At 42.3% G+C, this 1,121,911-nt stretch overlaps 11 protein-coding genes, 2 long non-coding RNA genes and 1 pseudogene across 29 annotated transcripts; 6 read left to right on the top strand and 8 right to left on the bottom strand.

Annotated features, from left to right (window-relative positions):
• Window positions 1-15,086: 15,086 nt before the first annotated feature.
• On the bottom strand, window positions 15,087-21,798 carry LOC109897941 (uncharacterized). Its single transcript, XR_002256293.2, has 3 exons — window positions 21,497-21,798; window positions 18,268-18,394; window positions 15,087-16,597 (listed from the first exon to the last, which is right to left on the bottom strand). It is a non-coding gene; the product is annotated as an uncharacterized LOC109897941 (long non-coding RNA).
• LOC109897940 (FAS-associated factor 1-like) lies at window positions 20,951-110,398 on the top strand. Its single transcript, XM_020492622.2, has 19 exons — window positions 20,951-21,444; window positions 26,094-26,162; window positions 31,144-31,190; window positions 38,463-38,689; window positions 39,197-39,288; window positions 39,490-39,581; window positions 44,109-44,214; window positions 59,420-59,503; window positions 71,737-71,832; window positions 71,943-72,069; window positions 72,169-72,232; window positions 72,349-72,430; window positions 75,846-76,000; window positions 82,238-82,374; window positions 82,608-82,696; window positions 92,926-93,006; window positions 93,317-93,394; window positions 97,337-97,552; window positions 108,869-110,398. Exons 1-19 carry the CDS (start codon window positions 21,388-21,390, stop codon window positions 108,950-108,952), a joined length of 1,983 nt encoding a protein of 660 aa, XP_020348211.1. The 5' UTR covers window positions 20,951-21,387; the 3' UTR covers window positions 108,953-110,398.
• Window positions 110,399-118,976: 8,578 nt separating this feature from the next.
• On the top strand, window positions 118,977-122,054 carry LOC109897493 (doublesex- and mab-3-related transcription factor A2-like). The gene is made up of 2 exons (XM_020491993.2): window positions 118,977-119,867; window positions 120,198-122,054. The coding sequence occupies exons 1-2, from the start codon at window positions 119,420-119,422 to the stop codon at window positions 121,043-121,045; spliced, it is 1,296 nt and encodes a 431-aa protein (XP_020347582.1). The 5' UTR covers window positions 118,977-119,419; the 3' UTR covers window positions 121,046-122,054.
• A 105,786-nt stretch (window positions 122,055-227,840) lies between these two features.
• On the bottom strand, window positions 227,841-310,541 carry LOC109897492 (ELAV-like protein 4). 9 transcript variants are annotated; one of them, XM_031833350.1, is made up of 9 exons: window positions 309,972-310,475; window positions 309,270-309,401; window positions 279,670-279,756; window positions 276,431-276,671; window positions 261,848-261,951; window positions 257,879-258,032; window positions 246,848-247,082; window positions 243,503-243,541; window positions 227,841-231,826 (listed from the first exon to the last, which is right to left on the bottom strand). In XM_031833350.1, exons 1-9 carry the CDS (start codon window positions 310,017-310,019, stop codon window positions 231,499-231,501), a joined length of 1,368 nt encoding a protein of 455 aa, XP_031689210.1. In that variant the 5' UTR covers window positions 310,020-310,475; the 3' UTR covers window positions 227,841-231,498. The 9 variants fall into 9 exon arrangements, with proteins under 9 accessions (XP_031689210.1, XP_020347576.1, XP_020347578.1 ...); XM_020491987.2 differs by having other exon boundaries at window positions 246,848-247,073; XM_020491989.2 differs by lacking the exon at window positions 309,270-309,401 and having other exon boundaries at window positions 246,848-247,073; window positions 309,972-310,541.
• An 8,681-nt stretch (window positions 310,542-319,222) lies between these two features.
• Window positions 319,223-789,211, top strand: LOC109897490 (cytosolic carboxypeptidase 6). The gene is made up of 15 exons (XM_031832857.1): window positions 319,223-319,297; window positions 320,553-320,675; window positions 353,837-353,961; window positions 529,720-529,853; window positions 567,017-567,024; window positions 603,684-603,868; window positions 656,303-656,342; window positions 719,841-719,863; window positions 750,638-750,704; window positions 753,108-753,222; window positions 763,749-763,860; window positions 770,756-770,908; window positions 772,092-772,254; window positions 788,905-789,007; window positions 789,106-789,211. The coding sequence occupies exons 1-15, from the start codon at window positions 319,255-319,257 to the stop codon at window positions 789,209-789,211; spliced, it is 1,500 nt and encodes a 499-aa protein (XP_031688717.1). The 5' UTR covers window positions 319,223-319,254.
• On the top strand, window positions 668,798-680,137 carry LOC109897938 (BEN domain-containing protein 5). Of its 2 annotated transcripts, none has more exons than XM_020492620.2 (6): window positions 668,798-669,274; window positions 670,353-670,483; window positions 671,034-671,505; window positions 672,210-672,358; window positions 673,180-673,393; window positions 673,511-680,137. In XM_020492620.2, exons 1-6 carry the CDS (start codon window positions 669,094-669,096, stop codon window positions 673,705-673,707), a joined length of 1,344 nt encoding a protein of 447 aa, XP_020348209.1. In that variant the 5' UTR covers window positions 668,798-669,093; the 3' UTR covers window positions 673,708-680,137. The 2 variants fall into 2 exon arrangements, with proteins under 2 accessions (XP_020348209.1, XP_020348210.1); XM_020492621.2 differs by having other exon boundaries at window positions 668,834-669,274; window positions 671,034-671,445.
• A 29,782-nt stretch (window positions 789,212-818,993) lies between the features above and the next one.
• Window positions 818,994-831,840, bottom strand: LOC109882203 (deoxynucleotidyltransferase, terminal, interacting protein 2). Its single transcript, XM_020474286.2, has 7 exons — window positions 831,648-831,840; window positions 821,279-823,512; window positions 820,852-820,990; window positions 820,568-820,663; window positions 820,225-820,389; window positions 819,946-820,055; window positions 818,994-819,769 (listed from the first exon to the last, which is right to left on the bottom strand). Exons 1-7 carry the CDS (start codon window positions 831,720-831,722, stop codon window positions 819,676-819,678), a joined length of 2,913 nt encoding a protein of 970 aa, XP_020329875.1. The 5' UTR covers window positions 831,723-831,840; the 3' UTR covers window positions 818,994-819,675.
• Window positions 831,841-833,110: 1,270 nt separating this feature from the next.
• On the bottom strand, window positions 833,111-847,983 carry LOC109882206 (glutamate--cysteine ligase regulatory subunit-like). 2 transcript variants are annotated; one of them, XM_020474289.2, is made up of 9 exons: window positions 847,811-847,983; window positions 846,924-847,125; window positions 844,359-846,787; window positions 843,414-843,482; window positions 835,826-835,910; window positions 835,086-835,142; window positions 834,405-834,607; window positions 834,205-834,319; window positions 833,111-834,084 (listed from the first exon to the last, which is right to left on the bottom strand). In XM_020474289.2, the coding sequence occupies exons 3-9, from the start codon at window positions 844,482-844,484 to the stop codon at window positions 833,915-833,917; spliced, it is 825 nt and encodes a 274-aa protein (XP_020329878.1). In that variant the 5' UTR covers window positions 844,485-846,787; window positions 846,924-847,125; window positions 847,811-847,983; the 3' UTR covers window positions 833,111-833,914. The 2 variants fall into 2 exon arrangements, with proteins under 2 accessions (XP_020329878.1, XP_031689208.1); XM_031833348.1 differs by lacking the exons at window positions 843,414-843,482; window positions 846,924-847,125; window positions 847,811-847,983 and having other exon boundaries at window positions 844,359-844,644.
• Window positions 846,376-848,005, bottom strand: mrpl55 (mitochondrial ribosomal protein L55). The gene is made up of 3 exons (XM_020474288.2): window positions 847,811-848,005; window positions 846,924-847,125; window positions 846,376-846,787 (listed from the first exon to the last, which is right to left on the bottom strand). Exons 1-3 carry the CDS (start codon window positions 847,852-847,854, stop codon window positions 846,638-846,640), a joined length of 396 nt encoding a protein of 131 aa, XP_020329877.1. The 5' UTR covers window positions 847,855-848,005; the 3' UTR covers window positions 846,376-846,637.
• Window positions 848,006-852,483: 4,478 nt separating this feature from the next.
• Window positions 852,484-856,487, top strand: LOC109882210 (uncharacterized). The gene is made up of 4 exons (XR_002253972.2): window positions 852,484-852,916; window positions 853,016-853,065; window positions 853,876-853,941; window positions 854,770-856,487. It is a non-coding gene; the product is annotated as an uncharacterized LOC109882210 (long non-coding RNA).
• A 36,814-nt stretch (window positions 856,488-893,301) lies between these two features.
• Window positions 893,302-976,209, top strand: LOC109882207 (breast cancer anti-estrogen resistance protein 3). 3 transcript variants are annotated; one of them, XM_031833344.1, is made up of 13 exons: window positions 893,302-893,448; window positions 905,907-906,021; window positions 927,775-928,132; window positions 944,233-944,275; window positions 965,127-965,255; window positions 968,853-969,298; window positions 969,903-970,003; window positions 970,499-971,253; window positions 972,352-972,467; window positions 972,582-972,753; window positions 973,292-973,403; window positions 973,486-973,692; window positions 975,006-976,209. In XM_031833344.1, exons 1-13 carry the CDS (start codon window positions 893,359-893,361, stop codon window positions 975,179-975,181), a joined length of 2,820 nt encoding a protein of 939 aa, XP_031689204.1. In that variant the 5' UTR covers window positions 893,302-893,358; the 3' UTR covers window positions 975,182-976,209. The 3 variants fall into 3 exon arrangements, with proteins under 3 accessions (XP_031689204.1, XP_031689205.1, XP_020329880.1); XM_031833345.1 differs by lacking the exons at window positions 893,302-893,448; window positions 905,907-906,021 and adding an exon at window positions 919,747-919,902; XM_020474291.2 differs by lacking the exons at window positions 893,302-893,448; window positions 905,907-906,021; window positions 927,775-928,132; window positions 944,233-944,275 and adding an exon at window positions 954,416-954,771.
• Window positions 976,210-976,566: 357 nt separating this feature from the next.
• On the bottom strand, window positions 976,567-1,051,395 carry LOC109882202 (formin-binding protein 1-like). Of its 5 annotated transcripts, none has more exons than XM_020474285.2 (16): window positions 1,051,206-1,051,395; window positions 995,564-995,679; window positions 992,174-992,224; window positions 987,774-987,921; window positions 987,250-987,312; window positions 986,408-986,512; window positions 986,161-986,289; window positions 985,863-986,009; window positions 984,174-984,383; window positions 983,404-983,565; window positions 982,496-982,507; window positions 982,155-982,264; window positions 981,873-982,005; window positions 981,373-981,467; window positions 980,808-980,995; window positions 976,567-980,525 (listed from the first exon to the last, which is right to left on the bottom strand). In XM_020474285.2, exons 1-16 carry the CDS (start codon window positions 1,051,227-1,051,229, stop codon window positions 980,347-980,349), a joined length of 1,872 nt encoding a protein of 623 aa, XP_020329874.1. In that variant the 5' UTR covers window positions 1,051,230-1,051,395; the 3' UTR covers window positions 976,567-980,346. The 5 variants fall into 5 exon arrangements, with proteins under 5 accessions (XP_020329874.1, XP_020329873.1, XP_020329871.1 ...); XM_020474284.2 differs by lacking the exons at window positions 982,496-982,507; window positions 983,404-983,565 and adding an exon at window positions 984,018-984,026 and having other exon boundaries at window positions 976,567-979,571; window positions 980,367-980,525; window positions 1,051,206-1,051,392; XM_020474282.2 differs by lacking the exons at window positions 982,496-982,507; window positions 983,404-983,565 and adding an exon at window positions 984,018-984,026 and having other exon boundaries at window positions 1,051,206-1,051,392.
• Window positions 1,051,396-1,061,396: 10,001 nt separating this feature from the next.
• Window positions 1,061,397-1,071,630, bottom strand: LOC109882208 (retinal Mueller cells isomerohydrolase). Its single transcript, XM_020474293.2, has 14 exons — window positions 1,070,606-1,071,630; window positions 1,070,124-1,070,206; window positions 1,069,846-1,069,996; window positions 1,068,308-1,068,415; window positions 1,068,045-1,068,186; window positions 1,067,804-1,067,951; window positions 1,067,624-1,067,705; window positions 1,067,398-1,067,530; window positions 1,067,119-1,067,258; window positions 1,066,899-1,067,028; window positions 1,066,667-1,066,781; window positions 1,066,420-1,066,514; window positions 1,066,189-1,066,300; window positions 1,061,397-1,063,725 (listed from the first exon to the last, which is right to left on the bottom strand). Exons 1-14 carry the CDS (start codon window positions 1,070,614-1,070,616, stop codon window positions 1,063,577-1,063,579), a joined length of 1,599 nt encoding a protein of 532 aa, XP_020329882.1. The 5' UTR covers window positions 1,070,617-1,071,630; the 3' UTR covers window positions 1,061,397-1,063,576.
• Window positions 1,071,631-1,072,591: 961 nt separating this feature from the next.
• LOC109882204 (DEP domain-containing protein 1A-like) lies at window positions 1,072,592-1,091,747 on the bottom strand (annotated as a pseudogene).
• Window positions 1,091,748-1,121,911: the final 30,164 nt, after the last annotated feature.

Below are 1,121,911 nucleotides of genomic sequence, written 5' to 3'. Positions count from 1 at the left end.
CCTAGAGTAGTATTCAAGTAGAAAAACCATACTCCAATTTGGTCTACACAACCTGATCTGCCCTGCAGCGCACATGCCACGCTGAAGGCCTGTGTAAGGAAGCTGCCTTTCATGAATGCTCTCATGTCACTCTCCCTAATCAGAATACACTGCAGAAAGAAATATCTATGATAAAGGTAACCAATTCAAGTCCCAGTGTAGATAGAGGTCATGTTCCAACAGTTGGGCATGACACAGAGGTCAAAGGCTCTCTGGATTCTCTATTCTTGCCGAAGTCGTTTTTAGTACCCTACTCCGCTGGGTGTACTGAGACCAGAAGTTGCACCAACAGTGTTAGCGGTGTGTAGATGTTGATCAACACTGAATGCAGTGGGCCACAGGGCAACTTAGGGAGACAAATACAGTAACAGAGGATGAGTTCATATTCAAGCTCAGTAATTGCATTTCTACACAATTAAAACAATTAAATGCTATTTGGAAAACAACAAAAGAAAGAAAAAAAGCACTGCCCTCCACAAAGTAAAAAATATTTTCACATGACTCTACTCTTGTATTGTAAAATAAATTGAACACCCTCCCCACTCATATAATTAACTCAAAATAATGTTTACGACCACAAATAACAATAACTATCGCAACCCTGTGTTTATTAACATGGATATCGTTTTTGGCACTTCAGTATGCTTTTGTGGCACAGTCGATGCCATGCAGGGCTACGTGCCAGAAGGTTTAGGGTTCACCAGACTTGGTGCATCGGTACTACAGACAATGATCAGCTAGCTGGAAATCCAATTTTTTATTTGTCAGTTAAAAAAATTCACCTACTCATTCAAGGCTTTTGATTGAATAGGTGTGTCAGAACTTTTGACTGGTACTGTATTTACACAAATATTTTTTAACAGTGATCGGGATTAAAGTCGGGGACTTTTTCCATTGTGGTACTTCTTTTTTAAAACTTTTTTTTACATAAATACATTAACACAGACACATTACAGAGCTATAGACAGTATGTAGGGGGAGTTAAAGTACAATTCTAACAATTTTTTTTGTCTGGTAGCTTATTCTTTAGATGTTTTGGGCTGCTGGTGAACCATGATGTGCAGGCATAATCAAAGGACTAGCGCACTTGGCAGAGTATTTAGGGTGTCTATAGCTAGGTTTCCATACAATTGGCGACAGATTTTCATGTGAATATTTTAAAATCTTCATAAAAACAATATGCTATTTCAAGGTTTGCTTTCGGATTTACACACAGAATAATACAAAATGCTCTGAGACCAGCTTGCAGCCAGACAGACATCTGCAGTGGCCGTACAACATCTACTATGATATGGCCTCTGCAGAAGTCAGGGCATTCATAATTCTTGCGCTTCGCAGAGCAGAGGTATTCTGAAGGAATATGAGTTTATACAGGACCTCCTGCCCCCACCTACCGTCAACCAATCATGTCAATGCAGAACTATACAGAGCTATAGAGTACCACAGTATGAGTCATAATAGCCATCATTCCTATTTAGTAGTCTTATGGCTTGGGAGAAGAAGCTGTTCAGGGTCCTGTTGGTTCCAGACTTGTTGCATCGGTACTGCGTGCCATGCAGTAGCAGAGAGAACTTTCTATGCCAAGCAGGATGTTGGATGCCAAGCAGTTGCCATACCAAGCGGTGATACAGCAAGTCAAGAGAGGCTGCCCACCAAAACTCACTCTCAAAGGTGCAGCTGCGGGCCCAGGACAAATCTTGTCAGCCTCCTGAGGAGTAACAGGCATTGTTGTGCCCTCTTTACGACTGTGTTGGTGTGTGTGGACCATGATAGATGCTCAGTAATGTGGACACATAGGAACTTGAAGCTCTCAACCCACTCCAACAGCCCCATCGATGTGAATGGAGGTGTGCTCGGTCCTCCGTTTGTCTTGCTGAAGTTGACCACACTGCCAGGTCTCTAACCTCCTCCCTATAAGCTGTCTCAATGTTGTCAGTGCTCAGGTGTCATCAGCAAACTTAATTTAAAAAATTAAAAATGTTTAAAAAAAATATTTCACCTTAATTTAACCAGGTAGGCCAGGTGCGACACAAACAACAACACAGAGTTACACATGGAATAAACAAGCGTACAGTCAATAACACAATAGAAAAAAAGAACGTCTATATACAGTGTGTGCAAATGGCGTGAGGAGGTAGGCAATAAATAGGCCATAGTAGCAAGGTAATTACAATTTAGCAGATTAACACTGGAGTGATAATTGAGCAGATGATGATGTGCAAGTAGAGATATTTGTGTGCAAAAGAGCAGAAAAGTAAATAAAAACAATATGGGGATGAGGTAGGTAGATTGGGTGGGCTATTTACAGCTCCAGCGATCAGTTAACTGCTCAGATGGCTGATGTTTAAAGTTGGTGAGGGAAATATAAGTCTCCAGCTTCAGCGATTTTTGCAATTCATTCCAGTCACTGGAGGCAGAGAACTGGAAGGAAAAGCGTCCAAAGGAGGTGTTGGCTTTGGGGATGACCAGTGAGATATACCTGCTGGAGCGCGTGCTACAGGTGGGTATTGTTAACGTGACCAGTGAGCCGAGATAAGGCGGAGCTTTACCTAGCATAGATTTATAGATGACCTAGAGCCAGTGGGTCTGGCGACGAATATGTAGCGAGGGCCAGCTGACTAGAGCATACAGGTTGCAGTCGTGGGTGGGATAATGGGCTTTGGTAACAAAACAGTAGAGTAGAGTATTGGAAGCTATTTTGTAGATGACATCGCTGAAGTCGAGGATTGGTAGGATAGTTTTACTATGGTAAGTTTGGCGGCGTGAGTGAAGGAGGCTTTGTTGCGAAGTAGAAAGCCGATTCTAGATTGGATTGGAGATGTTTAATATGAGTCTGGAAGAAGAGTTTACAGTCTAGCCAGACACCTAGGTATTTGTAGTTGTCCACATATTCTAGGTTAGAACCATCCAGTGTGCCAGCAGCGAACTGTTGAAAAGCGTGCATTTTGGTTTTACTAGCGTTTAAGAGCAGTTGGAGGCCACAGAAGGAGTGTTGTATGGCATTGAAGCTCATTTAGAGGTTAGTTAACACAGTGTCCAAATGATGGTGTTGGAGTCATGCTCGGCCAGATTGTCGTGGGTGAACAGGGAGTACAGGAGGGGACTAAGCACACACCCCTGAGGAGTTCCCTTGTTGAGAATCAGCGTGGCGGATGTGTTGTTGCCTACCCTCACCACCTGGAGAGGCCCATCAAGAAGTCCAGGATCCAGTTGCAGAGGGAGGTTTTCAGTGTCAGGGTCCTTAGCTTAGTGATGAGCTTCTAGGGCACTATGGTGTTGAACACTGAGCTGTAGTCAATGTACAGCATTCTAAACATATAGGTGTACCTCTTGTCCATGTGGGAGAGGGCAGTGTAAAGTGCAATAGAGATTGAGTGACCTGTTGGGGCGGTATGGAAATTGGAGTGGGTCCAGTGTGTCTGGGATAATGGTGATGATGTGAGCCATGACCAGACTTTTTTTTAGTATTTCATGGCTTCAGATGTGTGTGCATTAGTCATTTAGACAGGTTACCTTGGGCACGGGCTATGGTGGTCTGCTTGAAACATGTAGGTATTACAGACTGAGTCAGGGAGAGTTTGAAAAGTTGGTCAGCACATGCTCTGAGAAATCATCCTGGTAATCCGTCTGGCCCTGCGGCCTTGTGAATGTTAACCTGTTTAAAGGTCTTACTCCCATTGACTACGGAGAGTTTGATCACGCAGTTGTCCGGAACAGCTGGTGCTCTGTTGCATGGTTCAGTGTTGCTTAGTAGGATTTGATCTTAGTTCTGTATTGATGCTTTGCCTGTTTTACGGCTCGTCGGAGGTCGTAGCGGGATTTCTTATAGACTTCCGGATTAGTGTCCTGCTCCTTGATAGTGGCAGCTCTAGCCTTTAGCTCAGTGCAAATGTTGCCTGTAATCCATAGTTTCTGGTTGGGATATGTACTTACGGTCACTGTGGGGATGACGTCGATGCACGTATTAATGAATCCATTGACTGATGTGGTAAACTCCTCAATGCCATTGGATGAATCCCGGGAACATATTGCAGTCTGTGCTAGTGAAACAGTCCTGTAGTTTAGCATCCTGCTTCCTCGGACCACTTCCGTATTGAGAGTGTCACTGGTACTTTCTGTTTGAGTTTTTGCTTGTAAGCAGGAATCAGGATATAGAGTTATTGTAACGATTTTCTGTAGGCAAAGGAGTCAGACCAAAATGCGGCGTGGCTATTGCGATCCATGTTTAATGAAACAAAGTAAACACAAACCAAATACAAAAACAATAAACGTAACACGAAAACCGAAACAGCCTAATACTGGTGCAAAGTAACACAGAGACAGAACAAGGACAATCACCCACAAAACCCAACAGGCTACCTAAATATGGTTCCCAATCAGAGACAATGACTAACACCTGCCTCTGATTGAGAACCATATCAGGCCAAATATAGAACTAGACAAACTAGACATGTAACATAGAATGCCCACTCAGCTCACACCCTGACCAACCAAAACATAGAAACATACAAAGCAAACTATGGTCAGGGTGTGACAGTTATGGTCAGATTTGCCAAATGGAGGGCGGGAGAGAGCTTTGGTATGCGTATTAGATTTCCAGATTTCCATGGGGGGGGGGGGGGTGTAATATTAGAGATTGCGCACCAGCTGTTGTCATGTGGGTGCTAGCAAGCAAGCAAGCTAGGTAATGCTAGGTACAGTGCCTTGCAAAAGTATTCACCCCCCTAGGCTTTTTACCTAACCTGTAATTTAAATAGATTTTTATTTGATTTCATGTAATGGACATACACAAAATAGTCCAAAAGTGAAGTGAAATGAAAAAAAGAACTTCTTCAAAAATATATATTTAAATTAAAACGATAAAGTGGTGTGTGCATATGTATTCACCCCCTTTGCTATGAAGCCCCCAAATAAGATCTGGTGCAACCAATTCCCTTCAGAAGTTACATAATTAGTTAAATAAAGTCCACCTGTGTGCAATCTATGTGTCACATGGTTTGTCACATGATCTACGTATATATATGCCTGTTCTGAAAGGCCCCAGTGTCTGCAACACCACTAACCAAGGGGTACCACCAAGCAAGCGGCACCATGAAGACCAAGAAGCTCTCCAAACAGGTCAGGGACAAAGTTGTGGAGAAGTACAGATCAGGGTTGGGTTCGAAAAAAATATTCAAAACTTTGAACATCCTACGGAGCACCATTAAATCCATTATTTAAAAAATGTAAAGAATATGGCACCACAACAAACCTGTCTTTAGAGGGCTACCCACCAAAACTCACAGCACAGGCAAGGAGGGCATTATTCAGTGAGGCAACAAAGATACCAAAGATAACCCTGAAGGAGCAGCAAAGCTCCACAGTGGAGATTGGAGTATCTGTCCATAGGACCACATTAAGCTGTGCACTCCACAGAGCTGGGGTTTACGGAAGAGTGGCCAGAAAAAAAGCCATTGCTTAAAGAAAAAAATAAACATATGGAAGAAGGTACTCTGGTCAGATGAGACTAAAATTGAGCTTTTTGGCCATCAAGGAAAATGCTATGTCTGGCGCAAACCCAACACCTCTCATCACCCAGAGAATACCATCCCCACAGTGAAGCATGGTGGTAGCAGCATCATGCTGTGGGTATGTTTTTCATCGGCAGGAACTGGGAAACTGGTCAGAATTGAAGGATTGATGGATGGCGCTAAATACAGGGTAATTATTGATGGAAACCTGTTTCAGTCTTCCAGAGATTTGAGACTGAGACGGAGGTTCACCTTCCAGCAGGACAATGACCCTAAGCATACTGCTAAAGCAACACTCGAGTGTAGTGGTCGACCGATTATGATTTTTCAACACCAATACCGATTATTGGAGGACCAAAAAAAGACAATACCGATTAACCGGACGATTTTTATATATATATTTGTAATAATGACAATTACAACAATACTGAATGAACACTTATTTTAACTTAATATAATACATCAATAAAATCAATTTCAGTCCCAAGTAAATAATGAAACATGTTCAATTTGGTTTAAATAATGAAAAAACTAAGTGTTGGAGAAGAAAGTAAAAGTGCAATATGTGCCATGTAAAAAAGCTAACGTTTAAGTTTCTTGAGTCTTCAATATTCCCAGGTAAGAAGATTTAGGTTGTAGTTATTATAGGACTATTTATCTCTATACCATTTGTATTTCATATACCTTTGACTATTGAATGTTCTAATAGGTACTTTAGTATTGCCAGCCTTATCTTGGGAGTTGATAGGCTTGAAGTCATAAACAGCGCAACGCTTGAAGCACAGCGATGAGCTGCTGGCAAATGCAGGAAAGGACAAGCTAGATAAACTAGTAATATCATCAACCATGTGTAGTTAAGTAGGGATTATGTTAAGATTGATTGTTTTTTATAAGATAAATTTAATGCTAGCTAGCACCTTACCTTGGCTCCTTGCTGCACTCGCATAACAGGTAGTCAGCCTGCTACGCATCTCCTCGTGGAGTGCAATGTAGTCGGGCCATAATCAGTGTCCAAAAATGCTGATTACCGATTGTTATGAATACTTGAAATCGGCCCTAATTAATTGGCCATTCGGATTAATCGGTTGACTTCTACTCGAGTGGTTTAAGGGAAACATTTAATTGTCTTGGAATGGCCTAGTCAAAGCCCAGACTTCAATCCAATTGAGAATCTGTGGTATGACTTAAAGATTGCTGTACACCAGCGGAACCCATCCAACTTGAAGGAGCTGGAGCAGTTTTGAAGAATGGGCATAAATCCCAGTGGCTAGTTGTGCCAAGCTTATAGAGACATACCCCAAGAGACTTGCAGCTGTAATTGTTGCAAAACGTGACTCTACAAAGTATTGACTTTGGGGGGGTGAGTAGTTATGCATGCTCAAGTTTTCCGTTTTTTTTGTTGTCTTATTTCTTCTTTGTTTCACAATAAGAAATATTTTGCATCTTCAACATGGTAGGCATGTGTCAATCAAATGATACAAACCCCCCAAAAATCAATTTTAATTCCAGGTTGTAAGGCAACAAAATAGGAAAAATGGCAAGGGCGGTGAATACTTTCGCAAGCCACTATATCAACAGCTATTGTAAGCCAATCCATTAGGGGGCTGGAAGCTATGGTGCGCTTCGATTGGTCATTCATGCTGCAATATTATGGAGAACTTGCATTAAATTCAGGTTTTCACAACTTTAGTCCCACCCTTTTCAACTCCCTCACAAAGGGGCCAGGGTTCTGGTCTGGAAGCACGCTTTTGACTGCACCTACAGTTTTGCCTGGTACTGCAGTTTAACTGAAGTATGGCCCAGAAAGACAATTCCTTTAGAGAAGACAAATCTGAAAATTCCGAATAAGACAGTTTAGTCCTCCCCTTTGTGCACAAAACATCCATTGAGTTATCCAAAATACATTTTTCCATCACTCACAACCGAAGATATTAACATTTTATATTCATGCTCTACGACATGAGCCCATGTAGCCTGGGGATGTTCCGTTTGCCTTGTTTAGCTGTCCACGTACTGACAGAGTTGCTGGAGCATGCTAGCCGATACTGCTGTCTGTCCAGTGCGCATTGAGTGCTAGTGCGCATGCGCAGTAATCCCAGTCAGAAAAATAAAAGCAACTACAAAACAGTGTATGTGAACATGAGTAGATTACGTTGTTCAATGGTCGGACATCTTGGACACAGTCTCCAAACGGGTTCCTTGGGAGGTCCCAAGTCTGACGTCACCCCATTAAAGTTTAAAACGGTTAAAGTTAGGGTTAGGGTAAGGGTTAGGGTAAATGTCACTTTTAGGTTTTTGCTAGTCAGTTTAAGGGTCAGTTGTGTCCTTATAGAGTGGAGAGAGTTCTCTCCCTAGAGTGTAGAGAGTTCTCTCCCTAGAGTGGATAATGCTACATCCTGATGTTGCACACATACAGATAACCAAGGTGGCATAGCAGTTCAGACGTCTTTTGTCCTCGTCTTGTCGTGTCCTGTATATATATATATATTTACAACTTTTTTTTTTCTTTTTTTCCATCAACTCATCTTCAAAACACTCTCCTGCAACCCGCCTCACCAATTTATATTTATAAAAAAGTATTATTTACCTCAAATCTGTAATCCTCCAAGAAGCTAGCCAGAAACTCCAAGAAGCTAGCCTGAAACTAGTCAGAAACTAGTCAGAAGCTAGCCAGAAGCTAGCCAGAAACTCCAAGAAGCTAGCCTGAAACTAGCCAGAAGCTAATCAGAAGCTAGTTAGCTTCTTTACTGGCAAATCGTTAGTATTCAGCTAACCACGGTTTGTGGTCATCAGCTATCCTTTAGCTCGAAAATCTATCGCCAGTTCTGTACGGCGCAGCGCGGCTCGGAACGGAACATACCGGACCAATTTTTCTCTCATGTCCCTGGATTTCGACTGCTCTCTGGACATTCATACCCGGATCTCACAGCTAGCTAGCTGCTATCCGTGTGACTATCGGCCTTCGTCGATTCCGGAGGAAACATCAATTATTCCGGAGCTAGCCAGCTCCGTCAATCACTCCTGGGCTGCAGTCACCTATCCGGACCCGTTTTGCTGCCTACGCGGAGCCCCACCGGGCCTTCACGGCTGGACTGCCGACGTTGTCTACCCGAAGGAGTTGTCCGGCTGGCTCCTCCGTCGCGACGTTGCCTGAATGCCCATCTGCGGCCTGCTAACCGTTAGCTGTCTTACCGGCTGTTATCTGAATAGACAATCGGACAATTTATTTATTTTTATTATTATTATGTTTTCTTCTTGGGCCTCTATGGCTATATCTATTGTTTTTATTTTTGTTGTTGTTGTGTGATTTGGATTGGTCCCCTCTACCACACGGAACCACACTGATCTACTGACGGAACGCAAGAGGTGGCTAACAGCAGACCTCCATCCTATGCTGGCTTGCTGCCGATGGCCTGGCTAGCTGTCTAGATCACCGTGATCCCCGGCCAACCTCTCCGCTCACTGGACCCTTTTGATCGCTTGACTAAGCATGCCTCTCCTTAATGTCAATATGTCTTGTCCATTGCTGTTCTGGTTAGTGTTTATTGGCTTATTTCACTGTAGAGCCTCTAGTCCTGCTCACTATACCTTATCCAACCTATTAGTTCCACCACCCACACATGCAATGACATCTCCTGGTTTCAATGATGTTTCTAGAGACAATATCTCTCTCTTCATCACTCAATACCTAGGTTTACCTCCACTGTATTCACATCCTACCATACCTTTGTCTGTACATTATACCTTGATGCTATTTTAGCGCCCCCAGAAACCTCCTTTTACTCTATGTTCCAGACGTTCTAGACGACCAATTCTCATAGCTTTTAGCCGTACCCTTATTCTACTCCTCCTATGTTCCTCTGGCGATGTAGAGGTGAATCCAGGCCCTGCAGTGCCTAGCTCCACTCCTATTCCCCAGGCGCTCTCTTTTGACGACTTCTGTAACCGTAATAGCCTTGGTTTCATGCATGTTAACATTAGAAGCCTCCTCCCTAAGTTTGTTCTATTCACTGCTTTAGCACACTCTGCCAACCCGGATGTTCTAGCTGTGTCTGAATCCTGGCTTAGGAAGACCACCAAAAATTCAGAAATTTTAATTCCAAACTACAACATTTTCAGACAAGATAGAACTTCCAAAAGGGGCGGTGTTGCAATCTACTGCAAAGATAGCCTGCAGAGTTCTGTCCTACTATCCAGGTCTGTACCCAAACAATTTGAACTTCTACTTTTAAAAATCCACCTCTCTAAAAACAAGTCTCTCACCGTTGCCGCCTGCTATAGACCACCCTCTGCCCCCAGCTGTGCTCTGGACACCATATGTGAACTGATTGCCCCCCATCTATCTTCAGAGTTCGTGCTGCTAGGCGACCTAAACTGGAACATGCTTAACACCCCAGCCATCCTAAAATCTAAACTTGATGCCCTCAATCTCACACAAATTATCAATGAACCTACCAGGTACCTCCCCAAAGCCTTAAACACGGGCACCCTCATAGATATCATCCTAACCAACTTGCCCTCTAAATACACCTCTGCTGTCTTCAACCAAGATCTCAGCGATCACTGCCTCATTGCCTGCATCCGTAATGGGTCAGCGGTCAAACGACCTCCACTCATCACTGTAAAACGCTCCCTGAAACACTTCTGCGAGCAGGCCTTTCTAATCGACCTGGCCGGGGTATCCTGGAAGGATATTGATCTCATCCCGTCAGTAGAGGATGCCTGGATATTTTTTTTAAATGCCTTCCTAACCATCTTAAATAAACATGCCCCATTCAAGAAATTTAGAACCAGGAACAGATATAGCCCTTGGTTCTCCCCAGACCTGACTGCCCTTAACCAACACAAAAACATCCTATGGCGTTCTGCATTAGCATCGAACAGCCCCCGTGATATGCAGCTGTTCAGGGAAGCTAGAAACCATTATACACAGGCAGTTAGAAAAGCCAAGGCTAGCTTTTTCAAGCAGAAATTTGCTTCCTGCAACACTAACTCAAAAAAGTTCTGGGACACTGTAAAGTCCATGGAGAATAAGAACACCTCCTCCCAGCTGCCCACTGCACTGAAGATAGGAAACACTGTCACCACTGATAAATCCACCATAATTGAGAATTTCAATAAGCATTTTTCTACGGCTGGCCATGCTTTCCACCTGGCTACTTCTACCCCGGACAACTGCACTGCACCCCCAACAGCAACTCGCCCAAGCCTTCCCCATTTCTCCTTCTCCCAAATCCATTCAGCTGATGTTCTGAAAGAGCTGCAAAATCTGGACCCCTACAAATCAGCCGGGCTAGACAATCTGGACCCTTTCTTTCTAAAATTATCTGCAGAAATTGTTGCCACCCCTATTACTAGCCTGTTCAACCTCTCTTTCGTGTCGTCTGAGATTCCCAAAGATTGGAAAGCAGCTGCGGTCATCCCCCTCTTCAAAGGGCGTGACACTCTAGACCCAAACTGCTACAGACCTATATCTATCCTACCGTGCCTTTCTAAGGTCTTCGAAAGCCAAGTCAACAAACAGATTACCGACCATTTCGAATCTCACCATACCTTCTCTGCTATGCAATCTGGTTTCAGAGCTGGTCATGGGTGCACCTCAGCCACGCTCAAGGTCCTAAACGATATCTTAACCGCCATCGATAAGAAACATTACTGCGCAGCCGTATTCATTGATCTGGCCAAGGCTTTCGACTCTGTCAATCACCACATCCTCATCGGCAGACTCGACAGCCTTGGTTTCTCAAATGATTGCCTCGCCTGGTTCACCAACTACTTCTCTGATAGAGTTCAGTGTGTCAAATCGGAGGGTCTGCTGTCCGGACCTCTGGCAGTCTCTATGGGGGTGCCACAGGGTTCAATTCTTGGACCGACTCTCTTCTCTGTATACATCAATGAGGTCGCTCTTGCTGCTGGTGAGTCTCTGATCCACCTCTACACAGACGACACCATTCTGTATACTTCCGGCCCTTCTTTGGACACTGTGTTAACAACCCTCCAGGCAAGCTTCAATGCCATACAACTCTCCTTCCGTGGCCTCCAATTGCTCTTAAATACAAGTAAAACTAAATGCATGCTCTTCAACCGATCGCTACCTGCACCTACCCGCCTGTCCAACATCACTACTCTGGACGGCTCTGACTTAGAATACGTGGACAACTACAAATACTTAGGTGTTAGGTTAGACTGTAAACTCTCTATCCAGACCCATATCAAACATCTCCAATCCAAAGTTAAATCTAGAATTGGCTTCCTATTTCGCAACAAAGCATCCTTCACTCATGCTGCCAAACATACCCTTGTAAAACTGACCATCCTACCAATCCTCGACTTTGGCGATGTCATTTACAAAATAGCCTCCAATACCCTACTCAACAAATTGGATGCAGTCTATCACAGTGCAATCCGTTTTGTCACCAAAGCCCCATATACTACCCACCATTGCGACCTATACGCTCTCGTTGGCTGGCCCTCGCTTCATACTCGTCGCCAAACCCACTGGCTCCATGTCATCTACAAGACCCTGCTAGGCAAAGTCCCCCCTTATCTCAGCTCGCTGGTCACCATAGCATCTCCCACCTGTGGCACACGCTCCAGCAGGTATATCTCTCTAGTCACCCCCAGAACCAATTCTTTCTTTGGCCGCCTCTCCTTCCAGTTCTCTGCTGCCAATGACTGGAACGAACTACAAAAATCTCTGAAACTGGAAACACTTATCTCCCTCCCTAGCTTTAAGCACCAACTGTCAGAGCAGCTCACAGATTACTGCACCTGTACATAGCCCACCTATAATGTAGCCCAAACAACTACCTCTTTCCCAACTGTATTTTATTTAATTTTTTTATTTATTTTGCTCCTTTGCACCCCATTATTTTTATTTCTATTTTGCACATTCTTCCATTGCAAAACTACCATTCCAGTGTTTTACTTGCTATATTGTATTTACTTTGCCACCATGGCCTTTTTGCCTTTACCTCCCTTCCCACCTCATTTGCTCACATTGTATATAGACTTGTTTATACTGTATTATTGACTGTGTGTCTGTTTTACTCCATGTGTAACTCTGTGTCGTTGTATCTGTCGAATTGCTTTGCTTTATCTTGGCCAGGTCGCAATTGTAAATGAGAACTTGTTCTCAACTTGCCTACCTGGTTAAATAAAGGTAAAATCTAAAAATAAATTAAAAAAACATATTTCAGCCAGGGGTAAACAACAGACTGCTGAAACCTGATTGGCTGAACATCAGGAAGAAGCTTTAGCCACTTTAGCTAGCATGGTGGTGGAAAATGTTGTTTGATTAAGACTGTATGCATACTTTTCCAGCTTATTTTTTTCCAGCAGCTTGCCATTAAAGCTAGTTGAGGAGGAAACCTACACCCTTGCAACCTGAATGGAGGATGTTTTATGTATGAGCTGGTTGCCCGGGGACACAAGTGCATAGCCGGCTGCATACATTCCTGTTGGACACAGATGTCAAACGACATAAAAGGAATAATAGCGCCTAGAGCTATCTATGAACTAGAGACTGCGTCCAAGATGGATGCCTGTTGTTTTCAATGTAATCTACTCATGTTCGCAAACACTGTTTCGTGGTGGTCGCTATCGGCTTCACAGAGCCTATAACGCCTGCGCACTAGCGCTTACAGTGAGCAATGGAGCAGAGTGGCAACAACTTCATCATGTCATCCAGAAATATAACAGATATTGGATGAATATAAAATTTTAATATCTGCGGCTGTGTAAAAATCAGCCTTGAGGACAATAACTTAAATAATAATATAGATCGTTTTGGCTCAAAGGTGATAACAAAAGTGTTTTATTTATTTATTTTTTTGGGACTTCTCTATGGGGCCGTCGATGGGAATTTTCCTTTTGGGCTTGACTTCAGCTAAACTGCAGTACCGAAAGTGCCCTCTGAGCACAGTGGAAAGCGTGCTTGCAGACAGGAATCCTGGCCCCCTGGTTCATATACAGAGAAATAATAATAACATCCATATAACCTAGCGGTCAAACAGGGAAATGGTTCCAATCGTTTTTCAACCTTTCATTTTTTCCATTGGGGATTTTAGATACACTTCAAATAAGGGCTGTGTTTCGTGTAGGCTTACCCTGGGGTGACGTTTTGATAACCGTGTAAATCTCTCTAGGACAAGGTGAATTTATCAATATATTCGCCTGTATTTATCCCCCAAAATGAAATGCTAATTTGCAGATTTTTTGTTTTGATGTCTATTTTAAAGCTAATTAGCATTTTCGAATCTGAGAGTAAATAGAGACGAATATATTGATAAAAGTCACCTTGTCAGAGATGTATGTGGTTATGAAAACGTCACGCCAGGGTAAGCATACACAAAACACAGCCCTAATTTTAAGTGTCTCTAAAATCCTCTATGGGAAAAATGAATTGTGAAAAAACGATTGGAACCATTTCCCTGTTTGACCACTGGGTTTTATGGGTATTATAACACCTCCTCTGTGTGGGTCTATACCCTGCTGCAAACATTCCAGTTGGATGCAGATGACAACTTCAAAGGAATAATAGCGCCATCTGCCGGCCGGTTGGGCTAATATAACTCAATGATATGAAAATAAAACCGACGGAGTTCCACCTCCGACACCGCCAAAACAACACTGCAAAAGTACATTTGATTGAATGTGTCGTAAAAGGGATCATTACATTCAAGCATACTTGATTACTTTTGTCTTGATGGCTGGACTGTAGGCCTATCCCAATTGAAATAAAGTAGTCTCATCGCTTTGCTTGTATTAACTAAGCTTGTTTGGGAGACAACATGATTAGATAGCCTACATAGCCAACATGACTAGAAAGAAGTGATCCACATTATGTTCATGAGGGTATTACATAGCCCTTCACAGTTTGACTAAACTTATTTCAAAAAAATATAAACGTTTTTAAAAGACAAATGATATTGCCATTCAAAGCGCCAAACTTCTCAAATATGACCGTGGGACAGAAATTGGGCATGTTCCCCCTCACCTAACCTAAGGTAGCAGGTTAGGCCTATAAGCTATGGCTTTGCTGTGCTTTTCTCCAAGTGGCCACCACAAGTCGTGAATGTTTGAAGTTCGTATTTGAATGTTCATTGCGCTGTTAATTTGCAAAGGAATAAAAATAATATATATATATAGGAATTGCCTGTCAAAGATAGACATTCGATGGCTTGAATAGTACCATAAAAATGTAGCAAATCTATAGCCACCTTAAAACTAACATTACATGATTTCAAAATCACAGTGACAATAAATGTAGAAACAAAGCAGATGTCTAGCCAATGTTTGGAGTAACAATATTTTTTATAGTTTCATTGTGACCCCTAGTATTTCGGTCCAGCTCATATACTTCATTCCAAGGTAGGGTATGCCTACTTTCAATAGCCTATATTTTCCTTGAATTATTAAAATACTATATCGTATGGAACAATCACTATTGGTTGATCACATCAGCAGTGCTGAGTGGCCTCAGGGGGGATATAAAAAAATGGCAAATTATTTTAAAAATGACGCAAACTTCTAATAATCAGTGGACAAATGAATTTATTCGTCTCACAAATCAAACAGTGAAAATCCTCGATTAGCCATATTCAAATAGAAGATAATACAGTAAAACGAGGCATACTGGTAGTATAGCCCTACGTACATTATATTTCAACCAAATTGCTATCTAAAAGCCAAACAGAAAATCAGGTAAGACCTGCAGACAGTTGTTGTCTTTGGTAAAAAAAATAAAACGTGAATATTAGTAAACGCGTGCTTTCACAGTTCCTTACAAAATCTATTTGTTTGATTATTTACAAGTGCACGTAAAATCGAAAATAATTGCCGATACAGTCAGGCTACCATTAGATTGATAATTTATGACCAATGGTCTGGACAAGAAGAATGAAGGTAGGCCTAGGTCACTGGGTTATTACTCAAAATAGCATGGGTTTAATTAACAAAATGGGCTATCGGGACAAAATAAGACATTTGCTATGCGCACAAGAGTAGGCTACCTTGGATGAAGAGGGTCATCTATTCTAATACCTACAGCCTATGGTCTTGAAGTTAAACAATAAAATATTGTTCCTCATTTAATTTTAAAAAGTCGTTGAAGTATCAAACCCACATCTCAAATAGTTAAAATGTTGGTAGTGAATTGAATTTGAAAGACAAATCCCCACCTTACGTGTACCACTAGGAAATATCGGAAAAACATGAGAAGAAAATAGAAACAAAGCAGCTGGAGATGTTGTTAGGGAAATGTTGTCGGCCTAAAAATGCTTTAATATATTAAATAGATTCAAATGATCATTCCAGTGGCAAAAAATCTCGACACATTTGTTCTGCGATGGAGAAAATTGGAGTCAAAAACGAATGTTTTCTTATTAAGTTTGGAGGAAACCTTCATGCTAGGGTCCTCCTTTATGCTAGGGTCCTCCTTCATGCTAGGGTCCTCCTTCATGCTAGGGTCCTCCTTTATGCTAGGGTCCTCCTTCATGCTAGGGTCCTCCTTTATGCTAGGGTCCTCCTTTATGATTGAGAATTGAGGCTATCATGTCTGAAAAACATCCAAATACATTGTAACCAGAGAGAGAGGTAGATGGACCTACATGTTTTTGCTACTTTCTTCCTCGTTCTTATGCAGGCCTACCACCTCGCTATCCCAGCCAGGATTGTCCGATATATATTAATTAATTAGTGTGCCCCTGAATGTATTGCGCAATGGATACTCTATGGTTCATAGTCGCCAGATCATAAGGTGTGTGGCCTTTGGAGTTGCACCTTGTGGCTTCCATCGTACAACCAACAAGGAGCTGGACCACATCAAGATAGCCTTCTCTTGCGGCTAGATGCAATGGAAGATTGCCATCATTGTCCAGGAGATTAACATCTGCGCCATGATCCATCAGTACGTGTAAGGTGTCTGCATATCCATCCCTTGCAGCGTCATGAGTGATGGTGAGACCTCTGACATGGTCGCGCACGTTTGGATTTGCGTTCGCCCTCAGCAGCGCTTCGGCGATGGCGGGGTTACCAAGTTTCATCACCTGTAAAAAAAATATGTAAGAAAGAAAGAAGAAAAAAAAAGGGGGGGGGGGGGGGGGATATAATCGAATATCAGAGCTGGTTGAGAGCGGGAATACTTATATAGTATAGTATATGCAAAGACAGAACATGAAGGCTGTAAGAAGTATACTGTTTTAAGGAAAATAGGAATTATTTAGGGCTTTGTTGCCGGGGGAGAGACACGTCTAGATTTACATCTGTTGTTTTCAAAAGGAACGATAAAAAACGAATCTAAACCACATAACAATGTATTATGTATTCATTGTGTTAACCTTTTTTCATTCGTCTTTTACCTAAATGATGTAAACCTATTATCTTCTAATAAATCATAGAGCCTTAGTTCGTCGTCATCATTATTAGGCATATAGAATTAATAGCCATGACATATATTTTTCATTTGGAAGAGAGGAGTGATACTAATAGTGTATTACAGTTTGTGCGTGAGGATACATGTCATACTTATATCGTTTTCTTATGTACTAAGGTAAATCTTATAGAGCACTTTGAATTTGAGTATAGGCCTAAATTGGAGTTATACATTCAACAAAAACGTGTGGTTGGGTCAATTAACCACTTTCAGCCCTTTTCATCTGCACCCTGGACCCTATAACATGGTAAGAGATTAGCCTGAAAATCTATCCAGTCTGGTCATGAACTGTCCAAATCAACAGTCTTTCACAATCTGCAATTTGCTAGTTTTACATGAGTTTGATTGTGTAATTTGAGAAAACAGTAAACTTAGTTACATTTCTAAAGCAAACATTGCATTTGGAGATTCCCCATGTGGTCAAAGGCAGATATTCAGAGGTATGCCACGGCGGTATAAATATAGCCTAACCAACCAAGTGATCAACCCACATAAATGTGTCATGACATAAAGAAACAGCAAATTAGTGTTTTATCTATAAGCTTAAAATTGAAGAAATAGTCTTGTTGAAACCAATGACATGTTTCATAGGCCTATGTGTTTGAGTGTGCATGCTTGTCCAAAGAGTAGTGCATGAGGTCAAGCATCAAGGTCTTGACTATATTATCTTCTTTAATTATCACTATTGAGCAATGATACTTCTTTATAAATATAAACACATTATCATATCATTCAATGATTGACAAGTTTTCATAATGTTTGAACCCATCCTTATCAAGATATATTAACCTGCTAAACTTTTTAGTCTACAGAATGTAAAAAATATGAATATATTCAACAACAACAAATATATAATGCATTGCAAATACAATTTCTGGTAAATCACGAATAGGTGTACATCATTATTCTAGTCTACATTGGGGGTTTTAGTGGTTCACATAATGCTACTAAATTAAGGCCTACAAGTCACTTTGCTGCACTCTCCATAAATCATACAATTTAAAATATGACACCCAACACAGCCTATTCTCTTTATGCTATATTAGACTATTCGTTCAAAATCATTTGGATCAAGTATATATATAGTCCATGTTACAGAAAGTGTATCCTCTGGATAATTTTAACACTTTATTTGTCAATAAAGCACGCAGTTTAGTCCATTTTACATTAGGCTATACTAACACACATATGCTAAGATGTGGTAGTTTAAGTTCAAATCGATCAAATAGACTGAATCATGAATTTATAGATTTACATGTTTATAAAATCAAATGCAGAACCAACCTGTAACGGTGTCCTGCCGAATACATTGTTTTCATTAACATCTGCTCCGTTCTGTAATAACATCTCGACTTCTGCTAAGTCTCCTCTTGCAGATGCGCTGCTCAGTCTGTTTGCCCCTCCAGCCATTCTTGGTGGACGAAAACCATAAAGAGAATAATGTTATATGATACAGGTTTCACAAGTTGATACTAAGGTATGTGTGAATGATTTTGATGGTATACGTCTTCTTGGTTGTGACGCAAGGGACTGCGAAAATGTAGTAAATAGTCTGTAGCCTGAAAGAAGTTGGTACACTGCCAGGGTCCGCCTCCCTTTTTAATACCATCCCAATGTAACAACTCGCATCAGCACGGAAAACATGGATGTCACGCCATTTCCAACTCAAGTGTATGGTCATCACCACCTTCCTTAAAAATGATAAAATTTTTTATCACATTGGATTGGAATGTTGGATGCCCACTTGTAGACCAAGATGCACGAAGTTGAAAAACTAAAAACTAATTCCAATCGTCCAGCCTGCAGAGTTGAGGTTTATCTTTATTCATGAACCCCGTTCACGTGATAACGTTTGAGATTCTAAAAGAGTGTTCAGGGTTTTTCCCATGGTTAATTTATAGACCCGTGTTATTCTGAAAGATTCTATCCAACTCAACAATTTGGCTATATACTACCCTTCCGGACTGACGATACAGGTTAGCCTACAGGTGCAACTTATCTGCAACTCCAAAATGTTGGTCTGTCTCCTGCTCTCAAAAACGTTGCCTATGATGTCCTGCTGCAACTGTATCCATGGAACATTGCCGTTTCGTTAGGGCTTGTAAGTTTGTAGCTTCTGATTGTCGACTTGCTCTCTTACCAGTCCGGGGCTGAGAAAGATAGTTTAGAAAAAAAACATTCTGACAACGTTAAGTCATCCAATGACATTTGGAGAGATGCTTGTTCAGAGTTTTATGTACACTTCCCGCCCATTTTCAAATGACGATACACGGTCTGGATATCGTCCTTCTTTGCTTCATTAATAGTAGCCTAAAGTGTTTGTTCGGGACAGTGCGCGGGAACAGTTTAGTCATTTGATATTGACGTTTATTAGCATATTCCGCTGAGCACATTACTGTAGCAGCATCACTGAACAGATTTACGCTACTAAACTTGTTAAAGTTGAGTAAATAAATGAAATCAACCACACCATGGGCTAAGTAGTTTCAAGTTCAGTCTGTAACAGGCATATGCCGGGTAGGTGTAGCCTAATCATGTAGGAATATATCTTAACATAGCCTACACACATTTCAATGTATAGTCTAGCCTTCATTCATATAACATTCTCCTACATACGACACCTCCTTACCCTTGCCATCATATGTTGAATTAGTTAATTCATTCGACTGGTTGGAAGTCAGTATTTGAGGAAAAAAGGCTGTTCTTGACATCACTTTTAGCCTATTTTTCAAATACGGAATCCGAACGCATAACAGTCGACAAAAGCGAGAGGGCGGGACTGAAAACAGTGATCACCAAAAAGGCTGCAGAGGCTGCAGTTATGACGATAGCGTCCTAGGCTACTTTCCCGAGTGCAACCACAAGATCACATTTTCATAACTAAAATATGCCACGGAATGTTGTTCCAGAACAGTTCATATTGCTCTCTGGTTAGGTTCGGTTGTCATGTCTCTGGCAAAGGCAACAATTAAACTTGAGAGCACAGAAGCAGAGCCATTTTCTGCACAAACTAGTCATATCATAGTGAGAGTGTAGGTAAGCCTACCTGTCAAAAACATGATATATTCAATCAGTCATTTTGGATATAACCTAGGCCTATGCATACAAACATAAGCATTATGATTTTGTTATCAATGAGGTCAGCATGCCTAGATTAGGTATTGAAGGCCAAGTCTGCAATTTCACAGCCTGACCCGGTCACTTTGTTTGGTAAAATGAGGGATGGGAAACATTGATCGACAGAGTAGATTGGAAAGACTGATATTCCATGAGATTGATAGTTTAACCATATTTTAAAGCTATACATTGTTAAAAGACTCAATTTACAAATAAAAACAACCTAGAATTTGGGTTATGATGGGGGAAAGACAGGTGTAGGGCCTATGCTAGCTAAGTCTACTAAACTCATGCCTATTCAAAAATGTTATTATGTAAGATGACCATTGGAAAGAATATTGCTTATCCCTATTTGTAAGCCTTTTATGTCAAATGAATAACTTAGGCTACTTAAATCATTATGTTAAACATTTTTAGAATGAGAGATTTCCGTCTTGTGAGACATGAGAAATGTTGGCTATAGGCCTTCAGTACGCACAGTGTGGGCCATTGGAGCAGTCCATTGGAGTTTGTGTTGTTTTCTCATAGTAGTTTATTAAACATTTGATGTGAAAGCTCAAAAGTAAGGCTAATGTTAAAACAAATGAATCCGTTATGTGGGCTATTTCTGGTTTTGTGGTCTAGTACAATACAATACAGTAAAATATACAACAATACAGAACTTGCTTTATTGGTCCATTTTCAATTTGAAAATGCAAAAAATAACTGATCTACATTTTCTGTCTCCTTTGATGGGTTGTCCTGATAGGCATGCTTTTATTGCCTTGCATATGCTACTGGTATGGAGTACAATGAAATTTATTTATCAAAGAGAATTGTCACTTTAAGAATAACAGCTGAGCTTCCTCACGATGCGACAATTTGGGCATACCGTGAAGGCGAAAGGTTCCAATGTTGCAAATAGAAAATTAAATGCATAGAATCAAATGGGTTCTCAAAAAAATAGAGCCCTCGAACTCTTTGTCGACCCATTCGCGCTCTATACATTGAATGTATATTTGTTCAGAACGTTACAGCAAGATGAACCATACCCAACTTTGCGGTTGCCGTAAAGCGAAGACATAGCAGTGAATACTGACGATAACAGAGAATTGAAATTCATACAAGCTGTACAAACCAACCCAAAGTGTGGCATTTGCTCCTTAGACATCTGGCGCATGTTGATGTCTTGAGTTAACTTAAGACGATATTTACATGATATCTAGTGACCCTTTGCCTGAGTGAGTGAAGCGAGATAGCAAGCGATAGAAGAAAAATAGCTTGCTAGCGTTTTAGCCAGTCACTGCGATGGCCTCTGATAGCGAAAACAACATGGACAGAGAAATTATTTTGGCTGACTTTCAGGTGGGTTCCAACTTTCCTCATGTCACAATAACAAAGCTAGCTACTTACTTACTTTATGTTGAATCGTAACGTACATTGATAGGCAGTGTCAATGTCAACAGTCCTGTCTCGTCAGCTGACAAGGCAAACACATTTCGCTAGCTAGCGTGTTAACGCTTACTTAGCATGCTAACTAGCTAACAAGCCAGCTAACGTTAGCCAATTGAGCTGCACCACTGTCCCGCTTATCAATAAGTTGATGCATTTTAACAAAGTGTGTGTAAGTAAACACAGGTGCGTTTGGGGTATTTTAGAATTACATTGTTATAGAGCATTTCGTAAAGCTGTCAGCCCCCAAAATGAGCTAACGTTCGCTGGCCAACTAATGTGGTATGCCAGTCTAGTAGCTAGATGGCTAGACGTCAGTTGCTAGCTCACTAGCTACTAGTAACAACAAAGCAGACTAACATGGATTTAAATATGATATAGTTAGCTTGGTGTCCTCTTTAGATAAATTAGCCATGAATTGTAAATATTCAACTGACAGATGGCTGGCTAACTTGCTTGGTCACTGTTGAGCTAGGTAGCAGAGACTTGAATTTCTTATGTAGTGTGTGTCCCTGCTCTAGTGTTTGAAAGTATGAGCTGGAATAAGGTTGACTATCTGTAAAGTGGTGATGATTTATTAGCCAGGTAAGTCAGTTGGCTAGCTACCTAACGTTCAAATGAACTTTATATCATCCTGATAACAGGTCGTTGAATAACAAGGCCACAAAAAAGCTGAAGAACACAGTGCACCACGTGACTGAATAAAATCAAGCTTTAGGCTAGCCATACCAGTGTGTTGTGAACAACATTGGCGTGAGGAACAATAGTGGAATCCGCGGGTCGCCTTCAAAATAAAAGTACCCAATGAAACTGATGCAAACGGATAAAATAGTAAAATAATGACACAATTTGACCAAATAATGTTAAACAAGGTTTGAATGTTATATTTGTCTTTTGTTGTAATTAGTTATTTGGATTTGTTTTAAAGTACATCTGTTTAGATCGCACTCTGGATATCTGAATTATTTTCAGAATTGCATTGGGGTCATACTTATATGTGACTGTACAACCAAACCTATGGATTGTGCACTCATGAAATGGTGTATCAGCCTACTCAGTGACACTCACAGAACACACTATGTACAGTTGACCCAAATATTATCATCTAATTGCAGTCTGAATAGTGCTGTGGCATTCATGACATTTTCTCAGCTGGTGATTGAAATGCAAATAACTACCAGTCTCACAGTAATTGACCATTAAATAACAAACACGTTTAGCATCTCCTGGCTTCCACTCATAGCCTACAAGCCACTAATGCAGACCTTTTTTAACATTTATATTTTAAGAAGGAGAATTAATCCATTTAATATAACCCACACCATCACAATAAATAAATTTTATTTTAGGCTACATTTTCTTCATATGTTTCTTTAGCCTAATTTCAGAAGAACAGAATAGCATATTCTGAGTTGTCCTTATGTTAGCCCCTGATCTGGCAATGCCATATGGCTGTGGGCTACACTAGTTCATTTAGCAGACAAGATTTGCCCAGAGTTCCATGGCATCATTTTGCATTATTTTAATAGTATGAAGAATACAGTTGAACATAGCTGAACAAAAATTTCCCCAAACGATTTCCCGAGGGAGTATGTACATTCTGTGTTGAGCAGTTAACAAAGAAAGGGGTCCTCTTATCTTTAGTTATTTATGCAATTTATTTACAACTTTAGTTGTAATACAAACGTTAGGCTATATGTTTAGATTTTTTATACATTCTAAGGCTGCATGATGAGCTCTGCTCCACATGTTTCATCAGTCTCTTCACAATTTGACAAGCACTTGATAATATTGTCATCCAGCAGACTATTCTTAATTTTATCTGGTCTTTCATATCAGGCGGCAGGGTAGCCTAGTGGTTAGAGCGTTGGACTAGTTCAAACCCCCGAGCTGACAAGGTACAAATCTATCGTTCTGCCCCTGAACAGGCAGTTAACCCACTGTTCCTAGGCCGTCATTGAAAATAATAATTTGTTCTTAACTTGCCTAGTTAAATAAAGGTTAAAATAAAATATTGCCTACTAATATACACTACATGACCAAAAGTGGTTGGGCACAGATTTTAGACGATTAGGCCTGGCTCGCAGTCTGCGTTCATCCAAAAGTGTTCAATGAGGTTTAGGTCAGGGCTCTGTGCAGGCCAGTCAAGTTATTCCACAACGATCTCGACAATCCATTTCTGTATTGACCTCAATTTGTGCACAGGGGTGTTGTCATGCTGGAAAGGGCCATCCTTAAAATGTTGCCACAAAGTTGGAAGCAGCACTCGGCGGGCCTGTTCTGTGAACTTGTGTGGCCTACCACTTCCGGGCTGAGCCGTTTTTTGCTCCTAGACGTTTCCACTTCACAACAACAGCACTTATAGTTGACCAGGGCAGAAATTTGATAAACTGAGTTGTTGGAAAGGTGGCAGCCAATGACAGTGCCTCGTTTAAAGTCACTGAGGTCTTCAATACGGGCCATTCTACTGCCAATGTTTGTCTATAGAGATTGCATGGCTGTGTGCAAAAATGTTATACACCTGTCAGCAATCTAGTGTGTATGTGGAATTATTTGATTTAGAATGGCCCACAAACAAAATAATCCGTAGCCTGCAATCGAATAGGGAATGGAGGTTAAGTGCGTTCCGTTTTTTATATGCAAGCATAGGCGGCGTGTCCATAAGGGGAAGCTTTCCCAAAAGCACATTTTGATTTAAATTGCCAAAATTGTATAGCCTAATTAGCCTACTCCCATCTATACATAAATAAATATAATCATTCAATATAGTAAACTAAATCATGATTTGGGCACAGAGGATCATTAGCTACTTAAATAAATTGTGGATGGTTTTAAATCACATTGCCTACTGTCGGAAGGGAAGGCAGCACGTGCAATTTGAGCAGATTATTGTTGATTTGTGACTGAAAAGTAGAGGCCAAGCTTATCGCAATATTTGAAAATACAAGCGCATAATTCTCAACCTAATTGAGCAAACAATAGTATAGCCTATTTTATTGGCGCCAGTGGAGCGCATCGGCAATAACCCAAGGTCGAGTGCACACTGCACATATCTACTATTTTTCATTGTTGGGGTAGTGCTTCTTAAATCATTTGTCGGACAATAATTTCCTCCAGTTAGATGGACGTCCTATTATTTTTGTCTCTCCTTCTCGTAGGCCTATTGTTATTTTTACTTACAATTTAAAAAAAATGTCGCCCCTTTTTCTCCCAAATTTCATGATATCTAATTAGTAGTTAGGCTTGTCCCATCGCTGCAACTCCTGTACGGTCTCGGGAGAGGGGAAGGTCGAGAGCCGTGCGTCCCCCGAAACACAACCCTGCCAAGCCACAATGTTTCTTGACACTGCTCGCTTAACCCGGAAGCCAGCCGCACCAATGTGTCAGAGGAAACACCGTACACCTGGCGACCGTGTCAGCGTACATGTGCCCGGCCACAAGGAGTCGCTAGAGCGCGATTGGACAAGGACATCCAGGCAGGCCAAACCCTTTCCTTGTTGTAAAACGGATTAATGGCTAAAAAAAATGACGATGAAGTTGAGCAGTGACTAGTGTGGGCGGACTGGAGTTCCGACGTCACAGAAAATGACTTTTTTTTTCTTTTCTAGATGTAATCGTTGTTTTAACAGGTAAATTGACTGAGAACACATTCTGATTTACAGCAACGACCTGGGGAAAATATGTGTATGTATGTGTAAATAAACGTATTTCAGCACCCAAAGAATAGCCTGCATTTACACATCACATTGATGCTCTGTGTTCTTCAGCATTTTTGTGGCTGTTATCAGTTTTTGATAACTTAATTTTATGTGATGTAGGAGCTCCAGTCTGCCCACTAGTCGCCGCGTAAATCATAAATCGTTAAGACGGCTATCCATGATGACAGAATTGCTTCACAGTACATGCTCTCCTTTTTAGCTCCTCTTTAAACCACATTAGGCTTCATGCAGCTAAATCTGCAGAATCCTTTCAATGTCACATTAATACTAGCTTTAGCATAGGTGGTTAGTGCAATGGAAATAACTAGTTCACTGTAACATGTCTTGATACTGATAATAACCTATTATAACTTGTCAGTCAAACCACCCAGTGATGTACTGAGTGGAGGAGCCTTATTCATTAAGGACTAGATACATAGTTACATAGGATAGTTGATAACAGGTAATTACAGTATCATTTAGTGTTATGTACTGATAATGGTAATTTATGCAAGTATTGTACTTTCCACATGTGTCCATTTAATTTATTGGTGAGGCACATTTGGGAACGTGGAGCAGTTTGTAAGTTAGTTATAAACTCAATCTCTTAATACAACAAACAAATCTGCTATAACTATGTTTGTTTGTAATGAGCTGGCATGTAGGCGCTATGTGTTTTTAGCAGATGCTTTATCCAAAGTGACTTAGCTACACAGTACAGGTCATAGTGACACACATTCAGTTGTCAATGCAGGAATCAAACCCATAACCCTGGTGTTGTCAGTTAGCACCGTAGCTGCTCAATTACACTTTCTATTGGTCTTTGTGTTATGTACATGACTTGTGTTTCTGTTTTTCTAACAGGCTTGCACTGGCATTGACGACATTGCAGAGGCAATCACGCTCTTAGAACTCAATAATTGGGATTTAGTGGTAAGTTCAAACATCAGTAGGTCATACGAACAAGACTCAATTTTCTTCTTATAAATTGGAAGTATATAATCAATTTATTTAGCTGTTAAAATGGTTTAACTACAGCCTTTAGTGGTGCATGTACCTTTGAGTAATGTGAGTTATAGGTTTATATTTCAGTATGTGCTTTACAGTGATACTACTGTTATATGTGGTAATTTCTGGAATATAATGCCAGCATTTTTGTTGTTCAATCAACATTCAATCAATTCAATGTACTTTATTAGTTTTGCAGTTAAACTATGTAGGCTCATGTCTAGTGATGGTCCATTTACTCTGTGCTAACATTTATTAAATGAAGACCTATTTATATCAAATGATGGCCTAGGTAGGCTTAATTCACAATTCTCTACTCATGATATCCACAAAGGCTTAGTCTACATGGTGAACCTGACAAAATCAAACCATGCTACAGTACAACTGGGCACTGGTGCGTTCTAGTTACTGCAACTTTAAATCCAGTTCAATTGACCAAATAAGCAAAAAGCATAGCCACTAAAAGCACACAGTGTGATTTTGTTACCTATTTCAGTTTGTTTTCTATTTTAACAGAAATGGTACACTTATTACTGAGATGTATCAGCCCCTTGATTGTGACGTTTCAGTCAACATTGCCCCATCATTACCATGTCTATCCAGTTGTCAGAGACAACGTAATTTGGGCTACTACCCTGTCTTTAATGTGCATATAAAGAATGTCTCCTGACAGTTTTGATTTAAATTTAGAGATTCAAAGGAGCAGTATGAAACTGATCCTTGTGGAATGTTCGGAAATTATTATTATTATTTTTTACAATGTAACCCTTTATCATAAAGTTTTTGTTTTTTAATGGGGGTGTGCTATATTTAGCAGAGTGCTGTTCTTGTGCTGGCAGCTATTCAGAGCAAGCAAGCAGGGCCTAAGTAGTCTGGGTACCAGTCTCTTCAGCTAATCCACGCCATGTCATGTGCCAAAGAGACTGGCTTTTATGCCGTCTTCAAATATGAACATTCTATCATTAATGAGCTCACTTTTGTCCAGACGAAAGCAGTGTGTCAAGTTGCTAGCGCATGTCTAAATTCTCAAAATAATACATTCTGCAATTCCAACCACAAAATGTGTTAGACTTTGTTATAACTAATTCTATTTTTAGGCGCCACATGTTATGGAAAATGTGTTATTTCCAACAACCAATGAGCAACTCCGCCGTATATCCAGCGCATATTAAATGTTGAGATGGCCGAAAGGCCAGGCTCTTTGGCAATTGCAAGGAGTGAAATGTTAGCTAAAGAGACTGGTAGTCAGATTAGAGTGCATCAGCGATGGTTAGACGCATCTGTTAATGTGATGACCTTGCACTTCCTTTGTGTTGCTGTTAGGTTGAGCAAAATTGACAAGAGACCTGTTGGTACAGGACAGCAAACAATGTTAAATACTGTCAGTGCCCCTTGGACCCAGTAATCATTTTATCATATTTTCTGTTTATGTCCCTAGTAGTTTATGGTATGTTCTGTACTGTTTTCAAATACTGCTGGATATCCCCCCTGTTCTAGAGCTCTCACTTCCAATAGGTTCCTAACAGTGGGTCAAAACTACTCGCTGCTAGCACTGTCCTCTTGCTGCTCTCTCAATCCTCTACAGTTCCCTAAAATCAGTTTCACAATAAATCATTTTCCTGAGGCCTACAGTCTGACATTTCAACCTCTTTTTATTTTTATTTTTATGAATGATCTGTTCTCCTGTGATTTGTCATCTCTATATATTCATATCATCCTATCTACATTGCCTTCAGCAATAATTCACACCCCTTGACTTTTTCCATATTTTGCTGTTTTACTGCCTAAACACACTACCCCAAAATGTCGAAGTGGGATTATATTTTTTACAAATTAATTACAAATGAAAAGCGGAAATGTCTTAGGTCAAGAATTCAACCCTTTTCGTATGGCCAGCCTACATAAATTCAGGAGTGAACATTTGCTTAAGTCACATAAGTTGCATGGGCTCTGTGTGCAAAAATAGTTTTATTTAAACATGTATCCTGTTTGCAACTAGGCACTAACATAATACTGCAAAAAATGTGGCAAAGCAATTAACTTTTTGTCCACAATACAAAGTGTTATGTTTTTGGGCAAGTCCAATAACGCATTACTGAGTAATACTCTTAATTTCTTCAAGCATAATGGTGGCTGCATTATGTTTTGGGTATGCTTGTAATCGTTAAGTACTGCGTAGTTTTTCAGTATAAAAAAAAATAACTGTATGGAGCTAAGCACAGGCAAAATCCTAGAGAAACTTGGTTGTCTTCTTCCCCCCAGACACTGGGAGATTAATTCGCCTTTCAGCAGGACAATAACTTAAAACACAAGTCCAAATCTACGCTAGTTGCTTACCAAGAAGTCGGTGAATGTTCCTGAGTGTCCGAGTTAGAGGTCGACCGATTAATCCGAATGGCTGATTAATTAGGGCTGATTTCAAGTTTTCATATCAATCAGTAATCGGCATTTTTGAACACCAATCATGGCCGATTACATTGCACTCCACTAGGAGACTGCGTGGCAGGCTGACTACCTGTTATGTGAGTGCAGCAAGGAGCCAAGGTAAGGTGCTAGCTAGCATTAAACATATCTTGTAAAAAAACAATCATACTTAACATAATCACTAGTTAACTACACATGGTTGATATTACTAGTTTATCTAGCTTGTCCTGCCTTGCATATAATCAATGCGGTGCATGTTAATTTATCATTGAGTCGTAGCCTACTTCGCCAAATGGGTGATTTAACAAGCGCATTCGCGAAAAAAGGACTGTCGTTGCACCTATGTGTACCGAACCATAAACATCAACGCCTTTCTTAAAATCAATACGCAAGTATATATTTTTTAACCTACATATTTAGTTAATATTGTCTGCTAACATGAATTTCCTTTAACTAGGGAAATTGTGTCACTTCTCTTGCGTTCTGAGTCAGGGTATATGCAGCAGTTTGGGCCGCCTGGCTCGTTGCGAACTGTGAAGACTATTTCTTCCTAACAAAGACAGCCAACTTTGCCAAACGGGGGATGATTTAACAAAAGTGCATTTGCGAAAGAAGCATAATCGTTGCACGAATGTACCTAACCATAAACATCAATGCCTTTCTTAAAATCAATAAACAGAAGTACATATTTCTAAACCTGCATATTTAGTTAAAAGAAATTGCTAGCAGGCAATATTAAACTAGTGAAATTGTCACTTCTCCTGCGTTCATTGCAGGCATAGTCAGGGTATATGCAGCAGTTTGGGCCGCCTGGCACGTTGCGAACTAATTTGCCAGAATTTTACGTAATTATGACATAACATTGAAGGTTGTGCAATGTAACAGGAATATTTAGACTTATGGATGCCACCTGTTAGATAAAATACGGAACAGTTACGTATTTCACTGAAAGAATAAACTTTTTGTTTTCGGAATGATAGTTTCCGGATTTGACCATATTAATGACCTGAGGCTTGTATTTCTGTGTGTTATTATGTTATAATTAATTATATGATTTGATAGAGCAGTCTGACTGAGCGGTGGTAAGCAGCAGCAGGCTCATAAGCATTCATTAAAACAGCACTTTCGTGCGTTTGCCAGCAGCTCTTTGCTTCAAGCATTGCGCTGTTTATGACTTCAAGCCTATCAAATCCCGAGATTAGGCTGGTGTAACCGCTGTGAAATGGCTAGCTAGTTAGCGGGGTGCGCGCTAATAGCGTTTCAAACATCACTCGCTCTGAGACTTGGAGTAAGGGCCGCTGCTTTTGTGGAGCGATGGTTAACGAAGCTTCAAGGGTGGCAGTTGTCGGTGTTCCTGGTTCTAGCCCAGGCAGGGGCTAGGAGACGGATGGAAGCTATAATATTACACTGGCAATACTAAAGTTCCTATAAGAACATCCAATAATCAAAGGTATATGAAATACAAATGGTATAGAGAGAAATAGACCTATAATAACCTTAACCTAAAACTTCTTACCTGGGAATATTGAAGACTCATGTTAAAAGGAACCACCAGCTTTCATATGTTCTCATGTTCTGAGCAAGGAACTTAAACGTTAGCGACAACGTCATTTGGGTTAGGGTTAACCCTAACCCTTAAAAGTTAGCTTTTTTACATGGCACATATTGCACTTTTTCTTCCTTCTCAAACACTTTGTTATTGTATTATTTAAACCAAATTGAACGTTTCATTATTGAGTTGAGGCTAAATTGATTTTATTGATGTATTATATTAAGTTAAAATAAGTGTTCATTCAGTATTGTTGTAATTGTCATTATTACAAATAAATCAAATAAAAAAATCGTCCGATTTAATCGGTATCTGCTTTTCTTGGTCCTCCAATTATCGGTATCGGCGTTGAAAAATTATAATTGGTCGACCTCTAGTCCGAGTTACAATTTTAACTTCAATCTGCGCAAGGCTCTTACCCAGAAAGACTCCCAGCTGTGATTGCTGCCAAAAGTGAGTTGAACATGTATTGACTTAGGGGTGTGAATACTTATGGAAATTAGATATTTCTGTGTTTAATTTCCAATAAATTTACAGAAGATTTATCAAATAGCTTTGAAAATATAAAATAAAAAATCTGACCCAATTATACCCAATAATGACAGTGTAAGCATGTTTTTAGAAATTTGAATTCCGGCTATAACCACAAATGTGGAATTAGTCAAGGGGTATGAATGCTTTCTGAAGTAATTACTGTAAATCTTAATTTGGGGATTTTCGTTTTGAAATATATTAGCGGTTAGTGACTCCGCTTCTTGCATGACTGATTTCAAATGCAACCTTTTGCAGTCATTCTATTGGCAGGACGTGGCAGTAGCCAGGTATGGGGACATTTACCTACAGTAATCAGGATTTGATGTTGGAACATGCATGCTTTCAGGAATGTATTAAGTTGCAACACAACATTTTCCATGGTCTTTTCTCTCTTTACAGGCGGCCATCAATGGTGTGATACCACAAGAGAATGGGATCTTGCAAAGGTAATATGCCAGAAAAGTCTGCCTCTTCAGAAGAGTCAATCAAGTGTTCACTGTGCAAATTTTGTCAGTTGGCTTTGTTCAGATATGTGAGGGAACGGATAATAAAATGTAGCCTGTTTCCTAAACATCCACTCCAATAATGTTGACCATATTGCATGGAGTCCCGTAAACCTACGGCAAAATAGAAAACACCCTTTACACAGGAGGCATGCATCACCACATTCAAATCCATACTTAAAAACTGTGAGCAACAAGTCTGGTATTGCTCATGCCTCAACATTTCAATACTGCCTCAACATTTCAATATTTCCCAAGCTGTTTCCTGTTCTTACTCACTTGAAATATGTGTGTAAATGGAAATCGAGGCCAGTGGCTTAAAACTACCATTGCACACGCTCTTCATGTACTTCCTGTAAGCACAGGTGCTTACAATGCCCTGAACCTTTTGCTGACCTGAATATAGAACAATCATTTGTATGAAATTATGCGAGAGATTATAGAAATGTCATAGTATCTTATCACCCACAGTGAAAGCACATTTTAGAGAAGAGATGGTTACTTTTTCATGCTCTTGTAAAATAAAATTGGCCTTCTCAAAAAAGCAAACAGTACCAGTCAAGTTTGGACACACCTTCTCATTCAAGTTTTTTTTACATTTGTTATTTTTTAAACTATTTTCTACACTGTAGAATAATAGTGAAGACATCAACTATGAAATAACAAACTCGGCAACAACAAAAAAACGTCCCTTTTTCAGGACCCTTTCTTTCAAAGACAATTTGTACAAGTCCAAATAACTTCACAGATCTTCATTGTAAAGGGTTTAAACAATTTCCCATAGTTGTTCAATGAACCATAAACAACTAATGAACATGCACCTGTGGAACGGTCATTAAGACACTAACAGCTTACAGATGGTAAGCAATTAAGGTCACAGTTATGAAAACTTAGGACACTAAAGAGGCCTTTCTACCGACTCTGAAAAACACCATAAGAAAGATGCCCAGGGTCCCTGCTCATCTGGGTGAATGTGCATTAGGCATGCTGCAAGGAGGCATGAGAACTGCAGATGTGGCCAGGACAATAAATTGCAATGTCCGTACTGTGAGACGCCTAAGACAGCGCTACAGGGAGACAGGACGGACAGCTGATCATCCTCAGTGGCAGACCACCTGTAACAACATCTGAACAGGATCGGTACATCCGAACATCACACCTTCTTGACAGGCAATGGATGGCAACAGCAACTTCCCGAGTTACACCAGGAACACACAATCCCTCCATCAGTGCTCAGACTGTTCGCAATAGGCTGAGAGAGGCTGGACTGAGGGCTTGTAGGCCTGTTAGGCAGGTCCTCACCAGATATCACCAGCAACATCACCACCTATGGGCACAAACCCACCCTCGCTGGACCAGACAGGACTGGCAAAAAGTGCTCTCCACTGACGAGTCGCGGTTTTGTCTCACCAGGGGTGATGGTCGGATTTGCTTTTATCGTCGAAGGAATGAGCGTTACACCGAGGCCTGTACTCTGGAGCGGGATCGGTTTGGAGGTGGAAGGGGGGCGGTGTGTCACAGCATCATCGGACTGAGCTTGTTGTCATTACAGGCAATCTCAACGTTATGCGCTACAGGGAAGACCTCCTCCCTCATGTGGTACCCTTCCTGCAGGCTCATCCTGACATGACCCTCCAACATGACAATGCCACCACGCACAGAACGAGCAGTATTGCTGATTTCCTGCGAGACACGAACGTCAGTGTTCTGCCATGGCCAGCGAAGAGCCCGGATCTCAATCCCATTGAGCACGTCTGGGACCTGTTTGATCGGAGGGTGAGGGCTAGGGCCATTCCCCCTCAGAATTGTCCAGGAACTTGCAGGTGCCTTGGTGGAAGAGTGGGATAACGTCTCACAACAAGAACTGGCAAATCTGGTGCAGTCCATGACGAGGAGATGCACTGCAGTACTTAGTGTCTGGTGTGGCCACCAGCTGCATTGACTGTTACTTTTGATTTTGACGCCACCCCCCCAATTGTTACATTTCTGTTAGTCACATGCCTGTGGAACTTGTTCAGTTTCTGTTGAATCTTATGTTCATACAAATATTTGCACTAAGTTTTCTGAAAATAAACTAAGTTGACATTGAGGGGATGTTTCATTTTTTGCTGAGTTTAGAAAAAAAAAATGGTGTGTAAACAAATCAAAATATATTTGAGATTCTTCAAAGTAGCCACCCTTTGCCTTGATGACAGCTTTGTATACTCTTGGCATTCTCTCAACCAGCTTCACCTGGAATGCTTTTCCAACGGTCTTGAAGGAGTTCCCACATATGCTAAGCACTTGTTAGCTGCTTTTCCTTCACTCTGCGGTCCAGCTCATTCCAAACCATCTCAATTGGGTTGAGGTTGGGTGATTGTGGAGGCCAGGTCATCTGATGCAGCACTCCATCACTCTCCTTCTTGGTCGACTAACCCTTACTCAGACTGGAGGTGTGTTGGGTCATTGTCCTGTTGAAAAACAAATGACAGTCCCACTAAGCGCAAACCAAATGGGGTTGTGTTTATCTGCAGAATGCTGTGGTAGCCATGCTGGTTAAGTGTGCCTTGAATTCTAAATAAGTCACTGTCACCAGCAAAGTACCCCCACGTCCAAGCAGAGATCATCCGTTCACCTACTCTGCGTCTCACAAATACATGGCGGTTGGAACCAAAAATTGCTAAATTGGACTCATCAGATCTAAGGACAGATTTCCACCGGTCTAATGCCCATTGTTCAAGTTTCTTGGCCTAAGCAAGTCTCTTCTTATTGGTGTCCTATTAGTTGTGGTTTCTTTGCAGCAATTTGACCATGAAGCACTGATTCACGCATTCTCCTCTGAACAGTTGATGTTGCGAAGTATTTATTTGGCCTGCAATTTCTGAGGCTGGAAACTGTAATTAACTCATCCTCGACAGCAGAGGTTACTCTTGGTTTTCCTTTCCTGTGGCTGTCCTCATGAGAGCCAGTTTCATCATAGCGCTTGGTGGGTTTTTGAAGAAACTTCAAAAGTTCTTGAAATATCCGGGGTGACTGACCTTCATGTCTTAAAGTAATGATGGACTGTTGTTTCTCCCTGCTTATTTGAGCTGTTCTTGCCATAATATGGACTTGGTCTTTTACCAAATAGTGCTGTCTTCTGTTTACCACCCCATACCTTGTCACAACACAACTGATTGGCTCAAAGGCATTATGGCGGAAAGACATTCCACAGATTGCCTTGTTGACAGCTTTGCCTTGTTAAAAGTTAAAGGGATTCTTCTACTTTGAAGAATCTCAAATATTTTGATTTTAACACACTTTTGGTTGCTACATGATTCCATATGTGTTATTTCATGGTTTTGATGTCTTCACAATTTTATAGTGTAGAAAATAGTAAAAACAAAGAGAAACCCTGGAATGTTAACTTTTGACTAGTACTGTACATTTTCATAGCTGTGTGGAGCTTTAGTCCATCGTCTGTGTAGGCCTAGATGTTTTAAAGTCATGTTTTTGTAAAGCTGCAGTAGGCCTAAACTTTGTGTGGCCTGATAAGGATAGCTGAGTTAAGTAGCTTTGGGACAGTTGTACCGCAACATCAGTTTTTAATGATTGCTTTCACAAGCGCACTTTGACCTCTTGAAAATGTAGCTCTGTTTCTTGTACCGAGCTTGAGTAGGCACAACCTGTGACAGATAGGGAAACAATTGTGATCATCATTAGTGCAGGACATTTAGGCTTTGGATCTCATTTCCCTTAGGCAGCTCACTTTTTAAAGTTAACTCTGTTGAGAATTCAACACCAATGTAGCCCGTAAATCATGCAGTGATTATAGTTTGAGGTGATTTTCAAGGTAGAGATTGTAGGTATCATTGCATTTGAATTACTGAATTTCAATGGTAGGGAGAAAATGGAACAGACTAAGCTGTGATAGTATTGGATATGTTCTTTGAGTATACAGTAGTAGCTATCAACAGAAGCAAAATAGTGTTTTGGGAAAGAGGATAAATCCAGAAAAACAGATCTTGCCAAAAGCTGGAATTAAGAGTGTTACTAACTGAGAAAAGCCTCTAAGAGGCATTGTGGACAACGTTTTTGCTCAACGGTCAGTCAGCACTCATGAATACACTGAGCTCAAGAACAAATACATTCAGGCTGGGCACATTCTGTTAAACGGTTTATTTTGTAAGTTTCTTAAGACTTTGGGGCATGAGAACATGGTTTTCTTAAGGGCACACATAATTATGAATGGAGCCTGGCAGCGTGACTTGCAGCTAGCCCGTATACTAAATAGCTGGCACCAGGCTGCTCTCGTAGGATGGCACTCCTCCACAGTAAACGGCTCCCATTGAGGTGACCAGAGCCAGCTGGAGGCTTGCTCTCAGCCACAAAGCCATGTCCTGCATCACATTGAATAGGTGGAGAGTGCCATCTACATGTATGCCATGGAACCGCCGTTTTTATTTGAAACTTTCCTGACTTAACGATCCTTAGTATCAATGTGCCAAGTTTGTAGTTAAGTGTAACTACGATACTTGTTGTTATCTGAAACCTTCCATCACATTCCAAGCCTTCTGTCCATGGTGAATTTTCACCTCCAGTTTTGTCACGCCATATTTATTTAGTCATTGGTTGTGTCGTCTGGTTGTGTCGTCTGTGTGTGGGGTCAAGTTAGAAGCTTCACAATGGATTAGGTGATAGATGGGCCGGTCTCAACAACGCCAACATATTCTCTGATGGATATGTCTGATAAGTTGTCAGTTATTCACCAAGGTTGAAACTGAACTATCTGTGCACTCTACAGGCAGTGTAATTTGCCGTGCTTCTAGTTTCACTCTTAAACATTTACTAGGTAAGGGTGGAATACCTCAAACTGGCAATTTTGTTTTCTGAATCACTTTGTGGAGCCCAACGTTTTTAGAGAATGTGGCAGTAATTCTAATCGGCCTCACAACCGCAGATGACGGTGTGTTTCTCGATATGCATACTAACGTGTGGCACACCAAGTGTATTATCCATGTATGGTGTTATGTGAGTGAACGGTTTTCTGTTGTAGGGCTGGGCAATAAATCGAATGCATGTTTTTCCTGTATTGCAGGAATTGAGATTTTGTTAATTTCCATTTTTATGATCCTTTGTCCGCTTGTTCTCGTGGTATTTTCTGTGCTGTGTGCACTGTCCCATTTACACCAGAGATCTGTAAATAATGACGAAATGCACGTCTCCGCCCTAACTGATAAGTCAGGAAGGGAGGCGACAAGCTTAGGTCCAAAATAAGCCCATAGAAATGCATCATGAATTGGAAACGCTGCATGATGTGTCACACTGCATGAGGCAAATTGTGTTAACAGCAGATGCTGACTGGTTTTCTGATTCACGCCCCTACCTTTTATCGACTGATTTCATTATATGACCTGTAACTTCTTGCATGTTGTGCCTTTTTTATTTTTGTTTAGTATACAAGGTCAGTTGTTCAGGTATCTGGAATACAGGTATTTGGCCACGTGCCCTTTGAGGGTTTGACCCTTGATTATTGCCAGCAGCCTCTGCTCTTCTTGAACACAATTTTCTACCTGCCCATCTGTTTCTATCTCTCCCTCTCTCTCTGCCCTTCCACCTATGATGGTATGCCTAATTTCTAGCTGTGGGTGTATCCAAGCCTGACCTATGTCTTCTGTTTACGGTATGATGACTGTTTGTAACAGTTTTCTACGTGGCCTCAGAATCCCAACGTCTTTAACCTTTTGGTATTGTAATCAGGTGGGATAAATGCACTCTTTGTGCAAGGCCTTGGCACCCTGCTCCCCCTCCCAGTGCGATATGTGCTGACCCCAGAGGAAAAGAGAAGCTTCTTTGTCTGGGTTGGGAGAGAGAAAATACATTATTTACTGCCATGTGGGACTAGGGCTCAGGGGAATTCAGGCCCTAGTCAGAGAGGGAGAGAAAGGCGTTTTGTGTCTCTGGTCTCTGCAACAAAAAAAAGACAGATTTTGCTCAGTGGAAGACAATTCAGCGTCTATAGGACCCTGCCCATATTATCCCGGGTGTGAAGCCTGTTTACACTGACTCTGAGACTATTTTTGTTGCGGCTGAGCGACCCTTATTGCCTTAGAAGGGGGTTGTGGGTATTCTTATTTTTTTGGCACGCTCCAGTTTTTTGGGTATTTTTTGTGGTTTAGGCTACTTATGTGATGCTTTCCTTCAACATTTCCATGCATTGTGATACCAAGTTTTTAACCGTCACGTTCCATATGTGGTATAAGAATAACGCTGTATTTTGGTGGTTGAAACTAAACAAAAGACTCTGTGATGCTCTATGTTGGTCTACATCAGTGGTATTCAATGTTGTGGTCGAGACCCCACTAGGGAATGGCAGTGGAGTTTTACTACACACTTTTTTTAAGACTACATATTCTTATGAAATGGGATACAAATGTTATTGAAAAATTATTAGAACCATTTTATTGAGTAAATGTAGGTATTGGTTCTCTTAGAGTTGAATGTGTAATGAATTTAAAGTTATTTGTTTTTGTGGATATCAAAATGTACAGCTTTGAAGGTTGTCATTATTTATATATATATATATTTAATCTCACCTTTATTTAACCAGGTAGGCCAGTTGAGAGCAAGTTCTCATTTACAACTGCGACCTGGCCAAGATAAAGCAAAGCAGTGTGACAAAAAAACAACAGAGTTACACATAGGATAAACAGAAATACAGTTAATAACACAATAAATCTCTATACAGTGTGTGCAAATGGAGTAAGGAGGTAAGGCAATAAATAGGCCGTAGTAGCGAAGTAATTACCATTTAGCAAATTAACACTGAGGTGATAGATGTGCAGATGATGTGCAAGTAGAAATACAGGTGTGCAAAAAAGTTAATAAAAACAATATGGGGATGAGGTAGGTAGATGAGCTGTGTACAGCTGCAGCTATCGGTAAGCTGCTCAGATAGCTGATGCTTAAAGATGGGGAGGGAGTTAAGTCTCCAACTTCAGTGAATTATTTATAAAAAAAAAAAATTTGCAATTCGTTCCAAACCATTGGCAGCAGAGAACTGTAAGGAAAGGCGGCCAAAGTGGGTGTTGACTTTGAGGATGACCAGTGAGGGATACCTGCTAGAATGCGTGCTATGGGTAGGTGGTGTTATGGTGACCAATGAGCTGAGATACGGCGGAGCTTTACCTAGCAGGGGGGGGATGGGGATGGGGTCCATGCTTCGTCTGACCCTTTGCCAACTGTCTGAACCCACAGTAACTTATCCAGCGTGGCATCCCAGGCCAACATCTATGGAACTCGCAGCCAAGCAGCACCAGCGGCTCCACCAGCGGCTCCAGCAGTAGCATCCTCGTCTTCCTCAGCCTTCTGCCCCGCCCTCCCCTCCCGACACATTGTGGAGCGGCAGCCACGCATGCTCAACTTCCGGGTGGAGTACCGCCAGCGCACTGTGGAAGTGGTCATAGAGGAGGGCAGCGTAGTCGGTGAGGCGACCCTCTCACCATAGACTACTCATACTATGGTTCCTACACTAACATTCCACTATGGGCCTACACATCACACACCCTTTCTGCTTGCTTACTCTGAGACAATGTGGTGTTACTGAGAACCAAAAATATTGTCAGTTCCTGGTCAAAGGAGTGATGTTGGTCAAATTAACTTCACACAAATGTATAGTGCTTTAGTTTTTAGACTTGAATCCCTTTCTCAGAATCTAGACACTTGTAACCACTATTGGAACAGTTTCTGTTGTGAAGATAATAGTATTAAGAAGTCTGTTTTTACCCAAATTAATACGTTGCTTGTAAGGGGAAAATTGACTAAAAATGATTAATTAAGAATATATTTGCGCCCTCATGACAGAAAATACACACAATGAATTCAGTAATTTGACTGCATTAAAAACTTATTTGAAGTATTTTACTGCCATCTAATGGTGAACTGCTGTTGCAATTACATTAGGTATTTCTTCCTTTATTTGATCTTTGTAGGGGAAATTAAACAGATTCTTGAGACAGAGCTTCAGGTCCCCGTATCAAAAATGCAGTTGAAGGGTTGGAAGAGTGGAGACCTATCTGACAGTGTGAGTATTGCCCTCAAAATAAGATTTCTTTTGATAATGGAATGCCTCTTCAAATGAGCATGTTTAAACCATCTCTTTGCACCATTTTTAGCTTTATCTTTATTTTTCACACGAGTAGTTTTCACAAATGTCACCCACACCCATCTAGGGGGGATGGATACAGTAATGCTGTGCATTATTCATTTGTCCCTATGTCCTCAGATCGTTCTGCAAAGTTTACACTTGCCAAAGAACAACAGCCTGTATGTGCTGACCCCAGAGATCACCCCCACTGCAAGCACCAGCCAAAACAGGTAACTAACTTCACTCACTTTCACTCACTCTTTGTTTTCAGTCATGTAATCTGTAGCAGGATTGTTGTAGAATAGGCCTACCCTCACTGTTGGAGATACCATCCCAGCAAAAGCATTATTGCCTCTTTAAAAATATATATATATTTTAAAAAAATTGCCACTGCCACTTTTTCTGAAATGGAAATATGCAGTAGCATTGCCTGTTAGTGTTGCCCACATCTTAAGGACTGGTTTATCAACAGGATTGCAACACTTTGCCAACCAGAGGCGTTTACATACATGTTGAACACTAGATGGCACTATACACCTAATAATGGTAAAATTGTTTCTGGACTATATACCATCCATTAATATTATACCATAGATTTCAATGTGATTGGAATATTTTACGAATATATTTTACCCTTGTGCACAGAAGGTTTCTGTCATTTATTTTGACATTTAAAATGAAAGGCTACTGCAATAGTCTCTGTAGTGTAAATAATGGTTTTCATAGCTGTATTTGTAACCATTTCAGAGCTTTTATTGAGTTATTTTCCTATACCAATAGTAAAGCAGTCTTTCACTTATGTAATATCAAGAGACATTTGAGATTCATTGTGGGGGAACCATTAAGCCACTCTAGAAGGTCATTCTACCAAGCTGTATGAATCCAAGGAGGTTTTAACAACCTTTCCATCTGAAATGTCAAACTACTCATCATTGAGCTGTAATCCCATCACAAAGGCTGGTTTTGTGTCCGATCTGATTTCTCATCTGTATCAGCCAGGTAAAGTTCATACTAATAAGGAAATCCCACCCGTGGTGATAATGCTCTCTGGTGCACCTGCTTGCCAGCGTGGCACCAACCAATAAGGATGGTCAGGATTTGGTTGAACACTTATACAATCTTTATCTGAGCATACTTTAACAATATCAGATTTAACCAAATGTAGAGAGAGAAGCTTGTGAAAGGCAAGGTACTATAGTATTGCTTCTGTAATTGTTGATGAGATGTAGTGCTGTTGGTGTTTGTCAGTGGTCTGTTGTAACAGGAGGGGATGGATCTGTGTAATTATCTTTGTTGATTAGGGAGGCAGTCGGGGCCTAGTGGGGTTGGACACCTGGCACTGCCATGCATTATGAAGAGCCAGTCACTGTGCACCGACGTGTGTCGGACAGGAGGACAACAGTCAAATTACAACTGGTCTCATGTTTCTTCCTCCTGTGTTTCTCTCCGAACACGTTGAATCAGACGCAGAGAGACTGGCAGATACTGGCATGGGTCAAGTATTGCAATGCCTTGTTTGGATACAGTTTTGTAATATCTCTCAGATATTTAGGGGGTTGATATCCAGAAAGAAAGAATGCTGCTGCTGCCGCCGTTGGCTGTGCTGCTTTGATAACCAGTAAGTAAAGGTTTGACTGTGTAGGATGCAGCTAATGGCCATTTTCTGGATAACTGTGCAAACTACTGTGGCACAGTTTCCAATTTTCTGAGTGCTATAGCTATAATGTTCAGTGTTAGGAGCTCATTATCTTCCATAAACTATTTTGGTGGTGTGTTGGGGAGTTAGCGGGGGTGTGTGGCGACCCTGTTGTAATCTTTGCTGCTGAGAGAGGATGACGATCACACTGCTCAAAGGAGCAGGCCTCCTGCAGGGAGGGCAGGCAAGCCGTTAGCACAGCAGCATTAAAAATAACCTTCGCAGCGCAGCCGCCGAGTTGCTAGTCTGCTGCTGTCAGAGAGCTGCCATTCCCACCGCTCTGCCAAACCCTGTATTAGGCCTAATACTGTACCTGCTGAAACGGGAGACTGACTAGGCTGACATGGCTACCTTGGTACTACCTTTTTATATCACACAGTGAACAAACAAGACATACACTTATACTGAGGGGGGTACATTCAAGCCTGCGTAACTCTAATTGAAATTAGACTTTGTGGTAGGTAGCACGCTGGAAAGCCAATGAAAGAAAGTAGAAGTTGGAATAAATTGCGTGCTTGTTTTTTGACATGAACACTTTTTTTTATATTACTACTTAACTGTTTTAAGTTGTGGAAGGCAATTATATTTGGTGGTTTATTTATTCATTAATAATCAAATTGTCTACATACTGGAATAGACCATCTAGTATTTAGTACTTCACTAATATGAACGTATGTCCATATTTAATCTACTCATTGCTTGAGTTTAAAACCTAACATTTTACTTCTGATTAAGTTCCTAGCCCATTGTAATAATTGGGTGCGGTTTCTGAAAATGGGACCTAACTTAACAAATACAAGCCACAGTAGGCAATTACTTCTAAGCCGATCTCTGCACACATTAACCAAACAAACCAGTCAAATAGTTATCCATATCATCAGGCCCACTCATTTGAATCCTGTGTTTGATCATAAATACATTTGAGATTTCAGTCAAGCTCTCACTCAAAGGTAGTTACAAATATCTACTCCTGAGCCAAACAAACGTTTCCCAGTGTCTCCCAGTGTCTGTTGACTGACTGAATATAGGAGGGTTTCTAGATGGAGCTAATCTCTTGCATAAATAATGTAGGGTGATGAATATTTTAATGTGACTCATCTATTTCTGTTGCTTCCAGGAAGTGTGTTTATTGAAGGTTATTTTAATTTGAACTCTATGTGAAATACAAATGCATCATTAGACATTTGGTATTTATTTGCCATGTCCCTCCCTCCCCAGTCTGTTAACCCCTCAGAGATACTCATGCCTCAGATGCTGGCTGGCCAAAAGCATTGGAAACTATTAACAATTGGTATGCTGATTAGTCTTGAGACAAAATGGCAGACCAAGACATGCCAGATAATGGGAGATTGCGTATTTCCCTTTTTGTGGAGGTAGACATGCATTTACCATCCTGTCTGCCTGTAGTTTTGACCTCTTTAGCTCATACGTTACAGATGAGATGGTCAGTGTGTGTATTGTGATGTACTGAAGTGAAGGAAAAAGTGTGTGTGTCTGCCAGGGTTAGTTTAATACGTTCTGTGTGTCTGCTCTGTGCCTAGGGACCCTCAATGAATCAGGGAGGCTTATCTCAAAATGAAACCAATCTGTTGAGACTCCTCCTCTTCCAAAACGCTTTATTTTCTGTCTATAAATCTAAGTGACATTTTACTCGGCGCACCTCATGCCATGTCAAGTACTCCTGAGAGGACGGAGCCTGGCCCGGTGTATCCATGTATAGAGTGCACTGACTGCTGAAGCAAACACTTACGTAACCCTTAAGCCCTCACAGCAGGACGGCCTGATGGGAGTCAAGTGTAGAGAAAACAGAGGAGCTGAAAGCACTTTGTTGAGTCGGTAGTATGACCCCAGAAGCAAAGATATTAATTCTCCACCGTAGGTTCCATAGATATTTTATCTCAATACGACCAACTTGCAGGAAGCCAAATAGCTAAGTTAGAGGATACGAATTCCTCACCGTATGGACCACATAGTCTGCTCATGTTTACTGTGTAATGCCATAAGTCACTATTATTATTATTTTTATTGCGGTCTTCACAACGGCTTATGATAACGCTACAACCCAGCTACCCACTTTTCTCTTTCGCGTTTTAGTCTGCCAGCAACAATCTGGACTGTGTCCAAACAAATCATGGCGATATTAGCTCGATCCCCTGTGTGAGTCTCCCTCTCTCTCTCGCCCCCTCTCTCTCTCGCCCCCTCTCTCTCTTGCCTCTCCCTGCTCAACTCATTACATATGCATCCAGTCCTTCCACACCACACATTTTCAATCTTCCCGGTTAGCTACAACAAACATAACATTTACATATTGATATCGTAGTTTTAGTCAATGTAAATATGCCGTCATTATAGTACATTTGAGCTTCTGTTAACATAAGCTGGTCCAGATCTGCGCAGATTAAGGCAGTGCTTGCATAATTAATGTGTGCTACATATTAATTCTGACTCTCCTCTTCCTCCTCACTTGGATTTGAGCTCTGATTAACTGCCTGGCTTGAACTAAGCTCCCAATTCATATTCACGAACACAGACTGAGCGTTTGCTCAAACCGCTACTTAACCTCAACATTTATTATTAGGGAAGCTTCCAAAACTTGAAGCTCTCTGTGAAGCACACAAAGTATCTCCCTCTTATGCTGCACATATCCTCAGTCATTGCTCAAAACTGCTGTTTGCCCTTAAAACCCACTGGCCAATGTATAGGTGCAGAGAAAAGACCCTCTGACAAATCAATACATGCTCTTGACTTCCAGACCAGCCATGTGTTGTTGGGGCTGTGAACAGGCTGTGTGTGGGATGTCACTGCTGTGGCCCCGTGTCCTGGCCACCCCATGCTGGGTCAGGGAGCAGTCTAGCAGGCTGCTGGGGGCTGTTGAGCAGCAGAGGAACCCAGCACCAGGCAAGGCCTGCCTGGACAGAGACCGAGGAGTGGGCACGAGCCCCAGGGGAGACGCAGGGAGCCACGTCACTGCAGGGATAAGTGTCTGACAAGTCTTTGCTTGTTCTCTGCTTGACTCTGTTTTTAAAAAAATTACAAAAAAAATGTATTCCTCCCTCTCCAGCGTCCTCCAGGAGTCGTTAAATCAGAACTTCCTGCTCGTCATCAGCCACCGTGAAGCCCAGAGAGACTACAACCTCAACTTCCCCGGCAGTCGAACCATACAGGAGGTGGGTCTCCCTCTCTCTACACATAATGTCCTGTCGGTACTAGACGGGCCTCAAGATATGGCCTTCTACCAGTAGGATAGTTGTAAGGTTTCATAATATTACACTTCTTAGAAAACATAACTGCCATCACTGAGTAGGAACATTTTAATATTTAAATTTACTCTACAATTGCGATTGCAGTTATCGTTTATTACCAAGTTTTGCTCAGACATGTTGCTACAATAGGAATGAATATCAATATTCGTCAAGAATGCTGAAGTTTACACAATTGTTCTAACAGCTGTGGTGCATTGCGTGCTTGCTGCGGCACCTCAACAGAGGACAGGTAGAGAGAATTTTTTTCTAGATCTATCCATCAGGTCCACAGTGCCAGAGACTGTCTAAATGGCTTAACGCTGTTTGATCTGAGGACAAATTGGCATTTGCAGGCAACTTTGTGGGAAATGTGTTTGTGTAGTGGGGGTGCGGGCAGGGGCAGGGAATGGGGCCTGCTCATTTTCTCTATCTGAAACCAAACACTGGATTTGGTAGCAGATGATGAAATATTCATACTAGGACCACCAGCTGCGTATTTGCCCTTTCTCTTATGACAGTCTTAGCTACAGCTCGATTTGAGGGTTGAAGGGGGTTGGGTGGGTGGACTGCCATGTAGACAACATCATCATCAGTGCATCAGTTGCTCTCTTCATCCGTTGCAGCTTTATCCCCAAGTGTTTTCACTTAAAGTGAGCTCAGAGAACCAAAACCCTGTTCTATTATGAGGATACACCTCACCTCTTCCTCCTGTTTTAATAGCGTATAGAGATGAAATGCCTCCATGAATTATTCATGGCAGGAAGTCTCGTCCACGTTAAGTGTAACAAGCTCCCCATGGACTGACGGTGTCACTGAAATCCCTCTTCTCCAATGAGATCGATGCTGGGGTACATGGCATACTCAAGGAGTAGCCTCCTTTTGAAGTTTGAATCGGATCATACTCAAGTACAACTGTATCACCATTGTGGTAGAGTTATTTTCATGTTGTTCTGCACATGTCAATGGCAGCATTTTGCTACTGGTGACTCTAGCGATGCCAAAGTGCCAGTGATTGGTTATTGTTTCTGTCTCTCATAATTAGCCAAACTGCAGACAGACAGTATTGTTGTGTGGTGCTGGTGCATCAGTTAGATTGGTTTCCTAGGTCCCAGCATCCCCTGCTCTCAGTGCTGCCGCCTGTATGGCGCTGGTGACCATTACTGTAATCAGCCTACTTGAAGGGTTTGTAATGGTGCTAATTGAAGAGATTAATACAGCAGTGGCGGAGTGGGGGCGGCCTCTCCCCTTCCTCAGGCAGATGGTTTTGATGAGCGCCCACTGTGAACCTTAAGTGTTTCTGCTGGGATTACAAACACTGAGGAGGGGTCCCTGTTGTGAAGAGGGGTGTGAGGGGGAAAAGAAAGGAGGAAGAGGGCTGGTAGCTTGGTGGGGGAGCTGGAAAGGGGACAAAGCGAATTCAAATAGGCCTCCATGTCCTCATGCAAGCTTGTCTTTAGGCATTCTGTTGCCTCAAAAGAGAAAATGAGGCCCAGCACCTTTACCCCTGTACCACTATCTGTGGTTCACTGCTTGTTGGGCACTTATTTACTGTTTTTTTTGCATCAACATTTGTAGAACATAAGTCAGAATGCAGGTGATGGTTCAACAACTAGTGTGATCGCTACAGGTGGAAAGCTGCTATTTGTATCGACAAGTGCCTGGCCTAAAGAACATCAAAGTGTTTTGGAATACTTTACAAAATTCAATTCTTAAAGTAAGTAGTTCAGGGAATGATGTAGTTTTGTTTGTCTATATTAATTTACTTGCCAAGTGAAAGTTCTAAGGGATTGTATTGCGGTTATGATGGAGATCTGAAACACCAAATAAGAACGCAACAAAGAAGCAACACCATATTCAAAGATGCTGGCCACTCCCATTTGCCCATTCAGTCCCCAACACCGCCACATATGGAGTCCACTGCAAACCATCTCCCCCCCCCCCCCCCCAATCCACTTTTGTCTTAGTTGAAGATCAGCCAATGGTGTCTGCTTGTGCATATTAATGGGGAGAGAGTCCTGTCCTCTTGTTTGTCTTTTCCAAAAGCTCTGGCTTTGCCTTGTGGCTCCCAGGGAACAGCTCCCCTCGCTCGCCACAGTTCGGCCTCGGGGCTTGGGCTCTGATTGGCATTCCCAGCCAAAATGTGGGGGTACGCTAAGCTGGAGAGCAAATGTTTGCCAGGAAAGTGGCGGGTAGAATAGGGGTGGCCGATGGGTCTGGAGTGTCCGTGACCAGACGAGTTGTCCGGGGGATTTCTCCAGCCCCTGCCGTTTCTACTCTGCAGCTGGAGAGATGAACGGAGGACAAAAAAGAAAGAGGGAGAGGGAGAGACTGAAAGAAAGGCATCTGGTGCTGGAGAGCTTGTGACTGTTTAACGGCAACCTTTTCTTCTCTTTGATTTTGCTCCAGCCAAGGATTACTAGTACTTGGCATTAAGAATGATTAGATCATTAATGTTTCTGTGTATATCGCCCCAAGCACTGTGATATCGAGGACATGCTGGTCTCAGCCTTAACAGCAGGGAAGGGACATTCTTTATGTTATTAACACTTTATTTTTAAGATATGTGTAATTACAGTGGATAATTCATTTTCAATCTGTCCTGACAAAGTAGGCTATGTAAAATGACACAGCCGCAAAGCATTTGTGACATTAAATATTTTTTTTGCATTGCCTGCCTGTCTTTTACTGCTATTACCTTTTTATAGGAACAGCTCTCTGGTTATTACTCATACATAAAGGAGTTTAGGCTATTAGGCTATATGTTGAAGGTGCAATATGCAGAAGTCGCTCTGTATTTTCAGCTGTTTGACACTGGTGTCCAAAACTGAAAGTACAAGAGGCAAAAACGAAACTAAAGAACGGGAAGCATAGAAATGGCGCACACAGAATAGATCTACCGCTTCTTAGACTTGCTTTCAATGCGAGTGACAGATCTTTAACTCACTTTTGGTCGTCAACCAAAGTCACTTTTAAGAAATAGTACAACTTGTCTGTTATATTATGAAGTATAATCTGTAACAATTAACCGATATGCATCGGTCCCCGATCCAAATGTTTAAGATACGACCCCATCCGGTCCCCAGACGTTTAACATTTCCAAATGTAGCATCAGTCATAAAATTCATTCAAATGTTAAGAATCCCCGATTCACTCAAATCTTCAGCTCATACTACTTTCTACCTTCCGAAAATACCTTTTTTTATTTATTATTTTTACAACTGATGCATCCTCTACTTGTGTGGAATTTAGCATGTAACTGTGACAGTCATTGATCTACCAGTCATTTTGCATGCCGAACAACCCAAGAGAATATGGAGCTTGGTCAAACTGTGCACTGTGTCCAGCTTTGCGAGCTGAGCAACTCGAGGTAGGCGGCCTGTGCCTGATCTTGCACATCTGCGAAGCACATACAGCATTAAAATGGTGAAATGGCTTGCGCGCTATTAGGCTTTATTAGTTGAGTGGCAACCTATGCAATTTGCTAGGTTATTGTTATCTATGCACAGTTGAACATTTTGATTTTACCAGAATAAAAGTAAGCTACTGGAGACTCAACTCTTATCTGGCTTTACCTGCTGAATGGGGTTTACAATGATTTCTATTTCCATTGTTCAGGTGGGGGGACATAAAACAGGCTACATTGCCACCCGAATGTGTTAGACGCCATTCCACTCCAGCCATTCCCACGAGCTCCTCCTCTCCAATTAACGTGCCGCAAACCTTGTGTGCTAATAATCTGGTCAAATCAGACCCGAATCAAACTGCTCTTGAAAGTGAATACAATTCTCTGAAAGACAGGGGGCAGCATTAGACAGCACTGTTATCAGAGTGTGTTAATATCACTGGCCTAACTAGTAACGGGATGCACTTTTTAAAAACTTGATTGTAATACAGCGTTGGTTAGCAGTACTAATAGTAGAATGCTTTGGTGAAACTACAACTTTTTTACTGAGTTGGGGGGGGGGGTTGTTAATGATCTCTAATTGGAATGCCCAGCAAAAGACTAGTGTATATAGAGGTGACATTGTGAAAGGCCCAGTGGAGTCAATTGTTTTGTATTCTATTGTACAACAGCTGATGAAACCAACACTGAAACTGTTTTATTTTTTATCTGGGTTATTTCCTGATTGTATTTTCAACTAGCAACTCATCTACACAGGAACTTCTAATCAGCAGGTTTGCATGGCTGGGTGTTTAGGCAGTAAATTGGTTAATTGACCAATAACAAAGCGTTACAAACCTTTTCCCCTCCCCACTCAGGAGGGGGCCACTCCTAGACAGTCTTAGCAAAATTGTGGCTTAAATGGCTTTTTAGCAAAAAACTCATTTTTTTAATGGACAACTGTTACAGTAAGGTATGTATGTTACCCAGAAATGATTTGATATTGATATAAAAAAAGGCTGAATTGGTTCTTAATTTAATGTTGGTTCTATTTAGCCAGATATCAATAGTAGAGCCCGACCGATATATATTGACCGACATTATCGGCCGATATTAGCCTTTTACAGAAATATTTGTATGTCTTTATTCCACAGATAAAGCGCCAATATTCTATACATAGAATGAAGGAATGTCTACTCATTTGCGGTCATTTTGAAACTTTCAATGGCTGCCTGAAGAGGGCGCTCTACGAGCAGCCCATTGAACATCATTCAGCCCATAAATCACAACATGAGAATGCGTGGGCATGGTGGTTTGACTGATTAGCTTGCCAGCGACAGTGTATTTGAATAAGTAAATAATCAATAGTACACTTCACAAAGTAAGCAGGCCTGTCCTCATCACATGCTCACTGGGTTACAGTTAGCTGGCTAGCTAGCCAGCAATCTACTGTAGTTAGGCATTTTTCTAACCAGCAAAGTAGTTAGCCTAGCTAGTAAGCAATCAATCTGTGCTACTTATATGCGACCGCTGGACTGGCGCCAATGTAAACAGACTCATCCTTGATACAAAAATAACACTGTTACTGTCTGGGCCTATTATGTTAGTGGGCTTATTTAGTTTGTTTTCTGAAACATGCAATCTGCAAAAAGCTAGACTAATCTGCGCCAATTATCATTTAGGCCATGTGCTTGCATTCATGTGTTAAGATTGTTAGCTAGCAGGCTGGCAAGCTCAATTAGAATATGTGACTAAAACCAGTGCAGCGAGCATTTTTGTGCATGAATGTTTTCAGTTATCAGCTAATTACTTTTGCAAGTTGACTTGAAATACAGTGCCTTCGGAAAGTATTGAGACCCCTTGACTTTTTCCACATTTTGTTAGGTTACGGCCTTATTCTAAAATGAATTTAAAAAAATATTCCCTCAATCTACACACAATACCCCATAATGACAAAGCAAAAACAGTTTTTTTGAAATTGTTGCTAATTTTTCAAAAACAAAAATATCAGATTTACATAAGTATTCAGACCCTTTACTCAGTACTTTGTTGAAGCACCTTTGGCAGCAATTACAACCCGAGTCTTCTTGGGTATGACGCTACAAGCTTGGCACATCTGTATTTGAGGAGTTTCTCCCATACTTCTCTGCAGATCCTCTCAAGCTCTCGTGTTGGATGGGGAGCATTGCTGCACAGCTATTTTCATGTCTCTCCAGGGATGTTTGATTATGTTCAAGTCCGGGCTCTGGCTGGGCCACTCAGGGACATTCAGAGACTTGTCCCAAAGCCACTCCTGCGTTGTCATGGCTGTGTGCTTAGGGTTATTGTCCTGTTGGAAGGTGAACTTTCACCCCAGCCCGAGGTCCTGAGTGCTTTGGAGCAGGTTTTCATGAAGGATCTCTCTGTACTTTGCCCCGTTCATCTTTCCCTCGATCCTAACTAGTCTCCCAGTCCCTGCCGCTGAAAAACACCCCCACGGCATGATTCTGCCACCACCATGCTTCACCGTAGGGATGGTGCCTGGTTTCCTCCAGACGTGACGCTTGGATTCTTGGTCACCTCCCTGCCCAAGGCCCTTCCATGATTGCGCAGTTTGGCTGTGCGGCCAGCTCTAGGACGAGTCTTGGTGGTTCCAAACTTCTTCCATTTAAGAATGATGGAGGCCACTGTGTTCTTGAGGACCTTCAATGCTGCAGAAATGTTTTGGTACCCTTCCCCAGATCTGTGCCTCGACACAATCCTGTTTTGGAGATCTACGGACAATTCCTTCAACCTCATGGCTTTGTTTTTACTCTGACATGCACTGTCAACTGTGGGACCTTATATAGGTGGACCTTATATAGGTGGAACTTTTACCACAGGTGGCGTCCAAGTTGTAGAAACATCTCAAGGATGATCAATGAAAACAGGATGCAGCAGTGCTCAATTTCAAATCTCACAGCAAAAAGTCTGAATACTTTAAAATGTATATATATTTTTTATACATTTGTAGAAATGTCAAACTTTTTCGCTTTGTCATTATGGGATATTGTGTGTAGATTGCTGAGAATGTTTTAATTAATACATTTTAGAATAAGGCTGTAATGTAAATGTGGAAAAAGTAAATAAATTAAAAAAATTAAAGTAGCGTTTTTGCCTGTCATAAAGATTTTTATAAATAATCCAAGATCGACCACAGCCTGTCGTTTTCCAATGGGACTAAATTAATCATAGTGGGCAGAACAAGCAAGCAGAGCCTATTTGCGTGTTCTAGTATGTATTTTCCTATTTCCGTTAGGGAACTCTTACTCTGAAGTGCTTGTGTTCAATAACTCAATTTGCCCTTGCACCCTTAAACAACACATTTATAAAAATAAAAAAAATGTTATACTTTGGCAAAGGGTAAAGTCTACAAAACTTAGTCCACTCTGTCCATAACAGATTTTTGTTTTGGAAACAACTGTATTGAAAATTAGCACAATGTCAGCCAAAATCAGTGTCGCGCTATCTTCTCCCACTGCCGGCCACTGGGCTTCCTCTCACCACCATATTTGGTAGTGAGTGGAAACGCCAACCGCAATGCTTCATATTTATATGTCCGGTGAAATATCTGGCTAATTGTTTTCTGTTATAACAAGCTCTCATTACCAGGTTGCCTTAGTGTTTCTTTACATGACATTTGACTGTTGTGAAGCACTATATAGTGAATCTACTTAATAGAAATGCAGATATCTAGTGGTGACATCACAAACTGCATTTCACTGCATAGTTTGATCTTGTGAAAAGTGCAGTTTCAGATTACTTTGAGAGAATTTAATTAATTCAGCTCTTGTTTATTAGTGTGCTTGTGGTGCTTCAGAACACACTTATGCATTCTTAGATTGATACTTCTAAGTTGTACCTAAGAAGGTAAATTGAACAAGTGTTTTGTTTTCTAGAGGATATAGTTCGTAACATAACAATTTTTCTAAATCTCAATTCTTATATTTAGTTAAGATGTCATAGTTTAGAGCAGTGGTCACCAACCATATCACTTTCACAGTCAAAAAGCATGTCGATCTACTGCCCAGAAAAATATTTTTTAAAGTGTCTTAAAAAATGTAACATTAACCCAATGAAAACAGTTCTGTACGCATGAGGTTTGACCAGTAGGCTTAATACATTAGCACAGCATATTGGCTATATGCCTGGCCTGCCAGTATTGTTCTTCTCAGACCATAATATATTTCAAAATTTGTGCTTTGACAACAAAAGAGAAGGTGCTATAGCACTTGTGAGGCACAGCTTAGCATAAATTGAAATAATTAGCTAATTTTACTTTTTATTTTACTGGATTGATGGCACCTGCATCTGATGGTCATTGTGCTTTTGAGGCAGCAGGGATCTTGGAAAAAACTGATAAATCATGACATCAATGAACTTCAAGTCGAAGTTGGATGACCTTTTCAAAACAATTTTTCCCATCTTGTTTTTTTTTCCAGTTCACAATTGTCTGGAACGCACTGAAGTCAGATTTCCAAGTCCACAGTTGTTTGCAACACGGCATTCGTCTCAGCGGAGGGAGGGAGATCGCAGCAGGGGATCCGCTTCTCACGGTCCATGCTCTCTCCTTCCTTCGGTGAGACTGACCGGAGAGAGGGGACACAGTCTTCCTCTTGATGGTGAAACTCGAGTCGCACCACATCTGCCTTAGGCACAAATTCATGTTGTTCCTATGACCAGAGAAGGTGAAATACTCATTAATATTAAAATACGATGGCCTGCTCATAATAACAAAAACACAGGTCTATCGACAGGCCTAAATTAACACTGCTACCTGCGAGTTGATTTTGTTATTGGCTGGTAAAATGTCTATTACCAGCCACTTTGGCGGGTGGTCAGGGCTCCACAGTGTGAATACATTTATAATCAAATGTTTCAGTAGCTGTTTTCAAAGTACTTGTGCTGTTTTGTATCCTAGCTGGTAAATGAATAGCAGTCAAAAGAACTACGAATCCTTTGTAACCTATTGCGCTGCGCACAGGCATAACAGTTTGTCTAATTTACTTTAAACAAACGTCTGCTGAAGTGTAAATTGTTTTTATTGGCTATTTACATTGTTTTGTTCTCAAGGTTGCTTGTTTTTCTATGTTTGAGTTTCAACTGCTAGGAAAAAGAAGACAACGCATCTAGTCAGAATCTCACAGGCACCAATATGACTCGAGTGTAGTGATGGGTTGTTTGCGAATGAGTAGGCTCTAAGAGCCGGCTCTTGTAGGTGAACGTTGGGAGCCGGCTCACATATCAGAAGAGCCGAATCTATTTACAAAAATATTTGTTAAAATATGTATGAATAATTTAAATAATTTAAATTAATTGAATTAACTCATTCAAAGTGCGAAAAATATTGGCCTAACTGCTCAAGTGCACGCACACATTTGTTCTGACTGTCTGCTCAGAGTAACAGCCACACGCTTAGCAGCCGAGGAGAGAGAGAGGAAGGACAGCTGTGAAAACAGCTGGAAATAGAGTCTGAAGTGCAGTGGCATTTGGATGCATTTTAATGATGTTCGACAATGTTAGAGCACAGTAGAATTTGCCAAAACAAAATCTCATATAAAGCTGGTTCTACGCACAAGCTACACCGGCACATGCGAACTGTGCACCCAACTGTGAAGCTATCTGTAGCGGCGCTTCGACAAACTAGCGGGCCTGCTAGTGATTGTGGTGGAGCCAGCACCTGCACACGTGGAGATGTATCCACTCAGTCAAGTATGTGTCCTCCGCGACCCACAGCAACGCAGTTTTCTATGGACCAGTTTATGCCAAAGTCTGTCTGTAGCAAAACAAGGCCAAATTGATATTGCATTGGCTAAAATGATTGCCACCGATTTTCGATCGTGGAGAACAGAAATTTTAGAAATTTTAGCTTTAGTCTAAATCCAATGTACACAATTCCAAGCAGGAAAACCCTTTCAAAATCACTTATTCCACAACTTTTCGAGAGCACACAGGCTTCAGTGTGGGAAAGAGTCCAAAAAGATACTGCAGTTTGCCTGACTGCTGGACATCAAGGGTAACCACTTCTTAAATGTCGGTTACATGTCACTTCATTGAATATTTTTCAATGTCTAGCTGTCTTCTGGACTGCTTTGAGTTCAGCGACTCAGAGAACTTGGCAGAGGAACTGTTGAGAGTGGCCAGAGAATGGCAAGTAAAATGGACCCGTCATCCATGCCTTGCCCACACAATCAACCTGATTTGTAAGATGCTCTGAAGGTGATGAGGCCCACTGTGGACAAAGTGAAAGCAGCTGTGGAATACTTCCACAGGAGCACAGTAGGTGCTGAAAAACTAAAGTCTACACAACGCCAGATGGGGATGCCTGAGCTAAGGCCTAAACAAGACAGCACTACAAGATGAAAATCTGCATTTTATATGTTGAAGCGGTTTCTTGAGTCAAATGATCTCTACCCTGGCCATTGTCAATGCACCTGTTGCTGCTCTGACCCAGGAGGAATGGGAGGTGGTGTGCGGAGTCCTGGAACCCTTTGAGCAGGTCACTGTGGAAATCAGTGGGGAGAGCTACAGTAAGCAGCTATTACTACATATGGATATGAGCAGTAGATGAGAATGTAGTATTAGAAGACAAAACATGAACCTGAACTAATAAGTTACTGTTCTCTCTTTTCAGCTTTGTGACAGCCTCAAAAATGATACTCCTGTGTAAGAGTTTGCAACGAATCACAGCCAGTCGCCGGAGAGAAGTAAATGTAACCACAGGACGTGACCGAGTTGATGGACACCCTATGTAAATCAATGGACAGAAAGTTCCACAGAATGGAATATAATCATGTGCTATCAGAAACCGTTGTACTTGACCCCAGGTTTAAGAAGTTAGCCTGCAGTGATGCCAGAGCGATTGAGGCTCTTCAAAGTATAACCTCAGCAGCAGGGAGGGACAGTCCCAGCTGACTCAGGCACCAGGGCAACAGGAAGAAGAGGGATCAGATGGAGCAAAAGCACCAGCAGTAGTGCCACAAACGTCTGCTGTTTGACGAGAGAGCAGCATGAAGGAATCCCTCAGCAGATGCCATAATGGATGTCCGATCCTATTTGGCTCCTCCAAATAGGATCTGCAGATCCTCTGAGCTGGTGAAAGAACAAGGCCTCGGTCTACCCACGGCTTACTAAAGTCATGACAGGGAGACTGCATAGTGGCCACATCCGTTCCCTCTGAGAGGGTCTTCACGAAAACAGGACAAATAATTACTGAGAAGAAACCGCATCAGCCCCTCAAGTGAGGCAGCTTGCATTTCTGAATGCAAATTTCTCATAAAAGCTAAATATGGCCCGCATTGCTGTGTGCTGCTGGTTATAACATGGCAATAAAGGTGAGCGAAGCGGGACCAGTTTAATGTTTTAAGTGGGATGCTGCAGTTTTGCAAATAATTTTTATTTGATATGATGCAATATTCTATTATGCTGTTCAGATTGTATTAGTTTTGAATGGTTAGATTTATAAGCACTTTGTTTATATACATATTAAAATTATACTTTAATTGCAAATGTTTTATATCCTTTTTCATAAACCAATGCATTTTTAAATGTATTGTGATTTCATTTAATTAGAATTGTTTTAATACCAATCATAGGCAAACTGTTTGACTTGAAAATATACAAAACATATATGTTTTTAGAGCCGTTTGGGAGCCAAAAGAGCTGTCTCTCCTTGGTGAGTTGAGCCGGCTCACTGAAAGAGCCGGAATGCTCATCACTACTCAAGTGGCGCAACCATGGTAACCCCCCCACCCTTCTTACGGCTGAAGTCCCGTTAACGGGACCGATTTGACAACAATCAGTGAAAGTGCAGGGCGCCGAATTCAAACAACAATCTCATAATTAAAATTCCTCAAACATACAAGTATTATACACCATTTTAAAGATAAACTTGTTGTTAATCCCACCACAGAGTCCGATTTTCAAAAAGGCTCTTCGACAAAAGCATACCATGCGATTATGTTAGGTCAGCGCCTAGTCACAGAAACACAGCCATTTTTCCAGCCAAAGAGAGGAGTCACAAAAAGCAGAAATAGAGAGAAAATGAATCACTAACCTTTGATCTTCATCAGATGACAGTCATAGGACTTCATGTTACACAATACATGTATGTTTTGTTCGATAAAGTTCATATATATATCCAAAAACCTCAGTTTACATTGGCGCGTTATGTTCAGCAATGTTTTGCTTCCAAAACATCTGATTTTTGCAGGGCGCCACATCAATTTACAGAAATACTCATCATAAATGTTGATGAAAATACAAGCGTTATACATGTAATTAAAGATATACTTCTCCTTAATGCAACCGCTGTGTCAGATTTCAAAAAAGCTTTATGGAAAAAGCACACCATTCAATAATCTGAGTACAGCGCTCAGAGACCAAAACAAGCCATACAGATACCCACCATGTTGTGGAGTCAACAGAAGTCAGAAATGGCATTATAAATATTCACTTACCTTTGATGATCTTCATTGGAATGCACTCCTAGGAATCTCAGTTCCACAATAAATGTTTGTTTTGCTCGATAAAGTCAATAATTTATGTCCAAATACCAATTTTTTTGTTTGCGTGTTTAGTTCACAAATCCAAATTCACAAGGTCGCAGGCACTTAGTTCAGACGACAGTTCCATTACAGTTTGTATAAACATGTCAAACGATGTATAGATTCAATCTTTAGGATGTTTTATCATAAATCTTCAATAATATTCCAACCGGAATAATTTATTTTCCTTTAGAAAGGAACGGAGCTCATGGCATTCTGCCAGACACCTGACTCAAACAGCTCTTATTCGCTCCCCCTTCACAGTAGAAGCCTGAAACAAGGTTCTGTTGACATCTAGTGGAAGCCTTAGGAATTGCAATCGGAGAAAATGTTACACTTTATATTGGATAGGCAAAGACTTGGAAACCTCAGATTTCCCACTTCCTGTTTGGATTATTTCTCAGGTTTTTGCCTGCCATATGAGTTATGTTATACTCACAGACATCCTTCAAACAGTTTTAGAAACTCCATAGTGTTTTCTATCTAAATAATATGCATATCTTAGCTTCTGGGCCAGAGTAGCAGGCAGTTTACTCTGGGCACCTTATTCATCCAAGCTACTCAATTACTGCCCCCCCAGCCATAAGAAGTTAGAGGCAGTGGAGTTTTTAAAATGTTTATCTCATCTGTGATATTTTGGTTAAACGACTCCGGTCACAAAAAAAAAAAAAAATGTGGGCCAGAACCTGTCACTCCAGTTGGTGAGGTCACAGGGAGTCAATGGTGGTGACATGGTTTGGCCAGCGCAGTAGGCATACTAAATTTAGCCACAGATCTCCCGGCCGTGTAGGCGGAGTTTGTGTTTTCAGACATGAAGTAGTTAAAAATGTGAACACTTTGCTTACATGTTGCGCAGGGCTTCTGAATAAAGTGCACCTGCCCGACAACAGCGCAACACGAAAAATAGGAGGGCCTTTATCGTTGGCATTCCTAGAGAAATGTTTGGTGATTGACTAAGAATGAAGGTGACCACAGATTTTAGAGTATCGGTTAATCCTTTGGAGCACAATTTATAAAAATAATAGTAAATAACGAAAGTTATCCTGGTCTTATATTGATTTTAGGGCAGCTTCAGAGAGAATTAGCCAATATGGTCCTTATAAGCAAACAGGATGAGCCTAATCACTCATTCAGTAATTTCCCAACTCATAGTAGTTTTGTTGAAACATTACTTTGTTTACATGTCAAATTTCAGTTGCTTGCTAATCACAACATTATAGGTTCTTGTTTTCTTTGTCTCCTTGAAGTTCTGTCTACTATGCTCAAGTCAGAAAATTGTGAGATTGTGAAATATTGGAGTTAACATTTTCAGTGTATAAAACATTAGTAACTCCTTCCTAATATTGAGTCGCACCCTTTTGCCCTCAGAACAGCCTCAGTTCATCGGGGCATGGGACTCTACAAGGTGTCAAGTGTTCCACAGGAATGTTGGTCCATGTTGACTCCAGTGCTTCCCACAGTTGTCAAGTTGGCCTTTGAGTGGTGGACCATTCTTGATACACACAAGAAATGGTTGCGTGTTGAAAAACCCAGCGGCTTTGAGTTCTTGGTACAAACCGGTGCGCCTGGCACCTATTACCATACCCTGTTCAAAGGCACAAATCTTGTCTTGCCCATTCACCCACTGAATGGCACACATACACAATCCATTGTCTCACGGCTTAAAAATCCTTCTTTAACCATTCTCTTCCCCTTCATCTATACTGATGAAGTGGATCTAACATCACCTGGTCAGTCTGTCATGGAAAGAGCATGTGTTCTTAATGTTTTGTACACAGTGTAAAGGAGTATGAGATTGGGCTGGCCTGATAGAGTAGGTCTGGTTAAGGTGCCATGGCCTGCTTGCAGTCATCAGTGCCTCTGTATGGGCATTAGTTTGTTGTTTCTCTGAGGCTGCTTTAAGCTCTGACTGGAGACGCTTCATTACAGGCTGGGCGCTAGTGTTTACGCCTGCCTGACGGTCAGCACTCGTAGGAGAAATCCCTGTAGCCCTCTGGTCAAACATGGGTATTACACTCTAATAACACTGGCCACCCAGCCTGACCCCACTGCATGTGTTTTTGACTTGCGTCCTGCTTCAGAGAAGAGAGAATGAATTTTGAATATCATGATCCCATGTCAGTTCTTATGTATAAACTTTTACCAATGCAGGTTCAGGATGGTTCTTACCAGGTGACAACCCCCCCCCCAACAAAAACACTTGTCTGTTGTAAAAATTAAGGAAAATAAATTTGGAAAAGCACTCTACTGAGGGATGTTTGCTCCTCAATCATTTCTGAAATGGTAGTAGATGTTGGGGCTCTGTCTTATACCTTATTAACTAGCAATTTGCTTTAGATCAACTTGATATTAGCAGATTGGTCTGAAAATGTAATAAAGGCTCATTTTGAACTTGAGAGTTCACACACTCCCCATAGACGAGTGTGAGCGCTGCATGCTTTGCTTGGCATCCTCTGTTTTTGTAACATTCTTGGAGTTTCCACGTCTATGGGCACGAGCCTTCCGTCTCACCAAAGATACATCTCCCTCTGAGTGTTAGAGGGAGGATTTGGCTGTGTGTGGAGGGAGCTTTCCACCACAATGGCCAGTTTGCTCAACATCACTATCTGCCCCCGCAGGGTAGTGCATTCTGCAGGCGTAATGCGCTAGAATCCAGCGACCAACACGCTCAGACGACGCCTGCTTTGATCACCCTTGGCCACTGCACATCAGGCTGGCGTTGGGCTTTAAACCAACAGACCAGGGACGGTTGAGCGTGTCGCTCGGGGACGCTGCTAACTGTTTAAAAGCACGGAATGTTATTAAGTGCAAATACACCGCGCATGAATGGGAGAAGAGAAATACTGTTAATTTCAGAGCGTGGTTCTGTTGTTCCTGGGAATTAAGCGAGGCATCCGCAGAATGCAGATAACATGGGGGCTCTTTCTCTGTCCATTGTGCCCTCCCGCCATCTTTGTTATTCCCTGTGATGCTAAAGTGTGTGGCTATCTCTCGGTCTCCTGTGAAGGTGTGGAAGGAACTGTGAAAGCTATGCCGACAGCACACACTGATGTTTTGTCTATTTACTGTTTTTATAGTCTGGTACAGCTTACTTACTGATATTTGCTGTTTAAAATTGGTTTGCTTCACGTTTGATAAACCTGAAATGATTTTCATAATTATTTGCCATTGTCATTTTTTTCAGGTGAAGAGGAATGTTTCAGACCTGATAAACATCCCAGTGCGACACCAACAATGGGAGGGCTGGCCTGCTTCGGCATCTGATTCAGTAAGGAAGAAATACACACCATGTCTCTTGGGAACGACAATTTTGTCTCTGGCCTTTTTATAGCTGTTGTTCACCGACAGTCTTGAAATGCATGAGGAAAATGTGTTCCTATGTTTTCATTTCAAAATATATCTCGTCAAAGATGGTCTTCTAACAGGCCCATTTGACATGTTGGTCTTTATCTGCTGAGCTGTCATGATTTAAAGGTTCATGGCCCTGTTAGGATTTTGCCTAGCCTTCATGGAAAAAACTATTATTTTACAATATGTAGTGAATCCCAATTGAGAGAAACTGTTCAATGTTTTCAATGCTGAAACCATCTGCCCAGATGTTGAAACTAATTAAGTTGCCAAAGACTGTCCCCCATGTCCTTCTGTCTGTAGACATTAAAGCTCACATCATTGAGTGTCACTGACCTCTCCTGCCCGGGGTCATGGTTCCCAGCCATTCAGCTGAACTTAGTCAAAGTGCTCAGAAGCGGTCCTCACACGAAGACCTGAGGAACCCCCCCCCCCCCCCCCCCCGTGCTTTTATTTGACAGCTTAGGCCTATATGTTCCCATGCTAATTGTATGGATGGATATGCAACTGTGCTGTTGAGCACACATTTTGTTGGTGCCTTAAATGTAATCTTTGCTTTTTGAAGTATAAGTTGTTATTGCAGTATTTTATGGCATCTTCACTACACCAAACTGGGTTTGCATGATTATAATAACATTTCTGTTTTAGATATAGTAGTACAGAGTTCAGTAACCTGTTCTGTAAGTGTTTTTTGGTTCAGATGGGAACCCTCTCTTTTCCCATCTACACTCAAAAATTATATTTGACATATTGAATGAAAAATAACTGCACCGTTTTTTAGTTTCTAGTGAAGCTTTTAGGACCTGCTTGGTTGCTCTCTTGTGAAAGCAAATAGGCCTACATTGCAACCATGTATTTTCCTGTAAGGCTGAGACAAAAGGTTCTACTTCCTTTTTGTTCCAAATTGTTTGCTCTTTGTGTGTCTTAAAGCTAAACGCAGTGGCCAAAGGCAACCTCTCAAATGACGTTGTAGAAAACATTAGGAACACCTACCTAATATTGAGTTGCACCCCCTTTTTGACTTCAGAACAGCCTGAATTTGTTGGGGTATGGACTCGACAAGGTGTCGAAAGCGTTCCACAGGGATGATGGCCCATGTTGACTCCAATGCTTCCCACAGGTGTGTGGTGGACCATTCTTGAGACGCGGGACACTGTTGAGCACGAAACGCCGTCTGGCACCTACTACCATACCCCTGTTTAAAGGCACTTAAATATTTTGTCTTGCCTATTCACCCAATGACACGCATACACAATCCATGTCTCAAGGCTTAAAATCCTTCTTTAACCTGTCTCCTCCCCTTCACCCACACTGATTTTGAAGTGGAATTAACAAGTGACATCAATACGGGATCACAAGTTGTACCTGGATTCACCTGTTTAGACTATTTCAATGAAAGAGAATGTTTTGTACACTGTATATTTTAATTGTTATCCATCTCTTTCATTCGACGGGCACTATACTCTTGCTGAGAAATCATGTCCAATCAGAAACCACAGTAAAGTGTACAATGTCACTTCACAGCCCTTTGAACCCACCAACTCTCACTTCCCAGAATATGAGTGAGTGAATATGAGTGAGCCTTGACTTGACCAAAGTGCTAAGGTAGCTTGGGGATTAATAGAAAGTGGGTGTATGTCATAGGCATGTGCCTTGCCATAGCCTGGCTAAGGTGGCTCTCTGCTCCCATGTTTCCTGGGAAGAGATATTAAAAGCCTTGATTGCAATAATGGCCCTCTCCAGACCCTTATTGAATTGTCTCTCTGAGCATTACACAGAAAAGCCCTTGCATGCCAGCCTGGCTGTTTCATTGCAGATCTCATTAACCCCGCCTCATCTCTGGGGATTTGTACCAATAAACATGGCTTCAAATTACATTTTCAAGGAGTCAGAATCGATGACTACTCTTCAGCTCTGCTTTCATTATTCTCAGCGTATGCTTTCACTTATTGTTTTGTGTGGGGGGGGGCAGAATTCCCTTTTTAACGTGTAATAATTTTATGTTTATTCAATTTGTAGATCAATATTGTTCAAACCAAGAGGTTTTATTACCACCCGGCAGTTTTATAATTAAAGACCCAAGACCCGTTGCAATATCAGAAATTATTGCGTGAGTGTCTACGTTCAAGTGAATGTGGAGGGGAAAAAATTCAGTCACAGATAAACGACATCTACATATTTGGTAGATTACAGGCGTTATATTGGTGATGGCATAGTCATGTACTGTACACTGCTGGAGCAGCTCTCTGGAGTTAAAGATCATTTCACAAGCTCCGCTGGGCGCCACCTCTGCCAGCCACTCCAACCCACACAGCCTTTTGGCAACCAATTGCCACGAGTCACTTTCATTTAGATCCTTGTGAATGTTGAAAATATAAGGCTTTGAATTGTCTAATTATAGATTTAGCAGCTAATTGATTGACTTATTTGACCTACTTCTGTTTTATAATTGTGTTTTATGCTCAAATTGAAATGTTCTATGATTGTTGGGTTGCTTTTCTTTTTTTTGTACATGAAAGCAAACCGGGTAGGAGCTTACTTTTGGAGAAATTAGTTATTTCTTTCCGTACTTCACGTCCCTGGTACTGTGCCTACATTGTGTGTAGCGCCACAAAAGGTTAGCCTACATAAAAATGACATCCGAGCAGGAAGAAACCTCTTGTTTTGTATGACAATGTGATTCAGTGAGGTAACTTGATATTTCAAATGGAAAGGAAGTGAAATATAATCACAGAGAGTAAAGGGAAATGCAAGCAACCTGGCCACAGAAATGAGAGTGATGCTCATTTGGCAGTATAAGCCTATATCCATGGTGCCTTACATTATGATGAAGCTGATGCTCAAATCAAAAGATGTTTGGGATTGGCTGTGATGAAAAACCAATAAAGGCACATTTATGAGGAAACAGTTGTTCCTTGAGGTAAAGGGCCGTTGACTCCCTTGGTGTGAAAGATGATTGGTCTGTTGTGAGACCTTCTTATTACAATTTCCTTCCTTCACATATCTGAGAAATCAAGCCGAGCCAGGCAGTAGGCGCTCTGGCCGTTCTGATTGACAGGGCGATCCTGCACCTTTGGGAGTGATTGACAGACAGTGGGACATCCTTATTAGACTCTCTTGTTTTCTCTGCTGCCATAATTGCTGACATTTATCCAGTGTTTCATGGTGTTTGCTAATGTATTAATGCAGCCACTCTCAGAGGGCTCCGCGCCCGTCGCCGAGTCTCCCGGCTTTTAATGGATTCTCTAGTTGACAGGCCCGTGCAGGCTTATTGGGGCCTGCTGGTTGCCGTAGCGACAGGGCTCAGTGATAAGCTGAGAGAGAGCCCCCTGTGATTGCTGTCTTTAGGTGACATTCAGTGGGCCTAGACTCTGAGGGGGACATGAGCTCTTTGGAGGAGAGACTGTGTAGGCGGTCTCTATCCATTGCCCTCTAATGACCAAATACATTTGCTAATGCTACTTTGAGTCAGGGCTAAAAGTAAGGCGGTCTGGTACCGTGTCCCAGCAAAATAGATAGTGGGGGGTTAGGCTCATGTTTTACCGGTACGGCTATCACAATAATTCAAACAAAATGTCAAACTGTAGGCTATTACACAATTCTTTGTCATTAGTGTATGTCAGAGGCATGAAAAATGAGCGAATGGACTTGAAAACAGGTGGTATAGCCTATGCTCCACATTTTGCGAAGGCAGAGATGGGTGGCCGACAACACGCTCGCGGACATGAGTATACCCATACTTTCTGGCCTAATGACATTTGCCAAATGTCATTACACATTTTGGTGTTTTGTGTAACAGATGTCTTCTATTCACCACTGTTTTAGAGGATGAAATGTACACGGGTAGCCTAGTAAAGGAGCCCTTTTGAAGTGATTATTTCACATTTGGAAGAGAACATGACTGGTTGTGTTTGCCACAATAAAAGGTAATAAGTTGTAAAAGTTAAATGTAAAATCTTTATGACCTGGCCCACACAGATCCTATGGAATTAATAGTGATTCTATATGTACTTCTATGATAAGGCCCACATTTTTATGGGCGCATGTGCGAGCACACACACAGGTCCCGTGCCGGGAAGAAATTTCATTTACATTCACTCCTGCATTGATTGCTCTAATACATAAAAATAAAAATAAATCATCCAAAGTGTTCCTCATTATCTTGGCCACTTCTTGGATCCCCTAGTCTGTGAGCATAGTGGTAGGCATGTGACAATTATGGAATTTGGAGTAATGTGGCAAATGGCCACAGTTGCCAAATTTTTAAAATGTTTTGAGCTTGAAATGCACCTTCTCCTAAAATTGAATTATTTAGAAGTTTGACGATTTATTTGAGTTCACGGTTATTGTCCATGATTGTCGGTTATACGATAATTGTGCCAGGGCTACATGGTGGTAAAACACCCCGCTGTTGATCCAGCAGCAGACCGGCATTCCTTTCCCACTGTGACTCTCTGTGGAGAAGCCGGTGATCAGAGTTGCCTGTGTGAACCTCACACACTTGGTGCAGGACCCCTGATCCTAATCAGGAGTGACATATCTGCAGCAGCAAGGAGGAACCTGAAAAGGGACCAACAGGTGTTTAGGGTGGGGCTTCTTTATTCTTTTCTTCTCTTCTCCTCCGTCTTTATTTTCTCTTTCTCAGGCTCTGTTGTCCCCCTTCATCAAAGAGTTGTTGAACAAGGTGCTATTGGGGCTCTGGGTGCCGTCAGTGCAGCTGTCAGTGGTAATTATCTCACTCACAGCCAGAGACCTAATCCAAACACTGCCTGAAAAAAAGAAACAGAAAGAGAATAAGAGAAAGAGGGAGAGAGGGAAAGAAAGAGAGCCAGCGAGGGGGGCTGAGAGAATTATTTCCCTGCTTCGCTCCCCAATGCTTAGAAGCTTCAATGCAAGTGTTAATTAAAAGAATCCAAAAAAGAGGAGCTTGTTCATTGTGTAAGGATGGAAGAGAAGGTCAGTGTGGGGGGGGTTAACCTCTCCCCTATGCCTTGCGGCGTTCCGTCACAGAGCTGTGGAGCTGCACTTGTCCCAAAGCATCAGTGGAAGGCACGGGGTCAAAGCTTGGCTTGGGTGAGCGCTCAACTTTTATTCCTTTTTTTGGGCACACATGTCATCCCTCCCCTCAAGGTCCCCCATTGACTCGGGAAGTGATCAACTTTATTTCTACACATATTAGGGCCTCTGAAGAGAAAAGCCTCTTATTGTCAAGGGGGTCCACTCGGCCGCTGTTAAATTCTCACGTTTGATTGCCACTCGATTGTCGAGGCTAGAGGAAAAGAGCATGGCATTCCTTCACATCTCAAAGCCGTCGTCGCTGTCCTGCTCAATGGGTCAGCCTCTCAAACCCCTGTGTCAATCATTTTCTTTAACAGCACTTTGCTTTCTATGGTCCACTGTTTGAAAATGTGCTATTTCAAACCAACAAAGTGTGTCAACCTAACTCAATTTACAGTCTAGAATATGTCCATCCAATTCCTTTTTATAAATTTAATAAAATCAACATGGCTACATAATGTCTCCACCATTTCCTATGACCGAAAACAGCTTCTTGCATCTCCGCCTGATACGGCAACTGGGGCCTAGCTCCCTGCCATCCAGAACCTCCATACCAGGCACAAATTGTCAGACTCCAGCCACCCAGGCCATAGACTGTTCTCTCTGCTACCGCAGGACCCTGAACCAACAGGACCCTGAACAGCTTCTACCCCCAAGCCAAAAGACTGCGAAATAGTTAGCCAGGTGGCTACCTGACAATCTGCATTGACCTTTTTGCAATAACTCTCTTGACTTTTCACATATGCTGCTGCTACTGTTTATCTATCCTGTTGCATAGTTACTTTATTCCTAATTATATGTGCATATTTCCCTCAATTACCTCGTATCCCTGCACATCGACTCGGTACTGGTACCCTATGTATGTAGCGAAGTTATAGTTAAGCATTGTGTACTTATGTGTATAGGCTGTTATTACTTTTCTATTTCTCTAATGACTTTTTTTCTGCATTGTTGGGAAAGGCCTCTAAGTAAGCATGTCACTGTTAGTGTACACTTGTTTACAAATCATGTGATTTAATAAAATAAAATTGTGCTTACCCTTGCACCTCCATTACCTTGTACCCCTGCACATCGACTCAGTACTGGTACTCCCTGTAAATAGCTTGTTATTGTTATTAGTTATTTACTGTATATTTATTCCTCGTGTCACTGTTTGTATTTTTTATTGTTGTAATTTTTTTATCTTTAACTCGTTATTGTTGGAAAAGGACCCGTAAGTAAGCGTTTCACTGTAAGTCTACACCTGTAGTTGTGACAGAACGTTTTATTTGATTATACAAGGATATTTAACCCGCTAAATAATTAGTGTGGGTAGATTTTTGTTATATGAACAATGTAATGCAATTATACTAAGTTTACTACCTAGGTGTTCCAGTGCTCTTTAGTTGTCTCAGCCTAGGCCTCTTCTGTAATGTACATTTTGCTTTTAATTAGTTGTGAAAGACGAACACTATCTGCCATGTCAGTATGTGTGGGCCGTGGAACTCACAAGGCCACATAGGAAGGCCATGACTAGAAGATGAATGACTTCGGCTGCTTCTTCTACACGGCTTTTCTGCTTCTTCCCCTGGCCCTGTGCTGCACAGCAGGGAAATGGGTATGGACCACGGCAGGATATTGCTCATGATTTATTTGTCAAGGGAATACTGTGTTTCTGGTGTTTTTTGCTTAGCCGTTTAGCGAGTGGGAATTTGAAGTACAATGGTCAAGAGAGAACCTTATTTCTAGCGCCAGAAGTAATTAACAGTAAATTCTCAAATGACTGATGGCTCTCTCTGATATTTGGGCATGTTGTTTTTATAAGCCAGAAAAGCATGTGGTGACTGAGGACGAGTGGTTACGCTATTTTCTGGCTGAATCACTTTAAAAGAGATGTGGAAAACTCCAGCAGTCACTCTGCTTTTGAAACTCAATTGCTGTTGCATGGAATTGGCTCCTGATTCAACAATTCCCAGCTGGTCTTTGTTGGCTATAGCACCTGACAATAGCAAAGATTTCCACCCCCTGCTGTTGACTGCCAGGGACTCTCCCTTTTATCTGTCAGTGTGTCAATCACAGCATTCTGTTTAAACCTCCAGTTAATGCCACGCGTTTCTCAAGCGGGGAACGAGGAGGTCAATACATTTTTACAGTATTAATGAACTACAGTCGATGAGTGATGACTTGGTTTGCTAATATTGATTATGAACAGATTAAAACAGTATTGCTGAGTAGCGATTGTTTGTGACAATGCTTTTATTCATGCTCTTTAATATTGTCAGTGAGGGTTTTTCGTTGTGGTCAGATTCAGATCGGACTTACATGCGCTCACTTCTGTTTTAGACTGTCATACTTAAAAATGAAATAATGAAAGCCTTTTAACACATGCCGTATTGATTTATGGCTGTGATCATCCCTTTCTCAGAGGGCAGGTCAGTGAGCGACACTGAGGTAAAAAGATGGCTGCTAGTGTTGCACACTATACTGAAACTTTTGTACCTTATTGAAAAACGATTCGCTATTCCAATTTGTTACTTTTGGTACTTCTGTCATGTGTGTCACGTCGTCTACTGATTTTGAGAGAGGCTCAAGTCAATCAGCGCAGCCGAATTCCCCTTATTATAACGCACTGTGCCTGCTCCACTTACTGCTAGCTCTATCCTGTCCTGAGAAACCACTGCACTGGGAGTCGGCTGCAAAGAAGTTAACACACTTAAATTATGCAACATGGCATGTAGAATTGTTTAAATTGTTAATTACTGTTCACATAACAATGTCCGTTACAGTCTAGAAACTTTACAATCAGTGCCGTATTAAGAAATCATAGGCCCCGGGGCTTTGTTTTCTTAATAGGTCTCATGCCCCCCTTTCTGGCACACCATCATTTTCTGTAAACAAATATGTGCACCAAGATGCATTTTGACGCGTGGTAAATTTACTGTTGAAGAAGAAGCCCCTTTATAATAAAGCCATCAACGTTTGCCATGTGTCGTAGGCTACAGTTGAGCGCAGGCGTTTTTACAATTTCCACACATGAGGATAATTTTTTTGGGGGCCTGGTGCAAACATTTAACACCTGCTCTTTCCTTGACTTAGACTGACCAGCTGAATTGAACTGACTGTGTGTGAATGACATTGTCTTAATGAGACCGCACACATTTTTATATAGATAATATATAAGGTTTTTGTACTTTTTTTTTGTGCTGCCTCTTGGTCCTCCCACGAGCCTGGCCCAGGGGCTTCAGCCCTGGTAAGCCCCTGCTTTAACCCGGCCCTGTTTACATTGCAAGAAGATACCAGGTTGCTTCCAGCTTTGTAGGCTAACTTTCCTTGCTACCTTACAGCTGAAGCTAACATTAATTAGTGTTTGTGATATGCAAACCATAACACTAAATATTGCTTATTGTCACCAAAAAAGTGATTTATTAATTTCCTCTCCCCGCCTCATCTCTGGCAAGATAATCTTTGCTCTAGCCTCAAACTGACTGTGTGTGAATGATGTCATAGGTCTTAGACTGCACACATTTTTATGAAGGGAGAGATGGCTTCTTCCATGCAAATGTTGTTGATCAATACAATAAAAAAGTCCCAAATGTAGCCCAATGAAATCAGCCAAAACAAGCTCAATAACTCAATGCATGCACACACTCCTATTGAATATACATTCACCTCTATTATGGACTGGCCTCTGCTACATCTTGATTTACCCAGTTTATCATTTAAATAAATTATTACTGTTATGTTTTTAGATTTGCTAACTGTCAATTTACTGTATAATTGATTCATTAATAATGCATCTTCATGCAAAATCTTGATGATATTGAACTCTAGATCTGTCTGGAACAAGTGCCATTCTGTGACTTTGGCTAATATTATTTTTGTGGCCGTGGTATCATTTTGGTATCGCATATCGTGATACTAAACCTGGTTTAGGTATCGAAGTCAAAATTCTTAGATTGGGACAACACATGGGTACTGGGGTCCCATCACTCTCCTTAGCCTCTACCCTATCCCTTGGTCTAGCCGTATAGACCGTCTTTAATGAGTCCCACCTCTGTGGTAGGTGACATTTACAGTGTCTATAGTTAGGTTGTCCATAAACCTTGAATATATATTCCCCATAACAGGCTGGATAAACTTTGCTTTATTCTAATCATATCAGAAAAAAATAAATGATTTATCTGTGAATGCTGAACTTGGATCTATTTCTCCCATGACTCCTCCTTTCAGTGGGGTCCGAAATTGACACCCTTGATAAAGATGACCAAAGAATTACTGTATATAATATAAGGTTGAATCGTACTATACCGGCTCCGGCGCTTGTCCTATGTGGCAGGGCATGAGACTACAAAGGGAAGCACAGCCGTGATCTGCCCAGTGAATCAAGCCTACCAGACAAGCTAAATTACTTCTATGTTCGCTTCAAGGTAAGCAACAGTGAAGCATGCATGAGATAACCAGCTGTTCCAGACGACTTTGTGATCACGCTCTCCGCAGCCGATGTAAGACCTTTTAAACAGGTCAACATTTACCAGGCCTCGGGGCCAGACGGATTACCAGGACGTGTAATCTGAGAATGCGCTGACCAACTGGCAGGTGTCGTCACTGACTTTTTCAACCTCTCCCTGTCTGAGTCTGCAATGCCAACATGTTTCAAGCAGGCCACCGTAGTCCCTGTGCCCAAAAAGGCGAAGGTAACCTGCCTAAATAACTACCACATAGCACTCAGGTTGGTAATCATGAAGTGCTTTGAGGCTGGTCATGGCTCACAACACCATTATCCCAGAAGCCCTAAACCCACTCTAATTTGCATAGCGCCCCAACAGAGCCACAGATGACACAATCTCTTTTGCACTCCACTCTGCCTTTTCCCACCTGGACAAAAGGAACACCTACGTGAGAATACTATTCATTGACTTCAGTGCAGCGTTCAACACCAATGGGCCCGCAAAGCTTATCACTAAGCTAAGGACCCTGGGACTAAACACCTCCCTCTGCAGCTAGATCCTGGACTTCCTGATGGGCTGCCCCCAGGTGGTAAGGGTAGGTAACAAACACATCTGGTAGGCCTGATCACAGTGGTAGGCCTGATCATGACGATGATGTGAGAGCCGGTAGGGAGGAGGTCAGAGACCTGGCCTTGTGGTGCCTGGATTACGACCTCTCCCTAGATGATTGTGGACCACAGGAAAAAAGGAGCACCGAGTACATCCCCATTCACATCGACGGAGCTGTCAAACTTCAAGTTCCTTGGTGTCCACATCCCCAACAAACTATCATGGTCCAACACACTAAGACAGTCGTGAAGAGGGCACTACAAAGCCCTTCAGGAGACTGAAAAGATTTTGCATGGGTCCTCAGATCCTCAAAAGGTTATTCAGCTGCACCAGCGAGAGCATCCTGACTGGTTGCATCACTGCCTGGTATGGCAACTGCTTGGCCTCCAACTGCAAGGCACTACAAAGGGTAGTGCGTACGGCCCAGTACATCACTGCCATCCAGGACCTCTATACCAGGCAGTGTCCGAGGAAGGCCCTAACAATTGTCAAAGACTTCAGCCACCCTAGTCAGACTGTTCTCTCTGCTACCTCACTGCAAGTGTTACCGGAGCGCCAAGTCTAGATTCAAGAGGCTTCTACCCCCAAGCCATAAGATTCCTGAACAGCTAATCAAACGGTTACCCATACTATATGCATTGTCTCAGTATTTGAATTGTTTATTTTATACAGCCATTTTTGCTCCTCTATCAACGGTGTCAATCATTTCAGACCCCACTGTATATTTATACTGAAATAAAATAAAGTATGTGGACACCCCTTAGTGGATTCTGCTATTTCAGCTACACCCGTTGCTGACAGGTGTATAAAATTGAGCGCACGGCCATGCAATCTCCATAGACAAACATTTGCAATAAAAATGGCCTTACTGAAGAGCTCAGTGACTTTCATCGTGGCACCGTTATAGGATGCCACCTTTCCAACAAGTCAGTTCGTAAAATCTCACTACCAAGTTCCAAACTGCCTCTGTAAGCAACATCAGTACAATAACTGTTCGTTAAAGTTTGGCGGAGGAGGAATGATGGTCTGTGGTTGTTTTTTGTGGTTCAGGCTAGGCCCCTTATTTCCAGTGAAGGGAAATCTTAATGCTACAGCATGCAATGACTTTCTAGATGATTCTGGGTTCGACTCCGGGTATGGAAACGCCTTTTGGGGGCGGCAGGTAGCCTAGTGGTTAGAGCGTTGGGCCAGGAACCGAAAGGTTGCTGGATCAAATCCCCGAGCTGACAAGGTTAAACAAATCTGTCATTTTGCCCCTGAACAAGGCAGTTAACCCACTGTTCTCCGTTAGGCCGTCATTGTAAATAAGAATTTGTTCTTAACTGACTTGCCTAGTTAAATGTTTACATGATTTGTTTTTTTACATAATGGTTTGTTGAGATCGGTGTGGAAGAACTTGACTGGCCTTCACAGAGCCCTGTCCTCAAACCCCATCGAAAACCTTATGGGTGAATTGGAACGCCGACTGCAAACCAGTCCTAATCGCCCAACATCAATGTCCGACCTCACTAATGCGCTAGTGGCTGAATGTAAGCATGTCCCTACAGCAATGTTCCAACATCTAGTGGAAAGCCTTAACAGATACTGCTGTTATAGCAGGTCATGATTTTGTAATGAGACGTTTGACGAGCAGGTGTCCACATACTTTTGTTCATGTATTGTATAAATGCAACATTCAACAATTTCAAAGATTTTACTTAATTACTGTTCATATAAGGAAATCAGGCAAATTGCAACCTCAACTTGTGAAATCTGTGGCATTTAGTTACAGAATTGCACATTTTATAGGGCATTCTGTTGTCCCCAGCACAAGGTGCACCTGTGTAATGATCATGCTGTGTAATGATCATCTTCTTTGTCAGGTGGATGGATCATCTTGGCAAAGGAGAAATGTTCACTAACAGGGATGTAAACAAATGTGTGCAAAAAGTTTTTAAGAGAAAAGGTTTTTGTGTGCATCAGTGTATTTTAAAGGTTAAAATTGGAATGAATAGATTAAGTTCATTCAGATTTTTTATTGTAAATATTTTTTACTGATCTCAGTGATTTCTATCCCCAGATGACACTAGCTGCCTCTGGAATCAGCTACCCCTGCCATCACCTCGGTGTGTGTCGAAGGTCCTCACCAGCCAACACCCGGGAGCCAACAGAAGAGGTAGAGAGAGAGAGAGACACACACACACACACACACACACTTGGCCTTCTTTTACATTTTCTATTGTGTTTTGATAGGTCAACAATACTGAAGTGAATGTGTTTATACAGTGCGCAGATGTTCACATGGTAAGTGACAGCGAAGGGGATGACTTTGAGGATGCATCTGAATTTGGAGTGGAGGAATCAGAGATGTTCGGAATGGGGACTTCTACAGGCTGTCGGAAAGCCCCCTTGAGTACGTACCTCACTGAGTGTGATGCTGCCACTCTATTCAAAAAGCTTGATTTATTGTTTATCAATCTGTTATTAAGCTAATGCTTTTTACTCTCTGCAGTGCCAGAGAACACTGAAAATGAAGTAGATGCCTTACTGCACTTTACTGCTGAATTTACCACAAGGTAAGTTTTTAGTATTGTTTCATCGTTAGTATCAAAAGGGGTCTGTGCTTCTTAAAAGATGTGGAAGTTCATGCATTCTTGCTTATTGATCTATCTCCTTTTTGTGTTTGCTGCAGGTATGGAGAATGTCATCCAGTGTTCTTCATTGGGACTTTGGAGGCTGCATCTCAAGAGGCCTTCTATGGCAAAGCCAGAGATGTAAGTAACAATACAGGAGCCTGTCTCGGTAGTATGATTTACAGGTTTACAGGACATGATACTATACGATCATTGTCGATGCTTATTTATTTTTTAAATGCTTGGATGGTTTTTAAAATAAAAAGTTGGAGTGTTTGTTCAAAAAGAGCCACCATTTGATTCCTCTCATAAAGCTCATAAAATGTGTTTCACGACAGCTGCCACTTTATTTTTAGCCCACAATTTTTCTTCATTTTTCTGCTTTGTCCTTTTAACGAGGGTTGTATCAACTGACAGCTTGTGTGGATTACTGTCTTATTAGAATGGGAGAACACAGCAAGATGTTTGGGGGGTTTTAGACCATGAGGCAGAGGCTCGGTTGGCGTCTTGCCTGTCTCCCAGCTGATATCCTCTTCGCTAAGCCAGTGCAATATGGCCCCCTCGCTGTGGATATCCTCTCTGTGGTGCAGCCGGAGACTGTACATTGTGTCAATGAAAATAAACCAATATGAAGGGACACATGCAGCTGACCCCCAGCTCACTGCCTGTAGGCCTGGAGGAGATGAGACTGGAGAAACGCACACACATTTGACTCCCACTGATGTGACCATTGGGTGTCAACTATACCGAAACCTCCCCACCACCACCACCGTCCTCTTGACAAAATTGGTCTAAATCGCTCCCTTGTCATTGCAACTAGTTGTTCATTAAGTGGATATTGGAACGGTGCACATTTCAGGAGAAGGGGGGCCGTGGAGAGATTTTGCTCAGTCTCAAAGGCTGACGGGCTAATCACTAAGTAAAACACTACATTTGATGAAGTGTTTCTGGAGGGGGAGATGCGCCTCAATCCAGCCTTAATGAAAATGCTTTGGGCTGCTGAGCCCTCCAGGGGATCAGCAGTAAGGCTCTTCAGACAGGCCACCCATCACTGCCAAGGCTCTTCTTAAATCCCCTTAACGGTGTGGTTAATCGGAGTAACCCTGCTCTCACTCGCACAAAGACACGCATCAAAATTCATAGCAGTGCCGGGGTGAGGGTTTTATCACACTCAAGTATCCTCTTAAATCCCCCGTAATTTAGCAAAAGAGCAATGAGGGGGAAAGAGGAGAAATCGATACCAGTTGGGAAATGGATAAACATATTTTCATTCATCCCTCCCTGCTCTGGTGAAAGTGATCATTTTAGTGGCTTTTAATATTATCATTTGTTTCTACTAGAACAGTTCCAGTCAGGTGAACTGAAGCCCAGCTGAATATTTAGACTATTAGTTTCAACTGTGTAAAGACTATTATTTTAATGCAATTCTACAATTGAATGCTATTGCTTTGTATTCACTTCATTTCATTATTGCGCCTAAAAAAAAACATAAATTCAGAAGTGGTTAGACTAAATATAGCTATTAATACAAAATCATGTGTTTTCAATCGGTTCAATTATGTACCTACCATCTGTTAAAGCGTTGATCTGAATGTGTGTTCTCAGTGTGTGTGGGGTCAGGGGAGCAGTAATTTGAGGTCTTCATTTTGAAGTGTTTGCTTTTCTTGAGGCTGCTGTGGATGATCACTTTCACCCGTTTCCTCCACTCCCCAACACGGGATATAATTAAAAATGTCCTCCCACAACACAGTACATAAAGTACATAAACTGGCTGGCTGTCACAAATGAGATATGGTAGTGTGTTTATCAGGGGCCACAGTTATCAGGCAGGTGTATTTTTACCTTATCCTCTAAAGGCCCATACTACAGAAACTCATTTGTAAAACAAAACAAATGGCTGTTTTCTCACTGGTGTCGTGTTGCATTCTCATAACAATCTGTGTCTGTGTGATGTGGTTAAAGATGAGTTAGGTTCTACATTTTGTTCTGCCAGTTGTCACTCTATTCAGCCCCCAGTGGAGCACCTGTGTGGGAGAATTCCTACTCATGTTGCAGATAATCATATGGTCCAGGCCGGACACAAAAAAGCAGCCGTATGTGAGCTGAGCCCATTCTGGTTGCCAGCTCCTGGCCAACGGCTACCTGGTTCACATGGCTCTGGTCGACACTAGAAGAGGAACAGACAAGAGTGAACACTGACAGGGTGCTGTGTGAAAATCACTACAGTCTGGCTCACAGAACAGATCGGTTTTCTCAAGCTTCTTCACTCTCCTCCTCTTCCCCTTGTCTGTATGGTGAACAGGTGGGATGATTCACACCAGCGGCTTTTGGGTCACTTTCTAGCTCGGGTTGAACCTAGTAATTTAGTTTTACAGGTGATTTGTCCCTGCTTAGAAATGCACTACAAAAGATGAAACGTGAAAGATGGGGAACAGTTAGAGAAGACCGTTTAAGTAAAACGATGAACTTTGATTGGGTGTTATTAGAGAAGAGGGCTTTTCCCTTTTCTTTACAGAATGTATGTTTTTGAACCTACGGTTTGTGAAAATGTCCTCCGGAGACTTAGCACTTTCTATAAGTTGCAGAGGGACGAGTGTGTGTGCGTGTCCATGCACCTACGTGCACGTATGTATAAGATAATGAGTGTGTGCGTGTCTCATTTCGTCTTTTGTGAGAAGAAAAAAAAAACTCTCCTCAAGGCTGCATTTGCTTGTCTTCTCAGCATGAGTGTTTAATCTTTTCAGGGCGTTCAATTGGGCCACTGAATTAGCCCCAAGCTCCTTCCCGCTAGGAACCAGGGAGCTTATTCTAAACCTCTAATCGCTGAGCAAACACAGCAGTGCTCTCCCACTCCTTTTCTACACAGGCCACAATATAGCACAACTTTCTTTTTTACTTTCCCTCACTTTTCTGCCTGTGTGGATTTTGCTTTTGGTATATAGAGCAGCTCCTGAGAAATGAGCTCCTTCGAGTGTTGTAAGGAACATAGGGGGTTAGAAAGAAATTTGAGTGAGTGTTCTGTAATTTAGAGGGCTTTATTTCCTACATCATCCAAGAGAACCTTTTGTTTGTGGCTGTGTTTGTTTTTTAATGAGTTGTCAGTGAGTCTTGAGAATCTGTGGATCATATGGTGTCTATCCATGGATTTAGAGCATTGTCAATATTGTCCGCTCCTGCTGTTAACCTGAGAAGGCCAATGGCATTTGGTGTAAAATAAAGTGATTTTGTCTGTTTTTGTTTTCTCATTGGCCGCCTCAAAGGAAGTTTTATTTACTCCCTGTTCATTTGATTTTGTGTGTTTTGCGTTTGACTGGTTTGGCCTTGTCTGTGAAAGCAGTCTCTTTACTCGCGGTCTCCTGTCGAACGACGTGCGAAAGCTGTATAAAACCTCTCCCTTCAATGATAATATAACCAGACTCTGAGCAAGGACACTTGTCTCCCCTTTCCAGTGCTGTATTGGGTGAAGCCCCTGTTTCAGGGTCTGGCTGGTCATTAACTCATTGGCTTCTAAATCCTCACACCTCTAATGAAATACCTCTGCTGTCCGTTTCCACAGAGAAAACTGCTGGCAATCTACCTCCACAACGACGAGAGTGTGCTCGGCAACGTCTTCTGCTCCCAGATGATGTGTGCAGACTCCATAGTGTCCTATCTGAGCCAGAACTTCATCACATGGGCCTGGGATGTCACTAAAGAAGCTAACAAAGCCAGGTATGTCTAAGTATATGCCCTCATCACATCTCAGGAATCCACTACTGGAGAACAGACTGACTATTAGAGAATCTGAGAAGTGGATAATATTCAGCCCCCAGTCGCCAACTCCGCACCACCTTCTCTTTAACTCAAGCCCCTCTTCATCGGGAAGGGGGATGTGTGCTAACAAAAGCACTTGTGTTTGCAGTATGAGGCCCCAATTGGGCAATCTTCACTAATCTGCCTCAATGGAGGGTCAGTTCGAAATGAAGCTCACATGAAGTCTGCGTTGCCTGGGAGACAATATCTATTTACCCAAGGCTGAGGGAGTTGTCTTATCAACGTGACAACAACTTTATCTCTCCTCCGTAACTTCACAACAGTTAGTTTCCGATTCACAGCATATTCCAACTCCTTCTTTCCACCTAGGCTGTGGCTGTTCCAGTATGTGACTCCGTGTGCTTAGCATTACCCAACTACACTCTCAAGCCTTCCACTCTTGACCCCAAAGCCAGGCTGGCCTCTCCCTGGCCTTGCTCTCCTCCTCCCCTAGCCAAGGGGGAGAATGAGGTTGCGGCCCAGGTGTGATGTCTGCTGTGGGGAGGATGGAGGAGGAGAGAGGGCCCGGCCGGTAGCCAGATGGAGGTTTGATTGGGGCACAGCAGTAGCCTCTTGCTCCGCGGCAGGCCCTAGATTTTCCTTCCACTAGACTTCAGGGCTAAGCCCACCCCCTGGTAGGAGGCGTTTACGAAAAACCGGGGGTGAGGCTCAGACACTGACCTCACTCCTTTTTTATTTCCTTTAAGGATATTCCTTCCCTCTTTCTGTACCCTTTCTCCCTTTGCTTCTTGCTTTTTGCGCCCAGCTGAGCCTTTTTATTGCAGATTAAAGGCAAGCAACATCTGGAGCTGTTTTCCCCAAGTTCTCACACACTCATCTCTGCACCAGTATCCCTGCACATTGTAAATATGGTATTGGATCTGACCCTGTATAATAGCGTCTCACTTCTCGTGTTCTTGTTTTTATTTCTCGTATGTTTTTGTTCTGTCTAATGTTATTTTTAACATGATTTTTAACAATGATTATTGCTCTGTAAGCTCTGTTGGGTTTGGAGCTTGCAAGAAAGGCATTTCACTGTGACATTAATACTTGAAACTCTTAGGTTAATCCTGAGTCACTGATGATGGGCACGAGTCGCAGTGACTAACTATAAAGAAGGTATCCTAATTTCTAGGGCCTCAGTGTAAAATGAGCCACTTAGGTTGCCTCTGTATTATCACAGTCCTCTTAGTTTAGTTATTAATTATTATGCATAAAGCCAGATCTGCTGAAAACATGCCAATTGTCACCCATGGGAAATGTCTCTGAAATACCACATGGACACTGAACCTCATACACAGCAAATATTTAACTTATTTATGAATAAATGTACTCTGAAACTACATCTTTCATTTTGTAATCCGTTTTGCTTTTGGTTCTATGTTTTGTGTTTTGACTGCCCACTTTCGTACCACATCTCGTCTATTTTAATGCATCATATGGTGCTGTACTGATCAATAATGGAATTGAACTCATTATTCAAAACATTACCAGTGAAGGTTATCGTGCAGTCATCTGACTTTTTCATAAGCTCTGTGTATTCAAAACAAGAGAATATCCGGAGAAATTCCATTTTCCATTCAACACGTCTGCACAGAAAGTGTCTGTTTTGTGTGAGTAGCGTCCGGTTCCTATTCCACGTGATTGACTAAAGCACACCTGGAGAGCTTGTTAGCTGCTCACTGGGGTGGGGTGGCAGCAGTCTCTCAGGGTCTTACGCATGACTGATGTAAAGACGTGACTCTAACAGTCCGCACAAAATGTTCATGTTTCCCTTGGAGATAGTGAGCTGATTTAGAGCCTCTTTACACTACTTTGACGACGCCACCTACACAGAACAAAAATATAAACGCAGCATGTAAAAAGTTGGTCCCATGTTTCCTGAGCTGAAATAAAAGATCCTAGAAATGTTCCATACGCACAAAAATATTATTTGTCATTTTTGTGCACAAATCTGTTTACATCCCTGTTAGTGAGCATTTCTCCTATGACAAGATAATCCATCGACCTGACAAGTGTGGCATATCAAGAAACTGATGAAACAGCATGGTCATTTCACACGTGCAGCTTGTGCTGCTTACAATAAAAGGCCACTCTAACGTGCACTTTTGTCACACAACACAATTTAATTTAATGTTACTTTCGCTACCATAAGCCACCGCCAACGTTGTTTTATAGAATTTGACCGTACGACCAACCGGCCTCACAACCGCAGACCACGTCTAACCGTGCCAGTCCAGTACCTCCACTTCCGGGCTTCTTCACCTGCGGGATCGTCTTTGTCCAGCCACCCGGACAACTGATTCAACTGTGGGTTCGCACAACCAAATCATTTCTGCACAAACCATCTCAGGGAAGCTCATTTGCATGCTTGTCGTCCTCACCAGAGTCTTGACCTGACTGCAGTTTGGTGTTGTAGCAGATTTCAGTGGGCAAATGTCCATCTTCGATGTCCACTGGTACGCTGGAGAAGTGTGCTCTTCACGGATGATTCCTGCGGTTTGCTGATGTCAACGTTGTGAACAGAGTGCACCATGGTGGGGTTATGGTATGGGCTACGGACAACGAACACAATTGCATTTTATCGATGGCAAAATTCTGTGAAGAGGTCCTGAGGCCCAGTGTTGCGGCATTCATGCACAGCCATCACCTAATGTTTCAGCAATGACCTGGGGAATAGTTACAGGGGAGAGGGGATGAATGAGCCAATTGGATGCTGGGTATGATAAGGTGGCCATCCCCACATACCTCTGAGTGGTACAAGGTAAAGGCACCACATGTCTCTGTAAGAATTACCTTAATACCAGAAGATAGCATTTTTGCTCTGTGAGCCAAATTGAAAATGAAAGGCTTTCAAAATATCCAGACATTTGTGAATTATTGCATTAATTAAGAAACTCTGCAACACTATATGCAATATGGTTTTGATGAGAAGCTCCTGTATAGTTTGAATTGTTATCCTTATTTTGTTTGTCTATACATTATGACATTTATGCTATGCGAATAGCTGCACTCGCACTTGAAACAGTAATGTTGCTTTGGCCACAACACATTCAAGGTACTCTTGGGCGATCTATCGTTTAATAGGGTATACCAAGGTATGATTTTCAATACAAAAATCTGTTTTTATTTTGGGGTGCAACAGCCTTGGAGGGACTGTTGGTGTGTTAACCTATTTAAAGGTCTTACTCGCATTGGCTGCAGAGAGTGAGATCGCACAGTTGTTCGGAACAGCTGGTGCGCTCATGCATGCTTCAGTGTTGCCTGCCTAGAAACGAGCATAGAGGGCGTTTAGCTCGTCTGGTAGGCCCTCGTCACTGGGCAGCTCTCGGCTTGGTTTCACATTGTGATAGTTTGCAAGCCCTGCCACATCCGACGAGCGTTAGAGCTGGCATCCTTTATTGATGCTATGCTTGTTTGATTGGTAGTCTGAGGTCGTGGTGGAATTTCTTATAAGCGTCCAGGTTTGTGTTCCGCTCCTTGAAAGTTTAAGCTCTTGCCTTCAGCTCAGTGCGTATGTTTTCTGTAATCCAGTGCTTCTGGTTGGGATATGTACGTACGGTCATTTTGGGGACGGTGTCATCAATTAACTTATTAATGAAGCCGGGGACTGTGGTCGTCAACTCAATGTTATCGGATGAATCCCGAAGCAGAATCCAGTCTATGCTAGCGAAATAATCCTGTAGTGTAGCGTTCGCCTCATCGGACCACTTCCGTATTGAGTGTGTCACTGGTACTTCCTGTTTTGGTTTTTGCTTGTAAGCAGGAGTATAGATTTATGATAAGATTTGCCAAATTGCAGGCAAGGGAGAGCCTTGTTTGGGGGTCTTTGTGTGGAGTAAAGGTGTCTTTGTCACCAAGATACACAGGTGACATGCTGGAAAAATCTGATGTTGAAGAGATGTCACTAGACATATTTTACTAATGTAAATCCACCCTTCAAACCTGTAACTCTACCAAACCACCCCAAAAATTTATTTGTTAGGACCTTCGTAGGAGCGTAAATATCAGAACAGTTTCCCAAAACCATCGTTAGTGAAGTTTCCCTTGAAAACCCTTGTATTCACTGCCTTTTTTGTCCTTCCGCGTCACTTTATACACCGAAGATATCTGCTAAACAGAAAATCATGATGTTCATCTGTCTTTCTGTGACCACTGATGACTTCAGAACTAATGACTACAAATACAAAGTTGCCATTTTCTTTTGCATTTGTTAAACAAATGAAGGATGAAAAGATGCTTCAAATAAAAACTGAGATGACTGCATAAATAGCCTACATACGCCTATATAAATAAGTCATATTAAAATGTCATGTTAATTCAGTTAAGTTCTATTTTGATAATTTTAGGCTACTGTTGGTCATTTTATCTTCAATATATTTCATGTGTAACAAGGTGCGCAATGATGTACCAAATCTGGATTAGCATTAGAATAAACCACCTCAATATTTGAGACATCTCCAGGAGCTGATCTGTCGTCAATATTGTGTAATAAATCTCATTTTAAGGTAAAATTTGAATGGAGAAAGCTGATACGAGAGCAGCGCTGCATTTTATTTAAATCCTATCAGTACTGACACAAGCCTCAACGACACACTTAACTAACGTTCTGTCAACATGCGTTTCCCAAAACACCATGCCATCTTCAGCCGTTGTAGGAAAGATGCATCGTTAAAACACTCCTAATCCTTACTTCCTTGCCTGAGACACAATTTTCATCCTTTATATGTGATTCTGTGTCAGTACTTGTTATTGTGCACCATATGTAGAAACATTTTCTTCACTTTTGGTTTACAAACTCAGGAGTAAAAAAAATCAAGCATTAGCCTTGTATGGTAGGTGTAAAAAATATAAAAAATAAAAAAGGCTGTATTGTGTCCGATTACATAGTTGGTTCCTTGAAACAGGTTTTTACTGTTTTGGTTTGACTCCTGGGGTGTTTGATTGATTGGAACAAAAGGAGGTTGTTGTTTAAGGGAATTAAGATTGGGTTTCTCTGAAGGCCCTGACGATTGTTCCCAAGTCCTTGGTGACAGGTTAGAATTACCCCTTTCCATTCTTTTGGCCTGGCCATGGTTAGGCCTTTTCAGGGCCCTCTAGAGCAGGGACAAGGGCAGGGTATGGACATCATCTTAACTTCACTGTGTCAGGGGGAGAACCCCTCGCCTTAACCACAGTAGAATGGACAAAAGACAAGTCAGCCGCATCGTCAGAACTCATGAGCAACTACATGAGCTAGTTGGTGTTGACTTAGGGTTAGAGTAATGTTGAGGTTAAGGATTGTGGTTGAAATTACCTTGTTTCTCCTGGAATGCTGATGGAGATTGGTGCTCATGCTTCCCATGGTTAAGCATTGAGCCACCGTTGTTCCATTGCACAGTTTGAAAAGTAATGCAACTAGCTCTCAACTTTGAATTCATGATTAATAAGTAGCAGCCACGCCCAGACCACTCACTCCATCCCTCTCCTCTCTGACCTCGTCCTCCACCCATTCCATTACTCCTCTATTTTACCAGCCAGTTATTAAAGTGGATCTTATTAAAAGGCGAGTGAAAAAGCGAATCTATATTTGCATTCAGTCTATAGCGATTCATTAATATTATGACATTTACAGTGAGCTCCGAGGGCCTGCCTGCTACCCTTTTCATTCTAGTGAAATGTTAATTTAAAGTTCTGTCTTTGTAATGGAATAAGAAATCCTCTCTGCCCTATCAATTCATCACCACTGGTGGGGAATACTAATTTGTCTGCCTGGCTTATTTAGACAGGGACCTCTCCTGGAAGACAAGGCAGAATTGGTTTTAAAGTCCTTAATGGAAACCTCCACCCAAAAACTATCTTTTTGGTATTTGTTTCATTAGTCTATTGTTGACATAGTCAACCCTGTATAGGGATGATTTCATATCTTGAAAACTTGAGTGCTGATAAGCAAAACATTTGATGCAAAATGCATTGTACATGGATGATTTCATAACTTAACTTGAGTGCTGACAAGCAAGACATTTTGGGACTATGTCAACAATGGACTAATGAAACAAATACCAAAAGAGTTTTTGGGTGGAGGTTTCCTTTACTGCTGTGAGCGGTGTACCAAGTGCTGTTCATTGAAGTGCTGTTCATGTGAAAAAATGTCTGTCCCGTCTTTTCCTTTCCCAGACTACTCACTATGTGCACGAGGCACTTTGGCAGTGTGGTGGCACAGACGATTCGGACATACAAGACAGATCAGTTCCCCCTCCTCCTTATTGTCATGGGAAAGAGGACATCAAATGAAGTTTTAAATGTTATTCAAGGTAATGACTGCATAAATCTCAACAATATCAATGGGTTGAACAATCACATTCTGGTTGAAAATACGTCTTGGAGAGCTCTAATATGTGTTCAACCAAATTACTTTGACCCTCTGACAATGCTGAAATAGTCATGTATTTGTGATTTAAAAAAATAATAATAATAATTATCCCAAAAGGCATTTTAAAATTGTATTTCTTAAATGTCTTTTTTTTTTAATTACTATTCTTTCAAGGCAACACGACAGTGGATGAGTTGATGATGAGGCTAATGGGTGCAATGGAAATCTTCACAGCTCAGCAGCAAGAGGACATCAAGGATGAAGTATGTATGAGGGGAACTCTGAAAGCACACAGAGGAACAGAGTTAAGTGGGAGTAGATGTTTGAAATGTAAGCCATTATTAGTCCATGGCCACTGAAATATACCATGATTTGTTTCATCACAGGAGGCCAAGAGGGAGCCAATTATTGTGCCATTTGAGCCGATCTCTTATAATTATGCCATAGTTTGTCCGGGAGCTAAATGGGGACATGCTGAGACAAATCGGAATGCATTGTGACTGCCACCAGCTCCACTTAAGGCCAAGGCAAAGAATACATACTCTGAGAGGCCCTTTATCTGGGTCAGGGGAGTGAAAGCACAATTCATTTCCCTCCCATTTTGTTTTAGTTTACTGTGCCTAAGATTGTCACAATGGGAGCAGGATACAAACTCTTCTCTCTTTCACCCTTCTCTGTCTATTGCTGCTTTAATCCAATAGAAACTTGACAAACAAACTTCACTCTGAGAAGAAAGCAATGAAACAGAGGCGGTATTCTTTCATGTGAGGACAGGAATGTGGGGGACAGTATGGCGGGGGTCCCTCTGTGTCAAAGACATTCACCTGACCTCATGAACGCTCTCTTTTCTGTGTCACAATGAATGGATTTATTTAACCATTCTCTCACTTTAGCAGATATTTACTCAACATCCAATAACCAAAGAAATGCATTCTTTAGGTAGTCCTCCTAAGCTGACTACACTAGACCATGCTTTCTCAGGCATATAGTTTGTGTTGTTAGTGATTACAAATGACTCCATACCCTGTTTCTTTGTACTGTATAAACCTCTCATTAATCAGCAGTCTGGGAGAGGTGACGTGTCATCAAGCTCAATCCAATGTGCTCAATACTTGGTGTTAACTTGTCACTGCGAGATGTCTTTGAATACCAGTACACATTCTCTCTCCGCTGACATGTCTTTAGACCTTTCACTCTTGTTGATGGGATATAGATTTAGATAATGAAATGGTCACAAGGTGGTTTCTGTTTCTGAGATGAAAGGCATCTGAAGCAGTGTAGTATAGTAGATTAAAACTGGAGATTATCTCATGTTCTTCAGCAGAACTAGGCCTGGCTGGCTGGCTGGTTGACTGTCTTTCTCATTCCTCGACTCTGTCACATCATATGATGAGTTAGACTCCCACGGTGTTGTAACAATACTAGTTTAGTGACCTTTCAGTGGTTGATTTAGTTTTGTTACAGCATCTCAGTCACGGGAATCATCATTAGTGTTTTGCACACAGCCAGGGGGTAACTGTATGTGAGCCGATGAGTGTTGACACTTCTGTCTGTAACTGTGATTCCCATTAGGTTCTCATTGGATGCCTACCCTTTCAGAAAAATCCTAAAGACCAATAAGAAACAAGTAGTATGTACACTATGTGCACATGTCACCAAGCTGTATGTCCTGTGTGACCAGACTGGATGCTACAGTAATATGCTTCATTCAGAGATGTATGAATAATTGACTAACAGGTTCATGGGGTGAAGCTCAGTTGAATGCCTTGCTATTGTCTTCGTAGATGCAAAGCAAATATGACAGCTTTTGCTGTGAACAGAAAATCTGTTATTAAATTAGCATACCATACAATTGGATTCTTAAATGATTAAAATGGCCTTTATGGGTCAGTCTTTTAATTCAAAATTTCTCTTCTTGAATAGCTTTTCAATTTGGCATATTTAGAATGTTTCTGTTCATTATAAATAGAGTAAGTCATTTTCTGTCAGAATTGACAAGCCATCTGTCTCCATAACAGTCACTGGTTGTGATAATTACACATGCCTGTCGGGATTGAGGGAAATGTGAAGTGAAAATGTCACAAATCAGGAGAACAAATTATCATGAGTGTGTAATGTACGATAGTGATTATAACCTTAGGGATCTGCAACCACATCCTGTAAATTCCAGACCCTGTCTCTGCTGTGAGGTGAACTTGTCACTCCTAGTGCTCATCTGTTTCTCAAACATTAGAAAGCGCAATGACTTGCTAAATCACTTGACTACATGAACAATCTCATTGCTAAATATTTAACTATTTTGACACATTCGTAGGCTCAGTGGGCCTATATTAGTCAAATGCATTAGTACAGTATGTCACCATTTGGACCAGAGTTCAAGCAGAGGTCTCCTCAGGCGTTTCACATTGACGAGCGTTAAGGAGATTTTCTCGAGATATTCTAGAGCGGTATCGATTGTCAAGAGACATTATTGTAATGTAAAAAAAAGTCATTTCAAATGCTACCTCCGGAGGTCGCTCACGGCACTCACCCGAGTGTTGCCCCCCTCCACGCAGGGCAGTGTAAACACAATTCTCTTTCAGCCCAACACTCCTACATTGTAAATCGTAATAGAGCAATGTTTTTGAAACTGATGAAATGTATAGGCATTTTCCTTATATTAGACACACTTGTTTTAAGGGAATATCAGAACACGTAATTTATTTCAATGCAAAAGTGAGCAGGAACACAAACATCAACTCCATAGTGAATTAACAACTTTTTCAGTTGCAAGTAGCTTTTTTTCATGTAATTATTTGCATGATATTGATGAAATTAAGCTAGGTTTGTTCCACTGGATGACGAAAAGCAATCTAGCAATTGTATCATTGGCTGACATTAGCATTCAACTAACTAGCTAGCTAACATAGCCATTGTCTTACATCAGAGAGCGCGTTGATTCTGCCTACACGGTGGAGGGACAAGCGTCGGGGAGTGACGCCATCTGACGTGAGACAATGTAACTTAGCTTGCAAGTTATGTATGTGAGGATAATGCAGACATTTTGTTTAGTTTGCTATCTAGCTCTGTATAATATGAATGACTCTGTATGATAACATCACAGAACAATGAGACAGATATTTCACAGGATGTATAAGTGTGAAGCATCCGGTTGGCGTTTCCACTCACGACCAAATATGGTGATTGAGAGGAAGCCCAGTGGGAGAAGATGGAGCGAGATGGATTTTGGTCGACATTATGCAAATGTTCTCATCGATGAAACATTTTATCTCAATAGTTTTTTTTCCCAAAACTATAATATGTTAGAGTGAACTTCTTTTTGTGTTGTTTAGAAGGAGTGCAAGGGCGAATGGAGTTATTGCACACATGCACTTCAGAGTAGGTGTTCCCTAATGGAAATATGCAAATATATCCTAGAACGCGCCAATAGGATCTCACTAGCTCAGGCTTGGCTCTGCCCCCCTCCTTGCTTCTATTGCTCACTTTGACTCATTTGTTCCCACTGGAAACAGCTTGTGCTCTATCCTGGGTTAGTTATAAAAATCTTTGATAACCGTTCTTGAACTTTAATTTTTTTGCTATTTGAGAAACTTATTTTAGCTAACGTAAACTAGCTTGCAGCTATGCCCCTTTGGCTGTTTGTCTTACAGCTAAACTTATGAGTGTATGGACAAGGAAATAACCATTGAAATGCCTGCACATGCGTGTGTATTGTTGCATTATTCAGTGTGTGATATGGTAGATGCTAAGGTTGGGTGGAATGCATATTTCCACATCGTCATACTGTCCTCTCATCCCGGGATTTACGGTGTTACCGGTTTAGTACACAAGGGGGCACCAAAACTCCATTGTGCAAAATTATCACAAGTAATAGCGAAATTCCATGGAGGCTGCTAGCTAAATATGCTAACGAGTGCAAACGCAAATAAACTAATTGCAAACTCAGGCAATCCAGCTCATAAAGTTATACATATGGAGGTAGGAGTTACCGAATGTCATTTTTGGTCAGTTTGGATTTTTACAAATGAATGTGAGCTAAAGACATTATGCAAATGTACAAAGTTTTGACTTATGCTTGTCTGAAGGAAGAACAGTACTGTGTACACGCTGTGTCTGTCCGGAGTTGCTAGGGCAACGGGCCTGCATGCTCTGCTCATAGAAGATGGGGAGGAGCAGACAGGCCCAGAACAGAGAGGAGAAAAAGCTCAAGTAAATCAAGCTGCAGTGGCATTTGTACAGAACTCATCCAAAGGGTTTTGAATACTCAAATACTAACACCATATGATGCCGCATCACCTTATTAATTCAGCCACTTACTTCGGTAACTACCAAGTTAAACTTAAGGGCCGTGTTAATGCAGAATTCTTCTTCTTTTTTACGCAGGGAAAAAAAGATAAACAAGAATTATCTTGATGCGTTTTGTAAGCGCAAATCTAAAATGCTCCTTAATGTAATTTCTGCTCGTTATCAAACGTATTTTGTGCTTCAATTGCACTTTTCCACTCAGAATGCCCTTTCTTGAATTCTCTTCTATCAGCAGACAGCGCTCTGCTCATTGATGTCGCTACTTTCTCATTTTCGCCAGCCTACATTCTACGGTAAAATGCTAGATTCATTTTAAGAAAAACATTAGGAATAGCATTACACTTCTAATGACAATATAGCTATTTTCTGCAAAAATGTGTCTGATCACGCTAATTAAGCAAAAACAACACGACTTTCAATGTTAACCTCTAGTGACACCCCATCCCGTGAACAGGACCGTTGTCATCTGACACTAATTAGCATAACGCAACGGACATAAATATTCCTAGAAAATATTCCTATTCATGAAAATCACAAGTGAAATATATTGAGACACAGCTTAGCCTTTTGTTAATCACCCTGTCATCTCAGATTTTCAAAATTATACTTTACAGCCAAAGCTTGACAAGCATTTGTGTAAGTTTATCGATAGCCTAGCATAGCATTTTGTCCAGCTAGCAGCAGGTAACTTGGTCACGGAAATCAGAAAAGCAATCAAATTACATCGTTTACCTTTCAAATCAAATCAAATTTATTTATATAGCCCTTCGTACATCAGCTGATATCTCAAAGTGCTGTACAGAAACCCAGCCTAAAACCCCAAACAGCAAGCGATGCAGGTGTAGAAGCACGGTTGCTAGGAAAAACTCCCTAGAAAGGCCAAAACCTAGGAAGAAACCTAGAGAGGAACCAGGCTATGTGGGGTGGCCAGTCCTCTTCTGGCTGTGCCGGGTGGAGATTATAACAGAACATGGCCAAGATGTTCAAATGTTCATAAATGACCAGCATGGTCGTATAATAATAAGGCAACCCCTGTAAAAACACAGCTGTACTCCCATGTGCCCGCTTTCTCCCGTTCTGCTATTTACAAACAAACACGTGACTTGTCCAACTGTTCTGGGGAACTACTGTAAGCTTCATATTGTCAAATAATGTGACCGGTGAAGTTGAGAAAGAGATCTCCTTTATAGTATTGCACAAGTTAACTGCAGGTATTTACTTACAGAGTAGCTACAAATATGAACATGTATGGAAAAACTTTAAAAATATAGTTTCTACGGTATTGACTATTGAAAAACCATCCCGTGGCTATTTCCAAATACCCCAGTTTACTGTAATTATGGTATACAGCTGTCGTGACGTGACTATCAATAATCTGACTGTTAATTTTCTCAAACTAATTCTTAATTGCTACATAATTAATTAAAATCAAGTAACTCAAGTAACCACGGGAAAGTTTAACAAGATACTATCTCCCGCCTTAAACTCTAAAGATATACAGATATCTCTTACATCAATAACAGTAAATTATTACATCAGTCTCATTCTGAACGTTGCACAATCCGTGGATACGCAAGAACCCTAGCCCTTTAAATATTCAGTACTACACATTTATTTAATCATTTATTTATTAACTAAATAACACAGAATACCCATACACAATTACATGATATTAACATCCCTAGTGGACTAACACAATATTACGGCTTGTTACACAATGGAAAGGGGGGGTGGGGAAAGATGGAGGGAGAGACGGTTAACTTTTTATTTGGAAGCAACGCTCACTGAAGTAAAAATTCTTGCCACCCTAACCACTGCTCATTCGGATTAGAAATGCAATATATATTTACGCGTAGATGTGTTTCTCTGTTGAAACTAATCGATCGGTCTATGGGTAGTGGCTCGATGTAAGTCTCTAGTTGTCCACCAGTGGTCACAATGTCCTTAGTTGTAGATATTGGAGTATTGGAGTGTTCATTAAACTAGATACTTTAGATGTGATAGTCTGAGATGGGGTTTCTTCCTTCCAACCTCGTGTCTTTAGTCAAAGTTCTAGGACAACTTTAACATGCACAGATGCAGGCTGTAAATGTTTCTGGTCTCCTAGGTGATCATCTTCACTGATGTTGAGGTGGAACGCTTCAGAGTTTCTAACCATTTCAACGTGTAGACCACCGTCTTGTGTTTTGGTATCAACACCAGCATTAACCCGGCATGTTTTGGTCTAATGTACATTTCGTTAGCGAGTCCTTTTAGCACTCTGGCCAAAGAGGGTGTTCCATCATGCTGGCATGAACTCTGAGCTCACTGGTGCGTGGCTACTGATTGGGCACAAGTTTAGATGAAAAACAGTTATAATTTAAAAGGCTAAAATCACGGTTATCTTCACAAAATTATTGTCATATTTAATCATATCATTTTCACTACATTTATATGTCAACCTGATACATAGGTTGACATTTATTTGGCTCATCATGCTCTAGAGGCTCCTTCTGGCGGGCCGGGTCCCTGCAGGCTGTCTTCGGTCGTCAGTTTAACAGTTGCGGCTGGCTTCAGGGTTAAAACTTCTTGCTGATCAGTGGGACGCTACTGTCCCATTTCGAAAACTTCAGGTGAAATTGCAGAGCGCCAAATTCAAGTGCACAAGTACAATACATCAAAATAAAGCTTAACTTGATGTTAATCCAGCCGCCGTGTCAGATTTCAAAAAGGCTTTACAAACCATACCATGCGATGATCTGAGGACAGCACCCAGCACACAAATGCATAACAAATCATTTTTAACCAGGGAGTTGCGACACGAAAGTCAGAAATAGCGATGTAATATATGCCTTACCTTTTGAAGATCTTCTGTTGGCACTCCAAAAAGTCCCAGTAACATTACAAATGGTCCTTTTGTTCGATAAACTCCTTTTATATCCATAAAAACTCAGTTTAGCTGGCGCGCTTCAGTCAATAATCCACTCGTTTTCCCTCTTTCAAAATGCATACAAAATTAATCCCAAACGTTACCAATAAACTTATCCAAACAAGTCAATCAACGTTTATAATCAAACCTTAGGTACCCTAATACGCAAATAAACGATTAAATTTAAGACTGAGAATCGTTATTGTCTTTACCAGAGAAAAATACAGAAGAACGCACTCTCATTCACACGCTTAGAAACACTATTGCCAAAATGGGGGCCACCTAGAAAAACTTGAATTTCTGGCTCATTTTTCCAAAATCCAGCTTGAAACTCTTTCTAAAGACTGTTGACATCTAGTGGAAGCCCTAGGAACTGCAAACGGGCATGATTTCGCCCTATTATAAATGTGCCAGCCATTGAGTTCAATGGCAGGATTTTTTTTTAATGGGGGGGGGGGGGGTTTGTCGTCGGGGTTCCGCCTGCCATTTCAGGTCTGTTATACTCAGACATTATTTTAACAGTTTTAGAAACTTTAGAGTGTTTTCTATCCAAAACTAATTATATGCATGTCCTTGCTTCTGGGCCTGAGTAGCAGGCAGTTTACTTTGGGCACGCTTTTCATCCGGACGTCAAAATACTGCCCCCTATCCCAAAGAAGTTAAGCGAGCGGGTGTTAAGATGCGCGGCTTGGTGGGTCATGTTTCGTATATATAAATAAATAAATAAATAAATAAGCTGTGTGTTTTACAGTACACAGCTTATAGTTTCCTTCATCATTTTGACACAACTGTCAAATCGTGGGAATTCCTATCGCTGTCCTTTTCCTGTTCATTTGTTTACCTTTCACGTGGTAGTCACTAACAGACGATGGTCCATAGCGATGGTAGGCTAATGTTATTATAACGTTTGGGCAATGTCCAAATCCATGGCTCGAACATGCAGTGCATTGAATAGTTCCATATTGAAGCAAATAAAATAGATAAACTAGATTTGCTACATGTTTGTTATATCTAGGACTATTGTAGGGTTAGTGTATTTACTATATACTATATTTAAAAAAACTATATTCAATTGATAGGACAAACATCCATGCCTCCTGTCAAAGAGCTCTTAGGCCTACATGTTCGCACATATAATTATGTTTATGGAACAAGAGATGCGATTTATGTTATGCTTCTGACCCAATCCTATTTAGAATTATTGTTGTTTAGTTCTAAGAAACTGATTGTTTTTGGTTAATTGGATTTACAACAAACCCATGAACGGTGAATACGTTTGAGAATGTCCATGGCTTGAATAAAATGCCATTTCAAATTACATTTCCCTTTCTCTTTTTATTGGATCTTTGTCCAGCTCCTGTGAAACGTTTGGCTGTGTAAAACCCTCCATAGTCTAAGTTGCCTAGTCAATATTATATGCCCACGGGGAGCAATTGTGGTGCCTGTAACTGTATTTAGACACACAGCCTCGTTTTTATTAGAATTTGATTAGAATTATGCATTCTTATTAGGCCTTATCAATAGCATAGTGAATCTAATCTTGCTTATTGACTACGTTTGGCATGTCCATGTCCAGACTGCAGTTTACAGTAGGCCTAGCCCCTATGATTGCTGTAGCCTATGTTTAACCATGTATTTATATAATGAAGCAATGCAATTAGAACAATATGGACAATGCTATTTAACGAACTGGCTTGTAACGGACTAACATTCGATTTTAGAGTCGATGGCAATGCATTGGACCGTAAATACACAACTTGAAGCAACCACATATTTAGCAATGGAGCACCTTCTGATTGGCCAGTGAGGGGCCAAGCCTCGACACACCCACAACTTGTTTATTAATCAAAACCTAGTCCTTTCTCGCTACTGCACCCATAATTACTGTTGTGAAAATAGCAAAAATATTTCTGACACACCCCTGAACCGGTAATTTATCGTTGCGTTAGGTGTGTTGAAATGGAACCCATTATGTACATTTCGCCCCGATACCTCTACTTTTACTCTCTTCAATGGGAGTAAGCTCTCAGGGTGTTGCTGTACTCTGACGTGAACCCAAAGCCTCCACAACGTCTCCCATCCCAGGCCGGAATGACTTGTTTCTGTACCGGATGGTCGCCCCATTGCCAGCGTTGCTGCCCCAGATGGCTTTGAACTCACACCTACTCGCTATCTGTGGCTGTCCTGCTCTGCTTTCCCACTCCTCTGTGGACAGACCCAGACACCACAGACATCTGCCAACATCACACTCACATTCCTCACTGACTGACATGCCTGGGAGGTAGACAGGAGCAGAGCCAAAAAGATACTTTCACACACATTACAGAAACCGTCACTGCTGTAGCCACGCCTACTTGTGGTTGTCTGTTTAGTTAGTTATTTTAACTGCAAATGATGTGTTCATCAGCAGGAAAACATTCAGTGTTTTATAGTGTATTCCTTTGATCGCTGTTACTTTCAGATACAGAGTAGTTGTATTGTACACCATAAAATACTCTGTAGATAATTGATGGCACCATGTCTTGTTCATTGTGAGTGGTACCTCAACAGTAAAACCATAGTTTATTTTGTTTGTTTCATGATCTTTCATCAAAGGTAATGAGCACAATAAAGAGCGTAATCATTTACAGTAACTGTAAGTGATCCATTATTATTTTGTACTCAACCATGCTACTACAGTGTCTGTAGGATAAAGGGGAAAATGTATCCTTTTCATCTTCAGACTTCAATACCACAGCTGACCACTCCGCCTGACCAGCGCACAAACCCCACAAATTACAATAGAGTCACCTTTTCACATCTTTGACACAAAGTCCAGGGTTCAGAAAAGAAAATGTAGTCTCCCAAGCTCCAAAACAAATGCCAGTGCTGACACAAGGGAAACAGTTATTTTTCTCTGCTTTAGAAAGCCTCTTACACACAGCAGGTAGAAAAGCAGCAGTCTGCCTCTGTACAAACAGGAGCTCTGAGGGAAAAGAAAAGAGTACTCCGGTCTGTTAAGGAAGTCAAGGCCCGAATAGATTCCCTTCTCCCACATGATACTATTTCAAACCTTGTGTCTGGCAGAAAGCATTTGGTTCTCTCATTCAGCTCTACTCCAATTCCTGCTGCTCTGCTTCCCAGAGTCACAGCTATTCAACACAGCACAATATTACATGTGGCAGAAGGAGAAAGCAACTTTTGTATTTTAACAGCTTCTATTGTTATTGGTGTTTATTGTTTTGCTCCGAACTTTAAGATATTTGCCTTTTCTGACCTGGTCTCTTTCTCTCTATCCAGGATGAACGTGAAGCCAGGGAAATGGTGAAGAGGGAGCAGGATGAGGCCTACCAACTGTCTTTAGAGGCTGACCGTAAAAAGGTTGGTCATCAACTACAACACCTACAACACAATGACATGGATCCATTCTCATCAGATAGATGTTTGAGGGTTTTTGAAGATCCATTTTAGCGTTATCCTCAAGTGAAATATTATACAGAACACAAGTATAAAGTATATACCCTTTTATAATCATGTTATGATTGTGGCCAATGCTGTGTGTTGTAAATGGTTGTTATTGTGAATTTACCCTGTAAACCTGTGAACAGCCACATTATTGATTGCTTGATCACTGTTCATAATGTTTTGATGTTGAATGGCTGGATTTATAAAAATATATTTGTTTTTTCAGAGAGAAGCACAGGAGAGAGAGCAGGCAGAACAGCTTCGCCTGCAACAGATCCAGAAAGAAGCAGATGATGAGAAGGAGGTGAGAACATGAACCGTATCTCAATGTTTGTTTAGAGAAATAATGTCCTCTTAGCTATTGTTGTAACACTGAAAACACATGGTTAGTTTGTTTTTTAAACATTGATATTTGAGTCCGTTCCTTGCTGCATATCACACATTTCCATATCTTTTGTTGTTTGTGGAGTTTATACTAGCATGTGATCCCTGTGGTGGGGTCAGAGACACAGCAACATGTACTAAACTCTAGTGTGTACAGTAAGGCCTATCCCTGTTAAGCTTGTCATACAGAGATGTTATTGTCCTGTTCAAATGCCCTACAACACACAAGCTCATATTGAAACCAAGTGAACAAAAGCGGGAGCACAAAGCACGGTGGGACAAAGAAAAACAATTATGGCAGTGGGAACGCATTTGTGAATGCTGTAGTTATAGCTCCTTTTAGCCAGCTGATTGGCTATTTACTCAGCAGCAAACTCTACAGCCAGCAGGGATCAGGTGAACCAGCTATCTGAGATGATTTGTCACATTAGTTAAACAGCCCCGGACAAAAGCCCTGTCTGTCCAGTCTTAATTATATCACTGTAGTCCTCTAGCCCTTTGCCATGGTTTCTTCTCCGCCAACACACTGCTTGTATGCAACAAGTGTAGATATTCAGCAACATGATACCCAGCAATGAGCACGGTTCCATGCACACAATAATACGATTATGGTGGGTAGTCAGATTAATGCGATAGTTTGTTTAAAACATTTACATGCTTTGAAGAAGGATTTCCCTGATGATCCTGTTTATATGGACACATCTGAAATCAGGCTACTTGATGGGACTTTTGAATTATTGCAGAAAATCAACCAATGGAAAATAATAATTATACCACAGTGACCATGTTATTTTTGCGAAGTACATTTGATTCTTAGGTCGGACATGTAAAATCAATTTCTAAGATGCATACTATCAGTTTTTCAGAACTCACTAAACTCGTGCGTAAGAGGGAGGCTTGCGCTGCTGGTAATGGCACATGTGCAGATCAAATGCACCGCTGGAACGCCGATTTAAGCAGGTCCTAATGATTCGAAAGATTGCTCAGGAAACCAGGTGTTTAAATTGGCATATGCATACATTTATTTTGACCTTACTCCGATTTTAAGATAAGTAGAGTAAGGAGTTTACACTACTATTTCCATGCTCAGCCTACTGCCATAATCCGTTTAATATCGATTGATTAGTGTGCATGTAAACGTACTCGAGGGCCCCTCTCTTGTTTACATGTAGTATGTACATGCAGTATATACCTCAGACAAGCTTACAGAGGCTTTTTTTAAACAGATAAAACTGCAACCTATGGAACAACGCGGACTGGAAAGAGACGTGAACTCATACGCACGCTAACACACGCACTCTATACACACGTGCATTGTAACGTTGTAATATAGTTGTATTGCAGTTTTATACATTTTGTATTGTAGATATGTATCGGTGTGATAATGTGTTGTATATTTTTTTCTCTAATTGTCTTAATCTTGTTTGGATCCCAGGAAGAGTAGCAGCAGCTAATGGGGATCCTTAATAAATGCAAAATGCAGGTACCTTATTGTAGCCATAAAGGCTAAGACAGGGGCAGACATAGACATTTTATTTTTTTACTTGAGCTGTGTGTGATTGTATCAGGTGTATTTTCAGCCGGTCGACTGATGCGTTTCACGGATCTGGTTGTGTGTCTGCCTGGTCAAGTGTGAGGCAGGCAGGCAGGCAGGAGGGTGTGTTTAATGATGACAGTGGAGACTGAGAGACACTCGTGGAGTCACTAATGAAGCCTCAGGGACAAGAGGGGGGCAAACAACCTGGAGGAAGACGCACAACAACACACATACCACAACCATGATCACATACAACAGTGGTGTGGTAAAGGGAGGTCTCTGTCTGTGCCAAGATTGTGTATGACAGTCTTAACAGGTTGTACATCTTCATAGATTACATCTAGCTATACATCATTATTATATACAGTTTGGACATGCATCAGAACTTCATGAGTCATCACTCAAGAGTAACTGGCACTGGAACATCTGTGTTTCAACAAAGCTGGAGTTCAAAACACAGATCTCGTTCCAGATTGTTTCGCCCGCTACTACAACTGTTGGTTGTCGGGTAGAAAGATGGGAGAGATTAAGTGGAGCCTGTCTGTCTGTATGGCGTGTGGAAGAAGGACAACAGCTGTCCCAACTGTTCAGAGCTGTGTGCTGCTTACCCCTGGTTGTGCCAACACCTAATTTCTCTGACATTGTGTGTGAGTAAACAAGGCAGCATGGTGTCCCACACCTGGAGCCCAGCCAAGCACCTAGCCAGCCACTCACTCCCTCCCTCAGCATCCCTGGCCTACCCACAGACCAGGGCCCAGATTCACAAAACAGAAGTTTCTTAAGAAAAAATAAGTTCGTAAGTGCAATTCCTCAACAGTATCTTAAGATTTAATGATTTTCTTACAAACTTCTCAAATATCTTCTAACAAATCTTCTTAAGATGTTTGTTGTTAGGCAACCATTTTAGCTAGCTTTCTAGCTAGCAATGACAATCATGTTAGCATATGTCTTACTGAGATTTACTGTTCTTAAACATGTTGTTGGGTTTAAAATAATCAATACTGAAACATTCGGATGAAGTCTGTGAGTGCATGTTCAATTGCTTTCATGAGCTTTTTCTCTCACTGCCTTGAGTTTAAGATGAGGGTTTCCAAAAACTTTCTTAACTTTTTTCTAAAGGAGAAACATAAGAAATAACCTTTTTGAGGAATAGCAACTTTGCTTAACTTCTTAAATCTATAGTTAAGAGGGGGATAAAAGGAAGTTAAGAAGAAATAGCTTTTAACAATGTTTTGTGAATCTGGGCCCAGAACCCTCCAGTCTGTCGCGAGTCTCCGGCTGTTTGTGCCCAGCACCACCCGCCACAATACCCCGCAGGCTGCAGGAAAACAAACACCACAGTAAACACACACAAGGACAAGGGGAATGCATTCTGTGTCTTTGTGTGGAGAGGGAGGTGAATGGAAGAGGTAGGCAGAGTGAGAGAGGCAGTGGGGGGGGTGGGGTGATGTCATTATTTAACACATCCAGGAGCCCCATGGTGCTCCTGTCAGGTGCATGCACTGCCCCCTCCCCCTCCCTGCCCCCTCCTGTGGTGGTGTTTCTTGGGGGGGTGTTTGGCGGGGGGGGGGGGGGGGGTGTGTGTGTTTGGCGGTGAGCGGTGATGCTCCTGAGTGCTCTTTGTGTGGAGCGGACTCTGAGTGAGGCGTGTGCCGTGTGGCTTCAGACGCCACAGATCTCTCTGCTGCAGGGGGCCCAAGGGGCCCCAATACCAGGCCCCTACCTGGGGGAGAGCCTCCGGCACGCGCCCACTCGATGCTTGGAGCTGCTAATGAACTACTGTTGTACACTTTTATGAAATATAATTGCATTATGGTTAGTAAATAAAGCTGCCGTGTGTTGTCACAGCATATGCTACCCACTGTCAAAACAGGAACAACAAGCTGGAGGGAAAGAGCCCGCGAAAGCCACAGGTCCTGCTCTGTGACACTGGAGACCTGATTAATTTCTCTGCTGTTGATGAGGCTAGCCTTTTTGTTCTGTGCCGCTATCTAATCTACCTCGACACGAGTCAGCGTTGTACTGTATGTCTTAATGGAGGAGAGGCAAAGACTAGCCTACGTGTTTTGGAAGTACAGGTCAGAGGATTCGATGCCTTATAAATTACTCTGAATCCATATGTTGTCTCGTAAATAGTAGTTTGAGTGCCCATTTCTACCACAATTTATTAAACGGTTACAAAATCAACCCATTATTTATATCTTAACATTTAAGTAGGTGTATTGTAAGCAAATAAATCACACCTACAAATGGTAAGTCATATTGTCCAACTGTGAATAATCACGGCCTTCCGTACCTAACTCTTTGTCCCTCCCCTTTGTCCAGGCTATCCGCCTCTCATTGGAGCACGCCCTGCCGCCAGAGCCTGCGGAGGAAGGAGGAGAGCCAATTAGCAAGCTGCGTATCCGAACCCCCAGTGGAGAGTTCCTGGTGCGGCGCTTCCTGGGCAGCACCAAGCTGCAGGTCCTCTTTGACTTTGTGGCCTCCAAGGGCTACCCCTGGGAGGACTTCAAACTGCTCACCACCTTCCCCCGCAGAAACGTGAGTACAGCCTTCAAACACTGCAGTAAACACAGCTCACACACACAAACACAGCTCATGCACACACATCAATGTAGAGGCTTTATAACAAGATAGAACCATGGTCTATAATGACTAACATTTAACTCTATGTTTAGCTTTCTTTGCTCAGTGCCTGCAGCTCCCTAACTACAGGTACTGAGCTGTCATCATCAACTCAGCAGAATGCTCAGTGGTCCTGATTGTAGTGTAACATCTCTGCAGGAGAAATCCACAGTAATAATTGGCTCATCCCGGCAAGTGGCTCGAGTTTGTTGCTCATCTCTATCCCCAGTGCCCAGAGAGTGTGACTGTTCAGATAGTTAGAGGATTGCTGTAGAATTAAAAGCCATGGTGGGCTAATGAGAAGTGTGTTTTTCATGCGTGTGCATGCGTCCACACGCAAGTGTGTTTTTGCTTCTATCCACAAGTGCATTTCTAATTTGGTAAATATTAATTAGGAGCCAGTGCACATGCACAAAAGAGCACTGGCTACTTAGGATACAATACAGTCAGCAGTATTCTCCTCAGCCATGGTGTACGGCGCAGCACCGACCGGAGTTCTTCAAGTAATTAGAGCTGGTGCCCACGCTCTGCTCTGTGCTGTAGCAGGTAGCTAATGAGCACAGTTTTAACTACCTGCTTAATTGGAGTGGTGGAAACAAAATAGGATTTCCATTTGTGTGTGTGTGTGGGCCTGCCCAGACACCCTGCCATCCTGGTCTGTAGGGAACATGGGAGTACAAACACTTTTCTCTCTCACACACACACACACACACACACACACACACACACACACACACACACACACAAACAATATACACATAAAAAATGTACAGGCACATACACTGAGTGTACGAAACATTAAGGGCACCTGCTCTTTCCATTACATAAACTGACCAGGTGAAAGCTTTGATCCCTTATTGATGTCACTTGTTAAATCCACTTCAATCAATGTAGATGAAGGGTAGGGGACAGGTTAAAGAAGTATTTTAAGCCTTGAGATAATTGAGACATGGATTGTGTGTGCCATTCAGAGGGTGAATGGGTAAGACAAAATATTTAAGTGCCTTTGAACACAGGGTATGGTAGTTAGGTGCCAGACGCACCGGTTTGTGTCAAGAACTGCAAAGCTACTGGGTTTTTCATGCTCAACAGTTTCCCGTGTGTATCAAGAATGGTCCCCCAACCAAAGGACATCCAGCCAACTTGACACAACTGTGGGAATAATTGGTGTCAACATGGGCCAGCATCCCTGTGGAACGCTTTCACTTTTGCTTTTTCTGAGAGCAAAAGGGGTTGCAACTCAATATTAGGAAGGTGTTCCTAATGTTTAGAATATATATAAACACACACACACTACCGTTCAAAAGTTTGGGGTCACTTAGAAATGTCCTTGTTTTTGAAAGAAAAGCCAATAAAATAACTTTTGATCTAACAAATAACAAATTGATCAGAAATACAGTGTTAATGTTGTAAATAACTATTGAAGCTGGAAATGGCTGATTATTTTTAAATGGAATATCTACATTGGTGTACAGAGGCCCATTATCAGCGACCATCACTCCTGTGTGTTCCAATGGCACGTTGTTATGCTAATCCAAGTTTATAATTTGAAAAGGATCATTGATAATTGCAAAAGGGTTTTCTAATTATGTTAGCACATCTGAAAGCTGTTGTGCTGATTAAAGAAGCAGTAAAACAGTCCTTCTTTAGACAAGTTGAGTAACTGGAGTATCAGCGTTTGTGGGTTCCATTACAGGCTCAAAATGGCCAGAAACAAAGAACTTTCTTCTGAAACTCATCAGTCTATTCTTGTTCTGAAATATGAAGGTTATTCTGTGTGTGAAATTGCCAAGTGTCTAAAGATCTCTTACAATGCTGTGTACTACTCCCTTTACAGAACAGAGCAAACTGCCTCTAACCAGAATAGAAAGAGGAGTGGGAAGCCCCAGTGCACAGCTGACCAAGAGGACAACTACATTAGTGTCTAGTTTGAGAAACAGACACCTCACAAGTCCTCCACTGGCAGCTTCATTAAATAATACCCGCAAAACACCAGTGGCAATTTCTCACATGGACAAGAATTTCTCAGAACAAGAATAGACTGAGTTTCAGAAGAAAGTTATTTGATTCTAGCCATTTTGAGCCTGTAAAATATACAAAAAGGTATGTGGACATCCAGACAATTTGACACAACTGTGGGAATAATTGGTGTCAACATGGGCCAGCATCCCCGTGGAACGCTTTCGACACCTTGTAGAGTCCATACCCCGACAAATTGAGGCTTTTTCTGAGAGCAAAAGGGGTTGCAACTCCTTTTGGGTTGCAGTTCCTAATGTTTAGAGAAATATATATATATATATACACTGCTCAAGAAAATAAAGGGAACACTTAAACAACACAATGTAACTCCAAGTCAATCACACTTCTGTGAAATCAAACTGTCCACTTAGGAAGCAACACTGATTGACAATAAATGTCACATGCTGTTGTGCAAATGGAATAGACAACAGGTGGAAATTATAGGCAATTAGCAAGACACCCCCAATAAAGGAGTGGTTCTGCAGGTGATGACCACAGACCACTTCTCAGTTCCTATGCTTCCTGGCTGATGTTTTGGTCACTTTTGAATGCTGGCGGTGCTTTCACTGTAGTGGTAGCATGAGACGGAGTCTACAACCCACACAAGTGGCTCAGGTAGTGCAGCTCATCCAGGATGGAACATCAATGCGAGCTGTGGCAAGAAGGTTTGCTGTGTCTGTCAGCATAGTGTCCAGAGCATGGAGGCGCTACCAGGAGACAGGCCAGTACATCAGGAGACGTGGAGGAGGCCGTAGGAGGGCAACAACCCAGCAGCAGGACCGCTACCTCCGCCTTTATGCAAGAGGAGCAGGAGGAGCACTGCCAGAGCCCTCCAAAATGACCTCCAGCAGGCCACAAATGTGCATGTGTCTGCTCAAACGGTCAGAAACAGACTCCATGAGGGTGGTATGAGGGCCCGACGTCCACAGGTGGGAGTTGTGCTTACAGCCCAACACCGTGCAGGACTTTTGGCATTTGCCAGAGCACACCAAGATTGGCAAATTCGCCACTGGCGCCCTGTGCTCTTCACAGATGAAAGCAGGTTCACACTGAGCGCATGTGACAGAGTCTGGAGACGCCGTGGAAGACGTTCTGCTGCCTGCAACATCCTCCAGCATGACCCGTTTGGCGGTGGGTCAGTCATGGTGTGGGGTGGCATTTCTTTGGGGGGGCCGCACAGCCCTCCATGTGCTCGCCATAGGTAGCCTGACTGCCATTAGGTACCGAGATGAGATCCCCAGACCCCTTGTGAGACCATATGCTGGTGCGGTTGGCCCTGGTTTCCTCCTAATGCAAGACAATGCTAGACCTCATGTGTCTGGAGTGTGTCAGCAGTTCCTGCAAGAGGAAGGCATTGATGCTATGGACTGGCCCGCCCGTTCCCCAGACCTGAATCCAATTGAGCACATCTGGGACATCATGTCTCGCTCCATCCGCCAACTGTCCAGGAGTTGGCGGATGCTTTAGTCCAGGTCTGGGAGGAGGTCCCTCAGGAGACCATCCACCACATCAGGAGCATGCCCAGGCGTTGTAGGGAGGTCATACAGGCACGTGGAGGCCACACACACTACTGAGCCTCATTTTGACTTGCTTTAAGGACATTACATCAAAGTTGGATCAGCCTGTAGTGTGGTTTTCCACTTTAATTTTGAGTGTGACTCCAAATCCAGACCTCGAAGGGTTGATAAATTTGATTTCCATTGATAATTTTTGTGTGATTTTGTTGTCAGCACATTCAACTATGTAAAGAAAAAAGTATTTAATAAGAATATTTCATTCATTCAGATCTAGGATGTGTTATTTTAGTGTTCCCTTTATTTTTTTGAGCAGTGTGTGTGTGTATATATATATATATATATATGCTCCTGATATATATATTTTTTTTTTGCATGCTCAAAATGGCTAGAATCAAATAACTTTCTTCTGAAACTCTTCAGTCTATTCTTGTTCTGAGAAATTCTTGTCCATGTGAGAAATTGCCACTGGTGTTTTGCAGGTACTACCCCTTTAAAATTGTGTATTTAGCCATTTCAGCCACAACCGTTGCTGAGTGATGTATGAAATCGAGCACACAGCCATGCAATCTCCATAGACAAACATTGGCAGTAGAATGGCCTTTCTGAAGAGCTCAGTGACTTTCAACGTGGCACCGTCATAGGATGCCACCTTTCCAACAGGTCAGTTCGTCCAATTTCTGTCCTGCTAGAGCTGCCCTGGTCAACTGTAAGTGCTGTTATTGTGACGTGGAAACGTCTAGGAGCAACAACGGCTCAGACGCGAAGTGGTAGGTCGCACAAACCCGCACAACAGGACTGCCGAATGCTGTTGTGCGTAAAAAATTGTCTGTCCTCGTTTGCTACACTCACTCCCGAGTTCCAAACTGCCTCTGGAAGCAACACCAGCACAATAACTGTTTGTCGGGAGCTTCATGAAATGGGTTTACATGGCCGAGCAGCCGCACACAAGCCAAAGATCACAATACTCAATGCGAAGTGTTGGCTGGAGTGGTGTAAAGCTCGCCATCTTTGAACTCTGGAGCATTGAAAGTCCAACGGACGAATCTGCACTTGGCGGATTCCTGGAGACCGCTACCTGCCTCAATGCATAGTGCTGACTGTAAAGTTTGCTGGAGGAGGAATAATGGTCTGGGGCTGTGTTTCATGGTTCAGACTCCTAAGTTCCAGTGAAGGGAAATCTTAACCCCAACATCAGTGCCCGCCTTCACTAATACTCTTGCAGCAATGTTCTAACATCTAGTGGAAATCCTTTCCAGAAGAGTGGACACTGTTATAGCAGCAAAGGTGGGACCAACTCCATATTATTGACGATGAATTTGGAATGAGATGTTCGATGAGCAGGTGTCCACATACTTTTGGTTATGTAGTGCCTAGTGCATTCGGAAAGTATTCAGACATCTTGACGTTACAGCCTTAATCTAAAATTGATTCAATTGTCGTCGTCCCCCATCGATCTCCACACAATACCTCGTATTGACAAAGCAAAAACAGGTTTTAGAAATTCCGGCCAACTTATTAAAAATACCAAATGGAAATATCACTTACAAAAGTATTCAGACCCTTTACTTAGTACTTTATTGAAGCACCTTTAGCAGCGACTACAGCCTCGAGTCTTCTTCTCTGCAGATCCTCTCAAGCTCTGTCAGGTTGGATGGGGCGTGTCGCTGCACAGCTATGTTCAGAGCTCTCTAGAGATGATCGATCTGTTTCAAGTCCGGGCTCTGCCTCGGCCACTCAAGGACATTCAGAGACTTGTCCCAAAGCCACTCCTGCGTTGTCTTGACTGTGTGCTTAAGGTCGTTGTCCTGTTGGAAGGTGAACCATTGCCCCAATCTGAGGTCCTAAGCGCTTTGGAGCAGGTTTTCATCAAGGATCTCTATGTACTTTGCTCCGTTCATCTTTTCCTCAATCCTGACTAGTCTCCCATTCCCTGCCGCTGAAAAACATCCCCACAGCCTGATACTGCCACCACCATGCTTCACCGTAGGGATGGTGCCAGGTTTCCTCCAGACGTGACGCTTGGCATTCAGGCCAAAGAGTTCAATCTTGCTTTCATCAGAGCAGATCATCTTGTTTCTCATGGTCTAAGAGTCTTTAGGTGTCTTGTCCCTTTCACTGAGGAGTGGCTTCCGTCTGGCCACTCGACCATAAAGGCGTGATTTAATGAGGGCTGCAGAGATGGTTGTCCTTCTGGAAGGTTCTCCCATCTCCACAGAGGAACTCAACTGCTGTCAGATTTACAATTGGGTTCTTGATGGAGGCTACTGTGTTTTTGGTACCCTTCCCCAGATCTGTGCCTCGACACAATCCTGTCTCGGAGCTCTACGGACAATTCCTTCGACCTCATGGCTTGGTTTTTGCTCTGACATGCGCTGCCAACTGTGGAACGTTTTAATAGACAGGTGTATGCCTTTCCAAGTCCACAGGTGGATTCCAATAAAGTTTTAGAAACATCTCAAGGATAATCGATGTTTAACAGGATATACCTGAACTCAATTTCGAGTCTCACAGCAAAGGGTCTGAATGCTTATGTAAAGCTGTTGTTTTGTTTATACATTTGCACACCAACTAAACTTTTCACTTGATCACTGTGGTGTATTGTTTGTAGATTGAGGTGGAAAATAAACTATTTAATCCATTTTAGAATGAGGCTGTAATGTAACAGAATGTGGAAAAAGTCAAGGGGTCTGAATACTTTCCGAAGGCACTGTATATGCCTTATTTACAACTTAGGCACACTTTAAAATCTAAGGATTCACAGTTTTGTCTTCAGAATTAAAACCAAAGAGAAAGTAAACAAGAGTATTAGACCAAGATAAAAATGTGTCTTAATCTCCAGTGAAATTCCAGTAGATGTGAGGCAAAGGAGAAGAAAGTACGGTAGAGTTTATTTTGTGTCCCAAATGGCATCCTGTTCTCTATATCATGCACTACTTTTGACTAGAGCCCTATTGGCCCTGGTCAAAAGTAGGGCACTACATAGGAAATATGGTGTAATTTGGGAGACAGACTATCAGAATGTGCCAGTGTATGTTTGTGCATCAGAACACTGTTCCCAGTTTGTCTAATCTTCCAGCTCTCCTCTCTAATTAAAATGAGCCTCAATCTCCTCCAGACGCTCCCACTGTTGCTCTGCTCGGATTAGTGGATGTACCACTATTGCATTTGTAATGCACCACAAATGTTTAAACTTCATCTCTCCTTACTCCCCATGCATGACAAGATAATTGCCAGCAATAAGAAATCAATTTAGTGCAAGATGATAAAACCGAAAGAAAGAAAAGTGCATTGCTGACTTTATACGTTGGTTTCTTTGGCTGCTTGTTTGTTATTGGGGAAGTTTCATTTTTGGTCTTGGCTTCAACATTTCTCTTCACACTCCAGCACCAGTATGTGGTCCAGCTACTTAGGCTGGCTGTGTTTACACAGGCACCACAATTCTGATATTATTTTCACTAATTGGTCTGTTCACCAATCAGATCTGCTCTGAAAAATATTTGATGTGAAAAGATCTGATGTGATCAAAAGACCAACTGGTGGAAAAAAGATCAGAATTGGGCTGCCTGTGTAAACGCCGCTGTACATTTTTCCAGTCATGAGTTAACCTAGCTCAGTATACCCAACAGGTTTTAGACACCAAAACATTGTCTACACTTTATATTTTTCTTCACGTTGTGATGCTGTACTTTGTGCCAGGTTTTAATTGATGTTCCAGGTTTTTGAAAATAAAATAATGAACAGTGCCAATGTGTAGGATGATTTAGACAAAACTCAAACTGAGGAAAAAATAAACCGTGCAATGAAATGATCCTCGTGTCCAACTGAAATGGACATCAAAGCTGCACCACTTGGTTTGTTTCAAGTCTGAAACAGTGAAGTGCACAGGAAGAAATTGGCCGTTTATTGATATATTCCCAAAATTCATACTCTTAACCCAAAACTCTTTCCACAATATCCTCTCCCACCTATATGACTATGTGGGGTATAGCTCCAAAGCTCCATGTAGGATTTGCTCTGATTCCAGTAGCTCTCTGACCGACTTATCACACCTTTGCCTCACAGTGCTGTACATGCATACTGTACTCAGTCTCACGCTTTCTGAACTGTGTTTGTGTTGGCTCTGCTCTATGCAGCATATAGCGCTTGTGAGAGCAGAGTGCTTCCTCTTCAAGAGAAGTTAATAGCTCAAGGCCTGTTCCCCTAGGTAACGGCAGTCCCCCCTTTCACCCTTCGGTCCTCCCCCCTCCGTCCCTCCCTCCTCCAGGCCGCACGGCGGCCCTCTTTGAAGTGGGCTGTTCACGCCCCTGGCTCTACGTGTTGCCATCGTTCCTGGAAGCACATAATGGTCTCCCACTGCTTTTGTAATTGGCCGAATAAACACTTGACAACACAACTTTAAAACAGACAAGCTATTTGGTTTTAATTGACATAGAACCCAAATGGCTTAATTAAAAATGCGTTATTTCAGCTGCATGTTTAATTATGTTGGAAACGGACATCTTGAGACGGGTGTTTTTTAAAATCTTTTCACTCAAGTTATCAAATGTGTTTCATTCATACTAATGAAGTGATTTGCAATATTTATTTTAACTTCAAGTGTTAATTATGTTCAGTCTTATGATTTCCTCATGTTTAACTTAAGACAATAACATGGAGTTAATAAATTATTTCCTGATATGTAAGAGCAGATCGTCTCTAACTCATATAAATATGTCAAAATGTTCCTAATAGCCCTTCACTAGAGATTGGAAGTTGAGATCCAACACGATCTCAAATAAAATCTAGAAATGTAATCCCTCAAACATATACTTGCAGCGGGAGGGTGGAAGCTCTGTTCGATGGTAGGAATGAAATTAATCTTGTGCGTTATTTTCTTTATACAACCCACATATTGATGTTCACACTGAAACCTCTGTAGTCCTTGTGTAACTTGAATAAGTTGTGTACATGAGTGATGCTTATTTAGTTTTTTTTAACCATAGACCTAAATAAAGGTTTTAGATGACATTTTCAGTGGGATAAGATGATTTTGACAGGAGTTAAAAATATAAAGAAATGGAACCTTTTTATTTTAGCAGGGAAATACCATTTGAGACCAAGGCCTCTTGTTCAAGAGAGCCTTGCATGTATACTTCATACAAATGTACAACATTTACAGTAGTAGTGGATCTATCAAGCAAGTTGGCATCTCGCTCTGCTCAGTATTTGTTTGGCCACTGTGTGAGGCCTGTCAGGATGAGTGCGTGTGATAGTGTTAAAGGATTATCCACTGTCAACATCATCAAGCACTGGAGAACACACTACTGCTCCGGATTTAACCGGAATCTTCAAAACCCTTCACGAACCTGTGCTGGACTTTCATGTTGATGTGTGTCATACACCTAGTTGGTTTATCTACTATGCTAACATATGCTAACATATGCTTGTGCATTGCCTTTATCATAGAGCTGTTCTTGATAAGATTGTTTTGTGAGTCGTGTCATGAATAATGTTGGAATGAATATGTTTGTGTGTCATGTGCTGCTGTATGTGTCAGTCAGGGGAGAAGAGAATTCTAGGCCGAGCCAGACAGTGAAAATATGGAGCTGGTATCGCGACGCAGAGTGGAAAACGACAGCTTTGTTTGTTGACGGATGCCTCAATGCTTGTGGTCTGTTAATTGGATAACAATGTAAACAATCAGCAATAGCGCTTGTCTCCTGTGTCAGTGTGGCATCTTGTTTCTCTACTTTCTTTTTAGAGTCAGATGCTCTACCCTCCCCCCCCAACACACACAGCCGCACCTGATCCTTCCTAAACCCTCATTTACTCATACCTGATGCTGTGGTGTCATAACACGCCTGTCAGGTTCATTTGCATAGCTGGCATTTGTGAAATACTGAGCAAAAGGTGGGGAGGAAGGCGTTCACCCGTTGGGGTGTAAGCTGTTAGCAGCACGCCATCTTGCTTTGCCCTCGATGCGGTGTGTTGTGTAGGTTGCTGTGGCACTCCCTCCCTGTGCTGCCTTACACCCTCAGGTCATACTGGGGAGCGGAGAGCCCAGATGACAGAAGAAATTAGTATGAGGAGATGAAGACAAAGAGCCTCCATTTGGTGTGACATTTCCCTGTTCATCTGGGAATAGCAGTGTTTGCTGATGAATTCTTGCTCTTCTTTGAACTCCTGGCATCAGCTTTGAAATGATGTACTTTATCTAGCTCTATGGAAGGTTAGGTTTTGGATGTCTCAATGATCATTGGAAATATGACTCATTAGGAAAGATTACTCATTGAGGCGACAATGGGTTTATTACCATATCAGTGTGGTAGAAAAGAGGAGCGTGAGATGTTATATCAGGGAGTAGGATCAGCCTGTTGGCAGCAAAAGTCACAATACATCTTACTTCAATGGAGAACCGGTCAAGACAATTTCCAACTACATGGATTACACCCCCAGCCAGAGTGGTGATTGAGAGACACATCTGTCAGGATCGTTACACAGCCAACTCTGACTCCACAGTGAGAGGAGAGGTGGGAGTTTTGACTTGGTTTCAGCACTCATGTTTCAGCCTCCTCAAAGGTCTCTCAGCCATTACATTACCTAGCTGTGTTTCTCCACCTAATCTGTCTTCGTGAGGATGGGCTAATCAGTGTGAGGTGAACTCTGACCTTACTGCACTGGTTGTCTGAGGCCTGCTAGTTAATTACCACCCCAGTGATCATAATAGGAGGTCTAACCACAAGCAGCAGATAAGCCCTGGCCTGGCCCCCACGTCACAGTAGACAGAGGACCCAGGTGTGGGGACGACGGGCCTATGTAACGGGAGACCCCCAGTGATTAACCCTCATAAGCTAGGAGGCAGGGTCGCCTCATGTTAAACAACATAACCATGTTGACACACGGGTAACCTAACAAAATTAGTTGTATTATGGGTGGCAATGCATCATTACGGTCTTGCTCTGCTAGTGCGCTCAACTTGGATTTGAATTATTTTTGTGCTTATTGATACACACTATGTGTGTCACTGATACACACTATGTGTGTCACTAATATTACCGTCTACCTTACGTCTTTGTGTTTGTTCATTCACTCAGGGAAGGTGGTTCGTTTTATGGTCGTAACACATCGTTCAATGCAGGGATGTGTAGAAACCACAATAGTTTAGTTTGGATGGAAGCCTTAGAAAAACAGAAATGATCAATCTCTTGGAAATGCTGGCCACTGCAACAGAAATGATCAGATTGTTGCCTCAGTCCCAGTTTGTCTACATGATGGAAGAGACTTAGTTCACGCTGAGTACAATTCTTTGCATGGCGTACATTGGGACATTGACTTTTGTGTACATATCCCAAGGTACATAGAAAGAAGTGTTCAAGGACATAAATGCTAAGAATTGGAGTAGTTGATCATTTTTACTGTTTTTATCAGCACATTATAACTGAATACTTTTCATGTAAACAAGGGATTTTTCAACTTTCAGCTTGAGACCCAAATTAGAAATTTACTGTCCTCCGGTGACCATCTTCCAACGACCCAATTAAAGAAATGGTGTGTTTATAGATGTATTCTCATAACTCGTAACCCACTTCACCCATGGCCACTGGGTCCTGGCACATGGTTTAAAGGAATAAACAAAGACTTGTAATGACTGTGTCATGTAACCTGTATGAATGTGAACTAGTCTCATGGTTTTCGATTCGTTCTCTCTCCTCTGCAGATCACCCAGCTAGACCCAGCCTCGTCTTTACTGGAGGCCAAGCTTTTCCCTCAGGAGACCCTGTTCCTCGAAGCTAAAGAGTAGGACTGACTGGCCTGGCTGTGGTGGTGGGACTGGCTGGAAGAGTAGTGAAGAGCTCTAGCATGGTCCCAGTGGGTCTACAGAGACCGACCACCCTCTCACACAGATGTGAACTCTTAAACACACAATACACAACATACAGTACACTACTTAGACACAAAAAAAACCACAAAACCCACACGTAAGCTTCTCTGCTCTCGGCCTGTGCATCATACATGATTGCCTAGTGTACATGTATGTACAGAGAAGCAACCACAAGCACACAGCCAAACTCTTTCGCCCCTCACTTAATTGCAGTGTCATGGTTTTCTCTGCCCACACTCTTACAGTATGATCAAGGATATTAAAAATAAACTTTTGAGTAGAAGAACAGCATCACGGACAAGGACTTCCCGCTACAGTACGGCTGCTATTTTAGACGTGTTGTTTCAATAAAGTAAACAAAAAAAAGCAAAGAGACATTTTTCCTGGAGAACGCTGGACTATCTCATCTCCACCTGCATTTGGCTTGTACCCTCTTTGCTCCCTCCACCCCCATGCACCTCCATGCACCCAGCCAGTGACGGACCCCCCCCCTGCCCCCATCCAACCCGACCATCACAAGCAGCCAAAGAGGCTCAATGTTCCTGATCTGCACCCCTCCTGCTCTGCTCCGACCAGCCTGGTTTTAATTTCAAAAGGCTCCACAACCAACTGTTCCTCCTTTATTTTTCTTGATCCTTTTTAAGTTTGATGCTGTTTTAGTTTGATATACATTATATAAAATATATATGAACATGCATCTGTCTGAGCCAGCACTCTCTTGAAATGCACACAGACACACACGTCGGTTGACATTTTATATTATTATTGGGGCCTTAATTGTTTTTTTTTCTTTCTTATTTATCTTAATACAGATTTGACAGGGAACATTTTGAGGAGCAGGATAGGCTATTAATTTTGTACATTTCACTTGGCACATTATTTATAGTATTACATTTATTTTGCGCCTTTGTTTTTACCATTGGGCGTGTTCCTATGCTTAGATGTTGCTGACACATGACAGGTCTAACACACCTGGATAGATATTTTAAGTGTCAGCTAACCACATGTTGTAGCAATTTGTCAGTCGACGATGATGTGGCATGCAACCATTGGTTGTTGCGTCGCCTCACCTTAGCTGTGGAACGCGCCCATTATGATTTCAGGGTTTCTGTCATTGAGGCATCAGCAAACTTTCTATTCCATATTAAAGCTGTTATATTATTTATGCCATTTGTCTATTTGGCCAGTAGGCTGTCCCTGTCTGAAAGATATGAATAAGAGTGTTTGTGTTTGACTGGACTGTGTACGTCTGCATGCTGTACTCAATTAGCGAACATGGTGAGCTTCCTGTGTAAAAACCAGGCAGGGGATAAGACTACATTATCATTGCCACTAAAATGGTAAATACTAGTTTGCTTTTCCTGAGAAAAGTTATTTGCCTCGTTGTCTTGTTTTACAGCAATATTTTCCAGGCATCTGGTATTATCTGCCACAAAGGCTAATTTTCTCAGTTCAGCAATGAGCTTATAGGCTTATCTCTCCATCTGCAAGGGAGTTCTTTTTGACAGTAAAAGCCAAAGTTTAAGCCGGCACAGTGGGCCCAACAGTAGAGCCCTCATTTTTCACTGAGAACTTTTATCAAAAGATGCAGGTTTCGGGAATCAGGATTAGTACTCTCAATACATGCCTCTAATGAAATGACCAGAATAGATTTGGTGTTATTTCTGGCATTCTTATTTCTCATTTGGGTGGAGGGTCAGTCATTAAGGTGGAACAGGACCTCATGCTGTGGGTTTCAGAACAGGAGAATGTGCAGTGGGTTTCAGAACAGGAGAATGTGCATTGGGTCATTTGCAAATATGAAAATCCAGAAAATCTTAATCTTCTTGGCATATTGTGTGCATCTGACCCTTGGAGGGAAAATAATGTCTCCATCCTGAAGGCAAATTCAGCCCTTTGCAACATTCCCACCACATTCTTGGTTCTCACGCAAGGAATTTGAATGTTTAATGTGTTCATTCAGTCAGACTTCCCCAGGCTGCTGTGTGTGTGCCTGGTGAGACAGAGCTGAGCATGCGTCAGTTGGTCCCCTTCACAACCTGATCTGACACCCTGTCAGTAACTTACTGCTCAAAAGAGACACACCGCATTCTAGCCCTCATTCTTAATTTGATCACCCTGTTGCAGGAGTACTTTAAATTGTGTAGTGTATTTTAGGTTTATGTTTCTGAAGTTTGTAATTTCCACTTTAAAATTTTGGACTTGATTTTCCCTTACGAAAAATGTTATTAAATGATAATCCACTTAATTCACATTTTCTGTTGCTGCAGGATGATTTTCCCGCTGTAGCAAACTGGCTCAAATTAAGATTCTACATATGTAAACGGATTCAAGTTTTTCAGCTAGTCATTACTATTTCCAATGTTTGAGAAACTGATGTTGAGTACTAGGAGTGACAAGTTCACTTCAAAGTGGAGTCTGAACAGGGTCTGCCATTTACAGGATGTGGCTACAGATTTCTAAGGTTATTAATCACTGGTACATTATCCACTCAATTTGTTCTCTTGATTTGTGACATTTTGGTGACTTCCTGATACCCTGGCCATACTTATAACTGTCACAGTTAAATTGGGAATGCATGAGGGAAGTTTTAAGGTCCCACAATTCTTGACTTGTGGAAAAAGGTCAAATGTAGATTTTTAAATGAAGGAGTTTGCTGCATTTCAGAAGTGGGCATGTCCAGTTTACAGAGTTACTTATTTTAACCAAGAGTGCCATCATGGTTGTAAAAGTATGGAATCCTCAACAGAGCTTAAGGTAGAGGAGAGTTCACTGGACGGTAAGGATTTCATTGAACATGAGCTGGGTTCACATAAGCAAGAGAAGTGCATAGTTCTTGTCAGGCCTTCCCCAGGGAACTATGTGGATTGTGCAACTCCTCTGATGTGTGATATTACAGTTTCAATCATTGAATGGTTCACTAATGCACTTGGGCATCTCTTTTGTACAGCTGCAACTAATGATGATGATGCAGTCAGAAATGCCTATTGGATATTATTTTTCTCAACTTGATCAAACTTGTCACCTGATTTATTTTTTACTGCTAGAATTGCAATATGTTCTGTTAAAGATTTTTATTTCAGAGGATTGGTTGGTTAATGTATTGATGTGTACGTGGTTAATGAAAACCACTTCACTAAATTATTTGTCTGTAAAGGTCTAAGTTTTTAGGTGCCATTATAGTCCCCCGGACATCTGTTCTCAAGCATAATTTTGCAGTTAACTGAGGGACAACCTTTAAGACACAGTGATTGAGACATCCGAAGATGCTGGCTGTCACTCAGTCTCATCTTTAAGTAAAGCCACCGCTGTTAAAACTCACATTTTGAGAATGTGGCTGTGTGACAATGGACTTATTCTCTGGCTTCCTGTGGCACAGATTCACTGGTGGCAACATCAGGTGCTGACTTTATTATTCCCTAACAAAAGGGAAGCGTTCAATAATGTTTAACCAGTCTTCCAGGGTCAAGAATGTTGGCCCCTAGTGAGGGAACAGAATTCCTGATGCAAGTGATCTCCTTTGAAGTAAGATGTGATCCCACAGCATCCAGCATTTTAAATCCACTCACCCAGCGATGGAGGGATCGCAGACTAAACTAACCTGGAGGGTCACTCAACGTTTACTTTCTCAGAGATGTTGGCACTCAATGAGCGCCAAAGAAACAATCTATGCAGCTTAAACTGTTGGGCACAAAAGGGGGCTCATTTCTCTCTGGGTTTCTTGTTCAATAAGAGAGATAGAGAGAGTGTGTGTGTGTGTGATGGAAAGTGAGTAAGGGAGATGGAGGTGTCAAAAACGCAGTATAGCATCAGAAGATGTATGATTATTACGGTTTAACAGCCTTATGATGATCCTGTCATTGTCTAATACCCCACCCCTAATGCCAAAGTTATATTCATTTTTTAAGTCAATTTAGCTTTTGGCTCATGAAAGTATAAATGTGGTGATATTCAAACTTATGGAAATGCTAATAGTTGTGAAATATCAACAAAAATATATTATATATATACTATAAGAAAAGTAGCTACGTAGAACACAAATCAGTGACCTGCATATTTTATATGCGGTGAATGCCTATAGACCTACATGTATACTATATATTGGACCATTAAACACTCAAAGATATGATTAAAGCAAAGAGCCCCTAGCAATAAAATTCAACTCGGTTTTTCTATTGAAATTAAGAGAACTTATATCATAAACAAATGTATCAGTTTTCTATTCTTTCTCGCATTATTGTTGTGCTAATTTTTATTTACTTCAAATTGAATTAAGTTATTTTATTTACCTCTTTATGACACCGTTAAGCGTATTGTAGGCCTATAGGCTATGAAAATAATATGAATGAAATCGTTTTTATGAAGTGTTGTCCTTTTAGGTAAATTAAACAGGGAAGTTGAACTATTTTGGACATCAGACTATTTCGAATGCAATTACAAACATAGGCACAACTACAATTTACTACGTTTAACATAAAAGTATTATTATTTACATATATTGTTTTCATGTAGCCTAGTTTGGACTGTAGGCCTTCATCAATATGTTCAGTTTTTAGGACGTTTTAATTTTTATAGAATATAATAATTACAGCCTCCGTCTACGTAAACCACAGGGTACGCATAAATGATGCCATGTCCTATACTAAGACTTAGTGGTAGCTTTTGAGATTATAATGTTTTTAGTTATTTTTATCTATCACTAAAACCATGAGATAGTGAAAGGTGTTATGCAGAGCGGGATTTTAATATAGCCTATTTCTGACTGCATGAATAACCAACCATGCTGCATTTTAAAATGAACTATATAGGCGCATACAACAGGAGACAATCTGTTTTTGTTTCCCTCATGTAAATTGGCATCATGAGAAACGTTGTGTGGTCTAATATAGCCTTTCAGTTTATTACAAGAGCAAATTCTGACAATTGTGAATTCTCGTCAATCATTTCAGCTCTTGTAATAAACGATAAGGCAATAATAATGATCAAAGCCCACTCACCATCAGGCCTATAGGTGATGTTTGCATTTTTGTAATTGTAGTAAATTGGTAATAGATTAAACTCAAATGAACGCTTAATTGACTTGTTATGATGTTATTATGGGTCATAAAGTCATAACATCCGGCTAAACGTTAGGTTTGATTAAAAGGCTACAATTCAACAGGCTATAATTGCAACGACATGGAACATTAATTTATTTAACGATTCCCACATCCATTTATATGCAATTTTTTGTTAAACGCGAAAGAAAAAAAACTTCAACCTGTGGCATTTGGATTATCATGCCCTCGAATAAAGCATTAAACAGGGCTAAAGGGGTTTGAATGGGAGCAGTGGCGTGCGAAGTAAAGCAGAGTAATTATTGCTTCATAATTGTGTTCTTTTTCTTTTTGAAGAAGGTCTTGAGGACAGCCACACTTGGAACCGACGCGGTTGTGACATTTAGGAGTCCAGTCTTTGTACTGAACATTTCAAGTTTAAAAAACAAGGCCAATTGAAGCGGCAGAGCTCAAAGCCCAGGCCATTGTAGCAGAACACATTGAGTTTTGATTGGGGACAATGGTGTTTCTCAAATTTCGAGCAAAAACCCATACTCCATCTGTGATCTCAATGAACGACCATTCATAGGCTACCTTCTTTTCTGTGCCATTCGTTTGCAAAGGAGGCAGATGTGGAAGGATAACGCTTGCATTTTAATTGGCTGTGCGTACCTAACACACACACACACACACACACATTTAGGTACTCTAAAACTGTGTTAAACATTTTACAATTGAACGTGTGGAATAGCTGTATATTAATAGCTTGATTACTTTTATTGACATTCTTATATGCACACTGTTGTCATTATTGTAGCCTACTACATACGTATGAAACATATCAAATTAATCTCCTGAATAATTGTAGCCCACTCTATTTAACGTGAGTCATGCCAAGCACTGCCAACCTGCCTTGAGGACAGAAGAAACGGCCGGGCTTTGGGGAAAGGCACATGCATGTGTGCGTGATGCATGCACTGAGAGGTGGGTAAAAGGCTTGGCAAAGAGACCTTAAAAATTCATATGCGATGTCGGGGTTTAGAAATGCGTGTTGTTCCATCAGTCAAGAGTGGGAGAGAAGGACTCTCAGGCTCAAGTGTTTGTTGAGGAACTGCGACCTTCCACTTATTCTCAGAGAAATACAGAAATGTCAGTATCTTCCATTGAGCCTATAGGCCTCATTGTTTTCAAGAGTAGTCCGTGAGTTATGGGTAAACTAGACTATCCTCATCTTCCAAGTTTTGGATATCAAAATCGACCTATTCGTTTTTTACTGGGGTAGCCTGTAAGGTTTTGATATAGCCAAACTATTTCAGGGCCTATACATTTGTGGGCAATATAGATTTACCTTACAGTAATAATAACGTTTTTTCTGGAGTTATTTCAAGGTTGCGATCTACAATGTCTTCAAGGAAATGCAACCATTCGCTTGAACTCCATCATCATTGCCAGAGCCTCATGTGAACTAGAGGTTAACAACGTAATGAGCACTTGGTGAGTAGATGAAGCGTGTAAATACGCACTGGTTTTCCCAAACCCTGTGCCTCTTACACCTTGTATAACTGCTACTCTAACCTCTGTCTCTGTTAATAGACTATGCGATTTCATCGGGAGACCCCGGGAGGCAATCCGTGTCCAGCCGTGCTCAGGCAGGGCAGCAGCAACGAAAGAGGTCGCTCAAATACCTCACCAGGGTGCTGCGGCAGCAGAAACATGCTGCTACATATGTTGGGTCAAGCACTCCCTTTGTGACTGCCTAAAATGGTGTAAAAACCCAGTCATCTGTAGCCTTTCTTAAAGAAATGAAAGCCTCTCATGGGTTTTTGAAGCATAGGCCTAATGAACTGTTCAAAGAATGTTGAATTTCTTAAGTGCCCACAGTCACGTTTTAATTGCGCTGGGGCATTTAATTGGAAACCATGAGAGAACACCGATAAAAATGTTTCATGGTAGGCCTATCCATGCATGAATTATATTTTTTATAAACTACCATATTAACTCACTTTATTAAAGCTGTTATATTTCCAACGTATTTATTTTTCCAACCGAAAGAATTGTCCATGTTTGTAGGCTAGTCGCCTAAACGCCTAATTCTTGTTAGATTAATGCCTCCAAATAGGTAATTTGTTGTGCCTGCGTTTTTAGCATGTTGAGCTTTATCCTCAATCTATTAATCAACAAACTTTGTTCAACATTGACCATAGGTGACATCAACTCCATCTCAATGTTTATATATTGGGCTACGCCACCCCGTGATTTATTGTAATGAAGTTTTCATGCGTGTGAGATTGCTGCCGAGATAATTAGTTTGAATGTCAAAAATATATAGTTTAATGTCGTCTCTATTAGGTAATTAAAGGTGCAGATGACAGCGGCGGGGGAAACAGATGGCATTTGCTTACTGTGGTTCATAGGTAAACAATGAGAAGAGCGGCAGGTCCGCGTGCTGGAAACGCAGCGCGCGGAGCGGAGTGCAACATGCACCACTAGTCGAGGAGACCAGAAAAGCCCTAGCCTAAATGTGGAAAGGTGCTCAGGGTTACAGAAGTACAGGTTATGATGTGTTAGTTTGTTGTTGTGTTTTGCAGCCCTGTTCAGTCTATAAACCCACATTCGTTATAATACATTGAATGCAGTGTCCCATGTAGGCAGGTGAAATGTTTAGCCGGTCTGTATTTGTATATCATGTAGGTTATTGCTAAATGTTCCCAGAGAGGGGGCATGCAATGTTTGGTTTTCTGCAGTCAATGAATATTACTGTGAAATTACAGAAGTTGGTGCCAATAAAACATAACACTCAACATTGCATGATCCACAGGACCTAGTTCAGAAGAAAACATGATTGCCTAGCATAGTCCTACATTTCACATTCTTGGTAGTGCTATTTACCTTTGTTTATCAGTCTTGTGCCATTGAACACAGTTATTGGAGTCCACTAAATAAAGTGATTGAATTGATGCACTCGAATGAACATTTCATATACGCCCTTTAAATATGTACATTATTGAATCGATCCCTATCGTTAGATATAGCCTATTCCTCCTTATTTCAATAAATAGTTTGTACAAAGTTAAAATGGCGTGGTTGGTGAGAATTGCGAAGTTTTGTCCAATGTATCAACCATACCTACATCGTTTAAAAATGTGATTGTAGGCATTGGTCAACGAGAGCATGGATCCACAGGCACCATCAGGATCCCAAGTTCAGCCTGGATTGACATCGGACGGCTGCAACATCATCCCCGGGTATCCATGCATGGCCAGCAACCTCCAACACGTTAGTATGCTATATCACCTGCAAACTGGTCGTCCAAAAGTAGCCTAAAAATTAGAAATCTTGATATTTTGTGAGAAAAATTTAAACAGTTCAATGCACACGAATAATGAGTTCATATAGGCTAAATTGGAATTCATTAGTCATATTCAATTATTGCAACTTTTTTGAGTAAAGGCTCAGAAAATGTGTGATAATAGTAATCATTATAATCATAATAATCATAATAAAGTTATTGCATTATCATTATCAATTTGTGTAAACAATGATTTATTGATTATCGCATTGTCCGTGTCGTTTTAAATGATTCAATCTAAAAATAGTTATATAATATGAATGAAACAATGAACACACTTTTGTTATCAACATCTACGACTAATAGCAAATAGAAATCGGCTTGATTGCAGGAAAATATAGGGTAGGCATATACACAAATTTAAAACATATGCCGTCTTCAAATTTCGAGCTCGTTGTAAAAAGGATTTGTTTAGCCTATGAACTCAGAAAGGGTTAATCGTTTTTTCCCTATTTGATTTATGTATGTTGAAGGTATTTGGTAGCTATGTGCTTGAATTTAAATATTGTATAAACAAAAATATATATTATTATTATTATTATTATTATAATAAATAAATAATATTAATAATAATACAAATAAAAAAACTTTCAAATGAAACGAAAATGATGTTGGTTCATTGCTTGCTGAGGACAGAGTATTTACTGCTTCGGGATATACTTTTAGACAACATGGTTTCTATAGGCCTAGATATTGTTTTCCTAAATATAACCACACTAACGTTTTTGTTGTATTTTTTTTTACATAATAAAATAAGTAGCAAATGGATGTAGCTAAGGGTCCGGCTTGCCTCAACTGAATCGCATAATGCATGTCCATGAGTAGCAATAAAATAGTGTTATAATCTGGATTAGGCCTATCATTGTACAATGAAAACACTTACTACGTTACTATTGTAAAACAAATACGTTTCTATTTTTATTATAAAAAATGGGGTTTTATTTATATGCTAAAGAGCTTATTTTCCAACTCCATGCTCAACATTCTACCAGCAATTGCATAGCATAGGCTAGTCTATTTGAATCAATATGTAAATGTCACTTACCTTGTGATTTGACAGAATTAAAAGGGCAGTGACGTCAGTGAGACTTTAATTATTGTCTGTCTCGAAAAAGGTGTAAATAAAATTGAAGGATCTATAACGGCTTTTTATACAAGTAAGACACGTGATGCACAACATCATGAAAATGAATCAAGCAAATTAATATAGATATACTTCAGATAGCCTAGGCCTATCGAATTATTGCCTGAAAATGTCTCTATTGAGAAAAGTGCATTTCATTTGATCTTGGGAATCTTTTCCCATAATATTTCCCATAATAAATATGACTTAATTGAAAATGTAGTTCCATTTGTTTTGAAATTCGAGTTTGTTAAAAATAATGTATTTTAGCTCTGCAGGATCCCATTCAGATTCTAAACACTTGTTATTTGAGAAAGAACTCTGGTGGACACAGTAGAAAAGGGGACAAGCCAATCAGATTGCACCTTCCCCGTTTGGCCAATGACAGGCGCCACATTGTTGTCAAATTTGTCTAATGAAAACGTAGGAGCAACAATGGAGAGAGAGAGAGGATCTGTATCTAGTGGCAATCTCTTGAGTAAGTTAGTGTCTCACGCTGGTGCGAGTATAGCAACCTCGGCTCATTTTGGTGAAATTAAGTTAAACAGGGGAGAGCACGTCTCTTGGATTTCTCCTCGTAAATGACACGTTTAAAGTTCTATTTCTGTATATATTGTTGCAGAGATCATCAAGTATTGACAGGTTGCACGGCGTTTTTATACCTCATTAGCGTAAATTGACAAACAGGTCCTTTATCTTGGTGAAGCTTTAGGCGAGGCTACATTCTGTTCTCTTCAATGGACAGAAAACACCGGTAGAAGATTACTTAATAAGTTGTGCAGATATGTTGAAAACTATTCAGCTGTTGTGAACAATCATCGATACATCATCGCGTTACTTTTTTCCAATTGATAGTAGATATTGGTCAGCGACAGGACATGGATCTGAGACCAGAGCTCTCCACAGCGCCGTCAGGATCTCAGGTCCACCCTGGAGCCGGAGGGTCTGTCAACATCCCCGTCTCCATGGCCAGTAGCCTCCTGCGGGGTCCGATGCTATATCGCACAACGGAGAAGTATCCTCGCACCCCGAAGTGCGCCCGCTGCAGGAATCATGGCGTGGTATCTGCGCTGAAGGGCCATAAACGTTATTGCCGCTGGAAGGACTGTATGTGCGCCAAATGCACCCTAATCGCCGAGAGACAGCGCGTCATGGCCGCACAAGTGGCTCTCCGTCGACAACAAGCTCAGGAGGAGAACGAAGCCCGGGAGCTGCAGCTCCTGTATGGGACAGCAGAAGGGCTAGCTCTGGCGGCCGCCAACGGCATTATACCACCTCGTCAGAATTATGAGGTCTTTGGTTCTATCAACAACGAAAGTAACTCAGGTGAGTGGATTTATAGATTATCCTGCTCAGATTAGCCTGCTCATAAACATGAATATGCCTAAATATTGGTGGAAGGTTGGTCAGGTTGTTTTGTGCGTAAATCCTGTGCATAAGCATGTGCTTTGCTTTTGGTAACTTTGAAGAGTAATGTAAAGGACCCTGATAGAGAAATAATGTTCTGATGTGAAATTGGCATTTAATTTACCAAACTGTCAAGTTAATGTGAAAATATTGGTAATGGTAACAATATCAAACGTAGCCTATTAGGCGCCTCTTTAATTTGAGTGACATCAACATCTCATCGTTTCGTTTTTTATGTATCTATTTCAGATTTAAGAATGCAGAAGTATGAATTGTTTCCGAAGTCCCAAATGTCGGCATCAGTGACCCAGCAGCAGACGTTGGGCAAATCGGTTTCCACTGACAGCGAACCAGGGATCTCCTCCCCAGACGCGCGTCATGGCTCTGGCTCTGAGAATGGAGACGGAGAGTCGTTCATCAGCTCTCCTGTCTCCAAGGCTCTGAAAGACGGAGAGGACACCCCGGGTTCGATTAGCCCCCTAGGTTCTGACTCGGGTTCGGAGACCGACAAAGATGATCAAGAACCCTCCCCATCATCGGCCGCATCCAGGCAAATGAACCCAATCGACATCTTGACCAGAGTGTTCCCCAGCCACAAGCGCAGTGTTCTGGAATTGGTTCTACAAGGCTGCGGGAAAGACGTGGTGCAGGCCATCGAGCAAATTCTCAACAACAGTGGACAAGCCAAGGCCCCCGAGCAGGTGTGGACAGCAGAACGCATACTCCAGAGCGCACAGCCTCCCCTCTCCTCCACTCCAAGGCCCATGTTACCGGGAGCCATGACGCTGAGCAACCGCTCCGCCTTCTCTCCACTGCAGCCAAACGCGCCACACTTTGGCGCTGATCCCAGCACCTACCCCCTGAGCACTCATCTAGGACTAAACCCCTTGCGTCTGGCCTACTCGGCCCACAGCAGAGGGCTCACCTTCATGACACCATACTCCACCACGGGGTTGATGCCAACTCTGGGCTTCAGGCCGCCCATGGACTACGCATTCAGTGACCTCATACGGGACAGGACACTCTTGCACAAGGACCAGGGGTACACCAATGGGCTGTACAGGCCCCTCGGCAACAACAACACAGACAAACCGTGAGACTGAGAATGTACAATGTGTCATGAACTCAGTCGTGTTGGGACTATGATTCAAGTGGACACATTCAGAGAGGGACACTGTATTTGTAGCCACAAGTGTTGAATGTTATGGAGAGATCAGTAACGTGTTTGGCTATTGCACTGCTGTACATAATGCTTTGCTTTTAGTCGGTTTGCTTGCCCAAAATGGCATCGGAAACCAAGCTCACTTATATATAACTTTGTTTTCTTAGAGATAGACTATTATTCCTTATACATATGTATTGCTATAAATCCCCCGCCAAGTGTGTAACCTGAAAATATCTAGTCAAAGTATTTTGTCTGAAAATATTACTTAAAGGGGTTGCAAATCCCGAAAAACGGACAGGCAAACTATTCATCACACCATAATGTATGCAGTCGCATTATAATCGAGTGCATATATGGAGAAGATACAAATTCTAACTTCGATATGATTCCTGTAAATTGTGGGGTTTCGATATTGAAAAAGTGGTCGCAACCCAAATTCACTTTCAAATAAAAGTGGGTTGTTTGATGATCCTGGTGCAATTGTTGCTTTTACCTTTTCATTCCGAGTAATTATTTTCTGGAAGAAAACATCCAACCTTACTAACGAATTGTTACTCAATATTTTTTAGTAGCATACATCCATGCTTAAAAAACGTTTAAGTGGGGTGTCTTAAATTATTACCATAACGTGTAAATTACTGACGTTGAACATTTAAAAACGTAAGCTTAATTGTAAAACTATTGATGTATTGGCATTCCTTTTCTGACTTAGTTTTATTGTTTCTCCAACAGTACAGTGTATATTGAATTTGATTATATAAGATTATTATATTACAGTTGACTTTACCTGTGTACTTGACCCAGCATTTATCAGCTACAACCGTTCTTCTCTATTTTGTGAAATTGCATTTTTTTTGTCCTGAAAAGTCTATTGGCTTTTCTGTCACAAGCTGTACCGTCACATGTGGAATTGCTGGAAATAAATGTTATTTTATACAAAATGATTTCCAATTATTTCTAGGTACTAATATAGCATTTATTTTCACACACACGAACGCGCACACGTGCGCACACACACACACACACTTAATATTAGGCTATTGTCGTTATTAGTCTATTATTTGCAGTAATTATATAGTGCTTATAAGAATATGTAGCCTTAACTTTTATCGTGCAGAAACTTGTCTTGTCTCATCATTACAATATTGTCATTCTCCATTTTTCCTTTATTCGTTTATGATGATCGTATAGATTTATAGACTCAGTCTTTGGAAACGGAAAAACACAGGGAACTGGCAAAGCACACATTCATTTAGGAATTAAAAGTCCACAACACTTGGAATATGATGCTGTAGAAACATAATATCTCTTGCTCGCCGGAATCGAAGTGTTTACTCACGGCAGACAAATACTGTATAACAATGTAAACAAAGTATTTGACAGTGTGCCTTCATAATGCCAAACAGAAAACGAAACCCAACACCTATTGAGAGGCCCCTTATCCCACATTGCATTGCTTTGATAGCTTTCATTTAACTGGAAATACATCACCTTTGTTATTAGATTAATGAATTATTAGATTATTAGATTAATGAATGAATTAATATCTGTCCATTGATATATGTACAAAATAAGAATAAATGTTCAATAGACTTAGGCTATATTCGATGACAAACAATTCCAATATGTTTCATAGGCCTACATCTTGACCCAATTAAATGTTCCCTTTTAATTTGCTATCTGTTTTTTTCCTTTGCTTTTATACAATGTGCAATGTTTAAAGTGCATACAATGATACTCTGTGTCAAAGCATTATTCCATACATCAAACAGCAACTATGTAAACATGGTAGACTTTTGTTTTATTATAGACATGGCTTGGTTACATCTGATCATCGTTAGCCGTTTAGTAGACTAAGAACAGTTATGCTACAATGGTTTACGGTCCAATGCAGCCATTCTTATCTCAATATCAGATATTTTCTGGGTAACAATTAAGTACCTTACTGTAATTGTTTACAATTAAATTGGCCAAAAAGAAACAAGAAGAACTTCTTAGCATAGAGCAATATCTCAAGCAAGAATTCTGCTAGGACTGTCTGGGAGTGGTCTGAGTGGGAGGGGAATCCTGAAAATGAATTGTTATTGGCAGAGAGGTTTGGGACTCTCTTTCTTATTGGTCTATTAACTAATTTACTGCATGATGATGTCACCACGGAAGGGCAAACGTAATCCCACCTAAACAGGCTGAAATTTCAAAACAGCACTGTAAGCTTTTAGGGAGATGACCAGCCAGTCACTCAGTTCAAGTTCAAATGTGAGAGACCTCTTTGAAATTTAGGCAGCTACATGACTCCATATCTGGGCCCATATTCAATAGGTAACTGCATACCTTTGCCCTGCCATTGTTGAATCACTCCCTTCGATGGTACAGCATTTGATAGGTGTAAGCCCTATGTCAGTCACTCCACCTGGCCTTCTAGCAGGCTTAGGTGGAGCTACTACCATATTGCTCAAACACATGCAATCCTTTCAGATCAGCAAGGGGTACTCAACAACGGCAGAAAAAAGGGAGCAGGTTATTGATTTGGGATTCATCCCTGTATACAGCCTATGTGACTAACTGGTGTCTGCAGTTCTCTCAGCTGTGCAAGTGAGAGGACAGTAAATCCAGGAGTGGGCAGAAAACATCAGATCTGAGAATGCTGTTCAATGGATATAGCCTACATACACTGTGTCACTAGAAGTTTTCTCTCTTTTCTTTTTTTTATAACAATTAAATAAAGTCACATTTATGTCTTGACCTAGTTTTGATACATTATGTTTGAGTACTCTGTGACCTCTCAAACTTTAGTGAAGCAGACAGTGATGTCGTACCTAGTGTACCGAATGCTGTATCAGATTTGGCCTGTCATCCTCCATCTTCATCATCAAGTTGAATGCAGACAAGTAAAACATTTTTTGTTGTCATGATTTCAGAACTTGTCTGACACCGGCTTCCGCTGTAAAAAAATACAAATAAAAGTGGGTAAACTAAACTCTTATCACAAGTCAAGGTGAAAAAAGGAACGCGTCCTATATTTCAATGCATTTTTCTGCGAAAGGTGGTTAAACTGTTGGGCAAAAAAGTGAGTAAACTGCGTTTACTTGCGTTTACCTTCAACTAAATTGGTTCTAACAACTAAACTTGGCAGCTCCTGTGTGACGTCCGTCTCTAATTTGTCCATCCTCTATTTTCTTTACAACAATACCACCTGGTGGTCAACTTGATAGCTAACAGTACTCATTTGCATCCCTACGTTTTCTTTCTCTTACAGAACGGCAACAAGCATTGCCATATATATATATATGCTCAAAAAAATAAAGGGAACACTAAAATAACATTAAAGTGGAAAACCACACTACAGGCTGATCCAACTTTGATGTAATGTCCTTAAAACAAGTCTAAATGAGGCTCAGTAGTGTGTATGGCCTCCACGTGCCTGTATGACCTCCCTACAACACCTGGGCATGCTCCTGATGAGGTGGCTGATGGTCTCCTGAGCGAACTCCTCCCAGACCTGGACTAAAGCATCCGCCAACTCCTGGACAGTCTGTGGTGCAACGTGGCGTTGGTGGATGGAGCGAGACATGATGTCCCAGATGTGCTCAATTGGATTCAGGTCTGGGGAACGGGCGGGCCAGTCCATAGCATCAATGCCTTCCTCTTGCAGGAACTGCTGACACACTCCAGCCACATGAGGTCTAGCATTGTCTTGCATTAGGAGGAACCCAGGGCCAACCGCACCAGCATATGGTCTCACAAGGGGTCTGAGGATCTCATCTCAGTACCTAATGGCAGTCAGGCTACCTCTGGCGAGCACATGGAGGGCTGTGCGGCCCCCCAAAGAAATGCCACCCCACACCATGACTGACCCACCGCCAAACCGGTCATGCTGGAGGATGTTGCAGGCAGCAGAACATTCTCCACGGCGTCTCCAGACTCTGTCACGTCTGTCACGTGCTCAGTGTGAACCTGCTTTCATCTGTGAAGAGCACAGGGTGACAGTGGCGAATTTGCCAATTTTGGTGTTCTCTGGCAAATGCCAAACGTCCTGCACGGTGTTGGGCTGTAAGCACAACCCCCACCTGTGGACGTCGGGCCCTCATACCACCCTCATGGAGTCTGTTTCTGACCATTTGAGCAGACACATGCACATTTGTGGCCTGCTGGAGGTCATTTTGCAGGGCTCTGGCAGTGCTCCTCCTGCTCCTCCTTGCACAAAGGCGGAGGTAGCGGTCCTGCTGCTGGGTTGTTGCCCTCCTACAGCCTCCTCCACGTCTCCTTATGTACTGGCCTGTCTCCTGGTAGCGCCTCCATGTTCTGGACACTACGCTGACAGACACAGCAAACCTTCTTGCCATAGCTCACATTGATGTGCCATCCTGGATGAGCTGCACTACCTGAGCCACTTGTGTGGGTTGTAGACTCCGTCTCATGCTACCACTAGAGTGAAAGCACCGCCAGCATTCAAAAGTGACCAAAACATCACCCAGGAAGCATAGGAACTGAGAAGTGGTCTGTGGTCGCCACCTGCAGAACCACTCCTTTATTGGGGGTGTCTTGCTAATTGCCTATAATTTCCACCTGTTTTCTATTCTATTTGCACAACAGCATGCAACATTTATTGTCAATCAGTGTTGCTTCCTAAGTGGACAGTTTGATTTCACAGAAGTGTGATTGACTTGGAGTTACATTGTGTTGTTTAAGTGTTCCCTTTATTTTTTTGAGCAGTGTATATATATAAACACAGTACCAGTCAAAAGTTTGGACAATAACAGTGAAGATATCAAAACGATAAAATAACACTTATGGAATCATGTAGTAAGCAAAAAAGTGTTAAACAAATCAAAATATGTTTTATATTTGAGATGCATTCTCTCAACCAGCTTCATGAGGTAGTCACCATGAGGTAGTCAACTAACAGGTGTGCCTTGTTAAAAGTTAATTTGTGGAGTTTCTTTCCTTAAAGCGTTTGAGCCAATCAGTTGTGTTGTGACAAGGTATTGGGTGGTAAGCAGTCAATATTATGTCAAGAAAAGCTCAAATAAGCAAAGAGAAACGACAGTCCATCTTTACTTTAAGACATGAAGGTCAGTCAATTCGGAAAATTTCAAGAACTTTGAAAGTTTCTTCATGTGCAGTCTCAAAACCCATCAAGCGCTATGATGAAACTGGCTCTCATGAGGACCGCCGCAGGAAAGGAAGACACAGAGTTACTTCTGCTGCAGAGGACAAGTTCATTAGAGCTACCAGCCTCAGAAATTGCAGCCCAAATACATGCTTCACAGAGTTCAAGTAACAGACACATCTCAGCATCAACTGTTCAGAGGAGACTGTGTGAATCAGGCCATCATGGTTCGAATTGCTGCAAAGGAACCACTTCTAAAGTACACCAATAATAAGAAGAATCTTGCTTGGGCCAAGAAACACAAGCAATGGACATTAGACCGTTGGAAATCTCTCCATTGGTCTGATGAGTACAAATGTTTGATTTTTGGTTCCAACCGCCGTGTCTTTGTGAGATGCAGAGTAGGTGAACGGATGATCTCTGCATGTGTGGTTCCCACCGTGAAGCACAGAGGAGGAGATGTGATGGTGTGGGGGTGCTTTGCTGGTGACTCTGTCAGTGATTTATTTTGAATTCAAGGCACACTTAACCAGCATGGCTACCACAGCATTCTGCAGCAATACGACATCCCATCTGGTTTGCGCTTAGTCGGACTATAATTTGTTTTTCAACAGGACAATGACCCAACACAACTCAAGACTTTGTAAGGGCTATTTGACCAAGAAGGAGAGTGACGGAGTGCTGCATCAGATGACCTGGCCTCCACAATCACCTGACCTCAACCCAATTGAGATGGTTTGGGATGAGCTGGACCGCAGAGTGAAGGAAAATCAGCCAACAAGTGCTCAGCATACGTGGGAACTCCTTCAAGACTGTTGGAAAAGCATTCCAGGTGAAGCTGGTTGAGAGAATGCCAAAAGTGTGTAAAGCTGTCATCAAGGTGTAACCGATGTGAAATGGCTAGCTAGTTAGCGGTGGTGCGCTAAAAGCGTCTCAATCGGTGACGTCACTCGCTCTGAGACCTTGAAGTAGTTCTTCCCCTTGCTCTGCAAGGACAGCGGCTTTTGTGGAGCGATGGTCGATGCTTCGAGGGTGACTGTTGTCGATGTGTGCAGAGGGTCCCTGGTTTGAGCCCAGGTAGGAGCGAGGAGAGGGACAGAAGCAATACTGTTACAAAGGCAAAGGGTGGCTACTTTGAAGAATATCAAATATGAAATATATTTGTTTAACACTTCTTTGCTTACTACATGATTCCATATGTGTTATTTCATAGTTTTGATGTCTTTACTATTGTCATACAATGTAGAAACTAGTAAAATAAAATATTGGATATTGGATCATTCTTAATTGGAAGAAGTTTGGAACCACCAAGACTCTTCCTATGGGAGGAGTGCCTTGGTCCCAGCCCGCATGGAGTTTACCAAAAGGCACCCAAACTACTCTCAGACAATGAGAAACAATATTTTCTGGTCTGGTGAAACCAAGATTGAACTATTTTGCCTGAATGCCAAGCGTCACATCTGGAGGAAATCTGGCACCATCCCTACTGTGAAACATGGTGGTGGCAGCATCACGCTGTGGGGATGTTTTTCAGTGGCAGGGACTGGGAGACTAGTTAGGATCGAGGAAAATATCAACGGAGCAAAGTACAGAGAGATCCTTGATGAAAACCTGCTCCAGAGTGCTCAGGACCTCAGACTGGGGCGAAAGTTCATTTTTCAACAGGACAGTTTTTGAATGTTCTTGAGTGGCCCAGCCAGAGCCCGGACTCAAACCCGATCGAACATCTCTGGAGAGACCTGAAAAAAGCTGTCCAGCTACACTCCCCATCCAACCTGACAGAGCTTGAGAGGATCTACAGAGAAGTATGGGAGAAATTCACCAAATACAGCTGTTCCAAGCTTGTAGCATCTTACCCAAGAAGACTTGGGCTGTAATTGCTGCCAAAGTTACTTCAACAAAGTACTGAGTAAAGGGTCTGAATACATATGTAAATGTAATATTTCAGTAATAAAAAAATAGGCAAAAACATCTATAAACCTGTATTTGCTAATTCGTTATAGGGAATTGTGTGTAAAAAAAACAATTTGTGGCAAAAGTCAAGGGGCCTGAATACTTTCCGAATGTACTGTGCATTTGTGAAGTATTCAAGTAATAAGTCATGTTTTGCAGAGGGGTCAAATACTTATTTCCCTCATTAAAATGCAAATCAATTTATAACATTTTTGACATTAGTTTTTCTGGATTTTTTTGTTGTTATTCTGTCTCTCACTGTTCAAATAAACCTGCCATTAAAATTATAGACGGATCATTTCTTTGTCAGTGGGCAAACGTACAAAATCAGCAGGGGATCAAATACTTTTTTCCCTCACTGTATATATATATATATATATATATATATATATATATATATATATATATATATTAATCAATGATTGGTAATTTAGCTTTTAGTCATCTTATCCAGAGCGACTTACTTAGTGCATTCATGTTAAGGTTGCGAGGTGAGACAACCACATCACAATCATAGCAAGTAAAACTTTACCAAAACATTCATGAATTTATTATTGCAGCTTTTACATGATTTGTTTCTTGTGCTTATTATTCATATTTTGTTTCTATCTGATTTGCTGATAGCACATTTAGCAGGACTATGCCTTTCTTGATAAAAGCAAGTTTTGTGTGAAGAGGAGGATTATTTGGAAACTACACTACCCATGAGCACCTCATCCATAATTCGGTGTTCATTACTTGAGGAATTTAGTGTTGCGTGCAAGTCTGATTTAAAACACTAGATGGTAGCCTATCCATACAAATGCCACTTTGGTCCGAGATGTGCAGCATGGATGTGTCTGTCATAAACAGTAAGGTCAAACAGAACCCTGCATGCCCCTAATAACAACATTTCATATCACACAGTCAAGTAGTTGACATCGCATGTTGACATTTTCTAAATTTAAGACTCACTATCATATTGCTTACAAGGATTATTCTCTCATAACGGAGATTGAGTAAATCCCACCAAAACAGTCCCAGCAATTGTAATCTCTCTGGTTATCAAATCAATTTTATGCGTTTAAGTTTACATTCTTACATAGGCCTACTACCTTTTTCATGGTTAAGTGACTTGGTGACTCATGGATGTGAATATACTGTATGTTTCGAGGACATGGTTGAGGAGCCATGGAAATACAGATAGTGGTATACCACCACAGTGTATTCCCGGAGAATAGATGTAATGCCCACAGAGCTGCATGTGTCTCTACAAGATAATGCTTTAATCCATTTATTTATCTGACTCAGTTCTGACTGCCCTCAGTTCTGTCACCCTGGCAACAGGAGTCTGCATTGGTGATTGGTTTGTTTAGCATGTTGGAGTGTGTCTTTGTGTAGTGGAGAGGTTAGAGAGGGTGCCAGGTGTGTGTGTGGGGGAGGGGCTGTGGAGCATCAGTAGAGTAGGAGTTAGGGAACAACCGAGTTAAAGGTTAATTACAGTGGAAGTGTGTTGGCAAACAGAACCACAGTTTGTATTTCCTAAAGGAGATGGAGAGCGCCATCTTCTGGATTTACCTGGTAGAGCACTTATTGCAGTTAAATAATTCCTAGGGCTGTATGCCCAACACTGATGATGGCGCTGCAATAGATAGCAGCCGTTTTACTTGCTCCTGACCAATTCTGCTATTTTGTGTTTTCTTTACGCTGATCTTAACTGTTTTTGTACATAATGTCTCCACCATCATTTCCTACGACCGAAAGCAGCTTATGGAGATCAGAACAGTGATGGCTAACCTCAATTTGGATGCCAATTTCTACTTCAGCGAGTCGGCAGCTCACAAGGACATGGATAAAATACACCTCGCTGGCTTTTCCACGCATCGTCAAGACTGATCAGCAGCCTCGGTCAAGATGAGGGGTGCGTCTCTTTGTTAACGACAGCTGGTGCGCAATCTCTAATGTTAAGGAAGTCTCGAGTTATTGCTCACCTTAGTTAGAATACCTCATGACAAACTGCAGACCATGCTATTTAGCGAGAGAGTTTTCATCTATATTTTTTGTAGCTGTCTATTCATCACCACAAACTGATACCGGCATGAAGACCACCCTCAACGAGCTGTTGAGGTCATAAGCAAACAAGTAAATGCACACCCAGTGGCGATGCTTTTCGTGGCTGGTGATTTTAAGGCCAACAACAGATTCGCCACGCTGACCCTCAACACGGGGGCCTCTCAGTGGTACGTGCTTAGTCCCTCCTGTTCCTTTTGTTCACCCATGACTGCATTGCACGACTCCAACACCACCATTAAGTTTCCTACGACAAGACGGTGGTAGGCCTGATCACCGGCGACAATGAGACAGCCTATAGGGAGGAGGTCAGTGACCTGGCAGTGTGGGGCCAGGACAACAACCTCTCCCTCAATGTCAGCAAGACAAAGCAGCTGATCGTGTACTACAGGAAACAGAGGGCCGAGCACGCCACTATCCACATCGACAGGGCTGTAGTGGAGCGGGTCGAGAGCTTCACGCTCCACGGTATCCACATCACTAAAGTCCACACACACTAAACGTATTCGGCAAGAAGGCACAACAATGACTCTTGACCGACAACGGCCCTCAGATCTTCAAAAGGTTCTACAGCTGCCCCATTGAGAGCATCTTGACTGGCTGCATCACCGCTTGGTATGGCAACTGCTTAGCATCCAACTGCAAGGCACTACAGAGGTTAGTGGGTATGGCCCAGTACATCACTGGAGCTGAGCTCCCTGCCATCCAGGACCTCCATATAAGGTGGTGTCAGAGAAAGGCTCTAAAAATTGTCAAAGACTCCAGCCACCCAAGTCATTGACTGTTCTCTCTGCTACCTCACGGCAAGCGGTACCGACAAACCAAGTCTGGAACCAACAGGATCCCGAAGAGCTTCTACCCCCAAGCTAAGTAGTTAACCAAGTAGCTACCGGGACTATCTGCATTGACCCTTTTTGCAATAACTTTTTTGACTCATCACAAATGCTGCTGCTACGGTTTATTATCTATCCTGTTGCCTAGTCACTTTACCCCATCCTACAGTATACAGTTGAAGTCGGAAGTTTACATACACTTAGGTTGGAGTCATTAAAACTCGTTTTTCAACTACTCCAACTACTAGCAATTTCCAAATGCCTGAAGGTACCATGTTCATCTGTACAAACAATAGTACACAAGTATAAACACCATGGGACCACGTAGCTGTCATACCGCTCAGGAAGCAGAAGCGTTCTGTCTCATAGAGATTAATGTACTTTGGTGCGAAAAGTGCAAATCAATTCCAGAACAACAGCAAAGGACCTTGTGAAGATGCTGGAGGAAACAGGTACAAAAGTATCTATATCCACAGTAAAACGAGTCCTATATCGACATAACCTGAAAGACCGCTCAGCAAGGAAGAAGCCACTGCTCCAAAACTGCCATAAAAAAGCCAGACTACGTTTTGCAACTGCACATGGGGACAAAGATCGTACTTTTTGGAGAAATGTCCTCTGGTCTGATGAAACAAAAATAGAACTCTTTTGGCCATAATGACCAGTGTTATGTTTGGAGGTAAAAGGTGGAGGCTTGCAAGCCGAAGAACACCATTCCAACTGTGAATCACGGGGGTGGCAGCATCATGTTGTGGGGGTGCTTTGCTGCAGGAGGGACTGGTGCACTATCCAAAATAGATGGCATCATGGGGGAGGAAAATTATGTGGATATATTGAAGCAACATCTCAAGACATCAGTCAGGAAGTTAAATCTTGGTCGCAAATGGGTCTTCCAAATGGACAATGACCCCAAGCATACTTCCAAAGTTGTGGCAAAATGGCTTAAGGACATCAAAGTCAAGGCATTGGAGTGGCCATCAGAAAGCCCTGACCTCAATCCTATAGAACATTTGTGGGCAGAACTGTGCGAGCAAGGAGCTCGTGCGAGCAAGCTTGTGCGAGCAAGCTTGTGCGAGCAAGGAGGCCTACAAACCTGACTCAGTTAAACCAGCTCTGTCAGGAGGAATGGGCCAAAATTCAGCCAACTTATTAAACAATTTAAAGGCAATGCTACCAAATATTAATTGAGTGTATGTAAACTTCTGACCCACTGGGAATGTGATGAAAGAAATAAAAGCTGAAATAAATCATTCTCTCTACTATTTGTCTGACATTTCACATTATTAAAATAAAGTGGTGATCCTAACTCACCCAAGACAGGGAATTTTTACTGGGATTAGTTGTCAGGAATTGTGAAAAACTGGGTTTAAATGTATTTGGCTAAGGTGTATGTAACCTTCCGATTTCAACTGCATGTACGAATCTACCTCAATTACCTCATACTCCTGCACATTGACTCGGTACTGGTGTTCCATGCATATAGCCAATTCATCATTACTCATTATGCATTTACTCCCCTTGTTATTATTTTCTTATATAATTGTTCTCTCTGCATTGTTGGGAAGGGTCTGCATTTCACTGTTAGTCTACACCTGTTGTTTTACAAAGCATGTGACAAAGAAACATTTGATTGGAAATCAGTGATCACCTCAATCTTTAGAAGATGTGCTAATCAAATGATCGATTTCTACAGTAATTCAAAACACACCAAAATCCTTGTCATGTCAGTAATGAGGATATATTTGAAAACATATATATTCAATGACAGAAAATAGTCACATTTGACCATTATTGCAGTGTAACTATAAGATGTAACTTCTGCTCTTTCAATTATTCTCCCAAATAAGGGCTTTCCGGGTTAAATCTGAAGGAAAAATCTGCCAGGGCAAGAGTGCTAAAATAAGAAACTAATTTGAGGTGTTATTTTGAGAAATGCTGTGCTTCTATCTGACTGTATTCTTTCCATGGTTCCCCTCAGTGTGTCGTAATGAATAATTAGCTAGGAGAAGATAAATAGCCACAGGGCCTCCTAGTGCAGAGAAAATCCATTTGGGTTATTACTCCTTACATAGAACTCATTTTCATTTTAAGAGCCTTGTTTACTGTCTGCACTGAATAACAAATAGATAACCATAAACAAACAAATAAAATAAAACAATTGCTTTCTTTCTACAGAATAGACACAACTTAACACAACTAGCTAGCATACCAAGTTTTAATTTGCTTTTCCTCTTAAAGGGTGTTATACACTGAGTGTACAAAACCTTACAAAAATCCTAATATTGAGTTGCAAAGGCACTTAAATCTTTTGTCTTTCCTATTCACCTTCTGAATGGCATACATCCTCAATCCATGTTTCACTGGTCTCAAGGCTTCAAAATTCTTCTTTAACCTGTATCCTCCCCTTCATCTACACTGATTGAAGTGGATTTAACAAGTGACATCAATAAGGGATCATAGCTTTCACTTGGATGTCATGGAAAGACTAAGTGTTCCTAATATTCTGTACACTCAGTCTATGTACAGTATTTGGGTGTATTGTGTTATCCCCATAACCCTGGTGTGGTTATGGGGATGATGATTGACTCCTTTGTCTTGCCATCTGTATTTTTGTGTCAGGTCAAGTTAAGGTATCTAAACTGGAGAGGGGCGGGGGAAGAGAGTCCGAGGTCGCTATTTAACATCGGTCAACTCTGCATGCATTGATAGTGGAGCACCTTGAGATATATTGATTCAAGAATCTAATTTTAAAACGTCCTTTGAAAGGTCTTTCAATTATTTGGGCCATGGGACCCCTCCCGAGTCCCTTTGGCCCTCACGCTAAGGACTGCATCAAAATTTAAGGTAATAAATATGCAACATTTACCGTGAATGCAGTCTCAGCGAACGTGGGAACATTGCATTTAGATTTAAATCGAGCTATAACGCGATATCTTCAGCTGTACAGCGCATTGGGAAAGTATTCAGACCTCTTCCCTTTTAGCACATTTTATTATGGTACAGCCCTATTCTAAAATTGAGAAAAAAATCCTCATAAATCTACACACAATACCCATAACGACAAAGCGAAAACAGGTTTTTAGAAATATTTACGTAAGTAAGTAAGTATTCAGACCCTTTGCTATGTGATTTGAAAATGAGCTCAGGTACATCCTGTTTCCATTGATCCTCCTTGAGATGTTTCTACAACTTGATTGGAGTCCACCTGTGGTAAATTCTATTGATTGGACATTACATGAAAGGCACACACCTGTCTGTATAAGGTCCCACAGTTGAGAGTGAATGTCAGAGGAAAAACTAAGCAATGAGGTCGAAGGAATTGTGTGTAGAGCTCCGAGACAGGATTGTGTCAAGGCACAGATCTGCAGAAGGGTACCAAACATTTTTTGCAGCATTAAATGTCCGCAAGAACACAGTGGCCTCCATCATTCTTAAATTGAAGATGTTTGGAACCACCAAGACTCTTCCTAGAGCTAGCCGCCCAGCCAAACTGAGCAATCGGGGGAGAAGGGCCTTGGTCAGGGAGGTGACCAAGAACCTAATGGTCACTCTGACAGAGCTCCAGAATTCCTCTGTGGAGATGGGAGAACCTTCCAGAAGGACAACCATCCCTGCAGCACTCCACCAATCAGGCCTTTATGGTAGAGTGGCCAGACGGAAGTCACTCCTCAGTAAAAGGAACATGAAAGCATGCTTGGAATTTGCCAAAAGGCACCTAAAGGACTTTCAGACCATGAGAAACAAGATTCTCTGGTCTGTTGAAACGAAGATGGAACTCTTTGGCCTGAATGCCAAGCGTCACGTCTGGAGGAAACCTGGCACCATCACTACGGTGAAGCATGGTGGTGGCAGCATCATGCTGTGGGGATGTTTTTCAGTGGCAGGGACTGGGAGACTTGTCAGGATTTAGGGAATGATGAATGGAGCAAAGTACAGAGAGATCCTTGATGAAAACCTGCTCAGGACCCCAGACTGAGGCGAAGGTTTATCTTCCAACAGGACAGTGACACTAATCACAGAGCCAAGACAATGCAGGAGTGGCTTTGGGACAAGTCTCTGAATGTCCTTGAGTGACACAGCCAGAGCCCGGATTTGAACCCGATCCAACCTGACAGATCTTGAGAGGATCTGCAGAGAAGAATGGGAGAAACTCCCCAATTACAGGTGTGCCAACCTTGTAGCGTTATACCCAAGAAGACTCGAGGCTGTATTCGCTGCCAAACGTGCCTTAACAAAGTACAGAAAAAGGTCTGAATACTTATGTAAATGTGATATTCCAGCGTCTTCATTTTAATAAATTAGCAGCAAACCTGTTTCTGCTTTGTCATTGTCATTATGTGTAGATTGATGAGGGGAAAAAACAATTTAATCAATTTTAGAATAAGGCTGTAACGTAGCAAGATGTGGAGAACGTCAAGGAAAAAGTCCGTAATTAATATCACCTGATTGAGCTAATCTTGTAAATGTAATTAACTACAGAGTCGGGCACCACAAAATAATATTTATAGAGCTGTTATCTTCCGAATAAACTCTTAAAGACCTAGTAATATTTTACATCAATAGCAGTCAATATTAATCCTCATCTTAATGCAGTCTCATCTGAAAGTTGTAAATTCTTGGTTATCTGCACGAACCCTGGCTAACAATTTGAATCAGCAATACAAAATTGGGTTTAATTATTTATTTACTAAATACCTACCTAATCACACAGAATTACACATACACATAATTAAATCATAAGTTGATTACAAATGACATCATAAAGGAAAACGTCCCTAGCGGGCGGAACAGATATGACAACTTGTTACACAAAGGAAAAGGGCTGGGGTTGAGTGAAAGAGCGGGAAGACTGAGGGACACAGGGAGAAGCTGTGCTATCGTAAATACAGTATCTGATGCATTCTAAATTACCGCCCATTTGGAAAAGGAAAATGCAATAAATATTCACTCTGAGTTGCGCTTCGGTTGGTTGGTGGTAGATGGAAGGCCGTGTTGCCCAACCGAGTCCTTTGAAGAATGTCTCTGGTTGTCAATTGGATACTTTGTAGTAACGTCGTTGGGTGATAGACAGAATACTCTGTCTGTTCCTTCCTAACCCTCATTGCATCTGCTGTTGCTAACTCAATGGCTAGGATGTATCACTTCTGTAGTGAATAAGAGTTCAAAGTTCATACCATTCGCAACCAAGCTCACGCTGATGTTGGCTTCGTTCTGTAGTTATTATCTGAACCATTCTGACATTGGACCGTCGTTCTCACATCATGGGAACAGGAGGTTATATTGTCGTCAAGGGCTTATATAGGAAGGGAGAGGAGGGTGTGTTTGAAAAGTTTTATAGTCCATGTCCCTTCACAGGGGCGGGCCACTGATTGAGCAGAGCCCTGTCTTATGAAAACCCAATTCTCACATTTTAGAAGCTAAAATCACATTTCATCCCATCACGAATAATTTCCTATTCAAACATTTAAATTGAACAACAATTCCATGTGAATCCGATAACTCTGATGTGTAGACTTTCCACTGTAGAGTTTATGTCGTCTTATCATTGATGAGAATGTCTCAGATGACAACTGAACTGACATCATATTCATTAAGTACCACCGCATATGTTCAATTGTTCGGATTACCAGAATATAGTTCATTTCCCCCCACCTTCTGATGTTCCCAGAATCTCAATGTTAACCAAGGTTTTTGCAAATGTAACATCAGTAGGGGGGAAGAGGTATTTATGACTGTCATAAACCCATCCCCCAGGCCAACGTCATGACAATTGTAATGTACGAACACTCTCTCAGAACAAAAGGCAGAACAAGGTATCTTGCCAATCAAATAAAAAAATACAAAAGAATGTTATTTGTCACATGCAGAAAATACAACAGGTGAAATGCTTACTTACTACAAGCCCTTTCCCAACGATGCAAAGTTAAATAAGAAGATAAAAACACAAGCATGATTTAAACCTGCTTGGAAACCTAAGGCTCGATGTAATCATAATCAGAGTGTGTATGTCAAAGTGCACAGAAAATGGGCCTTTTAATGCAAGAGTGAGATGTCAGAAGCTGGTGTTTACTGAGAAGGGAAGCGAGGGAATCTGCCTCTTAATATTATGGCAATGTAAACCAGGAGCTATGTACTGGGGGGAAACAGTCCTAACAGATGATAATTTGCCCCGCCTCCACAATTTAGTGTGCACGAAGAGGTTGACATGCTTGTTGAAATTGCTCATACACCCGACCTACAGTTTGGGAACCACGGTTATAGTGTGTAGTCAGAGGATGTCCTCCTGGTCCTGCTCTCTCTCTCGTTCTCGTTCTCTCTCTCTCTCGTTCTCTCTCTCTTTCGTTCTCTCTCTCTCTCGTTCTCTCTCTCTCTCTCGTTCTCTCTCTCTCTCTCTCTCTCTCTCTCTCTCTCTCTCCATATTTCAAAATTATTACACATTTCATGATTTACAATTTCAGATGACCTCATACAGTCACATACATGTAGAGGAATCAGAGGGTCAGGTAGATTCAAGATCATGGACATTTTTACATTGTTCAAAGGCAGTGGTCCTGGGGACCCAAAGGGGTGCACATACACCCAATGAGAGGCTTGATGGATCCCCAGGACCAGGACCAAGAAACACAGCTTAAAAGGATATCCAGTAAATTGAGTTTGAGTTTATTTTTTATTTTTACAGGGACAGTGCACATTAATCAACGTTTCAGTAAAAGTGACGGTTTTAGCCAGCCGGCTAATTTTCAACCGCAGTCCCTGGGCAGGTTATTAAAAACAATTACAATATAGACAATAGCAACATAGAACAAGCAAGACATAGCATACAGACAGAGCAACATAGGACAAGCAAGATGGACAGGTATTCTAGCAGATTCACAACGGGACCAAGCCAGCCACACATAATGGATGCAAATCAGATCTTTTTTAAATAAATAATAACAACAAAAGCAACAACAACAGTCAGGCAAGCAATTTACAAGTTGAAAGGAGGGTATGGACTCTGTGGAAGGTCCATGAAAGGCCCCCAGGTGGAATGAATTACACATTTTTTCTCTGTTAAAGCCTAACTTATGCTTTCTAGTTTAAAAAAAGTTAATTAAATCCTGCAGCCATTGACTGTGCGATGGTTGGTGATTATTTTTACACTCAAGGACAATATGTCTCTTGGCAAGGATACTAGCAAAAGCGATTCCATCCTGTATTGCCCTAGGCGTCATTAAACCAGTAGGTGGTAGACCAAAAACAGCCACCAGAGGGCACAATTCTACATTGACTCAAAAAATGTCAGACATTTCTGAAAATACACTTGACCAAAGCACAATTATCTTGGGACCATAAAATATGAATACGATCTGCAGAGGTCTCTCTACATTGGTCAAATAAAGGGTCTAGGTTTGGACACATTGTAGTTAGCCTGGTCCAATAGGCTCGATGTCACAACTTGATCTGAACAAGCACACATTTCTAGCACAAATAGACAAGGAATGGATACTTAACAATACTTGCTTCCATTTATTATCCAAGAATTCATGGTTCAGATCTTCCTCCCATTTTGTTTTAATGCTGAGAATGGGTGAGGGCATTAACGATGAGATAGAAGCATATATTGTTGCAATTTTCGCCTTTCTTTTCAGACCCTGTGGTAGCATAGTGTCTAATAGGAGGATGGGGGAAGTGAAGGAAAGGTAGTAAATGTATGATTCCCAAAATTACATACTTGAAGATATCGAAATAAATGACATCTGGAAAGATCAATGTTTTTGACTAGTTGGTCAAAAGGGACAAAATTATTGTCAATAAAAAGATCAGTGCCATACATCAAATGCTCTCTTTTCACAAGATGGTGGGAACATGAGGTTCTTGCTTATTGACATGCAAATATAAGCTGAGAGGAGTGTTTTTGGAATCGGAGCCATATTCTCGTAGACTGTTTAACATGGGATTTGATGTATACCTAGAGGTAAGGGTGAACATCAAAGAGCAGATAAAGATGTGGTATCACAGGCTGATTCTTCAATTTGCACCCAGAAAGGATGGGTGGAATAGTTCTGAGATTCAAGCCAGTATGTCATATTTCAGATTTTTGCAGACCAATAGTAGAACTCAAATCAAATCAAAGTTTATTGGTCTTGTACACAGATTTGCAGATGTTATCGCAGGTACAGCGAAATGCTTTTTAATTTTCTTTTAGCTCCAACAGTGCAGTAATAATACCTAGCTATACAAAACAATACACGCATAATCAAAATAAAGAAATTAGGAAATATCAGAACGAGCATATATATATATATATATACACACACTACCGGTCAAAGGTTTTAGAACACCTACTCATTCAAGGGTTTTTGTTTATTTTTATTAACACTAAGAAAGAACACACATGGAATCATGTAGTAAACAGAAAAGTGTTAAACAAATCAAAATATATTTTGCATTTGAGATTCTTCAAAGTAGCTACCCTTTGCCTTGATGACAGCTTTACACACTCTTGGCATTCTCTCAATCAGCTTCATGAGGTAGTAACTTGGAATGCATTTCAATTAACAGGTTAGCCTTGTGGAATTTCTTTCCATCTTAATGTGTTTGATCCAATCAGTTGAATTATGACGAGGTAGGGGGGTATACAGAAGATAGCCCTATTTGGTAAAAGACCAAGTCCATACTATGGCAAGAACATCTCAAATAAGCAAAGAGAAACGACAGTCCATCATTACTTTAAGACATGAAGGTCTGTCAATACGGAAAATTGCACATGAAGAAAATGTCAAGTTTCTTTGTGCAGTCGCAAAAACCATCAAACGCTAGGATGAAACTGGCTCTCATGAGGACCGCCACAGGAATGGAAGACCCAGAGTTACCTCTGCTGCAGAGGACAAGTTCATTAGAGCTACCAGCCTCAGAAATTGCAGCCCAAATAAATGCTTCACAGAGTTCAAGTAACAGACACATCTCAACATCAACTGTTCAGAAGAGACTGTGTGAAATTGCTGCAAAGAAACCACTACTAAAGGACCACAATAACAAGAAGAGACATGCTTGGGCCAAGAAACACGAGCAATGGACATTAAATTTGTCCTTTGGTCTGGAGTCCAAATAGGACATTTTTGGTTCGAACCGCCATGTCTTTGTGAGACACTGTATGTGTGAACGGATGATCTGTGCATGTGTGGTTCCCACTGCGAAGCATGGAGGAGGAGATGTTATGGAGTGGGGGTGCTTTGCTGGTGACACTGTCTGTAATTTATTTTGAATTCAAGGCACACTTAACCAGCATGGCTACCACAGCATTCTGCAGTGATAGGTCATCCCATCTGATTTGGGCTTAGTGGGACTATCATTTGTTTTTCAACAGGACAATGACCCAACACACCTCCAGGCTGTGTAAGGGCTATTTGACCAAGGAGGAGAGTAGTAATGGACAACTGCATCAGATGACCTGGCCATCACAATCACCCGACTGCAACCCAATTGAGATGGTTTGGGATGAGTCGGACCGCAGAGTGAAGGAAAAGCAGCCAACAAGTGCTCAGCATATGTGAGAACTCCTTCGAGACTGTTGGAAAAGCATTCCAGGTGAAGCTGGTTGAGAGAATGCCAAGAGTGTGCCAAGCTGTCATCAAGGCAAAGGGTGGCTATTAGAAAATATATTTTAATTTGTTTCACACTTGTTTGGTTACTACATGATTCCATATGTGTTATTTCATAGTTTTGAAGTCAATGTAGAAAATAGTAAAAATAAAGAAAAACCCTTGAATGAGTAAGTGTTCTAAAACTTTTGAATGGTAGTGTATATTGGTGTGAATAGACAGTATGGGCAGTATATGAATAGAAAAGGTGTGTACAGTAGTAGTTATATAGGATGAGCCATGACTAGAATACAGTATATACACTGAGTGTACAAAACATTAATTAAGGACACCTTCTTAATATTAAGTTGCAGAAAAGCCTCAATTCGTTGGGGTATGGATTCTTCTACAAGGTGTCCAAAACTTTCCAAAGGGATAGTGGCCCATGTTGACTCCAATGCTTTCCACAGTTGTGTCAAGTTGGCTGGATGTCCTTTGGATGGTGGACCATTCTTGATACACATGGGAAACTGTTGAGCATGAAAAACCCAGCAGCATTCTAAGACACTTACATTTTTAGTCTTGTCCATTCACCCTCTGAATGGCACGCATACACAATCCATGTCTCAATTGTCTCAAGGCTTAAAAATCCATATTTAACCTGTTTCCTCCCCGTTCATCGACACTGATTGAAGTGACATCAAAAAAGGGATCATAGCTTTCACCTGGATTCACCTGGTCAGTTCATGGAAAGAGCAGGTGTCCTTAATGTTTTGTACACTCAGTGTACGTATGAAGGGGGTAAAACAGTATGTAAACATTATTAAAGTGACCAGTGTTCAATGACTATGTACAGAGGGCAGCAGTTTCCAAGGTGCAGGGTAGAGTACCGGGTGGTAGCCAGCTAGTAACAGTGTCCAAGGTTCAGGGCATGGTACTGGGCGAACTGCATGTTAGGCAATGCCAGGCCACCTTGGTTTTTAGGCCTTTAAAGGAAATAGTTTACGTTGTCGGGGGGTTTTCTTTAATCAAAGGATAGAGGTAATATGTTGATCTAGATCGTTGAAGAAGGATTTGGAGTGAAAAACTGCAACACATTAAAATAGATGGATAAACCTTGGCAGGACATACATTTTTAAAGTATTTATGTACTCAGATAGAGAACGGTGAAGAAGTCAAGTTTGGCATTTTCCAGTAACTTTGTAAAGTTTGCCTTTAGGAGGCATTTTCTAGTAACTTTGTAAAGTTTGCCTTTAGGAGGCATTTTCCAGTAACTTTGTAAAGTTTGCCTTTAGGAGGCATTTTCTAGTAACTTTGTAAAGTTTGCCTTTAGGAGGCATTTTCCAGTAACTTTGTAAAGTTTGCCTTTAGGAGGCATTTTCCAGTAACTTTGTAAAGTTTGCCTTTAGGAGGCATTTTCCAGTAACTTTGTAAAGTTTGCCTTTAGGAGGCATTTTGAGTCATCATGATGATGTGGCTGGTGACAGTTTGCTTCTTGATTCCAATATCTTGAAAACTTGACTGCTGACATGCAAAACATTTTGGGACTGTATCAACAGTGGACTAATGAAAAATAAATTTTTTGAGTGGGTTTTCCTTTTAAGATTGTGGAAAACCGAGACACCCAAATATGTAAATGAATTGACACCCTTTTGAATGGAAAGTGTAGCCGAAATGAAGGAGTTATCATGCGGGAGATTACAAAAATGTTTTGAGCTTGAACCCAGATATTTTCCCAAAAGTTTCAATAGTATTCAAAATCATTGGTGCAGATGACATTGGATCAAAAGTAAATAGAAGTATATCATCAGCATAAAGTGAGATTTTATGATCGAGACCACCTCATGTCACCACTTTCACTTCCTCACTGCTGCATCGATCGATGGCTGGTGGCTTTATGGCAATAGAGAATTGGAGTGGAGTGCTGTAAGATTGTTGTAAAGGAAAGTTTTCAGAAAGTGTGCCATTAGTTCGATCTGTAGCCATTGGAGATTTATATTTTATTTTGATCCATGAGATAAATGTCTCTCTGAAACCAAAGCTTTTGAGTGTACCAAATAAATAATCCCATTCTGTAGTGTCTAATGCTTTATCTGCATCCATCAAAATAACTATTTCTGAATTTGCAGATGGTCCCCCATCAGACTGCTAGTTGTTTAAACAGTCTGGTTTGAAACAAGAGAATGGAAGCTGTCAGACTTCAGTCGTTTTTAAGGCGACCATATAAAAATAGCAATTTTCTTAGAAAGAATTGAATCTTCAGGACGTGACTTTCCTCATGGTTAGATTTTTCTAGGATGAAAACAAGCACTACAGTGTGCAGAAAAACCCCTTCGCTCCACACCCGGCCTTGTAGTGTGTTCAGTCAGTGGGGGTGTGGACACTTTTTAAGTGTATGACTCAACAGATGAGAAACACCCCCAGCTTGAATGACAGAAGTAGGTCTGTATGAAACCTGCCACCTCCTTTCCATGCTACCTCTCTGTCTCTCTCTCACAATGAATTATGCTACGCCAGCTGACACTGAGTGAAAGTCATCAAATGAAGATTAAATACGAGGCTGTTTCTATTGACAGGCACTGTCGCCAGGCTTGTCCCTGGGCCTCTGGGGAATGGAGACAATTACATTTAGAATGGGATTCATTCAAAGCGTTCAACAACTCATTAATTTCATATTGCAAACAGTACGTTTCAGCAAAAAGCATTGATGAGGAACAGCAAGAAGCCTTTAGAGAAGCCGCCACCATTTTAATGTGAATTCGTTATTAGCATATCACATGGAGAGATGGGCAGGTTGGAATATTTTTTTATGCACATATTGCCCTCAAATAAGGCTGCTTCCATTTGTTCGCTGAAGTTTGTTTAAAGTTAATTCATGATTTTTTATGTAAAGAACCATGGTTCTCATTGTGCTGATAATATTGCAGGTATGTAGATAACTGTTTAGAGTGAACAAAAACGGTTATAAGTCTGCTGTTCCAATGACGTTTTGGAGATCCTACTGCCAAATGGGTGCTTCCCCAACATATACATGTTTCCTCTGCTAGTGTGAGCAGAAGGCGAGGATGACAGTCCAAACACAAAGCAGTCAGAGGGATCCCTGGGGAGCTGTCGTCCGGGAATGGGTGGTTGGGATACAAAAATGGAAAACAGATCCTTACAGACAGTGTGGACTTTGTAGAGAATGGCGCTGCAATAGATAGCATCCGTTTTATGGGCTCCTGACAAATTCCTGCTATTTTGTGTTGTTTTTGCGCTGATCTTAATTTTTGGGGGACATAATGTTTTCGGCATCGTTTCCTTTGACCGAAAATAGCTTCTGGACTTCAGAGCAATGTCCACTAACCTCGATTTGGATTAAGATTTCTACTTCAACGTGTAGAAGGCCAAGAGAGGCCGACGAGTGGGCACCCTGACAAAAGTAAGAGTACGTAAACTGCCTCCACCCTCCATTCTATTGGCAAATTTGGAGAACAAACTTGACGAGCTCCGTTCGACACTATCCTATCAAAGGGACCTGAAGAACTATAACATCGTATGTTTCTCTAAGTCGTGGTTGAACAAGTACATGGATAATATACAGTTCCTTCAGAAAGTATTCATACCCCTTGTCTTAATCCAAATTTAGTTGTGTCACAGCCTGAATTCAAAATGGATTAAATAGTTTTTTTCTCTCTCACCCATCTACTCACAATACCCCAAAAAGACAAAGTGAAAACCTGTTTTGAGAAATTTTAGCAAATGTATTGAAAATGAAATACAGAAATATCTAATTTACAAATGTATTCACACCCCTTTGCTATGACACTCAAAACTGAGCTCAGGTGCATCCAGTTTCTTTGGTTGTCCTTGAGATGCTGCCACAACTTGATTGGAATGTGGCAAATTCAATTGTTTGGACAGGTCTTAGAAAGAAACACACCTGTCTATATAAGGTCCCACAGTTGACAGTGTATGACAGAGCAGAAACTATACCATGACGTTCAAGGAACGTTCAAGAACTTAAAGTTTCTAGGTGTCCACATCACATACGATCTATCACGGTCCACACAAACCAACATAGTTGTGAAGAGGGCATGACAACACCTCTTCAGAAAATTCTACAGCTGCACCATTGAGAGTATTTTGACTAGCCGCACCACTGCTTGGTATGGCAACTGCTTGACATCCGACCGCAAAGCGCTACATAGGATAGTGCATACAGCCCAGTACATCACTGGAACCGAGCTCCCTGCTATCCAGGACCTCTATACCAGACAGTGTCAAAGGAAGGCCCTAAAATTGTGAAATACTCCAGCCACCCAAGTCATGAACTGTTCTCTCTGCTACCGCACGGCAAGTGGTACCGATGCACCAAGTCTGGAACCAACAGGACCCTGAACAGCTTCTACTCCCAAGCCATAGCACTGTGAAATAGTTGGTCCGGGTTGCTATTTGGTTAACTATTTAATTATCTGCATTGACCCTGCATGACATTTTTTGACTCATCACCTTCAATGCTGCTACTATTTATGATCTGTCACTTTATTCCTGGTTATATTTATATATCTACCTTGTACCCCTGCACATCGACTCCATACTGGTAACTGTGTATATAGCAAAGTTATCGTTACTCATTGTGTTATACATTTGTTTGTACATTTTATTATTAAGTGTTTTCCTTTTCTCTATTTTCTTTCTCTCTGCATTATTGAAAGGGCCCGTAAGTTTCACTGTTAGTTTATACCTGTTGTTTAAGAAGCATGTGACAAATATATTATTTGATTTGAGGAGGTGGCTTACGGGTGGGTACATTTCCAGAGTTGTTAAGGCCATTAATAGTTCCCTGAGGGTTCAATTAGTAGCTGAGGATTCACATGGGCTGGGGCTTTTCTTACTCATTGGCCGTCAATTAGTGCCTATGTGCCTCTGGATTGTACAGCTGTGCATGGACGAATCGTGAGACCCACTTGTTTGTCCAGTGCCAAACTGTGGAGATATCCCTCCTGGCTTGCATTGCTGTTGGCTCAGAAAACACCAGAAAAGCGATTCAATGTTCATGGGCATTAGAATCAGTCAACATCCTGTCCTAAGTTCCCACAAAGTAACTTTGCTTGATTTGTTAATCATATCACCATATTCTGACTTGGGTAAGGATTGTTTTTATTTGGGAATATCAGTGGTTAACAGCAGCAGAAAGCACTGTCCTGGGATTTATTTTTTCTCAAGGTAAATTAATTAACAGCGTTTCGTTGTGTGGAAAAGTTGGATGCAGCTGATTGCTTCACTTACTCTGCAAGCAGCGCAGAGATTTGTGGTCCCTTGACAGCTCAAAACATACCCTCTGTGGAGGAACTCACAGAATCAACACCACCAGACCCTCAAGCACACACATTCAGACGCACAGAGTTGCTTTGTTAATAATTCCTTCAATATTAACTAACTTGAAGTATAAAAAATCGAGGGTTGAGGGTTGTTTGTGTTGGGTCATGTGTTTTCTCATAGTCTTGAAGAAAAAAGGGAATTAGGAAAGTCAGAAGGAAATGAAGAAGAAAGTGGGTCAGGTTGAGAGGTGGGCAGAGTGGTGGCCTGTGATAACATTAAAGGACTCTCTTTCTCCGACCAGCAATTACAGCCCTCCAAATTATGATCTATACTGCCAGAGTGTGCTCAGCTACGCAATGGAGACGGATGGAGAGGGCGCAAGACACTGCAGATTGATTATTGATTGGGAGGACAGTGATGGATAGGAACTTGGAGAGGACCCCGAGAGTACAAAGAGTGGGTGGATTTAAAGGAATTTATGTTTTTGGAGTGTGGCTGGTGGGAAGGGGATGGGGAAGCAGGGTGGGGGATGGGGGACGGGGATATATTGATCAACTGCCCGTTGCAACCTTAAGAGGGAGCTGTTCACTACAGTTCACACATTTCCTAGTTGCCAAGTTTTCATAGGACAAAGCAGAATATTTGTCACGGCCGTCGAAAGAAGTGGACCAAACTGCAGCGTGTTGAGCGTACATTTTCTTTTATTTGAGTAAATGTCACCAACAAAACAACAAACTAATAAACAACCGTGAAGCTTACAGGGCTATAGTGCCACTAACAAAAGTCAACTACCCACACTGAAGGAGGGAAAAAGGGCTACCTAAGTATGATTCCCAATCAGAGACAATGATAGACAGCTGTCCCTGATTGAGAACCATACCCGGCCAAAACATAGAAATAAAGAAACATAGAAAACATAACATAGAATGCCCACCCCACATCACACCCTGACCTAACCAAAGAGACAAATAAAATGGCTCTCTAAGGTCAGGGCATGACAATATTGTGAGGGGAAATTTTGTTGTCAGAAGAGATAGCATTGAATTGTACACAGCATCTCCTCTCTCTCTCTATCTTGGTTCGTGCAGGTGACTGTGACCTCCTCCTCAGACCAATTGGAAGTACGTCCACAGCATTGTTCTGGGAACCAAAAGGGATATCTCAGTTTCAAGGTCTCAGCTTGGAGAGAAGAAGCCTTGTGAGGTATTGGTTGGTCACATGCAGGAACCAAACGTTAATGATGAATTAATTATGAATAATGAATAATTTTAATAATGAAAATATAACTTGTCTGTGTAAGTAGTATATAAGAGAACTAACGTGACTGCCCCAGCAGAGCTCCTGACTACCGGCAGAGTGTACTACTTAGTGCATTAAGTTTGTTGGAACCTCTCCAGCTTGCTGATAATAAAGAATTATTAATTTAAGTTTGACTTTGAGTCCCTGGTAGTCATTTCCACAACAGTGTTGTTCATCATATGTAAGGTGATGTAAAAGTTGTGATATTTTTATTCTCCAAAGATACTTAATGGAAACAAAAATGATACATTTCCTAATTTTGCAATATACATTCTGTGATTTAACAATCAAAGATATCTTCAAATCCCAGAAGTAATGTTGTTAATCAAGATCATCTGAGCATAGCTCTCCATTAATGAATTGGAACAGATGTGAACTGTATCTGATCTAGAACAGCGGATGATGCTCTATAGAATCTATAGGCTCTGTTAAAGGAGGCGACTACAGGAAGCATTGCTGATGAAGTCAGCATTTGTATCCAGTCTGAGATTCAGATCTGATGTTGTTTTCCAAACAGTTGAAAACTATAAATCTTACACTTGGATGACTGGGGTTTTAATCAGTATTGACAGCTCTGTACGCGTGCATGCGTGTGTATGTGTGTGTGTCTCTCTCTTTGTGTGTGGTGATGAGTTTTAATTCTGTGCCAAGAAGAAACCTCTTAGTCTATCCCCAGTGAAGGGCCCTTCAGTACGGTGTAGGTAATCCTGTCTCTCTCTCTTTACTTTCCTCCTCCGCTGATGACTCCCTTCCTTTCGGCTTTGATGTGCAGCCTCTATGTATGTGTGATAAAGGATAAAACAGCTTCTCGGGGGGTTTGTTTGAGTGTGTTGGATTGAGATATTGTAGGAAATGAACCCAAACAGACAACAGCTTTACTGAAGGCTGTGAATGTGGCTTGAATTTGGTGTAAATTCAAAATCAGACCATTGCTTTCCCTACATTTTAAAATGCTATGATGATTTCACAGAACGTTTTATTGTGTCTACCAAAACATTGATTGACACTCTCTAAAAATATATATTTCAAATGTATACAGTACCTTCTTATATCTTAAACACCACGTTCAGACTTTGTGATACACAAATGAATACTACAAATTAAACAATGGAAGAAAGTAGGCATAAGAATGGACCAGACCAGAGTGTTTGCCCAGAACACTGAGCCAATAGAAAGTGGGGAAATATTTGGTCCATTCATTTACTGCCCATTTCCAAATGATGAATTTCTGGCTGTGAGCAACACCTTAATGCAGTACAAATACTTTCACACAACAGGTGGTCAAGGTCAGCACATACTGTATGAATGTAAATAGAAAAGCACAATGTGTTGGAAAAAATGGCTGATGCATCATGTGTTGACAGTTGGTAAATGAATGGTTACACTACAACATTTATTTCGCTCGGAGACCTTGAAGTAGTTGTTCCCGTTGCTCTGCAAGGGCCGTGGTTCCTGTGGAATGATGGGTAACGATGCTTCGAGGGTGGCTGTTGTCGATGTGGGCAGAGTGTCCCTGGTTCGAGCCCAGGTAGGGGCAAGGAGATGGACGGAAGCTATACTGTTACACAGAGGTAAGCTGTACATATTCAGTATTAATGCTATTTCAGACCTCTATGCTGTTAGACGTATACTATTTCAGACCTCTATGCTGTTAGACGTATACTATTTCAGATCTGTATGCTGTTAGACGTGTATTATTTCAGACCTCTGTGCTGTTAGACGTATACTATTTCAGACCTCTATGCTGTTAGACGTATACTATTTCAGACCTCTATGCTGTTAGACGTATACTATTTCAGACCTCTATGCTGTTAGACGTATACTATTTCAGACCTCTATGCTGTTAGACGTATACTATTTCAGACCTCTATGCTGTTAGACGTATACTATTTCAGACCTCAATGCTGTTAGACGTATACTATTTCAGACCTCTATGCTGTTAGACGTATACTATTTCAGACCTCTATGCTGTTAGACGTATACTATTTCAGACCTCTATGCTGTTAGACGTATACTATTTCAGACCTCTATGCTGTTAGACATATACTATTTCAGACCTCTATGCTGTTAGACGTATACTATTTCAGACCTCTATGCTGTTAGACGTATACTATTTCAGACCTCTATGCTGTTAGACGTATACTATTTCAGACCTCTATGCTGTTAGACGTATACTATTTCAGACCTCTATGCTGTTAGACGTATACTATTTCAGACCTCAATGCTGTTAGACGTATACTATTTCAGACCTCTATGCTGTTAGACGTATACTATTTCAGGGTTCCATTACTGGTAAGACCATACTTTCCTCTTACACTTCTAGTTTTGATAACAGGATATGGTCCATATCTCAGAGTAACAGAGTCTTTGAACACACAGATCATGCTTGCACAGTGAACATTTTTCATGCTGGCCTTGTCAACATCCAAACTGCAGTGAAGTGAACAACTGTCCTGAGAGAACATTCGATGCTGGGATAATGGGATAATTTGCTGTATTTTAAATTATTTTCGTTTTAAACTCCTCCTCCGCTTTAGATTAATCACTCACAAAAGACTGATGAGGGCTAAATTAATGCCAGTAATGAAGCCATTAGTGTAATTAGAAGAGTGGCAATCAGCCCATGTTTTGACCAGTTTTTTTTGCGTGTAGCTGGCAGAAAACACCTCACCAACGTGTGAAGGGGGGCTCTTAAACCTCCAACCCTCTATCAGTCATCCCCTCTCCCTCTCCTCCACTCCCCAACCCAGTTCACCCATACTCCCCTACACACATGCTCCCCAGGCCACAGCATCCCCAGTGGGGGTTGCTGAGTGGTTGGAGTGAGTATGATGGGTGCTGGATGGTCTCTGTGGACCCTAGGTTGGTTGTTTCGTCCTCAGGGAGGCCTGCTGAGTCTGAAGGAGATGGGGAGACCGGGGTAAGGAGCTACGGAGTGGTGTGAAGCAATCATGTTCAAATAAGACCACCTCTTAACGAGTTAGCTGGTGTGTGTGATGCGTAGCATGGCTTATAGTCCTGCCAATTAGCCACTGTTTACAGCTTTAAAAAGCTAATTTAAGCCACATTAAACATGCACATCTCAATAAAAGGTTGTGTGGCAGGGAGGTTAATGAATTTTCTCTCCACCAAGGCGCAGGACTTTATCAAGTGGATCAGGAAGAGATGGCCGCTTCTGAGAGTAAACAAACACTGTGTAAATCCTCTGTCCATTTCACACATCTACCTGCCTCTTCCCACACACACACACACACACACACACACACACACACACACACACACACACACACACACACACACACACACACACACACACACACACACACACACACACACACACACACACACACACACACACACACACACACACACACGCATGCATATGCACACGCACACGCACACACACTCAGGCACGTGCCCACACCAGCGCACACACATAACCAGTCTATATGAAACGTTTTCTCTCCCTCAGATCACAGTTGAGTGTGTGTGGATTCTTCCTGACTCGTACAAATCAATGAGGGAGAAGGGGAATTGTGCAAATTAAGAAATGGGAAAAGATGGCATGAGAAAGATTAAGTATGAAAGAAGTGTGAAATATCTTGAGGCCATCTTGAGGCCTGTATCAAAGAGCATGCAGGACTACAGGTTTACCACGAGGCTCCTTCTTCAACACAAAGTCCACGCATATACACTGAGTGTACAAAACACCTGCTTTTTTCATGACATAGACTAACCAGTTGAATCAAAACAGATACAACTTTGTCACATGCGAAGAATAAAACAAGTCTAGACCTTATCGTGAAATGCTTACTTACAAACCCTTAACCAATAGCGCAGTTCAAGAAGAGTTAAGAAAATATTTACCAAATAGACGAATAATGAAAAAGTAACACAATAAGGATAACAATAACGAGGCTATATACAGGGGGTATCCGTACTGTGTCAGTGTGCGGGGGTACAGATTAGTTGAGGTAATTTGTACATGTAGGTGGGGGTGAAGAGACTATGCATAGATAATAAACAGCGAGTAGCAGCAGTGTACAAAACGGAGGGGGTTAATGTAAATAGTCCGGTGGAAATTGTATTAATTGTTCGGCAGTCTAATGGCTTGGGGGTAGACACTGTTGAGGAGCATTTTGGTCCTAGACTTGGTGCTCCGGTAGCAGAGAAAACAGTCTATAACGTGGGTGACTGGAGTCTCTGACAATTTCATGGACTTTCCTCTGACACCGCCTATTATATAGGTCCAGGATGGCAGGAAGCTTGGCCCCAGTGATGTACTGGGCCATTAACACTACCCTCTGTAACGCCTTATGGTCAGATACTCTCAATGGTGCATCTGTAGAACCTTTTGTGGAACTGAGGATCCATGCGAAATCTTTTCAGTCTCCTGAGGGGGAAAAGGTTTTGACATGGCCTCTTTGCGACTGTCTTGGTATGTTTAGACCATGATCAAATCAAATCAAATGTTATTTGTCATATACACATGGTTAGCAGATTTTAACGTGGGTGTTGTGAAATGCTTGTGCTTCTAGTTCCGACCATGCAGTAATATCTAACAATTTCACAACTACCTTATACACACAAGTGTAAAGGAATGAATAAGACATTGTACATAAAAATATATGGATGAGCGATGACCGAACGGCATAGGCAAGATACAGTAGATGGTATAGAGTACAGTATATACATATGAGATGAGTAATGTAGTGTATGTAAACATTATATAAAGTGGCATTGTTTAAAGTGGCTAGTGATACATTTATTACATCCAATTTTTTATTATTAGAGTGGCTAGAGATTTGAGTCAGTATGTTGGCAGCAGCCACTCAATGTTATTGATGGCTGTTTAACAGTCTGATGGCCTTGAGACAGAAGCTGTTTTTCAGTCTCTCGGTCCCAGCTTTGATGCACCTGTACGGACCTCGCTTTCTGGATGATAGCGGGATGAGCAGGCAGTGGCTTGGGTGGTTGTTGTCCTTGATGATCTTTTTGGCCTTCCTGTGACATCAGGTGGTGTAGGTGTCCCGGAGGGCAGGTAGGTTGTCCCCGGTGATGCGTTGTGCAGACCTCACTACCCTCTGGAGAGCCTTGCGGTTGTGGGCGGAGCAGTTGCCGTACTAGGCGGTGATACAGCCTGACAGGATGCTCTCGATTGTGCATCTGTAAAAGTTTGTGAGTGTTTTCGGTGACAAGCCACATTTCTTCAGCTTCCTAAGGTTGAAGAGGCGCTGCTGCGCCTTCTTCACCACACTGTCTGTGTGGGTGGACCATTTCAGTTTGTCCGTGATGTGTATGCCGAGGAACTTAGAACTTTACACCTTCTCCACTACTGTTCTGTCGATGTGGATAGGGGGTTGCTCCCTCTGCTGTTTCCTGAAGTCCACGATCATCTCCTTTGTTTTGTTGGCATTGAGTGTGTGGTTATTTCCCTGACACCACACTCCGAGGGCCCTCACCTCCTCCCTGTTGGCTGTCTCGTTGTTGTTGGTAATCAAGCCTACCACTGTTGTGTCGTCTGCAAACTTGATGATTGAGTTGGAGGTGTGCATGGCCACGCAGTCATGGGTGAACAGGGAGTATAGGAGAGGGCTGTGAACACACCCTTGTGGGGCCCCCAGTGTTGAGGATCAGCGGGGTGGAGATGTTGTCTCCTACCCTCACCTACCCTCGCTGGTGATGTGGACACCAAGGAACTTGAAACTCTCGACCCGCTCCACTACAGCCCCATCGTGTTAATGGGGGCCTGTTCGGCCCGCCTTTTCACGTAGTCCACGATCAGCTCCTTTGTCTTGCTATCCAGGTAAAAGCTATGTTCCCTTATTGATGTCACCTGTTATATCCACTTCCATCCTTGTAGATGAAGGGGAGGAGACAGGTTAAAGAAGGATTTTTAAGCGTTGAGACAATTGAGACATGGATTGTGTATGTGTGCCATTTAGAGGGTGAATGGGCAAGCCAAAATATTTAAGTGCCTTTGAACGGGGTATGGTAATAGGTGCCAGGTGCACCAGTTTGAGTGTGTCAAGAACTGCAACGCTGCTGGGTTTTTCACGCTCAGCAGTTTCCCGTGTGTATCAAGAATGGTCCACAACCCAAATGACATCCAGCCAACACAACTGTGGGAAGCATTGGCGTCAACATGTATTTATCTTCTTCTGAGCTATTTCGGAAAGTATTCACACCCCTAGACTTTTTCCACATTTTGTTACGTAACAGCCTTATTCTAAAATGGATTAAATAGTTTTTTTCCCTTATCAATCTACACACAATACCCCATAATGACAAAGCAAAAACAGGTTTTTAGAAATGTTTGTAAATGTATTACAAATAAAAAATGCAAATATCACATTTACATAAGTATTCAGACCCTTTACTCAGTACTTTGTTGAAGCACCTTTGGTAGCGATTACAGCCTTGAGTCTTCTTTGGTATGACGCTACAAGCTTGGCACACCTGTACTTGAGGAATTTATCCTATTCTTCACTGCAGATCCTTTCAAGCTCTGTCAGATTGGATGGGGAGCGTCACTGTACAGCTATTTTCAGGGACTCTCCAGAGATGTTCGATCGTGTTCAAGTCCAGGCTCTGGCTGGGCCGCTCAAGGACATTCAGAGACTTGTCCCGAAGCCACTCCTGCGTTGTCTTGGCAGTGTGCTTAGGGTCATTGTCCTCTTGGAAGGTAAACCTTCCCCCCAGGTCCTGGGGGCACTGAAGCAGGTTTTCATCAAGGATCTCTCTGTACTTTGCTCCGTTGAGGAATAAGGCTGTAATGTAACAACATGTAGAAAAAGCCAAGGGGTCTGAATACTTTCCGAATGCACTGTACATTTGACTGCTGGGGTTATAACAATTTCCTGTTATTAAAATCACACAATTCAAAATCATGGGGGTAAAAAGTGTCTTACTGGAACTGTTTGTTCTATACTGTGTGAGATGTTTTATTCAGACTTCTCCCACTGATGTTTTACACTCTTAGAAACAGTTTGGTGTTTACATAGCAAAAACAAACCTGACCTGATCAAGCCCACTGTAACTAGTTCTCAAACGGAGAGGCTGGTGGAGAATAGTGAAAGACAACAAGGACCAGAAGTGGCAGGTCCCTTTAAAAACTCAGCAGGGAGGAGAGGTGAGGCTGTCTATTCAGGATATTCCACTGAGGAGGAACACATTTCTGATGTGTGACATGTTATTTATGACATTAGGTAGGTATCCCTTGTTGCCGTTGGAGATGATACGTTTTTTTTTTTAAGTATTTATTTTCAAGAAAACAGGAAGGAAAACATTCTCACACATGCTTTCTCTCAGGCATTCACATACAAATAGGTACTATAAATCTTTGTAGTCATCCTAGTATTGTATTAACTGGTGCACTCTATTTTGTATTACACTTATATACTGTACGCTAGCTCAGATGTTTTCTGTAGTGGCTCATCACACTATAAATGGCTGCCTTGGGTTTGGCCCATTGGCATCTATTGATGGGTTACTACTGAAGATTTTGTAAGCTCGGAGGACCAGAGGGGTTGGGTTGAAGAGGAAGAGCACCAAGTGGAGGGGAGGGTGCTGCCCCTGAATAGGTTTTTAAGGAAGAGTTCAATATGGCATTTGTTTTGAGCTGAAAGGAAAGGGAAAGAAAGACGAGAGCGAAGGAAAGGGCCAAAATTATTCTGAATAATGTATCGCTGGCCTCTAATGACTTCTGTTTAAGACTCGCCTAAATCCTTCAACTTCTCGTAAAACTTCAACAATTTCGCAGTCGAGTAATCTTCAGATTTAATAACCTTAAGCTTCCCTAGCTCCATAAATCTGACGTTCCTACGCCCCCTCCCTTCCTCCTCCTTCACCCGTTCAGAGCGTCTGTGCATTTTATCTCCATAATAACACAAAGCCTCGTTCACAGCCTCGGTGGGCGAGATAACGGAAACTCCTGCCCATATTTAATAGCTTCTCTCAGCTATCTCTGGCTCCCAATTCCTCAGGACCGAGCGCACTCACCTTGGAAGCGGTGCCTGGAGGAGATCCCTGAGAAAGGTGTGACTAGCGTGTGTGAGCACACAGGGAGAATCTTAATGTCATCGCTGCTCTCTCTCTATCTGTCTCCTCTCTGTTACTTCTCACTGACCACTCCCTTATATACCGGTAGTCACTGCCTCAGCAGAGAAAAACACAAAGAGATGGTTTGAAAGGAGACCACTTCTGTTGTTCTAAAACATACACTATGGCAAAACTGACAGAACATGAAGGCTCCAATGACCAGCAAAAGTGTCGTTATGAATCTGTGATACTCTGTCTTCAAGATGGAGAATGTGGATTTCCTATATTAAGAATGATGATTATGATGAGTTCAGGGGCTTTTAAGTCTGCAGGTAGCCTAGTGGTTAGAGCGTTGGGCCAGTAACAGTAAAGTCGCTGGTTTAAATACCTAAGACTGTAAGGTGAGAAATCTGTCGATATGCCCTTGAGCTAGACACTTAATCCTAATTTGCTCAAGGGGTTCTCTACTACGATGGCTGACCCTGTAAAACAACATATTTCACTGCACCTATCTGGTGTATGTGACAATAAAACATATTTTCATTTAAAAAATGCTCTGACCAATCTGGCCTTAGGCTTTGACCTCAGGTTATTATAAACCTCTAAATAATAAATGATCTGGCAAACCTTTCCTAGAGGTGTCAGTCCATACTTGTGTTTACTCTTTATGTTCATACTGATGTTGTTTGGCCGTGGTGTCAGCTGAGTCAATGCTTAGGTATTTATTAACACCAGCTGCCATCAATTCCTCAAGAATAATAGACTTGACTGGGAAAAAAGGGAAATTTCATCGCACCAGGGTGGAGGCTGCACGGGCCTGATAGGATGTGTGCCAGCTGGGCAGAGCATGGTTCTACAAACTACACATCATGGTGATACTAACTACACATCATGGTGCTAGTAACTATACATTATGGTGCTACTGCTACACATCATGGTGATACTAACTACACATCATGGTGCTACTGCTACACATCATGGTGCTACTGCTACACATCATGGTGATACTAACTACACATCATGGTGATACTAACTACACATCATGGTGCTACTGCTACACATCATGGTGATACTAACTACACATCATGGTGATACTAACTACACATCATGGTGATACTAACTACACATCATGGTGATACTAACTACACATCATGGTGCTAGTAACTACACATAATGGTGATACTAACTACACATCATGGTGCAACTGCTACACATCATGGTGCTAGTAACTACACATCATGGTGCTACTGCTACACATCATGGTGATACTAACTACACATCATGGTGCTACTGCTACACATCATGGTGATACTAACTACACATCATGTTGCTACTGCTACACATCATGGTGATACTAACTACACATCATGGTGATACTAACTACACATCATGGTGCTACTGCTACACACCATGGTGCTAGTAACTACACATCATGGTGATACTAACTACACATCATGGTGCTACTGCTACACATCATAGTGATACTAACTACACATCATGGTGCTACTGCTACACATCATGGTGCTAGTAACTACAGATCATGTTGATACTAACTACACATCATGGTGCTACTGCTACATATCATGGTGCTAGTAACTACACATCATGGTGATACTAACTACACATCATGGTGATACTAACTACACATCATGTTGCTACTGCTACACACCATGGTGCTACTAACTACACATCATGGTACTACTCATCATCAGCTCACCTCTGTTACATACTGTAGCACTACTGCAGCCCTGTGACTAGGACTGAGTGATCTGTGACATATACAGTGGGACAAAAAAGTATTTAGTCAGCCACCAATTGTGCAAGTTCTCCCACTTAAAAAGATGAGAGAGGCCTGTAATTTTCATCATAGGTACACTTCAACTATGAATGACAAAATGAGGAAAAAAAATCCAGAAAATCACATTGTAGGATTTACATAAATAAGTATTTGGTCACCTACAAACAAGTAAGATTTCTGGCTCTCACAGACCTGTAACTTCTTCTTTAAGAGGCTCCTCTGTCCTCCACTCGTTACCTGTATTAATGGCACCTGTTTGAACTTGTTATCAGTATAAAAGACACCTGTCCACAACCTCAAACAGTCACACTCCAAACTCCCACTGTATAACACCTGATAGTGTGTGTGTTTGTGTATGTGTGAGTGTGCACACTTGCCTGCCCTTACAGAAAAAACCCATGATTTCACATGGAAATCACATGATTTCACGTGAAATTTAATGTGAAAAAGTATTTTTGGAAGACTTAACATGTGATCACAGACTCACAGAATTCTATCATGGAAGGGTTTCACAAACAAACAAGCAGCCTTTCCAACTCTGCTGCAATAACATAAATGTACTGGAGCACAAATTGGAGCGCAAATTGGAATGAGATGCAAAGGAATAGTGAAACTGAAACGGGGAATGTTGTTGTACAGTATGCTGAGACAGTTTTGCAAACAGGCAAATCTTCTCACTCCTTCCATGTTGTTTTATTTCTCTGAGAGAGAGAGAGAGAGAGAGAGAGAGAGAGAGAGAGAGAGAGAGAGAGAGAGAGAGAGAGAGAGAGAGAGAGAGAGAGAGAGAGAGAGAGTGTGAAGCTGCGAAGTGCCTCTGTAGAGCGAGCAGTGTGGAGTGAGTCGGGAGACGGGCAGCTGGGATAGGATTAATTTCTCCAACCCCAAAAAACACCCATCCTTCAGGGAAAGCCTGCCCTGCTGATTGGTAGCAGGCTCTCGCAGTTTTGGGCAGAAAGGATTTGCTTCTAAGTCAGTCTGCTTTATGTAATAGCCTAACGTATGCTTAATTCCAGGTAGGCATCTGTGGAGAAGTGACCTCTGAAGGGATGAGAGAGAGAGAGAGAGGTACAGCAGAAAGAAAGCAGTGTGTGGGTAAAATCACTGGAGAAGCCAGAAAAAAAGACATATTACAAACTATGTGTTGTGATAATTTCGTTGTTTGCTCTATAACCTTTTAGTTCATATGTCTTGCGGCCGTGATATATAGGCCTAAAGGCCAAGACAATAAGAATAAATTCAACCACACCTTTGTTTCATCGCAAATCCAGAGAGCAACATCTGTCCAGTGAAGTTCACAAAGCACATTGCTATAACAAACAGTTACATGACCTACAGCATGGTCAAGCAAGTTAATGTTTCCCACATTTTCGGACCATTAAACAACTATTGATTTAGAACCACAGAGAGTTACCACAAGTCACAAAGAAAACAGGAGCTGCCTCCGCTAATTCCAGCACCATTTCAACTTCAACATGTCAACATCATCAAATCACCTCTGCTTAGTCTAATAAAGTGACACCAAATACAGTGACACTAAAAGATACCAAAACAATATAGTCCAATTAGCGTAAGCTAAATATGATGTAGCTGTGTGTTTGTGAGTGCGGTTTTTTTTTCCATTTTTTTTTCACCTTTATTTAACCAGGTAGGCTAGTTGAGAACAAGTTCTCATTTGCAACTGCGACCTGGCCAAGATAAAGCATAGCAGTGTGAGCATACAACAAAGAGTTACACATGGAGTAAACAATTAACAAGTCAATAACACAGTAGAAAACAAAGGGGGGGTCTATATACAATGTGTGCAAAAGGCATGAGGAGGTAGGCAAATAATTACAATTTTGCAGATTAACACTGGAGTGATGAATGATCAGATGGTCATGTACAGGTAGAGATATTGGTGTGCAAAAGAGCAGAAAAGTAAATAAATAAAAACAGTATGGGGATGAGGTAGGTGAAAAGGGTGGGCTATTTACCAATAGACTATGTACAGCTGCAGCGATCGGTTAGCTGCTCAGATAGCTGATGTTTGAAGTTGGTGAGGGAGATAAAAGTCTCCAACTTCAGCGATTTTTGCAATTCGTTCCAGTCACAGGCAGCAGAGTACTGGAACGAAAGGCGGCCAAATGAGGTGTTGGCTTTAGGGATGATCAGTGAGATACACCTGCTGGAGCGCGTGCTACGGATGGGTGTTGCCATCGTGACCAGTGAGCTGAGATAAGGCGGAGCTTTACCTAGCATGGACTTGTAGATGACCTGGAGCCAGTGGGTCTGGCGACGAATATGTAGCGAGGGCCAGCCGACTAGAGCATACAAGTCGCAGTGGTGGGTGGTATAAGGTGCTTTAGTGACAAAACGGATGGCACTGTGATAGACTGCATCCCGTTTGCTGAGTAGAGTGTTGGAAGCCATTTTGTAGATGACATCGCCGAAGTCGAGGATCGGTAGGATAGTCAGTTTTACTAGGGTAAGCTTGGCGGCGTGAGTGAAGGAGGCTTTGTTGCGGAATAGAAAGCCGACTCTTGATTTGATTTTCGATTGGAGATGTTTGATATGAGTCTGGAAGGAGAGTTTGCAGTCTAGCCAGACACCTAGGTACTTATAGACGTCCACATATTCTAGGTCGGAACCATCCAGGGTGGTGATGCTAGTCGGGCATGCGGGTGCAGGCAGCGACCGGTTGAAAAGCATGCATTTGGTTTTACTAGCGTTTAAGAGCAGTTGGAGGCCACGGAAGGAGTGTTGTATGGCATTGAAGCTTGTTTGGAGGTTAGATAGCACAGTGTCCAAAGACGGGCCGAAAGTATATAGAATGGTGTCGTCTGCGTAAAGGTGGATCAGGGAATCGCCCGCAGCAAGAGCAACATCATTGATATACACAGAGAAAAGAGTCGGCCCGAGAATTGAACCCTGTGGCACCCCCATAGAGACTGCCAGAGGACCGGACAGCATGCCCTCCGATTTGACACACTGAACTCTGTCTGCAAAGTAATTGGTGAACCAGGCAAGGCAGTCATCCAAAAAACCGAGGCTACTGAGTCTGCCGATAAGAATATGGTGATTGACAGAGTCGAAAGCCTTGGCAAGGTCGATGAAGACGGCTGCACAGTACTGTCTTTTATCGATGGCGGTTATGATATCGTTTAGTACCTTGAGTGTGGTTGAGGTGCACCCATGACCGGCTCGGAAACCAGATTGCACAGCGGAGAAGGTACGGTGGGATTCGAGATGGTCAGTGACCTGTTTGTTGACTTGGCTTTCGAAGACCTTAGATAGGCAGGGCAGGATGGATATAGGTCTGTAACAGTTTGGGTCAAGGGTGTCTCCCCCTTTGAAGAGGGGGATGACTGCGGCAGCTTTCCAATCCTTGGGGATCTCAGACGAGATGAAAGAGAGGTTGAACAGGCTGGTAATAGGGGTTGCGACAATGGTGGCAGATAGTTTCAGAAATAGAGGGTCCAGATTGTCAAGCCCAGCTGATTTGTACGGGTCCAGGTTTTGCAGCTCTTTCAGAACATCTGCTATCTGGATTTGGGTAAAGGAGAACCTGGAGAGGCTTGGGCGAGGAGCTGCGGGGGGGGCGGAGCTGTTGGCCGAGGTTGAAGTAGCCAGGCGGAAGGCATGGCCAGCCGTTGAGAAATGCTTATTGAAGTTTTCGATAATCATGGATTTATCAGTGGTGACCGTGTTACCTAGCCTCAGTGCAGTGGGCAGCTGGGAGGAGGTGCTCTTGTTCTCCATGGACTTCACAGTGTCCCAGAACTTTTTGGAGTTGGAGCTACAGGATGCAAACTTCTGCCTGAAGAAGCTGGCCTTAGCTTTCCTGACTGACTGCGTGTATTGGTTCCGGACTTCCCTGAACAGTTGCATATCACGGGGACTATTCGATGCTATTGCAGTCCGCCACAGGATGTTTTTGTGCTGGTCGAGGGCAGTCAGGTCTGGGGTGAACCAAGGGCTGTATCTGTTCTTAGTTCTGCATTTTTTGAACGGAGCATGCTTATCTAAAATGGTGAGGAAGTTACTTTTAAAGAATGACCAGGCATCCTCAACTGACGGGATGAGGTCAATGTCCTTCCAGTATACCCAGGCCAGGTCGATTAGAAAGGCCTGCTCACAGAAGTGTTTTAGGGAGCGTTTGACAGTGATGAGGGGTGGTCGTTTGACTGCGGCTCCGTAGCGGATACAGGCAATGAGGCAGTGATCGCTGAGATCCTGGTTGAAGACAGCGGAGGTGTATTTGGAGGGCCAGTTGGTCAGGATGACGTCTATGAGGGTGCCCTTGTTTACAGAGTTAGGGTTGTACCTGGTGGGTTCCTTGATGATTTGTGTGAGATTGAGGGCATCTAGCTTAGATTGTAGGACTGGCGGGGTGTTAAGCATATCCCAGTTTAGGTCACCTAACAGAACAAACTCTGAAGCTAGATGGGGGGCGATCAATTCACAAATGGTGTCCAGGGCACAGCTGGGAGCTGAGGGGGGTTGGTAGCAGGCGGCAACCGTGAGAGACTTATTTCTGGAGAGAGTAATTTTCAAAATTAGTAGTTCAAACTGTTTGGGTATGGACCTGGAAAGTATGACATTACTTTGCATGCTATCTCTGCAGTAAACTGCAACTCCTCCCCCTTTGGCAGTTCTATCTTGACGGAAGATGTTATAGTTGGGTATGGAAATCTCTGAATTTTTGGTGGCCTTCCTGAGCCAGGATTCAGACACAGCAAGGACATCAGGGTTAGCAGAGTGTGCTAAAGCAGTGAGTAAGACAAACTTATGGAGGAGGCTTCTGATGTTGACATGCATGAAACCAAGGCTTTTTCGATCACAGAAGTCAACAAATGAGGGTGCCTGGGGACATGCAGGGCCTGGGTTTACCTCCACATCACCCGCGGAACAGAGAAGGAGTAGTATGAGGGTGCGGCTAAAGGTTATCAAAACTGGTCGCCTAGAGCGTTGGGGACAGAGAATAAGAGGAGCAGGTTTCTGGGCATGGTAGAATATATTCAGGGCATAATGCGCAGACAGGGGTATGGTGGGCACAGCGGAGGTAAGCCCAGGCACTGGGTGATGATGAGAGAGGTTGTATCTCTGGACATGCTGGTAGTAATGGGTGAGGTCACCGCATGTGTGGGAGGTGGGACAAAGGAGTTATCAGGGGTATGAAGAGTGGAACTAGGGGCTCCATTGTGAACTAAAACAATGATAACTAACCTGAACAACAGTATACAAGGCATATTGACATTTGAGAGAGACATACAGCGAGGCATACAGTAATCACAGGTGTTGAATTGGGAAAGCTAGCTAAAACAGTAGGTGAGACAACAGCTAATCAGCTAGCACAACAACAGCAGGTAAAATGGCGTAGACTAGGCAACGGGGCCAACAGATAAAACAAACAAGCAGAATGGACTACCGTGATTAATGGACAGTCCAGCGTGCATCAGCTATGTAGCCAAGAGATCAGTGTCCAGGGGGCAGCGGTGGATGGGGCAGGGAAGCTGGACTGGCGAGTGTTATCCAGGTTAAAAAAAACTAACAATGACTAAATAGCTTGTAGCTAGTTAGCTGGTTAGCTTCTGGAGGTTCTTGAGTGTGTTCTAAAAATATAAAAAAAATAATAGCAATTCCGTATCACATTGGGTGAGGCAGGTTTCCGGAAGGTATAAACAAATTAAAAGTCAAAAGAGATAGAAAGTAAATATGGGTCCGGTGAGCGTTTGGGACGCGGCGATTCAGGCGGTTAGCAGGCCTGTGCTAACAAGCTAACAGTTTGTAGGCCCGGGCTAGACAAGGTAGCAGTTAGCGGACCGGAGCTGGACAAGCTAGCAGTTAGCAGGCCGAATTAGCAAGCCAGTACGGAGAATTACGTCCAAATCTCCATCCATTGCTAATTTAGGAAAGGGACAATTTTAGCTAGCTAGCTATAGCTACTGGCAGACAACAATACAACGAGATGCAACATCTCAAGTTGTTTCTGTCAATGACGTATGCTCTCGATGCGATTTGATAGTAGTGACGCCAAGTCAAAACTGTCTTCCCTTGACAATTTTTTTGATGCGCCAGGACCATTCACAGTTGAGCTCATTCAGTTTAGCTCAACGCCGATTGGCAATTATTTTACACTTTTTTTTCAAGGGAGGCCAAATGCTTGCTGGTTTCCCTTGCATTCAATGCTACGAGCGGGCAACAAAATCATACCCTTTTGGACCAGACAGCATCAGATAGATGGTCTACAGAGAGGCAGAGAGGCTTTGTTTCGCTCGCTCGGATGCTTTCTCCAGTGAGATACATTCAGCCTCTTGCGAATTGAAGGACAATTATGAAACAGAGGGACGAAAGATACATTATTTTATTTAAAAAATATATACACTACCATTCAAAAGTTTGGGGTCACTTAGAAATGTCCTTGTTTTTGAAAGAAAAGCACATTTATTGTCCATTAAAATAACATAAAATTGATCAGAAATACAGCATAGACATTGTTAATGTTGTAAACGACTATTGTAGCTGGAAATGGCAGATTTTTTATGGAATATCTACATAGGAGTATAGAGGCCCATTATCAGCAACCATCACTCCTGTGTTCCAATGGCACATTGTGTTAGCTAATCCAAGTTTGTCATTTTAAAAGGCTAATTGATCATTAGAAAACCCTTTCTCAATTATGTTAACACAGCTGAAAGCTGTTGTTCTGATTAAAGAAGCAATACAACTGGCCTTCTTTAGACAAGTTGAGTATCTGGAGCATCAGCATTTGTGGGTTCGATTACAGGCTCAAACTGGCCAGAAACAAAGTACTTTCTTCTGAAACTCGCCAGTCTATTCTTGATCTGCGTAATTAAGGTTATTCCATGTGAGAAATGGCCAAGTTGCCAGATGCCAGAAATGGCCAGATGTTGCACCTCTGGGTTTAGAAAATCTGTGGTTTTACTCTACACAGAGTAAAAATTACACAACCACACTCAAGTCTGGTTATTAATACTGGTTGTTCTTTTACACCACTGAGTGTTAAGTTAATTTAACTCCTGAATCAACGCTAGAAATGTTACATTGAAAAATCTAAACACTAAGTAAAATGACAAATTTCCTGTGTATCATACAATACACTGCTGGTTCACTCATACTCGCCTATACTCTTGCTGCTGGTGATTCTCTGATCCATCTCTATGCAGACGACACCATTCTGTATACTTCTGGCCCTTCTTTGGACACTGTGTTAACTAACCTCCAGATGAGCTTCAATGCCGTGGGCTCCAACTGCTCTTAAATGCAAGTAAAACTAAATGAATGCTCTTCAACCGATCGCTGCCCGCACCTGCCTGCCCGTCCAGCATCACTACTCTGGACGGTTCTGACTTAGAATATGTGGAAAATTACGAATACCTAGATGTCTGGTTAGACTGTAAACTCTTCTTCCAGACTCACATTAAGCATCTCCAATCCAAAATTAAATCTAGAATTGGCTTCCTATTTCACAACAAAGCATCCTCCACTCATGCTGCCAAACATACGCTCATAAAACTGACTATCCTACCGATCCTTGACTTCGGCGATGTCATTTATAAAATAGCCGCCAACACTCTACTCAGCAAATTGTCTATCACAGTGCCATCCGTTTTGCCACTGAAGCCCCATATACTACCCACCACTGTGACCTGTATGATCTCGTTGGCTGGCCCTCGCTTCATATACGTCGCCAAACCCACTGGCTCCAGGTCATCTATAAGTCTTTGCTAGGTAAAGCTCCGCCTTATCTCAGCTCACTGGTCACCATAGCAGCACCCACCCGTAGCACACGCTCCAGCAGGTACAGTGCCTTGCGAAAGTATTCGGCCCCCTTGAACTTTGCGACCTTTTGCCACATTTCAGGCTTCAAACATAAAGATATAAAACTGTATTTTTGTGAAGAATCAACAACAAGTGGGACACAATCATGAAGTTGAACGACATTTATTGGATATTTCAAACTTTTTTAACAAATCAAAAACTGAAAAATTGGGCGTGCAAAATTATTCCAATTGGACAATGACCCCAAGCATACTTCCAAAGTTGTGGCAAAATGGCCAAAGGACTACAAAGTCAAGGTATTGGAGTGGCCATCACAAAGCCCTGACCTCAATCCTATAGACAATTTGTAGACAGAACTGAAAAAGTGTGTGTGTGCAAGGAGGCCCACAAACCTGACTCAGTCACACCAGCTCTGTCAGGAGGATCGGGCCAAAATTCCCCATTGGGAATGTGATGAAAGAAATAAAAGCTGAAATAAATAATTCTCTACTATTATTCTGACATTTCACATTCTTAAAATAAAGTGGTAGCTAACTGACCTAAGACAGGGAATTTTTACAAGGATTAAATGTCAAATAAAATTTCACAGGAATTGTGAAAAATTGAGTTTAAATGTATTTGGCTAAGGTGGATGTAAACTTCTGCCTTCTACTGTATGTCCTGTTAGACATTAGCATGGTAGCTTGCTGAGGTTCTCTCAAATAGTGACAGAAAGCCTCCCAGGCTCTGTCGCAGCCGGCCACGACCGGGAGACCAATGGGGCGGCGCACAATTGGCCCAGCATCGCCCGGGTTAGGGGAGAGTTTAGCCGGCAGGGATGTCCTTGTCCCATCGCGCTATAGCGACTCCTGTGGCAGGCCGGGCACATGCACGCGGACACGGTCGCAGGTGTACGGTGTTTCCTCCGACACATTAGTGTGACTGGCTTCCGGGTCAAGAAGCAGTGCGGCTTGGTTGGGTCGTGTTTCGGAGGACTCACTGCTCTCGATCTTCACTTCTCCTGAGTCCGTATGGGAGTTGCAACGATGAGACAAGACTAACTACCAATGGGATACCATGAAATTGGGGAGAAAAGGGGTAAAATGAAAAAATGGTGACAGAAAATGCATGAATTGCTAGTTACAGTCATGACAAATTCAGCCCCGCCAATGAAATGTAGCTTAAGTACAGGGGTTAAATTGGGCCGGGGACCGAGACCCTGCACCTATGATCCAAATGAGAGCCAGGCCGTCTACTTGCACAAACTTTAAAAAAACGTATGATCTATTGCTTATCAATAATACATTTGGTGACTTCTATACAACTTTTTTTATGCTTCTCAATATACAGGAGCGACTGACGAAATCACAACATTTTTGAATAAGATCACTTTACCCACTATATCGGAAGAGCCTAGATTGAATGCCCTCTTTACCTCTAAAGAGGTTTGGGAAGCTATTAAGGCAATTCCCTCTGCAAAACCAACTGGTCTAGATGGCTAAGAAGTTTTGGCCTGAAATATGCCATATCTTAATGATACAGTGCCTTGCGAAGGTATTCGGCCCCCTTGAACTTTGCGACCTTTTGCCACATTTCAGGCTTCAAACATAAAGATATAAAACGGTATTTTTTTGTGAAGAATCAACAACAAGTGGGACACAATCATGAAGTGGAACGACATTTATTGGATATTTCAAACTTTTTTATTAAATACAGTTTTATATCTTTATGTTTGAAGCCTGAAATGTGGCAAAAGGTCGCAAAGTTCAAGGGGGCCGAATACTTTCGCAAGGCACTGTATATTTCACTAGTCACCCCCAAAGCCTATTCCTCCTTCGGCCGCCTTTCCTTACATTTCTCTGCTGCCAATGACTGGAACGAATTGCAAAATCTCTGAAGCTGGAGAATCATATCTCCCTCACTAGTTTTAAGCATCAGCTGTCAGAGCAGCTCACAGATAATTGCATCTGTACATAGCCCATCTGTAAATAGCCCATCCAACTACCTCATCCCCATATTGTTATTTATATATTTATTTTTTGCTCTTTTTCACCCCAGTATCTCTACTTGCACATTAATCTTCTGCACATCTATCACGCCAGTGTTTAATTGCTAAATTAGAATTACTTTGCCACTACGGCCTATTTATTGCCTTACCTCCCTAATCTTACCTCATTTGCACACACTTTATATAGATGTTTTTTCCTATTGTGTTATTGACTGTATGTTTGTTTATTCCATGTGTAACTCTGTGTTGTTGCTTTGCTTTATCTTGGCCAGGTCGCTGTTGTAAATGAGAACTTGTTCTCAACTAGCTTACCTGATTAAATAAAGGTGAAAAAAAAACTTTGCTCAATAAAATCACAGAAAATACTCATTTGAAAGACAGACACTTAACAATATAAACTATATCGGCTGGAGTTTTACGGTTATCTGTTGTAACGGTTGAGTGGTATATATGGTATATATTTTGTTCTGATACAATCTGAATTTAAAATGGATTAAATTCAGTATTTGTGTCACTGGTCTACACACAATACCCCATAAGGTCAACGTGGAATTATGTTTCTTGACATTTTTACAAATGAAATAAAAATGAAAAGCTAAATAAGCATACAACCTGTTCGTTATAGCAAGCCTAAATAAGTTCAGGAGTAAAAATGTGCTTAACAATTCACATAATAAGTTGGACTCACTGTGTGTGCAATAATCGTGTTAAACATCGTCTCTGTACCCCACACATACAATTATCAGTCTAGCAGTGAATTTCAAACAGAAATTCAACCACAAAGTCCAGGGAGGTTTTCCAATGCCTTGCAAATAGGGGCACTAATTGGTAGATGGGTAAAAAAAAAGAAAGCAGACATTGAACATCGCTTTGATCATGGTGAAGTTATTAATTACACTTTGGATACATGCGTCCTTCCCAACTCAGTTGCCGGAGAGGAAGGAAACCGCTCAGGGATTTCACCATGAGGCCAATGGTGATCTTAAAACAGTAACAGAGTTTAAAAAATGTATGGCTGTGATAGGAGAAAACTGAGGATGGATCAATAACATTGTAGTTACTCCACAATACTGACCAAAACGCCAGAGTGAAAAGAAGGAAGCTTTTTCAGAATACAACTATTTCAAAACATGCATCCTGTTTGCATAAAGCCACTGAAGTTAAACTGCAAAAAATGTGACAAAGAATGTAACTTTATGTCCTGAATACAAACTGTTATGTTTGGGCCAAATCCAACACATCACATCACCGAGTACCATTCTTCATATTTTCAAGCATGGTGGAGGCTGCATCATGTTATGTGTATGCTTGTAATCGGCAAGAACTAGGGAGTTGTTTTTAGGATAAAAAGAAACAGAATAGAGCTAAGCACAGGAACAATCCTAGAGGAAAACCTGGTTCCCTTTGCTTTCCAACATTGGGAGACAAATTCACCTTTCAGTAGGGCAATAACCTAAAACACAAGGCCAAATATACACTGGAGTTGCTTACCAAGATGACATTGAATGTTCCTCAGTGACCTAGTAACAGTTTTGACTTAAATCGGCTTAAAATAAATCGATTGTCAAGACTTGAGAATTGTGTGTAGTTCGGTGAGAAAACATATGTTTAATCCATTTGGAATTCAGGCTGTAACACAACAAAATGTGGAATAAGTCAAGAGGTATGAATACTTCCTGAAGGCACTCTAAAATGATTAAGGGAATACCAGAGAGATGTACAAAAATCATCATATAGGTACAGTTTAATCTAAGGATCAGACACTTTTTTATAAATTTCATCTAAAATGAGATGCCCAAATCTAACTACCTGTAGCTCAGGACCTGAAGCAAGGATATGCATATTCTTGATACCACTTGAAAGGAAACACATTGAGGTTTGTGGAAATGTGAAATTAATGTAGGACAATATAACACATTAGATCTGGTAGAAAGAGAAAGAGAAAGGCTATAACTCTATCCTCCTGATTCCTGCTTACAAGCAAAAATTAAAGCAGGAAGCACCAGTGACTTGGTCTATAAACAAGTGGTCAGATGAAGCAGATGCTAAACTACAGGACTGTTTTGCTAGCACAGACTGGAATATGTTCCGGGATTCTTCCGATGGCATTGAGGAGTACACCGCATCAGCCACTTGCTTTATCAAGAAGTGCATCGAGGACGTCGTCCCCACAGTGACTGTACGTGCATACCCCAACCAGAAGCCAACATTCACACTGAGCTAAAGAGTAGAGCTGCCGCTTTCAAGGAGCGGGACTCTAACCCGGAAGCTTATAAGAAATCCCACTATGCCCTCCAAAGCGTCAATACAGGACTAAGGTCGAATCGTACTACACCGGCTCCGATCCTCGTTGGATGTGGCAGGGCCTGCAAACTATTACAGACTACAAAGGGAAGCACAGCTAGGAGCTGGCCAGTGACACAAGCCTACCAGATGAGCTAAAAAACTTCTATGCTGGCTTCGAGGCAAGTAACACTGAAACATGCATGAGAGCATCAGCTGTTCCAGATGAAAGTGTGATCACGCTCTCCGCAGCTAATGTGAGTAAGACCTTGAAACAGGTCAACATTCACAAGGCCACAGGGCCAGACGGATTACCAGGATGTGTACTTCGAGCATGCGCTGACCAACTGGCAAGTGTCTTGACTGATATTTTCAACCTCTCCGTATCTGAGTCCGTAATACCAACATGTTTCAAGCAGGCCACCATTATCCCTGTGCCCAAGAACACTAAGGTAACCTGCCTAAATGACTACCGACCCGTAGCACTCAAGTCTGTAGCCACGAAATTCTTTGAAGGGCTGGTCATGGCTCACATCAACACCATTATCCCAGAAACCCTAGACCCACTTCTATTTGCATACTGCTGCAACAAATCAAAGATTATGCAGTCTTTATTGCACTCTACACTGTCCTTTCACACCTGGACAAAAGGGACACCTATGTGAGAATGCTATTCATTGACTACAGCTCAGTGTTTAACACCATGGTGCCCTCAAAGCTCATTACTAAGCTTAGGACCCTGGGACTAAATACCTCCCTGCAACTGGATCCTGGACTTCCTGACCGGCCGCCCCCAGGTGGTAAGGGTAGGTATCAACACATCCGCCATGATGATCCTCAATACAGGGGCCCCTCAGGCATGCGTGCTCAGTCCCCTCCTGTACACCCTGTTCACCCATGACTGCACGGCCAGGCACGACTCCAACACCATCATTAAGTTTTCTGATGACACAACAGTGGTAGGCCTGATCATTGACAACGATGATACAGCCTATAGGGAGGACCGTGTGGTGCAAGGACAACAACCTCTCCCTCAATGTGATCAAGACTAATGAGATGATTGTGGACTACAGGTTCTTATTAGGTGTCACACCCTGATCTGTTTTACCTGTCTTTGTGCTTGTCTCCACCCCCCTCCAGGTGTCGCCCATCTTCCCCATTATCCCCTGTGTATTTACACCTGTGTTCTCTGTTTGTCTGTTGCCAATTTGTTTTGTTTCATGAAACCTACCAGCGTGTGTTCCCTTGCTCCTGTCTGTTCTTGCTCCTGTTATCTACAGTAGTCCTTCCCGGTTTTGACCATTCTGTCTGCCCTGACCCAGAGTCTGCCTGCCATTCTATACCTTGCCCCACCTTACTGGATTATTGACCCCAGTCTGCCCTGACCGTGAGACTGCCTGCCTATCTGGACCTTTTGCACCCTCTCTGGATTACGGACCTCTGCTTGCCTTTGAACTGTCGTTTGCCTGCCCCTGTACTATAAATACATGTTTGTTTCTTTGACACTGTCTGCATCTGGGTCATAACTGAAATCTGATATTAGAAGCCTATCCCTCTGCCAAGAACCCTTTTGGACTCCTTTCTTCTAAGAGTGAAGGCTTGGAGGATGACACTTGAATCTCACCAGTATTTCCAACACCCTAAGTCTGATCTAAGAATGGTATACTTGTTTATCGCAGCTTGAGGAACGAAACCTCACTGTCAGAGAGCTGTAAATCCAGAGGAGATCAGTGCAGGGAGATCCACAAAGAGGCGTTCTGGTTGCAAGGACAGCATATTTGAAAGTCCCTCTTTTTCCTAGGGGAATCTTTTAAATTAAACAGTAGGAGTAGAGTTGGGATCAATTACATTTCGATTCCTCTTCCCACTTAGAGGTTGAACACAATATGTATGGGATTTAAATAGTGAAAATAATCTGTTTATATTACCCCCCCATTTTTGAATAATCCATATCCAACTCTGTCCCTGAACTGTAAAGTGTAAGTATGACATGTAGGATAGAGTTTATTAGGTTATGTTTCAACCTTAAGTGTGGATTGGAAAACGCTCAACTTTAGATTCCCTCTGACTTAAACTATTCATGAACTCAATCAGTGGCTAGTTTGTCTGACTCTCTCTCTGTCTGGTTAATTACTTGTTAATTACTTCTTTAGACACAGGTCACCATGTCAAATATTAGATGTAACTTCCTAAACTGACGGACTGAACCCACGGAGACTTATTTGCTCAACTATTCTGAAGAGGAAATTTCACCAGACCAGCCTCTGTCTGAGAATTCCTCACAGTGGGCTCATGCAGAGAGGCTGTGAGAGCGAAAGGGGAGGTGCCTTCCCCTCTGAAGGACTCATCCAAAGGACATTGTATACCTCAGTGTGACAGACCCGTTTGTATTGACAGCTATCCATCTTGTCAGCATAAATAAGATTAATGGCACCGAATGAAAGGAAAATTATACATATAAAAGCCTAGTGTGTGCATATGGTCCATTAAGCATTTTCCTGTTGTTTTTATGGCTGGTTTAATCTATTTTAATCGGTCAGAAAATCTATTTGTTCATGTTGCTGCCAAGTTGTTGAGTGGGACACTCCATCATATTTCCAGGGTGTCCGTCTGAGGCTGACTGGATGAAGCGTTATACTTTGTTCATCACTCATCCGATGTGCTGGACGAAGCGTTATACTTTGTTCATCACTCATCCACCGTGCCACAGGCCACCACTGCAAAGACTGACAATCTGTAAATACTGTATAACTTATTGTTCTTCTTCTGCCCATTTTGGAAGGCATCAATTTAATTGATGATAATTTAACACAACATCAGTTCCATCATGGACTTTATTCCTTTGTCAACACTGTGGAGCACTTTGTATCTCTTTGCAGTGGAGTCTTGTTAGCATGTGGAAATCTACATTGATGTCGTTTGGGGCTCCTGATGATACACTATATATACAAAAGTATGTGGACAACCCTTCAAATTAGTGGATTCAGCTATTTCAGTCACACCCATTGCTGACAGGTGTATAAAATTGAGCACACCGCCATGCAATCTCCATAGACAAACATTGGCAGTAGAATGGCCTTAATGAAGAGCTCAGTGGCTTTCAACGTGGCACCGTCATAGAATTCCACCTTTAACATAACATATATATACATGTATATATATATATATATATATATATATATATATATATATATATATATATATATATATTTAAAACCTTTATTTAACTAGGCAAGTCAGTAAAGAACAAATTCTTATTTACAATGACAGCCTACCCCAGCCAAACTCTAACGATACTGGGACTCTATGGGACTCCCAATCACGGACAGTTGTGATACAGCCTGGAATTGAACCAGGGTCTGTAGTGCCACCTCTAGTACTGAGAGGAAGTGCCTTAGACCGCTGCGCCACTCAGGAGCCCAACAAGTCAGGTTGTCAAATTTCTGCCCTGCTAGAGCTGCCCTGGTCAACTGTAAGCGCTGTTATTGTGAAGTGAAAAAGTCTAGGAGCAACAACAACTCAGCTGCGTAGTGGTAGGCCGTAAAATCTTACAGACGGGACAGCCGAGTGCTGAAGCGCGTAGAGCGTAACAGTCGTCTGTCCTTGGTTGTAACACTTCCTACCGAGTTCCACACTGCCTCTGGAAGCAACGTCAGCACAATAACTATTGGTCGGGAGCTTCATGAAATAAGTTTCTATGGCCGAGCAGCCACACACATGCCTACGATTACCATGCGCAATGCCATCAGTCTGCTGGAGTAGTGTAAAGCTCACCAACATTCGACTCTGGAGCAGTGGGAACACATTTCCTGTAGTGATGGATCACGCTTCACCATCTAGCATTCCGACAGATAAATTTGGGTCTTGTGGATGCCAGGAAAACGCTACCTGTCCGAATTAATTGTGCCAACTGTAAAGTTTGGTGGAGGAGGAATAATGGTCTGGGGCTGTTTGGTTCGGGCTAGGCCCCTTAGTTCCAGTGAAGAGTAAACTTAATGCTACAGCATACAACAACATTCTAGACGATTATGTGCTTCCAACTTTGTGGCAACAGTTTGGGGAAGGCCTTTTCCTGTTTCAGCATGACAATGCCCCCATGCACAAAACGAGTTCCATACATAAATGGTTTGCCGAGATCGGTGTGGAAGAACTTGACTGGCCTGCACAGAACCCTGACCTCAATCCCATCGAACACCTTTGGGATGAATTGGAACGCCGACTGCGAGCCAGGCCCACTCGCCCAACATCAGTGCCCGACTTCACTAATACTCTTGCAGCAATGTTCCAACATCTAGTGGAAAGCTTTCTCTGAAGAGTGGAGGCTGTTATAGCAGCAAAAGGGGGACCAACTCCATACTAATGCCCATGATTTTGGAATGACATGTTAGATGAGCAGGTGTCCACATACTTTTGGTCATGTAGTGTACCTTTCTAATATGTGGTATTATATTGTATTACACTGAATACAAATATATATGAAACATGTAAAGTGTTGGTCCCATGTTTCATGAGCTGAAATAAAAGATCCCAGAAATTGTCCAAACGTACAAAAAGTTTATTTCTCTAAAATATTGTGCAAAGATTTGTTTACATCCCTATTCGCGAGCATTTCTCCTTTGCCATGATAATCCATCTACCTGACAGGTGTATCATATCGAGAAGCTGATTAAACAACATGATCATTACACAAGTGCACCTTGTGCTGGGGACAGTAAAAGGCCACTCTAAAATGTGCAGTTTTGTCTCACAAAACAATGCCAAAGATTTCTCAAGTTTTGATTAAATGTGCAATTGGCGTGCTGACTGCAGGAATATCCACCAAAGCTGTTGCCAGTGAATGTAATGTTCATTTCTCTACCAGAAGCCGCCTCCAACATCGTTTCAGAGAATTTAGCAGTACGTCAAACTGCCCTCACAATCGCAGACCATGTGTTACCATCATCTGCGGGATCATCTGAGACCAGCCACCCGGACAGCTGATTAAACTGTTGGTTTGCATAATCAAATAATTACTCCACAAAATGTCAGAAACTGTCTCAGGGAAACTCATATGCATGCTAATCATCCTCACCAGGGTCTTGACCTGACTGTAGTTTGGGGTCATAACCGACTTCAGTGGGCAAATGCTCACCTTTGATCGCTACTCGCATGCTGGAGAAATGTGCTCTTCACGGATGAATCCCGGTTTCAACTATACCGGGCAGATGGCAGACAGAGTGTATCCCGTTGTGTGAGCGAGAGGTTTGCTGATGTCAGTGTTGTGAACAGAGTGCTCCATGGTGGCGGTGGGGTGATGGTATGAGCAGGCATATGCTATGGACTACGAACACAATTGCATTTTATCGATGGCAATTTCAATGCACAGAGATATCATGACAAGATCCTGAGGCCCTTTGTCGTGCCATTCATTCATTCCGCCACCATTACCTCATATTTCAGCATGATAATGCACAACCCCATGTTGCAAGGATCTGTACACAATTCCTGGAAGCTGAAAATGTCCCAGTTCTTCCATGGTCTTCATACTCACCAGACCTGTCACCCATTGAGCATGTTTGGGATGCTCAGGATCTACATATAAGACAGTGTGTTCCAGTTCCCGCCAATATCCAGCAACTTCGCAAAGCCATTGAAGAGGAGTGGGACAACATTCCACAGGCCACAATCAACATCCTGATCAACTCCATGTGAAGGACATGAGGCAGATGGTGGTCACATCAGATTCTAACTTGTTTTCTGACCCACGCCCCTACCTTTTTTTAAAAAGGTATCTGTGACCAAAAGATGCGTATCTGTATTCCCAGTCATGTGAAATCCATAGATTAGGGCCTTATTAAGTTATTTACATTGGCTGATGTCCTTATATGTACTGTAACTCAGTAACATCATTGAAATTGTTGCATGTTACTTTTGTATTTTTGTTCAGTTTATGCAAGTCTCTCTGGATGACATGACACTGCATCTGTTCCATCTAATGCTGGAGAATCTCCTATAGCAAGATTGCTCTTCATGTCATGTATTCTGAACATGTGTGGATTTCTATTTGGGGTTGTCTCTGGGGTCTGGAGAGAAAGACAGATGGGGATACGTGTTTTCAATGTAAAAATGTATGTTTTCAACCTGTCAAACCTAAGATGCAAGTTGAATGGTAAACTAATTCCCTTGCATATTCATTCGTATACTGTCACCGTTTATCTTGCCACATAAAGAAACAATATATTTCAGTCCGGTGTGCCTCAGTCAGTATCCTTATTTCCATATATTGCCAAGAATCTGATCCAAGAGAGGCCTGGCATATGTTCACTGAGAATCCTACATGTAAAGTCTCCTGGTACCTGCTACTGTAGCTCTAATCTGTGTCAGACTGCAAGGGAATTCATCACATTCTGCGACTCAAAGAGAAGGTGAGAATTTCCTCTGACATCAGATCAGTCATTGTGGGGGAACGGAACACTGGGCGTTCTAAACCCACAATGAAATCATGATTATCTGCATTTAGCAAAAATGAAATAAGTATGTAATTCCAGTTGGGGGAGGAGGCTAAAATACCTAATTTGACATAACAAGTATTACTATAAAAAGTATTTATATAATCATCAAGGGATTTAGCTGAGAACCTAGGCTACCTGGAGTGGGTTTACTGAATCCATTACTGCTGTGGGGATTATTAACATCGCCACCAGTTGCAATAACTGATAAATTCCACATTAAAACATTGCAAGGCATTGAAATATGTCATTTTCATTCACAGTGGCAGTGCCTCTGAAGCAAAAAACATTACAATTGTAAACAATTTATATGTCAGCTTAAAAAAAAAAGAGCTATATCTTGTAGAAACCTTTTTTGCGATGCTATTTTCCCCTTGAGCTCACTGGCTTATTAGAGAGACACAGAGCATTATTTGCTTGTGCAGTGAAGCCTAAAACAGTGGAGCAGCAGTATTTAAAGCTGCTTCGCCCCTCCATTTCCCTGAATGATTACCTCCGTCAATGCTCCAGCAGACCCCAGAGTCCCCGATCACAGATATATCTCTGTCGGAGCCGTACAACACCTGTCTCTTAAAATGCTCCAGAAAACCTGCCAGGCCTTTTTGACACACCTCAGGATGCATTAAGTCTAGCAGAAGAACTCTTTAAATGCCTGCCCATTAAACCAGTGAGAGACTGAACCATTACATGACTACTATTGGCATCAAGATTAAGCTGCACACCAGCTAGAAAACATTATCCAACCGTTACTCCCACATCCTTAGACTGTACATTTTAATAATCTTCCAAACAGTGTTCTCCATATTGTACTGTGTCAGGGTAGGGGTGTTGAGTGGTCTAGGACTGCACCAAGGGAACATGAGATATCAAGTGAATGAAGGCTACTGCATACTGTGTAGTGCAGTCTACCGTGACCTTACAGTGAGAGGATGGGGTGGTGTAGAAGAGGAAGTTTAAGGGAGAGGTCAAGTGTTACTCTGTCCAATGCCCAAATGTAAGGCCCTCCGTGCAATGTTCAGGACCAGCGAAGTGTTAAGGCCCTATGATGGGTTAAGGCTAAATGAGAGAGCTTACTGGATGCTGTCACGCTTGGACTGTCTCTATCTTTCACTCCCAGACACAGAGAACAAGAGAGAGAGGGGGGGGGGGGGTTGAGAGACGGAGTACAACTGCACAATTCTAATTCCCTCTCTCCTTTATGTTAATGGTGCTGTAGTGGAGCAGGTCGAAAGCTTCAAGTTCCTCTGTGTCCACATCATTGAGGATCTATCATGGTCCAAACACACCAACAGAGTTAGAAGAGGGCACGACAATGCCTCTTCCCCCTCAGGAGGCTGACAAGACTACAGCTGCACCATTAAGAGCATTTTGACTGGCTGCATCACCGCTTGGTATGGCAGCTGCTTGGCATCCAACCACAAGGCACTACAGAGGGTAGTGCGGATGTCCCAGTACATCACTGGGGCTGAGCTCCCTGCCATCCAGGACCTCTAAACCAGGCAGTGTCAGAGGAAGACTCCAGCCACCCAAGTCATAGACTGTTCTCTCTAATACGGCATGGCAAGCGTTAAGACTGCTAAGTAGTTAGTTAAATAGTTAACCAAATAGCTACCCGGACTATCTGCATTGACTCTTTTTGCGCAAACTTTTTTTAACTTGTCATATACACTACTGCTACTGTTTACTATCTATCTGTCACTTTATTCCTAGTTATATGTACATATCTAACTCAATTATCTCATACCCCTGCACATCGACTCAGTACTGGTAACCCTTGTATACAGCAAAGTTAGCGATACTCATTGTGTATCTATTATTACCTTTATTATTTATTATTATTAGTGTTACTTTTCAAAATGTTCTCTATTTTCTCTCTCTGCGTTGTTGGGAAGGGCCTCTCAGTAAGCATTTCACTGTTAGTTCACACCTGTTGTTTATGAAGCATGTGATTAATAACATTTGATTGATTTGATTTAATGGAATAAGGGGGAGGGACCAACTGAGTCATTCCACCTTAAAAAACACAAGATAGAGGATTATGACACCCACCATCTCAGTACTGAAGTCGTTTCTGTGGTTGGAAACAAATAATATTAGCATTCCTGAAACATTATTTTGTTGAAATATAATTTGATCTCTGAGAAATTAAGTTTATTGATTACGCTCAAATTAGCCATTTTAATTTATAGGATTCATGTAATCTTAAATGAATATACTGTAGTACCTAACATCTGATTTGGACCATAATTCTTCCTAACAATGAGTAAGACATGAGGAATCCAATAAAATGATCAAAAGCCAACCATGGGCTCTGTGAATGTGATGATGTTTTTTAATGAATGGTGTGCCTGTTGAACAAGTTGAGGAGACTAAATTACTTGGTGCTACCTTAGATTGTAAACTGTCATGGTCAAAACATATAGATTCAATGGTAGTAAAGATGGGGAGAGGTCTGGCTGTAATAAAGATATATATATATATATACTCTGCTTTTTGACACCACACTCCACAAAGAAAGTCCTACAGGCTCTAGCTTTGTCTTATCTTGATTATTGTCCAGTCGTGTGGTCCAGTGCTGCAAGGAAAGACCTAGTTAAGCTGCAGCTGGCTCAGAAGAGAGCGGCACGTCTTGCTCTTCATTGTAATCAGATGGCTGATATAAATACTATGCATGCCAGTCTCTCTTGGCTAAGAGTTGAGGAGAGACTGACTGCATCACTTCTTCTTTTTATAAGAAACATTAAAGTGTTGAAAATCCTAAATTGTTTGCATAGTCAACTTACACACAGCTCTGACACACACACTTATCCCACCAGACATGCCACCAGGGGTCTTTTCACAGTCCCCAAATCCAGAACAAATTCAGAAAGCGTACAGTATTATATAGATACATTATTGCATGGAACTCTGTTCCATCTCATATTGCTCAAGTGAACAGCAAACCTGGTTTCAAAAAATAGATAAAGCAACACCTCACGGCACAACGCCTCTCCCCTATTTGACCTGGATAGTTTGTGTGTACTGTATGTATTGATATGTAGACTAATGGGGATCCTAATAAAATACCAAATACCAAATACCTATTAAAAACAGTACTGTAGATATGAGGTTTGTGCAGTAGGCTATAGGCCCAATACATTATCACCACATATTGGCTTTGCTTGAATTGACCTGCCAATGCATTGTTGTTCGTACATTTAAAAAAAAATGATATTAAAACATTTGAGGTAGGAAATATGATCACACCGGTAATAGATAAGTTGTTGTATTACTTGTGTGGCACAGCTGAGTAAGCATACATTTAAATACATTTTACTGGGTTGAGGGTGCCTGCACCCGATGGCATTGGTGGAAAAAGTACCCAATTGTCATACTTGAGTAAAAGTAAAGATACCTTAACAGAAAAGGACTCAAGTAAAAGTGTAAGTCACCCAGTAAAATACTACTTGAGTAAAAGTCTAAAAGTATTTTATCAAAAGTAAACGTAAAAGTATAAATCATTTCAAATTCCTTATATCAGGCAAACCAGATAGCAAGATGTTCTTGTTTTTTAAATTTACAGACAGTCAGGGGCACACTCATCTTTTAGTGAGTCCGCCAATCAGAGGCAGTAGGGATGAGCAGGGATGTTCTCTTGAAAAAAGTGTGAATTGGACCATTTTCCTGTCCTGTTAAGCATTCAAAATGTGAGTACTTTTGGGTGTCAGGGAAAATGTATGGAGTAAAAAGTACATTATTTTCTTTAGGAATGCAGTGGAGTAAAAGTAAAAGTGGTCAAAAATATAAATAGTAAAGTACAGATACCCCACAAAAACTACTTAAGTAGTACTTTAAAGTATTTTTACTTAAGTACTGTACCCCACTGCCTGATGGTCAGTCTCAGCAGAGTGAGAGAGCAGCAGACTGAGGGTCCGCCTCTCAACATCCCTCCTCTCTCCCTTTCCTCCACTGACACTGATCAAAAAGGGATGCTGTCTTCCAGCTGATTGCAAAACTCGAGTCGCACAGCATTATTTATGCCTCATGCACAAATTCATGTTGTTACTCCGAACAAAGAAAATTAAACATTCCTCAATATTAAAAAAGCTGCTAAAAATAATAACACAAGCCTATCGATACATGTTCCTACTCATTCATTACAGCTGCAGTGCTGGTTGTAGCGTGAGTGGAAGTAGGAAGATTGAGCATTTTATGGCTTATAAGTGTTGAATAAAAGGTTTTGACAGTGCTGAGTAAGGACTTCAACATGGACTCATAAAAACAGTCTTTCTCCGGTTATGATTTTAAGTTTGGAAATCTCACAGTATCAACTTTGCTGTAGCTTTTTTTACACCTGCTACTTTACTGCAGACAGTAATCTGAGCCATCCGATTGGCCATCGGTAGGCCTAAAGTGCACTTGATTTGCTGAAAAAATTAACACTCAGTATTCAGAAAACCATACATAGACATAAGCTCTTCTGATCAATTGCTATTTATTTAAAATGTTTCATGAGTTTGAGCAAAAAAAGTATGGAAAGCATTTTCAAATGTCAGACCATTCATGTGTGTTATTTCTTCTTAGGCTACATTACTTTATGTGTTGTTTTCTTGGTTTTTGCAGTCCAAGTTCAATGAATGTACCGACTTCCCTTGAAGTCAACTGTGCCATATGCAAGAAAAAAAAATCAGAAATCTAATGTTTGCAGGATTTGGAAGGCCGATGTAGCCAATCAATATCCATAAAATGGAATTTGCTGTTTCTCCAGGAGTGGGTAGTTCTACTGGATGACTCATTCGTGCTTCCCCTCTCTCAATTATGGAGACACCATTATTCCTCCTCAACATAACAGTCATCTTGTTCGGCCCTTCTCTACCTGCCACAGATCTATTCAAGAATGTAAAATGTGATTATCTCACACCTCTGGCTTGTACAAACCTTTTATTCAAAGGGAGGTGTACAAGAGAATCCTATTGAGAATGTGTCAGACAAAAGTGCTCTTCTGAATCAAGCAGCTCTCCTAAGACATGCCCTGCTCTGATATACAACGTGATCTCTTAGCTAAGGGGCAAACAAAGGGGAAAGGAGAAAGGAGAAAGGCTTCCACTAGTAATCCTATGAAAGGTTTGTGAGCTACAAAAGAGGCAGGCAAATAATTTAAACAAGTTCCCTTACTACACTCTTAGAAAAAAGGGTTCCAAAAGGGTTCTGCGGCTTTCCAAATAACCCTCTTTGGTTCTAGATAGCACATTTTTTTGTAAGATCCTATTACCTGTTCTGATCACTGAGGTTCTCTCTCCAACAGCAATCTCTGTTTTTAAGTGATTTATTTCCAACAAGTTTGAAGTTTGGTAAGAGCTCATGCATTACAATGAAATGTCTGCTATCCATCATAAAGTTAGCTTCAGAGCCAGGCCTGTTTACAGCGAGTTAGGTGTGAGCGATGAATCAGTGCTGCGTAAAGCCTGGCAAACAGATGTTTTCTCCTCCAGTTTGTAGATAAATGCCCACTGCTTCCTGCATGGGACATTCGGCACCCTGATGTCCTCATTATTCATTGGGAGAAGGTTTCCAATAACAAGGGCAGACAGGGGACATCTTTTGAACACATTATCCATTGAGCAATGCATAATGTATGGTGTGGTGCACACAAGGGTGGTCATCATCTGGCCTCTGAGCCACTGAGATCGTGGGAGAGATTGAATTAACGTGTGAAATAGCTCAGCCTATGGTAATCTGCCATCTTGTTGACACAGGTAGTGAGAGAGAGAGAAAGAGAGAGAGAAACAAAAAGATGTCACCGAATTTCACCTTTTTTTGCCACCGTTTCCCAATGTTCTTGAACTTGGGAATTCATTTGCGAAATAGTGCACCTGTTACCCACTCCACAATAAACTTGTTTATGCTGCCAAACTTGTTAGTGTTCATCAGTGTTATCATAGCAACAACAATAAAAGTAATAAATCAACTTTATTAAAGCATTAAGGCACGGGGGGGTGTGGTATATTGGCCATATACCACATATATACCAGGTGCCTTATTGTTCTTATAAACTGGTTACCAACATAATTAGAGCAGTAAAAATATATGTTTTGTCATAACCGTGGTATATGGTCTGATATACAACGGCTGTCAGCCAATCGGCATTCAGGGCTCGAACAACCCAGTTTATAATTGTGTTTATACCATGGCATTGTTGAATATTCGTTTCTGATTGGATTGAAGGGCATTAAAGAGTGTGCATTATTTCCCTATACTGCACGGTAGAATTCAATGACTATAGTTCATTCTTACATGTTCTATGTTTGAGCTGCTTTTGAAAGCAAAAGTCGAATTGAAAACATTTTTTGGGGCATTTTAGATTTTTTTTGCTTCATAATAGCAAGCTGATGGTGTGGTTAGCTAACTAGCAAGTCTCTTTGTTAGGTTACCAAGATAACTACTGTAGCTATCTTGTTAACTTGCTAGCTACTTCAGTGGATGAACACATTTGTAGCTGTAAATGAACACATTTCTAGAGGCAAAAGAGTTCAATTATAGCCATGGTATAAAAGGGATAATCATCTTGTGGCTTTATGTATTCTCTGGAAAAGAATGCAACTCTGTGGAAGGTCAGTTCCACTCCACTAGCGCATTGTGGAACACACTTTCCACGCCATTGATTATTTTCCATAGAACAGACAGCGTCTTGTTGATTATCGCTTACTTATATAATCCAGTTCTACTTGTTCTTAGTAGTGTTCAAACTCATGTACTGTCTGTTGTAGTGAAACCTAGCTAGGTAAAGATTGTAATTAAATTATACTGCATTTTATACAATTGCAGTCATTAATGCCTATTTGGTTTATTATAAGGCTTAAGTGATTCCTTGTGTTCTCTACAGCAATGTTCTCTACAGACAAGTCTTCTGGCAAGATACTGTACCTGATCATTTCCTAATATATCTTCGAGAGCCACTATCAGGGAGAAAATGGGGAATGGGACAATTAGGAGAGAAAGATAGAACATATCAGCTCTTTTCCTGAGATGGCCTCCCTTGGGAGGATTCACTGTTTCTGTTGGCATTAAGTGGTGAGATCATTTTAAAGGCAGAAGTATGTGCGAAAGTAACATTAGTGGGAGTAGGAGTATAACGATGGAATAAAAATGGCATTTGGGATTCATCAGCACCTCCGTGAGGGGCTGGTACATGTATGACTCAAACCCCCCATCTCCCCCAAACACAATCTCTCACTCCCAGCTGGGACATGCATTTAATTTAATCTTTAAACGAAGTCGACCTTCTGAGTGAATGGATCATGGGCAGCTTTTAGATCAGACAGCCATCAGGTTGTCACTATGTCATTCTAACCACAGTTACAGCACTGCCTTGCACACCAGGGGACTGTATTCCTGAGAAATGGGTTTGACATTGATTACTTTGTTAGGGGCATGTGTTTTAACATAAGTTGTATCCCTGTTGTCCAGAGGCGAGGGGATGTTTGTGTGCTATGTGTTTTGCCCTTCAGGGTAGGAAAGACATCAGGGACATAGAGTATGTGACTTCTGTCCTGTATTTTCTACAAAGCGAACACAATGTACAGTATGCCGTTTAGAATTAGGATGAATTGCTTGACTCATTGATTGAGTGATTGTTTGATTAGTTGCATTGCATGGCTGTCTACAATGTTAACACAAGTGTCATTTGAATACTGTTGGACATGTCAGACCTGCCAATAGTGTAACGGCAACAAAGCTTTCAGAGAAAAGGTAAAGCCAATAAAAAGTTGTACATGCTATTGGCTCTGTCTCCTTTTATATAGTTGAAGTCGGAAGTTTACATACACTTAGGTTGGAGTCATTAAAACTTGTTTTTCAACCACTCCACAAATTTCTTGTAAACAAACTATAGTTTTGGCAAGTCGGTTAGGACATCTACCGTGTGCATGACACAAGTAATTTTTCCAACAATTGTTTACAGACAGATTATTTCGCTTATAATTCACTGTATCACAATTCCAGTGGGTCTGTCACGCCCTGGTCTAAGTATTTTGTGTTTTTCTTCATGTATTGGGTCAGGCCAGGGTGTGGCATGGAGTTTTTGTATTGTGGTGTGTTTTGTCTTGGGGTTTTGGTGTGTATGTATTTGGGATTGTAGCTAGTGGGGTTATCTAGCAAAGTCTATGGCTGTCTGGAGTGGTTCTCAATCAGAGGCAGGTGCTTATCGTTGTCTCTGATTGGGAACCATATTTAGGCAGCCATATTCTTTGAGTTTGTCGTGGGTGATTGTCCTTAGTGTCTTTGTTCCTGTTGCTGTAGTTAGTTAACAAGTATAGGCTGTTTTGGTTTTCATTACATTTATTGTTTTGTAGTGTTTTGTGTTTATTTGTATTTACGTTTGTTTTCATTAAACATGGATCGCAATCTACATGCTGCAGTTTGGTCCGACTCTCCTTCACCACACCTAGAAAGCCGTTACAGGGTCAGACGTTTACATACACTAAGTTGACTGTGCCTTTAAACAGCTTAGAAAATTCCAGAAAATTATGTCATCGCGAGAAGCGATGATAATTTGAGTCAATTGGAGGTGTACCTGTGGATGTATTTCAAGGCCTACCTTCAAACTCAGTGCCTCTTTGCTTGACATCATGGGAAAATCAAAAGAAATCAGCCAAGACCCCAGAATTTTTTTGGGGGACTTCCACAAGTCTGGTTCATCCTTGGGAGCAATTTCCAAATGCCTGAAGGTACCACGTTCATCTGTACAAACAATAGTACGCAAGTATAAACACCGTGGGGACCACGCAGCCGTCATACCGCTCAGGAAGGAGACCTGTTCTGTCTCCTAGAGATGAACATACTTTAGTGCAAAAAGTGCAAATCAATCCCAGAACAAGAGCAAATGGCTTTGTGAAGATGCTGGAGGAAACAGGTACAAAAGTATCTATTTCCAACGATTAAAACGAGTAAAATGATTCCTATATCGACATAACCTGAAATGCCACTCAGCAAGGAAGAAGCCACTGCTCCAAAACCGCCATAAAAAAGCCAGACTACTGTGTGCAAATGCACATGGGGACAAAGATTGTACATTTTGGAGAAATTCCTCTGGTCTGATGAAACAAAAATATAACTGTTATGCCATAATGACCATTGTTATGTTTGAAGGGAAAACGGGGAGGCTTGCAAGCCAAAGAACACCATCACAACCTTGAAGCACGGGGGTGGCAGCATCATGTTGTTGGGGTGCTTTGCTGCAGGAGGGACTGGTGCACTTCACAAAATAGATGGCGTCATGAGGCAGAAAATTATGTGGATATATTGAAGCAAAATCTCAAGACATCAGTCAGGAAGTTAAAGCTTGGTCGCAAATGGGTCTTCCAAATGGACAATGACCCCAAGCATACTTCCAAAGTTGTGGCAAAATGGCTTAAGGACAACAAAGTCAAGGTATTGGAGTGGCCGTCACAAAGCCCTGACCTCAATCCCATAGAAAATTTGTGGGCAGAACTGAAAAAGCGTGTGTGAGCAAGGAGGCCTACAAACCTGACTCAGTTACACCAGCGCTGTCAGGAGGAATGGGCCAAAATTCACCCAACTTATTGTGGGAAGCTTGTAGAAGGCTCTTTGAAACGTTTGACTCAAGTTAAACAATTTAAAGGCAATGCTACCAAATAGTACTTGAGTGTATGCAAACTTCTGACCCACTGGGAAAGTGAATAAAGAAATAAAAGCTGAAATAAATTATTCTTTCTACTGTGTTTATTCTTTCTACTGTGTTTACCTACAGTAATTAGATGATTTAAACAATCAGGAAATGTGATGCTCAGTTTGTTATGGTATTCATCTTAAATATACCCCTGTCAAAAACACAAGAGGTATATTTGAATAGGGAATTCCTAAAACAGAGCTATTTCATTTGAGTCAGATCACCAGGTAGGCCTAATTAGAAAGGATTTAAAAAAGTTTGAGTTTTTTGTCAAATGAAGCGTTGTATTGTGAGTTATGAGTAATGAAGATAGTTTGCAAGGGAACAGATTGTGGTTGTTGATGTTCTCGTTGACAGGTAGCATGTTGTCAATGCTTTGTGTTGTTATCATACAGCAGCTCTGAGTCTTAATTGGAACCCAGAAGGATTTTGCTTCAGAGCTGGGAGTGGAGGAAAAGAGAGAAGCAGAGACAGGAGAGAGCAGACAGAGCTTGGTATTATAGAGAAACGCACATTCAAAAACACACCAACTGGCCCACCATTTTCATGAAAAGAGAAGAAGGTTGAAATGTTGGATTTTTTTCTCCAAGTGACGTGTGTATACTTAAAGAGACAGAAATGTGTTTTCAGTCAGTGCATAGCTAATGTAACATCAGAGTTCTTTCTAGTCAACATCCAAAACCTACTATAATTTTAAGCCCATTTCCACTATTTCCAATCATTTGTAAGTACCATGTTGTAGTAGTCGGTACCTGCACTCAAACGCAGCTTATATTTAAAGTCGGCCCAAGTTGAAAACTTTCACGTCGACTTTCATGAGTTTACAATTAAGAAGGACAGCAAGTTATTGACATGTCTCACAAGTTAGAGAACTACAGCTGCAAACACAGATACTTAATCTGTTTGTTTTTTCAGCTCAAAGAGAAAGCACCCCATTACCTTATTATGTAGAGAAAAAGAGCAGTTTGTGTTTGTTTTCTGACCATATGGCTCCATTAGTGGAGTAATGACCTCCGAGCCCCTCAGGACGTTTAACACTGCCTCCAGTGGCCATTCAGATTGAATTGTCTTTTCAATGCACCAGTTGGCATGTGCCAATTTGTGTGTGTGTGTTTTGTGCGTGCTTGCATATATGCGTGAACGTGTTGTGCGTGCATGTGTGTGTGTGCTTGGCAAAGGCTTGCGAGTATGTGCAGGAATATAAAATTGAAATGAATGTATTTGAGAACTTTGTGACTAAGAGGGTTGGTGAATGAGAGTACCGAAGAGCTTTTCATACAGAGCACAGCAGAGTGCAATAAACAAAAAAGGCAAAATAGTGAGGACACCCCAACGAATTTGCATAGAGATCTCCAAGTGAATTATGGTACAGGACAAAAGTGACCAGGACGGCTGGAGATACAGATTATGATTTGAAAATCCTATATATATATATATATATATATATATATATATATATATATACAGTGGGGATAACAAGTATTTGATACACTGTCGATTTAGCAGGTTTTCCTACTTACAAAGCATGTAGAGGTCTGTAATTTTCATCATAGGTACACTTCAACTGTGAGAGACGGAATCTAAAACAAAAATCCAGAAAATCACATTGTATGATTTTTAAGTAATTAATTTGCATTTTATTGCATGACATAAGTATTTGATCACCTACCAACCAGTAAGAATTCCGACTCTCACAGACCTGTTAGTTTTTCTTTAAGAAGCCCTCCTGTTCTCCACTCATTGCCTGTATTAACTGCACCTGTTTGAACTTGTTACCTGTATAAAAGACACCTGTTCACACACTCAATCAAACAGACTCCAACCTCTCCACAATGGCCAAGACCAGCGAGCTGTGTAAGGACATCAGGGATAAAATTGTAGACCTGCACAAGGCTGGGATGGGCTACAGGACAATAGGCAAGCAGCTTGGTGAGAAGGCAACAACTGTTGGCGCAATTATTAGAAAATGGAAGAAGTTCAAGATGAGGGTCAATCACCCTTGGTCTGGGGCTCCATGCAAGATCGCACCTCGTGGGGCATCAATGATCATGAGGAAGGTGAGGGATCAGCCCAGAACTACACGGCAGGACCCGGTCAATGACCTGAAGAGAGCTGGGGCCACAGTCTCAAAGAAAACCATTAGTAACACACTACGCCGTCATGGATTAAAATTCTGCAGCGCACGCAAGGTCCCCCTGCTCAAGCCAGCGCATGTCCAGGCCCGTCTGAAGTTTGCCAATGACCATCCGGATGATCCAGAGGAGGAATGGGAGAAGGTCATGTGGTCTGATGAGACAAAAATAGAGCTTTTTGGTCTAAACTCCACTCGCCGTGTTTGGAGGAAGAAGACGGATGAGTACAACCCCAAGAATACCATCCCAACCGTGAAGCATGGAGGTGGAAACATCATTCTTTGGGGATGCTTTTCTGCAAAGGGGACAGGACGACTGCACCGTATTGAGGGGAGGATGGATGGGGCCATGTATCACGAGATCTTGGCCAACAACCTCCTTCCCTTAGTAAGAGCATTGAAGATGGGTCGTGGCTGGGTCTTCCAGCATGACAACGACCCGAAACACACAGCCAGGGCAACTAAGGAGTGGCTCCGTAAGAAGCATCTCAAGGTTCTGGAGTGGCCTAGCCAGTCTTCAGATCTGAATCAAATAGAACATCTTTGGAGGGAGCTGAAAGTCCGTATTGCCCAGCGACAGCCCCGAAACTTGAAGGATCTGGAGAAGATCTGTATGGAGGAGTGGGCCAAAATCCCTAATGCTGTGTGTGCAAACCTGGTCAAGAACTACAGGAAACGTATGATCTCTATAATTGCAAACAAAGGTTTCTCTACCAAATATAAAATTCTGCTTTTCTGATGTATTAAATACTTATGTCATGCAATAAAATGCAAATTAATTACTTAAAAATCTTACAATGTGATTTTCTGGAGTTTTGTTTTAGATTGTGTACCTAATGATAAACATTACAGAACGCTACATGCTTTGTAAGTAGGAAAACCTGCAAAATCGGCAGTGTCTCAAATACTTGTTCTCCACACTGTATATATATATATATATATGACTTAATGGTGCAGTTGCCTGGTGAAGGGGAATGAGAATTCATCTGACCTCTGGTAGCCTTCCCTCTGTGTTGATACATGGAAGACCAGGGACTTCAGGATATACAGTATATGATAATGTATATATTTATTGCAGACAACTTTTAAAAAATCTGTCTCCTTGTTATGTCAAAGTGACAAATAAAGTTAAGTCCAGGCACCACAGGCAAAAAGTTTGATTTTGCTTCCATCTGTCAACTTTCAGATTTTGGGATATTTTGCAACTTCCATACTTTCATAAAATGTACAAATAAATCTGCAATAATGTGTTTAAATACTTGATTTGTATCATTTTATCCCAACTCCGTCAACTACACCTACCATAAATGTCGTTCTTGTTAGCATGTTTCATGTTGAACTTCAACTGGTATTTTTTTAAATCTACATGTTCAATCAGATATGATTCAAAAGCTTGATTTCCGCAGCATATGGTTAGCTAGTCCATACATGGCTATACCCTTTGTTAGAAGTAGTGCTTCGTGCTGAAAAATGATTAATTCCTTGACATCCGATTGGTTACTAGCATTTAAAGGCCCTTTCCGGCAACCTGATTGGTTAAAATGCCTCACATGCCGCGCAGCACTTCCTTATTTAAAAATATATCTCGCGAAGAGTCCACATGAAGAGACAGAATGAGAAAATCTCAAAGAATATACCCTACAGTATGTTAATAAAAATAGGCAATCTCAGTTAGCCAATGCGAGAAAAGCAGTGAATGAAAGAAAAAAATTGCCTGATCACCCGATCGAGGCAGTGGCAGTATAGGTAGAGCAGGAAAAGGAGGTAGCCAGCAGCAGTGCCACTGAGACGCAAATTAGTTGAGATGAAGATGACAGCTAGCAGCGATCAACCAGACAACAGCCAGCCAACAGTGGCTTTTAGTCCACATGTCACAAATAAACCAACTTGTACATGATTTGATTTACCCTAACTGTTTAAACACTGGACTGAAAATCACCATAGGCCCCACCAACCAGGGATTCTGTAATTCTGTCATAATAGAATGTGCACACTGTGAAGGTGATCGTGATGCAATTAAGAGGAGAGTTTACACTTCCTCCAGGCTGCAGGAGTGCTCCAGGGGAGAGATGGCATTTGATATAAATGTGAGGATGTTTTTTCTAGCCTACGAACTTGGCCTTGGTTATGCAGCTCTAAAGAAAATAAGCAAAGTCCTAGGGATTCCTTCCTTGCATCTCAGCTCATATCAGAGACATGACAGGAGAGTGACAGGTAAATAAAAAGGGAGAGTAGCACATCATTGTCAGGTGACTTGCTGTGTATAACTAATATTTATTTTCTTGCTCCAGCAAATGTATTCAAAGTGAATAGGAAAACATAACTGTACAATGAGAACGTCACATAGGCCTACAGTGTCATAGGGCTGTAGCCTACTGTGATTACTGAGAAATTAGCTTTACATAAAGTAAATACATACGGATATGCTAATATTTATATAGGGTAACATGCTGATATTTAGTCCTGCGTTATGACTGTTATGTCGACCGACGTAATAAAGTGGAATATCTGAACTCTGTAAAATGATCATGATGCCCCAAACCTGTCTTTGTGTGCAAAAGCCGCATTAACGCGGCAGACAGTATGGCAGTAGCCACGTTCAATGAGGGAGCCACAGCTATATCAAATGTGATTGTGGCTTGACAGCACTTGGTGACACTGGAATAGTGAGAGCTGAAGCTGCTTCAATGGAGTGTGTCAAGCGTAGGGGCAGGTCCCATGACACAGTCAAGAAAGTAAAGCGGCACCAACAACAACTCAAAGACGGCCGTACATATGTGGCAGGCATTGCTGAGTAATGTTCTGCACATTTCAACAGCCATTCAAAATCCTCGTATGTGACAAATTGATCAAAGTGATATGAGAATTTGCCTAAAACGGCATATTTTTCCAACAGACCAGTATTCAAAGCATATGCTCTATTGTTTGAAGCAAATGTATTAAACATGCTAAAGTATTTGTAAAAGGTATATTTGATGATTATTTGTCAGTTTAGAAGTGATATACGAATAACAGTTTAATTAATGGTAATATTTATGGAAAGTACATTTTAATTGCATTAGCCCAGGTATTCCCAAACTGGGGTACGCGCAATGCAGACGGGGTACGGCAAATAAAAATGTGATTCACATTTATTTATTTTCACATTTTCAAACAGTCCATTTAGTAAGGCCATAGAGACACATACAGCTCTACTGGTACTGCTACTACCAGCAGTACTACACCTGCACCTGTCGACGACACAATGTTCTGCTTCCACGAGCACATCTAATGCTAGCATCAGTAATTATACATATTGTTGTAAGCCCAGCTAGCATGGACACTGAGAGTTGTGATTCTGATGCAGCCGAAGAGCTACTGCCCCCTTATCCGAGAAAGCACCGAACAACAGACAGAGACTTTGGACCATCGAAGAGGCTCAAATATGATGAGAACTACATTGGTTTGGGGTTCACTTATATTGGGAGTAGTGCCTTTCCTCAGCCACAGTGTGTTATATGTGCAAAAGTACTATCTCACAACTCGATGAAACCTTCACTCTTGCGCAGACATTTAGAAACAAAAAAATAAAACATAAGCCACTGGATTTGTTGGAGCGAGAATTAATACCACTTTCGAGTAGTAAGACATGTATAAAAGCAACAGATACCATTAATAAAAAGGTCTATTAATAAAAAGGTATTTTCTGCACTATGGAATGATATGGGCAGCGACCATGTAACGATTTTACCACATACAGAAGTGCGCTTGTTATCAAGGGGTAAAGTATTGTATTTTGAATTGAGAGACGAGCTTAAATATTTCTTTACTGTCCATAATTTTCACTTGTCTGACCACTTGCGTGATGACGAGTTTCTCACATGACTGGCCTATCTGGGTAATGTTTTTTCTCGCCTGAATGACCTGAATCTAGGATTACAGGGACTCTCCGCAACTATATTCAATTTGATGGACAAAATTGAGACTACGATTAAGAAGTTGGATATCTTCTCTGTCTGCATTAACAAGGACAACACACAGGTCTTTCCATCATAGTATGATTTTGTTGTGTGCAAATGAACTCAAGCTTACGGACTATGTCAAATGTGATATAGCGAAGCCCCTGAGTGATTGGGTGCGCAAATACACAGGTACTTTCCCGAAACGGATGACACAAACAACTGAATTCATTATCCCTTTCATGCCCTGCCTCCAGTCCACTTACTGATATCTGAACAAGAGAGCCTCATCGAAATTGCAATAAGCGGTTCTGTGAAAATGTACGATTTCTGGATTGGGCTGCGCTCAGATTATCCTGCCTTGGCAAATTGTGCTGTTAATACACTGATGCCCTTTGCAACCTCGTACCTATGTGAGAGTGGATTCTCGGCCCTCACTAGCATGAAAGCTAAATACAGGCACAGACTGTTTGTGGAAAATTACTTAAGACTGAGGCTCTCAATTATGAGCATCCTTTCAAGCACACCCTTCTCATGAACTTATGGTGAGTTATTCACAATTTCTGATGAGCAAATAAGGTTTGATATGTAAGATGGTTAAATAAATAGCAAAATTATTGATTATTATTATGTTATTATTTGTTCCCTGGTCCTATAAGAGCTCTTTGTCACTTCCCACGAGCCGGGCTGTGACAAAAACTCACACTCATTCTTATGTTTAATAAATGTATCGTATAGTGTGTGTGGCAGGCTTGCAATGATGGCAAAAAACAACATTTGACAGTGCGTTGACCCTGGTGCTAGAGGGGGTATGCAGCTGGAGGTTGAATGTTTGAAGGGGTACGGGACTATAAAATGTTTGGGAACCACTGTATTAGCCTATCTTTAATCGGCCATTTTCTCAAAATGAAATGTTCCCCATGCGCCAATTTCTCAGTCTTCAAAGGACGTATATTCACATTATTCTACACACAGGTTCCTAGGTCTTATAGTCATATGTTTACAGAAGCTTTTTTAACATCTTGTGTCAATTTGATTTTGTGTCTTTATCTGTAAATATGCATTTGTCATACATGTGAAGTGTTTTTTAAATAATTCCATGAAATAAACTGTAAAAGTCTGACCATTGAGTGTCTTATCAAAATTTAAATTTTTTAAAAACATTCTGCCATCAAGCAGTGTTGTCAGAGTCTAGGTGATGTGGGTAAGGTGGAGTCAGGCGCAGGACACAGAGATGAGTAATAATAGTAACGTTACTCAAAAATTATCTTCCAACAAGGAGAACGAAAATCCAGAATCACATAACCGAGACAACTGACAACAATAAACACGCACAAAACCATGATGGCTCCAGAGGGTTAAATAGGGAAATAATTCAAATGTAATGGGAACCAGGTGTGTACAATACAGACAAAACAAATGGAAAAAGAAATGTAGATCGGTGGAGGCTAGAAAGCCGGTGACGTCGACAGCCGAACGCCACCCAAACATGGAGAGGCACCAACTTCGGCAGAAGTCGTGACAAATGTGTTGAAAAACGGATTCTCTTGATATGCAAAATAACACATAACTAAGGAGGTTTTTTGCCTCATTTGCATATGCAAATAACATTTTAAAAAATACAGCTTTTATTACAATAATATATATACTTTTAACTTGCAAAGTTTCAGTCGGATGAGAGTAAAGGAAAACAAATCCTTATTAGCCTGTGGTGCCTGGCCTTAACATCATGACGATTAAAAATGAGTAACAAATACAGGTGATAACTCAATAAATGCTTCTGGATTTTTTACTTCTTGTTCTGCAAAACAAAATGAATAATTATAATGACTTCATTATCAATCATTATCATTATCAATCACTTTAATAGTTGAACTAGAACGAATACACCCTGGGGTGAATGAGTCATAAAACATAACAGTCTACACCAAAAGATAGACTTAAATAAATCAGATAGCATTTAGACTACATTTAAAAGCGTCTCTGATAATCCAGGCATAGGAAAATGGTCAAATACTCGTAATTGCTGTAAATGTGAAACTTTACCTAGGAATACATTACAAGGATTCTGAGTGCCATCTAGGAATAACATTATCTTTGAAAGCGTTCAGCTTTTCATCTAACCAAATACGTAGAAATTGCAGACACGCGCATATGTCGAACTTTATAACTGTCTAAAAATTATGAATACAAATCAATTGACCACACCATTTTTCCTGTAGATAAAAGAAAAAACAACCGAAATATATTACAGTTTTTTACAATTGCTAACAAATGTTTACCTATACTTAAGATACTCTTAACACAGCAACATACCTACATCACACAATTAGCCAAATAGTACATTTTCTGCTCAAAACCACATTTTGTTAATTAAATACAACTCTACATTTCAAGATGAAAAAAACGTTCTCTACATACACTAACTATATCAAAACATGACAACCCCGACTCAATATCTAATCATTTCGTCAAAACTCTAGCACATTTTCTCTCTCTTTATGCAGTGTTGTGTTGTCTCTCTTGTGGAGATGTGCATTTTGTCCTATATTTATATGTTATTTTAAATGTAATTTTTTGAAATCCCAGCCCCATCCCCGCAGGAGGTCTTTTTCCTTTTGGTAGGCCATCATTGTAAATAAGAATTTGTTCTTAACTGATTTGCCTAGTTAAATAAAGGTTAAATAAATAAATAAAAAGTCCTAATTTTTCCTCCCACATGTTCCCTGTCTGCTTCTGGCACCAGTTGTTGGCGGAGGTAATCTCCAAACAAAAGAGATTCCCTCAGTGTCTTAGGGACCTATCTGGCACTTCTGCAGGACCAAACCAGCACTCCAGATTGCAGCACACATTGTGATATTTCCTCCTCTCTGACCCGGCACATCCACGGTGGCCCTTTTCCCAATGACGTTTCTTCACCGCCAACTTGTTTTTGCCAGGTTGAACCCTGCCTCCTCTACATAAATGATTTCATGTGGGGTCTGATTAGCCTCCAACTCCATGACTCTCTGAAAGAAATCAAACACAGTATGTGTAAATGCTTTTCAGGATGTCCTACTGTATGCATTGTAACCCATGTTAACATGTAGAGTAGCATAGTGTTAAACTCACTATAGAACAAGACATATTGGATAGACACCATACCTGGACTTATTGGTGCCGGAGTTCCTTGACCTGCTCACTGTGGACAACTGTTTCATTTGAACTCATTTGAGTTAAAATGTGTACAACTGTTTCATTTCATTTGAACTGTGTTTGGTCAGAGTCCAAGCAATGGTAGTCAGGCTGATGCTTTCCACATTGTGAAATACCAGGTTGTCCTCTACAATTCTGATTTATTGCATTGTCAGCAATGACCTGCTCTTGGTCTTCACTGAGGAGCTTTTCTCTTCCCCCAGTGTGAGGAAGATGTTGTGTACTTTAGAGGAACAAAAATACAACACACAGTGCTTTGCAAAAGTGTTCATCCCCCCTGCCATTTTCCCTATTTTGTTGCATTTCAACCTGTCATTCAAATAGTCATTTCAACTTGTCATTTTTATTTTGATATTATGTAATGGACATACACAAATAAATCAAAAAAAAATCTAAACGGAAAAGTGGTGCGTGCATAAAATCAGCAACAAAAAAAAACAGTCCCTTTTTCAGGACCCTGTCTTTCAAAGATCATTCGTAAAAATCTAAATAACTTCACAGATCTTATTTGTAAAGGATTTCAACACTGTTTCCCATGCTTGTTCATTGAACCATAAACAATGATTGAATATGCACCTGTGGTACGGTCGTTAAGACACTAACAGTTTACAGACTGTAGGCAATTAAGGTCACAGTTATGAAAACTTAGGACACGAAAGAGGCCTTTCTACTGACTCTGAAAAACACCAAAAGAAAGATGCCCAGGGTTCCTGCTCATCTGCGTGAACGTGCCTTAGGCATGCTGCAAGGAGGCATGAGGACTACAGATGTGTCCAGGGCAATAAATTGCAATGTCCGTACTGTGAGACGCCTAAGACAGCGCTACAGGGAGACAGGAAGGACAGCTGATCATCCTCGCAGTGGCAGACCACGTGTAACAACACCTGCACAGGATCGGTACATCCAAACATCACACCTGCGGGACAGGTACAGGATGGCAACAACAACTGCCTGAGTTACACCAGGAACACACAATCCCTCCATCAGTGCTCAGACTGTTCGCAATAGGCTGAGAGAGACTGGACTGAGGGCTTGTAGGCCTGTTGTAAGGCAGGTCCTCACCCAGACATCACCGGCAACAACGTCGCCTACGGGCACAAACCCACCGTCGCTGGACCAGACAGGACTGGCAAAAAGTGCTCTTCAATGACAAGTCAGGGTTTTGTCTCACCAGGGCTGATGGTCGGATTCGCGTTTATAGTCGAAGGAATGAGCGTTACACCGAGGCCTGTACTCTGGAGTGGGATCGATTTGGAGGTGGAGTGTCCATCATGGTCTGGGGCGGTGTTTCACAGCATCATCGGACTGAGCTTGTTGTCATTGCAGGCAATCTCAACGCTGTGCGTTACAGGGAAGACATCCTCCTCCCTCATGTGGGACCCTTCCTGCAGGCTCATCCTGACATGACCCTCCAGCATGACAATGCCACCAGCCATATTGCTCATTCTGTGCATGATTTCCTGCAAGACAGGAATGTCAGTGTTCTGCCATGGCCAGCGAAGAGCCCGGATCTCAATTCCATTGAGCACATCTGGGACCTGTTGGATCGGAGGGTGAGGGCTAGAGCTATTCCCCCCAGAAATGTCCGGGAACTTGCAGGTGCCTTGGAAGAGTGATGTAACATCTCACAGCAAGAACTGGCAAATCTGGTGCAGTCCATGAGGAGGAGATGCACTGCAGACCTTAATGCAACTGGTAGACACACCAGATACTGACTGTTACTTTTGATTTTGACCCCTCCTTTGTTCAGGGACACTTTATTCAATTTCTGTTAGTCACATGTCTGTGGAACTTGTTCCGTTTATTTCTCAGTTGTTGAATCTTGTTATGTTCATACAAATATTTACACAAGTTTGCTGACAACTTTTCTGACAGTGAGAGAACGTTTCATTTTTTGCTGAGTTTATGTATTCACCCCCTTTGCTATGAAGCCCCTAAATAAGATCTGGTGCAACCAATTACCTTCAGAAGTCACATAATTCGTTAAATAAAGTCCATCTGTGTGCAATCTAAGTGTCACATGATCTGTCACATTATCTCAGTATATATACATCTGTCCTGAAAGGCTCCAGAATCTGCAACACCAATAAGCAAGGGGCACCACCAAGCAAGCGACACCATGGTCAGGGACAAAGTTGTGGAGAAGTACAGATCAGGGTTGGGTTGTAAAACAATATCTGAAACTTTGAACATCCCACAGAGCACCATTAAATCCATTATTAAAATATTGAAGGAATATGGCACCACAACAAACCTGCCCACCAAAACTCACAGACCAGGCAAGGAGGGCATTAATCAGAGAGGCAACAAAAAGACCAAAGATAACACTGAAGGAGCTGCAAAGCTCCACAGCGGAGATTGAAGTATCTGTCCATAGGACCACTTTAAGCTGTGCACTCCACAGAGCTGGGCTTTAAGGAAGAGTGGCCAGAAAAAAGGCATTAATTAAAGAACAAATTAAGCAGACACGTTTGGTGTTCACCAAAAGGCATGTGGGAGACTCCCCAAACATACGGAAGAAAGTACTCTGGTCAGATGAGACTAAAATCGAGCTTTTTGGCCATCAAGGAAAATGCTATGTCTGGCGCAAACCCAACACCTCTCATCTCCCCGACAACACAGCTGTGGGGATGTTTTTCCATCGGCAGGGACTGGGAAATTGGTCAGAATTGAAGGAATGATGGATGGCACTGAATACAGGAAAATTCTTGAGGGAAACCTGTTTCAGTCTTCCAGAGATTTGAGACCGGGACGGAGGTTGGAGCTGGAGCTTGGAGCTGGAACAGTTTTGCCTTGAAGAATGGGCATAAATCCCAGTGGCTAGATGAGCCAAGCTTATAGAGACATATCCCAAGAGACTTGGGGGGTGAATAGTTGTGCACACTCAAGTTCAGTTTTTTTTGTCTTATCTCTTGTTTGTTTCACAATAAAACATATTTTGTATCTTCAAAGTGGTAGGCATGTTGTGTAAATCAAATGATACAAACCCCCCCAAAATGTATTTTAATTCCAGGTTGTAAGGCAACAAATACGAATGCCAAGGGGGTGAATACTTTCGCAAGTCACTGTATGTATTTGCGTTGAGTCTGGTGGCCTACAGTTACTGTGGGACAGTAAAGATTGAATAAGCCGTTGTGAAATGCATTACTTACCTGTTGGTTTATTGAAAATTCCGTATATTGGAAGCCATGGTTGACCGTCTGAGATTAGACTGGACTCTTTAACCAGCCTCTCAATGATAAACCATGGTTTCTCACATGGTCTATGATGGTGGCTCTTATTTCATCAGTGACAACAGCTCTTACTCTCCTTTGAACACCACCACACATTCTTACTCCTTTCCCCCTACCTCTCCTTCTCCCTTGTCCTGGTCCAACTACTCCTCTGCCTGATCCAGCTACTCCTATCCCTGGTCCAGCTACTCCTCTCCCTTGTCCAGACATAATTTTTTCTCTCTCTGCTCCTCTGTTTTGTTCTGTATCCACATTGAACAAAATCAATCCAAAGATTCCCCCTTTTTACTGTGTATGTCTATGTAATTGAAAGAACTTCAACACCTGGCTATGTCTCCGATTGAGATTGGAATCAGCTGTGGATGGTTTATTTTACACAATTTACAGTAATTCAGCTCAATGATTCAATGATCTGTTCATTCAAAAATGCTTATCAGGTGTTTCAATATAGCTTTTGAGCTGCTGTTGTTGTACTATATTTAAGGTTTTGAACATTAGGTCTTCATTTCTGGCATGCTGTGTGCAAGCATTTGTAAATCATACAAGAAAGAGCCATCATTTTGCTATTGGGTAAGCTTGTGTGTAAATAAAATGTAAGCATTTTAGAAACGTGTTAATTGACTGTATATTCTGTGAAACAACATGAATTGTGTTAATGGTATGGTCCACAACAGACGGATGTTGTGCTAACTGTGTTTAGAGTTTTGAAAATGTGACTACAGATTGGACATAAGGATATTAGCGATTTAAAAAACTGTAATTTAAAAATATTTTGTTATGCCATGTATAGTTGAAATCAGAAGTTTACATAAACTTAGGTTGGAGTCATTAAAACTCATTTTTCAACCACTCCACAAATGTATTGTTAACAAACTATAGTTTTGGCAAGTCGGTTAGAACATCTACTGTGTGCATGACACAAGTAATTTTTCAGACAATTGTTTACAGACAGATTATTTCACTTATAATTCACTGTATCACAATTCCAGTGGGTCAGAAGTTTACATACTTCAAAAAGTGCATGAACATACTTCAAAAAGTGCAGATCAATCCCAGAAAAACAGGAAAGGACCTTGTGAAGATGCTGGAGGAAACATGTACACAAGTATCTATATCCACAGTAAAACGAGTCCTATATTGACATAACCTGAAAGGCCGCTCAGCAAGGAAGAAACCACTGCTCCAAAGCCGCCATAAAAAAGCCGGACTACGGTTTGCAACTACACATGGGGATAAAGATTGTACTTTTTGGAGAAATGTCCTTTGGTCTGATGAAACAAAAATAGAACTGTTTGGCCATAATGACCATCGTTATGTTTGGAGGAAAAAGGGGGAGGCTTGCAAATCCAAAGAACACCATCACAACCGTGAAGCATGGGGGTGGCAGTATCATGTTGTGGGGGTGCTTTGCTGCAGGAGAGACTGGTGCACTTCACAAAATAGATGGCATCATGAGGATGGAAAATGATGTGGATGGAAAATGATTGGATATATTGAAGCAACATCTCAAGACATCAGTCAGGAAGTTAAAGCTTGGTCGCAAATGGGTCTTCCAAATGGACAATGACCCCAAGCATACTTCCAAAGTTGTGGCAAAATGGCTTAAGGACAACAAAGTCAAGGTATTGGAGTGGCCATCACAAAGCCCTTACCTTCATCCTATAGAAAATTTGTGGGCAGAACTGAAAAAGATTTTGCGAGCTAGGAACCTACAAACCTGACTCAGTTACACCAGCTCTGTCAGGAGGAATGGGCCAAAATTCACCCAACTTATTGTGGGAAGCTTGTGGAAGGCTACCCGAAACATTTCACCCAAGTTAAACAATTCAAAAGCAATGCTACCAAATACTACTTGAGTGTATGTACACTTCTGACCCACTGGGAATGTGAATAAAGAAATAAAAGCTGAAATAAATCATTCTCTCTACTATTATTCTGACATTTCACATTCTAAAATAAAGTGGTGATCCTAACTGACATAAGAAAGGGAATTTGTACTAGGATTAAATGTCAGGAATTGTGAAAAACTGAGTTTAAATGTATTTGGTCAAGGTGTATGTAAACTTCCGACTTCAACTGTATAAGGTTAGTTCACCCTCGTATTCGATCTTCTTCCAATTACCGTGGAAGATGCCGTACATGGTCTGCTGCTAGGAAGAATAATCTGAATGTGTTTATCTCGTTGACGTTTGAGCAATAATTTTCAGAACTCTGATAGACGACTACATCAAAGCTGAACTTTTGTGACTCCACCTGCAAATCAAATCTGATTTTATTTGTCACATGCTTTGTAAACAACAGGTGCAGCCTAACAGTGAAATGCTTACATACGGGACCTTTTCCAACAATGCAGAGTTAAAGATACAACATTTTGAATAAAAAATGGAAATAGTGATATGAGGAATAACTACACAGTGAATAACGAATAAAAATAATGACAAAACATAACAGGGCTATATACTGGGAGTACCAGTTCTGAGTCAATGTGCAGGGGTATGAGGTAATTGAGGTAGACACACTACATGGTCAAACGTTTGTGGACATCTGCCAAAATCTTATTCCAAAATCATGAGCATTAATATAGAGTTGGTCCCCCCTTTGCTGTTATTACAGCCTCCACTCTTCTGGGAAGGCTTTCCACTAGATGCTGGAACTTTGCTGCGGGGACTTGCTTCCATGCAGCCACAAGAGCATTAGTGAGGTCGGGCACTGATGTTGGCTGTTTGGTCCTGGCTCGCAGTCGGTGTTCCAATTCATTTCAATGTTATTCGATAGGGTTGAGGTCAGGACTCTGTGCAGGCCAGTCAAGTTCTTCCACATTAATCTCGACAAACAATTTCTATATGGACCTCGCTTTGTGCACGGGGGCATCTTCATGCTGAAACAGGAAAGGGCCTTACCCAAACTGCTGCCACAAAGTTGGAAGCACATAATCGTCAAGAATGTCATTGTATGCTGTAGCGTTACAGGAACTAAAGGACGTAGCCCAAACCATGAAAAACAGCCCCAGACTATTATTCCTCCTCCACCAAACTTTAAAGTTTGCACTGTGCATTGGGACAGGTTGCGTTTTCCTGGCAACCCCAAACCCAGATTTGTCCGTCGGACTGCAAGATGGTGAAGTGTGAGTCATCACTCCAGAGAACGCGTTTCCACTGCTCCAGAGTCCACTGGCGGCGAGCTTTACACCACTCCAGCCGATGCTTGGCATTGCGCATGGGGATCTTAGGCTTGCATGCGGCTGCTCGGCCATGGAAACCCATTTCAACGAACAGTTCTTGTGCTGATGTTGCTTCCAGAAGCAGTTTGGAACTCGGTAGGGAGTGTTGCAACGAAGTACAGACAATTTTTAAGCGCTACGCTTCAGCACTCGGCGGTCCTGTTCTGTGAGCTTGTGAGGCCTACCACTTCACGGCTGAGCCGTTGGTACTCCTAGACGTTTCCACGTCACAATAACAGCATGTATAGTTGACCAGGGTAGCTCTAGCATGGCATACATCTGACAATCTGACTTGTTGGAAAGGTAGCATCGTATGACGGTGCCACGTTGAAAGTCACTGAGATCTTCAGTAAGGCCATTCTACTGCCAATGCTTGTCTATGGAGCTTGCATGGCTGTTTGCTCGATTTTATACACCAATCAGCAACTTGGTGTGGCTGAAATAGCCAAATCCACTAATTTCAAGGAGGGTCCACATATTTTTGTATTTATAGTGTATGTACATATAGTAGGGGTAAAGTAACTAGGCAACAGCATAGATAATAGACAGTAGCAGCAGCACATGTGGTGAGTGTGTGAATGTGTGTGGCATCAGTATGCATGTGTGCGTGATTTGTGTGTGTGTGTGTGTGTGTGTGTGTGGGTGGTAGAGTCCAGTGTTTTACTACTTTTTACTACTTTTTTACTACTTTACTACTTTATCAAATATCATCACAGTGCAGAGTTAGGGATGAAGCCACCCTGTTTTAAATGTTTGTTTCCTGGTTGAAGAGACATCCATTTGACTTTCCATAACCAAGTAATTTCTCTGCAGTTGGTGTTAAGTTAATAAGGAAGGCCTGCAATTAAAAAGGGAGAAAATTCCTGGGCTGCTGGCTACATGGAGCGAATGGGAGGTTGATGAGGGCGGTTTGTTGGCCCATTGTCTCCTAGTGGAGTTGCTCTATGATTAGTCAGACAGTGTTCTGACTGGAGGGAGACCCCCTGCCTGCAGGCGCTGACTCAGGGAAGCCCACCACATCATAACACTCAGTTGTTGTGTCACTGAGGTAGACTCACCCTTTCATTACAGCCCTGCATTCTTCACACCCATACAACACACTTCAGGAGACCCTGTCTGTCTGTCTGTCTGTGTCTGTCTGACTGTCTACCGGTCTGGAGGTAAAACAATTCAGTCTCCACACTTCCAGACATATAATACATTTTGATATCCCCTTTACTTATTGTAGTTGCAGGCTTTCTGATCTTATGAGCTTTCATGCTTTTGTGCATTTACAGTTGAAGTTTACATACACTTAGGTTGAAGTCATTAAACTTGTTTTTCAACCACTCCACAAATTTCTTGTGAACAAACTTGTCACGCCCTGGCCATAAAACTGTACGCTTTCGTTTTTTTTCACTTTGTTACTATGTTCAAGTGTTTTTTGGTAAATAAATAATCATGAACACTTTCCACGCTGCGCTTTGGTCCACTCCTTCCGACGACAGGCGTGGCAAAACTATAGTTTTGGCAAGTCGGTTATGACATCTACTGTGTGCATGACACAAGTAATTTTTCCAACAATTGTTTACAGACAGATTATTTCACTTATAATTCACTGTATCACAATTCCAGTGGGTCAGAATTTTACATACACTAAATTAACTGTGCCTTTAAACAGCTTGGAGAATTCCAGAAAATTATGTCATGGTTTTAGAAGCTTCTGATAGGCTAATTGACATCAATTGAGTCAATTGGAGGCCTATACCTTCAAACTCAGTGCCTCTTTGCTTGACATCATGGGGAAATCAAAAGAAATCAGCCAAGACCTCAGAAAATAATTGTAGACCTCCACAAGTCTGGTTCATCCCTGGGAGCAATTTCCAAAATCCTGAAGGTACCACGTTCATCTGTACAAACAATAGTACGCAAGTATAAACACCATGGGACCACGCAGCCGTCATACCGCTCAGGAAGGAGACGCGTTCTGTCTCCTAGAGATGAACATACTTTGATGCAAAAAGTGCAAATCAATCTCAGAACAACAGGAAAGGACCTTGTGAAGATTCTGGAGAAAACAGGTACAAAAGTATCTATATCCACAGTAAAATGAGTCCTATATTGACATAACCTGAAAGGCCGCTCAGCAAGGAAGAAGCCACTGCTCCAAAACCGCCATAAAAAAGCCAGACTACGGTTTGCAACTGCACATGTGTCACGACTTTTACCGAAGGTAACTCCTCTCCCTGTTCGGGCGGCGCTCGGCGCTCGGCGTCGCCGGTCTACTAGCCGCTTACCGATCCCTTTTTCTTTTTCTGGTTGTTTTGTCTGTGTTCCTTTTCACACCTGGTTTTCATTGCTTTGATTTCTGTGGGTATATAGGGCACCTGTTACCTGCCGTAATTCGTGCAGGATTAGACTTGTGTGCATTGCGCTCAATTGTATTTGATGTTTGTTGTTTTTTCGCTATTACGCACGTAAAGTGTCGTTGTTCCTCCGTGCGTTTGCACGAGTTTCTCATTATTCGAGAGCGTAGTTTTGGGGTTTTGGTCTGTGCCGTTTTTGTATTGCTGGACTATATTATTAAACACGCTTCTCAGACATCCCTGCTCTCTCCTGCGCCTGACTCCTACACCTCTCACCAAGACGCATGTTATCACAACATGGGGACAAAGATTGTACTTTTTGGAGAAACGTCCTCTGGTCTGAGGAAACAAAAATAGAACTGTTTGGCCATAATGACCATCTTTATGTTTGGAGGTAAAAGGGGGAGGCTTGCAGGCCGAAGAACACCATCACAACCGTGAAGCATGGGGGTGGTAGTATCATGTTGTGGGGGTGCTTTGCCACAGGGGGGTCTGGTGCACTTCACAAAATAGATGGCATCATGAGGATGGAAAATGATGTGGATATATTGAAGCAACATCTCAAGACATCAGTCAGGAAGTTAAAGCTTGGTTGCAAATTGGTTTTCCAAATGGACAATGACCCCAAGCATACTTCCAAAGTTGTGGCAAAATGGCTTAAGGACAACAAAGTCAAGGTATTTGAATGGCCATCACAAAGCCCTGTCCTCAATCCTATACAAAGTTTGTGGGCAGAATTGAAAAAGTATGTGCGAGCAAGGAGGCCTACAAACCCAACTCAGTAACACCAGCTCTGTCAGGAGGAATGGGCCTAAATTCACCAAACGTATTGTGGGAAGCTTGTGGAAGGCTCCTTGAAACGTTTGACCCAAGTTAAGCAATTTATAGGCAATGCTACCAAATACTAATTGAGTGAACTTCTGACCCACTGGGAATGTGAATAAAGAAATAAAAGCTGAATTAAATCATTTTCACTCTACTATTGTTCCGACATTTCACATTCTAAAATAAAGTGGTGATCCTAACTGAACTAAGACAGGGAATTTTTACTTGGATTAAATTGAGAAAAACTGAGTTTAAATGTATTTGGTCAAGGTGTATGTAAACTTCCGACTTCAACTGTACTTAAGAACTAATTCCAATGTTATAGTCTAAAAGCATTTGGAGTGCACATAATTCCCTGAAAGTTTTATATTGGTGGTTGTCAGTTTGTATCCTATGTCATTGTTTTCATTCCCTATCATTTCTGCTTCAATTATCTCAGCACTCTGGCTGTCTTCTCCAGCGCATGCTGCACTTGAGTTACTTCGCTGAGGATGTATGCCCTTGAATAAACATTACACTGACGGGCTGATATTCATGAGCTGCCACTCCTCAGCCCTCTGTATCTCCACACTCTGTCCCATGGAGCAGCGTCTAGACACCAGACACACCAGACACCTAACATCATCACAGATGCCTGCCTCAGACATCATTACGCATCCACCACTGTCAACTCTGAGCTCTACAGCCATATAAGCCCAGAGCTTGTTTGTGCTCCAACATGGATCACATAGCAGGGCCCCTTCTGCCTGCTGCAGCCTGTGGGGGCCCTGGCACGCTGGGTACACTGACCCATGGGGAGGCCTGTCTCTGGGCCCTGACAGTGGCTGCTGCTGCCTGGCCCTGCTGATGGAGTATGCCTGGCCAGCTGCTGTTTCACGCCAGATTAGCCCTCCTGTGGTCAATTTGCTTTTCCTAATGTCAGGTCCCCTCTGCTGCTGGATCGCCTGTCGCCTAGCAACGCTTGCTGCAGCCAAGAAGCTCAGCCATGCATGTGAAATTCCACCTGCACGGTAGAGGACGGGAGGGCCTGTGTGAACTGCTTCCAAATGTTGTGTGGTGTGCACGCTTTCTACTGCAGGAACACAGGGGTGGCCAAGAAATCACTGGAAACCAGTGATCTCTCTCTCCAAAGCTCATTTCCACTAGACCCACTGGTCCCCCCTCCAGACTAGCAGAGTTGATTTAGTGGGTGAATGGCTGGTGGTGTTTCCCTCTAGCTGGTGCTGTCTGTATCTGTATCTCTCCCACAGTCTTTGGGCTCTGAGCTGTAGGCTCTGATCCAGTCTATCTTATAAAGTGTACTGCTGGATAGGTTTGAGGCGCTGGTGGGTTTGCTGGGGAATAGCTGCGATAGCTGCATTTGATTACATTTGCAAGGCATGAGCTCACAGAAGGTCAGGTAATCAGATACCAGTTCAATACTACACACGTTAATGCAGGGCCTGTGGTAGTTGTCCGGGCCGAATGCAGAGGATCCCTTTTATTTATTTATTTATTTTTGCATTATTTACTTACCCCTTTTTCTCCCCAATTTCATAGTATCCAATTGGTAGTTACAGTCTTGTCTCATCACTGCAACCCCCGTACGGACTCGGGAGAGGCGAAGGTTGAGAGCCGTGCATCCCCCGAAACACAACCCAACCAAGCTGCACTGCTTCTTGACACAATGCCCACTTAACCCGGATGCCAGCCGTACCAATGTGTCGGAGGAAACACCGTACACCTGGCAACCGTGTCAGCGTGCACATTGCACAGCCCGCAACAGGAGTCGCTAGTGCGCGATGGGAGAAGGATATCCCTGCCGGCCAAACTCTCCCCTAACCAGGACGACGCTGGGACAATTGTGCGCCACCCCATGGGTCTCCCGGTTGCGGCCAGCTGTGACAGAGCCTGGACTTGAACCCAAAAGGGAAACATTTTTTTTGTGTGAATGTGTTTAAGAATGGGACCACGCTAATGCTTAAGAGCTGACTTTGAGAACTGGCAACCGTCCTACTCGTTTCCTAAAGAGGAAACATTGTTGCTGAGCAGATTTCAAAGCAGGGTGGTACCATAACAAATATTCTGTCACCATTATGTGGCTGCACCAGCAGACCTCTTACTCTGCTAAGTGAATTACATTTAGTAGACTTAAATCAAATAGACTGTATATGTTATCACTAACTTGTACTCAGGCAGTGAGTAACTCCATCAGGAGTTTTTCTCCCTGTTTTCTATTTATTAAACCATTGGTGGACAGTGTGATCAAGAGGGTCAAGGTTTTAGTGTACTCCAGCGCTGTGGATTCAATTGGATTATAATTGACCCACTGCCTGTGAGTGAAACCCTCTGTAAAAGGTACTAGCATCTAATTGTGAATAATCCACCAGGAGACCAGTTCATATCCATGAGTACTTCCCCTAGTCTTGGCCAGAAGAGGACTAAAAGCACTGGTGGTCTGACAGCTCTCTGCTCTGCCTAGTGGAGTGGGTTGTTGATTCTGGTGACCAGTGCCATTGCACTCACTCTGCTTTTTATAACCATGAGTGTCCAATTCAGACTTTTTCCTACTGACAGATTATGTAAAAACACTGTATTTCAATGTTTTTCCACAGATATCATTAAATTCACTGCATTTCAGTTTCACTATGTTTGTAGCAGGGAAAAGATGAGGGGATTGTAATGTCCACCATATTAATAAACACCAAACAAAGCAATACCAAAAGCTTCAGTGAGGGTCCAAAATCAGTGTAAATGTAAATTGCAATCTAAATTCCTGTAGAGTAGTGATGTGGCCAGGCCAGGACATGACAGAGGGGGCCTACAGACAGTACTGTGGTTAATTAGACCTGGAGGCGAAGATGAGGTGAAATGATGTTGAGTCTGTTGACCTAGAAGGGAAGTGAAGCATTCAGGCAGACAGTGGTGACAGCGGGAAGGAAGTGGGTGCCCACCAGGTGAAATACTACTTGTCTGACCACAGCTGTGTGTGTAGTGACTGTCTGAGTGTGAGTGTGTGAGTTCCCTGTGTTTTTGCGATACTCACAACCTCCTCTTCCAAGGACCAAGGGCCAAATTAAATCCACCCTGTGCCTGACCTGCTGATTTCAAATTATAAGCACAGTGCTGATGATAGGTTCACCTCAGGCCTGAGATAGGAGCCGTTATAATTCAAGAGCCAGTACCTGCCAGGCAACTGGATATGTGCAGGAGGGTCAGTGTTTATATCTAATCATAGCCTGTGGCTGGTGCTTGGATGTTTTTATGCCTCTAGCAGCTTTAGACAGCTAGCGGCATGTTTGGTCATCCCAAACACGCTGCCCATTTCTAGAGCTGTTTTCAGTGTGGAGGTGCTGAGCTGTACCGGTGATGTCAGGTGCAGTGGCTGATTAAGGGATTTGAAGGCCCCAGGCAGAGGTCAGTCTGAGCCCCCCCACCCTCCTATATATATATATATATATATAAAAGAGTAATACATTTAACATTAAAAAAAATGCATTACCTTTTAATGTGCCATGAACACAACCAATCATGTTTTCATCTAATTGTCTAAGAAATCACTTCAAAAAGTAAGTTACATGCATGTTAATAAAACATAATTCTGCATTGGAACAGTGCGCTGTGCACCTGACAACTTTCCTTCAATTCGCACGTGGCTGAAAATACTGGATCTCACCGGAAAAAGCATCCGAGCAAATTAAACAGCACCCCTCTGTCTTACTATATGTAGCCCATGTATCTGATGCTGTCTTGCCAAAAAGTGTATGACATGCCATGCTCTTTTTGTCCAGACAGCATCAAATGCATTGGTTACACATACATGTCCTCTGTCTCTGTCTCGACGACAAAGGTAGTATTATCAGCAGCACCTATCTTTTTACTAAAGAATTGCGTTAACTTAGGGAATTTATGTTAAAATGATATCTTCTTTATTTATATTTTCTCTGCCCAGCTCTGAAAGCTCCTCATTGCTGCAGTTTCATTTCAATGAAAGTCATGTTTGCAATCATATCGAGTGAAAACAATGCATGGGAACTCTGTCCGGGTGAAATAGTTCATTGTTATGAGTCAGTCCATGGGTGAGTAATGACACTTGTTTCTACTATTATGAGAAAAACGTATATTAGTATACGTATATTAATATTGAAAAGAAATATATGTATATGTATGAAAATCAATTATACATCTTTTCTAATTATAATTAGGCTCTATGGATTAATTCACTTTTTTGGAGGAATTTGTTATCAACAATGTGGCAACTTATTTTTTATTTACTTTACTTATTTCTTAATACCTTCTGACCTAAAAAGAATATGCTGCTTAAGAGATTCCATGTGTAAGGCTGCCATTCTGTAATGACAGTACAGGGCGTGGGAACCGGGGAGGGGGGCATAGGGAAGGAGGTGCTGGGAATGGGAGGGGGGGATGGTTTACAGAGGGGTTTGTAGGTTGGGAACGACCAATGGGTGGGTTTCCCTGTGGGTGCTGCTTTTTGTTTCACATCCATGGGTTTATTAACACTAAAGATAACAATTACATCATTAATAATACAGTACCAGTCAGTACCAGTCACAAGTGTGGACACACCTCATTCAAGGGTTTTTCTTTATCTTTACTATTTTCTACATTTTAGAATAATAGTGAAGACATCAAAACTATGAAATAAAACACATTGAATCATGTGGTAACCTAAAAAGTGTTAAACAAATCAAAATGTATTTTAGATTTTAGATTCTTCAATGTAGCCACTCTTTGCCAGTGGAGGCTGGTGGGAGGAGCTATAGGAGGACGGGCTCATTGGAATGGAATAAATGGAATGGTTTTAAACCCTTCAAACATACGGAAACCACATTTGACTCCATTCCATTTACTCCATTTCAGTCATTACAATGACACTGTCCTCCTATAGCTCATCCCACCAGAATCCACTGGTGTGATCATAATGATACATAAGAAACTCAGAATCACCCTCTTGAGTAAATTACTTTCCTTAAATGTATCCATTATGACAATAACATTGTCTTTATTAGTGTGTACTCTCCAAGTTCATATCTTTTTTTACCTTTATTAAACTAGGCAAGTCAGTTAAGAACAAATTCTTATTTACAATGATTGCCCAGGAACAGTGGGTTAATTGCCTTGTTCAGGAGCAGAACTACAGATTTATACCTTGTCAGCTCAGGGATTAGATCTAGCAAACTTTCAGTTAGTGGCCCAATGCTCAAACCACTAGGCTACCTGCCGCCCCATATGAACCTATGTTTTTTAATTCTCTGAACAGCATATTGTTAGAATTAACTGAATTCCATCTGGTTATTGGGACAGACATTAATGTCATTTTGGACATGCGAGACAACTCTAATAAGACTGTCATGACATTGGCCTGGGGGGTAGGTTTATGACAGTCATAAATACCTCTTCTCCCCTTTTTCTTCTCTCTACCCTACTGAGGTTACATTTGCAAAATCAGAAGGTGGGGGGGAAATGAACTATATTCTGGTAATCCGACAAATGGAACATATGCGGTGGTACTTAATGAATATGATGTCAGTTCGGTTGTCATCTGAGACATTCTCATCAATGATAAGATGACATAAACTCTACAGTGGAAAGTCTACACATCAGAATTCACATGGAATTGTTGTTCAATTTAAATGTTTGAATATTAAATTATTCGTGATGGGGTGAAATGTGATTTTAGCTTCTACAATGTGAGATTTGGGTTTTCATAAGACAGGGCTCTGCTCAATCAGTGGCCCGCCCCTGTGAAGGGACATGGGCTATAAAACTTTTCAAACACGCCTTCCTCTCCCTTCCTATATAAGCCCTTGATGACAATATAACTCCTGTTCCGAGGACGTGAGGACGACGGTCCAATGTCAGAATGGTTCAGATAATAACTACAGAACGAAGCCAACATCAGCGTGAGCTTTGGTTGCGAATGGTATGAACTTTGAACTCTTATTCACTACAGAAATGATACCTCCTAGCCATTGAGTTAGCAACAGCAGACACAAACGAGGGTTAGGAAGGAACAGACAGAGTATCCCGTCTATCACCCAACGACGTTACTACAACGTATTCAATTGACAACCAGAGACAGTCTTCAAAGGACTCGGGTGGGCAACACGGCCTTCCATCTACCACCAACCTACCGAAGCGCAGCTCAGAGTAAATATTTATTGCATTTTCCTTTTCCAAATGGGCGGTAATTTAGAATGCATAAGATATTGTATTTATGATAGCACAGCTTCTTCCCTTTGTTCCTCAGTCTTCCCGCTCTTTCACTCAAACCCAGCACATTTTCTTTTGTGTAACAAGCTGTTATATCTGTTCAGCCCGCTAGGGACGTTTTCCTTTATGACGTAATTTGTAATCAAGTTATGATTTAATTATGTGTATGTGTAATTCTGTGTAATTAGTTAGGTATTTAGTAAATAAATGCGTCTAACAATAATTTTGCACGCCCAATTTTTCAGTTTTTGATTTGTTAAAAAAGTTTGAAATATCCAATAAATGTCGTTCCACTTCATGATTGTGTCCCACTTGTGGTTGATTCTTCACAAAAAAATACAGTTTTATATCTCTATGTTTGAAGCCTGAAATGTGGCAAACGGTCGCAAAGTTCAAGGGGGCAAATACTTTCGCAAGGCACTGTAGCTATTACTCTTTCAAAAGTCAAGGCAGAACTTAATTTATTGATAAGACAGAGAGCAGAATTTGCCATCTATCGGGTTAGCCTCAACCATTACTTCCATGGTAATCATCCGAGTTGTTTACTGGCCAACAAGCTATGCAGTAATGATCAATTAGCTAATATAGCAACTATCGAATCTAAAACAGAGAATTACTATCAGAACCCAAATGAATCAGTCAACGATTCTCCCGCTTCTATAAAGAACTGTAAAAGGTTGTCGACGTTGCTCCAAAAGTCACGTTTCAAAGTATTTTTGTTGCTTCTGTAGCTCTGTATGTTCAATTTCTCCCAAAGTCAGATTTTGAAATTTAAGAGTTAAGTTTAGGCACTCAGCATTCCGAATGGTTAAGGTAACGGTTAATGTTTGGGATAGGGTTTAAACAAAAAATACAAAAACAGTCTCCACGACTGGGATTGAACACACAACCTTCTGATCCTGATTCATGGGATTATGCATATCCGTCATCCTCGTCCACAACGTCCTAGCAAAACGCAAACCTACTTGATGGTAATAGCACTGACTATTGCCCCTAGTGGCTGCTTTTGAAGGCATTTTCCAACATCCTCAGGATATGGATAGACATCAATCTCGGACAATCTCCCTGAGCTACCACCATACATTATTTATTTTTTGACCTACACAATTCAGAATACACTTTTATGAGCTATGAACTAACTTGCAAATCCAAATTGTAGTCTAACGTTAGTTAGCTAGCTAGCTACCTGTAGCTAGATTGTCTAGCAAGCATTATGAAATGATAATGTTACATAACCAGCAGTATCTAGACAAGACACAATACAATGAGCCACAACCTAACTAAGTTGTGATGAGGTAGCTAGCTAGAGAGTTATCTAACTAGCTAGCTATGCTAACATTAGTTAAAATGTTATCTAGCCTGCCTCGCTATATCAAAAGAAAGCTACCTACATAACCAGCAATAGCGTTATCTAAGTCATTAGCTAAGTTATACTGTACCAGAGAGGTCATTATATTCCAGTATCTTAGGTTATTCTTCATTCTATAGCTTCATTCTATAGCTAGATGACTCCTGATATCTCCAGGAGTGAAGTATATTTATGTTGGTCTTTATCTGTTGTTTTCTAGTACTGTCTTTTTGCTAGCTAGGGCCATTTACTTTAAGTGCTGCCTGTCTTCTCAGTGACCTACTTGGTGTATGTATACAGTGTGTGCAAATGAGGTAAGATAAGGAAGGTAAGGAAATAAATAGGCCATTGTGGCGAAATAATTACAATTGAGCAATTTAACACTGGAGTGATATGTGCAAAAGATGAATGTGCAAGAAGAGATACTGGGGTGCAAAGGAGCAAAAATAAAACAAATAAATAACAGTATGGGGATGAGGTAGTTGGATGGGCTATTTACAGATGGGTTATGTACAGGTGCAGTGATCTGTGAGGTGCTCTGACAGCTGGTGCTTAAAGTTAGTGAGGGAGATATGAGTATCCAGCTTCAGTGATTTTTGCAGTTCGTTCCAGTCATTGGCAGCAGAGACCCAGAAGGAAAGGCGACCGAAGGAGGAATTGGCTTTGGGAGTGACCAGTGAAATATACCTGCTGGAGCGTGTGCTACGGGTGGGTGCTGCCATGGTGACCAGTGAGCTGAGATAAAGCGAGACTTTACCTAGCAAAGACTTATAGATGACCTGGAGCCAGTGGGTTTGGCAACGAATATGAAGCGAGGGCCAGCCAACGAGAGCATATAGGTCGCAGTGGTGGGTAGTATATGGGGCTTTGGTGACAAAACGGACAGCACTGTGATAGACTGCATCCAATTTTTGGAGTATAGTGTTGGAGGCTATTTTGTAAATGTCATCGCCAAAGTCGAGGATCGGCAGGATAGTCAGTTTTACGAAGGTATGTTTGGCAGCATGAGTGAAGGATGCTTTGTTGTGAAATAGGAAGCCGATTCTAGATTTAATTTTGGATTGGAGATGCTTAATGTGAGTCTGGAAGGAGAGTTTACAGTCTAACCAGACACCTAGGTATTTGTAATTGTCCACATATTCTAAGTCAGAACCGTCCAGAGTAATGATGCTGGACGGGCAGGCAGGTGCTGGCAGCAATCGGTTGAAGAGCATGCATTTAGTCTTACTTGCATTTAAGAGCAGTTGGAGGCCACGGAAGGAGAGTTGTATGGCATTGAAGCTCGTCTGGAGGTTAGTTAACACAGTGTCCAAAGAAGGGCCAGAAGTAGTATAGTATACAGAATGGTAGTAAAGTAGTAAAGTATACAGAATGGTGTCGTCTGCATGGAGGTGGATCAGAGAATCACCAGCAGCAAGAGCGGCATCATTGATGTATACAGAGAAAAGAGTTGGCCCTGAGATTTGAACCCTGTGGCACCCCCATAGAGACAACAGGACAACAGGCCTTCCGATTTGACACACTAAACTCTGTCTGAGAAGTATGAAGGAATATGAATTTAAATATTGTACCTGTAGCCACCCACCCCAAAACCCAAAAAATGACAGAACAAACAAACATGTGTGTGACAATTTTTTTTATTTGGCCTCATTAACCTGGGCACAGTGGCCATGCAAAGCTCTCCTCCCTCCCCATTTCCTTTTCAACTTTGAAGCTTCCTGCATATTTTGCTGCTGAACCAATCTATAGACGTGAGGCAGAATGAAAGCGATGAGCTGAAGGGGGGGCATGGCAAAGCCTATTCCCCCTACATTCAAAATTATCACTCAGTATTTTATTTAAAAATTACTAGAACTCAATGTTTTTTTTGCTTTCGAGGTCCCTTGATGAAGTGAGGCCTGAGGCAATTGTCTCTTCTACGCCACTGGTCAGGTGTTAAAACACAGTGAACAGGAGGGGTGAAACCTCTGACAGGAAGGTCTGTGTACTGTGTGCTACATCAGACTGTAGCTAGTCACAGATCACTAAATCCTGTCAACTTCCACTAGAACTTGCTGTCCATTCCCCTGTTGAACTCTCTATTTTAATCATTTGAAATAGAGCATGAAGTCAGTGGATCACAGTATATCTGTTTCAAGGGTTCATTATCACTGATATTCTCCTCAGCATTTGAGGAGAGGGCAGGATTATGGCACACTCATATTTCAAGGTTTATTAAATCCTCTTTTCATGACCACCACTTTAAATGAGTCTGTTCTGATACCTAATGGGCCTCAGGGATTTAGAACCAAGGCAGGCACATATTTGACTCTAACCTGTCTCAACCCTCGTCAAAAGTTCCGTGTGCCAATGTATGGTTCAGATATCCAATGAGACATACCACACTGACTATACCACATTGTTGAAAAATTATCCGCCTGGTTATATCCATCATGTCATGAAAGTCAGGAATTGTTATGTCCTTACTGGCTGTACAATAATTCCATAATATCCTCTGAGTTGGTCATCTTCCAGCTGGCCAGGAGTGTATGTTCAGCAGGGTTGCCATTTGGTTGCTCTCTTTGAGCTTGTGGTATTGTAAAGCAAGTATTTGTTGTGGGAACCAAAGAGAGACAAGTCATGTTTTGAAAGCAGGGTATGTGTATGTGAAAAATATGGCTAGTGTGTATGCCGACAGATGTATGTGGCATAGTTTGTCATTGTCTGACTATAAATGCGAGCCTGGCATTGGGCTGTGTCCCAGTCTGTTGTTGGAATGCGTAGCAAGGATTCTAGGAACATTGGAATTAGATGATTGGCTTTGGAACATGTGTGACAGATGGTTGGAAGCTGTGGTTGCTGAGTTGAGATACTCACAGATCTACGGACAGTTTCTGTCCACAGCCACAGCTTTGGGAAAGGATAGATTAAATTGATGATGGATCTACTGGCAGATGATGAGCTATATTTTTCAGAATATCAGATTTGTTTTTTTTTGAAAATTGTAAATGTTTTATCTGAGTATGTATTCTGTATAACGTGGAGCATCTCAGGATCTTAGATGTACCTACATGCCCAATTCGGATGTCTGTTCCACTAATTGGTCTTTTGACCAATCAGATCAGCTCTGAAAAAGCGCTGATGTGAATAGATCAAATCAAATCAAATATTATTTGTCACATACACATGGTGTTAATACGAGTGTAGCGAAATGCTTGTGCTTCTAGTTCCGACCATGCAGTAATATCTAACAAGTAATCTAACCTAACAATTTCACAACAACTACCTTATACACACAAGTGTAAAGGAATTAATAAGAATATGTACATAAAAATATATGAATGAGTGATGGCCGAACGGCATAGGCAAGATGCAGTAGATGCTATAGAGTACAGTATATACATATGAGATGAGTAATGTAGGGTATGTAAACATTATATAAAGTGTCATTGTTTAAGTGGCTAATGATACATTTATTACATACATTTTTTCTTTATTAAAGTGGCTAGAGATGAGTCAGTATGTTGGCAGCAGCCACTCAATGTTAGTGATGACTGTTTAACAGTCTGATGGCCTTGAGATAGAAGCTGTTTTTCAGTCTCTCGGTCCCCGCTTTGATGCACCTGTACTGACCTCGCCTTCTGGATGATAGCGGGGTGAACAGGCAGTGGCTCGGGTGGTTGTTGTCCTTGATGATCTTTTTGGCCTTCCTGTGACATCGGGTGGTGTAGGTGGCCTGGAGGGCCCCCGGAGATGCGTTGTGCATCTGATGTGATTGGTCAAAAGACAAATTAGTGGAAAAAATAACAGAATTGGGCTGCATGTCTAAATGCAGCATAATGTTTCATGTTACTGTAGGAAGGAATAATAGCCAAATGACAAAAAAAGAGAAAGAATCCAGCATGTGCGCTGCCTGGTGCCAGTGTCAGTGTGAGGGGCTTTAGCAGAGGCCTGAAGCTGAGAACAAAACACAGTGGAGTCCTGCCGTCTGTCTCTAAACAAACAGGCAGTATTGGGCACCCAGTGCTCCTGCCAGCCCCTTCCCCCATACCGCCACGCAGCCCGAAGTCGTCTGCTGCCTGGGGAGGTGACAGAGGGGCAAGGAAAGGGGTGCAGCCACAGTGCCATATGGATTTAGATTTGGGGGAGAAAGAACTAATGCCAAAACGTTTCTCCTACTGAGGCAGCTTCATGCGTTCCTTTAGTAGCTTTGCTCTCTATCACACCAGAGTAGGATGCTGACATTCTCACGACGTAACAAATGTGAAAATGGCGTGTGAAAATGTTGCCGGAAGAAATGTCAGCAGTTTTACGGGCTCCCAACCAATTGTGCTATTATGTGCTTTGTTTCGCGCTATTCGTAACTTACGTTGTACATAATGTTTCTGCAACCGTATCTTACGGCAAAAAATAGCTTCTGGATAGCAGGACAGCGATCACTCACTAATTTGCAAGAGGAAGCGACGCAGGTACAGATGACATAGGATCTGCAGAAGGCTAGTGGGAAAGCTGGCGTTACCGTCAATATTACTCGCCAACGTACAATCATTGGACAATAAATTAGACGAAGTACGATCACGAATATACTACCGATGGGACATCAAAAACTGTAATATCTTATGTTTCACGGAATCGTGTCTGAATGATGACATGGATATTCAGCTAGCGGGATATACACTGCATTTAAAATTTTATTTAATTTTATTATTTTAATTTTATTAACAACAAATCAATACATAAAGCACATGAGGGAACACAAGCATACATAGATTACAAACAATGGACAATCGCGCTAGGGGGTACAATATCACATTACAATTACACAAGGACCTTAAGGGACATGCATATACTTACAATTCTAACAGCTTTTTTGTTAGTAGAGCATTTAACCGTCTTAAAATACAGTTCAATTTATTTTTGTAGGGTACGAAAATGTGGTTTTCTGTTTGTAAATTTACATTTGTGTATATGAAATTTGGCCAAAAGAATAATGAAATTATTTACATAAAAATTATGTAAAGAAGTATGTAAAAAAGTATGTAAAAAAAGTATGTAAAGAATCCAAACAGTACATCTCTCCACAATAGTGTAAAATCTTCATAAATGTGTTCAATTATAAACCTACTGATGTCTTGCCACAGTTTTCTTACATGCATACAATGCCAAAAAAGATGCACAACTGTTTCTGGGTGGTCATTACAAAAGGAGCAATTTGAGTTGATGTTTTCCTTAAACTTCTTCATATAGTGGTTGGCAGGATAATATTTATGAATAATTTTAAAGGAAACTTCCTTAATTTTGTTAACAAGTAGGTATGTGTGTGGCAACATCCAAACTTTTTCCCAACAGATATTATCAATAAATCCATTCCAATAAGGATTCCAATAGATACAACATCCTGCTGAAACAAGGATCGTATCACTCTGTTGTTGAATGGACCAAAAGAGAAACAAATCTTTCCTACTGATGAGTCAACAGGGTCAACAGAAGGTAGGCTCTGAGGGTCAGGTCTTGACATGTTCCTGAATAACATAGCAACACCTGAGGGAATGGCATCTAAAACAATTGCAAAATCTTTAGGTGTTACAGGGACCTTGTAAAGTGATAAGAATTCTTTATAACTGAGTAAAAGACCCTCTGCATTTACCAGTTGGCTCACCAATAGGATATTATTTCTGAACCAATATTCTAAAAACAGAGAGGTGTTTTTATACAATATGTCCCGATTATTCCATATATAATATCTGTGTGGAGAAAAATTGTGTTTATAAATTAAGGACCACGACAAGGAAACCTGCCGATGAAAAGCAGAAAGTTTCACTGGAACTTTGTCAATATTATAATTGCAAAACAACATGAAGTTAAGGCCACCAAAAGTAGAGAAGACATGATGAGGAATAAAATTCCAGATAGAAGTGGGTCTTCTTAGGAATTGTTTTATCCAATTGATCTTGAAAGTATTATTTAAAGTAGTAAAATCCAGAAAATTCAGTCCACCATTCTCATAAGTGTTCATTAGAACAGTTTTCCTAATGAAATGGGTACGGTTTCTCCAAAGAAAGTTGAAAAGCATCTGGTCTATCTCCTTGCTTATTTTACGGTCAACATATAAAGATAGAGCACCATATGTTAGTCTAGAGATACCTTCAGCCTTGGTTATTAGGACTCTACCTTTTAAAGATAAGTCCCTCTGTAGCCATTGATTTAGTTTCTTCTGGTTTTTTTTAATAAGAGGGTTAAAATTTAGTAAGCCTCTAGACTTCTGATCCTTTGTAATGGTTATGCCTAAATATGTAAGTTCTTCTTTTACTGGAATACCATAATATGAAGGTGTCACACAATCTTTGACAGTCATGAGTTCACATTTCTTAATGTTAAGATATAGACCAGACGCTTTGGAAAAGGATTGTATCACATTGATCGATATGGGAATTTGGTTAGCGTCTTTCAGAAAAAGTGTAGTATCGTCAGCCAGCTGGCTTATAATCATTTCTTTACCAGCTATGGAAATACCTTGTACAGGACTATTATTTAAAGAATTTGCAAGAAGTTGGGTGATTAATAAAAACAGGTACGGAGAGATAGGACAACCTTGCCTAATTCCTCTCTTTAACTCAAATCTAGGTGAGGTGCCATATTTCAATTTGATAGAGCTGTTACCATTTGCATAGAGAGTCTTAATAGCCTTACAGAAAAAATCCCCAAAGCCAAGTCTCTCAAGGGAGTGGAAGAGAAACTGATGCTCTACTGTGTCAAATGCTTTATAAAAATCTAAAAATAATATGAAGCTATCCTCAGTTATTAGGTCTGAGTAGTCAAGTATGTCAAATACTAGTCTGACATTGTTAGAAATATGTCTGTTCCTCATGAAGCCAGACTGTGTTTCATCAATGATTGCATCCAGGACTTCTTTAATTCTTTTTGCAAGTAGTGAGGCTAATATCTTATAGTCATTATTAAGAAGACAAATTGGACGCCAGTTATCGATGAGCAGCACTTATTTTTTAGGCTTAGGTATCAGTGTTATTAACCCCTGACTCATTGTAGGAGGGAGAACATTGTTTTTAATACTCTCTAAAAAAGACTTCAAATAGGAAGGGAGCTACTTGTTCAGAAAATAATTTGTAAAATTCTGATGTAATTCCATCAACACCTGGTGATTTATTGTTCTTTAGATGTTTGATAGACTCTATAATCTCTTCAACTTTGATGGGTTCATCACACTGTTTAGATTCTATATCACTGATAGAGTGAACATTATTCAGTGAGTTAAAAAACATATCTGTGGATTCCCGACAATACGTAGAGCTATACAATTTTCTGTAAAAATTGCTGCAGTATTTAGCGATTCATTTTTGGTCATCTGTAATAACACCATCAATGTTTAACTTATGGATAGTGTTATTTTTAGAGTGAAATTTCTCAAGTCTAAAGAAATAGGATGAATTCTGTTCTCCCTCCTCAATCCATTTTTTCCTAGATCTAATAAAGGCTCCTTCTGCTTTTTATTTATATATATTATCCAGTTTATTTTGTAACTCAATTAGTTCCATCTTCTCCTCCCCCAAGAGGTCAGCTGGGGACCTCTGAGAAAGGGAAGTTATCTTAATGATCACCTTTTCCTCCTCAGCTCTTCTGGTCTTAGCAAGATTGCTACCATATTTTCTAAGATATTTGGACACCTCAAATTTAAAGAGCTCCCAGTTCTTGCAATAAGATTTTTCTTCACAAGCCCTTTCCCAAAAGTGTGAGAGCAGATCTTTAACCTCAAATGTAACTATATCATTATTTAATAATGAGCTATTTAGCTTCCAGTAGGATGCTCTACCAAGGTTCGTATCAGGGGTAAATATTTTGATATCAATGTAAATAGCCTTATGGTCTGTGAGGGGAGTAGTACAAATATTTGTAGTAACACACTCACTATCAATACATTTGGATATAAGCCAAAAATCTATTCTGGATTTTCTGGAGCCTGTTTTGTTACTCCAAGTGAATGATCTTTCGGCCGGACACCTCTCTCTCCATATATCAGTAAGATCAAACTTTTCCATAAAAAATATTACACCCAAATTCTGATTGGTTGGCCTACCTGGGGGCCATCTATCAGTTGAATTATCTATTGTAATGTTAAAGTCCCCTCCTATCAATAATAACGAATTGGGAAATTTAGATAACCAATGAAGTATATGTTTCTCTATAGATTCAAGCAACTCATCATTCTCATGTTTGGTGTTGTACCCGTAGAAGTTTACAGTAATGAGCGTAATGTCATTGTAACTGATCACAAGACAAATAAAGTGACCAAAGGGGTCACATTCCGAGTGTAGAATATTACCACCAAAGGTATTTTTCATTGTAGTGACACCAGCAGAGCGTTCAGATCCATGGGAAAGCCAAATATCGTTGCCCCACTGTGACCTCCAGAAGTTGGCATCAGCAGAAATTGAGTGAGACTCTTGAAAAAAGCAAAAATCTGTTCGAAATTGTTTAGCAAATAAAAATAAGGCCTTGCGCTTCACACTGTTTCGTAACCCCCTAGCATTAAGAGATAATATAGACAAAGACAAAACAACAAAGATTATATAAAAGTATAAACTGTAGTTGTCACGAACCCCGCTTCCTGAGTCTGTGTTTGCCTGTGTTTCTGTCCTGGAGTGTGTTTCCGGTGTCCTGGAACGCACCCTGTCTGGTTGCCGGGCAGATTAGCTTGTTGGGAGATCGATGTTCACCCGCACCTGTATCCCATCAGTAATCTGCACACCTGTCCTGATCATCACCTCTCCCCTTCAAAAGCTCTGACCTGACATCCATTCCCTGCCGGATCGTTAGCCATGAACAGTATGTTGTGCCATAGTATCAGCCTCAAGTTGGATAGAATTTGTTTTGTTGTTTTGTACGTCTTGCTTGCCTTCAACTTACCTCCGTTTGTTCGGTCTTCAGTTACTCACCCGGATCATTTACCCCATTCCCGCCTGGTCATCGGAGGATTCCGCTTCCCCATTGGATCCACCTATTTACTCCCATCAACTCACCACCGCTGCCCGCTACGCCACCTGGATGTATCTACCCACTCACATTCACTTGTAAATAAATACTCACCTTCTTCCTACTCTCCTTGTCCTGGTCTGCTTCTGGGTTCGATTTTGAAGAAACGTGACAGTAGTAGGATGAGTCAAAGACGTAGGAGCAGTGAACGTAAACGATAAGGAACCGAGATCTGCACCATTTAAGTCAATTTAAATTGAAAATAGCTTATTCCATAATCTTTGAAATTCAACTCAACTGGAAATTATGTTCAAGACCAAACCAAGGGTTCTTGTAGTAAGAGAGACTAAAAACCCTCTTTAGTGTAATCAGGAACTATTCTGAGAAATAAAACAACATATAATAATTTAAATAAAAGGGTACCTACTATTTTAAGTACATGAAAACTGATCATAAAATAATTGAATAACAAAATGTTTTACATATAAACGTTCCTAAGACCTTTTTTGGAAATAAGTATTAATAACTAAATAGAACAATAACCGTGTAAAGTCAGAGCAGACCTGTATGCCATTTAAAACAGTATCTTAGTTACTGTATACATAAAACATAAATTCAGCTTTCAATCTTCTTCGTAAGTTTGTAGACAAAATAGGACTTCTGGTCATACAAGAACAAACTAATGAATTGAAATACCTGAGTATTCCTGTAAAATAGTCACCTGATGCTTGTTAGGTAAACCACACAAGGAAAATGAGAATACCATGGCTGAAACCATCAACCTGTTCCTTCTGGTGAGATTTTAGGGAGGAATATGGATTTCTGAACCACTGATGAAACCTCGTCCTCCGACGAAGTAAGCAGCCTTCCCCTCACTTCGTGCTATCTTGATCGTTGGCCACAACTTGTTCCTTCTTTCTATGTCTTCCGGGCTGAAATGCTCGGCGAAACGCATACCATGGCTCTGAAGGAAGGCGTTCTTCCTAGCAGCTTTCTAGACAGCATCCCTGTAGAATCTGGTAGTGAATAGGATGATGATACCCCTGGGTCTTGAATCGCTTTGCTGTTGCTTCTTGCCGAGGCGATGTACAACGTCGATGGTATCACCAACTTTGTTCTTCTCTGCAGGCAAAACTTCTTGGCAGATACGGATAGCCTCTCCTCGCACATCTTCATTCTCCACCTCTGGCAAGCCGTAGAGTCTCAGGTTCCATTTTCTTGTGTATTGTTCCAGATCATTGAGACGTCTATGGTAGACATTGTTATTCTTTTCCACCCTTTCCAATTTTTTAAAACTTTTGCCACTCTCGTTTTCACATCATTAATTTCACCACATGCAAACTCCACAGTCTTTATACTACGCATATTTGTAAACAATAGCTGGTGCACAAAATCTAAGGAAGTCTCTAGATTTTTCTCACCTGAAATAGAGTATCTTGTGATAAAATACAGACCACACTATTTGCCTAGAGAGTTTTCAGCTATACTTTTCGTGGCTGTTCATCTACCACCACAGACGGATCCTGCCACTAAGACCGCACTCAGTCAGCTGTATAAGGAAATAAGCAAACAGGAAACCGCTCACCCAGAGGCGGCGCTCCTAGTGGCCGGAGACTTTAATGCAGGGAAACTTATATCAGTTCCACCTCATTTCTATGAACATGTTAAATGTGCATCCAGAGGGAATTTAAAAAAATGTTTTATTAGGCAAGTCAGTTAAGAACAAATTCTTATGACGGCCTAGGAACAGTGGGTTAACTGCCTTGTTCAGGGGCAGAACAACATATTTTTACCTTGTCAGCTCGGGGATTCAATCTTGTAACCTTCTGGTTACTAGTCCAACGCTCTAACCTCTAGGCTACCTGCCACCCCTGTACTCCACACCTGTACTCTCCGCCCTTCATTTGGTAAATCCGACCACAATTCTATCCTCCTGATTCCTGCTGACAAGCAAAAATGAAAGCAGGAAGCACCAGTGACTGCTTGACAGTCTATAAAAAAGTGGTCAGACGAAGCAGATGCTAAACTACAGGACTGTTTTGCTACCACAGACTGGAACATGTTCCGGGATTCTTCCGATGGCATTGAGGAGTACACAACATCAGTTACTGGCTTTATCAATAAGTGCATCGAGGACGTTGTCCCCACAGTGACTGTATGTACATACCCCAACCAGAAGCCATGGATTACAGGCAACATTCACACTGAGCTAAAAAGTAGAGCTGACGCTTTCAAGGTGCGGGACTCTAACCCGGAAGCTTACAAGAAATCCTGCTATGCCCTCCGACGAACCATCAAACAGGCAAAGCATCAATACAGGGCTAAGATTGAATCATACTACACCGGCTCCGACCCTCGTCTTATGTGGCGGGGCTTGCAAACTATTACAGACTACAAAGGGAAGCACAGCCGCAAGCTTCCCAGTGACACGAGCCTACCAGATGAGCTAAATCACTTCTATGCTCGCTTCGAAACAAGCAACACTGAGGCATGCGTGAGAGCATCAGCTGTTCCAGGTGACTGTCATCACGCTCTCCATAGCCGACATGAGTAAGACCTTAAAACAGGTCAACATTCACAAGGCTGTGGCGCCAGACGGATTACCAGGACGTGTGCTCTGGGCATGTGCTGACCAAATGACAGGTGTCTTCACTGACATTTTTAACATGTCCCTGATTGAGTCTGTAATACCAACATGTTTCAAGCAGACCACCATAGTTCCTGTGCCCAAGAACACGAAGGCTCACGTCCGTAGCCATGAAGTGCTTTGAAAGGCTGGTAATGGCTCACATCAACACCATTATCCCAGAAACCCTAGACCCACTCCAATTTGCATACTGCCCAAACAGATCCACAGATGATGCAATCTCTATTACACTCCACACTGCCCTTTCCCACCTGGACAAAGGAACACCTATGTGAGAATGCTATTCATTGACTACAGCTCAGCGTTCAACACCATAGTACCTTAAAAGCTCATCACTAAGCTTAGGATCCTGGGACTAAAAACCTCCCTCTGCAACTGGATCCTGGACTTCCTGACGGGCTGCCCCCAGGTGGTGAGGGTAGGTAGCAACACATCTGCCACGCTGATCCTCAACACTGGAGCCCCTCTGAGGTGTGTGCTCAGTCCCCTCCTGTACTCCTTGTTCACCCACGACTGCATGGCCAGGCACGACTCAAACACCATCATTAAGTTTGCTGACAACACAACAGTGGTAGGCCTGATCCCCGACAACGACGAGACAGCCTATAGGGACGAGGTCAGAGACCTGGCCGGGCGGTGCCAGAATAACAATCTATCTCTCAACGTAACCAAGACTAAGGAGATGATTGTGGACTACAGGAAAAGAAGGACCAAGCACTCCCCCTTTCTCATCGACGGGGCTGTAGTGGAGAAGGTTGAGAGCTTCAAGTTCCTTGGTGTCCACATCAACAACAAACTAGAATGGTCCAAACACACTAAGACAGCCATGAAGAGGGCATGACAAAGCCTATTCCTCCCCAGGAAACTAAAAAGATTTGACACGGGTCCTGAGATCCTCAAAAGGTTAAGGAGATGATTGTGGACTACAGGAAAAGAAGAACCAAGCACTCCCCTTTCTCATCGACGGGGCTGTAGTGGAGCAGATTGAGAGCTTCAAGTTCCTTGGTGTCCACATCACCAACAAACTAGAGAGGGCATGGAAAAGCCAATTCCTCCTCAGGAAACTAAAAAGATTTGGCATGGTTCCTCAGATCCTCAAAAGGTTCTACAGCTGCAACATCAAGAGTATCCTGACTGGTTGCATCACTGCCTGGTACGGCAATTGCTCGGCCTCCGACCGCAAGGCACTACAGAGGATAGTGCGTACGGCCCTGTACATCACTGGGGCTAAACTGCCTGCCATCCAGGACCTCTACACCAGGCGGTGTCAAAGGAAGGCCCTAAAAATTGTCAAAGACCCCAGCCACCCTAGTCATAGACTGTTCTCTCTACTACCGCGTGGCAAGCGGTACCGGAGTGCCAAGTCTAGGACAAAAAGGCTTCTCAACAGTTTTTACCCCCAAGCCATAAGACTTCTGAACAGGTAATCAAATGGCTACCTGGACTAATTGCATTGTGTGCCCCTCTTTTACACTACTGCTACTCTCTGTTTATCATATATGCATAATTATTTTAACCATATCTACATGTACATATTACCTCAATCAGCCCGACTAACCGGTGCCTGTATATAGCCTCACTACTGTGTATAGCCTCGCTACTTTTATTTTTCACTGTCTTTTTACTGTTGTTTTTATTTCCTTACTTACCTATTGTCCACCGAATACATTTTTTGCACTGTTGGTTAGAGCCTGTAAGTAAGCATTTCACTGTAAGGTCTACACCTGTTGTATTCGGCGCACGTGACAAATAAACTTTGATTTGATTTGATGTGCTCAGAGGTTTATAAAAACGGAGAGTCATGTTTATATGACACCACCACCTATCAGAAGAGAAGCCTTAGGGGATGAGGGATATCCAGGGAACATACAGTATCACCACAATGCCTTTGTTCTCATTACAACTTAGAACTAGTTTGTTCAAGAAACTGTGTAGTACTGTATGTAAACGTAAAGGCCATGTTGCAAGTCAAATTTGCCAATATTAGTAGAATATACACCACTTGTTGGAGGAAATATATATTTGTATTTTTTATTCACCGGGCTGATAAAGAAAAATGTGTGAAGCGCGTACGCTAGTAAGCAATGCCCCCTCAAGTGCATGAGATTTTGCCTGTGATGTTCGTTCAGGTGAAGACTCTGGAGCTGACTGGGACGACATCTGGGAAGACACCGGCTACAAAAAAAGTAGCTTTTTCTCCTTGGCCTGAAGTCCTAGAATAAAACTAAAAGGATCTGCTTGAAGGCTATCATCTCTTGTATACGTGTACATTATTTTTGTTAGTAAAAGGCATGAACTTGTGAGCTGGTTTTCTAACTTATTCATCCTACTTTACTAGCAACTGGCAAGCTGTATCAGATGTGAAGGGTAAACAAATAGCTATATTTGCTAAGATATCCATCTAATTGTTGATTTAAAAAAAAATCATTATCTATCTAGCTAGGTAGATTTAAACTGCTGGCTAGCTAAGTTAGCTAATGTTACCTAAACCCCACCATTAGTCTGAGTTCAACACCTTAGCTAGCTAAGTGGACTGTAGCTAGGTGTCTAGAAAATAACAACTATATAGCTATGGTATAATACTGACTATTGTGAACACTTTTAATCAAACTACTTCGTTCCCCTGCTCGTTTATTGTTGCACTGGTGAGTGAATAAATGACAAGAAAAATGCCCCTCTAGATTTCACTGCAAGTAGGCTAATTTTGGTGTAATATGGTTGAATAGGCTTGTTCAAATGTACATTAGTGTTTCATTAGTTAACTAAGATACTGACTGACTAGGCTAATTCTTATTCATGTTTTTGGTGTTTCCAATGAAGAGAGTTAGATCACTAGAAAGTAACATGCACTCAGACCAGAGCCCGTATTCACATAGCATCTCAGAGTCAAAGTACTGATTTTAGGATCAGATTGTCCTTTTATATCACAATGAAGGATTACATTGACATGGGGGAGTTGGTCCTAGATCACTATTCCTACCCGGAAGACCCTTTGTGAATACGGGCGGTGGAGAAAGCTGTTGCTCAAAAAATCATAAGCTCTGTGTATTTGTCTGTTTAAATTGAAGTTATCACAGAAGTTAGTCCAAATTTGAAAACCAACATGACAAACATGATATGAAAAAGTTATTGTTTTGGAATCTTACAAAAAAAAGAACCTTTGGAGTTATAGAGCAGCCAAAGTGCATCGTTAGACATTTTGTTTGCCCTTCCTCTAACTAAACATAGAATCAGCATTTTTAGGCAAAGGTTTTTAAGAGCCACGTTACTAACGAAGACACTTGGAAACACCTTGGCTACTAAATGTACATAGTAAGAAGGTTCTAACAATGATCTTAACAGTATGAAGGCTCTGGAAAACGAGGCCCAGATTATTCCATCAGTAGGCTAAAGGCAGAGACTGAGGGCAGCTTTTAAGGGGACTCTAGAGCAGTGGACCAGAGTGACTCATGTTTTCAGAACCCGGCCTTGATGGGATTCCTGCCTCATTAAACCACTAACAACTGGAAAACACAAGGCTGGCTGGACAGCGCTGCTTACATCCATAATCTCCTCAGCAGCCATAATGGCCTTTGTTTTTATTTAAAAGATTATTGTGGCTGGAAAGTGTATTACATGAAAGGACACGATTGGCATGGCATTTAGGGCCCCGGGGCACCAACCTTTTTTTGGAAATCATCTATCTTACTATATTTCAACACATTTTGCCATGGTGCAGAGAAAAAAACAACTGTTTATTAGCTCATCTCGTGCTTTTTTTCCACATTTTGCCATCAGGCAGAGAGAAAATGTGCAGTTTAAAACATCATTTCCTGCTATTCTATTTTTTCCCACATGAGACTGAGAGAACATTTAGCAGTTTTGAAGCGAATTCCCTGCAATTCTAAACATTTAACTAGCATATGCTATCTGGGAGCCCGATCGGTTATCCAGCCCTGAAGGTTGAGCTATATTTCTGCAGTTTGTACATCAGTGTCAACAATGTGATCTGTGATTTTATTTATTTTTTATTTCACCTTTATTTAACCAGGTAGGCAAGTTGAGAACAAGTACTCATTTACAATTGTGATCATCTCTGATGTTAAAATACTTTAGCAGGTATGCAGGGGGCACTATTATCTCACAAGTGCACTTCTCCACGTGCAACCTGACTGGGTATTATATAACTGTCTCAGACATTGAATTAATCCATTTATTTTATTACTATATCAATATACTGTATTTCATGGTATTCAAAATGCCAGGGTTTCGAGTGTTTGAGAAAGAGACGAAGCAGTCATGAATTATGATAGTGACATTTTATATTGAGCCGTGAATAATTCTCTATGAAATCTATATTGAAATAGATATTTTGTATAACCAAGGCAGGAGTTATGTGAAGCTTTACTGATACATCACTCTGGATCTGCAGGATCTAGCTTCTAATCGTACATGATTCTGCTTCTAAAAGGTGAGTGTGCAATTGATAATGTAATAACGCCATTTATGAGAAGAAACAACAAAGCTCTTCAACACCTCATTTTATTGTCCCAACATTCAAAAGTACAAATAATTCAAACACAACAGTTTTATGAGAAAAAAAAAAAACATTTACAGCAAGATTTTTATTTTGTTTCCAGTTTCAGAAATTACCTAAACTAGCAAGGATAACATGAAGTCATTCATCGCAGTAATTGGATTAAGAATACTAAGAATAACAGCAATAATAATAATAATAACAATAATCAATAATCGATAAGTGATAGCATAAGTAAGAGGGACCAGTAAGGCCCTGTGAACTTTTTTCTTATTTTTTGTCTTTCAAGATAGTTAATAGATTTTCAGATAGTAAACAAACACATTTTAGGAGAAAATTAAAAATGACAAGAGCCTTGTTCCTCTCTTTACCTTCCCTCCTACACTACTGGCTGTTGATTTTCTATTGGCAGGCTGCCACTATAAGGCGCTACAGGGGATGGTGTGAGCCATAGGGGTTGGACATAGACCGAGGTGACACAGCCCCATGTTTCAAACACCCTTACAAACACACACACACACACACACACACACACACACACACACACACACACACACACACACACACACACACACACACACACAAATGTTTTCACAAACACTCACACACACAGACGCACAAGAGGGTCTAGACAGAACACAGGCACACATCATAAGAGTTTAAAAGACATAGGAAATATGTTCACACATCAGAACGACATTCTACTGGGGTTGTTGCATAATTCAAGCTCCCAACAGCTCTGGAGCATGAAAAGGGGTCCGTTGGTGTTCTGAGGTCAGAACCGTATAGTGGTTGGATGATGTCAGATGGGCTGCCTAAGACGTGGTTATGAGAGAGTATGTATATGCATGTCAAAGTGTTTATAATGTCCCTACACCTCATGTTTTCTGGTTCAACAAAATCCAATTCAGTACTTCTGGAACCATTCCCGACCTTTACCTTTCAAAATATATATAATATTATAGTATATAAAATATAGAATGGGTACAATCCATGAAATACCTTCAGTCTTTTTAAATTGCAACAACTGCCATAAGTACAGTTAGTGTGCAATGTTCAAGATCTCTTTAAAGAGATGTTCTTATGTAACTTTCAAACATGATGATTCTCTAAAAATAAGTTTGACTCTTAGGTGAATTGACTGATTACTCAAGTGCAATGAATGACCCTCAAATACAATGGACATTTATTTGCTCATCAAATTCATGTGCCCGAGTTTCCAAAATTGGATGTTATAAAATGTTTGAAAACTGAAAACTATACTTCAGACCCACATTTTTGCATAAAGTTTCATCACAAAGCGGTAGTGTGGAGGGAGGGTGCGGAGTGGCTTTAAAACGACACAAACTGATCACAGGTTATATTGAACCAGAACAACTGTTATAACATTCTATTAAGACTAAACTGTATTGAAAAAGATTTAAAGATTTTGTTTAACAAGACAAGAAAAAAGCAATAGCAAATTTAACTATCAACTAGGTTATGCATAGCGAGTAACTGTTTCTAGTAATAAGGGAAGAGCGTCACCAACCCTCTTGACATTTTTTTTAGTTTTCAACTTTTGGATTTTTTATATTGTAATTTTGATATATCGGTACAAAGCACAAACGTACTAAAAGTTCTCAGTGCAGTGGACTAACGGAAGAGCCTCTCCCCTAGTCGCTTGGTTCCCTTTTGCTCAGAAACGTCCTCCCTCCCTGTACCAGAATCACGTAAATACACAGACCGAACAAATAAATACCAAAATAAATAAATCATTAATATAAATAAATAAATAGTTGAAGCAATGAAACAATCAATAAATAATTAATAAATACGTTATTTTATAAGCTTTTGTTAAATTTCTTTTGCCGCGGTAGTTAACAAAAATGTAATCCAAAACGTTTTTTTTTCCCCCCCACAAGCGACATGACAACATATTAAACAGGATTCCTCACGAGTTTTCTAAATAACTGAACCATCACTTCATAAAGTTGTCATATGAAAAAGACAAGCTAAAACAAAAAACTGTGACAACTCATATAGATATAGATATTGTAAAACAAATGTAGACTATATATTATCTATTTGTACACAACAAATAAAGACACCGTTGTAATAGATCCTTTGAGGAAACAAATATCTAGACTAACATAACTAGCTAATTATTATAGAATTTTGACAATGCTTCACACTCAGCAAGTAACCTAAAAGTCAGCAAGCCAAAGAAAACTGTTTTAGGTGATTCTTACATGGCCCAAAGTCCGTCATCTGGTTTTTCAGCAAGGAATAATCTAACCAGATGGGGGCCAACAATAAAAGTAAAAAAGAACAGCAGCTCAATTCAATGTCAGCATCAAAGTATTTTTTTCCTCTAAACAACACATAGAACAACAAACTTGGATATTTAAGATACGTGAATCATGTAATATAGCACCTACTGTTGATCGCTAAAGGACGTTCTTTTCAAATTCCACAAAATGATAGCAAAGAAATCAATAGATAATGTAGGTTTTCTAAATGGATAGATGTGTATATAGTCATTACTGATATCCCATAGACTGACAAAAAGAAAACAAGTGGACAATGCTTCTTGCTTTGGGCTCCGGACTGTGAGGATGGTTAGGCCTTGAAAGACCTCTTTCCCTTCCCTTTTGGGTATCGCTGTTGAATAATTACGCACTATGAAAAATTACGAAGATCATCTGCCTCAATTTGCATCCCTTGACAAAACCTTCCATCTACAAAATCATCGCCAATCAATTTCTCCTAAAAACAAACAACCTTTGATCCTAAAAAGTACCACTGCAGAACGAACAAGACAAGGTGGCGCACATCCCTCCCCCCACCCTCTAATTAGCCAGTCAAAATATTTTTCTATTTTTTCAAATCCAGATTCTTGTAAAAATTCTTCAATAATTCTTATTTTAATTATCATATTATAAAAATAGATTTTCTTCTCTTTATTTTTTATTTTTCTAAATGCATTTTCAAGCAAAGAGATTTTCTCTTTGGCAATTGTGTTTTTTAAATCACTTAACGTGTCACCAGGAAAGCTAACCCATCCCCTCCCTCTCCCGATCTCCCAAACCCCAGTGAGGAAAGACATGTTTTGTTTGCAATACAAAACATTTTTTTTTTATATTTTTTTTCTGCATCAGAGAAAACAGGATTGTGTAATCCCTTAGAATTTATAGGGGTTTTTAATATACACAACAAATGAATGAATGGTCACCAATTTAAAAAAGAGCCCCCTCCCTTCTTCTGTCAGGGAGGCATAATTCTAACGACAGTGGATCCGGATTTAAAAAAGAAAGAAATCCTGAATCAAGAACAAGAAAGTTCAATCTAAAAAGGATATTCTCTTCTTTGAAATAAGGGGACTGGTTTTGCTACTGTTTACATAGAAGAGAAAATCATTTAACAATCACAAGAACAGAAAGGATATACAACAGGAATCCTGTATTATCACAGGGATTCCCAAATTATGGATATTTTTATCTTTCATTTTGTAATACTTAGGCAACATTGGCTTATAGGTCCAAAGCTATATTATAAGCCATTTCTAGTTCTTTTTTGTTTGTTTGTTTGCTGTGTTCCTGTTGGAGAGTTGCTGTGTTGGGCGACTATAAGGGTGATGGTGGTGACAGGGGATTTGGAGTGAGGAGGGGTTCAGGACTTGTGGGTCTTGTTGGTCTTGAATGAGACTTGCAAGACGCGGTCGCCCAACCGGTACCCATTAAGACTGGCGATGGCCATAGCCGCCTCGTCGTAGTTCGTCATGGTGACGAAGCCGAAGCCCTTGCACTTGTTGGTGTTGAAGTCGCGGATGACCTTGACGTTGTTGACCGCTCCGAAGGGCCCGAACAGCTGCCACAGGACGCTCTCGTCAGAGTCTGGAGACAGGTTGTAGACAAAGATGCACCAGCCAGTGCCTGTGTGGCCAGGGATGTTCATGCCCACCAGGCTAGTCATGCTGTCAATGGTGATAGGAGAAAACCTGCACCACAAGATAGACAGGGAGAGAGATAGGGAGGGAGATAAAGAGCACAATGTTAAGTGAAACAAATGTCAAATTGAGAGAAATAGGAAACCCACTGCGTGTGCATGGATTTGCTAGCTCTGAGCTTGTAGGACAAGCCATTTCCCTATACACTCAAGTTCCCCTCCAAGTGTCCAAAGTGAAACCAAACTCAAGCATCTACTGTATTGGTTTTAAGTATTTATAACTACCTCCAACCAGCCCTCAGTACATACAGTGCCAACCAACCGCTCTAGCCTTCCTATCCATCCAACATGTATTATTACCAGTGTTACCCAGTGCACAATGCACTGTGGGTATGTCTGTCTGTGTACAGTATCCTCCTGCTAGACTATCTCCACTCTATCGCTCCTCGCTATTGACTGAGCGGCTTCTTCTCAAGGCTGACTGCTCTGCGGGGGCCTGCTGAGAAATGTCTCCAGCAGCAGCATACGAGGGAGAGAGGCACAAGGGAAGCTTTTCTCCTTCTGTCTCCCTGAGTGTCTCTATTGGGAACTAAATTGCAGGAACTTGCTGAATTAAAACATTTTTAAATTCATCAGATATTGAGAATGCAACCAAGTAAATCTGCTCTTATTCGCCCTGTAATCTTCTCCCTTTTTGCAATACAGAGATTTGAATGCTCAGTTGACTTCACTTACTGCCTTTCTGCTTAAAGGAAATTGCCACTTTAAATAAAAGTTAAATTGTATAAAAGGTTAATTTCTTATGCCACCTCTGTAGGAATGACTATAAGCATTATTGGGTATGCTTTAATTGAGATTTCCGCTTTACTGCAGCTGTCTCAGAAGAAGCCTCCTCCTTATTCAGGAAGGAGAAAACCAAATGGAAAATGGAAGCCCTTTACAGCCCAGTACCAGTAGCAATACGACCAAAGTGTATTCCATCCACCAACACTGCAGTCATATGTTTTGGGGTGGATGAGGATGACAGTGATCATAGTCTTGTATTGGCAAGAATCAGTACTACATGAGCTTTAACATCTTTGCCATCACAATATTCTGTTTGGTATTGTTTGTGTCTCATTACAGTCACTCTATCTACTGGTCTCCTGAGTGGTGCAGCGGTCTAAGGTACTGCATCTCAGTGCTTGAGGTGTCCCTACAGACACCCTAGTTCAATTCCAGGCTGTATCACAACTGGCTGTGATTGGGTGTCTCATAGGGTGGTCACAATTGGCCCAGTATTGTCTGGGCTTGGCCGGTCATTATCTTGTAAATAAGAATTTGATCTTAACTGCCAAGTTAAATAAACGTAAAATAATATATATTTTTAAAATCCATGTCAAATGAATATTTTTAACAGTAAGTCTTCCCTTCACTAGAGGTCTTAAAACATACAGTTATGAATATAACCACTGTTCCCTGAAGGAGGGAACGGGGTATAACATACCTATGGGCAGTCAACAACAAATCATACTCACCTGAAAACTGAAATCATGCCCAACTGGCCAATGGATGCCAAGCCCGCCCTCAGAAACCCTGCCTTCCTGGCTATAATACAGGGGCCCGCATTAATTTCCTCAATTCAGTAACGCTCTTTAGTGATCCCAAACCCCATGACGGCGCGATACAGTAGCAGTCAAAAGTTTGGACACAACTACTCATTCCAGGGGTTTTCTTTATTTGGACTATTTTCTACATTGTAGAATAATAGTGAAGAGTCAATGATGCTTTACCCTGGTCTCCTAAAACGTATTTTGGCTCGCATGTCATACTACAGGGTATAGAGACAAAAACCGTACCTGTACCATTACACTGGGTCCACTTAGTGTCAGACTTGGTATCAGGACGTTTTCATGTTGGTGTAGAGTCTACACTGCCAGTAAAAGGAGTCACATTACTACTAGGGAACTATATTGCTGGTGGTAACGTCACTCTTGTGTTAGAAGTAGTAGACAACCCAGAAATCAAAACTGCAGATGATAAATTGGTTCAAGCATTTCCACGTTTCCCTGCTTGTGTGTTAACGAGGGTACAATCTCGCAAGCTGGGAGATGTGGTGGATTTGTCTAGTTCCATTTTTGAGAATGTTGAGGTAGAAGACAATGCACCGAGTATTCCTTCTTCAAGGCCGACAGTATTTACCCCCGTAAAAACTAAGGCAAAGGAAAGCGAAATCGCGCCCCAATTACATGTTATTCTTTTGTCTGTCACCCCCGAGAAGGTGATTGAATGTCAAAAAGGAGACACCAGTCTTCGCAAGTGTTTTGCATCGGTAATTTCCACTGAGGAAGCTAAAACTAAGGAGACTGCCTACTTTATGGAAGCAGGAGTTTTGATGCATAAATGGGCAGCACATGACACCGTTAATGACTGGAGTGAAGTGTGTCAAGTGGTTGTTACTACACCATTCTGACAGCATATGCTCTCACTCGCCAATGACCAGGCATAGTCCGGATATATGGGGATCACGAAGACTTATAACCGAGTACTTCAACATTTTTTCTGGACAGGTTTGAAGTCTGACTTGGTCCAATTTTGTAAAACATGTCATGTATGTCAACTCACTGGGAAAGCGATTCAAACAGTTCCTCGTGCGCCGCTCTGCCCGATTCCTGTGGTGGGGGAACCGTTTGAATGAGTGATAATCGATTGTGTAGGCCCGTTGCCGAAAACCAGGTCAGTTAACCAGTTCTTACTAACAATAATGTGCAGTGCTACTCGATACCCAGAGGCTATCCCTCTCAGTACTATAATGGCTAAGACTGTGGTGAAGGCACTAGTGAAGTTCTTCTCTATGTTTGGACTCCCTAAAGTAATCCAAACTGATCAGGGAACCAACTTTGTCATAACTGTTCTCAAATGTGTTAAAGACACTGTGTATTTCCCATCAGTATCATCTGGAGAGTCAAGGGGCCCTCGAACGCTGGCATCAGATGCTAAAGGCGATGCTATGCAAGTATTGCATACCAGTACCAATTGGGATGAGGGCGTGCTCTTTGTCCTATTTGCAATCAGGGAAACAATACAAGAGTCCTTAGGGTTCAGCCCTGCGGACCTTGCGTTTGGACACACCCCACAGAGTCTGCTAAAGTTTTTAAGGAGCATATCCTATCTCCTACACCCAGTAGCGTAGCTAAAAATGTGGTGGATTATGTCAGTAAGATGCGGGAGAGGCTGCACGCCGCATGTGCGTTTGCCCAAAAGTCTCCCTCTTCGTCTCAAAAGTGCATGAAATGACATTATGACAAAGAGGCTGTTGGCCGTTCTTTTGAACCAGGGGATCAAGTCTTAGTTTTGTTGCCAATCCCTGGCTCATCTCTGTCGGCACGTTTTTCTGGGCCATATCTTGTGGAAAATAAACTCAGTGACACCAATTATGTGATAAAGACCGTAGGCATTCTTCCCGTGTGTGTCATGTTAACAGAACAGGATAAGGAGGACGGGTTGGAGTTACGCCATACGTTACAGCAGTGTGAACGCTTATGTAATTCAGGCATGCTGAAAAAGTTACCGTCTCAAATGGAACATTTGGATAACGATCAAACTAATGATGTTATCCTATTGATAAATCGTTTTCTCAATGTGTTTCATGAAGTTCCAAGTCGCACGTCCATCTTGGAACATGACGTGGATGTGGGGCTCCTATACGTCAGCATCCGTACCGGGTTAATGTGAAGAAAAGGGAAGTAATGAAAAGTGAGGTAGCTTATTTATTACAGAATGACATGACAAAACCCAGTAACAGCTCCTGGAGTTCCCCATGTATTCTTGTTCCTAAGCCTGACAGTATGTCCTGCTTATGTATGGACTATCATCGCGTAAATGCAGTTACAAAGATGGATTATTTTCCATTACCTCACTTAGATGACTGCATTGATAGAATTGGTTCTGCTGCTTACGTTAGTAAGTCAGATTTGCTAAAAGGTTATTGGCAGGTGCCTGTGACCTCTCGAGCTTCTGACATCTCGCCTTTCGTTACGCCTGATAACTTCGTACAATACACTGTGATGCCCTTTGGAATGTGTAATGCACCTGCTACTTTTCAACTCCTAGTTAACATTGTGTTCGCGGATGTGCCAAATTCTACTGCTTACCTTGACGATGTTGTGATTCATTCGTCTACTTGGTCTGATCATCTCGCCACCTTGAAAAGTGTGTTTCAGCGGTTGGAGAATGCTTATTTAACCCTCAATTTGGCCAAGTGTGAGTTTGGGAAGGCTACTGTGACTTACTTAGGGAAGCAGGTGGGATGAGGTAAAGTGCGCCCAGTAACTGACAAACTGGAAGCAATTGTTACTTTTCCTACACCCACAACTCACCGCCAGTTGAGCAGATTCCTGGGGATGGTAGGGTACTATCGTACATTCTGTAAGACTTTTTCGGCGGTAGTAGCTCCCGTTACATCTCTGCTTAGTCCCAAAGTACCATATAAGTGGTCCCAGGCCTGTAACTATGCTTTTGATTCTGACAAAGCGCTACTTTGTAGTGCCCAAGTGCTTGCTGACTCCTTAATAAACCTTAATAAATTGGACGTAGATGCTAGTATAGTGGGGGTGGGTGTGGTTCTCTTGCAGGAAGATGAAGAGGGAATGGATTGGCCCGTCAGTTTCTTCTCCCGTAAGTTCAACTTGTGTCCGTCAAAGTACTCCACTATTGAACAAGAGACGCTGGCTTTATTGCTAGCCTTACAGTTCTTTGAGGTATATGTGGGCTCCAGTGCCTTGCCTGTACTGGTCTTCACAGACTATAATCCTTTGGTGTTTTTGAAGCAAATGTACAATCAGAACCGACGACTTATGCGGTGGGCTCTGATTGTACAAGGATACAATGTAAAGATTCATTATGTGAAGGGTTCGGTGAATGTGGTTGCTGACGCTCTATCACGAGTTTAGTAACTCGGGATGCGTGTTGGGTTTGCAAACTTACAGTTTGCAGGTTTTGGGGTGGGCGTGTTACGTTCCCCAGTTTCTGTGTTGTTGTGGGTTTGTATGTATGTGTATGTATTTCAGGAAATGGCTTCCTGGATTCCCCCAAGCAGCTGATTGTTCGGCCCCATTGCAGATTGGAGCTGACCCCGCCCTCTCGTCAGGGGACCCCGCCCTCTGACCCCGCCCTCTCGTACAGCTGTCTGCAATTATGACTCCTTCTCCAGCTGTATAAAAGCCTGTGTTTTTGCTCAGAGAGAGTTTCTTGGTATGTCCTGTGTTGGTTATTGCTCAGATAGAGCTTCTTGGATGTCATGTGTTGGTTGTTGCTCAGATAGATTTTTTGTTAAGCATTTTGTAGCCGCTACTTCTGAGGTATGTGGGTGTCAATAGGATGCAGTATTTTTGATAATTGTTTTGTATTATTCTTCCATTTGTTCCCAGGGGGAAGGGGAAGGAACCTTGGGAGTGCTTAGGCAAGAGGCCTGCGGGCATACATATACCCGTAGTATATACTATGTCTATGCACACTAGGTAAGACCTGGGCAGACCATCCCCTGTATTTTGGTTAGTGCGCCAGGTGGTGCTAGTTAGGTAAGTTGTGGATAGGTAGGAGATCGGTCTCTTTAACTTTCTTAGCTTTGGTTCCATTAATGGTAAAATTCTCTGTTTCAGTCATCCTTACCCACACCTACAGTCACAGACATCCTTACCCACACCTACAGTCACAGACATCCTTACCCGCACCTACAGTCACAGACATCCTTACCCGCACCTACAGTCACAGACATCCTTACCCGCACCTACAGTCACAGACATCCTTACCCGCACCTACAGTCACAGACATCCTTACCCGCACCTACAGTCACAGTCATCCTTACCCGCACCTACAGTCACAGACATCCTTATCCGCAGCTACAGTCACAGACATCCTTACCCGCACCTACAGTCACAGACATCCTTACCCGCAGCTACAGTCACAGACATCCTTACCCGCAGCTACAGTCACAGATAACGGCCAAAGAGAGAGACCACGTTCCCACTGCCTGCTGATGTACGCCAGCGCCATCCTGATGTCCAACCTTACCAACACATGTTGTCCCTCCAACATCGGAAGGAAATGCCTCAGCAATAGCAAAACAGTCAGTAGGTCTTGGTAATTGATATGTAGCGCCCTTTGCGCTGTTAACCAAATCCCGCTTTCCAAGTAGCCCACACACAGCCCTCCCCATCCCAGTAAGGATGCGTCTGTCATATCCAACCTGCGGGACACTACCCAGCCCATGAGAACCCACTGCAAACAGTAGTCACGGGTGACAGTAGTCACAATGTCCTTGAGAAACCGATGTGGCGAGATGTGTCCAGACGCGTAGCAATCACCCAGTTCTGAAAGAGACACATAAACAGAAGTCCCAGAGGCACCAAATCTATCACAGAGGCCATCAGACCCAATAACCACAGGCACAAGCGAAAAGGCACAGAGTGCACCAGCTGAAACTGTGCCAGACAGAGCCGGAATGCGATCCTCTTCTGTTGGGACAAAAACTTTTCTTGTTATCCACTATGAACCCCAGTGACTGAATATGGGAAACCCGTGTGGCAGTGTGGAGCTCCACCTATTCCTTCGACTCCACTACGATCAGCCAATCGTCCAGATAGGCCAATACTCTGATACTCTGAGTATTGGTGCGGGGTGATAGGGAGAGCACAAAAGGCAGGACCAGAAACTCTTAGACTACACCCTCGAAATTAAACATCAGAAACGTTCTGTGGAGAGGATGTATAGCCACATGAAAATATGCATCCTTCAAATTAGAGGTTGACCGATTAATCGGAATGGCCGATTTAATTGGGCCGATTTCAAGTTTTCATAACAATCGGAAATCGGTATTTTGGACAACGATTTGGCCTATTTTTAATTAATGTTTTAAAAACACCTTTATTTCATCTTTATTTAACTAGGCAAGTCAGTTAAGAACACATTCTTATTTTCAATGATGGCCTAGGAATGGTGGGTTAACTACCTTGTTCAGGGGCAGAACGACATATTTTTACCTTGTCAGCTCGGGGATTCAATCTTGCAACCTTACAGTTAACTAGTCCAACGCTCTAACCACCTGCCTCTCATTGCACTCCACGAGGAGACTGCCTGTTACGCGAATGCAGTAAGCCAAGGTAAGTTACTAGCTAGCATTAAACTTATCTTATAAAAAACAATCAATCAATCATAATCACTAGTTAACTACACATGGTTGATGATATTACTAGTTTATCTAGCGTGTGCATATAATCGATGCGGTGCGTATTCGCGAAAAAGGACTGTCCTTGCTCCAATGTGTACCTAACCATAAACATCAATGCCTTTCTTAAAACCAATACACAGAAGTATATATTTTTAAACCTGCATATTTAGCTAAAAGAAATCCAGGTTAGCAGGCAATATTAACCAGGTGAAATTGTGTCACTTCTCTTGCGTTTTTGCACACAGTCAGGGTATATGCAACAGTTTGGGCCGCCTAATTTGCCAGAATTTTACGTAATTATGACAAAACATTGAAGGTTGTGCAATGTAACAGGAATATTTAGACTTATGGATGCCACCCGTTAGATAAAATATGGAACGGTTCCGTATTTCACTGAACGAATAAACGTCTTGTTTTCGAGATTATAGTTTCCGGATTCGACCATATTAATGACGTAAGGCTCGTATTTCTGTGTGTTATTATGTTATAATTAATTCTATGATTTGATAGAGCAGTCTGACTGAGCGATGGTAGGCACCAGCAGGCTAGTAAGCATTCATTCAAACAGCACTTTTGTGCTTCAAGCCCATCAACTCCCGAGATTAGGCTGGTGTAACCCATGTGAAATGGCTGGCTAGTTAGCGGGGTGCGCACTAATAGCGTTCTGAGACTGAGACTGAGACGTTCACTCGCTCTGAGACTTGGAGTAGTTATTCCCCTTGCTCTGCATGGGTAACACTGCTTCGAGGGTGGCTGTTGTCGATGTGTTCCTGGTTCGAGCCCAGGTAGGGGCGAGGAGAGGGACGGAAGCTATACTGTTACACTGGCAATACTAAAGTGCCTATAAGAAGATCCAATAACCAAAGGTATATGATATACAAATGCTATAGAGAGAAATTGTCATATAATTCCTGTAATAACTACAACCTAAAACGTCTTACCTGGGAATATTGAAAACTCATGTTAAAAGGAAACACCAGCTTTCATATGTTCTCATGTTCTGAGCAAGGAACTTAGACGTTAGCTTTCTTACATGGCACATATTGCACTTTTACTTTCTTCTCCAACACTTTGTTTTTGCATTATTTAAACCAAATGTAACATGTTTCATTATTTATTTGAGGCTAAATTGATTTTATTGATGTATTATATTAAGTTAAAATAAGTGTTCATTCAGTATTTTTGTAATTGGGGGGGGGGGGGTCCTCCAATAATCGGTATCGGCGTTGAAAAAATCATAATCGGTCGACCTCTACTTCAAATCTATGGACGTGAACCAATCACAGGGACGCGCCGACTGCGAAGTGTGAGCATGAAACCTTGTCCAGGATGGGACGCCATGTTCCATTGCTCTTGGGAACAAAAAAGTACAGGCTGTACCAACCACTCTGTACTTCTGACACTGGGACCAGCCGAAAAGCCGCCTCAAGACAGGCGCTAGAACTTTGGGGATCATTGACGTAATGACGCCACGAAAAGGAGGAGGATGCAAAGCCTTGTGACCACATTCAAAGACCGGGCTGCTACACCCTCAGCCTGGGACACTTTGTCCAGCTGATCCGCTGAGAACTGTCGCTGTTAATTCGGAAGCACCTGCTAGGATTTTCCCCCTTGTTAGCCTCTGGAGCTAAGTAACTCGCCAGCTTTCAATCCATTGGTGGTTTTCAAACGAGACCCGCCTCCTCCATACCCTCTACATTTCTTAACTCACAATAACTTGGTAGCACCAGTCTGGCTGAATGAGGGGAATCCCAGGTCGCCTTTAAATCATCGGCAAAATCTTTAAACAGGGGTAAGCAACACTTCAGCGCTGCAGGGACAGGAAGTAAATACCTCCCCCCAAATCTGGAGGAACTCTGGTGCGGGGGAGAAGATGGCAAATCCACCCCCAGGTGATTTGCCGCTCTACGACACATTTACATCAAAGGTGCATTAACCACCAATGGTTCACTCTCCCCGCCGAATCCAATGGCTTTAGGCTGCCCCGGACTGATATCATCCGATTTGCACACTGAAAACCCTCCAGAGCCAACCAGGGATAGTATATCATCCCCGGAATCTGGACTCTGACCACTGCCAGAGAAGCCGGAATGAGCCTAACTCGGCTTAAATGTCACCCTAGTAAACTCAGACCACTGCTGCTACTCTCTCCTGACCTCAGACAACCACATTCCAGAGATCGCTTCACCAGCAGACCCTTCGCCAGCAGCCCCAATCTTTCTCACAAAGTCAGCTCGACGGCCAATGGAAGTTGAACCCAGCCAGAAACAATAGACACATAAACTGATCCGAGCCAAAGCCTCCTGAGCGTGTTTTCACCCCAGGCAAACAGGACGGCACTCGTGAGTATCTTTCATTTTCATTGTGAAACCACATGCCCTACGGAAAGATCAGAGGTCCAAACTCAGATGCTTAGCCTTTTTGAACGTACTCTTACCAACGGCCATCTTACTCAAGCAAGGAAGCACTGGGTTCACAAGCAGAGCAGAAAATCGTTTTTTTTTTTAGCAAACACAAATCCTACCCAAGCAAGGAAGCATTAGCTACACAAGCAGAGCAGAAAGTAGTCCGCTTTTAGCAAACAGAAAAACCAAGACTCAAGACTTGCAACATCTATTGGGACGAGTACTCTCTCCCCACTAACAGACACCTAAGTCAGAGCCGAATCTCATGTCTTCATGTGCTTGAAAAGTTTCTAAATTGCGTGACACGTTCTTCCTTCAAGCGAGCTGAAGAGGAAATAATTGAGGAAATGAATGTGAGTCCTGGAATTATAGCCAGGAAGGTGGGGTTTCCATGGGTGGGCTCAACATCCATTGGCCCGTTGGGCGTAATTTCTGTTTTCTTCAGGTGAATTTGATTGATCGTTGATTCCACATAGTATGTTATACCGAGTGACAGACTGAAAGGGAACTTCTAGTCACTTCAAGGCCTTTTTTAACACATTCTATTCTGATTTCTTTGTCTGGGAGAAATAACACCTTCATGGTCATTTGGATGTTAATGCAGGCGTGTGTGAGGGTGAGAGACAAGCAGGCTGGCTAACAGAGCCACAGAGGAGACTACAGTAGTGTCTACCAGGGCAAATACAAACACATTGTGTTGATCTTCTATAGAGGAGTTGCATAGCAACAAGGAGGCTGACCTGCAGTGATCCCACCCTCCCCTAGCTCCCACCTCCACGTTGTACTGTTCACTTCTAAAATACACTGACTACTAGTACTACTACTACACTTGCCTTTGTTCATTAATCACCACTTCAAACCATGTGCTTAGCAGGCAAGAGACTATTCTCAAGGCATGGCTTGTTGGATTTCTGTATTCCAAACACCACTGCGTTGACAGTTTGTACATATTCAATAGTTTTTGCCTTGGTGCTGTGTTGTTGAACCAGCAGGCACTGCAGCATATTAGTAAATATCATAAATGTTTTCTCTTATTTTTGTGGTAATTTTCTTGGTCAAGATACTTTGCACCCACTTCAACTGAATTAATTGTTTCCTGCCCCCGTACAAATAGTGCTGCGTCGCCTAAGGAATGCTAGAGTTGCTGCCTGGGACATTGACGGAGAGCTTTAACACAAAGATGATTTCTCATGCATCATTCTGTCACTGTGTTATAGTTGAGCCTTCGCTCCCTGATTCTGCCGAGCAGAAATGAATGCTTATCACTATTATGGAAACCGAGGAATTCAGGGGATTGGCCCTCATCACAGAACAAGCCTTTTAATCATTCCATTTAAAAATGGAAAAAAGAAAATGCTGCTTTTTTTCATGCTACATCTGGGATCACAGCCTTTTCAAAGGAACTCACTGATTACTGTAACATGCAACAAAATGTCATCAGCTGATATCATGTCTCAGAGCCGCTTCACTTTATGTAACATCAACAGTAGCAAAAGCAAAAGATATGAGCAAAAGGAGGTGATCAGAAGTCGAACTGGCTTCAGTGAAACAGCGTTTCCTGCAGGGATCCAGGTGTCTCTAGCCTTACTGACCCCTTAACCCCAACACCCATCACTACTTGTGCCTGATGTTATAACCTATTGTATTACTAATACAAGTATTATTACAAAAATGGTGGCAAAATCCTATTGAATTGGTTGGTTTGATACTGTGAATCTGATTCACAGCTTTAAAATTAGGTGATTCTAAACTGAGCTTGATCCCAATGTAACATATAGATCTGGACAGAGGTTAGGCTAGAGTACCTGAATCCGGTAGAAAACAACACCTGAAAACAAGAGCTACACACAAGAGAACAGAAATATACACATAAACTATCCAAAGCATCGAAACGTAAAAGTCAGCAAATTGAACATTAGAAAACAAAATACCATTGTTTTCCTTTTGGACTAGTGGTTGGTGGATTCAAATTAAACAAGGCTAAAGAAAACCAAAAAAATCAACGCAGAATAACCTTGAACTGAATCGAATGCAAGTGACTTCCAAAAATGAAGAAAACAAGAGATAAATAATTTTGTCAACATGGACATCTGGCATTCAGTGAAGTTTTAATTACCTCTTTACGCCATAGGCCATATTAAGCAAATTGTCCAGCCTGTAAAGAGAAGGAGGGTTCTGGGGTTAATGCCAGGCAGATGGTCGACTCACTCAATGGAACTAATGCTACATCCCTGCCTCAATCAAAGAAGAAAGCCATCCAGAGATGGGCCATTATACTGAGGAGCCACACCAGTTGGTGTCATTCACACAGTAACTAAGTAGCAGGCTAGCTAGCAATAGTACTGTACAGCGCTATCACAAGAGGTCACTCTGACGCCCAATCAGCCAGCACAATGAGACCCATTTTCACACTCCACACATTCTTATGCTGTATGTGGCTTTCAGAGTGGTTCCACTGTACATCTCTGCTGTTGTGTTGAGGTCAAATAATTGATAAGTGATTTATAATTGTGGGTTAAGCCATAGTACTTACATCAAAGAAAATTTAGAAATCTTGTCTTTCTCATTTAATTCAATGTCGATCCTGAGTCTAGACAGCATAATGAAAGAATGATTCTTTTCATTATTATTCCATTTGGCCTTAAGGTACTTTGCCATTATGTTTGTAATTTTCAAGAAGGGTGTGAGACAAATTGAACATATATTATAGTACTAAATAGAAGCCTACAATAATAATTCAAAAATCAAGACATGCCCCCTTCTCCAGAGTTCTGTCAGTGTAATGGTCATTTTGTGAAAGATAGTAAAGGTTTTAAGACAGGAAGATGACAGGAATAAAGTTGCATAGTAAAACAATAACTGACCAAAAGTAACAGTAACTGACCAAAACATTTTGTTTCCTGTTGACGCCTTTCCATGTGGAAAGGGTATAACGTTTCATATGGGATGGTGTGTGTTAAGCCCAAATCAAACTAAACGTTTATTGTTTTTATGCACGTGAACATGCTGGAATTAGAATGCACGGCAGAAAACAGGAGGTCCGCGTGTGAGCGTCAATAGCATCATAGAGCGTCAAATTAGAAAGCGGGTCTATTTTTCTCGTGTCAACGCAGCTACGCAAAGCAATGCTGGTAAAATGATCGGATAAATTGCCAGAAAGTAGGCATGGTTACGTCTGGAATTGTGACATGTATAGATAAAACCTTCTATTTATTGTTGATAATAATACTGCCAGTGCCAATAATACATATTTGAAAACAACAATGTCATGCCTAGATGTGTTGATTTCGATCACAGGCATATAGACTAGGCAGGCTACGGCTAGGAAACTCCAGGAACTCCGATTTCAAGAGAGAATACTGTTAGTAGAAAGAATGAGACTAGTTCAATTCTTTATAAACTGCTCGGGTTTATTCTCTACAACTGTCCTCATAAACATTTGTGAGCTAACATAACAATTGTTTAGAGCAGGCAGGTACAGCGGCTCCCGCAGGACATATAAGGTGAGTCAAAGGAACACAACAATAATTCACAAGGGCTACATAGCGAACTTAATAAATAAACTGTTTATTATGGATTCTTATGACAATTAAGTTGGCATACGCTCTGCACTGAATGTGAATTGACACTTCACTCTTTAAAAAAAATCTATGTTTTACCCCCTTTTCTTCCCAATTTCGTGATATCCAATTGGTAGTTAGTCTTGTCCCATTGCTGCAACTCCCGTATGGACTCAGGAGAGGCGATGGCCGCACCAATGTGTCGGAATGCGCCCGGCCCGCCACAGGAGTTGCTAGAGCGTGATGGGACAAGGACATCCCAGCCGGGCCAAACCCTCCCCTAACCCGGACGACGCTGGGCCAATTGTCCGAACCAGGATCTGTAGTGACACAGCTTGCACTGCGATGCACGCCCTAGACCGCCACTCGGGAGGCCCGACGCGCTCTACTCTTGTGTGCAAATTTGGACGCCGTTGACGGCGTCTCTCCGTGTGATTTGGGTTTTAGTCAGTGCTGCTAGCTGGCTGGGAGGAACAATCAGGCTGGTCATGCAGACGGATAGTCACTGTGCTCAGTGGGCCAAGGATGGAAGCCCCTCAGCCACATAAATCAGAGGCTTTTTGGATGCGGCCTACTTGGCCACTCAGTGACCTTCATGTGTCACATGGGTCTGCACTGTCTCATGTCTTATTAAGCCCTTCAGCCTAATGGAAGGGTTGGGAACTTGGGGCCATTCTAAAGTACTTCTCCCCTTCAAAACACACAGTCTGTCTGTGCTACAGGTCATCAGTGGGCAGAGATGCCGTCTGTGAACCTGACAAAAAAAATCTAAACAAAGCACAAAAATATGTTGACTCATTAAGGCAGCAATTAGGCCATTATGTGGGCTGGGACTGAGCAATCTGCTTTGTGGGTAAATGAGTCAATTGGACTGGAAGCTCTAAGGAGGAGCTTTAGGACGCTGTGCTGGAGACATCTGCTGGGCTGCTGCTGCAAAAACCAACCTGCCTTGGATGCCAGCTTTTCACACTGCCTCTCCAAGCACTCAGCACACAATAGGGCCTTTGTGCTGCCTCTCAATACATGTAAATGAGAAAGGTCCATTTAAAAAATCTGTTCAGTTAAAACCTGCTCATACCTTAGATATAATAAGCATAATTTACTTATTACTGTAATTATTAATGTGGAGAATCAGTAATAACTGAAACCTACTGTTTTTCTTTTCTTTTGTTTGCTTCTTAGAGGAGGACCAGAAAAACAGGCCTTACATTTAATGGTGGAAAATGGCCGACTTTGACAGGATAGGTGATGCACTTTCTGAGGTTGTGGGTTAGGTTAAGTCCTGTGGCTGTTGGTTGTAATAGTGAGGTCTTTGTGTATTACAGGCAGCTAGCTAGCTCTTGATCGCCTAAGAGTGCTCAGACCGAGGAATCTGTAGAACCAAAAAATGTATTTATTCCTAACTTTGTTGGTCTTACTTTTCTGTAATCTGGGCCAAAATCTGAAATACATTTTTCGTTCAGGTCATAATTTGAATTTTCTCATTGTAATTATCATGAGTATCATGGGGTATATTTTATTTGGGAATGAACCGTGGATGGTAAGAGGGGATAACCGTTTGTTTCATTATGGAATAAGGAGAGTGATCTGATGAGGTGATGTGATGGAGACATTGTGAACGACAGAACCCCACTGTCTCTTGTGAACAGTTCTACTCTGATATGTGTGGAGCTTCAGGAAACCCACTCTTTTGGAACAGAAATGCATTCTTGTTTGAATGCACCAAGAATCAGAGATCACATTGGGGATTGATGACTCAAAAGGTTGTTGATGGTTGCAATAAGACATAAAAATCCCATACTCAACTTTACAGTACATATTATATTCTCTCTGAACCAATAACCCAATGGCTGAACCTGACCATGACCTCCCGACCCTTGTTGTGAACCCCAGGTGTTTACCTGAACCTCTGGGCCTGGTGGTGGAGGGGGCCTGGGTACCGGCGGTTGGGTGACTGGTACAGCTGGGACAGAAGGGCTTGGCTGGTCTTCTGGCTGGGGTTGTTGGCGAACTTGACGGTGATGGGCTCGGCAGCTCCAGAGGGTTTCTGTCCATTCAGCCCCTTGATGGCCTCCTCAGCCTCTATCCTCTTATCAAAGCGAATGAATCCCACACCCCGCGAACCACCTGTGGGGCCAACACATCACAAACAGGAGGGGCGTCCTTTTACTTCACGTGGTTCCGGTTAGATCACACACATCTACACATACATACTGTACATCTCACAACCCATGTTCTCTGTTTCATACATGGTACAGAGAGGATATCTGTCTTTTTAGTCATGTATAAAGTAATGTTTTGTAAAGGGGATACAATGAGTTGGAAATGATTTGTTTTCCATTCTGGGAGGGATTGCTTTATGGGTTACTTAAAGAACACAGAATAGAGCAGAGGGAAAAGTGAAGGCACAGCCATGATTTCCTGTGCTGTCAAAGAGACAGTTAATTTGTCTTCCTCTCTCACAAAGAGCATGAGAGCTGATGCCCGCTGATGCAGAAATGCTGTTATGTTGTTTGGGTGCTAGCTGCTGTACTGCTGTGTCTCCTCAGCTCGTTGAGGCTACTGCGTGAGGCACTTTGGACTCAGCACACACTGCAGCTCTCCTCCTAGCTGAAGGCCACACACTCAGGCCTCACGTCATGTTGTCGGTGACATTTGAGTCGTTTCCAAGGCAATGTATTTTGACCGCCACCTGAAAGTAACATTGAGAGACGCACTGCCCGGAAGGTCTTTTGTTGGGCTCCATAAACGCGTGCTTCTCATTTTTAATGAGGCTCGCTGACTGGCCCTGGGGATGCTCGCTCAGTGACAGCACGCTGCCAGGTCTATTTGCATAATACTGTGTGTGTACAGACTGGCATCTCTACACCACACACAGAAACACTTTTTATTGGCATTTCGCTCTCTGCTCTCAAAACGCTGCTTGCGCTTATTGAGGTTTTTCTGTTCCACTGTCTCATTGTCTTCTTGAATCGGACTCCTTTGACATGTGCAGCCCTGAACAAATATTTACACACAATCTCTCCAATGCCAAATGCTTTCATTCACTCTAATGCTGTATTATTTTCACTGAGGCTTGCTGCCGTTCTTGACAATCTCTCCAAATCCCTTCCCTGCCTTCCCTGTATCTGTAATTTATAATTAGGTTGTCACAGCTAGAAAATAATGAACACATAGCCTGTTATTCCAAAGGGGTTTGAATTGTTGGCATACAGCTCTGGCTCCGGTGTGAAACTAGGGTCAATGCTGCTTCGGGAGAAAATACTGTCATACCGGTATTCCTAGCTGGTAACTAGTGCATACTGTTTTTGTATATTCTGTTGATTTGTTTGTCACTTTACACCGAGTGTACAAAACATGAGGAACACCTGCTCTTTCTATGACATAGGCTGACCAGGTGAATCCAGGTCAAAGCTATGACTCCTTATTGATGTCACTTGTTAAATCCACTTCAAATTAGTGTACAGTGCATTTGGAAAGTATTCAGACCCCTTGACTTTTCCCCCCATTTTGTTACATTACTGCCTTATTCCAAAATTGATTAAATCATTCCCCCCCCTCATCAATCCACACACAATACCCAGTAATGACAAAGCAAAAACAGGTTTTTAGACTTTTTAGAAAGAAATATCAGATTTACATAAGTGTTCAGACCCTTTACTCAGTACTTTGTTGAAGCACCTTTGGCAGCAATTACAGCCTCGAGTCTTCTTGGGTATGAGGTTACAAGCTTGGCACACCTGTATTTGGGGTGTTTCTCCCATACTTCTCTGCAGATCCTCTCAAGCTTTTAGTTTGAGAGGATCAGCTATTTAGCACAGCTAAATAGCACAGCTATTTTCAGGTCTCTCCAGAGATGTTCGATCAGGTTCAAGTCCGGGCTCTGGCTGGGCCACTCAAGTATGTTCAGAGATTTGTCCCGAAGCCACTCCTGCATTGTCTTGGCTGTGTGCTTAGGGTTGTTGTCCTGTTGAAAGGTGAACCTTCACCCCAGTCTGAGGTCCTGAGCACTCTGGAGCAGGTTTTCATCAAGGATCTCTCTGTACTTTGCCCCATCTTTCCCTCGATCCTGACCAGTTTCTCAGTCCCTGCCGCTGAAAAACATCCCCACAGAATGATGCTGCTACCACCATGCTTCACCGTAGGGATGGTGCCAGGTTTCCTCCAGACGTGATGCTTGGCATTCAGGCCAAAGAGTTAAGTCTTGGTTTCATCAGACCAGAGATGACTAGACCATTGTTTCTCATGGTCAGAGTCCTTTAGGTGACCGTTGCAAACTCCAAGCGGGTTGTCATGTGCCTTTTACTGTGGAGTGGCTTCCGTCTGGCCACTCTACCATAAAGGCCTGATTGGTGGAGGGCTGCTGAGATGGTTGTCCTTCTGGAAGGCTCTCCCATCTCCGAAGAGGAACTCTGAAGGTTTGTCAGTGTAACCATTGGGTTCTTAGTTACCTCCCTGACCAAGGCCCGTCTCCCCCAATTGCTCAGTTTGGCCGGGCAGACAGCTCTAAGAAGAGTCTTGGTGGTTCCAAACTTCTTCCATTTAAGAATGTCCACTGTGTTTTCTGGGACAATTCCTTCGATCTCATTGCTTGGTTTCTGCTCTGACATGCACTGTCAACTGTTGGACCTTATATAGACAGGTGTGTGCCTTTCCAAATCATGTCCAATCAGTTGAATTTACCACAGGTGGGCTCCAATCAAGTTTTAGAAACATCTCAAGGATGATCAATAGAAACAGGATGCACCTCAGCTTAATTTCTAGTCACATAGCAGATGGTAATACATTTACAAAAATGTCTAAAAAACAGTTTTCACTTTGTCATTATGGGGTATTGTGTGTAGATTGATATGGAAAAAAATGTATTTAATCAATTTTAGAATAAGGCTGTAAAATGTAGAAAATGTCAAGGGGTCTGAATACTTTCTGAAAGCACTATAGATGAAGAGGAGGAGATAGGTTAAGGAATGATTTCTAAGCCTTGAGACAATTGAGCCATGGATTGTGTATGTGTGCCATTCAGAGAGTGAACGGAGTATGGTAGTAGGTGCCAGGCACACCGGTTTGAGTGTGTCAAGAACTGCAAAGCTGCTGGGTTTTTCACACTCAACAGTTTCCGTGTGTATCAAGAATGGTCTACCACCCAAATGACATCCAGCCAACTTAACACAACTGTGGGAAGCATTGGAGTCAACATGGGCCAGCATCCCTGTGGAATGCTTTCAACACCTTGTAAAGGTGTTGAGGCTGTTCTGAGGGCAAAAGGGGAAAAGGGGTGGGGTGCAACTTAATATTAGGAAGGTGCTCCTAATGTTTAGTACACTTAGTGTGTAAAATCAGAGTTGGGCTTTGTTTTGCTAACTTCACTTTATGCATACCAACTGTGCAAAAACTGGTCGAATCAATATTGTTTTCACATCAATTCAACCCCAAAAATCTATGAGACGACTTTGAATCAACGTAGAAAACGTATTGAATTTGCAAAAACTCATAACATAACTACGTAGTTAAATAAAGGTAAAAATGTTATATTTCTTTTTAAATATGGGCTTTTTTTTTGGTTTACCAAACTTTTAACCTAAATCCAATGACATAGTGAATTTTTTGGGTTGGTTTCATGTTGAATTCACATTACCTGACAACCCAACCAAATGTAAATCAAAACCTGACGCTGAACTGACGTCTGTGCCCAGTGGGTAGCTTTGTTTGTTCACCTTTTTCTACATAAACCCAATAGCTACTACTGTCAAGATAGAGGAGGGGTTGTATTATAAGACTACATTATTTTTTAGATGCAATGTGCTTATTTCACTGTTTCAGAGCTGTGAAATACATGTTGACACCCTATGGACTCTTCTCCTTTGGGGATATGATCACACCTCATTGGATGAGAGAAGACAAGCACCAGTCCTCTAAGACCCGTGGCCTTGAACTGCACCAGGATGCAGATGCTTGAAGAGGTCTACACACCAGTATTGCTTGGCATAGAGATGAAGGCTGAAAACACATTCAGCGTGGGATCTGAGGAAAACACCACAGCCACTTGAATGAAGTGGTGAACCGAAGAGGTGTCTTTAAGAAAGGGGTGTGAAGAGTGGAGGGCTACTGCATTGGTATCTGGGACTAGCTCTGTCCTTGTGTATGTGGAGAGTATTGTGCCTGTACACTAGTGCTGTGGAGAGAGGTGAGAGGGTATTGTGCCTATACAGCAGTGCTGTGGAGAGAGGTGAGAGGGTATTGTGCCTGTACACTAGTGCTGTGGAGAGAGGTGAGAGGGTATTGTGCCTATACAGCAGTGCTGTGGAGAGAGGTGAGAGAGACTTTGACCCCACTAACAGTAACACCTCTCATTTCTCCTTTCACTGCCCTATAGACATTCTGGGCATGAAGAGAAACACTGCTACTGCACTGCAAGGTCGGCTGGCCTAATGCAATTACACCACAGCAGGTTAGGCGACCATGACCTTTGACCCTGTGACTGTGATACAGTGGCAGAGAGACTTCATACAAGCAGTTCTGTGTGTCAGACTGCTGACAGCTGGTGCTTCAGAGGACAATCTAATGTAGGGTATCATTTGGATTCCATCTGGGGTTCCTCGAGCAAGGCAGAAACCGAACAAAACGATCCCAGAAGTAATTTACCTAATAGTTTAAAAAAATAATGAAATGACTGTCTTAGTGTTGAGAAAAAAAAATGTCACTAGCTTTTTCAGCATTAACATAATGAGCTTCCAGCTGTTTTTTGTGGTTGTTTTTTTGTTTTTACAGCATACCGAAACAAAGCAAACATGCAGGCTGAGGGAGTTTGGGAAGCAGCCTGTACCATCAGCCAGTTCCAGCACTTATCACAGACCATACAGCATTAGGCCACAAATGCACAACGGTCTACAGGCACTTTCCTCCTCAGAAATCAGCTGGGCTTATGTAACTCTCTACCTGTGCTTATCTATTCCCAGCACACATGAACACGGAGAATGGCTGGTTTATTAATAACCCTAACTAGAACAAGGGAAGACAGTGGCAAGGAGCTGCTGGTGCCCTGACAAAGAATTCTGCATGCCCACTGCACTTGGGCGCTACCAGGGCGCTCCCCAACACTACGCTCTCAGCCCGGGGACAATAAGACAAACATTCCTCTGGGAAATCTGGAGATCTGATAATCTGGCCAGGTGGCTGACGAAAGCCTTTGCTCTGCTCTCCAAACTTGAGCATTTTGCTACTGTTTCTCATTCCACTCTTTTAAGTGGCTATGCCAACTGTATGGAACGTTTATTAAACAGTCACATTAAATACATTAGAGAAAGAAAACAACATCTTATCACCTCCTAATCAGAGAGAGCGAGAGAAAAAAGTCCTTGTTTTAAGTAACTCAGTTGGTGGGGATAGATACATATGGACTTTGAAAAGGCATTGGGATAGAAACCTTTGAAGAGCTTAGGTGCTCTCTGCTCCGCTCAGTAAAAGCAGAGTTAAAGCCATCTGTCTGCTTCTATGTGTGACCACAGGCCAAAGTAACCATGGAATACACTCCATGTTATGGAGTCTGGTGGGTTATAGACACCAGGACAGAGATGAATTGTACAAAGTCTTATTTTCCCTGTATATAAATCAGGTTTGCACCTACGTGGTCTTGATGTTTAGCCAAACATGGTGGGGATTCTATGCGAGCCAGAATGTACTACACCATATATCATCAACCTCCACTGTAAGAGTGTAGATGTGCATATGGAGAGGAAGTCACATACTGACTGATAAAGTAGAAATTCAATAGGGGTTGTATGTACAGCACCAGTCAAACATTTGGACACACTGACTCAATCCAGAGGTTTTCTTTATTTTGACTATTTTCTATATTGCAGAATAATTGTGAAGACATCAAAACTATGAAATAACACACATGGAATAATGTAGTAACCACAAAAGTGTTAAACAAATCAAAATATATTTTATATTTGAGATTCTTTAAAGCAGCCACCCGTTGCCTTGATGACAGCTTTGCACACTCTTGGCATTCGCTCAACCAGCTTCATTAGGTAGTCACCTGGAATCCATTTCAATTAACAGGTGTGCCTTGTTAAAAATGAATTTGTGGAATATATTTCCTTCTTAATGCGTTTGAGACAATCAGTTGTGTTGTGACAAGGTATGGGGTGGTAAACAGAAGACAGCCCTATTCGGTAAAAGACCAAGTCCATATTATGGCAAGAACAGCTCAAATAAGCAGAGAGAAATGACAGTCCATCATTACATTAAGACATGAAGACATCAAGAACTTTGATAGTTTCTTCAAGTGCAGTCGTAAAAACCATCAAGCGCTATGATGAAACTGACTCTCAAGAGGACCAACACAGGAAAGGAAGACCCAGAGTTATGGAGGATAAGTTCATTAGAGTTACCAGCCTCAGAAATTGCAGCCCAAATAAACGCTTCACAGAATCCAAGTAACAGACACACCCCAACATCAACTGTTCAGAGGACACTGCGTGAAATCAGGCCTTCATGGCCAAATTGCTGCAAAGAAACCACTACTGTTTGACCAAGGAGAGTGGAGTGCTGCATCAGATGACCTGGCCTCCGCAATCCCCTGACCTCAACCCAATTGAAATGGTTTGGGATGAGTTGGACCTCAGAGTGAAGGAAAAGCAGCCAACAAGTGCCCAGCATATGTGGGAACTCCTTCAAGACCGTTGGAAAAGCATTCCAGGTGAAGCTGGTTGAGAGAATGCCAAGAGTGTGCAAGGCAAAGGGTGGCTACTTTGAAGAATCTAAAATCTAAAATATATTTTGATGTGTTTAACACTTGTTTGGTAACTACATGATTCCATATGTGTTATTTCATAGTTTGATGTTTTCACTATCATTCTACAATATAGAAAATAGTACAAATAAAGAAAAACCCTTGAATGAGTAGGTGTGTCCAAACTTTTGACTGGTACTGTATGTGTGTAGTGCATATGAATGTTCTGCATGCTTATTATTGTAATACAGTGCCTTGCGAAAGTATTCGGCCCCCTTGAACTTTGCGACCTTTTGCCACATTTCAGGCTTCAAACATAAAGATATAAAACTGTATTTTTTGTGAAGAATCAACAACAAGTGGGACACAATCATGAAGTGGAACGACATTTATTGCATATTTCAAACTTTTTTAACAAATCAAAAACTGAAAAATTGGGCGTGCAAAATTATTCAGCCCCCTTAAGTTAATACTTTGTAGCGCCACCTTTTGCTGCGATTACAGCTGTAAGTCGCTTGGGGTATGTCTCTATCAGTTTTGCACATCGAGAGACTGAAATTTTTTCCCATTCCTTTTTGCAAAACAGCTCGAGCTCAGTGAGGTTGGATGGAGAGCATTTGTGAACAGCGGTTTTCAGTTCTTTCCACAGATTCTCGATTGGATTCAGGTCTGGACTTTGACTTGGCCATTCTATGTTTATTTTTGAACCATTCCATTGTAGATTTTGCTTTATGTTTTGGATCATTGTCTTGTTGGAAGACAAATCTCCGTCCCAGTCTCAGGTCTTTTGCAGACTCCATCAGGTTTTCTTCCAGAATGGTCCTGTATTTGGCTCCATCCATCTTCCCATCAATTTTAACCATCTTCCCTGTCCCTGCTGAAGAAAAGCAGGCCCAAACCATGATGCTGCCACCACCATGTTTGACAGTGAGGATGGTGTGATGAGCTGTGTTGCTTTTACGCCAAACATAACGTTTTGCATTGTTGCCAAAATGTTCAATTTTGGTTTCATCTGACCAGAGCACCTTCTTCCACATGTTTGGTGTGTCTCCCAGGTGGCTTGTGGCAAACTTTAAACAACACTTTTTATGGATATCTTTAAGAAATGGCTTTCTTCTTGCCACTCTTCCATAAAGGCCAGATTTGTGCAATATACGACTGATTGTTGTCCTATGGACAGAGTCTCCCACCTCAGCTGTAGATCTCTGCAGTTCATCCAGAGTGATCATGGGCCTCTTGGCTGCATCTCTGATCAGTCTTCTCCTTGTATGAGCTGAAAGTTTAGAGGGACGGCCAGGTCTTGGTAGATTTGCAGTTGTCTGATACTCCTTCCATTTCAATATTATCGCTTGCACAGTGCTCCTTGGGATGTTTAAATCTTTTTGTGTCCAAATCCGGCTTTAAATTTCTTCACAACAGTATCTCGGACCTGCCTGGTGTGTTCCTTGTTCTTCATGATGCTCTCTCTTTTTTTGCACGCCCAATTTTTCAGTTTTTGATTTGTTAAAAAAGTTTGAAATATCCAATAAATGTTGTTCCACTTCATGATTGTGTCCCACTTGTTGTTGATTCTTCACAAAAAAATACAGTTTTATATCTTTATGTTTGAAGCCTGAAATGTGGCAAAAGGTCGCAAAGTTCAAGGGGGCCGAATACTTTCGCAAGGCACTGTATATGAGCAATAGTAAGTAGTCTGTGTGACTAGGGGTAGACAACAACCCTCTGTAATATAAGAGAAACAGGCATTTTTTCACTTAAGGGTTTAACTGGTAAAAGCAAGATCTCCGGATCAATTGTATTTGCTCTCATTGATAAGACGTGTATTGACTGACCGCTGTGCGCCTGGGCCCTGCAGAGATGTTCAGAATATTTAACTATTGATCAATGTCTCTCCATATTATATTTCCTTCACATTGATGTTAGCTTAAACCAGCTGTTCGTATTGAACATCATGATCTGGCAACATTCCCAAAGGTTAGTGAGAGTGATGCGGTATAAAAATGCTGCTTCGCAATAGTTCTTCCAATATAGAGAAGAAATATATATATCCATTCTGCAGGGATCAATAGAAAGAGAGGGAGAGAAGAGAAAGATACTAATATTGACAAAACACTTTGGTTACATGATTGATGTGTTACGCAATGACTGCCAGGCCTGCATCAGAGAGGTTGAGCCAAAGGGCTCGTGTGTGATGTTCTGATTGTGTTGGAGAGAAGAATCTTCATGATCAGGACATTGCCACTCATGTGCGCTAAGGCTCTGTAATAACAGAACTCCCCATTCCTGACTTATTGTCAAGTCAATGTGAGTTCAGTCAGAAATACTTGGACTATTTGTAACAGAACATTGTCTTCTCTATGAACGATGCAAACTGTGGCTCAACAAAGTTATTTCTGGACGATACTGAGCAGGAGACTGACTGCAATTTGCATCAGGTTGATTAAGGTCTGTGAAAATGAAGTAAATATCCCCTTCAGTGAGTTTAAGCACATTTGTTTATCCAAAACTGATTCGTAGATTGGGCTTTGGAGCTTTTGGCTCACTCTGAACCACAGTCACGTGGGCTTGGCATCTACTGTCAGAACAGACATGTCTGAAACTGAACATATGGAGTGAAATTCTGACTTGGAAAAACAACAATTTGTTGATCATATTTGACATTTGTGTGTGTAATGATGTTGAAATCACATGATTAACTGTCCTATACTGTACATGTTAATGGTTAACCACTAAAAAGTCAAGCACAAAGGCAAAGCTTTTAAACTTTCTCTTTCTATCTTCCCCTCTGTCTCTCTCACCCACAGTTACACTTGTGCGAGTAGCAGGAGAGTTTTAATTTGCGGTCCATTCCTCTTTATGGCGGTACTTGTGAACTGGGAAGATGTGCCAGCGCTGAGCTCTCTGGGTCCTCTAAAATCCTCCTTGTTTCTTAATCACCAGCAACTAAAATTTAATTAGTCATTAAAATTCTTCCAGCGGATCCCCCTGCCTCAGGGGAGACATTTCTGGGCTGGGCCTGCATGTGCTGCTGGGCCAGACACTGTGTGTGTGAGAGAGGGAGAGAGAAAGAGAGAAGAGAGGAGAGGAGAATAGAGTAAAGGAGTGTTAGAGAGAGTGCATGTGTGCACATCCGAGGAGGCAGAAGCTTTGCCTGTCTCTCTGTGGAGTGGTTCTGGCACTGTGAGACATGTAAGGTTATGATCCTGCCTACTGTTCCCTTCAACAGTGTGGTTGGGAAACAATGGAGAAGCAGAAGAGACTATTGGCAGATCAGCAGGATGAGCACTGGGCTTTGCATGGGCTGCGTCTCAATCAAACGCATCCACCGGTGTGAAGCATCCACCGGCAAACGCATCCACTGAGTTCAGGTGGAAGGCACCTGAACTCATCCGTTTTGCTCTACGTAGGCTAACTGCATTAAGGCCAATGTCCGTCAAATATTTTCTTTACATATATATCTTTTTTTAGACCTACAGGGGTCCTAAAATTCCCTAATCAAATAGCTAAATAGTCCATCTTAAGACAATCTTATAAAAATAATTCCATATATTAGCTTAGTCCATATATCGCCATCTAGAGGCTTAGACTCTAGGGGGTTTAGGAGAATATCAAGCTGGCTAGCTAGTACTGTTGTTTTATGAACAGATGTGTTTTTCACAGCCTTGACTTTGCGTGTTGTTGTTTGTGATCCCAGAGGGCTGCGTGGAACAGGTCTTGTGGAAGCATACAGTAGTTGCAAATAAACCGGCATGCTCTCAACTTGATCCTGCTCTGCTATGCTTTGCCCCAGTACCAGGTCTGATTTATTCTGCTTAGGCAAATGAGTGTGGCTTACAATGTGCTGCACTCATTCTGCTTCATCAGTACACATTACACATAACACTGGAGCCTGCCGCAGGCAGACAAAACCTCGGAAATGGATCTAAGAGCTGTGCAATGGAAGTCATGCTGCATGATTCTGCATCATGACAATGGTTTAATCTAGTTGTGTGCCTGCGCTCGGGTTGTGAGTTGAGTGTATTAACTCAGATGAACATACGTTTGTGTTTTTATGTATGTGTGTGCGCGCATTTGTGTGCGTGTTTAGACCAATGCTTGTGTGCTGTGCTGGCTAGGGAGTTGGTTTCTGTGGATGTGTGCGTGCATATGTGCATGTGCGTATATGAATGAAAATGAAAAGGCGACCCATGGATACCTGTGACCTGGTCCACCAGGATGCGGGAGGTGATGATGCGTCCATACTGGGAGAAGAGCTGCTCCAGGTCCTTCTGAGTCATGGTCTTGGGCAGACCACTCACATACAGGTTAGCGTCTCGGATGGAGGCTGAGCTGGGTCGTGCATATGACACCTGAGGAGAAAGGTGGAATGGGGTAGAGATGGGTATTAGATATAAGAGATGATGGACATGAGTGTAGCATAGCTTTAGTCTTACTTCTATGAGAACTTTTGAGCCTACAGCATTGGATTGTATTTTGTCCATGGCATTGGCAGAGATATCTGTGTAACTTGTTTTTAATGACTTGAATCACAGGGCTTCACCTGACTGAGCTTGTTTGAATTAGCACATTAGTTTTCATCTAAAATCCATTTACACATTAGCCTTGCAGACCCCACGCAGAAGAGGTGTGAGGAAAGGTAGGTGCCAATTTATCTTCTGTTTCATTTGTCGTTTTACATTTTATTTGTGTACTGTAGCGAAAGGCTCACACATGAACCCTCACCCCCATCAACACTCCTCCCTATCATTAATATGGAAGTATTGGACAATACATCTTGTTAATGCTGACATAAAAACAAATGCACTCACGCATACATTAGGTGTATGTGTGCGTGTGTGAGAGAGAGAGAGAATGGGAGAGAAAGTGTGTTTACAGCCTATGCATGAAGGTGTGAGAGAGAGCGTGATGAGAGTGAGAGCGTGCGAGAGAGGGAGAGAAAGAGGGCAAGAGACAAAAAGAGGTGGTTTGGCAATCCTAGTTTGGTAAGGGGGGGTTGAATGGGGATGGCTTGTGCTGACTCTAACTGTGCGAGCTGAGCGAGGTGGGTGCCTTCTCTCACAGATCCCTCCACAGCTTTGCAACACCCTCTCTTCAGTGTGCCACACTTACCAGCACCTTGGACAGCGCCTCTCTCTCTCACAGTCACACAGTCCGTCACACTCCTGCTCTCACACAGATGTCGAAGCTTGTCTGTCATCTCTCCTGCTAGCCTGGGTCACAGCACGCACTAACCTACCTGTCTCATTCAGAAGCTATCATTTCGTTAACTTTTATTTTCAAAGGCCATATAAGCTGTATAAATACACTACATTGGAAGCTAGTATTTTAAGGAGTTATGCAAGACCATGATGTTTTAACTTCTGCCATCTTAGCTCTCTCCTGAAAAAGTCCCTGTGCTTTGTCGAAATGCTGTTCTAATTTCTCGATTATGATCTGGTTTTACTCTTTCAAAATGTTAATCCGATTATCATTGCTGACTGGGGGAGCTTTTCTATCCAGGGTTTTCATTAGGTTTGACATTTAGAGGCATTAGCCATCAAACACTGTTAAAATATGATGGATATGCAAAACATCTCGGCATAATCACAGGATATCCAGTTTAACTGTGAAGGCAAAATAATCGGATCACAGCAGTTCGCTTCCCCTTTGTCCGTCTTTCCTTTCAAACGGTCTTTCCTTCCATTTTTTCCTTCTTTCCCTTTTGCTTCTAATCTATCCATTTATTTCCTTCGCTCCCTGTCAGTCAGCCCCAGATCCATCAACACCTTCACTAGCTGTAAGAAGTACTTGTGTGTGTGAGAGTGAAGTGTGTGTTGGAGTTTGACGACCGTGTTTGTGTGTGTGTTCTTTCCCAGTGTGCAGCCCTGCTCTTCTCACCTCCAGCGGGCTCCTTCCTCTCACACCTCCACAGGGTAGCAGCACCAGAGATGTGCTGAGAAACTCTGAGGTGTCATGGAGGAGGAAACCACATGTTTTAAAAGACAGAAAAAGACTGCAGAAAGACACCACCCGAGTGTGTGAAACTCTGGGGCGAACTGAGCTTCTCCTCTTTGTCTTCACCCTAGGCAGTAGTGTGAGGAAGTGTTATGAGGGTACCAGAAGGGAGAAGTGTGTCTGTGAATATTATGTCCGCCCACAAATGGCTTACTGTACACTACCACGAGAGCCTACGTATTAACTACAGTATTATACTACATCAACAACACGTTTCATCAGTTGAAGCCTTGTGTGAAACTGGAAAGTCATATCAAAGACACTGAGCTCTTTAAGTGTCTTCTTTAAAGAGGGCTCAAAATGTTTCCTCTGCACATCGGCGTATCAACTGTAGTTCAGTGACACCACAAGTAGCTCTCTCTTCTCTCCCACCAGAGAGCGTCACACTGGGCTGCAAGACAGAGCTGTCTGCTGCTATTAGGGAGTCTGTCTTCATTTTCATGGCAGCTTAAGATAACCTCTGGTGCAAAAAGAAAGGCCCGTAGCACTGAATGGATATTTCAAGAAGATAATGACCTTGAACACACTTACTAGAAGTTGTAAAATTGTCCTTTTTCTTCATTGCTACTCAGAAAAGGCTTATTGATATAGGTAGCACAGTCAAAATAATGGGTTATGCAGTGGCAAGAATAAAAAGGGCTGGCCTTACTCTCTCATGCAGAAAGGTACTCTGCTGCTATAACTGAGAGCCAGGGTGAAGTCTAGATGCTGCTCCGTCTGACTGGATAAGATGGACAGAGACAGACCGAGGGAGCTGTACGATGTGGAACGCTGTGTGTGTGAGAGAAAGAGAGCAAGAGGGGAAGAACGCTGTGTGTGTGAGGGAAGCGGACGTCACTTACTGGTGTGCTTGCTCTTTGGACTGTGTGTCTGCTCCAGGATGATAGACACGGAAGATTGCTCCTGCTTTATTACACAAGCTGTGGGAGGAAAGAGGCTGTGCTAGGGCTGGAGGTGGGATGAGAGCGTGAGGATGCGTGTGCATATGTTTAGCTCTGAATATGTTATGGTTTTTGACAGCGTCATCAAGAAAACAGGCAGAAGGCTCTTCTCTCTAGCCCAAGGGGACTGGCCATGGTATGCTTGTGATTCCTAAGTTAGCTGGCTTCCTAAAAACATGTCTGGTGCAAGGGGACTGGGGAGGACCGAGGAGCGTCACTGGTACAGTAGCGTGGGTTGGGAGCCTGGGTGCTAGCTTGGCCCTCTGGGGCCCCATCTCAGCAGAGTACATTAGCGAGCGAGAGTGGCAGAGGGACGATACACACACAGACCCTGTGACTCATCCTAACTCCTGTCAGCTACGCTTAGTGGGTGAGACCTGCGCAGGAATAACTGTGGGTCATGCTGACTGCGTCACACTGACACGCACACGGATGTGCGCAGGCACACACACAGCTCTGGTTGGCTGTCTCCCCATGACCTTGCCTCTCAAAGCACTGAGCTGGATTGAAAACAGCCCGAGCTGTGTTGATCTGGTGTGGCTGCTTCCCTTCACAATGTTGACCTATCATGTTCAAGGCTGTCGAGGGATTGGGGATTCTGTATGGGCTTTTCCCATTCAGCTCGGCAGGGTAATCCGATCTGATTAGATTTAGAAATATGTTACTGAGAGAGTTTGGATTATGGTAGCAGACAGATTACAGTATGGCTTAAAGCGAACAGCATAACGGAGCTATATGAGAGAATATCGTTTTTCTGCTCAACAAGTAGAGATAAAGTAGGCCTACTATATAAAATGGATGTTGAGTACACTAATAGAACCATACTACTAATTAAATTATACTCTCTCCATTTACCCTTCATCTTTATTTGACGTCCCAACCAATGTAATATAAATTGGAGTCCTCTATTTAACTTTGGGCAGCATTTAATAAATGTGTTTTCCTTACTCTGTCTGAAAATCTTTCTAATTTCACCTTCACATTTTGACGTTTATAAATTAATTAGCATATCAGTTATACCTCACGGCTTTTAATGCTTCTGACTCTTTGATTCAGTCACTCTTTCATTTAAATTCTCTCTGCATGTATGCAAATTAGTCTGAATCGCCTCAGTCACTACCCAGAATTCCTACAATCTACATGGAAACTGAAGCAGTGCAGTCCTTATCACATGAATGCTGGGTGAATTGATATTCAGTGTACAGAAGGTGTTTTCCAATCAGACTTACCTTAATAGTTTTGGTTTGAAGTCTGAGTCCGTTTAATGTGTTGATGGCTTTCTCTGCATCCTTTGGGTCGATGTAGTTGACAAACCCATAGCCTAGACTCTGCCCTGTAAAACAAGAAAGAATAGCATTTTTACAATACAGAATTCTACCCAGTATATATTAAAATGGTACAGATACAATAGTGTCGTTAATATCATATTTTCTTTGACTCAATATTTTCCTGACATCTCTAGATATTTCTTTCAGGCATTGCTTGCTTTCATGAGCTAGTTGACTTTCAACAGACGCCCAGAGCCGTTGTAGCTGTGTGATAGTTACAAAAAAATTGCAACACAAGTGTCTGGCAAGTCCAAGTGGAACACCGCACTTATAGCCATTAAAAGAAACAGACAACAGTAAGTCCACAGTGGATAGACAAAGTGAATCACAAATGTAGAACAGCGCTGTCCTAGCACCAAATAAATAGGCAGGCAGGCTGCAGCTTAGGGACAAAATGGAGCTGTACTCCTCACATGAAACACGATGCTTCTCTCTCACTTTCAGTGGATTACCCTGGATTATCATTTCCCCATTGTTTATTAAAAACCTTGTGTCCTGGAGAGAATTTCATTGGTTCACAGCAATTTTTACCGCTCATCTCGCTGACACTGATCTGACAGCACCCTTCGGAAAGTTAGGACACTAAAATAGAACTACGCCGTTAACGCCAATACATCCGCGGGCCTGTGGATATGTGTTCAATATCAAAGTGCCTTTTGCAAAGACTTCTCTTCTCATACTCCTCAATGTGGGTTGACAATAATTAGCCAACACAGCCAACTGCTGAGCGGCTCCCCACTCCCTGTCACCTTCCTCCTCCCCCTTCCGCTGCTTCACAAGGAGAATTTAAGGCTCGACAAGCGTAGCTTACAAAGTGTTAGCAGAAATGAAGTGTGCTTCCGAAGCGCACTCATACAGAGCTGCCTGGATGTGCTGGGTTGTGGATAATGATACAGTCCCACAGTACTCATACAGAGCTGCCTGGATGTGCTGGGTTGTGGATAATGATACAGTCCCACAGTACTCATACAGAGCTGCCTGGATGTGCTGGGTTGTGGATAATGATACAGTCCCACAGTACTCATACAGAGCTGCCTGGATGTGCTGGGTTGTGGATAATGATACAGTCCCACAGTACTCATACAGAGCTGCCTGGATGTGCTGGGTTGTGGATAATGATACAGTCCCACAGTACTCATACAGAGCTGCCTGGATGTGCTGGGTTGTGGATAATGATACAGTCCCACAGTACTCATACAGAGCTGCCTGGATGTGCTGGGTTGTGGATAATGATACAGTCCCACAGTACTCATACAGAGCTGCCTGGATGTGCTTGGTTGTGGATAATGATACAGTCCCACAGTACTCATACAGATCTGCCTGGATGTGCTGGGTTGTGGATAATTATACAGTCCCACAGTATGCAAATCAAATCAAATCAAACTTTATTTGTCACATACACATGGTTAGCAGATGTTAATGCGAGTGTAGCGAAATGCTTGTGCTTCTAGTTCCGACAATGCAGTAATAACGAACAAGTAATCTAACTAACAATTCCAAAAAACTACTGTCTTATACACAGTGTAAGGGGATAAAGAATATGTACATAAGGATATATGAATGAGTGATGGTACAGAGCAGCATAGGCAAGATACAGTAGATGATATCGAGTACAGTATAACATATGAGATGAGTATGTAAACAAAGTGGCATAGTTAAAGTGGCTAGTGATACATGTATTTCATAAGGATGCAGTCGATGATATAGAGTACAGTATATACGTATGCATATGAGATGAATAATGTAGGGTAAGTAACATTATATAAGGTAGCATTGTTTAAAGTGGCTAGTGATATATTTACATAATTTCCCATCAATTCCCATTATTAAAGTGGCTGGAGTTGAGTCAGTGTCATTGACAGTGTGTTGGCAGCAGCCACTCAATGTTAGTGGTGGCTGTTTAACAGTCTGATGGCCTTGAGATAGAAGCTGTTTTTCAGTCTCTCGGTCCCAGCTTTGATGCACCTGTACTGACCTCGCCTTCTGGATGACAGCGGGGTGAACAGGCAGTGGCTCGGGTGGTTGATGTCCTTGATGATCTTTATGGCCTTCCTGTAGCATCGGGTGGTGTAGGTGTCCTGGAGGGCAGGTAGTTTGCCCCCCGGTGATGCGTTGTGCAGACCTCACTACCCTCTGGAGAGCCTTACGGTTGAGGGCGGTGCAGTTGCCATACCAGGCAGTGATACAGCCCGCCAGGATGCTCTCGATTGTGCATCTGTAGAAGTTTGTGAGTGCTTTTGGTGACAAGCCGAATTTCTTCAGCCTCCTGAGGTTGAAGAGGCGCTGCTGCGCCTTCTTCACGATGCTGTCTGTGTGAGTGGACCAATTCAGTTTGTCTGTGATATGTATGCCGAGGAACTTAAAACTTGCTACCCTCTCCACTACTGTTCCATCGATGTGGATAGGGGGGTGTTCCCTCTGCTGTTTCCTGAAGTCCACAATCATCTCCTTAGTTTTGTTGACGTTGAGTGTGAGGTTATTTTCCTGACACCACACTCCGAGGGCCCTCACCTCCTCCCTGTAGGCTGTCTCGTCGTTGTTGGTAATCAAGCCTACCACTGTTGTGTCGTCCGCAAACTTGATGATTGAGTTGGAGGCGTGCGTGGCCACACAGTCGTGGGTGAACAGGGAGTACAGGAGAGGGCTCAGAACGCACCCTTGTGGGGCCCCAGTGTTGAGGATCAGCGGGGAGGAGATGTTGTTGCCTACCCTAACCACCTGGGGTGGTGATCTGCCTGGATGTGCTGGGTTGTGGTTAATGATACAGTACCACAGTGTGTGTGTGTGCATATTTTGTGTGTACACATGTACTGTGTGTACTGTATGTACTGTTTGTACACTTTCCCTCCGTTTCTGGTGGTGTCCACAGTTCAGTGTGTCTTTGGGAGTTTGCACCAATCACTGTGCCTAATCCCACCTTGGCAAGGCTGACGGGGAGATTGGGATGTGTCCGCACCCCCAACTGCCTGGCACCACTCCCCAGGTGAGTGGAGAGATGGGGCGAGGCAGCTGCTTTCAGCACGAGGCAGCTCCAAGAGGGGATTCCACCCACCAGTAAGAGAGCAGCCCACAGCAGGCGGCCATGGGCTGGCTGCCTTCCGGAGACAACGCCAACGCACAGACAACGCACAGACAAACACACTCATACTGTATGCAAGTTAAGAAAATGTTGAAATTATCGGAGCAAACTATGAGCTGCGGGAAGAGAATACAGTGCTCAAGGTTATGCAATGAAGAGAATGTACACACACGCCTCACACACACACACACCCTGACAAGGTCAGAAAGCGGCGGTGCACTGACTGTGGGCCAACATATGCAGGCAAACTCATCTAGGCCTGTTACAACAACGGCTCGCTCCGCACGCACGCAGCCCAGCAGATTCAACCCAGCATGCTGCCTGCCTGAAATAAACACGCAGGTCTAGCACAGCACAGCACGGTACAGAACAGATCATCCAAGCACGGCGCAGCATAGCATACAGCATGCCTTAACACAGTTCTACACAATACAGCAAAGCTACTACTGTAAGATCACTAAATAGCAGTACACAATAAGATAGCACAGGTGTCTTCGCACAAGCCTTAAATGTTTTATATCTTTATACAAAGGAGTATTTTCTGGTTGTTTACTGTGTGAGATATATAAGGAATCTAGATCAATGTATTACTAGAAAGGCTGAGTGCCATTAAGGATATTATAGACAAACAGCTGAAAAAAAATGCATCTCAGGAAGCTGAAAGAACACATTAAGATAATAAATACCCTTTAATGGAGGAGCAAACTGAACATGATCCCTATGCCGTTTAATTAGTCTAATGGACATATTAATGTATATATATTTTAACTGTCAATTAAATCTGCAAACTGAAATGATGCATTGCTGTTATAATGAGTTTTTAATGATGAAAGATCTTCATTTTGCTTGACTTTCTGTTCCTAACCACAGCATTTCCATCCATCTTCAAATCTGGAGGCGTTTGAACAACATGTACAAAGACAATGCGTAACATCCATTAAAGGGATATTTTTCATAAATAAACAGCTTAGTAATGTCAGTGGTGGGACCGTGCCCAGCTCCTTCATTAGGATGAGTCGAGCTGAAAGCACAGGGCTAGTAGTTGTGTGTGACATAGTGGACCCCCCCCCCTCTTCGTGATCCAGAGTGGTGCGTTGATTCGTAGCGCGGCGAGCGTGGGGATAATTGAGCTCATTAGTTGTGACATTACCACAGTAGTGCCATAATGCTTCATAACAGCTGTCCCATTATAGCTCAAATCACTACTAACGAGAGAGAGGGCCGGGGTAATTGAGACCACCTCACCAGGTCTTCATCGCTCCATGTACAGTCAAAAATAAATAGAAGAGGGAAATAGGTACAAGTGTACCAAATGTTTTTCCTTGGCAAATCACTGCTATTTCCAGTGAGTGGCTCCTCTCGGTGGTGCTACAGTATGACTAAGCCATTATTTGTTTCATGAAGAGCAGCAGGCTCCCGAATGTGTGAGATGTGTTTCCAGCAGGTGTCCTGACTCTCCCCACGTGGTGACTTATAGTGCCCCCCCTCCACACACACACACACACACACACACACACACACACACACACACACACACACACACACACACACACACACACACACACACACAGACTTGCCTGCTGGGGCCCCCTGTGTCACTGCTTTCATGCACTTATGGTCTTCTTTTGTTTTGTATGTTCTTACCCTCTAGATTTTAACAGTACCTTCCATTCCATGTATTGACATGCATGACTGTCCACAATATAGGATCCAACCTAGCAGCAAACAATATCCTTCTGTGATTGTGCCCTTAATAAAAATAAACATGAATTTCCTTAATATTTCACAATGGTTAAGACAACATTGTGATGTTCTGTATTAATATGACAGACATTATATCCTAACCTGACCTCTTCTTTCTAAGTCCCCATGGTCTGTCCCTGAGTTCCCACTCCCTCCCTGTCAGTGAACATGGCTTCAGTCTGTCATATAAGATGCCAAGGGATGAGAGGGGAAAAGTGCACTGTGCACAGGATGACAGTGCTATGAACAGCTGACGATAACATACCTTGATAGCACCAGGTTCCTAAGGTAGAAACAGGCAAATTGGTTTGGTCAGTCTTACATTTGGCCACATTTAAGATATGGAGGAACAAAGAACCTTTCTGTTTGTCAAAACAGATGTGTATCATTGTGTTGGTTCCTTAACAATTTGCCCTTGCTGCAATAGCAACTTGGGATGGTGCTATTTTTGACAGACCAGCACCCTTCAAAATATTTGTGGGAGAATTCACCAACTAAAATGCAGATGATAAAATATACACTTTTACAAACTTATAGAAGTTCCCAGTTCAGTATTATGTTTTTAGATGGGAGGAGAGAGTACAACAATGTTCGTTTGCTAATCTCCTAAGTTAAACTACCTAATGTGCAGAATTATGATATGATTGAATATACATTCACAATTCATACTTTGAATCTACATAAACCACTTACTGGTTGCTGCGGTAAGTGCTTTTAATAAGAAAAGCTGACAGAGGCTCAGTTCATTCTGACTGGCCGTAAATAGCAAAAGTAATTTAATTATAGCAAATGTGTACTCAGGGCTATTAAGCACATTTTGTATGCCACTATTTACCATTGCCTTTTTGAATATGTTTTACTGTTTTTCTCTATTAGCTTATAGAAACACTACAACACTGTACAATTGACAAATATTAGGTCAAACATTTGACTATAATGGTCAAACCTTTGACTATATTAGGTCAAACCTTTGACTATAATGGCATTCAAATGCTAATACAGCCTTACTGTTGCTTTATGTGCTTACATTAGTATGACTAAAATGCTGACCAAATAAACAGTAGCACACATACACTGGCTCTGCTCAGATGTCTGTTCTCTGGGGTTGGCAAGGTAGCAGCAACTGTAATATGTAGGAGTCTCCCACCCACCCAGAGTCCCTCCTCCCCATCGGTGGCTGCTGCCTGAGGTGAGTTGGATGGAAGCCTGAAATGTGTGGGATGTCTGGGAAGATAGCAGCGTAGCAGGAGAGAATCTGGGACACCCCAGCTCCGTGACGTCAGGCCTGGATATGACAACAGTGACAGCAGCAGCCAGAGCCGGGGGAGTCCTGCAGAGAGGGAGGGTACCAGTGATGAGCCAGCCCGGCCCTCAGGCCCTCCAGATCTGAGGCCCACAGGGGACTGGCCCACTCTCTTTCCCAGGTATGGGCCACTCAAACAGCACAGAGAGTGGGGGGAGAATGGAGGAGAGAGCAAGGGTGTTTTTAGGACTGGAACACTAAAACTCCCTGCTGGCGTCTGCACTTATGGGCCTGTCTAGTCTGCAATACCTGGCTTTAGGGAAGATGTCAGATGATAATATAATAATAATAATTTTACCAGCACATGCACTTCACACCCAGCCCCCTCCCCCAGCTCTGACTCTACTGATAGCTAAGTTATTGAGGGAAAATGTACTTTCTATGCCTGTGATATGTGGTTGTCCAACCTAGCTATCTTAAGATTAATGCACTAACTATAAGTCGCTCTGGATAAGAGCATCTGCTAAATTACTAAAATGTTAAATGTAAAGCGCCTTTCAAAAAACCCAAGGACAGTGTACAGCAAAGAGTAAAAACAAAAACAAGAATAAGACAATAAAATAATAAAAAGCTACTTAGCTTAGCTAGTTGAGGGGAAAGCCAGACTGAACAGGTGGGATTTGAGATTGTTTTTGAAGGTGCAATAGAGTCAGAGTTGCAGGATGCTGGGACGCTAGGGGAGAGAGTTACAGAATTTGTGGGATGCTTAGGGGGAGATAGTTACAGAATTTGTGGGATGCTTAGGGGGAGATAGTTACAGAATTTGTGGGATGCTTAGGGGGAGATAGTTACAGAATTTGTGAGATGTTTAGGGGGAGAGAGTTCCAGAGTTTGTGGGATGCTTAGGGGGAGGGTGTTACAGAATTTGTGGGATGCTTAGGGGGAGAGAGTTTCAGAGTTTGTGGGATGCTAGGGGGAGAGAGTTTCAGAGTTTTGGGGATGCTAGGGGGAGAGAGTTCCAGAGTTTGTGGGATGCTAGAGGAAGATAGTTTCAGAGTTTGGGGGGATGCTAGGGGGAGAGAGTTCCAGAGTTTGTGGGATGCTAGGGGGAGAGAGTTCCAGAGTTTGGGGGATGCTAGGGGGAGCGAGTTCCAGAGTTTGTGGGATGCTAGGGGGAGAGAGTTTCAGAGTTTGGAGGATGCTAGGGGGAGAGAGTTTCAGAGTTTGGGGGCAGCACCGCTGAAATCCCGGTCCCCCATGGTGCACAGTTTTGTTTTGGGGATGGTGAGTAGTCCAGAGCCAGAGGAATGGAGACAGTGGGAGGGGGTGTATGTGGAGGAGGTCAGAAATGTATGAGTGGGTGATGCCTTGGAGGGCCTTGTAAGTGAGCAGTAGGATCTTGTAGGTGATGCAGAATTTGACAGGAAGCCAGTGAAGGTGAAGGTTTGCTGCGTGTGAGGAGCCTTGCAACGGAGGTCTGTAATATCTTATGTTTCACCGAGTCGTGGCTGAACGATCACATGAATAACATACTGCTGGCGGGCTTAAATTGTTTTTGGCAGGATAGAACAGCCGCATCTGGTAAGACAAGGGGTGGTGGTCTATGTATATTTGTAAACAACAGCTGTTGCACGAAATCTAAGGAAGTCTCGAGTATCTCATGATAAGCTGTAGACCACACTATTTACCAAGATAGTTTTCACCTATATTCTTCATTGCTGTCTATTTACCACCACAAACCAATGCTGGCACTAAGTCCGCACTCAATGAGCTGTATAGGGCCATAAGAAAACAGGAAGACGCTCATCCAGAGGCGGCGATTCTAGTGAACAGGGACATTAATGCAGGGAAACTTAAATCCGTTTTACCTAATTTCTACCAGCATGTTAAATGTGCAACCAAAGGGAGAAAAACTCTAGACCACCGTTACTCCACACACAGAGACGTGTACAAAGCTCTCACTCGCCCTCCATTTGGCAAATCTGACCATAATTAAATCCTCCTGATTCCTGCTTACAAACAAAAACTAAAGTAGGAAGCACCAGTGACTCGGTCAATAAAAAAGTGGTCAGAAGAAGCAGATGCTAAGCTACAGGACTGTTTGGCTAGCACAAACTTGAATATGTTCCGTACACCACCTCAGTCACTGGCTTCATCAATATGTGCATCGATGACGTCGTCCCCACAGGCAAAGCATCAATACAGGACTAAGATTGAATCGTACTACACCGGCTCTGACGGACTAAATTAAATAGCAACAATAAATTGCAGGAAATTCCAAGGGACACACTGCTTTCTGTCATTCAGGTAGGCCCGGAACCAGCTGAGTGGATATTGATCCAGATAAGTGTTAATTTCGTCAAATGCCAGCCATATTCACGCTTTCTTTTACCATCTATAGAGCTCTGATGGTCATGGAATTTTGGATGACGATAATTGGCCAGCCAATTGACCGCGGTCTCCATAATAACCATTTGAATAGCAACAATAAAATAAAATAAATCACATTTTCTACTTTTCTCCACCCCTGACTGCATGTGCTGTTATAGAAATATAATTAATAATGTAGGCGTCCCTATTCAAGTCAATGATGGCATATGTGGAAGTGTACCCATAAGAGCAATGTTAAAAGTAAGGAGCAGGAAGTAAAAGCAGGAAGTGTACCTAGGGCTGTTATGTTGCCTGATTTACCATACTGGCGGTTACAAGTCATGAAGGCAGTCAAATTCCACGTTTCGTCACAGTAATTAGGCTTCTCCAAGCTCTGATGCTGCTGATGGTCATTAGTAACCTACCAAACTTGCTAACTGCCTGGTACTCAGCACTCTATTGTCCCTCTAATCACTCTGACCTCAACGCAAATGTAATCTAAAATCTAATCAAACACTTCATGAGAGCACATTAGCTCACGATGCGCAACATTTCTATAGGCTATGCAATTGTGTGAGAAAACAGTGATGGCCTCTATTCAAAAGTGGAGGATCCACTGCGAATGGAGGAAAAGCATCCTCCATTCGCACATTTTTTTTTCGGGCGCCCATTTAAGTGCATAGATGACATGTATTTTTTCCCACTGCCCCTATTTCGAGACAGGTCCATGATAATGGTCCATTCTGAATCAAAACAAATTTCACACATATATGATTTAGTATATGTTATGCCAAGATTAAATCAAGAATAGTCTGATGGGTGACAATATTGGCCTATCACGTGAATTATATATTATCACTTGTGAATGCTGCCCAGTGTAAGGCAAGAAACAATGCATACCCTTTTTTGTGACTTTTTCAAATCATAATCGCACACCTCATGTAGCCTAGTCCATAGATGTAGGCCTTTATGTTGTTATAAGTTTTGTATCACAACTGAAGCGGCCAAATAACTTCTTAAAATTAAGCACATTAATCCGCTTTACAACGGGCGTAGAGCCTAACTGGCAAACATATGCAGCGCATGAGTTTGAAGTTTGGGGAAGATAATTCTAACCATAAAAACTCACCTTTATATTGAAAGCATTACATGCATAATCGCATTTGCGGTCACTTTTGATAATGGTGTTTTCCCACTAATGGGTTTTCCTGCATTTGTGCTTATAGCCTACTGCCGTGTGACCATTGCTGTGCTTTTAATGTGAAGAAATAGCCTGATAGTTGAGCAACATTTTAAACTAAACGTTCTGATCTGTTTTTTGATGTTAGCGGTTGTATTCATTTGGGATCTATCGCAAATACTGTCCCAGACTATATTTGGAATAGTTATTTCTCGCACATAATAGAATAGGTCAACTTTTGTACTATGGGGATAGTATATTGACACAGGCTAGTGCTTTTGCTGTTCATTAGGCCTACTCATCTTGCTGACAAAATATCTTCAATATGCACCTCGGAATTGGATAAGGACGTGCAGTGAGCTCCTCGATGTGTCTGTTTTCACTTGTAGCTTGTGAGAAAGATCACGTGACCGAGAGCCATGTGAGTGAGAGGTGCTTCGGCGCAAGCAGCACGAAGGGAGAAGGGAATTCTAATTATTATATTCAGCCCAAGAGCCCAATGGCCACTGGCCGCAAAAGGTATGTTTTTTCAGAGGGCATTACAGCCACACAGCGGGGATGCCGCTGGAAAGTTCGAGGAATTATCAAGTGCTTGTCAAATTGGGACTGATGAAGTGTTGACTGAGACTGATGAAGTGTTGACTGAGACTGATGAAGTGTTGACTGAGACTGATGAAGTGTTGACTGAGACTGATGAAGTGTTGACTGAGACTGATGAAGTGTTGACTGAGACTGATGAAGTGTTGACTGAGACTGATTAAGTGTTGACTGAGACTGATGAAGTGTTGACTGAGACTGATGAAGTGTTGACTGAGACGGATGAAGTGTTGACTGAGACTGATGAAGTGTGTACAGCCTGTACAAGAAACAAAACCGAGCTCGTGCCTTTCATGCCACTTTTTTCAAATCATCATTAGAGTTGCATCATGCAGCTTTAGAATGTATACATTTTTTTTAACATATAGCCGACATTTGAATCACAACTAAAGTTACATTGATAACTCTAAATGAAGCATATAGGAGGACCTGTTTCTTTGTTCACCACTCAACACAGAATAAAATAAATAATGGATTTATTGTGAAGGTGTAGGCTGTATTACATTAAGTTATTAGACTTTTTCAAATGTAGGTGCTCCAAAGGTCTGCATCAGTGATTGTAGGCTGTGTGTGGAAGCCAGGAGATGCTAAATGTGTTGATGTTAATCACGGTCAATTACCGTGAGACTGGCAGTTATTTGCTCGACAATCACCGGCTGACAAAATTTGGTGACTGCCATAGCCAGACAAAAAATGTACCCATCAATATGTGCTGTGAGTTGTTGATTCAACTCAACTGACATTACAAAAAACCCATTCCATTGCATTTGCCACATCAGTTAACATAATTTGAATGAACATTATACATTACCATGGAAATGATTAGTATCACAGTACCAGGTATCATTGCGAGTGTACCCATGAGCTTACCAGTCAAATTGCCAGGTTTAGAGGTTCCAAGACCATTCTATTCATCGTTTGCTACAACACTTTGCTTACATCACGTTGTTAAGAGTCCATTTTATCGCAGAAACGGACTCAACCGCTCTTCAATCCCCCCCCCCCCAATTGTTTTTTAAACGGTTGTTATATTTTCATGATTGTCTTCATCATTACCATCGGTTACACGGTTAATGGTGCCATGGTAATGGTGCCAGCCCTAACCTTCTATGATTTCTGTCTTACAGTATATTAATGTATTCTGGATTCAACAAACGGAAGCTGATTTGAAAATAAGTCAATGACGGAGTTTGCTAGTATGTCTAAAGTGGCGCAGAGTTTCTGTTTTCTATCTTTCACTTTGGTCCAATGTAAGAGCTACCAGCCTCATTGTCATACTAGCGAAGTTGTTTATATCACACAGTTGTTCTCATCAGTGTTCTACGGAGGAAGCTATTTTATGCATGCTTGCATCATATTAATTGTTATATGAACCAGTAACATTCATGTGAACTGGAGGAGGACAAAATAAACACTGTGTTCCTCTCTGTGATACGCAGCCATTAATTCCTGATGCTCATCACTCATCACTAACAATCAGTTCCAGCAACAAAACAACAATTCAAACCATGTATTGCCTGTCAATAAAACAGCATTGGTTTTGACTGTGAACTCAATCTGAATATATATTTTAGTATCAACAAATAGATGAGGGTAAACTGAGTGAAACAGTGCATTTTTTATTTCCTCCCTGTCAGACCAATAAGTTAGCTGTGTGTCACACAGAGGATTGGAGAGATTCCACACACGCCTGTCTCAAACACAAGTTTCACACGCTCTCTGCTCTCAGATGCACAGCGATGTGTTTCAGGGCCTACTATGCCGTAGCAGACATCAAGTAGGATGAATATTTCATACACTACATTTGCTTTTTGTTTTGTTGCATTGTCAGAATCATTTGCATCAGTTGACCTATAGTGGTAAAACTAAGGGAAGGTGACTGCATTGATTTGTACAGGGATCATCGTTGTCCTTGGTCAATCCTTACAGATGGTGATATACGCTGTATCTTACCATAGTGTGCCATGACACAGCCAGACCCAAAAGAGTGGGGATAACACAAAGACCAGTGTTATCACCATAGGACCAAATGGAAAACCAAAACGTGAAGAAAATCTTTGAAGAAGATGGTTCTTGTATTACAGTGCAGTAAGCATTTACTGTCTGGAGAATATGAACAGATGATTGTCTCAGTATGTAAAAAGTTTCTCTCTTATCAGGAACCAAATCACAAGCACATTCAATTCCTGTTCCTGCATGAAAGCCATTTATTTTCTGCCATTATGAATACAAATGCATTCATTTTCCTAAAGAAATGCAGCCAGCGCAGAAAATTATCCAGTAAAATGGGCAACTGACGAGGAACCTATTTCTGCCTTGGCGGCGCCTGATCAGTCATTTAGGCCAGTGAGAGCTTCCTGTTAATCAGTCCCTCTCTGTGTGCTGATGGCCAGAATCACTAACACGTTCCTAATGTATTCCATTAAAAGTTGTCATTCAATGTGCTCCCAGGTCCACAAGAAAATTACCAGCTCTCTCCAAGGGTGTATGTTTATTTATTTTATTACAGGCAGATGCATGCATTTTGACTGAGGATTTTCATCTTAATAGCGGTCTTTAAAAATATACACAAGAATCTGTCGGAGAATCCTCTGTCAACTCCTCAAACATACCCTGTCCTTCACTTTAATAATTACATACAGCTTCTCCCTTCCCAGAGAAAGATGGAACCTACTACCGCTCAATAAAACTCATTTTATGTCTCTCTCTAGCTTGGTCGTTAGCCTGAGAGAAAGTTGAGGGGGTGATGTGCCAGTGAGGGGATGTTTGGGCTCTAGCGATGTGCATGTAGGTTTGCCTTCAATAAAAGATTAACCTGCAGGTCCCTGGTGTATTACATGCACAGCAGGAATGCGTAGGGAGCAGGGTAAACAATCTGAGGTGGCACTTCACTGAGCTGAAGTCAGCGGGCCTGACAGAAGAGCGCAGAGTGGCTGGGCTGGCTGGTACCTCATGCCGCTCTTGCTTCATCAAAGCTGACAGCACCCGGTCCGGAGAAAGGAGAAGCCTGTCTCTTACAACGCTGAGGCTTAGGAAGCTCACCTCACCTTGTCCACAAAGACATCCTCCTTCCCTTTGAACTGCCGTGTAAAGGAATTTCACATTCTGTACTTGAAAAATTGACAGTAAACTGAAAGGGCAGGAGGGTGAGGTCTAGACGCATTATTGTCCTGTATGTGGTGTTTGAGAATGTAGTGTTTTAATGGTGTTCTGGTCAAATGTCTGAATGGGGATGTTGGGAAATGGACAAGAGAGGGCTCATGGCACGTATCCAAAGTGTTGATCAGCGCTCCTACTCGGAGACTCTTTGTGGATAGGGGCCCTAGGGCTTCAGAAACAGTCCTCCCTGAAACCTAGGGAGGACTGTTTCTGAAGTCAGTTAATGATGCCAACTGGTTTGCATGCAGCCTCCTGGCATTCCCTCTACTGAGAGGGAGAAGCGCTTTGTTAGTCTAAAAGTTTGAACGTTAAAATTGCACCCATGGGAGCACAACACAGACATGCACCGCAGGAGGCAAATATTTATAACATATTTTGTTTTCCTAAGTCATACGAGACCTTGTACGGTAGAAAATAACTTTCAACGTTAACAGAAATGGCCTCACTTTCCCATTTAGGCCAGTGAGAGCCTCCTGTTAATCATGTCTCCTTTTACTCTCTCCAATATAAACTATTAGGTCTCCCTGTCTACTGTGATCACACATATGGGAAAAATAGATGAAAAATGAGTGTAGTGTGGTTTCCAGGTGCTATTCTTGTATATACTACATATTACTTTCCTGCCAGTTCCGACCCATTATTGTAAAAGATGGCCCTGTACTTCCACCAGCCTGAGCCACAGTCTAGCCTGGCTGCATCTCATTGTCAAGAGCGGATGTTGCTCTTCAACACTGGCCCTTTTTAATGAGATTATCAAGGAAGTAGTGTCACTAAGTAGGATCTAAAATGAAAGCCATTATCTGACATTATCTAAGAGCAGCCTCCCCCATTCCATCTGCTATGCCACCCACACAGCCACTGGTCTGGGATTAGAGGCATGACTAGCTGGAAAACACCTCTGTGCCACGTGGAGCTGGGCTTTGCCACTCACCAGCCAGCTCCAGCCCCAGCCTCCTGCTCTGTGGTAACCAGCTGGAGTCCTGTCCAGGATCATAGGACTCCGGAACCATGCCATCCCACCCTGCACCACATCCCGCCCACCAGGCCCTTCTTTACACTTGCCTCTGTGTGCCATTCCCCCAATCTTCCTATGGCCTGTGTGTGTCATCGTACCTGTGATCTTGTCACGAACCAGCTTGCAGGACTCGATCTCTCCAATGCTGCCGAACAGGCTGCGGAATTCCTCCTGGGTCATGTTCTGGGGCAGGTAGTTGACGATGAGGTTGGTCTTGCTGTCGTCGGTGGGGCCACCAGTCTGCATGGGTGAAGGGCAGCTGCGGCTGTTGCAGGACGGCCCGTTGGCCGTGGTGCCGTTGGGGCCGTTCGTCACCTGAGGCTCCATGTTGCTGATTATCTGAGAAAGGGAAGGGTCAGGGAAGAAGAAGACTCAAAGAGGAGGTAGGAGATAGGGCTTCTCAATCTGAGAACCAGAATTCATTATTGTACTTCGCATTTAATCTACATTCCAGGCCATCAAAACTCAAAGACAAAAGAAAGACAATGTTTGACTCAGTATGAGACCATAAAATAAACACAATACAGTACGCATGCAACTTAAACAGCTAAATATTCATGCAGACATGACTGTTAGAGACATATGAGTGATCTTTTTTTAGTTCCTTTCTGTGCTTTGATTTCTGGTGCAGTTAGAGAGGGGTAACAATTTGAGCCCTTCAGCAGGGCACTGCTGTCTGTCACATGGAACAATAGTCTTTGCGGATGGTTTTGCAGTGCGCTTTAAGAGCAGGTATTTGAAGTAGAGCTTGCTGGCCCCTGAGGGAGGAGGCAGTGAAAAGAAGGCAGTCTGCTGTGCTAATCTACCGACAAACACTTACTTCCATATCCCTAGACTGCCACCAAATGTATTCCGCCATTAGCATTAAATGTGTGTGTTTATTTAATTATTTGATTCTCAGTTACAGTCAGTTGATTTCCATCATCCACTTACAAAGAAAAGCTGAGCCTAAGAGGTTTATGGAAGGTGTGTGTGTGTGTGTGTGTGTGGCGTGTTTGTGTTTGGAGATGTGGGGTGACAGGATAGGGACTTCAGGGTGCCTGCTATTCAAAGCATCATCCCCACATAGGGGTGAAAACACCCCAAACAAGGTCTTCTGGTGTGTACATCAGACTTTTCCGTGTTTTACTGAATGTCTGTACCAGACAGAGGCACTGGGGGGTGGCTGTGTAGCCTATGAGTTATATATGTCAATGTCTGACTTGAAAAAAATGATACAAAATCATTAACAAAGACCTTGGAAAAAACAGGTCAACATTTCCAGAGGAAAACCCAATTAACTACCGGAATTATAAAGCTCACTTCTGAAATGACTGACTGTGGTTCATTTGGTATCATTTAAATAAAGATCTAAAATATGAAGAAAATAGGTTACGTGTTCCTACTGATTCAATCAAAAGTGCCAAATCATAGAGCAGGAGAAAAGGAAACATCTTAGCAGAGGTTTGGGCATATTTATTTATAACTATTCAAAAATACATTGTCTACACTTCAAAGTTAGGCCCTCTCTATTTAAAACCAGCACATTTAGCAAGGTTAGCAAAAATGTAACACATCATAAACCTCTTTATTTCCCATCTGACTTACTGTAAGTTAATGTTTGGATAGCAATGAAGTTGCTGAAAACTGGTCTAAAAACTAAAATAGACAATATTTTATCACAATATTCAGAACAATCATTATCAGTCACATAGACCGCAACTTTGTAGTTTTCTCCATTGGTTTTCTAAAACTGTCCTCAGAACTGAGACATATCTACAGTGGAGGATGGTATATCATAAATGTCAGACTTGAATGTGAATTGTCTCAGCAGCTTCTTATTCCACACAGTGGAACAACACACAAGACAATGCCTGGAGCCGACAGCAGAATACAAACAGAAAACTGCCTGTTTAAAAGCTCTCAATATCTATTTTGCATGCAAATTGTGCTTTTGACAGTATCCTCACCACTCCAACAAAGAGGGAGCATGGTGACAGCGACGAAGGAGGAATAAAGTACCTAGCAGTAACAAAGTTGATTGGGGGGCCTTATTAAATCTGTTGACACGTCCTGCTGAGCTCTATTCTGTCAAAAATACTTTCAACTCCATGGGACGTGTTCTTTGAGTTTTCACCAGAAGAATCAACAAAATGGCTACCTTTAATCACCCAAGACCTGCCGATTCAGATTGACCAATTATAATTTCTACCCCCTGCCACCGGCACTACCCGTGCTCAGCTGTCCATTGTACCTCATTGGCTAGGTATCTATGCTCTCCCACAGAGTAGCCCAGTGCTGAGGAAGGCAGTATCTCTTTGAGTTCCTTCCTAGCTGAGGCACAACAGCACACAGGCAAAGCCTTCAGAGCAGCTCTAGTGTCAGCCTGAGGACGGGGCCAACTGATTCAACAGAACAATATCTAGCTATCTAACACTAGCTTCAGATTACAGCATGTTTCCCCTGCCCGGGCGGAAATGCTGGATTTACAGCCTCCATTAATGCAGCTGGGCATGGTGTGTGGGAGGGACCTGCTTCTTCTGGACTTAAATGGAGGCCTTAATGGGTTCCGAGTGGAGGAAATAAATATGGGTTCACGAATCTAATGTGTGTGAGTCATGCAAGGAGTGAGTAAGGCAGTGTCTCTGGAGGCTGTGTGTCTGTGGGGAGGAGGACAGGGGAGATAGAGGTCCATTAGAAGAGGTTTTAAAGTTCACCCCCTGGATGAATGAGTTGACAAAAAAACAACGATTACTTTCATTAAATGTAATTGGTTTGATGTGTTTTTTGATATTTTATTTATATTTGACATAAGATTGTATTGACGTGGCTATGAAACAGTAGCTCACGTTGGGAGCAAGGGAAGAAGTGATTTGTAAGGCTAAAATATTTTCCTCATACCAGACATCACAGCTTGACAAAATGCATAATTTCTTCCAATACCTATACTGTCTTCATTATTCAATAAATAACACAACAGATACAAGAATAACATTAGGATGCATATTTTAGAGCATTTATATTGAACAGATAAAACATGTAAATGGTAAAAAATGTAAATGTTAAGGTTGATGAAAAGTTAAAGTATAACTTTTTTGTAAACATCATAAAGTAAACACGAAGCTACATTTCCTCTGTCTTTTTCCCCCCATTCAGAGTAAATGAATCAGCATCCTCACACCACACAGTACATTAGGTTGGCAGAAAAAGTAGCTGGCACTCTAGCCTTCCCTCTCAGCTGTCCGGCATCAGGGCCCCTCCCCTCTGGCCCGGCAGACTGACAGCCCTGCTCCTTCAGCAGCACTGTCATCACCATTGGTAATGTTGGGTAAAAGGCAATTTGTGGCGGTCTCCTTACCATCTTTGGCTGTGTCAGCAATCCCTTCTCTGCCCAGCCCTGTAGCTGTGGGAGTTCTGCCTGACGCCACTGTGTCTCTGTCGATCCCTAGGAGGTGTCAGGGTCAAGATTTAACATGCTTGTTTTTCTACAGAAGCCTTACGGTCACCAGCCACACTAAAACACACAGGCGGCTTGGCTTTCCTTCTAGGTAGGGGTTGATTATTCTAGAGGATTACTGCTTAATGAGACTGTTTGGAAACAGGCATAATTCAGATAGGGGACAATTACTGTAATGTTGGTGTTGAGTATGAAGTGGTTGACTTAGGGAGAGGAGGGTGGAGCTGACGTGGGAACTACGGTGCCCTCTGTAGTGGTAATGATGTGGGTATCCCTCTCACTCCTGGGGAGTAAAAAAGGCCCTTGACAAAGACAGCTCCTCAAATGAGCCACGGGCTGCAGGCAGCAGCAGGCAACAGCAGGCAGCAGCTGAGGATGTAACGCCGGTAGGTAAAACAGCCCATTTAGGAGGAGAGGAGAGGACTTTGAGGCTGACCTCTGGCTTCATTTACTCTCTCAGAAAGTGGGATGAGAAGGTAGAGGAATGCAACAGGAGGTATCCAGTCAGGGCAGGGTGGTGGAGGAGACACTTCATCCTCTAGGAGGAAGAGGGAGGGTATGGACTGTCAGCTGGAGAGGGGAATGGAGAGGGGAATGGAGAGAGGGGAATGGGGAGAGGGGAATGGAGAGAGGGGAAATGGGGAGAGGGGATTGGATAGAATGGAATGGGGAGATGGAATGGAGAGAGGGGAATGGGGAGAGGGGAATGGAGAGAGGGGAAATGGGGAGAGGGAAATGGGGAGAGGGAAATGGGGAGAGGGGAATGGGGAGAGGGGAATGGAGAGAGGGGAATGGGGAGAGGGGAATGGAGAGAGGGTAATGGAGAGAGGGGAATAAGGATAGGGGAATGGAGAGAGGGGAATGGGGAGATGGAATGGAGAGAGGGGAATGGAGAGAGGGGAATGGGGAGATGGAATGGAGAGAGGGAATGGAGAGAGGGGAATAAGGATAGGGGAATGGGGAGAGGGGAATGGAGAGAGGGGAAATGGGGAGAGGGGAATGGAGAGAGGAGAATGGAGAGAGGGGAATGGAGAGAGGGGAAATGGGGAGAGGGGAATGGAGAAGAGGGGAATTGAGAGAGGGGAATGGGGAGATGGAATGGAGAGAGGGGAATAAGGATAGGGGAATGGGGAGAGGGGAATGGAGAGAGGGGAAATGGGGAGAGGGGAATGGAGAGAGGGGAAATGGGGAGAGGGGAATGGAGAAGAGGGGAATGGGGAGATGGAATGGAGAGAGGGGAATGGAGAGAGGGGAAAGGAGAGAGGGAAATGGGGAATGGAGAGAGAGGAATGAGGAGAGGGAAATGGAGAGAGGGCAGCTTGTGTCTGCTGACAGGTCGGTGTGTGTTTGGATGTTTGGGTTGATAATTTGAGGAATATAAATTGAGCCAATTCATTATGGGTACCTTTCCTTTACCAGACGCCACCTCAGTTTTAGTTTAGGTGAAGACCGAAGGTTATAACAACAACGTCTTACAGCTTTAGAATATAAAGAAAACACACTGTATTACACATGATTCATCTATTGGGGGATTAATACTTATGTTAATATGCATTTTTGATGTATATTTTTCTAATAATTTTTCAATTTACAGTGATTCATAGGGAACAACAATCTGCCTGGGTCAACCAGAACCACCATATGCACAGGCTTTGTCATATAGAATACAGGTATATAACACAGACAGCTATTGTATCCAATAGAACCAGCAAGGCTGGACAGAGCATCAGACAGATGCCCCCAAGGCTTGGTTACCCAGTGACAATGAGAGGTCCCCCAATATGGTGGACCAATGTCCATTTTAAAGGACGTTTTTTTATAAATATCATTTAAACATTTGAAAGCTAACCTGGAAAAAGAGATGTTAGACAGAGGTGAAACATCAAAAGCATTTTTCACCCCATCTGTTATGGTTAGCTTTACATAGGCTAGTCTGAAAAGGAATGGTTTGCCGAAGCAAGCATAATATGCAGCATGTTCAAATGAGGTACCAAAATGTGGTGAAAAGCAGCAAGCAGGTGTAGGACTAAACATTTGCTATGGTTAAGATGACATTTCAGCAACCAATGTACTACCCACTGTACTGTGGGGTTGTGGGTAGTATTGCAGCAAAATGTAGTTTGTGTTCCTTTCTATTTGCATACTGTAGCTTCAATATTACTAACTCTACGCAAACAAAGATATCAATTCTAAATCCAATTTCCAAGCAAGTATAAACTTATTGAAATATTGAAATATTTTAGAGGAGATGAGATACACTGGTATGGTAGCTAGAATCTACATACTTTTGTTTTATAACCAGTACCTTAACAGATGTGCAGGCAAGTGTATCAGTACCAGCCTTTAATAACGATTCTCTCCCTCTTTCTAAGTCTGTCTGCCTCTCTCCAGTACGAACACACACACACACACACACACACACACACACACACACACACACACACACACACACACACACACACACTTCCTGATAACATCTCAAATAATATTTGAATAAAGGGACAGTGCAATTACGTTTTTAAAAAAACATAGAGATGAGAAAATCGGTCATGGGTACAATTTCAATTATTCAGAGAATACATTTCGGTTGTGCGCAGCAGTCATTAGACAGACTTATTGTATAATCAATATTCTCTGTAGTGTGCCATAAATATTTGACTCCCTGTAAGCGTTCCCTCCCTCCTTGAACTCCTGAGGTTAGCGGTGTGTGTCTGGTATGGCAGTCATGTAGGACATGCCATAACTGCCTGCAGAGAGGACATTATCTCCCTCCGCAGCCTGCATCCTCGAGCAAATCTCACATGACCAGACGCCTCTCCTATGACACGGTGACACCGTAAAAACTGCCGCTTTGCTGCCAGCCAGAACTCCCTGCCCAAACGAGCTTCGACAATCAATTTCCCGTGGCTTTGCTGGGATGGATGCAGAGACGAGACACTGCAGTTTATCACAATGCGGCAGTAGTATCATTTAACTGATAGCGCCTGACACAAAATGGAGGTCAGATGGATGGTTGTTTGTGATTTCAATGTCTCGCCACATCCCAGCCTTATGCGCTCTGCCGGTACAGAGGATGATCTGATGACCCCAACAGGATATTATACACTGAATCCTCAGACTATCGGTAAAATGATCCTTTCAGATTTCCTGTTTACTGGGAAATATTCAACCATGAAACATGGATGAAATCCAATCTGTCAGCTAAATGTTTTCAATAAATGGGTTGTTCATAGTACAGTATTCTGTAAACCTGTCCTCTAACAAGCACATTCTAATACAGTGGATGGACATAGAGTGTCCTCCATCCATTGAAATGGTAATTCCATGGCTCCAAGGAGAGGGTAGGTCACAAACCCAACCCTGTAAACCACAGCATGCCCCAACTCACTCAAAGTGTTTCAGAGTAAGAGGGTACTTGAGTTATCAAACCCATTCAGACAAAGGGATTTATACGATTGTTGTATATTAACTCCTGGTCAGTGAAGTTCCCTCCATGCTATCGATACGTTATTTTTCCATCTTTTTCTGGTTGCCTCTCCACCTCCATCAGACACATCTTGACTTCACCACATCCTGCAGGTCAGACGGAAGCTAGGCTGGATCAATCAGGAAAGTAATCTGGGACACCTCGCCCGCCTGCCTCCACCAACATCGATCCGCATCTACTTTGCCAAATAGATTTTTTTCTCCTCTTCTCTATGTGACTCAGAATAATACATGTTTAGGTGCTGTATGCACGGAATTTTTCATTTAACTTTGCTTGACTTTTCCCTTTATGACGTCCACTGTTTCATAGGATCGATGGAACCTTCCCAGAACCCCCAGCATGCCTCAACCCCCTCAAAGTGCACTCCACGCTTCCTAGGGTCAAAGGTCAGGAGATGAGAAGGCAGCCCGTCACTTTTAATTGCAGATGCGGAGGTGAGCCTCAAAATCCAGCTCTTTAAATATCTACTCTTATCTCAGACTACTTTGGAGACATCAGTCCTACATTTGGATGAATTCCCTATTTTATTGTCCAACTGTAGATTCTTATATAAATCCCAGAATATATCCTCAAAACAAACGTAAACTATTCACTGGTTATACAATAAATATGTTGTGAGTGTATCCAAGGTCTGCTTTCTTGAAGGTCATAGTCTGACATTCTTTAACCGTGGGCTAAATCTCAGATAGACAGCTATCCTCGTCTCTGTCTGTGCAACTCCACTTCTTCTGGAAGCACCATGTGCAGCAAATGGACTCCTCACGCTAACTCACTGGCTGATGAAGCTTTCTGCTAGCACCTTAAATCACCCTCTCCTTCTCCCAACTCTGATGATAATGGAAAATACAATGTATCTTTTTTTCTCTTCTTTTTTAAAGCCAATGCCAATGCTAAAGCAGAAGTAAATGTCAGCCAGACTATGTTCAGGAAACGTACAATTTTAAACAAAATACCACTTAATAACCACTAGAAAGGAAAAGTTGGGAGAGCCTGAAACTTTTTCTTACACAACTGAATTGTAATTAGCCCTGAATTCGATCAAAATGTAATCTAGCTTCTCTGTAGTGCACTTTTTTCTTGATTGTTTTCATGGTATTGGAATAGTAAACTGTCTTAGTCAAGAAAATGAGCAGCCCGTGAATAGTGACCGTCGGGACCTACAGACTGCAGTCCCCTGCCACAGCCAATCCCAGGGTGGACTAAAGCCATTTGTACATTGGCTAAATCCTAACTCTGCACCAATGCATGGAAGCAGGAAATTGGTGAGCATCTTGATTCTGAGATGATACTTCAATTTATGTGGCTTCACTGACCTGTGCTATCCTTCCCCTCCCCTGCAGTAGTGTGAGAATTCCTGGCCACCTGCCTGGCAGCTTGGCCATACCCTGTACCTAGAACCCTGCATGTTTGGCCCCAGCCCTGGGACCAGGGGACTTTGGAGGTTCTGTCCATGAGCCAGCAAGGGGACAGACGATGTGATCTCTGCAGGCTGCCAAAGGCCTGCTGGAACTGAACACAGTGGTCCACTCAGAGGGCCTCACAGCCTCATCACTGACTAAACATCAATACTACATGCAGCGGACTAATCATACTGCTCATTTGAATGTTCCCTTAATAGGTTATTAAGTCTTCACGACAGATTATGTGATTTCATTTCAAATAGTTTAACTGAAGCAGATAGTAACTCGGAACACATATTCTAGAGAGAGAGAGAGAAAATGAGAGATTCTGTCAGTCTGTATCACCCCATGTCATCTTACCCCAGTCCTAAGGCTGATTCCCAATGACAGGGCCAATACACTGTCACCCCTCACAGCACACACGCACGGCACTCTATCACTCCTATATCCGTGATTGGACCCTCCTCTACACGAGTGGGATAGTTCTGAATTAAGGTGACATTGCCTTTGGAGGACAAGGAAAGCTACCTTTGACTACAGTACAATGCAACCTTGGTTTGTATTAGTTTGCATTTCAAGCGAAACCCCATTTTATTCTTGAGGTTGTTTTTAGCCAGTGTAGAAGCCATGTTCCACTGCATCAGCACCAGGTGTCGTGAGGACGTAGCTGGCAGGCAGCCATGTTCCTGATCAAGCATCCTCTCATTTCCTTGCTAACTAAGTAAGGTCTAAAATAGAAATAATATGTAAAAACCCCAGCCTAGTCGTAATTAAATATTTAAATGTTTTAGTTCAAATTAGAACAAACTAATGTACTTGGGACTCTAGTTCGTCAAACCTTTGAGCATGCCTAAAGACCTTTCCTTGATTGTACTTTTAATTAATGCCGATTTGAAGCTAGGATGAGTCATATTTGCTCAGATAAAACAGGTATTTAAAGATGTACAAATAGCCTGTAGGTAAAAGACCAGAAAAGAAGCTGCAGCAGGGCAAAGCCTGGTCACACACACACACACACACACACACACACACACACACACACACACACACACACACACACACACACACACACACACACACACACACACACACACACACACACACACACACACACACACACACACACACACACACACACACACTAAGGCCCAGCTTGAGCAGAGCAAGACTCCTCCTAATCTAATCTAATCACTGCCTCTGATCTCTTTATAACCTTTATTTAACTAGGCAAGTCAGTTAAGAACAAATTCTTATGTTACAATGACAGCCTACACCAGCCAAACCTTCCCCTAACTCAGACGACACTGGGCCAATTGTGCGCCGCCCTGTGGAACTCCGAACCACGGCCAGTTGTAATACAGCCCAGGATCAAACCAGGGTCTGTAGTGACACCTCTAGCACTGAGATTCAGTGCCTTAGACCGCTGTGCCACTCTGCTTTCCCATCCGCTGCTTCTCAGGCTGCCTGCCTGTGTGTGTCTCCAATGACCAGAATGTGAGACATTTAGAGACTGTTGAGACAGTTAATACATACTTTTTTTGAAGAGCAGGAGAGACATCGGATTCATTAGAATATCCTTGTATGACAGTATAATGTACATTTCTGTATTAGTATCCATTATTTTATGGATCTATCTATGTGCAATACATTTCCTCGTACTGGTACCTATCATTCAAGTAGTGCAAGCTCTATCATGCATCTAAACAGTAGTATTCAACTAAAACGGGTGAATCTGTGAAACTAACCCTCTAATTATTAGTAATACTAACTTGGAGCATATTAGGTCATTAGAAAATTGGAAACAGATTGAAATATTTTAGGTCCAATAAAAATCGACTCTGTGTAGATTGGAAAAGGGTTTGATCATAAATTAGCTTCTGCTGCAGCAAGAAGACAAAAAGCCTAAATGTATACTCACAGCTACAAGATTACCCCTCCTGCATATCAACTAAACCATCAAATGTGGCATGCATTCAAAATAGAAGATTAATCTCCTTCTGCCGTGGTACAGTGTAATTGAAAATGCCCACAGGAGACTATCTATGTTAATATAGTATGTGCAATGGAAAATTCTGAAACAGAGTTTTTTTTCTCAATAGCATGCCGGGGAGACTTGTATTTGGAAGATAGTAGATCACATCTATCTCTCCGGATCTCAACTTGCCGGTTCTATTTATTGCTTCCAATGTTTATCTGTCTTTATAGATATCTGCAGTACAATTCCTATTTCCATCTAGTTTGAGGAGAACATGTTACAGTTGATATGAAGGGAATAGGCATATACAGGATGAATCCCTTTCCTAAATGTCTGCTCTACTGGCGGTGATCAAATCGCATGGCCCTCATGCTTGCATCAGCTGTTGACGGAGATAGTAACATAAAGGTATGAGCCATATTCCTATTCATTCTTGAATACCTTTAGGTAGTAAAGCTCTCCACATGTCCTTAATAGGGAGTTAAGGAAGCTACTGGCAGTTCCACAGTCATGACCCCTTGTCAGTGGGTGCTCTGTCCTCTACTGGTCTGTTGAAAGGATGACCTTGAAGCATCCTTTAACATCACAGTACGAGGCCACTTTACTTGGCAACGTTGAACAATGAGACAGAGCAACTGCTAGAGACACCAAGCCTGCTGCTGCTTCTATCTTTTCTCCTTTTCCTGGGATGCAAAATGTAGATCAGAGGAGTGTGCAGTTTGTGCACAGTCTCAGGAGGAACTGCCACTCAAACCCAAATGTCTGTATGAATACCAAAACACACGGAATACAGAGGAGGATGAAGAAAGAGAACCGTAGAAATAAGGAAGTCGGGGTTCTACTTCCATCTTTGAATGAACCGAGATGTAGATAGGATATATGAATATATATTCCCTGATTTTCCTTTAGAATATTTACCCAGAAAAGCAGGAGCAAAAAAACAAGAACATGACCCCGTGTTTGCTACCGGGTTGTGTGCGCTAAGAATTTGCAGCTGATTATTGTCTGTCTGTGGCAATTTGAATTTCCGCCAAAGGAATTAGGCTTGTATTATTAAAGCATTTCCCCTCACAGCTGAATTCCTTCGCCTCTGTGGAAGCCTATTACATTTTTTAAGAAACCGTTTTCTTGATATTCATGTATGTTTAGTCTTCAAACAAAAGGCATTTTTAAGAACGAAGCCATATAATTGAGACAATGGTTCAGAGCGGCTTATTCAAATAGGCATTAGCTCATTACTTCTGGCTGTTTTGGGTATAGGCTAAGATATGTTGAAAAGGAGTAAAAACATTCACTAGAAAAATGTTTGTGTGTTCTTTGCTTTTACATGAGTATTATTAATAACGGCAAAACATTTATAGGGACACACTTATTTCACTGCTTTCAAACTCATAGTATTATCAATAAAACAAACGGCTTTTTTAAATCAATTATACACAAGCCACATTTATGGCATAAGTTGGAAGTAGAAATGCAAATCTACTTTACAAAGCAAATTTTCTACTTGCATACATATATATGTGACTTAAATCTCACTCCAACTGACTTATTATAGATCCCCTTCAGGGCGTAAATCATCTAAACATGTAATTATCCAACAGCCGTCACTTTGATTCAGATACTCCCATGTTAGTGACTACGCCTGACCAGAAGCAGGCAGGCAGCAGATAGATAGCATGAGACGATTGAGTGGACACAAACATGAGCGTGTCATTTCAGCTGGGAGTTGCATGTGAATGTCCATCTACAGCTGTGACTAATTACCCACGCTGCTCAGGGACTGGAGACTCAGTCCAAGTCCTCTCCGAGAGGCACCACGGCATGTCAACAGCAACAACACCATACCATCTCACACAAAACATTGGAGAGCTGCAGTGGTTTATGGGTGATTTGTCCACATCTGGCTATTCAACGGTTCTACGGTATGATTCAGTTGCTATGTAAGGGCGAGGCATGGGGTCAGTTATATTACTGTAATTAATGGTTAGATGCCTCTATGATAGGCATGGTACTGAACATTGATATTGTGTATTGACTACAGATGGGTAGAAAGAAACTGCCCTGTGGAGTAACAGAGAAGTATTCCACTGTCCGTTTCAGTCAGCCTCACTCCTCTCTTAATTTGACAAATAGTAACCTTTTACTGCAGTGGGCTAAATCATGGTCACACAGAGTGTTTATTGGTAGTCTTAAACAGCCCACTTTGAAACAAAAGTATACACCTCACACACACAGTTATGGGCTTAAAAAAAGAAGACTCCTGTACCATGTCAGATATAGAGTTGAAATGTAGTCAATTTTGTGTTTGCATCCAAATATTACACTTAATATACATCACAGAAGACTGAAACATAACAAAAACCGTTTGACATAGAAACACCGGCAATTCGGCTGTTGTTTTAAAATAATGTTGATTAACTATGTTATTATGAAAAATATGAATAACATACCACCCATGAGGCCACTAGAGGGCGATTTGGTCCTTTGACTGCAGAAAAGGGGTCTGACTCTAATTTGCAATGTCCATCTACATCTGTACACTTGTCAATTTTACTGGATCTTAGCTCTATGAACAACTGCATCAGCAAAGCATAGGAGAAAAGAAATACATGAACTAACAGACAGTCATGACAACACAGATATTTGAAATGGTTTAGCAGTTTGTTATTTACTGTTTATCATGTAACTATCAAGTAATCCTTTCAAATATTTGTTTTGCACATGTAACAATGGTAACCATTATATTTAATACCTGATTGGATAGATGGAAACAGCACTCAGCGAGTTGAACTTTGCCTGTTCATGTTTAATTGTCGTACAGTATTCTCAAGAGCACAGATTCTAAGGCGGAGCAAGAGAAGCTAATTTAATCACCACAAATCATCTCCACTGTTGTTCGGCTGACCCTCTACAAGCTTTAATACTCTTCTAACACCCACACGTATATCTCCTTCAACCATGACTTGATTAAGGTATAAATCATTATTTCTTCCAGGTGGACCTTGCCTCGCCTAGATCCTATCTTTGACTGAACTTGAGGCAATACAGGTCAGTTTTATAATGACTTCTCTTCACAACAATGGACCCCTAACCAAAGAGAACACAACCTGATTTTATAAAATATTCTTTACCCTCTCTCTCACTCAGAATCTGAGAGCCCTGTTGACACACCACTGTGTGCGTTAGCACAGTACAGTCAAGCGCAAACTCTCCCACCTTCAGGATCACACTCCCCACAGCTCTTTTCTCACCTCTCTACCCCAGTTCTCCCAATCGGAGGTCAGCAAAGTTAACAAGGGGTATGCTATGTATGGGGGGGGCTTAGGCAAAAGCAAGCCTAAGAGCAGGGTGAAATTAAGATCAAATTAAATCACAGATCACAACATTCAAAACTTGACGACTTGGTTTGAAGCACTAAAAGTGCAAAACCAGATACTTAATGCATTTCAACAGTATTTTCTCATTTTTGTGACTTACAACACTGTTCAAGACATAAAACAAGCAGTTGCACTGGCAAAACGGAAGAAATTGAATAATAGAAGACATACAGAGAAAAACATTAGTGTTCTTGCTGACAAAAGCACACTAATTATTATCCTGTATTTTTGCCAATTGTAAGGAATGAGAATTGTTCTACTGACTTATATTAGCTATTGTGAAAGACGAAATAAGTTCAACAGATAAGTGGAAAATGTGAGTTGGTCAAGGTTGGAGGCAAAAATACTGAACGGATTCTGTATTTGGGCCTATTTGTTTTTATTATTGTTCATTGAGATACATTAAATATACTACCAAAAGTGGGTTTTGTTTAATTCAGGGCCCTAGAGATTGTTTGTTGTTTTGAAGCTAATTTCCTGCAATTCTACATAGTGTAACATGACTCATGACATCTTTTGCGTAGGCTATTTAATTATAATTACATATTATATTTAATATAATATGGATAGGGAAAATAAAGCTTAGACTATTTTCACAAATGTTATTTCACTAACAAATATGTCAAATATGTCATTTAATCATGTTAGTTACAAATATTTTCAATTGATAGCAACAGAGTCAGTCACACATTAGATAACTTCTGTAGGAATGAGAATTGGATGTTCATGAATGTGTCTATAAATTCCTGTTTGTCACGTGAACTAATTGAGATGGCGGTTGCCTAACTCAGAACAAAGTCCTGTTGAGCTTCGTATGCTGTCTCATTTCCAAGTCGTATCTTTCATATAGCTGATGTTCCACTCCCCGAAACCTCCAAATGGCGCGTACCACTTCCAAAGTATTATTTTGATTTTCCTTAGAAGGTCGTAACTCAGCCTCATAATGCCCTGGAGACAAATAAAAATGTGCATCGCGTCTTTCTCGTGGAACGTACAGCTTGTTTCTATCCTAACGCGCCGTTATATATCGCTTTTTAAACGTTTTTCTCCCTAACAAGGCATACCCCCTCAATTTGAGCACTGCCTACACCCCTCTGTGCCATGCCACCCACCTGCTCACAAAACCCTACTTCATATTAATCTGATCAACTCGACTTATTAGCATTGATATATAAGCTTGGTGCTGAACAGTGCTGCACCGTGGGTGTTGCAGCTCTGCTGGAGGACAGTAGTAGTCTAGCTCTGACTGTGGTGACACTGCCCAGGGCTTGAGCCCCAGTGACAGACAGTGGGGTGCTGCTCAACGAGGAGCATCCTCAGTTCCACACCATAAACACTGGATATCTCCCCCTGTCTCTCTCTATCCTTCCTTCTCTCCCTCCCAACGCCTCCGCCTCCTTTAGCACTGCGTTACTGGCATGTCCCTCCATCAATACGCTACAGCGAACAGTTAGGGAGACAGGATGCTATCACTGTCACCATGGTTGGGAATTGCGTTCTTTTCAATTAGCATTTTGATTGCACGGGAATGAATAGCCCACACACAAACAATCAAATATTCACTTCCAAAAATGAATAATGCTTCCCACATTCAAGATGCTAATACAGAAGCTGGCAAATTCCCTTTATGATAGGGACAACATTTTAAAATCAGTATAATGCCATTTTAACATTTTATGAAACGTATTATTAACAGCATACAATAAGAGAACGTTTGATATGGATACGGGAATTTAGAGATCAGGGAAGACAGCCTCTTTGTGTATGCAGAAAGATAGGTTTAAAAAAGTTAGTCAGTCCTGCCATGTTCTTTTGGATGGATGGGAATTAAACTGAGTCCCTGGCAGGCACTGCCTCCAACCAGTTGAGGAACAGCCTGGGGGGGGCAGTCACTCTGAGCCTTTTGTCAACAATGGACACACAAACAAACACATCCACCATGCAGCACAGACAAGCGCTACCAGAAGCATCAGAGGCAGAAGCAGAGGAGACACAGGCGAAAACCTGTCCAAGTGAAGGGAAATGTACACCAGTGCAGGCATGCGCATTACAGAGCCACTCACACACACACACACACACACACACACACACACACACACACTCTATTTCTCTGATACACTACAAATTCACAAATGCAAGCTCACGACTGTAGTCCTACATTACATACACTATCAAACATTACAAAAATAAAACCGACCAAAATGTGCACTATAATGCTTTGTATAGATACATAAATATACCAAGTATTATCTACTATTTACAATGCACAACATGATAAAGAGATTTAATGCAAGCAAAATATCACACTTAAAACCACACAATGTACTGTACATTTGCTGTGTGCAGGTAACATGAACAGTTATCTAAGACTTGTGCAAACCGATACCCATCGCCTTTTCCCAAAACTGGATGAACAACACCCCATTAACTGTTAGGGAAGGAAGGCACACTGAGTGAGGCATGGTGCTACTGCTACTGCTGCAGGCTGTCGGATGGATGCAAGGGCACAATGAGCGGCTGGCAGGCTGCAGCCTCCTTACCATTTTAAACCCATTCCACTCCATTTGTGAGCCGGCAGACGTTTTCTCTCCCCAGCGCCTGAGCAAATTTCCCCCTGACTTGGAGCTCTCTTTTTCTTTATTTCTCTCTTAGTGGTGGTCAGACAGTAGGCGGCTTGTGAAAGCAGGCATTCCCTTCTTCCAGAGACGCTGGGTGAGAATGCAAAAGGCTTCAGCGTGAGCTTTGGGCTGCAGTCCCCTCCCCTGTCTCCTCCTCATCTATGAGGTCAGAGCTCCCCTCTCTCTGGAAGGGTGTGCTGCAGCTTTCTCACTGGCTCCTGCGTCTGTCTGTCCAGCACTCTCCTCCACAAAGTTAACATCTTCACTCTGGCAACCTCGCCGATTCAAGGAGCGCTTGGCAATGAAAAGCTTTTTGGTACAAAGAAAAGCATTTTGATACCAGCAAAGCAATCACTGCTAAGATGCTAACCACAAAGCAATCAATCACTGCTAAGATGCTAACCACAAAGCAATCAATCACTGCTAAGATCTTTGCTTGATTGAGTGCAAAGAGTGACTGTGCCAGTGGCGCAAGCAGGATTCCGTTGAAGGCAGGACCAGAAAAAATGTAGGCGGGACAAAATTTGGGCACTCAAATCATCATTAGATGATCAAAAAGGCATAGCTTACCCTATACCCTACTGTAATTGACTGCACACAACAAACCATCTAACATGTGATTTCGCATTATTGATCAAATAGTCGTGTAGGCCTACGTAAATCCACAACTCTTGTATTTAACATGAAACTCACATAGACCTACACAAAATAAACAATTTTTGTATTTTATTTTATTAATAGTATATAAGACTAGAACATAATGCCCTAATATAACAGTAATGATCACAATAGGCATCCACAGCCTATATAGACAAGAACATTGGTCACCAACCTGTCTTAGTCGAGATCACTTTATGAGTCCAAATGCAAGCCGAGTGCAATTCTCTGCTGGGTGCGGAAGATCAAGTGCTCCTACAATATATTGTGTGATATCAACTACAATATCCATAGAATATCCATAGAATATAGGGCCTAACTATAGTGAGCATACAGGTCACAGTGGTGGGTAGTGTATGGGGCTTTGGTGACTAAACAGATGGCACTATGATAGACTGCATCCAATTTGCTGATTTGCTGAGTAGAGGGCTGCAGGCTATTTTGTAAATGACATCGCCAGTCAAGGGTCGGTAGGATAGTCCGTTTTACTTGGGTATGTTTGGCAGCATGAGTGAAGGATGCTTTGTTGCGAAATAGGAAGCAGATTCTAGATTTAATTTTGGATTGGAGATGCTTAATGTGAGTCTGGAAGGAGAGTTTACAGTCTAACCAGACACCTAGGTATTTGTAGCTGTCCACATATTCTAAGTCATAACCGTCCAGAGTAGTGATGCTGGACGGGCGGGCAGGGATCGGTTGAAGAGCATGCATTTAGTTTTGCTTGTATTTAAGAGCAGTTGGAAGCCACGGAAGGAGAGTTGTATGGCATTTGAAGCTCGTCTGGAGGTTAGTTAACACAGTGTCCAAAGAAGGGACAGAAGTATACAGAATGGTGTCATCTGCGTAGAGGTGGATCAGAGAATCACCAGCAGAAAGCAGCAATGACTGATATAGAGGGGGACTGGTGGCCCTGGACTGGTGGCAAATGCTCCAACATCCTCTTCTATACACGGTCTCTTGAGATTTTTTTTACAGAGCTTTGTTTGGCCATTAAGTTTTTGCTAGCCAAGCTGGCTAGTCTGTCTTAGCTAACTAACGGTGAGTAGCCTACACACTGTAGCCTAGCCTATACAGCGATAGCTATTATTGTCAATATACACACAGTTTAATAGGTACAGCACTTCATTCACAAAAATGGTTTGCTCCTACACCCGCGGCTTGCTATATAAAGCAGGCAGACAGGCATTCGAGGCATTCAGTTACTGTTCGATTGAATGTTAGAATGGGCAAAACAAAGGGCCTCCCGAGTGGAGCTGTGTCACTAGAGATCCTGGTTCGAGTCCAGGTTCTGTCGCAGCCAGCCGCGACTGGGAGACCCATGGGGCGGCGCACATTTGGCCCAGCATCGTCCGGGTTAGGCAAGGGTTTGGCCGGCAGGGATGTTCTTGTCCCATCATGCACTAGTGACTCCTGTGGCGGGCCGGTTGCAATGAGTGCTGACACGGTCGCCGGGTGTACGGTGTTTCCTCTAACACATTGGTGCGGCTGGCCTTTCCCTCCTCCTACCTACTGCTTGCTATGAATTCTATCTGATGTTGTATGCATGTTCAGGCCAGTGTTTGACTTGGACTGAAATATACTGAACAAAAATATAAACACAACATGCAACAATTTCAACAATTTTACTGAGTTACAGTTCATATAAGGAAATCAGTCAATTGAAATAAATAAATTAGGCCCAAATCTATGTGTTTCACATGACTGGGCAGGGGTGCAGCCATGGGAGGGCCTGGGAGGGCATAGGCTCACCCACTTGGGAGCCAGGACCTGCCAATCAGAATTAGTTTTTCCCCACAAAAGGGCTTAATTACGGACAGAAATACTCCTCAGTTTCATTAGCTGTCTGGGTGGCTGGTCTCAGACGATCCTGCAGGTGAAGAAGTCGGATGTGGAGGACATAGGCTGGCGTGGTTACAAGTGGTCTGAGGTTGTGAGGCCGGTTGGACGTAAGGCCGAATTCTCTCAAAACAATGTTGGAGGCATCTTATGGTAAAGAAATTAACATTCCATTTTCTGGCAACAGCTCTGGTGGACAATCCTGCAGTCAGCATGCTAATTGCACGCTCCCTCAAAACTTGAGACATCTGTGGCATTGTGTTCTGTGGCAAAACTCAAAACTGTGTGGCAAAACTCAAAACATTTTAGAGGGGTCTTTTATTGTCCCCAGCACAAGGTGTAATGTAATGTAATGTAATGTGTAATGAACATGCTGTTAAATCAGCTTCTTGATAAGTCACACCTGTCAGGTAGATAGTTTATTTTGGCAAAGGAGAAATGCTCACTAACAGGGATGTAAACACAATTGTGCACACAATTTGAGAGAAATACACTTTTGTGCATATGGAACATTTCTGGGATCTTTTATTTCAGCTGATGAAACATGGGACCAACACTTTACATGTTGCATTTATATTTCTGTTCAGTGTAGATGCAGTTACTCATTTTAGGTGGTACCATTTATATTTAGGTGCAGCAACTCCTCATTTCTTTTGAGCTAATATTCTATAGGAGGTGCAGGAACTTAAGCAGAAGAACATTTGAGGTGCCGGGACTCAGTTCCTGCCCAAGTCAAGTACTGTGATTAGGTAAAACTACAAATTATGTCCTGCTGGGAACACTGACAAGTATATTGATATTTTTTTGTTGCTCAATCTGATTGGGTGGGCCTGCCTCCCCAGTGGGTGGGCCGGCGCTCCACACAGGCCCACCCATGCCTATGCCCCTGGATTCTACCCTCAGGCACTACAGGATGCCTGAACAGCACTATGTATATAAATGTGCTATTACTGCATGCATGTTAAAGCCTGCAAATATACACTAGTTATATACATTGATACATGCTCATATTTGTTGCATGTATCTTGCTTATTCAAAGGAAAATCCAGTTAAAACCTAGATAATTTACAAAACGCAATTCATTTTGCAGTTCACCCACATAATCACAAATTCACAAAATCACCCACACAGGTTTACTAATTACTAAGCTGGGCTTGGTTTATCAGACACAGGCTACTGATATGAAATACTCACATCAAAAATGTACATTTCACACACAGATGTACCGACGCACGGACACACACACCTGCAGGAGCATCACGATTATGAACAACAAAGCGCCAAAAAATGGGACAGCTCGCTACGGATTAAAACGCAAACCGAAGTTTATCACCTGGCTAGAAGCTACTGCTGCGGAGGTGTCACAAAGCAGTTTATAAAATGTAGACGACTAATAACCTAAGCTAGACAGAGCCTATAAGACAGATGCGCTTAGCATAGGCTAAATGGTTCCCTACTCACCATGACCATTCTTGTTTAGGGTTGAGCAGGATAAAGCGAAAGGGGAGATGCAGGTGCTTAGTCTTCCTGTGGTTAAATAAAATCGGTTGCTATCAAGAGTCGATCCTCGTGCGGGGAGCGCGTGGTCCCAAGGACAATCGGGTAGATAAGGCGCGTGTGACTGGATGAATGAGCTTGTCGCGTGTCGGAGGCTGAGAGCCGTGGGTGGAAATCTCGTTGTTTCTCTTCGGGATCGTCGGAGGAAATAAACGGTCACAAAAAAAGAAAACTAAAAAACTAAAAGGATAAGTCTTCACTGAAACGAAACAGCTAGTGTAAGCAGCTATTTTTCCTACAACCGATTTATGGGTTATTCAGTCTGTCGGGTGTAGAATCTCATTGGCTGCGATAGAGCAAGGAAGGGGTGGTGCGCTAGTGGATGAGAGTGTTGGAGGAGGGCTAGAGCGAGAAGGGAACGACGGGGGGCGATGCTACCAACGTAAGGTGCGATTGATATTATGCACTACAGCATCGACAGCGAAGACAAATATAATTGACAACTGTAACATAGAGCAAGATAACCAATAACCGACTCGCACTACTACATACGGTGTGACAAGGTATTGTAGTCTACATGGATGGAGACATACCACCATCATCATTGTGTAGAGAAGTAGCTTAATTGTTCCTCTTCGTGACATTGCGCAGTAGTCTCTCTGCCCTTTTGATGTTGGTGATGATGTTCATCACCCATCTCTCCACTCTACCCCGCTCCCTCCTGTCTTTTCTGTGAGCTTCAATCACCTGTGCTCCCCTTCACAGCTGCACGCAAGCATCATAAATAATTAACACGAGGCCCCTCATCTCCATCCTCCGACAAAACCCCATTTCAGCGCTGTGGTTGTAGAGCTCTGGTGGGGGGGGGGGGGGGGGGGGGTCTTGTATAGGAAGAGATGCATAGCATCCCATACCTATACGCCTACTACTGCAGTCCTCTCAATTGTACCCTGCGCAAGCTAAGGCATGCCACATCTCATAAACATCAGTAATGCCAGCTGACCTACAATGCTGCCGTTGTCTCCATAAATGCATTCGATTTTTGCCTTCAACACACAGAGGTGTGATTCGAAGAATGCAATAATTCAAAACAAATGTTGGGTTCTTTCACAATGTTAAAATAACAATGCATCTTTCATACAGTATTTTAGATGCAATAACAGTGCATATTTTACAGTATCTCATATACCGTATATATTTTGAAACCTAGCAGCACATACCCGTCTGTTTTGATTAGAATAGCTTTGGGTATGAGAGAGCAGCAGTGACCAGAGAGGCTATAACATATGAAGCAGATATACACTAGCTGGCCCCAGACTCACAGAGACAAGGAGAGCAAGCACCTGCGACAAGGAGAGCGAGCACCTGCATACTCTAATTTACTTAGTTGTCATGACACAATATATTCCTCTTTGCTTTGTGGTTGTTTTGTTACAGCATGTGCCTAGCAGCAGTAAGCCTATTTGATCCATTGTTCAACACTGTGTCATTACAGTACATTGTTTTATTCCAGACATCAGAGACAGAGAGACATATAGCTGGTCCTCCCGTTCACATGCTGGTTTTTATTCAATTAGGAGGAGACTCTCATGGCAGGCAGACTAACTTGAGTAAGTCCATTAACCTCCAGCTGAACGAGCACTGATAGGAAGTCCCACAGTGCTCTTGACAGCCTACAAAACACTGCAGCACTGTTAAACTAATCCATAATTTGCCCCAAACATTTTCAGGAGTTTTTTTGGTGTGGACGTTGGCTCGGAATGACTCAGCTGTTAATTTCTCAATATGTAAAGTGGGCCTATAGTACGGATGTAACAATGTATGTATTTTTTTTATGAATGCATGCTTTACATTCAGTGCAGTATATCTGCAAGGTATATGTTTGGACTGTATTTCTATTTGTACATATACAGTAGCATAATGACAATGAGAAGAGACCAGTGCATTGGTCAGCTTTCACAGGGCACAGAATTTGCCCACAGTTTCATGCATTGAATAAAAAAGCAAGAGACTGAGTTTTGAAGCTCTCCAATCTCTCCACTACACCTCTGGCCCCTCCACCTCACTGAGTATTAAAGCCACGCACAGCAATGTGCTTGAAATACTAATGAGCGTTAAAGCCACGGCTAAAGCATCGCCAATCTCAATTAGGAATCAACAGGACATGGGTGTTTCCCGAATGGATGTGTTTGCTGGATTTATATTAATAATGTGTGGTATCTTCCTCCACCCCTTAATGCCAGGGATAACAACAGATACCAACTGCCTTTTGTTTGGGGTGCGTTCTGGTACAACGCTTCTTAGTCTAGAAACCTGCAATGAATACCAGACCTGTTTTTTCTATCACTTTTATTATTCTGACTTGACCTTTTTTGAATTCATTGCATTCTGTGCAAGCTTGGGAAATAATTCTCTGCTTCACTGACTTTAATATTCTCTCCGGGTACCATGTTTTTATTACCAGCTTTTAATTCTTGGCTGTAAATAATAGAACGTAACACAGATGAATAACAATCGTTTTTCTTTTTGAGTGGAGTCAACTTTAACTATTGGATTAATAGGTACGCAGTTAAGGAGAGTTCCAGGAAGCAGAAGATTCTTATCTATGGGCAACATCCTCAATTACTTCAATAGAGTTTCCTTAATGGGATTTCATTTGAGCAATCCATATCCTCTTCTGTACTTGCTTTCTTTTACCAAATTGTTTTCCTACATTCTTTTAACGAATAGAAAGTGATGAAAGTGAATGGGGTCTTAAAGCAGTGTTACATTTGGCTCTCTCCTGCCTTGTGTTGTCAGATGGGGAGGTTGGCTGCCTGCTGGGAGATTTCAGATCTAGTCACTGGAGTTGCTGGGCAGGAAGGTTTGCCTCCGTGTGCTTTGGCTCTCCGTACACACTGTGTGTGTTTTGGGGGATTTTGTGAAATATTGCATAAAAATAATTTGGAATTTAGCTTTAGCCTTATACGGGCTAATGTATTTTGACTAAAGACTATGATAGCTATATTAATGAAAGTTTTGAGTATATTTCTTAACTTTTTCAAGTGAAAAGCTTTACTGGCTCTAACCCAGGAGGAATGCCAACGATGCAGTCAGCAATGTAAAGCCCATATCATTGATTGTCTCTGTCTGGATAGGTCCTGACACTCTCTCTCACCCACCCTCCTGAAGTTCCTATGACCTGACGCACTGATTGCTGTAGCCCCAATTATAGAGCCCCACCGGCATGGCTCCTGCCTCTGCTGAAAGCCTGCTACCAGAATCTGACACCAGAATCTGGCTAATTGTCATGGCCTGCGCCTGCTCTCTCGTGCCCTCCCTACTCATCCCAAACCCCTCCCTCTCAAAAGCGCTCCACGGATTAACATCCAGTGAATTTTTTTTTCTGCTGATGAAAATTGAGACCCGTCCTTAATGCTGACTTGAATTTCAACTAAGAATTTTAAGGATTTCCACTGCTGACTGTACACATACACACTGTGTGGGTGATCTCTCTCTCTCTCTCTCTCGAACTGTCTCTCGCTCTGTGTCTTTCTCTCTCACGCACGCACACACACGCAAATACACAATTTGATATTACACTTATATGTAACAACATTGTAAGATAATATCTATTCTGTATGTAGATAGTATGAAACTAGATATGCAGCAGACAGTCTTATAGAATCAACTTAATCTAAGTCAGAGCAATCTAACTGTTAGACACAGTGTATTCGCACCCTTCTCTTGTTTCACTCTGAATAATCACAAGTTTATTTAAAGGTAGCAAAGTGTTGGTGTCACCTGAAATGTGTGAAGTGTGTAAAAAACTGTTAACATTTTAAGAAGTTTTAATTTGTCACGCTCAATAAATATACATGTAATCTTCTGCGAACATGTATTTTGAATAAACACAATATAGATTTTTCAGATTTTGTTGCATTCATCCATGGACTCATCTGCCAGTATTTTACTCCGTGCCATATTTTAAATTTCACTGATGAATATATATTTTTATTAATATATGTATTAAGTTATCTGAAATTCCCTTTGATTTTACAGAACAATAAAAAAGTTATCTGTCATTAAATGGTAACTTTCACAATATGGTTTGTTTTAATGACCACCAGACCAGGTCAGTGAAAGGTCAACGGCCATTGATTAGCATGTCACACAGGGCCTGTAGTTGGATCATTTGAGCTTTTTTAACAGGAGGCCTCGCCTCTCCCAGCTCACCTCTGTATTTCCTATTAGGGGCACTAACCGGATTGGAAGTGTCACCCCCTGCTTGCCTTTATAGCCCATTTGTGCCTGATCTGGCAGAGAAAGCGAGACCTCCAAAAAATTATGTTCATCATGCACTTTCCATGGAACTGAGCCTATCATGGAAAAATCCCAGTACAGTATGTCCCTGACTCCCTCATAAACAAACATACTATTTTTTATGACACCCAGGTTTGTCTTCTCAGGAGCTTATTTGGAGGAGCTTATTTGTCTCTCTTTGATTTGCCCTTGAACAATCCATTTACTTCCTGTATCGAAGTTTTGGCAGCATCTGGCCATGCAACTCAGATTGATTATCATCACTTCTCTGGCTTAAGTCCATTCTCCACCCATAACAATCAACAAATTGGTGTCAGACCTTTTGTCTTGATACAGAGTGACAAACTCAGCATTGCTTACTCCGAGACATCAGGCTTCAATTACAAATCTGCATTTAGCTGAGGACAGCAGTAGTTGTCCCTCGGGACTGGCTTCTGTTGTCTTTGATGTTTAAGATGACTGACAAGCATTCTGCCAAATCCTTACTCAGCTCCTTAAACTGCAGGAGAAACATTTCTCCTGTAAATACCTATATTTCCATGTCATTGGAAATGAATCACGGCCATTTCAACTCATGCTCATGTCACCACCTAAGAGAAACTTCTCAACAAGACATTAATTCTTCATGGCGACTTCAGGACAAGGCTGTGCTATATTTGTCACAGGCGTTTGTCATTCCCTTGAACTCAAATCCATTTCATATAGATGGAGCAATTGAGAAGTGGCATGGCTTATCTAACTGCGTAAGCTATTCCTGTCTATGGAACAGAATGTGACAGGAGAAAACCACATACTGTATGTATGGAGAGATGGCCACCTTTATCACAAAACGCAGTATTAAGACATTTATTACAATTCAATAGCGGTAAATACTGAACACAGCAAGGGAGCCTACATCTGAAGTATAATTAAACAAATAACATGGTAGAATAAGCATATGTACATATAACTACCTTTGTTTGCGAGCAAGGACTGAGGCCCCCATAACCTTTAACAGAAATGAGAGAGCTGTAAAATTGCACAGAGGGGTTTCCATGGTTGACATGTATTCTGGCACGGAGGGTTTCAGTCACAGCAGGAGATTTTGGATTACAGTCCATTTGGATTACAGAGGTGTTGCCACTTGATAAATGACATTCAACCGCAACAATACTTTGCCTGCTCCCCTTGTCATTACCAGTGTTGCCCCTCGTCGCTATTGGCGTCTGTGTTGCCACGATGAGTGGTGAGTGCTGCCATGGTGGTGTAGTGGTTGGCTGTGGGGCGGCCTGCTCTGTGTTTGATCCCAGTCGAGGTACCTCCACGCTCTGAGGGTGACCGCTGCGGTCCATCTGGCTGGGGCTTTAATCAGCACCTCCCCTCAGAGAGGGGATGTATTCTCCTGCCTGGCCCCATCCCTTCGCTGTGCTGCCAGCCTGCCTCAGAGCACTAGAGCCCTCCTAACATGCTAACCCTGAACATTTCATCTTTCTAAATGTCACTTCATGGTTTACTGCTCCTTCTTAAGATGCTAGTAGGAAAGTGAGTGCACAATGCTACTCTGTCATATTTGAGTTTAACAGCATATATGCTTGACGAATAGCTTTATCTCATGTGTGTCGTATTAGCTGTTTATTTTTGTTGATCAATGTAACATTTTCTGTTTAGGTAGGCATAGACTTATGTTTGATAAAAGGCAATGCATTAATAAAGTATGTTGTGTTTCTTCCTGCCCTTGACCACTGTAGCTACAAAAAGGAATGATCTCAGTGTTCTGTGTTCCGTCCATCTCTCTTTTTTTACCCCCTCCCCCTGCACCCTCAGGAGGAAATAGAATGAGATTGGGAGAGTAAAGAAATCAAGAATGGAGAGGGCAGCAAAGAAGGATACCTTAAGGAATAATTACCATACATAAATATGCTTTTCTCCTGCTTTAGAATGGGTTATTTTAGTCTTGTCACTGATGTCCTAGCCATCTAAACCTGAATGCTGCTGTTAGAAAGGATTCATTATTAATGGCTTGGAAAACTACTGGGGATGATGCTTTCCCAGGGCTGTGAAGGGAACCGCTATGTCTCTAAGGAAGTATTGCCTGGCCTCGCAGGTTTTCCTCAGTAATGCACTCATGTCAGGCACATATCATTTATTCATGACAACAGCCGTCACTTTTATAGCTCCCAAACAATTAGTAGATCAATAAAAGGCATCGGCTAAGAAACTACAAATTCTGGAAAACAGTGTTGTTCGTCAAGATGTCACGATTCGTCCACAGCCTGTCGCTCAAGTGTTGGCCACATTTGTCACTTCCTACCAAAACGCAGTAAGCTGTGAGCTAAAGCACTCTCTAATCTCTTCTTTTAAGATGGCGGTCCGATGCTGATGGCTCTCGAATAGCAGGTGCAGCCATTTGACCTCCCTTTTTTAATGTCATATTTTTTAATGCGTCACAATGTGCAATTTGAATATAATTATTTATATATATAGATGATCTTGACTGTAGCATAATGGTCATTGTTATTGTTATTTTGTTATTGTTATTTTGAGCATAGTCAGCTAAGAGAGATTACAATAGAACTACACTGGTCAGTGGGGGTAATGCCCCCTTTGTAATGTCTGGAACTGAGTGTATGGAAACAGTTGACTGAAAATGGCATAAAACTGTGACTGTTTTCTTCAATGCCCTTTCACCGTTCCACTCTAATTAACAGTAACATTCATGGCTGTATGTACACAAACAAGAGTAAACCTCGCTCTCAGGCAATAAAGACACGACATAGTTCCGTTTTTTCCCTCCAACATGATTCCTTTTCTAATTACTCTGTTATAAGCCGTGAAATAACTGTGATTGGATATAAACCAATGGCCACAGTAAGCATACAGTATATAAATGTGTCTCTAAAATTTAATTCCGGTTTAATCAACACAATAGAAGTGCTCTTTGCGGTTGTAAGAGGAAAAAGCACTTGTTAAACGCTCTTACATAACGGGCAAAAAGTCATGGTTTTCAAGCTATCATCACAATTGTATGTACATTCTTTTGTGATTTCTCTGCAGTCGTTTCTTGGCACTGCTGTCTTCAAATGAAAGCTTTTATTTCTACTACAAAGCTTTCACTGTCCACCAATTACACTGTTCAGATGTTCATTTTCCGCAGCAACACAATCACATGCAACTCTCAGTCGATAAATAGACCCCTGTCACATATACACACAGAGCAACGTGAGTGGCTTCTCCTCGGAAACCTTGCCATTTGCCTCTCTATGGGTGAAATCACAGGCTGTTACTTCCAGGTCGGGGTACGTGTATCCAGAAAGCTGACCCTTAGCTGGGTGTAAGCTTCAGGTCTTTCTTTTGGGTGGCTATGTTTTAAGGATCACAACCACCTCCCCTTGTACAGTGCTTTCAGAAGGTATTCATACCCCTTGACATATTCCACATTTTGCTGTGTTATAGCCTGAATTCAAAAAGGATTAAATATGTTTTTTTCTAACATCTACACACAATAACTCATAATGACAAAGTGGAAACATGTTTTTTGACATTTTTGAAAATGTATTGAAAATGAAATAGTATTCACACCCCTGAGTCAATATGTGTTATGAGTCATCTTTGGCAGCGATTACAGCTGTGAGTCTTTCTGAGTAAATCTCTAATAGCTTTGCACACCTGGATTGTATAATATTTGCACATTATTATTTTTTTAATTCTTGTGCTAGACAGCCATTTTCAAGTCTTGCCGTAGATGTTCGAGCCAATTTAAGTCAAAACTGTAACTAGGCAACTCAAGAACATTCAATGTCATCTTAGTAAGCAACTCCAGTGTATATTTGGCCTTGTGTTTTAGGTTATTATGCTGCTGAAAGGTGAATTAGTCTCCCAGTGTCTGTTGGAAAACAGACTGAAGCTCTCTTCCATTTCTTTTTATCCTAAAAATAACTCCATAGTCCTTTCCGATGACAAGCATACCCATAACATGATGCAGCCACCACCATGCTTGAAAATATGACGAGTGGTACTCAGTGATGTGTTGGATTACCTCAAAGGGGTATTCACGTGCTCTTCTTTGCGAGGCATTGGAAAAACTCCCTGGGGTTTGTGGTTGAATCTGTGTTTGAAATTCAATGCTCGACTGAGGGACCTTACAGACAATGTGTGTGTGTGGGGTACAGAGATGAGGTCATTCAAAAATCATGTTAAACACCATTTGTCATAACAAAGGGGTTGAATTCTTCTTGACTCATATTTGTATTTTTAAAACATTTGTAAAAATAAAAATAATAAACATAATTACACTTTGACATTATAGGGTATTGTGTGTAGGTCAGAGAGGCTGTAACACAACAAAATGTGGAAAAAGTCAAGGGGTGTGAATACTTTCTGAAGGCACTGTACTGTATATCCATCTGGTACTTCAGCACCATGGACAGCAACATTGCTAGTATGTTAGCTAATGTGATCACTTTGCAGACAAGATACATAATAGGGTGGCTTGGTATGCAATGAAAGAGAGAGCAAGAGTGTGAGAGAGAGAGAGAGAGAGAGAGAGAGAGAGAGAGAGAGAGAGAGAGAGAGAGAGAGAGAGAGAGAGAGAGAGAGAGAGAGAGAGAGAGAGCCACCTGTCCTCTGCGGAGCACACAGAGTCATGGCCGGCCCTGCCTCCTCTCTTCTCCTCTGGCTTAGGGAAGCTCTTTGCCTGGCTGGAGACACCTGCTCCACTCAGCAGTGACGGCTCCCAGCGGGACTCTGGCTCAGCTGCTGCTCACCAGGCCCCCCCATGCTGCACTGGCCCCCTCTTAGTGTGACACTGCCAGCCTGCCCTCCTGGCCCTGCCTTCCATGCAGGCACACACAGTGCAGTAGCTACCACACCCATCTCAGAAATGAGAGAATCATGCAGGGTGGCTGAGAAACTAGCCTATGAATTGTAACCCACAACAGACAATCACACCTTTTAATGTATGATATCTGAAATTAATTGTTATATGATGTCACTGACTTGACATGGTCAGGGTAATTGGCATTCATTGGATCTTTACTGGGTTCTTTACAAGAAGCTGACAGAGCATATCCTATGCCACACAGGCCACCCAACAGCTATTGTTTTTTTATGGGCGTAATTAGGATGTAGTAAGCAAGTAACTACTCAGGTAGCACAGTATCTTCCCCTCAACATATTCTCTAACACCCTTTTTGTGGACATACACTACAATAATCTATGATAAGAGCTTCTACAGCCTATATGTATTTAACAGTTGTACTGCAGTGTGAGATGGGCTGTTCTCTTGCAGCTGTGTGCAGGTGACCGCAGATTGACCTGCATGATAAATAGCACTTTTGTGTGCCATCCTCCAAAAACTGATGATTGAGCAAGGTTCTGGTACCTCATGTGTCTTGGCTCATTCTTACTCATACTGATGTTTTCAAAGTTCAATGATTCATGTTGGTATTTGCATGTTATGAATTGGGATATCTTAGATCAATTCACTGAATATTGGTCCAAATCCACCGTTCAACAAATCCAGGTTACTTCATTATTTCATTCTTCATAGATAGTAAATCCTAAAATGATGCTCCTGTCAGTTAATCAATATCAATCTATGGCCTTTGTATCCAAGATATGATTTTGTGTCGCAGTTAGGCTGGTGATTCTACCTCCTTGGCACAGTGCGCTGCCTCTCTCAGAGATGATACGTGCCTATCTTTATACTGCACCTGTTTGTGCGTCAGCAAAGGCAGAGTTGTTGAGCATAAATGAACTAATTTCCCGGGGTAGATTATCCAGAGACACACTGCAATCAGGGAAGGAGGAAGTGATGGAAGCGGCAGATGGAAAGAGCTAATCATTGTTGTGCAATAGAGATGACCCTTACAATTTCGGGGGTGTCAATATGCCATTGCCAATGCTTCTGATTGTTGTGATGATGCATCAAATGAGTTTGAAGTAAAATCTAACCTTTCTTTGTTGAACCGAAGAATGGAGTTACCAAACAAAGCACAGCATTCTAAGAAAAACAACAGCTGTGTGATGACAGTAATCACAGGCTCGCAACAGCATTCAGAACAGAACAGACACTAGGTTCTGATAGAGAACTCAATAGAAGTTGTTCGACATCCTTTCAAACACACTGTTCTCTAGGTCCCGTGCAGCCTGACAAATGGCGGCCTGGACTCCAGGGACATTGTTCAAGACTGCAGCCATTTAGCTAAGGATGTATCTTGTTCAACCAAGTGATGTATTTTGCTTCAACACTTTGCTATACTGGATTCCCTTTAAATATACTTGAAGGTGTTCAGTATCATACCAGTAAAATATATATTTTTTAAATTATGGCTTTTGATTTAAGATAGATCATCATTTCAATTTTGTCAATCCTACTGTTGTGATAATATCATACTGTAGCACAGCCATAGCCATACAGTGGTATCATGCAGCTCTCACACCGTACACATCTCAGACATCTAGGACTCAACATTTTGGTCTCTAGTATTATAATAGTACGCCTCACATCCACCAAAAGTATCAAATAATCCTGCTCTCCAACAGCAAAGCCTCAACATTCTTCCAGCACATGTATCTAATGTATGCAAATGATCTAGCTGTCCTTAATGAAGGTGCCATTAATCATTGTAACGATGGTCTGTTTTAACCAGGGTAATCACAATCCCAGTCACGCCTCATATATTCTGACTTACATACAACTAATATAGTCACATTTATTTTAACAGGAAGTAGAATAGTATTTGTGGGTTTTCAGGGTCACATAGAAACAGGGTGATAAAACGTTTTCCCCGGTTTGCGCGCATTCCAATCATAGCTTTAGAATGGTCTGCATAATCATTATCAGATATAATGAAAATGCATACAAACATCCACATCAAGTTCTTTAGCTCACCCAAACACTAAATGCTTTTTTATGTGTTGCAATTAAAAGGCTTGAAAGAGTTGATTTAATAACTTGCCATAACCTCTCACTACCCATTATTACAATCTACTATTCAATTTTAATTTCAGCAGAAATTAAGGCACTGTGTGGTACTATTATTATGTGAGAGAGAAATTACAGCATCAAGCTACTTGTCATCTGCAATTTAAGTCTATTTCCTCTGTAGTACAACACTAGGATTCTTCACAGGTAGCTAGTGAGCATGACTGTGTAGCCTATGCGAGAATAGTCTGTATGAGTGAATAAGACGGTTCTGCCAGGTGAATAAGAACATTAAGTCTTTATAGATGACCAAACATTTCCTCTGCAATCGTGTACAGTCAACAGAAGACCTCAATGCTGTCAGCATTACAACAATTTCTGAAATATTCTGGAAAGCTCTAGGGTGGGAAGCTGAGCCTGTTTGAAGGGAAGCCGAATGAGAGCCCATCACAGATTAGACACCCACAGTTTCATGTCAATTTAATGCAGTTTTTCTCATGCCTCTCTTCCCCTTGAACTACACTCTTCATTAGAAACAGCACATACTGTAGACTCAAGTTCTAACAATGAGGAGGAAGACTTGAATAAATTATCTCAAAGATAATGTCCCTAATGGTTTAACTTCAGGTTGACTTAGTTGCCTGCTTTACATAATGGCCATCAAGAACAACTATCTGCATTACATAATGAAATCAGATCAGTATCCTGTCTAAACAAATCTCTTATGTAAAAAGTAAAACAAATAAACTACACTATATCCATACTTCTAAATGCTCTCCATACAGAGCATCAGGTATTAATAGTAACATTCATATCTTACAGTATTTCATCATTGTGGCAATGTTTCAGTGTATTGCAGTAGCCCTGTATTTCTCAGTTGCCGCACATCACATCTTCCAGTTACGAGTGTCAAGATGGTAAATGTACCCAACCCCACACTTTTCAAAGAAAAACTATTACCTGACGCCATATTACATACTACTTTCCATATTCTAATTTACTTTCTGTTTCAGATTAAAATGTAGTTTAAAAAGACATCGTTTATAAATATTGAGGTAACATTATTTCCATGCACATACAACACATAAGCCATAAGCACACACACACACGTACAAAATGCACATAAAGATGCAGGCATTGGCAAACTATGCATGCAGTGAGCCTGCTACACTGAATTCATACACACTTCACATGCACTCTGCCGCTCTTACTCCCAAGATAACGGACTGATTGACAGAGGGTTAAGGCAGAGTAGGCGGTTGTAATTGAACACACATAAGCATGTTAATAGCTGCTAATACAATTCCTGGGGATACAGTCATCTTCCTAAACTGATCTATTATTTACTGCTCTCTCTCTCTCTTTCGCTCTCTTTCGCTCTCTCTCTGTATCATTTCTTCTCCTGTTTGTGTTTTAAGAGATGGAGATATTTCTGTCTATCCTCTTACCAAAAGTGACCTGGACCCCATCTGGGTGGATGGGAGATCCCTGGGAAATAGCGGCGAGAGCCTCTCAGGGACGGAGCCGTCAGCAGTGGCTAGTCCCGAGAGCTGGGGGTACCTCACCATCATCTTGAGATGCTGCTCACAGAGTGCACGCTCACACACAGATAGAGAGAGCGGGAGAGGGAGAAGAAGGAAGAACAGAAACAGGAAAGTAGGAAGGACAGAAACAGAATGGCAAAGGACAGCGGGAGTGAGGGGGAGAGAGGAAGAGGAGGCAGAGGGCAATCACAGTACACTATACACTCACACAATCACACACACACAGACATGCAGACACACAGGCACCAACCACACGCTCACACACATACGCACACACACACATGATGGGCGATTCCTCAAGCAAGCTTAGCAATGATAGCCACCTTGCTTTGGGGAAATTAGGGGAAATAAAACAGTTGTCACATAAATCAGCCAGCCGCCTAGCCTTCCATTTGTTACTGCAAGCAAGAATGAGTGAGAAGCGTTGTGATCCTTTTTCTACTAGCATCCATCGAGCTTGGCTAATACGCTAAGCTCTGGTCATTAATCAACCCTGTGTCTTTACACTTTACACAGAAATGCACACACACAATAATACACAAGACAGAATGGTAGGCAGCACATACACTGGGGAGGTGAGAAAAAACGAAGCCAATTTTTCTTTACCTCATTGCTCAACAAAGCAGCGTTGAGTGTTCGGCTGATTTCGAACATCTTGTAGTCAATGCTTTTTCTTGTCCTTTTCTTATTTTCTAAGGGTTCCCCTTCAGTGATTTTCTCCCTCTTTCTACTGGAAATGAGAGTCAGTCCCAGGAAAAAAGAAAGAAAAAATGAATCAATTAAAAAATGAGAAAAAATCCTCTAATTTCTTTTGTGTCAGATTTTTGTCCCCTTTTCCCCCTGCTTTGGTACACCTCTGGTGGATGTGGAGCTTGTGCCCAGGGTCTCGGCACACAACTGAAGAGTCAATTTTTTTTTATCTCCCCAGAGTCAGCACATTAAAACAAGCAGTCGGGCTGGCGGGCTTGTTCCCTTATCTGTCCCCCGCACACTCGCTCACACAATGCGCTCCGATCCTCACACTGCTCTCTGGCAGATTAGCTTGTCCCAAAACATAGCTCTTGGTTTAAACTCCCTCTCTGTCTCTCTTTCTCTCTCTCTCTCTTTCTCTCTCTCTCCCCATCTCTCTCTCACCTTTTCTTTCTCTCTCTCTCTCACACTCTCATTCCATCTCTCTCTGTGTCGCTCTCTCCCAACTCACTTGCTCGCGCTCTCATGCAGGCAGCTACAGTTCACTGTGCTACCACAAGGTGGGAAGACTGTTCTAACAACAACAGCGACACAACCACATCTGCCTGTTCTCCCTGCTTTCTCTGTGTTTCCCATCTCCTCTTTCTCTATGTGTATAAGACATGAGACATAGGGATCAGGCTCATTCCTTCTCTTTTTCTGCCCAGTCTTCATCTCAATAGGAACACTAAGTAGTAGTAGTAGTAGTAGTGTGTAGTATGTGTCATAAAATGCAACTAACTGGATTTATGTAAACTCCGTTAGACACCATAAAAGGCATTTCGTTTTTACATTTACTGTCCAACAACTGTTTAAAGGCCTTGATTGTTCAATTCTAACATTATATTAATTACATATGTAACACAAATCTTCAAACTTTTTGTTTTATACCACTATATAATTCTCCAGGGCTAATTTCATCAGCATTTTGGCATGTTTTTCTAGATTCAGAATATAAAACAAGATTCATAAATGAAACATGATCCTTTATGTCTAGCACAGCAAATATTTCAATAGTTTAAGCAATTATTGCAGAACAGTGATGAACATATTTTTTCAGAACATTTACTAAAAAAATATCTTAAGGGGGTTAACAATGACTTCCGGAGATGACAATAGGTACTCAAAACAGACATGTTCTTTCCTCTAAAAGTAAAAGTTCAATACAAACATTTGTAAAATATGGAAAATGGTTCATTTGACAATCCTAAACAAAAACATAACCATTCTATAAGATCTTTTAGCACTCTGACGAGGGTTGACGTTAGACAAAAATCTGAGTTTACGTTTTACGGAGTTGACAAATCGCATATTTTTCTTCTTTACTCAGGTGGTATACAAAGTAGCAATTTAGTTTTTCCTCAGTTGCTTTATGACCATAAAAACGAATTAAAATGAACATATTTTAACAAAAAGTCCTATTCTATCTTAATCTATAAGGGAGACGGAGTTGACAGGTAAATGGTTGTGACCATGGTGATATCAATAATGTTTGTTTAAATCTATCAAAAGTAGAAGACTTTAGGGACCAGAGGTTGTTTTGCTGCAGTACATGTCAGGAGATGGTATAACTGACCCAGCTCATTTCTGATTAATTTTAGACAAATCTGAGTTAACCAAAACTTCGGACAGATTTTTTTAGGAATCACAGTTTTGAGATAAATATTCCTTAAAGTCAGAGACGGCTATTGTAAGAAACTATGAGACCCCTTTCAGTAAATATTCATTTTGCCTGTTTTTAAACTTTTAAACACTTTTCTGGAGAGTTTGAAATTGGGATCCCTTGCTCTGGACAAGGGCATTACCTGGCACATAGCCGGCAGTGTATTTCTTTTCAGCATGACATGTGGGAAATAGCCACATACAGTAAGTCAAGAAATTGGTTTAAGTACTGTCTCTGTAGAGTAAGATACTTTAGGTTTGTACTGTATGTAATTCAAGGTTTGGGATACAATACTTACTATGTAATAGCATGTTTATACAACCCTAATACAACAGGAACTCCAGTGTTACTACACAGGTGTAGGAGAAACAATGAAAAGTGGTAAAGTGTTACCACTCCTCCTGAACATAACATGATGTAGGTCAAATCATTGGTCAAAGGTCAAGGTCAGACGATGGATCATTATTACATTATTGTCGACATCACATGTTGGGGAATAATCAGAATTGGTTGGTAACATAGGTAAGATGTTTTATATTCATCATATGTTTGTAAGATACTTCTCATCAGAATGTGTTTGTATAATACTGTGGCAGGGTCGCAGTATCTGTTCTATGTCAAGACTAAGTTGCTTGGGCCAGAGAGAGGGGAGAGGTCAAGCGTGTATCTCTTGGCTCCACAATGTCTGTGTGCCAGTCAGTGTGTCTCTGTGATCTTGTCAAGATAGGATGGATTTGATATATGCCTGTTGATATGGAGGATTGGTTTATGGTTCTGAGTTTGAGAAAGGAGACAAAGCTGAACGATGAATTATGCCGATGCTGTCTTATCCTGTGTGTGTCTTTGCTATAAAGGATCTCAGTTGAAATGTGGAGGGAACTCTCAGAGAATTCATTGATAGACACTGAATTGATCTGAGAGTCACAGGGTTGTGATAGAGCTCATATAATTAAAGATGGACTTTGATAACTAACTCTGACTTGTGTGTGGTTTGCCCTCATGATTTGGTAAATAGAGGAAATTTCCACGACACACATCATGTTACTTTCCTATAGTCTCCTGAAGATGTACAGTATTTCTACTGAATATAATAAACTGTGTGATGACACCGTTCATCAGCTTGGTGTGACTTCATCTTAAAATACAGTAAAAAGGCAAAAGTATCAGTACCTCCACAAGCAGCATGGCTTGTCTTTGTCTCCAGTGCACTGTATGTGCTTTTTCTCCTGGCCCCAGGAGAGGACTGTGGCCAGTTAATAGCAGCCTATTGACACCGGACCATCTGCTGGTATGGACCACAGCCAGCAGGGAGGAGAGAGTCATTGCAAGCAGAGGAGCGAGAGTTACTTCAATTCTCCCCTAATGCTGTTAATGTTGTGCATTTGAACGTGTGATTATGTGCATATGTGCATGGATATGTAAACGATAGATGGGGAAAGAAGGGAGAGAGTGAGAATAAGGCTGAAATCTTATTCACATAGAGAACAAGTGAGACCATACAGCACTATCAATATTACTACTAGGTGTTTTTTTCTATCATGGCCTTATTCTTACATGTACCTCAAAAAGGATGTTACCATGTACAACTGGCTTCAGAGTCATTCCATGTCATTTCAGCAAGCCATGACACCCACCATCTCATATTGCTCTGAAATTGTTTCTGTAGTTAGAAACACATACAATTGGCATTCCTGAAACATTATTTTGTTGAAATATAAATTGATCTTGGAGAAATTAAGCAAATTGATTGCACCCAAATGAACCATTTTAATTTATAGGATTCAGATAATACTCAATAAATATCCAATTTGGACCAAACTTATTCCTGACAATGAGTGAGACATTAGAAATAACACAAAATGGTCAAAAGCCACCCACGGAACCCCCACGTCCCACGCCAATCCCGTCCCAACAACCAGTATACTGTATCAGTTCTCTATGTTTGACAAGCAGTATGAAGCTGTGGTTTGGAGTATTGCTTCTCCATACCATGTAATGTATGAGTCTGGTAATGGTTATTTTCCTTCATTCAGAGAAATTAGTAATTGAAGTCGCCTGCCCCATATATTGTTTCACTTTCGAGAGGAGCAAAACTTTTCTCTCATTTCTACAATCAATAGAAACTATCAACATTTGTCATTTAATTTTCTAATGATCTGTCATTCGGTAAAAATGCCTGGGTGAGAATAAATAATAATATCAAGCAAGCATGTGCTGCGATCACCACATAGTGACGGACGTTGTCAACAATGGAATAATTATATGGACTGACAAAGTAGCCTACTAAACAAGTAAACAGACCAAAACAACCACAGAAACAACCAAAGTCGACAGGAAATAACTAGAATGAACAACAATGACTAGCTACAGATTCTGATTCATAAACACTGTTTGGAGAAGGAGAGATTTTAGCGCTGAGATGAGTGACTGTGAGTAAGTGAAATAGGAAATGGGGAAATGAGAGCAGAGGGAGAGCGGCTTGTTCTAATCCAATCGTTGCAGCAGACTCAACCGATAATGTCACCCGTTTCTTTACAGACAGGAGAACTAGCCAATAGTTGTTTAGAACACACAGCTCTTCACACTGTTAGAGTGAAAGAGAGAGATCTGTAGTCAATGAACAGCATTCTCACATAGGTGTTATTTTTGTCCAAGTGGGAAAGGGCAGTGTGGAGTACAATAGAGATGACATTGTCTGTGGAACTGTTGGGGCAGTATGCAAATTGGAGTGGGTCCAGGGTGTCTGGGAGGATGGTGTTGATGTGAGCCATGACCAGCCTTTCAAAGACTTTCATGGCTATAGGTGTGAGCGATACTGGCTGATAGTCATTTAGGCAGGTTACCTTGGTGTTCATGGGCACGGGGACTATACTGATCACAATACAGGCAAATATATGCAGGCAAAAATATTGGCACAATTTTCTAAAATACTTCCATATTAAGTTTTAAAATAACTCCACATGTTGTAATTGGATTTGCAACATTGCAGAACAACTTTTTTTTGTAAACTTAAGTTGAACAATTTTAATTGAGAAAATAAAGACGAGTGGCATGGACAAAAGTATTGGCACCCTGGAGCTAGTACTTGGTTGCACAGCCAAAGATTCTGTAACTGCATACAAATGCAACTTGTAGCCATCAATGAGCTTGCTGCACCATTCTACTGGAAAATTGTCCCACTCTTCAGCAGCAAACTGTTCCAATTTTTCAATGTTTGAGGCGTGCCCTCCACCAACTGCTGTTTTTAGATCTCGCCCTAGGTTACTTTACTGACCCTGATACTGGTGACCTTGAGTGTATGCAAGACATCATGAAATCAGTAGTTTATCAAGTTTTTGGAGTGCAATGTTCAACAAAGTGTCCAAAAACGGGGTCTCTGTTGAAGGTTGTTGGTCTTCCAACAGAACAACAAGCCCAAACTCACATCAAAAGGACCCAGGAATGGCTCAAGAAGAGGAGCTGTTCTGGAGAGGAACTGTTCTGGAGAGGCCAGATCTGAATCACTTCCAAAACCTATGGCGAGAGCTGAAAATAGCGGTTAGTGTAGGGCACCTCTCAAACATAGAATAATTAGATACTGTATACTGGTTGTTGGGGTGGGATTGGCATGGGGTGTGGGGATATGTGGGTGGCTTTTAATATCTCCTGTCTTACTCATTGGTAGGAAGAAGTTTGGTGCAAGTCGGATGTTGGATACTATATTTATTGAATATTATCTGAAATCCTATAAATTAAAATGGCCAATTAGGGTGCAATCATTTAGCTCAATTTCTCAGAGATCAAATTATGTTTCAATAAAACAATGTTTCAGGAATACTAATCGTATATGCTACTAACTACATAAACAATTTCAGAACAATCTGAGATGGTGGGTGTCAAAATTTTCTTTCTTGTGCTTTTTGAGGTGGAACGACCCTTCTCAAAACAGTCTCTGTGGGGACAGCCAGGCTGCCTGTACTCTGGGATGAGCTGTCACTTGAATCATCCAGTCTGAGGGTTGATTTCTCTGTCAGCTGCCTCTCAAGCCCTCTTCTCTGACCTGCTCAGTCCCAAGAGTCTCTTGATTGCTGTCGCCATAGTGACTGTCTGCATGCCGCCTGTTCATTCCAGTCCAACATGTCCTACCTTTTGATTTTGCATGACTTCCTTTTCATTGATGGCGCTTTATATGCCTACATGGTCAAACTAGAAAGGGTTTCCTTGTTCCAATACTGCACATGAAAACACATGCAGAGTTCCATCTAAAAAGACAGACTAGAAGCAATCTCTAAAAAAAGTAGCCATGAAAACATTATGGATTTATAATAAAATAATTTCAGTCATGCTATAAATACAAATATTTTTAAATAGTAACAATGAAAAGAGAGTTTGAAAATATAATTTGCGAAGGATGATCTGAGGATCATGGACAGGACTGTACTTTTCTTTTGATGTGTTCATTAAATCATCTTTTCAGTCTGTAAACTTGATGACAGATCTGCATGGAGTACAGATGTGGAGATGTATTGTCAGGAGTTCATGGGCTTCATCATCATCCTCTAAATCTTTGATACCCCTGAGATGAGTCCAGAGATATACAAACCTAATCCCAGGTAGACACATCCAAGTTGATGATCTGGGCAATTCCACGGAAACAGAATGATGCAAAAACCAATGATTGCAAAGTTAAACAAACCATTCACACCCCCTTGACCTTTTCCACATTTTATTGTGTTACAGCCTGAGTTTAAAATGGATTAAATATTGATTTTGTGTCACTGGCCTACACACAATACCCCATAATGTCAAAGTGGAATTATGTTTTTAGACTTTTTTTTACAACAAAAAAATGACTACCTCACACATACAATTGTCTGTAAGGTCCTTAAGTCGAGCAGTGAATTTCAAACACAGATTCAACCACAAAGACCAGGGAGACTTCCTCAGTGCCTTGCAAAGAAGTGCACCCATTGGTAGATGGGGGGAAAAAGCAGACATTGAGTATGCCTTTGATCATGGTGAAGTCATTAATTACACTATGGATAGTGTATCAATAAACCCAGTCACTACAAAGACACACACGTCTATCCTAACTCAGATGCCGGAGAGTAAGGAAACCGCTCAGAGATTATACCATGAGGCCAATGGTGATTTTAAAACAGTTACAGAGGAAAATGGCTGTTATACGAGAAAACTGAAAACATTGCAGTTATTCCACAATACTAAACTAAATGACAAAGTGAAAAGAAGGAAGCTTGTACAGAATATAATTCCCAAATTCCAAAACATGCATCCTGTTTGCAATAAGGCACTAAAGTGAAACTGCAAACATTTGGCAAAGAAATTAACTTATGTCCTGAATACAAAGCGTTATGTTGGGGAAAATCCAACACAACACATCACTGAGTACCACTCTTCATATTTTCAAGCATGGAGGTGTTATGGGTATGCTTTTCATTGGCAAGGACTAGGGAGTTTTTTAAGGATATAATGAAGCAGATTAGAGCTAAGCACAGGCAAAATCAGAGCAAAAAACCTGGTTCAGTCTGCTTTCCAAAAGACGCAGGGAGACGAATGAATCTTTCAGCAGGACAATAACCTAAAACACAAGGCCAAATCTACACTTGAGTTGCTTACCAAGATGATACTGAATGTTCCTGAGAGGCTTAGTTAAAGTTTTGACTGAAATCCTCTTTAAAATCTAAGGCAATACTTTAAAATGTCTGTCTAGCAATGATCAACAACCAAACGTAGCATTTCATTGGATATGAATGTAATTCTGGTTTACCAAAATGCAATGACGCTGTCGGTGTGATCGAAACGTAAGTCATGGGGTATGAATACTTTCTGAAGGCACTGTATATGCATAAGGACGACTTTTAATAATGTCCACTGAAAATGTTACAAAAACACATGGAATTGCCCGTCCACAGTACATTCAACGAAACATGTAGGTCTACAAATGGAACAACACAGACAAGAAGCGTTTAAAATATAATACATGATTTTGTTTCTTGTCTCAAAGTAATTTCATTGAACATCAGTCCAAAAATAAATCCTGCACCATGGAGCCCATTAATTGGCATGAGTTAAGGGATGACATACCATGATGGACAGTTATTACATTTTCAATTTGAAGGAAATATTGCACAGCAGTTCTTTATCATTAAGAAATAATCATGCCATCCTAGCTGTTCAGATGCCTGTAGCTTGCCATTAAATATGATCACAGGGAGAAAAATTATTGTCCTACTCCCAGCTTTATTCAGTTTCTCCTGTTACACAAAGCTTATAACCTGAAAAGTAACAACAGAAATTCTATATGTCTCTTGCTCTGGAGTCATATGGCCATTCATTTGATGCAGCTAATACTACTACTACTACTAATAGATTGGATTTATATAGTGCTTTTCTACCAACTGAGGTACTCAAAGCGCTTTACATAATAGGGGGAAACTCACCTCTTCCACCGCACATGTGTAGCACCACCCTGGGTGATGTACAGCAACCATTTTGTGCCAGAACGCTCACCACACATCAGCTATCAGGTGAAGAGGTGAGGAGTTATATATGCCAATTAGGAATGAGGGGGATGATTAGGTGGCCATTATGGACTGGGGCCAGGTTGGGAATTTAGCCGTGACACAGGGGTTAACACCCCTACTCTTACGATAAGTGCCATGGGATCAGCTGCGGACGTAATAATGGAAAGAGAATAGGGTCAGGCTTGATTGGCTTGATAACATATGCTCCAATTGTCTAGAAATCCTCATGCTTTAATAAATCAGTGGATAATTTAGAATCACAGCCAACAGTGAGTGAGAGATATTGCATTTCATGCTACATGTTTAGGCTCTGAAGCCTACCATGTTCTCTATGTTAGCTAAAAAGAGGAGAGAGGACCATACATCGTTCGTTTAGATTTCCGAAATAGGCCTACTTAGGCTATGTCATAAACTCTCAGTTTCAAAATGGGGTGAAATGGCAATTTCATTGCAATAATGAACACAATTCCATTGCAGTATTAATTCATTAAATTATTCAGTGACAGTCAAAATAACTCTTCAATATGCATATTCATGAGGCTAGCATAGTATCTCACTCTACATTGAATACAGATGGTTGACATCAACATCCCTCATCGAATATTCAAAATATTATTCAAATAACGAAATATCCACTAATTCTAATATCCACCAATCCAAAGAGAGGAATGGGTGTCGGTCATGGCTAGAAGGTATTCAGTTTTTGTCAAATTAAAGTCCGTTTTGACTTTTCGTAGCAGGTTAGAATAATTAGCGTAGCAGGTTAGGAGAAATAGGTTAAGGTTAGGAAAAGGGTTAGGGTTCGCTGAAATGCAAAAAAGATCAAATTTGTTCGTTAATTTGACAAAAACTGAATTAGTTCTAGCAATGACCTTTTACTGTATGTCAAACCAAACCTCCTCCTCCCTTTGCCACACGCTGTGTTGCCGTGGCAACACTCAGCCAGCGTCATGCGCTGGTGTGTTGTGTAAAAATGGAAAGGAAGATGGAGGAGAACGTGAGAGACGTCGACACCGGTGTGTAAATACAGTAGCGCTAGCTAGATACCTCCACAGTACCTATATGAGAGTGCATAGCAGGTAGCTGCACATTTAGTTAGTGCATGAGTCTGGACTGCTGCATCACTCACCTAGACCGACGCATCATCGTTTGTGAACATCAACATCTAGCTAGCTTGTCAGCTAGCTAACCTTCTAGTTACTGTAGCTAGCTAACTAACGTTAACGTTCCTAGTTTAGCTACATGAGATACATAATACTAGCTAGTGTCATCAATATTAAAATGTTCAGCAAATTGAACAGTTTGCCGTGAACATTCTGCCTGGACGGGTTAGCTACTTGCCATTCAGTTTATGCTGTTTTGCTATGAGTTTAGCTAACAGCTAACTTTAGCTAGCTCTGGTCCAGGGCGTCGTTCCGCTGTACTCAACGAACGACGTCCAAGGACCAGCATTAGCAAATACTTGATGTCTGTTGCAGCAACTGGCAGTGGGAGGAAGTAGTGGCTACCTATGTCTATTCCCTCTGTATGTAGCTATGGTAATAGCATGGTAGTGTGTACACATCATTGTACGGGTTTGAATTAGTCTACAATTACAATATTTGACTTCATAGAGTTAAATCCGAATCCACATCATATGTAACATCCATGGCATGGTATTAGCTACCTAGGCTGTACTGTAATTAAATGCAACACTAGCAGTGCGACTTGATTTATAAAGTGAGATTATTATCTATTATTAATGTATTAGCTGCAGTTAAAGGACAGTATGTTCACTTCAAATGGCATAGGCTATTTAACCTCCTGCTTTAGCACCTGTCAACAAACAGGGCCAAGCACTTGTAAGACCTGACTATAGGCCTAGCTGTTTATTGTTGTGAGGTTTAAGCTAGTAACATTCCATTTGTTTACAATAGTGAAATGTCTGAAGTTACCAAAATAAATAATTTATCACACCTTTTTGTTGCTTTGAGGTTTTTATTTTGTTCTAATTCATGTAGATATATTTCTGCAAGGATACTTCAGTTAAGGCTTTGCCAACAGTATGCCTTATTTACTATGCATAAGGCAGGCATGGACCAATGGTCCCTTTTTAAACCTCAGCTAGCCACATTCGATGCATGAAGAAACTTTGTCATGTCTACTTCTGATTCAATTGAATATAAGCCTTAATATAATATTTAGCCCATGTGATAATTTAAGAATAGCGGGGTGTTTAATAGAGTTTAGTTCAGATTAAGTGGTTTGACAAGTGATATGTGGTTTTCCTAGGCAGTGAAGCTGGAAGAGAGGAAGCCTTAGTGGGCAATGTGAACAAGCTGATGGTTACTCCAACAGGATACACAGGAGTTTCACGGAAAAGCCACCTTGTCTTTGATGCTTGCTTCGAGAGTGGTAAGTACAAACTGAATGAGGTCTAATGTCAGAATTTACTACAGTGACATTTCATACATTTGTACTTAATATTTGTAAATATATACACAGACTAGGCTTACGCTTATTAGGCTAATTTTGAATTGTATTTTACCTAGCTTAATTAGTTATAGGCTATGTAAATCTACTTTGGATCACAAAACAATCCAGTGTTATCAAGCTATTATACAACGGGTGGGTCTAATCCTGAATGCTAAATAGGTTAAAAATGCATTCCAGCCGGTGTCTGTTCCACAAGTTAACACCGGCTAAATCCATGATGACATTAATGTCGGTCCCTCAATTTAAAAAAGGCAGTATATGGCAAAGAGATGGTGGGATTTAGGATATAGTAAATCATGTATATAATGTAGGCTATGCTTGCTCATACAAGGCAGGTTGACAGGTTGTTCATTACCAGATACCATATTTCAGGGTATTGTACTACATTTTCAGCCACAATTTTTTCTTGTTTACTAATATACAAGAAGACCCACACAAACAAAAAGGTAGTTTTTTAGTGCGATCCTCTCTGTCTGATCCTCTACAGATCTCATATACATTAGTTACAAAAGTATTTTTTTCCTAAGATATGTTTCTGTGATTTGAATTGCATCATATCAAAGCAATGAAATTATATTAAATATTGCCTTTATGTTTTCAATTATTAATACAAGCAGAATATTCTATACATCAATTAGGCCTAAATCATCTCTTTGATTGTAGCTTTTAATGGTTAATCATATATAAAAAAGGGTAACAAAAAATTAAAAGGCTCTCTGTGAGTCACTGCTCTTTTAGCTTGTCCATCTTCCTGGTTGAAGACTGTAATTAAAGAAGTTAATATGTTCCAGAATGCTTTGTAAATGGCTTTTGTTTAGCACTTTTCAACCAAATGAATGACACCGCAATGAAAATAAAGTGCTTTCCCCTGTGACAAGGTCAAGTGGGCAGCAAAGAGAGCGGCTTTGGGCTGGAGTGACAGTGACTCAGTGGGCCTGTGGAACATTCACAATATCATTCTCTGCTGGGAGATTAGGTTCAGGGTCTTCAACAGATGATACACAGTTTTCATATTCTTGACAGGCAACCAATTTTTGGCTGTGCAAAGATGAGATGTTTAACTTGTGTTTCTATTCTGTTTGGTTCAGCTGTCAGAGGATAGACTTTTTAAGTTGATACATTTTTTTGTTTGTAATTTGGATAGAGTTCGAAACTTCTGAGATGATTCTCTGTGTTTTTCTCCCAGACGTCAAACTGAGAAAAACAGGCAATTATAGGTTTATAAGATACACCTTTTTAAGGTAAGCTTAAACAACCAAATGGGACTGTCAATCAAATTAAATTCACATGATAGCGGTATTACTACAATATAATATATATTATTGTCCGTCACACCATCGCACCACATACAGGTGAGAGGTTTGTCAGTTAAGAGATAAACAAAGAGCTTCTAAGGATCGCGGGAGCCATGAGGATTAAAGGATATGTCTTAAACGGAGTGTTACGCTAGATCCAGAGTTATGAATGAGGATAAAAACAGCTATGCATGTGGGCTGTCAACGGGAGTGAATAGAGGAGAGGGTAGATAAACATATGTTTTAGTAGGTTGATATGAATAAATAATCAGGAGACTTTTTATTTTATTTGTACGTTTCCCTATTTTCCCAGATGACATGCTCAGAGTCCCTCAGACATTGATTAATGGGCGTTAAGCTCCCAGACGGAGATCAGCTAACATATATGACATTACCCAGATGTCTCTAGGTCTGAAAATTCTCCTGAATGATTTATGGAATTGATATTAATCTATTTCCAGTAAATGCATTACCAAAGTTGGAAACGGAGAGGAATTGATGTTACTGCGCTAATGTCATATTAATGTCCTGTTGCTATTTCAATGAAGCAACACAGCTAGGCTAAATGTTTTTAACCACTTGTAAGCCAACAGGACTGAATTAGTAATTTGTCACATCAGTGGTCATACTGTATGTTGTCTACAGTGTATCTCTCAATCTGTTTTTTTAGGGCTTAGCCCTCACTCTGTAAATAATTGGGGTTTGATTTGTTGGTGGAATTGAGAAACAAGGAGGACTGTTCATAATACATCCATTTGACATTGCATACCTTGAGTAGCAACACACATTCAACGTCAATGTGTTTACGTTGAAGAAGAATGCCTTTCATATTACCAAGGTGTAAGCTTATTTCAAACATGTCTGGTGTTTGTCATACTTACTAAGGATTCAAGATCAAGATCTATTGTTAATGTAGTGCTTAAATTGTCCCTATAGGCTGTGTTTATACAGGCAGTCTGATATTTTGACCATAACTGGTGTTTTGACCAATCAGATCAGATCTTTTGCCAATAATTGGGCAAAAGATCAGAATTAGGCTGTCTGTGTAAATGCAGCCTTAGAGGACATCCATATCTAGACAGTATCACATGGTAAAATAACTACCATCCATATTGCATCCAGTCACAGTGATATCTGTGAATGTCTCACATTTCCAATTCATGCATATGTCAGGCCTGTATGATACGACACTGACAGGAAGAAAATGAGAGTACCCTCATAGAGGCTATTGTATGGATCACATGCATATGTCCTCCTCCAAGCTTTATTGTAATGAACTTTCATGCCAGTAAAAGTCAATTTTACTCCCCTCAAACATAATGTATTGCCTGAAACATGGGAATTCAAGCACACATATTTTTTTGAATTTATGCAGAGATATCACTCAGCGAGTTTCATGCTGCCAATATTGCTGCTTTTTTTTTAGGACAGCTGTCAGCATGTTGCATACATTTTAGAAACTAGAGATTTTATTAGATTTTACTATCCCTGGTAATAAATTCTAATTGGTTTATTAAAACAGACTATGGCAATGTAAGCTGTTTACTAAAGGTATAAAACACCTAATTTACATTTAGATGAGAGATTCAGTTTCTTGTCAACCATATGCAGATTAGGTCAGTGGTATATCTTTTCATAGGCATTACAGCCCACAGGTCTGAGTCACACTAAAATGCTTCAGCAGTCCTCCATTTGCTTTTTAAGATAATACAAGAAAATTACCTCCATTATACAGACTTTGATAGTACAGAAACATAATGACTATTTCCTCAAGGAGTCATTAAAACCATATTGATGGTCCTGTAGATATAGAGGTATGAGAAACAATATGCACATTCCAGAGACTCCTTTATGCTAATTGAGTTTTAATAGTTCTAATTATCTCTTTAGCTCCTCAATTTCATTTTTGTTACGGATGTTTATTAATCAATGGGTTTTTATTTAGAGAAAGGAACATATTTGTATCTATAATTACGTCGACCTTTATCATTAGTTATACAATGTTTACATGGAGAAATGAAATGTTTATGTCTCTTTGACAGTTCTTTTCTATCAATGTCAGACAGAATTATGGCATTGCTTTAATGTGAAAGTGTGATTAGTGCTTGAAACAGAATTCTTTACATTGGGAATATTAGTCACCAATCAGCAATCATATGTGCTCGCATTTCCATTAGTGTTACAAAGAAGCAGAAATAATCTAACAGTCAAATTAAAAAGAAATATTCTATTCAGTAAATAATTTTCTAGAAAACAACCTGTGCATCCATCTGTGCACATTCAAGATTTAGCTAAAACATACTGTAGCCTATATGTTTTTGAAAATCTTTCCTCTATACCAACTAATTCCAACATCTTTGTCATTCAGCAAACTTTGTATTTTGGTAAACAGATTTTTGGTAAACAGTTATTTCCTCTTGTTTAGTGCACTGGTTTGTTGTAGACCTATTGTAAGTAACTGTTTTACTTAACTATTATTATTGTTTTTATTAACTATTATTCCTCTTTCCGTTGGTACAGTCATGTTAGTTGAGGTAATTAGTAATAAGTCAGGTTAAGAGAAAGACAGAGGCAGGGACATTATGATGGTATGCCAGAGTATAGGGTGAAAGTCTGTCACCGGTCTGGAAGAAAAAGTGATTTATCAGGTCTAAACAGATGCTCTGTTCATAGACCTGGATGTGCTAGTGAGTGTTTTTGTATTTGCTATGCAGATAACTTGAGTCCACCACTGTATCCTCTGCTGTAGGAAGCCATTTCCCTTCACACTTCATCAACCGTCTTACCTGCATGCGTCTGCGTTCTCGTTCACCATTTTTATGGAATATCAGGCCGATGCACCCCATCACATTTGGGCTCTTGCCAAATCCTGTGCAGATGGGCAACCTTACTTGCTAGTGTTGTTTTTCCTGCTGAGATAACGCTGAATGTAGGAAGGGGTTTCCTTCCAAAATATGTAAAGTTCTGTACCGGAATGTTTATTAAAATTTGGCATTTTGTGTTTCTAGAAAATAAAAGAGAGCCGCACACTCTAAGAGCTCAGATGCAAAAATGTAATACCAACGTTTCAACAACCAAGCTGTCTTCATCAGGGTATAATCACAAACACTGCGGGATGACTCGTTTATATAGTGTTAAAAGACACAGGTGTCTGTAATCATGGCCAAGAGTGGCCTAATATCATTGGTTAATAATCAAATATTAAAATGTCATACAAAGAACAGCATACAAGCAACAAATGGATAGCATACGATCATAGATTAATTTAACTACACAAGTTTACAAACAATTACAATGGCAAAGTCACAATAGTCACAAGAATGGCTTCAGAGCATCTGAGCTCTTAGAGTGTGCGGCTCTCTTTTATTTTCAAGTTTCTACTCCGCTAGCCAGCACCTCGTCTTAATAGGTGTGCGTTTCTTTTTCTTCTAGATCATTTTGTGTTTCTAACCATTTGTGATGGAAATGTTTTATCCAAACTTGGAAAGTGAATCTAATTCATGCAAGTTTTACATGACTATAGGGTAACAGATTAAATGTTTATTATTGTGTACTGCTGACTGCTAAATTACATCAAAGAATGACAAAATAAGACCAAATGATTGTGTACAAATAGTTTTTTAAATGGAAGTTCTGTTCTTTATGATACAGATACCTCTGAAAGGCCTACTACATCTGTTGAAGTAGTCTACGAGGAGTAAGTAGCATGATATAACTCGGTACAATCCCAACTTTTTGTTCACAAATATTTTCTTAAGAATAACAAGAGTTGAAATATGTATTTATATAGACCAAAGAATTAGCTATAACACCATGTAAAAGAACAACCTCTTAATACATTTTTTCCCTCCATATAATGCACTAAACTGGATTGCTTTTTATATGTATTGTCCAACAAGTGTTTAAAGCCCTGATTGTTTCATTCTAACATTACATTATTCAAATATGTAATGTAAATCTACAAACATCTTTTTGTTTAATTTTATGCCACTGTATTATGCTCCAGGGCTAATTTCGTCAGCATTTTGGCATGTTTTTCTAGATTCAGAACATAAAACAAGATTTATAAAGGAAACGTGATCCTTTATGTCTAGCACAGCAAATACTTTAATAGTTTAAGCATATATTGCAGAACAATGATCAACATATGTTTTCTGAATATTTACCCCACAAAAAAATCTTTAGGGGGTTTAGCAACTAGTAACAGAGTTGACAAGCCACTGACGGAGTTGAAAACATACTCAAAACAGACATATTCTTGTCTCTAAAAATAAGTTCTGTACCAACATTTGTAAAATGCGAAAAAATTATTTATTTACATTTCCCCAACAAAAACATAACCATTCTATCAGATCTTTCAGCACAAATTGCATATTTTCCTTCTTTATTCGAGTGTTATACTACATAGCAATTTTGTCTAAAATCTAATTAAAATTACTTTAAAAAAAATTGTGATATCGAATTACGATCTCGTCTCTTTGCTGCAACTCCCCAACGGGCTCGGGAGAGGCGAAGTTCGAGTCATGCGTCCTCCGAAACATGACGCGCCAAACCGCGCTTCTTAACACCCGCCCGCTTAACCCGGAAGCTAGTTGCACCAATGTGTCGGAGGAAACACCATTGAACTGACGACCGAAGTCAGCCTGCAGGCGCCCAGCCAGCCACAAGGAGCCGCTAGAGCCAAGTAAAGCCCCTCCGGCCAAACCCTCCCCTAACCCGGATGACGCTGGGCCAATTGTGCACTGCCCTATGGGACTCCCGGTCACGGCCTGTAGTGAGACAGGCTGGGATCGAACCCGTGTCTGTAGCGACGCCTCAAGCACTGCGATGCAGTTCCTTAGACCGCTGCCCCACTCGGGAGGCCCCAAAAGGAAGATATTTGAACCAAAATTAATATCCTATCTTTATAAGGAAGATGGAGTTGACAGGTTATGGTTGTGACCATGGTAATATCAATAACTTTTGTTTGAATCTATAACAATGTTACAACTTTGAGTGGTCTTGTTTCACTACATGTAGTCAGGAGATGAAGAAGGGGTTCTCATGCTATACTGTCCTGCAAAGGCAAAATGCAGTAACAACGTTTTCTGATAAATCTGACTTCAAAGTATTTTTCTGTCTAGACAGACAGCAATTTCTGATACTCCATGATAAATTCTGATCCACTGGCTTGTTCCTGTGTCAGGAAACTAAGTACCACATGAATCAGATAATATTGTTGTCCAAATGTGTACTTACTGCATTTTGCCTTTGTAGGGCAGTATAGCTGACCCTGGTCATTTTTTATTAAAGTAGAAGTTTACCTAAAATCAAACATTTTCCAAAGGGATTCCATACATTGAAACTAGTTAGGTGGAGTTTTCCTTCTCCCCCTCTCTCACTGCCATCTAGAACTGGAAAGCTGCAAAATTGTGTCACGTGACATGTCTTTTGCACTACTAGCTCTGCTCTGTTGTCAGTCAAAGAGCGATTGAGAAATCTGCAAATTGTGGACTAATTATTTGTATTATTGAAAGCGTACAGTCGAATTAGCTATTTAAAAAAAATCAAAAGTACTACCGGTTTTGAGTCAGGAAATGTGTACTTTTCCACCTAAAACTATTGTGAATATTTTATATTATTATTTTATGTGTCCGATTGCAACAACAGAAGAAAAAGGTAACAGCTGTGCATGTGCACTCTCGTGGGGGAATCCCTTTACGTAAAAACTGCACGTAAGGCTCTTATTCACAATCATAGATGCACATTTTTTGGGGTGGGAATCAAACAAGGTAGCCTAGCATTACAGATTAGTTACAGTGCCTTGCGAAAGTATTCGGCCCCCTTGAACTTTGCGACCTTTTGCCACATTTCAGGCTTCAAACATAAAGATATAAAACTGTATTTTTTTGTGAAGAATCAACAACAAGTGGGACACAATCATGAAACGCCCATGAAAAATTGGGCGTGCAAAATAAAATGCAACAACACCTTTAATTTTTATTCTACCTGTTCTGTAATGTAATATGACACAATTGCTGTATAATACAATGTATGGTGACACAATTACTGTATTTCTTCTCCACATATGCTAACTGGTACAGCGCCTAGGCTACAACACAATAAGATCAATTCGAACTGTAGTGATTAGAGTACATACCTCTGCAAGCTTGCTTTGATGCTATCTCATCTCAAAAGTACCTCTGTGTTTTGGCACGGCACAAGATCCAGACCATGGGAATACAGAACATACAGCTGTGTTTTTGAGTTTTCTTTTGTGATGTGTTCACTTCATTTCCGATTGTATGTCTCTTTCACAGTCGTCGTCAATGAAGTGCTTACTACACACATGTAGATTTGCAAGTTTGGCTGTAGGAGGGTTTACATCGTATTTCCTGTTATTTATCGCTACTAGCCATATTCTGCGTCTTTCAACAGTAAAATGTTGTGCCTTCTTCCCTAGATTTATTATAGAAAGTGCAGCCAGGGACCCGAACACCAGCTTGCTCTTGCTGCCATCGTTTCGGATTTCCACTTTTCAGAACTAACTTTAGGCTACCTGTGATAAATCTTTCAACTTTTGCGCAAGCTCCTTCGCTCCAAATAAGGGCATACAGTATACAATGCCTCCAGAAAGTATTCATACTCCTTGACTTATTCCAAATTTTGTAGTGTGCTAGCCTGAATTTAAAATGTATTAAATATATTTATTTCTTTCACCCGTCTGCACACAATACCCCATAATGACAAAGTGAAAACATGTATTTAGAAATGTTTGCAAATTTATTGAAAATAAAATACAGCAATATCTCATTTACCTAAGTATTCACACCCCTGAGTGAATATTTTGTAGAATCACCTTTGGCAGCAATTACAGATGTCTTTCTGGGTAAGTCTCTAAGAGCTTTCCACCCCTGGATTGTACAACATTCTTTAAGCTCTGTCAAATGTGTTGTTGATCATTGTTAGACAACCATTTCCAGGTCTTGCCATATACCTTCAAGTAGATTTAAGATTGAACTGTAACTCTGCCACTCAGGAACATTCACTGTCTTCTTGGTAAGCAACTCCAGTGTAGATTTGGCCTTTTAATGTCCTGCTGAAAGTTGAGTTCATCTCCCAGTGTCTGGTAGAAAGAAGACTGAACCAGGTTTTCCTCTAGGATGTTGCCTGTGCATAGCCCCATTCCGTTTCTTTTTTTATCCTGAAAATCTCCCCAGTCTTTAAAGATTACAAGCATACCCATAACATGATGCAGACACCAATATGTGTGAAAATATGGAGTGGTACTCAGTAATGTGTTTTATTGGATTTACCCCAAACACTTTGTATTCAGGACAAAACGTTAATTGCTTTGCCACAGTATTACTTAATTGCCTTGTTGCAGGTTAGTATTGTTGAGTAACTGCAGTGTTGTTGATCCATCCTTCTATCACAGCCATTACACTCTGTAACTGTTTTAAAGTCACCATTAAATCCCTGAGCGGCAACTGAATTAGGAAGGACGCCTGCATCTTTGTAGTGTCTGTGTGATTTGATACACCATCCAAAGTGTAATTAATAACTGCACCATGCTCAAAGGGATATTCAATGTCTGCTTTCTTTTTACCCATCTATCAATAGGTGACCTTCTTTGCGAGGCATTGGAAACCTCTCTGGTCTTTGTGGTTGAATCTAATGATTGAAATTCACTGCTCGGCTGGGGGACCTTACAGATAATTGTATGTGTAGGGTACAGAGATGAGGTGTCATTCAAAAATCATGTCAAGCACTATTATTGCACACAGAGTGAGTCCATGCAAATTATTATGTGACTTGTTAAGAAAATATTTACCGCTGAACTTATTTAGGCTGCCATATCAAAGGGGTTGAATAAAGACATTTCTTATTGAATAAACATTTCTAATAACATAATTCCACTTTGACATTATGGGCTATTGTGTGTAAGCCAGTGACACAAAATCTACATTGAATCTATTTTAAATTCACGTTGTAACACAACAACATGTTGAAAACGTCAGGTGGTGTGAATATATTCTGAAGGCACTGTATACTTATGTTTATTCTTGATGATTAAATTATTTCCATGGGCAAATATTGTGTAATTGTGTATCTGCCAATGACATTATAGAATGTATGGAACCTCTTAAACATTTAATGGATTTGCTCCTTGGATTTTAAATCTTGCACAGTAATGATAATAGATGAAAAAATATTTTCTCAATCGACGAACAAAATAAAACTGTATAAAATGGGCTTATGGGATTCTGCAGAGAGATTACTAATGAAGATAAATACTATGGAAAATTCCTTCACTGTTCAGTGCTTTTTTTCTGAGCCGTGTACAGAATCTGTCTTGCCTTATCTTCTCTCAGAAGTGTGCATGTTGCAATTGCAGGGCCCATCTACAGGACGAGTGATTACAGTCAAAGCCAAAGCAACATTTTGTGGGGAAGAAACTAAACAGGAACCAAACGAATGCTGGGGGAAAATGCAGTCAATCTTGTCAGGAGATATTTATATACTCCAGAGTACCCATGAATCAAGAGTAGGGTCTTCATTGATTAAAGAACAGGGAAACGTTTCAATAATCAGGACAGTTGCATAGCACAAGTGGCTTGGAGAGGGCTGAGCTACAGTGCCACTTCTAATGTTGTTGGTTTTATTCCAAGACTAAAAGGTGATTAAAATATAACATAGGGGAAGGCAGTTGGCAAAATGTGTAACGGCGTTCTTCGTTTGTTGAGAGAGAGTCGGACCGAAATGCAGCGTGGTGGTTAATCATGATCTTTAATAAAGAAAACGGCGATACATGAAAATAACTTAATAAATACAAAAACAACAAACGGAACGTGAAACCTAATACAGCCTATCTGGTGACATAACACAGAGACAGGAACAATCACCCACGAAAGACAAAGCGAACTCAGGCTACCTAAATACGGTTCCCAATCAGAGGCAACGAGAAGCACCTGACTGCTGATTGAGAACCGCCTCAGGCAGCCAAGCCTATACAACACCCCTAATCAGCCGCAATCCCAAATACTACAAACCCCAATACGAAACACAACACACAAACCCATGTCACACCCTGGCCTGAACAAATAATTAAAGAAAACACAAAATACTAAGACCAAGGCGTGACAGAACCCCCCCCCCCCCCCCCCAAGGTGCGGACTCCCGGACGCACCTCAAAACCATAGGGAGGGTCCGGGTGGGCGTCTGTCCATGGTGGCGGCTCCGGCTCCGGCTCGGGACGTGGACCCCACTCCATAAATGTCATAGTTCCTCCCCTTCGCGTCCTGGGATAATCCACCCTCGCCGCCGACCATGGCCTAATAGTCCTTACCCAGAACCCCACAGAACTGAGGTGCAGCTCGTGACTGAGGGGCATCTCAGGACTGAGGGACAGCTCGGGACTGAGGGGCAGCTCGGGACTGAGGGGCAGCTCGGGACTGAGGGGCAGCTCGGGACTGCGGGGCAGCCCGGAACGGAGGGGCAGCTCGGGACTGAGGCGCAACGCGGGACTGAGGGGCAACGCGGGACTGAGGCAGCTCGGTACTGAGGGGCAGCTCGGGACTGAGGGGCAGCCCGGAACTGAGGGGCAGCCCGGAACTGAGGGGAAGCCCAGTACTGAGAGGAAGCCCAGTACTGAGAGGAAGCCCAGTACTGAGATGAAGCTCAGGTAGGTAGTAGGCTCCGGTAGATCCTGGCTGGCTGGTGGATCTGGAAGATTCAGGTTGACTAGCAGATCTGGAAGATTCTGGTTGACAGGCTGATCTGGAAGAATCTGGTTGACTGGCAGATCTAGAAGATCATGGCTGACTGGCGGATCTAGCTGCTCTATGCAGACTGACAGCTCTGACTGCTCCATGCAGGTTGACAGCTCCTTGCAGACTGGCAGCTCTTTGCAGACTGACAGCTCCTTGCAGACTGACAGATCCCTGCAGACTGACAGCTCCCTGCAGACTGACAGCTCTGACTGCTCCATGCAGGCTGACAGCTCCTTGCAGACTGGCAGCTCCTTGCAGACTGGCAGCTCCTTGCAGACTGACAGCTCCTTGCAGACTGACAGCTCCGACTGCTCCATGCAGGCTGACAGCTCCTTGCAGACTGGCAGCTCCTTGCAGACTGGCAGCTCCTTGCAGACTGGCAGCTCCTTGCAGACTGACAGCTCTGGCTGCTTCATGCAGGCTGACAGCTCTGACTGCTCCATGCAGGCTGACAGCTCCTTGCAGACTGACAGCTCCCTGCAGACTGGCAGCTCCTTGCAGACTGGCAGTTCCTTGCAGACTGACATCTCTGGCTGCTTCATGCAGACTGACAGCTCTGACTGCTCCATGCAGACTGGCAGCTCCTTGCAGACTGACAGCTCCTTGCAGACTGGCGGCTCCTTGCAGACTGACTGCAGACTGACAGCTCCTTGCAGACTGACAGCTCTGACTGCTCCATGCAGGCTGACAGCTCCTTGCAGACTGGCAGCTCCCTGCAGACTGGCAGCTCCTTGCAGACTGACAGCTCTGACTGCTCCATGCAGGCTGACAGCTCCTTGCAGACTGTCAGCTCTTTGCAGACTGGCAGCTCCCTGCAGACTGGCAGCTCCCTGCAGACTGGCAGCTCCCTGCAGACTGCCAGCTCCTTGCAGACTGGCAGCTCCTTGCAGACTGGCAGCTCCTTGCAGACTGACAGCTCCCTGCAGACTGGCAGCTTAGGCTGCTTCATGCAGACTGACAGCTCTGACTGCTCCATGCAGGCTGACAGCACCCTGCAGACTGGCAGCTCAGGCTGCTTCAAACAGGCAGGAGGCTCCGGCAGCGCTGTAGAGAAGGAAGGCTCTGATAGCGCTGAACAGGCGGGAGACTCCGACAGCGCAGGAGAGGAGGAAAACGCTGGCTGCGCTGAACAGGCGGGAGACTCCGACAGCGCAGGAGAGGCGAGGCGCACTGTAGGCCTGATGCGTGGTGCGGGCACTGGTGATACTGGAGCGAGGACATGCACAGGAAGCCTGGTGCGGGGAGCTGCTACCGGAGGACTGGTGTGTGGAGGTGGCACAGGATGTGCAAGGCTAGGGATGTGCACAGGAGGCCTGGTGCGTGAGGCTGGCACCAACTTCACCAGCCGACTAACACGCACCTCAGGACGAGTATGGAGTGCTAACTCAGGTGCCATCAAATCCCCGACACGATCCGTCGGACGAATATGATATCTATAGCACCAAGCTAGCAACTCCCTCATTACTCTCCACTCCACTTTCCCCATTAACTCCTTCACAGTCTCTGCTTCGCTCACCTCTAACACCGGCTCTGGTTCTGGTCTCCTCCTTGGCTCCTCACGATAAACAAGGAGAGTTGGCTCAGGTCCATCTCCTGACTCAGCCACTCTCCCTCTGAGCCCCCCCCCAATACATTTTTTGGGGTGACTCTCGGGTTTCGCTCTGCGCCGCCGTGTCTGTTTCTCCAACTCCATTCGCCTATAGCCTTCTTCGCACTGTTCCAGCGAATCCCATGCGGGCTCCTGCACTCTCTCTGGGTCGGCCGCCCACCTGTCGAATTCTTCCCACGTCGTATACTCCATGCCATTGCTGTCCATAACGTCCTCCTTTCGCTTTTCCTGCGGTCGCTGCCTGTAACCACGCCGCTCGGTCCGTGTGTGGTGGGTGATTCTGTAACGGCGTTCTTCGTTTGTTGAGAGAGAGTCGGACCGAAATGCAGCGTGGTGGTTAATCATGATCTTTAATAAAGAAAACGGCGATACATGAAAATAACTTAATAAATACAAAAACAACAAACGGAACGTGAAACCTAATACAGCCTATCTGGTGACATAACACAGAGACAGGAACAATCACCCACGAAAGACAAAGCGAAGTCAGGCTACCTAAATACGGTTCCCAATCAGAGGCAACGAGAAGCACCTGACTGCTGATTGAGAACCGCCTCAGGCAGCCAAGCCTATACAACACCCCTAATCAGCCGCGATCCCAAATACTACAAACCCCAATATGAAACACAACACACAAACGCATGTCACACCCTGGCCTGAACAAATAATTAAAGAAAACACAAAATACTAAGACCAAGGCGTGACAAAATGTGTGTTTTTCTGCTGAAATGGAAACACCAAACACAAAGGGAAATCTTTAGTTTTTAAACAGCTAAGGGATGGGGCTGGAGAAAAGTAATCACTCTCAAATTCATGGACAGAGCAAAGGATTCAAGTACTGACCTTCCATGTTATCAAAGTTTTAGTTTTAACTATGTTTTTTTTTTGTGTGTGTGTGAATATTACCCCGTTTTCTCCCCAATTTCGTGGTATCCAATTGTTTTAGTAGCTACTATCTTGTCTCATCGCTGATGGGGTATGACAGTTGAACTAAGCTCATGAGGCATCGGTAAATTGTATTCTACAAGAATTAGTGTGTATACAGTGCCTTCAGAAAGTATTCACAACCCTTGACTTTTTCCACATTTTGTTGTTACAAAGTGGAATTAAAATGGATTGAATTGTCATTTTTTTTTGTCAACAATCGACACAAAATCGGACGAGAAATTCTAGCATTTCCAAAAAATGTATGGAAAATAAAACACAAATATATTTTGATTCGATAAGTATTCAACCCCCGGAGTCAATACATGTTGGAAAACCCTTTGGTAGAGATTACAGATGTGAGTCTTTCTGGGAAAGTCTTTAGGATCTTTGCACACCTGGATTGTACTCTTAAAAATTATTCAAGCTCTGTAAAGCTCTTGTCAGACAGCCATTTTCAAGTCGATTTAAGTCAAAACTGTAACTACGGCACTTAGGTTCATTCAATGTTGTCTTGGTAATCAACTCCGGTGTATATTTGGCCTTGTGTTTTAGGTAAATGTTTGTTGGAAAGCTGGACCAGGTTTTTCTCTAAGATTTTGCCTGTGCTTAGCTCTATTCTGTTTCTTTTCATCCTAAAACACTCCCTAGTCCTTGCTCATGACAAGCATACCCATAACATGATGCAGCCACCACCATGCTTGAAAATATGAAGAGTGGTACTCAGTGATGTGTTGTGTTGGATTTGCCCTAAACATAATGCTTTGTATTCATGACAATAAGTACATTTATTTTCCACATTTTTTGCAGTATTACTTTAGTGCCTTATTGCAAACATGATACATCATTTGGAATATTTATATTCTGTACAGGCATCATTCTTTTCACTCTGTCATTTATGTTAGTATTGTGGAGTAACTACAATGTTGTTGATCCATATTCAGTTATCTACTGCACAGCCATTAAACTCTGTAACTGTTTTAAAATCACCATTGGTCTCATGTTGAAATCCCTGAGCGGTTTCCTTCCTCTCCGGGAATTGAGGTTGGAAGTGCGCCTGGGTGCATTGATACACCATCCAAAGTGTAATTAATAATTGCACCATGCTCAAAGGGACATGCAATGTTTGCTTTTTTTACCCATCTACCAATAGGTGCCCTTCTATGCGAACCATTGGAAAACCTCCCTGATCTTTGTGGTTGAATCTGTGCTTGAAATTCACTACTCGACTGTGGGGAACAGCAATGGGGTAGTCATTTAGCAATCATGGTTAACACTATTATTGCACACAGAGTGGTGAATACATGTCATTTATGTGACTTGTTAAGCACATTTTTACTCCTGAACTTATTTAGCCTTGCCATAACAAAAGGGTTGAATAATTATTGACTCAAGACATTTCAGCTTTTTTTCAAGGCTCAGGGTAAGATGCAGACAGTTTCGAAGTAACACAAGTTCATTACAAAAACAGGGTGGCAGGCAAACGGCAGGTCAAGGGCAGGCAGAGGTCAGTAGTCCAGAGCAGAGTCCGAAAGGTAGAGAACGACAGGCAGGCTCAGGGTCAAGGCAGGCAGAATGGTCAAAAACCGGGAAAGCTAGAAAACAGGAACTAGAGACAGACAGAAGCATGGGGAAAACCCTGGTAGTCTTGACGGAACAAATCGAACTGGCAACAAACACAGAGAACACAGGTATAAGTACATTGGGGATAATGGGGGAGATGGGCGACACCTGGGGTGGAGACAAGCACAATGACAGGTGAAACAGATTAGGGTGTGCACTTCGTTTTTAATATATATAAAAAACATAATTCTACTTTGACATTATGGGTTATTGTGTGTAGATCAGTGACACAATCTTAATTTTGTCAATTTTAAATTCATACTGTTACACAACAACATTAGGAAAAAGTCAAGTTGTGTGAATACTTTCTGAAGGCACTGTGTATATAAATAATTGAAAAGTCTAAAAATATATGTAGGACTCATAATCACTTGATTTGTGATTAGATTGGTACATAAATATAATTTAATTGAGGATATACATCATTAAGACTTGTTTTTCAACCACAGATTATTTCACTTATAATTCACTGTATCACAATTCCAGTGGGTCAGAAGTTTATATACACTAAGTTGACTGTGTCTTTAAACAGCTTGGAGAATTCCAGAAAATGATGTCATGGCTTTAGAAGCTTCTGATAGGCTAATTTACATCATTTGAGTCAATTGGAGGTGTACATGTGGATGTATTTCAAGGCCGACCTTCAAACTCAGTGCCTCTTCTTATTTTCCCTCTTTACATCATGGGAAAATCTGAAGAAATAAGCCAAGACCTCAGAAAAAGAATTGTAGACCTCCACAACCAACCTTCCAAACGGCTGAAGGTACCACGTTCAACTGTACAAACAATAGTATTCTAGTATAAACACCATGGGGACCATGCAGCCGTGGAGGAGATGCGTTCTGTCTCCTAGAGATGAATGTACTTTGGCGCGAAAAATGCAAATCAATCCCAGAACAACAGCAAAGGACCTTGTGAAGATGCTGGAGGAAACAGGTACAAAAAAGTATATATATCCACAGTAAAAACGAGTCGTATATCGACATAACCTGAAAGGCTGCTCAGCAAGGAAGAAGCCACTGCTACAAATCCGCCATAAAACAGCCGGACTACGGTTTGCAACTGCACATGGGGACAAAGATTGTACTTTTTAGAGAAATGTCCTCTGGTCTGATGAAACAAAAATAGAACTGTTTGGCCATAATGACCATCGTTATATTTGGAGGGAAAAGGGGATGCTTGCAAGCTGTAGAACACCAACCCTACCGTGAAGCACAGGGGTGGCAGCATCATGTTGTGGGGGTGCTTTGCTGCAGGAGGGACTGGTGCACTTAACAAAATAGATGGCATCATGAGGGTGGAAAAGTATGCGGATATATTGAAGCAACATCTCAAGACATCAGTCAGGAAGTTAAAGCTTGGTCGCAAATGGGTCTTCCAAATGGACAATGACCCCAAGCATACTTCCAAAGTTGTGGCAAAATGGCTTAAGGACAACAAAGTCAAGGTATTGGAGTGGCCATCAGAAAGCCCTGACCTCAATCCTATAGAACATTTGTGGGCAGAACTGAAAAAGCGTGTGCGAGCAAGGAGGCCTACAAACCTGACTCAGTTACACCAGCTCTGTCAGGAGGAATGGGCCAAAATTCCCCCAACTTATTGTGGGAAACGTTTGACCCAAGTTAAACAATTTAAAGGCAATGCTACCAAATACTAATTGAGTGTATGTAAACTTCTTACCCACTGGGAATGTGCTAAAAGAAATAAAAGCTTAAGTAAATAATTCTCTCTACTATTATTCTGACTTTTCACATCCTTAAAATAAAGTGATGATCCTAACTGACCTAAGACAGGATTAAATGTCAGGAATTGTGAAAAACTGAATTTAAATGTACTTGGCTGAGGTGTATGTAAACTTCCGACTTCAACTGTACTTCTGATATTTATCGTTGGATAACGTGTGTAATTTTAGAAGTAATCTCTTTTCACAGTCACATGCAAGCCATTCCACATTGGCTATACTTAGGATCCATGTTTTAACTTTTATATAAGCTTCTGTGACTTGAACTAAGTGATGGGTTTTCAAGCAGAAGATTTTGCCATGCAGTAACACATATGACTCTGATGTATTGAGAGCATCTCTGGCTTCTCCGTCTCCCTTACTTGTCCTTGGGACTGGAGCGGCTTCACTTCCCAACACACTAAATGGGTTTTTCACTTTTTCCTTTTTGTGTTTTTTCTTCTTTTAAGTCAGGAGGAGAATATGGAGAAACGTTTTGGCCTGTCAAGTGAGCGTCGGCTGGACTTTTCCTTCTGATTTATTATATTTATCACCCATTTGTAACTGTAATAGTTCATTTTCTATTATTATTTTATTTTTCTATGTCCATTGCCTGCTTTCTCTTTCTCTTTCCCGTGGACTCTTTTCTCAATTGTATTTCCTTATATGTCCCATTTGATACCTAGTGTGTGTGGTGTCGTTATATAGGCACAACCCTGAAGGAAACATCCCAAGACTAAGGTGCAACGCTTAAGGAGGCACATAGCTTTGTAGCTCTTGAGATATGGGCAGCCCATTGCACTTAACCAAGGGTCACAGCGTGAGAAAAATCGTTGCCAATCCCTTTGCTTAACTCTCAACTGTAGGAGACACTTAATTTTGCACAGGTGGGTCATTCCACAAAATGGGTGCATTTTGCATCCCTTTGATATTTAAAGTAGTTATTATGCACCAATATTGAATTTGATAAGCCTGTTATATTATATTAAATTAAGTGAACTTTAATATAGACCACATGGAGAATTCAATGTATCAATTTTGTATTCTTTACTTGCTCTATTTTCTCATTGCTTGTTTGAGCAGAGCAAACTTTCCTTCAAGAGTCATCTAGTGTCATGATATTTGCAAACTACAGTAGTCTCAGTTATCATATGTGTCTTTGCCATGACACTGAGCGAGGCAGGGGAGGTGATATCAGGGTTGTGCAAAAGCAGAGCAAATGAAACAGGCGATAATCCTGTCTGACATTCCTCGCCTGCTGCACTTGGTTTCATCTAATCAGAGAGGGAACACATGGCCCAGTTTGCTGTGGTTTCAGGCACTTCTCCTAGCAGAAGTAGTACAAACATCTTCAATACTTTGAAAGTTAATTGTTGATTGCTGAGATACATAGACATATTGAGCTGGCATCTCTTGTTCTCAAAATGTCACAAAATGCTAGTCATCACACAAAAGTTTTGTAAGATTTGTAGGATAAATGTTGAAACAAAATATTCCTATTGCTGGCAACTTTGCCCACTACATGGTGGAGCGTTAGCGATAGGAAGAAAAGGTGTTATGGAGTTAATTTATGCATATGATTTTGTAATGCAACAGTTGTGTACTTTAATGTCACTAATGTTTTGTTCATGTAGCCTAGTTAAAATCGTCTAACATTAGGTTAATGTTGGCTTGCTTCCCTTTAGTGTTGACATGTGTTTGTGTGCACATACATCTGTCTTTGTTGTGTGTTTGGCTGTGATCAATCATGTATTCGTTCTCTCTTAAATATCCAGAGATGGAGGTATGGGGATTGTGGGCCTCTGAGTCATAGTCCACAGGGTCCAAGCCATGCTTATCCATCTCAGCGATAGAATATGTTGCAAGTGAAAATGAAGGCTACTGTAACGGCGTTCTTCGTTTGTCGAAAGAGAGTCGGACCGAAATGCAGCGTGGTGGTTAATCATGATCTTTAATGAAGAAAACGGTGATACATGAAATAACTTATAAATACAAAAACAACAAATGGAACGTGAAACTTATTACAGCCTATCTGGTGAACACTACACAGAGACAGGAACAATCACCCACGAAAGACAAAGCGAAACTCAGGCTACCTAAATACGGTTCCCAATCAGAGGCAACGAGAATCACCTGACTGTTGATTGAGAACCGCCTCAGGCAGCCAAGCCTATACAACACCCCTAATCAGCCGCGATCCCAAATACTCCAAACCCCAATACGAAATACAATAACATAAACCCCTGTCACACCCTGGCCTGACCAAATATATAACGAAAACACAAAATACAATGACCAAGGCGTGACAGCTACACACTTGTATTGCAGATTTGGTGTCTGAACGCAGGGCTCCAATGATGTAATTAATTTCCAAGCAATCCTGATGCCATAAAAACAGTTTCAAGGCAGACATGTCATTTTTCATCTGAGGCAAGAGGATGCAGTTTGTGAAAATGGCAAGGATTTGTAACATTTTACCAGTTCATGTTTTTTAAGCTGCCTCGGTTATTTTTCTGATTTATTTATAATTCCTTCCTGAGATGAGCTTCATTCATGTGTCAGGTTTTGTTTGATTTCACAAATTCATGCACAGAATATGTTTGCAATGCGAAGTGCAAAATATAGACTGGAGAGGAATTTTGATAGAATACATGAGATTTTGATACTGACAGCTGTCTTGCACTTTTCAGAGTAAACAACATTAAAATGCACACCACATATTTTCCAGGAGCTCTTGCTAGGGAGGTTTAACAAGATCTCATATTGAATGTAAGTATGTATCCCCTTTTGAAATAATCAAGTTGAAGATGCATAGAGACTTCGGAATAGAAGATAGATAGAATCTTTAGCCAAGTACAACTGCTTTCAGTGGTTTTCATTTGTTTGATGACCAGTTGCTTCAGGGTAGGTAGAGATTTGACAGAGCTTCCTACCAGGGTAATGACTTTAGATTGTTTCTGTCTTCCCTCTGCCAAACACTGCACATAATGTGCAGGCAGGGATCCGACAGATTAGGAGAGAAGTGAAGCTATTAGACAATCATATTCTCAAAGGCTAGGCTATAATTCAATGTCTGCCTCTACAATATTCATTGATGGGCCAACCACCTATGAATGTCATCTTGGTAGAAATGGTATTTAAGCACTTTTGAATGATTCTTTCCTGATTCATTTTGGCACATGAGGATAGGAGATGTAGCGCTAATCAAGATTCAGTTGAAATCAGAGGAGGCTGGTGGGGGGAGTTATAGCAGGACAGGATCATTGTAATGGCTGGAATAGATTATATGGAAACCACTCATTCCATTCCAGCCATTACAATGAGCCTGTCCTCATACAGCTCCTCCCAACTTCCTCCTCTGGTTGAAATGTGCAAGGGGCAAACTAGTCATGATTTTCAAGTGGTATAGGTTAATATGCCTATCACAATGATTGTTATGACTAGACAAATTATTTATCCGATTTCCCAGTAAAACATTGCCATGATATGCATTACAGACAAGTCAACATATTGATTTAATCTTATCTGATTTTGACATGAATAGCAAATACAGACATAAAAACCTCTGTAGCCAAAATATCATGACCGACATCTTTCTTTCTAAAGCAAGCCTGGCCCGTCACATACATACAGTGCCTTGTAAAAGTATTCATCCCCCCCTTGGCTTTTTTCCTATTTTGTTGCATTTCAACCTGTCATTTAAATATATATATTTTTTACATTTCATGTAATGGACATACACAAAATAGTCCAAATTGATAGGAAAAAAAGAACTTGTTTCAAAAAATTATACAAAATAAAAAACGGTGGTGCAGCCAATTACCTTCAGAAGTCACATAATTAGTTAAATAAATTCCACCTGTGTGCAATCTAAGTGTCACATGATCTGTCACATGATCTCAGTATATATACACCTGTTCTGAAAGTCCCCAGAGTCTGCAACACCACTAAGCAAGGGGCACCACTAAGCAAGTGACACTATGAAGACCAAGGAGCTGTCCAAACAGGTGAGGGACAAAGTTGTGGAGAAGTACAGATCAGGGTTGGGTTATAAAAAAATATCTGAAACTTTGAACATCCCACGGAGCACCATTAAATCAATTATTAAAAAATTGAAAGAATATGGCACCACAACAAACCTGCCAAGAGAGGGCCGCCCACCAAAACTCACAGACCAGGCAACGAGGGCATTTATCAGAGAGGCAACAAAGAGACCAAAGATAACCCTGAAGGAGCTGCAAAGCTCCACAGCGGAGGTTGCATTATCTGTCCATAGAACCGCTTTAAGCCATACACTCCACAGAGCTGGGCTTTACGGAACAGTGGTCAGAAAAAAATAAGCAAACATGTTCGGTGTTCGCCATAAGGCATGTGGGAGACTCCCCAAACATATGGAAGAAGGTACTTTGGTCAGATGAGACAAGAATTTTGCTTTTTGGCCATCAAGGATAATGTTATGTCTGGTGCAAACCCAACACCTCATCACCTCGAGAACACCATCCCCATCATGCTGTGGGGATGTTTTTCATTGACTGGGAAACTGGTCAGAATTGAAGGAATGATGGATGGGGCTAAATACAGGGACATTCTTGAGGGAAATCTGTTTCAGTCTTCCAGAGATTTGAGACTGGGACGGAGGTTCACCTTCCAGCAGGACAATGACCCTAAGCATAGTGCTGAAGCAACACTCGAGTGGTTTAAGGGGAAACATTTAAATGTCTTGGAATGGCCTAGTCCTCAATCCAATTGAGAATCTGTGGTATGACTTAAAGATTGCTGTACACCAGCGGAACCCATCCAACTTGAAGGAGCTGGAGCAGTTTTGCCTTGAAGAATCTGCAAAAAAAAAACTGGCAGCTTTAATTGCTGCAAAAGGTGACTCTACAAAGTATTGACTTTGAGGGGTGAATAGTTATGCACGCTCAAGTGTTCATTTTTTTTGTCTTATTTCTTGTTTGTTTCACAATAAAACATATTTTGCTTCTTCAAAGTGGTAGGCATGTTGTTTAAATCAAATGATACAAACCCCCCAAAAATCTATTTTAATTCCAGGTTGTAAGGCAACAAAATAAGGAAAATACCAAGGGGGATGAATACTTGTGCAAGTCACTGGTAGGCATCACATTGTGAGAGATTTGTCTCTTCAAAACACTTGAAAGGATTTGTATTTGCGAGCGATGAGATGCCTCTGTGGACTCTGTTGTTTACCAGAAAACCAATTTGGGACTGCCCACTGGCTGTGAATAAGGGCTATTTGAGTATTTGAGCACTCTGAAAGGGAAACTTTGCATTCGTCTTCTGAAGAATGGTAAATCTGCACTCTGCTCTTGGCAACCACTGGTGGGCCCTGCACTTCCTGCAGTGTTGAAAAATTCATAGCCAAAACGGCCTTCATCAAAACGTTTTCCTGATGAAAGATTTTTGCAAATTGATATGTCCAAATTATGTATTTTCTCTCACGTCCGATGCATTTTATACGGATTAGGATGTCTGTGGATGGCATCGCCTTTCTGGTATTTTTGAAAATCTGTTCTTTGTTATTTATTTGTTTTGACTTTGTAATATATATTTATTGCTTTGTTGCTCAATTTTTCTCTTAAGTAATTGCACCATGCTTGGGTACAGCTTGCCAGAGTGATTGCACAAAAACCTGATACTCTGCCAAGCCTTTTGAATGGCTTTCAGTAGAGCCTTTTTCCTGCCCTTTCATTTTTTGTGTAAAGCTGGCTGTGCATTGACAGTAGCAGCACTTTGTGTAATTCCCCAGATTGAAAATCTGTTTCACCATGACTGATTCCCTCAGTGTTGTTCCTGACGGTTGGAAATTATACTGGGATTTGCAGACATCCTCTTCCCGACTAGCTCAGCTCTCAGAAACACTCTGATTAACTTCAACCTCCCCATCTTAACTATGGACCAATCCGATTAGCACACGGTACTGGAATAGGTGCAGGTAATACAAAAAAATAGAAATATTTGCTAACAAAATCATAGTAGTGTTTGTTCTGTGACCAAACACTACTATGGTTACACCCCCTCTCTATTACACTGTATTGTAGGTCAAGAGTCACTTACTGACAGATTAGCCCCTCATTGGGCACCCTGCCCCCTCCTCTTCTATTGGAAAGATTTGTTTGGTTTCAAAAGGAAGGGCAGGCACAAGAGAAGAACCATCCTAGTAGTTCACTCTCCTTTTGTCTTACTTGCATTTTCAGTGAAATCTTTCTAGTTTTTTTCTTCTGAGCTATTGGAGTGGCCGTTGATTCCTAGCCTCCCTTGTTTCTCCCTTTTTGTCTTGTTAACTCCCTGTGTTCCTGAACTCATTACAGAGCAATAGGCCCCGAGCGCTGAATTGTGCACCCAGAGGGAGCAGTAACTGTAAATAACCAGGACTGCAGGCTTCCCGATAACATGTTACCAAGATGATAACAGCCCTTCTTAGCAGTCCTGTTGACCTACTCCTTGCCTTTGGCTCGCAAAGGACCCTTCAGCTCTCTCTGTTTTTATCTCCAAACTCTCTGCAGGAAAGATTATTCTCCTGTGTTCTCCTGGGAGAAGAAGAAGCAAACAAAACAACAGATAAAACAACAAAGAACCGACTGGACTGTTGTCCCTCTGCCAAAGCCTCTCCTGTCCTTTGTAGGCCTCCACATAATTAACTTGTAAAAAGATAGCATGAAATTGGAACAGACTTGTATTTACTCTCTGAAGAGACCACCACTGCACAGCACTCAAAATGATAAGAGAGAAAAAACACGACCAAAACAAAAACAATGCACAAGCTTACTGGTAAAGCATGATCCTTTAAGGCTTCAGAAATCGATAAAAGTAGAGATGATCATTTTGAAGTGCTTTTACAGGTTCATGTCATGGGCTTGCTTGATGTGAGCTTGTGGGCAAAAACATTGGCTGGCTGAGATTGATAATACAATTAAGACAATTTTACTAAGCATGCATCACTATGACCCATTACCACACCAACTGCTCTGGATGTAACATATTTGATTTAAGGTCTTTTGAAAATTATTATAAAAGGGCAGAGAGAAAATGTTGTCTCTTTTGAATTTACAGGCTTCTCCATCATTTGTGCCAAATATGTGGATGGCATATCTCACTGGTATCCCCAGGCTGAGCCATTTTCATATCTGTTGAGTTTGCTGGTGTTCAAATGGTTTCATAAAGAGAGGGTATTGTTTACCTATTCTCTCTTGTTCAGATGTTCTAGTTTTTCACATACAGATTCATTTTCTTTTCAGGGTTGTCTCTATTTCAACGAGGCATTCCCTTAATCCCTTAATGCCAAACAATTGAATATAGTTTTAACAAAAAAGTTATTTAAATTCACTGTGTTTTGACACCTGTTACAGAGTTTGCTTGAACTTGGAGTCACCTCTTTACTCTGGCTTGGAGATTTAATGATAAGAAAAAAGTTTTTTAAGAAGTCATGAAGCAAGATATTGATGTTTTCTCTGTGACAACTTGCCTTTAGACACCGGAGGAAAAGTGCAAGGACAGACATTTTGCTCCAGGTCTAAACTGAGACACCTCTGCTGGATGGAATCAATTCCGTCTTTATCAGTTGTCTGTACCCTGGAATTCCCACACCAGGGGCAAGCTGATGTGTTTTCCAATAATGGAGCGCATAGCAAAAATAAGTTTAAAAGGTTCACACTCTCATGTCCCTTTTAATTTCCAGTGCAGCTTGTACCACAGAGGAAAGCCCAGGAGAAGGATGTCTTTGTCCAGCCCCGTTTATTTAGTGTTGAGGTCGAATTTGCAGCATGATTTAAACATTTTTGATTCAGTTGTCTGTGCGACGAGCTTCTGGTGCTTTGTACCAATAATACAGTAAGTCATGACTATATCAAGCAATATTCAGCAAGTTATTGATATTGGTATTGAATTGATTTTAAACACTTCAGTCTATTTGTCTTCATGTGCATAATCAATTTCCATTCCTTTTATGCTATTTCATTTCAGACATATGTTATCCCTTTTATTGTGCAGTGAGGAAAAGTCTGGGAGAGCAAAATGTTGTGGTAAATGTTTCTTTGTTATTGTAGTTAGACTGCCATAAATTGAAGCCATCACAAGGAAAACCCATAAATCAATCATCCAAATAATGCATTTGAAAACAACTTTCATTACTATGGCTCTGTTGAACAGAGCACCCCGGGCATGCTGCATGATACATCTGCATGGGAGAGGCACATAGGCCATCCATTCAGTGCAGCTGCAGATTGTCCCATTGTGTGGGCTGAGCACTGACTGCTCTCCCTTGTACCTCCGTAATGGAATTAGATTAGCCATGTTTTCTCCTGTGAGTCCATGTGTGAATGACCCTCTGCTTGCCTTGCCCATGCACTGGCTGCCATCTTGCACACTTCTGCAGTTACAGGGTTTTCAGCTCTCATGTTACTGTCAAATTAAGTATTACATTCATAATTTCCTATGTATTTCTATGCATGAAATTCAGCAACTTGCAAAAATACCTTTTTCTTTTAACAAAGCACATAAGTGAATGTATAAAACCAGTTTACCAGTGTAAAATAGGGACCTGGTATCAGTCGTAACAGCAGAAATGTTGTAGGAGGCAGGCAGGCTCAGGTGCAGAAGTTATGCTTCCAGGGTATGATGCTAGTGGTCCAGAGTCGAGACAGGGTATGATGCTAGTGGTCCAGAGTAGAGACGGTCCAGAGTCGAGACGTGCAATATTTACAAAATAATCCAAATATATATTTTTAATAATTAGATAAACTTCTCAATTTAACTTCATGACATGCAAAGGCCTTGGAGCAGGCAAACCTGTCTACCTTATTTAGGTTGGGCTATATATACCAGGCTCAAATAAGCCTCCCATCACAATTACCAAAATCAATCTGCCAAAGAAGCCAAAAACAGGCGCTTACTGCCAGGACTAAGATCCAGATACAGACACAGGAGGCAGATAGTACAAGTTTCAGAGTGTATTATAGTACAAGTTTCAGAGTGTATTATAGTACAAGGGGCAGGCAAAAGGTAAGTCAAGGCAGGAAGGTCAGAACTGAGAAGACTAAGAAAAATAAAAACTAGGTCACAGGAAACATGGGATCACGCTGGTAGGACTTGACAAGACGAACTGGCAACAGACAAACCGAAAATGCAGGTATAAATGCACAGGGGAACACGACAAATGGTGCAGCAATGACTAAATAGCAAACAAAAACATTTATTGTACCTTGTGAGACTACCTAATGTTCATGTGCACTTGTCGACAATGTTGCAATGAACGGTAAGGAATATACTCAGTGGACAGCTTATTATGTACACCAACCCCGTTCACGAAAATGGCTCCCATGTGGCTTGCTATAAAAAGCAGGCATCGAGGCATTCAAATACTGTTAGAACATTAGAATGGGCAAAGCAAGCGACCTAAGTGGCTTTGAGTGTGGTATGATCGTCCGTGCCAGGTGGGCTGGTTTCAGTATCTCAGAAATGTCCGGCCTGCTGGGCTTTTCACGCACAACGGTGTCTAAGGTTTACCGAGAATGGTGCTACAACCAGAAAACAACCAGTCAGCGGCAGCCCTGTGGGCAAAAACAGCTTGTTGATGAGAGTTAGAAGGAGAATGGCAAGAGTCGTGTAAGCTAACAGGCAGGCCACAAACAGGCAAATAACAGGGCAGTACAACAGTGATGTGTAGAACGGCATCTCGGAACCCACAACTGGTCAGTCATTGTCACAGATGGGCTATTGCAGAAGAGGAACACACAGGGTTCCACTTCTATCAGGTAAAAACAAGAAGAAGTGCCTCCAGTGGGCAGGTGATCACCTACACTGGTAAATTGAGGAGTGCAAAAACATCACCTTGTCCGACGAATCCTGGTTCCTGTTGCATCATGCTGATGGCAGAGTCAGGATTTAGCGTAAGCACTATGTGGCCATGGCCCTATCCTGCCTGGTGTTAATGGTAACACAACTCTTCTTACCAATTGAGCAACATTTCCATGCTCCTGAGGAATTCAGACTGTTCTGTAGGCAAAGGTGAGTCTGACCCAGTACTAAATGGGTGTACCTAATAAACTGTGTAGATTTAACAGACATTTGTTTTAATTTTGGTAAAAAATGAACAAACATTTATAATGGGGAAACAAAGTGCTCGAAAATGGCAGGAGTTTGGAGAGCGAGCAGGAGTAGTGGAAAGATGCATGGTGTGTCTTCACTACAACCGGTGTATTCATTAGTTGGATTCCACTGCAAATGCTGTTGAGTTAAGTTTTGTTCTTAAAGACACGCTCCCGAACTTTGGCGTTTACTAAGTATTTTTTAAACCTCCCGCTTTGTGTTAGATGTGTCAATGTGTAGTTCATACATGCATAATCTATGAGCAGAATTACTGTCTTACCTCAATTAGCCTTGAAATCACTAGTTTGAAAGTTACTTTTTTTGGAAGCTGTGCTGCCCCATTTCCCCAAAACTTTCCCCCACATGGGTCAGACCCTAGGCAATTTGAGATCTAGCCAATGAGCTTCAGCCCCTCTCCATTTGAGTGACAGCTGGCAAGATGCACACACAGCTGTAACGGCAGATTTAGCAGGGATCGGACCAAAACGCAGCGTAGTAAGTGTCTATAAGTGGCTGGCGGCTCTGGCAGCTCCTGGCTGGCTGGCGACTCTGGCAGCTCCTGGCTGACTGACGGCTCTGGCAAGTCCTGACAGACTGGCGGCTCAGGACAGACTGGCGGCTCTAGCAGCTCAGGACGGAATGGCGGCTCTAGCAGCTCAGGACAGACGGGAGACTCTAGCAGCTCAGGACAGACGGGAGACTCTAGCAGCTCAGGACAGACGGGAGACTCTAGCAGCTCTGGACAGGAGGAAGGCTCTGGCAGCACTGGAGAGGAGGAAGGCTCTGGCAGCGCTGGACAGGCGGGAGACCCTGTAGGCAGAAAACGGAGAGACAGCATGGTGCGGGGGGCTGCCACCGGAGGGCTGGTGCGTGGAGGTGGCACTGGATAGACCAGACAGTGCAGGCGCACTGGAGCTCTTGAGCACCGAGCCTGCCCAACCTTACCTGGTTGAATGCTCCCGGTCGCCATGCCAGTGCGGCAAGGTGGAATAACCCGCACTGGGCTGTGCTGGCGAACCGGGGACACCATGTCTAAGGCTGGTGCCATGTAGACGCACTGGAAACCAGATGCGTAGAGCCGGCTTCATGGCACCTGGCTCGATGCCCACTCTAGCCCGGCCAATACGAGGAGCTGGAATGTACCGCACCGGGCTATGCACCCGTACCGGGGACATTGTGCGCTCCACAGCATAACACGGTGCCTGCCTGGTCCCTCTCGCTCTCCGGTAAGCACGGGAAGTTGGCGCAGGTCTCCTAACTGGCTTCGCCACACTCCCCGTGTGCCTCCCCCCTCTCGGGCTTCCCACCGCGCCGCCGTCCATTCCCCGGTATCCCTCCTCACACTGCTCCAGAGAATCCCAGGCAGGCTCCGGCACTCTCCCTGGGTCGACCGCCCACCTGTCTATCTCCTCCCAAGTAGTGACATAGTCCAGATCACGCTCCCATGTCCAGAAATCCTGACATCGCTGCCGCTGCTGCTGCTGCCCGTTACCACGCCGCTTGGTCCTCTGTTGGTGGGTGTATCTGTAACGCAGATTTCCTCCTCTTCGTCTGAACGCAGCGTGGTAAGTGTCCATATCGATTATTATAAAACAAACTGAACACTAAGAACTACAAAACAATAAATGTGAACATGAACGAAAACCAAACCGAAACAGTCCCGTGTGGTGACAGACACGGAAACAAACACCCACAACCCACAACCCAACAGTGAAACCCAGGCTACCTAAGTATGATTCTCAATCAGAGACAACTAACGACACCTGCCTCTGATTGAGAACCATACTAGGCCGAAACAGAAACCTAAACATAGAAACATAGACTGCCCACCCCAACTCACGCCCTGACCATACTAAATAAAGACAAAACAAAGGAAAATAAAGGTCAGAACGTGACAACAGCAGAGTAAGAGAGAGAGCAATGACATGGTACAGGATAACTTTAAATGGAAGTTGGAGTTCAGTCATGTCTCTTCTCACAAAAAATATCGGCTTGAATTTGCTGAAAGGTCCTCTGCAGACTTCTATCCATTTTAGTGCATGGAAGAATTTTAGCTTGTGCTAAACACTTTGCATTACTATTCGGATGGATGGTAACATGTGGAAAACATACAATTAAACAATTTTCGTATAAGAACCCAACAGCTTTTATGTCATGTTGAAGTGTGTTTGGAGTAAACTGTTTATGTTGCTAAATGTTTTGCCTCGGGCAAAACATTTTGCTACGGAATCTGACTAATGAATACACCCCCGGTATACATTTCTGATGGTTCAACATTACCCCCAATCTTTTAATTAAGAAAATAAATACATTGAGACTAGAGAAAAAGAGGGAGAGTTTTGTATGAACTACAGAGTCCTTAAGGAGAACCTGTCATGTTTAAACTGATTGTCCAGAACAGCAAAGTCTTCAGTACTCAGCCCACTGGGTGGGTTCTTAAAGTTTGTTGAAACCCAATTGATTAAATAGTAAGTGCTGCATATGTTTCTCCCAGTGGTTGATGATTGATATGGAACATAACTTATGAAGACTCTCCACTGAGTACGAATGTAGACACACAAGTCTCCAGAGGAATTATGCAGTATTAACTCTAATCTCTTAAAGAGAACTGATGTTTTTCTCTGATGCTTGCTCCCTCCCTCTTTTATCTTTTATCTAGTAGTGTATACTAGTTACACTATTGTTTGACTGCATCTTTGTGCAAATTAGTCAAATTACTTTGGATAAGTATTCTCACTGTTCCAAGTAGTCGTGCATAGGCTACCAATATGAAGGCTATCAAGAATAGATTTTTTTCCTAATGGTATTTTTACGTTTTAACACTTGAAGATTTGTTTGCCATTTATGTTTTTTAAATACTGAATGATAGGGAATTTATTAAAGGACTGCAACGATGGAATCTGGAGTTAGCCGCCATAAAATTAAAACTGAAATCAAACCTGTGTCATATCCTTGCTTCACAAGCTGAACATGCAATTCTAACCTTGAGGCCTGTGCTATCCCTCACGTCAGGTCTTTAAGCATCAAGCTCAATAACCTAGCAGCGCATGGCTGCTGTGCTTTGAATTAGAGATACCATTTTGTATCACCCTGCGACGACATCTGCAGTGTGTTTTAAAAGGTTGTTGATCAACTTTGTGTTTGTCTGTTACTCTTCTGATTAGTAACCTCTACCTCACCAGTTTGTGGTAGGGTAAATGCACTTTTGGTCGGACTCTCTCACCATGCAATGAAGACATTCAAGTGCTGTTGTTGGAATTCCTCTGAACCTCTTGTTGCAATAGTGCCTAAGAAATTCCTCAGCTATGTGCTCATCCGCTGTCCATGGTCCTGAAAGGCCAAACGAGTGGAGGACTCTGTCACTAACTTTCTGAGAGCCTGAAAGTTAGTGAATTTTTGTAGTCTATTTATGGTGCCGCATTAGTGTATACAAGCTTCCGATTTAGTTGTGGCTCCATAAACATATGCAGGCGTGTGCTCTGAGGAGCCATTTACCCAATTCAATGGACTTAGTTATTTTATGTATAAAAAGCGCACTGCATGCAACATTTTGGGCTCTTCAGAAATCATATGCAATTGAAAAGCATCAATCTCTTGAAGTATATTTTTAACACACTTATGGGTTTATGTTTAATCCATGTTTACTTGTCTCTAGTTTAGAAACATGTAGATAAATCCTTCATTGTATTAATTTGAATACTGAAAGTAGCCTAAATAAATCAGTCAACAAAAAACAGTAGCTGTGTTATCCACACATACATATGAAACAACCTTTAGAGACTTATCTGTGTCCTCTAATAGCCAATATTTGGTAGTGTAAACCAGATAAATGGCTAAGACATTGGTATTCAAGATGATAGATTATACAGGACATCTGGTTGGAACAGGTGCGGTTGTCATATTCGCATCATGCTATCTGCAGCTGTGGGTGTTTCAGCAAACCCTTGGCTTTATCTGTTGTCAATGGCTCTGGATTGCTTTGCCAGCACCTGCCACTTCTCAGTCAGTCTGTACAGTATGTGGTTTTAAATAAGTTATTTCATGTAAGGATTGTAAAACAGATGCGACTTTGGTTTGCGGTACAGTATGTTTCACTTATCTTCTCCCAGCCGCCACCAAGTGTAGCAATATGTGGAGTAGGTTGTGCGTCAATAACTGAAATAGCTGTGATGATATTTTACTCCCTTATAAACTACATGCACGTAAGCACACACACAGTGTTCGTTCATGTAATGGACACTGTAAAGGTCAGTTATCAACCTTTACCACAGGTGTCTGATAAGTTTTAAAAGGATCTCACTATGTCTGATCCTATTTGTAATCTTACAGCCCTACCATTGTTCACAAGAGCTACAGACCAATATACATTTTTGCAGAGAGCATTTCTATTTTGCAACCAATGTGTTGGAATTGAAAACCGGGAAGCTGTTAGAGAATGGCGGACATGTACACTGAGTGTACAAACATTAGGAACACCTTCCTAATATTTAGTTGCACCCCCCTTTGCCCTCAGTACAGCCTCAATTCGTCAGGGTATGGACTCTACAAGGTGTCGAAAGCATTCCACAGGGATGCTGGCCCACGTTGACTCCAATGCTTCCCACAGATGTGTCAAGTTGGCTTGAAACATACGTGAAACTGCATGAAAAACCCAGCAGTTCTTGACACACTACTACCATACCCCATCAAAGGCATTTTAATTGTTTTCTTGCCCAGACACCCTGTGAATGGCACACATACACAATCCATGTCTCAATTGTCTCAAGGCTTAAAAATACTTATTTAACCTGTCCCCTACCCTTCATCTACATTGAAGTGGATTTAACAAATGACATCAATAAGGGATCATAGCTTTCACCTTGATTCACCTGGTCAGTCTATGTCATGGAAAGAGTAAGTGTTCCTAATGTTTTGTTCACAGTTTAAATACAGCATCATGTGTTACAAAATAAACATACAATTTGTAACACAAGTCCAAAATGATTTCCAGATTATATGGGGTTCTGTTATCCTTTTTCCCAGTGGGGTCTTTGATGTACTTGCACAAAAATAATAATGCATATATTTTAAAGCTCATGAAGGAGCATCATCCAGTGTCCTATGAGGGTTGGCAGATGATGCTGTTTCTGTGGACAGTGAGACGAGTGAAGGGATTTTCAGGAAGCAGTCGATTAGCCCTCTCAGATGGCAGAAGGAGAGCGATCTGCTCTGACGGTGTGGTGGTTACCCCATCTGTCAATAATTAGCTCAGTGCTACCTGGCACCAGGTGGTCGTTCGTTTCCACACTCCTTCCACACCACATGGACCGGCTAAGGGACGCAGAGTAGAGCAGGTTGTCCTCTTGCCTAGGGAGTTTACTCTGCGAGCCAGTGGGCAAGCTGGGCCTATGGACTAAGTTTTTATGGCAATATATAAATCACACAGCGGTGGATGATGCAACTTTGCTGTTAATCTATATTTTATTTGGAAGTTACCACCTTCCAAAGCTGTCCCAGTTGTCACCTAAACATTAGCTAATTTCCATTCTCTTCATCCCACCCATTGTCACTAGGGTGCGGATTATGTTTACGTTTTAGTCATTTAGCAGACACTCTTATCCAGAGCGACTTATAGGAGCAATTCGTTTTAAGTACCTTGCTCAAGGGTACATCGGCAGATTTTTCACCTAGTCAGCTCTGGGATTCGAACTCGTGACCATTCGGTTACTGAGCCAACGCTCTTAACCACTAGGCTACCTACATTATATTCACATTAAATCTACACAGTTTACAACGGATATCAGTAGATCATATGCATTTGTATTATTCCATTTGGAAATATCTCCCAAGTTTCTAGCCACCTGAGCTGTCTAGGAGATGCCTAGGAGGTGAATTGGTGAAAACCTTTCGAAAAAAATAATAATACAGATTTATGTCAGGAAGCTTATGTAGTATGTGAAATTAAATATTCTTGGGACGGTGGCTATGCTTTTTTAAAAACGTGTTGGTTAGGTCTAACTGTTGGGAGCCCAACATGAATCCTGATAGTCTGGATGTGATCTTTATTTTCCCAGGTAACCTTGGACGTGTTGACTGCATCAGTGAATTTGAGTTTGACCTTTTCATCAGACCGGACACCTGTAACCCTCGCTTCAGAGTATGGTTCAACTTCACAGTGGAGAATGTGCAGGAAACACAGGTAGGTGATTGTATGAATAATGTATACTGCAGGATACACTAAAATGTTATTTGATTATTTCCTATAACTGGTAGAGCTATCAACCTGTCTGTATTCATTAAAATGTCTATGCACACTTTGAGTAGCCCACGATTCATAATGATTGGAAGTTTTGTTGTTTCACAGCCCTTCAGAAGAGTTGTTTGTTTGTACCTGATTCCTTTTTAAAGTACTGAGAAGCACTAGCCACTTGCATGCGTTGAGCTCTAGGATTGGTTGAGAGCAGTGGTCACATGCCAAGGGCATTTGCTTAGTTTTATCAACCCTGGAGCTTCATGAAACATTTCAACATAGTTTAGAGAGAGAAAACAACATACTAAAAAGGAGACAATCGGCAGCTGAATTATATTCCTGCAATCTAATGTAGGTATACAGGCCTGGGTAGTTATATGCTGAAAAGAGGGATAGGGAAAACAAAGCAATTCTCAGAGAGAGGGAGAGAGAGCAAGCGTGCATGAAAATGTGGGATGCTGAAGCTGTTTCCTGCAGCCCGGCCCTATCGGCCCCATCTCCCTGCAGTGCTGTGGTCAGCGCTAATCAAATTTTATGGCCAAGGGATGAATGGAAGTCCTTTGCCAGGAGCCTGATCGATTCTAGGGCCAGATACCGCCCGGCATCCTGCGCCATCAGGATATTTGCTGTTTTGGCACAAAAAAAAAAGGAGAAAGAAAGGATAGTGAGAAGCCCACACAAACCCTACACTCACTTACTCTTGTCTTTCCATTTTTCGTTTAGAATGAGGACCTGTGTGAATTTAATCTACTTCAATAGGTTGTTGTTAGGGGAGCTGGTGATTGTCCTTTAGTACGGTGTGTGTTATACCTATGTGTACTGTAACACTATGTGTGTGTGTGTGTGTGTGTGTGTGTGTGTGTGTGTGTGTGTGTGTGTGTGTGTGTGTGTGTGTGTGTGTGTGTGTGTGTGTGTGTGTGTGTGTGTGTGTGTGTGTGAGAGAGAGATGTAATTGTGAATCGGCTGTTTACTTAAAAAATATAAATATAAATAAAAAGAATGAGTAAATAAATAGAGCTATCTGGAAGCTGTGCCATAGAGATATCGGTACATTCACAGGGAACTGGGCTGGAGTGTTTTATCCAGCTAAGCCTGCCAACTCTCAGTCGAGAATAGGGAAATTGGAAACAGTTAAAAATCCGTGATATTGGAACCGAGATGACCATTTTGAAAGAATGTAAGCTGGTGAAACAGATTTGGTCGGCCTCAATCAGTTTAGCAGCTTTGTGGAAATTGGCTGCACCAGCTTTTTCTTTTCTTTTCTTCACCCCAAAACCTTCACCTCAAACCCTATCTTACTTCTGGTATGGTGAGACTGATGCTGGTTAATTATGTTGCAACGACTGGACAAAGCATAGCAGCACTCTGAACTGGAGTTATCATTCAAGTCATTTTGACTCTGTTGAACCAGTTATTAAATCCTAGTCCTTCATGTTAGTCTAGTTTCACCTAACCATAGACGATAGTCTACATATTGATGAACACTTATAGTGTGTCAGTGATGAATTGGTTGTGATACTCTTTTTTTATATATATACCACTTTAGCCATTTTTGTAAATAAGCCAGCCATGTTACAGCAAATACATCTCTTTCATATTTCAAATTGAGAGTGCATGGAAACTATTCAATATTCTTGGCCATCATTTTCTCACCTCTGAAAAATCTATCTGGTTTTTAACCAGTGGAAACAGTGATGTGCTGTGCCCTAGAGTTGATGTACAGCATTTTGAGATATCAGCTGATGTACGAAGGGCTATATAAATACATTTGATTTGATTTGATGTCTTAGCAGAATCACCATTTTATTCATAAAAATCATTCTAATTAAGCTAGAGACTTGTGGGGTTTTGCCTGGGCTGCGTCTCAATCTACTGCATCTGCCGATGTCGGCCTTCCGTAGTGTGTGGCAGCTGTGGTACAACGCTGTTTGTCAGACCAGGAGTAATCGTTTTTTTTGTGACCGACTTTTTATTACGTTTTTACAGGTACAAAAAACTATCAAAGAAATGCATACAAAGATAACCCCAACAATAATCGCTCCCTCAGTCCCCATCCACCCGCCCGCATCCTCCCTTCCCCACCCGGAAACCATGCCTGCCACCACTTTCCATTCCACCCAGCAATCGAGGTTGGCCATTAGTTCCCCTCCCACACCCATCCATCCCACGAGACCCACCCCCAATCACCCCCACCCTCCCCCGCAATGACCAGAGATCACCCCTCCCCCACCTCCCATACCACCCCTTCCCGTGGGCCTGAAAGCAAAGAAGTTTTTTTTTTTAAGTCTACATTTCTAGATGTAATTGGTTTGTATGTGTGGGGCTTTAGCTGAGATTGTTCTTTACGGAGTGAAGTATTTTTGCTCAGGCCTCAATTGTTCTTTGACTAGCACCATTCATTCTCGCTGTCAATAATTCTAATGTTATAACTTCTTATACAGTAGTAACTGTATCCTTTGGTTAAATGGGAGAAAGGGAGGTGGTTGCCATCTTAGAGCCCAAATTTTTTTTGCAGCAGTGATGCCTACCATCAGTAATCTTCTCTGATTGATTGAGAGATTCAAGGGGCTTTCATCATTAAGTAACATAATATATGCAAAGCGTTGAATATTTAAATTCTTGCACTTCAAAAAGAATTAGGAACTTTGCCCCAGAAGCATTTTACGGCAGGGCACTCCCATATCATATGAAGGAATGTGCCTACAGTGAACAGTTGGGAGTTGGGGGCAATTTCATCGTGAAACGTTTCCTTGGTGTTAAATACAGTCTGTGAACAAACTTGAATCCGAGAAGAATAGTATATTTCAGTTCTTAATGTACCTGTTGATAGGATAGTCTCGAACAAAGCTAGTCCAGTTTATTTTCCAGTGATTGCACATAGGGTAGAGGCGATTTATTTATTCTAAGGCTATCCCTGCCCCCCAAAAAATATTGGGTGACGTCTGATCTATAGACCAATCAATTGGTCAACATTTTTAAATGTGTATTTTTCCATATATAGACATACACTATGTGTTTTAATAAAATGATCTATCTACATGATATTAACAAAAGTATGTGGACACCCCTTCAAATGATTAGATTCGGCTATTCTATCCAGCAACCTTTCAGCAGCAACTGGCCCAACGCTCTAACCATTAGGCTACCTGCCGCCCCTAAGAACTTAACTGGCCTGCACAGCGCCCTGACCTCAACCACATCAAACACCTTTTGGATGAATTTGAATGCCAACTGCAAGCCAGGCCTCAGTGCCCGACCACACTAATGCTCATATGGCTGAATGGAAGCAAGTCCCCGCAGCAATGTTCCAAAATCTAATGGAAAGCCTTCCCAGAAGATTGGAGGCTGTTATAGCAGCAAAAGGAGGGACCACCTCCATTTTAATGCCCATGATTTTGGAATGAGATGTTCGACAAGCAGGTGTCACATATTTTTGGTCATGTAGTGTATGCCTTCGAGATGTCTGATTCTTTAAGCGCACTGTTTGATTAAATAAGACACAAATAACTCAAGAGGGAGCCAGAGATCAAGATCTCCAGAAGAAAAACAAAACTTAACTTGACCCGACCATCCTCCTCCCGCTCCTGCTGGCTTTCGCAGATTTGGCCATTACTCTCCTGAATTTGCCGGTAATAGATTACACGAGGAGTCGGCAACCTTTCTCATGTGGAATGCCAATTTATTTTACCAGTTCCACCAATCGGCGTGACAGTTATGGTTGTCATATGCACATTTCTCTGGAACAGTTTCAATTAATTTATAATAACGTCTTCGTATCTAAAAATAATTTTCATGTGGTTGATCAAAATTCTATCCAAATCTAGATGCAAACCTAAAAAGAATCTTCTGTTGCCATTGCCAAGTATGTAAAATAGCTTACAAAGCCAACAAACAAAAACATTGCAGTCTGCAGGTAGAAAATATCCTGATAAAAATAAATATCCTATAAATCACATTGGTTACGCATGGCCTGTCTGCAATGAACTTGAAACATTGTATCAACTATTAACTTGGGTCCGGGGCTAGGCTCGTGCTAGAAAACTTGCAAGATGGTATAAAATATTCTGGGCCCTCAGAGCTTCCAGCGCCAGTGAGCTCAGGACAGACACAGCTGTAGGCTATTTCTGCAAGGAATAAGAAGTAATCAAATGGGCCTATTTTATGAAGTTTCCACTGGATCAGAGCATGAGATTCCCCCCCTTCACGCAGAGGGTAATCGAAAGGGAGAAAGCTGGAAAGATGTTTCAATATACATTGAGGAACTATTGTCATTCTCAATGGATGTAAAAACAGACTTTGTTTGCTTGCTGTTTGACGTGAAGAAAACATTACTTTGAGAATCGCCACAGCTCATTAGTGGTGGCACGTTAAGCCAATCAGAAATACCATCAGATCCCTAAATGGGAACATTTATACAGTATGCCTACATTTGCGCGCAGGCCAGGTAGCCTATGCGTACATCTATGCGTACTCAGGTGCATGTTCTTACTCAACATTGACAGGAGTGCTCCAAACAAAAGACAATGACTAAACTCGTAAATGGAATGAAATAAACCAAAGCCTGTTTCTCATAAGTGTAGCAGAGGTTGCGCACTCTGCAAACAACATGTCCACTCTAACGATGAGAAAGGATAAAGACTGGAATATTATATTGAATGGATTAACAGAAAATATCGTAACCAAACGATAGATGAGAAATTATAGGAATTAATGGTAAATGTGCTAATGTGTTAAAAGTAATGGGGAATTGATAGACACTAACAATCAAAAGCAAACAATTCACACAATGAAGTTATGAAACAATGAATGTGCACAATTTGGAGAGAGAGGTACATTGTGCACTTTAGCCTCGGCAATGGATTCATTCACTAAGATGTGCGCGAAAAAGACAGGTGTCTCATGTGCCATAAAAAAGTGTAAAACAAATCAAAATATATTTTATATTTGAGATTCTTCAAAGTAGCCACCCTTTGCCTTGATGACAACTTTGCACACTTTTGGCATTCTCTCAACTTGCTTCAGATGTTGAGAGAATGGAATGCATTTCAATTAACAGGTGTTGCTTTTTAAAAGTTAATTTGTGTAATTTCTTTCGTTCATAATGTGTTTGAGCCAATCAGTTGTATTGTGACAAGTTAAGGGTGGTATACAGAAGATTGCCCTATTTGGTAAAAGATCAAGTCCATATTATGGCAAGAACAGCTAAAATAAACAAAGAGAAATGAAGGTCAGTCAATATGGAACATTTCAAGAACTTTGAGTGCAGTCGCAAAAACCATCAAGCGCAATGATGAAACTGGCTCTTATGAGACCTTCACAGGAAAGGAAGACCCAGAGTTACCTCTGCTGCAGAGGATAAGTTCATTAGAGTTAACTGCACCTCCGATTGCTGTGGTAGAGCGGGTTGAGAACTTCAAGTTCCCCGGTGTCCACATCACTAAGGACCTATCATGGTCCAAACACACCAACACAGTCATGAAGAGGTGATGACTATGCCTCTTGCCCATCAGGAGAATGAAAAGATTTCACATGGGCCCTCAGATCCTCAAAAGGTTCTACAGCTGCACCATTGAGATCATCTTGACTGGCTGCATAAAGGCTTGGTATGGCAACTGCTCAGCATCCGACCGCAAGGCGCTACAGAGGGTAGTGGGTCCGGCCCAGCCATCCAGGACCTCTATACCAGACGGTGTCAGAGGAAGGTCCTAAAAATTCCAGCCACCCAAGTCATAAGCTATGTTTGAATACTCATACTAACCGCACGTACTATTGTGATGAGTATGTAGTATGCTTATTGGTCATAGTATGGATATAGTTAGTATGCCAAAAGTACCTGGATGTCATACTACATACGACAAAATAATAACTTTTTCAGATTTGAAGATAATGGCAGAAAATATGCAGCTGAAGTCCGACTAGAGCGGAGACAAATTCATTGCTTTAACTAATTGTGAGAAATGTTAAGAAAATATTGAGCAGTGTAATAAAGTATGGACTTTTCAAAAAAGTTACGTTTCACATTATGTTAGCTAACAATTTGTGAGCTATGCTATCCTAATGAACCGCATATCATAACATTACAGCAGTATCTACCGGTATGTTAGCTAGCTACCTAATGTTAGTTGGGTACTAATATATCGCACTTGCCAGTATATTAATGATATGCTTAACTAACTACTTTTAGGGTGTATACATCTGGAGTGCCAGAGTGTGCTCAGAGTCCGCTCTGGGCGTTTGTAAATTCAGAGCATGGTCAGATTGTCTGTTTGTAACGTTGGCTAGCTTGCTAGCTACTTCCAGACACAAATGAGAGAACACCTCACTCTGACCATTTTACTCGCCCTAGCAGAGCTGGTTAGCCTGTTTTCATGTTATCCAGAGCATTAGCGACTGTAACTGTGCTGCTGGCAACAAATTCATTACACTTTTTTGCTCATGTTTACTGACACAGGCCATATTCAATGGGCGGCAACAGTGTCATACTGTTTTTGACCAGACAGTATCAGATAGGCCTACACATACTGAGACAGAGGGGCGCCGGTAAGATACCATACATTCAGCCTCTTGCAAATTGAAGGAAAATGATTAAACAGAGATAATGTTTTGGGGAAGCCTGGGTTCCCTTGGCATCCATGAATACACGCCACTGGGAAAAAGATAAATAATTTAGTTAGAATGTGAGGTATCTTGAATTCCTGAAGGACATCAAATTTCTCCTCTTTTACTCCAAAACAGACTTTTTATATTGACATTTATTGATGATGATGTTATGTAATCTAACATGATATACAGTATATGGCACATACATTGCAAGAATCAAGGACATTTAATCTCAGGTGACTGACTTATTTTGTGCAATGTCATGCTGATAGGAGCTATTAGATCACTCGGTCGTGACCGAGTATAACAACTTAAGCCATAGCTTTCTCAGATTGATGAATATTTTTTTAATGGCTTAAAAGGTTATCATATTTCCTCTGCACTTTGCTATATTCTGAATAGAAAGTGAAAGGTACATTTGCACTTTAGTTTAAGAGATGTGAATGTTTGGACATCTTTCTGCAGTGTATTGTGGAGACGAAAGAAAGGCTCAGTAGTTTAGAGTCCCTTTTTTTTCGCCAAGGAGGGAGGGAGGGAAATCTAGTTATGAGAATTTGCCTGTTTCTATATAATATATACATACATACATACACACTGAGTATACAAAACATTAAGAACACCTGCTCTTTCCATGTCAGAGACTGACCAGATGAATCCAGGTGAAAGCTATGGTCCCTTATTGATGTCAGTTGTTAAATGCACTTCAAATCAGTGAAAATGAAGGGGAGGAGACAGGTTAAAGAATGATTTTTTAAGCCTTGAGACAACTGAGACATGGATTAGGTATGTGTGCCATTCAGAGGGTGAATGGACAAGACAAAATGTTGAAGTGCCTTTGATCGGGGTATGGTAGTTGGTGCCATGCACACCTGTTTGTGTCAAGAACTGCAACGCTGCTGGGTTTTTCACGTTCAACAGTTTCCTGTGTGTATCAAGAATGGTCCACCACCCAAAGGACATCCAGCCACCTTGACACAACTGTGGGAAGCATTGGAGTCAACATGGGCCAGCATCCCTGTAGAACACTTTCGACACCTTGTAGAGTCCATGCCCCAACGAATTGAGGCTGTTCTGAGGGCAATACTACAAATAATATTAGTAAGGTGTTCCTAATATTTGGTATACATAGTGTATTTCCCTCACCCACAAATAGAACAGCTTGCAAGAAAGGCATTTCACTGAGGGTAGTGCATACGGCCCAGTATATCACTGGGGCCAAGCTTCCTGCCATCTAGGACCTCTATACCAGGCGGTGTCAGAGGAAGGCCCTAAAAATTCAAAGATTCAAAGATTCCAGCCAACCTAGCCATAGAATGTTCTTTCTGCTATCGCAGGGCAAGCGGTACTGGAGCACCAAGTCTAGATCCAAAAAGCTCCTTAACAGCTTCTACCCCCAAGCCATTAGACTGCTAAACGATTAATCAAATGGCTACCCAGGCTATTTGCATTGAACACCTTTTTTACGCTGCTGCTACTCGCTGTTTATTATCTATGCATATTCATTTTACCCCTACCTACATGTACATATTACCTCAATTATCTTGGCAAACCTCTACCCCCACACACTGACCCTGTACCGGTACCCCATGTATATAGATTCGTTATTGTTATTTTATTGGGTTACTTTTTTTCTTACTTTCTTTCATTTTTTCATTTTTTTTTGCAAATATTTTTTAACTTACTCTTTCAAAAGTTCTGCATTGTTGGTTAAGGGCTTGTAAGTAAGCATTTCACAGTAAGGTCTACCTACATCTGTTATATTCGGCGCATGTGACAAATAACATTTGATTTGACAGTACTTGTGCATGTGATCTTGAAACTTGAAACAGAGGCTTTTCTGGGAAGCCTTATGGTTGTTGTGCTGTGTAATATCAGTGCTTGCCAGAGCCGGGCTCCTGGACCACTTGAATGCTGCATATAGTTTAATGATGGGCTTGACCTGACACCCTGAGAAAGGAAGCCTTGGTCCATGTCTGGATGTGGCTGTTTAACCCCTCCTATCCTCTGTTGCCTGATGTCCTTCACTGCTGATGGGGATGGCTGGCTCCCCCATGAATACTGGCAGATGAGTGTAATCATGGCCGGCGGCAGCTCGATGTGGGGCCCGCCTGCGGGAGGGTTTACGGCGTTGTGCTCCTGGATTAGACAAGCAGTTTATCAGGTCTCCCCACACTGGCACCCCCACTCAGCAACAGGTCTCATCCTCTGTTTACTCTGCAATGCTAAAAAGACTGCAAAGGCAGAGTCCCTGTTTTTTATTCTTTGGCTTTTCCCTTCTTCCTTTGCTTTGGGAACAGCATAGCCATTTATATTTCCTGTGCCTCTGCTCTGCTCTGGGTAATGCTTTCAAGGTTTTTCTCCCAGTCACTATTGAAGAGGAGTGTGCTTTTGTAGTCTACCAAAGGGATTATTCAGCAAAGTGGGATTTGGGAACAAATAGGCCTACACCTGATATAACATGTTGGATTATAGGTTTAAACCTTAGTAGAGACATAGTAAGAGGAAATTGTGATTTTGAAAGACATAGCTAGGCCTACAAGTTATTAACCAGTGCACTCAGAGTTATCATGATATCAAGTAACCTTCCTCTCCAAGGGGAACTAATGGATCTTATTCTTTGTCAAGACTGATAATGACATAATGACATAGACAAAAGGATATGAGGGCACACACTGGATTTTCTAATTATAGCTAAATATGTTTCCATGGGTTATCTCATCAGACTCATCAGAATGTGTAGCTTTATTTTACAGCTTTATTCAGTCAAAGCCTCCTAGTAAAATCCATTCTGATATGAGTTATGGTTTTCAACAGAACAGACAGTAGAATAAAGCCAATTTAGCAATAGGCATGCTTCTGTTTCTATACAGTGTTTGAAATCAGATCACTATAACATAATTGATCTCAGTATTTACAGCATTATCATGGATTGTTAATTAACAGTTAAACAATCTTATTTTGTATTTGACAGTATAGAACCCCATCTCTGTGTCCTATGTTCATCAGGAATGTATGCGTCTGTCACAGCTCTTGTCGGAATGCATGGACCAAAACGCAGCGTGCTAAGTGTTCATGATGTTTTATTAATCAAAAAACACTCGAACAAATAACAAAGAGAAAAAAATGACAAAAAAACAGTTCTGTCAGGTGCAGACACTAAAGAGAAAATAACTACCCACAAAACCCAAACGAAAAAGGTCAACTTATATATGATCCCCAATCAGAGACAACGATAGACAGCTGCCTCTGATTAGGAACCACACCAACATAGAAATAAAGAAACTAGAATGCCCACCCTAGTCACTCCCTGGCCTAACCAAAATAGAGAATAAAAACCTCTATGGCCAGGGCGTGACAGTACCCCCCCAAAGGTGCGGACTCCAGCCGCAAAACCTGACTCTAAAGGGGAGGGTCCGGGTGGGCATCCCTTCACGGTAGCGGCTCTGGTACAGGACGTAGCCCCCCCTCCGCCCGCAGATTCCTCCACTTTGGTGGCGGCCCTGGTGCATGGACCTTCACTGGAGGAACCGAGCCGCAGATCATCGCCGGAGGAACCAAACCACCGATCATCGCCGGAGGATCCGGACTGGGGACCGTTGCTGCAGGCTCCGGACTGGGGACCGTCGCTGGAGGCTCCAGACTGGGGACCGTCGCTGCAGGCTCCGGACTGGGGACCGTCGCTGCAGGCTCCGTGTCATGGATTGTCACTGGAGGCTCTGTGCCATGGATCACCACTGGAGGCTCCATGCCATGGATCATCACTGGAGGCTTCGTGCCATGGATCATCACTGGAGGCTTCGGGCCATATATCATCACTGGACGCTTCCTACGTGGAGCCGGAGCAGGTCTCACCAGACTGAGGAGACGTACTGGCAGCCTAGTGAGTGGAGCTGCCACAACACTTCTTGGCTGGATACCCACTCTAGCTCGGTGAGTGTGGAGAGCTGGCACAGGACGCACTGGGGGCAAAGTGCATAGAGCCAGTGCAGGACACACTGGACCGTGGAGGCGCACCGGAGGTCTGGAGCGCAGAGCTGGCATAAGTCGTCCTGGCTGGATACCCCCCGTAGCCCGGCAAGTGCGAGGAGCTGGAACAGGTCTCACTGGGCTTTGCTGGTGAACCGGGGACACCGTGCGTAGTGCTGGCGCAGGATAACCTGGGCCGAAGAGGCGCACCGGAGGCCAGGAATGCTGAGCCGGCATAATCCGCCCTGGCTGAATGCCCACTCTAGCACAGCCACTGCGGGGGGTTTGCACAGAGCGCAACGGGCTGTGGATGCGCACTGAAGGAATGGTGCGCAGAACCGGATAGCACGGTGCTTGACCGGTCACTCGCTCCCCATGGTAAGCACGAGGAGTTGGCTCAGGTCTGAACCCTGACTCTGCCACTCTCCCTGTGTGCCCCCCACAATTTTTGGGGGGGGCTGCCTCTCGTGCTTGCCTCGTTGCCGTGACTCCTGGTATCGCCACCGTTCCTCCCTTGCTGTTTCCGCCTGTTTCCATGGCAGGGTCTTGTCCCCTGCCATAACCTCCTCCCATGTCCATGAGGTCCTCCACTCACTCTTCTCCCGGGCCCAGGATCCCTGCTCCTCCTGGCCACGCTGCTTGGTCCTTTGGTGGTGGGTAGTTTTGTCACGACTCTTGTCGGAATGCATGGACCAAAACGCAGCGTGGTAAGTGTTCATGATGTTTTATTAATCAAAAAACACTCGAACAAATAACAAAGAGAAAAAAAATGAAAAAACAGGTGCAGACACTAAAGAGAAAATAACTACCCACAAAACCCAAACGAAAAAGGACAACTTATTTATGATCCCCAATCAGAGACAACGATAGACAGCTGCCTCTGATTGGGAACCACACCAACATAGAAATAAAGAAACTAGAATGCCCACCCTAGTCACTCCCTGGCCTAACCAAAATAGAGAATAAAAACCTCTCTATGGCCAGGGCGTGACAGAGTCTGTGCACTGTATGGATATCAACAGAGTAACGCTGTGAATCACTGCCAAATCCAGTCACAGACTGGTCCTCGTCTGAAATCATGAAAGCGGAAGATTATATCTGTGTGGCAATGCTACTACAAATATCAGGCAGACACAAGAGGCCAATTTACATTAAAATCACAAAATATCTCTATTTAACTTTTAATGTCTGAACCTTTTTGATACTCCCTGCCATGGGTGGTGAGGATGTGCCTATGAGGCCTTTTGAGTTCCTAAAAGGTTGAAATTGTCTGAGCAGCACTTCTGAGCCCAGCATGTGAGGCGGCAGAGAGGAGCTTAGCATAGCCGTTGTAAAGGAAGCACTGGGGCCGTTTGGAGCCCTGTGCATCTGCATGAAATTATCAGTGCAGAGTCAGGACATGGATCATCCTTTTCACAGCATAATGAATACAGATTGCGCACCGGATAGAGATGCTCTGCAATCTGCTGCGCCACAAATGAAACAACTGCTGTTCTAATCAAATAGTATTTTCATGCCAGCGCAGCCTTAAGTTGGACTAAATTAAATTCCAGAATTGGGGTTATAAATGTTGCAATTAGGTTATTGTTTAAAAAGGAGGCCTGGTGTTGGCTCCCTCGCAGTGTGTGAGCAGTCGCCGGTCTGTTGTTGTAACCTGTTGGTGTCCAGATAGTAGAAGGACTGAGTGCAATCACAGCACCAATGGTTTTAACGCCAGCGTTTAGACGTAGAATCATTAATTATGCCAACTAGCGGCCTGGGAGCACACATTTTTCCCTATTTATTAAACATCAAGGAGCTACTAAGCAGCATCCTGGTGCCGCTTTGATGCTGCTTTTGTTTCTATTTACAGTATGTGGTTAATTCAATCAGTAAACGACCTCCTTCTTGCTGCACTGTTTGTTCATTGTGGCTAATTACTGTGTAAATTTTTCTCATGATGTTATATCTGTAAACTTATACCCAATGGGGGGTGGGCATGCTGATAGTTATCATTTAGAGTGTTGAGTTAAGCTACACTATTGTTGTTCACTGTCTGGAGATTCTGTTGATGAGCTAGAGATGCTTAGGTAAAGTGTTTCAGTTGTTCATATGCTTACCCTTCACTTTGAAGTTGGTATCTAGGCCTTCAGTGCATTATCATATAAACACAGATTCATCATGGCTGGCTATTAAGTGCTAAACTCAACTACTTTAATGACTTTTTCATTGGCAAGATTAGCAGAGGTGTGGACTCGAGACACATTTGATGACTTGAGACTCGACTTGGAAACTTGACTAGAACTTAGAGCCTCAAGACTCGGTAAACAACTTTGACTTGAAACTGATGACTTGAAATGATCAGAAATTACAACAAAGCGCCTATGCAAAGCCCTCACTGTCACTAAGCAACTTATTCTAACATCTGCCTGCCAGCTGGAAATCTTTGCCAATGGGTGTGTGTGTGTGTGTAGGCTAACTGTCCCTCCCCTCTGAAACATAGGTTACTGTAGCCTACGGATGACGTTACAGGCGTAATTCAGAAATTAGGGAGAGTTGTTTAATTAGAGAAGAATGGATTTACTTTTTCAGTGCTAGTCGATTGCTCTCGATTGTGCATCTGTAGAAGTTTGTGAGTGCTTTTGGTGACAAGCCGAATTTCTTCAGCCTCCTGAGGTTGAAGAGGCGCTGCTGCGCCTTCTTCACGATGCTGTCTGTGTGGGTGGACCAATTCAGTTTGTCTGTGATGTGTACGCCAAGGAACTTAAAACTTACTACCCTCTCCACTACTGTTTCATCGATGTGGATAGGGGGGTGTTCCCTCTGCTGTTTCCTGAAGTCCACAATCATCTCCTTAGTTTTGTTGACATTGAGTGTGAGGTTATTTTCCTGACACCACACTCCGAGGGCCCTCACCTCCTCCCTGTAGGCCGTCTCGTCGTTGTTGGTAATCAAGCCTACCACTGTTGTGTCGTCCGCAAACTTGATGATTGAGTTGGAGGCGTGCGTGGCCACGCAGTCGTGGGTGAACAGGGAGTACAGGAGAGGGCTCAGAACGCACCCTTGTGGGGCCTTGTTGTTGCCTACCCTCACAACCTGGGGGCGGCCCGTCAGGAAGTCCAGTACCCAGTTGCATAGGGCGGGGTCGAGACCCAGGGTCTCGAGCTTGATGACGAGCTTGGAGGGTACTATGGTGTTGAATGCCGAGCTGTAGTCGATGAACAGCATTCTCACATAGGTATTCCTCTTGTCCAGATGGGTTAGGGCAGTGTGGTTGAGATTGCATCGTCTGTGGACCTATTTGGGCGGTAAGCAAATTGGAGTGGGGTCTAGGGTGTTAGGTAGGGTGGAGGTGATATGGTCCTTGACTAGTCTCTCAAAGCACTTCATGATGACGGAAGTGAGTGCTACGGGGCGGTAGTCATTTAGCTCAGTTACCTTCGCTTTCTTGGGAACAGGAACAATGGTGGCCCTCTTGAAGCATGTGGGAACAGTAGACTGGGATAGGGATTGATTGAATATGTCCGTAAACACACCAGCCAGCTGGTCTGCGCATGCTCTGAGGGCACGGCTGGGGATGCCGTCTGGGCCTGCAGCCTTGCGAGGGTTAACACGTTTAAATGTTTTCCTCACGTCGGCTGCAGTGAAGGAGAGTCCGCATGTTTTGGTTGCGGGCCGTGTCAGTGGCACTGTATTGTCCTCAAAGCGGGCAAAAAAGTTATTTAGTCTGCCTGGGAGCAAGACATCCTGGTCCGTGATAGGGCTGGTTTTCTTTTTGTAATCCGTGATTGACTGTAGACCCTGCCACATACCTCTTGTGTCTGAGCCGTTGAATTGAGATTCTACTTTGTCTCTATACTAACGCTTAGCTTCTTTGATTGCCTTGCGGAGGGAATAGCTACACTGTTTGTATTCGGTCATGTTTCCGGTCACCTTGCCCTGATTAAAAGCAGTGTTTCGCGCTTCCAGTTTCACGCGAATGCTGCCATCAATCCACGGTTTCTGGTTTGGGAATGTTTTAATTGTTGCTATGGGAACGGCATCTTCAACGCACGTTCTAATGAACTCGCACACCGAATCAGCGTATTCGTCAATGTTGTTGTTTGACGCAATACGAAACATGTCCCAGTCCACGTGATGGAAGCAGTCTTGGAGTGTGGAATCAGATTGGTCGGACCAACGTTGAACAGACCTCAGCGTGGGAGCTTCTTGTTTTAGTTTCTGTCTGTACGCAGGGAGCAACAAAATGGAGTCGTGAGTCCGGAGAATACAAACATGAAAACCACAACCAACAGAGTAACAAAAAACAAAAAACAATCCCGCACAAAACAATCCCGCACAAAACAAGGGCGGGTCAAACTACTACATATAGGGAAGCTAATTAAACCAAAATACACACAGGTGAAACTAATAAGACAAAACCAACAGACAAACGAAAAAGGGATCGGTAGCGGCTAGTAGGACGGTGACGACGACCGCCGAGCACCGCCCGAACAGGCAGGGGAGCCAACTTCGGCGGAAGTCGTACATTGTTCCAATGAAAGGCTAATTGATAATTAGAAAACCCTTTTGCAATTATGTTAGCACAGCTGAAAACTGTTGTGCTGATTAAAGAAGCAATAAAACTGTTCTTCTTTAGACAAGTTGAGTATCTGGAGCATCAGCATTTGTGGGTTCTATTACCGGCACAAAATGGCCAGAAACAAAGAACTTTCTTCTGAAACTTGTCAGTCTATTCTTGTTCTGAGAAATTAAGGCTATTCCATGTGAGAAATTGCCAAGAAACTGAAGATCTCGTACTCCGGCATGTTCGGGAGTTCCTCTGTCCAGTGTCTGTGTTATTTTGCCCATTTTCATCTTTTTTTTTTATTGGCAAGTCTGAGATATGGCTTTTTCCTTGCAACTCTGCCTAGAAGGCCCGCATCCCGGAGTTGCCTCTTCACTGTTGACGTTGAGACTGGTGTTTTGCGGGTACTATTTAATGAAGCTGCTAGATGAGGACTTGAGAGGCGTCTGTTTCTCAAACTAGATACTCTAATGTACTTGTCCTCTTGCTCAGATGTGCACCGGGGCCTCCCACTCCTCTTTCTATTCTGGTTAGTGAAGGAAGTAGTACACAGCGTTGTATGAGATAGTCAGTTTCTTTCAAAAACAAGGACATTCCTAAGTGACCCCAAACTTTTGAACGGTAGTGTACACATGTAGTCACTGTTCTATTACCAATGGCAGTTAGGATAGGTAATATCTGACACACAAACAGGTACTATGTGGAAGTTTGAACAGGTCAGATAAAACCTACCCAATTATGGTCTCCCCATCAAATGACTGAGTCTGCCGTCTGGCAAAAGCATCTCCAGTACATCTGTAGAAGTAGGCAGAGTTGAGGCAGAGTTCATCAGTGAATTTAAAAGGGTGTTGCTATTACTGAGCATGTGTGCTGTACTGTATTATTAATATTCACCTCATTGTAGATGTGTTGAGTAGATGTATTGAGTGTCATGCCTCTCTGCATCTCATGCATCTGTGAACACATTCAGTCACTGGTCTATTACCAATGTCAGTTAGGGATAGGTGATGTCTAACACACAAACATACTATGTTGAACAGGTCAGACTAAACCCACCTAATTCTGTTCTCCCCGACTGTTGGTGAGCAGGCAAGAGGTGAGGCTGGAGGTTAGGTTAGCTAGCAAGCTAGTTAGGGTAGCTAGTGATCATAGTGATAAAGATAATCAAAATATACACAACCAAATACATAACCAGCAGTCTATGGTCTAGCTACAAGTATACTCACCACCACTGGGGACCAACGAATTCCAACCACCTATTCTGCATGATAGGGCCCTTTGGCAAAGCATGCAAACAAGTTGGCTGTGCAACCTGTTGGAAGCATGGATTGCATGGCTAATCCATAACTGGCTTTTCAGAGAAACACACACACACACACACTATCTCTCTGTCTCTCTCTCTCTCTCTCTCTCTCTCTCTCTCTCTCTCTCTCTCTCTCTCTCTCTCTCTCTCTCTCTCTCAGACACACTCTCTAAAACATACACCCACACATTATTCTTAGCATTGTAATGTAATAATGGAGCAGTGTAAATTTGTATAATGTTTTGTTTGATGTCATGTTTTTACCCCGTTTTGTCACCCAGGAAGTGTAGCTGCTGCCTTGTCAACAGATAATGGGGATGCAAATAAAATACTAAATACTCAGAACCATCACTCTGTAGGAGTGCAGACTGAAGCATTGACTAGGCCTCATATGGAATAGCTGATTAAATCTCTGTGTTGTTGGTGTAATTATCATTCATGTAACCAAATCAACCGTAAAACTAAATTAGCGCTTCTAGGAAAAAAAACAACCCTCTTGTAAGATATTAGAGGGACCACAGAGGATAAACACATTTTTTCACAACAGTGCGATGCCCCTAATGTACTGTGTGTGTTTAAAAAAGCCAGGCAGGAGGTTTGTGTTGTTTTGAAACATGCGAGTCCTCAGCCCACATTTGCATTTTCATTCTATTCAGTGGCTTTCACTTATTACTTTAAAATTGTTTTTGAATCTCTAATTCCCTGGATGACAGGCTGTATTGAATGCTATTTGCTCTGTATTATTTGATGTAGGAGGCTGTGGGGAGTTGCTGTCAATCTGTGTTCATGGCTAATGTTGTTAAGTAAAGCCAATATGGTTGTTTTCGCTGCGTGTTGTCATAAAGGTGGGGCGGGCAGGCTGTATGCCTGGTAACATGATGGATGAGCGTGGGCATCTGACTCCCCTGCTGCAGGAGACGAGAGGAGAAAAGAGGAGCCCATGCTGGGAGAGCCATTGAGAGCCACTGCACTGCAGAGGGGGCTCAGTGGGGTAGAGGCCCAGCATAATACACACTCACAATGGGCTGCAGTTTAATATAGGGCTCTGATAGGGCTCTGACTGTGCTCTCACACTGAACCATGCTGAGGCAAGTTTAGGTGCTCCTGCTACAAATTCCCAAATGGTGCCTAAATGCTTTGAGATAGGCTAATTATTTTAGGTAGAAGCATTGTGGATATTAGTAACGTGTAATTTTATCTATATTAAAGTGGACTAATTATTTGATCTGCTCTTTGTTTACCTTGCTAAGTTTACCTTTTGTAAGAAGGATAAGCTAGTATTAGTCTATGTTGTCCAATTTATATAATCAGGGGGAAAAAAACTATTTTGAAATGTTTTAATAAGTGAATTCATCAGTATTGTTTCATGACATTTACAGCTTTGTTAAACCTAACAGATCAGTTGTGTGGTTGCTAGTTGGTTAGGGGTGTGCAAGGGTGGTGTGTCGCAGCTAGCTATGGCATTATATTATGTTTTGGCCTTGGAGGTGAAGCGTGCGGTTCGACTAGCAGAGAGGGGAGTGTGGAGATGGTCGTCCGTGATGTCCATTGGTCCATGCAGGATTTTATCTCCCAGCAGCACCTTGGGGTCGGTGCCGCCTGAACTCTGCAGTTCCATAAATCAGAGCCGGGGCCTTGACATTGTGTATTCTTCCTGTCATGGCTGCAGTTAGATCCAGAGAGGCAGGATGACAATGAAACAAAGCTGCACTTATTCACACTGTGGTGATTCAGTGCAGACCAGAACCCTGGAGGATTTCTCATTTGTACTTTTTTTCACATCCGCCTCTATGATGCATGCACACCAATTTGGCCAGTGTTACCTAGTGTTGATTTTTCAGTGTACCATTTCTAGTGTTGACCCATTTGTGTAAAATAACCCCAGTGTTGGTGTTAATAACCAGTGTTAAACCAAAACCACACCCATCATTATCATATTTCTCAGCATGCTCTATTGCAGGTAGATTTTCTACATTTTTTGTTTCAATATCTATGTTTTTGTATGTACATTACCAGTCAAAAGTTTGTACACACCTACAATTTTTTTTCTTTATTTTATTATTTTCTATATTGTACAATAATAGTGAAGACATCAAAACTATGAAATAACACATATAGAATCATGTAGTAACCAAAAGTGTTAAACAAATCAAAATATATTTTAGATTCTTCAAAGTAGCCACCCTTTGCATTGATGACAGCTTTGCACATTCTTGGCATTCTCTCAACTAAGCTTGATGATAGTGGAAAGACAACGGATATGGAAACTGAAATAATAATAAGACTTTATGTGATGTTGCATGAAGCCGGAAGTATATTCTTGATAATGCCTGCCTCCTGAATCCAAGTGTTTGACAAAGGGGGGGATGTAAGTGATCGGCATACAGTGCATTCGGAATGTATTTCTACATTTGGTTACGTCACAGACCTATTCTATAATTGGATTAAATCGTTTTCCCCCCCTTGTCAATCTACACACAGTACCCCATAATGACAAAGCAATACAGGTTTTTAAAGTTTTTGCAAATAAAAAAAACATAAGTATTCAGACCCTTTACTCAGTACTTTGTTGAACCACCTTTGGCAGCGATTACAGCCTCAAGTCTTCTTGGGTATGACACTACAAGCTTGGCACACCTGTATTTGGGGGAGTTTCTCCCATTCTTCTCTGCAGATCCTCTCAAGCTCTGTAATGTTGATGGGGAGCGTCCCTGCACAGCTATTTTCAGGTTTCTTCATAGATGTTTGATCGGGTTCAAGTCCGGGCTCTGGCTGGGCCCCTCAATGACATTCAGAGACTTGTTCGGAAGCCACGCCTGCGTTGTCTTGGCTGTGTGCTTAGGATCGTTGTTCTGTTGGAACGTCTGAGGTCCTGAGTGCTCTGGAGCAGGTTATCATCAAGGATCTTTCTGTACTTTACTCCGCTCATCTTTCCCTCGATCCTGACTAGTCTCCCAGTCCCTGCTGCTGAAAAACATCCCCACAGCATGATGCTGCCACCACCATTCTTCACCGTAGGGATGGTATTGGCCAGGTGATGGGCGCTGCCTTGTTTCCTCCAGACGGGACACTTGGCTTTCAGGCCTAAGAGTTCAATCTTGGTTTCATCAGACCAGAGAATCTGGTTTCTTATGGTCTGAGAGTCCTTTAGGTGCCTTTTGGCAAATTCCAAGCGGGCTGTCATGCGCTTTTTACTGAGGAGTGGCTTCCGTCTAGCCACTCTACCATAAAGGCCTGATTGGTGGAGTGCTGCAGAGATGGTTGTCCTTCTAGAAGGTTCTCCCATCTCCACAGAGGAACTCTGGAGCTCTGTCAGAGTGACCATCGGGTTCTTGGTCACCTCCCTGAACAAGGCCCTTCTCTCCCAGTTGCTCAGTTTGGCCGGGTGGCCAATGCTAGGAAGCATCTTGGTGGTTCTAAACTTCTTCCATTTAAGATTGATGGAGGCCACTGTGTTCTTGGGGACCTTTAATGCTGCAGAAATGTTTTGGTACCCTTCCCCAATTCTGCATCTCGAAACAATCCTGTATCGGAGCTCTATGGACAATTCCTTCAACCTCATGGCTTGGTTTTTGCTCTGACATGTACTGTCAACAGTGGGGCCTTATATAGACAGGTGTGTGCCTTTCCAAATCATGCACAATCAATTTAATTTACCACAGGTGGACTCCAATCAAATTGTAGAAACATCTCAAGGATGGTCAATGGAATCAGGATGGATGAATTTCGAGTTTCATAGCAAAGGGTCTGAATACTTATGTAAATAAGGTATTTCTGTTTCTTAACCTGTTAATCCCAGTGTGATAGACACTTTAAAAACCCACTGCTTGTATATCCTGTGTGTGATATTTCCACCACAGCTTCACCAGATGTTGTTTGTCTTTCAGGTGTAGATATTTAGTTTCTCCAGGAGCCAATGGACCTGTGCAACTTCCTAACTGAGTCAAAGGTTGACTCATTGTTATCATAGTAGGCTGAGTGTTTAGAAAGAGGAACACTAGAAAGAGGATGAGACAACACCTATTGTCAATACAGAACTGTATTTATTGTTTTTCATAACATACATTATTTTTAAGTCATCAAAAGAGTCTTGAGATCTGCACTTTTCATATGCAGTAGAAAATGGTATTTAAGTTAATATTTTATTGTAACCCTGGATATGACATTATTACAGTCCTTTGTCTTTGGAATAGCTCAATTAATATTTACCAGTTGATCACACCTCGCAAGTCTTTACTTGATCTCACAGAATTGTGACCAACACCCAGGATTCAGTACTATGTAGCACATTTGAGATGTTTTTTTTTTCAGCGCTAGAAAACGTGGTATATCATACAATGCAGTTGAGGAACAGTAGGAAAGTAATTCTGCTTTGAAAGTTCATGAAGTTGAATCCCCACTTTTGAGAAAATGGCCAGTGAATGTTTTGGTACAGAGCTCTTGATGTCTACACCCATTCAGCATTGTTCACACCCTCTTAACCTCTTAAACCTTAGCCCCACCCATCTCTTTAAGGATTCACATGTGAGGCCATGTGCAAAACAGAGTGAATATGGTAGTGTTGTAAGCAACCAAAGATATTAAGACTAAAAGTGGGGAAAGTAGTAGCAAAAAATAGTAGTCGAAATATACTTTATCTAGTCCTTGGCCTATATCCTAATCTGATTTTGGTGCAAGTAATGTTGTTCTTCCCATTACCGTCTCTAGTAAACACACTGTATAAAATAAAATAAAAGTTTATTTGTCACATGCACAGGATGCAGAAGGTGTAAACGCTACAGTAAAATTGTTACTTGCATAGTGGAGTATTTTGTTTAGACATATAGTTAGCTAGCTAATCCCAACTCATACTACCATGCACCATGCATGAATCTGCAAGTAGCTAAAGCTAACCAACTAGGTTCAATGTTAGCTAGCTAGCTAACATTAGGCTATAACAACAATGCAAATGTATTTCTGAGATACAAATAATATTACTACAAAGATAGCAAGCCAACCAGCTAACGTTAGCTAGCTAGCTAACAGTACGCTTTAACTTGCAATGAAAACAACTTTCTGACTAAATTAGAAACGTATGATATCTGAAAATGTAGCTAGACTCTTACCCGTATTAATTGACGAACACTTCTCCCTCTGTGATGGATGCCATGGTTGCCCTTAGTTTGAAGATGTAATCCGGAGACAGGTGTTTTAACAACGGCCTTCTGTGTGTTCTCTTTTCAACTCTCTCTGTATTTGGCAATAATCTCTCTGCTTCCACCGGGCATTCCACTGATTTCAAAAGTTGGTCACCATCACGGTCATCAGAAGACTCTACAATGTCTGGTTCAATGAAAATGTTTTTACCTAAATCAGGGATTGAGTCAGCATGGCACAATCGTCCTCTAGAAAGTTGCCCATCACAACTTTTTCCCACTGATCTTTGCCGATAGCGCTATTAACTTCAGGGCAGCAATGCAACACTTTTTCAGTTCTTCATGATATCTTTAAAAAAAAGATGCAGTAGAAGGTATTATCCACACATAATGAGCAGCTCATGTTATAGATAGAAGCATGCTACATGGAAGACCAATTCGAACTCATCTCTCAGCATGTCCAGCCAATCATGGCTAGCGGGAAGGTTCATGTATTGTTCCTTGGCTAATCCAACTCGTCATTTTAAATGTTTATTCATATTTATAGATGGCATACACATTTGTTATTAAGATACATGAAAGTTCACATGTTCCAAAACACATTTCTGCCAAAAAAACCCACATAATAATAAAATGCCTCTCCTGTGAAGTTGTGACGTGTAACATACGCCTAGCTTCTTGAATTGGGTCACAATTGTTGTCAGTTTAATTGCTTAAACAATATGTAATTAAAGTTCATACAATAATTGTGATTCAATATAAATATAACTATAGATTGGAATTGAAATAAAAATAATTTCAATAATAATTTCCTAATTGTCTGCATGGTTAAATGATGGAACTCTCCTGATTTAATATAAGATCAATGTTGCATTAATTACATTGCTGAATGTCAACCATTATGCTTTCATTGGAAAATAGTGTGAGATATTATTAGACTGATTTAAATGGAATTAATTTCATATGTATTTTGGACAGCTGCACATACAGTCGTGGCCCAAAGTTTTGAGAATGACACAAATATGAATTTTCACAAAGTCTACTGCCTCAGTTTGTATGATGGCAATTTTGCATATTCTCCAGAATGTTTTGAAGAGTGATTAGATGAATTGCAATTAATTGCAATGTCCCTCTTTGCAATGCAAATGAACTGAATCCACCAAAACATTTCCACTGCATTTCAGCCCTGCCACAAAAGGACCAGCTGACATCATGTTAGTGATTCTCTCGTTAACACAGGTGTGAGTGTTGACGAGGACAAGGCTGGAGATCACTCTGTCATGCTGGTTGAGTTTGAATAGCAGACTGGAAGCTTCAAAAGGAGGGTGGTGCTTGGAATCATTGTTCTTCCTCTGTCAACCATGGGTACCTGCAAGGAAACACGTGCCGTCATCATTGCTTTGCACAAAAAGGGCTTCGCAGGCAAGGATATTGCTGCCAGTAAGTTTGCACCTAAATCAACCATTTATCGGATCATCACGAACTTCAAGGAGAGCGGTTCAATTGTTGTGAAGAAGGTTTCAGGGCGCCCAAGAAAGTCCAGCAAGCGCCAGGACCATCTCCTAAAGTTGATTCAGCTGAGGGATCGGGGCACCACCAGTACAGAGCTTGCTCAGGAATGGCAACAGGCAGGTGTGAGTGCATCTGCACGCACAGTGAGGCGAAAGCTTTTGGAGGATGGCCTGGTGTCAAGAAGGGCAGCAAAGAAACCACTTCTCTCCAGGAAAAACATCAGGGACAGACTGATATTCTGCGAAAGGTACAGAGATTGAACTGCTGAGGACTGGGGTAAAGTCATTTTCTCTGATGAATCCCCTTTCTGATTGTTTGGGGCATCTGGAAAAAAGCTTGTCCGGAGAGGACAAGGTGAGCTCTACAATCAGTCCTGTGTCATGCCAACAGTAAAGCATCCTGAGACCATTCATGTGTAGGGTTGCTTCTCAGCCAAGGGAGTGGGCTCACTTACAATTTTGCCTAAGAACACAGCCATGAATAAAGAATGGTACCAACACATCCTCCGAGAGCAACTTCTCCCAACCATCCAGAAACAGTTTGGTGACGAACAATGCCTTTTCCAGCATGATGGAGCACCTTGACATAAGGCAAAGCTCGGGGAACAAAACATTGATATTTTTGGTCCATGGCCAGAAAACTCCCCAGACCTTAATCCCATTGAGAACTTGTGGTCAATCCTCAAGAGGTGGGTGGACAAACAAAACCCCACAAATTCTGACAAAATCCAAGCATTGATTATGCAAGAATGGGCTGCCATCAGTCAGGATGTGGCCCAGAAGTTAATTGACAGCTTGCCAGGGCGGATTGCAGAGGTCTTGACAAGGAAGGGTCAACACTGCAAATATTTACTCTTTTTATCAACTTCATGTAATTGTCAATAAAAGGTTTTGACACTTATGAAATGCTTGTAATTATACTTCAGTATTCCATAGTAACATCTGACAAAAATATCTGAAGACACTGAGGCAGCAGACTTTGTGAGAATTAATATTTGTGTCATTCTCAAAACTTTTGGCCACGACTGTACTCTAAAGTGGACATAAATAACATGAAAAGAGTGTTTCCCTTCTTTTAAATGTCCTATCAGTGTTGGCCAACATACATCTGACAGGCTATCAATGCTGTCAAACTATTTCTCCCAAAGGACTACCACTGGCTGGCAGTGAATACATGACGCTACTCAGTTGAAAAGCGTGAAATGCTGAGGACTGGAAAAGAAAGGAAAATTTAAGTGGAAAAGACATACATAAAAGTGAAGAAAGAAAAAGTTTGGAGTATAATGAGCAGTTGGAATGTGGGTTTTGCTGAATAAATCAGCTGGAGTGCTATTAGAACACATAAAAAGTAGGCTGAATGCTTTTCATGTGACAAATGTGTAATTAAGAATGATTTTATACTCACTGTATTCACAGGCTCGGAGAGAGAGGACAAAGGACTTTCATCTCCTTCTGTAGTTGATGAGATGCAGCTTTTAATTACACCCCCATTAGAATGACACCATTTCCCATTCCAAATGTAAATCTGAGCATCATACTTGAATGTTGTCATGTTTTGAGAGGTGGCCCTTTTGAGACATCTGTATATACTCTGACACCACACCATCTCTACAGCCAGAACATTCTGTATTAGACTCTGTGACTCACTTTGGAGAAATGTGTGTTCTCAGTTTGCCTGTAACAAGTGCATAATAAATCCTTGTCCTTCTTGAACAAGCCCAAAATCAGAGTTGTTTTACAGGTCAGCAGGACACTTATATCCCTTTCATACTAAGACATTTTCCAGCCAACTTTATCATACCACCAACTTTTTTACGCCTTTTCTTTAAATGTGAAGATATTGCCGATATCATAGCCAAAACTTTTATTTCCTTCTAACGACCTAGTTAGTAATAATTTCGGTAAAGTTCTGCCTACGGCTTAGTATGAAATGTAACCTTTAATGCCAAGGCGGTTTTGGCACGCACTACACTTTTAAACTCTTGATGGTTGCTAGGCAGCACCTGTTAACCATCCTCGGCATGTCACTTCGCCCATCTCTCCGCATTGCCCACCACTAACCATGCACTGTTTTAGTAACCACAACTGGATGGATCCATAAAGAATTAGGCAGCTGTGGGCATAAATATCACTGAATGACGAAAATATTGGAATAAAGTAGGCTAATGCAATTAAAGGCATGTGTCAAATTGTTGCTTAGTGAAACTCCCAAAGTCATCCAATCCTTGTAATACATTTGAAGCAATAGCGTACCGTGTGTGGTCACCTAGATTATAATTTCAGTACCGTTTAGATTGGGACAGAGCCATCACTCTGTTTTGAGACAAGTGTGGTGACTCGCCTTGATAAATCAATAAATGTCCGATTTTAGTTTTCCCTGAATCTCCATTTGGATATTGGTTAGGCTACAGTCAGGCTGGGGAAATGTTAGCTAAGATGAGTGCTGCCCATCATCATCTTGTTTAGTTGGCTCATTTATTAGAACATTGTGCCATGTTAAACTATGTAGTTCACAAGTGGTATATTTTGCCCTTCACTCACAGTCGCTTAGTAGCCCAGGCCTACTCCTGACCAAAAGCCTGTGACTTCACTGACTTGTCTGATAATCAATCAATGTGATTTTGTTTGAGACTCACATGCTTTTGAAAATAGGATTGCTATTTTCTTTTTATCGGTGTCATGAAGTGGGGTGAGGGTAGGAAAGAGATGAAACTTGGATCAAAAAAGCATGGGCTTGGGCTCTGTTTCAAAATATTTTTTATATATTTTGATAATATATTTGTTTTATATTACTGAGGTTGCACACATTCCCGTGACACAAGTTGTGTGGGAAAAATATTTGTTTTTATTTTATTTTGTTATATTCTATTATATTCTTACTATGAAATGTATGTGTGTTGACTATGATCATGTAGATGTGTCTTGTCTGTTTAATGAACAAAATAACTAACTTGATTTCATTTGGATGGTGCAGCCATGGCTGCACAGGAACATAACATAGCCTAATTAAACAAAAAATATCATATTCTATTCTTTTGAAAATAAATTGTATTAGTCTTATGTTTCTTAGGACCTGTCTAAACAAAGCAAGTATAGTGCAGAGAATCATTGTACCATCTAAACCGCTATTAAATATATTTTCAGCTCTATGAAGCTGGTGTACAAAACCGAAAGTAAAAGACACAAAAAAATACACTTAAGAACGGGATGCATAGAACCAGTGCACATAGAACATATCTACAGTACTGCTTCTGAGACTAGCTTTTAATGATCCATAACCTACATTTATATGTGAATTTGGTCGGGTCGCCAAAAAAGTTACATATTGCAGCTTTAAAATAGACACCCACCCACACCTGTACACCACTACTACCCAGTGGTGGAAAAAGTACCCAATTATCATACTTGAGTAAAAGTAAAGATACCTTAATAGAAAATGACTCAAGTAAATTTGAAAGTTACCCAGTGAAATACTACTTGAGTAAAAGTCTAATAGTATTTGGTTTGAAATATACTTAAGTATCAAAAGTAAATGTAATTTGTAAAATATATGTTAGTATCAAAAGTCGAAGTAAAAGTATAAATAATTAAAAATTCCTTTTAAGCAAACCAGACGGCACAATTATTTTATTTTACTTTTCAATGTACGGATTGCCAGGGGCACACTCCAACACTCAGACATCATTTACAAACAAAGCATTTAGTGAGTCTGCCAGATCAGAGGCAGTTGGAATGACCAGGGATGTTCTCTTGATAAGTGCGTAAATTGGACCATTTTCCTGTCCTGCTAAGCATTCAAAATGTAATGAGTACTTTTGGGTGTCAGGGAAAATGTATGGAGTAAAAAGTACATTATTTTCTTTAGGAATATAGTGGAGTAAAAGTTGTGAAAAATATGAATAGTAAAAAAAGTACAGATACACCAAAACTACTTAAATTGTATTTTTAAAGTAATATTACTTAAATACTTTACACCACTGCTACTACCACTCTTCCCCGGCATGCCTCTTATGCGCAAGGGAGGTATAAAAGGTGTATGCAGGCAACAATGTGGTAAAAATGGGCCTGTTTGTAAGGGGGTCATATAAACATTGCCCAATTTTCTTTACAGACTGAATACCGTAATTCCTATGTAAAAGCAGTATAAGAGAAAAAGCAAAGCCCTAAAAGAGTAGATGATGGAGTGCTGGTGTTATGGAGACACACTGGTGGACTGCCAGGTGTCATCATCTCACTGAGTAGACAGGAGTGGCAGACAGAGGGCATGACACTGGACCGGTATATCTGCTCAGGGTTGTCTCTGCTGTCTCAATCTGACATGGTTATTTCATCAACGTTTTCTATTGTATGGAGAGGAATTGGTAATGCTGTTTGTTTTGTTCGTCTTGAAATATACAGAAAACAAACAAATTCTCCCTTCTACAGTATCTTACCCCAAATGTTGATGCTCTGTCAAGTTGAAATTATTAGGCTTTCGTGTTCTGCAATTCCAGCTAAAAAACGTATTTTAATTGTCCGAAGGTACTGGAGATGTGCTTGAGGAATGATACCACAACAAATATAGGCCTTTTTCTAGACGGTTTGCAGAATCTCACGTCTTTACTTTCGTAAGCCGAGAAGCAATACATAGATATTAAAATATTCCAAGCAAGATAGATTTTCATCATTATAAAATCAAGCAACAAAATGTCAATTGAAATGATTGCTATCAAAATGTTATGGATAAGTAATTGCATGGTATCTAGTAGACAGATGGGCCTTGCAGACTGGCTGGAGCCTATTTTTAACAACAGTTTCAGTTGGAGAGTTGTTGTTGCTAAGCCCGTCATCAACACAAACTACATTAACCTTAGCAGCCATGCCTGTGGGGCTCATTCTTCAATTTCTTAGAGAGAAATAAAGGTCCTGACTCAGGGCACACAGGCAGGCAGCATTGTTAATGGCTTATTTACTGGTTAATGGCTATACTGAACCACAACAGCAATTAATGTGGAAAAATGGCAATCAAACAGCCGGGTTTGGTGGAAGTTATTTGCTAACTTCATCTGGGCTTTGCATTTTGTATACCTCTAACTTTGGCTCACTTTATGTGGAAGCTGGTTTACAGTTACTGCCAACTCAGGAAACAGGCTAGTATACACAACCTTATCCTCTCTTTCCTATAGGCCTACTCCAGATGCTGGTCTTTATGCAACGCTTTTCATTTATTCTATGGAATAAACTTTTGATTTAGCTTACCATCAACCTTTACTCGATGTTTTAGTATTCCAGATGATGAAAATCCAACAAAACAACTCAAAGTACAACACTTATTTGCTCCATAATATCCCTATTTAAGCTATTGTCCTCTTTTTTTAATCTCCTTTTCTTTCTCCCTCAATCTCTCTCCCAACAATCTCTGTCTCTCCTTTTCTCTGTTTCACTGTGGCTCTGTCTAGCCTTGTGAATACCATTGTTCAAGCAGTGAGGTGTTGAGGGCACTTTGTTGCTGACCATGGTGCTGAAAGACTCCTGCCTTCAAATTGCCAGAGTGTTCATTTCATGGTTCATATACCCCGGTCTCCATTTGTCAGGGCGCCATTAGTGTGGGTGCTTATTTCTTTAACCCCTTCCCTTACAAATGATAACAAATCAAACACACATTTGTTTCGGCTCATGGGGACAGCTCTCTGCCATGGTTATGATTGGGTACGTGTTGAGTGAGAGGTTATTTGAGCTGTGTGCCACCCTTGACCATTGTTCTACTTGCTGTTTTGTCTTTGAATTGCCCTTTCGAGAGGCCAGGTCAATATTGCAGTCATGTATGGTACTTAATCATTGTAGTCATCATGGGATATGTACTGTACTCATTACATTGCAACGACTCACAACAGGCTTGTGATATTATGAACTTGGTTTCTCAGAATAGTGAGCTAGTTTCAAAGGAAAAGAGCCAAATAAGATGAAAGGGTCTTGACTATATGTCATGACTCATGAAGCATATTATGCTCCTGAACTAGATGCTGCAGCTTTGCTATTTTAAATGTTCTTTGGTAACTAAGGCAATGTCACGATCGTCGTATGGAGTAGAAGGTGAGGACCAAAACGCAGCGTGGTTCAAATCAAATCACATTTATTTATATAGCCCTTCATACATCAGCTGATATCTCAAAGTGCTGTACAGAAACCCAGTCTAAAACCCCAAACAGCAAGCAATGCAGGTGTAGAAGCACGGTGGCTAGGAAAAACTCCCTAGAAAGGCCAAAACCTAGGAAGAAACCTAGAGAGGAACCAGGCTATGTGGGGTGGCCAGTCCTCTTCTGGCTGTTCCGGGTGGAGATTATAACAGAACATGACCAAGATGTTCAAATGTTCATAAATGACCAGTATGGTCCAATAATAATAAGGCAGAACAGTTTAAACTGGAGCAGCAGCAGAACGGCCAGGTGGACTGGGGACAGCAAGGAGTCGTCATGTCAGGTAGTCCTGAGGCATGGTCCTAGGGCTCAGGTCCTCCGAGAGAGAGAAAGAAAGAGAGAAAGAGAGAATTAGAGAGAGCACACTTAAATTCACACAGGACAACGAATAGGACAGGAGAAGTACTCCAGATATAACAAACTGACCCTAGCCCCCCGACACAAACTACTGCAGCATAAATACTGGAGGCTGAGACAGGAGGGGTCAGGAGACACTGTGGCCCCATCCGAGGACACCCCCGAACAGGAAGGATATAACCCCACCCACTTTGCCAAAGCACAGCCCCCACACCACTAGAGGGATATCTTCCACCACCAACTTACCATCCTGAGACAAGGCCTAGTATAGCCCACATAGATCTACACCACGGCACAATCCAAAGGGGGGGGGGGGGGGCACCAACCCAGACAGGATGACCACATCAGTGACTCAACCCACTCAGGTGACGCACCCCTCCCAGGGACGGTATGAGAGAGCCCCAGTAAGCCAGTGACTCAGCCCCTGTAATAGGGTTAGAGGCAGAGAATCCCAGTGGAAAGAGGGGAACCAGAGATAGCAAGGGCGGTTCGTTGCTCCAGAGCCTTTCCGTTCACCTTCCCACTCCTGGGCCAGACTACACTCAATCATATGACCCACTGAAGAGATGAGTCTTCAGTAAAGACTTGAAGGTTGAGACCGAGTTTGCGTCTCTGACATGGGTAGGCAGACCGTTCCATAAAAATGGAGCTCTATAGGAGAAAGCCCTGCCTCCAGCTGTTTGCTTAGAAATTCTAGGGACAATTAGGAGGCCTGCGTCTTGTGACCTGTAGGTATGTACGTCAGGACCAAATCAGAGAGATAGGTAGGAGCAAGCCCATGTAATGCTTTGTAGGTTAGCAGTAAAACCTTGAAATCAGCACTTGCTTTGACAGGAAGCCAGTGTAGGGAGGCTAGCACTGGAGTAATATGATCAAATGTTTTGGTTCTAGTCAAGATTCTAGCAGCCGTATTTAGCACTAACTGAAGTTTATTTAGTGCTTTATCTGGGTAGCCGGAAAGTAGAGCATTGCAGTAGTCTAACCTAGAAGTGACAAAAGCATGGATTAATTTCTCTGCATCATTTGTGGACAGAAAGTTTCAGATTTTTGCAATGTTACGTAGATGGAAAAAAGCTGTCCTTGAAATGATATGATATGTTCTTCAAAAGAGAGATCAGGGTCCAGAGTAATGCCGAGGTCCTTCACAGAGTTATTTGAGACGACTGTACAACCATTAAGGTTAATTGTCAGATTCAACAGAAGATCTTTGTTTCTTGGGACCTAGAACAAGCATTTCTGTTTTGTCCGAGTTTAAAAGTAGAAAGTTTGCAGCCATCCACAAAGTTAACATTATGTTTTCGAATGACATCCCCAAGAGGTAAAATACAGTGCCTTGCGAAAGTATTCGGCCCCCTTGAACTTTGCGACCTTTTGCCACATTTCAGGCTTCAAACATAAAGATATAAAACTGTATTTTTTTGTGAAGAATCAACAACAAGTGGGACACAATCATGAAGTGGAACGGCATTTATTGGATATTTAAAACTTTTTTAACAAATCAAAAACTGAAAAATTGGGCGTGCAAAATTATTCAGCCCCTTTACTTTCAGTGCAGCAAACTCTCTCCAGAAGTTCAGTGAGGATCTCTGAATGATCCAATGTTGACCTAAATGACTAATGATGATAAATACAATCCACCTGTGTGTAATCAAGTCTCTGTATAAATGCACCTGCACTGTGATAGTCTCAGAGGTCCGTTAAAAGCGCAGAGAGCATCATGAAGAACAAGGAACACACCAGGCAGGTCCGAGATACTGTTGTGAAGAAGTTTAAAGCCGGATTTGGATACAAAAAGATTTCCCAAGCTTTAAACATCCCAAGGAGCACTGTGCAAGCGATAATATTGAAATGGAAGGAGTATCAGACCACTGCAAATCTACCAAGACCTGGCCGTCCCTCTAAACTTTCAGCTCATACAAGGAGAAGACTGATCAGAGATGCAGCCAAGAGGCCCATGATCACTCTGGATGAACTGCAGAGATCTACAGCTGAGGTGGGAGACTCTGTCCATAGGACAACAATCAGTCGTATATTGCACAAATCTGGCCTTTATGGAAGAGTGGCAAGAAGAAAGCCATTTCTTAAAGATATCCATAAAAAGTGTTGTTTAAAGTTTGCCACAAGCCACCTGGGAGACACACCAAACATGTGGAAGAAGGTGCTCTGGTCAGATGAAACCAAAATTGAACTTTTTGGCAACAATGCAAAACGTTATGTTTGGCATAAAAGCAACACAGCCCATCACCCTGAACACACCATCCCCACTGTCAAACATGGTGGTGGCAGCATCATGGTTTGGGCCTGCTTTTCTTCAGCAGGGACAGGGAAGATGGTTCAAATTGATGGGAAGATGGATGGAGCCAAATACAGGACCATTCTGGAAGAAAACCTGATGGAGTCTGCAAAAGACCTGAGACTGGGACGGAGATTTGTCTTCCAACAAGACAATGATCCAAAACATAAAGCAAAATCTACAATGGAATGGTTCAAAAATAAACATATCCAGGTTAGAATGGCCAAGTCAAAGTCCAGACCTGAATCCAATCGAGAATCTGTGGAAAAAACTGAAAACTGCTGTTCACAAATGCTCTCCATCCAACCTCACTGAGCTAGAGCTGTTTTGAAAGGAGGAATGGGAAAAATATTCAGTCTCTCGATGTGCAAAACTGATAGACACATACCCCAAGCGACTTACAACTGTAATCGCAGCAAAAGGTGGCGCTACAAAGTATTAACTTAAGGGGGCTGAATAATTTTGCACGCCCAATTTTTCAGTTTTTGATTTGTTAAAAAGGTTTGAAATATCCAATAAATGTCGTTCCACTTCATGATTGTGTCCCACTTGTTGTTGATTCTTCACAAAAAATACAGTTTAATATCTTTATGTTTGAAGCCTGAAATGTAGCAAAAGGTTGCAAAGTTCAAGGGGGCCGAATACTTTCGCAAGGCACTGTATATAGTGAAAACAATAGTGGTCCTAAAACGGAACCTTGAGGAACACCGAAATTTACAGTTGATTTGTCAGAGGACAAACCATTCACAGAGACAAACTGATATCTTTCCGACAGATAAGATCTAAACCAGGCCAGAACTTGTCCGTGTAGACCAATTTGGGTTTCCAATCTCTCCAAAAGAATGTGGTGATCGATGGTATCAAAAGCAGCACTAAGGTCTAGGAGCACGAGGACAGATGCAGAGCCTCGGTCTGATGCCATTAAAATGTAATTTACCACCTTCACAAGTGCCGTCTCAGGGCTATGATGGGGTCTAAAACCAGACTGAAGCATTTCGTATACATTGTTTGTCTTCAGGAAGGCAGTGAGTTGCTGCGCAACAGCCTTTTCTAAAAATTTTGAGAGGAATGGAAGATTCGATATAGGCCGATAGTTTTTTATATTTTCTGGGTCAAGGTTTGGCTTTTTCAAGAGAGGCTTTATTACTGCCACTTTTAGTGAGTTTGGTACACATCCGGTGGATAGAGAGCCGTTTATTATGTTCAACATAGGAGGGCCAAGCACAGGAAGCAGCTCTTTCAGTAGTTTAGTTGGAATAGGGTCCAGTATGCAGCTTGAAGGTTTAGAGGTCATGATTATTTTCATCATTGTGTCAAGAGATATAGTACTAAAACACTTGAGCGTCTCTTGATCCTAGGTCCTGGCAGAGTTGTGCAGACTCAGGACAACTGAGCTTTGAAGGAATACGCAGATTTAAAGAGGAGTCCGTAATTTGCATTCTAATAATCATGATCTTTTCCTCAAAGAAGTTCATGAATTTATCACTGCTAAATTGAAAGCCATCCTCTCTTGGGGAATGCTGCTTTTTTGTTAGCTTTGCGACAGTATCAAAAAGGAGTTTCGGATTGTTCTTATTTTCCTCAATTAAGTTAGAAAAATAGGATGATCTAGCAGCAGTAAGGGCTCTTCGGTACTGCACGGTACTGTCTTTCCAAGCTAGTCGGAAGACTTCCAGTTTGGTGTGGCGCCATTTCCGTTCCTTGCTTCAGATCTTGGGTATTTTCTGTATACCAGGGAGCTAGTTTCTTATGAGAAATGTTTTTCGTTTTTAGGGGTGCAACTGCATCTAGGGTATTGCGCAAGGTTAAATTGAGTTCCTCAGTTAGGTGGTTAACAGATTTTTGTCCTCTGGCGTCCTTGGGTAGACAGAGGGAATCTGGAAGGACATCAAGGAATCTTTGTGTTGTCTGTGAATTTATAGCACGACTTTTGATGTTCCTTGGTTGGGGTCTGAGCAGATTATTTGTTGCAATTGCAAACGTAATAAAATGGTGGTCCGATAGTCCAGGATTACATTAAAAAAACATTAAAAACAAAACTAGGTCCAGAGTATCACTGTGACAGTGAGTGGGTCCAGAGACATGTTGGATAAAAACCACTGAGTCGATGATGGCTCCGAAAGCCTTTTGGAGTGGGTCTGTGGACTTTTCCATGTGAATATTAAAGTCACCAAAGATTAGAATATTATCTGCTATGACTACAAGGTCCGATAGGAATTCAGGGAACTCAATGAGGAACGCTGTATATGGCCCAGGAGGCCTGTAAACAGTAGCTATAAAAAGTGATTGAGTAGGCTGCATAGATTTCATGACTAGAAGCTCAAGAGACGAAAACGTCTTTTTTTTTGTAAATTGAAATTTGCTATCGTAAATGTTAGCAACACCTCCGCCTTTGCGGGATATGGCCACTAGTGTAGCCAGGAGGTGAGGCCTCGTTTAACACAGTAAATTCATCAGGCTTAAGCCATGTTTCAGTCAGGCCAACCACATCAAGGTTATGATCAGTGATTAGTTCATTGACTATGATTGCCTTTGAAGTAAGGGATCTAACATTAAGTAGCCCTATTTTGAGATGTGCGGTATCATGATCTCTTTCAATAATGACAGGAATGGAGGTCTTTTTCCTAGTGAGATTGCTAAGGCGAACACCGCCATGTTTAGTTTTGCCCAACCTAGGTCGAGGCACAGACACGGTCTCAATGGTGATAGCTGAGCTGACTACACTGACTGTGCTGTGCTACTGACTCCACTATGCTGGCAGGCTGGCTAACAGCCTGCTGCCTGGCACCCTATTTCATTGTGGAGCTAGAGGAGTTAGAGCCCTGTCTATGTTGGTAGATAAGATGAGAGCACCCCTCCAGCTAGGATGGAGTCCGTAGCAGGTCAGGCTTGGTCCTGTTTGTGGGTGAGTCCCAGAAAGAGGGCCAATTATCTACAAATTCTCTCTTTTGGGAGGGGCAGAAAACAGTTTTCAACCAGCGATTGAGTTGTGAGACTCTGCTGTAGAGCTCATCACTCCCCCTAACTGGGAGGGGGCCAGAGACAATTACTCGATGCCGACACATCTTTCTAGCTGATTTACACGCAGAAGCTATGTTGCGCTTGGTGATCTCTTACGGTTTCATCCTAACATCGTTGGTGCCGACGTGGATAACAAGATCTCTATACTCTCTACACTCGCCAGTTTTGGCTTTAGCCAGTACCATCTTCAGATTAGCCTTAACGTCGGTAGCCCTGCCCCCTGGTAAACAGTGTATGATCGCTGGATGATTCGTTTTAAGTCTAATACTGCGGGTAATGGAGTCGCCAATGACTAGAGTTTTCAATTTGTCAGAGCTAATGGTGGGAAGCGTCGGTGTCTCAGACCCCGTAACGGGAGGAGTAGAGACAAGAGAAGGCTCGGCCTCTGACTCTGACTCGCTGCTTAATGGGGAAAACCGGTTGAAAGTTTGTCGGCTGAATGAGCGACATGAGCGGTTGAGCATTCCTACAGCATTTCCTCCCAGAAACCGTGAGAAAGTTGTCCGGCTGCGGGGACTGTGCCAGGGCATTTATACTACTATCTGTACTTACTGGTGGCACAGACGCCGTTTCATCCTTTCCTACACTGAAATTACCCTTGCCTAACGATTGCGTCTGAAGCTGGGCTTGTAGCACAGCTATCCTCGCCGTAAGGCGATCATTCTCCTGTATATTATGAGTACAGCGACTGCAATTAGAAGGCATCATGTTAATGTTACTACTTAGCTTCGGCTGTTGGAGGTCCTGACGAACCATGTCCAGATAAAGCGTCCGGAGTGAAAAAGTTGAGGGAAAAAACAAAAATATAAACAGTAATTAAAAAGTAAAAACCGTAAAGTTGTCAGGTAGCAAAATAGGTTGGCAACAAAATGCACAGCAACACGTAAACAAGTCTGGTTAGTATACATTATTCTTTATTGAAGAAAGAACATGAAGTAAACTGAACCAAAACAATAAACGAATAACGATCGTGAAGCTATAATAAGACAACTGTGCTGACACAAGCAACTAACATAGACATAGATAATCACCCACAAAGTACCCACAGAATATGGCTGCCTAAATATGGTTCCCAATCAGAGACAACGATAGACAACTGCCTCTAATTGAGAACCAATCTAGGCAACCATAGACATACAATTTACCTAGAAAGTAAACAGCCACATAAACATACAAAACCCCTAGACAAGACAAAAACACATACATCACATACTTGTCACACCCTGACCTAACCAAAATAACAAGGAAAACAAAGAATACTAAGGTCAGGGTGTGACAGGCATTCACATTCTGGGGACTTTGGCCTTATGTCCTGTCGCAGGCATCTTTATTTGCAAATGAAAAAGTAGAACATGAGATGAGATCTACTGTACAGTAGATTCTGCCAAGGTAGAGGGAGATCTGCAGGATGAGTAAATGTGGTGAGCTCTCCCACCGAAGCTATCCCCTTGCCCCCTCCCACTTACTCTCCAGTGTCCTTGATTTAGAATGCGGCTTCTCTGAGTTCCAAATTGTCCTTCATGCCAAGCTGGATTTGTGAGCAGTATGCCAAACGCTAAGTGAATGTGTTTTTCAATCTATCAGCTCCGCTACCACCCCCTCCCCATCCCTAATTCCCCATGCTTTCAAGAACCTTCTTTTTCTCTCTCTTCTGCTCCTGCCTGGCTGTTGTTGACACAATCCTAGCGCATCGTCCCTTCCAGGCCTCGATAAATAACCCTGTACCTTTGCCCCTGAGCTCCGCTGAATCACATTTGTTAAACCATCACCTGCAGTGAAGGAATTTATGCTCTTGCGATTTGCTGAAGGGGATTGAGTTTTAAAATGCTACAGTACAACCTTGGGTGCTAGAAGGCTTTGGATGACAAAAACACCCTAGACAGGATATTTACACCATGAAGTTCTATTGTTTTATAAAATAGTGATTAATAATTTCTACAGAGAAGTCTCCAACTGCAAATCTGTACTAAAGTCCTTGGCAAAACAAGTACTGAGTTGTATTGAAAGGAACACACAGCAAAACAAATATTTGTTCAAAAACATGAAAGAAAATGAGGCATTTAATTTGCAGAGTTCGCTAGCTCCCCAAAAGGAGTTTATTTTGCATAGAAATTAAGATTAAGCAGGGCCTCTTGTACGCACACAGAAGCAAATATACTAGTTGAGGAGTGAAATAGGAACATCATTAAAAATGAAAAACAGTTTCTCTTTCGATTATACTCCATTGCTATAGAGTCTGGTAGAACGGAAAATCCCCACATGACCAGATAAGAAGTCTTCTCTGAAATCGCCATTATCCAGATGGCACCATTAACGATTAAGCCAGTACATTTTCCTTTTATAATTGACTAGGCTATTAGGCAGGTTGGCACAAGGTTGGCTCTGTGAAAGTTGTCCAGATGTTCTACTGCAGACAGTGGTGCGTCAAGTGGAGATTTATTTTGGGGAGTGCAAGTTGTTGTTGTGGATGTGTGCGGTAGGTCCAAGGCTGTGTCCAGAAGGATGGAGAGGTGGGTAGTGTCCGACTCAATTATATACATTTCTTGATCAGTCCGGCTCTCTCCAACTTTCTGTAACCTCAGGGAATGATCCAATACTGATATGCTCTCCTTCCTGTTAGAAGTATTTGTCTGTTTTGGGTTTGTTTACATATTGAGTTGGCTTTTGCATCCGTGTATACATGAACAGAACATTTTGACAATTAATGATGCTCTGATGTATATTTTTGTATCGAGCAGTTTCACACATCAAGTATCCTGCAACATTAGATAGCAATGTTTTTGGTAAGTTTTAGCATGTCAGTGACTGGTATTATTGAATATTTGCCATTGGATGATGAACAATAGGCTATTTGTCTTGATGTAGATAAGGTTCAAAGATCGGGTTTTATATCCCTTTTCTTTGAAACATAACAGATATCATGTTTAGAATGGTGGTCTATACTCAATATACCGTTGTGAGTTGGTAAATATAGTGTAACTGTTTGCTTTCTACAGGGTAGCCTAGTGGTTAGAGTGGTGGACTAGCAACCAGAAGGTTGCAAGTTCAAACCCCTGAGCTGACAAGGTACAAATCTGTCGTTCTGCCCCTGAACAGGCAGTTAACCCACTGTTCCTAGGCCGTCATTGAAAATAAGAATTTGTTCTTAACTGACTTGCCTGGTTAAATAAAGGTAAAATAAAAAATGAATAGATGTCTTCTAAAACATTCAATTTTCACTTTGGATTTGACTGTGAGCACAAAGTACAAATGGTGGACAGATTTGATTTACAAATTCTGTCAAATAGCTATTAAATCAGTTTACATAGCAGTAGGCAACCTAGTGGTTAGAGCATCCCTGAGCTGACAAGGTAAAAAATCTGTCGTTCTGCCCCTGAACAAGGCAGTTAACCCACTGTTCCTAGGCTGTCATTGAAAATAAGAATTTGTTCTTAACTAACTTGAAAAAAATACAAAATAATAATTGTAATCTGACACCATTAATGTGAATGCTACCATGATTATGGAGAATCCTGAATGTTATTGTTATGGTGAGAGGTTAGCATATCTTGGGGGTATGATAATGGTGTGTCTGTAACTTTTGTCACTAATCATTATGCACAATTCATTCAGGATGATCCATAATCATGGTAGTGGGTTTGCCTTGCACGAGTCTTGGTTTGTGTGAGCCGACTTCCTGTTTCTGTAGTGTGATGTACAAGTACACCCCTTGGAAAGGACGCTAGTCTATCGCAGGGCCTGACCCCCAATCTATCTCCTTAATGCTGAGTGCCAAGCAGAGACGCATCTGGTCTGATTTTTACAGTCTTTGGTATGACTCGGCCAGGGGTTGACCTCACAACTTTCCAATCGCAAGGCACACACTCAAAATCATGGTAGCCTCCACATTAATGTAGAAGTGATTTAGAAAAATATTATATTCTTATTTACAATAAAAGTGACACAATACATTATTTACCATTCATTTCTATTGGGCACAAAATAATATGTAACACAACCAAAACAAACATCCAACACAACACGCTTGATGTAGTCATTGCGTGCTATGAATATGGGACCAAATACTTAACTTTTAACTATTTTAATTTGTCCCAATACTTATGGTCTCCTAAAAAGGGGGGACTGTATACAAAAAGGGCTGTAATTTCTAAATGGTTCACTCATTATGGATGAAATTTAAAACTGACAGTCTGCACTTTAACCTCATAGCCACTTTTGGTGCGTACTGTCTTAGGTTACGAAATCTGACTTTTTAAATAACTTTTAAATTATATTTTAGAGAAAGACCCCACTGAAAGATTTACAACATTAATAATCATATTTGTCTTGGTAAAATATATTTTATAAGTGAAATGTCATCACCAAAGTGTGTTTTGAACACCCTACTACATATGAAGTATCCTACAACCAGCTTTCATAGACTCCAAAACAATTTTTACACAATATTCTCAGTTTAGGGAAGCCTTGTGAATGCTCTACAATTTTTGTGAAAATATATTATTAGTCTAACAATGTATTTTCCTCTATCTCAGTGCCATCCATTTTGTCACGAAAGTCCCATCTACCACCCACCACTGCGACCTGTATGCTCTCGTTGGCTGGCCCTCGCTACATATTCGTCGCCAAACCCACTGGCTCCAGGTCATCTATAAGTCTTTGCTAGGTAAAGCCCCGCCTTATCTCAGCTCACTGGTCACCATAGCAACACCCACCCGTAGCACGCACTCCAGCAGGTATATTTCACTGGTCATCCCCAAAGACAACACCCCCTTTGGCCGCCTTTCCTTCCAGTTCTCTGCTGCCAATGACTGGAACGAATTGCAAAACAAAAGTTGGAGACTCATATCTCCCTCTCTATCTTTAAGCACCAGCTGTCAGAGCAGCTCACAGATCACTGCACCTGTACATAGCCCATCTGTAAATAGCCCATCCAACTACCTCATCCCCATACTGTTATTTATTAGTTTTATTTTTGCTCCTTTGCACCCCAGTATCTCTTCTTGCACATTCATCTTTTGCACATCAATCACTCCAGTGTTAATGCTAAATTGTAATTATTTTGCCACTATGGCCTATTTATTGCCTTACTTCCCTAATCTTACTACATTTGCACACTCTGTACATTGATATTTCTATTGTGTTATTGACTGTATGCTTATTTATCCCATGTGTAACTCTGTGTTGTTGTTTGTGTCTGCTGTGCTTTATCTTGGCCAGGTCGCAGTTTTAAATGAGAACTTGTTGTTAACTGGCCTAGCAGGTTAAATAAAGGTGAAATAAAAAAATTTAAACTCAGTCTAGGCTGTAGATAGGCCACAGCTGGGTCTTGATTTCGAGAACATACAGCTTGGTTGAAAGGCTGTTTGTATAATGTCTGTGTTATATTACTGATCAGACTCTCAGCAATCCCTTTAACAAAAAGGCTATTGATTATTCAATACTCTGCCTGGTTTGAAAGCAGAGAGCCAGGCTACTGTTTCCACCCGCTTTTAGTAAACAAATCAATGCGACAGACTTAGCACAATGTCGATTCATGCTGGTCAGCCCTTTCTCTGACTTTCAAGACCAGCTTAGAAAGCAGGCATACATGATAAATGATATTCAACAACAACAACAAAAACAGATTCAGAAATAGAGAGAAGATTTGATTGTGTTCTGCTGATAATATTAAGGACTCACTCCAGCTATTTTTGAAATGTTCCTGTTGAAAAACAATATCCCACGTATAAATACAGTAATGTACACACCAGCAGAAACCCGCAGGGCGTGGGAGGTCTTATGTCGCCCCACTTCTTGTGTAGTGTTTTCACATTAAATGAGAACAATGGGGTTGAGCCCTGAGCCGCCTTGGGCTGGCCTTCTGGACTAGGTGTGTCTTTGCTAATCCCACCTACTCGAATGTCCCTGCTGCCCATGCATCATTGTCTGTTCTTGGATCTGAGTCAACATGACCCCAAAAGAGAAAAAGACTGATCATGACCGATTAATTTTGAAAGGTGGAAGAGTGATGCCGAAATGGCTACCGTTCTCATGGACTGGTAAGATTAGATAAGTGTTGAGTTTTTAGCATGCTAGCTATGTTAGCTGCTAACCTTAGTGTGTTCAATGTTCAAGTTAGCTAATAAGGCTACTTAGCTAGCTAACATCTTCTGTATTCTGACTGTTTTGTACTCAAAGGAATCTAACGATAGCATCATGTAGCTGAAATGCATAAACACCAATGCCTTTATTTCAACCAGCTAACATTAGCTAGCTAAAGCTAGATATGCAGATTGTTGATATGAAAGTGTGTTTCGTTTGTAGATGATCATGCTAGCTAGCTAGGTGGTCGACAGTATTTTCTGCCCAGGACCAACCCCCCAAAAAATGACTTAGAGGGTGGCAGGTAGCCTAGCGGTTAAGAGCTTTGGGCCAGTAACTGAAAGGTTTCTCCTGTAATTGCTCCTGTAAGTCTCTCTGAATAAGAGCATCTGCTAAATGACTAAAGTGTGAATGTAATGTCTCCCCCCACCATTTAGATGTAGTCAACTAAGCATTGATGGTGGTTCACAACCCTGGAGAGCATTGAAGATGTGGTTGAATTTGTAAATGGTGCGTACGTTCTCACTGTAATGTACTTCTTGTCCATCAGTATTATGTTATCAAATCAAAATCAAAATGTATTTGGTATATGTACAGGAGACAGTGTGAAGTATACGGGAATATGACATTGCATTGTATTGTGTACTTTTGAAGTACAATTAGTTTAATGTTTTCCCATTGTCAACCTATAATGCACAGGATAGCTTGGACCTGTTGGATGGAGGAAACGAAGTCAGTCATAGATGGTTGACGAACATCCTAACTCTTTAGCTGCACTATATGCATCGTCATCAGCTGTTTTCACGTGACGTTCTACCTGCTACACCAGAAACCAAACAATCAACTTTATTTCTCATTATTTCAATTCACAAAATAGAATGAACTTACAAATCAGCCATTGAGAATGTAACCTCTGTTAAGGATGCATTGCGGTCATACCGGCTCTGATGGCCTCCTAGTAGGGGGTGAAAGGTGGGAACCAGGAGCAGCACATAACAGTTTGTGGCCTGGACGTGTGGGACCTGGCAACAGGGTCATCATTCTGCTGTGTGTGGCGAGTGCTGTCCTCCCGTTATCCGCTGCGGCACCATGTAGACTTTTTTCCTGGGTGCTGGTAGCTAGCTGTATATGTCCTGCCATGTATGTGTGTTTTATTTAAGTGTACAATTGTAATTGTCCCATTTTTTTAATTTTTTTATTACTTTTACCTTGCAAAGTTTTTAATTGTGAATTACGTGGATTTTTATGTGATCAGTTTTTGTTTTTATCATGCAGTAAGTAGTTCAAGTCATCCATGGTTCTGTTAGTTTAGGGAAGCTATATCAATGTATTGAAATCACTTATTAGTGCAAGTGTCAATGGCCTTTTCATAGTATTGATTCTAACTCAATGTAATTATGTATTAATTTCTCAAGTTTCATCGGGAAATGGTCAAGTACAGTACTTGTAACGAGCTTAATGTCTGCCATTCTGTATGAACAAAAGTTTCCTACCAATCCCTTAGAACTGATGTTTCTGGAGATAATCTTGCTTGTTTGGTAGTGGAACAGCAGGGACGAGTCTGTGGGGGTTGTTGGCACTGTGGGAAAACATAAAACAAATTGTTACTTCAATAGTACACAATACAGTGTCATATTCCCGTATACACCCTTCTGTATCCTTTGCATATGACAAATAAACATTGATTTTGATAACATAATATGGATGGAATATGTGTTGTTGTGCTGCAACCAGTGTAACATGCTAATGTACCATCCTATGACTTAATGGCCCATAGTCCACCAATATGTCATGCAGATGAGCCATTGTTTACTTGACTGACTGCGCTGGATATTCTTTCAGTTGTTCTTATGGGTAGTTCACACTAGGTAGGAATCAATGCCGTATATAGGCAGGCAATGTGCTGAACAGGCAAACATAGCTTACTATTTTGGTCTATTACCAACAAAATAATTATTGAATCACAAAGCATAACAGAAAATGCATAAAGCATTTCTTACTTCTCTTTCAGTGTTGGGGTTTGCACAACCACAATGTATATGCAGCCTCTGGTTCCCTCGAAATCAGACTGTCTCCACCAGTATCGCCCCCTGAGAAATACATGTTTGTGTGATGTTTCTGTACTGAATTGTATAGCAAGATGCATTTTTTAGGGTGGTCCTGGGCCAACCACCTAGCTAGCTAGCATTATCATCTGCAAACGAAACACTATCATGTCAACAATCTGCATAGTTAGCTAACCAGAGTTAGTTAAAATAAAGGTATTGGGCATCTTGTGGGTTTTATGCAGTGTGATGATGCTATTATTACATTCCTTTGAGTACAAAACAGTCAGACTACATCGGATGTTAGCAAGCTAGCTAGCTAAGTAGCTGTGTTAACTTTCTTGAACATTGAACATACAAAGGTTAGCAGCTAATGTAGCTAGCAGGCAAAACGCAAACCAACACTTTCCTTAAATGAATTCCAATGTTTATCCGGTTTATGGATTGGTCATGAGCAGTCTTTTTCTTACTACTTTTTCTCTTTTGGGGTCGAGTTGATTCAGATCCAAGAACCGAGAATGATGCTTTTTGGCTTCTTCTGCTCTTTTTGTTTCTGGCGGCAGTAACATTACATTGCAAGTGACTTTCACTTCCAGCTCCAGGGCAGCAGGGTCATTCGAATAGGTGGGATTGGCACAAAGACACATCTAGCACAGAAGGCCAGCCCAAGGGCTCAACCTTGTCACCCCAACAAGAAGTGGGGCGACATAAGATTGCCCAAGACCTAAGGATTTCTGCTTTAAGGGATTTTTATTTTTTCTAAATAGTGTTTAGTCCAAAGTGCAAACTTCATGGAGTCGGTCATTCAAGGAGTTGGTCTAATGTCATTGGCCTCTCCCGTGCTTCAGGAGCAATAGAGAACAAAATAGGAAAGAACCACCCCCCACAAACACACTTTTGCCATGCCAGAGGACACTTGGACCACCTACTGAGATGTGCCTTTTCTTAAAGTGCAACTGAACCAAAAAAGTTACTTTGAACTTTTGAACACAAACCCACTAGTTCATGCTCATTTATTAAAAACCCTCTTAGGCCTCACTCCCCCTCCCCCTATCTGAGATACTTACTGCAGCCCTCATCCTCCACCTACAACACCTGTTCTGCCAGTCACATCTGTTAAAGGTCGCAAAAGCACACACATCCCTGGGTCCCTCCTCTTTTCAGTTCACTGCAGCTAGCGACTGGAAAAAGCTGCAAAAAACACTCAAACTGGACCGTTTTATTTCCATCTCTTCATTCAGGCTGTATCACAACCGGCCGTGATTGGGAGGCCCATAGGGAGGCACACAGTTGGCCCAGCGTCGTCCAGGTTAGGGTTTCGACGGGGTAGGCCGTCATTGTAAATAACAATTTGTTCTTAACTGATTTGCCCAGTTAAATAAAGGTTAAATAAAAAAATACTTACAAATAAAATGCAAAGACTCAATCATGAACATTCTTACTGACCGTTGTGGCTGCTTCGTGTGATGTACTGTGTTGTCATGTGTTTCTGTCATGCTATGTTGTTGTCTTAGGTCTATTTACAGTATGTAGTGTTGTGGTGTCTCTCTTCTCGTAATGTGTGTTTTGTCCTATATTAAAATGATTTATCACAGCCCTCGTCCCCGTAGGAGGCCTTTTTCTTTTTGGCAGGCCGTCATTGTAAATAAGATTTAGTTCTTAAATGACTTGCCTAGTTAAATAAATAAATGTGGCATCGATATGAGTCAGAAACATTTATTCTAGTGTCAAAATGTACTATAAAGTGTAAATAACGTTATTTTGGTCATAAGGTCAGTCTCGTCCAAAACGTTGGACTTGCGAGATAATTAGGAAAAAATTGTATGTCACAGAATGTAGGTTAGGCCTACCTTAACAGTTTTCCTTGGGCTGTGTTTATTTCAATCCTGCCCACAGCTGGCAGCACCCAAGGAATCATACGTTCGGAGCACAGCTGCACGGGACCCGATCGTAATGCCCATGGTCAATTTGGGGATAGTTAAGGACCATCTGTATATTATGTACTTGGGACAATATAAAAAAATGTTAGCTCCAAATTTCAATGACTTAAAAACCTCAAACCAACTGTCAATTGTAGACATTTGTATGTAAATATTGAAAACATTGAATGAGACTTAAAGGTATGCAAATTAAAATATTGTCCCATTTACATCTATTGACGGACCCTAACTATCTCCACAGATAGGATATCCAAAGACAAACCAACTTTGCCTCGGTTGCACACCGACGACTGACGCTAATTGGCGAAAGAGGTTGGCTAGCTTTCTAGCTAGTCTAGGCTATTTCCAGACACAAGGTTAGACTATTTCAAGTTATCTAGAAGGGTGAGTGACTGTGTACTGTTTTTTGAAAGTACAAGCACTTCACAAGTTCGAACACACACACACAAGAGACACCCACGTCTAAGCACGCCTCCAAAAACCAAATCTCATTCATTCCTAATGAGGAGTATTGAAACAAGGCTGAATCACAAGGCTGAATCAGGAGGTTTAGCCCCACTTTAAGTAAATCAGTTGATGAGCTGAAAAGGAAAATGGAGTAGGACTTTGCTTTATCTGGATGTTTATTTAAAACATATTGTTGTTTCCTCATGCACCCAACTGTGGGAACCTCGTATGATGGATTTATGCTATAGTAATTGTAATCCAATTACTTTAGCAAGTTACATAGTAATTCTGTATTGTCGTAATTATGAACTGAGTTGTGAACCGCCTGTAACGGAATGGAATTAGCTCGGTGAAGAAGAGTAATATGATTGGGAATACAGAACAGCAATACAGTTCTGCTCATCTAAACAATATGTATGCTGAATGAATCTCTATCTTGAGGGATTCACCTTAATTCAATCTGGTAAAGCTAACATACTCTTTGTCCTCTTCACTGTGTTAACAGTTTCATCTTGATTTGAGTTGCCAGGCATCCCCCTCTGTAGAATCCATCAGCTAAGTTGTTTGATTAAATCCTAAGCAGGCAGTGTGGGCAGTTTATGCAGTGTATGAAGAATACTGGGTTCCCGAGTGGTGCGGCGGTCTAAGTCACTGCATCTCAGTGCAAGAGGCGTCACTACAGTCCCTGTTTCGAATCCAGGCTGTATCACATCCGGCAGTCATCGGGAGTATTTGTATTTATTATGAATCCCGTCTGGGGTAGGCCATCATTGTAAATAAGAATTTGTTCTTAACTGAATTGCCTAGTTAAATTTAAAAAATACCATATGCCTACAGTTGAAGTCGGAATTTTACATACCTTTAGGTTGGATTCATTAAAACTAGTTTTTTAACCACTCCACAAATCTCTTGTTAACAAACTATAGTTTTTACTTTGTGCATGACACAAGTAATTTTTCCAACAATTGTTTACAGACAGATTATTTCACTGTATCACAATTCCAGTGGGACAGAAGTTTACATACAATAAGTTGACTGCGCCTTTAAACAGCTTATGGATTTATAAGCTTCTGATAGGCTAATTGACATCATTTCAGTCAATGTGGATGTTTTTGATTTATTTTACCTTTATTTAACTAGGCAAGTCAGTTAAGAACAAATTCTTATTTTCAATGACGGCCTAGGAACAGTGGGTTAACTGCCTGTTCAGGGGCAGAACGACAGATTTGTACCTTGTCAGCTCGGGGGTTTGAACTTGTAACCTTCTGGTTACTAGTCCAACGGTCTACCCACTAGGCCCATGTATTTTAAGGCCTATCTTCAAACTCAGTGCCTCTGCTTGACATCATGGGAAAATCAAAGGAAATCAGCCAATATATTTTTTTTGACCTCCACAAGTCTGGTTCATCCTTGGGAGCAATTTCCAAATGCCTGAAGGTACCACGTTCATTTGTACAAACAATAGTATGCAAGTATAAACACCATGGGACCACGCAACCGTCATACCGCTCAGGAATGAGATGCGTCCTGTCTCCTAGAGATGAACATACTTTGGTGCGAAAAGTGCAAATCAATCCCAGAACAACAGCAAAGGACCTTGTGAAGATGCTGGAGGAAACAGGTACAAAAGTATATATATCCACAGTAAAACGAGTCGTATATCGACATAACCTGAAAGGCCTCTCAGCAAGGAAGAAGCCACTGCTCCAAAACCGCCATAAAAAAGCCAGACTATGGTTTGCAACTGCTTATGGGGACAAAGATTGTACTTTTTGGAGAAATGTCCTCTGGTCTGATGAAACAAAAATGTAACTGTTTGGCCATAATGATCATCGTTATGTGTGGAGGAAAACGGGGGAGGCTTGCAAGCCGAAGAACACCATCCCAACCGTGAAGCACGGGGGTAGCAGTATCATGTTGTGGGGGGTGCTTTTCTGCAGGAGAGACTGGAGCACTTCACAAAATAGATGGCAAATGGGTCTTCCAATTGGACAATGACCCCAAGCATACTTCCAAAGTTGTGGCAAAATGGCCAAAGGACTACAAAGTCAAGGTATTGGAGTGGCCATCACAAAGCCCTGACCTCAATTTGTAGACAGAACTGAAAAAGTGTGTGTGTGCAAGGAGGCCCACAAACCTGACTCAGTCACACCAGCTCTGTCAGGAGGATCGGGCCAAAATTCCCCATTGGGAATGTGATGAAAGAAATAAAAGCTGAAATAAATAATTATCTACTATTATTCTGACATTTCACATTCTTAAAATAAAGTGGTAGCTAACTGACCTAAGACAGGGAATTTTTACAAGGATTAAATGTCAAATAAAATTTCACAGGAATTGTGAAAAATTGAGTTTAAATGTATTTGGCTAAGGTGGATGTAAACTTCTGCCAATCTACTGTATGTCCTGTTAGACATTAGCATGGCCCAGCATCGCCCGGGTTAGGGGAGAGTTTAGCCGGCAGGGATGTCCTTGTCCCATCGCGCTATAGCGACTGCTGTGGCAGGCCGGGCACATGCACGCGGACAAGGTCGCAGGTGTACGGTGTTTCCTCCGACACATTAGTGTGACTGGCTTCCGGGTCAAGAAGCAGTGCGGCTTGGTTGGGTCGTGTTTCGGAGGACTCACTGCTCTCGATCTTCACCTCTCCTGAGTCCGTATGGGAGATGCAACGATGAGACAAGACTAACTACCAATGGGATACCATGAAATTGGGGAGAAAAGGGGTAAAATGAAAAAATGGTGACAGAAAATGCATGAATGGCTAGTTACAGTCATGACAAATTCAGCCCCGCCAATGAAATGTAGCTTAAGTACAGGGGTTAAATTGGGCCGGGGACCGAGACCCTGCACCTATGATCCAAATGAGAGCCAGGCCGTCTACTTGCGCAAACTTTAAAAAAAGAATAGAGTGAAATATCTAAAGATGGCAGATGGCTCCACTACTTATGATCTATTGCTTATCAATAATACATTTGGTGACTTCTATAAATCTTTTTTTATGCTTCTCAATATACAGGAGCGACTGACGAAATCACAACATTTTTGAATAAGATCACTTTACCCACTATATCGGAAGAGCCTAGATTGAATGCCCTCTTTACCTCTAAAGAGGTTTGGGAAGCTATTAAGGCAATTCCCTCTGCAAAACCAACTGGTCTAGATGGCTAAGAAGTTTTGGCCTGAAATATGCCATATCTTAATGATACATTGCCTTGCGAAAGTATTCGGCCCCCTTGAACTTTGCGACCTTTTGCCACATTTCAGGCTTCAAACATAAAGATATAAAACTGTATTTTTTTGTGAAGAATCAACAACAAGTGGGACACAATCATGAAGTGGAACGACATTTATTGGATATTTCAAACTTTTTTAACAAATCAAAAACTGAAAAATTGGGCGTGCAAAATTATTCAGCCCCTTTACTTTCAGTGCAGCAAACTCTCTCCAGAAGTTCAGTGAGGATCTCTGAATGATCCAATGTTGACCTAAATGACTAATGATGATAAATAAAATCCACCTGTGTGTAATCAAGTCTCCGTATAAATGCACCTGCACTGTGATAGTCTCAGAGGTCCGTTAAAAGCGCAGAGAGCATCATGAAGAACAAGGAACACACCAGGCAGGTCCGAGATACTGTTGTGAAGAAGTTTAAAGCCGGATTTGGATACAAAAAGATTTCCCAGGCTTTAAACATCCCAAGGAGCACTGTGCATGCGATAATATTGAAATGGAAGGAGTATCAGACCACTGCAAATCTACCAAGACCTGGCCATCCCTCTAAACTTTCAGCTCATACAAGGAGAAGACTGATCAGAGATGCAGCCAAGAGGCCCATGATCACTCTGGATGAACTGCAGAGATCTACAGCTGAGGTGGGAGACCCTGTCCATAGGACAACAATCAGTCGTATATTGCACAAATCTGGCCTTTATGGAAGAGTGGCAAGAAGAAAGCCATTTCTTAAAGATATCCATAAAAAGTGTTGTTTAAAGTTTGCCACAAGCCACCTGGGAGACACACCAAACATGTGGAAGAAGGTGCTCTGGTCAGATGAAACCAAAATTGAACTTTTTGGCAACAATGCAAAACGTTATGTTTGGCATAAAAGCAACACAGCCCATCACCATGAACACACCATCTCCACTGTCAAACATGGTGGTGGCAGCATCATGGTTTGGGCCTGCTTTTCTTCAGCAGGGACAGGGAAGTTGGTTAAAATTGATGGGAAGATGGATGGAGCCAAATACAGGACCATTCTGGAAGAAAACCTGATGGAGTCTGCAAAAGACCTGAGACTGGGACGGAGATTTGTCTTCCAACAAGACAATGATCCAAAACATAAAGCAAAATCTACAATGGAATGGTTCAAAAATAAACATATCCAGGTGTTAGAATGGCCAAGTCAAAGTCCAGACCTGAATCCAATCGAGAATCTGTGGAAAGAACTGAAAACCGCTGTTCACAAGTGCTCTCCATCCAACCTCACTGAGCTCGAGCTGTTTTGCAAGGAGGAATGGGAAAAAATTTCAGTCTCTCGATGTGCAAAACTGATAGAGACATACCCCAAGCAACTTACAGCTGTAATTGCAGCAAAAGGTGGCGCTACAAAGTATTAACTTAACGGGGCTGAATAATTTTGCACGCCCAATTTTCAGTTTTTGATTTGTTAAAAAAGTTTGAAATATCCAACAAATGTCAAATGTCGTTCCACTTCATGATTGTGTCCCACTTGTTGTTGATTCTTCACAAAAAAATACAGTTTTATATCTTTATGTTTGAAGCCTGAAATGTGGCAAAAGGTCGCAAAGTTCAAGGGGGCCGAATACTTTCGCAAGGCACTGTATGTTTGAAAGATATGTTTGAAAGAGACATACCAGAGTCCTGGAAAACTGACTAAATGAGCTTGTTACTAAAAATAAATAAAAAATCCATTAGAGTGCTCTTAGTTTAGACCAATCCGTTTGTGAGACGCACTTTGAATATCATAAACCATCTTGGCAGTAATAAAGACCCGCACTCATTGTCTCTCTCGATGCCGAAAAGGCTTTGGACAGAGTTGAGTGAGAATTCTTGTTCGCTGTACTAGAAAAGGTGAATCTGGGTTACCATTTTATTAATTTAGTAAAATTACTGTACTCTGATCCATCATCAATAGGTAACACAAATGGTAAACTATCAGAAAGATTTTCTATCGGTAGGGGTTGTCCCCAACGCTGTCCTCTGTTGCCTGGACTGGTCTCATTGGTTATAGACCCTGGCTGAGGCAATAAGGACATGAGCTATTCTCGTCATAGATGAAGAACATAGAATCTCATTATTTGCTTATGATTTGCTTTTATACATATCCAAACTAGGGATGGGCACGGTTATTCAACTATCCGAATGGACGTTAGAATTAGAATATTGTGAGAGTATTCATTTGAGGAAAATAATATCATAGGCCTATTTTGACAATGAAAATACATGTGACATTGCTACACACAAGGATACATCATGACATTTGAAATTCTTAATTTAATAAAACATACTTTTGAATGTAGTTTGTATGACATGTGCCCCATAAACATACCATTTGTGTCGTTTGTTGTAGGAATGCACAATATATATATTGGTGAACATATCGGAATCGGACTATATTAGCTAAAAATGCCAACATCGGTATCGGCCCGATGTCTAGTTTAACGCCGATGTTAAAAACCGATGTCAAAGCTACCATGCATACCTATATAACGTAGGTACAGGACGTAATGACGCCACGTCAAATTTTGCTCTACATGTGCAACACAGCATTCCTAACCTAGCCCACAATGTCTGCTGTATGGATCGAGCAGTCAACAAGTCGAGCAGTCATTTGAATAAGTAAGAACATTTCAGCAAGACAACTCAAAGTCGAAATCCTTTAAAGCCAAGATAATGGAATTCATTGCCCTTGACAATCAATCATTCTCTGTCGCGGGTGATGTTGGCTTTCACTGACTGGTCGAGCACCTTTACACACTACCAAGTGCGCTATTTTTCAGATGTTGTCCTACTGGCCATGAACAATGTGTTTACAATTACGCTTTCGTAATAAAGCATCATTTTTTCAACTGCAACTTCTGGGGTGGCTAGCTTTAGCTTGGTACCTAGATAGCACCAATACAACCAGTCTGAAAACAATGACCAGTAGAAACTGCAGTCATTTTCATGATTCTTAGCAATGATTTAAGAATCCTTCTGAGTAAGTATTAGCTAGGTTGCCACTTGTTCACCTATTGAAATTGAACTTCAGTTCATGAAAATAAATAGCTTGTCAGCTATTTAACCCTGTTGCCCAAAGCTAACGTTATAAGCAGCCAGCTAGCTTCATCTGGCTAGTGAGGCTCGACCGGATCGGGTTATGTGTTGTGAAGCTAGCCACAATAAGGATTAGCCACAATAGTGGAATTTGCGCTTTGCCTTCAAAATAAAAGTATGTCATTGACAGTGACGCAAATGAATACAAATAGTAGAATTATGCCATACTTTTATTTTGAAGGCTAACCGCAAAGTCCACTATTGTGGCTAATCCTTATTGTGGGTAGCTTCACATAGATGGGTCTGACCACCATTAATCAAATAAGAACTGTCTTATAAATTAGGGTTATTTTAGATGACACCTAGCTAACTATATAGCTACTGAAACAAATGTTGTTTTGCTATGTTTTGGGGGAAGAACTACATTGTTTGCATCCATATTGCTAGCTAGCTTTTTTTTGTGAGACAACTTTACCAGCATCATAGCATACAGTGGGGCAAAAAAGTATTTAGTCAGCCACCCATTGTGCAAGTTCTCCCACTTAAAAAGATGAGAGAGGCCTGTAATTTTCATCATAGGTACACTTCAACTATGACAGACAAAATGAGAGAAAGAAATACAGAAAATCACATTGTGGGATTTTAATGAATTTATTTGCAAATTATGGTGGAAAATAAGTATTTGGTCACCTACAAACAAGCAAGATTTCTGGCTCTCACAGACCTGTAACTTCTTCTTTAAGAGGCTCCTCTGTGTCCTCCACTCGTTACCTGTATTAATGGCACCTGTTTGAACTTGTTATCAGTATAAAAGACACCTGTCCACAACCTCAAACAGTCACACTCCAAACTCCTCTATGGCCAAGACCAAAGAGCTGTCAAAGGACACCAGAAACAAAATTGTAGACCTGCACCAGGCTGGGAAGACTGAATCTGCAATAGGTAAGCAGCTTGGTTTGAAGAAATCAACTGTGGGAGAAATTATTAGGAAATGGAAGACATACAAGACCACTGATAATCTCCCTCGATCTGGGGCTCCACGCAAGATCTCATCCCGTGGGGTCAAAATGATCACAAGAACAGTGAGCAAAACTCCCAGAACCACACAGGGGGACCTAGTGAATGACCTGCAGAGAGCTGGGACCAAAGTAACAAAGCCTACCATCAGTAACACATTACGCCGCCAGGGACTCAAATCCTGCAGTGCCAGACATGTCCCCCTGCTTAAGCCAGTACATGTCCATGCCTGTCTGAAGTTTGCTAGAGAGCATTTGGATGATTGCATCCAAAGAACACCATACCTACTGTGAAGCATGGGGGTGGAAACATCATGCTTTGGCGCTGTTTTCTGCAAAGGGACCAGGACGACTGATCCGTTTAAAGGAAAGAATGAATGGGGCCATGTATCGTGAGATTTTGAGTGAAAACCTCCTTCCATCAGCAAGGGCATTGAAGATGAAACATGGCTCGGTCTTTCAGCATGACAATGATCCCAAACACACCGCCCGGGCAACGAAGGAGTGGCTTCGTAAGAAGCATTTCAAGGTCCTGGAGTGGCCTAGCCAGTCTCCAGATCTCAACCCCATAGAAAATCTTTGGAGGGAGTTGAAAGTCCGTGTTGCCCAGCAACAGCCCCAAAACATCACTGCTCTAGAGGAGATCTGCATGGAGGAATGGGCCAAAATACCAGCAACAGTGTGTGAAGACTTACAGAAAACATTTGACCTCTGTCATTGCCAACAAAGGGTATATAACAAACTATTGAGAGAAACTTTTGTTATTGACCAAATACTTATTTTCCACCATAATTTGCAAATAAATTCATTAACAATATAATGTAACTTTCTGGATTTTTTTTTCTCATTCTGTCTGTCATAGTTGAAGTTAACATATGATGAAAATTGCAGGCCTCTCTCATCTTTTTAAGTGGGAGAACTTGCACAATTGGTGGCTGACTAAATACTTTTTTGCCCCACTGTATGTCAGTAGAATGGCCTTACTGAATAGCTCAGTGACTTTCAATGTGGCACCATCATACAGTAGGATGCCACCTTTCCAACAAGTGAGTTCCTCAGTTCTTCCACAGTTCTTCTGTCCTGCCAGAGCTGCCCTGGTCAACTGTTATTGCTGTTATTGTGAAGTGGAAACGTCTAGGAGCCATAATGGCTCAGCTTTGAGGTGGTATGCCACAACGGCTCAGCTTTGAGGTGGCATAAGCACACAGAACGGTACCGCCGAATGCTGAAGAGCTTTGCTTGTCTGCTCGGTTGCAACACCCACTACTGAGTTCCAAACTACCTCTGGAAGCAACGTCACCACAATAACTCTTCGTCTGGAGCTTAATAAAATGGGTTTCCATTGCAGAGCAGCCGCACACAAGCCTAAGATCACCATGAACAATTCCAAGCGTCGGCTGTAGTGATGTAAAGCTAGCCGCCATTGGACTCTGGCGCAGTGGAAACACGTTCTCTGGAGTGATGAATCACGCTTCACCTTCTGGCAGTCCATCAGACGAATCTGTGTTTGGCGGATGTTTGGCGGATGCCAAGGGAACACTACCTACCTTGGCATAGTGCCAACTCTAAAGTTTGGTGGATTAGGAATAATGGTCTGGGGCTGTTTGTCATGGTTTGGGCTAGGCCCCTTAGTTTCAGTGAAGGGACATTTCAACTCTACAGCATACACTGACATTCTAGACGATTCTGTGCTTCCAACTTTGTAGCAACAGTTTGGGGAAGGCCCATTTCCTGTTTCAACATGGTGTGGACGAACTTGACTGGCCTGCACAGAGCCCTGACCTCAACTCAATCGAACACCTTTGGGATGAATTGGAACACCGACTGTTAGCCAGGCCTAATCGCCCAACATCAGTGCCCGACCTCATTAATGCTCTTGTGGCTGAATGGAAGCATGTCCCCACAGCAATGTTCCAACATCTAGTGGAAAGCCTTCCCAGAAGAGTGGTGGCTGTTATAGCACCAAAGGGAGGACCAACTCCATATTAATGCCCATGATTTTGGAATGAGCTGTTCGATGAGCAGGTGTCCACATTGGTCTTGTAGTGTATATGCAGTGGATGAAAAAGTACCCAGTTGTCATATTTGATTCAAAGTAAAGATACCTTAATACAAAATGACCCAATTAAAAGTACAATACCACTTGAGTAAAAGTTTAATACTTAAGTATCAACAGTAAAAGTTTTAATAATTTCAAAATCCTTACATTAACTTCTTGACTCTACCCATCCCTTTAGCGGGATAATTGTCATCAACAACCGCTGAATTGCATAGCGCCACATTCAAATAATATTACAAAAAATATTTATATTCATGAAATCACAAGTGCAATATAGCAAAACACAGCTTAGCCTTTTGTTAATCCATTGAAAGCAATCCAAGCGTGAAAGTGAAAGCAATCCAAGCGTTTGTGTAAGTTTATCGATCGCTCGACAAAACATTATCAACACCTAGCATCAAGTAGCTTGGTCACGAAAATCAGAAAAGCACTCAAATTAATTGTTCACCTTTGATGATCTTCGGATGTTTTCACTCACGCGACTCCCAGTTACACAATAAATGTTCATTTTGTTCCATAAAGATTATTTTTATATCCCAAAATACCTCTGTTTGTTTGGTGCGTTATGTTCAGAAATCCACAGGAAAGAGCGGTCACGACAACGCAGACAAATTCCAAATAGTGTCCGTAATGTCCACAGAAACATGTCAAACGTTTTTTATCATCAATCCTCAGGTTGTTTTTAAAATATATAATCGATAATATATCAACCGCAACTGTCTTTTTCAGTAGGAGAGGGAAAGGCAATGGCTACCCAAACTCTGTTGCGCCAAGCAAAACGCTGCTGGCACCCAGCCATACAATGACGCGATGTTATCTTTCTCGCTCATTTTTCAAATTAAAAGCCTGAAACTATGTCCAAAGACTGTTGACACCTTGAGGAAGCGATAGGAAAATGAATCTGGTTGATATCCCTTTAAATGGAGCAAAGGCAGGCTATGGAACATGGAGTTTTCAAAATAGACGCCACTTCCTGGTTTGATTGTCCTCAGGGTTTCGCCTGCAATATCAGTTCTGTTATACCCACAGACAATATTTTGACAGTTTTGGAAAATTTAGAGTGTTTTCTATCCTAATCTGTCTTTCCTAATTATATGCATATTCTAGAATCTGGTCCTGAGAAATAGGCAGTTTACTTTGGGAACGTTATTTTTCCAAACATAAAAATATTGCCCCCTAGCTTCAAGAGGATAACTTCTTAGGGCTGCGATCCCGTTAACGGGATCGATATGACAACAGCCAGTGAAAGTGCAGGGCACCAAATTCAAAACAGAAATCTCCTAATTAAAATTTCTCAAACATACATGTATTTTAAACCGCTTTAAAGGTACTCTTGTTGTTAATCCCACCACAGTGTCCGATTTCAAACGATGTATGTTAGATCACCACCAAGCCACAGAAAAAGACAGCCATTTTCCCAGCCAAAGATAGGAGTCACAAAAAGCACAAATAGAGATCAAATTAATCACTAACCTTTGATGATCTTCATTAGATGACACTCATAGGACTTCATGTTACACAATACATGTATGTTTTGTTTGATAAAGTTCATATTTATATAAAAAAATCGGAGTTTTCATTGGCGAGTTACATTCACTAGTTCCAAAAACATCCAGTGATTTTGCATAGCCACATCAATTTTACAGAAATACTCATCATAAATGTTGATGAAAATACAAGTGTAACACATGGAATTATAGATATACCTCTCCTTAACTTCTTGCGTCGAGCAATCCCGTATCCGGGAGCGTAATCATAGCTTCAAGCTCATTAGCATAACGCAACGTTAACTATTCATGAAAATCGCAAATGAAATAAATATATTGGCTCACAAGCTTAGCCTTTTGTTAACAACACTGTCATCTCAGATTTTCAAAATATGCTTTTCAACCATAGCTACACAAGCATTTGTGTAAGAGTATTGATAGCTAGCATAGCATTAAGCCTAGCATTCAGCAGGCACCATTTTCACAAAAACAAGAAAATCATTCAAATAAAATAATTTACCTTTGAAGAACTTCGGATGTTTTCTATGAGGAGACTCTCAGTTAGTTAGCAAATGTTCAGTTTTTCCAAAAATATTATTTGTGTAGGAGAAATCGCTCCGTTTTGTTCATCACGTTTGGCTAAGAAAAAAAAAACCAAATTCAGTCACTACAATGCTAAACTTTTTTCCAAATTAACTCCATAATATCGACAGAAACATGGCAAATGTTGTTTAGAATCAATCCTCAAGGTGTTTTTCACATATCTATTCGATGACAAGTCATTCGTGGCAGTTGGGTTTCTCCTCTGAAGCAACTGGAAAAATGCACACAGCTGGAGATTACGCAATAATTGCAACGGAGGACACCAAGCGAGCACCTGGTAAATGTAGTCTCTTATGGTCAATCTTCCAATGATATGCCTACAAATACGTCACAATGCTGCAGACACCTTGGGGAAACGACAGAAAGTGTAGGCTCATTCGTTGCGCATTCACAGCCATATAAGGAGACATTGGAACACAGCGCCTTCAAAATCTGGGGCATTTCCTGTTTGAAATTTCATCTTGGTTTCGCCTGTAGCATCAGTTCTGTGGCACTCACAGATAACATCTTTGCAGTTTTGGAAATGTCAGAGTGTTTTCTTTCCAAAGCTGTCAATTATATGCATAGTCGAGCATCTTTTCGTGACAAAATATCTTGTTTAAAACGGGAACGTTTTTTTTATCCAAAAATGAAAAGTGCGCCCCCTATATCGAAGAAGTTAATGCAACCGCTGTGTCAGATTTTTTAAAAATGTTACGGAAAAAGCAAACCATGCAATAATCTGAGAACGGCGCTTAGAGAAAAAAAATATATCCTCCATGTTTCCTCCAGAAATCAGAAATAACATTATCAATATTCCCTTACCTTTGATGATCTTCATCAGAATACACTCCCAGGAATCCTAGTTTCACAATAAATGTTTGATTTGTTCGATAATGTCCATTATTTATGTAGTAGCTACTTTTGTTAGGGCGTTTAGTACACACATCCAAATGCTCGTGCAGGTCCAGCCGAACGTCGGACGAAAAGTTATATTACAGGCCGTAGAAATATTTCAAACTGAGTATAGAATCAATCTTCAACTGGAGAATTCCATTGTCTGTAGAAAAGCCATCGAATGCAGGTCGCTCTCATGTGAAATGCTCGTGACCAGGACCTGGCTCTCTGCCAGACCACTGACTCAAAAGAGCTCTCCTCCGGCCCCATATTACAGTAGAAGCCTCATTCAAGTTTCTAAAGATGGTTGACATCTAGTGGAAGCCCTAGGAAGTGGAATATAACCAATATCCCACTGTGTATTTGATATGGCTGAGTTCAAAAACTACAAACCTCAGATTTCCCACTTCCTGTTTGGATTTTTTCTCAGGTTTTTTCCTGCCATATGAGTTATGGTATACTCACAGACATCATTCAAACAGCTTTAGAAACTTCAGAGTGTTTTCTAACCAAATGTACTAATAATATGCATATGTTAGCATCTGGGACTGAGGAGCAGGCCGTTTACTCTGGGCACCTCTGGGCACCTTATTCATCCAAGCTACTCAATACTGCCCCTGCAGCCATAAGAATTAACCAACATTAACCACGTTTTAAGAAAAATAAATGTTAAGTAAAAAATAGATAAGTAAAAATGTTTAAAATGTAAGTTACAAATAATTAAAGAGCCGCAGTAAAATAAAAATAGCGAGGCTGTATACAGGAGGTACCGGTACAGAGGCAATGTGTGGGGGCACCGATTAGTTCAGGTAATTGAGGTAATATGTACATGTAGGTAGAGTTAAAACTTGTTGCTCATCCATCTATTTTATACTTAAATATTCTCATCTCATTCCTCTACTAGGTTGTGTGTATTAGGTTTTGTTGTGGAATTTGTTAGATATTAGGTTTTGCTGTGGAATTAGATATTAGATATTACCTGTTAGATAATGCTGCACTGTCAGATCTAGAAGAATAAGCATTTCGCTACACTTGCAATAACATCTGCTAACCATGTGTATGACCAATAAAATTTGATTTGATTTGAAAGTGACTATGAAAAGCTAATAAACAAACAGAGAGTAGCAGCAGCGTAAAGGGGGGGGGGCAATGCAAATAGTCTGGGTAGCAATTTGATTAGCCGTTCAGGATTCTTATGGCTTGGGGGTAGAACCTGTTTAGAAGCCTCTTGGACCTAGACTTGGAACTCCGGTACCGCTTGCCGTGTGGTAGCAGGGAAAACAGACTGTGACTAGGGTGTCTGGAGTCTTTGACCATTTTCAAGGTCTTCCTCTGACACCGCCTAGTATAGAGGTCATGGATGGCAGGAAGCTTGGCCCCAGTGATGTACTGGGCCATACACACTACCCTGTGTAGTCGGAGGCCGAGCAGTTGCCATACCAGGCAGTGATGCAACCAGTCAAGATGCTCTCGATGGTGCAGCTGTAGAACTTTTTGAGGATCTGAGGACCCATGCCAAATCTTTTCAGTCTCCAGAGGGGGAATAGGCTTTGTTGTACTCTTCATGACTGTCTTGGTGTGTTTGTTGTTGATGTGGACACCAAGGAACTTGATGCTCTCAACCTGCTCCACTACAGCCCTGTCGATGAGAATGGGGGCATGCTCGGTCCTCTTTGTTGGCGGTGGGGTTATGCTATGGATATGCATAAGCTACTTATATATATAGACTTATTTGTCTACTATATTATTGACGGTATGTTTGTTTTACTCCATGTGTAACTCTGTGTTGTTATATGTGTCGAACTGCTTTGCTTTATCTTGGCCAGGTCGCAGTTGTAAATGAGAACTTGTTCTCAACTGGACTACCTGGTGAAATAAAAAACTAAAAAAACTTGCAATTTGAATGCACAGAGACACCTTGATCCTGAGGCCAATTGTCGTGCCATTTATCCGCCGCCATTACCTCATGATAATGCACGGCTCCGTGTCTCAGTGATCTTTACACAATTCCTGGAAGCTGAAAAATGTCACCAGATGCTGACTGGTTTTCTGATCCACGCTCATATTTTTTTTTTTAGGTATCTATGACCAACTGATTCATATCTGTATTCCCAGTCATGTGAAATCCATAGATGAGGGCCAGATGAATTAATGTCAATTGACTGATTTCCTAATATGAACTGTAACTCATTAAAATCTTTGAAATTGTTGCATGTTGCGCTTATATTTTTGTTCAGTGTATTTTAAGTGAAGCAAAGTTTTTGAGATAGATGACATTAGGCCTAGATGGCAGTGTATGATTTCATTGCTCAACTTTCTTTACTTCCTCACTTTGGAGACAGATGAAATTTGACCTTCCAATTTGCTTCACTGAACACATTTAAAGGTCCAATGCAGCCATTTTTATCTCAATATCAAATGATTTCTGGGTAACAATTAAGCACCTTACTGTGATGGTTTTCAATTAAAATGGACTAAAATAAACAAAAATGGCTTCTTAGCAAAGAGCAATTTCTGAAGCAAGAATTCTGTTAGGACTGTCTGGGAGTGGTCTGAGTGAGTGTCCTGATTGGAGGAGCCTAATGGGAGGGATATGTAACCTGGAAACTAGCTATTATTGGCCGAGAGGTTTGAAACTCGCATTGTTATTGGTCTTTTAAACCCTTACACTCATGGGAATTGGCCTAAATTGAAATGTTTCTGACAGAAGAAATATGGAAAGCATATGCATAACCATGGTAGCAAATAAAAGAGAACAGTTAGGAGATTTATGGGAAAATTATTGGACTACGGGCTCTATTTTAACAAAACTAACACAACGGTCAATCTAAGCGCTGGGCGGTAGCGCTATAGGTTCGGGGTTGTGTCCGAAATTGTTTTGATGAATGAACCAGTTGTGGGTGTGTTGAGGCTTGGCCACTCACTGGCCAATCAAAACGTGCTCCATGGCTATATAAACTCATCAAAAAAGGAAAAATCCTCTCACTGTCAACTGTGTTTATTTTCAACAAACTTAACATGTGTAAATATTTGAATGAATATAACAAGATTCAACAACTGAGACATAAACTGAACAAGTTCCACAGACATGTGACTAACAGAAATGGAATAATGTGTCCCTGAACAAACGGGGGGAGGGGTCAAAATCAACAGTCAGTATCTGGTGTGGCCACCAGCTGCATTAAGTACTGCAGTGCATCTCCTCCTCATGGACTGCACCAGATTTGCCAGTTATTTGAGATGTTACCCCACTCTTCCACCAAGGCACCTGCAAGTTCCCAGACATTTCTGGGGGGAATAGCCCTAGCGCTCAACCTCCGAACCAATTGGTCCAAGACGTGCTCAATGGGATTGAGATCCAGGCTCCTCGCTGGCCATTGCAGAACACTGACATTCCTTTCTTGCAGGAAATCACGCACAGAATGAACAGCATGGCTGGGGGCATTGTCATGCTGGAGGGTCATGTCAGGATGAGCCTGCAGGAAGGGTACCACATGAGGGAGGAGGATGTCTTCACTGTAACACACAGCGTTGAGATTGCCTCCAATGACAACAAGCTCAGTCCAATGATGCTGTGACACACCACCCCAAACCATGACGGACCCTCCACCTCTAAATCGATCCCGCTCCAGAGAACAGGCCTCGGTGTAATGCTCATTCCTTTGACGATAAACGCAAATCCGACAATCACCCCTGGTGAGACAAAACTGTGAGTTGTCAGTAAAGAGCACATTTTGCCAGTCCTGTCTTGTCCAGCAACGGTGCCCATAGGTGACGTTGTTGCCGGTGATGTCTGGTGAGGACCTGCCTTACAACAGGACTACAAGCCCCCAGTCCAGCCTCTCTCAGCCTATTGCGGACAGTCTGAGCACTGATGGTGGGATTATGCGTTCCTGGTGTAACTCGGGCAGTTGTTGTTGCCATCCTGTACCTGTCCCACAGGTGTGATGTTCGGATGTACCGATCCCGTGCAGGACGATCAGCTGTCGTTCCTGTATCCCTGTAGCGCTGTCTTAGGTGCCTCACAGTACGGACATTGCAATTTATTGCCCTGGCCACATCTGCAGTCCTCATGCCTCCTTGCAGCATGCCTAAGGCATGTTCACACAGATGTGCAGGGACCCTGGGCATCTTTCTTTTGGTATTTTTCAGAGTCAGTAGAAAGACCTCTTTAGTGTCCTAAGTTTTCATAACTGTGACCTTAATTGCCTACCGTCTGTAAGCTGTTAGTGTCTTAACAACCGTTCCACAGGTGCATGTTCATTAATTGTTAATGGTTCATGGGAAACAGTGTTTAAACCCTTTACAATGAAGATCTGTGAAGTTATTTGGATTTTTACGAATTATCTTTGAAAGACAGGGTCCTGAAAACGGGACGTTTCTTTTTTTGCTGAATTTAAGTGGTTGCTTCAAGTTGTATATTTACAGTATTTTATGTATAGCCTTGGAATGAACTCCTATTCTAATGTTAGTCCATTATAGTTTGTTAAATAGCTTACAGAAAAAAAAATAACAAAATATAGACCTATCCCATCTTTGTTAAATATGTTAACTGAAACCTCTTTGCAGTCCACGTTGTTCTAAATCAGTGGTTCCCAAACTTTTTATTGTTCGGGAAAGTACGTGCGTAATTGCGCACCTGACTCACTCGGGTGCTTCGCTATATCACATTTGACATTGTCCATAAGCTTGAGTTCATTTGCACACCAAAAATCATACAATGATGGAAAGACCTGTGTGTTGTCCTTCAAAATGCAGACAGAAAAGAGCTCCAACTTCTTAATCATAGCCTCAATTTTGTCCCGCACACTGAATATAGTTGCAGAGAGTCCCTCTAATCCTAGATTCAGATCATTCAGGTGAGAAAAAAACATCAACCAGATAGGCCAGTCGTGTGAAACTCATCATCATGCAAGTGGCCAGACAAGTGAAAATTATGGTCAGTGAAGAAAACTTTAAGCTAGCCTCTCTCAAAAAAACATGTCAATACTTTGCACCTTGATAACCAGCATGTAATGGTTTTCTTCTGGTGAAAGAGAGGCGGACCCAAATGCAGCGTGGTGGTTATTCATGTTTAATTTATAAAGACACTATACATGAATAAACTAACAAAAACAATAAACGTGCAAAAACCTAAACAGCCCTATCTGGTGCAAACACAGAGACAGGAACAATCACCCACAAAACCCAACACAAAACAGGCTACCTAAATATGTTTCCCAATCAGAGACAATGACTAACACCTGCCTCTGATTGAGAACCATATCAGGCCAAACATAGAAATAGACAAACCAGACACACAACATAGAATGCCCACCCAGCTCACGTCCTGACCAACACTAAAACAAGGAAAACACATACGAACGATGGTCAGAACGTGACACAGCACACTTCTGTATGTTGTAAAAGTGTTACATGGTTTCTGCATAGTGCAGAAAACACACGAGAGTTCAAGGGCCTTGCTTTAACAATGTTGACAATTTTCACTGTTGTGTCCAAAAAGTATTTCAAGCTGTCAGGCATTCCCTTGACAGCAAGAGCCTCTTGGTGGATGCTGCAGTGTACCCAAGTGGATTCGGGAGCAACTGCTTGCACGCACGTTACCACTCCACTATGTCTCCCTGTCATGGCTTTTGCCCCATCAGTACAGATACCAACATGAGCAGGAGCTACAGTTGGCTCTGATATAGGGGCTAGGCCTAGTGTAAAGTGAATTATGGCTGGACATACCAAAAGTTGTCAATAAGCAAGATTCAATTCACAAAAAAAGAGGGCAAATAATTCTAATCAAACTCTAAACAAAAACTTGTTTTAAATAGGTTATGTCTAAATACACTTACGGGCCCCATAATTGCTTCCCATGGGCATATAACTTTAAAACAACCCAGACTATGAGCGCCATGGACTTTATTACCATAAAACCAGGACAGTGGATAATTCTAATAAGTTTGGTTTGAATAAAAATTTAACAAAAAACAAGCAAATCTGTTGCCTTTTTTTCAACAACAATAAATACAGGTCAAATGTAATGATCGCCAGTATTCGCCGGTATTCACTGAGGTTCTCATCTCTTATTTCATAATGGTCATGGACACATGTAGCCTACATCATGGAGGGAGTTTTACGCAAGTCCAAGCATGGCTAAAATAATGCAGGCCTGACTACAATAGATAGATAAAATGGAAATGTCAGCTCACTGCTTTGCTCCTCTCAAACTTGATATTGTATTAATAAAGCTTTGGTGATTACACTTTATTTCCAAGCGGTCTCACGAGCCAAACTAGCCTACTTGATTAAATTGGTCAGGAAAAAAGTAAAACAGCCTTCCTTGAGAGGATGGGAGGCTATGCTTGTTTCATTATTAAATAAAACTAAATAGGGAAAAAACATTAACGTTTTATGTTTCTTAATACGAAGTATACAGGCACCAAAAGCACATCTTGTTCCATGCGCATATGGGCAGTGTGCGTCACGGTTGGATAGGCTGCTTTTCCGCAGTCAAAATTAATGCCTTAACCAACTGCCTTACCGCTGCAACAAGCTTTTGGTTAGTCTTAAATATCCCTACCAGCTCTGCCTGAAATTTGCACTTTGGATCATGTTTTTAAGGACACGTCTCAAATATTTCCATCCTCCCATCTGAGAAAAAGCATGCTGATGTCAGACAGGTAAATTACCAAACCTGGCATTAGGGCTGGAAAATGCCAGTGCACCAGTTTTTACATGATGATATTGCAAACTAACTCAATGAGTCACATGATGAAATACCAGCCAAAACAGGGACTGATTTCAATTCCCATTGCCAGTGTGATGGCAGGGAGAGGGAATGGAAATTAGAGGCTAGCTGGAGCCACTGGGGTTAAGCACAATTGTTGTTGCTGAAAGAGGACATTATTGGAAATGGCTTTCGTACCGTGTGCATCCCTGTTGAATAGCTTTCGTATCTCTGAGGCTAGCAATGATTTCCTCCTGTTTCCCTCAAACTATTCCATCATTGTGAAGGGGATATATAGCATCTGAATATCTTCTCCACCTCCCCTCCCTCCTAAATAGAGCAGAATCTATAGAATTAGAGTCATGACCTTGTGGAATAGGATGCAATGCTGCTGATGTAATCAACTAAATTATGGGGAAAAAATGATAAAGGATGAAATAATAAACATGCATGATGACAGAATGACAGTGAGTTATCTCCTGAGGATTTGTAAAGTCCAAAACAGTGAGCACACTTCAGTGTGTTCACCACCTTAACACTGCATCCTTAATAAGAAGCTAGAAAAACCCATCAGGTTACAAAACCAATTCTCCATAGCTCTAGGGATCTTCCCTCCTCTGCTATCACTGAATGAGATGTCTTTCACTATACTCTATATTCTTTATAGACAACACAATCTGCATAATCAAATCAAGCTCACTGAAATAAAAATGTGTCTTCGAATTGGAAATACTAGCTAGTACCTATGAGTAGAAAGGCTTAAAGCATTTGAGCACATACAGCATAGTGCCTTCAGAAAGTATTCACACCCTTTGACTTTTTCCACATTTTGTTGTGTTACAGCCTGAATTCAAAATTGATAAAATAATTTTACCTCACCCATCTACACACAATACCCCATAATGACCGTTTTTGCAGATTTATTGAAAATGAAATACAGAAATATCTCATTTATATAAGTATTCACACCCTAGAGTCAATACATGTTAGTATCACCTTTGGAAAATATTACAGCGGTTAGTCTTTCTGGTTAAGTCTGTGTAAGAGCTTTCTGGGTAAGAGCTTTGTACCCCTGGATTGTACAATATTTGCACATTACTATCTTCAAAACTCTTCAAGCTTTGTCAAATTGGTTGTTGATCATTGCTAGACAGTGTTGCCATAGATTTTCAAGCAGATTTAAGTCAAAGCTGTAACTAGGCCACTCAGGAACATTCAATGTCATCTTGGTAAGCAACTCCAGTGTATATTTGGCCTTGTGTTTTAGGTTATTTTCCTGCTGAAAGGTGCATTTGTCTCCCAGGAAAATAGACTGAAGCAGGTTTTCCAAATATTGTACAATCCAGGTGTGCAAAGCTCTTAGAGACTTACCCAGAAAGACTCACAGCTGTAGTCGCTGCCATAGGTGATTCTAACATGTATTGGCTCAGTGGTGTGAATACTTACGTAAATTATATATTTCTGTATTTCATTTGAATTACATTTGTAGAAAAAAAATCTAAAAACATGTTTTCACTTTGTCATTATGGGGTTTTGTGTGTAGATGGGTGAGAGGAAAAAATATATTTAATTAAAAAAATTATTCAGGCTGTAACACAACAAAATGTGGAATAAGTCAAGGGGTATGAATACTTTCCGAAGGCACTGTAGCTATTAAGTTCTTATCAAGTCTACAAGAGAATTGGACCTTATTGGAATATCAAACAATAAAACACAATACTGTGTGCATTTTCAAGACAAAGTGGAACAAAAACCTTGTGCACTCTGTTACTTCCAACATAATAGTTTAATAATTCAGGACTGGTTAAATGACTGAGGAACAGTCAAAGTAAAGGAGGGGAATAAAGATGGAGATAAAGAAAAGCCAGCGTGAGCCTGCAGTAACCAATATGTCTGTGGAAATGCTGCAGCTTTACAGGGCCCATCCATCAGGCGGAACTGCTGTTCTGCTGTACATTAAAAGGCATTTCCACCATCTCCTCAGTTCACAGGCTCTATCACCAGGGAGGTGGAACTGTCACGTGTCCTTCAAGCCAACCACAAGTAACCCTAGACATGTAGATGTAACCCTAGACATGTAGATGTAACCCTAGACATGTAGATGTAACACATTTGTCAATACAGCTGGTGATATCTTATACATTTCTTATTAAGTACAAACAGTATAATGCAATAGAGAGTTGTTAGTGTATGCCTGCATGTTATACATAGGCAGTGGTTAAACTGGGATTTGGGGATCTGGGATTTGGGGCCCTAGTTCAGGGGCATGCTGGGAGATGGGATTTTGTGATTTTGTAAAAAAAAATGCACTAACCTAAGGAATATACAAGAAAAGTACATACGATAGCATACTACAGGCTATTTATTATAGGGGGATTTCACCCTGGGGGAGCCCTGGGATTGTTTTGATCATGTCCAAGGGATTTCTAGGTCAGTGAGATGTGTTTCAGACATCATTGGCCACGAAGAGGGTGGGACTGGGCTTCACGCGCCGAACAATACACCCTATGACAACTTCCGGTGTATTGAAAATAAATGTAGTCCTGCTGCAACTTGTGTGGGGCAGTGCTTCATGCTCTGGCCCTGTCACTCCCCCAATGCGGGCTTTTTTGAAAGGGAGACGGACACTAACAAAATAAATAATTTGTGCAAAACTGAAAGGACTGACCAGACCGCAATGGCTTAAAGTGATTCCTTTCATCAACACGAATTTGACGATGGAGCATTTTTTATGTTCTATTTGCTACATGGTGACATTCAACCATACGTTTCAACTGAAATATGTGACCCATTTCAGGAAACTAGGTGTATGTCGTGGGTCACTACTTCACAGGAGAGCCATTTGAATGTAAACTTTTTTATTTTATAAAACTGTTTTTTGGCAGAAATGCCTTCTCGAACATGTGAACTTTCATGTGCCTTAATAACAAACTTGTATGGCATCTGTAAATACAATTGTTAAATTATGAATCCAGTTGGTTTAGCAACAGAAAAAGTCAGCAACCTTCCCACTAGCCATGGATTGGCTGAGATAATGAGTGGGCAGAGATGAGTTTTGGATTGGTCTGCCATAAAGCACGCTTCTGTCTATTTGAGCTGGTCAGTATGTCTAGGTAATCCTCTCTAACGCAGCTTTTTATTTTATTTTTACATATTGCGTACTAAAACTGCATAAGCCTAATGTCAAGCTAAAGTGTACTGTTAGCTAGCTAACGTTAGCTGACTGGCTCGCTATCTAACGTTATGTGTACGAGTTTTGAAATCAGCATCATTTCGAGTATTATTATTTATTTACCTTTATTTAACCAGGTAGGCAAGTTGAGAACAAGTTCTCATTTACAATTGCGACCTGGCCAAGATAAAGCAAAGCAGTTCGACAGATAAAACGACACAGAGTTACACATGGAGTAAAAACAAACATACAGTCAATAATGCAGTATAAACAAGTCTATATACAATGTGAGCAAATGAGGTGAGAAGGGAGGTAAAGGCAAAAAAGGCCATGATGGCAAAGTAAATACAATATAGCAAGTAAAATACTGGAATGGTAGTTTTGCAATGGAAGAATGTGCAAAGTAGAAATAAAAATAATGGGGTGCAAAGGAGCAAAATAAATAAATAAATAAAAATTAAATACAGTTGGGAAAGAGGTAGTTGTTTGGGCTAAATTATAGGTGGGCTATGTACAGGTGCAGTAATCTGTGAGCTGCTCTGACAGTTGGTGCTTAAAGCTAGTGAGGGAGATAAGTGTTTCCAGTTTCAGAGATTTTTGTAGTTCGTTCCAGTCATTGGCAGCAGAGAACTGGAAGGAGAGGCGGCCAAAGAAAGAATTGGTTTTGGGGGTGACTAGAGAGATATACCTGCTGGAGCGTGTGCTACAGGTGGAAGATGCTATGATAGCTAAGGAGATGGAGAAAACACATGTCTCAAGATTACATCTTCAAACTAAGGGCAACCATGGCATCCAACAGGAGACGCATCCATCGATGATGTATATGGGTAAGATAGTCTAGCTAGCTACATTTTCAGATATGACACTTTTCTAATTTTGACAGAAAGTGGTTTCATTTCAAGTTAAAGTGTACTGTTAGCTAGCTATTATTAATATCTCAGAGCCACTTGCTGGACTAGTTATAGCCTAATTAGCTAGTTAGCTAGCTAACTTTGAACCTGGTTGGTTAGCTACCTGCAGATTCATGCAGGGTAGTAACGTCATGAGTTGGGATTAGGGTTCATTGTTTAGCTAGCTAGCTAATTACATGTCTTAGCAAAAGACTCCACTATGTAGGTATCTATTTCAATAGAATGTCACTGCAACAACTGTTGATAGACGTACTAGCTGGTAAATTCGCTCTGGCTATCTTCTCCAATTTCAGACCATGGGTAAGATAGTCTAGCTAGCTATATTTTCAGATATGACACATTTTGACAGTCTTTTCATTTCAAGTTAAAGTGTACTGTTAGCTGGCTGACTCGCTAGCTAGCGTTACGTGTATAAACTTATTATTCGTATCTCAGACACATTTGCTTGACTAGTTATAGCTTAATGTTAGCTAGCTAACATTGTACCTGGTTGGATAGCTACCTGCAGATTCATGCAGGGTAGTAATGTCATGAGTTGGGATTATGGTTCATTGTTTACATAGCTAGCTAGCTAAAAGACTCTCATTCCTTTGTGACAGAGCGCAGAATAACTGATGAATTTACAAACGCTCAACTCCCGTTGAATATGGCCGGTGTCAGTAAACGTCGGCAAAAAAGCGTAATTACATTTTTACAGTCACCAACGCTCTGGGTAACATGAAAACAACCTAACCAGCTCTGCTAGGGCGAGTAAAATGGTTAGAGTGGGGTGTTCTCTCATTATGTGTCTGGAAGTAGCTAGCAAGCTTTCCAATGTTAGCCAGTTAGCTTGGGTGCTTGACTGCCGTTGTGAGGTCACAACACTCAGATCAACCTTTCTTCTCGGCCAGAGTGTCCAGTGTGCACTTGATCGCTCCGAGAGCGAAATGCTCTGAATTTACGAACAACCTGACAGCACAGTTGCAGTCACCAAGGCTTTGGATAACATAACAGCCTACCCAGCTCTGCTGGGGCGAGTAATGTTCAGTGAGCTGTTCTCTCATTTGTGTCTGGAAGTAGCTAGCAGGTTAGCTTGGGTGCCTGACTCCTTTTTAAAATTATTTATTTTATTATTATTATGAACAAAACAAATATAAAACCCGAAATATACAAACAAGAGTACATAAACCTAACAGTATTACATATCGAGATACATTTTCTATTTGTCAAAATGTTTTATGGTACTGTAACGTCTGCTTCCAACTCACAAACATGTAGATCCCCTGAACGCAGCTTTCCAGCTCACACTCTCAAACACCTAGATCCCCTGAACGTAGCTCACTCTCCAGATCTCAATCACCTGAATTCTAATTACCTGTTCACACACCTATATGTCATTATCACACACTATTTAGTTCAGTTCTTTGCACCCCATCACTGTGAGGTATTGTTTGTTTTGTGACACACGTCTTTCTGAGCACTTTTTTTTTTTTCACGTGATTTACTCCTGCCGTCTATGATCGTTTTTGCCTACCTCACTAACGACTCATTTAGCCTATTCCCTGGCTGACCGGATTTCCTGTTATCTACCTATTGCTTGATCTCCCGGGCTACTTTACTAGCCTTTTCCCTGGCTGTACTGTTGCCCTTTTGGACCCCCTGAGTTTACATACACTTAGTTGCCTGTGCCTTTAAACAGCTTGGAAAATTCCAGAAAATGATGTCAGGGCTTTAGAAGCTTCTGATAGGCTAATTTATATCATTTGAGTCAATTGGAGGTGTACCTGTGGATGTATTTCAAGGCCTACCTTCAAACTCAGTGCCTCTTTGCTTGACATCATGGGTAAATCAAAAGAAATCAGCCAAGACCCCAGAAAAAACCTCCACAAGTCTGGTTCATCCTTGGGAGCAATTTCCAAACACCTGTAGGTACCATATACATCTGTACAAACAATAGTATGCAGGTATAAACACCATGGGACCACGCAGCCGTCATACGGCTCAGGAAGGAGAGGTGTTCTGTCTCCTAGAGATGAACGTACTTTGGTGCGAAAAGTGCAAATCAAACCCAGAACAACAGCAAAGGACCTTGTGAAGATGTTGGAGGAAACGGGTACAAAAGAGTCTATATTCATAGTAAAATGAGTCCTATATCGACATAACCTGAAAGGCCGCTCAGCAAGGAATAAGTCACTGCTTCAAAACCGGCGTAAAACAGCCAGAGTACGTTTTGCAACTGCACACGGGGACAAAGATTGTACTTTTTGGAGAAATGTCCTCTGGGCTGATGAAACAAAAATAGAACTGTTTGGCCATAATGACCATCATTATGTTTGGAGGAAAAAGGGGGAGCCAAAGAACACCATCCCAACCGTGAAGCACGGGGGTGGCAGCATCATGTTGTGGGGGTGCTTTGCTGCAGGAGAGACTGCTGCACTACACAAAATAGATGAAATCATGAGGGTGGAAAATTATGTGGATATATTGAAGCAACATCTCAAGACATCAGGAAGTTAAAGCTTGGTCGCAGATGGGTCTTCCAAATGGACAATAACCCCAAGCATACTTCCAAAGTCGTGGCAAAATGGCTTAAGGACAACAAAGTCAAGGTATTGGAGGGCCATCACAAAGCCCTGACCTCAATCCTATAGAAAATGTGTTGGCAGAACTGAAAAACTTGCGAGCAAGGAGGCCTACAAACCTGACTCAGTTACACCAGTTCTGTTAGGAGGAATGGGACAAAATTCACCCAACTTATTGTGGGAAGCTTGTGGAAGGCTACCTGAAACGTTTGACCCAAGTTAAACAATTTATAGGCAATTCTTCCAAATACTAATTGAGTGTATGTAAACTTCTGACCCACTGGAAATATAAGAAATAAAAGCAGAAATAAATAATTCTGTACTATTATTCTGACATTTCACGTTCTCAAAATAAAGTGGTGATCCTAACTGACCTAAGACAGGCATTTTTTTACTAGGATTAAATGTCAGGAATTGTGAAAAACTGAGTTTAAATGTATTTAGCTAAGGTGTATGTAAACTTCCGACTTCAACTGTATATCTAACTGGTCATCCCCAAAGCCAACACCTCCTTTGGTTGCCTTTCCTTCCAGTTTTCTACTGCCAATGACTGGAACGAATTGCAAAAATCGCTGAAGTTGTAGACATATCTCTCTCACTAACTTTAAGCATCACTTATCTGATCAGCTTACCGATCGCTGCAGCTGTACACAGCCCATCTGTAAATTGCCCATCCAACTACCTACCTCATCCCCAATATTGTTTGTATTTACTTTTTTTTGCTCTTTTGCACACCAGTATTTCTACTTGCACATCATCGTCTGCACATCTATCACTCCAGTGTTAATTTGCTCAATTGTAATTACTTCGCTACTATGGCCTATTTATTGCCTAACCTCCTTACGCCACTTGCACACACTATATAGATTTTTCTATTGTGTAATTGACTGTACTTTTGTTTATCCTATGTGTAACTGTTTTTTGTCGCACTGCTTTGCTTTATCTTGGGCAGGTCGCAGTTGTAAATGAGAACTTGTTCTCAACTGGCCTACATGGTTAAATAAAGGTTAAATAAAAAAAATATCAATATATTTTAACCAATCATTAGTCATTTGTGTAAGTGCAGTACATGTTGAGTGCCGTTGTCTATAATTATGCTGAAAGTCTTTTATTAATTTGTATACAGAGAAATAGCATTGTATTTGGTGAGTTTGCTAAGAGCTGGCAGCAAGTTATAACCTGTAAAGACTGCTTTATCGTTCTTTGGTAGCTGAATAACATTGGTTTCCCTCCAGGCCAAACACTTTCCTATAGGCTCAGATTAAAGATATGACAGATAGGAGTGGCTAGTGAGTTAGCTACCATCTTCAGTAACTTTCCGTCTAAGTTGTCAATGCAAGGAGGTTTGCCATTATTGATCGATAACAATACTTTTTCCAACTCTCCCACACTAACTTTACAAAATTCAAACTTACAATGCTTTTCTTTCATATTTAAGCATGAATACGATGGCTCACTCTTTGTTTGTTGTTGAAAATTTCTGCCTGTTTGCCCACTTTGCCAATTAAGTAATCCTTCAAATTATTGGCAACATCAAATGGTTTTGTGATGAATAAGACATCGGATTCAATGAAAGATGGAGTTGAATTTGTATTGCTGCCCGTAATTTCATCTAAAGTACTCTTAAGTTATTTCACCATCATCATCATCTTGGCTTCATAATACAGTTTCTTCTTCTTTTTGTTGAATTTATTCACATAATTTCTCAATTTGCAGTAAGTAAGCCAGTCAGTCAGATGTGCAGCCAGTCTTATTAACCACTCCATTTGCGCCATCTCTTTCAACAATACAGTTTCTCAATTCCTCATCAATCCATGGAGACTTAACAGTTACAACAGTCAGTGTCTTAACAGGTGCATCTTTATCAATAAGTAGAAGAAGCAATTTCATAAAACCATCATGTGCAGTGGATGTGGATGTGGATGCTCCTTATTAATCACATCAGATCGACAAATATTTTTAACATCATCCACATAACAGTCGCAGCAAAATCTATTGTACAATATTTTAGGCCCAGCTTTTGGAACCTTGTCACAGCAAAATCTATGGACAACCTCTTATACAATATTTTAGGCCTAGCTTTTGGACCCTTGTATTTCCTGTACATAGCCACTATATTGTGGTCACTATATCCATACATTAGAACAAAGTTATATAGTATTAGTAAAAATGTGATCAATACATGTGGATGATAGTTCCTGTAGTGTTTGTAAACACCCTGGTAGGTTGATTAATGATCTGAATCAGATTACAGGCACGAGTTACAGTGAGAAGTTTCCTCTTGAGCAGACAGCTTGATGAAAATCTGTCAATATTCAGGTCCCAAAGAAAGTAGACATCTCTGTTTACATCACATACACTATCAAGCATTTCACACACATTATCTAGATACTGACTTAGCACTTGGTGGCCTTTAGCAACACCCTAAACTAGGGTTTAGATGTTGCAGGTGAACCTGCAACCACAACACCTCAATAACACTTGACATGAGATCTTCTCTAAGCTTTACAGAGATATGGCTCTGAACATATACAGCAACTCCTCCCCCATAGGCATTCCTGTTTCTTCTGTAGATGTCATCAAAGGAATGACCTAAGTGAGTTTCGTAAATGGGTAATATATTCATGTTAGCAAGTTATTGATTTCATGAACCTTATTTCTAAGGCTACATATACACTGCTCAAAAAAATAAAGGGAACACTTAAACAACACAATGTAACTCCAAGTCAATCACACTTCTGTGAAATCAAACTGTCCACTTAGGAAGCAACACTGATTGACAATAAATTTCACATGCTGTTGTGCAAATGGAATAGACAACAGGTGGAAATTATAGGCAATTAGCAAGACACCCCGAATAAAGGAGTGGTTCTGCAGGTGGTGACCACAGACCACTTCTGAGTTCCTATGCTTCCTGGCTGATGTTTTGGTCACTTTTGAATGCTGGCGGTGCTTTCACTGTAGTGGTAGCATGAGACGGAGTCTACAACCCACACAAGTGGCTCAGGTAGTGCAGCTCATCCAGGATGGCACATCGATGCGAGCAGTGGCAAGAAGGTTTGCTGTGTCTGTCAACGTAGTGTCCAGAGCATGGAGGCGCTACCAGGAGACAGGCCAGTACATCAGGAGATGTGGAGGAGGCCGTTGGAGGGCAACAACCCAGCAGCAGGACCGCTACCTCTGCCTTTGTGCAAGGAGGAGCAGGAGGAGCACTGCCAGAGCCCTGCAAAATGACCTCCAGCAGGCCACAAATGTGCATGTGTCTGCTCAAACGGTCAGAAACAGACTCCATGAGGGTGGTATGAGGGCCCGATGTCCACAGGTGGGGGTTGTGCTTACAGCCCAACACCGTGCAGGACGTTTGGCATTTGCCAGAGAACACCAAGATTGGCAAATTCGCCACTGGCGCCCTGTGCTCTTCACAGATGAAAGCAGGTTCTCACTGAGCACGTGGAGAATGTTCTGCTGCCTGCAACATCCTCCAGCATGACCGGTTTGGCGGTGGGTCAGTCATGGTGTGGGGTGGGGTGGCATTTCTTTGGGGGGCCGCACAGCCCTCCATGTGCTCGCCAGAGGTAGCCTGACTGCCATTAGGTACCGAGATGGGATCCTCAGACCCCTTGTGAGACCATATGCTGGTGCGGTTGGCCCTGGGTTCCTCCTAATACAAGACAATGCTAGACCTCATGTGGCTGGAGTGTGTCAGCAGTTCCTGCAAGAGGAAGGCATTGATGCTATGGACTGGCCCGCCCGTTCCCCAGACCTGAATCCAATTGAGCACATCTGGGACATCATGTCTCGCTCCATCCACCAACGCCACGTTGCACCACAGACTGTCCAGGAGTTGGCGGATGCTTTAGTCCAGGTCTGGGAGGAGATCCCTCAGGAGACCATCCGCCACCTCATCAGGAGCATGCCCAGGTGTTGTAGGGAGGTCATACAGGCACGTGGAGGCCACACACACTACTGAGCCTCATTTTGACTTGTTTTAAGGACATTACATCAAAGTTGGATCAGCCTGTAGTGTGGTTTTCCACTTTAATTTTGAGTGTGACTCCAAATCCAGACCTCCATGGGTTGATAAATTTGATTTCCATTGATCATTTTTGTGTGATTTTGTTGTCAGCACATTCAATTATGTAAAGAAAAAAGTATTTAATAAGAATATTTCATTCATTCAGATCTAGGATGTGTTATTTTAGTGTTCCCTTTATTTTTTTGAGTAGTGTATTAACCTCTCTGGGATATGTGGGACGGTAGCGTCCCACTTGACCAAAAGCCAGAGAAAATGCAGAACGCCAAATTCCAATAAATTCCTATTAAAATCAAACTTTCATGAAATCACACATGTAAGATACCAAATTAAACCTACACGTGTTGTGAATCCAGCCAACATGTCCGATTTCAAAAAGGCTTTTCGGCAAAAGCAAACAATGCTATTATCTGAGCATAGCACCTCCATAAACAAAAGAGAGACAACATATTTCAACCCTGCAGGCATGACACAAAACGCAGAAATAAAAATATAAATCATGCCTTACCTTTGACGAGTTTCTTCTGTTGGCACTCCAATATGTCCCATAAACATCACAAATGGTCCTTTTGTTCGATTAATTCCGTCCATATTTATCCAAAATGTCAATTTATTTGGTGCGTTTTTATCCAGAAAAACACTGGTTCCAACTTGCACAACGTGACTACAAAATATCTCAACAGTTACCTGTAAACTTTGCCAAAACATTTCAAACTACTTTTGTAATACAACTTTAGGTATTTTTTAAAGTAAATAATAAACATGAAGTGACCCTCGTTTTGAACAGGGCTACTTCTTCATTACACAAATGAAAAACCTCAACCAATTTCTAAAGATTGGTGACATCCAGTGGAAGCAGTAGGAACTGCAAGCAAGTCCCTTAGAAATCTGGATTCCCAATGAGAGTGACCTCAAAAGTGACCAAAAAAAAAAATTCTGAATGTTTGTCCTCGGGGTTATACTCACAGACATGATTCAAACAGTTTTAGGAACTTCAGAGTGTTTTTAAATTCCAAATACTAATAGTATGCATATCTTATCTTCTGGGGATGAGTACCAGGCAGTTGAATTTGGGCATGCTTTTCATCCAAAATTCCAAATGCTGCCCCCTATCCTAGAGAAGTTCATATGTGATGGTTTTTGCCCTTTCGTGGGTAGCTTATCAGAGATAGACATAATATGGAAAAGAACAAACAAAGCAAGAGAAGAAAAAAAATCAGTTGGTGTGAGTAACTGTGACGCTACGAATCCACGGGCTTGGCAGTCGCATCCCTTCCCGGCTTTTGGGAGGGAGGGTGGACAATGAGCATAGCGGATTTAAGTAATATGCCACGCACTCTGGCAGCTTTCATAACTTACCCCAGCTATATCCTCTTCTGGCGCACATATTCAGGATCGTCCTCATTGTAGATGATGTACTGTACGTTCCTCTCAAATTCTTGGCTCTTTCCAGAATAGCTACCTTGGCCTTGAATCTCAGGAACTTGACCACTATCAGGTTGGGCCTGTCACCTCTGCCGGTGGTGGGTTATCCAATCCTTCAATCTACCTGTGGTCCATCTTTAGTTTCTCAGTGATCATTTCCCTGACTTTGTCCTCAGACTCCACCCAGGTCTCATGTGGAGATTCTGCGATTCCGTCCACAACGGAATTGTGCCACCTTGATTATCCCTCGAGAAAGTCTGATTTCTACATCATGGATTCACATGCAAAAAAAAAAAAGATGTCCTCTCTAAATGACTGCTTGCTGATAGATTGCTGTTCTCCTGATAAAACTCATCGAGTTGACCCTAGCAAAAATGTCAACTGTTCTTCAGGTCCTGGACCTCTCTGGTCAGATCGTCCATAATTTTATTAGTTGACTCCACCAGTATTTGTACACAACACTTGAAGCAATTTTATTTTTGTTTAAATAACTGCTTGTAGAACTATTTTTGTTTGTCAAAAGATAATTTACCTGCGATAGAGAGACACCACTGTCTTCAACGGTACTCCTACCAGTTTTGGTCTTTGTCATGGTAACATAGTAGGCTACGCCATTACACCTTGCAGTTCCAGACAGGGCATGTCACAGAGCAGATGGAAACAGCAACAAACAGCAGGGATTCAAACAGTCACACTCCCGGAACAATCCGTTGACCTAGCCACAAGGGCTTTGGGCTGTGTACAAGTTGCTATGGAAATCTGTATAGCTTGGTAGCTAGCTAACATTAGTTAGAAGCTAGGCTAGTATATGCGCCAACAAGGAAACAATGAGCTACTTATCTGAAGCCAAATACACCTGCTATTTTTCCCTGTAATAAAGTAATGCACCTTAATGTGATGTTATATGTTTACAATTATTAGAAAATAAGTATGTTAGTTATTTTGCAAAAGAAAGTCACAAGAAAGAAACAAGTAAAACCTCTTCTCTTTTTACAACAATACAACATTGCAACCATCCGTTAGGTTTACCAGCAAACATTATCACATAACTGGAGTTTGCTAACTTGCTATATGCCCCACCTAGTTAGTAACTTGTTAGCAAACATGTATCAGCAACTGTAAATCATTTTACTAGCTAGCTATGTAACATACCTGACGGGGGTTGACATTGGTTATGATCATGACACAAGATGTAAATAACACTTATTGGCTTTCCAGCAAGCTAGCTAGTTTAATAACAATGAGGAGAAACAATAATACAACAATTTACTGTTGTAAATCTCTAAAACAGATGGTTTTACTATAATAAATATTTGCCCAAGCATGCCTGATTGACATGGCTGTCTATGCCCAATGAAGTCAGTTAACTGAAATGCAGTCAGGTCAAGACCCTGGTGAGGACGATGAGCATGCCGAGCTTCCCTGAGACTGTATTCTTTTTTTACTATTTTCTACATTTGTAGAATAATAGTGAAGACATGAACACTACGAAATAACACATGGAATCATGTAGTAACCAAAACAGTGTTAAATTTGAGATTCTTCAAAGTAGTCATCCTTTGCCTTGATGACAAATTTGCACACTCTTGGCATTCTCTCAACCAGCTTCATGAGGTAGTCACATGGAATGCATTTCATTTAACAGGTGTGCCTTGTAAAAGTTAATTTCTTTATTTCTTAATGCGTTTGAGACAATCATTTGTGTTGTGACAAGGTAGGAGTGATATACAGAAGATAGCCCTATTTGGTAAAATACCAAGTCCATATTATGGCAAAAAAAGCTTAAATAAGCAAAGAGAAATGACAGTCCATCATTACTTATAAGACATGAAGGTCAGTCAAAACGGAATATTTCAAGAACTTTGAAAGTTTCTTCAAGTGCAGTCGCAAAAACCATCAAGCACTATGATGAAACTGGCTCTCATTACCTCTGCTGCAGAGAATAAGTTAATTAGAGTTAACTGCACCTCAGATTGCAGCCTAAACGAGTTCAAATTTGAGATTTTTGGTTCCAACCACCATGTCTTTGTGAGACGCAGAGTAGGTGAACAGATGATCTCCGCATTGTGTGGTTCTCACCGTGAAGCATGGAGGTGGTGGTGTGATGGTGTGGGGGATCTTTGCTGGAGACACTGTTTGTGATTTATTTAGAATTCAAGGCACACTTAACCATCATGGCTATCACAGTATTCTGCAGCGATACACCATCCCATCAAGTTTGAGCTTAGTGGGACTATCCTTTGTTTTTCAACAGGACAATGACCCAACACGCCTCCAGGCTATATAATGGCTATTTGACCAAGAAGGAGAGTGATGGAGTGCTGCATCAGATTACCTAGCCTCCATAATCACCCGACCTCAACCCAATTGAGATGGTTTGGGATGAGTTGGACCGCAGAGTGAACGAAAAGCAGACAACAAGTGCTCAGCATATGTGGGAACTCCTTCAAGACTTTTGGAAAAGCATTCCAGGTGAAGCTGGTTGAGAGAACGCCAAGAGTCTGCTAAACTGTCATCAAGGCAAAGGTGGCAACTTTGAAGATTCTAAAATATATTTTGATTTGTTAAACACTTTTTTTGGTTACTACATGATTCCATTCCATATGTTATTTCATAGTGTTGATGTCTTCACTATTATTCTACAATGTAGGAAATAGTAAAATAAAGACAAACCCTTGAATGAGTAGGTGTGTCCAAACTTTTGACTGGTACTGTATGTTCCTCATATGCTGTCTTATTTATAGTAACAATGCTGATTTGGATAGATTAGGATCATAATTATCAATTGGGATGTATCTGGTTTGTATTGCACACCACATGTCTCTAATATTCTCAAATCATTAGAAGTGGAATGAAGATGTAAGTCCTGTTACCCCTCTGTCCCTTCCTGTGTCAAGTTTTTTTATTTAGTTCTATTGTCTGCCTCTCTCCCTCACCCCATCTTACTTCTTCTTTCTCCCTCCTCCTCTCTTACTTTTTTTTCTCCCTCCCCCCCAATCTCTTTCCTATTCTCCCTGTCCCTGTGCTGTGTAACTGTGTGTGGAAGTGATTTATCTGACAGTCACTGGGGTCCCAGTGCAGTCTCGCACACACAGGTATGTCTGCAGCTGTGATATATTTTAATTACACATTTAGTCAAGTAATTAAGGTTTTATATCAAGGGGGCAGCTCCTTGCACCCCCCCCCCCCCCTCCTCTACCACCCCCCATGAACACATGCATGTGTGCTTTTCGACACAGCCACAATCACTCACACACTCATTTTCCATTGCCTGTGTGGCTCCTTTCCCGTGTCTCTCGTTGTTTTTCCGTATTTTTGTTTCCTAAAAATGTAGCTAGCCTACTTGTTACTGAAGTCAACACCCAAAGTTAGTTGCCACCATACAAATTGATGGATTGCAAACTTTCTGTCATAGAGGTGTGAATATGTGATGAAACTGATAACCTTCAGAGGAATATAGAGTACTGCACAATGAATTATGAATGGAGTAGTAAAATCTCTTTTTGGCTTGTTATTTTTTTTAAGAGGAATCTCGTGATTATTTACACCCTCAAGCAGAAACATCCATCTGAAGGGTGATTCAGTCCCAGCAGATACATATTACGCAGAGAGAACCCCCACAGAACAAAGCTAATGATTCTGAGTGTAGCCGAGGTTGCCAAAGGATAGAATGGATGAGGAAACGGACTATTATTTTAGATTTGCAGCACATAAAGGAGGGGAAGCTAAAGGGAGAATGCTGTTGAGGTGAGGAGGAGATGGCAGGCTGTATATGGCACAGATGGAATGACTTCTCTGGGATTACTGTGTTGCTGGGGGAGGAGAGAGGTGGTAATTGCATTTTAATTACAGTGTTGATGGTTTTGTGCTCTGCCAGATGGAAGGTTCTTTACAGATATGCACAAAATAAATCAGCCCTTTGCAGCACCCCTCCCCTCCAACTCTCTATACCAGAGCTCACAATTAGCTTAGCCCTAGTCTAATTCCCACCCAGCTCTGTGTCGCCTTAGGCAGCCTTTCCACTGGGAGCACGCTTCCAGTAACTTAAGGCGTCCGCATGCTTCCCAGCCGAAACAGTTCGGAAGAGTTTGTGCGTATAACATGATTATATTTTGTGACGTTTTGTACTTCGGTAAGGGTTTCGTAGCCTGTTCGGGCACACAATTTTTTTTCTCAATGCCAGCCGAACTCTACGCCCCTTCGTCTGTGATTGGTCAACAGTGGGGATTGTTCAATAAAGTCTTTGTTGTCATTCAACAAGAGACTTGTTTTCTTGCACATTTGTTCATTGGGAAATATTGCACGATACAAATTAGTTAATGTAAAATTGCGCTACAAAGATCTCCTCGGCATAAACGTCCAAATGGATGACAGATTTCTTGAGTTATCTTAGATTAATTCAGACTATTTTGAGGAAGTGTATACTGGCTACGGCATCTCAAAATGGACAAACGGTACTATTGTCGCTTTTTTCTTGTTTTTCAAATGAAGGTCTTTTAAGGGAGTATGCGAGCACACTCATTCGGTTTGCCTAGCCAACGCCGGCTAGCCACCAGCCGAACTGAAGCATGCTGACGTCTTTACTCACGACTTTCACCTCTCCTGTGCACTGATCCATAGAAGGGTGAGAGATAAATGTAGGTGTAGGCCTATTATTCATATTACCATTATGACGTTAAAGAAAACCCACTCATCAATCAGTAGTAATAAGTAGTTAAGAATTTCTAAGTCACATTTTTATGCATGCCCTGGCATTGTTTTTGCATCAATTTCTTCAAAACAGCATTTTGTTCAGAAAAGTTTCAGTTGACTTCCTCTCCACATCAAGGTGAGACATCATGTTGTTAGTGACAAGAACCCTTTAAAGGGTTTCACTCCTAACATTCCACAGAGTTCTGGGGGTGGATGACCTGTAGCTGTGTTGTTCCCTCAGTCTATACATGTCCACTGATAAGCTGTCTGGCGTCAAATGCTCTCCCATATCCTTGGAACTGTACCTTAGAGGAAAATGTATTTATATATCACAGGCTAACATGGGTGTTGGAGAGGTGATAGTAACTTAATAGGTTTATTATACAGGGGAGAAAATGCCTCCTGTCTTACCTTTCAGCCTAATGCCTGGATTGCAACATGAGAGAGATGGAGGGGGGGGAATACCTCTCGGTTTCATCGACAAGAACTGGTGGCTATTTTTCCTCTGCAAAAGAGGTCAATTCAATCTCAACACAAGCTTATCGGAATTCTTCAACCATTAACTTACATATTAAACCGGCAACAAATGTTCACCTTTCAATTAAAATTGCCAAGACACATTCCAACTCCTCTAGAGATATGTTCAGCAGGGTGTGGCGGCAGGTTTACATGCTTAATGGTGTTGGTGTTCAGGTTATTTGAATAAATTCAACAATTATAACAGTGTTCGTTTTAGCTTGCCTGGAGCCAAACCATTGCTGTTGTGATATTTTCAAGAACATTGCAGTTGAAACGTTTCCCTCGTTGTAGAAATGGACAGGGTAATTTGCTGAGAAATGACCTGTGTTGCCTTGTAATGTAAGCTTGGCAGTGCAATTTCGAAACACAATGACACTCTGGCACAATGTTCCGAGCTTAATCCACTTATTATACGGACATGTGAAGCTTCGGAAATGTATTTCTATGCTACTCAAATATCTATTTGTGTTGAAATATGCAGTCTTTTATACCTGTCGTTTTCTGTCTTCCTGTTCCTGGGTTGATCTGACACATTTACCAAAGGATTTCCATTTTAGAGAGCAACAATAAACTAAGCTTTTGCGAGAGAATATGCCACGCAGTTACATAGATTCAATGTCTTAGGCACCATAAAACATGGTACATACACAGTATACATTAGGATAAATTGATTAGCTGTAATGAGAATGTGAGTTCCAAGATGGATGGATGCTTTGTGCATTGGCCTGTATGTTTTTCCATGTTTTCTACATGTTGCGAGAGTGCTGCTTTGGCAGAAAAGGTTGTGTTTAGTGGGATTAAACCTGATTTATCTTCCTGTGGTGTCTGGCAACACAAAGCTCAGCCTAATCTGTTTACTTTCTACTGGATTCTCAATAAACCTTTTATATGAAAGCGAAAACACTGCCTGTTATCGAGTTCCAACATTGGTTTAACTAACTCTCCTGCTTTTCCAGTGAAGCAGTATAGGCTAGCTGTCTATTGAACTCTTGGTGAAGTCCTTATATTGAGAAACCATAAATATTTTCCAGTTTTTGTACTGTAGCTGTGTCTATTACAGTATCCATGTAACTGTTGAAAGTGCAGTAACATTGTCATTGAATCAAACTTATCTTATGATCCCTCATCCCATATACAGTAGGTATATGTAACACATATAGTACCAGTCAAAAGTTTGGACACACCTACTCATTCAAGGGTTTTTCTTTATTTTTACTATTTTCTACATTGTAGAATAATAGTGAAATTATAAAAACTATGAAATAACACATGCAATTATGTAGTAACAAAAAAAGTGTTAAATTAAAATAGCTTTTATATTTGACTTTCTTCAAAGTAGCCACCTTTGGCCTAAGTCTAAATGCTAATTTAAGGATGGAATGGCTGCAGAAGTTTGTGTTATGTTAGTATTAAAGATTCTACAAAACATCCTCTTGTGGCTCCCCCTCCCCACACACACTCTTCCACCACATCCCTTGTTTCTGATCTGCCTACATTTGTTGATAATGAGATTCCTACAAGATGGGGGATTCCAGTGAGACAAGCGGCCCACTTTAAACGCTGCTGGCTTCTGCAGCCTACGTCCTCAGAGAAGTACAGTAATGAAAAAAATGGAAAGGAAAAACAGTGTAAACACATATAATCAATGGGGAATTTCTGGTGTCCTGTGGTTTTGTTGAAATAAAGCACTGCGACTGTGAAGTGTTTGAGGTGGGTGCTTCAGATTTACGATTTTTTAAATCTTGTTAAATATCAGAGGATGACGAACCACTACCGTGTGTAAACATGTTTCCCCTATATTTATTAATAGTTGTCGACAAAAAAAAGATAGTCAGGGAGAATCTAACATTTGGGGCCCACATTGAGTTTGTTGTGATGTTTGAGTCACTCATATAGAATAATAACACGGCATGAACCATGGCAAAATGTGTAGAATTGCAGGAAACTAGCTTTAAAATGGCAATTGTTCTATCAGCCCCATGGCAAAATGTGGAGAATTGCAGGAAACTAATGGTCATTGTAAATTGTCCATTGCCGATTCTTATGGATTGTTCAGCAGTCTAATGGCTTAGGGGTAGAAGATGTTGAGAAGCCAACTCCCAGATGGTTGGCGAACAGGGAGACCTACTTTGCCAACACCAAGAACAGCTGGCACAACTGGGGACGGCGATGGATGAGGTCCTCTGCGTTCTTCAACATCTAGATCTTCCCCAAGGGGTGTCACCCCCAACAAGCGGAGGATCCCCTACCTTTAGTTGACCCAGCGAGCCAGAACATTCAGCAGTCTGCCCAGGTGAGCGATGCCTGTTTGTCCCTGCCAGACAAATATGACGGGACTCCATCCAAATGCTGTGGCTTCCTGCTCCAGTGCTCCCTCTATTTTTCCTCATCAAACTGCAGCCCCCAACACCAGGAGGTGCAAGGTTGCCACGGTTATTTCCTTGTTGCCCGGGCGGGCGTTTAAATGTGCTACGGCTGCCTGGGAGAGAGGAAAGGAGGAGCTGGGTTCCTATGGAAGGTTCATGGCTCTGTTCAGAGGAGTCTTTGATCATCCACCAAAGGGCAGAGAGGGGGGTGAGCGCCTACTCCCAACTACGGCAGGAGGACCAGACCGCTGCGGAGTACACATTCACCTATTGTACAATGGCAGCATCCAGCGGATGGAATGAACCGGCGCTCCTCACCTTTTTCAGAAAAGGATTGCGCGAGGAGGTCCAGACGGAGCTGGCATGCCGAGACAACACCCTCTCATTGGTCACACTCATCACGATGGCCATCAGTCTGGATAACCTCCTCCAGGAGCGTCAGCACTCCCATCGCCTCTCACTCTCCTTCGTTGACCGATCTGAGTCAGAGCCTGAACCCATGGAGGTAGGGATCACACGCCTCCCTGTGGCTGAGTGACGCCGTCGGAGACAACTGTGTTTCTGTCCCTATTGTGGCCAGGAGGGACACCAGCTTCAACGATGTCCGCTACGTTCTACCCGAGAGTCACTAGAGCAGAGAGACAGTCCGGTGATCATCCGTCTCCTGGGGTAAGTGTGAGTATTCCATAATCTTCACTCTCCACCAAACCCTTCTTAGTACCGATTTCACTAGCTGTCTGTCCCTCATGTTGTTCCCACGGCTCTAGTGGACTCCAGAGGTACGGGGAATTTTATTGACCAGGTCCTTGCCTCCTCCCTGAACATAACATCATATCCGCTTTCCTCTCTGTTTCCGGTTCAAGCACTAGATAACCAACCACTGGGATCTGGCACAGTCACACACATCGCAGCACCACTCACCATCACCGTGGGACCCCTACACTAAGAAAGACTCCCCTTCCTTATCATCAAGACACCTGTACACAAAGTTGTCCTCTGGGCACCCGGATGCCGGAACACCTTCTTTCCCTTACCTTGTGGTTCCACGTCAATTGAGCGTCCTATGATTGCTCTCCAGGCTGACATCCCTGAGGTTTACCAGGATCTCCAGGAGGTTTTCTTCAAGACTCGCGCCACCTGTCTCACACCTCATCGTCGCTGGGACTGTGCCATCAACCTGCTAACAGACTCTGCGCCTCTCCGCAGCCTCATCTACCCCCTGTCGGTGGCTGAAACTAAGGCTATGGAGGAGTACATCCAGGAGGCTCTCCAACAGGGTTTCATCTGCTCATCCACCTGCCCTGCGTTGGCTGGTTTCTTCTTCGTGGATAAGAAGACAGGGGGTCTTCATCCGTGTATTAACTACAGAGATCTCAGTGCCATCAACCCCAAGTACCTACTCCCATTGGTGCCAGCCGCCATTGAACAGCTCCGCGGGGCCCAGTTTTTTACCAAGCTGGACCTGTGGAGTGCCTACAATTTTATCCTCATCTGGGTGCCTTCAGCACTGTGTCTGGTCACTACAAATTTCTGGTGATGCCTTATGGTTTAGCCAATGCTCCGTTTGTGTTCCAGGCATTCGTGAACGAGATGTTTTGGGACATGCTAGGGCGCCAGGTGGTCATGTATATCAACGGCGTCCTGATCTACTCGGCCACCTTGGAGGAACACATCGCCCAAGTCCGGATAGTCCTGGGACACCTGGAGAACCATCTGTACGTGAAAGCGGAGAAGTGCCAGTTCCATCAGGTCGCCGCCAGAAGGTAGTTGCGGTCAGACCGTGGCCAGTCCCAACCACCTTAAAGCGACTACAACAGTTTTTGGGGTTTGACAACTTTTCCCGCCTCTTCATCAGGAACTTCAGCTTCATCACCTCTCCTCTCACCTCTCTTCTCAAAGGTGGTCTCCGTAAATTGGCAGGGAATCCTGCAGCTGATGAGGCCTTCCACCTGATGAAGGGGCGTTTCACCTCTGCCCCATTGCTGACACATCCAGACCATACGCTGCCCTTCTTGGTGGAGGTAGACGTTTCAGAAGTGGGCGTGGGGCCGTTCTGTCACAATGCCAAGGTAATCCACAAAAACTGTATGCATGTGCATACTACAAAAAAAACTGTCTCTTGCAGAGAGGAACTATGACGTCGGGAGCTCCTGGCGATGAAGTTGGCATTAGAGGAGTGGAGACACTGGCTGGAGGGCACTACGGACCCGTTTCTCATCCTCACCAACCATCGGAACTTGGAGTAGATATGAACAGCGAGATGCTGAACCCGCGCCAAACAAGGTGGGCCCTTTTATTTACTAGATTCAACTTCACCTTGCCACACTGCCCAGGTTCAAAGAATATCAAAGCCGATACCCTGTCCCGACTCCACGATTCGGAGAAGGTTCCTGTTCTGAGTGGCCCATCATACCGCCCTCCCGAATCGTTTCCCCCGTGCTCTGGGACATAGACGTGCACATCCGCCAGTCTCTGGAGAGGGAAACCGCACTGGCTACCTGTCCTCCGGAGTGCACCTACGTTCCCACGGAGGTAAGGGATCGGCTTTTGACCTGGGCGTACACATCCCTTGCCGCTGGACACCCAGGTATCACCCGCACCACTCAATTCATATCCATTAAGTACTGGTGGCCCATTTTGTTGCAGGATGTCGTTTGCAGCTCGTATTTAGCATAATGAAGCGCGGAGGAAAGCGTCATTACAGATCGCTTTATAAAATCATAATCAATTTTAGTTATTCAAAATCTGAAGCTAAAAAGGGGTATGCTTTTTGCCATTTTCTTTAACAAAAGGTAGGCTATTGCATACCCTCACATAGGCCTACCTCCTCAATTTGAGCACTGGTGTTAACTTAAGGCACCAACCCTTTTACGGACACAGAGGTTTTTAAGGAGTGGTGACACTATTGGAGGAATTGGCTAAGCTATCTATGGATAGCCTATAATTTTGTCTGTCAAACAGGTAGGTCTACCTCTTATAGGAAGAAATAGGCTCCAACACAAAGCCCAGTTGTTGTTAGTTAATTCAAATGAAATTGAATACTTTTGAAGTGAATTACTTGAATTAGCCTAATCTCAGCACCATGTGCTGCCCATATCCCAATTGATTGTGCCGTGGCTGCCCCTTCACGTTTCAGCACCACAAAGATGCCATGGAAATTAGTTATTCTTATTGTGAGGTAAATGACTCCGATCGAAAGCCTCATCATGGGCAATGAAACATGTTGTTTCATGGCCTTTCGAGATGCAAGTATCAAAGCTGCGAGTGTGACGAATATGAACCGAGAGCTGACGGCAGCAACCCAACTGCTCGGCATCTGACCGTAAGGTGCTGCAGATGGTAGTGCGTACAGCCCAGTACATCACTGGGGCCAAGCTTCCTGCCATCCAGGACCTATGTACTAGGCGGTGTCAAGAAATGATCAAGTACTCCAGTCACCCAAGTCATTGACTGTTCTCTCTGCTACCACACAGCAAGCTGTACTGGAGCGCCAAGTCTAGGACCATAAGACTGCTGAACAACTCCCCCTCCACTCCATTTGGATTTTACACTGCTGCTACTGTCTATTGTCTACCATTGGACAATTAACTGTACATATGGGTTTTCATATATATTGTATAACTTTTACAAAGAGTATTTGAATTTATTTCACTTTACCCATACCTACTGTACATGTACAAATTACATTGATTAACCTGTACCCCCACACATTGACTCGGTACAGGTACCCTCTGTATATAGCCTCATTATTGTTATTTTATTGTGTTACTTTTTAGTGTAGTTTTTAAATATTAAATAAAATACTCTTTCTTGAACTGCATTGTTGGTTAAGGGCTTGTAAGTAAGCATTTCACGGTACTGTCTACACCTGTTATATTCAGCGCATGTGACAAATAAATATGATTTGATCAGATTTGGGTACTGTGACATATACAGTAGGCGAGTGTATAAGTAAAGTACCAAATCCCTTTGATAGGGGAGGCGCATGCAAACGGATGGAGATAGTTGACTAAGACAGGGTGAAATAAATTAAATAGGAAACCTGCAAAACAGTGAACCCTCCCCTGTGCCCAATAAAAATCCACACAACCCTCTCCTATGCCCCCCCCCCCCATATTTTGGACCTCCCTCCCCCAGTAATTTTTGAACGGTCCCCTGGAAGAACAAACATATAACAATAATGAGGAATAGTTTTCATCTGTCTATAATTTCACCTCTGTAGACAATCGGCTGAACATAGTGTGAGTGTACTCTTATTTCTGAGGAGAAAAATAGACCATGATGATAACATAGAGGAGAAAAGTGGAGCAGAAATTAGATTGAGTCGACTGCAATAGTCCATTGTAAGTGTGGCAGGGGTCACAGTCAATTTCAGAAGGAGCATTCCTTCTGTATTTGAGTCTAGAGACTAGAGACTTTTCTGCTCTCAATCATCAAATCCCTTTCTTAGAGCAGAGTCCCAACTGTACTCTTTTTTAAGAGGTTGTATAAGGAACACACAGACTGTAAATTAGTTATTAATATTCAGGACCCTGCTAAATATTTTTTTGTACTTGACCAGAACTTCACTGGACAATAGTGTATTACTGTGTTTTCAAAAAGTGTGTGTGTGTATGTGTGTCTATGCGTGCGAACAGGACCAGTCAAATGGTTGACCACGCCTACTCATTCAAGAGCTTTTCTTTATTTTTAGTGTTTTCTATATTGTAGAATAATAGTGAAAAGATCAAAACTATGAAATAACACATATAGAATCATGTAGTAACCAAAAGTGTTAAACAAATCTAAATATATTTTAGATTCTTCAAAGTAGCCACCCTTTGCCTTGATGACAGTTTTGCACACTCTTGGCATTCTCTCAACCAGCTTCATGAGGTAGTCACCTGGAATGCATTTGAATTAACAGGTGTGCCTTGTTAAAAGTTAATTTGTGGAAATCCTTTCCTTCTTAATGCATTTGAGCCAAGGTAGGGGTGGTATACAGAAGATAGTCCTATTTGGTAAAAGACCAAGTCCATATTATGGCAAGAACAGCTCAAATAAGCAGCGAGAAACAACAGAGTTACTTCTGCTGCAGAGGATAAGTTCATTAGTTACCAGGCTCAGAAATTGCAGCCCAAATAAATGCTTCACAGAGTTGAAGTAACAGACCCATCACAACATCAACTGTTCAGAGTAGACTGTGTGAATCAGGCCTTCATGGTACGAATTGTTTCAAAGAAACCAATACTAAAGGACACCAATAATAAGAAGAGACTTGCTTGGGCCAAGAAACATGAGCAATGGACATTAGACCGTTGGAAATGTTTCTTTCAACAGGACTATGACCCAACACACCTCCAGGCTGCATACGGGCTATTTGACCAAGAAGGAAAGTGATTGAGTGCTGCATCAGATGACCTGGCCTCCACAATCACCCGATCTCAACCCAAGTGAGATGGTTTGAGATGAGTTGGATCGCAGAGTGAAGGAAAAGCAGCCAACAAGTGCTCAGTATTTTTGGGAACTCCTTCAAGACTGTTGGAAAAGCATTCCTCATGAAGCTGGTTGAGAGAATACCACGATTGTGCAAACCTGTCATCAAGGCAAAGGGTTGGCTACTTTGAAGAATCTAAAATTTTAAATATATTTTGATTTGTTTAACACCTTTTTAGTTACTACATGATTCCATAGGTGTTATTTCATAGTTTTGATGTATGTAGAAAATGTTGAAAATAGTAATAAATATATAGAAAAACCCTTGAATGATTAGGTGTGTCCAAACTTTTGACTGGTACTGTACTTATGTGATGTGGTTGTGTATGTGTATTCACCAGTGAGTGTGTGAAAGACTTGAAGAGTTGAGGGCTCTCTTCATGTTTACACGGTCACTGTGTCCCGCACCCCCAACTCTGCCCTGCACTCACCCTATCCCCATTGCTATTCATTGTGACAGCTGTCTTTTTTCTGCTGCACTGAGACAGACACCACTGTCTTAGTTACCGTGAGCCTGAGGACTCCCCCACCAGCCATCAATTTGAAAGCCTCATTAATTTCCATCCTCAGGGTCTGTTTAGCACTCTCCTTGATGAACCGGCAGCCACCACCAATCTTAACCTTTCCACTCGCTTTGTTAGCTTACCACTGCACGGCTAGTAGTCTGTTGGGTATGTACATTTTCAAAATGCTTAGTTTGTAGACATAATTGTTGATTCCTGTTTTGATTTCATGCACTAGACTGGATGTGGTATGAAGTCTTGGTATGACACTGCCAACGTGCTATTAGCGTGTCTTTTCTTGAAATGCCCATGACTGTTCCTCTTTGGCTCCCTCACTATTATGGAGACCAATATGAAGGCTATGCTAATTGACGTGAGTAGAGTTGACATCCCGGGCAACGCAGCACAGGTTTATTCTCGACTGGGACACAGCAGCCCATCATTGCCAGTTATTAAGCACCTTGTGCTTGGCTGCACTCACTCAGTGGAATAGAGGCAGTGGTGGAAAGAAACCCATGTTTCTGGTGGCGGAGTGGCAGAGGTAATGCACCAGGCTGAATTAGTCTTCCCATTCAACAACTTCCAAATAGGTCAGCCCAGCACTCTAGTCCACACAGCTCTTCAGCAGGGCCAATGTGTGGTCTGTCTCCCCAGTCATTTAATTTGATCAGCTCTGTTGGTTAACATCATGATGATGTTAATAATATTTATTCACTTCAGTATGTAGGTATAGACGTGAACGGTAAAAAACATTTGACACATTATATCGAACACACTCCAACTGCCATTCAAGTTTTATATGTATCAATATTTAATGTTTGGTTAATGAAACAGCTAATTTACCTGCTAATTCAGACATAGTCCATGATTGGGAGAAAGGTCACGATGCTCGCAGGTGAAAGCTGGGCTTCCTCTGCCTTGTTGGATCCTGTTTCCCGGATGATAGAGTAAGCGTGGTCTACTCAGTGTTGTGAAATTTGGCCTGAAATGGTGCTTACCCTTGGAATCTCACATCCATCAAATCCAGCCATCATCCAATCAGACTCCAAATGAGAGCTGTTTTGCCTTTGATGTAGTGTTACTCTTACTGAGGTTAGCAGGTGTGACTCTACCCACACCCTGTGAATTCATATTCAATTACAGATGCACGTGCCATCACACATGTTTGTTCTCATTCGATAGGCTATCATATTTTGGATATTCTCTATAGCAACTGAACTTTGTTCTCTATGTTTGTGTTGTTACTGAAACTTTGGTGAAAAAGTGCTTGTCAATCCCATAACAGATCAAGGCACCCTTACAGTGCCTCGCAAAAGTATTCAGACCATTTTAATTTCTTCAAATGTTATTGTGTTACAAAGTGGGATAAAAATGGTTTTAATTGTCTTTTTTTGTCAACAATCTATGCAAAATACTCTGTAATGTCAAAGTAGAAGAAACATATTTTTTTAAGACAATTAAAAAATGCATAACTAAAGTGCACTGAGTGTACAAAACATTAAGAACACAGCAAAGGAATAAACGTTTTGGCCTAAAAGTTTTATAACAGGGCAAATCCATCACATCACAGAGTAACTGCCTTCTTATTTTCAAGCATGGTGGTAGCTGCATCACAGTATGGGTATGCTTGACAGCAGCAAATACTGGGAAGTTTTTCAGGATAAAAGGAAACAGAATGGAGCTAAGCACAGACAAAATATGAATATTAATGTGGGTCGAGCACTATCTTTAGGGCACCCCCAAGAGTCCATGTTTAATTCAACCCCTGCTTTATAGGTATCCCTCCCCTTAAGGGGCAGCTAGGATGGTTGTAGGTTTTTGGAGAATTAGATTTGCAGATATAGATAGGAACTGAGTAGCCACTGTGAAATGGAGTACATTACGTTTAGCTCCTAACCAGTTAGGGAATCCAGAGCAACAGTGGTTAAGCACACTTTTGAGTGAGACTTCCAAGAGTTGTGTAACTTCCACTGCTTTACTTACAGTCTGCCTCAATGGGGAGAAATGATTGACACATGTACTTGGAGATACAGTATAGTGTTTAGCCTACGGATTGTAGAGTATGAACAACTACGTTTTAAACAGACAGTCGACTTGGCTGGCTCCTACCTTTGATGCTATTTCAAGTGCTGTCAATCAGACTTCATGTCTTGCATGGCTGAAAGAGGAAGGACAGTTGAGCAGATCCTTCCTTGGTCTACGACTGATGAAGGCAATGAGTGCCAACACATATCAGCAGAGGAATGGCTCCACTAAGTTTATCCTCTTTTCATTATAGTTTAACAGCTTTTTTACTTTCCTTATCTCAGAAGAAAACACACTGATAGAGGTCTCAATGATCTAAACATTTACCGATGCTAGCCATCCTTACATTTATTACAGTAAGGATTTGTTGATATGTGGTGTGGACAGGTAGGTAGGACTAACTTTGAAGAATTAAAACAATCCCTGTGTTAGAAAAGTGTTCTGGATGCTTTGAATTATACAGAGGTAATGTATTTGCGACAACGTACCATTCTTAAAGCTATTTTATCATAGTGTGTTACCTAGGTATAAATAGGCATTCAGCATCTCATGTCTAGGCAAGAGTAATGATGTCACATTCTTTCTTCATTACCAGGATCCAGCAGTCTTGGCAGTATATCATTGGTATTGTGACTCGGGATCGATCTGCCCGTCTAATTATTATTGTTGTTGATGTTAGGAAGAGGAAATGTGGCTCCTATAGTGCAGCTCTCCGCCTGACATTTCCACCTGCCTAATCTACCTCTCTGCCACAATGAGTTTGCAGTCTATGCAACAACTTTGAAGTGGATTGAGATAAATATAAAAATGGCACAACCACCAAAGAATAGGCCTTTTGCTTTCATTCCTCAAATTCTTTCTCTGTCACTTTTTTTCTCCCCTTCAGTAGAGGAAATGTCCTCTGCTTAGCTGTCAATCTGACTCATAATGTACTTATGTTATTGTATGGGGGAGACCAGTTCTAAAACTCTCAAGTTGTACTTAATTTTTTATGCTGTATTATAATGTTGTGCAGTGTGTGTGTACAAAACATTATGAACACCTGCTCTTTTCATGACATAGACTGATCAAGTGAATCTGAATATTGATCCACTTCAGTATAGATGAAGGGGAGGAGACAGGTTAAAGAAGGATTTTTAAGCCTTAAGACAATTGAGACATGGATTGTGTATGTGTGTTATCAGAGACTGAATGGTCAAGACAAAACATTTAACTGCCTTTGAACAGGATATGATAGTAGGCAGGGGTTGGAACTGAAATTATTTTCCAATCGTTTTATTCTTAACAGAACCATAATTTGTATTGTTCCGTTCTGCTGTTCCGACCAGCAGAATACAGTTTTGAACCGGTTCTAACCCAAAGAAAGTGACAGTTTATATCATTCCTTTCTCTTCCTTTTTAAACCTCTGAAATCAACATTTTGACATTCAGCTCAATATTAAATTACTTCACCAATGGATAGTAGCTTGCTATGGAGCGGGCATGCTTTTTAAATGCATTGGACTGACGAGGGTAGTCTATGGTGCGAATGAAATGTTGCGGGTAAGGAGAGGGCTGGGCATGAAGCACTGGGCATCTTGTTGTTAAGACATGCATTATCTGAATTAGGCCCACATAATTATACCTACAGAGGAGAGGCTTCTATGAAGGAACTTTGAATGTATTTGAACTTCAGAGAGTTGGCTTAACTAGCTAACTTTGGACCAGAACTAGACATTGATCGTTACACAAAATGCCACCTAGAGTTTTCAAGAGCTAGACCAGAGCTAGCTAGTAAGCTTGTGTGTGCAGAGCGACACCAGAATTAAAATAAAAGCACGGCTTACGTTTTTGTAGTTAGTAAATCCATGGTGAAACGTAATAACTGTAGTATTCTTAACTAGCATTGAAAAAGCTAAAAAAGCTCATACCTGTAACATCATTAGCTACAGCAGACTATGCATGCTTCAGAGGGAGGGGCAGGTAGCCTACACACGCTGGCAAATATTTAAAGCTGGCAGGCAGGCAGACACTGGAATAAGTTTCTGAGTGACAGTGAGTGCTTTGCATAGGCGCTTTGTAGATTTTTGGGGGGGACTGGAAAAAATGGCTGTAAAGTAAAATTACTTTATTAACCGGTTCCCATGCTTTTAAAATAATGGTTCTGTTTCGGAACAGTATAGATCACTTTTGTTCTCGGTTCTGGTTCTTTTCCTCGAAAAATGTAATTATTTTCCAGTTTTCGGTTCTGTTCTCTAAATTGGTTCCAACCCCTGGTAGTAGGTGCCTGGCGCACTGGTATGTGTCAAGAACTGCAACGCTGCTGGGTGTTCCGGTTGTATCAAGAAAGGACATCCAGCCAAATTGACACAACTGTGGGAAGTATTGAAGTCAACATGGGCCAGCATCCCTGTGGAATGCTTTTGACACCTTGTAGATCAAACCGGTGTGCCTGGAACCTACCATGTACCATACCCTGTTCAAAGGCACTTCAAAATGTTGTCTTGTCTGTTCACCCTCAGATTTGTACACATAGACAATCGATGTCTTACTTGTCGCAAGGCTTACTTTAACCTGTCTCTTCCCCTTAATTTACACTAATTGAAGTGGATTTAACATCAATAAGGGATCATAGCTTTCATCTGGATTCAGAGCTCGTACTGTTAGGTGACCCAAACTGGGACATGCATAACACCCCGGCCGTCCTACAATCTAAGCTTGATGCCCTCAATCTCACACAAATGATCAATGAACCTACCAGGTACAACCCCAAATCCATAAACACGGGCACCCTCATAGATATCATCCTAACCAACCTGCCTTCCAAATTAGAGGTTGACCGATTAATCGGAATGGCCGATTAATTATGGACGATTTCAAGTTTTCATAACAATCGTAAATCGGTATTTTTGGACACCTATTTGGCCGATTTTTTTCCCCTTTTTCTTTTTCTTTTTTTTACACCTGCACAGTATTATCTAGTGCATTATCCACCGCAATTGTTGCAACCCCTATTACTAGCCTGTTCAACCTCGCTTTCGTATCGTCTGCGATCCCCAAAGATTGGAAAGCTGCCGCAGTCATCGCCCTCTTCAAAGGGGGAGACACTCTAGACCCAAACTGTTACAGACCTATATCTATCCTACCCTGCCTTTCTAAGGTCTTCGAAAGCCAAGTTAACAAACAGATCACCGACCATTTTGAATCCCACCGTACCTTCTCCACTACGCAGTCTGGTTTCCAAGCTGATCATGGGTGCACCTCAGCCACGCTCAAGGTCCTAAACGATATCATAACCGCCATCGATAAGAGACAATACTGTGCAGCTGTATTAATAGGCATGGCCAAGGCTTTCGACTCTGTAAATCACCACATTCTTATCGGCAGACTCAACAGCCTTGGTTTCTCAAATGACTGCCTTGCCTGGTTCACCAACTACTTCTCAGACAGAGACACATCTATGCTATTCTGTCATAATGTTAAATCCATTGTGGTCATCAAGGTAAGTAAAGTTCTGCTTTATTTTATTATAGAGGAAATCTTATTTAATCTCAAAGTAAGGTTTACAGTAGCAAGACAACAGCTCAGTACCTACAATGTGTCAGATTGGTACAAGACAAAAAAACTTTACATAATGATGAGACAGTTTGTCTTTAGGAGTATATTAAACATGCAGAGGGCTGTAGCTAGATGACAGACAGGCAGACAGACTATGAGAGACCCTGCCACTCAGGAGACTGGACAGACGCCAGAGCAGTCTCTATCACTGTCACAGCCTCTCAAGACAACACAGGGCCACTCACACACTGAGACTAAGAGACCAATCTCATATGTTTTATTTCACCTTTATTTAACCAGGTAGGCAAGTCGAGAACAAGTTCTCATTTACAATTGCGACCTGGCTAAGATAAAGCAAAGCAGTTCGACACATACAACGACACAGAGTTACACATGGAGTAAAACAAACATACAGTCAATAATACAGTACAAAAATAAGTCTATATACAATGTGAGCAACTGAGATGCGATAAGGGAGGTAAAGGCAAAAAAAAGGCCATCCAACACAGTCCATCCAACACACAAGCTTGTTTTCAAGGAAAACATTTGGCTGTTTTTGTCTCTGTCGTGTTTTTGTTTCCAAGGAGGAACATTTGGCCCTATTTAGCATTGGTAAACAGATCCACTGTTGCGTCTGATGTTGATGGAATGCTGTATCGCGTCGCACAGGTTCCCTCTAAATTTCATCCCAGATTAATTTAAAGTTATCTGTGCTGGATGAGTAGGCACACCCTATTGGATTTCATGAGCATTCCCAAATTAATTACTTTTCTCTCAAATTTTTTAAACATTTGAGATGGTTTTTCTTCCAGAATGAAAACTAGTGGAAGATAGATGTGCTTAGTGTACTCACAAGACTTCTCGCTAACAGGATTGCTAATTAACACTAGATAAAACAGTAGGAGTAGGTGAGAATCTCTGAGTAGGAATAGAAGTGTTAGTTCTCACATGCGCTTGTGTTTCAGTAGTTCTGCCAAGTGCCTTTGATGAATATACCTTGTTGAAGTTGAACTGGACTATGTTTTCATGGAATCTCTTTTCTCAGTATCACCAAGGTTTTGGTAATGCTCACAAGCTGCACTCATAACAGCTTTATTGCAAATATAAAGTTAACCTCTATTTGAACTTTCCTGATAAGGCAGTGATCAAAGTATCAAGTAGTTGTATGGTACAATATCATGATCACAGTACATCCACCCCTTCAAATAAAGACTCTGGGTGGCTGACTCCAGCAAAATCCTGGCCTTTTTCTTTGTCAGTCTGGTTTGAAAGGAGATTGAATGCAAAAAGATCTGACCTTTGAGTCATTAGAGAGGCAAGATAAAAGAGTGAATGTGTAGTACAGAGGGTTGTGTGTTGTGTAAAATAGATCTTCCTTCAGAGAGAACTATTAGAGCTAAAGACCGCTCAGGCCGTATCTGAGCTCATGCCTTTTAAAAGGTTGAAATGGGTCCTCATGGCTCCATTATGAGCAATTGCTATTGTTTGTTTGTTTTTAATGTAATATGAACCCCTATTGAAGCTCAAAGCCTTTTAACAGCTCGATATGCGGTTATTGGCAGGCTCCATTCTGCTGAACTACATGCTGACACCCCTCTCAACACCCTCTCAGGAAAAGCGCTTTGACAAGAGGGAGCACTGACTCTGAGCACTTGGAGATTAAGTGACTTATAATGAAAACTCACTGCCTTTAGTTACTGTACTACACTACTGCAGGAAATTATTGACACACCAGAAAACATTTGAAAATAAAGTGCAGTCTATCTGGTTATCTACACTATTCTAACTATTGTCCTTGTCAATAGTCACCCTTCAAAAGTTATTGAAGCAGTGGTTTGTTGAAACTCTCTCAAGTATAGTGCTTGCTAACTGAGATCCATTGTGGACCTCTACCTGCTACAGAGAGAGAGAGCTTTGGAACACTGCTGCTTTAGTATAGGCTTAGTGTTTGTGTCCAAGGTCATCTGGCTGATGGCTGACACTGTGCGCTCTTCCCCCAGTGATGTTAGACCCTCATGACTGAGCAGATTATTTAGGCCACTTTGGCTCAGATGGCCATAGCTCTCTCTTCCATTGGCCCCACATTCCTCCAGGCCTGTCATACTGATCAGCACAGGGTGGGTGACTCCTGCGTAATTGATTGAGCTGGCTAGCCAGTCAGAAATCACGCTGATGAAGTTCCTCAGACTGATCAATGACTTATGTGGACTTCTGGCAGACAGACAGCAGTTTGTCCTGTGCTTTCTCTAAAGGCATATGGGGGAACATTATCTTGTTCCGCTACTTACCTTGGCCTAATTTGTAGCTCTACTGCAGTTTGGTTTGAATCCAACTGTAGTGTTGTAATATTCATTCATTCTAATCAAGGCGTATGAAGATGTAGCTCAAAAATGTTCCTCCCCCTTAGCTCCTGTCTCTGGCAACCCTTTGCGAAGGTCATCTCTAAAATTGGAAAGTGCACTTTGCAAACGAAACAGATGCAGAGCACAGATACCGCAGTGTTTATCTAATCTTGTATTAGCTGATGTAACGAAGTACAAACACTAAGTCCCAGAATCAGATGGGAGCTTTTTTCCTGTCAAGGAATATACTGTATGTATTTTGTCAAGGCAAGTCGGTTGAGGAAGAGTTTGCACAAAACGCTCAACACTGTAGCTCACTGTGAAGGTCCCTTTGGAATACAAGCCAGGTAACACTCCCTGCAGCCCTATTCCTCCATTCTTTGACGCTCTGATTCACATCCCCTGATTTTCTCCCTCTTAAGCAAATGAGTGCTCCAGAAATGTACTGCAATTTCCCTGGGTAGCTGTGGACCCTGAGTAATTGTCTGGAAGCTGAAGCAGGACCTAGACTCCGGACTGAATAATGATAGTCATACACTGACTGAGGTCATACATTAAGGGTACTTATCTTAATTGAACATTTGAAATAATGTTTTATTTACAACAAAGGGAAGGTGTAAGAGAAATGAACCGATTGCTAGTGCTGTCAAGCGCTCGCCTCTCCGTCATTCGCTCTCGTTGGCAGAGGTGCAGTACATTACTGATGAACTGGCTGCCGCTCACACATTTGGAAAAGTCAAGGTCGTTATGACAGGAATCAGATTTGAGTGACTGTTGGTGTCACAATGTTCAAGTGTTGCTAACTGGGAAATAATAATCTTAAATGGTAATAGACTACTGTGATTGTGTGTTAAATATTGGTACACTGTTGTTGTATGGCTTATGTAGACCTATAGTTTTCGGCTCAGGTTTTTGTTGTGAGTCCATAGATCTGCAGACAGTGCTGATGGTGGGAGTTATCATTTTTGTGTAGACCTACAGTATATTAGTTGACGTGGCAAAGGACAAAGAAAAATGCCCATGATTTTCCAGCTTGATTAAAAGGCCACTGTTTCCTATCAGATCTAATCAACTGTATTGTACTGCAGTCAATTTGATTCCACTTTCATCGATGTGATTATGCTGATTAAACCCCCAGTAACACCTGCTGTTAAGTAATGCGACTTGAAGATTTATATATGGGATATTTCAGCAAAACCAGTGAACTTCTTTGTCCCTTCAGTGATTACTTTAAATTACCAGTTTGAATAATATATTGGCGAAGATAGCATTTAGCACACATAAATAGCAGTGATTTTGATTAAAATGTAAAGTAATTATTCATATACCTAAATTCACTAAACACTGCATTCCTTTGGTTAGATGAGTTCCTATATATAGGTCCCTATATGACTAGGAGCAGTGCTAACATAAATAGATGGAGGGGAATGTGAAGGAACGCGGCCCAATGTTGTGACAGGCTGGAGAGAGAGAGGGCCCTAAGTGTGATGCATAACAACCCAATCCACAGCCCTCCACCAGAAGCCTAAGACAATATTTCAACCCAATAGTCTATTATCTAAGTCTGGCTCTGTGATCACAGAGGGTCTATCTATCGGCCATCCTCTCTTTGTCTCACTGTCTGTTGTCCACATGTGGACAAGGAGAGGCCTGATTGCAATATGACAACATCCTTCTCGTCTGAAGCGGAATGGCCAGTGTTGTAGTTTTCTAATTTAGATAGTAATTTTCTCATACAAACACATCATTGACTGACCAAATATTGTATTCCAAATATGATCTGGCTATTGTTTGATGCTCTTGCTTTAAGGGAACTTTATGGAGCAATTTTAAGGAATTAGCTGCAGTGTATTCTGAAATACACTGGTAGAGTCTAAACATATCACCTTTTAATGAAATAGGCTAATAGACGTTGGTGTTCGGGAGTTCATGTATGTCTGGCATAACATTATCACCAGGAAAGCAAACAGAAAGTAGAACTAATGAACTGAGCACAAGAACTTTGACAGAGTTAAATTGCACAGTGGGTTATGTATAATGGATGCATTTCCTGACAGTATCACTTAGACATTTGAACAGTATTCCACATCTGAAGTTGGAGATCAATGCTGAACTATCCCTGCTGTCTGTACTGACAGTCATGTCTATGGCCCTTAGAGTGTAGTATATCAGACAGCAGAGGGAGGCTGCTCCAGGGTCCAGCAGAGTGGAGATAAGTGGAGAGGACTTAGTGGGTACAGTAATGGCCACCAGACCTCATCCCTGACCACGGCTGATAGATAGTTAGCCTTCCGGTCAAGGATGATCAAAATCAAATCAAATTATATTGGATAAATTAGCAGATGTTATTGGGGGGTAGCAAAATACTTGTTCCTAGCTCCAACAGTTTAGTAATATCTAATCTAACAATAAACAACAATACACAGAAATCTAAAAAGTAAGAGAATGGAATTAAGAAATATATTAGGACAAGCCAAGTCGGAGTCCGGAATATATATATATATATGCACTACCGTTCAAAAGTTTGGGGTCATTTAGAAATGTCCTTGTTTTTGAAAGAAAAGCAAATTTTTTTGTCCATTAAAATAACATCAAATTGATCAGAAATGATCAGAAATCAGTGTAGACGTTGTTAATGTTGTAAATGACTATTGTAGCTGGAAACGGCAGATTTTTTAAATGGAATATCTACATAGGCGTACAGAGGCCCATTATGAGCAACCATCACTCCTGTGTTCCAATGGCTCGTTGTGTTAGCTAATCCAAGTTTATACTTTTAAAAGGCTAATTTATCATTAGAAAACCCTTTTGCAATTATGTTAGCACAGCTGAAAACTGTTGTTCTGCTTAAAGAAGCAATAAAGCTGGCCTTCTTTAGACAAGTTGAGTATCTGTAGCATCAGCATTTGTGGGTTCGATTACAGGCTCAAAATGTCCAGAAACAACATACTTTCTTCTGAAACTCGTCAGTCTATTCTTGTTCTGAAAAATAAAGGCTATTCCATGCGAGAAATTGCCAAGAAACTGAAGATCTCGTACAACGCTGTGTACTACTCCCTTCACAGAACAGCGCAAACTGTCTCTAACCAGAATAGAAAGAGGAGTGGGAGGCCCCGGTGTACAACTGAGCAAGAGGACAAGTACATTAGAGTGTCTAGTTTGAGAAACAGAGGCCTCACAAGTCCTCAACTGGCAGTGTCATTAAATAGTACCCGTAAAACACCAGTCTCAACGTTAACAGTGAAGAAGCGAATCCGGGATGCTGGCCTTCTAGGCAGAGTTCCTCTGTCCAGTGTCTGTGATATTTGGACCATCTTCATCTTTTCTTTTTATTGCCTTTTTCTTTGTAACTCTGCATAGAAGGTCAGCATCCCAGAGTTGCCTCTTCACTGTTGAGGTTGAGACTGGTGTTTTTGCGGGTACTAATGAAGCTGCCAGTTGAGGCCTCTGTTTCTCAAACTAGACACTGTAATGTACTTACAAAAACAAGGATATTTCTAAGTGACCCCAAACTTTTGAAAGGAAGTGTAATATATATATATATATACAGTCAAAATATATGTACCAGTCAAAGGTTTGGACACACCTACTCATTCAAGGATTTTTCTTAATTTTGACTGTTTTCTACATTGTAGAAAAATAGCGAAGACATCAAAACTATGAAATAACACATATGGAATCATGTAGTAACCAACTAAATGTTAAACAAATCCAAATATATTTTAGATTCTTCAAAGTAGCCACCCTTTGCTTTGATGACAGCTTTGCACACTCTTGGCTTCACCTGAAATGCTTTTCCAACAGTCTTGAAGGAGTTCCCACGTATGCTGAGCACTTGTTAGCTGCTTTTCCTTCACTCTGCGGTCCAACTCATGCCACAACATCTCAATTGGGTTGAGGTCGGATGATTGTGGAGGCCAGGTCATCTGATGCAACACTCCATCACTCTCCTTCTTGGTCAAATAGCCCTTACACAGCCTGGAGGTGTGTTGTGTCATAGTCCTGTTGAAAAGCTAATTATTGTTCCACTAAGCGCAAACCATATGGGATGGCATATTGCTGCAGAATGCTGTGATAGCCATGCTGGTTAAGTATGCCTTATATTCTAAATAAATCACACACAGTGTCACCAGCAAGCACCATCACACCTCCTCCTCCATGCTTCACGGTGGGACCCACACATGCAGAGATCATCCGTTCACCTACTCGGCATCTCACAAAGACACAGCGGTTGGAACCAGAAATCTCAAATTTGGACTCATCAGACCAAAGGATGTTTCTTGGCCCAAGCAAGTCTCTTCTTCTTATTGGTGTATCCTTTAGTAGTGGTTTCTTTGCAGCAATTCGACCATGAAGGCCTGATTCACGTACTCTCCTCTGAACAGTTGATGTTGAGATGTGTCTGTTACTTGAATTCTGTGAAGCATTTATCTGGGCTGCAATTTCTGATGTTGGTAACTAATGAACTTATCCTCTGCAACAAAGATAACTCTGCTCTGTAGTAGAGGGAATTCTGGGTCTTGCTTTCCTGTGGTGGTCCTCATGAGAAACAGTTTCATCATAGCTCTTGATGGTTTTTGCAACTGCACTTGAAGAAATGTTCTAAGTTCATGAAATGTTCCATATTGACTGACCTTCATGTCTTAAAGTAATGATGTTGTTTCTCTTTGCTAATTTAAGCTGCTCTTGCCATAATATGGACTTGCCACCCCTACCTTGTCACAACTGATTGGCTCAAACTAATTAAGGAGGAAAGAAATTCCACAAATGATCTTTTACAAAGCACACCTGTTATTTGAAATGCATTCCAGGTGACTACTTCGAGAGTGTGCCAAGAGTGTGCAAAGCTGTCATCAAGGCAAAGGGTTGCTGCTTTGAAGAATCTTAAATCTAAAATATATTTTGATTTGTTTAACACTTTTTTGGTTACTACATGATTCCATATGTGTTATTTCATAGATTTGATGTCTTCACTATAATTCTACAATGTAGAAAATAATAAAAATAAAGTAAAAACCCTTGAATGAGTATGTGTGTCCAAACTTTTGACTGAAACTGGTTGTATACAGTACAGTGCGTTCGGAATGTATTCCTTAACTTTTTCCATTTTGTTACCTTACAGCCTTATTCTATCGACACACAATGCCCCATAATGACAAAGCAATAACAGTTTTTAGATTTTTTAAATAAATGTATTAAAAAGAAAAAACGGAAATATCACATTTGCGTTAGTGTTTCCAATACTTTGCTCATTACTTTGTTGAAGCACCTTTAGCAGCGATTACAGCCTTGAGTCTTCTTGGGTATGATGCTACAAGCTCGGCACACTTGTATTTGGTGATTTTCTCCCATTCTTCTCTGCAGATCCTCTCAAGCCCTGTCAGGTTGGTGGGGAGCGTTGCTGCACATCTATTGTTAGGTTGCTCCAGAGATGTTTGATCGGGTTGAAGTCCAGGCTCTGGCTGGGTCACTCAAATACATTCAGAGACCCGAAACCACTTCTGTGTTGTATTTGCTGTTTGCTTAGGGTCGTTCACCTGTTGGAAGGTGAACCTTCACCCAAGTCTGAGGCCCTGAGTGCTCTGGAGCAGGTTTTCATCAAGGATCTCTCTGTACTTTTCCCCGTTCATCTTTTCCTCGATCCTGACTAGTCTCCCAGTTCCTGCCGCTGAAAAACATCCTCACAGCATGATGCTGCCACCACCATGCTTGACTTTAGGGATGGTGCCAGGTTTCCTTCAGACGTGAAGCTTGGCATTCAGGACTAAGAGTTCAATCTTGGTTTCATCAGATCAGATAATCTTGTTTTTCATGGTCTGATAGTCTTTAGGTGCGTTTTTGCAAACTAAAAGTAGGCTGTAAAGTGCCTTTTACTGAATAGGCTTCAGTCTGGCCACTCTACCATACATTCCCAATTTGGTTAAGTGCTGCAGAGATGGTTGTCCTTCTGGAAGGTTCTCCCATCTCCACAGAGGAACTCTGGAGCGCTGTCAGAGTGACCATCGGGTTCTTGGTCACCTCCCTGACCAAGGCCCTTCTCCCACGATTGCTCAGTTTCGCCGGGCGGCCAGCTCTAGGAAGAGTCTTGGTAGTTCCACACTTCTTCCATTTACGAATGATGGAGGCAACTGTGTTCTTGAGGACCTTCAATGCTGCAGAATTTTTTTTGGTGCCCTCGGGCTCGGGAGAGACGAAGGTTGAAAGTCATGGGTCCTCCGATACACAACCAAACCAAGCCGCACTGCTTCTTAACACAGCACGCATACATCCCGGAAGCCAGCCGCACCAATGTGTCAGAGGAAACACTGTGCACCTGGCAACCTTAGCGTGCACTGCGCCTGGCCCGCCACAGGAGTCGCTTGTGCACGATGAGACAAGGATATCCCTTCCGGCCAAGCCCTCCCTAACCCGGACGACGCTAGGCCAATTGTGCGTCGCCCCACGAACCTCCCGGTCGCGGCCGGTTACGACAGAGCCTGGGCATGAACCCAGAGTCTATGGTGGCACAGCTGGCGCTGCAGTACAGCGCCCTTAACCACTCTGCCACCCAAGGAGGCTCGTTGTTTCCGAACATTTTAAATAAAGAGAAAATGTACGCTCACCACGCTGCACCTTGGTCCGGTCATTTCCCTGACGACGTTTGTGACACACTGCTCCAGAACCGCCATAAAAAAGCCAGACTACGGTTTTCAGCTGCACATGGGGACCAAGATCTGACTTTTTGGAGAAATGTCCTCTGGTCTGATGAAACAAAAATAGAACAGTTTGGCCATAATGACCATCGTTGTGTTTTGGAGGAAAAAGGGGGAGGCTTGCAAGCCGAAGAACACCATCCCAACCGTGAAGCACGGGGTTGGCAGCATCATGTTGCGGGGGTGCTTTGCTGCAGGAGGGACTGTTGCACTTAACATAATAGATGGCATCATGAGGGTGGAAAATTATGTGGATATATTAAAGCCTCAAGTCTCAAGACATCAGTCAGAAAGTTAAAGCTTGGTCGGGAATGGGTCTTCCGAATGGACAATGACCCCAAGCATACTTCCAAAGTTGTGGCAAAATGTCTAAGCACAACAAAGTCAAGGTATTGGAGTGGCCATCACAAAACCCTTACCTCAGTCCTATAGAAAAGTTGTTGGCAGAACTGAAAAAGGGTATGTGAGCAAGGAGGCCTACTAACCTGACTCAGTTACACCAGCTCTGACAGGAGGAATGTGCCAAAATTCACCCAACTTATTGTGGAAAGCTTGTGGAAGGCTACCCGAAACGTTTGACCCAAGTTAAACAATTTAAAGGCAATACTACCAAATTCTAATTGAGTGTATGTAAACTTCTGACCCACTGGGAATGTGATGAAAGAAATTAAAGCTGAAGTAAATAATTCTCTCTTCTTTTATTCTGACATTTCACATTCTTAAAATAAAGTGGTGATCCTAACTGACCTAAGACAGGGAATTTTTACTAGGATTAAATGTCAGTAATTGTGAAAAACTGAGTTTAACCTCTCTGGGATATTCGGGACAGTAGTGTCCTACCCCGCCAACAGCCAGTGAAAGTGCAGGGCGCCAAATTCAAAACAAATCTCATATTTAAAATTCCTCAAGCACACAAGTATTTTACACCATTTTAAAGATAAAATTATCCTTAATCCAGCCACAGTGTCTGATTTCAAAAAGGCTTTACAGCGAAAGCACCACAAACAATTAGGTTAGGTCACCACCAAGTCACAGAAAAACACAGCACTTTTCCAGCCAAAGAGAGCAGTCACAACAAGCAGAAATATAGATCAAATTAATCACTAACCTTTGATGATCTTTATCAGATGACACTAATACGACTCAATGTTACACAATACATGTATGTTTTGTTCGATAAAGTGCATATTTATACCCAAAAATCTTGTGTCATGTTCAGTAGTTTTTGCAGAGAGCCACATCAATTTACAGAATTACTCATAATTAACATTGATAAAAGATACAACTATTATAATAAAAGATAAAACTTTAGATAAACTTCTCCTTAATGCAACCGCTGTGTCAGATTTCAAAAAAACTTTACGGACAAAGCATACCATGCAATAATGTGAGTACGGCGCTCAGAGACCAAACAAGCCAAAAAGATATCCGCCATATTGTGCAGTCAACAGATGTCAGAAATAACATTATAAATATTCACTTACCTTCTGATCTTCCCAAAACACTTCACATAGGGCTCTAAGAGTGGGAGACTTAATGCACCCTCTTCATTGGGACCTTGATAAGTGCTGTTTTAAAGCTTTTCAGAACTCTGAGGGTCAATTCTAATCCCACTCTGTTCTTAGGACCAACTTCTGCAGTACAACTCTAAGTTCTTACTGAGATTTAGAGGCTGCTTGTTGGCCACACATTCACTGCTGCACAGTGCTTGAAGATACATAGGGCAGTTACATATTATGCAGGTGGTTTCTCTTAATTAACCTTTAATTAAAAGTAAATAATTAGAGTCAGAGTGTATCCCGTATGGGGTGATACTTGTTTTGTGTCTGAGAGAGTAAAAGAGTAGCTTCTTTCTGGCTCCCATCTCCCTGTGATCCTTCCACAACTTCCCCTGGAGTTTGCGAGCTCTCATGGTGACAAATGGAGCATCTCTTGCTCTGCGTTTGACTCCAGGTGGATATTTCTTATTGTCTGTCAGCCTGGGCTGCAGCAGAGCTTCTTTAGACTCACACGCTAATGAAGTAGCAGATGCTGGCAGTCTGTCCATCTCACACTTTTTTTTCTTGTGGCTGCGAGCTCCCAGCTCAGTGCTAGCTACCTCCCAACTGCCTATTTGTTCCACCTGAACCAAATGAAATCAGGTGGAACTAGCAGAGAATGATGTTGGCCCAGCTGAGCAGAGGGACCCTGCAGCACCACAGCCATGGAGCCCCAGGCCTCCCCAGGCACAAGGCGCCCCAGACACACACTGCCTGCTGTAACATCTATAAAACAACCACTTTCAAAAAACAACCCCAACTCAAAAGCAAAAAAAGACATAGATAAAACCCTGTGTTTTCTGAGTTTTGATTGATTTGTTTTTCACTTCTTTTCCTCCTCCTCTTCTACCCATTTTACATACTGTTGATTTCTACAGTCCGAATTTATTGTGATGAATCATATACAGGGAAAAGGGGGACAGTGTGTTTTCCCCTTATGCTATTCTCAGTGAACTGTTCTAAAAAGTGCCCTCGCAATGAGCACTTCTAATTGTCACCCACTACCAGCTCTGCTGCCTTGTCATCACTGCGTTCTTATGTTAATTATGTTAATTATCTTATGAATCGAGATAATCATAGAATGATTAATGTAAAATCTTGACTTTATTAAGGGAGGAATGCTAATAAAACTGTTAGGGGGTTGGAAGAGGGATATAACTATTACTGACTTGTATTGATCCCCCACACTACCCTCCTCCACCACCCCATATTGAGTTACTGGTCTGCAGTAATTTGTAATGGGCATTCACTGCAGTTGCAGTGGAGATATCCTATTTTGTGATGGCTAGATAATGTGATCAGGAGCATTTTAAGCCGCTGTTTTTGGTCCTCTGAAATTACATCTCCTCAGAACCCTCTTTCCTATTTGATTTGATTAGAAGAGCGAACTGCCCTGCTGGTTTTGTTTGCTTCCTGCCGCAGACAGTTAACCTTGACATGGCAGACTTATACTGCAAGTCCCATCTTCTCAAAATAAGTGGTGTGTGACTCAACATCCTGTTGGAAGCCAACAAGCACTGCCAAGCTTCTCTGTTCTCTCTGACTCAAAAGAACACTCATATGTCTAATGCTTAGAATAACTGATTCTGGATGACTTCTAGGATATTAGGTAGTATACTACTAGCTACACCAAACAAAAATATAAACGCAACATGTAAAGTGTTGGTCCCATGTTTCATGAGCTGAACTAAAAGATTCCAGAAATGTTTCATACGCACAAAAAGCGTATTTCTCTCAAATGTTGTGCACAAATTTGTTTACATCCCTGTTAGTGAGCATTTCTCCTTTGCCAAGATAATCCATCCACCTGACAGGTGTGGCATATCAAGAAGCCGATTAAACAGCATGATCATTACACAGGTGCACCTTTGCAATTGGCATGCTGACTGCAGAAATGTCCATCAGAGCTGTTGAATTGAATGTTCATTTTTCTACCATAGAAATATGTTGTTTTATAGAATTTGGCAGTACATCCAACCAGCCTCACAACCGCAGACCATGTGTATGGCGTTGTGTGGGTAATCGGTTTGCTGATGTCAACTTTGTGAACAGAGTGCCACATGGTGGCGGGTGGGGTTATGGTATGGGCAGGCATAAGCTACGGACAACAAACACAATTGCATTTTATTTATAGCAATTGAATGCACAAAAATACAGTGACAAGATCTTGAGGACCATTGTGAGGCCCATTTTTTTTTTAAAGGTATCTGTGTCCAACAGATATATATCTATATTCCCAGTGATGTGAAATCCATAGATTAGGACCTAATTTATTTATTTCAATTGACTGATTTCCTCATATGACCTGTACTTGTAAAATCTTTGAAATTGATGCATGTTGCGTACATTTTTTTTTGTGTTGTAGTATAATACTACAACTATTATTTGTGGTATTTGTATTACTTTTATGATTCAATTATTATTTTAATTTGCCATTCAAAACCGGGGTACTTACACAGGCCTAAATGTGCCAAAGCTGTGTGAACTGAAAAATAAATGTCTTCATCTCAGAAGTAGCCAAGAGCATTTCCATGAACAATAATAAATGCAAAGATATTAAAGTGCTGTCAGGCAGCATCATCTCTGAATACCGCAGCATATTGTAGGAAAACACTCACACTTACAGCTCACAGTTGCCGCTGCCAAACTTTGTAACACTCAGTGTGCAGTGCGAGGTTCTGTCAGAAACTCCTGCGTCAGGAAACATATTTATTTCCTCCCTGCCTCGTGTACCAAGGGAGCTTTTGAGTGTGAAGGCAATGATTTGGGGGAGTGAGAGCGTTGCACAAATCCCGAGAATCAGAAGTGTGCATGTGGAAGCTGAGTGTTAGGTGGCGGTGGCTGTGAAAGGTGAGCCGGTCTGTGCAATGCTGTACTGTGCGGCAGGCAGGCAGGCAGGGCTGGGCGCGGCACAGCGTGCTGGGGTGTAGGGAGGAGGTGAAAGCTGAGTGCTCGCCCTTGTGCTCCCTAGACGCTAGCTCCGAGGAGGGGGAGAGCTGCTCACATTCTGCTGAACCAGCAGCCATCGCTCCCCACTCAACACTGCTATCCTCTCCCCTGATTTTTATGGTGAAGCAGCCAGGTCACCTTCTCAGCTAGTAAATTTAATACGGGGGAGAAAAAAAGAAAACAAGAGGGGGAAAAGTGAAGTCATAGATATTTTGTGGTATAGATTTTGAGCTGGACTGAGGCTCAGGGACCGTATTGCAGATGAACAGCTGCTGAGGACTCAACTAGAGTTCATGCGTAATACGGCAAGTTTAAAGGTGTAGTGCAGTCAAAAACATGATTTTCTGTGTTTTACATATTTTCCATTTATGTGGTTGGAATAATACTGGGAAAATGGGAAAATTATGATAATGCCCTTTTAGTGTAAGAGCTATATGAAAAGACTGCCAAATATTTCAGCCAGTTTTGGTGGGATAGAGTTTTGGCCAATTAGTTAATATACCAATAACAGCTAGTTTTGAGTTTTCCCCTCCCCTCCCCACTCAGACCACTCCCAGATAGTCCTAGCTAGATTCTTGCTTGAGAAATTGCTCATTGCTTGTTTCTTTTTGACCATTTAAATTGAAAACAATCACAGTCAGGTACTTAACTATTACCCAGAAATGACGTGATATTGCAATAAAAACATCTGCATTGGACCTTTAATAAGTGTCTGGGAAAAAACACACATTAATACCCAGCAAACCAAACCAAAATTGCCTCTGTAAATGTTCCCAGAACATTCGTGAGGTTGCGGCAAATGCTCTCATAACAGTTATCCTGATGATTATACAATGTTTGTATAAAATATTATCCTGCCATTGCAAGAATTTTCCCAGATCACATTTTTTCTGTTATTTAAAGGTTTCCAGAATGTTTAATTTGGTTATGGGAATAGTCTGGTAGGAACATTGTGGGGACATCACAAAAACTATGTCCCCAAAACAGAAACTGTCCAGATGATTATACAATGTCTATTTTAGAGCGCAATAACATTCACCTGATGTTACAACCACATTCCCAGAACACATGTTTTTATGTTCTTTAATAGTTCCTAACACGTTTCTTTAGGTTGTGGTAACATTGTGGGCACTTGATTTGAGATATGTTGCCAAAATACAAAAACTGTCCAGTTGTGCTGATTATTGTAATGTTTCTACTAGGTCAAAAAATAACATTTCCCCAATGTTGCAACATTTTTCCCAGAACAAATGTTTTAGGTTCTTTAAAAGTTCCTAAAAAATATTTAGGCTGTGAGAACATTGTGGGGATATGACAAGAGATGGGTTTCCAAAACACAAAATCTGTCCAGTTGCGATGACATTCTTACAATAGTTGTATCAGGGTGCACAAAACATTCTCTTAATGTTCTTAGAATGTTATTGCCATGTTCCCAGAATTATAAAATTCAGTTTTGAACAGTCCATTGAAGTCTCTTTCATGTAAAAGTGTTATCTTACTGTTGAAGTTGTACAAGAATCCACTCAGAAACACATAGGCCTATGGAAATGATTTATTACATATTTCTTGTTCAAACATAGTTTTACCGTATTTTGTTGATAGACGCAACCGGAGATGAAACCTGGGAGCTTTGGAGTGTTATCCCTGGAATGAATCCACTACGCCACTGGGATGGGACTAACTCAAATATAAAGCTGTTTACACCTTTACTCTGATTTCCAGGTTGTGGTCTTTGTCTTTACAAAAGAGAGGATAACTAAATCTAGAAAAATAAGTATCCTTATTATTTCTAACTACTAATCTTCTTTATATACTTTAAAGTTGGTTTTTTTTTTTTACAAAGTTTCCCTCCAGACTTGATTTCAGAAATCATGTTAAATTGCCTGGCAGGTTGCAGTGAGGTGTGTATAGATGTGCATATAGCCATAGTTTAGATAATAAATTAAGGATTGGTGGTTCCAAACTTCTTCCATTTAACTTCTTGCGTCGAGCCATCCTGGATCGGGGATCGCGAATACAGCCTCAAGCTCATTACCATAACGCAACGTTAACTATTCATGAAAATCGCAAATGAAATTAAATTAATATGCTAGCTCTCAAGCTTAGCCTTTTCGTCACAATGCTGCAGACACCTTGGAGAAACGATAGAAAGGGCAGGCTCATTCCCGGCGCATTCACAGCCATATAAGGAGACAATGGAAAACAGAGCTTCAAAAATTCTGCCCATTTCCTGGTTGAAGTTTCATCTTGGTTTCGCCTGTAGCATGAGTTCTGTGGCACTCACAGATAATATCTTTGCAGTTTTGGAAACCTTAGAGGGTTTTCTTTCCAAAGCTGCCAATTATATGCATAGTCAAGCATCTTTTCGTGACAAAATATTGTGCTTAAATCAGGCACGTTTTTTTATCCATAAATTAAAAGAGTGCCCCCTATATCCAAGAAGTTAAGAATGATGGAGGCCACTGTGTTCTTGGGGACCTGTATTGCTGCAGAAATGTTGTGGTACCCTCCTCCAGATCTGTGCCTTGACAGAATCCTGTCTCCGAGCTCTATGGACAATTCCTTCAACCTCATGGCTTGGTTTTTGCTCTGACATGAACTGTCAACTGTGGGACCTTATATAGACAGGTGTGTGCCGTTCCAAATCATGTCCAATCACTTGAATTTACCACAGGTGGACTCCAATCAGGTTGTGGAAACATCTCAAGGATGATCAATAGGAACAGGATGCACCTGAGCTCAATTTCAATTCTCATGCAAACTTATGTAAATAAGGTATTTCTGTTTAAAAATGTACATATGTTTGCAATAATGTAAAAAAAAAAGGTCATTTAATCAATTATATGGCTGTAACGTAACAAAATGTAGAAAAAGTCAAGGGGTTTGAATACTTTCTGAATGCACTCTATGGGGATTTTTGGGGATATGGGGATATTTTATAATTGGATCACATGCCCGATTTTTTTATTTCAATAGGCAGTTTTGATTAAATGCAATAAGGCCTGTAACAATGTCAATCAGATGACTTTTTGTTCTCTCTCTGGCTTTCAGTAGACATACTATATATTTTTGTTGATGATTATGGTGATGAGGTGGTCATCATGTTCATTAATTTAACTAGAACAATGATTAGCTGGAGTGTTTGAAAGGAGACATGTTTTATATGTACTCTAGGGCTCTACTAATATAATGTATTTTGCAGTGGATCCAACAGCCAGATCTTCTTTGGCTATTCCTATCTCTGTTCTATGCATTGGTCTGTGGTGTTCCCAGTACTCCAAACTTTTGGCTCCCTGGATTGTTGTTTGTGTACTTTGAATGTTTTTTTTTCCCTCTATAAGAAATTGTCAGTGGGAATATTCATTGAAACAGTATTGTTGAACTATTTTGCTTGTGTAAGAAACTCTCTGACATGTTGTCTAAAATAACTATTTTGGTATTTTTGCTGTGACTGGCGTTTTAGAGTGGTTTGCATGCTGGAGCTCTCTGTGGAGCAGGATGATGGTCTGTGGCAGTCAGAAAAGAGAAAACACAGACAGAAAGGGAGGGAGAGATAAATATAGTAGCTCTACTGGGACTCTTAATGTCTGTATAGCAGAACTAGTGCTAACCGTACAAGGTGACCACTGTCCACGCATCTCATACGAGCCTCTGTTTTCAAGTAAATGTTTTGTAATAGTACTCCACTTAAGCCTGGTTACAGTTAGGTCTGAATTGTAGGTTGTTGAATGGTAGGTATAATTCCGAATCGGTATTTAGCTATGGGAATGTAAGTTATGATTCTAATATTCCATTTGGGAGAACTCTGATCATCATCATCGTCATCATCATCTTCCTCCTCCTCATCATCACCAACCCCATTATCTGCAGCAATATTAAAGCCATATAGTCCAGCTACATCCTATCATAACAGAATAGTGCTCTCCAAAGCATCAATGTAGTTTTGTACTGATTAATCAGTGAAAGGAATCTGTTATCCCCCTAAGGCACTCTCTACTATGAAAAGGAGACTGATTGGAAAACACAGTATGGAGCCTAGTCTTGTGTAGCCATATCTCCAAATCAAGACTTTGTTGCGCCTCCTTTGGAGGTCTAGAGAATTTTGTATTAGAAATGGCTATAATGGTCCACTGGCTTCCAGCAACTACAGTTAATGTTTATGCCCGTAGAAGGAGTGCTGAGTGTTACGGTCGTCACGGTGAGAAACGTTATAGCGTGTCTACCTGCAGGCATGGTAAAAGCTTTTTTACTATATCAATTGTGGCCGACAATGTGCGATTTATTAAAATTGAAAGTCACCACAAACACAGCATACATCAACATATTATGATTGGGTTTTAATCAGCTATTTCCTGGCCATCCTCACACACTGTTGCTCCTACGGCACTAATCTTAGTGAGCACCTTTTCAGCTCTGGCCAAGCAAGGCATTTGGTTTGTGACTCCCACCCCTGTGTAGCTACTTTCTGCCATAGACTTCACCAGGCTTTCCGATTAGGGAGGACCGGTTCTCGACGATGCTACATGGAGCCCAACATCCTTCTGAATGCCCTGTTGCTGAGAGATTGTGCATCAGCCAGCCAGGTCCGCTCAGTGACTGCAGAAGAGCAGGCTGAGTGCCCAGCCCAGCATCCACACAGGGCTCACATATGCCTTGGACTCAGCTCTACTGCCAGAGCTCCAGAGTTGGGAGAGGAGACGGTGAATCATTGCTGGGTATTGTGTGGGCTGCAGCTGGCCCTTTGAAACCTGGCGCTACCTCCTGTTTCATCTCAGTACTGTCAAACTCACCACCGCTGGTAATGGTATTCTATCTGAAAGTGTTCAAGTTGTTGCCCAAGGTACACATGGTTGTGTTTGCCGTCTGTCAGTCATAAATCTTCTCACGCCAGTTATTTTTTATTTCAGTAGGCAGCAGTGTGAAGGGTCCTCACCTGGTGCAAAGCAGAGCTGTGTTGATTAGTGATGGGGGAAAAATGTATACAGTTACATATTGGGATATAATCAGACAATATCGTAATATTTTTTTTGAGCTAGTTGGCTGTACCTGCACCAAAACGGCAGCATTTTTCCTTCATACCGTGTTCTCCATTTTCTTTTTAAGTAGGGATTTCAGCACTTTTATTTCCACGACTGATCAAAACTTGTTTTCTCATGGCTCTCTCTTGTCCCTCTGCAGCAGACATATTGTGAGCAATATGTTTGGAACAGCGAATCGCAATAAATACCATAGTATCGAATTGCAAAACATTTAGAATGGTGAGAATCGCAATACATATCGTATCAAATCAAATCAAATTTATTTATATAGCCCTTCGTACATCAGCTGATATCTCAAAGTGCTGTACAGAAACCCAGCCTAAAACCCCAAACAGCAAGCAATGCAGGTGTAGAAGCACGGTGGCTAGGAAAAACTCCCTAGAAAGGCCAATACCTAGGAAGAAACCTAGAGAGGAACCAGGCTACACCAAAGTATTGTGATAATATCATATCGTGAGGTCTCTGGCAATTCCCAGACCTAGTGTTGATGTCTGAGTATCTGTGGAGGGCTGAAGTGAGTGTTGAGGGAATACTAGGTGAAATGGAAGGGATCATCAAAGATATTTGGTTATACAGTAGTTTTAACATTCATATTCTTGCCATTTTGAGTTAACATTATTAATCTACCTGGCACAGTATTAGAGCATTGAAATTGATACAGTAGCACACACGCCTACATCATAATCTGTAAACCGTGACTGGTTTTCTTAGGCAGCAGTGAGGCGAGGGTCACAATAATGTTTTTTGCAATCACCTCCATGTAACCTCTCTGGCCAAGCATCAACACAGCCACTGCCAAGCTGCTCTCTGAGAGGGGCTCATATAAACACACACACACACACAAACACACACGCATTTAGACCTGTAATGTGAATATATAAACATCAACGGCTCCCCCTGTGGCAACTTTTAATATGCTTTTTGAATTCTCCTCTGTGCTCAGGGAACTTTATGCTGTTTACTTCAAAAATAAATAGATATATATCGGCTGGCAGCGCTGACGCCAACCCTTTTATGTTATTTTATTAACCCCTTGGTAACATTGCTCAGGCAGAGGATTGACACAGCACAAAATCATTTTGGTGCAATGCACATAACCCTGGAATAGGGTTGTCAGATTAATAATCTGTTCCAAATGACAGGCAGATTTACGACCTGTATTGATTAACTGCAGAATGCACTTTTTTTTGTAACAGCTATGATTAATTTTCCATTATTTTTGCGAGACAAATATTCTTACAAACTGCCGAAAATGCCCTGTTTTATACTCCTAGACTCTCCTCAATCCAGGCAGTTTTGTATTCGAGCTTTGATTCCAGTGACAGAAAATAAATCCCTCGGACAAAATGGCTTCAGTTTATCTTAGTGTGGGTGGTATTTGAGCTCAAAAGAAGGTTGGAAATTAAAGATAAATTTGAAGTTAAATTCATGAATGAAAAAATGATGGCAGAATATAACTAAGTTTGGGCAGAGCATCGCCCACTCAGTTCTCTGGCTGGGGAGATTGGGTACGACAGGGATAGGAGGGTGCTGCTGTTGGTTGCTGTGATGAGGCAATATTACAGTAATTTACTTTCAAACAATTTTTGGGGGTTTGACACGTCCATTAACCCCGGCTAGAAAAATCATACATTTTTCACCAATGAAGACATTAGTCATTTGAGTGACTTTCATTACTGTCTTCTGCACAGGCGAAATGGAGCCAGATCTCACTGCCCATAGCCATCACCAGACATACACAGTGAGAGAGATAAACTCACTGGCTTCTTTAGCGTTGCTTATCGGGGACTTTATTGTTCCACACAAGGCTGGGTAATTAGGTGTCCTTTGCTATGCCTGGCTCTTTTAAAAAACTGGAGAGAAATAGACCTGTCAGTATTTGGGCACCAAAATTTTTTACAAATGGTAAGCAGTAATTACTTTCTTTGTATCCTGGTGATGCTTGCATTGACAGGAACACTTATAAAAAATATTTTCTGTGTTCTCTTTCAATTTGACCTTTATCGCTAAATGTGAGGCAGAACTCCCCTCCCCCCCTTGCCCTCCAATTCATTGGGGCATGGACACTGCAAGGTGTTGAAAGCGTTCCACAGGGATGCTGGCCCATGTTGACTCCATTGTTTCCTATAGTTATGTCAAGTTGGCTGGATGTGCTTTGGGTGGTCGACCATTCTTGATACACATAGAAAACTGTTGAGCATGAAAACCCCAGCAGCATTGTAGTTCTTGACAAAGTTCTTGAGACAAACCTACTACCATACCCCATTCAAAGGCACTTCAAAATGTTGTGTTGCCCATTCACTCTCTGAATGGCACACATACACAATCCATGTCTCAATTCTCTCAAGGCTTAAAAATCCTTAATTAACCTGTATACTCCCCTTTATCTACACTGATTGAAGTGGATTTAACAACTGACATCAATAAGGGATCATAACTTTTACCTGGATTCACCTTGTCAGACTATGTCATGGAAAGAACAGTTCTCAATGTTTTGTGAAGCGTCAAGAACAAATCGCCATCTCATTGTACTAAATGGTTTGTGGCTGCCTCGCTCAGTGATATCTTGCAGGCAGAGCTTGCAGACACCAGCATCCATTTTTGTCATTTAGCAAACGCTCTTATCCAGAGCAGCGTACAGTTAGTGCATTGATCTTATAATAGCTAGGTGTGAGAACCACATATCTCAGTCATAGTAAGTACATTTCTCCTCAATGAAGTAGCTATAAGCAAAATCTGTGCTAGTAGGTGGGAAAGGAGTCACATGCTAGTGTTAGTTCACAAAAGGTAATTTATGTATTTTATTTGGGAGTGGGGGGGGGGGGTGAGGGGAGTGGGTGCTGTGGGATTATTTAATATACTCTTTTAATAGGTAGGGTTTCAGATGTTTTCGGAAGATGGGCAGGGACTCTGCTGTCCTAGCTTCAAGGGGAAGCTGGTTCACCATTGGGGTGCCAGGACAGAGAAGCGCTTTGACTGGGCTGAGTGGGAGCTGCCCTCCTGTAGGGGTGGAAGGGCCAAGAGAGCAGAGGTGGCAGAACATACTCGGGTTAGGGTGTAGGGTTTGAGCATAGCCTGAAGGTAGGAAGGGGCAGTTCCTCTTGCTCCGTAGGCAAGTACCATGGTCTTGTAGTTTGTCGGGCGGCCGGACCTCACTAGTCACAGGATTTAATCTGGAGAGAAGGGGGAAAGAGGTCAAGGTGTAGAGTAGTTCCGTGTGAGTGGGACCAGTGGACTCAATTGGCTGAGTGAATGAGGACTGGATGTTGTCAACCTTTTCAAAGTGGTTGACAAAGTCATCTGCAGACTGGGAGGAGGGAGAGGGTGGAGGATTAAGGAGGGAGGAAAAGGTGGAAAAGAGTTTCCTAGGATTAGAGGCAGAAGCTTGAAATTTAGAGTGATAGAAAGTGGCTTTAGCAGTGGATACTGTCACGCCGGCTCCCACTCCCCCTCTCTGGCGCTTGAGGGCGCCAGGCTGCCCATCATTACGCACACCTGTCACCGTCATTACACGCATTGCCTCACCTGGACTCCTTCACTTTGTTGATTGCCACCTCTATATCTGTCTGTTCCTCAGTTTGATCCCCATGTCAGCATTACTGTCATTATGTTTACCCTGTCCAGATGCTGTCCATGTTTTGTTTCATGTCCATTATTTATTAAATGTTCTCTCCCAGTACTTGCTTCTCATTTCCCAGCGTCTGTCCTTACAGATACAGAGGAAGTGAAGATAGAGAGGAGGGAGTGAAAAGATATGTCCTCCGGAAGTTTTATTTTCCTCCATTTACGCACAGCTGCCCGCAGCCCTTTTCTGTAAGCTCACAATGAGTCACTCAGTTATGGAGCGGGAGGGGAGGGCCGAGCCAGCCGGGAGGAAAGGGGACAGTGTTATGCGGAAAGGGAGAGTAAGGTCGAAGAGGCAGAATCAGGAGACGAGGGAGAAGGATTTAGCAGAAGGGAGAGATGATAGGATAGAAGCAGAGAGAGTAGTGGGAGAGAGAGAGTGAAGATTGTGACGGCGCATGACCATCTGGGTAGGGACTGAGTGGGCAGGTTTGGAGGAGAAGGAGACAGAAAAGGAAACAAAGTATTGATCAGAGACTTCAAATTAAATCTGAAGTTCAAGAAACATTGAGAAACGGCGGCAATCGAAAAAGTATTTAAAAAATGACTCAAAAGACATCACCACATTTCACCTATTTATTTTCGGCCGGACAGGCTGTGATCAGAGACCTGGAGAGGGGTTGCAGTGAGATTAGTATGCGAACAGCCTCTAGTAAAGATGAGTCCAAGCGTATTGAATGCCTTGTGAGTGGGAGAGGACTGGGAAAAGAGGCAAGTAGGGGAAAGCGAGGTGTAAAGAAATTCATCGAAGGCAGACGTCGGGAGGTTGAAGTCGCCCAGTACGAAGAGCAGTGAGCCATCGTTAGGAAATTAGCTTATCAAGGTGTCAAGATCATTGAAGAACTCTAAGGGCAACTGGTGGGCGATGGATGACAACAATCTTATGCATGAGTGACAATTGACAGTGGCAGCATGGAATTTCAATGAGTTTGATCTATGTCTCCGTCAGGGCAAAAAAGTTTAGGGACTGAAGGGTAGCATAGGCTGAGATGAACTAGGTGTTCTTGACTGCAGATCGGCAGTTCTAAACGCTTCCGGAGACAAGGAATTCCACATGGGTTGTGCGCACAGGATACACTAAATTAGAAACGTTTCAGCCAAGGTGTGCCGAGCGTCTGTAAAGCTTAGAGGGAGTGGAGCAAACATGTATAGAAAACACACATCGTTGGCAAAGAGCAAAATAAGATAATCTGAAAATAACTAGGTAAGATCCTCAAATGAGAGGTGGTGTGAGCCTTCCTCTCTTTCCTTCCTCGAATAACACCATTGAACAACTTGGCAGAACCGTCTTTGTTTCAGCAACAGTCTTAGTTTTGGCGACGAGACTGCCGCTGACACGAACACTTACATCTGCTGCTGAGAAAACAGGGAAGACTGAAGCGCTAACACTAATTGCTAATTGTCTAGCAGAGGTGAAGAGCACACCTCCTTGTACTAATTGCTGATTGCCTAGGAGAGGAGAAACCAATCTCCCTCCAATACGGCTGACTAGCTAGCAAAATGACAACACTAGACAACAACAGAGTAAGTCAAAAATTCTACTTGAGATGTCAGGAGTCATCTAGCTATAGATTGAAGGACACATCCAGCACCATAATATGTTCTTGTGAATTTCAAGGGCACTACCTCAATATGGCAGAGAGGGAGAGATCTCTTCAGGTTAATCCTTACATTCCTGACCTGACAGTACAATGTCACATAAAACCAGGAGGACGGGAGAAGGTGCTAGAACGCTCAGCAGAGAGATCCAAACAAACACATGGCTCAGTCCCAGCCCTAAACCCCCACAAGCACAGAAACACACTCATAGACAGGATAGACAGGCAAACAAATAAGAAGTGAACACAGGGCTATTAAAGGGCTGGAGATGGGGTCATGGTTTTTTGGAACCATAACCCCATGGTTCCTTAAACCCCAAGTCCAATTAAATCCAATCGCAAGCTTAGGCAAAACAAAGTGTCATTCATAGCTGTCATGCCTGTCCAATCCAGAGAGAGAAAGAGGAGTGAGACGCAATGTTCAACCTACTCTCTCTCGCTGTGGTGTGTGTCATGTCAAGGTGACCTGCTGTAAATACTACCGTATGCAGATGAGAGAGAATCCCTGTTATACAGCACTTCACATTTAATGCACTTTCAACAGATCAAAACACTCAAATATGTAGTGACGTGTTGAAGATTAGAATGTCACTCAGAAATTCTAGGAAAAGCAAACTTATCATCCTTTAGTAAAGGATATTTCTATAGACCTTTCTACATTGTATTATTAAGACAGTTTAGTAGTTTAGTGAACTTGAAGTAAAAATAGCATAGCATGGCTTTTCAAAGATTTTGACATTCTGAGTCCGTCAAAAGAAGATACAATTCATTAGGGTCTCTTGTATCAATAGATAATGGATCAGAGCGAGATATTATATTTATCCAACTCAATAAAGCAAGATGAAGAAGATTATTCTGTCCTGAGCCACAGAGATAATGATATCTGGCTCCAGCCCCTTACAGTCTGCAGCTCTCTATAAAAACCCTCTGCTCTCGTTGTATCGAGAGGCTGGTGCTGTGAGACTCCTGTGGCCTGCCTAAGCCCAGGACTGCTTGAGTCAGCCCTCTGCTGTTCCATGAAAGTCACCTTCCCCTGCGCTCCATCCCCACACTGGGGTTAAGGGAGGGAGAATTTATTCGTGCGGCTCCAGAATTCCACTGGCCAGGTGGGCTCGTTACTCATGTCAAATGGAAGTCGTGAGAAAATGACAGGCCTCACAACTGGTTGCTGCCATCAGATTAATTCTGCCCTATTAGCGTAACGAGAACAGCTCTTTCCAAGTCACATTAAAACACTGCAGATCAATTAGCCAGGAGAGCTGTAACCTTGGCCTAGGGAGCGGTGGTGGGAAGTCTGAGCTGCTACCTGAAACTCTGGCCCTGTTCTGATGAACCCTCCCTGGCTTTTATTACATCTCTCTCTCCCTCCACTCCCGTTCTCCTGCCCTCAGCTTACATGTAATCCTCACAAAACCCTTAGAAATAGCTGCTTTCGGCAATCATTTTCTAACATCATATTGCAGTTTTCTTTTTCTTTGTCTTCTGACATGGACTAGTTGTTTCTGTCTCTTGGTCAACTGTTGCACTTAGTATTAAAAATACAATTTATTTGAACCAAGTATACATTTGTCTCAAATCCACATTTGAGGGAGTGCTCCAAAGACTAGGCTACTTTGTTATACTTTGTGTTTGGTAGTCTTCCTTGGTCTAAAGTACATCACTTGCACAACTTTGTCAGCCATTCCATTCCAATTTCCACCTCTTTGAATATGGTTGATAAGAATGAAATTAGTATGAGTGCCTTAAATTCATCTACATAATCCCTTGACAAAGCTTTGACATCTTTGCATGGTGTTCTTCACTTAATATGTAACGCTAAATTATGTATTTTGTGCTCTCGCTACATTTGACTCTGTAAAGTCGTTCTAATCAAGACTTCATAGACACATGATTTGGGTCCCTGCCGTTCAACAGATTTAAAATGTTCTAAAGCAGCAGCTCAATTCTTCCGAGGACCCAGCCCCTGTCTGTCTGATTGCAATAGAAATACATGTGAATGGATTGTCTCATTTTGAAATGATGTTGGTCTACCAAAGTGATGGCCCCACGTTCCACATATAAATTTAAAAAAAATGCACTACCATCTCAGAGATTGGTGACACAGCCTATGGGGAGGAGGTCAGAGACCTGGCAGTGTGGTGCCAGTACAAAAACCTCTCCATCAATGTCAGCAAGACAAAGGAGCTGATCGTGAAGAGGGCACGACAACACCTCTTACCCCTCAAGAGGCTGAACATATTTGGCATGGGTTCTCAGATCCTCAAAAAGTTCAACAGCTGCATCATTGAGAGCATATTGACTGAGGACATCACAGCTTGGTATGGCAACTGCATGGCATCCGACTGCAAGGCACTACAGAGGGTAGTGTATACTGTGCAGTACATCACTAGGTTCGAGCTCCCTGCCATCCAGGACCTCTATACCCGGTGTGAGGAAGGTCCAAAAAATTGTCAAAGATTCCAGGCACCCAAGCCACACACTGTTCTCTCTGCTACTGCACAGCAAGCGGTAAAAATGCACCAGGTGTGGAACCAACAGGACCCTGAACAGCTTCTACCCTCAAGCCACAATACTTCTAAAACAAGAATGCTAAATAGCTAATCAAATGGCTACCCGGACTACTGTACCTGCATTGACCTTTTTTGCAGTAACTCTCTTACACACACACTGGATTCTACCCACAAACTCACACATACTTACACTGATACCCCAGCACACACACACACACTACATATGCCCACTCACATACATACACACTACATACGCCCAGACGCACATAACATGCACACACATGTATACTGATGCCACACACACACACACACACACACACACACACACACACACACACACACACACACACACACACACACACACACACACACACACACACACACACACACACACACACACACACACACACACACACACACACACCACCACTGTCTTATCTATCCTGTTGCCTTGTCACTTTACCTCTACCTATATGTACAGTACATAGCTACCTCAATTACCTTGTATCCCTGCACATCGACTCGGTACAACAACCTCTCCGTCAACGTCAGTAAGACAAAGTAGCTGATCGTAGACTACAGGAAACAGAGGGCTGAGCACACCCCCATTCCCCTCGACGGGGCTGTAAGTACTGTATATAGCCATGTTATTTTTGTACATTTATTTCACCTTTATTTAACCAGGTAGGCCAGTTGAGAACAAGTTCTCATTTACAACTGCTACCTGGCCAAGATAAAGCAGTGCGACTGTTACGCTCGTCGTCGGAATGAGGAGAACAAGGTGCAGCGTTGTAAGCGTACATCTTTCTTTATTTAGATGAACACCCCCCCCCCCAATTTTTTTTTATATATATATATACATATACACATATATATATACATATATACACACATATATATATATGCACAAAATATATATACACATATATACACACATATATATATATGCACAAAATATATATACACATATATACACACATATATATATATATATACACATATATGTATATATATATATAAGCGACCGTAACGTTCTGCAGGCTACACAGTAACTATACAAAATCAAGATCCCACAAACTAAGGTGGGGAAAGGCTGCCTAAGTATGATCCCCAATCAGAGACAAAGATAGACAGCTGCCTCTGATTGGTAGCCATACCAGGCCAACATAGAAAATACAACAGATTGCCCACCCTAGTCACACCCTGACCTAACCAAATAGAGAATAAAAAAGGCTCTAAGGTCAGGGCGGGACAGCGACAAAAACAACAAAACAGAGTTACACAAACAAATGTACAGTCAACAACCCAATAAAAAAATCTATGTACAGTGTGTGCAAATGTATAAGATTAGGGAGGTAAGGCATAAATAGGCCATAGAGGCGAAATAATTACAATTTAGCATTAGCACTGGAGTGATAGATGTGCAGATGATGATGTGCAAGTAGAGATACTGGGGTGCAAAAGAGCCAGGTCGCAATTGTAAATGAGAACTTGTTCTCAACTTGCCTACCTGGTTAAATAAAGGTGAAATAAATAAAATAAAAAGGAACATAAAGAAGATTTATAACTTCCTATATACAGTATATCCATGTTATTTTTTACTTTTTAATCTTTATTCACTCTGTATTTATTCCTTTTTCTATTAGCATATTTCTATTTTTCATTAAAAAAACATGTCTTATCTTTAACTTTGCATTGTTGGAAAAGGACCCGTAAGTAAGCATTTCACTGTTACTTTACACCTGTTGTCTATGAACCATATGACAAATACAATTTGATTTGATTTTAATTAGTAAGCTATTCATACTTAGTTGTGGAGGAAACCTACTCCGGACTGAAACTGAACTACTGTAGATATGGAAAGTGTCACAGTAAAACTGGATCCTCAATATACTTAGAAAATTATGAATTTGATCAGTCACTGAACATCACTTTCCTTTGAACCATCAGTAACAGTCTCTTTCATTGCTGGATATTTTCTAATGAAACTGAAGTGGTGCCTAGAAGGCTCTGTCTGAGTGGTGAAGATCGCAGTTGCCCTCGTCTACGATCTTGTTTTGAATCGCGCTGAGCCTGGAATGACAGCCATTTGTGTTCGCAGTTGATGTAGTGGTGACTCTCTTGGGCTTCATACCCATTTCTCCTCCCTCTGTGTTTGGGGCAAAGGGAATTTCACATCGTCCCACAGTATCCTTTGAAGGTATTTTCATTTAATCTTTTCGTAAAAAGATTTTGGTGCGAGGTCACAGATCACATCAGGGCTGCTTTCCGACTCAGTGACCATTTAATCAAGCTCGAGTCCATTTGCAGTGCTCTTTCATGGTCCCTTTTGTTCATTTTGTGCAAAGCTGATGTCAGTCAGTACAGACCTGAGAATCCCATTCCTCCAAGCTTTAGAGGTTGAGTGGGTGATTTACTAGTCTGGTTACCAGTCTTTTTAGCTAACATTCCACTCCTTGCCACTCCTGTCATTTGCCAACGAGACTGGCTTTTCGACATTGTCAACGTTCAATATGCAGCCGGATTTACGGTGCAATTGCTGATTGGTAGTTGGAAACAGCATTCATATTTTCCATGATAACATTATGGGACATTGGGTGTACAGAAATTTGGCGCAATATAGAATTTGAATTTTAAGAACAATACCGTTACGACCTGCTGCGGCCGCCGGTCAATCTCTAGTGAGAACTGGTTACTTTTGGAAACTTTCTGAATGGACATAGAGAGAATTAGTTTACACACACACACACACTAAAATTATCCATCAATCAAAGCCAACAGGGCACCTCAGACACACACAAATCACATTTCCCCTTTCCTAAAAACGTATTCAAAACTTAGGCTCACCTTCAAATCTTGGCTGTAGTCCATCAGAAGTAAGGCCTATAGGCTACATTATAGTATAATACAAAAATAATGGAGCCTATGAAATTATTTGACAAGGAAAGTTTGAAGGGGGAGAGAGAGACAAATATAGTTTTACTAGAGATGTTGTGTTGGTTATGTAATTATCCCAGCATGTGCCTTATTCTAGAGAAAGATTTGTACAGGATTCATTTTTCCAAACTGCCCTCCATAATTCTACATTTTTTTCAATCAGTTGAGTCTGTCTGAAGCCTTAGCCTTATTCTAAGCGTGAAGATATTTGAACATCATATAGGCTCCCAAATGTATTTAAAAAATATATATATATATATTTCACCTTTATTTAACTAGGCAAGTCAGTAAAGAACAAATTCTTATTTTCAATGATGGCCCAGGAACAGTGGGTTAACTGCCTTGTTCAGGGGCAGAACGACAGATTTTTACCTTGTCAGCTCGGGGATTCGAGCTTGCAACCTTTACAGGGGCAGCAGCGTAGCCTAGTGGTTAGAGCGTTGGACTAGTAACCTGAAGGTTGCAAGTTCAAACCCCCGAGCTGACAAGGTACAAATCTGTTGTTTTGCCCCTGAACAGGCAGTTAACCCACTGTTCCTAGGCTGTCATTGAAAGTAAGAATTTTTCTTAACTGACTTGCCTAGTTAAATAAAGGTAAAATAAAAAAACTAGTCCAATGCTCTAACCACTAGGCTACCCTGCCGCCCCAGAATAAGGAGGTAAGGCAATAAATAGGCCAATAGTAGCGAAGTAATTACAATTTAGCAAATTAACACTGGAGTGATAGATGTGCAGATGATGATGTGCAAGTAGAAATACTGGTGTGCGAAAGAGCAAATGAGATAGGTAGTTGGATGGGCTATTTACAGATGGGCTGTGTACAGCTGCACCGATCGGTAAGCTGCTCAGATAGCTGATGCTTAAAGTTAGAGAGGGAGATATGAGTCTCCAACTTTTGTTTTGCAATTTGTTCCAGTCATTGGCAGCAGAGAACTGGAAGCAAAGGCAGCCAAACGTGGTGTTGGCTTTGGGGATGACCAGTGAGATATACCTGCTGGAGCGTGTGCTACGGGTGGCTGCTGCTATGGTGACCAGTGAGCTGAGATAAGGCGGAGCTTTACCTAGCATAGACTTATAGATGACCTGGAGCCAGTGTGTCTGGCGACGAATATGTAGCGAGGGCCAGCCGACGAGAGCATACAGGTTGCAGTGGTGGGTGGTATATGGGGCTTTGGTGAGACTGCATCCAGTTTGCTGGGTAGAGTGTTGGAGGCTATTTTGTAAATGACATCGCCGAGGTCGATGATTGGTAGGATAGTCAGTTTTACGAGGGTATGTTTGGCAGCGTGAGTGAAGGATGCTTTGTTGCGAAATAGTGGTTGAGGCAGTCATTTGAGAAACCAAGGCTGTTGAGTCTGCCAGGTTGATGAAGACGGCTGCACAGTACTGTCTTTTATCGATGGCGGTTATGATATTGTTTAGGACCTTGAGTGTGGCTGAGGTGCACCCGTGACCAGCTCATAAACCGGATTGCACAGCGGAGAAGGTACGGTGGGATTCGAAATGGTCAGTGATCTGTTTGTTAACTTGGCTTTCGAAGACTTTAGAAAGGCAGGGCAGGATGGCTATAGGTCTGTAACAGTTTGGGTCTAGAGTGTCACCCCCTTTGAAGAGGGGGATGAGCGTGGCAGCTTTCGAAACTTTAGGAATCTCAGACGATATGAAAGAGAGCTTGAACAGACTAGTAAAAAGGGTTGCAACAATGGCGGTGGATAATTTTAGAAAGAGAGGGTCCAGATTGTCTATCCCAGCTGGTTTGTACTGGTCCAGGTTTTGCAGGTCTTTCAGAACATCTGCTATCTGGATTTGGGTGAAGGATAAGCTGGGGAGGCTTGGGCAAGTTGCTGCGGGGGTGCGGAGCTGTTTGCCCGGGGTTGGGGTAGCCAGGAGGAAAGCATGGCCAGCTGTAGAGAAATGCTTATTGGAATTCTCGATTATCGTGGATTTATCGGTGGTGACAGTGTTTCCTAACCTCAGTGCAGTGGGCAGCTGGGAGGAGGTGCTCTTATTCTCCATGGACTTTATAGTGTCCCAGAACTTTTTGGAGTTAGAGCTACAGGATGCAAATTTATGTTTGAAAAGCTAGCCTTTGCTTTCCTAACTGACTGTGTGTATTGGTTCCTGACTTCCCTGAAATGTTGCATATCGCGGGGACTCTTCGATGCTAGTGCAGTACGCCACAGGATGTTTTTGTGCTGGTCGAGGGCAGTCAGGTCTGGAGTGAACCAAGGGCTATATCTGTTCTTAGTTCAACATTTTTTGAAAGGGGTATGCTTATTTAAGATGGTGAGGAAATTACTTTTAAAGAACAACCAGGCATCCTTCACTGACGGGATGAGGTCAATATCCTTCCAGGATACCCGGGCCAGATCTATTATAAAGGCCTGCTCGCAGAAGTATTTAGAGAGCGTTTGACAGTGATGAGGGGTGGTCGTTTGACTGTGGCCACATAACCGATGCAGGCAATGTGGCAGTGATTGCTGAGATACTGATTGAAAACAGCAGAGGTGTATTTGGAGGGCAGGTTGGTCAGGATAATATCTATGAGGGTTCCCATGTTTACGGATTTGGGGTTGTACCTGGTGGGTTCCTTGATCATTTGTGTGAGATTGAGGGCATCTGTCTTAGATTGTAGGACGGCCGAGGTTTTAAGCAAATCCCAGTTTAGGTCACCTAAGAGAACAAACTCTGAAGATAGATGGGGGGCAATCAATTCACATGTGGTGTCCAGGGCACAGCTGGGAGCCGAGGGGGTTCTATAATAGGCGGGTTAATCTCTACATCACCCATGGAACAGAGGAGGAGTAGGATGAGGGTATTGCTAAAGGCTATCAAATCTGGTCGTCTAGTGCGTTGGGGGCAGAGAATAGAAGGAGCAGATTTCTGGGTGTGGTAGAATAGATTCAGGGCATAATGTACAGACAGGGGTATGGTAGGGTGCGGGTACAGTGGAGGTAAACCTAGGTATTGAGTGACAATAAGAGAGGTTGCAGCTCTGGAGGCACTAGTTATGCTAGGTGAGGTCACCACATGTGTGGGAGGTGGGACAAAAGAGGTATCTGATGCGTGTTGAGTGGGGCTAGGGGCTCAGCAGTAAATAAAACAATGATAACTACCCTAAACAACAGTATACAAGGCATATTGACATTAAAGAGAGACATAAAGCAAGGCATAAAGCAATCACAGGTGTTGATTGGGAGAGCTAGCTAAGACAACAACGGGTAAGTCAAGGGCATTAGCCACTATAGCCACTCGGTAGGAGCTAGCTAGCTGCGATGATCCGATGCAAAGGTCCAGAGCTTACGGCAGGAATCCGGTGATGTAGTGGCTAGTCGTGTTAGTGAAGAGTTCGGGAGGCATAAGCTGTTTAGCCGAGTGACCATAGGGTCCACTGAGCAGGCTGGGACACCAGGCTCAAGGCTAGCTTCGGCGCTGAGCCACTCGGTAGCAGCTAGCTAGCTGCGATGACCTGGAGTAATGGTCAAGAGCTTATGGCACGGATCTGGTGATGTAGTGGAGAAAAGCAGTCCGATATGCTCAGGGTTGATATCGCGCTGTGCAGACTGCCATGTATTATCCAGGCTAAAAGCGGCTGGTGTCTGAGCTAAAGGTAAACGTTGCTAGCAGTGGCTAACAATGACTAAATAGCTAGTAGCTAATAGGTCTAAAAATAGCAGATCCTTGTCACATTGGGTGAGGCGGGTTGCCGGAAGGTATATTTAATTTAAAAATGGAAAAAGAGATTGAAGAATATCGACAAAACACGTCTGCACTGCTACGCCATCTTGGATTGCACCATCTTGTATACTGTGTATCTTGTATACAGTGCCTTCAGAAAGTATTCACACCCCTTGACTGTGTTACAGCTTTAAAATTGATTAAATTAAGATTTTGTGTCACTGGCCTACACACAATAGCCCATAATGTCAAATTGGAATGATGTTTTTTGACATTTTTACATATTAATAAAAAATGAAAATATTAAATGCCTTTAGTCAGTATGTATTCAACCCCTTTGTTATGGCAAGCCTATATAAGTTTAGGATTAAAAAGTCACATAATAAGTTGCATGGACTCACTCTGAATAATAGTGTTTAACATGATCTTTGAATGAGAAAGTGAACTTGCTATTTCCAAAAAGGAGCTCATTGGGGAATGTTTTGCAATCTGTTGCCTATGTCAACAGCCAGGCTTTTATTAAATAGGTCTAAGGACTATACTTTTTTATTGCACACTTAATTAAACTGATGCATTTGTCGATATTCAACTTCAATTCATTGGCACAAAACATGCGTCAGACACATTTTTTTTGTGTGTGTCTGGCTTGCATAGCACAGGTTGTTGTCACCTAAATTCACTGTAGTAAACTAAACCTAATATATAGGCTAGCATGCAAATTGTGGATTATTAGCCAAACCAATGGATTAACTTCTAATTTACACATCTCTGTCTTCACTGTTCTCTTCTTGCAATTCATGCATCTCTGCTGGCATCCCCACTCGCCTCTTTCTCTCCCATCCTTTCTCTATTCCTCTTATAGCTCTTGAACCAGTAGCCTAGCCCAATGCGTGTCCCAGAAGTAACAATATAGTTTAGTCACTTATTTTGACCAATTAAAAACAATATATATTTGAGCACCTGCTCTTGCTTGCTGGATATAAAACAGACTTCAGCGTTCACAATGAACTGGCGGGGAAGTATGAATGCCGAGAGCTTCTCTGGTGTGATGTGATCACATTGGTTGGTGGTAAAAATGCAATGAAGGGGAAACATCTGTTCTCCCCACGCCCAATGTTTATGTTTACAATGACATGTATTGTCAGAATGCCCAATGTTAGAATGTTTCCAATCAAATGAATACATTAATTTAGAAAGTGTTCCTATTAGTGTAATTTACATAAACAGTGTGATTGGATGATAGCTGTGCAGGTCATCGAATCAGGATCAAATCCTCTGATCTCTATAAGCTCATTAATGATATAATGCTCATATTTGAAGATTGCCAAAAGGCCAGTCTCTTTTTGGCAAATTACACGAGTGGCAAGGAGTGGAATGCAATAGCTGAACTGAATTTGATTGCATACTTTGGATATTCTTTGCATGTGTGATGCTGAAAAGTTCAAATCAGTTCAAATCAGATGATTTATCAGAATCCGTTTTAGACCTAAATAAAAAATAATCATCAGATGTACTCTAATGGGTGTTGGCAAGGTATTGCATTAACTGCAAACTTAAATAACATGAAAGTGAATGCACAAATAGATAGGGATTTTAAGTATTATCTTTGTATCAATCGTGACACACTGAGACAAATTGGTTACAGTAAAAAAAAAAATATATATATATATATATACTACATATACAGTATAATGTATACTGTATATATAATATATACAGTATATATTTCTTTATTACTTTCAGTAAAATAAAATATTTGTATTATTTAAAAAAATATATCTTCTTGGGCCCCCCACGGGCCTGTGCCCAGGGGCTTTAGTCCCGGGAAGCCCCTGCATTAATCCGGCCCTGGACACACTCATTCAAAGAAACGTGCAATCAATCCATTCGCTTTTAAGGATGGATAATGAAAAGAATATAGGGATCACAATCACTTCAACAGTAAGTAGCTAGTCATAATATTCAGTGCCATACACTTTTTTTTATAAAGTGCACAAACACTGTTTATAAAAAGGAGAGGAAAATGCTGGAGACCTTGCACACTTTTACCATTTCAATGCTGCAGCACGTTGTTGATGGTGTGGCTCAGCAGTTGTGTTGCTCCACTGTACCAAACGGACTTGGGAAGTCAGTTCTCCTGTAATCCCCTTATGGCACGTAGGGAATAAACCAGTCAAATGAATCTGATCTCTAAAGTCAGCTCCTCCCTGTTTCTTTAACTCTGAATTGTTTGCTTTAATGTGAGTTGCACGTAGTACGCTTTGAAGGGAATTTTCACTCTGCTCAGTTCTTATTTACAAAGGCAAATAGCTGTGACTGATGCAATTGCATATAGCAGCAAAATCCATTCAGTGGTCTTCAGATGGGCAATGTGACACACAAAACTTTATCAGATTTGTCATGTCTTAACCTCTTACGCTTGTGGGAATTGGCCTATATGGATAGGGCTAAATTGAAATGTTTCTTACAGAAGAAATATGGAAAGCATATGCATAACCATGGTAGCAATTAAAAGGGAACATTTAGGATATTATTGGAAAATTATTAGGTGAGGAAACAACAGTTCACCTGACACAAGACTGAATCCAAACATTACAGTTGTTTTTATGTGCATTTTACATTTACTGTACTTTTTAAAATCTACATTTAGTGACATGATATTCAGAATATTCTTGTAAAATATGGTGTAGGTGCAACATAAGACAAAAAATTACAAGGGTTTGAGTGAGAGGTCTAACTGTTATTTCCACGTGGCCATACACCTCTCCAAAGTGTGCATAGTTCCTAAGTAATTCAATGCACTTTTATGACTCAACGAAGAGTCTTCACCTATAGGGTGTTTTTTTTAGCTCTCCTATCCGTGCCGTTGAGGAACTGGAGCGATCACACTTGTTTTGTAGTTGTAGTTATTTTGTTTGGAACACAGTCCTACATCCCCGCCTTTACACTATTACTGTTGTTTACGCAATCTAAAAATGGTCCATTATAAACCACAATCTTGGTCAGGTAGGCATTATTTGAAAGCTTGTTCTATTGCCATCATGTCTAGCTAAATGAATTCAAATCAGAGAAGCAGATCATCGTTTTGGTGCACATAGAATGGAGTGCATTCAGATGCGTGGTCATCTGCAAGTTTTCTTCACAATACAATAAACACAGGCTCATTCTGTTCAGGACAACCTAGGGCATAACGCCATGTCACCTTGTAACTACATCAAACATAGTGATCATAAATGTTGACACTGTATATTACATCCGTTTTAAAATATGGAAATGTAAAGTGCACATTTGGACTCGTGGGTGTTTGGCTTGATTGTATGACATCAAACCGTTTTTTTTTTATAATCCTCAATCTCACCTTTCAAAATACATAGAGTCCTCTTAATTTACAGCATTTCCATGACTCAAAACATTTGCAAAAGTTGCCCAATTAGTGGGAGGGATTGGGGCAACTTCTTGTCGCACGATACTCAATTTCAGAACGGCTGTTAGTCAAAACCCATACAGAGCTGTGAAGCGGAGACCCTGAGATCTGACGTCATGTTACTATGCGGCCATTGCGTTCCAATGTATGCGCTTATCAGTGTCCAAATCTGGCATTTTCTACCCTTATATGGGTATGAGAGTAAAGGGCTACATCTCAAGTTTCAGTGGGGGAAGCTGATTGAAAGGAAACTGTTAAGGAGCCATGATAAAATACTACGGAAGCAACCAAACTCATTATTTCAAACAAACTCATTATTTCTGCTGCTCATATGTGAGCTTTACTTCTGATAGATTTGTTTTCTTTGAGATTCCATAAGAGAGATGTTACATATAGGCATCTTTGTGCCTCTCTGTCATTGGCCAATCGTGTGCTAGTAAAGCAATTTGCTAAAGCTACTGCAGAAATACTAACGATCCTTATTAATATCCACACCTCCTTCCTGTCACTATGGCACCTCATCTTCATCAACATATCAACATTTTTTTCCCTCGCTAAGCATGTTTCTCTTTCTTTCTCTCTCTCTGTCTCCCTCTCTCTCTTTCTCCTCTTTCATTCTGTCTAAACTTTCCTCCCTCCCTCTTCTTGTTTTATCTATGTTGTGCCAGGTGGTGGATTCATCTTCTGGACTGATATTCTATCTAGCATCTTTACGGTTGTTACTCCTGCATTTTAATTAGGCCTTTCTTTCATACTGAGAGATGAGAAGAGAGTAGTGTTTATATGACTTTGTCAATGCATTTATCAGATCCTTTTGGGCAAACATTTAGCATTGATTCATTTTATACGGCACTGTAATTCATTTAAACCTTGGCATGTAAAGCCCACATTCTTAATCTCCGCTTTCTTTTCTTCTCACCTGTTTCTTTTTCGGTGACCTTACTTGCAGTTTGCCTCCACTTATGCATATATCAGATCCTTTTGGGCAAACATTTTGTATTGATTCATTTTATACAGCACTGTAATGAATTTAAACCTTAATCTCCACGTTCACCGGTTTCTTTTTCTGTGACCTTACCTGCAGTCTTTCTCCACGTATATTTGCAATGCTAGTAGGTGTTGCACATATTGAAGTAATGACATGACTGCAATTCTATTGTGGTCCTATTTCAGAGGAAAATCAATATCAGGATACAATGTCAAATTGGTTCTTGTGATGTATTCTGCTATATTCACATTCAGTTAATATCATGCAGCATGATAGCACTTTAGGTAGGCATGCTGTACCCTGCCAGGACATAGGGACAATCATTTAGTTTCAAGGCTTTCAATAGAGAAAATGTCCCGAAGACCAGAGATGACAGACTGAATATAAATCAAGATTACGTTCTCACTAATCCCTTTCTTTTACACATTTAGGCTATATAAATATTGTTTGTCAATGTCAGTGGAGAAATGCTCATCAAGAGGTTTTGATGGGCTTGGCTGTGTCTTTTCATCATGAGTAATGTAAAATATCATTGCTACAAGAGCAGTACTACATAATCTTGTAAATCCCATTTAATCATATACACGGCATATGCAAACAAGTCTTCAATAGGGACAGCTCATACTGTACATAAACACTGTTATGTGGAATGTTATTATTTAATAAAATAACAGTCAAACACATTAATGATAGTCTAGACACGACAGTAGCAACCACAAAAGTGATAAACAAATCCAAATATATTATATTAAATAATAACATTCCACATTCAATTATTACGCAATTAAATTAATCATATAACAATTAATTAAGTAGTAATCTGGGGCACCACGGGAAAAGTTATTTAACGAGTTTCTATCTCCCGACTTAACTCTAAAGATATAAATATCTCTTAGATCAGTCACAGTCAATTCATTAGTTCTTATTTACCTTCCGTCTCATTCTGAATGTCACAAAAAACTTGGATATCTGCACGAACTGTAGCATAAATGATAAATCAGCGATATACAAATTGGCTTAATTATTTATTTACTAACTAACTAAATAATCACACAGAATTATACAAACACACAAACAGGATAGGTTACACATTGATTACTACACAATGCAATGAAAAGTCCCTAGTGGACTAAACCGATATGACAGCTTGTTACACAAAATGGCAGATTCAAAAGAGGGAAAAGGAGAGACAAAGGAATTCAACTATCGTACAGACAGCTGATAACTATGCTCATGGAGATGTGAATACTTTCTCTGAGTGTCTGTTAGAACGTATCTTCCAGACGTACCAGTGGTCGTTCGATGGAGAAATTCTCTTCTTTTCTCATCTTCAGTCGAGTTTCCTAGACTATTTTACATTTACAACTGCAGACTTGAGATTTTCCTACAACTTCAGTCCACCTGTGGTAAATTCAAATGATTGGACATGATTTGGAAAAGCACACACCTGTCTATATAAGGTCCCACAGTTGACAGCAAAAATCAAGCCATGAGGTCGAAGGAATTGTCCGTAGAGCTCCGAGACAGGATTGTGTAAAGGCACAGATCTGGGGAAGAGTTCCAAAAAAGGTCTGCAGCATTGAAGGTCCCCAAGAACACAGTGGCCTCCATCATTCTTAAATGGAAGAAGTTTGGAACCACCAAGACTCGAGCTGGCCGCCCAGCAAAACTGAGCAATCGGGGGAGAAGGGCCTTGGTCAGAGAGGTGACCAAGAACCCGATGGTGACTCTGACAGAGTTCCTCTGTGAAGATGGGAGAACCTTCTGGAAGGACAACCATCTCTGCAGCACTCCACCAATCAGACTGTTATGGTAGAGGGGCCAGACGGAAGCGACTCCTCAGGAAAAGGCACATGACAGTCCGCTTGGAGTTTGCCAAAAAGCACCAAAAGACTCTCAGACCATGAGAAACAAGATTCTTTGGTCTGATGAAACCAAGATTGAACTCTTTGGCCTGACAACGCAGGAGTGGCTTCAGGAAAAGTCTCTGAATGTCCTTGAGTGGCCTAGCCAGAGCCCAGACTTGAACCTGATTGAACATCTCTGGAGAGACCTGAAAATAGCTGTGTTCCTCATAGTCCCTGACAGAGCTTGTGAGAATCTGCAGAAAAGAATGGGAGGAACTCCCCAAGTACAGGTATGCCAAGCTTGTAGCACCATACCCAAGCGTCATGCACCTTTGGCAGCTGTAATCGCTGCCAAATGTGCTTCAACAAAGTACTGAATAAAGGATCTGAATACATATGTAAATGAGATATTTCAGTTTTGTATTTTTAATACATTTGCAAAACCTAAACACCTATTTTTGCTTTGTCCTTATGGGGTATTGTGTGTAGATTTATGAGGAAAATATATATATTTTAAAAGAAGGCTGTAATGTAACAAAATGTGGAAAAAGTTAAGTGGTCTGAACATTTTCCAAATGCACTGTATAGATGGATGAGGGAATAGCACAAGTTTCTTTCTTTTTTGTTCTAAATGTAACAAGAAACACTTACAGTCATTTTATATGGTATGGATTTGCTGTAAGGTGTGCCGGTTGTACATTTTGGGCTTTTAGAATTCTTAGATTTTCTTGTGTGTGCTTGTGTTTATTGATTTGTTTTCCTGGGAACCGATGGTGGGTGTGGTGTTTTTCATGGTTATCAGACTGTAATCAGTCAACTGCAGGAAAACCATCACTTTTTGTTACCCGTGACATTCCAAAGGTTACTCTGTGCATTAATGCGATCATGTATTCAGTAAGAAGTGGCCATTTTTGGAGTCATGATGCATTACATTAGATGATGTATAAAGGCATCACAGAAAGCCATTAGACACCTCAACACATTTTTCAAGAGATGAGCCTGAGACTATTATCCTCTTTCTTGTCCTTCTTTACTCTGCTCTCTTGCTTTTTGAAGTTGTTGATGCGAGCTGTCCGTTTCAATCCTTTTTCATCATCTGCAGACAGAGGCCCTTGGAGCTGATACCAGCATGGCTCTACAATAAACTGTGTGTTATGTTTTAACGGTCTCCCTCGGAGGTATGTGGGCAGATGCACGGCGTGCATGTTGATGAGCCCCAGTCTAGAAGATTGCTTTTTTTACCACCTTCCAATCAAAGCCAGAGTGCCAACACTGCAGCAACAGATGTGGACAGAGCTTACCTCTCGCATTACATACTCTCCCACAACCATTGTTGCTGTAGGATGTGCTGAGATACAGATGAGTTAAAGAAGAGGGGACAGGAGGGAAATAAAGAGCATGGAGCGACCACACAGAGGCAGTTGATTGATTAATGAGGATGTTATCTCACGGGTGAGAAGTGCGCAGGAGCCAGATTGATATTCTTTAGAGGCGTTTTAAAGCCATTCACGTTGAGTTCTTTCAGCAGCTGCTGCTGATCTGGCGGGGCTGTGGGGTCCAAGTCCCCTGGATTCTGTATGAAAAACGCTGACCTGTGACATTACTTCTTGCCAACCCAGCACTACTTTCATGACTGTGATATCCTTGGACCCCCTTGTTGTTGGTCATGCCGACCCTGTTTTTTAAATTGTATTTACATTTTTCTCATTGTTCTCTATTTTGAGGTGTGCTGTTAATGACTTCGGCAGCAAGGATGAAAATACAATGGCCAAAAGTATGTGGACACACCTTCAAATTTGTGGATTTGGTTATTTCAGCCACACTCGTTGCTGACAGGTGTATAAAATCGAGCAAACAGCCATGCAATCTCCATAAACAAACATTAGAATGGCCCGTACTGAAGAGCTCAGTGACTTTCAACTTGGCACTGTCATAGGTGGCCACCTTTCCAACAAGTCAGTTCGTCAAATATCTGCCCTGCCAGCTCTGCCCCGGTCAACTGTACCGTAAGTGCTGTTATTGTGAAGTGGAAACGTGTAGGGGAAACAATGGCTCAGCCGCAAAGTGGTAGGCCACACAAGCTCACAGAGTGGTGTAGCGTGTAAAAATCGTCTTTCCTCGGTTGCAACACTCACTACCGAGTTCCAAACTGCCTCTGGAAGCAACGTCAGCACAAGAACTGTTCGTCGGGAGCTTCAGGAAATGGGCTTCCATGGCCAAGCAGCCACACACAAGCCTAAAATCACCATGCGCAAATGCCAAGCGTCGGCTGGAGTAGTGTAAAGCTCACCGCCATTGGACTCAGTTGAAACGCATTCTCTGGCGTGAGGAATCCACTTCACTGTCTGGCAGTCCGACGGACAAATCTGGGTTTGACGGATGCCGGGAGAACGCTACCTGCCCGAATGCATTGTGCCAACTGATAAGTTTGGCGGAGGAATAATGGTCTGGGGCTGTTTTTCATGTTTCGGGCTAGGCCCCTTAGTTCCAGTGAACGCAAATCTTAACGCTACAGCTACAATGACATTCTAAACTATTCTGTGCTTCCAACTTTGTGGCAACAGTTTGGGTAGGGCCCTTTCCTGTTTTATCATGGTAATGCCCCCGGGCACAAAGTGAGGTCCATACAGAAAAGATTTGTCGAGATCGGTGTGGAAGAACTTGACTGGCCTGCACAGAGCCCTGAACCAGGCCAGGCCTAATTACCTCTTGTGGTTGAATGAAGCAATGTTCTAACATCTAGTGTAAAGCCTTCCCAGAAAAGTGGAGGCTGTTATAGCAGCAAAGGGTGGACCAACTCCATATTAATGTCCATGATTTTGGAATGAGATGTTCAATGAGCAGGTGTCCACATACCTTTGGCCATGTAGTGTATGCTATGCCAACAGTGCTGGACATTCATTAACCTCCTCCTCTCCTCTCCATCAGCACGGCCCGATGCATCACCCTGCTCTGTGTCACAGGCAATAACGCAGCGCCATTTCAATTGTTTTATTTGGGCTGCTGTTGATATGTGAACAGCTGCAGGATGGAAGGACAAATCTATCATCTTCTGCCTCAGAGTGGCGCAGGCTCAAATGCCATTAGTTACTATCACAGGAAACCCCTGATGCTTTTATTTATTTGGCCTTTTCTCTGATCTGCATATTTATGTGCGTACTAGAGAGATGCAAGAGCACCTGCTGGCATGGGCACTATGAGACGTCCAGCACTGTTATTTATAACCAGGATCCTGGCACTTCCCATCTAGACAGTAATACATTATTAATCTCAAAATTACTCATATTTTGTCCCATGGCTCTTGGCAGTGTTCCAGGCTTGACCAAGGGTTGTTTTGTAATTAATGCAGATCGAGCAGAAGGTCAAATAACGTATTTAGTTTCAACCTTGATATTATTCACACGCTCGACTGAAACACTGCCGGTGGCTACATTTAAAATACTCAACCCGCACACCCAACACCAGGTGTAGAGAGAGCAAGACCAGATTGGTTCTCTGCGATGCACATCTGCCTCCTCACAATACCATTGGTTTCTGGCCCAAAGGTCACTGAGATTTGAAGTTCAAGCTGTAGGATGATGAAAAGATGGTGGATAAATGAAGAAAGTTCAATCAAGCAGTTTACCATTTGTGACTCACCACCTGGATTCGGTGTGGACACCAATGGTTGGCAGGTAGCCTAGTGGTTAAGAGCGTTAGGCCAGTAATCAAAAGGTTGCTGGTTTAAATCCCAGAGCCGACTAGGTGAACAATCTGTCTGTGTCCTTGAGCAAGACACTAAACCCTAATTGATCATTTAAGTTGCTCTGAATGAGAGTGGCTGCAAAATGACTAAAATGTCCAAATGTAATGTGAATGCAGCCGAGTCTGGTCTACTTAGTTCATTGGTTTCAGTTGAACCAGAATAAAAACTGTGAGTTGGCTGTTTCTCTTCCTCTTCCGTCTCTGGATGAAGCCTCAAAATGCTGAACAACTCCATTGGGTCACCTTCAGGTGGGCATAGGAACTCACTGTGTGGGGAAGTATAGACTGATGAGCAAACTAGTCACCATACATACTCATACATACATAGCCAGAGCTATGGAAACCATCCCCAGAAGAGTGCTTCTATGTCTGGGAATGGCTTCAGCATGAGAGTGGTTAAAAATAACCCAGGACACCAAAAGCTGATGCTTTTCAGTTTGTGTGTGTGCATAGCTTTGTGATGGTACAGTATATTTCAGCCTTCCTTCCTGTCTAGGTGTTCATTGCAATGATGGCATGTTTGGTAATCACACCACCCTGTCTCTGCTCCAGTGCAAAAATAGACAGACAAATAAACACGTCTCAGCACAGGAATGAGATTCCAATCTGGGAGAAATTTGGGCCCTCTGAAGATTTCATTGGAATTTAATGTGCCACAGAATATAAATGGAAAGTGTGAACATGTCTGATTAAGCTCTGCATAAACTGTGTAATATGCTGACAGATAGGCTGGAGATCATTCGCTCAGGTACCATTACAGTGGCTTCCAGTGAATTCACGAGTAGGAGGTGGCCACGTTTCTCACTATTTTGCATTTTATTAGACTGCTATCTAAATAACATTTGCCTGTTATTTATGTACATTACTGTCTTTTCTGAAGCGCTGTGTCAGCGTCATATACTTAAATAGAAATGTATTCCACCATTCAGCATGACTCCTTTGAAAAGTTCACTAATTAATGCAAAAGTTATATATCTTCCTATTTTTAGAACCGAAAAGTCATATATCCAAATTTCGCCATACAAACATAAATGTTACATCAAATTGATTGAGTCGTAACCTATGTCTTTGTCCAGTAAATTTCCCTTAGGCCTAAATGTACAATATGTAGTTTCATTTCTGGTATAAAAAAAACTATTGACCTGGCAGGACTGAGGAAGAGAGTTTTTGCATGAGCTAAAAGTGATCCTCTATTGTTTTCACATTATAGTCCATTTCCACTCATTTCTTTTTCTTTTTTTCTTGCCCAAGGTAGTTTTTAGGTGCAACTTTGCTTATTTAAGGACTTGGGCCTGGAAAATACCCCAAATTAGTGGGGGAATAATAATAATTCAACCATTTTATTACATTTTAACATAATGCCTTCTAAAGATCATTACGTCCACCAAAATACAGTAGTCATGATAATAAAGCAATTACTATTTTGAGAGCGCAATTAGCCTCACAACTTTTTGATGCTAGAATTTCAACACATACAGTCCATGTAGATGCATATTTTCGGTGACTTGGCCTGTGGAGAAGTTGGATGTAGAGAGAGGTTGTCAGAGAGAAGCCAGTCAAAATAAAGATGTTATGATGTAGTGACATTCAAGAGACAAATAGTTTTTTTCTGTTTGCGTGAATATTTGTGTTGTTTTGCACACTTTTAGCAGGAACAGAGGTGGTTTAAATGGAGAGAATGAGCTGGTGTAAAGGAGAGCGGGAGGGAGGAATGAGAAAGAGAGATTGGTTTTCATGCCTGGTAGTCAGCGGGCCTGTAAATCTCAAAGGAGCGGTCCGGAAGACAGCAGAAAGTTGACAGTCATCCATCACTTCTGACAATTCCAGCACAATGTAGTGGCTTGACGGGGGACCCTGCAAGAGTTAGGCCTAGAGAGAACTGCTAGACTAAGCAAATTAACTCTGTTAAAAGCAGCAGGAACATCATTTGGGTCTGAATTAGGTTAGCAGGAGAGTGGTGTCTGTACAGGCTGTTATTAGTTCTAGCCTGGCCATATGAAGTGAGTGAACCTGTAGGACTGGCAACTCTTCTAAATCATACAGGAGGGAATCATAGAGGGGAAAAGCTTCAGTGAGAGAAAAAATTAGCCAGGTCTCCTCAAGAGACCAGAGATTATACTTAATATTTAGAGCACGGGCATTTCTCCTGCCAAGGCGAATATATTAAATAATGGGCTGTCAGTATGCATCGCTCTGCTCTTTACTTGTGTGGATAGTGGAGAAGACACATGTTTGACAGGGGAGGGTTGCGTGAGCACAGAGATATAGTACTCTGTGGTGCATGGACATCAATATTCTTCATATTTATCTGGTTGTGGATTTCTCCATCTGAAAATTCAGCAGGAAATAAATGAAGACCAGGCTAATAAAGAGAGCTGCGTGTTCACAGCATGCGCCAAAGCTCAATGCTGTCAACACTGTCAATTAAACTGGAGGTGGTGGAGTCTTTTCATATCTGAAGAAGTATGGCAAGCTGACCATGAGAACACACACACACAAAGTATGCATACATAATAGCACAGTATATAAGTATCTACAATAGCCCACATATGGCATACAGTACGTAAAGCTGCAATATGTAACTTTTTTGGGCGACGCAACCAAATTCACATAGACATGTGAGTTATAGATCTGTCATTCTCATTGAAATCGAATCTAAGAAGCGGTAGATCGGTTCTATGTGCACTATTTCTATGCTTTCCAAACTTAAGTTTAGTTTTTGCGTCTTACTTTCGGGTTTTGTACACCAGCTGAAAATATAATATTTTGGTTTATTGAAAATATATTTCACAGCGGTTTAGATGATACAATGTTTCGCAAAACAATTGCTTGTTTTGTCAAGTATTGTATAATGAAATTAGATTTTTTTATTTTATTTTGCAACCAGGGAATGGCGGAGCGATATCTACAATGGCACCTTTAAATACCGTTATATGCAGAATATTAGCAAAGGTCATCGAAATTGTTAAAAGGTTTAAAAACCTATTCTAATAAATGCAACAGTTAGGCAATGGATGAAATTACTTCAAACTTTTAGAATTTTTGGAATCCATCAGATATTAACTGAATTATAGTCACATAAAACATTTTACTGGCACAGACAAATAATGAATGGAGTTCAGGTATTCAATCTATTCTCAAATTTCACTTTATATTTTCTTGTAATGCGCTCATATCAACTCAGCAAAAAAGAAACGTCCTCTCACTGTCAACTGCGTTTATTTTCAGAAAACATAATGTGTAAATATTTGTATGAACATAACAAGATTCAACAACTGAGACATAAACTGAACAAGTTCCACAGACACGTGACTAACAGAAATTGAATAATGTGTCCCTGAACAAAAGGGGAGGGGGGGGGGGGGTCAAAATCAAAAGTAACAGTCAGTGTCTGGTGTATCTGCTGCATTAAGTACTGCACCAGATTTGCCAGTTCTTGCTGTGAGATGTTACCCCACTCTTCCACCAAGGCACCTGCAAGTTCCCGGACATTTCTGGGGGGAATGGCCCTAGCCCTTACTCTCCGATCCAACAGGTCCCAGACATGCTCAATGGGATTGAGATCTGGGCTCTTCGCTGGCCAGTGCAGAACACTGACATTCCTGTCTTGCAGGAAATCATGCACAGAATGAGCAGTATGACTGGTGGCATTGTCATGCTGGAGGGTCATGTCAGGAAGAGCCTGCAGCAAGGGTACCACATGGGGATGTCTTCCCTGTAACGCACAGCATTGAGATTGCCTGCAATGACAACAAGCTCAGTCTGATGATGCTGTGACATACAGCCCCAGACTATGACAGACTCTCCACCTCCAAATCGATCCCGCTCCAGAGGAAATGCCACGATGTAATGCTCATTCCTTCGGCGACAAACACAAACCCGACCATCACTCCTGGTGAGACAAAACCGCGACTCGTCAGTGAAGAGCACTTTTTGCCAGTCCTGCCTGGTCCAGCGACGGTGGGTTGTTGCCAGTGATGTCTTGTGAGGACCTAACTTACGACAGGCCTACAAGCCCTCAGTCCAGCCTCTCTCAGCCTATTGCGGACAGTCTGACCACTGATGGAGGGATTGTGCATTCCTGGCGTAACTCAGGCAGTTGTTGTTGCCATCCTGTACCTGTCCCGCAGGTGTGATGTTCAGGTGTAACGATCCTGTGCATGTGCCACTGCGAGGACAATCAGCTGTCCGTCCTGTCTCCCTGTAGCTCTGTCTTAGGCGACTCACAGTACGGACATTGCAATTTATTGCACTGGCCACATCTTCATGCCTCCTTGCAGCATGCCTAAGCATGCCTGGGCATCTTTCTTTTGGTATTTTTCAGAGTCAGTAGAAAGGCCTCTTTAGTGTCCTAAGTTTTCATAACTGTGACCGTAATTGCCTACCTTCTGTAAGCTATTATTGTCTTAACGACCGTTCCACAGGTGCATGTTCATTATTTGGTTATGGTTCATTGAACAAGCATGGAAAACAGTGTTTAACCCCTTAACAATGAAGATCTGTGAAGTTATTTGGATTTTTACGAATTATCTTTGAAAGACAGGGTCCTGTTTATACATTTACTGATTGTGTCAGATAAATAAATGCTGAATTTTCACAAATACACTGGGTGTATTTGCACATATGAATAAATTAACATAAAGGGGAGGAAGAGGGCTGCAATCACCAAACACTTGCTCTGTTTACCCTACCTGCACTCACCTGCGCTGTCTAGACTGCCTCATTAATTACTGTTATTGTCACGTTTCCTTGCATAACTCAACAAATGTGTTAATGGCAGGATACCCGTGAATTAAAAACCAACATGCTTGGCTCTAGATTACACCTAACATACTTTATTTAAGATGGAGCCGAAGAACATGGCTGACGATTTACATTCTCCCAACAAATTGTGCAATTGTGTTGTTTTTTTTTGCATTTTGTGTGCCTTATTTTTTAAGTTATTGTGTACATAATGTTGCTGCTACTGTCTCTTATGACCGAAAAGAACTTCTGAACTTCAAAAAGTGATTACTCACTACGGACTGGAAGAAACTTTTTCCTTTAACGAGTCCGACGAGAAGGATTTCCTGCTTTCACTGGAACAGGCCCAGATCCACACCTTTTGCGTGAAGAAAAGACGCCAGAAAAGGGGATGCAGATCGGGGATCCTTTTGAGAAGCGTGGTACGTGTTCATGCTCTTTATTAAAACAAGCGAACACTGAAACAAAACAATAAACGACACGTGAAATAACCAACCGAAACAGTTCCATGTGGATCACACAGACACAGAAAATAAACACCCACCAAACACAAGTGGGAAAAGGCTACCTAAGTATGATTCTCAATCGGAGACAACTAACGACACCTGCCTCTGATTGAGAACCATACCAGGCCAAACGCAAACACAACATAGAAAACGGAACAAAGACAACCCACCCAACTCACGCCCTGACCATACTAAAAGAGAAATCAAAGGAACTAAGGTTAGAACGTGACACAATCGTTAGAAAATAAAATGTATGGCCTATTATTAAGATTATCCTACCAATGGGATATGAAAAACTGTAACATCCTATGTTTCACCGAGACGTGGCTGAATGAAGAAACAGACCATATAGAGCTGGCGTGCACCGGCAGAACGCTACCTCTGGTAAGACGAGGGGTGTGGGTGTGTGTCTTTTTGTCAATAACAGGTGTGCAAAGTCTAATATTAAAGAAGTCTCAAGGTATTGCTCACCTGAGGTAGAGTACCTTATGATAAGTTGTCGACCACACAATCTACCAAGAGAGTTCTCATCTGTATTATTCGTGGCCATCTATTTACCACCACAAAGTGAAACTGGCATTAAGACCGCTCTCAACCAACTCTATAAGGCCATAAGCAAAGAAGAAAATGCTCACCCAGAAGTGGCGCTCCTAGTGGCCAGGGACTTTAATGCAGACAAACTTAAATCAGTTTTACCACATTTTACCAGCATGCCACATGTGCAACCAGGGACAAAAAAAATCCTTGACCACCTTTTACTCCACACACAGAGATGCATACAAACCTCTCCCCCACTCTCCATTTGGCAAATCTGTCCACAATTCTATCCTCCTGATTCCTGCTTACAAGCAAAACCTAAAACAGGAAGTACCAGTGACTCGCTCAATACGGAACTGGTCAGATGACGCGGATGCTACACTATAGGACTGTTTTGCTAGCACCGACTGGAATATGTTCCGGGATTCATCCAATGGCATTGAGGAATACACCACCTCAGTCATTGGCTTCATCAATAAGTGCATTGACGACGTTGTCCCCACAGTGACTGTACGTACATATCCCAACCAGAAGCCATGGATCTGCTGCTTTCAAGGAGCGTATTTTATGCTTGCTTTGAAGCAAGCAACACTGAAGCATGCACGAGAGCACCAGCTGTTCTGGATGATTGTGTGATAACGCTCTTGGTAGCCGATGTGAAAAATACTTTTAAACAGGTCAACATTCACAAAGCCACTGGGCCAGACGGATTACCAGGACTTGTACTCAAAGCATGCGCGGACCAACTGTCAAGTGTCTTCACTGACATTTTCATCCTCTCTCTGACCGAGTCTGTAATACCTACATGTTTCAAGCAGACCACCATAGTCCCTGTGCCCAAGAAAGCGAAGGTAACCTGCCTAAATGATTACCGCCCCGTGGCACTCGTGTCGGTAGCCATGAAGTGCTTTGAAAGGCTGGTCATGGCTCACTTCAACAGCATCCTCCCGGACACCCTAGACCCACTTGGCCAAACACGACTCCAACACCATCATTAAGTTTGCTGACGACACAACAGTGGTAGGCCTGATCACCGACAACGATGAGACAGCCTATAGGGAGGTCAGAGAACTGGCTGTGTGGTGCCAGGACAACAACCTCTCCCTCAATGTGAGCAAGACAAAGGAGCTGATCATGGACTACAGGAAATGGCTGGCCGAATAGGCCCCCATTAACATTGATTTGGCTGTAGTGGAGTGGGTCGAGAGTTTCAAGTTCCTTGGTGTCCACATCACCAACGAACTGTCATGGTCCAAACATTCCAAGACAGTCGTGAAGAGGCACGACAAAACCTTTTCCCCCTCAGGAGACTGAAAAGATTTGGCATGGGCCCCCAGATCCTCAAAAGGTTCTACAGCTGCACCATCGAGAGCATCCTGACAGGTTGCATCACCGCCTGGTATGGCAACTGCTCAGCATCTGACCGTGAGGCGCTACAGAGGGTAGTGTTAATGGCCCAGTACATCACTGGGGCCAAGCTTCCTGCCATCAGAGGAAAGCCCCCCCCCCCCTCTTGTACGCCGCTGCCACTCGCTGTTTGTTTGTTACCTATGTATAGTCACTTCGCCCCCACCTACATGTACAGATTACCTCAACTAGCCTGTACCCCTGCACACTGACTCGGTACAAGTGCCCCCTGTATATAGCCTCGTTATTGTTATTCTTATTGTTCTTATCTATTCTTTCTATTCGACAAAAAAGGAACACCCATCAAAATAAAGTAATCTTTCTTCTCTTTCTTGTGATGTAAACGTTGAGACGGTGCGCTAAATCCCTGACGAAGCTTTAGCGTTCTTATAGATTCAACGGAAAGCCAATGTATCCCACTGAGCCCATTTCAGCCATTACCAGGCTGTGTTTGACAGGTCATTACAAACATTTCGCAATCATATCGTTAACCGGAAAAATCAAGTCGCAGGAGTAAAATGAAAGCAGTCAATCCAGCGACATTTAAGTGACACGTGGATGTTGCACCTGTCAAACACAGGAAATAGATGGCTGAAAAAGACAGCTCCTCAGCTGGGCGAGGCATGCACATTGCTAAGTATACATGCTTGAAAATGCACGCATAGTGCAGTAGTGCAGAGTCTGTTAAACACCGTATTTTAGCAGTTTTGTTTTATTATTGCCTCAGCTGTAGAAATGTCCTCAATAGGTTAATGGAATGCTTTTCGAACTCAGAAAGTATTATTGACTCTCTTTGTCTGACCTACATTGTCTGGAGGATATTGTGCTTGACTGTCAGTCACTCAAAATAAATGCCTAATTAAAATGAGTTAAATCGTACATTGCCATCCAATGGAGTACTTCCTGATTCTCTGGTGGAGTAATAGATACCGATACAAGGTCCCGCGGCTGTTTCCTGCAATCTGATAGCTCTGAGACATACATATTTTGGGGGGAGGGAGAAGGAAATGAAAAGCTAAACATTTTACCCTGCCCATCAGGTATTCACATCAATAAGTAGGTATCTGAGATGCCAGAGGACATTTCAAAACAGTTCACTACCCCCAAAAAACAACATCCTTTTTTTGTTTTGTCCATATGAGGCTCAGGTGGCGACAGGAAGACAACAGGGGATGCCCGACAGTGTAATAGTTTTAACTTGAGGTCAATGTCAGGCCTCCACCCTGAGCTGACATTGGAAGCTTGTGAGCAAGCTGTCAGGTCTTCCATAGCAAAGAGCTCTCCTGCTCCTGCTAATCTCCCACAGTAGCCAACCCTGTAGCTCTGCATCTTAAACTCATGGCCACTTTATGGCCAAGCAGCTGTAATAAAAGGAGGTTAACCAAAAGTCATGATTGTGTGGCATTAGACAGGGCTTTCACCTCTGGGGCCAATAGAGTAATGCCTTGGGATTGCAGTGATCTGACTGTGTGAATCCACAAAGGCATACCCCGCAATACTAAAAGTGTGAAATGAAACCCTTTGCCATATCTTTAGGTTGTTGGTCTAGTCCTATGTTTTGTTGGGAGGGGAATGTGGCTGGCGCCCCTGCTTTTCCCCTCTGTATTCCTGTCTGCCGTGGTGTCAGGGCTGTGTCAGTCACTTTACTGTGAATATATTGGCCTGGTTGTGATGCTTTGCCAGCGATCTAGTGATCAAAGCCTGCTGGAGAGGAACAGGTAGGCTGCCATGAACAATAAGCCTGGGTGCCTGTGATGGCTAAGGGGCTCTCTGCTGTGTACTGTGAGCCAGACAGACACCGCTCCGCTGGTTCTACAGTCCGTTCTGTGTTCCACAGAGGGCAATGGGTCACTTCCTGTTCACTCCCTGCACCACTTAACCCTACTTAGTACCCATGATCCTCTGCTGATTTTCAATGTAAACAAAAGTGGCTACCATTCAACTCTGAATTATGTACCATGATCTCTCAACTTGTACTTCTAGCTAGCTAGATCACGTTGTTATTTTTCTCCAGAATTTGTTCCACAGGTTAGAGGGATGGCAATGTTCCTTATAGGCTACCACCCCATTTAGAATAATCTCTTTAATATCTCAGTGTTGTTTTCCCAGGAACTGGGCTCACTGTGGATCACTGGGAATCAAAAGACAGCATTTGCCCCCAAAATGCGTTTGACATGGAGCTATTTTATTGTGGAGCCTGCCCTGGTCTGGGTTATATGTGCCTGGGAGCTCTGAGTGCCGTGTCTCTCTAGAAGTCAGTCGGGAGGTGAGGGCCACACACCCTTCACATTCACTATCCTGCTGCCTGTCTCTGCTGCTTACAGTCAACACATTGGAGATAGATCAAAACATTCACAAATGTAAGAGATGGTACTCAAAGTAGAATTTCTGGTTTTCTATTCTTTTTACGTTATTTCACCAGAGGTTTCGCCAAAGGCAGAAATCTTTAACGAATGACACTGTTAGCAGTTGATGTTATTCTTCAATAACACAGACCCCAAAGCAAATCAGGGGGAGAAAATATATTTATCCAAAGAGAACAAATCATAGTTGTTATGCTGGAAAGTGTATGGTAGATGTTCATTCTTCCCTGTTCTCGTGATGTAGTTTATACCCAAGCCTAGCCTGGGTATTAGAATTCCTTGCAATAAAATTGGGCCAAGGAACAAAAACCAAGTATCCCGTTTCAGGCTCAATGTGTAGACAATTTGGACCAATGACAACTTGTAGCTAAGAGTCCCATCTGGAACCCCTACACAGATTCTAAACAGACGTTGAACTGAAAAACAACCCGTGTCCCTGTCCCTTTAATCTTCAGTTCCCCATGACAGAAAAACAACTATTTCCATTGATCGTTAATTCCCTGTGTTGTGTATTTATCTTTGAATATTCTTACACTCTCCCTAGACCATTTTAAAAATAAATATACTTCAAATGTATTTTTAGAAAACATAGACAGTATAAAAAACATTAGCTGTAAGCATAAAATAATTTACATTCAACACCTTGCATTTCTATAAAACACAAAGGGCATATTTTACTTGCAATTGCAATAAGAAATAGATTTCAAACAAAGTTATGTAAAATAGGTATTAACAGGTGAGATGATGATGACCCTTCCTGTATTAGGAGGAAACTCACATAATAAATCATTTCAAACTTTCAGTTGTCTGCAAGACAATAATATTAAATCGTCCTATTGGCAAGGTAATCATTCACAGAGTCCTTTAAGAGTGACCAGCACTTCTACAACGCTATCAGTTCCACATAAATAACTATTAGAGAGTATGTTCTGACAGCCTGCCGGTAGTGAGGAATTCTTCTGTTTCACTGGTTGATAAGGACATCTCTAATGCACACTTCACCAGTGATCTTGTATCGTTTCAGGTACAGGCCTTGGGTCAGGAGATATTGCTGCAGCTTCAGATGGTAGATTCTCATAAACTGTAACGGAGGAAAAAAAGTGAAAGTAAACAGTGGACATTTCACCTAGATATCTCAAATATGATGACTGCTGTGTGCAACCTAGAAGCTTATCAGGTTCTGATCGGCTTACTATGCTTCTTCACCCGAGATCGGCCCCGACTGCTAATCAGTTATTTATTCTCCAGGCCCCGCTTTGTCATCGAAATGGACAACCTTGCAATGAGGGACATGTATCCATTGTGATTTGCCATGGACTTTCACTGCTGACCTTGTTATGAGCTAAACTTGGCCTTCCCATTTTGGCCCTAATGTGTCTGTTACATATTTGTTTTACCATCACCCACTGTCCTGGCACTACGTCATGCCCCCTCTAAGGAGTTATTCCCGGATTTTGGCTGTGTGTTGTGCAGTTCCTTTCTTTGTTGGGTAGGCTTCAACCCATCATGAGAAACTATCAATCATGACCAGCATATCTTTCTGTCCTTTACATCTGGGGAGCGTGATGTAGTCAAGCTGTAGATGTCTGAAGGGTCCTGGTGGGGCGGGTGCTTGTCTTTCACTGTTGTTTTCCATACAAATGTTGCAATTCACCACGACAGCCTCAGGCTCTTTCCTCACACCAGGATTCCGCCATTTACCCACGAAACTTGTCCACACCAATGTGTCCCAAAAGAGTGGATCTGTGTCACCAAGTAGGGTAAGAGTGCATTTGGCCCTATACATCTGAGGTTGTATTTCCACACACCTTCTTGACTGAGTTTGCACCCTGCATTCATCCATTCCCTCACTCCGTCGTTTGGTGCATTTCTTTGCATGTCTCTAATGTGTTGTAATGTATTCGAGGTCTATTTCCTAAACAGTTTAGGTGACAGAGGCGTTCTCTGTCAGCCAAGTCATTACCTTTACTCTCGCCTGTAATGATTTTTTCCATGTGCTTTCATTTTCAAAATTGCAACTTGTGCAGGCAACTGGAGAGCATTCAGTAGAGCCATCACTTCTGGACCATTCTTCACAGGAGCTCCCAATGATGTCAGGAATCCTCAGTTTTTCCATATTTTATCAAAATCATGGGTACTGCCGAAAGCATACTTGAATCTGTGTAGACATTACCTGTTTTTTCATCAGCCTGTTTGCATGCTTCTGTCAAAGCAACCAATTCTGCCACCTGTGCTGATGTTCCTAATGTGCCTGTCACTATCACATTGTCTATTGTAGTAACTGCCCAACCTGCCTTCCTCTCACCCCCCTCCATAATGCTTGAACCGTCTGTGTATAAGATATATTCAGGGTTTTCCAACATATGACTTTTAGTTAACCCATCAGAGAGCTGATCCAAAACCAACTCACAAGTCGTGTTCAAGTGTCTGGAGGAAGCATCAGAGTAGCTGGATTAGATGGTGTGCCACGTTGTATGATGTTAGGAGCCTCCAACACCGTCGACCACTTGTTCCAACAAAGAAGACATGACCTGTGCAGCTCGATTCATTGTTAAGAGTATGAACAGCATATGGACACTTGATGGTAAGATGTTGGTTGAGACCAAGCGATGCCACCATCCCAACGCCACATCATCCAGTTTCTTCTAATAGTAGCCTACAGGTTTCTGAAAATCACCATGGTCCTGTGTCAGCACTGAGGTCATGTAGCCATTTTTTTCAGCCACATAGTTGGCCTGAATCCGGAATGCCCAAAGCCAGCACTGATGACAATGCTAGTTTAAGACAAAAACCTCTTTCTGTTCTACCGTGAAGGCTACAGGGTCTTTTGAATCGGGGTCTCCCTTGAGGAGGTTGTTAAGGCTATAAACCTTTTCTTCAAATACGCCATGTTCAATGTTGTTCAAACTGTAACCCATCATAAGGATGTAGATTATAGAGTTTTTTATATCGCATTAAATGGTCCCACGTTTTCATACCCACATCTCGTGAATGCTTCAATGTCTTTGACCATTCATCCAACTGTTTTGGAGACGCTGATTTGTGTGTGATTACTGTAACTGGGGGATTATCTTTACTTCCTTTAACAGCCTGTGTTCTGGTTGTCCAAAGACGTCACTGAGACACCTGGTTTGGCCTTTGTTCTGGCAGTGACGGGACATAGTGTAATGAATACTCAGGGAGAAAAAGGTGTAGATTCACACACAGAACATGGCAGATGTTTATTCAGCAGGAATCTTGGTCACAGGCAAGGGAGGCTCCTGACGACCCACCAGCACCAGGGGTGGAGTGGGTGGGTGGGGGAGCAGACGCCTACCTCGGGGGCGAGGCACGGCAGGCTGGTTCGACGAGGTTATGGAATGACCCGACGTACTGCGTCGACGCCGATGTCTAGTGGGTCTGTTCGGGGGTCGACCTCGAGGTCATGGAGCGGGACGATCCGGACGGTTATGGTGAAATGCCTGAATCATCTCTGGGTCGAGGATGTCTTGGTCGGGGACTCAGGTCGGGGAGGATGTCTTGTTCGGGGACCAGTCTTCAGGCCCATAACCTTCCCAGTCCACTAGATTGTGGATACGACCTCTCAGGCGTTTGGAATCAAGGATGGCCCATATGGCGTAGGCAGGTTCCCCTCCAACGTCCAACGGTGGGGGCACACTGCCGGTAGAGACTGGAGGATGGAGGATTTTATACTGACGGGGTAACTGGAGGCGGTACGGAACAGGGTTGATGCGATGGGTTATCTTGAAGGGACCGATGAAGCGAGGACATAACTTTTTGCGGGGGGAGGCGGAGCCGGATGTCTCTGGTAGAGAGCCACACATGCTGTTAGGGGTGAAAGAGTGGCGTAGGTTGGCGGCGTCTGTTGGCAAAGCGTTTCTGGGTATTAGAGGCTTCCTGCAGATGTCGGTGAGCGGTCTCCCATACCCGCTCACTACGCCGAAACCAGTCATCAACAGCTAGGACAGTACCAGGCTCCGCCTCGCAGGGAAACATGGGGGGTTGTTAACCAAGGAAAGACTGAAATGGAGTAAGGCGGAGGGATGAGTGCATGAGTGAGTTTTGAGGGTATTCTGCCCAGGCCATATACCCACTCCAGTCGTGTGGAGAGGCAGAACATTGTTGGCGGAGGTAGTTGCCTATTTCTTGGTTCAGGCGTTCCGTCTGCCTGTTGGTCTGGGGGTGGTACCCGGAGGAGAGGCTGATGGGGACCCCCGGGTCGGTCACAGAAGGCTAGCCACACCCGGGAGACAATCTGGGGCCCGCCATCAGAGACGATGTCCTCCGGAATCCCATACAGGCGGAACACCTGCTGGAACATACACTCCGCCAATTCCATGGCGTTCGTTAAAAGAGGAAGAGGTACCAGACGACACATTTTTTAAAAAGGTCTACTATGACAAAGATGGTGGTGTTACCAGAGGATTAAAGATTAAAGAAGATTAAATGAAGTCCACAGATATGTGGGACCAGGGTCTGTGTGGGATTGGCAAAGGTTGAAGCTTCCGCGAAGGGAGATGACGAGGGCTTTTTGTTTGGGCGCAGACTGGACAGGAGAGTACATAATCCCTTATATCGAATGCCAGTGAGGACCACCAGAACTTCCGGGCTAGAAGTTTGGTGGTTTGTGTAATGTCCTGACCCCAAGGATGTGTGACACCATTGCTTCAGTTGGGGTTTAACATCTGCTGGTACGTAACTCTTACCAGCTGGTGTCTCAGGAGGAGTCGGGTCTGAGGTTGGGGCTTCTTGTATGGCAGAGTGAACCTCCCACTGTACCGGTCCCATAATGCAAGAGGAAGGAAGAATGGGTGTAGGGCCTGAATTACTGGTCGGAAGGTCAACCTGGCAGGAGAGAGCATCAGCTTTTACATTTTTCTGTCCAGGAATGTAAGTAACATGAAAATGGACGCTTGTGAAGAAGACAGCCCAGCGGGCTTGTCTGGAGTTTAACCTCTTGGCCCCTCTGATATATTCCAGATTACGATGATCTGTTAGGACGAAAAAGGGATGTTGTGCACCCTCCAACCAGTGGCGCCAGCTTGAACAGCGAAGAGTTCCCTGTTCCCCACATCGTAATTCCTCTCAGTGGGGGATAACTTCCTGGAGAAGAAGGCACAGAGATGTGATTTGGGAGGTGTTCCCACCCGCTGAGAGAGTATGGCTCCTACTCCTACTTCGGAGGCATCCACCTCCAGGGTGAAAGGAAGGGTCGGATCCGGTTGGTGAAGAACAGGAGCACCGTCCTTTTTTCCAACGAAGAAGAAGCTGGACGCAGCTGAGGAAGGACAAATTAAACTGTTTGAGTGTTTCATCAATGTAGTTCTCCATTGCCTCATTTTTCGGGATAGATAGGGGGTAAACACGGCCCTTCGGTGGGGACACTCCAGGGAGGAAGTCAATAGCACAGTCTCCTGGGCGATGTTGTGGCGGTGTGGAGGCCTTGATTTTGCTGAAGACATTGCTGTACTGGGCGTCTTCAGATGGTTTGGTGGGTGGCACTGCCAAGGCAGAGTCCTCAATGGTGGTGGCTCTGCAGGGTAGGCTGAGACAACTGGAGAAGCAGGTAGAAGACCCGGACAGTAGTTCAGCTTGTTTCCACGAGATGGCAGGGTCGTGACGACAAAGCCAGGGGTGTCCGAGTACGAGTGGCTGTTGAGGGATGAGAGTTCCATGAGTTGAATGGTTTCTGTGTGGAAGACGCCAATCTGGAGTATGACGCTGTGTGCCGGGTGCGTGATGAAGCCTGTGCCCAATGGCTGCTTGTCCAGGGTGTTAATCCTTAAGAGAGGGGTGACAGGTGTTAGATCAATGTCAAGCTCTTGTACTAGCTGGTGATCGATAAAATTACCTGCTGCTCCCGAATCTATCAAGCCTTCTACGTACTTGGTAACCCCCTTCACGGTTATCAATACTGGGACGGAGAATTGCTTCTGGGAGATAAAGACACGCCTGCCTGCATGGCAGCGGGGGGAGCCTTCTCATCTCTCCGTGGGGGGCGAATAGGGCAATGGCTGAGTAGATGATCTTTCCCTCCACAGTATAGGCAGAGCCCTTCTTGGATCTGCTTTTGACATTCAATATATGAGAGAGGAGCATGGCCCAACACATGGTCTCTGGAAGACTCGGATGGGATGACAGAATCATGGAAAGAGGTTTCGGGTTCCTGGGTGGCATAGTTCTTTGGCGGTCGGCGATGAGGTGGTCGATGGAGATACGAATGTATTGATTTAAATCCTGAAGGTCACCTCTACAGGCCAGCTCTCCCTGTTGAGCCCTCTTCGGTAGATGGTAAGTAAAGCAGCCTCATTCCATTCACTCCCTACAGCCATAGTGCGGAACTCGAGGGCATACTTGGCAGCTGAATTGCGTCCCTGTTGAAGTTCTATGAGGAGGTCTCCTATAGGATGACCAGAGGGAGAGTGATCGAATACTTCTTTGAAGAGGGTGTGGAAATGGTCTCGGATCCGAGTTCTGTGCTGTTGGCAGTCCATATGGCGGTGGCCCAATCCAGGGCTTTGCCTGTGAGTAGAGACATGACAAAATCCACCCTGCTCTTGTCAGTGGCGAAGTTAGTGTGGTTGTGATCAGTGTATTTGCTGCATTGCAGCAGAAATCCCTGACATTTCCCAGGTGAACCGTCATATTTTCCAGGCATGGGTATGAACGAAGGATGGCTATTCGTTACGATACCTGGTATTGGAGGAGTAGGGATAGGCTGGCGGAGAAGATGGCAAATTTCCTCCATAAGCTCTTCTTGCTGGGTTACGCTCCACTATAGCTCCGCTGAATCCATTTCGTTTTAGGTGAAGTATTCTGTAATGAATACTCAGGGATGAAAAGGTGTAGATTTACGCACAGAGCATGGCAGATGTTTATTAAGCCTTTGCAGAAGGCAGGAATTGTGGTCGCAGGCAATGGTCAAACACAGGTAGGCAGTCAAAAGCAAACAATACCTCACAACCATACATACAGAAAGAACTGGACTAAATAGAGAGCTGATGAGACCAGGTGAGAAATGAACACAGGTGAAGTCAATGAACAAAAATGAAAGACAGGGCTACTTTCCAGAACACAAAGAAACAGGGCTACGTTCAAGATCACAAGGTTCACTAAGAAAAGAAAAGCAGAATTTTACACATAGGAGGGTTTGACATGCTTCATGGAGATGAGAGCCTGGATGTTAATCTGTTCTAACTGTTCTATGTGGAATTACATTTCCAGGACGGCGTTCACCGCACACGCACATAGGGAAACAGGCGCCCAAATTGGTCCTGGGCGTAGGTAGAGTTATAACAAGAGCACCCAACCACCAGCCAGTCCGCCTGCGTGTGATGAGGGGGCTCCAGGTAGCGTGGCCCAGACAAACCATTTAATGAGCTTAAGATAAAAAAGACTCCAATTTGCCTCCTCATTCGTTCTCACCTCAAATCTCCCAATTTGACTCGATGATGATACTGTCGGTAGTGTGCCAATGGTCGCTGGAGAGGGCCACTGCTCATGGTAGCTAACACAGCTAACGCATCCAGAAGTGAAAAGCAGCAACAGTAGTATCAGTGTAGGATGTGGAAAGGTGAATATGTGCATAAGCACAGACGGGAAATCAGGGCTAGTGATGATGTGTCATTATAAAGGACAGGGACACATATGAGCTATGATGCTGTGTAGGGTACATGTGAGAGGCTCGGTGTCAGGGAAGTGGACGATGAATGATGAAATTGAAAGCTGAATGATGACCCTCAGTTGTAGATCTGTCACACTCATGCCACTTCTATTCCCTGTTAAAGCCCCCATGCAGTTTTTTTAATTACATTTTTAAAGGATCACTTTATGTCTAATAAATCCCTGTTTGTGAATATAACTTATATATATATAACAATATAATGTTTTTTTTAATAATTTATTTCAGTGAGCCTCCTTGGGCCACGGAAATGCTCAGTCTGATCGTGTGGGTTCTCACATCCCTGATTAGCTGATAGGATGGTCTAAAGCCCACCCCCTTACCCCTTAAAAACATATATATTTTTAAGGGTGCATGGTATTCAACCTGTCAGTTGGAACTGGAGTTGGACCCTGAAAGCGACAAACTTCCACAGGTTTGTAGGCTGCTTTGTCTTGTCATCAAAACAAAAGGCATACATAATGCATCTTAATTTGCTATGTCATTGTTGTACAGTTTTCAATAGGTCACCAGAACAGCCTGTTTGCATGGTGGCCCATCCTGGCCTATATCCTGTCTGCCATCTATTCATTGCAGAATCCTGGCACCATCCCTATGGTGAAGCATGGTGGTGGCAGCATCATGCTGTGGGGATGTTTTTCAGAGGCAGGGACTGGGAGACTAGTCAGGATCAAGGCAAAGATGAACGGAGCAATACATTTACAAACATTTCTAGAAAACAGTTTTTGCTTTGTGCTTTGTCATTATGGGGTATTTCGTGTAGATTGATGAGGGAATAAAATGATTTAATCAATAGAATGAGGCTGTAACGTAACAAAATGTAGAAAAAGTAAAGGGGTCTGAATACTTTCCAAATGCACTGTAGTGCAGCAACAGAGTAGTCATCGATGGTATAAAGTACAAAAAAACTGGTTTTATTTACATTGTCTTCACCAGCTTTCTCCGCCACTGACATTACTATCATTTCATCCCGTGACAGGAAAGTTGGATGAGTTAGTATTTCACACTTTTTGTTCACACACAATTACACTTAGCTTGTCAACAAGAACTTGCTTGGAAGAATCTATTGTGATGGATGGGGTGAACATCTACCGGAGAATCGATCTCCAAGAGGGTGGTTGGTGACGACTGCCCCTACACACACTACAAATGTGTTTTTAAATAGTCATACACTCAATCACAGAGAGACCCGTAGACCCTACCCATTGACCAGTCCTACTAAGTAGTTCTAGGGCATGGTTCAACCACTACACCCTCAGAAAAAAAATACTTTTGTCCCCATAGCAGAGCATTCTTGGATCTATATGTTACTATTCTTTTCAGTACATGTAGTGGCTAAACCATGCCAAATCGAATCAAATTTGATTTGATGCAACCGCTTTGACGCTCTCTTGTAAGTGTCTGGATTACTGTCCAGCTCCTTGAAAGCAGCACCTCTAGCCTTTAGCTCAGTGCAAATGTTGCCTGTAATACATGGCTTCTGGTAGGGATATGTACGTACGGTCACTGTGGGGACGGCATCGTCGATTCACTTATTAATGAAGCTGGTGACTGATGAGGTATACTCAATGCCATCGGATGAATCAAGGACCATATTCCAATCTGTGCTACCGAAGCAGTCCTGTAGCTTAGCATCAACTTCATTGGACCACTTCCGTAATGACTCCGTCATTGGTACTTCCTGTTTGAGTTTTTGCTTGTAAGCGGGAATTAGGAGGATAGAGTTATGGTCAGATTTGCCAAATGGAGGATGAGAGAGCTTTGTACTCCTCTCTGTGTATGGAGTAACACGTATTAAGGCGGGCACTAGGAGTGCCGCCTCTGGATGAGCATTTTCTTGTTTGCTTATGGGCTTATACAGGTTGTTGAGTGTGGTCTTAGTGCCAGCATCAGTTTGTGGAGGTAAATAGACAGCTACTAAGAATATTGATGAAACTCTCTTGGTAAATAGTGTGGTCTACAGTTCATAATGAGACATTCTAACTCGGGCGAACAAAACCTCAAAACTTCGATATTAGAGATCATGCCCCAGCTGTTGTTGACAAAGAGACACACACCACCCCTGCTGATCCTACCTGAGGCAGCTGTTCTGTCTTGCCGATGCACAAAAAAACCCAGTTAACTGTATTTTATACATGTCATTGTTCAGCCACGACTCGGTGAAACATAGGATATAAACCGTTTTTAATGACCCATTGATAGTCTTGAACAGAGCTCATCCAGTTTGATAGACTTAGTAGAACTTGTCAATGGACAGGGGCTACTCGTCTGTCTGTGAGTGGCTGTATGGCCAATAGGAGCTTTGTCAGTTGGTGGTGCTGCAGCCTGCGTCACATCTACCAGGACTTCCAGGATGCCCAGGGAACCCATCATGGATGGATTAGGGACCTTGTCTGCAGAAAGAAATGGACAGACAAACAAAATATGACCTGCAATACATCAGAACCACTTTCATACCATAGTTTGCTAGATTGAAACTGAACTTTCACTGCCTTCTTACATCTTATTTTCTTTTTATAGAATGTGGTGACATAATTTAGTTTGTATTGGGAAGTGGTAACACCCTGATCAGTTTCACCTGTTCTCATTATTGTCTCCACCCCCTCCAGGTGTCACTTGTTTTCCCAGTGTATTTATCCCTGTCTCTTTGCACCAGTTCGTCTTGTATGTTTCCAAATCAACCAGCAGTTTCCCTGCTTATTGCATTTTCCTAGTCCTGACCCTTGCCTGTTTCTGGACCTTGTCAGAATGTTGCCCAGAATTCAAGCCCTTCCTAACTGTATTTTCAAAGACTGGGCCTGTTTGTGGCTATATGCAGAAATGCAATGACCCTGTGCCATTTATGAAAGGGAATTATCCAACTGAGAACAATTCTGCCTACATTATGTCACACTGCCCCTCATTTTTTTACATTTCAATTGTTTTGTCATTTAGCAGACACTCTTATCTAGAGAAACTTATAGGAGCATTTAGGGGTAAATGCCTTGCTCAAGGGAACATTGGCAGATTTTTCACCTAGTCGGCATGGGGATTCGAACCAGCGACCTTTTGGTTACTGGCCCAGCACTCTTTATCGTTAGGCTACCTGCCGCACATCAAAGGACTGCATGGGGAGGCCTAATCAAACAGAGGCCTGCCACATGCAACGCCTGCACCCACTACCACAACCCAGTCCAAAAAAGGGAAAGACAATGTTTAATATTCTACTGAACCTGTATTGTTTCTGGAGGATCCCTGACTGAATAGCAAGGTTTTTCTGTGCAATTACAGAGGTGTGACGAACGGCCAGAGGGCCCTGCTTTACACACTTTATTGCTGTGTGCGAGCAAGAAGGTGTCCTTTATTAAAGTTTGTGTGAAACTGAGTGAACTCTGGTCAAGATACACCAGGCTACTGGCATTACATTAATATTCACCAGGATACTGGCATTACATTAATATTCACCAGGCTACTGGCATTACATTAATATTCACCAGGCTACTGGCATTACATTAATATTCACCAGGCTACTGGCATTACACACATATTCACCAGGCTACTGGCATTACATTAATATTCACCAGGCTACTGGCATTACATTAATATTCACCAGGCTACTGGCATTACATTAATATTCACCAGGATACTGGCATTACATTAATATTCACCAGGCTACTGGCATTACACACATATTCACCAGGCTACTGGCATTACATTAATATTCACCAGGCTACTGGCATTACACACATATTCACCAGGATACTGGCATTACACACATATTCACCAGGATACTGGCATTACACACATATTCACCAGGATACTGGCATTACACACATATTCACCAGGATACTGGCATTACATTAATATTCACCAGGATTCTGGCATTACATTAATATTCACCAGGCTACTGGCATTACATTAATATTCACCAGGATACTGGCATTACACACATATTCACCAGGATACTGGCATTACACACATATACACCAGGATACTGGCATTACATTAATATTCACCAGGATACTGGCATTACATTAATATTCACCAGGATACTGGCATTACATTAATATTCACCAGGCTACTGGCATTACATTAATATTCACCAGGATACTGGCATTACATTAATATTCACCAGGATACTGGCATTACATTAATATTCACCAGGCTACTGGCATTACATTAATATTCACCAGGATACTGGCATTACATTAATATTCACCAGGATACTGGCATTACATTAATATTCACCAGGCTACTGGCATTACATTAATATTCACCAGGATACTGGCATTACATTAATATTCACCAGGCTACTGGCATTACACACATATTCACCAGGCTACTGGCATTACATTAATATTCACCAGGCTACTGGCATTACATTAATATTCACCAGGCTACTGGCATTACATTAATATTCACCAGGATACTGGCATTACATTAATATTCACCAGGCTACTGGCATTACACACATATTCACCAGGCTACTGGCATGACATTAATATTCACCAGGATACTGGCATTACACACATATTCACTAGGCTACTGGCATTACATTAATATTCACCAGGATACTGGCATTACATTAATATTCACCAGGCTACTGGCATTACATTAATATTCACCAGGATACTGGCATTACATTAATATTCACCAGGCTACTGGCATTACATTAATATTCACCAGGATACTGGCATTACATTAATATTCACCAGGCTACTGGCATTACACACATATTCACCAGGCTACTGGCATTACATTAATATTCACCAGGCTACTGGCATTACATTAATATTCACCAGGATACTGGCATTACACACATATTCACCAGGCTACTGGCATTACATTAATATTCACCAGGATACTGGCATTACATTAATATTCACCAGGATACTGACATTACATTAATATTCACCAGGATACTGGCATTACACACATATTCACCAGGATACTGGCATTACATTAATATACACCAGGATACTGGCATTACATTAATATTCACCAGGCTACTGGCATTACATTAATATTCACCAGGATACTGGCATTACACACATATTCACCAGGCTACTGGCATTACATTAATATTCACCAGGATACTGGCATTACATTAATATTCACCAGGCTACTGGCATTACATTAATATTCACCAGGATACTGGCATTACATTAATATTCACCAGGCTACTGGCATTACACACATATTCACCAGGCTACTGGCATTACATTAATATTCACCAGGATACTGGCATTACACACATATTCACCAGGCTACTGGCATGACATTAATATTCAACAGGATACTGGCATTACACACATATTCACTAGGCTACTGGCATTACATTAATATTCACCAGGATACTGGCATTACATTAATATTCACCAGGCTACTGGCATTACATTAATATTCACCAGGATACTGGCATTACATTAATATTCACCAGGCTACTGGCATTACATTAATATTCACCAGGATACTGGCATTACATTAATATTCACCAGGCTACTGGCATTACATTAATATTCACCAGGCTACTGGCATTACATTAATATTCACCAGGATACTGGCATTACACACATATTCACCAGGCTACTGGCATTACATTAATATTCACCAGGATACTGGCATTACATTAATATTCACCAGGATACTGACATTACATTAATATTCACCAGGATACTGGCATTACACACATATTCACCAGGATACTGGCATTACATTAATATACACCAGGATACTGGCATTACATTAATATTCACCAGGCTACTGGCATTACATTAATATTCACCAGGATACTGGCATTACACACATATTCACCAGGCTACTGGCATTACATTAATATTCACCAGGATACTGGCATTACATTAATATTCACCAGGCTACTGGCATTACATTAATATTCACCAGGATACTGGCATTACATTAATATTCACCAGGCTACTGGCATTACACACATATTCACCAGGCTACTGGCATTACATTAATATTCACCAGGATACTGGCATTACACACATATTCACCAGGCTACTGGCATTACATTAATATTCACCAAGATACTGGCATTACATTAATATTCACCAGGCTACTGGCATTACATTAATATTCACCAGGATACTGGCATTACATTAATATTCACCAGGCTACTGGCATTACACACATATTCACCAGGCTACTGGCATTACATTAATATTCACCAGGCTACTGGCATTACATTAATATTCACCAGGCTACTGGCATTACATTAATATTCACCAGGATACTGGCATTACACACATATTCACCAGGCTACTGGCATTACATTAATATTCACCAGGCTACTGGCATTACATTAATATTCACCAGGATACTGGCATTACATTAATATTCACCAGGATACTGGCATTACACACATATTCACCAGGCTACTGGCATTACATTAATATTCACCAGGCTACTGGCATTACATTAATATACACCAGGATACTGGCATTACACACATATTCACCAGGCTACTGGCATTACATTAATATTCACCAGGATACTGGCATTATACAAATATTCACCAGGATACTGACATTACATTAATATTCACCAGGCTACTGGCATTACATTAATATACACCAGGATACTGGCATTACATTAATATACACCAGGATACTGACATTACATTAATATTCACCAGGATACTGGCATTACATTAATATACACCAGGATACTAGCATTACATTAATATACACCAGGATACTGGCATTACATTAATATTCACCAGGATACTGGCATTACATTAATATACACCAGGATACTGGCATTACATTAATATTCACCAGGCTACTGGCATTACATTAATATTCACCAGGCTACTGGCATTACATTAATATTCACCAGGCTACTGGCATTACACACATATTCACCAGGCTACTGGCATTACATTAATATTCACCAGGCTACTGGCATTACATTAATATTCACCAGGCTACTGGCATTACATTAATATTCACCAGGCTACTGGCATTACATTAATATTCACCAGGATACTGGCATTACATTAATATTCACCAGGCTACTGGCATTACATTAATATTCACCAGGCTACTGGCATTACATTAATATTCACCAGGCTACTGGCATTACATTAATATTCACCAGGATACTGGCATTACATTAATATTCACCAGGATACTGGCATTACATTAATATTCACCAGGCTACTGGCATTACATTAATATTCACCAGGATACTGGCATTACACACATATTCACCAGGCTACTGGCATTACATTAATATTCACCAGGCTACTGGCATTACATTAATATTCACCAGGATACTGACATTACATTAATATTCACCAGGATACTGGCATTACATTAATATTCACCAGGATACTGGCATTACATTAATATTCACCAGGATACTGGCATTACACACATATTCACCAGGATACTGGCATTACACACATATTCACCAGGATACTGACATTACACAAATATACACCAGGCTACTGGCATTACATTAATATTCACCAGGATACTGCCATTACACACATATTCACCAGGATACTGGCATTACACACATATTCACCAGGATACTGGCATTACATTAATATTCACCAGGATACTGGCATTACATTAATATTCACCAGGATACTGGCATTACACACATATTCACCAGGATACTGGCATTACACACATATTCACCAGGATACTGACATTACACAAATATACACCAGGCTACTGGCATTACATTAATATTCACCAGGCTACTGGCATTACATTAATATTCACCAGGATACTGACATTACATTAATATTCACCAGGATACTGGCATTACATTAATATTCACCAGGCTACTGGCATTACATTAATATTCACCAGGATACTGGCATTACACACATATTCACCAGGCTACTGGCATTACATTAATATTCACCAGGATACTGGCATTACATGAATATTCACCAGGCTACTGGCATTACATTAATATTCACCAGGATACTGGCATTACATTAATATTCACCAGGCTACTGGCATTACACACATATTCACCAGGCTACTGGCATTACATTAATATTCACCAGGATACTGGCATTACACACATATTCACCAGGCTACTGGCATTACATTAATATTCACCAAGATACTGGCATTACATTAATATTCACCAGGCTACTGGCATTACATTAATATTCACCAGGATACTGGCATTACATTAATATTCACCAGGCTACTAGCATTACACACATATTCACCAGGCTACTGGCATTACATTAATATTCACCAGGCTACTGGCATTACATTAATATTCACCAGGCTACTGGCATTACATTAATATTCACCAGGATACTGGCATTACACACATATTCACCAGGCTACTGGCATTACATTAATATTCACCAGGCTACTGGCATTACATTAATATTCACCAGGATACTGGCATTACATTAATATTCACCAGGATACTGGCATTACACACATATTCACCAGGCTACTGGCATTACATTAATATTCACCAGGCTACTGGCATTACATGAATATACACCAGGATACTGGCATTACACACATATTCACCAGGCTACTGGCATTACATTAATATTCACCAGGCTACTGGCATTACATTAATATTCACCAGGATACTGGCATTACATTAATATTCACCAGGATACTGGCATTACACACATATTCACCAGGCTACTGGCATTACATTAATATTCACCAGGATACTGGCATTACATTAATATACACCAGGATACTGGCATTACATTAATATTCACCAGGCTACTGGCATTACATTAATATTCACCAGGCTACTGGCATTACATTAATATTCACCAGGCTACTGGCATTACACACATATTCACCAGGCTACTGGCATTACATTAATATTCACCAGGCTACTGGCATTACATTAATATTCACCAGGCTACTGGCATTACATTAATATTCACCAGGCTACTGGCATTACATTAATATTCACCAGGATACTGGCATTACATTAATATTCACCAAGCTACTGGCATTACATGAATATTCACAAGGCTACTGGCATTACATTAATATTCACCAGGCTACTGGCATTACATTAATATTCACCAGGATACTGGCATTACATTAATATTCACCAGGATACTGGCATTACATTAATATTCACCAGGCTACTGGCATTACATTAATATTCACCAGGATACTGGCATTACACACATATTCACCAGGCTACTGGCATTACATTAATATTCACCAGGCTACTGGCATTACATTAATATTCACCAGGATACTGACATTACATTAATATTCACCAGGATACTGGCATTACATTAATATTCACCAGGACACTGGCATTACATTAATATTCACCAGGATACTGGCATTACACACATATTCACCAGGATACTGGCATTACACACATATTCACCAGGATACTGACATTACACAAATATACACCAGGCTACTGGCATTACATTAATATTCACCAGGATACTGGCATTACACACATATTCACCAGGATACTGGCATTACACACATATTCACCAGGATACTGGCATTACATTAATATTCACCAGGATACTGGCATTACATTAATATTCACCAGGATACTGGCATTACACACATATTCACCAGGATACTGGCATTACACACATATTCACCAGGATACTGACATTACACAAATATACACCAGGCTACTGGCATTACATTAATATTCACCAGGCTACTGGCATTACATTAATATTCACCAGGATACTGACATTACATTAATATTCACCAGGATACTGGCATTACATTAATATTCACCAGGATACTGGCATTACATTAATATTCACCAGGATACTGGCATTACACACATATTCACCAGGATACTGGCATTACACACATATTCACCAGGATACTGACATTACACAAATATACACCAGGCTACTGGCATTACATTAATATTCACCAGGATACTGGCATTACACACATATTCACCAGGATACTGGCATTACACACATATTCACCAGGATACTGGCATTACACAAATATTCACCAGGATACTGGCATTACACACATATTCACCAGGATACTGGCATTACATTAATATTCACCAGGATACTGGCATTACACACATATTCACCAGGATACTGGCATTACACAAATATTCACCAGGCTACTGACATTCCAACTCTGCTGGAATCACTTTCATAGATAACTTTGACACCTTCTGGAAACAGAATGATGGAGTCCACCAAAATCATCTTGGCTCCTGGACTCTGTCCACGCGTTTCAAGGCTGCATTGAAACAATGACTTATCAATGACCCAAGACGAGCTCAGTTAATCCCTACCATTGTGACAATGAGTCATCATAATGCAGCATCAAATGTACATTATCCTAGGGCATTGGCAGACACAATGTACGTAACTTAATTTATTTCCCTGAAAACCTCTATTGATCCTACAGCTATTGTGTGCAGTAATCACAGTAATCATGCGCCTATGAACCAGAGTTACACTGTTAGCACTGAGGCGGTGTGCCCTAGTAAATTACATGAGCAAGTATAATTCTGATAAGCTTCCCATTAAAGCATTAAAAACTGTCACACCCTGATCAGTTTCACCTGTCTTCGTTATTGTCTCAACCCCCTCCAGGTGATGCTTGTTTTCCCCAGTGTATTTCCTGTCTCTGTGCCAGTTCCTCTTGTATGTTTCCAGGTCAACCAGCGTTTTTCCCGTTCTCCTGCTTTTTGCATCTCCTTTTTCTAGTCCTCCCCGTTTTGACCCTTGCTTGTTTCTGGACTTTGTACCCGCCTGCCTGACCAGTCTGCCTGCCATGACCACGAGCCTGCCTGCCACTCTCTACCTCCTGGACTCTGATCTGGTTTTGAACTTTTTGCCTGTCCACAACCATTCTCTTGCCTACCCCTTTGGATTAATAAACATTGTAAGACCATCTGCCTCCTCGCAACTGGGTCTCGCCTTGTGGCATGATAGTAACTCAATCAACAGCTAATGTTCACTTTTTTATTTGGGGCTATGATAGTCTATTACAAATAAGTCTGACTGTACTTTGATAGTATGTCAATCTGAAGGAAGTATGGTTTGAAGTCACTGAAATGATTCTGAAAGGTATTGGAAATGAATCATAAGATCACCAGGCAATAATCTTCTGTGTAGAAAATAACATAATTGACATTGCTTTCAGTGATGTGGCACTAGTCTGATTATGCCTGGTCCTGTCCACGCTCTGTTCTAACGAGTCCTGCGCAGCTTGTGTGCATCGTATTCATGTTCCTGCAAATGTTATCTTTCAGGAACAGCTTATAGCTCCAACCGTTCAAAAGTTAGAGACATATTTGCAGGAGAAAAACAGAAAACACAACCACATTTAGGTTTTCAGAGGTTACGCACGTAACCACAGTTTTATGAACTTAGTGACACTTTTATTTTACCCAGAGCTTCTCTTACGACTCCCTTTTCAAATTAGGTGAGCAAATTAGGCGAGCCAGTTGCCTCCCACAACTTTGCAGCATAAAACTGTACTTTCCCTAGGTTGGGGAGTTAGCTACTAAGGACACTGACGTGACATATAATTGTAGTTTTTTGTCAACGATCTACACAAAATACACAAAAATAAATGAAAATATACTGAACAAAAATATTAACGCAACGTGTAAAGTGTTGGTCAAATGCTTCATGAGCTGAAATAAATGATGCCAGAAATTTTCCATACGCACAAAAACCTATTTCTCACAAAATGTTGTGCACAAATTGGTTTACTAACCTGTTAGTGAGCATTTCTCCTTTGCCAAGATAATCCATCCACCTGACAGGTGTGGGATATCAAGAAGCTGATCAGCATGATCATTACAAAGGTTCAGCTTGTGCTGGGGACAATAAAAGGCTGCTCTAAAATGTGCAGTTTTGTCACACAACACAATGCCACAGATGTCTCAAGTTTTGAGGGAGAGTGCAATAGGTATGCTGACTGCAGGAATGTCCATCAGGGCTGTTGCCATATAATTTCATGTTAATTTCTCTACCATAAGCCGCCTCCAATGTCGTTTATAGAATTTGACAGTACGTCCAACCAGCCTCACAACCGCAGACCACGTGTAACCACGCCAGCCTCCACTTCAGGCTTCTTCACCTGCGGATCGTCTCAGACCAGCCAACCGGACATCTGATTAAACTGTATAGTATTTCTGTCTGTAATACTGCCCTTTTTGGGAGGGAAATCATTCTGATTGCCTGGGCCTGGCTGCACCCCTGCCCAGTAATGTGAAATCCATAGATAAGGCCCTGATTAATTAATTTCAATTGACTTATTTCCTTATATGTAGTGTAACTCAGAAAAATCATTGAAATTGTTCCATGTTGTGTTTATATTTTTGTTCAGTATACACTGGAGTTGCTTACCAAGATGACATGAAATGATCCTGAGTGTCCTAGTCTCAGTTTTGACTTAATTTGGCCTGCAAATCTATGGCAAGACTTGAAAATGGCTGTCTAGCAATGATCAACAACTAACTTGACAGAGCTTGAAGAATTATATAAATAATAATGTTCAAATATGGTACAATCCATGTGGTCAACGCTCTTAGAGACTTACCCAGAAAGACTCAGAGCTGTAATCTCTGCCAAAGGTGATTCTAACAGGGGGTTGAATACTCAGCTAATCAAATCAAATCAAATTTTATTGGTCACATACACATGGTTAGCATGCTCCTGATGAGGTGGCAGATGGTCTCCTGAGGGATCTCCTCCCAGACCTGGACTAAAGCATCCGCCAACTCCTGGACAGTCTGTGGTGCAACGTGGCGTTGCTGGATGGAGCGAGACATGATTGCCAGATGTGCTCAATTGGATTCAGGTCTGGGGAACGGGCGGGCCAGTCCATAGCATCAATGCCTTCCTCTTGCAGGAACTGCTGACACACTCCAGCCACATGAGGTCTAGCATTGTCTTGCATTAGGAGGAACCCAGGGCCAACCGCACCAGCATATGGTCTCACAAGGGGTCTGAGGATCTCATCTCGGTACCTAATTGCAGTCAGGCTACCTCTGGCGAGCACATGGAGGGCTGTGCGGCTCCCCAAAGAAATGCCACCCCACACCATGACTGACCCACCGCCAAACCGGTCATGCTGGAGGATGTTGCAGGCAGCAGAACGTTCTCCACGGCGTCTCCAGACTCTGTCACGTCTGTCACATGTGCTCAGTGTGAACCTGCTTTCATCTGTGAAGAGCACAGGGCGCCAGTGGTGAATTTGCCAATCTTGGTGTTCTCTGGCAAATGCCAAACGTCCTGCACGGTGTTGGGCTGTAAGCACAACCCCCACCTGTGGACGTCGGGCCCTCATACCACCCTCATGGAGTCTGTTTCTGACCGTTTGAGCAGACACATGCACATTTGTGGCCTGCTGGAGGTCATTTTGCAGGGCTCTGGCAGTGCTTCTCCTTGCACAAAGGCAGAGGTAGCGGTCCTGCTGCTGGTTGTTGCCCTCCTACGGCCTCCTCCACGTCCCCTGATGTACTGGCCTGTCTCCTGGTAGCACCTCTATGCTCTGGACACTACGCTGACAGACACAGCAAACCTTCTTGCCGCAGCTCGCATTGATGTATCATCCTGGATGAGCTGCACTACTTCTCATGCTACCACTAGAGTGAAAGCACCGCCAGCATTCAAAAGTGACCAAAACATCAGCCAGGAAGCATAGGAACTGAGAAGTGGTCTGTGGTCACCACCTGCAAAACCACTCCTTATTGGGGGTGTCTTGCTAATTGCCTATAATTTCCACCTGTTGTCTATTCCATTTGCACAACAGCATGTGACATTTATTTTCAATCAGTGTTGCTTCCTAAGTGGACAGTTTGATTTCACAGAAGTGTGATTGACTTGGAGTTACATTGTGTTGTTTAAGTGTTCCCTTTATTTTTTTGAGCAGTGTATATGAATGAGCGATGGCCGAACGGCATAGGCAAGATGCAGTAGATGGTATAAAGTACAGTATATACATATGAGATGAGTAATGTAGGGTATATAAACATTTTATAATGTGGCATTGTTTAAAGTGACTAGTGATACATTTATTACATCAAATTTTTAATTATTACGGTGGCTAGAGATTTTAGTCAGTTTGTTGGCAGCAGCCACTCAATGTTAGTGATGGCTGTTTAACAGTCTGATGGCCTTTAGATAGAAGCTGTTTTTCAGTCTCTCGGTCCCAGTTTTGATGTACTGACCTCGCCTTCTGGATGATTGCGGGGTGAACAGGTAGTGGCTCGGGTGGTTGTTGTCCTTGATGATCTTTTTGCCTTCCTGTGACATCGGGTTGTGTAGGTGTCCTGGAGGGCAGGTAGTTTGCCCCCGGTGATGAGTTGTGCAGACCTCACTACCCAGTTGCCATACCAGGTGGTGATACAGCCCGACAGGATGCTCTCGATTGTGCATCTGTAAAAGTTTGTGAGTATTTTTGGTGACAAGCCACATTTCTTCAGCCTCCTGAGGTTGAAGAGGCGCTGCTGCACCTTCTCCAGACTCTACCACTGTAGTGTCGTCTGCAAACTTGATGATTGAGTTGGAGGCATGCATGGCCATGGGTATAGTCATGGGTGAACACCTTCCTAATTTTGAGTTGCACCCCCTTTTGCCCTCAGAAAAGCCACAATTCGTTTGGGGGATGGGCACTACAAGGTGTCGAAAGCATTCCACAGGGATGGTGTTTGTTTATGTTTACTCCTATGGTTCCCACAGTTGTGTGAAGTTGGTTCTTTGGGTGGTGGACCATTCTTGATGTACACGGGAAACTTGAGCATGAAAAACCCAGCAGCATTGCAGTTCTTGACACACTCAAACCGCCTGACACCTACTACCATACCCTGTTCAAAGGGCACTTAAATATTTTTTCTTGCCCATTCACTCTCTGAATGGCACACATCTACACTGATTGAAGTGAATTTAACAGGTGACATCAATAAGGGACCATAGCTTTCACCTGGATTCACCTGGTCAGTCTGTCATGGAAAGAGCAGCTATACTCAGTGCATTAGTGTTTTATACTGAACAAAAATATAAACGCAACATGTAAAGAAAGTGTTGGTCCCATGTTTCATGATCTGAAATCAAAGAAGCTATCTATCTATCTATCTATCTGTTAGCTTGAAAATCCGATGAGTGGTACTCAGTGATGTGTTGGATTTGCCCCAAACATAAGGCTTTGTACCCAGGACATAAAGTTAATTTCCACCTTTTTTGCAGTTTTACTTCAGTGCCTTATTGCAAGCAGGATGCATGTTTTGGAAAATGTGTATTCTGTACAGGCTTCCTTCTTTTCACTCTGTCACTTAGGTTAGTATTGTAGAGTAACTTCAATGTTGTTTATCCAGCCTCAGTTTTCTCCTTTAACAGCCATTCAACTCTGTAACTGTTTTAAAGTCACCATTACTCCCAAGTGGCGGTCTAAGGCACTGCATCTCAGTGCTAGAGGGATCACTACAGACACCCTGGTTCAAATCCAGGCTGTATCACAACCGGCCGTGATTGGGAGTCCCAAAGTGCGGTGCACAATTGACCCAGCTTCGTCCGGATTTGGCCTGTGTAGGCCGTAATTGTAAATAAGAGTTTGTTTTTTACTGACTTGCCTAGTTAAATAAAGGTTAAATTAAAAAATTAAAAATATATAAATAAAATGGCCTCATGGTGAAATCCCTGAGCTGTTTCCTTCCTCCATGGCAACTGATTTAGGAAGGACGCCTGTATCTTTGTTGTGACTGTGTATTGATAAACCATCCAAAGTGTAATTAATAACTTGGAAAAACCTCCCTGATCTTTATGGTTGAATCTGTGTTTGAAATTCACTACTCAACTGAGGGACCTTACAGATAATTGTATGTGTGAGGTACAGAGATGAGGTAGTCATTCAAAAATCATGTTAAACACTATTATTGCACACAGAGTGAGTCCATGCAACTTATTACGTAACTTGTTAAGCAAGCCTTGACTCCTGAACTTATTTAGGCTTGCTATAACAAAGGGGTTGAATAATTATTGACTCAAGACATATCAACTATAAATGTATTAATTTTTCAAAAATTCGAAAAACATGATTCCACTTTGTCAATTAGGTTAGTATTGTTGAGTAACTACAATGTTGTTGACTTTGTTGTCAATTTTCTCTTCTTTTGGCTTTATACTCCAAAAGGTTGCATTTTAAATTAAAGAACGACTATGAGGTTAAAATGCACACTGTCAGCTTTAATGTGAGGGTATTTTAGTACGCAATGTCTACATCAAGCTTGTGACTCAACAAATTTGTTGGATGCAGTTGCCGGTTTGTTTTCGTTGGGTTTCAGATTATTTTGTGCCTAATGGAAATGAATGGTGTATAATGGAGTCACTTTTATTGTAAAGAAATAAATATACACTACCGTTCAAAAGTTTGGGGTAACTAAGAAATGTCCTTGTTTTTGCAACATCAAATTGATCAGAAATACAGTGTAGCCATTGTTAATGTTGTAAATGACTATTGTAGCTGGAAACAGCTGATTTTGGGGGGGAATATCTACATAGGCTTGCAGAGGCCCATTATCAGCAACCATCACTCCTGTGTTCCAGTGGCATGTTGTGTTAGTTAATTCAAGTTTATCATTTTAAAAGGCTAATTGATCATTAGGAAACCCTTTTGCAATTATGTTAGCACAGATGAAAACTGTTGTTCTGATTAAAGAAGCAATAAAACTGGCCTTCTTTAGACTAGTTGAGTATCTGGAGCATCAGCATTTGTGGGTTCGGTTACAGGTTCAAAATGGCCAGAAACAAAGACCTTTCTTCTGGAACTCGTCAGTCTATTCTTGTTCTGAGAAATGAAGTCTTTTCCATGTGAGAAATTGCCAAGAAAACTGAAGATCTCATGCAACGCTGTGTACTACTACTCCCTTCACAGAACAGCGCAAACTGGCCCTAACCAGAATAGAAAGAGGAGTGGGAGGCCATGGTGCACAGCTGAGCAAGTGGACATGTACATTAGAGTGTCTAGGTTGAGAAACAGACCCCTCACAAGTCCTCAACTGGCAGCTTCAACAAATAGTACCTGCAAAACACTAGTCTCAACGTCAACAGTGAAGAGGCGACCTTTTTGGCAGAGTTCCTCTATTCAGTGTCTGTCTTCTTTTACCCATCTTAATCTTTACTTTTTATTGGCCAGTCTGAGATATGTCTTGTTCTTTGTAGCCACCCTTTGCCTTGATGACAGCTTTGCACATTCGTGGCATTCTCTCAACGTGCTTCACCTGGAATGCTTTTCCAACAGTCTCGAAGGAGTTCCCACATATGCTGAGCACCTGTTGGCTGCTTTTCCTTCACTCTGCGGTCCAACTCATCCCAAACCATCTCAATTGAGTTGAGGTCGGGGGATTGTGGACGCCAGGTCATCTGATGCAGCACCATCACTCTCCTTCTTGGTCAAATAGCCCTTACACAGTCTGGAGATGTGTTTTCAGTCATTGTCCTGTTGAAAAACAAATTATTGTCCCACTAAGCGCAAACCAGATGGGATGGCATATCGCTGCAGAATGCTGTGGTACCCATGCTGGTTAAGTGTGCCTTGAATTCTAAGTAAATCACTGACAGTGTCACCAGCAAAGCACCCCCACACCATCACACTTCCTCCTCCATGCTTCACGGTGGGAACTAAAGGACAGATGTCCACCGGTTTAATGTCCATTACTCATGTTTCTTGGCCCAAGCAAGTCTCTTCTTATTATTGGTGTCCTTTAGTAGTGGTTTCTTTGCAGCAATTCAACCATGAAGGCCTGATTCACGCAGTCTGCATTGAACAGTGGATGTTGAGATGTGTCTGTTACTTGAACTCCGTGAAGCATGTATTTTGGCTGCAATCTGAGGTGCAGTTAACTCTAATGAACTTATCCTCTGCAGCAGAGATAACTCTGGGTCTTTGATTCCTGTGACGGTCCTCATGAGAGCCAGTTTCATCATAGCGCTTGATGGTTTTTGTGACTACACTTGAAGAAACGTTCAATGTTTTTGACATTTTCCGGATTGACTGACCTTCATGTCTTAAAGTAATGATGGACTGTCATTTCTCTTTGCTTAGTCTTACCATAATATAGACTTGGTCTTTTACCAAATAGGGCTATCTTCTGTATACCACCCCTACTTTGTCACAACGCAACTGATTGGCTGAAACGCATTAAGAAGGAAAGAAATTCCACAAATTAACTTTTAACAAGGCACACCTGTTAATTGAAATGCATTTCAGGTGAGTACCTCATTAAGCTGTTTGAGAGAATGCCAAGAGTGTGCAAAGCTGTCATCAAGGCAAAGGGTGGCTACTTTGAAGAATCTCAAATATATTTTGATTTGTTTAACATTTTTTGGTTACTACATGATTCCAAATGTGTTATTTCATAGTTTTGAGGTCTTCACTATTATTCTACAATGCAGAAAAAAGTAAAAATAAAGAAAAACCCTTGAATAAGTATGTGTGTCCAAACTTTGCACGGGTATTGTATATATAATATGTTTCAAAACACTTCTACATTATTGTGGATGCTACCATGATTACGAATAATCCTGAATGAATTGTGAATATAGTTACAGATGCACCAATATCATAGCCCTCCAAAAATTCTAACTTCACATTATTGTGATGGTGAGAGGTTATATGATATTTGTGTGTCTGTAACTTTCTTACTCATCGTTATTCACGATTCATTCAGGTGTTTAGAAACATATTATATATTTTTTGTCAAATCAGTTGAAGTGATTGTTCTGATAGAGGACAGTGCAAAGAAACAATGTAAAGAAACAATTGCTGCCTTACAGCCAGCTACTGCACAATCTCTCTTGCTTTTGGCCGTGAATCCCTAGCTACCTCTCCTGTGCATGTCATCAATTTGACCGGGCGGGATAGTAGGAGGGGATTTGGAAATCAAAGATGAATTGTCATTGGTCTATTACAATCAGACCACCAGGTGACGTTATGTGGTGGCCAAAACACCTACTTTGCCTTGTCTTAACAGAAGAACAGAGACTGTTGCAGCCTGCCTGCCTTGGTGGAGTATAGAGCTCCACCTTGGAGTTAAAGAAGCTTAACAAATAGATTACAGGTATGAGACACAGCCACTAAATAAGACAATCTGAATTGGTGAAAAAGAAGAAAGAGGACCAATATAAGTCAGAAAATGAGGATGTATTTGCCTGAGGAAAAGCTGAAAGTAGGCTGGCAACAGATGTGCAGGGCAGTGAAGTTTAATTGAAATGCCAGCAGCGATGGTCTTATCTCCACGGTACAGGAGCCTGCTGCCAGTCAGAACATCAGTTAAATGTCATTTTACCTAAGTCTGAATCAGCCTGCCACAATCCCTGCTCCTGTGATGGCAAGGAGGGAGGGGGAGGAGGAGTGGGGTTTGTAATAGGATTTCAGTAGCACACAGTTCACTTCCACCACCTGGACTAAGTTGGTAATTTGATATGGTCCATCAATAGGATTCATTTACTGTACAATGATAATATTATTGTCATTATTTATATATTTATTAAAACCTCTCCCCTGATCCTAATCAGGATCCTGGTGGAGGAGTGGGACCCCAGGACATATCCCTCACCTAGCCATGAATTCATGTTTTAAAGCCAAGCTGGCCCCATGGTAGCCTGCCTGTTTCAGCATGATCATCTGCTAGGCCACCGTTTCACCACGCTATCTGTTGTCTTTTCATCTCTACTTTATAGTGTGTTGTGCTATCATGCGTTGAAGCACACTTTCTCATCTCTATTCAGGCATAATAATCAGTCATTATATACAATTGACTGTGTTATGTTGACATCGTGAACGTTCCCCCTTTTCTCATTCAGTCCATTGCTGATATTTCTACCCGTTCATATCATCCCCTTTTTCTTGTTCACAAATTCTACCAAGCTAATGCAATGTTCACATTTTTCTTTCAGAGGGTGATTTTCAACATTGTCAACTTCAGCAAGACCAAGAGCCTGTACAGGGATGGCATGTCTCCAGTGGTGAAGTCCACCAGCCGGCCTAAATGGTACAGTCACACCTTAAAGAAAACGAAACCAAAAAACACGTCCTTAGAAGGGAGCGTCCTATCGTCCTAGCATCTTTATGATGAAAGCTTAAACCCAAATGTTAACTGAGGTTTTACTTTAAACCTAAAACCTTCATGTTTATTATGATAGGAGAACCTACATGTAGTCAACCTCAGGCCATAACAGATAGCTAGATCCAGCAAAACTGTCAGAATCAGAGTCATCTAACAGGTGCATAAAGGGGCTGTTGATCTCACTCAACACGTATATACCAATGAACTTGAGGGTAGATTTGTAGATGTTCTATTTGTCCAAAGTACTACTTGCTTGTGGATCATTTAGTTGTCCTCTAATTTCTCTGGAACTATCTGTTCAACCTGTGCATCTTTAGTTTTCCAGACCTTAAAAATAGGGTGTTTTGAAGTTGTGAGATTGGAGATGTTGCTAGAGATGTTCTGTTTCCATGACAGCGATGGCCTGGTAGTTTGAGGGACAGTGACAGGGATGTTGATTAGATAATTAGAACTGAGACGAGAGCAGCTGCATACGTAACACTTTGTCGTAGACGTGGACCTACGTAGGTTTCATTTTCTCCTGTAACTGAAAACTGTCCTCTGTGTCACACTGCTCTGTGTCAAATAACAGCTATATTAGGTATTTCCACAGACCTGCTTAGTCATAATGTACCTATTCATCTCTAACTCAACATGTTACTTTATCTGTGATCATGTATAGTTTTGCATCATTCTTTTAAAATCCATTGATTTGTGGGTCGTTCCACGAAATGAGTGCCTTTTGCGAACTTATGCTATTTTTTGTAGACATTGTGCAGAAATATAGAATTTTATAAGCCTTTTATATTAAATGAAGTGCCCTTTAATATATAGACGACATGGGACATTCAATAAAGTGCCAAAATGCAGCATTTTGACATGGCCCCTGTGCATCCTCTATGACCTCTATGAAGATTTTAACCCACTTCAAATCAAATTGTTTTGGTCTCGTAAAATTCAGTGATCAATTAACAGTGCAGTAATACCTAACAATACAAAACAATACACACAAATCCCAAAAATGTAAAGAAAGGAATTTAGAAATATCAGGACGAGCAATGTCAGAGTCGGGAACAGTGCATTCGGAAGGTATTCAGAACCCTTGACTTTTTCCCGTTACAGATTTACTCTAAAATGTATTCAATAATGTTTTTCCCTCATCAATCTACACACAATACCCCATAATGACAAAGCAGAAACAGGTTTTTAGAAATGTATTGTCATTTATTAACAATAAAAACAGAAATACCTTATTTACATAAGTATGCATACCCTTTTTTAAGAGACTCGAAATTGAGCTCAGGTGCATCCTGTTTCCATTGATAATCCTTGAGATGGTTCTACAACTTGATTGTTGTCCACCTGTGGTATATTCAATTGATTGGACATGATTTGGAAAGGCACACACCTCTCTATATAAGGTCCCACAGTTGACAGTGCATGTCAGAGCAAATAACAAGCCATGAGGTCAAAGGAATTGTCCGTAGGTGGTCAGAGATTGTATCGATGCACAGATCTGGGGAAGGGTACCAAAAAGTATCTGCAGCATTGAAGGTCCCAGAGAACACAGTGGCCTCCATCATTCTTAATTGGAAGAAGTTTGGAACCACCAAGACTCTTCCTAGAGCTGGCCACCCGGCCAAACTGAGCAATCGGGGAGAAGGGCCTTGGTCCGGGAGGTGACCAAGAACCCGATGGTCAATCTGATAGAGCTGTAGAGTTCCTCTGTGGAGATAGGAGAACCTTCCAGAAGGGGAACCATCTCTGCAGCACTCCACCAATCAGTCCTTTTTGGACACCTACAGCACCCGATGTCACAAGAAGGCAAAAAAGATCATCAAGGACAACAACCACCCCAGCCACTGCCTATTCACCATCGCTATCATCCAGAAGGCGAGGTCAGTACAGGTGCATCAAAGCTAGGACCCAAAGACTGAAAAACAGCTTCTATCTCAAGGCCATCAGACTGTTAAACAGCCACCACTAACATTGAGAGGCTGCTGCCAACATACAGACTCAAATCTCTGGCCACTTAAATAAATGGACCTAATAAAGGTATCACTAGTCACTTTAAATAACACCACTTGAATAATGTTTACATATCCTACATTACTCATCTCATATGTATATACTGTATTCTATACCATCTACTGCATCTTGCCTATGCCGCACGCTATCGCTCATCCATATATTTATATGTAGATATTCTATTCATCCCTTTACATTCGTGTGTATTTGTGTGTATAAGGTAGTTGTTGTGAATTTGTCAGATTACTTGTTAGATATTACTGCATAGTCAGAACTAGAAGCACAAGCATTTCGCTACACTCACATTAACATCTGCTAACCATGTGTATGTGACCAATAACATTTGATTTGATTTTATGGTAGAGTGGCCAGATGGAAGCCACTCCTTAGTAAAAAGCACATGACAGCCCGCTTGGAGTTTGCCAAAAGGCACCTAAAGGACTCTCAGATCATGAGAAACAAGATTCTCTGGTCTGATGAAGTCAAGATTGAACTCTTTGGCCTGAATGCCAACCGTCACATCTGGAGGAAACCTGGCACCATCCCTACGGTGAAGCATGGTGGTGGCAGCATCATGCTGTGGGGATGTTTTTCAGTGGCAGGGACTGGGAGACTAGTCAGGATCAAGGCGAAGATGAATGGAGCAAAGTACAGAGAGATCCTTGATGAAAACCTGCTCCATAGCGCTCAGGAACTCAGACTGGGGTGAAGGTGGGCACAGGGTCAGGGCAGGCAGAGGTCAATAATCCAGGGTGGTGTGACAAGGTACAGAACGACAGGCAGGCTGAGGGTCAGGGCAGGCAGAATGGTCAAAAACAGGAACTAGAAAAAGACAGGAGCAAGGGGAAAACGCTGGGAGGCTTGACAAACAAAATGAACTGGCAACAGACAAACAGAGAACACAGGTATAAATACACAGGGGATAATGGGGAAGATGGGCAACACCTGGAGGGTGGTGGAGACAATCACAAAGACAGGTGAAACAGATCAGGGTGTGACAGTACCGCCCCTCTCTAGGGGCACCACCTGGCTTCCTACCTGTTTGACCGGGGTGTCGGCATTGGAAATCCTTCGATGAGGCCTTGGTCCAGAATGTCCCTGGTGGGTGTGACAGTTACATGAAGTACAGTAGCTTAATTTGTGAATCATAGGCTACCATCTCAGTTGTCTTACTTGGCACTGGAAGAAAATTGTCTAGAGCCTGCTGCGAATGTAAAGTAATTGTACTTTATCGTTGTTTGTTGTTATCGAGAAAAATTGTTATCGTGATAACTTTTTGTCCATATCGCCGGGCTCTGGCACCCAAAATAATTTATTGTCATTTCAAGTTTCAAGTTTTTATACATTTTACGGGATACACATTGTATACACCGTCCAACTAAAAGCTTACTTGCAGGTTCCTTTTCCACAATGCAACAACCATAAGAAATAATACAAGATAAGAATAATGTCTTAGTCGAATAGAATGTGTGTGTGTGTGTGCGTGCTAAGTTTTAATTGCAAAAAAAATAAAAAAGAATTTGCAATATGGATTTTGTCCATATCGCCCAACTCTAATTGATACCATTCACATACATGTTTGAGGACTGCTAGAAGGCCTTTCTCTGCGATGGCCATTGTAATAGTCATACATTGCAGCACCTGAACTTTTTTTTAAGCATACCACATACTCTCTGTATGAATTATGCATTAGAATTCCAAAACTGATGTTTCTGGTACAATTTGCATATGAACCGTTGGTTGTTTACGTGATTGCTGTCATCGGTAATAGTCATAGAGTGGTGGATGCAGAGGTGGGGGCAGGAGGGTGTCGTGGGGCTGGGTGCATCTGCCAGACATGCCGAGGCACAGGGCTGACGTGGGAAACAGGGTTACGTGATCAAGGAGCCTCTGTCATAAGGCGATCAAGGGCAGCCATCAAAACTATTAAAAACAATGAAAATAAAAACGTAAATATTAACTACACAACAAACATAATAGTATAAAAAAATTAAAGAACAACAATAAACACAGAACGACTAAAAAGGTGATTAAGATATCTATGTCCACAGATATTTATGCCCACCCCTCAGGTTGTCTGGCAGGCTATTCCAGAGGCTGGGGGCATAATAACTAAAGGCTGCCTCTCCATGCCTCTTGGTCCGAGGCTTTTAGATAGTTAAAAGACCAGTGCCAGAGGACCTGAGGGACGTACTGGGTACATAACTTAAAAGCATGTCTGACATGTATTGAGGTGCACAATCGTGAATTGATTTAAAAACCGATAGAATAATCTTAAAATGAATTCTAAAACTCACAGGCAGCCAGTGCAGAGACCTTCAAACCAGTGTAATGTGTGCTCTACGTCTGGCCTTGGTCAGTACCCATGCTGCAGTATTCTGTATGTTTTGCAGTTGACCAATGGCTTTCTTGGATAGACCAGACAGGGGAGCGTTACAGAAGTCAAGCCAGCTTGTAATAAAAGCATTAATAAGTCTCTCTGTATCAGCCTGAGAAAGAAACAGCCGCACCTTGGCAATGTTCATCAGGTTTTAAAAATCTATTTTGGTCACATTCCTATTGTGTGATTCAAATTTGAGTTCAGAATCTAAAATAACACCTAGGTTTTTTACCAGTTTTTTTTTACCTACCTCTTTATTGCCTGTGAATAAAAATATTCAGCCAGATTCTATCTCTGTGCTTTGGCTCCAAGATAAGTACCTCGGTCTTAGAAAATATGTGATTTTCTGCTGCTAGGGCTGGTGGTGGATAGTTTTGCAATGGTAAAATCAGAGAATCACACTGCAAAGAGATGAGTTATGTCCTAGCTTGAGCCTGCCCCCTCCCAGGGAAAACCCATATTCCTCGAAGGAAACCAGAGAGATCAGAAGTCGGACAGTTCAATTGTCTTCAAGCTCTTCATCATGCAGCTCGAGGGTGGATGAGCAGAATTTTAAAAAGCCCACAGACCTGTTGAGAGCAGGCTGACTCCAAACACCCACGCATGAGCTGTACATTGGCTTTGATCCACTTAACTACAGAGCAGTGAAGTTCACTTGGGAGATATATCAAGAAGTGAGAGGGCTTCTAATAAAAAGTCCCATTTGGATAACAATGACCGAGGGGCTTTCACAATACATTAACTCACTAGCTCTTAAACATTACATCGGCTGACATCTCCCCATCTCTCCGCCATTCTGATCCAACTAATACTGATGGACGGTGTCAGAATGGACCAGCAGCTCACGTGGTGCTCCAGGTATGTCAGCTCCCTCAACGCTAGCATTTATCACCTGGCATAACCTGCTTGCTGTAACACAGTGTAAATCCAGTGCTTTTTCTCCTCTAATTACTGCACCTTCAGGCTCACGATGGATCCCTGCACTTGGCAATGGGCTCTAATCGGAATGCTGTCTCTCACAGGGGAACACAACCTAGCCCCCAGTAGCGCAATGAGGGGCCCCAGGAAGAACTGCTCCTGCGGAGAGATAAAGACTTCAACTTTTGGGTTAAAAGGGACTTTTCTACTGATAAATACAGCAAAAGCAATCTATTCTCTATTTTCTCCCTGTCTGTCACCCTCTCTCTCTTCTCTGGTTCTCTTTTTCTTCTTTATCCCATCCTGCATTGATCAGGTAGTTAAAATTCTTTGCAATTTGCTTGATTTATTCCATATCTGTGACTGTCAAAAGAAGATGCTTTGTTGTCATAGTGGAAAGCAAATGGAGGAGCTGTTAAAAGCATCTAGACCACATGTGGCCAAACAAACAATGCCATGTTCGGTCTTAGTAAGCTCACAGAGTTTTTATTCATTCCTTCAGATGTCTTTAAAAAACCCACTGAGGATCCCTTTCTACAGTTTTACTGAAAGATGTGTTTAAACAAGGTATTAGAATAATGAGGTACTCATGCTGTGCCTGTCCCTTAAATATTTATCCACAAGATGTCATGGATCCCCCCCGGAACTGCTGCTCATTCCGTTCACCAGCTATGGAGGTCTACGTCACCGGCCTTCTAGGCATTATTGATTATTATTACCACGAACCCCGGACTGTCTTGTCTCATTACGCACACCTGGTTCCCATTCCCCCTGATTAGTTTGTGTATATATGTGCCCTGTTCCCCATTGTCCTTGACGATTATTGTCCCACGTCCATTGGTCTTGTGAGTACCTGTGCTCTGTTGTATCGGTTTTGTGCTACAGTGAGGGAAAAAAGTATTTGATCCCCTGCTGATTTTGTACGTTTGCCCACTGACAAAGAAATGATCAGTCTATAATTTTAATGGTAGGTTTATTTGAACAGTGAGAGACAGAATAACAACAACAAAAATCCAGAAAAACTCATGTCAAAAATGTTATAAATTGATTTGCATTTTAATGAGGGAAATAAGTATTTGACCCTCTCTCAATCAGAAAGATTTCTGGCTCCCAGGTGTCTTTTATACAGGTAACGAGCTGAGATTAGGAGCACACTCTTAAAGGGAGTGCTCCTAATCTCAGTTTGTTACCTGTATAAAAGACACCTGTCCACAGAAGTAATCAATCAATCAGATTCCAAACTCTCCACCATGGCCAAGACCAAAGAGCTCTCCAAGGATGTCAGGGACAAGATTGTAGACCTACACAAGGCTGGAATGGGCTACAAGACCATCGTCAAGCAGCTTGGAGAGAAGGTGACAACAGTTGCTGCGATTATTCGCAAATGGAAGAACTGTCAATCTCCCTCGTCCTGGGGCTCCATGCAAGATCTCACCTCGTGGAGTTGCAATGATAATGAGAACGGTGAGGAATCAGCCCAGAACTACACGGGAGGATCTTGTCAATTATCTCAAGGCAGCTGGGATCATAGTCACCAAGAAACAATTGGTAACACACTACGCCGTGAAGGACTGAAATCCTGGAGCACCCGCAAGGTCCCCCTGCTCAAGAAAGCACATATACATGCCCGTCTGAAGTTTGCCAATGAATATCTGAATGATTCAGAGGACAACTGGGTGAAAGTGTTGTGGTCAGATGAGACCAAAATGGAGCTCTTTGGCATCAACTCAACTCGCCGTGTTTAGAGGAGGAGGGATGCTGCCTATGACCCCAAGAACCCCATCCCCACCGTCATACATGGAGGTGGAAACATTATGCTTTGGGGGTGTTTTTCTGCTAAGGGGACAGGACAACTTCACCGCATCAAAGGGACGATGGACGGGGCCATGTACCGTCAAATCTTGGGTGAGAACCTCCTTCCCTCAGCCAGGGCATTGAAAATGGGTCGTGGATGAGTATTCCAGCATGACAATGACCCAAAACACACGGCCAAGGCAACAGAGGAGTGGCTCAAGAAGAAGCACATTAAGGTCCTGGAGTGGCCTAGCCAGTCTCAAGACCTTAATCCCATAGAAAATCTGTGGAGGGAGCTGAAGGTTCGAGTTGCCAAACGTCAATGGCTTTGCTATTCTTGGGTAGCGGAATGACTTTAGCTTCCCTACAGGCCTGAGGGCACACACTTTCTAGTAGGCTTTTTTTAAATTGAAGATGTGGCAATATCGTCCGCCATTATCCTTAGCAATTTTCCATCCAGATTGTCAGATCCCGGTTGCTTGTCATTGAAAGACAACAATGTTTTCCACACGGACTTTGTGGAATTCAAAAGTACAATTCTTGTCTAATTTGGTCAGATATACTTGGATGTATAGTGTCAGCGTTTGTTGCTGGCATGTCATACCTAAATCTGCTTGTCTTGCCAATCAAAAGTAATTAAAGTAGTTGGCAATATCAGTAGGTTTTGTGATGAACGAGTCATCTGATTCAATGAATGATGGAGCCGAGTTTTCCTTTTTACTGGCATTCTTTATATCATTTATTTTTGTTTCATAGTATAGTTTATTTTTTATTTAGTTTAGTCACATGATATCTTAATTTGCAGTACATTTACCAATCAGTTGGTCTGCCAAACTTATTTGTCTTACCTTTTGCCTCATCCCTCTCCACCATACAATTGTTCGATTCCTCATCAATCCAAGGGGATTTAACAGTTTTTACAGTCATTCTCTTAATGGGTGCATGCTTATTAGTAACTGGAATAAGCAATTTCATAAATGTGTCAAGTGCAGTGTCTGGTTTGCTCCTCATTACACACCACAGACCAACAAGTATTCTTTACATCATCAACATATGAATCATTACAAAATGTTTTTCTAGTTTTCCCAGATATGGCGACTATATTGTGATCACTACATCCAATGGATTTGGATACTACTTTAAAGCACATTTCTGCAGCATTAGTAAAGATGTGATCAATACACGTTGATGATTTCATTCCTGTGCTATTTATAACTACCCTAGTAGGTTGACTGACAACCTGAACCAGGTTGCAGGCACTGGTAATAGTTTGACGTTTTTTCTTGAGTGGGCAGCTTGATGAAAGCCAGTCAATATTTAAATCACCCAGAAAATATACTTCTCTGTTGATATCACATACAGTGCCTTGCGAAAGTATTCGGCCCCCTTGAACTTTGCGACCTTTTGCCACATTTCAGGCTTCAAACATAAATATCTAAAACTGTATTTTTTTGTGAAGAATCAACAACAAGTGGGACACAATCATGAAGTGGAACGACATTTATTGGATATTTCAAACTTTTTTAACAAATCAAAAACTGAAAAATTGGGCGTGCAAAATTATTCAGCCCCTTTACTTTCAGTGCAGCAAAATCTCTCCAGAAGTTCAGTGAGGATCTCTGAATGATCCAATGTTGACCTAAATGACTAATGATGATAAATACAATCCACCTGTGTGTAATCAAGTCTCCGTATAAATGCACCTGCACTGTGATAGTCTCAGAGGTCCGTTAAAAGCGCAGAGAGCATCATGAAGAACAAGGAACACACCAGGCAGGTCCGAGATACTGTTGTGAAGAAGTTTAAAGCCGGATTTGGATACAAAAATATTTCCCAAGCTTTAAACATCCCAAGGAGCACTGTGCAAGCGATAATATTGAAATGGAAGGAGTATCAGACCACTGCAAATCTACCAAGACCTGGCCGTCCCTCTAAACTTTCAGCTCATACAAGGAGAAGACTGATCAGAGATGCAGCCAAGAGGCCCATGATAACTCTGGATGAACTGCAGAGATCTACAGCTGAGGTGGGAGACTCTGTCCATAGGACAACAATCAGTCGTATATTGCACAAATCTGGCCTTTATGGAAGAGTGGCAAGAAGAAAGACATTTCTTAAAGATATCCATAAAAAGTGTCGTTTAAAGTTTGCCACAAGCCACCTGGGAGACACAGCAAACATGTGGAAGAAGGTGCTCTGGTCAGATGAAACCAAAATTGAACTTTTTGGCAACAATGCAAAACGTTATGTTTGGCGTAAAAGCAACACAGCTCATCACCCTGAACACACCATCCCCACTGTCAAACATGGTGGTGGCAGCATCATGGTTTGGGCCTGCTTTTCTTCAGCAGGGACAGGGAAGATGGTTAAAATTGATGGGAAGATGGATGGAGCCAAATACAGGACCATTCTGGAAGAAAACCTGATGGAGTCTGCAAAAGACCTGAGACTGGGACGGAGATTTGTCTTCCAACAAGACAATGATCCAAAACATAAAGCAAAATCTACAATGGAATGGTTCAAAAATAAACATATCCAGGTGTTAGAATGGCCAAGTCAAAGTCCAGACCTGAATCCAATCGAGAATCTGTGGAAAGAACTGAAAACTGCTGTTCACAAATGCTCTCCATCCAACCTCACTGAGCTCGAGCTGTTTTGCAAGGAGGAATGGGAAAAAATGTCAGTCTCTCGATGTGCAAAACTGATAGAGACATACCCCAAGCGACTTACAGCTGTAATCGCAGCAAAAGGTGGCGCTACAAAGTATTAAATTAAGGGGGCTGAATAATTTTGCATGCCCAATTTTTCTGTTTTTGATTTGTTAAAAAAGTTTGAAATATCCAATAAATGTCGTTCCACTTCATGATTGTGTCCCACTTGTATACAGTTTTATAAATATAAAAATATAGTTTTATATCTTTATGTTTGAAGCCTGAAATGTGGCAAAAGGTCGCAAAGTTCAAGGGGGCCGAATACTTTCGCAAGGCACTGTACATTATCAAGCATTTCACACATATTATCCAGATACTGACTGTTAGCACTTGGTGGTCTATAGCAGCTTCCCACAAGAATGGGCTTAAGGTGAGGCAGGTGAACCTATACCATATTACTTCAACAGTATTTAACATGAGATCGTCTCTAAGCTTTACAGGAATGTGGTTCTGAATATAGACCGCAACACCGCCCCCGTTGGCATGTCTGTCTTTTCAGTAGATGTTATAACCATGTATTGCTACCACTGTATCACCAAAGGTATTATCTAAGTAAGTTTCAGAATATGAATGTCATCTGTTACAAGCAAGTTATTGACTTCATGGACCTTGTTTCTCAGGCTGCATATGTTAATATGGTTTATTTTTAGCACTTTTCTGGGTTGCTTGTCCACAAGGCGAGACCCAAATGCAGACACAGGAGGCAGATGGTTGGAGTCTTACAATGTTTATTAATCCAAAGAGGTAGGCAAGAGAATGGTTGTGGACAGGCAAAAAGTTCAAAACCAGATCAGAGTCCAGGAGGTACAGAGTGGCAGGCAGGCTCGTGGTCATGGCAGGCAGACTGGTCAAGCAGGCGGGTACAAAGTCCAGAAACAAGCAAGGGTCAAGACGGGGAGGACTAGAAAAAGGAGATGCAAAAAGCAGGAGAACGGGAAAAACGCTGGTTGACTTGGAAACAGGAACTGGCACAGAGAGACAGGAAACACATGGATAAATACACTGGGGAAAACAAGCGACACCTGGAGGGGGTTGAGACAATAACGAGGACAGGTGAAACTGATCAGTGTGTGACAGTTTTTAATGCTTTAATGGAAAGCTTATCAGAATTAGACTTGCTCATGTTATTTATTTTGGAGCTGATGGTCTTCCTACTAGGGCACCGCCTCAGTGCTAACAGTGTAACTCTGGTTCATAGGCTCATGATTACTGTGATTACTGCATACAATAGCTGTAGGATCAACAATTCAGGGAAATTAGGGGGACATAAATTAAGTTACTTACATTGTGTCTGCCAACGCCCCTAGGATAATGTACATTTGATGCAGCATTATGATGACTCATTGTCACAATGGTAGGGATTAACTGAGCTGGTCATTGATATGTCATTGTTTCAATGCAGCCTTGAAAAGCGTGGATGGAGTACAGGAGCCAAGATGATTTGGATGGACTCTGTCATTCTGTTTCCAGAAGGCATCAAAGTTATCTATGAAAGTGATTCCAGCAGAGCTACAGTAATCTTTTAGCCAGATGTGTAATGTCAGTAGCCTGGTGAATATGTGTGTAATGCCAGTAGCCTGGTGAATATTTATGTACTGCTAGTATCCTGGTGAATATTTGTGTAATACCAGTATGTATCCTGGTGAATATTTGTGTAATGCCAGTATCCTGGTGAATATTTGTGTAATGCCAGTATCCTGGTGAATATTTGTGTAATGCCAGTATCCTGGTGAATATTTGTGTAATGCCAGTATCCTGGTGAATATTTGTGTAATGCCAGTATCCTGGTGAATATTTGTATAATGCCAGTAGCCTGGTGAATATTTGTGTAATGCCAGTATCCTGGTGAATATGTGTGTAATGCCAGTATCCTGGTGAATATTAATGTAATGCCAGTAGCCTGGTGAATATGTGTGTAATGCCAGTATCCTGGTGAATATTAATGTAATGCCAGTAGCCTGGTGAATATTTGTGTAATGCCAGTATCCTGGTGAATATGTGTGTAATGCCAGTATCCTGGTGAATATTAATGTAATGCCAGTAGCCTGGTGAATATTTGTGTAATGCCAGTATCCTGGTGAATATTAATGTAATGCCAGTATCCTGGTGAATATTAATGTAATGCCAGTATCCTGGTGAATATTAATGTAATGCCAGTATCCTGGTGAATATTAATGTAATGCCAGTAGCCTGGTGAATATTAATGTAATGCCAGTATCCTGGTGAATATTAATGTAATGCCAGTAGCCTGGTGAATATTAATGTAATGCCAGTATCCTGGTGAATATTAATGTAATGCCAGTAGCCTGGTGAATATTTGTATAATGCCAGTATGTATCCTGGTGAATATTTGTGTAATGCCAGTATGTATCCTGGTGAATATTTGTGTAATACCAGTATGTATCCTGGTGAATATTTGTGTAATGCCAGTATCCTGGTGAATATTTGTGTAATGCCAGTATCCTGGTGAATATTTGTGTAATGCCAGTATCCTGGTGAATATTTGTATAATGCCAGTAGCCTGGTGAATATTTGTGTAATGCCAGTATCCTGGTGAATATGTGTGTAATGCCAGTATCCTGGTGAATATTAATGTAATGCCAGTAGCCTGGTGAATATGTGTGTAATGCCAGTATCCTGGTGAATATTAATGTAATGCCAGTAGCCTGGTGAATATTTGTGTAATGCCAGTATCCTGGTGAATATGTGTGTAATGCCAGTATCCTGGTGAATATTAATGTAATGCCAGTAGCCTGGTGAATATTTGTGTAATGCCAGTATCCTGGTGAATATTAATGTAATGCCAGTATCCTGGTGAATATTAATGTAATGCCAGTATCCTGGTGAATATTAATGTAATGCCAGTATCCTGGTGAATATTAATGTAATGCCAGTAGCCTGGTGAATATTAATGTAATGCCAGTATCCTGGTGAATATTAATGTAATGCCAGTAGCCTGGTGAATATTAATGTAATGCCAGTATCCTGGTGAATATTAATGTAATGCCAGTAGCCTGGTGAATATTTGTATAATGCCAGTAGCCTGGTGAATATTTGTGTAATGCCAGTAGCCTGGTGAATATTAATGTAATGCCAGTATCCTGGTGAATATTAATGTAATGCCAGTAGCCTGGTGAATATTTGTATAATGCCAGTAGCCTGGTGAATATTTGTGTAATGCCAGTATCCTGGTGAATATTTGTGTAATGCCAGTATCCTGGTGAATATTAATGTAATGCCAGTATCCTGGTGAATATTAATGTAATGCCAGTAGCCTGGTGAATATTTGTATAATGCCAGTAGCCTGGTGAATATTTGTGTAATGCCAGTATCCTGGTGAATATTTGTGTAATGCCAGTAGCCTGGTGAATATTAATGTAATGCCAGTATCCTGGTGAATATTAATGTAATGCCAGTATCCTGGTGAATATTAATGTAATGCCAGTATCCTGGTGAATATGTGTGTAATGCCAGTATCCTGGTGAATATGTGTGTAATGCCAGTATCCTGGTGAATATTAATGTAATGCCAGTAGCCTGGTGAATATGTGTGTAATGCCAGTATCCTGGTGAATATTAATGTAATGCCAGTAGCCTGGTGTATATTAATGTAATGCCAGTATCCTGATGAATATTAATGTAATGCCAGTATCCTGGTGTATATTAATGTAATGCCAGTATCCTGGTGTATATTAATGTAATGCCAGTAGCCTGGTGAATATTAATGTAATGCCAGTATCCTGGTGAATATGTGTGTAATGCCAGTATCCTGGTGAATATTAATGTAATGCCAGTAGCCTGGTGAATATTAATGTAATGCCAGTAGCCTGGTGAATATTAATGTAATGCCAGTAGCCTGGTGTATATTAATGTAATGCCAGTATCCTGGTGAATATTAATGTAATGCCAGTATCCTGGTGAATATTAATGTAATGCCAGTATCCTGGTGTATATTAATGTAATGCCAGTAGCCTGGTGAATATTAATGTAATGCCAGTAGCCTGGTGAATATTAATGTAATGCCAGTATCCTGGTGAATATGTGTGTAATGCCAGTAGCCTGGTGAATATGTGTGTAATGCCAGTAGCCTGGTGAATATTAATGTAATGCCAGTAGCCTGGTCAATATTAATGTAATGCCAGTAGCCTGGTGAATATTAATGTAATGCCAGTAGCCTGGTGAATATGTGTGTAATGCCAGTAGCCTGGTGAATATTAATGTAATGCCAGTATCCTGGTGAATATTAATGTAATGCCAGTAGCCTGGTGAATATTAATGTAATGCCAGTATCCTGGTGAATATTAATGTAATGCCAGTAGCCTGGTGTATATTAATGTAATGCCAGTATCCTGGTGAATATTAATGTAATGCCAGTAGCCTGGTCAATATTAATGTAATGCCAGTAGCCTGGTGAATATTAATGTAATGCCAGTAGCCTGGTGAATATGTGTGTAATGCCAGTAGCCTGGTGAATATTAATGTAATGCCAGTAGCCTGGTGAATATTAATGTAATGCCAGTAGCCTGGTGAATATTAATGTAATGCCAGTATCCTGGTGAATATTAATGTAATGCCAGTAGCCTGGTGTATCTTGACCAGAGTTCACTCAGTTTCACACAAACTTTAATAAAGGACACCTTCTTGCTCGCACACAGCAATAAAGTGTGTAAAGCAGGGCCCTCTGGCCGTTCGTCACACCTCTGTAATTGCATAGAATACCCTTGCTATTCAGTCAGGGATCCTCCAGAAACAATACAGGTTCAGTAGAATATTAAACATTGTCTTTCCCTTTTCCCAGCCTTGACCCCTCCACCATGCATATGTTTTGCACTGGGTTGTGGTAGTGGGTGCAGGCGTTGCATGTGGCAGGCCTCTGTTTGATTAGGCCTCCCCATGCATTCCTTTGATGTGCGGCAGGTAGCCTAGCGGTAAAGAGCGCTGGGCCAGTAACCGAAAGACCGCTGGTTCGAATCCCCATGCCGACTAGGTGAAAAATCTGCCAATGTTCCCTTGAGCAAGGCACTTCACCTAATTTCTCTGGATAAGAGTTTCTGCTAATTGACAAAACAATTGAAATGTCAAAAAAAAATTAGGGGCAGTGTTACATAATGTAGGCAGAATTGTTCACAGTTGGATAATTCCCGTTCATAAATTGCACAGGGTCATTGCATTTCTGCATATAGCCACAAACAGGCCCAGTCTTTGAAAGTACAGTTAGGAAGGGCTTGAATTCTGGGCAACATTCTAACACTGACATCAATAGCCAAAAGCAGTCCCCAATGACCAACTCTATCTATTCCCCTTTGTATCCCTTAACACATCTTGTAGAACATATTTACAGGTATCCACTTTTTCTCTCAGAACAATGTAGAAAATAATGTTTTTTTTTTCTTCACAGCAAGTTATATTTTATGATTTCAAAGGATTTGGCATAGTTTCTCCCAGCAGGTCAAGATCAAAAACATTTGAACACAAAGCATTTGAACAGAGCACAGAGATAAAGTGTATCTCAACTAATCTGAACAGCCCTTAGGTAACATGGAGTGTAAAAAGTGTGAATCTGGCTGTGAGATACGATGTAGTTTATTGTTGTTCTATGGCATCTCATTCTAATGTTTTCCCTATTTAGCCTGTGACCAGGGGTTGGCAGATGTTGACAGTTTCCTGTGGAAGATACCTGGCATTTCGGTGGCTGCCCTTGATCGCCTTATGACAGATGTCAATGCTCCTGTTGAATGGGCACACTTGATCACATAACCCTGTTTCCCACTTCAGCCCTGTGCCTCAGCATGTCTGGCAGATACACCCAGCCCCACGACACCCTTCCACCCCCACCTCTGGATCCAGCTATCTTCTGTATACCACCCCTACTTTGTCACAACACAACTGATTGGCTTAAATGCATTAAGAGGGAAAGAAATTCCACAAATGAACTTTTAACAAGGCACACCTGTTAATTGAAATGCATTCCAGGTGACTACCTCATGAAGCTGGTTGAGAGAATGCCAAGAGTGTGCAAAGCTGTCATCAAGACAAAGGGTGGCTACTTTGAAATATACAGTTGAAGTCAGAAGTTTACATGCACTTAGGTTGGAGTCATTAAAACTTGTTTTTCAACCACTCCACAAATTTCTTGTTAACAAACTATAGTTTTGGCAAGTCTGTTAGGACATCGACATGGTGTATGACACAAGTAATTTTTCCAACAATTGTTTACAGAAAGATTATTTCACTTATAATTCACTGTATCACAATTCCAGTGAGTCAGAACTTTAGTTTACATACACTAAGTTGACTGTGCCTTTTAAACAGCTTGGAAAATTCCAAAAAAGGATGTCATGATTTTAGAAGCTTCTGATAGGTTAATTGACATCATTTGAGTCAATTGGAGGTGTACCTGTGGATGTATTTCAAGGCCTACCTTCAAACTCTGTGCTTCTTTGCTTGACATCATGGGAAAATCAAAAGAAATCAGCCAAGACATCAGAAAAGAATTGTAGACCTCCACAAGTCTGGTTCCTCCTTGGGAGCAATTTCCAAACGCCTGAAGGTACCACGTTCATCTGTACAAACAATAGTACGCAAGTATAAACACCATGGGACCACGCAGCCGTCACACCGCTCAGGAAGGAGACACGTTCTGTCTCCTAGAGATGAGCGTACTTTGGTGTGAAATCAATCCCAGAACAACAGCAAAGGACCTTGTGAAGATGCTGGAGGAAACGGGGACAAAAGTATCTATATCCACAGTAAAACGAATCGTATATCGACATAACCTGAAAGGCCGCTCAGCAAGGAAGAAGCCACTGCTCCAAAAGCGCCATAAAAAAATGGTTTGCAACTGCACATGGGGACAAAGATCATACTTTTTGGGGAAATGTCCTCTGGTCTGAAAAATGTAACTGTTTGGTCATAATGACAATTGTTATGTTTGGAGGAAAAAAGGGGGGTGCTTGCAAGCCGAAGAACACCATCCCAACGGTGAAGCACGGGGGTGACAGCATCATGTTGTGAGGGTGCTTAGCTGCAGGAGGGACTGGTGCACTTCACAAAATAGATGGCATCATGAGGTAGGAAGATGATGTGGATATATTGAAGCAACATTTCAAGACGTCAGTCAGGAAGTTAAAGCTTGGTCGCAAATGGGTCTTCCAAATGGACAATGACCCCAAGCATAATTTCAAAGGACAACAAAGTCAAGGTATTTGAGTGGCCATCAAAATGCCCTGACCTCAATTCCATAGAAAATGTGTGGGCAGAACTGAAAAAGCGTGTGCGAGCAAGGAGGCCTACAAATCTGACTCAGTTACACCAGCTCTGTCAGGAGGAATGGGCCAAAATTCACCTAACTTATTGTGGAAAGCTTGTGGAAGGCTACCCGAAATGTTTGACCCAAGTTAAACAATTTAAAGGCAATGCTACCAAATACTAATTGAGTGTATGTTAACTTCTGTCCCACTGGGAATGTGACGAAAGAAATACAAACTGAAATAAATAATTCTCTCTACTATTATTCTGACATTTCAAATGGGATTTTTACTTTGTTTAAATGTCAGGAATGTGTATGTAAACTTCCGACTTCAACTGTATTTTGATTTGTTTAATAATTTTTTGATTACTACATGATTCCATATGTTTTATTTTATAGATGGTTTGTCTTCACTATTTTTCTACAATGTAGAAAATAGTAAAAATAAAGAAAAACCATTGAATGAGTAGGTGTGTCCAAACTTTTGACTGGTACAGTACTGTACTTTCCTCTGATTTTCTTTCCAAGGTGTTGACCTTCTTAACAATGCTATGTTCAACTGGCTCCCCTGTGTTCACTTATTTGTTAGTCTGATTGCTTAGTAAATCTTCGCTCATTCTTTTTTCTCCAAAGCAAATTTAAAACATTTGTGAATTTGTCATGTAATTCAGTATTTGGTATCCAGACTTTTTCTAGTTGGGAGCATGCTGAATGGCAGAGTGGCTCAACCCACATATGCTGTTGGGAACTTCCAGGTTGAGGGGAAGAGAAGGAGCGGACCTGCGTGTCCAGCCCGAGATCATTGCGCGTAGTCTGCATTTTTCTAGTTGCAAGCAGGAGCGGTCAGACAGACAACTTTGAGGTGAAAATATTTTTTTGTTCTGCTGATTATTTGGATACAGTCGACTTTCTGCTTTGTATGCGTTATCCTTCCTATTGTATTAAAATGAGCACTTTGTCGCATTTTCACACACTCAGCATTCCTTGCTTCAAGTTCAGTAGCCTACCTCTCCTCTCCTAGTTGGGCATGCAGATGAGTTTACATTCCATTGAGACACCTGCTCTTTCCATTGAGGCAATTGAGACATGGATTGTGTATGCATACCATTCAGCGGGTGAATGGGCAAGACAAAATGTTTAAGTGCCTTTGAATGGGGTATGGTAGTAGGTGCCAGGCGCACCGGTTTGTGTCAATAACTTTTCACTCTCAACAATTTCCCGCATGTATCAAGAATGGTTCACCACCAAAAGGACATCCAGCCAACTTGACACAAATGTGGGAAGTATTGGAGTTAACATGGGCCAAAATCCCTATGGAACACCTGATTAATTGAAGCTGTTCTGAGGGCAAAGGAGGGTGCAACTCAATATTAGGAAGTTTTTCCTAATGTTTGTATACTCAGTGTGTGTGGTCACAATGAAATAGAGTAGGCTGCCTATGCATGGGCGGAGAATCACTTGGCAGTAATCTTTCCAAGGAAATTAACTCATATTATTAGGCTATAGTTTACTACAGTGTATGTAAATAAATATTGATCATGGAAAGAAGTGGAGGGCGATCAACCAACTTGAGTCGAGGTGCAATCAATAAATGTGATCATCATTGAAAAGGAAAAGGCTCAGTTAAAATAGTATTATACACGATGTGCGATACAAAATGTAGTGTGCATTTTGATATTGCCTATAGGGTGCAAAATTGCTGGGACCATAGATGGCAAGCTGCGTCATATGCCTAAAATAACATTGCTGGACTGCGGTTTGGGACCAGTTCTTGAGGGTGGGAGTTGGACAGAAAACCAGCTGGAGCTGGTGGCGAAAGTGAGCGGAGAGCAGTTGTGGTGTGAAAAGCTGCAACCTCCCACCGGGACTGATAAAAAATCAGTCCTGCGCAGACCTCTAAATTGAAGTTAGTGAAAAAGCAGCATAGATCCGCCACAATGCCGAAATAACTTTTAGACAGGGTTTTGTGTTTTGTATTCAAATTTATATGATTTATAGATCATTCTATTCGACTCCAGAATTCTGTGAGCTGTAATTAGCAATTCAGTTTTTCAAGCAGCTAACAGGCTTTCAAGTAAAAATAGACAGCCCTCTAACTGAGCAAACAAATTAAGAGTTGGAAAAAGGAGAAGTATAACAAAACAGTGACAAAAGTTAGAGGAGGCCAACCTTGGACAGGGTAGCCTACATGTTTTTTTGTCATAGGAGAAAAACACAAACACAGAAGTTCTCCACAAGCAGCGGTGCTCTATTTTCAGTCAGTCAGGGATTTCACTTCTGTACAAAATCCTTCCTGTATGCGTCTGATGCAACAAAATAGTGAAATTCTATTTGGAAATGTCTCCAGCTCCATCAGGGCCTATGTTAGCAGTAATTGCTCTGTCAATCACAGCATGTCCTGCCGCTCTCTGGACTCGTTAAGCCTTGGGTAAGGGAGGCTGACCCCCAGGAGGGGGGGGGGGGGGGCAGACAGACAGACAGCGAGCATCTCAGGTATCTCCTCTGTGTCTCTCCTCTTCCCTGCCCATCCGTCTCAAACATCCTGCTTTCCGATCACTACAGGCCCACACTAACCTTTGCCCAGACACAGTCGACACACAGTCGATCTTAAATGTCTGGACCTTTTAAGGCTATAATACTTAATTGCTACATCTGTTGTTGGACTTTAAATTAATGATATACAGTGTCCTCCTTAATTATTGGGACAGTGAGTCATTTTTTCTTATTTTGGCTCCATAAAAGTTTGGATTTGAAATCAAACAATGACTATGAGTTTAAAGTGCATATTGGGTGAACTGTTTAGACATTACAGCACTCTTTTGTACATAGTGCCCCCATTTTACAGGAGCAAAAGTATTGGGACAAATTAACTTATGTGTATTAAAGTATTTGGTCCCATATTCATAGCACGCAATGACTACATCAAGAGATTTGTTGGATGCATTTGCTGTTTGTTTTAGTTGTGTTTCAGATTATTTTGTGCCCATTAGAAATTAATGTTAAATAATGTCTTGTCATTTTGGAGTCACTTTTATTGCAAATTATGAATATAATATGTTTCTTAACACTTCTACATTATTGTGGATGCTACCATGATTAGGATATTCCTGAATAAATTGTTAATAATGATGATTGAGAATGTTACAGATGCACAAATATCATCCCCCAAGACATGCTAACCTCTCACCATTAAAATCCCATGGGAGGTTAGCATTTTTTGGAGGTATGATATTTGTGTGTCTCTTGGGCGGGCAGTCTTCTTTCCAACTCGTTAAACTGGTGGTGGGAAAACACTTTCAGGATCATGTCGTCTTTAGTATCTCCACGCATCGCGCCGACAGAAACAAACATCTCTCTGGTAAGAAGAGGGGCGGGGGCGTATGCCTTATGACTAACGTGACATGGTGTGATGAAAGAAACATACAGGAACTCAAATCCTTCTGTTCACCTGATTTAGAATTCCTCACAATCAAATGTAGACCGCATTATCTACCAAGATAATTCTCTTCGATTATAATCACAGCCGTATATATCCCCCCCCAAGCAGACACATCGATGGCTCTGAACGAACTTTATTTAACTCTCTGCAAGCTGGAAACGATTTATCCGGAGGCTGCATTCATTGTAGCTGGGGATTTTAACAAGGCTAATCTGAAAACAAGACTTCCTAAATTTTATCAGCATATCGATTGCGCAACCAGGGGTGAAAAGACCCTGGATCATTGTTACTCTAACTTCCGCGATGCATATAAGGCCCTGCCCCGCCCCCCTTTCGGTAAAGCCGACCACGACTCCATTTTGTTGATCCCTGCCTACAGACAGAAACTAAAACAAGAAGCTCCCACGCTGAGGTCTGTCCAACGCTGGTCTGACCAAGCTGACTCCACACTCCAAGACTGCTTCCATCACGTGGACTGGGAGATGTTTCGTATTGCCTCAGACAACAACATTGACGAATACGCTGATTCGGTGTGCGAGTTCATTAGAACGTGCGTTGAAGATGTCGTTCCCATAGCAACGATTAAAACATTCCCTAACCAGAAACCGTGGATTGATGGCAGCATTCGTGTGAAACTGAAGGCGCGAACCACTGCTTTTAATCATAGCAAGGTGTCTGGTAACATGACTGAATACAAACAGTGCAGCTATTCCCTCCGCAAGGCTATCAAACAAGCTAAGCGCCAGTACAGAGACAAAGTAGAATCTCAATTCAACGGCTCAGACACAAGAGGCATGTGGCAGGGTCTACAGTCAATCACGGACTACAGGAAGAAACCCAGCCCAGTCACGGACCAGGATGTCTTGCTCCCAGGCAGACTAAATAACTTTTTTGCCCGCTTTGAGGACAATACAGTGCCACTGACACGGCCTGCAACGAAAACATGCGGTCTCTCCTTCACTGCAGCCGAAGTGAGTAAGACATTTAAACGTGTTAACCCTCGCAAGGCTGCAGGCCCAGACGGCATCCCCAGCCGCGCCCTCAGAGCATGCGCAGACCAGCTGGCCGGTGTGTTTACGGACATATTCAATCAATCCCTATACCAGTCTGCTGTTCCCACATGCTTCAAGTGGGCCACCATTGTTCCTGTTCCCAAGAAAGCTAAGGTAACTGAGCTAAACGACTACCGCCCCGTAGCACTCACATCCGTCATCATGAAGTGCTTTGAGAGACTAGTCAAGGACCATATCACCTCCACCCTACCTGACACCCTAGACCCACTCCAATTTGCTTACCGCCCAAATAGGTCCACAGACGATGCAATCTCAACCACACTGCACACTGCCCTAACCCATCTGGACAAGAGGAATACCTATGTGAGAATGCTGTTCATCGACTACAGCTCGGCATTCAACACCATAGTACCCTCCAAGCTCGTCATCAAGCTCGAGACCCTGGGTCTCGACCCCGCCCTGTGCAACTGGGTACTGGACTTCCTGACGGGCCGCCCCCAGGTGGTGAGGGTAGGCAACAACATCTCCTCCCCGCTGATCCTCAACACTGGGGCCCCACAAGGGTGCGTTCTGAGCCCTCTCCTGTACTCCCTGTTCACCCACGACTGCGTGGCCACGCATGCCTCCAACTCAATCATCAAGTTTGCGGACGACACAACAGTGGTAGGCTTGATTACCAACAATGACGAGACGGCCTACAGGGAGGAGGTGAGGGCCCTCGGAGTGTGGTGTCAGGAAAATAACCTCACACTCAACGTCAACAAAACTAAGGAGATGATTGTGGACTTCAGGAAACAGCAGAGGGAACACCCCCCATCCACATCGATGGAACAGTAGTGGAGAGGGTAGCAAGTTTTAAGTTCCTCGGCATACACATCACAGACAAACTGAATTGGTCCACTCACACAGACAGCATCGTGAGGAAGGCGCAGCAGCGCCTCTTCAACCTCAGGAGGCTGAAGAAATTCGGCTTGTCACCAAAAGCACTCACAAACTCCTACAGATGCACAATCGAGAGCATCCTGGCGGGCTGTATCACCGCCTGGTATGGCAACTGCAACGCCCTCAACCGTAAGGCTCTCCAGAGGGTAGTGAGGTCTGCACAACGCATCACCGGGGGCAAACTACCTGCCCTCCAGGACACCTACACCACCCGATGCTACAGGAAGGCCATAAAGATCATCAAGGACATCAACCACCCGAGCCACTGCCTGTTCACCCCGCTGTCATCCAGAAGGCGAGGTCAGTACAGGTGCATCAAAGCTGGGACCGAGAGACTGAAAAACAGCTTCTATCTCAAGGCCATCAGACTGTTAAACAGCCACCACTAACATTGAGTGGCTACTGCCAACACACTGTCAACGACACTGACTCTACTCCAGCCACTTTAATAATGGGAATTGATGGGAAATGATGTAAATATATCACTAGCCACTTTAAACAATGCTACCTTATATAATGTTACTTACCCTACATTATTCATCTCATATGCATACGTAGATACTGTACTCTATATCATCGACTGCATCCTTATGTAATACATGTATCACTAGCCACTTTAACTATGCCACTTTGTTTACATACTCATCTCATATGTATATACTGTACTCGATACCATCTACTGTATCTTTCCTATGCTCCTCTGTACCATCACTCATTCATATATCCTTATGTACATATTCTTTATGCCCTTACACTGTGTATAAGACAGTAGTTTTTTGGAATTGTTAGTTAGATTACTTGTTCGTTATTACTGCATTGTCGGAACTAGAAGCACAAGCATTTCGCTACACTCGCATTAACATCTGCTAACCATGTGTATGTGACAAATAAAATTTGATTTGATTTGATTTGATCTGGGGGACAAAGACATAACAAGCATCTAGGGGACAGCCAAAATGGATAAACTTGGATGAACATTTGAAACACTGCTTTCATTTCAATATGTAGCTACCTGCATTCAGTACACTGGTGGTGGGAGAAGGACTCTCAGGGCCATGCAGCCGCTAGTATCTGTGCAGTGGGGGACATAGGCATAACGTTAACACAGTGTAAGTGGAGAGTAAAAATGGATAGCCTAAACTTGGATGAACATTTTCAATATAATGTTAAAGGAACTGTCTGCATCCAGACTGAGACAAGCTAGTTAGCCAGCTAACTCAGAAACAATTAGGCTATAAAAACATAAAGTAACTGAACCACCTTGAAAGTATGAGTTATAAGCTTGCCAACTATCTACAATCATGTTAAATTAATTCAGAGACAGGGACTATCTACAATTGTCAATGATTGAGCTAATATCTAATTATGATAACTTGGTCTATTTAACCTGAATGGATAATTAGTCATGTTAGCTAGCTAGCTTTTTACACATCTTTTTTGGTCAGACACAACGCCTTGCCCATTTGTCCGTTGAAAAGTAATTCTACATGGCTGCAACAATCTCATTCACGAGCTTGCCGGATCACCTTGATCTTCTGGATTTGGAGCATTAACCCACCCACTGGGCCATATCTCAATAACCCAGCATCAGTAACCCAGCATCAACAACCCAAACGGGCTCTTTTTAAAGAAAACAATACAACTAAGTGATCCAATGGCTGCAACCCAGCAGTTGGGTCATCCAAACAACCCAGCGTTTTTTAGAGTGTAAAGAAATGGCTTCGTTTACACACTGTATTTGTTTAGAGAGTTTAGTGATGTAAAAAAATATATAAAGAAAGTCAAAGTTGAATGAAGAACTTGGAAGCCCAGAACTGTCTGAGGGTCTGTCTGTGAGAGGTAAACTTCTGCCCCACTGAACACCAGAGGAGTCTGTGTTTTCTAGGCAGGCACACTGTGTACTGTACCACAGAGAGATAGTCCCCTACAAACAGGGAGGGGGAACGCTTGGCCACAGCACCCAGGAGAATCTCTCTGAAATGATACAGCATGCAGATCAACCGCTCCTACAAATCCCTATTGTCCAAGAACAAAACTAAAGTTTTTTATTTTCAATTTGCCCACTGCAAACGTGGCTGGAAGTGAACAGTAGGTGTTTGATGGGAGCAAGGACGAGTTATTTCCTCCTGAAGAGTACAAGAGCAGAACAGGAGGGAATTCAGACTTTTTCCAACAACGAGACAAAACAGACAGGAAAGGTTGCAGGGACTACTTTGACTCCCAACTCCTGTAGTCTGTCAGGGCAATCTCTTCACTTGCCGCGCTGCTCGAACAATTAACTGTGTGGCATTCTTTTAATAATAAGCCTTTTAATTGTCTTTAAATGAAGAGTGATGTAAAATAGCTAATAGCTTGTGCTAATTAATAGGGGAATTGAATGCTTGTTAATTAAGGGCAAACAGGACAAGGACCGGCTCTGGTAATTTGAACAATAAAGCCGGGCCTAATGACTAATTTCCAAACAGACGTGATTCATAAAAATGTCAAACACCCCATTCACTCCTGATGAACCCCCCTGCCCCGACCCCCACCTCAACCTCATTCCCTGCCTCCGTCAAGCATACAAACACATAAACACGCACACATACAAATACAAAGCCCTACATGTACTCGGTTTCTGTGAATGCCTTCAATTGTGGAAAACTCATTTCCATTTCCTTACAGTAAATCATATATTTCAAATTATGCATGTGCTCTCATCCCTTGGTGCGAAGTGAATACTTTCATATTTTGGTTTAATTGTTTTTCTACCGTACCTTAACCCATTTGGATATTCAACATTTTACACAGTGGACCCCATATCATTTATTTGACATTCCAAGGATTCTGTAGGATTTTAGATTAAAACCTGGAATATATGATGTTCAGTTCATCATCTGTGTGGTAAGAGATATAGACAAAATGCTATAATGAAAAGAGAGGGAAGAGGAAAATTGGAGGAAAGTACTAACATAGAATTGTGTGTCTCAAGTTCAACGAAGGAAAATAGAAGGGGATATAAATATGAGAGAATATAAAGAAAAAAAAATCGGTTTGATTATGATATTAGAGTTCAGTGGTACTACCTAAAATATAAGTACCGGCCAGGTACCAGGGCAATTTCTTATACTGCCACCCGGGTTTAGCAGACTTTAGGCTTTGTCGAAAAGTAATTACAGAATTATATTTATTAGATGAAATGGCACTCCATTTTCAGCTTCCAATTCCATCTTGGAGGCTTCATTCACATGTGTATTATATTAGAAGAAATAGGAAACGGAGAGCAAGTGGGGGCTCCAATCGGAATAATCTATGGAGCGCTGTTGTTCAGAGGAACTCATTAGCATTCATGAAGAGAGGAGGTAAAAGAGGATTATTTGAGAAATAATGGGAGAAAATTTAACAAATAGATTAATAGCCTTCCAATGACGATAAGGGAGTGTAATTGTGTGTGTGTGTGTGTGTGTGTGTTTTCCTGCTGCAACCTAATAGTATCAGGACCCAGAAATGTTGGGAGAGTTAGCCAGTGTCACAGGCCGCATCATGCAATAGCTCATCCAAAAGTATTTTACGCTTGCCTTTTGAGCCTAGCAGGATTTGCATTGCTTGCTGGCCAGGCCTGCATGTGGTGCAGAAATATGGCAGGTTTGTAGTTGATACGGGTTGCGATTCTGTGCTGTGCAGAGGTTTATTGGGCGTGCTCAGCACGGTGGTGAGGTAACCTTTGAACTAAGTGAGGAGATTATGGGTATCTCAGCGCTTCCACAAAGCTCTCCTGTCAGCCGCTTAGGGACACATTAGGACACCCTGAAGAGCTTGTTGATATCTGCATTCTGTTCTGCAAAGACTTTGTTATTTCTCGGCAGCGTACAAGAGAGCGTGGCAAATTCAAGCAGCTCTGCTAAGTCAACAGCTTGGCTGGAGGAGCCCAGACAGATGCTTCTGCTGTGTGTATCGGCACAGAGCAGGCCAGGAAACCATTTTCCTCCCTTTTGAAGATGGACCCTTGAAGAAATCCTCCTCGTCCTAATTGCATTCGCCCTCCTCGTCTCTCCCCCCCCTCTCTCTCTCCTTCTTTCCCTCCTTCTCTCCTTCTCTGCCAGCCATCAACTAATGTATCCCCTGTCAGACCACGGGCCGTGCTGAGAAGTTTAATCTATTTGATCTCACAGCTCTCAAACATTTAAATGTATAATCAATATATAAATATATGATACGTTCTTGATATTAATCTCTGTGACAACGGTTTTCATTCATGTGTTGTTTACGATTTTGTATTTTAAATTGTTATTTTGGTCTTGCTCTGGTGCGCCTCTGTGTCAGAAATGTGAATGAGCAAATGGAGTGTGAAGCTTGGGGGATTGGGCTGTCTCACAAATCAGAGCTGGGATTTAATTAATGCAGCAGAGAAATAATCACATTTTCTCTAATAGAATAATGATTATTTATTCAGTGGGAGCACTGTTTGTTGTCCAGGTACTGCCTTCCAGCACTCAGCTATAACCCATATACTGTATTGTCAAACATCTATTTTAATTTTTAAAGTCTTTACATAAAGATTGATGACTGTTTTGAGTTATTTATATTAATTGTAGCATTAAGCTGTGTTCAATTAGCAAAGCTGTGTCTTGAGTCATATGTGTTGTAAAGGGTTACAGTAAACTGTTTTTGTCATGTTTTTGTTTATATTGTTGGCCGGTTCTCAGGCTTCAGTTTATTTTACATAACAGTTTGAAAATAACAGGATTGGTCTTGTCATTCACTCAGAAAAGTAAAGCATGTTGAGATTGTAGGACAACAGTGGAGATTATTATGGATCTGAGGAAACAGCTCATCTGAAAATAGATTGCTCCCTCTGGTTTGGGTTGGCACCACTCGTCTGTAATTTGGTAAGCATCTAGGCATCTGGGGCTGCTAATTAAACAAAAGGCACATGAGAGGCTAAGGGAGAATTTGTCAGTATTTGGCTGGAAGGGAAAGGTGGGGCATCATGAATAACTCCCAGAGTGTGCTGAGAATATCCAAGGGCCATAGCTCTGGGCTACAGGACACCAGGATACATATAAGTCATCATATACAAGTAAAATGATCCTCTAATGTGCTTTATTAACTCATATATTCAGAGAAATAGGCCCCACTACATGTGATGATAGGGTTGAGGGGATACTAGTTGTATCATTACATACAAATCTAGTCATCGTCCAAATGAGTGTATAACATTTTATAAGACACTTAAATCTTCCTAATGTGGACGGGGTGGCGATCAGAAACACAGTAGTACTAGAGAGCCTCAGCATGAGAGTCATTCCAGGCTTTAACACCAGCCCACCCTGTCAGCCTTCTGCACCCAGGGCCAATGTCAAACTGTGTCGCCGCTGCAGGGTCTCCTGTTCACCAAAACAAACATTATTACAGTATCACTCCGCCACTGCTGAAATGAAGAGGTATTAAATGTGACTGACTCTCATGCCTGTGTTGGATTACACAGGGAATGGAAAGATACAGGTTCCTCTTTAACTTTATTATTGTATTGCATTTATTTCTCTCAACAGATTTCCCGGTGGAAATTAAATGAAAAAGCAATTGTTTTCCTTTTTATTACTGTCTCTTTGTTTTTGGCCTGTGAAGTAAATTGCCTTGCTTTGAGAGGACAGAAGTTGCACTTTTACCCCATTTGAAATGGGAAAACAATAACAACAACAAAAATATACAGGCTTGAAAGGGAATGTATTGGAGAGTGGAATATGGTGGCCTGTGTGGCAGCATGTATTGTGTAAAAGGTGCCAATCGTTGCCCTGGTGAGCCCTGCATTACTCAGACTTATGAGATTAGATGAGTCAGTTCATAACCTTCATGTTTCCAGATAGCAGTGTAGTCATGGAGTTGAGCAGAAGATGCTTTGAAGAGATAAGGAGCAGAGTATTTGCCTGTGGAGCCCAAGGGGCCCGTCCCAGCCCAGCCATGCTGTGAGGGAGGAAGGGAGATCATGCAGAACGGCTCAAATATTTCAATATTACCTTAATTAAAGAGAATCACAAGGCTGCTCATGACCACAGGTGATACACAGGTGATACAATATTTCACAGCGGTTCAGATGCGGTTCAGTACAATGATTCTCTACTCTACACTACATAAACTGAAATTAGGATGAACTATTCACATTTTTGCAATCAGGGAATGGTGGAGTGATTTCTGAATGTTCAGAAACTTCACACCTTCAATATACTGTATTTTGTTTTCCAGTAATTGTTTTCTGAACGGACCATGTACAAAGTGTGCTAGTTCTTAATGTATTAGACCCTACGAATAATGAAATGTTTACTACCAGTCACATTAACACTTCATTAACATTTACCATCGATTGCTACTATAAAACAAACTATTCCAGCATACAACATCCCCACTGTTTATAGCACATTAATTTCCCAAAGACTAAACAGTAGCTAGCAGTCATAATTTGAGAAGACTGGGAAAATGGTGAGTGTCCCGTAGACCTCGATCTGCATAATTATAACTTTGAAATGCAATTAAGGAGGCGGAGAAGGAAACATATTCTATAATTTATTGAACAATGCAGCCCAATTCTCTCATGTTGATTCGGCACAGTAAATTAGTAACTGACATGTCCATGCAATCAGTCTGCTTTGCAGAGAGCTGGTTTGGGAACATGACCAGTGCTTCCCAAAATAGGCAAAGTCTGAATGTCAATACAAAACATCTAGTTTAGACACTCCTGATGGGAAACTAAATATGCGTTGCAGAGGTTAGGCTAGTATTCAGACTGATTTGTGATTTCTGTCCTTTGAATTGGAAAGGATTATACCAGAGTTTCTTCCTGATTATTTAGTCAACAAGAATGATTTACCCCAGGTTCAATATAAAATGCTCAAACCCACAAAGATGGCAGTGTCCACTTAAAGCTGGAATCCAAAAGTCTGTTTGTGATATTCCGACAACAAACCCTGTTTTCTCCCCTCGGACGTCATTGCGCGTGCGATAAAACAGCAGAATATGTACTGCCATTTTTTTCCCCACACTGCTCAAAAACAATAATGAAGGTGCTGGGGAGGACAGTGGCACTGTTTTTCCTAATGTGGATTCCATCTTTAAGTCAAATACCTATTGATCAAAATTCCTTGCATAGGTCAGCCAGTACCAGTAGTGGAATAAAGCACCAAGCAGAATCTGCGATGGGCCATGAAATAATGTCCCTTAAAGATAAAAGAGAATTCTCTAGCAGAATTTAATTCAAGTTTTTTTTTTTACTTTCTCTTTTTTGTCCTTACATATTCCCCTGCTCTACTCCTCCTGCCATTTAGAAGACCGTTTTTATCTGATGTGTTTGCTAACAGACAGTCTCTGACTGGCTCCATTAAAGTGACTGGTGGTTCAATGAATTCTGGGTCCACTCAATCAAAGAGTTACAAATTAACCCATTAGAGGGAAGCAGGACCACTGGCGAGTGTGTTTGAGCAGGATCTGGAGGGTTTCTAGCCGCCAGTCCCTATCCTACTAATGGCGTTTCTAATGATGTGTCCCTCCCAGCCTGCACAGGCACAGTGTGCATTCCCATGCCTTCTGTAGCACATCCTCCTCCACTCCATGCTGGGCTCAAATCAGCCCCTTCACTGGCAGCCAGTCTGACCCACTCTGCAGGCCACAGCAACAGGGAGTTACACTGTTTACGGCCTGTGTAGTCTTCTTTGCATAAGAATGAATGGAAGATGCAGTACCACATTAGTCGAAAGCCAAAGTATTTCATGGCTACAGTGGTACCCCTGGCGTTTTTCCTGTTTTGTTGCCTTATAATCTGGAATTAAATTTGGGGGGGGGGGGTTGTATCATTTGATTTACACAACATGCCTACCACTTTAAAGATGCTAAATATTTTTTGGGGTGAAACAAACTTGAAATAAGACACAAAAGACAGGAAACTTGAGTGTGCATAACTATTCAATACTATACTATTCAATACTTTGTAGAGACACCTTTTGCAGCAATTACAGCTGCAAGTATTTTAGGGTATGTCCCTATAAGCTTGGCACATCTAGCCACTGGGATTTTTGCCCATTCTTCAAGGCAAAACTGCTCCAGCTCTTTCAAGTTGTATGGGTTCTGCTGGTGTACAGCAATCTTTAAGTCATACCACAGATTCTCAATTGGATTAAGGTCTGGGCTTTGACTAGGCCTTTCCAAGACATTTAAATGTTTCCCCTTAACCCACTCAAGTGTTGCTTTATCAGTATGCTTAGGGTCATTGTCCTGCTGGAAGGTGAACCTCGGTCCCAGACTCAAATCTCTGGAAGACTGAAACAGGTTTCCTTCAAGAATTTCCCTGTATTGAGCGACATCCATCATTCCTTCAATTCTGACGTGTTTCCCAGTCCCTGCCCATGAAAAACATACCCACAGCATGATTCTGCCACCACCATGCTTCACTGTGGGGATGATGTTCTCGGGGTGATGAGAAGTGTTGGGTTTGCGCCAGACATAGTGTTTTCCTTGATGGCCTAAAAGCTCAATTTTAGTCTTATCAGACCAGAGTACCTTCTTCCACATGTTTGGGGAGTCTCCCACATGCCTTTTGGCAAACACAAAACATATTTGCTTATGTTCTACTTTAAGCAATGGCTTTTTTCTGGCCACTCTTCCATAAAGCCCAGCTCTGTGGAGTGTACGGCTTAAAGTGGTCCTATGGACAGATACTCCAATCTCCGCTGTGGAGATTTGCAGCTCATTCAGGGTTATCTTTGGTCTCTTTGTTGCCTCTCTGATTAATGCCCTCCTTGCCTGGTCCGTGAGTTTTGGTGGCCGGCCCTCTCTTGGCAGGTTTGTTGTGGTGCTATATTCTTTCAATTTTTTATAACGGATTTAATGGTGCTCCGTGGGATGTTCAAAGTTTTGGATATTTTTTTACAACCCAACCCTGATCTGTACTTCTCCACAACTTTGTCCCTGACCTGTTTGGAGTCTCCTTGGTCTTCATGGTGCCGCTTGCTTGGTGGTGCCCCTTGCTTAGTGGTGTTGCAGACTCTGGGTCCTTTCAGAACAGGTGTATATATACTGAGATCATGTGACAGATCATGTGACACTTAGATTGCACACAGGTGGACTTTATTTAACTAATTATGTGCCTTCTGAAGGTAATTAGTTGCACCAGATAGTATTTAGGGGCTTCATAGCAAAGGGGGTGAATAGATATGCACACACCACTTTTCTGTTTTTTAGTTATTTTTTTCATTTCGCTTCACCAATTTGGATTATTTAGTGTACGTCCATTACATGAAATCCAAATAAAAATCCATTTAAATTACAAGTTGTAATGCAACAAAATAGGAAAAATACCAAGGGGGATGAATACTTTTGCAAGGCACTGTGTCATGGTGTCAGAGAAATGCAGTTCTGTGATCTGTGTGTTGGCCAGCCCTCTGTGGGTCCAATCCTACCAGGGTCTGGCTGTGACTACAATGAGAGGAGGGGTGGGAGGGGCCACAGCCAAGCGGTTGATTACTGTGGAGCGCTTGTCACTGAGGGGTTCAAGTCAAGTTCATTTGAGAGACTCCAACTCCTCCTGCTACTTGATGTGATGGGAAATCAAATCTTCACCTCTCCGTTGCTTGAGTAATGTTGGAGGTGTTGGTGCATCCCTCTCTCCCTCCCCACCCACAGAAACATTTATCACCAACTGGGCTCCTCGAGGAGGGTGGGGGGGGGGGTTGTGGGATAGTGCTGAGCAAATCAACTGAAATTTTGTGTGAACTCAATGTGCAGTTTCTGTAGAGATACATTAGATCAAGCCAGAACTATGCGATGTAGTAGGGAGTTGTAGTTTCCAACAGGTCAATATAGTTTAGCGGCGAAAAAGTGGTAATTAACTACAATGACCATAATCCATTGCACGCCCGCTTAAACTATCTGTCCGGGACATGGAGACTGAGAGAAGAGAGAACACGCGATTGAGAGGGATAGAACGCAGTTGCTTCACGAGCCTGAAAATACATGATCTACAGTAAGTGATTGATGGTTGGTATTCAGCAGTATGCCTTGTTTATTTTGAAGACCTACTAAAATAGTGATTTTGTCAGACAGCATAGGCAGCAGCTCTATAGAGAGGAGATGAATGAAATAATAAAGTAATCAAATAAAACAAATATGTTATTAAAGTAATGTGAATAAATTGATGGTTATTAAGTGATTAGTAGTAATGGGTAGTCACTACCATCAAGGGACTTTTATTCATTGTTTTATTCTGTGTTGTTACAGCATTCAACCCACATAATGTATAGTGCTTTTAATTAAATATATATATATATATATATATATATATATATATATATATATATATATAATTGAAACTGAAAACCGTGATTCTTCTTTTATAATCAAACCAAAACCGAACTGACCACGAAAAGCAATAATCACTGAGCACTAGTAGTGGGAGACTGTATGGTGGGACTCCTCACCATTAATTCTTGTGATCTGTGTTTTGGAGGTGGCGGCTTTATTTCTCTCTTGTTCTTTGTGTTTTTTAAAGATATGAATGGGAATAGAAGAAGTCATCAGAATCAGTCTTTCTTCCTTTCTTCACAGACAGAGCATACTCCTTTTAGACGATACATGTGGGACTGTTAATTGTATCTTTTAAGGAGGAGAAATTGGTGGAGAAAAAATACTTTTGGCCAGTTTCCATTCAGCATAATTACAGGGAAATATGATATAATCAAATTAGACAGACACATCAGCACGATGATCAAGGAAATGGGATTACATATCCCTCCTGTCATTGATAAAATGAGGTAGTCCTGTGGTGAATGGTAAAGTTCCATGTGTCTGATCAGTTGGTAAAGCTCCTCTCTGTTTGTTTTGATGTGCCAGGTCTCTCGGCGGTCAAACAGAATAGAATAGTTCCCTCGTGTAGCACATTAAGCAGACTCTCTGTCCCACTGATGCATGCTCTCTCCCTCACTGGACCTCCTGAAGGACGTGTGATGTCATAGCCTGAGGGCACCCACTTCCCCACAAACGTGTCTGACAGTTTTTTGCCTTTTAGAGAAGGGAGTGTCATTTGGGCAAAGTCCTGAGAATGAGCTGTTTAAGTTGAACTGGTTCTCATTTGTCAGGACCTGTCAGTGTTTTGGATGTCTATATCTCAGCCATGTCACCAGGGTGCACTGCTCTCAGGTATTTTTAGTAGTTACTCTGGAAAGGAAGGCTGTGGCTTTTCCCTGAGACAGTTTTCGGTAGGTGAGCTGGTCTTCACTCACAGTGGCACCTCACCAGTTTTAGGAGCCAACTGAACAGCTGGGAGACAGAGATTGCCAGCTCATCAAGGCAGTTTATCACAATGCAAAAAAATAATAAGTGTGCCGTCAAACTTATACAGAGCTTCTTACCTTAACAAGAAGTATGGAATCACACAATAAATCTGTCCGTTGGTCTTTATGTTGAAACATGTGATGGCATCCTTGAAGAAGAGGATTTCATACTAGTAACTCATAAGAGTTGATTGTGTAACAGTGAATTATAGGATCTCTACGAATGACACACAAACACTTTTCTAGCAAATATCAGCACCAGTAAATCCCCTAGTGTAAATGACATCTACCAAGTAGGAAAACATTCAGCAATTTGCTCCTGGTTATTGTGTAGTAATCAAGTGATTTTCTTGGCTGAGGCTCAAATCAGTGTTTGGGCCATTAAAGGCTGATCATTTTGTTATTTTAGCATTACACTGGGTGGGAACAGATCTGCAGTTACTACTTTACCACTGTAAAATCACTTTAACCTTCCACCCATTGCTTCACTGCTAATATAAATTAGCAACCAGCAGTAATCTGTAACAGGCCTCTCCTCCTGTTGGGATAATGTCTTCTCTGACACTTTTCCCATAAAATTTGGTCAGACAGCTTGCAGGAACCCTTGGTGTTAGCTATTGTGCTAAATATGTTATATAACTCCCATAAACAAGCTAGGAAGTGTAAATGACTTTTAGAGTGCCTCTCAGCTCCCCTTCAGAACGGGCGGGAGGGGTGGGAAATGATTGTGTGAAAATATTCATTGGCAAGATTCCCTTGTGCAAGTTCCTTGTCTTCTCTTCGTGTGAAGGCAAACAAAATATCTGTTTTGGAAAGCCAAAGCAATTGCTTTCTGTGGACAAGCAGCTTTGTGACATTTGCATTCGTGTGCATGGCTGTTGTACCAGTGTGTAGCCCTGTCCTGATTCTATGGTCATTTAACTCTTATTCAGAAATAACACCACGAGTGTGCATTTTGTATGTTGTCCATGAGTATTGTCTTTTGATGTTTCTGTACTCACTCAATGAGGCAGAGCTAATAGGGTAGTGTATATCCAGAGATTCCTATGTAATAGTGTTGAATGATCATACATAGTAGTCATACGCAAGCAGCTCATAGAAAAGCAGCTCAGTTGGGTGTATAATACGGATCGTAAACAGCATTGGTTTAAAGCAGAATAAAGAGCCTGCAGCATTTTGCCTTCATATAAAATGGCCTTCATCGCTGTAATAAGGAGAGCGGAGCTACCTCATCAGATGAAGATAGAAATAAGTAGACATGTCTCCTGCATCTAATGAGATGTTAAAGCCACACATAAATATGTATATCACACTGATAGGAGATAAGATCGATTTTCTTTCTGTATGATGAAATTTCTTATAGGTCTCTAGATAACATTATCAGCGTCCATAACTATTAACAAATGAGAGCGGTGATCCCGTACGATAAGCACCACATTCATTTGTTTAATTAAAACAGGTTGTCTCTTCGTGGTGAGGGGGCATTTAAAAAATGTTAGAATTAAAGCACGTAATTAAGTGGAGCCCAGATAAGGACCCCTGTGTGGTGGTTGCTTCTACTAGTGGGGAAGGGAAACTTCATTTATCCCCTGTGCAATCTCGCAAGGTCGTTCAGTTTATTAAAGTTAGCGGGGCGCCATCACGATAAAATATTTTATGTGCTTGTTGGAAGGGAGGGTTAGGGTGAGTCGGTGCCTAATGCTCACGGAGTCTATGGGATGGAAGTAATTAAGGCGGCTTGTTATCATGTCTTTGAGAACAGGAGAAGGACTTGTATAGCAACAAGCACCTTGACAAAGATATTTGTTTGGTCAATGGAGTGTAGCATTAATTATCACACTCTCTGATTAAATGAGTCGTCCGGGAATTCATGTCATTTGTCTTGCCTGGTTTTAACACGGGTGCCAGAGAGGGTAATATTTTGGTTGACTGAGCCATTTTTGTATGCCAGTGTCACAAGCAGTTGAATGGAAGCCCACTCTCTGTGGCCTCTACGACTATCTGGTCTCACAGGAAGGATTGCTTTCATGCATTCCAACTTGGAAGCTTTGTCTCCTTTACAAGATCATTTGTCGTCTTGTAATACCTCAATCTCACAGAGTTCAAAGAGTGATCCAGATATTCAACAAATGATCAGCTCTGCACTCTGTCAATATTGTCTATCCCGAACAGACAACCAATGAGATCAATCCAAGGAGGAATGGCTTTCTAATACATTTCTTACAATCAATAAGAATCATGTCACAGGTGTGACTTTGTCTTGGTAGGTGGATTTAGAGGGAGGAACCATCAGAGGGGTTTAGAGGGAGGAACCATCAGGCTAAATATGATCAAGAGTTTGTTTGAAGAAATTGGAACCACATTCCATCATTTATCTCACAGGGTTACAGGGGTTATGTGTTCTTTCACAAAAATAATTGAGCTCAATGAAATGAAGAGGGGGGCTTCAAGACTTCTATGTAATCATACTGTTCTACGGTATTCTGTGAGTTTTTTTCTAACTGGTTGAGCTTTTGCAATATGATAAAGATGGTAATTGTTTTGTTAAGGATTATAATTACACAAAGTGCAGAGAAGTATGTTTTGATCTTGTAGTGGATCTTTGAAGTGGTTGTTTGTTAAACAGGGGAAAGTAGTGCAGGATTGAGAGTGACATTTTTTTTGGTCATTTATGCAAATATTAGACTCCTGCTGTGTGAAATAGCAGACATTCCCATTAAGGAAATGGGTGAAGACTACATGATATATATATTTTTTGCTGAGTTACAGATCATATAAGGAAATCAGTCAATTTAAATAAACAGATTAGACCCTAATCTATAGAGTTCAAATGACTGGGCAGGGGTGCAGCCATGGCTGGACCTGGTTCCCACTTTGGTTACATAAATCATCAGATGATCACCTGGAGCTATATTACAAAGGTCACTTCAAACGCGAAATCAAATGGAGCTGGGGGTCCTTCTGGCTGTAGAAGGCACATCCAAGGCCAGTGGTAGCTAGTGGGGAGTCAGAGCTGGAGCACATCGTCATTTGGCAAAGTTATATGACTTGGGAGAAGAGCCCAGTGCGATCCGCTAGGAGCAGACAACAAGTATACTCAAAGATGGTGGATTATAAAGATTGCGCAAAAAGGCCTTTTACCATTGAACAAAATGGTCACGGTTCCGGTCGACTTAAAGGGAAACTTCACCACCAGACACTATTTGGGGTATTTTCCAGTCTCCCCATATATTTCTGATTGATGAGAAAGTGTTTCAGACATAATTATGCACTATAGCTGTATCTTTTTACATTTTCGAGCCGGGAGAGTTCAACCAATGACATCATTGGTTGATTGAGCCTGCTGTCTGATCTAAAAATGAACGGAGTCATGTTTTGTAGCTATTATTGTGGCATTTGAGTTTCGCTGATTGAACGATCATGCTAGCAGCGAGTAGATATGGTTGTCCTTGTTCAATAAACATTGGACTTGTCTCAAGATATCTAGGTTGACTCATTTTTCCTTGCTTTGTAAAGGCTACTTCCTTCTTCCCACCCTTGAAGGCTGGCTTTTCAAAATGGGGGCGGTACTAGTTTACAGGTTTGCAGGAGCTATGTTACCATGCACTGTCTATCTGAAATTGCTAAATAATTAGCTACTATGGCTGCTTCTGATGATTCCTCTTTCCAAGAAGAGCTGGACGACTAAACATTTTTTATGTTCTTTTACATAGGAACATACAGTCCTATTTATTTGAGCCGGAATACACTGAAGAGGAGTTGAGACAGCGAGAAAAATAATTGCGAGACCAGCAAGCAGAGGTGGCAGCCTAGACAAGTAAGTTGTTTTGCTGTTGGTCGCTAGCTAGCAATATAAGTTATCTTTTAACACTAGGCACTGTTGTTCAGTGCAGTACAATTTGGTGATCAATTTAGCGGGGTTTGCTAGGACCATTACAAGCCAAGCTAGCCAAGTTTAGCTAGCTACTGTATCTAGCTAGCGAGCTGTGTTTGCTATACCTAAAATGTACTGTAGTCTAACGTTATAACTAGCTCGATAAATAGCTTAGCTAGCCTCACTGCCTCTCATTTGGAGCAAAACTGGAGAATTGTTTTGATGATGATGGAGGAGAGTAAAGGAATGACTTTGTCTTGATGACTCATATAAGTCTTGGAGTAATTATACCTGTGTAATGTAGCTAGCTAGCTAATGTATGTTTGTGAGATGTCTCATATTCTACACCATGTTGCTACAGTAGGAATACAGACAATACACAATGATTGCCCATGAATGTATAATATAATTTTCATATTTCTCTGACAGACAGTACCACTTGGATACAAAGAAGTTGATGACTCTCAAGAGGAGATGTGAAAAGTTGCCATAACAAAAATCTCCCCTTGTATCAAAGTGACTCCGAACATCTCACTTCACCACCCAAACACACCCTATGCAAGTTTTCCCTTTGTAGAACTGTAGTATTTATTCTAAGCGTTAGTATTATATTTGTATTATGCTGTATATATGTCATACATTGCCATAACTGTTTCTGCATACAGCTGTGTAAACTCACCTCGGTATCCAAAACAAATAAACTTTGTCTTGAATACAAGCAATGTATACTTATTTGCTATATTGAGACGAATCTACTATTTTATTAAAACATGTTTACTTGCCAACAAATTAAAGTTTAAAACTCTGTGCATCATTTGTTTTAGCAGTAAGACTGAAGCTAGTTTATCCAAATACATTTCATGTATCACAATGAATTGATCAAGAAGTTGAAGTCAACACTTTATTGGTTTCTGATGCAGCTGGAATAATTTTGTCACTTGTCAGTACACTTGTAAAAAATATGATATACTGAACAAAAATATAAACTCAACATGTAAAGTGTTGGTCCCATGTTTCATGAGCTGAAATTTAAAAAATCCAGAAATGTTCCATGTGCACAAAAAACATATTTGTGACTCGTTTCAGGAAACTGGGCATAGGAAACTAGAAATATGTCGCGCGTCGCTAATTCACAGGAGCGCCATTTGAACATAAACTTTTTGGGAACTTTCATGTGCCTTAATAACAAACTTTTATGCCATCTGTAAATATGAAATACATTGTTAAATTATGAGCCTAGTTGGTTTAGCCCCGGAAAAAGTGAGCTACCTTCACCGTTAGCCATGATTGGCTGAGATAATGAGTTCACTGGACATGCCAAGAGATGAGTTCAGATTGGTCTGCCATGTAGCAAGCTTCTGTCTATAGCATGAGCTGCTCAGTATGTGTAGGTAATCCTTTCTACTGCTGCTTTTTTTGAAAGATATCACGTAGTAGAACTGCATAAGCGTTGCTCTCTACTTTTTGCAGGACCGAGTTTTGAAATCAGTGGAATTAGAGTATGATAGCTAAGGAGATGGAGATAATTCTGGCGTTGATTGCAAATATGCAGACAGAGTCTAAAAGAGAACACACAGAAAGCTGTTGTATAAAACATCTGTCTCCGGATTACATCTTCAAACTAAGGGCAACCATGGCATCCATGACAGAGAGGGAGAAGCGTACATCCATATATACGGGTAAGAGAGTCTAGTTAGCTACATTTTCAGATATAGTTTCTAATTTTGTCAGAAAGTTGTTTTAATTTCAAGTTATAGTGTACTTTTAGCTTGCTAGCTAACTTTAGCTGGCTGGCTAGCTAGCTAATATTACGGGTATGATCTGTGTAGTAATATTATTCGTATCTCAGAGCCATTTGCATTGCTAGTTATAGCCTGATGTTAGCTAGCTAACATTGAACCTGGTTGGTTAGTTACCTGCAGATTCATGCAGAGTAGTAACGTTATGAATTGGGATTATGGTTCATTGTTTAGCCAGCTAGCTACATGTCTAAACAAAAGACTCCACTATGCAAGTAACTATTTCAATAGAATGTTTATGATGTCAATGCAACAACTGTCGATAGACGTAGCTAGTAAATTCGCTCTGGCTATCCACTCCAATTTCAGGGCACTCTCGTCTGAGTATGCAAGAATACAGAATAACTGACAAATGTACGAATGCTCAACACCCGTTGAATATGTCCGGTGTCAGAAAACGTTGCCAAAAAAAGCGTATTTAAAATGTTGCCAGCAGCACAGTTGCAGTCACCAATGCTCTGGATAACATAAAAAACAGCCTAACAGCCTAACCAGCTCTGCTAGGGCGAGTAAAATGGTCAGATTCAGCTGTTCTCTCATTTGTGTCTGGAAGTAGCTAGCAAACTAGCCAGTTAGCTTGGGTGCTTGACTGCAGTTGTTAGGTCAGAAGGCTCGGATAAACCCTACTCCTCGGCGAAGAAGTCCAGTGTGCGCTCTGAACGCTCCGAGAGTGTACCGCTTTGAATTTACGAACTGACAATCTGAAAATGCTCTGAGTTTACGAATACCCAGAGCACACTCTGGCACACCAGATAAAATTCACGAACACACCCGTAGTTTAACCCAGTCTTTAGTTTTGAAATCTTTGGTACATAGCCTCACATGTGAATCCTTAAAGAGATGGGTGGGTGTAGACAAGAGTCTCCAGTAGGTACCAAAACATTCAAGGGCCATTTTCTCAAGGGTGAGCTTACAAGTTTATCAACTTTCAAAACAGAATTACTTTCCCATTGTTCGTCAACTGTAGTGTATGATATACCTTTTCCTAGCTCTGAGTCTCTACTTTTATCCAATGTAAATATCCCGATTTCAAATGTTGCTACATAAGACTGAATCGAGCTGGTCAGTCACATTCCTCAATGTTGTGCACACATTTGTTTACATCCCTGTTAGTGAGCATTTCTCCTTTGCCAATATAATCCATCCACCTGACAGGTGTGGCATATCAAGAAGCGGATTAAACAGCATGATCATTACACGGGTGCACCTTGTGCTGGGGACAATTAAAGGCCACTCTAAAAAATGCAGTTTTATCATAAAAAACTATGCCATAGATGTCTCAAGTTTTGAGGGAGAGTGCAATTGGCATGCTGTTGCCAGATAATTGAATGATCATTTCTCTTCCCTAAGCCACCTCCAACATTGTTTTAGAGAATTTGTTTGTATGTCCAACCGTCCTCACAACTGCTGACCATGTGTAACCACGCCAGCCCAGGACCTCCACTTCCGGGATCGTCTGAGTATTTCTGTCTGTAATAAAGCCGTTTTGTGAGGAAAAACTCATCCCCAGTGGGTTAGGGTTAGGGTTAATTGAATCTATGGATGTCACATGACTGGGAAGGGGCGCAGCCATGAGTGGGCCTGGGAGGGCATAGGCCCACCCACTTGGGAGCCAGGCTGCACCCCTTCCCAGTCATGTGACATCCATAGATTCAATTGACTGATTTACTGATATGAACTGTAACTCAGTAAAATCGTTGAAATTGTTGCATGTTGTGTTTATATTTTTGTTCAGCATATAAAACACCATTATATACATATCAATATCTATACCACAATGCATTTGTGAGCATACTAGGCATTCTATATTATACTACAACATCATTCAAACTGAATATGGATGTTGTGTTGGTTGAATGTTCCAGACAGGTTCCTGAATTTTCTTCAGCTGGTGAACCTCTTCTCATGTTAGGTAATGGCATCTGGTTTAGCAGGCTTCAGCACTGTGGCTATGTTTGCAGGGATGTTGGGTTTGGGGGGCTGTGACTCTGGCTCCTTGTAGACAACCAGTCGGTTCCTTATTGCACTCCACAGCCAGGTGGGCAAGCCTTTCGTACACAAATGTTCACCACCCACTTCTTCGACCTCTTGCAGATTTGTTTGTACTGGAAGTCTCCTATAAAGACATGAAGACTGAACATGATGTACACTCAGAGTCAATAATGGGGCATTAATGGGCTGTTAGCAAAGATGTGAAAAGTTTGAGGGGGGCTTGACTTCTAGACAGTTTAGTCGTGTACTGTTGTGTATGAGCAGCTTGTCACACCCTGACCATAGTTTGCTTTGTATGTTTCTATGTTTTGTTTGGTCAGGGTGTGATCTGAGTGGGCATTCTATGTTGTGTGTCTAGTTTGTCTGTTTCTGTGTTTGGCCTGATATGGTTCTCAATCAGAGGCAGGTGTTAGTCATTGTCTCTGATTGGGAACCATATTTAGGTAGCCTGTTTGGTGTTGGGGTTTGTGGGTGATTGTTCTTGTCTTTGTGTTTGTTACACCAGATAGGGCTGTTTTCGGTTTTGTCACGGTTTCTTGTTTTTTGTATATTCTATTTTCATCTTTATTAAAGATGTATCACAATAACCATGCTGCGCTTTGGTCCGCCTCTCCTTCAACAGTAGAATCCCGTTACACAGCTACAGTTGTACTGTTGAGTAGACAAGCATTGCCCACAATAGAGTGAATAGGCTAGACAAGTTTACTAACAGCCCTTCTCCACATGCCAAAGAACTGACTGCAAGGGTATGAAAAGTTTGAGGAGCACTTGTCTTGAAGACAGCTTAGTGTATTGGTGATAGCATACTATTGATCATGCATACTAACCTTCACACAATACTCACCCCCAACAGACACCAGTAGGTCTCCCACACCATCCTCTCCTTGCTAATACCTCCTTTTCTCAGAAAGTATTAAACTGTCAAGACGAGTGAAACAGGGTTGTCCACTAACTGCATATCTATTTATTATGGCCATTCAAATGCTATTAAAATTTGATCCAACAATAATATTTAGGGTCTAGAAATCCGGGTTTTAAAAACAAAGGTGTCATTGTACACTAAATCCTCAATTTGAATCCCGGGCACAGCCTCATAGAGAATATAGATCATTTATAACCTCTCTGAATTACAACCAAACTATGTTAAGTGTTAGGTATTACGTATGGGATTGCTGAAAAATACAACTTTACATTACCATGTAGTTTACCAAGTTTTTGAGGGTTTTAGGTGACAAGCCACATTTCTTCGGCCTCCTAAGGTTGAAGAGGCACTGTTGCGCCTTCTTCACCACACAGTCTGTGGGGGGACAATTTCAGTTTGTCTGTGATGTGTACACTGAGAAACTTGAAACTTTCCAACTTCTCCACTGCTGTACCGTCAATGTGGATAGGGGGGGTGCTCCCTCTGCTGTTTCCTGAAGTCCACGATAATCTCTTTTGTTTTGTTGACGTTGAGTGAGAAGTGGTTTTCCTGACACCACACTCCGAGTGTCCTCACCTCCTCCTTGTAGGCTGTCTCGTCGTTGTTGGTAATCAACCCACTAATGTTGTGTTGTCTGCAAACTTGATGATTGAGTTGGAGACGTGCACAGGGCAGGGTTGAGACCCAGGGCCTCAAGCGTAGTGATAAGTTTGGAGGGTACTATGGTGTTGAATGCTGTGCTGTAGTCAATGAACGGCATTCTTACATAGGTATTCCTCTTGTCCAGATGGGATAGTGTGCAGTGTGTGATGGTGATTGCATCGTCTGTGAACCTACTGGGGCAGAATGCAAATTGAAGTGGGTCTAGGGTGGCAGGTAAGGTGGAAGTGATATGATCCTTGACTATTCTCTCAAAGCACTTCATGATGACATAAGTGAGTGCTACGGGCGATAGTAATTTAGTTCAGTTATCTTTGCCTTATTGGGTAAAGGGAAAATGGTGGCCATATTGAAGCATGTGGGGACAGCAGACTGGAATAGGGAGAGATTGAATATGTCCGTAAACACACCAGACATGCTCTGAGGACACGGCTAGGGTTGTTGTCTGGGCCGGCAGCCTTGCGAGGGTTGACACGTTTAAATGTCTTCCTCACGTTGGCCGCAGAGAAGGAGAGGGGGGCCCTCAGTTGAGGGCCATATCGGCTTGAGGGGGGATATACACGGCTGTGACAATCACCAACGAGAATTTACTTGGGAGATAATATGGTCTGCATTTGATTCTAAGGAACTCTAGGTCAGGTGAACAAAATAACTTGAGTTCCTGTATGTTATGGTTACACCATGAGTTGTTAATCATTAAGCATACACCCCCACCCTTCTTCTTCCCAGAGAGATGTTTATTTCTGTTGGCGCGACGCATGAAGAATCCCGGTGGCTGTACCGACTCCGACAACATATCCCGAGAGAGCCATGTTGCCATGAAACAGAGAGTGTTATAATCTCTATCTCGCTGGAAAGCAACCCTTGCCCTAATTCCGTCTACCATGTTGTCTAGAGACTGGACATTAGCGAGTAATATACTCAGAAGTGGTGGGTGGTGTGCACGCCTTCTAAGTCTGACCAGGAGGCCGCTCCTTCTACCTCTTCTGTTGCGACGTTGTTTTGGGTCGGCCTCTGAGATTAGATCCCATGTCCTAGGTGGTGGTGCAAACAAAGGATCCGCTTCGGGAAAGTCGTATTCCTGATCGTAATGTTGGTAAATTGACGTCGCTCTGATATCCAATAGTTCTTTCCGGCTGTATGTAATAACACTTATGATTTTCTGGACTAACAATGTAAGAAATAATACATAAAATATATATATACTGCATAGTTTCCTAAGGTCTAGAAGTGAGGCGACCATCTCTGTCGGCGCCATCTTGCTGTATATTTGTGGAAAAAACACCCAAATTAATTATTCAGTCATATCCTAGTTCACCTATTTACTTATGGCCCTGCCTACACTGAACAACTTGTTTTCTTAAATTATATGAGCAAAAAATATTCCACTTTATTTGGAACAGCAAGCCAGACAAAATTAAACGGGCCTATTTATATAATGAATATGAATTGAGAGGGCTGAAATTCTTCAATATTAAAGCATTGACCTTCTCCGTAAAGGCTTCAGTCATACAAAAGTTGTACTTTCCAGCAGGTTATTAAGAATGTTTTGAACACTCCCAGTGTTAAAAAATGTCCCTTTCCCCATTATTCAGATTATAACCTCTCACTTTCGGTTATTTTAAAACAAGCCATAGAAAGCTATTTTTGTCTTATCCACCAGAAAAGACAGAACAAGTATTAAAACAAATATGATGGTGAATCTAAAATATACTAATTGATTAAAAAAACATTATTTTCGTAAAAAATGTTTACATTTTTTTTTAAACTAAATGATATTATAAATAGGACTGGTGGAGTTGTGTCACACAGGCAGCTAACAAAAATAGATGGAAATGTCTGCTCTGTCCAAAATTTCAACCAACTGATTGCAACATTACCGCAAAAACAGAAGCAGCAAGTGGAAGGGGAGAAGGTAAGGAACTTGTTTGTCGGCCATACATTAAAGGCCAAAATTGGTAAAATATTTTTTTTATAAATAAAAAAGTATACCAGTTTCATGTAAGGACCAAAAAATTCACAGCTGTGCCATACAGATTACAAAACAACACCGGATTCGAAACTTTTAGTCTTTCAGTTTCAATAGTTATACAAAATGATTGCAAACCCTAATAGAATGTTATGTATATTGGGGATACAACTATCCTAGCTCTGCAGATTTTGCTGCAACGAGACAGAATCATTAGATCACTTGTTATGGTACTTCCCATGCTGTATGTAACTTGGTTTTGGTCGCAGGTTCAGGAATGGCTGAAGAATTGCAACATTTACCTGGAGCTAACTGTGCAGATCACTGCTGAGTGACTTGAGAACCATAGTCAATCGATCAATAATGCAATAATACTTTAATTTACAATCTGTTTAAACTATGAGAACATTAAGGTTCCGAACTTTTGTGAGGTGTTACAGCACAGTTGAAAAATATATGGCAATTTTATATCAAAACTGAATGGTTTTCAGAGATTTATGGGAGGTGTTGAGAGTAGCTGAAGGGTGGGACTAAAAACAAAACAAATAACAACAAATAAAAAAGATAACTCATGTATAATACCTTGTTCATAAAATGTATATGGCATGCAAGTAGAAGCCTAAGTATTGTTAGTAGTGACGGACTCCATCCTAGCTGGATGGGTGCTCTCATCTTATCTACCAACATAGACAGGGCTCTAACTCCTCTAGCTCCACAATGAAATAGGGTGCAGGCCAGGCAGCAGGCTGTTAGCCAGCCTGCCAGCATAGTGGAGTCTGCCACTAGCACAGTCAGTGTAGTCAGCTCAGCTATCACCATTGAGACCGTGTCTGTGCCTCGACCTAGGTTGGGCAAAACTAAACATGGCGGTGTTCGCCTTAGCAATCTCACTAGGATAAAGACCACCTCCATTCCTGTCATTAATGAAAGAGATCATGATACCTCACATCTCAAAATAGGGCTACTTAATGTTAGATCCCTTACTTCAAAGGCAATTATAGTCAATGAACTAATCACTGATCATAATCTTGATGTGATTGGCCTGACTGAAACATGGCTTAAGCCTGATGAATTTACTGTTTTAAATGAGGCCTCACCTCCTGGCTACACTAGTGACCATATCCCCCGTGCATCCCGCAAAGGCGGAGGTGTTGCTAACATTTACGATAGCAAATTTCAATTTACAAAAAAAAAAAGACATTTTCGTCTTTTGAGCTTCTAGTCATGAAATCTATGCAGCCTACTCAATCACTTTTTATAGCTACTGTTTACAGGCCTCCTGGGCCATATACAGCGTTTCTCACTGAGTTCCCTGAATTCCTATCGGACCTTGTAGTCATAGCAGATAATATTCTAATCTTTGGTGACTTTAATATTCACATGGAAAAGTCCACAGACCCACTCCAAAAGGCTTTCGGAGCCATCATCGACTCAGTGGGTTTTGTCCAACATGTCTCTGGACCCACTCACTGTCACAGTCATACGCTGGACCTAGTTTTGTCCCATGGAATAAATGTGGTGGATCTTAATGTTTTTCCTCATAATCCTGGACTATCGGACCACCATTTTATTACGTTTGCAATTGCAACAAATAATCTGCTTAGACCCCAACCAAGGAACATCAAAAGTCGTGCTATAAATTCACAGACAACACAAAGATTCCTTGATGCCCTTCCAGACTCCCTCTGCCTACCCAAGGACGCCAGAGGACAAAAATCAGTTAACCACCTAACTGAGGATCTCAATTTAACCTTGCGCAATACCCTAGATGCAGTTGCACCCCTAAAAACTAAAAAAATGTCTCATAAGAAACTAGCTCCCTGGTACACAGAAAATACCCGAGCTCTGAAGCAAGCTTCCAGAAAATTGGAACGGAAATGGCGCCACACCAAACTGGAAGTCTTCCGACTAGCTTGGAAGGACGGTACCGTGCAGTACCGTAGAGCCCTTACTGCTGCTCGATCATCCTATTTTTCGAACTTAATTGAGGAAAATAAGAACAATCCGAAATTCCTTTTTAATACTGTCGCAAAGCTAACTAAAAAGCAGCATTCCCCAAGAGAGGATGACTTTCACTTTAGCAGTGATAAATTCATGAACTTCTTTGAGGAAAAGATTATGATTATTAGAAAGCAAATTACGGACTCCTCTTTAAACCTGCGTATTCCTCCAAACCTCAGTTGTCCTGAGTCTGCACAACTCTGCCAGGACCTAGGATCAAGAGAGACGCTCAAGTGTTTTAGTACTATATCTCTTGACACAATGATGAAAATAATCATGGCCTCTAAACCTTCAAGCTGCATACTGGACCCTATTCCAACTAAACTACTGAAAGAGCTGCTTCCTGTGCTTGGCCCTCCTATGTTGGACATAATAAACGGCTCTCTATCCACTGGATGTGTACCAAACTCACTAAAAGTGGCAGTAATAAAGCCTCTCTTGAAAAAGCCAAACCTTGACCCAGAAAATATAAAAAACTATCGGCCTATATCGAATCTTCCATTCCTCTCAAAAATTTTAGAGAAGGCTGTTGCGCAGCAACTCACTGCCTTCCTGAAGACAAACAATGTATACGAAATGCTTCAGTCTGGTTTTAGACCCCATCATAGCACTGAGACGGCACTTGTGAAGGTGGTAAATGACATTTTAATGGCATCGGACCGAGGCTCTGCATCTGTCCTCGTGCTCCTAGACCTTAGTGCTGCTTTTGATACCATCGATCACCACATTCTTTTGGAGAGATTGGAAACCCAAATTGGTCTACACGGACATGTTCTGGCCTGGTTTAGATCTTATCTGTCGGAAAGATATCAGTTTGTCTCTGTGAATGGTTTGTCCTCTGACAAATCAACTGTAAATTTCGGTGTTCCTCAAGGTTCCGTTTTAGGACCACTATTGTTTTCACTATATATTTTACCTCTTGGGGATGTTATTCGAAAACATAATGTAAACTTTCACTGCTATGCGGATGACACACAGCTGTACATTTCAATGAAACATGGTGAAGCCCCAAAATTGCCCTCGCTAGCAGCATGTGTTTCAGACATAAGGAAGTGGATGGCTGCAAACTTTCTACTATTAAACTCGGACAAAACAGAGATGCTTGTTCTAGGTCCCAAGAAACAAAGAGATCTTCTGTTGAATCTGACAATTAATCTTAATGGTTGTACAGTCGTCTCAAATAAAACTGTGAAGGACCTCGGCGTTACTCTGGACCCTGATCTCTCTTTTGAAGAACATATCAAGACCATTTCGAGGACAGCTTTTTTCCATCTACGTAACATTGCAAAAATCAGAAACTTTCTGTCCAAAAATGATGCAGAAAAATGTATCCATGCTTTTGTCACTTCTAGGTTAGACTACTGCAATGCTCTATTTTCCGGCTACCCGGATAAAGCACTAAATAAACTTCAGTTAGTGCTAAATACGGCTGCTAGAATCCTGACTAGAACCAAAAAATTTGATCATATTACTCCAGTGCTAGCCTCTCTACACTGGCTTCCTGTCAAAGCAAGGGCTGATTTCAAGGTTTTACTGCTAACCTACAAAGCATTACATGGGCTTGCTCCTACCTATCTCTCTGATTTGGTCCTGCCGTACATACCTACACGTACGCTACGGTCACAAGACGCAGGCCTCCTAATTGTCCCTAGAATTTCTAAGCAAACAGCTGGAGGCAGGGCTTTCTCCTATAGAGCTCCATTTTTATGGAACGGTCTGCCTACCCATGTCAGAGACGCAAACTCGGTCTCAACCTTTAAGTCTTTACTGAAGACTCATCTCTTCAGTGGGTCATATGATTGAGTGTAGTCTGGCCCAGGAGTGGGAAGGTGAACGGAAAGGCTCTGGAGCAACGAACCGCCCTTGCTGTCTCTGCCTGCCGGTTCCCCTCTTTCCACTGGGACTCTCTGCCTCTAACCCTATTACGGGGGCTGAGTCACTGGCTTGCTGGGGCTCTCTCATGCCGTCCCTGGAGGGGGTGCGTCACCTGAGTGGGTTGATTCACTGCTGTGGTCATCCTGTCTGGGTTGGCGCCCCCCCCTTGGGTTGTGCCGTGGCGGAGATCTTTGTGGGCTATACTCAGCCTTGTCTCAGGATGGTAAGTTGGTGGTTGAAGATATCCCTCTAGTGGTGTGGGGGCTGTGCTTTGGCAAAGTGGGTGGGGTTATATCCTTCCTGTTTGGCCCTGTCCGGGGGTGTCCTCGGATGGGGCCACAGTGTCTCCTGACCCCTCCTGTCTCAGCCTCCAGTATTTATGCTGCAGTAGTTTATGTGTCGGGGGGCTGGGGTCAGTTTGTTATATCTGGAGTACTTCTCCTGTCCTATTCGGTGTCCTGTGTGAATCTAAGTGTGCGTTCTCTAATTCTCTCCTTCTCTCTTTCTTTCTCTCTCTCGGAGGACCTGAGCCCTAGGACCATGCCCCAGGACTACCTGCCATGATGACTCCTTGCTGTCCCCAGTCCACCTGGCCATGCTGCTGCTCCAGTTTCAACTTCCACCTGACTGTGCTGCTGCTCCAGTTTCAACTGTTCTGCCTTATTATTATTCGACCATGCTGGTCATTTATGAACATTTGAACATCTTGGACATGTTCTGTTATAATCTCCACCCGGCACAGCCAGAAGAGGACTGGCCACCCCACATAGCCTGGTTCCTCTCTAGGTTTCTTCCTATGTATTGGCCTTTCTAGGGAGTTTTTCCTAGCCACCGTGCTTCTACACCTGCATTGCTTGCTGTTTGGGGTTTTAGGCTGGGTTTCTGTACAGCACTTTGAGATATCAGCTGATGTACGAAGGGCTATATAAAAAATTTGATTTGATTTGATTTGTCCATTAGTTTACTCCAATTAGGGGAGGGGTGGTAGGGTTTGGGTAAAATTATGAAATATTTGGGGGATTGGAAATGATGCAGACAATTACTTTGATATAATCGACAATATATCTGCAATATTAAAGCTGATCTACCCCCTAAAATAAAATCTATAAAAATGCATGAACAATCAACTAAGCCTCCAAAATACAGAGAAAACTACAGTAAAGTTGTAGCCTACAAGATACGGACCATGTTTATGCCTAGCTCCAGTATATTTATTTGCTCATCATGGAGTCATGGAAATATTTTGTAGATTATGGTTATATTTTAGAAGGTGATTTACACTAGTTCCTGGTCCTGAGCTTGATGTTGATGCCTCTGCAGATATTGATGGGCTCCGACTCTAAAATGTCAACAGAAATGTAACCTAACGAAACTAAGCTCAGCTTGCAATGTTACAAATCAAATCACCAGATAGCAGCTGGCTAATGATATACTTTAGAATGTCTAGCTAGCGTATTATGAAAGCTAGCTAGCTAGATTTTGGTTTAGATAAACAAATGTAGCTCACTAGTTAATTATGTAGCTCACTAGTTAGTTAGGTAACGTAAACTTGTCCTTTTTTCTGCTGCGCTGATGTTGGCTGTTTGGATGCCTTCCTCTTTGAAGTGAAGGGGAAAATTGATGCAATAGCATCGCTTTTCAACGGTCAGCGACATGGCAACCCCAGTTGAGTTTTCAGTTCTATTTCTAAATTTTCTGGCTGAAAGTGCTGGCTACAAACACAGACTTTTTGATATTTTTGACATCAACTATGCAGTCCTCCATATCTTGAAATTGCTATGAATTCTGGATTGTGGGGTTTGCTTACAACCGGGAAGTGTAGCTGGTCCGTTTCTGCTGGTGAGATGCAGAAACACTCATATTTGCATGTAGTGAGGAAATTCTAAATTGTTATGACACATGATATGTTATATTATGTTATATTAATAACATATTAATGGACATACAGTATATCGTGAAATAGAGCAGCAGTGAAATTTCCCTTTAAGGGGAGTTCTCCCATAGGCACCAATGTGATCATCTACTTAGTTCTCCCCGTACTACTCGCTATGCACTGAACAGAAAAAAATGAGCCTACGAAATGTCTCACTTTCTCTATCGTCTCTGGTACACTCTCCGCTTTTAACGGTCCAGTACAGTAGTAATTCCCCATTGGGATGGGAGCCAAGCCTTAATGTATGAATTACAGTCAGAGGTTCTGGTGGTACCAATGAAGAGGTCAGTAGTTTCTCTAGGGCAGGGGTAGGCAACTATATTCAGCCGTGGGACGATTTTTGTCAGAGTTTATGAGGCCGGAACATGATTATAAATATAGCTGTGAGCAGCAATGAACGGGGTTCAAAGGATGACAGAAAGGAAACAAGATCAGTTGGATAACAAAGCAAGCACTCTATCATATAGGAACTATATTCCTTTATGTGCAATCAGTGAAAGCATTACCATCTCTCAATACCACAAGGATGACACAATTGAAGTTTAGTCTGGTTTGTGTAAATTATTTAAATCTCACTTGGTACACTCCACATTAGCGTTCCAAAATACTTAAACTCTCACAGCTGTAATACGCTGACTGCACTAGCAGCAGGAATTCCGGTTTGAAATTATCCTGAATAAAATAAACACGTTTCACTATGCTCAGACCACATGATAGGGCAACAATATGTGATTATACAGATATACTAATCATGATATTTCACATTGTTTGTCTGCAAAATTTTTAATTTAATCTATAATGTGATCAACTGGTCTTGTGCAGCCATCTAAGTTTGCAGTGACTTTATATTCACACAGTTGCTAAGGACATGTACTGTACATAAGGTTTACATACCCAACTTCGTGGTGCCATGTATATCAGTTCAATTCTTCCGCCCTGGTGTGATATGCCATCTAGTGGTGTAGCATGGCCAACTTTCAATGCAGTAACTAATCCTTAACAAATTCTTTAGCGGCTATTCCAAATCTGGAGTCAATATCGCTAACGGTTCATGAGAACAAGATTTTGTGTTTTTCTCATTTGAATGTATGCTAATGTATATCTACATAACAATAATTTCATACCTTCATTACGTGGGAATACTTGGGAACAGTTTTCCTAAAGTAAACACATTTTTAGCTGAATTCCAGGTGATTTTACAGTCTTTTTTTAACCCAAATCACTTGTTGGCCGGCTCTGGCCCGCGGGCCGCATGTTGCTGACCTCTGCTCTAGGGCCTGTGGGGCTGTGTGTATGTGTCTCTGTAGAGCCATGATGCTGTGGACCCAGAGCACGTCTGCCTTCACCGGGGTTGCCTGGGGTTGCTAACAGACACCTGGTTGCACTCCATGGTTCAACAGTACGGTCCCAAGGCCGAGGAAACAAACATCCTGATTTTCCTATTTCATTGCGTGTCAGTATGAAGAAGAAGGGCGACAGGTGTAATGCATAAAACGGCCCCGCGGCTCCATCAGCCCTCTGACAGCTTTATGGGGAGAGGTGTTTCAATCACGCAACAGCGTCAGCGCACATCAATCTCCACACCACTGCACAGCACAGGCAGCCCACCACATGGCGCATCCACCCCGGCACAGGGTGTAGGAGGGGGAGCAGAGAGAGAGAGAGAAAGAGGGGACGATACCTGACAAACACAGAAGGAAGATTTCTTACATACCAGCAGGACTTCAGGGAACACACACTAGTGCAACAAGTTTGAGGACAGGAATGCACATGCAGTCTTTGTACCTTAGTTAGGTAGTAGATACTTTGGCTGGAGCCAAACACTGTGAGCAGCTATTTCAGGCAGAGTGAACAGCAGCAATACCGTATCTCTCTAAGGTACCAGCTGTAATGAATATGGGTGAGGACTGCCTGTGGAGGACATGCCTAAATGACCTCCATTTAGTGAATTCAACAAAACACAGGGTTCGGGTTTGCGTGTGTGTGTGTGTGTGTGTGTGTATTGTGGGGGGTTAAATGAATGTCACTGAGCACACACAGAACGTCATAAGCAGACAATGAAAAATGACTGGCGAAACTCTCCTGCAATTTCACAGTGGGAGTACAAGCAGGAGAGCGTTGGGCGATAATCACTGGGCTGGCACTGGTGGACTGCTAATTCATCCAGGCCTGGACTCAGCTGGGCCTGTTGTCCACTCTCCCAGCTCAGGTGCAGGTTATTGCCTTTCTCTGTGTAATTCTGAGTGGGGTTGACTAGGGCACCTGCTATACTGGACGATTGCTCTCAGCTTGCTCTGAAGCTCACTCAAACATAAGCCCAGTGATTTCACCATCGGGGGTGTATTGTAAGGCAGATGTGACTGAGGGTGATTTGCTATGATTTGGCCATATGCGGCCCATCCTCCTGGTCACACACTATCTCTGCCTGGTCTTCTCCAAGTGGGGTTAACCCATAATGCCCCAAAGGACACCACAACTGTAACGAAGGTTGATTTAAAGGAGGAATCTAATCCTTGGAAATATCATCTTGATGTCATAACATTTTATTTTACTTGGTTGCTTTTTTAATAAGCTGTCCTTTTTTAATGCATTTGTATTTTCCTTTGTAAATTCCCTCAGCCTTGACCTCTGTGTTGTTTTTATTAACCACAGGCTGGCCCATTCCAGTTTAGTAGTGTGTTAAAGAGATTTATGCCGTATAACAGTGTTGGTAGAAGGGATGCCATCATGGCAACAGTAATCTGCAGTCCAGCTCGCTGCTAGCTCACTAAATCCCACTCCACCTCCAACAGAAAAATAAACAAGTAATATTTTCATTAATCCTCACCCACCTTCAAAATGATAACCATGTTGCTTCACTGAACATTGATGTGGATCGTCCATTATTCATAGTGGAGGTCCTGTTCTTTTGTTCTGGAGAGGAAATGAAAGATGAATGACAAGGGGTACAACTGTCGGGAGGAGGACAACGTGCATGTTGAGGACGTCGATGCCTTCCAGGACGCTGCTAGGCATCACTCTTTATCTCCACTCTGGCCAACTGCTTATTTCCTGCTGTGGGATATTTGATTCGGTGCAGGGCGACAGCATGCCAATCTGCTGTGAAAGGGATGGATCTGTGTGTACGTTTCACAGCACCAAGGTGTAAAATGCCATTTGTCTTTTCATTACATGAGACTGTTGTTGAACCATGTCTGAGAAAATTGTGGTTATGCACTCAACAGGAGAGTGAAAATTGGCATTATGCATAATGGGAAAATTGAAAATTGCCTAGTGTTTTTGTTATGCTTTTTGTGTCGTCTCCTCATTTACATATTGCTCATATGAGAAAATGTTTTTGACATCACTGAAAGAGATGGCTCTGTGGGTGTCAGGTAGCCTAGAGGTTAGAGCACTGGGCCAGTAACTGAAACCATGCTAGTTCGAATCCCCGATCTGACGAGGTGAAAGATCTGTCGATCTGCCATTGAGCAAGGTGCTTAACCATAATTGCTGCTAGCAATGACTAATCCCTGGCTATGACCTCACTCTCAAGGGGAGTTGGGATATGCAAAAAATACACTTCTATTTCACACCTTGCAAACGTGCAGGTTACCCACTTGTACATGCAGTGAAACAGGACAAAAATAAGCATCCCCTATTTGATGTAGTAGGTGTAACCACTCTATGGCCAAATTTGAATATTTTGTAATGGGGTGCATAGAGGAAAAGGTCATTGTTTCTTTTTTTCCCATAGCCCTGTTTCTTAATTAAGACAAATCGTGAAAGCCTTACATATTGATTATATTTCTCTCAAGGACACACTTTGAACTATGGTTAGTGGAGGAGATAATGGTTGTTGTATGAAGCAGGTTTGATGATAGTTTATTAGGGCCAGCAAATGGTTTCCAGCAGCATCTCCATGGTGAGTGATGGTGAGTGATGAGTGGAGGATGAGAAAGCAGTGGTTGGGGGGAGTCTGACAGGACTGAGATGGGAGTCTTCCCATGTGTTATTATGATGAGGTGAATTGTTCTAATGATGTTAGATGACATGGAATGCATACCATCAATCAGACATCCTGCCAGTCTTCATGTGAATGGAAACAAGCCATAAGGTGTTGAGGGATACGTACAGTACCAGTACGTTTTAAATATGTAGTTTAAGGGTTTGCTGTGAAATTATGTTATTTTGGCAAGACAACATGCAAAAACAATATTCTTGTCACAATGTTAGAGGTCTTAATGGGTTCCTGGGTTATTAGTGTACACACACACACACACACACACACACACACACACACACACACACACACACACACACAGTCTTGTGGGACACAAAATTCAGTCTTATTCAAAATCAAATTTTTCCTAACCATAAACCTAACTCTAACCTTAACCTTAACCCCAAAACTTAACCTTAACCCTAAAACTAATCCTAGCTCATAACCCTAAAAATAACCATTAGCTCCTAATCCTAAAACTAACCGTAAACCCCCTAGAAATAGCATTTGACCTTGTGGGGACTTCTGGTCCTCACAAGTATAGTTAAACATGTCCACGCACGCACGCGCACACACACACACACACACACACACACACACACACAAACACACACACACACAGCAAGAGGTAAATGAAAATGTATTTGCATATGAAAATGCATGGATATGTGTAAATTACATTCTGGGAGCTCCAGCACGTTGAATGATTTACCTTTGTGGCGTAATGGAGCAATTTCTTTCTTTCTCTCTTTTTCCGCTTTTCAATCTGCAGTAAAATTCTTGCTTAGCTCTACGACAAGTCATCTGTCACTCTGGTGGATTAGACTCTGGTGACAAAGTGGCCCCAAGACATGCGATGCTATCACCCATCAGGGATATTAAAGAGCAAGTAAATACCCGCTGCTTTAGAGAAGGAAATAAATATAGTTCTGCTTAGAGCAAGGCAATGCTGCATAGTCATGCAGTTGATTAGTTGGTGATCTGGGATAGTGTGTTGTATACAGATGAAGGATTTTCATTTGAGCCATTTTGCTACAGGAAAATAATGTGAATTATTATGCGGATTATAATTAGTGGACATGTTTTGGGAGGGCCGCTAGATTTTTCATAAGGGAAAATCAAGTCTGACTATTAAACCCCAAATACACTACAAGTTTTACATTTTTGAAAAGGTCTCCTGCAACAGGGTGATCAAATTAAGATCCGACATCTGTATGGATGGTTAACTTAGTGATGATGTGAGTCAGATGTGATGGACAAGGTTATGGAACACCAGTGTAAGATTATAGTTGTATGCTTTTTTGTTAGTTTTTCTGTTACATTAGGCATACAGGTCTGTATTTTGTTGACATAACAATATAAATAGAAATGTTGTTTGAGAGCGTTGGGGCTTTAGGGGCAAGGCTTTTGCAGCCAGAATCTCTCCATAATGGCCTGTAATTCCCAATGTCCAGGGTAATCACTGCAATGTCCTGTCAACACAGTCAGAGGAAACAAGCAAACAATGCACGTTACTCACCCACCGCCAACTCATTCCTGCTTGGTGTGTGTGTGTGTGTGTGTGGTGAGAGAGAAAGAGAGAGAATCCCCCACAGTTAAATCCCCTGCTCCTTAGAGTTAGGGGTTGATCCCCTTCCCTGCCCAAAGTCATGGCTGTCACATCCCCTTTGTGCTGTGTGTGTGTGTGTGTGTGTGTGTGTGTGTGTGTGTGTGTGTGTGTGTGTGTGTGTGGGAGTGTGGGAGGGAGAGAGGGAGGGAAAGAGAGGGCTGGGTGGGCTGTGTTCCAGGGGTCAGCCGAGAGGAGCAGCTGGCCCCTGTTTTCACACTGCTGTCCTGTGGCCAAACAGGGCTGTCACTCAAACCCAGAACCCACACAGCACCTCAGAGAGGCTGAGAGGTGGTCTCCCAACCTACCTGTGAGATACAGTCCCTCATTCCCATCCATTCATCACAATCTCCTTCTCCTCTGCACCTCACTTGTTGGAGGCCATTTTGTTCTCTCACTCCCCCTATTGATGAGCTCTCCATGTCATGTCATCCATCCCTATTCCACTACACCTACAGCTATACTCCTACCATCTCTTAGAGAGGCTATGGTCTAGCTGGCCTTTTTTCATCCCACAAGGTTGCCTCTTGTTATTCTGCCTTTGCTACAGTTCGCTAGGTTCAATCAAAGACTGAGATTGCCAAGCTAGCTGTGATAAAAGTACACTCGGCTCAAAATTAAATTCAACATAACTGGGAAATGAAGCAAATGCAAATAAACAAAAGCGGATGCTCAAGTGATTTGACTGTGAGTGATGGCGGTGGAGTGTGAAGGGTAATGTATTGTTTCCACCCTACTATAATTGAGCTGTGCCTCTCAGAGGCTCTGATGTGACATGTGGTGCCCCGGGACAGGGCACAGAGACAGTAAGAGGATAGCAGCACTCTGCTCGGCCTGTGACGAGCTAGCTGACTCCAGTCAACCTCAATAAGTGCTGTGCCCGCTCCTGCTCCCGCTCCCCCAGCCCCTCTCCCAGCCTGTGGCGTGGAAGTTAATTGGCAGCATCTGCTGTCTAGGAGCCCGAGTGCCCAGCTACCCCCCTGGCTACCCCCCTGGCACCTGGAGTCACCAGTCTGGCTGCAGGCAGCGAGCGGAGAGAGCCCAAACACCACAGCTGCCACCGTTGCCAGGGGGGATGTGGTCAGACAAGCTGGCCGGCTGTGCCAGGCAGGGACGCCCTCAGGGGACAGATGGTTTACAGATCTGTGTATGAGTGGAGCGGGAGAGAGGAAGGAAAGAGAGAGTGAAATAGACTCACCTGCCATGCCCTAACAGGCACAACACTGAGTAGGCAAGCCTGATGGATTCGGTTGTAGTGTTAAATCACCTTCTTTTTAAACAACAAACGTGAAAATTTTGCATTTCTGTAGGAGAATCATTATTTTAATGCTGGTTGATACTTTAGACCAGTAGTTCTCAACTGGTTTTGCCTCGGGACCCAAATTGAACCATCTTATCTCAGTCACGACCCAATATTCGCATCACCCAAAAAAATTGGCAGAATACAATCTGGAAAAAATGTTTTATGCTATTTTGATAGTAAATGTAGCAAGGGAACAACATTCCCACCTATTTCATTGTCAATAAAAAAAATGCTTGTATATTGAAGAATGTTAATAAACTCACTGGCTTGAGACCACAAAATCAACCAAAATGTTTGCTCAGAGATTGTTAAGTTCATTATTTATACCTTGTTTAAGTCATTTAAGTTCAGACTGGAGTATTTCGTCTTAAAAATAATCGTCTCAAATAAATGTACACCCACAACTCACTCCAAACCTTCAGCAACCCAAATTTAGGTCACGACCCACCAGTTGAGAATCGCTGCTTTAGACTTTTGTTGAGGGAGTATCCTGAATTCAAAGTGCAGATCCTATCCAATATTATGTTATTGTTTTGATTCTCATAAGGATCGTAGCTATCATGAAGCTGTAGCTGTCCTGAAATGTCCTTCTGTAGGTGAGGTCATTCTCCTAACCAATTCCTACTGGTTCTTGCTCTCCATTTCTCGTGTATGGTATGAAATCACTCTGAGTGTATGACATCATTTTGATGACCTCTGATCTCATGGTTTGTCATTTTGCATCAGGAGAGCAACATCACTGTGAGGGGATGATCTCATCAGCCTAACCTCTATCTGATGAGTCATACTGACACAGACACAGTGACATGGTTATGATACGGCTGAGACCATTGTTATACTCTAATGTGGATGTACATTTCAAGATTTTATGACTCAGAGAAAACAACAAAGATGTTCTACATAGAGAGCTGAGATGAGGATACTTTCATCATTGGAATTTCATTAGCATAAAACATGTTTCCTTTGATTAACACATTTCCAACACAACATATATATTTCAGTAACCTGCATGTGGATTTACTGTATATGGATAACTGTACAGAAATCATTACACATTAGATTCCAGTCTTATCCCACTATGGATGTTTATGTAAATATCTGAGGTAAGCCTTACTATTCAGTGCACAGACAACAAAGGAGTGAGAGGGGAGATTGTCTGTATGGGAAGATAATGCTATCAGAGTGCAGTCAAATTGAATCTGGAAATGCAGCTGGATAAGCCCTCAAAAATCCCTGTCACTCCTCCATCTTTCCTCCATCTCTACAGCATCTCTCCAGCACACTGCCCTGAGCTACATTAAGCTACATGTCTGCCTTCCTGTAATTAAGAGAGAGAGCCATTGTTCGCCTTCCAAGGAGAGTGAGATGCCGTCCAGTTGTCAGGAGTAGACTTCTCAATGTCTGAGATCTAGTGTGTGTGTGTGTGTATGTGTGTGTGTGTGTGTGTGTGTGTGTGTGTGTGTGTGTGTGTGTGTGTGTGTGTGTGTGTGTGTGTGTGTGTGTGTGTGTGTGTGTTTAAAAAAAAAGTTTCTTAGCTTTTTTTGTGTGTGTGCTCATGCATGCGTGTGTGTGTGTCTGGGTGCAGTGTTGTTAGCCGGGCAGGCAGACTGGTGCCAGGCTGTCTCCCTGGGTCCACTCCACCCAGTGAGCTGATGCAGACAGCAGACACATCCCCAGCTCCCCTGGGAGAGGAGAGGGGAGAGAGGTCTCAACCACTCCACCTGCGCTCTCCTCTCCTCTCTCTGAATTCTTTATCTCATTGAGACTGTTTTTGTTTACAACAGGCTTTTAGATCTGACACTTTTAGATGGTTTACAAGTGTTTCTAATAGAATGTGGGTGTTCTCTGACAAGGTCAGCAGCTTTTTTGTTGCTTACAGAAGTGAGTGCACCTCAAACTGCTTTTTCTTAGCATTAGCTTTACTCCATATTATCATTCGCATTAGCTGTAGTCCTAGTATGATTGGTGTGTTGGTGTCAGCTGTGATCCAGACCACTCTGTGGCATTGTGGATCCCCTGGGACCTGAGACTGAACACTAATGTAGGGTGGGGTCTACTGCTGCATGCTGTGGGCGCATGGGGAACTGATGTTTGTTCCTGTCATCATAACCCCTCATATACTTTCACACATTTATAAACACACACACCAGGGTACAACGCTGACATCATGGTTTCTGCGTGTTAGTGCCCCCCATTCCAGACTAATTCCAACTGCCTTCTTGCCCCAGAGGGGGGTGGCGGCGCCACGCTGGCGATGGCAGGGTGATCATCTGCTCTCAGCTAATTGCCCCGTCACCTCCCAGCACAGTGGGACCTGTAGCTGCACCAGAATGGAGCCATGGGCGGAGGCTGGGGGCTGGGGGAGGGAGGTTACAGTGGTGTTACAGTCAACCCTCTGCCCTGTCTGGCACATAGGCCACTCTGGCACTGTCTCTAGCAGTGATGGGAAGGTCATGCTACTACTCATCCCCAGCAAGAGGTGTGGCCATCTGCTGGCCAATCATGGTGCTGGCACAGCCATTCTCCTCTCCGGCATTATGCTGAGTACAGAGTCCAAGGTTTTGTCTCTGAATGCTATCACAAGCCTCTGGCCCTACATCCGTCTGTCTGTCTGTCTGTCTGTCTGTCTGTCTGTCTGTCTGTCTGTCTGTCTGTCTGTCTGTCTGTCTGTCTGTCTGTCTGTCTGTCTGTCTGTCTGTCTGTCTGTCTGTCTGTCTGTCTGTCTGTCTGTCTGTCTGTCTGTCTGTCTGTCTGTCTGTCTGTCTGTCTGTCAGACCTGCTGTGTAAGAGTGAGATGGATATGAATGAGGTCCAGTGTTTACACACAGAGGTGAGTAGAATATTTCCACACTACAGAGTAATGGCCTGATACTGAATAATGCGGCCATCTCACCAGAGGGGTTGTAGAAGGAGTATCGTCAGCCATCACAAGCCTCTGTATAATCCACTTTACATTGCTGCTTGCCGGGCTCACTCCAAACCAGCACTACCCAACCCAGACTCTAATAAATCTTCCACTGCGTTTCAAAGAACTGTCAGGAGTACTGCGATGTATCACCCCTGAACCCACTGAGTAATTTTAATGGCATGCGCAGACCACTTGTATTTTGACTACTTATTTTAATATAATTAATGACGCCATAAAATGAACTCTAAAGTTGAGTCATTGCTTCGAGCTGAAGTACCCAGTGTGTGTTTGTGTGTATGTACAGTTAAAGTCGGAAGTTTACATACACTTAGGTTGGAGTCATTAAAACTCATTTTTCAACCACTCCACAAATTTCTTGTTAACAAACTATAGTTTTGGCAAGTTGGTTAGGACAACTACTTTGTGCATGACACAAGTAATTTTTACAACAATTATTTATAGACAGATTATTTCACTTATAATTCACTGTATCACAATTCCAGTGGGTCAGAAGTGTTTACATATACAAAATTCCAAGCTTTAGAAGCTTCTGATAGGCTAATTGACATAATTTGAGTCAATTGAAGGTGTACCTGTGGATGTATTTCAAGGCCTACCTTCAAATTCAGTGCCTCTTGCTTGACATCATGGGAAAATCAAAAGAAATCAGCCAAGACCTCAGAAAACAATTGTAGACCTCCACAAGTCTGGTTCAACCTTGGGAGCAATTTTCAAATGCCTGAAGGTACCACGTTCATCTGTACAAATAATAGTATGCAAGTATAAACACAGCCGTCATACCGAACTGGAAGGAGACGTGTTCTGTCTCCTAGAGATGAACATACTTTAGTGCGAAAAGTGCACATCAATCCCAGAACAACAGCAAAGGACCTTGTGAAGATGCTGGAGGAAACGGGTACAAAAGTATCTATATCCACAGTAAAACGAGTCGTATATCGACATAACCTGAAATACCTCTCAGCAAGGAAGAAGCCACTGCTCCCAAAACACCATAAAAAGCCAGACTATGGTTTGTAACTGAAAAAAAAGATTGTACTTTTTGGATAAATGTCCTCTGGTCTGATGAAACAAAAATGTAACTGTTTGGCCATAATGACCATCATTATGTTTGGAGGAAAAAGGGGGAGGCTTGCAAGCCGAAGAACACCATCCCAACCGTGGATAAATTGAAGCAACATCTCAAGACATCAGTCAGGAAGTTGAAGCTTGGTCGCAAATGGGTCTTCCAAATGCACAATGACCCCAAGCATACTTCCAAAGTTGTTGCAAAATGGCTTAAGGACAACAAAGTCAAGGTATTGGAGTGGCTATTACAAAGCCCTGTCCTCAATCCTATAGAAAATTTGTGGGCAGAACTGAAAAACATGTGCGAGCAAGGAGGCCTACAAACCTGACTCAGTTACACCAGCTCTGTCAGGAGGAATGGGCCTAAATTCACCCAACTTATTGTGGAAAGCTTGTGGAAGGCTACCCGAAACGTTTGATCCAAGTTAAACAATTTAAAGGCAATGCTACCAAATACTAATTGAGTATATGTAAACTGCTGACCCACTGGGAATGTGCTGAAAGAAATAAAAGCTGAAATAAATAATTCTCTCTACTATTATTCTGACATTTCACATTCTTAAAATAAAGTGGTGATCCTAACTGACCTAAGACAGGATATTTTTACTAGGATTAAATGTCAGGAATTGTGTAAAACAGAGTTTAAATGTATTTGGCTAAGGTGTATGTAAACTTCTGACTTCAACTGTATGTGTGTCCCAAAGTGATTAGTCTTAGAGCATTTGCATCGCTCTTAAAACATTACTAAAAGTGAGCTGGGGAGCAGTGCCTTATTTGTGTAACTAACAGAAGAGGCACAGCAGTAATACGCAGCAACCTCATGTGACCTGATACCTCTCTGCAATGATAGCCCTCATCTCGTTTTTTACATTTCCTTTCATGCTAGCCGTTCCCATAGACTTCTGGTCATTGTGCTAAATGATAGTTAGCAATTGCACTATTGCTGGTTATCAACTTCCTTCAAACTGCACACATAAATAAAAATGGTATCCACAAGTTCATCTGACTCTGGAGAAGTAGATATGGGCCTCTGGCAAAATCCTCCAAAGTTCACTCTGTGCTTGTCTATGGTGTCACATTTCATCACTAGTCCAAATAGAGATAAATAAAGAATTAAAGGGGTTGGGCTTTTTGATAGATATAAGAAACCGTATATGAATGAATTCCCTATTTCTATCAGAAAATATCAATTTAGTGTCTTTAGACCTGGCTCAAGTTCCTCCTAGTTTCCATTTCTGCATGCAAGCAGTAGTCGTAAAAGCACTATATTGGAATATACAACCCCAGTGCATTTCCTCCAATTACTCTGGGGCTTTGAGTTTATGATTTCAGGTCTAATGACCCAATGATTTAAGGTCTGGGAGGCTGTGTGTGTTCGCCAGGCACTTAGCTCTAACACGGCTACGTCCCAATAGCATTTATGAGTGGATTTGAAGCCTCACCCCATGCTCCTACAATAGAACAAACAGTACTACTGAGCCCAGCCATTTTGTGCACTTGCACATTTGGTGCTTTTAGGTGGGATTTTGCACTCTTTGGTTCAACTCTAATATAAATACTGCATCTGCTGCTGCATTCTATTAAGTCAAGTGAAGCACTATGAATGTCATGTGGTATTGATTGTTGGCCTGTTTAATCTATTTTACCCAAGGGTTTGTAATTTATTGAAGTCTCTAAAGGAAATGATATTTTAAAAGCCGCTATCAGATAGCTTAACGTTGGGAAGACAAATAAACTAATGTACTTAGAGGGAATAGAGTAATCAAATCATGCGGGTTGAAAGGTGAGAACAACAATGCCGACATAGATGTGTGATGTCTTTTATAACTTCTGGCTTTCCCCAAAATGCTGTGGAAAAAGGGATTATAAGCCAATGAAATGACTTTACGGTTTTAATGTTAACACCTTTAGAGGTTCCCTGTTCAGGCTCGGATGTCTCTTGTAAAATGCTGATTGTCTCTACAGTAAGTGGTTTTTGAGATGCCTTTCCAAAGGAAAGCCCGGAGCCTACTAATAACCCATGACTACTGTACATTGTTTCAAACCCACGCACTGATTTGATGCTTTCCAGGCCATTCAGTGACTTGCAATGGCAACTGCTTTACTTGGTATTCCAGTACACCATCAGTGATCACATATTGCCAACAGAATGACAAAGCAAAAGAGGTTGCTTAGTAACAGTGACATTGGATACCGTCTTTATGCCTGATCTGCATCCAAAATGATGGAGAGATACATTACATGTGTGAGTAGGAGGCATACTTGACTTTTTTCCTGATCATTCTAAAGCTATTTCTTCTTGGATTAGTACGCAAAACAAGGAGGCTGTGCCATAATTTAATAACAGTGGAATTGTACAACATCTGGCAGTGTTTGCGTTAGGAAGAGAAATGGGCTCTTCAAATGCTACTAGTAGTATATTATCATTGTGAAAAATATAATAAACTAAATCAAATATACAATACCAGTCAAAAGCTTAGACACACCTACTCATTCCAGGGTTTTTCTGATTTTTTAAATATTTTCTACATTGTAGAATAATAGTGAAGATAACAAAACTATTAAATAACACATATGGAATCATGTAGTAACCAAGTGTTAAACACATCAAAATATATTTTATATTTGAGATTCTTCAAAGTAGCCACCCTTTGCCTTGATGATGGCTTTGCACACTCTTGGCATTTTCTCAACCAGCTTCATGAGGTAGTCACCTTGAAAGCATGTCAATTAACAGGTGTGCGTTGTTGAAAGTTAATTTGTGGAATTTATTTCCTTCTTAATGCGTTTGAGCCTATCAGTTGTGTTGTGAAAAGGTATGGGTGGAATACAGAAGATAGCCCTATTTGGTAAAAGACAAAGTCCATGTTATGGCAAGAACAGATCAAATATGCAAAGAGAAATGACAGTCCATCATTACTTTAAGACATGAAGGTCAGTCAATCCTGAAAATGTCAAGAACGTTGAAAGGTTCTTCAAGTGTTATACAATCAACTCTGCTGCAGAGGATAAGTTCATTAGAGTTACCAGCCTCAGAATTTGCAGCCCAAATAAATGCTTCACAGAGTTCAAGTAACAGACCCATCTCAACATCAACTGTTCAGAGGAGACTGCGTGAATCAGGCCTTCATGGTCAAATTGCTGCAAAGAAACCACTACTAAAGGACACCAATAAGAAGAAGAGACTTGCTTGGACCAAGAAACATGAGCAATGGAGCCTATGTAGATATTTCATTAAAAATCAGCCGTTTCCAACTACAATAGTCATTTACAACATTAACATTGTCTACACTGTATATCTAATACATTTTATTTTATTTTAATGGAAAAAAATGTGCTTTTCTTTCAAAAACAGGGACATTTCTATGTGACCCCAAACTTTTGAACAGTAGTGTATATTTTACGAACAGAGCTTCCATTAGTCACAATTTGAGCTGGTGACTAGTTTTGTTACTTGGCAGTTGAATACACATATTGTAAATAATTTAACCTTCCACTCATTAATATAATATGCCATCTAGTAGACACGCATCCAAAGTGACTTCAAGTCACGCTTTAAAACATTTAACATATGGGAGGTCTCAGTGTGACTCGAACCCACGACTCTTGGCATTGTAAGCTCCATTCTCTACCGGCTGAGCCATACAGGACCGCGTTTACAACATGACAGCTCTAAAAGGAAGCAGAGAGAGAATCGAGAAGCGTGACTGTAGTGACCTCTACGCTTGATTGATTTGAGAATATAGACAAGATGTCCCCAGTATGAAAGCTACCAATTTTATCCCTCATCTCTGAGACTTCTGAGGGAAACAGATCAACATCAAAGTCAAAGCCCTTCTTGTATCTGCTAACAGTTGAGAAGTTGAAAAGCGGAGGGAAGGAGAGTGACACATCAATAAAGGCTTGCTTTTAGCTACCAGGGCTCTGCTCTCTTTGGTGCCTGCATATAAACACTGACCGGGATTCTGCTGGGGCAGCTATGTTATCACATAAGGAATTTCAAGCACAGAGTTTAGTTTTTCTTATCTTCCTGTATGCCTGCTCTTGTATTGAAGTTGTGTTGTTGTCTTACAGCCCTTGTTCAGTTGATGACCTTGAGCTCCAGGATGGCGCTTTCCGTGGTGTAGAATGTGTTTGTGAGAGTGTGTTTGCCGCAGCACTGAATTGTCAAACCACGTGTGCATATTATTATCCGGGGGCGGATTTTTTTGAGCCACATGCAGCGATAAATCTGTTTGGGAATGGGGGCACTGTACCACATCCTGAAGTACGAGACGCATGGGGCGGCATCATTTAGATAAAACAAATTGCCAGCAGCCGTTCAGGGGCAGCTACTGCCGAGATATAAACCAGGGGGACAGCAGCCGTTCAGGGGCACCTACTGCCGAGATATAAACCAGGGGGACAGCAGCCTCTGCGTCGCTGCTCTCCAGAGGAAGACTCAAAGCTATTTTCTTTGGCCAATAACAGTAAAGCAGTCCTGGGATGGCCAGCAGTAAATTCCTGTCAGGTAATTCAAATCAATAGCAAAGCCTCGCTCAGTCAGTAGCCCACAAGGTCAAATGGTACAGAGGAGAGCTGCATGGCTGGATAATGACAAACAAATAAATAAATAAATAAAGTATCATCTTATTTCATTAACTGAGCGGTGTGGGGTGTGACAGGGTAATGCAGCTGGCCCCCTGTTCTCAGCCTGCCACGCCTCCTGGGTGTGCAGGGAGCAGCAGGAGGTCCTGATCTCAGCTCTGGACAAACACTGGAGAAGGCAAAACACCTGGGACCTCCTGACATAAACTCTCATGCACGTGTACGTGTGTGTGTTTGTGCATGTGTGCGTAATTCGTCTTTGTCTTCTTCTTCACATTACCAGGACAAACACATCTCCAACATAAACACATTTTTCATCCAACAATAAACCAATATGGTTGATTTTAATGAAATCCTTTGATTTAAATAAAAGGTCATATATTTAATTGTAATCAAAGGTAATTGCATGAGCCAAGAAACTAAGATATCACACTGAGTATACATATATTTGATTACACAAGCAGATCAAAGTATGGAACATTTAGAAATTATTCAAAGAGAAGTTTTTCATTATTGCTTCCCTGTTCTCCTCTTCATGGCGCTTGTTGAGCACATGCATATATATGTATGTGTGGTGTATGTTTCTGGGCCTGTGCCCAGTAGTATTGTTGACAAGCTCGTCAGTCCCCTAATGCCCTGTAGGATGCAGTGCACTGATGTGGGTTAGACACCCGCCGTCCTTGGGGCTCTGCAGACACTGGATAAGAGCCTGTTCTGGAGGTAGGAGGGGTCCAGGAGGCAGGCCAGCACTGCTCACTGCCCCTCTTCTCTCACTCCCCTCTCTCGCCCTCCTTCCCTTCAGCCAGGCATGAGGCAGGGTGGGGTGGCTGCATTAGTATTCTGCTGAGACAGGCACACAGAGATAGGAACTCTTTCTCCTCTACCAGTGGAATAATCAGCTTGGCCTTCTTCCCCTTTCTTTCATTTGCCTTACCAAACTAGGCTAATTTTGTTTAAATCTAATTTCGTGTTTCACTTTGTAGCTGCATTAAAAATAACAGCCTTTTCCCCCCTCTGCCCATCCCTAGTTGAGAGGATACACAGTAGAGTATGGGGTCTATTGAGAGGGGGGTCAGTGAGTCCCAGGTTTATTTGAGACAGGCTGCCTGCTCCTTCTGCTTATCAGACAGGCTGTTCAGGACGGCAGGCTGCTATCAGACACAGATAGCATCTCCATCTGATCCTGCTCCTACAGGAGAGATGCCAGCAGCCTGCCATCACAGCCTCTGATCTGCCTCCTCCTTCTTGTCCTCTCCTTATCTTATATCTCTCTCCTCCACTCTCTTACCCTCTCTCTCTCCCTCCCGTCCTCCTCTCTGTGGCCTTAGCTCAGTGCCTTTCCATTATTGCATTTTCCAAAGATTTTCTTATTCTCCTCTTTGCCAGCATTTGTTGTGGCTCGTTATTCCCTGTCTTCCCCAACACCTTTTCTCTCACATTTCCTTTCTGTCAGAGTTTTGATTTGCATGTGCACAGCTGTATATGCAGTTATCAGCTGTGTAGACACTCATTCATCTAGACTGTACCATTATTTGTTAGCCTGTATGAAATGTCCTGCTTAATCCAGTTAGTTTGGGATGCAACTCAGGGAGATGAATCCCAGTGAACAGGAGAGATGTAGAAGCAGGCAGAGGAATAGAGCAGAGCAAAGCAGTAAACTGAGAGCCTGTAGGGGATGCGGTAGTGTCATATTTCTCATTGATCGCTACCTAAGGCCCATGAATCACTCTGTCCTTTCAGCCGTTGGCATGACCGGATGATAGTAAGACTAGAAATATCCATTGGTCAATCCCTGTAGGACTTTGTGATTCTGCGATCACAATACATTTTAGCAAAATCAACAATTCCCCTCATATTACGCGAGGGCTTGCAAATTTGACCAATCATTACACTATTACAGCATAAAACAGTCAAATGTTCACAATATATACTGCAGCGCCAGCTGTGCCATCAGAGACTGGGTTCGCGCCCAGGCTCTGTTGTAACCGGCCGCGACCGGGAGGTCCGTGGGGCGACGCACAATTGGCGGGCCGGGCGCAGTGCGCGCTAACCAAGGTTGCCAGGTGCACAGTGTTTCCTCCGACACATTGGTGCGGCTGGCTTCCGGGTTGGATGCGCGCTGTGTTAAGAAGCAGTGCGGCTTGGTTGGGTTGTGTATCGGAGGATGCATGACTTTCAACCTTCGTCTCTCCCGAGCCCGTACGGGAGTTGTAGCGATGAGACAAGTAGCTACTAAAACAATTGGATACCACGAAATTGGGGAAAAAACGGGGGGAAAAAATAAGAAGAAGAATAAAAAAAAATCACAATATTAGCGCATAAAACTGTCTGATCATCACACTACAAAAAGAGGGCTTGCAATTTTAACCAATCATGGGACCTTTCGGCATAACATTTTCAATCAAGCCACATTTTCCTCCGTCAGCGCATTTTTGTTTTGACAATTTGGACAGAATCATTGGATATTGCCATGCAAAATGGCAGAATTGCCGCAGGAAAATCCTGCATTTTTGCCCACAACTATCACAAAAAACTGCCTCGAAACACTGGAGGGACTGACTGGTCCATGCACTAATTGGTACCAATGACCTTATACACAAAACTCTGCAAGCAATTGTCCCATTATAATCGATGATCAACCCCTGATCAGGAGAAAGGTTCTTGGCGTAGCAGTGCAGATGTGGTTTGTCGTCCTCCTCTGTACTTTGGTATTTTTTGTCTTTTTTGTATATATTTCAATTTATTTTCAATCTCTTCCATTTTTAAATTAAATATACCTTCCGGTAACCCATCTCACCCAATGTGACACAGAGCCACAATTTTTTTAGCCATTTTTTAGCCAGAACCGCCATCAGAGCTAGCCAGCTAATTAGCTACTAGCTATTTAGCCATTGTTAGCCACTGCTAGCGGCCTTTCCTTCTGCACAGACACCAGACGTTTTTTTTAGCCTGGATAATACTTGCCAGCTTCGGACTGTTTTCTCCACTACCACGCCGGATTCCTGCCGTAAACCCTGGACCATTACTCCTGATCATCACAGCTAGCTAGCTGTCACCGAGTGAACCAGCCCCGAAGCTAGCCCTGAGCCAGGCCCACCTCCCGGCCTACTCTGTGATCACCCGGCTACTCAGCTGATGCCTTCTGGATTCTACCCCAACAAGGCTAGAATCCACCACTCCACCGGATCCTTGCCATAAGCTCTGGACCTGTGCATCGGATCATCACTGCTACCGAGTGGCTATAGGGGCTAACGCCCCTGCCCCGGAGCTAGCACCAGTTAGCCGCGAGCCAGGCACATCTCCCGGGCTAGCAAACAAAATTACTACAACTATAAAAACCTCTTTCGCTATCTGTTCTGGACACTTTGTCGACACTGCGCCCGCCGTACCACCACGACTGGTCCCCCGACTTAACTCCATCCTGAGTGCCCTCAACCGGCCTTCGCCGGATGTCTGAGCAGGCGCTTCTACCTACCCCGGCCTGCTAACTTTAAACGCTGTGTCTCCCGCGTGCCAGCATAGTAACGACTACCCCGCGGCTTCCCATCTCCATCTATTGCTGTTCACTAGACCCTATGATCACTTGGCTACATAGCTGATACTTGCTGGACTATTCATTAATCACGGTATTCCATTTAGTTTATTTTTGTTTATCTGTCGGCCCTAACTCAGGCCCTGTGTGTAGTTAACAGATCCTTTCTGCCCATTCATCGCCATTTTACCTGTTTAGCTGATTAGCTGTTGTTGTCTTACCCGTTGTTGCCTTAGCTAGCTCTCCCAATCAACACCTGTGATTGCTTTATGCCTCGCTTTATGTCTCTCTCAAATGTCAATATGCCTTGCACATTGTTGTTTAGGATAGTTATTATTGTCTTAGTTTACTGCGGAGCCCCTAATCCCACTCAACATGCCTCATATACCTCCTTTGTCCCACCTCCCACACATGTGATGACCTTATCCAGCATAACTAGCCTGTCCAGAGATGCAACCTCCCTTATCATTACTCGGTGCCTGGGTTTACCTCCACTGTACCCACACCCCACCATACCCCTGTCTGTACATTATGCCCTGAATCTATTCTACCACGCCCAGAAATCTGCTCCTTTTATTCTCTGTCCCAAACGCACTAGACGACCAGTTTTGATAGCCTTTAGCCGTACCTTCATCCTACTCCTCCTCTGTTCCTCAGGTGATGTGGAGGTTAACCCAGGCGTGTCCCCAGGCACTCTCATTTGTTTACTTCTGTAACCCGAAAAAGCCTTGGTTTCATGCATGTTAACATCAGAAGCCTCCTCTCTAAGTTTGTTTTACTCACTGCTTTAGCACACTCCGCCAACCCTGATGTCCTTGCCATGTCTGAATCCTGGCTAAGGAAGGCCACCAAAAATGTTGAGTTTTCCATCCCCAACAACAACATTTTCCATCAAGATAGAACTGCCAGAGGGGGAGGAGTTGCAATTTACTGCAGAGATAGCCTGCAAAGTTTTGTCATACTTTCCAGGTCTATGCCCAAAAATGTATCTCTCCAGAAATAAGTCTCTCACTGTTGCCACCTGTTATTGATCGCCCTCAGCTCCCAGCTGTGCCCTGGACACCATATGTGAAATGATTGCAACCCATCAATCTTTATAGTTCATTTTCCTATGTGACCTAAACTGGGATATGCTTAACACCCCGGCAGTCCTATGATCTAAGCTAGATGCCCTCAATCTCCCACAAATTATCAAGGAACCCACCAGGTACAACTCTAAATCCGTAAACATGGGCACCCTCATAGATATTATCCTGACCAACTTGCCCTCCAAAAACACCTCTGCTGTTTTCAATCAGGATCTCAGCGATCACTTCCTCATTGCCTACATCCTCTATGGGTCCGTGGTCAAACGACCACCCCTCATCACTGTCAAACTCTCCCTAAAACACCTTTTAGGATACCCGACCTGGCCCGGGTATCCTGGAAGGATATTGACCTCATCCCGTCAGTAGAGGATGCCTGGTCGTTCTTTAAAAGTAATTTCCTCAAATAATTTCCTTAAATAAGCATGCCCCTATCAAAAAATGTAGAGCTAAGAACAGATATAGCCCTTGGTTCACTCCAGACCTGACTGCCCTCGACCAACACAAAAACATCCTGTGGCGGACTGCACTAGCATCGAATAGTCCCCGTGATATGCAACTTTTCAAGGAAATCAGGAACCAATACACGCAGTCAGTCAGGAAAGCAAAGGCTAGCTTTTTCAAACAGAAATTTGCATCTTGTAGCTCTAACTCCAAACAGTTTTGGGACATTGTAAAGTCCATGGAGAATAAGAGCACCTCCTCCCAGCTAAGCACCACCTGAGGCTAGGTAACACTGTCACCACCGATAAATCTATGATAATCGACAATTTCAGCAAGCATTTCTCTACGACTGGCCATGTTTTCCTCCTGGCTACCCCAACCCCGGCCAGCAGCTCCGCACCCCCCACATCTACTTGCCCAAGCCTCCCCAGCTTCTCCTTCGCCCAAATCCAGATAGCCAATGTTCTGAAAGAGCTGCAAAACCTGGACACGTACAAGTCAGCTGGGCTAGACAATCTGGACCCTGTCTTTCTAAAAATTATCTGCCGCCATTGTTGCAACCCATATTCTGCAACCCCTGTCTGTTCAACCTCTCTTTCGTATCGTCCGAGATCCCTAAAGTTTGGAAAGCTGCCGCGCTCATCCCCCTCTTCAAAGAGGCGGACACTCTAGACCCAAACTGTTATAGACCTATATCCATCCTGCCCTGCCTTTCTAAAGTCTTCGAAAGCCAAGTTAATAAACAGATCACTGACCATTTTGAATCCCACCGTACCTTCTCCGCTGTGCAATCCGGTTTTCAAGCTGGTCACGGGTGCACCTCAGCCACGCTCAAGGTACTGAACGATATCATAACCGCCATCGATAAAAGACAGTACTGTGCAGCCGTCTTCATCGACCTGGCCAAGGCTTTCGACTCTGTCAATCACCGTATCCTTATCGGCAGAATCAACAGCCTTGGTTTCTCAAATGACTGCCTCTCCTGGTTCACCAACTACTTCTCAGACAGAGTTCAGTGTGTCAAATCAGAGGGCCTGTTGTCCGGACCTCTGGCAGTCTCTATGGGGGTACCACAGGGTTCAATTCTCGTGCAGACTCTTTTCTCTGTATATATAAACGATGTCACTCTTGCTGCAGGTGATTCCCTGATCCACCTCTACGCAGACGACTCCATTCTGTATACATCTGACCCTTCCTTGGACACTGTGTTAACTAACCTCCAAACGAGCTTCAATGCCATACAACACTCCTTCCGTGGCCTGCAACTGCTCTTTAACGCTAGTAAAACCAAATGCATGCTTTTCAACCGTTCGCTGCCCGCACCCGCCCACCTGACTAGCATCGCTACTCTGGATGATTCTGACTTAGAATATGTGGACAACTACAAATACCTAGGTGTCTGGCTAGACTGTAAACTCTCTCTCCAGACTCATGTTAAGCATCTCCAATCCAAAATTTTAACTAGAATCGGCTTCCTATTTCACAACAAAGGCTCCTTCACTCAAGCCGCCAAACATACGCTCATAAAACTGACTATCCTACCGATCCTCGACTTCAGCGATGTCATTTACAAAATAGCTTCCAATACTCTACTCAGCAAACTGGATGCAGACTATCACAGTGCCATCCGTTTTGTCACCAAAGCACCTTATACCACCCACCACTGCCACCTGTATGCTCTAGTCGGCTGGCCCTCGCTACATATTCGTCGCCAGACCCACTGGCTCTAGGTCATCTATAAGTCTATGCTAGGTAAAGCTCCGCCTTATCTCAGCTCACTGGTCACAATAACAACACCCACCCGTAGCATGCGCTCCAGCAGGTATATCTCACTGGTCGTCCCCAAAGCCAACATCTCCTTTGGCCGCCTTTCCTTCCAGTTCTCTGCTGCCAATGACTGGAATGAATTGCAAAAATCGCTGAAGCTGGAGACTTATATTTCCCTCACGAACTTTAAACATCAGCTGTCTGAGCAGTTAACCGATCACTGCAGCTGTACATAGCCCATCCAATCTACCTACCTCATCCCCATATTGTTTTTATTTACTTTTCTACTCTTTTGCACACCAGTATTTCTACTTGCACATCATCATCTGCTCATCTATCACTCCAGTGTTAATTTGCTCAATTGTAATTACTTCGCTACTATGGCCTATTTATTGCCTTACCTCCTCACGCCATTTGCACACACTGTATATAGAGTCTTTTTTTCTATTGTGTTATTGACTGTACGCTTGTTTTTTCCATGTGTAACTCTGTGTTGTTGTTTGTGTCGCACTGCTTTGCTTTATCTTGGCCAGGTCGCAGTTGTAAATGAGAACTTGTTCTCAACTAACTTACCTGGTTAAATAAAGGAGAAATATATATATAAATATTATTTTTCTCCAATATGTAAAGATTTATACCATGAATGATTCTCATGTATTGTATATGAGAGATGAATTCACTGTAAATCCTTTATCATATGTCCTTCTGTCCTTGCAGGCAAAGACTCCCACCCTGACCATCGGAGGAACTATGTGATGTCCTTCGCCTTCTGCTTTGACCGAGAGGATGATGTGTACCAGTTTGCCTACTGCTACCCCTACACCTACACCAGACTGCAGCACTACCTGGACAGCTTGGAGCACAGGAACCTGGACTACCTGCAGAGAGAGCAGCTGGGGCTCAGTGTGGTGAGTGAGTGTGTGTGTGCGTGCTTGCATGCATATACATGTGTGTGTTTGTGTTGTTGTGTGTCATCTCTCCCTCATCATACCGTTTTCAACAGAATACCAGAGAGCCCCCAGCCCAGGTCCAGCAGTCCTCTGGTTCACCTTTTCATGTTATCAGTATGACTCTTCAACTCTGTGTGATTGTAGCCTGAGAGAGGACAGGAGTAGGGTCCTTGACTGTGCTAGGAGGTGAGGTGTGGTGTGGTGTGGAGGCTGGGGGAGCCAGCAAGAGTGTGTTTCTCTGTCTCTCTCTGTGTTGTGCCTGTGCAGCGCGGCACGCTGGTTGCCCTTTGAGGGATAGCACTGCTGCGTGTAATCAGGAGAGCTCTCACCTCTCACAGGAGCAGGTACTGGATCATGCACGCTGCCTGCAGTACTGTTTGCTCTTATCAAATAATTGTAGGAGAAAAACTCATTAGAAATGCTTGAGAGTTCTTTTTTTTATTTGTACATTTGTCAAGGAAAGCTAGCTGCAAGCACCAATGATGAAATTGCATTTATTGATAAAAATGAGTCAAATATTTATGAAATTTGGTTTGAAGGGCAGATGTTGATGATGTGGATATCTCAACCAATAGGAGCCCAGAATTGGCAACAAAGACAAGAACATGCATCAGCATATTCCTTCCATAGTTCCCATCATAGAATTAGAATCCAATTGAATTGTATTTGTATGCTTCCCACTGTCCTATCACACTTTCAAGTACAAATGAGGGCTTGAAAGTGTAGAGTATTAGTTCTGCTTTTATGCCGCACTGGCACTTTGTGATGAATTCAGACATAAAACAGAGTGAGTTGGCACTCGGACTAAAGATTAGTATGCATAGTCATAGAGGTGTTTTATGGCCTTATTTGTCTTTTAATGTCCTGTGGTCCTGGGTCTTTGACAGCCTGGCCCAGCCCTCTCATTACGACCTGCAATGAGAGAGGGATGAGGGGACCTTTCCGTCTGCTGCAGTAAAGAGCCCCAGTCCCTCTAGTGGCTCCACACAGTCACATGATACATGTTTGCTGGTGGAGCTTACCATACGTGTATGGAGATAATATACTCCACACGCACGCACACACACACACACACACACACGCACACACACACACACACAGATCACATGTGCATATCTACACATACAGTTACCCTTTCAGATGTAGACTCCATGGACCTATAGTAAATTATCAGGGGGTAAGACAAAAGCCTCGCCATTTAGTGTGACATTCACCAGTGACCTTGACTGAGTGCCTTATCATGAATAATATCATTTTCAATCAGCCCCTCACTCTCAGTTTAACTTGTGCACGAAGGCATAAGATAGAAAGTGCTTTACAATGCTCATTATTTCTGATCATTAGGTATGGCTTGCTCTTAGGCTAGTCATAGCTCCAAATGGAACTGATTGGAAAGCTACATTTCAAAGATGTAACTACACATTTGAGGCGTGATTATAAATCAGCAGATGCTTAGATTGTTTCAGCCCAGAATGAGCCTGGAAGTGCTTGTCAGATCTTCAGGGCTGGAATTTGTCAGTGACACAGTTCCTCCACGTTTTCTTTAAAAACCTCTGTTAGCTACCTGGGCTGTATCCTTGATGGAGCTTGGGGGGTGTGAGCATGGCCAATAAAATGCTAGGGAAATGTAATGCTAGGACCACGTTTTTGGCAAGAATGTCCAAGCTGCTTGATAAGGACTCAATGAGAGTGCTAGCCACTGCCCTGATTCAATGGCGTTTTGACGACGCTACTCTGGTTTTGGTGCTTATTTCAGCTTCTGAAGGGGAAGCTCCAGATAGCCCAGAATAAGCTGATCAAGGTCATATTGAAGGTGATTCCACATACTCACATAGACAGGAGCTACTTTCAGGTACTCAACTGGCTGCCTGTTGAGGCTAGGGTTTCCCAGATTACACTGGGTCTGGTTAACAGGATTATTTATGGTTCTGTGCCCAGATATTGGACTGATAACTTTCCCCCTGTTAGGGATGCACACAACCACAGCACCAGATCAGGTGTTGCTAATGTGTGCTTATACAGGTTCAGGAGTAATGCTGGGAAATATGCTTTCTTGTATACAGGAACCTCAGAGTGCCCTTAAAAACGATGTCCTCTCTGGGCAGCTTTAAAAAGAAGGTTAAAAACCTGTATGCCCATATGAATATTCCCTCCGATGTAACTGCAATAATTAAATAGATGTGTTTATTGTATTCATTTTTGCAAAAATATTCACCACCCTTGGCATTTTTCCTATTTTGTTGCATTTCAACCTGTAATTAAAATTAAAACTGAAAAGTGGTATTTGCGTATGTATTCACCCCCTTTGCTGTGAAACCCTAAATAAGATATGTTGCAACCAATTACCTTCAAAGTCACGTAATTAGTTAAATAAATTCCACCTATGTGCAATCTAAGTGTCACGTGATCTGTCACATGATCTCAGTATATATACACCTGTTCTGAAAGGCCCCAGAGTCTGCAACACCACTAAGTAAGGGGCCCCACCAAGCAAGCGGCACCATGAAGACCAAGGAGGTCTCCAAACAGGTCAGGGACAAACTTGTGGAGAAGTACAGATCAGGGTTGGGTTATTAAAAAAATCTGAAACTTTGAACATCCCACAGAGTGGTAGGCATCCATTATTAAAAAATGGAAAGAATATGGCATCACAACAAACCTGCCATGAGATGGCCGCCCACCAAAACTCACGGACCAGGCAAGGAGGGCATTAATCAGAGAGGCAACAAAGAGACCAAAGATAACCCTTAAGGAGCTGCATAGCTCCACAGCGGAGATTGGAGTATCTGTCCATAGGAATAAGCAAACACTTTTGGTGTTCGCCAAAAGGCATGTGGGAGACTCCCCAAATAAAAAAGAAGGTATTCTGGTTAGATGAGATTAAAATTGAGCTTTTAGGCCATCAAGGAAAACGCTATGTCTGGGGCAAACCCAACACCTTCCATCACCCCGAGAACACCATTCCCACAGTGAAGCATGGTGGTGGCAGAATCATGCTGTGGTTATGTTTTTCATCGGCAGGGACTGGGAAACTTGCCAGAATTGAAGGAATGGTGGATGGCGCTAAATACAGGGAAATTTTTGAAGGAAACCTGTTACAGTCTTCCAGAAAATTGAGTCTGGGACATCTTCCAGCAAGAAGATGACCCTAAGCTTACTGCTAAAGCAACACTCGAGTGGTTTAAATGTCTTGGAATGGCCTAGTCAAAGCCCAGACCTCAATCCAATTGAGAATCTGTGGTATGACTTAAAGATTCTTGTATAACAATGGAACCCATCCAACTTGAAAGAGCTGGAGCAGTTTTGCCTTGAAGAATGAGCAAACATCCCAGTGGCTAGATGTGCCAAGCTTATAGAGACATACCCCAAGAGAGTTGCTGCAAAAGGTTGCTCTACAAAGTATTTGCTTTGGGGGGTGAATAGTTATGCACGCTCAAGTTCTTTTTTTTGGTCTTATTTCTTGTTTGTTTCACAATTTTAAAAAAAGTTGCATCTTCAAAGTAGTAGGCATGTTGTGTAAATCAAATGATACAACCCCCCCCAAAAAATATATGTTAATTCCAGGTTATGAGGCAACAAAATAGGAAAAATGCCATGGGGGTGAATACTTTTGCAAGCCACTGTATGTTTCGCTGCCATACTGTGTAACACTGTGTTGCCAGTGGAGGATCACAATTGAAATAAGTCCAAGACTTTGTGTGTTTTCCTCCATGAATTTACTAATGTACATGTACAGTTGAAGTCAGAAGTTTACTTCCTCTAAGATTGGTGCCATTAAAACTCATTTTTCAACCACTCCACAAATGTCTTGTTAACAAACTATAGTTTTGGCAAGTTGGTTAGGGCATCTACTTTGTGCATGACATAAGTCATTTTTCCAACAATTGTTTACAGACAGATTATTTCACTTATAATTCACTGTATCACAATTCCAGTGTGTCAGAAGTTTACAAACACTAAGTTGACTGTGCTTTTAAACAACTTGGAAAATTCCAGAAAATGATGTCATGGCTTTAGAAGCTTCTGATAGGCTAATTGACATAATTTGAGTCAATTGGAGGTGTACCTGTGGATATATTTCAAGGCATACCTTCAAACTCAGTGCCTCTTTGCTTGACATCATGGGAAAATCAAAAGAAATCAGCCAAGACCTCAGAAAAAAATTGTAGGCCTCCACAAGTCTGGTTCATCCTTGGGAGCAATTTCCAAATGCCTGAAGGTACCACGTTCATCTGTACAAACAATAGTACGCAAGTATAAACACCATGGGACGATGCAGCCTTCACACAGCTCAGGAAGGTGATGCGTTCTGTCTCCTAGAGATGAGCGTACTTTGGTGCGAAAAGTGCAAATCAATCCCAGGACAACAGCAAAGGGCCTTGTGAATATGCTGGAGGAAACAGGTACACAAGTATCTATTTCCACAGTAAAATGATTCGTATATCGACATAACCTGAAAGGCCCCTCAGCAAGGAAGAAGCCACTGCTCCAAAACTGCCATTAAAATGCTAGACTACGGTTTGCAACTGCACATGTGGACAAAGATTGTACTTTTTGGAGAAATGTCCTCTGGTCTGACGAAACAAAAATAGAACTTTGGCCATAATGACTGTCGTTATGTTTGGAGGAAAAAGGGGGAGGCTTGCAAGCCGAAGAACACCATCCCAACCGTGGTTGGTTGCAAATGGGTCTTCCAAATGAGCAATGACCCCAAGCATACTTCCAAAGTTGTTGTAAAATGGCTTAATTAAGGACAACAAAGTTAAGGTATTGGAGTGGCCATCACAAAGCCCTGACCTCAAACCTATAGAACATTTGTGGCAGAACTGAAAAAGCATGCGAGCAAGGAGGCCTACAAACCTGACTCAGTTACACCAGCTCTGTCAGGAGGAATAGGCCAAAATTCACCCAACTTATTGTGGGAAGCTTGTGGAAGGCTACCTGAAACGTTTGACCCAAATTAAATTATTTAAAGGCAATGCTACCAAATACTAATTGAGTGTAGGTAAACTTCTGACCCACTGGGAATGTGATGAAAGAAATCAAAGCTGAAATAAATCATTCTCTCTACTATTATTCTGACATTTCACATTCTTAAAATAAAGTGGTGATCCTAACTGACCTAAGACAGGGGATTTTTAAGTGGATTAAATGTCAGGAATTGTGTAAAACTGAGTTTAAATATATTTGGCTAAGGTGTATGTAAACTTCTTACTTCAACTGTTTTTCTTTTTCAAGTTTTATGTGTGCTTGTTTTAATAAACAAAATGTTTTAAAAAATCAATTTAAACCCCCTCTTCTACTCAGATGCAACAGATGAACTGTCCCTCATTGTTGGAGGGATGAGGGACTGTAACGTCTGTGAGTACATTTGCTGCTGTCTCAGGGAAAGTAAACAAAGCTAGAAAGATGAGTAGGAGGCAAATTTGACTTTGAGAGTGGAAGACAAGCAGACACAGGGAAGCAGGCCTCAGGGCCAAGCTGCTGTAACACACTAGGTCTACCTGCCTACCAATAAACAGCTGCAGTAATTGTGATGCCTCATCTCCACCAAACACATAGAGAGAACATAGCTCCACTGTAATAGGGGAGGACTACTATAATTGCACTTCTAGGATAATAACAAATCCTTGAACTGCGTATTGCCTTTCAGCTTCCTTCTCCCTACCATCCCTTTATCGTTTATCTTTCACTTTTCCCCACTCCCTTTACATGCAGTCGGTTTTTATAGCACCTAGATCTGCTGCAGGGACCAGTAGTAAAACTGCTTTTTGATGGTGTATGTGCCAGGTGAAGACAAAGCATTGTAAGCATACTAAGCAGTGTGTGTGCATGTTTGTGTCAGTGAGTGTATGGAAATATTTTTGCCATCTGCGTTTGCCCAGGTGTCAATGAATGAGATGTGGGATGAGGTTTGAAAAACCTCTGTTCATGTGTGACAACTTGAGACAGCAGAACAGGCAGCTCAGGCTTTTTTTAATGGTCAGAGGTTTCTTTCCTTTGTCTCTTTTAAGACAGACTTTACTGATATAGCTGATGTCTCTCTTGCTACTTGTACCCTAACACATTCTTTGTGATGGTCTACAGGTCTGTGATGGACTAGTGGATTTTATACAGCGTTTTATAGAGTTTCTGTGGAAGGGTCATGCACTGTATCCATTCCCCTGTTCTCTCACTGTCTGAACATTTCTCCTGCAATCCATTCCTTGACAGTTGTGTGAGGGACAAGTCCATGGAGACAGAATGGATTCTGCCTGGACCTTTCTCTGCTAACAAGTGTACGCACTCCACGTATAAGTTTCCTTAAAACTATTCCACCATTTATTTTGTATTGACTACTAAAAAGACAGTCAGGGCCCAGTGTTGGTGCTAGTACACACACTGACAAAGCATTTTCTTATGGGCAGAGTAGGAGTTTCAGTGAAAGCACTTTTACCATTCCTTTCCTGTCATGATGGCCAACTGTGATACCATTTTTTTTTACCTCTGAAAAAGCAGCCAGTATCTGCAGCCCGTATCTAAGATGAATGTGCAAATGAGAGTGAGGAGTCGATGGCCATCCTTAAGCCTGCACCCCTCACCTGCCACCACTAAGTTCCACAATACTTATCATATTTCAAGAGGAAATAATCACCATAAAAGTATAAAAGTGACACAGGATTTGTTTAATTTTGAAGTGTGCAGCTAAAATAATGAAAAGAAGTTCCTACAATTTGGGAAACAATAAACAGACATGGTTGCAATGGAGCTTACACAATGCTTGCTGCAATATCCACAGCATCCTTTGCTCCTTTAGGAATACTGAATGCTTCACAAAACCGAGTTCATCTACAATAATAGGTCTTCTACTGTGCCCTGTGGATGTCACTTTCAAACGTTCAGAGCTCTGTGGAATCCGGCAGCTCACATAGACTTTTATGAGGCTCCTCCATCCAAAGGCTCCAAAGGGGGGGAGGCGTGGGGAAGCTGGAAATGATGTGCTGGTCTGGGAAGGTGATATTCTGCGGTCCTAATGGTCGCTGGGTCTCCTGCAGACAGGCTGTAGTGGACTGTCTCCTGGTGCCTGTTAGTGGGAATAAAGGATGAGAGGGGCCTTTGGCCCACAGAGTTGGCACTGCGGCAGTCTGCTGGGCTTATCACTGTGTTTGTACACTGTGTGCCAAGATTTAATCAATAGCGACTTTACCTTCCACTAGGAGATAAGGTCAGACTGACTGAAACGTTAGTAGCTGATGCTAGAGAAGAGAGGGAGTCTAGGCTTGTCTTTCCTACTGCATGGTGGATGGATGGCTGTACTGTCTGAAACCAGGCTGCTGGGTAATTGCATGAAGTCTAGTCATTTACTGGCTTAACAGCGTCCAAAGTGTCTCTCGCAATATCATGAAGCATCCTGTTCTCCTTTGTGTGCCCACTTTTTCACATCCCCCGTTCAAGGATACTGTTGACATGTTGGTTCTTTTATGAATGATTCTATGATGGCGTTCTAATTTGGAGAGTTCTCCAACTGTTGACCAAACGATTATTATTATTGTTGGTCCACCATCAGACCGCCTGCCAATCTACCTTCATTATCATCTGTATGAGCTGAGAGCACATTATCACATACAGCAACAGTACTAAGTGGAAGTACTTAGGAACAGGTCGAGGGAATAGATGATATCTAGTTCTGACGTCTTGCTGTCACCCTGAACTAGAGGAATAGTGTTTGCCTATATCTGAATAGACTGTAATGTCATACACCGGACCCCGACTCAACGTTTCTGATTGAGGTTACGGGGTCATGCATGATCACTTCTGCTTGACGGTTGTCCCTGGCTCTGGTTGCTATGACAAGAAGCTGGTGGACTGTCAGTATTTTCCATTGGCTGTTATTGGTCTTTGACCTCTATTCCAACAGAAAGTACTGATGTGACAGGATGTGCATAGGGATATAAATGGGTCTGTTTCACCTGTTTTATCTCAGCGAGGTTGCATCAATGGCTTGCCCTCTGACCCCAACAGTAGAGCAGTGAACTTCTTCCACATGAAATTGTAGATAAAAGGGTTTATCTGAGCCTTTCATCTAGAGCAATGATTCCTCCAAGCTGGTCCCAGTGCTTTATTGCATATCAAGACCCCTATAGCAATGCCATCTTACTGTATAGTACAGTAACTAAGGAAATATGGAGTGGGCTGGATAAAAGGTAGGTATGGCTTGTGTGGTGGAGACAGTGGCCTTTGGCAGTAACATAGTCTATATGTGGTAGAAAGATTATTCAGTAGAGGGGTTGTCAGACAGTGGTGTATTTTCCAAGTTGATTTCCAAAACTGTAAATTGATCCTTATTATAATGCAGGCAAGAAAATATCAGATTTGCTGTCAGAGATATTTATTTTTGAAATTGGAAATGGCTGACACCTTTAAGTCTTAACTCTCTCTCAAGCTTGTGCACCAGATAGAACGTCTGAGTGGTGGGAGAGGAGAGAGAGGTACTTTATGGAGAGGATATCAGGATATCACCCAGAATGGCTTTTTGTTGTCACTTAGCTGGCAGCAGCTCTCTCTCTGCCTCAGATACAACACCATGCCAGAGCCGCCTGTCTCAGTTTGTCCTCCCTTCTCCCACTGCACTCACCTATGCTAGATAGATCTCCTCCATCATCAACAACCCTGTCCTCACACTCTGAAGACTTCTGCAACGGAGGAAAGGTGGTACTGTAGCTCACCCTGGAACCCCAGTCTGGGCCAGAGACTTCTCACCGACACTAACCTCAGTGGAGTGGCTAGCTGGGTGATGGTGGTGCAATGTGGGAAGAAATGCTCTGTGGAGGGAGGTGGGTACTGTAGGTGCTGCGTAGCGGCAGGCAGGGCAGTGTTGGAGTCATGTGGAGGTGGTTGGGGAACTGAGTTATCGAGTGACAGAGGAAGAGTGATGCTTTCTCAAATGGAGCCCCTGCAGTGTTCAGAGTCTCACTCTCAGAGAATTCTAATCCCAGCCGCAGAGCTCTGTACTTCCATCTATCTCTCTCTCTGCCACCCGCCAATTAATATTTACTAACCACTGCTATCTAGATGACTCCATGGATGGAGGACTGTGCATGTAAAAAAAAATGATTCATTTTGTTGTCAGGCCTCCTCTCACATGTGTCAAAGGGAAATAAAAAAAGTTTTCAGGTTTTTTAATAAGTCAGGATATACTTTTCTGACAGTGTAATTGCTTTCCATTCCTAGATCCATACTTGGGACCCTGGAAAGAAAAAGAGAGAAAAGAGGGGGGGGGGGGGGGGGGGAGGGAGAGAGAGAGAGAGAAGGGGGAGAGAGAGAGAGAGAAGGGGGGGAGAGAGGAGTGAGCTTTACAGTAGATAATTTGTTAGGAGAAAATAATGAAAATCTATGAAAAGAATTGCTCACCCTCCGAATGCAGCCAAGCTTGAAATTTACTTTGATGGAAACTTAATTTGTTGTAAATGGGCGAAAAACATATTTAGGTATAGGGAGGAGAGGCTGTGGCGCCTGTCTGTGGCAAATGAGGATGCTATGCTCTGAATGCTTCAGCTGAATGGGGAGAAAAATACATAGCCTGTAGTATGCTCATTCAATTTGGAGATGGATATTCATTATCACTCCCTCCTATCATGTCTTTTGGGCTGCAGATATGTGTGTGATACTAGTGTATTTCTGGTAACTTCAGCCTGTCAAACATTACCTAGAAGGATGATAGGGTGTATGTGGCCCAGTTGGTCTGGGGACAGATCCTATATGTCTGTGTGTCTAATTCCACAGGGGAAGATTATCTTGCTCTGGTTTAGAATCTTCAATACTGTATAGATCGATACAGACAAATTTGTTTCTGATGAGCTGGAGGCTAGGGTATGGAATTACTGTCAGGGTACATCATCAGGAACCTAGTCCTTTTTATCCCTGCCTGCAGTTATAGCCTAGACCTCAACATACGTGTGAGAATAATTGTTTATGAAGTATGTTTTTTTTACTCAGAAAGGCTGAACAAACTGAAGTCCTCAAGCCTGATATACAGCACTCAGTACTTCTCTCCACTGTTACTATAGCATAGTAGTTGTAGCCAGACCGTTGGAGCTCTCTGGGTCAAAACAATTACATTCTGTCAGAAAAGAGCACATGTTCAACTATACTATTCCTACAGTCAGCATGCCAATTGCACGCTCCCTCAAAACTTGAGACATCAGTGGCGTTGTGTGACAAAACTGCACATTTTAGAGTGACCTTTTATTGTCCCCCGCACAAGGTGCACCTGTGTAATGACATTCTGTTTAATCAGCTTCTGGATATGCCGCACCTGTCAGGTTGATGGATTATCTTGGCAAAGCAGAAAATGCTCACTAACAGGGATGTAAACAAATTTGTGCACACAATTTGTAAGAAATAAGCTTTTTGTGCGTATGGAACATTTCTGAGATCTTTTATTTCAGCCGAAACATGGGACCAACACTTCACATGTTGCGTTTGTATTTTTGCTCAGTATAAATAAAACCCACATTTCCCATCTCAAAAAATTACTATAGTACATGCCTATTAAGTGCCAAACAAAGTAACAGGGTTGACCGTAACAGGGTTGACGATTTCATGTTAAATAAGCCATAAATCCCCATTGTTGTGTGTAGCAGGGTGGGGTAACAGGATTGATGTGTTATACTCGGCCCGTTCAGTTTTCCACCAGAAAATTGCCAAAAATAGTAGAACCAGCTAACCCGATTTTACACTGATGTTTTTTGCACAATGCTGTACATTCGCCTCACTCTCAGAGAAACAAGTAGTATGGCTATGTTTTACACAGTCAAATGGAACAAATAAAATAAAAACCTATAAAGAACTGTAATATTTTACAGACACACATGAAGGTACCTATAAGCAATCTTTTAAAAAACAAACTTTTAGCCCTTTTCCTCCCCAATTTTGTGATATGGTAGTTATAGTATTGTCCCATCACTGCAACTCCTGTAACCACCGGGGAGAGGCGAAGGTCGAGAGCCATGCGTCCTCCAAAACACGACACTGCCAAGCCACACTGCTTCTTGACACACTGCTCGCTTAACCTGGAAGCCAGCCATACCAATGTGTCGGAGGAAACAACGTCCAGCTGGCGACCAGCTTGAAGAGCTCCACAAGGAGTCGCTAGAGCGTGTTTGGACAAGGAAATCTCTACCAGCCAAACCCTCCCCTAACCCGGACGACTCTGTGCCAATTGTGCGCTGCCTCATGTGCCTCCCGGTCACGGCCGGCTGTGACACAGCCCGGGATCAAACCCAGGTCTGTAGTGATGCCTCAAGCACTGCGATGCATTGCCTTAGACTGCTGCACCACCCGGAGGCCGCAAGCAATAATTTCTGATGAAAAAAACACAAATGTGAAAAATTGGTGGATATAGTGTTTGGGAAATAAACTCTTAATTTATAGAATTTTCCATGTGGTCTCTATTTGCATATATTTTTTAAATATTTTCCTAAACCTCAACTTCTAAATACTCTCCTGCAACCCGCCTCACCCAATGTGGCGCGGATCTGCTTTTTTCTAAAGTATTCATATTTATCTCCGAACTGGAATATCTCAACTGAAGCTAGCTAGCTAACTAGCTAACTACCTACCAGCTATCAGTTAGCAAACCATTGCTAGCGGTCATCAGCTAACCTTTAGCTCGGAAAGCTCTCACCAGTTCGTACAACGCATTTCAAACCAGAGCATACCGGACCTATTTTTCTCTCCATATCCCCGAATTCCTACCACAAACTCTGAACATTTTCATCTGGATCTTCGCAACTAGCTAACCGCAATCCCGGGTGACCACTCCTGGCTAGCGTTTCCATCCCGGAGCAAGCACCAATTAGCCTGAAGCTAGCCTGGCCAACCACCAAAGCCCACTCCTGGGCTACAATTTCCGGACCCCTTCTACTGGTGGTACGGGGCACGGAACCACACCGATCCTCTACGACTGGAATACCGACATAATCTGCCCGAGGATTCCAACAGGCCCCTTAGGTGCGACGTCCACTGAAGGCCCATTCTGCTAACCTGCTAGGCCTACTAGCTACCTAGAGCTACTTGGAATCCTACCAACTCCACGTCTATCGACGTCACCGCACAAAGAGGCAAAAACAGACTTACCCCCATCGCGACATCCCCCAAAGGCTAACTTGTTAGCCCCGGTCTACTAACTGCTAGCTTGCCTGCCCCGGTCTGCTAACTGCTAGCCCCTGCTAACTGCTTGCTTGCTTGTCTGAATTGCCGTGTTCCCAGTCAGCCCAACCAGTCACTGGACCCATGCATGCCTCTCTCTAATATCAATATGCCTCGTTCATTACTCTCCTGGTTAGTGATTACTGTCTTATTTCACTGTAGAGCCTCTAGCCCTGCTCAATATGCCTTAACCGATGATGTTGTTCCACCCCCTACATATGCGATGACATCACTTGGTTTAAACGTCTCTAGAGACTATATCTCTCTCATTATTACTCAATGCCTAGGTTTACCTCCAATGTACTCACATCCTACCTTACCTTTGTCTGTACACTATGCCTTGAATCTATGCTTATCGTGCTCAGAAACCTGCTCCTTTTACTCTCTGTTCCGAACGTGCTAGACGGCCAGTTCGTATTGCATTTAGCCTTACCCTTATCCTACTTCTCCTCTGTTCCTCTGGTGATGTAGAAGTTAATCCAGGTCCTGCAGTGCCTAGCTCCACTCCCCAGGTGCTCTCATTTGTTGACTTCTGTAACTGTAAAATACTTGGTTTCAGGCATGTTAACATTAGAAGCCTACTCCCTAAGTTTGTTTTACTCACTGCTGTAGCACACTCTGCCAACCTGGGTGTCTGAATCCTGGCTTAGGAAAACCCCCAAAAACCTTGAAATCTGCATCTCTAACTATAACCTTTTCTGCCAAGATAGAACAGCCAAAGGGGGCGGTGTTGCAATCTATTGCAAAGATAGCCTGCAGAGTTCTGTCATTCTATCCAAGTCTGTACCCAAACAATTTGAGCTTCTACTTCTAAAAATGCACCTTTCCAGAAACAAGTCTCTCACTGTTGCCGCTTGCTATAGACCTCCCTCTGCCCACAGCTGTGCCCTCGACACCATATGTGAATTGATTGCCCCCCATCTGTCTTCTGAGCTCATGCTACTAGGTGACCTAAACTGGGACATGCTTAAGACCCCAGCCATCCTACAATCCAAGCTTGATGCCCTCAATCTCACACAAATTATCAATGAACCTACCAGGTACAACTCCAAATCCGTAAAGACGGGTACCCTCGTAGATTTCATCCTAACTAACTCGCCTTCCAAATACACCTCTGCTGTTTTCAATCAAGATCTCAGCGATCACTGCCTCATTGCCTGCATCTGTAATGGGTCTGCGACCAAATGACCACCCCTCATCACTGTCAAACGCTCCCTAAAACACTTCTGCGAGCAAGCCTTTCTAATTCACCTGGCCGGGGTATCCAGGAATGCCGTTGACCTCATCCCATCAGTAGATGATGCCTGGCTATTCTTTAAAAGTGCCTTCCTCACCATCTTAAATAAGCATGCCCCATTCAAAAAATGTAGAACTAGGAATAGATATAGTCCTTTGTTCACTCCAGACCTGTCTGCCTTTGACCAGCACAAAAACATCCTGTGGCATTCTGCATTAGCATCGAATAGCCCCCGTGATATGCAACTTTTCAGGGAAGTTAGGAACAAATATACACAGGCAGTTAGGAAAGCTAAGGCTAGCTTTTTCAAACAGAAATTTGCATCCTGTAGTACTAACTCAAAAAAGTTCTGGGACACTGTAAAGTCCATGGAGAATAAGAGCACCTCCTCCCAGCTGCCCACTGCTCTGAGGCTAGGAAACACTGTCACCACCGATAAATCCACTATAATTGAGCATTTCTCTATGGCTGGCCATACTTTCCACCTGGCTGCCCCTACCCCGGTCAACTGCCCGGCACCCTCCACAGTAACCCTCCAAAGCCTCCACCATTTCTCCTTTACCCAAATCCAGATAGCTGATGTTCTGAAAGAGTTGCAAAATCTGGACCCCTACAAATCTAGACAATCTGGACCCTCTATTTCTAAAATGATCTGCCGAAATTGTTGCAACCCCTATTACTAGCCTGTTCAACCTCTCTTTCGTATCATTTGAGATTCCCAAAGATTGGAAAGCTGCCGCGGTCATCCCCCTCTTCAAAGGGGTGACACTCTAGACCCAAACTGCTACAGACATAGGTCTGTTTGGGTCTAGAGTGTCTATCCTACCCTGTCTTTCTAAGGTCTTCGAAAGCCTAGTTAACAAACAGATTACCGATCATTTCAAATCCCACCGTACCTTCTCCGCTATGCAATCTGGTTTCAGAGCTGGTCATGGGTGCTCCTCAGCCACGCTCAAGGTCCTAAACGACATCATAACCGCCATCGATAAGAGACATTACTGTGCAGCCGTATTCATCGACCTGGCCAAGGCTTTCGACTCTGTCAATCACCAAATTCTTATTGGCAGACTCGACTGCCTTGGTTTCTCAAATGATTGCCTCGCCTGGTTTACCAACTACTTCTCTGATAGAGTTCAGTGTGTCAAATCGGAGGGCCTGTTGTCCGGACCTCTGGCAGTCTCTATGGGGGTGCCACAGGGTTCCATCCTTGGGCCGCTTCTCTTCTCTGTATATATCAATGATGTTGCTCTTGCTGCTGGTGATTCTCTGGTACACCTCTACGCAGACGACACCATACTGTATACCTCTGGCCCCTCTTTGGACACTGTGTTAGCTAACCTCCAGACAAGCTTCAATGCCATACAACTCTCCTTCCGTGGCCTCTAACTGCTCTTAAACACAAGTAAAACTAAATGCATGCTATTCATCCGATCACTGCCCTCACCTGCTCGCCCGTCCAGCATCACTACTCTGGACGGCTCTGACTTAGAATACGTGGACAACTACAAATGCCTAGGTGTCTTGTTAGACTGTAAACTCTCCTTCCAGACTCACATTAAGCAGCTCCAATCCAAAATTAAAACTGGAATTGGCTTCCTATATCTCAATAAAGCATCCTTCACTCATGCTGCCAAACATACCCTCATAAAACTGACCAACCTACCGATCCTCGACTTCGGTGATGTCATCTATAAAATAGCCTCCAACACTCTACTCAACAAACTGGATGCAGTCTATCACAGTGCCGTCCGTTTTGTCACCAAAGCCCCATACACTACCCACCATTGCGACCTGTACGCTCTCGTTGGTTGGCCCTCGCTTCATTCTTGTCGCCAAACCCACTGGCTACAGGTTATCTACAAGTCTCTGCTAGGTAAAGCCCCACCTTATCTCAGCTCACTGGTCACCATAGCAGCACCCACTCGTAGCACGCGCTCCAGCAGGTATATCTCACTGGTCACCCCCAATCCAATTCCTCCTTTGGTCGTCTTTCCTTCCACTTCTCTGCTGACAATGACTGGAACGAACTGCAAAAATCTCTGAAGCTGGAGACTCATATCTCCCTCACTAGCTTTAAACACCAGCTGTCAGAGCAGCTCACAGATCACTGCACCTGTACATAGCCCATCTGTAAATAGCCCATCTATCTACCTACCTCATCCCCATACAGTATTTATTTATTTATCTTGCTCCTTTGCACCCCAGTATCTCTACTTGCGCACTCATCTTCTGCACATCTACCATTCCAGTGTTTAATTGCTATATTGTAATTACTTCACCACCATGGCCTATTTATTGCCTTAACTCCCTTATCTTTTGCACTCACTGTATATAGACTTTTTGTTTACTTTTGTTCTACTGTATTATTGACTATGTTTTGTTTATTCCATGTGTAACTCTGTGTTGTTGTATGTGTCGAATTGCTATGCTTTATCTTGGCCAGGTCGCAGTTGCAAATGAGAACTTGTTCTCAACTGGCCTACCTGGTTAAATAAAAGTGAAAAAAAGGGCACTTCATTCAATATAACAGGCTTTTAAAATTCAATATTAGGTTTAGGCACTTTTAAATCACTTTTATCGTGCAACGACCCCTCTACAGTATGTAGTGGGGGCGGGGGATGTACTGCCATGGAATTGAATGTGAGGATAAGAGTCAATGAAAGGAGCATCCATCCCTGCAGTGCATAAAAACTTTTAAAAACTCAGAGACTTACACAAGGCTGATCTTCATCACAGTCCTATCTTTTTTTCATGAGCCTGTCTGTCACACACAAGACATCCTCAGATGCTGCTGACCACAGCAAGATAAACACACGTGAGGAGAGGAAGTAGTGTACCTGATTAATAAAACAACAAGAGGCAGCCTCACTATAAATAAAACACATAGGGCCTTGAGGCAGTCATAGGCAGGACAGCCAATGGGTGAGAGCGTGTTTAGGGAGGTCAGGGTTGTGGATGGGGGCCACTGAAGCACTCTCTCTCTATGGTCCTGGGATCCTCTACAGAACAGTGGCCCCTCTACCTCGCCTTGCTTTGCCCAAGTGCCCTGACATGCCTGGGGACTGGAGATGACTGATAACAAACATCTCCAGTCATCCTCCTCTACGTCTCACGCCCACCTGGACCCTTATCCGCCCGCACAGATACTCTTGTCCCTTCCACACATCTCTTTTCACTCCCCTGTTACACAAAAATACATTTCTTATTTTTACCTGAAGTAAAGAAAAATTGAAGGATGTGACGGGCCCGTTTTTCCTCCACTTTCTATTCTCTCATTTTCCTTTCTCTGTCAACTCACCCCAGCCCCAGTGCATGTGTGTCTGCTCACAGTGCTGAAGCGTCTGCCTGAGAGAGATGGATGCCAGCTCCTCTCTCTCCAAAGGCACAATGTCTCTCCTCTTCAGCATGCCTGCACCTGCATATTGTGATATAGTGCCTCTATTCACTGAGTCGATTGCCTTTAATGGCACCCGGGCAGACTGAGAAAATTGAAAGGGATTGCGGCCTGCTTTTCATCACAGCAGGGGCGGAGCAGGCTGGAGGGTCCGGGGCGCGGGGGTCTCAGGGGGACCCTGGCTGGAGAGGGGGCATGGGAGGGGTTGGAGGGAGGGAAGGGTGACATGGCTGTCAAGGAGATGCACCTGGACTTGTAGCCAAGTGGGGTTCTAGTTGTTTTCAGTCGATTCACTCCTATCTGCATGGCTATTCATCTGTATAGCGCCGGTTATGTTAGGAAATACTGTAATGGTGCATGACATTGTTCTCAGGAGAAGGAGTAAAAGTTGGAGTTGTTTGTTCTTGTATCAATTGGTTTCTATGTGGGAGTTCCTTTTGATAAATTATTGAAATGGGAAACGCAAAAATAAATACTCCATTTAAAGGAATAGGTATTGTTTTTTTCATTTCATATAAATATTTAGTTGATTCTTTGTACGTGTTATCTGTAAGCTTTCCCCTTACCATCTTCATTCCTTTTGGAGAGAATCTCAATGTAATTGCATTTTTATTTAGAAAAGTTATTACTTTGGAGTGACAGATTGGCAGCTATATGCAAATAAGCAGTCGACTGTGCAGCTAAAGAAGAGAGATTACCTGAAAATATAGCCAGTCCTAAGAACATAAGATATACTTTTAGAATGCCTATTGATATCAAAGGGAATTAAATTATTCCAATTAAAATGATAAACTATTGACTATGTAACTGTTGTTTTATTTAACTAGGCAAGTCAGTTAAGAACCAATTCTTATTTACAATGACGGCCTACCCTGGCCAAACCCAGGCCAATTGTACGCTGCCCTATGGGACTCCCAATCACGGCCGGTTGTGACGCAGACTGTATTTGAACCAGGGTGTCTGTAGTGATGCCTCTAGCACTGAGATGCAGTGCCTTAGACCGCTGCTCCATCTGGGAGCCCCCAGAGTTATGTAGGATTTATGATGAAAATGATGTGGTTCATATAGAGGATTTCTCTCTCTAAATGTTTTTTCTTGAACCTCTGTAGGCCATATAGTCAGCTATATCAGACCTCTGTCTTCCTCTGTGTTGCCCACAGTAGTGTGTCTGATGCATTAGCACTAATAATCTCTGAATGGGAGCCACACGAAAAGCTGTTTAAAGCTCAATATTTCTCCACTCTCCCCAAATATACAGTACTGTATTACTATAAGCCCCTAGCAAAATCAAAATGTGTCTTAATTTGTTTGTATGATCGGTTGTTCGTTAGGTATGAGAGCAGAGTAAAAGGAGAGGGGCTGTGGCCAAAGATGACTCTACCAAGAATGGACCCTCCTCTGATCAGTGTTACTGTACCAGACACTTAATAATCTCTTTAGAATGCAATATGAAAAGAGAAGTGCATTAAGCCCAATGCCAATATAATTGGATTATGTTAAGAAAAATGACTCATGTCACTTTCATGCCAGGCTGCATTTGGAAGGTTCGACCTGTCATACGTCATAAAGTTTATGCCATTCCTGAAATCTTTTTAAATATTAGAGATTTGTGGATGAGTAATGGTGACAGCCCTTCCTTATCCATCCTTGGTTTCTATGGAAACAACGTAGAGACGGGCAGATTTTTAGCTTGCTGTCACCTATTATTTATATTATGAATTGAAGACATTAAACTTTTGTCCCATAAAGACCTCTGTAAGAGATCAATCTTCACATTTCCCCCCGCTGCTACCACAGAGCATGGAGGAAAAATAACATAGTCTCATCCACATGCACAAAAGCGCTCTGTCATGAGAAAAATCTGATATCTATTCAGTGACTTACCTTCTGATGTTCAATGACTTTTCCCCATTGATTTGAAGGAGATGAAGAGGCTGAGGGGTGAGGGAGAAAAGGGGATGGAGGGGCAACTTGAAAAGGAAATAACCTTTCTGACGATGGATGTCAGATATAGCATCCCATAGATGCCCATTGTGGAGCCGTCAAGCTGCCACCCTATGATTTGAAACTTGCATTGGAGAGGCACAAAGCGGCTGCACTGGGCTTCCAGCGTCCATCTTTTTTTCACCTAGCGATCAATTGTCTTTGTCTCCCTCGCTCTTCTCTTGACAGGCCTGATTTTAAATGGCTGGTTTAACTAGTTACTCACAGGTCTCCTCAGCCTTCCATTTACAGTGCCTTGCGAAAGTATTCGGCCCCCTTGAACTTTGCGACCTTTTGCCACATTTCAGGCTTCAAACATAAAGATATAAAACTGTATTTTTTTGTGAAGAATCAACAACAAGTGGGACACAATCATGAAGTGGAACGACATTTATTGGATATCTTTTTTAACAAATCAAAAACTGAAAAATTGGGCTTGCAAAATTATTCAGCCCCTTTACTTTCAGTGCGGCAAACTCTCTCCAGAAGTTCAGTGAGGATCTCTGAATGATCCAATGTTGACCTAAATGACTAATGATGATAAATACAATCCACCTGTGTGTAATCAAGTCTCCGTATAAATGCACCTGCACTGTGATAGTCTCAGAGGTCCGTTAAAAGCGCAGAGAGCATCCTGAAGAACAAGGAACACACCAGGCAGGTCCGAGATACTGTTGTGAAGAAGTTTAAAGCCGGATTTGGATACAAAAAGATTCCCCAAGCTTTAAACATCCCAAGGAGCACTGTGCAAGCGATAATATTGAAATGGAAGGAGTATCAGACCACTGCAAATCTACCAAGACCTGGCCGTCCCTCTAAAATTTCAGCTCATACAAGGAGAAGACTGATCAGAGATGCAGCCAAGAGGCCCATGATCACTCTGGATGTACTGCAGAAATCTACAGCTGAGGTCGGAGACTCTGTCCATAGGACAACAATCAGTCGTATATTGCACAAATCTGGCCTTTATGGAAGAGTGGCAAGAAGAAAGCCATTTCTTAAAGATATCCATAAAAAGTGTTGTTTAAAGTTTGCCACAAGCCACCTGGGAGTCACACCAAACATGTGGAAGAAGGTGCTCTGGTCAGATGAAACCAAAATTGAACTTTTCGGCAACAATGCAAAACGTTATGTTTGGCGTAAAAGCAACACAGCCCATCACCCTGAACACACCATCCCCACTGTCAAACATGGTGGTGGCAGCATCATGGTTTGGGCCTGCTTTTCTTCAGCAGGGACAGGGAAGATGGTTAAAATTGATGGGAAGATGGATGGAGCCAAATACAGGACCATTCTGGAAGAAAACCTGATGGAGTCCGCAAAAGACCTGAGACTGGGACGGAGATTTGTCTTCCAACAAGACAATGATCTAAAACATAAAGCAAAATCTACAATGGAATGGTTCAAAAATAAACATATCCAGGTGTTAGAATGGCCAAGTCAAAGTCCAGACCTGAATCCAATCGAGAATCTGTGGAAAGAACTGAAAACTGCTGTTCACAAATGCTCTCCATCCAACCTCACTGAGCTCGAGCTGTTTTGCAAGGAGGAATGGGAAAGAATGTCAGTCTCTCGATGTGCAAAACTGATAGAGACATACCCCAAGCGACTTACAGCTGTAATCGCAGCAAAAGGTGGCGCTACAAAGTATTAACTTAAGGGGGCTGAATAATTTAGCACGCCCAATTTTTCAGTTTTTGATTTGTTAAAAAAGTTTGAAATATCCAATAAATGTCGTTCCACTTCATGATTGTGTCCCACTTGTTGTTGATTCTTCACAAAAAAATACAGTTTTATATCTTTATGTTTGAAGCCTGAAATGTGGCAAAAGGTTGCAAAGTTCAAGGGGGCCGAATACTTTCGCAAGGCACTGTACATCCAAATCAATCACTGTCATGAAAATTCATGGCACAGTGAAAGCAAGAATTGGGGGACAACAATTCTCTCTCTATGACAAATGAAAAAAAAATCATGCACACTATACTGTAAATGCACAATTACAGCACTGCTGCTGCTGTTGTTTTTTCTACATATCATTGACTCCCTCACTTGGCTGTATGTGTGAAGAATGCCTATTGAAATAGGATGTATTGGTCCATTCAGATTAGTGGCTAGTGTGCAATAATATGTTGTGTCCCAGTCAGCTCCATTCTGCAGAGAGAACTGCAGGGCTTTCCTAATGATTCAATACTGTAAATGAATGATGCTGATGAAGGGCATCGTCTCCCTCTCAAAGCCAGCCTGCTCATTCTGAGACGGAGCAGCTCTTCCATGGGACTGACTAGGGTTGCAAAATGTATTGGTTTTCCCGAAATCCCCGTTGAAGGATTCCCGTAATAAGGAGGGAATAAGCAGGAAATACAAAATCCTCCAAACAGGATTTTTGGAAAACCAGGGAATTTGATTGTCAGCCCTAGGGTTGCAAAATTCTGGGAACTGGGGCACACTGGTGATAGACAAAATGATTTGACAGAACGATGGAAGCCCTCTGATTATAGAGCTTTGTCTCAACAACAATTACACTGTACTAAAACTACAGGAACACTAAATTGGATAGGTTTCATGTGTGTCTGTTTTATTTTTTTCAACCAAAACTTGGATTTTTACTCTGTCCTTGATCAACTAGAGGAGGTCATAGGCTAGGGTATACTGGCATGTAACTCTTTATTTCAATATAACCAAAAGACCATCAACTTACTTTAGGGCAGAAAGTGTAAATACTACGCCATTTATCACCCCAAGTAGTTACATTATTTTGAGTACACTTATTTCATTTGAAATTTACATTTGACATTTTAGTAATTTAGCAGACGCTATCCAGAGCGACTTAGAGTTAGTGAATTTATCTTAAGATAGCTAGGTGTGACAACCACATACTTCAGTTGTAGTGAGTACATTTTTCCCCAATAAAGTAGTTATCAGCAAAGTCAGTGCTAGTGGAAAAAGTCAAGTGCATTTTTATCAAAAAAAAGAAAATTGAGAGGGGATAGACTGAGATGTCTTATTTAAGTTACTCTTTAAAGATATAGGGTTTCAGATGTTTTCAGAAGATGGGTAGGGACTCAGAAGGAAGCTGGTTCCACCATTGGGGTGCCAGGAAGGAGAAGAGGTAGGGAGGGGCAGGTCCCCTTGCTGCTCCGTAGGCAGGCACCATGGTCTTGTAGTGGATGCGTGCTTCGACTGGAAGCCAGTAGATTGTGCGGAGGAGTGGGGTGACATGGGAGAATTTGGGAAGATTGAACAACAGGTGGGATCCAGTGTTCTGGATAAGTTGCAGGCATTTGATGGCACAAGCGGCGAGCCTAGCCAGCAGAGAGTTGCAGTAGTCCAGACGGGGTATGAATGCATGCCTGGATTAGGACCTGCGTCCTTCCTGTGTGAGAAAAGGTCACACTCTTTTTTTCTTGTGAACAATTGTTTTTTTTATTGGCTCACAAGGGCAATAGAAATGTTGTACTGTATCGATTTTGTAGAACATGAACCTGCAGGAGCGAGTCACTGCTCTGATATTTTCAGAGAACAACAGGGTGTTGTCCAGGTTCGTGCCATGATTCTTTGCACTCTGGGAGGGGGACATCGTGGCATTGTCGACTGTGATGGAGAGGTCTTTGAACTGACAGGTCTTCCCGGGAGGAAGAGCACCTCTGTCTTGTCGAGGTTGAGCTTGAGGTGGTGGGCCAACATCCAAGCTGAGATAGCTGCCAGACATGCGTCTTGCCACCTGGGTATCAGAAGGGAGGGGATGAGAAAAGTAGTTTAGTGTCATCATCAATGATAGGAGGGACCATGAGAGGATATGACGGAGCTGAGTGACTTGGTGTATAGGGAATCAAATGTATTTATAAAGACCTTTTTACATCAGCAGATATCACAAAGTGCTATATAGGAACCCAGCCTAAAACCCCAACAGCAAGCAATGCAGATGTAGAAGCACGGTGGCTAGGAAAAACTCCCTAGAAAGGAACCAGGTTCTGAGAAGTGGCCAGTCCTCTTCTGGTTGTGCGGGTGGAGATAAGAGTATATGGCCATTAAGGCCAGATTGTTCTTCAAGCTGTTTAAACGTTCATAGATGCCCAGCAAGGTCAAATAATAATCACAGTGGTTGTAGAGGGTGCACCAGGTCAGTACCTCAGGAGTAAAAGAGAAGAGTGCTTAGAACCGAGACCTGGGGAACAAAAGTAGTGAGAGCACGTGGTGCAGACACAGATCCTCGCCACGTCACCAGGTAAGAGCGACATGCCAGGTAGGATGCATTCCAAGAGTGTGCAGAGCCTGGACACCGAGCCCTGAGAGGGTGGAGAGGAGGATCTGATGGTTCACTGTGTCGAAAGCAGCGGATAGATCTAAGAGGATGAGAACAGAGGAGAGAGTCAGCTTTGGCAGTGCAGAGAGCCTCCGTGACACAGAGGAGAGCAGTCAGTTGAGTGACCCATCTTGAAGCCTGACTGGTTGGGGTCAAGAAGATCATTCTGAGAGATAGTGAGAGAGTTGGTCAGAAACGGAACACTCAAGTGTTTTGGAAAGAAAATAAACAAATACTACCTGGTGGGTGATAGATTACAATTTTACGCTTGGGTGGACAACTGACAGTGACAGCATGGAATTCAAATGAGGAGATGGACAGATGAGAGAGGGGGAGAAGAGAACATCTCAACTTAGGAGAAATGACCATCCCTTTACCCCCAACGCCACGACCAGATGCTGTAGGACTATGAGAGAACAGTCAGAAGACGAAAGAGCAGCTGGAGTAGTAGTCTTATCTGGGTTAATCCATATCTCTGTCAGGGCCAAAACGTGTAGGGACTAATGGTGACATAGGCTGAGATGACCTCAGCCTTCTTGACCACAGATTGGCAGTTCCAAAGGCTGCAAGAGAATAGGAAGTACACATGGGTTGTGCGTGCAAGGTGTACTAGATTAGAAGGGTTGCAGCCACAGGTTGTGGAGGGTTTGTAAATCCTACAGGGAGAGGAGCGAACAGGGAGAGAAATTACACAGATACTTGACAAAGCTACAACGAGCAAAATGAGGATCTGAAAATAACTAGTGAGAGAGTTGTTTGAAGCCTTCCTCTCTTTCCTTCCTCAAACAACTGGGAAGAACGTCTTCGTCTTTTGGCGACGAACCACCACTGACACGATCGCCCCTTACAACTGCCGCTGAAAAAACAGGGGAGACTGAAGTATAAACACTCATTGCTGATTGCCTTGCAGAGATGACAAACACACCTCCAAGCACTAATTGCTGAGTGCCTATGACAGGTGAGACCACTCCCTCTCCAGAACAGGTACTATACAACTTGAAATTGACAAAATTGTTGGCTACATAATCCTGCCAGTCACAGGAGGTTGGTGGCTCCTTAATTGGGGAGAACAGGCTTCGTGGTAAGGGCTGGAGCGGAATATGTGGAACGGTATCAAATACATCAAACACATGGTTTCCATGTGTTTGATGCCATTCCATATGCCCTGTTCCAGCCATTATTATGAGCCGTCCTCCCCTCAGCAGCCTCCACTGCTGCCAGTAATAGACCTTGTTTTGTTCACATTCATCTGCTTCTTTATGGTCATTCTTCATCAAGTAAATGCTAACTTTGGTTTAAAGATATGGAAGCTGTGCATCTGAAGGAGCAGATTATGGTCCCATCTGCGTGTGAAATCACAGCAGTGCCATTAGAATGCCTCATATTCCATGTACCATAAATACCTTCCAAATGTAGCTAGATATATAACAAAGTGGCTATTAAATAACTGACAAAGTACCAACATCAAGGTAGAAGGAGGGAGGATTAGTCTTTACCTTCACATAAGATTAGATAGCCTTGAGTTCTAATTAAATCCCCATTCCAGTTCTAAGGTAGTCATTTCAATCTTAGAGAGAAGAAAGTTTGAAGTTTTGAAGACAGCTTCCCTCTTCACTTCCAAACCTGCCTCTGTCTTTCTCTTTTCTTAGACTTGATCAAAATCAATGTTCTCTCTTCCACCAGGTAACACTTTCTTGCCCTTCCTCTGCCTGAAAGTCAAATGCCATAATTTAATTGACCAGAGAAACTGCCCACTACATACCAGCACACACTTACACAGATAAAAGACATATACCATGTGAACACACATACTGACACATTCACTTTCTCCCTCTATTTCCTGTATAGATAATGATTTCTGTCTAAAAAGACCTCCTCATTAATGCAACCATGCCCTCTGCTCTTCCGGATGTTTGTTGTCAGAGGCCGGAGGTATTTTCTTTAAAGAACAACAATAAACAGGTTGCTCTCCAGGGGAGAAGCATTGATATTGAGCCATTGGTTAGTTGTGAAGGGTTTGCATCTACATTATGACATTTACAATTTAGCTGATTGAGGAGATAGGGTGGCAACATCACCGCTAGGTGACTAGCCCAGATAGACTGGGTAATTATTTCCCCCGTGCTTGTTGTGACAGAGGGAAAACCTTGTTGCTTTTCAAACTTTCCTCCATCTAATAGTTTCAGGTTTCTTTCTCCACTTTTTCCAGCTCATTAAACCCAAACAATGATATTCCAGTCGAAAGCCTCGCAGGCTGCTGTCTAAAATGAGAACAGTCAGAACAGAGGGCGATAGGATGGATCACCGTGCCAAAGCAAAAAGTTATCATCACGTGCTTGATTTATTTTGCTCTGTTCACTAGTCTTGAGGCTCACTGGAATAACCATTACTCTGCAAAAGAGGATTCCGATAGTAGACCCCTGAAATTAAACAGGCAATTTCACCTGGTAATTGGATGGTAGGATCTTTGATCAAACCCTGTGCTAAGGACCATACACTGTGGCCAGTCAGCCATAAACCTTGCCTGTTTTCTTCTAAACATTTAGCAGACACGGTATGATTGCTGGTAAGTATTGTACAGTATGAAGGACCTCCATTTTCAATAAGATTTCAGGTGCTAAAGAAACGTGTAGCAAGGCCATGTTTTATTACCATATTTACTTATTTCTCTGCTCAATGTTATTTATTTAATTGGGAAAACATGGTCACATCAAACCAGGATCTAAGGGTTTTCTTTCCTCAAGTCACAGTCAGTTATTGGTCAAATGAAACGTTTATCTGGCCATCTGCAGTGATTTAAACAGAGGGAGGAAACCAACCTTCAGAGACACAGGGACACCACCTCACATCAGCCAGCTCCTCAGTTCATACACACAGGCTCAAACTGACACAGCACAGCCAGACCCACCTCTGTTTTATTAATAGGCTGAACTTGAAACCCCTTTTGAATTCAAAATGTACTGTACATGCTAAATTATAATATAGCTCACGGTGAAATGTTAAGAATTCTCTCAGTTAGCAGGGAGCTCTAATTGCCATAAATATAGCCTACAGGTCAGTGGCGTAGCACAGTTATCCTGCAACAGGGTGATCAAATTAAGATCATACATCTGTAATTGGTCTTGGGTGTACTGTATGTGATGTTTTTTACCCTGGCACATATCTGTGCATAAATACCATTTATAGCTCTTGTTAATTGTCAGTATTTCTGCAGGGATTAAACAACTAGCTAACCAACAGATGGCATGCCATTTCTCCAGTGTTTTTTTTATTTTTATCGTGGATGTTTGGTGTTCAAAGATACCAAGAAGCCCAATTGGGGAACACTGTGCAGTGTTAGTCAGTGTTAGTCACCCGCTCAGTTTACCACCACAAAACACCAGAAAAGTGCCAAAAATAGTAGAACCACGTTCAATGTCATCTTTGACAAATGGTTACCCAAACTATTTGCATTGTGTGCCCCCCCAACCCCTCTTTTACGCTGCTGCTACTCTCTGTTTATCTTATATGCATAGTCACTTTAACTATACATTCATGTACATACTACCTAAATTGGCCCGACCAACCAGTGCTCCCGCACACTGGCTAACCGGGCTATCTGCATTGTGTCCCACGACCCGCCAACCCCTCTTGTTACGCTTCTGCTACTCTCTGTTCATCATATATGCATAGTCACTTTAACGATACCTACATGTACGTACTACCTCAATAAGCCTGACTAACAGGTGTCTGTATATAGCCTTGCTACTCTTTTTTCATATTTCTTTTTACTGTTGTTTTATTTCTTTACTTACCTACACACACACACACACACACACACACACACTTTTTTTCCCGCACTTGGAGAAATGTTTGGGTTAAATGGGTTAAAGTCTTCATAGACGTTACAGAGGATGCACAGAGGATGCACAGAGGAACATGTCAAAATACAGCATTTTTGCACTTTAGAAAGTTTTTATCGATATTAAAAATAAGATTCAATAATTGTCTGTGTGGTCTATATTAAAGGGCACTTCATTTAATATAACAGGCTTTTAAAATTCAAGATTTGTGCACAATTTCTGCTTAAAAATTCTAAGGGATGCAAAAGGCACTCATTTCTTGAAACCATTCATCCTACCATTTGGGGCTACTTTGCCTCCCCGACCCCTTCCGGGTCTCTACTTTGAACTCCACTTCTGATGCTGTTCAAACGTGCTATTGAATGATCTAATGGGCAAAATGGTATATGTGTAATGGTGGTAGTCCAGAGTGCCAATTAGTCATGAAGACTCATCTTCACCAGAGGTGGTGAAGAGAGGTAGCATCATGCCCATTATATAGATCCGTATGGATGTTAATATCACTGCCGGGTACTGCAGTTAATGCCTATTCCCCTCATTTTTAACATGATCCCTCTCTAACCTATGGCTCACTTTACATGTATATCATCGTGTTAGTGATTGGGTATGTTTTTTTTGCCATGGGGCAGAGAGAAAGATTAGCAGTTTTATAGATAATCTCATACTATTTTACACATTTGTGACTGACCAACTCGATTCAGTCTTATGTAGCAACATTTGAAATGGTGATATTTACATTGGATAATAGTAGAGACTAGAAAAAGGTATATCATACACTACAGTTGAGGAACAATGGGAAAGTAATTCTGCTTCGAAAGTTGATAAACTTGTAACCCCACTTTTGAGAAAATGGCCCTTGAATGTTTTGGTACACTACTGGTGAGCTCCTCTTTGTCTCCACCCATTCAACCCCTCTTAATCCTTAGCCCCACCCATCTCTTTAAGGGCTTACATGTGAGGCCATGTGCTAAACAGAGTTACTATGGTAGTGTACTAAGCAATCAAAGGTTTCAAGACTAAAGGCTGGTTTGTACTGCCTCTATCGACATGCCTGTTGACAGTTGTCGCAGTGACATCATGAGCATTCTATTGTCTTCCAACATCAAACTTGTCGTTGTCGTTATGAAAAAGTATAAACACAAAAACGACAGGCTGCAGCCTGGTGGTCCAAAATAGCATAACTGGTGTATTTTAACACCAATTAACCCATCCATTGAAAAATGAAATTAGTATATGTCAATCTACCAAACCAGGCAAATAAACTTTCTAAACAACGTTTTGATGTGTTTCTAGCTTGTTAGTTATTTAGATAACTTTAAGTTAGCTGGCTAACCAGTTCAAATAATGATCATGTCATATAGCTTACAACATCTTAACTTTGTATTCATTATTACAGGAAAATATACTCACTACAAGATCATTATTTACAAGTTAATGGCAAGCTAATTGCAGAAAATAGCTTACGGTTGTCAGTGTGATGAAATAAAAGCAGGGAATTTTTTTATTGGACACTTTCACGTTGGCCTAACGTTATATGCAAATTTGACTTTGGTGTAGGTCATGTTGTTCTTCACATTATCGTCTCTGGTAAACACACACTATATCCCTTACGAAAAAAGATTGCAGTCAGAGTGCAGTATAACTGCAGTACACTACAGTTTAACTGCAGTTAGAGTGCAGTATAACTGCAGTATGATGCAAATACATACAAATACATGTAAGTTTGCAATGTAACTGCAGTTAGAGTGCGGCATATTCTGCAATTACTGCGTCCAAAATATCACATTTGATTGCAGTTACTGCACTTTAACTGCAATCTTTTTTTGTAAGGGATCAAATAAAATCTAAGTTTATTTGTCACATGCACAGGATACAGGTGGTGTACCCTGTACAGTGAAATGTTTACTTGCATAGTGGAGTCTTTTGTAGTGGAGTCTTTACACATGTAGCTAGCCAGCTAAACAATGAACCATGATCCCAACTCATAATGTTACTAACCCTGCATGAATCTGCAGGTAGCTAAAGCTAACCAACTAGGTTCAATGTTCGCTAGCTAACTAATATTAGACTATAACTACCAATGCAAATGGCTCTGAGATACTAATAATATCATACACAGATCATACACATAACTTTAGCTAGCGAGCCAGCCAGCTAAAGTTAGCTAGCTAGCTAACAGTACACTTTAACTTGCAATGAAAATGACTTTCTGACAAAATTAGAAACGTATAATATCTGAAAATGTAGCTAACTAGACTCTCTTACCCGTATACATGGATGAACGCTTATCCCTCTCTATCACGGATACCATGGTTGCCCTTGGTTTGAATATGTAATCCGGAGACAGGTGTTTTATACAACAGCCTTCTGTGTGTTCTCTTTTTGACTCCCTCCGCATGTTTGCAATCAAATTTCTGAATCGCTTTAGCTATCATACTCTGCTTCCACCAGGAATTCCATTAATTTCAAAACTCGGTCCTCCAGAAAGTGGAGAGCATTAGCAACACTTTTACAGTTCTTTGTGAAATCTTTCAAAAAAGCTGCGTTAGAAAGGATTACCTACACGTACTGAGCAGCTCATGTTGTTGACAGAAGTGTGCTACATGGCAGACCAATCCGAACTCATCTCTCGGCCCATCCATTATCTCAGACAATCATGGCTAGCGGGAAGGTTCCGATTTCTTTCTATGACTAAACCAACTAGGCTCGTAATTTAACAATTTTATTCGTATTTACAGATGGCATACACTTTTTTTTATTAAGGCACATGAAAGTTCACATGTTCCAGAAGGCATTTCTTCCAAAAAACGCATTTTGATAAAAATGTTTACGTTCAGTTACCTCTCATGTGAGGTAGTGGCGCGCGACATACGCCTAGTTTCCTGAAACTAGTCACATTTTACCATGAGGCTGAGAGAAAATGTTTGTCACGGCAGATTTCCTACTCTTCCTCAAAAGAGGTGAAACAAGGATCGGACCAATACGCAGCGTGGTAGGTGTCCATGGTTTTTAATAAGGAAAACTAAACATGAACACAAATAGAAAATACTAAAGTGAACTGGCAACAAAACAGTCCCATGTGGCACAAACACTGACACAGGAAACAATCACCCACAAAATACCCAAAGAACATAGCTGCCTAAATATGGTTCCCAATCAGAGACAACGATAAACACCTGCCTCTGATTGAGAACCAATCTAGGCAACCATAGATTTACATAAACACTTAGAATGAGCACAACCCCATAAATCTACAAACACCCTAGATGAGACAAAAACTATACATCACCCATGTCACACCCTGGCCTAACCAAAATAATAAAGAAAACAAAGATAACTATGGCCAGGGCGTGACAATGTTGCTGTTTTAGAGCTAATTTCCTGCTATTCTACACATTTTGCCGTGAGGCTGAGAGGAAATGTTGCAGTTTTAAAGTTAATGGCCTTTAATATTATGCTTTTATCATAACTTATATCATGTTCATATGCTATCCCAAAGCTTGTGTAAATTAAAAACTTCCAAATTTGTCTACTGTAGCGTTTGTCGTCAGAAGGAGACCAAGGTGCAGCGTGGTAAGTGTTCATGATTCTTTAATTACTCAGAACTGAAATGATAAGATACCTTTTGGTTTATTTGAATACTAACTGTAGATGTGAATATGTTGCATACAGTATAGATAAAGAGGTAGACATAACTTAATACTAATGGGTACTAACTTCCAGTGAGACATTTGGGCCGATGTCAGGTCAGATGAAGTGAGAAAGAACAGGCATCACTAAAGTCCTGTCTAGCAACAGAGATGTATTGGCTGTCCAGATGTGTAAGGAGGAGACTCAGCATAGGAGGAAGGTATAAATATATGTGCTTGTGTAAATATGTCTTTGTCAAATCAAATCAAATTGTATTTGTCACATAAGCTGAATACAACAGGTGTAGTAGGCCTTACAGTGAAATGCTTACTTACAAGCCCAACAATGCAGTTTGAAAAAAATAATTAAAGAGCAGCAGTCAAATAACAGTAGTGGGTCTATATACAGGGGGTACCAGTACAGAGTCAATGTGCGGGGGCACAGGTCAGTTGTCACGATGTGCGCAACTGGTTGAAGGTAAGTCAGGTGCAGGAGAGCAGAGATGGGTGAGAACAGGCACACTTTATTCATGCCAAAGGAAAACAGCGATAACGTCCAAAGTACACAAACGGTACAATAAACCAAACACCCGGGTCAAACACATACCCGGCGCAAACCAGCCTGATGCGAACCACACGTAACAAACAAACAATTCCACACACAGACATGTCTGGAACAGAGGGTAATATACATTTAGTCAGATGAGGGAATGAGAACCAGGTGTGCGGAAAACCAAGACAAAACAAATGCAAAATGAAAGGTGGAGCGGCGATGGCTAGAAGACCGATGACGTCGACCCCCGAACACCTCCCGAACAAGGAGAGGGACCGAATTCGGCGGAAGTCGTGACATTAGTTGAGTTAATTGAGGTAATATGTACATGTAGGAAGAGTTAAAGTGACTATACATAGATAATAAACAGAGAGTGGCAGCAGTGTAAAAGAGTCAGGTGGGGGGGGGGGGGGGGGTACAATGCAAATAGTCTGGGTAGCCATTTGATTAGTTGTTCAGGAGTCTAATGGATTGGGGATAGAAGCTGTTACTAGTGACTCCCCATCCCGCATGCGGGAGCGTAATCATTGCCTGACACTAATTAGCATAACGCAACGGACATAAATATCCCTAGAAAATATTCCTATTCATGAAAATCACAAATTAAATATATTGAGACACAGCATAGCCTTTTGTTAATCACCCTGTCATCGCAGATTTTCTAAATATGCTTTACAGCCAAAGCTAGACAAGCATTTGTGTAAGTTTATCGATAGCCTAGCATAGCATTTTGTCCAGCTAGCAGCAGGTAACTTGGTCACGGAAATCAGAAAAGCAATCAAATTAAATTGTTTACCTTTGATGAGCTTCGGATGTTTTCACTCACGAGACTCCCAGTTAGATAGCAAATGTTCCTTTTTTCCCAAAATATTATTTTTGTAGGCGAAATAGCTCTGTTTGCTCTTCACGTTTGGCTGAGAAATCGCCCGGAAATTGCAGTCACGAAAACGGTGAAAAATATTCAAAATTAGCTCCATAATATCGACAGAAACATGGCAAACGTTGTTTATAATCAATCCTCAAGGTGTTTTTCAAATATCTATTCGATAATATATCCATCGGGACAATTCGTTTTTCAGTAGGACTGATTGGAGTAATGGCTACCTCTGTATTTTACGCGAGAATCTCTCTTGGAGCATCAGGTGACCACTTGCGCAATGTAGCCGCTTACGGCTATTCTTCAACATAAATGCGTAAAACTATGTCACAATGCTGTAGACACCTTCGGGAATACGGAGAAAGAGTAATCTGGTTGATAGCCCATTCACTGCTCAATAGGGACTCATTGGAACGTAGCGCTTTCAAAATATGGGGCACTTCCGGATTGGATTTTTCTCAGGCTTTCGCCTGCAACATCAGTTCTGTTATACTCACAGACAATATTTTTTACAGTTTTGGAAACGTTAGAGTGTTTTCTATCCTAAGCTGTCAATTGTATGCATATTCTAGCATCTTCTCCTGACAAAATATCCCGTTTACTACGGGAATGTTTTTTTTTTTCAAAAATGAAAATACTGCCCCCTTGTCACAACAGGTTAGAAGCCTTTTGGACCTAGACTTAGCACTCCAAGTGCCGTGGGTGGCTGGAGTCTTTGACAATTTTTAGGGCCTTCCTCTGACACCTCCTGGTATAGAGGTCCTGGATGGCAGGAAACTTGGTGATGTACTGGGCCGTACGCACTACCCTCTGTAGTGGCTTGAGGTCAGAGGCAGAGCAGTTGCCGTACTAGGCAGGGATGCAACCAGCTCTCGATGGTGCGGCTAGGTCTATTAGCTAATTGTTTGCATGTTATTCCCCTACTTGGTTAGCTAGCTATTTAAAAAACAAGACTAATATAAAATAAGTTATTTTAGCTTTAAAACTGTGAATCCTTTATTGCTCTATGTGTGTTTTTACAGCCCTCCTCCATCCATCATTATCTCTAATTCATCCCTTTTTTTCTCTGTCTATGCTCAGCTGCCAAAAGGCCCTACAAACCTGAGAGATGGTAGCAAATGGAGCCGAATATTCAGGTGCAGGTTGGGCCCTTATCAATAGAGCAGGACTGCCAGTAATTAGTAGCATAATCACCTTGGTAATTTAACCACTGCTCACTGTCACGCCCTGCTCTCTCTGCTCTCTGCTTCAGCAGGGCTGGGGACACTGCAGTGCCATCATGGCTCCAGGACACATCTCTATCTATCTTTTTCTTTTTTTCTTTCTCTTTTTTCTGTCTTTTTCTTTCTTTCTTTCTTTCTTTTTTCTTTCTTTCTTTCTTTCTTTCTTTCTTTCTTTCTTTCTTTCTTTCTTTCTTTCTTTCTTTCTTTCTTTCTTTCTTTCTTTCTTCTGTCTTTCTCTCTCTCTCTCTCTCTCTCTCGCTCTCTCTCTTTCTTTCTTTCACTTTGTTTTTTTTTTGTATCTGTCCACCTCAGTCTCTTTATCTCTCCCTTTCTCTCTTCTTCTCTCTACCCGCTCCAGCTGCACAACTTAGCACAACTTGGGGAATTCTTCTCATTAGCAGTGGACCCATGTGACTGGAGGGTGGCTGAACACAGGCTCAGAGAGTAAATGAGCTGTTTAAGGATTGATGTTTAATACTGGTCGATTTATGCATAATTAAGCTGTGGGAAGGCTAAGCACGCCAGTGGAGGCAATAAAGCCAATGACCCTGCCTTCAGTGTGGGGTTATCACCGGGGCTGCTGGAAGCATGCCCACAGAAAGCAAAGTTACACCCTTGTCTGGATACGTGCTCTATGGGAGAGACAGTGTTTTTACTTTATCATAGCATGGACTTTATTCTATGTAATATACTGGTCAACTAAATTCTAGCCTGACATTTCAAATGATACCATATGAATTTGCACAGGAGAGGGTTATTACTCCACACTTTTACGTTTTATGGTTAGCATGAATTGTAAGCAATGACTAACTGATGTGAACCTCTACGCCTAGAGTAGGGTACTTTGGCAATACTTAATATTCCTTCAGTTATAGTAGCCACATCTTCAGCTGTATAATGTATGTTGAAACATGGATTATGATTACAGAGCTAGGTGCCGGGCGGCGTACATCTCTCTGTTATTGCTCCTCCAACTTAGAATAAAGAGGATGTGGTAAAGCCAAAGCGGATTGGAGATGTGAGTGGAGAGATGCAGGAGGAGCAGCTGTCTTTCTGTATGTGGTGCAGAGTTTGTGTGAATGCCTGTGTGGCCATCAGGGCCTGGGAGATGTAGTGAATGCAGGCACACTGTCAGAGCCTGTGGGACAGCCTGGAAATGTACCTCTTCTGCGACCCCCCCCCCCCCCCCCCCCCCCCTCAAAATTCCACACTAACGTTAACTCCATTAGCATCTCGTCAATAATGCTCAGCATTTTATTTTGCTGCTTTAATTAACAAATTCAATTTGCTCGAACCGCTGTGAAAACAAATTAAAAGCGTGCAGAATGAAAGCCTGCAGGTCCAAGGATGTGGTTAAGGTGATTACATATGTGGCATATTACTGTTTTCTTGTTGATTTTATCTGAGGAGGATAAAAGGTGAGAGGAGAAAAACACATTCATTTGTGCTTTTCCAGGGACTGACTGGTAGTGGATTGGGGAGGTGGAGACCCCCTTCCCAGTGGCATCAGTTAGCATAGCTCTGGCCTCACATCATAACCATTCTCTCCTTTCTGGGTGACCACAGGGCACACCGCTCTTCAACCTGCATACACTTGTCTACTCATTTACACTCCAGTTGTGCTGCTGACGAGCTGCTGCCTACCAGCATGGCCTCCTCCAAGGCCAACTGTACCCCACCATGTTGTCGTCTCTGCCTGTATGCTCTCACAGCCTCACTGAGCATCATAGTAGCAGGTCTGGATGCTCTGCCTGAAGAGCATCCAATCAGCAGAAATGTATTTCAGAGATATCAGATATCTTATTCTAGCTATAACCTCTGGATTACCTCTGACTAGAGAGAAGAGGGGCAACTAGAAGTGCAACATCTCAGCGTTTTTGTCTGGTCAAATCAGAACTGGTTTCCCTCTACTTGTGTCTGTGAGTAGCTGAGAATGTATGAGCAGCAGCCAGAAGCGCACTCCAAAGAATCTAAGGAAAAGACTGTCACAGTAAATCATCAAAACACAGCCACATTCAGCCAGTTGTCATAGATAATAGTGTCCTACAAGAATGTCCTCTGCATGTGTTTAGTATGCCACTCTCAGCCTCCTCGCTTCGGTCTGCCACTGTGGAAATGCAGCCAGACCAGCCGGGATAATCCCTTTGACATTGTATGGCTGTCATGTAAATAATGCACGCTCTCTCCTCCCAGTTCAGGGCCTCCACCTTGCCATCTCACAAACGACTAACGAAATTAGCCAAAAGCCATGTACAATGGTCAGTGCTTGTTTCATTTGTTGCTAAATTGATTTGGTAAGTTCCAACTCACAAGACAGAATATTGGCAGAACCCCCCACTCCAACCCTCTCAGTGCTGGGTTCCTGCCTTCCCTTCTCTCCGGCCCAGCCCAACACTGCTCTCCACTGACAGCTAAGTCTGTGTACTGGTCTTCATTTTAAAAGCAGGGTAATGGTTTGCCCAGTGTGACACCTTTTGAGACAATGAGCATGTTTACATGCACACTAATAATTCAATATTTAACTGATTATGGCAGTAGGCCGGTTTTGGCATGAGTCATGTAAACACCGTACTCTGCTTATCAAATAAATAAAAAATCTAATCTAATTTTATTGGTCACATACACATATTTAAAGTGACTAGTGTTCCATTATTAAAGTTAAAGTGGCCAGTGATTCCAAGTCTATGGATATAGGGCAGCGGCCTCTAAGATGCAGGGTTGCATAACCGGGTGGAAGCCGGTTATCTTAATCGGCGTGAGGTCATATTTGAAGTAAGCATACGCCGATTAAAACACCTGGCTTTCTGGAGCAATCGGTTGAATTATTAGGATATATAAACGCCGTATTCAGAGTTATAGCGGTGTATCTGTGCATGTGCTAGCACAAGCAGCGCGAGCTTCCTTCTTCAGCATGAGTGAAGTGAGTTCAGAAAAACCTAAGTATGCATCTTAGAAATAGTTTTCACATAAAAACGTAATGTCGGAACTCAGAATCAAATATGCTTCACAGAAATAACATGGTCGCTGTGGTAGAACAATTTATTTTGATTGTCATTTATCAATGTCCCATCAGGTAATGTAGTACACAACTGGAGGGGAATTTGCCTCTTGATGCTATTTCTTTATCAATATTAATGATCCTAAATCAATTGATCAAATCTTATTTGCACAATGCTTTTTTCAACCTGACATGGCACGGATGTTTTAAAGATCCAATGCATCCGTTTTAACTCATTATAAAATCATTTCTGGGTAACAATTAATAACCTTACTGTGATTGTTTTCAATTAAAATGGTCAAAAAACTCAGCAAAGACCCTTTTCTCAAGCAAGAATGTTGCTAAACTGTCTGGGAGTGGTCTCAGTGGGGAGGGGGAAACTGAAAACTAGCTGTTATTGGCTGAGAGATTTGGAACTCTCTTTCTTATTGGTCTATTAACTAATTCACAACCTGGTGACTTCACCAGGCAGGCCAAAACTCCATCCCACCAAAACAGGCAGAAATTTCAGGCAGTTTTTTCAAATAGCTCTTACACTAAAAGGGAATTATCATCATTTTCACAATTTCACAGTATTATTCCCACCTCATAGTGTAGAAATATATTTAAAACATATTTGTTGACTGCACTGGGCCTTTAAGAAAACCCTTGGACCTAATCCCTCCCCAGACCAAGTGTAGGGGGATAATGGAGAACAGCAAAAACAACTTCGAAGCAAGGAAGAAGAACCCTTCAGGTGGATGTGGACCAGAATATATTGATAGTCCATATCGTAGAAGTATCTCATGATACGATCAGTGTTACCAGACTACAACAGAGAAAGTACAGGGTGATACACAGTGTGACAGTGTACCTAAACATTAACAAATGGTTCTCCTCCATGTGCACTAGAGGCCAGTTGAAATCACACAGCTGATGATACACAGACTTACATACAGTTCACACACACACACTCACACACAAACGCACACACACACACACACACACACACACACACAGACAGTAACCCTGTCAATGACAATCTATCAATGTACAAATGTGTCTGGAAATGCCTTATATACATATACTGCAATACATTAAAAATTAAATAATATATATCTATATTTTAGTAATAAGTCCCATCAGGTGACCATATTAACTGGATTGTTACGGAAATCATTCTTCTTGCAAAGCATGTCAACGTTTAAATCAAACTATTATATTAATCTGACTATTCACAATAATCATATTATTGTGTGCGTGTAACCATACTCAATATTTCTCTGGTCGCCCACTTCCATTGAGTACTAAGAATACCATCAATAAAGCAGTTTAGTCTGACACTCTGAGAAATAAGGCTGCCAAGTTTTGCGTGTCGGTTTCTCCATCTCTTTTTTCACGTCATGATTAAAAGTTTCCACCCTCCAAGCACATTTTCCATCTGGGTAGCCAACATGTCAACATTTCTGGGATTTGTTATATCATTGTGAAGTGGCATGGAGAATTCCCAAATGTGTCAATATTTAATAAACCGCTCACTCGATATCAACAATTTTCAGCCTCCTTCCACATCTCCGTATTTTTTGAAAAACTATTTTTATTTCCCCATATTGTGTTTCCATTTCCCACCCGCCGCTGTGCTTTTTGTGCATTCATCTGAGCAGACACACAACTTTTGTGATTGTAAACATGACTAGTAGATTGCTTGGATGCTAATTATTGTAATTTTTAATTACCAGAAAGAGTGTTCACTAACAATGAACTTTGCTTGGTTTAACATTAAATACATTTATTCCCATACCTGAATGAACTACTGAAATTGAAAAGTTATTCAAAAGAAACCAGTTTAGTCACACTATTTTTGTAATATCTTCCCTGCTACTGTCACGGGGTGATTACAACAAATGAAATGTAAACTCATGTAAATTCGAGCAAAAATAAAATAAATGAGACGTTACGAAATAGAAGAAGCACAAGCATTGCAGACAATTATATAACATTATTAATTATGCATACACATTCATAAAACTTTTAATCCACAACAGCAATAAACCAATTAAAGGATACTCATTACTTGACCCTTGACCCTAATTAGGTCCTATGAATTTAACTTTTCAGTGTTAAGATGACTTGACATGTTCATCAGAGCTCCTAGTTTAACTGGATTACACCGTAGTTGGTGGAGGTTCTACTCAGTGTTTGCTGGTAGGGGGTCATTGATCCTAGCCTCTGGTATATACCAAATCACTTGATCTGCACTCCATCGATGAGGGGTCACTTAGATTCCAATGGGCAAATAATGGGGGGTTAGGGGAAACCATTTGGTATGCAAACCCCTTTTCACAGATCATTGATCGATCACCATGTCAACATGCTGCCATTGATTCTCTTCCTAGTCACAGAGGACTGCCGGTCTGTGCTCAGTGTTCAGTGGGTGTGGGGTTAAAGGTCCGTCTGTGCACGGTGGTCAGTGGGTGTGGGGTTAAAGGTCAGTCTGTGTTCAGTGGGTGTGGGGTTAAAGGTCCGTCTGTGCACGGTGATCAGTGGGTGTGGGTTAAAGGTCAGTCTGTGTTCAGTGGGTGTGGGGTTAAAGGTCAGTCTGTGTTCAGTGGGTGTGGGGTTAAAGGTCAGTCTGTGCTCAGTGTTCAGTGGGTGTGGGGTTAATGGTCAGTCTGTACTCAGTGGGTGTGGGGTTAAAGGTCAGTCTGTGCTCAGTACTCAGTGGGTGTGGGGTTAAAGGTCAGTCTGCTCAGTACTCAGAGGGTGTGGGGTTAAAGGTCAGTCTGTGCTCAGTACTCAGAGGGTGTGGGGTTAAAGGTCAGTCTGTGCTCAGTACTCAGAGGGTGTGGGGTTAAAGGTCAATCTGTGCTCATTACTGTGGGTGTGGGGTTACAGGTCAATCTGTGCTCAGTGTTCAGTGGGTGTGGGGTTAAAGGTCAGTCTGTACTCAGTGGGTGTGGGGTTAAAGGTCAATCTGTGCTCAGTACTGTGGGTGTGGGGTTACAGGTCAATCTGTGCTCAGTGTTCAGTGGGTGTGGGGTTATAGGTCAGTCTGTACTCAGTGGGTGTGGGGTTAAGGTCAGTCTGTGCTCAGTACTCAGAGGGTGTGGGGTTAAATGTCCGTCTGTGCTCAGTACTCAGAGGGTGTGGGGTCAAAAGTCAGTCTGTGCTCAGTACTCAGAGGGTGTGGGGTTACCACAAGAGTCCAACACATTTATGACAACTACTGTACTGTATACAGTATATCCCTAAGAGGGGAGTCGGTGCTGTGTCGGTGAGAAGCTGTGATGAAAAGTTCCCCTCTGCTCTAATAGCTCCAGCTCCAGTAAGCCTTGCTCATGTAGATGGGTGGCAGGCAGTGTGTGACTATGGCATCTCATTCCGAAAGTGATGTATTCAATTACTGCAGTGCACTTGATTACATATCGCCCATTCATCCTCCCTCCGCCAGCCGCAAATCAGAGGCCCTGTCTGCACCTCCACTTTCTCAGCTTTCCTACACTGTAGGAAATGAGCTGTTGGAGGATGGGGGGGGGGCTGCAGAGTTAACTCAGTTTGATATACCATCTATCACAAAACAGTGGTTCTTCGCTTATGAATGAATCAGAGCCCAAAAGGCGTATTAAAATGGCTGCATGGTTAGTATATGATATCCTGCTTCCTTCTGGAGATGTTAGTTTTTAGACCACAGGGTATTTTGGGTGTCTGTGCTCCTTGTCTCTGCCTCTGTCTCTCTCCCTGTCTCTGTCTCCCTACTTGCCTCATTCTCTGTGTGAGAGAGGGAAGGATGGGAAGCAGAAGGAGTCAGGGTCAAGCATATGGACTCGTGGGGTCTACTTTCAAAACGGTCCGTCTGATGGACTACATGTGACAGAATAATGGAAAAGTGTCCTCGCAGCCAGATACTGCCCTTCTAATTGGCCTTTATGAATATTTAATGAAATCAAGATGAAATTCAACCGTGGCTTTTAAGTGCTGAATGGGAGAGTGGTGTGTGTCGGTGCGTTATTTGATTTCTCTGGCCTACTGTGGAAGGAGGACTGCAGGAGTCAGTGTGGACTCAGTGGAGCGCAGGTGGTGGAGTTAGACTTTCGGTCTGGGGTAACCAGCTCTCTCTCTCTTTCTCTGAAGGAATTCATATTTTATTTGTTTCGTTGTATTTTTAACCAAGGGCTTCTGGTCACGCAACAGCCTCCCCTGTTTTGGACCTGACATTTTTACACAACACTATTGCTTTTAATTGCATGCATACTGAGTGATGAATACATTTCTCCTACACTGGCAGCCATTTTAAATAGAGCCAGGTCAAGAATAACCCATGATAGCTTTTAATATTGTTTGTGCTAATACAGGTAATAATCTAGTGATATTGACAGAAATTATAGAATTATACACTCTCAATACAAGTGCACACACTGAAATACAATAAACCAATCAAGAATACCATTGTTTACAATTGTATGAATGTTGATTAATATCAATTACTCTTAAATTACAGAAATCCCCAACAGCTATTTCTATATTACTCTGCAGCTACAAGGCAGTCCCATGTTCATGAAAATATAAACAGATATGGAAAAACCTGAGATGAAAAAATGTCACCTTTTTGTACAAAATAGACAGGTTGGCTGACAAAAAGATTCTGAACAGTCAGATAGCTAGCAACAATGCCAAGAAGATGCCTTGTGGGGAATTGTAGGTGGCTCGTTTCAGCTCGTTGTATCTTGTTATTGATACCATGTCTTGTTTTTAGGTGATTTGACTGATTGCATGTCAATGCTAATATGGAAAAAAGATTAAATAGCTAACTAATCAATATGTCTCGCCCTGACCTTAGATATCTCTGTTTTGTATATATTTTGGTTAGGTCAGGGTGTGACTAGGGTGGGTACTCTAGTTTTTTGTATGTCTAGGGTTTTTGTAGGTCTAGGGGGTTTTGTATATCTATGTTAGCCTGATATGGTTCCCAATCAGAGACAGCTGTTTTTTGTCGCCTCTGATTGGGGATCATATTTAGGTAGCCCATTTTCCCACTTTCTGGTGGGATCTTGACTATGTGTAGTTGCTTGTCAGCACTATATTGTATAGCTTCACGTTCCGGTTGTTATTTTGTTAGTTCGTTCGGTGTACATTCTTTAATAAAGAGAATGCAAGCATACCACTCTGCGCCTTGGTCTCCTTCATGATGACCGTGACAGAAGATCGCACCAACAATGGACCAAGCAGCGTGTTCAGGAGGGATGGACATGGGAGGAGATTTTGGATGGAGCAGGACCCTGGACGCAGGCTGGGGAGTATCGCCGTCCGAGGGAGGAAATTGAGGCAGCGAAAGCGGAACGGCAACGTTATGAGGAATATTACCAACGAGGCAAGCACGTGAGGCAGCCCCAAAATATTTTGCGGTGGGGCACACAGGGAGAATGGCAGAGTCTGGGTTTAGACCTGAGCCAACTCCTCGTGCTTACCGTGGGGAGTGTGTGACTGGTCAGGCACCGTGTTATGCAGTGATGCGCACGGTGTCTCCAGTTCGCATTCATAGCCTGGTGCACTCTATTCCATCTCACCGCATTGGCCGGGCTAGAATGGGCATTCCAGCCAGGACGGATGGTGCCGGCTCAGCGCTCCTGGTCTCCAGTACACCTCCTTGAACCAGGATATCCTGCGCCGGCTCTGCGCATTGTCTCCGGTGCGTCTGCACAACCCAGTGCGTCCTGTGCCAGCACCCCGCACTTGCCAGGCTCAAGTGAGCATCCAGCCAGGACACGTAGTGCCGACACCACGCATCAGACCTCCAGTGCGCCTCCACAGTCCAATACGTCCTGTTCCTGCTCCTCGCACTCGCCCTGAGGTGCGTGTCCCCAGTCCGGTACCACCAGTGCCGGCACCACGCATCAGATCTCCAGTGCGCCTCCACAGTCCAGAGCTTCCGGCGACAGTTCCCATTCCAGAGCTTCCGGCGACAGTTCCCATTCCAGAGCTTCCGGCGACGGTTCCCAGTCCGGAGCTTCCGACGACGGTTCCCAGTCCGGAGCTTCCGACGATGGTTCCCAGTCCGGAGCTTCCGATGATGGTTCCCAGTCCGGAACCTCCAGCGATGATCCACAGTCCGGTTCCGAAAAAAGCGGAGGGATCAGCATAAGGAGGGGGGGCTGCGTCCAGAACCGGAGCCGCCACCGAGGGTAGAGTGCCCACCCGGACCCTCCCCTATAGGTTCAGGTTTGCGGCCGGGAAAACCTGCAAAATCGGCAGTGTATCAAATACTTCTTCTCCCCACTGTATGTTTTCAATAGACTAAATCTAGTTTACATGTTGTAAAGAGCCTAAGTCAACCCAGTCTATTTTGCCCCATAGTTGCGCACACATCAGTTTTGTTGCTAATCACCCAACCCATCTATAGTAATACAGAGCCAATAAAGCAAAATCCAGTATGTTTTCTGTGTGAGCTTTTGTGCATGTAAATTACTTATTACCTATGATACATAAATCATTGGAGAGCATCTTGCAGAATATCCAGTGTGTTAAATAATATATTTTCAGTCATGTAATATTATAGGCACTCACAAATACATAATTGACCTGTGAAGCAAAACCCAGGAGATGATTAGCTCATTATTACCTCACTCCTGTTTCTCCCTCTGGATGATGAGTAAGAGACAGGCTTCCTTAACTTGATATTGTGGTGTGGTAATGATGTGGCAAGCTGTCTAGAGACTGGTGCGTGGGGGAGAGATTGGGGGAGGCAGGGTGATGACTCACAGTAGGGGGGAAGTTCTCCTAGAGAGAGAGAGAGAGAGAGAGACAGGGGAGAGATAGAGAGAGAGAGTTGACTCGCCCTCCTCCCCCTCTGTCACCCTCCACCTCTCCCAGTCCTGACCCTGGTAAGCGGGTGTCAGACGGAATGGTCCTGGAGGACATCAGCAAGGACAATGAATACCTGAGCAGGGACGGAAGCAGACGGTTTAAATAGCTCCCTGCTGATTTCCCTTACCTCATCTGGACAGGGACAGGGTCCACCAGGGTCAATAATAACTGACATCTGTTCCATAATCAGATGATGATATTGCTGCATGCATTTACTCCCCCTGTGGATGTACCTGCAAGATTTGCCTCCATAATATTATTTCCTTGCTAATATAACCTTACCATTTCGTGCTATTTTAGTTTAATTGATAACTTGGAAGGGATGGGATGTGAATATTATAATATTGACCTTACATGAATCTGAAATGAGCTACAAAATGGTGGATGGATCTCTCACATGATAATCATCAGCAAATATGAAAAGTACATTTGGGGGAAATATTGCAAATGGATTTTGGTAGATTGTGCATGAATATTTAATGTAGTCATAAAAGTTAGGTTTAGTAAATTAATGGTTTTGCTAACGGCTGCGGTCTCTCCCTAGATTATTGCTGTGGAGGGAGTGTCTCCCCTCCTCGCCTGTCTGTAGGCCTGCTTTGTTAATTACAGCCGTGCTGTTCCTCACCTGCACTACATTACACCTACATTGGACAGGGGGAGAATCAGACAGATCAAATTAATGACTTTTGGAAGGTGGAAGGAAAGTTTCAGGTGTCCGTTTTTATTTGCTGATGCTTGTGGTGAATCCTGATCAACAAAACAGGGTGAAATAAGCCAATCACTCAATCAAGCCAGTCTATAATTGTTTAACCAGTAGATGGAATAGAGTGTGTGGTATAGAGCCACAGGTTACTTCAACTTGCAACATCATTCTGTAACCTGTTGCTCTATACCACAAACTCTATTCCATCTACTGGTTAAACAATTATAGACTGGTTTGATTGAGTGATTGGCTTATTTCACTGTGTTTTGTTGATCAGGATTCACCATAAGCATCAGCAAATAAAAACAGACAACTGAAACTTTCCTTCCAAAAGTCATTCATTTGATCCTGACAATCCTAATTTACCGATGTCAACCTGTCCTGAGCATGTCCTCTTAGTCCTTTAAACATGATCTTGTGTTTGTTTGCTGTAGTGTGACACTGGTACTTTTAGAATGAACACTGGGGGTTTAGGTGTTACCATGACAGCTGGGTAGGTGCATTGGCAACCTACAGTCGGTTCCCAGCCTCAAAGCCCTTTAACCTGTTCCACCCACTAAGTTTAGACTCAGGCTGGGCCACAGGGAATTATCAGCACTGTCAACCTGACGTACATATAAAAGACATCACGCTGCTTGTTTAGCGAGTACCACTTCCTCCCGATTCAGCCCATCCCTGGCGCGAACTCAGGACCTCTGCCTTGCTAGCACACGTGACCGCCCTCCTGAAGCATCTTACTAGTCGGCGCCATGCAAAAAGCTAGATATTCGCTGGCACAGGTGGGGACATTTCAGACTAAGGAGTAAGTTTCACACATCCCCATTATGCTGCGCGCACACACACACACACACACACACACACACACAGTATCATTCTATATCAGGCCCTGGTTAAGCCCTATGACAGCCTGGGGGCACTGGACACCCACTCTACATGGTGGCTGGCCTGGCCAAGTATGTATTGGGTGGTGTGATTCCACAGCTCTTGGCTGAGTTTGATAAAGATTAATACAATCCTATTTTCTGCCCAGGATTGCCTTTCCTAATGTGATTCCTCTCTCTCTCTCTCTCTCTCTCTCTCTCTCTCTCTCTCTCTCTCTCTCTCTCTCGCTCTCTCTCTCTCTCTCTCTCTCACTCTCTCTCTCTCTCTCTCTCTTGCTCTCTCTCGCTCTCTCTCTCTCTCTCTCTCTTCCTGGGAAACACTAAGCACCTTATCCATGTAAGGAGTGACAATGAGAGAGTGAGGCAAGCAGTGTTAGTGTGCTGTAATACTCTAATTCACTGTAGATTAATTATCTCAGGATAAACAGCGTCAGGGTACAGGATTGGGCCAGGCTGAAACACAGTGTGGCAAATCCTCCTCCACTCCTCTCCAGGCTGGCTAGTGGCACACAGTAGCCCTGTGTCATGGACTGGCTGGTTAGAGGGACGTACAGTACCAATCAAAAGTTTGGACACACCTACTCATTCAAGGGTTTTTCTTTATTTTTACTATTTTCTACATTCTAGAATATCAAATGTATTTATGTAGCCCTTCTTACATCAGCTGATATCTCAAAGTGCTGTACAGAAACCCGGCCTAAATCCCCAAACAGCAAGCAATGCAGAAGCACGTTGGCTAGGAAAAACTCCCTAGAAAGGCCAAAACCTAGGAAGAAACCTATAGAGGAACCAGGCTATGAGGGGTGGCCAGTCTTCTTCTGGCTGTGCCGGGTGGAGATTATAACAGAACATGGACAAGATGTTCAAATGTTCAGAAATTGCCAGCATGGTCAAATAATAATAATAGTAGTTGTTGAGGGTGCAACAGGTCAGCACCTCAGGATTAAATGTCAGTTGGCTTTTCATAGCCGATCATTGAGAGTATCTCTACCGCTCCTGCTGTCTCTAGAGAGTTGAAAGCAGCAGATCTGGGACAGGTAGCACGTCCGGTGAACAGGTCAGAGTTCCATAGCCGCAGGCAGAACAGTTGAAACTGGAGCAGCAGCACGGCCAGGTGGACTGGGGACACCAAGGAGTCATCATGCCAGGTAGTCCTGAGGCATGGTCCTAGGGCTCAGGTTCTCAGAGAGAGAGAAAGGAAGAAGGAGAGAAAGAGAGAGAGAATTAGAGAGCGCATTCTTAGATTCACACAGGACACCGGATAAGACAGGAGAAATACTCCAGATATAACAGACTAACCCTTGCCCCCGACACATAAACTACTGCTGGAGGCTGAGACAGGGGGGGTCAGGAGACACTGTTGCCCCATCCGATGAGACCCCCAGACAGGGCCAAACAGGCAAGATATAACCCCACCCACTTTGTCAAAACACAGCCCCCACACCATTAGAGGGATATCTTCAACCACCAACTTACCATCCTGAGACAAGGCCGAGTATAGCCCACAAAGATCTCCGCCACTGCACGACCCAAGTTGGGGCGCCAACCCAGACAGGAAGCCCACGTCAGTGACTCAACCCACTCAAGTCACGCACCCCTCCTAGGGACGGCATGGAAGACCACCAGTAGGACAGTAACTCAGCCCCTGTAATAGGGTTAGAGGCAGAGAATCCCATTGGAGAGAGGGGAACCTGCCAGGCAGAGACAGCAAGGGCAGTTCGTTGCTCCAGTGCCTTTCTGTTCACCTTCACACTCCTGGGCCAGACTACACTGTTGTTGTCTGTGTCACACTGCTTTGCTTTATCTTGTCCAGGTCGCAATTGTAAATTAGGACTTTTTCTCAACTAACCTACCTGGTTAAATAAAGGTGAAATATATATATTTTTTTCAAATCATAGGACCTATTGAAGAGATGAGTCTTCAATAAAGACTTAAAGGTTGAGACCGAGTCTGCGTCTCACACATGGGTAGGCAGACCATTCCATAAAAATGTAGCTCTATAGGAGAAAGCCCTGCCTCCAGCTGTTTGCTTTGAAATTCTAGGGACAATAAGGAGGCCTGCGTCTTGTGACTGTAGCGTACGTGTAGGTATGCACGGCAGGACCAAATCGGAAAGATAGGTAGGAGCAAGCCCATGTAATGCTTTGTAGGTTAGCAGTAAAACCTTGAAATCAGCCCTTGCCTTAACAGGAAGCCAGTGTAGGGAGGCTACCACTGGAGTAATATGATCAGATTTTTTGGTTCTAGTCAGGATTCTAGCAGCCGTATTTAGCACTAACTGAAGTTTATGTGGTGCTTTATCCGGGTAGCCGGAAAGTAGAGCATTGCAGTAGTCTAACCTAGAAGTGACAAAAGCATGGATGAATTTTTCTGCATCATTTCTGGACAGAAACTTTCAGATTTTTTCAATGTTACGGAGATGGAAAAAAGCTGTCCTTGAAACAGTCTTGATATGTTCGTCAAAAGAGAGATCAGGGTCCAGAGTAACACCGAGGTCATTCACAGTTTTATTTGAGACGACTGTACAATCAAGATGAATTGTCAGATTCAACAGAAGATCTCTCTGTTTCTTGGGACCTAGAACAAGCATCTCTGTTTTGTCCGAGTTTAAAAGTAGAACGTTTGCAGCCATCCACTTCCTTATGTCTGAAACACAGGCTTCCACCGAGGGCAATTTTGGGGCTTCACCATGTTTCATCGAAATGTACAGCTGTGTGTCATCCGCATAGCAGTGAAAGTTAACATTATATTTTCGAATGACATCCCTAAGAGGTAAAATATATAGTGAAAACAATAGTGGTCCTAAAATGGAACCTTGATGAACACCAACATTTACAGTTGATTTGTAAGTGGACAAACCATCCACAGAGACAAACTGACATCTTTCCGACAGATAAGATTTAAACCAGGCCAGAACTTGTCCGTGTAGACCAATTTGGGTTTCCAATCTCTCCAAAAGAATGTGGTGATCGATGGTATCAAAAGCAGTACTAAGGTCTAGGAGCAAGAAGACAGATGCAGAGCCTCGGTCTGATACCATTAAAAGGTAATTTACCACCTTCACAAGTGCAGTCTCAGTGCTATGATGGGGTCTAAAACCAGACTGAAGAATTTCGTATACATTGTTTGTCTTCAGGAAGGCAGTGAGTTGTTGCGCAACAGCTTTTTCTAAAATGTTTGAGAGGAATGGGAGATTCGATATAGGCCGATAGTTTTTTATATTTTCTGGCTCAAGGTTTGACTTTTCCAAGAGCGGCTTTATTACTGCCACTTTTAGTGAGTTCTGTACACATCCGGTGGATAGAGAGACGTTTATTATGTTCAACATAGGAAGGCCAAGCACAGGAAGCAGCTGTTTCAGTAGTTTAGTTGGAATAGGGTCCAGTATGCAACTTGAAGGTTTAGAAGCCATGATTATTTTCATCATTGTGTCAAGAGATATAGTACTAAAACACTTGAGTGTCTACCCTGATCCTAGGTCCTGACAGAATTGTGCAGACTCAGGACAGCCTGGCTTTGGAGGAATACGCAGATTTAAAGAGAAGTCCGTAATTTGCTTTCTAATAATCATGATCTTTTCCTCAAAGAAGTTCATGAATTTATTACTGCTGAAGTGAAAGCCATCCTCACTTGGGGAATGCTGCTTTTTAGTTAGCTTTGCGACAGTATCAAAAATACATTTTGGATTGTTCTTATTTTGACAATTAAGTTGGAAAAATAGGATGATCGAGCAGCAGTGAGGGCTCTTCGATGCACGGCACTGTCTTTCCAAGCTAGTCTGAAGACTTCCAGTTTGGTGTAACAGTGAAGACATCAAAACTATGATTAAACACATATGGAATCATGTAAGTTGTTATACAAATTAAAATATATTTTAGATTTGAGATTCTTCAAAGTAGCCAAAATTTGTCTTGATAACAGCTTTGCACACTCTTGGCATTTTCTCAAACAGCTTCATGAGGTAGTCACCTGGAGTGCATTTAAATGAACAGGTGTGCCTTGTTAAAAGTTAATTTGTGGATTTTCTTTCCTTCTTATTTCATTTGAGCCAATCATTTGTGTTGTGACAAGGTAGGGGTGGTATACAGAAAATAGCCCTATTTGGTAAAATACCCAAGTCCATATTATGGCAAGAACAGCTAATAAAATGACAGTCCATCATTACTTTATGACATGATCAGTCAATGCGTAGAATTTCAAGAACTTTGTAGATTTATTCAAGTGCAGTCGCAAAAACCATCAAGCGCTATGATGAAACTGGCTCTCATGAGGACTGCCACAGGAAAAGGAAAAACCAGAGTTACCTCTGCTGCAGAGGATAAGTTCATTAGAGTTACCAGCCTCAGAAATTGCAGCCCAAATAAATGCTTCACAGAGTTCAAGTAACAGACACATCTCAACATCAACTGTTCAGAGGAGACTGCGTGAATCAGGCCTTCGTGGTCGATTTGCTGCAAAGAAACCAATATTAAAGACCACAATAATAATAAGAGACTTGCTTGGGCCAAGAAACAGGAGCAGTGGACATTAGACCTGTGGAAATCTGTCCTTTGGTCTAATGAGTGCAAATTTGAGATTTTTGGTTCCAACCGCCGTGTCTTTGTGGGACGCAGAGTAGGTGAGTGGATGATCTCCGCATGTGTGGTTCTCACCGTGAAGAATGGAGGAGGAGGTGTGATGGTGTGGGGTGCTTTGCTGGTGAAACTGTCAGTGATTTCTTTAGAATTCAAGGCACACTTAACCATCATGGCTACCATAACATTCTGCAGTGATATGCCATCCCCTCTGGCTTTCGCTTAGTGGGACTATCATTTGTTTTTCAATAGGACAATGACCCAAAACACACCTCCAGGCTGTGTAGGGGCTATTTGACCAAGAAGGAGAGTGATGGTGCTTCCTCAGATGACCTGGCCTCCACAGTCACCCAACCTCAACCTAATTGAGATGGTTTGGAATGAGTTGGACCGCAGAGTGAAGGAAAAGCAGCCAACAAGTGCTCAGCATATGTTGGAACTTCTTCAAGACTGTTGGAAAAGCATTCCAGGTGAAGCTGGTTGAGAGAATGCCTAGCGTGTGCAAAGCTCACCAAGGCAAAAGGTGGCTACTATGAAAAATCTCAAATATAACATATATTTTGATTTGTTTAACACTTTTTTGGTTACTACATGATTCCATATGTGTTATTTCATAGTTCTACAATGTAGAAAATAGTTTAAAAAATTAAGAATCCTTGAATGAGTAGGTCTGTCCAAACTTTTGACTGGTACTGTATATGTCAGATCAATGTTATTTTATTTAGAGATATCATGAATGGGCGTTCACACCTGTATGCATATGATTTCTAATCCCTTTATTTCACAAAACTGAGTATTCAGGCAACACCAGAATGAATTGTCATGTGAAATTTTGATGGAATGGTATTAATTATTTTGTACAAGGGAAATGTCTTCATGTACACAATGCTCTCTGAATGCTGTAGAGGTCTGTTTGAATGTGCTGTGTCAAATGTTTTGAAGGGAACGTTGATTTTAATAACTTGGACATACTCCACTGATTTTAATCACGGAGCCAGCCTTTCCCAAAGAGAGTGTATCTTGACAATAGAGAAGCATTGTTTTCATTCTCTTTCTATGGTTTTTCGCTCTTCACACTTTCACTTGCAGAATAGCAGAGTACCACTAGAGGGAGGTACAAAGGTCTAAATAAGAATTCTGGTTGAATACCAGTGCCTGTTGGTCAAAACAAAATCAGGGAGGTAATTTATAAATTGAGTGGATGGTAGAATTATTTCAAAAGACCTTGAAGAAAGAAAGAAATCAATGGCCAAAAACATAAACTTTGAATTTGATGTAATAATTTCAATAGTGCGTTATGCGACTGTGCTATGTGGTTGTCTTACCTACCTTAGTTGAATGCACTGGCTAAGAGTCTCTGCTAAATCACCTACATGTACATGTAAATGATATTGATTAGTGTGGGGTTTCCATATCAACTAATGGTGAGTCAACAGCCTATACAGGTGGTTTATTGGGGTTAGTTGCTCTCATGCTGTCACAGTGACCTCTGCTGCCTAGTCTACCACTCTGTGCTTCCTGCTCTCTCTACTCCACAACACTCACTCATCTGCAATGTTTTAAGAGCAGTTCGAGTATCTGAGAGGATTTTTACATTAAGATTCTTGAATCCTAATGGATTGGGCTTCAACCTCCTGATTGCACTCACATCGATTATAGTATGTGACCCAGCAGGTGAACCTGCAATATCATCAGCCTTCCATTGGGAAACGCCCAAAAAATATGCAGCATCGGTGGAATACACATACACGAATAGACACACACACACACATGTACGCACATGAGCTGGTTCCTTAGGGACACACAGTGTAAGAGAGGGAGAAGGTGTTGATTAATGCAGTACTCAGGAGCCTGCAGCCTTGGCAGAGGGTTTAAGAGAGTGGGGAGCTAGCAACTCTTTCGGGCCCCCTCTCCAAACTAGAGACATGAAGTGTAAAATTGGGCACTCTCTCAAACACACTCCGTCACACAGTCTTTCTCAAACACACTCCGTCACACAGTCTTTCTCAAACACACTCCGTCACACAGTCTTTCTCAAACACACTCCGTCACACAGTCTTTCTCAAACACACTCCGTCACACAGTCTTTCTCAAACACACTCCGTCACACAGTCTTTCTCAAACACTCTCCGTCACACAGTCTTTCTCAAACACACTCCGTCACACAGTCTTTCTCAAACACACTCCGTCACACAGTCTTTCTCAAATACACTCCGTCGCACAGTCTTTCTCAAACACACTCCGTCACACAGTCTTTCTCAAACACACTCCGTCACACAGTCTTTCTCAAACACATTCCGACACACAGTCTTTCTCAAACACACTCCGTCACACAGTCTTTCTCAAACACACTCCGTCACACAGTCTTTCTCAAACACTCCGTCACACAGTCTTTCTCAAACACACTCCGTCTCACAGTCTTTCTCAAACACACTCCGTCACACAGTCTTTCTCAAACACACTCCGTCTCACAGTCTTTCTCAAACACACTCCGTCTCACAGTCTTTCTCAAACACACTCCGGCACACAGTCTTTCTCAAACACACTCCGTCTCACAGTCTTTCTCAAACACATTCCGACACACAGTCTTTCTCAAACCAACTCCATCACACAGTCTTTCTCAAACACACTCCGTCACACAGTCTTTAGCATGAGTGGAGAAGGAAGACACATTCCTGCTGGCTGTAATAGAAACAACACAGAGAACAAATGTTGTTCCCTTGTGCAAAAATAATAAACTGATACCGATCTTTTTAAGGCTGAGATATACTGTGCCATCTTGTGCTTTTCCAGTCTTAAATAGTGGTTTCACACCTCATTTACATAATGTACATATTATGCATAGTCTGGGGCAGCAGGCACCCTAGCGGTTAAGCGTGTTGGGCCAGTAACTGAAAGGTTGCTGGTTCGAATCCCCAAGCCGACTTGGAGGGGAATCTGACGATGTGCCCTTGAGCAACGCATTTAACCCTAATTCCTCCTGTAAGTCGCTCTGGATAAGAGCGTCTGCTAAATGACTCAAATGTAGATGTAGTCTGATTTGCAAAAGAATGGCATGATAGTAATATGACATGTTATTTCTTTTGGAGAGATTTTGAGTTGACATTTTTGCCCTAAGCCCTTTTGAATATCTCTGACCATGCTTCTATTTTTATTTCCCTTACAGCAACAGCGACGTCTAGATCTCCTAACCATCACCAGCCCTGGTGAGTGCCCACTGTCTACTAACTAACTGTTCTGATGCTGATGGGATGTGAGTGAGTGAGTGTAGACACTGGACAAAAACAAACTCTGTTCTCAGAGATGATAGTCACTACTAGCAAACAGTACACATGTAGGGATAAAAGTTCACTGGATAACTCAGCAGTACAGGATCAGTTACCAGACAACCTGGTGTCATAATTATACCACACTGATACCGCACACTCACAGTCACTTTAAACTTTGAAAATGTCTGCACAATGATATAGCAATGTGAATGAAGACATCAAAATATCTATTATGTTTATTTTTTGTTTAATTTGATTTGATGAGCGTAGCTCCTGTCCATTATTTTCATATTATCTGGTATTATGAAACAGCATGTGTGTGATGCTCAGCGGAGCTGCAATGTGTTGTGATCTGGAGCGCCCCAGTTGGACTGGTGCTGCTGTAAAGAGTCTTTGCTCGGGAAGGGGAACTCAATGTCTTGGAAAAGCAGCTGGGTGATGGAGCAAATTGCAGAGATGGCAAGAGGAAACAGATGGGTACGCCAGAATGGATACAGTGCCCATATGTCTAAAGGATCTGGATGGTCTAATATGCTTTGATTAAAATAATGTTTATGTGAGACACGTGGAGCCTGCTAATTTCCCAGATTTATTTTGCATTTGTTTCCCGAGCCCAGACAAGAATATCTCTGACCTTGACATCTCTGGAAAGGGCAACCAGACACTCAGAAAGAGAGAGAGGGCAACATTTAGCATTGTACCTCAAATCAGGTTCTTTGTCTCTTTTTTAAGTGACAGCCCTTCTGCTCAATGCACTGGCCAGTTTGGTTATTTTCCTGGTTTTGTATTTGATTCAGTTTGTATTATCTGACTATACTGTACTGTACTGTATTCCTGTCAGACATATTGTATGGTGCACTGTGCCACAATTTACAGTCGGTGAACAATAAGGAATGAAATGAAATAAAGCATTGTTCTCTTCCCCCCACTTGTGGCACTTCACTGGGCGCTGGCAATCTGTGAGAAGGTTATTATGCCCATTGAATGGAAAACAGCCTGTGCTTTTAGATGAACGAGGCTGGTAGAGAGTCAACAACAGGAAGACACTCTCTCCCCTTCTGCCTAAAGATTAAAAGAGACTCTTTTCCTGTCACCTCTCTCTTCTTTGTCCTCTCTCTTCCCCCCCTATATTTTCTCTCCCTCCCTTTCTGTCCTCTCTCCAACCCATCTCTCCTCTTTCTTTTACGTGCAGTCGGGATGTGGGGCTGCAGACGGTGCAGGGGGTGTGAGGACACTAATAATACTAAGTGGGTGCTACAGCCGTGGGTGTGGGGGTCTGAGAGAGGTGCAGAGGAGAGGCCCCCATGCAGCTCACTGAGAGATGGTGTATGTAGGAGGGCTCCAGGATGCTTCGTAGATCAGCATCAACCATCCCAGCCCCTGTTTCCATCCAGGGGCCCTCATTAGCCCCTCTATCTGAAGTGCATTTCACCCACAACCTCGGTATTCCCTATTTAATTGGACACTTGAGCGGAGCATTGCGCATCTGGCTCTATTGAAGTCTGACATTTAAGACTGCTGACCTTTCCAGGCCCTCCACAACTAAATAATGATTAGCCCTGGCCATTGTTCCACCACAATCATACACACACACACACACAGTGGTGTGCACAGGAAAAGAGGAAAGGTGCTGAACTAAACACCTGCAGTATCTAGCAGTCTCTGACCAAAATACACACTGTACGTCCAGAAACTTTTATTCACACAAATGCTGGGGGAAGAGGCTTCGGTGTTCACAATAGAAAGATTGGGTGCAGACATTCTATTGTCAATCTATTGATCTGAATGCCCTTTCCATTTCTGTGGACATCTTACAATAGTGTGTCGATCTAAATTAACTTTGCTTGATGGTGTTTAGTCCCTTTTCCCCTCATATGCTCTGTGCATTACAGGGTGTTAAAAAGGTCAATTACATTCATGAGCTTTGGATAGATGTGCGAGGCATCGGAGCAGCAGAAAGATAATAGGCAACCTTCAGATCTCTAATGGTGTGGTCATTTCTCTTCAGTCTCTGTCTTCACAGTCTCTAGGGCTGTGGGACTCCACTCGCTCTGGGCTCTGATAGTAAAGAGGGCCTCAGATACTATATAGCTCTCTCTCTCTCTCTCTCTCTCTCTCTCTCTCTCTCTCTCTCTCTTTCTCTCTCTCTCTTTCTCTCTCGCTCAATACCTTTCAGTTCCTCTTCATTTATCTCTATCTCACAATTACCACGCATGCCTCGATCAAAACAAAGGCCTCACAAACAAATTAGCCCGAGGTAAGGTGGGCTGTTTGTGGGGAGAGATATTGACAGGTTCCGTCACACATCTTATGCATGATGTGACCGTCAATATGTTTTGCCCAATGTTGTATTGTCCTTCAGTTTTCATTTACATATATACCACAATATTTTAAAAAATGTGTATCTTCGTTTCTCAAAGACATGCCACTCCAAGTTAGAGAACTGGAGTCTGGAGTAGACTAGATGTAGGCCTATACAGAAAGCCATTCATTCCTTGTGAAAAGCTGAAACTGAAAGAGCCCATTTGTGCATTTGTATTTCCACTGGCATCGCAGTATTTCATGCCAGAGGTCTGAGAGGCTGAGGTCTGAGAGGCTGAGGTCTGAGAGGCTGAGGTCTGAGAGGCTGAGGTCTGAGAGGCTGAGGTCTGAGAGGCTGCACGTAATTTTTTTGCTTTCTGTCCCATGTGGCAGAGGGATGCTTTTCATGGTGCCATGCTGGGTAAGTCTGCTGGTGTGATAGACACTGGAGAGAGGCCCAGAGCCTGGCTACTGGCTATGCTCCCCAGGCCAGGCCTCGACTCTGTGTGTGGATCGGACTGGGGCTCCAGCCAGCAGGGCAGCGGGACAGCTGCACAGGCCTGCACTCAATACCTGGGCTCTGAAGCTGGAGCTGGGCTCGAGCAGAGCGATGTGTCTTTAATGGAGCACAAGGACTTGGCGCCTTGCTGAGAGAGAGAGGGACATTATTTATAAAACACTATCAGGGCTTTGTATAATCAAGCAGCTGTGAAAACAACACTTCCTAATATTGCCCTATTTATATTCTTTCTCCGTGAATTTGCATATTTTATCTCCCTGCACTTCATTATAGGGGACTTATACAACACAAACAAAGAGAGGGATGAGCAGAGGAGGGAGGGGGGATCTCTCTTCTCTGGCCGCCTTATATTGACTATTTTCCAGTAGATTTTTTCGAAACCCTCTCAGAAGCGTGGCTAAAAAAGCAAGCTGATGAATTGAGAATGAGTGTGATAATTCAGCAGGCACATATGAGGGGGCTAGGGAGTGGGGTGGCACAATAGGGAAAAATATTTAGAAAATATGCATCCCTAAACCAGTATTTAAAGGCCCAGTGCAGTCAAACTCATGATTTTCCTGTGTTTATATATATATTTGCACAATATGAGGTTGGAATAATACTGTCAAATTGTGAAAATGATGATAATGCCTTTTTAGTGTAAGAGCTGTTTGACAACACTGCTGGAAATTTGAGCCTGTTTTGGTTGGATGGAGTTTTGGCCTTCCATGGTGATATCACCATGTGGTAAATGAGTTAATAGACCAATAAGAAAGAGTTCAAAACTTCTCTGCCAATAACTGAACATTTTCAGTTTTCCCCTCTACACTCAGACCACTCCAAGACAATCCTAGCTAAATTCTTGCTTGAGAAATTTCCCTTTGCTAAGAAGCTATTTTTGTTTCTTTTTGACAATTTAATTGAAAATAATCACAGTAAGGTACTTAATTGTTACCCAGAAATGATTTGATATCCAGATACAAACGGCTGCATTGAACCTTTAAAACATGTATCTTGCCTACCCACATGCTTTTTGACTACTTATGCCTAGAGTCAATATCCCCTGCCTTGCAAATACAACAATTTCACGCACTCTTCACATAATCAGCCATGGGTTTCGTGTTTGGCATGTTGGAAAACGTAAACAACATTTTCACAGCCTCTTTCTCCAACAGGGAAGACAGCTGTGATTATTTCTTTGTCATCAGAGCCACCACTGTTGTTGAGCACTGCTGTGTAGCAAATCCTTATAGAAAAAAAGATTGGATTTTTGTTCCTGGGTGCCTTTTGTATCTCCAGTAAGGAAGTGTATAATAGAGGTTGATGCCGTGGTGTCTGTGCTGTGTGGATTGAGTTGGTGGGGGCTGGTGTGTGTGTATGGAGTTGTCTATTTCTCAGAGCCAGTGCAAAAACCATAGCACCCATTGAACAGCAGCAGTCTCTGGTCTGCAACCTGCTCAGGTACAGTGTTGATATGGTAACCTGTTGGCTATGCAGCCTTGTTTGCATGTTTACTTCAGCAGCCTTTTTTCATTCTCTTACTTGCCGGTGGCGTCCTGTGTTGGCTCAATAAGGAGCAGCTAGCTGTCAGGATGTATCTGCCGCGCAGCACTTGGTTATCAGATCATGTCTCCATGTTCCCTTTCACCTCAGACATTTTCGTGTTCTAACAGCTCAAGATGAGCTGTGTTTTCACTGTGTCATATTAGCTTGCCTCCATTTTCTGGATGTGAAAGGAGATGTTTGATGCGACTCCACTGTGTCACAATCAAAAGGGAATCTTGCTCCGTTTGCTCATTTTGAAGGGGCCCTTCTATCTGTTGTGAAATGTACGCCGAGTCTACAAAACATTAGGAACACCTTAATATTGTGTTGCACCCCCTTTTGCCCTCAGAACAGCCTCAATTCGTCAGGGCACAGACTCTACAAGATGTCGAAAGCATTCCACAGGGAATCTGGCCCATGTAGACTCCAATGCTCCCACAGCTGTGTCAAGTTGGCTGGTTGTCTTTTGGGTGGTGGACCATTCTTGATACATGCGGGAAACTGTTGAGCGTGAAAAACCCAGCAGCGTTGCAGTTCTTGACACACTCAAACTGCCGCCTGGCACCTACTACCATACCCTGTTTAACGGCACGTAAAACTTTTGTCTTGCACATTCACCCTCTGAATGTCTTACATACACAATCCATGTCTCAAGGCTTAAAAACATGCCTCCTCCCCTTCATCTACACTGATTGAAGTGGATTTAACAAGTGACATCAATAAGGGATCATAACTTTCACCTGGATTCATCTGGTCAGTCTATGTCACGGAAAGATTAGGTGTTCCTAATGTTTGTACACTTAGTGTACCGTCTCTTTGCTTCTTTGGGGGGGGGTTTCACTGTGGACCTTTTGATTCTCAACTTTACCGTGAAACGAAGCAGGGTGCAAAACATAGTGTGGCACAAAATGGTGTTATTACTCTGATTGAAAATCGACCAAGCCGTTAAACAAATGTGAGTATCCATTGCAAATAACTTGTTTTCATTCCCAAGAACTTAGATCCCCCCGCTAAGTTGTGGGTGGCAAACACAAATGAATTGTATTGTATGAATACATATTTCTAGAAAAAGAAAACAGCAAGAATCAAAAACATGGCTTAGTTCTTTGGACTTAATTCAACAACTCAGCTGTGATATCTCATTAGCTTCAAATACATTTGGAGCTCCAATTATAGGCCTTCAAACTGATGCTGAGAAGGTGTTTGTGAGGGGAGATGACCCTGAGTGTCTATGACTTGTAGGTTTGGCTTCAGGATCCTGCTGGATGGCTAAAGGCACAGTTCCTCCTCATGTGCCGCTTGTCCCTCAGCGGGCTAACTGCTGTTTGGGCATGGGTTTATCTACTATTATCTGTCAAACATCGCACACCTGCTAGCGACGCTGGCCTCTGGTGCAATCCCATAGGCAACGTGCTGTCAACACCAACACCTACAATGTGTCACTTGCTTCCTCCATTTGTGGCAGCTCCAGGGGATGTGGGGATAACCATTAAGCCCTATTCCCTATGACCAAAGCCTCCCCAACAGCTATGTGTTTAGTAAGCTGACAGTTTGTGGATATGGAAAAATAGAAATATGATAGATTAAAATACACGCGAATAAGTTACTTTTTATTAGATATTTGCTGTCCATTGTTTGTCATATTGACTTGTTTACCTCAGTGAAAATATTTGAAATATTCATGATACACTTTACAGTACCAGTCAAAAGTTTGGACACACCTACTCATTCAAGGGTTTTTCTTTATGTTTACTATTTTCTACATCATAGAATAATAGTGAAGACATCAAAATTAAGAAATAACACATATGAAATCATGTAGTAACCAAAAAAGTGTTAAACAAATCAAAATATGTTTTAGATTTTAGATTCTTCAAAGTAGCCATCCTTTCTTCATTGACAGATTTGCACACTCTTAGCATTCTCTCAATCAGCTTCATGAGGAATGCTTTTCCAACAGTCTTGAAGGAGTTCCCACATATGCTGAACACTTGTTGGTTGCTTTTCCTTCACTCTGCGGTCCAACTCATCTCAAACCATCTCAATAGGATTGAGGTCAGGTGATTGTGGAGGCCAGGTCATCTGATGCAGCACCGTCACTCTCCTTCTTGGTCAAATAGCACTTGAGGTGGAACAGCCTGGAGGTGTGTTTTGGGTTATTGTCCTGTTGAAAAAGAAATGATAGTCCCACTAAGCGCAAACCAGATGGGATGTCGTAACGCTGCAGAATCTTGTAGTAGCCATGCTGATAAAGTGTGCCTTGAATTCTAAATACAGCACAGACAGTGTCACCAGCAAAGCACCCCCACACCGTCACACCTCCTCCATGCTTCACGGTGGGAACCACACATGCAGAGATCATCCGTTCACCTACTCTGCATCTCACAAAGACACAGCGTTTGGAACCAAAAATCTCAAATCTGGACTAATCAGATCAAAGGACAGATTTCTACCTGTCTAATGTTCATTGCTCGTGTTTCTTGGTCCAAGCAAGTCTCTTCTTATTATTGGTGTCCTTTAGTATTGGTTTCTTTGTAGCAATTCGACCATGAAGGCTTGATTCACAGTCTCCTCTGAACAGTTGATGTTAAGATGTGTCTGTTACTTGAGCTCTGTGAAGCATTTATTTGGGCTGCATTCTGAGGTGCAGTTAACTCGAATGATCTTATCCTCTGCAACAGAGGTAAGTCTGGGTCTTCCTTTTCTGTGGCGGTCCTCATGAGAACCAGTTTCATCATAGCACTTGATGGTTTTTGCGACTGCACTTGAAGAAACTCTGAAAGTTCTTGAAATTTTCCGGATTGACTGACCTTCATGTCTTAAAGTAATGATGGACTGTTGTTTCTCTTTGCTTATTTGAGCTGTTCTTGCCATAATATGGACTTGTTTTTTTTATCAAATAGGGCTATCTTCTGTTTTCCAAACCTGCCTTGTCACAACACAACTGATTGGCTCAAATACATTAAGAAGGAAAGAAATTCCACAAATAAACTTTTAACAAGGCGCACCTGTTAATTGAAATGCATTAGAGGTTATTACCTCATGAAGCTGGTTGAGAGAATGCCAAGATTGTGCAAAGCTGTCATCAAGGGAAAGGGTGGCTGCTTTGATTGCTGCTTATATTTTGATTTGTTTAACACTTTTTTGGTTACTACATGATTCCATTGAATGAGTCAGTGTGTCCAAACTTTTGACTGGTACTGTATATACAAACAAATGTGGACACCCCTTCAAATTAGTGGATTCGGCCATTTCAGTCACACCCGTTACTGACAGGTGTATAAAATCGAGCACACAGCCATGCATTCTCCATAGACAAACATTGGCAGTAGAATGGTCTTACTGAGGGGCTCACTGGCTTTAAAGATGGCACCGTCATAGGATGCCACCTTTCCAACAAGTCAGTTCGTCCATTTTTTTTGCCCTGCTTGAGTTGCCCAGGTTCACTGTAAGTGCTGTTATTGTGTAGTGGAAACATCTAGGAGCAACATCGGCTCAGTCACGAAGTGGTAGGCCACACAAGCTCACAGAACAGGACTGTCGAGTGCTGAAGCGCGGAGCACATAAAAATTGTCTGTCCTCACTACCGAGTTCCAAATTGCCTCTGGAAGCAATGTCAGCACAAGAACTGTTCGTTGGGAGTTCCATGAAATGGGTTAAGGGCTTACATGGCTGAGCAACTGCACACAAGCCTAAGATCGCAATGCTGGAGTGGTGTAAAGCTCACCGCCATTGGACTCTGGAGCAGTGGAATTGCATTCTCTGGAGTGATTAATCACCCTTCATCATCTGGCAGTCCAACGGACTCATTAATTTACATTTTTCCCATTTTTCTCCCCAATTGGCAGTTACAGTCTTGTCCCATCGCTACAACTCCCCTATGAACTCGGGAGAGGCAAAGGTCGAGAGCCATGCGTCCTCCTAAACACAACCCTTCCTTGACACACTGCTCGCTTAACCCGGAAACCAACCGCACCAATGTGTCGGAGGAAACACCAGTCAGCTTGCAGGCGCCCGGCCCACAACAAGGAGTAGCTAGAGTGCGATTGGACAAGGAAATCCCGGCCGGCCAAACTTTCTCCTAACCTAGACGACGCTGGGCCAATTGTGCGCCGCCTCATGGGTCTCCCGGTCACGGCCAGCTGTGACACGGCCTGAGATCGAACCCAGGTCTGTAGTGACGCCTTAAACACTGCGATGCAGTGCCTTAGACCGCTGCGCCACTGAGGAGGCCCCCCAGTAGACAAATCTGGGTTTGGCGGATGCCAGGAGAGCGCTACCCGCCCGAATGCATAGTGCCAACTGTAAAGTTTGTTGGAGGAGGAATATTGGTCTGGGGCTGTTTTTCATGGTTCGGGCTAGGCCCCTTAGCTCCAATGAAAGGAAATCTTAATGCTACAGCATACAATGACATTCTAGACGATTCTGGCCTTCCAACTTGGGGCAACAGTTGGGGGAAGGTCTTTCCTTGTTTCAGCATGACAATGCCCCTGTGCACAAAGTGAGGTCCATACAGAAATAGTTTGTCGAGATCGGTGTGGAAGAACTTGACTGGCCTGTACAGAGCCCTGACCTCAACCCCATCGAACACCTTTACGATGAATTGGAACACCGACTGTGAGCCAAGCCTAATTGCCCAACATCAGTGCCCGACCTCACTAATGCTCTTGTGGCTGAATGGAAACAAGTCCTTGCAGTAATGTTCCAACATCTAGTGCAAAGTCTTCCCAGAAGATTCGGGGCTGTTATAACAGCAAAGATGGGACCAACTCCATATTAATGCCCATGATTTTGGAATGAGATGTTCGACGAGCTGTTGTCCACATACTTTTGGTCATGTAGCGTATATGCAGCAAATGGCCAACGACTTTCAGCTAAATAACTGTAGTGTCAATTCTTTATAGTCTTTCTGTCCATACTAATACAGCTTTGAGAATTCATATTACGAGAGTGCAGAATATAGCCCCGTGACCCTCGCCAATCAATACAAAATTCCCTGGAGGAAGAGTGGCCATAATGAGCTGAATTGACCGGCACTGAAATATGATCACTATTTCTGCAGCAGTCATTTGTTCGTTTAAGAAAATATAAATGTACTCTAGTGTATCAATGAGAATACACTGCAGGATGGCAGGGGGAGCGATGATACCTCTTTAAATATTTAATGAAGGAGTTACACAATAAAGTTTGTTTGTGCTCTTTCTGTCAGTTTGGAAGTCTGACTACTTCATGGTCACCTAGTTTTTAATTAAATGTTAATTAACAGGCAAAATAAAGGAACTCTACTAAGACACAACTCCCCCCCAAAAATAAAAGCATTATTTTTATGTAAATAGTCCCTTGAAAAATAGACTCTCCCATGTTTTAAAAAGCCTGTCTTGGATTTACCCTCATTTCCTGTGAGTGTTTCCCTTAAACACATGATCTTAAGGCCTACTTCTAATAGTTGTCCAATTGATCCTGCTGTCCCTGCTGTACTCTCATATGCTTGGCCAAGGGCATAGCATTCTGCATGCCAACCTGCTGCCATCAGCCCCGGCCAGCCGTCAGACACACCTGTGCTTGCGTCTGTCCATCGCACAGATTGGCACAGGTTCTTTGTTTTGATTGGCCGTGCGCTTATGCTAATAATACCTAATGTCACAGCGTTTCCACCAAAATCCCACATCCACTTGAAAACCCCATCCAACACACAGGCATGGAGGCACTAAAGACCTGCTGTGATCATAATGCGAAGCCCGTTTAAATTCCAGTCACAACGAGATGACGTCCGTCTCAGCAGTCTAATTCCATCATCAACATCATTACTGCTATTATCCCATGTCTATTTTTAATACGGGGTAATGTATCACCAATAAAGATAAATGAGGGAGGCAGCGAGGAGGTAATTGGCAGGACATGATGTCTGACTCTGCACTGACTAAAGTCTACAGTGCCAACTGCTCCCAAAGCTTCAGGAAAATGTATCCTTTATGTGGCCTAAGTGCTCTTTTAATAGCGTTTGTCCTCATTGTATTACCTTCTAACTGTTCTATAAATGTGTGTTTAACATGTTGATTTTATGTATTTAAGGGTGGGGAAACTTCATAGTTGTAATGGTTTTAAGTATATCTATTCTCATTCCACAGTATATAGAATTAGTGTGCAGATCTGTTACGCTACATACTGGGGTCAGGTTGCTTGAGGTAGGATAGGGGAAGTTCAGTCTTAAGCCTGAGACACTTCAAGACAACAGCTCCTGGAATTGAGCGGTATTATTGTGCCAGACATGGGCTTGAGGACCTAGCAATTAAACAGTAGATTAGATTAACAGTAATCCTTCATTGGAGATGAGAAACTGCTGAAATCTCTTGTCTACCAGTGAAACTCACTGGTCTTGTTTATTAAAGTGTTCTTTGTCTTACTATTTCAGAATTTCAGAGAATTGTTGTCTATTTAATTTTATTTATCCTGGTAAATTGACTGAGAACACATTCTAATTTACAGCAACAACCTGGGGAATAGTTACAGGGGAATGAATGAGCCAATTGGAAGCTGGGGGATCATTAAGTGGCCATGGTGGTATGAGGGCCAGATTGGGAATTTAGCCAGGACACCACCAGGGTTAAAACCCCTACTCTTACGATAAGTGCCATGGGATCTTTAGTGACTACAGAGAGTCAGTACACCTGTTTAACGTCCCATCCAAAAGACAGCACCATACACAGGGAAATGTCCCCAATCACTGCCTTGGGGCATTATTTTTAGACTAGAGGAGAGAGTGCCTCCTACTGGCCCTCCAACACCACTTCCAGCAGCATCTGGTCTCCAATCCAGGGACCAACCCTGCTCAGTGTCAGTGGGATGCAGGGTGGTATGCTGCTGGCAGTGATTGACAAACTGATACACAACAAAGGTTCCTATGAATATTAGCATTGCAGTATTTTGCACAACACCAGAGATAAAAGCAGTTACCATATTGGAATAGGAGATCAAGTTCTATTACAATAATTGAAATAGCCATCCAGATACCTGTCCTCATTCTCCGTCTAAGAACATCTCCACTGGACCAGCATATCTCTCACAACCCTCAACAAGGGAAAACTCACACTAACATAACAGCAACCTATGCCTCAAGCCTTGATGTCTGATCTGAATTTTAAAAAAATGCAATGAAATTACAGACGAGAACAGCGTCCAAGTTCTGCATGAGTTACTTTTCGATTACGACTGGCGAAGCAGAAAAACATTGTTAGTGCCATTTATCGACTATGCTACTCTCTATTAAAATACAAGTGAAGAAATCCATCCCATTGTGTAACAACCAGACTATTTTACAATAGCAAACAGTTCCCTTTCTGTCAGATGGACTTTGTCATCTAGTGTAAAAAAAAAGAGGGAAAGATTAAAAGGTACACCAGGCAACACATTGACTGAGACACACTTGTACTCCCACAAACAAATGGAATCAGTGATCAGACCAGATAATCATCTCTGTGGCCTTCTTCTCTTCTCTTGGTTTCATTCCAGGGGTTGAGGACTCAATGGGACCTACAGAGGCAGAATGAAAGTAATAGGTGAATTTATTGATTACGATAATTATGTTTTTTTGCTCTTCTAGCTGAAAGTATCTGGAAAGAAACAGCAGGACAAAAAGCTGAAATCTTGTAGTCAGCTCACTGGGGACTATGTTTCTTGAATATCGTCGAAGTTGACATTAACTGTATTTCAAACCATAATTTATGTTTGTACAAATGCCAAAATAAAGATTCCTTTAGAATAAACTTCTGTAATGAGTGATGTATAAATGTGTGCTTTATCGCAGACAGTCACAATCACCAACAAGGTGCTATCCTTCATCTCCTTTTGAGTTACAGTTGAAGGTTTAAATCAATCACATTTTCTGTGCCACAAAAATGTACTTCCAATGCATAAAAAACGTTATGGTGCCAAAACTGTAAAAAAAAAAAAAAAAAAAAAAATTAAACAAGAGGTTCTAAAATGAAGGTTTGATTGAATTCCTGCCATTGTCTTTACTTTAGGATATTATGTAGGGTAGATGCGTAGGTAGTGTGGCCTGTTACCTGTCAGTCAATATATACACTTTATTTCATTATTTCAATGATTTAATTAATTAATTTTCAATTTAAGAAAAATATAAGAAGCTCATTCTTGTTTCTATTAGCAAGGTCTTGTGATGGAGCGCGCGGCTAATATCCTGAAATGATGTAGACCAGGCCAGAGTAGCAGAGTGCAGAATAGAAGCCCTTCCCAATTCCCCTTTGTGTTTATATATATATATTTTTTATACTTATAGAGGGAAAACTGTCAACCATATCCAAAGTGCAAGACCAAAGAGAAATAATGTATGCTTTTGTGAGGTTCTTGGAAGACGATATGTGTTACGCTTTACCCGCTTCAAATGTGAAAGATTTTAGACCTCTGCACAAAACAGATTTTGATAATCAGAAGGTGTATCTGGTTCTCAGAACAGAAGATAATGGTACAGGCCAGCCGTGCAAAGCACAGATTCTTGCCCTTGCAGGTACGTTATCTTCGTGCTCTCTTTGTTTGACTGTTTATGAATTGAAATAGTTCAATCGTTTGAAAAAGTGAGACTAGACAGCTCCTAGAGAATAAGAAAACATGCCTTTTCGGTCTGCTGTCAAACACACTAAGTTCGCTAGCTAACGTTAGTTATCAAGCTGACAACAATGTTCTCGCTACGAAGCTATTGCTAACGTTACCTAGTTTACATACGGTTATTTTTCAGGGCGGCATTTGTTGTCGTATCACATTTTTGCATAGTACAGCTAGTTAACGTTTGGTTTTCTTGATGACATTGTTTTTAGTTGGCTAATATTTCTAACGTTCGCTAACTAACTATGTGACATTAACGTTAGCTTGCTAGCCAGTCAGCTAGCTAGCTAACGCGTTAGCTTAGCCAGCCACTTACTCATCCAGAATGTTTACTAACATTGGATAAGTTATTTTAGCTAGCAATACACAACAACACCTCTACACGGTTGTTGATATGATAGCTAGCTAGCTTCATGATGTGATGGCAATCACTATCAATCGACCTTTGCTAGCTAGGTCGGACAACGTCAAGCCATATGCATACAAGTTAGCTAGCAATATGTATACATCACACCGGTTATTATAGCTTTCAATAACGTTTCCTCGACACATATGAGTGTAACGTTGTGTGCATGCATTCACACATGCATCGTGTAACAGAGCAGCCACACATACATTTTCAACATCTACCGTAGCTAGGGTATTTAGCTAGATTACTAATCCTCGTGTTTGAACAGTCCCTGGCTAATGTCAGTTGAGTGCATTAACTAGGTTTGTTGTTGTTTCTCGTGCTGTAGCTAGCTAACCATTCTCGGTCCACACTGGATAGCTAACTAACTATATTAGCTAGTTGGATAGAAAACAAAAACTACATACAGCTTGTTTACTAGGGATGGGTGAAACAAGATTGAGATGAGATGCATGGATGAACGGTCTTTAGCTGACTCGTATTTGCCATAACGCTCCTGGAAAATTCCCTTCGATTTTTTTCTGTCTCGACTTTATACATCAAATGCTTGCTGACACTTAGATCTATTTTGCAGATAACGTTGATGAGTTTGAACATAGTATAATGCAAAAAAAGATGAAAATTCCGAAGATGTCAACAAGGAATATGGGAAATTCAGTTGAGAACCACTTTGGGGAGGAACGACTGCCACTGAGACATAAAAAGGTAGGTGCAACTAAACAATGTAGCTAGTCAACTAGTATTCATAGTTTTCAAACTGTGATTTGGGGCTCTGTGAAATTGTTGGTGTGTGATTCAACCTCTTCACCAATATAATGCGGTTCATGAGGAATATGAAGAATACTGATGGTCATTAGTCTTTTGATAATTTACCTAACTGAGTTTTGGATGTTTCCTAAAAATCCCCTGCTGTTTTATTTTATTTTTTTTACAATATGCTGGATTAACACATGTAGCACTCTGGACAGCTGCAAATCCTCTGAGCTGCTCATCCAAGACCTCCATGACACCACTCTTCCCAGTGATTTTAGCCCATCTGTATCATTTTGTCAAACAAAGCCCCCCACAGCTATGGATACATAGTCAAACATTCGTAACATAAGTGTTTTTATTAGGCTGAAATGATGACAGTTATGACACACCAGATCACTCTTATCACATGAAATGATGATGCAGTCTCCACATCATTATCACATTCATATCCCTTGTGCTTTAAACAATGATTAACTGCATAAAGTCCCTTTTGATTCCACAGGCTCAGACACCGGACCATGGGCGTCCCACTGCCAACTCCTCCAAGAGCCTGGCAGCGGTGGTGGCCCGCCTGGAGAGGAATGCTGTGAGTTCCTGCATGGAGGGAGAGGAGGACCTGGAGGAGGACAGGATGGAGGAGGAGGAGGAGGAGGAAGAAGAGGAAGAAGAGGAGGGAGACTCTGGGCCTGAGGATGCGGTGGTACCGCGGGTTCTGTATGAGGAGCTGGTCCACAGCTACAGGCAGCAGGAGGAGGAGGTTAGGAGGCTACAGCAGGAGCTGGAGAGAACCCGCAGGCAGCTGGTCCAGCAGGCCAAGAAGCTGAAGGAGTATGGCAGCCTGCTGACAGAAGTGAAGGAGTTACGTGACTTCAACAGGAGGCTGCAGGATGTGCTCCTCATGAGGCTGGGCAGCGGTGAGAGACACACACTCTCCAGTCACCTCTCACTGCAGCCTCCCATGCACATCTGTTCAGGTTAAGAAAAAACTGTTTTACTAGACTAGTGTCAGCCACATTTAGAGTTGTCTGGATTTTGAATTTGTAGGTTTGGGTACCTTCTTATATTGCTTTTAGTGATCAGATGCACAGTTGATACCAGAAGTTATGAAGGAATTGGTTGTTATCATTTGTTTTTGAGAGGTGGGGAAATCAGTATCAGTGACTTTGGTTTTGCAAAAAATGTAAATAAATATTGAGTGTCAAGTGCTTGTTCACTCAATGCTTCTTCCACAAAAACGAATACTAAAATTGAGTGGATTTTCCCTTTAAGCCAGTCCCATGGCCAGCTGCACATGTTTTGCATTGGGGCCCCTGGGGTGTGATATGGGGGCCAGGCGGTCTAATGGACAGGCTAAAGATTAGACTGGCCAGGGTGCTTTGGGATCAGGAATGTAGTGCGCTGACCGATATTAAAACTCATCAGCTACATTAGAGCTTAGTGTGGCCAGCCACCAAGCCAGCTTACTGGGCTAAAATAGTCCCGCTGTCTCGGTGCACAGGGAAGCCTTGCTGCATGTACTGGTCCAAAGCTAAGACTAGAACTCCCTGACCACATGCTGTTGTGGATGAGTCAAAGCCTCTGTTAGTGCTCTAGGCTTGTTGTTGCTGAGAGACTACACTACACAGTATGCCTAGAGATATGCATCTCAATTTTACTTTTGATTTTGCACCTCATACAGAGCCTATGCATGACAATGGCACTCAGACAATCAAAGCAGAGGTGGTGGAGCCCATCATTGAGCCACAGGAAGTGTGCAGAGAAGAGGCCAATACCAGCTCCAGCCACTCCCCCTCCCCAAGAACAGTCTACACTTTTAATGATGGCAAGGTGAGTCTAACCACCTCCAGCCCCCCCATCTTCCTCGCTGTGGTCGCTTTGATGGGGAGGAAGCATTACATTTTCCCTTACACATAAACTTGCATTAAATTAGCCTTCTCCTCTCCTTGAGGGTAAACAAGGCTGAGATGATTGTCCTTATTATAGCTTCGGCATCAGCACTGTTTATTGCCCTGTTAGTGGTTGCAGGGCTACACACGTAATTCTGCCTGCTTCACATGACGGGGGAATTTGTGTTCCAAGCAGAGAGCCTCTCAGTTCAAGCGTGAAGAACAAAAGCAAATTAGAACTCTCACACATTGCCTGCTATTAATTATTTCTACCGGAGGAATCTAAGTGACTGACGGGTAGCCCTAGAAAGAAAATAGAGAAAGGGTTCCTCTAAGTTAAGAGCAGTGAAAAGCTTGTCTGCTGGCCATGGGCCTAAAGCACATTAGCTGCAAAGAGAAAAGCCTTTGGATGCCAGCCTGAAGACTTCTCAGTGATAAAGGCAGGGTGGCACACATGGCGCTCTCAGCATTAGCTCACCTATAACTCAGGGCAGGTCTGTCATTCCGCTTGTAGCGTTGTTTGGTGCAGACTTACACAATGTGTCATTCTGGGGTTCTATGCCATTATAAATACTCAGTGTAATTCATCCAGGCTGGAACCATTTGCCCCTTACTTATTTATGTAGCTGCTGAAACATGGCCCTTTGATATCTTATTTGGGCTGAATGGTTGTGGGATGGGCTTTGCTGCTGTTGGTTATAGTGTAGCCTCAGATCTGAGTGTAGGTGACCCTCACTACATATCTGTGCTGCGTTACTGCAGGTGCACCTGGGCGGGGGCATCTGGGTTCAGGAAGAGAAGTGGCACCAGCTCCAGCGGACACAGGGAGACTCCAAGTTCACCAAGAACCTGGCCGTCATGATCTGGGGCACTGAGACCCTCAAGAACAGGAGTGTCACTGGTGTGGCCACCAAAAAGAAGAAAGATGCCCTTCCCAAGCCCCCTCTCTCCCCAAGCAAGCTCAAAATAGTTAGAGGTAAAACTGTATAGGCCTGTTGTCAGATGTTTTGGGCACCTTTTGCAACTCAAAACGTTTGGAATATCTCTGTGATTTGATGAACAATACACACTTATTTTTTTCCCTTTTTTGCAGAGTGTCTGTATGACCGAGTGTCTCAAGAAACGGCGGACGGCGCAGAGATCACACAAAGATTGTCCAAAGTGAACAAATACATCTGTGAAAAAATTATGGATATCAACAAATCCATCAAGAACGAGGAGAGGCGGGAATCGAAGCTGCTCATTAGACAAACTGTCAAGATGGAGAATTTCACCTACGATGGCATGTAGTGATGAAAAGTTGTCACCATACTAGAGCTCATTCTCTTTTCTTGGACTGCCGAAACAGAAGAGGGTGGGTAGGTTCATGTGTGCCAGGCCAGCACTGCAGAGATCCTCAGTAGGCGCCCAAGGCCCTAATCCATCAGCTGTAAGACAGCTTTACCTGTCAATCAATGCATTGAGTGGTTAAGCGTTTTGGTGTGTCGTATGAACTGGTGTGAGAGATTCTTAAATCAATCATCTGGTTGTGAGAGAATGCAGTGGCGCTCCAACCAAATATTCTGTGTCAGAACATGACGTTGTGTCCTAATATTCTTAGTGATTTCCCTTGGCAAATAACTTCTGATTTGTAAGAAGATATTCTGGACTAACCATGCTAGTTTGTCGCGAAATCAGAGGTTAGCCACACTGAAGGCCTTAGTGTTGAGTCTCTGTGTGTGCTATTGGTACTTAAAGTGAGGTGGGGAGGTTGTTAATACGCACTTTTTCAACAGGGTCTCTGATATACATGTCTTAATTGATACATGCCACATTGCGCAGATATTCCATTGCCCGAGAGATTATTGCTGTGTGGTCATCTAGATGGGATGCCAGGTTTGAGGTCTCATTACCATGGGAATATGCCATTTGGATTTCCATAGTATAGAGCACCAATAAACATGAAGAGTTTGGTAAAGAGGTTTATCATTATTTGTCTGTGGTGCTTGTCCACATCAGACATGTAACGGTCTTGAGAATATATGTTTTCTGGATAATGATTAACAGTGTATATACCCTACTTGAGAGATCCAACTTGAGTTTACATAAATGTGATTGTTGTAGTAGTGTCTTTATTCAAGCTGTCCTGCAGATCGTTCAACTGTTTTGGAGTTGTGGTACAAGATTTTAAGCCCAGAAAGGCTTTATGTTTATGGGAATCATTGGGGACTGTGTCCTCCAGTTATTTAGTAAGATGTGATTTTAATCTAAAGTAAAGCTGATATCTTTAAACTGCACTTTGGTGTCTGAATGTGAAAGTTTGTCAGGTACTGTGTTTGTTTGGCTGTGGGTAAAGCTGTCTGCAGTGGTCAGTGTTCTGGCTAGATCCCTGGATAAAGCAGGATTCCTGCTCTCTCACAGCCCTCTTCTTTGAGGCACACCACTGGGAATGAATTGCTATATAGTGACAACTTCCAATGACATGCCATCAGAACTTTTCAAATGTTTTTTCCCCAAACGGTTTGTCTGGCTGTCTGCAACCTGGAACTAAATGCTGCGGATTGAATTCTTAACTGTGACCATGTGGCTAACTGTGAATCACCTGCAGGTCTGCCTGTCAAGCCTTTTTGCCTCTTCACTTTCTATGTATTTTTGTTTGTGTCTATGGTTTTTCTTTTGTATTTCTTACAGTTCGATCAATGTTTTGTTAAGCTGTGGGGATATTTTAGTGTATATAACTAGTCTCTTTTCACAAGTCATGTACTTTTCAGTTTTTAGTCCGACTTACACATTAACATGGTAAACTCCTGTATTTGTTTTTATTGACATTGTAATTCCTTTGTTACCTGGCGGTCATTTTTATGTTTGTTAATTTTTTGGGGCTTTAAGCTTGATATTGTATCCAAATGTAGATTAGAAGCATCTAAACTCAAAGAAAAGAAGTGTCTCTCACGTCGGTAATCTCTATGAAAAATAAACTAGGCAAACCACAATTTAAAGTGATGTCTTTAGGAGTCAATATAACCCTTCCCTTATGTTCGATTCGGCCTACAACTCAATTTGTACCGTAAGTACATCACAAATGACTTTAACCTCCCAAAATGTATTTATTTTCCAGTAGCTGAGAATGTCCTCTTTCAAATGCTTCTTATGCTAAGTTGATAGCCAAATGTTTGATTTACTGTACCAAAGTCGTAAATCTAAATTAGATTTAACAACATTTATGACATCAGATCCCTGTCCCTCGGCCTCTGAACATCACAGGGAGAACATACTGATGTCCTTGTGATCACCAAGGATATATCTTTACTGCACAGAGAACCATTTTTCTCTGCACAAAGGTCAAAGTCGTGGTCAAATTGACTTCAGATAAATCGACTGAAGGGAAGGGAAGGGTTAAATTTCCCCTATTTTAAGGACGGGCTGTATTTTCAAATCAATCAATGAACGCACTTTAAATCTCTTGTGACAGATTATTCATTTGTAAAGAAATGGATCTGTTTGCAAAACCGATTTGGTCTCAACTTATTTTGGCTATTTAGAAGAAGAAAAAAGACAAATCATCATAATCGATGCACCTTTTAAATGGTCCTGATAGGTCTGAGTTGTGGTTTATTTGTGTGAAGAGTGGTCCTCAGTAAGCTATGCCTCTGGCACACAGTGCTTTATATTCCCCAGGGTTTGCCTATTCCCACCAACATGCCACTCCCCAGGCATTGGAATGGGCTTTAGGCATGAAACTAATATGTAAAGGATGTGTTTTTGTCCTTCCTGTATGAACCAGACGGTAGAGTTATACAGAGAGGAACTGTATGTTAGCTAGTTCTTTAAAATGTTGCGCTAATCTTCTGTCTGCTGCTCTCTTGTCCCATTGTTTATATTTTCCATGTTTTGACTGTTATTTTTATGTGCTTTGAATTGGCCCCACTATTTCAATGATGTGTTTTTTTTTAATTAAAGGTGTAGATTAGGGTTCAGTGGGAAGTTGGGAACACTGGAAGTTCAGTTGGAATTATATCCTGGTTGAATGATCGGCAACAACAAAAAACATAGTCCTTTTTGGACACGGATGGATCTCAGTCTGCTGTTTGTTCTTTTTACAGACAACTTTTAAAATGTGAGAAATTGCACCTTCCCTGTATTTTGTAGTGCTGATGAGTAGCTAGTTGTTAGGAAAGCCAAGCTGTATAACTCGCCCCTCCCTCCAGCTCTTTAGACAGCTAATGGTTAAACGTGGGCATGGCCATTAGGTATACAGTACATGGCCTGGCCTCACTCAGCCCTCACAGCCAGTGATCCCTATGGCCACCCAGATGATGCTTAAGAAAACATAGGCAAAGTGTCTTGTTGCATTGCTATAGCTTTGCTGTTATTGACAGTAGAAGCATGCTAAACCCCAGACTGCACTAGGTGCCATTCTCTCTCTGGTTAAACGTTGGATCCATCTGTGTTACCAGACAGGTCATGTATTGGAATGGCTATACAGCAGGGGATGGCAGCTCTTATCCACAGGGCTGGCAGGATCCCTGAGCTTAGTACAAACAGACAGCATGGGGACTGGCTGGGGGGATCTGGGCAAGTTGACATATGAAACAAGCAGGGACTGTACTGTGCTTTTTCATCATCTAAAGTGATTCACAAATTCAAGGACCTTGAAAATGTGCATCACTACTGGATTGTGTGCTCTTAACTGAATGTGTAAAGATGCTGGGTATCTTGAGTGTTGTTGTGGGTGAGTGGTTATATTAAGCCAAAATGTTGAATGCTGATAATGGAGAGGGGGGTTGAACTTGCACAAAAATGTCCCTTGCCAAGGTTTTAGTCCAGAGTTATCTAAGCTACCACAGAGACTAAATATATTTTTGTTTTTAAATATTCTCCCATATGTAGATGTCCTGCTATCATTTCTGTAGAGATCAACATGGTCCTGTTGGGTCCTTGCGCACAGTATGTATTACATTACATGCATTTTAAAGCTTTTAGTTTGTGTGAAAACTGTTCTGCTGTGTGGCCCGCGATGAATTCCTGTGACACATGTTGTTAATGTTGTTTACTCGTTTGTTTTCTGATGCCAAAAAAGGAGGTATGGTTAAGTAGCAATGAAGATATAATATTAGACTTGTCAACTGAAAGGCTGACCCGTTCATGAAAACATGCTGAGGACCAGTCCAGGTTTAACCCACCAAACTGCCCAGTGTTTCTCCTACTATCACAGCCACTAGGCGTACTTACAACACTTCCTTAGGTATACAGTGGATATGAGGTTTTTCCATAAGGAAGATTTGTTTGTCATAACCTCATTATGGCAGTGAGTCCCACTGCTCTCTCTTCCTCGCTGTGCTGTGTGATTCATGAAGCCCAATATCACCACCTCGGATACAATGTTTTTTTCTAATTTGGGCAAAAGTCCGTCCTTCACTCTCTCCATGACAATGAAACCGATGTGTTGAGGAGATGTAAATTTGTTAATAGGTGAACGGAAGAGTGGCCTCCCTTCCTCGATAACCACCTTACATCAAGGATGGGGCGACAGGTACAGTAGCCTAGTGGTTAGAGAGTTGGGCCAGTAACCGAAAGGTTGCTGGATCGAATCCCCGAGCTGACAAGGTAAAAATGTTGTTCTGCTCCTGAACAAGGCAGTTAACCCACTGTTATGGCAGTGAGTCCCACTGCCATAGGCCGTCATTGTAAATAATAATTTGTTCTTAACTGACTTGCCTAGTTAAAGGTTTAAAAAATAGTTGTGTATCAAACCGGAGTCCTTCGCGGAAGATTTTTAAAGTCTGCCACACTTCCTTTTGAATCAGCTTTTTTGTCGTCGGAGAAAAACATGCACATGTTTTAAAACTATGCTAGTTACAGTTTTCATCTATAAAATATCTTGCACAACTAACTAAATGTTTTTTGTGTTTTACAAGTATTATTATGTAAATGTCACTGCCTGATGACACGCGAGTGGAGAAGGAGTCATTTCATACAGGTTTATTTTCATCCATGTTCTCTCTCCTCGATTACCTTTTGACGTTTTTCAAAAGGAGGTGAGAGAGGACAGAGGAGAGGACGCAGGAGTTGGGCAAATCCAATTGAGAAAATGCCAATGTTAAGCTTACTCTAAATGAGAAAGGGGCTTGGGGAACTTTAAGTGTAGTTCCACAATTCATTGGCAAGTATACTTCATCTAGCTTCACTGTCCTACCTCATTGCTTCTCTTGTGTTCGTGTATGATGTATATATTTTTTTAACTATAGGAAAATACCATATTGATAACTCATTTCCAAATGTACAGTATATGTAAACTCGTAACACCTCAGTACTACACAGTTGATATCATTATGAGGAAATCAGTTTTGTAAAAATGCTTACTAAAGAGCCTACTGTCAATGGATGCCCAGTTGTCTCCAAAAATGTATTTCAACTGATTGCTCCTTTTCACTGGTTGATGGTGCTACCAGCAAACGGGTTAACTGATCTGTCTCTTACCTCAAATGGTGCTAATTTTTTCTATGTTTTTATTCTCATTAAGTTGTATGTTATTCAAGTTGGTCACCCTAAAATAAACAACAAATCACATTTCTAAAATGTTAAACTACACTTTGCAAATACTATTAGATACATTCTGGTTTGAGCTAAATCAACTCTGCTGTTTTAAGTGAAGTAAATCATAGTTCCTTGCTTATTTTAAAATATACTTTCAGCAGTTATCTAGGAATTGTACATTTTGGCATGCTTCAGATTTGAGAAGGTGGTAACTTTTCATAAGCACATCTCAGATCACCATTTATCCAAATACTGCTATTATTTTGCTGCATGTTGGCTATATGGGCAGTTGTGCTAAAACCAATTTCAAACTGGACTGGGCAGTTCTGTTAAAGATAGATTTGGTCCTCAGCAAATGTTTGGTTATCCACAGGTCAATGCTGTGACCACTTCTACAGACAGATTGCAATTACATTATTAGGGTATTTCTTGGCAGTGTCTCTAATATTTAGCTGGATATTAGATATTGGGTTGGATAGGGTTGTGAACTTACCTCTCTAGGAGAATATGACATTTACCATGCATTGTATCTTATAAAAATGTTTAATAGATGGGTGTGAAATGTCCTGACATCTTCATGTTGATATGTGACAATTTGAAGAATGTCAAAAAATTGTCAATTTGAGAGTTTTGTTTCACTCCTTATTAATCTCCTTCATTCTTGCTGCTGAATATACATTTATAAAAATTATATAAATATATACGTATCAATATTTTTTCAAAATATGGTAATTGAGAGCGTGTTCAATAAGTACTGTGAACCAGAGCCATAGATATATGATGTTTATATGTACTCCATATCTGTGGCTCTGCTGTAATGATGTTGTCTTTTTAAATCCCTAGTTTCTTGGAGCCAGAGATACATGCACAGAGGGTTTTAAGAACAGTCTATTTTCTGAGACCCCACATGTTCCTGTGTTAGTTGAGGTGGGGGGAGTAGAGGGAGCCTACGTCTGTGAATGTGTCCGTGGGCACCAGAGTTTGAAAAGGGGGGAGGGGGGTGGCTCATCAGTGTGTCCTGGGGGGGACCCTCACACAGTCACCATACTCCAGAGCTGGCCTATATAAAAATAAATGTCCTTGCAAACCGGTCACACCTCCGCTATACAACCGACTTTGACTCTTAGCATCATTATTCTGTGTTTGCTGCACCTGTTCAATGTTCAGATCAACAAAATAAATCCAGATGTTTATTCTACCAGAACATTTGACTCATATGGCTCTTTTTTTCAAAGAGTTCCTTTCATTTGCATCTTCTCTTTTTGAACTTTTTGAACTTGGTTATCGCTCAAATAACACCTACCCTCACTGCCCTATCCCATGTGGACAAGAGGAATACCTATGTAAGAATGCTGTTCATTGACTATAGCTCAGCAGTCAACACCATAGTACCCTCCAAGCTCATCATTAAGCTTGGGGCCCTGGGTCTGAACCCCGCCCTGTTCAACTGGGTCTTGGACTTCCTGACGGGTCGCCCCCAGGTGGTGAAGGTAGGAGACAACACCTCCACTTCGCTGATCCTCAAAGCAAGGGCCCCACAAAGTTGCGTGCTCAGCCCCCACCTGTACCCCTTGTTCACCCATGACTGTGTGGCGATGCACGCCTCCAACTCAATCATAAAATTTGCAGACGACACAACAGTAGTAGGCCTGATTACCAACAATGACGAGAGCCTACAGGGAGGAGGTGAGGACCCTGGGAGTGTGGTGAGAAGAAAATAACCTCTCACTCAATGTCAACAAAATGAAGGAAATAATTGTGGACTTGAGGAAACAGCAGAGGGAGCACGCCCCTATCCACATCGACGGGACCGCAGTGGAGAAGGTGGAAAGCTTGAAGTTCATTGGTGTACACATCACTGACGATCTGAAATGGTCCACCCACACAGACATTGTGTTGAATAAGGCTCAACAGCGCCTCATCAACCTCAGGAGGCTGAAGAAATTTGTCTTGGCCTCTAAAATCCTCACAAACGTTTACAAATGCACAATTGAGAGCATCCTGTCGGGATGCATCACCGCCTGGTACGGCAACTGCACCGCCCGCAGCCGCAGGGCTCTCCAGGGGGCAAACTACCTGCCCTCCAGCCACAGTGCCCCCCCCCCCCCCCACCAAAAAACACCCATTCTGCACTAACTGTAATTTTGATTCAGACATTTGGAACTACACAAATAATTAATTGGATAATAATTGGATTCTCTTATTTGTATTTATTTACTACAAGTGGTTTCTATTTGTCTGTCTTACCTTTTTTTATATTTATGAGTATTTTTGTATATATTTTTATATTTATGAGTCTTTTTGTATATATTTTTATATTTATGAGTCTTTTTGTATATATTTTTATATTTATGAGTCTTTTTGTATATATTTTTGTATATATTTTTATATTTATATTGTTTTAAATGTTATTACCCTAATTGCTAACAAAAAACACAGCTGCAACTAAATTGCACAAATCCTATATCACACAAATCCACAAATAGAATAACACACTTATAAAGAAGAGAACCTGATTATTACACTATTGCACTTCAAACAGGAAACACACACACTAAATTGCACAACTGCCATCTAAAGCCGGACCTTTCTTGCCTTCCTTGATGCAAAGTCATCAATTATATCATCATAAGAAATCTGCCCAGCAATTGCATGGTTAATACTGATGACAGCAAGGCCACTAAGGCGTTCCTGTGACATGGTGGACCTCAGGTAGGATTTCAGCTTTGAAAAGCTCCTCTCTGCTTCAGCTACGGTCACTGGAAGTGTAAGACACATTCTGAGAGTAGTCCATAAATGTGGATACATTTCTGAGAGCTCCCTTTCGTGTATAAATATAATCAGCTCAAGCAGGGTCATGGTCTCCGATGGCAAGTCAGGCAAGTTCTATAGTTCCTGTGCAAGCTCTCTGCCATCCAAGTCTGAGTGTTCTTTATAGTGCAGTGTCATACTAAGGGCCTCACATTGTTCTGTCAGCTCCTCATTTGAGAGACTTTGGAAGGTTGACAGCACTCCAAACTTCTCTACCACATTTTCCAATGTGGAGAATCTTTCCTGAAGGGCTGAGGTTGCAGCATCAGCAACGACATTGAAAAATGTCACCTCCAGCTTCTTCAGGGCATCACTCAAAGGCCCATCAAATGATTCATATGAAAAGTGTCGCTTTGTGGACCTCAGCCTTTTTTGTTGTAGAAAGGCTGCTACATTCATACCCTCGAAAATATCCTTGGCTGACGTTTGCGCAGTCATAAAGCCTGTTGCCCTGTAGTTGCTGAGACCTCTCTGTCTTTCTGAGAAGTGACTGCAACATCCATATGCATACTGGGAGACTGCATCAGCTTGCTCACATGTTGGATCTGGCTCAAGATGTCATACCACACCACTGTACAGATGCTGAAGCGGTATGATCCCACCTCCTCTGACAAGGATTGGGCCTCAATCTTTATCACAGGGTCTTTGGTGCCTCTCTCACCGCTGCTGCCTGATACCTCAGTGGCCCGACACTCTTAACTTTACTCTCCCACCTTGTCTCCGTCCACATCTTCAAAGTGATGTCCACATGTTTTTTCAGGATGGTCCATCGCTGTGTGGAGGCTGAGAACAAGGTGTACAGTTTGTGTAAGATGCCAAAGTAACCAGTGGCATCGACAGAACTTTTAGTAGCATCAGCTACAACCAGATTCAATGTGTGAGCCCCACATGGCACAAATAGAGCTCTTAGATTCATTTCCATGAGTCTGGCTTGGACACCTTTGTTTTTGCCTCTCCTGTTGGCCCCATTATCATAAGACTGTCCTCTGCAGTCCTCAAAAGGAATTTTTAGCTGCTCTAATCTTTTGAGAATCGGGGATGCCAAATGTCGGCCCTCCTCTGCCTCCAAAAACACCTTAAAATGTTCCTTTATGTGGGGCTCTTCCTTTTGTGATACATTTCTAATCACTTACGGGTAACTGTTCAGATTTTATTTAATCTTTATTTAACTAGGCAAGTAAGTTAAGAACAAATTCTTAACTACAATGATGTCCTACCAAAAGGCAAAAGACCTCCTGTGGGGACAGGGGCTGGAATTAAAAATATATAAAGTGGGGCAAAAAATATTTTGTCAGCCACCAATTGTGCAAGTTCTTCCACTTAAAAAGATGATAGAGGCCTGCAATTTTCATTTCATCATAGGTACACTTCAACTATGACAGACAAAATGAGAAAAAAATTCTCCAGAAAATCACATTGTAGGATTTTTTATGAATTTATTTGCAAATAATGGTGGAAAATAAGTATTTGGTCACCTACAAACAAGCAAGATTTATGGCTCTCACAGACCTGTAACTTCTTCTTTAAGAGGCTCCTCTGTCCTCCACTCATTACCTGTATTAATGGCACCTGTTTGAACTTGTTATCAGTATAAAAGACACCTGTCCACAACCTCAAACGGTCACACTACAAACTCCACTATGGCCAAGACCAAAGCGCTGTCAAAGGACACCAGAAACAAAATTGTAGACCTGCACCAGGCTGGGAAGACTGAATCTGCAATAGGTAAGCAGCTTGGTTTGAAGAAATCAACTGTGGGAGCAATTATTAGGAAATGGAAGACATACAAGACCACTGATAATCTCCCTCGATCTGGGGCTCCACGCAAGATCTCACCCCGTGGGGTCAAAATGATCACAAGAACGGTGAGCAAAAATCCCAGAACCACACAGGTGACCTAGTGAATGACCTGCAGAGAGCTGGGACCAAGTAACAAAGCCTACCATCAGTAACACACTACGCCGCCAGGGACTCAAATCCTGCAGTGCCAGATGTGTCCCCCTGCTTAAGCCAGTACATGTCCAGGCCCATCTGAAGTTTGCTAGAGAGCATTTGGATGATCCAGAAGAAGATTGGGAGAATGTCATATGGTCAGATGAAACCAAAATATAACTTTTTGGTAAAAACTCAACTGTGAAGCATGGGGGTGGAAACATCATGCTTTGGGGCTGTTTTTCTGCAAAGGGACCAGGATGACTGATCTGTGTAAAGGAAAGAATGAATGGGGCCATGTATTGTGAGATTTTGAGTGAAAACCTCCTTCCATCAGCAAGGGCATTGAAGATGAAACGTGGCTGGGTCTTTCAGCATGACAATGATCCCAAACACACCGCCCGGGCAACGAAGGAGTGGCTTCGTAAGAAGCATTTCAAGGTCCTGGAGTGGCCTAGCCAGTCTCCAGATCTCAACCCCATAGAAAATCTTTGGAGGGAGTTGAAGTCCGTGTTGCCCAGCAATAGTCCCAAAACATCACTGCTCTAGATGCACACATAAGGGATGCACACATAAGCACAAGTGTATGTACCCACACACGTGCGGGTGCACACAAACACACCCGAAGAATCCTGCTGGGGAGAAGTGGAAGCAAATGGGTTTTCATCCTCAGGCTCAGAAAACATTTATGAGGAGGCCTGTGTGGCTGAGGAGGTAGATGGATCCTCATTCTGGCCAGTGCCAGAAGGTGCTCCAAAATATTTCAGAAGTGCCCCTGAATTTGCATTGAAATACAGTATATGAGTCTGACAACCTAAATACATTTGATGCACAATTGATCAAACTTTCATAATAGGAACCAACTGATCCATACAACCTAATTCTAGGCATAAGACACCCCAAAGGACTCAATATATCACAAAAGTTACAAAATATCAGCATAATAGTCTTTTAAGTTAGCCTACAGCATTGGATATTCCCCTTACTGAGCTCAGTCAATACAATCACAGAAAACCTTTATGATGTCACCTCAATGAAGGTTAATCAAATCAATAATGTGCTAGTTAGATGAAAATTGTTTTTCTGCAGGCTACACACATTATCATGATGAAACTGTGTGAAATTATATCCAATGTTATGTAAGCTAGTTGGACAGAAATATTGTCGCCCTATGTGTATTAGCATAGCAAGCAACATAGGCTAACAAACATAAATGTTATACTATCCATTACATGCATAATATTATACTCATAAAGAGATGACATAGCTGCATACCTTTATCTTTTGCGCGTTTCTCCTCTTCTTCTTTCCTCTTTTTCCTGGGCACCTGATGGCTTAGACCTTTTCTTATCCATATGTGTTGATTTGACACTCGAGCATCAATACATTACCCACCCCCCAACACTGTCAACCAAGAGTCAAGACTTAACCAATTCACCTTGATGGTGTGCAAACTGGTTTTATATTATTCTTAACGATTTCGCAAAAAAACAGAAGAAAAAAAATATGTCTGTAAAACTAAACTCAGCAAAAAAGTAAACGTCCCTTTTTCAGGACCCTGTCTTTCAAAGATAATTAGTCAAAATCCGAATAACTTCACAGATCTTCATTGTAAAGGGTTTAAACACTGTTTCCTATGCTTGTTCAACAAATCATAAACAATTAATGAACATGCACCTGTGGAACGGTCCTTAAGACACTAACAGCTTACAGACGGTAGGCAATTTAGATCACAGGTATGAAAACTTAGGACACTAAAGAGGCCTTTCTACTGACTCTGAAAAACACCAAAAGAAAGATACCCAGGCTCCCTGCTCATCTGCGTGAACGTGCCTTAGGCATGCTGCAAGGTGGCATGAGGACTGCAGATGTGGCCAGAGCAATAAATTGCAATGTCCGTACTGTGAGACGCCTAAGACAGCGCTACAGGGAGACAGGACGGACAGCTGATCTTCCTTGCAGAGGCAGACTACATGTAACATCACCTGCACAGGATCGGTACAGCCAAACATCACATCTCCGGGACAGGTACCGAATGGCAACAACAACTGCCCGAGTTACACCAGGAACACACAATCCCTCCTTCAGTGCTCAGACTGTCCGCAATAGGCTGAGAGAGGCTGAACTGAGAGCTTGTAGGCCTGTTGTAAGGCAGGTCCTCACCAGACATCACCAGCAACAACGTCGCCTATGGGCACAAACCCACCGTCGCTGGACCAGACAGGACTGGCAAAAAAGTGCTCTTCACTGACGAGTCGCGGTTTTGTCTCACCAGGGTGATGGTTGGATTCAAGTTTATTGTCAAAGGAATGAGCGTAACACAGAGGCCTGTACTCTGGAGCGGGTTAGATTTGGAGGTGGAGGGTCCGTCATGGTCTGGGGGGTGTGTCACAGCATTATCGGACTGAGCTTGTTGTCTTTGCAGGCAATCTCAACGCTGTGCGTTACAGGGAAGACATCCTCCCCCTCATGTGGTACCCTTCATGCAGGCTCATTCTGACATGACCCTCCAGCATGACAATGCCACCAGCCATACTGCTCGTTCTGTGTGTGATTTCCTGCAATACAGGAATGTCAGTGTCCAGCCAGAGCCTGGATCTCAATCCCATTGAGCACGTCTGGGACCTGTTGGACCGGAGGGTGAGGGCTAGGGCCATTCCTCACTGAAATATCTGGGAACTTGCAGGTGCCTTGGTGGAAGAGTGGGTTAACATCTCACAACAAGAACGGGCAAATCTGGTGCAGTCCACGAGGAGGAGATGCACTGCAGTACTTAAAGCAGCTGGTGGCCACACCAGATACTGACTGTTACTTTTGATTTTGACCCCCTCTTTGTTCAGGGACACATTATTCCATTTCTGTTAGTCACATGTCTGTGGAACTTGTTCAGTTTATGTCTCAGGTGGTGAATCTTGTTATGTTCGTACAAATATTTACACGTTAAGTTTGCTGAAAATAAAAGCAGTTGACAGTGAAAGGACGTTTCTTTTTTGCTGAGTTTAGTATTATGAATGAATTGTGGTTTATTTGGTTGCATTTCGTAGTGTGACTGATTTTACTAATTGAATTCGTACTGTACAATAGGTGTGCTATTTGATAGATTCCCCCACTCCCCCTACTGCAGGCTTCCAGTGTGGAGACCTGAGGTCAACCTACCCCCGCCCCCCTCCGTCTCTCGTGCTTCTGAGTGGGAGACCTTCTCAGGCAGTAGCCTGCCTTTTGTCAGTAACCTGTCGACAATTTCCGGTGAAATTGGAGGGCGCGCAATTCAAATAGATAATAGGTAAAAAGTATGGCTATAAAACATCTAGGTATATACAAGTGTCTTATATCGGTTAAAAGCTTAAATTCTTGTTAATGTAACTGCATTGTCCGATTTACAGTAGGCTTTACAGCAAAAGCATGCCATGTGATATTTTTCATCCAGCACAGGCTTAAAAAAATCACAAATACCGATTAAATAATCACTTACTTTTTGAAAATCTTCCTCTGATTTTCAATCCAAAGGGTCCCAGCTACAACATGCATGGTCGTTTTGTTAGATAAAATCCTTCTTTATATCCCAAAAAGTCTGTTTAAAACAAGTCAAACTAAAAAATTAAATCCTCAAGTACCCTAAAATTTAATTAAACTATAATATTTCATATGGAAAGAAGTATGTTCAATAGAAAAGTAAAATTAGCAAGTGCGCTTCCTCTTCGTTGCGCGCCCACAGACTGATTTCCAACTCTGACTCCCTGTACCAAAACTCAAAATTCTTCCTCGTTTTGGAAGACACAAGCCTGAAACCTTGAACAAAGACTGTTGACATCTAGTGGAAGCCATAGGAATTGCAATCTGGGAGCTGGGAGCTCTCAAAAAAAAAAAATCTGGTGGCTTTTCTTTGGATTTTCTCCTACCATATCAATTGTGTTTTAGTCTCATACATTATTTTTACATTTCTACAAACTTCAAAGTATTTTCTATCAATGGTACCAATTATGTGCCTTACTGGCTTCTGAGCCTGAGTAACAGGCAGTTTACTTTGGGCACGTAAGTCAGGCGAAATTCTGAAAAAGGACCCTAGCCCTAACAAGCTCTAGCTCACAAACTAGAATCGGGCGCCCACTCCGACAAGGTTAATTGACCAACAGTTCCACACAGTGACATGATATCATTGACGTGACGTGCAAATGAATGATAGAAAACCGATCGCGCAAATGTCACCATTCCAAAAAAAATTGTGCGGGTGCCCCGTGCTAACCCCCAGCTAGATGGCGGCTGCACATGTCGCCCATACCTAAATCCGCCACTGCAGGACACGTACAGCACCCGATGTCACAGGAAGGCCAAAAAGATCATCAAGGACATCAATCACCCGAGCCACAGCCTGTTCACCCCACTATCATCCAGAAGGTGAGGTCAGTACATGTGCATCAAAGCTGGGACGAGAGACTGAAAAACAGTTTCAATCTCAAGGCCATCAGACTGTTAAATAGCCATCACTAGCCGGCTTTCACCCAGTTATGCAACCCTGCACCTTAGAGGCTGCTGCCCTATACCCATAGACTTGGAATCACTGGCCACTTTAATAATGGAACACTAGTCACTTTAATCATTTTAAAATAATGTTTAACATATGCTTTACCCATCTCATATGTATATACTGTATTCTATTTTACTGTATTTTATTAAATTCAATAGATATGTTTATTGTTGTGACTTGTTAGATACTACTGCACTGTTGGAGCTAGGAACACAAGCTTTTCCCTTCACCCGCAATAAAATCTGCATAATATGTGACCAATAACATTTGATTTGATTTGATTTGACCCAAGTCTCAAGCTCAGGAAATTGTCTATAACTTTGGCACTCTTTTGTTGTTGACAGCGGTTTTGACTGCCATGCAGGCAGACAAATACAGATGAGCCCAATGATACATCACAGCTCTGCCGGGCATAGCATAAGCAAATCAGACACCTTGTTTGGTATTCCGATTAGCATTATGGCATTTACAGATCACACATAAGCCCTGAATGCACTCTGAATTCTTTTCCTACCATTGCTGAGATCAATCCTCACTCCCCATCTCTTCCTGTGGCTTTGACTTTGGATTTGGGACACAGGCTGGCGGGCTGTGCCTGATGTGCTGGCTTCACACTAGGCGGAGTGGGCTGGGGATTAAAAGGCAGATTGATCTGAGTATCAGACAGAGATAAGCGGACAGGGCTCCCTGATTTATTGGGGAAACAGGAAGTTAATATCAGCCCACATGCTGCAGTGGCACACAAAGTAGGAACTTTGGCAACACTGGGGGTTTAGAATGTATGAAAATGTCAAAGTCCCATTGTAATATAAAATCTGCAATTATTCCAGTGATTGAAAATCTCAACCTTTGACGATGTGGAGGTGGGGGGACAGATTTTGGGTTGTTTTGCACTGAAGTAGTAATTTGTATATTGCTGTTGAATATTGCAGTGAAATGGCACTCCTTGTGAGCAGGCCTCTTAGCCGAATCCACCTGTCTCCTATTTGTTTACCTCACAATGAATTTCCATATATTATTGCCTTACTAAGCGTGTTGTCCATCTAGGCTTTTTCTGTACTCAATGTCTGCTCAATGTCATTAACACTAACAGTTACCACATGGCTGTAATGTATTGCTCCATCCGTTATTGACAAAGAGATGATTCAGTGTAGCAATGATGGATGGATTGGCCTGGGAGGAACAGCCAGTGCTTTGTATCCTCAAATCAAATCAAATTGTATGAGTCACATGCACCGAATACAACAGGTGTAGACCTTACAGTGAAATGCTTACTTACGAGCCCCTAACCAACAATGCCGTTTTAAAAAATACAGATAAGAATAAGAAATAAAAGTAACAAGTAATTAAAGAGCAGCAGTAAAATAACAATAGCGAGATTTATACAGGGGGGTACCGGTACCGAGTCAATGTGCGAGGGCACCGGTTAGTTGAGGTAACATGTACATGTAGGTAGAGTTACTAAAGTGAATATGCATAGCTAATAACAGAGAGTAGCAGCGGAGTAAAAGACGAGGGGGGGCAATGCAAAAATTCTGGGTAGCCATTTGATTAGGATTCTTATGGCTTGGGGGTAGAAGCTGTTTAGAAGCCTCATGGACCTATACTTGGCTCTCCAATACCACTTGTCGTACGGTATCTTTTCAGTCTCCTGATGAGGTAAAGGTTTTGTTGTGCCCTCTTCATGACTGTCTTGGTGTGCTTGGACCATGTTAGTTTGTTGGTGATGTGGACACCAAGGAACTTGAAGCTCTCAACCTGCTCCACTGCAGCCCCGTCAATGAGAATGGGGGCGAGCTCAGTCCTCTTTTTCCTGTCATCCACAATCATCTCCTTTGTCTTGATCACGTTGAGGGAGAGGTTGTTGTCCTGGCACCACACAGCCATGTCTCTGACCTCCTCCCTATAGGCTGTCTCGACGTTGTGGGTGATCAGGCCTGTCACTGTTGTGTCATCGGCAAACTTAATGATGGTGTTGGAGTCGAGCCTGGCCATGCAGTCATGAGTGAACAGGGATACAGGAGGGGACTGAGCACACACCCCTGAGGGGCCCCTGTGTTGAGGATCAGCGTGGCAGATGTGTTGTTACCTACCCTTACCACCTGTGGGCGGCTCGTCAGGAAGTCCAGGATCCAGTTGCAGAGGGAGATGTTAAGTCCCAGGGTCCTTAGCTTATTGATGAGCTTTGAGGGCACAATGGTGTTGAACGCTGAGCTGTAGTCAATGAACAGCATTCTAACATATGTGTTCCTTTTGTCCAGGTGGGAAAGGGCAGTGTGGAGTGCAACAGAGATTGCATCATCTGTAGATCTGTATGCAAATTGTAGTGGGTCTAGGGTTTCTGGGGTAATGGTGTTGATGTGAGCCATGACCATCCTTTCAAAGCACTTCATGGCTACAGACGTGAGTGCTACGGGTCGGTTGTCGTTTAGGCAGGTTACCTTAGTGTTATTGGGCACAGGCACTATGCTGGTCTGCTTAAAACATGTTGGTATTACAGACTCGGACAGGGAGAGGTTGAATATGTCAGTGAAGACACTTGCCAGTTGGTCACCGCATGCTCGCAGTAGTAATCCATCTGGCCCTGCGGCCTTGTGAATGTTGACCTGTTTAAAGGTCTTACTCACATCGGCTGCGGAGAGCGTGATCACACGGTCTTCCAGAACAGCTGGTGCTCTCATGCATGTTTCAGTGTTATTTTCCTTGAAGCGAACATAGAAGCAGTTTAGCTCGTCTGGTAGGCTCGTGTCACTGGGCAGCTCTCGGCTGTGCTTCCCTTTGTAGTCTGTAATGGTTTGCAAACCCTGCTACATCCGACGAATGTCAGTGCCGGTGTAGTATGATTTGATCTTAGTCCTGTATTGACGCTTTGCCTGTTTGATGGTTCGTCAGAGGGCATAGCAGGATTTCTTATAAGCTTCCCGGTTAGAGCCTTGCTCCTTGAAAGCGGCAGCTCTAGCCTTTAGCCCAGTGTGGATGTTGGCTGTAATTCGTGTCTTCTGGTTGGGGTAAGTACGTACGGTCACTGTGGGGACGGCGTCATCGATGCACTTATTGATGAAGCCAATAACTGATGTGATGTAAATCAAATCAAATCAAATCAAATTTATTTATATAGCCCTTCGTACATCAGCTGATATCTCAAAGTGCTGTACAGAAACCCAGCCTAAAACCCCAAACAGCAAGCAATGCAGGTGTAGAAGCACGTTTGCCATCGGAGGAATCCCGGAACATATTCCAGTCTGTGCTAGCAAAACAGTCCTGTAGCTTAGCACCTGCTTCATCTGACCACTTTTTTTATTGATCTAGTCATTGGTGCTTCCTGCTTTAATTTTTGTTTGTAAGCAGGAATCAGGAGGATAGAATTATGGTCAGATTTGGCAAATGGAGGGCGAGGGAGAGCTTTGTATGCATCTCTGTGTGGAGTAAAGGTGGTCCAGATTTTTTCCCCTCTGGTTGTACATTTATCATGCTGATAGAAATTTGGTAAAACGGATTTAAGTTTCCCTGCATTAAAGTCCCTGGCTACTAGGAGCGCCGCCTCTGTGTGAGCGTTTTCTGGTTTGCTTAATACAGCTCATTCAATGCAGTCTTAGTGCCAGGCTCTGACTGTGGTGGTATGTGAACAGCTATGAAAAATGCAGATAAAAACTCTCCAGGTAGGTAGTGTGGTCTACAGTTTATCATGAGATACTCTACCTCAGGCAAGCAATAGCTCAAGACTTCCTTAGATATTGTGCACCAGCTGTTATTTACAAAAATACATAGTCCGCCGCCCCTTGTCTTACCAGACGCCGCTGTTCTATCCTGCCGGTGCAGCATATAACCAGCCAGCTGTATGTTGATAGTGTCGTCGTTCAGCCACGACTCCGTGAAGCATAAGATATTACAGTTTTGAATGTCCCGTATGTAGTTTAATCTTCCGTGTAGGTCATCGATTTTATTGTCCAAAGATTGCACATTTGTTAGCAGAATGGAAGGAAGTGGCGGTTTATATACAAATTCTCAGAAGGCAGCCCGCTCTCCGGCCCCTTTTTCTCCGCCTCCTCTACACCCAAATCACGGGGATCTGGGCCTGTTCCTGAGAAAGCAGTATATCGTTCGCGTTGGCCGGGTCAGACTCGTTAACCTGAAAATAAGGATTCTGTCAGTTTGTGGTGAGTAATCTCAGTGTTATTTTCGTCATAAGAGGCGCTAACGGCAAAATTATGTACATAATAAGTAAAAATACAAGTTACAAACAACACAAATAAACAAACTTTCTTCTCTGGCACCATCTTACCTACTGAGTCTCACCGATTAAGAGTACACTGTGTCCTTAGTCAATGCTGCAGTACTGGAGACACATTCATCTTAAACCCTCAGATTATATTATACAGTGAAGAAGGTTATTAATTACAATGTCTTTATATTGCTGTTGGTTTTAAAAACCTATGTTTAAGACAACACAGTGACAATAGGACTGCATACTATACCGTGCATTTTAGCAAACATGATCACACACTCCATTGCCACAGTTTTGACCAACACATCACAGGATATCTACTGTATAATCAAAAGGATCTGAAAACTATTTGTGCTAGGTGTTTGGTCCCTCTCAGAAACCATTGCATTTTTGGATATCTAAAATGACATGGCACCATTTACAATGGTAGGAAGAGGCTGTGATGTGACATTTGCTGTAAAAGTCTGAGTCTCATTTTACCATCAGCAGTTCTCAAGATGAGAGTCTGAATAGAAACCTGACAGCGGTGATCAGCTCTGGTGTTCTATTTAGATCAGGCCTCATACAGTGCAGTTCAGTTGTATGGTTTAATTCTGTTGGGCCAGTTTGGTGTGACCCGTCTGCTGCCTTGCAGTTAAAACACACAGTTGAAGGATCCCCAATTCATTAAGGGAGGAAATAGTGACAGAAGGAGTCAACCATTATTTCTAAGGATACTGTGTGTGAGCACTGGAGTTCTTAGCATTGGCTGGTAAATCATTCTATTTTGGGATAGTTGGAGAAGGAGAGAGGGTTGAGCGTCACCTCTAAATGTACGCTCGCTGCCAGATCATCAAAAACCTTGGTGACCCTGAACACTATTTCACTCTCAGCGCTTGAGTTGCCATTGATGACGGGTGGGACTCCGGAGAGACGTCAGCTCCAACAAGGATTGGTTTAATCAGCGCTGCTGCTCCCAGGCTCCCGTCCATCCGACTACAATTGATGTGCTGTCAGATAGCTAGGCCACGGCCGCCTGGTGCAGTCAGCACCTACTGATGCTTCACATTTAATCCCTTACCTGGGAGTTAGCTTAATTGGGTAGATTCTGGGACAAATGCTCTGGACACAAGTTATGTAAACTGAAGGAAGTGGAAAGTGTGTAGAGATACTTAGTCCTGCATGCATCTGTTTAGAATTCCACAAGATCTCTCTCCATAATAAACTGGTGGCCTTTTGACAGTCTTGAAGCACAGCTGTGTGTGTGTGTGTGTGCGTGTGTGTGTGTGTGTGTGTGTGTGTGTGTGTGTGTGTGTGTGTGTGTGTGTGTGTGTGTGTGTGTGTGTGTGTGTGTGTGTGTGTGTGTGTGTGTGTGTGTGTGTGTGTGTGTGTGTGTGTGTGTGAATTCAGTAGATCAGTTACTACAATGTACCACCTTAAAATATCCTGACCTAGTGAGATATACATTGCGGGGGCTTAATCAAGCAAGTCGTCTTGACTACTTTCTTATGCCATTTTCTCTGGCACCAAAAGTTTAAAAAGTGTTGATAGGGGACAGAATGCGGTCGGATCATCACATAATTGACATATATATTACTCTTACAGAATTTCCACGTGGGCGAGGATATTGGAAATTTAATCAAAGCCTACTAGATGATAAATTGTTTAGAACTAGTACAGAATCATTTATAACTGACTTTTTCAGACATTACATAGGTACAGCAGATCCGCTTATTGTATGGGACACTTTTAAATGTGCCTTTAGAGGCAATGCAATTCAGTACTCATCTATAAAACAAAAGCAATTTAGATCAACTGAGTCCATATTAACAAAGGAAATTGAAGGACTAACAGTACAGTTAGATAGCCATCATTTGGTAACATTTCTATATTGAAGATGAAAAATAATTTGGTGCATTTTCCCCCATATTCCATTCAGTTCACTTTATTTTTATAATATATTACACCGGATCTTTCTTGAATACGTTTCTCCATTTATTTTTGTTTTTCCTCTAACTTGTTCTGTGCCTCTATGGTACCGTTTTTATTGAGTCACACATGATTCACCAAATGATATTTTGAAAGAGGAAGTAAAGTACTTTAAGAATATGTTTTCATTTCAGTCTCCTCCATCTCCATTAACTGAAGCTAATTGTATGATTTTTTTCCCTCCTAATAATAACGTAAAATTAACATCTGTACAGAAAGACTCATGTGAAGGCCAAATTACAGAGGAGGAACTTCTTGGTGCAATAAAAAGCATTTAAGGCTGGGAAAACTCCAGGGCTGGATTTCTTTATTTTATTTATACGCAGAGGACCATTATTAGCATGTTTTAACCATTCCTATATAAATGGTAGATTATCAGACACACAACAAGAAGGTCTGATATCATTATTACTGAAACAGGACTCAAGCGGTATATACAGTGGGGCAAAAAAGTATTTAGTCAGCCACCAATTGTGCAGGTTCTCCCACTTAAAAAGATGAGAGAGGCCTGTAATTTTCATCATAGGTACACTTCAACTATGACAAACAAAATGAGAAAAAGAAATCCAGAAAATCACATTGTAGGATTTTTTATGAATTTATTTGCAAATTATAGTGGAAAATAAGTATTTGGTCAATAACACGTATTGGATCACAAAAAAATTCACATTTTACATCACCTTGTAGTTTACCAATGAAATGGTCTGACGGAGATGTGGGCATACTCGGTATACAAATCCAAAAAGAAAGAAATGATCTCACTCCAATACATTTTTATAGAAAATTAGCAAAAATAGATAAGATCTTGCGACCATGGAAAGGAACAACATGTCTATTTGTGGAGAAATCCCCCTGATGAACTCTTTAGTCATATCACACTTTATCTATTTGCTTATGGTTTTGCCTACACCTAGTGACCTGCTTTTTAAATTATATAAACAAAAAATATTGAATTTTATTTGGAATGGCAAGCCAGACAAAATTAAAAGGGCCTATTTATATAACAAATATGAATTCGGAGGGCAGAAATTATTAAATATTAAAGCATTAGACCTCTCACTAAAGGCATCAGTCATACAAAAGTTATACTTAAATCCAAACTGGTTCTCTCGTAAATTGGTTGGAATGTCTCATCCTATGTTCAAGAATGGCCTTTTTCCCTTTATTCAGATTACACCTGCTCACTTTCGGTTGTTTGAAAAGGAAATAATCTTTTTTTTTTAAAACAAGCCTTAGAAAGTTGGTTGAAATTTCAGTTTGATCCACCTGAAAAGACAGAACAAATAATACAACAAATATTGTGGTTAAACTCAAATATCCTAATTGATTAAAAAAAAATTTTTTTTTGAAGAATTGTTTAAAAAATGTCTAATTTTTGTGAATAATATCATAAATAGGACTGGTGGAGTTATGTCACACATGCAGCTAACATAGACATATGGAAATGTCTGTTCTACCCAAAATTACAACCAACTAATTGCAGCATTACCACAAAAATGAAAGAGGCAAGTAGAAGGGGGAAAAAGTAAGGAACTTGTATGTCGGCCCTGTATTAAAGAACATAAATGGTTAAAGAAAAGTGTGATAAATAAAAACATATACCAATTCGATTTAACGACCAAAAAACGGACAGCTGTGCCATATAAATTGCAAAATAGTTGGGAAGAGATTTTTGATGTACCCATTCCATGGCACATGGTTTATGAATTGATATGCAAAACAATGCCTGATTCAAAACTTCAATTTTTTTAATTTAAGTTACTATATAAAATTCTTGCAACCAATAGAATATGATATATATGGGGGATACAATCTTCCCAGCTCTGCAGATTTTGCTGTGAGGAGGCAGAGCCATTTGATAATTTATTTTTGTATTGTCCATTTGGCTCATTTTTGGTCAAAGGTCCAGGAATGGCTGAAGAATTGCAACATTTGCCTAGAACTAACGCTGCAGATAGCAATACTGGGTGATTTGAAAAGCCACTCAATCAATAATATCCTAATTATTTCAGCAAAAAAATTATATTTTTTATTTACAATAGGTAGAAGCTATGAGAATAGAAAGGTTCAGGACTTTTGTGAAGCATCACAGCACAGTTGAGAAATATATAGCAAATAGAAATCCTAAGTGGATGGTGTTGAGAGATAGATGGGAGGGGTTGAAAGGAGCTGAAGGGTGGGACTAATAACAAGATTACCAATGTAAAACATACGGGGTCTGTAAAATGTATATAGGTTCAGAAATGTTGTGAAATAGCACAGTTACAAATAGAAATCAAACTGGATGGACATCAGAAATAGAGGAAGGACTAAAATCAAACAAAATATAACTATTGTAAAGTAGATTGTGTCTGTAAAATGTGTATAAGGTGTATAAACTGAAGGTAGAAGCCTAAGTGTTATTGTTTATTAGTTTACTCCAATTGGGTGAAGGGTGGTAGGGTTTGTGGGGAATAATAAAGGTATATTAAAAATAAAAATAAAAAGTATGTACATCTATATAGGTATGTGTATGTATATGTAAATGTAAATGTATGCATATGTGTATGTGTATGTACGTGTATGTATATGGATATATGTATATGGATAATATATTATCCATATACATATATCCATATACATACACGTACATACACATATTTACAAAAAAAAGATATGGGGGATTGGAAATGATGCAGACAATTACATTGATGGAAGCAACAATCTTTCCGCAATATTAAGCAGATCCACCCTTTTTTTTTATTATAAAAAAAAAAAAGACTATGTAGCACATGGGTTGACTATTACTGGCAGCACAGAGGCAAGTAATCATGCATCTGCCATACTGGTGAAAAAGTCTGTAGGAGAGGAATCTGTTTTCTTTCAATTAGTAGCCATGCTGAGCTACATACCCCATGTGTCCATATTGCCTTGTTCTCCCTTGGATCTGATCTCAACTATCCCCTTATTTCAACCTCAACCTCAATTTGCAAGATTCCATGTCTCTAAGCCACCAATTGTAGGCAGTGTGAAAGACTGCCCCAAATGTTATCGTTGTTTTTGTTTTTTACCAATATAATCTAAATTGCTTGCAGTGTTTCTTTATCAAATCAAAATCAAATCAAATCAAATGTATTTATGTAGCCCTTCGTACATCAGCTGATATCTCAAAGTGCTGTACAGAAACTCAGCCTAAAACCCCAAACAGCAAGCAATGCAGGTGTAGAAGCACGGTGGCTAGGAAAAACTCCCTAGAAAGGCCAAAACCTAGGAAGAAACCTAGAGAGGAACCAGGCTATGTGGGGTGGCCAGTCCTCTTCTGGCTGTGCCGGGTGGAGATTATAACAGAACATGGCCAAGATGTTCAAATGTTCATAAATGACCAGCATGGTCGAATAATAATAAGGCAGAACAGTTGAAACTGGAGCAGCAGCACAGTCAGGTTATCATCTCCCACTGGGCACAAATTGATTAAATCAACGTTGTTTCAACATAATTTGTCAACGTACTGTGACGTGGAATCTATGTGGAAAATACGTTGGACTTGAATAAAGTCATCAGCAGAAACTGATCTTTTCAGGGTAAAATTTCAACTACAAGATTACGTCATGGTAACTATGTAAAAAATATGTTGAATTTGTACCTTTGAAACAACATCAGATCTTAAACGTAATATCCACTATAAGAAAAAAAACAATAAGCTGTGAAGCACCTCCTACTGGATAATTAATTTATCTACAGTTATCCCTTTGGTTTCCCTTCCAGGGTTTTAACCAAGCCCAGCCCTGTTGATATTTGTCATTGACTACCAATGTGCTATTGTGAGAATGATTTCTGGAAAATCTACAATTAATAGATTCAATGTTGTTATCGAAGAATTTCCAAAGGGTAGGCTCAACAGCAAATTAAATGTAACCATACTTCATTAATTATATATCATCAATGTTGCTCTTTAGGCCTAGCGGTATATACTGTAGCATTTGGTAAGTCAACAGCTATTGTTTCTATTCAGCCCAGGATTCAACTAAAAATAGACAATACATATAGGCCTAGAGTTTCACTCTGGTTGATTTCAAATGGAATCATGGAAAGTTAATAATAAATTTGTTGAATTCACATCTCCATCTGAACCAAAAATTGTAGTTAAAAAATAGGATTAAATCAAATCAAACTGTATTTAAAGTGCATTTCAAGGTTGATTTGATTTAGTCCTATTAATTAATTACACTCGTGTGAATTGGCCTATGTGGAAGGGCTACATTTAAATGTTTTTTACAGAAGAAATATGAAATTCATATACATAAGCATGGTACTGTAGCAATTGAAAGAGAACAGTTTGGAGATTATGGGAAAATGATTAGACCAAAGTTTAAGACACAACAATTCACCTGACACAAGACTGAAACATTACACTGTTGATTTTATGTGCATTTTGCATTTACTGTACTTTTTGCCGCATTTGTTGTTAATGAATTTAGAAAATACTCTGGATACATTCAGTGAAATTATAAGAATATTCCTGGAAAATGTGGGGAAGGTGCAACATAAGACAAAACATGACAAAGGTTTGAGTGACAGGTCTAACTGGTGTCTCCAAGTGGCCACACACCTCCCTAATATGTGCACAGTTCCTAAGTCATTTCACAAGGCAATTCCGAGAAACAGATCTTAATTATGGTGCACATAGAAAGGAGTCATGAGTGCATTCAGGTGTTCTGCTGCAATTTTTCTTCACAATAGACAAACATAGGCTCATTCTGTTCAGAACAACCCAGGATATGACACCATGTCATCTTGTAACTGTACATCAAACGTTGACACTGTATGTGACATGAGTTTTATGATCAAGTTGTATTTGTCACATGTGCCTTATGTGCCTGTCACATGTGACTTTACCGTGAAATGCTTGTTTAAGAGCCCTTCTCATCGATGCAGAGTTTAAAAATTAAATAGTAACACTAGAGGAATAAAATAAAATACACAAGAATGGAGCCATATACAGGGAGTACCAGTACCAGATCAACGTGGAGCTATATACAGGGAGTACCAGTACCAGATCAATGTGGAGCTATATACAGGGAGTACCTGTACCAGATCAATGTGGAGCTATATACAGGGAGTACCTGTACCAGATCAACGTGGAGCTATATACAGGGAGTACCAGTACCAGATCAATGTGGAGCTATATACAGGGAGTACCTGTACCAGATCAATGTGGAGCTATATACAGGGAGTACCAGTACCAGATCAATGTGGAGCTATATACAGGGAGTACCTGTACCAGATCAATGTGGAGCTATATACAGGGAGTACCAGTACCAGATCAATGTGGAGCTATATACAGGGAGTACCTGTACCAGATCAATGTGGAGCTATATACAGGGAGTACCTGTACCAGATCAACGTGGAGCTATATACAGGGAGTACCTGTACCAGATCAACGTGGAGCTATATACAGGGAGTACCTGTACCAGATCAACGTGGAGCTATATACAGGGAGTACCAGTACCAGATCAATGTGGAGCTATATACAGGGAGTACCTGTACCAGATCAATGTGGAGCTATATACAGGGAGTACCTGTACCAGATCAATGTGGAGCTATATACAGGGAGTACCAGTACCAGATCAATGTGGAGCTATATACAGGGAGTACCTGTACCAGATCAATGTGGAGCTATATACAGGGAGTACCAGTACCAGATCAATGTGGAGCTATATACAGGGAGTACCTGTACCAGATCAACGTGGAGCTATATACAGGGAGTACCTGTACCAGATCAACGTGGAGCTATATACAGGGAGTACCTGTACCAGATCAATGTGGAGCTATATACAGGGAGTACCAGTACCAGATCAATGTGGAGCTATATACAGGGAGTACCTGTACCAGATCAATGTGGAGCTATATACAGGGAGTACCAGTACCAGATCAACGTGGAGCTATATACAGGGAGTACCAGTACCAGATCAATGTGGAGCTATATACAGGGAGTACCTGTACCAGATCAATGTGGAGCTATATACAGGGAGTACCAGTACCAGATCAATGTGGAGCTATATACAGGGAGTACCAGTACCAGATCAATGTGGAGCTATATACAGGGAGTACCTGTACCAGATCAATGTGGAGCTATATACAGGGAGTACCAGTACCAGATCAATGTGGAGCTATATACAGGGAGTACCAGTACCAGATCAATGTGGAGCTATATACAGGGAGTACCAGTACCAATTCAATGTGGAGCTATATACAGGGAGTACCAGTACCAGATCAATGTGGAGCTATATACAGGGAGTACCTGTACCAGATCAATGTGGAGCTATATACAGGGAGTACCTGTACCAGATCAACGTGGAGCTATATACAGGGAGTACCAGTACCAGATCAATGTGGAGCTATATACAGGGAGTACCTGTACCAGATCAATGTGGAGCTATATACAGGGAGTACCTGTACCAGATCAACGTGGAGCTATATACAGGGAGTACCAGTACCAGATCAATGTGGAGCTATATACAGGGAGTACCTGTACCAGATCAATGTGGAGCTATATACAGGGAGTACCAGTACCAGATCAACGTGGAGCTATATACAGGGAGTACCTGTACCAGATCAATGTGGAGCTATATACAGGGAGTACCAGTACCAGATCAATGTGGAGCTATATACAGGGAGTACCTGTACCAGATCAATGTGGAGCTATATACAGGGAGTACCAGTACCAGATCAATGTGGAGCTATATACAGGGAGTACCAGTACCAGATCAATGTGGAGCTATACAGGGAGTACCTGTACCAGATCAACGTGGAGCTATATACAGGGAGTACCTGTACCAGATCAACGTGGAGCTATATACAGGGAGTACCTGTACCAGATCAATGTGGAGCTATATACAGGGAGTACCAGTACCAGATCAATGTGGAGCTATATACAGGGAGTACCTGTACCAGATCAATGTGGAGCTATATACAGGGAGTACCTGTACCAGATCAACGTGGAGCTATATACAGGGAGTACCTGTACCAGATCAATGTGGAGCTATATACAGGGAGTACCTGTACCAGATCAATGTGGAGCTATATACAGGGAGTACCAGTACCAGATCAACGTGGATCTATATACAGGGAGTACCTGTACCAGATCAATGTGGAGCTATATACAGGGAGTACCTGTACCAGATCAATGTGGAGCTATATACAGGGAGTACCTGTACCAGATCAATGTGGAGCTATATACAGGGAGTACCTGTACCAGATCAATGTGGAGCTATATACAGGGAGTACCAGTACCAGATCAATGTGGAGCTATATACAGGGAGTACCTGTACCAGATCAATGTGGAGCTATATACAGGGAGTACCAGTACCAGATCAACGTGGAGCTATATACAGGGAGTACCAGTACCAGATCAACGTGGAGCTATATACAGGGAGTACCTGTACCAGATCAATGTGGAGCTATATACAGGGAGTACCAGTACCAGATCAATGTGGAGCTATATACAGGGAGTACCAGTACCAGATCAATGTGGAGCTATATACAGGGAGTACCTGTACCAGATCAATGTGGAGCTATATACAGGGAGTACCAGTACCAGATCAATGTGGAGCTATATACAGGGAGTACCAGTACCAGATCAATGTGGAGCTATATACAGGGAGTACCAGTACCAATTCAATGTGGAGCTATATACAGGGAGTACCAGTACCAGATCAATGTGGAGCTATATACAGGGAGTACCTGTACCAGATCAATGTGGAGCTATATACAGGGAGTACCTGTACCAGATCAACGTGGAGCTATATACAGGGAGTACCAGTACCAGATCAATGTGGAGCTATATACAGGGAGTACCTGTACCAGATCAATGTGGAGCTATATACAGGGAGTACCTGTACCAGATCAACGTGGAGCTATATACAGGGAGTACCAGTACCAGATCAATGTGGAGCTATATACAGGGAGTACCTGTACCAGATCAATGTGGAGCTATATACAGGGAGTACCAGTACCAGATCAATGTGGAGCTATATACAGGGAGTACCTGTACCAGATCAATGTGGAGCTATATACAGGGAGTACCAGTACCAGATCAATGTGGAGCTATATACAGGGAGTACCTGTACCAGATCAATGTGGAGCTATATACAGGGAGTACCTGTACCAGATCAACGTGGAGCTATATACAGGGAGTACCTGTACCAGATCAACGTGGAGCTATATACAGGGAGTACCTGTACCAGATCAACGTGGAGCTATATACAGGGAGTACCAGTACCAGATCAATGTGGAGCTATATACAGGGAGTACCTGTACCAGATCAATGTGGAGCTATATACAGGGAGTACCTGTACCAGATCAATGTGGAGCTATATACAGGGAGTACCAGTACCAGATCAATGTGGAGCTATATACAGGGAGTACCTGTACCAGATCAATGTGGAGCTATATACAGGGAGTACCAGTACCAGATCAATGTGGAGCTATATACAGGGAGTACCTGTACCAGATCAACGTGGAGCTATATACAGGGAGTACCTGTACCAGATCAACGTGGAGCTATATACAGGGAGTACCTGTACCAGATCAATGTGGAGCTATATACAGGGAGTACCAGTACCAGATCAATGTGGAGCTATATACAGGGAGTACCTGTACCAGATCAATGTGGAGCTATATACAGGGAGTACCAGTACCAGATCAACGTGGAGCTATATACAGGGAGTACCAGTACCAGATCAATGTGGAGCTATATACAGGGAGTACCTGTACCAGATCAATGTGGAGCTATATACAGGGAGTACCAGTACCAGATCAATGTGGAGCTATATACAGGGAGTACCAGTACCAGATCAATGTGGAGCTATATACAGGGAGTACCTGTACCAGATCAATGTGGAGCTATATACAGGGAGTACCAGTACCAGATCAATGTGGAGCTATATACAGGGAGTACCAGTACCAGATCAATGTGGAGCTATATACAGGGAGTACCAGTACCAATTCAATGTGGAGCTATATACAGGGAGTACCAGTACCAGATCAATGTGGAGCTATATACAGGGAGTACCTGTACCAGATCAATGTGGAGCTATATACAGGGAGTACCTGTACCAGATCAACGTGGAGCTATATACAGGGAGTACCAGTACCAGATCAATGTGGAGCTATATACAGGGAGTACCTGTACCAGATCAATGTGGAGCTATATACAGGGAGTACCTGTACCAGATCAACGTGGAGCTATATACAGGGAGTACCAGTACCAGATCAATGTGGAGCTATATACAGGGAGTACCTGTACCAGATCAATGTGGAGCTATATACAGGGAGTACCAGTACCAGATCAACGTGGAGCTATATACAGGGAGTACCTGTACCAGATCAATGTGGAGCTATATACAGGGAGTACCAGTACCAGATCAATGTGGAGCTATATACAGGGAGTACCTGTACCAGATCAATGTGGAGCTATATACAGGGAGTACCAGTACCAGATCAACGTGGAGCTATATACAGGGAGTACCAGTACCAGATCAATGTGGAGCTATATACAGGGAGTACCTGTACCAGATCAATGTGGAGCTATATACAGGGAGTACCTGTACCAGATCAACGTGGAGCTATATACAGGGAGTACCTGTACCAGATCAACGTGGAGCTATATACAGGGAGTACCAGTACCAGATCAATGTGGAGCTATATACAGGGAGTACCTGTACCAGATCAATGTGGAGCTATATACAGGGAGTACCTGTACCAGATCAATGTGGAGCTATATACAGGGAGTACCAGTACCAGATTAATGTGGAGCTATATACAGGGAGTACCTGTACCAGATCAATGTGGAGCTATATACAGGGAGTACCTGTACCAGATCAACGTGGAGCTATATACAGGGAGTACCAGTACCAGATCAATGTGGAGCTATATACAGGGAGTACCTGTACCAGATCAATGTGGAGCTATATACAGGGAGTACCAGTACCAGATCAACGTGGAGCTATATACAGGGAGTACCTGTACCAGATCAATGTGGAGCTATATACAGGGAGTACCAGTACCAGATCAATGTGGAGCTATATACAGGGAGTACCTGTACCAGATCAATGTGGAGCTATATACAGGGAGTACCAGTACCAGATCAACGTGGAGCTATATACAGGGAGTACCAGTACCAGATCAATGTGGAGCTATATACAGGGAGTACCTGTACCAGATCAATGTGGAGCTATATACAGGGAGTACCTGTACCAGATCAACGTGGAGCTATATACAGGGAGTACCTGTACCAGATCAACGTGGAGCTATATACAGGGAGTACCTGTACCAGATCAACGTGGAGCTATATACAGGGAGTACCAGTACCAGATCAATGTGGAGCTATATACAGGGAGTACCTGTACCAGATCAATGTGGAGCTATATACAGGGAGTACCTGTACCAGATCAATGTGGAGCTATATACAGGGAGTACCAGTACCAGATTAATGTGGAGCTATATACAGGGAGTACCTGTACCAGATCAATGTGGAGCTATATACAGGGAGTACCAGTACCAGATCAATGTGGAGCTATATACAGGGAGTACCTGTACCAGATCAACGTGGAGCTATATACAGGGAGTACCTGTACCAGATCAACGTGGAGCTATATACAGGGAGTACCTGTACCAGATCAATGTGGAGCTATATACAGGGAGTACCAGTACCAGATCAATGTGGAGCTATATACAGGGAGTACCTGTACCAGATCAATGTGGAGCTATATACAGGGAGTACCTGTACCAGATCAACGTGGAGCTATATACAGGGAGTACCTGTACCAGATCAATGTGGAGCTATATACAGGGAGTACCAGTACCAGATCAATGTGGAGCTATATACAGGGAGTACCAGTACCAGATCAATGTGGAGCTATATACAGGGAGTACCTGTACCAGATCAATGTGGAGCTATATACAGGGAGTACCTGTACCAGATCAACGTGGAGCTATATACAGGGAGTACCTGTACCAGATCAATGTGGAGCTATATACAGGGAGTACCAGTACCAGATCAATGTGGAGCTATATACAGGGAGTACCTGTACCAGATCAACGTGGAGCTATATACAGGGAGTACCAGTACCAGATCAATGTGGAGCTATATACAGGGAGTACCTGTACCAGATCAACGTGGAGCTATATACAGGGAGTACCTGTACCAGATCAACGTGGAGCTATATACAGGGAGTACCTGTACCAGATCAATGTGGAGCTATATACAGGGAGTACCAGTACCAGATCAATGTGGAGCTATATACAGAGAGTACCTCTACCAGATCAATGTGGAGCTATATACAGGGAGTACCAGTACCAGATCAATGTGCAGAGGTACGAGGTATTTCAGGTAGATATGTACATTAAGGCAGGGTATAGTGACTTGGCATCAGGATAGATAATTATAAGAGTAAAATAAAGAACAGAGTAGCAGCATCAAATGATGTGTAAAAGAGTGAGCATGTGTGTAATGTGTACAGTGCCTTCAGAAACTATTCACACCACTTGACTTTTTCCAGATCTTGTTACAGCCTACATTGAAAATGGATAATTGATTCCACGCTTCAAGACTGCTTCGATAACGTGGATTGGGATATGTTCCGCATTGCCTCCAACAACAACATTGACGAATACGCTGATTCGGTGAGCGAGTTCATTAGAAAGTGCATCGGCGATGCCACAGCAGCGATTAAAACATTCCCAAACCAGAAACCTACCACTACAGTGGTAGGCTTGATTACCAACAACGATGAGACGGCCTACAGGGAGGAAGTGAGGGCCCTCGGAGTGTGGTGTCAGGAAAATAACCTCACACTCAACGTCAACAAAACAAAGGAGATGATTGTGGACTTCAGGAAACAGCAGAGGGAGCACCTCCCTATCCACATCGATGGGACAGTAGTGGAGAGGGTAGTAAGTTTTAAGTTCCTCGGCGTACACATCATGGACAAACTGAATTGGTCCACCCACACAGACAGCATTGTGAAGAAGGCGCAGCAGCGCCTCTTCAACCTCAGGAGGCTGAAGGAATTTGGCTTGACACCAAAAGCACTCACAAACTTCTACAGATGCACAATCGAGAGCATCCTGTCGGGCTGTATCCCCCGCCTGGTACGGCAACTGCTCCGTCCACAACCGTAAGGCTCTCTAGAGGGTAGTGAGGTCTGCACAACACATCACCAGGGGCAAACTACCTGCCCTCCAGGACACCTACACCACCCGATGTCACAGGAAGGCCATAAAGATCATCAAGGACAACAACAACCCGAGCCACTGCCTGTTCACCCCGCTATCATCCAGAAGGCAGGGTCAGTACAGGTGCATCAAAGCAGGGATCGAGAGACTGAAAAACAGCTTCTATCTCAAGGCCATCAGACTGTTTAACATCCACCACTAACATTGAGTGGCTGCTGCCAACATACTGACTCAACTCCAGCCACTTTAATAATGGGAATTGATGGAAATTTATGTAAAAATGTATCACTAGCCACTTTAAACAATGCTACCTAATATAATGTTTACATACCCTACATTATTCATCTCATATGTATATGTATATACTGTACTCTATATCATCTACTGCATCTTGCCGACTTTATGTAATACATGTATCACTAGCTACTTTAAACTATGCCACTTTATGTTTATATACCCTACATTACTCATCTCATATGTATATACTGTAATCTATACCATCTACTGCATCTTGCCATCTTTATGTAATACATGTATCACCAGCCACTTTAAACTATGCCACTTTATGTTTAAATACCCTACATTACTCATCTCATATGTATATACTGTACTCGATACCATCTACTGCATCTTGTCTATGCCGTTCTGTACCATCACTCATTCATATATCTTTATGTACATATTCTTTATCCCTTTACACTTGTGTGTATAAGGTAGTAGTTGTGGAATTGTTAGATTAGATTACTCGTTGGTTATTACTTCATTGTCGGAACTAGAAGCACAAGAATTTCGCTACACTCGCATTAACATCTGCTAACCATGTGTATGTGACAAATACAATTTGATTTGATTTGATTAAATGTAGATTTTATTTTGTCACTGGTCTACTCACAATACCCCATAATGTCAAAGCAAAATTATGTTTTTCGAAATTGTTACAAATTAATAAAAAATGAAAAGCTGAAATATCTTGAGTCGATAAGTATTCAACCCCTTTGTTATGACAAGCTTAAATAAGTTCAGGAGTAAAAATTTAAGTCACATAATAAGTTTCATGGACTCACTCTGTGTGCAATAATAGCTTTTAACATGATTTTTGAATGACTACCTCATATGTAATTATCTTTAAGGTCCCTCGGTCGAGCAGTGAATTTCAAACACAGTTTCAACCATAAAGACCAGGGAGGTTTTACAATGTCTCGCAAAGAAAGGCACCTATTGGTCACATTGAATATCCCTTTGAGCATGGTGAACTCTATTAAACTCTGGATGGGGTATCAAGACACCCAGTCACTACAAAGATACAGACGTCTTACCTAACTCTTTCCAGTTATAAAACAATTACAGAGTTGAATGGCTGTGATGGGAGAAAACTGAGGATGGATCAACAACATTGTATTTACTCCACAATACTAACCTAATTAACAGGGTTAAAAGAAGAAAGCCTGTACAGAATAAAAAGTTGCCCAATTAGCAGGAGGGATGGTGACAACTTCTTGTCGCTTGCGGTGCTCAAGTTCAGTACAGCTGTCAGTCAAAACCCATACAGCACTGTGAAGTGCAGAGCCTGAACTCTACTTCATTCCAATTTAGGCATTTATCAGCGCCCAAATCTGCCATTTTTCAACATGAGTGTAAAGGGCTACCTTAGATTTTTGGTTGAAATAGAGACCTGAATCCAACACATCAACTATTAATTTGTAGACAAACCGGAATTAAAGCCAGACTCAGTGGCACAGAAGGAACTATCCATGAAGAAGATACATCTTCTACAAAAGTTAATATTTTATTGCGTTGCCAACCAATCACAATAGCATAAATTAACAAATGATACGTTGAATTTAGTTCTCCATCTCAACTAAAAATATAAGTTAAAGAATAGGATTAAGCCAGTGGCTCAAATGGAAGCAGTATATATAATATGTCCTTTGAAGGTAGACTCAGCGATATGTCATAGGTTCAAAAAGTAAACAGCATAGTGGGTCAATTTCTGTAACAACTAAGAACTTTGAAGTGTGAGGCTAAACTTCCCAACTGTTTTGGTCTTGACCTACCATGCTTTAACCGCGTAAAGCGAACCCTTGCACATGCGCAGATAATGGGTGGGAGCGAAGTCTTGCATCTCGCTCATTGCAATATCTGCGTTGCTGTTTGTGGCGATGTCATTTCGCTGAGTCTACCTTAAAATGTTGATATTTAATATATCTGGAAAGAAACCCTCGCCCTGAGCTCGTCAGCTTTATTATCCAGAGACTGATCATTTGAGAGTAATATACTCGGAAGCGGTGAGTCGTGTGCACTCCTCCTAAGTCGGACTTGAAGATCACGAGTACCTCTCCTCTGCAGGTTTTTTTTTATATTTTTTTTATTTCACCTTTATTTAACCAGGTAGGCTAGTTGAGAACAAGTTCTCATATACAACTGCGACCTGGCCAAGATAAAGCATAGCAGTGTGAGCATACAACAAAGAGTTACACATGGAGTAAACAATTAACAAGTCAATAACACAGTAGAAAACGAAGGGGGGGTCTATATACAATGTGTGCAAAAGGCATGAGGAGGTAGGCAAATAATTACAATTTTGCAGATTAACACTGGAGTGATAAAAGATCAGATGGTCATGTACAGGTAGAGATATTGGTGTGCAGAAGAGCAGAAAAGTAAATAAATAGAAACAGTACGGGGATGAGGTAGGTGAAAAGGGTGGGCTATTTACCAATAGACTATGTACAGCTGCAGCGATCGGTTAGCTGCTCAGATAGCTGATGTTTGAAGTTGGTGAGGGAGATAAAAGTCTCCAACTTCAGCGATTTTTGCAATTCGTTCCAGTCACAGGCAGCAGAGTACTGGAACGAAAGGCGGCCAAATGAGGTGTTGGCTTTAGGGATGATCAGTGAGATACACCTGCTGGAGCGCGTGCTACGGATGGGTGTTGCCATCGTGACCAGTGAGCTGAGATAAGGCGGAGCTTTACCTAGCATAGACTTGTAGATGACCTGGAGCCAGTGGGTCTGGCGACGAATATGTAGCGAGGGCCAGCCGACTAGAGCATACAAGTCGCAGTGGTGGGTAGTATAAGGTGCTTTAGTGACAAAACGGATGGCACTGTGATAGACTGCATCCAGTTTGCTGAGTAGAGTGTTGGAAGCCATTTTGTAGATGACATCGCCGAAGTCGAGGATCGGTAGGATAGTCAGTTTTACTAGGGTAAGCTTGGCGGCTTGAGTGAAGGAGGCTTTGTTGCGGAATAGAAAGCCGACTCTTGATTTGATTTTCGATTGGAGATGTTTGATATGAGTCTGGAAGGAGAGTTTGCGGTCTAGCCAGACACCTAGGTACTTATAGACGTCCACATATTCTAGGTCGGAACCATCCAGGGTGGTGATGCTAGTCGGGCATGCAGGTGCAGGCAGCGACCGGTTGAAAAGCATGCATTTGGTCTTACTAGCGTTTAAGAGCAGTTGGAGGCCACGGAAGGAGTGTTGTATGGCATTGAAGCTTGTTTGGAGGTTAGATAGCACAGTGTCCAGAGACGGGCCGAAAGTATATAGAATGGTGTCGTCTGCGTAGAGGTGGATCAGGGAATCGCCCGCAGCAAGAGCAACATCATTGATATACACAGAGAAAAGAGTCGGCCCGAGAATTGAACCCTGTGGCACCCCCATAGAGACTGCCAGAGGACCGGACAGCATGCCCTCCGATTTGACACACTGAACTCTGTCTGCAAAGTAATTGGTGAACCAGGCAAGGCAGTCATCCGAAAAACCGAGGCTACTGAGTCTGCCGATAAGAATATGGTGATTGACAGAGTCGAAAGCCTTGGCGAGGTCGATGAAGACGGCTGCACAGTACTGTCTTTTATCGATGGCGGTTATGATGTCGTTTAGTACCTTGAGTGTGGCTGAGGTGCACCCATGACCGGCTCGGAAACCAGATTGCACAGCGGAGAAGGTACGGTGGGATTCGAGATGGTCAGTGACCTGTTTGTTGACTTGGCTTTCGAAGACCTTAGATAGGCAGGGCAGGATGGATATAGGTCTGTAACAGTTTGGGTCCAGGGTGTCTCCCCCTTTGAAGAGGGGGATGACTGCGGCAGCTTTCCAATCCTTGGGGATCTCAGACGAGATGAAAGAGAGGTTGAACAGGCTGGTAATAGGGGTTGCGACAATGGTGGCAGATAGTTTCAGAAATAGATGGTCCAGATTGTCAAGCCCAGGTTCGGCTTCTGGAATCAGTTCAATTGCCCTGGGGGGTGCAAAAAGGATCCGCTTCAGGAAAGTCACAATCCTAAATAGCCTAATGTCAAGGCAATCTTTCAAACTAATTTTGCAGTATTATTTACACCTTAAAATGAGTAACACATCCATGGCCACATTTTGATGTCACTGTAACAATAAATGTCTTCTTATGTAATCATAGAAAGCGTCCATGTTCAGGGTCACAGGTCTGTGGAAATCTTCACAATTGCTTTTATAATCTGCACAGAATTCCAAATGACATTGATGCTTGCATCATGTACTTTATTTATCTCAATTGCAATCCAGGTCATTTGGTTGTACTATTAGATGAAGCACAGTAAAAACACATTAAGTTGTTTTATAAATAAACAAAATATCTGACATTGCATTCCCATTTTAACTTTGGTGTGCTTTTAAATGGTTGGAAATAATATGATAACACATTAGGTGACAACTAAACCAAAAATCGGAGATTGATTTTCCATTGGAATTTGGTTGTGCGTCTAAATGGTTGAAAACATAGTGATAACGCATTGGGAATTCATTGTGCTGCTGTCATTTTGAGTGACTGAAAATATGTTGAACTCTCATTGATCAATGTCAGTGGTATAAAAAGTACCCAATTGTCATAATTGAGTAAAAGGAAAGATACCTTAATAGAAAATGACTCAAGTAAAAGTGAAAGTCACACAGTAAAATACTATTTGAGTAAAGGTTTTAAAGTGTTTGATAATTAAGTGTCAAAGGTCAATTTAATTACTAAAATATACTTAAGTATCAAAAATAAAAGTATAAATCATTTTAAATTACTTATATTAAGCAAACCAGATGTCACAATTTTCTTGTTTTTTAAATTTATGGATAACCAGGGGCACTCTGTAACTCTCAGACACAATTTACAAACGAAGCATTCGTGTTTAGTAAGTCTGCCAGGTCAGTGGCAGTAGGGAAGACCAGGGATGTGCTCTTGATAAGTGTGTGAATTGGACCATTTTCCTGTCCTGCTAAGCATTCAAAATGTACTTATGGGTGTGAGCTAAAATGTATGGAGTAAAAAGTACATAATTTTCTTTAGGAATGTAGTGAAGTAAAAGTCATCAAAAATATGAATAGTAAAGTACATATACCCCCCAAAACTACATTTGTAGTACTTTAAAGTATTTGTACTTAAGTACGTTCTTAATTTATTTTATTTAACCTGTATTTAACCAGGAAAAGCCCATTGAGCCCAGTGTATTTTTCAAGGGAGACCTGGCCAAGAGGGCAGCAACAATCAAATACATTACGGAATTAAAACATACAATACAATACAACAACATGATCCAGCCTAAAAAAAGCATTTACACTCCTCTGTAACAGAGTCTCCCATCAAAAATGTAAATTCATTCAGTGGCACTAACATATCTAGATGAAGCATGGATTGCAGACTATTCCATGCATCTGGTGCACAGGACGAGAAGGCAGTCTTGCCTAATACTGTAAATGTCCTGGGGACTTTAAGTAGCAACCACCTAGCAGACCGGGTATGGTAACTGTTGCTGGTGAAGGAGACCAGACTACAGAGGTAAAGAGGGAGTTTACCCAAAAGGGCTTTGTAGATGAACACATATAAATGTACAGTATCTATCTGCACATATTACACCACTGATCAATATATCTACCAAATGTTACCCTATTCTACACATTAAAATGACTTAGTGTGCCCAGTGGGTGGGATGAGTGCACAATAGAGTACTATTGCTGATGAGTTGTATTTACTTTCAGTATTTACCTATAGGCATGCAATACATTTCCAGATCACAGTGACTAATCATTGAGTGAAATCTTGCAACAGTAAAACCAGCTAATGTCCAGCTAATGTGGTGAAAGGGTTTGCAATAGTTTTGGGAGGGAAAGAGACCGTTGATATATCACAAAACATTCTCCTTTTTGTTCTTGGTCATTTATTTTGTGATGCTACATTTTTCATGTTGGAAAATAGACTCCAGGGTTAACAGACAATGCCTTTGTCTTCAAAGTCATTAATTTGCATGGTTAAGCATGCCAATCAAGCAACCAAGCTAAAATGGCTCAATCTCTCCCCATCCATCCATTGTGGCCCTTGTGTCCATGGGAGTGGTGTCTGGAGACATGGTGCTGGGGGGCCAGTGTGACTGTGATGCCCTCTAGTCAACCTCTCATCCCTGGAGGGTAACAGAGGGGACCTCGGTGTTAACACTATGACCTACCACAGCTCCATGGACACAGTCTCTTTTGTCTCATCAAATATTGAATACAGAGAATTATGAAAATATTAGATTTTTTTAAAGATAAGCTTAGTCTCTTATACTTCACTCTCTCTCCCACGCTCACACACTCTCACACAGCAGCATTAAGTGTTGTGGAGGGATTTGGCATCTGTTAGTGAGCATCTGTCTGTGGAGTCTCACATTCTCACAAATTTGCCTTATTTAAATGGTTCAAATGAAATGGTTTAGGTGGCGAAGAGACTCCTTCCTTTGAATTTCTCACTCTTTTTTTCTTGAGCAGGATTCCAACTGGCTTCAATTAATAGAGAATCCAAAGAAATCTTGAATTCTTCATTCTTTTTCATTTAAGCTAATTATGGCACAAAATGAAGACCATTGCGGTGAAACTCCACAAAAGGGTCTGACATTGACAGACAATGTCACTGTCACAGGGCCACTCTCTGCCGGGATGCTAATCACCACAGTTTCATATTCCTGCATGTGTATTCTCCTCTCCACTGTCCTCTATCAATGCTTTACCTCCCTTCCTCTCTCCCTCTCATTCCTCTTTCTTCTTCTCTCCAACTCCGTCGCTTTCCTCCCTCTCTCCTCCTCTCCATCTCTCACTCTCTCTATGTAGGGTGTTAATGGAAATTAACTAATTGTTGCAACATTTAATGATTATATAATGCATTAAATCTAGCTTGTTACTTGCTAAGCAATTTTGTTACATTTCAAGGGCAATCAATTTGTATTAGGCTAGATAAAATCTGCCCGCCTCTGTCATGAGAGACAGAGGGAACATTGTGCTGCTCCCCAGACTAGATATTCATGACAAGCCACTGCCATTCTCAACAACGACTCTAACCTACATATATACAATGTGTCAGTCATATGGAGGTCACTTACTGTCTGCCTGCCTATGTGCTGAATTGATAGGAAATTGATCATTCAAGCGTATGTTTATTTAATTGTGTTTGCTTGTTTCATGTCCTTCTATTTATTTATTTATATTTTATTATTTTTCATGGTATCCAATTGGTAGTTACAGTCTTGTCTCATCGCTGCAACTCCCGTACGGACTCGGGAGAGGCGAAGGTCGAGAGCCGTGCATCCTCTAAAACACAACCCAACCAAGCCACACTGCTTCTTGACACAATACCCACTTAACCCGGAAGCCAGCCTCACCAATGTATCGGAGGAAACACTGTACACCTCTCAACCGTGTCAGTGTGCACTGCGCCCGGCCTGCCACAAGAGCCGGTAGTGCGCGATGGGACAAGGACATCCCTGCCAGCCAAACCCTCCCCTAACCCGGACGGTGCTGGGAAAATTGTGCGCCGCCCCATGGGTCTCCGGTCATGGTCGGCTGCGACAGAGCCTGGACTCGAACTCAGGATTTCTAGTGGGACAGCTAGCACTGCGATGCAGTGCCTTAGAACACTGCACCACTCTGGAGCCTTCTATTTCTAGCGTAAGGCTACTTCTTTGATTCCTGCATCATCAATATCTCAGGATTAAATTGAGATTTTGTATCACTAATTTACACACCATACCCCATCATGTCAATCTAGAATAATGTTTTTAGAAATATTTACAAATTAATAAAAAATGAAAAGCTGAAACGTCTTGACTCTAAGTATTCCACCCTTTCGTTATGGTAAGCCTAAATAAATTCAGGAGTAAAATGTGCTTAACAAGTCACATAATAAACTGCATGGACTCTGTGTGCCATAATAGTGTTTAGATGACTACCACATCTCTGTACCCCACATATTCAGATAATTTAAATTCTTTAACTTGGGTCAAACGTTTCAGGTAGCCTTCCACAAGCTTCCCACAATAAGTTGGCTGAATTTTGGCCCATTCCTCCTGACAGAGCTGGTGTAACCGAGTCAGGTTAGTAAGCCTCCTTGCTCGCACACACTTTTCAGTTCTGCCCACAAATTTTCTATAGAATTGAGGTCAGGGTTTTGTAATGGCCACTCCAATACCTTGACTTTATTGTCCTTAAGACATTTTGCCACAACTTTGGAAGTATGCTTGGGGTCATTGTCCATTTGGAAGACCCATTTGCGACCAAGCTTTAACTTCCTGACTGAAGTCTTGAGATGTTGCTTCAATGTATCCACATAATTTTCCACCCTCATGATGCCATCTATTTTGTGAAGTGCACCAGTCCCTCCTGCAGCAAAGCACCCCCACGACATGATGCTGCCACCAAGTGCTTCACGGTTGGGATGGTGTTCTTCGGCTTGCACGCCTCCCCTTTTCCCTCCAAACACAACAATTGTCATTATGGCAGGTCTATTTTTCAGACCAGAGGACATTTCTCCAAAAAGTACGATCTTTGTCCCCATGTGCAGTTGCAAACCATAGTCTGGCTTTTTTATGGCGGTTTTGGAGCAGTGGCTTCTTCCTTGCTGAGCGGCCTTTCAGGTTATGTCTATATAGGACTTGTTTTACTGTGGATATAGATGCTTTTGTACCTGTTTCCTCCAGCATCTTCGCAAGGTCCTTTACTGTTCTGGGATTGATTTGCACTTTTTGCACCAAAGCACATTCTTCTCTAGGAGACAGAACGCATCTCCTTCCTGAGCGGTATGATGGCTGAGTGGTCCAGTGGTGTTTATACTTGCGCACTATTGTTTGTACAGATGAACGTGGTACCTTCAGGCATTTGGAAATTGCTCCCATGGATGAACCAGACTTGTGGAGGTCTACAATTTTTTTTCTTAGGTCTTGACTGATTTGTTTTGATTTTCCCATGATGTCAAGCAAAGAGGCACTAAGTTTGAAGGTAGGCCTTGAAATACATCCACAGGTACACCTCCAGTCGACTCAAATGATGTCAATTAGCCTATCAGAAGCTTCTAAAGCCATGATATCATTTTCTGGAATTTTCCAAGCTGTTTAAATGCACAGTAACATAGTGTATGTAAACTTCTGACTCACTGGAATTGTGATACAGTGAATTACAAGTGAAATAATCTGTCTATAAACAATTGTTGGAAAAATGACTTGTGTCATGCAAAAAGTAGATGTCCTAACCGACTTGCCAAAACTATAGTTTGTTAACAAGAAATTTGTGGAGTTTTAATCTAAGTGTATGTAAACTTCCGACTTCAACTGTATTAATTTTACACTTTGGATGGTGTATCAATACACCCAGTCAAAGATAAAGGCGTCCTTCCTAAATCAGTTGCCAAAAAAGAAGGAAACCACTCAGGGATTTTCCATGAGGGCAAAACACTAAACTCTGTAAGGACAAAACACTTACAGAGTTTAATGGGTGTGATAGGATATAACTCAGGATGGATCAACAACATTGTAGTTACTCCACTATACTAATATACATGACAGAGTAAAAAGAAGGAAGCCTGTACAGAAAACAAATATTCAAAAAGATGCATCCTGCAATAAGGCACAAAAGTAAAACTGCAAAAAAATTGGAAATGAAAAAAACATTTTGTCCTGAATTCAAAGCGTTATGTTTGGGGCAAATCCAACACAACACATCACTGAGTACCACGCTTCATATTTTCAGGAATGGCGCCGGCTGCATCATGTTATGGGTATGTGTCACGATCGTCGTGGTAACCATACTCAAACCATCATACTCGGACCAAGGCGCAGCATACGTAGAGTTCCACATGTTTATTAAATGAAACTCACAAAAACAACAAAGAGCAACGAAACGTGACGTTCTGTAGAGCTCATAGGCATCAACACAAAAACAAGATCCCACAAAAACCCAGTGGGAAAAGGCTGCCTAAATATGATCCCCAATCAGAGTCAGAGACAACGATAGACAGCTGCCCCTGATTGGGAACCATACCAGGCCAACATAGAAATAGAAAAACTAGAGTACACACCCTAGTCACACCCCGACCTAACCAAATTAGAGATTAAAAGGGCGTGACAGGTGGGCATCTAGCCTCGGTGGCGGCTCCGGTGCGGGACGTAGACCCCGCTCCGCTCGCGGATCCGTCAGCTTCAGTGGTGGCTCTGGTGCGGGAATCGTCGCCGGAAGCTCCAGACCGTGGATCGTCGCTGGAGGAATCGGACCGTGGCTCGTTGCCAGAAGCTCCGAACCGTGGATCGTTGCCGGAGGGTCCGGACCGTGGATCGTCGCTGGAGGAACCGGACCATGGATCGTCGCCAGAGGAACCGGACCGTGGATCATCGCCAGAAGCTCTGGACCGTGGATCGTCGCCGGGGATTCTGGACCGTGGTTCGTCGCTGGGGGAACTGGACCGTGGATCCTCGCTGGACCCTCGCTGGAGGCTCTGGACTGGGAACCTTCGTTGGAGGCTCTGGACTTGGAACCCTCGCTGGAGGCTCTGGACTGGGAACCCTCGCTGGAGGATCTGGATTGGGAACCCTCGCTGGAGGCTCTGGACTGGGAACCCTCGCTGGAGGCTCTGGACTGGGAACCTTCGCAGGAGGCTCTAGACTAGGAACCCTAGTCTAGTCTGGAGGCCTGATGCGTGGGGCCGGCACATGTGGCACCGGACTGGTGACATGCACATCAGGGCGCGTGCATTGAGCAGGCACAGGACTTACCTGACTGGGAAGGCTCACTTGAGGGAGAGTGCGAGTAGCAGGCACAGGACGTACCGGACTGGGGACACGCACTTCAGGGAGAGTGCGAGGAGCAGGCACAGGATGTACTTGACTGGGAAGGCGCACTTGAGGGAGAGTGCAAGGAGCAGGCACAGGACGTAGCGGCCTGTGGAGGTGCACTGGAGACCTGGTGTGTAGAACCGGCACAAATTGTACCGGAACGGTGACACACACTTCAGGGCAAGTGCGTGGAGGAGACACAGGACGTACCGGACTGGGGAGGCACACTGGAGGCCAGATGCGTGAAACTGGTGCAGATGACACTGGACTGGTGTCACGCTCCTCAGCACGCCCGCTCTGCAGCACTCACATTGACACCACCTCTCTCCAGAATCTTTCATCGAGTTCCTCCTTCGACTCCCTGACGGTCTCTGGCTCATTCCTCGGCTCCACCGACCACCCCGTGTGCCTCCCCCAAAAAATGTTTTCGGGCTGTCTTTTGGGCTTTCTACCTGGCCGCGAAACTCACAAAAACAATAAAGAGCAACGAAACGTGATGTTCTGTAGAGCTCACAGGCATCAACACAAAAAGAAGATACCACAAAAACCCAGTGGGAAAAGGCTGCCTAAATATGATCCCCAATCAGAGACAACGATAGACAGCTGCCTCTGATTGGGAACCATACCAGGCCAACATAGAAATATAAAAACTAGAGTACCCACCCTAGTCACACCCCGACCTAACCAAATTAGAGATTAAAAGGGCGTGACAGAATGCTTGTCATCGGCAAGGACTTTGTAGTTTTTTAGGATAAAAAAAATGGAATAGAGCTAAGAACAGGCCAAATCATAGGCCAACTATACACTGGAGTGGCTTACCAAGACGACATTGAATGTTCCTGTGTGGCCTCGTTACAGTTTTGACTTAGATTAGCTTGAAAATGGCTGTCTAGAGATGATCAACAACCAAGTTAAGAGAGTTTGATAATTTTTAAGGAGTCATGGGCAAATATTGTACACTCCAGGTGTGCAAAGCTCTTAGAGACTTACCCAGAAAAACTCACAGCTGTAATCGCAGCCAAAGGCAAAAACCGCTCACTTTCTCCCTCCGATCCTCTCTGTCATGCACCCGGGACAATGCATTGGCCTTGACGTTCTTAGATCCCGGCCGGTAGGAAATGGTAAAGTCAAACCTGGCAAAGAATAGGGCCCACCTGGCCTGACACGGGTTCAGCCTCTTCACTGCTTGAATATACCTTAGGTTCTGGTGGTCCGTCCAAACAATGTACAACAGTACAATGTAGAAAATAGTACAAAATTAAGAAAAACCCTTGAATGAGTTGGTGTGTCCAAACGTTTGACTGGTAATGTATAAACTGAACAAATCTCATATGTGTTACCCCTTGGCAGCATTATCAGAAAGCACAGGACTGATTTTCATTGCTACGCAGATGATACACGACTTTCCATTTCTGTGTCAGAAGAGGATTTTAGCTCCATGGATAAATTATTAGACTGTATAGGTAATTTAAATACTCGGATGGCTCACAACTTCCTCCAGCTAAATCAAGACAAGACAAAGGTACTTATTGTTGCAGCCAAAGCATAGAGAGAATCTGGCAGCACATGTTAATTTACAGGCAATAAAAATAAAACACCAGGTAAAAAACCTAGGTGTCATTTTAGATTCTGAACTCAATTTCGAATCACACATTAGAAATGTGACCAAAATAGCTTTGTACCACCTGAGGAACATTGCCAAGGTGCGGCCATTTCTTTCTCAGGCTGATACAGAGAGACTTATTCATGCTTTTATTACAAGCTGGCTTGACTTCTGTAACGCTCCCCTGTCTGGTCTATCCAAGAAAGCCATTGGTCAACTGCAAAACATACAGAATACTGCAGAATGGGTACTGACCAAGACCAGATGGAGAGCACACATTAAACTGGTTTTAAAGAATCTCTACACTGGCTGCCTGTGAGTTTTAGAATACATTTTAAGATTAGTCTAATGTTTTTTAAATCAATCCACGATTGTGCACTCCAATACACGTCAGACATGATTTTTTGTTATGTACCCAGTAGGTCCCTCAGGTCCTCTGGCACTGGCCTTTAAACTACCTAAAAGCCTAGGACCAAGAGGCATGTAGAGGCAGCCTTTAGTTGCTATGCCCCCAGCCTCTGCAATCGCCTCCCAGAGAACCTGAAGTGTGGAGAAACTGTGGACATATTTAAACAGCACACCTTTTTAGCTTTGCTTTTCCTTAGGGTGCTTTTTAGTCTTTAAGTTTTTATTGTTATTGTTTATTTTTTATCCTCTGGTGTTTGTTGTGTAGTAAATATATGTATGTTTTTTTGTTTGTTAGTTTTCTCCTATGAAGCACATTGCGTTGCATCTGTGTCTGAAATGTGCTAGATAATCTTGATTTGATTTGATACATATAATGAGGACATAAGGTAGGGGACCTTACTGTGTAGCTGACCCTGCTCATTCCTGATTCATTTAGGATTTCTGATAGATCTAAGAAATCAGTTTTGATAAAAATATTATTTAAATATTATTTAAAATAAGAAAGGACTATTGCAAGAAACTGCATAAGATAATTTGTCTGTTAATATTAATTATTGCTGTTTTTAGACTTTGAAATTGGGATCCTTCACTCTGTACAAGGGCATTTCCAAGCATAGAGCCGACATAAAAATGTATAATAAATAAAATATTTAGAAAATTCCGAAGCAAATCAAAATTCCCCTAAATGTAATTTTTAAGCTCAAATAATACACAAATAAATAAATAAAACAATCTAAAAAATAAAGTTTCCCTGTCAGACAAGGACTGTCCCGACTTTCAAGAATCTCTGAAATATAGGCTATAAGATTAACACGAGACGCTGATAGGAGGAATTATGATTGACTGATGAACAACAACAATTAACTTAAAAGAGGGTAAAGGTGTTCGCATGCTTCCCAACCGAAACAGTTTTATAGAATTTGTGCATATATTATGATGACATTTTGTGACATTTTTGTTTGTTTTGTGCTTCCTGAGCGTTATTTCGGCTGGGTAGTGCATTAGGGTAGTGCATTCGGCCCAGTACATCACTGGGGCTAAGCTGCCTGCCATCCAGGACCTCTACACCAGGCGGTGTCATAGGAAGGCCCTAAAAATTGTCAAAGACCCCAGCCACCTCAGTCATAGACTGTTCTCTCTACTACCGCATGGCAAGCGGTACCGGAGTGCCAAGTCTAGGACAAAAAGGCTTTTTTCAACAGTTTTTACCCCCAAGCCATAAGACTCCTGAACAGGTAATCAAATGACTATTTGCATTGTGTGCCACCCCCCAACCCCTCTTTTACACTACTACTACTCTCTGTTTATCATATATGCATAGTCACTTTAACCATGTCTACATGTACATACTACCTCACAGGCTGCCTTGACTTTGGGGAAGCTAATGGAGAGGTATGGGCACACTGAGGTTAGGCTGACTGATCCACAGATGACACAATGTCAATCGCACTCCACACTGCCCTTTCCTACCTGGGCAAAAGGAACACCTATGTGAGAATGCTCAGAACACAGCTCAGAACACCATAGTGCTCACAAAGCTCATCACTAAACTAAGGACCCTGGGACTAAACATCTCCCTCTGCAACTGGGTCCTGGACATCCTCACGGTCCACTCCCAGGTGGTAAGGGTAGGTAACAGCACATCTGCCACACTGATCCTCAACACGGGGGCCCCTCAGGGGTGCATGTTTAGTCCCCTCCTGTACTCTCTGTTCAGCCACGATTGTGTGGCCAAGCATGACTTCAACACCATCATTAAGTGGTGGTGGTAGACCTGATCACCGACAATGATGAGACAGCCTATAGGAGGTCAAAGAAAAACCCTTGAATGAGTAGGTGTGCCCAAACTTTTGACTGGTACTGAATATATATATATATATATATATATATATATATATATATATATATATATATTTTTTTTTTAATTGAGCAACTTCAGCACTTTTCAACCTCATATTCATTATCCCCAACACCATACTAGTGTCTATATATATGAAAACCACCATGTGTTTCTAAGATCTGTGGTTAAAAAGATAAAAGGGCCTAAAAAAATGCATCTCTGTGACATCACACGGTAGAATTATAAGTCAGAAAAATAGTGAATTTCAAAACCTGCAACAAGTTTCTAGCCAGAGGGAGGGTATTGTCTTGCTCCCCACATCACGGTGAATCTCATAGTCTTAATCAATGTTTTTTAAATGATGATGTTATCAGGTAGAACAAAATGTAGAAAAGCGCAGTTTTCACATATATAGACATATGAATTGCCCTTTAAGTATTAGCAGCGGTCATTTAGCTGGCTTCTTTATTTAATGGTAATGTGCCGCAAGTGAAACTTGCATGGCAAATCGAGTTGAGTAGAAAGAGGACTTCAAATAAGCAGTGGCAAGGGCTTGCTTTTGAAAGTGCGAGTTTATCTCTGTCCTTTTCTCCGTTTTAAGTGGGCTACAAAGTTGGGAGTTTTGCATGAAGATGATCTCCCCTGTGACTGTGAATAATTCATTAGGCATGACAAATTATTCCATTCTCAACCAACACTACTGCCACCATCACCACCCACAAGACTCCTTTTTGTGTCAGATAAGCATTACAATTTCAGAGACCCCTTATCAGTCTTCTAAGAGTTGAGATGTATCGCAGAGAAGTTCCTGTCAGTCGTCACATGCCACAACTCTAAAACACAGAAGCTGCCTGATTTTGGGAGGGGTAGGCAAACACACAAGAAGAGAAATGGTTATATACATTCAGTTTTGAAATGGACTGATGTGCCAGTACTTTATGGGTTATTGTGATCCAAAACAATTGGTCCAAGTGTGTAGCTATATACAGTAGCAGTGGTTGGACCCCCAGGTAGAGAGTACTAGGCTCAGGGGCCTCCAAGTGAGTGTGGTCTTCACCACAGCTCACTAGTCCAGCCTGTAGTGGGGAACGCCTTCCTGCTTCCTGGCTGCTGGCTGCTTAGGACCTGACTGAGGCTGATGGATTGCAGCACACCCTGTGACACCTCAGCACTTTCCCCCAGCTCAAGCACTGCTTACAAATTACCTTCACATAATGTTATTTGTCGCATAGTGAGAAGTTTGAAGTAAGACAAGGTGAAAATATAGCTGCAAGCAGCAATGTCGGTTTAGCTGTGGGCCCATAGAGCCACCATCAGGACAAACTGGACACATCGCCCTAGATTAGCTACTTTTGTACTGTTTACCACGCTTGTCAAATATCAGAACTCAAAATCAAACTGATCATGCTTTTGATGTTTTTTGGACTATTTTCTATGATGTTGAATACTTTAAACCCTGCTCTGCAGCTTAGCTAGACTCACATCCCTGAGCATGTGTGCCAAATTTCATCTGTGTCAAACAGTGTCAAAGAGATCAATATAGAAATATGGGCCTGTTATAGCACCACTGTGTGGCTGATCTAAGTGTGCTTGCAGTTGTTGAGTCTTGACAGCATTTGGAACATGTGTATCAAGTTTTGTTACAATATGAATATCCATGTTTGATTTATATGCATTTCTATGCCATATCACACCTACGTGAGAGTGTATTGGTCAGTATGTTGTCTGAGCTACTAGCCTGGAAATTGTTGCTTTGAGAGACCTTGGTCCATAGATGCCACATATGCAGATCGGTCATTTGGTGCCAGAGGAGTAGCATTGTGTCTTTCACAAAATAGAAAATGGCGGAAAATTCATCATGGCGGACCTTATGGGTCCTTGAGGGAAATGTGTTCCTTGTACATCATTTCAGGTTTCTAGGTCTCACAGATTGAGGGGCATGCACTTTCAAAGTTTGAATACTAAATTGCTTGTTTTAGCGCCACCATGTGGTCAATTAACAGAGCATTGCTTGAGCAGGTGTGGCCCTTAGGCCTTGACTTTTTTTCAAGGTCTCAAGCTTGTAAGTCTTACCATCTCACATGAATTTGCAAGTGAATTTTTGCTTACAGAAGAAGAAGAATGCCAACAAATACAATAGGGTTTCACCTGCTTCACTGCTTAACCCCTAAAAAGGACAGAGTAGACTAACCGCTTGCCTCCTCACTGATATTCCTACAAGGAAGGAGAGGGAGGGAGAGGGCCGTTGTGCAGTGACTGAAGGAGTGGGTACTAAAGGCCAGAGGAGGGGAGGGTTATCAATCAGCTGCTGTGGCAGCTCAGATGGTGGGTAAGGGAGAGGTGAGGAGGGGGGAGTGGGAGGCCCTGTGGGAGGCTTACAATCTGAGGAGACTGAGGCGGTTCTGTTCTGTTTGGCTCCAGTCTGACTGTGTGACTTCTGGGCAGGACTCTGAGGGACCTCTCCACTCAGGTCTCACACCGCACTGCAGCAGTACATGTTATCACTGCTCAGCACCTGGCTGGGCCCATTCTCATTTTTATGTCTCTCACACTCACTCTCATCAAAGTCTTATTCAGCTGAATCTGCAGTGGAATTCTCCATGACTATAAGAAGTCTTCACTAACTCAGTGAGCACTGGGGTTCTGAACTGAAGGGCACTTGTAAGCACCTTGTCTTAGCATTATTCACACAGACATCAAACTCATTGAAGCAGCTGCATAGGTTATTAAAACCCAACTCATTCGGTTTCTGAGGGAATCTTTTTTTCCTGCCAAATGAGAGATTGGCTTTAAAAGTCACAGAAGACACACTAAAAGAGCAAACTGACAAGGGTCGTCCCTCCTCACTGTCACTGGCTGGTCCCCGGAGACTGCATTAGAGGAGGTGACATTAAGCGCCCCTGCCAGGCCCATGTTAATTAGAGACCTCTAACACTGTCAGATAACCAAGAGCCATTCTAACAAACAGCACCTTTATGTCCAGAGATCAGGAGGCAGCAGACAACTCTGCCCTCTCTACTACCACTCCCTGATGGGAACATGGCTTACAGGGGATAGGGGAGGTCTGTAGTGCACTGTTTACACTAGCTGGTCATTCTTTAGGTCACAGTATAGCTACTTGTGCATCAGGTCTTGTGCTCTAGCATTTTATATCAAAGTTGCAGTTGCATTATTGTGTGAATGCATGGGACCACAAGGGTATAAATGAATCGGCTCATGCATCCCAGTAGTGGGTACAGTACCTGATTTGGATAGAGTTCTGGAACTTCCCAGGAAGTTGTGACAGTGGCAGAAAAAAGAGGGAGTGATACAGGGTGGATGTGTGTCTGTCAGTGGGGGCCAGAGAGGGAGGTGAAGTTGGCTCCAATCAGAATGAGATCTCACTGTGTTGGTAGAGAGAGCGCAGGATGGAGAGGGAGAGGGAGAGAGAGAGAGAGAGTGCCAGTGCAGTTGGGCAGTGTGACTGTGACTTCCTGCTGGCCGCCAGGCTGTCTGTCTGTCTAGAAGCTGCTACGGCGACCGAGCTGCTGTCAGCTGGCTTCAGTGTCCCCAGTGTGGGACAAGCACGCTGGCTGTCAACTCCACACTCGCATCTCCTCTCTGCTCCTCTCTCCCCGTTGTTAACGCAGCACCACAGCCTCCTGACTGCTACACTTCCCTGAGTGGACGACAAAACAGGATAGAAATATGTGAATAATCTTTGACAGCTTTTTATGCTTGGTATGTTCTAAAATCATATCTGATCTTTATTTCGATCTGGTTCGTATGTCCCCTCTGACCGCAGCCTGTGCTGCAAAGCAGCCACTACTGGCAGGTTTGAGTCTGAAAGTTCTGCTACGCTCCTGGGATGATAATAAGGGGGGGCAGTGTTGAAGCCAAGCTGAGAGAGTGTGACTATGCGTGTGGCTAGTGGAAACTCATCCCGACAGCTAGCCAGCAGCCGTGCACCTGCACACAGCAAGGTGTTGGCCTAGCGCTGAGACGTGAGGCCTTTACTGGAGGATAACATGAGCTGAGAGGGCCCAGTCACCCATCCAGGATTCCCTGCGCCCTACTCGCTGGGGCTTAAGTCTCTACATGGAGAGGAAAAAAGGATGCAGATGTGTGAAAACAAAAATAGAGGAAGAGGCAATTGGATTTGACAAATTCTCTCTTTTTTAGCCTAAGGGTAGTTTGCAGTGCCAGGACTTAATTTGTCAGACTTAAGGAAATAGCGTTACACTGTGACGGTGTCACACTTAGAGCTATCTGTTCCACTGCCTCTGGATTCTTTTTGATGAGGCCATAATTAGGGAGAAGTGTCAAGAGCTGGTAGCTATGGTTTCCAGATAGCATGTTTGCCACATGTCAAGGCTTCATCGGGGTGTGTGTTTTGTGTTTGTGTGGGTGTGTGTTGGCATGAGTGTTCATACATTGAGTATAGTATACTGTGTTCAGTATGATTGCCAACAGTGAATCACATCTTTATCGGTTAGCTAACATCCATATAAACAGGATAGGTAAATTCATGTTGAATATATTAAAATAATGTATGATGTGCCCCTGTCATTATTACTATACTTACCAATGACATACTGATAAAGAGGAATTATTTATCAACTCTGTATTGAAGTAATTTTCTATGAAAGCTGTAAAGTATATCTGTTCCCTGTTCTATAGTATAAAAGTGAGGAAATGAGAGTGAGTTGAAGTGATGTGTCACGTGCCAGTATTCCCAGCTGGAGTTTCTTTTGTATGTTTCTGCCTGGACTCTGGCTGGGTAGGGATGTAGGGCTGGTAGCTGGTGACACTCTCGTCAGCGGCTGTGTGACGGCAGAGATCGCGGCCATTCTAGTGTGGAACCCCAGAGCACATCTGAGACTGATGTTTGTCTGTCTGTCAAGGAAGGAGCAGTGTGGTGCCACGGTGGGACATGGAGGTGTCAGGGGGCTTTGGGCCTCATCCCCACACCCCTCTTTCTGACAGCAAAGGTCAGGGCTTCTCCTGCCTCTCTCTCCCTGCTCCTGACAGGCCTTCCTGTGGGACCAGGCCAGGCCCCTGCTCTGGGGCCCGGCTCGCTGACACACGCCGCATACAATTAATATTTCATCACTGCTTTCCCTTCCCCTTTGATCCACCCCCAGAGCTTTTGATAGGGGCCCTTCTGATGAGAACACCTTTTCACACCACTGAACTTCCTCAAACCTGCAGGAAGTTAGCCGGGTAAGTTTAGATGTGACTTTGCATATGCGATTGATAAAAGGTTCAAATTTTTCTCTTGATAATTGTGAATCACTGAAGAGAGAGCACGGTGTGATTTTTGCATCTGAGAGGGAGGTTCATTGTCCTGGTTGAGTGTGTTTGTCAGTGTGATTTGGAGTTAGTCAGAGCTATTGAGAGCTGTTACAGGCATTGTTTTTTCCATTTATGTTTTGAGGTTGGACTTTAGCACGTTAGCACCTAGGGCGCACCGATTGATGTCACCTCGTTAGTCAGTATGAGTTACACCTGTGCTGGTTGCCATCTCGTTATTTGGAAGGGGTTTCACCTGTGCTGGCCCAGTTGCTATTTAAGAGTGCCTGGCCCAGTTTTCCAGTTGTCTGGTTAGATGCGGAGGGTTAACACCTTCAGTTGGATTGCCTTATTTTGAGTTCCAGACAAGCAGTCTTGTATCTGATTTTGTTTCGCTCTTCCTTTTTGTTTGCTTCCTGTCTTTAAATTTGTTGTGAATTTTTCTTTTGTTTGCCTCCTCTTGGTCAAATTTAGTGGGCTATCATGGTGGGGGTCTTTTAGGTTCCAGTTGTTGTTGCTATTTAACTTTCAGTGGACACCCCCATGAGTGTCTTTCAGAACCCCTCCTAAAACCCCACCTGTTTTGGTTGTTAGTCAGTGACTTTTTGTTAGTTTCCCCTTCTGTTTGAATTACATTTTTGGTTTTCTTGCTGGGGAACATAATAGCCTAATTGCAGAATAGACTGTAAGTACAGCATGGCCATCAGCAGGGTGATCATATCAAACAGACATTTTATCCATTAATAATCCATTAGCCTATCTGATGCTCCTGCTATTCAACAATCACCCATTCCTTTCCCTCCCTGCAGACCAGATGGGGGGGATTCAAATGAGGGGGGGGGGGGGGGCACTAATGACAGTCTGGAAAGGAACATGTCAAAATCATTGACAAAGAAGAGGGGTACAGGGGGACGCTTGGCAAACACATCACCTAGAGCTTATTTTAGAGACAGACCTTCTATAAAGACCTCTATGGAACAGTCTGTACTGGTAAAATGTAATAACATGGCATAACGTCCACTAAACCCAACTTAATTATGTTCCAAGTTCAAACAATGAATAAATAACATCTATCCTTGGCTTGGTGCACTGTGACTCACAATGGCTCTGTAACTGTTACACTTTGGCAAGCATACAGCCCCACTCGGACTGGGAAATATATGACCTTTGTGCCTGACTTGTTCTTTTACCTTGGAGTGAGTAATGTAGTTTCTGCTCTGAGAAAAGCCACAATAAAGTGTGGCTTGGGGGACATGGTTGGTTGGGAGCGGCGGCGGTGGCCTGTGCATTTGTCTGAATCATTGTCCCCAGCCCGGGTCCTGACTGCCGTGCACTCTGCCACAGCGTGATGGAGGAGCACTGGGGCCCTGTCACACCCTCAACACTAAAGCACTCACCCTGCCTCCGGTGAGCCCACATGGCTTTACACTGGGCCTGCAGTGAAGCATGCACCATTCATTCACACAGCATACACACACTGTATTGACCTCTAGTTTGCATATCTAATGTTATAGCAGAGACAAGACCCATGTGTGTCTCAGAGAAGATTACATGGGCTGATGGAAAGACCGACCATTGAGTATGCAAGGTAATGTGGATGTACTGACTGACACGGACTGTAAGCAGTGAGACCGATGACCCAGGGTGGTCTCTCTGCATATACAAATGAGCCACACCCCAGGACTAGTCTGTAATGATTAATATGACCAGCAGACCATATACCAAAGTCAGCTCTGCTTGTTCTAATACCTTCCCTCTGACCTTGAGTGTCACCAGCAGCACCCCATGCTAACCTGGCTTTCCTGTTAATGAGCCTTATCTCCCATTAGAGAGAATGGACTGTAACAACACATTATACCAGAGGACTCATAATCATTAGTACCCAGACCAGTGTGTATGGATCAAGCCCACTGTTCTTTACTGTGGCATGGGAGAGGGCCATGAAGCACAGGCATTTTCCAGCATTAGGGCCTTTCGTTGAAGACTCTATAAAACACCATCAGCCTTCCAGCTTAGCTTCTTCTGTGCCCTCTAGTATGTGTACGTTCTTTTGTGTTTTCTGTGTAAAGAAAGTGGGGAAAGGAAAAGTGGATGAGTTGGAACCAGTTTTCCTTGTGGCGACTCTCCATTTTCCCTATTTTTTTCCCTCTGTAATTTACATTAAAAAAGGGAGTGATTATCAGTTGAGAAGCTGAGGCCGTGGATTTTAAAAGCTGCCTTCAAGACAGGACTATATTCCACAAATAACTCATCTCTCAGAAGTCCTGTTTGTTCTTGAGGTTTGCCCCCACTACAAACATTTTCTTGATCAAAGCCCTATGAAAGGGCCTGCCACTTCAAACATAGACCCCCATTCCGCCACATTGGTCTGCCAGCTCATCGCCATGGCAACTCCGTGATCCGCCAACATCTATGGAGCAGGTAGCCAGGAGTGTGATGGAATGGAAAATACCTAATTTAAATTAGCTTAACTTTTTCCACCTTATTTAATTGATTTCAAAGGTGAGCTGTCTGCCATTACTGAGGTGCAGAATGAGGCTATTGATATAGTGAGTAACCCACTATACACACACATTAATCTACCGTTTTGTGTATTCATTGTGAAAATCCAAATGAGGTCCAGCTATTTAAATCAACAGATAGCAGCTTTCCTCAGGGCCAAATAATTTTCTGAACAAAATCCCAACAGAGCAAACAGCCCAGCCCTCTTTAAACTAACATGGAGTTATTTCTCAACTCAATTTGATTAAAAAATATGTATAGATATAATCAATCACTTTTGATGTTCATTTTATCAGTGGATTATAGTAACGGTGTAACGGTTTTCCTCCTCTTCTGAGGAGGAGTATGAATGATCGGACCAATATGCAGCGTGGTAAGTGTTCGTCATTTTATTCAATAGCACCGAACACTAAAATATAAAGTAACAAAAAGAATAACCAAAACAGTTTTGTCTGGTAACTAAAACAAAGTCAGAAAACAACTACCCACAAATGATAGTGGCTGCCTAAGTATGGTTCTCAATCAGAGACAACGATAAACAGCTGCCTCTGATTGGGAACCATACCAGGCCAAACACAGAAATACAAAAACATAGAACAACACATAGAATGCCCACCCCATCTCACGTCCTGACCAAACTAAAATAGAGACATAAAAAAGGAACTAAGGTCAGGACGTGACAAACGGCGGGTATTGAGATGTGTATTAATCTATTTTATGTAAAGTTACAAAGGGATTAAAATGAGGGATAGGACTTAATCATTCCACCGGAGTGAGAATGTATTCTCAGTCTCAAAGCAAACACGAAGACCAAACTTTGCCTCATCTTAATCTGTTGTCTCTCAGTGTTCTATGTGAGCTGCATCTTCATGTCGCATGCATTCATCATCATTAGGGATTGGTTACCCAAGGTTTTTATATTCATTTGTGTGTGCTTTGCTTCAGAATATATTCCTCCAGCTAGTTTGTCCTGCCAATCAACTGAGTCTCGTCAATCACCTCCGAGGCCCAGGTGGCAACAGGCGTCCGAGCAGCAGTGCCTATTTCACCCGGCCAATCAGGATTCCCCAGAATTACCTGACATTTCATTAATCTCTATCAAAGTCTGGCTAACTACATCCTACATGATTGATGTTGCAATAAAGCCTACAGGGCATTATTACATTTTCCAGCATCATTGTAAAGGAAATGGCAAATGCATTCAAGTAAAAGGGCACCAAGGAGGAGAGTCTCTTTATGACAAAACCCAATTAAATTAGAAGTGCTTAGTTAGACATACCAAGCACAAACCACGTCTTTGCCCTTTTACTGCTGTGTTTGATACATGCTTAAAGTAACTGTCCAGGGAAAAATCTCACTTTTAAAAGTTAATATTCTGTTAACTCATACCCAAATAAAGTTGTTGACACATCCTATACTCGTATTTGTGGCCAAAGCGTAAATTGAAGAAAAAACACGTTAAAAAAAACTCAAACATGTATCTCAAACAGAACGTTTCAAAAATGCTTGCTATATCCTGATAGACAATGATGTCATCCTCCTGAGGAGGATTAGCTGGACAATCAGCTACTTGCGTTCATATTTTTTAGGACCGTTATATGCCCACACCATTCTGTTGTTGGGGTGTGCCCACACCATTCTGTTGTTGGGGTATGCCCACACCATTCCAACACATAAAATATGATTTTTAACATACCCTATTACCTTTTTCGGAAGGGAAACTATTTCACTCACATTGTAATGATTAATAGGTCATATTTCATAGAAATCTGGAAACACTGGACAGTCACTTTAAAAATGTCTACTCCACAAGGAACAGTGAAGCACCCTTTAGCTTCTAACAAGCACACGGAGTTCCACACCCCTTTTAATATATGCTAATGATTATAATAATTTTAGAGTTGCATCTTTTCCCAAGATAACTGTGCAGTATTTTCACACCAAAAGTTGTCTAACTAAATATTACTTCAGTAGTTGTACTGATTATATGTATATATGTTCCTAACTATGGTTATGATGCAGGACAGTATAACTGATCAAACAATAACGGCTCAGATTGGTTGTGTTTTGGGCTGATCCTCTGAAACAGCAAGTGAATGTTAATGACTGAAATTTGGCTGTGTTTTTAAATAGCAGCAGCCATTAGTGTGTTATTAAAGGGATAGTTCACTCAAATTACAAAATGTAAGCAGTATACGGACAAGGTATGACAGCAATCCATATTTGGTTTAGTTTCCCTGGCACTGTTTCCAAATGCTAACCTTTTGGCGTTTGAGGCACAAATCCCATTCAAGTCATAGCACCAACATTAGCATTTTTTGCACATAATGTTCCTTGTCCATAGACTGCTTACAGGGTAAGGAAACCAATATCTACTTTTGTAATTTGGGTGAACTATCCCATATTTAAGCAGTATTTTTAATGTATTTTTTAAAATGTATTTATTAAAGTCTTGTGCCATCGCTTCAACTCCCGTACGGACTCGGGAGAGGCAAAGTTTGAGAACCATGCGTCCTCCGAAACAGGACCCTTACAAGCCGCACTGCTTCTTGACATACAGCTCGCTTAACCCGGAAGCCAGATGCAATGTCTCGGAGGAAACACTGTACAACTGGCGACCGTGTCAGCGTGCAAGTGCCCGGCCCGCCACAGGAGTCGCTAGAGAGCGATGGGACAAGGACATCCTGGCCGGCCAAACCCTCCCTTAACCCAGACAGCGCTGGGCCAATTGTGCGCCACCTCATGGGTCTCCCGTTCGCGGCCGGCTGCTTCACAGACCGGAATCGAACCCGGGTCTGTAGTGACGCCTCAAGCACTGCGATGCAGTGCCATAGACTGCTGAACTATCCCTTTAACAGGGTAATGGCCTGTCATTAAACTGCAGTGTGACATTGCAGCGCCATACTGCACTTCCTACTGCTCCTCACTGGAGAGACAGGAGGTGGAGGAAAGGAGCTTTACACACATGGACATAGATAGAGAACAAAGAGAATGAGAAGGGAAGAAGCATGGTGCTTTGCTCTCTGGTAAAATGATCTTCAAAGAGAATCATTGATACCCACTTTGAACTCACATACAAGTCTTGAACGTTCAATGTTTGGACAGATACATGTCCCCAATAGAGATACACACCATGCCATTGTGAATTGAGTTGGATGTGTTGAAAGCATCTGCTTTATAAGTGAATGATCCAGTTGCCTCATTCAAATAACAAAATTATATTGTATTCTCTGTCTGAATATACATCCACTACTCAAAGCTTTTTTTAAATTTGAATAAGTCTCTTTTGGTAGTCTGACATCTTTGATGTTCATCTTGTTGAACCCGAGCCTCCTGACCAAGCGATCCCACTTCACTGTTTAATGTGGGTGGGAAGAAGGCAAGACGACTACTCCACTCACACTGCTTAATCAATATCCCACAGACAGACAAGCGAGACTTGGCAGAGGAAAACGCAGGGCTCTCAAGAAAATAGTTTGCCATCCACAATTGAAGCCCCGGGCCGAAAGCAGGGGGAACGCGTGATATATTTTTAGAGTATGAGATAGAGATTGACAGCGAGCGAGCGAGGCTGTAAATTGAGTGTCAGTGATCTCAATACGCAGTGGGAGAAAAGATGAGAGAAATTAAACCTCAGAGCTGTAACAGAGTAATAAAGCGGGATGCAGTTCGGGGCTCAGCGTCTGGACTTTGTTGCTCTCAAAAATTATTTTGAACTCTGGGGAGAGGAACTAATAATATAGTTCCTCTCCCCAGCCTTTCTCTCTCCACTTTGTTGAAAGTCCAAGATTCAGAAGGGGTTGGTTCATGTCCAAATATAACCTCTGGTCTCTCATGAACAGCAACAATGTCAAAATACATGTAGCTCTATCTCAAGGCCCCATTGGCATCTACAGAAAACACCAATGACCTACTGCATTTCACAGATGATGCAATCTCAATTGCACTTCACACTGCCCTCTCCCACCTGGAAAAGAGGGGAAATAACTATGTGAGCATACTGTTCATAGACTACAGCTCAGTGTTCAACACCATAGTCCGCTCCAAGCTCATCACCAAGCTAGGGACTCTAGGACTGAACACCTCTCTCTGCAACTGTATCCTGGACTTCCTGACGGGCCGTCTCTAGTGGTGTGGGTAGGCAAAAACACCTCAGCCACGCTGACCCTCAAGGGTGCATGCTAAGTCCCCTTCTGTACTCTTTGTTCACCCATGGCTGCGGGGCCACTCACAACTCCAACACCATCATCAATTTTGCTGACACCATATTCAAGTGTGTGACAAATCAAATGTGATTTTATTAGATATTTTCAAGTTCCGATTCAGAGAAACGGGCTGGGTTTATGTACAGTGTTGTCTGTCTCTGGATCCAATCACTGTGAATAAAGAACAATAGCAGTGAAAAGCTCCTGTGTTGTTGTTGGAAGTGACCCAGCTAGCACATAACTTTGAGAACATTCTCAGAATATTAATACAACTTTCCATAAAACCCACAAGAAAACTTTTGCAATGTTCAGAAAACGGTCTAAGAATGTTATTTCAAAACATGTACATTCCACTCTCAGCGTCAACAAAACTCTATCTATCTTGTTAAGTGTGTTCAGGTGTGTTGGCTGCGCCCACTAATTGTCCACAACTGATCTTAATGAGTGCTTGTATAAGTAAAACATATTTTTTGCCATGTTAGCTCCCTCCTGGTGGCGCAGTGGAAAAATTCCATGGATAGAGAACAGAAAATAATAGATTTGAATCTCATTGACACCTTGTCACAATACAAAATAAATGTGTTTAATGATTGATACCGAAAACAAATAAGTGTCATATTTGTGCATGGAGTTCAAAATAGTTAACTCAAACTAAGCTTGCATTGTTATTAAACGTCTTATTGAAACATTCAGTTAAGAAAGTTATTCAAAAGCTTCCAAATTACCTTTATATTTCCTTAACATTAAAAACATTCATAACATAACATTAATAGAGTGGTAGGTAGCCTTGGAACAGCAATCGAAAGGTCACTGGTCCGAATCCCCAAGCCGACTAGGTGAGGAAAAAATATATATCGATGTGCCCTTGAACAAGGCACTTAACCCTAATTACTCTTGCTAAATGTAAGTTATAGAATGTTATAACCTAAAATTTCTGTTCTCCAAATACACACAAATCTATGTAATGGAATAAGAATATATACATATAAATATATGGATGAGCAATGACAGAGTGACATAGGCAAGATGCAATAGATAGTATAAAATACAGTATATACATGTGAGATGAGTAATGCAAGATATGTAAAACGTTATTAAAGTGACTATTGTTCCATTTATTAAAGTGGACAATGATTTCAAGTCTGTATGTATAGTAGGCAGCATCCTCTCTGTGTTAGTGATGGCTGTTTAACAGTCTGATGGCCTTGAGATAGAAGTAGTTTTTTCAGTCTCTCGGTCTCAGCTTTGATGCACCTGTACTGACCTCACCTTCTGGATGGTAGCAGGGTGAACAGGCAGTGGCTCAGGTGGCTGTCCTTAATGATCTTTATGTCTTTCCTGTGACATCGACATGCTGTAGGTGTCCTGGAGTTTGGTAGGTAGTTTTCCCCCGGTGATGCATTGTGCAGACCGCACCACCCATTTTTTTTGTGTTAACCTTTATTTTACTAGGCAAGTCAGTTAAGAACAAATTCTTATTTTCAATGACGGCCTAGGAACAGTAGGTTAACTGCCTGTTCAGGGGCAGAACGACAGATTTGTAACTTTTCAGCTCAGGGATTCAAACCTGCAACCTTTCGGTTACTAGTCCAACCCTCTGGAGAGCCTTGCGGTTGTGGGCGGTGCAGTTGCTGTACCAGGTGGTGATACAGCCCAACAGGATGCTCTCAATTGTGCATCTGTAAAAGTTTGTGAGGGTTTTAGGTGACAAGCCAAATTTCTTCAAGAGTCACCTCCATGTTTCTCACATTGACAACTCTCCTTCAGGTCTGTTTCACTTGGAAAAGGTTATACAGACCCTCCTGGCCTGCAAAACACTATTTAATTTTAGAATTGGTTAATATTAGGTTAGGGTTATGGGTTTGGTTGAGGTAAGGGTCCATTTTAGATTTTGGTAAGTTGTTTTACAGGTCAGGAGTGTCCTAAAAGCCTCTCTTGTTTCACGTGTTGCGGAGGATGTTGTTTTTTAATGGAAAGCAGGCTTCTCTTCTGAGTTTGCACAATATATCCAATACAGCAAAAGGGCTTTGCGCTTGACAGAGTTGTCCCTCTATTTCTTATTAATTAACATTAAGATCACTTTTTTGGTCAATTACATGCAAGGTCCAGCCGAAATGTGACTTCTGCTTCAACCCAACCCCTCTGAAAGACACATTTTTTGGGAGAGTTGCTGGGGCTGACATTTTTGTGTCGGTCAAAAACATACAACGGCAAGGCTTCCAGTTGCCAACCCATTGGACCTAGGATTCAAACTGACAACCCTCCGGTTGCTGGCGTGCCTCTCTAACCTCTGAGCGTCCTGCCACCCCGTATGTTTTACCTTTATGGTAAGAGTGTCCATACTGTTCTCTGTGTCAAAATATCTACAGTTCTCTATACATTTGTGGTCATATGGTGCTCTAAGAGACATGTGGAGTTGCTTTTGAAGGTGTTATGATAAAATGGAGTGGGTTGTTTGCCTGGGAAAACACAGTCCATTGTTTTACATGAGAGAGGAACCTTATGGAGGTGCCCTAGCTAAGCTGACCTCGGCTAACGCCTGCACAGATCTGTTGGAAAAGAACACAAAGGAACTGCAGGCTTACATGGTCAATTATTGCTGTGGGGCCATATCTCAGGTTGGGCTCTCACCATTTGCATAATTAGGAGTCCTTGAGCCAGGAAATGTGTGATAGCGTCTCATTAAAGAGAAAGTCCCCACCCCACCCTCAGTCCTTAGCCCCTGCCATGGAGCTGTCACTTCCAATCGCCCATGACCTCAATTGTCATCACTCTTGCCCTTGAAGTGGAGAAATCTCTCTATTTCACAGGGACAAGGCATAAGGGCCTTGATTGCAGCAAATAGATCTGTAATCAGTAATCACACAGCGCTCAGTGCTTTTATCCTGTAGGCTTCATCTCCACTTGAGAGGCCGGGTTATATTTACATGCTATGTTATCCAGGGTTTCTCTCTCGCCGTGATTCTGATATGTGTCACACCTGCCATTCTAATCCTCTTTTCAGGCTCACCATGAAGTCTCCATCACTGATGGCCCACTTCAGCTGTCCTCTTATCAGCTCTATAGTGATGGTCAGGGGAGCTGTGTTTCAGACAGAATAGTGAGTTGACCCCTGTGGCTCCTCTTTCCTCTCAGTGGTCAATCCACACCTTCGACCAACGTCAGCATTGCACGTCATACTGTCCTCTGTTACCTCTGCCTGGTACTAGAATATCCTTGAATATACAGTGCCTTGCGAAAGTATTCGGCCCCCTTGAACTTTGCGACCTTTTGCCACATTTCAGGCTTCAAACATAAAGATATAAAACTGTCTTTTTTTGTGAAGAATCAACAACAAGTGGTACACAATCATGAAGTGGAACGACATTTATTGGATATTTCAAACTTTTTTAACAAATCAAAAACTGAAAAATTGGGCGTGCAAAATTATTCGGCCCCTTTACTTTCAGTGCAGCAAACTCTCTCCAGAAGTTCAGTGAGGATCTGTGAATGATCCAATGTTGACCTAAATGACTAATGATGATAAATACAATCCACCTGTGTGTAATCAAGTCTCCGTATAAATGCACCTGCACTGTGATAGTCTCAGAGGTCCGTTAAAAGCGCAGAGAGCATCATGAAGAACAAGGAACACACCAGGCAGGTCCGAGATACTGTTGTGAAGAAGTTTAAAGCCGGATTTGGATACAAAAAGATTTCCCAAGCTTTAAACATCCCAAGGAGCCCTGTGCAAGCGATAATATTGAAATGGAAGGAGTATCAGACCACTGCAAATCTACCAAGACCTGGCCGTCCCTCTAAACTTTCAGCTCATACAAGGAGAAGACTGATCAGAGATGCAGCCAAGAGACCCATGATCACTCTGAATGAACTGCAGAGATCTACAGCTGAGGTGGGAGACTCTGTCCATAGGACAACAATCAGTCATATATTGCACAAATCTGGCCTTTATGGAAGAGTGGCAAGAAGAAAGCCATTTCTTAAAGATATCCATAAAAAGTGTCGTTTAAAGTTTGCCACAAGCCACCTGGGAGACACACCAAACATGTGGAAGAAGGTGCTCTGGTCAGATGAAACCAAAATTGAACCTTTTGGCAACAATGCAAAACGTTATGTTTGGCGTAAAAGCAACACAGCTCATCACCCTGAACACACCATCCCCACTGTCAAACATGGTGGTGGCAGCATCATGGTTTGGGCCTGCTTTTCTTCAGCAGGGACAGGGAAGATGGTTAAAATTGATGGGAAGATGGATGGAGCCAAATACAGGACCATTCTGGAAGAAAACCTGATGGAGTCTGCAAAAGACCTGAGACTGGGACGGAGATTTGTCTTCCAACAAGACAATGATCCAAAACATAAAGCAAATTCGACAATGTAATGGTTCAAAAATAAACATATCCAGGTGTTAGAATGGCCAAGTCAAAGTCCAGACCTGAATCCAATCGAGAATCTGTGGAAAGAACTGAAAACTGCTGTTCACAAATGCTCTCCATCCAACCTCACTGAGCTCGAGCTGTTTTGCAAGGAGGAATGGGAAAGAATGTCAGTCTCTCGATGTGCAAAACTGATAGAGACATACCCCAAGCGACTTACAGCTGTAATCGCAGCAAAAGGTGGCGCTACAAAGTATTAACTTAAGGGGGCTGAATAATTTTGCACGCCCAATTTTTCTGTTTTTGATTTGTTAAAAAAGTTTGAAATATCCAATAAATGTCGTTCCACTTCATGATTGTGTCCCACTTGTTGTTGATTCTTCACAAAAAAATACAGTTTTATATCTTTATGTTTGAAGCCTGAAATGTGGCAAAAGGTCGCAAAGTTCAAGGGGGCCGAATACTTTCGCAAGGCACTGTAAGTCTGCGGCTATCTGATTTGCATTTTCATTTTGTAGCAGTTAGAGAGGGAGTTGGCATTGGGTGGAATCTAGATTTGTTATGATTGTTATGATGTTATGATCTGTTGTCGGTCTGTGACTGTAGGGATGTTGTGGGGGCAGGGGTATCTATCCGCTAGTGGATATGTGGATATGTGTGGCCTGTAGTGTGAAGGGACAGCGGCTGGTTTAATGAGTGTATGAGGAGGCCTTGGCACCAACATGCCTCTCCAAAATAAGATGAGCTGAATAAATCTGAGAGAGACCAGAGGCTTTGTGCTCCCACAGTCTTATATCCTGTCATGGCCTGACCTTTTCTGAAGGAAGAAAACAGTGCCATGAAGCTCCATTGCTTTTAAAGCCCTCTCTCTTCCTCTCTCTCTGTGTGTCCTTGAGGAGCAGAGGGTGGCAGGGGGGCAGAGAGGGGGGCTCTGATGGTTGTTCGGGCTCAGTCAACTGGTTAGAACAACTGTCTGCATTTTATTCCAAGGCCCTGTATAAATTTTACATGAGTGACAATTATAGCTACCGCATGTCCCCGAATATGACGCGCAAACTGGCGAGCTTGTCGTGTTTATACCTGTGAAGTAAATGTATTACAGAGTAAAAGGCTCAGTGCGTTCAGAGGGAGTATGGATTTGGTAGGGGCTGGGGGCTGCACTGGGTTATTGAAGTCTTCGGACAACAGATTGGTGGCAGCATTGGTCTCTCCTCACAGAGCTCACCTAGGGGCAGTGTGACTGTGGCATCATCTCACCCACTCACAGTCCCATAGAACTCAGTCAACCCTTCTGCTAATCCTTCTGTTCACTGGTTTTATTGGTCTCTGTGTTTTACATGAACCATTAATTACTTGAGTTAAAGGTCCAATGCAGCTGTTTAAAAAAATATATATAAAATAATTTCTGGGTAACAAAGTAACTTACTTTAGAAGGTCCTGTGTAGATTGTATTTTCAACCAGCAATTATCTGAAAATAACACAGTTTCATCAGCTGTTGTACAATATGCTACAAAACACAGAAAAAAACATACTTTTGACTGCACTGGGCCTTTAATAATACACGACCAAGTAAGGAAAATGCATCATGGCATTGTCTTGATGAGATAGTTAAACTCCAACTCAAAATATATTTTCCACGTAGTGTCTAGAATAACACCTGTAAAAGAAATACCTCTGTAACAGACACGTATAAAGTACATGAATACTGAATAGATGACAGTAGTATCCAATAAAAAAGCTGTCATCTATGCAGAATGTGACATCCCATGAATCCACCTGAGGAAAACAACAACCTCGGCTATAGGAAGAGCTCATAGTGTTTTTTGTTTTTTTGTTTTTTTCACCTTTATTTAACCAGGTAGGCTAGTTGAGAACAAGTTCTCATTTGCAACTGCGACCTGGCCAAGGTAAAGCATAGCAGTGTGAACAGACAACAACACAGAGTTACACATGGAGTAAACAATTAACAAGTCAATAACACAGTAGAAAAAAGAAAAAATAGAGAGTCTATATACATTATGTGCAAAAGAAATGAGGAGGTAGGCGAATAATTACAATTTTGCAGATTAACACTGGAGTTAAATGATCAGATGGTCATGTACAGGTGCAAAAGAGCAGAAAAGTAAATAAACATAAACAGTATGGGGAAGAGGTAGGTAAAATTGGGTGGGCTATTTACAGATAGACCATGTACAGCTGCAGCGATCGGTTAGCTGCTCAGATAGCAGATGTTTGAAGTTGGTGAGGGAGATAAAAGTCTCCAACTTCAGCGATTTTTGTAATTCTTTCCAGTCACAGGCAGCAGAGAACTGGAACAAAAGGCGGCCAAATGAGGTGTTGGCTTTAGGGATGATCAGTGAGATACACCTGCTGGAGCGCGTGCTATGGGTGGGTGTTGCCATCGTGACCAGTGAACTGAGATAAGGCGGAGCTTTACCTAGCATGGACTTGTAGATGACCTGGAGCCAGTGGGTCTGGCGACGAATATTTAGCGAGGGCCAGCTGACTAGAGCATACAGGTCGCAGTGGTGGGTGGTATAAGGTGCTTTAGTAACAAAACGGATGGCACTGTGATAAACTGCATCCAGTTTGCTGAGTAGAGTATTGGAAGCCATTTTGTAGATGACATCGCCGAAGTCGAGGATCGGTAGGATAGTCAGTTTTACTAGGGTAAGTTTGGCGGCATGAGTGAAGGAGGCTTTGTTGCGGAATAGAAAGCCGATTCTAGATTTGATTTTAGATTGGAGATGTTTGATATGAGTCTGGAAGGAGAGTTTACAGTCTAGCCAGACACCTAGGTACTTATAGATGTCCACATATTCTAGGTCGGAACCATCCAGGGTGGTGATGCTAGTCGGGCGTGCGGGTGCAGGCAGCGAACGGTTGAAAAGCATGCATTTGGTTTTACTAGCGTATGGCATTGAAGCTCGTTTGGAGGTTAGATAGCACAGTGTCCAAGGACGGGCCGGAAGTTTACAGAATGGTGTCGTCTGCGTAGAGGTGGATCAGGCAATTGCCCGCAGCAAGAGCAACATCATTGAATTGAACCCTGTGGCACCCCCATAGAGACTGCCAGAGGACCGGACAGCATACCCTCCGATTTGACACACTGAACTCTGCCTGCAAAGTAGTTGGTGAACCAGGCAAGGCAGTCATCAGAAAAACCGAGGCTACAGAGTCTGCCGATAAGAATATGGTGATTGACAGAGTCGAAAGCCTTGGCAAGGTCGATGAAGACGGCTGCACAGTACTGTCTTTTATCGATGGCGGTTATGATATCGTTTAGTACCTTGAGTGTGGCTGAGGTGCACCCGTGACCGGCTCGGAAACCAGATTGCACAGCGGAGAAGGTACGGTGGGATTCGAGATGGTCAATGACCTGTTTGTTGACTTGGCTTTCGAAGACCTTAGATAGGCAGGGCAGGATGGATATAGGTCTGTAACAGTTTGGGTCCAGGGTGTCTCCCCCTTTGAAGAGGGGGATGACTGCGGCAGCTTTCCAATCCTTGGGGATCTCAGACGATATGAAAGAGAGGTTGAACAGGCTGGTAATAGGGGTTGTGACAATGGCGGCGGATAGTTTCAGAAATAGAGGGTCCAGATTGTCAAGACCAGCTGATTTGTACGGGTCCAGGTTTTGTAATGGCTGGAATGGAATAAATGGATCAAACATATGGAATCCACATGTTTGACTCCGTTCAATAAATTCCGTTCCAGCCATTACAATGAGCAGCTTGTCCTCCTATAGCTCTTCCCACTGGCCTCCTCTGCCTTTCAAGTCTTATCTACTTGAATTAGAAGGTTGAAGCTGTAGCAAAAAAAGCTGAAATGCACAATTGGAGTGACCTTCAAATTCCATAACATTTAGGTTGTTTGTCAAAGACACTTTTCTTCTTCGATACAATTTACATATTTATCCGACCTGATTGTAAAATGACATGTGGCGTATTTGACTTTCTCAGGTGAAAAATATGCTGAGAGAGCAGTTTGATGCTAAGGTGTGGGCATACATTTCCCTCCCTCCCTTTTTCTTCTACACACACACACACACACACACACACACACACACACACACACACACACACACACACACACACACACACACACACACACACACACACACACACACACACACACACACACACACACACACACACACACACACACACACACACACTCTCTCTCCCTTTTACACTCACTTATTATCCACCCTGACTCGTGACTTTCCTAATGTAAGTCCCCTCCTTATCTGCAGTGCTGTGACAGGCCCATTGAGGTCTGTGATGATGGGAGTGTTAAGAGGTTCATTAAAGGTAGACCTGCTCAGCAAGGTACATTCTCAAAGCTTACCTCTTATCACCCCTCCACTCTGCTTATACAGCACTAAGGAGGGGGGGGGGGCATTTGTAAAGACTAGCTATCCAAGAGGTTTTAAACTAAAACAAGTATGTTTTTCAAGGCTGACTGTATCTGTTTAACTATGACAAGTGTAGTTTTACATTGACTTTGTCCTCTGTGGTGGCTTTATTTTGATTCCTTATCCTGTCTCTGAGAATGTGTTTCAGTAGTTGCAGATGTCAGTGTATAAGCCTGGATAATATACATGACATACACATGTACACCACTTTATTTTAAGAATGTGAAATGTCAGAATAATAGTAGAGAGAATGATTTATTTCAGCTTATATTTCTTTCATCACATTCCCAGTGGGTCCGAGGTTTACATACATTCAATTAGTATTTTGTAGCATTGCCTTTAAATTGCTTAACTTGGGTCAAACGTTTCGGCTAGCCTTCCACAAGATTCCCACAATAAGATGGGGGAATGTTGGCCAATTCCTCCTGACAGAACTGGTGTAACTGAGTCAGGTTTGTATGCCTCCTTGCTCGCGCACACTTTTTCAGTTCTGCCCACAAATGTTCTATAGGATTGAGGTCAGGGCTTTGTGATGGCCACTCCAATACCTTGACTTTGTTGTCCTTAAGCCATTTTGCCACAACTTTGGAAGTATGCTTGGGGTCATTGTCCATTTGGAAGACCCATTTGCAACCAAGCTTCAACTTCCTGACTGATGTCTTGAGATGTTGCTTCAATATATTCTTCAATATATCCTACCTCATGATGCCATCTATTTTGTGAAGTGCATCAGTCCCCCCTGCAGCAAAGCACACCCACAACATGATGCTGCCACCCCCGTGCTTCACGGTTGGGATCGTGTTCTTCGGCTTGCAAGCCTCCCCTTTTCTCCTCCAAACATAATGATGGTCATTATGGTCGAACAGTTATATATTTGTTTCATCAGACCAGAGGATCTGGTACGATCTTTGTCCCCATGTGCAGTTACAAACCGTAGTCTGGATTTTTTATGGCGGTTTTGGAGCAGTGGCTTCTTCCTTGCTGAGCGGCCTTTCAGGTTATGTCAATATGGACTCGTTCTACTGTGGATATAGATACTTTTGTACCTGTTTCCTCCAGCATATTCACAAGGTCCTTTGCTGTTATTCTGGGATTGATTTGCACTTTTCGCACCAAAGTACGTTCCTCTCTAGGAGACAGAAAGCATCTCCTTCCTGAGCGGTATGACGGCTGCGTGGTTCCATGGTGTTTATACTTGCGCATTATTGTTTGTACAGATGACCGTGGTACCTTCAGGCATTTGTAAATTGCTCCCAAGGATGGACCAGACTTGTGGACGTTTACAATTTTTTTCTGAGGTCTTGGCTGATTTGTTTTGATTTTCCCATGATGTCAAGCAAAGAGGCACTGAGTTTGAAGGTAGGCCTTGAAATACATCCACAGTTAGGGTAGCCTACTGATTAGAGCATTGGACTAGTAACCGAAAGGTTGCAAGATAGAATCCCTGAGCTGTCAAGGTACAAATCTGTCGTTCTTCCCCTGAACAAGGCAGTTAACCACTGTTCCTAGGCTGTCATTGAAAATAAGAATTTGTCCTTAACTGATTGGATTGTAAAATACATTTTTAAAAGGTACACCTCCAGTTGACTCAAATGATGTCAATTAGCCTATCAGAAGCTTCTAAAGCCATGACATCATTTTCTGGAATTTTCCAAGCTGTTTAAAGGCACAGTCAACTTAGTATATGTAAACTTCTGACCCACTGGAATTGTAATACAGTGAATTATAAGTGAAATAATCTGTCTGTAAACAATTGTTGGAAAAATGACTTGTGTCATGCACAAAGTAGATTTCCTAACCGACTTGCCGAAACTATAGTTTGTCAACAAGACATTTGTGGAGTGGTTGAAAACGGGCTTTAATGACTCCAATCTAAGTGTATGTAAACTGTAGACTTCAACTGCATCAGACTGTCTTTCCAATGCTTAGCAAAAATAAAGTGAGCAAAAAACTGTGAGTTTGCCTCGACATAAGCCCCTCCCCCCAAAAAGGACATACACCAGGATACCAGGTCCAAGTGATTTTAATTTAAGAAATCTTTTCCCAAGTATTCCCACGCGTAATAAAGAAACATGTGATTGTACACAAATGTAAGCAAGGTTTGAAATTATTATGTTTTAGTCAAACATTATGTCTGTTTGGGCTTGTGGGAAATTTGCAGTCTACAATTTATTTGTAATGATGTTCCCGGTCCCTCGACCACCCGCTTAAGAAAAAATTGTCTCGGGGTTGAATTGTTTTGATGTTCCCTGCTCTACAGCATATATTTGTCTTGTGTTAAAAGGTTTTATTTCACTCCCCCCTAGACTTGTGTCTTTCTGTGTATTTGGATTTGTTGGGATTACAGAGCCCCCTGCTGATCTTTAGCGGCACCTGCAGGCAAGACTGTGCCACTGCAGCTGTGTGCTTTGTTGTGCGCATGGGGGCTGGAACCTGTGGGGCTGTTTGGCTGAACGCTCGGCTCGGCTGGGCAGAGGCAGAGGCAGACAGACAGAGTTGCAGGGGAGTGCTTGGGCTGAGGAGGCAGCAGGGACCCTATGCACTCTCCATACACTGCACTAAGATAAACTGTAGATCTTCGCTAAGCTGCAAGCCTGGTAGAAATTGCACTGATGAAGTGCAAGGGCAAATTAGCATAAAATATATATGTCTACCAGAGCATTATTTTCTAACCCCACACGGATTTGTGTTGTGTGGTGTCTGTTGGAGTCTGTTTCAAGACTGTTGGTTTTAATGTGGAGGGGCTTTGTGTGCATGCTAGGTTTACTCTGTAAAGTCCTCTCTGAATGGAGCACTCCTGTGCTCGCCCACGGCACTATATGGGCACTGTTCCATTGTTTTGCATCAGGAGCCACGTCGTGTCGGGTCGAGGCCAAGGTGGAATTCATAACTGATGGAATTTCACACCCAAGTAAGCGCAGGGCCTGGTGAAACGCAAGCACTCACATTTACAAGAAACGCCCCGGCTGTTCCGCCGAGACTCCTGAATGGCAAAGCCATTTGTCTCTGTGAAGGGCAAAGAGAGAAAAATAGGGAACTATCTTTTTTTTCTTTGCTTTTAAAAACAGAATAATGCTTTATGTTTACGCATCCCCCCCCCCACTCCCCCCCACACACACACACCAGAAATCCATGTTTTCCAAGGCCCTCAGAAACGTAATTGGAATTAAAGACGGGAAAGGGTGTGCAGCCAATTGCCAATTAGCATTTTCTCAGCTCAGCAGAAGCTCAGGGGGATCAATAGGATATTAAGTTTGTGTACATAGCAATAAGACACACAATCACTTCCAGCCATTAGCAACACTAAACGTGTGGAGAAATGTCGACCTCCGATGGCTGCGTTCTGTGAAAATCATTTGGCAGTATTCAAGCTTGGCTGAAGTGCTTTGGTACAGTTTGCTTCCATTGGGCACAATAGTATTCGGCTCTGACAAATAGTATTCTTTAGAAACTCTGAAATGGTTACACTTTAGTATCTTTAGAATCACTGAGGACCAACTGCAGCAAACAACACAGTTATAGGCTCATGTCAGGTTCTCCAAACAACCAGATTAAAAAATACTATACTATCCATTGGTTAAATACTATAGTATTCTCTGTAGCGTTTTTTTAAACTTTTCTGTAGTATTCACTGTAGTGTTTATTGTAGTTTTGCGGACATAACTGTAATATAGTTTAGTATTTACAGTTTACTGTAGTATAAATACTATAGTAAGAAAAAACTGTATTATATACTATAGTGATTACTTTAGTGTTTTTGTAAACTGTAGTATACTGTTGTATTCACTCTAGTGTTTTTGCAGACTGTAGTATACTGTTATATTTACTGTAGTGATTTTGCAGACTGTAGTATACTGTTATATTTACTGTAGTGTTTTTGCAGACTGTAGTATACTGTTATATTTACTGTAGTGTTTTTGCAGACTGTAGTATACTGTTATATTTACTGTAGTGATTTTGCAGACTGTAGTATACTGTTATATTTACTGTAGTGTTTTTGCAGACTGTAGTATACTGTTATATTTACTGTAGTGATTTTGCAGACATGACTGAAGTATTTACTGTGGTGTTTTTGTTTTATTATCTTTGGCATACTATAGCAGTGGGGTTGTTGTCCTTGAGGAAACCTACTGGACAAAATACTCAGAGCAAATCTTCCATAACCTGTAGGTCGGTAGAAAAGTAGGTAGGTAGGTTGGACTGAGGTCTGAATGGACAATTTAGAGCTTCTGCTCATTTCTATAACCTGTAGGGAACACAATATATGGGCTATACTTAGCATGTAGGTTTTTCACTTATGGGTGGCACAAATTGGGATACAGGGGTGAGGAATGGGCAGGGTATATGCAAATGTAATACTGTATAATATACTATAGTAATTTCTGTAGTTTGTTTGTGGACTGTAATGTTTTTGGAGTATTTTTACAGACATTACTGTAGTATTTACTGTAGTGTTTTTACGGACATTACTGTAGTATTTACTGTAGTGCTTTTGCAGATTGTAGTGTTTTTGCGAACATTACTGTAGTATTTAATGGTTTTTTTATGGTCTAGTACACTGTAGTATTTACTATGGTGTTCTACAGTATAATACAACATGTTATAGTAAGTACTACACATGATCAAAGTATTCTACAGTGTGTAGAATAGTATTATACAATATACTACAGTTTAATACATAATTCTATATTAAGTACTGTAGTATTCTATAGTAAACTGTAGTCTTTTTTCATGAGGGCAGGCCTTGTTTTCTCTTAGCATTGGTTAGAATCATCTCAAGACAACCATCTTTCCAAACCACAGTGATTGGTTATGGTATCAACTGCAGAGTAACTGTCTGTTATCACAGGCAGTGATACCTGCTCTCAAGCTGAAGTTTCTGCCTATCTCACAACCCTCCATCGTTGGGCCAGCTCACATAAAAAAGACGGTAGTATACTATACTATGGTTTAAATACTATAGTATTCACTGTAGTGTTTTGCAGACTTTACTGTAGTATTCACTGTAGTGTTTTTGCGGACTAAAGTCAGACTAAAGTATACTGTAGTATTTACAGTTAACTATAATTTAAATACTGTAGTAAGCATTCTATAGTACATTATCAAACTTTACATACAGTGTGAAGTATAGTATTATACAGTATACTACAGTTTACTATAGAATTCTACAGTAAGTACTGTAGTATTCTATAGTAAACTGTAGAATTTTTTCATGTGTGAGTGACACAAAGGTCGAACCGAAAAGGTGGAAAATCTGTCGATGTGCTCTTGAGCAAGGCACTTAACCCTAATTAATCCAGGGTAGATCGTTGATAATGGCAGACCCTGGCTATGACCCCACTCTCCGAGCGTGTCTCAGTGGGAGTTGGGATAAAATATGGAATTCCAATCCACCATCTCTCAACCCTCACAACATTAGCCAGAGTCCCCTTTTACCCCCCACCCTCCACCAAATTAAGAGCCATAAAGTAAACTCAGCTAAAAAAGAAACATCCTCTCACTGTCAACTGAGTTTATATTCAGCAAACTTAACATGTGTAAATATTTGGATGAACAAAACAAGATTCAACAACAGAGACATAAACTGAACAAGTTCCATAGACATGTGACTAACAGAAATGGAATAATGTGTCCCTGAACAAAGGGGGATCAAAATCAAAAGCAACAGTCAGTATCTGGTGTGGCCACCAGCTGCATTAAGTACTGGACTACAGTTCTTGTTGTGAGATGTTACCCCACTCTTCCACCAAGGCACCTGCAAGTTCCCGGACATTTCTGTGGGGAATGGCCCTAGCCCTCACCCTCCGATCCAACACATCCCAGACGTGCTCAATGGGATTGAGGTCAGGGCTCTTCGTTGGCCATGGCAGAACACTGACATTCCTGCCTTGCAGGAAATCACACACAGAACGAGTAGTATGGCTGGTGGCATTGTCATGTTGGAGGGTCATGTCAGGATGAGCCTGCAGGAAGGGTAACCACATGAGGGAGGAGGATGTCTTCCCTGAGATTGCCTGCAATGACAACAAGCTCAGTCCGATGATGCCGTGACACACCACCCCAGACCATGACGGACCCTCCACCTCCAAATCGATCCCGCTCCAGAGAACAGACCTCGGTGTAACGCTCATTCCTTCAACGATAAACGCAAATCCAACCATCACCCCTGGTGAGACAAAACTGCAACTCGTCAGTGAAGAGCACCTTTTGCCAGTCCTGTCTGGTCCAGCGACGGTGGGTTTGTGCCCATAGGTGACGTTGTTGCAGGTGATGTCTAGTGAGGACATGCCTAACAACAGGCCTACAAGACCTCAGTCCAGCCTCTCTCAGCCTATTGCGGACAGTCTGAGCACTGATGGAGGGATTGTGCATTCCTGGTGTAACTCGGGCAGTTGTTGTTGCCATCCTGTACCTGTCCTGCAGGTGTGATGTTCGGATGTACCGATCCTGTGCAGGTGTTGTTACACGTGGTCTGCCACTGCGAGGACGATCAGCTGTCCGTCCTGTCTCCCTGTAGTGCTGTCTTAGGCGTCTCACAGTACGGACATGGCAATTTATTGCCCTGGCCACATCTGCAGTCCTCATGGCTCCTTGCAGCATGCCTAAGGCACGTTCACACAGAAGAGCAGGGAGCCTGGGCATCTTTCTTTTGGTGTTTTACAGAGTCAGTAGAAAGGCCTCTTTAGTGTCCTAAGTTTTCATAACTGTGACCTTAATTGTCTACCGTCTGTAAGATGTTAGTGTCTTAACGACCGTTCCACAGGTGCATGTTCATTGGTTGTTTATGGTTCATTGTACAAGCATGGGAAACAGTGTTTAAACCATTTACAATGAAGATCTGTGAAGTTATTTGGATTTTGACTAATTATCTTTGAAAGACAGGGTCCTGAAAAAGGGATGTTTCTTTTTTTGCTGAGTTTATTAGTTCTATTCATGCTTGTTTTTACGGACCGTGATAAATGTATACATTATTCAAAGAGCGTTCTGAATAAACCATGCGCTTATTTAATGATTCATTCATACGCGGGCTGAGAGTGAGGGGGAAGTATTTGTGGGTTGACCTGGGCACCAGTGATACCCCCTCCTCAATACCAGCCAAGGTGTCAATCCATCCTCTCCTCCATTGTGCTTGGCGTCTCTCTATCACTTATTCATCCACTGGACTCTCTGAAGATGCAAACGCACACCTTCCTCTTTGTGACCACTGGGCCACATGCCCAGAGATATATCCATTTTTCATATAGTTGAATATGATCCCTGCTATATGGAATGTAGTCATCCATTTTGAATAAGAGACAAAGCGAAGGAAGGTTTGGCCTGTATGTGGTAATGTATGGTGTGTAACTATATGTAGTGAGGTAGAGGGGGCCATTGTGGATGCAGAGCAGATTCAGGGATATAGGCGGACTGTTTCTGTGCGGTTGTGTTTCTGTGGGCTGCTTTGTCTGGTGAATACCAGCGCTCCATTCAGCAGGTAACCATGTTGATGGTAATGAAACCTGCCTGCTCTCTTTGGAAATGAGAGGCAGAGCCTGGTGTTTGGAAATCCCATCATGTAGTTGATAACGAGGGGAACATTGTGCTACATGAACAAAGGCTGCTGCGGCGTCAGAGCCCCGTACCGTCGTCCGCCACCCAGAACAGAGGAGGCAGGAATAGGTATGAGCGTGACTCGCAGCAGGTGGAGGCAGATCAGCATGTTAACAGCTTTTTGTCCAGCAGCACCGGTATTCATCCAGCCAATTTTATTAGCCTGAATGCAATTCTTCCTCATTTCCCCTGTAGCCTGGTACTTTCACAGAGAGAAAATAGCAGGCAGATTTGATTTATGGTGCATTAAGCTGGGTAGTCTATCATGGACATCATGTAGATTGCGAAAACATACCTCCAGCAGAATATCTCCAAATGGATCTGGAGGTCATTGTAGCATCTTTGGTGGGGAAAACTGTACATGGAATTTAATTTGCAGCATTAAAAAGAGCCTGTCCTTGGACAAATGGGTTAGAGGAGTCTCACTAGCACACGTCACATCATTTCCATTGGGTCACTATGTCCCTTTTTAACAATGTTAAATAGAATTGATTTCCATCCCAGTCTGCAGATACTGTATGTTCCTTATTACACCAGCGTGCAGTAGTCAGTGAATGTTGTCACTGAATTGACCTGAATGCTAATTTACACCGCATACCTGTGAAGTGTGTTTAGTGACCAATTAATCCTGACAGCAGGGCCCCAGTGTCCCTGACCATATTCCCATCTAACGTGTGTGTGTGTGTGTTTCTTCTCCAGCTCAACAGAATCCAGAGAAGCAGAAGAAGCTTGTTGTTCTCACAGCCCGTGTACACCCTGGGGAGTCGCCTGCATCCTTCATCTGTCAAGGTAGGTCTCTGTCTCCACCCATCTGGCAAGGTATGTCTCTATCTCCACCCATCTGGCAAGGTAGGTCTCTGTCTCCACCCATCTGTCAAGATAGGTCTCTATCTCCACCCATCTGGCAAGGTAGGTCTCTATCTCCACCCATCTGTCAAGATACAGTAGGTCTCTATCTCCACCCATCTGTCAAGATACAGTAGGTCTCTATCTCCACCCCTCTGTCAAGATAGGTCTCTGTCTCCACCCATCTTTCAAGGTATTCTCTATCTCCACCCATCTGTCAAGATAGGTCTATGTCCACCCATCTTTCAAGGTATTCTCTATCTCCACCCATCTGTCAAGATAGGTCTCTGTCCACCCATCTTTCAAGGTATTCTCTATCTCCACCAATCTGTCAAGATAGGTTTTTGTCTCCACCCATCTGGCAAGGTATGTCTCTGTCTCCACCAATCTGTCAACGATAGGTCTCTATCTCCACCCATCTGTCAAGATACAGTAGGTCTCTGTCTCCACCCATCTGTAAAGGTAGGTCTCTGTCTCCATGCATCTGTCAAGGTAGGTTTCTGTCTCCACCCATCTGTAAAGGTAGGTCTCTGTCTCCATGCATCTGTCAAGGTAGGTTTCTGTCTCCACCCATCTGGCAAGGTAGGTTTCTGTCTCCACCCATCTGGCAAGGTAGGTTTCTGTCTCCACCCATCTGGCAAGGTAGGTTTCTGTCTCCACCCATCTGGCAAGGTAGGTTTCTGTCTCCACCCATCTGGCAAGGTAGGTTTCTGTCTCCACCCATCTGGCAAGGTAGGTTTCTGTCTCCACCCATCTGGCAAGGTAGGTTTCTGTCTCCACCCATCTGGCAAGGTAGGTCTCTGTCTCCATGCATCTGGCAAGGTAGGTTTCTGTCTCCACCCATCTGGCAAGGTAGGTTTCTGTCTCCACCCATCTGGCAAGGTAGGTCTCTGTCTCCATGCATCTGGCAAGGTATGTTTCTGTCTCCACCCATCTGGCAAGGTAGGTTTCTGTCTCCACCCATCTGGCAAGGTAGGTCTCTGTCTCCATGCATCTGGCCAGGTAGGTTTCTGTCTCCACCCATCTGTCAAGGTAGGTTTCTGTCTCCACCCATCTGTCAAGGTAGGTCTCTCTCTGCTCTATACACCTCCCTAATAAGCATGCGCACACACACACACACAAAAACAAAAAGACACATACAGCCCAGGTGGAGCATCTCACAAGCAGTTTATCAAGTTCTCATAGAATTACAGGGAAATAAGTGGAAAAAGAAGCAGATGATAAAAAAAAATCCTTGGCTTCCACTCATACCTCCCTTAACGTGTCTGCCATTTTTCAGGCTTTCATTAAGATAGGCTCTTCAGGTGAGAAATACTTGTTTCATTGACAAGTAACTGAACTCCTGCAGGGTTCCTCTCCTCAACATAAAGGACATCTGAAGTGCAGCAAGAGTGAGTTACAGTTAATAAGATGTCTTGTCTTGGGTCTTCTTTACTTTCCCATTGTTGAAAATCGAGTGTAAGAAACAGTGGAAAAACACCCAGTTGGTGTCGTAGCGTTTGGTCACCACGTAGCTCTGAGAGCAGACAGTGCACTTAGCTCAATGTGACTTTGAGCTCCACTTAGGACCAACCCCTACTCCGACACGCAGATGTGCATGAAATCATTTCAGGAAGTCCGAGCAATTAGACGGCACACTCTGTGGCCTGTACCTGTATCCCACGCTCTTTCTCTCCTCCTGCCTGCCACATTGACTCAATTAGAGAGCTTGTTATGCCTCCATTAGTGGTAACGAGCAGGACAGAGTGGGGCGGGCGGCTGGAGTAGGAGGGAGGGAGGCAGGGAGGGGTACACAGTGCTGGCTGTCAGCCCTCTCTGCTTCTTATTTACCTGTCAATTATCCTGCTTCAGTCCAGGGCTGTGGAGGGCTTTTCAGTGGCCGGCACTGTTTACATGTCTCAATGCTATCTCTCTCTGTCTCGCTCTCTTTTTCAATCTCCCTCTCTCTCTCGTTGGCTGTCTCTGTGTCTCATCTGTAGCAGATAGCGTTATCTCCCTCACTCAGTGTTTGAGGCCCTGTGGGCTAATCAGGTCCTCTTCCCTGTCTGTTTTTATCCCACTGTCAGCTCTATTCAATTTGTATCGATTTTGGAGGGATGTCTCAGGTTTCCCCTCTGATTTTTATAATGCTCCCTTTTGTCCTTCTCTTTTTGTTTCTCAAAACTCAATTAACTGGGGCCTTGGGTTTTCTTTTCAAGTCAATTTTACTGGGAGTGTGTGTGAGGATGTGTGTGCATATTTGTGTGAATGAAATAGAATAGCTTTGAGAGTGATTCTCTCCAGCCATACAGTAGAGTGAATCTGGAGGGCTTAATAACCCTGACAGTGTCCTTTGTGTTGCTTTAGGAGTGATTGACTTCCTGGTCAGCCAGCACCCTGTAGCCGTAATCCTGCGTGACCATGTGATCTTTAAGATTGTACCCATGCTCAACCCTGACGGGGTCTACTTAGGCAACTACAGGTAAGCTCAACCATCAATATATGAAATTCCCATTTCTTCGTGGACAAAAAGAGCAGTTCCGTTGTAATAATTTTCATCCTGTTGTTTGAGGTCTACTGAAAAGTTGTACTTTTGATGGATTCCACTAGAGATTTCTGACTAGACTGCAGCACATTGCTAGTGCTAAAGAGAGATGCTGTGATGATGTGTTTGGTAACGCCCACTGTGGAGGTCCCCTACCAGATGATTTATTGGCCGCTAGATGCATGTGTGGGAATAGCAGGCTGGGCTGCCGGCCCTCTCATCTTCTATTTCTCCCTCTGCCTCCAAAGCGCCATCCCTGGAATATGAACTGCTGGCATTCCTATTCTGCTGTCTCTTTTCTCCTCCGTTGACAGTTCAACTCAATGTAATTGCTGCAGTAGTCCAGGCTGTTGCAGGTACTCTAAATCAAATCACCTCTTATTCCCCACTGCTAGTTCTCAATCCAATCATGCGTGCAAAGACACACACACACACACACACACACATCTTTCTGTCTCTATTCTTGCGTAAGATATATCTTGCCTCTGCCAAATGTATGCCCTTGCAATACTGTGTCTCCTATGCTGAGCTGTGTGTGTTTCCTGAGGCCATACACTCCATCCTTTGTTTAGCGTTGAGACACAGGCTCCATGGGCATCATTTCCACCTCCCTCTACATAATTGTCTTTTACTTAATGGGGTGGACATGAGGAATACAAATGCCCTGAGATGATAGTGCTTCCACTGAACATGTGTTTGTGGCCGCCATCTACTGGCCGCTCCCCCCCACTGCGCTGAGTCTGTCAATTGTAGATCAAGTGTGCTCCCTGGCAATGATGAGGTTAGACACATCTTGTTGCTAATCGTTCCGTTTTAAAGGCTGTTTTCATCAACTCTGGAAAATGATGCAGTCGGCCTGGCTGAATGGTGTGTGTGTGTCTTTGCGCGCATGATTGGATTGAGAACTAGCAGTGGGGAATAAGAGGTGATTTGATTTAGAGTACCTGCAACAGCCTGGACTACTGCAGCAATTACATTGAGTTGAACTGTCAACGGAGGAGAAAAGAGACAGCAGAATAGGAACGCCAGCAGTTCATATTCCAGGGATGGCGCTTTGGAGGCAGAGGGAGAAATAGAAGATGACTCCTCACCCACACTACGTCCAGGCACCACATCACCCCTGTCATCCGTGAACTCCACTGGCTTCCTGTCTCCCAATGCAATGATTACAAGATCCCTCCCCCCACACACACATATACAAGCAAAAAAATACACTACTAAGACACTCCTCTCTTCACCATACTGAACTGGGTTCGTATCCAGATACCAAACCCTCCCCTCCCCATACACTGATACATCACACTCTTTCTCTTCTTTGAGCCCACCCCTCTCTTTATTCATGTTTTTGTTTAGTTTGACGTTTTGTTTTGACTCCTGTTTTTTTGCTTTTGTTTTCATTTCTACAATTGCTAAGCGACTTTGGGTTCTTGAAAGCCATGTATAAGTCCCATGTATAATAATAATTATTATTGGCTTCATGTTAATATGATGTCAATTAGAGCGTCTCTTTCTACCCCTAATACTGAGGCCTAATTGGCCTTTCTGTGGGCTCAGCACAGCATCTGGAGCGGGATCGAACAGATGTGTGCAGGGAACAGAATCAATCACTGCTGACCACAGATTACTATCTCAGGCATGCACAGTGACATTGACACACAGACACAGGCCCCCGTGAAAGTCATGGATACTGAGCAGCAGCAGCTGAATCGCCCAGAGTCCTTTCTTCCACAGCCACTCTGACTAGAGGTCCTGGCATTAGCTGCTCTTTGACTGGAGTCCAATAATTAGCTCCACTACATGGCCAAAAGTATGTGGACAACTGCTGTCGAACATCTTTTCCAAAATCATGGGCAAAAAAATAAAATGGAGTTGGTTTCCCCTTTGCTGCTATAACAGCCTCCACTCTCCTGGGAAGGCTTTCCACTAGATATTGGAACATTGCTGTGGGTACTTGCTTCCATTCAGCCACAAGAGCATCAGTGAGGTCAGGCACTGATGTTGGGCGATTAGGCCTGGCTCTCAGTCTGCGTTCCAATTCATCCCAAAGTTTTTTTTTTTGTATTGGTATTTTATTAGGATCCCCATTAGCTGTTGCAAAAGCAGCAGCTACTCTTCCTGGGGTCCACACAAAACATAAAACATAATACAGAATGACATAATACAGAACATCATTAGACAAGAACAGCTCAAGGACAGAACAACATACATTTTATTTAAAGGCACACGTAGCCTACATATCAATGCATACACACAAACTATCTAGATCAAATAGGGGAGAGGCGTTGTGTCGTGAGGTGTTGCTTTATCTGTTTTTTGAAACCAGGTTTGCTGTTTATTTGTGCAATATGAGATGGAAGGAAGTTCCATGCAATAAGGACTCTATATACTACTGTACTCTTTCTTGAATTTGTTCTGGGGACTGTGAAAAGACCCCTGGTGGCATGTCTGGTGGGATAAGTGTGTGTCAGAGCTGTGTGTAAGTTGACTATGCAAATAATCTTGGATTTTCAATACATTGTTTCTTATAAAAAGAAGAAGTGTTGCAGTCAGTCGCTCCTCAACTCTTAGCCAAGAGAGACTGGCATGTATAGTATTTTATAATTATTTATTTATTTATTTATTGAATATCTGTAACATACAATATACTTGCAGTGAAGCCGCTCACCAACTACATCATGCCAGTCATCCAACAGATTCCCATTCAGAGCGACACACAGAAGCATCCAGGGTCAATGCCCTGCTCAAGGACACGTTGACAAATCTACCACCAGGCCAAAAAACATGAACCCGAACCCTCCAAGATCCCCAATAGCTGTCCCTCAACCATTCAGGACCCCTCCCACAGTCCCCCCAAGAAGAACAATTTTAAATAAAAAATGTAATTAATTCCATTCCCCACCCCCAAGAACCCCACAATGCACCAACAACCAAGAGAATTAACTAAAGAGAAAAAAGGAAAAGACAGAAGAAAACAGCAAACAACCATGCAAAAAATATATATATATATAATACTTTTTAATCAAAGGACAGAAATGCCAACTGTATATGTTTGTGTGCATAGTATTTACAGTGCCTTGCGAAAGTATTCGGCCCCCTTGAACTTTGCGACCTTTTGCCACATTTCAGGCTTCAAACATAAAGATATAAAACTGTATTTTTTTGTGAAGAATCAACAACAAGTGGGACACAATCATGAAGTGGAACGACATTTATTGGATATTTCAAACTTTTTTAACAAATCAAAAACTGAAAAATTGGGCGTGCTAAATTATTCAGCCCCCTTAAGTTAATACTTTGTAGCGCCACCTTTTGCTGCGATTACAGCTGTAAGTCGCTTGGGGTATGTCTCTATCAGTTTTGCACATCAAGAGACATAATTTTTTTCCCATTCCTCCTTGCAAAACAGCTCGAGCTCAGTGAGGTTGGATGGAGAGCATTTGTGAACAGCAGTTTTCAGTTCTTTCCACAGATTCTCGATTGGATTGAGGTCTGGACTTTGACTTGGCCATTCTAACACCTGGATATGTTTATTTTTGAACCATTACATTGTCGAATTTGCTTTATGTTTTGGATCATTGTCTTGTTGGAAGACAAATCTCCGTCCCAGTCTCAGGTCTTTTGCAGACTCCATCAGGTTTTCTTCCAGAATGGTCCTGTATTTGGCTCCATCCATCTTCCCATCAATTTTAACCATCTTCCCTGTCCCTGCTGAAGAAAAGCAGGCCCAAACCATGATGCTGCCACCACCATGTTTGACAGTGGGGATGGTGTGTTCAGGGTGATGAGCTGTGTTGCTTTTACGCCAAACATAACGTTTTGCATTGTTGCCAAAAAGTTCAATTTTGGTTTCATCTGACCAGAGCACCTTCTTCCACATGTTTGGTGTGTCTCCCAGGTGGCTTGTGGCAAACTTTAAACGACACTTTTTATGGATATCTTTAAGAAATGGCTTTCTTCTTGCCACTCTTCCATAAAGGCCAGATTTGTGCAATATATGACTGATTGTTGTCCTATGGACAGAGTCTCCCACCTCAGCTGTAGATCTCTGCAGTTCATTCAGAGTGATCATGGGTCTCTTGGCTGCATCTCTGATCAGTCTTCTCCTTGTATGAGCTGAAAGTTTAGAGGGACGGCCAGGTCTTGGTAGATTTGCAGTGGTCTGATACTCCTTCCATTTCAATATTATCGCTTGCACAGGGCTCCTTGGGATGTTTAAAGCTTGGGAAATCTTTTTGTATCCAAATCCGGCTTTAAACTTCTTCACAACAGTATCTCGGACCTGCCTGGTGTGTTCCTTGTTCTTCATGATGCTCTCTGCGCTTTTAACGGACCTCTGAGACTATCACAGTGCAGGTGCATTTATACGGAGACTTACACACAGGTGGATTGTATTTATCATCATTAGTCATTTAGGTCAACATTGGATCATTCAGAGATCCTCACTGAACTTCTGGAGAGAGTTTGCTGCACTGAAAGTAAAGGGGCTGAATAATTTAGCACGCCCAATTTTTCAGTTTTTGATTTGTTAAAAAAGTTTGAAATATCCAATAAATGTCGTTCCACTTCATGATTGTGTCTCACTTGTTGTTGATTCTTCACAAAAAAAAGCAGTTTTATATCTTTATGTTTGAAGCCTGAAATGTGGCAAAAGGTCGCAAAGTTCAAGGGGGCCAAATACTTTCGCAAGGCACTGTATATCAGCCCTCTGATTACAATTAAGAGCAAAATGTACCACTCTGTTCTGGGCCAGCTGCAGTTTAACTAGGTCTTTCCTTGCAGCACTGGACCACACGACTGGACAATAATCAAGTTCATACAAAACTAGAGCCTGCAGAACTTGCTTTTTGGAGTGCGGTGTTAAAAACGCAGAGCTTCTCTTTATTACGGCTAGACCTCTCCCCATCTTTACAACCACTGAATCTATATGTTTTGACCATGACAGTTTACAATCTAAGGTAACACCAAGTAATTTTAGTCTCCTCAACTTGTTCAACAAACACACCATTCATTACCAGATTCAGCTGAGGTCTAGCACTTAAGGAATGATTTGTACCAAATACAATGCTCCTAGTTTTAGAGATGCTCAGGACCAGTTTATTACTGGCCACCCATTCCAAAACAGACTGCAACTCTTTGTTAAGGGTTTCAGTGATTTCATTAGCTGTGGTTGCTGATGCATATATGGTTGAATCATCAGCATACATGGACACACATGCTTTGTTTAATGCCAGTGGCAGGTCATTGGTAAAAATAGAAAAGAGTAGAGGGCCTAAAGAGCTTCCCTGAGGTACACCACACTTTATATGTTTGACATTAGAGAAGCTTCCATTAAAGAAAACACTTTGAGTTCTATTAGATAGATAGATAGATAGATCTGAATCCACGATATGGCAGAGGTTGAAAAGCCATAGCACATACGTTTTTTCAACAACAGGTTATGGTCAATGATAGCAAAGGCTGCACTGAAATCTATCAGTACATCTCCCACAATCTTCTTATTATCAATTTATTTCAACCAATCATCAGCCATTTGTGTCAGTGCAGTACATGTTGATTGCCCTTCTCTATAAGCATGCTTAAAGTCTGTTGTTAATTTGTTTACAGGGAAACCGCATTGTATTTGGTCAAACACAATTTGTTTGTTAAGAGCTGGCAGCAAGCTTATAGGTCTCTGTTAGAATCAGTAAAGGCCGCTTTACCACTTTCGGGTAGCGGAATTACTTTGGCTTCCCTCCAGACCTGAGGACAAAGACTTTCCTCTAGGCTCAGATTAAAAATATGACAGATAGGGGTGGCTATAGAGTCAGCTACTATCCTCAGTAGCGTTCCATCTAAGTTGTAAATGCCAGGAGGTTTATCATTATTTATCGATAACAATAATTTTTCAACCTCTCCAAAATGAACTTTATAAAATTCTAACTTGCAATGCTTTTCTTTCATCATTTGTTTTTTTTATGCATGAATACAATTGCTCACTGATCGTTGTTGGCATTTCCTGCCTAAGTTATCCCACTTTGCCAATTAAATAATAATTCAAATAATTGGCAATATCAAATGGTTTTGTGATGAATAGGCCATCTGATTCGATAAAATATGGAGATGAATTTGTCTTTCTGCAAATAATTTAATTTAAAGTCATCAAAAAGTAATTTCATTGATCTTGGCTTCATAATAAAATGTGTTCTTCTTTTTGTTGAGTTTAGTCACATCATTTCTCAATTTGCAGTAAGTAAGCCAGTCAGATGTGCAGCCAGCCAATTTATTAGCCACTCCTTTTGCCCCATCTCTTTCAACCATACAGTTTTTCAATTCCTCATCAATCCATGGAGCCTTAACAGTTCTAACAGTCAGTTTCTTAACAGGTGCATGTTTATCAATAATTGGAAGAAGCAATTTCATAAATTCATCAAGTGCAGCATCTGTATGCTCCTCATTAATCACATCAGACCAACAAATATTTTTAACATCATCCACATAAGAGTCACAGTAAATCTTTTGTGTGATCTCTTATACACTATTTTAGTTCCAGCTGTTGGAACTTTGGCTTTCCTGGATATAGCCACTATACTGTGATCACTGCATCCAATGGGTGCGGATACAGCTTTAGAACAAAGTTCTACAGTATTAGTAAAAATGTGATCGATACATGTGGATGATCTTGTTCCTGTAGTGTTTGTAAACACCTTGGTAGGTTGATTAATAACCTGAACCAGATTACAGGCACTGGTTACAGCAAGAAGTTTCCTCTTAAGCGGACAGTTTGATGAAAACCTGTCATATTCATGTTCCCAAAGAAAGTAGACCTCTCTGTTTACATCACATACACTATCAAGCATTTCACACATTATTTAGATACTGACTGTTAGCACGTGATGGCCTATAGCAACACCCCAAATGAAAAGGCTTTAGATGTGCCAAGTGAACCTGCAACCACAACACTTCAATAACACTTGACATAAGATCTTCTCTAAGCTTTACAGGGATATGGCTCTGAATATATACAGCAACACCTCTCCCATGAGCATTTCTGTCTCCTCTATAAATGTTATATCCTTGTATTGCTACTGATGTATCATTAAATAAATGATCTAAGTGAGTCTCAGAAATGGCTAATATATGAATGTTATCTGATGTTAGCAAGTTATTGATTTCATGAATCTTATTTCTCAGACTACATACAGTGGGGCAAAAAAGTATTTAGTCAGCCACCAATTGTGCAAGTTCTCCCACTTAAAAAGATGAGAGAGGCCTATAATTTTCATCATAGGTACACTTCAACTATGACAGACAAAATGTCCAGAAAATCACATGATAGGATTTTTAATGAATTTATTTGCACATTTTGGTGGAAAATAAGTATTTGGTCAATAACAAAAGTTTATCTCAATACTTTGTTATATACCCTTTGTTGGCAATGACAGAGGTCAAACGTTTTCTGTAAGTCTTCACAAGGTTTTCACACACTGTTGCTGGTATTTTGGCCCATTCCTCCATGCGGATCTCCTCTAGAGCAGTGATGTTTTGGGGCTGTTGCTGGGCAACATGGACTTCCAACTCCCTCCAAAGATTTTCTATGGGGTTGAGATCTGGAGACTGCCTAGGCCACTCCAGGACCTTGAAATGCTAGGTATGGTGTTCTTTGGATGCAACTCAGCATTCTTTGTTCTCCAAACACGACGAGTTGAGTTTTTACCAAAAAGTTCTATTTTGGTTTCATCTGACCATATGGCATTCTCCCAATCTCCTTCTGGATCATCCAAATGCTCTCTAGCAAACTTCAGACAGGTCTGGACATGTACTGGCTTAAGCAGGGGGACACGTCTGGCACTGCAGGATTTGAGTCCCTGGCAGCATAGTGTGTTACTGATGGTAGGCTTTGTAACTTTGGTCCCAGCTCTCTGCAGGTCATTCACTAGGTGTGGTTCTGGGATTTTTGCTCACCGTTCTTGTGATCATTTTGACCCCACGGGGTGAGATCTTGCGTGGAGCCCCAGATCGAGGGAGATTACCAGTGGTCTTGTGTGTCTTACATTTCCTAATAATTGCTCCCACAGTTGATTTCTTCAAACCAAGCTGCTTACCTATTGCAGATTCAGTCTTCCCAGCCTGGTGCAGGTCTACAATTTTGTTTCTGGTGTCCTTTGACAGCGCTTTGGTCTTGGCCATAGTGGAGTTTGTAGTGTGACCGTTTGAGGTTGTGGACAGGTGTCTTTTATACTGATAACAAGTTCAAACAGGTGCCATTAATACAGGTAATACAGGTAACGAGTGGAGAACAGAGGAGCCTCTTAAATGTATAAATTTTCAGCCCTTTCCTGGGTAGCTTATCAGAGATATACTGAAAAGAGCCAACAAAGCAAGAGAAAAATATGTACATTCAGCAGTGTTACGACTGTCTTCGGGTGAAAGAGAGGAGGACCAAGAAGCAGCTTGAATATAATCCATATTTAATGGGAATACTTAAACAATGAACAAAAACAACAAACCGCCATAAATGAACAAAGACGATACAGTCCCAAAACGTAACCACTTGCACACTGGAACAGGAACGATGACCCACAAAATACCCAAACAATATGGCTGCCTAAATATGGTTCCCAATCAGAGACAACGATAGACAGCTGCCTCTAATTGAGGACCAATCTAGGCAACCATAGACTTATAAAAACACCTAGATAGGAAACACCCCCATAAACATACAAAACCCCTAGACAAAATCACATACATCACCCATGTCACACCCTGACCTAACCAAAAGAACAAAGAAAACTAAGAATACTAAGGCCAGGGTGTGACAAGCAGTCCATTAATCGATTGGTGTGTGTGTGTGTGTGTGTGTGTGTGTGTGTGTGTGTGTGTGTGTGTGTGTGTGTGTGTGTGTGTGTGTGTGTGTGTGTGTGTGTGTGTGTGATGCGGGGTTGAAGCTATGAACACATAGGTCATCCCTTCCAGGCTTCTGGGAGGGAGGGTGGACAATGAGCCTGTCACCCCCAAAGCCAATTCTTCCTTTGGCCACCTCTCCTTCCAGTTCTCTGCTTGCCAATGACTGGAACGAACTACAAAAATCTCAATCTCAGGTACAATGGCTAACCGCATCGCGGGCTGTGTTCAAGAAAACCCCGCTAGCTTGATATGCAGCTAGCTAGCAGCGACACCAAATAGCTCCTCAGACCCATCCTTGGCCATCAGGATCACTGGAAAGAGAGCAGTCCCAGGAACTGATGCCAACTGCGTCGCGGGATCCAAACTAAGAAGCTAGCTAGCTACCAAGAACTTTCCAATAACAAACTTTTCAAACTGAGCTCGTCCTCGTTCAACAGGAGTTGAGGTCAGGGCCCTGCAGGCCAGACAATTTTTTATTTTTTTTACCTTTATTTAACTCGACAAGTCAGTTAAGATCAAATTATTATTTACTATGACAGCCTACCCCGACCAGACCCGGATGATGCTGGGCCAATTGTGCTCCGCGCTATGGGACTCCCAATCACGGCAAGATGTGATACAGCGTGGAATCGAACCAGGGACTGTAGTGATGCCTGTTGAACTGAGATGCAGTGCCTTAGACCACTGCCCCACTCTGAAGCCCTAATGTAAGTTCTTCCACACCGATCTTGACAAACCATTTCTGTATGGACCTCGCTTTGTGTATGGGGGCATTGTCATGCTGAAACAGGAAAGGGCCTTCCCCAAACTGTTGCCACGAAGTTGGAAGCACAGAATTGTCTAGAATGTAATTGTATGCTGTATCGTTACGATTTCCCTTCACTGAAACTAAGGGGCCCAGCACGAACCATGAAAAACAGCCCCAGACCATTATTCCTCCTCCACCAAACTTTACAGTTGGATTGGTACAGGTAGCGTTCTCATGGCATCCGCCAAACCCAAATTAGTCCATCTGGATTGCCAGATGGTGAAGCGCGATTCATCACTCCAGAGAACGTGTTCCCACTGTTCCAGAGTCGAATGGCGGCAAGCTTTAGATCGCTCCAGCCGACGCTTGGCATTGCGCCTGGTGATCTTAGGTTTGTGTGCTGTTGCTCAGCCATGGAAACCCATTTCACGAACCCCCCCGACAAAACGTTATTGTGCTGACGTCGCTTACAGCTCTAGCAGGGCAGAAATAATACCAACTGACTTGCCATGTTGAAAGTCACAGAGCACTTCAGTACGGGCAATTCTACTGCCTATGTTTGTCTATGGAGATTGCATGGCTCTATGTGGATTTTATATACCTGTCAGCAACGGGTGTGGCTGAAATAGCCAAATCCACTAATTTGAAGGGGTGTCCATATACTTCTGGCCATGTAGTGTATGTGCAGATTGATTCTTGTAGAACAATCAGGTAGTTAAAGCTAATTGACTGTTTAGTGAAAATCTGAAAGAAAAAATTGATTGCTGATTGAATGAATTAGTGTTGTAGGTATCAGAAAATATTAAACTCATGTGTGTATGGTCATTTCCAGGTGCTCTCTTATGGGTTTTGATCTGAACCGTCACTGGCAGGAGCCGTCCCCCTGGGTCCACCCCACCCTCCACGCCGTCAAACAGCTCATTGTACAGCTCAGCCAAGACGCAGTGAGTCCCAATCTCCAACCTGCTTCTAACATCTGTATTACACACTTTATACAGTAGTATGGGCTGTGCATTCTTCACCCTGAAGCACACAACATACAAACTTTTCAGAGTCAAGAATGGGCTGAAATTCCACAGAGATCCTAGCTCTACACTGGGTGGACAAAACATTAAGAACACCCACTCTTTCCATGACATAGATTGACCTGGTGAATCCAGGTGAAAGCTATGATCCCTTATTTATGTCACTTGTTAAATCCACTTCAATCAGTTTAGATGAAAGGGAGGAGACGGTTAAAGAAGGACTTTTAAGCCTTAAGACAATTGAGACATGGATTGTGTGTGTGTGCCATTGAGGGTGAATGGGACAAAAGATTTAAGTATCTATGAATGAGGTATGGTAGTAGGTGCCAGGCATACCGGTTTGTGTCAAGAACTACAACGATGCTGGGTTTTTCACTCTTAACAGTTTCCCATGTGTATAAAGAACGGTGCACCACCCAAAGGACATCCAACTTGACACAACTGTGGGAAACATTGGAGTCAACATGGGCCAGCCTCCCTGTAGAATGCTTTTGACACCTTGTAGAGTCCATGCCCTGATGAATTGAGGCTGTTCCGAGGGCAAAAAAGGGGGTTCAACTCAATATTAGGAAGGTTCTTAATGTTTTATACACTCCGTATATACAGTAAAACACCTGAGTTGAGGTTTGAACTCTGTTCTGAACTCTATTTCCAGTTTAGTGCTTAGTTCACTCCTGTGGAACTGAAGAAAGGTGCTTTGGGATTGATACTCAGCAGCTCTCTGTAACGTGTACTGTAGGTCTCTGGGACATTAGATAGTACTGAGGTGCCGGTGTCTGTTGTGAACTCTATATTCAGCTTGCACTTTCTTTCTTAGAGGACCTGGCCCTTGTGTTTTTTTCCCCCTTCATGTTAATTATAAGTGGAAACGCAGGTTGTTAGATTACTGAAGGTCAGAGTCTGTCCTGGGAATCGTCTGCCCTTTCTTACACTTTCTAATCCTGATAAGACCAGGGCGTTCTGCTGAGCAAAGGGGCGCGCCCCTCAGTTTAACCTTTTCCCCTAGCACTGACACGCTGATCGATGGGCTCCTTCATGGTAGAGTGATCCACTCATGTCCCTCACACTTCTGCAAACTACATACACACACTCACATCAAAACACACACCACACACAAGTACATACTGTAGGTACCCTCTCTCTCTCTTGCTCTCTTTCTCTCTCTCTCTCTCTCTCTCTCTCTCTCTCTCTCTCTCTCTCTCTCTCTCTCTTTCTCTCTCTCTGTCTCTTTCTCTGACACAACCACACAGCACCATTTGCATTCACTCTCATACTCATGCACATACACTACTGGTCAAATGTTTTAGGACACCTACTCATTCAAGGGTTTTTCTTTATTTTTCCTATTTTCTACATTGTAGAATAATAGTGAAGACATCAGAACTATGAAATAAAACATATGGAATCATGCAGTAAGCGAAAAAGTGCAGTTGCAAAAACCATCAAGCGCTATGATGAAACTGGCTCTCATGAGGACCGCCACAGGAAAGGAAGAACCAGAGTTACCTCTGCTGCAGAGGATAAGTTCATTAGAGTTACCAGCCTCAGAAATAAATAAATGCTTCACAAAGTTCAAGTAACAGACACATCTCAACATCAATTGTTCAGAGGAGACTGCGTGAATTAGGCCTTCGTTGTCGAATTGCTGCAAAGAAACCACTACTAAAGGACACAAATAAGAAGAAGAGACTTGATTGGACCAAGAAACATGAGCAATGGACATTAGACCGCTGGAAATCTGTCCTTTGGTCTGGAGTCCAAATTGGACATTTTTGGTTCCAGCTACTGTGTCTTTGTGAGACACGGTGTGGGTAAACGGATGACCTCCGCATGTGTATTTCCAACCGTAAAGCATGGAGGAGGAATTATGGTGTGGGGGTGCTTATTTTCAATGATGGCCTAGGAACAGTGGGTTAAGAGTTACATGGGTCCATATGTGTTATTTCATAATATTGATGACTTCACTATTATTCTACATTGTAGAAAATAGTCCAAATGAAGAAAAACCCTTGAATGAGTAGGTGTTCTAAAACTTTTAACCGGTAGTGTCTCACTCCAATGCACTCTAACTCCAATAGAGAACATGCACATGTAGCTCAGTGCAGAGCCACGGGCTGCGAAAGAGAGCCTCTGCCTGCCTGCTACCCACATGTGTAATTATGATTCCACTGGCAGATCCAGTGGCTGGAAGGAGAACTCTCATTAAGCTCTCCACCCCTTTACCACCTCACAGTGTCTTAACCCCCCAGCACCCTCAACACTACATCCATCCATACAGTACAATCCCAACTAGGGCCGTGTGCCCACATCACATCAGCCCCACTCTCTCCTAACCCATCCCCTGCCCTGACTGTGGCCGACTGGCCCTGTCAGAGGAGAAGCCTGGGCTGCCTCTCTCCAGCTAATCACATCAGACACAGCACTCAGATTTGGGGCTCCCACATGCCAGTCCCAGTGCCAGTTCTATGGCCAGGGGCCTGGCCCTCCATCCACTGCTGTCTCACACTGTGCATATCCACTAATGAGGCTACAAGGCCACGGTCTGAGGACAACAGGAGGAGATCAGTGCCGGGCTAACATGCTACTCTTTATTTGTCCACTTCCCTCTAGCTGGCAGATGGTTGCAGACGCAGAGGATTCCAAGCTGTCACTGGCCATTTGACTCTTGAAGAATGTCAAACCGAAGCCATTTCTCTAGCTTTAGGAAAGGGCTCAGTGACAGTCAGACTGCAACAGCATTTATTTCATCCCTTTTTGTTATATAGAAGCCTTATTTTTTATTTTGGAAAATGTATAATTGTATCTCTGTTTCATTAGAGAAAGATCCCTCCTTTTTTGATCATCTCTAAGAAGCCATTTATCTAAGCTTGATTGACAATGATTTATTTTCATTAAATACAGATTTGAATAGCTTCTTAGCAAAGCTGTCAACTTACATCCTTATTAGCTCTGAAGCCATCTGAATGTAAGGACATATGAATAGTTGTATAAATCCTGTAATTTCACATCCACAGCTGCGCATTGGTCAAAAGCAAAAATTTCACAGAGTCAGTGATGCAAGAAAATATATCTGTGAAGAGTGAAGAAACAACTGGACCCATCTCCTAACTAATGCAATGCTTTCCCAGCCCATTTATCAAAGGAGAATAATCATTATTTTTGATTGGCTGATTACTCAGAACATTCATCATAGTGAATGTATCCCCACCAATCTGATAGCGGCATTTTGGATCATTTGTTAAGGATGACAAAAGGGCCAGTATTGCTATGGTTCATTTCTGACCTTTTTAATATTACAAAATTAATTGTATGTCTGAAACAAATGTATTTGGTCCTGTCATGCCTGCTAGATGGCAAATTGCACCTTGAACCGCCCCCCCCCCCCCCTCCTCCTGGCTCTACTTTCTTTTCCTTTTTCCTGTGGGGAGTCTTTGTCTGCTGTGTTCAGGGCGCTTGGGGACAATGCTATTTTCGTCTGTCTGTTGAGATGTCCTCTGGTGTCATCGGCCCATTTCTTATCCATTTCAGAGATTTACGGCCAATTTGTCGCCATCATTACTCCCCCTTTTCAATTCCTTAACCGCCTATTCCAGTTTGAAGCAGAACTGTCTGGCTCTCACAGGCAAAGAACAAGAAAATGGCACGGCAGAGGAAGCCATTTGGGGTGTCTCTCTAGTTTCGTGCTGTTTGTACTAAAGATGCTTTGGTGACACAGACATAGATCCACCAAACAGACCCAGGGTGTGTGAGAGGTTGGGAGGTGGATAGATGGAGTAACAGACTTTCCTGGCACACAGGGCTTCCAGACAGATGCAGCTGCTTACGAAGCATTAACAGCCCTGTTGCAGAGTGCTGTCTGAGTGCCCGTTCAGCTTGATTACAAGTCACCTCTGTGTTAAAAAGGAACAAATATGTCCATCAATCAGTCTGTGGCAGAGAGAGAATGAGGGGCTTACAGGATTGAGCGCTGCCATGTCTGTTCTCTCTCTGTATCCCACTGGGACCCACCCATCGAATGCACAGTATCACTCATAACTCTGCTCCCCAGTCATGCACGGATACTTCTAGGTTTTATTCTAAATGTATAAACACTCTACGTGCCCTGGATGTTGGAGTACCAGCTGTATGTTAATAATGTTAGCAGAGAGGAAACGTTTGATGCAGGAAGTTCCACTGAACCTAGCTAGGGTTTCTTTTAGAGGTATTGCTGATGCTAAGGGCTTTGTGAGAGAATCTGCCTTTAGTCTGTAATCCTGCTTAAATCCTGCTTAAATCGCCCCCCCCCCCCCCCCCCCCCCCCCCCCAGACTAATTAATATGTAGTAGATAAGTACTTGTCTGACCAAATTAATTTGACCTTCCCCATTAAACTAAACTGGAGCAACCCCAGTTCAGATCAAGTTGAGTCCAATTCCTTCTATTGAGTTGTAGGAACTGCTACCTAACAAGCTGGTCTCTCTCTCTCCCTCTCTCTCTCCCTCTCTCTCTCACTCTCTCTCTCTCCCTCTCTCTCTCCCTCTCTCTCTCTGAGACATTTAATTTGTAAAGCCTCTGCACTCAGATTGTCTTTTGACTTTCCTTCTCTACATTTCTTAATTGCCTCTAATTGCTTGATTACAATTTCAAATGAACAATTCTCTAGGTCAAAGTGGGTTGGTAATTAAACAATCAATCACTGCTCCAGCCTCACAGTCCTGTCTGCCTGTGATTGACAGCACATTAGGAGACTGTTATGCTAACTCTCAGTTGACATTGTGGGCTGGGTTGAACTTCACTGTATCATTGTACTTCCATTGTCCTTGAGATATTAAGGGGAATCACCACTTAGGGTCGAGTGACTCCTTGTTTGGAGACTGGGAGATGCTGTTGGTGATTCACTTGGCTTCCCAGCTTGAATCTTTTGTATAATTCTGGAGTAAACCGCTGGAGCGTGGCCATTTAAGCGACCCAATGCTGTGCGAACATTTCATTTTGATTCTTAATTTACATTGTTAACAGAGCAAAGCAGTCGAGCCAAGCTATACTTTACATTGTTAACAGAGCAAAGCAGTCGAGCCAAGCTATACTTTACGTTGCAGAAGCTTGGTACCAGAGAAAATGATGCCATTTCATGCAGTACTCCATCATTTGAGCTGTACTTTAACAGGGGGAAGGGTCATTTTACGTGTGTGTAAAAAATCCCACTAGGTGGTTCCAAAGTCCCAACACCCTCCACACCCTCCTCCCTTTACCTGGGTGAGCGTTGCCGATTAGAGGGCTTTCTGCCTCTAGCAGACACTGGGAAGTGGGAACTCCTTCAACTGCCTGATGGAGCTGCCTTAATGGCGGCTGTGTTTTGCTTTCTTTTTCCCTTTTTTGTTGTTTCCCGCTCTTCCTCTCGGTCTCAATCGATCTGCCTGCCAGAGCCTGCTGCCGGCCCACTCCCAGCCACAATATTTCACAGCCAGCCATCAGAGCAGCTGACAGCACCGCGCTTGCCAGGAAATTGCTTTGGCTGTGAGCAGAATTTCAAGCATTGCGTCGCCCTCTCCCCCCTCCTTTTCCTCTCCTTCTCCATCCCTCCCTACCGCCTGACGACCCCCGGGAACTGAGATACGCTCTGGAATGTGTAATGAGAGGAGAAGGAGAGAGAGAGGGAAGAAAGAATGAAAGAAAAATAAATATGGAGTGAAAGGAGGCTGTGCTGGGCTGTGCTGGGGAATGAGGGGTCAGGGGGAGTGAGAGTGAGAGAGGGCTCATTACACCTGCTTCACCGTGTCCACGGCTAGAGAGAGAGAGAGCTTTATACACTGGCCACAGTAGCATGGGATTGGCCTGGAATTTCATTCTACAATTCTCTAACATGAAACTGAACTTTTATTCCCCACTGTGTTACCTCTGCTGTGCAGCCGTGTCAACTGAGGAGATTTTCACAAGACTGTCCCTAGAAGAATGTCTATCGCCATATAGCACCGCTTTTATCTTTGTCTTTTAAAGCCAAACTTCTGAAATAAAGCCAGAATTAATTATGAGAGGTGTGTACTGACGCAGATGTGATCTGAGGTGTGCGTGTGTGTGTGTCCTTGAGTGTGTGGCAGCTGGCTCTCATAGTGTATTCCTCTCAGCTCCTCAGGAGTGTAGCTACAGTACCTGGTAGTCTGAGTAAAGCCTGATTGTGTGTGGGCTGGACTGTTGTATTGTTGTGCAGCTGTATCTGGAGGGGTCACCCCCAGCCAGTCTCCATATCTCCTCTGTGTGGGGCCACCAATACTGTCTCCTGAGCACTCCTCTCTTTAGCTCTGTCCCTGGGCTCTACTGGGGATAAAAATAGGACTTGTATCCTATCATTCTTACCCCCGCCCCTCCCCTCCCCTCTCTCTCTCTCTCTCTCTCTCTCTCTCTCTCTCTCTCTCTCTCTCTCTCTCTCTCTCTCTCTGTCGCTGTGGGAGGTGTGTCATCTCCTCTGTGCTTTCTCCTCTGCTGCTCTGCCACCTCTGAGAGTCGTCTTTCAGATGGCACTCCCATGCCGCCGCTTCCCGCTGTCCACCCCAGGAAGCTGCCCTCCACAGTCAACCAAAGCATTTGTGTGACACAGCTTGGTTGTTGTTGTTCCCACTTGTTTTGTGCTCGGTTGAATCCAGGCTGTGGGCATATGAAAACAGTGTAGGCAAGGAGTCCCAGTCAAATCAAGAACTTTACATTTTGATGGAAATGGCAATGGCTATGAAATGTGTAAATGGTGTATATTCAGGAGGTTTACACTCCATTTGTGACACCACTGCTTTCTCTATATTTCTCTTTGTTTGTCTGTCTGTATTTGTTTGTGGCGTACACAGAAGGTGGGTCTGGAGTTCTACATTGATGTGCACGCACACTCCACCATGATGAATGGCTTCATGTACGGGAACGTGTTTGAGGAGGAGGAGAGAGTCCAGAGACAGGCCGTGTTCCCTCGCCTGCTCTGCCAAAACGCCCCAGACTTCTCCTTCGTAAGTTCCTCACATCAATCAACCAGGGCCCAGAGTTTTCCCTGGTCAGGCCATATCAATCCTAACCCTACTCATCTCACAGATGTTCCACAGGAATACAGCCCACATAATAGCAGGTGCTAGTTGTCTATGCTACAATAGTGACTGCATGAACCACAGGGTAAACTGAGATCTATCATAGAGATGGGTCTGGAAGCTTTATATTTGAAAAGTCTGTTTCCCTCCTCCTCCCAGCCACACTGACCTTCAGCGCTCAGCCAAAGTGCCATTTTTCAGTAGTGCCAGTTACATACAGTATAGCCAGAAGAATAACCTTTTCTGTGCAGCGACACGTTCACAGCTCTCATATACTTTCTTCACCAGTACACACGGAAATTCTTTCAACAGCTAAAATAATTTTAGCCACCCTCCATACATAAAGAATATCACAGATTGTCCACTGGTTATTTGTGATGCTGTCTCAATAAAGAGCTCATCTTTGTCTACAGCAGTGTGTATGCCTGCATGTGTGCGTGTGTGTGTGCGTGTGTGTGTATACCGTTGGGGTGTGTATAGTAGCGGTGACAGCTGGCTAGAAGTCATGTCCCTTACTGTGCTCTTTTCTTACTGCTCATTCAGCACTGCCCAAAGCACATAGTCATAGAACTCAATAAGTTCTGCCAGGAGTGGAAGTCTGCATTTAAGTTACAGGGGTCATATTCCATTCAAGTTGAGTGAACTAAAGGGCAATGGAAACTTCCTAAATTGACAAAATCATGTTAAATGCTGAAGCTGACTTACAATCCATGTTACTATGCATAACAACAAGACTGCAATGAGTAGTATAGGCATTGTTAGAATGAAGCATTGAAATTCACCAACACACTTATACAGATGTAGGATCTTAATTTGAGCCTGTTTGCTACAGCAGGAAAAAAATCCTGCAGCAACAGGAAATGTGAAATTATAATTAATGGGCATTTTTGTAGTGGGAAAATTGCAAATGACAAACTTCAGAATACTTTTTAAACCTCAAATACACTGCATTGCCGGAAAGTTCTCCTGCAACAGGGTGATCGAATTAAGATCCCACATCCGTATGCAAAATATATTTGGTAATTTTTCGGACTAATTAAATCTCATTTGAATTATAATGCTGGTATAGTAGAATGCACTCTGTTAACAGTGTGTTTCACCCCCACAGTCCAACACATCGTTTAACCGTGATGTTGTGAAAGCTGGCACCGGGAGGCGCTTCCTGGGCGGCCTGCTGGACGACATGTCCTACTGCTACACCCTGGAGGTGTCCTTCTACAGCTACATGGCAGCAGGGAGCACGGCGCCCGTTCCCTACACAGAGGACACCTGTATCCTTCTCTCTCATTGTCCTCATTAGGGGCCCCAGGTGGCCTGGCCAGGCTCCCCATTCTTTTCAGCCTCCCCTGCCTCTCCCGCTGGCTGTTGGGGGAGAGGAAAGGAGGCATCTGGAGGAGAGACAGAGATTGAGTGCACAACAAGTGTACCTCACTGATGTTTCCTCCATTTCTCCCTCCCTCCCCTCCCTCCCCTAACTTCCCCAAACTTCTGAGCTTCACATCCCATAGAAATCATGCTGTATGGATGTCAGAGTTGATTGATAGTTCAATCAATACATCCTGACCATCCAGGTAGAATAGAGGCAAGAGGAGCACAGGGAATTGTGGTGTTCTGGTGCTTGGGACTCGTTGGATACAGGCTGCAGCCAAGATAGATTGGTTTAAAGGGATATTGAGTGTGAGGTTATGTCCCAGGAAGGTGTGTGATAGAGTCCTGTGTAGATTGTTTGCTTGTTGCCTCATGTATTGAAAGGCTTGTGTCATTGAGCCAGCAAACCAGTGTTCAAACACCAACAGTGTTTTCTGTATTTTTGGACAACAAAACGTGTCGCAAACAGAATCCGATTTCTTCTTGAGAGCCCTGCCAGTGAGCAGAGATTGGGCACTGTGGGCAGATTACATTTGTGTCCTCTTAAGGGAGATACCCCAGACTACAAAAGCTCTGATTCTCCAAATCAATGCTGCTCCTGAGTAGACAAAAGCCAGCCCTGTACAGTTTTCTGGGCCAGTGATGTCGGTACACCAGGCAACAGAACAGACGTCTGTAGAGCCCAGTAATGAGGGCTGAGGGTGATAATGTCAGGCTATTGTAGTGGCGCTCCATCCCCTAGCGTTTATCCACATGCTGCCTGCTCCTATAGTAACAACCTCTCATTTAGGGCCAGACGAGAGCCTATTGATTTCTTAATTATTCCAGGAGTCATTATTGGAGGCCTGGCTCGATTGGCATGCAGCGCAGGGCTGAGGTGTGGATGAGTCAGGTCAGCCCCTATCGCACTGCCTTGCTCTCATGTTCCGACAGATACATAGTGACAGTGGGAAGGCGGCACCTGCCCCATTGATTTTGTGTAGAAAAGAGGTAGAGAGCACGTGGGTTCTGCTTTCGTTGTGACGAAGACTAGAATACAGCAGGCCTGTTAATCGCACAGTGTTTTGTACACTCCAAAGGGATTCAGGGTTAAATTGACATTCTCTATAGACTCAAGTTTTCCATCAGTTTACCTTGTATTACCTTGACACAGCTCAGATCCATGGGATAGAGAAGAGGCAGAAAACCAGAGTGGTGTGAAGCTTCAGCCTACAGGCAGAAAGTGTACTGTGCAGTGTCCAGAATGACTGAGATGAGAGGAGATATTATGTGTAGCCTAAGTGCCCTCTAGTGTCAGGAGGGTGAGGTGTCTGTGTGTGGCTCTGCTCTGTGTAGCTATAGCCCTGCCTGGTATCACTCTGTCACACTGTAGATAACACACTGCCAGCCACCCTTATTTCTCGGGCCGATTCTCTGTATATATCAATGATGTCGCTCTTGCTGCGGGCGATTCCCTGATCCACCTCTACGCTGACGACACCATTCTGTATACTTCTGGCCCTTCCTTGGACACTGTGCTAACTAACCTCCAAACGAGCTTCAATGCCATACAACACTCCTTCGGTGGCCTCCAACTGCTCTTAAACGCTAGTAAAACCAAATGCATGCTTTTCAACCGTTCGCTGCCCACACCCGCCCGCCCGACTAGCATCACCACCCTGGACGGTTCCGACCTAGAATATGTGGACAACTATAAATACCTAGGTGTCTGGCTAGACTGTAAACTCTCCTTCCAGACTCATATTAAACATCTCCAATCCAAAATCAAATCTAGAATCGGCTTTCTATTTCGCAACAAAGCATCCTTCACTCACGCCGCTAAACTTACCCTAGTAAAACTGACTATCCTACCGATCCTCGACGTCGGCGATGTCATCTACAAAATAGCTTCCAATACTCTACTCAGCAAACTGGATGCAGTCTATCACAGTGCCATCCGTTTTGTTACCAAATCACCTTATACCACCCACCACTGCGACCTGTATGCTCTAGTCGGCTGGCCCTCGCTACATATTCGTCGCCAGACCCACTGGCTCCAGGTCATCTATAAGTCTATGCTAGGTAAAGCTCCGCCTTATCTCAGTTCACTGGTCATGATAACAACACCCACCCGTAGCACACGTTCCAGCAAGTATATCTCACTGATCATCCCCAAAGCAAACACCTCATTTGGCCGCCTTTCCTTCCAGTTCTCTGCTGCCAGTGACTGGAACAAATTGCAAAAATCGCTGAAGTTAGAGACTTTTATTTCCCTCACCAACTTTAAACATCAACTATTTGAGCAGCAGTCCATCTGTAAATAGCCCACCCAATCTACCTACCTCATCCCCATACTGTTTTTATTTGATTTACTTTGCTGCTCTTTTGCACACCAGTATCTCTACTTGCACATCCTCTGCTCATTTATCACTCCAGAGTTAATCTGCTAAATTGTAACTATTCGCTCCTATGGCCTATTTATTGCCTACCTCCTCATGCCTTTTGCACAAACTGTATATAGACTTTCTTTTTTCTACTGTGTCATTGACTTGTTTATTGTGTTATTGGCTTGTTTATTGTTTACTACATGTGTAACTCTGTTGTTGTTGTCTGTGTCACACTGCTTTGCTTTATCTTGGCCAGGTCGCAGTTGCAAATGAGAACTTGTTCTCAACTAGCCTACGTGGTTAAATAAAGGTGAAATAAAATAAAAATAGGGAATCCATTCACTTCTTTGTTTAATTGTTTGTTTATTTTTTGATCTTGTGTATATCAAAAAGTCTGTAAATGCTGATTGATGACTGATGCTGGAATTTCAAATCAAATCAAATGTTATTTGTCACACGCTTCGTAAACAACAGGCGTAGACTAGCAGTGAAATACTTACTTACGGGCCCTTCCCAACAACACAGAATGAAAAAAAGAGAAATAATTGAAAAATAATAACACGAGGAATAAACACAACGAATAACAATAACTTGGCTATATACAGTGGGACAAAAAAGTATTTAGTCAGCCACCAATTGTGCAAGTTCTCCCACTTAAAAATATGAGAGAGGCCTGTAATTTTCATCATAGGTACACTTCAACTATGACAGACAAAATGAGAGGAAAAAAATCCAGAAAATCACATTGTAGGATTTTTAATGAATTTATTTGCAAATTATGGTGGAAAATAATTTGCAAAAGGTGATCTCAATACTTTGTTATATACCCTTTGTTGGCAATGACAGAGGTCAAACGTTTTCTGTAAGTCTTCACAAGGTTTTCACACACTGTTGCTGGTATTTTGGCCCATTCCTCCATGCAGATCTCCTCTAGAGCAGTGATGTTTTGGGGCTGTTGCTGGGCAACACGGACTTTCAACTCCCTCCAAAGATTTCCTATGGGTTTGAGATCTGGAGACTGGCTAGGCCACTCCAGGACCTTGAAATGCTTCTTACGAAGCCACTACTTCGTTGCCCGGGCGTTGTGTTTGGGATCATTGTCATGCTGAAAGACCGAGCCACGTTTCATCTTCAATGCCCTTGCTGATGGAAGGAGGTTTTCACTCAAAATCTCACGATACATGGCCCCATTCATTCTTTCCTTTACACGGATCAGTCGTCCTGGTCCCTTTGCAGAAAAACAGCCCCAAAGCATGATGTTTCCACCCCCATGCTTCACAGTAGGTATGGTGTTCTTTGGATGCAACTCAGCATTCTTTGTCCTCCAAACACGACGAGTTGAGATTTTACCAAAAAGTTATACTTTGGTTTCATCTGACCATATGACATTCTCCCAATCTTCTTCTGGATCATCCAAATGCTCTCTAGCAAACTTCAGACGGGCCTGGACATGTACTGGCTTATTAGGGGGACACGTCTGGCATTGCAGGATTTGAGTCCCTGGCGGCGTAGTGTGTTACTGATGGTAGGCTTTGTAACTTTGGTCCCAGCTCTCTGTAGGTCATTAGGTCCCCCCGTGTGGTTCTGGGATTTTTGCTCACCGTTCTTGTGATCATTTTGACCCCACGTTGCGTGGAGCCCCAGATCGAGGGAGATTATCAGTGGTCTTGTATGTCTTCCATTTCCTAATAATTGCTCCCACAGTTGATTTCTTCAAACCAAGCTGCTTACCTTTTGCAGATTCAGTCTTCCCAGCCTGGTGCAGGTCTACAATTTTGTTTCTGGTGTCCTTTGACAGCTCTTTGGTCCTGGCCATAGTAGAGTTTGGAGTGTGACTGTTTGAGGTTGTGGACAGGTGTCTTTTATACTGATAACAAGTTCAAACATGTGCCATTAATACAGGTAACGAGTGGAGGACAGAGGAGCCTCAGGTCTGTAACAGCCAGAAATCTTACTTGTTTGTAGGTGACCAAATACTTAATTTCCACCATAATTTGCAAATAAATTCATAAAAAATCCTACAATGTGATTTTCTGGATTTTTTTCTCATTTTGTCTGTCATAGTTGAAGTGTGGTGAAGCCTGGTATAGAGTTCCTGGATGGTAGGGAGCTCTGCAATAGTAATGCACTAGGCTGTACCCACTACCCTCTGTAGCACCTTGTGGTCGAATGCCAAGCAGTTGTCATACCAAGTGGTGATGCAGCCAGTCAAGATGCTCTCATTGGTGCAGCTGTAGAACTTTTTGAGGATCTGAGGGCCCATGCCAGATCTTTTCAGCTCCCTGAGCAGCCTTCTTCACGACTGTGTTGGTGTGTGTGGACTATGATAATTCCTTAGTGGTGTGGACACAGAGGAACTTGAAGCTCTCGACCCGCTCCACTACAGCCCTGTTGATGTGGATGGGAGCCCTCATTTCCTGTAGTCCAGGACCAGCTCCTTTGTCTTGCTGATGTTGAGGGAGAGGTTGTTGTCCTGGCGCCACACTCATCATTATCATTGATCAGGCAACCACCATCATCGTCAGCAGACTTAATGATGGTGTTGAAGTCGTGTTCTGCCACGCAGTTGTGGGTGAACAGGGAGAACGGGAGGGGACTAAGCACTTACCCCTGAGAAGCCTCCGTGTTAAAGGTCAGTGTGGCAGATGTGGTGTGGCCTACCCTCACCACCTGGGGGCTCCTTGAAAGCGGCAGCTCTAGCCTTTAGCTCAGTGCGGATGTTGCCTGTAATCCATGGCTTCTGGTTGGGATATGTACATGAGGTCACTGTGGGGACGATGTCGTTGATGCACTTATTAATGAAGCCACTGACTGATGTGCTATACATCTCAATGTTTTCGGATGAATCCCGGAACATATTCCAGTCTGTGCTAGCAAAACAGTCCTGTAGCTTAGCATCCACGTCGTCGGACCACTTCAGAATTGAGTGCTGGTATTTCCTGTTCATTTTTACTTGTAAGCAAGAATCAGGAGGATAGAGTTATGGTCAGATTTGCCAAATGGAGGGTGAGGGAGAGCTTTGTATGTGTTTTTTTGCCTCTGGTTGCACAAGTGACATGCTACTAAAAATGAGGTAAGTTTCCTTGCATTGCCTCTGGATGTGCGCTTTCTTGTTTGCTTATGGCCCTATGCAGCTTTATCTTAGTGCCATTATCGGTTTGTGGTGGTAAATAGACAGCTATGAAAAATGTGAAGGAAAACTCACTTGGTAAATAGTATGTCTGCAGTTTATCATGAGGTATCAAGCGAGCAAAACCTTGAGACTTCCTTAGTATTAGAGATTGCGCACCAGCTGTAGTTAACAAAGAGGCACACACCTCCCCCTTATCCTTACCCAAAGCTGATGTTCGGTCTTGATGATGCATAGAAAAACTAGCTAGATGTACAGTATATTATCCATAGTCTTTGTTCAGTCACGACTCCGAGAAACATAGGATATTATAGTTCTTCAGCTCCCATTGACAGGATAGTCTCAAACGGAGCTCGTCCCTGTTGTTCTCTATGTTCACCAATAGAACGAAGGGTAGAGGCGGTATATCATCCATTTAGTCTCGTCAGGAAGCCTGCTCGTTTGCCCCTCTTGTGCCATCTCTTCCTCTTTTGAGGCCCGCGATTAGGGCCTGGTCTGGAAAGAGCAGTACATCCACAGCTGTCTACTCCTTGAAGTAGAAATCTTCAACCAAATCGAATGATCTCCAGTGATCGTTGTTCTGATGTCCAGAAGCTGTTTTTGGTCATAGGAAATAATGGCGGAAATATTATATAAAATCACACAGCATAAAACAGAAAATAGCAGAATTGGTCAGATTGCAGCTATCCACTGTAGCGCCATCTTCAAACTTCTCATTTCACTCAGTGCTTTTTCCCCACCTAGTGTTTCACTGAACCATCAAGTCCAAGGACTAGTTGACTGTCTCTCTATAATAAGAAACCCATCCATGTAGAATTACTCTGTAGCCAGAATATTATTTTCCCTTAGTGTCAAAAATGGGATGGAAACCACAAAAAAAAGCTGTGTGTGGAAAGAGTCACAACTTTCCCTCTCCTTGAACATGTTCCTTTTTTTGTTTTCCCACATGAAACAGATGTGCTGTATAGAGAAGACAGTTGGAACAGTAGATGCTTCTGTAATATGTATGTACATAGCATAACCACAGTGATAGCCAGCATCATACTGCATAGATAGGTGGCCACTATGCCAAATAACCAGGGCATAACAAGTCCCTTGATTATTTGTCGCTGTGCATTGGGCTTAAAGAAAGAGATGAGAAAACCGAACAGAGCTGCGGTGGCCCGTCACACCCCTCCTTTATGCTTCGGGAGCAGCAGTGTTTACTGGCAGTCTTTGTTGGTCTCTCTGTGCTAAAGTCCGCTGGCTGAGAGCAAGATGGATTAAGTGAGGTATTCATCTAAATGGCAGAGCATTGTATAGTAATTCCATAGTGAGGCGAGCGTGGTGGGTGATGGGGAGGTGGAGGGGAGGACTGAGTCATGGTAGGGGAGGTGGGGTGCTGAAGGTCAGACAAGAACAGGCCCTGGGGGCTGCGTGAGGCTGGGCCTGGGGATGGGGAGTGTCAGCTCTACGAGGGGAGAGGACAGCGGAGACTTCATGTAGAGCAAAAATTGGGGTCAGACAGGTTGAAGGAACCAGCCATGTCGCTTTTACGCGCCAGTGATCTGGCCTATGGAGCGTGCAAATCATCAACAAAGACCTTTAAGCTTTGCAACCCCCATCCCGCTCCAAAAAACAAATTAATGACAAATAAATAATTACCTGGACCCCAAATTAACCCAACCTTTTCCGATATGCTGCTGAGACTATTGTAGCCACCGGCATTGAAATCTTAACCTGTCTAGTAGCATGGGCCTTTATCACAGCATAGAGGGCCTCAGAGAGGGTGCTGGATGGGAAATCTTTCAATCTCACAGATTTGTCCTTCCTTTCCTTCCCCTGTGTATGGTAACCCAGGTCTTAAAGACTCATTATATTGGATGAGCAAGCTGTGAATGTTCCCCACCAGAGCAGTTGGAATATTTCCTGTCATTTAATGATTTAGCACCACCTGTAATCTCACACAAAATGGAGAGAGATTATGTTTCTTGCTGAGATTTCACTGTGGCATTTGCTTTGTTCTTATATTGGGAAGATTCCATAGAGGCTTCATAGGACTGGTGTCCCTCTGAGTCTAAAGTCTCTGTGTTGGTCTGTTATGGCTCTTCGTGGATGGGTATGGGAAACATTATGAGGAGATGAGCACTCATCCAGATGAAGGTACAGTACCAGTCGCTTGCTCAAAGACTTTGTTGTGGAGCTGTTTTCTATAGATAAATGAAAAGGTTTTTTCTTAAAAAGTGATGTGGTACTTTAAGTATGTGTAATATCTCTGAAGCAGGACAGAGCAGGCACATTTGGTTTATCCTTGTGTCGAGGTTATTCTATTTTGTCCTTTAGGTTATTGTGTGGGTTTTCAGGTTATTCTATTTTGTCCTTTAGGTTATTGTGTGGGTTTTCAGGTTATTCTATTTTGTCCTTTAGATTATTGTGTGGGTTTTCAGGTTATTCTATTTTCTCCATCAAAAATATTTTTTTATGTTATGTTGTATACACACTGTAATGTCAGAGCATCATTAACAGTGAGACCAGCAAGTGTGAAGGTTGAGAGAATCTGGGAGCTTATTCAAAACCCAGCTTGACGCTTTGACTGAGAGAGCAAGTAATCTGTGACTTTCAAATCTTCCCACTTTTTGGTATTTTATAAAACTTTACGCAATGCCTTGCATTTACTCAAAGTAAGATGGTGATGGTTGATTGGACGATGAACTCCATCACTAGCTGTGTCATATGCCCAGACATGCCAGTGGTGAGAGGCATCTACGTGTTGCCCTTTTTACTTTGACAAGTTAACAAGTCCAGCGTTGGACTTTAATCCACTGAAGAGAGACTGCTCCATGTTCCGGGTGTGTGCCATTTCCCCCTGTCCTGAAATACCCATTATCCCTGGGTCTCACAGTAAAAGTCTCACTCAAGCACGGCCATGTTGTCAAACCCTTAGTTTGATATTTCTGCCTCACTTAAGTTGTGCTGGCTTCCGTACACATAAATTGATACAGCACTAGAAGCACAATGTGGAACCGGACAGCTCAGTGGTTCCTCCTGGCTTCAACATCAATCACCAGCCCACTGGTTCCCTGCCTGAAGACCGCACGGCCTGACAGCTAACTGCAGTCTAGGAGATCATTCTGACAACAGTATGACATTGGTACGCACAAAGCATGGGAGCTAGACTCACATTTGAATACCAAACTTGCCAATAGAACATTTCAGTATTCACTGATTGTTAGACATAATTGATGGACAGTGACAAGTATGCAAATTATGGATATCAGGCAAATATTCTTCCCCAGTTGCAATTTTTTCTATCTATTTTTTTCTATTGTTGCCTTCCTTTCCAATTATTCATCAAAACCCTATTAGTTGTCTTACATGACAGTACACATGGAGACTTGAGACTTGTGACGCAGGTTCATTAAATTATATTTCCATCACCATCCCTAGTGGCTTTTAGGCAGACAGATTAAATAGCCAGCTAGAGCTTTATGGCGTGAGATGGACATCATTGTGTACGTACTTACCAATCTAGCCACTGGCCAAATCTGCTGCCTGCCTTCCCTCTGCTCCTCTTAAGCAGCGGACACTGGACAGACCCCAGATCTGCAGCACTCAGGGCTACTCCATATCACGGCTGTCATTCCCGATTAGGTGTCTGCTGAAGATGGGCCCCTATCTGATGTGTGTGTGTGTGTGTGTGTGTGTGTGTGTGTGTGTGTGTGTGTGTGTGTGTGTGTGTGTGTGTGTGTGTGTGTGTGTGTGTGTGTGTGTGTGTGTGTGTGTGTGTGTGTGTGTGTTTTGTCTTTGTTACTGCATGGATGCCTGTGTTTTGTGTCTGGATGTCTGTAAGGGGGAGCCATAAGTCTATAGGGGGAACAGGTGTTGTATGTCAAATGAATGAAGCTTTACACAATAGCTACAAAGTTTACTACCTGGTTGTGTCCTCTTGTTGGAGATGGATGTTTTGTTGCTTTTGTCCTATATGAAAATGACACAAGGTCTTTGAGCATAGTTGAGCTGCAGGGGGAAAAACATGCTCCCTTTGTCCACCGCTGTTTACTGTTTTAATTAGCATTGTTAATTGGCTCTTTGTGACACCCTGGTGACAGGCCTGTCACTTGAAGGTATTGATGGTGCTGATGTCCCTAATTTGTTTTCTTGTTAGGAATGGTCTGCTGTGGACACTGACGTCTTGTTCCTTGTCATTGGGGAATCATTGTACGTCTGTCTGTTTCTTTAGACTGGGCACATGACACTGAAAGCAGATAAACAGCCTGGTAAACAAATCATCTGTCGTAGCTAATGTGTAGTGTCCATTTCCCTGTTGTCTCGTCACCTCATCAGCTCCATGTTGGCTCGTCCTTGAGTCACAACATAGGCCTTTATCGATCCTACAAGGATGGATAGAAGAGATATTATACCTCCTCACGATCCAATGAGAGAGAAAGAGAGAGAGAGAGAGAGAGAGAGGCTGCTTCCTTCCTCTCTGCCCCACTGTAGATCCAGCACAACTCTCCCCTTCTCATCAACCTGACATTCCAATGTACTAAAAGGTGAGTTCCTATCACCTTAACCAGCAAGCTACACACACACAGAATTCCTCTCTGAGATCGACTGTAGTCTACTTCCCTTGTTCTGTTTTCCATCTGATAACGCGATGAAGCGCTCACCCTAATTTACCACCCAATTTCTTGCCTTGTTTCCTAGGGACATCCTGTATTCTCTGGCCTGTCCTCTCTGTGAATTACAGTACAATGGACTGCTAATGAGCTCAGAGCCAGCTGTCTAGTGTCCAGTCTTTTTTCCTTATGTCCTGCGTTTATCTCCAGGGAGGGAGATTTAGTATAGAAATTAGCCTAAGAGGAAGATATTGTCCATCTTGGCAGAGAAGGTCCTTCAGGGAAGGCTTATTCTCTACCTGACAGTGCCAGTGGACCTACTTATATTGGGCAGCCTTATTTTCTATGGTGACAAGGAATTGGAAGAATATTTGATAGTAAAAGAGAAATTCTGAATTGTGCCTTCATTCTGAAAGGGAAAATGTACTGTCTGTGTGTTCTAAGTGGAATGTGTCTTTTTGTGTCAGTGAAAGACTTACATATTATCAACTGCATATATTTTTTTCTTTATGCACTGTTGCAAGAAGGGATGCCAAACTTCCACACCCCTTGACTATGCAGCACCTTTTCTTCCTGCCTGGTGTGTAGAGTTAATATTTTCTGTGGGCGGCCCTCAAGCTGTGCTTTGGCAGAGTCCCACTTCCTGCCGCTAGCAGCCCATCCCGACCGCTCTGGTTGCCTTTGACAACGGGCCGGCAGCCAATCAGGGTGCTGGAGTGTCCCGTGTGTAGCTGTGGTGCAGATGAAGTCCTCTCCTTCCGAAACGTTTGTCCATCACCAACTTCCTGTGATAGATGTGAGATGTGACATCACAAGCTGAGAGGCCATCTGCACTCCACGGGATCCTGGGCCATTTCTGTCGTTGTTCAGAGTATGCGTTTACGCTGGCGGCGTTTCTGTTGACCAAGGGGCAACACAAAACTTTCCCGAGGTCAAAATGAAGATGTCAAGGATACATGACAGATGGTGGTCTCCCAGTGGCTGGTGTAGCATGACCTCTTAGGATAACATCCTGTAGAGCAGGTTAAAATAGATCTGTATATAGTGAACAATAATATATACTTAACATGTTAAGTGTTGGTCCCATGTTTAATTAGCTGAAATAAAAGATCCCAAAAATGTTCCAAGCTTATTTCTCTCACATTTTGTGCACAAATGTGTTTACATCCAGGTTAGTGAGCATTTCTCCTTTGCCAAGATAATCTATCCGCCTGACAGGTGCGGCATATCAAGGAGCTGATTAAGCAGCATGATCATTACACAGGTGCACCTTGTGCTGCGGACAATAGAGTGCCCCTCTAAAATGTGCAGTTTTGTCACACAACACAATGCCACAGATGTCTCACGTTTTGAGGGAGCGTGCAATTGGCATGCTGACTGCAGGAATGTACACCAGAGCTGTTGCCAGAGAATTTCATGTTAATTTCTCTACCCATAAGCCACCTCCAATGTCATTTTAGAGAACTTGTGTGCTCGTCGTCCTCACCAGGGTCCTGACCTGACTGCAGTTCGGCGTCGTAACTGACTTCAGTGGGCAAATGCTCACCTTCAATGGCCACTGCCACGCTGGAGAAGTGTTCTCTTCACGGATGAATCCCGGTTTCAACTGACAGACAGCGTTTATGGCGTTGTGTGGGCGTGCGGTTTGCTGATGTCAATGTCAATGTTGTGAACAGAGTGCCTAATGGTGGCGGTTCTGGTATGGGCAGGTATAAGCTATGGACAAATGGTGGTCACAACAGATACTGACTGGTTTTTTGATCCACGCCCCTACTTTCTTTTAAGGTACAGTATCTGTTACCAACAGATGCATATCTGTATTCCCATTCATGTGAAATCCATAGATTAGGGCCTAATTAATTTATTTCAATTGACTGATTTCCTTATATGAACTGTAGCTCTCTTTAAAATTGTTTAACATTTAAAAATTTTGCATTTATATTTTTGTTCAGTGTAGATACAGTCATTCTCTGTGGAGGACGAATCGGCCTATTTTGTACTGCTACATGTCTTCAAAAGAATCCTCAAAATTATAGCCATCAGTTCAGTGGAGGGCTAGAAGTAATATATGTTGCTCTTCTAACATATCTTCCAAACATATAGTGTTCTTCAGTTTGTCCCCATAGGACTTGTCCCGAAGCCACTCCTGCGTTGTATTGGCTGTGTGCTTTGGATCGTTGTCCTGTTGGAAGGTGAACCTTTGCCCCAGTCTGAGGTCCTGAATGCTCCGGAGCAGTGTAACGACAAGTGAGTGAAATGAGTGAGGAGTCAGATGCAGAGAGCAAAATGAACGGGAAAACGCTTTAATGTCCTTCAAATCGTAACAGGTCCAAAACATGGGTGAATGCCCAAAACACTGGCGCTAAACCAACCCAAAACCTAGACGCACACTGGACAGCGAAAAACCCAAAACCAAAACACGATATATCACCAAACGTAACAACCAACAAGCCCACACAAACACCAGTGGGCAAAACTAACTTAAATAACACCCATCCCAAAACCCCAATAAGGAACAGGTGAAAACAATTAGACAAAAACAAACGAAAAGGAAAAAGGGATCGGTGGCAGCTAATAGACCGGCGCCACCCGAGCAGGAAGGGGAGCCACCTTCGGTGGTATTCGTGACAAGCAGGTTTTCATCAAGTATCTCTTTTAAATTTCTTACTTTCATCTTTGCCTTAATCTTGATTAGTCTCCCAGTCCCTGCCGCTGAAAAACATCCCAACAGCATGATGCTGCCACCACCATGCTTCACCGTAGGGATGGTTCCAGGATTCCTCCAGATGTGACGATTGTCATTCCATGACCAAAGAGTTCAATCTTGGTTTCATCAGACCAGAGAATCTTGTTTCTTATGGTCTTAAAGTCTTTAGGTGGCTTTTGGCAAACTCCAAGCGGGCTGTCATGTGCTTTTTACTGAGGAGTGGCTTCCGTCTGGTCACTCTACCATAAAGGCCTGATTGGTGGAGTGTTGCAGAGATGGTTGTCCTTCTGGAAGGTTCTCCAATCTCCACAGAGGAACTCTGGAGCTCTGTCAAAGTGACCATCCATGTTCTTGGTCACCTCCCTGACCAAGGCCCTGGTGTTAATAATCAGAGTTGAGTGTAATTGTGTCACTCATTGTGTAATTGTGTCACTCAAAACCACGTCCATCGTCATCATATTTCCCAGCATGCTCAATTGCAGGTTGATTTTCAGAATTGTTGTGTCAATATCTGTGTTTTTGCATGTGCATTGATTGGTTGATTCATCTTATGCAACGAAAAGATAAATACAATTAAAAAAATGTGAATGCCAAGCTTCACGTCTGGAGGAAACCTGGCACCATCCCTGTGGTGGCAGCATCATGGAGACTAGTCAGGGTTGAGGAAATGATGAACGAAGCAAAGTACAGAGAGATCCTTGATGAAAAGTTGCTCCGGAGCGCTCACATTGTGGCAACAGGACAACATTCCTAAGCACACAGCCAAGACAACGCAACAAGTTTCTGAAGTTCCTGGACTTGAACCGGATTGAACATTTTTGGAGAGACCTGAAAATAGCTGTATTGCAACGCTCCCCATCCAACCTGACAGAGCTTGAGAGGATCTGCAGAGAAGAATGGGTGAAACTCCCCAAATACAGGTGTGTCAAGCTCAGGCTATACTCAGCCTTGTCTCAGGATGGTAAGTTGGTGGTTGAAGATATCCCTCTAGTGGTGTGGGGGCTGTGCTTTGGCAAAGTGGGTGGGGTTATATCCTTCCTGTTTGGCCCTGTCCGGGGGTGTCCTCGGATGGGGCCACAGTGTCTCCTGACCCCTCCTGTCTCAGCCTCCAGTATTTATGCTGCAGTAGTTTATGTGTCGGGGGGCTAGGGTCAGTTTGTTATATCTGGAGTACTTCTCCTGTCCTATTCGGTGTCCTGTGTGAATTTAAGTGTGCTCTCTCTAATTCTCTCTTTCTCTCTTTCTTTCTCTCTCTCGGAGGACCTGAGCCCTAGGACCATGCCTCAGGACTACCTGACATGATGACTCCTTGCTGTCCCCAGTCCACCTGGCCGTGCTGCTGCTCCAGTTTCAACTGTTCTGCCTTATTATTATTATTGGACCATACTCTGCCATGTTCTGTTATAATCTCCACCCGGCACAGCCAGAAGAGGACTGGCCACCCCACATAGCCTGGTTCCTCTCTAGGTTTCTTCCTAGGTTTTGGCCTTTCTAGGGAGTTTTTCCTAGCCACCGTGCTTCTACACCTGCATTGCTTGCTGTTTGGGGTTTTAGGCTGGGTTTCTGTACAGCACATTGAGATATCAGCTGATGTATGAAGGGCTATATAAATCAATTTGATTTGATTTGATTTGATGATTTAGCGTCATATCCAAGAAGACTCAAGGTTGTAATCGCTGCCAAATGTATTTCAACAAAGTACTGAGTAAAGGGTCTAAAGACTTATGTAAATGTGATATTTCAGTTTTTGCTTTTCGTTATTGGGTATTGTGTCAAAAATCATGTCAACCCCTATTATTTCACACACAATGAGTCCATGTAGCTTCTTATGTGATTTGTTAAGACAAATTTTACTCCTGAACTAATTTAGGATTGCCTAAACAAACTTATGCAACAGCTATATATTTTTCAAGATATTTTAATCTTCCACTTTGACATTACTCAATATTTTGTGTAGATTGTTGACCAAAATATGACAATTGAATCCATTTTAATCCCAATTTGTGAAACAAAATGTTAAGAAAGCCAAGGGTTCTGAACACTTTTGCGACTCAATTTTTATAGCCTACAGTTTACACGCCGTTAGTCAGCAACTCTACTATCTTTTTGGGTGTGTGCCAGCTCATGCTTTCACCGAAGATATCAACTATTTTAGTAGGGTATATGTAAAATGATTAAGGGAATACCAGATACATGCACAAATATTCACATAATATAGGTAAAGTTTAAAACATTCTCACACTTCTTTTAAACGTATGAGATTACTCAAACTCCTTTCTAAAAGTGAGAAGTAAAATTACAATAAAAAAGCTTATTCAGATTCAGAAGAGTTCTATGCCGAACCGTTCTTACCTTCAAAAGAATCCTTCTGGCCTTCCAAACATTCACCAAATAACCCTTTCTTCCAATAAATGGTTCTTAGGATGAAAATGGTTCTTGGTAGAACCCTATCCCTCTGCAAAGAACCCTTTTGGAACCTAAAATTGTGTGTGTGTGTGTGTGTGTGTGTGTGTGTGTGTGTGTGTGTGTGTGTGTGTGTGTGTGTGTGTGTGTGTGTGTGTGTGTGTGTGTGTGTGTGTGTGTGTGTGTGTGTGTGTGTGTGTGTGTGTGTGTGTGTGTGTGCGTGCGCATGTGCGTGCACAGGTGCATGTATTCACTTACAAGAAAGGCATGGACCTCCACCCAGAAACTCCATTCAGCCCAAGGATGGATTTTTTTTTTATGAGTTAACTGCTTTGTGTAATAGAATTGCACCTATAGGGCCTACGATTTATGTTTAATGGGTAAATTCTGACCGTTGACAGAAATTGAAAAAAAGACAAACGACTGAATCACTTTCTTTCTTTCTTTCTTCACGGGCACTTGTTTCAATCACAGAGGTGTGACAGACAAGTAAAATCTGAACATCAACAAGGAAATGACAACAAGAGGTGAACGATTATGTCTCTGTGACATTTCATCATTTGTCTGTCTGGTAAAGAACACATTCGTAATAACAAAGCACCTGAACTGGGGAACCTCCGTGTTCATCTCTGATAGTCTATGGATTTATTGTAGTGTTTTCATGAGCTCTGGCCCTATGAATTATAACTGTACATGAGGAAATGTTTCTCTTATTGTTTTCCGTATTGGCATAACATTGTTTATGTGTGTACGGCTGATTCATCCAGATTGACCACAGTGTTTGTTTACTGTTTTTTACATTTTTCCTTAATCTAAATCATCTTGTTATTATTTGTGTTTGCTGTCTAATCCAGCCCAGCGTCATGGCAACTGCACGCAGAATGGCCACACAGTTTTATGATGGAGTGTCTCAAGTTATTGATGTCCTCCATAATGTGGTTGGCGATGACGGCTAGACTTATTCATTTAAATAAAGCCTAGGTGGTAAGTAATTGCCGCTATGTGATTCCCCCTTCGTGTTTTTGGCTGACCAGACTGAAATGCAATTGATTTACCCTCACTTAGTGTGGAACACAGTGTGTTGTATACTGGTCATTTATGTACCACATTTTTCTACTGGTTATTGCTTAGTTATTTACTGCAAATGGTTCTATTCGTTCTGTGAGGGAGAAACTAGGGCTTTATTTTTTTAAATTATTCGTAGAGTGTCGGAGGCAGGATTTAGAGGCTTTGTAACTCCAGTAAAGGCCTCCCAGCCAGGGAGAAATGGCCTTAGTGTTGACTAAACTAAAGGCCAACAGCGCCATATGTTCATGTTATAGAAAATAACCTTAACACGGTCCCCTCAGACATGAATCTGGGAAGAAATGTTACCCGCACATTCCTCGACTACTACAGGCACAACAACTTCATCGATGACAACAAACCACAAACCCCAAATCACATCAACAGGTAATGTTTTTAATGACACATTTCTATAACTTGTCAGTTTACATCCTTTTTGTTTATCTTGATAATATTCCCTAATGTTTGTGTTTTTGTGTCCTCAGTACAGAGGTATTGTCCCAGGGACGACAGGGGAATGGAATAGGGAACGAGAAGACCTTGGGGGGTGAGAGAGGAGCAGAGAGGAAGAACCTGGGACTTAAAGATTAGACTACTAGGCACCAGGCAGCGCCACAACATACTGGAAACACCAGTCCAGTCTGACTACTCTATAGGGGCTCTGGACTCACAGGCCTATACTACATCCACACAGCCCTCATGAAAATTAGATGCACCAGCCTGAGATAAAGGACTCCTTTTCACAAAGGATCAAGTTTGGATAGCATGTTAATTGAAGGACATTTACCCATGGGACTTCATTAGAGCAAGTTTCTCTGACTTTGTATGAAATGTATGGGAGCGATCAAGCTGACACATATACATCTCATGCTCCATTTGAAGACTTCATATATCATTCTTATATATTACCACAATGTGCTTTTTCCATTTTAGGTGTTGCTTTTTATTCAAATGCACTGTATGTCATTGTAAATAAGTGCATGTGTTTTCTCTTGTATGTAACTTATTGTGTGTTTATCTTGCCTCTCTCTATCATACATTATTTGGACTGGGAGGGGTAACCCATTTTTGTTTAGTCACTACCTTATCAGTATCTAAGTATTGTGTTGATAAAAACTATAAAATATAACACACATTTGTAAGTTTGTCAAATTAATGTTCAGTCAGTCTTATTGTATTAGTTTACACAGGTGTTTGCGATTAAAAGAAACAGACTTGGGTTCAATTTGATTTAATCTGAAGTCATTTCATGGATAATACAATTAAATGAATGCATTTTAAATCCCTATAGAAAATGGTGATCATCTCAAGTATGAATTTAATGTGTCAAATTCACTGATACCCATTCACTTCCCTTTCTTACTGCAATGTAAACATCTATTTAACCTATTTGTTCAGAGCACTGAGTGCTTTTTCACTGTATTTTGTAAAACACCATCCATGGGATTTGCTCAATACAAAGGCATAAGTAGGAGAGCGAGAGATAATGATATATTGGTCAAGTGAAGCATGAAGAACAACATGTATTTTTTCCGACCAGTCATTTGGAAGAAGTGAGGCAATCACTCAGCATAACAGCATAAACAAATTACTTTTACATGGTTGACGAGAAGATGGAGAGGCTGAATGAGAAGGACGAAAGACATTTGTCTTTTGATGCTTTTACTGTCAGACTTTGGCCAACAATGTAGCGTATGTTAGCACATCGTTCTCTCTTTCACACACACACACACACACACACACACACACACACACACACACACACACACACACACACACACACACACACACACACACACACACACACACACACACACACACACACACACACACACACACACACACACACACACACACATAGACATACACAGGAAAATGCTTAATTCTATTCAAAGAGCATAGTCCCCACTGTGCTGCTATCATTTTAAGCTTTATCTAGATTCTAAAGCCATTATTCTCTGTCGCTTGCTCCACTAGACTGGCCACATTCCTTTCTAAGTATTTGTAAACAGCTATGCATGCATAATTGTTAATACATTTTCTCTTCAATAGTCAAAACAATTCTATTTAATATTAGCCTTCCTTACATTTGTAATGATATCGTTAGCCTCTTACCAAATCGCAGAGGCTCTTGTTTATCTAAGAAGATGGTTAATTGCACATCAAACAATATGTCTGTTCGAAGCCCTGCTTTGGTAAGTCCTGTATAAAAAAGGCACAAAACCAGGAGAGGTTGGTGTGTATAACAAATCATCAAAGGGTGATCATAAATGTAAGACTAGAGTGGGGTCAAGGAATGGAGGTTTCCTTTTCAAAATAACTCTGAATACTTCCGTCCAAGCGTTACAAAAATAATATACATGCGTGATGAGATATAAAATCCTCTTATTTTATCGCTCTGCAGGCCTGGGTCTATTGTTTGTCAGGACATCGTAAATTAGAAAATTATATTGATTCTCAATCTGCCCAATAAATGGTTTTATACTTTTGTTGCATCCACTGAGCACAGTCTATAGAATGCAGATTTGATTGAATTCCAGTTTTCTTTTCCCTCAAGAGTCACATGACCACCAAGATCACTGCTTCCGGTTAGTGTTTGGCAGATATGACAACGATGTTTGAAAATGGGTGGGTTGACATCTCATAAAAAAACTTTCCTCCTCCAACTTGTCTCAGAAAGCCCTGAAATGCACGGTGCAAATGGAAATCCAAGCTGTAGGTAGTTTTAAGTTTCACGTTTTAATGTCACATGCACAAGTACAGTGAAATGCCTTTCTTGTAAGCTCTAAACCCAACAATGCAGTCATCAATAACAATGTAATACTACAAATAACACAAGGTAAAATGAAAACACAAGAGAAATAAAAATAAGAACACAAGAAAATAAGTAAGCATACTATATAAGTACAACCTGATATGTTATTTATTCTCAATAAGATTTTACTTCATCCATAATGCCAATAATAACCCACTCAATAATATTTGACACTCAGCTGCCTAGTTAACGTTAGCTAGCAAACATTAGCTTGCTATCTATCTTCCAATCATCAATATACACTATTACGCACACTAGTAAAGCCTAATACATATGCAGCCAACTACTCCCACTGTGAACAAAAGTAAACTCCCAAGCAAAATAGCTAGCTTGCCAGCCCATTGGGAATGTTTCATGGACCGTAAAAAAAAACTATTGGACAAAGCCATTGATGACGTCACCCCATTTTTTCCTATGAGAATGCTCAGTGACACATTTGAAGATCAGGACGTGTAATTTCAGCATGTCACCATCTTGCTACAGTTTTTGAAGACATACTATGCGCAGTTTGAAATACTCTAGGAAGTGACTTTGCAGGCTAGCTCAGTGCTGCCCCCTCTCATTGAGTCTATCAAATTGAAGGCTGACTAAGGTACTGCAGGCTTCCTTTAGCAACTAAATTATCCTTTTAACTTTGTCAGTGTGTGATTTTAAAGTAATCGGTTCAAGGAAGAATATCTTGTGAACTATAAGCAATTATTGGTATCATGATTGCGTTCATATTTTTTTTTATATCCACAAATGCTGACCACGAAGATTTCCCCATTCACTATAATGGGGGATCCTGTTTTCTGGAAACAATGTCTGCAGTACCGCAGTTCTCTTCTGGTTTGTCTCTAAATAGCTAATACATAGTAATGCCGTCTTTTTGTAGGCACTAATTCCGCCATGGTTCGTTGAGCAAAGCCTATGAAGAAAATGAATGGCGTTTCTGGTGGGGTTTTGGATAAACGCTGAAAATAAGGTCTGTGGTAAACACAGGCTTAGGAGATCTTATACATTTTGTTCTATGAGGTAATCTTCATCCGCTAACATCACTTTTTGAAAATTTTGAAGAGTTTATGCAATAATAAAAAACACATAAATTAAATAATTCATAAAGGTCATGTGATCTGACTGCTATTATGTAAAAGGTCTCCGAAGACGTAAAAGGTCTCCTATTCTTTCACCATTCATTTTTCCCATAGGGATGGCTGAATGAACCAGAGGTAACTTCTTTCTGGCTTTTAGAACTACAAGCTTGCAAGCTCCGTAACTCCTACCATGCAACTTATTGCACAAATCAAGGAATAGCTATGTAGCTAACATTAGCCTTGTAACGTTAGCTATCTACAGTTGATTTTGTTTGATTACAGATTACTTGTCCAGGTTGTATTACCTAATCAGGAAGACATATGCCTCAGTGTCTGCATCATGGGGCAGTTCAAGAAGACTCTTTGTCTGCCTCCTGTATTTCCTCTTTAATTCCATGAGAAGATGGTCTTTGTGAGTGTAAGAAGGATAGAAACCGTGCTCTTCACCCCGACCCACAACGTTGCTTAGAGGAAGACGAAACAACCCCATTGTCATCCTCAAATTGTCTTTCATATGTTCTTTATCTCTCTCCGAAGATGTTCACAGGAGCTGCTGACCCAGTTCCCATTGCAGACCTAGAAGGTAGTGGTATCTTTTGCATCATGTCTCATGTTGAGCCTTTCTGGGATATCAGTCCATAATATTAAACATTGTATGCCTCTGTGTTATTATTCCCTTAGCTGTCACAACGTCCTTTGAACTAGTTCAGCTTGGCCCCGATACCGACCTGAGTTAAGTGCTGTAAATGGAACATTACATAGCCGTGGGAAGTAGGGGTGCTGAGGGCACTAAAGCACCCTCTGAAAAATCTGAATTAAATTGAGTTTTTAATCAAATTAACTAAATATTTTTCCCCAAAGTAATGTACTGGGACTTTACTAGTCCTATATTAGCAGACCGATATCGCTGTCTGTAGCGCGGCCCAAAATAAATTCAGCCCTAAAAGTACAAAAAGAATGATGATATAAATAACAGCATTCTCTATGCACTGGAATTTCCAACTTGATAAGAGCGATTGATAAGAGCTAAGTAAATTAGTAATCTGTTTGGATAAGGGAATTGAAAATATAAATGACACTTGTTTTAGATCTATTTTACATTATAATCGCTGACAAATGTGAAACCAGTCATATGGCAGCAAACTGAAGTATATCAACTTTCCCACAGTAAATGTTATTAAATTCTGTGCCAATATGCCAAATTTCAATTGTACTTAATTGTACAGCCTTTAAACATGCAGGGATGAGCAGTCTTGAATGTATTAATTATAGGCTACCCCGACTTTATCTGTTTCCTATTTCTATCATGTTAAATATTAGCCACTATCAGTATCGACCTTCAGTAGGCCTAATAACAACACATATTCAACTGCCAATTTACTGTTAGTTCCCTTCAGTTGGTATGGCCTACATTACCATTCTATTAATTACATAGTTATGTCAACCTTCATTTGCTTCCTCTGCAAATGCCATTACTGCCATGTGGTTGTTGCTGGGGAACATTAGTAATAATTGATCATATAAAAAAAGACATATAGACTAATTAAATCGTTATGGAGCAGAGAGCAGACCAAAACGTAAAAATGTTAACCCGACACATGGCGCAATACTTTCGTGTGTCATCACACAGTTCCATGGTTAGTGCAGGCAATAGAGGAGGGTACAGCTTACTATTTTACACTATTCTTCCTATTAAGATTCTATGTACGCTAATCTTCCAACATTACTGTTGGTTAAAAAACCTAATGTGTCACTAAAGGCTATCCAAAACAGATTTTTTAGGATTCATACATACTTTCCTAAACCTAAAATGTGCGTAATAATCTACAAAATCTGAATCTGGTGTTGAAACAGAGACAAATATACATATGTTTACATATGTTTAGATGGCTTTCATTCATTGATCATTCATTGATCCCTATTTTCTAAACCGTTCTCTCGATGTATTCTAGTCTGTCGACAAAATTCTTATTAAAGGTACACCGTAATTAAAGATAAATGTACTGAAAACCCTATTGAATAAAAACTCCACAAGAAAATCTGTTGGCCAGCCAGTGGGAGGGTGTTCAGCGGATGAATTACATTTATTCCGCGAGCGCAAGGTAACCAAGCCTGCAAAGCCCGTTATTACATACCCTCATAAGGTAAGTCTGAATACCAACTACTGAGAAGTGCATAGGCAAGTCATGTGTAAATTCCAATATCGAGATCGGTCCCCTTGTGCCTCCAGGTATGACTTTCCAGACAACTTGTAAATATCCAGCAGTTCATGGTTTTTAATCATAAAAGGGACATGGATTTCATCATTTCTAAAAGTAACCTGTTTAGGATCCTCTCTTGGCTTTTCTCTGTTGTTAATGAGCAGTGGTGATTTTAGCATGTAAATCTTGGTGGGGCAAAAAAAAAAAAAAGTGGGATGCATGTATGTGTACAAACTATGGCATAAGGGGACAACAAGCTGTAACGGATGTCGTCGGAAGGATGAGCCCAAGGCGCAGCGTTCTTTGAGTTCCACATAATATTAATTAAAGAAGTGAAAATTTTGACAAAACAATAAAGAATACAACGACCGAACAGCTTCGTTGTGCAAACTACCTGCACACAAACAAAAGAACAAGATCCCACACAGAAGGAGGGAAAAAAAGCTACCTAAGTATGATTCCCAATCAGAGACAACGATAGACAGCTGTCCCTGATTGAGAACCATACCTGGCCAAACAAAAAGAAATAGAAAACATAGAAACCTGAACATAGAATGCCCACCCAAATCACACCCTGACCAAACCAAAATAGAGACATAAAAAGATCTAAGGTCAGGGCGTGACAGTACCCCCCCCCCCCCAAAGGTGGGGACTCCGGCCGCAAAACCTGACCCTATAGGGGAGGGTCTGGGTGGGCATTTCTCCATCGGAAGGATGAGACCAAGGTGCAGCGTTCTTTGAGTTCCACATAATATTAATTAAAGAAGTGAAACTTTCGACAAAACAATAAAGAATACAACGACCGGACAGCTTCGTTGTGCAAACTACCGGCACACAAACAAAAGAACAAGATCCCACATAGAAGGAGGGAAAAAAAGCTACCTAAGTATGAATCCCAATCAGAGGCAACGATAGACAGCTGTCCCTGATTGAGAATCATACCTGGCCAAAACATAGTGTGACACAAGCACATAAGAGGCAATCAGTAATTTTGATTAAGACATTAATGAGCGAGCTAGGACAGATGTAGTCAATACAACTATTTGTTCAGCACTTTCGGAATGTACAGCGACCGAAATCAGAACATGGGCCGTTCTTACAGTGTTCTCCCTGTACACCAAGTCAGAACAGTAGGATAAATAAATGGGGCATATAATCAGACAATGAAAGCTCTTACAATATTCGATGATTACATTTCTCAAAAACAGGTTATACGCTACATGTGCACCATCAAGTCAGAACAGTAGGTGAAATTAAGAGGTGAAAATAGAAAATAGAAATAAAATATAATGGTGAGGCACATGGGCTACTAACAGCTTACTACACAACTTACACTTAGTATTACTATCTTAGCTACAGTATACATATCTCCCTGGCATATTACATAATTTATGCAGCAGCATACAAGACATGTTTGGACTCACCTTGTTGTGCTGTGCTCACTTGAACAGGAAGGTGGATTGACGGGCCATTGTGGGCAAATTTTGGCATCTAACTTTGTCATCAAAGTCTGGCATTCTCTGGATTTATGGTGCTTTCAAGACAACTGGGAACTCCCAAAATAAGTTTGAATCATGATGATGTCAGTAATCTTCAGGTCGTAGCTCTAGAAAGAGGCCCGAGTTCCTGATTTACAAATACGAGTTGGATGAAAGTTTAAAACATATTTTCCCAGTCATAGCCCGTTTTTCCCGAGTTCCCAGTTGTCTTGAACTCACTAAAGTCAGATTTTGCAGTTCCGAGTTAACAGTTGTTTTGAGCACGGCACAAATTATGCTTCATTGACATGGCCAATGTTGAATGTTTCTCATTTTAAACCTGGAAAAGAGACCCTTAATCTTATATTTGGGACCACACAGCCACTCCACTGAATAGCAGGCTAATGATTGCTTTGCAATGCTTGCAGTTAGCCACTTAGCCACTGATTCCTTCCAAACCACTCATTGTTGAATTTGCGGTTTCCAACTTGTTGTGTAATGTCCAAATGCAGATGATCACCGATACATTTAATTTATAATTTCTCTTCATTATTTCATTTTTTCTTGGCTCCTGAGTGGTGCAGCGATCTAAGGCACTGCATCTCAGTGCAAGAGGCGTCACTACAGTCCCTGGTTCGAATCCAGGCTGTATCACATCCGGCCATGATTGGGAGTCCCATATGGCGGCGCACAATTGGCCCAGCATCATCCTGGTTTGGCCGGGGTAGGCCTTCATTGTAGATAAGAATTTGTTCTTAACTGACTTGCCTAGTTAAATAAAGGTTAAATTAAAAATGTAAAAATTAATATGACAAGGATTAAAAAGGATTTGCCAGTAGATTATAAACTTGATTCATGATGATGACTGCTAGGTAAGATTTGAAGTTATATCTACTATAGATATAACGTGATTTGACAACAGTTTGGGGCGGCAGGTAGCCTAGTGGTTAGAGTATTGGACTAGTAGCCAAGAGGTTGGAAGTTCAAATCACTGAGCTGACAAGGTAAAAATCTGTTGTTCTGCCCCTGAACAAGGCAGCTAACTCATTGTTCCAACAAGGCAGTTAGCTTACTGTTCCTAGGCCATCATTGAAAATAAGAAATAGTTCTTAATTGACTTTCCTAGTCAAATTAAATAAATGTTTTATCTATGACCTTGAGCCTTCTTGGATGGGCACTTCTAATGTAACTCTATGGCAGTACCCAAGGGGATAGAATTTTAGAGCTCTACCCTTAGACTTGGCGTTGATATAGTGTCCCCATGAGTGACACAACACTGAGCCAATCACAACGCTCCATATTTTCTGCTGCCTTGCCCCACCACAACACGCCTGCATTTTGGAGCTGCCTTACTCAAGAAAACAAAAAAGAGGCCATGTTTGTATGCAGCTTTATTAACTCAATAACATATTATTTTTTTTACATTGTTTCCAAACTGATAAGTGACACGTATTAATGCCAAAATAACATGCAAAACAGGGAAGCCCAAGAAACAAAAACATTTTATTTTTTGCTAAAAATGTGGATGCTCTGCCCCACCTACCCTGAATGACAGGTCACCAATGTTAATGAGCATAGCTATACATGGAAAAGCATTAAGATTGTGTGTTTGTACATTTATATTTCAAGCAGTGTGTTATCTGAAGTCACCTTTCTGGTTCGGTTTCCATCACCTTGTTAAAGGCTTTTGTTTTCTATTGTCCCCTCAGGGAATCTCTCCCAAAATGGAGTTTGCAAGCACATCCGTCCTTAAGGAATGTGATGGGATAGATAGCCAGCCTCAACCTGCCTCCGTTGTGTGTGTCCTCATCACAACTAGTGTTCCTTATTCAAAAATAATTTTGTTCAGCTGTGAGACATTTGAATGATACCTAGACAGCCCAGACAGTGATCCAAATGTCTTTTAGGTTTTATAGCGTGTCTTATACAATATTTCCCAATATCTTTGCTTGTGTTCTTTTGAATTGATGCTCCCGTTTCACTATAGGGTTACTTAATGGTGGGAGCACATTACATATATTTTGTATAGTCAGTTTATGTTTGCAACCTGTATTTAAGAGACAATGCCCGAGAAGCCGGTGTTTGGAGGACATGTTGGCACCGGTGTTGTTTAGGCCCGAGACGAAGTCCTCCAAACACCTGCTTTGAGGGCATTATCACTTTTATACAACGGGTTACCAACATATCCAAAAAAATGAAAGACATATTTTCATTATTTTGATTAATTTATTCATACTATTTCATCCTTCCACAAGATATAGTCCTGAAACAAATCTAGGGTTGCTACCCAAGCCGGCCAGTCGTTTGATCTATTGGTTCGGTTGCCAGAGACGTGACCAGTTGTTTAGTCTTTTTGATCTGTATCTATGGGCGCGACACAGTCATTCGTTCTAAATGTTCCATTGCCATACTGGCTGGCAACATTCTTATCCCTTGCTTGCTAGCTAGCCAACTACAGCTAACTTACAGTCACATCAAACAGTGCAGAGAGAATAACAGCAGTAACAGCGTTTGTTTAAGCTGTTTTCTAGTGCCATTTATTTGGATACATCCATAACAATGAGCTTAGGAGGCATGATTTCGCCTGGCATAGAAAATGTGCTCTCTTGTTAGGACACTGTTGTTCAGAGGAGCTAGCCAACAACACAGCTAACACAATAACATCAAACTGAAGCTGGAAAAGCAGAAAACTAGCTACACTTCGTTTAGATTTACCTTCTTTCAATTTACATTTATTTTTGTATATCCATAAAAATTATGCCAGCTGATTAATGATTTCGACTGGCTGAGAAACACTGCCTGCCTCTCTCTCTCTCGTTCACTACTATGGGACAGATGGAGATCGAATTTGAATATTGAAACAATGTTGCAAATGTCGAAGAGATAGTCATATTTATACACCGGACTCGTTATCCTGTTGGGATTCTGGGCGCTCTGGAGCAGGTTTTCATCAAATATCTCTCTATACTTTTCTCCGTTCATCTTTGCCTCGATCCTGACTAGTCTCCCAGTCCCTGCCGCTGAGAAACATCCCCACAGCATGATGCTGCCACCACCATGCTTCACCGTAAGGATGGTGCCAGGTTTCCTCCAGATGTGACCCTTGGCATTCAGGCCAAAGACTTCAATCTTGGTTTCATCAGACCACAGAATCTTGTTTCTCATGGTCTGAGAGTCCTTTAGGTGCCTTTTGGCAAACTCCAAGCGGGATATCATGTGCCGTTTACTGAGGAGTGGCTTCTTTCTGGCCACTCTACCATAAAGGCCTGATTGGTGGAGTACTGCAGATATGGTTGTCCTTCTGGAAGGTTATCCCATCTCCAAAGAGGAACTCTTTGAGTGACCATCGAGTACTTGGTTACCTCCCTGACCAAGGCCCTTCTCCCTTGATTGCTCAGTTTGGCCATGAGGCCAGCTCTAGGAAGAGTCTTGGTGGTTCCAAACTTCTTCCATGTAGGAATGATGGTGGCCACTGTGTTCTTGGGGACCTTCAATGCTGCAGAATTGTTTTGATACCCTTCCCCAGATCTGTGCCTATACACAATCCTGTCTCGGAGCTATACGGACAATTCCTTCGACATCATTTTCTCTGACATGCACTGTCAACTGTGGGACCTTATATAAACAGGTGTGGGCCTTTCCAAATCGTGTCCAATTAATTGAATCTACCACAGGTGGACTCCAGTCAAGTTGTAGAAATATCTCAAGGATGATCAATGGAAACAGGATGCACCTAAACTCAATATTGAGTCTCATAGCAAAGGGTCTGAATACTTATGTAAATAAGGTATTTCAGTTTTTTATTTTTAGTACATTTGCAAACATTTCTAAAAACTTGTTTTCACTTTTCATTTTGGGGTATTGTGTGTAGATTGATGAGGGACAAAAATATTTAATCCATTTCAGAATAAGGCTGTAACGTAACAAAATGTGGAAAAAGTCAAGGGGTCTGAATACTTTCTGAGTGCACTGTATATTATCCATGTCCTTGTTAAGCCAGGCCAAGCCAGACCTCCGAGAAACATAGGATATTACAGTACTTCAGGTCCCCTTAACAGGATAGTCTCAAACAGAACTCGTCCAGTTTGTTCTCCAGAGACAGTCAAGATATAATGTTTAAATTGATTTACTTGTTATCATTCCAATCACAGTTTTTACCTCCTTGATAATATTCGGAGTTGAAAAATACAAAAACAGGCCGATATAATGCTAGCATACCAACATTGGTACCCTCAAAGGTTAAAATGCACTGACATTAATTACATTGATTTCCTTTCTGTTCAAAATGAGGCAGAGGTTGATCCTGCCACAGATAAGAGCCCAGTGACCACCGTAGTTAGACATTGAATAATTATTTCTGGACTTCGACAGAATGGCATTGTCTATCAGTCCAGTCGCATTCCATCATATACCTCTTTTGTTGCCATGGCTACTGACATCCCAGAAGTTTAGCAGCACATTTAACGGTATCCTCTCCTTGTGGATGTAATTACATAGAAGCAGATCAGTGGAATTGATATCCAGGTCTGGTTCCTGGTGTCTTTATGTGCTTTGTTTAGAGGAACAGGCAGTCAATCAGAGTTCATATCCCCTGTTCTCACGTGGCTTCTCACCGTGTCCTTTGGATTTGAAGGGCAACTTGTGCTCAGTTGCATAACATGTCCATTTACTTATCAAATCAAGCTCCTTTCAGAGCCATTTATTTTAAAGGGAATTATTGACAAAATGGTAAGTTTCCACGTGACCCCCAAGGAGATGTGGATCAGAGAAAGTTATAGGGAGAAGAATCACTGCTGCTGCCTTTGGCCTTTCTTCTTACAATGGATACTCAGGATTCTCATTACCATGACAGGTTGAGGAAAGCACTGAGGCTCCTCTTTTCAACTTTTATAGCAACCCTTTCAAAATGTCCTGACCTGTGGTGGAGAATTTAGTCATTATCTTCTCCCTCTCTTATTTTTAGTCTCTCAGACAGCTGTGTTGTCCATTTCCACTGTTGTCACTCCTATTTTGTCTGTGTTTGTGTGCATGTCCCTCTTTGTAAAGTCTCATGGTGTGGACTTGACATGGTAGTTTTTTAATGGGTTTTCTCGACATAATTTGCATACGTTTGAACGGGTCTCGTTTCTCGTTTAATAAGCTACTTGTGGTTCAGGCTTTGTTGTTTCAAGGACACCCTGCTTTATCACCCGTTACCAATACCACCAGGCACACTAATCACATCAGACAAGCACAACTCATGGTGCAAAATGGCCCCTTTGTGTTCACTGCAAAAAAAGAGGAAGAGGGGAAAAGAATAGGGGAAAAACTACTTAGTTTAATTTCATTAAATCGGTCCGCTCCAAATGGCAATCTCAATTAGGATTTATTTATTCAATTTCCTAAAAATGAGTTTATATGCCAGGATGTCCCAATTAGCATTTAAATTATCTTTATTCTACAACCCATGTAATGCTATTATCATATTAGTCTGAAGCTGGCCATCAAATGCAATTAACTTTTTTTTTTTACTTATTTTTCTGGGCATCGCCCGCAGGAACTAAGATATTGCTTCTCAGAATTATGTCAGTGACCACTAGAATTATTGAAGTCATTTAGCAACAAAGGTGATATCCAAGTACAGAAGTGTAACATTTTACGCTGCATGGTTTTAATGAAGGAAATCACATATTTGTAGTGGAGCTATTTTGTTCATAGCCAGTTTAGTTATTTCCTGATAAACCAACACAGACGTCCATATAACTGCTTAGATATGTGGCTTGTGCTTTGAATCAACATAAGCTCCTATGTTTATTCAAAATGAAAAAATCAACAACATTGAAATATCAGAAAGTAGCTTAGTTGTGGAATTGCAGTATATAGTAGCAGCTGTGGCACTATAATTTTTTTGCACTCCGACCTGTTTCCTCTCTCTGCAGCCTTGCTGTAGTCCCTCCCCAGCCAAACAGTCCCCAACCAGACAAAGACTGCTGTAATCCCTCCCCAGCCAAACAGTCCCCAACCAGACAAAGACTGCTGTAGTCCCTCCCCAGCCAAACAGTCCCCAGCCAGACAAAGACTGCTGTAATCCCTCCCCAGCCAAACAGTCCCCAACCAGACAAAGACTGCTGTAGTCCCTCCCCAGCCAAACAGTCCCCAGCCAGACAAAGACTGCTATAATCCCTCCCCAGCCAAACAGTCCCCAGCCAGACAAAGACTGCTGTAATCCCTCCCCAGCCAAACAGTCCCCAACCAGACAAAGACTGCTGTAGTCCCTCCCCAGCCAAACAGTCCCCAGCCAGACAAAGACTAATGTAGTCCCTCCCCAGCCAAACAGTCCCCAGCCAGACAAAGACTGCTGTAGTCCCTCCCCAGCCAAACAGTCCCCAGCCAGACAAAGACTGCTGTAGTCCCTCCCCAGCCAAACAGTCCCCAGCCAGACAAAGACTAATGTAGTCCCTCCCCAGCCAAACAGTCCCCAACCAGACAAAGACTGCTGTAATCCCTCCCCAGCCAAACAGTCCCCAGCCAGACAAAGACTGCTATAATCCCTCCCCAGCCAAACAGTCCCCAGCCAGACAAAGACTGCTGTAATCCCTCCCCAGCCAAACAGTCCCCAGCCAGACAAAGACTAATGTAGTCCCTCCCCAGCCAAACAGTCCCCAGCCAGACAAAGACTGCTGTAGTCCCTCTCCAGCCAAACAGTCACCAGCATTAATACATGTATCACTAGCCACTTTAACTATGCCACTTTGTTTACATACTCATCTCATATGTATATACTGCACTCAATACCATCTACTGTATCTTGCCTATGCCGCTCTGTACCATCACTCATTCATATATCTTTATGTACATATTCTTTATCCCCTTACACTTGTGTCTATAAAGTAGTAGTTTTGGAATTGTTAGCTAGATTACTTGTTGGTTATTACTGCATTGTCGGAACTAGAAGCACAAGCATTTCGCTACACTCGCACTAACATCTGCTAACCATGTGTATGTGACAAATAACATTTGATTTGATTTGATTTGAGCTAGACAAAGACTGCTGTAGTCCCTCCCCAGCCAAACAGTCCCCAGCCAGACAAAGACCAGACCAAGGGGCTGCGGGGAGCCCTGGACGGATGCTGAATGGGAAGAAGCTGCCTATGAATGGTCCATCCAGTGGATATGAGCAGTCCAATTTGGCCTCCCAGACCCATGCTCCCTCTCCCTACAACCACCGCACAGCTGTCTGAAGTCAGGCAGCGACTCAGCCACCTCCATCTAGGGCACTACAGGTTCAATAAGGAAACAGAGCCACAGATCTCATTTGTGGTTGGTGTTTTTCTTGCTGCCTGAAAAACAGTTCATCTGACTGTGTTTGTTGGGCTAGGCTACATCTAGAATATTCCTTAGTATTGCCATGGCAGCAGGTAGCTTCGTGGTCAGATCATTGGGACAGAATGGTTGTTGGTTCGAATACCCAAACAGACAAGGTAAAAACATCTGTTGATGTGCCCTTGAGTAAGGCACTTAACCCTAATTTCCCCAAGGTGCACTACTATGGCTGACCCTGTAAAACAATGCATTTCACAATACAATATATATGTTTCTTCCACCAGCACTTTCACTCTCTTTCTTTCAGCCTCTTTATATGCATTGACAGTATAATAGTTTGCCCTTGTTTACTACGAACGTATCATGATTGAAGGATTTGCATGTCTTAGATAGGGTACTGCTATGATCAAGCTCAATAAATCCCAAGCCCCTGGGAGTGTATTGAGAACAACTGGAAGGCCTTTCACTGGCTCCTCATGTTTCTGTTTGATTGTTCATTTAAAGAACATCCAGTCCTTAGATGTAAATGTCAAAGCTGTAATGTCATTAAAGTAAAGATTGGAATTAAGCCGTGATATCAGTGCGGCATCTTATGGAATACAGCTTTTAAAAATTTTACAGAAGACATCCCGGGTCTACAATTAACCTTGGTAATTAAGTGTCAAACCATGATTAACAAATAGTTACCGATTGAAGTAGCCTTGCATTGAATGCATTATCAATTCGTGTTTAAAGCCTGCTCGCAGTTGTTTATGTAGAAGCAAATAGCTATTCTTTTAAGTGAGGGTGATAATATTCATGTTTAATTGAAGTACCTTTTGGTTGAACCTTTTTATCTAATTGGTTGAACCTTTTTATCTAATTGGTTTATGCTTTTTATCTAATTGTTTAAGCTTCTAATCTCTTTGGTTTAACCTTGTTATCTCATTTTTATCTGGTTGGTTTAACCTTTTCTATAGTCTTTATATGAAGGGATAAACTCTTGACTATAAAATATATATAGCAGAAGAAATTAGGCCTCTGTGTGTCGTTACATGTTGCCTAGCCCCTCTACTACTCTTATAATGACTGACTTTAGCTGATTGTGTCACGTTCTGACCTTAGTTCTTTTGTTATGTCTTTGTTTTAGTATGGTCAGGGCGTGAGTTGGCTGGGTTGTCTATGTTCCCTTTTCTATGTTTTGGGATTTCTGTGTTTGGCCTGGTATGGTTCTCAATCAGAGGCAGCTGTCAATCGTTGCCCCTGATTGAGAACCATACTTAGGTAGCCTGGTTTCACTTTTGAGTTGTGGGTGATTATTTTCTGTTCTGTGTTTTGTTTCACCGTTTAGGACTGTTCGTTTTGTCGTTTTATTGTTTTGTTCAGTGTTCAGTATTTCTTATTAAAACAAGATGAACACTTACCACGCTACACCTTGGTCCTCCTCTCTTTCTCCCAACAACGAACGTTATAGAATCACCCACCATCAAAGGAACAAGCAGCGTGGTAACGGGCATCAGCAGCGATCTCCAGATTCCTGGACATGGGAGGAGATCCTGGATGGCAAGGGACCCTGGGTACAGCCGGGAGAGTGTCGCCGGCCCCAAGGCAGAGCTGGAGGCAGCGAAAGCCGAGAGGCGGTGGTATGAGGAGGCAGCACGGCAGCACGGTTGGAAGCCCGAGAGGCAGCCCCAAAAATGTCTTGGGGGAGGCACACGGGGAGTGTGGCTAAGTCAGATAGGAGACCTGAGCCAACTCCCTGTGCTTACCGTGGAGAGACGGGGACCGAGCAAGCACCGTGTTATGCCGTGAGGCGCACGGTGTCCCCGGTGCGCAGGCATAGCCCGGTGCGGTACATAGTAGCGCCTCGTATCTGGTCTCCAGTGCGTCTCCTCGGGCCGGGGTACATGGCACCAGCCCTACGCATGGTGTCCCCGGTTCGCCAGCACAGCCCAGTGCGGGCTATTCCACCTCGCCGTACTAGCCTGGCTACGGGGAGCATTCAGCCAGGTAGGGTTGGGCAGGCTCGGTGCTCGAGACCTCCAGTGCGCCTTCACGGTCCAGTCTATCCGGTACCACCTCCAACGCACCAGCCCTCCGGTGGCAGTCCCCCGCAACAGGCTGTCTCTCCCTCTCCTCCCTACAGGTGCTCCCGCCTGTCCAGTGCTGCCAGAGTCTTCCTCCTGCCCAGCGCTGCCAGAGTCTCCCGTCTGTCCTGAGCTGCCAGAGTCTCCCGTCTGTCCTGAGCTGCCAGAGTCTCCCGTTTGTCCTGAGCTGCCAGAGTCTCCCGTCTGTCCTGAGCTGCCAGAGTCTCCCGTCTGTCCTGAGCTGCCAGAGTCTCCCGTCTGTCCTGAGCTGCCAGAGCCGCCCGTCTGTCCTGAGCTGCCAGAGCCGCCCGTCTGTCCTGAGCTGCCAGAGCCGCCCGTCAGCCAGGAGCTGCCAGAGCCGCCCGTCAGCCAGGAGCTGCCAGAGCCTGTCTGGTGCTGCCGGAATCTCCCGCCCGTCAGGTGCTGCCGGAATCTCCCGTCCATTCGGGATCCATGGCTTGGGTCCCCAGTCCGAGGTCGGCGGCGAGGGTCACTGCTCTGAAGAGGACACGGAGGCGGTTAAAGAGGCAGAGAAAGACTATGGTGGAGTGGGGTCCACGTCCCGCGCCAGAGCCGCCACCGCGGACAGACACCCACCCAGACCCTCCCCTATAGGTTCAGGTTTTACGGCCGGACTCCGCACCTTTAGGGGGGGGGGGGGGGGGTGTACTGTCACGTTCTGACCTTAGTTCTTTTGTTATGTCTTTGTTTTAGTATGGTCAGGGCTTGAGTTGGGTGGGTTGTCTATGTCCCTTTTTCTATGTTTTGGGATTTCTGTGTTTGGTCTGGTGTTTGGTCTTGTTTTATCTTTTATCTGCTACAGGTCTCCAGTACTCTGGAGTGCCTCCATGATTGAGACTCCATCTTCTCATCTCCCATCCACCAAAAGAAGTCTTCCCCACAGCAGGTCCACCAGCTTTGCTGCAGACGGGAGGTGAGGTTATATGTAGTAATATCTGTGTAGGTGGATTTAAACACGTTCTATTTTCTGAAATACTTGACTAACTTACAGGTTACCGCTTTTGCACTGTATGGTACAGTACTGTCATTCTTATTTTTCTCTCCATAGATTCCTCCCTCCGTGTCATCATGATTTTTCAACATGGATCTTTCCTGTCATTCAATCAATTACAAGTAAGATATGGATTATCCAAGGCCGATTTCTTAAGTTCTTATAACTCAGAAATCATATTCAATCACTTCAACAGATTCTGGATGAACCTAAAGCATTTAGCATAGACAAAATACTGAAAGAAGCTGCTGCGCCAAATAAGTTAATTGCCAAGTTATATAAAGGGTTGATTGAAACTCTACCTGATGGTTCAGAACCTATAAGGAAAAAATGGGAAACAGATCTAAAGGAAGAAATTGAAGAGAACCATTGGTCACAGATATGATCGTGGACTTCAGGAAACAGCAGAGGGAGCACCCCCAGATCCACATCGATGGGACACCAGTGGAGAAGGTGGAAAGTTAAGTTCCTCGGCATACATACTGTATCACCGACAAACTGAAATGGTCCACGCACACAAACAGTGTGGTGAAGAAGGTGCAACAGCGCCTCTTCAACCTCAGGAGGCTGAAGAAATGTGTAGTAGTTGATACACTGCAGATTGCAAATGAAAATGACTTAAAAATCATACAATGTGATTTTCTGGATTTTTGTTTTAGATTCCATCTCTCACAGTTGAAGTGTACCTATGATAAAAAATTACAGACCTCTACATGCTTTGTAAGTAGGAAAACCTGCCAAATCGGCAGTGTATCAAATACTTCTCCCCACTGTATTTATATATTCTTAATTCCATTCCTTGACTTGGATTTGTGTGTATTAGGTATTTGTTGTGAAATTGTTAGATATTTCTTGTTAGATATTGCTGCATTGACGGGAACTGGAAACACAAGCATTTCGCAACACCCGTAATAACATCTGCTAAACACGCGTATGTGACAAATACAATTTGATTTGATTGGATATGTGAAAATGCTCATTCCTGCTCCTATAACTAAGTCATACAGTAAAAGATAATCATTTGGGATAATGTATGCGCTATCATTTCATTGTGTCTAGGAAATTATATCCATCTCCACGATTATGTCTGTTGGGAAATGTAAATATTGGTGATCAATATCAGAGAAGGTTTTGTAATCTATGTCTAATTGCTGCAAAAACATTCATAGCCATCAATTGGAAAGCCTCATATTCACCCTCAATAACAAACTGGAGGACTGAACTATCTAGCTACATACCGATTTTGTATATTATAAAATTAAACAAAACCGGAAGTGGAAACCGTGATCACCAGAAGTGGAAACCGTGATCACCAGAAGTGGAAACCGTGATCACCAGAAGTGGAAACCGTGATCACCAGAAGTGGAAACCGTGATCACCAGAAGTGGAAACCGTGATCACCTTGGGGAATGTGTTGTCTAGTGGGCGTTTTGCTTTTGTGTTGTTAGTTGGTTGAAACATTCCTCCCTCCTTGGCACCTGCTACAGACCAAAGCCTGTTAAAGTAGTGTAGGTCCTTATATTGAAAATATGTAACACATGAAAAACAGCCCATTCATTATCTGTTTCTTGTAAAGAATGGAAAAACTACATTTATTAATGTGATTTAGATAACTAATGCAGTGCATTCAATAGTGCTGACCATAGGGTTCTGGTCTCTCTCAAGGTAGGGACTGGCTGTCTGTCTGAAATCCCTAGGGAAGTCTTCTAGACAGGACTCTACCAGAAACCTTGTCAGGGTGGCCTGGTCAACCCTGGCTGCCTAGTCCTCCGCCCCAGTATTTAGCCAGGAGTCCCCTGCTCAGTCCCCTGCTCAGTCCCCTGCTCAGTCCCCTGCTCAGTCTACTGCTCAGTCCCCTGCTCAGTCTACTGCTCAGTCCCCTGCTCAGTCGCTCCTCCCTCAGAAAGGTAACAACACACACACCCGTACTGGAAGACATTTCAAAATTCACATATTTTTCTGTCCTGGCCTCCTGTGGGTTTTCTGCTATGTTAGTTTCCCACACAGCCGTCCCCCTGAGATAAAGTCTGATAATAAGGAGCATAATTAAAGTCCCTGCTAATGACTTGGTGTTTTGGCCCTAAGCAGTTTGTGCAGATGTTCACCAATGACAAGATCTAAAGTTGTGTGTCATTAGTTAGTTTGAAAACTGTTTTTCTTCCAGTTGAGTAAAAAGGGGAATAAAAAAAGTTTGGGGTATAATTTGCCTAGACTTCGTCATGCTCTGAGCTAAACTGTTTGTTTGCTCAAAAGCTGTTGAAAGGATTGCGGGCAAACCACCTCTCCCATATGAATTTCCAATGATGTGGTATTGACAGAATGTGGACCTCATGAGAGCTTGGCTAGATACAACAGGCTGTGTACGTCTAAGCTTTCTTTTGATCACACTCGACAGCCAAGATGAATATCCCCCTCTCTCAAATTACAGGATCTGATGTCTTGTCATGTTTGTTCATTACTTAAAAGAAAAAAAGGATCCCTGAGAAAATAAGGGAAAAGGGTATTGAGTGTGGTTCAACGAGACCGAATGCATTTGACCAGACGCACACTTTAATAAATTCTGAGAGACCCTGTCATTGATCTGGACAGGTGGAAACTAAACCAACAAATGTTTGTTTGTTTGTTCCCCCCACCTCCCTGCTTCAGTTCTTAAGTAAACATTAAAATCAATATACAATTTTAAACTGGAAAGTAAATTGTAGGAAATGAATGATACTTCTCTCAATTGAAAACGCGACAGAAGTCACAGAGCTGGAGATTAAGCTGGGCTTTGTAGATTCCAACAAAGGGAGAAGGAGCACGTCTTCTGGAAGTCTTTAATGGAAAAGCCAATGATAGATGCTCACATCAACTCTGCCATCCACCCTCAGTCTATTCATGTTCTAATGATTTATCCTTTATGAGTATCTATCTGAAGCAGTGACTACATTTAGCAACACCAAACAGCAAGACTAACCAATCAGATGTGGATAGGAAGTAATACAGGACTTAGAAGTATTTACTTTGTATGTCTTTGTAAGCTTCCTTTTATTCTATATGGCCATCCTGGCCATTAACGGACAGCAGAACTTTGATGTTGTACTTAAAAATATAAAATAAGTCTGTGTCCCTAGACTAATACAGTATTTTCTATTGAAATTACACTGCTTAGGATCAGAACGGAGATCCAAATCACATTTTTAGAAGAGTTTAAACAGCCTCAATAATATAGAGCAGTTAGCTACATGCTACAGTGGGTACATTTTGTATTTTTTCATGTGGTATATCTTTTGTTGACATGTTTAATGCCTGTGTTATATCCACTCATATTTGTATCCCAGGTCTTACCTTGGGATATAGCACAGTTTAGTGGAGAAAAGGAGTAATGTCAGAATACAGAATTATTGGCACCCATGATAAAGATGAGCAAAAAAGACTGTATAAAATAAATTATACAAATATTGGCCTATATTGTATGCTAAAATAAAGAACATTTGATTATTTTATACTAATACAGTTTCTCAGAGAAATATATTTTGTTTAACAAGTAATAGTTTTTTTTCTAAGAAAGATAAGGGTCAAAATTATTGGCACCCCTGTAATTCATTAACTTTCAATAACTCACCTTGTGAGAATAACAGCACAGAGCCTTTTTCTAAAATGTTTTATGAGATTGGAGAACATATTGGGAGGGATCTCAGACCATTCCTCCATACAGAATCTTTCCAGGTCCTTCATATCCGTTGTCTGCGCTCATGGACTGCCCTCTTCAATTCAAACCACAGGCTTTTAATTGGGTTGAAAATAGAGCTCTTCGGCCACCAACACAAGTGGTGTGTTTTGCATCAAAAGAAATATGCAAATGCAGAAAATAACCCCATACCTACTGTAAAATATGGTGGTGGATCTACATTTTTTGGGGCTATTTTGCTACCACTGGTCCTAGGGCCCTTGCTAAGATCAATGGCGTCATTAACTTTACCCAGTACCAGGATATTTTAGCATAGGTTCCTCTGCTAGGAGGCTGAAACTTGGCCACAAGTGGATTTTCCAGCAAGACAATAACCTCAAGCACACATCACAATCAGCAAAGAAATGGTTAATTGACCGCAAAATCAACATTTTTCAATGTCCATCTCAGTCTCCGGACTTGACCAGCATTGAAAACCTGTGGTTTGAATTGAAGAGGACAGTCCATGAGCATATACAAAGGATATCAAGGACCTGGAAAGATTCTGTATGGAGGAATGGTCTAAGATCGTTCCTAATATGTTCTCCAATCTCATAAAACATTTTAGAAAACCACTCCGTGCCATTATCTTCGCCAGGTGAGGTATTGAAATGTTGTATTACTTGTTAAACAAGATCTCTTTCTCTGAGCAATTGTATTAGTATAAAATAATATACATTTCACAAAAAAATACATACAATATAGCTGTTTTTGTATTCTTTCTTTTATACCGTCTTTTTTGCTCATCTTTATCAAGGGTGCCAGTCATTTTGGACCTGACTGTACATACAATAGTTTCTTTTCTGAGTGAATAGATAGATTTGGATTGTTTTTCTCTTGTTTACAATCAATCAATCAATCAAATGTATTTATGAAGCCCTTCTTACATCAGCTGATGTTACAAAGTGCTGTACAGAAACCCAGCCTAAAACCCCAAAGAGCAAGCAATGCAGGTGTAGAAGCACAGTGGCTAGGAAAAACTCCCTAGAAAGGCCAGAACCTAGGAAGAAACATAGAGAGGAACCAGGCTATGAGGGGTGGCCAGTCCTCTTCTGGCTGTGCCGGGTGGAGATTATAACAGAACATGGCCAAGATGTTCAAATGTTCATAGATGACCAGCATGGTCAAATAATAATAATCAAGGTGGATGTCGATGGTGCAACAGGTCAACACCTCAGAAGTAAATGTCAGTTGGCTTTTCATTCACAGTATCTCTACCGCTCCTGCTGTCTCTAGAGAGTTGAAAACAGCAGTTCTGGGACAGGTAGCACGTCTGGTGAACAGGTCAGTGTTCCATAGCCGCAGGCAGAACAGTTGAAACTGGAGCAGTAGCACGGCCAGGTGGACTGGTGACAGCAAGGAGTCATCAGGCCAGGTAGTCCTGAGGCATGGTCCTAGGGCTCTCAGGTCCTATGAGAGAGAGAAAGAAAGGAAGAGAGAAAGAAAGAGAGAATTAGAGAGAGCATACTTAAATTCAGACAGGACACCGGATAAGACAGGAGAAATACTCCATATATAACAGACTGACCCTAGCCCCCTGACACATAAACAACTGCAGCATAAATACTGGAGTCTGAGACAGGAGGGGTCGGGAGACACTGTGGCCCCGTCCGACGATACCCCCGGACAGGGCCAAACAGGTAGGATATAACCCCACCCACTTTGCCAAGCACAGTTCCCACACCACTAGAGTGATATCTTCAACCACCAACTTACCATCCTGAGACAAGGCTGAGTGTTGCCAACAAAGATCTCTGCCACGACACAACCCACAATAATGTTACATACTTTTTGTATGAAGCTAATGTGATGTGACTCACTGATGTCATTATTCTAGGTTCCATAGTAGTACGTTGAGTCCAGACAATTCTCGACACCCATGCTACTGACAGGAAACTACATTTTGTGAGTAACTTATGACCTTTTAGGATAGACAAAGCATAGGCCCCCACTGATATTGACTGATACTGAATGTATAAGACACATTTTTAATATGGAGCTAGGCACTCTTCTTGGCTATGAAGCTTAATATGCATGTTCTGGGACATTAGTTCTGCACTACTTTTTCTAGTGACACTTTTATTTGACTTATTTAGTGAGCTGAACTTCCTCTCACCTCTGTGTTAATTTTGTTGCACATTTCATTTTCATTTTAAGCCCCGAAATACATGTTCGGATTGGTTTGCCTCAAATGGAAAAAGCTGGCAGGTTGGCAGGTGTGTTAAAAAACTTTTCACCTCCCACCTTTTGCTGTTTGAAATGTATTGATGGCAAAACCAAAGTGAAATATGTTTAATTTCTCTAAAGCTATCTGAAATCCGCTCTGAAATAAAAGAGAGACAGGGTTTTGTGGGTGGGAGATCTTCAGGCAGTAAGCTGCTGTTAAGGGCTCATCTTCCCCAGCATAAAAAGAGAGACGGTACCAAGGAGCCTCAACATGGTGCCAACAGCAGAGCTTCAAGACGAAGAATGGCTTAATCCACACATAATTAAAAGAAAAGACAGAGGGGGATTTGATTAAAGACAATTAAATCCAACAACTGAAAGAGCTTGACTTTAAAGCTGGAATCCTTAATGGTGAAACAGCCTCGTCCGTTTGCAATATTTTTGCTAGTGCTGTCTTTAAAAAAAAATAATAATAAAATGGTCCAATTAATTAATTTGCTAATATTCAATCCGTATCGCAGAAATTCAGGGTTAGAGTGATTTAAATTTAAAGGCAATGTTCCCCTGTTAACGGAGACTGAATTCCCTGTAAACACTGCAGATTTCATTTCAATAGGACATTACCTAGCTTCGACGATACAGATTTAAATGTGCCTTTGGTGTGTATAATCTGTTAATCCTTTCAGTTATACTCAATAATAGTAACATTAAACAACATGTTTGCATGCTTTCAGGACGAGGATGGGTGTTTGTCATAGTACATTTAAACACTTCGTCACTGACATCTTCATTTTATAACAACCTGAAAGACATTGGGCTCTATTCAATCAGATCCACTTCAGTCAAAATCATAGCAGTTGTTTTGGTGGTGTCAGAGGTGGAACTATATTAGAGTTATCAAATCCACAAGTGGCTTCTGACATTATACCTAAAGCAGACATTGCCATTGGTCGCATGGAGTCGCATTAATAGAAATTCCACACAGCCTAGTATACAAGTTTGAACACTGGAATTAGAGATGTAATCTACACCTCAATTAAGATGCTAGAAATCATCATTTCATTTTTCAATTTGAAACCTCCTCCTTTTTCCTCCAAACATAACAATGGTCATTATGGCCCAAAAGTTATATTTTTGTTTCATCAGACCAGAGGACATTTCTACAAAACGTATCATCTTTGTCCCCATGTGAAGTTGCAAACCATAGTCTGGCTTTTTTATGGCAGTTTTGAGGCATTGGCGTCTTCCTTGCTGAGCGGCCTTTCAGGTTATGTCAATATAGGACTCAATTTACTGTGGATATTTCCTCCAGTATCTTCACAGGGTCCTTAGCTGTTGTTCTGTGATTGATTTGCACATTTCGCACCAAAGTACGTTCATCTCTAGGAGACAGAACGCGTCTCCTTCCTGAGCGGTATGACGGCTGTGTCGTCCCATGGTGTTTATACTTTCGTACTATTGTTTGTACAGATGAATGTGGTACCTTCAGGCGTTAGGAAATTGCTCCCAAGGTTGAACCAGACTTGTGGAGGTCTACAATTTTTTTTCTGAGGTCTTGGCTGACTTCTTTTGATCTTCCCATGATGTCAAGCAAAGAGGTACTGCGTTTGAAGGTAGGCCTTGAAATACATCCACAGGTGCACCTCCTATTGACTCAAATGATGTCAATTAGCCTAACAGAAGCTTCTAAAGCCATGACGTCATTTTCTGGAATTTTCCAAGCTGTTTAGATGCACAGTCAACTTAGTGTATGTAAACTTCTGACCCACAGGAATAGGGATATAGTGAATTATAAGTGAAAAGTGTCTGTAAACAATTGCTGGAAAAATTACTTGTGTCATGCACAAAGTAGATGTCCTAACTGACTTGCCAAAACTATAGTTTGTTAACAAGAAATTTGTGGAATGGTTGAAAAACGAGTTTTAATGACTCCAACCTAAGTGTATGTGAACTTCCGACTTCAACTGTATATACACAGTATATATACACACAGTGTATATAAACTCAGCAAAAAATGAAACATCCTCTCACTGTCAACTACGTTTGTTTTCACCAAACTTAATGTGTAAATATTTGTATGAACATAACAAGATTGAACAAATGATACATAAACTGAACAAGTTCCACAGACATGTGACTAACAGAAATGGTATAATGTGTCCCTGAACAAAGGCTTGGCCACCAGGTGCATTAAGTACTGCAGTGCATCTCCTAGTCATAGACTGCACGAGATTTGCCAGTTCTTGCTGTAAGACCCCACTCTTCCACCAAGGCACCTGCAAATTCCCGGATATTTCTGGAGGGAATGGCCCTGGCCCTCACCCTTCGATCCAAAAGGTCCCAGACGTGCTCAATGGGATTGAGATCCGGGCTCTTCGCTGGCCATGGCAGAACACTGACATTCCTGTCTTGCAGGAAATCACACAAAGAACGACCAGTATGGCTGGTGGCATTGTCATGCTGGAGGGTCATGTCAGGACGAGCCTGCAGGAAGGGTACCACATGAGTGAGGAGGATGTCTTCCCTGTAACGCACAGCGTTGAGATTGCCTGCAATGACAACAAGCTCAGTCCGATGATGCTGTGACACACCGCCCCAGACCATGACGGACCCTCCACCTCGATCCCGCTCCAGAGTAAAGGCCTCGGTGTAATGCTCATTCCTTCGGCGATAAATGAGAATCTGACCATCACCCCTGGTGAGACAAACCCGTAATTTGTCAGTGAAGAGCACTTTTTTCCAGTTCTGTCTGGTCCAGCGACTGTGGGTTTGTGCCCATAGGCGACGTTGTTGCCGGTGATGTCTGGTGAGGACCTGCCTTACAACAGGTCTACAAGCCCTCAGTCCAGCCTCTCTCAGACAGTCTGAGCACTGATGGAGGGATTGTGCGTTCCTGGTGTAACTTGGGTAGTTGTTGTTGCCATCCTGTACCTGTCCCAGGTGTGATGTTCGGATGTGCCCATCCTGTGCAGGTGTTGTTACACGTGGTCTGCCACTGCGAGGCCGATCAGCTGTCCATCCTGTAGCACTGTCATAGGCATCTAACAGTACTAACATTGCAATTTATTGCCCTGGCCACATCTGCAGTCCTCATGCCTCCTTGCAGCATGTCTAAGGCACGTTCACACAGATGAGCAGGGACCCTGGGCATCTTTCTTTTTGTGTTTTTCAATCAGTAGAAAGGCCTCTTTAGTGTCCTAAGTTTTCATAACTGTGACCTTAATTGCCTACCGTCTGTAACATGTTAGTGTCTTAATGACCGTTCCACAGGTGCATGTTCATTAATTGTTTATGGTTCATTGAACAAGCATGGCAAACAGTGTTGAAGCCCTTTACAATGAAGATCTGTGAAGTTATTTGGATTTTTACAAATTATCTTTGAAAGACAGGGTCGTGAAAAAGGAACGTTTCCTTTTTTGCTGAGTTTATATAGATCCATACATACACACACACTCAACCGGTCACAAGTTTCTGAACACCTATTAATTCAATGGGTTTTGATTATTTGTACTATTTTATACATTGTAGAATAACAGTGAAGACCAGCAGCATACCACCCTGCTTACTACAGCTGGCTTGCTTCTGAAGTTAAGCAGGGTTGGTCCTGGTCAGTTCCTGGATGGGAGACCAGATGCTGCTGGAAGTGGTGTTGGAGGGCAAATAGGAGGCACTCTTTCCTCTGGTCTAAAACAAAATGTATCCCAGGGCAGCGATTGGTAACACTTCCCTGTGTAGGGTGCCGTCTTTCGGATGGGACGTTAAATGGGTGTCCTGACTCTCTGAGGTCATTAAAGATCCCATGGCACTTATTGTAAGAGTAGAGGTGTTAACCCTGGTGTCCTGGCTAAATTCCCAATCTAGCCCTCAAATCATCACAGTCACCTAATAATCCCCAGTTTACAACTGGCTCATTCCTCCTCTCCCCTGTAACTATTCCCCAGGTCGTTGCTGCAAATGAGAAGTGTTCTCAGTCAACTTACCTGGTAAAATAAAAATATGGAATCATGAGGTAACCACGAAAGTATTAAACAAATCAAAATATATTTTATATTGGAGATTCTTCAAATAGCCACCCTTCGCATTGATGACAGCTTTGCACACTCTTTAACTCTTTTAAACATACCATAACCACACCACCACCCTGTTCACATTAGCAAACTGCTCGCCCACATGACGCCATCACGTGGTCTGCGGTTGTGAGGCAGGTTAGACGTTCTGCCAAATTCTCTAATATGACTTATGGTAGATAAATGAACGTTCAATTCTCTGGCACGAGCTCTGGTGGACATTCCTGCAGTAAGCATGCCAGGTACATGCTTGTCTCCCAGCACAAGGTGCACCTGTGTAATGCTCATGAGGTTTAATCAGCTTCTTGATATGCCACACCTGTCAAGTGGATAGATTATCTTGGCAAAGTAGAAATGCTCATGAGCAGGGATGTAAAGCTTTCTGTGCATATGGAACATCTCTGGGATCTTCTATTTCCATAACACTAACACTTTATGTGTCTATATATACACACACACATACACACAATGTGTGTGCCCAAACAATTACAGTATATAAAACAAACTAGACAGGCATTATGTTTTACTCTGTAAACTGATAACTGTACTTTGAAGGACACCGATTAAATATTTGTCTTGTATTAGAACTGTCTTTCCGGTCTTATTTGTGGATTCGGTTAACCCTCAGTATCTTCAATTACTGATAACTTGTTGGATATATACACTGCTCAAAAAAATAAAGGGAACACTTAAACAACACAATGTAACTCCAAGTCAATCATACTTCTGTGAAATCAAACTGTCCAGTTAGGAAGCAACACTGATTGACAATAAATTTCACATGCTGTTGTGCAAATGGAATAGACAACAGGTTGGTTGAAATTATAGGCAATTAGCAAGACACCCCCAATAAAGGAGTGGTTTTGCAAATGGGGACCATAGACCACTTCTCAGTTCCTATGCTTCCTGGCTGATGTTTTGGTCACTTTTGAATGCTGCCGGTACTTTCACTCTAGTGGTAGCATGAGACGGAGTCTACAACCCACACAAGTGGCTCAGGTAGTGCAGCTCATCCAGGATGGCACATCAATGCGAGCTGTGGCAAGAAGGTTTGCTGGGTCTGTCAGCGTAGTGTCCCGAGTATGGAGGCACTACCAGGAGACAGGCCAGTACATCAGGAGACGTGGAGGAGGCCGTAGGAGGGCAACAACCCAGCAGCAGGACCGCTACCTCCGCCTTTGTGCAAGGAGGAGCACTGCCAGAGCCCTGCAAAATGACCTCCAGCAGGCCACAAATGTGCATGTGTCTGCTCAAACGGTCATAAACAGACTCCATGAGGGTGGTATGAGGGCCCGACATCCACAGGTGGGGGTTGTGCTTATAGCCCAACACTGTGCATGACGTTTGGCATTTGCCAGAGAACGCCAGAGGTAGCCTGACTGCCATTAGGTACCGAGATGAGATCCTCAGACCCCTTGTGAGACCATATGCTGGTGCGGTTGGCCCTAGGTTCCTCCTAATGCAAGACAATGCTAGACCTCATGTGGCTGGAGTGTGTCAGCAGTTCCTGCAAGAGGAAGGCATTGATGCTATGGACTGGCCCGCCCGTTCCCCAGACCTGAATCCAATTGAGCACATCTGGGACATCATGTCTTGCTCCATCCACCACAGACTGTCCAGGAGTTGGCGGATGCTTTAGTCCAGGTATGGGAGGAGATCCATCAGGAGACCATCCGCCACCTCATCAGGAGCATGCCCAGGCGTTGTAGGGAGGCCATACACACTACTGAGCCTCATTTTGACTTGTTTTAAGGACATTACATCAAAGTTGGATCAGTCAGCCTGTGTGGTTTTCCACTTTAATTTTGAGTGTGACTCCAAATCCAGACCTCCATGGGTTGACAAATTTGATTTCCATTTATAATTTGTGTGATTTTGTTGTCAGCACATTCAACTATGTAAAGAAACAAGCATTTAATAAGAATATTTCATTCATTCAGATCTAGGACGTTATTTTAGTGTTCCCTTTATTTTTTTGAGCAGGTCTTGAAGTTCACCCTTATGTTACAGATGGCAGCAGCATGGTTCCTGACTGTTCTTTTGGGTAGTCTGTTGATGGGGATTCGCTCCAGTGAGTACACCACCTGTGGTTTAGCCAGAGAATGGGCCACCTGGACAGAAGACTTGACAGTACAGTTCTCAAGTGTCTTTATTTTCTTTCTCCCTGTGATCCGTCAGGCGTCCAATAGCGCTCTGGAGCTGCTGGCCACAAACACACTGAGCCAACAGGAGGCTGGCAAGCAGGGGCAAGATTTTTCTGGGTAGAAACTGGGTGAGCAGATGTTTATTCATTTGATCTCTTTGTATGTGGATTTGCATCGGCAGAGACAAGAAAATCTGTTTGATGCTCCAGCAAATATACAGATAATGGGAAGGGTTACAGACAACAGAGCTATTGTAAAACAGTCCCTTTAGGCACAATGCAGCCAGTTCAGCCAACTCAATTGGCTTCTCAGGATGGAGCCAAAGAATGTCGACCAACAGTTCAAACTGGTTTTGATTTATTAAAACAATGAAAGTTGAGCTAGCAGACATGTTCTCAACAATATTAGTGCTTGGGCTGCCGAGTGGCGCAGCCGTCTAAGGCACTGCATCTCAGTGCAAGAGGCGTCACTACAGTCCCTGGTTCGATTCCAGGCTATATCACATCCAGCTGTGATTGGGATTCCCATAGGGTGGCGCACAATTGCCCCAGCGTTATCTGGGTTTGGCTATCATCGTAAATAATTTATTCTTAACTCACTTGCCTAGTTAAAAAAAAGGTTACATCTAACTTTTCTTAAAAATAGACGTGTCCTGTTTGTTTTATCCTGTAGTTTAGTAATTTGACAAATCTCAATTTGTCAGGGAAAATAGGTTTGAAAAATGTATTCTGAACCTCGTCTGCTTAGCCAGTATAGCATAGGATTATTGTGGCTATGCATACATACTGTATAAATCTAGATGTTTTTTATTAATAGCTACTAATGTGAACCTCTAAATTACAAAGTAAAAATATGTTGATACAGATTGTTCATGATACGTGACAAATTTATAAAGAGCTTTAGCTCCATGCAGCCACTAAATTGTATGTTTAATTAATAGGCTTTGATTAAGACATTAACATATTATGAGTCTCAATACAGTCATATGATTGCATTGTGTATTACATCACTCAAAGTCACTGTTACTTTCTGAACTTATTACTCTTCCTATTCTTCTTGCCAGCACCAATGGCTGCTTTTTCTGTCATGATCTGTTGGTATTTCTTCTTGTTGTTGCTGTTGAAGTTAAAAGGGAAAGTATTAGCGCTTGACAATTCAAGTAGTTCATATCAGGTATTTGATGTCAATTCAATTGTTCTGCATACCCATGAACTGTATGCCAAAAGCATATTTTCAGGAACACACAAGCTATGAAATTCAATACCGTACATGACACAGAAACCGAAACTTACTGTCTGAACTCTGCATCAGCAAGCAACTCCTCCACCATGGTTCTCTTCCGGTCTTTCTTCGGGACACGGGAATGGTAGAAGTCCACAGGGCTATCTACTACTGTAGCAACCTGCGACAGAAAATCGGTTTTGGGAATTTGGTTTTTATGGAATTTCTTGTGGGAAAATGGTGTCACATGCCTCAAACAGTTCCAGACTCTTGTAGAATCTAGCATTTACCTGAATAACATGGACCACTGAGAAAAACCGAGCACAGTTGAGGGTTAGATGCTTACTGACCTGGAAGTACTTGGGGAATCCATCTCTATCATTCTTCTTATAAAACCGCTTGGGGTCCATTGCTCCACGCATTTTCAGTGCTTTGAGGTCACCCTTTATTTCCTCTGTCATTTCAGGAGCCCTCATGTTAAACCAGCCGGCTCCAGTGGTCTTGTCCCTCTCCTCCTGAGCATGGCAAGACAAGGAAACACGTCAGTCAGGATAGTCGATGAGTGAACAAACAGAACAAAAATAGCTCAAATGTAGTCAAACTATTACGACTACTTGTCCTTGCATCACACTGCTGGTGTTTGCTACTTTCTCTTCTAAATTAATAAACAAGGGTATATGGACTTGTACTCACTTTGCGCTTCAGTTTCGCAGCCTGTTTGGACTCCCTGTATGGAGGCACAGAATCTCTCTTCTCAAACTCTGGGCCAATAACACTCTTCTTCATCAACTGCCAACAGAGAAAATAAATCACAATGTAGGAGAACATTTAAAAAAACACAGATCCATTAAAGTCGAAAGGTTTGAAATTGCATGAAATACTTCCTCATTGAATTACCCAGCCTTGCATAACTACACGATTTATTACCAATTATACACCATATATCACCTTCAAAACAAAATCAATTAGTCATTTACCTCATCTTGGCTCTTCTGTTCCTTCAGTTTTTTCAGGGAGTTAGAGACTGTCTTTGATTTGCTGCCATCGAAATTGATGTATAATCCCCCAAGCTCCTTCACTTTCAGGCCCGGGTCAATACGGCTGGACAACTCTTTCCTATAACAGATTGTAACAAATAATTACCCAGGAGGCACAGCATTGTCCATTCTCCAACTGGTTCAATCTTGATACGTTAATTAATGAAAATGAATGTGAAAATTCTTTATACGTGCTTGGCATTGCAATTCAATAAAATAGCTCCACTGCATTAGATTAAAAAAACAAATCCTGCTTTCCATTCAGAATAAGATGGCATTGTGGTGCTGGAGCCACAACTGTCAAATTAAAGACATTTTTAAAGCACAGATGACAACTGACATTTGCATGACCAAAACAGATACTTACAATTGTGGATTTCTGCTTGTGAAAAGGACTTGTTCATCTTCGTCATCATCATCTCCCTCTTCATCAACAAATTCTTCCTCATCTTGCGCTTCTTCAATGGCCTCTGTGTCTCCCTCTTCCTTCTCATCCACGTAGTAATGTTCATCTGACTGAAGGCCAGGCCGGGTGTCTATGACAAACAGGCCATCAGCTGAGGACTGAGCAGCAGCTTGGGGTCTGGATGGGCCTGCCGCCTCCTCTATACAGACAGCTTCCTCGTCACCATCAGAACCCTGTCTTTCCCTCTCATCCCCTTCCCCAGAATGCCGACTGTTGCCATCGTCATCCTCTTCATCGTCACTGCTCTCCAGCAGACTGATCACGCCAGATTTCTGTATGATGACACAGTCTCTGGACTCCTCTAGCTTGTCAGCATCAGATACACTGACCTTCAGGCTCAGGCTGGAGGTCACCTTAATGGGCGTTGTGGTGTGAGGGGCTTCATCTTGGTCAGCCGTTTTATTCTCAGTTACTAGTGTGCTGCTGACATCCATAGCCTCCTCACTAGGCACTGCCTGACATTCCTGGTTCTTTACCTCCAATGGAGGATCTGTGTGGGTGTTTACATCCACAGTCTTTTCCTCCGCTTCCTCAGACACCACTATAACAGGGGACATTACATTTTCACACGCTGCTACTTTTACTGTTTGCTTAAGAGAGACTTGTGAATCAGCTGGCGTCATCGTCTCCTGTTCAATTATCACTGGGGCGTCCGCATCGGCTGCATCCTCAGTGGACAGCTCCCTCTGCTGGTCTTCTGCTTCCACTGCAGGCTCACAGACTGCCTCAGCCATCTCTGTATCAGCACTCTCACTGATGGTCACCTTCTCCTGTATGTTTTCCTGAACAGGGACATCCACCATAGAGGTATTCTTCTTTGGGTCTTCCCTGGCGGTTGTCTCGGCTGAATCCTGTTGTACACTAGTGACCTTTGGCATCTCTGCATCCTCAGAGACTGTCACACTCCCTGTATGCTCCCGAGCAGGTGCTGAATTTTGGATGGGCGCTGCTGGTTCACCGATCACCACATCCTCAACGGTTAGAGTCTTATCTTCTTCCCCCACTTCTTCTATCATGGAGCAGTCTGGATCAGCGTCGACGGTGTCCTTCAACACTACACTTTCTTCAGCAACCCCGGATGCTCTCACCTTATCTGACTGGCATAGGGCTTTCTCAACCAGTATATCCAGGGCCTTGGCTGTCAGCCGGGTAACTGGTGCTGCCCTGGAACTGCTGTTGGATCCAGTGCGACTACTGCAGGGAGTGCCCCTACCTCTCACCGACCTAGGGCTCCCCAGAGGGGTATACACATCAGTCAGGTCAGACTCAGAGTCTGAAACAGTGGTGCCTGTTTGTTTCAGCTCAGACAGCCTGCGAGTGGACCTCCTGGGAGTCATGCTTGGCCCAGACTCAAAGCTCTCTGAGTCCTGGGGACTCAGAGGGTCACAGGGACATCCTTTACACACACGTCTGCTTCTCCTGCGGGGTAGAGGAGAGTTGGAGCCATCAGTGGTTTCCTCCAAATGCATGGGGATAGCTTCAACAAACCCTCCTCTCCTGCTTCTGGTAACTCTGCGCACTGTGGAGGTCCGATCACCAGAGACACAGGACTCAGGATCAGAAAGCTCTGTGTCCTCGGTGTGACACTTTGAAGAAGCACGGCTGCTGGACACGGCAGTCCTCCTGGTCACTCTGGTCTGCGAACCAGGCACCTTGGACTCAGACACCACAGAGCTGCAGGACTCTGCCTCTGAAACATAATTGTCCTTCTTGGCAGAGTCTGTGAGAACAGCCTTCCTCAGACTCCTGGTGGCCCTGCGAGTGTTTGGTCTTCTGGAGACAGACAATGAACAAGAGTCTACCTCAGACACGTCCTCCTCCTTCGTAGAGTCAGGCTGGTCCCCACCTGCAGCTCTCCTTTGGCCCCTGCGAGCTGGCTGTGTGTCGGGGATAGCCTCCATATCTGATATAGCAGAACAGCAGGAATCTGACTCGGACACGTCAGCTTCATGGGTGGAGTCTACCTGGTTAGCAGAGACAGTTTCGCATTTAGACACCCTGGTCTTCCTCTTCCCGGTGGTGCTCTGGGCCTTGGAGGGAACATCTTGCTGGGAGTCACTGGTCACCTCAGACTGGGTTGCAGTCTCCCCTTTATCAGCTGTCCTCCTGGTTCTCCGAGTGGACGCTGGAGTGGCCTGTGGAGAAATATTATTTGTCAATACCGGTACTTCTGAACTTAAGAGGTCACAGAGAGACAAATTACTTTATAGCATTTTATTTATTTATATATATATTATTAAATCAAATCAATCTCTGGTATGATGAATCTATTGAAAAGCGTTGGGTGTTTCGGGAATCGACAACCATCAAATACACAGGTATGTTTGACAGCGGAGCAGCGCTAAAACAACTAATGAACTCATCCAAGACATTGACCACGTTTACATGCACACAATATATCCTGCATACAGTCTTATTCTGGATAAGCTACATGCACCTTTGATATCCCGCTCACAAGGATCCCTGTATCCATAAATAAACAGAATATTCCTCATTTAAGTTCATATGGTTAAATGGAATAGTAACAAATATGGACACTGACTGTAGACCTGTAACCTCTCACATGCCAACTGCTCAGCATGTGAGAACTCCTTCAAGACTGTTGGAAAAGCATTCCAGGGGACCACCTCATGAAGCTGGTTGAGAGAATGCCAAGACTGTGCAAAGCTGTCATCAAAGCAAAGGGTGGCTACTTTGAAGAATTTCAAATATTTTTAAAATTTGTTTAACACTTTTTTGGGTACTACATGATTCCATGTGTTATTTCATAGTTTTGATGTCTTCACTATTATTGTACAATGTAGAAAATAGTCCAAATTAAGAAAAACACTGTAGTAGGTGTCCAAACCTTTAATTGGTACTGTATGAATTCTTTTAACTGATCAAAAATCAATCAATCCAAACTGTGCAGCAGCCATTTGATGAATGGAAAGAGACGCGTGACAAAATACCTAAAACTTGAATGACATTGGGAAATTGCCACGCCTTCGATACTGGGTAAGGCTACAAGGTAGGGAGTAGGAATGTCCCCAACTAAAACAAACCTTGGGCGACCAAGAGGTCTCTTCTTTCGACCAATCACATTTTTTTTACGTTTATTTTTCCATATATAAAAACATCTGTATGTTTTAATAAAGTAAACTATATGCACACTGTTTGATGAAATGAGACACACAAATGACTCCAGAGGGAGCCCGACGGCAGTTGATTTGGGCCGGACTTGCCTTGCTGTGTTAAAAAAGACAGCTAGTGCCTGTGTGACTGGCACAGGCTGTCGCTCTTTCATCTCCCTGCTGCAGCAACCATACATAGAACAGTAAGTGTTCATTGCGCTGTCGGTGGGGCTGAAACTAACATAATTAGACATTTCTAGTTTCTTACTTGAAAAGTTGTTACCAAAATCCCTCTTTTGTTTAGGAAAAACATCCCCTATTCCCTCAACCCTTGCTCTCTTTACGTGACATGTACACATCACATGCACTTAACCAATAGAGCCTGACCTATAGCATATCATAATGATATCAATAAATTGGTTATAACAAACTCCAACACAGCAGCATAATGGATGCAGAGGATGTGACAAACAAACTTGAAAAGGGGGTATGTTTACAGGTTGCTCAGGAGGGAAAGGGGAAGTCCAATGTGTGGAAGACATTTGAGAGTTCTTTCAGCTCATCACTTACACCTAAATCAAATAGCAAGCTAACATTAATCAATGACCACGTTTACATCAAATCACATTTTGTCACGTGTGGAATACAACAGGTATTACACCTTACCGTAACCAAAAATTCAGCTAAGAAAATATTTACTAAATACACTAAAGTAAAAAAAAAAAATATATATATATATATATAAATAAATAAAAATGTTCCCCCGTGCTTTTATTTATATTTACATGTATATAAACATTTCCTTGCTTTTAGGGCCAATAATGTGATTCTTAAGAAAATGGGCGTGGCTTCACAATTTTAGATTAGAAGAAAATGTCGGGAAATGTGCAGCCGAAGTCTGACGAGAGTGGATACAAATTCATTGCTTTAACAAATTATGACAAATTTAAGGAAATGTAATGTAATGGAAATGTAATAAAGTAATTTATTTTATTTATTTCACCTTTATTTAACCAGGTAGGCTAGTTGAGAACAAGTTCTCATTTGCAACTGCGACCTGGCCAAGATAAAGCATAGCAGTGTGAGCATACAACAAAGAGTTACACATGGAGTAAACAATTAACAAGTCAATAACACAGTAGAAAACAAAGGGGGTCTATATACAATGTGTGCAAAAGGCATGAGGAGGTAGGCAAATAATTACAATTTTGCAGATTAACACTGGAGTGATAAAAGATCAGATGGTCATGTACAGGTAGAGATATTGGTGTGCAGAAGAGCAGAAAAGTAAATAAATAAAAAACAGTATGGGGATGAGGTAGGTGAAAAGGGTGGGCTATTTACCAATAGACTATGTACAGCTGCAGCGATCGGTTAGCTGCTCAGATAGCTGATGTTTGAAGTTGGTGAGGGAGATAAAAGTCTCCAACTTCAGCGATTTTTGCAATTCGTTCCAGTCACAGGCAGCAGAGTACTGGAACGAAAGGTGGCCAAATGAGGTGTTGGCTTTAGGGATGATCAGTGAGATACACCTGCTGGAGCGCGTGCTACGGATGGGTGTTGCCATCGTGACCAGTGAGCTGAGATAAGGCGGAGCTTTACCTAGCATAGACTTGTAGATGACCTGGAGCCAGTGGGTCTGGCGACGAATATGTAGCGAGGGCCAGCCGACTAGAGCATACAAGTCGCAGTGGTGGGTGGTATAAGGTGCTTTAGTGACAAAACGGATGGCACTGTGATAGACTGCATCCAGTTTGCTGAGTAGAGTGTTGGAAGCCATTTTGTAGATGACATCGCCGAAGTCGAGGATCGGTAGGATAGTCAGTTTTACTAGGGTAAGCTTGGCGGCTTGAGTGAAGGAGGCTTTGTTGCGGAATAGAAAGCCGACTCTTGATTTGATTTTCGATTGGAGATTTTTGATATGAGTCTGGAAGGAGAGTTTGCAGTCTAGCCAGACACCTAGGTACTTATAGACGTCCACATATTCTAGGTCGGAACCATCCAGGGTGGTGATGCTAGTCGGGCATGCAGGTGCAGGCAGCGACCGGTTGAAAAGCATGCATTTGGTTTTACTAGCGTTTAAGAGCAGTTGGAGGCCACGGAAGGAGTGTTGTATGGCATTGAAGCTTGTTTGGAGGTTAGATAGCACAGTGTCCAAAGACGGGCCGAAAGTATATAGAATGGTGTCGTCTGCGTAGAGGTGGATCAGGGAATCGCCCGCAGCAAGAGCAACATCATTGATATACACAGAGAAAAGAGTCGGCCCGAGAATTGAACCCTGTGGCACCCCCATAGAGACTGCCAGAGGACCGGACAGCATGCCCTCCGATTTGACACACTGAACTCTGTCTGCAAAGTAATTGGTGAACCAGGCAAGGCAGTCATCCGAAAAACCGAGGCTACTGAGTCTGCCGATAAGAATATGGTGATTGACAGAGTCGAAAGCCTTGGCAAGGTCGATGAAGACGGCTGCACAGTACTGTCTTTTATCGATGGCGGTTATGATGTCGTTTAGCACCTTGAGTGTGGCTGAGGTGCACCCGTGACCGGCTCGGAAACCAGATTGCACAGCGGAGAAGGTACGGTGGGATTCGAGATGGTCAGTGACCTGTTTGTTGACTTGGCTTTCGAAGACCTTAGATAGGCAGGGCAGAATGGATATAGGTCTGTAACAGTTTGGGTCCAGGGTGTCTCCCCCTTTGAAGAGGGGGATGACTGCGGCAGCTTTCCAATCCTTGGGGATCTCAGACGAGATGAAAGAGAGGTTGAACAGGCTGGTAATAGGGGTTGCGACAATGGTGGCAGATAGTTTCAGAAATAAAGGGTCCAGATTGTCAAGCCCAGCTGATTTGTACGGGTCCAGGTTTTGCAGCTCTTTCAGAACATCTGCTATCTGGATTTGGGTAAAGGAGAACCTGGAGAGGCTTGGGCGAGGAGCTGCGGGGGGGGGCGGAGCTGTTGGCCGAGGTTGAAGTAGCCAGGCGGAAGGCATGGCCAGCCGTTGAGAAATGCTTATTGAAGTTTTCGATAATCATGGATTTATCAGTGGTGACCGTGTTACCTAGCCTCAGTGCAGTGGGCAGCTGGGAGGAGGTGCTCTTGTTCTCCATGGACTTCACAGTGTCCCAGAACTTTTTGGAGTTGGAGCTACAGGATGCAAACTTCTGCCTGAAGAAGCTGGCCTTAGCTTTCCTGACTGACTGCGTGTATTGGTTCCGGACTTCCCTGAACAGTTGCATATCACGGGGACTATTCGATGCTATTGCAGTCCGCCACAGGATGTTTTTGTGCTGGTCGAGGGCAGTCAGGTCTGGGGTGAACCAAGGGCTGTATCTGTTCTTAGTTCTGCATTTTTTGAACGGAGCATGCTTATCTAAAATGGTGAGGAAGTTACTTTTAAAGAATGACCAGGCATCCTCAACTGACGGGATGAGGTCAATGTCCTTCCAGGATACCCGGGCCAGGTCGATTAGAAAGGCCTGCTCACAGAAGTGTTTTAGGGAGCGTTTGACAGTGATGAGGGGTGGTCGTTTGACTGCGGCTCCGTAGCGGATATAGGCAATGAGGCAGTGATCGCTGAGATCCTGGTTGAAGACAGCGGAGGTGTATTTGGAGGGCCAGTTGGTCAGGATGACGTCTATGAGGGTGCCCTTGTTTACAGAGTTAGGGTTGTACCTGGTGGGTTCCTTGATGATTTGTGTGAGATTGAGGGCATCTAGCTTAGATTGTAGGACTGGCGGGGTGTTAAGCATATCCCAGTTTAGGTCACCTAACAGAACAAACTCTGAAGCTAGATGGGGGGCGATCAATTCACAAATGGTGTCCAGGGCACAGCTGGGAGCTGAGGGGGGTCGGTAGCAGGCGGCAACCGTGAGAGACTTATTTCTGGAGAGAGTAATTTTCAAAATTAGTAGTTCGAACTGTTTGGGTATGGACCTGGAAAGTATGACATTACTTTGCAGGCTATTTCTGCAGTAAACTGCAACTCCTCCCCCTTTGGCAGTTCGATCTTGACGGAAGATGTTATAGTTGGGTATGGAAATCTCTGAATTTTTGGTGGCCTTCCTGAGCCAGGATTCAGACACAGCAAGGACATCAGGGTTAGCAGAGTGTGCTAAAGCAGTGAGTAAGACAAACTTAGGGAGGAGGCTTCTGATGTTGACATGCATGAAACCAAGGCTTTTTCGAACACAGAAGTCAACAAATGAGGGTGCCTGGGGACATGCAGGGCCTGGGTTTACCTCCACATCACCCGCGGAACAGAGAAGGAGTAGTATGAGGGTGCGGCTAAAGGCTATCAAAACTGGTCGCCTAGAGCGTTGGGGACAGAGAATAAGAGGAGCAGGTTTCTGGGCATGGTAGAATATATTCAGGGCATAATGCGCAGACAGGGGTATGGTGGGGTGCGGGTACAGCGGAGGTAAGCCCAGGCACTGGGTGATGATGAGAGAGGTTGTATCTCTGGACATGCTGGTAGTAATGGGTGAGGTCACCGCATGTGTGGGAGGTGGGACAAAGGAGTTATCAGGGGTATGAAGAGTGGAACTAGGGGCTCCATTGTGAACTAAAACAATGATAACTAACCTGAACAACAGTATACAAGGCATATTGACATTTGAGAGAGACATACAGCGAGGCATACAGTAATCACAGGTGTTGAATTGGGAAAGCTAGCTAAAACAGTAGGTGAGACAACAGCTAATCAGCTAGCACAACAACAGCAGGTAAAATGGCGTAGACTAGGCAACGGGGCCAACAGATAAAACAAACAAGCAGAATGGAGTACCGTGATTTATGGACAGTCCAGCGTGCATCAGCTATGTAGCCAAGAGATCAGTGTCCAGGGGGCAGCGGTGGATGGGGAAGGGAAGCTGGGCTGGCGAGTGTTATCCAGGTTAAAAAAAAACGAACAATGACTAAATAGCTTGTAGCTAGTTAGCTGGTTAGCTTCTGGAGGTTCTTGAGTGTGTTCTAAAAATAAATAAAAAATAATAGCGATTCCGTATCACATTGGGTGAGGCAGGTTTCCGGAAGGTATAAACAAATTAAAAGTCAAAAGAGATAGAAAGTAAATATGGGTCCGGTGGGCGTTTGGGACGCGGCGATTCAGGCGGTTAGCAGGCCTGTGCTAACAAGCTAACAGTTTGTAGGCCCGGGCTAGACAAGGTAGCAGTTAGCGGACCGGAGCTGGACAAGCTAGCAGTTAGCAGGCCGAATTAGCAAGCAGGGAGATAGCGAGGGCTAGAGAGTTAGCCTTTGGGGGACGTCGCGATGGGGTGAGTCTGTTTATTCCTCTTCATGCGGTGACATCGATAGACCGGTCGTGGGCCCGGGTATTGTAGCTCAGGAGTATGCTACGGTGGTAGCGCAGGCCGGGCTAGCTTCAAGCTAAGTGGGTGGAAACGCTAGCCAGGGGTAATCATCCGGGGTTGCGGTTTAGCTAGATAGCTAGTTGTGAAGATCCAGCGTATTTGGAAGCTTAGGTTTAGCAAAATGTTTTTAAAGGGATAGCTATGTAAAAAACGAAAAATATGTAAAAAACGAAAAATATGTAAAAAACGAAAAATAAACAAAATATAAACAAAATATACAGGGACACGACACGACAGGACGACTTACTGCTACGCCATCTTGGATCATGCCTTTTCAACAAGTTAAGTTACACATTGTTGGCTAACAATTTGTTAGATACGCTAACCTGAAGAATCGCATCGCATATCATTACAGCAGTTGTGTGTACCAATATATTAGCTAGCTACATAATGTTACTTGGCTACTAATACATCGAACATGCCAGTATATTAACTATATGCTGTCGAGCTAACTACCCAACACGTATTGACTTGATTATTCAATTAATTCTTAGCTAAGTGCTAGTTATTGTGTGTTCTCAGTGGACATTGTTAATGGAGTCGTATGATGTCTAGTTAGTAATTTTTTTATGCTAGCTAGCAAGAAATTGAATAGCAACAGCATCAACTTCCAGTAGACAGGCAAAGTGCTTGTACGCTCAACTGAAAGGATACCGTTCATTTACAGTATAGTAAAATGAACTATTAGTATGTAGTGTGTGTATATATACTCATTATGTGTAGTACATAGTATGTTAGTATGGGTATTTGGACACAGCTCAAAACATGGCCTACATAAATTGTATATGATTGTATTATAAGAACAATGGTGCAACTAGGGTTGCAAAATTACTGGAACTTTAAATAAATTCAAACAGGATTATGGGATAACAAGGGGATTTGTGCCAGAATCAGGATGGAATAAACAGGAAATCCAGATTCCTCCAAACACGAATTATGGAAAACTAGTGAATTAATTGAAAATTCCTGGAATTTTGCAACACTATTAAAAATAATATTATTTTGTGACAAATGGGCTTTCACCAGCATTGCTGTCTGCGGTTCTGAAACACAGCCTCATCTTCCGTGCGCAGTTGAATTGGTGCCTTGATGCAGTGAAAATAATTAAAAACATTAAGTACGCTGTATGTGGATGCCTTACACCTTTTGTTAGCCTTGAACAATTAGCCTAAACAATAAATTAACTGCAACATGTCTGCAATTGCATTCATAAATGCATGCAACTTTAGTCTTTGCAGTAATAAAGGCCTTTACACATTTGTTAGAAGAGTCTCTGGTACACTTATTTCGTGTCGTTTGTAAACTTCCACACACAGTATGTTAGTATGGGTATATATTTATATATATTTTTAAATATTTTCTTACCTGAATTTTTGGTTTCGGTAAGGTCTACCTGTTGTATTGCGCACATGTGACAAAATGTGATTTGATGAAAACGTGGCAATTGACTAACGTTAGCCAACTATTTGATTTAGGTGTAAGTGATGAGCTGAAAGAAAACTCTCTAACTAGTTAACAGCAGCAAGCTCTCCAGGACAAATTTGTGTGTGTAACTTCAGTGTAAATGGCAATATTGTACTTTTTGTATACAACCGATTGCCTCCTAAAAACAAGTGAACTAAATATTTTTATGCTAGCAAAACAAATGAGGGACTCAAGCTAGGCTAGCTAGCTTGTTGCCACGTGAATATGAACGATCAAGTATTACACTGAAAACGACCTGTATGTACAAAATGCGCTGAACTATATCTAAATGATACACATAATCACGCAATTAAAACCTACCGTAACTCCAGAGGATTCATCGGAGTTTGTTTTAATTGGGGAGCATACGCGTACTCCTCTTCGGGTGGCCACCATCTTGCTCGCGCTGTTCTTTCTCACTTCTTGCACATGTGTTCCCAACGTCAGCCAGAATCCACCAATCTTCTTCAATGAAGTTTAACGGCGGTTGGCATCCAATAAATGTTGCATTACCGCCCCCTACTAGACTGGAGTACAACTCCCTTATACTTTGCTTGAAAAATAAAATCAACACATATCACTACTTTCCCCCAACGCTACACATTCCTTTGTCTCGTGCCCTTCTGCATACGTCTTACATCTAGGAACCTCCCTCCTACACACTGCTGCCACATGTCCATAAACTTGACACCTGTAACAAGGTAACATATTTGGCACAAAAGCTCACACAGGAAAACTTTTATTCTAACATCACTTTGTCTTGAAAAGACTCAACATCAAAACTCAAAAGAACAGGCAATGATTCTCATTTCACCACTCACACCACCCTGACTGCGTGGCAACAAACAACAAGCATCATAAACACCAGGAATCTTCCTCTTCACTTGGTCAACTTTTACATGTACTGCTACCCAAGTAATCACTCCTTTCAATGGCACCCTTTTCTCAAGAGCAAAACAATTCACATTTCTTGCCCCCCCCCCAATTAGTTTAATGTGGATTCTCCCTCTGACCAGCAGAAACACACAATTATCACAAGACCACTTCTGGTTACCTTCACCGATTCAACAGCACCCAGCAGTTTTCACCACAAATGGATCAGCCAAAAGGCAAAGGGTCCACTGTTTCCAAAAACTTCACTCCTGACCCCCGGTGCTGAGACCTTCACCACACCTACCGCCTCCGATACTTCGACCTCATTCACTTCCAGTTTGCCTCCTGTCTTCAGCTCACTAGCATCTTTTTTTAACATAATTTTTAACCAACTCTAGCTCATCCTCGCTGCCTGATCTCCTCTGCCTCTTTTTTCCTCCATTCCTCCTCCCCTGTATTCCAAGTATTTTGCTCCTTATAATACTGCACTTCTCCTGACATTCATCTTATTCTTGCCTTCTCAAGAGACACCATTTAAGCAGCTGTCACAATCTCTGCACGAACCCCTCGGGCTGTAGTGCTCAACAGTACATCCCACCTATAAAGCAGCTACTTCATCTTGATGTTGTTCTTTAGCAAATGCTACTGCAAAGCAGTTCCATTTCAAACAAGCAAGCTCTTCCAACCACCATCTAGATTCTTCGATCAAAACCCGACCAATCGAATTGCGATGCATGCTAAGGAACAAACACATTTGTGTGGATCACAGTACTCCAATGAGACTATAGTCTAGTAAAGTTTATCATTCGAGGAGGATTTAGTTTATAGACTCCCCCGTTTTTATGTGATCTGAAAGAAATGGATAGTGATCATGTGCACCCATCTCTTCCAATGAACACAAAACACTTCAAAAGTGTTTAATCATTTAATAAACCCAATAGAATACAGAAAATGGTAACATTAAATATATGAATTACAGTACAATAGAGAACTCAAACTTCTTAGGATTGTGGACCCTGCCTGGTAGAAATGCCATGATTAATAAATAAGACATCCACCCAGACACTTCAGAGCTTAGAATTCATTTTCCATGCCAATCTGGAATATTCCAGTACTATCACGTACACGATAAAGGTGTCAAGCCTACTATGAATGTAAACCTCATTTGGGGATATTTCTCATATTACCACTTAGATGGGGACACATTTTCTAATAAGTATGAGCAGTTAGGGGTATAGGACAAATCATATCCTGGTATACCCGGTCAGTAGCACTGGGCTTTAAAAAAAAATAACGAATATACAAAGACTTGCCAAGACAACACTTTAACATCCATAAAGTTGTTTCTAAAAATCAAATCACTACTGTACACTAAATCAAGAGAAGTTCATGAACTAACCATACATTCTTTTCACTCATCAGAAATATATTGGAATTAGGCTCTTGTCCCCACTATACAGGGTGCCAGTATTATACAGTAGAAAACAGAAGGGGACATTTCCGTAGTTGGTTAGAGGCTGTTTAACGTTTAAACTGCTTTGCAATAATTCTAACATTGTACTAAAACAAGGTGATCCATCTAAACAATTGAATTATTTCTGTGGTTCCAATTCAGTTTTGTAGCCGTGTTTGTTAAAGGTTTATCTACCTTATATACCCGTCTTAAACGCATTGGACATGAGTAACATCTGAATAACAGATTTTCAGAGGACATGCTACAGGTTGTTTCTCTTTGAGTGAACAAGGTAGCCTTTTGCTTTGATGATCCCCCTGCTTTTGACAATGATGGAGTAGCGCAAAACCCACTCCAACCTCCAGTCTGCTACCTTCAGGTCCTGAGTGCTCTCCTGCACTGCCTCCTGGAAGCTGGCAGCAGTAATCAGTTCTACAGGAAAATACAATGTGTTAAATCAGTGCCCCTCAGAGCACACACAGCCTTTCCTTAACATGCATTATCTGATTATACAGTGAAAAGATTACAAATTGAAATGATCACAATCTTCACCTTTTGGGTCATTATGAGTCAGTAGCTGAATGTCAAACTCCTTTGCAAAAGCAGTCAGGTCAGGGGGCATCACACAGCAGGAGGCCAGATTCACCTGGTTACTGCTGGGTTTCACCTAGACCAGGAGAAAATAAAACGATTCAAAACCCCAAATACACCAATGCTAACAATCTGATGGTCTCGTCAGCATCACCACTCACCTGGGCCCAGTTGTAGAGCTGCTCCAGGAGCTCCTTGTCCAGGTCGGAGGTTCCGATGGCAGCGATCTTGTGGCTCTGCACCAAGCCCTCCAGCTCCGTCCAGGCAGGCTGCAGGTTCTCCAGGGTCTGGCTCTCCCCCTCAGGCAGAACAGGGGGTGCAATGATCACCGAGTCCAGCTGGGACACAGCCAAGGCCTGACAAGCTGTCACAAACATTCTTATGAGCATGAAACTAGTATACAGTCAGTGCGTACTTCTTAAAGCTGAAATCTGTAAAAGGGGAAACAGTGCCTTTGTTTTACTTAGATGAAACAGAGAAGAGCTTCCAGGAGCGTGGTAAAAAATATATACACAGCTCAGTACATATTCTGGTGTTCTACCGCACATTCAATAATAATGTCGGGGGAAAAATGTTTGTTTTTTGAAGTGATCAACATCTTTGTTGTTGTAATATCCCAAACAGACGTGATAGCTTCTGCCTGTATGGATTTCATCTTTCAAATACAACAAATTGAGGTAAGGAAAGGAGTTGGCATGCCAACAAAAGCAGTTCACCGATACTAAAGTCTGTTGCATTTTTATTTGACATGGTCAGGTCTACAGACAACCGCCTGTGCCAAATGAGTTTTCCGTACAGTCAGAGTCAGTGGTCCTTTGCTGTTTTGTAAATGTAATACTCACACTTATCGACTGCATCTTTGATTGAAGAGAGGTCTGCCTCGCAAATAAATAGTTTCACTGTAAAGCAAGAATATGGACATGTTAATAAAAACACAAACAATCAGTAAGGCACCAGGAATAGTATTTTTGTCATGAAATTCACACACTGGGCTCATAATTCCTTATGCCAATGCCACACCAAACTATGGTATCAAAGCAGGAGTTCCCAAACTTTCAGGCCAGGGACCCCTTTCATAATCCGAACACAACTCGAGTGAGATAAAAATAGCATACAAAGAGTTCTACTGTGACTTTGGAAATACATGGCCCAATGAAACAAGTCTCCATCCCTGGGAAGGAACATTTTAAAAACCCATTTCTTGGCACGGAGAGAACATTTGGGAAGTTTCAAGCACATTTCCTTCTACAGATATTGTCAAGGGGCAGAGAGATTTTTTGGTTGTTGAAGCTAATATCCTGCACTTCTTCACATTTTGCTATGAGGCAGAGAGAAAATATTGCAGGTATGAAAAAAGTAAAATAATTGTTGAGTACTGTAGATACCAATATCCCTGTATGTGTCCCAGGCCCATGCTGCCCAGGGTTAAGAATATAACATTTTAGACTAATAATTGCATTGTATTACACCCTCTAAACTTACTCCAGGGAACCCTTGGCCATTAAAAAATGTAATAATTATGTAAAAAAGTGGGGCCCATGTGCCACTGAGAACCCCCTGTCATAGAATACCAGTAACTCACCAGAGACCTTCAGCTCTTCCCTTTCTTCAGGTGTGATTGCTTCTGTAGCTTGAGGGATGGAGCAGTCAATGGTGTCCGGTAGGTCCTAAATTTACAACAAACGTGTTAGTCAAAGAAAAAGAGTAGCTTAAAAATACAAAGAAAAAAAGCAACATCAATATTGTCTTAACTTTGTCCAAATACAAACACATGCTTTTGATTTCACAAACTTGTGGAATTTCATTGCAGGGAACATAAGCTTTGACTTTGTGTATGTAAGACCCCCCGCTGTACTCACTGAGCGTGTGGAAGCAGATTAGCTGACCCCAGCAGAAAAGCAACAGGCCAAAGCCACTCAAACTTCACAACAGAAGCACATGTAGAACCTTTCACAGCCAACTTTGCATGAATGATTACTATGACAGTTCCCTTTCATCAGTCTGATATATTCATTGCGGTCAATCAACGTGCAGCTATTTTGTTTTCCCAGCAGAAGAACGCAATTGCAGTAGTATCGTAACATTGGGACTACTGTGAGCTCCAAAAGTATTGGGAGAGTGACTTTTTTCCTGTTTTGGATGTTTACGCCACATATCGGGTAAACTGTTTGGAAATTACAGCACCTTTTGCACATAATCCCCACATTTTATCAAAAGTATTGGGACAAATTCACTTATGCGCATTAAAAGTAGTCAGAAGTTTAGTATTTGGTCTAATTTCTAGCACGCAATGACTACATCAAGCTTGTGACTCTACAAACTTGTTGGATGCATTTGCAGTTTGTTTTGGTTGTGTTTCAGATTATTTTGTGCCCAATATAAATTAATGTTAAATAAGTGTCATTTTGGATTCACTTTCATTGTAAATAAGAATGTTTCTAAACAATTCTACATTAACAAAGATGCTACCATTACAGATTATCATGAATGAATCGTGAATAATGATGAGTGAGAAAGTTAGAAGCAACGCACTATGTACACAACGTGCTGTAATTTCTAAACAGTTCGTCCGATATGGATGAAAATATCCTCAAATTAAAGCGGACAGTCTACACCTTAACATACACACAGTCATTGTATAATTTCAATTCCAAAGTGCTGGAGTACAGAGCCAAAACAAACAATGTGTCACTGTCCCAATACTTTGAGCTCCCTGTATAACTCCTGTTCCCTGAAGGAGGGAAATGAGTTACAACATACTATGGAGAGTCGCACACTCCTGACTTCAGTTTAAAGATCTACAATCACGCCTCGCAGGGCCAATGAAATCTATGCCTCGCTGGAAGCCCCGCCTTCCACATCTGAAAAGCGCGAGGCTCAGATTCATTCCTTCAATTTAATACCACTCTTCACGAGCCCAGGGACGGGTGGCCAAACAGGTGTTGTGCCTTGTTTCCCTCCTATGGGATACACTGAGAGCAGTGACTAACGATAAAACCTCAAGAAAAAAAAAAAGTGTGGCGATGCCCAACTGTCCGCAGCACAAATATCTCCTAGAGTCAATCCTTTAAACAACAGCCAAGACACTGCCAGACCCCTGGTGGGGTAGCAAGTACACCGCTAGGGAACACTTGCTGCAATGTGCCAGGGAGCTATCCTCTACAATCCAGTGGGAGATGCACTCCTTAAAAGAGTGTCCTGACATGAGCTAGATTAGCAAAACAGACAAAAAGCTGGTCACATAACCAACCATAACCATTCAGTGCATGAGCATAAAGCTCACACCGGACACAGGGCATATAACCTTTGTTGCTCTTCAGAGCAAAAGGAGGAGATGAAAAGGGAAATCGCTCAAAGCTAAGGACCTGTAGGGCATTGCCATGACTACCGGGGCTAAGGCCGCATTTGGAAACAATGTCACCTTAGTCGCCCGGTGCAAACAAAGTACAGGAAGGGTGTACGGATAACACGTGGAGGTCTCCAACATATTTAGCTGAGGCCAAAGTCATGAGTAGGGAGGTTTTGTAGAAGGATCTTCAGCGCCACCAACTCCAGAGACTCAAAAGGGGACACACAGTGCCCCAAAAACCAGCACCAAGTCCCATGTGGGTGCAATAGGTTTAGAGACTGTGTACCCCTTTCAGGAACTGCACAACGTCCCCGGTGTGGCTCCGTCAATTCCCACACGACACACCCACATAGCGATCATGTACACTTTTAAAGTAGAGAAAGCCTGTCCCTGCTCGAATAGCTCCTTTAGGAACATATGGATGTACCTCAGTGCACTGAAAAGGAACCAGCACTCCATCTTATCAACAGAGCTCAAACACTTGCGATAAATGCATAAGGTCCTCACGTGGAAGCGCACTTGTGGACTGAATGGTAGCAATAACATTCGGGAGGTAAACCTCTAGCCATCAGATTAGCCCACTCAGGGGGCAGGCAGAAAATAACCAAATCCTTCCACGCCAAACCTGCCTGTGCACCTGGCACAACAGGTTCCCGTGCAACGGGAGTGGCCACAGGTCCCCGCCTAAAAAGGTGAATGATCTCCACGAACCAAGGCTGCTTGGGCCAAAGTGGAGCCACAAGAATCAATGATAAGCTCTCCTGGCGCACCCTCTCCAACATGGGTTGAATCAGAACCACTGGTGGAAACGCTTAGAGGGTCCGAAGCCACTGGTGCGCCAGAGCATCAGTTCAATGGTGCACTCTGTTCTCTCATCAAGAAAAATAAATGAAAATGCGTGTTTGAGTTAGGCGTAAAGACCTGTGTCGGCATTGCATAATCTCCCATGTCTGGCAGTCTCCACTTCTGCTATTCAGGGGGGCACCCCCCAGAGTTGAGGCAACCGGGAACATGAATCACTCGAAGAGCAAATGCAAACTGCTCCACATGTTCTATTTCAGTCATTTATCCAGAGAAACTTACAGTAGCACGTGCATACATTTGCATACTGGTCTCCAATGGGAATAGAATCCACCACCCTGGTGTTTGATGCGCCATGCTCTACCAATTGAGCCACACGGGACCTTCACAGCAACAGGGTGTGAGCCTAGGTGAGGCGGGGAGGGACCGTGTGTCCCACGCCTTCTGATGGATGCCGGCCTGACAAACGAGGGAAGCAGCGCCAGAGCGCTACGTACAGTGTCAGAAGTTCCAGGTAACTAATATGCCAGGCACTCAGACACCGTCCATACTCCCTGAATTGAGTAACCCTCGCACAGCTCGCCCCACCCTTGGGGGGAGGGGGGGGGGGGGCACATCTGTCGTGACCATATTGCAGAACACCCGGACCATGAGAAACCCTTGTGACAGTAGCCAGCGATCCCTCCACTGGGCCAGTGCCCTGAAGGCAAGTCAAGGATACATTAATCGAGAGGTTTAGGTGGCGATATGTATCCAAGCTCATGGCTAGCAACCAGCACTGGAACAGTCACAACAATAGTCCCAGGGGAATGACCACTATCATAGAAGCCATCAACCTCAGTAGGCGCAGAAATTGGTGAAAAACTACTGTGCGCCCCAACCTAAACTGGGCCAAGCAGAGCTGAATCCCGGACAACCTCCCCGGGGTTAGAAAAGCGCTATTTGCAATTTTCCAGCCCCCTTGTGGACAAAGCCAACTTATTACTCTCACTATGGGGACAAATGGTATAACCCTTGAGCCCTGTGAACACCATGGAACGTGGGGTAACAGAGGAGCTTTAAACATGGACAAAATTCCAAACTAAATTGTGCTTCCATGAGACTATAGCCTGGATGAAGCCCGGTGCCCCCACATTTGGCCGTAAACAAACGTGGGGGCACTGACATCACCGTAATGTTTTTGTTTAGGGTCTCACCGGTTGCGCAGACCCGTGAGAAGGCCCCTCACTCCAGGGGTTACCCATGCCCAGTGCTCGGAGGCAGCTTCATCATTGAAGGTGCACGTAAGCCCCGCTTCCTCCACTCTAGGAATGTGATTGCCTTAACGCCGGAGGAAAGCTAGTAAACTTAATTTGCCGGAAGTTATGCATGCTAGCCGACGTAAGCCATGAGGCTTTTAGTCTAAGCTAGCTAGCCTCAGATCGCAGCACGGTCCATTTAGACTAACCAGGCGACGTAATGCTAGACCAGAGCTACCCAAGCAATTCTACCCAAACACCGCTAGGAAGGCGGAATAGCTAGCAGTTACTAGCTTAACTGACTAGCACGCTATGCATCGCTTTAGGGAAACACCAAGCTCGTGGAGCACAAAGAATGCTCCACGATTGTCAAGAGAACCTGCGCCACAAACGAGTAAGGGAACAGTGACAGCGGTCTCCTTATCTCACACATGAACTGATTTGAGTGAGGGCAGCCTAAGCATGCACCGAGCCAAGTAATACAATTAGTTCAAGTTAGTTGTCTTGTATGGGATTAGGAAATTTATGAGAATCATACAAACCTCAGCACACAATGTCCAGGGGGTGAGCACGTTTTGTTAGCGCAATGTAAGACAGTCTCATGTTCTAATTGTTTGTTTTAGTAGCGCAAATCATTCCTGTTCACACCGAGGTGAAGAGCAGAATAATTTAAGGAATGAATCTGAGCCTTATCACCCAGTGATGTGACTAACAGGGTGCGCTGTACTGAAGCCATCACGAGTCAATCTTGGTACTCCTCCCCATTGTCATTTTTTTAAGAAAGCTATAAAAATGCTTTTATTAATGTCTATTTTTTTTTTTTACATGTTTATTCTATTAGACAACTTAATTTCAATATACTTTTAAATTACATGATCTAAACAAAAAAAGTATACACAAAGAACAAAACGTAAGACGACCAACAATTTTACAAAATTACAGTTCATATAGGGAAATCAGTCAATAAATTCATTAAGCGCTTATCGATGGATTTCACACGACTGGGCTGGAGTGCAGCCATGATTGGGCCTTGTAGGGCATAGGCCCACCCACTCGGGAGCCAGGCCCAGCCAATCAGAATGAGTTTTTCCCCACAAAAGGGGCTTTATTACTGACCGAAATACTCAAGTTTCATCAGCTGTCCAGGTGGCCGTCTCAAACGATCCCGCAGTTAAAGAAGCCAGATTTGGAGATCCTGGGCTGACGTGGTTACACGTGGTCTGCGGTTCTGAGGCCGGTTGGACTATTGCCAGAGAATTGCCAAACATTCAATTCTCTGGCAATAGTTATGGTGGACATTCCTGTAGTCCGCATGCCAATTGCACACTCCCTCTACTTGAGACATCTGTGGCATTGTGTTGTGTGACAAAACTGCACATTTTAGAGAGTAGCCTTTTATTGTCTCTAGCACAAGGTACACCTGTTTAATCCACTTCTTGATATGCCTTGGCAAAGGAGAAATGCTCACTAACAGGGATGTAAACTAATTTGGGCACAACATTTGAGAAATAAGATTTTTTTGCCTATGGAACATTCATGGGATCTTTTATTTCAGCTCATGAAACATGGGACCAACACTTTACATGTTGCGTTTATATTTTTGTTCAGTGTGTGTGTGTGTGTGTGTGTGTGTGTGTGTGTGTGTGTGTGTGTACACACTGCTCAAAAAAATAAAAGGAACACTAAAATAACACATCCTAGATCTGAATGAATGAAATATTCTTATTAAATACTTTTTTCTTTATATAGTTGAATGTGCTGACAACAAAAATCACAAAAATGATCAATGGAAATCAAATTTATCAACCCATGGAGCTCTGGATTTGGAGTCACACTCAAAATTAAAGTGGAAAACCACACTACAGGCTGATCCAACTTTGATGTAATGTCCTTAAAACAAGTCAAAATGAGGCTAGTAGTGTGTGTGGCCTCCACGTGCCTGTATGACCTCCCTACAACGCCTGGGCATGCTCCTGATGAGGTGGCGGATGGTCTCCTGAGGGATCTCCTCCCAGACCTGGACTAAAGCATCCGCCAACTCCTGGACAGTCTGTGGTGTAATGTGGCGTTGGTGGATGGAGCGAGACATGATGTCCCAGATGTGCTCAATTGGATTCAGGTCTGGGGAACGGGTGGGCCAGTCCATAGCATCAATGCCTTCCTCTTGCAGGAACTGCTGACACTCCAGCCACATGAGGTCTAGCATTGTCTTGCATTAGGAGGAACCCAGGGCTAACCGCACCAGCATATGGTCTCACAAGGGGTCTGAGGATCTCATCTCGGTACCTAATGGCAGTCAGGCTACCTGGCGAGCACATGGAGGGCTGTGCGGCCTCCCAAAGAAATGCCACCCCACACCATGACTGACCCACCGCCAAACCGGTCATGCTGGAGGATGTTCCAGGCAGCAGAATCTTCTCCGCGGCGTCTACAGACGGTCACATGTGCTCAGTGTGAACCTGCTTTCATCTGTGAAGAGCACAGGGCGCCAGTGGCGAATTTGCCAATCTTGGTGTTCTCTGGCAAATGAAAAACGTCCTGCACGGTGTTGGGCTGTGAGCCCAACCCCCACCTGTGGACGTCGGGCCCTCATGGAGTCTGTTTCTGACCGTTTGAGCAGACACATGCACATGTGGCCTGCTGGAGGTCATTTTGCAGGGCTCTGGCAGTGCTCCTCCTTGCACAAAGGCGGAGGTAGCGGTCCTGCTGCTGGGTTGTTGCCCTCCTACGGCCTCCTCCCAGTCTCCTGATGTACTGGCCTGTCTCCTGGTAGCGCCTCCATGCTCTGGACACTACGCTGACAGACACAGCAAACCTTCTTGCCACAGCCCGCATTGATGTGCCATCCTGGATGAGCTGCACTACCTGAGCCACTTGTGTGGGTTGTAGACTCCGTCTCATGCTACCACTAGAGTGAAAGCACTGCCAGCATTCAAAAGTGACCAAAACATCAGCCAGGAAGCAAAGGAACTGAGAAGTGGTCTGTGGTCCCCACCTGCAGAACCACTCCTTTATTGGGGGATGTCTTGTTAATTGCCTATAATTTCCACCTGTTGTCTATCCCATTTGCACAACAGCATGTGAAATGTATTGTCAATCAGTGTTGCTTCCTAAGTGGACAGTTTGATTTCACAGAAGTGTGATTGACTTGGAGTTACATTGTGTTGTTTAAGTGTTCCCTTTATTTTTTTGAGCAGTGTATATAAAAGAGTACTAATGTTACTGGCCCCACTACAACAAAAATGCATGTTATTTGGTCCTTGAAACATTTAATTGAAATACATTCCTATGGAGGACTACTCCAACTGGGGAGTGCCAATATGGCCAACCAGTGCTTCAAAGCCTCTCAATGGCCAATACATAACATCAGCAATCCAGGATGTATATACATTATTGTTATCACCTGTGGAAGGCGGTGCTTCCAGCGAGACAGGATTTCATTGACCTTGTCAGGTGTGATTGTAGATCCTTTAACTCTAGTCGCAAGAGTGTGACTCCACATAGTATGTTGTACCAACCTTGACTGACTGAAAGGGAACCAGTTACACAATTGTTTTTCATTATGGATCCATCCCTGCTAGATGATGTAAAATGTTAGCAGGTACTGTAGACACTTGGTCACTATGGGAACTTGGTAAACGGGGATTATGGACACTTGATACTGTTTGGATGTTGGTGAAAAGCTGTTATGTAGCCATGTGTGTAATAAAATATGCATGTGAAATACTATTCAATACCACATAGTTGTATTGAATAGTGAGTGTGTGGACAGAGTGTCTCACCGTTGGTGAAGTTGTTGGTGGTATGGTGGCACACCACTCATTAAGAGTGGCTCGAACACAGTCTTGAATCTGTAATGCAAAAAAATGTTTGAGGGGACTAAATTAATAGCAGTGTTAACAGGGTTGCTATAAACATTTGTGGTAACTGGGTAGGGCTTTCATGGACACCTACAGATCATGCAAAGATACTAAATTATCTAACATTACTTTGAAAGATGTCATATGGAAAGTATATGATTATTTTGTACACTGCTGGGCACAATGGGTGATTTGAACAGCATGAAAATGTGTGGCCAGAGCTATAGCATGTTATACAATAACTATGAAATGCTGCAGGGAGAGTCTTAGTTATACTTATGAGAGTCAGGTGGTGCACAGCTTCAATGACAGTTATGGTTGTTCATGCTAAATAAAGGCTGGCCTTTTAGAACCTACACATGACAAGTCCTTGTCCTCAAATGTATCATGCATTCTTGAATCTCATTATCAGGTGAATCCTGGCCCAGATACCTTTTTAAAAAAAAAGGTAGGGGCCTGGATCAGAAAAGTATCTGTGACCAACAGATATCTGTATTCCCAGTCATGTGAAATCCATAGATTAGGGCCTAATTTATTTATTTCAAATGGACTGATTTCCTTATATGAAATAACTCATTAAAATATTTGAAGTTTATTTTTGTTCAATATAGTTAGCTATTTAACGTCGAGGCTATGGTTTTTCAAGCTAACTAGTTATCATCTAGCCAGGGGTGTATTCATTCTGCCAATTCTGTTGAAAAACGTTTCTTAAACGGGAGGGAAAGGGACCTACCTGAACTTGTCCGTTTTTGGACCATGGCGATTAATGACTACACTCCAGCTAACTGACCAATGTTGCATTATTTTCTTAAACATCTTACTTCAGCTAGCCAGTCAGTTATGACAGAGTCCAATGGTCAGTCTTACCTCTTCGCTAGGTGAAGACGGACATTTTTTCTTGAGACGGCTTCGGTTTACTAAATTCCCCGTGTGAAGATACAAAATCGTAGCATGGTTGAGGAGCACCTTAGCACTGGTGGTGTGTTTTTCCATGTGGTGTCCTTGGTAAGTCGATAAATGTATCGTGGTAGAAAGCCTTTATGAACTATTCAGCAACTTCAGTTACTTTATTCTAACAGGAGTGACCTCGTTTCCAAACGGTAGCTACCGCTGAATTAGAATGACTTGCATTTGTAGATTATTTAGGACGCCCACATTGTAACCGGGTGTTGTGTGCAAAATCTGGCATGGAGTTCTGGACTCTTTTAACCAAGAGATTGTTACAGCTCAGCAATGGTGTTATGACTCACTGTACATTGGAATGTACACTGTAATCATGACACAGCATGTTTCCAGAGACCAGATGTTCCATTTTTTAATTCAACATTCATCCCTTGACCCTAATCAGAGGGAAAACACACCCACACAGAATACAGTTTGGGCAATAAAAAGTTTAAAGACACAATCAATTTAGTGTATGTAAACTTCTGACTCACTGGAATTGTGATACAGTGAAATAATCTGTCTGTAAACAATTGTTGGAAAAACTACTTGTGTCATGCACAAAGTAGATGTCCTAACCGACTTGCCAAAACTATAGTTTATTAACACATTTGTGGAGTGGTTGAAAAACTAGTTTTAATGACTCCAACCTAAGTGTATGTAAACTTCCCACTTCAACTGTATAACTATTCCTGTCTATACAGAAATAAATTAAATCACTCAAAATACTTCACCAGAAAGCATGATTTAGCCAGATGAATCGAGGATCATTAGCTTTTCTTTGGGGGGGGGGGGGGGGGGGGGGAGTGTGGAAATAGGCCTGGCTGATTATTGACTTGAGGCGGTCAGTGAAAAGCATCTAAAATATGCTACATGACCAAAAGTATGTGGACACCTGCTGCTTGGATATCTCAATACAAAATCATTAATATGGAGTTGTTCCCCCTTTTGCTGCTATATCAGCCTCCACTCTTCTGGGAAGGCTTCCATTTCTGTATGGACCTTGCTTTGTGCACAGGGTTATTGTCATGCTGAAGCAGGAAAGGGCCTTCCCCAAACTGTTGCCACAAAGTTGGAAGCACAGAATCATCTAGAATGTCATTGTATGCGGTTGCTTTAAGATTTCCTTTCACTGGAACTAAGGGGCCTAGCCCGAACCATGAAAAACAGCCCCAGACTATTATTCCTCCTCCACCACACTTCACTGACACTATGCATCGGGGTAGGTAGCGTTCTACTGGCATCCGCCAAACCCAGATTCGACCGGCAGACTGCCTGATGGTGAAGCATGATTCATCACTGCTCCAGAGTCCAATGGCGACAAGCTTTACACAACTCCAGCCGACACTTAGCATTACACATGGTCATCTTAGGCTTGTGTGGCTGCTCGGCCATGGAAACACATTTCATGAAGCTCCCGACGAACAGTTCTTATGCAGACAGATCGGTTGAAATGGTAGTATAAATTGTAAGCTTGCCCAAACTTGAAACTTACGCGCCGCCTATGAAGTCGTTTCCATGGTCGGATTTTGCCTATAGGCTACTTTGAAGCAAAGTAAGACATGCCTCATAATATGAAGTTAAACATTCAGATTTCAAACAATGAATTTCAAAATGCATCCTGCCTCCAGCTCACATTGTAGCGTGGTTGTGACACGCTGATAGCCTTTTGCCTGCACTTGAATGTTGAATGGGAGGTGAGCTTCAATTAGGCTACGAGTTGAGAAATAAAAATAGTAGGCCTAGCTCTTTTTAATTGTGCACCAAAACTGTTTAACATGCAATTGCATTTACAATTGTTGTGCAATGGGCTTATAAAAGCACATTTTACTTTTGCAGTAAGCAACTGAGGAGCTGCAGGAGGAATCCCGCTCAAAATAAGCTCTGTATTCTGTGTGAGTGATAGTTATGTTGGATAAATCAGATAGTCATGTAGCCTAACGCAAATACACACGCCAATTTTATTCCACTATATTATGCAAATTGACCTATAGACCGATAAGAATGATGGTCAAATGTATTTCCATCAATTAATAAATAACATTTTCCAATGGGAGTTTATTTTCTACCAGGCATTGGACTGCAACAGTTTTATTTAACAGCTTTTCATTGATTAATTTGTTTTCCAAAAGCTGACAATTGTTGGCTAATCGAAAACCCTGATTGGCAGAATAGTCAAAGTTAAATAGCTACAACAGGCTCTATCACTTCTTCCAAAACTTGCTGTAATCATCCACTTTGAAATCATCTTCGAATTCCACTGTCCTCTGCTTAACAGCTCCCTTCCTGGGATCCCGCTTCCGCATCCTAATTTTCCTTTCTTCCTCTGAGAGTGTACTGATGTCCACAGGCATCTGAAGAAGGGATACAATACCAAATCCTCACAATCAGTCTCACAATCTGATTAGCATTCAAATGTAGTATTCCTGAATAGCCAAACACTGCAAAAACAGATAATCCAATTTTTGTTTTCAGTTCAAGGATGCTTACCATGAGTATCCTCTTGGGCTCTTTGTACCTAATGTTAATTGTGGAACCATCGGGTTGTACGAGCAACAGTGGATACAACCGTTCATACTTCTGTCGACTGCTTCGTACAATTGATGTCTTGTTGGAGTTGTGCTGAGTGGTTGTTGTGTGTAAACTTGATACACGAAGGAAATGACTCTGAGCAACCATCTCTTGTAGACATCTAAAAGACAAAACATTCACAATGTTGAAACAATTAGGATCTAGAAAGGACAAACTAATATAAAGGCTTCGTGCAAATGTACTCAGAAGCTTGCCACGAGCTGCCCAGTGATGCGAGCCTACCAGATGAGCTAAATGCCTTTTAAGCTCACTTCGAGGCAAGCATGAGAGCAGTATATCGGGGATAGTATATCCAGAGAGAGACATGATTCCGTGAAACAAAGTATGTTACAGTCCCTGATGTCTATCTAGATCCCAGAGCTGACAACTTTGGTGAGTAACTAAAGTATATTGAAGCCAATCACTAAAATAACTGGTTACATGGAGGGATGAATGGCAAGATAGACCCCAACGCCACTCGGGAGCCTAAGGCACTGTATCTCAGCGCAAGAGGCGTCACTACAGTCCCTGATTCAAATCCAGGCTGAATCACATCTGGCCGTGTGAGTCCCATATTGCGGCGCACAATTGGCCCAGCGTCGTCCGGGGTAGGCCGTCACTGTAAATAAGAATTTGTTCTTAACTGACTTGCCTAGTTAAATAAAGGTAAAAACATGTTTTGTTTGTTTTAAATTACAGAGCGTTGAACGCGGCTCAAGCCGCAAGTAACGCCCTGGACCAGAGCTACTTGTTATGTAACGTGCGTCCCAATGAATGTCTTCAAAACCAACACTTAGTTTATTTACCTGTTTAAAACACTCTTCGACGTCCATACTTTCTGTAGGGCCATGTCGGATTTTAGCTAGCGTTTTTCTCAACGGAACATGGAATTGTTTGGTATTCTAGCTAGTTATCTCGCTAAACGTTATGTTTTAGATTTCTAAAAGAGAGAACAGGAAGTGGAAGGTCGTACGCAGTTGTCCCGGTAAATAAACGACGTCAGGAAACAATTACCATCCAAATGGTTCCTACATGTGATAAACCACGTCAGGAAACACATCCTGCGTGAATAGTCATTTTTTATTTATTTATTTTTATTTTACCTTTATTTAACCAGGTAGGCAAGTTGAGAACAAGTTCTCATTTACAATTGCGACCTGGCCAAGATAAAGCAAAGCAGTTCGACAGATAAAACGACACAGAGTTACACATGGAGTAAAAACAAACATACAGTCAATAATGCAGTATAAACAAGTCTATATACAATGTGAGCAAATGAGGTGAGAAGGGAGGTAAAGGCAAAAAAGGCCAAGATGGCAAAGTAAATACAATATAGCAAGTAAAATACTGGAATGGTAGTTTTGCAATGGAAGAATGTGCAAAGTAGAAATAAAAAAATAATGGGGTGCAAAGGAGCAAAATAAATAAATAAATTAAAATTAAATACAGTTGGGAAAGAGGTAGTTGTTTGGGCTAAATTATAGGTGGGCTATGTACAGGTGCAGTAATGTGTGAGCTGCTCTGACAGTTGGTGCTTAAAGCTAGTGAGGGAGATAAGTGTTTCCAGTTTCAGAGATTTTTGTAGTTCGTTCCAGTCATTGGCAGCAGAGAACTGGAAGGAGAGGCGGCCAAAGAAAGAATTGGTTTTGGGGGTGACTAGAGAGATATACCTGCTGGAGCGTGTGCTACAGGTGGGAGATGCTATGGTGACCAGCGAGCTGAGATAAGGGGGGACTTTACCTAGCAGGGTCTTGTAGATGACATGGAGCCAGTGGGTTTGGCGACGAGTATGAAGCGAGGGCCAGCCAACGAGAGCGTACAGGTCGCAATGGTGGGTAGTATATGGGGCTTTGGTGATAAAACGGATTGCACTGTGATAGACTGCATCCAATTTGTTGAGTAGGGTATTGGAGGCTATTTTGTAAATGACATCGCCAAAGTCGAGGATTGGTAGGATGGTCAGTTTTACAAGGGTATGTTTGGCAGCATGAGTGAAGGATGCTTTGTTGCGAAATAGGAAGCCAATTCTAGATTTAACTTTGGATTGGAGATGTTTGATATGGGTCTGGAAGGAGAGTTTACAATCTAACCAGACACCTAAGTATTTGTAGTTGTCCACGTATTCTAAGTCAGAGCCGTCCAGAGTAGTGATGTTGGACAGGCGGGTAGGTGCAGGCAGCGATCGGTTGAAGAGCATGCATTTAGTTTTACTTGCATTCAAGAGCAATTGGAGGCCACGGAAGGAGAGTTGTATGGCATTGAAGCTTGCCTGGAGGGTTGTTAACACAGTGTCCAGAGAAGGGCCGGAAGTATACAGAATGGTGTCGTCTGCGTAGAGGTGGATCAGGGACTCACCAGCAGCAAGAGCGACCTCATTGATGTATACAGAGAAGAGAGTCGGTCCAAGAATTGAACCCTGTGGCACCCCCATAGAGACTGCCAGAGGTCCGGACAGCAGACCCTCCGATTTGACACACTGAACTCTATCAGAGAAGTAGTTGGTGAACCAGGCGAGGCAATCATTTGAGAAACCAAGGCTGTCGAGTCTGCCGATGAGGATATGGTGATTGACAGAGTCGAAAGCCTTGGCCAGATCAATGAATACGGCTGCACAGTAATGTTTCTTATCGATGGCGGTTAAGATATCGTTTAGGACCTTGAGCGTGGCTGAGGTGCACCCATGACCAGCTCTGAAACCAGATTGCATAGCAGAGAAGGTATGGTGAGATTCGAAATGGTCGGTAATCTGTTTGTTGACTTGGCTTTCGAAGACCTTAGAAAGGCACGGTAGGATAGATATAGGTCTGTAGCAGTTTGGGTCAAGAGTGTCCCCCCCTTTGAAGAGGGGGATGACCGCAGCTGCTTTCCAATCTTTGGGAATCTCAGACGACACGAAAGAGAGGTTGAACAGGCTAGTAATAGGGGTGGCAACAATTTCGGCAGATAATTTTAGAAAGAAAGGGTCCAGATTGTCTAGCCCGGCTGATTTGTAGGGGTCCAGATTTTGCAGCTCTTTCAGAACATCAGCTGAATGGATTTGGGAGAAGGAGAAATGGGGAAGGCTTGGGCGAGTTGCTGTTGGGGGTGCAGTGCTGTTGTCCGGGGTAGGAGTAGCCAGGTGGAAAGCATGGCCAGCCGTAGAAAAATGCTTATTGAAATTCTCAATTATGGTGGATTTATCAGTGGTGACAGTGTTTCCTATCTTCAGTGCAGTGGGCAGCTGGGAGGAGGTGTTCTTATTCTCCATGGACTTTACAGTGTCCCAGAACTTTTTTGAGTTAGTGTTGCAGGAAGCAAATTTCTGCTTGAAAAAGCTAGCCTTGGCTTTTCTAACTGCCTGTGTATAATGATTTCTAGCTTCCCTGAACAGCTGCATATCACGGGGGCTGTTCGATGCTAATGCAGAACGCCATAGGATGTTTTTGTGTTGGTTAAGGGCAGTCAGGTCTGGGGAGAACCAAGGGCTATATCTGTTCCTGGTTCTAAATTTCTTGAATGGGGCATGTTTATTTAGGATGGTTAGGAAGGCATTTTTAAAAAATATCCAGGCATCCTCTACTGACGGGATGAGATCAATATCCTTCCAGGATACCCCGGCCAGGTCGATTAGAAAGGCCTGCTCGCAGAAGTGTTTCAGGGAGCGTTTTACAGTGATGAGTGGCGGTCGTTTGACCGCTGACCCATTACGGATGCAGGCAATGAGGCAGTGATCGCTGAGATCTTGGTTGAAGACAGCAGAGGTGTATTTAGAGGGGAAGTTGGTTAGGATGATATCTATGAGGGTGCCCGTGTTTAAGGTTTTGGGGAGGTACCTGGTAGGTTCATTGATAATTTGTGTGAGATTGAGGGCATCAAGTTTAGATTGTAGGATGGCTGGGGTGTTAAGCGTGTTCCAGTTTAGGTCGCCTAGCAGCACGAACTCTGAAGATAGATGGGGGGCAATCAGTTCACATATGGTGTCCAGAGCACAGCTGGGGGCAGAGGGTGGTCTATAGCAGGCGGCAACGGTGAGAGACTTGTTTTTAGAGAGGTGGATTTTTAAAAGTAGAAGTTCAAATTGTTTGGGTACAGACCTGGATAGTAGGACAGAACTCTGCAGGCTATCTTTGCAGTAGATTGCAACACCGCCCCCTTTGGCAGTTCTATCTTGTCTGAAAATGTTGTAGTTTGGAATTAAAATGTCTGAGTTTTTGGTGGTCTTCCTAAGCCAGGATTCAGACACAGCTAGAACATCCGGGTTGGCAGAGTGTGCTAAAGCAGTGAATAGAACAAACTTAGGGAGGAGGCTTCTAATGTTAACATGCATGAAACCAAGGCTATTACGGTTACAGAAGTCGTCAAAAGAGAGCGCCTGGGGAATAGGAGTGGAGCTAGGCACTGCAGGGCCTGGATTCACCTCTACATCGCCAGAGGAACATAGGAGGAGTAGAATAAGGGTACGGCTAAAAGCTATGAGAATTGGTCGTCTAGAACGTCTGGAACATAGAGTAAAAGGAGGTTTCTGGGGGCGATAAAATAGCATCAAGGTATAATGTACAGACAAATGTATGGTAGGATGTGAATACAGTGGAGGTAAACCTAGGTATTGAGTGATGAAGAGAGAGATATTGTCTCTAGAAACATCGTTGAAACCAGGAGATGTCATTGCATGTGTGGGTGGTGGAACTAATAGGTTGGATAAGGTATAGTGAGCAGGACTAGAGGCTCTACAGTGAAATAAGCCAATAAACACTAACCAGAACAGAAATGGACAAGACATATTGACATTAAGGAGAGGCATGCTTAGTCGAGTGATCAAAAGGGTCCGGTGAGTGGAGAGGTTGGTTGGTGATTTAGACAGCTAGCCAGGGCATCGGTAGCAAGCTAGCATAGGATGGAGGTCTGTTGTTAGCTACCTCTTGCGTTCCGTCAGTAGATTAAATGTCAACATTTAACAATAATGTAATACAGTTGAGTTTATTAAAGAAGAAATTGTCAACTTCATGCGTAAATGTATACATGATATACTTTATTCCTAGTTATATTAATATGCTCTGTCTTGTGTAGTTCAGTCCTCCTGGGATGTTTGTGGGCAGGGAACCACAGGCTGAAAAGCCGGCTGGTAATGCTGTAGTATAATAATAATTTTCTCTGTGGCCAGAAACAAGGCTCCTTTAACTGTCTCCTCAGTCTTGTTTGTTAATAAATTGCGGATGGTTGAAATATTTTTCTTTACTAATTAATAATACATAGAGTTAATATATATAAGAATTTCTCACTAATGTTCTTAGATGTTCGGTGATTGCTAAACAGAGTGTCATCTGTCGTGGTTTTTATCAGCCTTCCGTCAGCTTGGACACTTCAGTAGGCCACATGTGCAAAGTCATTCACTTTAATTTAGGTTAACTTTTTTTTATTTTAGCTGAGAAGGAAGGTAGAATTTTAATATTTGGTTACTATATATTAAACATCTACAATTCATCTGACTTGGTCCAGCCATCCATCCACAATGAAAATTCGCATTATTGTCATTAACCACTAGAGAGCGCACAACCATAGGATAGTGTTGCGTTTTCAATGTGTCAACCAAAGCGCTCTATCACCTCCACTTGAGAAGTGTTACACCGGCAACTCTATTAGGGCTTATTTGATTCAGCTGTTGTATTTCATTTATTTGCTGATCAGATCTGTTTGTTGCTATATTTGAGTGTAAGGCCTGCCCATTGGCTTTAAAGTAATTAAACCGTAAAATACTATTTCTTTTTGACACAATAATAAAGACAAATAAATGCATGGCAGGGCATATTTTAGTTTACCAGTAGATGCTGAAACCGCGTTTTCTACTGCCAAGGGTATGAGCAGATGCTGGTTGGAATAAGTAACAATCCCTCTACTTTCCTTCACAAGCAACGGCTGAAAGTGGACTGTTAGAGGTGTGTGTGCAGTTGGTGGCTGTGCATGTGGCTGCTTTATATCCCTGGAGGCCAGTTGAACTGTATTATAATGAATACTATTTTCCTCTTCAATTCCAGAACCAATTATTCACTTGAACAAAAGAAGATGAATTGTGTGGCAAGTATAAGTGAGTGTTGATAATGGTGGAGGCTGATTCTCAGGGGGGTGCAGTTTCCATCCACAGTGGATCACCATCACCTGTTGCTATTAATACTGTAGTTGCCTTACCTGCGGCATTAGCAGAATTGTCAGATTTGATATGACAGGGTTACCCAACTGGCGCGGGTGGTTTTATTTGGCACCCCAAATTTTGGGACATAAAAGACTGTAAATGCAACAGAAATTTGTCTCCACGTGATTTAGATTTTGTTAATATGTTCCCAATTATTTCCATGCATAATAAAGAGATTGTAAATAAATTTAAGCAAGGTTTGAATTATTATGTTTTAGTCAAATATATCTGTTTGGGCTTCTTTCAGTCAATTTGCGGTCTACAAATTATTTGTAATTATGTTTCGGTCTCCAGCCAATCCACATGATGGTATTACTTAGCTCTAGTGCCTGACTTTTTAAAATTTGTAAGATTAATGAACTGTGAAATGGCTGAAAACCATTCAAATATGTATTTTCTTTTCAAAAGTTGATGTCAAAAAGATTCAACAGTAGGAGAGGGCAACCTCCCCCTCTTTTATCAAGCCCTCCAAGGAAAGGAAATATTGTACCGCGCTCTCAGTCTGCACCCAATCGCTGTGTATAGCACTGGCCTTTCAACACATACATAGAGCCAGGGCACTGCAGAGGCAAGCCATTCGCTTTCCTCACAATGAGAGTTTGCCTTTTGTTCTGCTAGCCTAGATGAATGAATGACCTTATTGTAAAATTAACTTATCATCAGTCTAATTTCTAATCTTTCTGTGTTATTGTGCACACGTCTCAGTTTTCAGTATTCCAGGGTTCTCCCCTTCAAAGCCAAGGCTCAGATTGGTGCTGCGGCTGTGGGCAGGTGAGTGTCTGATGAGGGAAAAGGCTTGCTTTGTACGACACAGATGGCAAAGGAATACCCAGACAGCAGGCCCATTATTTTTCAGGGGTAGGACAGAGAACACTGTGGATCCATGTCCATTTTTATATAGATTAATCCCAAGAGTAAGAACACACATATTTAGACACTGTATAACCTTACCTTATCTGTTTAAAGGAGCAATCTGCAGTAGCTACATCCATTTTTGGATTTATAAATTAAAGATGTGTACCCATTTATTCTTGAAGAATATAAATAAAAAATGCCTCATGAGCTTAGTCATAACCCATCAGAATCCAAAACATAAGCTTGTTTTACCCCAATGTTTGTAAACAAACATTGTATAGCCTCGACACACGTTTAGAACTATTATTTTGATGTCATGGATGGTCAGTCCTTGCATCCATACCTCTATCAATGAATTTGAGTGGGGTTACATTTCTCCAGCCACACCCCTTGGATTTTTAGCAAAACAGTGGCAGCTGGCAGGGAAAACATTTAATTATTTTTTCAACTGCTGATTGACGTTTTAAGGACAATTGTTTAGACGATAACTGAGAATTTGCATTAAATACTTTCTTATGAAACCATAGCTTTGATATCAGACTTGCATATGTAATAATACATCCCATTGACTGACTATTTAAAGGTGTGTTTAAGGTCTAAATTGAATTACCAGATGTCTCATAATTGTTGAATTCAGTCTTGAGTGAGCGCAGAAAAACTGGAGTAACAGGGAATGTTTGGTTGAAGGGGGAGAACACTAACAGTGTAGTTTTTCTTATATTTTATATTTTCCCCTTCCTACAGATGTGACTTGTCAGGACAGGACTGTCCAGGGGCAATTGTACAACTAATTTCAGTTTGTCTCTGTACACACAATCTGGACTGACTGCCTCCCCCATGGAGTCCCCATGTCCTTCTCAAAGGAATTTCAGACAGGGCCCCAGGCACCCTGAGTGGATTGTTTGACTTAAGATAGTTGAGCGGGATACACTGTGGGGGAAACTTTATTTTTCTTTTACCTTATGCCACCAGTACACCATTGCAGTTCCCTTCAACAAATGGTTGTTGCTCAAGACAATACACGGACTGTTGAGAAGCCTTCTAATAACACGTGTGAAACACAAAGCATCTGAAAAATACTGGTTTGAGGAATATTGTTTGAAAGGCCTTCAAGTGTTACAGTATGTAATACAGCTGTAGTGGTAAGAGATAGGGATCATAGAATACAAAACATCTAGACGCTTGTGTTCTGTATAACTGATCTCTGTGGGTGCTTTCTCTCCTACACAGGCAAATGAAAATGGGTCCCAGACAATGTAACAGTTGTTGGGTGTTTCAGAGGGCTTATTGTGTTGTTTTGTGTGTCTCGTTCTTGGCTCTGCAGACGAGCAGTCTTGCCTGCCTCCTGCCATTACAACTCCACTAGATGCCCATGCCAAGCATGTCATCTGCTATGGTTACCAACAACTGACATGTAAATATTTGTAGTCCCAATTACTGTATCACACAGAGAAAGGGCTGCCTGTTGACTCGCTCCCAGACTAATTACATATCGATGTTGGGTTCGTTCTGGCGCCGCAGCAGAAATCAAAGGGGATCCTGAGACACCATGCCAAATAGTCTCATCTTCACAAAGGGGAAAGGGTATTAAACTATGATAACAGAGTTCTTCTCTCACCAGTCTCTTGGAACTTTCAGTTGAATCAGAGAACATAGACCCATGTGAAAAATGAATTTAATTCAAATGCATTACTGCAAATAATGCATTTGTAAATATGTTACTGTAAATATGAGATACATTGTCAATTTATTATTTATTTGGTTTTCTCTCCAAATGTATGCTTATACTGTATGTCCCGTATTATCGTACACTTTTGCTCCCTTTAGTGAAAACAAAAAATCATTAGGAACTCTGGAATTAGTTTGCAAGTTTACATCAGTTTGTACAGTTTACACTTGTAAATGTGTAACTGTATAGTTATACATCTTAAAGATGTCTTCAGAAGTTCCTGATTTAGAATATATAGAGGTCCAGTTTGAATATGACCCACATCCTGATGAAACAAGAGGTAAATGATAAACCAAGGTCATATCTTAGCAAGAACAATGGTCAGTCTCAGACAGCTGAATGGGTTCTGGCTGCCAGCCCTTTATGGGGAAAGTTTAATTAACTAAGTGCTAGTGGTCTTGTCCACAGAGCATTTCATGCAAAGAATAAGGGTCAAGAGGTAAAGGTAGAATTCAGCTTAGGTGAGGATATTTAAATCCTCCACCTACCATTGTTCTTTAGCTGTGGCAGAGTGCGTCCTAAAGTTATATAGCAGACCTTATGTGGTGAGTCAGAGGGAGTGACCATTGTTATGCTGATTACAGAAACAATGACTGAGCCCTAATGAAGCATTGATGACTACACCCCATATAGCTCAATATTTATACTTTGTCCTAATCAATTGGACCATAGTCTACACTGTCAAAAAAATTACTATTTCGATCAGTCAAAAAATAAAAATACTTCAACTTGTTACAAGTGTCGTGTCTTTACTATCATTAACTGAAGACAAAAATATCATTTTTATCCCAGATTCTCTGTAATTAGTTACTGTGCGATCAACTGATTAATCACGTCACTAATTAACTAGGAAGTCGGGGCACCAAGGAAAAATATTCACATTACAAAGTTATAATTTCCTAAAAATAACTTTTCAGATATTTTATCTGATCAATTAGTCTTCGAATTAATGAATTATTTACTGTACCTCACGTTAGTCTCATTCCAAACGTTGTAAATTGTTGGTTATCTGCACGGAAACCAGTCTTCACTATGAGTCATCCATACATCAATTGTCTTAAATCAATTATTTATTAATAACTAAGTAATTCACAGATGCATAAACAAACAAACATGGTAAATGTGGTTACATGAAATGATAGGAGAATGTGCCCTAGTGGGCTGAACCGGCATGGCGGCTTGTTTGACAAAAGGGGAAGTGGGGTCGACTAAGAAGTCACTACAGAGTGATAATTATAACAATTGAAATGCTAATCCTTTACACATGAACGCTCACTCATTCAGGAACAATTGCAATCAATATATATATTTACGGTCAGTGTGTCATCTTGATCGCTGGTGAAAAGTTTGTCTTTCGTAGAATTGTCGGTCTCTCTCCCTCTCTCTCTCTCTCTCTCTGTCTTGGTTAGAGGGGATAGTTCAAAGTGACATTCGTTATAAAATGGATCTTTCGGCGGTTGTCGTTCTTCGCGTTCAATGATAGCGAATTCCTAGCTGCAGACTAGTAATTAGTATCAAAGACTTGTTCTTATTCTGTCAGTATCGATAGTCTAAGAGTTTAACCACATTGTATGGTTAAAAGATTCAGCAATGGTCTACAACCTTTGTCCTCCTAATGGAGAAAAACATGGTCTGTAACCTTTAGCCATCTCGTAATTGAGGTAAGCTTAGTCTGCTGATAATTTCTCAAAGTTGGGTTTTATTCGCAATGGCAGAAAAGGTGCTGTCCCAGGAGGCCTGATCCTAACTGGGCTCAAGGGCGGTCCTCTGATTTAGTTCAAATCAAAAGGGAATTGTATTTTTCTTCATTAAAAACAGTCCACAATCATATTACACAATTTATACAAACAGTATCATACTCACTCATTCATCGTATACAACAATTAGATGTAAACCTCATATCTAAGGCTATTATATAAACAGCGTTATGGTAATGTGGCCACACCGTCTCCCATGAGCTTCCCAAGTTGTAACAAATGGACCAGTTCGTAGCTGGATTCTTCACCGATCTTTTATACTTTCTCTGGAACATGAAATTTGTTCGTACCTCAAGTTCTGTGAGGTGGAAGGATTTCCTTTGTCCTCTATGAAAGTTTACCCTCTCTCTACTATGTGGCCATGTGGCAGCGTCTTCTCAGGAATTTACGACCTCTGACCACAGCAGCCTAGTTGAAGGAGGCAGGGAGAGGGGGTTGGGGTTGTTATACCCAAAGAGGCCAACGTCATGACACAAGTAAATGAGTTAGTTTTCTTAATTGAAAAATATAACATTTGTTGAAACCAAATATGATTCAATGCCAAATGTTTTACTTTCTATAGAAATGTAATAAATTATTATATTATATAGTTGTCACAATATCCTAACCAAGCATTGGCTAATTTAAAGGGATTCTCGAGTACTTTTGTAAAACTTTTGCCAGTATTTCTGAAAGTAGAGCTCACGAGCCAAAAGTGGTCCCCAAAAATGGCATACTACGTCACATATGTGCATCACGTCATTGCTCTCGCTCTCTCGCTCTGCTGTGGGTGCATCTGGTGTCTCTGGGGGGTCTTTGGCCTGGTTTGCTAACTACCTCTCTCAAAGAGTGCAGTGTATAAAGTCAGAACATCTGCTGTCTCAGCCATTGCCTGTCACCAAGGTAGTACCCCAAGGCTCGATCCTAGGCCCCACACACTTCTCAATTTACATCAACAACATAGCTCAGGCAATACGAAGCTCTCTCCTCCATTTACATGCAGATGATACAGTCTTATACTCAGTGTCCAAAAAGCTTTCTCTGCCCTTAACCTTGTTCTGAACACCCCCAACACCAATGTCATGTGGTCTGGTAAGAAGAATGCCCCTCTACCCACTGGTGTGATTACTACCTCTGAGGGTTTAGAGCCTGACCTCATACATGTACTTTGGAATATGGTACACTGTCCTTCTCTCAGCACATATCAAAGCTGCAGTCTAAGGTTAAATCTAGACTTGGTTTCCTCTATCGTATTCGCTCCTCTTTCACCCCAGCTGCCAAACTAACCCTGATTCAGATGACCATCCTACCCATGCTAGATTATGGAGATGTAATTTATAGATCAGCCGGTAGCGGTGCTCTCGAGCGGCTAGATGTTCTTTACCATTCGGCCATCAGATCTGCCTCCAATGTTTCTTATAGGACACATCACTGCACTCTATACTCCTCTGTAAACTGGTAATCTCTGTATACCTGTCACGAAGACCCACTGGTTATTGCTTATTTATAAAACCCTCTTAGGCCTCACTCCCACCTATCTGAGATGCCTACTGCAGCCCTCATCCTCCACATACAACATCCGTTCTGGCAGTCATATTCTGTGAAAGGTCCCCAAAGCACACACATCCCTGGGTCGCTCCTCTTTTAAGTTCACTGCAGCTAGCGACTGGCAAAAGCTGCAAAAAACACTCAAACTGGACAGTTTTATCTCCGTCTCTTCATTCAAAGACTCAATCATGGACACTCCTACTGACAGTTGTGGCTGCTTCGTGCAATGTATTCTTGTCTCTACCTTCTTGCCCTTCGTACTGTTGTCTGACCCCAATAATGTTTGTACCATGTTTTGTGCTGCTACTGTGTTGCGCTGCTGCCATGTTTTGATGCTACCATGTTGTGTTGCTACCATGCTATGTTGTTGACTTAGGTCTCTCTTTATGTAGTGTTGTGTGTTTTGTCCTAATATTTATCTGTTACTCAGGATGAGGGCTAAAGGCTCATTGGTGGAACTTGAATTTCTAGGGGGCTGGCCCATGTGGGGGAAATGGTGCAACTCAGTTTCTAAAAACTTTTGCTTTCAAACTAGGGATTTCGTGTTTAATTCAGGTAAGACAGTAATTCTGCTCATAGATGATGCATGTATGATCTCAATACGGAAAGTAGTCCGATGAAGTGGAAGCTAGCACAGAATGGAATATGTTCCGGGAGTCATCTGACGGCATTGAGGAGTATAGCACATCATTCATCGGCTTCATTTGTTAAGCGGAGTGACACCGGGGAACCCAAAAGCAAACTCCGATGAGGATACGGGGATGAATTAAACAAAATATTTATTGTTACACAGAGATATGGAGTGCAGATCCAGGGTAGCTTGGATGAGTTGCAGAAAAAACAGATGTGGAGACTAAGGTTGGAGTTGGCTGAGTAGAACAGGGTGAACAGGACCTGAGGGGAATCCAAGGTAGTGGTAGTGAGTAAAATCCAGAGCAAGGTAGTTGGGTGGTGAGATGTGGAGCAGGAGACAGAGACAGAGCGGTAACTGCAATGAGAGGATAAACTGTGTCAGGCAGGGAAACAGGCACAGCAGAGTAACAGGATCTTGCGTAATCATAAATGGCTAGAATCATAACTGACTGAGCAGAGATTACGATCTGGCAAAGTGGAAGTGGCAGGACTGAGTATTTGTAGAGGTCTTGATTATGGAACGGGTTGCAGCTGGTAGGGATCTGCTCTGATTCCAGCACATCTGTCTCCAACCACACAATCACACAGAGAGAGAGTACAGGGGGAGTAACTGCAGGTCAAGAAGACACCGGATGAAAACCAGAGGGCGTAGCAGGAGCAGATGTGGCATCATTAATAAGTGCATCGACGACGTCGTCCCCACAGTGACTGTACACACACATCCCAACCCAAAGTAATGGATTACAGGCAACATATGCTCTGAGCTAAAGGCTAGAGCTGCCGCTTTCAAAGAGCGGGACACTAATCCGGACGCTAATAAGAAATCCCATTATGACTTCCAACAAACCATCAAACAGGCAAATCGGCAGTACTGGACTAAGATCAAATCCTACAATACCTGCTCTGATGCTCGTCGGATGTGAGAGGGCTGGCATATTATCACAGATTACAAAGAGAAACTCCGCTGTGAGTTTTCCATTGACAGGAGCCTACCAGATGAGTTAATGCCTTCTATGCTCGCTTCGAGGTGAGCAACACTGAACCATTTTTTTTATTTATACCTTTATTTAACTAGGCAAGTCAGTTAAGAACACATTCTTATTTTCAATGACGGCCTAGGAACGGTGGGTTAACTACCTTTGTTCAGGGGCAGAACGACAGAGTTTTACCTTGTCAGATCGGGGAGTCGATCTTGCAACCTTTCGGTTACTAGTACAACGCTCTAACCACTAGGCTACCTGCCGCCCCATGCATGAGAGCAACAGCTGTTTCAGACGTAGCCAATGTAACATCCACAAGGCCACAGGGCCAGATGGATTTCCAGGACGTTTACGCAGAGCATGTGCTGACCAGCTGGCAAGTGTCTTCACAGGCATTTTCAACCTCTCCTTGAACCAGTCTGTAATACATGTTTCAAGCAGACCACAATAGTCCCTGTTGTCAAGGTAACCTTCCTACCGCACCGTAGCACTCACATCTGTAGCCATGAAATGCTTTGAAAGGCTGGTCATGGCTCACATCAATACCATCGTCCCAGAAACCCTGGACCCACTCCAATTTGCGTAATGCCCAAACAGATTCACAGATGACGCAATCTCTATTGCACTCCACACTGCCCTTTCTCACCTGGACAAGAAGAACACCCATGTTAGAATGCTTTTAATTTACTACAGCTCAGTGTTCAACACCATAGTGCCCTCCAAGCTTATCACTAAGCTAAGGACCCTGGGACTGGATTCTGGACTCCTTGACAGGCCGCCCCAGGTGGTGAGGGTAGACAACACATCCGCCACGCTAACCCTCAACACGGGGGCCCCTCAGGGGTGCATGCTTTGTCTCCTCCTGTACTCCCTGTTCACCCACGACTGTGTGGACACACACGACTCCAACACCATCAATTTGCATCCTGTAGCACTAATTCCAAAAGGTTTTGGGACACTAATGTCCATGGAGAATAAGAGCCCATCCTCTCAGCTGCATACTGCACTGCGGCTAGGAAACACTGTTACCACCGATAAATCTACGATAATAGATCATTTCAATAAGCATTTTTCTACGGCTGGCCATGCTTTCCACCTGGATACCTCTACCCCGGCCAACAGCTCAGCACCCCTGCAGCAACTTGCCCATGCCCCCCGCCCGCCCGCTTCTCCTTCACCCAGATCCAGATAGCTGATGTTCTGAAAGAGCTGCAAAATCTGGATCCCTACAAATCAGCTGGGCTAGACAATCTGGACCCTCTCTCTCTCTCTAAAATTATCCGCAGAAATTGTTGCAACCCCTATTACTAGCCTGTTCAACTTCTCTTTTTTATCGTCTGAGATCCCCAACGATTGGAAAGCTGCCCGCGGTCATCCCCCTCTTCAAAGGGGGAGACACTCTAGACCCAAACTGCTATAGACCTATATCCATCGTGCCCTGCCTTTCTAAAATCTTTGAAAGGCAAGTTAGCAAACAGATCTCCAACCATTTCGAATCCCACCGTACCTTCTCCACTATGTAATCAGGTTTCCGGGCTGGTCATGGGTGCACCTTAGCCACACTCAAGGTCCTAAACGATATCATAAACGCCATCGATAAAAGACAGTACTGTGCAGCCATCTTCATCAACCTGGCCAAGGCTTTCGACTATGTCAATCACCGGATTCTTATCGGCAGACTCAATAGCCTTGGTTTCTCAAATCACTGCCTCGCCTGGTTCACCAACTACTTCTCAGATAGAGTTCAGTGTGTCAAATCGGAGGGCCTGTTGTCCGCACCTCTGGCAGTCTCTATGGGGGTGCAACAGGGTTCAATTCTCGGGCCGACTCTTTTCTCTGTATATATGAATGATGTCGCTCTTGCTGCTGGTGATTCTCTGATCAACCTCTACGCAGACGACAGCGTTCTGTATACATCTGGCCCTTCTTTGGACACTGTTAACAAACCTCCGAACGAGCTTCAATGCCATACAACACTCCTTTTGTGGCCTCCAACTGCTCTTAAATGCTAGAAAAACTAAATGCATGCTCTTCAACCGATTGTTGCCCGCAACCACCCGCCGACTTGCATTACTACTCTGTACGGTTCTGTGGACAACTACAAATACCGAGGTGTCTGGTTAGACTGTAAACTCTCCTTTCAGACTCGCATCAAGCATCTCCAATCCAAAATGAAATCTAGAATCGGCCTCCTATTTCACAACAAAGCCTTCTTCACTTATGCTGCCAAACATACCCTCGTAAAACTGACTATCCTACCGATGTAACGGTTTTCCTCCTCTTCTGACGAGGAGTATGAAGGATCGGATCAATGCGCAGCGTGGTAAGTGTTCATGCTATATTTATTAAATTGAACACAAAAATAACAAAGGAGAAAACGCGACAAAAACGAAACAGTCTTATTAGGTGACAAAACAGGAAACAACTACCCAAAACCCATAGTGGGAAAACAGTCTGCCTAAGTATGGTTCTCAATCAGAGACAACGATAAACAGCTGCCTCTGATTGGGAAGCATACCAGGCCAAACACAGAAATACAAAAACATAGAACAACACATAGAATGCCCACCCCATCTCACGCCCTGACCAAACTAAAATAGAGACATAAAAAAGGAACTAAGGTCAGGACGTGACAACCGATCCTTGACTTCGGCGATGTCTTTTACAAAATAGACTCCAACACTCTACTCAGTAAACTGGATGTAGTCTATCACAGTGCCATCTGTTTTGTCACCAAAGCCCCATATACTACCCAACACTGTGACCAGTATGCTCTCGTTGGCTGGCCCTCACTAAATATTCGTCGCCAAACCCACTGGCTCCAGGTAATCTATAAGTCTTTGTTAGGTAAAGCCCCGCCTTATCTTAGCTTACTGGTCACCATAGCAACACCCACCTGTAGCATGCGCTCCAGCGGGTATATTTCACTGGTCATCCTCAAAGCCAACACTTACTTTGGCCGCCTTTCCTTCCAGTTCTCTGCTGACAATGACTGGAATGAATTGCAAAAATCACTGAATCTGGAGTCTTATATCTCCCTGTCTAACTTTTAAGCATCAGCTGTCAGAACAGCTTACCGATCACTGCACCTGTACATAGCCAATTTGTAAGTAGCACACCCAATTACCTCATCCCCATATTGTTATTTATCCTCTTGCTCTTTTGCACCCCAGTATCTCTACTTGCGCATCATCTGCACATCTGTCACTCCAGTGTTAATGCTAAATTGTAATTATTTTGCCTCTATAGCCTATTTATTGCCTTACCTCCCTACTCTTCTACATTTGCACACATTGTGTTATTGACTGTACGTTTGTTTATGTGTAACTCTGTGTTGTTGTTTTTGTCGCTTTGCTTTATCTTGGCCAGGTCGCAGTTGTAAATGAGAACTTGTTCTCAACTGGCCTACCTGGTTAAATAAAAAATAAAACAATTATTTTGCCGAGGACGGTGGTAGGCCTGATCACCGTGCCAGGACAACAAAGTCTCTCACAATGTGAGCAAGACAAAGGAGCTGATCATGGACTACAGGAAAAGGAGGGCCGAGCACGCCCCCATTCACATCTGTAGTGGATCGGGTCGAGAGCTTCAAGTTCCTTGGTGTCCACATCACTAAGGACCTATCATTGTCCAAACACACCAAGACAGTCGTGAAGAGGGCACAGCAATGCCTATTCCCCACAGGGGAGGAAAAGATTTGTCATTAGACCTCAGATTCTCAAAAAGTTCTACAGTAGTGGTCTAAGGCACTGCATCGCAGTGCTAGCTGTGCCACTAGAGATTCTGGGTTTGAGTCCAGGCTCTGTCACAGCCGGCCGCGACCGGGAGGCCCATGGGGCGGCGCACAATTGGCCCAGCGTCGTCCGGGTTAGGGAGGGTTTGGCAGGCAGGGGTATCCTTGTCTCATTGCGCACTAGCGACTCCTGTGGCGGGCCGGGCACAGTGCAAGCTGACACGGTCGCCAGGTGTACGGTGTTTCCTCCGACACATTGGCTGGCTTCCGGGTTGGATGGGCATTGTGTCAAGAAGCAGTGCAGCTTGGTTGGGTTGTGTTTCGGGTTGTGTTGTGTTTCGGAGGACGCATGGCTCTCGACCTTCGCCTCTCCCGAGTCCATACAGGAGTTGCATCGATGAGACAAGACTGTAACTACTACCAATTGGATGCCACGAAATTGGGGAGAAAAAAGGAGTGAAAAATAAATAATAATAAAAAGTTATACAGCTGCACCATCGAGATCATCCTGACTGTTTGCATCATCGCCTGGTATGGCAACTGCTTGGCTACAGAGGGTAGTGCGTACAGCCCAGTAATTCACTGGGGCCGAGCTTCCTGCCATCCAGGTCCTTTATACCAGGCGGTGTGAGAGGAAGCCCCTAAAAATAGTCAAAGACTCCAGCCACCCAAGCCATGGTCTGCTCTCTCTGCAACTGCACGGCAAGCGGTGCTGGAGTGTGATGTCTGGGACCGAAAGGCTCCTTAACAGCTTCTACCCCCAGGCCATAAGACTGCTGAATAGTTAATCAAATGGCTATCTGGACTATTTACATTGACCCCCTTATTTTATTCTTATTTTTTTGCACTGACTCTCTTGCACAGACTTGATGTACACTGGACTAACCACACACTCACACATACTACACTGACAATCCAACACACACACACACTCTCACACACACACAAGCGCATATTGACGCAACACACACACTCACATTCCTTCACACTCTTCACATACATTGCTGCTACTCTCTGTTTATTATCTATGCATAGACACTTTACCGCTACCTACAGTTGAAGTCGGAAGTTTACATACACTTAGGTTGGAGTCATTAAAACTTGTTTTTCAACCGCTCCACAAATTTCTTGTTAACAAACATTAGTTTGGCAAGTAGGTTGAAACATCTACTTTGTGCATGACACAAGTAATTTTTCCCAAAATTGTTTACAGACAGATTATTTCACTTATAATTCACTGTATCCCTATTCCAGTGGGTTAGAAGTTTACATACACTAAGTTGACTGGGGCTTTAAACAGCTTGGAAAATTCCAGAAAATTATGTCATGGCTTCAGAAGCTTCTGATAGGCTAATTGACATCATTTGAGTCAATTGGAGGTGTACCTGTGGATGTATTTCAAGGCCTACCTTCAAACTCAGTGCTTCTTTGCTTGACATCATGGGAAAATCAAAAGAAATCAGCCAAGACATCAGATTTTTTTTTTTAGACCTCCACAAGTCTGGTTCATCCTTCAACATCTGAAGGTACCACGTTCATCTGTACAAACAATAGTACGCAAGTATAAACACCATGGGACCACGCAGCCGTCATTACCGCTCAGGAAGGCGACGTGTTTTGTCTCCTAGAGACGAACATACTTTGGTGCAAAAAGTGCAAATCAATCCCAGAACAACAGCAAAGAACCTTGTGAAGATGCTAGAGGAAACGGGTACAAAATTATCTATATCCACAGTAAAACGAGTCCTATATCAACAACCTGAAAGGCCGCTCAGCAAGGAAGAAGCCACTGCTCCAAAACCGACATAAAAAAGCAAGACTTCAGTTTGCAACTGCACATGGGGACAAAGATCGTACTTTTTGGAGAAATGTCCTCTGATGAAACATATGAAACAAAAATAGAACTGTTTGGCCATAATGACCATCGTTATGTTTGGTGGAAAAAGGGGGAGTCTTGCAAGCAGAAGAACACCATCCCAACAGTGAAGCACAGGGGTGGCAGCATCATGTTGTGGGGGTGCTTTGCTGCAGGAGGGACTGGTACACTTCACAAAATAGATGGCATCATGAGGTAGGAAAAGTATGTGGATATATTGAAGCAACATCTCAAGACATCTGTCAGGAAGTTAAAGCTTGGTCGCAAATGGGTCTTCCAAATGAACAATGACCCCAAGCATACTTCCAAAGTTGTGGCAAAATGGCTTAAGGACAACAAAGTCAAGGTATTGGAGTGGCCATTACAAAGCCCTGACCTCAATCCTATAGAAAATTTGTGGGCAGAACTGAAAAAGCATGTGCGAGCAAGGAGGCCTACAAACCTGACTCAGTTACACTAGCTCTGTCAGGAGGAATAGGCCAAAATTCACCCAACTTATTGTGGGAAGCATGTGGAAGGCTACCCAAACGTTTGACCCAAGTTAAACAATTTAAAGGCAATGCTTCCAAATACTAATTGAGTGTATGTAAACTTCTGACCCACTGGGAATGTGATGAAAGAAATAAAAGCTGAAATAAATCATTCTCTCTACTATTATTCTGACATTTCACATTCTTAAAATAAAGTGGTGATCCTAACTGACCTAAGACAGGGAATTTTTACAAGAATTAAATGTCAGGAATTGTGAAAAGATATTTTAAATGTATTTGGCTAAGGTGTCTGTAAACTTCCGAATTCAACTGTACATGTTCATATTACCTCTATTAACCCAAATCCCTGCACATTGACTCGGCATGGGTAGCCCTTGTATATAGCCTCCTTATTGTTATTTTATTGTGTATTTTTCCTTTAGGTTAGCACATTTTTCATACCTACATTTTTTAAAACTCTGCATTGGTTAAGGGCTCGTAAGTAAGGATTTGACAGTAAGGTTGTATTTGCAGCATGTGACAAATAAAATTTGATTTGAACTACACATTGACACATCCAGCCCAAAGCAAGAGGTTTTAAAAAAAAACTTCATAAATGCCACATTCCAGGACGATGTCTTTACATTAGAAACCTTATCAGACCCTTTAGTATCACATGCACTTTTGCAAGTATCATGACATATTCTGGCAGTGTACAATAATACGTTTAAATTATGAAACGAATAGACACATTAACTGATTCTGACTAAAGGGAGTACAGCTACGACTGTAAGTTACTTTTTCTTAGCAGGTTATGAGAATTTAAATTAGAGTTAAGATCATTAACATGGCAGGTTAGGAAAATGTATATTGTAAGGGTTATCTTAAACACCCCTACTCAACGAAAAGTCACGTCCTTTCATAACTGTACTCCCTCTAGTTACTACCACATTACCTTGACTGACGTTCACTTGTATGGGTTGGCAAAAAGAATAAACGGATAGCCACACCCCCAATAAACCCCCAAATATTATTTTTGTCTGCCGACTCTTCATTACCCCGCCGCTTTTCAATGCGCATGCGCAAAGTGTTGAAAGCAGTTTAGAAGCTTTTAAAAATCACATTGATCTTGTAATTTGATTTCAGACTAATTTAATAGAATAGGTTGAATGAACCAAAGTGTAATTTTAAATTATTCCAATCAGTAAAAGCACGTTAGATTAACAACAGCATTTTCCCACTTTCTACTGTGTAGCTTCTGCATAATTTCTGGCAAGTGACAATGGATTTAGTTTTACTGAGAGGGGCGGTTAGATGTGATGATGGCATGTCATTGATGTTATTTTGTCATCTGTAAAAGGTGGCCATTGTAAACACATAGCCTAAACTGATTCAGAGAGGTAGAACACTGGCAGGTTAGCGGCCGTATGAAAGGAATGTGGATGAAGAGCAATCGACAGCACAGCGCATGAAGAGCTCCCAGCGCGGCGCGAAAGTGAGATCAAGCGAGATGCAGTTGCAACCTGAAGCCCAGTCAGTGTAGATTGGAGTTGGCATTTGCTGTTGTTATCTCGGTAGCATCAAACCTGACCTTTTATCCAATGGCGTGCATCTTTGAAGTATGTGCTCTCCACAGGTTTTCTGTCTCCCAAAGGGCGATATGGTTATCCTCTTGGTAAAGAAAGAGACACTTTTCTCATAAAATTCAACTACTCTTCAACTACTCTTTTCGGACTGCTCTTGTGTTTTGGATTGCCTTAAATTTCTCGAGTATTTCAAGGTACGTTGTGTGTTTATTTCTAAGGCTGTCCTACAAGTGTGCATGATTCACGTGTGTTAATCAAATGAAATAGAATGCGGGACTTTTCTTTATTTGATTTTAGCATTTTTGATGCTGAAATGTACATGCAATGTACTTTTAGAAAATATTCATTCAAAATGTGTTTTGTGGGGAAATATTCATTCCACATTGCACCTGCTCATGTTGTAGCATGGCATGAGGTTAGAAGCTACACATGTAAAGTCCTGACTCCTGTGATTTATTGCAAGGTGATATGTGCTCACTTGCATCCCACAAGAATGTTAGACAAATTATGTAAATGATAGGGTGGAACACATCACCATTTCATAAGGATTTTCTATAACCCTATATACCCTGATATACCCTGATATAAACAAACTGTAATCCTTGACATCATGTATGGTCATAGGGGAGAGTGGGGTACGGAGAGCCAGAGGGGCAAGTTGAGCCACCCTTGTTTCTAGGAAACCATACACAAAATTAGTATTTTGACCAAGTATTTAGTAGGTACTCATTTCATTGAGTCTCCGAAGGAAGAAACCACATGGAAAAAGTTGTAAGCAAGTTATGTCCAAAAAACACATTTATTGTGTTAAGAGTTTTCCTGATGCTTGTATTTAAACCAAAGTAGATTCTTTTAAGATTGTTCTATACATCAGTTGGGGTCTCTATAAGCTTCAATATGAGGTCCTAGATATAGCATGAAAATGTATCCTTGTAGCTAATATAGTCAAGATGTTTGCCTTGGGGTAAGTTGAGCCAATGGCCATAGGGTAAATTGAGCCAATGGTTGAGCCAATGGCAAGTTGAGCAAACTGAAATGTTTTCTTCCCAGGAGTTAGGCCAGGCCCGGTTGTTACCTTGCATATGTTAAAATTGTTTAAAAGTACAAAGTGTTTGTCAGGTGTTAAAATATATTGAAAATTATTTAAATACAAAAAAGTGATTGTGATTGTTGAGGAAAGTGGTAATATTTAATTCAGTACAGACATTTTGAGCTTAATTTAGGGCTCAATTTACTTTTCTTCGACAAGCAACGGTTTCAAAACTGTAATGTTTACATGAATTCATGTTATTTTCCAGTGATACGCAACATCCTGAAACATATGTAGATATCATCTTTGTTAGAACGAATACTATATTTCCCTTGATGGAGTGATGCTGAATGTAAAAAATTGCATATTTTCCCCCAAATCTCTCCCCTAAAATCTGTTTATCAAGATGCCTTAACAAAAAAACATTAGGGAGACCTTACAAGAGAATTTCAATTTTCCATGGATAATACATATGGTGTTTTTATGCTTGGCTGTTTTTATTCTTATCCCTAGGGGGCATCACTGTGGAGAGTGAAAATCACCTGCTGCATTAACATTAGTACCATGTCTTCTTCATAAGCCCAGTTATGCAGTTAACATAGAAAGATCTCTGCCACAGTACCAATAAGCCACCTCTGATCCCAGGGTCTCCTGTCATCCTCATGATCATATGTTTGGTACAGAGACCTTGTATCAGTCCAGACATGTGAGCCAGAAGTGCAAATCTCTCCAAATTAAAGAAATGTGATATTTCTCACTGGAAGGCACGTGGATGCCAGGGGGACTGAGGAATGGGTTATTACCGCTATGGATGTAATTTCAGGAGACAGAGACCTGAGCCCCTTCTGGCAGTGTTTAGGAGCTAACCACACCACAGCGCTGCAGAATGTTGAGGGCTTTACATGTGGCACACTGCATCATGCCTTAGCACGATGGGGAGGCTGGCGGGCAGGCGACTGAAGAGATTTTGCTCTTCCACTCTGCTCCCACAGCTTTCACACTCACAGCTCCCCAGGATGCTGTCAACTGAACTATCTCAATTCTTCCCCCCCCCCCCCCCCCCCCCAACGTGGTGAGGATTTGAAGTTATGCAGTAGTCAAGAGATGTGTAATGATAAATGTTGAGGAACATGTTCTTCTGAACTGAATCATTTGAGGCATGCTCAGGGAGAAGACACATCAAGAAACGTGGCATTTGACTTTAAAAAACAACACATTACATAAAAAGCTAAACTGAATTGTGTCTTATTGGTCCTTTCACTTTATTTCAGATGACTGTAATAGTGACTTTGGCTTGTCATTCACCCACAACTACTGCCAGTGTTAACACAAACATTGCTATGTTTTTATTTTTATTTAACCTTTATTTAACTAGGCAAGTCAGTTAAGAACAAATTCTGATTTAAAATGGCGGCCATGTTTAGTGTACATCATTCTAATTTTACTCTAACTTAATTCAATAAAACAATTGTAGACCTTGCAGAGGCAGTCATATGCAGTGGTGGAAAAAGTACCCAATTGCCATATTTGAGTAAAAGTAAAGATGCCTTAATAGAAAATGACTCAAGTGAAAGTCACCCAGTAAAATACTACTTAAAGTAAAAGTCTTAAAGTATTTGGTTTTAAATATACTTACGTATATCAAAAGTAAATGTAATTGCTAAAATATACTTAAGTATCAAAAGTAAAAGTATAAATAATTTAAAATTCCTTATATTAAGCAAATCAGACGGCACCATTTAAAAAGTATTTATTTATTTATTTTACGGATAGCCAGGGGCACACTAGAACACTCAGACATCATTTACAAACGAAGCATTTGTGTTTAGTGAGTTTGCAAGATCAGAGGCAGGAAGGATGATGTTCTCTTGATAAGTGTGTGAATTGGGCCATTTTCCTGTCCTGCTAAGTATTCAAAATGTAACTAGTACTTTTGGGTGTCAGGGAAAATGTATGGAGTAAAAAGTACATTTTCTTTAGGAATGTAGTGAATTTCTGTCCAAAACAGAAAAGTAAAGTACAGATACCCAGAAAATCTACTTAAGTAGTACTTTAAAGTATTCTTTACATAAGTACTTTACACCACCGACCAAAGTTAGGGTCACATTGTGAATTCTCTAATGCTTCTCCATTGCTGCCAAGTGCATTCAGCATTTTTCTACCCTCTGCTGTCTGAGACTGTCAATCTGTCTGGGACTGAGTCCAGCTTTCTAATGGAGGGTTGGTTGTTTAGCAACAAAATTTACGCATTCGCAACTATGGGGAAAAATAGTCGAGGTTGGCTTAGATTGACAACATGTAAACTATATTTTGTCTCCATGTTTATTGAACCAATTAATACATTTGCACAATGTGCATTTGTTGTCTCTCAAGTACATTGTTACAGTTGTTGGTTAGCTAGCTAGTACATTTTTTTGTTGCCATATTAGCATTAACATCTGTCAAAACACCTCCAAACAAGACACCCCACAGGGCGCACACAGGTTGAATCTATGTTGTTTCCACATCATTTCAATGAAATTACACGGAACCAACGTGGAATAGACATTGAATTAGCGTCTGTACCCAGTGGGATGGTATCAAGAACAAGATAAAACTAGCTAAAATGAGCCACCTATGTTTCCCACATGGCAGCTTCTTGTCATTGTTGCTAGCTATCTGCCCGTTCAGGATCATAACAACGCACAACTTCTGGGCCCCTTCGATGTGGGTGCATAATTTTCATGACGTTGTCAGCCAACCCGTCTATAGATGTACTGTTTTTGTTAGAAACTTAAAAATCTCATAAGGATACCCAACAATTTAGACATTTGAAACCCAGAAGACTTTAAGAAAATTATATACGGACAAAAGTAAATCTTTCTGAATAGCCAGGTTCTTGACATGGAGCCCTTTTTGTTGACTTTAGCTGATATTGGCAGCTCATAAAGGGATTTCATGGACCCACAGTAAAATAGGACATGGTGAAACAGGACTAAATGGCTCTGTTTTTATCATTATCTTTGACCTTTGGTAATCCCTTAGAACCTCCATGGCCTTCAGCCTCAGTATTGACATAGAGTTGCAGAGTTTTCCTGTGTGGAGTTGAGAACGGACCCGTTACCAAACTGAAAAGGAAAATAACATGTGAGTGTTTGGACTTTCACAGCACAACTTGACCCAGATTACTCCGGTGTACAGTCTGGGTTTGTGTACTAGCATGGGTGCTATACTGGAAAATATGCATCATATTTGTGTTTGAATGGTTAACTGTGTGATACATGGGACCATGTCAATGGCTGGGGTTAGGAATCCAAAGCCAGTGTGCTGGGAGTGTTCCAGGCCTAACTCATCAGCACAGTCATATGTACTGCCGGGTGCAAACCCTCCCCTTCAGTCAGGACTAAGAGTCTTCCATAGTGTTTACAGTACACTACAAACCTGACATACCAGCGCTATCTAACAGCATGTCAGAGACGATGAGTCAAGTCAGAGAATGTGGTGAGCTGTCTTGGCCTTAATGCCACGGCTCAGGCATGGCAGGCACACAGTGATTCAGCATGGCACTCACTCCAGGGAGAAAACTCACCTCCGCTTGGTTCTGCTTCCTTGTGAAATGTTTCTCTATTACACAAGCCTCTACCATAGAGCTATGAACTGGCAGATTACGGGTAATGGCCAGTTCTGGGTACTTCATGTCCAGAACTCCAGATCAAGTGCACTGATTTCAGGAGGCTTGGACCAGAACGCTCAACAACTGCATAATGCTGATATTAAATCTTCTGCAGTGCACTGCACATGGATGACATCTCTCAGACAGGTTCAGTGTCAGTACTGAATGGGTCATGCTAAATGACTGCCAAAATCTAAATCAAGTCCCTCCATCTCTCCAGCCTTGATTGATATCAGGTTACTGTTGGAGATAACAGCTGACCTGGCTGGTACAGTCCCTGACTAAAGGCTTGACAAGTGGCTCTTGGTCAATACTGTCTATTAAAAGATATGAAATCACCCCTTATATAATGGGCTCAGTTTAGTAGAGCTTTGTACAGTGAATTATTTGTAACAAGAAACTTAAGAACTGTGCTTGGAGCTACAGTACCAGTCAAATTTCTACATTTAACCCCAAAAAGTCTTAAACAAATCAAAATATATTTTAGATTCTTCAAAGTAGCCACCCCTTGTTGACAGCTTTTGCACACTCTTGGCATTCCCTCAACCAGCTTCACCTGGAATGCATTTCCAATAGTCTTGAGTTCCTACATATGCTGAGCACTTGTTGGCTGCTTTTCCTTCCCTCTGCGGTCCAACTAATTCGAAACCATCTCAATTGGGTTGAGGTCAGGTGATTGTGAAGGTCAGGTCATCTGATGCAGCACTCCATCACTCTCCTTTTTGGTCAAATAGCTCTTAGACAGCCTGAAGGTGTGGTGGGTCGTTGTCCTATTGAAAAACAAATGATAGTCCCACTTAGCGTAAACCAGATGAGAAGGCATATCGCTGCGGAATGCTGTGGTAACCATGCTGGTTAAGTGTGCCTTGAATTATAAATAAATGACTGACAGTGTAGGCAGCAAAGCACCATCACACCTCCTCCTCCATGTTTCACAGTTGGAACCACACATGTGGAGATAATCTGTACACCTACTCTGCGTCTCACAAAGACATGGTGGTTGGAACCAAAAGTCTCAAATTTGGACTCATCAGACCAAAGGACAGATTTCCACCGGTCTAATATCCATTGCTCGTGTTTCTTGGCCCAAGCAAGTCTCTTCTTCTTATTGGTGTCCTTTAGTGGTGGTTTCTGTATACCACCCCTACCTTATCACAACACAACTAATTGGCTCAAACGCATTAAGAAGGAAATAAATTCCACAAATTAACTGTCATCAAGTCAAATTCTGACTACTTTGAAGAATCTCAAATATAAAATATATTTTGATTTGTTTAGAACTTTTTTTGGTTACTACATGATTCCATGTGTGTTATTTCATAGTGTTGATGTCTTAACTGTTATTCTACAATGTAGAAATAGTAAAAAATTAAGAAAAACCCTTGAATGAGTAGGTGTGTCCAAACTTTTGACTGGTACTGTATATCTAAATGTTTTTTAATATTATTTTTTGCTAATAGGCAAACTTTAAGACAGGCTACTGTGGAGTTTGGAGGATTATTGAGTTCACATTCTCCTAGCACTTTAAAAACTATACCCGTTCCCACAACATGCTTTGTCCAGTGTCCCTCCATTCTCTCCCTTCATGTCTTCAATGACTCACACCTGATGATGCAGTGTATTGCGTCATGTACTGCTATATACTGTAGCTGGGCAAGTGGCCACTATTTGATAGCCCCTCATTGTTTGGTATTATTACCATGCAAGCCTGTTGCCGGCCCCTGCTCTACATCATCTGTTGTTGGGTGGAAACACCAGTCGGGGTGGATTTTATATGGCCCTCATTTCCTGAACTCCTTCCCTAGACCTAAACATACACTGAGGCCCCAATCCTAGTGCCTCAGTGCAGGCCATTCATGTCCCTCCAGATGGTTCTATTCAGAGCTGGCCTTAAATATCCCTCCCAAAGCTGTCTGTGTGGGGATGTGCTGGAACACCTTACCATAGAGGCTACAAGCCTGACTCTGGACACCTATTGTTCTCAGCAGGAATGAAACAGACAATTCTGCTATGAGTCTTCTCTTCTAAGAGCTGGGGCCAAATCACACACAGACAAACACACATATCCCTCCAGTAAAATACTACAAATATTTTGGATGAACTCAGGTTTGATAATAAGGACAACAACAGCATGTCTTGACAGTATCATTGGATATGAACATAATTTCTTATCCAGCCTTAACTCTATACAGACTAAATAACTATACCAGGTTAAGATTGGAATTTCTGCTGATCTGGAGAGAATATGAATCTGGAGAGATCTGGAGGGAATAAGAAAATAGGAAAATAATGAATCTCTTCTGAAATAATGGGTCTGTTCTGTTCAGTGGTCACATCTCCAGATTCCTCAGGGCCAGATGTCTACAGTACTGTACTAGTGGAAGCCCGCGAGGCCTCTATGAATGGTACAATGCAGAGAAACAGCACCAGAGCACTGTTGATTAACGTAAACATCCTGCTTGCGTGTGTGTGTGCGCACATGTGGATGGTGATTACTATGACAGCATCGAGTGTGTTAGATCAGAGTGTGCGGTCCACCACCGTACATCACTAGTGCCGAGCTCCCTGCCATACAGGACTCTATACCAGGCGGTATCAGAACAAGGCCCTAAAAATTATCAAAGACTCCAGCCACACAAGTCATAGACTGTTCTCTTTGCTACCACACAGCAAGAGCTCACGGTGCACCAAGTCTGGAACCAACAGCACCCTGAACAGCTTCTATCCCCAAGCTATAAGACCGCTTAATAGTTAACCAAATAGCTACCCGGACTATCTGCATTGACGCTGTTCAGGGTGCTGAACACTGCTACTGCTTATTATCTATCCTCTTGCCTCGTCATTACTCATAGTGTATTTATTCCTTGTGTTATTATTTTTCTCTCTGCATTGTTGGGAAGGGACAATAAGTAAGCATTTTACTGTTAGTCTACACCTGTTGTTCAAGAAGCATGTGACAAATAAAATTGGATTTGATTTGACTGCTGAGATACAAACATTGTCTTAGGCAACGTGTTGACAGAGTTGGGATGAGATAAGGAATTCAATCAACTGTCACGCCCTGACCATAGAGAGCCCTTGGAGTCTCTATAGTGGTTTAGGTCAGGGTGTGACTAGGGGGGTGTTCTAGAATGTGTATTTCTATGTTGGTGGTTTTGTATGATTCCCAATTAGAGGCAGCTGGTAATCGTTGCCTCTAATTGGGGATCATATTTAGGAAGCCGTATCTCCCACCTGCTTTGTGGGATATTGTTTGTGTTAATGTGTTTGGGCACTAAGTCTTCACGTTCTTGAAGTTTTGTTTCTAGTTTCACTTTGTATTAAAAAGATGTGTAACTCAATGCACGCTGCGCCTTGGTCCGCTCATTTTGAAGTTTGTGACACTTGTGTGTGTTCTACAGCTGTTCTTTGTCTCTAATTGAGAGAGGCATGCTAATCGTCATTGGTGGTTCAAAGGAACCTCTCTAGGGAAATATATTCTAATACGGGATAAAAAACATATTCCCACACAGGATTCTTGCAGTCAGCTTTATAGTCACATACATAATGTAACCTGGCACATTCTACAGTATAGTGAATGTTTATGTTTGTCACGCCTTGGTCATTGTGTTTTGTGTTTTCGTTATATATTTGGTCAGGCCAGGGTGTGACAGGGGTTTATGTTATTGTATTTCGTATTGGGGTTTGGAGTATTTGGGATCGCGGCTGATTAGGGGTGTTGTATAGGCTTGGCTGCCTGAGGCGGTTCTCAATCAGCAGTCAGGTGATTCTCGTTGCCTCTGATTGGGAACCGTATTTAGGTAGCCTGAGTTTCGCTTTGTCTTTGGTGGGTGATTGTTCCTGTCTCTGTGTAATGTTCACCAGACAGGCTGTATTAGGTTTCACGTTCCGTTTTTTTTTGTTTGTTGTATTTATCGTTATTTCATGTACCGTCACTTTTTTTCATTAAAGACATGAGTAACCACCACGCTGCATTTCGGTCCGACTCTCTTTCAACAAACGAAGAACGCCGTTACAGAATCACCCACCACACACGGACCGAGCGGCGTGGTTACAGGCAGCGACCGCAGGAAAAGTGAAAGGAGGAATGGACATGGGAAGACGTATTGGATGGCAAAGGTTGTTACACTTGGGAGGAGATACTGGCTGGAAGAGATCGCCTCCCATGGGAACAGGTGGAGGCACTGAGGAGAGCAGAGGCAGCCGGAGATAAAAGCCGACGATACGAGGGAACACGGTTGGCAAGGAAACCCGAAAAGCAGCCCCAAAAATGTATTGGGGGGGGGGGCTCAGGGAGAGAGTGACAGAGTCAGGAGTCAGACCTGAGCTAACTCTCCCTGTTAATCGTGAGGAGCAGCGATATAAGGACTTCTGGTCTTGGGAGATGATATTAGACGGAAGAGGACCCTGGGCTCAGCCTGGTGAATATCGCCGCCCCAAGGAGGAAGCAGAGGCAGCAGGAGATAGGAGCCGACGATACGAGGGAACACGGTTGGCAAGGAAGCCCGAGAAGCAACCCCAAAAAAATATTGGGGGGGGGGCTTACAGGGAGTATGGCTATGCCAGGTAGGAGACCTGCGCAAACTCCCTGTGCTTTCCGGTGGGCTAAAGAGACCGGGCAGGCACCGTGTTATGCTAGTGAGCGCACGGTGTCTCCAGTGCGGGTGCATAGCCCGGTACGGTTCATACCAGCCCTTCGTATTGGCCGTGCTAGAGTGGGCATCGAGCCAGGTAAGCTTGGGCAGGCTCGGTGCTCAAGAGCTCCAGTGCGCCTGCACGGTCCGGTCTATCCAGAGCCTCCTCCACACACCAGTCCTCCGGTAGCAGCTCCCCGCACCAGGCTTCCTGTGCGTGTCCTCGCTCCAGTATCACCAGTGCCCGCACCACGCATCAGGCCTACAGTGCGCCTCGCCTCTCCTGCTCTGTCGGAGTCTCCCGCCTGTTCAGCACAGCCAGAGCCTTCCTTCCCTCCTGCGCTGTCGGAGTCTCCCGCCTGTTCAGCGCAGCCAGCGTTTTCCTCCTCTCCTGCGCTGTCGGAGTCTCCCGCCTGTTCAGCGCTATCAGAGCCTTCTCTCTCTACAGCGCTGCCGGAGCCTCCTGCCTGTTTGAAGCAGCCTGAGCTGCCAGTCTGCAGGGTGCTGTCAGCCTGCATGGAGCAGTTAGAGCTGTCAGTCTGCATGAAGCAGCCAAAGATGTCAGTCTGCAAGGAGCTGCCAGTCTGCAAGGAGCTGTCAGTCTGCAAGGAGCTGTCAGCCTGCATGGAGCAGTCAGAGCTGTCAGTCTGCAAGGAGCTGCCAGTCTGCAGGGAGCTGTCAGTCTGCAAGGAGCTGTCAGTCTGCAAGGAGCTGTCAGTCTGCAAGGAGCTGCCAGTCTGCAAGGAGCTGCCAGTCTGCAAGGAGCTGCCTGTCTGCAAGGAGCTGCCAGTCTGCAAGGAGCTGCCAGTCTGCATGGAGCAGTCAGAGCTGTCAGTCTGCACGAAGCAGCCAGAGCTGTCAGTCTGCAAGGAGCTGCCAGTCTGCAAGGAGCTGTCAGTCTGCAAGGAGCTGCCAGTCTGCAAGGAGCTGCCAGTCTGCAAGGAGCTGCCAGTCTGCAAGGAGCTGCCAGTCTGCAAGGAGCTGTCAGCCTGCATGGAGCAGTCAGAGCTGTCAGCCTGCATGAAGCAGCCAGAGATGTCAGTCTGCAAGGAGCTGCCAGTCTGCAAGGAGCTGCCAGTCTGCAAGGAGCTGTCAGTCTGCATGGAGCAGTCGGAGCTGTCAGCCTGCAAGGAGCTGTCAGTCTGCAAGGAGCTGCCAGTCTGCAAGGAGCTGCCAGTCAGCAAGGAGCTGTCAGTCTGCAAGGAGCTTTCAGCCTGCATGGAGCAGTCAGAGCTGTCAGTCTGCAGGGAGCTGTCAGTCTGCAGGGAGCTGTCAGTCTGCAAGGAGCTGTCAGTCTGCAAGGAGCTGCCAGTCTTCAAGGAGCTGCCAGTCTGCAGGGTGCTGTCAGCCTGCATGGAGCAGAGAGCTGTCAGTCTGCATGAAGCAGCCAGAGCTGCCAGTCTGCAAGGAGCTGTCAGCCTGCATGGAGCAGTCAGAGCTGTCAGTCTGCATAGAGCAGCTAGATCCACCAGTCAGCCATGATCTTCTAGATCTGCCAGTCAACCAGATTCTTCCAGATCAGCCTGTCAACCAGAATCTTCCAGATCTGCTAGTCAACCAGAATCTTCCAGATCTGCTAGTCAACCAGAATCTTCCAGATCTGCTAGTCAACCAGAATCTTCCAGATCTGCTAGTCAACCAGAATCTTCCAGATCTGCTAGTCAACCAGAATCTTCCAGATCTGCTAGTCAACCTGAATCTTCCAGATCCGCCAGCCAGCCAGGATCTACCGGAGCCTACTACCTACCTGAGCTTCATCTCAGTACTGGGCTTCCTCTCAGTACTGGGCTTCCTCTCAGTACTGGGCTGCCCCTCAGTTCCGGGCTGCCCCTCAGTTCCGGGCTGCCCCTCAGTTCCGGGCTGCCCCTCAGTCCCGAGCTGCCCCTCAGTCCCGAGCTGCCCCTCAGTCCCGAGCTGCCCCTCAGTCCCGAGCTGCCCCTCAGTCCCGAGCTGCCCCTCAGTCCCGAGCTGCCCCTCAGTCCCGAGCTGCCCCTCAGTCCCGAGCTGCCCCTCAGTCCCGAGCTGTCCCTCAGTCCCGAGATGCCCCTCAGTCACGAGCTGCTCCTCAGTTCTGTGGGGTTCTGGGTGAGGACTATTAGGCCATGGTCGGCGGCGAGGGTGGATTATCCCAGGACGCGAAGGGGAGGAACTAGGACATTAATGAAGTGGGGTCCACGTCCCGAGCCGGAGCCGCCACCAAGGACAGACGCCCACCCGGACCCTCCCTATGGTTTTGAGGTGCGTCCGGGAGTCCGCACCTTGGGGGGGGGGGGGGGTTCTGTCACGCCTTGGTCATTGTGTTTTGTGTTTTCGTTATATATTTGGTCAGGCCAGGGTGTGACAGGGGTTTATGTTATTGTATTTCGTATTTGGGATCGCGGCTGATTAGGGGTGTTGTATAGGCTTGGCTGCCTGAGGCGGTTCTCAATCAGCAGTCAGGTGATTCTCGTTGCCTCTGATTGGGAACCGTATTTAGGTAGCCTGAGTTTCGCTTTGTCTTTGGTGGGTGATTGTTCCTGTCTCTGTGTAATGTTCACCAGACAGGCTGTATTAGGTTTCACGTTCCGTTTTTTTTTTTTTTTGTATTTATCGTTATTTCATGTACCGTCACTTTTTTTCATTAAAGACATGAGTAACCACCACGCTGCATTTCGGTCCGACTCTCTTTCAACAAATGAAGAACGCCGTTACAATGTTTCAACTCTCAGCAACTGATGATTTTGTTTACTAAGTACTTAAAACCAGTTGGAAGTCATTATCTTTCATTGCAACTTTTGCCAGAAAGACTGCATTCATCTGTGACAAGTCAATACTAAATAGTTTCATGGCTTAGGCACAATCAGTTTAGCTTCCTTCCCCTCATCCCTACCTGGGCTCGAACCAGGGATCCTCTGCACACATCGACAACAGTCACCCTCGAAGCACCATTACCCATCGCTCCACAAAAGCCGCGGCCCTTGCAGAGCAAAGGAAACAACTACTTCAAGGTCTCAGAGCGAGTGACGTCACCGATTGAAATGCTATTAGCGCGCATCCCGCTAGCTATTTCACACCGGTTACATCTGCATACTGACTGGTGCAGACCTAGGGCTATGTTTCTGGCTGGCGTTAAGCCAGCTCAATTGTCAAACGCATGCTCATTTGCAATTTCAACATGTTAAAGCTGGCACTCTTTTATTTTTAAACCCCAGCCCCAAGATTCGTAATTTACCTGTTTTATGTGAGCTTGCTTGCGATGAGGTGGGAGCAGTGGCAATATCTGAGGCGTGTCCTTAAAAACGTGCTCTAAAGTGCCCATTTCAGTATGCGCTGGTGGGGATATTTATGACCAACCAAAAGCTGATCTTAAGCCTCGTTCACTTTACCCCATTAGTACTCGGTTACGTTGCACCAGATGTCTTGCATTTCAACAGGGATGTCCACAATGGATTGAAAACGCAATGCCCCCCTGTGTTTGAAGGCTCGGTTGCTAGACAGACACCTCGTACATTGACATTTTTCAAACTTAGCATAGTCTTCAGTTCAGCAAGAGTCTGTCGAAAAACAGAGAAGAAGATATGTGGTTTTCAGTGATGGCTTTTATGGGATAGCTAGCAACATGTAAACACTTATCCAAGTGAATACTATTTTAATAGTAATGTTAAATAATAAACGTTTGCTGTTAAGTATAGTATACTGTATGACTGTAGCCTCCTGTTTAAGTTCATTGTGATAGATGTTTGTTTTTGATGATAATTGTTAGGTGTAGGTTGCTAGCTGCAATGGTATCTTCAACCTAGCCTAGCTTTTAGCTGGCGACCTATGCTATTCAAACTGTAGTATCAATCCACACTGGTCGAGGAGGAGATCATTCTGAGCCCCCAGCCGAATTGCAAAGACCGTCCATAACCTACAGAACTTGAGACAAACACATGCACTATTAAGCCATGGAAATGCCTTGATTGGCCAGTGAGTGGCCAAGACATCACACCTACACCTTGCTTGTTCATCAAAACCCAGCCCTTTCACACTACCGGCAGCTAGTGCAAGCTAGTTTGACTTGCAATTAGAGAAACAAGTTGAGGAAAAAGTAACAAAACAAAACATGTTTTATTATTACCTGAAACAATATATTTATCCTGTCTCGAATTAAAAGTCCAAAATAAATGCAATCTCTGATGAGAGACAGGCTCTCCTCCATCATGTGTTACAAACACTACACTTGTTCGTTCAGTAGCGGGGCAAGACTCCATGAAGATGACTTACTCAGTAATGAAATGAAATACGCTTCGATGTGATCGGGACATTAGAGGATATAGAACAATGAGAGTTTAGTTAGATTTGTTGTTTGATAACACAGTGGGTTATGGCATGGATTTTGGCAGCGGAAGAGCAGCCTATCCAGCCGTGACACACATTGCCCATATGCACATAGAACAAGAGATGTGGTTTTTGTGCCCATAAATCTCATATTTAGAAACATAAAAAATTTAATGTTTTTTTTCCATTTGTTTAATTTGATTAAATAAACAAGCGTAGCCTCCCATCCTCTTACTGAAAGGCAGTTGTTTTTTGTCATACCCAATGCATTCGCCAAGTAGTCAAGACTATCAGTAAAGGGTTTAGCTCGTGAGACTGATTTAAAAAGCAGTCTCAAGCTTTAAGCTTTATTCAAAGATTTGGCAGCAGCAAACAGTGACATCCCCTTTTTATCTATGTAGGCTATTACATTATTTTAGCCAGCTTCTGTTATAAATTTGTATGTGTATAAAAACCCCTCCATATAGGCTATATGCCATGAAATGAGAGATTAAAAAATCCATTGACATTCAATTAAAAACATTCAAGTTATTTTCCTGTAATATTTGCTTGTTTTCCGTTTCGTTTGATTAAAAAACAAGGCCTCCCTTAACCTACTATAACGAAAGCTGATTCAACAACAATGCATCTGGTGTCTTTCTTATCCTGGCCTTTCATTAGCCAAGGAGCCTATCTATAAAATATTTCCAATGTTCTACTTGTGAGGCTTTTGCCGAATTGCATTATTCACAATTCACATAGGCCTACCTGCAGTGCATACTCCATTCACAATTCACATAGGCCTACCTGCAGTGCATACTCCATTCACAATTCACATAGGCCTACCTGCAGTGCATACTCCATTCACAATTCATATAGGCCTACCTGCAGTGCATACTCCATTCACAATTCACATAGGCCTACCTGCAGTGCATACTCCATTCACAATTCACATAGGCCTACCTGCAGTGCATACTCCATTCACAATTCACATAGGCCTACCTGCAGTGCATACTCCATTCACAATTCATAGGCCTACCTGCAGTGCATACTCCATTCACAATTCACATAGGCCTACCTGCAGTGCATACTCCATTCACAATTCATATAGGCCTACCTGCAGTGCATACTCCATTCACAATTCACATAGGCCTACCTGCAGTGCATACTCCATTCACAATTCACATAGGCCTACCTGCAGTGCATACTCCATTCACAATTCACATAGGCCTACCTGCAGTGCATACTCCATTCACAATTCACATAGGCCTACCTGCAGTGCATACTCCATTCACAATTCACATAGGCCTACCTGCAGTCCATACTCCATTCGGCTTGTATCCATCTGCATTTCCAAAGAGCGCCTTTTTGTCCGTTTACCAAAGACACTCTCCTCCAAACATCGGCTATTCAAATGTTTCAGTCCTTTAATGGCATGTCAGTGGTAGGCCTGCAGGCTATATCTTGCTTATTGAGAACGTGCCACACACATACAGTACAATTTAAAGGAGTCTAAGTATTTTTTTATTTGAGGAGAAGTGCAGCGCCTAAAGGCCAATAGGCCTACTCTTTGAAGCCAATTACAACAATGTTGACTGTCAACACTCCAAAGATATTTTACTGTTGCTATCACGTTATTGAAGCCTATGCTATTTAAACTGTAGTATCAATCCACAATGGTCTAGGAGGAGAATAGTCTGAGCCACTAGCCGAATTGTGTTAGGTTTGTTAAAATAGAGCCCCTAGTGTAATACAGTAGTGACACAACATAAACTCATCAAAAAAAGAAACATCCTCTCACTGTCAACTGCGTTTATTTTCAGCAAACTTAACATGTATAAATATTTGAATGAACATAACAAGACTCAACAACAGACATAAACTGAACAAGTTCCATAGACATGTGACTAACATAAATGGAATAATGTGTCCCTGAACAAAGGGAGGGTCAAAATCAAAAGAAACAGTCAGTATTTGTTGTGGCCACCAGCTGCATTAAGTACTGCAGTGCATCTCCTCCTCGTAGACTGTACCAGATTTGCCAGTTCTTGCTGTGAGATGTGACCCCACTCTTCCACCAAGGCACCTGCAAGTTCCCGGACACTTCTGGGGGGGAATGGCCCTAGCCCTCACCCTCTGATACAACAGGTTCCAGACGTGCTCAATGGGATTGTGATCCGGGCTCTTCGCTGGCTGTGGCAGAACACTGACATTCCTGTCTTGCAGGAAATCACACACAGAACGAGCAATATGGCTGGTGGCATTGTCAGGCTGTAGGGTCATGTCAGGATGAGCCTGCAGGAAGGGTACCACATGAGGGAGGAGGATGTCTTCCCTGTAACGCACAGCGTTGAGATTGCCTGCAATGACAACAAGCTCAGTCCGATGATGCTATGACACACCGTCCCAGACCATGACGGACCCTCCACCTCCAAATCGATCCCGCTCCAGAGTTTAAGCCTCGGTGTTACGCTCATTCCTTCGACGATAAACGCGAATCCGACCATCACCCCTGGTGAGACAAAACCCCGACACATCAGAGAAGAGCAGTTTTGCCAGTCCTGTTTGGTCCAGCAACGGTGGGTTTGTGCCCATAGACGACGTTGTTGCCGGTGATGTCTGGTGAGGACCTGCCTTACAACAGGCCGACAAGCCCTCAGGACAGTCTGAGCACTTATGGAGCGATTGTGCGTTCCTGGTGTAACTTGATTAGTTGTTGTTGCCATCCTGTATCTGTCCTGCAGGTGTGATGTTCGGATGTACCGATCCTGTGCAGTTGTTGTTACACGTTGTCTGCCACTGCGAGGATGATCAGCTGTCCGTCCTGTCTCCCTGTAGCACTGTCTTAGACGTCTCACAGTACAGACATTGCAATTTATTGCCCTGACAACATCTGCAGTCCTCATGCCTCCTTGCAGCATACCTAAGGCATGTTCACGCAGATTAGCAGGGACCCTGGGCATCTTTCTTTTGGTGTTTTTCAGAGTCAGTAGAAAGGCCTCTTTAGTGTCCTAAGTTTTCATAACTGTGACCTTAATTACCTACTGTCTGTAAGCTGTTATTGTCTTAACAACCGTTCCATGGGTGCATGTTCATTAATTGTTTATGGTTCATGAATGGTTTATTAATTGTTTACGAATTATCTTTTTTGAAAGACAGGGTCCTGAAAAGGGTTGTTTCTTTTTTTGTTTATATATTTTTAACAATCTTCTCTGTGTCATATGTTTTTAATTTTCTGATCTACTGAAATGAGGATTATAATCACCAATATTGGGGGTAAACAAAAATATTTTTTTATGCATCTCGTAGAATTTTGATATAATAATTTTTTAAAAACAGATCAAGTATTTTTTATTTATTTTTTATTTTACCTTTATTTAACCAGGTAGGCAAGTTGAGAACAAGTTCTCATTTACAATTGCGACCTGGCCAAGATAAAGCAAAGCAGTTCGACAGATAAAACGACACAGAGTTACACATGGAGTAAAAACAAACATACAGTCAATAATGCAGTATAAACAAGTCTATATACAATGTGAGCAAATGAGGTGAGAAGGGAGGTAAAGGCAAAAAAGGCCATGATGGCAAAGTAAATACAATATAGCAAGTAAAATACTGGAATGGTAGTTTTGCAATGGAAGAATGTGCAAAGTAGAAATAAAAAAATAATGGGGTGCAAAGGAGCAAAATAAATAAATAAATTAAAATTAAATACAGTTGGGAAAGAGGTAGTTGTTTGGGCTAAATTATAGGTGGGCTATGTACAGGTGCAGTAATCTGTGAGCTGCTCTGACAGTTGGTGCTTAAAGCTAGTGAGGGAGATAAGTGTTTCCAGTTTCAGAGATTTTTGTAGTTCGTTCCAGTCATTGGCAGCAGAGAACTGGAAGGAGAGGCGGCCAAAGAAAGAATTGGTTTTGGGGGTGACTAGAGAGATATACCTGCTGGAGCGTGTGCTACAGGTGGGAGATGCTATGGTGACCAGCGAGCTGAGATAAGGGGGGACTTTACCTAGCAGGGTCTTGTAGATGACATGGAGCCAGTGGGTTTGGCGACGAGTATGAAGCGAGGGCCAGCCAACGAGAGCGTACAGGTCGCAATGGTGGGTAGTATATGGGGCTTTGGTGATAAACGGATTGCACTGTGATAGACTGCATCCAATTTGTTGAGTAGGGTATTGGAGGCTATTTTGTAAATGACATCGCCAAAGTCGAGGATTGGTAGGATGGTCAGTTTTACAAGGGTATGTTTGGCAGCATGAGTGAAGGATGCTTTGTTGCGAAATAGGAAGCCAATTCTAGATTTAACTTTGGATTGGAGATGTTTGATATGGGTCTGGAAGGAGAGTTTACAGTCTAACCAGACACCTAAGTATTTGTAGTTGTCCACGTATTCTAAGTCAGAGCCGTCCAGAGTAGTGATGTTGGACAGGCGGGTAGGTGCAGGTAGCGATCGGTTGAAGAGCATGCATTTAGTTTTACTTGTATTTAAGAGCAATTGGAGGCCACGGAAGGAGAGTTGTATGGCATTGAAGCTTGCCTGGAGGGTTGTTAACACAGTGTCCAAAGAAGGGCCGGAAGTATACAGAATGGTGTCGTCTGCGTAGAGGTGGATCAGGGACTCACCAGCAGCAAGAGCGACCTCATTGATGTATACAGAGAAGAGAGTCGGTCCAAGAATTGAACCCTGTGGCACCCCCATAGAGACTGCCAGAGGTCCGGACAGCAGACCCTCCGATTTGACACACTGAACTCTATCAGAGAAGTAGTTGGTGAACCAGGCGAGGCAATCATTTGAGAAACCAAGGCTGTCGAGTCTGCCGATGAGGATATGGTGATTGACAGAGTCGAAAGCCTTGGCCAGATCAATGAATACGGCTGCACAGTAATGTTTCTTATCGATGGCGGTTAAGATATCGTTTAGGACCTTGAGCGTGGCTGAGGTGCACCCATGACCAGCTCTGAAACCAGATTGCATAGCAGAGAAGGTATGGTGAGATTCGAAATGGTCGGTAATCTGTTTGTTGACTTGGCTTTCGAAGACCTTAGAAAGGCACGGTAGGATAGATATAGGTCTGTAGCAGTTTGGGTCAAGAGTGTCCCCCCCTTTGAAGAGGGGGATGACCGCAGCTGCTTTCCAATCTTTGGGAATCTCAGACGACACGAAAGAGAGTTTGAACAGGCTAGTAATAGGGGTGGCAACAATTTCGGCAGATAATTTTAGAAAGAAAGGGTCCAGATTGTCTAGCCCGGCTGATTTGTAGGGGTCCAGATTTTGCAGCTCTTTCAGAACATCAGCTGAATGGATTTGGGAGAAGGAGAAATGGGGAAGGCTTGGGCGAGTTGCTGTTGGGGGTGCAGTGCTGTTGTCCGGGGTAGGAGTAGCCAGGTGGAAAGCATGGCCAGCCGTAGAAAAATGCTTATTGAAATTCTCAATTATGGTGGATTTATCAGTGGTGACAGTGTTTCCTATCTTCAGTGCAGTGGGCAGCTGGGAGGAGGTGTTCTTATTCTCCTTGGACTTTACAGTGTCCCAGAACTTTTTTGAGTTAGTGTTGCAGGAAGCAAATTTCTGCTTGAAAAAGCTAGCCTTAGCTTTTCTAACTGCCTGTGTATAATGATTTCTAGCTTCCCTGAACAGCTGCATATCACGGGGGCTGTTCGATGCTAATGCAGAACGCCATAGGATGTTTTTGTGTTGGTTAAGGGCAGTCAGGTCTGGGGAGAACCAAGGGCTATATCTGTTCCTGGTTCTAAATTTCTTGAGTGGGGCATGTTTATTTAAGATGGTTAGGAAGGCATTTAAAAAAAATATCCAGGCATCCTCTACTGACGGGATGAGATCAATATCCTTCCAGGATACCCCAGCCAGGTCGATTAGAAAGGCCTGCTCGCAGAAGTGTTTCAGGGAGCGTTTTACAGTGATGAGTGGAGGTCGTTTGACCGCTGACCCATTACGGATGCAGGCAATGAGGCAGTGATCGCTGAGATCTTGGTTGAAGACAGCAGAGGTGTATTTAGAGGGGAAGTTGGTTAGGATGATATCTATGAGGGTGCCCGTGTTTAAGGTTTTGGGGAGGTACCTGGTAGGTTCATTGATTATTTGTGTGAGATTGAGGGCATCAAGTTTAGATTGTAGGATGGCTGGGGTGTTAAGCATGTTCCAGTTTAGGTCGCCTAGCAGCACGAACTCTGAAGATAGATGGGGGGCAATCAGTTCACATATGGTGTCCAGAGCACAGCTGGGGGCAGAGGGTGGTCTATAGCAGGCGGCAACGGTGAGAGACTTGTTTTTAGAGAGGTGGATTTTTAAAAGTAGAAGTTCAAATTGTTTGGGTACAGACCTGGATAGTAGGACAGAACTCTGCAGGCAATCTTTGCAGTAGATTGCAACACCGCCCCCTTTGGCAGTTCTATCTTGTCTGAAAATGTTGTAGTTTGGAATTAAAATGTCTGAGTTTTTGGTGGTCTTCCTAAGCCAGGATTCAGACACAGCTAGAACATCCGGGTTGGCAGAGTGTGCTAAAGCAGTGAATAGAACAAACTTAGGGAGGAGGCTTCTAATGTTAACATGCATGAAACCAAGGCTATTACGGTTACAGAAGTCGTCAAAAGAGAGCGCCTGGGGAATAGGAGTGGAGCTAGGCACTGCAGGGCCTGGATTCACCTCTACATCGCCAGAGGAACATAGGAGGAGTAGAATAAGGGTACGGCTAAAAGCTATGAGAATTGGTCGTCTAGAACGTCTGGAACATAGAGTAAAAGGAGGTTTCTGGGGGCGATAAAATAGCATCAAGGTATAATGTACAGACAAATGTATGGTAGGATGTGAATACAGTGGAGGTAAACCTAGGTATTGAGTGATGAAGAGAGAGATATTGTCTCTAGAAACATCGTTGAAACCAGGAGATGTCATTGCATGTGTGGGTGGTGGAACTAATAGGTTGGATAAGGTATAGTGAGCAGGACTAGAGGCTCTACAGTGAAATAAGCCAATAAACACTAACCAGAACAGAAATGGACAAGACATATTGACATTAAGGATAGGCATGCTTAGTCGAGTGATCAAAAGGGTCCGGTGAGTGGAGAGGTTGGTTGGTGATTTAGACAGCTAGCCAGGGCATCGGTAGCAAGCTAGCATAGGATGGAGGTCTGTTGTTAGCCACCCCTTACGTTCCGTCAGTAGATTAGTGGGGTTCCGTGTGGTAGAGGGGATTAATCCAAATCACACAACAACAACAAAAATAAAAACAATAGATATAGTTATAGAGGCCCAAGAAGAAAACATAATAATAATAATAAAATAAAAAAAATTGTCCGATTGTCTATTCAGATAGCAGCCGGTAAGACATCTAACGGTTAGCAGGCCGCAGATGGGCGTTCAGGTAACGTCGCGACGGAGGAGCCAGCCGAATAACTCCTTCGGGTAGATAACGTCGGCAGTCCAGTTGTGAAGGCCCGGTGGGGCTCCGCGAAGGCAGTAAAACGGGTCCGGATAGGTGACTGCAGCCCAGGTGTGATTGATGGAACTCAGGAGTGATTGACGGAGCTTGCTAGCTCCGGAATAATTGATGTTTGCTCCGGAATCGACGAAGGCCGATAGTCACACGGATAGCAGCTAGCTAGCTGTGAGATCCGGGTATGAATGTCCAGAGAGCAGTCGAAATCCAGGGACATGGAGAGAAAAATTGGTCCGGTATGTTCCGTTCCGAGCCGCGCTGCGCCGTACAGAACTGGCGATAGATTTTCGAGCTAAAGGATAGCTGATGACCACAAACCGTGGTTAGCTGAATATTAACGATTTGCCAGTAAAGGAGCTAACTAGCTTCTGAACTAGCTTCTGGATTAGCTTCTGGCTAGTTTCAGGCTAGCTTCTTGGAGTTTCTGGCTAGCTTCTTGGAGGATTACAGATCTGAGGTAAATAATACTTTTTTATAAATATACATTGGTGAGGCGGGTTGCAGGAGAGTGTTTTGAAGATGAGTTGATGGAAAATAAAAATAAAATGTATGTGAAAAAGTTGTAAATATATATATATACAGGACACGACAAGACGAGGACAAAAGACGTCTGAACTGCTATGCCACCTTGGAGACACCATGTATCTGTTGTGAGGGGTCGAGCTGTTGCTCTGACAGCCTCTCTGATGACGGATATCATGACGGAAAATACAGTACCAGTAAAGTTTGGACACACCTACTCATTCAATATTTTTTATTTTATTTTGACTAATTTCTACATTGTAGAATAATAGTAAAGACATCAACACTATGAAATAATACATATGGAATCATGTAGTAACCAAAAAAGTGTTAAATAAATTAAAATAGATTTTATATTTGAGATTCTTCATAGTAGCCACCCTTTGCCTTGATGATAGCTTCGCACACTTTTGGCATTCTCTCAACCAGCTTACTGGAGTAGTCACCTGGAATGCATTTCAATTAAAAGGTGTGCCTTGTTAAAAGTTAATTTGTTGAATTTCCTTCCTTCTTAATGCATTTGAGCCAATCAGTTAGGGGTGGTATACAAGGTAGGGGTGGTAAAATACTAAATCCATATTATGGAAAGAACAGCTCAAATAAGGAAAGATAAACGGCAGTCCATCATTACTTTAAGACATGAAGGTCAGTCAATACAGAATGTTTCAAGAACTTCGAAAGTTTCTTCAAGTGGAGTCTCAAAAACCATCAAGTGCTATGATAAAACTGGCTCTCATGATGACCGGCACAGGAAAGGAAGATCCAGAGTCACCTCTGCTGCAGAGGATAAGTTAATTAGACTTACCAGCCTCAGAAATTGCAGCCCAATAAATGCTAAGTAACGGACACATCTCAACATCATTAGACCGGTTAAAATCTGTCCTTTGGTCTGATGAGTCCAAATGTGAGATTTTTGGTTCCAACTGCCGTGTCTTTGTGAGACGCAGAGTAAATGAACGAATGATCTTCGCATGTGTGGTTCCCACCGTGAAGCATGAAGGAGGAGGTGTGATGGTGTGGGGGTGCTTTGAATTCAAGGCACACTTATCCAGCATGGCTACCACAGCATTCTGCAGCGATACGCCATTCCATCTGGTCCAATCTTGTTTTTCAACAGGACAATGACCCAACACACCTCCAGGCTGTGTCAGGGCCATTTGACCAAGAAGGAGAGTGATGGAGTGCTGCATCAGATGACCTGGCCTCCATAATCACCCGACCTCAACCCAATTGAGATGGTTTGGGATGAGTTGAACCGCAGAGTGAAGGAAAGGCAGCCAACAAGTGTTCAGCATACGTGGGAACTCCTTCAAGTCTGTTGGAATAGCATTACAGGTGAAGCTGGTTGAGGGAATGCCAAGAGTGTGCAAAGCTGTCATCAAGGCAACGGGTGGCTTCCTGCTTTTACCTCCACACTATCATAGTCCTTAATTTGTTTTACACTTTTTTTGTTACTGTGTGTTATTTCATAGTTTTGATGTCTTCACTATTATTCTACAATATGGAACATAGTAAAAATAAAGAAAAACCCTTGAATGAGTAGGTGTTTCCAAACTTTTGACTGGTTCTGTATATAGACACAAAAACAAAAAATCACAACATTTGTGAACTAGGCTTTTATTACTCCTGTATGAGCTGAGAAAGTGAATCCTCAGCAAGCCAGTCAGGTGGGGACCCTCAGGACACATGACTTCACATATGTACGTACGCAACATCGAAAACATTTGAAAATGTATTCACTCTACTGTAAATCGCTTTGGATAAGGGCATCTGCTAAATTACTAAAATGTACATGTAAATGTAAAAATCACTTAGCGTGATTGAGGAGGCAGAGAGGACCTGATGACACCTACTGCACCAACCACTCAGTGGCTCTTAAGGGAATTGGATCATTCTGATGTGGATGTCATGTCTAGGGCAACAGCGCTAATACCTTTGTCAATCATATGGTGGTTCCTCATTAGTTATGGTTAAGTGTCGATGGGTGTCAGTGGTAGGGTGTAACTTTGCCATAGTAGATGAATAAGCAACGTCATTACTAATTATATTACTGGCCATCAATTTATTTATTCTTGACCAAGCTTTGTTTTTTATTTTACTCCTCTGTTTAGCCACTGATTCAAAAATTATGCTTTCCATGTGTTATGCAACTGCAAACAGTAGTTAGGCATTTCCTAATGGCTTGGCATGGTTCATTGTACCAACAGACGCTGTAAAACAGCATGACCATAATGATGGTAATGAGAGAGTGTGTGACACCATTGGATGCTTCCCCAGTGTCAACAATTCCAGGGAAGAGCCTACTCAGCTATTCCATCCCAGGGTTGTGAAGACGCAATGCGTCTCACTGTGTGTTCTGTCTGACATTGACATACATGATTGAGATGAATGGGGGATGAACCTGCCCCTGTTTTACTCTGCTGATTGCTTCACCCCAGGAGCACCATCCCAGTCAGTGGGCTCAGCTGGGGGAACACACTGCAGGTTGGATTAACTAACTACAACTTTACCACCTCATTGTCCCCTTCAGGGTTTATGACCCATGCTATGAGCCTCCATCTCCACTTTATAGAGCATTGTTTGATGTAGAGAGAGGCCCTATTATAGTCTGGAGAGGGCTGCACTCTGCAGGAGTTAGGCAAAAGTTTCCATTGGATGGAGTGGAGAGAGCAAAGGCATATTTCAATAGGATGCCTCCTGTAACAGCAAGCATTCTCGTCAAGCAATGTTACAGCTACAATATGATTAATATACAGTAAAGACTGGCAGTGCTTTAAGCTAAAGTTGTCTGTTGTCCAACTTGATATACACGCCACCTCTCATTTAGTGTTGCTGTGATGCTGCTGGTCAGTCAGAGTGAGCCTGGTTGTGATGGAGTGTGTCTGGCTGAGCTGAGCGGTGGGAAGAGGACACTTCAGCTGGCATAGAGAACACTTGACAAAGCACTTCTCTGCCTGAGAGTTGACCAGACTGGCCTTTACCTGGCTGGCAAGCCCAAGTAATAACTATAATGGCCTCTCTCCAATGGCCATCTCTCGTTCTTTGCCAAGTTATTAAAGTTGTATTGTTTAACATGTAATTACAATATTCCAGAAAAAAAATGTTGAAACTGATGACAATGTTTTAGATAATGTTTGATAAGTATCTTATTAAACCCTTATTTCTGTTTTCACACATGAACTGACAGCTCAATTATTTGTTCATGGCAGGGTCTTCAGGCTGTGAGTCGGCCAATAGTGCTGCACTGTATATTCCCCATTATGCAGAGTAAAAATGAAAGCGGATGACATCATCTGCTGTTGGTTCCTTTAATGTGGTTTTGATGACTGGTTTGCCTCTTTGTTCTTCACTACAAACAGATGTAGCAGCCATCCTGAGTGGGTAATAATGGTGATGCTGTTCCTGGTCCTCTCCTCAGGTGACAGAGGCCCCAGGAGAGGGAGAGGCTGGCCTGGCGGTAGGCTGGCAGCATGAAGCACCTAGCCATCTCCAAGTGGCTCAGTCAGCTGGGTCTGCCGCAGTACTGCACTCTGTTTGACGACGACTATGATGGGGTGGAGGTAAAAGCAGATTTCAGCCTGATTCACTATGTAGACACTGCACACTCAGGCACGCATGCACGCACATACACACACAAACACAGACACACACATAAAAGCATGCACGGTAAAGGACACATACGAAGACTCCGCTGCCTATGCAGGTCAGTGGAAAAGACTGCTAAAGCACAGCAGTGGGTCTCAAATGACCTACTTAGTTTACCAAAAGCAGTTAAAGTATACTGAACACAAATATAAACGCAACATGCAAATTGTGTAAATTGAGCTGAAACAAAAGTTCTCAGACATTTTCAATATTCCCAAAATATTATTTCTCTCAAATTTTGTGCACAAATTTAGTTTACATCCCTGTTAGTGAGGATTTCTCCTTTTCCATCACAATCCATCCACCTGACAGGTTTGGCATATCAAAAATCTGATCAACACAGGTGCACCTTGTGCTGGAGACAATAAAAGTCCACTCTAAAATGTGAATTTTTGTCACACAACACCACTGATGTCTCAAGTTTTGATGGAGCATGTAATTGGCATGCTGACTGCAGGAATGTCCACCAGAGTTGTTGCCAGAGTTGTTTACCATAAGCCATTTTAGAGAGTTTGGCAGTACGTCCAACTGGCCTCACAACCGCAGACCACGTGTATGATGTTGTGTGTGCGAGCGGTTTGCTGATGTCAACGTTGTGAACAGAGTGCCCCATGGTGGTGGTGGGGTTATGGTATGGGCAGGCATAAGCTACGGACAATGAACACAATTGCATTTTATTGATGGCAATTTGAATGCACAGAGATACAGTGACGAGATCCTGATGCCCATTGTCGTGCCATTCATCCGTCGCCATCACCTAATGTTTCAGCATGATAATGCACAGCCTCATGTCGCAAGGATCTGTACACAATTCCTGGAAGCTGAAAATGACCTGCATACTCACCAGACATGTCACCCATTGACCAAGTTTGTGATGCTCTGGATTGACTTGTACGACAGTGTGTTCTAATTCCCGCCAATAGCAAGTCAAGTAGAGAGACACGGAAGCCCAGCTAGCCTAGCTAGCCTGTAGCCTAGATAGCCTGTAGCCTAGCTGGCTTGGCAGTCTCAAATGGAGGTCGCTATTGAACGTTTTCAACGCTGCAGGAGCTGTGTCTACTTTGTTTTATTTCGGGAAAATGTGGACCGCCTGGACTTTCAATGTAGCAACTGTTAGCTTGCAGTGGACTACTTAGCAAACAAGTAGAGAACCTACATATACTGGGAAATCCACGCCCGCCTACTTTTTATTTTTCTTCTACCCCAGTAGCCGGACGCCGCTCTGATCTGGTGGAAGTGTGGGCGAGGGGGAGAGTCTCCACAGCCGACTGGCCTCCACTCTGCAGGGATCCCTCCCCGAAGGGGTCTTCCCCTTCCCTGGAGAACGGAGCTAGTAGGATGCTACTTGGATGACTTGGTGGATGTTCCTGTTCTCGGCCAAACCAACCAGCCATGGAGATATTTCATTTTCCATGGAGATGTTAACGGACACGGATCCAGAGGTTCCGGCATCTTCTTCCTTAGGGACTTCCGATTCACCATCAGATCTGGAGTTACCTGCGTCTTTGTCCTCTGTTCTTTCTCCCTCTCCGATGGCTCCCACCCTCATCAGACCTTGAGACTGCCTGAGAGATCAGCCCATCCACGATGGATACTACAGCCGGCTCGATTCCATTGGGCCCCAACGCCCTTCGGTCCTCGAAGGGTCTTCTATACCACTTGAGGTGAAAGAACGGCCGGTCCTCCCCGGTTTCACCAGCTGTCATCATCGGCAGCTCTATGGTGAGAAACAAATTGGTTTCCAGTGCAAAAACCCTGTGCTACCCAGGAGCACAAGTACAGGACATTACAAGGTTGCTTCCGACTGTTCTACGACAGATGCCGGGAGCCGACGCTGTCGTAGTCCATTTGGGGTCAAACAACATCAGGAGGGCAAGCTCGGAAATGGAATTCTGAACATTGATTTTAAAGAACTGATTCTAGCATTGAAAGATTCCAAAAAGCAGACAAACATTTCAGGTCCGGTACCATTTTTGGACTGTGGGTGTGAAAGATTCAGCAGGCTACTGGAATTACACATCTGGCTAAAAGATTACTGTAGCTCTGTTGGAATCACTTTTATAGATAACTTTGACACCTTCTGGAAACGAAAGATACTCTATAGTCCATCCAAATCATTTTTGTCTCCTCACATTTCAAGGCTGCATTGAGACAATGACTTATCAATGAGCCAAGACCAGCTCAGTTAATACCTACCATTGTGACAATGAGTCGTCATAATGCTGCATGTAATGTACATTATCCCAGTGGCTTTTGCAGACCCAATGTAAGTAACTTAATTAATGTCCCACTAACTGCTCTGAATACCTCCGTTGATCCTACAGCTATTGTATGCTGTAATCATGTGCCTACGAACCAGAGTTACACTGTTAGCACTGAGGTGTGCCCTAGTAGGAAGTCCACTGTGTGCAGCTCCAATATAAATAACATTAGAAAGTCTACTTCTGATAAGCTTCCCAGTAAAGCATTAAAAGCAATCAAGCAACCCAGAAAAGTGCTAAAAATAGCCCATATTAACATATGTAGCCTAAGAAACAAGGTTCATGAAGTCAATAACTTGCTTGTAGCAGATAACATTCATATTCTGACTATCTCTGAAACTCACTTAGATAATACCTTTGATAATAGTGGTAGAAATACATGGTTATAACATCTACCAAAAAGACAGAAATGCCAACGGGGTCGGTGTTGTGGTCTATATTCAGGACCACATTCCTGTAAAGCTTAGAGACGATCTCATGTTAAATACTGTTGAAGTAATATGGTATAGGTTCACCTGCCTCACCTTAAGCCCATTCTTGTGGGAAGCTGCTATAGACCACCAAGTGCTAACAGTCAGTATCTGGATAATATGTGTGAAATGCTTGATAATGTCTGTGATGTCAACAGTGTTTTTTCTGGGTGATTTAAATATTGACTGGCTTTCATCAAGCAGCCCACTCAAGAAAAAACGTCAAACTGTTACCAGTGCCTAAAACCTGGTTCAGGTTGTCAGTCAACCTACTAGGGTAGTTATAAATAGCACAGGAATGAAATCATCAACGTGTGTTGATCAATCTTTACTAATGCTGCAGAAATGTGTTATAAAGCACTGTCCAAATCCATAGGATGTAGTGATCACAATCATTTTTGTTTTTATTGTACATTGTGTATTGTAGATATGTAGTGGTGTAATAATGAATGTACTGTTGTTTTTATTGTACATTGTGTATTGTAGATATGTAGTGGTGTAATAATGTATGTACTGTTGTTTTTATTGTACATTGTGTATTGTAGATATGTAGTGGTGTAATAATGAATGTACTGTTGTTTTTATTGTACATTGTGTATTGTAGATATGTAGTGGTGTAATAATGTATGTACTGTTGTTTTTATTGTACATTGTGTATTGTAGATATGTAGTGGTGTAATAATGTATGTACTGTTGTGTCTTTTGTTTTATTTGTAATGTAAGTGCTTTAATGTGTTTGGACCTCAGGAAGAGTAGCTGTTCCTATGGCAGCAGCTAATGGGGATCCCTAATAAATACAAATACAAATATCCAGCAACGTCGTACTGCCATTGAAGAGGAGTGGGACATTCCACAGGCCACAATCAACAGCCTGATCAACTCTATGCGAAGGAGATGTTGTGCTGCATGAGGCAAATTGTGGTCTCACCAGATACTGACTTTTTTTTTGATCCAAGCCTTACCTTTTTTTTAAGGTATACATGACCAACAGATGCATATCTGTATTCCCAGTCATGTGAAATCCATAGATTAGGGCCTAATTTATTTATTTCAATTGACTGATTTTCTTATATGAATTGTAACTCAGTAAAATCGTATAAATTGTTGCATGTTGCGTTTATATTTATAAAATATAACTAAAGTCAACGGAAGTCAATTTAATAGAAATGTGATTCATTAACTTTTTCCCAATGCCATACTGTAGATATTTTTTGATTTATAGATTCAATCTCCTCAGAGAATGCAGTCTGCAATCCTCAAATTTTTCCACAAGTCAATCCAGGGAATACAAAAACAGATAGCAATATCACTGCCCTGGGAAATCCATCACTTCTCTGAGAAGAACTACCTCTTACCCTGGATCCCTAAACTGCAGGCCTAAAATACAATTCTTGGTATACATTTAAAGCTGTGGCTGCCCAGGCCCAGGTGAACATGTGAGGAATGTGTGTTTGCGAGGCAGGAGTGTTTGATGGTGTGTGAGCCCTGGGCTGTCGTGGTGATGGACCTGTTTGGAGCCTGTAAACAGTAGCTGTCTCCCCTCTGACCTCCAAACCAGGCTGCTGTGGACATTCCCTCTCCCTCTGCCTCTCATAACCGCCCACCTACCCACTGTCTCCCTCCCACTGGCTTCCGCCTGTCTTCTCCCACCCCAATCTCTCTCAACCTCTGTCTTCCTTCCCTTGTCTTCCTCTCACTCTCCCTGACCACATCCCCTGGTCTCCTCCCCCTTTCTCTTTCCTCTCGTCTCCTTTCCTCGTGTATCTTATCCATACCTCCTCTCTCATTCCCTGTGTCTCTCTCCACCTCCCTCTCACTCTCCCTTCCTCTGTCTCCCCTCCACCCAATGCACCCAGCATCTGTCCAGGGCTTCCTCTCCCTCATCCCCAGGAGGCAGCAGCAGCACTGCAGTCATCTCAGAGACCCTTATTACTGGGGATTTATGACACCCACTTAACTGTTCGTTTTTGGACCCAGCTGTCTGCTGGCTGTCACAGAGGCGAAAGGGTTTTATAGACCAGATTTAACCCAGAGCTAACCCTCTCTCCCCAAGATTAATCCTCAGTAAAAGTAAAGATACCTTAATAGAAAATGACTCAAAGTAAAAGTGAAAGTCACCCAGTAAAATACTACTTGAGTAAAAGTCTTTGGTTCTAAATATACTTAAGTATCAAAAGTAAATGGAATTGCTAAAATTTACTTAAGTATCAAAACTAAAAGTAAAAGTATAAATCATTTCAAATTCTTTACATTAAAGCAAGCCAGACGGCACCATCTTCTTATTTTTTTTCATATTTACAGACAGCCAGGGCCACACTCCAACAGTCAGACATAATTTACAAACAAACAATGTGTGTTTAGTGAGTCCGCCAGATCAGAGGCAGTAGGGATGACCAGGGAGGTTCTCTTGATAAGTGTGTGACTTGGACCATTCTCCTGTCCTGCTAAGCATTCCAAATGTAACACGTACTTTTGGGTGTCAGGGAAAATGTATGGCGTAAAAAGTACATAATTTTCTTTAGGTATGTCGTGAAGTAAAAGTAAAAGTTGTCCAAAATATAAATAGTAAAGTACAGATAACCCCCAAAAACTACTTAAGTAGTACATTAAAGTATCTTTACTTAATTACTTTACACCACTGCTGATCCTGTCCTGCTACAACTGTAAGTTATTTCCTCTGCGGTGATGTGACTCTATGGTGAAGGGTTAACGGACATAGGCTTGAATCAGATCTCATTAAAGGGTGAAAGTTCTATCTCATTCTTGATCCCAGTGAAAAGTGTGGCAGGTAGCCTAGCAGTTAAGAGCGTTGGGCAAGTTACCGAAAGGGTTCTGGTTTGATCCCTGAGCTGACTAGCTCAAAAATCTGTCGATGTGTCCTAATTGCTCCTGTAAGTCACTCTGGATAAGAGTATCTGCTAAATGAGTAAAACATATGAAAAGGAGATAAAATCAGAATGAGCTTGTCAAGTGTCTCGTAAGGGACCATATCAATGGGATGTCCTAGCACTCTGACTCATGTCAAGTGAAGGAGCTACTTGCCAAGGCCTCCATATTGCTTCAACTTGTACTTAACCATGACTCACACTGCTTGTTTTTGTAGTCTGAGGATGATATGTTGCCTGTGGTTACCGTTACCCCATCCCTTTGTTTCACTTCTGTTTTGGCAATATGTTATTAGATGATTAACCTACAGTATATGATGACTTACCAGCTTACAGTAGATATACTCAGCTTGTTCAAAACATGTTTTGAACAATTCCTATGATGAAGGATTAAATACAGTAAATATTGTTTGGAATCCGTATTAAAGTCCATGCCTAACAGAACAGCAGTAAGAGGCCTAAGAGTTCCACCTGTCCCCACATTATAACACATACCATCCTATGTATGAGGATTTAAACTGGCTCCATAAAGTTTCCCAGTTGTCCTCTAAAAGCATTTTATAATCAAATAAAAACATTTTTAAAAAAAATGATATAGCTCTTCGTACATCAGCTGATATCTCAAAGTGCTGTACAGAAACCCAGCCTAAAACCCCAAACAGCAAGCAATGCAGGTGTAGAAGCAAGGTGGCTAGGAAAAACTCCCTAGGAAGAAACCTAGAGAGGAACCAGGCTATGAGGGGTGGCCAGTCCTCTTCTGGCTGTGCCGGGTGGAGATTATAACAGAACATGGCCAAGATGTTCAAATGTTCATAAATGACCAGCATGGTCAAATAATAATAATTACAGTAGTTGTCGAGGGTGCAGCAAGTCAGCACCTCAGGAGTAAATGTCAGTTGGCTTTTCATATCCGATCATTAAGGGTATCTCTACCACTCCTGCTGTCTCTAGAGAGTTGAAAACAGCATGTCTGGGACAGGTAGCACGTCCGGTGAACAGGTCAGGATTCCATAGCCGCAGGCAGAACAGTTGAAACTGGAGCAGCAGCACGGCCAGGTGGACTGGGGACAGCAGGGAGTCCTCATGCCAGGTAGTCCTCATGCCAGGTAGTCCTGTTGGCTTTTCATGGTCCTAGGGCTCAGGTCCTCCGAGAGAGAGAAAGAAAGAGAGAATTAGAGAGAGTATACTTAAATTCACACAGGACACCGGATAAGACAGGAGAAGTACTCCAGATATAACAAACTGACCCTAGCCTCCCGACACATAAACTACTGCAGCATAAATAATGGAGGCTGAGACAGGAGGGGTCAGGAGACACTGTGGCCCCATCTGATGATACCCCCGGACAGGGCCAAAGAGGAAGGATATAATCCCACCCACTTTGCCAAAGCACAGCCCCCACACCACTAGAGGGATATCTTCAACCACCAACTTACCATCCTGAGACAAGTCAGAGTGTAGCCCACAAAGATCTCCGCCACGGCACAACCCAAGGGGGGGCACCAACCCAGACAGGAAGATCACATCAGTGACTCAACCCACTCAAGTGACGCACCCCTCCTAGGGACGGCATGAAAGAGCACCAGTAAGCCAGTGACTCAGCCCCTGTAATAGGGTTAGAGGCAGAGCATCCCAGTGGAAAGAGGGGAACCAGCCAGGCAGAGACAGCAAGGGCGGTTCGTTGCTCCAGAGCCTTTCTGTTCACCTTCACACTCCTGGGCCAGACTACACTCAATCATAGGACCTACTGAAGAGATGAGCCTTCAGTAAAGACTTAGAGGTTGAGACCGAGTCTGCGTCTCTGACATGGGTAGGCAGACCATTCCATAAAAATGGAGCTCTATAGGAGAAAGCCCTGCCTCCAGCTGTTTGCTTAGAAATTCTAGGGACAATTAGGAGGCCTGCGTCTTGTGACCGTAGCGTATGTGTAGGTATGTACGGCAGGACCAAATCAGAGAGATAGGTAGGACCAAGCCCATGTAATGCTTTGTAGGTTAGCAGTAAAACCTTGAAATCAGCCCTTGCCTTAACAGGAAGCCAGTGTAAGGAGGCTACCACTGGAGTAATATGATCAATTTAGCACTAAATGAAGTTTATTTAGTGCTTTATCCGGGTAGCCGGAAAGTAGAGAATTGCAGTAGTCTAACTTAGAAGTAACAAAAGCATGGATACATTTTTCTGAATCCATTTTTGGACAGAAATGTTCTGATTTTTGCAATGTTACGTATATGGAAAAAGCTGTCCTTGAAACAGTCTTGATATGTTCGTCAAAAGAGAGATCAGGGTCCAGAGTAATGCCGAGGTCCTTCACAGTTTTATTTGAGACGACTGTACAACCATTAAGATTAATTGTCAGATTCAAAAGAAGATCTCTTTGTTTCTTGGGACCTAGAACAAGCATCTCTGTTTTGTCCGAGTTTAAAAGTAGAACGTTTGCAGCCATCCACTTCCTTATGTCTGAAACACAAACTTCTAGCGAGGGCAATTTTGGGGCTTCACCATGTTTCATTGAAATGTACAGCTGTGTGTCATCCGCATAGCAGTGAAAGTTAACATTATGTTTTTGAATGACATCCCCAAGAGGTAAAATATATTGTGAAAACAATAGTGGTCTTAAAACGGAACCTTGAGGAACACCGTAATTTACAGTTGATTTGTCAGAGGACAAACCATTCACAGAGACAAACTGATATCTTTCCGACAGATAAGATCTGAACCAGGCCAGAACTTGTCCGTGTAGACCAATTTGGGTTTCCAATCTCTCCAAAAGAATGTGGTGATCGATGGTATCAAAAGCAGCACTAAGGTCTAGGAACACGAGGACAGATGCATATTTTCTGGGTCAAGGTTTGGCTTTTTCAAGAGAGGCTTTATTACTGCCACTTTTAGTGAGTTTGGTACACATCTGGTGGATAGAGAGCCATTTATTATGTTCAACATAGGAGGGCCAAGCATAGGAAGCATCTCTTTCAGTAGTTTAGTTGGAATAGGGTCCAGTATGCAGCTTGAAGGTTTAGAGGCCATGATTATTTTCATCATTGTGTCAAGAGATTTAGGACTAAAACACTTGAGTGTCTCTCTGGCAGAGTTGTGCAGACTCAGGACAACTGAGCTTTGAAGGAATACGCAGATTTAAAGAGGAGTCCGTAATTTGCTTTCTAATAATCATGATCTTTTCCTCAAAGAAGTTAATGAATTTATTACTGGTGGAGTGAAAGCCATCCTCACTTGGGGAATGCTGCTTTTTAGTTAGCTTTGCGACAGTATTAAAAATACATTTAGGATTGTTCTTATTTTCCTCAATTAAGTTGGAAAAATAGGATGATCGAGCAGCAGTGAGGCCTCTTCGATACTGCACGGTACTGTCTTTCCAAGCTAGTTGGAAGACTTCCAGTTTCGTGTGGCGCCATTTCTATTCCAATTTTCTGAAAGATTGCTTCAGAGCTCGGGTATTTTCTGTATACCAGGGAGCTAGTTTCTTATGAGAAATGTTATTCGTTTTTAGGGGTGCAACTGCATCTAGGGTATTGCGCAAGGTTAAATTGAGTTCCTCAGTTAGGTGGTTAACTGATTTTTGTCCTCTGGCGTCCTTGGGTAGACAGAGGGAGTCTGGAAGGGCATCAAGGAATCTTTGTTGTCTGTGAATTTATAGCACGACTTTTGATGCTCCTTGGTTGGGGTCTGAGCAGATTATTTGTTGCAATTGCAAACGTAATAAAATGGTGGTCCGATAGTCCAGGATTATGAGGAAAAACATTAAGATCCACAACATTTATTCCATGGGACAAACCTATGTCCAGAGTATGACTGTGACAGTGAGTAGGTCCAGAGACAGTCGATGATGGCTCCGAAAGCCTTTTGGAGTCTGTGGACTTTTCCATGTGAATATTAAAGTCACAAAAAATTCGAATATTATCTGCTATGACTACAAGGTCCGATAGGAATTCAGGGAACTCAATGAGGAACGCTGTATATGGCCCAGGAGGCCTGTAAACAGTAGCTATATAAAGTGATTGAGTAGGCTGCATAGATTTCATGACTAAGAAGCTCAAAAGACGAAAACGTCTTTTTTTTTTTGTAAATTGAAATTTGCTATCGTAAATGTTAGCAACACCTCCGCCTTTGCGGGATGCACGGGGGATATGGTCACTAGTCTAGCCAGGAGGTGAGGCCTCATTTAACACAGTAAATTCGTCAGGCTTAAGCCATGTTTCAGTCAGGCCAATCACATCAAGATTATGATCAGTGATTAGTTCATTGACTATAACGGCCTTTGAAGTAAGGGATCTAACATTAAGTAGCCCTATTTTGAGATGTGAGGTATCACGATCTATTTCAATAATGGCAGGAATGGAGGTCTTTATCCTAGTGAGATTGTTTAGTTTTGCCCATCCTAGGACAAGGCACAGACACGGTCTCAATGGGGATAGCTGAGCTGACTACACTGACTGTGCTAGTGGCAGACTCCACTAAGCTGGCAGGCTGGCTAACAGCCTGCTGCCTGGCCTGCACCCTATTTCATTGTGGAGCTAGAGGAGTTAGAGCCCTGTCTATGTTGGTAGATAAGATGAGAGCACCCCTCCAGCTAGGATGGAGTCTGTCACTCCTCAGCAGGCCAGGCTTGGTCCTGTTTGTGGGTGAGTCCCAGAAAGAGGGCCAATTATCTACAAATTCTATCTTTTGAGAGGGGCAGAAAACAGTTTTCAACCAGCGATTAAGTTGTGATAATAAGCAACACAAATAACCTTGGTAGGGTCACATGCTGTGGTCATGGATAGACATTGTTCCCCATGTTAATCAGGCTGCAGGACAAGAACAGAGAGGCTATTAGTGAGGGTATCTTTATACCACCAGCCTGTAAACCTTCTATCCCACCGTTACAGAATAGAGAGACTACAGAGTGAACTCTTCAGATCTCACCATAAATGAGTGCAGCTGATTTTGTTATATGCTCGCATCAATAGTTGTTAGTTATTCCAACCATGTCTTGCTTCTACTAGTGAAGGCCCACAATGCCTCAGTAATGTGAAACAGAGATAATGGAGAGAGATAATGGAATCTCCATTAATGCTCCATTAGTGGTGGAATTAAGGGAGAAAAGAGAGGGAGGGGTACAAGTTCTAAAACATTGTTTAGAATGGACCTTCTATTTTAATGATTGAATATGATACAATTCTAATCAGCCAGGAGATTGTGTGTCACGTCTCTCTGCTCCACTGCTGCTCAGACAGGTGATGGAGATGAGGGGAAACGCATGGCTGCATGGCTGCCTTCCTCTCTGCGTTCTGCCTTTCTTGCTCTGCAGCCTGATAACCCGCCCTGTAATGAGAGTAATGGGGAGATATCAGCAGTTGCTCCTCACCGCCTGGGGACGAGTTCTGCTACACCACATTTTAACGCTGGTGAGCGTCAGACTTACATTAACTGCCAGTCAGTCAGACCCGCCGGTGCTCCTCTCTCTGCAACATCGTCGTCTCAAGTAACCAGACAAGAAAACAACGACCCAGACCAAACCACAATCCCGCAGACAAAGACAACTATTCAAATATCTACATGAGGAATTGATTGAAATGCCTGCCAGTTCTAAAGGTACTTATGTGACTACATATGGCACGGTCGGATAATGCATAGGAGAGTCTTCAGGACAGACCAAGGGCTGTTTTTGCCTATTGATGTCAGAAAGTGGGCAAGAGGGTGTGGAACTACTAGGGGCCTCTTTGGGTAAGCAGTGTACACCTAAGAGCCATCAGGGGATAATGGACCCTTACCAGCATAGGGCACCCAGACAGACACACACCTGCCCAGCTGCCCTGGGAAGCTGGCTGTGCCTGGGCTCCCTCTCGCTCCCCCCCCCCCCCCCCCCCCCCCCCCCCCCGACATAACAGAGGCAGGACAATGCAGAAGAATGCCTGGTGATCACAAAGATCCTGGCTGAGATTCCACCGGGATAGAGCACAGATAACAGGGACAAAGACTCTAATGCACTGTGGTGGAAAACTAACTCTCTGATGCCTTAAAACAATCTGGTCCAGATCACTGCTCCATTGCACCAGGGACGATAAAGGCAAAGCAAACAGCCTAGCTGAGAATTTGAACTTTGCACGGTGTCGTTATGAATGATATTATTATCATGTGACTAAAGCGAACTTGGTCACTTCACTTGCATCAATAATATACGTTATCAATGATTTGTAATTATTTGTAAGCTAACCCTGATCTCATCAAGTACATGAACGCAGAATCATTTCCTCTGTTTGGATATTTCAGTATTGTTAACACAAGCTGAAAGGCATGTTCCAAACAGCAGAAAATATCTTCTAACCGAACCTATCATTTAACTTGTCTGTTTTGTCTTGCTGGGGAACAATGAACGCTGGAACGCTGAGAGAAACAGGGTGGTGTTTGTGAAGACACCACCCAGAATGTATGGTTTTGAAACCAAAGCAAGCCCCTGGTTTGAAGTGTAAGAAAGGGCACCGTTGGCAGCAGAGTGGCAGCCCAGTAATGACAGGCAGTGTGGGGTGCTGGCCTGACTAGATTAGGGGGAGGAGAGGACACACTCAGTTTGGAGGGAGGGGAAAGGTGTCCTTGGTGTCTGCCTGGCTAAAAACAGTCCTGTCTAGCCCCCGAAGAAGGCTGTTGTAGTTGAAATGTTGTCTGCATTGTGATACAGTTTGGTATACTTCGCGGGCTTGTAATTTGCAAGCTTTCTTTCCTTCTTTATATTGCCTAACCCTTCACCCATCCATCTCTGCAGGACCTGTTGCATCTGAATGAGCTGGATCTGCTGGAGCTGGGCGTCCGTAACCACCTCCACCGCATCCACCTCCTCACGAGCATCCAGATACTGCAGGAGAGCGAGAGGAGGAGAGGTCAGTGGCTCAACATCTCACTGGTAGTTATCTTCCTATACCAAACCTGTTCATGAAAAATATACTTTGTTGGTCTGTTCACATGAGTCACTGTTGTTGAGACTCAAATCCTGAAAAGTAATTCCCACTGAAATATTCCCAGTTATTCCTTTTGAAAGCCACAAGATTACAGCATACATTTTGAGCTGTAGTTTGCTAAATGCAATATGCCGTGTGCATATGCCACATACTGTAACACACTGCACTTACACTCGTTTGGATGTGAAAGTAGGGAAAGTGGCAGTGCTGTAACAAGACAAGTGTCTTTCTCTTCCAACACTCACACGGCTGACCTAACAGGAGCAGGCCTTATCATGGCTGTTTTCACAGACTGGCTCAGGCCCTGTTTGTCTGGTTCCCAGCCCTCCCTCCCGCTGTCTCCCCCTGTCCGGTCCTCTGTTTGTGTTGGGAAGCGCAGGCCCCATAATGTGTTTGGAAGTATAGAAAGAATAGAGAGGATAGGCCTAGTGAGGAACAAGACCCCCGGCACTCTCCCACCAGCCACTGCCACCCCACGGCCCCACCTTTCTGGTCCAGGGGTCAGAGGAGAGGCCCCTCCAGAGAAACAGTGTTGTGCTGAATAGTAGCTGATACTTTCCTTATAGTCACCAGGGAAAACAATGTGCCCTAGTTAAAGGCTAGAGACTTTTTCCTGGCCATCTGAGTGAATAAAGTCACCAGTGACTTGATTATCCTCATCAAGTCACTGATGAGTCAACAGTTTTTTTTTTTTCCTCCTATTCTTATCCCTTGACGCCACCTATAAAGACAAGAGAATCTAATGAGGTGTTCAGCTATAAGTCATGAAAGCACCAGGAGGCTGATGGCAACACGCAGGGATTACTGAGATAAAACAGACAGGCATCATGCTCCTGGGAACAGAGGAGGAAATCAAAACAGTCTCATTTACTGTAAACACAGGTATTGTGTCACTCAAAGGCATGCTTCCGCACATATCACAGCATTATACTCCTACAACCACAGTGGAACACACAAACACCTCAGGTGGCCGGTAGCACCATAATTGGGAGGACAGGCTCATAGTAATGGCTAGAACAGAATAAATGGAATGGTATCAAACACATGGTTTCCATGTGTTTCAACCCATTCTATTCAATCCATTCCAGCTATTATTATTATGAGCCATCCTTCCCTCAGCAGTGTCCTGTGACAGACACACACACACACACACACACACACACACACACACACACACACACACAGGGTCTACCCAGGCAGCTGTAAGAGTTGGAGCAGTGGTGACTGCCCTGAGGCAGGTGCCCTGCTGTGTATAATCAACTCTAGAGAAGTGGGGATGAGGACTCATGCATTATACGCCAACTCCCTACTGTTGCTATGGCTACTGCCAAGAGAATGACATTTGGTTAAGAACATTCTAGTAAGGCCGTTTTGTCAATATTCCATTCCTAATAAAAGACACTTCTTGTTTTTATGTGTCTGCAATAAGTGGCTTTGGGCTGCTGGTAAATCCTGTTGTAGCACCTGAGAGGGTTTGTGGTAAAAGGGTCATCCATTCTCATGTTGCACCATCCATCCACACCACAAGTTTAAATGCATCTCTCACTAACGATCAGAAAGACAAACTTCCAGGGAGTGTTAGTCCATGGTGTGTGGATTCAGGGATAGTGCTAAATAGACTGAGTGTGGCTGACGTGACTCACGTGACTCACAGCGAGGGGGAGCTGTGACACACTGGTCTGGACAGGAGACTGTTGCTTGAACAGCTTGAATGTTTTCTTTGAAAAAAAAATGTGTTAGTACCTAACGCTGTTTGGATTTGAAAATCGTTGTATTGGAAGGGGTGGTGCTCACGGGCTGTGTGTGGCTGTCCATGTGGGTGTTTCAGTGAGAAACAGACAAGGAGAACCAATCAGAAAAAAAGCACATCCCCTTCATTATCGACCATCGTGCCCGACAACATCAAAATAGCCTTTCCAGACTCTGAAGTCAGGAGGACTTTGTTAGGTGTTAGCCAGACTAAAATAGATTAGCCTTCTGTTATTCTGACTTATCTTTTCTCTTTGAGGAGTCTGAGCTCTATGATACAAATATGACACATTCGACATTGTGATTCAGTAATGTAAAGCAGATGGATTAGTTGCCTCAAAACGATTAGAATGGAATTGTCACTATTGAAACGTATTGAATTTCTACTGAACATATTTTCCATGCAGTACTGTGTGTTCCACAGAAGTAGATTAAATGTTTCAGTCATGCTGGGTGTTTTTTTTTTCATATGATAAATTTAAAGACAAGCTCCAGAACTTTGGCGGTTTGCTGGTTGTGACAATGTGTAGTTCATACATGCTTAATCTATGAGCAGAATTACTGTTTTACCCCAATTAGCCATGAAATTCCTAATTTGAAATTGACTGTTTTTCTGGAAGCTGTGCTGCGCCATTTCTCCCAAATTTTCCCCCACATGGGCCAGCCCCTTAACAATTTGAGTTCAACCAATGAGCTTCAGCCCCTCGCCATATGAGTGACAGCAAGCAAGATGCACTTGATAAACCCACAGCAGTGCGAAAGAGAGAGCAATGACATGGTGCACATATGTGACGTAGTACACCATTTTCAGGGACCACTTTTGACTCATGAGCGCTACTTTCAGAACTTCTGGCTAAAAAGTACACAAAAGTACCGGAGAATATTTAATCAAATGAACATCATTTTAAACATTCAAGCACATTGTCATTTCATGCTTTATGACTTTTGTGAAATGCCCTCTCATAACCCACTGTTTCCAAGCCAAATATATGTTATTAGTATCAGGCTAAGATTCAAACGCCTTGTATTTAAACAAATCCTCTTTTCGATTAGGGAGACTTTTAAAATATGTTTTCATAATATTTGTTATAATTAATTTATTCCTTTAGTATTCTACAGACTTCTAAACATACATAACATTGCTTTTCTTGGGGAAAAAAACATTCTACTGCATCCGGTTTCTTGTTCCTAATGCTCCTATAAGATTCCTTACTGAGCATTTAAGTCACCACACAGCATCGACATAGATGACAGGCCAGAGTATCGCTGAGAGCAGGTAGTATAAGCCTACCATTAAATGGAGAGTTGGCATGCTGCCTTCCCTTCTATTAGGGCAGATTGTCTATGTACAGTATTTGTTAAAGTTAATGGCATCCTTTGGAAATTGCAAACTCATCTTGTGACCCAGATAAGAGCATTTGAAAGACATAGCACTTTCATCTATGAGAATTAGAAACACTGCAAAAAAAAGTTAGCTGCAATAAATAAAGTTATAAGATCAATGTTATACTAGACTTTGCCCAGTGAGTCCCACACTATGATCATTTAATCTCATCATGACGACATACAGCAATCCTCTCTGCATTGCCCCTCAGGTCCTGAAGATGACATGTGATGTCACAGACATGGCCATGATTGATGGGATGGTTATGGAAACTATTGTGAGATCCAGATTATGACAGCATGGGGATGAAATGCTTGTGGGTTGGATAGAAAGAGATTGACATGTCAGATGTGATAACAACAATGCCTGCTACCATTTGAAACTTCATGGGATCAATGTGTTGTGATTGAGGAGGGCGTTCTCAGAGTGGTCCCAGTTCCCGTGTCTCCTCTGTCACATGGGGCGGGACAGTGGAAGGTTTGACGGTTAGTGGTGAGAGAGTTCAGTCTGTCCAGACCAGACTAGCTATGATCGTCACCAACATAAACACAGTCCTCCATTGTCAACAGATGGGCATGCTGCGTAAAGAAAGAGAGAGAGAGAGCGCTAGCTCTGTTTGAAATAACACATCCTAATGATCTCTTTCTTAATGCTGATAGCTGATTGTAAAACAGTCACAAGCCACTCCAACTAGAAATTACTGGTCAGATATATTATCAACCAGGCTTGTGTGACAAATGTCACCATGCAATGTGAGCGCAAACCAAGTTTAAGCAGCGTGTCCAATCCAAGGCCATCCACCAGCCTGCTGCATTAGCCACCATGCTACCCAGCATTGTCACTGACACATGGCCATCCATTATTTCTACAACACTCACTACTGACTGACAGCCATAGGTTTTGTTGTGCTGTTGTGTCTCAGCGCATTACTCTTCACACTGTGTGTGGACTTCCCCTTGGTGACAGGCTAAAATACACTCTTACTGACAGTTGCTCTTGTGCTGCTTTCTGTGCCCAATAATGTTTGTACCCTGTTTTGTGCTGCTACCATGTTGTGCTGCTGCCATGTTTTGTTGCTACCATGTTGTTGTCATGTTTTGTTGCTACCATGCTATGTTGTCTTAGGCCTGTCTTTATGTAGCGTTGTGTCTCTTGTCGTGATGTGTGTTTTGTCATATATTTGTATTCGATTTATTTAGATTTTTAATCCCAGCCCCCTTCTCCGCAGGAGGCCTTTTGCCTTTTGGTAGGCCGTCATTGTAATAAAGAATTTGTTTCTTAACTGACTTGCCTAGTTAAATAAAGGTTAAATAAAATTAAAAAAATGAAAACAGGCCGTCAGTAGTGTGAGAAGATAGATGGACAGAAATTCAGCAGCATGCCGATGAGCTGTTATTTGTCCCTGACGGAAAATACGAGTTACCATGGTGAGAGAATTCCACCATGGAGACCGTGGACCATTGGTCATAACTGAATACCAGAGGATTTTACGAGTTGGTGTTGTAGTTGAGTCATATTCAGCTTAATCTGGTCCCACTAACGTTGTTCTGTTATCAGAAAAGTGTTCACCAACAGAGTTAGGATGATCTGTTTGATCACAGGTTAAATATCCACTTTTCCAAAGAAATGGATTCCATGCCAACTGAAGTACAACACATCCTTGAATTTATACGCCATTAAAAGTTATGGAATGAGGCGTTCTTTAAAACAAGGATAGTTTACATGTGCTGATAAACTGTTCTTCTTCTCAGCCTTGGGTACTGGGCAGAGAGGAACATCTTCAGGTTTACATACTGTTCTCTACTACAGCATAGGGAAAAGACTGTTAGAGAAACAGTCTTAGTAGACATCCAGTACATCCCTGTACAAAAACATTTCCCTTTACAGAACAAAATCACTGTATTTTTCCCAGAGGGAACTTGGTTCTGATTGACAGCTCATGGGCATGGGATGGCTGGCTCCTGAGTCATGGTAGCTGTCAATGGGCATCAACAGGCAGTGCTGTGAGTAACCACCAGCAGATTACAGATCAGGGTCTTGACTCAGAGCAAATAATGGGTGGAGGAGTGATCAGAGGAGTGATTTCCTGGAAATGCCCTCCTTTGTTTACAACCATGTGAGAAATGGGATGGATCATGACTTTTGGATCTTTTCAGAGGGGAATAAAGCATAGCACCTGGCATCCAAACGTTCCCTTGGTGAGTGCATGTGCACTGGAGAGAGTTTGTGTGTGTGTGTGTTTGTGTGTCCCATGCATGCATGCATGTGTGTGTATATAGTTGAGGTGCCTGAGGACACCCAGGTCAAAAGATGGCACCAGGTCTGTACAGTGTCACTCAATAACAAGCTGTGCCAAGCCAGACTTCACCAATACATAAAGGAGAACACACTATGTCTACATTATCAACAGTTCTCTAATTGGTTAATGTCAAAGAACTTTGACTTTGACTGATTGAAGTTACATCACATAGTATGCCATTCTGTTTACGTAACATTTCTACACTAAACACGTTTCATATTTGTAATGTGTGAAACATTTTTAGATACCTGACATCTTAATACATGAGGGGTGTTATGAGGTATACTCATCTAGAGTATAGTCCTGGCAGGTGCAGTGAAACTGGAGATTGTCTGTTTACAGATGTCTTTCCAGTGTGTGTCTCTGTGTGTGTGTGTCCTCCTGACCAATGCCTGACTTTGACTGAAACAGTTGACGTTACTCATGTTGGATGCCATTACTGTTTATATTTAGGTGCAGGAGCTCCACAATACATATTCACATATTCAATACTGAGAGCAACAGAGAAAATTCATACATGTACAGTAACATAAGTCTTTTAATTCATCCTGATTGAAATGTATACATAATTAGTCATTATAGAAAAAAATTCCCTTAACACAGGTGTGCGTCATAATCAGCTGTCTGGTGACCTAGAGGCCAGAGAGGGAGGTGACGTGACCGTACCCCCTCCCTGACGCGCGGCTTCAGCCGCAGGACGCCGACAACAGGGACGATCCCAGGGATCAGGAGCAGACCGGCCACCTCTGCCAAAGTGCGAGAACCTGTAGAGCCGGCTGGGGTGCGGGAGCCCAGCGACTTAGAGCGCCGAAGAAGGAAACAGAACAGCACCCCCTCTCCGAAGCGTGGCTCCGACCACAGGACGCCGACCAGAGGGACGTTCCCGGGGATCAGGAGCAGACCAGTTGACTCCGTAAAGGCACAGGAACCTTACGAGCAGCCTGAAGCACCGGAGCCTGGCGAGCCAGCTGTGGCATGGGAGCCTGCCGAGCCTACCGAGTCTTGAAAACCTTACGAGTTAGCTAAGTCATGGAAGCCTGAAGAGCTAGCTGAGGCATCCTCGGTAGACTCGGCAACAGACGCTTGCCCTGGCAAACGAGTCTTGATACCCTGTTGTATCAACTGAGGTATGAATGCCTGTCTCAAACAAACATCCGGTGAAAGTGCAGAGAGCCACATCAAATTACAGAAATACTCATCATAAACATTGATAAAATATACAAGTGTTATACATGGAAATATAGATAAACTTCTCCTTAATGCAACCGCTGTGTCAGCTTTCAAAACGGCTTTATGGCGAAAGCACACCTTGCGATTATGTTAGGTTAGCGCTAGTCACAGAAAAACATCCAGCCATTTTGCAAAGAAGGAGGGTGTCAGAAATGTCAAAAATAGCGTTATAAATATTTTCTTTCTTGATCGGAATGCACTCCCAGGAATCCCAGTTCCACAATAAATGTTTGTTTTGTGCGATAAAGTCCATCATTTATGTCCAAATACCTCCTTTTTGTTTGCGCGTTTAGCCAGTAATCCAAATGGATAATGCGCGATCACTTGTTCAGACAAAATGTCAAAACATTTCTATTACAGTTCTTAGAAACATGTCAAACGATGTATAGAATCAATCTTTAGGATGTTTTTAACATAAATATTCAATAATGTTCCAACTGGAGAATTCCTTTGTCTTTAGAAATGCAATGGAACGCAGCTACCTCTCACGGGAACGTGCGTGATAAGGTCATGGCACTCTGCCAGACACCTGGTTGAAACAGCTCTCTTTCTCTCCCCCTTCACAGTAGAAGCCTCAAACAAGGTTCTAAAGACTGTTGACATCTAGGGGAAGCCTTAGGAAGAGCAATATGACCCCATAGACACTGTATATTCAATAGGCAATGACTTGAAAAACTACAAACCTCAGATTTCCCACTTCCTGTTTGGATTTTTTCTCAGGTTTTTGCCTGCCATATGAGTTCTGTTATACTCACAGACATTCAAACAGTTTTAGAAACATATGAGTGTTTTCTATCCAAATCTACTAATTACATGCATATTCTAGCTTTTGGGCCTGAGTAGCAGGCAGTTTACTCTGGGCACCTTGTTATCCAAGCTACTCAATACTGCTCCTCAGTCCCAAAGAAGTTAAGAGCTTGTAGTAAGCATTTCACGGTAACGTCTACACTTGTTGTATTCGGTGCATGTGACAAAGTTTGATTTGATTTGACCTGTGCTCTCAATCATGGGGCCACGGTACTGGTATCCTCTGCAAGGGTGAGCCAGGAAGGAACACACACAAAAACACACACACTGGGGTGTGTGTTATATTTAGAAGACAATGTGGAATATTTAGAGGACAAAGACAGGGGAAAGTGTATTCAGTGCCACAGTCAAGACAAACACGACTTCCTCTGTTACAAGACACAATACTAGCTACCTTAAAATTGTATACAAATTATTTTAATGTTTTCAGAGATGTGACCAGATTGCACATCATAGGCCTGTATAATGACAAGTGACAGTAACGTCTTGTTCAAAGAACATTAAAATATATTTATCACTACTTAGACCTTTTTGTTTCTAGCTGCCATGACATAATGTGGAGTGAAACTGGGCAGTAACAAAGGCTGTTGTTGGGAGGGTTAGGCTGCTCTGTCCTCTATCATGGGCTTTGCTGAAAGAGGAGAGTAGGGAAAGAGGGGGGAAGAGGAGAGGGAAGTGTTCAGTGCTGTGGGGCAGTGGGAGGATAGAGGGTGAGGGGGGGGGGGTGGAGGGTGAGAAGGAGGATGGTGGGAGGTCAGGGGCAGAGGCCGGGGCCGGTCAGGAGACAACTCTGCTTTCTCCACCCAACCCAGAGGGTGTGGCTTGGAAGTCATAAATCACTCCCCTATGGGGCGGTGTGTGTGGAGGAGCAGGGGCATGTGTGTGTGTGTTTCAGAGAGAAAGAGGACTGATCACCCCAATCCACAAAAGTGGAGACAAATTTGACCCAAATAACTACTGTGGGATATGCATCAACAGCAACCTTGGGAAAATTCGCTGCATTATCATTAACAGCAACCCCGTACATTTCCTCAGTGAAAACAATGTACTGAGCAAATGTCAAATGGGCTTTTTACCAAATTATCGTACGACAGACGACGTATTCACCCTGCACACCCTAATTGACAAACAAACAAACCAAAACAAAGGCAAAGTCTTCGACTTCGACTCAATTTGGCATGAGGATCTGCTATTGATAGAAAATGGTGTTGGGGGTGAAAACATACGACATTATAAAATCCATGTACACAAACAACAAGGTGTGCAGTTAAAATAGGCAAATAACACACACATTTCTTCCCACAGGGCTGTGGGTTGAGACAGGGATGTAGCTTAAGCCCGACCCTCTTCAACACATATATTAATGAATTGACGAGGGCAATAGAACAGCACCCAGCCTCACCCTACTAGAATATGAAGTCAAATGTCTACTGTTTGCTGATGATCTGGTGCTTCTGTCACCAACCAAGGAGGGCCTACAGCAGCACCTAGATCTTCAGTACAGATTCTGCCAGACTTGGGCCCTGACAGTAAATCTCAGTATGACCAAAACAATGGTGTTCCAAAAAAGGTCCAGTTGCCAGGAACACAAATACAAATTCCATCTAGACACCATTGCCCTAGAGCACACAAACACTATACATACCTTGGCCTAAACATCAGCGCCACAGGTAACTTCCACAAAGCTGTGAATGATCTGAGAGACAAGGCAAGAATGGCATTCTATGCCATCAAAAGGAATATAAATACCAATTAGGATCTGGCAAGAAATACTTGAATCAGTTATAGAACCCATTGCCCTTTATGGTTGTGAGGTCTTGGGTCATCTCACCAACCAAGATTTCACAAAATGGGACAGACACTAAATTGAGACTCTGCATGTAGCATTCCACAAAATAATCTCTGTGTACAACGTAAAACACCAAATAATGCATGCAGAGCAGAATTAGGCAGATACCTGCTAATTATCAAAATCCTGAAAAGAGCAATTAAATTCTACAACCACCTAAAAGGAAGCAATTCCCAAACCTTCCATAACAAAGCCATCAACTACAGAGAGATGACCTGGAGAAGAGTCCCCTAAGCAAGCTGGTCCTGGGGCTCTGTTCACAAACACAAACAGACCCCACAGAGTACCAGGACAGCAACACAATTAGACCCAACCAAATCATGAGAAAACAAAAAGATAATTACTTGACACATTGGAAAGAATTAACAGAAAAACAGAATGCTATTTGGCATAGTGGCTGTACACAGTGGCTGAATACCTGACCATCATGACTGACCCAAACTTAACCTCTCTAGGGTACGCTAGCGTCCCACCTCGTCAACAGCCAGTGAAACTGCAGGGCTCCAAATTCAAAACAACAGAAATCCCACAATTAAAATTCCTCAAACATACAAGTATTTTACACCATTTTAAAGATACACTTGTTGTAAATCCAGCCAGTGTCCGATTTCAAAAAGGCTTTATGACGAAAGCAACCCAAATGATTATGTTAGGTCAGAGCCAAGTCACAGAAAAACACAGCCCTTTTTCCAGCCAAAGAGAGGAGTCACAAAAAGCAGAAATAGAGATAAAATGAATCACTAACCTTTGTGGATCTTCATCAGATGACACTCATAGGACTTCATGTTACACAATTCATATATGTGTCGCGCCGTGACCTTAGCATTCTTTGTTTTCTTTATTATTTTGGTTAAGTCAGGGTGTGCCATGGGTGATATGTGTGATATGTGTGTTTTTGTCTCTTTCTAGGGTATTTGTACTGTCTAGGGTTTTTTGTAGATTTATGGGGTTGATTTCATCTAGGTGTTTATGTTGGTCTATGGTTGCATAGATTGGTTCTCAATTAGAGGCAGGTGTTTATCTTTGTCTCTGATTGGGAACCATATTTAGGAAGCCATCTTCTTTGGGTATTTCGTGGGTTATTGTCTATGTTATGTTGCACGTTTGCACATTGTTTATATAGCGGTCACGGTCGTCTTAATCGTTTTGTTGTTTTTTGTTTAAGTGTTCTTCATTTCAATAAAGAAGAATGTATTCACACCACGCTGCGCTTTGGTCCCCTCCATACGACGATCGTGACAGTATGTTTTGTTCGGTAAAGTTCATATTTATATGCAAAAATCTGAGTTTACATTGGCGCGTTATGTTCAGTAGTTCCAAAACATCCGGTGATTTTGCAGAGAGCCACATCAATTTACAGAAATACTCATAATAAACATTGATAAAAGATACAACTATTATGCACGGAATTATAGATACACTTCTCCTTAATGCAACCGCTGTGTCAGATTTCGAAAGAACTTTATGGAAAAAGCAAACCATGCAATAATCTGAGTACAGCGCTCAGACAACAAATCAAGCCAAACAGATATCCGCCATTTTGGAGTCAACAGAAGTCAGAAATAACATTATAAATATTCACTTACCTTTGTTCGATAATGTCCATCATTTGTCAAAACACCTCCTTTTTGTCCGCGCGTTTAGCCCAGTGTTCCAAATTCATGACGCGCGATTACTAGGAGCAGACCGAAAAGTCTAAAGGTTCCGTTACAGTCCGTAGAAACATGTCAAATGATGTATAGAATCAGTCTTTAGGATGTTTTTAACACAAATCTTCCAAGTTCCAACCGGAGAATTCCTTTGTCTTCAGAATTGCAATGAAACGCAAGCTAACTCTCACGTGAACGAGCGTGGCCAGCTTGTGCCTCTCTGGCAGACCTCTGACTCATTCCTCTCTCATTCGCCCCCAGTTCACAGTAGAAGCATCAAACAAGGTTCTAAAGACTGTTGACATCTAGTGGAAGCCTTAGGAAGCGCAATATGACCCCATAGACACTGTGTATTCGATAGGCCAAGAGTTGAAAAACTACAAACCTCAGATTTCCCACTTCCTATTTGGATTTTTTCTCAGGTTTTTGCCTGCCATATGAGTTCTGTTATACTCACAGACATCATTCAAACAGTTTTAGAAACTGTTTTCTATCCAAATCTAAGCTTTTATGGCTGAGTAGCAGGCAGGTTAATTTGGGCATGCTTTTCATCCATAATTCCCAATGCTGCCCCCTACCCTAGAGAAGTTAAGGAAAGCTTTGACTATGTATAGACTCAGTGAGCATAGCCTTGCTATTGAGAAAGGTCGCAGTATGCGGACCTGGATCTCAAGAGAAGACAGGCTATGTTCACACTGGCCACAAAATGAGGTGGAAACTGAGCTGCACTTCCTAACCTCCTGCCAAATGTATGACCATATTAGAGACTCATATTTCCCACAGATGACACAGATCCACAAAGAATTCGAGAACAAACACAATTTTGATAAACTCCCATATCATATCTACTGGGTGAAATACCAGTGTGCCATCACAGCAGCAAGATGTGTGACCTGTTACCACAAGAAAAGGGCAACCAGTGAAGAACAAACACCATTGTAAATACAACCCATATTTATGTTTATTTATTTTCCCTTTTGTACTTGAACCATTTGCACATTGTTACAACACTATATATACATAATATGACATTTGTAATATCTTTATTCTTTTGGAACTTCTGTGAGTGTGATGTTTACTGTTCATTTTTATAGTTTTTTTCCCACATTTGTATATTATCTACTTCACTTACTTTGGCAATGTTAACAAACTCAGCAAAAAAAGAAATGTCCCTTTTTTAGGGATCTTGTCTTTCAAAGATAATTTGTAAAAATCTAAATGACTTCACACTTTCTACTGACTCTGAAAAACACCAAAAGAAAGATGCCCAGGGTCTCTGCTTATCTGCGTTAACATGCCTTGTGTATGCTTTAAGGAGGCATGAAGACTGTAGATGTGGCCAGGCCAATAAATTGCAATGTCCGTACTGTGAGACGCCTAAGACAGTGCTACAGGGAGACAGGATGGACAGCTGATCGTCCTCGCAGTGGCAGACCACTTGTAACAACACCTGCACAGCATCGGTACAACCGAACATCACAGCTGCGGGACAGGTACAGGATGGCAACAAAAACTGCCCGAGTTACACCAGGAACGCACATTCCCTCCATAAGTGCTCAGACTGTCCGCAATAGGCTGAGAGAGGCTGGACTGAGGGCTTGTAGGCCTGTTGTAAGGCAGGTCCTCACCAGACATCACCGGCAACAATGTCGCCTGTGGGCACAAACCCACAGTCGCTGGACCAGACAGGACTGCAAAAAGTGCTCTTCACTGACGAGTTGCGGTTTTGTTTCACAAGGGGTGATGGTCGGATTCGTTTATCGCTTATCATCGAAGGAATGAGCGTTACATAAAGGCCTGTACTCTGGAGCGGGATCGATTTGGAGGTGGAGGGTCCGTCATGGTCTGGGGCGGTGTGTCACAGCATCATCGGACTGAGCTTGTTGTCATTGCAGTCATCTCAATACTGTGCGTTACAGGGAAGACATCCTCCTCCCTCATGTGGTTACCCTTCCTGCAGGTTCATCCTGACATGACCCTCCAGCATGACAATGCAACCAGCCATACTGCTCGTTCTGTGCGTGATTTCCTGCAAGACAGGAATGTCAGTGTTCTGACATAGCCAGCGAAGAGCCCAGATCTCAATCCCATTGAGCAAGTCTGGAACCTGCTGGATCGGGGGGTAAGGGCTAGGGTCATTCCCCACAGAAATGTCCGGGAACTTGCAGGTGCCTTGGTGGAAGAGTGGGGTAACATCTAACAGCAAGAACTGGCAAATCTGGTGCAGTCCATGAGGAGGAGATGCACAGCAGTACTTAATGCAGCTGGTGGCCACACCAGATACTGACTGTTACTTTTGATTTTGAACCCCCCCCCCCCCCTCCTTTGTTCAGGGACACATATTTCCATTTATGTTAGTCACATGTCTGTGGAACTTGTTCAGTGTATGTCTCAGTTGTTGAACCTTGTTATATTCATACAAATATTTACACTTTAAGTTTGCTGAAAATAAACGCAGTTGATAGTGAGAGGACGTTTCTTTTTTTGCTGATTTTGTGTCCCATGCCACTGAAGCCCTTGAATTGAATTGAGAGATAGATGTCATACTACTGAGGGGAATAGGAGGGCAACACAGCCACTGTGGGAGGCCCAGGGACACAAAGCAAGAGCGAGAGAGAGAGAGAGAGAGAGAGAGAGAGAGAGATGAGGAAGGAATTTGTTTCTGCACGCTGGTCTTGTTGTTGCCTGTCTGTGTGAGTCTTTGTGCTGGTCAGTCAGTCTACTATGCCTTGGACTCTGTAGTGCTACAGCTCAGGAGGAACTCTACTCAAGTAAAGTGAGGAGGAAATCTCTGGCTGTGCTCTTTTTCAAAACAAGTGCAACTTTAAATAGACAGGTAAGGAATTCTGGAAATGATACTGAATGGAAGTCACAGGGAGTGTTGGAGTGTGGTGTTGTATCTAAATGCTGATAGGAGTTACAGAGGTGTGGGCAGTATCTATCTCTCTAGTATGTTTACGACTTCAAAGAACGTTGATTTATTCAGACTTTTACACGTCTTCACAACAACAGGAAACTCTCAGTATTGTTTTTAATCGAGTTACTTCAGTCAATTCAGTTTTTGCAGCCTTTTCTCACTAACAAGGTCAAACTTTTACAAATATTTCCTAAAACGTTTTTTCTTTATTTTACACAATATCATAAGATAAGCATTTCGACTACTGAATCGATGTCTTTCAAGAACTTTGCTTTCTGAGACTTTTCCCTTGGGAATTAGGCCACCTAAGATGCTGTGTGTGTAGGAGAGAGATGACAGTAGCTGGTCTTGTTGGTGAGGAATGGAGTGGCAGCCACCGCTGTGGGCTTTAATAACTAGCGATTAATATGTCACACACAGACCAGCCATGCAGCCCATAAACTAAGACTCAGCGGGTTTCTCTCTCTCTCTCTTGCTTCTTCGCTCTCTGTAGCTGTCTTTCTCTCTGAGGAGGAGGAGAGGAAGATCTGAGTTAATATCAAACACCCCCCTTTCTCAACAAAAGAAGGGCCCAAACAAGTGTCATGTGACAGTTGAGCTCATTGTTCATTTCAGAGATCTGGAGAGAAAGACTGGCCAGGGGATGCTTCAGTAATGCACTGGTGTGTGTGTGTGTATGTTTATGCTAATGTCTGTGTGCAAGCATGTTTGTCCTCAGTTTTCCGCCCATCCACTCTCTCCAGTTTGCGGTGAGAGAGGAAGGGCAACCTCACTCAATCAGTTTCCTCTGGTTAATTTTATCCCTCTTCATTTCCCTGCATGATTTTTATTTGTGGTGTTGTTTTCCTGAGCCACTCATTAGCTTTCCCTGTGTGTCTGCTTTGCTGTCTGGGTAATGAGGGGCCAGGCCTGCAGCATGTGACAGAGCTGGAGCTGTAGGGCCTTATAAAATCTGCGTAGCAGAGAATGTGGACAGAATCCAGACATTAAAACTGAATGCAACAATATTTAAAAATGTATTGGATTTAGTAGTAGGAAATCAACTAAGTCTATTGAACTTATTAGAAAATGCATTAATTGGCCCAAGTTAATCATAAGTCATGAACAAAATGTATCAGTGATTCGTATTTTCCTGCAACATTGTGAAACGGCACAGGAATGCCCCTGTCTATGTGTGTGTGCGGTGCATGTGTATGTCTACACTTTGTGTAACCGCTAGCGCTGATGCTAATGATTCCATCTCAACCAGAAGAAGGTTTTCCCAAAAACCTTCTCAATTACATGTTAACTTTGCATTAATTCCAGTGGCCATTTGTTTTGCAAACTCTGCAATGAGATGAGTGCTACAGAAACACTGCTAACCAAACAATGGTCTATTGCTGGTGCTCACAACATCTATTAGATTCTTCCCAGACTTCAAAAATGGTCCCCTGCTGTGGTTGAAACATTGTGGACTTAGAACATCCAATTGTGTTGTTTTTATATATAAAAAATGAGTATGATTATAAGAGGGAAAAATGAAATCAGGCAAAAATGAAACAGATTTTATAGGTCCCTAGAGCTGTGAAGTGTCTGCTGGCTGCTGCTTTTAGAGCCCCAGCTGAAAGACATCCGGATCTCCCTGCCTTGCCTGTTGCCTCCACACCTCAGCTGATTGGGCATGTGAGCTATTCACAAGTCAGATCCTTTCTCCACAGCTTCCTGTTCCTTCCTGTAAACTAGATAAGATGCAAGCTGGACACTCTGCTATAGAAACCCTGAAAGCCGGCTCAGAGCCTGTATCCAGCCTGATTCACTGTGATTTGTGTACTGAGTGGAGGACCAGCGTTAATGCGGGGAGAGAGAACTCCCAAAGCCCTGGGTGTGATGGGTCTGATGGGGGGAGAGATGTATGGTCAGCCCAAATGTTCACGGAGTACAACAGGCTGATATTCTAAACTAGACCAAACTGTTTTGTCTCCCTCAGAACTGCCTGTTTCCATTGTCAGATATGGGATGGATGGGCATAGCAGTCAGCCCTATAGTGCCAAATGTTTTAGAGGTTTTATTTTGCAGAGTACTCTCGTGGCCCACAGCCTCTCTCTGGCCTTTTGTCCACTCAACGCAGGTTTGAATTCATTAAAGGGGACTTGCATTATTCACTAGATTCACATGGAGGAGTGAGTGTGGGGGAAGGCTGGAGAAAACAACATAACTCTGATTATACTGGCCAGTTGGTTTTGAAATGCACTGGAATATTCTCTTCCTCCACTTTTCAGTAACTTCTCTAATAAGCTTTAGTTTTGATGTTTATAGTTTCATTTCCTTTATATTTTGACTCGCATACCTTTCTGATCAAGGCCAATTTTGTCATTGCTCACTATTAGGTAACAGATTTGTAGATGCTGTGTGACTAGTGCAGGACACAATGCTCCTACTACTTGACATGAGCTAATGACAAGTGCCATGAGCCAGAACTTTAACGCGTGTGTGTGTGTGTGTGTGTGTGTGTGTGTGTGTGTGCGCGCGAAATATGCATAGGATGATGTCAGCAGTGGGCAGCAGTTAAAGTGGGGAGAGGACAGAGACAGAGATGGAGAGAGCCAGAGAAAGACCATTGTGCTTGTGAGAGGTAGACAGACAAAGAGAGAAAGGAAGTGAAACAGTGTGAGGTAAAGCGGAGTGACATCATGAGGCAGAGAGGAGATAGACAAAAGGAGAGGGACGGTGGCGATTTTCTACACTCACACCTCAGTTCAAATAACAGCCATAACCTTGTCACCTCTTCTAGTATTTCACATGAATCATTTATTTGATCAGAATATTGAATATTCATGTTGTCTTAATGAGCCCAGACAGAGTTAACACTTTGTCTTCCAGCGCGTGCAACAGACTCAACACAGGGAAGTAATTATCAAACAGCATTCCTTGAGTGGGAACAGATGTGCCTGGTTTTGGCCACACTGACTCACTACTGGTTTCTCATTCTGCTTTTTCTGAGGTCAACAGCAAGCCTCCACACACTGACCAGCCCTAAGCCCTCAGGCACCAGCCAATTAACCCCTTGCCCCAGCCCCACCAGTTTCACTGGCTTCTATAGGAATCCTCACCTGGCCACTGAAGAGTGGTTTGGCACAAAATGGCTGCTTAGCACTAAGTGGGTGCTGTTGGTTAAGGTTGGGTGTTTGATTGAGTCAAAGATAGTTTATTATATTGACAAGATAGTCAAGTGACCGCTCTAACAGAAGAAATACAGTGCATTCGGGAAAATATTCTGACTTATTTTTTTACATTTTTAGCAAATTCAACTGAAATACCTTAATTACATACGTATTCAGACCCTTTGCTATGAGACTCGAAATAGAGCTCAGGTGCATCCTGTTTCCATTGGTCATATTTGAGATGTTTCTACAACTTGATTGGTAGATTGTGGTAGATTCAATTGATTGGACATGATTTGGTAAGGCACACACCTGTCGATATAAGGTCCCACAGTTGACAGTGCATGTCAGAGCCGTAACCAAATCATGAAGTCGTAGGAATTGTCAGTAGAGCTCTGATTATGGATTGTGTCAAGGCACTGATCTGGGGAAGGTTACAAAACATTTCTGCATTATTGAAGGTCCCCAGGAACACAGTGGCCACCATCATTCTTAAATGGAAGAAGTTTGGAACCACCAAGACTCTTCCTAGAGCTGTTGGCCTGGCCAAACTGAGCAATCAGGGGAGAAGGGCCTTGGTCAGGAAGGTGACCGAGAACCCGATGGTCACTCTGGCAGAGCTCCAGAGTTCCTTTATGGAGGTGGGACAACCTTTCAGAAGGACAACCATCTCTGCACCACTCCACCAATCAGGCCTTTATGGTAGGGTGTCCAGACGGAAGCCACTCCTCAGAAAAAGGCACATGACAGCCCGCTTGGAGTTTCCCAAAAGGCACCTAAGGGACTCTCAGACCAAGAGAAACTAGATGCTCTGGTTTAATGAAACCAAGATTGAACTCTTTGGCCTGAATGCCAAACGTCACAACTGAAGGAAACCTGGCACCATCCCACGGTTTTGCAAAAATTTCTCAGAACCTGATTTTGCTTTGTAGTTATGGGTTAAATCATTATTTTTTAACAAATTCCACACTCCCTCATTGACTGCCATACAAAAATTGCTCATTTCGTGGGGTTATTTTCGTGGACAGATTTTGGGCAGAGTAAAACCTCTCGCTTCGCCTCTTCCTCTCTGGGTGAGTTGTGTGATTTGTCACACCCCCATAGACTGTCATTTGTGTTTGTTCTGTGGTATGATGTTGATGATAATGATGAGTAAGTGGAACGTGCTCAGTGACTGAGCCCACATGATGAGTCTGGACACAGAGCAGGGGAATAAACATCTGTGGTGATTTGAGATACACGTCAGGACATGTGATCGACATGATATTAGAGGTGTTAAGCAATTTCTGGGAGACTTGAAAAAAATATAGTGGAGTTTTGGATTCTGGATAGCTAACCGTACCAAATCACTCTGTGAAAGCCGGTACTCTGATCTGATCTTTAGTCTCACAATACACCTGGAACACAGTAGGTGTATTAAAAGTGTTTCTGATCCAATTTCACCCTGAAATGCCCTAAATTCGCTTGAGATCGAAACCTGTTGTTAACCATGGTTATTTCCCAGTATAAGTAGCTCCATTTTTGTCTATACTACTGGCATTCTATCTCCTTGATGCTGCTATACTGAGTAAGGAGACATAGAACAGAGAGAAGGGAGATCTTCGCATACGTCAATTGCAGGACTATGTTGTACTACTATTTTAATTGCATTTGCATGATAGGAATGAGTGTGTCTGTGTATTTGGAAGTGTGCTGTCGTGTTGACAGATTATGGTACTCTCCCATCAGTCAGTCAGTCAGCAGTACCCGTGATGGTGGGGAATTCCTCCCATGCTACAGAGTAGTCCTCCCTTCTGCTGCCCTCCTGGCACTCAGCCAGTGGGTTAAACAGCGAAGCATCTCCCCATAGAAGAACATATCTGGTTGCACTGCAATCCCTGTGGGGAGGATGAACCATTTTAGGGATGTGAAGCAGAGCCTTAATCTCCCCTCTCAGTTAGAGACAGGTCACAGAGTTAATACCAGACCTACACACTGACACCAGCGCTGGCTCAGATTACATTTCACACAGCAGAAAGAGGACAAAGGCTCTGAAAGCAGCACCAGGCCTTGTGTGTGTGTGTGTGTGTGTGTGTGTGTGTGTGTGTGTGTGTGTGTGTGTGTGTGTGTGTGTGTGTGTGTGTGTGTGTGTGTGTGTGTGTGTGTGTGTGTGTGTGTGTGTGTGTGTGTGTGTGTGTGTGTGTGTGTGTGCTGGGGTCACGGTGACCGTGTGTGTATGTGTGTTGAATAGCGCTAGTTAATAGGGTCACTGCGTGGTCACATTCAGCTGTTGTCTGGGTCAGTGGATTCTCCACCTCTCCTTGTCCCCATCCTCCCCAAGGGGGTGTTTCTATAGGACTGCTGCTCCCTCAACCCACCGCCCATCGTTTTACACGCATTCTGCACTACTCTGCTTTTTTAATCACACAGAGGTTCACATCCATACATGAATGTGTAAAGCAAACCCTGATGAAAAAAACAGTAACATTTCAAGCTGGTCAAGCTGGTCTGACCAGCATGGTCTAGCTGGTTAGGTTGGCCGACCAGCTGGTCAAGCTGGTGATGCTGGTGACCAGTTTATGATGGTATGCTAGTGACCATGCCGATCTATGCTGGTCCACAATAGTCTAACTGGTCAAGCTGGCCTGGCAAAACCATGCCCATCATTATCATATTTCCCAGAATTCTCTACTGCAGTTAGATTTTTTTGAATGGTTTGTTTCACCTTTTTTTGTGTTTTTGCATGTACATTGATTGATTAATAAATCTTATGCTACACAACGATAAATAACATACATGTTTATAAACTAATCCAATCTGTTAGTTGGACTTATTGTACCTGTTACTGAAATGGTTGTTCCAGTTTAGGTGGTCTAATTATTCATCTTTCTAACCCAGGCAGTAATTATGAATACAGATTGTGGGTGAATAAAAGTTACAATTGTTATATATCCCCCATTCTGTCTGGATTCCAACAGGAATTAAAAATCCATTTGCAAGCCAGCCTGATGTGACTTGCAGGCCTGATGTGGCTACTGCATTAGGGGGAAACTAGAACCTGAAAAGTAAGGCCTTATAGTACATGTAATGTTCTGTCTTAAATAATGAAGCACTTTGATGCTGGTTTTGCTGGTGACCAGCATACCAGAATAGACTGGTCACCAGCATACCATGCCGGTCACCAGTGTCCTAAACACAGTGAAGACTGGTTACCAGCAAAAACACAGTGAAGGCACCAGCAAAAACACCAGCAAAAACACAACAAAGACACCAGCAAAACACAGTGAAGGCGCCAGCAAAAACACAGTGAAGGCACCAGCAAAAATACAGTGAAGGCACCAGCAAAAATACAGTGAAGGCACCAGCAAAAACACAGTGAAGGCACCAGCAAAAACACAGTGAAGGCACCAGCAAAAACACAACAAAGACACCAGCAAAAACACAACAAAGACACCAGCAAAACACAACAAAGACCCCAGCAAAACACAGTGAAGGCTGGTCACCAGCAAAAACACAGTGAAGGCGCCAGCAAAAACACAGCGAAGACAGCAGCAAAAACACAGCGAAGACAGCAGCAAAAACACAGTGAAGGCTGGTCACCAGCAAAAACACAGTGAAGAATGGTCACCAGCAAAAATACAGTGAAGGATGGTGACTAGTCTTGTCTAGGTTGCTTTTTAAGAAACGATCAAAGTGCCAGGCGATCTTAACCAAAGGTTTTCTTTATCTTCCATCACCACACAATTGCATTTGAATGAAGACCGCAGGCTTTATCCTCAGTTGACCCCTTACAGTATGATAATCAAACAACCTAAATTACAGCTAAACCCTGAGATGATTGACATACCATTTTGTTTTACACTCACTCAACCTTCACATGCCACGTCAAGTTTAGGAAATGAAACGGGTTATGAATAATCCTGTGCTGCTGCTCTTTGAGAAGCAGGTGAGGAAACAGCGGCAGCAACAACAAGTGACGTCATCCTCTCTCTGCTGAGGAGGGAATTTGGTTTCTCTGCTTGTTAAGCATGTTAAGGAGTTGGCTGGAGGCAAGATAAAAGCAGAAAACTGAGCAGAAAAGCTTCTCGGCTTAGAAAGAAGTCTTTATTTCATTGTCCAATTAGAGGCGTAGTGGTCCAAACTGAGGTAAACATGTTTTTGGAGAAGACCGAGAACAAGAGATCCCTATCTGCTGTTGTGTTGTCAGAGTCAGACTGGCTGGTGGTTCACTGATAGCCTGGAGTTGGTGTCTCCATGCTCCTTGCTGTTCCTCTCTCTCTGGGTGGTTGTATGGAGAGGGAGGGATCATTAGTGGAACTATGACTTGTATAAATAAAGGATGGTGGTCTCTGTGCCAATTGCATCATTTCAATGTACTTACGTATATAACATGATCTTAACATATCCAGTAGCAATGCCATTGTCACTGTGCTGTACTATACTGACAGCTTAAGAGGAAAGGCACGCACGTAAATGTTGCCACCCATCTTGTGCATCAGCAGCACCTGTTTACTGTCCCAGACACCATGTCTCTGTGATATTGTCACAACAAGGAGAAAACACAGTCGTCTGCGATAACCAGCCTTATATAACCTCTAGGTGGAAGTAGGTCCTCAGTCCACTCTTCCTGCCATCTGTTCTGATGTGTGTCTCTCTCTTTCTTCCCTCTCAGAGCTGAAGATGATGGCGGAGGGCAAGTTTGCCAGTCTGCCCAGGAATATGCACATGGGCGTGGGCAGCAGGCAGTGTCCCCTGGCCTCCTCCATGGACCTGCTGACCTCCAGGCCTGCAGTACCAGAGCTGCCCCCAGCCGGATACCACAGTGTCTCCATCCACGGCACTCTGCCTAGGAGGAAGAAAGGGTCCCCAGCCCCTGCCCAGGGCCCTGCCCGCTCCTGGGACATGTACAGCCACATGGGCACCCTTCCCCACCCAGCCCGCACCCGCCTACCCTCCTCGCCACTCATTCACAACATCATAGAGGAACACCAGCCTTACCATACAGGGAGGGAAGGCCGCTCTGCATACAGGTACAGACACACATCCTTTAATGCTCCAGTGCTATGCTTTATATTTAGGACGAGTTTACCTTGGCAGCAGCTAATAGGAGTCCTAATAAATACTAAATACTACATTTTCCTTTGTTCATATCACACAATCTAAAAGAAAGAGTTATGTTTTGTAAAATAAGACACTTAGGGGTCGCTCTTCAAAGCTACTTGAGTACTGTGCTGCTATCACCCCCCTGACTGACTGAGACTACTTCACTCTGAAATAGTGTCCCAGCTCAAGCGTCTGTCATGGTAAGCAGGTCAGCTGAGATCTAATCCGTGAGCAGCACATGTTAGCACTAGCCTCTCTGCTACTGTCTGTCATATCCCTCAGGCCCTGTTGAGTCACTGCATTGCAGCTTCACTCTGGCCCCCTCTAGATGCTATCTGGGGCTTGGGCCTTCCTTCTCCCCACAGCACCTTGCACTCACTACTGAAACACAACAGTGTCAGACTGCTGATAGGGCTAGCTTGATCTCAGATAACACAGAAAGTGAAGGTAGAAGTTCCACAGCATCAATTCATGTGATTAGCCCAGAAAGCTGTGTGCAGAGACATAATAAAACATACACACATCTCTCACAGAGATGGAGTGACGGGAAGGCTTCTGTTTAGGGTGATATAAACCACCCAACACAACAACAAAGCTTGTCTCTAGTTGAGAGATATAGGCCCAGACAGCCCTGGCTGTGAGTTAGATCCTGTGTGGCAGAGTCTTAAAGTGGCACTCCAGTCTCCTTTTCACCTCATTTAACACCTGATTTACTTAACAAAAGGCACATCTCAATAGGTTGTCCAGGCAAATCATTACATAGCACAAGTGGGGGGGGGGGGGGGGGCTTTCATCTTTTGTTCTCTATTGCTCCTTTAATGTTCCTTAAGCAACGGGGAGTCCAATGACATCATGGATTCCCATCAGACCAACTCATTGAATGCCCTACTCCTTGAAGTATGCAGTTGTGTAAAAAAAAATATGTATTTTGCTCAAACATTGTTTTTACCCTTTAATGTGTGAAAGTAACTGTATTTATACTTGGGATGTCGCTTTTTAACAGTAAAAGTTTTTTTGAAATCACTGAAGGATGTCTTTATGTGACACTGTAGACCAGAGCAACCCAGCAGCGCGGGACAGAATGAAACACAGCCCCCCTCTTTAGACACGCTCTGAGCAGGCAGATAGAATATGTCTGGGCCTGGGTGGAGGAAGTGGGTCGGGGTGCGGGGGGTGTTAATTAGAACTGAAAAGGCTGCGTCCATCCCTTGACATTTGAAGGTTATCTAATATTGGTCTAGTATTTCATCCCCATAAAGCTGGTGAGGTTAGTGAAGGTAAAATCTAGACAAAGGGAAAGAGAATAAATTAGCCACTGGTTTCCATAACAACCTCCATTCTGGCACTATGGGATACACAGTGGAGGTGAAGAGGAGCAACAAGGGTAGAGAACTGTCTGGCTCAGCAAAGCGAGGGAAGGAGGGAGAGAGAGAAGGAGGGAGGGAGAGATGGTGAGAGAGGGAGGCAGAGGAGGGTTAGAGAGGTACTGAAGAGAGCCCTGAGGTGTAGTGTCTTCTTCAGAACATTGCACGTCCTAATATTTATATATTTATTTTACTTTTAGGTTTGTCTGTATTGCTGTGAATTGTTAGACACTACTGCACTGTTGGAGTTAGGGACACAAGCATTTCGCTACACTCGCAATAACATCTGCTAAATATGTGTATGTGACCAATAACATTTGATTTGAACAGGGGATCCTGTGGCATTAAGTACACACACTACAGCTGGACTCTGGGCTATCCGATCGTGGCTGCTGCTGTAACTCTAGACACTGATGTGGGGACATGGATGAAGGCTAACAGAACACTAGAAAAGCTTTAGTTCTTAGGGACCCATTCTGCCTGCACTGTGCTGCCTGCTACAGGACAGGACTGCAGCCCCATTGTGTCTATCTTAAGGCCACTGGTTGACTGGTTGTGGCTGGCTAGAGGGTGAGATTTCAGGATTACTCAAAGGTCTTTGTCCTGTTCTGTTATGAAAAGATAGGTCTGTCCTTAACTTCAGATGGGAGGATATGCCACTCTATCATCTCTTTTCATAGAGATTACATGAGTGAATGACCACTTAATTTCTTCTCACTGACTGAACTACTTGGCTAATTGTTGTTCCATGGATATTGTACATGTTTTAAATAAACCTATGTTTCTTTGTGCTGACCTGTTAGTCTCCCTGACTGTCTGTTGACCCTTGCCCCAGACAGTGCTCCATCCTTCAGTGACACGCTACTTAATCAGTGTTTATTCTGTATCGATGACACTATCTGGATTGATCCACAAAGGGAGACATTTTTCAGGTGACCCCTGACCTCAGTCTGTCTGTGTGCATATGTATAAGCCAGATAGCCCCTATAACCCAGGGCTCACTCACTCTGCTCCAGGGAGATATAGACAGTTCTGGCTGCGGTGTGCCTGCAAATCCTTTACGAGTTGGTCTCAGGTTGAGCTGGAGAGGAGATTTACAGCCTCGTAGAGGAGATGAAAGGGCTGATTAAAGTTGGAGCTGGCCGTGAGCTCAGAATCTAGACTGACCTGAGCTTCTCTGTTTGTTCCGTTGAGAAATGGGCTGCTGCTGAGTTTGGGCCAGACCCCTGTATGGTAACAGGCAAGGCTGGAGAATGGGGAACAGTGGTGAAGGTAAAAAAACAAAACAAGTGAAGAGTGTTTTTCCAGATATCTGACTGCCAGGGTCAGTTCCAAAACAAAAACATGGAGCTGCAGCTGCAGTATGTACAGTACATTGATAGGACCATGTGGGTAGGCGAATAGACATCACACACACCACATTCTTTCAAGGAACGTATTGTTGTTTTCCGGCCATGCCAAGGCTATCCTCAGGATCACAAAGGAGATAAATCATGATGCCAGGCCTCCATGTTTCCAAGGACGCTGTGCGCTAACCCGAATCCAGGAAAAATATGCTATTGTTATGATCAAATCATGCTGTGGTTGGTTAGGTACAGTGAACCTTCAATTCCAATATCAAACACAGCCACAGAACAAACATTTACTGTACACCATCATTTGTATTGATTGGCTGTGGGACTCACACGCTTCTAAGCCAATCACAGTGTACACACTATAATTCCTGTCAGTGTGTCTGTAGTTCTGTTTATAATGTTCACCCAGCCCAGCCCATCAGGTGCTGGTTCTGCTTTTGGAAGGCTGCTGCTACTTGTCCTTCTCCCCAGCTGAACCAGCCAGCAGGAGGCTGAGGGACAGAACATGTTCTATCTGAGGGGACACACACCTGCTGCTACCCTGTAAAATAAAGAGATTTATCCGACTCACCCTGGGCCAATCATTCACACCCCTTCACCTCCCCCAGTTTCTCCTGTATTAACTATTCCATGGCCAGATGGTCACTCAGTGTGAGTAGTATATGTATGCATTTATTCATGAAAATGACTTCAATAAGATGACTTGATTGAAGTTATTTTGTGCCCCGTAGAGTGCTGATTCACTGTACTATACGTGTAAAAGTTGAGGGATTTGCCAATAGAGTCACACTGCCCCTTGAGTCAGTAATGTGCATGTGCCTTAGGCGTCCAGAACAACCTTTGACTCCTCTGTAGGGCTGAGGGAGTGTTGCATGTCAAGTGCCCCTCTCTCTGTCAGTCAGTCAGAGAAGGGGAGGTTGTGTGCGGGAAATCCAATTATAGCCAGGTCGTCTGTGTGTGACCTGGCCTGTCCTTGTCCTTGGCTTGACTGAGATCCATTTGAACTTGAGGTTTGAGGAAAGTCAGTGGTTTTGTAGGGTACACATTTTCTCTCTGCGAAACGATGCAGCGGTGGTTTGGCTGACACTCAACCGCTCAGAGGGAGAGGCTCTTTGGCTGGCCTGCGGCCTCGCTCATCCTCTTTCTGTGAAAAATAATCAAATCTCCACTATGCCTCCCAACATCAATGTTCTCTAGCCTCTCAGACCCAAGAGGTTGGGGATATACTGTATGTCCTGAAAGATACCAACGCGCAGTGAACAGTATGATACCCCCACACTGTGAACTGTATGATACCACCACACTGTGAACTGTATGATACCACCACACTGTGAACTGTATGATACCACCACAAAGTGAACTGTATGATACCACCACACTGTGAACTGTATGATACCACCACAAAGTGAACAGTATGATACCCCCACACTGTGAACTGTATGATACCACCACAAAGTGAACAATATGATACCACCACAAAGTGAACTGTAAGATACCACCACAAAGTGAACAGTATGATACCACCACACTGTGAACTGTATGATACCATCACACTGTGAACTGTATGATACCACCACACTGTGAACTGTATGATATCACCACACTGTGAACTGTATGATATCACCACGTACTGTGAACTGTATGATATCACCGCACTGTGAACTGTATGATACCACCTCACTGTGAACTGTATGATATCACCACACTGTGAACTGTATGATATCACCGCACTGTGAACTGTATGATACCACCGCACTGTGAACTGTATGATACCACCACACTGTGAACTGTATGATACCACCACACTGTGAACTGTATGATATCACCACACTGTGAACTGTATGATATCACCACACTGTGGACTGTATGATACCACGTACTGTGAACTGTATGATATCACCGCACTGTGAACTGTATGATACCACCTCACTGTGAACTGTATGATACCACCTCACTGTGAACTGTATGATATCACCACACTGTGAACTGTATGATATCACCGCACTGTGAACTGTATGATACCACCGCACTGTGAACTGTATGATACCACCGCACTGTGAACTGTATGATACCACCACACTGTGAACTGTATGATACCACCACACTGTGAACTGTATGATACCACCACACTGTGAACTGTATGATATCACCACACTGTGAACTGTATGATATCACCACACTGTGAACTGTATGATACCACCACACTGTGAACAGTATGATACCACCACACTGTGAACTGTATGATACCACCACACTGTGAACTGTATGATACCACCACACTGTGAACAGTATGATACCACCTCAAAGTGAACTGTATGATACCACCACACTGTGAACTGTATGATACCACCACACTGTGAACTGTATGATACCACACAAAGTGAACAGTATGATACCACCACACTGTGAACTGTATGATACCACCACAAAGTGAACTGTATGATACCACCACACTGTGAACTGTATGATACCACCACAAAGTGAACAGTATGATACCCCCACACTGTGAACTGTATGATACCACCACAAAGTGAACAATATGATACCACCACAAAGTGAACTGTATGATACCACCACAAAGTGAACAGTATGATACCACCACACTGTGAACTGTATGATACCATCACACTGTGAACTGTATGATACCACCACACTGTGAACTGTATGATATCACCACACTGTGAACTGTATGATACCACGTACTGTGAACTGTATGATATCACCACACTGTGAACTGTATGATACCACCACACTGTGAACTGTATGATACCACCACACTGTGAACTGTATGATATCACCACACTGTGAACTGTATGATATCACCACACTGTGGACTGTATGATACCACATACTGTGAACTGTATGATATCACCGCACTGTGAACTGTATGATACCACCTCACTGTGAACTGTATGATATCACCACACTGTGAACTGTATGATATCACCGCACTGTGAACTGTATGATACCACCGCACTGTGAACTGTATGATACCACCACACTGTGAACTGTATGATACCACCACACTGTGAACTGTATGATACCACCACACTGTGAACTGTATGATATCACCACACTGTGAACTGTATGATATCACCACACTGTGAACTGTATGATACCACCACACTGTGAACTGTATGATATCACCACACTGTGAACTGTATGATACCACCACACTGTGAACAGTATGATACCACCACACTGTGAACTGTATGATACCACCACACTGTGAACTGTATGATACCACCACACTGTGAACAGTATGATACCACCTCAAAGTGAACTGTATGATACCACCACACTGTGAACTGTATGATACCACCACACTGTGAACTGTATGATACCACACAAAGTGAACAGTATGATACCACCACACTGTGAACTGTATGATACCACCACAAAGTGAACAGTATGATACCCCCACACTGTGAACTGTATGATACCACCACAAAGTGAACTGTATGATACCATCACACTGTGAACTGTATGATACCACCACAAAGTGAACAGTATGATACCCCCACACTGTGAACTGTATGATACCACCACAAAGTGAACAGTATGATACCACCACACTGTGAACTGTATGATACCACCACAAAGTGAACTGTATGATACCACTACAAAGTGAACTATATGATACCACCACACTGTGAACTGTATGATACCACCACAAAGTGAACTATATGATACCACCACACTGTGAACTGTATGATACCACCACAAAGTGAACTGTATGATACCACCACACTGTGAACTGTATGATACCACCACACTGTGAACTGTATGATACCACCACACTTTGAACAGTATGATACCCCCACACTGTGAACTGTATGATACCACCACACTGTGAACAGTATGATACCACCACACTGTGAACTGTATGATACCACACAAAGTGAACAGTATGATACCACCACACTGTGAACTGTATGATACCACCACAAAGTGAACTGTATGATACCACCACAAATTGAACAGTATGATACCACCACACTGTGAACTGTATGATACCACCACAAAGTGAACTGTATGATACCACTACAAAGTGAACTATATGATACCACCACACATTGAACTGTATGATACCACCGCACTGTGAACTGTATGATACCACCACACTTTGAACAGTATGATACCCCCACACTGTGAACTGTATGATACCACCACAAAGTGAACAGTATGATACCACCACACTGTGAACTGTATGATACCACCACAAAGTGAACTGTATGATACCACCACAAAGTGAACAGTATGATACCACCACACTGTGAACTGTATGATACCACCACAAAGTGAACTATATGATACCACCACACTGTGAACTGTATGATACCACCACAAAGTGAACTGTATGATACCACCACACTGTGAACTGTATGATACCACCACACTGTGAACTGTATGATACCACCACACTTTGAACAGTATGATACCCCCACACTGTGAACTGTATGATACCACCACAAAGTGAACAGTATGATACCACCACACTGTGAACTGTATGATACCACCACAAAGTGAACTGTATGATACCACCACAAATTGAACAGTATGATACCACCACACTGTGAACTGTATGATACCACCACAAAGTGAACTATATGATACCACCACACTGTGAACTGTATGATGCCACCACAAAGTGAACTGTATGATACCACCACACTGTGAACTATATGATACCACCACAAAGTGAACTATATGATACCACCACAAAGTGAACTATATGATACCACCACAAAGTGAACAGTATGATACCACCACACTGTGAACTGTATGATACCACCACAAAGTGAACTATATGATACCACCACACTGTGAACTGTATGATACCACCACACTGTGAACTGTATGATACCACCACAAAGTGAACTATATGATACCACCACACTGTGTACTGTATGATACCACCACACTGTGAACTGTATGATACCACCACACTGTGAACTGTATGATACCACCACACTGTGAACTGTATGATACCACCACAAAGTGAACTATATGATACCACCACACTGTGAACTGTATGATACCACCACACTGTGAACTGATTGGGATGTTACCTAACACTGTAGCTGTAGTTGTTGAGTAACAAGGCCAGCTCTTTATTCGGAGGGAGTGACTTCAGAGCTGAACCAGCCAGCGCAGCAGCCTGCCTGTGTTGTGTTCCTCTGAGGTGGTGTGACATACAACCACCCACTCACCCTGCAGAAAGAAAAGCCAGGTTATTGTGTGGGCTGACATGAAAGAATATGCAGAGGAGAGAAAGTTCAGTTCTCCAAGTTCAGTGAGTAGATGAGACGCGGTCGTACAGAAGCTAAATGGAGAAAGAGCTGAGAGGAGCTGTTTAAGAGCTAGTGGCCGACGCTGAACTTCTCAGGATGCAGCAAACATCCTCTTTCCAGTTGACTTTATTGGCCACCGTATTTCCTGCTGCATTCACGCCCTGTTCAGAACATTAGGGAGAAAAGGAAACACCAAGGGCCATCAAAGTAGTTTGGTGAGTAACTTTTAGATTGTAATCTTATTGTAAATTCTTTGGTTTGGATACCTGTTCGCTTAGCCAACATTCTGTATGGAATAAGGGGCAACATTCCACTGTTTTCTATTCCACAGAGGCTCTTTTTAAAACACTTTTTTTAACACATATTTATTAGTTCCAAATCATCAATTACAGAAATACATGGATTTCTTTATTTCCACACATACCCCACCAACCCAAAGAGACAAAAGCATAACAACCAAACATTCAGACACATTTCTACTAATAAAAATACATAAGAAGTATTATATTCAGTCCTAGATAATGTAGATTACGCTTTGACTATAGCCAATATTCACCTAATATTCACCTTCCAATTCTTCTAAAATATCACTGGTTTGCAAAAAGTCACAAAACAGATCCCAAATATCATGAAACTCTGGGGCTTTCTTTTTCACTATATAAGTACATTTTTCAAGAGCCAGGATTGACATGAATTATTTTAACCAATGACCAAGTGAGGGTGAACTGACATACTTTCAGTGCAGAGCAATTGAAAGTCTAGCTTGTAATAGACAGAGATCAACCATTTTCTTCTCTTTCCTATGTAAAGAGAAATTCCCTGGGTAAATATTTAGGATGCAAAGTTTAGGGATTAATGGTATTGGGGTAGAGGTAATCTTAGAGATATAGTGCAGTACTGAGCTCCAAAACGTTTGTATTTCAGCACATTCCCACAGGCAATGATACAAGGTGCCTAAATGCATGTCACATTTAACACAGGTCTGGGATATTAGGGTCAAATATGTGGAGCTTAACAGGTGATATATGTTCTCATTATCAAATTGTATTGCAACAATCTCAGGCAGGTGTTTATTGTCTGTATCTGAACTCTAGAGCATATCCTACCCCTGTCCTCTGCTGAAATATCTTCCTGCATATCTTGTATCCACTGAAGTCTCTTACTATCAGAGTTTATGAGTATCTACCATTTTCCCATATAGTGACTCTCCCATAACACACACTAATAGAGATAGTTTCTAAAGTGGTCAAAGGACGTTGTAGGGAAGATTGTTTTAGACTGGAAAAAAATAAATCTTCTCAATTATAAGTATTTGGAAAAAGGCTTTTGTGGTAAGCTAAATCTTTCATTTATTTCTTCAAATGACATGAGCCCTTTTTAATTGAATAAATCCATTACTTTAACAATACCATTTCTTGGCCATTCTTTAAACCCCAAGTCATTTTTATTAGGTGTGAAATTGTCATTGCCCCAAATTGGTGTAAAACTGGAAAATACAGGGGATCAGATATTGCTGTACTTCAGGCCACATAGTTAGGATGTTTTGAACAAAGGGATTAGTAGTATTCTTCTTTAGCTTCTTAAAGGGAGCAGAGTACAAATATCCATACAGAGTTAAGCCTTTTGTGGACAGCATTTCGGTCTGCAGCCTGGGTAAGTATGGTTTCTTGGAGAACCAAAACATTGCAGCCCTAAGTTGTGCAGACCAGTAATACCACTGTAGGCGTGGAAGTTGCAACCCCCCTCTGGCATATGGCAAATAAAGAAGAGAAAGTCTAAGCCTTGGTTTTCTGTTGCTTCAGATCAAATTTGAGAGTATCTTTCTGATCTTTGTAAAAAAATAAAGGTGGTGGAGCCAGAGGAATTGATTGAAATAAAGAAAGACATTTGGACAGAATATTTATCTTAATCATATTTATTTGACCAATAATAGATATAGGCAATGATGTCCATCTGTTGATGGATTCTGTTACACTCGTTACCATGGGTTCATAATTTGTTGAAGTCAAGGAGCCAATTTCTGGTGTGATTTTAATACCAATATATGGGAAACCTTGATCTGTATTCACAAATGGATGCTGTACAACTGGATTCAGTCTCTCTTGCTTGTTGAGGAAAAGGATAGAAGAGGTTTAAAGTTGTATTAACATTAAATCCAGAAACCTGACCAAAGTTATTAATTATATTGGAGAGGGAAGAGAGAGAATTCTTTAGATCTGTTAAGAATAAGAGGGTATCATCGGCATACATGTTCAGAATCCAATGTTTTAATTCCACTAATTGACGGGTGGGACCTTACTGCAATGACAAAGGGTTCTATAGCTAAAATAAAGAGTATTGGACTGGCCGGACATCCTTGTCTCGAAACCCAAAAAAGCATAAAAGTTTGTGAAATCAAGTTGTTAGTGGCAACTTCTGCAGTGGGGTCGGTATATAATATCTTAAGCCATTTACGGAAGTAGTTCCCAAACCCAACTCTCTAAATTAAGCTTCAAATAAATAAGACCACTCAACTCTATCGAATGCCTTCTCTGCATCATGTGAGAGTATGACAGTATCAGGGGACCCTTCACATGTGCACTATGTTTAGTACTCTCCTCACATTGTGAAAACCTTGGTGATTTTTCACAAAGTCATTTTGGTCTTTGTGTGTTCGAAATGGGAGCACTCTATCCAATCTCCTTGCTAAAGCTTTAGCAATAATTTTTGAGTCAGAGTTCAGAAGAGAAATCTTTTTAACTTTCACATTTTGTTGGGGATTTATCAGGCTTCTGTATAAGAGTGATTAAAGCACTCCTTAGAGAGAGGTGGAAACAACCTTGCTGAGAGGATTCAGCATGCATATCCAAAAGTGGATCTGGAAGTTTGTCCTTAAATATCTACTAGGAGAATCATCTGGACCTGCCGCTTTACCCTTCATATTAGAAATAGCATCAGATATTTCAACACCATTCAATTCCTTTCCAGATCCAATTTTGGGTCTTCTGAAATAGAGGGAAAATCAAGACCATCCAAAAATGATGTCTGATTAGTTAAGTTAAGATTCAGAGTTGTAAAGTGTGTTGTAGTAGGAAGCAAATGTTTGGTTTATTTCTACAGGATCCATTGAAAATTGTCCTTGGAAATGAGGAATTCAATGAATGGCTTAATGCACCAGGCCAGCAATTTGCCATGTTTTTCACCTTGATCATAGAGGACTGTTTCAGCCTCGTTAGGCTGTTTGCAGCCTTTGAGGTGGAAAGTTCTTCATACTGAGCTTTAAGAGTAAATAATTATTTGTTTACTTCTAGTGAGGTATCCAAAAAAGCTTCACTCTCCAATTCTCTGATTTTGCTGTCCATCGCTCTCATTTTCAGATGTAATTTATTTTATTTGAAACTGGTCAAATGTATAATTTGCCCCCTAATATAGGCTTTGAAAGCCTCCCATCTGGTACTCGCTGACGTTTGGTCAGTGTTCAATGTAAAATGTACATCTATATGCACTCCAACATAACGTAAGAAGTCTGGGTCCTGTAACCATCTGGGATGCAAACGCCATCTAGAGGATCCTTTTACTAGTTTTGTATCCCTATAGAATAATGACACAGGAGAATGGTCACTCAAAACAATACTATCATATCCACGTCCTGCTACATTGGGAAGCAATGAGCGAGCAATAAACAAAAAAGTAGTCTATACTACTTTTAACATGAAGACTCCCTTTTACTCAGGTTCTGAGTCCTCCAAGGTTAATTAAAATAGATTTAAGTCTGTAATGAAATGCTGTAATGTCTTTCTACTCAGCGAGTAGGAAGTATCTAAACCAGAGGAGCAAGAGTGCAATTAAAATCCCCTGCTATTATGACTTTACCAGGAAGGGAGGCTATCAATAGAAATACATTCCTAACGACTTTGGGAATAGCATCATTAGGACCATCAACATTAACCAGATTAATACGCCCATTCAAAAGAGTTCCCTGTTCAAAATCTATCTAACTGCTGTATCAGTTATAATATTTTCCACTTGAAACGGAACAACTTTGTGAGTTAAAACCATAACACCACGAGAATGAGAGGAGAAACAGGATGCTTTTACTTGCCCTCGCCATCTCCTGCGTACTTTAAGTAGCTCGTCCTTCAACAAGTGAGTTTCTTGTAGGAACACAATAGATGAATGAAGTTGTTTAAGCCTAGTAATAACCTGTTAAAAGCTTGGATAGTTTACAAACTCTACAGACATTCCCCAAAGTAAAATTAAGGTTGACATTTGAAGTAATTTAACCGAAAATGTAAACATGGAATAAGCTATAGCATAAAGGCATATCTAGAATATGTTTAGTAACTACAAGGACTGCATGAATATTTTATAGTGAGAAAAATATGTAAAGATCTGTTGGAACAAACAAACATAAATCTATCCTAACAGTAAAACACTGAACACCATTCCCTTGTCTCCCTAACCGAGACACCCATCGCTTCCTCTCCAACCTCCCCCTAACCGAGACACCCATCGCTTCCTCTCCAACCTCCTCCTAACCGAGACACCCATCGCTTCCTCTCCAACCTCCCCCTAACCGAGACACCCATCGCTTCCTCTCCAACCTCCCCCTAACCGAGACACCTATCGCTTCCTCTCCAACCTCCCCCTAACCCGAGACACCCATCGCTTCCTCTCCAACCTCCCCCTAACCGAGACACCCATCGCTTCCTCTCCAACCTCCCCCTAACCGTAGAGTGTAGCCTGGTGGACGACTGATCCGTTAAAGGGAGCAGTCTAACCTAAGCGACCCTAAATAAAACAGTGTCTCCATCGCTTCCTCTCCAACCTCCCCCTAACCGTAGAGTGTAGCCTGGTGGACGACTGATCCGTTAAAGGGAGCAGTCTAACCTAAGCGACCCTAAATAAAACAGTGTCTCCATCGCTTCCTCTCCAACCTCCCCCTAACCGAGACACCCATCGCTTCCTCTCCAACCTCCCCCTAACCGAGACACCCATCGCTTCCTCTCCAACCTCCCCCTAACCGAGACACCCATCGCTTCCTCTCCAACCTCCCCCTAACCGAGACACCTATCGCTTCCTCTCCAACCTCCCCCTAACCCGAGACACCCATCGCTTCCTCTCCAACCTCCCCCTAACCGAGACACCCATCGCTTCCTCTCCAACCTCCCCCTAACCGTAGAGTGTAGCCTGGTGGACGACTGATCCGTTAAAGGGAGCAGTCTAACCTAAGCGACCCTAAATAAAACAGTGTCTCCTACCGTCTCTCTGCCATTACTCCTCACGAACAAAACAAAAGGCCCATCTTGCAAGATGTTATGTGAAATATCACAACAAAACACATATCTAGCAAGATGATATGTGAAATACTGTATCACGTAGTATTCGTTTGAAAAGTAGCAAACAATAGCTCCACCTAAAACAGTAATGCTAGTCAGTGAAGCCTGGCTAACGCTAACGTTAAAGTATGGACAGTCCAAAATAGCTAGTAGCTACCATGTAACAAAATGGCCCATACATATAGCATTAACGTAGTATACCATGATAAGTTTATAAACCAAAAAAAGTATCAAAGATCAGAAATTAACAGGCTATGTGAGAAAAAAATATACCCTTGTATATGTGCTACATTACCCAAAGGCCCTAGCACATGATGTAGAAGTCAGGCTTGCACATGAGTGTCTTCATATAAAGTAGTCCCGATACTTCTCGGTAATGCAGGATGAATGAATAAGGTCCCGATGTGTCCATTGACATGGAGCTAAACATCTTCATCAGCATTTTGGGGCAGCAGGTAGCCTAGTGGTTAGAGTGTTGGGCCAGTAACCAAAAGATTGCTAGATTGAATCCCCAAGCTGACAAGGTCAAACTCTGTCGTTCTGCCCCTGAATGAGGCAGTTAACCCACTGTTCCTAGGCTGTCATTGTAAATAAGAATTTGTTCTTAACTGACAAGCCAAGTTAAATAAAGGTTAAAGAAAACATTTTACAGTGTTTTATGTAATCCAATGGAAGAGAATTATCAACATAACATAAATAAACTTAAACACGACGTCCAATGTTCAATGGACAGCTATCTCGCCTGTCATATTGAAGAAACTGAGCACATACAGGCTACAAATAATATAAGAAAACTGAGTGGGCTAGCTCACCATATTATTCACTTAACTGTTATGCTACCTACAGTACTACAGTAGCAGTTAATGAATTAGTTATTGTTAGTTAGCTTGCCAACAGTCACATAAGCGGGTTTAATTCTCCATAGTCCAGAGTGGTGGTAAACTTCACAGCTACAACATGACTAGGAAGAAGATTTATATTATATGCCATGGATGAACGCCTCGGTTTGAGAGGGAGATTCAAACTCGTGTGACCATCCATTGTCGGTCAGATATTCCATTGACAATGTTGAGGGACCTGAGCTGGTCGTTTGACCCTGTCGTAGCCTTTTCCTTTTCGGCGGAGAACTGCAGATAGGTGAGGAAAGAACAAGATCTCTTTGTCCCCGTATATCACCTTGCCCATAGCCCTGGCTTTCCGCATCACTCGGACTTTGTCTTGAAAGTTGAGAAACTTAATGTTAAGGGCTCAAGGAGAGGGATGGTTTCTCTGGCCTGTAGGAGCAGGAAGCAGATGGGCTCTTTCAACTCATTGGGGCCGGACAACTTTCTGTACCCCTTGCACATTGAAAGAGCACATCAGCCTCTGAGAGAGAGAGAGAAATGCAAGAGAGAGAGCGAGAAATGCCACTGCGTCACCATTTGCCACTTTTTCAAGTAGATTAACCAGTCTCAAATTAGACCTCCTGTGGTGGTTCTCGAGTTTAGTTTTGAAGTAAGATCCGCCACCTGTTTATCCAACTTTTCGGTCGTTGTTTTGACAGTGACGACAGTATCTTCCACCATGCTAATGTGTTCCTCTGCTTCGTCCAAGTGCATGAAGTAGGCTTGAAGGTCACGTTTAACCTCACTAACCCCTGTTAGGACACCTTTGTGTTTTGCGGAAAAGTCCGCCTCATGGCAGAGATTGCTTCCAAAACCCCTTAGTTCTGGTTCTGGTTGTCTACTTTGCTGGTTGTCATGTCGGACTTGTGATGTGAGGAGCTTGTAGGGCTTGCTGGGTTAGTAGAGCTGGCTGAATTAGCAGGGCTAACTGGCCTACCCTGGACCACGTTGTCGATGCGAGATGTTCTTCTTGTTTTAGGAGGACTATGTTTAAGTCGATTCCTAATGGATGTAGATATGCCTGAAATTGTCCAAGAAAATTGGTGTTCATGTTACCAGGATTAAAAATAAGAGATCAAAATAAGTTTAGCCGAAATTGGCAGGAGAGTACTAAAATCCTCCCAGTTCAATGCCATAATATGATGTTTGTGTTTTTTCCCCTTCACAATCTCTATGGGAAAAGTGGTGAAAGGCTCAAGGAATTAATTCCCCCCCTGTAAGGCCTCTGCATCAAGGGTTTGGATTAAACTACTCTTTAATCACACAAAAAAACAGAATATTGGAGAAAAAAGTAGAGTAGAGAGGCAGAACTCAAATAAACAGAATGTTTAGCAGAACCCTGGAGGCATCGTCTTGTCCTCAGGGATTTGAAATTAACTTCTCGCAGCCTTTTGAACTGATTTCTTCTCAAAATCCATTATGGACGTCTCGAGTTGGTTCTGAGAATTTAGGGAGGACTAGCCCTGCTAATGACAGGGAAAGTTTAAACCCCTTCTTCTCATCTAATGTAACAGAGAAAGGACTCATGTGGGAGTTTCTTACCCCTCTGTGAATTTGCCACTGAGGTCAGAAGAAGGGGACATGTGGCTGTGACTTGTGTGGGGGCTGGTTGGTTAGACAAGTGGGTGGGGGCAGGTGGTGTCTGAGCTTGCCACTCCTGTCAGAGAGGAGGTAGAATCTCAGTCAGCAGCCAGGGTAGTAGCAGCAGCACTGCAGACACAACACAGCACAGGGAGGGAGTGGATGGGACCAGCAGCATCCAGTAGAAATGTGTTCACTCAACAGAACCCTGTCTCTGTCTCTGTTCCCCAGGGACCTCAGCAGCAGCATGGATCCCACCATGGAGTATGTCAAGGTAGGAACCCACTCAACCATTACACATATGGCTGAGACACAGGGCTCAACAGGTGTCACTATTGTTTTGTTATCTCACTTTGTTTTTAAACTGATTCAGAAGCGGTCAGAAATATTGAGGTTTGATTCATCACTTATCTGAATGTTTTTTTAGTCAGGACTGACAAGACCAGTCATACAGGTTTATGTTTTCTACCAGACAACAAATACTGTAAGGATATAGTTCAGCTTTTTGAAGTTGATATGACACTAATTCCTACAAAACAGTTGAGACTAGTTTTGTTCACGAGGTCAGTGAAATAGGGCAAGAATGCTAGTAGCGCTCAAGGACCTCTGACACAAGATGTTGATCTGACATCAAGGATATGAAGTGTCTTGGTTTATTTTTCCAGGATTTTAAAGAGATACAAAGAAAGATTAAGACAGTAAATATGTACAGTATATATGGAGAAGACATGATGTGTGTACAGTATGTGTGTGTGTGTGTGTGCACATGTGTGTGTTCGTGTGTTTGAGTTATAAGGCCTGATGATGTCATGTTTTGTAACACACTATTCTTTTGACAAGAGGTTGAACTTTTTGTTCTCCAGACAGGTTGAGCATTCAGTTCCAAAAGTTTCGCTGTGTAAAAGTGTCCTCTTCAAGCTTTGTTTCCTGTGTAGACATCATCTAGTATACCCATTGGTTAGAGAGAAAGGGACATTTGTTTGAAAAGGAGTGAAGATCCAGACGTAGCCCTCATAAGCTCTCAACTGTTACCGCAATGCCACAGGAAAACAGTAGGCAGACAGGAGACTGTAATCACTAGTTTTGTTGTGTTTTGTCTCAGAAGGAGCCACACTGTACTCATCTGTAGCTAAGGAGCTGAGTAACATCTTCAGTGGAGTAACGTCTCTTTGGTTAAAAAGTAGCAGAGACCACTTGGGTAGAAAGGAGTGTCTCTTAGATGGAAACGATGTGGAACACACAATGTTGCATTTCCACCAAGAAGAGAGACATTTCTCTTTAGACTTTTTTGAAATCTAGTGCTCTAAAAGTTTTGTATAGTACATGTTTAAGTAGCTAAGTAACTGATGTTGGCTCTAGCTATAATTCCTCTTTATGTAAGGTTGCTGTGAGCATAAATGATTCTACTCTCTAAGGGGGAGGCTGTCAAGAAGCCTCAAAAGGAAAAGGGCGAGCGAGCGGTGGAAATGTCCTCTGTCTAGTACACTAATCTAATTTCTCTCCAGGCTACGAGGCACTTTGTCTCAGAAATAGGTCAACGTATCGACCAAATCATATTTCCCATTACCTTCACCTGTGTCCCTGCTCACTGTGATTGGGCTTGAGTGGTGACTGAGGTTTGTGTGTTCTGATACCACACGCCCGACAACTCTCTCACTCTCTTTCACACACATGCTCGTTCACCTAGTCCTTCCCTTTTTCCCCTCACCCACTGTCACTAATACCCTGGGCTGCTTGCCTCATACGATAGGATGCTCTCAGGTCAGTGTGAAAAGCAAACATAGTGGTTCTTCACATGCAGGTCAGGAGAGCAAACAGCTCTCATATCAGGTGCCATGGCAGCCTTTCATGAACACACACACAGCTCTGCTACCTCACTAGGGTAGTAGGCAATGTTCCCTATAAGCTGCACCAGCTCCCCTTGGACAGATGAAATATCAGCCCGAGCAGAGATGCACTAGATTGAACTTCCCTTCACTTTATACTATCAACTTTTCACTCTACTGTGGGAATTGTGCTTGAATCAATGCAATGTTAGCCACTTTCAATGTAACATTCGGAAAATAAAACGAACTATGCAAGAGATTTTCTTGTAGGCAGAGCGCAATGGGGTAGGATTCTATTGCATTGACAGGCATGACTCAGGACCTTACTCTACACAGACCAGTGCGCCATAACCAATCATAGGTGCAGTAGACCTATATGCAAATAGCCATTGCCATATATGGATCTGTGCCATTCACTTTGAACTCAATGCGCTTGTTTTGAGATCAAACCAGGGGCTGCATGCAGCCAGCTGTGCACTTTTGTTCATATTCTTTGCTAGTTAGTGAGTTATTAGCCCAGTTATAGATAATTTCTGGTTGCTTCCTACAACAGCAAAACGTTTGTGCATTTCTAGCCATCTTTAGAAGCAAGTCAGGTAAATAGCTTTTTTTGAATAAGCTAAGTAGCCAATAGGCAGAGGGTAGCATCATTTGTCTGATTCTCTGTAATAATGGTGGAAATAATAATAATGTCTTTTATTTTGTAAAGTTGTTTCTTGCATCAAACAACACAACATTTTCAGTCACCAACTTGTCTGAAGGACAAGTGGATAAACAGGTTAATGTCAAGCCCTGCATGTCTCTTTCCAAAGTCTCATGGAATGTTGGCCTTCATTGAACACCACACATTTGCTGCTACTGTAGGCTGAATGATAGAACAGCTGTTCAAATGTTATGGGATGCATTTTTCTCCATTTTGTTGATGGTAGGCCACTCTGATAGGCCTACATTATGATCAAATAGCCACAGTAGCCTACTTGACCACTGTTGAAACTGTAACTTAAAGTGGGTACAGCCTCAGTGTTTACTGTAAACGTATGCCGGAAGTTGCACAACATTTTCTTGTTCAAGTTAGCGCTCAGCAGATCTGAAATTTGCTCAGGTGTCAAAACATCGGTAGTAGGTAGTCCTAACCGCTACTCAGGGCGCTGGTTCAATATGCCTTAGAAAAGAGAAATTGGCCCAAATCAGAAACTCAGTTCTTCAGTCCATTGTTATCTACCCTTTATGTCAAATATGAATTCTGTCACTACCATCCTCATTCATTCATGCTCATTCAGTCACCTCACCATGTTGGAACAGGCAACCACATGGACCACCTCTTCCCTCATTACTAAAAGTGATGATGGAGAGAGCTGCCAGCCTCGTCTGACTAAGGTTGATGACAGAAAGTGTTATATGAGGATGAAACATCCCAAACGCTGAGCCCTGTCCTCATCTCAGCTCACCTCAGAGAGATTACACAGGTGAGGGTGCAACTGAGACCATGCAGGGCCTCATTCTTAGACAAGAGTCATCTATGCCAAGCGCGTACACGTACAGTACCAGTCAAAAGTTTGGACACACCTACTAATTCCAGGGTTTCTATGTGTTATTTCATAGTTTTGACATCTTTACTATTATTCTACAATGTAGAAAATAGTAAAAATAAAGAAAAACCCTTGAATGAATAGTTGTGTCCAAACTTTTGACGGGTACTGTACACACATCTACACGCACGTACACTAACACACACACTAACAAAAACATCAGCCCATCTGTAAATAGCCCATCCAATCTACCTACCTCATCCCCATATTGTTTTTATTTACTTTTCTGCTCTTTTGCACACAAGTATCTCTACTTACACACCATCATCTGCTCATCATCATCTGCACATCTATCACTCGTGTTAATTTGCTAAACTGTAATTACTTCGCTACTATGGCCTATTTATTGCCTTACCTCCTCACGCCATTTGCACACACTGTATATAGAGTCTTTTTTTTCTATTGTGTTATTGACTGTACACTTGTTTTTTCCATGTGTAACTCTGTGTTGTTGTATGTGTCGCACTGCTTTGCTTTATCTTGGCCAGCTCACAGTTGTTAATGAGAACTTGTTCTCAACTTGCCTACCTGGTTAAATAAAGGTGAAATAAAAAAATAAACACACACAGGTACACACACACACAAACTCTGTGGTGAGTATCACTAGATTCAGGGTAGTAAGTGTAGAGTTTCTCCTGTGGTGTTTAACCAACGCTAGAGAGGCCCGACGAAGCACAGCCCGCCTCCAACAGACTCATCCAACTGTGTTATTCTGGGCAGCCACAGTGCAGAGGACAGCAGGAGTACAGCAGACTAGAGCACCTCCTGTTAATATCTCTCCCATTGTTTTTGTTGGAGATCCAGCTGCTGTGTGTGGGGCCTTCCTGCTGAACTCCACTGTCTGGCCCAGGCCTTATATAACGCCCATGATACTTTATCCACTGTTACTGTGAGCTCCACACCTCAACACAGCCCATCCAGGTGTGTTTGTTTTTCCACCCAGCTGGGCCTTAAATGAACAAGCTATTTAAACAACAATGAATGTTTGCCACACATGAACAGGAAACATCAAAGGCCGATGTGCCAAAGTCATTTCCTGTGGGTAGGTGACCCGTGTTGCAACACGGAGCTGGTCAGGGTAATACCCACAATCCTACTGCAACCAACCACTGGGATAGTGGTTTAGGTGGGTGGACTAGAGAGACACAGAATGACTGATTGCTGCACCAGTGTAGCTTCAAACTGTTCTTTGTGAAAGTCTTGTTGTTTTGCCTCCAATTTCACATGGCTACTATCTTCAAAGCCAATCTTGAAGGCGGGAGAGTGGAAATTGTTCAAGAAAGACTCAATGCCTAAAAATACAACTGTTTTGCTGGATGGAGACCAACTTCTCCCTCTGGGAGTGTGTGGTGTTTATGAGAAACAGGTTTTATATCATGGTCATGTGTCTCTACATGGATTACATTGAGATTAACTGTCAGAGTGACTCAGAGACACAGTCACAAAGAGAAAAGGGTGTCAGATGAGGACAAAGGGCCAGGACCTGCTACTCCAGTACTCTTCCGTTCAACGTCTAGTTTTGATTCACAGTCAACTAATGTGAGTTCAACGTGAAATCAACCAAAAAAGTCACCATGTCATTGGATTTAGGTTCAAAGTTGGGTGAAAAAAATTCTATGTGGCCTTACGTTGATGACTTTTTGCAAATCCAATGAGATTTCCACATTGATTCAAAGTTATTTTTGTTAAAATGACTTAGAAACAACGTTGATTGAACCAGTTTTTGCCCAGTGGCTGGAGTGTAGAAGAGAAGAGGGGTATAGCGTGAAAGACTGATTGAGTGACCTAGTGAGAAGAACGGAAAGAGAGAGCATGAGAGTGAAAGAGAAGAACCGGAGGACAAGAAAAGACAGGATGGAGAACATCAGGCCTAGTGGATTGTTTGACCTGTTGGTCTCCCCGGGCCCCCGATGAAGGGATTTCTTTACTTCTTTTCACACGAGGCATTAACACAGCCTCTCTCTCTCTCCTCCTCTTAGAACCGGCTGAACAGTAAGCAGCTAACTGCTTATGAAAGAGCTTTAAAGGGAACAATGGCTCTCTGTTCTTCCTGTGAGATCTCCAGCCCTTGCTAAACACCAGATGAGGACCCTTTGGCCCTCCGTGTGGCCTGCACAGCACAGAACAGCACGCGCAGCCTGCAGAAATACACACAGAAATACACACTATTTGTGACAGGCAGGGTGAGATCTGACAGTCTGACAACTCACCAGACTAGACAGCCTGTATGTAGGATTGCAGTCCTATCATCTTCATCAATACTAAGTAAATGAATTTGCCCAGCACGTAAAACGTTTTCTACTGCAAGGTCAAAGACTGTGGAGTTTAAGTGATCTTGCTGTAGATAAGGAGAATTATGTTGCGTTCAGGGAAATAGCCAGCAGTGTCAATTTCCCGGGGGTTAGAGAGATTGACTTACCAATTTGAAGAAAGAAATTGCCAGAACTGCAAAGACATAAGTTTGGATTTCTCACAATACTTCTAAATAGGAACATTCATACATAATGTGCATATGGTGTGGCTAGGATATGCAGCAAAGGTGTGATTGAGACGGACACAGACAGTTAGCTGCTCCCAGTTAGAGGCAGATGCCAGCAAGATTATGAGGATGGGATCCATCCTTCATCTCTCCCTGTTGCTCCTACCTACAGTGGGCCTACCTACTGTACCTGGCTGTATCCTAGACTAGTTGGAACTAAGTTCTGCCCTTCAGCAGGGTCTTGGGCTGCGTTTACACAGGCAGCCCATTTCTGATATTTTTTTCACTAATTGCATCTCTTGGAAAATGAGATCAGCTCTTTTGACAATAATTGGGCATAAGATCCGAATTGGGCTGTCTGTGTAAATGCAGACACCGAGTCCACAGTTCATACCACAATGTAAGAGAAATGGCAATCTCTAGTGGTTTGATTGAAGTACTACAGTATAATTTATTACACAGCAGAACAGCTGGACAGACAGTATTGAAGTGCACCCATAATTCCAGTCAATCTCTTGATAGTCTGTTCTTCTCTTTTTATTTTCTGGAGTTGAATTAAAAGATGTGCCAATATGCTTTCCAGGGAAATGGTATTTGTGTTATCCATTGTAGTTTCCAAAAGTCTAAAGGACAGACAGACATTACACACAGTTTCTAGATCTTTTAGAAATGACCAAGAGACAAATGTGGATGTTGTATGTGATGTGCTGTAATGGCACACTTGGCACTGGTCAATACTGCTCTTTGGTTCTGTGCCAGCGTTAGTGTTGTGTGTCTCAGCTTTCATCACAGCGTTGTCATCATCAGTGTCACTGACATGCTAAAGGCATTCTGATAAATTAATCACTTACTGATGCTTGGTTGCACACTTCTATCTGGCTCTATATCCATCTGCCTCTATGCTCGTGTCCAAGAATGGTAAAGTAACTGAAATGAATGACTACCGACCCGCAGCACTCACTTCCGTCATAACATCACCTCCTTCCTCCCGAGACACTCGACTCTCTCCACTTCACCTACCGCCCTGACAGATCCACGGATGACACAAACCCCATTGCACTGCACACTGCCCTCAACCACCTGGACAAGAGAAATACATATGTGAGGTTGCTGTTCATTGCCTACAGCTCAGCCTTCAGTACCATAGTGCCCTCTAAGCTCACCACAAAGCTCACAGCCCTGGGACTGAACTCTTCCCTATGCAACTGACAAATGACAGTCCATCATGAGCCCCACAAGGGTGCGTCCTCAGTCCCCTCCAGTACTTCCTGTATACCCACGACTGTGTGGCCTCACAGTTCCAACTCCATCATCAAGTTTGCTGAGACGGGACAGTAGTAGGCCTGTTTACCAACAACGACGAGATGGCATACATGGAGGAGGTAGGTATTCTGATGGTGTGGTGCCAAGTAAAAAACCTCTCCCTCCACATCAGCAAAACAAAGGAGCTGATTGTGAACTTCAGGAGGAACCAGGTGGGGCACGCCCCCATCCTCATCAACGGGGCCGCCGTGGAGACGGGGAAAAAAACTCACATTCCTCGGCATACACGTCTCAGCGGAGCTGAAATGGTCAAACCACACAGACACCTCAGCCACGGGCTGTTCTCCCCGCTTCGATCACTCAGACGTGGGCAGAACAGGAGCATCATGGCTAAAACTAACAGACTGGCCAATAGCTTCTACCCCCAGACCATCAGACTGCTGAACAGCCACCACTAGTCAGCTACCTGCTCCTCCTGCCTCCCCGGACTTCCTCGAGTTGAGTTCCTCATCCTACACATGCACTGTTTGTTTGCGGTTGTATTTGCTCTGTTTCCAGTATCTTCTGTCTGTTTTGTCTTACATAGTTTTTTGTTGTTAAATAACAATTTGTTCTTAGTTGACTTGTCTGGTTAAATAAAGGTGTAATACAATTCAAATGATGATACAGGTCAACTGGATGTCAGTCAAAAGTAAAGAATTCTGAGTTGGCTGTTCCTCCATTCCACTTGTCTAGAGAAATAAATGTGTGTATTTTGGGAGGTACTTTACTTAAAGCTGGTAATTTGAAGCTTGTGAAAACTCTCTAACAGGTTCCTCTCTTTCCCAGGGGCAGGCAGTCTTCTGGGGTTTTAATGAAAGCAATTAACTTGTTTGATGCGTTTCCTGCGGGAAAGCATTTCTGCACTGTGTAGAGAAGAGGGAGTGCCAGCCTGCTTTCCCTAATGTCTTTGTTTACACTTTATGAGCTTTTCGGAGGCAGGGGAATGGAACCCAGCCGATAGATAGCCAACTGTTTGCATTTCTTAATGGCTCTTGGGTAATTACACTCCCGCACTCATTGGATCTCCTGACCCTTTCCCAGTGCGGTTACAACAGGAGTTTTTTGTTCTTACAACAGATTTATGAATGGTGCAAGACAGAGATGACCACTTAAAACTATTATACAACATGAAAACAAAGCACATGGATGACTGATTTGTCCTGTAGAGCCCCAGATGTGCTCCAGATGCATATTGGAGATAGATGGAGTAGAAGAACATACTTAATAGAGTATTCACTTTACATAGATTCAAAATGGCAGATTTTTTTATTTTTTTTGACATTGTGTAAATGGATGAGCAGCAGTATGTATTGCAGTCATTCACTGTCACACATCTACATCATTAGGTCAGTCGGTTCTCACTCCCCCTCACCTGTAGTTGGACCGTATCTCTGATTCATAGGGATGAAGCAAGCCAGTCCTGTGAGGCTGTATCTAATGATTGCTATAGTATATTTTCATCCGTCTAGTAATCTGGCTTTTTTCCCACATTTTTTTTTAACCTTTATTTAACCAGGCAAGTCAGTTAAGAACAAATTCTTATTTTCAATGACGGCCTAGGAACAGTGGGTTAACTGCCTGTTCAAGGGCAGAACGACAGATTTTGTACCTTGTCACCTCTGGGATTTGAACTTGCAACCTTTCAGTTACTAGTCCAATGCTCTAACCACTAGGCTACATGCCGGTAATAGGCTGTAAGTTTCCCTAAAGCTTTTTCAACGGACAACCTAATTAAGCTGGATTTTACCGCTCACACATTAGGATGTCAGCTGATGTCATGGTATTGGAGGTCCAACCAAACATTCCCTGGACAGCTGAGAGCCCAACACTAATAAAATGTGGTTGGTCAATTCCTGTAGTTGTTGGAGTGGTTGACATTCCACTCTGTCGGCATTACTTGGGCAGTTGACAAAAAGGGGTTCTGTGTCAAATCAAATCAAATGTTATTTGTCACATGCGCCGAACACAACAGATGGAGACTTGACTGTGAAATGCTTAATTACGAGCCTTTTTCCAAACAATGCAGAGCTAAAAAGTATGAAAATGAGCTAATAAAAATAGAAAATAGTAACAATAAATAACAATAACGAAGCTACTGTATATACTGTACAAGGAGTACCAGTACTGAGTCAATGTGCAGGGTTACGAGGTAATTGAGGTAATATGTACATGTAGGTAGGGGTAAATGTAATTAGGCAACAGGATAGATAAAACAGAGTAGCTGCAGCATATGTGAAGAGTGTGAAAATGTGTTTGTGTGTGGCGTCAATATGCATGTGTGTGTGTGTGAGCATATGTATATATAGTGTGTGTGTGTGTGTCAGCCATTTGGTAGCCATTTGATGAACCGTTCAGCAGTCTTTGGGGTAGAAGCGGTTCAGGTGTGAACAGAGTGAACAGTCTATGACTTGGGTGGCTGGGGTCTTTGACAATTTTCCAGACCTTCTTCTCACACCGCCTGGTATAGAGGTCCTAGGTGGCAGGGAGCTCTGCCCCAGTGATGTACTGGGCCGTCCGCACCACCCTCTGTTGCGCCAGTGTGGCTCAGTCGGTAACAGTGTTCACAACATCAAGGTCTTGGGTTCAATTCCCTGCAGGATCCACCGACATAATATGTACGCAGTCATGGCCCTGTAAGTCATTTGGGTAAAAGCACCTTCCAGTGCCATTGCTTTCTAAGGAAGAATACAGTCTTCTGGACATGCTCAGTTATACTCCAACCATCTCTCTGACTGAAGATAAGTGGCCTTAGCATTGAAGGACACAGAGACATTGCTCTGACCCCAGTGAATATGTATCTTGTCACTCATCACTACTCCTGCTTCCCTCCTGGCTCCACATCTGTGTACTACTACATTCTGCTCAATGGTTGTTCAGAGAGACAAATTAAATATAGACTGAGAAACCAGATCATTTGCCTATTTCTCTGTTCAACAACTATGTCTGACCGACTTAGTATTAGATCAAGTATGAAAAAAAGCCCTCCACAGTTCAAAACAGCAGTGTGTTAAAAGAACAGAAGAATCACACATGATGTTGATGGTGGCAGTGTTAATCAGAGCAGCACTGTTGTTAGGGTACCGGGCTTCAGAAGAACACACAGGAGCTTCTCCCCTCCCTCTAAACTCAGCCAGTGGTAAGGGGGCTGCAGGGGTTAGTCCTGGTAGAGGCAGTAGAGGCAGTGCCCTCCAAGCTGGCTCTGACTTTATTAGTGGGAAAGCAAGATCACATGGAGTTTCCACCGCTCCATACATGGAGCTCCGGGACTGCGTGAAGCAGCATGGATTAGTGTGTTCACCGTGTAGAGCACAGACAGCAGGGCTGCTTAGACTGAAAAGGAGACGAGAGAGAGCCACAGAGTAAGGTGCTGCAATGCTCACCCCCTCGGTGTGACAGAGGTGAAGGCTAATTGAGAATCTCTGTGCTTTTTTCATGCCAAGATTTGTTTGTGAGGCCGTTTTTGCGAGTTAACCGAAAGGTGCGAAGGATGTCAGAGAGATGCAACGTTCTGAGTACCTTGACTGCAGCCCTGTGCTGCTTCTACCAGAAGAGCTCCGTCATCAGGGCCAAGGTGAGTGACGTCATGCCACTGTTTGTGTCACACGGTCATCAGTCAGCATTCACATCATAGCCTACTGTGTGTTCTCATAGTCAGTGTCTTGTATGTTTTGAAACCAGGTCATCTTATCTGCCTGCACCGAATTTCCTGGAATTACTTCTGTATTTTAGTGAAAGGAAACATGAATCAAACCTGGAAAAGGGCTTTGATTCATCCTCTGTAATCTTATTCTAAGCTTTCTTTGGGCAAACAGGCTTAGCCAATGGTAATGTAGATGAATCATCAGTTGCTCCTTTAAAAAGAGGCTTTATCCTTGATCCCTTACTGTAGCCTGAATGTTTGGGTGTGATGAATGTGCCCTCTGGGCTGTGTGAGTGCTGAATGTCGTTTTGGGGGGAGCTTTCTCCTCTGTATTGACTAGTTAATGTGGGTTAGAGTCTGTCACTGTTGTGGGATGGAGATAACTTTTAATTGCTCTCTGTGTTTTTCTATGCTCTGTGCTGCCTGGCACATGTGTCTGAGTGAAAGCTTTAAATAGCCCTGTTAGTCAGTGCTGGTTGTTTTTTTCCTCCCAGATCAGACCTGCTGTTTAGATATTTTCATTATAGTAAGTGAAGAGCTCAGCCAGACATCCCATTCCATGTGACGACTTATGGGAGTTGGAAAGTGATGCTACGTGTGTGTGTGTGTGTGTGTGTGTGAGAGAGAGAGACACTATGCTCTTGGACTATAAATGTGTGAGAGCTCATCTGTATAATCTGTGTATTTGATTTAGAATGTATCTCACAATCCACTTAAGTTATTAATGATATTCTTAACTTTTCTTTGTTTGAAGTATGGCTTTGATATTCCTTTGTAATATGTCCCATTGAAAGTGGTCTGTCCTTTATGACATCAGGGGGAATTGTTACAGTGGCATTAAGTGAATTGGATGGTGAGGCTGGAAAGAGAGAGACACTACAGTATATCTGTCCCAACAGTGTTATAGAAAGGCCCTATATCTGTCCCAAGAGTGTTATAGAGAGGCCCTATATCTGTCCCAACAGCGTTTATGGAAGTGACACAGGCCTGTAACTTCAGAAGGGGCAAGGGGGTCATGAGATGGACCAAAATACTGACATTATTAATAGCCATTATCAGTTATGCCAATTATTTGTGGCTGGCTGAAGAATGACATATACTGTAGGCCTATTCTGTACAGTACAGTACTTACAGAGACACCGTGTACACAGTGTGTAATACAAGTGGGTTGTAAAAATTGCCTTAACAGATAAGCTTCAAATGAGTTGAAAGGCTTAAAGGAAGTGACTTTTCCCTGGAGGTCTACTGCCCCAAAGCTCATCAGTGTTAACCACAGTGAGATCAGGCCCTCACCCCCAGTCCTCCTCCTCATCATCATAATTATCATCTACATCTATGCTGGCTCTCACACTCGTCCATCACGTAGGGCTAGTGATCCCTCCATCCCTATTTCTTTCTCGATCCATCATTCTCTCTCTCTTTTCTTTGGTGACCCTCTCTCATCACCCACAGTGGAGAACGGCATGTTTCGTACAAGTCTATGATTAATCTGATTCTATTATTTTAAGGAGAGATATTTGCCCCAAAATAGCCCACAGTTTGTTGCTCCTGGAGTCTGGCTGTTTGGGCCCAGCGGACCCTAGAGAGTCCAGATAGTCTGTTAGCTTAGACATTGGCTCTGTTTTGTTTGGCCCAGGCTTAAAATAGTTCCATGTAAATACCTGGTTCGGACACGCTAGTCTGTGTGTCGGGGTCACAGGGGGTAACACAGTGGGCAGTGTTGGGCTCTGGTGCATGGAGCCATTAAAGAGGGAGAATTATTGCCTGACGGATTCACTCTGAATTGAATTCCGCTGCTCTGTCGATCGCTACATACATTCAGTCTGAATCTCCCATCCTAGAAGTTGATAATGTCATCAGGCTGGCTCTGGGACCAATCCGAATGGTCACAATGCGTTCGCATTCTAGAAATTCTAGGCAAATCCAGACTCATCGTGGAGAAGAAACATCAGTTTGGCCAGAACGATGTGGATGGGTAGCCAAGTAAGGAGAATTACTCTGGGGCCTGTGCTATGTGCTAGCTACTGAAAGACATCTCACTCATTTCCTCTCCATTAAAACAACACCCAGCAGCGGCTTAAGCACTAATAAAGGACCCAGGCAGCTCAGCAGCACAGCTGGGAGTGGAGGACAGCCATGTCGCTCCAAGGAGCTGTACTGTATGCTGAGGGTGCAAACACCAAGGTCAGAGTAGTAGTGCTAAGCAATTATTGTTATTTTTCAGTTTTTAAACAATTCAATTATTTGAATTCCATTTCATTAAAAAAAAATTCTGTGAGCTCGATGTGCAGTTTCTGTAGAGACCAATTAGATCAAGCCTGAATTGGCGATGTAGTAGGGAGTTGTATTTTCCAACAGGCCAATATTCTACATAGTTTAGCGCAGAAAACATGGTAATTAACTACAATGACCATAATCCATTGCGCCGCTTAAACTTGTCCGGTCTGTGTATAGCAGATAGGGAGACTGAGAAGCGAGAACGAGCAATCGAGAGGGATAGAAAGCAGTTGCTTCAGGAGTCTGAAAATACATGATCTAAGTGATTGATAGTTACTATTCAGCAGTCATAAGAGAGTGCCTTATTTACTTTGAAGAACTACTAAGATAGTGATTTTGTCAGACAGCATAGGCAGCAGCTCTACAGAGATGAGATGATGACTTTATGATGGTTAATACGTGTAAAGTAATAATGGGTAGTCACTACCATCATGGGACTTTTATTCATTGTTTTATTCTGTGTTGTTACAGCATTCAACCCACATAATGCGTAGAGCTTTTAATGCAATGGGCGCAGTGGATTGCTGTGGGGGAGCACAGCAATCCTATATTTATATTTTTATTATTTTTAGTTTTAATCCCAGCCCCTGTCCCCGCAGGAGGCCTTTTGCCTTTTGGTAGGCCGTCATTGTAAATAAGAATCTCTTCTTAACTGACTTGCCTAGTTATATAAAGGTTAAATAAATAAGTAAACATAAGAGAAAAGCCTCTGGAAGGTGCTGATTTAACACAGCCAAGGTGGACACAAAACCCCACATTCTTCTACTCCATCTAAACAATGAGGTTTTACAAATACTTCCAAATGGCAAAAAAAAAAACTCAGAAGGAAGGCTTTCATCTTTTAGACAAAGTGACGAATTAGAAGAAGTACAACCGATCAGAACAACGCCGCTTCAGAGAAATGTGGACTTTAAAGCAGCAATCAGCAGTTGAAACAATAACAAATTGATTTTCCTGCCCCTGTTTTGAGAAAAAGGTGAGGGATGAGGCTGGAGAATTGTAAACACTGTCAAATTCATAGACAGAGCTATGGATTCATGGACTGACCATCCATGAAATCAAAAGGATAGTTTTAACCATGTTTTGAGGCTAAATAGTGTAGTGTGTGTTTACATTTACTTTGTTTACAAACATTGGAGTAAAATAAGCTTATATGGTGGGATCTGATGGGGTACAACAGTTGAACTAGCACATGAGGCATTGATAAGTTATTTTCTTGAAGGATCAATGGGTACATATAATTCCAGAGGGATGTAGCAGCTACAGATTGCCCCTTTAAGGCTCATGTCCTCTCCTCCATATCCATCACTTCGCATGCTTTCCTGTGTGGATGTGTCCTGTTTCTGGACATTATATTACCAGTGTATTGTTGTGGATAGACATGGCCATGGAGCCCAGTTGTCGTAAACAGGTCAAGAGATAATGGAGGGTGAGTGGACTGCAGCAGGTCTCCCGAGGGGCCTCAGACAGAGATAGGATGCCCTGATGGTCCTATCAGTTTACCCCTACACAGGAAGGGTGAGCCCACATAGCAAATCACAGATGAGAATGATAGAAAGGCCATGAAAGACCACTAAATATTCCCCCCTTTTCCTTAACCTCTGTAGCGCAGTGTCCTTCTCCCCCCATCTCCACAGGAAACTCAGTAATCACCCACAGGGTTGATGTTCTGAGGGAACATTCTGGCTATCACATTTCTGTGACAAACGTTGGATGTATACTAGGCCATTGGTATTAAAGGTCCCCCTGGGTTCAGCTCCACATGTAATCCTAAATCTGCACTGCCAACTGACTAGAGTTTCAACCATTTAGGCCAGTGTTTCCAAACTCCAGTGCCTCCAACAGCACACATGTTTGTTGTAGCCCTGGGCAAACATACACAATTTAATTAATTGAGGGCTTGATGTTTGCTGACAAGTTGAATCAGGTGTGCTTGTCCAGGGCTTTAATAAAAATGCGTAGTGTTGGGGGTTCTTGAGCACTGGAGATGGGAAACACTGATGTTTACTGATGTATTCTACAGGGTTAGCAATGCAAGGACCGGGATTAGGAATAAGAAATCGTTATTTCCAAGCGGTCATTATCTCCAAGCGGCTTATGATGGTTCTGTTAACTAGAGGGACTGGAGACTGACTGAATGAATGGGCCGTCTGCTTAAAAGGGACATAAAAATGTTCTACTTCATATTCATCATCGTCTATGGGCTCCCGAGTGGCACAGCAGTCTAAGACACTGCATCTCAGTGCTAGAGGCGTCACTACAGACCCGAGTTCGATTTCAGGCTGTATCACAACCGGCCGTAATTGAGAGTCCCATTGGGCAGGGCACAATTGGCCCAGCGTCGTCCGGGTTCGGGTTTGGCCGGGGTAGGCCGTCATTGTAACAGAATTTGTTCATTAACTGACTTGTCTATATAGAGGAAGATTAGTGTTTCCAATGACATAACCAATTAGTAGGCAATGCCTACTCACAATTGGTTAAAAATCACATGATACACACTGATGTCATTGGAAACACTAATCTTCCTCTGTCCTTTTATACTACAAAACATAGAAATGCGGCATTTTCACATGTTGATGTTGGGGTGCTGCTGGGGATGATGAATATGAAGTTGAAAATGTGTGAAGTTTCCCTTTAATAGCAGCCTGACCCTAGGGTACACTGAGCCCTGTGTTGCCATCTCTGTGTGCACAAAACATCTGGCTATCACCTTCCTAATATTGAGTTGCGCTGAGCCCTTCAGTAAGGCCATTCAACTGCCAATGTTTGTCTATGGAGATTGCATGGCTGTGTGTTTGATTTGATGGACCTGTCGGCAAAGGACGTGGCTGAAATTTGAAGGGGTATTTATATCAGTATATAAAATACACTATATATACAAAAGTATGTGGACATACCCCTTCAAATTAGTTGATTTGGTTTCCCCATCTGGCATTCCAATGCCAAACCTCACTAACGCTCTTGTTTCTGAATGGAAGCAAGTACCCGCAGCAATGTTACATCTAGTGAAAAACATGTGAGAAGTGTGGAGACTGTTACAGCAGCAAAGGGGGGACCAACTCCACATTTGAAGAGCAGGTGTCCACATACTTTTGGTCATGTAGTGTATGTACAGTATATATATATATATATATATATATATATATAATATTATATTCTGAGAAATCAATGATACTCACGAGATGAATATGGGGCAAGGTCCTGGCTGTTCACAATCATCTTGTCAAAGACAAGGGCCAGCGGTCCCTAGTAAGCTAGATCCCGGTTAAAACCCAGAGAGATTACTAATAACAAACCGCTACAGAAACCATCATCTGGAGCAGGGGGGGAGGGGCCAGCTCTCTGAGGAGAACCCAGTAAACTCTTCACTATTTCCTCAAGTCAATAAATCAGACAATGAACCTCAAGCATTTCCAGTAACTCACAGCCCTCAGAACAAACAAACAATTATCGCCCGTGTTCATCTGGAAGGATGAAACTTTTGTCACTGTCCTGCTGTGTTTGCCTCTGTATCATTCTGGGGGTTGTGCTATTTAGCTAGTAATCTGGGTGAAGATGAAGGTGACACCACTTAACTGTTTTAGGGAATGGTAGTCAGGGTAATGTGACTGAGCCCAGCCAGAGATATGTACTTGACACACTCATGATTGAGAGTCAGCCTAATATGGATGGGTGCTTTCCAAGGTGATGACATGGACAGTAAAGGGAAGGCCTTTAAAAAGCAACCACATGATCAGTCAAACAAATGTGTGAACATGCCGGCATAATGTGTGCAGCGCTGAACAATATAAATGAGCAGTTTATTAAAAGCAAATGACATTTAGTTGATTGAATGCATGTAGTTACCCTGAAGGATTAACTATGGCCATCGTATCATCAGGCTCCTCAGAAGTAATTATACCGGAGCTATTTTAAAACTCAGGTTAAGAGTTGATTGCCTCCAGCTAAGTGGACCAGGGCATGCTGTAATTCCCCAGCATCATAAAGTGGTGCCTCAGTGCTGTTGAAAAGCCAGGAAATGCCAAGAAAATGTACTTCAGTTGGCGCACCACTATAAAACACCCTTAAATCAACAGGGCTAAGTGTCAAGGAGAGGGAGAGGAGGAACTCTGTGAGTTTGGAAGGAGGTTGAAGGTCTTCGGTAGTATTATGTAATGAATTGAAAAAAAGTAAAGACTGAAGTAAACACAAACAGCTCCTTGATAGATGCTTTTCTTAGGCTGCTGTGTGAATATGGAGCACCTGGTAATTTTAAGGTTGAGCGGTGCTGGCTGGGCCTGAAGGCCTCTAAAGACTGTTGACAACAGAGAGAGAGAATGCCTGCCTACCCTGCCACGGCGTGGCCGCCCATCCTTCAGTACAATGCCAGTGCCATCAGTGGTTATTTCAGTCTGTGCTCGCCTGCCCAGGCCTGCGATTGTAAGCCTCTATGGCTGACGTGTATATATACTCAGAGGAGATAGTGATATTTACATTACATCATTGACATACAGTAGTGGCCATGCTATGTTTGCTTACTTTTCTGTGGTATTGTATGTAATATTGCATTGCACACTATTCAGGCCTAGCCAGGGGTGCATTTTTTTATTGCAGGTTGACATTTATTGTAATGAATCTTGCCCTGGAGGCAGAACTTAACGATTTCAGCCAGGTGGGCCAGCTGCAAAGTCAAAATTGGATTTATCGTAAAAAATCATGAAAACTCAAATTTGCTTTTGGGTCAGGTTTTCGAGTTAGAAGTGTGGTTAGGGTCAAAATGAAATTGTATGGCTTTGTGGCTGTGCCAGCTAGTGACCATTCTGCAGAGATGCCTCCAGGGCAAGATTCATGACAATAAATGCCAACCTGCTTTTTTATTTCACTCGTCATAACTCAGTTCAAGGAAGGACCCCTGGGGGCACACACCAGAGTCATGCAATGACACAGTACAGCTCTGACACATACCACACATACCCTTCTGCAATGGTGAAACGGTTTCACCCTGTCAGCATATCCATGGAAATAGCATGATGCCTGTAAGCCTGTGACAGAGGCTAATGCCAGAGCCAGAAATATGACTTTGGTTGATATTTCAGGACAGTGAAACACTACACTGAACTCCATGCTTATCCTATAATATTCTCTATTCTCACTGGATGGCAATACTCTGACAGAGCCACACAGGGAGGTTGTGATGCACAGCAGGGCATATCCAAGAATTGATTGATTTGATTGACACACGGGCATTCATGTTATACAAGTACGTTATAGTTAAGCAATAAGGCCCAAGCGGCTGTGGTATATATGCCATTATAAACTGAGTGGGTCGAGCTCTGAATGCTGATTGGCTGACAGCCATGGTTTATCAGACCATATACCTTGGGAATGACAAAACATTTATTTTTACTGCTCTAATTACATTGGTAACCAGTTTATAATGGCAATAAGGCACCTCGGGGGTTTGTGGTATTTGGCCAATATACCTCCGTGTTGTGTCGTGCATAAGAACAGCCCTTTAGCCGTTTATAATTGATCAGCTCTCATTGAGTACACACAAGTGATCAGAACAGAATGATTTTCAGCCCCCTAGAGCAGATTTTTCTCCATGTAACACTCTCTCAGACCATCAAAGGGCCTGGTATAGGATAGATACCATACTCAACACTGGAGTTACAGTATATAACATCCATCAGGACTGTGTTACCATATGGACCAAAATCTTGTCTCTGACCATTCGGAATAATCTTACCATAACCTTACCATTAGCTGTGACTTCTAGACTTGTAGCTGTCAAGGACACAGGCCACCAATATTATCTAGGATCTCATGCTCTGTCCAGGGTGTTTGTGTGTGTGCAGGCACACTCGTGCGTGTTTTTGTGTGTATGTGCGTATCCACAGTAAAGCAGAGTGAAGGCCTGCCAGCTCAAAGGATGCAGTGTAGGAAGAATATTAACTAATTCTGTCATGACACAGACAGATCTTGTGTGCTTCACATACATTGCTCACCATTCTAAGTTCAGCATGTATGTCTGTAAGGGGGGTGGGATTTGGGATGCTTTCTCATGTTGTACGGGTTCAGTCTCAGTCGTCTGTATCCTCACTTGAGGAAGTCTCTCTCCCGCTCTCTCTCATAATTATTCTGAGACTTGCCTTTGAAACACATGAAACCTATTTAATCTGATGAGCAGCAGGCCCACTGTCTCCCCAACAGGTCTAATAAGATCTATACAGATATATAAAGCAGCAACCCGTAGCTAAATTAGCTCTCTGGTAAAACAAATAGCGCCATATTAACTCATGCTAGAGTTTCCCATGCTTACCCCCTCCACCCCCCTCCTGACAATATAAAACCATTTCCTGGAGCCTTAATTCAGTTTTAGTTGGCATATAATTCAGTCGACCACAACATAAAAAACTGAAATTTACAGTCCTTCAAATGTTCTCTCTGGGGACAAGGGTGAGTGCAGCCTAACAGATTTAGCCCTAGGTTAAACAGTAGTAGCAAATTGCCTGTTAGGAGCAGCACAATACAGTGTCTGCTTCTGTAAGTGGTCAGTGAAGCCAAACACTGTGCATTCTGAACATTCTGAACAGTTAGCCAATGTCAAGAAGGCCTCATGCTATTTTAGTTGGGGACAAATGGGTGTGTTCCTGTCCCATTCCTTTAAAGGGAAAAACAGAGCTTTATGAAGAGTTTCTGTACTCAAGGCTATTGTTGGTGATGTCAATATCCGCCATAAATACCATTGTTTTAGTGTGCAGGGACAAAGACAGCACTAGGTAAGTACGGTTAATGCATTAGAAAACCAAGTATAATATTGGTTACTGCAGGAAGGTATTGAGTTGATGGAACACAATAATCCTTCAGGTCATTGCTCACCCTTAGGGCTGATGCTGAATTGCCAGTCAACTCCCTCCCCCCCACAACATTTCTTTATGATCCAGGTCTTGGCAGCCCCTTGTAATGCTCAAATTGTGTTTTGGAAAGATGCAGATTGGGTGCCAACATCCCAGAAGAACACAATGGCGACAGTACTTTCCCCCAGTCTAATTCTGCCTGCCATCTCCAGGGGGTTGGTTTAAAAAGCAGCAGAGTTTTAAAACATTGTTGTTGTTCTGGGTCTAACGGACCTCTAGTTAAAAAAGTGGAAAACTGATGCTCGGTTCAACCCCACAAGTTGCGCCACTGGAGTGAAATGTCATTATGTCTCCAGAAGTATTACGTCTAACTCAGTACGACATATATTACGGGCAGACAGAGAAGTTGTGCAACAGACCAACCCTTTTATAATGCGTTTAGAAAATATAAGCCAAAGCAGGAAGACAGTGTGGAGGGGGAGTCTATTGATTGTGAAAGAGGATTTCCTCAAAGCAGGACTGAGAAGAGTCTCTGTATTATCACCCTGAGAGGTATTTCCTGGCAGGAACCTGCTATGATAGATGAGGTCATCCCATGTCCCCTTTTTGCTATATGACTGACACAATGTGTGTTTTGAACTATGCAAGTAGACTGTAAATCCTAGTGTGAATCACAGCAGCCTGGCATAGTGGACTGTGTGTGTATGAGTGTTTGTGTCACTGAATTCAGGTGAGTGTGTTGTTGCTCCACCCGGAGGCCTCTTTCTGGGGCAGAACAAGGCAGAGGGGCATGGCAACAAGGCCAGGATATGACACAGCAGTCAAAGCAGAGGCAGGTAGAGCCCTCGGCCAATTGGAGTCTTTGGCATAGTGTATCTCTGGGAAGTTACAGCCCAGGAAACAAAGAGGGGAGGAGAGCTCTGTATGACACATGCATACACAGAAAAAAAGACGAAGAGGGAGAGGGAGAGAGAAAAATAAAGTGTGTGTGAGAGGTAGCTAGAAACAGTAGAGGGAGAGTTATATTACAAAGGTTTACCGGTACATAGACAGACCAACAGATAGATGCAGACAGCCAGTGCAGTGCACACAGTGTGCACCCTCAGTACAGCAACCATGTCTGTGAGGATACCAGTACTGAAAGAGCCTGTTCTTCCTGTCTATGTGCAGTTCTCCAGGGACAAGTACATCATGGAGGGCCCACCGGAGAAACTACGCAAGGAGCTGGAAGACGAGCTGAAACTGGGCAGTGAGGAACCACGCAGCCACGCCTGGTACCATGGTGCCATCCCCAGACAGGTAAAAAAAAACAACACAAAAAACACTCTCTCTTTTTCTCTGGAGGGACAACTCAGCTGCCTGTTTGCCATGCCTGTTTGCCATGCCTGTTTGCCATGCCTGTTTTAGAGTCCAATGATTTAGCTTGAGTCAAAGGATTCTTGAGAAAGTATTTTTTTTGTGGCCGGCGGCACATGCTGGCTCTTTGTGAAAGAGGATATTTAAATAAAGAGATGGAGCTAAGAGAGGCTTACTGTGAAACACGACCAGCCCAATGAAAGCATGCAGAGGGGAGGGGTTCCTCTGTTGCCAACAGCTACGGTCGGGTGTCCAGTTGCACACTGATTTCATTCAGGGGCCTGTCACTCCCACCCTGTGGAGGAATCACAGCACTGGCGCTCTGAAAACATGGCAACCATGCAAAACCTTGCATACCCACGCAGAGCAGGACAGCTGGCCAGACAGACACGTTTCCAAGCTCAACCAAAAATCTCTGTAATGACATCCAACACAATGCTTTGTTTGGTCACACTGGAGTATTATGTGAATGGAGTCAGGGAGCTCAGACACTTTGGCAGGCAGCTCTTGTCATAAATATGTGAAAACTCCCAGTGACTAGAGGTTTCTAGAGGGGATCTGTGTCTCTTTCATGTGGACTGAAGAGTAAAAGCTACATGGCTGAGGGTCTGGACTTAGGAGGGGGCTGTGACAGTGTGACAGATCCCTGCCCTCTGACAACTAGCGCAGCAGTGTTCAACTATTACCCTAGGAGGTCAGGAGCCTGTTGGTTTTCTGTTCTACCTGATCATTAATTGCACCCACCTGGTGTACCAGGTCTAAATCAGCCCCTGATTAGAGGAGAACAGCAGAATTAAAAACACAGTGGAACTGGCTTTGAGGTCCAGAGTTGAGTTTAAGGGCTCTAGGGGCTGAGCCTAGTTTTGAACACAGGGATGTAAAGTCTGAGGAGTGTTAGTGATGAAGACCCACCTCAACACCCAGAGCTCAGCTCAAATAAGTGCTTGTACACAGAGTAGTAAAATCAGAGACTGTGTTTTTTCCTATGATTCACTCTCAGGCAACAACTTGTCTGAAACTGGTTGAGCCAGATCAGAATCAGACAAATAAGGACAAGTCAACAACGGAAATAAGTATTTATCTTGACAGGTCTGTTCTACAGCACTGGCTATAGTAAGTCCATTAGGATGTGTGAGGCTCAGTGACAAAAGGGCAGACTCACTGTCAGTTTGACATACTGTGGCTGAATGGTTCATTGAAATGGGCTTCATTTCAACCTTGTGCTTTCATCAGTATCTCACTAAGAGCTTGTCACTGAGAACTTGTCAGTGTGAACAGAGCGGCGCTGACACACACTTAGTAGTGAAAGCTCAGGCCACAGCGCTCGGTCCATGAACCCCAGCCTCAGCACACACACACAGAGCTCGGTCCATGAATCCCAGCCTCAGCACACACACACAAAGCTCGGTCCATGAACCCCAGCCTCAGCACACACACACAGAGCTCGGTCCATGAACTCCAGCCTCAGCACACACACACAGAGCTCGGCCCATGAACCCCAGCCTCAGCACACACACACAAAGCTCGGTCCATGAACCCCAGCCTCAGCACACACACACAGAGCTCGGTCCATGAACCCCAGCCTCAGCACACACAAAGCTCGGTCCATGAACCCCAGCCTCAGCACACACACACAAAGCTCGGTCCATGAACCCCAGCCTCAGCACACACACACAGAGCTCGGTCCATGAACCCCAGCCTCAGCACACACACACAAAGCTCGGTCCATGAACCCCAGCCTCAGCACACACACACAGAGCTCGGTCCATGAACCCCAGCCTCAGCACACACACACAAAGCTCGGTCCATGAACCCCAGCCTCAGCACACACACACAGAGCTCGGTCCATGAACCCCAGCCTCAGCACACACAAAGCTCGGTCCATGAACCCCAGCCTCAGCACACACACACAGAGCTCGGTCCATGAACCCCAGCCTCATCACACACACACAGAGAGACAGGTCTTAATTGGATGGTAACAACACATGGGTGCCTGTCAAATGACATGATGCTATTTATTAACATCTTCTATTATAGCCGTCCACTGATCTGCCAGGGACCACGCCTCTATACGTCTAATCATCATCCCTAAGATAACAGCTCATCTGTGCTCACTGTGCCACCCATCCCATTTCCCAGTACACCTGTCACCTTCTGGTTCCGTCCTACTGTATCTCTCAGTGGAGTGTATGTAGGCCAGGGAGCCCTGCAGCCTTCTTCCATGTCTTACGTTGTGACCTTGTAAGGGGTGTGAGCCAGCATGTATCACAGCCCTCCAATAGGCATTGTGAGAGTCACAATGGCTCTGTCAGTCCCTGGTTACAGTAGCTGCACACGCTGTCCTGTTTACCCACAGGACTGGGCGTCTCTGAACTAGAACTACTAGAACTAGTAAGACCAGCTCAGTCAACTCCCATTCTACCATTAGAAAACACATCAGCAGCTTCAGGTGATGGAGGAGTCCCCCCCCCTGCCAGTGCATCAGGGATAGTGAATGTTGTCACAGTGCATGTATGTCACACGGAAAAACACTGGCCGCTCAAGTTGTTCAACGAGTTGTGCTGGCAATGGGATTGTGTTACCATTTTCCCTGCTGTAAAAATAATACTCATAGCTGTTTGAAAACACTTTCAATTTCCATATAATTTCACAACAAAACATTTTTACAACGGTTATGTCAGAAATGTATAAATAACTTTGCATAGCTAATGGATGTAATATGGAACACAATTTCAATGAGCTATTTCATGAGGTATAAATCATATTATTTCAATGCGTCAGACTGGGTTTAAAATGTTAAAGCATCGCCTCATGTGTAAAATCACAGATGGGACCTGAATAAGAAATGGAGCTCTTTTGAGCTTGTCCTTGCGGGCATGTGACAGGATGGCATAAGACTAGTAAACACACATGCTCAGCTTTACATGCTGCACCTCCTCAGCAGAACAGGGACTTTACTTTACGTAAGGACAAGGTAAAACAGCATTCATGCTGCCTAGTGATCCTAGTAAGGTTTAATAAGCTCCTTCCTGGTGCTACTGCGGCCAGATTGTGAAAAGAGGGCTTTTAAACTTTTAATTAAAAACCCTCCACCTTTCGACTCCAAAACATGATTCCTAAGTTAAATACTATCTTAATTAAAAAGGTAATTAAATGTTTGGAAGAACAGCATGAGTGAAGTGGAGTGTGTAGACCAATGTGTGACATGACTGAGTTTCTACGCAACACTGGGGCTTTTGGTCATTTGACCCTACAGTTTGGCTGTGTGGCCTGCACTCAGAGAGCATTTTGGGAGGTATCATGATGTTACAGTACAGTAACAGTAGTGCTAGTGAAAACATTCAGTGAGCCAAGCATGTTACTGAGAAGGCCATTCAGTGAGGGAGTAGAGCGCCTGTCACCACAAATCCAACAGTGAGACAAGTGTGACAAACTGAAAACACGCTAGACACAGTTCTGTGTGATATTCGAAATACAACCAAGTGTGTGAGCTACATGTCTGTGTGTATGTGTGCTCAACATGTGTCCTCTGGTGTCCAGGTGGCAGAGAACCTGATCCAGAGAGATGGGGACTTCCTGATCCGGGACTCTCTGTCCAGCCCTGGGAACTACGTCCTGACCTGCCAGTGGAAGAATAGCCCGCAACACTTCAAGATCAACAAGAAGGTGGTGGCCATGAACGAGGCTTACTCCCGGGTGCAGTACCTGTTCGAGAAGGAGGGCTTCGACAGCGTGCCTGCCCTGGTGCGTTACTACGTTGGCAACAGGAAGCCAGTGACGGAGGCGGTGGGGGCCATCATCTTCCAGCCCATCAATAGGGCCTTGCCCCTGCGCTGCCTAGAGGAGAAGTATGGTGTGGCCTGTGTCCGTGTGGAGGCTGACCTGACCCTGCCCGAGAGGAAGAGCCAGACATCTAAACGCCTGAGCCTCAACATCATGAATGGACACACCCAGGACCACAGCCTCGGACGGGGGAACCTGATTAGGTTAGTTGGCTATCTACAGAGGCTCAGGCCTGTACATAGTGTATGTGGTTGGAAATTGTCTGTGAGCCGTAGGCTACAATGGAGATGCTTGCTTGCAGGCGCAAGATCCATTTAGATCCAATACAGCAATAAAGTGCCCTTTATTTTCCTCTGCAGCCATTTATATGCCGGCAACTTATAAGTAGCTATAAAATATAATTTTGTAGGGGGTTTGTCCAAATGGAATTGGCTCCGTATAATTTCATGTATAGCCTAACATGCGAACACGTGCACTCCAAATTTGTAAGACTAATGTGGGAGTCAAAGAGATAAGTACACGTCTACAATAAACCATTCCTGAGGTAAAATAAGGAGTGGTGTTTAGCCTGGATGGAGAATACCAACCTCTGAGCACAATACCAAAGCAAACGAGGACAAAAAATACCCCATCAAATTACACTGTACCATTTTACATAACAAACAGTGCACACAATGTATCAGGTTTCTCTAGTTAGTTAGTTAGTGGTGTGGTGTGCCCAGTAGCCATGTCTCAGTTGGTAGCTAGAGGGATCAGTCCAACTGAACACTCCTTTTCTCCTTCTCTTCCTCACTCTCTGTCTATCAGGAACAAAGACAAGTGTGGAAGCCAGCCGGCGTGTCTGAACCACGTTCAGGAGAGACGACGGCCCCTCAAAACCCACCAGTCAGAGAGCTTCCTCCCGCTAGGTATGTACCATCCCCTCTCTCTTACTCATTATGCTGCAGTCAGATGATGTACAGCTCTGACGAGCCTGCAAAAGCCTTGTTTCCGTGAACATGCACTCTTTGCACAGGGGTGGGAATATTTCAAAGGCAAATGTAAACATTTTCTTCTTCAAAACGTTGCTTTGTACACTTTCAACTCAGAAGTGGAAAGTGTGACATGAGCTGGAGATGAAGATAAATGTATTTCTGAAAGGATTACAGATAAAAGTTGAAATGGGAATCGATAGATGCGCTTGAAGTCTGAGTCTTTGGAATAAAAGAGACGAGAGATCAGAGAGATTCAAAAAGCTGCATTCCATTCTGTGACTGACAATGTAATTAAGCTTTCTATGCAGTCAGACTTGAAATAGACAGCAGGACTCCCAGTTAGCAGCTACAGAACACAGCATGGTGGTGTTGCTAGGCTGCAGTGTGCACGTTTAAATAATGATGTTTACTCGCTCACCCTCTCCCCAGGCTCCAGGCCCCAGCCCCAGCTCATGGAGCACCAGCCAAGCCCCAAGTCTCCAGTATTCAGGACGGGTAGTGAGCCGACACTCAGCCCCACCGTGCCAAGGAGGATGGACTTTGAGACCCAGGCTGGGGAGGCCATACGGGGCTCAGACAGCCAGCTCTGCCCCAAGCCGCCCCCTAAGCCCAGCAAGGTGCCCTCCATCAGGATGCCCCACTCCCCACGTCTGCAGCCCCTTGCTGCCCCAGCCCCTGTACCCCCACTGAAACCCAAGAAGCAGCATGTGATCCAGGCTCTCCAGCCTCCGCAGCCCCCCAGCCCAGAAGTGAATTACTGTGAACTCAGCCCCTGCAGCCCAGCAGAGTTGGACAGGCTCCAGGCCCCAGACCCAGGGCCCCAGCCCAACAACAACAGCTACGTAGAGAGGCTGAGGACGGAGGAGAGCCAGAGGAGCAGATTGGACCGCAGCTCCTACCACCACGCCATCGAAGCCCTGGAGAATGGCAGCAAAGAGGAGGTGGAAGGAGGTGGAAAAGGAGGGATGGAAGAGATAGAGGAGACTGTGGAGGAGAAGGAGAGAAGCTTCCGACGGCCGGTGTTTGAGACTGCTTCTGCGTTCCGGCCGGGGGAGTTTGAGTCGAGGCTGCTGCCTGCAGAGAACAAACCCCTCGAGATGAGTGTACTGAAGAGAGCCAAAGAGCTGCTGGTCCATAAAGACCATCACATCATCGCCAAACACATTCTTATGGTAGACTGCCAGGTACTGCATTGTACTGTCCCACTACACACCGTACCCACATTATGTTCACCACACCACTAGTCCTACCAGATGTCTGAACACTCTGGGCTGAATCCCAAACAGAGATCATAACTAAAATTTCAGTGTACATCATGAATTGATTATATACACCGAGAAATCCAAACATTAGGAACACCTTCCTAATATTGAGTTGCACCACGCCCCTTTTTGCCTCAATTCGTCGGGGCATGGACTCTACAAGGTGTTGAAAGCGTTCCACACGGATGCTGGCCCATGTTGACTCCAATGCTTCCCACAGTTGTATCAAGTTGGCTGGATGTCCTTTGGGTGGTGGACAATTCTTGATACACATGGGAAAATGTTGAGTGTGAAAAACCCAGCAGTTTTGCCGTTCTTGACACAAACCGGTGCGCCTGGAAACTACCGCCATACGATACCTCATTCAAAGGCACTTAAATATTTTGTCTTTCCTATTCACCTTCTGAATGGCACACATCCTCAATCCATGTTTCACTGGTCTCGAGGTTTAAAAATCCTACTTTAACCCGTCTCCTCACCTTCATCTACACTGATTGAAGTGGATTTAACATATAAATAAGGGATCATAGCTTTCATTTGGTCTCATGCAAAGAGCAGGTGTTCTTAATGTTTTTTGCACTCAGTGTAAATTTGCAGGACAGTGTGATGAGTTTGGATTCAGGCCTCATTCAGCAACATCTAACTTAGGGGCTAGAAACAGCCAGGCACACCGAGGGCATCAGAGACTGGTATTTCATTCATTTCCTCTCGTTGGTATTTGGCCTTTTACAGTCAGGTGTCTTATATGTGTGTCTGCTACACCACATAAAGTGCAAAACCAAACCAGTGAAATTAACTTTAGTAAGACGCACCAAAAATGATCTGCAGCCAAATCCCTGACTGGGTGTCTAGTCTGAGGGAAACATGTTCCCTGTTAAAGACAGCTAGAGTACACAGTTATGTAGATGTGTTTAATTCAGTCAGAAGGAGCTAATGATCAACGATTTCCCCAAGCATGACCATACTAAAAACACTTCTAAAACCACATTAATGCAACAACAAAAATGGTGTACCTGACAGGTTGCTAGGGTACATGGCATCTCTGAGGAGGCGAAAGGTCAAATGGGTGTGTCCTCTGGTCTGGAGCTGGTGACCTTACCCCACGGCAGGCAGCTGCGGCAAGACCTGATGGAAAGGTAAACACACACCCCCAAATCCACCTGACACTCCTCCTCGGGTACTAGGGACTCCTCATGTAGACGCAAAAGGTTCGAGGGACTTATGACTGAACTTTCTGTCGTGTAACCCAGGCACCACACCATGGCCATCGGGGTTGCCGTGGACATCCTGGGCTGCACAGGAAGTCTGGAGGAGCGGAGCGCCACACTGAACCGTATCATCATGGTGGCTCTAGAACTGAAGGACTCCATGGGGGACCTGTACGCCTTCTCCTCCATCATGAAAGCACTGGACATGCCTCAGGTACCCCACTCAATACAACTGGACACATAAGACACGGTCCACCACATGGTCTGAGTTGAGTCTTTAACCCTTCACCATCGTGGGAGTTGGCTAAATTAAAATGTTTCTTACAGAAGAAATATGGAAAGCATATGCATAACCATGGTAGCAATTGAAAGGGAACAGGTTACAGTTCACCTGACCAGACTGAATCATAACATCACACTGTTGATTTAATGTGCATTTTACATTTACTGTACCTTTCGCTGTATTTGTTGATCACGAAATCTGAAAATACTCTGGATACATTCAGTAACATAAGAATATTCCTGGAAAATGTGCGGTAGGTGCAACATAGACAAAAAATGACAAGGGGTTTGAGTGAGAGGTTTCACTGGCGTTACTGTACAACCACTGCGTTCCAATTTAGGCATCTATCAGTGTCCAAATCTGCCCTTTTCAACATGTATACAGGTACGAGTGTAAAGGGCTGCAGGCATAAGCGGACATTCCTGGAGATATTGTGGTGTTTGTTTCCTAACACTGCGCTTGACCACAGATCACACGGTTAGATCAGACCTGGACCATGCTGAGGAGGAAGTACACTCAGACTGCCATCATATACGAGAAGTCTCTCAAGCCATTTTACAAGGGACTGTATGAAGGAACAGGTAAATGCACATGATTGGAGCCTTCAGTTGTAGTTGTGTGTTAGTGGCTGCAGTCTCTGACCGTGTCCCTGTGTGTGTTTAGTGGACATGCCCCTGACTGGCACCACAGTGCCTCTACTGATGCCACTGCTGATGCTGATGGAGCGCCCGGCGGTGGCGTTCGAGGGCATGGAGCTGTGGGAGAGCAGCGACCAGGGCTGTGAAATCCTGCTACGCCACCTGGAGGAGGCTCGCAGCGTGGCACACAATGCTGACTCATACACCGCCAACACTGAACGAGTCCTGCAAGGTAATGCACTCCAATGCCCACCGCTAGATACACACCTACTGCTAGATACACTCCCACCGCTAGATACACACCTACAGCTAGATACACACCTACCGCTAGATACACTCCCACCGCTAGATACACACCTACCGCTAGATACACACCTACTGCTAGATACACACCCACCGCTAGATACACTCCCACCGCTAGATACACACCTACCGCTAGATACACACCTACTGCTAGATACACACCTACCGCTAGATACACACCTACTGCTAGATACACACCTACTGCTAGATACACATCCTCAGTGTTGAGGATCAGCGGGGTGGAGATGTTGTTGCCTACCCTCACCACCTGGGGGCGGCCCGTCTGGAAGTCCAGTACCCAGTTGCACAGGGCGGGGTCGAGACCCAGGGTCTCGAGCTTGATGACGAGCTTGGAGGGTACTATGGTGTTGAATGCCGAGCTGTAGTCGATGAACAGCATTCTCACATAGGTATTCCTCTTGTCCAGATGGGTTAGGGCAGTGTGCAGTGTGGTTGAGATAGCATCGTCTGTGGACCTATTTGGGCGGTTAGCAAATTGGAGTGGGTCTAGGGTGTCAGGTAGGGTGGAGGTGATATGGTCCTTGACTAGTCTCTCAAAGCACTTCATGATGACGGAAGTGAGTGCTACGGGGCGGTAGTCGTTTAGCTCAGTTACCTTAGCTTTCTTGGGAACAGGAACAATGGTGGCCCTCTTGAAGCATGTGGGAACAGCAGACTGGTGTAGGGATTGGTTGAATATGTCCGTAAACACACCGGCCAGCTGGTCGGCGCATGCTCTGAGGGTGCGGCTGGGGATGCCGCCTGGGCCTGCAGCCTTGCGAGGGTTAACACGTTTAAATGTCTTACTCACCTCGGCTGCAGTGAAGGAGAGTCCGCATGTTTCCATTGCAGGCCGTGTCAGTGGCACTGTATTGTCCTCAAAGCGGGCAAAAAAGTTATTTAGTCTGCCTGGGAACAAGACATCCTGGTCCGTGACTGGGCTGGATTTCTTCTTGTAGTCCGTGATTGACTGTAGACCCTGCCACATGCCTCTTGTGTAGATACACTCCCACCGCTAGATACACGCCTACTGCTAGATACACGCCTACCGCTAGATACACACCTACCGCTAGATACACATCTAACAGTTGTCCAAATGAATTGCTATGCAAATACTCTTGTCCAAAACGACCTGTATTCACATTTGCGTTTTTCACACTATAACAAATGCCATTCTGCATGTCTCGGCAGGTATGATGAGTTACAAGGCCAATGATAATGTGCTCTTCTTTCTGGCTACAGATTTCCAGGCTGATGAGGATCTGTTGGAGATCTGTAAAACAGACTTCCAGCTGCGTCTGCTGTGGGGCAGCAGAGGGGCGGCTGTCAACCAGACGGAGAGATACGACAAGTTCACACTCATCCTGACTGCTCTGTCCAGGAAGCTAGAGCCAGCGGTCAAACACACAGAACTCTGAACAGGACAGTCAGGCTGGTTAACAGAGGATGAGGAAGATTGTTACAGAGCGAGACCGCTGTCCTTTCCCAACCTGTCCACTGGAGTGAGTCAGATCCATCTGGAACTCATCCTTGGCAGGACACCGATCGGAGTGTGCTGATATGAAGGGGAATATCAGGGGGGGGGGGTTGCCTGGTCCCAGATCTGTTTGTGCTCTTGCCCACTATTTGGGGTCAGCAGGTTGCCTAGTGGTTAGAGCTGTGGGCCAGGAACCGAAAGGTTGCTGGATCGAATCCCCGAGTTGACAAGGTAATAATCTGTCATTCTGCCCCTGAACAAGGCAGTTAAACCCATTGTTCCCCAGTAGGCTGTCATTGTAACTAAGAATTTGTTCTTAACTGTCTTGCCTAGTTAAATAAAGGTAATTTTTTTATAAAAATAAAAAAAACACCGTTGCCAATGGCATGACAATGAGTGTCAGGGAGTTGGCACAATAGCACAAACAGACTGTCACCCAGGTTAGGAGGGGGGCATTTACACCATATATGGTAGTGTAGCCCTTTGACCCTGGTCCTTAGTCATCCTACTGTATGTTAGACTGACCACAGAGGGGACTCAAGAAGTGTTTCTGAAAGTGTTTGTCAGATGGAAAATGTATGTATGACTGTGTCACTAAAGTAGTGATTGTACACCCTTGTTATAACGGTACAACAATGACTTTGAAAGGAGAACATAGAATGACAAGACAGAAGTGGAAGGAGGAAAACGATTGGTCGCTATACAATAGAGGCAGTTTAACCGTATATCTTCAATACTATATACTGTATGTACATTAACTAGATCTTCGACTGTGTTCCATGTTCCTCAGATGGTATTCATCTGGATAATCCTGAATGGTGAATTGTGTACATAATACATAATCATGTGAATGCTCGACTGTAATATATTTCCCTCTTAAATATTGACTTGTAAATAGAGTTGAGTATCATTGTAATATCTTCATATGAATTATTGTGTCAAGAAATGAATAAATAGATGAAGAAATTACATGCAGGTGGTGTCTGAGTAACAACAATAACCGTGGAACATTTCACAGTAAGTATTATGATGCAAAATAATGGTCTGGATTCAATCCATATCACACAAGTATTGTGGAAGGTCAGAGTTCTTGCTCGATTGCAATTTAAAAAAGGTAGAGACTGTATTGACGGGAAACACTGCAATGTCGTCTCAGTTGGAAATGACCTTTATATTGGAACATGGATCTTATGCGATACAGATTGAATCCAGCCCTGTGTAAATTAGGAGGGAATAAGCAGAAAAATCCAGAATAGTCCAACCAGGATTTTTTGAAAACCAGGGAATTTTACAACCCTAATGAAGGCTTCAATAAGATGCTAAAGGTACTTTGGCATGTTCATGTTTGTTTTATTAGAACAATGAGAAAAAACCGTTTTTTTTTTACCCCCACAAAGTGTCTTGACAACATGAAAAAGTAAAGAGATGTGCACAACAACATGAAGAAATAGAAGTACTGCCATTGATTATTACAATGTGTTAAAATAAGAGTCAACAGTGAGATTATCATATCTACTTTTTGCAATTAAATGAATTTTCTACCATGCCAACTCAGCTAGGTTGGTAGATGACAATTTGCTCCTTGCCGTGATATCTTAAAGCATATTGTTGAGTTTTTTTTGCATAATAATCAGAATTACAGCATAATGGATATGATTTAGCTCACAGTTTTAATCCAAAGTGAAAATCACATTTTTAATCGCATAACTTTTGCTTAAGGTTGCTAGTGAAAAACCTACAGCATTATCTATCGTCATACTTTGTCACCACTGAAGGCCACTTGCACCAAGGTGCCAAGAATACGGTCAGCACTGTTTTAGGCCATTAGAGACAAGCGTGTCAAAATCCTACCAGACACACACACTGCTGAAATTAATGGGTTAAGGTGCTTCATATTCAAATCAACTACTTACACCATGACAGCTTCTCCTGATTTAGAGATATACAATGCCATGTTCTAGATATTGGATGATATTGTAGGGTAGGGTCAATACATATTTACATATTAGCTCCAGAAATGTTGAGTCAAGCATGCACCTTCATGCTCTGAAAGCCATTCAAGGGAATTTCACTGAAACGAAAGGGAGGATTCCAACCCCCACTTTCTGATAACACACCTATTAACCAGTTCAACAAGAGAGGAGTGATGATTCAAATGAGAGCATTCATGCAGGAAATGGAATTGACATGATAAACTAAAAATCACAGGATTTATATAACATGCACTGTTCCATTTGATCTGCATGAGCTTTGTTAGTGCACATTAATCAACGAAGCAGATCGGTCTTAATCAAGACATCCAATGGAAGTACGAACATGGGGTTCTTTAGGAAGTTCAGAGGTACAGTTCAAGTAAGATGAGCATATCATGATATGATAACAATGTCACTTTCACAGCTTTAAGTATTTATTAAGAACTAAAGCACTGCTCGTATAAGCATTTCAAAGTGGGACCATCAAATTTACCGCAGAAGTAGATTTTAATAGCGAATATTATACCCTGCCAAGGGTAAAACGCTGTGTCAGTCTCATAAAAGCTACTTAACTTCTTTGATTAAAGTCCAATCACTCACCATGTCAATTATACTCATATGCAAATTCAATTCACTTTCAAATTCATTCAATTCAAGAGGGTTAGTATCAAAAGCATTTACATGGCTAGCTACAGTAAATGCCTTTATTTTGTGGTAGTTCTGAACTCTACACCTCCTATAATAACATAGTGGTCACCTTACATTTGTACAAAAGGTAGCATACAGAGTCCATTTCATTCATTCATTTATTCATTGATATTCGATTCAAATGCTATAGGGCAAAAGTGCATCAGTGAAGACCATGTCCCTATTCAGAAGGATGTTCTGACAACAATGCATGGTTACTTTGAGCTAACGGCACGATTCTGAGAAGTGAGTCATTCATCTGATTAAAATCCCTATAAAAAGTCACAAAAACACATTCAGCATGAAATAAAAGATGTTAATACATACAATTTAGTAATAAAACAAACTACGTATATGCATACACACATTAGTACGCATACATATGTATAATCACATTCACAATTATAATATGCTCTTGAAACAGGAACGGTATGGGAATGCAACACTCTTTCACGTGGAGACCGCACGCAGCAAAGCCCCAGGATACTCCTGTGAGACCGAGGAGAAGAGACGCGGCAGGAGTCTGGGTGGGGCCCAGAGGAGCACCACAGCAAGCCACCGTAGACTGTCGGTTGGAGCCCTTGTGTGCGGCAGAGAGTGATGGAAGAGCAATCAGCAGGTCCATCCCCACTCCCAGAGTTAGTATTAAGGCAGAGGCTGCAAGGAGATTTGGAGTGTTGTTGAATTGCGGGTGGATGCCCCGTCATTTGTCTCAGCTTAGCCTCCAGGTTTCCTAGCCTGAGCTGCTGTGTGATGACTGGCTGGTGAGGGAGGAGGGCCCTCTGCTGGCATGCTGCCTTTCTCCGGTCTGCGGTGCTGGTGCAGGGTTGAGGAGGAGGGGATGAAGTGGTAGTGTAAGGGCAGGCATGCTGTTTCTAGAGAAGTACTGCTCCTACGCTGATCTGAGTGGCCGTGCCACATGAGATCCTGAACAAGAGCACGACAGAGGTGACGCTCAACACACACATCATGATGGGAATGTTTCGATTAACACAGAAAGAAAAGAAACGGAGAGACAAAAGAAACCAAAGTCATGGATGAATGAAGGAGACAGACAGGAAGATTAGAAGTGAACCAACGGGCGGCGGGGGCAACCACAGAGTTACATACAAGACGCTGCATTCCTTCCCGTATGACGTAATAACAGTTCATATTACAGACATGCTGAAGCACGTTAAGGTAAGGCGACTGCAGGCGAGTAGCACAGTCAGGCAGACATTCCCAACAACGGAATGAGAATGTAACAATGCAACAACAAGGCAGGCTGTTAGTGCTGGATGTTGCCTAAAGAGCAGAAATACAACATTAAGAGATGCGTAATAGTGGAATAGTAGTGTATTCATTGCTTATCTCTCATTATAAAAGATGTTGTGAGTCGCTAACTATAAGCCCCCTCCCTGGTCCCTGATCTTGCTGGTATGCTGCAGTGGATTGGTTACTCTGTTGTATATAGACAGTTTAGAAGAACACTCCCCTCCTATAGAGGCATAGCTACCACCTCAGGAATCTCCACTGCTATGGAATGATGTTAATGGCCATGGATGTGTGCATGCAAACATGTGACCTGCCAACCCCCTCCCCTCCCAAGTCAAGCCCTGTCTGCCACTAGCTCCACCAGACTCAGCATGTACCCTCCACCAAAGACCTCGCCACACTGCTCCACTCAGGAACCTGCAGTCCAACAGGAGAGAGAGAGAGAAAGGAGAGGAGTTACTGTACCGACCCCCACCCCTAGGACAGAGACAGATAGCGAACAGTAAGTAGTACACAGTGAAGAACCACGCCCCTGGGTGTAATATAGCCCTGGCCACCAGAGGGCAGCACTGTTGTGACACACACACATACAAATCAAAGGAAGAGAGAAGAAGTGTACAATTATCTTAAAGGGTAGTATGGTGGTGGGAAATATGAGTCATATAGGCACAAACTAGGCCACTCCTTACCGGGACGTATTACTGCATTCCTGTCTTAATAGGTGGAGCAGAGTACTTAACATACCAGGCTCACAACAGCTGAGTGATAACATATAGACAATACAATGGGTCAAATCTGTATAAGTCACTTTTCCTATTTTCCAAATCACTTTGATCCAAAGTAGAAAGATCTTAAAACCAGAAGAGCATTTTATCATCCAACTCAAAAAAAATACAAAAAAAAGATACATGAACTAAAAACAACAATTCACTTTTGAAATATTAAATAAAATAATCAGGCCTAAGGGGTGATGAGTCCCCTTGCCATAGAGCATGGCTATGGATATGTCGTCCTACAGACACACATGGCTTAATTCATTGATACTGAGCTCCTAGAGGGTCACGACAATAGCAGGACTGTAGAGTGTTTGTTTGTCCGTGAGCTCACACAGTGAACAAAGAGGACTTGCTGTTCGGACCAGCACTCCCCAGAGGAAGAGGGCTTATAATATGAGTCCATGCAGGTGGTCAGATCAGATGTAGGTGACTGCACCTTTGCTGTTCTTCTCCATGGCGATCTCCACGTAGGACGTGGGCACATAGCCCTCCTCTCCGCTCTGCTTCCTGGCTCGTGTCCAGCCGTCGCCCTTGTCCTCCTCGATGATGTAGAGCACGTCGTCCTCCTTCATCAACAGTGTTCCCTCATTCTGACCTGGGGGTCAACAGCACAACACAGACCAGAGACATTCTGTTAGAGCACAGAGAAAGAACAACACAGACCAGAGACATTCTGTTAGCGCACAAATAACCACCTTACAGGAATACCACATCACATCATTAACATGCCATATTCACATTCATGCAAATGCTAAAAACTGCTCCAGTGTTTGAGTCAATATCGCTAGTTGAAATGCCCAACCCACCACACACAGTGTCACCACACAGTAAGACAGCGAAATGCACAGAGCGCACCACTGGCTCGGCTGTACTATACCATCAAAGGAGTAGAGCGCTTTGCAGTGGCCAAGGACTGGGAGGGGGTCGTCGTTGTCAAATTCATCATCAAACTCGTCTGGCTGGTGGGCCTGTCGGGGGTCTGGCTGGTGGGCCTGTCGGGGGTCTGGCTGGTGAGGGGGGCTGCGGTGCTCCTGGCTGGGGTCATCTGTGTAACTGCCCTCAGGGCTGAGGAGAGGAGGAAGAGAAGAAGAGGGTGGGGAGAAGAGATTGATGAGAGAGTCAGTGCCATCTCAGCCACTCAAGCTGTAGGATTCTGCTCCAGACAGACTGTGACCGAGCGTTCCGAGTCATTGTCCTTTAGAAAAACTATTACGACTCCACCCATGTTAAGCTTTCAAAGACGCAAAGAACAAGGTGTGTCATTCTATTTATATACAGACATCTGGTGAACCTGTTATATTGGATTTGTTCAATTTACGCTATGGCCCAGGGGAACATGTTACTTTCACCACAATAACTCTACTATGTTACTACTATTAATACTTATTCTAGTCTACAATCTATTACTACCACATAAACAACGTGTTTCTGTGCCCTCTGACCTCTCTCTGCCATGGGGTGTGTGATGGTTGACGTCGGCACTGGGTCTTCGATCTCCTCTGGTGCTCACCTTCCCCTCCACCTCTGACAGCCAGCTCTGTGTGTGTGAGGGAGACAGAGAGAGAGACAAAGAGAGAGACAAAGAGAGACAAAGAGAGCGAGAGAAAAGGACATTAAGAGGTAGACAGTCATAACATTCATATTGCTGTTAATAACCCCACGATGGATACACTCATTCTTATCCTGGATATGCCATTGTTCAACCAGTCTTTCAATATAGTGTGGTATATGTAACCCTCGGACTCTCAAATAACTCCTATCCTGTTCTACTCAGTGTTCTGTTGACAAAGGGAAGCCGTGCATATAGTCATCCCCCAGAGGGGGCTAACTCGGCACAGGAAACCGTCGCCCAGTCACTATTTCTCCAGATGTACTGTGATGCCTTTCTTCCGCTCTCCTTCACCCATTCCTTCCTTCAGGGCTCTTGGCTGGGGAGGCTTACCTCATTCTTGTGGATCTCGGAGCGTAGTTTCTCCATGTTGCACATGGTCTCAGAGATCTTGGGCTGGAGGCTCTGTGGGTCGCCCATCTGAGGGTTCTTCTCATACACATCCTTCATCTTGTTCAGTGCATCTCTTCACAAACATACACGCAGTCACAATGTGAACACATAGTAACAAAGAATTTAACAAATGACACTGACATGCCAATGAAATTCTAATGAAATGTGGGCAGTATAAGAGAGACAGAGATCAGTGTTAAAGTAAGTCTTCCCATGGCCTACCTTTGGTCCACCTCTTTCTGTAGTTCTTTGCTGAGCTCGTCGATCCGAGCCTGCAGCCTCTTGCGTCTCTGTTCAGGAGGCAGATGGCTGAAGTCCTCCAGTGACGGAGCCTGAAATCGCATCAGGACACTATCCAGTTACAATGACAGTCACTCGTGGTCTCTAGAGACCTTCTCACAGCAAGAACCTACGGGAACTATACTAGTAGAGACCAGAGAACGAATAGGTTGGAGAGCCTCACTCTAGAACGGCTCGTGACACTAGACCTGTGCTATAGAACTCCACAAGGTGAGATACGTACAGCTAACTACGGCAGACCGGACCTCACATCACTGACTCACCTTCACTGACCACTGGGCAGGTTTGGGTTACAATAGAAGAAAAAGCAAAAGATGGAACGGTTATCAAAATGTACGTGGCTCATGTAGGTTGTCACGGTAACAACGAGCACAGCATCACAAGGGTGTGACTATGGAAGGAGAGTCAAGAGGTTGTCGGGGGTTACCCACACCTGTCAAGAACCAAGATGGACAGAATCTGATGAGCCCTATTAGTGTGTCAATCTGGGTGAAGTTATACTTATGTAATCTGTTATTATATTTCAATAATTGAACTTATTGAATCTTAACACTACATAGAATGTGGCGCATCATGTATTGGAAAGGCTATCCTCCAAGGAGAATACACTGTTCTCAAGATATCCTTTTAATTCCACTAAAAACAAGTTGACATCTTAAAAGCCCTCTTTAGATGATGCGATGCCATTTGAAGCAGGAAGAAGGTTGTTTCCAGGAAGTCTGTCTCCATACTGCAGACAACCATGAGTCACCTCATACATTAAGGAAATCAAACTAGGCCCTTCAGCCAGAAACCAAATGGGACACACAGGGGTGACACACAATCAATGGTCTGGCACAGTAATACCACTGCGTGACATTCATTAGACTGTTTAGCCGTCATACAGTATATTGGCTGGCTCATGATGAGGTCCAGTTGACCTTCATGTCATTTCGACATACCACCGTAACCTATCCTTATCCAAATACCACCTACAGTATCACTTCCTACACGTCACACAACACGCTCTACAATGGCACTCCTGTGATTTCAACCCCTCCCCCCCTGTTCCTAACTAGAGAATAACTAACTGGATCAAAACCAGAGAGACAGAAGAGAGGGAGGTGAGAGAGAGAAAAAGAGACTTCAAATCACTGCAAACCCAAACACACTGACATGCTCTTCATCTTACCCCTCGTTTAAGACCCCTGAAAGAGGCTATCCTGGGTTTGACCGTTCTCAGTTCAGACAGACAGAAAGCTATGGGGTCACTAGCAAATTTAGGAGCCTGACAGTGGCTGGCGGTAGCCAGGTCGGGGCGGTGGGGAGCAGGGGGAGGAGAGGAGGGGGGAGACTGGGACGACAAAAAAGGAGTGATCAACCTGAAAACTTTTCGAACTAGTAACATAATTGTAACAATGGAACATAAAGTCATGGTGTTGTGAGACAGAGGTAAAACAAATAAAAAAGTGGTTATCCAATATATTGTCCCACAAAAGAAATCTCAACAGGAGAAACACCAGTTAAGGAAGATCATGCAATATGAAATCTGAGAGACCTTCGGGTAAGAAACCAGAATGGACATAAGACAAGAGCAGGCAAATCAAAGTCAATAGGAACACCAACACCCCTTGTAAGTCATTTGAACATGGTTAGCTACTCTCACACAAACCTACAAAAAGTTATAGATTAACAGACGTTATTGCCTTTGGTAGGTCAAAGTGTAGTGATTTATGTAATGAGATAGAAAATGCTAGATTCAGGTGACTGTTATAAAAAGACAGCTACCGTAAAGTATAAACCTACCAGTGGACTCTGTTACAAGAAAAAAACAGACAAAAATCAGTGAGTGGATATACATACATACATAAATACATACATACATACATACATACATACAAGTTGTTCACTATTGAAACAGCGAGCAAAGGTCTTGATAGCAGGTGATGATGAATCTCTCACCTTGGGCTTTTTCCCAAAGAGCCACAGTTTGTTCTTGGCCGCCTTGCTAATCGAGTGTTTGGGGTCTGGCTTGACCACCCCCTCGTTCTTGGGGGTGCTGATGGTGTTGTCTGAGCCCGTCCGGGAAAGGTTCTGACTGTAGTCCTCAAATGGGAAGTCCCCTGGAGGCTCAAAGCCTGACTTAAATGACTCCACTACAATCCCTGAGTCCTGACAGAGAGACAAAAAAAAGACAGTGTGAGACTAAGATATAGTGAAGAACAAACATTACAGACTGACATTTCTTTAAAATGATGTTTTCTGGGACACCATGACCTGAGTGCAGAGTACAGCTCAGCCCCTGGTGGAAACCACAGTGCAGCATGCGCTGTGTGCATAAAGAACAATCAAAGGAAAACATGGCCCACTGAGTGGGAGCAGCTCTGCTCAGCTGGCTGGATGTAGAACCAGCCAGGCTGTATGTAGAACCAGCCAGGCTGTATGTAGAACCAGCCAGGCTGTATGTAGAACCAGCCAGGCTGTATGTAGAACCAGCCAGGCTGTATGTAGGCCCGTGGGTGGGAAGGAGAGAGGAGGCTGTGTCTGCCGGGGCCAGCCAACAACACAAACACTGGAGGAGACAGGCTGGAGACTAGGCAGAGGCTGACTGATACACCACAGCTAGCAGATGCCCATAGACTTCTAGTCATTGCGCTAGTTGGCATTGGCTCGCAAAACTACCTCGAACCTCCTTTATACTGGACACAGAGACATAAAAACGGTATCTACGAGTTCATCTGACTCTGGGGAAGTAGACAAAGGGCCTCATTGTAAAAATCCCAAAGTATCCATAGAACACTAGAGCCGCATGGCCTTTCAGCATCCACTAGAGAACGTTGCCGGGAGTTCCTATAGCATACGCATCAGATGCATATGTGCAAACACAAGCTCTAAAGTTTGATAAACAGTGCATAAACAACTGTAAATGATAAATTGCATGAAGAAATATTAATGGAAATATATCCATGTAAAAACATAACTATAGTTATTATTGGGCTCCTGAGTGGCACAGCAGTCTAAAACAGCAGAGGCTTCCCTACAGACCCTGGTTCAATTCCAGGCTGTATCATTCGGTTAGGCCTAATTAAAATTCAATTGTGAAGTAAAGTGCACAATTATTGCCCATTCATCCATGTCATTCATTCAGTGAGGAGACACACACATTAGCGCCTGGCTGGGTACCAACGTCCTACAGCACAAGTTGGTGAAAATGTTCAATACTTTTAAAACATTTGTTTTAGTTCAATATTCAACATTTGAGTTCAAACTTCTGAAAAATGAGAAACGTAAAAATTGACATTTAAGGAAAAGTCAAGGAAAGAGCAAGAAGTTGCATTTTGTTTTGCCAGATTTTGTATTTAATTTAAAAAATCAAAACGTCAGTGGCCGTTGACCTATGGCGGTTCCAGTGTTTAGAGAGCCATTGCCTCACCGCTGGCCTGGCTGGTGGGTGGATGACTAACTACTGATCCTACTCCACCCATGAGCTGCCTCCGCTCTGTGCTAGAGTCACCATGCTAAAGCAAAGTCTTGTGTACACCCTGCTTCAAACTATAGAGCACCGTCACATATGCTCATGCTATAAGGGAATCATGCTACTGTGTAGGCCACCATAGCATCATAACATAGGGCACCATGCTCCAGACCCACCTTGCGTTGGTCCACAGCCTTGGCAGCAGTCACCATGCCCTCCAGACACTTGGAGATGATGGGGACGACTCTGCGCTCCACTTCGGCAAAGTTCCGGTACGTCTCTCCCAGCTTCACTGTCCGCCTCTCGTCCATGTCCTGCAGGTTCTGGAGAGGTCGGGAACACACACACACACCCCGTGACCTCTGACCTTTTGGTGTCCTGTGAGCCAATCACAGCTCAGATTTCCATCTCTCCGGCCAATGCGGGATGAGACAGAAGTTGGAGCCTGGAGGAGAATGGCTGGCCGTGGCTTACCTTGAATATCTGTGGAATGGCCACATTGAAATGTTTCCACTGTTCCCCGTTAAAGTTCTGCAGCTGAGCGGCATACTCGTTCTTACTCTCGTCTGCGGAGTGTGTGCGCAGGTACAACTGGGACTTTGCCTGCAAAAGACAAGATGGAAAATTCAGGACCACTCAATACACACAGCAAATGACAACCTCCGATGTGTATGGGTGTAGGTAGTTTACATGTCAAGGCTGAAGCCAGGTCAGGACTTACCTTTTCTACCTCCGACTTGGTGGCGTTGATGTCGTTGTCTAACCTGTCGTAGCTGATCTGTGATTTCTCTGCCTCCTTGCACTCCCGCTCAAACTTCTTCTTGCTCTAAGAAAGTCAAATAGGAGACAGATTATTAGTCAAGACATATTGACCTCTTCTCTAAACCAGGAGTCAATCCTGCCTTGTAATGAATGCAAGCCTCTACCATTTCTACAGGACATAGATAGGATAGCAAAACAGAGCAGAAACATTTTGTGGTTAAACAGGCGCAGAGCAAACGAAAAACCTCTAAATAAATGTATGCTTTCCTCCTGCTAAAAAATCTGTGCTGCATTACGTGACAGTGCAACAAAGAGGAATACCTAAGGCATTACAACACTGACATTCGCAATGTGAGATTCAACTGTTGCTGGCTGCAATCACACAAGCCCTAAAAGCAGCAAAAATAATTCAGCCTTTGACAATGTGACACACAGGCAAACTGGAAAGGCATGAAATGCAGGAATACTTCTCTCATCAATGTGTGTATGTTTGTGTGTGTGTGCCGATGTGTTCTTTTATGTATGCATCTTCCTGTGTGTGTGTATGCACTCCTTTAAGTGTGTGTGTGTGTGTGTGTGCACGCAGAGGTAAGTGGAGATCCTCTTGGCCCTCTCTCACAGGCGGCCCAGCAGGACTGGGCGTCTGGCTGTCGGCAGAGGGGAGCAGGTCCCTGCTGGAGGTCCACATGTCACACAGGCCTCCTTCCCTGCGAGGGGCCTTCCCTGTCCTCTCCGTGCCCTGTGCCACGTGGCCCTCCCTCCATCCATCCATCTCTTCCCTGCCTCCTCTCATACACTCACATTGTCCATATGTTTCCAACACTGGTCCAGATACTGCTGGGCTTTCCTGCCCTCCTGAAGATGCTGTGGAGTCAAAACACACAACTCAACACACAGATGTACCATCTTAATTTGACTAGTTTCTCACAGCGGGAAAATAATCCTGCAGCAACAGGAAATGTTCATTATTATGTGGATTCTAATTAAAAATGGACATTTTTGTGTAGGGTTTGATACATTTAGCTAGGATAAATCACGGTTGACATTTTAAAGTGGAAATGAACTTTAGAAGCCCCTTTAAAACCTTGAATACACTACAATTTGCATTTCCGATGGAACAGAGTAAATAGGCATTTTAACGTCAGATTATGGAATGCGGTTTTATCCAATCAGCAATCAGGATTAGACCCACCCGTTAAATAAATTAAGATAGTGCACCTGTATGAACAAGAGTATCTACTATACACAACATAACAACACTGTACATAATGAAGCCTGCAATGCGTACATCCAGGGATTATTGTCCTACTGGTAAAGCCACTCACGTGTTTCCTCTCTGACTTGAGGTCCTGTGAATACCTCATCAGCTCTCCGTACACATTGTGTCCCATCTCCTCGGCCACTACCTCCCTCTGCCCCGCGTAGTCATTCAGCTCATTCAGGATGGAGTAGAAGGACATGCACGACGAGAACCTGAACACACAGGACAGGTTACTCAGCACAACAAACAAGGATATTAGCAAGTAAACTTTTAGAAATTAATTTGTGAGGATAGAGAGAAAGACCATTCAGATGGCAGTGGTTATGGATAGATCTATAATATGGTTGGTCCTATGCTGGACCTAGGCTCTGATTAAAAAGAGAGACCGGCTCCCCCTCTGTATCACACAGAGAGTATGAGGCCTAGTGGGAACTACAAGGCCAATAACATGTCGGACTCTGTGATAATATTGATAACAGACCCATCTCCCCTTAGTGACATGACCAGCTCCCTTTATTAGAATTCTCCTACCCCCCCCCCCCCCCCCCCCACACGCGTGGTATAAAGTACTTAAGTAGTACTTTAAAGTTTTTTACTTTTTTGGGGTATCTGTACTTTACTATTTATATTTCTGACTACTTTTACTTCACAACATTCCTTAAAAGATTGTAGGGAGTAAAAAGTACATTTTCCCTGACACCCAAAAGTACTCATTACATTTTGAATGCATAGCAGGCCTGGAAAATTGACAAATTCACTCACTTATCAAGAGAACATCCCTGGTTCATCCCTACTTCCTCTGATCTAGAGGACTCACTACACACACATGATTCGTGTGTAAATTACAACTGAATGTTGTAGAGTGCCCCCAGGCTATGCGTAAATAAAATTAAAAAACAAGAAAATGGTGACATCTGGTTTGCTTAATATAAGGAATTGGAAATGCTTTATACTTTTACATTCTATATTTTAACAATAACATTTACTTTTGACAGACTTTTACTCAAGTAGAATTTTACTGGGTGACTTTTACTTAGTCATTTTCCATTAGGGTATTTTACTTTTGCTCAAGTATTAAAATTGTGTACTTTTTCCAACACTGCACACACACATCCACTGAGGAAGGACCAAGGAAGGAGGGATAGGGACATAAACTCAGCAAAAAAATTAAACGTCCTCTCACTGTCAACTGCGTTTATTTTCAGCAAACTTAACATGTGTAAATAGTTGTATGAACATAAGATTCAACAACTGAGACATAAAAACTGAACAAGTTCCATAGACATGTGACTAACAGAAATTGAATAATGTGTCCATGAACAAAGGGGCGGATAAAAATCCAATGTACCCCAGTATCTAGTGTGGCCACCAGCTGCATTAAGTACTGCAGTGCATCTCCTCCACGTGGACTGCACCATTTTAGCCAGTTCTTGCAGTGAGATGTTACCCCACTCTTCCACCAAGGCACCTGCAAGTTCCCGGACATTTCTGGGGGGAATGGCCCTAGCCCTCACCCTCCGATCCAACAGGTCCCAGAGGTGCTCAATGGTATTGAGATCCGGGCTCTTCGCTGGCCATGGCAGAACACTGACATTCCTGCAGGATATCACGCACAGAGTGAGCAGTATGGCTGTTGGCATTGTCATGCTAGAGGGTCATGTCAGGATGAGCCTGCAGGAAGGGTAACCACATGAGGGAGGAGGAAGTCTTCTCTGTAACGCACAGCGTTGAGATTGCCTGCAATGTCAACAAGCTCAGTCAGATGATGCTATGACACACCGCCCCAGACCATGACGGACCCTCCACCTCCAAATCGATCCCGCTCCTTGGTCTGTTTGGAGGACACTGGGGAAGATGTCAGGACAGTGCATGTTGTTGACCTAAAGCCCTGCTACCCTACGGCAGAAGAGCTGGATCGCAGGTAAAAGCAACACCTGCAGGACCTCTTCGTGGAGGACTCTGATGAGGAGGACTTCCCTGGTTTTGTGTAGCAGGAACATGAACCTATCAAAGCCGGCATCCTCTCTGTTTCTACAGGCATTGTTTTTTTCATGGGGGGAGGAGTGTGGCGAAATCTGCACGGAGCCTTCACCGTGCACTGCCACTTTAAGAGAGCATGAGCAGTAAGGAAGGAGGAAACAAAGAGGGCTCACTCAGCTCTTTGGGGAGGGGCTCTTAGGTGGCGCGACAGTTTGATTGTGTGTGCTGTGCTGCAGAAGTTGTTTGTTTTCAGCGTTTGTAGTTTATAAAGTATTTAACTCAATCATCAGTGTGATCGCTTTAGATCGTGGTTGTTTTTGTTTGGGACCGCGCCCGTTATGGATCGCATGGATTAGTAGCAACATTGTTGCGAAGCTTTAACATACAAACCAACATACCATCGGACAGTCAGACAGCTGTGGTCTTCAGGCCTGCCGGTGTACTAAGATTTCTCTCTCTCTTTCCTCTCATTCCAGTGCTTTACCCTGCAACAGACTCTCTATTTTTCCAATGCACTTCCCATTGAAGGTCATTAGAGCTTGACTATTATTTCCCTGCCAGAAGTATTTGGATGGACATTTTAGTTGAAAGGGAGGTTGCTTGCAAGTTGTATATTGTGTGAACTGTATTGAGGTGGGGTGTACTAATGACATGTGGCCGAGAATACTGTGGACATTTTTAAGGCCTTTGTTGTGTCGATGAACACCCCCCACATTCATACCCTCTGCACTCATCCACTAGAAAATAATACAGATTATTGCAAATCCTCTGTTGATGACTGGGTTCGTTCTTGTATGAAGTTGCTGTTGAATTGCTCTGCCATTATTAGTGTTATAGTATGAGGTATTCTTGTTAGGGTTACCCCTGTGCTGTGATGTGGGTTTTATATGGTGTATATTCTCTTTTCTCTCCATTGGCTATCTGGTAAACAGGCTACACTCTAGGCAATCTCTTCTGCTGATGTGTGTGGGTCGGGTAGTGGTACTCTCTCTATTCTACTCTTTTCCTTTCGGCATGGTTAATACCTGCCTGGCACCCGAACAAAATCTTTCTTTACCCCTCTCTAATAAATACCGCTACAAGAGTACATGCCTCTGTGTAACGCTCATTCCTTTGACGATCAATACAAATCTGACCATCCCCCCGTGACGGTGGGTTTGTGCCCATGGGAAACGTTGTTACCGATGATGTAAGGCAGGTCCTCACCAGACAATAGATCTACAAGACCTCAGTCCAGCCTCTCTCAGCCTATTGCGGACAGTCTGAGCACTGATGGAAGGATTGTGCGTTCCTGGTGTAATTCAGGCAGTTGTTGTTGCCATCCTGTACCTGTCCCGCAGGTGTGATGTTCGGATGTACCGATCCTGTGCAGGTGTTACACGTGGTCTGCCACTGCGAGGACGATCAGCTGTCCGTCCTCTCTCCCTGCAGCGCTGTCTTAGGCGTCTCACAATTTATTGCCCTGGCCACATCTGCAGTCCTCATGCCTCCTTGCAGCATGCCTAAGGCACGTTCACGCAGATGAGCAGGGACCCTAGGCATCTTCCTTTTGGTGTTTTTTAGAGTCAGTAGAAAGGCCTGTTTAGTGTCCTAAGTTTTCATGACTGTGACCTTAATTGCCTACCGTCTGTAAGATGTTAGTGTCTTATCGACCGTTCCACAGGTGGATGTTCATTAATTGTTCATGGCTCATTGAACAAGCATGGAAAACTGTTAAAACTCTTTACAATGAAGATCTGTGAAGTTATTTGGATATTTACGATTTATCTTTGAAATACATGGTCCGGAAAAAGGGACGTTTATGTTATGCATCCTTTAGAGGGCCTCCTTCACTCCCTCCCTCGTCCTCTCCCTGTCCTGTTACAGCACCAGTGTTAGCACACAGGGCCAAATGATGTAGGGATAATTTAATTAATTAGGGGAAGAGTTTCAGAGAATTCAGAGGGTGATGTCCCAAATATCAGTGCTGTGAGACTGAGGCTAAAGGGAGCCATCTCTCCCTCCCTCGTTCCTTCCCTCAGTCTCTCCCTCCTTCCCTCAGTCTCTCCCTCCTTCCCTCAGTCTCTCCCTCCTTCCCTCAGTCTCTCCCTCCTTCCCTCAGTCTCTCCCTCCTTCCCTCAGTCTCTCCCTCCTTCCCTCAGTCTCTCCCTCCTTCCCTCAGTCTCTCCCTCCTTCCCTCAGTCTCTCCCTCCTTCCCTCAGTCTCTCCCTCACTCACAGACCTTTGATATCATTCCTGTGTGATAGCAGCCAATAATGTCTACGTCAGAGTCAGATATCCTACACAGCTGTAGGACTTGCTAACTCTTGCTGACTTGTTACTTTATTCTATGGAAGCAATTAAACATTTAAAAAATGCTGTGTTGCCATGGCAGTCTGTGTTTGTGGTGACCGGTCTAGTGGAAAGGCCCAGTGTGTGTGGCATAAAGCTGATACCGTTCACAGGTTGTTAACCATTTAATACAAATGGGTCTAATCTACTCACCTAGGTTCATCATCTTTGGAGCGCTTGGGACAGTACTTCTTAACCAGGTTCCTGTAAGGAGAGAGGATACATATGGTCAGAGACAGATAAGAGTGAGACAGACAGAACAGACAGCTGCCTTTTTTACTCCCCAAGACAGGAGCACATTAACCAAAATTACAGCTTTCTTTATTTCAGTATTTCCTTCTGTATGTGAATATGATAAAATGATTGGCTGAGATAGCTCAGTTTCTCGCATTCAGACGCTCCTCAGAGAGAGACTAGATAAAAGTAGGTCAGACCGACACAGATAACCTGGTACTGTGTGATATTCCTGCACTCTCCTTGGTTGTTCCCCACAGAACACATGCAGGAGGAGCAAAACAAAAGACATGGTTGTCTTTGATAAAGTAGTCCCTCTGGAGAGGGGCTCCTGTAGTGTGGGGCTGTGCTGTGGTGCTCTTTAGGCATGCAGTGCTCAGGTTCCACTCGCTCTTTAGGGATGAATAGAGGAGGAATACAGAGAGGTTTTCAGAACTTGCCGCCACCCTGCCCCCCTCCTCCAATCAGTCCTCACCGAGACCAACTAATGAAGGGGCATACACCAAACAGCACTCGGTTTCCCAGTCCTGGGAGGCAGGGGAGTGGCTACACACACACTGTCCAGGGAGTCAGAGACTGGGGAGAAATAAGACCACAGAAACGGTAGAGAGAAGGAGTGCTGAAAATGGTAGCAGCGTGAAGCCGATCAGCATGTAATGCACATGTTTTAAGAATACATGTGGGCGAAATCACGAAGCTCTTCTTCAGCCCATGATTCATAGCTGGATATTCACTGGGTTACACATGCCGTGACCTAACATTCCCAGTTTAGTCGTCATTCAGACGCATCTCTTTAAAATAAAATAATCCTCAGCATATTGGTGCTGTAACTAGGCAACACCCAAAGGAGGAGGAGGAGGGGGGGTAGAGCCTGGTGGGGGTGCAGAGGCCACAGCTGGAGTTTCTACGTTACGACCACAGCTCCAGGGATGACCACCACTCCATGGGGACTGCACTGTTTCTAAATCTTACTAACAGAGATACTTACGGCAGGTTGCATTTTATGTGGGCTAGAATGTACCTATATGCATCTGATCAGTGCGGGATCACCTATGGTTTACCAACCTAGCCTACATCTTCCTAATCTTGTCAAACCAGTGGTCTCACTCGAACTCAATAACTCGTCGTTTTACAACTCTTTGTTGTTGTTTTTTTCTCCTTGGTAGATTTGCTCCAAAGGTTATAACATGGTTGTCAGGGAGGATACAGCCTTGAGGGTGCAATCCAACAGCGTATAAATGGGTTTACATCTGTAACAAACTCCAGCGTTCTCATTGGAGGGGCGTTGGCATCTGCCTACTCCTCTACTGTCTAGAGACTGGCCAGTAGCCACCTCCTAGATATCTATTATATTGATTTGTGGCCCTCCAAAAAATCTATTAATGGCAGCACAACCATGTCAGATTGGGCTGATCTGGCCCTATTGTTCAGGCTGAGTGGACACTTTTAGATACTCATCAAATCACATCATTTGATAATTATCCTAGTCATTATTGCATTACTGGTAATTCTACATTGATATTAGATGATTAGCATATTGAAGGTTAATATACAGCACTAATGCATCCATGTCTAATATACAGTGGGGCAAAAAAGTATTTAGTCAGCCACCAATTGTGCAAGTTCTCACACTTAAAAAGATGAGAGAGGCCTGTAATTTTCATCATAGATACACTTCAACTATGACAGACAAAATGAGAAAAAACTCCAGAAAAATCACATTGTAGGATTTTTTATGAATCTATTTGCAAATTATGGTGGAAAATAAGTATTTGGTCAATAACAAAAGTTTCACAATACTTTGTTATATACCCTTTGTTGGCAATGACAGAGGTCAAACGTTTTCTGTAAGTCTTCACAAGGTTTTCACACACTGTTGCTGGTATTTTGGCCCATTCCTCCATGCAGATCTCCTCTAGAGCAGTGATGTTTTGGGGCTGTTGCTGGGCAACACAGACTTTCAACTCCCTCCAAAGATTTTCTATGGGGTTGAGATCTGGAGACTGGCTAGGCCACTCCAGGACCTTGAAATGCTTCTTACGAAGCCACTCCTTCATTGCCCGGGCGGTGTGTTTGGGATTATTGTCATGCTGAAAGACCCCGCCACGTTTCATCTTCAATGCCCTTGCTGATGGAAGGAGGTTTTCACTCAAAATCTCACGATACATGGCCCTATTCATTCTTTCCTTTACATGGATCAGTCGTCCTGGTCCCTTTGCAGAAAAACAGCCCCAAAGCATTATGTTTCCACCCCGATGCTTCACAGTAGGTACGGTGTTCTTTGTATGCAACTCCGTATTCTTTGTCCTCCAAACACGACGAGTTGAGTTTTTACCAAAAAGTTCTATTTTGGTTTCATCTGACCATATGACATTCTCCCAATCTTCTTCTGGATCATCCAAATGCTCTCTAGCAAACTTCAGACGGGCCTGGACATGTACTGGCTTAAGCAGGGGGACAAGTCTGGCACTGCAGGATTTAAGTCCCTGGCGGCGTAGTGTGTTACTGATGGTAGGCTTTGTTACTTTGGTCCCAGCTCTCTGCAGGTCATTCGCTAGGTCACCCGTGTGGTTCTGGGATTTTTGCTCACGGTTGATCATTTTGTGATCATTTTGACCCCACGGGGTGAGATCTTGCGTGGAGCCCCAGATCGAGAGAGATTATCAGTGGTCTTGTATGTCTTCCATTTCCTAATAATTGCTCCCACAGTTGATTTCTTCAAACCAAGCTGCGTACCTATTGCAGATTCAGTCTTCCCAGCCTGGTGCAGGTCTACAATTTTGTTTCTGGTGTCTTTGACAGCTCTTTGGTCTTGGCCATAGTGGAGTTTGGAGTGTGACTGTTTGAGGTTGAGGACAGGTGTCTTTTATACTGATAACAAGTTCAAACAGGTGCCATTAATACAGGTAATGAGTGGAGGACAGAGGAGCCTCTTAAAGAAGAAGTTACAGGTCTGTGAGAGTCAGAAATCTTGCTTGTTGGTAGGTGACCAAATACTTATTTTCCACCATAATTTGCAAATAAATTCATTAAAAATCCTACAATGTGATTTTCTGGAGTTCTCATTTTGTCTGTCATAGTTGAAGTGTACCTATGATGAAAATTACAGGCCTCTCTCATATTTTTAAGTGGGAGAACTTGCACAATTGGTGGCTGACTAAATACTTTTTTGCCCCACTGTACGTCTACATCTATAACACAGAATACCGTATTCTACACAGAATACTCATTCAATTAATGATGTAAAGTATAGGCAAAACCCCTCAAAAACAGTTCTATGGAACTGAACGATAAAAGCCACATTCTTACCTTAACTGTTTTGCATAGGTCTGTTCAATCTCCAGCCTTTCCTTGACAAACTTTGCATACCTCTCTAGGAAGTCGATCCCCCATTGAGTATGCTTGTCAAGGTTTTCAAACTGGTCCTGAGAGAGAGGGATGGAGAGAAGAGGGAGAAAGAGAGACGTTAGGGTTGGAGAGAGAGATGACTATATGATATATGCTTATATATATGCCATGCTTACAGTGGCATGCATATGATGGATTAAATTAAACGAGGCATGAATGAGAACCCAGTCGTCTGACATTGAATAACAAGCACATGTTGAGTCACTACGTTATTCCTGTGCTAGGCCGTACTTCCTCAATGATCACACTGGGTACTATCAAGAGTATGTCAAATGATAGGAAAGCTACAGACACACAGCACAGGCATACAGACACACAGCACAGGCATACAGACACACAGCACAGGCATACAGACTAGACACTCCATACTTCTACAGATGAGAATTCCAAGGTGTCTAAGAGAAGAACCGGTTACCTATCGTTTCGAGAGTTAAATGGAAACTTTACAATTTTTCAACTTCATATTCATCATCTCCAGCAGCACCCCAACATCAACATATGAACCTGGTGCGTTTCTATGTTTTGTAGTAAAAAATATATATAGGTAGATAAGTGTTTCCAATGACATCAGTGCGCATCGTGTGATTTTGACCAATTGTGAGTACGCATAGCATATGAATTGCCTACAAATATCAAAGTCATCTTTCTCTATATTTTTGACTACAAAACATAGAACTGCGCCATTCTCACATTTGTTGATTTTGGGGTGCTGCTAGAGATGATGAATATTAAGTGGATTTTTTTTTTTAAATGTCCCTTTAAGGCAGAACAGACTTTACAGTATATTTTAGATGGTTTAAGCAGCCTGAGATGAATATCCATACAAGGTCAACGTTGTATCGTTTCGAGAGATGCCTTATAACAGTGCTGGGCTGAGAGGAAAATGTTGAAACCACACCACAGTCAACACAGCTGACAACCTCTCCTCATGTGACCCTCTTGGCAGAAATTTTTAAAAGTGTATTTTTCCATATATAGACACATTGTGTGTTTTAAGTCAAATCAACTATATGCACTAAGCTTGTCTGATGCTTTAAGCACACTGTTTTATTAAATAATTAAGACAAATAACTAGAGGGAGTACGACCGCAATTGATTTCACTGTGCAGCGCTGGGCTCAGACTCGCTGCGCTAAAAAAGGACAGCCACTGACTGTGACTCGCCCCCATTGTCTCTCCTTCCTGCTGCAGTGACCACCACAGAACATCAAGTGTTTATCGCGTGGTTGAAGCTGCAACATAATTATAGCCATTATTGACTGAACATTTCTGCTACCAAAATCATTAATTTGTTTAGAAAAAAAAAATCCCTATTCCCTCAACCCTTGCTCTCTTTACGTGACACATGTATGCATCACATGCTGACCTATAGCATGATCATATCAATAAATTCGTTATAACAAACTCTGAATGCCGTACCACGTGACAGCAAAATGGATGCAGAGAACATGACAAAAAAACGGGGGAATGTTTACTGGTTGCTCAGGAGGTAAAGGGGAAGTCAGATGTGTGGAATAAATTTGACTAGTTGTGGAAAACACTGGAAGATCAAGAAAAGGCAAGGAGCAAGTGCTGCGTGCATATTATGTGTACCAAACTGGTTCTGTTGGATTACAATATAATTTTCCTGAACGATTGGTACGTAAACAATAATAAATAAATTAAGCGTACAAGAGAGTTGTAAAAAAATTAAAACGCTAAAGCCTTTATTACAGCAAAGACTAAAAACAGTTGCATACATTCGTGAATGCATTTTCTGAAACGGAAAGATTTATTCTTTACACTAATTATTCAAGGGTCGCTTTATTGTATTTTAAAACTAAAATGCTTGATTGCATTTCAAATCATGAATGACTCGTATGCTATGTGATGTCAAATGAATGAATGATTGATACAGTAGCCTCTATAAATATTGAAATATAGGCATTAAAACTAAACAGGACACGCTCTTAGGCCTACAGCTCAATGGTGGTTATACTTATTATAATGATCATAACGAGAACAGGGAGGGTTATTATTATTATTATAAATATAATTTGACAATTTGGAACAGTGTAAACACTAAATCAATTATAAATAATACCAGAGACTGTAAAGCCTTCATTACAGAATGGCAAAGATTAAAAACAGCCAAATTTGTGAAATTGTTTACCCGATATTGTGGTTGTGTGAGGCTTGGTGCTCACGGAGTCCTGTAGGGTGTTAAACAAATACTCAAAACAGGCAACAGAAGCAGGATCTGTCTTATTTCTGTAGGTAAATATGGATGATTTATAAAGCCAGGCACATTTAACAGTTAGGGTTTCCTCCTCACTTTATTTTTCTTTACAATTAAGACAAGGCCTGTTTCTCGTCTCCTAACTCCGCTGCTGCCTCCACTCACTGTTCTCAACACCAATATGGTGGTTAACTTTGTTATTATTCACATAGCAACATTGTCTATGAAAAGAAAAGGTAGACCGATTATGATTTTTCAACGCCGATACCGATTATTGGACGCCCAAAAAAGCTGATACCAATTAAATCGGCCGATTTTAAAAAATGTATTTATTTGTAATAATGACAATTACAACAATACTGAATGAACACTTATTTTAACTTAATATAATACATCAGTAGAATCAATTTAGCCTCAAATAAACAATGAAACATGTTCAATTTGGTTTAAATAATGCAAAAACAAAGTGTTGGAGAAGAAAGTGCAATATGTGCTATGTAAGACAGCTAACGTTTCAGTTCCTTGCTCAGAACATGAGAACATATGAAAGCTGGTGGTTCCTTTTAACATGAGTCTTCAATATTCCCAGGTAAGAAGTTTTAGGTTGTAGTTATTATAGGAATTATATGACTATTTCCCTCTATACCATTTGTATTTCATTAACCTTTGACTATTGGATGTTCTTATAGGCACTTTAGTATTGCCAGTGTAACAGTATAGCTTCCGTCCCTCTCCTCGCTCCTCCCTGGGCTCGAACCAGGAATACAACGACAACAGCCACCCTCGAAGCAGCAGCGTTACCCATGCAGAGTAAGGGAAACAACAACTTATTTATATAAAAAAAATTAAAAAAATTTATATATATATATATATATATATATATATATATAAATAAATAAATAAATAAATAAATAAAAACACTCCAGGGCTCAGAGCGAGTGATGTTTGAAACGCTATTAGCGCTCGCTAACTAGCCAGCCATTTCACATCGGTTACACCAGCCTCATCTCGGGAGTTGATAGGCTTGAAGTCATAAACAGTGCAATGCTTGACGCACAACGAAGAGCTGCTGGCAAAACGCACGAAAGTGCTGTTTGAATGAATGTTTACGCACCTGCTTCTGCCTACCACCACTCAGTCAGATTATATGCAACGCAGGACACGCTAGATAATATCTAGTAATATCATCAACCATGTGTAGTTAACTAGTGATTATGATTGATTTTTTAAAGATAAGTTTAATACTAGCTAGCAACTTTGCTTGGCCTACTGCATTCGCGTAACAGTCTCCTTATGGAGTGCAACGAGAGAGAGGCAGGTCGTTATTGCGTTGGACTAGTTAACTGTAAGGTTGCAAGATTGGATCCCCCGAGCTGACACTGTGAAAATCTGTCATTCTGCCCCTGAACGAGGCAGCTAACCCACGGTTCCTAGGCCGTCATTGAAAATAAGAATGTGTTCTTAACTGACTTGCCTAGTTAAATAAAAGGTGTTAAAAAAACGTAGTTTTTTTTTAAATCGGCAAAATCGGTGCCCAAAATCACAGATTGTTATGAAAACTTGAAATCGGCCCTAATTTAAATCGGCCATTCCGATAAATCGGTCGACCTCTAATGAAAAGGTGCCAATTCAACAGCGCACTGATGTGTTTCAGAACTGCGAAGAGCGTTCACTATCCAACGCAGGAGAAAGCACATTTGTTATATGAATAATAACAATTGTTCTTACGTAAAACAACCATATACATTTTCAATATCACGCCTTAGATTGATGGACTGTGCCATCCCCACGTCTTCCACAATGAATCAGTCCACTCAGACGGGTGTCTTGTACACCATGATTTTATATTTAAATGTTTAGCTACTGCCCGACTAATGAAATCTCGGTCGACTAACAAACAATCGACCAAACAATCGACCAGTTGACTAAATGGGGTCAGCCCTACACGTCACATTTTTATTTTACATTATGAAGGTTACCATAGTGCCCCAGAACAGTTGCGCCAGTCATGTGTTTGTTTGTAAATAGCAGAACGGGAGAAAGTAGGAGCAGGTTAGTTCAGCTGTGTATTGACAGGGGTCGCGTTTTAAATTAAAAGGCATGTTTTATTTTTGCTTCATTAGCGTGATCAGGGACATGCAACTATAGTTTTCCTTCACAGAAAATACATCAGTACAACACATTTTGGCAGAAAATGTTATCTGATGACAATGAAGCTAACAGAAGAGTTTTTCCTTCAGCCAAGCACGTGTCAAAACCTTGTTCATTTGCACAATATCTCTCGTTCACATTCGCTTGTAAAATGTCCAACTCACTAAAAATGACATTTGGTTCCTCCTACCTATATATGTCTAACTCCATGGAAATTCATTCATACTTGTGCTAATTTTCTTTACATTCTGGTAATAGACAACCAATGGGCTTCTATGCGCGGTTTTTAGGCACCCCCTTAAGGACGGTAAGAACATCTGGATACTGTACAGTACAGCTAGGTAGGTCTAGGAGGGAACAGTGGAGCCATACCAAAGTCAGTCAGACTCCGCATACTGATAGCCTTTGATTTCACCTGAGGGCTAAGCTTCCTACTTCAGAGCTTGTTTGGAGGCTGAGAATAGGTGGTGAGAAACTGTCAGTATCATCCTCACCAAAGATATATACACAGCCCAGACCTGAGTCAGGTGAGGTGAGTAACTCCCATGCTGTGTTCTGGGATACCGAGGGAAAGAGAGGGGGATAATATAGAGGGAAAGAGAGGGAGATAATATAGAGGGAAAGAGAGGGGGAATAATAGAGAGGGAAAGAGAGGGGGAATAATAGAGGGAAAGAGAGGGGGATAATAGAGGGAAAGAGAGGGGGAATAATATAGAGGGAAAGAGAGGGGGAATAATATAGAGGGAAAGAGAGGGGGAATAATAGAGAGGGAAAGAGAGGGGGAATAATAGAGGGAAAGAGAGGGGGATAATATAGAGGGAAAGAGAGGGGGAATAATATAGAGGGAAAGAGAGGGGGATAATAGAGGGAAAGAGAGGGGGATAATATAGAGGGAAAGAGAGGGGGAATAATATAGAGGGAAAGAGAGGGGGATAATATAGAGGGAAAGAGAGGGGGAATAATATAGAGGGAAAGAGGGGGAATAATATAGAGGGAAAGAGATGGGGAATAATATAGAGGGAAAGAGATGGGGAATAATATAGAGGGAAAGAGATGGGGAATAATATAGAGGGAAAGAGAGGGGGAATAATATAGAGGGAAAGAGATGGGGAATAATATAGAGGGAAAGAGATGGGGATAATAGAGGGAAAGAGATGGGGATAATATAGAGGGAAAGAGAGGGGGAATAATATAGAGGGAAAGAGAGGGGGATAATATAGAGGGAAAGAGATGGGGATAATATAGAGGGAAAGAGAGGTGGAATAATATAGAGGGAAAGAGAAAGAGGGATGGATTCCAGTTTCACCCTGAAGTGGACTGTTTGAAGAGAGCTCCGGTGTCATCTCCTCTCCGCATGTCTGAGCTGTGCTGGAGGAGAGGGGGAGAAAGGGAGAGAAGAAGAAAAGTAGAGAGAGAGGGGAAGGGGTGTCTCAATCTCTCCCATGGCTTGTTCCCTGCCTGGGAGCGAGGCTGTGTTCAGGATTGGCTTAGGACCTAGACAGACCCACAGAGACTGACTGGTGGACTCCAGCCAACACACTTCCCCTGTGACAGAACAATAAGCAGGCCGTCCCAACGGATCCCTCCTCACTGACGCTTCACAGACTCAGTCCATATGCACACAGGGAGGGAGGAGAAAAAGAATGTGCAAGCTACAGTCAATTCCATGGGCCTGTTAAACCATACATGAAACCCATTCTCAGAAAATGTGAGCACAGATCATGGTCTAATACTATGACTAATACCATAACTTTTCCTTCCTCTGGCTCATTGACAAAGATGTGTTGGTTCATGTAAAAATAATAATGAACATGTAAGTATCCGTACCCTGTAGGATCTATAAAATCAACAACAGATATGGAATTGACAACCATTCCAGAAGTACATCCTGTGACGAGGCAAAGCATGCCAAATGAGATGTTCGCAACCGTTTCACACCAACACACAGACACAGAGAAAGAGCGAAAGAGGACAGAGAGAGAAGAAAAAAACAAGGGGCTAAAAAGTATTTTCTGGAGCATTGACTGTGACCAGGTCTGCCTGAGTGGCCAGGCCCCTGCTGCTGCTACATTCTCATTCACACAGCTCACTCAGCTGCCTGGATGGAAATCATTTCTCCTCCAATAAAATAGCTTCTTTTGCCATTTCAGGCTCTCCAGAGTTTCAGAGCTTAAATGCTGAGCACATGTCAGGGTCCTGTACTCATGACAACCTATGGGGGGGGGGGGGGGAATGGAGAACAGAGAAGGAGGCCTTGTGCCTCCAATAACAACAAGAACCAATTATTCTCACTTCTGCTTAATTGTCCTCTGTCTGTTCACACAGTAAACCAACAGAGAAACTCCTTTGGTTGAGTTAATGATTGTTGACATTAGAGAAAGATCACATTTTTGGGCCGATGCCAATACCGATTTGAGGGGGAGGTCAATATTTTTAGACCAATATTCAATATCATTATATTTGAAAATGTATCACTTTTTTTTTACTCAGATGCCAGGACAAAAAAAAGGAAAACCACTCCATTGGCTAGTTCAGCTATGTGTCAAGAAATGATCCTACTGCTATGATAGGATAGAGCGAGGCTGTAACTCCATTCCATTTCATATCTCTCTCCATCGCTCATATCACTTGCTGGCTGCTGTTTATTGCTTAAGAGGCTTAAGAGGTTAACCTCTTACTAACCTTAAGAGGTTAACTTAACTAGCTCAATGGTGATGTCTTCTGCTACCAAGCCAAAAATGTGCACATCTCACAAGGAGAGTGAGGGTAAGAAAACGTTATAACGTCAATGCACGTTCTGTCCATAGTTTGAGAAGTGAGAACGTGCACGCTGATCTACCGGTTTCTTTGTCCATAAACATGCAGGAAGATCCTTAGGTAGCTAAACCTATTGCCAACTTCCTTCTTTCCCTTTTACGACATATCATCTAATCTGACTATCAAGTATCAAGACACGATTGCGGATGGTCAGATCATTACACCAGTAAATAGCTAACGTTACACCAAAAGAGGTTTAGAAACTCTGGTTACACCTCAAGTCAGATGGCTTGTTGCCGAAAATGGTGCATGTTCAAAATGATATCCAGCTAGCGTTAGCTAGCTGCGTTGGCTATTAGCTCCCATCTGATATCTTAGCATTGTGTTTATCTAGCTAACACCACAGATGAAAGGGTTAGTTAGTGTAATCTTTGCAGGTCACATAGCCATCTGCTTAGCTAGCTAGCTTGTTTATTGCATGCATGTCCAGGCACGTTGACACAAGCCTGGTTATTAGTAAATTAAACTGAACGAATATTTGTAACAGGAGTTACATTTTTGGCCAGTGTCAATTAATCAGTTTCTCAATACTGCACCCTTCTGTTGGAGAATGAGCTAGCTTGCTGCTACTGATTATCGATAGTCCATAGACTAAGAAAGGCCAATATCGTCCCGATATTGACACGGAAACGGAATTGACCACAAATAAAGATCGGGTCAGATGGGGTGTCCTACCTTCCATTAACGTCAGCAGGTAAACCAGCTCCTCCTTACCCTCCACGTTCTGATTTCATCCAAACCCAAACAGATAGTTTAGATTGTTTTTTGATTATGATCCCATTCCTCTACATATGCAAATAAATAGTTTGTCATAAACTACACGAGACGGAGTTAGTTGTACGTCATATTCTGTCAATGTGTGTGCGCGCGTAATGGACACAGCTAGGGATTACTCAGTGTACAGTGAGCACAATCCCCGAGCCCCTGCAGCATGCCTCTCAAGGAAATGACTTTACCAGGAGACTGGTGCTCTGCTCAAGTGGAAAAACAATAGGACTCCACGCGACTGTCTGCCAGCCACCAACTCTTACAGGCCCAAGGAACTGTTAGAGCATGACGGTGATAAGTATCATAACCATAAAGAATTACATTAATAAAGTCATAATATTTCTATGATACAGTGCCTTGCGAAAGTAGTCTTGGTAGATTTGCAGGTCTTGGTAGATTTGCAGTAGATTTGCAGTGGTCTGATACTCCTTCCATTTCAATATTATCGCTTGCACAGTGCTCCTTGGGATGTTTAAAGCTTGGGAAATCTTTTTGTATCCAAATCCGGCTTTAAACTTCTTCACAACAGTATCTCGGACCTGCCTGGTGTGTTCCTTGTTCTTCATTATGCTCTCTGCGCTTTTAACGGACCTCTGAGACTATCACAGTGCAGGTGCATTTATACGGAGACTTGATTACACACAGGTGGATTGTATTTGTCATCATTAGTCATTTAGGTCAACATTGGATCATTCAGAGATCCTCACTGAACTTCTGGAGAGAGTTTGCTGCACTGAAAGTAAAGGGGCTGAATAACTTTGCACGCCCAATTTTTCAGTTTTTGATTTGTTAAAAAAGTTTGAAATATCCAATAAATGTCGTTCCACTTCATGATTGTGTCCCACTTGTTGTTGATTCTTCACAAAAAACAGTTTTATATCTTTATGTTTGAAGCCTGAAATGTGGCAAAAGGTCGCAAAGTTCAAGGTGGCCGAATACTTTCGCAAGGCACTGTAGCTTCTCTCCTGATTGTATAGCAAGTTCAGATGAGGACCCTATCAACCATCACATCAGGTATGCTGTGCACAGAGCAGACACAGCTGTGTACAACGCTAAGCCAGTGTTTTGTCCCTCAACAACACCGCTCGACACTCTAACCTCCAGGGATGGCCTGTTCAGAGTTATGACATTATGAGTGAAATGGTTGTAAAGCACCCGACTCATCCAGCAGGTGACGGCATGTCTGCATGTAGGCTACAGTATATAGCAGCCACACTTCCTCAACTAAGCAAGTTCAACTCAGTCCCTGGTACAGGTGTGGTCTACCTGAATTCATACCGACAGCAGCAGCTTGCATACAAAACAATGCTAAAAAGGAAAATCAGGGCAGCATACGCACGCAAAGAATCGGACAGACCACGATCACATGGTTTGTGCCATGACAGCAACATGAGGTGGTAAGTTATTTACAGTGTGAAGAGGCAAAATAAGGGGATAGGAAGAAAACCACAAGAACCTCAAGTCCCCAAAATAATATTTCAAATGGACTGAGCTCAGCAACCCACAGTGACTACTATGACGACGCCGGGTAACAACCTTGCAATAAAGCCGGGGGGGGGCCTTGATGAAAAAAATAATAAGCAGGTCCCAAAAAATATAAATTATATATGTTACAGCAGCAAGGTTTGTTTCACAGATTGATTGAACTAAGACACCCTGTGAATGGAACTTCAGCTGTTGGTGCAGTGCCATTTCCCCTCCGAGACAAGCCTGTTTACTGACACTAGCCCATTCCCATATGGGTCCCCTGGCATAGCTGCACCACTGGGCCTAACGGATGTTTTATATAACTCAAGGCAGTTTGAACTCAACATAGTGGGCCTGGGAGCAAAGCCTCCTCTCCTCCCAGGACAGCCTGTGTACTACGAGGACAGCTTGTGTTTTCATTCTCCGCTCACTGCTTAATCTCAAATTGGTAGTATTCTCTCTCTGCGGCAGAGATATCACAATATGCTGAATGTGGTCCAGAGCCAAAGAAGAGCTTGATTCTGGCCCAATATATAGTGGTGTTTAGCGCCAGCAATGCGTCGGTTGGGAAACAGCTTGCGCGTGCAATACAGCCAGTCCTTACAACACAGAACACAGCCAGAGCCTCTTCAGTCGGAGAAAAAGAGGTTTCAATCGACCAATGACAACATCAAGGCAAAATGCTATGGAAAGTAACTTTCTATGAGACAACATACAGGCTATGAGCTGCATCAAGAAACAAGTAGAATTCATCTGAATAATCTGAGTATTAAAATAAAATAGGCCTCAGTCTCCTATAAGCCACTGTGTTGACTTCATGAAGAGAGGAGACAACTGAGGACTTACGGCTAGGCCCAGGACAGACTGGCTCCTGTCTTATAGCAGAAACACAGCTTTGACCAATACTCCAAAGGCTCCTGTTGACTCATGAACTTCTGTTAATCTTTGCTCCTCGCTTTTGAGTGTTGTGATGATATAGGTTACTGGTGCCATCAAAGTGCAGAATACTATTACTAATTAACACAACTACCAGCCATTGCTGACAGAGCAGGAGAAAATGTTCATGTTCCCGAGAGCGTCTGTCCCACGTCAGCTTTCCTCCATCGCTCAATACTCATGAATAAGTAACTCCCTGAGCTCATCATCCCATCGTCTGCCTGCCTGCTCCTCTCTGGCTCACCACATCCACGTCTGTACTGTGACGCACCATACAGTAACAACATACAGAACAAAGCTTCACAGTGCAATGCAGCACAATATAGAGCAGTGCAGAATGGACTGGCCAGTGATCCGGGCCCAGAGCTCACCTTTCAGTAACTTGACCTCCACACAGAAGCCTGTCACCACTAGGATCTCGCTATGGATAAGCCTGAGGGGGAACAGCAGTATGGAGGCCAGAGCACAAGCCAACAGACCGTTGGATCTGTCTGGGAGAGAGACTTCAAGCCAAGTTTCTCACTCTCAGGGGCTGGACTGACTGAAAGGAATGTATATTTTTTTGGTGTGAAGAGGGGAGAAACGTCCTTGGATTCCTGGATTCCCAGGAATTTGGTTGGAGATTCCCAAAATGCCATTTCAGCAGATCGGCTTTCTCTTTTGAGTGTTCAGGTTTCATTCTCCAATGTTTCTCTTTGCAATGTCTGGGGATGATGTGTTGAGACACACAGGGCAGTGCCAACATCGCTATGCCATTTAGCCAGCCCGGTTTTCCCTTTCACTCACTCTCTATCTCAACCAGAGTCAGTTTTAGCAGAGGTCCAATGGTTGGGTTTCAATATAATTTCTCGGTCTTGTAAAGTTATCCCTCTTCCCAGAGTGGGAGCCCAGTTAGCACAATGGCAGTGCACAGGAGAAAACAGATGACCGTCTTACATTTCCTCTCATGATGAAAGATACAGAGCAAACATAATGATTTGATGAAATTCAGTACCCATACCGCTAACATTTCAGTAAAGACTTTACTGACCATAAGACCACATTACTGACCACGCAATAACTTTCACTGAATAAAAACAAAAAGGGATCATGTAAGGCAGCCGCCCAAAACTGCAGACTAGCAGCAACTAGTCACAACCCCAGAGGAACACAAGCATATCTGGAAAGGAATCTCCCTAAGCCAGAGGAAAACAGCCCAACTAAGAATGTCAGGAAGTGATGTCATCACTGGAACAATCTCAGGACTACCAAGGTCTCTCTCTACTAGAAATGCTCTGCTCCATGTAGATAATAAAGGGGTTCGATTTGCATACACGCACAGTACCTTCATAAAGTATTTCCACATTTTGTTATGTTACAGCCTTATTCTAAAATAGATTCAATAGTTTTCCCCCCTTCATCGATCTACCCAAAATGACATAGCAAAAACATTTTTTTGGCAGCAATTATTTTAGTTTTTTTACGGACATCAAATTTACATAACTATTCAGACCCTTTACTGAGTATTGTTGAAGAACCTTTGGCAGCGATTACAGCCTTGAATCTTCTAGGGTATGACGCTACAAGCGTTGCACAGATGTTTTTGGGGAAAGCTGCACAGCTATTTTCAGTTCTCTTCATAGATGTTCGATTGGGTTAAAGTCCAGGCTCTGCCTGAGCCACTGCAGCAGGGTGGCCTAGTCTAGTGGTTAGTGTTGGACTAATAACCGAAAGGTTGCAAGTTCAAATCCTCGAGCTGACAAGGTACAAATCTGTCGTTCTGCCCCTGAACAGGCAGTTAACCCACTGCTCCTAGGCTGTTATTGAAAATAAGAAATTGTTCTTAACTGACTTGCCTAGTTAAATAAAAGGTCAAATAAAGAAAATAAACTTGGCTTGTGTGCTTAGGTTTGTTGTCCTGTTGGAAGCTGAAACTTCGCCTTGGTCTGAGGTCCTGAGTGCTGTGGAGCAGGTTTTCATCAAGGATCTCTCTGTACTTTGCTCCGTTCATCTTTCCCTCGATCCTGTCTAGTCTCCCAGTCTCTGCTGATGAAAAACATCCCAGTAGCACAAATGGTGTCACAATGGCTCACCGTAGGGATGGTGCCAGGTCTCCTCCAGACGTGACACTTGGCATTCAGGTCAAATCGTTCAATTTGGGTTTCATCAGAACAGAGAATCTAGTTTCTCATGGTTCGAGAGTCCTTTAGGTGCCTCATGGCAAACTCCAAGTGGGCTGTCATGTGCCTTTTACTGAGGAGTGGTTTTCGTTTGGCCACTCTACCATAAAGGCCTGGTTGGTGGAGTGCTCCAGAGATGGTTGTCCCATCTAAACATAGGAACTCTGGAGCTCTGTCAGAGTGACCATCAGGTTATTTGTAACATCCCTGACCAAGGCCCTTTCCCACCGATTGCCAGCTCTAGGAGTCTTTATGGTTCCAAACTTCTTCCATTTAAGAATGATGGAGGCCACTGTGTTCTTGGTGATCTTCAATGCTGCTGCTGCTGCTGCAAAAAAAATCTGGTACTCTTCCCCAGATCTTTGCCGCGAGAAAATCCTGTCTCGGAGCTCTACTGACAATTCCTTTGACCGAATGGCTTGGTTTTTGCTCTGACACACTGTCAACAGTGAGACCTTATATAGACAGGTGTGTGCCTTTTCAAATCATGTCCAATCAATTGAATTTGCAACAGGTAGTCTCTAATCAAGTTGTAGAAACATCAAGTTTGATCAATGGAAACAGGATGCACCGGAGCTCAACATCAAGCCAAATAGCAAATAGCAACCTAATAGCAAAAGAATACTCATGTAAATAAGGTATTTGTTTTAATTTGCAAAAAAATCTTTAAAAAAACAGGTTTTTGCTTTGTCATTATGGGTTATTCTGTGTAGATTGATAATGATTTTTAAATTCATTTTAGAATGAGGCTGTAGCGTAATAAAATGCGGAAAAAGTCAAAGGGTTTGAATACTATTTGAATGCACTGTAGCCGCAGGGACAATACCCTCATTACGCTCTGGTGTTCTGGGGCAGTGTCAAAAGCAGGCAGCCAGTTGCTGGGGGAGCGGGGCAGGGAGCAGGGTGGAAAATGTCACCCTGTCTAAAACACTGGCATCAAGCCCTGCCTGTAGTGAGTTTGAGTGTGTGAATGTGTGCGCACAGACATTACAGGTGCATCAAAGCTTGGACCGAGAAACACTTATCTCCTGGCAATCAGACTGTTAAACAGTCACCACTAGCTGGCCTCCGCCCAGTACACGGTCCTGAACTTTAGTCACCGTTACTAAACGGCTACCACCCGTTACCCAACCCTGCAATTTAGAGACTGCTTCCCAACATAGTCATTGAACACAGGTCACTTCAGTAATGTTTGCAAACTGTTTTACCCACTTTATATGTATATAGTGTATTCTAGTCATGGCTCACCCTATATAACTACAGTTGTACACACATTTCTATTCACATACTGTCCATACTCACCATTCACATATATACAGTGCCTTTGGAAATTCAGACCACGTTCCTTTTTCATCATTGTTAGATTACAGCCTCATTCTAAAAATGGATGAAATAAAACAAATTCCCTCAATCTACACACATTACCCCATAATGACAAAGCAAAAACAGTTTAAAATGTCTTGCAAATGTATATAAAAATTTTAAAAATACCTTATTCACCAAAGTATTCAGACCCTTTGCTACGAGACTAGAAATTGGTGCATCCTGTTTCCGTTGATCATCCTTAAGATATATTTTTTTAAAGTTGAGTCTACCGGTTGTAAATGCAATTGATTGGACATGATTTGGAAAGGCACACACCTGTCTCTATAAAAGGTCCCACAGTTGACAGTGCATGCCAGAGCAAAAACAAAGGAGGATGAAGGAATTGTCCGTAGAGATCCAAGTCAGGATTGTGTCGAGGAACATATCTGAGAAAGGGTACCAACAAAATGTTGCAGCATTGAAAGTCCAAGAATACAGTGGCCTACATCATTCTTAAATGGAAGAAGTTTGGAACCACCAAAACCCTCCTTAGAGCTGGGAGCACACCCAAACTGAGCAATCAGGGGAGACAGGCCTTGGTCAGGGATGTGACCAAGAACTCAAAATGGTCTCACTGACAGAGCTCTAGAGTTCCTCTGTGGAAATGGGAGAACCTTCCAGAAGGACAACCATCTCTGCAGCACTTCACCAATCTGGCCTTTATGGTAGAGTGGCCAGATGGAAGCAACTCCTCAGTAAAAGACATGACAGTCCGCTTGGATTTCGCCAAAAGGCACCTAAAGACTTTCAGACCATGAGAAACAAGATAATCTGGTCTGATGAAACCAAGATTGAACTTGAACTGACTGAATGCCAAGCGTCACGTCTGGAAGAAACCTGGCACCATCCCTACGATGAAGCATCGTGGTGCCTACATCATGCAGTGCAGATGTTTTTCAGCAGCAGGGACTGGGAGACTAGTCAGGATCGGGGCAAAGATGAATGGAGTAAAGTACAGAAAGACCCATGATGAAAACCTGCTCCAGAGCGCTCAGGACCTCAGACGGTGGTGAAGGTTCACCTTCCAACAGGACAACGACCCTAAGCATACAGCCAAGACAATGCAGGAGTGGCTTCGGGACAAGTCATTTAACAAAATGTGAAAAAAGTCAAGGGTCTGAATACTTTCCGAATGCACTGTATATACAGTATTCCAGACTCTGGTCCGGAAGCTAATTTCCAACAATTCTATCAATTTTGCTATGGAGTTTTGTACTGTGCATTTATATACACAGTATTCTCAACATACAGTACCAGTCAAAGGTTTGGGCACACCTACTCATTCAAGGGGTTTTCTTTATTGTACTATTTTCTACATTGTAGAATAATAGTTAAGACAACAAAACTATGAATTTACACATATGGAATCATGTAGTAACCCAAAAAAGTGTTAAATCAAAATATATTTTATATTTGAGATTCTTCAAAGTAGCCACCCTTTGCCTTGATGACGGATTTACGCACTATTGGCAATCTCTCAACCAGCAAGCACACTCTGGCGCATAAATATTGCCTGTCCTTGGTTGCAACACTCACTACCGAGTTCCGAACAGCCTCTGGAAGCAACATTAGCACAAGAACTGTTCGTTGGGAGCTTCATGAAATGGGGTTCAATGGCCAAACAGCCACACACAAGCCTAAGCTCACCATGCGCAATGCCAAGCGTCTGCTGGAGTGATGTAAAGCTCACCGCCATTGGACTCTGGAGAAGTAGAAACGCTTTCTCTGGAGTAATGAATCACATTTCACCATCTGGCAGTACGACAGACAATTCTGGGTTTGGTGGATGCCAGGAGAACGCTACCTGCCCCAATGCATAGCGCCAACTGTAAAGTTTGGTGGAAGAGGAATAATGGCATTCTATATGGTTTACATTCTAGGCGATTCTGCGCTTTAACTTTGTGGCAACAGCTTGGGGAGGAATATTTCCTGTTTCAGCATGACAATGCCCCCATGCACAAAGCGAGGTCTATACAGAAATTGTTTGTCGAGATCGCTGTGGAAGAACTTGACTGACCTGCACAGAGCCCTGACCTCAACCCCAATCGAACACCTTTGGGATGAATTGGAATGCTGACTGCGAGCCAGGCCTAATCGTCCAACATCGATCACTGATTCCAACATCTAGTGCCTTCTCAGAAGAATGAAGGCTGTTAAACGTAGTAAAGGGGGTACCAACTCCATATTAACGCCCATGATTTTGGAATGAGATGTTCGACAAGTAGGTGTCCACATACACAACATGACCAAAAGTATCTACTGCTGTACATATCATTAATATATCTTGTGTAAATTAATCTAGTATAATATATATATATATATATATAGTTTTGTTGTCTTAACTATTATATATATATATATATATAGATTGCATTTGGAATACTGTTACAGTTCTATTCGGGTTAATTGGATTTGTTCTTGATTTCTTGTTAATATTTTTTTATTATTCATGTACTTGTTTGACATTTTACTGCATTGTTAGGCACTAGTAACGTAAGCATTTCTCTGCCCCGTCCCCCCTGTAACATCTGCTGAACTGTGTACGTGACCAATAAACTTTGATATGATTTGGTTTTGACAACATCCAGAAAAGAGAGGCTCAGGGTCTGGGTTGAATGTAGCGGGGGGAGGTGAAACTATGCAGCCTCCAGTCTTAAATTCCTTGTATTATGTTGCCTGGCTGCCTGCAACATTTATGACTCTGGTCAGTCGATCCCTAGTTGTTCTGCCGGCAGGCAGGCAGGCAGGCAGGCAAGCCGTAAAAGTTAGTCGGCCTGGAGGCTGACCATGCAGAGTGCAGAAGGAGGCTGCAGCAGCACCAGCACCGTGGAGGTGGTAATCCAACTCCCATGCAGAGCAGAGCACTGACTGGATCATTCATCCCCTTAAGGTCGTTGCTGTAAATGAGAAAGTGTTTGCAGCCAACTTACAGTGGCTTGCGAAAGTATTCACCCTCCTGGCATTTTTCCTATTTTGTTGCCTTACAACCTGGAATTAAAAATGGATTTTTTTCAGGGGTTGTATCATTTGATTTACACAACATGCCTACCACTTTGAAGATGCAAAATATGTTTTATTGTGAAAAACAAGAAATAAGACAAACACAGAAAACTTGAGTGTGCATAACTATTCACCCGCCGAAAGTCAATACTTTGTCGAGCCACCCTTTACAGCTGCAAGTCTCTTGGGGTGTCTCTATAAGCTTGGCACATCTAGCCACTGGGATTTTTGCCCTCTCTTCAAGGCAAAACTTCTCCAGCTCTTCAAGTTGGATGGGTTCCACTGATGTAAAGCAATCTTTAAGTCATACCACAGATTCTCAATTGGATTGAGGTCTGGGCTTTGACTTAGTCATTCCAATTCATTTAAATGCTTCCCCTTAAACCACTCGAGTGTTTCTTTAGCAGTATGCTTAGGGTCATTGTCCTGCTGGAAGGTGAACCTCCGTCTCAGTCTCAAATCTCTGGAAGACTGAAACAGGTTTCCCTCAAGAATTTCCCTGTATTTAGCCCCATCCATCATTCCTTCAATTCTGACCAGCTTCCCAGTCCCTGCCGATGAAAAACATCCCCATAGCATGATGCTGCCACCACCATGCTTCACTATGGGGATGATGTTCTCGGGGTGATGAGAGGTGTTGGGTTTGCACCAGACATAGCGTTTTCATTGATGGCCAAAAGCTACGTTTTTGTCTCATCTAACCAGAATACCTTCTTTCATGCCTTTTGGCGAACACCAAACATGTTTGCTTATTTTTCTCTTTAAGAAATTGCTTTTTTCTGGCCACTCTTCCGTAAAGCCCAGCTCTGTGGAGTGTACGGCTTAAAGTGGTCCTATGGACAGATACTCCAACCTCCGCTGTGGAGCTTTGCAGCTCCTTCAGGGTTATCTTTGTTGCCTCTGATTAATTCCCTCCTTGCCTGGTCTGTGAGTTTTGGTGGACGGCACCCTCTTGGCAGGTTTGTTGTGGTGCCATATTATTTAAATTTTTTAAGAATCGATTTTAAAAATGGTGCTCCGTGGGATGTTCAAAGTTTCTGATATTTTTTTTATAACCCAACCCTGATCTGTACTTCTCCGCAACTTTGTCCCTGACCTGTTTGGAGAGCCCCTTGGTCTTCATGGTTCCGCTTGCTTGGTGGTGCCCCTTGCTTAGTGGTGTTGCAGACTCTGGAGCCTTTCAGAACAGGTGTATAATACATTACATTACATACACTGAGATCATGTGACACAGATTGACTAACTAATTATGCAACTTCTGAAGGTAATTGGTTGCACCAGATCTTATTTTTTATTTCACTTCACCAATTTGGACTATTTTGGTTATGTCCATTACATGAAATCCAAATAAAAATGTATTTAAATTACAGGTTGTAATGCAACAAAATAGGAAAAACGCCAAGGAGGATGTATACTTTGCAAGGCACTGTATGTGGTAAAATAAGAGTAAAAAAAAAAATACAAAATCAGGTTGTACACAGCAGGGGTCAAGGGAGGGATGAGGGGTCATTTAAAGCGCACACTTTCAACATGCAGTGAGCAGGCTAAGAGATGTCATGTCTCGGCCATACCACATTGTCTTTATGCCTGCAGTTTGCTCCCTGGCTTCAAGCATGGCAATTTCTTTTCAAAAGCGTTCTAGAAGCAGAATCCCTGTGGGCCTTGGATGAGTCTCTTGCTTGGATGAGTATGCCTTGCTGATACATGGAACATCTGGAAGACGCTAGTGAGAAGGAGAGGATTCTGCTGTTTGGATGGAGAGACAGTGGGGCTGTTGACCAAACGAGACCCTGGAGATGAATGTTATCATGCGTAGGAGGACCTGGGACAGGAAGAGGCTGCAGGGCCCAGGGACTAATGTTACACAATGACTATAGTACTGGCAGAAGTTTCCCACTGGTGCTGCAGGCCGCAGCCCCATGCACTCAGCCTTGAAGACTCATGGGCTCCTCTGACAGTAAGTTCCAGGCGGATGGCACTCAGGCAGTCACATGGAGCGAGATGGTAATTCACCCCCCTTTACTCCACTCGCTGAAGTGGCTTCGGTCTACAACTCTGTTCGTGCTGTGTTTGTCATGATGATCTCTCATCGACACTCCTGGGGCTGAAGAGTAGCGGATGTGGCAGACAGAACTCTGGCTTGTCCAGGACATGATCAGGTGGATCAGATTAACAACCTCAGGAGTCTTCAGGAGCATCAGGGTTTGCATTCAACTGCCTGAGAACTGAGCCTTTAGAGGGGTTACAGTAGTTTTGAGATGAAGGGAATAGTGAAACAAGATAGGCCCATCGTATGCTTTCCAGACGATACGCCTACGATTCAGAAGCACTACAGTTGCATATTTGTCTAGATTTTGGTTACCAATGAATATACTTGGTGAAATGTGAGCTCATTCATGGGCCATTTGGGACAAACTGATGAGTTAAATTTGACAGGAAGGAACACTAGGGCTATTTTGTGCATGACCCAGTATTTCAGCAATATTTATGCAATGACTTTAGTAAAATATACACAAGTTCACAAGTAAGGAACATTGTGCTTCACTGCATGGCACAGAGGCTAAATGTTTAGCATGCAGAAAGACAACATTGATGGAGAGGAAGTAGCCAATGTCTTTAGTGAGTCATTGGGGGAGGGGGGGGGGTCAGTGGAATTTCAACCGAGACACTGACATTATGAGTCCTACTACCACCACGGGCTCGCAGAAACAATGGCTTCTTGTCATACTAGTAGTGCCTTGGCTAGTTCATATATACTCATACCCCAGCCTTGGAACAAAGACATACTGTGGTGTATGACTAACTAACCCTTATGAGAAGGATGGGGGCCTGGGGGACATAAACTAGGCCCTGTTTTCTCATCAGAGCACAGGCCCTTCAGCATGTGAGAGTGGTATTCACCCAGTAGCACTCTAGTCATGCATAATGAGCAAGACAGATTGGCCTAATAAAGTTAATGACACAGCATTTAAGTGACCTGGCTACACACCACAATAGTAATTTATTAAACACTAATACTAATTCCTTTAACATGACACAGAGCCCTAGAGGGTCTCAGCCGGATATGACTTTATATAGAGAGGAAGAAAGACCGTTTTTAAAGACTATGTCTGTAAAACATTTAGCTCAGAGATTTGTTTATTGCACGCAACATAAAATCATAGTGGTGCTTCCAAGGGTTAAATACATGTTGTGAAAAGTATATACCTTAAATATACATGTCAATAAAACGCATCCATCTTCTGCCCGAGGTCAGACGAATAGGGAAAATCTAGGCTAAAAACATACTATTTTCAGAAAGAGATTTTAAGCAGACATCTAATTTCCCTGTTATGTGATTCCCTCTTGCCTTGTTTGGCTGTTGGCTGTAGAACAGCAGTCTAAATACAGGGCTGACCCTAGCCTGCCTGACACCATCTGGGCCTGAGCTGGTGAGCTCATCATTGCTCCTGGACCAGGGAATGAATTCTGACAGTGTGGACCCAGCACTGCAGCCAGGCTCCCTTAAAAAAAGTCCACTAGGGTTGAATAGCGGGACCAGGGTTACTGACATATCCCAACCAAACCCACTCCCTTTTCCTGGGATTAATAATTGCGAGCAACTGGTAAATGATATACGGTATACTGTGGTATTTGGAAAAAACCACAGGAAGTTGTTTGTAGCTACTTTAAGTATATACCTGTAGTAAACTTGTGCAATACGTTAGGAGATAAAGAACATTGTGTTCTTCATTTCACCGGTCACATTATTATGAATCTTACGGTAGTCCCCAGTCACGTGTTCTAAACACACAACAACGAGAGACCGGAAGTGGTTAGCATCTTCCAAAATCAAGTATTTACTTGGTAACAGCAGAGAATCCCCTCCTGGATCAAGCTAATATTTTGTTTTGTGCATGCGGCAAACCTTGAGTAGCATTTTTGAGTGACTTGTATAATTTAGGTCAGAAACCATACAAAATGTTCGCACTTGTAATAAATTTAGTTAGCATTCTCTATGGGATTAAACATTTACTTGTCCGCATTGCTAACCTTGGGATTAGAGAGTATCAGTGGGGTTTGAAAACAGCACTCCTTGTGTTCAGTGCCGGTACTACAGAATATCCCAGTATGAAGGTATTTAAATAATAATAATAATTTCACCTTTATTTAACCAGGTAGGCTCAATTTACAACTGTGACCTGGCCAAGATAAAGCAAAGCAGTGTGACAAACAGAGTTACACATAGGATAAACAAACACACAGTCAGGATAACAATCTGGACACCGCCCAAGTCTATTCAAGACAGATTTATAAACTGAATGGTTCGAGCCCTGAATGCTGATTGGCTGAAAGACGTGGTATATCAGCCAGTAATCACGGGTATGACCGAACATTAATTTTAATTAATGTGGCAGTCCTCATGAAAAACTAGACTAGAATAGCTTAAAGGATTTTTTTTCTTCTACTTTTCTAATAGACTATTCGAAGAGGAATGCAGGCTCGTATTTGCAGAATGTTACAGAGCAGCCAATAGAACTCATGGGGAGTTTGAAAGAAGTGAGAGCGCACGATGGCAGTATGCTATAGCAGTCATTTATTCAGACGCATAACCATTTAAATCTTCATGAAGACAAGTGCTAGCCGTCTGCATCCTATTCAAGTCCTATATTATTTAAACATGTCATTAAAATGAAGATAAGGACAACAAAATGTATTTAAACTGTTGAAAGCGAGAAAGGAATGAAGTAACAATAGAGAGAAAAGTTTGGTAGGCTAATACTTACGTCGCACAACATTAGGGGAAATATTACGAAAGTCATAGGAGTCAGCCTACTAAATGATAAATGTAAAATAGGCCCTATTATATTTCAAAATTCAAATTTGCTAGCAAATAATTTTAACTTTGTAGGCCGCATGTCCTGCACCAGCATCGCATGTTCTCTCCCAGCTTCATGGTTTAAACGATGTGTGTAATTCAAGTCCATAAATTACAGTATAATACAGTACAGTAATACAGTCCACACTCAAAAAGATTAGTCTACTGGAAATTGTTTCATACATTTTTTTTACCATGTGTAATGTGTACTAGCCTATATATCATATTGGTATTGGATAACGGCACAATCATTTGGGCTTGGGATCATAAAATGTCTAATGTATGGCTCATCAGCCCCATGCTTACATTTTCATGCCAATCAAAGCTCTAATCAAATCCAGACATATTTATATGCTTTAGAAGGACACGTCTGGTTTGAGTGTGAAATGTGTGTTTTGGTACCTACTGGAGAGCTCTTCTTTGTCTACACCAGCATTCCCCAAGAGAGGATGACTTTCACTTTAGCAGTGATAAATTCATGAACTTCTTTGAGGAAAAGATTATGATTATTAGAAAGCAAATTACGGACTCCTCTTTAAACCTGCGTATTCCTCCAAACCTCAGTTGTCCTGAGTCTGCACAACTCTGCCAGGACCTAGGATCAAGAGAGACGCTCAAGTGTTTTAGTACTATATCTCTTGACACAATGATGAAAATAATCATGGCCTCTAAACCTTCAAGCTGCATACTGGACCCTATTCCAACTAAACTACTGAAAGAGCTGCTTCCTGTGCTTGGCCCTCCTATGTTGAACATAATAAACGACTCTCTATCCACTGGATGTGTACCAAACTCACTAAAAGTGGCAGTAATAAAGCCTCTCTTGAAAAAGCCAAACCTTGACCCAGAAAATATAAAAAACTATCGGCCTATATCGAATCTTCCATTCCTCTCAAAAATTTTAGAGAAGGCTGTTGCGCAGCAACTCACTGCCTTCCTGAAGACAAACAATGTATACGAAATGCTTCAGTCTGGTTTTAGACCCCATCATAGCACTGAGACGGCACTTGTGAAGGTGGTAAATGACATTTTAATGGCATCGGACCGAGGCTCTGCATCTGTCCTCGTGCTCCTAGACCTTAGTGCTGCTTTTGATACCATCGATCACCACATTCTTTTGGAGAGATTGGAAACCCAAATTGGTCTACACGGACATGTTCTGGCCTGGTTTAGATCTTATCTGTCGGAAAGATATCCGTTTGTCTCTGTGAATGGTTTGTCCTCTGACAAATCAACTGTAAATTTCGGTGTTCCTCAAGGTTCCGTTTTAGGACCACTATTGTTTTCACTATATATTTTACCTCTTGGGGATGTTATTCGAAAACATAATGTAAACTTTCACTGCTATGCGGATGACACACAGCTGTACATTTCAATGAAACATGGTGAAGCCCCAAAATTGCCCTCGCTAGAAGCATGTGTTTCAGATATAAGGAAGTGGATGGCTGCAAACTTTCTACTATTAAACTCGGACAAAACAGAGATGCTTGTTCTAGGTCCCAAGAAACAAAGAGATCTTCTGTTGAATCTGACAATTAATCTTAATGGTTGTACAGTCGTCTCAAATAAAACTGTGAAGGACCTCGGCGTTACTCTGGACCCTGATCTCTCTTTTGAAGAACATATCAAGACCATTTCGAGGACAGCTTTTTTCCATCTACGTAACATTGCAAAAATCAGAAACTTTCTGTCCAAAAATGATGCAGAAAAATTAATCCATGCTTTTGTCACTTCTAGGTTAGACTACTGCAATGCTCTATTTTCCGGCTACCCGGATAAAGCACTAAATAAACTTCAGTTAGTGCTAAATACGGCTGCTAGAATCCTGACTAGAACCAAAAAATTTGATCATATTACTCCAGTGCTAGCCTCTCTACACTGGCTTCCTGTCAAAGCAAGGGCTGATTTCAAGGTTTTACTGCTAACCTACAAAGCATTACATGGGCTTGCTCCTACCTATCTCTCTGATTTGGTCCTGCCGTACATACCTACACGTACGCTACGGTCACAAGACGCAGGCCTCCTAATTGTCCCTAGAATTTCTAAGCAAACAGCTGGAGGCAGGGCTTTCTCCTATAGAGCTCCATTTTTATGGAACGGTCTGCCTACCCATGTCAGAGACGCAAACTCGGTCTCAACCTTTAAGTCTTTACTGAAGACTCATCTCTTCAGTGGGTCATATGATTGAGTGTAGTCTGGCCCAGGAGTGGGAAGTTGAACGGAAAGGCTCTGGAGCAACGAACCGCCCTTGCTGTCTCTGCCTGGCCGGTTCCCCTCTTTCCACTGGGATTCTCTGCCTCTAACCCTATTACAGGGGCTGAGTCACTGGCTTGCTGGGGCTCTCTCATGCCGTCCCTGGAGGGGGTGCGTCACCTGAGTGGGTTGATTCACTGTTGTGGTCATCCTGTCTGGGTTGGCGCCCCCCCCCTTGGGTTGTGCCGTGGCGGAGATCTTTGTGGGCTATACTCAGCCTTGTCTCAGGATGGTAAGTTGGTGGTTGAAGATATCCCTCTAGTGGTGTGGGGGCTGTGCTTTGGCAAAGTGGGTGGGGTTATATCCTTCCTGTTTGGCCCTGTCCGGGGGTGTCCTCGGATGGGGCGACAGTGTCTCCTGACCCCTCCTGTCTCAGCCTCCAGTATTTATGCTGCAGTAGTTTATGTGTCGGGGGGCTGGGGTCAGTTTGTTATATCTGGAGTACTTCTCCTGTCCTATTCGGTGTCCTGTGTGAATCTAAGTGTGCGTTCTCTAATTCTCTCCTTCTCTCTTTCTTTCTCTCTCTCGGAGGACCTGAGCCCTAGGACCATGCCCCAGGACTACCTGACATGATGACTCCTTGCTGTCCCCAGTCCACCTGGCCATGCTGCTGCTCCAGTTTCAACTTCCACCTGACTGTGCTGCTGCTCTAGTTTCAACTGTTCTGCCTTATTATTATTCGACCATGCTGGTCATTTATGAACATTTGAACATCTTGGCCATGTTCTGTTATAATCTCCACCCGGCACAGCCAGAAGAGGACTGGCCACCCCACATAGCCTGGTTCCTCTCTAGGTTTCTTCCTAGGTATTGGCCTTTCTAGGGAGTTTTTCCTAGCCACCGTGCTTCTACACCTGCATTGCTTGCTGTTTGGGGTTTTAGGCTGGGTTTCTGTACAGCACTTTGAGATATCAGCTGATGTACGAAGGGCTATATAAATAAATTTGATTTGATTTGATTCTTTGTCTACACCCATTCAGTGTAATATACTTACAGACACAAATGAGAGAACAGCTCACTGACCATTTTACTCACCCTAGCAGAGCTGGTTAGGCTTATTTTATGTTATCCAGAGCATTGGTGACTGCAACTGTGTTGCTGCCAACAATTTCATTACGCTTTTTTGCCAACGTTTACCGACACTGGCAATATTCAACAGGTGTTGAGCATTTGTAAACGTCAGTTATTCTGCGCTCTGGCACACTCAGACGAGGGTACTCTGAAATCAGAGTAAATAGATGAAGCTGGTAAATTTGCTCTGTTGCCGCAGTGACAAACATTATATTGAAATGGTTACTTGCATTGTGGAGTATTTTGTTAGACATGTAGCTAGCAAAACAATGAACCATAATCCCAACTCCTAACTTTACTACCCTGCATGTATCTGCAGGTAGTTAACCAACCAGTTTCAATGTTAGCTAGGTAACATTAGGCTATAACTAGCAATGCAAATGGCTCTGAGATACAAATAATATTACTACACAGATCATACACGTAACGTTAGTGTACTGTTAGCTAGCTTGAAATGAAAACGACTGACAAAATTAGGAATGTGTAATATCTGAAAATGTAGCTAGCTAGACTCTTACCCGTATACATGGATGGACGCTTCTCCCTCTGTCACAGATGCCATGGTTGCCCTTAGTTGGAGGATGTAATCCAGAGACAAGTGTTTTATACAACAGCCTTCTGTGTTCTCTTTTCAACTCCATCTGCATATTTGCAATCAAATGCCAGAATTTTCTCCATCTTCTTAGCTATCATACTCCAAATTCCACCGATTTCAAAACTCGGTCCTCCACAAAGTGGAGAGCAACACTCATGCAGTTCTACTGTATCATATCTTTCAAAAAAGGTGCGTTAGAAAGGATTACCTACACATATTGACCAGCTCATATTATAGACAGAAACGTGCTACATGGCAGACCAATCCGAATGCATCTCTCGGCATGTTCAGCCCACTCATTATCTCAGCCAATCATGGCTAGCGGGAAGGTTGCTGACTTTCGGTGGTTAAACCAATTAGGCTCGTAATTTCACAATTGTCTTTGTATTTAAATAATGGCATACACATATGTTATTAAGGCACATGAAAGTTCACATGCTCCAGAAGGCATTTCTGCCCCCAAAAAAACATTTTGTTTTTTCAAAAAAGTTTACATTCAAATGGTGCTCCTGTGAAGTAGTGACACACACTTAGTTTCCAAAAAAATGAGTCACGATTGTGCATCCACACACACACCTCAACAATACCATCCTTTCCCACTTCTATACAGTACAATTTAAATATGTCCATTCCATGACCTTGCAACCTGCCATGTTATGTGCCCTGTTCTAATAACGAGCTTGGGAATGTTGTTCTGTCCCAACTGCTCAGCGTGATGGCCCAGGACAGCACACACATCTACTGTGGGAGAGAAACTTGAATCAAAGCTCAGAGAGACCTGTTCATTAACAGTCAACCCAACTAACAATTACTTTTAGTACCAGAACACATCAACATGGAGCCAGTCCTCCTGAGGCCATGTAGTGTGGTTTAGTAACCTTGTGAAAGGTGTGCGGTTTATATGTCCACATCCAGAGGTCTCTTGGCTGTCGTTAGATAGAGCCCGACAATTAAATTGTGGGTGTTTTTTTGTCATATCACAGATATTTGATTACTCTAGAGTTGCCATAGCTACACTACACGCCTCTATATTTAATCCATATAAAAAACCTGGACGAGTTTCATAGCACCCCCCCCCCCCAAAAAAACAACAACACTGTTGTGCAAGTCAAATGTTTTTTTCTGCAGCTTCCAGTAAGGAAGCAGGCATGGCTGGGTGAGGGTGACATTTCTGTCACGAGCAATCATGTGGAGTTACATGGAAGCTAGGGAGAAAAAAAAAGAAATCGGAATATCAGAGCAATATTAGCACACAAATGCTAATGGTGGTTGTTGATGTTGTTACAGGCTCTTCCTGTAAACTAATGAAAATAGATACAGATAAAGTTCAATACTTGATCGTGTTTATAAGAGACAGCTGGTCACCGTTTGTCACTAAAAATGATTAGCCCATTTCTTTCTTGTTCATCAATTAAACATGAGGGCTTGATTATAATGTTGTCCTGGCAGTAAATATTAGACAACAGGTCTCATCTTGCACCTGTTATTGTGCTCCCAGGTTCCTTTGAGTTAGCATGTATCATGTAGGGTGGCAGAAGGCACTGTGAGGAGTGGATAGGGAGGCCAGACAGGCAGCCTGGGTGCCAGGCCAGCACATGCCATTTATCAGCCTCTGGGCCTAATGACACACACACAGGCACACAACATGGCAGAGAGAGGGCTAAAACAGGACTAGTGATTGACCCATTCACCTCGCCTGGATGTACCAGAGTTCAGTCAAAGAGCAATGCCTATGTCGTCATATTGAATCACCCTACAAATTGAAAGGATGTGCCCGTCTATGACTTTCCTTGTCATACAGCAAAACTGCTTTGATGACACATTGTTCCATGTCTCCCTGTTGATATGATCAGCGCAGTGTCCGAAGTGAGAGGTCAACCCATGTTGCTGCATGTAGGACTATCAAAAAGGCACATCTGCTCTTGTGTATCTTTCTTATTTTGTGTGTGTGATATAGATATATATATAAAATAAAGAGGTTGACCAATTAATCGGAATGGCCAATTAATTAGGGCCGATTTCAAGTTTTCATAACAATCGGTAATCAACATTTTTGGACACAGATTATGGCCAATTATATTGCACTCCACGAGGAGCCAAGGTAAGTTGCTAGCTAGCATTAAACTTATCTTATAAAAAACAATCAAATCTTAACATAATCACTAGTTAACTACACATGGTTGATGATATTACTAGTTTATCTAGCTTGTCCTGCGTTGCATATAATCGATGCGGTGCCTCTTAATTTACCATCGAATCCCAGCCTACTTTGCCAAAACAGGTGATGATTTAACAAGAGCATTTGTGGGGGAAAAAAGCACTGTTGTTGCACCAATATGTACCTAACCATAAACATCAATTCCTTTCTTAAAATCAATACACAAGTATATATTTTTAAACCTGCATATTTAGTTAATATTGCCTGCTAACATTAATTTATTTTAACTAGGGAAATTGTGTCATTTCTCCTGCGTTCTGTGCAAGCAGAGTCAGGGTGAAGACCATTTCTTCCTAACAAAGACCCTAATTAATTTTGTCAGAACTGTGCAGAATTATGACATAACATTAAAGGTTGTGCAATGGAACAGCAATATTTAGACTTAGGGATGCCACCCGTTAGATAAAATATGGAACGGTTCCTTATTTCACTGAAAGGATAAACGTTTTGTTTTCAAAATTATAGTTTGCGGATTTGACCATATTAATGACCTAAGGCACATATTTCTGTGTGTTATTATATTATAATTAAGTCTATGATTTGATGTCTGAGCAGTGGTAAACAGCAGCAGGCTCATAAGCATTCATTCAAACAGCACTTTCCTGCATTTGCCAGCAGCTCTTTGCTGTGCTACAAGCATTGCGCGGTTTATGACTTCAAGCCTATCAACTCCAGAGATTAGGCTGGCAATACTATAGTGCCTATAAGAACATCCAATAGTCAAAGGTATATGAAATACAAACAGTAGAGAGAGAAATAGTCCTAGAATTCCGATAACTACAACCTAAAACTTCTTACCTGGGAATATTGAAGACTCATGTTAAAAGGAACCACTAGCTTTCACATGTTCTCCTGTTCTGAGCAAGGAACTTAAAATGTTAGGTTTCTTACATAGCACATATTGCACTTTTACTTTCTTCTCCAACACTTTGTTTTTGCATTATTTAAACCAAATTGAACATGTTTCATTATTTATTTGAGGCTAAATTGATTTTGATGTATTATATTAACTTAAAATAAGTGTTCATTCAGTATTGTTGTAATTGTCACTACAAATACCCATGTATTTGTAATTGTCACTACAAATACCCATCTATCTATGAACACTGGTCGAACTACTTCCATACAGTTATGTGGCCCCTGGCCTGACATAGCCTCTCTGTTAGTCGAATGGTGGCACAATGATTGTTTGGCTAAGAGGGCAAGGCATGGCCAGAGAGTAAACACCTTTTGGGAGACAAAGTCCCCTGCTTCGAATCAGAACCTAAGCTACGGCTGCTGCACGAACGCACACACGTCACATGCACAACATAGTTAAACACACACACACACACACACGTGACGTCATGGTCCAGCCTCAGGGCCTACGTCTGTGTAGAAAGGTTAGCAGCCAGCTGTGGAGGTGCCCTAACAGCTTTCATATATCAGTAAGCAGAGAATAGCCCTGCCTGCATGACATGGAATACCCAACACCTCCAAGCCTGTCAACACCCTGGCCTGTTAGGAGTGATAAGAGAACTGTGCTAATGCCCAGACACACAGGATAAAAATAGAATGGCCTGCCATGCCTTAAAGTCAAATCAGAGTTCCAATGTTAGGAGTTATCAAGAAACCACAGAAGTTGGATGTGACTATGGTGTTGGGTTGTTGAAGTATCTGTACTATTGCTGGGCCATGGTGACTTACTGACTTAATACACACAACAGGGATTCCGTTAGCCGGTAATAGCCAATAAATAAAAATAAATAAAAAATAGCCAATAAAAAACCACAAAAAAAAACATTTAAAAAATAAAACATACCATTGCGAAATAATACTTTATAGCCTATTCATTGGCGGATATACCAGTTGACGTAAATACATTTGACCGGTCATGCTTATAGGTCTATAGGTTAATATGCATCATTTTGTGGAATTAAATTACCACAATTATATTTGTTATGCATCTTATTTATCAAACGCACACAGCATACAGGTACTTTGAGCGGAAACTCTGCCAGACAGCGCTTTTATAAGCAATATCATTGAGCAACGATTCTATATGCAATCGTGTGTTAAAAATAGTTTTTGGTGCCACAAAAATAGCTACTATTTTTAATCTCAACTGGTAATTGCATAGGCAACCGAAGGCAGGCTTCATCAGTGCGTCACACCACTTTGCAATGAGCTGGAGGCAGTACGCATTTTGAAAACATATAGCTACTTAATTAACTTGTTTGAAACCTGAACATATTACTACATGAGGTATGTTTTACCTTGCTTCAAAGTAGAATAGGCAGAATCCGGCCATATCCGTGGAGGCAATTATTTTATAAAGACTTCCATACGCCATTGAAACCAGTAGCCTATTTCTCTCATGTTCTATTGGTTTTCAACTTTCATTGTCCAGTAGCTAAATGCACATTAGCTCCGAGCCTACTGCCTTGTGCGTATTACTGCGCTAATAATGTTCCGGAATAATAGTTGAGCAAATTTTAAGCTAAACATTCAGTTCTGCTGCATCAGACTCATTGCTTTTTAACGTTTTTGTTTGTAGTCTAGGCCTACTTGTTGTATTTTGTTAGTATCTAAAGTCCCATAAGTGTCCCAGAGTCTGTTTGGGCCATTTCTTTTTCAACAACCTGACCAATAGAATAGGTCGAATTTTCTACTATGGGGGATAGTAGATTGACATAGGCTTATAGGCAGCACATCCAAAGGGCTAGGTAAACCATTCCCTAAATTTATTGAATTAAATTGCCAAAATTATATAGCCTACTCCTGTCTGTACATAAATAAATAAATAAAATTGGGCTACTAAAGCATGATTTGGCCACAGAGGATCATTAGCTTCCCCTAGCTTTAAAACCTGTTGGGGATAGGGCTGATTGCTGCCCCCTTTGGGGTGATTGCGTGCCCATGGTAAACAGAATAAAAATCTGTCAAAAATTGCTAATATATGCAATAAAAAATTATTATTGAATAGAAAACACTCTAAAGCTTCTAAAACCGTTTAAATTATGTAAGTAAAGCAGAACTCTCAGGGCACTCATTATCCCAAACTCTCTCGTCATCCAAAAAGTTGGCCCAACTCTGACGTCATCGCCCCCACCCTTCCCGAGCACCTACAGTCCTGGGAACAGTTCCTATGCCTTCAGCACGGTGTCCGCTTTCAATGGGGCTTCTCATTGTGTGAATCGCGCGCTCACGAGAGTAATGACGGGCCGAATCCTTTCGGTCACGCGAGAAAACAGGTTACTCTCATGCGCGTTCTGCTCCTGTGGTGTCTTTCTTCCAAGATTGATTAAACGATGCCTGTGTTTCTCTTCGTCCTGAGAATTGCTGTGAAGCTATATAGCATGCTAACGCTGTGTTCTGAACCAAGTTTGACAAGTTTAGTCGACATATAATATGTAATTTCAACATTTTGGTGCGCACCAACTTTACTTTTTGGCTGCATTTCAACCGAAATATGTCGTGTTTGATAACCGAAAGACACAGACTTCAAAACTAAAGCTGTTTTTGGTAAGTATAAACCCTTCCAGGTCTTCTGATGGAAGAACAGCAAAGGTAAGGGAACATTTATGTGTTAAATTTGGGTTTCTGTGGACTCCGAGATAGAGGAGCCAAAATGCTAATTCCTGAGCGCCGACTCACATTATAGCCTAGTGAACGAAATCTGTAAAGTTAAAAATAAATGTAACACAGCGATTGCATTTAGAAGAAGTGTATCTTTCTATATATATATGTAGAACATGCATATTTAGTCAAAGTTTATGTTGTGTATTCCATGTTAGCTGACGGCGTGTGCAGAAGCCATCGTCATTTCTCCGGACATTTGAGTAGCATTTTTTTAACAATGCGTCATTGTAAACAGAGATTTATGGATATTTATAGCATATTATTGAAAAAAACATAAATGTACTGTGTAACATGTTATATTACTGTCATCTGATGAAGATTTCAAAAGGTTAGTGAAATAATTTATTTTAATCCTGCGTTTGGTGATTGCATATTTTGTTCAATTTGGCTATGGAAATTAGCTGTGTCTTCGGTGTGTCTTCGGTGGTGGTTTGGCATAAATATGTGCTATGTTTTCGCCGTAAAACATTTTAGAAATCTGACTTGCTGGCTAGATAAACAAGTTGTTTCTTTCATTTGAGCTATTGGACTTGTTAATGTGTGGATGTTAAATATTTCTAAGAATATTTTTGCATTCCGTGCGCCACCGTTCCAGCTGGCGGTGGGGGGGCTGGTCCCCAATTGGGAACCAACATCTTTGTCAGGTTAAAAAAAAGTACGTTGTGGATTGTTTAAAAAAATAAAAAATAAAATCGCAATAGCTACAGTCAGAAGGAAAGGCAGCGTGCGCAGCAAAAACCAAATAAAAGATGAGTTGCAACTTGTCAGTGAAAAGAGGCACAAGCTAGGCATAACAATATTTCAAAATTAAATTGCGGGAAAACATTTCGGAAAGCAAATGGCTATTGTGGAATAGAGAAGACAATGAAAATACTCTAACCTGTCTTTTAGTAAACACAATTCTCAACTTAATTGAGCGAACAACAGTAGGCCTACAGCCTAGTCTTACTGGCACCAACAGAGAACATCGGCCACGTCACCAGTGAGTGCGCACTGTGCATATTCACTACCGTCGGAAAATATTCAGGCCCCTAGACTTTTGCGACGTTACAGCCTTATTCTAAAATTTAATAAAACATTCTCATCAATCTACACACAATACCTCAATGACAAAGCAAAAACAGGTTTGTAGAAATGTTTGCTAATTTATCAAAATTTTAAACAAAAAAAGGAAATATTACATTTACATAAGTAATCAGACCCTTTACACAGTACTTTGTTGAACCACTTTTGGCAACGATTACAGCATTGAGTCTTCTTGGGTTTGATGATGCAAGTTTGGCACACCTGCCCAGCACACAAATGCATAACAAATCATTTTCAACCAGGGAGTTGGGACACGAAAGTCAGAAATAGCGATATAATATATGCCTTACCTTTGAAGATCTTCTGTTGTAACTAGGACCTTTTGGAGTGCCCTTACAAATGGTCCTCTTGTTCGATAATGTCCTTCGTTATATCCATAAAAACTCAGTTTAGCTGGCGTGCTTCAGTCAATAATCGACTCAGTTTCCCTCCATCAAAATGCATACAAAATTAATCCCAAACGTTACTAATAAACTTTTCCAAACAAGTCGTTTATAAATCAAGCCTTAGGTATCCTAATACGCCAATAAACTATATAATTTAAGACTGAGAATAGTACGTTCATTACCAGAGATAACTAAGAAAGAAGGCTTTCTTCCACACGCTTGGAAACACTACAGTCAAAATGGGAGCCTCCTAGAAAAACTACAATTTCTGGGTCATCTTTCCAAAAACCAGCCTGAAGCTCTTTCTAATGACTGTTGACATCTAGTGGAAGCCCAAGGAACTGCAATTTGGGAGGACTTATAATTATAGTACTAGCCATTGAAAATAGTGGTAAGGTGAAATATTATTTTTTGGGGATGTTTGTCCTCGGGGTTTCGCTTGCCATATCAGTTCTGTTACATATTTTTAACAGATTTAGAAACTTTAGAGGGTTTTCTAACCAAATCTACCAATTTTATGCATATCCTAGCTTCTGGGCCTGAGTAGCAGGCAGATTAATTTGGGCTAATTTAATTATAAATAAATCACTGACAGGATCACCAGCAAAGCAGCCCCACATCATCACACCACCACCTCCATGCTTCACGGTGGGAACCACACATGCGGAGATCATCTGTTCACATGACAATGATCCCAAGTATCCTGCCTCTAATGTATTGCGTTTTGGAGAAAATGTGTGTCATATTAGCAGTAACTGTATAAAGTTACTGTGAAACCAAGGTAAATAAAAGCAATTTCTCAGTTCCACGCTATGAGCAGTTACTGCCTTTTTGCTTGATGGGGCAGTATGGATTGGTAAATTTCTCAACTGTCCTGCAAATTCAAATGCTGCCGGTCAAACGTTCAGCGCCACATTTTCATAAAGGAAACCCTGACACACCAACTGAAGGAAACTACAAAGTACAATCAAGGAGAAGCTCCACTGATTATCCCTCTCTCTCATTCACTCTCCGTCTAACAGCCACCTAATTTCCTGACTCTCTGAAGTATGGTTAAAGTGCCCCTTGAACAAGACAGTCATCACATCCTCCTCCTTTCTTGGCCTGCTGGCAGAGAAATGCCATGACATGACTAATAGCACACAGTGCAGTGGATCTCAGTGAGTTCATACTACCACTAAAGCCATTGGCTACCTTTAAGGAGCCCCACCCGTTTAAAAAAAAGAAGCCCCAAACATCCAAACATTTCAGCTCCAGCAGGAAGCAGTATCCTTCCTGACATCCACTTGAGACAGAGGAGAGAAAGACTGTATAGAAATAAAAGAAAAGAGACAGAGGACAGAGCTGTAGAGAGAGAATAGGGAAATACAGGAACAGAGAGAGGGTTAGACAAAGCCTCAGCTTTAGCCCAGCCAGCCAGGTTGTTACCAACTACTGTACCGAGGAAGCAGCAGCAGCACTGACCTCAACCAGGTGACCTGCCCAAGCCACAAACATGAACCACTGACAACCACAGCTATTCTTATCTGCACCAAACGGAAACTCTTCTTCTCCCTCTACGAGTGTATTATGACAGCACATCCATTCTCACTCAGTCTCCCTGCTGAGTGAGTAGCCAGAGTGGAGAGAATGTTTTCAATAGTCAGGATGAGAATGTTTGTATGTTCTGCCGTCCCAGTAAATCATCTTCAGGACATTTTAATCAGAGGACGATCCTGGCTCAGCTGGTGTAGAGGTTGAGGGGGCAGCCAGGACTGAAAGGGGGGTAAGCAAATCTGTTGTGCCCTTGTGTCACTTGGCTGTCTTCCTAGCTCACTCCAGAGCCTGCTTCCAAAACATAATATATGGCATAGAAAAAGCCAACAGTAATGTGAACGTAAGAAGTCCTCCGGTTCAGTCCAGCGCAGCAGGCTGTGTCAGCCGAATGTACCGTAAATTAAAATCTTCCCTACACAATCTGACAATGTAATTTCAGTGCGCTGCAGTCCTGAGCAGTTCCACAGAGTCCTTTAGGTGCCTTATGGCAAACTCCAAGTGGGTTGGCGTATGCCTTTTACTGAAGAGTGGCATCCATCTGACCATAAAGACCTGATTGGTGGAGTGCTGCAGAGATGGGAGAACCTTCCAGAAGGACAACCATCTCCACAGAGGAACTTTGGAGCTCTGTCAGAGTTAACATCAGGTTCTTGGTCACTGACCATGAGAAACAAGATTCTCTGGTCTGATGAAACCAAAATTGAACTCTTTGGCCTGAATGCCAAAGAGAATGGTTGATTGTCAAGGGCAATGAATTCTATTATCTTGGCGTCAATGATTTTCGCCTTTGAGTTGTCTCTCTGAAATTCTCTTACTCTTTCAAAATGACTGCTCGATTGTTGACTACTCGATCCACGGAGCTGACATTGTGGGCTAGGTTAGGAATGCTGTGTTGCACATGTAGCGTAACATTTTACGTGGCGTCATTACGTCATGTACCAATGTTATATAGGTACGCCCGGTAGCTTTGACATCACATTGGCGTTAAACTAGACATTGGGCCAATGCCGGCATTCTTAGCTAATATCGGTCGATTCCAATATGTTCACAGATATACCGTGCATCCCTAGTCTGAATACTTCCCGAATGCACTGTATATCCTCTTGAATGGATGCCAGTTCAGTGATGACACGTCAGGTTCCACTTTCTATTGCTGAGTTTGAAAAGACATCAAAGCATTTGGAATTATATTTGGAAAGAGTGGTAATTGTTGCAAAAACTCCAACTCCAAAAAACGAGCAATATTCTTAAAACAGTCATTATTATTACTCTCACGTCAGCTTTTTTTTTGCCAAATGTAAGTTTGGAACATAGGCTCTAAAATTCTTGTTGTAGCTTCTGTGAACGCAGCTAATGCCTCTGATAAGGTGAATGAAAACCCCTTTGACCATCCTCTAATTTACACACTCATGAAGTGGTAGACTTTTTGAAACTTGTGTCCTGGTTTCATACCGGTAGAAGACCTTCTGACTCTTCCACACAACACAGTAAGAGGATCCTGCAGGTGTAAAGTAAGAATATTGCTCTGGAGCACTGAAGGCTTTTGACACTGCTGGGATTGACGTCCGTCTAATGCCTTTCCTCAATGTGTACAAAACAGCATGCAAACTCCGCCAGGTGATTTGTTGTGAACCTTATCTGTGCTGTGGACAGCCTCACTACAAACATGCATACAGTTGAAGTTGGCAGATTACATACACTTAGGTTGGAGTCATTAAAACTTGTTTTTCAACCACTCCACACATTTCTTGTTAACAAACTATAGTTCTGGCAAGTCGGTTAGAACATCTACCTTGTGCATGACAGAAGTAATTATTCCAACAATTGTTTACAGAGATTATTTCGCTGTATCCCAATTCCAGTGGGTCAGAAGTTTACATACACCAAGTTGACTGTGCATCTAAACAGCTTGGTAAATTCCAAAATATGTCATGGCTTTAGAAGCTTCTGATAGGCTAATTGACAATTTGAGTCAATTGGAGGTGTGTCACAAGTCTGCTCCCAAGAATGAACCAATTTCCAAACCCCTGAAGGTACCACCTTCATCTATACAAACAATAGTATGCAAGTATGAACACCATGGGACAACGCAGCCTTCATACCACTCAGGAAGGAGACGCGTTGTCTCCTAGAGATGAACGTACTTTGGTGAGAAAAGTGCAAATCAATCCCAGAACAACAGCAAAGGACCTTGGGAAGATGCTGGAGGAAACAGGTACAAAAGTATCTATATCCACAGTAAAACAAGTCCTATATCAACAACCTTAAAGGCCGCTCAGCAAGGAAGAAGCCACTGCTCCAAACACTCCATTAAAAAGCCAGACTACGGTTTGCAACTGCACATGGGGACAAAGATTGTACTTTTTGGAGAAATGTCCTCTGGTCTAATGAAACAAAAAAATAGAACTGTTTGGCCATAATGACCATCGTTATGTTTGGTGGAAAAAGGGGGAGGCTTGCAAGCTGAAAAACACCACCCCAACTGAGAAGCACAGGAGTGGCAGCATCATGTTGTGGGGGTGCTTTGCTGCAGGAGGGACTGGTGCACTTCACAAAATAGATGGTATCATGAGAAAGTAAAATTATGTGGATATATTGAAGCAACATCTCAAGACATCAGTCAAGAAGTTAAAGAATGGGTCTTCCAAGTGGACAATGACCCCAAGCATACTTCCAAAGTTGTGGCAAAATGGCTTAAGGACAACAAAGTCAAGGTATTGGAGTGGCCATCACAAAGCACTGACCTCAATCCTATAGAACATGCGTGGGCAAAAAATAAAAAGTGTGTGCGAGCAAGGAGGCCTACAAACCTGACTCAGTTACACCAGCTCTGTCAGGAGGAATGGGCCAAAATTCACCCAACTTATTGTGGGACTCTTGTGGAAGGCTACCCAAAACGTTTGACCCAAGTTAAACAATTTAAAGGCAATGCTACCAAATACTAATTGAGTGCATGTAAACTTCTGACCCACTGGGAATGTGATGAAAGAAAGAAATCATTCTCTCTACTATTATTCTGACATTTCACATTCTTAAAATAAAGTGATCATAACTGACCTAAAACAGGGAATTTTTACTTGGATTAAAATGTCAGGAATTGTGAAAAACTGAGTTTAAATGTATTTGGTCAAGGTGTATGTAAACTTCCGACTTCAACTGTATCACCTGAACTCTTGTGCTGCACCATATTCAGTAACTCTTTAAACCGGGCATCGTTTGATGTTGTAACTAACAAAAAAAACAAGGTATGACCATGCATTTGAAACATTGAATGCAGATTGAGTAGTGTCAGCACAAGTTATTGTGTGCCAAACAAACTCTGTCCTCTGTGTCCCACTTCTGTTTTATTAATTTATGCTTTTGTTCCAAGAACTATGAGCATTTGGCAGCCATTGTTCTGCGAGCATGGAAAATGAATTTAGCTTTAGCATGGACTCTCTGGGAGTGGGCTTGAGTTGTATAAGAGGGTAACTGAGTTTATTGTTCACTTACTCCCTATTCGTTTTTTTTACTGGGCCTCTTGCAGCTTGACTAATAGCTTGAGTCTGTTTACATGAAGTGGGAAAAAAAAGACATGAGAAAGTAGATAGCACTGTTTCACCTTTTTGTTGACATGACAAAGCAATGTATTGCTTATTGACCAGATAAATACAGACTGAACCACGTAATCTAGGGGGGGATTGAGTTGTGTGTGTGTGTGTGTGTGTGTGTGTGTGTGTGTGTGTGTCAAGATTCCAGGAAAGTTGTCATTTGACATTTTTTTCTTACCTACCTATTGATTCACAGGCTGTTGTTTTTCTTCCCAGACAGACAATGACCCAAGTAGGAAGAAGGCACGTGTAAGAAAGGAGAATTATCAGGCTGTGTTTTAGTGACCTGCATACTAACGTGTTGACTGGGAGTTGTTGCTGCTGTGGAAACATAGGACAGACAGGGGGTTGTTTGTATCCCAGGCAAAATGTCACTAAGCTGACACTTTAGTACACAATGTGCTAGGTTACCCTCCTCTGAAAGACTTATATATTTTTTTTAAAGTCAGGTAGTGGACTTTCTCGTACAATTGTATTTATTTATTTATTTTTTACAAATGGCCCAGACCAGACAAGTCCTGAGTATCAGGATCAGCCCATATCCTGCAGGCCAGGGTAGGCAACTAGATTCAGCTGCGGGACGATTTTTGTCAGAGCGAATGATCAGGGTAACAGAACATTATTATAATCATAATCATTGAACACAACTAAGACCAAGTGGAGTTTATTATATTTGAAAATAACAATTTCATACCTTGATCAAATTGAGGAACAATCATGCCACTTTTTTAAAATTCACAGGAATACGTGGGAACAGATTTCCTTAAACTCATTTTTAGCTAAACTCTTTTTTTTTTTCCACTGAAAACTTTGGCCGCAGGCTGCATGTTGCAGGCTGTGTTTTACAAGACAATACTTTAGCAGTACAAGAAATGTATGCCTCATCTCCAGAAGTTAAATAATTAAAAGAGAAGTAGATTAGCCAAGCAGGGTCTTACTAACTAACTTACACCCTAGTTGACACAGTGACTAAGACTACGCTTAAACTTTAATATATATATATATATATATATATATATATATATACATACACATATATATATATATATATGTGTATGTATGTATATATATATACACATACATACATATATATACACATACATACATACACATATACATATATATATATATATTAGTCTTTTAGCACATAAACAATTCGACTAAAGTGCCTTGCTCAAGGGCATACTCAACAGACATGATTTTACCTAGGTCGGCTCAGGGATTCGAACCGGCAACCTTTCGGTTATTGGCCCAACACTTTTAACCGCTGGGTTACATGCCGCCCGCAGACTTGAATAAGATGTGCCAAATATTTATAGCATGTCATGTCATGTTTTGTACTGTTGTGTAAAGTCAACATATGGTACATTTGGAAAGTATTCAGACTAGAGGTCGACCGATTAATCGGAATGGCCGATTAATTAGGGGCGATTTCAATCGGATATCGGTATTTTTGGGCGCCGATTTTATTTATTTATTTAACTAGGCAAGTCCGATAAGAACACATTCTTATTTTCAATGACGGCCTAGGAACAGTGGGTTAACTGCCTCGTTCAGGGTCAGAACGACAGATTTTCACCTTGTCAGCTCGGGGGATACAATCTTGCAACCTTAGTTAACTAGTCCAACGCAATAACGACCTGCCTCTCTCTCGTTGCACTCCACAACTGTTACGCGAATGCAGTAAGCCACGGTAAGTTGCTAGCTAGCATTAAACTTTTCTTATAAAAATCTATCATAATCACTAGTTAACTACACATGGTTGATGATATTACTAGATATGATCTAGCGTGTCCTGCGTTGGATATAATCTGACTGAGCATACAAGTATCTGACTGAGCGGTGGTAGGCAGAAGATTCATTCAAACAGCACCTTCGTACGTTTTGCCAGCAGCTCTTCGTTGTGCGTCAAGCATTGCGCTGTTCATGACTTCAAGCCTATCAACTCCCGAGATGAGGCTGGTGTAACCGAAGTGAAATGGCTAGCTAGTTAGCACGTGCTAATAGAGTTTCAAACGTCACTCGCTCTGAGCCTTCTAATACTTGTTCCCCTTGCTCTGCGTGGGTAACGCTGCTTCGATGGTGGCTGTTGTCGTTGTGTTGCTGATTCGAGCCCAGGGAGGAGTGAGGAGAGGGACGGAAGCTAAACTGTTACACTGGCAATACTAAAGTGCCTATAAGAACATGAAATACAAATGGTATAGAGGGAAATAGTCCTATAATTCCTATAATAACTACAACCTAAAACTTCTTACCTGGGAATATTGAAGACTCGTGTTAACAGGAACCACCAGCTTTCATATGTTCTCATGTTCTGATAAAGGAACTGAAACGTTAGCTTTCTTACATAGCACACATTGCACTTTTACTTTCTTCTCCAACACTGTTTTTGCAACCAAATTTAACATGTTTCACTATTTACTTGAGGCTAAATTGATTTTATTGATGTATTATATTAAGTTAAAATAAGTGTTCATTCAGTATTGTTGTATCGTCATTATTACAAATAAATAATAAATAAATAAAAATTGGCCAATTAATCGGTATCGGCCTTTTTCGCCCTTCAATAAATCGGTATCGGCGTTGAAAAATCATAATCGGTCGACCTCTAATTCAGACCCCTTGACTTTTCCACTTTGCTACATTACAGCCTTATTTCTAAAATGGATATATATATATATATATATATATAGATATATATATATATACAAAAATATCCTCATTTTACAAACAATATCCCATAACGACAAAACAAAAAACAGAAATACCTTATTTACATAGTATTCAGACCCATTGCTATGGGACTCAAAATTGAGCTCAGGTACATCCTGTTTCCATTGATCATCCTTGAGATGTTTCTACAACTTGGAGTCCACCTGTGGTAAATTCAATTGATTGGACATGATTTGGAAAGGCACACACCAGTCTGTATAAAAAAAGGTCCCACAGTTGAAAGTGCATGTCAGGGCAAAAATCAAGCCATGAGGTTATAGGAATTTTCCGTAGAGATCCGAGACGGGATTGTGTCGAAGCACAGATCTGAGGGAAGGGTACTAAAAAAATGTCTGCAGCATTGAAGGTCCACAAGAACACAGTGGCCTCCATCATTCTTAAATGAAAGAAGTTTGGAACCACCAAGACACTTCCTAGAGCTGGCCGCCTGGCCAAACTGAGCAATCAGGGGAGAAGGGCCTTAGTCAGAGAGGTGACCAAGAACCTGATGGTCACTCTGACAGCATTCTAGAGTTCCTCTATGTAGATGGGAGAACCTTCCAGAAGGACAACCATCTCTGCAGCACTCCACCAATCAGGCCTTTATGGTAGTGTCCAGATGGAAGCCACTCCTCAGTAAAAGGCACATGATAGCCCGCTTGGAGTTTGCCAAAAGGCGCTTAAATACTCTCAGACCATGAAAAACAAGAGTCTATGGTCTTATGAAACCTAGAATGAACTCTTTGGCCTGAATGCCAAGCGTCACGTGACGTCTGGAGGAAACCTGGCACCATCCCTACGGTAAAGCATGGTGGTAGCAGCATCATGCTGTGGGGATGTTTTTCAGCGCCATGGACTGGGAGACTAGTCAGGTGAAAGATGAACGGAGCAAAGTAGAGAGAGATTCTTGATGAAGTCCTGAGTGCTCTGGAGCAGGTTCTCAGACCGGGGTGAAGATTCACCTTCCAACAGGACAACAAATCTAAGCACACAGCCAAGACAATGCAGGATTGGCTTTGGGACAAGATTCTGAATGTCCTTGAGTGGCCCAGCCAGAGCCCGGACTTGAATCAATCGAACAGCTCTGGAGAGACCTGAAAATAGCTGTGCAGCAACGTTCCCCATCCAACCTGACAGAGCTTGAGAGGAATATATATATAGCGATTTTGTGTATGACTGCGGAAGACAAACTATCACTTAGACCATGTATTTTCAAGAAGAAACTGTTCCTAAGAAACTGCTCTCTATTCGTGATGCACTGATGAGACATTTTATCCAATACCGATATTTCCTTGCCAAAAAAAACCCGATAGCGATATAAAAAAAGTCCTTTTAAGCAGTCTAGTACAGTTAAATAGTTAAACACCCATGGACGCAGCGGTCTAAAGCACTGAATCTTAGTGCAAGACGCGTCACAACAGTCCCTGGTTTGAATCCAGGCTGTATCACATCCGGCTGTGATTGGGAGTCCCATAGGGCAGCGCATAATTGGCCCAGCGTCTTCCGGGTTTGATTGGGGTAGGCCGTCATTGTAAATAAGAATTTGTTCTCAACTGACTTGCCTAGATAAATAAAAGGTTACACACACACCACACACACACACACACACACACACATAAAAAAGTTGTTGGCATTTGTGTATGTTTTACTGGTAATGGGAACAATCAAAACCTATTTCTTTCACTTACTTGCTGTGCTGTTTCATTGTTGATTTGTTCAGTCGTTTCATTCTCAACCAGGATTTCTATGGAACGCCATGTGGGTCTTTGCTATGGAACGCCATTTGGGTCTTTGCGTGTCAAAAAATATACCATTTAACACTATTTGACAAGTCAAATAAGCTTGCTGAGCAATCAGGACCTGAATATGACTAAACATCACATAATAATTTAATGCATTGATTCATTTTTACGTAGCTATTACACCATCACTCATATGTCACAACGATTAATCTGCTATGATGCTGGTAAAGTTGTCTTGCGCACCTACAGTGCTGGTCATTAAAAATGGATGCAAACAATGTTCTTCAACAAAAACATAGCAAAACGACAAACTGTTAAAGTAGCAATAGTTAGCTAGCTAACTATATAGGTAGGTGTCATCTAAAATAACCCTAATTTATAAGACAGTTCTTATTTATTTTATTAATGGTGGTTGGGCCCATCTATGTGATGCTAGCCACAATAAGGATTAGGCACAAAAGCGGTTAGCCTTCAAAATAAAAGTATGGCATAATTCTACTATTTATATTCATTTGCACCACTGTCAAACTTTTATTTTAGCTTCACAACACATAACCCGGTGCGTTCGCGCCTCACTAGCCAGATGAAGCTAGCTTGCTGCTCATAACGTTAGCTTTGGGTAACAGGTTTAAGTAGCTGGATAGCTATTTATTTTCATGAACTGAAGTTTAATTTCAATAGGTGAACAACAAGTGGCAACCTAGCTAATACTTACCCACAAGGATTCTTAAATCATTGCTAACAATAATGAAAATTACTGCAGTTTCTACTGGTCATTGTTTTCAGGCTGGTTGTATTGGTGCTAGCTAGGTACCAAGCTAAAGCTAGCTACCCCAGAAGTTGTGGTCGAACAAATTATGTATTACCAACGCGTTTTTTTTTTTTTTTTTTACCTTTATTTAACCAGGCAAGTCAGTTAAGAACACATTCTTATTTTCAATGACGGCCTGGGAACAGTGGGTTAACTGCCTGTTCAGGGGCAGAACGACAGATTTGTACCATGTCAGCTCGGGGGTTTGAACTCGCAACCTTCCGGTTACTAGTCCAACGCTCTAACCACTAGGCTACGCTGCCGCGTTATTGTAAACACATCATTCGTGGCCTGGGTTTGCAGATTTTTTTGTACAGCATTAACAGTGCAACTGTATCTTTGACACACAAAGACCCAAATGGGAGTTTGCATGTTGTGTAGCTAATAGCAGTGATGCTATTACTGTGTAACTCCGGTAGGCCAACATCTGAAAAATAGTGCATTTGGTAGTGTGTACCGGTGCTCAACCAGTCAGCGAAAACCAACATCACCCATGACAGAGAACAGTTGATTGTCTAGGGCAATTAATTCACTTATCTTGGCTTTAATGGATTTTGCCTTTGAGATGTCTCACTGAAATTTTCAAATGACTGCTCGACTTGTTGACTGCTCGATCCACACAGCAGACATTGTGGGCTAGTTTAGGAATGCTGTGTTGCACATTCAGCGCAAATTTTACGCGGTGTCATTATGTCACGTACCTACGTTATATAGGTATGCACATCAGCGTTAACCTAGACATCGGGCCGATACCAATGTTGGCATTTTTAGCTAATATCGGACGATTTCAATATGTTCACCGATATATCGTGCATCCCTACTCTCTATGTATCCCCTCTTGATTGCGCATTCTTCTGTTTCTTACATAGCAGGTTTAAAAGAAACACATGCCGGACAAGTTTAGCAACACAAAGGATTATGGTGATTGTAGTTAATTACCAAGTTTTCTATGCTAAACTATGTGGAACATTGGCCTGTTGGAAACTACAACTCCCTAATACAATCACACTGTTCGGGCATATGATCAGATTTGTCTCTAGAGAAACTGCAGTGCAATGAGAGCATTGAGCTCAGGAAAACCAAAAAGGAATTCAAATAATTGAACCAACATCTGTCAATTAGTTGTTTAAAAAAAACAAAAATGACCGACATTCCGGTTAAACCGCTCAGCAGTGCCAGAGGCATATGGGGCCAAAGTCTCATACACTCATAATCTGAGACAGTTTCACACGCACCACGGGTGTCTCCTCTACTCTGTTTACCAAGCAGAGAGATGGTTTAAAGCTCTGCTTACCGGTCAAAGTCACCTTGAAATTGTGTGGGGGTGATGAGCCCCTTGTATTGAATGGGACAGGAAGAGAAGGGGGAGATGCAGGTCTCATGGTCTGCCCCCCCCCCCTCCCCAACCCCATCCTCCTGGGCAGACCCCCAGCCACACACAGCTGTAGTGCTGAACTAACACCACTCAATTAAATGATGATAACAGAGCACACAGGGCTATGTCCCTCTAAGGCCAGATGTCAGAAACTCATGATGCTATTATTCACCAAATGAATCCCTCTCCCACATGATTGCATAAGAGTTGTGTTAAAGCCAAATGCATTTTTTCCTCAGATGTATCATACTATCATTTTAGCACTGTACTAATGTGGCTTATGACATGCGCTTTCTCACTCTAAATCAAAGCGTGACAATTACACAGAACTAGATAGCGAATATAATGAGCTCAGTGTGTCAGACCCCAATATCACAACAGCACATGAATACAACACTATAAATTACTAAATGATTATATAACAAAGAGTAGGGGAGCAGGTACAATCGTAAACACCTTCAATTTATCCAAACAGAAGCTGTCTCAGTACAAGTCCTTTCTGGTTCTCTCTCTGCTTGAAAAGTCTTGCAATTTGCATGTTCGATGGGCGAATATTTTTTCCAACCAGCTGAATTTTTCTTATACTGCAATGAGCATCAATTCCCAATAATTCAAACATGCATAATCATCATCACTACATGTTGGCTAAACATTGACATGATTTGACAATTTACACTATTGTTGTCTCTTGTTAGAGGCAAGTGAGGTTGTCATGGCTGCTGAGTTAGGGGCAATTGTAACGCAGTGTTAAAATGAACCGGAGCCAAATGATAAAATATATATTTAATTTTAGGATTGTATGAATTATACAATGCCTTCAGAAAGTAGTCAGACCCCTTGACTTGTTCCACCTTTTGTTACGCTAAAGCCTTATTCTAAAATGGGGAAAAGAAAAAATATATATATTTTTTTTAAATCGAACTACACACAATACCCCATAATGACGAAGCGAAAACATTTCTAAAACCCAGTTTTTGCTTTGTCATTATTGGGTATTGTGTGTAGTTTAAAAAAAATTATAATAATTTGAATAAGGCTGTAACGTAACAAAACGTCTGAATACTTTCCAAATGCACTGTAAGTGTAATGTAATAATGAAATGCATTTTAGGAATTGGGTGCCTAACATGTAATGACTTTAGGCTTCTACAAACAAAGCACATAGCCTATCGGCTAGCTAGTGAACTCTGGCAGTTAATCAATAAAGACAATTAAGTTCAGCAATATGCTTTGTTACAGCCTCCGTACAGTTGAAGTCGGAAGTTTAAATACATTTAAACTTAGTTACACAATTCCTGACACTTAATCCTAGTAAAAATTCTCTGTCTTAGGTCAGTTAGGATCACCAATTTATTTTAGAATGTGAAATGTCAGAATAATAGGAGGGAGAATTATTTATTTCAGCTTTTATTTCATTCATCACATTCCCAGTGGGTCAGAAGTTTACATACGCACTCAATTAGTATTTGGTAGCATTGCCTTTACATTTTTTAACTTGGGTCAAATGTTGAGTGGCCTTCCACAAGCTTCCCACAATAAGTTGGGTGAATTTTGGCCCATTCCTCCTGACAGAGCTAGTGTAACTGAGTCAGGTTTGTAGGCCTCCTTGCAAATATTGTACATTTCTCCAAAAAGTACAATATTTGTCCCCATGTGCAGTTGCAAACCATAGTCTGGCTTTTTTATGGCAGTTTTGGAGCAGTGACTTCTTCCTTGCTGAGCGGCCTTTCAGGTTGTCGATATAGGACTCTTTTTACTGTGGATATAGATACTTTTGTACCTGTTTCCTCCAGCATCTTCACAAGGTCCTTTGCTGTTGTTCTGGGATTGATTTGCACTTTTCTCACCAAAGTATATTCATCTCTGAGACAGAACACGTCTCCTTCCTGAGCAGTATGACGGCTGCGTGGTCCCATTGGGTTTATACTTGCATACTACTGTTTGTACAGATAAACGTGGTACCTTCAGGCGTTTGGAATTGCTCCCAAGGATGAACCAGACTTGTGGAGGTCTACAATTTTATTCAGAGGTCTTGGATGATTTCTTTTGATTTTCCCATGATGTCAAGCAAAGAGTTTGAAGGTAGCCACAGGTACACCTCCAATTGACTCAAATTAGGTCAATTAGCCTATCAGAAGCTTCTAGAGCCATGACATCATTTTCTGGAATTTTCCAAGCTGTTTAAAAGGCACAGTCAACTTAGTGTATGTTAACTTCTGACCCACTGGAATTATGATACAGTGAATTATACGTGAAATAATCTGTTTGTAAACAATTGTTGAAAACATTTGTCAGGCACAAAGTAGATATCCTAACCGACTTGCCAAAACTATAGTTTGTTAACAAGAAATTTGTGAAGTGGTTGAAAAACGAGTTTCAATGACCTAAGTGTATGTAAACTTCCGACTTCAACTGTATGGCTAAGTTACATGTTGCTGATGAGCTTAAAAATGGAATGTATGAAAGAGCATAGAAATTGAGGTTACATGACATAAAATCCATTTAGGGATGAGAAGAGTTGCAGGGACAAGAGTGGAGTCACATTTACAGAGCGCACCAGCACAACAGGAAGAACCCAGCAGGTGTGTTTTCAATGTGATTGTCAGAGGACGTAGACAGTGCCAGCAGAGAGTATTAAAAGGTACAACGCTATAATTGTGTGTAAATCTCTATTGGATTGCACTCATTATCCTGGGGTTGTACTGTGCAGGAAAGGTGTAAAGTTCCATTTTTTAAAAATTAAAAAGAAGCTTGGCTGAAAACAAAAATTTAACAATATTAACATGATTCTACAAATTTGTTTTAAATCAGTTTTTTTATCCGAACTGTGCCAAGACATCTTAAGAGAACACAATCTCTCCACCTTTATCCACATTCAGCGCATGATCCCAAAAACCACAGATTGGAGGGGAAATCACAGACAGGAGATTGCCATGGCATGTAGACAAACACAAGTATTTTCACACTGCAAAATAAAATAACTTCAGCTGAGAATTTAAGTTTGGTCAATGCCCCATTGATTTAACCCTATGAGCAATGGATTTGAAATGTGTGCTCATGTAAAACCATTAACTTTGCTCCTGACTGGAAATAGATCAGAGATAAAAATAAATATGCCGGGTCATGGTGAACCATGGCCACAGTCAGCCTTCAATTGATGTGACCAGATCTCAAAAACTTGATAGAATTAAGTACCAAATACAGACCAACTACAGCCTACTCATTAGTCATTACCCAGTCTTCATTCACCATGGTTGTTATTGGAAGGAAGCCTTGAAAGCCCCTATGTGAGGCAGGCTGGCAGCACCACCAGACTGGCAGGGAGAGAGTTTAGCTCTAATCTTGGCCAGTTGGCCTCACCTGATTTAACCCCATGTTGTCCAGATTAACACTAAGAAGGAAGCCTGGACAAAGGAGGTTCACCAGCCAACCAGCAAACCATAGGAGGAACTGAGCAACCCATAATGTGAATCATCTTTTTAACAAGCTATTACAGGTAGGCACAGTCTACATTATTCAGAGGACATGGGATTGCCCTGTCAGAGAGAGAGAAATATATAAAGACATGTTGTATGGCTGTAAACCAGCTCAATACCACAAATTGATGCTCTGAAAATCTGCATTAGGACAAGAAACATCTGCCAAAAAGTTCCTACTAATCCTATAATGGAGAAGGAGTTAAAGTTGTCAAAAACATGACAGAATCACAAGGCCAGGACGATGATTCAGCCCAGTCTTGAGGAATAGCACTAATTGAACTGTCTTCGACTGTGCTCTGCTGTTTCTGTGACTCCGTTCTTAAAGCTCTGACCGCCAGTGAGGCATAACAATGCACCGTCTGGGTAGGAGACGCACGCTGCGTCTGGATAGATGGTCTGTCTGATCATTATGACAGATTATGGTTTATTTACCTTGTAAAAAGCAAAGACTCCAAAGGCAGTCCAGTGTGTCCAGGGCAGGCTTTGACAAGATGCAAATTATAGGGCCTAGGGGATGGAGCCCAAGTAGCGACGCTAAATAACTTCATACTGTCTGAAAATAAAAAGGTATGAGGACACCACTTCTGAGTGTTTGACATAGCAACTAGTAACAAGTTTTCATAACAATCGGAAATCCAATAGTCAAAGGTTAATGAAATACAAATTGTATAGAGGGAAATAGTCCTATAATAACTACAACCTAAAACTTCTTACCTGGGAATATTGAAGACTCATGTTAAAAAGGAACCACCAGCTTTCATATGTGCTCATGTTGTGAGCAAGGAATTTAAACGTTAGCTTTTTTACATGGCACATATTGCACTTTTACTTTCTTCTCCAACACTTTGTTTTCATTATTTAAACCAAATTGAACATGTTTCATTATTTACTTGAGGCTAAATTGATTTTATTGATGTATTATATTAAGTTAAAATAAGTGTTCATTCAGTAGTGTTGTAATTGTCATTATTACAAATAAATTAAAGATGTAAAAAAAATATTAAAAAAATTACAAAAATAAAACAATTCGGCCGATTAATCGGTATCGGCTTTTTTGGTCCTCCAGTAAATCAGTATCGGCGTTGAAAAATCATAATCGGTCGACCTCTAATAGCAACCTCATGTTGCACTGTTTTATATCAGAGAAATCCCCTGACAGTATCTCTAAAAACATACAGTAGGCCATCATAAACCACAACAAACTCTTTCCTTCAATATTAGGTCCAATGGCCTGACATTCCTCAGCCAATGACCTATATTATTTACCATAAAACTGCACAACTAAAAGCTCAAACATGACCAATGGATTTACACAGTAAATCTGTGCAGATTAAGCAAAAATAAACAAATGCATGCAATCCAACGCTGCAGACACTCTGGAAATGTAGTAGTGACTCCACCTATCAAATCCCTGTTCACTTGTGATTCCTCCTGATATACCTCTCATTGATTGTTTTACCATATTTCCTTTGTTTTGTCCCGTGTAATTTACTTGGGCAGGGCAGCATTTCCCCTCAATGTTCCCAGTCTTCCCCTGGGAATGCATGGGAACACACGTTACGCACCAAACCCTCTGTCTCCACAACCCTGTCTACCTCCCTCCACTCTCTCCCTGCTCAACACCTCCCTGAGCCATACCTGCTAGCACAACTTCCCTTAATTAAAGACGACATCCACCCACACACTCCCCTACACAATCCTGTGATATCACACCCCTCTACTCACTGCAGAGAAGGATTTCATGTTGGGTGCTGTGAACTGAATGCAATGGCAGGTCTCAGCTGTGATTCAACATCTGTGTCCTTATTTGAACTCTCTCAAACTCGGTCACTCTTCATTGCACAAAACGACAAGCCAGACTTTAACCATGATCATATCCCTCCCTGTTAACAGCTGTTGCAGTCAACAGAACATAACAGATGTCTTATAGGCTAGGTTATGAAAAAGAATGCTAGAATAACTGTTGATAGCCTGTGTGCTCAGCATGGTAACATTTTGTAGACACACTGCTTCCATTCACAAACCATCTCCAGTGGATCAGTCTCAGTCAGTTAGCTGCTGGGGAAATGCCAACCCCATGTAATAAGATGTGTTAGTCTCAGGCTTTAGGTCTCAAAGCCATGGATGAATGCCAACATGCCAGGCAGACAGACAGTACTTTGACATGTGAACAGATAAATGTGTAATGCACACATATGGCCTACAGTAACAGCCCATCAGAGCCTAAAATCATGTCAATATCACACCTGTCATTACTTCACTACAGACAGGCCCAGATGTGTTTTTATGCATCATTGCAATGTGGTTAGTTTCCTTTCTGAATACTCTCTGGAGTATGCTTACATGCACACTAATAACTCAATATTAAACTGATTATGGCAGTAGGCCGAGTATGGCGTTAGTCATGCAAACACCTTATCTTCATCAGCTTAAGGTCATAATCTAAGTAAGCACACGGCGATTAAAATACCTGCTTTCCTGAATAATCATTCTAATTATTAGGACATGTAAACAGCTTAAAAATCAGTGTTTCAGCTGTGTATTTGATCTGCCGCATGTGCCAACACTAATCTAACTATTATATTAATCCGACTCAATGTCTAGGTAGGAACCAGAAGGTATCAGGGCTAAATGAATTTCATTCATAAAAAGAGACAAGACAGACGACATCAGTGTTACTATGCTACAGATGCAAATTCAATCTACTCTATGTTACTAGAGATGCCTTTCAGTGAACCAGAGAATCCGGGGAATAAATAATCCAATCAGGTCTTGAAGGGATTCCTGATAGAGATTTAAGAGTAAAACAATATGGAATGAGCATTTTGAATCAAGTTGGTGCCTGTATAGCACACAGTTCAAATATTAGGGATAAGGGCCTAACACATGCAGCCAGACAATCAGACTATGCCCGCATGGCCGATTAATTAGGGCCGATTTTCAAGTTTTCTTAAGAATCGGTAATCTGCCTTTTTGGACGCCGATTGTGGCCGATTACATTGCAACCCACGAGGAGAGTGCATAGCAGGCTGACCACCTGTTACGCGAGTACAGCATCAAAAGGACCTTGTGGCTGCAAGCAGCCACGGAAAGTTGCTAGCTAGCATTAAACGTATCACATAATCACTAGTTAACACATGGTTGATGATATTACAAGGTTAACTAGCTTGTCCTGCGTTGCATATAATCAACGCGGTTCCTGTTAATTTATCATCGAATTACAACTTCACCAAATAGGTGATGATTTAACAAAAGCACATTTGCAAAAAAAGCACTACAAAATGTTTTTTTTTTTTTTTTTTGCACAAATGTATCTAACCATAATTGAATGCCTTTCTTAAAATCAATACACAGAAGTATATATTTTTTGAACCTGCAAATTCATGTTAGCAGGTAATATTAACTAGGGAAACTATGTCACTTCTCTTGCATTCAGTGCAAGGAGAGTCAGGGTATATGCAGCATTTTGGGCCGCCTGGCTCGTTGCAAACTGCGTGAAGACAATTTCTTCCTAACAAAGACCGTAATTAATTTGCCAGAATTTTACATAATTATGACATAACATTGAAGGTTGTTCAATGTTACAGCAATATTTTGATTTAGGGATGCCACCCGTTCAATAAAATACAGAACGGTTCCATATTTCACTGAAAGAATAAATGTTTTGTTTTCAAAATTATATTTTCCAGATTTGACCATATTAATGACCAAAGGCATGTATTTCTGTGTGTTTATTATATTATAATTCAGTCTATGATTTCATATTTGATAGAGCAGTCTGATTGACCGGTGGTAGGCAGCAGCAGGCTGGTAAGCATCCATTCAAACAGCACTTTACTGTGTTTGCCAGCAGCTCTGAGCAATGCTTGAATCACAGCGCTGTTCATGACTTCAAGTCTATAAACTCCCGAAATTAGGCTGGCAATACTAAAGTGCCTATAAGAACATCTAATAGTCAAAGGTATGTGAAATACAAATGGTATAGAGAGAAATAGTCATCGCATTATAATTCCTATAATTACTTCAACCTAAAACTTCATAACTGGGAATATTGAAGACTCATGCTTTTATATGTGCTCATGTTGTGAGCAAGGAATTTAAACGTTAGCTTTTTTTACATGGCACATATTGCACTTTTACTTTCTTCTCCAACACCATGTTTTTGCATTTAAACCAAATTGAACATGTTTCATTATTTATTTGAGACTAAATTGATTTTATTTATGTGTTATATTAAGTTAAAATAAGTGTTCATTGTTCAATCAGTATTGTTGTAATTGTCATTATTACAAATAAATATCAGAAAATTATTTTTTAATGAATAAAAATAAATAAAAAGATTAGGCCGATTAATCGGTATCGTCATTGACAAATCATAATCGGTCAACCTCTAAAATCAGACAGCATAGGCTAATGTCTTTACAGCACAACTCAAAATATTTGAATTGCAGAAGGTTGGCCAAATTAGGCATTTTACAGCATGGTGCAGTAGGTTAGGTTCATGAGACCTTTATTATACGTACAGCTCTTGCAATCAAGCAATAAGAGCCTCACAAACTGAACTGTAAGCTATTGCCCGAATATACACGGCTCAAAAAAATAAAGGGAACACAATGTAACTCCAAGTCAATCACACTTCTGTGAAATCAAACTGTCCGCTTAGGAAGCAACACTGATTGACAATAAATGTCACATGCTGTTTTGCAAATGGTTTAGACAACAGGTTGAAATTATAGGCAATTAGCAAGGCACCCCCAATAAAGGTGTGGTTCTGCAGGTGGTGACCACAGACCACTTCTCAGTTCCTATGCTGATGTTTTGGTCACTTTTGAATGCTGGCGGTGCTTTCACTCTAGTGGTAGCATGAGACAGAGTCTACAACCCACACAAGTGGCTCAAGTAGTGCAGCTCATCCAGGATGGCACATCAATGCGAGCTGTGGCAAGAAGGTTTGCTGTGTCTGTCAGTGTAGTGTCCAGAGCATGGAGGCGCTACCAGGAGATAGGCCAGTACATCAGGAGACGGGAGGAGGAGGCCGTAGGAAGTCAACAACCCAGCAGCAGGACCGCTACCTCCGCCTTTGTGCAAAGAGGAGCAGGAGGAGCAATGCCAGAGCCCTGCAAAATGACCTCCAGCAGGCCACAAATGTGCATGTGTCTGCTCAAAAGGTCAGTAACAGACTCCATGAGGGTGGTATGAGGGCCCGACGTCCACAGGTGGGGGTTGTGCTTACAGCCCAACACCGTGCAGGACGTTTGCCATTTGCCAGAGAACACCAAGATTGGCAAATTCCCCACTGGTGCCCTGTGCTCTTCACAGATGAAAGCAGGTTCACACTGAGCACATGTGACAGACGTGACAGAGTCTGGAGACGCCGTGGAGAACGTTCTGCTGCCTGAAACATCCTCCAGCATGACCGGTTTGGCGGTGGGTCAGTCATGGTGTGGGGTGGCATTTCTTTGGGGGGCCGCACAGCCCTCCATGTGCTCGCCAGAGGTAGCCTGACTGCCATTAGGTACCGAGATGAGATCCTCAGACCCCTTGTGAGACCATATGCTGGTGCGGTTGGCCCTGGGTTCCTCCTAATGCAAGACAATGCTAGACCTCATGTGGCTGGAGTGTGTCAGCAGTTCCTGCAAGAGGAAGGCATTGATGCTATGGACTGGCCCGCCCATTCCCCAGACCTGAATCCAATTGAGCACATCTGGTACATCATGTCTCGCTCCATCCACCAACGCTACGTTGCACCACAGACTGTCCAGGAGTTGGCGGATGCTTTAGACCAGGTCTGGGAGGAGATCCCTCAGGAGACCATCCGCCACCTCAATGGGTTGATAAATTTGATTTCCATTGATAATTTTAATGTGAATTTGTTGTCAGCACATTCAACTATGTAAAGGATAAAGTATTTAATAAGAATATTTCATTCAGTCAGATCTAGGATGTGTTATTTTAGTGTTCCCTTTATTTTTTTGAGCAGTGTACATATTTTTGTCTATTCAGGGCACAGACATGCTTTTGAGAGTTAATTTAGCAGTTTTTGAATCATTCAAGGAAAAACCATAGTAAATGTACATTTTATCAACAAAACAGGTTCAAAGGTTAATCATACTGAAGTGAACCCATATAAGCCACATCAGTCACATGTTGAATAAATCTTCAATATATTATTCTCTTCCCTCAAACTACATAACAGTGCAGTTCTCTCTATCAATGTTAGAGATCAATGTAATTGGTATGAAACATGCTCATCACTTCTTTGACTAGCTATCATGTTGGCAGCGACACTGCAGTCTTCGCAACTATACATTTTAGAATGATTAGGGGGAGAAGCTGCCCCATTGGCAGGATACTGAGGGTGACCAAACGTTTATGGGCAACACCCATGTAACTGGAATACATGTCAAAGGAGTTCAATGTCCCTGGTGAGGAATATTTCGATAGGTGCAGATTATTTTCTCACTAACCAAATAACGTGGAACAGATTTTTGCTGCAGTAACATGGTAGCTAGATATAGTCACAAAAATAATTTGGACGATAAACCGCTTGGGCAAGCCGGGTGATGTAGCCAGGGGCCTGGCTGTCAGAGGGCAAGCCAGACCAGACAGAACATGACAAAGACCGTACCTGGAATAAGCCCCGCCCCCACGTCTGTTCAATGCGTGGGTAGTTTTTTGTTATATTTGGGAGAAGAAAAATGCTTGATTTCCTCAAGTCTACCATTGTTTAACTATTTGACTTGCGCAATCTCATTGCAAACTGGGAACAATGCTGGCCAAGGAGCTTGAGGAGTCACTCAGACCCAGCCATAAATAAATAAACACTCGAGCTTTAAAACCAAGTTCAACGAAATGTGTACGTGCATTGTTTCATACTGGTAGCCATCAGATCCATAAAAGCATCGAGAGAAAAATAGTACAGGTGGTTACTTGCGTTTACCCTCCTGTCTCTACCTTTTTGGGGGGATAGCTCACGTTAGCTAGCTTGCTAGTCTATGTGTGAACTAAGAGGGGTGTGATAGACTCCCTTTTCAAACATAAAACAATAACTGATCAATCAAGCCCCTGTTAGAGACAGTGTTATGATAACAAGTACTAGACAAAGATACGCAAATTATCCCCTTTGCCTGGCGGACATTTCTACACGTCTTGCCTATTGTTTACCGTCTGTAGTACTATGGTAAAGGTGCATGCCAGGCTTAGCTGGCTAGCAGCTTACACAATGCTAAGGTTACCGAGCACCTTCATCGAATTCGTGCTAAATTTTGGCAAGCGTGTTATCAACACAAGAACAAAGAGAGCAACATGGTTTATACCAATAGCAAACTTACCCAAAGCTCCGTTCCCCAAGTCATTGTGGACTCGCCTGGTTGCTAAACCCCCAGATTGTCAGTGTATTCCCCGCTCAAAACTCGCCAATGTTGCGTTTCCAATCGTCTGCTGTCGTCTGTGGTATACACTCCTTGCTCACATCCTGAGGAGCTGTCTAAATTCAGCTCTGGCGAAGGAAGTTGGGATCTAGGATTCAGAGAACCGGGAGGTTCAGGTTCGCCAATAAAATGTTAAATGCATGCATGTTATTCTTTATTATTTAGTCATCAACAAAATAGTTATATAACTTTAATTCAACACATACAATAATTAAATTAGCTATTCTAGAACTATGCTGATGACATGATCCTCTGCACAGTATTTTTTAAATTCCAAAAATTTGGTGGGAAGAGGAAGACTTTCTGAATAAATTGTATTATCAATTCATTCATTTTGTTGAAATATTCATATTAGCTGCTATCGACCACAATCACTTTGATGATTTTGTTAGAATAATTTGGCCTCAAAAGTTATCCACAATAAGTAATTAACCTTTCATTTATTTAACTCTTACTGTTGAATATAATTAATTTATAAATATACATTTAGTGGGCAATGTCAGGGGACTAATGTCACCTTTTTTATGATTTGCACCGACGCCTATGAGCTCTGCGATTGATAAACAAGCTTAATCTGTTTTATTGATTTAGTAAATGGCGCCATTTAGTGGTATGTATGGAGTATAGGCCAATCAGATAAGCGCATTAAGGGATCCTTTATGTTTCTGTCAAGACGTTAATCGTGTAACACCTATACGCTGAGTTATTTTGAAACACGTCTAATATATTTTACGCAGCTAAATAGTCATGTAAAGTTGCCTATCAATGTAAGTAGCTACTTTTCTGCACACAGTCCAAATTATTTGTGATATTGCTGATATTATGTCTGTCTACTGTAAATATCAGTAGTTGGTTTTATATTCACACTTTCGGACATTCAACAGACATTCAACAGACATTCACAGAACATCGCAAACTGGCTCTAACCAGAATAGAAAGTAGAGTGGGAGGCCCCAGTGCACAACTGAGCAAGAGGACAAGTACATTAGAGTGTCTAGTTTGAGAAACAGATGCCTCACAAGTCCTCAACTGGCAGCTTCATTGAATAGTACCCACAAAATAACAGTCTCAATGTCAACAGTGAAGAGTCGACTCCGGGATGCTGGCCTTCTAGGCAGAGTTCCTCTGTCCAGTGTCTGTGTTCCATTGCACCTCTAAATCTTTTATTTTTATTGGCCAGTCTGAGATATGGCTTTTTCTTTGCAACTCTGCCTTAGAAGGCCAGCATCTCGGAGTCGCCTCTTCACTGTTGACGTTGAGACTGGTGTTTTGCGGGTAAAATTTAATGAAGCTGCCAGGTGAGGACTTGTGAGGTGTCTGTTTCTCAAACGAGACACTCTAATGTACTTGTCCTCTTGCTCAGTTGTGCACCGGGGCCTCCCACTCCTCTTTCTATTCTGGTTAGGGCCAGTTTGTGCTGTCTGTGAAGGGAGTAGCACACAGCGTTGAATGAGATCTTCAGTTTCTTGGCAATTTCTTGTATAGAATAGCTTTCATTTCTCAGAACAAGAATAGACTGACGAGTTTCAGAAGAAAGTTCTTTGTTTCTGGCCATTTTGAGCCTGTAATCGAACCCACAAATGCCGATAATTGCAAAAGGGTTTTCTAATGATCTATTAGCTTTTTAAAATGATCAACTTGGATTAGCTAACACAATGTGCCATTGGAACACAGGAGTGATGGTTGCTGATAATGGGCCTCTGTATGCCTATGTAGATATTCCATTAGAAATCAGCCATTTCCAGCTACAATAGTCATTTACAACATTAAACAGTGTCTACTCTGTATTTCTGATCTATTTTATTTTATTTTAATGGACAAAAAAATTAGCTTTTCTTTCAAAAACAAGGACATTTCTAAGTGACCCCAAACTTTTGAACAGTGGTGTACGTACAGTATATAGGGTATATATATATATATCCATGGGTATTGAAAGATACCAGAGGGTGGATAACAAAAAAAGCATTAATATAAGAAGTAGACGGTACATATTTGGTTTTTGGGCTCAATGCATACATTATGAAAGGGGCTGAATAATTTTGCACGCCCAATTTTTCAGTTTTGGAGATGTTAAAAAAGTTAGAAATATCCAATAAATGTCGTTCCACTTCATGATTGTGTCCCACTTGTTGTTGATTCTTCACAAAAAAATCCAGTTTTTATATCTTTATGTTTGAAGCCTGAAATGTGGCAAAAGGTCGCAAAGTTCAAGGGGGCCGAATACTTTCACAAGGCACTGTATATATCCAAGTGAGCCTACCCATTGATCAAACGTATAACAGACAGACAATGCTCAAAGGAGTTGTTTGTGATATCTACACTCAGTTGCCACTTTATTAGGTTCACCACCATATTCACAAAAATAAATTGCTCCTACATACACCAAGTCCAGTGGTCTTGGCCTTCTAGACACTAAAGCATGCAGAGAAGTATTCAGGTTTTATGTTACCGTTTGTTTGAACTTTAGAGTGTGCAAAATGACAGCACAGTCTGTGATGGTCTTTTGTAACTCAGGAAAATTCCAAAACAGTTGTTTTAATCATTCCAACACTCAGCTTGCAGTGACTGAAATTAAACTCCAACTGGACTTAAAAACTTGAACAGTCTATCTCCTTTCCCAGTTTCATCAACTGTTTTTAATTCACACTGTTCCAGATGCAAAGGGGGTTGTACCTAATAAAGTGATCCCTGACCACTGTATCTATACACTTTCCAGAAATTTTTCTGGGTATACCCGGGGTATTAAACATTTGGCTGTAAGTGTTGAACCTCAGGAAAAATGATAGAAAAAGGAAATACTGATACCGGAAAATACATTTTGGGAGGTATAATGTACTTTGATGTAGGTTTGATGTACCTACTGTAGTTGTTGTAATTCATGTGCCATAATCCCACATGGTGATCTCATGGAACCTTTCTGTTTTTCTGTTTTAGCCATTAGGGGAGGTGTTATTTTTATTCTGCATTAGGCTAACAGGAAATACAGAAAAAAGGAGGGAAATTCTCAGACTTACAGTAGATTACAACAAGGTTGACTAGGTGTTTTTGAGATAAATTCTTGTCTCCAATAGGTCATGTAAAGCAGAAAGACGATCTTTGGGGGACCCTTTGCTACAGGGTGTGGGAAGGGGGCAAAGCACAGACAGTGAGAGAACAATGTAGTATGCAACTGTGAGGGACAGATTTTGTCTTTGAAGCACAACCTTTAAAATGATGGGTTCCAGAAAGCGTCTTTAAATATGTCAACAATGCATAAAAATGTGGTCCTCTTTTTGTTCCAGTCTTCAATGCGAAACAAGACTGCTCAATGTGTGCTTTGCATCATCCAGAGAAAACTGATGATCATCTGACCAACTGGGTTTGTCTTTGTGTAATATAACAGTAGGCTATGAAAACTCATGTAGTTTCATCCTTCAAGACATTTAGAAGTATGAAACTTTGTCTTGAAACTCTTTTATCAGGGTTATCCTTGTGTTATTGCTAGGGTTGCACATTTTGGGGAATATTCAGAGGTGGAAACTTTCCGTGGGAATTAATGGGAATACATGTATATGGGAATTAACGGAAATATATGTAAATTAATATTAATACCATTTAAATGTAGATGTTTTTTGCATTGGATATATTAGCCATATCATATAGAGACAGAAACATAAACCTTTTACCTTATCATAAGGAGACAAATTGCAAATGATGAAATCTTTCCAATAGAAAAAAACAACAATTTAGTTACGAATTTAACTTTAATTAAATGAGTTGACTCTTCACATGGGATGATTTCACTGAACAACAAAAGAAAGGGAATATTGAATGATCCCCAATGATCCCCAGCGCCTCTTCAACCTCAGAAGGCTGAAGAAATGTGTCTCGGTCCCTAAAACCCTCACAAACCTGTCGGGCTGTATCACCGCCTGGTACGGCAACTGCACCACCCACAACCAAAGGGCTCTCCAGAGGGTGGTTTGCCCAACACATCACCAGGGGCAAACTACCTGCCCTCCAGGACACCTACAGCACCCAATGTCACAGGAAGGCCAAAAAGACCATCAAGGACATTAACCACCAGCGCCACGGCCTGTTCACCCCACTATCATCCAGAAAGCGAGGTCAGTACAGGTGCATCAAAGCTGGTACCGGGAGACTGAAAAACAGCTTCTATCCCAAGGTCATCAGACTGTTAAATAGCCATCACTAGCCAGCTACCACCCGGTTATTCAATCCTGCACCTTAGAGGCTGCAGGGTTGAATAACTGGGTGGTAGCCGGTTATTGCTGGCCACTGTAATAATGGAACACTAGTCACTTTAATAATGTTTAAATAATGTTTACATACGGCTTTACTCATCTCATATGTATATACTGTTTTCTATTCTACTGTAATTTAGTCAATGCCACTCCGACATTGCTCAATCTAACATTTATATATTTCTTAATTCCATTCTTTTACTTTTAAATGTGTGTGTATTGTTGTGAATTGTTAGATACAACTGCACTGTTGGAACACAAGCATTTCGCTACACTTGCAATAACATCTGCTAAATATGTGTATGTGACCAATAAAATGTGATTTATAACAAGCATGTCATCCATTCATTGCTTTTCAGGGGTTTGAGGATCAAAGGCAGACTACGTCCTATTTATAGCTCATCTCAGTCAACTCTATGGAACGTTGACCCGTACACATCTAGCATGCCCAGGTGTCCAGAACGCTGTTTACACTCAAGCATATCAGCAGGCAACCTATGGCAACGTTTGGCACAGATTCTGTCAGGCCGAGCAAAACAGCAGCGTGTCTTCATACTTGATGAGCACCAGTGTGCGCCGAAGGCGATTGCTAATTGCCTTTCCAGTTTTAGATGATGCCCTCCAGCCAATTCACAATGATGTATTCCAGGCAGAGGAGGCTGGTGGGAGGAGCTATAGGAGGACTGGCTCATTGTAATGACTGGAATGGAATTAAGGGAACGGTATCAAACATATGGAAACCACGTTTGACTCCGTTCCATCTATACCATTCTAGCCATTACAATGAGTCCATCCTCCTATAGCTCCTCCCACCAGCCTCTACTGATTCCAGGCTAACCTACGAAACAGCCAGGCATGCCAACAAAGGTAGGTAGAAACTCCATATAACTCAGCAATGTCAGTGTATCAACTAGTTTTCCATTTGTGCTGTATTGTACCAGCCTTCTGACTATGGTGGCCCTTGCAGGTATATTTTAATATTTTAATACTTAAAGAAGTGGGTGGAGAGAATGCAGTAAAGAGGCACACCCAGAGAAACAAAAAGATGTTGGTTACGGACCGTCTACGCATGCTGTTAGACAATGGATACTAACTTGAGCGGTCGCCCTACGCTGGAATGAGCCTGCCCTATGGAGACATCCCCTCAGCAGGCTGAGTAACAAGTAGAGAGGGTGCTCTGCTCTGTCAGTGATGGATGCTCTTAATGCATGCCTGTCACTCATCTAAATGTCCAACCTCATATTTGGCAGCAAGGGAAATGTCTTGGTCCAGTGCATTGTAGTAATGAAGTAAGAATAGGTGTTATAATCATCATAATTACTTTGGGCACTCTCCACTGTTGCAGGCATAGGTCAAATCAACGGACTGTGGTGCGTGTTTATTGCTAATGATGTCACTGAGTGGTGGTACAGCCTACCCCATAACTGTCAAGAAGCAGCTCAGAGCCCAGGATGTGGCCATCCAGAACCAGCTGCCCATGTCTACTTGTTGGAGAGTGGAGGTGCATTCCCTCCTCTTCAGGTGTGAACTAGAATCACTGAGACCAGTACAACTAATGAATGACTCATATAAAGATACAACAGAACACTAATACTACTGATCAAATGATTTCATCTGCAGCCTGAGATCTTCCCTGCTGAAGACCAAGGAGGATGCTGTTGATTGTGTGACAGTTTTTAGTTTTGAAGCATTTACCTATCCTCCTACAAGATGCCATCTAGACTTTTTCTTAAAGGTCAGACTTTTACAACTAACTTAATTATATTTTCATGCAGTCTTTCATTGCTTCATAAAGTACATGCATATTGGAACCTCTTGACTTAAATGATCTATGTTCAAATAAAATATGAATTACCTGACACATTTTTTAAGCAGAATGTTCAACAAAAGAGCATCAGGACAATAAAGTATTTTTTTTGTTTAACCTTTATTTAACTAGACAAGTCAGTTAAGAACAAATTCATATTTACAATGACGGCCTAGGAACAGTGTCTTGTTCAGAACCACAGATTTTTACCTTGTCAGCTCAGGGATTCAATCTAGCAACCTTTCAGTTACTGGCCCAACTATCTAACCACTAGGCTACCTGCTGCCCAAAGTTTAACCCTGTTAATTTGCAAATCAGTTTGGTGTGTTCTGACCAATCATATCTTTCCCTACCAAAACAAGAACCAGATTAAGATGGGCAATATTTTTGAATGAGAATGGAGAACACAAGGAAAATAAGTCTCTTCAGCCAGCTTTCATCTGCTTTTACAAAGAGCTTCTTTGAGAGCGGCTCATTGCCATGGCAGTGGAATATTCTAGATGCAGAGGGTATTGCAATCTTGATCAGGTGATGGTGCTCAAAACAGTCAGTCAGTACAACAGAAATGACTTGTTGAAAACCTTAATAAATATTGACAGAAAGTTTACTTTACTTTTTCATTCTTAAAAACTCCACTTAAAGTACAAAAAAAATTATAAAGGCAATACATTTTATTCAAGTGTAATTGCCTGATTTGAATGTTTTTCTTCAGGCATCAGGTTGGCAATGTGGCGAAAAATGGGGAGCTAACGCAGAATGCATCATTGAAAGGCAGCCACTCTGTCTAGCTGTGTGACCAGCGAGACATCCCCCTGATATTTCTACAGAACACCGTTCCAACGCCAGAGTGGACCCTTTTCTAAACCCAGGTGTGGCACTGCAGGCCACCCTGAGCACTCACCACAGAATAAAACAACACTTTATGAAGCACAACAACTGGTGAAGAGGAGCACAGTGAGGCATCTCAACATGCCTTTGTAAACACACAGACATTCCTGTGGAACTCAGCCAGCTCTGTTATATAGCACTATGATTAGAATCAGGTCTTGAATTCAAAACACCATGTCATCAGAATGTTTCATTAGCTGTTATTTTACGTGTCATTTAGCAGACACTTATGCGCTCAGTTCTCACACTCATTCTTAAACATGGCTGTGGAATTTCATGTCAGTGTCTTAAAAAGGTTGGCTGGTGTTAGTCATGGAACAGATCTGTGAGTATTTTCCTCTCTCTCCTGTAGGCAGAGACCAACAGACTAAAGGCTCAGGGTTCCATGACGTCTGCTGTGGCATGTCTCTGTTCCAAAAATCACTGTCGCCATGGCCCTGACAGTTATGCTATGTTTTGTCCAATATTGCCAGTAGTAGTCACTATGAAAATCTGCCTTGTGCCTACACATCAATTCCTTTATATATTGAAAATACTAACTAAACTGGTCCCTGTCTTTTGTGTGTGGTTTTCTTTATCTCGTGTGTTTCAGGAAGAAATATGGAAAGCAAAAATATGGAAAGAAATATGGAAAGTATACACATAACCATGGTAGCAATTAAAAGGGAACTGTTTGGAGATTATGGTGAAATTAACATAAGTAACATTAACATAAGTAACATAAGAATTTTCTTGTAAAATGTGGGGTTGGTGCAACATAAAACCCCCAAATTACAAGGGTTTGAGTGAGAGGCTAACTGGTGTTTCCAAGTGGCCACACCCCTCCCCAATATGTGCACGGTTCCTAAGTAATTTCAAGGCACTTTTATGACTCAAAAGAAGTCTTCAACTTTGTTTTTTTAGCTCTCCTAGCTGTGCCATTGGGGAATTAGAGAAAAAAACACTTGTAGTTGTTTTGTTTGGAACACAACCCTGCATCTCCATCTTTACACAATTACTGTTGTTTACGCAATCCAAAAACAGTCCATTATAAATTGCAATCTGATTCATGTGGGCATTAAGCCCACATGAAAGCGTGTACTATTAAAGCTTGTACTATTGCCAACATGACTAGCTAAATTATAAAATATATCTTACACTGTTAGGCTTTCACAAAGAAATTCAGAGAAACAGATCATTTTGGTGCGCATAGAATGGAGTCGTGTGCATTCAGATGATTGGTCCACAGCAAATGTTCTTCACAATGCAACAAAGATAGCATTGGGTTGTCCTCAACAGAATGAGCCTATGTCATCTTGTAACTGTACATCAAGATTATTGAATGCCACTTGCTAGGTTAACGAAAAAAAATTGTGTTGCAAATCCTTTGACTGGAAATCCTGATCAGTTTGCACATGCCCATTCCATGTTTTTCTTCATGCTCATCAGGTTGAGTAATTGCCTGAAAATCAAAACAGGAATACCAGCTCTCCAAAGACAAAGTAAGTACGCCATTACTCTGTGTGAAGCTGACTCACTGGTTTTTATTTTAAACAATTACCTTCAGCAGAAGTATAATGTTAAATCTCTATTTGACAAAACACCTTTACAGAGGAACTAATTAGCTAAACAATGTGTACCATCACACAAAAATGTTGTTGAGATTTGTAATATAATAACACTATCAATGCAATTTTGTTTATTTGTATAAAAGTAGCTGAATACATTTGTAAATACAAGTTGAAACATGTACCATAGAAATCTCAAATAAGTCTGGTGTAAATTCTCACTATGCGGTGCAGACATAATGGAACATGGTTCCATTATAGCTAATGAGCACTAGGCCTCATTATGCAACACAGTTACAGGGTCAAGGTTAAGACAAACTCGGCAAAAAAAAGAAACGTCCTCTCAGCAAACTTATCATGTGTAAATATTTATATGAACATAAGATTAAACAACCGACAAACTGAACAAGTTCCATAGACATCTGACAAACAGAAATGGAATAATGTGTCCATGAACAAAGGGGGTGTCAAAATCAAAAGTCAGTCAGTATCTTGTGTGGCCACCAGCTGCATTAAGTACTGCAGTGCATCTCCTCATGGACTGCACCATATTTGCCAGTTCTTGCTGTGAGATGTTACCCCACTCTTCCACCGAGGCACCTGCAAGTTCCCGGACATTTCTGGGAGGGAATGGCCCTAGCCCTCACCCTCCGATCCAACAAGTCCCAGACATGCTCAATGGGATTGAGATCCGGGCTCTTCGCTGGCATTGGCAGAACACTGACATTCCTGTCTTGCAGGAAATCACACACCGAATGAGCAGTATGGCTATTGGCATTGTCATGCAAGAGGGTCATGTCAGGATGAGCCTGCAGGAAGGGTACCACATGAGGGAGGAGGATGTCTTCCCTGTAACGCACAGCGTTGAGATTGCCTGCAATGGTAACAAGCTCAGTTCGATGATGCTGTGACACCGCCCCAGACCATGATGGACCCTACACCTCCATCCCGCTCCAGAGTACAGGCCTCGGTGAAACGCTTATTCCTTCGACGATAAACGCGAATCCGACCATCACCCCTGGTGAGACAAAACCGCGACTCATCAGTGAAGAGCACTTTTTTGCCAGTCCTGTCTGGTCCAGCGACAGTGGGTTTGTGCCCATAGGCGACGTTGTTGCCGGTGATGAGGACCTGCCTTACAACACGACTACAAGCCCAGTCCAGCCTCTCACAGCCTATTGAGGACAGTCTGAGCACTGATGGAGGGATTGTGCATTCCTGGTTTAATTCGGGCAGTTGTTGTTGCCATCCTGTACCTGTCCCGCAGGTGTGATGTTCGGATGTACCGATCCTGTGCAGGTGTTACACGTGGTCTGCCACTGCGAGGACGATTAGCTGTCTTTCCCGTCTCCCTGTAGTGCTGTCTTAGGCGTTTCACAGTACGGACATTGCAATTTAATGCCCTGGCCACATCTGCAGTCCTCATGCCTCCTTGCAGCATGCCTAAGGCACATTCACGCAGATGAGTAGGGACCCTGGGAATCTTTCTTTTGGTGTTTTTCCAGAGTCCGTAGAAAGGCCTCTTTACTGTCCTAAGTTTTCATAACTGTGACCTTAATTGTCTACCGTCTGTAAGATGTTAGTGTCTTAACGACCGTTCCACAGGTTCATGTTCACTAATTGTTTATGGTTCATTGAACAAGCATGGGAAACAGTGTTTAAACCCTTTACAATGAAGATCTGTGAAGTTATTTAGATTTTAATGAATTCTCTTTGAAAGACAGGGTCCTGAAAAAGGAACGTTTCTTTTTTTTCTGAGTTTACATTACTATGTGGACTAAGCAAATGAACAGGCTACATGATCAAACAGTACATTCCATAGGCAACACCAGCGATGCCTCAACAAATAGATACTCAAATGATAGTGCATTTGAAAAGTATTCAGACCCCTTGACTTTTTCCACAATGTTAAGTTACAACCTTATTCTAAAGTGGATTAATTGTTTTTTTCCACCTCAATCTATGCTCAATACCCCTTTTGGATTCAGCGCTAAACTTGGAACATTGTTATACTCAGAAGTATAGGAACATTAGCTACGAAAGAGAAATGAGGGGTGCCATGATGAAGCTTGGGAGGGACTGAGTGCAGGGAAAACAATCGCATGTGACAGTACTGATAAGGGGAGAAACCGTTGAAGGCTCATATCACTTAGTTCACTTAGCAAGAATGATGCAACCCTCCCTTGGAAGCCATGTCTGAATTACAGCTGTATCGACCCTTTGGGAAGAATTCAACTTGGCTAAGCTTCTCTAGTGTCCTTGAGTTATTTACTCTGAAATTTAGAACCTAACACCCCATAATGACAAAGCAAAAACCGGTTTGTAGACAATGTTGCAATTTTCTTTTAACTGAAATATCACATTTAACTAAATAGTCAGACCCTTTACTCTGTACTTTGTTGAAGCACATTTGGCAGCGATTACAGCCTTGAGTCTTCTTGGCATGACGCTACAAGCTTGGCACACCTGTATTTGGGGAGTTTCTCCCAATCTTCTCTGCCGATCCTCTCAAGCTCTGTCAGATTGGATGGGGAGCGTTGCTGCATAGCTATTATCAGGTCTCCAAAGATGTTTGATATGATAAGTCCGGGCTCAGGTTGGGCCACTCAAGGACATTCAGAGACACCCCGAAGCCACTCCTGCGTTGTCTTGACTGTGTGCTTAGGGTTGTTAACCTGCTCCAGAGTGCAACAGGACTTCATCAAGGATCTCTGTATTTTGCCTCGATCCTGACTAGTCTCCCAGTCCCTGCTGCTGAAATACATACCCACATCATGCTGCTCTCCCGCTTCATCGTAGGGATGGTGTCCGGTTTACTCCAGATGTGACGCTTGGCATTCAGGCCTAAGAGTTCAATCTTGGTTTCATCAGACCATAGAATCTTGTTTCTCATGGTCTGAGAGTACTTTAAGTGCCTTTTGGCAAACTCCAAGTGGGCTGTCATGTGCCTTTTACTGAGGAGTGGCTTCCTTCTGGCCACTACCATAAAGGCCTGATTGGTGGTGTGATGCAGAGATGTTTGTCCTTCTGGAAGGTTCTCCCATCGCCACAGAGGAACTTTAGAGCTCTGTCCAAGTGACCATCGGGTTCTTGGTCACCTTCCTGACCAAGGCCCTTCTCCCCTGATTAATCAGTTTGGCCGGGCAGCCAGTTCTAGGAAGCGTCTTGGTGGTTCCAAACTTCTTCCATTAAAGAATGGAGGCCACTGTGTTCTTGGTGACCTTCAATGCTGCAGACAGTTTTTGGTACCCTTCCCCAGATCTGTGCCTCAACATTACTGTCTCGGAGCTCTCCGAACAATTCTTCGATCTCATGGCTTAGTTTTTGCTCTGACAAGCACTGTCAACTGTGGAAACTTATGTAGACAGGTGTGTGCCTTTCCAAATCATGGCCAATCAATTGAATTTACCACAGGTGGACTCCAATCAAGTTGCAGAAACATCTAAAGGATGATAAATGGAAACAGGATGCACCGGAGCTCAATTTCAAATCTCATAGCAAAATGTCTAAATATTTATGTAAATAAGGTATTTGTATTTTGATAAATACATTTGCAATAATGTCTCAAATATAATGTCACTTGGTCATTATGGGGTACTGTGTGTAGATTGCTGAACTATTTTTATTTAATCAATTTTAGAATAAGGCTGTAACGTTAACAAAATGTGGAAAAAGGGAAGATGTCTGAATAATTTCCGAATGCACTGTAACTAGATGTCTTGTGTAAAGTATAATCCAACAGTTTTAGTATTATGATTGTTCTGTAGATGTGTTGAGAAAGTGGTCCTAAGGCTTGTACATTCCATGGAAGGTGACAGGGATGATAACCTCCACCTCAGCCCGTGCAATCTCTGTCAGATCTCTGGCATTGAGGATGAGGAGGTACCCTGGCCTCTGGTCTGCTCCAGGGTTCACCACGATGCTCAACAACACCCCTAGAAGGAGGAAAAGAGAGCAGTATCACAACCACAAAACCAGAAGTGTGCGAGAGAGGCATACCTACATTTGTATTTCAAGTTGTATACTGCCGGTATGCCAGCATTTTACGTCACACTAAGGTGAATCCCACTGATGGGTTCTGACTCATAAACTTGAAATACAGTTAAATCATCAGGTATCCTATGGAAAGGGCCACAGTCTGGTTTCTAGAACAGAAGTGAATGGTTATCTGTAGGAGGAACGTATATGGTTGTGGTCACTGATAAGGGTGGAGAGCTGTGGATTAGTGAGGAATGGGGCAGAGTTCAGTTCAGGTCCCATTAAGCGAGAAGGAACAGTTTATTACCCACATCACTTAACTTCCTGCCTAGCAATAAAGGTATAATATTTAGAGGGAAGGAGGAGACTTCACCCATATTGTGGGCTGGAGATAGATACACATATACAGTTGAAGTCGGAAGTTTACATACACTTAGGTTGGCGTCATTAAAACTCGTTTTTCAAATACGCCACATATTTCTTGTTAACAAACTATAGTTTTGGCAAGCCGGTTAGGACATCTACTTTGTGCCTGACAAGTAATTTTTCCAACAATTGTTTACAGAGAGATTATTTCACTGCATCACCAATTCCAGTGGGTCAGAAGTTTACATACACTATATTGACTGTGCCTTTCAACAGCTTGGAAAATTCCAGAAAATGATGTCATGGCTTTAGAAGCTTCTGATAGGCTAATTGACATCATTTGAGTCAACTGGAGGTGTACCTTTTAAAAATGTATTTTACAATCCAATCAGTTAAGGACAAATTCTTATTTTCAATGACAGCCTAGGAACAGTGGTTAACTGCCTTGTTCAGGGGAAGAACGACAGATTTGTACCATGACAGCTCAGGGATTCTATCTTGCAACCTTTCGGTTACTAGTCCAATGCTCTAATCAGTAGGCTACCCTAACTGTGGATGTATTTCAAGGCCTCAAAGGCCTCAAACTCAGTGCCTCTTTGCTTGACATCATTGGAAAATCAAAAGAAATCAGCCAAAACCTTAGAAAAACCATTGTAGACCTTCACAAGTCTGGTTCATCCTTGAGAGCAATTTCCAAACACCTGAAGGTACCACGTTCATCTGTACAAACAAATGTACGCAAGTATAAACACCACTGGACCACGCCACCATCATACCGCTTAGGAAGGAGACGCGTTCTGTCTCCTAGAGATGAACGTACTTTGATGCGAAATGTGCAAATCAATCACAGAACAACAGCTAAGGACCGTGTGAAGATGCTGGAGGAAACAGGTACAAAAGTATCTATATCCACAGTAAAACAAGTCCTATATTGACATAACCTGAAAGGCCGCTCAGCAAGGAAGAAGACACTGCTCCAAAACTGCCATAAAAAAGCCAGACTACGGTTTGCAACTGCACATGGGGACAAAGATTGTACTTTCTGGAGAAATGTCCTCTGGTCTGATGAAACAAAAATAGAACTGTTTGACCATCGTTATGTTTGGAGGAAAAAGGGGGAGGCTTGCAAGCCGAAGAACACCAACCCAACCGTGAAGCACGGGGGTGGCAGCATCATGTTGTGGGGGTGCTGTGCTGCAGGAGTGACTGGTGCACATCACAAAATAGATGGCATTATGAGGAAGTAAAATTGTGGATACATTGAAGCAACATCAAGACATCAGTCAGGAAGTTGAAGCTCGGTCGCAAATGGGTCTTCCAAATGGACATTGGAAGTATGCTTGGGGTCAAAGTTGTGGCAAAATGGCTTAAGGACAACAAAGTCAAGGTATTGGAGTGGCCATCAGAAAGCCCTGACCTCAATCCTATAGAAAATTTGCGGGCAGAACTGAAAAAGCGTGTGCGAGCAAGGAGATCTAGAAAACCTGACTCAGTTACACCAGCTCTGTCAGGAAGAATGGGCCAAAATTCACCCAACTTATTGTTGGAAGCTTGTGGAAGGCTACCCAAAACGTTTGACCCAAGTTTAAATTGTTTAAGGCAATGCTACCAAATACTAATTGAGTGCGTATGTAAACTTCTGACCCACTGGGAATGTGATGAAAGAAATAACTCTATTATTCTGACATTTCACATTCTTAAAATAAAGTGATGATCCTAACTGACCTAAGATGGAATTTTTACTACTAAATGCCAGGAATTGTGAAAACTGAGTTTAAATGCATTTGGCTAAGGTGTATGTAAACTTCCGACTTCAACTGTATATACACACACACACACACACACGTGCTGGTGGGAACATGTCTGTCTGTTCAGCTGCCTGACACATTGGGTGAATAAACTTGGTTTGAGCTTTTATTGTTGTCCGGCAGTCTTTATCCTGTTATTTAGAACCTAACACTGCTTAGGTATGGTAATTCATGCCACCTGATCCAGTTGAAATGTTAGACAACAGATTGTGATATTATAGAGTCGCCTAAAACCCTTCTGTTTACCGTCATCTTCCTCCACAGAGTCTGGGGTCTGCACAAAGATGGGTTCTGAGGGGTACGAGTCTGGCTCCTGCCACACCCACGTCTCCTTGGTCTTCACGTTCAGTTTGCAAATCTGGAGCAGGACACAATCAAACTCACTCCCTGAATGACTATCAGCAGGTTAGTTTTAATCATAAACCTAATCAGAGTTGGATAATGTACTACTAGTTCTAGCCTGCGTGCTATACTTACCCTGTCAGGGATGAAGTGGTTCAGACCCAGTCCATAGGCATAGCTGTAGTTCTTCCCAGAGAACTTACTGTAGTTGATCTGAGGGAACTCGAATGCTGCAGTGATAAAGGATTTTCAATGACTGATTCTACCGAATAAGGAAAATCTTACGACTGATGATATGAAAGAACAGATCGTTAGTGGCATCAGATGGTATAAGAATAGGGGAACCATCAAAGTTGAATAAAACATGCTGTGTGTGGGTTACCTTGTCGTGGTCCAGAAAACAGAACCTCAGGCTCCAGCCAGATGGTTCCATCACTGCGCATCACTGCAGTGGCTGTGGTGTACGGAAGAGATATCAGATTCTTCCCCTGTTTCTCCTGCAAGTACAAAAGGGAAAGACTTCACTGATATAGTCCTCTATCCTGAGATGATAACATCAAAGCAGTGATTACTACTTATTTCAGAAATTACAAGAATAAGGGCACATAGCTTACTCTGTGGACGTCTATGGGCAGAATGTATCGCCGGACCTCCGGTTGAGGTGCCCTCATAGCAGCTTTCTTCACTTCCTCCCAGTTCTCCCGCAGGTTGGCCAGATATAGGTAGTTGTAGACAAACTCATGACTGAAACCAAACAAAAGAAAGGGGCACTGGATAAGTGTCTGGTACATGTTATTCTCAAGTCATTAAAACAACAACTGGTCAATTACCTACCCTTTCCAAGTACACAGGTCAACAACGATGAAGCCATCGTCCTCATAGCTGTTGATGTGATGGAAGAGATTGAAGGCAGAGGTCCTGAATTTATGCTCTATGTATTTAGCTGGGTCCTTCATAGCCAGATGGAACCATGTCTATATAAGAAAAATACTATTATCTGGTGATGAAGACATTTGTAATAGTGAGATTGATATTTTGGCACTATATTAATCAAAAGTGAAACGCTAACAGGCTTTGTATGCAGTTAGAGAAGTGGTCTACAACTTTACTTACACCCATGGTTTCGTTTGACTCAAAGCAATCCATGTAATTTGTGCCCCAGATGCTCCAAGCGGTCAAGAATTTTAGAAGGTTGATCTTTATTGGAGTCTCAACAAAGACAAAGTAGTTTTCTGTCATTCCAAAGCTGATGGACGACACAGAAAAAAGCATTGAAATAAATGTAATAAGCACAAATGTTCCAACATAGAATGTGAACTCAATCAACGATGTCACTAACCTATGAACATACGAGGGCTTGAATCTCTCACTGCTGGGTATCTGCACAAGAACCTTGGACTTTGCAATGGGATCGGACTTGTCTGAAAACAAGCATCAGAAAAAGACAAGACCCAATGCACTTAATTTAGGGACATCTCACTTCAAGAAAAATAGTCTCAATGCTATATGCAGAACTAACCTTTCTGTGTGGGAGGAATTTTTACAATGTTGTAGGCCAATGACATGTTCTTCCCAAAACAGTTCCCAAGGTTGTACACCGTTCCATCACTTTCAATGTGTGGATGAGCCGTCACCCCATTGACCGAGAGGTAATCACACAGGTCCACCTGGAGAAACAGTTTGTGAGACTTCTCCTTTGTGACGTACGACAGTTCTTATGTTCAATCTATCTGATGTTAGCCAGGGTGAGTAGCACATACCTTTTTCAGAGTCTCCAGTGTGTCTGGGTCCACTTTGGTGATGTAGTTGGTTTCTGTGCAGGCATAGAAATCCTCACCAACAGGGTACACATTCACTAAGCAATTATCTGTCACCTCAATCCCTTTGAAGTAGGTGAAAAACCTACAAAGACAGAAGAAAAGGGTTCATGAAATGAGGAAAGCGTGGATAATTTATGTAATGCCTAATAACGGAATTGTGAGGACATTGTTTTACTTTATCATAAAATTAGAGCAAATCAGACCGTGAGAATATATTTTTGCAGGGGTCTGGGTAGGCTGCTGTTCCAAACTCAGTGATGACCACTCTTTTCTCTGTCATGGCTCGCACATAGGCATCTGTTTTGACAAATCTACAGAGGAACATAAGGGTTAACTTAACAGTCTAAGCCCTGTCATTTTTGGCCTTACTGCCTTATTAGCCCATCCAAACACATTGAATAACAGTTTCACTACATGGAACAGTCCCCCCAAAAAATCTGAAGAAAGTTGGTTCTGAAGTGTCTGTTCTTTATCAGCGATATAAGATCAGGACTTTTATTTTAATGTTATTTTTTACATTTAGTGCCTTATTTTTGGCACTAAACAGTCTCCATATATACACTGTACTTCCAATAATATTTTCCCCACAACTGGTGCCGGGGGACCTTCAGACGAGTCTTGTGAGCATCCTAGAGCAAAACAACATGTATGACACGTAGCCTAAACTGTTCGGACACTCCAGACAGAAGTTGTCAGATCAGCTGTACCCACTTCAGACAAGTCCCAAGATGGTTGTGGGGGTCATAAAGCAAAACACCATCGTTTGTGAGAGTCCCATTTGCGTACACTACAGACTATTTTGTAAGACGACGTCTTAAGACGACGTCTTATGACGACGTCGATGTCTTATGGTCTGACAAACTCCGCTCTAGCTCGGTCACCTTTCACCGCAGATGCAGAAGTGCGACTGGCGGATGCGGTGGATTGAGACGCATCCAGTGCAAAAAAATATATAGTTGTAGCTAAAACTGACTTATGGGTATTTTTTATTATGCCAATTAGATTTGCATGGGTGCGCGGACATCGACTCTGAAGTTGAAATAATACTGTGAAAATGACAATACCCTGTTAGTGTAAGAGTAGGTGGGGGGGGGGGAAGGAAATTAAAATATATAAAAAACTTTCAGCCTGTTTTGGAGGGATGGAGTTTTGGCCTGCCTGGCGACATCCCCAGGTGGTAGAAGTTAATTGACCAAGAAAGACTTAAACCTCTGCCAATAACCGTTAGTATGTATCCTGAAAACTGTCTCTCCCTCATTAGGCTCATCCAATTAGGTCCCGCACGCAGACCACTCCCAGACAGTCCTAACAAAATTCTTGCATGAGAAATTACTTTTTCAATTTAAACAGTCAAAAAGACTAAATAAATAAAAGAAATTATTTGATAGAGATAAAAAAAAAACAGCTGCATTGGACATTAAAAACAATTAACATGTAGCTTGGAACATACAGATTGGGAATTGATAGGCCCACTTCTGTTTTAGCTTTCAGAAGCCTTTGAGAGCAGAAGGTCTCTGTGCTTTAGTCACTGTTTTAATTAGAAACAGCCCACGCCGAGGTTGCCCAAAACATTCCAGTCACATTTATTGGCCGAGGGGAACATTTCACAAAACTCCACAATTACTACCAGTGTGTTACTGTAAAATTATTGCATGGCCCCCTCCTCATAATATAGATTTCACCACAGTCAGTGTGTAAATGTGTTATGCATCATCACTGAAGTCAACACGCAGGGGCTTACTTCCGATAGTAGGTCACATGGCCATTCTTTAGGTCAAACTTGTGCATGAGGGCCTGGCCATCAAAAAGGTGGTAGAAAGGTTCAGCCCCCACCTCGAACAGGCCGGGTCCCAGACGCAATAGACTGCCACTCAGCCATTCTGGAATCACACCTGAACACAGCATGAAATTATCCATGTTACCCTGTCGTGTTCAATCCTCACTCAGCCATGATAAAACACCAACCTTCTTGCTTGTAAACCAAAGGGGAGTGGAGTCTAAGACCTGTTCCTCACCTACCTACAACGATAGCAGGAATAGGTTCATTCAATTCTCCACACGTCTCAAATATTTTCTTGTACCCACCAGCCGGATGCTGAATTCTGAAAATGAAACAAAAGTGAAAATAAACATCCATTCACAAAAGCATAGGCTGGTGATCTGACTTTTCTGGCCCAACCTAAAAATCTAAATGAGGTACCTCATTCTGCCCTAAATGTGAAGTTAAACTTCATCAAAACCAAAAACTACAATCTCAGACCAGAAAAAGAAATGTTCAACTGCTTGACAGTAGCATGCAGTAAAATAGTAATGAGAAGGTACAAATACTTTAAAAAATATATACAACTTAGCACAACACAGTTAATCAACAATTTACATACTCCTGTCAGTTACGCAACGTGGAAAGTCTGCAAAAAGTTTGCTTACTCACCAACTTACGATATTCTTGTATTGGAAAGTTATGCGAAGCGAAGGAAAATGTACAAAAAGGAGTTACTCACCGACTAACCATTTTCCTTTAGAGAATAAACAGCTTGTGTGCAGGAAGCCCAGTCTGAAATGCGGAGTAAGCAGCAGCCTTTATAGACAGTTCCATTCCCATGCAGAGCGCCGGGAGTCTGAGAATCTACCCCCAAACCAGAGGTCTCTGAAACAAAAGTTCCTTTGTGTCCAGACCATTCAGTTTCCAGTGAAGTTTAGCCCACCGCCACCACACAATTCTACCCCTTCAAGGAATTTCTCAGCCTAATTAAGACCAGAACCACATTTGCTCACCTGAAAGCCCCAAAAGGTTACAAAAGGGGCTAAACAACAAACACTTCATTGAAGTGAACAGGAAAGTAATGCAGTTCATTATGCAATATCTTTGGTTTCAAATATGTGTCCTACACGTTTTGTCAAAAGAAAGACGTTCCTACTCTAGTTAACTAATTTGATGGATTCCAGATGAAAACAAGTTTATATTTAATCAATATTCTCTGTAGGCACCCACACAGAGGGTGTTATGGATGAGTATGATTAACGCCGTCTTCCTTTTCTTCATTTCTTCATCCTGATCTAGATGAATGATGCGGTCAGTTGGTCAGACTTGGGTTGCAATGCACTTGGAATTACAAGAGATTTCTCTGCCACATCCTTCCAGGGATAGTGCAATGATACTGTGGAATTTGTGCATTTTAAAAAGTAAATAGTGATGCAAGGCAGTATTTCTGTCTGAGTAGCAACCATAGCTCTCCCTTCTTGTGCCAGACAGTACAAGGACACTAAGGTAAACAAATATGAACTAAACCACATCCGTCAAAACATTAAACCAATATATTTGCATAATTAGTAAGGAGAAAACATTTTGTTTTACAGTTGGACATTCTCCTAAGAATGTAGCATAACAGATTTTTGTCAAGGAAATAATACACAAAAGTTTATAACTGTTGTAATTGGCTCTTCCTTTGAGGTAAGTATACAGCCAGAGGTATTTGGAAAATGCATCAAACGGATTCCAAAAGGTTTAAAGACTTCATCGATGGCATAAAAATACATAATATGGCAGATATATATATATATATATATATATATATATTAAAAATTGTATTGATTGGTCAAAGCTACCATTCATTTAAAATGACAGAAAATAGTGCAAAACTTTTCTGTATCCGAAATGGCTGAACATAACTTGCCAGGTAAGAAAATAGAGACAAATCCCAAGCCCAAAATATAAAATAAAGCAGTTTGAGCTTAACTTTAAGAGAAAGTTATGGAATAAAAAAAATACATTAGATGAAAGAACTTCAGAAAAGTGCAATGCCAGAAAAGAAAAAGTGAAACGTGGATACAAAATGTTATGAGCACTTCATACAAACATAATGAACTAGGTAGACAAATCACACTTAGTAACAAATGTAATCCCTAGAAAAGCTGAAACGTTTTAAAGTTTGAATACTGTATACTCTGTCAATGGTAGTGTATGAATGTAGATCAATTGCAACATTGACAGAAAAACACCAAATCTAATCATGGTTTGCTTTAGTCTCTTATTATACTCCATAAGAAATCAAAGTAACTTAATTGGTGCACTAAAGATAACTACTGCAGTATTTTCAAAATAACATACACAAAAACACATTACTCAACATAAAATATGCATAATTCAACCCTAAAGATAATTGTTACATACTTGCAGTCTAAATTGGGAGGTGATCTCACCTGTACATTCCTCTCACCTTTCATTTAGCTGCAAGAACAAAATGTACCTTCAGTTTCTAATACTAAAAGCTTGTGGTCTCTTCATACTTATCAGCAATGGTGGCTTGCTCTTTGGTTAATCTCAGTGGTTAGGAAATGGCCAGAGTAAATGTCTGGATACTGCCTATGAAACGAATCATAGAAAAATGGATTAGACTTTGATTAACTTTTTTTTTTTTTTAACACCTTAGTTAGAAAGTTGTAAACAAAGTTGTAGTTTGATGGAAAATATGAAAGCGTTCAGACATCTAACTTGTTACCTGCTTGAGCTTCTTCTTCCTGTCCTCCATCGACATGTTCTTGTCTTTGACCAGGCTCTCCAGTAGGTCAGCGATCGCAGCCTGGGACAAACTCAGCTTCTACTCATCTTTGGTGCTGATCCCTCTACAAAAGGAGTGGACAGACGGGCACAGGGGCACCAACAATGCCTGGGTAAGTTATCTAGGGGAGGAAAGAAAACAGGCTCAAATCTGTAAGCAGTTGAAAAAAAAAAGAAATCATAGAAAATGTATCATGGAAGCTTTATAAAAATAAAAGCAACAGTAGTACTGTACCTGCACTTTCCTGAGGTAGGCGATGTGGTCCTGGACTGCATTCTGCAGATAGACAGGCCCCTGGAGGATCTCCTGGTGATGATCCATGAGGAAGGAGACCAGTCTGGTGGCCAGGAGCTCATCTAGGTCCATCTCCTCCTTACAGCCCAGCACACAGTGAGAGAACATATGCGCCATCTGAAAACGCAATGGGATTGAATAATGGAGTTGAGGACATGTTCATTTCATGCTCTTTTTAGGTTTACCATGTTCAGATCACGCAGAATTGTAAAACCTGTTTCTCCTCACCAGTGTGTGTGTGTTGCTATGGCGTCATGGAGCCGAGGCAGGTCCATGTTCTGACTCATCCGGGAGATCATTCTCATCAGCAGCTGGAGCTTCCTTCGGCTGGCAGGAGGCAGAAACAGGGTGCAGAGCTGCAGAGCCTCAATGGCCACCTGCTCCATTCAGCTGATGTTCTGAAAGAGCTGCAAAATCTGGACCCCTACAAATCAGCCGGGCTAGACAATCTGGACCCTTTCTTTCTAAAATTATCTGCCGAAATTGTTGCCACCCCTATTACTAGCCTGTTCAACCTCTCTTTCGTGTCGTCTGAGATTCCCAAAGATTGGAAAGCAGCTGCGGTCATCCCCCTCTTCAAAGGGGGGGACACTCTTGACCCAAACTGCTACAGACCTATATCTATCCTACCGTGCCTTTCTAAGGTCTTCGAAAGCCAAGTCAACAAACAGATTACCGACCATTTCGAATCTCACCATACCTTCTCTGCTATGCAATCTGGTTTCAGAGCTGGTCATGGGTGCACCTCAGCCACGCTCAAGGTCCTAAACGATATCTTAACCGCCATCGATAAGAAACATTACTGTGCAGCCGTATTCATTGATCTGGCCAAGGCTTTCGACTCTGTCAATCACCATATCCTCATCGGCAGACTCGACAGCCTTGGTTTCTCAAATGATTGCCTCGCCTGGTTCACCAACTACTTCTCTGATAGAGTTCAGTGTGTCAAATCGGAGGGTCTGCTGTCCGGACCTCTGGCAGTCTCTATGGGGGTGCCACAGGGTTCAATTCTTGGACCGACTCTCTTCTCTGTATACATCAATGAGGTCGCTCTTGCTGCTGGTGAGTCCCTGATCCACCTCTACGCAGACGACACCATTCTGTATACTTCCGGCCCTTCTCTGGACACTGTGTTAACAACCCTCCAGGCAAGCTTCAATGCCATACAACTCTCCTTCCGTGGCCTCCAATTGCTCTTGAATGCAAGTAAAACTAAATGCATGCTCTTCAACCGATCGCTGCCTGCACCTACCCGCCTGTCCAACATCACTACTCTGGACGGCTCTGACTTAGAATACGTGGACAACTACAAATACTTAGGTGTCTGGTTAGATTGTAAACTCTCCTTCCAGACCCATATCAAACATCTCCAATCCAAAGTTAAATCTAGAATTGGCTTCCTATTTCGCAACAAAGCATCCTTCACTCATGCTGCCAAACATACCCTTGTAAAACTGACCATCCTACCAATCCTCGACTTTGGCGATGTCATTTACAAAATAGCCTCCAATACCCTACTCAACAAATTGGATGCAGTCTATCACAGTGCAATCCGTTTTATCACCAAAGCCCCATATACTACCCACCATTGCGACCTGTACGCCCTCGTTGGCTGGCCCTCGCTTCATACTCGTCGCCAAACCCACTGGCTCCATGTCATCTACAAGACACTGCTAGGTAAAGTCCCCCCTTATCTCAGCTCGCTGGTCACCATAGCATCTCCCACCTGTAGCACACGCTCCAGCAGGTATATCTCTCTAGTCACCCCCAAAACCAATTCTTTCTTTGGCCGCCTCTCCTTCCAGTTCTCTGCTGCCAATGACTGGAACGAACTACAAAAATCTCTGAAACTGGAAACACTTATCTCCCTCACTAGCTTTAAGCACCAACTGTCAGAGCAGCTCACAGATTACTGCACCTGTACATAGCCCACCTATAATTTAGCCCAAACAACTACCTCTTTCCCAACTGTATTTAATTTTAATTTATTTATTTACTTTGCTCCTTTGCACCCCATTATTTTTTTATTTCTACTTTGCACATTCTTCCATTGCAAAACTACCATTCCAGTATTTTACTTGCTATATTGTATTTACTTTGCCATCTTGGCCTTTTTTGCCTTTACCTCCCTTCTCACCTCATTTGCTCACATTGTATATAGACTTGTTTATACTGCATTATTGACTGTATGTTTTTACTCCATGTGTAACTCCATGTGTAACTCTGTGTCGTTTTATCTGTCGAACTGCTTTGCTTTATCTTGGCCAGGTCGCAATTGTAAATGAGAACTTGTTCTCAACTTGCCTACCTGGTTAAATAAAGGTAAAATAAAATAAAATAAATAAAAGGCTGGAGGAGACCTTCACACACAGAATGGGTGTGTGAAGTTGGCCCTTTGTACACATCAGATCATAATGATACACACAACCACTAGGACTTGAGGCTAATGAAATACATTGAAGTGACTGAAGCATCCGTGTGATTAACTGGAAGAAATACATGTATATTGCAATGGCAAAAAAGCAATTTCTTCTCACTACAGTAATACCACTTGTACAAGTTACTAAATGTAATGTCATATCTAGGCATAGGGAGTATCAAGGCAGACTTTAAACAGAGCAGTTTAAAGTTCTGGAGAGCATCCATATGGATACATTTGAAATTCTTCCAGTGATAAACTTAAAGGACAATTAGATCCTCACCCCACATTAGTGAAAGCCCAATGAGTAATGTTAGTCAGGTGTTAAGACATGCAAAAGCACAACACACAAGCATTCAGTGAAAGATGGCGCCGAAGAGAATGGCTGACGTTTTACATGCCCGTAACCAAATTGTGCCATTTTGTTCCTCTTTTGCATTGTTTGTAAATTATAACTTATTTTGTACATAACATTGTAACTTAAAGACATACTTAAAGACATACTCCTCTCCCGGGAACAGGCCTAGTGCCCCGTCATTTGTGTGAAAAGACAGCGGAAAAGAGGACGCAGATCAGGCTTCCTTTTGAGAATCCGTAGGCAAGAATCCCACTGCCGTCAATTCTACTTGCTAACATGCAATCCTTGGAAAATAAAATTGATGACCTATGATTATCCTACCAACTGGACATTAAGTACTGTAATACCTTATGTTTCACTGAGACGTGGCTGAACGACAACAGGGATAATAGAGCTGGAGGGATTTCCAATGCACTGGCAGAACAGAGAAGCTACGTCTGGTAAGACGAGCGGTGGGGGTGTCTGTCAATAACAGCTGGTTTGCGATATCTAATAAAGAGGTCTCAAGGTATTGCACCTTATGATAAGCTGTAGACCACACTGTCTACCAAGAGAGTTCTATATCTATATTATTGATAGCAGTATATTTACCACTACAGACTGATGCTGGCACTAAGACAGCACTCATCCAACTCAATAAGGCCATAAGCAAACAATAAAATTCTCACCCAGAAGCGACGCTCCTAGTAGCAGGGGACTTCAATGCTGGCAAATGTAAATCAGTTTTACCAAATTTTACCAGCATATGCAACCAGAGGGGGAAAAAAAAAAAATTATAATAATAACAACAAGACCACCTTTACACAGATGCATACAAAGCTCTCCATTTGGCAAATCTGACCATAATTATATCCTGCTGATTCCTACTAAAGCAGGAAGTACCAGTGACACGCTCAATACGGAAGTGGTCAGATGACGCGGATGCTACAGGACTGGTTTGCTAAGACTGGAATATGTTCTGGGATTCATCCAATGGCATTGAGGAGTATACGACCTCAGTCATCGGCTTCATCAATAAGTGCATCGACAACGTCGTCCCCAGTGACCATACGTACATATCCCAACCAGAAGTCATGCATTACAAGCAACATCCGCATCGAGCTAAAGACTAGAGCTGCCGCTTTCAAGGAGCGGGACACTAATCTGGACGCCTATAAGAAATCCCGCTATTCCATCAAACAAGCAAAGTGTCAATACAGGATTAAGATTGAAACCTATTACACCGGCTCTGACACTCGGATGTGGCAGGGCTTGAAAACTATTTCGGACTACAAAGTCCAACTGGCAAGTATCTTCATTGGTATTTTCAACCTCTTCCTGTAATACCTACATGTTTCAAGAAGACCACCATAGTCCCTGTGCCCAAGGAAGCGAAGGTAACCTACCTAAATGATTTCCGCCTCGTAGAGCGCACGTCAGTAGCCATGAAGTGCTTTGAAAGGCTGGTCATGGCTCACAACAGCATCCTCCCAGACTCACTCTTATTCGCATATTCGCATTCGCCCCAACTGATCCACAGATGACGCAATCTCAAATCGCACGCCACACTGCCCTTTCCCACCTGGACAAAAGGAACACCTATGCGAGAATGCTGTTCATGGACTACAGCTCAGCGTTCAACACCATAATGCCCACGAAGCGCATCACTAAGCTAAGGACCCTGGGACTAAACACCTCCCTCTGCAACTGGATCCTGGGACTTCATGTGCCGCCCCAGGTGGTAAGGGTAGGCAACAACACGTCTGCCAAGCTGATTACCCCCAGGGGTGTGTACTTATTCCCCTCCTGTACTCCCTGTTCACCCACAACAGCGTGGCCAAACACGATGCCAACACCATCCTTAAGTTTGCTGACAACATTGGTAGGCCTGATCACCAACAATGATTAGACAGCCTATAGGGAGGTGGTCAGAGAACTGGCAGTGTGGTGCCAGGAAAACAACCTCTCCTTCAATATGAACAAGACAAAAGGAGCTGATCATGGTCTACAGGAAAAGGCGGGCTGAACAGGCCCCCATTAACATGAACGGGGCTGTAGTGGAGCGGGTGGAGAGTTAAGTTCCTTGGTGTCGACATCATCAACGACCTATCATGGTCCAAGCACACCATGAGTCGTGGAGAGGGCACAAAAAAACTTTGCCCCCTCAGGAGACACAGAAGATCTGGCATGGGTCCCCAGATCCAGACCCCAGACCCACATTGTGGGTCCACATCCCCAGACCCACATTGTGGCTTTGGCTTCCAGGGTGGCATAGCAATATATATATATATATATATATATATATATATATATACACACACACACACCTTTTTTCACATACATTTTATTTTTATTTTCCATCAACTCATCTTCAAAACGCTCTCCTGCAACCCGCCTCACCAATTTATATTTATAAAAAATGATTTACCTCAAATCTGTAATCCTCCAAGAAGCTAGCCTGAAACTAGCCAGAAGCTAGCCAGAAGCTAGTTCAGAAGCTAGTCAGAAGCTAGTTCAGAAGCTAGTTCAGAAGCTAGTTCAGAAGCTAGTTCAGAAGCTAGTTCAGAAGCTAGTTCAGAAGCTAGTTCAGAAGCTAGTTCAGAAGCTAGTTCAGAAGCTAGTTAGCTTCTTTACTGGCAAATCGTTAGTATTCAGCTAACCACGTTTTGTGGTCATCAGCTATCCTTTAGCTCGAAAATCTATCGCCAGTTCTGTACGGCGCAGCACGGCTCGGAACGGATCATACCGGACCAATTTTTCTCTCCGTGTCCCTGGATTTCGACTGCTCTCTGGACATTCATACCCGGATCTCACAGCTAGCTAGCTGCTATCCGTGTGACTATCGGCCTTCGTCGATTCCGGAGCAAACATCAATTATTCCGGAGCTAGCCAGCTCCGTCAATCACTCCTGAGTTCCTTCAATCACTCCTGGGCTGCAGTCACCTATCCGGACCCGTTTTACTGCCTATGCGGAGCCCCACCGGGCCTTCACAACTGGACTGCCGACGTTATCTACCCGAAGGAAATCCGTCTGGCTCCTCCATCGCGACGTTACCTGAACGCCCATCTGCGGCCTGCTAACCGTTAGCTGTCTTACCGGCTGCCATCTGAATAGACAATCGGACAATTTATTTATTTTTTATTATTATTATTATGTTTTCTTCTTGGGCCTCTATAACTATATCTATTGTTTTTATTTTTGTTGTTGTTGTGTGATTTGGATTAATCCCCTCTACCACACGGAACCCCACTAATCTACTGACGGAACGCAAGAGGTGGCTAACAACAGACCTCCATCCTATGCTAGCTTGCTACCGATGGCCTGGCTAGCTGTCTAAATCGCCGTGACCCCCAACCAACCTCTCCACTCACTGGACCCTTTTGATCACTCGACTAAGCATGCCTCTCCTTAATGTCAATATGTCTTGTCCATTGCTGTTCTGGTTAGTGTTTATGGGCTTATTTCACTGTAGAGCCTCTAGTCCTGCTCACTATACCTTATCCAACCTATTAGTTCCACCACCCACACATGCAATGACATCTCCTGGTTTCAATGATGTTTCTAGAGACAATATCTCTCTCTTCATCACTCAATACCTAGGTTTACCTCCACTGTATTCACATACTACCATACATTTGTCTGTACATTATACCTTGATGCTTTTTTATCGCCCCCAGAAACCTCCTTTTACTCTATGTTCCAGACGTTCTAGACGACCAATTCTCATAGCTTTTAGCCGTACCCTTATTCTACTCCTCCTATGTTCCTCTGGCGATGTAGAGGTGAATCCAGGCCCTGCAGTGCCTAGCTCCACTCCTATTCCCCAGGCGCTCTCTTTTGACGACTTCTGTAACTGTAATAGCCTTGGTTTCATGCATGTTAACATTAGAAGCCTCCTCCCTAAGTTTGTTCTATTCACTGCTTTAGCACACTCTGCCAACCCAGATGTTCTAGCTGTGTCTGAATCCTGGCTTAGGAAAACCACCAAAAATTCTGAAATGTTCATTCCAAACTACAACATTTTCAGACAAGATATAACTGCCAAAGGGGGCGGTGTTGCAATCTACTGCAAAGATAGCCTGCAGAGTTCTGTCCTACTATCCAGGTCTGTACCCAAACAATTTGAACTTCTACTTTTAAAAATCCACCTCTCTAAAAACAAGTCTCTCACCGTTGCCGCCTGCTATAGACCACCCTCTGCCCCCAGCTGTGCTCTGGACACCATATGTGAACTGATTGCCCCCCATCTATCTTCAGAGTTTGTGCTGCTAGGCGACCTAAACTGGAACATGCTTAACCCCCCAGCCATCCTACAATCTAAACTTGATGCCCTCAATCTCACACAAATTATCAATGAACCTACCAGGTACCTCCCCAAAGCCTTAAACACGGGCACCCTCATAGATATCATCCTAACCAACTTCCCCTCTAAATACACCTCTGCTGTCTTCAACCAAGATCTCAGCGATCACTGCCTCATTGCCTGCATCCGTAATGGGTCAGCGGTCAAACGGCCTCCACTCATCACTGTAAAACGCTCCCTGAAACACTTCTGCGAGCAGGCCTTTCTAATCGACCTCAGCCACGCTCAAGGTCCTAAACGATATCTTAACCGCCATCGATAAGAAACATTACTGTGCAGCCGTATTCATTGATCTGGCCAAGGCTTTCGACTCTGTCAATCACCACATCCTCATCGGCAGACTCGACAGCCTTGGTTTCTCAAATGATTGCCTCGCATGGTTCACCAACTACTTCTCTGATAAGAGTTCAGTGTGTCAAATCGGAGGGTCTGCTGTCCGGACCTCTGGCAGTCTCTATGGGGGTGCCACAGGGTTCAATTCTTGGACCAACTCTCTTCTCTCTATACATCAATGAGGTCGCTCTTGCTGCTGGTGAGTCTCTGATCCACCTCTACGCAGACGACACCATTCTGTATACTTCCGGCCCTTCTTTGGACACTGTTAACAACCCTCCAGGCAAGCTTCAATGCCATACAACTCTCCTTCCGTGGCCTCCAATTGCTCTTAAATACAAGTAAAACTAAATGCATGCTCTTCAACCGATCGCTACCTGCACCTACCCGCCTGTCCAACATCACTACTCTGGACGGCTCTGACTTAGAATACGTGGACAACTACAAATACTTAGGTGTCTGGTTAGACTGTAAACTCTCCTTCCAGACCCATATCAAACATCTCCAATCCAAAGTTAAATCTAGAATTGGCTTCCTATTTCGCAAACAAAGCATCCTTCACTCATGCTGCCAAACATACCCTTGTAAAACTGACCATCCTACCAATCCTTGACTTTGGCGATGTCATTTACAAAATAGCCTCCAATACCCTACTCAACAAATTGGATGCAGTCTATCACAGTGCAATCCGTTTTGTCACCAAAGCCCCATATACTACCCACCATTGCGACCTGTACGCTCTCGTTGGCTGGCCCTCCCTTCATACTCGTCGCCAAACCCACTGGCTCCATGTCATCTACAAGACCCTGCTAGGTAAAGTCCCCCCTTATCTCAGCTCGCTGGTCACCATAGCATCTCCCACCTGTAGCACACGCTCCAGCAGGTATATCTCTCTAGTCACCCCCAAAACCAATTATTTCTTTGGCCGCCTCTCCTTCCAGTTCTCTGCTGCCAATGACTGGAACGAACTACAAAAATCTCTGAAACTGGAAACACTTATCTCCCTCACTAGCTTTAAGCACCAACTGTCAGAGCAGCTCACAGATTACTGCACATAGCCCACCTATAATTTAGCCCAAACAACCTCTTTCCCAACTGTATTTTATTTATTTATTTATTTTGCTCCTTTGCACCCCATTATTTTTATTTCTACTTTGCACATTCTTCCATTGCAAAACTACCATTCCAGTGTTTTACTTGCTATATTGTATTTACTTTGCCACCATGGCCTTTTTTGCCTTTACCTCCCTTCTCACCTCATTTGCTCACATTGTATATAGACTTGTTTATACTGTATTATTGACTGTATGTTTGTTTTACTCCATGTGTAACTCTGTGTCGTTGTATCTGTCGAACTGCTTTGCTTTATCTTGGCCAGGTCGCAATTGTAAATGAGAACTTGTTCTCAACTTGCCTACCTGGTTAAATAAAGGTAAAATAAAATAAATAAAAAAGATCCTCAAAAAGTTCTACAGCTGCACCAGACAGCATCCTGACTGGTTGCATCACCGCCTGGTATGTCAACTGCTCAGCATCTGACCATAAGGTGCTACAGAGGGTAGTGCGTACGGCCAAATACATCACTGGGGCCAAGCTTCCTGACATCCAGGACCTATATAATAGGTGGTGTTAGAGGAAAATCCATAAAATTGTCAGAGACTTCAGTCACAAGTTATAGACTGTTTTCTCTACTACCACACCACAAGCGGTACCGGAACACCAAGTCTAGGACCAAAAGGCTCCTTAACAGCTTCTACCCCCAAGCCATAAGACTACTGAAAAAATAATCAAATGGCCACCGGACTATTTACATTGACACTCCCCCGCCATTTGTTTTGTACACTGCTGCTACTCGCTGTTTATCATCTATGCATAGTCACTTCATCCCTACCTACATGTACAAATGAACTCAACCTGTACCCACACACACTGACGCAGTACCGGTACTCCCTGTAAATAGCCCCGTTATTGTCACGTATTATTTTTTACTTTAGTTTATTTGGTAAATATTTTCTACTTCTTGAACTACACTGTTGGTTAAGGGCTGGTAAGTAAGCATTTCACAGGAAAGTCTACACTTGTATTCGGCACGAGACAAAGTTTGATTTGCAGACGCAGGCTTACTTTGCTCGGGACTCCGGTACCGTGCATAAGTGGACACCGAAGGCAGAGCAAGGGTCGGCCTAGACAGGTCCAGAGAGCTGACAGCGCCTGCTAACAGAGGGCTCTGGTCGGAGGTCCATGCTGCTGGCCCTCAGGTTGAGCAGACTGGGGCCCCTCAGGCCAATAATGGAGGAGTCTGGCTTCATGGTGATGTTTGCTACATGGACATTAACACCAAAACAGCTGGCAGACATCTTTCTGTGCTTAGCTATATCCAAACAGGTACCAATGCTCCTTGGGCATCTGACTGAATGAGGGGTTATCCACTGGTAGGGAGATGCCGATTCTGGCGCAGTGAGCGCTACCCTCTACAGAAGTCACACCTGAACTGGTGTCACAACTAGGAGGAGTTCCCATGGTGACAAAGCCTTGGGATTCAGAGTTAGGGCAGCTGTCTGGCTGAGAGTGTTTTACTCTGACGTGGAGTGCTGTACTTGCTTCCATTGTTACTTTTGCAGGACGCCAGACTCTCGGAAGAGCACTTCCCTCATTGGTGAGTCGCCCTCATCAAAAGCCCCCTTCCGAATTAAGCTCAACAGCAAAGATTCAGTAGATTTGAATTGGTTAACAGCACTGTTCATGTGATGTTTTTTTGCAGGCTGGGGGTAGCTGGGCACCTCTTGGTTTTTGCGCTTTCCTCAGTTTTAGGAGCCAAAATGTAGCCACATAAAACTAGCAAGGGACCAGACAAAAACAAAACTTGAAGCCGGCAGGACAAACAAGAGTGGGCACATTTCTTGGGGGGGAGGGGGGCTAAATTGGACACACGAGTTAGTAATAACACAAGTCACAGCGCAGTCGAGACATCCTCTATTATGAGGCAAATAAACCAGTTGCAGTTTCATGCTGCTTATATTAGATATGGTCAATCTTATTGTTCAACTGGAGAGTGAAGATATGTCTCAAACAATATCTCATCCAAAATAAGTTGTTTTCCCATTTACAGAGGCATTTCATAGAGAAGGATGAAAATGTAAAACACCATTCACATTACTCATTAACTAATGTAAACCTGAATCCATTAAACCACACCTGAGATGTGTACTGAGGTGTACTCTAATTTACAAATAACTGCAAATGTTGCTAAAGATGGAGTGCAAATGACATTACGGGTGAATTGACCCTTTGCTAAGCCCCACACTGGACTTTGGGGCAACCAATGGCAGCACTCAAATGGGGGGGGGGGGACTTGCTACTGTTTATTCCTGAAATGCAGAGTCTGTTGGAGTATTCTTCCAATCTGAAATTATACTTTTGTTACATTGTTTGCTAGCTCTGCTGGTTAGCTAGCCAAGTTTCATAGACCACCAAACATTGCCAATGCTAGTCAGCCACTCAATATAACTTGTTTTCTCTAAATGCATGTTAACCAGTCAAGTTATGAATACAACTCCCATCTGCTGTCAACATCAGGGTATGATTTGAGAGCTCTAGCTACTTAGCGCCATGCTGAGTGAATTCAGAGCCATTCAATGGCTAGCCACACTACAAACATAATATTACCAGGTTCATGTGAAGCAATTATAATGACAGTCCACCACAACATATACAATTTCCTGATTAGCAAGGGGTAGTAGGTCTTTTAATACACAATGAAATTGAACAGTTTGAGCTCAACAGTAACCAAAGGGGGCAGGGCTTAGAGAAGGGTAAATGTAATCCAGATTTTAGTAACACCTTAGGTTAGGGAGGAACAGAGAAACCATTGAAATTGAGTGTCATACAATTTCACCTTTGACAATAATGCATTCAATTCAAAAGTTTGTCAAATGTATACATACCCAAGATGTTGACAAACAACTTGTAGTATTCAGATGTGAGAATTGGCCGAGGGAGGCTATAGAAGTAGTCAGAGACCGTTTTAAACTCATCCCTCTCAAACCCAGGATAGGATGGCTGGCTGGCATCATACTTCGGCCCTAGAATGGTATGGGTGATATTTGACATGTTGGTCTGAAACAAAAGCTCTCATATTGAGTTTTGTTTCATATGAGGGGAAATATTCATACAATACACACACACACACAAAAAGTAACTTACAGTTTGCAAGACCTTTCATTGCAGACAAAACCCAGTGTGGGAGGTCATCTGTGGGGAAAAAGCTTCAATGAGGTCCGGCAGGCCGCACTGAAATTGGTTACTTTTCCTCGCCGTCGAAATTTGCAAATGAAGTCCCATTTATTGTTTTTGGAATTTAATGCTCTTTGACTGTCTAGCTTTCATTTAGGTGATTATTAGCGAGCTGGACACAGTCAAGAAACTTTGAATGTACGTCCTTTATCATTTCTACACACCCGCGGGTCGGATTGGACCCCCTAGCGGGCTGGATCTGGCCTGCGGGCTGTATGTTTGATACCCCTGGTCTACACTGTGTAGACAGAGTGCAGATATAAAATCAGACCTACCCGTCTTATCCTCAAGTGTAACAACCCCATGCTTGTTCACAATGGTCATGTTGTACACAATGTTTTGAGGATTGATGTGTCTTGGATCCAAAACATCCTCAAGTGAGGTCAATCCCAATGTTCTCTGCAGGCTGAAAACATGAAATGGCAATAGATTAAGGATCTAATCATTCAAACTTTTGAGAAGAATTTAAGAGTGGATCTTACTGTGTGAGAGTGATGCCTCTCCAAACATCCTGGATTTCTTCCTCTGTTAGTACTCTGGGCTGTACCACTTCGCTCACAGGCTCAGTCTCCATATCTTGTTTTGAGCTAACCACATTTTCCTGTGAAAAATAATAATGCATCTGTCAATTATGTAGACAAGTGAGGAAGTCATACCAGAGACACTGCGGTTGCCCGGCTACTCATCCACAGCGCTCCGGCCAAACGAATGATAAAGGACTTGTGCTCAAAAGCTTGTTTAAGCAGGAGAAGCTCCATTGAGGACTCCCACAATTTTAAAGTATTCAACTGGGTGAAACTTCCTATGGATCTGATAATTCCATCCAGGTCATCAGGAGGGATCAGCCAATGAATTACACTCGTGAGCAAACATTCGATATCTGCAGGTGGCGGTAAATCATCAACCTTGGCTTTATACCTGTTCAAAACACACACCAGGTGGCAGTATGCACCATTTCAGTTTGTTTACCAACTCAGAAGTAGAAGAAAATGGACTACTTCAAAAATGGAGATGGCCTCAATGGCGCTGCCCGTGTGCTCACAGACACCATAATGGGACAGATGCAGAGTCATCGATCATTCAACAGTCTGGATTTGCCTCCCTCCCCGACAACTTCTGGAATGCGAAACACTGACCGTTCTGATTGGTCCCGGAAACCAATGGTCTGGGCCATAACTGGCCTACATGATGTTGTTATCAACTTTGATACTCATTCTCAGATGTTAGAGACGATCCAATCGCTGATGAATTTGTTTTGTACAATGGCCCTCATGTTGACTTCATGTACACTACATGACCAAAAGTATGTGGACACCAGCTTGTTGAACATCTCATTCCAAAAATCATGGGCATTAATATGGAGTTGGTCCCCCCTTTGCTGCTATAAAAAGCCTCCACTCTTCTACGAAGGCTTTCCACTAGATGTTGGAACATTGCTGCAGGGACTTGCTTCCATTCAGCCACAAGAGCATTAGTGAGGTCGGGCACAGATATTGGGTGACCAGGCCTAGCTTGCAATCGGCATTCCAATTCATCCATACGGTGTTCGATTGGGTTGAGGTCAAGGTTCTGCAGGCAAGTCAACTTCTTCCACACTGATCAACAAACCATTTCTGTATGGACCTCGCTTTGTGCATGGGGGCATTGTCATGCTGAAACAAGAAAGGGGGATACCTAATCAGTTGTACAACAGTGCCTTCAACTGAAATGTGTCTTCTGCATTTAACCCACTCTGAATCAGAGAGGTGCGGGGGGCTGCCTTAAAATCGACATCCACGTCTTTGGCACCCGGGGAACAGTGGGCTAACTGCCTTGCTCAGGGGCAGAAGGACAGATTTCGGTTACTGGCCCTTCGGTTACTGGCCCAACGCTCTAACCACTAGGCTACCTGCCGCCCTCCTACAAACTGTTGCCGCAAAGTTGGAAGCACAGAATCATCTAGAATGTCATTGTATGCTGTAGAGTTAAGATTTCCCTTCACTGGAACTAAGGGGCCTAGTCCAACCATGAAAAACAGTCTCAGACCATTATTCCTTCTCCACCAACATTTACAGTTGGCACTATCCATTCAGGCAGGTAGCGTTCTCCTGGCATCCACCAAACCCAGATTTATCCGTCAAACTGCCAATGGCGAAGAGTGATTCATCACTCCAGAGTGCGAGTTTTATACTACTCCAGCCAACGCTTGGTACTGCACCTGGTGATCTTAGGCTTGTGTGCGGCTGCTAAGCCATGGAAACCCATTTCATGAAGCTCCTGACAAACCGTTATTGTGCCGACATTGCTTCCAGAAGCAGTTTGGAACTCGGTAGTGGGTGTTGCAACCGAGGACAGACGATTATTATGCGCTTCAGGATTCGGCAGTTCCGGTTCTGTGAGCTTATGTGGCCGACCACTTCGCGGCCGAGACGTTTTCCACTTCACAATAACAGCACTTACAGTTGACCGGGGCAGCTCTAGCAGGGCAGAAATTTGATGGACTAACTTGTTGGCAAGGTGGCATCTTATTACAGTGCCACATTGAAAGTCACTGAGCTCTTCAGTAAGGCCATTCTACTGCCAGTGTTTGTCTATGGAGAATGCATGGCTGTGTGCTCAATTTGGCTGAAATAGGCAAATCCACTCATTTGAAGGAGTGTCCAGCGGAATTAAACTCAGGATGAGTCATCAGGCCATAATAGGGGTACATTTATAACATCAACAATACTTACTACAGTATCTTTGTCCAGTTTCTTGGAACTCCTACATTTGAAGCCTTCCTTTTCCCTCATTGAGAAACTCTTCTTTACTGATGCAGGCCCTGGCGCAAGTGGGCAATTCCCTTCAAAAGAGAAGGGAACCTAGGACATTCCAGGTGAAATTATTGAAATACATTTGTGAAATCAAATGTATTGTCAATCATAGACACAGTAAGGAAAAGTCTCAGACAAATATCAACATCAAGTATGCTTTGATATTGCATGTTTACAGATTCTACAATTCAAAAGAAACACACCAAATAGATAAATTTACATGTAAAGATGGCAGTTGTCCTCAAAATCTTCAGAACCCCATCTACCCTTTACATCCTCGATCACATGATTCTTGAGGAACTTCTTCAGCAGCTGGACAGTCTGTTGCCTGGTGACATCTGGTCCGAAGTTACGATTGTTCCTGAGCAGTTCATGCAACCAGTCGACAGCTGCCACAGCAGTAAAACAGTCCGCATACACTCTGAAGTGCTGCCGATATTTTCACAGAGGCATTCCCGCTCGGAAAAGCTTTGCAACTTCATTCCACTGCAAATGGAAAATGTAAATAGCTGTATGCATGCATGCCTACAGTACTTTCTAAAAGATTAGCTAATTATCTGTAACATTGCATTTGGGTTGAAGTTCCAGTGCAGTCAAAAAGGTGATTTGTGTGATATTACTTTTAGCACACCTGGAGGTTGGAATACTACTGTGAAAAAGATGCCGTTTTAGTGTGAGAGCTGTTTGAAAAGACTGAGTTTTGGCCTGCCTGGGGACATATATTAGTTAATAGACCAATAAGAAAAACAGTTCCAAAACTCTGCCTATAGGGCTCCGAAAGGACACGCCCCTCTTTCCACAATTTCGGTTCTGAAACTGACACTCACTCATTTGTAGCATACTAATTTCAACATGTGGTCACGTGTTTCCAAACATTGAATGGATACAAAAATAATACATATATAAAAAAACATTTTTGACTGAGAAGAAAAGTCAAGGCTATGTAGATACCAGTTAGTTGTCCTACAAACTACTCATCCTGCGAACACATGACGGCACTCAATAGCTGCTGTATCGTCCAATCACAGCAGCTACAAGTCACTTAAACTGTCAGCGAACAGGTCATGTCACATCATGTGTTCAATAACAGATCGTTGGACAATAGAGACTGCAAAGCTCATGCTAGTATAGGTTTTGGTGTTCTTTCAAACAGAAACTGACAGTAAAAACGGCATTTCTCAAAACAGGTTGGAACTCTCATAACCGATGGGCACTACATCAACGTACAAATTGTTTAGCAAAAGTCTACATTACAGAGTAATATCGCCAATATTTGATATCACTACAGGTTTCGTGGATTGAGAATCCATGTCCGGAATCGCTCGTTGCAGCTCTAACAGCTAGTTTTCCCCTCCCCACTCAGACCACTCCCAGACAGTAATAGTACATTTTTAATGTAACCTTTATTTAACTAGGCAAGTCAGTTAAGAACAAATTCTTATTCACAATGACAGCCTATCCTGGCCTGCACTGGGCCAATAATTTGCCGCCCTTTGGGACTCCCAATCACAGCCAGATGTGATACAGCCTGGAATCGAACCAGGGACTGTAGTGACTCCTCTTGCACTGAGATGCAGTGCCTTAGACCATTTTTCTTTCTTATTTACCATTTTAATTGAAAACAATCACAGTAAGGTACTTAATTGTTACGCAGAAACAACTTGATATTGAGATAAAAACATCTACATTGGAACTTTAAACTATGTAGTTAAGCTGATTAAGGCACATCCTAAAACATTGGCAAGCAAGCAAACTATTGGGACAGAGGCATATACACAGAGTATACAAAACACCTTCCTAATATTGAGTATATTTGCCCTCAGAACAGCCTCAATTTATCAAGGCATGGACTTTACAAGGTGTTGAAAGCATTCCCAATTAGCATTAAAATATTCCCCATGTAATGTTATGTACCTGAATGTCTAGAATGAGCATTATGGTGCATTTATGTTACACTTCAACATTCTATGGCAGCCATGTTAGCTCCCCATTAACATTACATGGGGAATATTTAAACACAATAATCTGGGTGGTTCGAGCCCTGAATGCTGATTTGCTGACAGCCTTGGTTTATCAGACCTAATAAACTCACCCCATTTCGTACAAATGTGCGCAATCGCAACATTCAAAAGAGGCTAAAGAAAACTAATGGGACTGTAGCGACTGTGTTGACGTCAAAATCGGGGGTGGGGGGGGGGGGGGGGGGGGGGGGAGACTAGGTTTCTATTCAAGCGCTGATCGACATGGCAATGCCTCTATAGTATTGGAGAAAAGTTGGGAAAAAAACGGACCCTCCGTTACATCGTGGCGTGTCATAACGTACAGCACGAATAAAGCAACTATTTCTGTTTTACAATCGCTCTCCACCAGGTGTATCACTTCTCTCATCCTTTAAAAAAAAGAAATGGACAGTTACGGGGGTAGTCATATTTTGCATCATCATTGCATGCGATCATCATGCTCAAAGCAGCTGTTTACTTCTAAGATCACTTTAGCACCGCCCTAAAAACCCGATTCAAATTCGACACAAACCTTCAAATAGTTATGTAATGACACATTATATAAACTCTTTATAGAGTTTTATTTACATTTCAGAGGCGATAAGTTGGACAGATAGAGTGAAAAAAAGCTATTTTCCCACACAACATCTCTCCTTCTCACTATCACACATTAGTTTCGCCTCCCCATCCGCCATTTTTTAAAAGACCCGACGGGGCTCATTGCCTGCTTGAATTATGCAGAAACGGGCAGTGTTTAGGTCATGTAATTGATTCTGTTGGAAAGGAAAGAAATTGTGCGTTACAATGGTATTGACATTACAGTTGATCTGGAAGTATTACGTTTTTGGGGCGCTAAAATAAAGGCAATTGTACAGGTTACCACGGGTATGACAAAACATTTGTTGTAGTGTTCTAAATATATTAGTTTATAATAGCAATAAAGGTGCCCTCGTGTTTCCCAGACGAAACAGGAAGTTAGTATATGCACGCTATGACACCTTTGTGACATTTTTGTTGGATTTGGGCTTTGTTGTGACTTTCGGCTGTTCGGCTGGCCTCAATAAAACTGTGTGCCCGAAGTTCGGGAGCCGAAGTAAACGCCCCATCGTCCATGATTGGTCAACTGTAGGGATTATTCAATAAAGTAGTCATTCAACGAGAGACAATACTGTGCCAACCATTTTAGTTAGATGTAAAATTTCGCAACTAAGATTTACGACAAAAACATAACAATTAATGACCGAATTCTTGAGTTACCTTAGATTAATTCAGACTATTTTGAGGAAGTGGATACTGCCTACGATGTCTCAAAATGGACAAATAGTACTGTTCATGTTTTTTTTTAAGCGTTATTTTAAGGGAGTATGCAAACACTAGGTTCGCATAGCCAACGTCAGCCGAACTGAAACATGCTGATATCTTCAGGCACCTCGGGGTTCGTGGTATTTGACCAATATACCACGGCTAAGGTATCCAGGCACTCAGCGTTGCGAAAGAGCAACCCGTACGCTTCGAACACATCGACCACTCTTTGCATTTTGGTACAAATTGAAACGCTGCGTCTGCATTGCGTTCGGTGTGGAGCATACGGAACGTGTGAGTCAAACTGTATGTTTAGACAGAAATGGTAGCAGAAAGTCAATGTCGAACTTTTGTAGCATACATATCCGGTTGATGCTGGTACTATTTGCGCAATGATACTGTCGGTGTGTTAGAAGCGTCAGCCATGGTATATTGGCCACATACTACTACCCCCGCGCCTCCTTTCTGCATGTTTAGAAATAAAACAATATTCAACATTCTAAAAGAAGGCCTAATTATTCGTAAGGCTCTGTATCGAGAGCTTTACTGCTAATCCTAACATATTGTTGGCTCGGGGTTGTCTGTCTGGCTAAAAATTAAACATAAAAGACAGTGTTATTTTGAGTGATCTGCACAGATCTTAGTTAACTACTTCCCAGTCAACTTGCAGCATTATTTATTTCACCACATTGTACTGGCTAGCAAGCAAATTTAACGGTCAACTTCATAACAGGAAAAGATTACCAGTTTTGTCGCCCTGTAAGGACCGGGAGTGACAAGCGAACTCATAATATTGAAGCTAGAAACGGAAGACAATCAACATGCAAAAACACACATGGTCTTAGTTTGTTGCTAGCAGGGGCCAACTTGCCACATTCTCAACGGCGCCGAAGTCACAGATCGAATAAAGAGTTCACTGGCGTTACACACTATTTAAATGATGAGCCTTGTTCTGGAGGCAGCTGATTGAACATTTGTCACGTGACTATTCATAGGCGGACAAATTCAATAAAAGAGTACTGTACAAATAGGTGAGACCTTTGACAAGACTCATGAGTGATTATGCCAACACGGGCAACAATGTATCAAATCTCCTCAGAGATTATCAAAATGATATATCATGTAGCAGTGAATTCTGAGAACCATAATTTATAGTGAAACATTGAATGCAGACTGCCACCTGGTGCATGCACTATGATCCTACAACCAACAAAGCAGTACATACAGTAAGCAACAATGTATCAAATCTCATCAGAGATGATCAAAATTATATCATGTAGCAGTGAATTCTGAGAACCAGAATTTATAGTGAAACATTGAACTGCCACCTGGTGCATGCACTATGACCCTACAACCAACAAAGCAGTACATACAGTAAGCCACTACAAGCTGTTGTTTTGGCTTAGTTTAGTTATCAACATTTAGTTATAGCCTAAACGTACCTACAGTGAGCCAGTACTGTAAACATTAGCATATATAAACTATATGCCTGCAGGAATAATTTATTGAATGACATGTTACCATTCATGACACATTCAGTAACTGATCACAAACAGTCTGGTAGTTACTGTTCTTTGATGTTTTATTTATTTAACTAGGCAAGTCAGTTAAGAACAAATTCTTATTTCCCCCAGCCAAACCCAGACAACACTGGGCATCCCAATCACAGTCAGATGTGATGCTGCCTGGATTTCAACCAGGTACTGCAGTGACACTGGAATGCAGTGGCGTAGACCACTGCACCACTCGGGAGCCCAAGTTGGATGTGATTGGCATCCAACTTTGGTACTGAGTTTTTTGTTGTTGTCTAAACTGTCTACAATAAAGCTGCTCATTAAAAGCTGCAGGCTAAATTGTGCAGATGGTCATACATATTGCATTGGAAATGAAACTCCACTATTGAAAGAAGGAAGAAAATGAGGTGTTAAAGTCCCTGTACAGTCAAATGTGATTTTCCTGTGTTTTATATATATTTCCACACTATGAAGTTGGCATAAGGCCTGATTTCAAATGCATGTGTATTTGAGTATATGTTATTAAAAATATTTTTTCTGTCTATTTGAGTATTTTCAATTAAACAACCCAAAATCAGTACAGTTATTTGAGTATTTTATTTATTTTTTATTAAACCTTAATTTAACTAGGCAAGTCAGTTAAAAACAAATTCTTATTGACAATGACGGCCTACATTGTAATGGTTATTTGTAGAAACCAAATAGTTGATGGAATTGTATTTAATAGGATTTTCAAATACCTGGGTTAAATGCATGGGAATGTATTGGAGTCAGTGTATTACAATTTTTCAAATACTTTCCAAGTGTATTTCCAAATACATGAACATTTTCACCTACTTGTCTTTTCAAATAAAATATATATGAATACTTTCTTCGAAATGTATGTGAAGGTAATTGAGATATAGTATTTGGACCCAGGTCTGGTTGGAATAATTCCTGTGAAATTGTGAAAATGATGATTAATGCCCTTTTAGTGTAAAAGCTGTTGGAAAAGACCACCTGAAATTTCAGTTTTAGCCTACTTGGTGACATCACCAGGCAATATAAGTTAATAGACCAATAAAGGGAGTTTCAAACCTCTATGCCAATAACAGTTCATTTTCAGGTTACATATCCCTCCCATTAGGCTTGACCAATTAGTCCCCTCACTCAGACCACTCCCAGACAGTACTAGCAAAATTCTTGCTTGAGAAATTGCTATTTGCTAAGAAGTTATTTTTATTAATTTTGAAAATGTAAATGTAAAACAATCCCAGTAAGGTACTTAATTGTTACCCAGAAATGTTTTGACATTGAGATAAAAATGGCTGTATTGGAACTTTAAGAAATGGGCTTTGGGGAACAGATCTGCTGAGCTGAAAGCGTACTAGTGTGGTTCTCTCTGATCAGATCTTCGGAGGAGGCAGCTTCAGAACTACATACAGTCCCTCCTACTGAGTTCTGCAGGACAGGAACCTCTAATACTATCATCTCATCACCGAGGGCCTCCACTATCCAGGGTTACTGCCTGGTTCCCATAGACAAGTCCTCCCTTGTCTAATAGTAATATTATTCTACAACTTAACTCTGGATTCTAATCATATTTTGCAATATTGAATTATGGGTGCACCTTTCCTCAGGACATGGGAAAGGTAGTAACACAGCAGGGAACTGTTGTGTGGGAATAACAACTGTAATCGTGTGTATAAAGCCATAGAATGTCTTTACCCCTGTGCAATATCAGGATAACAATATGTTATTTGTTACAAATCATTTGTTGTTGCATAGATCTTCGTAAAACCCTTGAAAAACAATATGTTGAGGGTGGGGAGAGTTTGATAGATGGGTGGGAAAATAAAGGAAGTCACTCTACTTTGTATAACAAAAGGCCTGGGTGAGTTAAATTACAGTGGGACACAGCTGGATAGCAACACGATGTGTAAATCATCTAATGAAGCCCTCTCCTTTTGTCTCTTTAAAAATGTTTCTGAACTATGCTTCTAACATTTTCTAATGAACTAATAAACCAATGTGTATAGCAATTTTGACTTGTTTTGTCTTTTCCTTCTTTTTTGCAAAATAGCACAAAGAAAACAGTGATATTATATAAATGGTTTTCTCTAGGCTCATAACAACCACCTCCTGCAGTATGTTATCCAGTTAGGCATTGCTGTGACACAAAATATAAAAGTAAATAAAAGGAGGTTAGATACACATGGTCAAAAAAGGTTAGGGTAGTGCTTTAGATTTGCTAATGTCAGTACTGATTGTAAGATATAATACTCACTGCAACCATCCCCACAAGCCACCAAACTCTCTTTAGCAGTGATTTAGATCTGCAGCAGAGCACAGTCTACTGCAGTAGAGAGGTATATGACATATATGGACATAAGTGAAGGCAGGGGCGAAATTAAGGCGTCCCCATGCTTCCCAGCCGAAACAGTTCCTCCATATATTATGACGACTTTTTGTGACGTTTTTGTTAATATTGGACACAACATTTTTTCTGGAGGCAACCCGAAGTCCGGAGCCGAAGTCTCGGTGATTGGTCAACAGCAGGGATCCTTCAATAAAGTCTTTATTATCATTCAACGAGAGACGACTCGTTTTCCTGCCAATGAAAAATACTGCACCAAGCATCTTAGTTAGATGTAAAAGATCTCTTCGGCAAAAATGTCAAAATTAATGACAGATTTCTTGAGTTATCTTAGATTCATTCAGACTATTTTGAGGTAACGCATACTGGCTACGGCGTCTCAAAATGGACAAACAGTACTATTGCCGCTTTTTCTCATTTTTTAAGCTAAGATCTTTTAAGGGAGTATGCGTGCACACTTGTTCGGTTCGGCCAGCCACTTGGCTAGGCGCCAGCCGTACTGAGGCATGCCGACGCCTTTAGTGATTTGGAGGACTCAGGCAGAGGCCAGTCTGAGACCCCCCACCCATGTTTAACATATTCATGGCTACTGAATGAAGAGCTGTTCTGAGCCATCTCTTTCAGGTGAACTATGCAGAATGAAAAGGCTAACTGAAAATACTTGAAATGCTCTTTACTAGTAACAACCTTTTCATTACCACATCACTTTTCATAGCTCAGGCAGTAGGAAGCTCTCTTCTCCATTTATATGCAGATGATGCAGTCTTATACTTAGCTGGCCCCTCCCTGGATTTTGTGTTAAATGCTCTACAACAAAGCTTTCTTAGTGTCCAACAAGCTTTCTCTACCCTTAACCTTGTTCTGAACACCTAGAGCTTGAGGTAGTCACCTCACACAAGTACTTGGGAGTATGGCTAGATGGTACATTGTCCTTCTCTCAGCACATATCAAAGCTGCAGTCAAAGTTAAATCTAGACTTGGTTTCTTCTATCGTAATTGCTCCTCCTTCACCCCAGCTGCTAAACTAATCCTGATTCAGATGACCATCCTACCCATGCTAGATTACGGAGACATCATTTATAGATCGGCAGGTAAGGGTGCTCTCGAGCGGCTAGATGTTCTTTACCACTCGACCATCAGATTTGCCACCAAAGCTCCTTATAGGACACATCACTCTACTCTATACTCCTCTGTAAACTGGTCATCTCTGTATAAAGCAAATCAAATTTTATTGGTCACATACACATGGTTAGCAGATGTTAATGCGAGTGTAGCGAAATGCTTGTGCTTCTAGTTCTGAACGTGCAGTAATATCTAACAAGTAATATAACAATTTCACAACAACTACCTTATACACACACAAGAGTAAAGGAATGAATAAGAATATGTACATATAAATATATGGATGAGCAATGGCTGAACTGCATAGTCAAGATGCAGTAGATGGTAAACAGTACAGTATACACATATGAGATGAGTAATGTAGGGTATGTAAACATTATATAAAGTGGCATTGTTTAAAGTGACTAGTGATACATTTATTACATCAAATTTTTTATTATTAATGTGGCTAGAGATTGAGTCAGTATGTTGGCAGCAGCCACTCAATGTTAGTGATGGCTGTTTAACAGTCTGATAGCCTTGAGATAGAAGCTGTTTTTCAGTCTCCCGGACCCAGCTTTGATGCACCTGCATTGACCTCGCCTTCTGGATGATAGCGGGGTGAACAGGCAGTGGCTCGGGTGGTTGAGGTCCTTGATGATCTTTTTGGCCTTCCTGTGACAGCGGGTGGTGTAGGTGTCCTGGAGGGCAGGTAGTTTGCCCCCGGTGATGCGTTGGACCTCACTACCCTTTGGAGAGCCTTACGGTTGTGGGCGAAGCAGTTGCCGTACCAGGCGGTGATACAGCCCAGCAGGATGCTCTCGATTGTGCATCTGGGGGTGGCCCGTCAGAAAGTCCAGGACCCACTTGCATAGGGCGGGGTCAAGACCCAGGGTCTCAAGCTTAATGACGAGTTTGGAGTGTACTATGGTGTTAAATGCTGAGCTGTAATCGATGAACAGCATTCTTACATACAGTAGGTATTCCTCTTGTCCAGATGGGTTAGGGCAGTGTGCAGTGTGCAGTGTGATTGCGTCGTCTGTGGACCTATTGGGGCGGTAAGCAAATTGGAATGGGTCTAGGGTGTCAGGTAAGGTGGAAGTGATATGATCCTTGACTAGTCTCTCAAAGCACTTCATGATGACGGAAGTGAGTGCTACGAGGCGATAGTCGTTTAGCTCAGTTACCTTAGCTTTCTTGGGAACAGGAACAATGGTGGCCCTCTTGAAGCATGTGGGAACAGCAGACTGGGATAGGGAGAGATTGAATATGTCCATAAACACACCAGCCAGCTGGTCTGCGCATGCTCTGAGGACGCGGCTAGCGATGCCGTTTGGGCCGGCAGCCTTGCGAGGGTGAACACGTTTAAATGTTTTACTCACGTTGGCTGCGGTGATGGAGAGCCCACAGGTTTTGGTAGTGGGCCGTGTCAGTGGCACTGTATTGTCCTCAAAGCGAGCAAAGAAGTTGTTTAGTTTGTCTGGGAGCAAGACATCGGTGTCCACGACAGGGCTGGTTTTCTTTTTGTAATCCTGTAGAACCTGGCACATACGTCTCGTGTCTGAGCCATTGAATTGCGACTCTACTTTGTCTCTATACTGACGCTTAGCTTGTTTGATTGCCTTGCGGAGGGAATAGCTACACAGTTTGTATTCGGTCATGTTTCCGATTGCATTGCCATGATTTAAAGCAGTGGTTCGTGCTTTCAGTTTTGCGTGAATGCTGCCATCAATACACTGTTTCTGGTTTAATAGTCACCGTGGGTACCACATCACCGATGCACTTGCTAATGAACTCGCTCACCGAATCAGCGTATACATCAATGTTGTTGTTTGACACTATCCGGAACATATCCCAGTCCATATGATCGAAGCGATCTTGAAGCATGGAATCAGATTGGTCAGACCAGCGTTGAACAGACCTGAGCACGTGCGTTTCCTCTTTTAGTTTCTGTTTATAGGCTGGGAACAACAAAATGGAGTCGTGGTCAGATTTGCCGAAGGAGGGCGAGGGAGGGCTTTGTATGCGTCACAGAAGTTAGAGTAGCAATGATCCAGAATTTTGCCAGCCCGGGTCGTGCATTCGATATGCTGATAAAATTTTGGGAGCCTTGTTTTCAGATTAGCCTTGTTAAAATCCCCAACTACAATAAATGCAGCCTCGGGATATGGGTTTTCCGGTTTACATAGAGTCCAATGAAGTTCTTTCAGGGCCGTCGAGGAGTCTGCTTAGGGGTGGAATATACACGGTTGTGATTATTATCAAAGAGAATTCTCTTAGTAGATAATGCGGTCGGCATTTGATTGTAAGGAATTCTAGGTCAGGTGAACAAAAGGACTTGAGTTCTTCTATGTTGTTATGATCACACCACAACACGTTAATCATGAGGCATACCCCCCCCCCGCACCTCTTCTTACCAGAGAGATGTTTGTTTCTGTCGGCGCGATGCATGAAGAAACTGGGTGGCTGTACTGACTCTGAAAACGTATCCCGAGTGAGCCATGTTTCCGTGAAATAGAGAATGTTACAATCTCTGATGTCTCTCTGGAAGGCAACCCTTGCTCGATTTTCGTCTACCTTGTTGTCAAGAGACTGGACATTGGCGAGTAGTATACTCGGGAGCGGTGAGCAATGTGCCCGTCGACGGGACCTGACCAGAAGACTGCTCCATCTGCCCCTTCTGCGGCACCGTTGTTTTGGGTTGCCTACTGGGATCCGATCCATTGTCCTGGGTGGTGGTCCAAACAGAGGATCCGCTTCAGGAAAGTTGTATTCCTGGTCGTAATGTTGGTAAGTTGACATTGCTCTTATATCCAATATTTCTCCCCAGCTGTATGTAATAAGACTTAAGATTTCCTGGGGTAACAGTGTAATATGTATATAATAATACATTTAAAAAAACAGAATACTGCATAGCTTCCTAAGAACGCGAAGCGAGGCGACCATCTCTGTCGGCGCCATCATTACTGTTGCAAGACCCACTGGTTGATGCTTATTTATAAAACTCTCTCACTTCCCCCTATCTGAGATATCTACTGCAGCCCTCATCCTCCACTTACACACCCATTCTGCCAGTCACATTCTGTTGAAGGTCCCCAAAGCACACACATCCCTGGGTCGCTCGTCTTTTCAGTTCGCTGCAGCTAACGAATGGAAAGAGCTGCAAAATACACTCCAACTGGACAGGTTTATCTCCGTCTCTTCATTCAAAGACTCAATCATGGAAATTTTTACTGACAGTTGTGGCTGCTTTGCCTGATGTGTTGTTGTCTCTACCTTCTTGCCCTTTCTGCTGTTGTCTGTACCCAATAATGTTTGTACCATGTTTTGTGCTGCTACCATGTTGTGCTGCTACCATGCTGTGTTGTCATGTGTTGCTGCCTTGCTATCTTGTTGTCGTTTGTCTCTTTATGTAGTGTTGTGTTGTCTCTCTTATCGTGATGTGTGTTTTGTCCTATATTTATATTTATATATTTTTAATCCCAGTCCCCGTCCCCGCAGGAAGCCTTTCGCCTTTTGGTAGGCCGTCACTGTAAATAAGAATTTGTTCTTTAACTGACTTGCCTAGTTAAATAAAGGTTAAACTATATAAATACAAATTAAACATAGAATAGGGGTGGGCAGTAATTTTAGCTTGAGGGCCACATCAGGATTTTAAATTAATCGGAGGACTACACAGATTTTTAGGTTAAAGGCAATTTTTGAGACAGAAAAAGGGCAGTTGTTTTAAATAAATACAGTCACTAGTGAAAGTCTAAACACCCCTTGCACACTATTCACATTTTGTTGCCTAAAAATAAAATTGACTATTGTAGTGGCAGCATCATGTTATGGGTATGCTTGTCACCGGCAGGGACTCAAATAAAAATAACATTTTATTTGTCAAACGGGCCGAATACATATGGTGTAGACTTTGCTGTGAAATGCTTGCTACAGAGCCCTTCCCAACAAAGCAGAGTTTAAAATAGTAACATGAGGAATACAACAAAATACACAAGAATAGAGCTATATACAGGGAGTACCTGTACCAGATCAATGTGGAGCTATATACAGGGAGTACCTGTACCAGATCAATGTGGAGCTATATACAGGGAGTACCAGTACCAGATAAATGTGCAGAGGTATGAGGTGTTTGAGATAGATATGTACATTAAGGCAGGGTAAAGTGACTAGGCATCAGGATAGATAATAATAATATAATTTTTGTATTTTTTATTGACCCTTTATTTAAGTAGGCAAGTCAGTTATTAAGAACAAGTTCTTATTTTACAATGATGGTCTACCCTGGCCAACCCTTTCCCCAACCCGGATGACGCTGGGCCAATTGTGCGCCACCCTATGAGTAAGAGTGCAATAAAGAACAGACAAGCAGCAGCAAATGATGAGTGTAGAAGTGTGTGCGTGTGTGTGTGTGTAATGTGTGTGTATGTGTGTTTGTATTGTGTCAATATGCGTGTGTGTGTGTGTTATATGTGTGGGTTTTGTGTGGGAGTGTCAATGTAGTGTGTGTGAGTGAGTGTGTATATGGTGTGTATATATAGTCTAGTGAGTGTGCATAGAGCCAGTGCAGCTAGTTCGGGTACCATTAATTGACTATTTAGCAGTCTGGCTACATAGCAGTCTTTTGTCTTGGGGGTAGAAGCTGTCTCTGAGCCTTTTGGTCTGAGGGCCGATGCTTAAGTACCATTTGTCGGATGATAGCAGAGTGAACAGTCTATGGCTTGGATGGCTGGAGTCTTTGGTATAGAGGTCCTGGATGGCAGGGAGCTCAGCCCCAGTGATGTACTGGGCTGTCCGCACCACCCTTTGTGGCGTTTTGCAGTTAAGGGCAGTGCATTTGCCATACCAAGCGGTGATGCAGCTGTCAAATCTTTTCAGCCTCTGCATGACTGTGTGGGTGTGTGTGGACTATGTTAAGTCCTTAGTGATGTGGACGCCAAGGAATTTGAAGTTCTTGACCCGCTCCACAACAGCCCTGTTGATTAGGATGGGGGTGTGCTCTCCCCTATTTCTCCTATAGTCCACAATCAGCTCCTTGGTCTTAATGATGTTGAGGGCGAGGTTGTTGTCCTGGCACCACACTGCTAAAGTCTCTGACCTGCTCCTTGTAGGCGGACTCATTGTGGTCGGTGATCAGGCCTACCACTGCTGTGTCATCATCAAATTTGATGATGGTGTTGGAGTTGTGCATGGCCACGCAGTTGTGGATGAATTAGGAGTACAGGAGGGGAATAAGCACACACCCCTGACGGACACCCGTGTTGGGGGTCAGCATGGCGGAGGAGTAATTGCCTACCCTCACCACCTGGGGCCGACCAGTCAGGAAGTTCAGGATCCAGTTGCAGAGGGAGGGGTTCAGTCCCAAAGGTCCCTAGCTTGCTGTTGAGCTTGGAGGGGACTATGGTGTTGAATGCTGAGCTGTAGTCTATGAACAGCATTCTCACAGGTGGGAGAGAGCAGTGTGAAGTAAAATTGAGATTGCGTCATCTTGGATCTGTTGGGGAGGTATTCGAATTGGAGTGGGTCTAGGGTGTCTGGGATGATGGTGTTGACGTGTGTCATGACCAGCCTTTCAAAGCACTTCATAATTACAGATGTGAGTAATACAGGGTGATAGTCATTTAGGCAGGTTACCTTGGAGATCCTGGGAACAGGGACAATGATGGTCAGCTTGAAACATGTTGGGATTACAGACTGGGACAAGGTGAGATTGAGAATGTCTGTGAAGACACTTGCCATCTGGTCTGCGCATGTTTTGAGAACACTCCCTGGCATTCCTTCTGGGTAAGCGGTTTCTTGTTTGTTTATGGTCCCATACAGTTTGTTGAGTGCCAGAGTGGTGTTGGCTTGTGGAGGGATGTAGACCGCTGTGATGGTTATGGATGAGAACTCTTTTGGTCGATAAAAGGATCTACAGCATACCATTAAGTATTCTTTATCAGATGAGCAAAAGCTTGACATTTCCTTCACACTTGAAGCACCACACCAGTTGTTATTTATGAAAAAACACACTCCACCTTCTTTTGACTTCCCCAAAGCTGATCCTGCCGCTGCATGGAGTATCCACCGAGTACTACGTGCATAGCGTCATCATCCAGCCACGTTTCCGTAAGACATTTAATATTGCACCTTTTCAAATCTCTTTGATAGGATACTCTCAAATGAAGCTCATCCATCTTATTCTCGAGTGACTGGACATTTGCCTATAGAATGAAGGGGAGCGCTCGTTTTTTTCTTCGCCTCAATTTCAACAGGACTCCACCTCACCTCTCATCTCCTGCGGCTACTGCCTGTTGCGTTTTGGTAGTCCGTTGGACAAAGGAATACAATTAATTTGGAAATGCTTCTATGATTTTCATTCACTTTGAAAATGTAGAGTACAGGTTGTGTAGATCTGTAGGAAAAAACAAACTTAATCCCCTTTCAGACTGTGCAAGTTGTGTGTAGACTTTCATTTGGCACTGCAGGTCCATTATAATTTCTACATATTCAATCTGTTTATAGCACTATCAAGTTAGGGATTCTTGGGCCGACACCCATACCTGATATTTTCTTTGCAATATCGATCAATACCGATATTTTTCTTCTTCATTTTATCGACTTTTTAACCATTCTAGCACAAATACAAACTGCAAACACAGTTTCTATGTTCATAAGGCTAATAAGAAAAGAATATCAATTAGCTTGAATATTGGAAAGTGGAATGCATCAAAAAGGTATTGGAAAGTTCCAGAAATCATCAGGGAAGATCATCAGGTAATAATTATGTTTGTAGAACAATCACAGTCCCTTCTACAGTGTCCTGCACGGCTTGTGCACATCGTAGAAGGAAATAGTAGACAAGACATGTACGTTTTCCTGAGAGTCATAGCTTTCAGGAATGGGGTCGTAATAACTAATAGCCCCAACCATTCAAAAGCTAGAGCCAAATTCAGAGGAAGGAAACGGAAACTGAGAATTTTGCTAACTGTATTATTAAACTAATTATGCCAAGTTCACGAGGCCCACTGATGGTGTGAGGCCCCAGGTCATTTCATTAGTTGCCTAATGGTAAGTCTGCCACTGAGTGAAAGTGATGTAAAGGCAGAGGAGAAAGGGCATGAGGCTGTGATGCCGATCATTTCCTTTGAGGATAACTGTTCGACAGCTCTTGGTCAGCCGTGGACGATTTCAGGCTAATCTAAAATGAAATAAAATTGTATTTGTCATGTTTTGTCAACAACAGGTGTAGACTAACAGTGAAATGCTTAGGGGCCCTTCCCAACAATGTGGAGAGAAAGAAAAAATATAAATAAACGAAAAGTAATAGCATGCAATTTATAAAAGTAATAATAAATACACGATTAGTAACGATAACTTGGCTATATACACGGGGTACCAGTACAGAGTCGATGTACCTGGTAATGAGGTAACTGAGATCGAAATGTACTGTTACATATACAGTTGAAGTCGGAAGTTTACATACACCTTAGCCAAATACATTTATTTGGCTAATTCCTGACATTTAATCCTAGCAAATATTATCTGTCTTAGGTCAGTTAGGATCACCACTTTATTTTAAGAATGTGAAATGTCAGAGTAATAGTAGAGAGAATGATTTATTTCAGCTTTTATTTCTTTCATCACATTCCCAGTGGGTCAGAAGTTTACATACACTCAATTAGTATTTGGTAGCATTGTTTAACATGGGTCAAACGTTTCGGGTAGCCTTCCCCAAGCTTCCCACAATAAGTTGGGTGAATTTAGGCCCATTCCTCCTGACAGAGCTGGGTAAACCGAGTCAGGTTTGTAGGCCTCCTTGCTTGCACACGTTTTTCAGTTCTGCCCACACATTTTCTATAGGATTGAGGTCAGGGCTTTCTGATGGCCACTCCAATACCTTGACTTTGTTGTCCTTAAGCCATTTCACCACAACTTTGGAAGTATGCTTGGGGTCATTGTCCATTTGGAAGACCCATTTGCGACCAAGCTTCAACTTCCAGACAGATGTCTTGAGATGTTGCTTTAATATATCCACATAATTTTCCTCCCTCATAAAGCCATCTATTTGTGAAGTGCACCAGTCCCTCCAGCAGCAAAGCACCCCCACAACACATCTGCCACCCCCATGCTTCACGGTTGGGATGGTGTTCTTCGGCTTGCAAGCCTTCCCCCTTTTCCTCCATTATGGCCAAACAGTTATATTTTTGTTTCATCAGACCAGAGGACATTTCTCCAAAACGTACAATCTTGTCCCCATGTGTAGTTGCAAACCATAGTTGTTTTTTTACGCTGGTTTTGGAACAGTGGCTTCTTCCTTGCTGAATGGCCTTTCAGGTTATGTCGACAAAGACTTGTTTTACTGTGGATATAGATACTTTGTACCTGTTTCCTCCAGCATCTTCACAAGGTCCTTTGCTGTTGTTCTGGGATTGACTTGGACTTTTCGCACAAAAGTACGTTCATCCCTAGGAGACAGAACACGTCTCCTCCCTGAGCGGTATAATGGCGGCTGCGTTGTCCCATGGTGTTTATACTTGCGTACTATTGCTTGTACAGATGAACGTGGTACCTTTAGGTGTTTCGAAATTGCTCCCAAGGATGAACTTGTGGAGGTCTACAATTATTTTTCTGAGGTCTTGGCTGATTTCTTTTGATTTTCCCATGATGTCAAGCAAAGAGGCACTGAGTTTGAAGGTAGGCCTTGAAATACATCCACAGGTACACCTCCGATTGACTCAAAAGATGTCAATTAGCCTATCAGAAGCTTCTAAAGCCATGACATCATTTTCTGGAATTTTCCAAGCTGTTTAAAGGCACAGTCAACTTAGTGCATGTAAACTTTTGACCCACTGGAATTGTCATACAGTGAATTATAAGTGAAATAATCTGTCTGTAAACAATTATTGGGAAAATTACTTGTGTCATGCACAAAGTAGATGTCCTAACCCGAATGGCCAAAACTATAGTTTGTTAACAAGAAATGTGTGGAATGGTTGAAAAATGAGTTTTAATGACTCCAACCTAAGTGTATGTAAACTTCCGACTTCAACTGTAGCTAGGAATAAAGTGACTAGGCAACAGGATAGATAATAAACAGTAGCAGAAGCGTATATGATGAGTAAAAAAAAGTTTGTGCAAAAAGGGTCAATGCAGATAGTCTGCGTATCTATTTGGTTAACTATTTAACAAATTATTTAGCAGTCTTATGGCTTGAGGCTGTTCAGGGCCCTGTTGGTTCCAGACTTGTGCATCGGTACTGCTTGCCGTGCGGTAGCAGAGAGAACAGTCAATGACTTAGGGCTTTCTTGTGACACCGCCTGGTATAGAGGACCTGGATAGCAAGGAGTTCGGCTCCAGTGATGTACTGTGCCACACGCACTACCCTCTGTAGCGCCTTGTGGTTGGATGCCAAGCAGTGCCATACCAAGCGGTGATGCAGCCAGTCAAATTGCTCTCAATGGTGCAGCTATAGAACTTTTTGAGGATCTGAGGGTGGATGACAAATCTTTTCAGCCTCAAGTGTGGCCAATAAATTGTGTTGGAATAAGAGCTTTACTATGTTTTTGGCTGTGATGAATGAAGAGGCATGCGTAATACAAGCATATGATACAGTAGTATAATGTATTGCCTTTGAATAGCACATATCCAAAGAGTAGCTTAATTCATGCATATCTCCTCTCAAGGCGCTACATAAAAAAAGTAAGAAACAACAATTAATATACAGAGGTTCTTGAAATATTCTAAATTCCGACTAAATAAAAACATTTCAAACGGCCCTGGAGTCAACAACTTGATAACTAAAGACCATCAGCTCTTAACAGTTTTTCCCCCACATCCCTTCTCTGCTTCACTTTCCACAGATCAGTCTGTTGCTAGGCAACTGTAAAATAAAGCAGAAAACCTCTGAAGTCAGATAGCCTCCTACCAATCACCCTCCACTTCATATTCACAGCATAGATATGGGCCTTTCGATTATTACATAGGAGTGGGAGGATTTGGAGGGGAGTGATTATGATGGCCTTTTTCACAAGCAAGATAAAATTATATTTAGAAGAAAAGTCTTTATAGATTGTTGAAGTCTATACACTTAATGGAATTCTCCTGCTTGTGGATAATGAAAAGAGTTTGTTATTTTAAGTAACTATGTTATAGGTTTATGTGACAGGGTGCTACTTTTGCTCTGTCACATAGGGATACCTGGGTTGGGTCTGGAATAGCCTATCCTATTTCATTGTATTATTGCTCTGTCACATGGGGATACCTGGGTTGGGTCTGGAATAGCCTATCCTATTTCATTGTATTATTGCTCTGTCACATGGGGATACCTGGGTTGGGTCTGGAATAGCCTATCCTATTTCATTGTATTATTGCTCTGTCACATGGGGATACCTGGGTTGGGTCTGGAATAGCCTATCCTATTTCATTGTATTATTGCTCTGTCACATGGGGATACCTGGGTTGGGTCTGGAATAGCCTATCCTATTTCATTGTATTATTGCTCTGTCACATGGGGATACCTGGGTTGGGTCTGGAATAGCCTATCCTATTTCATTGTATTATTGCTCTGTCACATGGGGATACCTGGGTTGGGTCTGGAATAGCCTATCCTATTTCATTGTATTATTGCTCTGTCACATGGGGATACCTGGGTTGGGTCTGGAATAGCCTATCCTATTTCATTGTATTATTGCTCTGTCACATGGGGATACCTGGGTTGGGTCTGGAATAGCCTATCCTATTTCATTGTATTATTGGCAATGCTTTTATAACACTGTAATAATTCCCATCTAAGTACAGTGCAATTCAAGTGTGGGTGCACATGTACAACTATGCTAAATTCACAATTTGCATTAAGCCTATTCTAACACCATAGACTTTTTGTTGTTTTGTAAATCATATACATAATAAATGTAATTGTGTAATAACACAAACAGGTATTGTTGCAAGTACACCTATAGGGCCTATGTAGTTATAGTAACGACCGGTAGGTCAGGGAAGCGAACCGGGGGTCGCTGGGGTGAAAGGCAAACACCCTACGCATCGCGCAAATATAATTATTTATTTGATGGGAATTGTAACGTGACTCATATAGCGAGGATCGCTACAATATCATAAAACGTAATTTCCCTCCAATTATCCGAGGTGATTAGAGAATATGTATTGCTCAGAAAATGTCTGCATACATCGTGGATAAATATAATAAAATATGGAATGTAACCATCTGTAGCAACAACCTGCACCCTGTGAGTTTACAATCTGGCTTCCAGTATGTGAACATCGGTGCAGTTACGTTAAAAATGAATGTCAATCAAACATAATGAGCCAATCCGCGTTATAGGGGTGGGAGCTCCAATTGCCAATGAACCTGTGTGATTGACTTTGAAAGTCCATAGCGCAGCACACTGTGCCAATCGCAGCAAATATTTCACAGCTCAATATGTAGATAAATTACTAAGAAATCTAAAGACCATGCGAGGAAGTAGCGATAACACATACCTACATTTACTCCAACCGTCACAATCCCGAAAGGAGGCATTTGGGAAAATTGTATTAAGAACGTGATTCATTGGTAAAATAGAGGATTTGACAGAGGGAAAGCTATACTAACCTTGTGAGGGTTTTATGAAAAGGTATCCTTCGACCTGCTCAACAAGGTAGGTCATGTTTTAAACAAGTGATTATTCATGTGCATGTTCTCTACGCTATGCAGAAGGCTCGTTACATCATATTACTGTACGGGTCCAGTGCTGTAGTCTACTGTACTGTATCTGCATTGTGGAGGAGAAACTACACCTACTGAATTAGGCAGATTATGTCTATTCAGGTAAACACTTGTTTTTAGGAAAGCGAGTGTCTTGGCTCAGTTGTTTATTTAATATTTACTCTGAGCCGATACAGTGATACCCAACTTCAAGGAATTACACTAGCTTCAACACAAACTCCAGCAACGCTTTATTTGCATATGAGGGTTGTCATCAATCGTGAAGGGGCAGTTTACATTGGTTACATTGCAGGTTACATTGTTGCATGTAAACATCACAAGCTCTTAGACAGCTTTGCTTATGTGCCCGGAGCGGTGCCTCCTATGAATAGGCATATATTAGAGTGGATGCCTATACAGACTTGACCTCATCCCTACTATGCCAAATTATATGATTTTTGAAGTCCATCCATTCTGATTCTAAAAACACCATTCACAGTGCTGTGTAAAGCTGCTGATGCCTTACATTATGTCAACGGGACTGACTAATGAGGGAGTTACATATGTGGGGAACAAAATAATATAATTCATCAGGCTGTATTCCAGTAGGGTGAGGCTATGAAAGGATTGATTGGAAAGCAGTCTGTCATCTTAGATCATCCGCTTTGTGTATATTTTGTGTTTGGCAGCTCTCAACTATCACTACTAGCACTTTTGTACTAGTACAGTTGAGACTTAAGAGCACATGTACATAACTGTACTGGATGGACTTCTTGCCTTCATGCCTCATAAACTTCCAGAACAAAATATTTGCCCTGGAAAACCCACCCCAAGCTCTCAGCCAAATACCAATGATCATATCAAATGTTTTTGTGCTATAAGTGATCTAACTTTTTTTGCCATTGTAAGAAATATATTTTTCACATTAGACAATGATATTTTATGCTAGCTGACCTAAGCTATTTGTTTCTTATGGAGGGGAGGGGTTATCCATGTCCTTGCCAGCTCAGTTGGGCTGAGACACCCCTCTCACAGGCCAGAGCTGAAATCAAAAGGCAATGTATTGAATTATTACCAGTAAAACAATATCCGGTAACGCAAGTTGTTTTACTTATGTTATTGGTACTCACAGAACTGGATATGGTATCTTTTTAGACCTTAGAAAAACGGACCCTTATTTGGAAAATGTGTCAGCTACTAAAGCCTCTCAGGTACCAATGTGTAAGATAGTGGACCCTAGGCGGTCTTGTCAGGGGGTGCGAATCATTATGAGTCAGATGAAATCTGAAACTCGTCTCCTTCCTGAGCGGTATGACGGCTGCGTGGTCCCATGGTGTTTATACTTGCATACTATTGTTTGTACAGATGAACGTGGTACCTTCAGATGTTTGGAAATTGCTCCCAAGGATGAACCAGACTTGTGGAGGTCTACAAAAAAAAAATCTGATTTTTCTGAGGTCTTGGCTGATTTTTTTTGATTTTCCCATGATCTCAAGCAAAGAGGCACTGAGTTTGAAGGTAGGCCTTGAAATACATCCACAGGTACACCTCCAATTGACTCAAATGATGTCAATTAGCCTATCAGAAGCTTCTAAAGCCATGACATCCTTTTCTGGAATTTTCCAAGCTGTTTAAAGGCACAGTCAACTTAGTGTATGTAAACTTCTGACCCACTGGAATTGTAATACAGTGAATTATAAATGTAATAATCTGTCTGTTAACAGTTATTGGAAAAATTACTTGTGTCATGCACAAAGTAGATGTCCTAACCGGCTTGCCAAAACTATAGTTTGTTAACAAGAAATGTGTGGAGTGGTTGAAAACGAGTTTTAATGACATAAGTGTATGTAATCTTCTGACTTCAACTGTATACTTAGTAGCCTAACTTTAAACAATGTTAACATTTCTAATAGCTTGTGAAATTTTGTATAACAATTCATGTTTGGAATCGCTCGCATCATGAACAAACATTTGCACACATTTAGAATCTGTGTTTTGTGCTAATGCTGGGTTCACGTACTAGTCGGAACCAGGAAATTCGAAAATGTTCGATTTGCTAACTGGTTGAACATGGCACGTGTATAATGCTGCGTTCACTTCATGTCGGATTCTTGGGACCTCCAAGTTAAATATAACGGAAATTATTTGCGTAGACTAGAGCTTCCTATTGGTTGATTCTGATACCTCTCAAGTGGGAACCTCACAATCCGACTCCTCCGCCTAGGTAAGCAAGTCGGACATTTCTGAGTTTTCTGACTTGACGTTAAAAAGGCATTATGCTGGGGATAGCGAAGTGAAATATCCCACATGACGGGCACTCTACAGTGCACATGGTAGTGTAGAGGTTTATGCCACGTTCACGTCATATCGGCAACTCTGACATTTCCAGCTTGTTAATTTAGGTGGAAGTGTCGCATTCCGAGTTTCCCACTTGCGAGGAATCAGAATCAACCAATAGGAAACTCTACACAAATAACTAACGCTTATTTGAACTCAGAGGTCCTGAGTGTCCAACATGACATGAACACAGCATTATAAGGACAAACAGAGAAACACTTTTTTTTTTTTGATATTCAGACAGTTATAAAATAGGTTTGGGATGTACTACCCATGCATAATATGTAATGACATTCCTAATTACATTGCAAAGCCTGTTCAAACTAGAAGCAATCTGGGTTAAGTTCCAGCTACTTCCAATCAAATCCAATTAACCTTTCCCTAATGCACAAACAAATCATGAAATAAAATAGGGCCAATTATTGTTTGGTGGGGAAAAAAACAGTTGTAAAATGTAATACAATCTTCAATAAGCAAGCAGTGCAGGTCAATAACATTAACCTGATACCTCACCAAGTAATGCATGTCCATTCTTCATTTCATACATTGAACATGTTTTGATATTTTTTATTTGTATTTATTTAACCTTTATTTAACTAGTCAAGTCAGTTAAAGAACAAATTATTATTTACAATGGATGGCCTACCCCGGTCAAACCCGGACGACGCTTGGCCAATTGCGTGCCGCCCTATGAGACTCCCAATCACGGCCAGATGTGATGCAGCCTGAATATTATCTTTTTCCATTAGTGCCCCAAGGAGTGTACAGTATTAGGATAGCTTGTTGAGTTCTGTATATTCCAATTAGTATGATCTGAAATACATTAATCAGGTTATTCATGTAATGCTAAATGCTATTCCATTACTGCCTTGTCAATAATGACTTTGACAGAGAGTACCATGGCTTGAATGGTTTGGCTTTAGGCATTATTACTGCACACTTCTTGTTCCTTATATAGGTAACAAGCATAAAAACAGCATGAAATTTTAAGGCTATTTTCACTGTTGGCTTTATTTTCTGCTGGCGCTAAGGAGGCGCAATTGTCGAAGGCACATTAGCTTGCAATTACGTCATGCGAAACCTGGCGCACTGGCCCTTACCAGCGCTACCGCCAGGTTCGGCAATACACCTGTCTAACATCAGCTTTCTTGTGCTGAGGTGGGAGGGGTGGCAATATTTGAGATGTGTCCTTAAAAACAAGAGGAAAAGTGACAATTTCATGCAGCGCTAATTGGAAGTTAAGACACACAATAAGCAGTTCTTGGTTTTAGTTACGCAGTTGATAATGGCATGGAAGGAGAGATGTGCCTTTTGCGACGTGAATCTCGTATTTACCCACTGGTCAAAAACTGGTTGAATCAATGTGGTTTGCACGTTATTTCAACAACAAAAACTCAATGTGATGTTGTACGGAGGAGACCAAGGCGCAGCGTAAGATGAATACATACTTCAATGAAGACGAAGAACACTTAAACTATACAAAACAAACCGAACATGAAGCTATAATAATACTAGTGCAGACATAGGCAACTAGACAGACAATAACCCACAAAATACCCAAAGATGGCTGCCTAAATATGGTTCCCAATTAGAGACAATGATAAACAGCTGCCTCTAATTGAGTATCAATCTAGGCAACCATAGACAAACAAACACCTAGATAGTAAAACGAACCCATAAACCTACAAAAGCCCTAGACAGTACAAAAACACATACATCACCCATGTCACACCCTGACCTAACCAAAACAATAAAGAAAACAAAGAATACTAAGGTCAGGGCGTGACAGAATCAACATGGAAAACTGATTGGATTTGCAAAAATTAATCAACATAAGGGAATTTAGTAGTTTTTTAAATCCAATTTTGAACCTAAATCCAATGACATGGTGACATTTGTTGTTGATTTCACATTAGTTGACAAATCAATCTAATTTAAATCAGAAGTTGACGTATAAATGAAGTCTATGCCCAGTGAGTAGAAACATAAACAATATTGGTTTCCCATAATTTTGTTTAATTTGATAAAAAACCAAGCTTATCATATCACACCCTCCCCTTAACCTTCTTCAAGGCTAGTTTAGTAGTGTTGCATAGGTGCGTTGTTTTATCCTGGCCATTAGCAAAAAGTAGCCTATACATAAAGGGGTTTTAAATGATCTACTGAGAGTGCTTTTACATTTTATTCACAATTCACATACCTGCACTTCGCTTGTGCATAGGCTATCCATTCCCATTTCAGAGTGGCCCTTGTCTGATTACCAAAGACAAGCTCCTCCAAACTATTCCGTCCTCCTTATAATACCATAAATGCCAGATGTTTTTTTTTCTGCCCCGCACATAGGCAATGATACAATTGACAGGAGCCTAGTATTTTGTATAGATGTGTGAATGTTATGCGTAAAGACATTTAGGCCTATGTGTGCCCACAGTGCCATGGAACGAGAGAAGCGATCCTATTTAGAAATATTGTTGTTGGTTTAAAAAACAGATGGTTTTTAATTTCATTTGATTAAAACAAAATTAGAAAGATACACCATCCATGGGTTTATGGTGATAATGTACATTGCTCGAACGCAATGCAATTTCATCTGATATTTCTGGAGAAGTGCCAATAAGATGGTTCCATGACGTTTATATAACATTCCATTTGTGAGCAGTATAATGGTGAGTGGACATTTCCCCTTTCTTTTTATATTGGATCTTTATCCAGCTCCTGTGAAAAGTTTGAATGTGCGTAAAACCGTCCATACTTTAAGTTGCCTTGTCTGTATTATAGGCCCACGGGGAGCAATTATGATGCCGGTATCTGCATTTAGACATAGATTATTTCAAACAAGTTGTTGTTTCATTTTTATTAGCATTTGATTAGATTGATATACTGTCTTTTTAGGCCTTATCAGTAGCCTAGGGAATTTAATCTTGCTTATTGACGAGGTTAGTCCAGACTGCAATTTACAGTAGGCCTAGCCGCTATATCAGTGTGAATGCTATAGCCCATGTTTAAGTATGTATTTACATATTGAAGCAAATTCAATTAGAACAATGTGGACTGCAAACATGTTCAACATATTTAGAAAATATGCGGTTGGCTATTTAATGAACTAGGCGATAAAAGACTAACATTCGAATTGGAGTTGATTACAAGCTAAATACATAAAATACCATAAATAGACAACTTGAAGCAAACACATATTTAGCCATGGAACACGTTCTGATTGGCCAGTGATGGGCCAATCCTCGACATACTCACAACTTGTTTATTCATCAAAACTCAGCCCCTTTGCACCGCTACTGCGCCCATATTCCAGTTGTGAAAAATATTTATGACACCCCCGAACCTATAATGCCGCCAGCTCTAAGATTTACCATTGTGTTAGGTTTGTTAAAATAGAGCCCTGTGTTTCCTTAGAAACTACATTTTTGGGCATCCCGAGTGGCACAGCAGTCTACGGCACTGAGTATGGAGTGGAGTTATGGCCTCTGGCTGAGAGAGATTTGGTTGCTCAGTGTAAAATATACCCTCTCAGCACCAAGCCTTTCTATTTAACCACTGGAATAAATGAAGAGCCATCAGTTATCTCTCTCATTGCTCTGGATGCGATCATATCTGATGTTCATGCATTTATCCTCACCATGAAGAAATATATATTTTTGAGGATAGCACAGCAACCTCATCAGACTGCCTTATACTTACCCTCTCAGTTGATTCATTCCTTCCTCCAGACAAGTTATATTGTTTGTCCCCTTGCCTTTACATTGCCTCCATTATTTTGGAAGCTCATGATTCGTAAGTTCAGCTACTCTCCTACTGTTATAATACAACAAAATGGCAGGTGTCTCAGGTAAAACAATTGTTAATTTGTCATTTCAAGCTATCAAGCACAGTTTTTCTAAACTTCTTTCAGACTCAGCCCACACACAGAATACATTGGTCTGACAGAAAAGAGCCATTGCATAGATAACAGACAATCAGACATATCTCATACTCACTTTTCAAGCAATACCATGTTTGATCCAGTATATTGACTATAAATTGATGTTCCATGCAGATGTCCTTTGTTTCCACTTGGACTATACAAGCTTTGATCATTTTGATGTAATTCCTTGGAAGTATCTGAATTCGTCTCCAGTTATTCTGAGGGATGATATTCATGCCTTGGAGGATTTGATGTTTCTCCTGCCGAAGGTCACACCCCTGAATGGTTTTCCTTTTCAAAGTCATTGGAGAGCCAGTGGACCTGGCAACTAGCCAAGAAGAAGAAGGATCCATAGCCTAACATCTGGTTATCTGCTATATGGAGAAAGAGAGAGACAGAGAGGGTTTGTTGAAAACAATCAAGCATATACTGTAACAATACAAAGTATGAGGAGGAGATATAGACAGTTTTTATAGACTTCCTTTTCAATTATAATTTTCCAACCCTCATTAAAATCACAGTTTGTCATTGAGTGGGTGTGTGTGTGTCATCATTATTCATTCTAGGCCTTGGCATCTCGCCATCACCAGTTACATAACTTAGACAATGAAGCAAAAGTATTATACTTTCTAGTAAAAGCCCATGTGGCTAGTTGTTGTCATTGTGTACTGTATAACATTTGGAGTAAAAGTTGAGTTGTTGTCTTATTGTGGAAATCATGGTGGAACTATCCACATAAAATATACTACAATTTTCTATGGAATACTACAGTACTTACTATAGAATTCTGTAGTAAACAGTAGTGTACTGTAGAGTACTATACTACACACTGTAGTATCCCTCGATCATGTGTAGTAATTAGTATAGAATTGTGTAGTGTACTGTAGAATGCTATAGTAAATGCTACAGTATTATCCACAAAAAAATACTAGTAAATAGTACTGAAATGTCAAAAATACTACAGTCCGCAAATACACTTTTTAAAAACTGTAGTAAATACAACAGTATACAATTTGCATATACCTAACCCTGCCCATTCCCTTCCCCCTTATCCCAATTTGTGCCACCCATAAGTGAGAAACCTACATGCCAAGTATAGATCATATATTGTGTTCCTTATGGTTATAAAAATGAACAGAAGGGCTGAACTCTTTGTTCAGAACCCAGTCCTACCTACCTACCTACATTTAATAAAACAAAGAACTTTAGTAAATACTCAGTAATATCCCCCCAAAACACTACAGTAAATACTACAGCATGCTACAGTCTGCAAAAACACTACAGTAATTACTGCAATATATTCAACTATTTTTTTACAACAGTATTTATCCTGTAGTAACTACTAAAGTATACTGCAGTAAATACAACAATATTCACTGTAACACTACAGGGAAAACAACAGTAATGTCTGCAAAAACACTACAGTGAATAATACTATATTATTCTACCATAGTATACACTAATATTTTTTCATGTGGGTAACTGTAAGAGGACACATTTGGGACAAACAAGCAGAATGTCTGCTAGCCATGACTTTTATCCTCCCGAGTGGCGCAGCAGTCTAAGGCACTGCATCACAGTGCTAGAGGTGTCACTACAGACCCTGGTTTGATCCTGGGCTGTATCACAACCGACCGGGATCCGTAGTCCCATAGGCCTTCGCAGAATTGGCCCAGCATAGTCCGGGTTAGGGGAGGGTTTGGCCGGGGTAGGCCGTCATTGTAAATAAGAATTTGTTCATAACTGACTTGCCTCGTTAAATAAATAAATAAACATTTCAGCAGGACCTGTCTTTACCATGAGATAGATGACAAGCATTAGGGTATGACTAAATATATAACTTATGTATAATATATGATTTTTCACTCTCTTCAATCCAGGGGTTGTTCCCCACAATACCTCTACAGAGATTAATAAAGTGATGTCAAACATGACTTTGAATAGGGAACATATTGCCACAGTGGGGGAATCTGATGTGTACTGCTGATGCTGAGTATTAAGGCCGGGTACTGCTACTTTCTGTGACATGTCACATTTCAGCTGGGATCTGCAGGGGAAGAAGGAGGATATGGCTGTGAGACATGTCTGGTTTGGATTAAGCCTGGTGTCGTGTCTTCACTATCATTAACTGAAGACTGCTAGTTTTTATCAAAGATTCTCTGTAATTAGTTATTATGCAATTAGACTGATTAATCATGTAACCGTAATTACTAGGATGTCAGGGCACCAAGGAAATATATTCAGATTACAAAGTTATCACTTCCTAAAATAACTTTTCAGATAGTGTATCTGATCAATTAGTCTTCGAATTAATGAATTATTTACTTTACCTCACGTTAGTCTCATTCCAAACGTCGTAAATTGCACGAACCCAGTCTTCACTATGAGTCATCCATACATCAATTGTCTTAAATCATGTATTTATTACTTACTAAGTAATTCACAGAAATGCATAAACAAACAAGGTAAATGTGGTGACACGAAATGATAGGAGAATGTGCCCTAGTGGGCTAAACCGGCATGGCGGCTTGTTAGACAAAAGGGGAAGTGGGGATCGACTAAGAAGTCACTACAGAGTTAATAATTCTAACAATTGAAATGCTAATCCTTTACACATGAACGCTCACTCATTTGGGAACAATTGCAATCAATATATATATTTACGCTCAGTGTGTCGTCTTGATCGCTGGTGAAAAGTTTGTTTCTTTTGTAGAATTGTCCGTCTCTCTCCCTCTCTCTCGGTTTGGGTTAGAGGGGATTGTTCAGAGTGACTTTAGATATAGAATGGATGTTTCGGCGGTTGTCATTCTTCGCGTTCAATGATACCGAATTCCCAGCTGCAGACTAGTAATTAATATCAAAGACTTGTTCTTATTCTGTCGGTATTGATAGTCTAAGAGTTTAACCACGTGGTATGGTTAAAAGATTCAGCAATGGTCTACAACCTTTGTCCTCCCAATGGAGAAAAACATGGTCTGCAACCTTTAGCCATTTCGTAATTGAGGTAAGCTCGGTCTGCTGATCGAAAACCCGAGTGGGGGTTTTATTCGGAAGGGCCGAAGAGGGCTGTCCCAGGATGTCTGACCCTAACTGGGCTCAGGGGCGGTCCTCTGATTTAGTTCAAATCAAAAGGGAATTGTATTTTTCTTCATTAAACAGTCCAAAATCATATTACACAATTATACAAACAGTATCATACTCACTCATTCATCTTATACATCAATTAGATGTAAACCTCATATCTGAGGCTATTATATAAACAGCGTTATGGTAATGCGTTCACACCGTCTCCCATGAGCTCTCCCAAGTTGTGACAAACGGACCAGTTCGTAGCTGGATTCTTCACCGATCTTTTATACTTTGTCCGGAACATGAAATTAGTTCGTACCTCAAGTTCCGTGTTACGACTACTCTCTGACCACAGCAACCTAGTTGAAGGAGGAAAGGGGGAGGCAGCGAGAGGGGGATGGGCTTGCTATACCCAAAGAGGCTAACATCATGACACTGGGAACTGGTAGTGGATAAAGCTTGATAAAGCCTATCAGATGAAAGTAGGTCCTATGTCATCTAGGTCACTATGGCCTACATTCACTCGTCCCATGGAATAGTTTGACTGATTTTCCCATTCTTTTTCATAACAAAGGAATGGGCAAAGGGAAGTTTTCAATTCAGTATATGCTCAATATGGCCAAAGACATAGCCTATGTGAGCATTACTCAGTTGTTGCATCATTTACTCTTCAATTATGAAATTCAATACATTTGAAGATTTTTGTTAAGAACAGAGAACTGTGTGTGGGTTTTCACCTGCTGCAAACTTTATTCCAGCACCATCTCAAAGTTTTACCTTTGACCTCCCCATAGCACTCTCATCATCAGTTCTGGTTTTCAAGTCTCTCTTTTCCTTTGACTAAGGATTCAAGGAATTGCAAAGGGAGTTCTATTGATGTGTTAATCAAAAGTGTAATATCTTACACTTCTTATGACTATACAGACACATTGACTTCAGATTGATATTCTGTTGGTCATTGCTTTCATCTGAAGGTGATAGTATTGTAGAGGGTGGAGTCAGTGATGATTAAAGAGAGATAGATCCACAACGCTGATAAATGATTCAATAAGTCAAGTTTCTTCATAGTCTTCCCTCAAGATGAACAGAAGCTTTCTGGAATTGCATTCAGTCTAAATATAGCCTGCATTGCGTTGATGCACTTGATGGAGCTCCATCTTGTCATTAAAAAAGGGTCCCTCAATGGCCTCCTGAGTGGCGCAGTGGTCTAAGGCAGTGCATCGCAGTACTAGCTGTGCCACTATAGATTCTGGGTTGTAGTCCAGGCTCTGTTGCAGCCGGTGCACAATTGGCCCAGCATTGTCGGGGTTTGGCCGGCAGGGAAGTCCTTGTCCCATCGGGCACTAGCGACTCCTGTGGCGAGCGCAGTGCACACTGACACGGTTGCCAGGTGCACGGTGTTTCCTCTGACACATTGGTGCGGCTCTCAACCTTCACCTCTCCCAAGTCCGAATGGGAGTTGCAGCGATGAGACAAGACTGTAACTACCAATTGGGGAGAAAATGAGTGGCTGCTCCCTGTCCCTTAAAGTAGTACTTTAGAGCAGTGAGTTTCCTTGGCCTCAGGGAAAATATCATACACAAGAAGTCACACGCTTTTTAAACAACAGGTGTAAACTAACAGTGAAATTCTTACTTATGGGCCCATCCCAACAACGCAGAGAGAAAAATTATTTGAAAAAAAAAACCTCAAGAAATAAACCCAATGAGTAATGATAACTTGTCTATATACACAAGGTTCCAGTACCAAGTCGATGTGCACGGGTACGAGGTAATTGAGGTAAATATGTACATACAGTTAAGGGTGAAGTGACAATGCAATAGGATAGATAATAAACAGTAGCAGCAGCATATGTGGCGAGTCAAAATAATGAATGCATAAAAGGGTCAGTGTAGATACTCCGGTAGCTACTTTGTTAACTATTTAGCAGTCTTATGGCTTGGGCGTAGAAGCTGTTCAGGGTCCTGTTGGTTCCAGACATGGTGCATTGGTACCGCTTGTCATGCGGTAGCAGAGAGAACGGTCTATGATTTGGGTGGCTAGAGTCTTAAAACATTTTTAGGGCCTTTCTCTGACACCGCCTGGTATAGAGTATCATGCACAGGATTACAAACAGAGCAAGGTCATTTACTTGATGCAGTTGATTAAGTATATTGACTTTGTTCTGCTCTACAGTCAAATGTCTTGTAGGCACATTTACCGTAGGCACATTTACCGTAATCACATTTACCATAGGCACATTTACCGTAGGCACATTTACCGTAATCACATTTACCGTAGGCACATTTACCATAGGCACATTTACCGTAATCACATTTACCGTAATCACATTTACCGTAAACACATTTCTTAGACAAACAACATTTGTGGAAACCCCTTCTTCAAGACTTCCACCCCAACATTTTTGTTACAAGGACACAATAAACCTTTTCACCTTGAAGAAACTGTTGTAAATTAAGCAAACTGTCAAAAGATATTCCGTTAAGGTTCAAGGAGACATTAGGAATGTTAGGGAATTCGGAACATTGGGAATGAAATGGTATGATCAACGTTAGTAACTGTTCATTCAGTGATCTTTAAGCCAACTTTTAGCACCAATTAACATGTATCTTCAGCCACATTTTCCTTGTAATGAAGATTCACCATATGCTCTGCTTAAGAGTAATGATATCAAATATTGCCTGACATAGAAGTGCCCCTATTTTTGGTAAGACATCTTTCTAGCTACGGTACCTCATTAAACTATTGGCGAGGCCCAATTACCACTATGTGTAGTCCGACCAGTAAATCACTTCCTTTCACGCGTCAGACAGAGCTTTGCACAACTTGCCAGTGGACTGGCCACCTCTTCCAATCACCATAGCAACAGTGTACTGGATCAACACAGCATAAAAGTGTAAATCACTCATATTGTATGTAGGGATGTATTCTGACTCTGTTATTAACGTTAATATAGTTGTATACTTTAGTGAGACAGGTTTTACAAGCTGACACAAGCCCTGTTGTACCCCTCGGATGACTTTGGGGAGGGGGGAGTTTTGGAGAAGAGAGGAGAACAGATAGGAGAGGAGAAGAGAACAGAGAGGAGAGGAATGGAAAGGATCCATGGGCTCACTGAGCTCCCACATGAAAAAATAATATAGTATACTATAATATACAGTATATACTATAGTAATTACTGTAGTGTTTTTGCGGACTGCAGTATTCACTGTAGTGTTTTAGAATACTTTACTGTAGTGCTTTTGGGGTCATTACTGTAGTATTCACAAAACATTTTTCAATGAACTTTCACATTAAATTGGGGGTCTTTCTCCTTCAGGAAACCTACTGGAGAAATACTATTTTCCATAACCATTTTCCATAACCTGCAGGCAGGCAGGCAGGCAGGCAGGCAGGCAGGCAGGCAGGCGGACAGTTCAGAGCTACTGCACTTTTTATAACCTGTATGGTCTATACTTGGCATATAAGCATGTAGGTTTCTCACTTATGCGTGACACAAATTGAGATAAGGGTGATGGGAGACTCTTTAACTTCAGCAAGCATGCAGAATGTCATTCACTTATTAACTTTAGCCTATGAGCATGGCACACTAAGGCAATTCCACCACGCTTGCTGATGGGCTCACTCGTGCAATAATCACTTCCCTTTATTTCAATCAAGTGGCATAAATCTAGGGGAGTATTTATATGTCAATTTACCCATGTTCTCTCACTTGCTGTTTTTCAGCAACAGTTGTCGACAACCATCCACCTCCCCACCACCACCAGCATAATAACCTTAAGGCCCATCATTGGAACCTCGTTTTCCCAGTGGGAGACCTGTCATCAGCATCTGGCTCCGAGGAGCATTCCTCTTACACGAGGCCATACCCTAAACTATTCAATAAAATTCCATATTCCATTTTGTCTTTGTTGTCATTCAGTTAATCCTGTACTCGATTGAACTATAGTGCGAACTGTAGTGTTTTTGCGGACATTACTGAAGTATTTACTATAATATTCTACAGTCTACTATAGCATACTACAGAATTATATAGTAAGTACTGTAATATTCTATAGTAAACTGTAGTATTTTTTTATGTGGGCTGGCAGCTTAATTCCACTTGACTTTTTGTTGCTCATACAGTATCTGTCAGTGGACACATAATTAGCTGCAGACAGTGGTGGAAAAAGTACCCAGTTGTCATACTTGAGTAAGAGTAAAGATACTGTCAAGCTGTATAATGATAGGAGACAGGCTCAGGAATACGTAATAGGGGATTTGATTTCTCCACACAAAATAAAGTACGACATGAAAACGACGGGGACGAAGCCCCCCAAAAAACATGTATATATATAACACAGGGATGTGACCCAAACAAAAGAGCGAGGTGTAAACAAGTGCACAATAACACGTAGTACAAAAGCCGATACAATAGAGCACAGGTACTCACAAGACCAATGGACATGGGACAATAATCGACAAGGACATTGGGGAACAGAGGGCACATATATACACATACTCATCAGGGGGAATGGGAACCAGGTGTGCATAATGAGACAAGACAATCCGGGGTTGGTGGTAATGATCCAGTTCAGTGATGCCTAGAAGGCCCGGTGACGCAGGCCTCTGGAGCTGGTGAACGGAATGAGCAGCAGTACCAGGGGGGGGTCCGTGACAGATACCTTAATAGAAAATGTCACCCGGTATAATACTACTAAAAGTCTAACAATATTTGCTTTTAAATAAACTTAAGTTTCAAAAGTAAATGTAATTGTTAAAATATACTTAAGTATCAAAAGTAAAAGTGTAAATCATTTGAAATTCATTATATTAAGCAAACCAGACGGTACAATTTTCGTTATTATAATTTTGGGGGGGATAGCCAGGGGCACACTCCAACCCATACGAAGCATTTGTGTTTAGTGAGTCCACCAGATCAGAGGCAGTACAGTAGATATGACCAGGGATGTTCAATTGATAAGTGTGTGAATTGGACCATTTTCCTTTCCTGCTAAGCATTCAAAATGTAACGAGTACTTTTGGGTGTCAGGGAAAATTTATGGAGTAAGAAGAACATTATTTTCTTTAGGAATGTAGTGAAGTAAAAATAGAAGTAGTCCAAAAAATAAATAGTAAAATTAAGTACTGATACC

Source organism: Oncorhynchus kisutch, linkage group LG10, assembly GCF_002021735.2.
Source record: "Oncorhynchus kisutch isolate 150728-3 linkage group LG10, Okis_V2, whole genome shotgun sequence".
Taxonomy (NCBI): domain Eukaryota; kingdom Metazoa; phylum Chordata; class Actinopteri; order Salmoniformes; family Salmonidae; genus Oncorhynchus; species Oncorhynchus kisutch.
Note: the sequence above shows the minus strand (reverse complement) of the source record. Positions and strands in the feature narration are given on the sequence as shown.

Bases quoted from the DNA above. Each gene is read 5' to 3' on its own strand.
- LOC109882206 (XM_020474289.2), bottom strand. From the start codon at position 844,484: ATGGAAAAACACACCACCAGTGCTAAGGTGCTCCTCAACCATGCTACG. The intron at 834,320-834,404 runs GTGAGTGGTGAT...CTCCTGGTCTAG, and splicing joins AGCTCTACAACTGGGCCCAG to GTGAAACCCAGCAGTAACCA. The intron at 834,085-834,204 runs GTGAAGATTGTG...ATTTTCCTGTAG, and splicing joins GACTCATAATGACCCAAAAG to AACTGATTACTGCTGCCAGC.
- LOC109897493 (XM_020491993.2), top strand. From the start codon at position 119,420: ATGGATCTGAGACCAGAGCTCTCCACAGCGCCGTCAGGATCTCAGGTC. The intron at 119,868-120,197 runs GTGAGTGGATTT...TATCTATTTCAG, and splicing joins CAACAACGAAAGTAACTCAG to ATTTAAGAATGCAGAAGTAT.
- LOC109882208 (XM_020474293.2), bottom strand. The intron at 1,069,997-1,070,123 runs GTAGGTGAGGAA...TGCTGTGTTCAG, and splicing joins TATTCCTGCTATCGTTGTAG to GTGTGATTCCAGAATGGCTG. The intron at 1,068,416-1,069,845 runs GTAAGCCCCTGC...GTTCCTCTGTAG, and splicing joins CATGTGACCTACTATCGGAA to ATTTGTCAAAACAGATGCCT.
- LOC109897938 (XM_020492620.2), top strand. From the start codon at position 669,094: ATGTATGCTTTTGTGAGGTTCTTGGAAGACGATATGTGTTACGCTTTA. The intron at 672,359-673,179 runs GTGAGTCTAACC...GCGTTACTGCAG, and splicing joins ACACTTTTAATGATGGCAAG to GTGCACCTGGGCGGGGGCAT. The intron at 673,394-673,510 runs GTAAAACTGTAT...CCTTTTTTGCAG, and splicing joins CAAGCTCAAAATAGTTAGAG to AGTGTCTGTATGACCGAGTG.
- LOC109882202 (XM_020474285.2), bottom strand. From the start codon at position 1,051,229: ATGACTTGGGGAACGGAGCTTTGG. The intron at 986,513-987,249 runs GTGAGTGTATGA...TGACTTTCTTAG, and splicing joins GTTGGAAACATATGGACAAT to AGCAAGAAGAAGTTTGAGCG. The intron at 986,290-986,407 runs GTAAGTCCTGAC...TGTCTTTTGCAG, and splicing joins CCAAGTCGGAGGTAGAAAAG to GCAAAGTCCCAGTTGTACCT.
- LOC109897490 (XM_031832857.1), top strand. From the start codon at position 319,255: ATGGAAAGGAAGATGGAGGAGAACGTGAGAGACGTCGACACCG. The intron at 353,962-529,719 runs GTAGGTGATTGT...TTTTTCTTTCAG, and splicing joins AGAATGTGCAGGAAACACAG to AGGGTGATTTTCAACATTGT. The intron at 770,909-772,091 runs GTAAGTTCCTCA...TCACCCCCACAG, and splicing joins ACGCCCCAGACTTCTCCTTC to TCCAACACATCGTTTAACCG.
- LOC109882207 (XM_031833344.1), top strand. From the start codon at position 893,359: ATGAAGCACCTAGCCATCTCCAAGTGGCTCAGTCAGCTGGGTCTGCCG. The intron at 969,299-969,902 runs GTTAGTTGGCTA...TCTGTCTATCAG, and splicing joins GGACGGGGGAACCTGATTAG to GAACAAAGACAAGTGTGGAA. The intron at 971,254-972,351 runs GTACTGCATTGT...TGTACCTGACAG, and splicing joins TTCTTATGGTAGACTGCCAG to GTTGCTAGGGTACATGGCAT.
- mrpl55 (XM_020474288.2), bottom strand. From the start codon at position 847,854: ATGGCCCTACAGAAAGTATGGACGTCGAAGAGTGTTTTAAACAG. The intron at 847,126-847,810 runs GTAAATAAACTA...TTTGTCTTTTAG, and splicing joins TCGAAGAGTGTTTTAAACAG to ATGTCTACAAGAGATGGTTG. The intron at 846,788-846,923 runs GTAAGCATCCTT...TCCCTTCTTCAG, and splicing joins AGCCCAAGAGGATACTCATG to ATGCCTGTGGACATCAGTAC.
- LOC109897940 (XM_020492622.2), top strand. From the start codon at position 21,388: ATGGCCTCTGATAGCGAAAACAACATGGACAGAGAAATTATTTTGGCT. The intron at 93,007-93,316 runs GTTGGTCATCAA...TTGTTTTTTCAG, and splicing joins TAGAGGCTGACCGTAAAAAG to AGAGAAGCACAGGAGAGAGA. The intron at 93,395-97,336 runs GTGAGAACATGA...CCCTTTGTCCAG, and splicing joins AAGCAGATGATGAGAAGGAG to GCTATCCGCCTCTCATTGGA.
- LOC109882203 (XM_020474286.2), bottom strand. From the start codon at position 831,722: ATGGTGGCCACCCGAAGAGGAGTACGCGTATGCTCCCCAATTAAAACA. The intron at 823,513-831,647 runs GTAGGTTTTAAT...ATTTCTCCACAG, and splicing joins ATGAATCCTCTGGAGTTACG to GCCACTCCAGCGTCCACTCG. The intron at 820,664-820,851 runs GTAAATGACTAA...CTCTGTTGGCAG, and splicing joins AACAGAAGAGCCAAGATGAG to TTGATGAAGAAGAGTGTTAT.
- LOC109897492 (XM_031833350.1), bottom strand. From the start codon at position 310,019: ATGTTCGAAATCAGCCGAACACTCAACGCTGCTTTGTTGAGCAATGAG. The intron at 243,542-246,847 runs GTAAACACCTGG...TTCTCTTTACAG, and splicing joins CACCAGGCCCAGAGGTTCAG to GCTGGACAATTTGCTTAATA. The intron at 231,827-243,502 runs GTAATTAAAACT...CTTGTGGTGCAG, and splicing joins ATGGCCTATGGCGTAAAGAG to GTTTTCTCCTATCACCATTG.